General features: G+C 40.2%; 2 protein-coding genes across 3 annotated transcripts in view; both read right to left on the bottom strand.

Moving 5' to 3' along the window:
- The window catches only part of USH2A (usherin), an 892,942-nt gene extending 860,464 nt beyond the window's left edge, over positions 1 to 32,478 (bottom strand). The window contains exons 1-2 of the mRNA XM_061161192.1: positions 31,994 to 32,478; positions 27,861 to 28,026 (exon numbers count right to left, since the gene is read on the bottom strand). Coding sequence (XP_061017175.1) covers positions 27,861 to 28,026; positions 31,994 to 32,478 — 651 coding nt within the window. The remainder of the gene's footprint in view (positions 1 to 27,860; positions 28,027 to 31,993) is intronic.
- Positions 32,479 to 118,207: 85,729 nt separating this feature from the next.
- On the bottom strand, positions 118,208 to 790,377 carry ESRRG (estrogen related receptor gamma). Of its 2 annotated transcripts, XM_061160036.1 has the most exons (8): positions 790,161 to 790,377; positions 584,875 to 584,966; positions 312,435 to 312,850; positions 284,596 to 284,712; positions 187,458 to 187,568; positions 183,206 to 183,367; positions 134,591 to 134,860; positions 118,208 to 122,104 (listed from the first exon to the last, which is right to left on the bottom strand). In XM_061160036.1, exons 3-8 carry the CDS (start codon positions 312,835 to 312,837, stop codon positions 121,860 to 121,862), a joined length of 1,308 nt encoding a protein of 435 aa, XP_061016019.1. In that variant the 5' UTR covers positions 312,838 to 312,850; positions 584,875 to 584,966; positions 790,161 to 790,377; the 3' UTR covers positions 118,208 to 121,859. The 2 variants fall into 2 exon arrangements, with proteins under 2 accessions (XP_061016019.1, XP_061016018.1); XM_061160035.1 differs by lacking the exons at positions 584,875 to 584,966; positions 790,161 to 790,377 and adding an exon at positions 358,683 to 358,863.
- Positions 790,378 to 1,091,591: the final 301,214 nt, after the last annotated feature.

Below are 1,091,591 nucleotides of genomic sequence, written 5' to 3' on the forward strand. Positions count from 1 at the left end.
TTTAATGCTCTGTGCCACCAAAGATAGAAATAAAGGACCTTATTTTAACATTTAACCTGCAAGGACATCTTTACCTGCCCTCCCTCCTCCCCCCACTGTGACGCCGTCTGAATTCAGTATGAGGCAAAATTCTGGTGTGGGAATTCAACTCAGATATCTCGTTGAAGAGCATCACGCTCTCCTGACCTCCCAACCTTCCCTTTGTCTGAACCTCCTGAGAATCAGGTAGATGTCAAAATGTAACAAGTTTCCCCTGGAAAAGTGTTATTGGAAGGGGGAATATTCCTTGCTGGGGACTGACTACATTCTGCCAAGATCCAGTGACATAGCTGTTTAAAGTAAAAAATCAACAAATTCCTATAAATTTAATTTAGTGAGTTTAAATATAACCATTATTTTCTCATAAAAGAAAAATCTAGCTTTCAAGGCAAAGGTGACTTCAATTTGGGAAGTCAGTGAAAACAAGTGTCTGGTGAGAAATGATGCTTTTTCCATAAAGGAGATGGTTTCAACATTCTTTCTTCAGAGATCATTTTAAAGGGAACCTTTAAGGATCTCCTCAAGGATTTTATCTTTGTCTGGAAATCCACTAACCTTCTGTGTTTGGCTAACCTTATGCTGTCTTTTGGCTATTGCTGCCAATAATCAACTTTATTGTTTTGTAGTTTTAGGGGGAGAAAAGTATTTTCCATTCTTTGTATTTTGATATTTTGACTTAAAATGGAAACTGCAAATGCAAAAGTAAGCCAGGTGATTTAAGATTCAGAAGATGAGTGTTTTTGTTGGGCACAGTGAACAGAAAAACAGCTCACTTTGTACATAAAAGCAGTTTTTTTACACATGTCATGAGGCATTTGCACAGGGTCTTGTTCTCAGTCAGACCAAAATGCAAATGTCATGTTAACAGAGGGAGGAATCAAAGAATGACGCTGGAGGACAAGACAGAATCACAATTTATCTGCATAACACTCTGCAGTCCGATGGCAACTCCTAAGCTGCTGACACCCCTGGCTGAGGTTCCTGCCAAGGAAACTCCTGCTGCTCTTCTGTGAGGAAATTCCCGCCTTTCTCCTTTCCTAACTTATTATGCAGGTCTTTCCTTGCCTCCCCCTAGGTATTCTTCAAACAATCAAAGAGGTATTGGAACTCCTTTATTTAAAGGCAAATCAGTTTTAATTTTATATGACAAATTTTCACAAAGCTATTTATAATTGCAGGGAAAAGGTAAAGATATAAAAAGCAGTGATGGAGCAGAATAAAATGATTAAAATGAGCTAAGGGTTCATTTCTTGAGTGTCCAGTGTAGATGAAAAAAAGGAAAAGGTTTTTGGATGAAACTAACCAATTTAATTGTAAGCTTTAATTTGAAAACTTCTAAATCCCAAGTCTTCCTACTCTACCAATTCTCACAGACATACTGCTACTGCTGCTAAGTCACTTCAGTCGTGTCCGACTCTGTGCGACCCCATCCCTGGGATTCTCCAGACAAGAACACTGGAGTGGGCTGCCATTTCCTTCTCCAACGCATAAAAGTGAAAAGTGAAAGTGAAGTCGCTCAGTCATGTCTGACTCTTCGCGACCCCATGGACTGCAGCCTACCAGGCTCCTCCGTCCATGGGATTTTCCAGGCAAGAGTACGGGAGTGGGGTGCCATTGCCTTCTCCGTCACAGACATAAGGGACCCAAAAAAAAGATAAGCATCATCTAAATTATAAATAAATGAACACTACTATTTATCTCCCTGTATTTGGAAACTCAGCTGTTACTTACAATGTAGAGAAATGACAATGTGCGTGCATGCTCAGTCTTGTCTAACTCTCTTGCTACCCCACGGACTGCAGCCTGTTGATCTCCTCTGTCCATGGACTCTCCCAAGCAAGAACACTAGAGTGGGTTACCATTTCCTCCTCAAGGGGATCATCCTGACCCAGGGACTGAACCCAAGTCTCCTGTGTATCCTGCACTGGCAAGCAGATTGTTTACCACTGAATCACCTGGAAAGCCCAGAGAAATGACAGCTTGCTTATGAAAGGATGTAAGGAATCATTCCTTCTATTATGAAAGTGTTGGTCAAGGCTGGCTCAACATACTTCTATCAATTCACTTACATAGCATTTCTTCCAGGGATATATTTACTAAGTAGGATTTTTCTAATTATAAAAGAATAATTTGAAGTATTAACTCATATTTAAACAGGGGAAAATTCTGAATCCGACATTAACTTCTTAACCTTTCTTTTCTCCATTTATATGCTCCCCAATCATTTCTAAAAAGAGATTTACATGCTGAAAGATTTATACCTAATGGAACAGAAAGTAAATACACACCTTAAATAATTGGCCTATTTTCTTCAATACAAATACTCATCACATCCCTAATGAGGAAAGTATAGTATTTCTAAATACATTCAAATCTTGCCTCAAACACATTTTTATTTAAAGAGAACAGTTTTTCTATATATTTTCCCTTTAGAACCACTGGAAATAATTTAGTTTTTATTTTAAAATATAGCCAAACATTTCCCCTAACACTCAGGTATCAGGTGGACAAAATAATAGTGACTTACATTTACATCTTGCTTCTCAACTGTCAGTACATTTACTGGCTGTCAGTAAAAGAGAAAAATTTAAAAATTGACTGTCAGTTTTAAAAAAGGGTAAGAAAGAGAAAATATACCAGCAAATGTGGAGAAAATAATCTTGAAAAATATTTTACCCATTTCAGGTGTCTTTCACCAATGTGAAATGTAAAACTATGCAATTTGAATTGTTTGATGTCTTAAAATCGTAGATTCTAGGGAAGATGGAAATGCATGGGTAAAACATGTTTACTTTGAAATCACTATTTCCAAACTAGGTTGAGGCAGACGTAAACAAGACTGCCATTCACCTAGTCAAATAAAGGAATTCTGGAGCTTTGCAGCGTTATTTATATAACAGGAGACTTAGGCTCAGATTATTAGATCTATGCATCCCTTAAATTTTCCAATCAAATTATTAATGAATTTACCATAACTAAAAAGTTGAGCATATAATACCATAATGAAGAAAGAATTCACACCATAACTGCACCTCTTCCAGAACATAAAGCCCCAAGTCTTAATTATTTCTCAATCTAAACATTCAGAAATTGCAGCAGAGTTTGTTCTCTTATAATGTATTGGGTTATATGTATTTTTTTTAATTCAATGAAAATATTTTAGAACATGTAATCTAAATTATATTCATTTTCAAAGGCTAAATATTCTTGAAATGGAGAATTCTATACCTAAGCTTTTAAGAGAACTCATGGACCTAAATAAATAACAGAAGATAAATAAATAATGATATGGCAAATAAATGTGTACCTATTTTCTTGGTATTTATAACCACAACAAACTTTGAAGATTTTAAGTTTACTAGAGATGTAAGAAATCTCCCATCACTTGGACATTTTCCTGCTTTGGTGGTGAAATTGCCGATCAAGGAGACTCTTTAAATTTAATCATCATTCATCTAATTTAATGAAGTTAAATCTGAGCACATTATTTTTATTAAAATAATGAAATTGAATCATTACAGCATACTGTCCAGAGATAACAAGTGGACGATGGACGAGAACATCAGCTGTGAATATATTTAAATATAGATTTACACATGCAGTATTAGGGAAGGTAAAAACAGGCTATGAAATAAACATTAGGCATCAACTCTAAGCTCACTGTCAAGAGTACGCCCAAGCTTCTAACCACAGAGTTCAGCTGAAGGTAACTATCTGTCAAATGTAATCTGTGCAAGTGAATATGCTTAAGCTGGTGCTATGAATCAACCAAAATTGCTTTGGTCTTATTGACATTCAATTGCAAGAAGTTGCAGCTCATCCCGTCCAATAGACAGTCTGACAACACCAGGAGTGCTTCCAGTGACAGAAAGCTTTAAATATAGATGCAACTATCATCAAAATACACATGGAACTAAACTTTATGATCCTTCAAAGCATCTTTTGAAATTGGTCAGGCAGTCATCAGCTGGTCATAGAAGCCCCAAGATCCCATCTCGTTGCCCTAACGTCTGCCAGCTGGCTCAGTTAACAAACCATTATTAATCTTGAAAAAAATAATGAATATAGATTTGATTGACAGGTAAAGTCCTCCTGGATTAGTAGGAGCGTTCCTGTTGCATTGTGCTTAACCCCACTTCTTCGCCTTGCAGGTCTGCCTTTTATCTTTTCTACCATTTGAGACTTGCCCCCAATACATCTTAATAAATAATAACCTGGCATGCAGGAAGAAATCCAGAGGGTCAATTTTAGACAATGCCTTGCAGATATTTTTTGACATGTATTGAGTTTGCATAAGCACTGCATTATACCAACAAGAGAACTAAGGTGAGTGAGGTTAAATGACTTGCTTAGAGTTGTTTCCCCTTGGGCACTGTGACCTCTCAAGCAGATTCTGCCGGGGCCCATATGCTTTTGTTCCAGGTCTTAATCTTATATTGAACAAACTTTCCATTTCTTTCCTGTCTGGGCATATTTTCAACCAAGAAAAATGTGTTGAGTTACAAACAAGTCGTGATGCTTTGCTCACCTCTGCTAAATACCATCAATCGCTCTGTACCTTGGTTATTTCATCTGTACCTTCTTCATAGGGTAGTTCATAAAATGACATGTAAAACCCTTGACTCCATAAGAAACCAACAGACATAGGTGGGTAGATTGATATTTTAATTTCTAAAGTACTAAGTAAATACTTTCCTGTTCCTCTAAGAGCTTATCGTTTAAGGGAAATTGCAGTGTTGAGAACAAATCTTTACAGGACATAAGGAACATATATGACTTACCACATTATCTTAAAAAAAAAAAAAAAAAAAACAGTAGAGTAGCTTCCTGAACTCTCACACTAGTCCCTTTATTAGCAACAGTCTTTGCCTTTTTCAGGGAACATATTACTTCCTCAAGACCTACCTTGAACTTTGAAGCTACATGGAAATAATTGTGATGCAATGTTAACTTAAAAAGGGGAAGGAGGGGTAGATAAAAGTATATATTCACTAAGGATCTGCTGTGGTTAGAACTATCTAAAATATGCACATGAGACCATAGGGAATTACATTACTTTTATGACAGAAGTACTGGAGGGGATTGGTTGGGTTCATCATTTTTCTTACTTATTTTCTAAGTATTCTAAAATATTGATGTCATCACAGATACAGAGAACAAACCCGTGGTTTTCAAAGGGGAGCAGGTTGGGGGAAGGATGGCGTGGGAGGTCGGAGTTAGCAGATGTAAGCTATTATATATAGAATGGCTAAACAACAAGGTCCTACTGAATAGTACAGGGAAATATATTCAATACCCTATGATAAAACACAATAAAAAAGAATATTAAGAAAATGTATATATAAATATACTGCATAGCAGCAATTAACAGAATATTTTAAGTCAACTATACTTCAATCAAAATAAAAATTAAAGAATATTGATTCTCTAACCTTGGTGATTTTTTTAAAAAATCTCATTGTTAACCAAAAATTATTTTCAAACAATCTCTACCCAACCTTCCCACACTGTTTCTTTTCTCCTCTGTATAGCTTCTTAGGGACAGGGGCAAGGGATTTACCATCTGCGCTCACCTCAAGACCTCTCACAAAGTGTTTTAGGTACAGCAGATATCTAGTTTACTTTACACTCCAAAAAAAATGTGTTCTGGGCAAAACTATTTTTTTAATTTTTTAATTGAAGTATAATTGCTTTATAACGTGTTGATTTCTGATGTACAACTATGTGAATCAGCTATATGTATACATACATATCATCTCCCTCTTGGGCCTCCATCCCACCTCCACCATCCCACCCCTGTAGATCGTCACACTTGACTTGTTTACTAAGACCATGGCCACAGAGGTTCTTTTCAAGTATTACATGTGAAAATGGAAGACATATCCACCAATCCTGACTTTTACACCTGCTCTTTCATCAAGCACTCTGTGGCCTTGCTTGAGTCGGCTGCTCTTGTGTCACGAGAGACAAAAAAGTCCCTTCTGCCTACAGGTAAAACACAAAGTTTCTCAACAATCTTATTTACATAGCTTTTTAGGGTTTTTTTTTTTTTTTACAATTTTCTTACTTTCCAGCAAATATTTAAAATGAAAATTTAACTAAAGAAGTTCCAAAGATTCTAAAATCACATATATTAAACAAAGATAAGTTCCTAAGTAAAACAATTTGCATGTCAAGGGCTTGCAGGGAGAACACACTAAATCAGACTTAGCATTTTCAGGTTTAGTTATTTTGAGTGTTTTAGACTAGTTAGTTTCCATGTGGCTTTTTATTTATTTCTAGAGTTAAAAAATGTTATGGCTTTTGATGTTTTTATTGTCTCATATGGAAGATATCATAAATATTATTAATGGACTGAAAATAATTTTTATAAAATATTAAAAACTAGAAAGCATCATACAAGTCTTCTGATCCTGACCAAGACAGAATAAGCCCACTTCAACCTCTATATCCTTGCAATCACCACCAAAAACCCTGAACAAAATACAAAAAGCAATGACGTGAAGATTCTTAAAAAGGAACCAAAGCAAACAGATTGTGGAAACGAGGCATAACCTAAAGAACTGAAAACTTCTCAATTGTAAAAGACATTGTTGAAAGAATGGGAAGACAAACTACAGACCAGAAGAATATTTGGAAAACTAACAACTGTCAAAAAGCTTATATGCAGAATACATAAAAAGCCATTGAAAGTACCTAATAAGCAAACAAAGAATACATTTTTTTAAAATGGGAAGATCTGAATACTTCACCAAAGAAAATACATGGAGGATACACAGAAGCTGCTTGATGCCAGGAACCTCCAGGGAAATGCAGACCAAAACCACAATGAGATAACAATAAGTGTCTATTAGAAGAATGGCTGGCTAAGTACAGGTAGGTTGGTAGATGGGTAGGTAGAGAGACCAACCATATCAAGTTCTGGCAAGGATACAAAGCAACTAATCTCACATTTTGCTGGTGGGAATACAAAATGAGATAGCCATTTTGGAGAAAGGTTTGGCAATTTCTAAAAAATTTAAGCATATACCTATCACAGGAGCCAGGCATTCTACTGCTAGATATTTACTCAGATAACAGATCAAAGGTTGATGGGGGTCAGGGGTGGAAAAAGGGCAGTGACTATAAAAGGGCAGCACAGAGGAATATTTGGAGGTTCCAGATCTCTTTCATATGTTGATTGGCTGGTGGTTACATAACTATTACGATCCCATGATAGTTAATGCATTTGCCCAAAGGAATAGAACTCTACACCAAAAAGGAAGCAAATTTGCTGTATATATTTTGAACTGTTGTTGTTGAGACTCTAAGTCATATCTGACTCTTTGCAACCCCATGGACTGTAGCCCACCAGGTCCTCTGGGATTTCCCAGGCAAGAATATTGGAGTAAGTTGCCATTTCTTTCTCTAGGGAATCTTCCTGACTCAGGGGTCAAACCCAGGTCTCTTGCTTGGCAGGCTGATTCTTTACCACTGAGCCACCAGGGGGGGAAAAAATGTAAAAAAAACAAAAGCACCTTACAAATATGTGATAACAAACAAAACCTTTTCAAAAACCTTCACTAGAATAGATAACTAAGCCTTTTTATAGAAATGTCAAATATCACCTGCAAATGTCTCCCGACTGTCAATTTGGCCAATGGTTTTGATCATCAACTTGAGGTACTATACCTGATCCAGTGTGAATGTATGCAAAGTCACTTCAGTCGTATCCAACTCTGCGACCTCACGGACTACAGCTTGCCAGGCTCCTCTGGCCATGTGATTCTCCACACAAGAATACTGGAGTGGGTTGCCATGCCCTCCTCCAGGGGATTGAACCTTCCTCTCTTACCTCTAACCAGCACTGACAGGGAGGTTTTTACCACTAGAGCCACCTGGGAAACCCAACAACTGATCCAGACATTTAAAATTCTAACTATCTGATCTTAACTCTATGTCACCCTCAAAACACTCAGACTTGTGAGGTTGTTTCCCTTTTGAATCTACTATTTACTGAAATCCTATTATTTTCCTATAAATGAAACTCTTTTAAACATTTCCAATGCTAACAATTCCGTGCACTTTATTTAAACAGAAATTTTTAATAATCAGCTTAAACTTGGATCAACTTTTGAGTCAAAATATAGTATGTTGCTAATTCAGAGTTCTTATCAGCTTATCCTTAGAAACTGCAAAAGCCAATTTTTAGAATTCCTTTCTGTTCCTATTTTTCTTATTTTTTCTTTTTTTGCTTTGATAAACATCTCTCAATTATGTATGGTTAACCTTAAGTCCAAGTCTTTTCTGTATAGGCTTAATATCATACTTCATGTCTCTCAAAAAAAGACAAAAATCACCTTGCAAACTAAAAGGAAATAGCTAAGAATGAAAATCTAAAACCATGAAAGATGGTTTCATCTTTGAGGAGTCACTTAGCCATGTCTGAAGACACTTTTGATTGTCACTGGGCTAGAGGGAGTTAGATGGGTGGGAGATTTGCTAGTGATATCTATTGACAGTAGGTAAAGGCCAGGATTGACAATAAACATCCTACAACCTACAGGACAGCCCCTACAACAGAGAATTATGCTGTCCAAAACATCAAAAGTACTGATGCACAGAATAAACTAGTGGTTACCAGTGGGGAGAGGACACAGGAAAGGAACAATATGGAGGAAGAGATTTAAGAGATCCAAACTGTTAGATATGGGCTTCCCTGGTGGCTCAGACAGTAAAGAATCTGCCTGCAATGCAGGAGACCCAGGCTTGATCCCTGGGTCTGGAAGATCCCCTAGAGAAGGAAATGGCTACCCACTCCATTATTCCTGCCTGAAGAATTCCACGGACAGAAGAGCCTGGCAGGCTAGTCCATCGGGGAGCAAAGAGTCAGACATGACTGAGTGGCTAACACTTTCACTTTCAACAATTTTATATAAATATAAAATTTATATAAAATAAATTCCATGGATATGTTGTACAACATAGGAAATATAGTCAATATCTTACAATAACTATACATGTAGTATAACTTTTATCAATTGTGAACTTTATATTGTATACCTGTAATTTATGTAATATTACATAATATGTAATTTGAAAATTTGAAATTTGTTTTCAATTTGAAAACAAAAAAAGCCTGAGATTGAGAAACCCTGCCCCAAAGCAATCAACATATTCAAGAATGTGACATATACTAATAAAAACATGAGCACAAAATCAAAAATTGGGGTAATTTCTAGGCTTTTCACTTATTCTCTAATGACTCTATAGCTACATACATACATAGTAGATTTTTCAATATCAAGAATCAGTAACAGTACTTTCTCTATCACCTATAAATACAAACATGTAAGACTATATCATTTTAAGAAATCCACCAAAAGTTTTCAATAAAAATAAATATCATGTGATTTAAAGAAACAGAAAGTCGGAAGAAAATGAGTCAGAGTGCCAGGAAATATTGAATCAACAACTTCTTGAATGCAAACACAGTTTGAGTTTTTAAGGAATAACTCAATAAGCAAACCTAGTACATTTTTAATTATGCTAAATCTAAAACTCCACATGAATTTTCTATGATTCTGTTTGAAACAGTAAAAAACATGTATTTGTTAGTTTAAGTTTTACATGAGAGCTTCCGTTATATATTTAAAAAGCAAGTCACCTATCATTAATGCTCAGTTACACTAGAGCTAATGATTTAGGACAGGATGTTTAATAGGTCGCAACAGAAATTAACAACAGCTAATAATTATAGATGCTAATTTGGATAAGCTCTCACTAATTAATAGAAGAATTTATCCTTGGTATTTATTTTAACTGCAGTCAAGCATTGCTTATTATTTTAATCACTACATGAACCAGTTACACATGGTACAAATGAACATCAAACTACATATATTAACACAAGAAACGCCCAGTCATGAGATCTGCAAATAATAACAATTGTTTTTTTATCATGATAACTCTATGTCCCCATTCACAAATCATATAAACCAGTTACAGTCATTTTAACATGGAAAAAGTCTTGAGGGGTCACAGGGACCACTTCAACATCTAAAAGTGTGTTAGTCACTCAGTCATGTCTGACTCTCTGTGACCCCATGGACTGTAGCCCACCAGGCTCCTCTATCCATGAGATTCTTCAGGCAAGAACACTAGAGTGGGTTGCTATTCCCTTCTCCTCAACATTTGAAGTTGCTTCAAAAAAGGCATATCTGCCAAAATTATTTGAAACAAAATGTTAAAAAGTACAGACTGCATTATCTCCCTGAACTCCACTTTGTGTTTAATATGAAATAGCAATTTCTCTTTCCCCTATAATGTTCATGGTCATGTCAATTGGCTGAAATGTTGACACACCGATGCCAAGTTAAAAGCTGCTATTGAATGAAGTCCCTATTTCTAACTGTGAATGAATCTTGGATTTGCCCACAGGAAAGGGATGAATCCCTGCCAGCAGCAGTAGTTGTGATAATCACAGTAGTCGTGATAATCAGCAGTAGTTATGTGTCCAATAAAGGACACACCTTGTTGACTTATGTACTTATTTTACACTTATCTGGAATATTTGGTTCAAAAACCACTTCAACCTTTTAACTTCAATTTTGACAAAAGAGTTCCTGAAGAATGTTAAGAGAATCTACAAATGCTCACCCATAGGTTTCTCATAAAGCATTTTATAATTCACCAGTACACCCGAACACTGCTGCAACTTAGGTCAAATATTTATTTGTAAACAAGACTACGTCTAGCTTTGTCAGAACTGACTTTGCAGTATTTGACCAGTGCATCTTTTTCCAATATCCAACTCACTTCACAGAGGATTGTTTCTTTCTTCCCACCATTTTATCCAACTGCTCTGTGGTGACACAGCTGGATGGGATTGGGAGCGGGGAGGTCCCAGAGGGAGTGGATATATGTATACATATAGCTGATTCACTCATTGTGCAGCAGACACTAACGCAACATTGTAAAGCAACTACACCCTAATTTTTGAAAAAAGAATAAATGCAATGAAGAGTTTATAATAAATAACAAGCATTTTTAAATGGTGGACAAAGTCCCCTGTAAAAGATTGTGACTTTTGGTTCGGATAAAGAACCAGAATAATCCCATTCCTCCCAGGTCCTCTCTCTACAATTTAAAACGCTGGGCACAGCATGACAAGCAAGTGTGGGAGGACTCTTCCAGGTGGGAAGAAGGCAAAAAAACTTTGGGCCTCAGGATCTGAGAAACAACATTGCAGTAAACCCCCTAAGTTTTCTTATTAGTACTCATATACCCTAGACAGAGCATTCCAGAAGCATCTGTCCTAGAACTGCCAACAGGCACAGGTAACATAAGTTCCAAGAAGAGTCTAGTTCTCCTACATAAAGGACCAGGAAGTAAGCGGTGGCCTAAAATAAAAGGGCTTTTAGTCAATGTCTGCCCTACTTCCGCCAAACACCAATGGAAAAAAATTACAGACACATAAATACACACTCTCTCATAGTTCGAACAAAGCCCATCAGGGGGCTAATATTTCACCCTACCCTCCCAACCCAGCAGAAGCATGCTGCAGGAGTCCCCTATGTGGTAGAACTGACAGCCATTCAGAGAGCTCACCTTCCTTTGCCCGTGGCGAAGCAGGCAGGGTCCTCCTGCAGGGCGGTGCTGGAAACCCAGCAAGCAGCTGCTCTGCTCTTCTCCACTTCAGAAAAGCAAGCAACTCCCCAATTTAAAGGTAGAGGTGGTATTGATGGGAAAGAGTAAGGAACTTATTTTCCATCCTCTGCTCCATGGAAGGAGGTAATACTCCAACCCCCTTCCAAAAGAGTATTAGCAGGGTACGCAGGGAGCTGATCTGCCACCCCCACCTTCTTCACCAGGGGACTGTCACCCCAGCCCAGCAAGGACTGAGACTCCAACTCTACCCTCCCATCTGACAACAAGGAGACATGATGAGGTGGTGCAAGGTAAATCAGCATTTCACTTCCTCCACCTCCATCAGGGCCTGGCAGGAGCTGGCCCCTTCACATTCACCCAGCATCAGTAAGACTGAAAATGAAGTGTGCGTCAGGGCCCATCAGCACTCTAGCTCCCCCAACCCTTGGTGTCAGGGGAGCCCAGCTGAGAACTGTACATCTACACCTTCTTCCCGGCATGACCAAATGCAGTGCTGTGAATCCATGCTCGTCTGTACCCAAGTTCCCGTCCCTCTCCCACCAAATGAGCAGGGCCTAGTGGGAAGGTGACCTGAGCCCCCAGCCCAACTGGTGTTGGACTGAAGGATGTGGTGTGAGGTAGGACTGGTCGGTATTCCACCACCCTCTTCACTTCCTTGGGAAGTGAACCCAGTGGGAAGCTGAGCCTCCTCTTACACCTGGCATCTGTGAGGCAGAATCAGGTGATAGGGGAAGGGTTCTTGACATCCCACTACCCTCTTCCCTGGGGTCAGTAGAGACCAGCAGGAAGCTGAGTTTCCACCATCCCAAAGCTACAAAGTAGTGTGAGTTAGCAATGTGCTTTCCCCACCCTGGGGGCAGTGAGGCTCAATATCCGGAGAAAACCATAATTCAAAAAGATACCTGCATCCCTATGTTCATAGTAGCACTATCTACAATAGCCAAGACATGGAAACAGCCTGAGTCCATCACAGATGAACACATAAAGAAGATACGGTGTGTAATAGTCCATTCTGTGTGTGTGTGTGTGTGTATACACTTAACATATAGAGGTATATAATGTAATTATATATAATATATGTAATATATATATTGCTTAGCCATAAAAAAGAATGAAATAATGCCATTTGCAGTGACATGGATGGACCTAGACATTGTCAAACTAAGTGAAGTCAGAGAAAGACAAATATCATATGATACAACGTGTATGTGGAATCTTTAAAGAATAATACAAATGAACTTATTTACAAAATAGAAACATACTCACAGACTTCAAATACAAACTTATGGTTACCAAGGTGAAATGTGGGTTGGGGGAGACTGAAACATTAGGAATTTGGGTATTAACATATACACACTACCATGTAAAAAAACAGATAAACAAGGACCTACTTATAACACAGGAAACTCGACTCAATATTCTGTAATAACCTAAATGGGAAAAGAATCTGAAAAAAAAAATGGATATATGTATATGTACAACTGACTCACTTTGTTGTATACCTGGAACAGAACATTGTAAATCAACTATGCTCCAATATAAAATTAAAAATAGAAAAATACATCACTCAGACACAACAAGAGGGTACCAGTAGGTGGCCCAGTTTCACTGAGGAGGTGTTTGAAGTGCTAAACTTCCAACCCATCATCTGTAATAAAGCAGTGTGGGTCAGTGAGGTGGTGGTGACAGGAACAAGTGGGAAGCTAAATGTATACATTCACCTGGCCATTGTACCTTATCTCAACAAGGGGTCAACCTAATAATAAAAAGAGGAGTAAAGTGGAGCCAGAGTCTCATAACACAGTACTAAAATGTCCAGGGGAAAATAAAATTACTTGTCATAGCAAGAACCAGAGAAACTATGACTTAGAATGAGGACAGAAAATCTACCAATACAACACTGAGATGAATCAGATAGTGGAATTATCTGATAAGATTTAAAAGCATAAAAATGCCTCTGGAAGAAGTTGTGAACTCTCTCAAAGTGAATGAAGAAAAAGAAATTCTCAGCAAAGAAACAGAGTTATAATAAAAGATTAAAACTGAAATTAAAGCATGAAAAAAACACTGAAACAACAACAATGAAAAAAAATTTGCTATATGAACTCAAGAGTAAAGTTAAGATTACAGGATAGAAACTGTAATCAGCAGTATTTATATAGGCTAAATAAAAGAGGAAAAAAGAGATTAAAAGAAATAAAATGAAGAGAGCCTCATGGATCGGAGGGATAATAACAGAAGAGCTAACATTTGGATAATTAGAACCTTGGAGAAGAGAGAGTGGACTGAGAATGTGTTCAAAGAAATATGGTCTGAAAACACTGAGAAACAGCAAAGACATAAACATACAGAGTCAAGAGGCTGCGCAAACTCAGGATAGATCGCAGGATAATACCGAAGACATTCACACCAGGGAATTCAGTATTAAACTTCTGAAAACACAAAGAAAAACTGAAAGTAGCCACAGGAAAATGGTGTGAAACTTATTAGGGAATGTTAATTCCAATTAAAACAGGTTTCTCATCTGAACCATGGAGGCCTGAAGGAGGGGCACATTTAACAAGTAATGACAGAAATTAATTCTCAATCACAAATTTTACATCCAGCAAAAAATATCCTTTAGAAATAAATGGAAAATCAATACATTCTCAGTTGAATAAAAACTAAGAAATTTTGTTTTCATCGATCCTACTCTTACAGAAGGACTAAAAAAGTTACTTAGAAACAAAATGATAATAGAAGGTTTAGAGCTCAAGAAAGAAAATAAAAACATCAGAATGAGTAACACTAAGGGTAAATATATAAGCTGTCCTTATCATGAGTTTATTAAATAACATTTGATGGTGGAAGAAAAGACTGTAACGCCATTTGTTGTGGCGCTCAATGTATGGAGAGGAAACATTCAAGGTAATTTTACTTAAAATCAGGGTAGCTAAAGGGACCTAAATGGAAGTGAAACTTCTATACTTCAATAGAAGTGACAAAACATCAATGCCAGTAGACTGTGATAAGTTAACTATGCATCCTGTAATACCTAAGACCCTAAAAGCACTATGAAAAAGGTACATCAAAAGTGTCATAAATAAAAATACATTCTAGAATGTGCTCAAGTAACCTACAGCCAAGTAAGAAATGTGAAGGAGAAAAATCGAAAGAAATAGAAAACAAATGACAAAATTGCAGATATAACTTTATCATATGATTAAGCTTAGATGTAAATACACCAAATAAATGGCAAAGATTGGTAGAGTGGATTAAAAGATAATACATAGATATCAATATATATGGAGAATATATAAATACACACATTATATATTATATACACACACACACACATACACACACACACAATACATGCTATACAACAGTAGAATATACACTAATTTTAAGTGCTCACAGAACATTCACCAAGAACATTGGGCCATTTTTTAAAAATTGAAGAAATTTTAAAGAACTGAAATCAAATAGTGCTTTTTTCTGACTTGTATTCAAACTGGAAATCAATACCAGAAACATAATTTTGTTAAATCTTCAAAAACTCAGAAATTAGACAACAAACCTGGAATTAATGCATGCATCAAAGAGGAAGTCTCAACAGAAATAAAAATAAATAGAACTGAATAAAAATGAACAAACTAAAATATCTGTGACACAGCTAAAATGGTACAAAAGTGAATATTTACAGCACTGAATTACACATTAAATTACAGCAGAAAACCTACTGCTTACATTTAAGAAGAGAAAAGGTCTAGAAATATTAATCTGAGTTTGTACCTCAAGAAACCCCAGAAAAAGAGCAAAATAAGTGCAAACTATTAGGTAGTTAGAATAAGAAAAAGGAGTCCAGAATGGTGGTGGCTAAAAGATAAATAAGTTAGAAAAGCCGAGAAAATAGAACAAAGGAAGGTCCCAGGACCGGAGTAAGAACCTCAGGTAAAACAAACAGTCCTCCTAGCTAGCCCAATTTTCATAGGGCAGGCTCAGAGGGAGGAGAAAAAACCATATAAAAAGAGGAGCCAAAATTGGGCCAGGGGGCTTCTCTTCTTTTGAGTTGGCTCGCCTCATGCCTCAAGGATGTATTTTCCTTTGCTTGCTAAATAAAACTGAGCTGTAACACAGAGTTGTAACACTGGTCCACATGAGGAAATTACACAGGGCTGGTCCATCCATCGCTTCAAATTTTGTTGTGATGAGACAGAACCAAGGAAATTACACACTCCCCCAACAAAACCAAGCAAATGAAAAGAAATAATAAATATAAAAGCAGAAATCAATGAAAATGGGGATAAGTAAACACTAGAGAAAAATCAAGGAAACAATAATTTGGTTTTTCAAAAATATCCATTAAACTGATAAACTTGCAGCAAGACTGACAATTATAAAAAGAGAGAAGATACAAATAATATCAAGAATGAAATAAGTGATATCACTTTAGATCCCATAACCAGTTAAAAGATAAGTGATAATGAAAAATAATATAAATAATATTAAAGTCACAAATTCAATTCACTTAAAATAGACTAAGTTCTCTGAAAACCATAGACTACCTAAAATCAGCCAAGATAAAAATATACAATCCAAGTTAAAGAAATTCAACTTAAATAAAAAGCTTCAACAATGAGATCTCCAAACAGCTTCACTAGACCTGGAGATGTCTACCAAACATTTAAGAAAGAACTGACACTAATTTTACAGAATCTATTTCTGAAAACAGAGTAGGAGGGAACACTTCCCAACTCATTTTATGAGGATAGCTTTAACCTAATAGTAAAAGATAGGACAAGAAAGGAAACCTATAGATCAATACAGCTCACAAACATAGATGGAAAAATCTTAAGAATACTAGTAAATCAAATCAAACAGCATATACAAAGAATCATCATGACCTAGTTGAATTTATTTCAGATACATAAAGTTGGTTCAACATTTGAAAATCAGCCAGTGATCAACCACTTTAATAGGCTAAAGAAGAAAAACATCAATTGATGTAGAAAATGTCTTTAACAAAACCCAACACTCATTATGATGAAATTTTTTAGTAAATCAGCAATAAAGGGAAATTCCCTCAACATGATAGCTAATGTTATACTTACTGGTGAAAAACTGAATCCTTTCTCTCTAAGATTAGGAACAAAGCAAAGATGTTTGGCATTATCACTCTTATACAATATAATACTTGAAATTCTAGCTATTGCAACAAAGAAAAAAAATCATACAGATTGGAAAGAAACTATTCCTAATTGCAGACAACATGGTTGTCTATGTGGAAAATCCCAACAAATTACAAATTAATTTTCAGAACTAATAAGTTAAGTGTTTAAGTACAGAATTAAGCCCCCTAAATTAATAAGGTTTCTATATACTAACAAAAATATGTGGGAACTAAAATTTAAAACCTGATCAATTTCAATCACTTCAAAGAAAATTAAGCACTTAAGAATCAACTTAGCAAAACATACACAGGATCTGTATGCTCAAAATTACAAAATGCCTATAAAAAAATAAAAGATTTAAATAGGTTATCTATCATGTTCATTTATTAGAATATTCAGCATCATAAAAGATTGTAATTCTCCTCAAGTTGATCTATAGATGTAATGAAATTCCTACCAAAATCCCAATAAGACATTTTGTAGACACAGGTAAACTTACTCTAAAATTTATATGAGAGGGCACAAGCCCTTTTAGGCTTGTTAAAAATATGTTAAAATAAATATGTTAATAAATATGTTAAAAATATGTTAACATAAAAATATGTTAAAAAATTAAATCTGTGGTGAAGTAAGACACAAGGTGGGCATGTTTATAAAAGGGGAGCTCAGGGTAGTCTTACGGTAATGGAACTGTTCTTTATCTTGATTATGATGGAGCCACAAATCTACATACGTGATAATATTGTATGGAACTATACATACAAGGGCTTCTCAGGTGGCTCAATGGCAAAGAATCCACCTGCCAATGCAAAAGATGCAGGTTCAATCCCTGGGTTGGGAAGATTAAGGAAATGACAATCCACTACAGTATTCTTGCCTGACAAATTCCATGGACAGAGGAACCTGGTGGGCTAGAGTCCGTGGGGTCACAAAAGAGTCGGACATGACTTAGTGACTACACAACAACACACACACAAACAAGAACAAGAAAAATGGGAAATCTAAATAAAATGGCTGGATTGGATCAATGTCAGTAACCTGGCTCTGATATTATACTATAGTTTTGCAAGATATTATGGGGGATAAGGGATACTTGGGATCTTTCAGTATTATTTCTCTTGAATGCTTATAAATATACAATTATCTCCAAATAAGGGATCTCTCTGAGTTTAGTGAGCCTTAGTTTTCAGAATTTCTGGGGTCTCACTTCTCTTTGATATTTATAAAAGCCTCTTCCCACAAACTTTGAGATATTCTGCCTGAAATTGTTAGAGGTGTTTTAGGGGATTAAATAATAATGGCCACCATTTGTCCCAACGCATATTCCCACAGAACTCATCTTATTTCTAGCTCACTTGTATTTTTCTTCTAGCTACCTCTCATTCAACCCAAACATTGAACCCAACTCTTTTCTATAGGTTCCCTAAAGTGCCAACCCCTCCCTGCAAATAGCTAGCTAGCTATAATTGACTTGGGGCAAATAACTACAACACCACAAGGGGTTGGCATCCCAGAAACATCTTAAAATTGCATACTACATATCCATAATCTAGGTTTTCTTAGTCAACCCCACCACAGTGAAATTGGCATGGACTGAGTCTCCTCTTCTGAGCACTGGGCTCTGGCTCTCCTCCCCTCCCCCACCCTCAACTTGACCACCTTCTGACCTTTTCCCTTCTTTTCTTTTCCCTTTCTCTCCTTAAACTGAGAACCATGAAAACTAATCATAAACCAAAGAATCCAACTATTTTTTCTACTTCTAGAATAAACAATTTTTTCTGAGATTATTTCATGTAATCTTTAGAATGTAAATGAAGCTGCTTTTCCTAATATGCTTACTATATATATAAATACACACACACACATATAAATACACAAACATGACTGAGCAACTAAGCATACAATTATATACATATTTATTATGTATATGTAATTTTTAAATACCACTTTTCTTTGTTGTAGTTAGATAATGGGAAGACTAGCATATCCATTAAAGCCTTTCCATTCTTGGGAAAGTTTTTATAATTTGACTATTCTTTCTTTGACTCAGAGATATCTAAACTGGTATCTTGAACATATGCTCTTATTATGTATCCAGAACAATACAGCTGCTTGGAATATTTTTGAAGGTTGCATTTTAGAGAGAGAAATACCAGGGGAAATTGTATGGGAAAATAAAACTATTCAAGGCCATGTTTAAATAAAGTCGTATTCTCTATTCCATTACCAAGCGATACATACCATAGGCCAAATTCTGCCCTAGGTTATATGCACGCTGCTCTTTCTGACTTTAGTGGGAATTGTTCATGTATAACTGAAGGCTTCAGTTAGCCCTGTGGGCACAGAAATGCCTACCCTCAAAAGAAGCAAAAATTATCTGTCTTACTATATTTGGCTTTTAGATGAAAGTGATATAATATAAATGACAATTCCATTAGATAATATAGGTTTTAAAAAGCACTACCATCAAATTTTAACCATTAAAAATTTGACAGAATTACCATAGTGGCATTTGCAAGACCAGAGATTGTTCAAACAGATAAGTAGATGCTGGAAAATACTATTTGTTGCAATTTTTGATTTTACTAGTATACAGAATAATGTGCACTATAATATTTGTATGTATTTTCCTTTTGTATATATCATGCATTTTATAGCTACTGGGTGAGAGTCAACCACTTTCTGGCAAGAAAAATTGCTAAATTTTTCAAATAGCAGTTTCTAAGTTTAAATGTTAATTTATCCATGGTTTGCTTTAGATTTTGATTAGAGGTGTTTTCAGAGGAAAGATCTTACTGAACTTAAATTTTTGCTATGAAATATTAGACTGATAACATTCAGACTTGTAAAGTCTAAACACTGCAATGAGAGGCGTGATGATCTTTTTGCACATATTAACTAAACAAATATTTTCTTTTGATGTATACATTATATTGTGTATATACTAAGGTAAATAACAGTTATGAAACACAATGGATTAGAAGCAGGTGACAAAACATGGGTTGCCTGTCAGAGGGAGAAACAAAATAAAAATAAAATATTCATAGCTCTATGTAAACCTCTAAGCCACTTTTTCCAGCCTTCTTTATTTAATACATGATATATTTCTTTCTAAGAAACTCAGACCCCTCTTACGCTTACAAACATCTTATGCTATTCACATATCCCAGGAATTGCTCACCTATTCCTGGTATACAGACTTCCTTCCTCCTCTTCTCTACCTAGGTAAAAGCCTACTTCCCTTTAAGAGTTCACTCAGATCCTACATTCTTTATACATCCTTCCTGACAAACCTGAATTGCAGTAGGCCCTTTCCTATCCTAAATTCTGATTATTTTATTATACATTTTGCAATCCATCAAGGAAGGAAGAAATAATACTTGGGCCCCGCCTCAGAGCAATGAAGACACACTGGAGTGTGGGCATCTGAATATTTTTGAAAGTTTCTCAGTGATGCTAATGATTTCTAGAGTTGAGAATTACTGCTCTGAGCTGCAGTCTAGCTTGTAAGTACTGAATATCAAAAATTGAAGTCTCTTCCAATGTATCTCTTTGGGCAAATGAAACTATTATTCATACAATCATCCAAAAGCCAATAATCTGGGATTTATAAACATCTCCCTTTACCTTAACCTGTACTCTCTTTCAATCAATGAGTCCTTTGATTTTAATTCCTAAATAGATTTTAAAGCTGACCACTTCTCTGTGTATCTATTATTGCCAACATAGTTCAAGGTATATCTCACCTGGACTCTAGTGGTAATTTAACAATCTTTTTTTCTTGTCCTCATACAAATTTTTCTTCTTCACTGCAACCAACATCTGTCCAGGCCATATATTTTCCCTTCTTCCCCAACTTCTTCCCTCACCCCCTATTCCCTATATAAAGTATTTCAATAGAGTCCCCTTGAAAGAAATCTAACATGACCACAGTGATCTTTAAAACGTAGTATCTTTCAGTGGCTCTGGCTTCATTTTGCAGGCTGCTCTGCTTAGGCTGCTTCACTCCACCACCCCCCCACTGGCCTTTTAGTGCCTCAGATGCAGCAGAGTCCCTTTTACCAAAGGGCATGTGCACTATGTGCTACCCATGTACAGAATGTTCTTCTTTACTCCGGTTGCCTAGTTCAGTTCCATATGTTCTTTTGAATACATACTACCAGTTAAATGGCGACAATCCCAGAAAAACAGATTGAAGTCCTAATCCCTGTGCCTGTTAATATGACCTTATTTTGGAAGAGTTTTTGTGGATATAATCCAGTTAAAATGAAGTCATACTGAATTAGGATGGTTGCTAACCCAGCATGACGGGTGTTCTTACAAAAAGAGAAGACTGACACACGATCATGTGATGTTGGAGGCAGAGATGAGAGCAATGCATCTAAAAACTAGGGATTGCCGGTAAACACGAGGAGCAGCAAGTAAGGCTACCCCCCTATAGATTTCAGAAAGAGCATGGTCTTGCAGATTCCTTGATTTCAAACTCCAACTGGAAAAGAATACACTTTTGTTGTTGTAAGCTGCTCAGTGTGTGATTTTTAGGGAAAGCCCAGAAAACGAATACACACATCTAACACAATTTCCTCAAAGTAAGCTTGTCTTGACTTCAGAGATTTGATCAAATTGTCCTTCAGATGATCCCATAGAACTTATCACAGTCATAATTTGGCTTTCACTGGTGTGATAATTTGTCTTTTCTTTCTAATAAACTGTAAGCTCCATCACAGCAGACTGTTAAGTATCACTACTTCATCAGGCATTTTTTTCTTTACACGTCACATTTATGGTAGAAGTTAAATAGGTTGGGTTTATCTTTGTTCCCAATTGTCATGGGTATCTAACATTTCAAGGAGTTACATCATTTTCCTAGGGTTGCACAATTTTTAAGTAAGATATCAAGAATTGAACTTTGCCTTTTTACTAAATATGATATTTTAAAGTCCCATGCAAAGAGAAAAATTAATTTTTACTTGGATGGTTTTACCTTTTTCTAATCAAGTGGTAAAAATTCCACCTTCTTATTTTTACTGTACTGTTACAAGGCTTGGTTCTGTATGTCATGGATCAGGTGACCAGGGAAGGTTAAGTAGAATATTCTTTCTTTAGTTCACCATGGTCTTTCCTGACTGTTATAAACCATAGAGATATTGAGAACATAACATAAAATTACATTATGTTATGCATTAAGCCACCTGTATCACTGAGAGTATAATCGTAAAAATATATTGATCTTAATTATTTGTACAAATCATGTAAATATGTGAAGCATTATAAACATTGACATTACAAATATGTACAAACATGTACGAAAATTAATTTATATTTACTTTGCAAATATGTCTCTTCAGTTCTTGGTTTTTGTCAAGGGGACGTTTAGAGAATTCTGATACTCCTCATACTTTTGACACAAGTACTCCTTGTATCTTTACAGTGATCTAGGTTCATAGCAATTTATTATTTTTTATGTAAAGGTCAGAGAAACTTGAGATTTTAAATTCAAGCAGAAAATTTAACTTTGGCAAGGCTCCTTTTTTAATCCGGTACAACTAACTTATGCTCAATATTCACAGCTTTTAATATCATTTTTAACTGATTATTCTAAAAAGCTTCGTTAAATTCTATTGATCTTTGTTTCAAAAGACAAACTATTCCCCTAACTTGGGTGATATTCGACTGACTAGACACAAACAGAAGGCTTTCATATACATGCAAATAATTACAGCTTAAAGCAATAAAAAGTATTAAAGGAACCATATGGATTGAGATTCTCTTGTGGTAGCAATTGAGGTGGTGCTCCCAGAAGAATCCCAGTACACAGAGCTTCCTGAAATGAATGAAGAAGCTTCCATGAGGTTGCAAGAACAGTTTATGTTCCCTCAATCAATAGAGACATGGAAATACCTTTATAAAGTGTGCACATGGGCATACACTCCAGAGATTAATTGAGAGAGTTGGTTTATCTATTCTAACAAATGTTGGTTAAATTGCATTTTATTTTTCTCCAGAACCATCAATAGTTTCCCTTTTTCAGATTGAATACATAAATCAAAAGAACATATTTCATGAACAAACTATGATTATGAAACTCCTATTCTTCATCTATTGATCCCTGAAACTTTATTTACCCATGCATTTTTTTCCCTTCTCTGTATTAGATTAGAACTGCTCTTTTTCACATTATTGTAGCTAGGACCATCTGTGGCTCTTGACTTGTCAGTGTTTCAAGGAGTCCTCAAAATAGCATAGATGTCGTGAAAAACTCATTGCTAAACCAATTCTTGCTTCCACACTTGCAATATTTCATCAGCTTCTAATTATAGAATACTACTACATTTCAGCATAATTACTAAAGGGTTACTAATGATTCTTTGATGCTATTCGTCTTATCAAATATGTAGAACTATTTAAGGGAAAACTGTTTTCATAGGAAACTCTAAGGTTTTACTTTTAAATGGTACACAACAGAATGCCAATATCCTTCCAAGCTGCTTTACTCACCAAGCCCTAACAAACTGCTGAAGTAAAATCCTTTTACATATTTTAAAACTTAAAAAAAAAAAGAAAATCCAAAGAGATCTCTTAAAATAAGCATAACATGCTGATACAATATGAAAACGAAGCTTTAAAAAATCTGCTAATGTTATCAGTGTTCCCCATTTGATAATAAAAAGTCTGAATTGATTTTTTTCCAGTTTTAGTACAAAAAATATGACATAACGAATTTCAGCTTGATATAATTTGAAATAGCCAATATATTAAACCCCAAAGTAAAACTTAAATTGGCAATCATGTCAGATTCAAGTCCCTGAATGAATATTAATTTAAAAACTAATCATTTTCCAACAGGTTGAAGCTTCAAAATGCTAGTTCTTGAATAAAAGCTGTTAGATCCATTACAGTAATATCAGGCATTTTTTTGTTTAGGAAAATAGACCTCCAAAATTTGGAATGTCTGACTCTTCCTAGCACCATTTTTTTTTTTTGCCCAGGGATTTAATTATTTAAAAGTCATTTCTTTTTTTAGATTTGGGAAATAAGAATACTGATTTTACTGATGGAAAGCTGACACTAAGTGAACTCTCTGAGGTAAGGTGTAAGGCCAGATCGGTTAATTAATTTTATGTCACTATGTCTATGTAAGTTAAATTCTGGTTCTGAGCCAAATCCACGAGTAAAGGTATTTTAGTTTTATAGACACACACACAGACGCATGCACATACCATGTAAATTAATTGATTGTGGCCATATTGGAGGATGAGTAAAGATATACATACACACATTAACTATAGACTTGCACTTTTAAACTTGACTAAGCCAGATTATCAAGTATGTGTTCTATCCTATGCCCAGGACAATGAAGGCCCTGATCCCCAAATCAAACAGAATTTGGATGCCCTAGATAATAAGGTAACAGAGAATAAGTTACATTTCACATTTAAAATATATTCTTTGCAGTTAAATAGTGAAAGAGTTACAAGTTGCACTTGTCCATATCTTGGCCAAGAAGTCTACCAAAAACATTGCTATGTAAATTCCAGACCCCAGAGGGAAGCAGGGGGAAAAGCATAAACCCAAGCATCAGTTGAGGAGCTGGCTGTGTCATTTAACCATGTCTGTCCAGACAAACCTACACAAATTAACAGCTTCCCACACTTCTTTTCAACAAAGAATTCCAGGAAGCCTTGTTTTGCACATCTAGTCCAATCCTCTTATCACATAAGAAAACTGAGCTAAGTATATTTGTTAAGACTATTGAGTAGCATTACCTGAGTCAGATTTCTCTTCTCCTTACCTGTTATTCTTCCCACTTCTTTTTGCATCATTTTTTAGGAATGAGTACCTTCTTTATTAAGCATCTATAGTATAACTTTATAAGTATCTTAATATCTTAAATGTATCAGAAGTGAGAAGTGAAGGTGTTAATCGCTCAGGCATGTCCAACTCTTTGCAAACCTGCCAGGCTCCTCTGTCCATGGAATTCTCTAAGCAAGAATACTGGAGTGGGTAGCCATTCCATTCTCCAGGGGATCTTTCTGATCCAGGGATCAAACTCAGGCCTCCCACATTACAGGCAGATTCATTACTGCCTGAGCCACCAGGAAAGCCCAAATGTGTTCAGACTTGTGTCCAATTTAAAGGAACCCTATGCAGATCTCCAGTTAAAATAACTGCTCTTTAATTTTTATTTGAATGAATACAGATCTCCAAAATGCTGGGTATCCCCACATCTATCAATAAATACCAGATGAATATAACCCAATCTGCATGATTTTTCTGCTTTATGACTGTTTTGTTTTGTAGTTTTAATGTAAAATGTAGAATAGGGATTTAAAAAAAAAAAAAACTTATGTAAAAAATAAATAAAAGAGGAGCACAAATTGGAAAGGACAAGTTTTCTCTTGATAGTCAAATAGTTATGAAATAAAGGTGTCTCATTAAATCGTAAGTACTTTAGCCTTTCTTGAAAGAAGGCGAGGATTTAAAGATTTATAAAGAAATTTTGCCTAAACTAGGAAGTGACTCATATTTGACATGTATTGAAATGATAATGCTGATTTCAATAGGCAGTCTAAGAGCAGCTGACTCCTAGGGGAGTAATTCAGTCATGGTTACTTCTTCACTTTTAGATTTTTAAACTTTCTTTGTAAAGCTTTTAATGTACTACTGCCTGCCAAAACATGGCACAGTTTCACAGGTAAGGCAAATTAAAGGCAAGTAAAAAGCATTTGTTCATCATTACTGATACAAAACTATGCAACAAATAAATATACTCATTTGATATCTTTTGTAGAGTCCACTTATTCAGTGGTTTCTATTTCCATGTTTTTATAACCCAATTCTGGTTCTGGTACACTGGCAGCAGGCAGAATGGACAAGATATATAATAAGTCCTGTATCTGCTAACTACTGAATAAATGAGAGGCAAGCATAAACAGACTGAATCCATCATTGTGATAGATATCAGACGTGACCCACCTTTCTGCAGGTCCTTTCAACCCTGGTGGCATGGAAACCCTGCTTCCTGCCAACTGAATTTGCTAAACTCATATCCTACCAAAAAGCAGAGTAGATAAGCCTAACGTACTGATTGAAGATCACTTTGTCAATACCCTCCTATGGAAATCAATCATTTCCTCTCTGCGTTCAATCATCTCCCTGTGTTCCTATTTTAAATGTCCTTTTTAAGGCTTTTAATGCAATGCAGCGCACATGCATAGCAGAACTTCACAGTTACCATCAGACCAAACAAAGATATGTTTAAAGTGTATTTAATCCTCAATAATAGTATCTACACTGAAATAGACTTTAAAATCCTAATAACAATTCTCAAGACACTTTATGTGGAACCTGGGACCCCTTGCAAGCAGTGCTTGTGTGAACGAGTGAAAGTCACTCAGTCGTATCTGACTCTTTGTAACCCCATGGACTATATAGTCCATGGAATTCTCCAGGCCAGAATACTGGAGTGGGTAGCTTTTCCCTTCTCCAGGGGATCTTCCCAACCCAGGGATCGAACCCTGGACAAATGTCCTCTGGAGCAACAAATTGCAAAGAAACTATAAAAGACTAAAAATAACTGTGTACATGTTCAGTTGGGGCAAATTATGTACAATAAAAGAAGATGGAAAAAACCCAAGTGTCACTTCTGAAGAGCTGAGACCAAAAGCAGGGTGTTGCACATGTCCCACGCACACAGCATCACCAGCGAGGTAGCAGACCACCTAGGCCACCCCTCTGCTCCGCCCCTAGACCTGCTCCTACTGTCACCACATATAAGGAAGCAGCTTGCACCTCACCTCAAAGAGCGAGCAAGGGGAACTGTTACTTGTTTTTGGTCCCCCCTGCTACAGCAGGGGACCCAGTAAAGGCTTGCCTGAATTATTTGTCTGCCCCTAATCAATTTCTATTAAGGAAGCCAAGAACCATGGTAATAACATAAGGAAGTCTACCTGCTTCAGAGTTGGGGGGAATGTGATAAATCAAAGATTTTCATAAAGTACACAAGGCTACAAATGTCCTCTAGTGCAAATAGGGTTTGCATGGACCACACTGGGGTACCCCTATGAGAGCATACTCATGCTGATGCTCAACACTCTGACCACCTGATGCGAAGAACTGACTCATTGGAGAAGACCCTGATGCTGGGAGAGATCGAAGGCAAAAGGAGAAGGCGACAGCAGAGGATGAGATGGTTAGACAGCATCACCAGCTCAATGGACATGAATTTGAGCAAACTCCAGGAGATAGTGGAGAACAGAGGAGTGTGGTGGGCTGAAGTTCAGGAGGTTCAGAGTCGGACTGAACAATATTGAGCGCATACACTGGGAACTATGGTACACAGTACCTCTGGTGTAAAAGGCAAGGGTGACTTTAGACTGCACTGGACCCTTCCAGAGCCCTAAAGAAACCAAAGAATAAACTGTCTATTCCCGAGAACTATAAAATAGCAGCCATCTCACAGTTATCTCAGCCTTTAGCAACTTCTAAGGCAAATACAAACTGTTGTGGACAACTAAAGTAATCATATAACACCTTTTGAGTGCCTGATGTGTAAAGTTCATTAGTTCTAAGGTCAGCATTTTAAATGCAACAGTCAAATTGTATTCATATTATAAGAGACTACCTAGAAAAGACAGCTGTAAAATCCAGGCCAAGGTCTTAATACTGCATGACTATTAAAATTAGTACTAGACAGCAAAAGAGCCGTTACACATTTTTAAACAAAATAAAATATACTAAGCAAATAAAACAAAACTTTCCTGAGGATATTACTCCAAATGGGACTGTCCTAAGCATCTGCAGACATTTTCACTGCAATTTTAAGGGGGAAATACTGGTATTTCAAAAGATACATCATTAGGTCATTTAAATATTGTTTTTCTTTAGTTGTCACTTACAAATACTTAAGATCTGAAAGGTAGTGCTTCACATCTTATGGGAAGATGCCATTTAAAGGGAAAAAAAGGAAGATGGATCCTTGTGCTTAACCAAATGTTAAATATTTTTTATTTTACTCACCTGCACACTAAGATGAATCCATTTCTTCACAAGAATTCTCCCCAGTGTCATTACTTTTATTGGAGGCTGCAAACCATTTACTGTGCGGTAATAAAACATGGTCTCTTTCTCAGATATTGTAAGTTTGAATACAATCTGCCCATCCGATGTCTTTTCTATAACACACCTTGGGAAGCAACCAGAAAAGAGAAAAAAAGGTCAGTTTCCAACCAAAAGACAGGCTATGACATTGTCCAGTGATGGTGGCGCAACGGATCCCAAACTCTAATCAAAGGTCACAGTGAACAAGTACCTGAAGGTCGTCATATACAGGGCAAGCTTTCTTTCAATTAAGAGGCCCTTTAATTTCAATAAAGATAGAATTCTTAGTTACAATACATCTGCTAGAACCTTCACTCCCTTTATTAGAGATTCATGGTGGCAACTCAAGTGGCTGAATCATCCTGCAAAACCAATATTTAGCCTATTGGCTCATTAGCTCCTCTGCCATTTCTTTTATAGGCAGTGGCACAATACACCATATTCTGCTTGGCTATTGAGCCACCAGAGCAAATCATTTTCTCCTCCTCTTTTTTTTTTTTTTATTGTAAAGATAGTTTAGTGTCCATAGAAGGCTCTAAACTACTAGCCCTGAAGTCAGAATCGCTCTATTTAATTCCCATGATGAAATGGAGAATGGACAACTATAGTCTTTATTTAGCTCATCATCAACTGGCCAGAAGCCAAAGCCAGTGTCTGTAAGACGACTGCCCAGCTCGCCATGACCACAAAGCCCAACTGGGGCACTGAGATATGGTAAAGATCTGGGATGAAAGGTCACAAAATCTTCTAAAAATACAGTGAAATATTTTGATAAAATAGAAGAATTTTCAGAAAATTAACTGTCACGCCAGTTATCAAATCATGTTATTTTTAAAAATCACTTATATCCTGATGACAACAGCACTATTTTCTCATCCTTTTAAAAAGGCATGTTTTATGTTTTCTATATTCTCTACTGATTTATGTTTGAAAGTGAAATTTCTCAGTCATGTCTGACTCTTTGTGACCTCCTGGACTATAGCCTATCAGGCTCCTCTGTTCATGGGATTTTCCAGGCAAGAGTACTAGAGTGGGTTGCCATTTCCTTCTCCAGGGGATCTTCCCAACTGAGGGATCGAACCCAGGTCTCCTGCATTGCAGACAGACGCTTTACCATCTGAGTCACCAGGGAAGCCCCGATTTATGTTTAGTATAAGTGATTTTATTTTATACTAATTATATCATTGCATGTGCCTAGCCACTCTGTACCCACTGAGAAGAAACAGATATGAACTTGAGCCCATTTTCAATTACATTTCAATCTAGCAGTTCAACTTTTGCAGAAGAAAGAAGAATCTCCTAAGGAGATTAGTCCCCCAAATCCACTATTCAAAGAGAAATATTGTGAACATTAAGCACAAATATCTCTTCCAAGTTACTAGCTATTAAAGATGCTCGTCAGCCTGCATCTCATAGCCAGGAGCTCAAGGAGGTGGTATATCCCAAAGTGGAGAAGATCATCAAGTCCCAGAGGAGTCTGGGCTCCTTCCTTCACCCAGTTTTCTCTTACTCAGCTCAGACATCTCCAAGATAATGTCTGATCCTGGAACCCAACCTTCTCAAGGTTCTTAAGAGGCCTTCCTTGCTGCTCTCTTATTGTGCTCTTTGGAAATAACACCCATCCATCTGTCTTCCTATTCAATCATGAGTTGTCTGACAATAGCAGCATAGCCTGGTATATAGTAGATCCCCCCCACCCCTCAAAAAAATGATGAGTTAGTGATCTGAGTATGAAGAATGAAAGAGGCAAAGATAAGATTGGGCCAACCCAGAACTATTGCTAAATATGTTTTTAAAACTTTCCTTAAAGGGCACATTTTTCTCACAAATCATTCCTCCTCATTGGCATTCTTTCTTTCTGAGAGTTGAGAGGTGATGATATGATCAGAGAATACTTAACAGTTACTATTTCACTCTCACTTTTCTACTCTATTTTGCACATATATTTGGTGATAAAGTTATGAAAAATATATTTTATATAGGGCAAATAGGTTTAGTTGACATAAAGATTTTATATAAAGTGGAGATATGATTTTATGAAAACTCTATTGTGATTCAGCAGGTGAATATTTCTTCAGTCACTGGAATTAAAGTTTCTCTCTATTCCTCACTTCTATGTCTTAAACAATCCAAGAAGAGATTGCCTCCATTCGTTTTCCTTGAGTTTAAATCTACAAGTTAGAATTTGACCATTACTCAAGAATGTATTTGCCAAATGCAGGCTTATTTCCCCAAGCTTACTGAAAATGCATTTCTTAATATGTTATTGATTATCTTCCTTGCTATTTTGTTTGCTTGTAAACATACTTGCTTTGGTAGATAATGAATGTGAGAGGAAGGCAGGTAGCAAAATATTTAGGAACTGGATTTATTTTGCTCCTGGATAAACAATAATTGGATAATCCATGTTTTGTTTGTTTTACTTATCTAGTACAAACACCGCGAAATTCCCTAATTCCCACAGGTATTTTAGGTTTGAGAATGGAAACGACCTTGATGCTTGGAACTCTCAAAACCGTAAACCATGTGCTACTGCCTCTATAAATATTCCTCTGTCTTATTTATACAAAATGATACCAATAGAAGATGAATTTTGTAGAGACATATCCCCTGGAAAAATTCAGAAAAAATAACTTCACCCTAGCCATATTTGTCAAGAGACAATATTTTAAGACTCTTTGGACATTAGTTATATAAACTAAGTAAGTTGGATTTACTGACATTTCAAACAGTAAGAAAACAGGGTTTTCTTTTACGGTACATACAGATACAGAGGTAATGGTTTGAGATGATTTTCACTCCAAATAAAACAAAATGAAAAAATGCCAACTTTCACTTGGCAAATTAAAACTAAACATCCTAGATATTTAAGTCTTATTTGCTTATGAGATTATAAGACTTTTCTGGTTTGTTTCATGAGTTTTTAGATACTTGGCCAACATACTCATACAAAGAAAACATTACAAGGGGGAAAGCCAGAAGTTCTATGGGAAGAAGAAAGATAAGCAAAAAAAAAAAAAAAGTCTCAAAACTGTCCTATTTATCCTCATTTCTAGATTGGCTCTAAACACTTGAGGAGAACATTGGATATCAGTTTCAGAAACTATTACAGAATGAAAATCAGGTGATTATTAAAAATAAAAATTGTTAACAAAGCCCCACACCAAACTCACCTAAGGCATTTTTGATGGGGTCAATGGCATGAACTTTTGAGAATCTTTTATGCTTTTCTATATATTTCCTAATAGATGAAAGCAATCTCTTTTCAGACATAAGGTGTCATTCATTTGTTCAACTCATTATTGAACACCTTTCACAATGAGTTAAACAAACATCTCTTCCTAGGAAAACAAGGACGCAGAAACAGTCCCCAGCACTCAGAGAGTTCACTGCCTAATGACAACTGTATACTCTAGTAAAGACAGGTTGTTTATACAAACCTAGACCAAGACCTTGAAAGTATACATTATTTGTATTACTAGTCCCCATGCCTTACAACTCACAGTGAGCCTGGCTGAGCCTCTGAAAACTAAGACTAAAGATTTAGCTAAACTACTTGGGCGGGGGCGGGGCGGCGCGGTTGGAATAAAATGAGCCAGGTATAAACATGTCTGCCTTCCATGAAATTATTTTAACATACTCTTGAGGGTTCACTTCATTCATGGAAAGGGGAAAGCACATTGAATTTAGGGAAAAAAATATTTGGTCAAATGAAGTTGACCAGAAAAGCCTCATGTAGGAGCTGGTCTTCAGTTAGCCTAAATTCCAAAGTGCCTTCATTTCTAGGTTGGAATTCAAGTTGCAATATCCTTGACTCTAACTGATTTTGCAGGACCCTAGGAAAGCTTCTGCCTGTAATGCGGGAGACCTGGGTTCGATCCCTGGGTTGGGAAGATCCCCTGGAGAAGGAAATGGCAACCCACTCCAGTATTCTTGCCTGGAAAATTCCATGGATGGGGGAGCCTGGTAGGCTACAGTCCATAGGGTCGCAAAGAGTCGGACACGACTGAGCGACTTCACTTAGGAAAGCTTACACTCCCTCTGCTACTTACATTACACCTCCTTGCTCAAGTTTCAACCACACAGCTAGGGTAAATGATGCCGCCAGCCTGGGAGCAGGAGGAGAGGCAAAGCAGCTCTGGTGATTTCCAAAAATGAAACTTGCAGAATGGTTATGGGAGTTGGGACTCAGGTCACGCTGGTCTCTGGTGATGCAGCCCCTGAGGCCTGCTGAGAAGAGGTTGGTGTAGGTGGGGGGCGATGATCGGTAAGGACAATCCTGAACGCAGAGGCGCTGAGGACAGACCCGAAGGCCCTCAGCTGTGGCAGAGCTCTGACAGAAAGTGCTTTGGGCTGGGATTCCGCACGTCACTTGGGTTGGCACCACCGAAACCTTCTTGAAAGCTGCAACGTTCTCCAGCCTTGGGAACAGGCCCTGAGAGTCAGCCCACGAGACGGAAGCAAAGTAGGCAAAGAGCCATGTTTCAGGGACCGGAAACAAGAGGCCGAAGCCCAGAGACAGAGCCAGGCAATTCATGTTGACTCAAAAGCATTCTCCTCTGATTCAAGCGTTCCTAAATAAGTCGGAAGGCCGAGGGCACTGGCCAGCAGCACTTTCTCGCGGGGTGCTTTAAGTAACGTTGAGATAAATCCATTTTCGGGAAACTGCAGACGTGGTTTCACACGGGGGAAACACCGGAGGCTTCCGTGGTGATGGCGAAGACATGAGTAGCAGCTGGTGTCTGGGAATCAAAAGTAGAGTGTCAAGGAAAATCTGCTGTGTCTTTAAAACTTTAGGTGCAGTCTAAGCATGAGGATTCTGAGTCCCTAAGAAACATTATTAAACTTCTTTAAAACATTCTTTAGTACACTGTTTATAGCAAAATACTCATTGGTACCTATCTTCACTGGGTGAATCAAGCACTGGAAAAAGTCCACAGGACAGCCAGTTTGATATACACATATGCACGTTTATTTTATTAATATATTTCCCCACACAGCAATTTCAGATTGCTACTCCACCTCAGGGAATTAGCAGCATCCACTCTCCTTCACAAGATAAAGAACTGTATAGATTTCCTTTACACACACACGGGATGCGGTTAACGCAGAGCCAACCTGCAGATGTCCCGAATAAAGCTGGCAAAGCACTTTGGGCCTTCCCCCCTCATCCCAGCATGTGCGGCAACTTTAAGCTCATGGTAAAGCTGATTAGAAACCCAACACCATCTGTCCGTCCTATGCCTTAGTATTTAGCAAACGTTTGTGCGTTTCCTCATATGACTATTTGTAGGTTACATATGGACCCCTAATACTGTGTAAGTAATTGTATTGATAAATAAGCTGAGTTACCATTTCTTTATTGCATTTCAACGAGGCCCCTCAGTGTGACAAATGGCTCTTCCCAGGACCGCTGTCCCTGGTTGCCTGGCAACACTAAGGTAACCCCCAGAAAGTCTCAGTAAATAGGCCACAGCAGAAGGACGACTGCAAGGAAGATTTGGGTGCCCAAGTCAGGGATTCTGCACAGCAAACGCTTGGTTACCTGAAACTCAGAGCGCAGTCTGCTGGCTGGCCCGCCTGGAACTGAACTCCCCAAGCCTTCAGCAAGTGCCTCCAGCAGTGGGAGGGACGAGGATGCAGCCAGGCGTGCATAATTTTAAAGTAGCAGTGCACCTTATCCTCTAATCCCTTTTTTGCCCCTCCCCTTTCCCCCACTTTTATGCACCTCAATCCTTTTAGCCATGTCATCAAAATGCTCTGCCACTATCAGACAGTAACATAAGAATTCCTAGTGCTCTTTTTTTTTTTTTTTTTGAGTGACAAATGTACTGATGCTCTAAAAGCTTGTTGCATTCATAAAGTTTCTGTTGCCCGTTCAATGGTCACTGTGTTCTTCACCGCCAGAACACCCTCTTCTAAATGTATGAACAGCATCTGATGTGATTTCTAAATGGTGCATTTGAAGGATCAGAAATTTTAATTAAACTACAGGAGCAATAGGACTGCTGACTTTTTAGCTGCTTGATTAGATATGACTATGTGTGTATTTATGAATGCACAGTTGATGTCAATTCTATGTAGTTTTATTACATCCAAAACTCTTCAACCATCTGAGGTATCTCATCCTAAATGAGAAATAGCCTAAAGCAACTACTACCCCTCCATTGTCTTAAAAATGGAAAGCTCATTTGGGAAACAACTAGCCAATTGCACTTTTATTTTCTATAAGCTATCATATTTAGAGAAATGTTTAAAAATGAAAGAAATGGTTGTATGGCATTCCTTGTTAGTAAGGCAGCAAGAGACAAATTCAAAGTACCATCTTTCAAATTTCCCTTCCAAGAGACTTAAACACAACTCATTTTAATATCAGCTTTACCAATCAGGTGCTTCCTGATTGGTGCTTCCAGAGGAAGCCCTTGAATCTGGGCTTCCAGAGGAAATCTTTACCTTTTGTCAAATTATCCTATTCTCTGTCTTGTTGATTAGTATAATCTTTCAACGGCAATTTTTTTGAATCAAAAAACAAATGTTACTGTAAAATCAGCTAACATATAAGAACTTCTGAAAACCTGGAAAAAATGTTTGAAAATAAAGGACACAGTGATGTAGACAAATGGATTTTTCACACCTCAACAAAACATGCGGCCAGTGTCTATCTTAGAACATGTTATTCAATGGCTAGTTTCTCTTTATGCCTTATGAATCCAAGGATTAACTAATTTTTAATTGTGGTACTTCGGTGCATTTTTTGGGTCACTGTTCAGGGGATGAGAAATCATCTATCACATAACAACTGATGTTTTGTAGTAGGAAGTCATGACTCAATTTAGACGATCTAAGATTAGTGACTCTGCTCCACATTCAGAAGCTCTTGCCTGTGATTTGCAAAGACAGACAGTGGGTTGACATATCCCTCAATTTCTGCAGCTCAGTACTATCAATCTGAAGACACATCTGGTAAATGATTTGGGCACCAGCAGTCTTACCACCACTAGATGGGACTTAGAAATGCAGGAAAAAAGCAAGAGTGTCAGAAGGAAAGTTTAGTTAAAAACAAAGAACTATGTGCTATTTTTTCCTCATAGTTTTGTGGATTCGCTATAGTTCTGCTCTGAACTAGCACGGTTGGGGCTGGATACTCTGATTTGGCCTTACTCTGTCATCTAGCAGTTGGTTTGACACCCGTGAGAGTCTACCCTAAGCTCGTTCTGATAGTAGCAGAAAAATGCCCAGTTCAACATAAATTGGGAGAGACCCTAATGTACAAGTACTATTCAGGCATTTGCTTGTATCACATTTGTTGATGTTCCACTGACAGAGGAAGTCACACGACCAAGCCCAGATTCAAGGGCTATGAAACTGACTCCACTCTTCAAAGAACAGTCACATTGCAAGGGGGCACACATAACAGAATGGAAAGAACTTGAGACCATTTTGTAATCTACCACAGAGAGTTGAAAGCAATTTCTTTTTCTAATGGTCAAGACATCTTAGAATCAGCATTTCCTTCTTTTGAAAAAACAGTTCAAAAAATGATGTTTTAGTCAGTCAACTATTAGCAAATTCATACTCATTATTATGGAAAAGTTCACTATAATAAACTTGGTTTTTCAAGCCCTTGAGACTTAGGTCTTGTCGATGGGCAAAATCAAGGGGGTATCCTTGGAGTTTTTTTTAGCATTCATGGATTTTCTATTAAAATTAACTAACTTATGGCATAACTAATCTGGAAAAAGAAAAATGGTGGATGTGTTAAGTAATATTAGATATGAAACAGAGGGTCCAACGTAATTACAAAATAAGAAAATGTTGTAGACAATTTTACGAGAATTAAACCTGAGTTCTTAGGAAAATTGAATAAGTTCCTTAGAATATTTCCAACTTAGAACAGTCAATCAGAAACAGTTGGAAACAACACATTCCATCAACTGCAGAACAGATTATATGTTCATACACTGGAAGATGAAAGCACAATGAAAGAAAAGTGAACTACTACTACAAGAAACAACATGGAAAATCTCACAGACTTGATCATGAGTGAAATAAGGTAAACACCCCAAGAATGTACTAGAATGATTCCATTCCTATGAAGTCAAACAGAGTCAAAGCTAATCTGTGGTGAAAGAAGTCAACATAATGCTCCCTTTAAAGCAGAGGAAGAAATGGGAAAGGATTCAAGGAAGCCAGCAGGAGGGCTGGAAATGTCTTCATCTTAATACAGGTGGTGGTTACACAGAGGGATACAGTTTTCGAAGTTTATCAAGTATTACAGTTAAAATTTGTGTTCTTTGTGCAAATCATGCTTCGATAAGAAAGAATAAAGTTTTGCTTTTATTTTTTAGTGAATAGTTGAATGATGAATAGTTGAATGAATTGTTGAATGAATAGTTCTATTACAGTCTATAGTTAAATTTCTTCCCATAAGGAAAACAGTAGGCTCAGACAGTTGTGCAAATCAGTTATGCCACACATATGGGAAACCATAATTTCAGTTTTTACAAACATTCTTACCATTGGAATAAGAGTATTTCCCAATTTATTGTATGAGGTAGTAATAACCAAAAGAGAATGTGTGTGAGAAAGACAGAAGATGGGGAGTGGGAGGACAAAGAATATAAAACAGACATGAGAATATGAGAAAGAAAAATTAAAGACCAGTCACACTCATATACATAATGCAAAAAAATTCTGAATAAAGCATAAGCAAACTGAATTCAGAAATATTTAAAAAGAATAAATCTCCTGACAAAGTTGGGTTTATTCCAGAATTGTAAAATTGGTTTGAAAGTTAAATATGTATTAATTCACCATTAAAATAGTTTAAAAATTCATGTGATTTATTGAGGACCAAAATCCTGTATGAATTTATTTCTTTAGGACCAAAATTCTTCATAAACTAAAGAAGAAAACTTCTATAATTTGACAGTTCATGTACAAAAACATCAAATAATAAGTATGCTAATTAGCACTTTTGTTAAGATCAGTAGAGAAGGAACATCTACTATTACTGCTGCTAGTCAACATTCAACTAGCCAGTGCATTAAAATAGGTAAAATATAAACTAAAGGATAAACACTGCAAGTGATTATCAAATGTCATATATTTCACTAGATAACAAAACCTAATGACAAGTTTTGACCAAGATTCTAGAGAGAAGATGTAAATATGATTAATGCTATTCATCAACTTTGGAACTCTTCTCTCTAGGCACATACTACTTTAACTCCTTGAGAATGGTCATATGACTTGCTTTTGCTGAGAAGTAAGAGCCGCTGCCAGGAGGAAGCTATTAGGACCAGTAGGCAATTTCTTGTGCTCTCTCCCTCCCACTTTGCCACATCCAGATAGTGGCTGCTCGGTCAACCTCGTGCCCTGGCTGGGAAGACATAGATCAGAGTTTGCTTGCCAACCCCACTGGACACAAAGCACGTGTAAAAAATAAACCTTTATTGTTTAAAGGAATTTTTTGAACTTTTAGAGTTGTCCCTACAGGATAATTTAGTTTAATACAAGTGATGCAAAATCAATAAGCAAAAATCAATTGCACTTCTCTATACCAGGTAGAGAATGAAATAAACAAATTAAAAAATATAACTAAAAGATGCTATCCATATTGTAGAGTACTTGGGAACAAATTTTAAAAATGTATTACTGCTATGAAAATATCAAGTTTATTGGTAACATTTAAGAAACTGAAAATAGAGATATTATGTTTTTGGATTCAAAGACTAACACAAGGATGAAGTTTTCATATAGTCATCTATTAATCCAATGCAATTCTTATGAAAATCACAGCAGAGTTATTCATGGAACTTGACAAGCTTATTTCAAAGCATATTGAAAAAGAGCAAATAACTGACAGTATTCAAGGCACTACAGACATAGAAGAAGGCGAGGGAGGGACTTTGCTAACAGACACCAAGATGTATTTAGCGGCATGTAAATTAGAAGTGTGCAACATTAGTGCAGAGATCGGTGGGGGGTTGAGGGAGTCCAATAGAAACATCAAAAATCACAGGAAATGACTCACACATATGTACAGACATAAGTATACACTTATTTTGTTCCTGTATATCACTAAAAGGGCTTCTTTGGTAGCTCCGATAGTAAAGAATCTGCCTGCAATGCTCGCAGTACAGGAGACTCAGGTTCAATCCCTGGGTCAGGAAGATCCCGTGGAGAAGGGAATGGCCACCCAATCCAGTATTCTTGCCTGAAGAGCTCCATGGATGGAGCCTGGCGTGTTATAGTCTATGGGTTCACAAACAGTCAGACATGACTGTGTGACTAACACATCACTAAGAAAAGGATGAACTAGTTAGTAAATTTTGCAAGGAAAATTAATTCCCTGTATTGGAAAATACTGATAAAATGAGACTGGATCCCTACTTCTCACTATATACAAAAGTTACTTCCAGATAGATTGAGACTTAAATGTTAAGGAGCAAAACTTGAAAATCATTTGAAATTAAAGAAGATGCTTTAACCACCTTAAGATGGGAACATATTTCTTGAGCTGGACACAAGTACAAAACACAAAAGATAAATAAATGGGATTACATTAAAATCAAGAACTTCTGGTTCATCAAACGGCCCCACAAAGTGAAAACCTAAGCCACAACATGAGAGATGTGTCATACAAATAAGGGGAAAAGAATTAATACAAAGAATGCTTAAGTGATTTCTGTGAATCCAGAGACAAATATTCCACTTCTTTATAGAAAAAAAGATGATATAAACAAGGATTTCACAGAATGGTAAACATGAGGGACCAATAAACTTACAGAAAGTGTGGGGCTACATCAGTATTAGGGAAAAGAAAATTAAAACCACAATGAGATTTCATTTTACACATACTAGATCACACAAATTTTAAAATCAGTTCAGTTCAGTCTCTCAGTCGTGTCCGACTCTTTGTGACCCCATGAATTGCAGCACGCCAGGCCTCCCTGTCCATCACCAACTCCCGGAGTCCACCCAAACTCATGTCCATTAAGTTGGTGATGCCATCCAGCCATCTCATCCTCTGTCGTCCCCTTCTCCTCCTGCCCCCAGTCCCTCCCAGCATCAGGGTCTTTTCCAATGAGTCAACTCTGCATCAGTAGGACAATGCCAATTGTTATGGAGGACACGTATCAAAAGGAACTCTAAATATTTCAAATTGATGCATATTTTAAAAAGTTGAAACTATGTATATCCTAGGAAACAGCATATTCACACTTATTATATACATTCATTAGAAAGCCTCAGCACTATGCACCAGGGAGCTTATTCTGTGTGTTCACGGTAGATATTTCTGGTAATGCCTGAAAACTGGAAACCATTCAGTGTTATAAAAAGATGTTTCTAAAAAAAAGCAATATCATTGACATTTTCCTATGACAACAAATTCTGCTATTTGTTGATCTTTTTCATACTTTTATTTCTTCTGCCTTTTTGTTTCCCATGCTTTGTGGCTTTCTGTGATACAAGTTGACTGTTGACACAGTTATCTGACTGACTGTCCAACCAGAGGTTACAATGGGCAAGCCCAATGCATTGAGCATAATATTCTAATTCTGGCTTTTTTATCTTTTCAACAGTTCATGGTAGATGAGAGCTCCTAGCATCTGTCATTGTTGTTGTTGTTTTTTTTTTTAATTACATCCGTGCCCTTTTTCATATTTGAAAATTCAGATGGCTAGTTCTTAGATAATTAAGGTTATTTAAAGTCATAATAGTCATCACAGTAGGTGCCATATGTGAATGTCTCATATATAGCAGGGACCATGCACATGATTTATACACAATTGTGCATTTATACATACACACACACACAGCCGTCATATCTTCACTATAACTCTAGGAGGTAAGTGTTCTTACTTCATTTCACAAATATGGAAATTGAAGTGTGGAAGACCTCATGCTGTTTGTTTTTGCCTCTTAAAAAATTAACATGTCCAACAGGAGAAGCATTCAAACAATGTTGGTTTTCTTTTTATTTCATGTTCTTTATTTTTATTATATTTTTCCTACCATAATTGAAAACACTAGCTATTTTATAAAGATGGAATTAGTTTTGTCAATATAGAAACAATTTGTGCTTTCAAATTATAAAGAGTAAATGTCAAATATGAATCTGTAAGTACAATGTTTTTGACCAGTTTGTCCTACATAGTGTGTAAGTTCAGTTCACTCACTCAGTCGTGTCCGACTCTTTGCGACCCCATGGACGGCAGCACACCAGGCCTCCCTGTCCATCACCAACTCCTGGAGCTTGCCTAAACTCATGTCCATTGAGTGAGTGATGGCATCCAGCCATCTCATCTTCTGTCTGCCCTTCTCCTCCCGCCTTCAATCTTTCCCAGCATCAGGATCTTTTCAAATGAGTCAGCTCTTCGCATCAGGTGGCCAGAGTATTAGAGTTTCAGCTTCAGCATGGGTCCTTCCACCCAGTGTGTAAAGGCGGCACCAGTGCCAAGTGTGACGAGGACACAGGGGTATCAACCGCAGGCTGTGGCCTGGGCTGTGGTCCTGTCAACCTGAAGGACTGAACCAAGATGATAAATCAAATAGGGTGGCGGGCCAGGCTAGGGTGTGGCTGGCTAATTTAAAATTCAGAAAATGTACACGTAAGGAAGGTATGTGCTAGAGAGGCCAAGAGATCAAGAGAGATGTTGAAAGTAACGGATTGAGTTGGACCATAATTCCAAGAGAGCCATGCATCCCAACGCTTACTGTGGCTCTATCTACAGCAGCCAGGACATAGAAGCAACCTAAACAATGGAATATCACTCAGCCAGAAAAAGGAGCAAAACTGTGCCATTTGCAAAGACGTGGATGGACCTAGAAACCATCACACAGGGTAAGTCACAAAGAGAAAAACAAATATCATATACTAATACACATATGTGGAATCTAGCAAGTGGCACAAACGATCTTATTTGCAAAGCAGCAACAGAGATGCAGACATAGAGAAGAAACGTATGGACACCAAGGGGAGAAAGGCGGGATGAAACGGGAATTGGGACTGACATACATTAACATACACTACTGACACGTGTATAAAATAGATACCTAGCGAGAACCCACTGAACAGCACGGGGAGCTCTACCCAACGCTCTGCGGTGACCCAGCGGGAAGGAGATTCAAGAAGAGGAGATACGTTATACGTAGAGCTGGTTCACTTTGTTGTACAGTAGAAACTAATGCAACACTGGAAAGCAACTAGACTCCAAAAAAAAAAAATGTTTGAAAAGTAAATGACCGAGCTGGTGAGTTGGTACAATAAGATGGATAGAGAAGGCCATGGCTGCAATCATTAGCAGATTGCTCCTGAAACAGAGAACAGATTGAGTCAATAGCCAATCTGGAATTAGACATGGCCAGGCATGTCAAGTTGGACCAATCAGATGGATATGCCCTGACATATGTTTGAAGCACATTTAATGAGGAGAGGAAAAACTGACTTTTTTCCCTCTCCTCCACCCCACACATTTTCTCTTTTAAAATCACACAAGTACTATATGAACACTGCTAAAAAAAAAATTTTTTTAACAGTTTTTAAGCAATATGGAAAGACAAAATTGAAGACTTTATCCTCATCCCACCATCAACTCTTCATTATGCCTCTACTGTTAAAATTTGGACCATTTTCTACAAGCATGAAGTATGTATACTCTACACCAACCAGATTCAACATTGTGAAAAAGTTCAGCGAAGTGTTTCCTCTTCTTGAAAATTCCCACCTACTTTCTTTTGCAATTTTCAGAACCAATACAGTCCCTTGCAATGCTTAAAATTCAGAGTCAATTAAATCGCCTTTCTTCCCCAAATAGGACTAAGTCACATATTAATTCTAGGACAATGCCAATAAACCATATAAGGGAACCGTCCTTCCTTGGAGTGAGTTAAGAATTTCACCCAGGGGCTCAGTGGAAGTTGACTTCTTGGAATGGTTTGATCTTCAGGGCCAGACCTAGAATCCTCATAATGGAATATTTGCTTCCTAGAGAATGACAGACTGTCAGAGCCTCTCAGTGTCAAGAATAAAATAAGCCATGAGGAGATAAGTCACATGACAGCATTACCCATCCAAGTAGCCAGAGATCTGCCCTGAGGGATGTGAGCCCTGGACTTGGGAGACCACAGTGGAAGATGTTTCATAATCAGAAGAAGCAGTCACCGAGAAGATGAGCAAAGAAATATGCCTTACTGGTAATGTTCAGCCCTATCCCCACAAGATGCAGAGAAGCTGTGGTAGGACACAGTATATCTTAGGCAGATTTAAAATCAAAAAAAAAAAAAAGATAAGGTTAAATGAATGAACCACACACTCATCATCACCTGAAGCACTGGGACAGGTAGGACCAGTTAGTGGATAAGAATGCAAGCGGCAGAGACAGCCTGGGTTGGACCCCGGGCTCTACCACCTGTATTCACTGTGTGTTCTTGGACAGGTTACTTAACCTCTTTTGGCTTCAACTTTCTTATCCGTCTTCTACCTCCTAGCATTGTCGGCAAATTAAATGAGGAGAAAAAGTGAAAGTTGAAGTCACTCAGTTGTGTCCCACTCTTTGCAGCTCCATGGACTATATAGTCCATGGAATTCTCCAGGCCAGAATACTGGAGTGGGTTGTCATTCCCTTCTCTAGGGGATCTTCCCAACCCAGGGATCGAACCCAGGTCTCCACAATGCAGGCGGATTCTTTACCAGCTGAGCCATCAGGCAAGCCCTAAATGTAGAAACAACAGACTGGGTTTTCACTGTCAGCTCTCCTTATATATTTTTTTTCCAATTTATACCTACTGAGTTCTTCTGTAATTGCACATCCAAAGACAGAGAATAAGCACATTTTTAGAAAATACTACCGCATTTTTTCCTGTCATTAGTTTATCACTTTAAGATTATCTTTTGATCTTTATTAACAAACCTACAAATTGCACAGAGAAAATACTACTTCTAAAATAAAAGTGAACAAATGAGAATCCAGGTTTAAGTCACTTGATGGGCAAATGGCAAAACCCAGACTATCTGGATTAGATCCAGGAACCATCATTTTTTATTTTTTTTTACAAAGATTGGACTCAGAGGTTTTTGAAAGGCTGGGGTATTCAACTGTGCCTTGAGAGTTGACAGTTTTATAGACAGAGGAGAACACAATGAGCCTTTTAAGTGACAGGAACAGCATAAGTGAGGACATCTAGTTTAGAATAAGATTGTCCTACATTTATGAGACACGTATTTCCTGTAGAAATGTATAAATACAATTCAGAGCTCTAAAGTAGATTGTATCGGATTTCCAGATTTTTCTGAGAATGTTCAAAGCATTAACAAGGATATTATAAATAACTTCAGGAGCTGTGGTTTTTTATTCTGTATCTAGGTCCTCGCTATTCTCAATCTATTGCCTTGATCAAAATTGTTGAACACATGTTCTTATACTTCTTAAATTATGCAAACCCTCAGATGGCCCAGGAATCACATTTGTTTAAGGCATAAAGCTTTGTGTGGGTATTTCAGGTTGCACCAAGACATGCGGGGAACTTGATACCTCTGATAGCGTGTGGCAGGCCATCTAACTGCTGTCCATTCTTTCTTCTCAGGCTGGGCAAGGGCCCAGACTGAGCCTGGCAGGTGAATTGAAGAGTGGCTTCCGAGAGCCGAGTCTGGCAGGGATGTAACAGCTGCCAGGCTGTACGGGACAGGTAGCAGCAGGCCGCTTAATGGCTGGTGAGCAGGGCAAACGGGTAGGTGTAGGTCTGAAAATGACAACGTGGGGAAGGACGGCAGGCAACAGAGCTCAGGATGGAGCTCCAGCCAAGCAGGCGATCAGCAACAATTAAGGCTCAAGTTTCTGCAAAGAGCCACACTCCTCAGGATGATGAGGGCCCCCCTCTAACCATGTGGGAAAGCCCTAGATTGCCTGAAACCCGTGGGTGTGGAGTTTCAATATGCTTTTGAGAAAGTGTCACTGTATTGAGGGAGGAAACATGAAGACACCGCAGGATTCAGGGCACAGTTTACTAAGCAGAGAGGGTGGTATATCTGGTCTTAGAAACTCAACCCAGCTGAACAACCCCTAAAACATTCCCAAGAGTTAGGCGGGGGGGACTGTGCACTACATTTAGAGTGAAATGGAGGATGTAAAAGATGAAGATGGGAAGAAAAATCATTTTGCTTAGGAGAAAAAGCCAACAATATATGGTTGAAGGCTATTTTGTCTTAATTCAGGGTAAATAAAAGGGAATCTGCTGGATCAGTAAACTTTTCTAAAAGGTCTCTGTAACTCTCCATGTAATTTACTTATATGATTTATTAATATAATGCTTAGGTTCAAAAGCCAAAGACTTTAAAAAGGAGAAGAGCAAGAGTTTGAAAAATGAAGAGGATGATAAAATTTGAGCAAAATACATTTGCAAAACAGTTTCTAAAACATATCCAAAACCATCATTATCAGTAAAACTAAAATGGATAGTTTGAGAAACAAGACATTTTACTGAAAAGGAAATTGCCGTTGAAGGAGGCCATGTGAGACTCAACTCTGATGGGACTCAACATTATTAGGGCTTAAGTCAAAACCCAGATCTCCTGATGACCAGACCAGCATGATTTCTACCTCATTCTATACCCATGAACACATTTGATTACATTTTATTTTGCATATGTAAAATTACATATTGTACATATATGTAAAATATGTACTTTCACACATATGCAAAATCAAATGGTCCATGAAGAAAGGAATTAAGGAGCATGAGTATGTGAGCAATCTGTCTGTAATAGTAACAATACTAACAATACTACAAATGCTAACTGAATTTACATTGTATTCATCATCATGTTGTAAAATACTATCTCATCTAGCCCACACAAAACCCTCCAGCAATAATGAATATTATTTGAGATATCAGGATGCTGAGATATGGATACTAAGTAATTTATTACAGACCAACAACATTTAGAAAGAAATACGAGACTTAAATATACCTCCATTTAAACTTTTACTAAATGCCACATTGTCATTTAAAGCAATGATATCAGAACATTTTAGTATTAAACTTTTTCTTACATTTTTTAAATGTACCCTTAGGGCAATTTGGGAAGCACTGGTGGCTCAGTGGTAAAAAAAAAAAAAAATATATATATATATATATATATATATATACACACACCTGCAATTTAGGAGACCAGGAAACATGAGTTTGATCCCTGGGTCAGGAAGACTGCCTGGAGAAGGAAATGGCAGCCCACTCCAGTAGACTTGCCTGGGAAATCTCATGGACAGAGGAGCCTGGCAGGCAATAGTTCATAGGGTTACAAGAGTAGAACATGACTTAGGGACTAAACCACCACCATGAAAGCAATTTGGGTGATACTGAGCATCTTCAGTCTACCAGGCACTGTCCTATGCTAACTGATGTACAGATATCAATTTTAAGAAAATTCTTGAAATTAAGAATTGACCTTTTGCTTTTACAAAAATTAAAGATCTTATTTTAGGTGACAATATAAAGTCCTTAGTTTGAGACTGACAGAAGCAGCCCCTTTTGGCAATAGTATGTTCAAATGCCATCAATTCTATTGGTCTAGAACAATGTTAACAAAGCACATTCAGAAGGATCATCAGAGAAAAATCCTTGACAATGGGGGAAAAAATAAGTAAAGCATAATTTTGAATAAGTAATTGATGAGATTGAAGTTACTGGCAATAAGGGTGTCACTTCGTGTAGGAGCAAATAAATCAACTACAATTTTAACCTAAAGTACCACTATCAGTTCAGTTCAGTTACTGCTGTGTCCAAGTCTTTGCAATCCCGTGAACCACAGCACGCCAGGCCTCCCTGTCCATCACCAACTCCTGGAGTTTACTCAAACTCACATCCATCGAGTCGGTGATGCCATCCAGCCATCTCATCCTTTGTCTTCCCCTTCCCCTCCTGCCCCAATCGCTTCCAGCATCAGGGTCTTTTCCAACGAGTCAACTCTTCGCATGAGATGGCCAAAGTACTGGAGTTTCGGCTTCAGCATCAGTGCTTCCAATGAACACCCAGGACGGATCTCCTTTAGGATGGACTGGTTGGATCTCCTTGCAATCCAAGGGACTCTCAAGAGTCTTCTCCAACACCACAGTTCAAAAGGATCAATTCTTCGGTGCTCAGCTTTCTTCACAGTCCAACTCTCACACCCACACATGACCACTGGAAAAACCATAGCCTTGACTAGATGGACCTTTGTTGGCAAAGTAATGTCTGTGGCTCAGATCATGAATTCCTTATTGCCAAATTCAGACTTAAATCGAAGAAAGTAGGGAAAACCACTAGGCCATTCAAGTATGACCTAAATCAAATCCCTTATGATTATACAGTGGAAGCGAGAAATAGATTTAAGGGACTAGATCTGATAGACAGAGAGCCTGATGAACTATGAGCGGAGGTTCGTGACACTGTACAGGAGACAGGGACTAAGACCATCCCCATGGAAAAGAAATGCAAAAAGGCAAAATGGTTGTCTGAGGAGGCCTTACAAATAGCTGTGAAAAGAAGAGAAGTGAAAAGGAAAGGAGAAAAGGAAAGATATTCCCATCTGAATGCAGAGTTCCAAAGAATAGCAAGGAGAGATAAGAATGCCTTCCTCAGCGATCAATGCAAAGAAATAGAGGAAAACAACAGAATGGGAAAGACTAGAGATCTCTTCAAGAAAATTAGAGCTACCAAGGGAACATTTCATGCAAAGATGGGTTCCGTAAAGGACAGAAATGGTAATGGACCTAACAGAAGCAGAAGATATTAAGAAGAGGTGGCAAGAATACAGAGAAGAACTGGACAAAAAAGATCTTCACAACCCAGATAATCATAATGATGTGATCACTCACCTTGAGCCAGACATCCTGGAATGTGAAGTCAAGTGGGCCTTAAAAAGCATCACTATGAACAAAGCTAGTGGAGGTGATGGAATTCCAGTTGAGCTATTTCAGATCCTGAAAGATGAAGCTGTGAAAGTGCTGCACTCAATATGCCAGCAAATTTGGAAAACTCAGCAGTGGCCACAGGACTGGAAAAGGTCAGTTTTCATTCCAATCCCAAAGAAAGGCAATGCCAAAGAGTGCTCAAACTACATCACAATTGCACTCATCTTACACACTAGTAATGCTCAAAATTCTCCAAGCCAGGCTTCAGCAATATGTGAACTGTGAACTTCCAGATGTTCAAGCTGGTTTTAAAAAAAGCAGAAGAACCAGAGATCAAATTGCCAACATCTGCTGGATTATCGAAAAAGCAAGAGAGTTCCAAAAAACATCTATTTCTGCTTTGTTGACTATGCCAAAGCCTTTGACTGTGTGGATCACAATAAACTGTGGAAAATTCTGAAAGAGATGGGCATATCAGACAACCTGACCTGCCTCTTGAGAAACCTATATGCAGGTCAGGAAGCAACAGTTAGAACTGGACATGGAACAACAGAATGGTTCCAAATAGGAAAAGGAGTACGTCAAGGCTGTATATTATCACCCTGCTTATTTAACTTATATGCAGAATACATCATGAGAAACGCTGGGCTGGAAGAAGCACAAGCTGGACTCAAGATTGCTGAGAGAAATGTCAATAACCTCAGATACGCAGATGACAGCACTCTTATGGCAGAAAGTGAAGAGGAACTAAAAAGCCTCTTGATGAAAGAGGAGAGTGAAAATGTTGGCTTAAAGCTCAACATTGAGAAAACTAAGACCACGGCATCTGGTCCCATCACTTCATGGGAAATAGATGGGGAAACAGTGGAAACAGTGACTGACTTTATTGTTGGGGCTCCAAAATCACTGCAGATGGTGACTGCAGCCATGAAATTAAAGGATGCTTACTCCTTGGAAGGAAAGTTAGGACCAACCTAGATAGCATATTAAAAAGCAGAGACATTACTTTGCCAACAAAGTACCACTATAGGAGTATTAAAATTCTTTCTACTTGGATAAATATGTCTATTTGAATTGCAACTTGCAATGAGAATGTAATAAAGAGTAACCTAACTTGACAAGACTCTGACCACAAAGAAGGGGCTCTTTGTCAGGCAGCTACAGAACTGGCCAACAGAAATGAAATAGAACTAGAATATAATCTGCAAAGGGTCCATCAGAAGCAGGGTAGAATTCTAGAGAAATGAGTCACATGGGCAAATGCCCAGCAAGACATTTACTACTGGGGGAAAGGCAGTGGACTATAGGAGAGTCACTTGAAGACTGACCCTGAGACTAGCTCCTCAGCGTCTCAAAGAGGAGGGACATTATGCACGCTTACATCTTCTCCAATTACATACCTAGTAATTAATGATCTGTTAAACAAGTGAGTAAACAAACAAGCCAAATCTATAATGCAGCTCATAGTTGGGCAGTCAACCATTATGCTGGATAACCACACTACACGCTGCAGCTTCAGATTCTGGAAGAACTTACAACAACCAGTACTATAATGAAACTCAGTAGCCTTGGGAGCTCCTAAAAATGCCAATGTAAGGGACATGGGATGTAGAAGACTGGCAAGCAGAAGGAAAAAGACAGACCGAAAGAGTCAAGAGGAAAAAGCATAAGATGAATTTGAAACAGGCTCAGAAATTCAAAATGAACTTTTCAAAAAGTCAACATTGTGTGATATCTTTGTTAACACGTAAGCTTAGATTGTTGTCAGGACAGAATCTTGAAAAATAAAGCCTATGGCATTTGCCTCTGGTAATGGAGAGATGATACACGAGCAGCACCTTCTCTGTAGTTGGTCCTTCATGGCCTCAGTGAGTTTGGACACTCCTGTCTTAAATCTATGCTCTTATATTATCTTTAAATCCATCTTTTAAATTATCTTGGAAAAACAAAGTAAAAGTGAAAGCCAACGTCTCAACAGAAACAATGGAAGCTAGATGACAACTCCTCAATGTCATCTTTGAAGGAATATAAATGACAATGTAGAATTCTATAGCCATCAAAAATAATCTTCAGATCAAGGATGAAATAAACATATTTCCTAATGAACAAAAATTGAGATAATTTTTTTATAGTAAATCTTCACTTAAAGGAGAATTAAAGAAATCCTTTAGTTAGAAGGAAAATGAACTTGGGAGGTGGGGGTGGGTAGGAAACACAAGATAGAATGTAAAGAAACATAACATCATATGTATGTGTAAATATAAATATTTATATATCTAGTGTATAAAACAGAAGTAATATTTTATTACATTTAAATTGAATAAAGTTAACTTAATAACAAAAATAAAACAAAAATTTGCCTGGAATAAATGAAGTTAAAGAGTTTATCACTGTCTAACTAAAAATACTAATTTATATTTAACTGTGAAATCAAGGATTCATATTATCATTTGTTGTGTGACTACAAAAAGAATAGAAAAAAGTATTACTATCAGTTAGTAGAGAGAAAAATGGAATAATGAAAAAATTTAAAACAATTAACCCAAAGAGGGCAAGACAGAAAAAAATAACATAAAACAAGTAGGGAAATATAAAACAAACTGCAAGAAGTATCTGTAAGTACATAAACATTTAACGGATTATATAGTGATATGAAAAGACTATGATTATAAGCTTATGTGCTGCTTACAGGATATTTTGGTAAAACAAAAAAAAAAAGATGGACAAAGATACACCAGCAAACACTGACTAAAAGAATTTATGGTAGTTATAATAAAATTTCAGAAAATGTACACTTTAAGAGGCATCTTTAGAAATAAAGAGGTACATATATGATACTAAAAAGGTCAATTAACAAGAACACAATAAATCATAAATGTACACATTTGTAGTTCAATTTCCAACTATATATATATATAACAGAATTAAATGGGGGAAATAGGTAAATGCATAATCATAAACAAAGGACTTTACCCCACCTGTCTTAGTAATTAATAAATATATCAATTATAATTAAAAAGACATTTTTAGCAAAATGAATAAACTTGACCTCTTCAACATTTAGAGAACAATGTGGTCAATCGAGGTAAATATTTTCAAATACACATAGAATATTTAACAAAATTTTTCATGTGTTTGGCCATTAAGCTATTCTCAAGTTTCTAGAAATTCAAGTAAATTCATATTTAACAGACCACAGTAAAATTAAGATATAAATCAACAAAGATATTCAGAAAATCCCTAAGTGTTTTGAAATGAAACATGTTTCTATACAATTCATATATCAAAGATCAATTACAACATGGATATTACAAAATACCTTGAGCTTAACAATAATGGCAAGAAAACACAGAAATCTCCTTCAAGGGAAATGAAGAGCCTAAATGCATATATGATAAGATTGAAAGTCAACTAATTAATCTCAAGCAAAGGAAGAAAATAAATTGAATCCCCACCCCCCACAAAAAGTAAAAGAAATAATCAGTGGGTATAAATCTACACAAAGAATACTGCAGAACAGAGAAAAACCAAACCATTTCTTGGAAAAGATCAATAAAATTGATAATTAATGGATCAAGAGAAAAATGAAAGATGCAGAATTTACCAACATCAAGTAGATAACCTGTCAAAACTACAGATACGAAAAGGAAAGTAAAGTGACATTATTAATAACTTTAAGCCAGTAAATTTGGGAAGTAACCTGAGAGAATTCTTAGAAAAAGAAATTTTATCAAAAACCTGATACTTTTGCATATATTAAAGAATCTGTAGTTGGAAATATTTCCACAAATAACTTTCCATACACAGATGATTTTACCAGGAAATTCTTCCAAATACTTAAGATATATTATAGTTATTACATAAATTCTTCCAGAGGCTAGATAAAGAAAGAACATTTTCCAAATAGTTTTTATGAGCTAAAAGCTGCAAGGATACAAAAAAAAAAAATGGAATTCTGCATACCAATCTCTCCCCTGATGTGTAGAAAACTGAAAAACTGTTAGCATACTTACTGTAAAGTACATGCATGCATGCACATACTGTAAAGTACATATAAGGTACAAACCATCAGAATCAAGTTGAATTTATTTCTAAAGTGCAAATTTAATTTACCATTCTGATAAGTAGTCAATATAATTTGCTAAGTAATCAATATAATTTGCTACACTAACTTTATAAAAGAGAAACCCCGTGTGATCATAGACACAGAAAAATCACTTGATTAAAATTTTAATATTCTTAATTTTTTTAAAAGAAAAACTCGACTAGAAGTAGAAGAGAATTTCTGCATGCATTAAGCATATCAATTCCTCCAGAAAGCACTATAGCAGATATCTACTTAATAACATATAAACTTTCATTGTTGCCATTTCTATTCATCATTAAAATCAAACTCTAGGCCAGTGCAATAAAGTTAATGAAAGAAATAATTGGTATAAATATGAGAAACTGAGAAATATCAGTGCTCACAGATATTATTGAGTATGTGGAAAATTCAAAAGAATCTACAAATTATTAAATGAGTTAATTTAGCAAAGTGACTGGAGATAAAACATAAAATCAATTATAGTTTATATAACATCATGAAATTAAAATTCAAAAATTATCATTAGAGTAGCTTAAGCAACTTTAATGAAAGACAAAGAAGTGCATGAAATTTTGTTTTAATAAGCAAAGTAAATCAAATAAATTGAGAGCTATACCATATTCACAAACTGAAAAACTCAGTATTACACAGATAGCAATTCTCTACAAATTGAAGAACAAATCCAACGGCAGTCACTATCAAAATCCTGCTGCTGCTAAGTCGCTTCAGTCATGTCCGACTCTGTGCGACCCCATAGACGGCAGCCCACCAGGCTCCCTCGTCCCTGGGATTCTCCAGGCAAGAACACTGCAGTGAGTTGCCATTTCCTTCTCCAATGCATGAAAGTGAAAAGTGAAAGTGAAGTTGCTCAGTCGTGTCCGACTCTTCGCAACCCCATGGACTGCAGCCCACCAGGATCCCCGGTCCATGGGATTTTCCAGGCGAGAGTACTGGAGTGGGGTGCCATTGATCAAAATCCTAGCAGAGTTAATTATAAACTGATGTAAGTATAAAATTTATATGAAACTGAAAGGACAAAGAATAATCAATTATGAAAAAGAACAGTTAAAGAAGTAACGAGTCAGAGAAGGCAAAGAACAGAGAACACTGCTAGACACTAAGGTATAATGAATCTGTAATAAGATAGTGTGGTGTGGGTGAAAATAAGCAAATACACCAAAGGAAACAGAACAGCACCTGGAAACACAGTCAAATATAGATATTTCATTTATGAAGAAACTTACTTTAGAGGAGCAAAGATTTACTGTTATATTTTGGTTTGTGTTTTTTCTTGAAAGATTCTGGGCCAACTTATTATAATATGAAAGAAAATATCTTTATCTAAACAAAAATTTCTAATGTTAATATATCACTAAGAGATTAGAAAGATAAGTTCCAGACAGGGACAAAACATTTGCAATAGTTGATAAACAATTATTATCCAAAGTATATAGAAACACCTCCAAATTAATGAGAGAGATTCAGAAAAAAATGGGCAAACTACTTGAACAAGATTCTTTAAGTCAATAGACTTAGAAAAAAACATAAATTCATGCTCAGCCCCTCCATGATCAGAGAATTAAAAGCAATAACAAGGCACCTCTACAAAAATGGATAAAATTTAAGGCAAGAAACACCAAGTATGCACAAATATGTGATGCAATTGGAAATCTTAGATATTGCAGTTCCATCCTAAGGTTTACACTCAACAAAAATGTGTATATGTTTACCAAAAAACAAATACTAATAAGCATTCAAATTTTCACAGCAGCACCTTCATAAGAACTAAAAAATGGAAACTATCAAATGTTCATTATCAGAGCCAAGACAGCAGAGGAATAGGACAGGGAGACCACTTTCTCCCCTACAAATTCATCAAAAGAACACTCGAACGCTGAGCAAACTTCACAAAACAACTTCTGACCGCTAGCAGAAGACATCAGGTGCCCAGAAAAGCAGCCATCGTCTTCGAAAGAAGGTAGGACAAAATATAAAAGATAAAAAGAGAGTCAAATGTTCATTATCAGTGGAATGGAAAAACAATAGATTGTTTTAATATTCATACAATAAAACTATGCAGCATTGAGAATGAAAAATCTACACTATACGCAATGACCTGTTTGAATCTTACACACATGGCGTGGAGTGACAGAAAGAAAAGAAAGTGAAGTCGCTCAGTTGTGCCTGACTCTTTATGATCCCCTGGACTGTATGTAGCCTGCCAGGCTCCTCTGCCCATTGGATTTTCCAGGCAAGTATACTGGAGTGGCTTGCCATTTCCTTCTCCAGGATCTGGATCTTCCCAACCCAGGGATCAAACCTGGGTCTCCTGCATTACAGGCAGATTCTTTACCAGCTGGGCCACCACTGAAGCCCAGTGAAAGTGAAAGTCACTCAGTCATGTCTGACTCTTTGCAACCCCATGGACTATATAGTCCATGGATTTCTCCAGGCCAGAATACTAGAGTGGGTAATCTTTCCCTTCTCCGGGGGATCTTCCCAACCCAGGGATCAAACTGGGGTCTCCTGCATTGCAGGTGGATTCTTTACCAGCTGAGCTATCAGGGAAGCCCAGAGTTATCCCTGAAAGAGGACATGATGTAGACTGTACTTAAAATTCAAAATCAGGTAAGACTAATCTATCAAAAGAGAAGTCAATGTAGTGTTTTCCCTTAGAAGAGGTAATGTCTAAACGGAAGCAGAGTTAAGAGGCATGATAGTGAGGAAGACAGAATGTTTTTGAAGGCCTGTCCATTTCATGATTTTGATGCTGTTTATTCAGTATGTTCAACTTATGAAAATGTATGTTCAATTTGTATAAAATATACTTGTGATTGTTCCATTCTGTAAATGTTGTCATTCAAAAAAAAATTAATAAAAGGAAGAAATCAGTATCTGTTTTAATAAGTGAGCTTAATCCATGGATATTTATTAGTCTTGATACATTAAGATTTATTTATACTATTCTTTTTCCCTGCTTCTGCCTTTATATGGTTTGAACAAGTTTCCTAATCTGCTTTCCTTACCTCGCTAGTGAAAAATTACATATTTCATTCATATTCTTATGATCATCATCCAATATTTTACCTCTACACTATTGTTCTTTAAACATGTAGTCAGAATTTCTAACTTTTCCCTAAAGACATCAAGAATGTCAGTACAGTTTTACTTCCACTTCACTCTCTATCATCTGTCATTTTGATACCATTTGGAATTTTAGTTCCAAATTTTATTTTAAATTAAGAATCAACATTTACCTGGATGTATCCATGAATTTCACTATCATCACCCAATGTTTCTTCTTGGATTCCACTTCTACCTCCTACATCTATTTTCTTCTTGCTGAAGAAACACTTTATTTTTACTAGAGTGTCTATAAAGTTCGAATGTTTGATTCTTACATAGTTGAAAGTTACTTTCTCATTCTCACATTTGAATTATACTTCCGATTTGCTATAGATCGTAGATTTGATCTTGATCTACTGCTCTCTTGCATCCAGTTTTACTGGATATCAAATCGAGTGTCAAACTAATATCAAAGTAATTATCATGCTCATGTAGCTAATAAGGTTTCCCTCATTCCCACCTTTGGAATTTTACAATTTTTTCTCTGCAGATTCCCTGTGTTGACTCTAGATGTGGTGTCATCTTTAGAATTTTTGTTGCCTGATATAGTTAACCATTTCAATTTGAAAACTCTCAATTCATTTTAGAAATTACCTTCTGTTTGTATTTTGGATATTTCCTCTTCTATAATTTCTCCATTTTATTAGATAAATTAAACCTAATGTATTTATCTCACATATTTTATACTTATTTCTCTTCATCTATTATGCTATATCTGGTTATTCTTTGCTCATCTTCTAGTTTATGAATGGTCTTTTTGGCTATGACTATTGGGCTAATCCAGTAAGATTTTAAGCTTTATATTTCAAAAGTTTAATTTTGCTAACTTTAATCTGTTCAAATTTCCTGTTGCTCTGTGGATATTACTTGTATTTACTCTGAAGTCATATTTTTGTAGTACAAACTGTTAGAAACTTTTTACTGTTTCAAGTGCTGAGTTTTCTTCAGATGTTTGATGAGTTCTGAATACGCAGTTTTTTATAGCAGAAATTGTACATTAGACAGAAATTGTCTACTTTAAACTATCTCTCTGCAGTTTCTATTTGGGCAAACTGTCTTAAGAAGAACAGAGCTGAAGGAATTAGGCTCCCTGACTTGAGACTATATTACAAAGCTAAAGTAATCAAGACAGGATGGTATTGTCAAAACAGAAATTTAGATCAACGGTACCTCCTGATGCAAAGAGTTGACTCACTGGAAAAGATTCTGATACTAGGAAAGATTGAGGGCAGAAAGACAAGGGGCTGACAGAAGAGGAGATGGTTGAATGGCATCACCAACTCAATGGACATGAGATTGAGCAAACTCCAAGAGATAGTGAGGGGCAGGGAAGCCTGTTATGCTACAGTCCATGGGATCAAAAGAGTCAGACATGACTTAGAGACTGAACAACAGGATAGAAAGCCATGACAGAAATCCATGCACCTATGGTTAATTAATCTATGACAACGGAGGCAAGAATATACAATGGAGAAAAGACAGTCTCTTCAATAAGTGGTGCTGGGAAAACTGGACAGCTCCATGTAAGTGAAATGAGAACACTTCCTAACACCATACACAAAAATAAACTAAAAATGGATTAAAGACCTAAATGCAAGACTGCATGCTATAAAACTCTTCAAGAAAAACATAGACAGAACACTGTTTGACATAAATTGCAGCAAGATATTTTTTGATCCACCTCCTAGAGTAATGAAAATAAAAACAAAAATAAACACATGGAATCTACTTAAACTTAAAAGCTTTTGTACAGCAACGGAAAGCATAAACAAAAAGACAACCCTTAGAATGGGAGAAAATATTTGCTATCAAAGTGAAACCAAGAGATTAATCTCCAAAATATATGAACAGCTCATGCAGCTCAATATAAAAAAATTAAAAGCCAGCCCAATCAAAAAGTGGGCAGAAGATCTAAATAGACATTTCTCCAATTATGACATATAGATGGCTAAAAAGCATGTCAAAAGATGCTCAACATCACTGATTATTAGAGAAACACAAATCAAAACCACAGTGAAGTATCATATTACACCAGTCAAAACGGCCAGCATTAAAAAAAAAAAAATTACAAACAATAAATGCTGGAGAGGGTGTAGAGAAAAGAGAATCATTGGTGGGAATGTAAACTGGTCCAAGCCACTATGGATAGCAGCATGGAGGTGCCTTAAAAAAACTAAAAATAGAACTACCATAAGACCTAGCAAACACACTACTAGGCACATACCCAGAGAAAAATATAATTCAAACAGACACATGCACCCCAATGTTCACTGCAGCACTATTTACAATAGCCAGATCATGGAAACAACCCACATGTCCATCAACGGAGGAATGAATACAGATGTGGTACATTTACACAGCGGAATGTCACTCAGCCATAGAAACACACAATGTCATCTGCAGCAACATGGACGGACTTAGGGACTGTCACACTGAATGAATTAAGTCAGACAGAGAAAAACAAGTATCATACGATTATTACCTATATGTGAAACCTTAAAAAAAATGGCATAAATTAACTTGTTTACAAAACAGAAGCAGAAAAATAGAAAACAAACTTACAATTACTCCTGGGTAAGTAGGGAGTGATAAACTGGGAGACTGGGATTGACAAATATCAGTTCAGTTCAGTCGCTCAGTCGTGTCCGACTCTGCAACCCCATGAATCGCAGCATGCCAGGCTATAGACAAGTATATATAAAAGAGATCAGTAATAAAGAACTTCTGGGTAATTAGGCTAACAAAGTTGTGAACATTTTAAAAGAATTGTATTGTCTGTTCTTAAGCAATTTGTGCCAATTATATTCTATCAGGCTATTTACTGATAAAAATGAGAAACATCTACTGTAAGGTAAACAAGGATAAAGAACTTTTCCAATGAACAATGAGCAAGCTTATTGAGACAAGTATCTACATCATACACTCTGCCATATTATACAGTTTCTCCAAATGTGTATTCATTATTCAAGATGTAGAAGTCTTCTGTTCAGTGTGGAAACAATACAAAATATACTGCTATTTAAACTAATTCCGGGGTTCTTCTCTCTTTGGGAGTTACAACTCAATTTCTACACAGTTACAAAATGACACAGTGACCTGGTCTAGAATTTATCCCTAATTTTTTTCTGGCTTGGGTTAGATAAGAGATTTGAGTACACTGACATCAGAAGAACAGTTTACAGGACATAAGCACAGGATTGACCCTTCTAAAATATTGATTGAATTCTGTAGAATAACACTTTGCCTCACACTCCCTCCTTCCCAAGTAGCAACCTGTTTGCTTATTGTCTCTGGGGGCAGAGGGGGTTGGTTAAGATAGGGTAGAAAAAATGGGCAAGGTTAAAAGAGCTCTCTTCATGATTTTGATTTGAAAATGCGTAAAGTCCTTAAGAAGAAATGGCAACGACTCCAGTATTCTTGCCTGGAGAATCCCATGGACAGAGGAGCCTGGCAGGCTACAGTCTATAGGGTTCCAAAGAGTTGGACACGACTAAAGCGACTTAGACCCTGATGCTGGGAAAGATGAAGGCAGGAGGAGAAGGGGACGACAGAGGATGAGATGTTGGATGGCATCACTGACTTGATGGACATGAGTTTGAGCAAGCTCCAGGAGTTGGTGATGGACAGGGAGGCCTGGTGCACCATAGTCCATGGGGTCTGGACACAGGGACAGAGTAGGACACAACCGAGCAACTGAACCAACAAACTACAAGCGACTTAGCACACAGCACACGAAGCCCTTAGGGGCTTCCTGACGGCTCAGCAGTAAAGACTCCACCTGTAATGCAGGAGACACAGGAAATGGCAACCCACTCCAGGATTCTTGCCTGGAGGATTCCATGGACAGAGAAGCCTGGCAGGATACAGTCCACAGGATCACCGAGTCAGACATGACCTAGCAACTGAACAACAACAAAAAGCCTGTGAGAGAGCGAAGAGTCAGAAGACGCTTATGGGCAGGGACACCGAGAACTGTGAAGAGCAGGGTTCCCGTCAGCCTTTCCAGAATGCTCCTGAACCCATGCAACTTCGGACACAGGCTATGGAGGGGTGCAGGTACCTGGGAAAGGAAGGGGGGAAAGCCACAATCGTTTAAATATCAGAAAACTGAACAGCGGGGCGGGTCCTTTGCGAAGTCGGAACTTCCCAAGATCATTTTACAGAATCTGAGAGCATAATTATATGCCTTGTTCCTGGGGAGAGGTATCACAAAATGGTGACACCTTCTTTCCCCAAGAAGGAAAGGCAGCAGTGAGTTTAGGCAGGGCAGGACCAGCAATGACCTCACAGATACAACCTGTGCCCTGCAATGGCTGTCTCCCATAAGCCCACAGTATTGCGCTGACTGAGGGAAAAGATGATGTCTCCATGACAACATGCTTGAATCAAGAGCCAAGGAAGAAACAGTGCTGGCCTTCTCAGTGGGCCAGATGCTTCAGATCATTGTCTCCTTTCTAGGGATGCTCTACAAAAACTTAGTTGCAGTTTTGAAGAAAACTATGAGCTGAATTAAGTTTAGTTAAGAAAAAATAAATACATTTTTTACACACCTCAACTACAGAGTTTGACGGTACTAGAATGCACTTCCTATGTTTCTGCTTGATGGCCTCTCAGACCCTTATTAGCACAAGAATAAGGGGAGCTGGGTGGAAACTAGAGAATTAATGTCTCCTGGGCATTTTTAAGTACTAGAACCTTTACTAAGCACTTTATCCTAGAAATAAAACCACTAGGAGAGAACTTATCTATATTTTTATAAAGGAAAAAGTTGAGGCTCACAGAAATAACCTGCCCAAAAGTACTCAGGTGGTAACTGAGTTAGGATTCCAATCCAAGTCAGCTTCTCTTTAGAGGCTACAAACCTGGGCTTCACCCCAGACTTTATCAAATTCACCATGTCTGTCTCACAACCCTCAATCACTGTACAAGTTCACCAAGAATCCAGGCATGCAGTCTCTTATTTTCCATCCCACTTAGCTATGAATCTGCTCCAATCAGCAATAGACTATACCAGGGCACTGTGGTCACCAACATCCTCCTCCTTCTGAAATCTAAGAAATCTGACTCACCGTTTGTAACCTCCATTCCTTTCTTTCTCATTCCTTCACTTCTATTAAGCCAACAGCAGGAGCTCATTAAGGCTATTAATCCCTGTACTGTCATCCTTCACTATCCCAGGCTGGCCTCTCCACCACATAATCCTGCCTACACCTCAGACTCATTACCTCAAACACCTTAATAATGCTCTAACTTCCTTACTTGTTTGTCCGCCCTATCCTGCCTGTCCTCACTCAGATGTAGCCTTCTATTTCCCATGTATAAGCTACTAACTGTCGCTGCAGAAAACACCTGGCTATACGGTTCGCTGGCACTATCACCAGTTCAATGGCACTCCTGAACGCTGTCCAGAAGTTTGGGAATGAGTTTCTGCACAGCTCCCCTTATTCTTGTGCTAATCAGGGTCTGAGAGCCCATCAAGCAGAAATATAGGAAGTGCATTCTAGTACCTTCAAACTCTGTAGTTGAGGTGTGTAAGAAATGTATTTATTTTTCTTAACTAAACTTCAATTCAGCTTATAGTGTTTACATTCATCGTGCATTCCCCTCCCCAAGATAACAATCGACACTCCCTCAAGCCCTCCAAAATCCCCCTTTCACAGCACATGATAAACATGCTCCCATCCCTGCAGAGGATCCCTCTCATCCTTACCACTCATTCCCAAGGAGAGAACTGTCTCTTAACTCTACATCTAAAACTCTCAATTTCTTCTCCTTCCAGATGTTGCTCCTTGAAACATACTTTAAGATTAGGGCTTCAACATCTCCCCTGGTGCTTTTTTTGAACTAAAGGATTCTAAATGCTTTTCATTCATATGTACATTTTTTATTCATTCATTTATATTTAATATTTATAAAGAGAAGAGTAATTTTGCTCTTGCTGTAAGATGTTCTGTCCCTACAAGCAGACCCTGTTCTTTTTCTCCGTGGCCACAACCTTTCTCTTGTTCTTGTACCTGTGCCACCCCACTGAAGACACCCTCCCTAAATCACTTCTCTCCCTTCGGTCAAGTGCACTAGCTTATTCTCAGTCCTGTTTCTGTCACTATCTACCAAGCTTGTTAATGTTACCTATTCCTAGTTTTTAAAAAACCGTTCCTCCCCTGACTTCCAGATAACTTCATTTCTGTCTTTTACAGAAATCCTTTGTAGATTTTCAGGTTCTTCCTACAGCCTTCAAGTATTCTTTTCCCTTTTTGTTTCTAGTTCCAAATAAGAATCACCTGGGGCACTTTTATTAGCACTAGGCTGCAAATTAGAATCACCTGAAGGGTCATTTTTAAACAGGCTGAAGCTGTAGCCCTACCTGAGACCAATTAAGTTAAAATTTCTTGGGGGTGAAGCCTAGGCATCACCATTTTTTAAGTTCCCAAGATGATTCTAATCCACAGACAGAATTGGAGACTTACAGGTTTTCCAGAAACCAAAGATTCTTATATCCACAACTATCACCTAGGAAAAATTCTCAAAAAACAATTCCTTAAGTCCTGCTACCTAGGTATTTTCAGTGGGATTTGACAGGGAACTATGGATTCACACAGACAGGAGGAGAAGGGGACGACAGATGAGATGGTGGATAGCATCACCAACTCAATGGACATAAGTTTGAGTAAACTCTGGGAGTTGGTGATGGACAGGGAAGCCTGGCATACTGCAGTCCATGGGGTCACAAAGAGTCAGACATGGCTGAACGACTGAACTGAACTGATGGATTCACATGTTTAACAAGAAAACCAGATGATTCTCATCAAGAGGGCTTAAGAATCATTTTAAGATTTTTTCACCTATTCTCTTTATTTTAGCATGCCTTCTAAACTGTTTTCTAACCTTCTTGCCTGTTGCAGTCACTTTTAACTTACCATGGCTAAAATAAAATGTATCCTCCACCCTCCCATATAGCTCTCAACCCCCATATTCCTGCTAAACAACCTAAGTACCTACTGTGTAAAAGAAATCTTTGAGCCAACACCTTTCCATTTTTCCTCATTCTTCACATCACATTGATCAATACAGCCCTTTGATTCTACCTAGGAAATGTCTCCAAAAATCTCTCCTTCCTCCTTACTTCATTATTCAGACTTTTCTTGAATGTTACCACTTTATGACTGTTCGTAACTCAGTATCTGAACATTGTTGCCAGAGTGAGCTTTTTATTCATAAAATGCCTACTAGAAAATGGGCTTCCCTGGTGACTGGGATGGTAAAGAATCTGCCTGCAATGCAGGAGACCTGGATTCGAACCCTGGGTGAGGAAGATCCCCTGGAAAAGGAAATGGCAACCCACTCCAGTAATCTTGCCTGGAGTATTCCATGGACAGTGGAGCCTGGTGGACTATAGTTCATGGGGTTACAAACAGTCCGACACATTGGAGTAACACTTAACTCTTGTGCTAGGAAATAAAGTTACATTTGATTAAGGGCCAAGACTAGGCCAGACACCATTCTAAGAATTATGCTTGCTTAATTTATTTACATCTCACATTAGCACTTTGCCTGTATTATCTCTATTTTATAGACGAGAGGCAAATCAGAAGAAACTTGCCTAAGTTTACATACCTAAAAAACAGCAGAGCTTGGATTCAGGTCCAGGCACTGGAGTTCGTCATGATTTCAGTGTTCTGTAGTCTGGTTACGTTGTTTTCCATTCTAAGGTCTTGGCTTCTTCTAGATTGCCTACAAAAACAAACACTCTCGTGCATAGCATACAAGTCGTTTCGGATTATTTCCACCTGCCTGCCTCTCCATCTTATTTACTACCTGCTATGCTGCACCCTACAGGCCTGCTAATGCTGCAGCTGTCCAGCCAAGAGTCCAAAGAGCCAGAAAACAGGGAGAGACACCAGTGGTTTATCCGATGGGGAATCTTACAGGGCTGAAACCAAAGGGCCCAGCAACAACACTGGTGATGATGGCTGACGCTATTGAGGGGGAGGAGTCTACCATTGATAGGGGGATTTGACTTCCAATTGGCTCATAGTTACCAGGGAAACCAGCGCCTGGGCTGGGGAAGAGGCGGGTCGGGGGCAAGCACCTAGATGGTTACTAAAGCCCTACAATTAAGAATGGAGAGTCCGGTGAGTAAAGCAGGGCCTGGCTGAGCAGCGGATGCACAGAAAGCAAGAGAAGAGCCATCTAAATGGCCTGAGCATACATCACCACCCTCTTCTTTGTTCTGTGAGATCTGCACTATTTTCATCCCCACCGAGTCCTCTCAGGCTCAACAACTCTGCTCCATCTGCTCTGCTTATCTTGCCTCTCTGCAACTTCTTCCTACCCTCCATCTGACCAGGCAATGCTGACTCATCCTTTCAAAAATAATTTCAAATATTACTGATTCTGTAAAAATGCTGCAGATGCTTTCAGTAAATAGCTCTTGGCTTATTTTGTATCATCATTCTTTGAACTTTTTATAGACAATGCATATTATTTTAGCTAAAGCTTCCTGAAATAGGGTCTGTATTCATCTAGAGCTACTACAACAGATCAACACCAACTTGGGGGTTTAAAACACTAGAAATGCATTCTCTTATAGTTTGGGAAACAATGAGTGTGAAATTATGATGTCAGCAGGGATATGCCCCCTAGAAAGTCCTGGAGAGAATTTTTCTTTGCCTTCTCCAGATTTTGTTGTTATTGGTTTGTGGTGCATAACTCCAACCTCTGCCTTCCTCTTCACATGGTCTATTCTATTTCTGTGTCCTCTCCTCAGAAGAACATTAGTCATTGGATTTAGAGCCCATGTTATCTGAAGAATGACTTCATCTTGAGATCCTTATGAATTACCTCTGCAAAGAACCTATTTCCAGATACTGTCACATTCTGAGGTTCTAGCTAGACTTAAATTTTTGAGGAAAACTATTTAACCTAATAAAGTGTTAAATAAGAAAGAAGCAATAAATGCTTATTGTTTGGTAGGAAGTAGAATGAATGAATGACAAGTAAATGACAGAGGTTATATCAAGATTATATAAAGAATTCTCAATAATAAGACACTCCAAATTTTTAACTCATTTTACTTTAACATCTTATTTTTAAAAGCAGTTTTAGCTTTACAACAAAATTAAGAGGGAGGCCTAAGGATTTCTCCTATACCCTCTGCCCCTACACATGAATAACATTCCCTATTATAAATACCCTTCCCTATCATCAATGTCACTCGCCAGAATGGGTTTGTTTTTTTCTTTTTTTTTTTTTGGCCACACAGTGTGGCATGTGGGATCTTAGTTCCCTGACCAGGGATCAAACTTATGCCCCCTTCATTGGAAGATCAGGGAAGTCCCCAGAATGCTACATTTTTAACAGGAGAAAAAAACCTACACTGACTCACCATAATCAACCAAAGTACATACATCGTTTACTAGAATTCACTCTTGATGTTGTACATTCTATGGATTTGGACAGATGTGTAATAATATACATACATTATTATAATATCATACAGAGTATTTTCATTGGCCTAAAAGTCTTCTGTGTTTCGGCTATTCATCCCTCCCTCACCCCCCAACCCTGGCACCCATTGATCTTTTTATTGCCTCCATTGTTATGCCTTTTCCAGAATGTCCTACAGTTGGACTCATTCAGTGTGTAGCATTTTCAGAACAGATGTTGCATCATTAGTCATTAGGAAAAATACAATGTAAAATCACAATAAGACATCGCTTCACCCCTATAAGAATGGTTAAAATTTAAAAGATAGACATTAGTAAATGATAATGATGTGGAACAGTGGAAACTCTTACAGAAAATGGTGCAGCCCCTTTGGAAAACTGGCAGCTTCTAATAAAGTTAAATACATACCACAGGATTTAGCAATCTCACTCTAAAGACGTGAAACATATGTCCATATGATGACCTTTACACAAATGTTAATAGCAGCTTTATTCATAGTAACCCAGAACTGGCAACAACCAAAGTATCCATCAAGTGGTAAATGAAGGAATAAATGGTGGCACCTCCATACAATGGAATAGTATCAGCAATGGAAAAATACAAACTACTAATACCTACAACATGGATAAATCTTTAAAAAAAACACTGCACTAAGTGAAAGAATCCAAGAACCTAAGACCGAAACCAGACTATTGCATTATTGCAACATTCTAGAAAAGGCCAAGCTAAAGAGACAGAATTCAATCTGATGACCACTGACTATGAGGTAGGGAAAAGGATGTACTGGAAGGGGCAGGCAGGCAGTTACTGAGGTTGTGGAAATATCCCCATCTACATGGTGATTGGAATAAAGGTTACATGATGGTAAAGATTTGTTAAAACTCAAAATAAACATTTCAAAAGAGCAAATTTTGGGACTTTCCTGGTGGTCCTGTGATTAAGACTCCATGCTTCCAATGCAGGGTATGCATGTTTGGTCTCTGGTCCGGGAACAAAGATCCCACATGCCTTGAGGTGTGGCCAAAAAACAAACAAAAAAATAAAATAAAATAAAAACAGCAAAATAAAAGCCAGTAAACAAAAAAGCAAATTTTACTATATGTAAATAAAAACAATAAAGTAGATTCAAAACAATGAATATATAAATGACAAGATAACTCAATGACATTCTCCCGCTTGTAGTCAATACTTGTATAACCTTGAGCAAAGTCAGCAAACCTTTGTTTCTTCATTTGTGAAACTTTAATAGTAGTATTAATAATACCTACTGCATAGAGTAGCTGGGAAGACAAAATGAGATCCTCGACGTAAATGTGTTAGTCCTGGGCCTGGCATATAGCAGCTGTTCTTTAGAATCAGCTCTTATTATTACTTAATCCCAAGTATTATGAATAGAGTATAAAATCATGGCAAAAAAGCATTTCAAAGAAAAATGAAAACTCTGGCTATAGCCACAGTGATTAAAAGGGTTCTAGCATAGTAGGGGTTCCCCCTGGCTTCACTTTCTCTCACTCCATAATAAAGCAAAACTCTTCTCAGCAACTCACTAACTGTTGGAAATTGATCTTCCACCAACTCAGTGACATAAACATTGCTTCCTCTGAGGCAGTTTCTTGACCTTGTGGCCATCTTGACTGGCCATCTCATCTCTTCTAGCTGAAGCCCCTGCTGTTATTCAATTAAGCCTCGATTCCAGACCAGAGGCTCCTGGACAGAGTCCCCAGCCCAGATCTCCTGTGGGCACAGCACACAGCTCACACAGACAGAGGCGAGCGACTAACAGTTGGTTAGAGATTTCTGGTTCACCCTGCACCGCAGGCAAAAAGCAATGTTCCTTTGGGTTTGTGGAGTGTCTGGATGGAGTGAGTCATGTAATCCCATAAGGTAAATAACATCGCATCTTAAATGGAACTCATTAACTACATTCATAAAAGCAATTAAGATATTTCAGTAACACCACAAAGCATTTATGCAATCAAAAGAAAAATACACCATTTTACTGATTCCCAGCCTTCAAACACAGGTCTGAAATAGTACATTTATCCTTGGCCTATTGATTAAAGAAATATGACTTGTTGCAACCAAATTTTGACATGTTTCTAAATATTTTATGAGCATTATAGAGAATTTTTTAAAATATGAGCTTTGTGAGACAATCTCCATAACCAATGTTATAGTTTCTAGAATTGTTAAGCAATGTAGGAAGAAACAAAAAGTTGAAATGTAGGGCAGTGTGATTGCATGTCTAGGAGAAAACCACCAGGAATAAATCCAGGTGATTGTAAAAACTGTTTTTCAAAACCATACAAATTAAATATTAAGAGTACATATATGACAGTGTTTCTATGAATTCACTGACTCCTCTCACGTATACAAGCAGAAATATTTCCTCTGTCACCACGGCATTTTGGAAAAGCCTCTTACATATCGCCTTAGAGGGACTCCAGGCATAGTTATTCCCAGGGTCTTGTGAGACAATGGGCATTAGAGGAGAGGACAGTAGAATAGGTGATGTGGGGGTCAGGCTTGGAAGTTCAACAACCACGACTTCCAATCTCAGCTGTGCTGTTTACTATCTTGAGCAAGTTACTTAACCTTTTCATTCTTCCATTCTTTTTTTCACAGTTGTTGGGAAATCAATTGAGAAATGTAAGTGACCAGTAAACCACAGGTGACATCACTGAAAAGGTGCTATTACCTTCTGGACATTTGACTTTGTAAATAACTCTGTTTTCCTCTTTGTCTTGGTCCCTGGGAAACTTACAGAACAAATTTTCTAACCATCCATAGTAACCACACTGGATGGACCCAAATGATCTACGTTTCTAGGTGAAATTTTATCTTGGTTTTGGGGGTTTTTTGAATTTATTTTATATTTGAGTATAGTTGGTTAACAATGCTGTGTTAGTTTCAGTTGTACAGAAAAGTGATTCTGTTGCACATACACATGTTGCTATTCTTTTTCAAAATCTTTTCCCATTTAGGTTGTTATATAATATTGAGCAGACTTCCCTGCGCTTGTTAAGTATAGTAGTGTGTACATGTTGATCCCAAACTGCCTGACTATCCTCCCCCACACTCTTCCCATCGGTAACTGGAAGTTTGTTCTCTTACTACCCATATTTCTCTTTCTTTTCAACTGTGTTTGTGTGTATATATTCTAAGTGTGTGTGTATATTCTATCAAATCTTTTGTGGAATTAATGAGTATATGTATGCAAGTGAACAAATAAATCCATTTTTAAAATTCTGTCTGGTGTAAATGATTATCTAATGATATCATAGTTGGTTTGCATTGTCTCCAGAGTAGACTGTGACAAGGAACCCAAACTCCTAAAGGGACATATCTTACTCCCTATTGCTTTCATTATACCAATGACAGTTCCTGAAACACAGAAGAAATCCCATGACTATTAAATGAAAGTATATTTCTCACTGTATTGTGTGTTACTTTGCCTTGACCAGTAAAGAACCTGCTCACATTTGAGAAAAGGATGAGAAAAATCTCATGAAATGTACCAAAAAATTATGAAACCCTGCAGTCTTCACATTAAGCTTAATTCAGGGTTAAATAAACCAGGACTTCACAGGGTCCACAGTAAGTACAGTCAGGATTATTACTCTGTACCCTGACCACGTAATGATCTTTCCCTCCATATTTCAGTATCTTAAATCTAAGTTTATAGACAGAGTAATGTACATTCTGATTTTTTTTAATATTTTTTTTTTTTTGGCTGTGCTGGGTGTTAGCTACTGCATGTGGGATCTTTGATATTTGTTGTGTGGCATATGAGCTCTTAGTTGGGTTGTGTGCAATCTAGCTCCCTGACCAGGGATTGATCCTGGGCCCCCTACTTTGAGAACACAGTCTTAGATACTGGACCACTGGGGAAGTCCCCAGTATATACCCTGAATTTAAAGAAAACAGTAACATCGTATTTTTAATCAGTCTCAGTAAGTAAATAATAAAAATAGACAGGGGGTCATGATGTTGGAGAAAACTTGGACATCTAGTCCTCATTTCATAAATAAGCTCAAAATTCAACTAAGGCTTTTAATAGAATCTAAATAGCTATATAATGTGTCTCTGGAAGGGATAATAAATTAATGGTGTAAGTGGAAACTAGATTTATATATTGATTAATGTCTTAATTTATAAAAACCAATTTGTGAGGTAAAGCAAAAAAAAAAAGTCCAATTTGTTTCTTAATTTGTTCCCATGATCCCATTTACTTTATTACTATTTGCTATTATTTGTAAAATTAATTTATTTCCTTTCATGCCACACTTTCCCTGATTTTCTAGAAGGGGCAGCGGGGGCTTTCTCAGTCCTAAAAGAGTGGGCGGGTGATGACTGAAATGCAGACTAATGACTTAATGCCCACAAGTCCTGCGAATTCCCCACAAAGCTCTGACAAAATGACCCAGAGAACAGCAGACCCTGCTATTCAGCACAGGATGACAATTTGTGCTAAATAGAATCAAATTTGGGGATCTAGACAAATGCCCAGTGGGACTAAGTTTGACTCACCTGGTCTCTCTGAGTAGAAGATAACCCCCAAGAGAGAAATCCGTCTTCAAAAAACAAAGGGAAAAGACAATTTTCTTAACTCTTGGGATTTCTGTGGATGACCCCCTATCTCTACTACTCCTTCTTCTTTTTGGAAAATGTCTTACATTTTCACTTAAGTTTGTCCAGTTTTTTCTGGTTTTGTGTCTGATCTTAACTGAAAACCGGTGTCATTAGTATTATTTGAAAGTTAGAATATGAGGGAAACTATTCACCTAGTATCAATAAGTAAAGATAAAGATAATATTAACATAAAGGGAAAATGAAGCCTCTTTCTGAAAAATATCACAAAGCCCCATGGTATCAGAGATATCCACTTGTCATTGTTCAGTCCGCAAAGTCATGTCCGACTCTGCAACCCCATGAACTGCAGCAAACCAGGCTCCTCAGTCCTCCACTATATCCCAGAGTTTGCTCAAATCCATGTTCAATTAGTTGGTGATGTGACTTAGCACCCACTCATGAATGTTATCTGATCATCTCATCCTCTTCCATCCTCTTCTCCTCCTGCCTTCAATCTTTCCCAGCATCAAGGTCTTTTCTAAAGATTCGGCTCCTCATATCAGGTGGTCAAAGTATTAGAGCTTCAGCAACAGTCCTTCCAATGAATAGTCAGGGTTGATTTCCTTTATGATTAACTGGTTTGGTCTCCTTGCTGTCCAAGGGTCTCTCAAGCGTCTTCTTCAGCACCACAGTTTAAAAGCATTACTCAGCCTTCTTTGCAGGCCTACTCTCACATCCATACACGACTACTAGGAAAACCATAGCTTTGACTACATGGATCTTTGTTGGCAAAGTATCTCTCTCCTTTCTAATACGCTGTCTAGGTTTGTCATAACTTTCCTTCCAAGAAGTGTTTTTTAATTTCATGCCTTCAGTCACCATCCACAGTGAATTTTGGAGCCCAAGAAAATAAAATCTGTCACTGCTTCCACTTTTTGCCTATTTGCCATGAAGTGATGGGACCAGGTGCCATGCTCTTAGGTTTTTGAATGCTGAGTTTCAAGCCAGCTTTTTCACTCTCCCCTTTCACCCTTATCAAGAGACTCTTTTAGTTCCTCTTCACTTTCAGCCATTACAGTGGTATCATCTGCATATCTGAGGCTGTTAATATTTCTTCAGGCAATCTTGATTCTGACTTGTGATTCATCCAGCCCAGCATTTCACAGCATGTTCTCTGCAGAGAAGTTAAATAAGCAGAGTGACAATATACAGCCTTGCCATACTCTTTTCCCAATTTTGAACTAGTCAGTTGCTTCATGTCCATTTCTAACTGCTATTTCTTGATCCACATACAGGTTTCTCAGGAGATAGGTAAGGTGGTCTGGTACTCCCATCTCTTTAAGAATTTTCCACAGTTTGTTGTGTGTGATCTACACAGTCAAAAGCTTTAGAGCATTCAGTGAAGCAGAAGTAGATGTTCTTCTGGAACTCCCTTGCTCTCTCCATGATCCAACGAATGTTGGAAATTTGATCTTCGGTATCTCTGCCTCTTTGAAACCCAGCCTGTACATCTGGAAGTTTTCAGTTCACTTACTACTAAAGCCTAGCTTGCAGGATTTTGAGCATTACCTTGCTGGCATGTAAAATGAGCTCAATTGTTCAGTAGTCTGAACATTCTTTGGCATTTCCCTTCTTTGGTATTGGAATGAAATCTGACCTTTTCCAGTCCTGTGGCCACTGCTGCGTTTTCTAAATTTGCTGACATGCTGAATGCAGTGCATTGACAGCATCATCTTTTAGGATTTTGAATAGCTCAGCTGGAATTCCATCACCTGCACTAGCTTTGTTCATAGTAATGCTTCCTAAGGCCCACTTGACTTCACACTCCAGGATGTCCCACTCTAGGAGAGTGACCACACCATCATGGTTAACCAGGCCATTAAGCCAAGTGAAACAGCACAATCAGATCAAATCAACCACCAACTGTGTTTGAGTATCATAATCAGTGAAAATTCCAAACAGACTGAAAAAAATTACATTCAGTAACTCCAAAAGATGACATTACTCAAAAAGTCTCAATGAACAAGGAATAGGCAGTTGCACTTCTTCCTGGCCCTCTCTTAATTGGTTGCTGTTTTGAATCTCCCTCTTATTGTAATTTTAGCTTCTTTTTGGACATGCCTATACACTTAATGACCCTCAAAATTCCATTCCCATGTTTCTTCCTTCTCAAATGTCACTTATAGCCTAATAATTCCCACTGCCATGTCCCAAACACTCAACTTTTACATATGACTTTGAGACCTATGTCTCTTATGACTTACAGAATGTCTCTACCTAAATCTGACACAACTGCTTCAAAGGCTGGTCTGAATCAGTTGCTCAGCCAATCATCCTTAACTCTCCACTCCCGAAAGCCAAAAGTCAGCATTATCCAATGCTTCTGCTTCATATCTAGCTCTTTCTTGCAGGACTCTTCCATCTTAGACAAAATTTTCCTTAGAACTTCTCAGCAGCCTAGTATGCTGCAACTTCAGTGATCTCCCTGACCCTAGTTAATCCCTCAATCATCCAACCCTCAAATTTTTCCATCAGAGCCATACGTCTGATATTCTTATCCTGTTTAAAGGTTTGCAATGACCTCTCCTTGCCTATAAGAGAAATTAATATCATCATATTTATTGCATGTAAGTTGTTGTACCCACTGTGAAAAAGAGTATGTAGGTTCCTCAGAAAACTAAAAATAAAATTTTTTGTCTGGCATATATCCAGACAAAAATGAGAGTTCAAAGAGGTAACAAGTACCCCTATGTTCATAGCAGCACTAATTCACAATAACCAAGACATGGAAGCAACCTAAATGTCCACCGACAAATGACTTAAAGAAGGCCTGGTCAATCAGTTCTGTTAACTCAGTCATGCCTGACTCTCTGCAACCCCATGGACTGCAGCAAGCCAGGCTTCCCTGTCCATCACCAACTCTCGGAGTATACTCAAACAAATGTCCATTGAGACAACGATACCATCCAACCATCTCATCCTCTGTCATCCCCTTCTCCTCCCACCTTCAATCTTTCCCATCATCAGGGTCTTTTCCAATGAGTCTGTTCTTTGGATCAAGTGGCCAAAGTATTGGAGTTTCAGCTTCAGCATTGGAACTTCCAATGAATATTCAGGACTGATTTCCTTTAGGATTGACTGGTTGGATCTCCCTGCAGTCCAAGAGACTCTCAAGAGTCTTCTCTAACACCACAGTTCAAAAGCATCAATTCTTTAGCACTCAGATTTCTTTATGGTCCAACTCTCACACCCATATATGACTACTGGAAAAAACATAGCTTTGACTAGATGGACCTTTGTTGGCAAAGTAACGTCTCTGCCTTTTATTATGCTGTCTATGTTAGTCATAGCTTTTCTTCCAAGGAGCAAGCGTCTTTTAGTTTCATAGCTGAAGTCACCATCTGCAGTAATTTTGGAGCCAATAAATAAATAAATAAATAAATCCTCTCACTGTTTCCATTGTTTCCCCATCTATGTGCCATGAAGTGATGGGACCAGATGCCATGATCTTAGTTTTCTGAATGTTGAGTTTTAAGCCAACTTTTTCACTCTCTTCTTTCACTTTCATCAAGAGGCTCTTTAGTTCTTCGTTTTCTGCCATAAGGGTGGTGTCATCTGCATATCTGAGGTTATTGATATTTCTCCCAGCAATCTTGATTTCAGCTTGTGCTTCATCCAGCCTGGCATTTCCCATGATGTATTCTGCCTGTAAGTTGCATAAGCAGGGTGACAATATATAGCCTCGACGTACTCCTTTCCTGATTTGGAACCAATCTGTTGTTCTATGTCCAGCTCTAATTATTGCATCTTGATCTGCATACAGATTTCTCAGGAAGCAGGTCAGGTGGTCTGGTATTCCCATCTCTTTAAGAATTTTCCACAGTTTGTTGTGATCCACACAAAGGCTTTGGCGTAGTCAATAAAGCAGAAGTAGATGATTTTCTGGAATTTTCTTGCTCTTTCTATGATCCAACGGATGTTGGCAATTTGATTTCTGGTTCCTCTGCCTTTACTAAATCCATTTTGAACATCTGGAAGTTCACAGGTTCATGTACTGTTTAAGCCTGGCTTGGAGAATTTTGAGCATTACATTGCTATCATGTGAGATGAGTGCAATTGTGCAGTAGTTTGAACACTCTTTGACATTGCCATTCTTTGGGATTGGAATATTCACAATATTTGGCATTGCCTTTCTTTTTTAAATTAGTTTATTTAATTTAATTGGAGGTTAATTACTTTACAACATTGTGGTGGTTTTTGTCAAACATTGACATGAACCAGCCATGGGTTTACATGTGTCCCCAATCCCAAATGCCCCCATCCACCTCCCTCCCCATCCCATCCCTCTGGGTTGTCCCAGTGCACCGTGGCATTACCTTTCTTTGGGATTGGAATATTCATAACAGCCAAGACATGGAAACAGCCTAAATGCCTATTGACAGATGATTTAAAGAAGATATAGTGAGTGAAAGTGAAAGTCGCTCAGTCGTGTCCAACTCTGTGCAACCCCATGGACTACAGCCCACCAGGCTCCTCTGTCCATGGGATTTTCCAGGCAAGAGTACTGGAGTGGGTTGCTATTTCCCTCTCCAGAAGATATGGTAAATACACACAATTGAATACTACTCAATCATAAAAAAGAACAAAATAATTCTAAGTGCAGCAACCTGGATGAAACTAGAGATTATCATACTAAGTAAAATAAATCAGAAAAAGACACAAATGAAACCTATGAAACACAAACAGAATCATGGACACAGAGAACAGATGGGTGGTTGCCAAGAGGGAGGATGCATGGGAGGGGTAGGATGCATGTCAGAAGGATGGAGTGGAAGACTGGGGTTAGTGGATGTAAGCCTTTATATACAGAATGGATAAATAAGGTCCCACCATACAGCACACAGATATATTCAATATCCTATCATAAATCATAACAGAAAAGAATATATTCAAAAAAGAATGTATACAGATGTATAACTGAGTCACTTCACAGTACAGTGAGTAATTAACACACCGTAAATCAACTATACTTCAATTTAAAAGTTTTAAAATATTTTAAAAATAATATTCATTCCATCTATCTATCCATTTGTCTCTACATTAATTTACTCAAGAAATACTGAGAATAGCATTGAAACATGTGTATTACCATATGTGAAATAGATCACCAGTCCAAGTTTGATGCATGAAACAGGGCACTCAAAGCCGGTGCTCTGGGACAACCCAGGGGGATGGGATGGGAAGGGAGATGGGAGGGGGTTCAGGATGGGGACACATGTACACCCATGGTTGATTCATGTCAATGTATGGCAAAAACCACCACAATATTGTAAAGCAATTAGCCTCCAATTAAAATAAATAAATTTAAAAAAAAAGAAACCATATAAGTTATAAGCATTAAAAAAAAGAAATACTTACTGGACTCCTATTAAAAAAAACAGGCACTGTTGGTATTATGCTATGTGAAGTAAAACACAACTCCATGCCTTCTCTGAACCCTGACCTCCACCTTCCAGCCTCATCCCTGTCTTCTATCCCTCCCCTACTCAAACCCTTCATACTAAATTCACACCAAATATTTCAGTTTCCTAAATGTGTTCTGTATTTTGACCTTCACATATTTCACAAACTAGGCTCTCTATTTCAAATCGTGACTTCATAATAACATTTAAAGACCAAAGTCAAGTGCCACCTTTCCTAAGAATGTTCCTGGCTGTCCCAGACTGGGACATCTACAACCTAACCAACGGTTATAGCCTAGATGACTGACTGTCATTTTCTGATACTACACAATGCAAACATCTGTGTGTTGGGCAAGAAAACCAATTTCCCGGTAACAAATGTAAAATAAACGTAAAAAGTAAAGTAGTTTGGTCAAATGAATTGTCTAATTCTATTGGTGGAAGAAAAATGAGTTAATTTCAGATAAATGTCCATCTGAGGAAGGAAGAAATGTTGCCTTTTGACCATGTCAACTATTATTTTGAACTCTGTTAAATACATGACCTAGATGAAAAACCCAATATAGATGAATGCATTCACTGGTTTCAGAACTAGAAGACAGTGTTTTATTCACATGTGCAATTTTGAGATGTTCTGGGTAAACAATGTGCTTCCACGAAATTTACTCCCAGAAATTAAGGATTTTGTGAACACATCTCTAAGCACACTTTAAGATGTAAGTATGCCAAATGACCTCTTTTGACCACATCAGCAGTAGCTGTCTTAGTCTCAACCTGCCATTCTTGAAAGAACATTCCTTTTTACCAACGGCTCCTATTCACATAGTTCAGAATAAATATCTCTATGGCTCCCCGTGTAACTCAGGAGACTGACAAGGTACAGTATCTTCTCCTACCCAGTTTCTCCTTTGCTCCCTACCCCCAACCCTCAATCCCTTTCCAAGGCACCAATGTAAAAGCTGACTGATAACATTCTCACCAGTAGCTGGTCTATTATGATCTGAAACTGGGCTTCTTCTCACTGCTGCATGGAAATCCCATGAGCTCCTATTGCTACATCATTCAAATACCAGCAGCCAGGGATTCTGAAAGAGGAGTGGAGGAGCAGGAAGAAGCTCTCATGGGGCATTCATTTCATGCAGATCCATGAAGCCAAAGTCTTCCTGGCTGCTTTTCACACATTCTTTGTTAAAAAGATGTGGCATAAGGCTTAGTGACTGTACAAGTACTCAAGCTGTTGGACTGTATAGAAAAGGGGAAGATATTTTGTCAGCTTTTGAGATTTCCTTTTTAAATATGACCAGACATTCATATACATTTACACACTTTCCCTTTAAACAGCAACATGCAAATTGCATATTCATCTGGCTAGACATAGGGCAAGCACTGTTTATTGAGATAGGATTACACATTATAGGCACAATTCTGATGAAAGGAAATCTTTGTTTAAAAAAAAAAAAGTACTGGAAGTAAAAAGAAACAAGTTCTGTAAAAGCAAATACAGTTTGGGACCAGGACCTCCAAGGTATGGTTCTCATTTCTGGTTGCCTAGTACAAAGCCAACCAAATTTCTCATAATCACTTTAGTAATATTAATACAAATGTTATGGTGGCATAACATACCATACATTGATTTAATTCCTAAATGTTTCTGTTTGCTGTATTTGTGCAGTTTCCCTAACAAAAACCTTTCAGTTGATTATGAGTCATATTTCCATGCAAGCTTATTTTTAACAATGAATTCTGATGTAGTCAGAACTATTTTTGTGGATGACTATGCTGAGTGTCATTCCAGAATCATTTTGTCAGACTCATCAGTATACCATGCATGCTTAATGTTGAAATAAAATAATAAAATGTATTTATTTATATATATTTTATATTTCTTATATAATTAAAGAAACTGTATTATCATCATATGTTTTTCTTTAATCGGTGTTAATCTCTTTAACATCCACTGAAGCATTAAATTTATACCAAGTGGTAGTACTTTATGAGTAATGGTGAATCTGTCTTAACATTTTCACCCTCATACCTACTTGTGAGTGATGAGAAAAGGTCACAGGATGATTGAACTTCAGTTTGGTCTCAGCACCATAAAATGATTCTCTTTTCGTTTATTTTTATAACACATGAAAATTTTGCAAAACTACGGCCATAATAAAGTCAATCTCTTTTCCTCCACTTTCATGGCATGTACCATCTTTTACTGTTGGTATGTTAATCTTCCAGAAGAGGCTAAAAATCCCAAAAAGTAGTTTGTGTCTGCTAGTTTATTGCTATATCCAATATTTCCATGCAAGAACTCCTCCAATGTCTAGCACAAGAATGGCACAAAGAATTACATGGGCACATCAATAAATATTTGAAAAATAACTTGAAAAGAAACAATCAGAACAGAGGAGCAGAATCACAGCCATTCCTTCTTCAACAATGCAAGCTGCTCCACTTCTCACACTCATCTTGAAAATGAAAGGGAACCAGCAGGAGAAAATGGACAAATGCTCCACTGTTGATGGCAGTGACTTAGATTCGGAAAGTTTTATTAAATATCTGCGGTGAGAGGATGTTAACACGTCTCCTGCCTAGTCCTACCCTCTGTCTCGCCTCACCCCCGTCTCATTTCAGGAGCACTCAAAGCCAGGGAAACATAGATACTGGGATCCTTGAAAAAAAAACATCATCATCTTGACTTTCATTCCAAGAGCTTATTCCCAGTAAAAATCCCCTTTCTATAAGGAAAAATTTGCAAGGATTTGCCATGATAGAGAACCAGTTTTGTACTGTTATTTCTCCCACCTCCAAACCCCCACTGTCACATCAAAATGGGAAAGAACATGATCCTCATTGGAGGGCAGATGGAGCAGAGTGGAAAAGAGACAAAGAAACTGCAGATAAGTTTGACTACAGAAGGATAGGAAGGCCCTGATTTCATTAGGTGGAGCCCAAGAAGGTGAATGAGGTTCTGAGCAGCAGGAGCAGAAATCAGGATGTTAAACAGGGGCAGGTTGAGGAGATACCATACAATATTCCCCCCAACTCTCGCCCTCAACTCCTGTAAATCTCCAGAAGCCCTGAGTACACAAAATCATCTCCCCTATTTCCCCATACCCCTCAAAGTCTTATGTAAGTGTTGAGGTTTGGTCAATGAAAAGAAAGGGAGCCTTGGGTTCAGGACAGTGAAGCCACCAAGTACATGACTGAAGACCAGAGACCATGCAGAACTGTGCCGACCTCACCTGACGGCATCATGGACAGACCCTTCCTGATGCCATGTGAGCCCCAAGAAGTGGATGCTACTCTAGGGGGTAAGAGGAAGAAAGGACAAATTTAATTAACTGAACTAAAATCTAGAATGGCTAAGAAAACCCAGAACTGACTACAACACATTCCCGCATTAGGGGGAATGAGGACTCAACAAAGAGATTGGTAGCATTAGGGACAAAGTTTCACAGCACAGTTCGGAAGCATTCACATCCCTTAGCATATATTGTAACTCCATTTGGCAAGGTACATGCTGGGGATGACAAGCATAAGTGTAACTAAACAATCTCTTTAAAGTGTCATGAATACCTGAGAAGAAATAAATACAAGTTTAATGCGTTTTATCTAAACTGAGGACAGCTAAAATAAAGGAGGTGGCAGAATACATTGTAGACACAGATGTGACCAATAATTTTCTTGAAAATACAGTTGAAAATCATGATTAATATTTTATAACAAAAGAAAAGATTATATTACTATTTAAATTTAGCTGTTCCTAACAACACTGTCACCAAGAGTGGAAATGAGATGTTGACCCACTGTATTAGGACATGTATTTTAAATTTCTGCACACTGAGTCATTCCCTTACTTTACCAAAAATATTTATTCAGGAGCTGGGTCAATGATTAAGGACTGTAGGACGATTAGAAAAAAGTCAAACTTACTGATCCGTAAAGAAGACTGGTACATTATAGTACTTGGATGTAATAATTAGTATCATTCTCTTCATTAGCATTATGGTCATTAAAAAAGCATGCAATATACTGGTTATGGACATAGAGTCCAGAGTCAAATCTCAGCTCATTCATTTACTAGCTATGTGTCACTCCAGTAAGTTGCTTAACGTCTTAGTTTACCCATCTGTAAAATGGAGATTTCACTGTCCCCACCTCTCAGGGCTGTTAGACAGGCTGAAAGTAGTTTAACAAAACAAAGAACTTGGAACAGAATCTGGCACATATTAGATGTTATTCAGATGTTGACATTTACAGAGGTTATTACTGGTAGTGAGCATGGTGACATCTAAACTTAAAATGGTATTTCACAATTTAAAAACAATATTGATGTACAATGATCTATTTTAGCTTTCATAAAAGCCCTGAGAAGGAGATAATATTGATATCCAGAATAAGGGGCTCTACACCTCTAGAGTAGGCTAGGGTCTGCAGTCCCTGTCAAGCAGGAAGAAATTTCAGAAAATGAGACCTTCAGCCACTTAACCCTTGAGAATAAGAATGTAGGAACAATGAGACAGGTTGGGACCTGGACCTTTTGCTGCAGTACTGCAATACTTGCACCTGGATATACCTCTCCATCGGCAACAAATTACAAAGAAACTATGTGGGACTAAAACTAACTGCAGGCATGTGCAGGTGAGGCAAATTCTGAACAAAAGATATAAAAAGACCAAAGAACCCCTACTGCCATTTCTGAAGAGCCAGGAGCAAAAACAGGGTGTTGGGAGCAAAGCAAGGTACTGAGCATGCTCCCTGCACACCACACCACCTAAGCCATCCCTTGGACCCTACCCCTGGATACACCCTACTCTCAACCCATATAAGGATCAAGCTTGCCCCCATCCCATCAGGCAGAGAGCAACCAAGTGAACATGTTTGTTCTCTCTCCTCCTCTGATGTAGCTGCGTGCATGTAGCTGGGCCCCCAATAAAGCCTTGCCTGAAAAAAAAAAAGAGAGAGAATACTAAAATATGGGGAGAATAAGGGTGATGTGAACCCCAGTCTCCTGAATCCAAATCTAAACCTGTTGTCAAAACATTTGCATCCTCAGCTATACAACATGATTCATTCTCCTTTAAGGAAAACGTAAAGGTAAGAGGAATGAGTACTACTTTATCCAGAGACATCTAACATATAGAGCCTGATCACTATACAGAGCACAGGAGGAAGTTGTGGAGGCCCTGGTTCACTGATGGGAAAGGCCAGCTTAGGGGCCTGAGATCATCCCAAGGCAGCAGAGCCCCCTGTGGAGGCCACTTGTGTGAGAAGGTATATTATGCACAAAGCAACCCCATTTCTAGGAATTGAAAGGCTGCAGAAAGTAACACCTGGGCATGGAAAGATATCTCCAATCACTATGATACAGGATAAAATTTACAATGACCTTATGTTTCAGCTATTATAGGACCTTAAGAAATACTTCACCAAAGAAGATATCAGTTCAGTTGCTCAGTTGTGTCAGACTCTTTGCGACCCCATGGACTACAGCACACCAGGCTTCCCTGTCCATCAATAACTCCCCTAGCTTGCTCAAACTCATGTCCATTGAGTCGGTGATGCCATCCAACCATTTATTCCTCTGTCATCCCCTTCTCCTCCCACCTTCAATCTTTCCCAGCACTGGGGTCTTTTCCAATGAGTCTGTTCTTTGCATCAAATGGCCAAAGTATTGGAGTTTCAACTTCAGCATCAGTCCTTCCAATGAATGTTCAGGACTGATTTCCTTTAGGATTGACTGGTTGGATCTCCTTGGAGTCCAAGGGACTCTCAAGAGTCTTCTCCAATACCACAGTTCAAAAGCATCAATTCTTTGATTCTCAGCTTTTTTTTTTTTTTTCATTTATTTTTATTAGTTGGAGGCTAATTACTTTACAATATTGTAGTGGGTTTTGTCATACATTGACATGAATCAGCCATGGATTTACATGTGCTCCCCATCCCTATCCCCCCTCCCGCCTCCCTCCCCGTCCCATCCCTCTGGGTCTTCCCAGTGCACCAGTCCTGAGCACTTGTCTCATGCATCCAACCTGGGCTGGTGGTCTGTTTCACCCTTGATAGTATACTTGTTTCAATGTTATTCTCTCAGAACATCCCACCCTCGCCTTCTCCCACAGAGTTCAAAAGTCTGTTCTGTACATCTGTGTCTCTTTTTCTGTTTTGCATATTGGGTTATCATTACCATCTTTTTAAATTCCATATATATGCGTTAGTATACTGTATTAGTCTTTATCTTTCTGGCTTACTTCACTCTGTATAATGGGCTCCAGTTTCATCCATCTCATTAGAACTGATTCAAATAATTTTTTTAACGGCTGAGTAATATTCCACTGTGTATAGGTACCATAGCTTCCTTATCCATTTGTCTGCTGATGGGCATCTAGGTTGCTTCCATGTCCTGGCTATTATAAACAGTGCTGTGATGAACATTGGGGTGCACATGTCTCTTTCAGACCTAGTTTCCTCGGTGTGTATGCCCAGAAGTGGGATTGCTGGGTCATATGGCAGTTCTATTTCCAGTTTTTTAAGGAATCTCCACACTGTTCTCCATAGCGGTTGTACTAGTTTGCATTCCTACCAACAGTGTAAGAGGTTTCCCTTTTCTCCACACCCTCTCCAGCATTTACTGCTTGTAGACTTTTGGATAGCAGCCATCCTGACTGGCGTGTAATGGTACCTTGTCGTGGTTTTGGTTTGCATTTCTCTGATAATGAGTGATGTTGAGCACCTTTTTATGTGTTTGTTAGCCATCTGTATGTCTTCTTTGGAGAAATGTCTGTTTAGTTCTTTGGCTCATTTTTTGATTGGGTCATTTATTTTTCTGGAATTGAGCTGCAGGAGCTGCTTGTATATTTTTGAGATTAATCCTTTGTTGCTTCATTTGCTATTATTTTCTCCCATTCTGAGGGCCGTCTTTTCACCTTGCTTATAGTTTCCTTTGGTGTGCAATAGCTTTTAAGTTTAATTAGGTCCCATTTGTTTATTTTTGCTTTTATTTCCAATATTCTGGGAGGTGGGTCGTAGAGGATCCTGCTGTGATTTATGTCAGAGAGTGTTTTGCCTATGTTCTCCTCTAGGAGTTTTATAGTTTCTGGCCTTACATTTAGATTTTTAATCCATTTTGAGTTTATTTTTGTGTATGGTGTTAGAAGGTGTTCTAGTTTCATTCTTTTACAAGTGGTTGACCAGTTTTCCCAGCACCACTTGTTAAAGAGGTTGTCTTTTTTCCATTGTATATCCTTGCCTCCTTTGTTGAAGATAGGTGTCTATAGGTACGTGGATTTATCTCTGGGCTTTCAATACTATTCCACTGATCTATATTTCTGTCTTTGTGCCAGTACCATACTCTCTTGATGACTGTGGCTTTGTAGTAGAGCCTGAGGTCAGGCAGGTTGATTCCTCCAGTTCCATTCTTCTTTCTCAAGATTGCTTTGGCTATTCAAGGTTTTTTGTATTTCCATATAAACTGTGAAATTATTTGTTCTAGTTCTGTGAAAAATACCGTTGGTAGCTTGATAGGGATTGCATTGAATCTATAGATTGCTTTGGGTAGTATAGCCATTTTCACAATATTGAGTCTCCCAGTCCATGAACACGGTATGCTTCTCCATCTATTTTGTGTCCTCTTTGATTTCTTTCATCAGTATTTGATAGTTTTCTATATATAGGTCTTTCGTTTCTTTAGGTAGATATACTCCTAAGTATTTTATTCTTTTTGTTGCAATGGTGAATAGTATTGTTTCCTTAATTTCTCTTTCTGTTTTCTCATTGTTAGCGTATAGGAATGCAAGGAATTTCTGTGTTAATTTTATATCCTGCAACATTACTGTATTCATTGATTTTAAAAATGATCCAAAATCTTGAAAACAAAATGGAGTTACAGATAAATAACCTGGAGACAAGGATTGATAAGATGCAAGAAATGTTTAACAAGGACCTAGAAGAAATAAAAAAGAGCCAATCAGCTTTCTTCATAGTCCAACTCTCACATCCATAGATGACTACTGGAAACACCATAGCTTTGACTAGATGGACCTTTGTCGACAAAGTAATGTCTCTTGCTTTTTAATATGCTGTCTAGGTTGATCATAAAGAAGATATACAGATGGTAAATAAGCACATAAAAAGATGCTCCGCACCATACATCATCAGGGAAATGCAAATTAAAACAATAAGATACCACTATCTACTTCCCTGGTGGCTCAGACAGTAAAGCGTCTGCCTATAATGTGGGAGACCCAGGTTCAAACCCTGGGTCGGGAAGATCTCCTGGAGAAGGAAATGGCAACCCACTCCAGTATTCCTACCTGGAAAATCTCATGGACAGAGAAGCCTGGTAGGCTATAGTCCATGGGATTGCAAAGAATTGGACACGATTGAGTGACTTCACTTTCATCTACTTAATAGAAGGGCCAAAATCCAGACCACTGACAGCATCAAATGCTGATGAAGCGATGTGGAGCAACAGGAACTTTTCTGACCTGAGGGGATGAAAATGGCACAGCCACTTTGGAAAACAGCTCAGTGGCTTCTTAAAACACTAAGCAAGCACACTCCTATGAAAAACAGTTGGAAACTTATGTCTTCACACAAACCTACACACAGATGTTTACTGTAGCTTCACTTACAATTGCCAAACTTGGAAGCATCCTAAGACACCCTTCAGTAAGTGAATGGATATATGAACAGTGGTACCTCCAGAAATGGAAAATTACTCTTGCTAAAAAGAAATGAGCTATCAAGCTACAAAAAGACATGGATTGCTAAGAGACATACATATTGCTAAGTGAAGGAAGCCAATCTGAAAGTGCTGCATACTTTGTGATTCTAACTACATGATATGGAAAAAGAAAAACTATGGAGACAGTAAAAAGATCAGTGGTTGCCAAGGTTGGTGGGGGTAGGTGGGAGAGACATGAATAAGCTGAGCACAGAGTGAAAATACTGTTTTTGCTATTATAACAATGGATGTCATTATACACTGTTTATACCTATAGCATGTACAACACCAAGAATGAACCATAATGCAAACTTACAGACTTTGGTTGACTATGATGTATCAATCTAGGCTTATCCTTAGTTTAAAAAAAAAAAAAATGTAGCATTCTGGTGCATTCTATGCACATTGGAGGGGGGGTGGTGGCAGAAGGCACATGGGAAATCTCTACCTCCCTTTCAATTTTGCTGCAAACCTAAAACTGCTCCCAAAAAATTTTTAAAAACTAAATAAGTAAGGATACATAACTGTATTTTGAAAGATGTCCTGAGAAATGTCCAAGGTTAAAAATCTGTCTGTTCAAAGAAATATGGAGGCCAATATTTACAGAGATTACACTCAAAGGTGGAAGGTAATGGAAATAATCCTCACAATTAGATAGCGGAGCCTTTCCATATCAACAAAAATGATATTTTTAAATTGAAACATTAAGCCTTGGTAAGCATAAGCTCCAATATTAATGGGGCACATAAACAGGAAAAAAATGGTTTTGTGCTATTTAATCTCAAAAATGGTTTAATGACCCTTATCTGATTATGAAAACAGCACAAGGCACTGTATTAGATAAATAGGACATTAAAAATACTGCTAACTGGTAAGCAGCTTGAAAATATCCAAATGAAAGTATTTTTAAATCAAATTTAATAGTCACTGAAGGAATATTAAAGAGATGTCCTGGATATGGCTATGACATTGGCAAACACAAGCATGTATAAAGAGAGTAAAAGGAAAGCACAGAATAACAACTAAGAAAACAAATCACAGATTGAAAGTTATGAATTTGGTTAATTTACTTAAGGCTTGGTTTCTGCTACTCCAGAGGCATTAATCCTCAGACTAATAAAAATGTTGAGTAATACAGTATACTTTAATGCATAACTATACCAACCTAATACAACAAACATGGTCCAGTGCTTCTCTCTGGAATTTGGTTATTTGTTTGTTTGTTTACTATAATGAAATTTAGACTAGAAATCAACAATAAAAATTGTATATAGAAAGGACACAAGCATAAACAACATGTACATTTTGAGAAATATGTAATATTTAGAAATTAATAATAATTAAAATATTATTTGTGAAAATCATGAGCTATAATAAAAGCAGTACTTAATGTTAATATTTGGTTAAGCTAGATGCTAATATATGGGGATTATTGTATTAATTTCTATTCATATTTTACATTTTTTCAAATTTTCATCTGTGATTTTACTTTTTGATGTATTTTTGAATTTGATTAGTTTCATGTTAGGAATCAGCCATTTCAGGACACCGGACAGAGCTTAAGCAAAACATTTGTGAAACACCATGCTTGAAGCTATCACCATTTCCCCACTACTCGCTTTGACATGAGTCGTGGTGACTAATAAGTGATTCTCTCCAGTGCTTCAGTATCTGAGTACGGGTAGGCTTGACTTGGGCTTCCCAGGTGGCACTAGCGGTAAAAACCTGTCTGCCAGCGCAGGAGACACAGAGATGCGGGTTCAATCCCTGGGTTGGGAAGACCCCCTGGAGCAGGGCATGGCAACCCACTCTGGTATTCTTGCCTGGAGAATCCCATGCACAGAAGAGCCTGGTGGACCCTGGTCCATAGGCTCACAAAGAGTCAGACACAGCTGAAGAGACGCAGCAGCAGAGCGTGGCCTGGGATGGTTCTGGCCGCCCCTTCTAAATGTTCATTCATCTCTCTTTCTCTCTTCTTAAATGTTAGTATAATGAAAAGGACTTGACTTCACCCCAAAGTCATCTAAGTGTGAAGTCTTCCAGGCCTCAATTCCCTAACTTGAAAACTGAAGGTAATAGCAAATTCTCACAAGTGATTGCATAATAAGAGAGGTAAATAATGTGCCTGGTGGAGCAATAAGCTCAGTGAGCACTACTGATTGTTATGCTCCTTACACCGTAGCCCTAGTTACTGTGCTCTGCTCATTGGCTCCAACCCCAAGATTTACCTTCCTATTGATGATTATCTAGGAACCTCCTCATCTGGGCCATGGTTCATCACATTGTTCTTCTGGTACTACAACAGCATATCTGATGTATGTATGTTAAATTGTGGTTGGAAATACAAAAGAGAATTTGTCACAGATAGTTCCAAAAAGTCAAGTAATTACCCCAAAACATTTGTCTCCATCCCAAGAGCAAAATTAGAATCACAAGATATTTTCAGTGGGATAGTGATGATACCCCCGAGTCAGAAGGGAAATCTTGCTGAGGTTAGTTGGAGGCTGTACTAGCAGTACCAGCCCCTATGTTGTTAGGTTTTGCACATTTGGTCAGCTCTGAAAGCCAAAATGGTTGCTGTGATTATAAAGGGATCTGGAGTCAGAAAGGACCAAGAATCTCCCTACCTATATCATTTGGTGTCATGAGACTTGGACTTACCTCACAGAAACACAGCAGTTTTTTCTCTCCTCGTTTATCATGGTCTAATCTTTTGAACTGTAATTTGGAGAAACAGACACAAAATTTCTCTGTTAATGAAATCTTGTTGGTTTGTTTTGTTTCTTCAGGGAGCTTGATGTTTACCTACGTGTTCCCAAATGAGAGAGCCATTTTTAGGAACCCATTTTTCCAAATAGCAAATAGAAATGAACCCTAGAAAAATAAGGGAATCCAGATAGTCTAGAAAGTAACCCAAGTGCTCACTCTTGGGTCTGTTATCACCTCCCTGAGTACTGTAACTTCTCCAGTATTTCCTATAAGAACCCTACTTGCACTGTAGGTCACATCCAGCAGAAGTGACCTGTGACATTTATTAGAACCTGTTTGATGTACTTACTCTTTTTTTTCCTTAAGAACCCCTCAACACCTAACCATCCACACAGGTGTTTGTTAGCAGGTACAATGTTACTGAGCTTTTACTTTTGTAGGTACAATCCTGAAATGAAGTGCATAGGACGAAATACAGAACACTATAAAGGCCAGTTCATAAATCCTATCATCTTTATGGTCCTACAACTATGCTGTGAAATTATATACAATAAATGCAGCAACATATGATTTTCAACTATATATTTTGTAAACACTGTTTTGATTTCTCTAATATGTCTCTGGAACTACTCTATAATGTGAATTCATGTTTCCTTCATTTTTGTTATTTTTGGAACACAGCCAGTTACAAAGAAATAATTTTATTTTTCAAATCACCACTATCCTCTACACCACCTTTGGCCAGTGGGGAAAAACATCAAACTGTTAAGCAAACAATAATTAGGTGCAAAGCTCAGAAAGATAGGAATGGCTGTTCTCTCATACAGGCAGGGCAGTTGGAAGCTCTCCTTCTTTTGACAATTACAGATACAGTGAGTGCATCAAGAGGGCATGTGAGAAATATCAGTGCTCACTTGACCTACCAAATATATTTGTTTGGGAAAATATAAATGACAGATTGATCTTCAGATTAATGGCTGCCATATTGGTAAAGTACAAATCACTTTTAACAGCCACATTACTTTAGTAAAGAGAAGCTAGCTAACTGCTCTTTAATTAAGTACAGTTAATGACCTTAAGGGGATTAGTAGTCTTGTCTGATAATCAATAAGCATGGCAAGATTGCTGCCTCATAAACTGGGATGGGAGAACTAAATTAATCTGAAAAGATTCGTTTCCCCTAGTTTTTGTTTTTTTTTTTTTTTTTTCTTATAGGTTGATTCCATGCAACCCTTTGGAAACTCATAATCCCAGGCAAGAAGTACATGCCAGTAATCCATTTGTTATAAAGATACACATTTCTCTTAGCATACATGGCTTAAAAAATGGTGCCAAGAATCCAAGTGACAAAAAAAAAAGGCCTTTTTTTTTTTTGCAAATCATTGCTTGAATAATGCTCAAATAAAATCCTCTGTGCTGCATTTGGTAAGTGATTGGTTAATGGATTTTAACTAGCTCTACCACTGTGAGGTTCCATTTCTTCATTCATAAAATGAAGGAGGAAGCCTTGAAGGCCCTTTCCAATTCCTACATTTTATATTTTGAATAGATCATAATTATAGATTCACTTGGCAAATTGTCCATTTTTTAGTAGCCAATCAGTTTTGAGCAATAAGACACTAATCTTCTGGGCTAAATCTCATCTTTGTTTGCCCCTATACATTCAGCAAATACAAGCATGGTAGGCCAAGAAAGTACATTTGAAATGTACCATCTAGGCCAAAAAAAAACCAATAAAAATGGGTGGTATTGGATGCCATATGGTACAATGGAGATAGGAGAGAGAGAAGGAGGTAGAACTTGGTAATAATAGCTTTGTAGTCACATATGTTTTATTTAATACTTGACTCTTCTGCTTCTAAGAAACATGGCTTAGACAAACTGCTCTTCCTTTCTCAACCTCAGTAGGATTAGAAAGCAGATCATCAAAATCATGGTAAATAAATGTTCTGTATACATATCATAGCACTTTCCAAATGCTACTTGTCTATTCTCATGCCATTCTCTGATGTATTTGGGTGATCAATAGACAAATTCACACAAAATTTGTATGATCCAGCAATCCCACTCCTGGGCATATATCTGGAAAACCATATTTCAAAGATACATGCAAAGATACACAGCAGCAGTATATATAATGGCTAAGACATGGAAGCAACCTAAATGTCCATCAACAGATGGATGGATAAAGAGGATATGGTACATATATACAACGAAATATTGCTCAATCATTAAAAAGGATGAAATAATGCCATTTGCAGCAACATGGACGAACCTAGAGAAGATCATACTAAGAAAGTCAGATGGAGAAAGACAATACATATATATATGATATCAGAAAAAAATGGTATCAGTCATATGTGGAATCTAAAAATGATTCACATGAACTTATTTGTAAAACAGAAATAGACTCAGATTTAGAAAACAAACATAGTTATGAAAGGAGAAGGTGGAGGAGAGGATAAATCAGAATGTTGGGATTAACATGCACATTACTATATACAAAATAGTCAACAAGGACTTACTGTACAGCACAGGAAACTCTACTAAATATTCTGTAATGACCTATATGGGGAAAAAAAATCTGAAAAGCAATGGATATAGGTAAACGTATAACTGAATCACCTTGTGTGACCAACACAAAATTGAAAATCAACTATTCACCAATATAAAATAAAAATTTTAAATACATGTATATGCAGTATGACTATATGTGATATATAAATTCTCTACTTGTGTATCTGAGTGCCCACAAACCTTTTGAAAATAAGACTGGGTCTTTTTTAGCTATAGTTTTCAGCTCCACATGTAGTATCTGGCATAGACACATACTGATAAAACTAAATAAATACACTTTAGAGTAATTTATTGGTTTTATTCGATTTTAAACCTTCAATATCTAAGCCCTGAGTGTTTTGTTGAGCAACCAGGGACATCAACCTACTTGCTAAAACTAATAAGTAGTATCTGATTTTTCTTTCAGTATGTCAGTGTTATCAACTTCATGCACAGCAGTTTACTTATAGAACAGTTAAGCCCAACTATGTCCCAGGGATTATGTGAAGTGGTTTTAAACATTAAATGATGCTAATCACAAAAAATTATATAGCTATTTAATATGTGCTGTCATAATAGAAAGGGTTTTTCTTGGAGTCTTTTCACAGTCACATTTAACTTAGTATTATAAATATGTCGATTATTATCCAAGCAATATTGGTAAGACTTGGAAACTTGGAAGCTGAAATTGTCAGAAAAAGTCATTTGCCAGCATGAGATAAAGTTCTATTTACTAACATAATTAAGATAATGTAATAGAGGCTATATTTGCAGAATAATCTCAAGAACTTCAAAAGCTAAAAAACAAAAACAGAAACAAAAACCCACTGAAATTCTAGTAATGCTGCTGGTACTTCAGAGACCTTTTCCTTTCTTATGGATTGGTTATTTAACTTCTTAAGGGTTCATCTTATAAGCCTTCTAGGTGAAGAAAATGCAAAAGGTTCTATGAGCAAGGGAGAAAAGCTTCCTTCACTAGATGAAAAATTGTTAGCATTTCCTATATTCCAAGAGTCAAAAATCCATACAGTGAATGGGAATGAAACCCATTCTGAAATTCCTACATGAGATGCCAGATTTCCAGCTTTGCCCCTGAACATGGCTGTCCGTGTCTTTAGATTCTCTTGCAATCCCATTTTTTTCCCCCATTGGTGAGAAAGTACACAGAAAGGGCAATGTGTTTCCAGCAGTCTGTAAGAGCCTCTAATGCTTAAATGCTATTGGATTGGTCTTGGGGGAGCTGGGGACTGGGCTTATGATTCTACAGCTGGCCCTCAGGTTTCTCACTGGTGACAGAGGGCAGCTCCCCACGTGGAGGTGATTTGGCACCCCTGTGCTCTGCTGCTGGGGGCATTTTCTGCAGCACCTATTTCAATCAGTGGACAGTTCTTACACCATCTGCCTACTACTGATGATGGTGGACTAACCAAGTTCCTAGATGCTGCCTTGGGGAACCTGCTCTGCCCAACCATCTTTAAAATGCTGAAATAGATATGTTTCAAGGGTCACTAAGGAGGTCCTGGTGGCTCAAACGGTAAAAAAAAAAAAAAAAAAAAAAAAAAAAAATCTACCTGCAATGCAAGGGGATGTGAAAGTCACTCAGTCATACCTGACTCTTTGCAACCCCATGGACAGTAGCCCACCAGGCTCCTCTGTCCATGGGGATTTCCCAGGCAAGAATATTGGAGTGAGTTGCCATTCCCTTCTCCAGGGATCTTCTTGCCCCCAGGGATCAAACCCAGGTCTCCTGCATTGCAGGCAGATTCTTTACTGTCTGAGCCACCAGAGAAGCCCATAATACAAAAGACCTGGGTTCAATTTCCTGGGTCGGGAAGATCCCCTGGAGAAGGGAATGGCAGCCCACTCCAGTATTCTGGCCTGGAAAATTCTAGGGACAGCGGAGCCTGGCAGGCTATAGTTCATGGGGTTGCAAAGAATTGGACATGACTGAGCGACTAACACTTTCACCTTCAAGGAGGTCATATTCTCTGAACCATGAGCCACAACTACCCTTTAAGTCATGAATTAATCCAGTGTCATTATAAATGGCAAAATGTGTTGTTCAACTGTGTCCCCATGGACACACTGACCTCAATGTCAATAAATTGCAGTAGGTGATGAGATTTCCTTAATTCCTTTCTCTGAACAGCTATGGCCCTGAAGACAAGTAAACATGAAACACTTAAACACTCAAAAAGTCCCCTGAAAGTCCCTAGCTATGGGATAGAGTGATAACAAATACAAAATCATCCTAAATTTCCACTATGCCTCTCAGTCAAGCTCTAAAAATTCAAAAATAGTACTGTTACTACTTTGCCAAAACTTCAAGGAGCAGTTAAAAGAAAGAAACATTATTGGGGTTAAGATTTTATTCTTCATCGAGTTGAAGCAATATGGCAAGGCCTTATAAAACTGTAGGAGAGGATAGCAGTAAGTAGTAGTAATAGTAAGAGTAGTAACGGAACCAATGTAATAGAAGTAATGGAAGTTAATAGTAGTAATGGAACTTCTATTAGATGCTTGGAGACAGCAAGAGAATCAACGAGAAAGAACATTGCAGAATAGATTTGGTTGAAGAAAGACCTACTAAGTGTCCCTTCATCCTGTCTCACTTACTATATGTGGCTGCCCATGCCAGTCAGTCAGTCAGTTCAAGTCGCTCAGTTGTGTCTGAGTCTTTGCAACCCCATGACCGCAGCACGCCAGCCCTCCCTGTCCATCACCAACTCCCGGAGCTTGCTCACACTCATGTCCATTGAGTCGGTGATACATCCAACCATCTCATCCTCTGCCATCCCCTTCTCCTCCCACCTTCAATCTTTCCCAGCATCAGGGTCTTTTCCAATGAGTCAGCTCTTCACATCAGGTGGCCAAAGTATTGGAGTTTCAACTTCAACATCAGTCCTTCCAATGATTATTCAGGATTGATTTCCTTTAGGACGGACTGGTTGGATCTTCTTGCTGTCCAAGGGACTCTCAAGAGTCTTCTCCAACACCACAGTTCAAAAGCATCAATTCTTCGGCGCTCAGCTTTCTTTATAGTCCAACTCTCACATCCATACATGACTACCGGGAAAACCATAGCCTTGACTAGATGAACCTTTGTTGACAAAGTGATGTCTCTGCTTTTTAATATGCTATCTAGGTTGGTCATAACTTCCCTTCCAAGAAGTAAACATCTTTTAATTTCATGGCTGCAGTCACCATTTGCAGTGATTTTGGAGCCCAAAAAATTAAAGTCTGCCACTATTTCCACTGTTTCCCCATCTATTTCCCATGAAGTGATGGGACCAGATTCCATAATCTTAGTTTTCTGAATATTGAGCTTTAAGCCACCTTTTTCACTCTCCTATTTCATTTTCATCAAGAGGCTTTTTAGTTCTTCTTCACTTTCTGCCTAAAGGGTGGTATCATCTGCATATCTGAAGTTATTAATATTGCCAGAGAAGCCTACAATTTCAGCATCATCTTCAGCAGTCTTCATTATAAGGTCACAGGGGGAAATACAGAAAAGTGAAGAGAGCATAGGTATTCTACCATCATCTCTGGCTAAAGCTTTATGAGGCCTTGAGCAAATCCCTTCACTTCACGGCCCCCGATTCCTCTCCCACAAATATCCATCTCACAGGGCTCTTGGACGACTTATAACTCATCAACACAAGACACCTAGTGGGGTTAGGGTTAGAGTAGTGATTTTTAAATAGATACCTTATTTTTCAAATATTAAATTTAAAAAGGCAAATAAGTCAGTGATACCCATGCCCATTCATCCAGATTTAATTTATTAGTAGCAAGGAAGGTCCAATGAGACTCTAATGGAGAGCAGAGAAGGTTCAGAGAAAAAAATTCATCCCCTGGGGGCCACTCGGGGAGAGAACCCTACAGAGATCAGTGGAGCAGGAGAATACAATGGGGAAAGCATTGAAGATGCTCAAAGGGAGTTTTCCAATGGATCAAAGAGTTTCTGTTACAGTTCTGCTCTGGACTAGCCCTGAGTCCGGATAAGGATATTTAATCAGAGAGCAATTAACTGTTATTAACATCAAATCATGATTTTTACTTTGCAGGTGTCACATTTTCATTTCTGTGTCTTTCTTAGAGAAACATTTTCCTCAGCATTTTCTCAAATTGGCATGGTTCTTTTTTTCTCACAATGATGTTGGGGGTTCCAATGATAGGAGAACAGACCCAGAGCTTCTCATAAGAGCAGCCCTGGTTCCTATGTTGCCATTGGACATATTGATAAACAGCTCTGGTATCAGATTGAAGATGTCTCGTGCCACAGATTATGAACTGGGGGCCAGGCTTGTGAAAGTCTCTGCAAAGAGTATTCTTTTTACGTTTTTATTGCCTACAAAATGCCAGGAGAGTTTCCAAGTAAGAGCAATCACTGTTAAAGAAAATAGGACATAAAATAAACTGTTATTACCTGCAAAACAGCTGTATTTCCTTTTCTTTCCAGAGAAGCACATAAACCCTCTGTATACTCTGACATGAGGAAATGTAATAGAACTTTTATTTCTGTAAACACTAGATATTCATTCTTGATAGGTAACATCGGGGGGAAAGTTGTACTTAAAATTATATCAGCTGTTCCAGAATCACAAAATCAAAGAACGGATCTCACAAATGGATCTGGCCATTCTTGGTCCAAGATGGGATGTTGTTAAGGTTATAAGCAAGTGTTTGCAGAGGGACAGACTGGCGTTCAATTCCAGCTCTGCCTCTTGGTACCTAGGGGACCTGGAAAAATTTACTTCTGCACTGCAAATTTTACTTTCCTCATTGTTGAAGTGGGGACAATGATAGCACCTACTTTATAGGTGCTATTAAATGAAATAATAATATTAAATGAAGTAAAATATGTAAAGTGTTAAATATAGCACTTGACCCATTGGGAGCACACCAAACAATTCGTAGCTATTATGCCAAAAGTGTTCCTAGCAACTAGTTGTCTGTTATTTTATAATATATAAAGGGGACTTAATGTATAATTTGAAGAAATAAGAATATTTTCAATTGCTTACTTTCTTTTCCATTCATTTAAATCCACTGCTTTTCCTGATTGTTTTCTTTGAATAAAATGAATGATTTCTCAACACCTGTCTTATAAACACACCCTTCACAGATCTAGAATCATGATTTTACAGCTGTGAAAGCCTTCATATATAATTTAATGCAACTCCCTTGTTTTCTAGATGATGGAACAAAGTGTTAAAAAGATGACAGGACTTGCACAAATTCACAGGTATCATCTTCAACAAGACTCCAGCTATTACCGGCCTCTCCCAAAGCTCCTTCAAGTAAAAGTCTGAATTTGAAGCTAATTTTCACACTCTCCAGTCCTTGATCCCTGACATGAGTTCTCCCAACCACCTCTTATTGTCATTCTATCCTTTTTATGATACTTTTTCTAAGCATGTTCCTGGTTCTCTCTCTCTCTCTCTTTTTTTTTTTTTTTTTTTTTTTTTTTTGCTATTTGAAGACTGCAAGCTGAATGCATCACCCTATTGTTGTCTAATTACAGACAAGGGTTCCAAAGGATTCTTCCCTGACCCCTGGTTTTTGGTTGCCCCTGGAAGCATCTTCTCTGAGCATACCTGGTAAGGTCATGCTTTCTTTCAACTTCTCATAGGTCCAGATACATGTGTATATTTGCTCCTCTTTCCTGGACTGTTGTGTCCCTAGACAGAGGAATTCTAGTTCCCTGCATCGATCACCCAACAGATCGCTATGTAAGAAGCACAGAACAGTTTCTTCTTTCTTTGCCTGTGCCAATGCAACTCACGAATGTAGATCAAGGCACAACAGTGGCTGCCTCTGACTTCTGGAAAATAAAGCAAAAGGCAGAACTTGAGTTGAGTTTCTTCCTCGTGTCTAATCCCTAACTGGTTTTAAATGAATGTATCAGACTGCCCTGTTGTTTTTCTTATTTTTCACTGTCAACTTTTCTCAGCAGATGTGTCTTCATATCCCATGGATACATATTCAAGTACATGATTTGGTATAAAGATTCCACTGACGTTCTTAAATTCCAGACCCCTTTTCTTATAACTAAAACTTTAATTCTACCTTCTTTTGACGGAGCCAAAGAGGCATGGATTTGGTATGAAATTTTTCATACATCAGTTACACATCCTTGAAAACAAGGATGCTAAATTTTGAGAACTGCTTTCTACATAATGATTAAAACTAGTTTGAGGTAGTAATTTACTCCCCCTCCAATACCACTCGGTGGGTTAGCGGGGTGTGTATGGAAGGTTAGATGATTACAGAATTATTTTTAAGAAAAGATATTTCTAATTTCTAACCTGGGTTAAATAAATATAAACCTTAGGCTGACGGGGGGAGGTGGCAGGCAAAGGGATGAGCACAAATTCCCCATCCATAAAAAACATCTGGCACAAGGAAAACAGTAGCAAGTCCAGATGGTACCCGGCTCTGACACAAGCCGGGGAATGCTCTATGGACAGAGACGCCATATAGATTGTGTGTGTGAGGAAGCACAAAATACAGTCTTACAGAATTAAAACCAGAAACCTTCACGGCTGGGTAGGGGGAGAGAATGAGAGCTTAGTCAATATTCTAACAATGACTACTTTGTAAAACCTTTTCTTATTACTTTAGGTCTATACCTCTCCTTTACAGTGTACTATAAGGCACATGGCAGTTTTACACTGGGCAATCACACTGGGAGGGGGCAAAGACCGCCCAGTATTGAAAAAACCAATTGGAAAGGCGAACATGCATGGCACCCAGCCGGTGGGCATGCGTCTAATATGGTCTCAGGTCAGCAACTGGCCTCTTGCTGTTGTCATTCAGCATGCATTTGGTGCACAGCTTTGTTAAGATCAGCTGAACTGGACATAGAAAACAACTTATGGTAATCAAAGGGGAAATGGTGGGAGGATAAATTAGGAAGTTGCGATGAACAGATATACACTGTTTATAAAATAGATAACCAATGAGGACCTATTAACATAGCAGAGGGAACTATATGCACCATTTTGTAATAACCTATATGGGAAAAGAGCACTGTATTGTACAACTGAAACAACAACACATTATAAATCAACTATACTTCAGTAAAATAAAACAAAATTTAAGAAAAAAGATCTCTGAAGCAATTGATCCCTACTCGCTTCACTCTCTCCTCAGAGAAGCTAAAGGTTAGTTATTCGCAGTTTAAATATTTCTCATTCAGGGAGGCTTCTTCAGCTGAGAGAGTCTGGTTTAGGGCTCTCATTCCACCCTCCTTAGCAGCCAGGACTTTCTGTAAGAACTCACCACAGTTGTGGTCATTGGCTCAAAGCAGGTTCTTCCTCTAAGCCTGAACTACACAAATGCTGGGAACACAACCATTTTCCACATTTAGCCAGCTCATGACTGACTCTGCATCTTCACGTCTTCCGTCTGTGTAACAGACACTGTTCTAAGCACCCATACAGTGAGGAACAAAACAGACAAAACCCTTGTTTCATGGAGTTCATTTCTATGAAGGGAGACAAGCAACAAGCATGAAATAAATTAGCAAGGCTCTCAAGAGAGAAATGTTTGATGGTGCTGACAGCTCTGGAGGAAAATCCAGGAGGCAAAGAGAGAAGGGGAGAGTGAGATAGGAGAGGGGGTTTTCAGTTCTAAATAAAGTGACTGGAAAAGCCTCACTGAGAACTTGAGGAAGATCTAAAGAAGGCGAGGGAGCAAAGGCAGGCAACACAAAGGCGTTTAAGTGTTGAGTGAACTAGTAAACGAAAGAACAAGGTAAAGAAGAGTGCAGTCACTGGTCTAGGGTTTCCTCATCTGTGTGGTTCCAGCCTCAGGAGCACTCTGCGAGGTTAAAAAAGATCCATGTAAAAATCCAAGGAAGCAGCTCTGGGGTGGAGTTATTTTCTTTCTAGTTTGAATTACATAACAGAAAAGAAAAACTAGTTGATGGGTTGCAGAAATCAAGGAAAGTGAGGGTGAAGATTAGCCAACGGGTGACTTTCTGGAGAAGAGTAGGTGAGGACCAGCATGAGCAGAGGTGGAAAAGAAGAAAGGAATCCGGTGCCTTGGTGTCATGGGAGACCCAGGGGAGAAACTGACTCCTGGACCATTTGGAGAGGAGGCTGGCTTGAAAGGCAGGCCAGAGAGAGAGCCGTTGGCGCTAAAGAAAGAAATTTGGTATCTGATGTCACAGAGAGTTGTAACCAGCGGGCTTTATGAAGCCTAATCGAGACCTGAGATTGATGGCCAAGGAGAGGAGAAATGGAAGTCTGTTAGTACAAGAGTGGAATGGTACAGGTGTGGTGCCAATAAGGGAGAGATGAGATGAAGGGGGGAAAAAAGCGCATCACTAACTGCAGGACATCGAGCGAGGCTCACAGCCTCTCAGCCTGCTTTCGTCTGGAACAGAAACTGGGCCAGATGATCCCTGTAGTGACTTCCAGCTTTAATCGGTTCTGACTTTGTTTATATTATAAAGGGATAGTATAAAGAAAGACATCTCCTTTCTGGATTGAATATTACCTCTTCCCATGGTTCTACTGTTGTTTCTGAAACACAACTCTGTGTACCCGAGGCCGAATGATACCGAAATGTCAGAGTTTGCAGGAGAGAAAAGTTTATTGAGGGCCCTGCAACGATATGAGTGGCTTATACTTTAAAAATCCCAGACTCCCTGAAAGCTCCCAGAAGAACCCTTTTCTAAGAAAGCTGAGGGAGGGGCATGGTGAGTTTATGCCAACGTCTCGGTGTCAGACCCTTTGTTCTTGAGAATTGAGTCATGGTCAGATAACCATGTTCCTGTAAATCTCCACCATACGAACTTTATTCTGTGTTCTGACAAGAAAGAGCAGGTCCTGCGGCACAACATTCAACCTCTGAGATCCAGGACTGGCTGAGAGGCTCAGCAGGAGGCTCCCTCAGGGCCCGAGCCCCAGATCCTATCCGGCTGCATCACCGAGGATACCAGGCGCCCAGGACCCAAAGGTCAGTTGGGTCAGGAGCTCAGGCTCCTCAGGCCAGCCACATGCCGGGGACAGGTCTCACAGACTACGTCCCAGGCAGACGGTCAATGCCATTAGGTCTCAGAGGCAGGGATTGGGGAGAGGCTCACCACCACCTCAAGGCCTGAGCCTGGTCAGTGGGCAGCCTTGTCCAGGGCTCTGGAGCCTTGAAGGACACAGATCCTGCCCATCCCCTGAGCCCCACACCCCACCCCAGCTCTCCTGCTGGCCCTAGGACAGAAGGCCCCAGGGAAGATAGGGAAGACAGGGAAGACAGAAGGACAGAAGGCCCCAGGGAAGACAGGGAAGACAGGGAAGACAGAGGCCAGGGTCCACCTCTTACCTCACTCTCTGCCTGAGGACCACTGCCCAGCCAACTGTCGGCTCAGCGTGCCCACTAAATGCTGCTCAGTGACAGTTGGTCACTTGAGGGAGGGGCTTACCGTGGCCCCAGCCAATGGCTGAGCAAGACCACCAACGGTCACTCATTGACAGTTGTATGCTTGTGGGGGAAGGGTCCATTGTAGTGTGACGTTAGTGGTCTCCTGGTAACCGTTGCCTGGTAACGGAACCCGGTAGCAGAGTACACCAATGGCCATGTGCTAAGGGGTGAACAGGCTGCACCCAGTCACACCGTTAACTGTTGTGGATGTACCTAGAGCCCCATGCCAAAGCATTTAGTTGGAAATTTCACTTAGAAAGTCTGGTTCCTCAAAACACTAAAAAAGAGTCACCATATGACCCAGCAATCCCACATCTGGGCAACTATCTGGAGAAGATGAAAATTATGACCCCAAAGATACATGCACCACAATGTTCATAGCAACACTATTTTTAATAGTCAAGACATTGACTATTGACAGAGGAATGGATAAAGAAGATGTGGTACATATATATAAGGGAAAATCACTCAGCCAAAAAAAAGAGAACGAAATAATGACATTTGTAGCAACATGGATGAACCTAGAGAATGTCATACTGAGTGAAGTTAAGTCAGAAAGATAAATATAATACTACTTATATGTGGAATCTAAAAAAATGATACACTTATTATAAAGCAATTATTACAAAGAAAACTTATAAAGAAATTAACTCAGATGCAGAAAACAAACCAAAGGGGAAAGTAGGGGGATAAATGAGAAATATGGGATTAATATATATATACTGCTATATATATAAAACAGACAAAAAAACAAGGACCTATTGTATAGCACAGGGAACTGTATTCAGTATCTTTTAATAACCCATAATGGAAAAGTATCTGAAAAAAGATGTGTGTGTGTGTGTGTGTGTGTATCAGATTCAGATATCTGAATCTCTTTGCTGTACACTTGAAACTTGTGAATCAATTATATGTCAATTTAAAAAAAAAAAAAAGATCTCTAGGATTCCTCTAGTGTTAGTTGCTCATGTGTCCAACTCTTGTGACCCCATGGACTGTCGCTCACCAGGCTCCTCTGTCCATGGGATTTCCCAGGCAAGAATACTGGAGTAGGTTGCCCTTTCCTTTTCCAGGGGATCTTCCCAACCGAGGGAATGAACCTGGGTCTGCTGCAGTGCAGACAGATTCTTTACCATCTGAGCCACCAGGGAAGCCTGATTCTTGTAAAAATCACATTCAAATCACTTTGAAAAACACAAAAATCACGTGTGTGAAATACTGCAGACTTTGGAAATAATTTATTTTACTCTATGAGCATCACGAGGAAGTAACCAAGAAAGGTATACAGAAAGAGTACTATACCACAGGCATATATTTAAGACCAACCCTTAACCACATATGAAACCACAAAATGAGGCAGATGCTAATTGGAAGATCCATAGATCATTTAAAAGACAGCAGCACACAAACAACCTCATCCATTGGAGTCAGGAATTCCCCGTCTTCCTTGTCTTCAGCTACACTGATTTTAATCTAAGTCATGTTGGGCAGGACTTAAAGAGAATTTGGTGAGAGGATTGACAAAGATTTCTACAGTATAAAGAAATCTCAGGCAAAAATTTTACATTTACAAGTAAAGTGAAATTTATGAAGACTTTATTTTTTGTGACTACCTTTAACTCAGTTCAACCTTTCATAGATTATTATGAATTCAAATGCTAAATTGATAGTTTGGTTCTGTTTCAGTGTTCTCACCTTGTGGGATGAAAGAACTCTTCCTAAGAAATTTCAAAATTAACTTTGTGATTTTATTTTAGCAAAAACCCAAACACTTTTGAGGCTAAACCCACTTTAGTACAGGCTTCCCAGGTGGTGCTAGTGGCAAGGAACCTTCCTCCCAATGCAGGAGACATTAGAGACACAGGTTCGATCCCTGGGTCAGGAAGATCCTCTGGAGGACTGCATGACAATCCACTCCAGTTTTTCTAGTCTGGAGTATCTCATGGACAGAGGGCTGCCTACAGTCCATAGGGTCACTAAGAGTCAGACAAGACTGAAAGGTCTTAGCAGGCCCATCACTTGAGTACATCTGGATGTCCACCGACTTCAGCCATAATTTCAGTGCCTAGCTATGTGTGTGTCCACAATTACTTTGGAATCAAATTGTTGCAGAAATGTGAGAAAAGTCTAGAGGTATATTTAATATAACAATGTCTAGGCACCAAATGCAGGCTGAGTGACGTAACACAATGTGCTTTAGAATAGAGGGTTTTAGTGGTTTATATGGAGAAAAAATGATAGAATCAATTTTACAATTAGGACTGAGTACATCCCCTGGAGGAGGAAATGGTAACACACTCCAATATTCTTGCCTGGAAAATCCCGCAGACAAGAGGGTCTGGCAGGCTATAGTCTATGGGGTTGCAAAGAGTGGGACACAACTGAGTAACTTAGTATGCATGCACATAAAATTGCAAAACTTAGTGGATCATGAAAATATAAAGCATTTTGTTCAAAAAGGAAAAGAAAAAGGCACTTCTAACCCTCCCCCCAAGACTCTCACTTGACCTGTTACTATATTTTTATCAGTTACTTAATGTCTCAGTCCCTGGAGTGTAGGGATACTGGCCAGAAAACTGCAGACCTTCACACACACTAATGACTCAGATCACATGATGAACACATAACCATAACCCTCCCTACACCAGCCTTCATAATAGCACTTCAAAGTCAAAGGCCATAGGGTCTGTGTTTTAGTGACACCATATTGACATTATACTAAATAATCCAGGTTCAAGAAAAGGTATCATCTGTCACATACTTTGTTTTATTCATTTGTTTCATATTTACTTTGTAGATTTTTTGTTACATAATTGTATAAGGAATGTCCCTACTTTTGCACTTGTAATTATTTAAGTACTGTTATTATAAAAACAGGGCTTGTGGCGGCTCAGCAGGTAAAGAATCTGCCTGCAAAGCAGGAGGCACAGGTTCAATCCCTGGGTGGGCAATATCCCCTGGAGAAGGAAATGGCAACCCTTGCCAGTATCCTTGCCTGGGAAATCCCATGGACAGGGAAGTTTGGTGGGTTGAAGTCCATAGCATTGCATAAGAGTCAGACGTGACTGATTGACTAAGTAGAGACCTTATAAAAATAAAAATAATTAAGTAAATCTTGGAGATCTATGAACTTTTTTTTCCTTGAAAAGCGTCAAAATTATTAACTAACATGAGCTGCTTCTATATTCCCCTAAGTTCAACATCAGAGATGCCGCTAAAGTCGAATGAGGTGCTAAAAACCCTATGATAAATTCTTGGGGTACTGTGTGGAGGGAAAATGCACTGAGAGTGTGATGAGGAGTAGATAATACAAAGGAGGAGAGAGGCTGAGGAAGCGGGGAAGGACTTGGTCACTGGATCTTCTTTCTCTCCTGCCTCTTCCCCTCCCCATCCAACTTGTAAATATGGAGCGGGAGGAAAAAAGAAGGATGGAAAAGCATATATTATGAAATGACAAATAACAGTAGTGGATCTATATTATCAGAAAAAAAAGTAGACTTAAGGAAAAAGCAGATCATACAGCTAAAGAAGGAAAGTTCTTTATGATGAGGGTATCATTTGCCAGTGAAACCAATTTAATGGCAGAAAGTGAAGAGGAATGAAGAGCCTCTTGATGGAGGTGAAAGGGGAGGGTGGAAATGCTACCTTAAAACTCAACATTTGAAAAACAAGGATCTTGGCATGTGGTCCTATCATTTCAAATAAAGAGGCAAATGAAAAGGGAAAATCTGGTAACAGTGTTGGATTTCATTTCCTTGGGCTCCGAAATCACTCCAGACAGTGACTGCAGCCACGAAATCAAAAGATGCTTGCTCCTTAGAAAAAAAGCTATGAGAAATCTAGGCTGTGTATTAAAAAGCAAGAGACATCACTTTGCCAGCAAAGGTCCATATAGTCAACATTTCATGCAAAAAGTGAAGTCGCTCAGTTGTGTCTGACTCTCTGCGACCCAATGGACTGTAGCCTACCAGGTTCCTCCATCCATGGGATTTTCTAGGCAAGAATACTGGAGTGGGTTGCCATTTCCTTCTCCAGGAGATCTTTCTGACCCAGGGATTGAACCCAGGTCTCCCACATTGTAGGCAGACATTTTACCATCTGAGCCACCAGGGAAGTCATGCAAAAATGGGCACAATAAAGGACAGAAATGTTATGAACCTAACAGAAGAAGAAGATATTAAGAAGAGGTGGCAAGAATACACAGAAGAACTGTACAAAAAAGATCTTCATGACCCAGATAACCATGATGGTGTGATCACTCACCTAGAGCCAGACATTCTAGAATGTGAGGTCAAGTGGGCCTTAGGAAGCATCACTATGAACAAAGCTAGTGGAGGTGATAGAATTCCAGCTGACCTATTTCAAATCCTAAAAGATGATGTTGTGTAAAAGCTATACTCAATATGCCAGCAAATCAGGAAGACTCAGCAGTGGCCACAGGACTGGAAAAGATCAGTTTTCATTCCAATCCCAAAGAAAGACAATGCCAAAGAATGTTCAAACTACCCTACAATTGCACTCATCTCTCAAGTTAGCAAAGTAATGCTCAAAATATCCAGGCTATATTCAACAGTATGTGAACTGAGAACTTCCAGATATTCAAGCTGGATTTAGAAAAGTCAGAGGAACCAGAGACCCAATTGCCAACATCTGTTGGATCATAGAAAAAGCACGAGGATTCCAGAAAAGCATCTACTTCTGCTTCATTGATTATACTAAAGACTTTGTGTAGATCACAACAAACTGTAGGAAATTCTTAAAGAGATGGGAATATCAGACCACCTTACTTGCCTCTTGAGAAATCTGTATGCAGGTAAGAAGCAACAGTTAGAACTGGACATGGAACAACAAACTGTTTCCAAACTGGGAAAGGAGTACATCGATGGTATATATTGTCACCTTGTTTATTTAACTTATATGTTGAGTATATCATGCAAAATGCCAGGCTAGATGAAGCACAAGCTGGAATCAAGATTTCCAGGAGAAATAGCAATAACCTCAGATATGCAGATGACACCACCCTTAAGGCAGAAAGCAAAGAGGAACTAAAGACCCTCTTGATGAAAGTGAAAGAGAAGAGTGGAAGAGACGGCTTAAAATTCAACATTCAAAAAAATGAAGGTCATGGCATCTGGTCCCATCACTTCATGGTCAATAGATGGGGAAACAAAGGAAACAGTGAGAGAGTTTATTTTTGGGGGCTCCAAAATCACTGCAGATTGTGACTGCAGCCATGAAATTAAAAGCTGTTTGTTCTTTGGAAGAAAAGCTATGACAAACCTAGACAGCATATTAAAAAGCAGAGACATTACTTTGCCAACAAAGGTCTGTATAGTCAATAAGCTATGGTTTTTCCCAGTATTCATGTATAGATATGAGAGTTGGAAAATAAAGAAAGTTGAGCACCAAAAAATTGATGTTTTTGAACTGTGGTGTTGGAGCAGACTGTTGAGAGTTGCTTCGACTGAAAGGAGATCAAACCAGTCAATCCTAAAGGAAATCAGTCCTGAATATTCATTGGAAGGACTGATGCTGAAACTGAAACTCCAATACTTTGGCCACCTGATGCGAAGACCTGACTCATTAGAAAAGACCCTGATATTAGAAAGATAGAAGGCAGGAGGAGAAGGGGATGACAGAGGATGAGATGATTGGATGGCATCACCGACTCAATGAACATGAGTTTGAGCAAGCCCCGGAAGTTGGTGATGGACAGGGAGGCCTGGCATGATGCAGTCCATGGGGTCACAAAGAGTCAGACACAGCTGAGCAACTAAACTGAGCTGATGGTTTTTCCAGCAGTCATGTACAGATGTGAGAGTTGGACCATGAAGAAAGCTGAGTGCTGAAGAATTGATGCTTTTGAGCTGTGGTGCTGGAGAAGACTCTTGAGAGACCCTTGGACTGCAAGGAGATCAAACCAGTCAATCCTAAAGGAAATCAATTCTGAACATTCATTGGAAAGACTGATGCTGAAGCTCCAGTTCTTTTGCCACCTGATGGGAAGAGCCGACTCACTGGAAAAGACCCTAATGCTGGGAAAGATTGAGGGCAGGAGGAAAACAGGGAGACAGGGGATTAGATGGTTGGATGGCATTACTGACTCAATGGACATGAGTTTGAGCAAACTCAGGGAGATAGTGAAGGACAGGAAAGCCTGATGTGCTGCAGTTCATGGGTCTCAAAGAGTCAGACTTGATTTAACGACTAAACAATCATTTGCTAATACCACGTAACAGGTCTAAATATATGAATTTAGAAATTCATAGCCTGTATTGACAAAAAATTCAAAGCCTATATTGGCAAATCTACAATGAGACATAGACAAATTCAAAATATTATTGGGATACTTAGATACACCTCTCTTAGTAACTGGTAAGGACAAGCAGCCAATATCAATAGAATTTTAGAATTTTAGAAAAATTATAGATTTGATCAATAAAGTTGACATAGTGTGTATGTGTATACACACACACACACACATATATATAACTGGACTTAGCAGCTGAAGAATATTCATTTGTTTCAAGCAAATGTGAACATTTATGAAAACTGGCCATGAATGAGCCTCAAAGTCTTCAGAAATTTCAGAGGATTGAATTTATAAAGAGTATATTGTCTGACTATAGTGCAATGAATATAGAAGCTAATAACCAAAAGAAATCAAGAAATATACTTTTAAATAAGCTATGATCACAGAATAAATAGCTTGGGATATTAAAAATTATTTTGAATTTAATGTTAACAAAACATTAAGTGCTAAAATATGTGGATGAGCAAAATCTGTCAAAAAGGAAATTTCATAAAATGTATTAGAAATGAAGGAAAGATGAAAACTAGTGAGTAAGCATCTCTCTCAAGAAGATTAAAAACATAAAGTAAATGAATCTACGTGAGTGATAAATAAAGAGAATAAGAATAGGAATTAGTATATCAGCAATCATATAATAGAAAAGGAACAAAAAATTTCCCAGTTTGTTCTTTGAAAACAAACACTTTTAAAATTCATGAACTTTGGAAAGACTAGTTAAGGAATGAAAGAAGGGATGGATAGGAATTGTTGTGTATTTGCTTAGTTGTGTCTTGCTCTTTATAACTACTTGGACTGTAGCCCACCAGGCCTCTCTGTCCATGGGATTTCCCAGTCAAGAATCCTGGAGGGGGTTGCCCTTTCCTTCTCCAGGGGATCTTCCCAACCTAGGGTTGGAGCCTGCATCTCCTATACTAGCAGATGGATTCTTTACTGCTGAGCCACCAGGAAGCAACAGCTGTTATTAAAATGTCTACAAATAATAAATGCTGGAGAGGGTGTGGAGAAAAGGGAGCCCTCCTACGCTGTTGGTGGGAATGTAATCTGGTACAGCCACTATGCAGAACAATATTGAGGTTCCTTAAAAAAACTGAAAATAGAACTACCATGTGATCCAGCAATCCCACTCCTGGGTATATATCTGAAAAAGGCAAAAACTGGAATTCATAAAGATATATGCATCTTAAGGTTCATAGCAGCATTATTTACCAAGACATGGAAACAATACAAGTGCCCATCAACAGATGACTGGCTTAAGAAGATGAGATATAAATATATAACGGAATATTACTCAGACATAGAAAAAATTAAAATAATACCATTTGCAGCAATGTGGATGAACCTAGAGAATATTATGCTAGTAAAGTAAGTCAGACAAAGAAAGACAAATATTATATGATATCACTTGTAAGTGGAATCTAAAAAAAAATACAAGTGAATCTATATACAAAACATAAAAAGACTCACAGACATAGAAAACAAACTTCTGGCTACCAAAAAGGAAAGGTGGCAGGAAGGATAAATTAGGAGTATAAGATTAACAGATATAAACTACTATATAAGATAGATAGGCAACAAAGATTACTACACAGTCCAGGGAGCTATCCTCAATATCTTATAATAAACTGTAACGGAAAATAAGCTGAATAGAGACATATATACCTGAATCACTATACCATACACCTGAAACCAATACAATATTGTAAATCAACTATATTTCAATTTTAAAAGAAAGGAAATGAAGAAAGAGTATACAAATACTCCATATAAAAGAAGTTTCAATGAAAACTGAAATACCATTGCTACAGACTACAGAATGTCCCACAAAGATATCAGGTCCTAATCCTCAGAATTTATAAATATTACCTTATTTGGAAAAAAGAGCTTATACAGGTGTGATTAAAGATCTCGAGATTGGTAAATGATACTTACTAGATTATCTGGGGCATTCTAAATGCAATTACAAATATCTTTATAAGAGCAGAGACAAGACATAAACTGAAGAAAGGGTCATGCACTGATGGAGCAGAGAAAGTTCTGAAGATGGGACTAATCTAGTTATATGAAAGACACTCAGTCATGTCCGACTCTTTGTGACCCCATGGACTATACAGCCCATAGACTTCTCCAGGCCAGAGTACTGCAGTGGGTTGCCTTTCCCTTCTCCAGGGGATCTTCCCAACCCAGGGATCAAACCCAGGTCTTCCACACTGCAGGCAGATTCTTTACCTGTTGAGGAACAAGGGAAGCCCAAGAATACTGGAGTGGGTAGCGATCCCTACTCCAACAGATCTTCCTGACCCAGGAATCGAACCAGGGTCTCCTGCATTGCAGGTGGATTCTTTACCAACTGGGCTATCAGGGAAGCCAATCTAGTTATATAGCAAGGAATGTTAGCAGCCTCTAGTAGTTGTAGAAGGCAAGGAATGGATGCTCCTCTTGAGTCTTTAGAGGGAACATCTTGATTTTGGACTGGTGAAATTTATTTCAGACTTCTGCCTGAGAATAAATGTCAGTTGTTAAGCCAGTAGGTTTGTGGTAATTTGTTACAGCAGTCACAGGAAATTAACATAACGGCTCCACTACAGACTTTGAAGTCACTAAAATATTAATAACAGAAAACTATGAACAATGTTATGCAAATAAATTTGAAAACAGAAATAAAGGCACAAATTTCCACAAAAACACAAATGTGATACAAGAAGAGATTTAAAAATTTGAATGATGCTATAAAAATTTGAATGATGTATATACATGTTATAAAGTATAGTCCTAAGGAAATAACTTTATCTAGAGAAAATATCTAGAGTTGGACGATAAAGAAAGCTGAGTGCCGAAGAATTGACACTTTAAAACTGTGGTGTTAGAGAAGAATCTTGAGAGTCCCTTGGACTGCAAAGAGATCAAACCAGTCAATCTTAAAGGAAATCAGTCCTGAATATTCATTGGAAGGACTAATGCTGAAGCTGAAACTCCAATACTTGCCACCTGATGGAAATAACTGACTCATTAGAAAAGACCCTGATGCTGGGAAAGATTGAAGGAAGGAGTAGACAAGGATGACAGAGGATGAGATGGTTGGATGGCATCACCAACTCAATGGACATAAGTTTGAGCAAGCTCTGAGAGTTGGTGATGGACAGGGAAGCCTGGCGTGCTGCAGTCCATGGGGTTGCAAAGAGTTGGACATGACTAAACTGACTGCAACCTCCCTTCACACATTACATTTGGAGATACCTTTTAGACACCAAGAAGTCTAGTGTGCAGCTGGATTCTTAATTCTTAGAGAAAATATCAGGCACTCCTGGTTTCTGCATCAAATTCTATGATGCATTTACCAAAGAAATAATGTAATAAATGAGATTAGCACAATAAATACATTTGGTTCTAATTCAAGTTCTTCAAGAAAAGGAAATCTAAAGGAGGCACATTTCTTCCATCTTGTTTTATGACAACCTTTATATCATAACATGAAAATTATATCATGGAAAAAAATTAAAGAATTTTCTTATTCATAAATAGAGATGGAAAAATTCTTAAATAAAACATAAGCAAATCAAATTCAGCATAATATAAAGAGATTACCATACTATGATCAAGTTAAGATTATTTCAGGAATGCTATATTAAAATAGCAATCAATAAGTTGCCACATTACCAGAGCAAAGAAGAAAAGTCACATAATATCTTAGTAGATGCAAGAAAAGGTATAACATTCAAAGCCCATAGAGTATAAAAATTCTTGGCAATTGGTGGGAAAAAAGGAAACATCCTTTATCTATTAAAGAATGTCTGTATGGAATCTACATCAAAATTAATCCATCAAAATTAATGGAGAAATCCAAAAGCATTTACTTTGAGACAAGGAATAAGGTAAGGGTTCTTGTCTCACTAGTTTTATTAACATGAGATGAAGGTCTTTGCCAGTCCAGTAAGACAAAATGAAAGAAGTAAAAGACAAAAGGTTTAGAGGAAAGAAATAAAGCATATGTGAAAGATAAGTTTGAGTATGTAAAAAATTCAAAAGAACTCACAGACAGCTAATTTGAATGAATATGTAAGTTTACGCAGGTTGGTGGATGCAAACTAAATATACCAAACAATTTTAATTTTAGATGTCAGCAAAAGACAGAACACAAAATTAAATAAAAATGAACTCTAGACATAACTTTTTATAATAGCAGCAAAATATTTCTAATACTTATGCTATAAGAACACAAGTTTTTTTTTTTTTTTAAAGATGCTGCTTTGTAAGGAAACAAAGTGCAAGAAAAATAAAATTGAGGGTTATAACATACTCATGAATTGGAAGTCTCAATGTAACATAGATATGTACTTTCTACAAATTTATCTAAAGAATTAATGCCACCCAAATTAAAACATTATCAGGTATGTGCAATTAACAAGAGGATTTTGTACCTTATATAGAAATGCTAAATGCCAAGATACATAGGTAAAAGACAACATGAAGAGGAGTTGCTCAGTTAGCAATTTAGCCTTATAGTACTTTAGGAAGTGATTAAGAGTATGTAGGATTGGCACAAAGATTGACAAATGAATGAATAGAAGAGTGGGCCCAGAAACAGCAAAGGTGATACTGGAGCTGCAGAGAAAGTTCAGTCTTTCCCACTGAGTGTTTCCACACCTGGAGTTTCATACAGAAAAACAAAGGGATAAAAACCGTGCCCTCCACTTCATGTCATACAAAAAAGTCAATTCCAACTAATTCGAACATACAAAAGAGAAAGGTAAAACAATAAAAACATTCAAAATATTTGAAAGCCTCTTCATAGCCTCAAAGAAGGGAAGAATTTTAAAATTGGGTAGTAAAAGCACAAACTGTAGAATATGATTGATAATTTGGATATTAAAATTTAAAACAACTTTCTCAAAATATAGCATTGAGAGTGAAAATCTAAGCCACAGTGTTAGAGAAGTTATTTGCTACACATTAAAAAGCAGAGACATTACTTTGCCAACAAAGGTCCATCTAGTCAAGGCTATGGTTTTTCCAGTGGTCATGTATGGATGTGAGAGTTGGACTGTGAAGAAAGCTGAGCGCCAAAAAATTGATGCTTTTGAGCTGTGGTGTTGGAGAAGACTCTTGAGAGTCCCTTGGACTGCAAGGAGATCCAACCAGTCCATCTTAAAGGAGATCAGTCCTGGGTGTTCACTGGAAGGACTGATGCTGAAGCTGAATCTCCAGTACTTTGGCCATCTAATGTGAAGAGCTGATTCACTGGAAAAGACCCTGATGCTGGGAGGGATTGGGGGCAGGAGGAGAAGGGGATGACAGAGGATGAGATGGCTGGATGGCATCACCAACTCGATGGACATGAGTTTGAGTAAACTCCAGGAGTTGGTGATGGACAGGGAGGACTGGTGTGCTGCGGTTCATGGGGTCACAAAGAGTCAGACATGACTGAGTGAACTGAACTGAAAGTGACAAATGATACATACTGAGAATATATTTAAAAAAACAACAAATCAGTAAATACAAGCCACCAGAAATGTGAATGAAGCAACTGCCTAAACAGAAATTTCATAAAAAATAACCAAAGTGCTAATAAAAATATGAAAAGGAGCTCAATATTTTTAATCGGGGAGATGAGAAACATTACAAAATATATATTAATACACAGTCAACAGAATGACTAAAATTTAAAAGTATGCAGTAACAGTCAAACCTTTAGAACTTTCTCTCACACTGTGAGCAGTAAAAGATACTGACATAACCATATGGAAAGAGTTTAGAAGTAACTACTGAAGTTGAACTTCATGAGAGTCATGCTATATTTTTTTTTATTTTTTTAGTGGTGGTGTTTAGTTGCTCAGTCGTGTCTGATTCTTGTGACCCCATGGACTATGGCCTGCCAGGCTCCTCTTGCTTAACATTGATTTTCTTATACATCCATGTTTAAAACCACACTACATAAAAAAATATATTAGTTAGAAATACTGCTAACTTCCATACCCACATTTCATTGAACAGTTTTATTCAACTTCTTCACATGCATTTTCAGCATCATTGTCTTAACTGTCCCAAGAGCCTTTTTTTGAGCAATTTTCAATAACTTTCATTTTCTACTTTCATCTCAACAAATGCATGTAATATAAGTCGGTGGTGGGGCAAACCAGTTAGCTTGTAGCAGCATTATGCATACTAGCAAAAACTGTATATAACCCATATGTCCATCATTTGGAAAAATAAATAGTATTATACAGCACTGAAGAGAAACTACTATTAGTTATAGCATGGATGAATGTCTCAAAAGTGATATTGACTGAAAGAAGCCAGTCACAAAATATGATGTATTGTATAATTCAGTTTTTATAAATGTCAAATGTAGACAAATTTGTACCATGTTTAGAAATACATGAGTAGAAGGAAAAGTGAATCATGATTATCTTTGTTTTGGGGAAGAAGCATAAGTGTGATGTTTGTGAAACAGTGTTCTTGACTTAGTGGATGCTTTCCTAGATGTTAGTTTTATGATCTTTCATTAAGGAGTACTTATATTTTAGGTACATTGCTATGTTTAAAAATGTTTTTAAAAGGAAATTACTGGTAAAGAGAATGATCAGTTAAGATGTCATGAAGATAATGAACATTATGTAATTGATGATAGAGACTCAAAATATATAAAGGAATAACTAACATACAAATAAATCAATACATAATTGTAAGTGGAGATTCTAACACATCCCTGTAAGAAATTCTAATATCAAGCAGACAAAAAAAGCAGCAATGATATATTTAAATAACATTAATAATGTGCTAAAATGAACATTTCACCCCTCATTCAGAGTATTCACATTCTTTTTGAGCGCAAGTTGAATATTCTCAAAAAGCTGATCCTTGCGTAACAACAAAGAAGGCTTTTCTAAATTTTATGGTTCAAATTCATACAGACTATGTTACAAAACATCATTAGAAATCAATAGTAGCAAGTATTTAAAACAAATATTTGAAAACCTATATCTATAAAAATATACACATATACAACATACTGGTAAAAAGCCCTTGATGCAAAAGTAAATCATAAGAAGAAGTACAGAACATTGCAAAAATACTACATGTCAAATTTTGTGGAAAATTACTACGAGGGAAATTTGTGGCTTTAAATACAGTCATTAAAAAAATGAAAAAGTGAGTAGAAATTATTAAGGCACTTGTGATGTACTGAATTATTGTCTCTATTTCTTTGTTTCTTTTTGCTTCTACACTGTCATGTAAATTTGAAGTTTCTCCCACATAATTGTTTCTCCCCTGTTCTTTGACTTTGGATTTTGCTCCATGAGTTTCTTTGGCTAACAGGATGAGTGCATGCTTAGTCACTCAGTCCTGGCTCTTTGTGACCCCATGGGCTGTAGTCCATCAGGCTCCTCTGTTCATGGAATTCTCCAAGCAAGAATAGTGGAGCAGGGTGCCATTCCCTTCTCCAGGAAACCTTCCCCACCCAGGGAATGAAACCAGGTCTCCTGCATTGCAGGCGGATTCTACAGCACCTGAGCCACCAAGAAAGCCCAACGGGAGGAGGCAGGAGATAAATAAGATCCTAAAATGCTCTCATGTCTTGGGATTTGCTTTCTAGTGCCCTCTATTATCATCATGATAAGAGGATCTGCTGAGTAGCTGCTGCCCCTCTAGCCTGGCCCCCCAAGGGAGACATGAGATGCTGAACTGAGCCCTCTCTCTAGATGCTCCAGTAAACTTCAAAAGAGTACCTATTTTATTCCATGGTGAGGTTTTGTATTATTATGCACCAAAAACTGATAGAAAAATCAGTACCCAGAAATGGAGTTCCTGTTGTAATGTAAATCTAAAATATGTGGAAGTGGTTTTTGAATACCAGCAGTGGGAGACTTTTATAGAAAACTGGAAAAATGCTACTGAAGGCTAGAAAAATGGCCAATTCATGTTATATACTAGAAACCCATTCACAAAAGTTTTGCCTTCACTAACTTGGAAGAAAGTAAACGAATCTAACAAATTTATGGACTTGGGAAAGATGGTTTATAGTTCGAATGCTAAAAGCATGGGTTGATTCCTCTTAACTGCTTATAATAAGGTCCAATGAGAAAGAGAGGAACTCAGAAATAAGCTGATCAGTTTGCAATCTGAATTTAGAGGGAATCCAGGACTGTATATAAATAATTAGAACTAACAAAGAAACTCAGGAAATACCTAAATATAAGATCAATATGTAAAATGAAATAGTATTCTTTATTTAAAAAGTCACCAATAAAATAGATAGTAAGTTACAATTTGCAATAGCCACAAATCTGTAAGTTTCCTAAGATTTGACTCAGAGAAAGAATCAGACTTCATGGAGGTAATTTGAATACATGTTTTCTTTGGTCAATCTCCTAAGGCAGTAAAAATAAAAACAAAAATAAACAAATGAGATCTAATCAAACCTACAAACTTTTTCACAGCAAAGGAAGCCACTAGTAAAATGAAAAGACAACATACAGAATAAAAGATTTGCAAATGATGCAACTGACAGGGATTAATTTACTAAATATACAAACAGCTCATAGAACTCAACAACAAAATAACAAACAATCCCATTGAAAAATAGACAGAAGACCTAAATAAATATTTCTAAAAAGAAGATCTAGAAGTGACCAGCAGGCCCATGAAAAGATGCTCAACATCTCTTAACTACTGTTTTAGAGAAATGCAAATCAAAACTTCAGTGAGGTACCACTTCACATTAGTCACAATGGTCATGTACATTTCCACCAACAGTGTAGGAGGGTTCCCTTTTCTCCACACTCTCTCCACAATTTATTATTTGGAGTCTACAAATGTGGAGAAAAGGGAACCGTCCTACAGTGTTGGTGGAAATGTACATTGGCGCAGCCACTATGGAAAACAGTATGAAGATTCCTCAAAACACTAAAAATAGAACTACCATATGATCCAGCAATATATCCATATATCCAAATAAAACTTCTAGCCATATATCCAAATAAAACTCAAATTCAAAAAGATACATGCACTTCTCTGTTCACATCAGAACTATTCACAATAGCCAAGACTTGGAAACAAGCTAATGTCCATCGACAGATGAATGAAAAAAGACATGGTATGTGTGTGAATATATATGTACACATACATAGGCACATACATACATATGCATGTATACATATATACAATACATACATGCATGCTAAGTCGCTTCAGTCATGTCCAACTCTTTGTAACTCTATGAACTAGGGCCTACCAGGCTCCACTGTCCATGGGATTCTCTAGGCAACAATACTGGAGTGGGTTGCTGTGCCCTCCCCCAAGGGATCTTCCTGATTCAGGGATTGAACCCAGGCCTATTTCCTGCCTTGGGAGGTGGTTTCTTTACCACTAGCACCATCTGGGAATCCCCACTATATACACATACACACACACACACACGTATACATATACACAATGGAATACTACTCAGTCATAAAAAAGAACAAAATAATGCCATTTGCAGCAACACAGATGAAACTAGAGATTATCGTACTAAGTGAAGTAACTCAGAAAAAGAAAAATACCATGTGCTGTCACTTACTTGTGAAATCTAAAATATGACACAGACGAATTAATTGAAGAGACAGACTCACATAGAGATTTGTGGTTGCCAAGGGCAAGGGTGCATGGGGGAGAGATGGAATCAGAGTTTGGGGTTAGCAGATGCAAATTATTATATATAAAATGGATGAACAACAAGTACTACTGTATCGTGCAGGGAACTATATTCAACATACTCTTGATAAACCATATTAAAAGGATATATATGTATATGTATTTATACATATATTTGTATACCTGAAACACTTCATTGTACAGCAGAAATGAAGAAAACTATACTTCAAAAAAGAATTCTTAAAGAAATAAAAGAAGATATGAATTAATGGAGAGATATGTGTTCACTGAATCTGATTGATGAAAATGTTAACTTTCTCCAAATTAATTTGTAGACTATAAATTTTAATAAAATTTATAGGACATTCATTCTGAGAACTGAAAAAACACCTTGAAGTTTATGAGAAAGAAAAAAATTTTTCCAAAAAACCAAGAATTTGAAAAATAAAACAAAGTGTGTGGCAGATGAGTGGAGGATACACTCTAAGAGATAGTAAGACAAGTTAAAAATTTATACTAATAAAATAATATAATACTGTGGCAGTAACATATAGACTGTCAAAAAAGCATAAGAAAAAATCAAGCAGATCTTTATACATGGTCGTTTGGTATAATATAGATTTGACATCATACTTTGGTAGAGAACCTTATATCACAGCTTATCCAAACGAGACTTTAAAAGGATTCAATACAAAATTTAAATCATAAAAAGTTTCAAAAACTTAGAAACATATTTTTAAGTTTGAAAACATGAGGATCAAATAGATGAAGCACTCTATCACAAATAATTTCTAGTGAACACAGACAAAGGTCAAAGTTACTAGATGAATGACAGACTAGGAGAAGACAGTTGGGAAAAATCTGAAACTGATAAGGATCAATATCTAGAATATATAAAGAACTCCTGAAGATGAACAAGCAAACAGTAGGAAATCCAGTAGAAAAAAGAGCAAAGGTTATGAATAGGCAATTCACAGAAAAAGAGCCTAAGCTGGTAGAAGAATAGGAAAAGATGTTCAAAGAAGTGTAAGTCAAAATGATTAATTGCTGTTTTAAAAATAATGTTAGTAGAATTTAAGAGCAAAATAAAATTATATGCTGAGGGAAAATTAAACAAAAATGAACTGCTGGTGGGAGTTCAAACCTACCTAATTCAAATTATATTGGTACATAGGAAAGTCATCCAAAGGTGTTCTTCGCATTATTGATTGTATTAAGAATTTGAAAACAACCTTATCAGGAACAGCAAGGAAGTCACATGCCACTGAATCCTTGCATGTATTAAGAAAAACATCTTAAAAACATCTTTATATCTAAACATCAGTTTACTTACGACCCAGCCCAGAAATTACTCTCAACTACATTGTGTGTGTGTGTGTGCGCGCGTGGAGGAAAGGATTTCTTTTTTCAATGCATACCCTTGAAAACATAGACTACATATTTATTTTGATCTAGAAGCATAAAGTCGATACCCTAGGGCTAGTCAATCATTTTGTTCACTAAAGGAAAACCAAGACAAAATAAAAGTCTAAGGGAGAAGAATCTCAAAGACAGTAACATAGAACTCTCTGTGGGATTTTCTTACATTACTGTTTAGTATTTTTCATTTGTAATAATTGGAAATCTCATAATTTAGGGGGGAAAAAGCCAACACTTGCATAGCTCTAGATCTCATTTTGGAAAGTGCTCTCATGACTTCAGTTTTCTGGGCTGTTTTTTTTTTAAACAGCAGCCAGTTTCTTCACTTCCCAACGAAACTGTGAAATTCGACTGAGCATGGCAGATTGAATTGGAGTGTGAATAGTGTGATTTAATGCTCCTGCTAGTCTGAATGTTTTCCTGTTCGTCCCCCTTAGTGACCCCTCCCAACACTGTGTTTATGTTTTCAAAACCAACTCTCCCAAGTTCAGTATATTTGAAACACACAGGTGACTATGATTTTCATAAAGAAAATAGGCATTTTTTTGTAGAATAAGATCCAGTTCTACTTTGACCATCTGTAACAAAATTTGTATTGATTAAAAACTTCAGTGTTTCAAAATCCTTTGTCAGGGCTGCATTCTAACACTTCTGGCAAAATCATCCAAATAATTCCATATATTCTATGACATTCTTTTCAATTTTTTAAAAAAAGAATATTGGAAAAGGTATATTATATACTCTAAGAGCATTTTCATTCATGCTCAGGGCTTCTGTGCTACATCTGCTACCCTCTGTTTAAAAATATTTTTACACACACACACACACATTTGGTTTATGATCTTAAGTTTAAAAACACTTCTGACTTGAAGCAAATTTTCTCACGGCCAAAATTCTGTGGCATGTTAAGGCAACACCATTAGTACATTGGGACATCTTTTTTTTTTTTGATGTTGTACAATTGATGGAATAGTTAATTATTAATCTGACTGGCATCGGTAATGAAAAAGTGAGTGCTCTTGCTTTTAGGCCATAGAGCAGTATGTAAATCTCTCGTGTGGCTGCAATCATAATATTCCTGCAGCTATGGTGTCACCTATTGTAATTTTTCTGCTAATAAACAAATTTGAACTAGCCAGGAATCCTAAATTTTGAGACTCGTTGTTTATCTCAAATATACTCCAGAGAAATCGTAATGCAGTCCTGCTTTGAATTTAATTTAAACAGGAACAGGCAAAACAAATCTCTATGGAGGACATTTGACAATAATAAAATATTTCTCCCAGCGGGTGAGCTGGTAGCAATTGTATTGTTGCAATACAAGCTCACGTTTCAGTAGGTCATTACCATCATAACAAGCCCTTGGACCAACTGGCATGGACATGCAACATTGAACCCCTGATGGGCACATTATTTCAGACCTTTAACTTCATGGAGAACAAGACAAATACTCCTGGGAAAGGAGGATTATATTTTGAAATCCCTTTCTTTTCTATTTTGTTTCATAATAAGATGCAGTGTACAATCAATCTACTGCCACTTGTTTCATTTTGTTTTTTCCACACTACCGAGGGGCACCAGAAGCTAGACTTAGAGATGTGAAAGGGCCAGAAACACTGACTTAAACACTCCATGTCTATTGGACTCTGGAACTTTCCATTTCATGTGTACATCACTGTGGACGAAACGAAAACCTTAGGCATTGCTCTCCTTTGACAGTTTAATCACAAAGTAAATTTCATAGTAACAAAGTATACCTAAAGTTTTTGCACAGGCCCAAGAATGAACTGTTCTATTTCAGTTCTATTTCATTTCTACCTCTTATCTACATCAGCAACTTGCAAAAATAGAGGTAACGGGAATCATTCCAATAAAATCAATTTTGTTTTGTGTTGGTTTTTCGTTTTTCAGTAGGAAAAAAAAAATAGGTATTTTTCAACCAAACCTAAATTAATTTTAAAGCACAGGATAGGGCCAAATGAGCAGGATTAAAAAAAAAAAAAAAAACAGATTGGGTGATATTCTGCAATTCTGCACAAGTGTCTAGCAGGAATTTCCATTCTATCTCCATTATCTGGGGCATAACCAGAAAATGTGGCTTGGGAATTATCAAAGAAAATGTGTTCTCCACACTTGTGCTATGCTGCAGAAGCATGAAGGTGTGAGGGGTGGATGTGAGGGGGTGGGGGAAAGTGGAGTTGAAAACCATGCAAATACATTTCATTGGCTTTGTGAATTAAAAACTAAAAAGGTTAAGTCCTTTCGTCTTGATATTTTAAAAGAAGATAGTCTAAAACTTCATAAAAACTCAGAGGCAATGTCTGAAAAGGCTTTTTGTTTTTTAGGACATTCCTGACTTGAGAAAAGTATAAAACTTGAAAGCAGTGGTTGCCTCATCTTTGCATTAGGATCACCTGGAGATGTTTTTTTCAAAATGGTTCCAAAGCCCAGGCCAATTAAGCCCCAAACTTCAGTATGAGCACCAGGCATTTTTAACACCCTTCACATGATTCCAATGTTCTGCCAAGTTCCATAACCGCTATTTACAAAAAAATTAACTCCTTTATACACAGTAGGTAAAATAAAAGTGATATCTTAACATAAATACAGCCCATTTGTCAAAGCTCCTCATTTATATATTGAGAAACACATGTCAAAATCCTAGTGTTTTTTTTCTTTTACACCTGAAGCAACCATGATAAATACATCAGTACCAGCAAAGTCACTCTGTAATAATTCTAAATTATAAAAACCAACAAGAGAATTCTGATGTAAAAGTTTTCAAAAGCATGCATGCGTGTGTGTGTGTGTGTGTGTGTGTGTGTGTGTGTGTGTGTACAACATATACTTTGAAATGAGGACTTATTGGAAAGAATTATAGGCATAATTTCCCTTCTTAGGTTTGTCTCTCGCAGGGTCTGTTTTACCCAAATATTTTGAAATTGTCCAGAGTAGAACATGTCACACACAACCCTGGGCTGTCGCCACTCAAAAGACATTCAGACAGGAAAAGACAAGTCTGAATCTTGTGGCCAGCTCGTGTACCTTAGTGATTTAGGCCATCATGCGCCCCTAAATCGGATGCGGGTGTTACCAGCTTGTTTCTCTAGAGCACCGGCCACCTCGGAAAGGTGAGAAACACGGTGGGCAAATAGTGACAGGAGGCCATCCAGATAAGCTGAGAAGCCAAGGAAGCAGGGATTAGCACCTCGGAGAGGGTGCCAGGAGGGGCTGGTGGATGAACAGCGGACGCTGAGCAGCAAGGGCCCACACCTCTCTGGAAGAAAGAGCTGAGCAGGACCCATTGCAGTCAGCAGTGGTGTGTAAACCCTCCTGAAGTCCAGGACAGCTCCCCAACCTCAGCCTCACCGTTCTAGAAGCTCTGCAACTGATGCCCCCTAGGGAAATCCTGCCGGCCCCTCTGCCTGGCGCTGCTCCACGGACCCAGCAGCTTGCTGGCTGCCAAGCTCAGAGCCGGCACCTGATTTAATTGTGGGTGGAGGGAAATAATAGGTTATCTCTAGCAGGTTTTAATAGGATCTTAAAATAGGGGGAAAGTTTTCTGTTATGACATTGACATAGAGGCGATGATTTGGAGTAAAGTAGGATGATGTGAGACGCTTTAAGATTAAATAAGAGCTATATAAAGGCTTGTCAGAATGAATTCTAATGTGCTTGAGACACTTTGCATACTCTTAAATATGCAAAATGTCTCTTGGCACCCTAGAATTCATTCTGACAAGCCTTTATATAGCTCTTCTTTAACCTCGTACCTTATTTTTAGGGAACAGGTAACTCAGAGATGTTCTCTGAAGGAAAGCCACAAAGGGCAGTGTTTTATTGATTTGGTTCTTAAGTGGGGGGAGGGGAAAAAAAGAAAACACCATACGAAAGAGCAATCAAAAGTGGAAGCATGTTTAATATTGCTCTACCGTCATCCTGAAAGGCATAATAATTTGAGTTACACATCTGAACTGATTGGAGTTACAGAATCATATCTCCTTTTTGCATTTAACAATATATACAATATAAAATAAATACATTTACACAAATGGACATTTGTTGGAGCACACAGTATGGTACACATCACAAAAATATACAATTGATTGCTTTACAGATGTGAAGCCCATCTACAGCTATAGACAAGGTTTTATTATTATTATTATTCTTTTTACTACTGGCTATAATGCAACTCCTGGATTATTATAAGCAGTTTAAATTTTTTTTGTCCTTTTACGATCTTTGCACATAAGACTGCCATAAAATGTTTTCCTAGGCAGGTAAACAGAGATGCTTAAATAATTAAAATACAATCACCAACACTCATTTTCTCTTCTATAAGAAAAATAGCAGTTTTAAATTTTTTATATCTTTTATGTTATCATTTAAATGCAAAATAGTGGAATAAATACAACAATCTGATCTGATTGAAACACAAGTGTAACTACAGGTAGTCACACAATCATATTGCTTAAATAAGAACCAACCTAAAAGAAGCGAAAGGAAAATTAAAATTATATGGCTAAAACATACACCTTGAGAACTTTCCAGTACTTCACATTAAGTAAATGGTCTTGCTTGAAACTTGAAAAAACTTACCTCCAGCGAGGTTTAAGATGAAGCGTTTACCCTAAAGCCCGTGCAATTCTTTTAGATCTAAATTTTAGTTGTGTTTCCTATTTGTGAGATACTTGTTCTTTCATAATGTGGAGAGTCAATTGAACTGAAAACTAAAAATTGTCCTTCATTCTTTTTACCCTTCTCCCTCTCATGTTTTCAGTTGGTTGGTTTTTATGTCTGAAGCCCAAGTACTTTAATGTGATACAGTGAAAACAATGTATATATTGTATATATTTTATTTATATAGATAGTGTGGTTGAATAGTAGTAACTTAAACCCTGCACAGACTTTCTGGAAAATAATCTTTTTAAACACTTACATATATAAATAGTCTTATAGAATCAGCACCTTTTTTCCCAGGAGTTGTATTTTCCATTGTTATTTTGTCAAGGGATGTGCCAATTTCTGAACTCCTATCACAGCTATAAATTTCAAGTTATTGACCATCTGAATGAATTGCTAATGATGATTTATCTAGAATCACACTACAGTCACTTCTCTACTGAGAAACCACAATCTACGATATAGTCCCATATAGCTAATGATAGATACACAGTATTCCTAGCACTAGGCTGATGAAAATCAGCCCAAGGTATTTTGTTTAAAGCACACAAAGTAGCAATAGTTTTGGAAACGTGTCCGCACCAAAAAAGTTTTGCAACAACACAGAGCGAGTTAATAACAACATCTGAGAGATGATTGAGTGAAAGCCATATATACAGCATTTAAAAATTAGACTTATCTATATTCTTGAAATATTCAAAGTTTTATTTCTAAGCTATACATTGGTATTCTATAATAAACCATTAGAGAAATTATTCCTTGTTTTGAAAATATTATCATGATTCTGACGTGTATCTGTTTGCAATGAATACTTGTTTGGAGTTTCAATCTCTTAATTATTATTAGGAAGAACCTTATTAATGGTAAGGAATAGAATATACTACTGTAGTCTCCTGAGGAATTGTACATCCAATATTGTCTCTAATTCTACCCTGTGTCTAAAAGCACACACCACAAGAATCCAAACACCACAAGAAGAACAAGACAACAGTCTTTGAATGCAACATAAGATTCAGAAAAGCACAGCAAACATGGAACATTGAAAAGCTGAACTACACTTCTTGTTTGTTAGGATTACAATTTTAATTACATCTGTGTACATAGAATAAGACTGTTCACATAATACAGGGAGCAGCTACTAACACTGGTCCATTGGTATAGCATTTGATGGAGGTTACTGTTTATTGGCTATTCAGCGATTGTAGATTTCGGGGGCATCTAATTGATTTCTTCATTAGATTACACCTCTTAACAGTCTGGAACCTGACTGACTTTCTTGCTGTGACAATACTGGTTGAAAAGCACATAGATTGGCTTAGCTCTTGGTAAAAACTGCAGATTAATTTTAACAAACATTCCTAAATGAATCAACTCATAGAGATTGGGTTTTAGAATTTGGTCAGGCGTCTGCGGTCTTTGATGATTTTTTTTTTTTTTTTTCAAATCCTGGCATTTGCCTTATTGCCTCTTAAGTGAATACTGGCTCACAGCTCCTTCAGGGATAAAGTCTGTAACTTTGCAAACAGGCAGTATTTCATTCCTAACCACCGTGGCAGCTAGAAATCCTATGGCAACTGGACCTCCCAGGGAGAGAGGTGCGCTCCTGATCACTCTACGGATCTGTATTCCATGTGCAGTGACCACTCGGAGTCACTGCAGGTGTAATCTAATCCTTTGTGTCAAGTGAACATTTAGGTAAACTGGAGCTCATGTTAAGAAACTGATGTTTGGGACCAGACTGGCACACAACATAAATTGCATCCGTGATAGTATGCACCTTCCTTTCAACTATTGCTTGAGTAAGTTAAATTCCCATATTAACAAATGGCTGAAAAGTGGTAAAGCTGGTACAAAAAAATCTCCATTTGTAAGAAGAAAATGAAACATTTTTTTAAAAATCTTCCTTCAGGATTCATTTGTCCTTCATTATTGTTCATAATTGTTCAAAGCCAGCACAAAATTGCAGTATTCTTATTTCTCTTTAGTATTGCATGAATGAATAAAGCTTAAACTATTCCCTGAAAAAGTTACATAGTAGCTAAACTAACAAATACCTGGAAGACTTGAAAAAACAATTAAGGAATCAAATGGCTGTAACTGATTTAGATGGAAAAGCAATGATAAGAAGCAGCCGATGTAACGTCGCTTAAGTCATCTAATTAGAGGCTGCTCCCGTGGAATCTAATACTGCACTCAGTCAATTCGCGTGTGTTGCACGGTACTTTTAGGTACGGTGGTTCTGTCTCTTTGATTCCTTAGTCATTGGGGACGTTACGGTTCACAAGAAGTTCACTGGTATCCATATTATGGATCTCCATCCTTTGGCAGGGCTGGCTTCCATAGCTCTCCAATTTAGAGACCTCTTTTAAAAGTTCAGCAGCAGAAGGAAGGAAGGAAAGAAGGGAAAAAGGGAGGAGAAAAAAGGAAGGAAGGGAGAAAAGAAAGATGGAAGAAGGGAGGGAGGGAAAGAAAAAGAAAGGAAGGAAAATGTTCTTACGACTAGAGATGTTAAAGTTTAAAAGAAAGTGGAAGAATAAGACAGGATGGACAAGGGAAACAGGAGGAGGAAGGCGGGAAGGAAAGTAGGAAGGAAGGAAGGAGAGGAAGACTAGGGAGGGAGAAAAAAAATAACGAGGAAAAGAAAGTGAGAAAAGATACGGAGAAAAGATGAGATCAAGGTAGGAAGAAACTCATCAGGAAGATACGGAGAAATCTGAAAGCTGCTTCATAGTCTTGCTGCTAAATCATCAGTGCAGTCTTTGTTGATTTTTGACGTTGTGAACTAAACTCTTAAGTTTCTTTGACATCACTCTTGGGTTTATTTTCCCTTTTTCAACGTGCAGGATAGGATGGCCCCGGGAAGCCTTTAGTCAGACCTTGGCCTCCAGCATTTCCAAAAAAAGTTTGTGCATGGGGACTTTGCCTTCCAGTTTGATGTTGTAGAAATGCTGCACCGCCTTGGTGGAGGTCTGCCTCAGGAGCGGCAGCGTCATCAGCATCTTGCCAGCCCTGCGAGGGTCTTCCATGTGCTGGCCGGCCTCATAATCCTGCAGGGCCTCATGTAAGACATCCTGAAGCTTCTGAACGGCTTCGACATCTTCTATGTGCATGGAGTCTACAAGCAAAGAAGAATAACAATGTTAACAATAATAAAAAAACATGGCAATTCGAACTGTGAAACTTAAGTCTTATTCTTGAACTTCTCTATGCTGTGAATTGCTCGGGGGCTTCCAAAATCTCCATTTTATTTTTCTAAATTTCACTGCAATAGATAATTTCCAATGCTGACTTAGGACGTGGGAATTACTACAAAAATCCATTCATTTCAAACATTTGGGTTTTTCCTTCTGGAAACTAAGCAAGAGAAGACTTTCAGAGAATATAGTTTTGGCTGTTTTATTCATTATTTCATTCATATATTTATTCATTCATTCAACAATTATAAAAGGCCATCTGTTAAAAAATTATCCTAAGTGCCATGGAGGTAATGTTGTCTAAAATCAGATCTTGTGCTCAGAAAGCCTGTATTTCCCAAAAGGGAAAAAAAGAAGTTGATAATCAAAACTGTAAGAAATCCATGAAAATACATTGAATCTAATACTATGTCCCATTGTAAACTATACACAAATCATAATAAATTGCTCATCTTTCTAGAATTTTTAGTGTTCTCTTAACAGTTCATTAAAGCATCCTTACCTAGGCTGCTTCTCTACAGAAAAACACATGAAGTCTTTAATGAATTCTGAAATACTTTTCACATGTGTGAAGGTGAACTTTGCCCGTAAGTGACTAATTTAAAAATCTAATTCAATCAAGCAAGCAAAGGGTTAACAGGGTTGCCACAATTACTCTTGCGAGAAATGTGAGATGTGAAGGAAAAAATAAAACTTACAGCTCTAGCTCTAAAACAGACACTTAATTATATACAAGTTTGAATCATTTAGCACGTTTTATTGATTCTGATGACAGTTTATCTGTTAATTACACATAATGGAGTCTTTGGGGGGTTCTTCATGTTTAATAATTCTAGTTCTCTGAGAATGCAGAGCTCTGAGATATATGTAGTTAGCCTAATCTTTCATATAATTCAAATATCAGATCACATGCCCAAAAAGAGAAAGGAAATGTCATTTAAAATCAAGTAGCTAAACATATGATGAAAAAGAATTACGGCAAGGTAATTAAAAGATTGATGGCTATAACCAGTAAATGCTTTTAAAACTTCTAGGTATCTTCTTTACTGTTTTGTTTTGATTTTTACATTGCCATTTTAAAATTGTTTCATCACATCATTGATGCACTGACTATTGTTAACAACAGATTTCTTTAAAAGAGTTTTAGGGGACCTCCCTGGTGGTCTAGTGATTAAGACTCCATTCTCCCAATGCAGGGGACAAGGCTTTGATCCTCAATCAGGGAACTAAGATCCCACATGCTGCAAGAAGCAGCCAAAAAATTTAAAAACTTGAAAAAATGAAAAAAAGCAGAAAAATATAATAACTAAACCATTTCTTAAATACTTGCTTTTGGGTGTGGCCTCTGATAAGCACTTTATGAACTTTAACTCATTCATCTCCCAACAGCCCTGTGAGGCAGGTGGCAGCGCTAGTAAGTGTCAGAGTAGGATTAAACTCAGGTGTCTTTGAATCAAAGTATATTCCCAGAATTTATAACATGGGACATGACATTTCCTTTAAAAAAAAAAATAAAAGAGTTGAAACTGTCCTCTGAGCTCATCTCACTCAACTTTCCATCTTCATCAAAAGTCTTGTCTACAACATTTCTAACGATGATATTGCCAGTTGCATGGACAGCTTTCTACTGAACAAGGAACAGAACTAATTGTTAGAAATGTCTTCTTCATATTTTCCCAAATCTGTCTCTAACTTCCATCCTTTGGTCCTGGTTCTAACTACTGAAAGCAAACAGGATACATTGTCTTCTTTGACATGGCAGATCTTTAAATGCTTAAAGTCAGCGGTACGGTCACCTCGGCCCCCACCCCAATGCCTTCCTCACTGCTCTTGCTCAGCAGGAGATATATTATAGAATGTCACAGGAAATGAGGCGAGGACAAATAGCAGAGAGATATGCTCACAAACAGCAATTAAGACTTCAAACTATTCTTTAAAGGCGGTGATTTAGCTTGAGAGATTTAAAAATGATTTAATCAAATTACTATGATAATTTAACTTCCCATTTACAGAAAAGATTCTAACTCATTTTAGCTTAACCCATTCTCGGATCTGCTAATATTTTAAATGCAAACTCACTAAATCTGAACTATTTAATTAGACCATGATTCAGCTGGCAGACTGCTGAAGAAAATATTAATCTCCATTAGGGATCCTAGTTCAAGTTCTGGCTCCGTGGCTTTAATCTCTGTTTTATTCTTGGGGCTAAATTTATACATTTATGCCAAGCTCAATAGAACTGGCATTACTTTATGTAATTATTTAATTTGGTTGTTGGTACTTTTTTTTAAAAAACTTTATGTTTTAAAGGAAATTGAACCAGTATTTGCGCTAATGGGGACCAACTAAACTTAATAATGGAAACCATAGGTTTATGAACTAATCAGACAGGGCAAAGCTGAGCATTAAAAGCACAGAGTGAGCTGCTAAGAAGAAATAAACGTAGGATTTCTGGGTCCAAGCCCAGACCCATTAAATAAGAAGACTGGAGCAGCACGCAGGACATTAGTATTTTTTAAAATCTAGGTGATTCTATGGTCAAGTCAGAGTTGAGAATCAGTCAAATAGACAATAAGACAAATGGTATTCTAAAATAATCAAGATTCCAAAAGACAACCAAAGTTCAAATGATATATATAGCCTCACCCATATTTTAAGTTCCAACATCTAATAATAAAATAGAAACCTTTTGTTAAATTCCAGTATTTTCCCTCATGAAGGGGGACTGTAAAGGGACATATCTAACTCAGATCATTTACTTTGGGAAGACAGCTAAATATCCTTATACTAATAGCTGCAAAATCCATTGAGACTTAGGGTCATGACAAAATAAGATTTTTATTTTTACATCTTATCTGGAACAGAACACTGTCGTTCTGAATGGCAAAATTATCCATTACTGTGGCATTAGGTACAGCCAAATGCCCACGTTCTATTTAGAAACTGTCTTCAGGATTTGTAGCTCATTTTTGGCAATATTTTCTCAATGATGCCAAATCTTATATTGAGGATGGAATTGAATATTAGACACAGACGAAGCATATTCAGAGTCAAGCCTGATACACATTAGAAACTGATACTCAGCCACCTTTTCCGTGGAACACAGGTGTTGATTTTCTTTAGTTTGTAAGCTGCCTACATGAAGAGGGGCAGGAAGGGCTCAGCCAATGTGATTCTCTCTCTAATCACCGAAGCAATGAAATATAGTATGATGAGAAAGAGAAGTGAGCAAAAGCCTACTTTCTAAAAGCAAATTTGTGTCTCCAAATTTTTACATACGATTGTAAGGAGTCTAATGAAGTGATCTCAGTCAACCAGCTGAGATATTGAAGAAACTGTGTTGCCCACCATGGCAAAATGACTCGTGATTAACCCAGTTAGACTTAAAAGTTTTCAAAAAGGTGTCAGTTATAAAGCTTTGATTAAAAGCCAGTAAACTGTATCCCAGGAAATTGGTAGTTGTGGCACCAAACACTTTCAGTCTCTCCAAATCTGCACATAACAGAACAGAGCAACTAGATGGCAAAACTAAAAACCACAGACAATACTTAGCAAAAACACGAAGTGACAAGATATCCAAAACACACACACACACACACACACACACACACAATCAGAATTATAGTGTGTGTGTGTGTGTCTGTGCTCCTAGCTGTGTCCACCAAAAAGATTCAGGAAGGATGGCCAACCTAGGAATGTAGTAATGGGTACCAACTGGCACCCAAGCTGTAATCAGATTCCAAGTCCCAGCCAGGAAATATTAAGGATGAATATGGAACACCTTGGGCTTCCCAGGTGGTGCAAGTAGTAAAGAACCCACCTGCCAATGCAGGAGACATAAGAGACGTGAGTTTGATCCCTGGGTCGGGAAGATCACCTGGAGGCAGGCATGGCAACCCACTCCAGTATTCTTGCCTGGAGAATCCCATGGACAGAGGAGCCTGGTGGGCTACAGGTTGCAAAGAGTCGGACATGACTGAAGCGACTTAGCACACACACACACACATATTGAACACCTTGTCATGACAACTAGGAAGGAGAGTATCTACAACTACTAAGTCATTCAAAAAAGATTCCATACACTGACCTGAAGAGGTTCCCACTGACCTTAGTGGGACAATTTGAAAAGAATTATAATTGCAACTGATTGAAATCCACTGAATCTGTTTAAATACATGTTTTTATAATGACATTTAAAAAAGATAAGAGTGCTGACTCCTTATCTCAAAAGCTTGAAAATTTTAAGTAGAAATAATCAAGCATTTATCCTTTTTTTCCACATTCACTCTGTGACACTGGTAACTAAGCAAGAGAAAGAATCTCTTTGTAAAAGTATCCCCGCTATAGAATGAAAAAAGAAAGGTTACAATACAAATCACCATGGATTTAGGGAATGAGTTCCCATGACTGCTGGGGTTCCCTGGTGGCTCAAATGGTAAACAATCCGCCTGCAATGCAGGAGACCCGGGTTTGGTCCCTGGGTTGGGCAGATCCCCTGGAGAAGGGAAGGGCTACCCACTCCAGTATTCCTGCCTGGAGAATCCCATGGACAGAGGAGCTTGGTGGGCTACAATCCATGGGGTCATAAAGAGTTGGGTGCGACTGAGGGTCTAACACTTTCCCTTGCTTCACCAAAGGCTGCTAACATCACACAAAAAAGTGAAACAGTCAGATGTTATGTGTCTGCCCAAGAATAGCATGCCACCTATAGGTCTCGAAACTGAATCTGATTATGCTGTTTGGATCCTATTGTGGGTTTGCACAAGATGCCAAGGCCAGAGAAACACGAAGAGCGCCCCTACAGGGTGTAAACTGCAGAGTTCACACTGTGGGGGAACTCTGCAGGGCAAATGTCTTGGCTTTTGCAAGAGACAAACTCTAAGAATGTGAAAATGAAAGAATAAATTTTACATGGAAAGAGACTTCACAGATCCATAAGGAGAAGATAATGTTTTTTAAAGGGCAAGACTAAACTATCAAGTCTGGGGATATACATTCAGCAACAAAGCCATTATAAAACATTAGGAAGTGAGGACTATAAAAGTTGGGAGGAGAATGTTTACTTTTATGGAAAGGGAGGGGATTGAGATTGGGACAGACATGACTTGACCTTGTTCATTGTGGTAGGTAGCAAAATGGTCCCAAAGATACCCAGATAGTCCATCTCTACAACCTGAATGTTACCCTATATGGAAAAAGGAACTTTGATATAGGACAGTATCCTAGATTATCCATGGGCATTCAATGAAATCAAGTGTCCTTTTAAGAGGGAGGGGGAAAAGAAAAGGCAATGTCACCACTAAGCAAAATGGTACAGGAAGGACTCTGAAGATGGTGGAAGGAACCACGAGCCAAGGACTGTGAGGAACACCACAGTAGAAGCTGTAGAAGGCCAGGAACCAGATTGTCTTGTCGAGTTTCCAGAGGCAATGTGGCCCTGTCCACACCTTGTTAACCTGGTGAAGTTGATCAGGACTTCTGACCTCCAAAACTGCAGGACAATAAATACGTGTGGTTTAAAGCCACCGGAGCTTCCTTGGTGGCTCAGTGGTAAAGAAACCTCCTGCAGAGCAGGAGATGATGGAGACATGGGTTCAAGCCCCATGTCGGGAAGATCCCCTGGAGTAGGGAACAGCAACCCACTCCCATATTCTTACTTGGAGAATCCCATGGACAGAGCAGCCTGGCAGGCTTCAATCTGTAGAGTCCAAAAGAGTTGGACACAACTGAGTGATTTACACTGTTGATACACTTTTAAGTCAAATATTCAGTTTTGTATGTGTATTTGTGTGTTAGTCTGTGTTTTAAATTAAAATGGTGAGAGACCTAGAGAGAGGGAGAGAGAAACTTGATGAAAATGTCCTTTCTAGAAAGTAGTGGGTTGAACGGAATTCCCATCAAGACTATAGAAACAATTGGCAGAAACACCAAGGAAGCTGCACACATATCTAGTAGGGGGTTGGATCATAACACCTTGTAGGTCTTTTCTAACCCAGAGAAGTTGTAATTCTAGCACTGGACATAAAAATAACTCTGAGGAGATTGGGGTTGACACGTACACACTACTGTATATAAAGTAGATTACTAATAATGAGGGTCAGTGGTCAAGAATCCAACCGCCAATGCCAACTCCAATCGAACTAGAGATCTAGGTTTGATCCCTGGGTGGAGAAGATCCCCTGGAGGAGGAAATGGCAACCCACTCCAGTATTCTTGCTGGGAAAATCCCATGGAGAGAGGAGCCTGGAGAGCTACCGTCCATAGGGTCGCAAAGATTTGGGCATGACTGAACACACAGCAGTGATCATTGAGCATGATAAGAAACATTCAAGAACCAGCTTTATTTTTTACATAGGATTTTGAAAGATCACAATATGCAAATAAGGGTTGCATTAAATTAAAAAATAATCTACTTTCCTAATATGTCTTCAGAAATAAAATAATCCAAAGAATGATGGCAGATTTGAGTAAAAGCTAAAAAGAAGTAGAAGAGATAGAAAGGCATAAGTTTGATTTTTTATTTGTGTGATAATATTAATTATGGTTTTGTCTGGGTAAGAGTTGAGAATAAATTTCTATGTGCCACAAAAAACCTACCCATATTAATTTCTTACAAAATCTGGTAAACATTTTGGCGCCAATTACCTTTGTAACTTTCCTGAGTGGTTTTATACTATAACTCCACAAAGACAGTAAGAAGATAAAGGAAGCGTAAGCAAGCACATGTGCTCAGTAGAGTCCAACTCTTTGTGACCCCATGTACAATAGCCTGCCAAGCTCCTCTGTCCATGGGATTTCCCAGGCAAGAATACTGCAGTAGGGTTGCTATTACTTCTTCCAGGGGATCTTCCCAACCCAGGGATTAAACCTACATCTCTTGCATTACAGGCGGATTTTTTTTTTTTTTTTTTTCACCACTGAGCCACCTGGGAAGCCCAAGATAAAGGAACTAGGGACAAAACTCAAAACGAAACTTAAAATATTAATTGAGGCTGGCAGATCTGAAACTGCACTGGTAGTGTCTTACTCACTGACCATTTTAAGGACATGGGATAGACTTACTTGTAAAACAAACAGTTTATTGATGGCAAGGGACACAGGGTCCAACTTTCTGTCCTCAAGTAGTCTCACATCTTTTATCAGCTTGCTTCTGTTATCCATAAAATAATACTGGAGATGTCTACCCAAACAGGCAGGTTATGGAAATCTAAAAAGATTTCCTGGCAGAGGCTCAAAACTAAAATAGAAATGTCTACAGAAAGATACTAAAAATGGATAATCTCTTGTCCATTAGCTAAAACTGTCTCCTGTGTATCAAATCAGCAAACTCCATTAAAATTTCAGTAAAACTGTTTGAGGACCCAGTAGATACAAAAGAGTTGAAGAGCTGTTTTTACTCCTTTACTAGTTGTTCTGATTTGTGAAGATGTTAATGTTTCTCTACTACAAACTCCAACACAAATATACACACCACACATGAAATCTAAGACCAAAGTCATTATCCTCTTTTAAAAGTAACTGAGAGTTAAAATTTTAGACCAGTTTGGAGAAATAAGATGCTATTTAATTCATCTGCCTGATTTTACAGAGAAGAAGCCATGCATTCTTAAAGGAGGTAAAATCTGAAATTGGAGAGTAGGGGGAAAAAAATCTCTCCTTTTAGGTAAAATGCATACATACATAGTACTTAAATAGATTATATAGAGTATTTGTAATAATACTTCACTGGGGACCTATTAGGAAAAACATATCTAAACAGCCTATCCTAAGAGTGTGTGGTGCTGGAGAAGACTCCTGAGAGTCCCTTGAACAGTAAGGACATCAAACCAGTCAACCCTAAAGGAAATCAATCCTGAATATTCACTAGAAGGACTGATGCTAAGGCTGAAACTCCAATACTTTGGCCACCTGATGCAAAGAGCCAACTCAGAAAAGACATGGAAAAGACCATGATGCTGGGAAAGATTGAGGGCAGGAGAAGGGGGTGACAAAGGATGAGATGGTTGGATGGCATCACTGACTCAGTGGACATGAGATTGAACAAACTCCAGGAGATAGTGAAGGACAGGGAAGCCTGGCATGCTGTAGTCCATGGTTCGCAAAGAGTCAGACATGACTGAGCAACTGAACGAGAAGAGTGATCATGGAAAATACGATTGAGAAACACTAAACTTGTATGAGGTTCCAAATACACTGATTAAATATGGCCCCCATTCCAGTCTCCAATAGAAATCATCAACTTTTTAATCCCTGAAATTACACCACATTCTGTACATACACCATTTGTATTTGAGAACAAAATATTGTCACAAGATGAGGATAATCACTTATGATTTAAAATTGATGACCAAAATATCATTTGCAGCTTGATATCAATTTGATGTTATTAATCCAAAATGGGATTTCCAGATGGCACAGTGGTAGAGAATTTGCCTGGAATACAGAAGATGCAGGTTTGATCCCTGGGTCAGGAAGATCCCCTGGAGAAGGCAATGGTAACCCACTACAATAGTCTTGCTGGGAAAATCGCAAGGACAGAAGAGCCTGGCAAGCTACAGTCATGGGTGTTGCAGAGTCAGACACAACTGACCTTGCATACACGCACACTCTTGGAGCACTGTGTATAAGTAAAAAGAAAACTCAACTTGAACATGTAGATTCTGTTTATTCTCAAACAGCCCAGGGTTAAAATTGCTCTATGTTGGGGGTGCATCTGGAGTGGCAACAGTTGGGATGTGAGGGGTGGCTATGGAACTTGAAGCCCTTGTGACTTAAGCAAAGAGAATGATCGGACTAAAAGTAACTCTTAATCTTAAACTGCTTTTAATCTTGCACTGCATAAAAGTGAGTGTATTACCTTGGGGCTAGTGATAATAGTTTTCAATAAATCTTAGACAAAAGAATCGAAAGAACCAATTGAGAGAATAGAATCATATGCTATAATCTTACCTAAAATGCTTATAGTACTATCTTACCGTATTACTCACTTTATGTCTCATGAAGACATAAAATGAATTCTAGAATCATAGAATTCCCCAAATGGAAAGAATTCTAGAGATTAGTCAAAACCTCTTGGTTAATGTGTCAGAGAGCTGAGGCCTTCCAATGCCAATGTTGAAATTGTGACCTAGATTCTCCTTTTAAAATTCAGTCTCAAAAAAAAAAAAAAAAAATTCAGTCTCACAAGATGTATTAGGGATGCAATATTTCTCAAGAGAATGTTGTTCTCTATCCAAAATAGAGAATATGTGGTTGAAATGAGCCTATTAAGTTTCTTACCTTCAAATATAAGTGGAATAATTATTTAGGGTTTTCAAATATTAGAATATCATAATCACAGCATTGTTGCTGCTGTTTAGTTGCTCAGTCCTGTCTGACTCTTTGCGACCCCATGGACTGTAGCCCGCCAGGCTCCTCTGTCCATGGGATTTCCCAGGCAAGAATACTGGAGTAGATTGTCATTTCTTTCTCCAAGGGATCTTCCCAACCCAGGGACTGAACCAGTACTTCCTGCATCGGCAGCAAGATTCTTTACTACTCAGCCACCAGGGAAGCCCTAATCACAGTATTAGCTCACGATACATTGGGATTTTTGGCTATGTACCTAAAGACATATACCTAAAGGAATATACTTTCAATGGCTTTCTGGTGTTATAAATATTCCTGAACTCATATGTGACAGAAACATAGCTACAAAAAATATGACAGCCATTATCAGGAAGCCAATTCCCTGTTTCCCAAGCATAAGCACAACATTTATAATTATTGAATAAAGACAGGTGTTTAAAATAAGCTGAAATTTAGATTAATGAGACAATGGTTGTTAACACCGACAGCCCGGAGGAGAATGCTGAGACATTATAACAATAAAGTAGATTTTTTTCCCTCCACAAAAAGTCTCTTACATTAATCTAAAATTTGATTAATCTTAATCAAATCAAATCATATTAATCTAAATATGAAAAGAAAAATTTACAAGCTTTCTGGTATGTTTATGAGAAGTATTAAAATATATTCACATTGATGTGTTTGGCAGCTTAAGAAACACCAGTTACTAGCAAGATCGAATCTACAACTTTATAGCTGTCCTTCAAATAATGGTTAAAAAATGGAATAAAATAGCATCATATTGGCAGTCTCAAACAAAATGACTTTCTGAGTGGTTTATCCCAAGCTAAAACAGCAGGGCTTACAGGTTGGATGGATGAGAGAAAGTTATATTTATACAACGAAGGAGAGGTGGCACAATGAAGACATTAAAAAAGTCCTAATAGTGCTTAATCACTACTCCTTCATCACAGACTCTGATTCTATTAATTTTTCTTGGTATTGAGAAGCTGAAAAATGTTAGAATTACTTACAGGAGAATTTTGTGATGTGGAGAAGTAACATACTACTAAATGCTATTCTAGAAGAGAGGGTTTGTTGACTATTTCTGGCTCAAAACATGAAAAATAAACTGACTAGTTCTTTAAAGAGTTTCTAATCACCACTCATTGCTTCAAAGTAGGTCACTTCCTTCCCCTCACAGAAGAGAATGTGGGATTTGAACATCTATATATCAAAATATTAATGATTATACTTCTAAACAACAGTGACAAGTGCTGCTACTAATTAATTCAGGTATTTTAAATTATAACACATAGCCATAAAGTATACAACTAATATCTAAAATTACAAAATTTTAGCAATTTTGATGATAAAGTTTTAGCATTGCACAGCATTCATGATTAGTTAATAATTCACAAAAAGCAATTTGAGACACAAAAGATATACAACACACTGGGCTGCATTTTAAAAATAATTAACCAAGTAAATGTTTTAAATTAGAACCACGATACAATTTCCAAATAAAAATTCTTCTCAAACCATCACTGGATCTTTCATCCAATTATGAGAGATGCTCTAATGGGAAGTCCATACCAACTAATAAATTCTTAGAAAATTTCTATCCCATCTCCCACTTTGGTCTTCCAGACAGCAGGGGTTTCTTCAGGGTTTGTGATGATGATGCCATGTGTCATAAAGAGTCATATTTTACAGTTTCACAAGGGGAGGAGGAGAGAAGTGAATGGTATTTTAAGGAAGAGGGGTCCATTCGCAATTAAAAGTGTGAAATGCTAAACTCCATTATGAAGACAAATAGCAAAGTACAACTTCATTGTTGAAAACAATTTCCCTCCCATCAGTCCAAGGATTCATGCATCAATATTGTGGATGAACTGTTAATTACAAAATCAATTAAAAATTATTCCTAAAAACAGTCACGCGTCCCTGGCTCTCATGGGGGCAATTTGGGCAGAAGGTCTCATCTCACTAGGACCGCGCCAAATCACAAAGTCGTCATCCACAAGTAAGCAAAAGCAATCTGGTTTTTCATTTTTCAGCGCGGCTGAGCCCAGCCTGAGATTGATCGTCACATATGGCCCCAGAAAACAAACTGTCAATACCTTGAATGCTGCAGAATTTGAACAAATAGCCATCCGCCCATTCAAGCCACTCATTGCATCCCATTTAACAGATTTTATTGACAGTTTCCTTCTTGTAATTAAAGGGAAAACTACTGGCCGGCAACCAAGATAAAGTTCAAAGATAGGGTCAAAACAAAAGCAGATGGAGGGGCACGATGTGACTGTCAATGGTACATAGCATCAGAGCGTGTTATTGACGCAGGTATCTAAAGATCGGCACGTCATTAAGGAGGGATCTATCCTGGACTTTATGCAAATGCTAAGAGAGACTTAAGACCACAATCAAGCATCCGGAGAGGCACAAAGGCAAAAACAACAAAGCACCAATGATTTTTACTTATCAGGGTTTGTGCTCTATTTTAGCACGTTTCAGTTCTCATGTAAAGACCGTTTATTCTCATAATTCTTAACCCTTACTACATAGGTAATACCTTTAAGGGAAATACTCCTTTGCAGAATTCGACTGCTAGAGAATTCTAGAAGGGAAGAAAACAGTATTCTCTGATAACCAGAATGAAAAGCAACACAGCATATATTATTCCAATTACAAAATTTGCATTCTAGGGTAGGGGAATGATTTGCATTTGTAACTCACACTTATTTTCACTTGTGTAAATAAGACAAAGGACCTAACTTTGTCCTGAGCGTCCATTTACACCACTGCCACTTTTGCTTCTGCTTTGCCATGATTTGTGTCAATGAACAATTTGGTGGTAAAAAGGGACGCAGCCTTTAATAAGCAAATAAAATAAAGATAATTCCCTTTAAGTTGGTTTTTCTTTTCTTCTAACTTTTCCCTAGGAAGCTGCAAGGATTATAATTTGGCTGACTCAGAATTTACAGCTGGGTCTAGTAAATCCCTGAAGAAGAAGGTAAGTGAAGGGGTAGAACTGACATATTAGGAAATATAACAACGAACCATGTCAATATGCCAACCTGAATTAGCGAGAGCTATCGCTTTGAGGGTGACAAATTCTTCTTTCTCCAGCTTCATGCTCTTGTATTTTTTTACCAGCTGCAGGATAGCATTATTTAGGTCAAGAAGGCCTGCTAGTTTGGACTGGTCTTCATCCATTATATAATCGTCTGCATAGACAAGTTCATCCTCAAAGGAGAGAGATCGGTACACGACACCAAGGATCAAGATTTCCATCCAAGCGCTTTGCAGAAGGCTCATCTGGTCCGCCAGGGACAGCGTGGAGAAGCCTGCAGGGGAATATAGGCAGATCAAGTTACTTTAAAGCTATCATATCATAATGCAACATTAGTTTCATATGGTAGTCAGCTTCTGCATAGGTGCTCAAAATTACGCTGACTCTGATTAGCTGCTCTTAAACTTTCCCCTGCCCATTTTGCCAATGGCAAAGTAAAAGGCACCAACCAGCTTCGACGTGTTGGTGTTTTCTCCATATTTTATAGACACAGCTGACAGGAATATAATAGATAAGAGGTAGTTTTGTTTCTTTCATTTGAAAATACGATGAAATACAATTTGAAAATCATGAAATACAATCGATTTCTAGTGGTAGTCTTTATGAATGTGTAAAACGGAAGGAAGTGTTAGTCACTCAGGCATGTCTGGCTCTTTGTGACCCCATGGACTGTAGCCCACCAGGGTCCTCTGTCCATGGAATTCTCCAGGCAAGAATACTGGGGTGGGTAGCCATTCCCTTCTCCAGGGAAACTTCCACACCCAGGGATCAAACCTGGGTCTCTTTCATTGCAGGTAGATTTTTTACCATCTGAGCCACTCTTCCTAGGCTTGAGAGTTTGATAGGAAGTCAAACTATCAACTACCTCATCTCCAAAAACTGCTCCTGATAAACACACGAAAGAGAAAAACAAAAACCAAAAATACAGAAGCCCCCAGTAAAGGACAACAATTTAGGCCACACAACAGAGTGCAACTTGGAACCATTTCTCTGTAATAGTCACAAGCACAGTGAGTGTTGAGTTTGATTATACCCAAAAGAGCTTCCTTAATTGGATATTTTGTCCCCACTGACATTTAGCATGGATTCCTTTTTAAAATGGTGATTATTGGTCTCAAAGAGGATGGAATACTTTGCAGCCTGGTCCCCTCACCAAGCAGAGAAGCCACAATTTATTCTTGATATTAGGATCCACTCATTTAAAAAGTTAAACATGGGGGCCACGAGGTGCAATGGACAAAGTATGAGCAGAGACAGATCCGAAACTTCAGTATCAGCTCCACTGAACGACTGGCTGTTTCACCTTGAGCAAGATGATTTCCTTCCACCTTAATTTCTGTTTTGCAGAAATATAAAATAAAACCCAGCAGAACACTACTTTAAAATATGTATTCTATAAGTGTAGCTATATGATGTACTATTTTTATCTGAAATACCTGGATGACTGCTTCGATCCTAAACCTGGCCTGCATACATGTTTAAAGTCCCTTCTGAACTTGAGACAACACAAATTTAAAAAAAAAATTAAAAAGAAAATGTGGTTTAAGAGGGAAAGATGATTCATGTCAATGTATGACAAAAACCACTACAATATTGTAAAGTAATTGGCCTCCAACTAATAAAAATAAATGGAAATAAATAAATAAATAAAATGTGATCAGAGTTGCCTATATAAAAAACAAAACAAAAAAAAAAAAGAGGGAAAGATGAAGTAGGACAATTAAACCTACTTAGGAGTAAAGATATCTATGTAAATTTCAGAGGGATTAGATCCAGACTCTAAAAGGAAGTCTTAGTGGAGATAACCTGATGATCAGTTGCTTACTTTTGCCTTAAGAAAAAAAGTTTCTTAAAACTTCACCTTCATTTCCAAGGTTATACCCAGGAATTCCAAGGGTGACAAACCATATCTATGATTTTTGAGGACAATGTACCGTGATTTAAGATTCTGCCACCAATAATTCCACAGAAGGAAGAAAGTATTAATAATGCAACTTATAAAATCTGTTATTACTCCCTTTCTAGATCCTATTACCCAAATCATAAATACCCACTGCTGTTCAGCTTTCTTAGGCTCCTACCTTTGGTTATTGTTCTTAATCATTTTTACTCATCACAAATTATTCATATTTCCTGTGATAGTAGTAATTATAGCATGATAAAGGAAAGGAAATGATTTCCTGGCCCATTGGCGAAAACTAGTGGTGGCCATTTGGTACCATTCACTTAAGTGTTTAATAAAATCACCAAGAGGGATTAGCCCAGCTTTTCTTCAGGGGTCTTCAGGCCCATGTAAAAAGCATTTATTTCTTTTTTTTTTGTATCAAGTTGCTTACATATTACTCAACTAGTCTTCTTTTGGACTAACTATGTCTCTTTTTCCTTTTTCTCTATTCTTTGTCACTGAAATATGGAGTTACATGAATAAACGTCCGCTTTGAATTAGAGATGTAACAACTTTTAACAGGGATTGCAAAGAGAAAAATAATGATCGAATCTGAGTAGGTGCGTCTCCATTTCCTTTTCATGTTGAGAATGTTATACAACAAATAAACCAAAAACCAAACAAACAAATATTGATCTTTTTTCCAATCCCCCACTGCAAGGAAAAGATGTCCTGCAAATTCAAATACCTAAGTTAAGAAGAGAGACTAAGTAGGAATTTCTTTGGTAAATAAAACAGATGCAGGAATAGTCGTCTAGGAAGTTCTGAGCAAAAGGAGATGGGTATTTTCCATTCGCCTTCGTTTCCTTTTTCCTTTTCACACTCCCAAGCAGTGTTTCTGCAGCAGCAGATGGACAGAGCGCATAGCCTGCAGCACCTTCCTGTGACAGCCCTATTCTCCAGCCCAGACACTGCTGTTAGTAAATAGATTTACACATTCTCCAATCTCCACACATCTTTCTGCCGAATAATTAAAAGCAGGATGATTAGTTTATTGAGTGGAAGGAGGAACTTTTTTATTGAGGTCCATCCACGATTTTATCAGGGCCAGCACTTTTACGGTTGTCAGGAGGATGCAGGCATCCAATTTTTCTTATCTGCCTGATTAATACAAACGCTGTTTCAGGACGCATTAATTAACAGATACAAATCTACGTTCTCATGGAAGGATCAATACGGAGAAGAAAAGAGGCATCAATGTGAATTTAGTACTGATGATGGAGCAGGCACGCTATCGACATTTACGTGCACGGAAACTTTAAAGTTGCACGGGGGCCCCTTTGTCCCTGTGATTTACAAATGAACAATTTTTTTCCGCCATGACAATGTTTCACACATTTCTTGGGGGGTTTAATTAAGCCAAAAACAATAAAACTTCATTTTCTTAGGTTGATCCTGCGACTTGATCCTTCTAGGTGTGTGTGTGTGTGTGTGTGTGTGTGTGAACCGAACTTGGCCTTTTACTTCTTAATGAAATAAAAACAAGGAAAAGGGTAAAGAAAAGGTTCTCCTTTTTGGCAGGGGGGAGGGGAGTGGTCAGGGAGCACATAAAGATAGATATAATACAAAAGGTCTGCTTAAGAGCCTCAAGTCTATTTCAAGTTGATCAGACAGAGGAGGTGTAATTTTGCCAAACCAAAGGGGAAAGGACAACCTATGCTCTACACAATATAAATAAAGTCTGGGCTTTTATCTCTTCTTGGTCCAGAAATAGCTGGAGCCCAACATTTTAACCCTTTCCTCCCAAACCTCTGCAATCTGGAAGCTGTCACAAAGAACTGTCCTGCCCAAATGCTTGAATAACAGTTAAACAGCCTCATTATAAGCTGGCTGTGCTCACCTGGGCACTAAGACGGCTAAACCCAAAACAGAGACGATATTTCCATTCCTCAGAAATTTCCTTCCTGGTCTTTAGGAGTGCTAGTTCTATTTTACACTCATAAAGACGCAGGGGTGATAATTTTATCAGTAGTCCTGAGCAAAGTAGAAAAACTAAGTGACCAAGAGCTAAATGAAAATGCATATTTTAATGAACTGAGTCTACGGAATTTTCTCAAAACACAACTGCTCCATTGGTGCACACAGGCTTGCCTCCAAATAATAATTATTTGTTTTGTGCTTTTACTGGGCCTTTAGTGGTGTTTTATAGCTATTGGACTACAAGTTAGAGGTCCCTAGTATCTATAACCTTTAGCTATCTTTGGCGAGAAACCTCTTTGCCAAGTGAAATAAAACATGCTTTGCCTTGGTGTCATGGGCACTTCATGTTTTCTACATTCCGGCATCTTAATCTTTGCTGTGTGACAGGTTATAGTTTTAAATGTTCAGCTGTATTACAGCTTTTTAAAATACACTGATACCATGGCACATTTTTTCTTCCCCAGCTCCAGTCCATCCCATGCATATTGCTGACACCTCCGATCTCTCATCATCTCCGTCCTAGAGTCAGTGCAACTTAATGTATCTGAGGCATTCGGCAGACAGAATGACTCTCCACCTTAACCCACAGTTAAGTAGCGTGTTTATCTGCAGTACAGTGTGCGCCAAATAAACCAGATGACACCTGGGAATAACATCATTTCGAACGATTGAAAAGCTTCTCGAGAGGCAGGTACCCTTGAAGTAACAGGCCTGAAGAAAGCATGTTTTGTGCCAAGCCTCTTGCTTTCTTCTACTGGAAACTTCGGAGGTTGACAGTGGCGCTGTGGGCCCTTGTCAAGCACTTTTATTTATTTATTTTTAGCCTGGCAAACTGATGCACTTTGCAGTCAACTTACCAAAAAGGCTAAGCATTTGAAAGTGTGAAGGGCAAAAAATATCTGACGGCTAGTCTTCAAAAATACACTTTCATTTCAGAAAGCATAAATGTTTATTTCCTGAACAGAGTGTTGACAGAAATAGGCTGCCGTGAAGGCGTTTGGGTTTAACCCCTGCTAGGCATTTTCTTCTTGGCTGTTTCCTCAAAACAGAGCAAGCCTTTTACATCTTTGGGGTGTCTGTTAATATCACTTAATCATGGCGTTGATTTCTCTGCTCACAGTTTTTGAACTGTAGTGTCTCTGTCCCACCAAAAATGGACACATTTCAATGAAGAGCACAGCATGCTAAAATTACAGGTATATCATCATGACATAACAACTTGCTGAGATCACAAGTGGAGTTCATTGAGAGAAGCTGACTGAGCAACACGGCATCAGCTAGATTCTTCATCTCTCATAGAAATGAAGCTAGTGTTGAAATAAAGCTAGAGGAAAAAAACTTAACAATGGCACGAAGATTTGGCCTTAGTTATTAATAAATGCAGATCCGTAAACCTTGTCAGTGATACTCTCTTTGTTAGTCACTTGTTCTTCTCAAATAGGAGAAGACATATCATTCCTTCTATGATTCCGCAAAACACAGGGCTCAGGTTTATATGTGTGTGTGTGCATGCGTGCATGTGTGTATACACACACACACACACACACACACACATATAAGACCTTTTCTCTATTTATTTCCCATAGAGATGGACTTCATGGACTAGAACTCAGTTAGGGCTCAAGGCAAACATCTACCAATAGTCCCGTGCTAAACTGAAAAGCTGAAATATCCTTTTGGTGCTACCGGTAGCATTTTATTTAAACATTCTTTATGAAAGATAATTATCACTCTATTATTATCTTTCTATCATATTATATTATCTCTTTGTTACATTAGTACCTAAGAATTAGATACATACAGTGCTACCCTTTGAACCTTTATTCTTTTAGCCTGACTGAAACCCAGATTTCAAGCATTTAAATTCAATCACAGTTGGTTTGGGTGAAACGTAAGAATAACTGACAAAAATGGGATCGCTCCCTTTCTTGCCAATTTGATCACTCGTTTCAACATATGTGGAACACAAGAAATCTGTTTCTTTAGTTCTGTTTCTATACTCAAAGTAAGGTTCATGGATATTTCACAGAGCCATTATCTTAAAATAGTGGTTTCATGGGACAAATGTGAAAATTTGAAAGACAGGACTCAGATTCAAAAATTACTTTATATCTGCATGGCAGAACTGACCACTGTGTATACAATGATCTGGACAGCTGGGATAAACTAAAGGAGGAGAGAAGAGAGTTGAACAGGTGGTATTCACCAGTCCAAGGCACAATTAACCACTATTCACCAAGCTTACAGGTTCGACTGGCCACTCACTGACCACTCATGCTGGTTATGTAAACAGCCAAATATGTTAGCCATCAGCCCACTCCTGGGCGCTGCAATCAACAACACGCCCCTCTGCCCACATGGCACTGGTGAAATGCTTTCTTCAGCAGTTGTTTCATGTTTTTTTTGTGGCCACACCACAAGGCATGTAGGAGCTTAGTTCCCTGACCAGAGATGGAACCTGTGCCTCCTGCCATGCAGGTGGAGATTTTTAACCACTGGACTGCCAGGGAAGTCCCAGCAATTGTTTCTTGTTTCCCAGTCCAGCTTGCTAGAAAAATTAAAAGTGTAATAGCAGCTAAGGAAAAACATTCCCAGGAAAGCCTCGAAATGATGGTAGGAGCTTTTTCGTTGGTTGGTTTGTTTCTGTGAGTGGGCAGTTTTAAACACTCGCCAACCTACTTTGAAAAGGACCTGACAGAGGGCTGCTGCTGCTGCTGCTAAGTCGCTTCAGTCGTGTCCAACTCTGTGCGACCCCATAGACGGCAGCCCACCAGGCTCCCCCGTCCCTGCGATTCTCCAGGGAAGAACACTGGAGTGGGTTGCCATTTCCTTCTCCAATGCGTGAAAGTGAAAAGTGAAAGTGAAGTCGCTCAGTCGTGTCCGACTCTTCACAACCCCATGGACTGCAGCCCACCAGGCTCCTCCATCCATGGGATTTTCCAGGCAAGAGTACTGGAGTGGGGTGCCATTGCCTTCTCCAATGACAGAAGGCAGATGAATGCAAAATAAGAATCCAGAGAACGTCTACAGGGAGGGTACAGCTTCTCTTGGTAGATCCCACTTACCTACTATCTCTGAATGCTCCAGAGAAGCTGAAATAATTCCCTTAGTCTTTCCCAACGCCCCTCTGAGCTGGCCTCAACTGTACTTCTCTCCTTTCATCTAAGCCAAGAAGAAAGACAAATTGTTTGGGGTCATGGAGGCAAGGATAGAGAAGCTGCTTTCAAGGAGGAAACTCTAATAGCTTTCTTTTCTTCACAACCTTTTTTTGTGTGTGTGTGGTACTAGTTGAAGACAAGAAAGTTCTGCCTGGAAAACTCTCCTTTTTGATGTAACTAAAATTTGTTTGGCCATGAAGAAAAAAACAAAAAAAAAAAAGGCTGCACCATATATAAAATAGGACTCTTCAAAAAAAACCTGATAAAAGGGTATTGCCAGTTTTACTTTGGAATTAGATAGATACTAAGGAGGGAAAAATATCATTCTGAAGCTACATTTCTGATTTGGAAAAAAAAAGAAACTGCTGGAATCTTACTCTCCCCAGTAAGACTGGTTAAGAAATATCTTGTGTGTTACAGGGCCCAGAACAGTTGTCCAAGAAGAATCGGCCCAGCCTGGCGACCAGATATGCAGGCATTATCCTCTTTAGGAAATCCCCAAGTAGTGTGCACTGGTTTTGGTCTAGTACTTGATGTAAAAGTCAAACCTTCAAAATAAACACAGGTCAACTCTATCTTGAACTTTGGGGATCTTTAAGGCTGGTAGACATTTCCACAAACTTTTAAAGAGTATGTAGGAAACTTTTAATGTCAAATATTCAAAAGCTAAGGGTTTACTGCTATGGGTGACAGAGGAGGAAGAGGCTGTGTGTGGGGAGCAGTGAGCTTGAGGTCTGGGGATCTGGGTTCTGGTTCCATCTCTCTCCATGACAAAGGGTGTTAACTTGGCCCCTGCTGTTAAGTTGAATCACTGCCCTCTAACAGCTGTTGGAATCCTAAATCCCAGGACTGTGAATGTGACCTTATTTGGAAATAGGGTTTGTGTAGATGATCAGGTTAAGATGAGTTAATTAGGGTGGGTCCTCATCTAATCTGATTGTAACTTCATTGAAAGGGGGAAATTCAGACTCAGACACAAACAGGAAGAAAACAGTGTGAAGATACACAGAGAATATCATCATCCACAAACCACGGGATGCTGGAGGCTACCTGAAGCTAGGAGAAAGGCATGGGACAGATCCTCAGAAGGAACATACCCTCCAGACACCCTTGGTCTCAGACTTCTAGGCTCCAGAACTGTAAGACAAATGCTTAAGTCATCCAGTTTGAGGTACTTAATTATAGCAGCCCAAACAAATTGCTGGCTTCCCTGGTGGCTCAGTGGTAAAGAATCTGCCTGCCAATGCAAGGTACTCGAGTTTGATCCCTGGGTCGGGAAGATCCCCTGGAAAAGGAAATGGGAACCCACTCCGGTATTCTTGCCTGGGAAATTCCACGGACAGAGGAGCCTGGTGGCCTACAGTCCATGGGATCTCAAAGAGTTGGACGTGACTGAGCGCACGCATGCACACGCAGAGCAAACCAATACAGACCCACAGCCGACGCTTCACCTGTCAATGTGAAATGAGGACCAAACATCTCTGAAGGATCTTCCAGCCCCAATGCCGTCTGACTCCGAATAACAAACAGAGAGCCGCTTACATGAAACAGAAGCCTGTGTGGGTAGTAGTGAGCACCTCTGATGAAGATCACTGGATTGGGAGTAAATCAACCTAGCCTGGGGTGCCAACTCTGCCACCAACTAGCCATGGGACTCAGCTCTGGGGATTCCTGCTTTCTCACCCATAAAATGGAAGGTGGGAACAATCTTCCCAAAGCTGGGGTCCAGTCCTACATCATTCAGGTTTTCAGGGGTTCCACCCTAACACAATTCAAGTCAATTGATACTTAGTGCATCTGTGATGAATGAAACACTGTGCTCATAACCATGATACTCATGTTACACAAGATGATACAATTCCTGCCCTCTCAGACTTGACGGTTTAGTAAATGAAGAGAAGTACACAAGGAGGTGAAGTAGGTAGGCACCATAAAGAAGGATCACATTGAATGCACTGGGCTGGCCAAAAAGGTCACTCGGTTTTTTCCATACCATCTCACAGAAAAACCCTAATGAACTTTTTGGCCAACCCAATAAATGCAGAGGAAGAAAGATGGGCGTTTGGTTGGATACATCTTCCCAAACGGACCCATCACTTTGTCTCCTTTTCTTCCTCTCTGGTATTGGTTTGGGTCTCCACCTTCTCTTTTGGGATAAAGGATACACAAATCCTTTCTGGTGTTTCCCACTTCTACCTGTGGTTATTCAAACATTCTATTGAATATGAAATCTAACTCTGTTATTCACCGATACAAATGTTTTCTTGGCTTCTACATCTCCCAAAGGACAAAACTGAAACTCTGGCACAAGATGAAATTTCCTTTTTTTTTTTTTTTAATATGAAATTTCTTTCACTCTGTGGCCTTTCTCATCCCTTCCTTCCATAGTTGCTGAAAACTTCTCACCTGGGAAGTGCTCTGTGGATGACTTAACACCTTGAAAACTGAGACCATTTTCCCAACCCCAATGTCAAACCTCACACCTTCACGACTTCCCAGATTAATAGCAACACCACCTACCAGCTGTCTCACCCCTAGCCTCTCAGGGATCTATCAACAAGTGTTCTCTTTAATTCCTAATGTCAAGTGCATATATTTCTTTCCATCCTTACTGTCCTTATCACTGTTCCTGCGTAGCATCCAGCAGCAGTGACAGTTGTGAGCTGCAAAACAGGCTAGTGGAGCTCAAGGTAAAGACATAGCAAGTGACGGAGTGGGGATGATGACATGTTGCCCAACAGGTGTATCTGTATCCTGCTTGTGCATTTCCACCATCTCTGAGCTCTTACCAGTGGAGACCTTCTCTTCTTTGCTCCTTGCTGCATCTGCAGCACCTCCAACACTGCCTGCCACATAGCATGTGCTCAATAAATACGTGCCAAATGAATGGATAGAAAATTCCTTACCAACTCATGGACTGGCTTTCAACAAGAATGGGAGGCTAGAGAAATAAAATATTCCAGATACCAGCTCCAACCCCCCAAATATTTGAATATTTCACAAAAACACTGCCTGATGTTCTTTCATAATTCAACAAGTGTTTATTAAGGCACTGATTATACATAAAGTTCTTTGCTTATAAGTGCCTATCTAGTATATAGGATTTTCTCTGGAGCCACTTAAACTCTGATAAAGTTCTGCCTAAATTTCACAACCTCAGCCAGTTCTTTTTGAATTTGTAATTAAAGTTGACATTTTAATCATACTGCCTAACTACGTTCTCCTATATTTACAAATAACCATTCACAACAGATTCCATGATCATGTCACGACTTTTTTATTATTTACAAGTATCTGTAATTAATTTCTCTACTTTACCCTAGTTGTGTAATTATTTTGACAATGTGTAAATTTATTATCTGGAGCTAGTATTTTAATTCTCTGAAAGCCTGACTTAGGTCACGAATGAAAGAAAAAGCTCACTGCCTCTTTCTACTTGCTGGAATAAAAATTTGTATGTCTACCATTTTTACATCAATTCTTAGGAGACTCCAAATCTAGCTTTGATAAAGCCAAAGTCACTGATAAAGGCACTTTCTACACTTTAAAAAAAAAAGGCAAGCAGATTGAGCAATCCTGTATTTTCTTTATTTATTATGAGTTTCCTTTCCTTGAGTCAAAAACAGCAAAGAAAAGGCAATGCAATAAAAACACATTCAGATATGGCAACTCCCTCTCGGTCCGTTCTAGAACAATGGATTCTGACACTCACTTGTCAGAAGTATTTGCAGCGTGGCAGCACGAGGGAGTGAGGTGGCCTCCCACTTGAAAGCAGCAAATTAGGCGTTTACAACAGCGAAGATGGTACTTGTTGGTTACGACCTTTCACTGTGACTGCGCAAGTAGGTGTTAATGTAATTTAAATGCCACTTAGACATGTTTCAGGTTTATCAAACTGGTTTGTACATCCATTCTTATGCAATCATTTTGAAGGGGAACTATTTCCACCTGCTGTAGGAACAAGCATAGCTAGAAACAGCCCTAGGCAAATATTCTGGGCAAGTGAAGGCGGATCCATTTAACTTAAGAAAAAGTCAGGCTGGACCTTGAGGAAATCAAGGAGGAGGTCAAAAAATACCTTTAATAAGTCAGGTAGTCGGTTCACATTACTTTTTATGAACTCTGTTTTTTCCATTTTTTTGTAAGCACTCAGCTGACACACCTATTAGGTTTCTTGGAAACCATAATTTTTCATTTAAAGTAGGGACATGGTGAGAAACACAAGAAGATGAATTTTGCTAACACAAATTTTCAGATCAAATACATTTTTTTTTACAATTCAAAATTTTAATAAACTAAACAGTGTTATTAATAAAGCATATCATCTGTCAGAGTTTAGCAAGAGAGAGATGTGCCTCTAATCCTCTTTAGAATTGCTGGAGAAACAATCCCAACTCTAATTTTGGGTTAATTGTTTTTTTAAAACAACAGCATATTATTGGCATTTTTTACCTTCCTTTTTAATTCCTAATATTTGATTTTTAAACTGTGCTTCTGATCCCCAAATACACTTTAAATTAAAAATAAATTTTTGTGAGTTTGTTACCCACACATGAAACGTGATAACTTTTTAAAAAGATGAACCATTTCTCATGGGAACATTCGATCATTAAAGGAAATCTATAAATAGCAAGCTAGCCATGGCTGCTTTGTCTTGTTATATGTGACACAACATAATATTCTGATATTGAAGAATCTAAAAGCACATTCCACATATTGGATAAAATAGAAATAAGCTGTTGTAGTATATACATATATTTATACATATTAAATAAATTGGTTATATATTATATATATATAACTACATAGGTGTATATATATACAACTACATATATATAGTTTACATATATCTAAATGAGTTAACATAATGAAAAATTAGAAGGAAAGAAGAAATGATCTATCTACCCTAATTTGATTTTGGATTAAATGCTGCCCATTCAAGGAAGGTAAGTGTTCAAACTTTCTCCCAATGCACCTGCTTGCATTAACGAAGGCACAGTTGCTGGCTTATGGCTCAGGGTATTAAGTCAAAAGAGTCTTTTTTTTTTTAAACACCATTTTTCCATTTGTGAAGGCCACATCCACACGCTTGAAGCCACAGAATGATGTTGGCATTATGAAAGACTGAGTTAATTCACTGAGCTCACCCAAAAATGTGCAAATTTTATTTCCACTACCAAATACCAAAGAACAGAACATTGTGATCATCTTGCTTGCTTTCACTTAAAGGACCAAGAATTGATTCTCTCTGGGATCTCTAAGAGAAAGTCACTTCTAATTTCTTTATTAATTTTATATAACATACCTTCAAATCTTTTTTAACATATCAAATTAAGTCCCTTGATGTAGAAACACAAATCTCAGCAAGAGCACTAATTATGAGAGGCCTGTTGTTTATGGAATTAAAATTTATTTCTTCTCTTTTCTCACTTACTTCTTATACATAAAGCAGGAAAAAAAAAGAAAATCTTCAGGTGTGCTTTTCTTGATTTTTCCCTAAGTAGAAAGATACTATAATTCAGTGTCTCCAACATATGCCCTAGAAAGAGGAGAGGCAGGAAAAAAAAAGCCAAAAACTAAGAGGTCTTCTGCATAAATGCAAGTTAAAGGATTTATAGCGCAGGCCATTAAAAACAAAGTGTCATATGTATTCATGAAAGAACGTAGAAGAAATATGTTACCCATGAGATGCATGTCATAGATGTGAAATTATAGCACCCTGACCCTGAAACTCCACATTCAAATAATATTAGAAATTCTCACTATCTATGCTTAAAAACCCTGGCATAATTTGTTCTCTGGACAGCAAGGAAAAACAGCAACTCTGAATTTCTAGCCCTGAGAGTTCAGTTTAAAGTCAGGCTCTCACACGATTTTTCTCTGGGGCTAATGAAGATCTGTTTACGAATATTTACTCCCAAGTTCACGGCTGGTGTTTGCTGGCTCAAGCAGAGCTAAGTCATTACGGCTTGGCACACGATCCACCGGGGAGGCTACCAGTTATCTTCTCACTGACAACAGAGGCAACCCCTCCGATTCCTCTCTGCCTCCCCTCCTTCTTCTCTACACTGCCCTGATTTGGATAACTGGCCAAGTTAAAAGGAAACAAAAAAACTGAGAAAAAACGCAGCTCTTGGAATTTCTCAACCACATGAATGCAGAATCGTTATCAGTCTTGAAATGCTGCCTGTCCTATTTACCACCGATACATAATATACAAACCAAACCTGCAAACCTGCGCCTCTTAGAATAACTCTTTCGAGACACTCTTCCATTCAAAAGTGGAATGGAGGAGGGAGATGGGGCTGCGGTGAAAGCGCTCACATTGTCATGGCTCTTCTCCTGAAATGAACAAGAACACCCACTGCACCGCCTCCCAGTCTCCCTGCTTTGATCTTTTGGGGAAGGAAATTTATCTCTGCATCTCACCTCTCCTCTATGCTGTGACCAGGCCCTTGCATGTCACTGAGATCCTGCATAGATCCAGGAAATCCTAGAAATTTCCAGATGAGGCTGATTCAAGAAAACAAGCAAGAGGTGATTAAATAAGAGTTACCATTCAGGCATGAATCTAGCTGGAAGTTGTACTGCATTCTAACTCCATTTGAGTAGCATGAAGGCACCTCTGCAGGCAGAGACTCTTAAACGTCTGCAACAGTCCAAAATGAAAGAGGAAGGGAAAAAAAGAAGAAGGGGAAAAAAAAAAAAAAAGCTGCCTGATTCTAATACACCTAATTAGCCATCGGCAGACTCTTAATTGCATACATTAGGATGATTCCATAGTGGAGATTAATTCTAAATATACCCAAGCAGCTGGTTAAGATGCCATGGATTACAGTGTGGACTGTACTTTTCCACTTAATTAGATATCAAAATTAAGCAGCAACAAGCATTTTGACATAACGGGGATCAAGCCGCTGCTTGGTATCCCAGAGCTGTGCTTAAAATGACCGCTAAACAGAGCCGCACAGATGGAGAGATATTAAATGCCGCACTGGAAAGTAATTTCAAATAATAAAATATCAATATTTACATTTTAATTACCCCTACTGAGAGCCGCTCTGTCATTTTCACTATTGCCGACGCAGCAAGGGGTAGTGAAATGACATTGCAGCTCTGGCTGCAATGACTATTTTGTTTCCATTAAAGAATGACAAGTGTTTTAGAGGCAGTGACACTCGGTGTGTGAACAAGAATGACAGCAGATCAGAAAATTCCTATTAAGGGACTAAATGCCTCAACAAGAGAATTGACTCTGAGCAGCAGCTCTTCCTTGAAGCACATAATCCTTTCCAAATTTTCTGCTGAAAGTTTATTATTGGGGATGCCCAAGGGAAGTTTTAGTCTCCCATGAAATATTTAGATTGGTGAAACGTTATATGATGATCGCCAATCTAAAAACAATAATACTTGATGTGAACAAATATCCAGGAGTTCTGTGTAAATCACAAAGAAGTTAGGGGTTTCCTTTTAAAAATTTCTGTCATTGAAATTGACAATACCATTGATCACGCTTCCTTGAAACATATCTATTTCCTATCAAATGCATGGATGAAAGCTTGGAATGTGGCTTAGAATCATCATAGCAAAAATGCTGGGCTTGTTTGCCCCAGTTTTTCATTAGTATTTTTATTGTATGCAACCATCTCAATCATAATTTCCTTGACATGGAAAATAAAGTTAAAAAATGGGTAACAATTTGTCTGTGTAAAAAGCATATCCATGTGCAAATATACTATAGATTTTTCTTTGGCTTCTGTTATTATTTAAAAGTAGCAAATTCCTTGCAGCTCTTAGAGGCCCTCCTCAAATTTAATTACTCTTTATGGGGTGTGAAGATGAGATCATGGAAAAAAATAAAAGGTATATATGAAACGTGACATGCCACATTCACGGGATAATAAATGAAAACGGTAAAGTCTTCCTTTGGGGATGACTGTCAAAACTGTAGAGATCTTGAAAGAATTTTAATGCCTCAAGATATGAGAGAGTGTATAAGAGAAACTCCTTGGTCACTATAGTAGGCAGTTAACTGACCCCCTATCTCAGAGCCTGCATTCATTTAATGTGTAGAGATGAACAATCATAAACATGATGAATGGCTATAGCAAGAGGCTGAATAGAATTTTTCAAAGAGAAAAGGGAAGTTGGGGAGTGATACAGACCCTTAGCCCTCTTCTACTCCCATTTCTTTTAAAATACCAGTTTTGAAGTTGGAATAAAAACTTGATAATAGGCATGGGAGACTGATGCTGATTCTCGAGGAAATGTTCCTCTGAACAACAAAAAAAAAGGAAGTGCCTAGGAAAGTATGTCTTAAGCATCCTTAATGCTTTTAGGACAAGACAGATCCCCATTTCTCAGCTACCAGCACCTTTTAATTTCTGAAAGAGCCACGGTTGAAAATCTTAATTAATTGTTCCATACTGCTTCAGGATCATTATGCAATGTAATAAAGGCCGTGTAATTATGAAATTTTACAGCCATTACCAAGGCTGATGGCTCGTATTTCATCCTCAGCTGGACCCGATGGCTTTTAGGCACTCGGCTCCCCTTTGATGAACTACAGACAGATCTATCAGGCCCAAACAATATCCAGGCGAGGCAGCTATAATAGCTACCTACAGATGAAGCCATAGATAAAGATAAACTATAAATCTACACACACAAATGCAGGCACATCGCCTGGGGATGACAGAGAGAGGATGAGACATTTGGGAAAGGCAGGCGCTCCCACGAAGGCGACCTCCTGCGTCTTCCCTTCATTTCACTCCAGAATGGCTTGGATTTTATAAAAGACAGCGAAACTCAAGTGAACGTCTCATTTATTCTCTGTATCTCAGAATCAAATGAGAAAAGGCAGGGGTGTGAGAGTATGTCCATGAGCATTGTACTTAGTGCATTATTTAAAGAGTAGAAACTGCTCAGATATTCTAACATCTGTTTCAAAGGTGAAAGAAAAAAAAGGCTAGCTATTTATAATTTTTTTCCCCCCAAACCTAGCACTAACGTGGCAATTCAAAATAAGCACATTGTGGCAAATTAAGAGTACATCTCCTGAGTATGTTTTTCAGAGATATGAACATTTAAAAAATAATTCAAGAACAACAAAAAGCCACACCGAAACACAAAGAGAGAAAAATACAATTATATTTACATATAACTATTATAACTAAGGGCTTCACTGGTAGCTCAGACAGTAAAGAATCCACGTGCAATGCAGGTGACCTGGGTTTGATCCCTGGATTGGGAAGTTCCGCTGGAGAAGGGAATGGCAACCCACTCCAGTATGCTGGCCTGGAGAATTCCACAGTCTGTATAGTCCATGGGGTCTCAAAGAGTCGGACACAACTGAGCGACTTTCACATGTTCTAACTAAAACTTTTGTAGCTTCAAGTATTTTTCATTTTGGCGTGTAAGAATTCATATAGCCTGAGAAGGGATAAAACTACGGTCTGAAAAAAATTAAAAGAAAACAGTAACTATGGTCTGCTTAAGATGTTTCCAACATCTTTCTGTGTGAATTAAACATTTATGGAGCTCCTTTTAATCATCAAGATAAATGGAAAAGGGCCACCGACGAGGTTCATTTGACAACGGTAAACGCTACACTCCAAGGAGCATTGAGTTCAACTCTGCCTCTGGGATGTGGCATCAACTTCATAGAGCGAATGCCTTCAGTCCTTACTATGGCTGGCTCATTTCAAGAATATGACCGGACAGCCAGTCTTAACTTGGTTTATCCAGGGAGGGAAAAAAAGGCTATCAGAGGTTAATCCAATTCAAGGTGCAAGCTCCAAGGGTGGACCATGCCTGGCAAGAAAGAAAAGTAGCAGGATGTACCTAGGGTGATTTTGAGATTGAAGACGGGCAGTGAGGTAAGATGTAGGTGTAGGTAAGGGGGCTGGTGAACATAAAAACGGATATAATATGGGTTTAAGTGGCATATGGTCTCTAGAAAGCACAGCTTGAAACTGTTCACGGGAAGCATGGTGAGAAACTGGTTTCTGTACAGTCTCCTCTACTGACTAGTTGTGTAACCTTGAGCTAGTCACCGAATCGCTCAGCCTCCTTATCCCAGACAAAGTTGATTGACTGGATGCTCTAGTCTACCATACACTCCAGCCTGGACATTCCATTATCTTTGATGTCCTTTGTTTTGGGGGGCAGAAAAAAGTGTGGACCCAAAACATTCCTTCTGTACACAAATGGATGGTCTCCCTGCCTGAATCCCTTTCTAGGCTTGACTATATTTTACTTTGCTAACGTGATCCCACCTCTCCCCGCCTTTTCTCTGAGAAACAGAGAACACTGAGTACAAATGCCCTTGACCTACTTACTTCCCCTTGTCATCTGTATGAGGACCGATTCCTAACACATTCTTGCTTTTCTCTAAAGAAAAGGGATTGCTCCCTCCTCCCAAAGACAGATATTTAGCCCATTCTGCCCCTCCTCCTCCCTGAAACATACCCCCCCCCACCCCCGCCACCGGTGCCCTCTGGTACTTGTCACACAGCTTCCTCCTGGTCGTCCTGCCTTCTTTTGTGCAGTCCTTTCCATGTGACATTTTCCATAATTCTGGTTGGCCGTTCTCTACCTGCTCTCAATTTCCATGGGTGTAACAAGCCTATGATACCAGCACACACGGCTCCCCAAAGAGTTAGACTTTTCTATCTCCCACTCCCTGCAGTCATCCTCGTGGAAATGTACCATGGGCAACTCACCTTAAAATATCTACAGGTGAACTCATCCCCCGCCCCTCTAACTGAGCTCAGTGAATCCCCTAGAGCATCCTCATCAAATACTTAACAAGATAGAATCAAAATTTTTGACTGATCTTTGACTCTTCTCCCAAGTCCAACAGTTTCCATGAAATGTCTCAGTCCCACCTGTTCCTTCCACTCCTACTGCCTAATCACATCCTCCATTATCTTCCACCTGAACCGAACTCATGGTTTCCCTGACTCAAATCTCACCCCTCTACATCGACATTAAGCAGGGGCCACCTCTCCCCTGCTCTTATGGTTTCTGTTTGTGAGGTTCACAGAATCCTGCATAGTCTAGGCTCATCATACCATTCTTTATTTCTTGGTAAGAATGATGGTGATGATAGAAATCTGTAAAATTTATTCAGGGCTTATTCTGTGCCCGGAATTGGGTTAAAGACTTCCATTTATAAACAGCCTGTCATGAACCCAGTATTAAGGATTCAACAAAAGACAAAGTACTTGCCCTTTGGGGGTTTACATTTAGGACGATGGGGCCAGGTGGTAAAGAATTCGCCTGCCAGTGCAGGAGACACAAGAGATGCAGGTTCCATCCCTGGGTCGGGAAGATTCCCTGGAGTAGGAAATGGCAACCCACTCCAGTATTCCTGCCTGGGAAATCCCAAGGACAGAGGAGCCTGGTGGGCTACAGTCCAAAGAGTTGCAAAGAGTCAGACACGACTAAGCAACTGAGCACTCATAGACACGTTCAGGAGGGGAGTGGGGACAGAGGAAATAAGACCACAGCAGGCGGTAAAATAATAGTGCAACAGAGGGACCGTCCACAAACTAAGGGAATAAACAGGCACCAAAAGGGGGCAAAGGGAAGCAGTCACGTTAAACAGGGCTGTCAAGGGAAGCGTTCCTGATACAGGCTCTCTGAGCAGAGCCCTGAAGAGCTGAAAGAGCAGCCCTGCATCTCCCTGTGGAGGAGCATCCCAGGAGGACAGAAAGGAAAAGACACACTCACTGGAGGAGGAGGCTTCTTCTTGTGGTTCAGAGAATTGCAGAGAGGCCAGTGTGGCTGGGGAGGAAGAGGAGGAGCCGACGGTGGGGTCATGAGGACAGGCATGTCACAGAGGCTTTGCAACTTTTTACAAACTCTTGCAGGTTTGTTTGTTTTTTTTTTTTTGAGTGAGAGAAGAAAAGCCACTGGGCGCTTTGAGCAAAGAGGAGACGCAACCCCTTTAAAAAGATGACCGGGTGCAAGAGATGAATGAGGCAGCTCCAAGCATCTCATTCTAATGTCACGGAGCATCTACTATTCTTCTTCCCGCTTTCCATGTGAGGCATCCGAGGCATGAAACCCACTCCAGGTCACACGGTGAAAAGTATTAGAGTTACAGCCATGAAAATGAATGAAATGATGCCATTTGCAGCAATATGAATGGACCTTGAGACGATCATACTAAGTCAGAAAGAGGAAAACAAATACTATATGGTATCACTTATATGTGGAATCTAAAATATGACACATGTGAGCTTCACTACAAAACAAACTCACAGACATAGAGAGCAGACTGGTGGCTGCCATGGGGGAGGGATGGATTGGGGGGTTTGGGATTAGCTGAGGCAAACTATTACATAGATGCATAACTGAATCCCTTTGCTGTACACCAGAAATGAAAACAACATTGTAAATCAACTAAACTTCAATAAAATATTAAAAAAAAAAAAAAAAAGCACTAGAGCTACGATTTGCACATGTGCCACTTGAGTCCAGAACCTGTAACTGAACCATGACGCAGCATGGCTCTCTTCCTGTGTTCCCACCATCACTTATTCTTTCCCAAACAAGCCATACTGACTTCTGCACATTCTTTCTTAATTTTTTTCTTCCTTCCTTTCTTTTGGCCACATTGCGTTTGCAGGATCTCAGTTTCCTGATCAGGGACTGAACCCGAACTAGGGCAGTGAAGACCTGGAATCCTAACCAACAGGCCACCCGGGAACTCCTGCTATTCCCTGACCTTGGTGTAGACTGTCTTTTCCCTTCCTCTCTGAAGAGGCAACTCATGGGAAAAGACGCTGATGCTGGGGAAGACTGAGGGCAGGAGGAGAAGGGGGCAACAGAGGATGAGATGGTTGGATGGCATCACCGACTCACTGGAGAAGAGTTTAGGTAAACTCTGGGAGACAGTGGAAGACAGGGAAGCCTGGCGTGCTCCAGTTCATAGGGTCACAGAGAGCCAGACACGCCTGAGTGACTGAACATCAACTGCAGGGCAGATGCCTCTTCAGCCATCCAAACCTCTCTGAAATATTTTCCTCGAACTATTTCTCTCACGACCCTGGAGAGAGAGTGAGGCATCCTTCTCCTCCACCTAGTCCATCATATCACATTGTGTCAACCCTACTGAAGTTACTATCTTTTCTATGATATCAAATCACTTATTCATCATGGTATCCCCAGGGCTGGGTACACAGCAGTTTTGTTTTTTTTTACCTGAATTATTTGCGTGTGTGTGTGTATGCCAGACCTCGCATGGTCTCAGAACCTAAATGGTTTTAATTCATGTTTGGGGAATAACCAAAGAAATGACTGATGGGAAGGGAGAAAGGGTCACAGCTTGGCTCAGGGTGTGAGGAGAGCTGGAAGCAAAAGAGCTTCCCAATGCCTCTGCCCCATCCATTCCTGGTCCCACGCTCCCTCCCAAAGGCTGGAAATCAGAACATAGCGAAGGCTTGCCTCTGCTGCCGCCAGCTAGAGGTGACTCAGATAGCTGAGGAATTCCTCAAGGGGACCACAGGGTAAGCTTGAAAAGCTGGAAGAGTTTTGAGAGCGAAAAAGCAGCAAATGCATCCCGTCGCCCCAAAAGATGCTAAAGACCTCCTAAAAGGACCTGAAAGCATCATCCTATTCCCCAGCTTAACACCAAGTGGCTGTTCCACACGCCTGGGTTTAAGTCTCCAGCCTGCCAGGCACCCCATTAACAGGAAAACTGTTTCAAGATAACTTTGAAAAGCTAAACACCACAGAAGTACAATGCAACCAGGTGTTCACTGAACAAAGAGCATGAGCCCACAGGATACAAAGTCCTAGAAACAGTCTTAAAAATTATCTTATTGAAAATCCTCGTTTAAAAGATGACGAAGCTGAGAGCCCGTAGGAAAACAAATTCCATCATTATATTAGACACGTGGGCTGGGCTTAGTTGCTTAGTCATGGCCGACTCTTTGTGACCCCACCGACTGTAGCCCGCCCGGCTTGTCTGTCCATGGGGATTCTCCAGGTAAGAATACTGGAGTGGGTTGCCAGGCCCTCTCCTCCAGGGGATCTTCCCAACCCAGGGATGGAACCCAGGTCTCCCACACTGCAGGCAGATTCTTTACCATCTGAGCCACCAGCCCCCTCCCTAATCATTCTAGGATATACAGTCTGGCCACACTGTGCATACAGTTTATGTATTTTAATATTTCTGCTGCCTCACATCCCTAAGACAGAGGTAATCTTGCAAGACTTCTCCCTTATTAACACTTCCTGTAGACTTTTGATATTCTATTCTCATGTTCTGAAGAACCTCAGCAGAGTCAATGGACTCAGAAATTCCTGTAGAATGAAATGGCTGTTAAGTTCCACATTCTACGCAGAGCAAAACTTTCCAGCTTTGTTACACATAGTTTTCACTTATCACGTATTTTTAATTAGAAGGTATAATAGATTCATATATTTAAGCTTTAAATGAAGACTGCTGTGGCCACACATAAAGGACTGTATTTAAATTTTGACTGGTCTATTACACCACAAGGTAGGTGCTCAAATATTCATTAAATGCATAAACTCACAAGAGTAGGTGGTGTAAATCAGTCAATATCACGTTTGAAATAATGATGTGTTTTCAATTGTTTCATTTCTAAATTCAATTTTAGTGTAAATAAAGTTGCTATTTGCAGCAACATGAATGGACCTAGAGAATACTACACTTGGTGAAGTCAGTCAGACAAAGAAAGACAAATACTATATATCATTTATATGTGGAATCTAGAAGAATAATACAAATGAATCTATATAAAACAGAAACAGATTCACAGACATAGAAAACAAACTCATGGTTACCACAGGGGAAAGTAGGCGGGAGGGATAAATTAGGAGTATGAGATTCACAGATACAAACTTCTATGTTATAAAACAGATAAGTAGTAAGGATTTTCTGCATAGCACAGGGAACTATATTTAATATCTTATAATAACCTATAAACAAAACAACCTGAAAAAATATATACGCAACTGAACCACTTTGTTGTACACCTGAAACTAACATAATATTGAAATGGACTATACTTCAACAAAAAAAATTTTTTGCAAGGAACTTGGCATTTAAAAATTAGCAGTAAAGGTATCAATGTAATGGTGTGACATGCTCCACTCTGCTTCAGTTCCTCCAGGATCAAGGCCTGGGAAGTATGTGAGCAAATGAACTAGAGAGGAAACAATAGCTAGAAATAAAGACTAATTCAAAGCCAATTACATCCCAATACGAACCTTACTTTATTCTGCTGCTTTTACTAAGATATGTTCTTTAGGCAGAATAATTCCTGTTGTGCTTGATTAGGATTTCTCACTACTTAAAATTTAATGGTTGAGTTATTTCTTAAAAAAAAAAAAAAAAGCATCAAAGAACTTGCTTTTTTTATTCCTATTGAAAACTGGCAGTTTTTCAAGAGGTTTCTTTATAACCTGGGAAGATGACATTTACTACTGTGGTAAGGAGACACGGACTCTCTTTGGAGGCTGCAGCGCTAATAAGAAAGATATGGTTCAATGTCCTAGGTATTCTTCCAAGCTTTATTAATTAGGCGGAAAGCCTTTCCCCCTGGAATAGTCAAGGTATTTATTAACACTTCAGCCCCACAAATAGAACAAATGTACAGCAAAGGAAGTAATTATTAAATACACCGATCCCTTTATCAACTTGGCAGGGACAACCCAAAAGACGGTTTCTGATTATGATCTTTTTCATGATATTTTAATTGTGCTTCTTAACCTGCTAAATTAAAAACTACAGGGCAATCTCACTTAGATCACAGACAAAAGGAGATCATATCAATTTGCAACAAAATGTATGAATGCTCCTATCTGCCTTAATTACACCAAGAACTTAACAGGCACATTCAATAGGATCACAGAAGGATTGAGAGCTAAATGTTATCTCTTAGCCAACAGCATTATCATGCCCGTATGTTGTTACACATTATGGAGTGTGAACCTCTGTTTCATAATAAGTTTAGGAAATAAGGATATTGAAGTAAAGGAGTTTGCTCTGATATTTGAATCTGTTGGTTTTGGGGTTTGTTTTTTTTTTTAAGTTTTTTTTTTTTTTTTGATGTGGAACATTTTTAAAGTTTTTCTTGAATGTGTTACAATGCTGCTTCTGTCTTATGTTTTGGTTTTTGGCCATGAGGTTTGTGGGATCCGAGATCCCCGACCAGGGACTGAACGTCTCCTGCATTGGAAGGCAAAGTCTTAACCGTTAGACCACCAGGGAAGACCCTGTCAGTTATTTTTGTCATCAGCTCTTTTATGTATCTCGGCCATGAGCCTAACATGAATGATGATAAGAAAAGACCTAAGTCTTTTCTGTCTCTTAAACAAAGTCAGCATATGGATTCTAAATATGCTTTTTTAACTTGCATTTTAGTCTACGTATGTAATCGTTTTTCAACCAAAATCCTGCTAGAATTAATCTCAGCCAAACTTTTGGTTTTCTCAATTAGCCCATTCACTTTTATCCTAAAACCCTCACCCCAAACCTTCTTGTGATGCCTGAGTGTGATTATGGAGCAGGTTCCTGTGAGTGTCAACCACCAAGGATTTGAGTTTTTAATCTTGTCAGCTTCGGGATCATAAACCAAGGCCAATTTTGCTATAATAAATTGACATGAAATGTGCTCTTTGGTGACTTTTCAGAACTGGACACACTACATTCTCTGACTGTATTCTTTGCATTTTGGGAGGTGGAAGAGAGGCAGAGAGTTTTCTGATTCTACTACTAATCCTGGTTGATCAGTTCCTACCTCTTCTATGCTACCTGGGCTTCTCTGGTAGATTAGCTAGCTGGTAAAGAATCTGCCTGCAATGCAGGAGACCGGGGTTTGATTCCTGGGTTGGGAAGACCTACTGGAGAAGGGATAGGCTACCCACTCCAGTATTCTTAGGCTTCCCTGGTAGCTCAGCTGGTAAAGAATCTGCTTGAAATGTGGCAAGCCTGGGTTCAATCCCTGGGTTGGGAAGATTCCCTGGAGAAGGGAAAGGCTACCCACTCCAGTATTTGGGCCTGGAGAATTCCATGGGGTTGCAAAGAGCTGGACACAACTGAGCTATTTTCACTTTTCTTTCTATGCTACTTGCAAAGGAAACCCCTTTCCGGTGCTCACATCCTGCTGATACTTATTTTTTTAATCTTTCTTGAACTATTTTCTATCTCCCTCCCAGAAGTGGGAATTATTTAATTGCTTTAGCAAGCTTCAATCTTTTTGCTAGCCTGTAAGAACAGAAGGATGCACCTTTTAAAATTCCTTATGAAGTAATCTTTAAAAATTACCGATAGCTCTAACATACCCATGTAAAGGAGATGTCAACATGGAGCTATGCAAAAAGAAGCACATCCAAGCAAGGATGGACAATGCAGCATGTAGATCCTTAGAATTCTCCACCAGCCACAAATGAAATGGGAGAGTGCAGAGATACACTGCCATTCAGAAGCTTACACTCAATGTTACCTAGGAAGCTACTGTTTTCCCCTTAGTTAGGACACACTGTGGCATTTATTCCACCAGGTATCCTGATTGTTCTTGACAATTTTGTTTTTATTCAAATTTTTACACTGTTTTCCCAAATAGATCTTGATGGCTGGGATGGCTTTAAAAACAGTATACTTCATACTCCATCCCCCCAAAAAAAACACTCTCAATAATGTTGTAGGATTAAATTTTTTGTTTACTTATTTTTTGCTGAGTTCTAGGTCCACACTTTCTCATGGTTCATCTACTCTTGCATGTACCACGGAGGAAAAAGCCCATTTGAATTTGTACTGACCTGAATTTAGTATCCATTTCCACTCAAATTATTCTCAGCGAAAGGTAACAGCCACTCTGACCCGCTCCCCTCACCGAATGGCATTTGGAAATATGGTGTTATTTTTTCTAATATTTATTTATTTATTTGGCTGTCCCAGGTCTTAGTTGAGTCCTGTGGGATCTAGTTCCCTGACCAGGGATTGAACTCAGGCCCCCTGCACTGGGAGTATGGCATCTTACTCGCTGGACTACCTGGGAGGTCCCCAGAAATATGGTATTTTTGAACCAAGACTTTTGAGACTCAAAGGATGCTAAAAGTTCTTCAAGATAAATAACTTCCCATTCAAAATAACAATAGCATCCTCACTGAAAAAGGCTATGAGTTCAGTCCACTAGACAAATAAAACTGAAATTGACTACACTGCTGCCATGTGCAAAAATGCAGGAGACCACCTTCAAATCATTGACAAGGAATTGGATGCTCCAAAACTTTCCATGGGACACTGATATCTATCCCAAATCCATGTAAAAGTACACAATATTTTAGGTTGTAGCATTGTTTCTAAATCTGCCTTCAAGAATCTCATTACACATCCTTTTATTTGGAATTTTTTGAAGTTCCCTATCACCATTTTTAAAAAGTTTTGGGATTAAAATATGTTTCTTTCTTTGGCACAGACATTCAGGAAATCTCTTCTATGCTTCTATGAATCCCTGAGAGATCTAAAAGAATAAAGAACTGACTTCCTTGAGCCCCAAGGCGGGAAGTCCATTCTGGTAACATAGGTATATATCACATTCGGATTCCAGCAAGCTTCTAATTTTGCTTTATTATCTCAATGTCTAACTGCTGCCTTCTGGAGACTTACTAACAAAATTCGAATTGGAAATACACTGCAACATGTATTAACATTATTTATTTCTATTGATTCACTATCAAAACTATGATTACATTTGCAGTGTATTTTCTCAGTCTACTGAATAAAAATACAGTGCTCACCATCATCTAAACAGTACTTTAACACATTCTAAACTATAGGATTCCATTTATACTTGAGATCATGGTAAGTAAAGTTACTTAAAATACTTTTTAAGAGACTAACTCATTTGAAAAGTAGAAGGAAGATTATAGAAGCTCATCATTATTATGTTTATGACCAATACACATTAAAAATGAAAAAAATTAGAAAATTGTTCTAAATATCAAAATGGCAGAAACTTGATCACCTGAATTTACGTATCTTGTAAAACTGCATAGCAATTACCTGAGTGACAGTTGTCAGAAGACAGATGTGCATACAGAATCAAGTGTGTTAGTTTAGAGAAAATCACTTAATCTTTTTGTCTTGGTTTCCTCATCTGGACAAAATAAAAAGGTGAAAACAACAACCTCACAGGAATGCTGTATGTAACAAATGCAGATGAACATCAGATTTATTTGGATTCACTTTGTAAGCTGAGCCTCACTATGCAAATGATGATCATTTTCATTATTACTGTTTCACTAACAGTCACAATAGTTCAGACTCATCTCACCTAGGTGAATCTCAAAAACTTCCAAGCACTTTTTAAAAAGATTTTAGTCATCTTTGGTAGATTTCTTTAAAATAATTGCATATTTCTCAGTCTTCTTAAAGTAAGTCTACTGAATACATCTTTAATTTTCCTGATGACCAGGATCAGCACGCCAGGACCCATCAGGAGATCCAAGCTGCCCTGAGTTACCCTTAGAGGTAGCTGAAGGATGCAAGGCTGCCCAAACCCGTGTTACTCAGCCTCCAGTGCTGGGCTTCTTAGGACTTGATTTGCATTTTATATTTTTACCTGCAGACTCTTGCTTTCTATTGCCATTCAGATTCCTTTTGGCATTATCCCTCCTAAAATTTGCTATGTTTGAGAAGAAAAGCTAAGGTATTTAGAATGGTTCACAGAAACAATTGACTAGTCTATGAATGAGGGGCTGAGGGACTTTACAGTGACAACAGTTTCGGATATTATCCAGAACATTTTTTTATGTTTGTTTTCAGTTATGCTATAGGGAATTGGGCTGTTCAAAATTTGACACAATATCCCTAGAAGGAGAGAAACTGAGTTGAAAGATAGTGATATAAAGTTTACTTATATAGAAATTTCTGTGTAAAAAGATGGTTATTATGGTTCATTGTTTTTCCTCTTAAATGATTAGAAAAACAGTTTAAGAATTAAAAAATGTCACTAAGAGTTGAATTATATAGCCTCATGAATTTTTAAGAGTAACTGCCAAAGTGTTTATGCAATAAAGCAATACATTTACATATAGCAGCTTTATGTAGACTTTACACAACTCATTGACAAGCTTATGACATAGCCACCCCAACTCAGCAATTTTAAGAATGTCCAGGTTAATATTAACATCTTTAGGGTTATTCTAAAGTTATCTGTATAAGTTCATATAAAAGATATCTGTCAAAAATTCAAATGTCTTCAAATACACAAAGCATTTAACTGAGTGCTTAGAACATTTATTACTGAAGATTTATAAATTTTTATAAAAATTTATAAACATTATTTACATCCAAATAACTCTGAAAACATTTCTGTTCAATGAATAAATACATATTTATATATTTGTTAAGATGCATATTGCTTACTGGAATGTGTTATAATGGCCCCTTTCTCATCATTACATGTGAATATGTAATTAGCCACATAATAAATATCTCCAATGAAATTTCCAAGAAAGCTCTTAATTCAAATGTGTCATGATCACTTTTCAGAGATCACGAACCTTTCTGTTTTATTTTTTTGAACACCGAAGATAAAATTATGGCTTGGCCACAAAAATGCCAGTGCAAATGCACCTTGGCTGTCCAATAAATCTTTATTGATCTTGTGGATAAAGGTGGCTTCTTGGGAAGTGAAGCCTTCTCTTTGGTAATAAAGCTACCATATTTATTTATGTATCCATTTAAAAGATATGCAAAACTGAACACTAAACTCAAAAACCTTATGAGTATGATGGCTTACAATAGATTTTTCAACCCCAAAACTACTGACATCTTTGGGTGCCAAATTCTTCATTGAGGAGCAAGGGGTGGGCGGCTGATCTGTGAACTATAGAAGGTGAAACAGCATTCCTGGCCTCTCTCCACTAGATGTTCCTCCTCTATTGTTTCCCTAATTGTGACAAAGTGTCTCTGCTGCTACTGCTGCTGCTGCTAAGTTGCTTCCGTCGTGTCCGACTCTGTGACCCCATAGACGGCAGCCCACCAGGCTCCCCCGTCCCTGCGATTCTCCAGGCAAGAACACTGGAGTGGGTTGCCATTTCCTTCTCCAATGCATGAAAGTGAAAATCGAAAGTGAAGTCGCTCAGTCGTGTCCAACTCAACCCCATGGACTGCAGCCTACCAGACTCCTCCGTCCATGGGATTTTCCAGGCAAGAGTACTGGAGTGGGGTGCCATTGCCTTCTCCCCAAAGTGTCTCTAGTCACTGCCAAATATCCCCTGTGAGGCAAAATTCTCCCTGGGTGGGGACCACTGGTTAAAGATGATGAGAAAACATCTTTTCCTCCCTAAATGAGCTACCAGAAGTTGAGAATCATGGTAACAAAAATAAGTTTTCTCGGCCCATGTAGCATTTTCCCAGCCCTAACCAATCAGAGACTTGAATAAGAGAGGCTCCTCTATTTGCCAAACTTGTCCCCAGGCAAAATTTGCATCTCTCAAAGGAACACTAGGCCTGCTTCATGGCTAGCTGCCCTGTGTAGGGAGCGGCACGAGGTTGAATCCTCTGCTGTTGCCACTGCGAAATCCTTAATAATTTTTAAACCACCATGGGTTCTGCATTTCCCTTTGCATTGAACCCCATCAATTATGTAGCCAGTTCCATAACTATCAGACCAACATTACTGGGATGCACCAATGAAGTCTGTTTTGCCAGCAGAAGTTTCTGAGATCCCACTGTGCTAAACAAAAAAATCAGTTTGGAATTTTTTTTTTTTTAAAAGAATTAAGTTTATAATTTGTGTTAGCATAGTAGGCAAAAATCAGGGATTTTGAATGCAATAAACCTGAATTGCAATCTCATTGTCTCTATTTTACTAGCTTCAGAATCTCAGGCCAAGTTGGCCTCTCTAAATTTCAATTTTCTCAATTATAAGATGGTGTCCAATTGACAAGGGGATAGATATATATAAAATGGAATATTACTCAGCCATTAAAAGTGAAATACTGGTATTTGCAACAACACAGATGGAACAAGAGAATATTATGCTTAGTGAAATAAAGACAAATATATGATATCACTTATATGTGGAATCTGCAAAATTATATAAGTGAATCTATATACAAAACAGAAATAGAGTCATAGGAAAACAAACTAGTGGCTACCAAAGGGGATGGGGGGCTGGAACAAATTGGGGGTACAGGATTAACATATACAAACTACTATACGTAAAAGAGGTAAGCAACAAAGATTTACTGTGTAGCACAGGGAACTATACCCACTATCTTATAATAACCTATGGTAGCTCAGACGGTAAAGCGTCTGCCTGCAGTGCGGGAGACCTGGGTTCGATCCCTGGGTCGGGAAGACCTCCTGGAGAAGGAAATGGCAACCCACTCCAGTACTCTTGCCTGGAAAATTCCATGGATGGAGAAGCCTGGTAGGTTACACTCCATGGGGTCGCAAAGAGTCAGACACGACTGAACAACTTCACGAAGACATAATGGAATATAATCTGTACAAGTGCTGAGTCACTATGCTGTACATCTGAAACTAACACAATGTTGTAAATTACCTATGTTTCAATAAATAGCATCAGAGGTGATACTTAGTTACAGGGTTTCTTTGAAGAGTAACAGAGGTAATTTATACAAAACAATTAGCCTGACACCTAGTAAGTGCCCAGTGAATGTAGCTCCATGACCGTGATGTTGCCGAGATTCATCCAAGATTGGGATAAGAAAATAAAATCTCAACCTGAAAAGGGTCATCATACACTGTTTGTGAAGGCACATTTCCAGAGTGCAAAGCATCAATCCACTAGATGGAGTCCTACTTGCCCAATCATTTCCAATCATTATTCACCCAAAAGTCTCAAATCTAAATTTCAAAAACACCTACTAAGTGTTTAAAACCTGGCCCTGAATTTGCACCTGCGGGTCCAAAGGTCCAGGGGGACACACCTGAGCCGGGCTGTGCGTGCTTGGCTGCTGATATCAGCCGAAGTCGATGGTGCAAGCGTGCGTGTTAATACATTTCATACATTAGAGATGTAAATTTTATTCTTCAAGCTGAAAGCCAGGTGATTAATTCTCATAGCATAGTGATCAATTGGTGCAGATGCTCCACCTGTATTAATGTTTGTTTTTGTACGCATTAGGAGAGGGAGCACACCAATAACACAGGTGTCTGACGCAGAGCTCCGCAGCGTTGCCGTTAGCCGGCAAACACTGAGATCAGTGCTTAGGCTGCACGTAGCACTGCCAATTTTTTCAATTAGACCCATTATTGATTTGATGAAAAAGCAAATTAAACATACCATGGTGGTATGTAAATCGGTTAGAGAGAGCATAAGGTTCTGGTACAAAGAAGGCATGAGCTGCACGGCTTTCCTCAGCTGTAGCTCGGAAGGGGTTCTTGGCAATTGCTGTCCTGTATGGGGTTCCTTGTGGCTTCCTCGGAGGCTCAGATAGTGAAGAATTCGCCTCAAATGCAGGAGACCTGGGTTTGATCCCTGGGTCTGGAAGATCCCCTAGAGAAGGGAATGGTTACCCTCTCCAGTATTCTTGCCTGAGGAATCCCATGGACAGGGAAGCCTGGTAGGCTACAGTCCATGACGTCGCAAAGAGTCAGACCTGACTGAGCGATTAAGCACACACGCACATGTACGGGGTTCCTGGTGCTGCATGGGCTGGCTAGCTAAACAACCAGCTGGGAAGAGCAGAGCTGTGTTTTAAAAATTTTTTACAGAACAGTTTTGCAGAAAGGAAGAGGGATGCTAGAAAGCAACTAACTTTGAAAGAATATGGAGATAGGAAGGTTGCAGAAGCAGCATAAAATGGTTTTCATCAACTGATGGTCCATTTTGCTCAGATGTATATGGCCATCGAGAGTGTATCCGGCAGGCATATACGTGAGACAGTTAAGAAATTTGATTTTGCTGATTCAAAACATTGTCCTGACCGCTACACCTCAAGCTACTGCATGTTTTCCTTGCCTAAAGTTGAAAGATCCTAGCCTGTCTATGATCAGAGTTTAATCCAGCTCCTATAATTTCTTATAATTTGAAAGAATGTTCTTCGTTGGTCAGTGAATGATGTTCTCCAGTCCTGCTAACAAATGGGACAAAGTGCTAAAAATGAGCCTGTTTAACCTACTCTATTGGTTGCTTTTAATTCAAACCTTTCATTTTTATTTTATTTACTCATTTATTTTTGGCAGCACTGCACAACATGTGAGATTAGTTCCCCGACCAGGGATGGAACCTGTGTTCCCTGCAGTGGAGCACAGAGTCTTAGCCACTGGACTGCCAGCAAGTCCCTACTCTATTGGTTTTACTAACACAAGGAAGCTAATGCTTATCTCAAACTTCTCGATACCTCCATAAACATGTATCTTCTCTAGATTTCTATACAAGAAGGCTTCAAGGCTTCTAGGACCCTTCCCTGATTCCCAGTGTTAGAGCTGCCACCACGGTGTATCCCTGGTATGCCGTGCTGCTCCATCAATGCACTCAGAACACCATGCTATAATTGCCTCTTTGTTTATTTGTGACCTTCAACAGATCCAGCTTTTGACAACTGTGTGATCATCTCTACTGTTTACTTGTGTATTCCACCACCAAGCAGAGTGATTAGCATAAAGGTACTCAACATTTTTACAATAAACATGTCACACAGACAAAATTCAATTTTGTTGACTTTTTAAATAAGAGAGCTTATTAAATAATATTCGGGGGACTTCAGTGGTAGTTCAGTGAGTGAGACTCTATGCTTCCACTGCTGGGGGGAAGGGTTTGATCCCTGGTCTGGGAACTAGGATCCCACATGCCACACAGCCTGGTCAAAATAAATAAATAATATTCCAAAGAGTTTGCTCTTCTCCTAGCAAATAAGGGGGTCTAGTAGGCCAAAGGGTTGGCCTTGCCAAGTCTTAAGCTCTAAGTTTCAATTATAAAGTCTATGACAAATCTGCCAAGATAAACTGGAATCAGTCACTGATGATTGAAAATGTCACCAAAATAAGTAGCAGGTGAACCAAGGTCATGCAGATATGTTTTTCATATCTTATTTAGCAACTTCCACTGAGAAGGCAAATGACTTCTGCAGAGAAGAGAAAGAATCGAAGCAATGTCAGTAACTGGATGAGGTTAATGACAAACACAAACCAAAGAGGAAGTGCTGAAAGTTTTAAATTCTGCAAGATCAATGATTTAAAGGAGCTTTTTATATGAGCACTCATAAAAAGAGATTTAGACAAGAGAAAAATATTGGGAAAGGAGGGAAATGTAGGACCATTGCCTGCATTGGGATAAATAGAGCCAAGAGGGATCGAGAAGGGTAGAGGGATCCTCTATGTATGAGAAGACAATTTCTGTGAATGAATGAATGAATGAATGGGGAACTGTCAACAGCTCATCTGAAGTTACTGAGCTGCTATGCAAGTATAATTAGGGAAAAGACATTCAGATCAGATACTCCATCCAAACAATTTCATTTGCTACACTGTGAATTATAACATGATGTATATATATGTGTGTGTGTGTGTGTGTGTGTGTGTGTGTGTGTATGTGTGTGTGAGTATATATATGAAATCAGGCTTCCCAGGTGATGCTAGTGGTAAAGAATCCACCTGCCAACGCAGGAGACACAGGAGATACAGGTTCAATACCTGGGTCGAGAAGAACCCTTGGAGGAGGGCATGGCAACCCACTCCAGTATTCTTGCCTGGAGAATCCCATGGACCTAGGGTTGCAAAGAGTCAGACAAGACTGAAGTGACTTAGCACAACACAGCACATATAAATAACCAGCATTTCTCTACGGTGCCCCCAAATCAACACTCTTATCAGGGCGCTGCAAAGACACACATCTTCACAAAGAATGGCTTAGGTGAAAAGAATACCTTGCCCAAACAGAGAGGTTCTAAAAACGTGAAATTGAGAAAAATAAAGTTTTTGTTCACTTTTTCCCCCCGAGGGAAACTCTTCAAAGAGATGGTGTAAGTCATCTGAAGAGTTCCTGGTTGTTTTCTGTTTTCCTTTATTTTTACATTTGTGGGTTCATTTTTTTAAAAATCAAAAATCGAGAAGATTGGAGCTGGCACGGCCATCAGTGTCTGATAGGAGAGAGCATATGTTTCCTGTCATGCTGGCATCTGAGTGCAACAGCCGTGCGGAAGTCAGTGCAAGTCCTTACATCAAAGTTTGCTTGCCATTGTACGGACGTTGTTAGAAGTTGAAAAAAAGCAATGTCCATTTGAAGCTCGTCTGTGAACTTTGCATGAACCGCTAGGAATAATGTAGTGTGATGACAAGCCAGTTATACCTTCCACTAAATTTGCTGTCTGGAATGAACTGAAATAGTGTTTGGTTTGTGTAATTACGTCCATCTATCTTTATATTCCAGCGGCATATCGCAAATTGAAAATACTAAAAATTGACTGTTGGTTCTGATATTTAATGATTGCCAAAGACAAGACGATGATTTATTGGTTACTTACCGATGTGACACATTTGCATCTTATTAGACGGAGATTACTATTCCTTAAAATGCGGACGAGGCCTGATCATGTCTGATGGATTGATTTGATTTGCAAATGTAATCAAACTAATAAGAGGGAAAAAATGAGCAATAATGCCTTGTTTTTCAACTGGCAATCACTCCCCTGCCAACAAGGCTGATATCCCTGACTAAGCAGCCTTTACACAGTCTTCCTGTCGCCTCAAATAAACAAAGGGATGCTAAGAGCTTGATAAGAGGATAACAAGCCAAGTATGGATGCAGCATGGAACCCACACCCCTGAACTGTGCTGCTGCAGGCGAGAACAAAAGTTAACAGCAGGAGATGCCACACGACCTTAACAATCTGGAGAAAAGCTCTCATCAGCTCTCTATGCCCAAATTCTTCTACCTCTTCAAAGTAAATGAAGAAGCTTTTCTTAAAGTGAAAAATACTGTCATCTTCCCTCATGCAGTAAAGCAGGCCTCTATTCATAAAGAGACTGTTTCTGAGAGAGTTTAACCACGTAACATCCAAGTGGGTTTAGAACCACCACACACACGTGGTTTGAAAACAGCATATAAGCCCTGTCAGGCAGTCACTGACCCTCAGCTGAGACCCTAGAAGATCACTGATATCCAGAATACAGGAAGGGGTGCTACAGAGTGGGAAACTGAAATAAGGACCAGGAGATGCGGCTGACACCTGACTTCGATCATTCTCAAAGCCTTTCTTCAAGCCTCTTGAGTACATGTAGGACAGAAGAATAAAAACCATCATCCTCAGTGAGTTGCAAAGCAAACATTCTTAAGATGAAAATTCAAAAAGTTTTGATAAAAATCAACTATGCCTCATAGTCATTTACTAATGCCAGAAACAGTCTCCCTAGAACAGAACTTTAGTATAAGGGCTACCATAGAGTAGGTTTTCAATATACATTTTTGTTCAGTGCATGAGTGAATAGGCATTAGGTTGCTATAAAAATATATTACAAACAGTATTTTTGCTGGGGTGTTGCATATTACAAAGGGTGCAAATAAGTCAAATTGAATTTATCGAACTTATTATCATATTCAGATCTCCAAAACTATCATAGTTGATGTTTCAGAGATAACCACATCACCCATCCTCAGCCCATAGGAAATTTATTAAACCACAAGAACACAGCATGGTCAGATTCAAATTAAATAATAAATAATTCTATAGTAACTATATAAAGTTGTCTTGGAAATCTGAATTAAACATACATGGCACACACAGAGATGTTAAAATCTAAAATCCTCACTGGGAATAATGGGTTGGATCACTGACTAGGCTAATTAGAATCCATGGATTATCTACAAGCTTATTTTAATCAAACGTTATATACTCATCTGCAAGAGACATTGTTTTCAAAGATAGCATCAGTGTTTGCATGGCAAGTATACTCAGGGATGGTCTATAAGTAAGATGCACCTTGTGTATTCATGTTATTTTATCCTCATGTTATCCAGACCCTTAGCTCTGCCTCAAAAACTTCCATTGAGAAATGCTTGGTCACCTTAAGCTGTTGGCCATGTTTACCAACCTCAAGCTTCAGCAATGATTTCTCTCTACTATATACCCCTGCGTGAAACAGAAAGACTCTAAGCTAAACCTTTAGATTGATAATCTTTCAGATTATGATCTGATATATCCAGATATTATATCCAGGCTATATCAAAGAATAACAAAAGAAAGATGCACTTACTGTTTATAATGTGGGGTCCACAGTTTAAAAAATACACAGAAATAACTTTTGTATAATATTTTCATTACTGGTCTATCTTCAAGTCTGTGTTGTCCATGTAAATATATGTATGCTTATATATGTGTGTGTGTGTTAGTCATTCAGTCATGTCTGCCTCTGTGACCCCATGGACTGCAGCTCGCCAGGCTCCTCTGTCCATGTGGATTCTCCAGGCAAGAATACTGGAGTGGGTGGCCATTCCCTTCTCCAGGGGATCTTCCCGACCCAGGAATCAAACTTGTGTCTCCTGCATTGCAGGCAGATTCTTTACCATTTGAGCCACCAGGGAAAATCCTGTTTATATATAATGTGCTATATATATAGATTAGAAAAAACATTGAGGATAACTTGCTAATATTTAATATCATGCATAAGAATGTTTATATTCTCTTTTCCAAAAAACTGGTGGTGACAATGGTAAATATCAACAGTGTTCAACTGGGAGTTAAAAGACTGAGTTTTAGTCTCAACTATGTCCTGAGTAGCTTGTGATCTTGGGTAAGTCATTCAGTTTTCCTGGTCATAAACATGTTTATCTGTAAGTGAATGTGCAAGTAAAGGCATTTAACATTTACTGAACACGTAACAATTAAGATATTGGATTGGGCACTTTACAATACATTAATGCATTGATTTGCCCTGGCAACCTATAAAGTTGGTTGCTATATCATTATCATCCCCATCTTATACATAAGCAAAAAGTTCCTGGCAGGTAGCAAATACAGATATTTTATATCTAACTCCAAACTGCCCATCGCAATACAGTATTTCCTCTTAAGATGGAAAGTTCTAGCAAATAATCTCTAAGGTTTATTCCAATTCTACCAACCAAGAACAAGTTTTTTAAGAGATCTCTCTTTGATATCATTCCATTTTTTTTTTTAAAGAGTGTCACAAAACTTCCTCTAGGCATTTTTCTGAATAAGCAAGCACACTTTTTAAACTTTGGAAAAGTCCATCACACAGCACTTTGCTTCAGCATCATAGCTGTTCACAGATATAAATCTGAAATGTTTGCGTACAGATTCTGTGTTAAGTAATCTTAACAAAAGGTTAATTTGACTAATGTGCACAGTTGAAAGGACCTTTGGGAGGGTATTTCTCTCTCACATTTATAAATCTGCATTGCGGGCACCCTGCCACTGGGTTCTGCCATGACACAGAAAATGACCAGAAGGCACTCTGGTTGGGAGGGAAGTTTGGGGGAGAATGGATACCTGTATGTGTTTGACTGAGTCCCTTCATTGTTCACCTGAAACTATCACAACACTGTTAACTGGCTATGTTGTGTGCGTTAGTCACTCAGCCCCGTCCGACTCTTTGTGACCCCATGAACTGTAGCCCGCCAGGCTTCTTTGTCCGTGGAATTCTCCAGGCAAGAATACTGGAGTGGGTTGCCATTCCCTTCTCCAGATTAACTGGCTATACCCCAATGCAAAATTAAAAATTTTTCAAAATCACAAGAATAAGTACAGCTGGACTATTTTTCCCCCCTAAAGTGCTGACCACATCAGGAGGAGTCAGTTCTTCCATGAACCCCCAGCGGCTCCTTCTCCCTTGCTCCCTCCTCAGCCCCGGCCACCATGTGTCCTGCCACAAACATGCTGACTGGCAGCGGGGGCCCCACATGTCAGGTAATTAATCCTTCCCTAATGTAGGTTAAGCAGGTGTGAAGCCCCCTTCGTACAGGGAGGAGGGGGCTACTCTTCAGAGACACCCCTGAGGTACGGTGCTTAATTGGGCTCCGATGACTCTCTCAATTCATACAGGCCATGCTGCTGACCTGGACACCCAGTCATCCACTGGCTTAATCTGAATCCAGTGGAAGAAGCTGGTCCTTTCCCCTTCTTGATTTTGTAATATTAACTATATGCAGTGAGGACTTAATTGCCCATTCAGGCAACAGAAATATAATTTTCTTATTGGAAGCAAAGTTATGTGATTAATGGAGACACATAAAATTGCGGGATGAACTAAGTTGCATTGACTCTAGCGCTTAGAATTAACAAGAGGTGGTATTTATCCATTATATTTTTCTCTTCAACTAAATTACAATGCATTAGTACCTTTAAGTCATATAATGATAACACTGAACTGCACATTAAGAGATCCAAGTATAAAATGAATGCTGAATACCCCTTTGACTTGGGGCTTGTACACTTTGTACATCATTCCTGATTCTTGCTGGAGGGAAAAAAATATATAACCTGACAAAAATAAAAGTGGTTGATTGTTTCAGAGAAAACCATAGCCATTTTTTTTTCCTGGCAAAACAGAACATTTTTCTTCTTAATAGAAATATTAAGGTGTTTACAAACAAATGGACATACAATGTCTGTTTATCGTATACCATAAACTTATTACAAAATTTGGTCAATTAAAGTGATTTTGGGACTTTCTTGGTGGCTCAGCTGGTAAAGAATCTGCCTGCAATGCAGAACACCTGGGTTCAGTCCCTAGGCTGGGAAGATCCCCTGGAGAAGGGAACGGCTACCCACTCCAGTATTCTGGCCTGGAGAATTCCATGGACTGTATAGTCCATGGGGTTGCAAAGAGTTGGACATGACTGAGCAACTTTCACTTTCAAAGTGATTTTGGCTGGTTAAATACATTCTTCTAGTTGGATTCTTGTAATAAAGAGTCATTTATGATGGCTGAAAAGTGGCCTGAATTTGGGAGGGAGCCATAGGTCAGGAAGAAAGGAATAACTACCCATTCCAGTATTCTTGCCTTGAGAATTCCATGGACAGAGGAGCTTGGCTGGCTACAGTCCATAGGGCTGCAAAGAGTCAGATACGACTGAGTGACTAACATTTTCACTTTTCAGCTTAATTTTAGGGAAATCATAAGCTTACAGCCATGTTTGTTATCATCTGACTGATAAAACACCACTGATAGGGGTAGCGTGGGTGACTTCGTACATGTGTGTGTGCATGCATGCACTCAGTTGCTCAGGCGTGTCCAACTCTGCGACCCCATGGACTGTAGCCCACCAACTATAGGCTCCACCAATATAGGCTCCTCTGTCCATGGGATCTCCTAGGCAAGAGTACTAGAGTGGGTTGCCATTTTCTTCTCCTGGGAATCTTTCCGACTTAGGGAATCAAACCCATGTCCCCTGTGGCTCCTGCAACGGGGGGCAGATTCTTTGCAACTGAGACATCCAGAAAGTCCCACTTTGGACATACATGGGTTGAAAATTAGAGAAAAGAGAACAATGAAAAAGTATAGTTAAAGGGAGGACAGTGCTTTGACCGTGTGGACCCTGACTTTGGTTAATAAGGAAGATTCATCTGGAAGAGGAAAAGGTAAATGAACAGCAAACACTAGCTGCAGATTCCCACTCCCCCTTCTTGTCCCACCTCTCTGATAACCCCTCAGCAAAGGCTATCCAACAGTCTAGGAGATCACAATATCAAAAGTACTCCTGGGACTTCCCTGGTGGTCCAGTAGTTAAGACTCCACACTTCCACTGCAAGGCGCGTGGGTTCCACTCCAATCAGGAACTGAGATCTGGCATGTCCCGTGGAGGCCAAAGGAAAGAATACACCTTGATACTCCTTACACCTTTCATTCTTCCCCAAATATCCGCAACAAGTTCAGTTTAGCCCTCTTTGCTTCACCCACATCAACACCATTTCCTTTTACACATCAAAACCACACTTTGTATCTTGATCCTGATGCTCACTTACTCACCAGAGCTTGGTCTAACAAGGAAGCAGGCTGACTTAGTCACTTAAAAAACACAGCCAAGGTGGGCACTCTTGGGAAAAAGATAAACAGAAGACCACAGTTACCTGGCTTTTCTGTGGCTTGTGAACCAAAATTATTTTTAATTCTCTTTCAGTTCAGTTCAGTTCAGTTCAGTTCAGTCGCTCAGTCCTGTCTGACTCTTTGCGACCCCATGGACTGCAGCATGCCAGGCTTCCCTGTCCATCACCAACTCCCAAAGCTTACTCAAATGCATATCCATTGAGTCAGCGATGCCATGCAACCACCTCATCCTCTGTTGTCCCCTTCTCCTCCTGCCTTCAATCTTTCCCAACATTAGGGTCTTTTCACATGACTCAGTTTTTCACATGAGGTGGCCAAGGTATTGGAATTTCAGGGTGATGCAAAAGCTCCATTCCTTACCCCCACCTCTGGTGTGCATGCACACACACACACGCACACACACACACTACTATATAGCATTCACACTTTCAAATTAACGATTCCACTTTATGTGGATAATTTGACTATTCCTTCTTCCAAAGTAATTAGGCTGTGTCCTAGCTTTCATAAACTCATTAGGTATAGGCAATCTTGGATTACATAGCTATTTTTATCTACTAAATATAACACACTGTACCAGAAATTCTGAGTTTAGCTGAGTAATACATACACCCTCTTTCAAAAAGAAAACTCAGCAGTTAATTTTTTTTTTTTTTGAAGAAACCTCTTCTCTGTGAGTTTAAAAAAGTGCTTTCAAATTACTCGGCATTCCACAGAAAACTGTTTCTCTGATGCTTGAAGTCTCCAGCTGCCTCACAATTTATATCTCTTTTCTCTGCTCTTTGTTTTTCAGCCATTTTCCCTGAATGTCAAAGTCAATTTAGTGCATTTCACTTTGCTGAATAAATCAGAGGCGAAATCCTTGCTAAAAGTGAAAATTTGATTTGCTAAAAGGAGCTTAGGGCAACTATTAATCAATATATCCAGAGTGCCAAAGCCAAGGCCACTATAGACATGCATTCATTTGGAGATTGGCTGAGGCAGACCAAGGGGGACGCAGGGGAAAACGTGTGACCAGCCCCCAGGAGGGAGGTGGGATTAGGGATGGGGAGAGGGGTCACAGAGGAGCAAAGGGAGAAGCAAAAACACATCGGCATGGTGTTCAGACTTCTCCCTTCGATTCTTCTTTTAGAGGTGGAGAAAGATTCTAATAACGCGTTTAAGCATATATGGGTTATGCTCACTACACTAGCTTCCATGCCACAATTTTTTCACAAGACACAAAAGTCTTTTTCTCTAGAACTCTTCAAGCAGCCTTGAGAAGAACCTAAAAGTCAGAAGCAACAGCTTTATAAACAAACAGAATTCCAGAATAGAAATGAGTTGGGTCAGGTCTATCGGATGTCAATATTTTGATAACCCTCAGGCTTCTGATGCACAATAAAATGAAGGACAGGACTCATCCTGTCACCTTATCATTCAGAAGAGCTTCACAATTACAATTACTTGCCTGAAAATGATACCATATTTTAGGATGTGATGCCTAAAGAAATCTTCAAGCTAGTGAATCTGAACAGAGTCAAGGAGGGAGAGCCTTCATTCTAGCAACCAATCACTTAAAAACTTTTCCAACTATTCCACTGAGTAGCTACTCAGGGATCACGTTGTTTCATTAAAATTTGTGATCAGGGATATAAAGGACACACTATCAATCAAACACCTTGATTTTTACTGATTTTAAAAGTGTGTCATACATTTCCTCTTCAATCATTTTCATTTTCTTTTCCTTTTATAAATTAACAGACAAAATTTAAAGACAGGGCAAACAGGTTACATTTGCCTAAACTTGCTATGAAAGGCAGGTAGATAATCTGGAACAAATGACAGAAAAAAAAAAAGTATGGGAAAGTAGATGAAGAGGGGTGTGAAAGGCCTAATGAAGCTACCGGTAAAAAGTGATTTAAGCTAAATAGTCTATGGGTTCTAGTAACAGTACTAACAGTGTGAATCAAACCTCCTGACTCAAGAGTTTGCTCATCTATAAAGTGAAGGTAATAGGAATTACATTATGATATGTAAAATTAGATAGCCAGTGGGAATTTGCTGTATGATGCAGGGAGCTCAAATTCGGTGTTCTGTGACAACCTAGAGCAGTGGGATGGGATGGGATGGGATGTGGGAGGGAGGTTCAAAAGGGAGGGGACACATGTATATCTCTGCCTGATTCATGTTGATATATGGCAGAAACTAACATAATATTGTAAAGTAATTATCCTCCAATTAAAGATAAATAATTTAAAAAAGAATTAAACTGCCAAACTGTTGTAGACATCAAATAAAAGTTCGTGCACATGCTTTGTAAATAATAATAAACTATATAGATATTAGTTATTTTTGTGCTGAAAGCTTATCCGCGTACTTCAGTCACTCAGTCACATCCAAATCTTTGTGACCCCAAGGACTACAGTCCGCCAGGCTCCTCTGTCCATGGAATTCTCCAGGCAAGAATACTGGAGTGGGTTGCCATTCCCTTCTCCAGGGGATCTTCCTGATCCAGGGATTGAACCCGTGTCTCCTGCACTGCAGGCAGATGCTTTAACATCTGAGCCATCAGGGAGGACCTTTGAAAGCTTAACCTCACAAGAAAAAAGATGACCACATTTCAGTGCACAGGTGTATACACAGAAATTTCTGTAGACACAGATTCATGATTCAGGGTAGAGATCAGGTCACTTGTGTCTTTAATAACCCTCACAGTACCTAGCATAATACTAAGTCCATAGCAGACACTCAAAATGCTTAAACTGTATTCATGACTGCTATGAAATTATGATCCTTCTTTGATCAGAGGTACATGGTGGCATGACTATGAGTGGAAATGCAAATCTCTTTGGGGGACACCTAGTAATGCAGCAGAAGTAATGCTGGAATAGAGGTCATGTGAGCATAGGCAATTAAGCATGGTCACTGCACTGTACATTCAGTCACAAACAAAGGCACTGAACGCGGAGGAGAGGTCTCTGTGAGCATCTTTAACAACATTTGAGGTGTCTCAGTAACTGAGTCTCTGTCTGGGAAACCTGAAAACTTCTTTGTTGGTCTTTCTCCGTTATAGCAAGGGGAGCTGGAGAAAATGAACAAATCTCTAGCGGACATTGCAGATTATTTTATTCACAACAGTTTTCAACTTGTTCCTGTCTCCTTATCACAATTGTGACTTCAGGAACTGATAAACACAGTTATTTTAGGTTTGGCTGAGGAGGACAAACTAGATTATTTAGAAGCTAATGGTCCTGCTCACCTAGGATAGAATGATGACAATATCCATACAATGATCCTCTTGGTTAAATAACCTTTCCCTCCCTTTCTACTATAATGAATGTTTGCCCTGAATATTTTTTGAAATAGCTCTTATGAATACTAAGTTTTTGGATCACTTGCCTTTAATTACAATAAAATGACAATCTATGTGCAGTCTCTTAGATAATAAAATGAACACTGAATATTTTACGTTTAGATCATGCTTTATAATGTGCAAATTAATTATGCATATGTATGTAATTTGCATGTGTATTCTTTTCCTCATTTGATTTTCACAAAATAACTAATGGTTGGACCAGTTATACAACTTACAAAATAGTACTCAACTATATACAGCTCAGGTTTTCTGATTTTACTTTCAGAATTATTCTACCTTTTATAAACCACAACTACAGGTACACAGGTATACAAGTACCAGGTGCATTAAATATAACTTCTGATTATCTGATAATTGAATTTAGCTATAATTTAAATAGTCTTATTAAGTGCCAGAACAGTGGATCTTCAATTTAAAATTTTTCCACTTAACTAAAAGACTCAATGACTTTATAGTTTTGATATCACTGTTACATGCATATAAGAAATATTAACCCTAAGAAAAGAGCTGTAATCACTTTAATTCACTCATAGCAAAGTAGAAATCACAACTACATGCAAATTCAGTTATAGAATGGGGTGGAGGGCGGAGCCTCAGAGCCAATTAACAGTTTCATGCTGTGAATATTTTTAATCAATAATATATTTTTCAAGTGCCAATGATATAGATCCAAAACAGCATATTAGGTCCTTTTTATATATAACATAGGGGATTCCCTGGTGGCTCAGATGGTAAAGAGTCTGCTTGCAATTCAGGAGACCCGGCTTCGATCTCTGGATCAGGAAGACCCCCTGGAAAAGAAAATGGCAACCCACTCCAGTACTCTTACCTGGAAAATCCCATGGATGGAGGAGCCTGGCAGGCTATAGTCCACAGGGTCACAAAGAGTAAGAGACGACTGAACGACTGACACACAACACAACTCCCAGGCGCCTCAGTGGTAAACAACCCACCTGCCAATGCAGGAGACTCAGGTTCGGTCCCTGGGTCAGGAAGATCCCCTGGAGAAGAAAACGGCAACCCACTCCAGCTTTTGCCTGGGAAATCCCATGGGCAGAGGAGCCTGGAGGGTGCATTTGGTCACAAACAAAGGCACTGAATGGTGGGGAGAGGTCTCTGTGAGCATCTTTATGGTCTACGGGGTCACAAGAGAGTCAGACACGACTTAATGACTAAAAGAGCAACAATATATAACTCTCTTAGTCAACTATGCCATTTCTTGCATATGAAACCATGATCACATACACATTTACATGAAACATACTGTTGTTACAGATGGAAACATGCGCATACAGTAATCATTTCCATCACAATGCTACGTACTTTTTCACATATCAAAAGCATGAGGTGGTGCTAAGCAGTTTAAGACAAATAATGGGCATTTGAAAAACAAAACCTTCACAACTTTGGGGGATGATATAATTTAAAAATTTGTCTTTACATAAAATGCACCAGGACAGTAAACATTTCTTTAAAAAGTATCATTGACCATAAATGTTCAAAATGCTCTTGTGTATTCTCTCACAAGATTTATATCCTAGTGTAGAAACAGTTCATTTATTTTCTTTAGAGATTTCTTTCATGTACAGAAAACTCTCAATACTTTTATTGAGAAAACTATTAAAAAAAAAAACTCAATGAGCAATTTTAACACATTTTCCTAAGTAAATAAATGTCTTTATAAAAAAGGTTTCAGAGTAAATGGAGAATACTGGTTTCTATATGTTAATTTCTGTTTCTTCATGAATAAACAACTACATGTAAAGAGTGTTCTATCACATACCTTCCTAGTGTGGTTTGCTTCTCAGGCTTAATATTTCCTGCCTTCGTTTGGCATGAAGAAAAATTGCAGGTTTTTTCCTTTCCTGTTTAATGCCATTATATAGACACTATTTTAAAAATGTGACTAAGAGGCCCCAAACTTAAACAGAGTCCTCCTTCTTTAGCAAGTAATTGTTTAACCTGTCATGTTAAAATTAAACAAGCCCACCTGACAATTTGCCATACTTGATAAAGGGACCAAAAAAAACCCTTCTAACATACATTCATTCAATTCACTTAATTGTTCAAATACCTTTCTCTTCTTTTAAAGTAATCCATCTGGCAAGATCCATAAATATATTTAAGCCACTTATATAGGTCAGCTAATATGGGTGATGCTTTTTTAAGCACCATCTGACGAAGCACATTCTGCATTCCGCTAACAAAGTTACAGTACAAAATAATATTTAAATCAAGCCCAAAGAACAATAACAGATCTGACTGCTGGGCTGATAATCGTCTTATCACACCGTGTGAAACCTAGCTCTAATATTTGACGGAGCCTCCATTACTTGGCAGCCCATTCTAAAAAAGGCCAACAATGGAGAGAGAATGAAGTGGAGTGTGCAAGACCTCCGTATCTACATAAAAGAGATTAGACGCGACAGCGTTCCATTTTACAGCTCAATCATATTGTGTTAGCATGCGCTTATCCGAGCGCGGACGAAATTGAAAGAGAAATAAAAAAGAGTCAGGCAGATAGGAACCAGAAAAGCGAGGCCTGAGCAATTTCCAAGGATATAAAAGGATGCTAATGGCGGGGCCCTGTCATTCTTAAAAAGGGCTATTAGGGCACCATCATCTGTTCTGGTGCCCTTATGCTCCTTCAACTAAAGTCAAGCATTTTCTAAAGCCCTTGTGATCTTTTTGCTTCTAGAGATAAAGTATGGTCATGTTTCAGAACAACACACTTTCCATTTATGTGATTTATTAAAGTAAGTCAACTAATTCTATTTACTGATTTAAAAAAAAAAAAGAAACCCACTCCCTATGTATTTTTCTTCAATATTTGCTTTTGTTGAATTTGTCACTTTTTTACGGAGCAAAAGAAGTATATGAAAATACTTTCCCAGCAGTGCAGAAAGGCTATGATGTTATCTGAGATGCTAAACTTGATTTTGAAGAAGCGTGTGGGTCTACATGTGTGTGTGATTCCACAATCTGAGAGCAGCATACAGAGAGCAAAGGCTTGGATGTTAGTATATTTTTTTTAAAAGATTTCACTTAATTTTCACATAAGCATTAAAAGCATAACAGTTTTGAAGTGAAATTTCAGTTCTGGTTTGGCTTTAATTCCAGCCCTGACCCCAGTGATCAGGACTAGGTCGTGGTATCAAAAACACATTTTTACTTTTATCGAGGCAGAAATGGGACCTCCATCTTTATATTCTCTTAGGCGTTACCCTCCCATCCCACATGGCACGCTGCCGCCGGGCCCAGGCAGCCCGAACCCGGGATGCACATAGCGCAGCAAGCTCGAATCACAGCATCTTTCTCTTCCACCTCAGAACACTGCCTGGCACGCTCACTGTTAGCATTTCAGCGAATGCGTGGTTTGCTAATCCCTCTCTGGAAAGCCAAGAGACTCCTTGCAATCATTTAAAACGCCCTCCGGGTATCACGAAAACCAGAGCTGTGAATCATCCGCGCACAGCAACCTTCTCTGGCATTTGCTGGGCAGAGAGGCTCACGTCAGCCCCCACCGATTCTAAGCCTCCGCTTAAGACTGAACACATAATCGGACAGCAATTGTTTCCACCACTGGAAATGCTGTTACTCATAGTTATTTAAAGTTACTGTCTTCACAGAAGTCACCAGAGCCCCTTTACTGTGACAAGTTCCTCTGTAAGCTGACATTTCTACTTAGATACACAACTGGACCCACAAATTTATCACCGACTTATCCTGACCGGAGAGCATCAGCAGGCATTGTTGACTTCTTGGTCGTCTTTACGGAATGTCTGCACAGTATCAAAATACGGGCTTAGTAGATTTCTGAATTCGAGGAGAACTGGGGCAAAATTCTCTGAAAGAATGGGCGGTGTGGAGTCACAGTGACATAGCCTTTGATGCTGTTGCTATGAATAATGGTAACATTATCGCTATTATTTTGAACTTATTCTCTCCAAGGTGATCAACTGAGGAACTAAAATACACAGATTCTACTCCAGGAAGCAATGATGAATATGGGCTTTGAAGGCTCTGGACACATTTGTGAACTTGTGGAAGTGCTTTTATTAATACCTCCTTCTGCCCCAGATCTCCCTATCTTTGAATTATGGATAAGAATGTCTGATTCCTGGGTTAGAACAATGGTTTTCAACTGGGGAAGAAGCGGGTGATTTTGCCCCCTCAAAAGGACATCTGGCAATGTCTGAAGACATTTTTGTTTGTCATAACTCAAGGGTACCAGAGGATGGTAGAGGGTAGAGACCGAGGATGTTGCTAAATTCCCTACAAGGAACAGGACAGCCCCCACAACAAAGGGTTACCTGGTTCCAAACAACAATTGTGTCAAGACTGAGAAACCCTGGTTTAGAATAATGCTATTTTAAATTTGTGACAATATATGCGTGTGCACATATAAATACTGGGGGAGGAAATGGCAACCCACTCCAGTATTCTTGCCTGGAGAATCCCATGGACAGAGGAGCCTGGTGGGCTACAGTCCATGGGGTCGCAAAGAGTCGGACGCAAGTGAAGCGACTTAGCAGCAGTAACAGCATATGTAAATATAAATGATATACTATATATTGGTTATTTTTAAAAGTATATGTGGACTCTTCAACAAATCTTGGTTGTGTTTCGTTCTAAATCCCTTTATTAACACTTTCTTTCAAATAAGCTTTCATATAATTGTTTAGGCAAATTCCAGCTTTGTCCCCTGCTACCATTCCCAACGTCTTACCATCTTTTAGGATATTCTATTCTTTCTTTTTTTGCTTTTCCTGAAAATCTGTCAGCTGTGATCATAATCCAAATGCAAACCAACCATCCACACGATCAAATTCTCATCTTTCTTTTAGATGTAGTGACCCTTGTGGAGGTATCTGCTACAGACCACACTCCAGCTCACCTATTTAACTAGTTTTGACCTAATTTGGGGTGCTTTATTAGCAAACAGTGTAAGACAAAGTAGCTGGTATAATACAGAGTGATGTTTAAATTAGTTTACAATTTGCTTGGCCTCATCTAGAACTGCAGTGAACAAAGCCATTCAGAAATGTCAGCTGTGTTCCCAAGCACTGTAACAAATTGTCGCCTGAACGCTGCACACCTAATGACTTCAAATTAGCTTCACTGCGATATCGCCTGACAGTTCGTTACGACTGTTAGCAACATAGCTGGCGTATCATGACCAATAAATTGGTTTCAGTGTGGGCTGGGAAAGGGACTTCCATCAATTTGATTAAAGAAATTACTGTAGCATTCAAAGCATAAAGACAAACTAGTTTAAGGAGACAGAAATAAGTTCACTCTACCAAAGAAACATGGCTCATCATCCAAAAATTTGTGTGTAAACTATTTGAAGATCAGAGTTCAAACAGACAATAATTCAAGTAGACAACTAAAATTCTTAAACCTTGTGATCAGGTAATATGTTCACTGATCTAAGGATGAGACGGTCTGGAAAGAAAAGTCACTGGATATTTTAAAATACTACTCTTAAGTTAACAGAACAGAAAATTTATGATGTTAGTTTAACATTTATTTTTGTAATTTATGTATAAAATCATGGTAAATATCTCATTGTAAACCAAAGCAATAAGCAACTATGAAAAGCAATTCAGTATAGATTGCTACTACAAATGACAAAATGAGTGATTTTTAAAAGGAAAAACGGGATCTAGACTACTCTTGATAAAAACCATTTTTTAAAGTGAAGAGAAAAAGCCAAAGTATTTTCTTAGGCTAAAACAGACTTTAAAAGGAGTAAAAAATATTTTAACAAGTTACATTCTATTTATCTGAGGTTGGCAATAATAGTACCTTCAGGTGTGAAAAAATAATGAACAAGCATTCAAGATGGTATAGCCATAAAAAGATTTATGATTCTATTAGGATAGGAAAGCTCTAAATTAAGTATGACAAAGACAAATGTAAAGGTTTAAAAAAAATCCTAATGAACAGGATTTCCCTGGAAGGCCAGTGGTTAGGACTGTGAGCTTTCACTGCTGAGGATGTGAGTTCAATCCCTAGTTGGACAGCTAAGATTCTGTATGCCTTGCTGGGTGGCCAAAACAAATAATATATAAATTTTAAAAATATATAAATTTAAAAAAAAATTTTTTTAACTCCTAATGAGAAAACTGTGAATTGGCCTAAATCAACATATACACCCTAGGGGATTAATTGCAAACTTTTCTTTTTCATTTCAGAAAAGGTACCTGGAATATGCTTCGCCCATCCAATGATAACCACCAGCTCTCGATCGGCCAAGTCACACAGTGTAGTGAGGGCTTTGATGTCACTGTCGGGGACGGTAGGGTCAGGCATGGCATAGATCTTCTCCGGTTCAGCCACCAACAAATGTGAGACAATCTTGTTATCTGCAGGATCAGACCAGAGCACTCCAGGATCACTAGAAGCATCATTTCTCTTTCACACATGCTAAACTAGGTGGTGTTTTGAAAGGAAAAAAAAAACAAAGCCTCGAATAGCCTATAATCAACCCCAAATATTCCATTTATGGTTCAACATATGTATATTAAGGTGTTTCGGAAAACCCATAGCACGAAATAAGCCGCTGCAGTTGTGATAGTTCTCTGCTTCTCCTTGGCTTTACCTGCCTTTGCTGGAATGAAGCATCTGTCCTGTAATGAAATTTTTTATAGCAAACAGATAAGAGGAGTTAGACGCTTTCTGGGTTTACTCTTTGATTCTTAAGTGGGATTTGGGGAAGTAGATTAAATAGTATACAGCAGTTTTAAAATAAAACTCTACGTAAACCGCTAAAATGTAGAAGGCAATGTGGGAGGCAAAGATCTAGCGCCCGTAGACCTAATGGGCATGAAAGTCATTAATTGTCCTAAATCCTTTAAAAAAGAGCAAAGGTCAGAGCCCTTCTGCCTGGGTGAATTACTGACTGTATAACTCTATCTCTGTGGGATGCCTTCAATAGGAATATCTTTCCTGTCTCCCTCTCCACACACCCAGCCCATCTTCCAAATAGAGTCAGTTTCCAGAAAAACACTCCTTAACTTAAATGTGACAGTGTTTTCTCTTCTGAGGGTCTAATTCTTCAGTCCTCTTTTTTCATCTGTTGTCTTTAGTTCACTCTGGTTCAGATTTATCTGTCTGAAATTTGTGATATATGTTTTTAAAATCCTTCATAAAGTAAACACTAGAGACAAATGGAAAGCATCACATCAAATGTGTTTTATCGCTCAGGGCCATGTGAGAGTTTATGGAAGGGGTTACAAAGCCTTGCTAACAGAATGAATTTTCTTGTTGGCCCTATTTCCAATTTTTACACGTAGTTTTAGATTTGATACTTTCTTCTAAGTGAGGAGATACAAATAGGTAAGAATAAACCCAGATATTTCAATATTCTACATCTTATTAATTTAGAAAACTAAGGTCTTAAATGGGATCTTCTGAGTCAAGCCAAAGAGTCTTCTCTGTTCACTGTTTGCCTTTTCCTCTAAATTTTTAACTTTTTAAACTCAAAATGAAAAGACTTCATATACCTTAGAATTGAAAACAAAGCTTTCTTTTTGTCTCCTTTAACAACAAGAATTCTTATCCAAGCTGTAATTTTTCTGATATAGTTTAAATTTTTATTACTATGACTGCCACATGAATTTTTCTTATTTCAAATTATAAACATAAATATTCCCTGGCAGTAATATTCAATTACTATCAAATTAAAAGTACAGATTTGGGAGGAAATATTCCCAAATATCATTATTTTGTAGAAAAAAATTAAGATCAAATAGAGATTCTTTTTTTTTTTTTTTAATTTGCAGGATCTGCAGAGAATGGCATTTGGTTCTCGTATATGCTACAGAAACAACATCCTGTTTTTTAGTTATGCTTGGAAAAGTTTCTGCTTTCATTGCTCTGACATTGCAACAAAACCTGTCAGCAACTACTAGATTCTCAGGACTAGAAGGAAATGCAATAATAAAGGGTGCAAAAATGTAACTGAAGGAAACAGTGATTCGAGTCTTTTTTAGTACCGGGAAAATGTCACCTGTTTTTAGCCAAGTCAATGGATAGTTGACCAGAGGGGCCAGAAAAACCTGGTGGAGGCTTAGAAATTCCTATCATTCAGAAGATGGAATAGCTGGCAGCACTGTTTCGAGGTGAAGCTTATTTAATGTTTCCCTAATTAGAATCAATGGAACCCAATTTTCATTCTTGGGCTTTTGCAGAACACAGACAATCAGTCAGGCTCCAGAAATCTCCCCTAGCCGCTTCCTCAGCAATGCCGGTGCCCAGTCTCCTGACACTTATCTGACAGGATCTGAAAATTAAGTTTTATAAATGTTTGTTACCAAAACACACTAATTGGATGGACTAAGGAAAATTAACACAGAGGCCTTAAGATAATGAGTAATGATTTATTAGGAGTCCTCTTTTATCTCACACCAGTGGAGCTCCCTGAAATTGCTGTAATCTCCTTCAAGGTACTTGACAAGCCTCCTCCCCGTTTCCCAGGTTTGTGCTGAAAACCATAGATGTTTCTCTGCCCTGTGGACTTACGAATGGGCTGGTGCGCATTTTTCTCTCAGTAGAGGAAATCATCAATGGTGTCAGTCAACGTTCACAGAAAATGAATGAGAAATGGCCAGTCTGGACATTTACTGAATCCAGGAAAACGAAACCTCTAATGAAATTAAGCATTAGTGTTTATTGCATTTTATTGTATTATCAGAAAGTTTTTTATTCTAATGTGCAAAATCTGCTTAATGCAGTCCTAGATCGTATTTGCAGAATGCCAAACAGCTTATGCAGGCTGAGGAGAAGATGCCAGATTGGACAATTGAAGGTATAATCAACATAATGTTTTTTGGAAAGGCAAAAGGAAACTATGCCATATGTTCACTTAAGCTTTAATTTTATGTAAAACTGGTTGTTTTTCCTTTGACATAGCTAAAATGTCCTTTCATTTACAGTTCAGGGTCTGTTTTATTTATTTAACAGATGCCCATATGCTCACATGGATGACACACAGCAGCGCCCCCTCCTGGAGAGTCCGAAAGAGGACAGTTTTTTTTTTTTCTCTCTTGCCCTGAAATCTGATCAAAAATAACCTGTGTCTTTTCTAGAACTGCTCTAGCGGCAACTTCCTCTGGTGAGGGCCGGTTGTGTCTTCTGAACCAGAGACAGCTACATAGGAGAACTGTTTCCATCGCAGCACTCTTCAGTGCTTCGCAATAAACTCTATGCATAAACATCCTAAGAGGTTAGCTCTTTTGCATTACAAGAAGCTGCCCGTATGCGAACCTTCACGTTGCAAACTTTCAAAGTCTGGCCTGAGTGAAGCTGCAGCTTGCCCTCGGTCTCCTATCACTGACGACCCTGCAGCTCTACCATCTTCCACCGCCTCTCCCTCCTCCAATCAGCAACTCTTCTTGCCTCTTCACTTGATGCCAGCCTCTGTATGCAAGCTGTTGTACTGTACTCCTGCCTTTTTCAACTTAGTGTAAGATTAAAAATGTTTTTTTTGTGTCTGTGTCTGATGTGTTATTTGTGTGAAAAGTACTATAAACCTACTACAGTATAGCGCTACACAGCTGTGGTAGTAGGGTACCCAGGCTATTTGCTGGACTTACGAACAAACTGGACTTACAAATGGACTCTCGGAATGGAACTGGTTGGTCTGTAAGGGGCTTACTGTACAGCCATGAACTGATTTTTCAGAAACTGGAACACAAGTTAACTGCCTTGATCTATATTCTACCTCTTTAAAAAGACGTTATCTATATTCTAGTTAATGATGAAGAGGACAGGGCTTGCATTTTAGCTATGTACCCGTCACCATTTTAAACTGCAACTGGACATTATCAAACTATGGGCTTTTAAAAAATAATTCATAAAGCCCATAAGGACATCTGAAATGGAACCACCAACCTATGCTTGTTATTAGTAGGACTCAATCTTGTTTTAATCTATTGATGGTTCGTGTGTTAACCTTCCATAGCTCCAAATTAATGAGGCTCCTAATGTATTTTCATTGGGAGGTTGAACAGTCAAACTCATTTAGTTAGTGAAAACTACAAAAATCACTTTCTTGTGAAATCTGAAACTAACAGCTCCAATGAACTAATGATCACGGTACGATCAGTTTTATGTACCTCTGAAAATAAAGATAACCTGTAAATGTAAAAGTCACACCATATAAGCTATGCCTTAGTATGCTTATGTTTCTACAAAATGACTAGGTTAAAAAAGGGGGGGAGGGGCAGGAGGGGACAAGAAAGCCATGGGGGAAAAAGATAATCAGCTGAGTTGCCATTGCTCTTCAAAGGCAGTCCCTGGGAATAAAGCCACAGACCCCCCACCCCCACCCCCTTAGGGAAGAGAAGCCTCACTGGAGTCAGTAGAAATGGGCATGCCAAAACTGATGTACCTAGAGCAGCCAGCTGGGAGGATGTCGTGTGCTGGAAAGCCAGACGTGTCTGCTGTACTTACATGGCTTTTTGGCTGGCTGAACCAGCTGAGGGTTCAGGTATGGGCTGTTCTCCGCATCTATTCTGCGCTTGTACTTCTGCCGACCTCCACGTACTCTGTCAAGACGCACTCCTGTGGGCAAAGACAGGCACTGACTTACTGTTGAGGTAAGTATCTTAGGGACCAGTCAAATACATAGAGGTAAACAGAATAGAATGCTGAACAGTCCAGGTGGATTAGAGGAATGTTTAAAAACAAACAAAAAAAAAAAGTGATGGTTAAGCCAAGATTGCCAGAAATTGGAAACCAAATCTGGAAGCGACGTCCAACCTGAAAGACATGTATCCAAGGCCATCAGAATCACCTACACACCAAAGAAAAGGCACCTTTCTTTGAGAATTAATACAAAGAAACTGGAAATTGGTGCTAATGTTGTTTCCTCCATTAGCAATGTGTATTCTCCTCATCATGGGCTTTCCCGGAGGCTCAGTGGTAAAGAATCCATCTGCCAATGCAGAAGACTCAGGTTCTATGCTTGGGTCGGGAAGATCCCCTGGAGGAGGAAATGGCAACCCACTCCAGTATTCTTGCCTGGAGAATCCCATGGACAGAGGAGCCTGGTGGGCTGCAGTCCATGGGGTTGCAATAAAGAGTCAGACACAACCTGGCGACTAGACAACAGTCCTCTTCATCAGTCACCCCTGAGAGCTCAGTGTGTGGGCTTGAGTAGATGGGTAGATCCAAAGCTGCCCGATCCACCCCAGTCTATCAGAGGACCTGTAGAAGTGAAAACTTCCCCGTGCCGTGGAGAGCAGGAACCCCACACATGGGATGAGATCCAAGGGCCGATCCATGTTCTAACGTCAACATGTCTCAGGAGTGTGTTATTTACATCTTGGCACACATCTGTATTCTGCTTTAATTGAGGGACTACAGAGAGCAGGTTTGGACTGAACACAGGAGAGAAAGAGGAGAGTCCTGAAAGAATACAGGAGGCTAGGATGGTGAAGAAGGGATTTGTTAAGAGGGCAGAGATGAAGCGTGAAGCTAGAAAGTAGGCAAAAGGAGACTGACAGTAACACTTTTTCCCCAAGAGTGATGGATTGGGTCAAGATTCAGGGAGGTTTTGCTGGCAGTGGATCAACAAGATTAAGGAAAGGAACAAAAGGAAAAGAAAGGAATTAGAAAGAAAGAAATGTCTCATTTACATGGGGGAGTGATGAGGAAGAGCTTGCTAATAACCTGGTTTCCAGTCTATAATTACAAAGTTTAGGGTATAACCATATAAATCTTTACCAAATAAAGAGACAATAACTTGGGAGTAAAGAGAAGGGTGAGAGATTCTTTCTGTGGTCTTAGGTTGTACCTTAGCTGATTAAAAAAAAAATTAATAAGTTCAGCCAAACAGTTCATTTATTTTGGTATTTCTCACATACACACAAACTGTTTAGGAGATAGTTTAACAGCATCCTCAGTATTATTATTTTACTGAAGGACCTCTCAGAGCTTTTAACACAGAGATAAACTCTGTAAAACTCTCAGAGGGAGATACAGACTATGCAATGTCTTGCAAGCCAATATCACAAAGATCCTGTTTTGGAAACATTTATCAATATCATGTGGCACATGTGCATTGTGGGGTAACTGAGTTACACGAAACAGTTTGGGAAAGGTTGATGTATTTCTTTGTGAATCCTGAAGGTGAATATATGCACTCAAATGTTAAAGATGATTATCAATTCATGAGCTAAAGAAAAATACAACTTTTCATATTATCTTAATAATACCACTTTAAGAGTTGATTTCCTTTTAGAGATACACACACACACTTGGTTCTAGATAAAGCCTGAAATGTCAAATTGAAACTTCTGAGCATAGTTTAAATGAAATCAAGAGAAAACTTCAAGAGCCAGGAGAGTAGATTCAGATAAATAAATACCAAAAATCGAAGAAATCAGGTATGGTATCTAAGTATTTAGGGGCTTCCCCAGTGGCTCAGACAGTAAAGAATATGCTTATAATACAGGAAACCAGGGTTCGATCCCTGAGTCAGGAAGATTCCCTAGAGAAGGAAATGGCAATCCAACCCCACTCCAGTATTCTTGCCTGGAGACTTCCATGGACAGAGGAGTATTTAATGGAAACAGTAGTGCTAGTGAGTCACAAAGAAACTGTATTTCTTTTTTTTTTTCTTTTTTTTGAAACTGTATTTCTTGACTGTTGCTTTTAAAGTACTTTTGAGCCTATAATAGAGTTTTACCCCTTTGATTATCTAATCTTTAATGTTCTATTTTTATTGTCTATATTTACTAAAGTTTGACACTTTCTCCCTTTTTCCCTTTTTAATTCATGTTTTATGTTTTTTCATTTCTTTCTTTCTCCAAGATAGTTTTCCAATTTACACAATGTGTCCACATTTTACTTGTTCATCTGAGATCCATTCAAATGTGTTTCATCATAAGAGTTTAGGAAATTCAAAGCATACATAATTAAGACTGGTATTATAGCACGTTTGGCATCTAAATTCAACACAATGCGGACATTAATGTGATGTGATTAAAGGTGTAAAGAGAAGGCAGGATGAAACAAACAGCGGGAGAAAGACATGGCAGACTGAAGCTAAGAAAAGGAGAAAACATTTTAAAATAACCAAAATTGTTAGAACCCATAAAGCTTGACGTACCACATATAAGCTTGGCACTACTATATATAAAATAGATAATCAACAAGGACCTATTTTTAGCATAGGGAAATTTACTCAAGTCTATAATGGTCCATATGGGGAAAGAATTTCAAAGAGTGGATATATGTATATGTGTAACTGATTCAGCTTGCTGCACAGCAGAAAATAACACACTATAAATCAACTATACTCCAATAAATTTTTTTTTATTAAAAAAAAAAAGAACCAAGAACCAAGAAAGCTCATAGAATACATCTCAGTTAGGTTTTGGACTCCAAAATTTGCTTCTGGTGTTTGTCAGGACACGCATTCACTATGCGCAATATAGCCTCACACTGCCAAATGCTGAACAATACACTACATATTTTCTAATACAGGAGTCAGAACTGGTGAGTTTCTGACAATGGATTTTGTCTGTCATGAAGGCACATGGAAGCAAACTATGGCTGAAAGACTGGATTCAAGGCCCCAGCTGCAAACAGTCCTGACATAGTCAAACATGCCACCCAGAGAGCCACCAATCAGCCGAGCCAACTGGCCCAAGTTCATGGGGAAACTGCAACACCGAAAACAAGTTATTAAACATCACGAAGAAAAAGTGAAGACTCTTTACTGACACAACTTTTATTATGTATTGTGCATTATTTTTGTATTTGTAGGAACAGATCCTTTAAGTATTACAAAATAATTTTATTACTGTGAATTTCCTTTCATCTTTGAACAATGAATTACAGACATACTCATATTCCTCCCTGCATGCTCCCTCCAAATTTAAAAGTGTGTTCTCCCTCTTACATTTATTCTTTTTCTCCTTTTTCCTCTTTTTCTTATTACCTCCACCCCACCCCACCTCACTGCACTATGTGGGTAGACAGACTACTGTCTATCCATACATCTATCTCATCCTTCCCATTTATCCATCCATCCATCCATCCAACCAGCCAGCCATCCCACTGTATATAGCTCTCTAGTTTCTAAATATAAATACTCAAGCACTTTTTACATAAGCCATGGTTTCTTTATTTCCTAAAATAAAGATCAGTTGGACAAAGGATTCTTTTATGATTTGTAACTTTAGGTAAATGATATTCAATAGATTATTAGAGAGGGAAAAATTAGATATTAATGCTACTTGATTAATAATTAATACAGTTATGTAGTGAAAATTGATGGACAGTCAACAGAAAAAGCATTCCTGCCAAGTTCAGATAACAATTAATTGTAAAAATTTATAGAACCAATGTATTTTAAAAGACCATAATAATTTAAATGTGAAAATTTTATTCCCATTTTAAGGCGTAAAAAGTAGGCAAGTATCAATAGTTTCAACTAAAAAATATTTATACCACTTTTAACTTCTTTTCAAAATCTGGGAAATCTTTTAATGCTGCCTGCAGTAAAATGATGATGATTTAGTTTAGCTGACTTCATACTCAGTGAAATGTTTGAACTCAAATCCTAGTAACACACCTGCAACTACTATATCATACTAAAATTACTCATATACTTACTCAGTTCTACTTGAAGAAAAACATACTCAGTAAAACCAATCCCCCCATCCCCCCGACCAGGACAATCACAGAACACACAAATACACAAGTGGCGTAGCTGTAAATGTTAAATCAGCCTAAACTATGTCTTAAAACTCGTGGACCCAGCCTCTTTATTGGTGCATCTTTGAAAATAAACAGGTTTATTCAGCTGAGTCATAATAATGCATGCACTGAAACTGTAAAAGTTATTTTAAAGGGTCTGATAAAACAACACTATACAGATATCACGAACAAGTCTATTATCAGCATATTCATAGTTTTAAAGTTTTTCCAGAAAAATGTTTCTGTCATAATATAATAATTTATTCCTAAACACTATATGAAGACTATGTTAAAAAAAATAAAGCATAGTTTACAAATCAGAATGCTTTCTTTCTGGCTCTTTCATTAACAAGCTCTTGAATTTTGATGAACTCCTTAACTTTTTGCTTTCCAAATGCATGAATATTAAGACAATATTCTCCCAGATGTTTTGCTGCAATGATCCAATATGATATGAATAGAATAATATATTTGGATATTACACAAATGCATTATTAAAATATTTTGTAAATATTAAAATGCCAAGGATATTGACATTATATCAAAATTTTGTTGAATTATTGCTATGTTACTTTATTGAAGTATATGCTGCATCATGATCATTTACTGAAAATCTACCCTGATGGAGTTTGACAGTCTACCATGTCTCAGTTCTATAGGTCAACAGATTTGATATATGATTGAATGGTAAGATAATACAAAAGATAAAAGCCCAATAATGATATTATTTGATGTGTAAGTAAGTACAGAAATATGGTATCTCATTCTATTTACTGCTCATCCCTGTTACTAATAATATCTCTTAGAGATTATTTTAGAATAGGTATAGAAACTAACCCAAATTCTATCAAAAAGAAAAATGCTTTCTTTGAATTTAGCTATAAATACATAATACAAAGTTAAGAAGAGAACTGATAATTATTCAATTAACCTAATGCATTTCATTTAAAAGTCTTAAACTATTTCAGCAGAAAGAAAGAAAAACAACCATATTTACGATCCGGACCAGGAAGATCCTGATTTGCCATAAACAAACATCAATCTAATCCAAATATTTCCACTGCCAATGGCAAAGCCTGCCCCTCTACATCTTTACAATCTTAAATACAAACAATTTCTGTTGGGACTTCACTTGTAAACCATTTTTGAAAAAGTTTAAAAAAAAGATTTCTCTCAGGAAATAAGATACCCACAATGTTCAATGTTTGACAGGATGTGAAGTTAATTAAGGCAATTGGACTTCCTATTCATGTGGAGACTGCCATTACCTTTTTAAAAATAAAAGATTTTAATAGTTGGCATTACTGACTAAACAGAACGCTTCACATTGCTGCTTCTTTCAAATCCTGCATGTGCCTGCATTGCCACAAGGGAATCACAAATCTCATACACTGTCAGAATTTACAAAATTGAGAAAGCGAGAATAGGGCAAGAAGGAAAAAAATATGCTGTGAGGCAAATAAACGCCAAAAGAAGTAAAACAGTTCAGCACAAGGCCTTCTTAGGTCAGCTCATTTTAAGTCTACATTTTCTGCCCAAATGCAAATTTTTACAATATTATATAGTCCAAAGTCAAAAGTATTTTCCACATTTTTTAATAGCACAAAGTCAGAGGCATTTTGTAGGGCAATAGAAGTTCTCTTTAGATAATCCTACAAGGCAGCCCCAGCCTATTTTGGCCAAGTCAAAGACAAGGTTTTCATAATACTGTTCTCTAACAAACGTTTGCTTAAAAAAACAAAACAAAACATTAATTACACAGACCCATGGAATACTTAAGATACACAGTCATATTAAAGTAATGGTAATCTTTAAAAAGAAAGTGAAATCATTTTTTAAAAGACTACTGATTTTAATGACTCCTAATAAATAGCTGGATTATTTAAATGTTACCGAATAGGACTTGTAATCGAGGATGGGAAACAGATGGGGAAGTACTGATAAAACTTACAAAGCAATAAGGTGAAGAGAGTGGAAACTTTCTCTTCCACTATGTCTCCTGATACTGCAGCGCCCTTTGCTGCGGAAGGAAACGTGGTTCCTTCCAGTCAGAAAAAGAAATACCTAGATGTGCCCTGGAATTTGCCTGAGATTTCTGTGAGGGAACCATCGTGGACAGAGGATAGGGAAAATCCCTTTGCAGGACTGCAGGAAAGAAGAAAAGGCAAGTCAGCAGCATCAAAACACCGCAGAGAGAATTTTAGTGGCAGCCTCTGCGGGGGCTCTCCTTCAGAACAGCATCCTTAGAGACAGTACCAGTTTTACGGAAAGTAGCTGGGTGTATTTATAGGCACCACAGTAAAAGGTGAGTGGGACTTATTTGTATATTGACACACACACTCCAACAAGCATCTCATCATCTTAAAGTACTGAGGATCATGAGAGACAATAAGATATGCCAAGCCTTAGTTATCTGCTGACGATTATTGCCCCTTCTCTAAATAGACAGCAATGCTGCTCAACACGGCTGCATGATGTAGTTCCTTTCTTCCTACTTCAGTAGTTTTTTGACTCCTGATACCCGCATCTCCCTACCAAGCAGTGTCTTCATTTCTAATGGAATGACTCAGTCTCTGCATGAAATGTCTTGGAATCAACCGGAACATCCACGGGTTATGAGAGCTTCTTCCATTCCAGGCAATGGGTTAACTCTTTTACGTACATGGACATACTAGATACTTAGAGCAACCCTACGAGGCAGGTGCTATTATCATCCCATTTTACAAATGAGAAAACTGGAACTGCAAGAGGCTGAGTCAGGAGTGGCAGCTGGGGACCGAGGCTGCAGAACCCACGTTCTCAAGCACTCTGTTTATACTGCTTCTCTGTCATCAAATTCTATTTTTGGAAAAGAGTGTGTGTGCTCAGTCCCTTCAGCTGTATAGACTCTTTACATTCGTATGGACTGTACCCCAGCAGGTCCTTTATTCATGGGATTCTCTAGGCAGGAATACTGGAGTGGGTTGCCATGCCCTCCTCTAGGGGATCTTCCCAACCCAGGAATCCGCATCTCTTCTATCTACTGCATTGGCAGGCAGGTTCTTTACCTCTAGTGCCACATGGGAAGCCCTTGGAAAAGAGCATGTGGTATTAATATATACTCCAAAAGCAGAAGCACAGGCAGATAAAGCCCAATTGTGGTAAACAATACTTGCCTCCTGATGGGAGTGTGTGTAAACAGTGGGGCAGAATGATGAATGAGCAGGAGAGATGAACACCTTTACCCCACTGAAGGACTGGGGCTTCTCAGGTGGTCCCAGTGGTAAAGAACCCACCTGACAATGCAGGAGATGGAAGAGACACAAGTTTGATTCCTAGGTTGGGAAGATTCCCTGGAGGAGGGCAAGGCAACCCATTCCAGTGTTCTTGCCTGGAGAATCGCATGGACAGAGGAGCCTGGTGGGCTACAGTCCATGAGTCAGACACAACTGAAGTGACTTTAGCATATATGCACACACAAAAGGGCTAGGCATTTTGCATATATGACTCTATAAAGCATCTTCACATAGGAGTTTATAGCTATGCAACTGTAAACCAAAAATGATAAACAGATTCAGTCACTCTGCTTTTCTATTGAGGTAGGGACCCAGAGATATTTATTTCCTTGCTTCCTGTTTCTCTTTAAAACATCAGTGAAATAAGACAAGGACTGCTTGGCCAGGGCCATGGAGGAAAAGCAACACTCTGGCTGAGTTTTGCAGTTTAGAAGGAGACCCAGATGGTGGCTTTTCAGCTAGACCCACTGACCAACGGTTACATTTACATTTACTTCTGCTGGAACACCATTGCAACAATTCAGCAACTTTGGAAACTGCTTGGGTGCATGTCCAATACTTCGGCCACTTGATGAGAAGAGCCGACTCACTGGAAAGACCCTGATGCCGGGAAAGAGTGAGGGCAGGAGGAGAAGGGGCGACAGAGGATGAGATGGTTGGATTGGCATCACCAAGTCAACGGACATGAATTTGAGCCAACTCTGGGAGACAGAGAAAGGGAAGTCTGGTGTGCTGCAGTCCACGGGGTCGCAAAGAGTGGGACATGACTTAGCGTCTGAACAACAGTGTGAAAATACTTTAAGATCTGCTGAAATAAAAGGGGGAAATCACACAAGGAGAGAAAATGCATATCCATTAAGCGGGCTTTTTTTTCTTTTTAACTGAGTCCTCAGTCACTAAAAGAGATAAAAGCCATGACTCACATTAAAGCTTCCTTGCTCTACAGATGAATTAACAATTAGCAAGGGGAAGTCTTTCGTTTTGGTCTCCTGATAGCTATCTGGACTATTAAACATGTGAGCCTTGCATAAGAAATTACAGAGGCTTCCCTCTGTTGCAGATTCAAGCTGCAATCAAAATACATTTGTAGATTTCTGCACCTAGGACACAGCCACAAAGAAGTCCCTCCTTTTTTTTTTTTTTCCAGGGTGCGATTCACTGCTCTTAGCTGGTTCTGAGGCATCTGTGCTAAATTTATAATCTGGGTGATAGCCGAAATAAAAATCACAGAAAGCTGGAATAGTCATAGTTTACAAAATACTTTGCAAGGAAAATATGATTCCACCAAGGGACCCAAGTTGCTTCATCTGAAGCATGGAGCCCTAATCTATGACACATACAAGTACAAATTAGGTCATCTGCAACAGGTGACAAGTTTTAATTGAATGTCTTCTGTCTGCAATTCTGACAAAAGGTGAATGGAAATAAATGAGTCTGGCAAGAACGGCCCTGAGCCTTACAAAACCCAATATCTCATTATTTTTAAACAGCTATCTATAAACTGATGCTGACAAGCCTTGAACCTTTTATTTCTGCTCAAGATGAGGTGGTGTGCAGGGAAGAAAAAAAAAAAGGGAAAGAAAAAGGGGCATCTAGAACATTACATTAAACATGCAATACCTACCATTATTACTTCCCCAATGTAATTAAAGGAAATCTCCTATTCAAAAGGCACTATTTCTTACTTTGCTTGATGTCAGAGAGGAAGAGAGAGAGCAATGCTTGCCTTGCATTTGCTTAAACATAGAGACTGCCTTCAAGGAAAAAAAAAAAAAAGAAAATCTTCCCTTTCTTTCTTTTTGGCCTGTTAAAAATTTCATAAACTATTCAAAGAGATATTACCGTGGCTTAAACCTATCTAAACTCTGTGTTGTCTGGTTACTATTTAATACTGGTGACTCTTCCTTTTATCCCTTTCAAAATTGCCTTCTCCTGTGAATAAAGTTGTGAATTAGCGGGTAAAGACATGAAATGTGGTTGCACATCACCATCAAGAAAAGTGATTCTACTAATTCACAATTAAATTTGACACTGGCAGCAATAAGTTTAACACAATAATAACAGTAATAACAGTGCACAGTACCCCATGGGGATGCTCTGTAAACAGAAGCACAAATATTATTTATGCAAAATTCAATGCCCTGTAAAAATGAATTAAATATGAAATCAACCAAGCTGGTTTATAAGTTGCAGGTTGAGAGCCATAGTCACTGTGTTTCATTCAATGGAGAGGAAGTCAGTGGAGACCAAAAAACCAGACATGGATTTCAAAGAGAATACAGGCTGTGGGAGAAAAAAATAAATGAGTGACAGGGAAAGATGGTGGTAAGTAGGGAGGTCATTTGTTTTTTGTATGTGTGATTCTAGATCACATAGGCAACCAAGATAGAGTTTATGAAGCTCAAAAGAGAAGCTGACTGTAATGAATCTGCCTGCAATGCAGATCCCTGGGTTGGGAAGATTCTCTAGAGAAGGGAATGACTACCCACTCCAGTATTCCTGCCTGGAGAATCCCATGGACAGGGGAGCTGGTGGGCTGCAGTCCATGGGGTCTCAAAGAGTTGGATAGGACTGAGTGACTGACATTTTCACTTTTCACTTGGTGACTTTAGTGGGGAGAACTTGAAGCCCTGGCCCATTTGTTAGGCACTCAGCAAAAATAATAAAAATGCTTTACCAGGGCAGGCTGCAAGTTAAATTGCTTCAGCTATGTCTGACTCTTTGAGACCCCATGGACTGTAGCCTGCCAGGCTCCTCAGTTCAGAGGATTCTCCCGGCAAGAACTCTGGAGTGGATTGCCATTTCCTCCTCCAGAGGATCTTCCTGACCCAGGCTCAAACAGCAATTCCAAGAGCCAACTATAAGATACCAAAGTGACACATGATGCTTAATATTTTTCCACTGCTATGATCTGGCAAAATTGAGATTGGATATAAAGTAAAGCTAGCAGAAAGAACATATGTCTGGGTCATGTGAAAAAGAATGATACCTAAAACATAAAATACATAGGAAAAAAATCAGTAGAGATCAAATGTTCATATAATTTAACACACCCAAATTTCCTATCAGTGAGACATTTTCTTGTGACCATGTGACATTTCTTATGATATTGGCAGCAATAAGTTTAATAGAGTAATAATAGTAATAATAATACGCATGGGGATTCTGTGTGTAAACAGAAGCACAAAGAAAATTTATGCAAAATTCAGTACCCTGTAAAAAAGAATTAAATATGAAATTAAGCTGGTATTCAAGTAGCTGGAATGAGAACCACAGTCACTGCATAATGTTCAAATACAGAGGTACACAGTGGAGTTCAACGGCCTCACCGTAGGTTTTTAGCGGCGTAAACAAGAAGTGCCATGGGCTGAATGTTTGTTTTTCCCCCAAATTCATATGTTGAAACTGAACCCCCCCATGTGATATATCCGGAAGTGAGGCCTTTGGGGGGATTAGATCACAAAGGTGCATCCCTCATGATGGGACTAGTGCCCTTATTAAAAAGGTTTCAGGGGACGTTCCTGGTGGTCTAGTGGTTAAGACTCCACCTTTCAATGGGTTAGGGTTAGATCCCTAGTCCCTAAGGTCCCGCATGCCCAGAGAGCTCTCAGGAAAACCTCACTGAACGCTGAATCTGCCAGGGTCTTGATCTTGGACTTCTCGGCCTCTGGAAATGTGAGAAATAAGTTTCTCTTCTTTATAAGCCACCCAGTCTATGGTATCCTGATATAGCACCCCAAATGGACTAAAACAAGAAGAAATAAAGAAAAAATTTTTAAAAAGACTTGGCCATAAGAATGAAATAATGCCATTTGCAGCAATATGGATGGGTCTAGAGACTGGGCTACTAAGTGAAATAAGTGAGAAAGAGAAAGACAAATACCATATGATATCACTTTTATGTTGAATCTAAAATATGACACAAATGAATTTATATATGAAACAGAAAAGACTCAGACATAAAGAACAGAATTGTGGCTTCCAAAGGGCATGGGGAGTGTAGGAGAGAAGGAATGGGAGTTTAGGGGCAGCAGATGTAAACTATTACATATAGAATAGATAAACAACAAGGTCCTATTACATAGCACAGGGAACTATATATATATATACACACACACATACACTCACATATACACACACATAACATACATATATGGTAGTTTAGTCAATAAGTCATGTTTGTCTCTTGCAACCCCTGACTATCAGAATAGCCTATGAGACTCCTCTGTCCATGGGATTTCCCAGGCAAGAATACTAGAGTGGGTTGCCATTTCCTCCTCCAGGGGATCTTCCCGACCCAGGGATTAAACCCAGATCGCCTGCATTGCAAGTGGCCTCCTGCATCTCTGGTGGATTCTTTACCGACTGAGCCGCCAGGGAACATAACATCCATACACATATATAACTGAACAATATATATAACATATATATATATAACTGCATAATTTTGCTGTATAATAGCAAGTAATATAACACTGGAAATCAACTGTACTTCAATAAAATTTTTCAAAAGGAGGGAGACAGATATTCTACAATGGATTGATTCAACATCTAATATGAAATTTAAAAATACAATAGTTTCCCATATGCTTCTCATCCAAATCTATGTACCATTACTAGCCCCCCATTCATCTGCCAACTATGCTGTTAATTTGTGAGGAAAATTAATGAAGAAAAAGAAAAGAAAACCAAGAGAGAGTCTGACAGAATGGTCAAAGTCTTGCAGAAGTACAGACATGGAGAAGATGGCATGGTGGATTTAGAATACACTTCCAGCTGCCTGGGTCCACAAGGGCACATGGCTTCTATGAGCATATTTTCAAGCCGATTAGAATTCAGTTTTCCTCCCCTAAAGTTGACAAATTAGACTATTGAGGAATTTAAGACCTCATGAGAAAAACTAGGGTAGAATAATCATGAGTGGCAGTGATAGTAAAAAAGCACTTATACATAAGTGATATATTCACTAAAATTAAATAAAGACAAATATGAAAAGACTCTTAATAACAGACACACTAAATAAGTCGTGTTTCCTGTACAATTAATTTCCATTTATCATCCTTTGATCTCTGGAATATTTTTAGTATCTTCCTTCTACCTAGTTTTAGCAAGATAACTATAAATTCAGTTTGAATTGCTGTAGATGATACGTGTATGAAAAGACATTTAAAAAAAAAATCTGTTTTTTAAACCAAATGTTCACTGACACATTTATGTTACCATTTTGGGAATTGAAGTTTTAAGCAGGTGCTATTCCAGATTCATACTTAATGAATGTTAAAGATTTGGGGGAGAGTGATGCATAAGCAAATATAAATATAAACATATCAAGACTTTCAGTCAAGGAAAAAAACAATGAAGAAAATGCTTACTCTGAGGCCAGTAAGAAACTTGTGCATTTAAAGTGCAGTGGCAGGGTGAGGTCCATGGGCTGTACTTTTGTTCTATTAGGATGTGTGAAGAGTGTATAAAAAAAAAAAAAAAAAAGACAGAAAACACCAATGATATTTCCAGATGCCAAATACAGTGGGTCTTGGCTGAGGAAAGCCTGTATCCATACCAGATCATAAATTTCCTGAAAGACTTTCCTGTGTGTAGTTGTTACAGGAGGGGCGAGCTGGAGGTACTGCCAGAATACCCAGAATGGCCCACAAGGCCAGAAAGAATCTTGAAATCCTAAAGGTGCCAAGAAATGAAGAACAGGCTTTTCTAGGCACAGGCAGCTCAAGGCTAGATGTTGGGAGTTAAGCATCTAAGTGTCACTGCTTCACATTGAACGCAGTAGAATTTCCCATGAAAATCTCTTTGCAGTATTCCAAAACACATTTTCACTCTTTCCTGTCAACAGGTTCACTCTAAATTTTTATATTATTTTATTTCTTTAAATTTATTTGGCTGTGCTGGGTCTTATTTGTAGCATGCTGTATCTTTAGCTGCAGTGTGCACGTTTAGTTGCTCAGTTGTGTCCGAGTCTTTGCAACCCCATGGACTGCAGCCTGCCAGGCTCCTCTCTGCCCATGGGGTTCTCCAGGCAAGAATACTGGAGTGGGTTGCCATTTCCTTCTCCGGAGAGTGGGGGGCGTCTTCCTGACCCAGGGATAGAACCCGCATCTCTTGTGTCTCCTGCATTACAGGCAGATTCTTTACCTGCTGACCCACTGGAGAAGCTCTTTAGCTGTGGCATGTGGGATCTAGTTCCCTGACCAGGGATTGAACCTGGGCCCCCTGCATTGGGAGTTTGGAGTCTTAACCACTGGGCCACCAGGGAAATGCCATTTCTCTATATTTTTAAAAACACAATCTAGGTTAAACTCAAACTTATAAATATTTTATCTATTATGTATGCTCATAATTTCATCAAAGAGTTGAGGGTGAGGTCATGGTGAGAAATGACACTCTAACTGAAACAGCTTCAAAGGATCCAAATACAGCCAGATGATTTTGAGGTACGTTTTAATAGCATGTTGCTCTGTCATTGCCCTTGTAGTATATGTCACACAGAAGACACTCAAAAACACTGAGTAAGTGAATAAAATTTACAACATGCTTTATAGCCATGGACTAATCAGGGTCTTTTTTTTTTTTCTTTTGATATTTCTAAACCTGGAATGTAAACACAGAAAGATATGGACCTCTTGCCTTTTCTCTCAGTAATTCTTATTTATCATGTCTTTCTTAACTAATATGTTGTAACTTTAGAAAGGTACAGAAAGCTTGACAGTGGCAAAATAGCATGAAGCAATTAAAAAGAGACAGAGAGAGAATTGTTGAAAGGTGTGTATGTGCATTTTGAGTCACTTCAGTCATGTCCAACTCTTTTTGACCCTATGCACTGCCAGGCTCCTCTGTCTCTGGGATTCTCCAGGCAAGAACACTGGAGGGGGTTGTCATGCCCTCCTCCAGGGGATCTGCCTGACCCAGGGACTGAACCCATTCCTCTTATGTCTCCTGCATCCGCAGGTGGGTTCTTTACCACTAGCGCCATCTGGGAAGCCTTCTGTTGAAAGGGAGGACATCTAAATTGAATTTTTCCATATTCATCCTTGTAATATAAGAGGAAACAGCATTTGATTTACTGGGAAAACCTCAGATAAATATTAAGAAAAGTTAACTCATAAGAATTATATTTAGATTCCAGATATTGAGCAAGAAAGGCCAAGGTCCCTATACTTGGGAAATTTGATAAATGAAGAAAACTATTCTCTTTCCGAGACATTTTTATTGCTCTCTAGGCTGGAAGCAGATGAATGAATGTGATCACGTGTTAAGCTCTCTTCCAGTTCTAAGACTCTATGAATGAAATGGTATACTTAAAAAGATGGAACTGACCCACAGATTCAGAGTACAAAAACTGCCTTGGCAGTGGGAAACATCAACATACTTCATATCTTAAATCAGGAAGACCAGAGCCAAATGGATAGCATTAATGAACCAGAAGAGCAGAAGGTTTTCTGGCACAAGCCTCAGCCTTCCCCTTTCACTGACCTTGGCCAAATGCATTTCCTTTTGTTCTTGACAATAATACAGCAAATAAAGTGCCCATGTTTGAAAAGCGCTTCTAGCTTATTACTGCATTAGGAGAAGATCAATGCCTGTTGCATATGCTTGTGCAGACTGAGGGATGGAAAATTAGAAACAGCTTCAGATTTGTGAGCACTGTACCACACAGAGGCTAGATTATGCTAAGGAGAGGACTATATGACCTAATAAAGGAGATTAAGAAAACGACCAATGAGCAGCTAATACCTATTCTAGTACTTAAGTGAATTTCATCTGGAGTTTCAAAATAAAAAGGTATTTGGCTAAACAGGATCAGGTTTCAGTAAATATGCTACAATGAGTAATGTTTCATCTAAATATCTATAGTCATCCTTTTAGGGCTTCCCTGGTGGCTCAGGCAGTAAAGAGTTTGCCTGCAATGCAGGAGACCCAAGTTTGATTCCTGGGTTGAGAAGATCCCTTGGAGAAGGGAATGGCAATCCACTCCAGTATTTTTGTCTGGAAAATTCCATGGACAGAGGAGCCTGGCAGGCTACAGTCAGTGTGGTCGCAAAGAGCTGGACACAACTGAACAACCAACACACACACGTATACATATATACACAGAAATTATAGCTATATATCATGTGTGTGTATATATATATATGTATATATATATATACACACACACATAAATACATATAAAAATAGATGTGTGCGTGCATGCTCAGTGGAATCTGATTCTTTGCGACTTCATAGAATGTAGCCACCAGGCTCCTCTCTCTATGGGATTTCCCAGGCAAGAATATGGAATGAGTAGCCATTTCCTTCTTCAGGGGATCTTCCCGACAAGATCAAACACAGGGATCAAACCTTCGTCTCTTGCATCTTCTGCATTGCAGGCAGATTCTTTACCACTGAGCAACCTGGGAATCTCTACATAGCAATAGATAAATGCACACAAATTCTAAATCAATAATATATAGTTCAATTTCTTTACCTTCTTGATAATGATCTGGCAGGTCTAATGATTCTGTGGCAATTATTTATTTGCAAGATTTTTCCATTCAAAGAAAACCCATGTTACATGAGTTTATATTGATGTTGATATCAGGAGTTGCAAATTCAAACAAATACAGGGACTCTCGATGTAAAGTTAAGAAGTGAAATGGACTGTGTGTTTAAAACAAATAAGGAGGACGTACTGTGGCGACCCAGAGACCACTGGTCCCACAAATGTACACAGGCCCTCCCAGCGCCCCCATGATGTTGCCTGTGGGGGTGCAGGCGCATCCGAATGGAAGGCCAGCATTATCAGTTTTCAATTCCAAAAGAGGCCAGCAACCTGGATCTTTACACAAAATTACCCAATGATTACATGTTCACACCAATTTTTTGCTAATCAATGGCCCTCAGGATGCCAAATTATAGTCTTTGGTTTATATTCTTTAACACAGGGGCTATTTGTTACAAGTTCCCTGGTAGAAGTCAACTCTGACAGCTGGCTGATTAAACTGATCGTACTATAAGTTGGTAGCTATTTAGAAATTTTATTTAGGCCTTCCCTATATATGAGCACAACTCAACTGCTTAAGTTGTTTGATAGGCTATCTTTTGAAATTCTAATTGAAAAATGCCATTTTCCACAGGTACAGAAAACCAAAGAGGAAAGGAAGCGGAGGAATAAATTAGGAGTTTGGGATTAGCATACACACACTACTGTACATAAAATACAGAACTAACAACGACCTACTGTGTAACGCAGGGAACTCTGCTCAATATTTTATAATCTATAAGGGAAAATAATCTGAAAAAGAATCTATGTATACACGCAAATATACACTTATGTGCGTAACTGAATCACCTTGCTGTATGCCTGAAACTAACACAACACTGTAAATCAATTACACTTCAATAAAAAAATAAATTAAAAAAATGCTATCTAGTAGGGTTTTAGGTATAATAATGTATAAAATACAAGGATTCTCATTAGAAATCATTTCAAACAAGAGTAAAACGGGAACCATCTATGCCCACACATAGCACCTGTCAGTTAAGAATGTTGACATGTTTTGATCCACATAAGCCCTCTTAAAAAATCTTGCTTAAATAAGCACAAGTCTCCATGGCTGTTTATAGTAAACGGCAGCGAAGGCTTTCCTTAAATTCATCCATCATGTTTACAAAATATCTTTGACTTTAGGAAGGAATATCTTTCTGCCTAGCAAAATCTGTTGGAACCTGCAAAGTCAACTCTTATAATACAATTGGTGTGTCATGACTGTCACTAAGATGACACCAAATTAATCATTATTGGGAATTAGCTGACAAAGAACTGCTCTTCTGTTGGCCTAGACCCTTCCTCCCCCAACTTTTGTGTAATATGGAAGAGAGGGTCTTCGATGTGAAAAAGAGTAAAATATGCTGAACACCTTTTGGAACTGTCTAGTAGGAATCTGGTTTTAATAATGATTTCTTTGGTTTGGTAGATCACCAAACACAATGGACTAGAGGATGCTACAGACATCTGGAGGGGGTGGGTATCAGTGGGAGATGGCCAAGATGGTGTTACTATCAAAGCTGTTGTAAGAGAAAGGAAAGGAAAGAAACTAAATTTCAAAAGACTCGAGAGCCTAAAAAATAAAACCTCTATGATTAAAAGAAGGTACTAAAAATCACTTAATCATTAACTCTTTAAAAATACATGGGGGAAGAAGCGAGTCTCTAAGCAGGTCATGACATGCACTGGACAACCAGCAGTAATGTATCACTGAAGCCAGGATCAATTAAAATATAAACTTACTCAGAGGGAAGTCAAATCCGTACACCTGCTGAACAAAACGGTTATGATTCTCATCAGTACCAAACCACTCATGCAACATGAGCCTCTCTGACAGAGAGGTAAGGGCTTCCCCTAACTCTTCATATTTCAGAAACTCACTTTAACAAGCGTCTCATCTTTGCTGCCATCAAGAGAACAGGATAGGAATCCCTGGAAGTTGTCATCCAAGTGCCCTAATAATCAAGAAGGCTGTTACTGGGTAGCATGACCACCACCACCATCTCCTGCCCACATCCACAAGGGCTTCCTGGCTTCCCTCTTCAGCACGCAGGGTCTTTAATGGCCAAGGAAATGGAAGACCTTGAAACTGAACTCAAGTCAAGACATGGCAGGTCAAGAAAGTGTAGCAACTGAGCCACCAGAGAAGCCCAAGAACACACTTAAACATCATAATAACATTTCCATCAGCACGTTGAGACTGGAAAAAACTACACCACTTAGATTGCAAAAAAAATTTTAGATAGCCATATATGTTGGTTTACTCATGCCTTTAACCAAATCCTAAGGAGATAGTCAATATAGACAAAGACTTTATGTGATTTTGGGTAGGGGTGGGGAACCACAGCAAAGTCATTCTTCTCATTCTTCCTACTTCTCTCATCTGGCTACCTGATTTAATTTTACATGTATTATATTCATACACACACAAACATGCATGCTCAGTTGCTCAGTCATGTCCGACTCTTTTGTGACCCCCATGGACTGCAGCCTGCCAGGTTCCTCTGTCCATGGGATTCTCTAGGCAAGGATTCTGGAGTGGGTTGTCATTTCCATCTCCAGGGGATCTTCCTGACCCAGGGATTGAACCCGTGTCTTATGCATTAGCAAGGAGATTCTTTATCACTGAGCCACCAGGGAAGCCCATACACACACACGCACACACACATATGTATGTATATTTAGGACTGGTCAGATCTTTTTTAAATTAATTGATATGTTCTGTAAATTAACATACCTTGTTAAAAACATGCTATAAACAGAAAAAAGACAAGCTTTTCTAAGCATTCCTTGCTTGGCTATTACTGAAATGACTTCCCAAATTTCAAATAGTTTTCCAGCTCTGATAAAAACTGGTATATCTTAAAAATGTTCACATCACTTCATGTGTTTTACTTTGCTATTTACAAAAGTAATAGCAAAAGTACTGTTTAGTATTAAAATGCAAAAAAACAGAGCTCAACTCAGTAATTCTCTGCATATCTGTCCATAATATGATGTAGTTTTTACTACTGGGGATATAATTCAAGAATGCCTGCATATCATGGAGTTGTTTTAAGAGAAGCTGTATGCTGAATACTTGAAAGATCTCATGGTATCAAACACACTCAATAAATGTTCACTGGTAACAAGAATGAAAAGAAATATAACAGGAATTACTTTAGTTATTGGTTCTAATAAAATAACAGTTCATTTATCTATCAACATGTATTCAGTCCCAAATTGAGATAAATTTTAAAAGTTAAATAAGATACAGAAGAGAACTTAAGTGTGAAGGTAAGAAGAAACCACCTACAGAAAAGAATGCTTGGTTTTCTGTTTCCCTGATACTTAGTATAGATTTTCTTATTCAAGACTGAGGTACACTTAGAGAAAATGGGAAAATTAAAAATGTGGCATGGACTCTTGTAAATCTATACTGACTCATTTAGTAAACATGTTAATGTGTTCTAAAATTTTTGTGAAGTCGTTAACATAGGATTACACCAAACACTGTACTAGCTCCATATCTGAATCATGTGTTGCCTATTTAACAAAACAAGGTGGACAGATCTGGATTTGGAATACAATGCTGTAAAATTTTTCTTGAAATCAAGGAGTTAATTAAGAACAAAACAAAGGAGGAATAAATTCTAAAATAGTCCCTGAAAAAAAATGAGGGAGGGAATCTGATTTTTGAGGAAAACAATATATACTTTCACAAGTGGGATGTTAATCACTTCAAATAATATCAAAATAGATGTCTGTGAACAGTTGTGCACAATTTTAAAAGTATCACCATAACACGTTGCTATTAGATAACGCAACATAAATAGAAATATAGAATCAATTACATACATTTTATCAATCCAATGTCTGAATTCAATGAACATACATAAAAATAAAGCTATTTTACATTTTAGAAGTTTTTACCTTTTTCAAGAAATCCCAGTAACAGTATTCCACTTTTCATATACAAAGGATAATTCAGAACCACATTAACAATTCCTAAAACTGAAAATTGAAATCTGTCCAACTCTTCTACTTTCCTACCTGGCATAAGTATAATTTCTGAAGCTACCTGGGTTTCAGCTTCTTTACCAAAACAAATTTCAGCACAATCTTTCAAGATTCTGCAATAAAGATGGCTTTTAAAACATTTTGAAAAGAAGAATTTCAAAAGATATTTTTGTCACAGATGAAATAGCTGTGGTTTTGAAAACCAATAATCAGTGTTTTCTTTTAAAGACAATTAATGGTAAAGTTAAGAGGTACATTAACTTTGGCCATTAGAGGGATGTGCTATTTTTAAAATACAACACCTAATAATGATACAACTTTTAAGTGAAACCATAAAAATCTCTGTGCCAACTTCTACTTGTCCAAGGAATCTAATAGCCGAAGTAACTTTGGGATTTCCAAACTTCCTTTATTAGCACTGTTGCAACACTTGAGACATTTCATCCTACTTATAATTTCTATATATGCTGTCCAAACAATACACATATGATTATCCATGTTTTAAAAAATACTATCATATTATTTATTGATACTTCAATATAGATGAGGTATTATAAATCTCATACAAATAGTATACTGGCAATGGAAATAAAATAACTGTGTATCTACTATAAAAATTTAGATAGACATTCTATGGAATTCTAAGCAAGAAAATCATTTTTGAAAAATTATATCTAATTTCACAATCTATAATTATGCTTCAAATCAATGCTTTGGACCAAAATGAAATTATATTCAGAAATTCTAATGACAATCTATACTTCGATTGCAATGTGCCCCCTCCAAAATTTTAAAAGAAAACAGTACCAATTTTACTGTAATCTGATGAAGAAGCATTTAGACCTTTGGGGAAGGAGTTAATGAATTATAGATCTGAAACCAAGTTCCTTGGATTCACTATGGACTTTCATTCTAATAGTTAAAGCACATGTCTATCAAACTGCTCATGAGGACAAATTTATGGAAAATAACCAAGAGGAAAAGCTTTGTTCTTATTAAGAAACATGAATATGTATGTAATTTTAGCCAGACTAAATTAACCCAAAAATGAATAAATAAAAAAAATAAGGACAATAATTGTCACCAGAGAAGGCTTGCTTCCCTTCCTGCTCTTACAAAAGCATCTATGTTTAGAGTTTCAAAAAAGAACTCATCATTTTGAATAAAACTACTTGGAAAGAGACAAAAGAAAAGGAATATGAGAGGAAACCATTATGGAGTAAGAAACAAGCACAGTGTCTCCCCCTTAGTAATCAACCTGCTTAAAGCAGGGATAGCCTGCAGGCTTGCAATGAACACTGTACATGATAATTAGTGCATGCAAGTAGTATGCTGTTGCCGAGGTGTGTCCACTTCCTAAGCATGACTCTATTTAGAAAGGTTACACTGAGTCATTAATCCAAATTCTACTTGGATTAAACATCTTCTGAAACTGCATGAATTCTGAAAAGAGCAAAATCCCATTTTAGCAGCAACAGTACAAACATGAAATGAATATGGAATGTATCACAGATAGTTGTACAAATTCTTCCCCATCTTTGTGGGCATGCTATGTTTACATGTCTTCTTCCTGGCAAATGCTCAATCATCAATTCATCCGAACCAATATCAACACATAAGTGGATTATATCTGTGATTTTGTCTTTACTTTCAATCTAGTGGGGTCTTCCCAGATGGCGCTAGTGGGAAAGAACCCATCTGCCAATGCAAGAGACGTAAGAGACACGGGTTCAATCCCTGGGTTAGGAAGACCCCCTGGTGGAGGGCATGGCAATCCACTCCAGGAATCTTGCCTAGAGAATTCCATGGACAGAGGAGCCTGGCAGGCTTCAGTCCACAGGGTTGCAAAGAGTTGTAGACTACTGAAGCAACTTCACACGCACTAATGGTTTAATTTGATTGATGTTTGCTCATGATTAGAGATTTTAGAATGTAAAATCAGTACCATTTGAGTCCACCAGACATGCAAAATTATACTGCTGTTATCTCTCTCATCTTCTTAGGCTACTATTTCTTCTATAACCTTTTAATATATGAAGACCTGAAAGCGAGGAACTCATACATCAAACAACAAACAAATCGAGGCAATGCGGTTCATTTCTGTTAATAAACTAATTATTATGATTTAACTTTAGCATTGCCTTATATAAAATAGAAATAACTATAATTTTCATTTTTAAATTAAATAAATTTAATTTAATATAACACCCCTTTATATTCCAGACATTTTAAATATATCAATCAACTCTACCTCAAAGACTCTGGAATACAGTAAGCAAAAACACCCAAGTGAATTATTATTGCCTACAAAGCACTTTCATGGATATAATCTCATTTAATTCCTAACAGTGCTATAAACATAGGATTGATATTTCCAATCTGTAGAGTCAGAGGAGACAAGCAACTTGTGTTCAAGATCTTGGACTTATTTTTCTAATTCCAAGTGCTCCTTAAACTACTGTGAGAGTATGTGTGTGTGTGTGTGTGTGTGTGTGTGTGTGTGTGTGTGTATTATATATAATCTTCATTTTCCAAAACTCTTAATAAATTTATAAAAATTTTTTAAAAGTAGAAAAAGCAAAAAATAAAGAATAGCAGATAATATACCCATTGCTCTCCCCAGCCCCTTCTCCGCAAACAGACACTTTGAGTATCTCCTGGGTCCTTTTCTGAGACCTTACAGGCAATGGAAGGAAAGAGAAGGGCAAGCTCATGACTGACAATGTGGCAGGGGAAGAGAAGACAGGGTCAAAGAAGAGCCAAAATCTGGATCCCAAAGGAAAAAACAGTGCTCTTGGCCAAAATGGGGGAACCAGAAGAGGGAATCGGTTTCAAAACAGATAAGAAGTATGGTGTGTCTGTCAAGCTTGAGATGATTTGGGGGAAATCCAAAGTATAGCACACAGAATTCAAAACTGAAATTCAAGTCAGAACTCAGAACTGGTGTTGTAAACTTGAGCCCCAGTGCAGACATGTGAAAATATAAATGCAGATTTGCTTTTCAGAAAGTAGAATGGAAGGGCTAGTACCAATCTTGGAAACTTCTCATGAACACAGTGAAGAAGCAATAAGTGAAATGAGATGAAGGAAACCAGGAATGGTGATTTCAAAAGTAGGAGGGGGAAAATTGCTGACTATTGTACTACATTAATTGAGGGAGAACAAACCATTAAGAGGTGGGATTCCTACAAGCTTAGCAAAATGAATGGGGACAGTAAAATTGAAGAAATTATATAATATCAACTTAAGGAACACATGTCAATATTACTGTAAGTTACGATAAAACTGAGTATCTTAAACAAAGTGTGAATGTATAGTCTTCAAGATATTTTTAAATCAACCTTGATGAAAATATGGGCTTCCCAGATGGCTCAGTAAGGTAAAGAACCTGCCTGCAATGCAGGAGGTGCCGGAGATATGGGTTTGATTCTTGGGTGGGGAAGATCCCCTGGAGGAGGGTACGGCAACCCACTCCAGTATTCTTGCCTGAAGAATCTCACAGACAGAGGAGCCTGGTGAGCTACAGTCCATAGGTCGCAAAGCGTCAGACATGCCTGAAGCAAATGAGCACAGCGCACACAGCAGATGAAAATATATGCAGTATCACAGACTCTTATCTAAACCAAAACTCTCCTAAAGGCAGTCATTATTAATAGCATGACTAATATAATGCATCATATCCAAAGGGAAGGGAAATTACTATATCCTATCATACTGCTCTATTTGTGTCTGTGTAGATAGGTGTGGATGTGTTTAGTGTTTAGAGTTGTAATATATCTTTGCACTTTCTTTAACACACTGTTAAAAAAAAAAAAAAAAAAAGCAGACCAGAGTCACAGGAGTAAATATCAACACAAACTGTAAGAATTTTAACAATCTTACATCTTTTAGAAAAACCACAAAGCTCTATGCTACCAACAGTTCTAAGGTCCAAGAGACTGGATTAATTTTTCTATTTCTGTTATTTTTTAAATTAAATCCTTCCAAACCCCAATATCACATGAAATATCACTCTAGAGTACTCTGAAGGTTATGAACTTAAAGAACTATATACTCCACACTGATTTGGACGTTGTTTATGTTAAGGAGGGGCAAAACAGTTTGGATAAACCCATAAAAAGGAGCTGAAACTAGCTACTCTCCTCCCTGGAGTAAGGAAGCAAAGACTCCTGACATCTTACACTAGGTAAAACTGTGCTCCACTTACAAAGTTCATCAGTATGTTTTCTGGGCTAAAGATCCTGTTACAGATTTTTGGAGAAAATGAAAGCAGAGGGTAGTAGAAGTGGTTCTAATGATGAAAATCCAAGACAATATTACCCTGTGATTTTAAGCCTTTAAATAGAAACAGTATTGTCTGATCCCTCATTGGGGAGCATGTATGAGTAACAGGAGAACTAAAAACCCAACTTCATTTTACCTAAGAGAGTACAGGCCACAGGCAGCATCTCCATCAGAATCGTATTCAGTCACTAGGGGTGGGATGATAGCACACGTCCCTTTTTTGTCCCTTAAGTCTATAATGCTTTATTGACAACTGATTTTCTAAAGCTTCAGCTTTATTGACACATGATCATGACCACGTGGTATGGTGATGCTCCTTTTATACAAACACTCAAACAACAACTGTGGTCTCATAGAAAGAAATTGCATCTTTGTCCCCATTCCTGACACGCAGCTCCTAAAATCATCAGAACTGTCTGAGTGATAAATAAGCATGATAGGAGTCACTTTGGTGCTCATGAGACAACTCTTTGTGAGCCCCTTGACAGCTTCAGGATGGGGGCTCTTGGTCAGGAGGGCCAAACCTTGATTAGAAATTTGGAACTTTCAACCCCACACCCCTACACACAACTTCCAGGGAGCGAATAATAGCTAGAGATTGAATTAGTTGCCAGTGGCCAATAATTCAATCAGTCATGATTATTTCATGGAAACCTCCATTAAATATCCCCAAAATGGGACTCAGTTTGGAGAGCTTCCAAGCTGGTAAATATCATGGTGCTGGGAGGACAGAGCATTCAGAGAGGGCATAGAAGCTCTGAAACCCTGCCCATCCCTCACTCTATGCCTATTTCCTATTTGTTGTTCTTTGAGTATATTCTTTGTAAGAACCCCAAAATAGTAAGTGCAGTTCCTTCCTGAGTTCCATGTGCCATTCCAAGAAATTATCCAACCTGAGGAGGGTCATTGAGACCACGGGAATCTGTGTGCTGCTTTCGGGCCCATGAAGTACTCCATCGACCTTACCTCACTGGATTCTCATATCCACTCAAAGAGATAAGTATTGTGCTTTCCCATTTTACAAATGAGTAAACTGAGGCAGATTCAATCCATTACAAGGTGGTGGATCACAGTTAGCACATTTATATGAGTACCACATGGCTGCCTTCCTTACATACAAGGAACTGTCTGTATCCAGCATTATTTAAAAAAAAAGAAGTCACTTAAACAAAGAGCTGCCACTGAAATAAGCTGGTATTGTCCAGGTTGCTCAATCCAAATGAATAACAGTCACTATGCCATCTCAATTAACGTAGGGAAGGCTCGAGTCATTTATCTTCTTTTCCATTGTTGCGTAGCTTTTTAACTAAAATGGACGGTCCTTTATTGTTAATTGTGATTTTTTTTTAAGAAGTGGAAAGAAAAAAAAAAGAAAATGAACAAAATCAATTGTGGTTGTTGGTGAATTTCATATATCTGAGGCCCAACTTTACTGTTTTAATTAAAAGGAAATATAGGCCCATTGTTCGAAAAACATTAAAAGACAATTCCAACACTGACACTGACCCTCCCCCAAGCCCCAACCTTGTCTTTTTAAAGGGGAACACCTATGATAACCAGGCCAAGCCCTGCCTGGACGACTGAATGCTGATAATGGCCAATTGTAAATAACTATCTGCATTTTAATTATTCCTCTAAAAAGCCAACTCACTATAAGTCAACCACCTGGTACATTTCAATAAAGTAAGTAAATTATCTAAAGTCATTCGACACAGTTCACAGAGTTGAAATAAAAAATATCTATGGATAAGTTTGAATAAATTCCCAGTGAGTAATTCTAAGATTTATTCTATTCACACTGACTGAATCTTACCAGGAGTTTACATCCTGAAACACAAGGAAAATCTCTTAAAACTGGTGTGTGTGTGTGTGTGTGTGTGTGTGTGCGTGCACGCTTAGTCGCCAAGTTCTGTCCAAGTCTTTACATCCCCATGGACTGTAGCCTGCCAGGCTCCTCTGTCCACGCAATTTTCCAGGCAAGAAGACCAGAGTGGCTTACCATCTCCTTTTCCAGGGGATCTTCCTGACTGAGGGATTGAACCTGTGTCTCTTGCATCTCCTGCATAGGCAGGCAGATTCTTTACCACTCAGTCACCAGGGAAGCCCTGAGGAAGCAATTCATGGTGGTGGCATTGTGACTTTAAAGTTAGGAAACTGGGCCAAGCCCCAGCTGCATCACTTCCCAGATGTGTTCTTCATCTCTTTGGGGACTCAGCTTGCTCATGTGTAGAATGGGTATGAACTGAGTATATACCTCGCAGACACATGGTGACAAAATGAGATGAGTCTCTGGTACAAGAAATGCCAGCCATTGTTAGTATTCACATGTGCATTACAAATACACTTTACTATCCTTTAAATGTTTAGGTTTTCAATTTTCTGTCTAGAAATTAATGTCTTTTGGGGACAACAATATTACTTACACCCTTTTGAGTACTCTTTTAAGTAGGAGTATTTTGAGAATAGCAAAATGTCCTCTAAAATCTATGTGCTCAATGATTCCATCAGTCCTGTTACGTGGTCAAACATCCAACTGAGAGGGAAGACTTGGCAAACTGTCTTACATCACTCCCACCTGTCAAGACTGGTCCTCTCCCTCCATCCCACCATCTGACCAGAGTGTTCAGCATCCTGGAACCAACTAATGAAAGCTAATCACTCATTTCACAAGAAAGTGGAGTGGAAAAAATGACTGCTTTTAGCTTGAATCACAGCTCTGCCACTTTTTTGCTGTGTGATCTTTGCACAACTCATGAACACCTTTGAGTATCTTTTGTTTCCTCGCCTGCATAGCTAGACCGAGGAATTAGGAAAACAGCATCTTTCAAAGGCCTTACACTCAGTAAATATTCATTGTCTATGGCCTTCATCTACGTCTTTCCAGGAAAGAAGAACATAGCATGTAAAGGAAACATTTGCAAAGCAGGCCAAAAAAAAAAAATTAGTCATTATTGGTGGAATTTCAGGACTCAGTAGTATCTTGGTAGAGCAGCTATTTTGAGACCTGGGGCATTTTTAGCATCTGTCACAGCATAATAGGCAACCACTTGATCGGCGCTGCAGAGAGTAGGCTGTGGCTAGCAGTGATGTTTCCATAAACTCCTCAAGGTAAAATCGTACAAGTGCTTGTGTGAGAGTGAGAAATCTATCTTCTCTCTTTCTAAGAAAGATGAGAGGGACACTGTTCTCTAGGCAAATGTTTGAAATGAAAAAACTAGTATGATTAGAACAAACCAGTACGGAGCACATTAAACAATGTCTAATGATAGAAAACATTTTTATTTTTCAAAGCTGATACTATTACATGGGGAGGCCCACTTGATGTCTAAAATTCACACGGCACTTGGCTCTCATTACTTTAGGAACTCATGTTAGCTCAAAAATGACAGGGCCATGATACACACAGAAACAGGAAACCTCGATTAGGTACAACTGCTAAATTCCAACATAATCAATCATAATTGGACTTATTTTATCTTTCCACTTGATAAAAATATATCCTGGAAATTGTGGAGAAGTATGTACAGTAAAAACCTGTTTAAATTATTTCAGAAAACTAAGTTTCAAATCATTTAAAAGATAAACTACTACTATCAAATGTCAAATGCATAAAATGTCAATTTCTTGGGAAGGGTGCAGCACAGATTTCATTTCTATTATGCTTTTTGTACCTTTCCTCTATTTCTGGAGACAAATAAATTTTGAGAGAGCCTAATTAGCTGTCTATTCAGGTGCAACTCAGTGAAAAAGCTGAGGGCATTCTTGACTGTTTCTCCCCAACTTCTGATTTCTTAGAAGGCTGAATTTGTGCTTACACTGCCTCAAAACCCTTGGGATCCAAGGGTGATTTTATTTTCTGCAGTGCCAGATTATGAAAACAATTATACAAAGCATCAATGGCATCTCTTCTCCGCAGAATTTTGGTAGGAACATGGGAGAACATTAAAAGAAAAAAAAAAAAAAAAAAAACCTGTAACAAGTTACATATTTTAGTAGTACAGGGCAAAGACAAAGGTTTATTGCTATGTTTCATATGCATTATTTTGACTGCACGCTGCCCCAAAGCCAATTCAGAGAGCAATCAGGGATTACCTGCAGCTCCGTTTCCTCTGGAGAAGAACACACATCCTTACATTGCTTCCAACCCGTACAAGCCCCATCCCTGGGGTCAACTGGCTCACTGAGAAAGTCAGATGAGGAACAACATAAAACACGATTACTGCTCTGGTTTTCCCTAAATGCTCTAGGTAGCCGTCACTTTGCCCTGTATACACCGCATTCCATTACTGCCCAGAGTAATAAAGACTTCTGTCACCGCAAGAGCTTTTCATCTTCAGAGCGCCTTTCTCTTCTCCTGATAAGACTGCCAACTCCACTCTCTGTAAATGAGCTCATGTGAACACTTTATTTTCAGCACGTGAAAACAAAAAGGGCCACTGCCCAGCTTCAGAGATGGAGGGGGTGGTGCTCTGTCTTCAAAGTAGCCGGGGATGTCTGAAAGGGATTGAAGCTGACCTAGGGAGCCTCCCTTGGAATAAGGAAGTTAAGACTGAGCCATTCTATTCCTCCACTAGTCTCACTCCTATTTTACAATGAAGTAAGGGCGGCGGGGAGGGAGAGAAGAGAACAGAGCAGCTACCTTTAAAACCGATTTTCTGTGTGTGAACATTAGATGTTTGTATTCACTTTGGACAACACCACTAGCCAATACCCATGCCATCACAAGTGTATGTGAGCTGAACATGTCACATGTGGGACAGATGGCTAAACCATCACAATGCTGTCAATTCTGAAATAAGTGAATCGCAGCTTAGGTGTCCTCGTCCAAACAGTAAGTAAATTTAATTTTTTTGCAATCAGTGGCATATGTTTGCATCTGTGTACAATATGACTTGGGCCAAATCTGATCTGGCCGTGATGTCCTGAGTACTAAGGCCGTATAATTCCTAGGTTAAATGTATTGCAAATACCAGAGGGGGACAGGCTAACTAATTAAGAATATACATTGCTTTTCTGGCCCCCTGGATATCTACCATGCTTGTGCAAAGTAAGAGAGACTGATCAGCCAGAGGATCTTCTCTGTTGTATTTCTAAAATGCTTAAACTTGCCCCATCAAATAATAACACATGGAACACACTTAACTTCCTATAGTATCTAACAGAGATTGGCTTTATCTGTCCACGTCATTATATCCACAATCATTATATCATTAATCATCATTATATCCACCTCCACAAAGCTAGTGGAGGTGATGGAATTCCAGCTGAGCTATTTCAAATCCTAAAATATGATGCTGTGAAAGTGCTGCACTCAACATGCCAGGAAATTTGGAAAACTCAGCATTGGCCACAGGACTGGAAAAGGTCAGTTTTCATTCCAACCGCAAAGAAAAGCAATGCCAAATAATGCTCAAACTACTGCACAATTGCACTCATCTCACACGCTAGCAAAGTACTGCTCGAAAGTCTCCAAGCCAGGCTTCAATAGTACATAAACCATGAACTTCCAGATGTTCAAGCTGGATTTAGAAAAGGCAGAGGAACCAGATGTCAAATTGTCAACATCCGCTGGATCACTGAAAAAGCAAGAGAGTTCCAAAAAAACGTCTACTTCTGCTTTATTGACTATGCCAAAGTCTTTGACTGTGTGGATCAATACAAACCGTGGAAAATTTTTAAAGAGATGGGGATACCAGACCACCTGACCTGCCTGCCTTCTGAGAAATCTGTCTGCAGGTCAAGAAGCAACAGTTAGAACTGGACATGGAACAACAGACTGGTTCCAAATTGGGAAAGAAGTATGTCAAGGCTGTAAATTGTCACCCCACTTATTTAACTTACATGCAGAGTACATCATGAGAAACGCTGGTCTGGATGAAGCACAAGTTGGAATCAAGACTGCTGGGAGAAATATCAATAACCTCAGATATGCAGATGACACCACCCTTATGGCAGAACGTGAAGAAGAAATAAAGAGCCTCTTGATGAAAGTGAAAGAGGAGAGTGAAAAAGTTGGCTTAAAAATCAACATTCAGAAAACTAAGATCAAGCCATCTGCTTCCATCACTTCATGGCAAATAGATGAGGAAACAGTGGAAACAGTGAGAGGCTTTATTTTGGGGGGCTCCAAAATCACTGCAGATGGTGACTGCAGCCATGACATTAAAAGATGCTTGCTCTTTTAAAGAAAAGTTACGACCAATCTAGACAGCATATTAAAAAGCAGAGACATTCCTTTGCCAACAAAGGTCCGTCTAGTCAAAGCTATGGTTTTTCCAGTAGTCAAGTATGGATGTGAGAGTTGCTCTATAAAGAAAGCTGAGCACTGAAGAACTGATACTTTTGAACTGTGGTGTTGGAGAAGCCTCTTGAGAGTCCCTTCGACTGCAAGGAGATCCAGCCAGTACATCCTAAAGGAAATCAGTCCTGAATATTCATTGGAAGGACTGATGCTGAAGCTGAAACTCCAATACTTTGGCCACCTGATGTGAAGTACTGACTCCTTTCAAAAGACCCTGATGCTGAGAAAGAGTGAAGGCAGGAGAGGAAGGGGACTACAGAGGATGAGATGGCTGGATGGCATCACTGACTCAATGGATATGAGTCTGAGTAAACTCTGGGAGTTGGTGATGGACAGGGAGACCTGGCGTACTGCAGTCCATGGGGTCACAAAGAGTCGGACAGAACTGAACGACTGAACTGAACTGTTCATTATATCCACCCAAATCAATTTATTCAAATATGTTAAAAGTGCTTATTATGTGCCAGGCTCTGTAAGGCCTGGGGTTACTTTCCTTCCAGGGCTCCCAGTCTGGTGGAGGCAGGTAAATCATTACAGATAAATAATTACTGTGCAATGTGGTTTTCTAATAAAAGCACAGGTTGGACCCTAGAAGGAACAAAAGTTCTCTGGGGAAGTCAAGGAAGGTCCTCAAGCATCGTTGAGTTGAACAGCCAACCTATATATGTAAACGAGGAAGACAAGCACGTTTTAGTCACAGAGATGAGCTGTGGCAATTGTTTCTTTGTTTGTTGCTTACTTGCTAAGTCCTGTTAGACTCTTTTGCGACCCCATGGACTGTAGCTCGCCAGGATTCTCTGTCCATGGGATTTCCCAGGCAAGAATACTGGAGTGGGTTGCCATTCCCTTTTCCAGGGGATCTTCCTGACCCAGGGGTCAAACCTGTATCTTCTACATTGCAGGTAGATTCTTTAGCACCGACCCAGCAGGGAAGCCCAGCTGAGGCAGAGAAATAAGCAAAAACAAGATCTGAAACTGTGTTGTCCAATATTTGGTTATTTTCACTTCAATGTAAACTCATTAAAATGAAATCTAAACTTCAGTATCTTAGTTAAACTTGCTGTATTTCTTTTTTTTTTTTTTTAAACTTGCTGTATTTCAAATATTCTGTAGTTACATGCAGCTAGTGGCTACCATATTGGACACTGTACTTACAGAGTATTTCCATCACTGCAGAAATTACTGATTTGGGAAAACAGACACTTGAGGAGTGACAAGCTATGGATGTTTGAAATACAGGAAGGAACCTATAGATCCTGAAAGATGACTCAAAGAAATAGACACTTTAACTCACCATATTTGAAGACCCACAGCTGAATTTAAGTAATAGAGTAAGTAGTGTGGGCAAATGAGGAGAAAAGAAAATGGATGATCTGATCAGACTGGTGTTTTAGAAAAAAGTTCATTCAAGCTAAAGTGTGGAGTGTGGCATACAGACACACATGTGCACACACACACAATCACACACAAATATTTCATGTATGTATACACTAACCATACATGCTTTTTACTTCCTTTGTTTTTCAATGAATAACAGCAATAATAATGAAGGCTAACATTGCGGGTTGCTTACTCTGGACCAGGCACTGCCTCAAATATTCTGCACATATTAACTCATGGGGCTCAAGAGGTGAACACATTCCTTAGAGAAACATGTTGACATCTACGGGCCAATACTTCTATTTAATCCTTCACTTATATTGTTTCATGGGACTAGACATACAGAACTCTGAATAGAAATAACTACAGAAAAACACATGGACAGGTGAATCGATGGTGTAATTCATCCTGCCAACTGAATTTAAGCCTTCATCAGGTTATCCTGGAACTTGGGGGCTGAGCTGATCGTGCCTGCTACACTCGTCCACAAATATGTCATATGGCATTTACAGAGGTGCCAATAAAAATCTCCTGTGTCGCATGAATGGGAACTTCTCTACATAGAACATCCAACTAAAAGCCCCAGAAGAAACAGTTCATACTGAAAACCCACAGTATAAAACTTGAAGACACAGAGGCAAAAATTAGAAGCAACCATGAGCAGTGAATTCTCCAGTGACCAGCATCTCACTCACATGGTGAATTGAGGTGGCTGAATGTCTGGCCAAATCTTGCCTTTCTTCACTTCCTTGGGTAAGGTACTTTGCTCACCATCCTAATCACTTAAAGTCAGGCTGTGCCCCACAGTAAGCTAGTAAATTAAGTTTTCTTCTTTAATGGCCAAAATCTGACCCAGGTTCCAAGGGAAGAGAAGAAGCCTCAAATAGTCTCAGTCTGGATCTCATTCCAAGCTAGACTCTTAAAGCCCCTCTCAGTATCCTATAATTCACTGACTGGGTCAGTCAAAAATAACTAATTCAATGCCCACTGTGTGCAAAGAACTCATGGCATGTAAAGAAACATACTTCTAGAATAAAGATTTTAAAAGAGATAAAGTATATAGAGAGGAAATAATATGACAACAATTAAAAAGCAACACATAAATACTGAAAACAATTTGTTATAAGCTAAATCCTTGAGTGCTATGAGATTTAGAATTTGGGAGAGAGAGATGAATCTAGTGATACAAGGTTAAGAAGTGAAGACAATTCAAAGAAGACTGATTCTAAATCAGGTCAAAAAAGAAGCTATATATATCATTGGGTTCACCAAAAAAGTTCATTCAAGTTTTTCCATAACATCTTGTGGGAAAACCCAAATGAATTTTTTGGCTGACCCAATATGTTTATCAAAATGGTTCCCAGTGAATTCTCTCTGATTTGTTTTATAATAAAACTGCAACCAAAGGTTCTTAACATCTGAAAAGAGAAATTAAAAGAGAAAGCATATGAAAGTTAGTATTGGCTCATCAGCCATTTTTAAAGAAAGAGTAGAAAAAAGCACATTAGAAATAACATAGTCTTATCTCACAAGAAAGAGAACTTTACATGGTGTACTTTCCTTACAATTTCTTAAAACCTCACTATTTACAATTTCTAATATAATTAATGGAATGTTTATAATGCTTAATGCTGAAAATCCTCCAATTGAGCTAATTTTTAAAATGAATTATTCCACTTAACAAGGAAAGGAAAAAAAATCCTTTCGATTTTTACCCACATGCTACAGTTCTCCAACTATTCCGTATTTTCAGCTATTATCCCTTTCTTACAAAGAGCCCACTTAATAATGTTCACTCTAACAACCTCATTTATTTTCCAGAAAATTAACTCAGTTTCAACCCTGATTAATGATTTCATCTAAATGAATCAAATTAAAAATTGAAAATTATATTTCAAAAGCCAAAGAAAAAAAAATTGACCATTTCCAGTTAACAAATGATCCTTTCAAATATTAAAAGATGACCATGAAGAGTGTGTGATAGTAATGAAATCTGGCTCAGGCCTGCTGCTTATCTAGAGTTCATGAAGGAGGAGAAATAAAGGAAAAGAGAAAAAAGCAAAGAAAAAGGTACCCTATGCATTTTTTAACACTGAAATCCCTTGGGAGTCCAAACTGACTTCTACTTAAGCTTTGCCTGTAATCAGTGTACCAAAATAATATGAGCATTTCCCTCTTAATTAAAACTGGTTGGGTTGGAGATGCCCCTCAAGCCCATGGGGGATTAGGAAGCCACATACACACTAATAGCCCGTGTTAACAAAACCCGACCCATGAAAGAATGCCCCATGCTATGCTCTCTCTGCTAGGAGGGAGAAGCTTGCCCATAAGGAAAACAAGCAACTAATTAGGGAGAAACTTCTTGTCAGCTACGCTTTTTAAAAAAATTTATTCTGGGCCAGGGATTGAGGAGGAGGCAGTGAATGGGCGAGGCACAGAGGGTTTTAGGGCAGTGAAACTATTCTGTGATACTACAATGGTAGATACACCCAGAGAACACGAAGGGTGAACCCTGATGTCAACATGAACTTTGGGTGAGTCTCACGTGTCCGTGCAGGTTTCACTGGAGGAAGAATCACTTCTGTGCTCGGTGTTGGGAGGAGAGCGGACAAGGGCACTCTGTGCTTCCCACGCAATCTGGCTAAGAACCTAAAACTACTTTAAAGAACAATGTTTATGTAGGAAATGAAAAAAGAATCCTCTCCACCAGAAGACTACTTTCGGAGTCTATGGGATTACTGCTTTTAGAGACTTTAAGAATAAAGGATGTTACTTTCAGCTAGACCTCGTTCTTTAATAAATGTACGCACATCAAGAGGAACCACCGCACATCAAGAGTACCCCACGCGAACGACTGGCCTTCCAGCGGGTCTCAAGTCAACAGAACGGAGGAGGCGTTGTGGATGTACACAGGCTGCATCTTGTTTCTCTGACAGATAAATTCAGCCCCAAAGCTTTCCCTCCCGGGTGCAGATTGTTCAAGATAAAATAGTATCTCAAATGATGAGGGAGCAAAAAAAAAAAAAAAAAAAAAAAGGAAAGCTGCTTCTGCATCCCTCCCCAATTCTCCGCTGGGATTTGGCTCACAGAGGTCGTTAGGGGCTTCGCAGAGGCCAACCAAGCCCGCCAGCGGAGGAGGAAGACGGGAGGAGGGAGGCGGGATGCAAGCTGCGGGCCGCGGCGGCAGCAGCTCCGGGCGGGGGATGCTGCGGAGAGGCTCTGGGGAGACTCGGCTCAAACTGCCAGCTCGGGTCCCCGGCCACCCGCAAGCGGCCCGCCCGCCCCCCGATGGGCGCCGGGCCAGGGGCTCTGCTAGGTGGAGGGGACGCCCGGGGAGGGCGCCCTGGCCCGCAGCCCGCTCACCCGGCGCCGCCCTGGGGCTCCCCGCTGCACGCTCGCGTCTGTCCGGGGCTGCCTCCGAGCCGCCGCGCCGGGAGCCAACCTCAGAGGCAAAACAGAAACGCAGAACCTGAGACGCAAGGGAGAGGGGGGCTGTCCCAGAAAACTCGAGACCGGAACATCGCGAGTGTTACGAGAAAACAAGGGCGTCTGTGATCGAAAACATTTACCAAACAGTGTTCATCCTCAGGAGCTGTTTGGGTTCTCACAGAGAAACACGACTTCAAAGGCAATAAGCAAGGATGGACCTCTATTTACGGCAAGAATGTGGTGGGTTTGGAGATGACTGCGTTTACTGCAAGTTACTGCAACAACCCTCAGCTGCTTACTCTTCAGTGGCTCCTTTCTCAGAGCTGTTGTGCCCTCATGTCCCTTACCTCCAGGTTGGAAAATTATTTCATTAATCACTACAACAGGCAGCAAGCAGATAATATTACCTACAATTCACGAGGAAAATAAAGACACAGGAAGAAGCGACTTGCACCATGACCAAAAAAATAGTATCAATTTATATGGCTCCTCAACTATTATTAACCTGTCAAACTTTCTATAGTAGACTTCACAAAATTCTAGAAAAAAATTTTAAGTACTCTGCATAACTTTAAAAACAGAAACCTATTCAAAGCCCTTACAACTGAAATGAGCCCTTGGGAGATTATTAAAATGCCTTCGTAACAAATAAATAAATGAAGGCTCAAAATGGTTGAATGACTTGTCTAAGGTCACAGGGCCAGTAAATAAACAGAGGATAAAAATGTATGAAAATGTCTCAATCAGTACAGTCTTTTTGTGTTCTGCTTAAATTCCTGGTACTTTCAAATATAGTAATTCTTTTAACCCACAGTGGAAGCTATGATCTACATTAGCAAATAAAGTGCTGGCTTGAATGAGCCTTTGACATTGGCAGGGCTTTTGTTAATGATCAGTGGAGAGCACCAAGAGGGCCTGGCTGTGCCATATATGGGATTTCTCTTCCATTACATTTTCCCGAGGAATCTAAATGCTCATAGACTCTGCCTAGCTTGTCATGAGCCTGCCAAGGTTTGTGACTTGTCTAGGTACACACCTGCTTTTGTGAAGAAACATAATATAGAAAATAAAATTTGCTTATGAAAGCAAAAATTCTTCAACACCAAATATAATCTTTGCCATTTTCAGACAAGAAGGCTGGGATAAGAAAATCAGAACTAGGGCCAACCATAACAGGTGCTAATAAAATTTTTCCATGAACCACTGTGTCACTATAAGCCCTACTCTGAGCTGGAACACTTTGGCCATTTTAATGCCAGGCTTCTCTTGACTATCTATTCCAGGTTAAACGTTCCCAAGTGGACTGTTGATTCAATGCAATGGAGAGGAGAGAAGTTTTGCAGAGATTATTTTAAAAGTGCACAAGAATTTCTCTGACAGTCTAGATGAACCAAGTTTTCAAAATGATGGTCTGATTAACTACCTAGGCCAGTAACATCTTCCCAGCATAGCTGGACACCTTAATGATTTTCTCGAGTTCAAGGTTCAGGAAATAAATGTAAACTTGTTGTAAATTTAAATCAGTCTTTAATAACTGACCAAAAAGCTACAACCAACCTAGACTGCATATTAAAAAGCAACTTGGCCAACAAAGTTCCATCTAGTCAAAGCTGTGGTTTTTCCAGTAGTCATTTATGGATGTGAGAGTTGGACTATAAAGAAAGCTGAGCGCCAAAGAATTGATGCTTTTGAACTGTGGTGTTGGAGAAGACTCTTGAGAGTCCCTTGGACTACAAGCAGATCCAACCAGTCAATTCTAAAGGAAATCAGTCTGGAATATTCACTGGAAGGACTGATGCTGAAGCTTAAACTCCAGTACTTTGGCCACCTGATGCAAAGAGCTGACTCATTGGAAAAGATCCTGATGCTGGGAAAGGAGAAGGGGACGACAGAGGATGAGATGGTTGGATGGCATCACCGACTTGATGGACATGAGTTTGAGCAAGCTCCGGGATTTGGTAATGGACAGGGAAGCCTGGCGTGCTGCAGTCCACGGGGTCACAAAGAGTCAGACACAAATGAGCGACTGAACTGAATCTGACATTTGTTTTCATTGCCTACATAAAGAAAATGAAGACAAAATAATATTTAAGCTGTATTATAACCTGGTATTAAACCACATCTATGTAGCAGGAAAGAAAACAATGGGTGGAGATAATGTTCAATTTGGTTTCTATAGATCTGATAATAAAGATTTCAAAGCACCATCTTTTTATTTGAATTACTGAATTTAGCCGCCATCTATACTAGTTAGAATAACCATGCTAATGTCTTGCTTTTATATTTGATATTATTTAAAATATCATTTTAATCACTATGTATACTGAGTGTCATTTTAAAGGAAATTATATAGCTCCTAAATATCATTTAATTTTCATTAATAGTTACATTGGTTCATTTTTAACACTAAACTCCTCTGCTTACTTTGACAAGTAATTCGAAACCCACATTCTACACAAACTTTTTCAAAATATATCTTATTCATCCATTCTCCAAAAGACTGACACAATCCATGAATCGACCCTTATTTTCATTGAAGTAGTTTGCAAATATTTGCTATAACTTTATTTACCTATCTGCTTTATCTGGTTTGACTACTAGCTGGATGAAGATAGATTTCTATTTAATCCTCACCATAAAAAGACACTATTGAATGCTAAGGAGCCTGTGAACACTCCAAAAAAGATCACTGGCTGCAAATCAGTTTAAGTTACAGACATCAAAAAATAAAACGCCAAGCACAGTGATTCAGGGACTTCCCTGGTGGCTTAGAAGCAAACAGTTCCCCTGCAATGCAGTAGATGCAGGGAATGGGGGTTTGATCCCTGAGTTGGGGAGATCCCCTGGAGGAAGAAATGGCAACCTGCTCCAGTATTCTTACCTGAGAAATCCCATGAACAGAAGAGCCTCATGGGTTTACACCATGGGGTCACAAATAGTCAGACAGCGCTGTAGCAACTGAGCAAGCATGCATGTACCGTGATTCAGGGCTCTCAGTCATTTTCAAACTCGTCTATAAAACTTTGAGATTCCCAATAAGGAAAACAGAAAATTCTTTTTTATGCCATCACATTCTAGTCATGTATGCTAGTACCCAGTGAGAAAATAAGGCTGTGAGATTAAGAGAAATAATGCATATAAAATTAGGAAATTGTTCTACATTTATTGAAGTCCAGATGGGAAGACAGAAATCATACTAGGCATTTCCACAGGGAGAATTTAATATGAGAAACTGGTTCAAAGGGTGTTAGAGAGTGGCAAGAGCAAAAATGGAGCAGGGATCCTAACTACAGGAAGCTTCTGGAAATCGAGAGAGCAAATGGAAGATTCAGTGCTACCAGAGTCTGGAAACCCAGCAACAAGGCCCTAGTTGGGCTGGGGCTCAGACCTCTGAGCTGCGCTATGGGGCTTGAGCGGGTGTGCCAGGAAGAGCTAGACACAGAGCCAACTGTCAATGCCAGGGCAAAGGGTCTTTGATAGAATGGCACTGGCAGGAATAAGTCAACAGGAAGCAAACATAAAGATCCAATTTCTTCTCTCTCCTCCTGTCTTGAATCCCAGCCCTTGCATCACAACAGAAAAGGGTGGGTGAGCGCTCTGAGAGCTGAGACACAATAGCTCCATAAAGGGCTCTAGGCTTAAGAGGGTTTTCATAACTGGATCATCAACCTCATCTCTAAGAAACAGTAACCTTTCTATAAAAGTGCATCCTAGGGCATTAAAAAGGCATCAGGTCACTTTCATGAGCCAATAATCTGTTGCTAATACTGTGTTCACCCGCTAACTCCCACATTTACATTCTTTTCCAGGGCCTGTATCACCAAAATATTTAGCTGTTGCTCCTTAATCTAAACACTACCTCTTGACCTTTTCACTTTAAAAAGGCGGATTATATCACCATTGGTCACCAAAGGCACAGCAGTATTTCTGTGCGGGGTGAGCATGTCTTTGGAATATATTGAAACCCTAGCCCTGCGGCCTTAGGGCTGTGCTGGCCCGTGACCAGGTGGACAGGTGGATGGAGGTGGGAGGGGGGTGTGCCTGTATGTAAGGGGTGGATGGATATGTGTGTACAATGAGGCCGCTCTTGTAAAGAGAAGCACAGCACAAAACTAGGCCAAAGACGTAATCAAGAAGCAGAGCTCAAACCAGACTTGATAAAGAAGTTACTTGTTCTTTTCTTTTTCTTTTTTTTTGCATTAATGTTTTTGGTCAGATCCTTAATGTTATATGAAAACAGAACTATTGCCTGTGAGCCAATTTACTGAACAAATAGCAGCTGCAGTAAAACATCTGTTTGGGAAAGAGAAAATATAAACTCATAAAATCAAATGAAGGCAATGTGACTTGTACTTTCACAAATATGTGAACATTGGACATATGGTGCAGTCTGCAAACGATTATTAATCATTCTATTAAAAAAACAAATTGCAAAACAGGTATTATTATGATTGTTACCCAGTATAATATCCAGTATCTGAATAAGATTTTAGAAAATAGCATATGAATATTTCTGAGGAACGAGAACTCCCTTGCAAAAGAAATGTTTAAAATGAAAAACATCATTGTATCTAAAAATATTTCTATGTCTCTATACTATCACCCAAAGTGGAAAGACTGGTGTAATATAAGTAATGTAGTCTGAATAAAGTAATAATAACGATTGGAACACAAAATTGTGTGTGTAACTTGGGAAGGGCATTAAGTAGATTATGCATAGACTTGGCCCTGTAGCTCATCAGAGTCAAAGCGATTCGCTTTCTGAGATCAATCATCAGAAGACCTCTAATAAAAATTTCAATGAAACTATGGAAAAGAAAAGTCAGGGGAAAGACTGGGTCCCAGCCTTACGTGCCCAGTCTGGAAGAAAAGCAAAAATCAATAAAGAGAGCTTAAATTAAAAAAAGCAAAACAAAACACAAAAACATCTGCTGCAGAAGCTGTTGCTATCTTCATAATAAGAGAAAAGCTGGTTTTTGCTTGTTCTTGTTTGCACTACTTTGCTGCCCTCGCTCGCCTTCTTTCTCTTTGAATCACAGAGTTTAAGTTAAAACCAAAGAAAGAAAGACAACTGAAACCAAAATCACATCACGAGTATACAGCAAATCTGAGAGTGGTAATAAATGTCAGAGCTATACAAGCAAAGGCAAGCAGCTAGGTTCCTTTTTAAAAAAAAAATTTTTTTTTCTTTCTTTCCATACTTAAAAGTGAAATACCTAGCTGTTATCTCGGTGCCTGCAGAGCCTCCCCATTGTAGATTCAATAATACAAGAGGCTTCTTATCAGCAGCTGGGGTGACTGATTGGAGCTGTGATATGTTTAGACAATGCACTGTATTTAACTGAATTTACAGATGCCCCAACTCAGGCGTGGTAGTAAACGCCAGAGACTAATAGGAAATTAAACATGTACAATGGACTAACTCCATTTGCTCTCACAGTGTAATGTGTTTAGTTAACTTACTCATAGTCACACTTTATCTTTTTCTCTATGGATTCCCTGGGATATGTTTCAAATTGGCCAGAGATTAAATCTTCTTTTCAATTTTTTTGTTACCATTTTATTGCCGCTTTCCATTATTATGGGCCCCTCTTTCTCTTGCAGAGATAAGCTAAACAAGATGACCCTCAGTTCCCCCCCCAACCCAATTATCAGATAGTCAGCAAGGAATGCCAGGCTACAGGATTCCATAATATTAATATTAATATAACATGAGAGGAACAAAAATCAGTCACTTATTTGAAAGCAATGGTGTATTTAACTCATTTGAAATTTAAATGTGAATTTTAATGTACCTGGTATGTAACACATACATACAGAGTGGGAGCAGCATGCACAGGCCATTCTGAGAATTATTTTAACTCTTCACTGTTTCATAGATTTGCTCACAAAAATAACTGCAAGTAGATGTATGTCTACGTCCAGGCGCAGCCCAACTGTTGAGGAGGAAGGAAGAGTTGTCACAATGCTCTCGTACTTTCCATCTGGTTAACAGAGAAAGGTAATTTATTGTTAGATAGACCCACAGATGGATCTGCAGATCTTCTTTGAAAGAGGTTGTTCAGAGAACCCTCTCATTATACAATAGCCACTGAATGCATAATGGGTCTGTTGTCCTCAGGAAACTAGAAAGAATTTCTACATTCATGAAACCGTGTTACCTACAGAGTATAAAGGAAATCTCTAGTTTATGCTGATCACATTCAGACTCTGGAGAGGGTTAAAGATAGCCCCACATCCCCACCCTCCCATGACCCTGGTCTTGAGAAGAGTGGATGGAGTTATATGCTGAAAAAACTGACAGCTAAGGTTGACATTAGGCTAGATGATGGTGGACCTCTGATTCATTTGTTGACATCTATTATATGGACAAGCAAAAACATTTCTACATCAGCCTCACTTACAAAACAAAACATAAGGAAACCTAGAGGAAAGACAATGGTCTGGAAAAGTGAACAAAATGGATGATTTCATGGCCATTTCCATGGTTCAGAACCTAAAAAATGACCCTGAACAGAAAGAAGGTACGGTGTGTATGTATTCACATCTACTTCTGAGAGACCAGTCCCTGGACCCCACCACAGGACAGCTCATTCTGAGGCACAGGAGACCCAAACTCATGACCATGGCCTTGATCTGCCATCATCATCTCTATTCTCCATGTCTTCATTAGCCCTTATTACTGACTACACAAACTATTTTACCAGGATCTTACATCTAATGAGACATATAAATACTTAAACAAAATGGAAAGTGGAAAAGAAACGTGACGATGATGACCAAACGCTAAGTGCCTGAATATCAGAGTCCTTCCAATCGATTCTTAAATTGGCTTTTTGAAAAGCAGGGATAGCACCAAATGAAAACACTAAAAGCTCATATAACCACACAAAACCGCTATAAACCAAGCTTATAGAATGAATCGTCCCAAAGCACTACTCCCCTAAGGCCCAGATTCAAACTTTACTCTGAGGAAAGTACAAAATGGCATGGAGGACTAATGTCATTTGAAAATCAAGTTACCATCAAATAACCATTACTCAGTCAAACGGACTTCACAGTAATCGTTTCTTTCTATAACTGAGCAGTCCAACAAATGTTACTTCTCTTAATCAGTTCTGATTGGTATTTGCCATAGGAGACACAGACAAATCTTTGACCAATCTTTAATTAGTATCACTGATGAAATATTTATTCTTTTAATTTGAATTTAGAAACCCAATAAAGCCATGTTTGCATCTTTTATCAACTTAAATATTACCCTCCTTTATTGCTTTTGTCATGACTGCAGATTCTGAAAATGTTCTCCTGAAACAATGCGTCTTTCACATACGCACAGTTGCCCTGGTCTCATTGCTTTTAGGGCAAATATTTAATATAGGCATCCAGGTCATAAATTCATTTCAGTCCTTCTCCTGAGAGGATCATGAGGTAGAATTCCTCTAAGTGTCAAGAGAGAAAAGGAAGATATTTTTAGACATCCTAAGACCTTCTTAGGGAATCACAGATTCACCAAATCATACTTAATCCTCCAATTCGCAGAAACAGTGGGGCTGGACAACCCTATTGAGCCCTTGTGCGTGGAACGTACGGGATATTCTAGTGTCCAGACACTGAACTCAGACGTTGGTGTTCTATTTTTGGTTCTACAACTGATGAACTGCCACCATTAGCTTAACCTGTCTCCCAACCACACAGTTACATCGTTCTCCAGTCTGATGGCTCAACAGGGGTCAGAATTCATTTAAAGTACCAGAAATCACCAAGAATATGCTTAAAATAAAATGAAGCAATCAGAATGAATCTCGTAACAAGAATGCCTTTACCAATTTCCTCTAGCCCATAAAATACCTCTGAAATTAGTGTATCTGGAATAATCTAGGGGAAAAAAAAAAAAGCAAACTAGGGAAGAACTGTATCTTCTGGCAGTTACACAAATAAATAACGTAAATGTCCTCTGTATTGCTCAGAGGAGTTTCCAGCACTGGAATATCTTTCCTAGTTGCTGGTTTTGAATTTTCTTTCACCTTTTCTTTTGCACTCTAGACTCTCCAATGAAAGTCACCTCTTTGTGACAAATCCATCACAAACGGGTGTTTGTAATATACAGAATATCGGATGTTCAAACAAGCTGTGCTTGCTAATCTATTACACGTACTTAGTAGCATCACCTATTTCTGCTACCTAGAAATTACACAGATACCTGTACTCCTGAGATTACTGCACATAAGATTACAAACTTTTTTCAGAACCTGGGTCATACTGGCTTATGCTTGCTATTGTATACTCAAAGTCCAACATAATGCCCGGCACATAAACATCGGATGAGGAGAATTTAGACCTTTTATCAAAGAAGCCAAAACTTATTCTGTGCTTGTCTCTAGAGAGCCTTTGAGAGAGTCACACCTTTATCTACCCGGGAGCCCTCCTCTCATCCTTGACATATCTCCTGCCATAAGAGTCCTAACATCCCGATGGGTGCAAACTTGGATACTCCTACATTCTTACTTCTACCAACAAACAATAAAAGCAACCATTGAAAACAAAATAAAAGCAACAATTGACATTTCATGTTTTGATAGGATGTATTTTGTAAAAAAAATTTTTAAAAACACACCAAGTAGGAGCCCTAACCCTCTTACTCAGATTCAATAAAACAGAATACTCTGGGATTCACGAAATAAACTTCACTAAAATCCCACTTCAGAAATAACAAAACCTTTTTCTTAAAATAATCAACCATGAAAAAGGAAACACAGATACAAAAATAACCTTATTGTTGATACAGTAGTTAAAGCCTATGCTGGCATTTCCTGTCAAAAAATCTTCATTAGTGGTTAATTCTGTCAAACAAAATCTGGACCCACAATTCTACTGGTGGTGGCTGTCAGCTTGTATTTTGGACATTTCAGTATTATTTAAAAGTACTTTTCCATATTTAATATATGATGGCTCCCTGTACCTTTCCACTGGCATTTATCACCTCTCAAGAGTGATCAGTCTCCACGAAAGTGAAGCTCACAGTCACAGAAGGGCCTAGCCCTCATTTATTTCCCCATACAGTATTTGGTACGTAGCAGAATGTCCAATAGCAGATGTGTCTCCTATAGAAAGGTCACACACTTAATAGAAATATAAGTTACTCAAACAGACTTGTAATCCTTAAAGACATAAAGTGCCCTTAGAGTAAAGTCTAGATAATTGTACAAAATTCAGTGTGTATATTTTCTTTTGCTCCAGGTTCCAAAATGATCCTAAAGATGCTGCCATTTCCCACACCAGAGTTCTGACTGTTGGCAGGATTTAACATTGAGTTTAGAGAAAGACAGGCTGACAGTATCCCCATCAACCAACTTTATCCTTGCTGCATTTCTCTATCTCTGTAAGAAGTCAACACAGCGTACAGGGCTGGAAGGCATTTAAAAGATATTTAGAGGAGTATTTTTTTTTCTCCATTAGCTTCAGCATGATAAGCCCATCTTAATTTGTTTTTCTTCTGAATCTCTTTACTAATGATTAGTACAGGCTCTCAGTATGAATGTGGGAAAGGGAGGTGGGCGGCAGGGGAGAAAAATGTAAGCGCCTAAAGCAGTGAACATGATTCACCCCACCCCTGCCCCAGCTCTGCCACTTACTATGTGACTTTGGGCAGGATACCCAAACACTCTATCTGTAAGGATATGAGGGTAGTGAGTGCTACTGAAATACACACACACACACACACACACACACACACACACACACACACACACACACGGCCAAAAAAAGTTCATTCGAGTTTTTCATAAGATCTTACAGAAAACCCAAATGAACTTTTTGGCCAACCCTAGTATACACACACACACGTGCGCGCACGCGCACACACACACACACACACACACACACACACACAGAGCTTCCCCTGCGGCTCAGCAGTAAAGAATGCACTTGCGATGTAGAAGACACAGGAGACCTAGGTTCGATCCCTGGGTCAGGAAGATCCCCGGGAAAAGCGAATGTAACCCATTCCAGTCTTCTTGCCTGGAGAATCCCATGGACAGAGGAGGCTGGCGGGCTGCAGTCCATGGGTTTGCAAAGAGTCAGACACAACTGAAGCACCTGAGTGTGCGTGCACACACACACACACATTTATTGTTGCTGTTAAGTCGCTCAGTCATGTCCAACTCTTTTACAACCCCATGGCCTGTAGCCTGCCAGGCTCCTCTGTCCATGGGGTTTCCCGGGCAAGAGTTCTAGAGTGGGCTGCCATTTCCTTTGCCAGGGGATCTTCCCAACCCAGGGATCGAACTGTCTCCTGCACTGGCAGGCAGATTCTGTACCCTTGAGCCACCAGGGCAGCCCTATATATGTGTGTACGCATGTATGTGTACACACACACACAGACACACACACACACACACTCTCATAATATAAAGCAAAGGAAACAGAGTACCTAATCGCTAAGTAAATGCCCAAGTTTATACAACAAAAGTGGGAGAGCCAGGATGGAGCTGTTTTACTGCCTTTGAGGGATATAACTAAGATTACGAAAAGCATGTAGGACAGAGTCTGACACACAGGAGTTCCTCAATATAAATGGCAGTTTCTTCCTTCTCTGTCTCTCTTTTCCTTGCATTTCCTTTTCACAGAAATCAACAGCCAGGTTCTCTTGGACTAGCCTGAAGGACCAATTCAACTGGTAGACAGAACTTAGCAGAGAATCACTAAAGATAAAGTTTTATGAGTATACATAGACTTAGTGAACAAACACAGTTGCCAGGGTGGATGAATTGGGGGAAAGGAATATTAGGGAGGTTAGGACCCACATGGACACACTGCTATGTTTAAAACGGATAAGCAACAAGGTCCTACGTGGAGCATGGGGAACTGTGCTCAATATTACGTGGCAGCCTGGATAGGAGGGGGGTTGGATACATGTATATTTATCGCTGAGTCCCTTGGCTGTCCACCTGAAACTATCACAACACTGTTATTCAGCTATACTCCAATATAAATAAAATGTTAAAAAATCTTATCAGTATATATAAATATTAATCTACTAACAAATCCAGCGCACCTATACACACACACACACACACCAATTCAAGTAAGCCTCCAAAGAAAGTTCCTGGAATAGCCACAGCCAATGAGTTTATCATCAATACTGACGGAAAGTGGACTCAGGTCACAAACACTGCTGGGTTTAGGGGCAGGAGGTCAGGAGGTCAGACAAGAATAAAACTTATTGCCTGTCCTCAAGGGCCCAGAATCCACTCAGGTATACTTTTTAATAACTCAGTGTAATATATTTTGCTCTATGTTAGAGGTATATATTAAAAAAAAAAAAAGCAAACCCTATGGGAATGTAGAACAAGAAACAATTAATTCTGCCAAAGGATTCAGGAAGTCTTCACAAAATGGAAGTGATTCCTTTCAGACATGTTGGACTTCTCCAGGCAATGATGTGGATAAGAAGGGTATCCCAGGTTGAGAGAATGAACAAGCAGTGACATGGAGGCGTGGAGAGCCCGCTACGTGCCAGCGGTCGAGAGAAGAACAAAGGGGCTAAAACACACAGGACCTGACGAAGGCCCGGGAGATGGATGAGGTTTTACGTGTGAACGGCTGCTGGGAAAACTGGGAGGGTGTTGGAGTTTGCCCTGCACAGTGTGAACATGGGACAACGCAGACGGAGAGACCGGTGGAGATGAGTTCATAGCCTGGGTGATGAAGAAAACAGTCTATGCTGAAATAATGGCCAGGGGAAACTTCCCTGGTGATCCAGTGGTTACAACTCCACACTCCCATTGCAGGGGCCACGGGTTCGATCCCTGCTTGAGGAACTAAGATCCCTCATGATGCCCTCTCATTCAGCTAAAAATATAAAATAAATAAAGAAGTGGCAAGGGGGATGAATGGAAGGAGATGCAGTCAAAGGATTAATAACAGAAGAGATGTAGGGATTTAGAAAAAGACAAATGCCAGGATGTGTCTCATGATAGTAAGTTTATATACTGGGTTAGCCAAAAAGTTCATTTGAGCTTTTCTGTTAAGATTGCATGGAAAAACCCAAACGAACTTATTGGCCAACCCAATACTTGATGCTCTTTAAGATTTACTCTTGCATGAAAAGAAAAGGAAGATAGAAGGCAGGACTTGTCTTTGAGGAAAAAGCAAAAATAATAATAATAATAACAATTGTTTTCATTCTAAGGTGCTGTAAAACTGAAGCCGAAGAGTGGACATCTCGAGTTGCAGTAAAGAGCATCCAAGGGTACTTGCTGAGGGCTCTACATCACATTACAAGATATATACACAACATACACTTTATACTCCTTTCTCCATTTCTCCTTCTCCTACCTTCTTCCTTCTCCTTTCTTCTTTCCCTTCCTCTTCTCCGTAGTCTGTCCTAGGCCCTACATCAGCAGAGCTTAGCTTTACAAGTCAGGAAGAATGCAAAACACCCTGCCCTCTGACTTCCCTCACACTAACATTAGTGTCACAACCACAATTTACTCGACACGCCTCAGAATCCCATTACAGAACTTCAAGTTCTTCCAAAACTGCTTTGTGGGACTTATTTAACCTAAAAGCTCAGCGATGTTTACCTCTGAGCCTGCAGCCCTGCAGTGGAATAACTTAATAAATGGACGTGGCGGAGACACCTTTATGTTTCCTATGCAAATACTGCTTAGAAAAGCCATTAATGGGAATTATGGAAGGAGAAAGCCAACTAAATACATAGGCCAGAATAAGCAGGGATGGATGACTCAACTGGCCTTCAGGGGCCTTCTCCTCTGCTCGTAATTTTATTAGAACCATTACCAGTGAAGAAATCTGGAGCTTTTCGATTTGAATCATAAATTGTTTCTGCTTTCTATGGGATCCTAAAGGAATTTCAGGGGGAATTTTTCTTTGCTTTGTGGAGTGGTTCCCTATGGACTGGGGGAAGTCTTTTGGAAATTTCTGGGTCACTCTTGGGGACTTTTCCTGAAATAGATTCTTCTTTAGAAGTTGTTAATTTTTAAAATACATTGGAATTTTTTGTATAAAAATGCACAGCATGCACCCCCAAATTCAAGTTTACAGGATTCATAAAAAACACTCTCATAATGGTAACATCTTATCATGGTGGAAATGTTTTCAGCTCACAGTTACAAAACCCTATGTTACTGCTTTAATCTCTGCAGTAAGAAGTCATTGTTTTAAAAACAAAACACTGACTGTGTTTTTGACAATCCCTCATTACCCAATTTATTTTTGGCAGAAGTGCTATAAAGTGTTTCCTTTTTATTTATTAAAAATATATTATTTGTGATTCTGGGGAAAAAGACAATGAAATGACATGGAAAGCACCTTAAAATGTTTGTCTGCAAAAGCACTTAAAGGCTCATAACAACTGTTTGATGTAATGTTTATTGTGTTCAATCATCACATCATTTATTATATTTAAAAGTGCATGCCTCTCTCCATATCCCAGTTTTAACAAAATCATCTTTTACTGGTCATATCCTCCTTAGCAAACTTCAGGTGGCATTAATAATGCCACCCATTCACACCTGAATCTAACACAATATTGGAAATTAGCTATGATTTAATAAAAATAATGAAATATAACAATGCTGCCCATTCGCAGGGGGGATATAAAAAACTCCTCTAACTTTCTTCTCCGTTGTTTCTCTTGCGGCCAAAGTTCCAACACTAACAACAAATTGTGGTTTAAAAGACAAATATCATATGATATCACTTATATGTGGAATCTAAAATATGACACAAATGAACCTAGCTATGAAACAGAAACAGAATCATGGACACAGAGAACAGACGGGAGGCTGCCAAGTGGTGGGGGGGGGCGGAGCTGGGAGAGGGGTGGAGTGGGAGGTCGGGGTTAGCAGATGTAAGCTTTTATTTATAGAATGGATAAACAACAGGTTCTACGCTACTCTGTAACACAGAAAACTACATCTTATGATAAACCATAATGGAAAACCATATTAAAAAAGAATGTATGTATATATGTATGTATAACTGAATCACATTTGACTGTATAGCAGTAGTTAACACACTGTAAATCAACTATACTCCAGTTTTTAAAAACTCGATATAGGGAACTATACCTCATACTTTGTAGTAACGTATATGAGAAAAGACTCTGAAAAATAACGTATATATGTATATACATATATATGAATAACTGAATCATACTGTTTGATTTGGCTGTACACCTAAATCTAACATGACGTTGTAAATCAACTACACCTCAATACAAATATACATTGTGGTAAAAGGTGAGAGATATGAATGAGAAAATTGCTTTTAGTTTTCAGAGAACAGTATCTTCTTATGCTCTTCAGTGTTTATTTCATTATTAGCCTCTTAACCCAAATAGGTTTCCTTTTGCTATTTTCCCTGCTCTGTCACAAAGTTTCCCAAGCCAAGTCTTTTCTTGGTTTGCAACTCCCGTCGAGTAAAACATCACTCTGGTGTCTCTACGGGGCCACACTGTCCAGGCTATACTAAATTTGAAGTCCTTTCTCCCTGATTCCACACCCTGCTTTACAAAAACACACCATTTGCAGATCAAAGAGAGACGATTTATGCTTTCATCCAGCTGACGGACGATTAAATTAAAACAGATCAGCAGTGCGGTGCACGGGCAGGTGGCTCCCACCACCACGGTCGGCCTCAGAGCGATTAAATTGTGGCGGAGATGGAGGGCCTTCCGCTCCCATTCCCGCACTTACAGATCAAACGGTGACAAATGAGATGTTACTGCTCTTGTAAAGCAAGGCTACAATCTGTCAAAATCCAACATAATTTGTGACCCTCTGTGACATCCTCTTTCTCTCTCTCTCTCTTTTTTTTTTTTTTGACATTTGAATACAGTGATTGTACTAGAGTCAAGTCCATTTAAGTGAATATAGTCAATTCTATCTAAAGGAATACAGCCTGTTAGCTCCAACATGGTAGCTGAATATATATCTGCTGAGTATTCCAGCGACCCTGTGTGTTAAGTGCATACCATTAACAATGAATTCTGATTTTTTCCAAGTTATATAATTTGATATCTTGACAGCCCAGACACTTAAAGCACTACTATTTGTTTTAAATGGCTTTATTTTATTGTTTAAATGTCAGTATCAAAATAAAGTAATGCATACAGCCTTGTCAGTTCTACTGCAGAGGGAAGGATTCCCGTTGAGGAGAGTCTTGGAAGAGTTTGTTCTAAAAATGGACTCAAAAGTCAATTGCAATGTCTCTTGGCTGAATCCTTAAATGACTCATGAAACATATTTATACCGCATTTTCTGTTTGGCTGGTGCATTTAATAAGGCACTGAGGCATAAACAGCAAAGGGAGCATAGCATCTTAACTTACTGAAGTTGACATCGTTGCCAGGTTTGAAAAAAAAAGAAAACAAAATTGACTACGGGAAATAATTGAGGAATGCTTAATAAAAGCCACAGCCCAGATTGAACGGGCTTCTTCGTGGGCTTTCATTGTATAATCTGCAGGATTACTGTAGGTGGCTTAATCGTCAAGAAAGACAAAAAAAGATTCAAGGGACTGATTGAGGATAGTTTCAAATATTTTTAACTACTCAAATGACAGGGAGAATTGATTCTCTCGCGCTTCCACTCCATTCAGACCTGTTTGGGGTTTATGAGCCTGTCACATTTCAGAAAAGTCATTAACTTTCTACTTCAAAGTGGCTAAAGATCTTTCCCAAAAGATTTCTGTTGACCACAAACCTTTAGGCAGAGCAATATCAACCTTCTGGGAAATCACTCTGAAATAACTTTGTTTACAAAGAATAAAAGTATATCTCGGCTCTTTGAGCACTATTTTTTAGGGTTACACTTCAAGGTTCATGGGTATAAAATGCTTTCCTTCTGGGCAGCTCATTCGGTGATCTACCAAAATGGGCGTGCTCAAGTTATTCTGCTCCTCCTGGTTCACCTCTGGGTTTGTTTGCCCACATTTTAAAGTAACTGTCCAGCTTGACTAAAATCCCTGTTAATGACTTGGCTTCAGGAACCTAGTTGGCTAAAGAGTAGACCCTGGGTTGCAGCACTTCACAGCAATCAGCAGAGACAGTAAATTCACCTCCATTTTTGGCACATGGCACTGAGATACGCACTAATCTACCCTTATTATGATGCACCTTTATATTCTCTCCAGGCAAGAATGTCTGTCATCATCTCATTGCTACCCAGACGAGGAGAGGACGGCGTGAGCCATAAGACCTACAGACGCTGCCTATTAAAGGCAGAGTCCAGGTCAGTCTGAACACATCCGAGGAGCCATGCATTTGCTTTCTATAGCCAGGAAAAGGAATTCACCCTCCAAAAAAGGAATCCAGGGTCTATGGCCAGCAGCTCTATTGTGTCAGGAGTTACCAGAGGTGTGTTCCAGTGGATGATCACAGAAGAAAGTCTACATTAAGTCCCTGACATACAAATGGGTTCTATCCTGAGAACACATTTGTAAGTCCAACTTGTTCGTATGTCCAACAATGGCTGGCTTGCCCATGTTTTAGGTACCCAACTAATACAGTCGGCTATATACGAATAGTACTGCACTGTAATAGGTTTATAATACTTTTTCACACAAATAATACATAAAAGACAAGTAAACACACAAAATAAAGAAAACGCTTTTAATCCTACAGTACAGTACGTTGAAAAGTCCGGTAATACGGTACAACAGCTAGCACACGGGGGTTGGCACTCAGTGAACAGGCAGAAAGAGTCACTGACAAGATGTGGGAGATGGTAGAGCTGAAGGCTCATCAGCGACAGGAGACGGGGGGTGAGCTGCAAGTTCACTCGTGTCTGAAATGACTGCGTGTGAGAATGCACGTCTGCATCTTTGAAAGTTCCCAACGTGAAGGTTCCTATGCAGGGGACTTAACTGTATTGGGGTTTGGCTCCACTACTGTGGGTCTGTAGATTTCTAGAATGTAATTATCATAGTTACCTAACCTGTGGTATGAGTAGTTTGTCATCACTGAAAACCTACCAGCACTGGGGAATAAATATATGAGTGAAATAAGTCAGACAGAGAAAGACAAACACTGCATGATGGCACTTAGATGTGGAATTTAAAAATACAAGTGACTGTATGTGCAAAATAGAAACAGACACACAGCTATAGAGAACAATCTAGTGGTTAGGAAAGAGGAGAGGGAAGAGGGAGGGGAAATTTGGGGTATGGGATTAAGAGATACACACTACTACATATAATTAAGTGACAAGGGTACATTGTAGCACAGGGAATTATAACTGTTAATAATCTGTAAAAAAAAAAAAAGGAATCACTATGTTGTACACCTGAAACTTTATAATACAACACTGTAAATCAACTATCAGTTCAGTTCAGTTCACTCAGTCATGTCCAACTCTTTGTGACCCCATGGACTGCAGCACGCCAGGCTTCCCTGACCATCACCAACACCCAGAGCTTATTCAAACTCATGTCCATCAAGTCAGTGATACCATCCAACCATCTCATCCTCTGTTGTCCCCTTCCCCTCCCACCTTCAATCTTTCCCAGTGTCAGGGTCTTTTCCAGTGAGTCAGTTCTTCGCATCAGGTGGCCAAAGTATTAGAGTTTCAGCTTCAGCATCAGTCCTTCCAATGAATATTCAGGACTGGTTTCCTTTAGGATGACTGGTCCCTGCAGTTCAAGGGACTCTCAAGAGTCTTCTCCAACACCACAGTTCAAAAGCATCAATTCTTTGGTGCCCAGCTTTCTTTGTAGTCCAACTCTCACATCCATACATAACTACTGGATAAACCACAGCCTTGACTAGATGGACCTTTGTTGGCAAAGTAATGTCTCTGCTTTTTAATATGCCGTCTGCTGCTGCTGCTGCTAAGTCACTTCAGTTGTGTCCAACTGTACGACCCCATAGACGGCAGCCCACCAGGCTCCCCCACCCCTGGGATTCTCCAGGCGAGAACACTGGAATGGGTTGCCATTTCCTTCTCCAATGCATGAAAGTGAAAAGTGAAAGTGAAGTCGCTCCGTCGTGTCCGACTCTTAGCAACCCCATGGAGTGCAGCCTACTAGGCTCCTCCGTCCGTGGGATTTTTCAGGCAAGAGTACTGGCGTGGGGTGCCATTGCCTTCTCCAAATATGCTGTCTAGGTTGGTCATAACTTTCCTTCCAAGGAGCAAGCATCTTTTAATTTCATGGCTGCAATCACCATCTGCAGTGATTTTGGAGCCCCCCAAAATAAAGTCTGTCACTGTTTTCATTGTTTCCCATCTATTTGTCATGAAGTGATGGGACCAGATGCCATGATCTTAATTTTCTGAATGTTGAGTTTTAAGCCAACTTTTTCATTCTCCTCTTTCACTTTCATCAAGAGGCTTTTTAGTTCTTCTTCACTTTCTGCCATAAAGGTGGTGTCATCTGCGTATCTGAGGTTACTGATATTTCTCCTGGCAATCTTGATTCCAGCTTGTGCTTCATCCAGTCCAGCGTTTCTCATGATGTACTCTGCATATAAGTTAAATAAGCAGGGTGACAATATACAGCCTTGATGTACTCCTTTCCCAATTCGGAACCAGTCTGTTGTTCCATGTCTAATTCTAACTGTTGCTTCTTGACCTGCAGACAGATTTCTCAGAAGGCAGGTCAGGTGGCCTGGTATACTATACTTCAATTTTAAAGAATGCATGTTCTACCCTGAACCAGTTAGAAATGGGCATATAAAACAGAAAATGCAGGTTAGGCAAATGTTCTCTTCACAGCAATCCTTCTCAAGTCAAAACATGACTTGAAAAATTTTAACAAGATTGACTTTTACTTTCCACTTCATGCCATCTTGTTCTTTCTCCACATTGTTTACAAATGTAAATAGGTTAGAATTGTGTGTCGATCTGTACCTATTGCGACTGTACCTATCTGTACCTGTGACAGCAGCCATCAGGGTTGCCAACTGGCCTGCATTTGTTAACAGATTACTTCTACTTGTGTGAGTTCTGTCTGGCTCCTGTGTCTGCAAAGGCTTTTGCTGATTTTATAACCTGCCACAAAGTGATAAGCTGATCTCTGTTCCTCACTTTCCTCTCTCTTCTTTCCCTTTCCTGCTTTTGATGTAGATTCTCTATTAGACACAGGGGACATAAAGCAGGTTTTCACCTTTGCCTGGAAGGAAGCACAAGGGGAGCAAAAAGGAAGGTGGCAGAAATATTCAGAACTTGAAAATCTTTTCTCTGCCTCCGAGATGAGGATTAATGTCCCCCAAAGATTACCTGAGACCCATGTACAGACAGCTCTTCCCTCAAAGGATTCTCCCGGCACCTCAGAGGTTGTTTGTTTGATTGTTTGTTTTCCTTTTACCTTCTTTTAATGGAGTATGACTCTCAGTGTATGCCGAAAGTGAAAGTGAAAGTCACTCAGTAGTGTCTCCTTGCAACCTTGCAATTCTCCAGGCCAGAATGCTGGAGTGGGTAGCCTTTCCCTTCTCCACGGGATCTTCCCAACCCAGGGATCGAACTCAGGTCTCTTGCACTGCAGGTGGATTCTTTACCATCTGAGCCTCAAGGGAAGCCCTAGTGTATGTAGAGATCTTTCCAAATAAGATGACTGCTCTGCATTTGTTAAATGATATCTTCGTAAGATAAAACCCATCCGATGTGTGTTTCTTTTCAACATTTTCAATGTTTGCTATATGATGGTAATTACATCTGAACTTCCCTACCACTAAACATTTCCCCAACTTTCCTTAGATTGGTAGCTCACATCTTCCTGAATAACTTTCCCAGCAAAGGAAGTGCATATGAGTGGCTGATGTTAACCAAACCAGAGGCCACTTGAGAATGCCACTAAAAGAACAGTGGCTGAAGGTTATAAATAGGTGACACTATTTATAAAGCATCAACAAAACGCTTCATGAAGTGAAACATAAAGCCCAAGCAGTCATATTGTTGAAGACCTGTCCCCGGGTCTACTGTCTACATAAACAGCAGCATGAACGTAGTCTCATGAACTGGCTTTGTTTGGTCTCAAGCTCATCACAGGCACAACAGAGGAGACTTTTCCTACAAATTGCTGGTCAGCCTTAAAAACAACAACAACAAAAAACAACTTCTGGGGTGTTGAAGACTTACAAAGTGAGCAGACAGAATACCACAAAGCCGAGTTCAAAAGAATCCCAATTACTGAAAATTCAGGAATGATTATCTATCGCGGTACTTAAGTTTAGACCAGTAACATTTTGTTAACAAGAACATTCAACACTCTTAGCCTCAACCTCACCCGGCACTTGTTGCTACAGAAAGATTAAGGTTATCTCTCTGTGTAAGTAACCCACGTTTATGTCCAAAATTAGACTGTAAAGTGAGAGCCTTCTTGGCTAGAATAAAATGGTTTTTAACGTCAATTTATAAGTACTCTGAAAATGCAAGTCCCTTTCCCTCAGCTGAATGACTAATGCATAACAAGATTTTGTGATATCCAAACCATTGACTGTCAGAAAGATTTAAGCTCAAATCAACATGCATTTATTCTATGGTACAGCAATATGGAAGGCTGATAGCATGAATATTTTACAGTAATGTTTCAATATTAAAATCCCTATATTGAGATTCTGGAGTAACATGCAAATTATATTTAACCATCAAAAAAATTCACTGAAGTACTTATTAGGGTATCAGTAATAATAGTCATTAAAATTTTATGATCACTTAAAAGAACACTAAATAAAGACAGTTTAGCAAATGCCCTATTTACATATTTTAACAAGACTTACATAGTAATATCAAAATCACATTGAATTTGAGAGTAAAATTAAACTTGCCCTTAAAAGAACAGATACATCATGATCTACTCTGATAAATTTGCTTGTTTTCCCAATAGTGGGGTGAGTTGCATGGATTTATTCGTTTTGCCTTTTCAGATCAGCTGTGACATTATAAAAGATATGACCGAGGGTCAGGGGTTCCATCTAGGGATTAAGAACAAAATTAACTATACAGGCTGTACAGGAATTGAGTCTGCCATCTTCGCCTCCAGCACCAAGTCCTATTTTGCTCTACTAAACACCAACACAAGGACATCACTCGATTTTACATAGATATAAGTAAAGACTATGTATATAACTACTTCCACATATATATGTGTATACACAGGTGGCTCCCTTTCATTTAAAACATTTTAGGATATTTATACAAGTTAGGCATTTTGATATATAAAATAAGAAGTTGACTTTTCTCAGCATTTTAGAATGCTGATGACAATCATTTTCAAAACTGAGGGCCCTCACACTCTGCAACTAAATCCAGTGAAGAGCATAAAACTAAAAAAATGGGTGGGATCTGTCTTCTTTACCCTATATGTGTAAGGTTAAGAGTGATCACTGTAAATTCAATGCACTTGAGTAAACAGCAGACCAAGAGAAATTCTCAAGGAGAGATATATGTAGGTACTCAGGGAAGATGGGTGGTCTGGGGTCAACAACCAAGTCTGTGGAGAGTGATCGTGCCATTGACCAGGTCACTTCGGTTTCCTTGGGATGACTGATTTACTGGAAAACACATCTGATAGAACCCATTAGGCTCCATCAGAATTTGAGGCTCATGGGTGGCCAATTCATTTGGCAAGACAGGCAGCATCACAGAATCCAATGAGGAATAAATAAGCCATACCATATATGAGTCCTTAGCTATCTTCCTTGTTTCCTTGTTTAGTGCATTTACAAAATAACCAACACTAGGAAATCAGAACAGAGGAAACGTCCTAATATCATACTGTCCTGATTGTATGTGTGTTGGGGGGGTATATACACGCTCACATGTATGAGAGAGGGAGATAATTACAGAACTGACAGATTCTTGGAATCAGAAATTTATAGAAAAGATGAACTATGTCAAGTGATGCTTTCTGAAGTATTATCTAAATAAACAAAGAAAAAAATATCAGAAATATTTGGGAGCAACTTCATTCAAAGCCCATGATTGCCACTGTTTTCACTTTCCTTCTTCAAAGAAATAGGAGTTAAGGTTTCTCACTTTCCCTGGCTGCCATATAAGTAACTTTCAGCAACACTTTATATGGCTGTAATATGAACTTTCCAGTTAGGACATTAACTTTTTTCTTTCAAAACGCTAGCTAACACTAAGCAGTTCTGTATTCTAAGGAGTTCTGTATTCTGAAAGGCATACACTAGTAACAAAAGACCAGAAACACTAATTTGCAAGGTATTTGTGCCCAGTTACTGAAGCATTTTCATCTTTCCAATCATCTCTTTTTTTTTTCTTTTTTAGGTTAATATCAATACTAAGTGAAGTAGGCCAGACAGAGAAAGACAAATACATGATACTGTTTATATGTGGAAATCTGGGGGGGAAAAAAAATGATCTAAACAAACTTATTTACAAAACAGAAACAGAGAATCAACTTATGGTTATCAGGGGAGAGTTGAGGGGAGAACAGATTGGGATATTGGGACTGACATGTACACACTGCTATATTTAAAACAAATAATCAACTATATAGCACAGGGAACTCTCCACTCTGTAACAACTTAAATGGGAAAAGAATTCGAAAAAGAATAGATACATGTATATGTATAACTGAACCACTCTGCTATACCCCTGAAACTAACACAACACTGTTAATTCTATTCCAATATAAAATAAAAATTTTTTTAAATTATATTTTTCATGACATAGAGGTTTGTTCAGTTGAAGAGTTAAAAGATACCCAAAACAACTTGATAACCAAATAATCCACAAAGAACATTCAATACAAGTGGCTAGCAAAGAGCCAAATTTGATTAGAAATATCTAGTCAGTAAAATATCTTAAAAGGTTTTTTAAACTGAAAAGTTCATTCAGGGTGAATTAGGAAAAAACCCTGAATATACAATATGGATTCAAAGACATCCAAAATCCACAAAATTCTCCATCTCATGGTCCTTCCCAATGTTTTAAAAATTAAAAGAATAAGCCCTTTTGACATTAAAAAAGCTCTCAATACATGTAGAAAATTTTTTTCATATAATTAGAAGCCCTCCACTTATAGTAACAGATGGTAGACTGTAGTGTATAAAAGCCTGGGTTCAGAAGTCAATTTCTAGGTTTGAATCCCAGCCCTGTAAAGTATCTGTGTGATTCTGAAACAAGTTACTCAATGCCTTTGTTCCCCAATTTTCTCATCTGTAAAATGGGTTAAAAACAGCACCTATACCAATCCTTAGCATAACTTTGAGGATGAAATGACTTAATACACATAAAGCTCTACTTGCAAACCATCATTATTTAATACATTTTAGATCACCCCATCACAGAGCCAATTTGCCAGTTTGAATGCTATGCTGCCCCCAGAGTTCTACTCAGTCTTTTATATTCACTCATTCAATTGCTCCTATTCTTAAAGAATTTGGAGAAGGACATGTCACCAAGCTAGTAGCTAACCAGGAAAAAGAATTAATGAGGCCTACTCTTGACAATAAGCATGCACTTTGGTGGTGTGAAGTAATTACTTAAATTATATAAGCCAATCCTTCCTTCACTAATTGTAGTTCATTCACATTATACTCTAGGCACAAAATGAATGAGAGATTTAATCACTTATATGTGACCAAGGAAAATGTTGATGACATATTTTATTTGACCTCAAGGACAAAAAAATATAAATATTTACAAGAAGGTATGCTTTTATATGATGGTAATCTGCTTTCATCCATGGTCCTTTGATCTGTGACTATAGTTAGCATTTGGAGGATCTACTTAAATATCCTCCGTTTTTAGAAAATAGCTCAAGGCAGAGTAGTATTTTGAATGATGCAAAAAAGGAGACTGATCTTTAAACATGTTTGGCTCACCAATCTGAAATCTGCTCCTCCGTGAGATAATATCAATACTGACGTCAAGTTTGGACACCAGACATCAAGATGCAGGGTGTTTTCCAAAGAAGACTCCCATCTTACTTTGCTTTTACATCAGCCAACGAATATTGATAAGACTCTGGAAGCAGCCCTGGATATGTATCCACAGCAGAAACTTCATGTAAGTGGCATATAAGTGATAATTTGCATATAAAATTTTGCTTACTTATTCTAGGCTAAAGCACTCAAAGCTCTGACCTTGACCTACCCTATCCAGTTGGGCAAAAATCCAATTTATTACTCAGTTTCAAGAATTTTCTTTATGTTTTATTGGAAAAAGGATGCCTTTCTACCTCATATAGTAGTAAAAGAAACATCCTGGTGATATGTGCTTAAAAGACCTGACAACGAGGTACCTTATCGAGGGTCACACACAGTTATTATTCCATGCATCCAATCAAAAGATACCACCGGTGGCACCCTTGTGTTTTGTTGCCAAGAGAGGGGAAAGGAGATGTAGAAGGAGGTTACCCCACATACTCAGGTCATGCTTAGTACTCAGTCATCTCCAACTCTTTGTAACCCCATGGACTGTAGCCCACCAGGCTCCTCTGTCCATGAGGAGTCTCCAGGCAAGAATACTGGAGTGGGTTGCCATTCCCTCCTCCAGGGGATTTTTCCAAACCATGTCTCCCGCATTGTAGGTAGATTGTTTACCGTCTGAGTCATCAGGGAAGCCCAAGAATACCAGAGTGGGTAGCCTATCTCTTCTCCAGGGATCTTCCCAACCCAGGAATCGAACCAGGGTCTCCTGTATTGCAGGCGGATTCTTTATCAGCTGAGCTACCAGGGAAGTATATGTTCAGGTTATATGATGATAAAGCCACCTTCCTTAGAAAAAGGGCCTCGTTCAGATAGCTCTAGCAAACACCTTAAGTCCTCAACAAGGCCATCTCCTCGTGGAATGTTCCATAATCAAGCCATTTGGGGACAGGTCAGCAGCCACAGCAGACAAAATTCCACTCTCCCAAGTCGCCTTGGCTTTTATCTTTCAAACTAGAAATTCTCTTTTTAATTAGCACTTTCTGGTTATGTATTTACTTTTAATGGAAAGATAACTGCTTTACAAAGTTGTACTGGCTTCTGCCATATATGAGCAAGAATCAGCCTACAGGACACATATGTCCCCTCCCTCTTGAACATCCCTTCCCCTCCCCACCCCATCCCACCCATCTAGGTTGTCATGGAACATCAGCTTGAGCTTCCTCTGTCATACAGGAAATTCCCACTGGCTATCTCTTTAAATACGACAATATGTACGTTTCAATGCTACTCTCTCAATTCATCCCACCCTCTCCCTTCCCCACTGTGTGTCCACGAGTCTGCTCTCTATGTCTGTGTCTCTACTGCTGCCTTGCCATAGGTTCATCGGAATCAGAGACTGAAGGCACACCAGGAGTAATCAATCACAGCAGTGGGCTCCACTGGTTTTACCACGAAGGGCTTCTTCCAACAATATTACCAACTCTGGTCAGCACTCGGTCAACACCGAGTCAGCTGAATTCTCCCTTGAAATGCTTCTCAAGTCCATCTCTTTCTAGTCCTCAAGTGGACCCACACTATTTGACACTTGAAATATCCTCAGTGATGTGCTCATTAGACTGCATGCCTCGCCTTCCTCCATGCTTCCATCTTCACACACGGGTACCCATCACTTCCGTTCCCTTAAAGTATAGAAGTCTTAACTGGATATCGACTGTCTATAGGATTCAGGGCACATATTTGGCCTGGAATTCTAGCAACACTGTCCATGACCTTGGTCTTATCAGCTTCATCCTCACCTCCAGATTCTGCCTTTCACAAAACTTGATTTGAGCCAGAATGATACTTACTGGGCCTGAAAAATCACTGAAGACTTACGACTCGAGTGACACCCACGCCTAACTGGCCACAATTACTCTTCTGAGGAAGGTCCTTCTTCTCAATCTCTGCAGTTCTAAGAACTAACATTCCTTTAAGAATAGAAATCCACTTCTTAAAACACCCTGGTGGCACCTTTAATCAGGTAGGAATTGATCTCTGATAACTAGTGTCTGACTTATTTATATGGGATCTCTTTTGTGCTTGTGAGAATGGTTGATTTCTTTTAGGTGTTCTTTGAGTCTTCTCAACTAGACCAACAGTCTTTGAGGGGCACAGACCCTATATTTGAAATCCCCTGGACACATGAAAGTGACCTACACATAACAGAAAATTTGTTCATTATGATAGTAAGAAAAATATGTTTCTCCCTTCTGTTAAGTAGCTCCAATGGAACACAAAGAAAAGGCATATATATTTTATAATATATAAACATACATAGATATAATAAATTATGAAATATACACAATTATTTGCTTAGTAAGCCATGTTCTTTATGGGTGTTTTGCTTCTTATAAGCTCAATTTATAAGGTCAGACTTTTCCTGAAGAAGAAATTTAGATGCATATCAATCACTCTGATAACAGGTTGCTTTCTTTCAATATACTCTACATTGATTTGAGCCATCTGAAGTCTCAAAATAAAGAAATTACTAGTGTATTTGAAAGGAATGTCCATATTTCTACATGAGATTGGCTCTTTTAAAGATACAGGAATAAAGAAAGAAGGAAGATATAGTCATGTAAACAAATCTAAACCCTTCCTGTAGAAAAGAGCACTTTAATCATTTCATTCTTTTTTTCCTAGGAGTTCAAAACATTAACTTCTATAGTCATAGTTCAATGCAACTTACGACCAAACTTGGCATCCATCGAAGTCATTAAACTCTACCTTTTAAGAACATGGGAAAAGACTCTGTTTGCAGCATTATATAGATTAGCATTACTCCCATAGGTGATATTATTATCAAGTAAATTCCTCCATCATATAAACGATGCACCCATTCACCGAGACCAGAATGGACTAATGTAAACTATTCCCTGCCCCTGTTCTTCTGACAGGATTTCTCTGGTGGCTCAGTGGTAAAGAATCTACCTGCCAATGTAAGAGACACGGGTTCAGTCCCTGGGTCAGGAAGATCCCCTGAAGAAGGAAATGGCAACCCACTCCAGTAATCTTGCCTGGAGAATCTGAAGGACAAAGGAGCCTGGTGGGCTAGAGACCACAGGGTCGCACAAAGTCAGACATGACTGAGTGAGCACATGCACACTCTTCTGACCAAGCAGGAAAGGCGGGAGAGACAAAGCTCTGCGATTGCATGACTACAGAAACGGAAGATGTCCTTTACCAGCTTTAGAAGGTCCCGGGAAGGAAGGAAGACATCTGGAAACTAGTCAGATGCTTACAAATCCTTACAAGGATATCCTTGCAAGGGCCACTAGACCATATAGCTCTGAAAATGTACCCAAGTCACATTTACAGACAGAAAGATGCTAAAATAAATAGTAACTCACTATGATAAATAGATTGAGAATTTGCAAGTGCGCTCTATACACTGTTCAGTCACTCAGTCATGTCCGACTCTTTGCGACACCATGGACTGTGACCCACCAGGTCCTCTGTGCATGGAATTTTGAAGAATACTAGAGTACGTTGCCATTTCCTGCTCCATGGAATCGTCCCAACCCGGGGATAGAGCCCGCATCTCTTGCATCTCCTGCATTGGCAGGCGGATTCTTTTACCACTACCCCACCTGGGAAGCTCCTCTCTACACACTGGGTTGGTCATAAATAGCTTATGTGTGCATGTGCAGCAAAATGCACAGAAATACAAACAGATATGTAATAAAGGCAGGTCTACATAGAGAGTATGTGCTTCAGGGTATATATCCATGTGGATCAAATGTACTATTCCAGCAGGATCATCATTTATAAATCAAACTCTACCAGCCAAGTCCATATCCCCAGACCACTACTATTTGGAAAAGATCTGAAACACTCTCCTTTTCCCCAAAATGTGCTCAGCCAATATCACTTCCACTAAGACCTAGAAAAAAAGTCCAGAGAGACACAAAAACCCCATGAGCGACCATCAAATGCCAGCCTCGGTCTCCTTCTCCCATAAATCACAGACAGTAGGGTGCTGAGCACTAAAAATCTGAAGTGGAATAAATTTCTAGAACCATGAATAGAAACTTGCCTTTGCTCATTTCTGGCAATACTGTGAGCTTCTGTTCCTGTGTTCACTTATCATTGCAAAGATGAAAAAGCATTCAGATACTTAACAGTGTCTAATAATAGGAGACAGTTTAGAACAGAAATAATTCCAGACTTCTAAGAAACCTGTCAAAATTTCTCAGAGGTAAGAAACAATGACCTACAGTAGACCGTGGCCATGACCCTGGGGTCTAAGTGCTAACTCCAAAAAAGTGCCATGAGATATCTGATGACAGGTGATCAAGACATCATTTTACACCCTACCTGGACCAGATAATACACTCAAATGAATATTCAGCATACTTGCCTTCAATACCACATGGAAATTCACAGAGAGACACAAGAAAAAAAATGACATTCCTTTTTCAAGGCTCTCCTTGAATCCATACAAGACTCAACCCTCATCTTTATGCTACTGCTCTCAAATTAACATCTCATCTCAGTCCCTGCAATTCTTACCCAGACTCGGCCTCGTGGTTTTAAGTGCTGTGAATCATTTTGATTCGGATACTCCGATATGACCTGAAACCCAGCACATCTGAACTAAACTCCTGCTTAATCCCTGTTCAGTACTTATCAGAAGGCTTGGCTCACAGGTCAGAGAAAGCACCCAAAAAATACATGTTCAGTGAGTCATTTCTTCTCATACCAGTTACCATTCCACATCCTCCAGTCCTGTTTCTTTAGGATCACTGGTTTCCTACTTTGCTTCTATGAAATAATTGAGTCTTACTGAGTTGCTCCCCACACTACCCCCCACAACCCTCATTCGAACACTCACCAAACCCCTCCATCCTTTCTTCATAAACTCTGACAGAATTACCTCTTGGAATACTTCAACCCTCAACCAGATGCTGATCACCTTCTACTGGACCAATGGAGCTGCAGCCTAGCTTAGCAAAATTACCATCTGCCTCTTTCCCCTTTCAACTGACCTGACTACTTCTACAGGATTAGAATTCACAAAAACAATAGCTTTGTTCCTTTTATAGGAACCCAAGCGCACTGCTTCTGCTTCATCCCTCCCAAGCAGTGTTCACAGTGCCACTGCCTGATTCCTGTCCACACCATTCTAATAAAACTGTTCTTGCCAAATGCAGTTTTGACCTCTTTGTTGGAAGTGAAAGAAATCTCACGAGTAAGTAACCACATAATTTTGCAGTTTACAATAGTGAAAGAGGCAATACAGAGCCATGTAACTTAGACTCTAAGATATGTATATATGGATTCAGATGCAAAAAAATTGAGAATGATTAACTATGTCATATCAAGAACCACAAAACTGCACATACAAATTGATCCAGTTTTCCCTCCCTCATGGAATCATCTCACAAGAAATGATTTAAAAGAAGGAAAATGCTATAAAGTTATGTAAGATGATCATATGCACAATGGGGGTAAAATAACAAATGATTCCCAAGAAGCAAATAATTAGGTGCACAATACCATTAATTTTTAATGACATGGCACTTAAGAACACTACAGAAGCATATGTAAGAAATAATGTATACACTATGATTATAGATATGAAATGGGATTGAATAAAGGGATCATAGATAAATAAAATGAAGATTATATTAGCTCTAAATTTTCTTTCAAAATGGAAACACCACAAGATTAAAAAGAGAGTCTGACTCCAATAAGGATATCAGTTTTGAGATAACGAATTAGCCTTTAAATTATAATTATTAAATTGCTAACAATTTCATCCTGGAATGAGAAGTCAAGTGGGCCTTAGGAAGCATCACTACGAACAAAGCTAGTGGAGGTGATGGAATTCCAGTTGAGCTATTTCAAATCCTAAAAGATGATGTTGTGAAAGTGCTGCACTCAATATGCCAGCAAACCTGAAAAACTCAGCAGTGGCCACAGAACTGGAAAAGGTCAGTTTTCATTCCAATCACAAAGAAAGGCAATGCCAAAGAATGCTCAAACTACCACACAATTGCACTCATTTCACATGCTAGCAAAGAAATGCTCAAAATTCTCCAAGCCAGGCTTCAACAGTACATGAACTGTGAACTTCCAGACATTCAAGCTGGATTTAGAAATGCCAAAGGAACCAGAGATCAAACTGTCAATACCCGCTGGATCATAGAAGAAGCATGAGAGTTTCAGAAAAACATCTCCTTCTGTTTTATTGACTACACCAAAGCCTTTGACTATGTGGATAACAACAAACTATTGAAAATTCTTAAAGGAACAGGAATACCAGACCACCTTACCAGCCTCCTGAGGAATCTGTATGCAGGTCAAGCAGCAACAGTTAGAACTGGACACGGAACAACAGACTGGTTCCAAATTGGGAAAGAAGTACGTCAAGGCTGTATATTGTCACCCTGCTTATTTAACTTATGTGCAGGGTACATCATGAGAAATGCCAGGCTGGATGAAGCACAAGCTGGAATCAAGATTGCCAGGAGAAATATCAATAACCTCAGATACGCAAATGACACCACCCTTATGGCAGAAAGCGAAGAAGAACTAAAAAGCCTCTTGATGAAAGTGAAAGAGGAGAATGAAAAAGTTGGCTTAAAACTCAACATTCAGAAAACTAAGAATGGCATCTGGTCCCATCACTTCATGGCAAATAGATGGGGAAACAATGAAAACAGTGACAGACTTTATTTTTGGGGGGTCTCCAAAATCACTGCAGATGGTGATTGCAGTCATGAAATTAAAAGACGCTTGCTCCTTGGAAGAAAAGTTAAGACCAACCTAGACAGCATATTAAAAAGCAGACATTACTTGGCCAACAAAAGTCCATCTAGTCAAAGCTATGGTTTTTCCATTAGTCATGTATGGATGTGAGAGTTGGACTATAAAGAAAGCTGAGCACAAAGAATTGATGCTTTTGAACTGTGGTGTTGGAGAAGACTCTTGAGAGCCCCTTGGACTGAAAGGAGATCCAGCCAGTCCAACCTAAAGGAAATCAGTCCTGAATATTCATTGGAAGGACTGATACTGAAGCTGAAACTCAAATACTTTGGCCACCTGATGCGAAGAACTGACTCACTGGAAAAGACCCTGATGCTGGGAAAGATTGAAGGCAGTTAGAAGAAGGGGATGACAGAAGATGAGATGATTGGATGGCAACACCAACTTGATGGACATGAGTTTGAGCAAGCTCCAGGAGTTGCTGATGGACAGGGAAGCCTGGTGTGCTTCAGTCCACGGGGTCGCAAAGAGTCGGACGTGACTGAGTGACTGAACTGAACAATTTCAAAAAGGAAGAGAAGAATGTGATATCTTCAGAATCGAATGTGGCTAACAGTAATGTAAAGTTATCATTTACTGAACATCTACTATACACTAGGTCCTTTAAATGTTTTCTCTTTAGTTCTTAACTACTACCTTACAAAGTAGGTACTGTTATTCCCGTCTTACGTAAACAAGGAATTTGAGTCTCAGAAAGGCCAAGTGGCTTATTCAAGGCTCAAAGCTACTGAGTGGTACAGTCAAAAGTCAAACCCAAGTACACCTCAGTTCTGGCTCAGAACCTTTTTAACACACCATTCCCACTGCAGGCCGTTTCACAGATTTAAATTTTAACAAACAAAAGAGAAGAAGAGAAAAATGAAAACATTCAAAAAGAAGAAGACAAATTATAAATACACACTCCCAAACTAGTCAAGGTTGATAGAAGATGCTGCTGCTGCTGCTAAGTCGCTTCAGTCATGTCTGACCGTGCGACCCCATAGAAGGCAGCCCACCAGGCTCCGCCGCGCCTGGGATTCTCCAGGCAAGAACACTGGAGTGGGTGATAGAAGATGTCCAAGCACCAAATACCTCTCAGTTTGTTGTAACTGTCTTGCTTTTCATTCGCTTATGAATTATAGGAAGTATGCACTTACTTATTGACGGCTAGCACCAGCCTCCTATATTTCAAGCATCCACTACTGTATGAATCTTGGGGAAGAGAAGAACTCCACCTCCCACCATGGGACAACTAAAATGCCAGACAATTTGCTAACCTCAACCCCAACGGCAGGGGGTGGGTACATGCTCATTCAATCAGAACGCCTGCCTGATCTCCCAATAGGGAATATGATTCAAAGAAGTGACTGCTGAGAACTCGCTCCAGGGCCAATGCAGCAGCATCCAGAGGCCAGGAGGAGCAGTACCTGTGCGGGCCACAGCAGTGTTCCACAGGGGATGATCCTGGGCCTGGACTTGGCTGTGGTCCAGTCACTCTACTTCCTGTAGCCCCCGTCCGTTTCCCAAGCCTATTTCTCCAGCATGCCCACTGATTGTCGAGCTACCAATTCCCCTGTGTGTGTAAATTCCTTTTTGCTCTAAGTTCACTAAAGCCGATTTCTGTTGATTGCATCCAAAAGCCTTGACTGGTAAAATAATGCAATAGGGACAGATGACCGAGTGATGATAAACTATATTCCTGCTCTTTGTGTTTGCCACTTTCCACCATTAAACAGAATGATCCTCTAACTACAAAAGGGTAAAACTGAATGTACCACAAAGTAAAACAAAAAATAAGACAGCATTTACATACTTTAATAAAAGTCAAATTGCTTGACCCAAGCAGATCATATCCAGACTATCAGGATAAGGTCTTTATGAAACTAAAGATGTAGTTTCTTTAATTTTTGAGAAACTATGGAACTAGATGCATCCCATCTATAGATGTGAACCTATCTAAGACTCTCCGGAAAAGAGAAACAAAGGATATTATAAACTACAGATCCTGATGTGCATCTCTTACCAACTTTTAAAGAGAAATAGGTTCAGGGCTCTATAAGAAACCACATTACACTCAAGCACACAATATAAACATTAGTTGCCTTTGGGTGGTAAATTTTTCTTCTTCCTCCTATTCTGCATTTCCGCATTCATTTTCTATAATGACTAGTTAACGCTTTTGAAATGGAAGAAGAAAAATTTAAAGGTCAAATCATGTCCTGCCATGAAAAACCTCACATTCTTCTTTGATGGAGTTATTCTCCTAGTGTGTATGTATGCGTGTGTGTGTGTGTGTGTGTGTGTGTGTGTGTGTGTGTGTGTGTGCGCGCGCGCACTCAGTTGTTCGGCCATGTCCAAATCTGTGACCACCCATGGACTGTAGCCCTTCAGGCTTCTCTGAGGGGATCTCCTGACCAGGGATCAAACCTGTGTCTCTTGCATCTCCTGCACTGGCAGGCATATTCTTTACCACTAGCACCACCGGGGAAGCCCTATTCTCCTGGTAGATGGCAGGAAAACCACAGACACCTTGTTAATGCTTTCAGCAAGGTACTTTACAAAACCTCCATGAAAATCCCCTGGACAAGACAGAAACATGTAGAGTGGGCAATAGAAAATTTTGAAGAATTTGAGCTGAATGACACAGAGTTAGGTGAACCCACAGTTGGGTGTACTACCATACTCAAATTATGTGTATTAAAGAATTGAGGTCAATTTCCAAGGAAGGGGCATGCCAGATGTGGACTGGAAATTTTTATGGTGATTTCTGCTCAATGTTAGTTACGATCACTTGAAGACAAGATTGCAAACGTATTACAGTATTTACAGATAAGCCAAAAGAGATGTGTATAACATATAGGATGGCAAAGTGATTCTATCAGATCTGAGACAATTAAAAAAATGCTAATAATGCCAAAAATAAAATTCAAGATTAGGCTTAAAAGTTTGTTAGGTAAGAAAAGGCTAAGGGAGTGAAAACTAGACAATGATCCCTTTAAAAACACTGAGGATCAGAGCTGAGGAGAAGGTTAATAAGACCAACAATCTGGGAAGAGCATCTATAATATCAAGGGAGTCAGCAGATCTGGTGGGCAGTGTTTAATCACAAAACATCGGTACTATCGTGTGCAGGCCTGAGAACCATACTTTGAAGAAGGACACTTATTCAGTTTAAAAAAAAAAAGTAATGAAAAAAAGGCAACCAGAATGATAAGAGCCTAAAAATTATTTTAGAGAAGAATTAAAGATACTTGGCCTGGAAGAGTGTGAAGGGAGGAAAAGTAAGCAGTTTTTTATTTCTTTGTTCGTTTGTTGGCCACTCCACGTGGCTTGTAGGATCGTCCCCAACCGAGGATTGAACCCATCCCCCCTGTATTGGGAGCACAGAGTCTTAACTACTGGACTACTCAGGAAGTCCAATTTCTGATTTTTAAGGCCTCTTTACATGCATGAAAGTATAAACTTCTGTACGGTCCCACAAAACAAAAGCAGTGATAATCAGTCAACGCTCAACAGACACAGCAGAAGAACCATTAGTACTGAGACAGAGTCAGGGCAAGGGAAGACAAACAGGTTGCAGTGTAAGCAGCAATGCTGCACCATATGTTTATTCCATGGAGCTATTTCCTCTTTTGTATCTTTGCGCCCAGTGACTCTATACTAGAGCCTAAAACATTTACAGCATGAGAAAAGCAGGAGTTCTGGAGTTTCCCCAATGGTTCAGTGAGTTAAGAATCCGCCCGCAATGCAGGAGACACAGGTTCAATCCCTAGCTCAGGAAGATACTCTGGAGAAGAAAATGGCAATTCACTCCAATATTTTCGCTAGGAACACCCCACAGAGAGAGGAGACTGGTGGGTTACAGTCCATGGGGTCTCAAAGAGTTGGACACGACTGAGCACATAAACTCATAAACTGGAGTGTGTGGCCATTAATCTATATTGAAGGTTAAGGAAATCCTCAAGAGTAGATTTGACTTTTTAACCCATTTCCAAGGCACTGGTTCTCAAAACCGGGAGAGATAACTCATTTGGTTTTGATGACATGATTTCATATAGAAGGACACTCCTTATGGATGCCACTAATAACTAAAGTGTTTCTAATCCATACAAAAATAACTAGAGACTATGAATTTTAAAATATTATCTCCAAATTGGAAAGTCCCTTCATTCCCAGGTGCCATTCTTTTTTATTCACAAACATCCTGACTACTCATAATCCTTTCTCTTTTACTACTTCCTCTACCTCTAGCTCCCTATGCATTTTCACCCCTAATTCCCTTCCTTTTCACGTTGGTTACATTGCGGCTGGTCCTTGCTTTCTCAGAGGCCACCTCCGCTTGTCTACACATCCCACTCCTGCTTAGCTCTCCTTCTACTCTGCTCCATCAAGTGGAAGGCTTTTCCTGACAGCGTGAAGAAAAACTAACTAGTTTGCTGTGAAAGGTTAAGAAATAAATGTAGGAAACCATTATCTATAGAAAGGCATGAAAACTTTTATCTTGGTTAGATAATGTATGTTTCCCCAAATCCCTAGACAGAAACCTAGAATTCTGACATGTTTATTTCAAGAAAGTGGAAATATTCAGTAGAGTAACAGCATAACATTATGCTAAGTAAGATTATTCTGTCAAGAAACAAAAGACAGGCAAATGATCATTTTCTCTATTACAGAAACTTCATTAGCACAACCTTGTTCAATATAAATTATTATTTGATAATTGTGAAATATGCCAGAGGGATCAAGAAATTTTTTTCTTATACTGGGTGATAAAGCTTAAAATGTTAGGGAAATGAAAATAGTCCTATGTTTTGTGTTTTATATCTACAGAATAGAAGTTGTGCTTGTAACTATGTGAAAATTTCATCACAAAGGCATGAGTATGATTCTCTGGAAAACATATTATATATTCCTATAAAGAGAATAATTACTTTGCAATGTCCATAGAATATGAACTTTATTACAAACTCAGAGCCTGATGGTATACTTTCTTCAGATAAACTGATAAATCTGCATACAATATCCTTTTGATTAGAATAATGGTCTTTCAGAGTTGGAAAGGATTGTAAGATCTAGAGCCACAAATGGTAATCTGTGCCCTTTCTACATTCAGAGTGAGCACTGTGTTTGTAAATACAAATAATCCATTGAGTCTGATGGGATCAAATCTTAAGGACTCAAGCTACAAGCCAATTTGGAATATGCTCAGATATGGTCTTATTTTTGCAGCTGAGAAGCACATGAATGAGCACAGACCTCTGTAATACCATCATATGAATAAAAGTTCCTATTTTTTTATTAGGTTGGGGAGAGCAAGATTACAGAAATAAACTTGACAGAAAATGAATAAAATCCATCCTTAAAAATGACAGCAAGTCTAGTCAACACCACTGGCTCATTCATTGATTCCTTAAGCTGTAGCCACCATGTTCTTTCTGATACATACATGTAAATCCTATGCAAAACAAGAACCAAACCTTCAAAAACTCATTAACCCCAGGCAAAGTCTAAAATCATTAATGAGGTTTTAAGATCCTTCAATACCTTGACCAGGGACCTTCCTTGAGATCCAGTGACTAAGACTCTGAACTCCCAATACAGGGGGGCCCGGTTAGATCCCACACGCCCCAACTAAAAAAAGAACCCATGTGCTGCAACTAAGACCAGCACAGCCAAATAAATAAATATTCTGGGCTTCCTTAGTAGTCCAGGGGTTAAGAATCTGCCTCACCATGCAGGCAACAACAGTTCGATCCTTGGTCTGGGAAGACTCCACATGCTACCAGGCAACTAAGTCCACGCGCCACAACTACTGAGCCCAAATGCCCTAGAGCCTCTGCTTTGAAACAAGAGAGGCCACGGCAATAAGAAGCCCACATACCACAACTGGAGAGTAGCCCCCTCTCTTGGTAACTAGAGAAAGCCTATGTGTAGGAGTGAAGACCCAGCACAGGCAAAAACAAATAAATGAACAAATATTAAAAAACAAACACCTTGACCCCATCTTCCAGCATGACTAGCCTACCTCTATACAGGCCATGAACCGTTAGCAACACTTGGCAACTTTCACTTTCTCAAAAGAACAAAACTCTCCCAAGGTCTCTGAGCGTTTACATCAACTGACTCTCTGCTTGGACATCTCTGTTCTCCTGTCCCCTGTTTTTCACTAGCTGCACAGACGTCTGGTCTCACTTTATACACCACTTCTTTTTGGAGCCCTTGGACTGGAGAGACTGGATCAGATGCTCCACCCATGTGCCCCCACACCCCCTTGCTGCTGCCACCCCTCCTTCCCACCAGCTAAACAATAAACTCCTCAACCTCCCATTCACTGTTGATCCCCATCCCCTAGCATCCTGCTTGAAACAAAGGCGGAGTCAATGCACCATTGTTAAGTGGGTCAACCAATAAACTAAGGAATGAAACTGAGACACTAGGGAAGCATTGACACCAAACCAACAAGTTGACAGTGGACATGTTAGGGTTCAGTTCATTAAACATAAGCGTAGAAAATAAAAGATATCTTTTTCCCAAACATGTTTGGAGGTCAGATAATTTTGCTCATTAGATATATGTGGATATAAGACAGCACTGCGAGAAGCAAATTTAAGACATAGTTAGTGAGTTAAGTCAGAATGGAATAACTCTGGAAGGTAAGTAAAATTCCCCTATTGGACTTATTATCTCCAATAGCTAAGTCACTCCCTGGGGAAAATTTGGCTCTTCTACAAGAATGCTAACTTTTTTTCACCAGAGCAGAGTCTAATCAAGTGTGTAAATGCTGCAATACACCAAATGGCAGAAGAGAATTAATGTTCCTCTTGTGGGTTCCAGAAGTGTCTTACCACCAGGAAGTAATACAGGCACTGAACAGAAACAGTGATCATTAGAAATAGTCACGCAAAACTTATGAAGAGGAATAGCCTTGCTTTACGAGAACGTAAGATTTTGATCATCTCTCTCTTTCCGTTTGATGCCCTTGAAGTAAAGGCTTAGGTAAAATATCAAGTCATATCCACATTCACAGGCCTCAAGGTAAGAAAAAAAAAAGTCAGTTTAAAATTCCTTTGGTTGTCTATTGTTGCATTCAAATGCTTTGTGAATATTATCATCTTAGATACTCTAGTGAGTTCATTTTTCCCTTGCTTAAAAAAAAAAAAGAAAATGGCTACGCATACCCACCAAAATGAAGACTCTCATACTCACTGTGATAAGCAAAACCCTAGCGAAATGGTGAACGGTGAAGTCACTGGAAATATTGGGGAAATAACTTGACTTTTAAGCACATATTGTTTTTTGATCGTGAAGTCAGAAGCAGAGGACAAACAAACAAGAGTGCTATGAAAAACTACTTGCTTCATGACAGCCAAGGCTTCTGAAGTTTGCTCTGTAAATCATCACCGTGTTTCATTCTCTCTGATCAGAGAGCCTTAGATGATCCAAGTCACTATCATAGATTAGCAGCCTGAATTATTCTTCCAACACAGAACAATTACTGAATCACAGGAAGACTTCAGAAGTCCTGTGTACCTGCTCATCAAACTTCATTTTGGCAATTTTTTTAAACCATTAGTAAAACTAACACACACACACACATACACACAAATCTTAGAGGAAAAGTCTTCGACCTCTGCCAAATTTCAGCTGGGAACAAATTTTTATGGCCAGCTAATAAACCTGCTGAAAAGAGGGGTGGATAATGAAAACCCTCCCGAGCCCTTAACTACAGTGCGCACGGCTACAATAAAAAGAATTAATGCAGTCAATTTGTATTACTGTTCTCAGAACAAAAACCCCTATTTCAACCACAGCCTTTTCAACAGCTGATTGGCAGCCCTGTCCATTCCCCCTCTGCAGCCTTGTCAGGAGTCTTCAACATGATAATAAGCCTGTCACCATATTCAAATAGCCCTGTGACAGCAAGTTTTGTGAGTGTGACGTCCACTGCAAAGGGTCTGTCAAAAAGCACCTTTCAGAAAATGAAAAGAGAATGCTTTCCTGATGATAAACCTAATTTCTCCATAGATAAAAGAGTGAGATTTTTCATCAGATTTTGTCAGTGTTATGTTGTGTTGCATTTATCTCTTCAAATGTTCCTGTTTTCTCTTTTTCTAATATACATAAATTTAGATTTGTCAGTGATGGGGAAGAAAATGATGATGAAACACCACTTTGGTTCTAGGAAGCTAAGTCCATCAGGTTGCCACAGAGGGAAAAGAGGGAAAGGAGGGGAAAAAACTGATGCCTTTTCTAAAACATTAACAATTGGCAAGAAGAGTAAGAGACTAACTTGTTACCAGTCGCCTAATAAACTTTCAAATTCTGAGGCTTTACTCACTGAGACCAATTGCTTCCCTTTAAAAAACCCACAGGAAATTGCTCTGTTCAAACTCTGTCTCCCTACAGTCCCTTTCTCAGTGAGAGACTCTATGACTTCACAACAAAGAAAAAGCTCCTACCTCAAGATTTGAGGGTTAGGTTACCTAAGTACCCAAGTACATTGTACCTAAGTACATTTTGCAGATTTGCTAAAATCTGGGAAAATGTGTGTTCATCGCACTTGAACACATTAAAGAATGTAGCGTGCAACAAAGATGTTAAAAAGGTACTATTGTTGAAGAAAACATTCATTTCACTTCAGTTATGAAAAATGATTTTACAAAGAGCCCGAATTCTCTAGAGCACTGCCTAACTCTTCAACCTATACCAAATCTAAGTGCGTCCAGCGTCAAGACAAAACTCTAATTTAGGTATTTTCTCAGAAGGGGTATGTACTTGTTTGTGTATATGTAGGAAAGTGAAAGTGGTAGTCCTCAGTTATGTCTGATTCTCTGTGACCCCATGGATTATAGCCCGCCAGGCTCCTCTGTTCATGAAATTCTCCAGGCAAGAAGACTGGAGGGGGCTGCTATTCCCTTCTCCAGGGGATATTTCCAAACCAGGGACTGAACCCAGGTCTCCTGCATTACAGACAGATTCTTTACCATCTGAACCATCAGGGAAGACATGTATATGTATATTAATATGTATATAAAATACATGCCTCTACATATATACTGTGTATATATATAACACATGCATATATGTATTACATGTGCATAAAATACACACACCATACATGCATACTGTACATACACATATGCATTATATATGTTACATGTATCACATACACATATATAATGCATATAGGTACACATGCACATATGTATGCACAGGGAATAGAAAGAACGTCAAGGTCTTACTCTTCGTGAATGCTAGTGTCTCAGATTTTAATAAAATTTATTTTAATAAAATTCACACACGTGTACCCAAGAAAAACAGAGCAGCACTCTGGCTTTGATAGTGGAAGAGGATGGGGGATGAAGCAGGGGACAAGAAGCCAGCAGAGAACTGTCATCCTCTCACTCCGAGGTGCCCTGAAATACCACCTTGAGCAAATAAACACAGGCAGGAGGTCCCGAAGTCTTGGAAGAAAGAAAACCTACGTCGGAATTTAAATCCAACACCTACTTTATCTCAGGCTCTGTGACAGTAAAGGAACCTTACAGAAAATACATATACTCCACCCAGTAAACTACCATAAGATTTAATTCTCTGCTATTCCTATATTGAACTACATTCAAACATGTAGAAGAGATACTATGATACATACATAACCACATGTTTCACGAGTCTGATTTTAGCTGATGATTCACTGATACAAGTCCCATTTTTAAAGGGACTTTTAAACATTTGTAAAGCAATGTTTCCTTTCCATCCTCTGACCTCATGGCAACTTATATATCTAGATGTGATGAGAGCATCTGTGAAGCCCTTTTGCTATTCAAAAGCACTGGACTCACTGGAATTCTCACTCTCTCAATTTCAAGCAAATATAGTCCTAGTTTTGTCTCAATTTGGTTGCGATCTGAATATGCCAAAAAGGCCTATTAATTAAGGACACTGATAATTCCATGTTTTTGTATGTGTCATATACACAAAGCTGACATGACCAGAGAGTTTCCTAATCAAAAGTCATACATTTTGATGTGTGATGGGGAGGGTGGGTAGAATCTTAATCTTTGCAATAGAGATTATTCTAAATACACCAGGATGATCAAAATTAAAAATACAAATATGAAATTAAAAAAAAAAAAGATATGGTTCACTTTTACTAATCAACAGATAGTGAAGCTGAAATTATTGAAGAGTTTCTAGTTTTTAAAACCCAGAGTAAGGAAATGAAGCAAAGGGGAAATGTGGGTGGGGTGGGGGATGGTATCTCCCCAATATATGTAAATGTAACTCCTAAAAGAAGATAAAAGTGACTCATGAAGGATCAGTCATAAATTTGACTGATTTTAAGTTTGTCAGCTGGAGGGAACTATTATAACGCCAATAAATAGAGCTGTAGACAGCTGGACATGCGTAATACCCCGTCCCTTTGCCTAAATGTTTAAACCATTGATTTACTTGGGATTTAAAAAAAAAAAAACAACCACGAAATCTCAAACTCAGCTATCCCCAGCACACAGAGCAAATTCCAGAATCTTGAAGACTTTCATTGTCTCTGAAAGTCATTGTCACCACCCTAATCCCCTCATTAAAGCTAAAGAAAGGCCGAGACGGCATTAAAATGAATGCAGACCATTTGCAGCAATCTCCCGCTCACACCACCTCCAAATGAAGGCAGGCACATTGCATAATCCAGGCAGCAAGAGCTCCTGACAGGTGGATGATTTATGCTCATAGTCAGAAGAATCGGAGGGCCTGCAGAGGAGACAGCACGAGCTAGGCGGTGGCGAGACAGATGCTCTCAGTGGGCTTGCGGGGGCTGGCAGGCTCCAGCTAGTTCAGGTGCAACCTGGACACTTTAAGTGCTGAACTCCTAGTGCCTAGATTCCAACACTCTGATGTGCCATTTGCAATACGATACGCAATGTACACAGTGAATAAACTGTCAACTGCAGGCAAGCACTGTATACACGCACGTACTCCTTCCGAGCATAGATGTTATGGACACGTGCCCCAGCTCATAAAAGAAGGAAAACACCCCCTTTTTTTTTTCTGTTGTTGTTGTCAAATGATTCTTCCAGTACAGATGTACACGTTATGAAGTGCAAGGATCTTCAGTCCTGAAGATTTTTCGCCCAGGTAGGGTAAGCGGAGAGTGACAAGATTTCCTAACAATTAGATCAATATTAAAGATTGCACAGAGGGATTAGGAGAAACACACCTCAGCAGAAAACCGACATTCCTGTCAATTATATTAATTATTTTTCAGATACATGACATGCCTTCATGACATTTCCTTCTGAGAAGGCATTTGAATATTTGAGAGGAAAATGAATCAGGGGTGGATAAAAGGAAGGATCCCTAAAGGGTTGAACTTCTTTGAAATCAATCTTTAAAATAGTTTTTTTTTTTCCCCCAGAATTTCTCTCAATAGCCCCAAACAATAACAATCTGTTAAAGATTATGGTATTGGTTAAAAGGGTAGATAAACCTAATTACAGCTATCGACGACAAATTACGGCTACTCCGATCTCTAACAGAAGGTATTAGCTAGCATTTGACTGGTCAGCAGTAACCCACCCACTGGATGGAGAAATTCACTCCACAGATCCAAATGGAACTATATAGATCACTATTACCTGCTCAGCCTAGTATCTTCAAGGCACACAATTCCAGGCAACAGTGAAAAGGCTAAATATCCAAACGTACAGGCTTTAGGTTATCTTGGATGAATTCGACTTTACTTTAAAATCCTAGATACTTACTGTAGGGTCAAAGGTAGAACTGCCAATGAGAATTAAAGACACAGCCATCCCTTTAATTAGATAAGAGTATTCAAAGACGGTAAATTCCCAAGAAGCCACTTTGCAGAGCAAGAGTTACAGTGTTCTCCTGGGGGGTGGGGGGGCGGGGCGGTGGGCTTTTTTCAGCTCTGCACCAGCTAAAAGAGAAATTTTTAAAAGAACAAAATGGAATACATTGTAAGTAATTCAAAATGCCTCCAGACTTTACAGTTCTCCCGAGAGAAAAAACTCAAACAATTTGAAGTCTTCACAAACCGCATCCAAATCTTTTTTCTAACTTCATTAAGCTCCGGTGCTTAAAAATCGTTCATAGCAAGTACTTTAATTAGATACATTAGAGGGGAACCAGCGCAGGTAAGCAGACTACCCTACCCGGAGGAGGCGGGGGGCGGGGGAGGGGACGAAGAGTCTCTTCCTCAACCCTGAGAGCTGGGTAAGGGACTAATCAGGAGCTGGTACCTTTCCTCCCCAGTCCCCCAAAGCCAACTGGGGACGTGGGTGGGTGGGCTAGAGATAAAGAGATTCCAGTATCCTCCCGGCCCCATCAGTATTCTGCCAGGTTACCACTGTATACACAGAGAAAGAATGGAAATGTGTTCAAGAAAGCAAATGTTAAGAGAAGCAGAGGACTGAATCCTCTGTACTTTGTAAGCTATTTTTCTGTTTTTGCTTCCCTTTCTATCTCTCTCCTCCCTTCTTTCCTCTTGGTTTTCCCTGTCTCTCCACATCAGACCTTCCAACCCCCATACTCTGGGACCAAAACCATCGCCAACAAGATTCACAGGATGGATACAAACCAGCATTAAAGCAATGGGCGCCGTACAGAACTCTGAGTTGCTACCATTGATCTGATGTTCTAAAGTCAATCAAGGGTGGAAAGAGGAAGGGGTGGGGAAGAGAGACCATTCCTATGCAGAAGTAATGCAGGAATACTTTTCCTGCTGGAATAACAGCTCTGAGGCAGGGTTTGGGAAGACAAGCAAAAACTTACAGGCTTCCAAGTGACCTGCAACCTTAAATCCAGGATACTTAAGAGACGGAAACCACAAAATCAAGCAACCTCAAACAGCACAGTTTTTTTGTTGTTGTTGTTATTTATTTTTCAGTTTCAGTGGATTTTTTCCTTTTTAAAATTTAAATAGGGAGAATTCTTTCATATGGCAAGAGCTAGCACAATCACACATATGAAGGCAGAAACAACAGGTACTAAACTGGAGGGGAGGGTGAATGGAGAGTGTACCACTCTGGCCAGGTGAATCCACGGTTCCACTTCCCACCCGAGGTAAAAGCTCCCTAAACAATGTAGAAACAAGCTGTACATTTCACCTTTAGCTATTGTCTGCCCTTTCAAATATCCGTTCTACGAGAACTTTTAACAACCACACCATCCTTTAAAAACTTTGCTTTCCTCTCTTTGTCTTTTCACGTAGAACAGCACAGTTTTTAAGGGATGGCATGCTTGTTAAAGTCCAAGGGGGAGGTGAAAGTCTTTCTTCACCAACGACTCATCTATTGTTTATCCTGAAAAGCTAGAAGTGAACGCATACATTAGCATGTCCAAGAGTAACTGCAGATGCCATAAATTACACTTTGGAAAAAGTTAGCCATGATCTGGATGCGAAGTGATTCCATGGCTGCAAGGTCATTTGTTTCTGGTCCATGACAGACTTGCCTGCTGTCCCCCCATGATCCACAGAGGGGTCTCTGTAATTCTGGCAGGTTCTGCTGACCCTGCCTGTCACCTTCAGATCTCAGGCCCACAGGAAAGGGTCTTGGGCTGGAGTCACACAGAGCATTACTGGGGACCTCTGACCTCAGTAAGTCTCAGAGAGCAGCAGTGTGAAGACAACCCAAACCTGCTGTGAACACAGCACTTGGTCATTCTGAAGGGAGGAAAAAAGTCCAGAAAGATGACATTGGAGACCAAGCAGAACATATCTGTTTAGGTTTAGCTAGGCAGTACCCCAAACACTTAAGACAAGAAAATAATACTGATGCTAATGGTACTAATAACAGTTGACATTTACCACAAGGACTGATAATTGTCACAGCATGCTAAATATTTTAAATTTATCTTATTTAATCCTCACAGCAAATTCTGTAGGGCATGCATTATTATGATGATCACTATTTTATAGATGAAAAAAACTGAGGTTGGAGACATTAAGAAACTTGTTTTCAGAGGGTCTTCCCTGGTGGTCCAGTGGCTAAGACTCTGAGCTCTCAATGCAGGGAGCCAGGGTTCAATCCCTGGGCAGGGAACTAGATGCCACTTGCTGTAATTAAAGAGTTTGTTTGCTGTAACTAAGACTCAGCACAGCCAAATAAATATTAAAAAAAAAACTTGTTAGTAACTGGCCACCTAATAGTTACTCGGGGCTGTCTACCAGCAAATTCTATGATCTTAATACACTATGTCAAATGACGTGTTTAAAAGACATTTCCAAACATATTCTCTTTATTTTGCCAATATATGCCACCCGTGCCTTTGTAAGATATCATACTACCTACTGGAATTTTGCAATGTGAAAAGAAACTAAAGATTCATCATTTTCCCCTCTACTTCCCTCAGCCCTGAATTCTTTAAAATATCCAGCCATGAAGAAAAAAGAAAGTGCAAAGAAAGCAAAAGAATCAGGTATATGTGTGTCTGCACATCACAGGAGAAGACTTTTTATCAGTGATCTCTCTCACTGTGATGGAAGGGAGGCAGAGGAAAGACCCTGCAACTAACCTCTGCTTCCCTGGCCCATTAGCTGTTTTCCAATGTGCAAATGACTCTGGTCTCCTAGGACCATTTAAGAGTTCAGCTGACTCCAGCATTCACTCCTTCTGGGTTTCCAGTTAAAATCAATGCATTAACTGCAGCTGCTAGTTAGATTCTGTAACTGCAAGTTAAGTAAGAAAGGTGAGGAAGGGAAGAATTCCCAGCTTTATAAGCTTAGGAACTTTCAAAGAGGCCAGTTCCCCAGTGGCATTAAAATAGAAGTAGAATTACTTGTAAAAGCTGGGGGATTTTGTTCTTTTCTACCTTAACAAAAGTTTTGATAGATTTTCTCTGCTGGAGCACATAACCAAATAGTTAAAGATTTGTGAGATAACCAGGAGATTCTCTATCTAATATTTCCTAGGCACACAGTGACTGAATTGAACTGCGTCCCTTTTACTTTGTCACCATTAGTGGAGCTTTATTTTTCTACACTGTCCCCTCCAGATTCTAATTAATGACTTCTGGGGAGACCCACAGACATATACGAAATCGTTGAGAAATACATTTGGACCTGTTGACTGCAGAATATGAAAGTGATTCTACAAACAGAAAAATGAAATCATCAGATGATGCCCTGGACTGCCTCTTGGGTGCAGATGCTATGCAGTGGCAGTCTCTTCTGCTAAACAACAGCCCATAATAGCCTACCTGGAAAGGGTGAGGTTCAGATATACCAGCAACTCCAACATGATTCAAACCATTTCTAAGAAAAAGCAGAAACAGTCTACGTAGAAATTTTAAGAAATAATCTTGTGGTCCTACAGACAGCAACATTTACAGAAATCAGAAAACAGTCCTGTGATTGCATAGCCCTCTTGTTTTAGCATATCTATCACAAGGAACAATTCTGGAATTCAGATAGTTCTGGCACCAAAACTATTCCCTGAAATCAAGGTCTCCTTGCTCATAAAAGGAGGTAACAGCAGAGAGCAGTGGCTTCTATGTGCCGGAAATAATATTTCAAGTCTTGACACTGTGGAAAGATTAACTAATTAAGAGAAAAACCAAAAGACTTCATTATGAATATCAGTAGAGCATATGGGCTTCAGAGTCTGAGAAATTGGGAATGAATTCTGGTTTGCCATTTACTAGTTTTATGATCTTAGGCAAGTTATTTATATGAGTTATTTATATTTAAAATACATCTTATATAGAAAACAAATGTATGGTTACCAAAGGGGATGAGGGATAAATTAGGAGTTTGGGATGAATAGATACACATTACCACTTTAAAATAGATAAATAACAAGGACCTACTATACAGCACAGGGAATTATATTCAGTATCTTGTAATAAGCTCTAACGGAAAAGAATCTGAAAAATTATACACACACACACACACACACACACACACACACACACACACGTATAACTTAATACTTTGTTGTATACCTGAAATTAATACAACATTATAAACCAACTAAATTTCAATTTAAAAAAATAGGTCTTACTTTTCTCATTTATATTCATTAACATATCAAATGTCTATGGGCAAGATAAATGAAAAACATGTTTTTCTTGCAATTCAGGGTATATCTATTGCTGTATCATCAGGGTACTCAATAAGAATTCAACACATGACTTCTGAAATATAATTCTGTCATGGTCACACACATATAAAGGAAAATGTAGAAGTGACTTGTGTATGATGATAGTATAAGAATTATTTCTAAAAATCATTCTGAAAAAATTATCCCTACATTCAAGTTTTAATAATGTAATTCAAAGCCTACTAAACTAGGCTAAAAAAAAAAAAGAAAAAAATGAATCAGTTATATTTTACTGAGCACCTATTAAGTGATCACTATTAGGTGTCATGGTATATTAAAATATAAACAGATACAGTCTGTTCTGAAGATCTTTATGCTTTGCTGTATGGTAAATGCTAAAGTGACTAATAGAATACAGAATATTACTAACACAATATTTTCTTATAGATTATTTGCTTACTAGGCACTATGCCAAAGAACATTACATTGATTACCTCATTTAAACCTCCAAACAACCCTCTGATGCAGTTAGAATTACAACCCCCATTTTACAGATAAAAGGTCAAGCAACTTGTTTGAGATAACACAGCAAGTAAGTAAGAAAGCCTGGACTGAACTCAGATTCTATTTCAGCACTGTCTACTATGTTACTCACTGGCCCCATCGGACTATTTAGTTTAAATAAAATTAAATAAGATTAAAAATTCAACAATTTATTTGCATTAGAGACATTCCAAGAGCTCAATTCACAGTCACAGATTTCATCTGATCTGAGACATCACACTTTTTATCTTTACTTCCCTACACAGAAAACATGAAATCAAAATGCTAAATTGTACAAAACAGAATATAAAGGCTGGTAAAATTCAGAAAGGGAGAAAAGCTATATAATTGTAAATAAGCAGGCATATGATTAGTGATGATAGATCATAAACCCCATGAGGGCAGAAACTTGTCTGTCATGTTCACTTTTTATCCCTGGCATTAATAAAGTGAGTGGTATGAAGCCATGCCTCAAAAATACTCATGGAAGGTGTGGATAAAAAGTGGATGAGTAAACATTTGAAGATGGGGTTGATGAATACATATGATTGGGGTCCATAAGTTGTTAGAAAGAAGCTCTTGGAGGAAAACCCCACCCCAATTCTATGTGTTACAATGATTGGGGTATATTTTTTGCAGAGCACACAGAAATATTTACATCAATTAGACCATACGGTCAGAATCCACATTCTATCCAAATATTTCCAAATTATACATGAATTGATAATAACCTAAGAGTGGCTAAGGTCAGAGTAACTGCCATTTAATTGGCTTCAAATACACTAATGATTATGATAATTGATACTGGAGAGACTTAATAGGCCTAGAGATAAATGTCTAAGAGAGCAGAGGGGTGTATCCAGGTGGGGTGAGATGGGGGGTGGGGCAGATAATGACAGAGGTCATAAGCTTCAGAACCACCCAATGACAACTCCCTACACTGGTAAAGAAGCGTCACTTTTGGTTAGAAGAAATTTTGGAACCAAAAAAAAAAAAATGTTTAAAAAAAACGGGGTGGCAGAAAGAAGGAGAGGAAGTTATGTGCTCCAAAAAAATTAGGTCTTAGAGAAAAGTTTTAGTTGGGGGAAATTACCTGGACAAGAGAAATCACTAAATAAGGGCTCAAGGGTCCACAAGGAAAACTCTTGGAGCTGAGATCCGAGAGGCAGGTTGGACAAAATGGAGTTGAACAGAACTGAAAATTACTACAGAGTTAAGCAGAAACACATGCTAAGTGAAACAAGGTAATGCAAATGATTTCATTCTTACCTGGAGTCTATTCCTTCAATTCCCCTCATCCCCAACGGCCTGAAGGGCCTAGAGTTTGTCATACACTGAAGTAAGTCGGAAAAACAAATATCGTGTATTAATGCATATAAGTGCAATCTAAAAACAAAACAAAAAAAAACCATGGTACAGATGAACTCATTTCCAAGGCAGGAATAGAGACACAGAGATGTGGACCCAGAACTGGGAAGGAGAACGTGGGATAAACTGGGAGATTAGGACTGACATATATACACCATCACGTGTGAAACAGCTTGCCAGTGGGAACCTGCGGTCTGTAAACACAGTGCTCAGCTTGGTGCTCTGCAACCTGGAGAGGTGGGATGGGGGCGGGGGATACATGTATACATAGTTGATTCACTTCACTGTACATCATAAACTAACACAACATTGTAAAGCAATTATACTCCAGTCCAAAAAAAAAAAGTTAGTAAAGTAGTCCAGGAGTGTCAAACTAGGACTATGCAGCCTACATAGAAAAGACTTCACAGCTGAAAATGTATGACCACTGAGAAAAATAGAGAAGGGATTATGAGTCCCCTGGTGGCTCAGTGGTAAAGGATCTGCCTGCAACGCAAGAGACTTGGGTTCGATTCCTGGGTCAGGAAGATCCCTTGGAGAAGAAAATGGCAACCCACTCCAGTTTTCTTGCCTGAGAAATCCCATGGACAGAGGAGCCTATGGTGGGCTCCTCTTTTGGGGGTCACAAAAGAGTCAGACCTGATTTAGCAACTAAACAACAATTACAATTTTAGACACACATTATCCTTGGAGAAACAGGTTAACCCAAGGGCGATAGTTAAGAAACCCTCCCTTTGGATTCTGCCCTCACACCCCCTGTTGCATCCCAACCACCATGTAAAAGAAAGGGCTCTTCCAACTGGGGTTTGCAAAGAGCAGAAATCCTAATACTTCTGTCAAAGGTCTCTATCAAGCTTCCTGCTTCCAAAATCACTTCCAGGACATTCCCTCTGAATAGCAGGATTCATCCTCACATCAACGTTAAAATGCAATTAAAGCAGAAGTCAGGTGAAAACAAATTGAGGATGTGGATAATCCTCTGAACTCCATCGCACCTGGGGAGCAGCAGTTTCCAGGGTGCCGGGGCTGTGCGGTCAGCAGGGGAAGGCTGGGTGGGAGTGGCGGGGTCTTGGTATCTGTTCTCCCAGCCGCAAAGCCACCCTGGCTCTCAAACAGCACAATCTGCCATTCACTGAAGTCTGGTTTGCCAGGAAGCCCAAGGATGGACTCCCCACCAGTACCATCAGGCTCAGGGAATTTGGCGAGCACCAGGCACCTCCGACTTCTGCCAGCTCATTGGCTTTGGGGAAGCCGCTGACCTACTCTCCGCTGAGTGGCTTTTGTGAACCTGGACTCCGGCCTGCCGCTCATCATTGATCAACCTTGGCCGAGCCAGCTGGCTCGTTCCTTTGCAGACAGCTTGCCTTAGGGAAGCTGGTTGGTGGCTCGACAACCTACTAAGCGAGAGAGACGCAAAACTCCAGAACGATCTCTCAAGAAATAGCCAGCGCTCGCTTTCACTGGAGGGAGACTTCGAAGTGTACAAAAACACTGTCTGATGCCCCCTCGGATAACACTGAGGTGACCAGAAAGGTAACTGGCAAGTCAGGAATGGCGCCCAAGGGAAATGAAAACGTGAAGCTCTTCATTCAGCAGGCCTTCTTCAAACGTGCATCAGAATTCCCTTACATTAAATTTAACCACAATGCCATAAACAACAGGGCCATGTGGATATATGTGGGCGCTGGTGAAAAGGAATAAAAATCTGTTGTCTGGAGGCTGGTGGGGAAAAATTCCACATCCCACAGAGTCCTAAATGGCAGGGGCCTCCTCTCCCCGCTCCCTCACCACTTACATGCTGTCACTAGACTTCTAGTGAAAGAGCAAATGTTGAAGCAGGTTTTTCCCCCCTTGGGGCAAAATCCATTGGGGATTTTTAATAATCCAAGAGGAATAAAAATTGGTAGCATAGGAGATAAATGCTGGCTCCCTATTTCAAATTCACAAATGGAAATGACAAATGAGGACAATCAAATAAATGATTAACTTTTAATAGTATTCCCATTAAAACACGAGGAAGGGAGCTAAAAGAACCGTTCCTTATAATTTCAATCTTTCTGTCCTCTCTCACACAAATACGACGAGCGAGGGCAGATTTATTCAGTTCAAATAATTCTCAGTGCTGCCTTTTGCTAAGTTCACAGGAGAGAATCTATCCGCTTCATTTCTAATGTAATTGTCATTTTTGACAAATATATAATATATAAAATGGTTCCAGAGAACCAGAGATCCACAGGGAATATGCGATAGTCCAAAACTCACGTAGCGTATATACAGAATCGTAGACAAATCTTTAAAACATTAGTACTTCTATTTTTCTCGTTTATAAGACAGATAAGATTGTAATATCCCAGAGGTCCACTCTGGCCACATCCTCAAAACAACTGAGGTGACTGGCACTCAAAGTTAGTGAATCAGATTCACTCCTCTTTACAAAAGCAAAACTTAAAAGGAAGTTGGTTCTGAACTTCGCTTTCTAAAAATTGGAACCAGAGAGTAAAGCTATGTCACAGAACAAAATGTTCCCCTCTGCTCTAATTGGGATTTAAATAAGATGTCACACACTGACAGAAACAGAGACCTCTCAAATCGGGTTCCCAGGAACTGAACAGCTTGAGTGTAGCTGGTGTTTTATTCACACAGTTTATAACTGACAAGTTATTCTAAAGTTTATGTTGCGATCTCAAGAATCTCAGAGTGGGAAGTCACACGAAAGTTCTTCTCATCTAATCCCTACAGGATCCTTGAAACTGTTCTCTGCATCAGCTCTCTCATACTTATGGGAAACTCACTGCCTTTTGACACAGTTCATTCTATTTCTGGAAAGTAAGTGAAGAACTCAAAGCAATCGAGTGAGCCCTAGTTAAAAAAAAAAAGTTTATTTAAGTAATCTTTTAAGAGCTCAGTATCTCATAATACCCATAGCTTCTGAAGAATCCCAAGCTAAATATACACTTGAATATTCTTACTGTATTAAACAAATACAGCGCATAGGCAGAAGAGCTAGAATGCCGGACTCCATCATGCCTTATGAGAACTCTGGCAAGCAACATAATCTCTGTAAGTTTTTCTTTCCTCTGTGAAATGGGGAAATACCCAACTCTGGAAGTCATTGTAAGGATTAACAACAACAAAAAAATCCAACTAAAGCACACAGTACATAGCCTAAGGCATATTAAGCTCTCACCAGTAAGTGTTATTACTCTTACCCTCCAAATCTTGCTATTCATTTCAAGACTATCCAGGTTTCATACCAACAAAGCACGACAAGGAAAAGAAAAAAGAAAGTCACCATCTGGCAGTGCAGTAACTGTACATGAAATAAGTTTTCACGGCACCTTAAGTATATTCCCAACGGCTTAATGTCAAGACAAAGCTCACGAAAGAGGTGCTCTTTGCTATTGCTTATATTATAACTTGGGAGTTTTGTTTAATACTCTGCATTAATGAGGGAGCTTCTTAGGATAATATTACAACAGAGAGTGCAAGAAATACCAGTGAGGTCAATGCAGTTCTATTAACTGTCATCTAACACAGAAATATTTTCCTTGAATACCATTAAAGCTTTCTCTTTTTCTTTGTTCTGCTTTTTGAAGGCAGTAGGAACCCAAATTTCCCTACCAATAATTTCTGTTTTCGACTTGGCAGCATAATGATGTTAGACTTGGGGGAAAAAAAAAATTCACCTTGGCGATGTCTTCTTCAGAGGTTTTTACAAAAGATATTTCACTAGGATAAATTGCACTAAGCCGGTTCTTTAAGTAAGCAAAAACAAATCTGCTTGTTAATAAATGGCCTGAGTAGCTTTTGTATTTTTTAAAGAGAATCTACCTGGAAAATGCTACAGTCTTTAAAGAACATTTTATTAAAATGGAAGATATGAAACAGAAGGGTAATTAGACAAGTTAGTTGCTCTTTGCTGCTCCTGCTGATAGGGTAAACTCAGAAGACTCTCAGAGTTCCCACTGCCATATATAAATCAAGACACAAGCTGTGGTTGCAGGAAAATAGTTCTGGGATAATTTTTCTTTATATCCTGGGGGTTCCAGACAACTGATCAGAGAGATATAATGGCAGCTACATGAATAAACATATAATCTGAGCTCTGTCTTATATTTATGTATATATGGACACACACATGATGTCTTCTCTAAACTAAAAAGTAGAAATGGATTATGGTGAGATAGCTCAGAATAAATAGGGTCTCTGGACAATGCACCCTCTACTGTGGAGGAATCCTCTATCTTTTTTTCCTCTACCCAAACATTTCCTAAACACAAGGTCAGTCTTACTAATCTATGAGACAGAGCAAAAGATGAGGGCATTCCACTCTACAGAGACTGGCAACTCTTGATGGGTTTTAAATGATTTGGAAAGCCAAAGGATTCATGCAGGGCATGGACGGCATGACCCTTTTAAGGTATGGGTTGGCCCAAAAGTTCGTTCGGGTTTTTTGTACCATCTTATGGAGAAACCCGCATGAACTTTTTGGCCCACCCAATACTAGAGAACCAAGAAATGAAAACAAAAAATTTCATTCTATATTTTCAAACTTTTTCAGGGTAATTTCTTTCCCAGGGACCTATCTAGATACAGACACTAATTCATCTTGACCAAAATGAATGGACCGAATGCATTGTTCCATACAATACACTAACCTTGTCATTCTTCCCTCCACAACTCCTGATACACAACACCTTCTCCAACTCACTACACGCCCAATATTCAAGCTGCTGAGTTATCCTGTAAAGACATTTCCTAGACCGATCCCCAGTCATCTGCATTTTCAGTGACCTCTTTAAACTCCAGGTGAAAAACCTGGTTTCCCCATTCAGAATCCTAAGGAAAAGTCCCTTCCTTATGAATGCCATTAATACCAGTATCTTGGGCACAAATCCCTTGTTAAAGCCATAAGTTCTGCTGTTTCCTGGGAGTGCCAGCACCGTTTCCCATTTTCTCTGCCCTTAAATGAATCTTTCAGGTCACAACTGGCCTGCTATGCTGAGATGCTGGGCAGCTGACCCACAGCTGGAGAATGAAAGGCCCCTTGTCTGGCCAAGGCTGCAGCATGCTTTGACACAGCTACAGGAGGGGCTGGGAATGGGACTTTCATCTCACACCCACTGATCTGCAATGGGACCCTGGGTAAGTTACTAAAGCTCTCTGAACCTTAGCTCCTCATCTGATTAATGAGACTCTGACACGCAGGGTCCCACTTTTCTCAATGAGGTTTTAAGGTGATAATGAAACTGTAATATCCCATGCCCCTTCCACACTGAATAACATTTCAAATGCTGACTCCCAGCCACTGCTTTGACTTGATCCGGAACAAGAAGACTCACAGTTCTACCATATCATGTAAATTGTCTACCAGGCATCTTGATGGTACTACAGACTTTTAAAAAGTAGGGGATTATATGGAGTACCTCTATAACAGAAGCTTACTTTATAAAGGCAAATACAGTTACCAATTAAACACATAACTGTATCATTTGTTATGTTTTAATGACTCATTTGTTTTTCTCTCCAGAGGAAGTATTTAGCGGGCACTTAAAGTTATATAAACTCACTCTTCTCCTTTCCAACTTATGGCAATGTTTTAGTTTAAAAATCTAACAGAGACTGTCATAAAGAGTGAAGTAAGTCAGAAAGAAAAAAAAATGTTATATCCCTTACATGTGGAATATAGGAAAATGGTACAGGTGAACTTATTTGCAAAATGGAAATAGAAACAGATGCAGAGAGTAAATTCATGGACACCAAGGGGGAAGGGAGGGTGGGATGAATTGGGAAATTGGGATTGACATATTTTATATCTATAAAACATATATATATAAACATATATATATATTTATAAATTTATAATTTTATAAATTTATAATTTTATATTATATTATAATTTTATAAATTTTATATAATTTCATATTTTATATATAATTTTATAAATTTATATATATATTTACATATACTTTTATAAATTTATAATTATATATTTATATATAATTTTATAAATTTGTAATTTTATATTATATATAATTATATATTTATATATGTATTTATATATAAATATATAATTTATAAATTTATAAATATATTATATATATATAAACATTATATTTATAAAAACATATAAAATAGGGCTTCCCTGGTGGCTCAGTGGTAAAAAAACAAAAATCCACCTGCCAATGCAGGAGATGCGGGTTTGAACCCTGGCTCAGGAGGATCCCCTGGAGACGGAAACGGCAGCCCATTCCAATATTCTTGCCTAGAGAACTCCGTGGAGTCTGGCATGCTACAGTCTATGGATGGGGTCACAGAGAGTCAGAGACCACTGAGCGACTGAACAACATGTATAAAACAGGTAACTGGTGAGAAGCTACTCTATAGCACAGGAAACTCTACTCAACGTTTTGTGGTGGCCTAATTGGGAAGGAGATCCATAAAAAGAGGGGATAAATCTATACGTATAACTGAGGCACTCTGCTACACAGCAGAAACTAACACAGCATTGTGACGTAACTACACTTCAATAAAATTTAAAACAAAAAAACCTTCAATGCAAAAAAAAAAATCTAAAAACAAAACGTCATATATTTCTGACCAATAGCAACAGAGCCATCTGCAATGACACTTCAGAGACCCACACAAGTAAAAGTCCACTGACTGCACTGCAATTTACTGACAAGAAATGGTAGGGGCTGTAAGGAAATAAGGAGGAAAAGCTTTTCAAACACTACAAAAATACATGATCAAGACTTCAGGTCCTGAGTATTTAAATACCTATTACTATTCCCTCAGCTCTCACTTCTATTAACTCTGACAAAGATAATGTACATCCTGGTTTTCCAGAAAAAAGCATCCCAAGAATTATGTACAAAATTTGCAAAGTAGCACAATTCACTAGCCATGTTTATCAAATGGCTAACTTCTTACTATATTTTCAGACCATATATATTTCAGACCTATAATTCAGCAGCAGCATAAGTATCTTTGTGTCATATATTAGTATTATGTTCCTGTAGACATTATATCATTTGTTCTTGTCCATGCCATGAAGCATGCAGGTTCTTAGTTATCCTTGAGCAGGGATCAAATCCATGACCCCTGAAATGGAAACATGGAGTTTTAAGCCCTGGACTACTAAGAAAGTTCTGACATTACATTATTTTTAACAAAACTTACAGAAGTTTGGAATAGAAGATATGAGAAAGAAACTAGTTTAACTGCTCCCCGGCATGTAGGGAAATGAAGACAGAATTGAATGGACTGAAAAGAACAACGCAAGGTACTGGAAAAATCAGAATCAAAAGCTAAAACACAGTGTTTTGCCAGACACATGGGGGGAACTCGGGTAATACTAATGGAGTAGAGCTAAAACTTATTTCTCTCCTCTGAGTTTTTTCCATGATGTTCTGATATCAAAATTACCTCAGTAAAATTTAATGTACCTAAGAGGTTAGTAGAATTCTCATATGTCTTCTTGTACACATTTTTAAATATGTGTGTTCTGTCCATTTTCTTTGGTAGACAAAGGATTAAGTTCCATATTTATAAATAAATAGGCTGAAAGTGAGTCCCAGAGGTCATATACCTTGTCCCAGGTCCAAGAGTATACAGAGCCGGGGCCTGAATCTATGTTCACCTGACCATAAAGTTTAACCAGCAACAATAGCTAACATTGAACTGCTACTGGCTCTGGGCCACTTGCTAGTCTGAGCACCTAACCTGCAGTATCTTACTGGATATTCACAACAACTTTTACTTGCAATAAGAAACTTTTTATCTGCAAATATCATTATTGGCACTACCATTTTTCAGATGACAAAAGTGATGATTAGAAATGTTAAATAAACTCTTTTTTTTTTTTTTTTTTTTTGAGGGAAAAGCAAAAAGCATACTCTCTTGTCATGAAATAACTAAACCAGTCTGCCACGTTGCCTGGCTTCATCTGTACTGTGGCATGCAGGCTTGCTTAGCTGAGCAATATACACTGCACACAAATGTGCATCTCTTAAATTTTCACCTACAAGAGTCAAAGAAAAATACTTGAGTTGCCAAGGTGAAACCCATCACACCAATAACGAACAAAAAGCCCTTCTTCAATCTTTGATCAGTGAATTCTATACCTAAATAAAATAATTATTGCTTTCATAAAATGTCTCTGTTTGCCACTGATGGAAGGAAAACTGAACCTGTATGTCCTGCAGTACCTTTTAAATAACTAAGGAGGAGAGATCAAAATAAAAATAAATCTTGACCAGATTTATAGGTGCACCTTGATTAGTTCTTGTTTTCTCCTTCAAATAAACAATACCTGAAAAAAATGAAAAGGGAATGTTGAGACCAGATATCTTGTAATAGATGGGTTTTCCCTGACATACAGTATGGTATAATGCTGAAAAAAATAATGCTGGCCTATCATTCCTTAGCGGAACGTAGAACCCAGAAAAGAGAAGGGGATTTTTCAGGATGTGGAAATGGTGCAATTATTTGGATTCAAACAAGCTACTTTTTGTTTTTTAACTGTACTTCTCATAGTTTTGCTTTATTGTTGAATTTTGTCATTTTCTTCACATAACTGTTTCTTTGCTTCCATTGGTAACAATTTTTTGATTCAGAAATTCTAATCTTAAAACAAAACATGCGGGACATCCCTGGCAGTCCAGTGGTTAAGATTTCACCTTCCAATGCATGGGGTGTGGGTTCCATCCCTGGCTGGGGAGGTAAGATCCCACTCCATATGCTTCACAGTCAAAACAATCAAAACAAAACAATACTGTAACAGATTCAATGAAGAATTTTAAAATGGCCCATATCCAAAAACAAATCTCAAAAAAAAAAAAACCCTAAAAAACAAAAAGACAAACATAGTTCATTTGGATAGGATTCTGGTACTAATGAGAAGCCACGTCTTATAGGAATTTAATCCCAGTGTGAAGTAACTGAACTTGTTTACTGACTGACTAAGCCACTCCTTTGAGTTTGTATCCCACATCATTAGTAGAAATGCCAGTCAATAAAACCAAGGCTTATTATTTTTAAAAGAATGGACGTTTCATTTTTCTATAAACCCCCTTTTTTAATGAAAATGTCTTCATTTCCCTCAGGCAGCATTTTATCTAAGATGCACTTGGCTAGTTGAATAAAAATATCTGTTAAAGGAAAGAAGGTTCCCATCAAAGCTGTTGAAATCTGATTTCATTTCAGATTCTAGAACTAATGTTGTTTTTTGTTTAAATAGATTTTGTCTGTCAATTTCCAGACCCGCTGTGCCATCAGACTGTATGGACTGCTGTGGTCAACACGGGGGTTGTAGAGGCAAATTTTATTATGGACTGGTAATTGAATTGAACAGGTTTACATTTGAATAGATTTACTACATCATGATCTCTGACATACTGCATGGGACTGAAACCCCTCTCCATCCATAAAGATATATTTAAGACAGCATCATTCTCTCCAGGCTGAGAAGGTAAGTCTTGAGCCAAGGAGATGGCCCAATATAATTGTGCATTTATATGCAGGGTGTAATACAATATTTCACTGTATTTTTTAAGGACAAAAGAAAAAAGAGTATTCCATATTTACTCATAACCATCCCCTTTTTTCTCTTTGGGGAGAGGGCTTAGAGATATTTTTCCACCAAAGTGCACACAAGGAAGTAAAGGAAAATAAATTATTTTTTGAGTATATCAGCAATAGCAGCAGTTCCCTTGAAAACAGTCCCTCTAAAGGCTTGATAACGGCAACTGAAGAGGTGTGAATTATAGATAAGCACCCATCCCATTTACTTTCACCAACAATGTTTAATTAAACACAGTTCACACCTCTTCACTCACTCTAACCACCCTTCAAGGTTGCGCCTGCCTGAAAACACCATGGGGAAAATTACTTAAGGGAAAAATATGTTTTCTACTTCCTCCTTAAACCTGGAAGGACAAATAGGTGAGTACACTGTAGCAGTAAAATCAAACTAATGAAAAAAAAATTCTATCTACCTGGACATGGAGGCAAATCATGTACTTTAGATTTTGAAGAAACAATCCTAATCCAGGACACACCCATTCAGCATGAGGGGTGTAGGTTTAATCCCTTGTCAGGAAACTAAGGTCCCACATGCCACGTGCTAATCGATACATTACTTTTATAACAGTTTTAAAACATTGATTTGCTTTTGAAAAATAGAGGTTCCTCAATTCCAAACTCAAAGTTAAGCCTTTTTGAAAAAGCCTTAGTCTCTACAGCTCAACTAGGGGCTTTCCAGATCATAAAGAACCTGTCTCCCAAGGCAGGAGACATAAGAGACATAGGCTTGATCCCTGGATCAGGAAGATCCCCTGGAGGGGGGCATGGCAACCCACTCCAATATTCTTGCCTGGAGAATCCCATGGACAGAAAAGCCTGGCTGGCTACCGTCTATAGGGGTGCAAAGAGTCAGACACAACTGACATGAATGCATGCACAGCTCAATTAAGTGGCAACATAAAGATAACAAAGACCAAAAATGACTATCAGTCAATCACTTGTGACACTCTGAAATATGTTTTGTCTGGTACTCTGTTACTGGGTTTAAGGCAGTCACTAAGATAAGGTTTTCCACCACAATAATGTCAGCTATCACCTCCGTTCTAACTCAGAGGAAAACTCTGTCCTATGAGTTGGGTTGTTACTGTTAGGGTATGTTTACCTGTGTTAAAATTGCTGTTCTTTTGGCATTTTTCACATAAGCTTCCTCTAACAACAATATCCATCATTCTCACTGTGGCATCTCTGGAGCCTAGCATAGTGCCTGGCATATGAGAGCAACTTACTAAATATTTAGGAAATGGATTATAAATGTAAGACATGTTCACTGTGGAAAACTCCTAACAGCGCCAAAGGCTATAGAGCAAAAAACAAAAGCATTTCTCACCCTTATTTTTATTTGCCAGTATAACACTGTTACCAATATTTATCCTTTCCTCCATTTTTCCATACACATACCATCAGTGTGTGTGTATTAATATAAATTATTAAAATATAAATTTCTATAAAATTTTGTCATACAAATTTAAATAGGCATATTTTATATAAAATACATATAAATTTAATCATTCTAATAGGTAATTTGTTTTCTTCTTTTATTACTGAATATTCGATTTACAAAGTTGTGTTAGTTTCAGGTGTACAACACAGTGATCCCATTATATATATCTATATATATACATATCTTTTTCAGATTCTTTCCCATCATATGCTATTGTAAGATATGAATATAGTTCCCTGTGCTACAGTTCCCTGTCCTTGTTGTTTATCTATTTTATAAATAGTAATATATATCCATTAATACCAAACTCCTAATTTATCCCACACTGCCTTGATTTTCCCTTTGGTAATCACAGATTTCTATGTTTGTGAGTCTGTTTCTGTTTTGTACATAAGTTTATTTGTATCATTTTTTTTCTAGATTCCACATATACGTGATATCATATGATATTTGTCTTTCTCTGATCTACTTCACTTAGTATGATAATAATCTCTAGGTCCATCCATGTGGCTGCAGGCAATTTGCTTTCTATTTTATTCTTGGCAAAATATCTTGGTTCTTTTTCCATAAGGCTTTAAGGATAAAGTTACACACTTGTTTGTTTACAGTTTTTCTGCAAGTTATTCTTAGTTAACGGAGAAGTTATTTCTTAGTGAACAAGAGAAAAATAGAGTGAATTCCATGTACCCAAATATTGTTTGATCTACTCATCTTCCAATGACAGAAAAAAAGTTGGAATAAGAAAAAGCCAGGAAAAATTATGAGATCTGTTGATGCCATAGCTAACTGAAGCTCTGGTTCATTCATGGGAAATAAACACTTGGATCTCCTTGGATTTAAAAGTGAAAACAATAAGTGATCTTCAGTAACAACAAATTATACAAACTCATAAGGCTGACCCCAGGAATAAGACATAGTCTATGACTCAATAAAAACAACACATTTAAATATTTAATTTACCTCAATTTCTTTCAAAGTTCAATGACCATATTTTCGTTTTGTTACTGTATAAAATTATCAGTTATTTTAAACATTGGCAAATTTTCTGAAGAGGAGGAAACAGTAAAATCTAAATGAAGTATGTAAAATTCACATCTACAGAAGCACATACATATATGCAAATATATTCAAAATAAACCAAAAATTAAACTGAGGTTTCCCACAGAAAAGAACAATTTTTCTCTGTCTCCAAGCTTCACTAGACATACTTGAAACATACGAAGATTTCAGGGCCTTTAGTATCAGTGAGGGACTTGAATGAATTCTAGAATTTATTTGGGTTCAACTCCTGTCTCTATGACTTGTTTGGTGTGTGTACTTAGGCAATTTGTTTAGCACAAAATACATGTTCACTGTTACTATTTTGTGTTTGTTGCTACTATCCCCAACTGAAAGCAACAATTTTAACAGCACTGTTATAAAGTCTTTATAGTAGAAAATAAGTCCCAAAGATAAGATTAGAAAAGAAAAACAAATGCTTTACATCTAAGATTAATTTTTAAAAAAGAAAGACAAAGGTAAACATATGAAATGAAGTGATGGATATGTTAATTAGCTTGATTATGGTGATTAGATCACAATACATATATATATATAAAATGAAATACAGATCATATACTTTAAATAAATACAACTTTTATGAATTATACCTCAGTAAAGATGAGGGGATCTCTCTGTATATGTAGTACTGAGAAAAAAGCAAAAAGACAGTGATAGTAGCCTCTTAGCTGCTCTTCACCCTCTGCTTTCTGCAAATTCAAAGACGAAAAGAACCCACACTGCCAAGCATACCTGTGGGTTTGGCTGCACATCAGATGTTTCCTACCTTGTCCCTTCCTGTCGCTGTCAAGCAGGCACGAGGGATCAAGAGCTCAGGTGTAAAGAAGGAGCATTCTGCCACCAGATTCAGGGTACTTACTGTGACCCCAGCATGTCCTGGTTTCTCCAACATTTTTGAAATTCCCTGTCCATCCCCTTCTCCCAGCCCCAACCTAAATCACAAGGCCACTAGCACCCAGCCTTACCTTCTTTCAGCATGCCCACTTTTAAACACTTCATGAAGCGGCAAGCCTGGCAGGATTTACGTCTGCGCTTCGTGATTTCACATTCATTCGTGGCAGGGCAGCTATATTCTATATTACCTAAAACACAGAGTGTGAAGAAAAGAAGCTGTTAGGTTTGCAAGACCCAGGCAATCCTAACATCCCCCTGATAACGCCAACTCTGCTACTCCTGCCCTCTTCCCTCAAATAAATGTTAATAGGAGTCATGAGGGTGTCGCAAATATCATGAAGCCAGATGCTCAGCTACAACCACTGAAGATGCACTGGATGATGAGCAGCTACAGAGGAGATATACAGTGAAGTTCTTCAAAAAACTGGGCTTAAAATTAGCCTTTAAAACATTATGCTTCTTCCATTCAGGCAAAGTAGCAGTCTCCCAAAGCCTTGGGATCGAAAAGAAATTTCCCAGCAGATTATTTCCATAAAAAAAAACACAAACATCAAAACCGTATAACTACATCATCCATCCTGGATTTCTTTTGGTTGCTAATCTTCTGATGCATCAGGCTTCCTGTCCTTCTGACGTTGAACAGTATAAATCTCACTGTGAAAAATGATCAGCAGGCTAATTTGGAACTGCGCAGGAAGCTCCTTGAGGGCAGGGACTAAAGTTACATGGTTCTCACTTCATCACTTACCAGAGCTTTACAATACAATTTTACTCTTGGAAAATGTCTACTGATGATGGATGATCACCATCATCACCATCATCATTACCATTATCACCATCACCATCATGTTTATTACATTACTTGCATAATTAATCCCAAACTCAAACTGCCTGGAAGTGTTAGATATAAAAATAAACAGCTATGACATTATACTTTTAATGTTATGGTCTACATCATTTACATTAGTAACAACACATGTGAAATGATAAGGATGTCATCAGAAGAAGATCCAAACTCTAACTTGAAATTTTTCAATTAGGGCCAATGACAGTGTGTGGGAAGCGCTCTGGGGCTGCCGACAGCTTTGTAGAGAAGCTGCCTTTAAAATAAAGCCTCTCTCCCCTATCAACTCTGTCACATAGTGCTTGAAGGTCTTTCGTTACTTCCTAACCCTTTCCCCTTGTGATTAAGTGCATTAGTATCTTAATGAAAATGCATTCTGTTTATTGCCCTCTTGGGAAGGGGGAGGTCATCACACCAAATGCATAAATTGTCATCAGAGACAGTCCAAGCATAATTGCAATTTTGCTGCAGCATGTTTGCAATACTCAGGGTCCATCCAAGTCCCCTGAAACATGCACAGATTCTAGTAATTAGCATAGAGTCTGCCTGGGACCACAGCATTGATGAAATATTTCAGAGTTAATCACACTTTGTAAACACTGATTTATATTGACTACCTTTCTCCAGACTGATGTCTCCTCATTAAATATCACATTAGTGAATTGCAGGATTTTAGAAAGACTCAACTATTCAGCAACTGCTAATTCAACAGGAAGTAATACCTAACCACTTATAAGTACAGAAATCTGGTTAAGGATGCATGACTTCAAAAAAAAAGAAAAAAAGCCTATACATTATAACTTGAGATGAGCCTATCAAGACTGACTAAATTAGCATTCTAATTCAGGGCATTTATAATAATAAAAGCAACTACTTTTTAACATAATAGGTTAAATATTAAGAGCAATATTAATTGTATCAACAGAAGCACAACACCACCACCTTCCTCAGAGATATTACAGAATCATTGTATTATTACACTCACAGAAAACCAAGGATAAGTCAAAGGAACCAGATTGACTGGGTCATGGCTGAGAATAAAAGGATTTAGAATCTGAACTTAAAATGAATCATTTTTCACTGTGATGTTCGCTGAAAATTTATTTTGCATCAAGGGAGTGTTGCTAGTCATTTTCTAGGGGTTAATTAGTATTCTACTACCAGATCTTTGCAATCTACATGGCTCTCCTTGTGTGTGTATGTGTGCGCACACGCTCAGTAGTGTCCAACTTTTTGCATCCCCATGGACTGTAGCCCACCAGGATCCTCTGTCCATGGAATATTCCAGGCAAGAATACAGGAGTGGGTTGCCATTTCCTCCTCCAGGGGATCTTCTCCATTGGCAGGCAGCTTCTTTACCACTAGCGCCACCTGGGAAGCCCATTCTACATGGCGCTCCTTATACTTATTTAAAAAGAAACCCAAGCCTCTGCTTTCCTAGGAAGAGCCAAACAATAACAACTAGTTAGAAAGTGGGGGAAAAGGTTTTCCAAAGCATTTCTTCCCTTTTTTGTTCCGGAGAAGTCAGTATGAATTTCTGTTCACTTCATAATTTGTTCACTTTCCAGTATCAAGGCATGCCCACACACCACACCCCCGCTTTTAACTCACTACTGTTAACTTCTACTGAAATGACTCCTCACACACACACACACAATAATCATATTTCCTTTCAAACTAGTTCCTCGTCCTCTTTGAAAATTATATTCTCATCCTTTGCAACAAGGCCCTTCTGGCAGGCCCCTAGGTCAGACCTGTGTGAGCTCACACCTGGACGATGGCAGTTATCCTCTCACTGGGCGCTTTGCCTCTGTCCTGTCCCCTTCTAATCCACGCTGCATACCACAGTCATATTCCTCTGCCTATGATGGCTTTGATCATGTCATTAACCCAACTTAAAATAAAAAAAATCAATAGGTTCCTATGGCCTCCGGAATAAATATAAAATATTCATCTAGCCAACAAAATCTCTGCTCCCATCTCTCTCTCATCTACTTTTCCAGCAACATTACAATGATTACCTTAACATGAACTTCCTGATGCATCAATTTGATTTATTCCATTTTTGCTGTGTCCTTCAGGCTTTCCTCCGAGGATGAGCTATCTTTGCCCCTCTTTCCTTCTTAAAATTACTTCTAAGGCTCAGCATTCAACTCACAGTCCATTCCAATCTTTCAAGGAATCTTCTCAGACCACCCTAGCAGAAAATGATTCCCAGGTTCTCCTACCTTTGTGGGTACTCTCATCACATAATGTCCCAGATATTTTTTTCGACTTTTTCATGTGCATATTCCCCATTAGATCGTAAGATCCTGGAGAGTATTACTTATGCAGAGTAGAAATACTCCACCAAAAAGTAGTATGTAAGTAAAATAATACATTTTAAATTATTTTTTTGTACCTCAGGGTTATTTTGATGAACATTAAATATGGGTTCACTAGGCCAAGTGAGCTGGATCGCCCATTAAGAAACAATATGAAGAAACTAGGAAAATCATTCCACAAATTTTTAAAAAAAGTAAAAATCTAGTTAATTTTTCAAAACCTTAAAGAAATACCTTTGACAAAAATGGAAATCCATGGCAAAACCACGGGAGCTGCTATCAAGGGGAAAATAAGAAAAATGCAAAGGCTTCTGGAAAGTTAATTGTGAAAAAAGAAGAAAAAAAAAAACCTGTAAGAAGTTTTAAAGGAAATAAAAGTGTGTCTTGATATAAATAAGAATAAAAGTAGTAAAAAAATACAGATAGATGGCACTAAATGAGTTACTGGGGCTTCCCAGCTGCCACAATGGTAAAGAATCTGCCTGCCAATGCAGGAGACCCAAGAGATGTGGGTTCAATCCCTGGATCTGGAAGATCCCCTGGAGTAGGAGGTGGCAACCCACTCCAGTATTCTTGCCTTGAAATTTCCATGGACAGGGGAGCCTGCTGGGCTACAGTCCATAGGACTGCAAAGAGGCAGGAGTGAGCAACGGAGCACACACACAAATGAGTTATCCAATGCTTATCTTATTATAACACAATTATTTACAAAATGAGTGCCCTAAGAACTGGAGTTACATTACAGAAAACATTCAAGGATGATTCAATAATAGCAACCAAATTTATGGATAACCCTTCTCTGAATGACTATCTAAAGATTTTTAAAATTTCTTCAGAAACAGAAGGGGAATTGTCAAATTCTCCATATCAGAGTTTAGATCACATATAAGGAAGAATTCCAGTTTCCTTCCCAACTACTACATTCTATAATTCTTCAGGGGCAAAGAGAAACATTTTAAAGGCAGGCGAATTTTTCATAGGGCCTTAGGATGAGTTCTTAAGTTCATTTATGGCTGAATCCTCACTGCATATGAATGAGCCAACCACCTTGAACCTGTGCTAGGCTGGGAAAGAAAGAGGAAGTTCCTACCTCTTATGGAATCTAGGACCTTACAAAGAAGACAAAGACAAAGATTTGTGTGTCAACAAATCACAACACAACTGAGTGTGATGGTTCTAGCTTCAAATCAGCCCCAGATGCCCGTGTACACACAAACATCCCCAGAGGCAGAGATCATGCTTCAGAGACTCGATGAATTCTTCACATGGGAGCAAATGATTGAAATGTGCTGTGACAAATGAATAAATGACAACATGGGGGTAAAGAAATCTTCCCAAAGCTATAGGAAAGGTGGCATTCTTATAAAAACTGCACTGTGAATGGGAAGAAAATTCATGGGTCACAAGTGTTTTCATAAATGATAGACTTCCAGCTAAGCATATAGACATGGTTTATGATGAATCCGGTATCCTTCAGCCACATGTTCTGTTTCGATATATTTGTCTTGACATATATGGATGATAACCTTGATTTCACTAAGTAACACTGGTTTATGTCTTGAAAAACAAATCAACATCGTTCTAAAGAACTTCTTTGCTGGAGGAAAACTTCTCTAATTTCCAAGCCCTCCCATTGAGTCCCTTAGTTCATTATTGTTGGCTGTGATCACCCACCCAACAGTCTTTGATCCATGTCACAGTCTACAAAGATTCTGCCCTTGAAAAACCTTCCCTGGTAGCTTTTGTACTCAATGATGAAGAAAGCATTTTATGCTAAAAATGTGCTCCACCCCCCTCCCCAAGCACCTGGGCAACACTGTTTTACATCTATTTTGGTAATGGCTCAAACATACTACTCCCAAGAGACCCTACAATCTCGATGGGGTACTTGTTTTCCTTCAATTCACGAAGAGCAGAAATGAGACAAAAGTATCTCCAGTAATAACTGCAGGCCCCTGGAACGTTAACACCAGACAGTGATTCAGAGGGGTGCATAAGTTACTGCTCACATTCTAAAATTCTCCTTTCAAACACGGAGGTTTCCTGGATTAGAGCTTGCCATTTTCCAGGCCACACTTGTTCCATGGTACCACTAGGGACCAAACTGGGCAGCCACGGATGACACGATTGGAATTCTCCCAGTTTTGTCGATAGCTGGGGAACTGAACTCAGCTTCAGAGCCAACCAGATCCATGTGGAAGCTCTGGGTTTTGAAACCAGGCTGACAGGAATGATGGAGCAATTTATAATATCTCCTGGCGGCTTTTCAGAAGGTCCTGGGCTCTGATGACTTATTTCAGAGTCTTTTGTACAATTAGTTTGCAGGCAATATAATCTTCTCACTTACTGCTTAATAGAAGCTTGCAGCAAGCTGGCGGATAGAATAACAGGGTGTATGTAAAACTCCAGCCTGGAGTGCCAGTGGATAATTTGTATATTCCTTTCAGTCACTTAATGGACTTTTACAGTTTGGCAGTGAAAGGGCTGAATGATGTGAATTAGCATGGCATCTCAAAATAAAAATATATGTCAAATCTTTACTTCCAACTTCATCTCTCGCACACAGTAATGAACCACTGGGCTTCATGGAGTTGCCAAGAGCTGTCCTCTTTTTCATATGTACAGACATCATCATTGTAAAGCCAATTTGAAAGCATCTGTATATTTCCTCCAATTGTTTTAATTTTATTAACAGAACCAAATGGCTTGAGATGACCCACAGGGCACTCCAAGTGGGGTTTATCCAATTGTTTTCCAACATTAAGTGATTTAAAAATAATGGGATTTGCCTCAGTACACAATTACAGAGCATTAAAAACATGCAGGCAATAATCTGTAGTATTTTTGTTTTAAGTGCCCAAAAGCAGAAAAAAAGAAAGAAAATCCTCTCTAGTATACGGTAGTAAAGGTTTTTCATACAGCTTCCCTTTTTTCTCTTTCTTGTGTTTAAAGCTCCTTTGTTTCTAACTCCTTTCTCCTCATTCTACTTGAAATAGAAAATATTATTATTACAGCTATAGCTTGGATTGTATAATGTGGGATAAAAACTCATTACATACTTGTGGCAAAAAAAAAGTCATAATTCCATCAATGTATATTAAATAAAGGGTGTTATCTTATTTTCAAAGAATGCACCCAAAGTTAGACTTCAAAATAAGTTGCTTAGAGATGCTCTATCTGCTCCCAGAAGACTGCTCTGAACACTTTTCGAAACTTCCTTTAAAATTGCCACAAGAGACACTTCAAAGCTATAAACTGGAGACGAAGGGGCAATCAAATGGTACTTTGCTCATATCCACCCAAAACATTTGACTGGCCTCTTTATCACAAGACATGACGCTAAATGATGGATGTCCATTACTAACTGTTAAATCTCCCCTCGAAAGTCAAAAAGACCTGTCATCACGGAAGATATTTCAAGAATCCGCCTCAAGTCTCAATGAGGATGCCCACCTCAGACAAAGACAAGGAGTGTCAGCGCCAGCCTACCTAGGGGACCCCACCTATCTGCGAAGTATAAGATGTAGCAGACAGAGGGGGGAGGAGGGAGGATCACACTTGGTCAGCAGTCACACCCAGCCCTTAGCAAAGCAGTTCCATACACAGGGTTATGCCAGAGTCCCATATGCTTTGCCTCCCTGCTGCCCCTCTAAGCCTCTACAAAGTGAGGTGGGAGATGGGCAGGTCTAGAAAAGGTATTTGATATGTGATGCTTTAAGGTTCTAGAGGACTAAATTCTGATCATCACAAATGTAATTTACAAGAGCCGTAATAGTATGTGGGCACAAACGACCTCCTTTTCACAGGGAAGCTCAGGCCCCAAATGGGAGTAGATGATGCTTTGCCTTTAAGGGAAAAGATCAAGAAAAACCCACAAGCAGACAGGTGTATCTTATTTTCTGGTCATGCCACACAACTTGTGGGGTCTTAGTGCCCTGACCAGGATTGAACCTGGGCCCCCACAGTGAAAGCTTGGAGTCCTAACCACTGGACTACCAGGGAATTCCCCAAGCAGAAAGGTTTATGAACCTCAGATACTGGGGACTAAACCACAGACTGGTTTCATCCTCCAGCGATTCGTGTTGGGAAGACCACTGAGCCTGTTAAACAATGGGTGCCAGAAATGAATGCCTCCCTGTACGTGTATATAACCACAAGATTACAATTCCCATTGCTTTCAATGAAAAATGGTTTAGTGGGAAAACGATGCTGTTAAATTGGGAAGATGATTTAGCCTTGCTTTTTTTTCAATTTAAACAAGACATACCCAGCCTCAGTTTCCCCCAAACTTGTAAACATGTTCGTTCCTTTATTGCTGTAATTGCACAACTGTTAACACCGAGCAACGTGCATGCTCATCTCAGAGAGAAGATGGGGAAGTTCTTATATGCCCACTGAAGATCCATCCTTTGCACACTGCCTTACTTATGGGGCAGGAAAGCGTCTGAGGATGAATAAGTGAGGGAAGCAGGAGAAAGGAAAGGTGGGTCTTAGTTCAAACTCCAGCTCTGCCGTTTTTGAGCTGTGTGAACTTGAACTGATCACTTTACCTTCATTACTCTCAGTTCGCTAAAGTACAAAAGAGGAATAATCATATCTGCTTTATAACATCGTAAGCATTACATGAAATATACATACAAAAATCATAGATTCTGTTCTTGCTTCTGAGAAGAATGGGAAGGGACACTGTAAAAAGGTTCCATGGATTCTGAACTATTCTCACTCAGAGACCTAAGTCTGGAATTTGGGAACAGTGTAAAAACAACCTTCCACAGATTTATGCAAGACTGGGAGAATGAATACACCATTCGCCCAGAGAACTGGAAAGAGGGTTTTGTCTTGCCAACGACTCCTGTGTACATAGCTTTATTTTACAGATACCAGGAGGAGAGGAAGAGTGTAATAATTCAAGTCATTTCTTTTTTTTTTTTTCAAGTCATTTCTTAAAGCATCAAATTGTCTATGAAGTGAATTTCCAAGATGCCAACTACCACTTCTCCTGAACATTTCCTGTCACTTCCCTGGAGCTCATAAAATACCCATCACTGGATGTAATCTGATTATAATTCAGGGCAAAACATTTGCAAAGCTCTTCAAAATCTCACCCAGCCTTATCTCTGGCCACAGTCTCAGACCAGTCCCTACCCCTTATCCCAAGCCCACCCCCTTGTCTAACACCTAGGCTGAATTCCTTCCAGTTCCTAGAAAGCAGCATTGTCTTTCCTGCTGGTTCCAGATGTGCTCCTTGTATCATTTCTTCAATGAAGCTGTCCCAAGGGCCCACAAGACTGGTGTCTAGCAGTCGTTATGGGTGTGAATAGTTCATCTCCCACTTATCTTCAAGCGAACTTTTCTCTTAGCATTCAATACACTTTATTACAATGTCTAGTGAACTGTCCACCTCCTGTCCCAACCATACAACTGTCCATTCTTTGAGGGCAGAGATTTACTCCTCTGGGTGCCCAGCGCAACGTTTTATTACCTATCAACTTGATTTTTACTGATGCTATCTCTCATTCCTTCATGCTAATGCTTAGCTCCAAACTATTGATAAAAATAAACCAAGTACAGTCAGTTAGACAGAATACAACTGATAACAACCCACCAGTAATATATCATTTGGCATAAAGCAACACAGATTTCTAGGCTATTAGATTTTGTACAAATCTCAGATTCCAGTGGGTTCAGGCTCTTGGCTTTACGTAAACCAAAGAAAGGTAAATCTGTACTGACTTGTTTATGATCACTCAACCCTCTTTACAAAGATAGTGAAAATCGCACAGTCGTGTCCGACTCTTTGTGAGCCATGAACTACATATTCCATGGAAGTCTCCAGGCCAGAATACTGGAGTGGGTAGCCTTTCCCTTCTTCAGGGGATCGTCCCAATCCAGGGATTGAACCAGGGTCTCCTGCATTGCAGGCAGATTCTTTACAGCTGAGCTACCAGGGAAAGGGCTAGTTAATTGCAGGAAACAGACCAAAACTCAAATTCCTAATATCCAGTCCAAAGTTCTTTCAATGCACCTGTTAAAACTTACATACAAATAAATGCTAAGGGTGCTGAGAACTCTTCCACGTTCTTTATGTTACATCTATGAACCCCCATTTTGCAGATGAGAGAATTAAGAGAAGAGCTAACATGGCCAGAAACACATAGCTACCAAGGGCCAGAGCCATAATTAAAACTAGGGCACTCTGGATCCAACATCTCTCCTCTTTACTGTGATGCAATGTTGCCTGACTTGAATCCTTCAAAGACATAAACTGAGTGTCATAATTGAGTGTTGCTTAGAACAGAAATGAAAAACAAAGTTCTTATCTTCGAAGAGAGTGTTTTGTGTGGCTGTTGTTGCTATTGTCGCTGGTGGGAAAGGAAATTTTGATGCCTGGGAGCAGCAGGATAGGGTGGATCTTGGCATTGTCTTGCTATTGTCAGACTTGTGGTACGTGGGCAGCTGTGGAGAGGATACGGTTGCTTTTGGAGAATGGAATCTCTCAACACCTCAGAAAGAAATCCCTCAACTCGTCTCTGTACCACTATGGTTTGTGACCAGTTTAAGTCTACAGAAACCAAACAAACCATGTCACCAGAGCAACAGGTGTCAGATTGCAAACACGCATTTTAAAGATCCCCATATCATGGGGATTGCTCATGACAGGAAAGAAACTGCCCTCCATAATCAGTAGGGTGTGCTCTGAAAAGCATCTAAAGCGGAATACCAGTATAGAATCAAAAACACGGACTGACGAAAAGGATGGAGAAGACAAATATCTCTCGTCAAAGGCATGCAGAAATTTAATGTTTTTAGCTTTCATATGACATCGTCTTGGAAAGGGCAACTGTTCTTTTGCAGTGTAGAGAACAGCCCCTATGAGATGTGTGCAGCCATTGCATCTCTGTCTTTACGCCCCTGTGGTACAGGGATCATGTCACAGAGTCTTCATAAAAGAGCTCAAAAACGACCACTGTCACCAGAAAGGTGTTATATCTGAGTTAAGCATGATTCCCCAAACTGGCTGCATTCAGTACCCAACCCCAACTTTTATGTGATCTTTCTCCACCCACCTACAAATTTTAAACAACCTTGATATGAGTCTGCCTGTGTCTCCTTTAAAAACATACAACTAAAAACAAACGAAAAGCAAAACAACAGTCTGCTAACAAAATGCTCTTGGTGAACGGAAGAAATGCTAATTAAGTCTAATGCATCCACTCTGCTTGGATGGTTTCTGTGTGCACATTTTGCAGCGGCGATTACCTAATGGTACAGAAAGTCCATGTGTCAAGCGTGGAAGGCATTAGGACCGTATCCTATGTGACAAACACAAATGACTCAAATAGGAATTTGACTTCATAACAATCTCGAGATCTTCCTTCTGCCTTCAACAAGTAAAAGCAGGCATGTGTGTGCTAGTCACTCAATAGTATCCAACTCTATGCCAACCCTTGGAATGTAGCCCGCCAGGCAAAACTACTGGAGTGGGTAGCCATTTCCTTCTCCAGGAGATCTTCCTCACCCAGGAATTGAACCTGGGTCTCCTGCATTGCAGGCAAATTCTTTACCATCTGAGCCCCCAGGGCACTTCCCAAAACAAGCATATCATTTCCTAATGCTGTCCCTAAAGTCTTTGTTCTCAAATGCTATCGGTGTGCCCTGAACTCAAAAGAGACACTGGCATTAGATTCTTCCTCCCAGATCATGTTCACATATTCAGCAAGTATATACCTATGTTCTCCAGAGCTGATATGGATTTGGGGACATCCTGCTTGACACAAGTGATGGTAACTAATCTAAATTTAAACTGTAGAAGGTGGTATAATAGTGATTCCAAGCTAAGACACTAGAGTCAAATGGGTTCAAATTCCAATTCTATCATTTCCTATCTGAGTTGGGGAAAACTTTTCAATCTGAAGTTACTTTCTTTGTAAATGAAGTCGTCATGGGACCCAGCAACGGATACCTTAAGGGGTTGCTGTGAAAATCAAATGAGATCATGTATTTTGAATGGACCAAGCAGAGGACCTGACACAGAGTAAACCTCAATTATCAACCATCATAACAATAGTGTAATGATGCTCAGGAGACGGACTAGGATGCAGGAGAAGGGCTAAGAGGGACTGGAGAAGAACCCAGGTGCTGGTCCTTAGCACAGAAGTGAGGAGAACCCTTCATGGCAAATAGATGGAGAAACAATGGAAACAGTGACAGACTTTATTTTCTTGGGCTCCAAAACTCACTGCAGATGATGACTGAAGCCATGAAATTAAAAGACACTGCTCCCTGGAATAAAAGCGATGACCAACCTAGACAGCATATTAAAAAGCAGAGACATTCCTGTGCCAACAAAGGCCCGTATAGTCAAAGCTATGGTTTTTCCAGTAGTCATATATGGATGTGACAGTTGGATTATAAAGAAAGCTGAGCACCAAAGAACTGATGCTTTTGAACTGTGATGCTGGATAAAACTCTTGAGAGTCCCTTGAGAGCAAGGAGATCAAACCAGTCCACCCTAAAGGAAATCAGTCCTGAACATTCATTGGAAGGACCGATGCTGAAGCTGAAGCCCCAATACTTTGGCCACCTGATGTGAAGAACTGGCTTATTAGAAAAGTCCCTGATGCTGGGAAAGATTGAAGACAGGAGGAGAAGGGGACGACAGAGGATGAGATGGGTGGATGGCATCACCGACTCAATGGACGTGAGTTTGAGCAAGCTCCGGGAGTTGGTGATGGACAGGGAAGCCTGGTGTGCTGCAGTCCCTGGGGTCACAAAGAGTCAGACAGGACTGAGCAACTGAACTGAACTGAGGAGATGCTGGGCAGAGAATTCCTCCTGGATGGTGCTAGGAAACCAAAAGATAGGAGCATGGTAGGTCTGTTGAACCAATTGGCACATTAGGAGACGCATAAGGCAATGTCCAAAAGGAAGTAATGACATCGTCCTAGGGGCCGGGGGTGTAGACAAGGCTGCCAGATGGAGTCACAGTCAAACAGAGAAGCCGAAAGGAGAACCAGGAGAGCTGGGACTGTGCAGTGTTCGCGCCTGAAGACTTTCCTTTGGAAATGAAAACCTGGGCAGTTAGACTGTCTGCTCAGACAGGATCTGCAGCAAAGGGCCTGACATTTCTTCCCTGGTAGCTCAGACAGTAAAGAATCTGCCTGTGATGCAGGAGACCCAAGTTGGATACCTGGGTCAGGAAGATCCCCTGGAGAAGGAAATGGCAACTCACTCCAATATTCTTGCCCGCAGAATTCTAGGGACACAGGAGTCTAGTGGGCTGTCATCCATGGGGTCACAAACATTCAGACACAACTGACCGACCTACACACACCCACAGAGGAGGAGGACCGAGGAAAACTGACAGGGGAGAGTGGGGGGCTTCCTGCTGGATGATGACGCAGGGGAGGGACGGTCCCATGCCTCTTTCAGGGAACACTCAATTCCCACTCCTTTATAAAACCGCTGGGGTCTGCCAGCTTTTTCTTAAAGGGTCAGACAGTAAAAAGCTCAGCTTTGCAGGTTCTTCAGTGTCGGGTGTGGCTCCTGTAGCAGCAGGAGGGCAGACACAGACAGCACAAGAATGGGCGCGGCTCTGTTCCCACAGACTTTTCTTTAACAGTGGATTTGGCCCCCAGGGCCTTGGTTTGCTGATCTGGGGTCCAAAACATATGGACAGAAGGCTGCAAAGATAAGAAATACTTTACAATCTATTATCCATTATTTCCTTTTTTTTTTTTTTGTGGTGGTGGGGGGGTTGGTGCAGGGGGCTTACGACCCTGTAAAGTAGCTTCAGATAATAAGTTCAGATATTAACAAAGTAGTCTCAATAAATTGATAATATCTGAGATGAACAGGTGGCAGGATGAGTTGGAGGGCTTTTACTTTAAAGATTTACAAAATTTGACATTGTTATCCACCTAAAACATAGTCTGAGGACTCTGGAGACAGAGAGGGTATTCCAGATGCAAGGAAGCAGTGAAGATGCTCTGAAAGCAAAAGAAAAAATGAAAAGGTGTAATCAAGGACAAAATCTTGGGCTGTATTTGTTCCTTTGAAGATTCTTGTGCTTGCCTCTGATCTTCCGCAAATGGAAACTATGATAATAGTATGCAATGAGAAAAAACAAATGTCAGAATATAGATTTGGGATATGCTTTCAGATTCATTCTAAAGCATTCAGAACTTAGGCTCTAAATTCTAAATTAATCCATATTTTCTTGTACTAAATTCTGTTCTTTGTAGAATTACTCAGGGATGCCCTTCTTAAAAAAAAAAAAAAGGCACATAAAAATATGAGTGTTTTTTAAAATTTTTTCAAACCAAAATTAAACAAGAGTTAATTCCAAAGAATATAACTGCTTCCTATAAACATACAGATGCATTCATATAATCACGTTTAAAAAAAATCCCTTCTGACTAGCACTCATCATAAGAAAAAAAAATGGATTCTGACCTGCCCTCTGTTGTGGGCACAAAGTTTAGTAAATGGACAGTTATCCTTACATCAAGATAGGAGGGGGAAATAAGCCTCTTTTCTCCTGAACTCAAGAAGAGTCTGGGAAGTGTTATCAGTGGTAAGTGTACAATTTTAGGATCCATCTAAGACCAGCAACTAAAAATCTAGTGGCAAAACGATTTCAGCAGATAAAGTCCAGGGAATGGACACAGAAAACTGATTCGGTGGAACTGAAGACTTGGACTCTCAAACTACATCTTTAGGGGATTTGGGAAAATGAATGATAAAAAATTAGATATTTTTAAGACTTACTTCTGACTGTCTTCTTTTTACAAACCTTTAACATCTAATCATAGCTGAAAATATTCTTAATTCCCCATTTTTATTGTATTTTAACAACTTAATGGAAAATTTTGCCCATGAACTAAAATCTCTTAAGGAAAATTCAGTCTAGAATTATTCCATGCTTGAAAATATTTTAAAATATACAAGGCAGATTAATAAGGGGGTTAACAGCTCAGGCTCTGAGTTCAGACTGGGACCCAAGTGTGTTTGGATAATTCCTTCTCTGTCCCTGGTAATGAAGTTTATAGATGCTCCACATCTATAAATAATAGTGATATTACAATGGTAGTATCTACCCTAATGGAATGATGGAAGGATGAAATAAGATAATTAATGTAAAACACTTAGAATAATGTGTGACAAATTTTAAAAATGAATATATTATTATTATGAAAAATTAACAAAAATTTCATACATTACTGGTATAAAGGCATTGCACTCAATTTGAGAGGGTGAAACCAGCTGTTTACATTGTCCACATATGGACAATTACTTATGGTTAGGCTTTGGTAGCTAAAAGATAGAGAAACTTCAAAAAAAGAACTTTAAATTTGGGAAGCATCTGAAACACCTCAAAATGTTTAAACATGCACCTTACATTCATGAGGATGGTACCAAAAAAAAAAAAAAAGAACAAGCGTTGTAGAGGATACAGAGAAATTAGAACACTTGTGCACTGTTGGTGGGAGTGCAAAATGGTGCAGCATCTATGGAAACAATATGGAGGCTCCCCCAAAAAATTATAAATAGAACCACCATATGATCTAGCTATCCTGCCTCTGGGCATTTTATCTAAAAAACTGAAAGCAGGATCTTGAAGAGATATTTGTACAACCATGTTTATTACATCATTCTTGGCAATAACCGAGAGGCAGAAATAACCTAAGGTCCACTGATGAATGAATGGAAGAAGAAAATGTGGTATGTAAATATAACAGAATATTATTCAGCTCCTAAACAACAACGGGACTTCCCTGGCAGTCCAGGGGTTAAGAATCCGCCTTCCAATGTAGGGGATGTGGGTTCAGTCCCTGGTCAGGGAACTGAGACCCCACATGTGGAGGTGGGCGTGGGGAGGGGAGACTAAGCCTGCACAATACTGAGCCCGTGTGCTCAGAGTCACAAGCCCACACGGAAATGCAAGGAAACATCCCTCACGCCTCAGTGAATATCCTGCCTGCTGCATAAGACCCGACCGAGCCAAATAAATCAATATTAAAAAAATAAATAAATGAAATTTAAAAAGGAACTCCTACAGCATGGATAAACTGAGGGTAGTATGCTAAGTGAAACATACCAGTCACAAAAAGATAAATATGACATGATTCTGCCTATAGGGGGTACTAAAGTAGTTAAACTCATAGAAACAGAAAGTAGAATGGTGATCACCAGGGGTTGGGGGGAGGGAAAAATGGGGAGTTGCTACTTAATTGGTATAGAGTTTCATTTCTGCAAGATGAGATCATGTTGGCTAGCTGTTGTACAACAAGGTACATACAGTTCGCGCTAAAGTAACTAAAGTATCCTTAAAAATGGTTAAGATGAAAAACTTTAAGTTTGATACTATGTTATGTACACCTTATGTTATGCTTTTTACCACAAAAAGAAGTAAATTAAAAATATATTGGAACAGCATTTATTTTAAATATAAACTTATATTTACTTTTGGTATACATCAGAATACTTTACCAACATCCATTACCTAATTTTAATTTCATTTAAAATTCTGAAATGGTCTAAGAGGAGACCAGTTACCAGGCTTTAACACTGTTGAATTCTAACAACTTCAAGCAACTTCAAAGAGAAAGCTAATTAATGCCCTAAGTATACTTTATCACTTCTAAGATGTTATCTAAATTTATCAAGTAATATATCAGAAAAATGAACAACTGCCTTGGGCTTTACCAGTAAAGAAAAAAAAAAAAAAATTCTGACCCAAGTCACTGACCCTGTCATTCCTCACAACCTGCCTCACTGTTTCCAGAACCTGAATTCTCACAAGTAACAAATCATCAGATTCAAATCATATTGAGACATAGACTGCTGCAACTAAATACCAAAAGAGTGACCCACGTTTGCATCAATAGGAATTTCAGACAACAGAACTCTCATCACATTTTTTTGTTGCTGTTTCCTTTCCTATCCTAAGGATGAACATTTTGACATACCCTAACTGGATTTTCCCTGATAGCTCAGATGGTTAAGAATCTGCCTGCAATGAGGGAGATCCGGGTTTGATCTCTGGGTCAGGAAGATTCCCCTGAAGAAGGGAATGGCTACTCACTCCAGTCTTCTTGTCTGGGAAACCCCATGGACAGAGAAGCTTGGGGTGGGGGGTCACAGTCTGTGGACTGGCAAAGGGTCAGCCACGGCTGAGAGACTAACACTAACTAGATTTAGGGCTTCCCCGGGGGTTCAGTGGTAAAGAATCTGCCTGTTAATGCAAGCGACTCAGGTTCAAGCCCTGGGTTGGGAAGATCCCCTGGAGGAGGAAATGGCAACCCACTCTAGTATTCCTTACCTGGGAAATCCCGTGGACAGAGAAGCCTGTTGGGCTATAGTCCATGGAGTCACAAGAGACTTGGACGTCACTTAGCAATTAAACAACAACTGGATTTCAGTTCAGTTCAGTTGCTCAATCGTGTCCGACTCTTTGCAATCCCATGACCTGCAGCACGCCAGGCCTCCCTGTCCGTCACCAACTCCCAGAGTTTACCCAAACCCATGTCCGTTGAGTCGGTGATGCCATGCAACCATCTCATCCTCTGTCATCCCCTTCTCCTGCCCTCAATCTTTCCCAGCATCAGGGTCTAGTCAGAACCAATTCTGAATTTATGGGGAAAAAGGTCTTATCATGTAATTACTTTAATATATGTTAAAACGTGCATTTTGAAAAATATAAGTACAATGTACCATTCCTATTATTTGTCCTCAAGCATTTAATAGGATGCTCTGTAGATGAGGGCCAGTTGTTCTGTGAGGGAAACAGCCCTATTTGTCAGGGTTTGGTTCTGAGTAAGAGAAAACCTGGAGGAAAGAATGAAAGCTATGTTAAGACAGGTATTGATATCTTTGCTTGAGAGTTTATCTTGTCATCAAAGAACAGCCTCTAGCCTCCTCATCAAAACAGTCATCAGATAGTACTAGACTTGAGTGCAAATCCAGTGATCTGCAAAGTATCAGCCACACCCCATTACCTAAGGAGGCCCATCACAGATGCAAAAATCCACCTGGCTAACAAACAGGAAAGTGAGATTTTTTTAAAGAATTAATTGGAACTTATCCATGAAGTCCTTTAGACTTCTTGTAAACAACACAAACTTCCTTCTCACCAGTGACTTGCCAGGAAAACTGTGTGGAGTGCTGGCAGGTGTTGGGGATTTGCCCATGGTAGGCTGGGACAGGGAAGGATTGTTTGTTGTTGTTTAGTCGCTGGTATCCAACTCTGCCTCCCCATGGATTGCAGCCTGCCAGGCTCCTCTGTCCATGGGATTTTTCAGCCTAGAGTACTGGAGCGGGTTGCTATTTCCTTCTCCAGGGGCTCTTCCTGACCCAGGGATCAAACCCAAGTCTCCTGCACTGGCAGGTGAGTTTTTTACCATTGAGCCACCAAGGAAGCCCAGGGGAAGAGAATTACTCACCAACAAATTCCCTGGAAGAAATGGGAATGCACGTGCTTCCTCTCCCATAAGAAAGTAATTGAGTCAGGGACAGGTAAAAATGGATGGCCCAGGTGGATCAGGACACTGGAATCTCAGAGGGTACCGGGGTCACGCCAGCTCCACCCACATCCAGCACCAAGGAGCTCCTCTCCTTCCTGGCTGCTATTATTACTTCTGAGGATGCTAGCTCAGGTGAACCCGGGGAAATGGATTTTATTTTCTGAGTACAGAAGGTTTTATTCAAGAAAATAAAGTTTATGAAAATTCAAGAAAGAGAGCACAGCCTCTCAAATGCACACATAAAGATAATCCAGAATAACATTCTTATTTTTCTGATTCTATCATGAAGGCCATATCACAGTAGAATCAATGAAGAATATATTAATATTACAGATACATTAGGAATTTAAAGTACAAAAACAGAAATAAGTTTAAAAAGTTACTAACAAGTTTGTACTTTCATCTTAACTGTTGCACTTTTAAGATTAGTGATATTACTACTACAAAGTGTATTTCTTAATGAATAAAAATAAAATGTAATTTACCAGAGGGTCATAAAATACATGTAGCTTCTCAACAACTGTGAAATAACATAGTAAAAGGGTGGGGGGGTCACTTATTTTGCAGATATACTGCCTAGGAAAGTGAATTTTGTCAGCCTAAGTTGACTAATTATCCAATCCCACTAATTTGACAGTTAACTACAGTTGGACTTTTTATCATGGCATTAAAAAGTTTCATTACAAACTCTTTTTCTCCTTGAATGCCACCGACACATACTCCTTACATGAGATGGGTTCTTATCTACCGTCACCCAACTGGAAAATACATCCTTTCAGGAGGTTAAAATAATATGTTGATTTTAAATGACTTCCAAAATACAGTAACATAATGCAATGTGCTTAATAAACATGTAAATGACACCAGAGATGCTGGTGTTGCAAATGTGAGCTCCTAACATCTGAAGGACAAAAAAACAGTGAGGCTCATTACATTTTCTTCTCTTTTCCTTTCCTTGATCAAAGACCAACTATGCAATTTATTCTCTGAAAATAAACACTCTTATTTTATACAACCAAGATCCAACTTTTTGTCAGTTACTCTAAATGCTACTTTATTTTCATTTACATTGATTCATGTATATGTCATCGGGAGCAGTGAAAAGAGGCTAGAAAATTCTGATTCCTAGGAAAAAAAAAATTCTGAAAACTGAAGTAAAAGACCAAAAAGATCATGGTAGAGAACTTGATTTCAATGTAAATAAATAACATGCAAGCAAAAGTCCTCTGAAATGAAAATTTTGGTAATCAATGTTGCCCACATGGAAGATGAAACGAGGGTGTTTACCTAAATTCTGGCCAGCTTTCAAATATAGCCCTAGGTCTGTTTTTGTGTGACTGACTCCAAGCTCAGATTGGTTTTTATATTCTTAAACAGCTTAAAAAGTAAAACAAAGCAAAACCTGAATAAGTGAAAGGGAAAGTATAATGACCTACAAAGTGAAAGGAAAGTGAAGTCGCTCAGTCGTGTCCGACTCTTTGCGACCCCATGGACTGCAGCCTCCCAGGCTCCTCCGTCCATGGGGTCTTCCAGGCAAGAGTACTGGAGTGGGGTGCCATTGCCTTCTCCAGGGGATCTTCCCAACTCAGGGATTGAACTCGAGTCTCCCACATTGCAGGCGGACGCCCTACCCTCTAAGCCACCAGGGAAGCCCTAATGACCTCCAGAACCTAAGATATTTACTATCTGTTTTATTATCTGGTCCTTTATAGAAGAATTTTGTTGCCCTTAGCTCTTCACCAACCTCAGAAATTATGACAATTTAGGCCAATTCCTAAAAGTCTGAACAACCCATGAAAAAAGAATCACCACTCACTTACCCTGAGAAGTGGGCCCACTGTTTCCTAAAACATCTATTCACATAACATTCTCTACCCATGGAGAAAGTCTTTGATACTGAGTTTTACTATTAAAAACACTGAAGCTAACAATTAAGATAACAGGAGAAAGATTACTTCTCAGTTCTTCTCATTGATAACTTGGCCACATTCATACATTTCAAAAAATCAGACAACACTGGCATCAAAGGCAAGGAAAAGTGGAAAAAAGCAATTAAACATAACAAGAGCAAGCTCTGAGTTAAAGCAAATTGAGGTTTAAAAAATATTTCTTTTGAAAATATTACCTCCATATTTAACAGTGCAAACAAACTAATAATCACTGAGGTTCATCAGGATGGTTTAGGTATTTTTATATTACTTTGGATTTTAATTTAAAAACATACTAGTTTTAAAGCTGCCATTTACAAACTGAAGAAATTCTTTTCTCTAAATGCTGTTTGAGTTAAACAGATAATACCCGATTATTTTCCACGGGAAGGTTCAAATGATGTACAGACACTCAATTTGTAAGTTATTTCCTCCAGTGCTGCAAATATTCTATTCTAAGACTAAAATAGCACAGGAAGGCAAAGAAAATGCTACCTCCAGGAAAGAGCCTCTAGAACTAGGCAGCCGGCTTCAGGAAGGAGTCAGCAATTCAGGATGGAAAAGAATAGCATTTGCATAGGCTGTGCCCAGACACCTTTAGCAGATGCCTTGCAGGCAAATTCCTCCTCTTTAAAGCCTGTTTAAGGTGGGATTTAAGGCTCTTATCAATATCACCTTTAGACTCAGACTAGGAGGGCCCCCACCTGAAGGCTCCAGGCTTTAGAAAGCATCAAGGTGGGAGCCCTTCCACAGCCAAAGAAGAAAACCACTCCCAGATCCACCCCTTGTATACTTGTATACCTGGGACTCCCGAATTCCTGGGATAGACCTCCACAAGGCCCATTCCAGGGAACCTCTCCCCTGGGTCCCTCCCCTGGAAGGTGGCTTGGCCTGGACCTCAGTTCTGGTGTGCACGTTACACAGTCCGTGCATGATCAAGGTGTAGCTGTCAGGAAGGGGTGGGTGGGCCTCGGACATGGGGGCAGGGGCATGCTGATATACCAGACAGGATGCGAGGCTGGGGCGAAGGGAGAGACATGGCCTGCTGCAGGAAACGCTGGCTCTCCTTCTATCGCTTCTTCCTGATACAAAACACACGAATCTAAGAATTAAAAATGCCAAGCTGGCCGCTCAGGCCACGATGAAGGCATATTTGCTAAATAGGAGAACAGAACATATTTGACTTGGTGGAGGTGGTTTAGTTGCTTCAGTCGCGTCCGACCCTTGAGACCCTGCGGACTGTAGCTCCCCAAGCTCCTGTGTCCATGGGATTTCCCAGGCAAGGATACTGGAGTGGGTTGCCCTTTCCTTCTCCAGGGGATCTTCCTCAGGGATACAGGTGGTCTCCTGCATTGCAGGCGGATTCTTTACTGACTGGGCCACAAAAGAACCCCCTTACCAGTTTATTGTCTTGATTTATAAACATTAGATATTTACATACACAGTATATGGGTGCCCACTGTCCCCCCATCTCAGAGCCCATGGATATCTGCAGTGGACTTGGTTTTCATGACAGTCACTCTTATACCTCACGCTGCAAAGATATTCTGGGTTTTTTTTTTTTTTTAATTTCCTAAATCTCACATTTAAAGCTTAACTGGGATACTTTAAGTTACAAGACTCAGGCTCCCTTTTTGATTTACCTAGTTTTCCATCCACGGGGGGGGGAAAAAATTGATCACCATAAAACTATATAAAACCAATCAAATTTCCAATCAGCCCACCAAAATGCCTCCTAGTCTAAAACAGTGCTATTGTGAGGAATGGTTACAGGAAGAGAAGGTTTGTTATCAGAACAGAAGGGTGGGGAGCTGTGAGCTGAGAAGGGTGCAGGTCCTTCTAGCTTATCATCAAAGACAGCTCTTCGTCCTAGAGTACTGGCCTGCCCAGCGCTTTAGTATCCCAGTCACACTGTCAGTATCAACCAGAGCCCATCATTTACTGAGCGCTCACTATGGGTCAGGCACTGTGACAGTCCCTCATTTAGCCCTTACCACCTGTGTGGACCACAATAAACTGTGGAAAATTCTGAAAGAGGTGGGCATACCAGACCACCTGACCTGCCTCTTGAGAAACCTGTATGCAGGTCAGGAAGCACCAGTTAGAACTGGACATGGAACAACAGACTGCTTCCAAATAGGAAAAGGAGTTACGTCAAGGCTGCATATTGTCACCCTGCTTATTTAACTTATATGCAGAGAACATCATGAGAAATGCTGGGCTGGAAGAAGCACAAGCTGGAATCAAGATTGCCGGGAGAAATATCAATAACTTCAGATATGCACATGACACCACCCTTATGGCAGAAAGTGAAGAGGAACTAAAAAGCCTTGTTGATGAAAGTGGAAGAGGAGAGTGAAAAAGTTGGCTTAAAAATCAACATTCAGAAAACTAAGATCATGGCGTCTGGTCCCATCACTTCATGGGAAATAGATGGGGAAACAGTGGAAACAGTATCAGACTTTATTTTTCTGGGCTCCAAAATCACTGCAGATGGTAACTGCAGCCATGAAATTAAAAAACGCTTACTCCTTGGAAGGAAAGTTATGACTAACCTAGATAGCATATTAAAAAGCAGAGACATTACTTTGCCAACAAAGATCCATCTAGTCAAGGCTATGGTTTTTCCAGTGGTCATGTATGGATGTGAGAGTTGGACTGTAAAGAAAGCTGAGTGCCGAAAAATTGATGCTTTTGAACTGTGGTGTTGGAGAAGACTCTTGAGAGTCCCTTGGACTGCAAGGAGATCCAACCAGTCCATCCTAAAGGAGATCAGTCCTGGGTGTTCACTGGAAGGACTGATGCTAAAGCTGAAACTCTGATACTTTGGCCACCTCATGTGAAGAGCTGACTCATTGGAAAAGACCCTGATGCTGGGAGGGATTGGGGGCAGGAGGAGAAGGGGACCACAGAGGATGAGATGGCTGGATGGCGTCACCGACTCGATGGACATGAGTTTGAGTAAACTCCAGGAGTGGGTGATGGACAGGGAAGCCTGGCGTGCTGCGATTCATGGGGTCACAGAGTCGGACACGACTGAGCGACTGAACTGAACTGAACCTGTGAACGGGAGGCATAGAGAAGTTACCGCCTCTCAGCAGTTAAGTGGCTAAGACTTGAACCTGGCTGTACATGAATTCAAAACCCATTTGAGAATGAATATCTTTAAAAAAATTATCCCCTACTTTTTAAATATAAAATTTCTTTTTAAAAGGGTGGATGTCATATTTCTAGCACAAGAATAAATGGTTGAAAATGGTTCTATTAACCATATATCTAGTAAACATAATATATGTAATATAATATATATTTTTGTATAGAAATAAAATCTTCTGAGGATTAGTGTTTTATAAATTAAATAATGAAATATACATTGAGTTTTGGGATATAAAGATATTTTCCTTCTCTTATCTCCTTAATAAGAGTCCAGGGAAAACTCTTAATGATACAAAAAAAAAAAACCCACACATACACAAAAATTTTCACTCATTTATGCATCGAGGCCAAAGGTAGAATTAGAAAATAATCAGAAAAATGATATCACACACAAAAATGAATAAGCTTAGAAAATGACAATGAAATCATTGCTGCCATTGTAATGCTGTGTGATAAAAGAACTGTCAAAAGCCTCTGAAAAGTTTTTTATTCAGCAGAAAAGAAAAAAGATAAAACCAACTAAAACCTTCCAAAACTTCTGACTTTTACCTAAGTGCTGACCTAATTCAATAGCTTTCCAATGATAACTTGAAAACAGCCAATAAATAAAATATTCTTTTCTGGTGGAAAATATTCGTTTCTCGTTGACTTTCACTGAAATCTATGATTAATGGCCTCTCACAACCAGAATAACCACATTCAGCTTTGACAAGAACAAGTCTCATTACTTTTCTTAAGATGTGCTCCAGATATTTGTTCTTTTGGCTCTAAATTTAAGCATGTTGCTCAACTTTTAAAATGTATTACATATTGGATAACCAATCTTAAATTATTATAACAAGAAATAAAAATTCTAAAGTGGCAATATTCCCTGTGACTATGGCTTTGAATATACATATCCCTTAGTCAAATCAGTGAGAGCATGCTGAACCAGGAAGCCACACTTACATAATGCCTTGTTCCTATGGGTTGTGAGACTGCAGAAAGACTTGCTCTTAAGGGAAGTTGCATAATCATTTCTTATTCTCCAGGAGAGCTTCAAGGGAGGGAAAGGCAGAGACTACTATCTGTCAAGGATAATTTGGCTGCAATGCTGCCTCAAGACATGAGAATGGATGTCACGGTCCTTTCCACATCAGAATGAGCATCTCTGATGATGCAACGGATTCGGGCCACTTTCAACATCTTCCCAGTTGCATCACTATCAATCGTTGGCCGCAGTAAGGAGGGGCTGTTCCAATCTCCCTTACAATTACCACCCTAATTATTACATTACACTTTCACAATTTAATCCCTTTATTTGCCTCACTGCCTTTTTGGGGCTAAGTAAGCACCACGGCAGGATGCCCGCTGATGTAGCTAGCAGGATGGCAGGGGAGCTGGAGTGCCTCCCAGCTGCCGGCTACAAGCACAGCCAGGTGGGCGAGTCCAGAGTCTAATCTGGACAGTGACATGTCTGTCTCCTGCTCAAAATCCTTGGAAGTTGCTCTTTCCAATATGGAGTAGAACTGAGCACTAACACGTCAATGCCAAGAACCACCCTGTGCTCCACCCTGGGAAGCTTTTGGTAGCATTTCATCATCTAAGGAAGAAGCAGCAACAGAATTCCAATTGCTCTATTCCAGGGATCTCTGGTTAGTAACTACCACATGACTATTAATAGTTCAGCAACAGAATTTCTTTCTTTCTTTTTTTTTAAACAACTGTCAGGACATGTTTGCACATAGTCAGTGGTCCTATCTTTAGGACAACATACTGGAAAACATACTGAGGACCAAGTTGTTTAATACTGCCCCCCAACCAAAAACTTTGGTATTCCCTCAAGGCTGGAGACATTTATAGGAAGAATTTACCTCAATCCACAAACCACTGGGAACCAAGCTTTCAGAAAACGTGGCTAAACTGAATCTCAAACCAATACACTGCCAGGCCCACAGGAGATTCTGAGTCAATATTTGTTGACCCCAAGTCAATAGTTAGACCCCGAGTTGTGTAAACGGAATTAACAAAATCAAATTACTAACATTTTAAATTTGAGATGCTCTGGAGCATCCATATTCTAATATTGTGGGGCGATGGCTGCTAAGAACCCCCAAATTTGAAGTGTTTTCCTTCTCAAGTTTTGCAATCTAGTAAGTAGGCTGAGGGGGTACCAGTGGTGAAGAATCCACTGCCAATGCAGGAGACATAAAAGAGGCGGGTTCGATCCCCGGGTCAGGAAGGAGGAAACGGCACCCCACTCCAGCATTCTTGCCAGGAGAATCCCATGGACAGAGGAGCCTGTCAGGCTGCAGTCCATAGCGCTGCAAAGAGGCAGACATGACTGAGCATCTGAGCACGTGAGTAGGCTGAAGGGCTTCCCTGGTGGCTCAGTGGTAAAGAACTTGCCTGCCAATGTAGGAGATGCAGGTTCGCTCCCTGGGTCAGGAAAATCTCCTGAAGGAGGCGATGGCAACCCACACCAGTCTTCTTGCCTGGGAACCCACGGACAGAAGAGCCTGGCAAGCTACAGTCCGTGGGGTCGCAAAAGAGGCAGACATTACTTACCAACAAAGCAACAACAGCAAGAAGGCTGAAGAAATATATTCAAATGCCCCAAAGTGAGAGGAAGCTTTGCATACAGACCATCATTGTTTTTACTTACTCACTTTACATGTGATTTTGTATTTCATTTTATCCAGAAGCATTCCTTGAGGTAGGTCTTAATGCCTTCAGTTTATAGATGAGAACAAAGGAAATAAAGATCTAGTGGATGAAGGATTTTTGTAAGAAAATGCTAATAAAATATGGCAATGATGATCCATTAAATATGAAGATACAGCTAGGAAAATATTTAGGTAACTCATACGTACTCACACTAACTTGGCTTGTGTTCTTCAGTTAAATCTACAAAAGGCTATGAAAAGATGAGGCTGAAAGATCCATTCTATTATATTAGTTACAATTTCTTGAACAACTACGCACTTTAACTCTTTAACTGCGTATTCATCAGCCATACATCAAGGAAACAATCATGCGATGGACAACACAAAAGCAAGTGGGAGATGGAACCACCTGTTCCACTAAGGACACTCACTATAGTTTTCATTGCACCTGGGTGAGACTTGCTCTTAAAAGAAAGGGTAGAAGATAACTCTGTGCCCATAAAGGGCTTCAGAATCACCTTTTGTTGGAAAAGTTAGAAGGATTAGAGTTTAACAAACATCGTCTCTTTTGCGCTTTAAAAACCAGGAAGCATGTCACAGTTATTAAACTAATTCCAGTTATGTCCGACAAGAGACCAGTAGATGACAAAGGAGAGTTGCCAGCACTAAATCAGCAGCAACATGGTAACGGGGCTGTGGTTCCCAAACTCGGAAAATCAGTCACCTGGAGGGCTTGGCAAAGCACATATTGCTGGGTCCACCCCCGGGGATGCTGATGGAGGTAATCTGGGATGCAGGATGGGAATACTCTGCCTTTCTAACAAATCCCTCAACGATGCTGATTTCCTGAATCAGAGCTCATGCTTTGAGAAACACTGCTACAGAACACAGCACAGTACAGGGCAGTGGTTCTTAACCTCCGTTTTACCTGAAGCATTAACTAGGAAGCTTTCAAAATCCCCACTTGCCCTGGCTGCACCCAAGGCCAATTAATTCTGAATTTGGGGGTATGAGCCCAGATATCAATATTATTTTACATCTCCAGGTGACTCCAGGGAGCCTGCAAGGTTGAGAACCACTGATACTTGAGAAGACACACTTGCATCCATAACTGATTAAGAAGATAACATTTTGGGTTTGGTTTGGTTTTGGCCACACCACAAGGCTTGTGGGCGCTTGGTCTCCCCACCAGGGATTGAACCTGAGCCGTCAGCAGTGAAAGCACAGAGGCCTTAACCACTGGACCACCAGGGAATGCCCAGAAGATACATTTCCTATATCACCGAGCAGAATAGAATCACTGGCGTGCTAGAGGCCCTCAATAAACAAAGATTCTTTCCTTCCTCTATTTTCTTTAAAGTGTACCACAAAGGATACAGATAGGTGCAATGTCATTTTCTGTAAGGATATGTATAGCTATAGCTTTGAAAAGGAGTTGAGTTTTGTACTTGTGGATTCCTGGTTTAAAGGTCACAAACAAATTTCAACCATAGTTTCTACATTTTTTTGTGGGAAATAACACTGCCATTTGTAAATCTGGAGATCTATGAAGTTTTGGTATGTCATATATGTTGGAGGCATATTTTATAATTAGATATAGTTTGGTAGTTTTTTATATGAATTCATTAAAAAGGTGGGGAAAGTGTGTCTAACCACAGGAAAAGAAGTAAGGCCATAGAAAATTAAATTTGTCTCGAGCGGTGATTCTCAAAGTGTAGTCCCTGGACCAGCAATAGCAGCATCATCTGAAAATCTGTTAGAAATATCAATTCTCACACTCCTACCCAAGACAGAGCTAATGAATCAGAAGCTCTGGGAGTGGGTGATCTGCATTTTCACAAGACCTCCAGGTGAGTGTGATGCATACTCTAGTTTGAAAATCACTGGTCTGAAATATTTATTATTTCAGCTCTAAGAAGAACAGAAGAGGTAAAAACACAATTTATCCAGGGCATAGATAGGGCTTCCCCGGTGGCTCAGCAGTAAAGAATTCACCTCCAAGGCAGGAGACAGCCTGCAATGCCTGTGATACAGGTTCAATCCCTGGGTCAGAAAGAACCTCTGGAGAAGCAAATGGCAATTCACTCCCGTATTCTTGCCTGGGTAATCCCATGGATAGATGGGGATGCAAGCATTGGACACAACTCTGTGACTAAACTCCCACCACTACCATCCTGTACACATCAGTTCAGTTGCTATCTAGACCCCCACTGCTCTATTAAGAGCTGTGCGCTTTTAAAACTCCACCCAAAGCTTATTACCATTCCATCCCTGGAGCAGTAAAGATGGAATTGATAGGGAGCAAATGGAGGGGCGGAGTCTATTCCACAAATCCTCCACTATCAATTTTAATCTATTTCTATTTTGTATGCAAGATAGAATTAAGATGGCAAAACTAGATCAACTAGGACAAGACCCAGGAAAACCAACTAACCAACCATCATGTGAGCGGGAGGAGGGTGGGCATCCAGGCGCAACCCTCACTCACCTTGAATCGTCCTCTTGAAGAATGCCTTGCAGGCTTCACAGGATGCTACTCCATAGTGGTACCCAGACGCGATGTCGCCACACACTAAACACAGTCTCTTGGGCATCGAGTTGAGCATGTATTCACACTTGGTCTGGGGATCTTCAACGATGGTGCTGGAGCAGTCATCATACAGTTTCCGGACAGGCCCACTACCTCCGAGGATAGGAGCAGAAGGATAGAGAGGCGGCGAGTCAAGTCCGTTCTGATGGCCATTCATGGTTGAACTGTAGCTCCCGCTGGCGTCTGAAGAACCACCTGGGCTGTGGTGGTTGACGCTGTCCGTCAGGGAGGCCGGGCTGGAGGGTTCCGTCTTGATGAAGGACGAACAGCTGGAATCAATGTGTCGATCTTTGTTTGACATTCTGCAGAGAAGCCTGAGGTGGAGGGAGATACAAACAGAAGGAGAAAGAGAAGGAGAGAGTGTCAAACACGGAGACCAAAAAGAGGTAGAAATAAAGAGAAGGTGAAAAAACAAGAGGAAATGAAAGGGAAGATTGAAGGAAGAAAAAAAAAAAAAAAAGACAAGAATTCGTATGTTAAAGACTTGGCTCCTTGAGAGTGCTGCCTAAGAGCTGGGGACTACACATCATTCGCTAGTCAATATCTCTTGTTCTACAACAAGGTAATCAGCATAAGGGCGTGACAGGGTTACATCAAAGTGCCCAGACAGACCATAAACAAAAGCGCTAAGGGATCCATTTCCTTTCATTTTAATACCTTTCTCTTGGAGAAGCACTGTCAATATCTAAATCAACTCTCTAGATTCTAAATTTATCCACGGAAGGAGAGTAATTTGTAAGGTCTGTATCATTTCTAAAATTACATTTATCCTCACTCTACTTTTCTCTTCCATTTTCTGATGTTGCAATCATTGTATTACAAGCAGAACCCAACTTTTATTGTTAAGACCGAACAGATGATTCCTCAGCTCTGTAATTACTGTTTGTCAGGATGCTTCCATAAGCATAACCGTGTCTTTTATTGATCTAAGACACATAGGGAATATATCCTCACTCACTTTGCCTCTTTATTTAAATTGCTCTATTTCCTAGACATTGAGCGATAGAAAGATTTCAAGGATAAGATTCTCGCCAATGTTTAAGGATTATTTCCTCGAGCCCACAAAACAGGGAAATGATTACCGGCATCGATTGATAAATAATGTACATGTGTTTACGTGTGTATGTGTTCACGTGTGTGATCTACCACCGTCAACGACAGGAATCACTAAAAGCCATTTGAGCCTTCAGTCTACCAGCATAAATCTATCTATCTTCAGTCTATCAGAATAAATCTGATATTCTATACTCAGGAAAGTGAGGATGTATCAGATTTTGTCCGGAAAAAATAAGACTTGCGGTGGTCTCTTTTTCTCCCCTTCCTTTGCTCTTTTAACATCATACCTCCTAAAAGGAAATATGATGAAGCATCTAATCTGACGAACTCTCTCTCTCATGTAGAAGAAACAGTCCATCCCTCTTACTTTGTCGGACCCATAAGTGATTAAATTTCTGAACAGGTAATTAGATGAAAAGATGTAATTGGTCCTATTTTCTTTCCGGTTAGCCACAGTGCAAAACCCCTTTTAGCAAAGTCTCTAAGAACCTTCTGAGAGCCCACTAGAGGAAGAAGAGGTGACAGTTGAGAAAAAGACTAAGATAATTGCTTCCCAGTGGAAAGCTGATTTATGGGAATCCCACAGGGTAATGGTCATTCACTGGAATTTGGGGGAGTATGTCACAGGATAACCAAAAGGATGCAATTACCGCTTTCCCTATAAATCTAATGATATTTTATCACTGCACAAATTTCATGCTCTCCTCTGGGCACCCCCCTCCCCAAATAACCCCGCTGTTCTGTTACTTTCAAACGAAGAAAAATACGGTTATTTCCTATCGGGGAACATTCACGGAACGGTTCCAAGAAGGGGGTCTCAAGTGCCTCTAGAGCCAGAATGAGCCTCCTACCTAGTAGATTTCCCACTGGAAGTTCTGTGCTGCTTCCTCAAGGAAAGCAAAAGCTCAGGATGTGAAGAAAACAAACAGGCGGGAGAAATCCACAAAAATACCTTCTTGCTTTCGCCCACCCACTCATGTTGTCCTTTCCTGGAGAAGGAACGAAAGGAAAAAATATCCCCCTTGGCAGCCTGAACCAGGCTTCGGCTCCCTCCCACCTCGGCTGCCTCGTCCCCGTCACTGTTAATGAGCGTTGTAATTAATAGATCGCTCTCCTTGTCTCCAGGCTTGCACCCTGGGCTAAGCACTTTTCCTCAAGTCAACGTTTGAAAGAAAGCGGGTCGGCACTGACTTACAGCAGCCCTGCGAATTCCTTTTAATTTAAAGCACTTACCCCACCACTTCACTTATTACCTTATAATTACCGGACTGCTCGCACATACATTATGATCTTAGACTACAGTTAGAAGTTATTAGGGTACTAAAACACGCTTGCTCCCCTTTCCTCTCTCCGGCACTGAATTTCTCAGTGATGACAATTAACTCTTTCGCCATCTGCTGTGAGGCACCATTTTTTAATCTTTTTTTTTTTTCTTTTCTTTTTTTCTGAGGACAGTTGCTTTGAGCTGCTTAATCATAAAACAGATTATGCTTTCTCCAGGTCCTCTTCTCTCTCTTTTTTTTGATTGTCTGTGTTCAATGTTATACCAACTTTCTTTCCTTTGAGCTTTTTCCTCATGGACTTCTAAAATGAGCAGAACTCTTCATTGGGGAACAAGGGCAGGAATCACCCTCCTATTCATGGAAGTGTTATTTGCAAAGTCACCAAATGTTTATGGGCCAAATGCATGTTGTTAATAAGGTCTTTGAAAAAATTGGGTATCTCCAGCCAGCCGTTTCCTGGAAAATCTCAGACCCTAACTTTGCAATTATCTGGATGGAAGCAAGAAAATTCACAAAGTTCACGCAGTCAGGGAAGCCTTGGGTCAGTGGCAATCTCTCTTCCTACACAAGTCTGGCCACTGCAGCTGTAAATGAAAGTGAACAAGCTGGATTTGTGCTGTAGGTTTTACAGATTTCTTCTCAGACGTGAACCGCTTCCTTCATGAACACTTTCTGCCCAGTGGAAATAATAATAGAGCTGCCATGTATCAAGTGCTTACTAGGCACCGGGCACTGACCTGAGCACTTTACAAATATTTCCTCCTTTAATCCCCAAGACGGTCTTGTGAGGGAGATATGACTCTTTAGGACACATACCCTCAGACATTATACAATTTCCTGAATGTCAAACAGTTTGGAAGTGGAAAAATCGAGATTTGAACTCAGGGCTGACTCCAAAGTCCAGTGCAAGAAATGTCTTCAAGCCAGCAAAGAGTCTTTCAAGGTGTTCGCTGACTTTTTAAAAAACGGCCAAGCAGGAAAAGGTAGAGATGGCACATACAGAGGCTCTATGACATTCACACTCACCCCTGAGTGCCAGGGTGGCTGAAGGAGCCACCAGCACCTTGGCGACACGGCTGCCCTGTTGAGTCACGCTCCCCAGAGCTTGGAGTGACACCAAAACTGAAGCTGAGAGAACACAGTTGTCTCCTAATTACTACTTAGCTCATTACACTGAACATTTCCTAGACACCATTACATTATACCCTAAAACTACAGCGGGTCTTAATTCTCTCCCTCTCTGTCTCTGAAATTCTACAGCTCTATTATTCAAGCCTGAAATATTCACAACTATCTATAAATTCAATTGTCAGCTGGTGGGTTTTATTCTAGACTTCACTTCAATCTAAAATTAGAGGCACTAAAATTCACATTAACTCTAAGAGGAATGTAGTGAATAAGACTTTATTTCAAAAGAACACCTTTTTGTCAGAAAGAACCATTTTCAAGATGATGGCTTTATCTGGAGCCAAAGAGAATAAGCCCGGTTCCACACTGTGCTGTTAACGCAGAAATTTTAGGTCACATTGGATTAATAAAAATCTAAATTTAGTTAAGAATTATGAATAGAAATAACATGTGTTGGAAAAATGTGGGAAATATTTATTTTAAAGCCTACGTAGAGTTGCTTTTATTATTTCAAGGGAAGTGATGGGAGGCACAAGGGAAAACGAGGAGTAACTTTCTCAAAATCTTTTCTGAGTGTACACCCTGAGAATAAACCGGAGAGAGAAATAACCATGTCAAGAATAACATTTAGTTTCTGTATAGGACACAAAATTTGAGGGCTGTGACAGTCTTCTAGAAGCCAGGGACATTTTAGCGCTTTAAAAAGCATTTTTAACACAGTCTGAGATACAGTCTTCAGTATTCTATGCCAGTCCTACCTATGTTCTTTCATATAGCCTATATTGTTGTTGTTTAGTTGTTAAGTCGTGTCTGACTCTTTTGTGACCCCATGGACGGTAGCCCACCAAGCTCCTCTGTCCATGGGATTTCCCAGGCAAGAATACTGGAATAGGTTGCCATGTCCTTCTCCAGGGGATCTTCCCAGATCAGGGATTGAAATCAAGTCTCCTGCATTGGCAGGCAGATTCTTTACCACTGAGCCACCAGGAAAGACCTTATATTCTATGTATGTTCTATTATTTAATATATATATTTATATATAAAGTCTGATGATCATGCTTCCACATAGGAACTTCTTTTTGATTTTTTATTTTATATTGGAGTATAGCCAATTAACAATGTTGTGATAGTTTCAGATGGATAGCAAAGGGACTCAGCCATACATACATACATATATATATGGTCGGAAGAGAATGGATACATATATATATATATATATATATATATATATACACACACATTTATCCATTCTCTTGCGACCGTCCCTCCCATCCAGACTGCCACACAACACTGAAGGAGTTGCCTGTATTATATAGTAGGTCCTTGTTGGTTATCCATTTTAAATGAGTGTACCTGTCTGTCCCAGACTCCCTAAGGATCTCTCCCCACCATCATTCCCCCCTGGCAACCATAAGTTCTCTAGATCAGTGAATCTGTTTTCTGTTTTGTAAATAACGGAGGAACTTCGTGCCCAGCCTTGCCTAAGGGGCAGCAAGAGTAAAATTTATCTTTGGTGCTAGATACTAGTCATCAAGCAAATAAAGCTTCCTGGTTGCTGGATTATATAAAAATGTAATTTTAGAAAGTTAATTAGTTGTGTGTATAGGTGGGCATGTAAAAGGAGAAAGTGGGTGAAAAAAAAAATAAGGATCAGTTCAAGTTGCTGCTGTAGGGGAAAACCAGATAATCTGTAATTAATATCCCATATATATTATAATTATCAAGCTTGATTTGAGAGATGCTACCTAGATCCAGGTAAATGTGTGATTATGAGTGAACTGCCATTGACTTTCTGGGCGACGTATAAGTGTCGAGTGCGGTCTGGATTTCCCAGAAGGGACTTAAGCCTGTGTTCCCCAGGCTTATATATAATTATATGTTATTAACCCTTTCACCAAAATATAAGTTCTTAACAAGCAGCTGCCTTTCGCCTTTTGAATTTTATACCAAACTCGAGTTCTTTGCTATTTTATTTCCCTCCTCAAATATGGTGAATCAATGCAACACATGTGTACAGGTCTACTTTGACTTTCCCCATTGTAAAATGAAGGCAAGGTTTTTTAAAACTTTTATCAGACCTATTTCAGTGACAGACACCTTAACAGCTAAATAAATGACAATAACTATTTTCTTTTCTTCCTTGTCATCCTTAAGGGCCCCAAACTACCCATCATCACTCTAGATTCCAAACATTTTATCAACATAGCTCCCAAATTTTTATGTATTAACAATGAAGCCAGCAAACCTGCAAGTTAACAAATAAGAAGAGAGAAGAAGATAGAACCTGTGACTTTCCTGGTGGTTCAGTGGTTAAAGAATCCACTTCCAATGCAGGGGGCGTGGGTTCGACCCTGATCGGGGACCTAAGAACCTACCTGCTGTGTGGGGTGGCCAAAAAAAATCCTTAATTCTCTCACTGAGCCAGAGAATTTCAGGGTTGAAATACAAGGTGCTCAAGTCCTATCACTCATCACTTACCTATTCAAAATGGGAACAAATCTCTAGGAACTGGTCAATTTTCTACCAGCTGAAATCACCCGATTATGAATATTTCAGTATTTTTCTTTAAAAAAATAAGAAGCGTTTATTAGCCTGTAGATTTGGGGTTTTGCTTTTATGCTTTCAGAAGAAAACCTCCAAGACTAAGGCTGCAGACCCCAGAGGCCCAGGCTTCAAAGCCCGTAACCCCAGCAGCTCCCCTGGCAGAGTCTGAGTTACAACTTCAAGCACGCCACTTTACAATGAGCTTTTTTTTTTTTGCCTCCCTGCTTCAATTAATTGCACTCTGGTAAAGTGGCAAAATGTGAATCACTTAGTAACAAAATGGGCACCAGCTGCTATTGTCAGAGAATGATGACGCTGAAGAAAGAGAAAGCAACGGAATGAAGTGTCATGTCAGAAATCAACGGTGCAACGTGTGATTTGAGAAAACATGACTACTTTACAGAGACAGGGTGTCATTATGGCATCACAGTAATGCGCTGCTTTGACAACTGCTGGGTCTAACATATCATCATTGCATTAAGGTGCACTGGCTTAGTTGGGGAAAGAAGACAGAGGATTTTTTCTTTTAATAAGAAATATCTCCAGGTCTGCCTGGTTAACCCAACAGAAGGAGCTCATTAATTGTAAAGGAAGAACTGTACATCATGATTCACACGCTCAGAAAGATTAAAACATGTGCGCACGTACGCATGCACATACACACAGATATCATTTTAGGTCTTTAATAAACGCTCAGGTCCGTCTAACGCAAGAAACGTCTGCCTAACAGAATCACGAGGATGTAGTGGCCGGTTCTTGATTCTTTGAACAAGTAACTTGTGCATTTAGTCTAAAAGACTCTGTGCAAGTAATACCAGTATGAAATGGCCAAGGTAAAAACCTTTTCAAGTTCCAAAACAGCAAATCACATCACTCTCCAACTGTCCTATTTTGATTTCGCCCCAGTGCTATTTTGTTTTTCTCCTATTCAGCTGGTCACTGAAATTAAATTTTACAACAGTTAAATAAATAAAAAACTCTTAGCAATTTACTCTGTCAAGGACAACAGTAACCCAAGAACTCCTCACAACGCTGGTGCTTGAGTCGCTGACAGATGTAGCTAAGCTGTATGCGAACCAGGGGCTAGCTCCTTCAAACGACACATCAGAGCATCTATCTAAGCCAAACCCTTTGCCAGTTCTATCAAAGGCTTTACCAAGCAAAGAAATTTAGGACAAAAAAGGAGACCTGCAACTCATTTCTGGTGAGCTGTTGAAAGGAACACACCCAAGAATATAACTTTGTGTGTGAATGTGTATGTGGGTGTTCAGTCACTCAGTCATGTCCGACTCTCTGAGACCCCTTGGACTGCAGCCCACCCGGCTCCTCTGCCCATGGAATTTCTCAGGCAAGAATACTGGAGTGGGTTGCCATTTCCTCCTCCAGGGGATCTTTCCGACCCAGGGATCCAACCCATGTCTCCTGAATCTCCTGCCTTGCAGGTGGATTCTGTATTGCTGAGCCATCAGGGAAGCCCTCATATAACTTCATACCTAAGGCTGAACCATGACCAGGAAGGACTTCGTTGAAACTCTATCTGCTTTTAGGACTGCAGAGTTCAGTGATCCTTTCTTATTCAATTTTCCTCTGAAACTAGGTCTGTCAACTATCCTGGTATAGTCACTGAAATGCCACATCCTAGGACTCCCTCCATCCCAGACAAACCAGGATGGTTGGCCATGCAATTGGATGTAGAGAAATACCTATAAAACCCTGTGCCTCTCCTTCTGCTGTTGTACCTAAAACAAAGGAAGGGAAATGGATTATATTCCTTTTCGGTAAAGAGAAATGCGGTAATAACACCAGGGGTGTTCTAAGTGTATGGGTCAGGAAGTGCCAGCATCCTTATCTTACTGCGCCATACCAGCCAGAGGTCACTGCCCATCGCCATGTACTATTTTGGACATAGGAAATCCCAACTGCTTCCATTTGTATTGCCAGGTGATTTCTGATGCTTCCTGGTTGATAAACTTTATTAATGGGAAAAGAAACGGTTCTGTGATATCACAGTATGTTGCTCATTATGGTTGTTGACAGTTTCTGTATTTAAGGATTCGATCTGATGCAGAGGTGTTTAGTAGTGTAATTCATCCTTAGCTTGTTTTCCTGGACCTATTTCAATCTGGGGGTGAGCATCCCTCGTTTATAGCTCTAAATACAGTAAGTGAGCTACTGGCAAATCAATAAAACTGTTAAATGCATAATAATGCAGGGTAATTGCATACATGATGCTTTGCATTATTAACTGTCTGAGCTTTTCTTTAATATAATGGGCACTCATGTAATATAGAGCAGCTATAAGTCTATAAAATATACACAGTTTATACGAACCGTGATTCTGCTTAAAATTCCGGCTAATCACCTACATCAGCTTTGAAGGAAGACTTCTCCACTGCCAAATCCAAATCAATTCTTATGACATTACTTTATAACTAACATGATATTTAACTGATGATGGCTATTAGCTATTGTACAGATTGCCTTCAAGGACCGAACAGTAGGGGGAAAATACCACTTAGTTTAAACAAACTTCTGCCATGTAATCAATATTATTGAGGCAAATTAAGTGTCTTAACAAGTGTGTATATTTGCCCTAATGCAGCTTAATTAACTCTATCCTCACCACTGCCCAAGTCCTGGTCACCTATGGACGTCAGAAGATAAGAAATGTCTAGTTAGAAACTCAGATGCACAACAGATGCAAAACAAGCATTTTTTATCTCCAGTCTCTAAAAAGACTTCTTTCTTTACACATGGTACTCTCCTGGGACCCAAAGTCAGAGGCCAGGAGGGCTTTAGAAATGTGTACCCTATGTCTTGATGTAGGAAATGTCCAAGTGTTGACCAGACTGCTATCCCCAGGCTACAGTGAAATAGCCCTGGGCACAAGGGGGGGACCACTACCAGAAAAAAAAGAAAAACAAAAACCAAAAAACCCTAAGATAAATCATCAAAATGAAGCTTAGGATATATGCTGAATGTAACATTTATTCGCTCCTAGAGATTTACTACGCCATCAGCAGACCTCCTCTGCAGTAAGCTTTCTAGAGAAAGGAAATAGTCTCCTCCTTCTACAAATCTCTGGTCTTTCAAACAGAAATATGGATCAATAAAGTTTGCTTGTGTTCAGACAATTCTGTTTTCAAGCAGTCAAGGAGTACACCAAAGAGAAAAAGTGGACACAGCAGTGGGGGGGACTGACAGCTAAATGAAGACCTCCTCACAGCAACTAGCTAGAGGAGAAATAAACAGACATTGAACTCATAGAAAGTCTATGCACTGATCTTTACAAATTACAATCGAATATAGATGCTTTACACACACACTGCAGTGATGGAGTTCACAAATCAAATCCAGGTCAATGAGAGAGCTCAGGCTGTCTGAACTTTCCTTTCGTATTCTCTTTGCTACACTGGAACAGGAAATAAGAATGCTATCTGGAGTTGATGTAAGGATACTGAGATCATAGTATTGATGTCACCCTTTACTCATTAAGAAAATGTTTTGTAAAAGCGATTACAATGACCAATAAACCAGCTGCCTCCATAGAGATAGGCCATTTCTTTTGGAGTGGAACTCTGCAACATCCCCGGAAACCAGGTGAATCACAGTAGCAAGAAAGCCAAGATGCTGAGAAGGAATCCTTGTTGAAATAAACGTTGCTTTGCGTTTATAGGGATATTTGTGTCTTAGAGGGAGAGTCACGGTACCACCGCAGATAATAAACCACATCTTTTCCTGCTGGACAGCAGTTAAACTATATTTATACTTTTAACTTAATAGCTTAGTCTGCAGTAGTTAACATCTGGATGCAAAAAGCAGCTGTCTGGGGTGATGTATGAGAGCAGGGGTTACCATGATGTTCTGTTGGTATCAGGTGTTGTTCAGCTGAAGTAGGAGAGTAGGGGGAGGGATGGGAGAGGGAACAGCTAATTATTAATCCTAAGATTCCTTCCTCTGAATTTTTTCTTTTAAAAAAGCATGTCATTGAGCTAGCTGCCTGAAGAGAAGGTGAAGCTTAAAGACCCAAGCCACTATTTGCAGGCAAGGAATAATAACATAGACACACACATACATTTAATTCAAGGCATAGAAGTGACGAAGGATCTGTTCTGTAGCAGAATGGATTTTGTAAAAGGGATTATGCAGCAGTGAGACACCATCCAGCGAAGCCAATGGAAGCCACCGAGGGGCCAGGATTTCAGATCTGGAAGGACCCACTTGTGGTTTGTCAGTCAAAGATCCAAAGACAAACATGCAGAGAAAAATTTCTAAAATCTTCTCAGTTCTGGAAAACTGATTCAAAAATGTAGGACACCAGAGTTCCCACACTATGGCTGTTTCTCTCATTTCTCAGGAAACCCTGCCTTCTTACAGGGCTGGAGGGAGGGGGAGTGTGCTTCCAGGTGGGGGTCTGGGGCTGAGTGACCTAAGGCAGGCAGCTAAGGCATTCTGATCCTCTATCTTCCTTCTTACTTGTCAGATGGGAGGATGTGCTGAAGTGCTTTCTAAAATAACTCCTGCCCTTTAAAATATATATATATATATATATATATATATATATACACACACACACACATATACATTTTACTCAAATAAAACCCACATGGCTTGTGACTCAGATGAGACCTGAGAGCAAGGGATACTGCATGAATGTGCATTTCCCAAACTTCTGTTTGTTTCCCTGACTGCTACTGCACTCAGCCACTGTTGAGGATCAGGGCAGTGCGTGCATGTGCTGTGTGTGTGTGTAGGAGAAAGAAAAAGTACTCCAAAAACTTGCCACATAACAATGCAACTGCAGCAATGACATTCAACTGAGTAATCCTTCCCAGTGGGTGACAAAGGGACAAACAGATCCATGATCATTTGCGGGAATCCGGGGAGCAGGAATCTTTTTTTTTTTTTTTTTTTCTCCCCTAGAAATGGTTCTCTTTTTGCTCATTACGTTTTTGGTAGGAGGCGTTGGCGGAAAGGGCAATTCCCTGCAATCAGTGTCTAAGTGAATGTTTGTCCCAGTGTGTAACACCACGCTGTCAGCAAGCAGCGGGGAGTCCTTGAGTTGTTACTACATTTGATTTGACTGCCAGTAGGAAGCTTCATTTCTACCAACTGTTAGTTGCTCGCTCAAAGAATCTTCTCTTCATTTCAGGAGTGATTTTTTTCCCCCTTTCTTCTATTTTCTTTTCCTTGATAGGTCATGAGTCCAAACTTGCATGTGGACACAGGCAACTTTAGTTCTTGTCTCCAAAGCTGGTCAGACCTGAAGGTCTGGCTGTAAAGAGTCCAGCCAGTATGTTCAGAATTTCGTGTCTCTCATTTAGATTCTCTGTACTTTAATTCAGATTTCCTAGATCATCATAAGGTCAACACAAACTGGTCTGGCCACATTGTGGACACATGTTTTTACTTGGCGGGGTTTATTTTAGTTGATGGAGCAGACATTTCTGCAGCTCTTATCAACCAAAAAAAAAAAAAAAAAAAAGCCTTGTCACTCACCTTTTCCTGCAATTTTGTTCAACTATCTGTTATTTTGGTGACTGCTTCCGACACCTCTACAATTTTTCTGATCTGATATCTTTACTACTTCCCATGAAAGCATCTCTCTTCTCAAATAATGATTCTGATAATTAGGATTCTCAAACAGTACCTCTGACAAGAACTTCTGACAGTGAAAAGCATCTTTAGAAACAACAAAAGCATATGATGAGTAAAAATGATGGAGGAAAAAAAGAGAAGGAAAAATTCCTCAGAGATACGATGAAAATTCAGGCTGAATGGAAAAGTAATTAACACGGAAGAGCTAGAACTGTAATTAAGAAAAATTTCATTACAGGGAGGCAGGTGAGTCCGCTTTTCTGAATATGACAAGGGGCTGTGTTAAAATAAAATAGAGGCAGGTTTCAGGGAGTGGAGCAGGAAAGCCATGTCTTTAACCAGATCAAATTCTCGAAATTGGCTGTCAAGACAGGATTGTTGTGATTTATACCCGTCTATCAAGTGCCCGAACGGAGAGACAGAGAGGAGAGAAACAAGCTGCTGTCGCTTCCATTCGCAAAGAACCTTTAATTTCCACAGCACCATCTGTTACCAAATCTAATTCACATTCCCCCTTAATCTGGTTTAGTTCCATAATACTAATTCTTTTCCAACCCCTAGGAACACAAACCACCAAAAAAAAAAAAAAATGGCTTTGGTTCTTGGTGAGTGAGAAATTGAATATTATAGAGTTAAGGTGTAAAGGCTCCGTGGCTTAAGTGAATCATGCTCTTCTCCATTAAAATGTCTTCCTGGTAAAGGGATTTGTTTTCAGCCAATGCAGAGATATGAAATTGTTCACATTTGGGGTAAAAAAAAAAAAATGCTGATATAAAAGTAGGCCGGGGACATGAAAGGAGAGGTTGTCATAAAATACAATTGTTGTCAAGTTTAGTCACTTTCAGAACTGGCTATAAAATCACTTTGTCATGGTTTTCACATAGAGAAAGCCTGAAATTGTACTTTTGTTAAGGAAACTGAGAATGATGTATATATTCAGAAAAAGTAGAGAAGGCTGGGCTGGGGGTGGGGGAGAACCTGAAGGGAAACCTAAGGAAATGAAAATGGAAAAATTTTATATATAATTTAAAATAAAGAGATGTATGTCGGTAAACACATGTCCATCTCCCCCAGTCTGAAGTTTGGTGAGCACAGACTTTTGATCCAACATCACTTCTGCTCTTAGCCAATGTAATAACTGGCATTAACCATAATGAAAGCTGTGGAGCTATAAAATTATAAAGTGCTTTCTGCATCAGAGAAAGATTAAACTATCCTCAGTAAAGACTTAGTGCTAAATGTATTTTACTGCTTTCTAACTCTGTGAAAATTTGTTATCTCTAAAGGCAATAGTACATGAAGATCCATAGGCAAACTTTACAAAACGAGAAGAGACACTGTCTGAATCCTCGGGTGAGAAGTTTTGATTACACATTAAGTCAACTGGCTCACTACCTCATTCTTCTACAAACATTAGAAGAATCATCCTTTTGTTCTCTAATCCAGTCACTCAGAAGAATAGCTGGTCTATGTCATATCTACCACTCAGTAAGTCACTGGCGAGGTTATGATCAAAATATTTTCATGACAGACATAACTGTAAACCAATAAATACATGTTTTATAAAAAAAACACCTTAACATGTAAAACTGATCACTGAACTGGTAGTATCTTCATACTTGATTTAAAAGATATCCTAAATCTATTACATAAAGATGCATTTTCTAGGAAAGATTCTCTCACTTTATGATAACACCTTCTGATTACCTAAGTAGATATTTTCAACTACTAGCAATAAGAGCCTGCTTTTTAAGAAATGTGGTAGATTATGAAAGAAGATAAATCATTCATGACATTGTAAGAAACAAGAAAAGTGGAGATGAGAATAAATATGCTTATATATGCATAAGCATGTGCACATACACACACACATATATATCTCCTATAGAAACATCAATGGATGTTATACATACATATAAATGATTAGAGATTCTAAAAATGGTTTAATAGAAAATAACACTTAGTATTTTCAATATTCATTAAGGAATATGCTAATCCTGACATCCCTAAATTATACAGAGTAATTTGTATTGTATAAGTTTTAGAGTTTCTATTACAACTGAAAAAGAAATTTTTGTTTTCTTCACATTCATAGGAATTCACAAGACCAACAATACTAAATGCTGGTGAGGATGTGAAGCAACTGGAACTCTCATACATTGCTGGCAAGGTACAAAATAGTACAGCAGTTCTGGAAAAATAGTTTGGAATTTCTAATGAAGTTAAACATACACTTACCACATCACAAGAATTCACTCTTAGGTACTTACTATCTAGTCTCAATAGAAGTTATCTATTTATCAACAGAAGTATCTATTGATTCCTATGCCTTGTTGTTGTTATTTAGCCACTAAGTTGTCTCCAACCCTTTTGCAACCCCATAGACTGTAGCCTGCCAGGTTCCTCTGTCCACGGGATTTCCCAGGCAAGAATACTGTACTGGATTGCCATTTCCATTTCCAGAGGATCTTCCCAACTTAGGGCTCAAACCTGTGTCTCCTGCATGGGCAGGGGAATTCTTTACTACTGAGCTACCTGGGAAGCCCCAAGTCTTAAACAGGCAGACTTAGAAAATTCTTCATCAACACCTACCTGTACTTTTGATTGACACATAAGAACCCAGTGAGTCAGGGAAGTGAGACAGATGACTTATTTAAGGACATTAAGAATTAAGAGGTAGAATTTAGTCCAAATGTGAGGTTTCCAGCTCTGAGGTCAGATCTTTTTCTAACCTATGAACAGGACAAAGGATGAAATCAAGATTAGGCCCATAACTCGTGGACACAGAGGGGGAAGAAAAGGGTGGGACAAATTGAGAAAGTAGTATTGATGTGTATATACTACCGGGCTTCCTCAAGGGGTCAATGGATAAAGAATCTGCCTGCGATGCAGGAGACACAGGCTCTATCCCTGGGTCAGGAAGATCCCCTGGAGGAGGAGATGGCAACCCACTCCAGTATTCTTGCCTGGAGAAGCTCATGGTCAGAGGGGCCTGGGGGCTACAGTCCACGGGGTCGCAGAGAGTTGGACATGGCTGAGTGACCAAGCACATACACAGCTGATTTACGTCTCTATACAGGAGAAACTAACACAGCACTGTAAAGCGACTATCCTTCCTCCAACTTAAAAAAAAAAAAAAAATACAAAAAAAATTCAGTTCAGTTCAGTTCAGCTGCTCAGTCGTGTCCGACTCTTTGCGACCCCACAAATCGAAACACGCCAGGCCTCCCTGTCCATCACAAACTCCCGGAGTTTACTCAAACTCATGCCCATCGAGTCGGTTCAAGGTCAGGAGGGGCGGCCGTGAGAGGATACCCCTCGTCCAAGGTAAGGAGCAGCAGCTGCGCCTTGCTGGAGCAGCCATGAAAAGATACTCCACATCCAAGGTAAGAGAAACCCAAGTAAGACGGTAGGTGTTGCGAGAGGGCATCGGAGAGCAGACACCCTAAAACCATAATCACTGAAAACTAGCCAATCTGATCACAGGACCACAGTCCTGTCTAACTCAAAAAAAATTAGGCCTATAATAAATAAGATTCTATTCATCTGAACAATAAACACCTCTTCATATTTTATTTTTTAAACACATGAAATATTTTTTAACAGTAAACACCAAATAATTCCATGCATTCACGTGCACATTTGGGAAGTAAAGAAAGCTAACTTGAGTTCACTCCTCATGTGTCTTCCTCCAAAACAGGGTTCACGACAAAATGGCTTATGCAAATAGGCAAAACTGGAGCCGTGATGCGGTCATGTGTCATTGTTAAGTAACTCATGATGGGCTTTTGAACATTTTTGGTTTGATTTTTTTGACATTTTACTTAAATTTCAAATATTTATTTATTTATTTGGCTGCACTGGGTCTTAGTTGCAGCACATGGGATCTGCAATCTTCACTGTGGCCTGCAGGATTTTCAGTTACAGAATGTGGGACCTAGTTCTCTGACCAGGACCTCTGCACTGGGAGTGCAGAGTCTTAACCACACTAGAGAAGTCCCCCTGATGTGTTTTTGCAACAAGGAAGATTATGGAAATAAGGAAACATTAAAGATTTAAAACATGGAAATCAGAAAAAGAGGGGGAGTCATCTGATTTTTTAAAATATCTTTTAGATTATCAGTATAAACACGGTAAAAAAAAAAAATAAAAGAGTCGGGGAGGAAAGTGCAATATATAAAACCGGAGTAGTTAAAATCATGTATTTCAAAAGAAATGTCTAATTCTATGGCGCTTTCAGGAAAGAAAACTTGCATAGTGACTTAAATCAATTTAAAAATGATTTCAACACCAATTTACCAGATGCTCCTCAAGTAGGAAGATAGGGGATGATGTTCCTTAACTGGAAGGAAAATAAATCACAGAACACATTTCTTCCCTTCTTTAACTTACATACACATGAAGGTTACAGCATTCAGTACTTAGCCAAGGAGAGATGACATGATTGTACAGCTAATTCATGTTTTCCTGAAAAGAGGTTTCTGCAAAATAATAAAACTGTGTGAAATAAATAAATAAAACTGTACATTCCTAAAGATGAATTCAGCCACGTTTATCTCTGTCAGTGGCTCCAAACACACCCTACAGGTCAACAATCCTCTTCCACCCTAAATCTCACTTCTCCCCACCTGGTACCTCTTGCACAAAATGTTTTGTTGTTTTTATTTAATCACTAAGTCCTGTCCGACTCTTTGTGACCCCATGGACTGCAGCCTGCCAGGCCCCTCTGTCTATGGAATTTCCCAGATAAGAATACTGGAATAGGTTGCCATTTCCTTCTCCAGGGGATCTTCCCAAACCAGGGATCAAACCAGTAACTCCTATACTGCAGACAGATTCTTTGCCGCTGAGCCACCACGGACCCCCCCATGCAGTGCTTATTGATTTGTAATTCTTCCCACCAACCATCTTTCCCTTTTCCCTGGAATGCATTTCTCCTTTCCTTTGCTCCAACATCTAGTCAGCTCCAATTCATTAATAAAACTTCTACTGAGTTATCACATTTCCAGGAAGTCTTCCCAGCACCACTTTCCCTAGATATTCCCATAATTCCACCAGCCTATTTCTACAACCGCACTTAACACATTGTCTTTCCTGTGGATACTTATGTTTCCATCCCTCCACTTGAGGAGGACTGTACACTGATTTCTCTTCCTAAATTTAACACTGTGCCTGGGCTAGTGAATGAATGTACAGAATGTGAATTCACATCTGCAAAAAGTAGTGGACTTTAAATGTTGGGTTATAATTTTTTCTTTTTTTTACTTAGAGTGTTGTTCATACAATCTCAAGAATCTGTGAGATAAACATTAAACATAGAAAATCTATTTTTCTATCTCCTTAGGTCAGAGTAAACCCTTTAAGAGATTTGATTGAAACGGAACAACCTACAGGATGAACTAGTAAATGATTATAAGATTTTTAATTAGATACCTTGGCTTTGAGTTCACCAACATTGTCATTCCTTAGTGACAAACTAACTTCGGGCGCTGAGATGTTATCTACAAACCTCAGTTGCTGAATCTGTTAAATGGGAGCTATATCTCATAGTACAGGAAGTGTAAATAATTGTTTGCAAAGGCAGTATTGAATTCAGAAGGATATCAATGAGTAAGAAGAGAAAGGCCATTTTAGGATCAAGGAGGATGATCCAGAAATGCAAGGGAGGCTCAGAGAATGAAGGAGGGAGAGGTTCTGCAGAACGAGATAGGGCATCTGGAATCTGCTACAGATTCAGGAAGTAGGTTGGCCGGACTGTGGAAGGTTTGAAATACTATGGTATGCACATTAGATGCCATTTTATAGGTGATGGGAAGCTACTAAAGATTTCCAAGAAGAAAAGACATAACCAATTTTGCGTTTTTATTAAACACAGTTTTGACAGCAGCAATGTCCATGTCATTCATCCCTATTGTTTCAGGCATATCACCTGATAAAACAAACAGACCAGATCTCTGAACTCAGTGTTTAGAGGCCAACTTCGGAAGCTATTCTATCTGGCCAGATAAAGGATGAGAAGAACCTGAAGTGAAATGGTAGCAAAGACAATGGAAAAAAGAGGAGGCAGACATTATGAGCATCATGAAAAGAGTTTTCTCCACCTCCAGTGATCCATAAATAATACATGAGAATTGATCAAGCTAAAATGATTTTAACAAAGTATACATATATATATATATATATATATAATTTTTTTTAATAAAATAAGCTCCAATAATTTGGCCACCTGATGTGAAGAGCTGACTCACTGGAAAAGACCCTGATGCTGGGAAAGACTGAGGGCAGGAGGAGAAGGGGATGACAAAGGATGAGATGGTTGGATGGCATCACTAACCAGTAGACATGACTTTGAGCAAACTCTGGGAGACAGTAAAGGACAGGGAAGCCTGGTGTGCTGCAGTTCATGGGTAGACATGACTTAGCGACTGAACAACAATGTAAAAACAAATGCACATCTTGTGATGGAACTGTTCTTTATCTTGACTGTGGTGGTGGGTCAGAGGAACCTACATTTACAATAAAACTACACAGAACTAAACACATGCACTCACACACACAGGCACAAATGAGTGTGCATGATGAGATCTAAAGTCAGTAAACTCTTTCAGGATCAGCCTCCTGGTTGTGATCTTGTACTATAATTGAAGGAGGTTACCACGGAAAAAATCTTGGTGAATGTATAGTATTTCTCTATATTATTTCTTACAACTGCATGTGAGTCTACAAATATATCAAAGTAAAAAGGTTTTTTTATTTTAATTAACATCTTTCTTGAAGACGTGGATTATAGTGCATTTGACTTTGTATCCTTGGCACTTTGTATGATGCTGAACTCATATTAACTACTTAATGAATATGTCACTTAATATGTTTGTTGAATAAATAAATGAACTGCAAAGCACGATGTTAACGATGTTAAAGGCATCATTATTCTTTATAAATGTTGTTATAAACCTCATCACATAAGTTCTATGTCTGGCTTGTATTTATCTGACGTTACTTGAAATACCAAACTTCTGACACTAAATATCAGTTAGTCAAGGTCATGAAGCTGATGACATAGATGGTCCTCCATTCTACCACTTCTCAGAGAGTATGGTGAGCTCTAATGATAATGGTCTTAAGAAATATTATTTCATACATCCCAATAAGATGTCAGGATTTTTTTTCTTTTTAACATTGAGAAAAGAAGTTATAATCACACAATGATTCTCAAGACAAACTTGTATGACAAGCGTGTTCTCTGTTTTACAGATGAGGAAACAGCATTGTGATAGAACTGGAACTTGAAATTTCTATGTCTAAACTTTGTCCTCTGAGCTACAAAATGCTGAACCACAAAGATTTAATAACAAAACTTTATAGCAGCCAATTAAACATGTCAACTGTAGTCACACATATAACTACTATCTTCTAAAGATTTTAGTTTTCAATACTTTTTCTTAAACAACTGCATACTCAGCTAAGTGCCATGATGTATCTGTGATGACTATGCAAATACACAATAACAAAAATGGGACCAAAATAAAACAAAAAGAAAAAAAAAGTAGCTTATCCCCTTAAACGTCTAACAGCAAAGGATAATAATTTTGAAAAGTCAAAATCACTTGGCAACTTAGAAAATACTAGATTATTTACACCATAGAAAGGAAAAGCTAAAAGATGACTATTATTTGATTGAAACAGATTCAGAGCCTTCTAATAAGGAGAAACTAAATGATTTCACAGCATGAAAAACCAGAGCTAGATACTAGGTAGAACTTCCAGGCCAATTAGCTTTTGCCATTAATATCAAAACATATAATTATATACATTAACTAATTTTCTGTGTCTCAGCTATCTATTAATTAAAATGCAGGTATTAATTAATGCTCACACTATCTAATGCAGAAATGTTGAGACACAAAAAGAAAATAGATATGAAAATCTTTGAAGAGTTTAAATGTTATGCAAATCCAAAGTGTTACTACAAATTTGTGAGACAAAATATTTTAATCTTTGCAATAATCAAATCAGAACACTAAGCTGCACCTACTTTTGAAATATAAATCCATACCTACCTGGGGTTGTTACAAGAAAACTAGTCAGCCTTTGGGATTTGTTGTAAATCACATTTGCTTAAACACTTTGATAACACATTCTAACTTGTCCTGACTTTTCACCAACATTAGCTCACATTATCACCCAAAATGATCTCCTTAACTTCTCAGTACTTGAGATGAAGGGGGGATGCTAGGTGTTTACAGGAAAGCTTTAAAGGAACCAGTTTACAAATCTTTAGTATCTGTTATGTGCCAAGAATGATGTGGACACTGAAGAATAATGAAGCCTTTTTCCAAAGGAAAATGTGATGTGTTTCAGAGGTCAACATATCCATGCTAAGAATGCAAGCTGCATGAAAGTTATGCAAGAAAATACTGAGGTTTAGAACACCAACCTCCCCCAGCCCCTCCACCTACCATCAGATTCCATGTGGATGACACCTAATCTAACACAGGTCAGGAGAAAAACTCAGGTTAGAGATAAATTCTGAAACTGCTTAACTACACTAGGCCATCTTAGCTATTAACCACAAGAATAAAGCAAGAAAGTGTGGATAAAGCTACAGTGATCACTTTGGGGGAGAAAGACAGTGACACCTACCACTAGAGGCATAGTCTTCATGCAAGAACCATGGGGAATGTCTCTCTGGAGTGACTTCAACAACCCGCGGTATCAGTCCCAGTGGTTGTCAACCTCAGCAGCCTCTGAGTCACCCTCTTAAAGACCCAAGCTCCTGTCTCCTCTGTTTGCTGCTAAGGCGTGACTCTCCTACAGCAGTGCAGCTGACCACTTTCCAGAAGGCAGGCAGACAAGGCAGGGACATTCCTTGTTCCTACCCAAAGTCCAGGAAGGAATATGGAGGGAAAACAGGAAAAGGTGAAAATTAGTGCTGTTCATCTCATAAAAGACTTGACCACTGTTAGCAAGTAGCTGAATGGGCTGCGCAGGGGCTTTGGAATGCAGTGTTGCCATTGGTGTGCACGCGTGTGCGCACGTGTGACAGCAGCTATGGCCGTGGAAAGCAGGCCTGGCGGAGCCCAGCCACGAGCGGGTGGGCCCTGGTGGTGATGTGGCTGCACTCAATATGCCAGCAAATTTGGAAAACTCAGCAGTGGCCACAGGACTGGAAAAAGGTCAGTTTTCATTCCAGTCCCAAAGAAAGGCACTGCCAAAGAATGTTCAAACTACCACACAATTGCACTCATCTCACAAGCTGGCAAAGTAACGCTCAAAATTCCCCAAGTGACGCTTCGACAGTACGGGTACCGAGAACTTCCTGATGTTCAAGCTGGATTTAGGAAAGGCAGAGAAACCACAGATCAAATTGCCAACATCCACTGGATCATCGAAAAAGCAAGAGAGTTCCAGAAAAATATCTCCTTCTGCTTTATTGACTATGCCAAAGCGTTTGACTGCGTGGATCACAATAAATTGTGGAAAATTCTTCAAGAGAGGGGAATACCAGACCCCCTGACCTGCCTCCTGAGAAATCTGTATGCAGATCAAGAAGCAACAGTCAGAACTAGACATGGAACAACAGACTGGTTCCAAATTGGGAAAGGAGTAAGTCAAGGCTGTATATGGTCACTGTTTATTTAACTTATATGCAGAGTACATCACATGAAATGCTGGGCTGGGATGAAGCACAAGTTGGAATTAAGATTGCTGGGAGAAATATCAATAACCTCAGATATGGAGATGACACCACCCTTATGGCAGAAAGCGAAGAAGAACTAAAGAGACTCTTGATGAAAGTGAAAGAGGAGAGAAAAAGCTGGCTTAAAACTCAACATTCAAAACAAAGGAAAATCATGGCATCCGGTCCCATCACTTCATGGCAAATAGATATGGAAACAATGGAAACAGTGACAGAATTTACTTTCCTGGGCTCCAAAATCACTGCAGATGATGACTGCAGCCATGAAATTAAAAAACGCTTACCCCTTGGAAGGAAAGCTATAACCAACCTAGACAGCATATTAAAAAGCAGAGACATCACTTTGCCAACAAAGGTCCACCTAGTTCAAAGCTATGGTTTTTCCAGTAGTCATATATGGATGTGACAGTTGGACTATAAAGAAAGCTGAGCGCCAAAGAATTGTTGCTTTTGAACTGTGGTGTTGGAGAAGACTCCTAAGAGTTCCTTGGACTGCGAGGAGATCCAACCAGTCCATCCTAAAGGAAATCAGTCCTGAATATTCATTGGAAGGACCGATGCTGAAGCTGAAGCTCCAATACTTTGGCCATCTGATGTGAAGAACTGACTCAATGGAAGAGACCCTGATGCTGGGAAAGCTTGAAGGCAGGAGGAGAAGGGGACGACAGAGGATGAGATGGTTGGATGGCATCACTGACTTGATGGACATGAGTTTGAGCAAGCTCCAAGGGTTGTTGCCAGACGGGGAAGCCTGGTGTACTGCAGTCCATGGGGTCGCAAAGAGTCAGACACAACTGAGCGACTGAACTGATCTAGTAGCTGGGCTTCCCTGATGGTTCAGTGATTAAAAAAATATATATCACCTGCCCATGCAGGAGACACAGGTTCAATCCCTGGGTTGGGAAGATTCCCTGGAGGAAGCAATGACAGCCACTCCAGTATCCTTGCCTGGGAAATCCCATGAATGGCGGAGCCTGACAGGCTATGGCCCAGGGGGTCGCAAAAGAGTGAGACATGACTTAGCGACTAAACACAACCACCTAGTAGCTAACTAGTTAGATATACATGATTTCAAGTCTCCTCCTGGAGCATCTACATCCACTTGTGAACTCCACAGTCATATCTAATGGAAATGAGCAGGTTTACTTACTCACAGTAAGTGATGGTGAGTTTCAGGCATGAATTTTACAGACAAGGGAACGAGGATCTACAGTGAGAAATAAAATTGGATGGCAGGGAGATCAAAGAAAGAGGAAATGGAGTAAGGAGCTTGGTGTTATCACTTCAGAACTTCTATAGGAGCAATGACATATAATACCTCTCTCCCATTCCTAAGGGACCAAAGCTTCTGTGACAGAGGGAACTGACGCTTAGATAAAATGGATCTCTTGAGAAATGGTCATTCCTGTCCTAGCCTGCCTCAACATGTCCATATTTCTCCCCAGTCTCCAAAATTCAGCTGACAGATTATCAAGCTCAGATAATAACACTGACTGATGTTGAGAACTTTATTCATTCATCCATCTTTCTATCCACAGAACCTCACAAAGCTGAAGGCTGCATGCTGAGGTCACAGCCAGCACATAAGTAAGGTTATCTGCTTATTTACCTGCACCGCTGTATCAAATATGCTGTCAAATTTAAGCTAGACTGTCTACTAAAATATCAGCTGCAAAAAACCCAAATAATGATGGCTGAATGATGGCGTGTGATTGGCTGACTATACTGAGCCCAGGGTGGTTGTTACCCTAGTCCTTTTATTAAATATGAAAGTCAAAGATTTATGTTACGGGTGATGAGGGCAAGAATGCTGTAAAAGTGAGAAAATATGGCAACAGTATGCTGTACATCACCAATGGGATAATTATTTATCTAAAAAGTTGGCATTCTTAGACTTCCCACATGCAGCGTATGAAATTCATATATTCAAAGGAGACATCATAATAACCTGCCGGCTGGTGATGATGGATATGTTTTTAATCCAAATGACCACAATCTTCAGTCTGCCTGTCATGGAGGGCCAGGAAAAAATGGAATTTTCCTTTCATAACTCTTGATGTTGAGAGAGGAAAAACCTGGAAGTATGATAAGTGGCTCATTCCAATGGACAAATGGACATGGTGCTGAGAGAATGAGTGTGAATAAAAGTCATTGTTCCTGAACTAATGCCATTTTCACTTGTTACACCAAGAAAACGGAGCAAAGGATGGTGTCTGCCTCCTTCCTTCCTGGAAAGCACAAGTTCAAACTGCAACAAAAGCTGGAAAATCTTCAACATGGTGTGGATTCATTTACAAATTACCTCTTGCTGGAGAAAGTCGGGGGCAGGCTGGGATAATATTTGTCTATTAACTAAAACTTATTGTACAAACACAGCAAGAAGAGTTGATGCTGGAGTGCTTTATTGACTCGAAAGCCTCGCCTATGGATTTCCTCCTCTGAGGTTTAGAGGAATTCCTATTTCTCATTTACAGGCTATCAGAAAAGGTATATGACCTGTATTTTTTAATTTATATAAATCCACTCAGTCAATCAGCCTGGGCTGAAATTTAATGGATGTATCAGTCATTGTTGGTCCAGGGAGAGAGCAGGCATCAGCATCCGCCATCCCATCTCTCTTCTTACATTACCTCCCCCTCCTTTTTTTCTTTTTTAACCTCCCCACCTCAGATGTCTCCCGTAACTTCAAGCAAGGAAACTTTCAAAGCTGTTGTTTTTAAAGGGAGAAATCCAAGTAAATATAAACTGATGGAAATACAGGAAGACCCTTTGGCTAATTCGTTTTTTTTTTTTAAATCTTCATTTCTCCCATCCATGTGATGGCAATTTTATTACATCTTCAGCAAATTTACAGGAACAAGATGTTCCCCTGACAAATTAATCAGTTTCCAAGCATTTTATCATATAAATAAAATATCACCACAAGAGAGTAAAATCATCAGCTCAACCAGTTGGTTTAACCCTTCCTTAGGAAACTGGCCTGAATAGATTAAGGACCACCTCCGAAACACAGAGGCACAAACACACTCCTTCACTTACTCTTAAAACCATGAGTGCGGCAATCAGACTACTCATAACAAGGCTTTCAGGGACTTGGAACTTGAGAAGCCAGGTGGCAATGTTTAAAAGAGAGATACTTATACCTCTGCTTTAAAAAAATTTTTTTGACTGCACCGCACAGCATGTGACATCTTTAGTTCCCCAACCAGGATTGGACCCACGCCTCCTGCATCTCAAGCCCTGAGTCTTAACTACTAGACCCCCTTAACCTATGGAAGTTCACTCCCCTCCCCTGCTTTTTAAAAGACAGGAGAAACTGAAGACAAAAGGATCTCTACTATGCTAGAATTTATCTTTTCTTTTTCATAGTTTTATTTTGACATTTCCCCTAAATAATCATCATTAAATACTATGTTTTTGTAGTCCTATTCTTACCCTACCATTCTAGGCAGGGAAGAAAAAATGCAAGGCGCTAGGTTTCTGTCTTTACTTCGCTTTCCCCTCTGCTAATTTCAGAAAGTGAATCCAGCAATTATAAGAAGTAGGGGATTGATAAGGAGTTCACACACGCAGGAGAAATAGCTTCAATTCAAGCTTCCCTGACTAATCCTTATTATGACTCATTTCGACTTCAGAATTTGTCGGTTGAGGTAAGAAGCTAATTTGGCTTTGAGAAGTGAAATCTCAGTTTTGTACTTTCCTTCCAGTGCTTCTAACAACCCGTTATTAAGAGCAGAGTAGGAGTGGGCATGAAATATTTATTGAGCGCCCACTCTCACCAAGCATTTTTTTTTTTTTTGCATGCTATTTTATTAGATCGTTAAACTTAACATACTTTAAGTAAGAGCATAAATTTCTCTGGCTTCCAAACCCACAGTCTGTACCACTGTATATCTTACATCGGAAAAATAAAATGCACTATTTTAAAACTTCTACCCAATACGACTCTCAAACTCTGATCCTGAGATGAACAGTAGGACACTCAGCAGATCTTGGCAGGAAATAGTAGCAGAAATGCCCTGGCAGATTTCTCTTAGCTGTTTCATCGCTCTATATGCACGCATGCTGCTCCTTCTGTTTGCACTCATCAGAAGACCTGTCTCCTTTCTTGCCACGGGTTCTCTTGCAACAAATACAACCAAGTTTAATCTAGAGAAATCTGGCATCATGCCTGGGCCAGGTGTGAGACACCAAAATGAAAGATGACCAGGCCATGATGACCATCTTCAGGGCTTATGTAAATATTAATAGCATTCTATTGAGCCCTGTTTGGGGAAACCCTAAATGGTCACCTTACCTCCCTGCTTAGGAGTCCATAAAAATACTGGTAATTTATGTTACATCCTTCTTCTTCCCTATGAATTGGGTAATGAAGTTCTTTATGCGAGGCTATGAAGAAGGAACTTGGATGCTACTATCTGCTACTTATCTCATATAATTAATAATATCGTAACTGCTATTAGAGGGCACTGTTAAAGCAGCTGGGCTTCTCAGGTGGCATCAGTGGTAAAGAACCCACCTGCCATTGAAGGAGAAACAAAAGATGCAAGTTCGATCCCTGGGCCTGGAAGATTCACTGGAGTAGGAAATGTCACCCCACTCTCGTACTCTTGCCTGGAAAACTGCACAGGCAGAGGAACCTGGTGGGGCACAGTCCATGGAGTCACAAAGAATCAGACCTGACTGACAACACAGAACACAGCCTTCCATAAACATAACTGATCTGACTAAACTTTCAAAGCAAATTTCAGGAATAATCATTAAAATGAGGTTTACTTCTGAAACAAATGTGTTACACAAAGGCTTTTAGTGACATTTACTTATTTTGGTTCTAATTAAATCATTATACTCATCAGTTGGCTACATAATTATAAAGTCAGCATTCTTAAAAAGAAAGTAGTAAAACTGATTAATTTCTTTCTGGGTGGTTCCTTGATAAATTATGAAATTTCTCTTTTACATTTCCTGACAAATACTTGGGCACATAGCTTTCTTTAACAGTTGAAGTTCATGTCTTTGAATAACACCCTTCAATGAAAATGCCAATCAAATAAAAATAAAATTGACATCTAGATTATGGATTTTCTGGTCCAATGAGAGAAGATGAAAGAATACATCTGTAAAATGCTAAAAAGAGATGTTTATAGCAAGTACATGTTCATTTACTAAGCTTCCATTGCCATTTTGTGGAAATAAACATACCTTAAACTCTAAACTCTTCCTGTCAAAACAAATGAGGTTGAGCAAGCTCTGGGAGACAGTGAAGGCCAGGGAAGCCTGGTGTGCTGCAGTCCATGGGGTTGCAAAGAGTTGGACACGACTGACTGAACAACAACTAAACTCTAAACTCTTCCTGTCAAAACAAATACACTTTTTATCATGATCCCTCAGGAGGTAAAGAGTCTGCCAGCAATGCCTGAGACACTGGGTTCAATCCCTGGGTCAGGAAGATCCCCTGGAGAAGGAAATGGCAACCCACCCCAGTATTCTTGCCTGGAGAATCCCATGGACAGAGGAGCCTGGTAGGCTATTCCGTCCATGGGGTCGAAAAGAGTCGGACATGACTGACCAACTTCACTTTAAGATAAAGTAAGTTATGACATAACCCAGGCAAAGTTGACACAAGCACATGATCTGATGAAATCATATGCATGTAAATTACTTGAAGATTCTATAAAACTGGCCCTGTTCCGATTAGATTAGAGATGTTCTAACACCTTAACCTCAGAAAACAAAAGGGGATAATAAAACAACGTTCAGGAAGACCCATCCTCAATAAGAACAAAATTTAAAAACAAAAGGCCAGTCAAGGTGAATAAAAGTAATTAAGGCAATGCTTGTGTTCCTGTAAAGATACATTTAAAAACTTTCTCTAAAATATTTCATGACTTTGTATATTGTGTGTGCGCTCAGCCACTCAGTCGTGTCCAACTCTTGGCAACCCCATGGAGCCCACTAGGCTCCTCTGTCCATGGGATTTTCCAGGCAAGAATACTGGAGTGGGTTGCCATTTCCTTCTCCAAGGGATCTTCCTGACCTAGAAATCAAACTCGTGTGTCTTGCACCTCCTGCATTGGCAGGCAGATTCTCTACCACTGAGCCACCTTGGAAGCCCCTGACTTTGTACATTGATGAAGCCTAAAATACCTATAAAGCCTTCTCTAAAGTTGTCAATTAGACACTGAGTCAACTCCTGCTCTTGTAGTTAAACCACCACTATTACCATGCACATGTTACTTCTAATTAATTCATGTCTCTCAACATTGTCCTTTGCCTGTCAAAAGAGTAAGCATTCAATCACCAGCCAACAGTATCCAAGTGCTTTCAGGAGGAATAGATTTGTTTTCCAGGAAAAGATAATATATGAAAAGTCACTAATTCTGAGAAAATATAATCTTTTGAGGGGATCTTTATTTTTGCAATGCTATGCAGCAAAGCTGGGGGTGGGGCTGTGTTGTTCAATGTGAGGCTTGGGGGTGGTGGCGAGAGAGAGCTGGGATGTCAGAGGAAGGAGAAAGATCAGGAGTGAGGCCAAACCAGGTGTGGTCTAGTGCTCCAGAATTTTAACTTAATGCCTTTACATTTTATGGAGTTACTTGGCTTATGACAAACAGCTCATTTTATTTGGCACTGGAAAATGGTTTCAAAGGCAGAAAAAAAGGAATCATCTCAAATATTTTTTTAGAAAGTGACTGGTTAGAAAGATATTTCCTTGAAATAAAAAGTATTTTATTTGAGCAACTTTGAAGCAGGTTGCTGCTTATATTTTAAATTAGTAGAATGGCTCCTTTTCATGCCTGTTTTGCTCCAGATAGATGTTGCTTATTTAAGTGAAGGCTAGAGCTTGACTGGCTCAAAAAAGCAAGTGCATTAAATTCACTTTGCAACTGAACTAAGTCAAGTGTGATAGAGTAAAGAAACACTAAAGAATCTAATCTATTCTAGAACATAAGCACCAAACGCTTCTCCGGACAGATAGAACTGGGGGAACTATTCACAAACACATTCTCTTTTTAATGGCTCTATCATAAGCTTGTCCATTAAAGCATAAAAAAGGTTAGATGTAATACATAACACTATCCATATATCTGTAAGAACCTATACAGTAAAAATAAGGGGGATGCATAAAAAATCATAAATTTAAATGAAGCACCTACCCTCACCCCAAAATTATATTTTATGATTTTCAGGAAAGAAAAAAGGAAGGGTTTGTTTCAAGCCTGGATACTACCATGCCATTCATAGTTCTGGACCTTCATTTAGAATCATTTTCATTCAGACTAGATCTTCCTAGATTTCAATGACAATGTCAGGCCTGTAGAGCCTATTTTGTGAGATACCAGGAAGTCTTTTAAAACCATTATGTTTAAACTTTCCTTATTTTAGTATAAATGGTTTCATTAACTTCAGTTTACCATTTCTTTAAGTATTTTATTTTTGCACTCATCAGGTAATTCCTACAACTTACCGGTCTAGGTAGTTTATCGAGACCCCAAACACACAGTCCTATACAGATTTCTATGATTAAAGCTTTCATTTCATATTTAGTATATATTAATGGACATGCCGAATTCAGTTACAGGGTTTTGTACATAGCAATTACCCAAAAGATTTTTGACTGGCCACCTATACAAATAAAATTAACATCAATCTTTTTCTAACTGTTTTTACCTAGTAGGAAAAAAAAAAATGTATAAATCACGATTCACTAAAAAGTCAAATGTTTTATTCCCCGCTCCCCCTCCCCCACCACAGGCAAAAATCATCAGTTTCAGAAAGGACACAGAGTTGTTTTATTTCTGCTGAAGCTGTGCCTAAAAATATTATATTTCATCAGTTTCACTTATCTTGAAAAGTCCCCAAAGGTTCCCTACCTGAAGCTGGTCATATTTTCAGCGCAAAATAGGCTGAGCCCTGCTATCTAAATCTAGATAAAACTCCTGGGTTTGTAATCTGCACAAAGATCTATACATCTAAATCTCTATGCAAATCAAATGCTTTCCTGCGTTCCTGTGAGCATTCCAAAGCACCCAGGGCTCGGGGAGCAGGAGGAGGTTCTTACAGATTCTTCCCCGGCCCTTCTTCTCCTTTCCCTCTATTTATTTATACTAGCTCCCTAAATAATTCACACTGCCTGCTTTTCAGCCCGAATGTGCCTCAGAAGAGGCCTACAATGAGCGATTGCAGTCACCAGATGGACTCGTGAATGCAGCAGGTGGGGCAGATGGCAAGGCGCCCTGTCTGATGCTGCTTGCTTCGGCATGGGCTGCCTTTCTTTCCAGGTACATTATCATCATCTGAACACTGAGTGGTGTGTAGTTTGGGGGTGGGGTGGAAGTGGGGCGCTGGCAAATCTCTGACATGCATTCCTAGAGGAATCATCAATTACCAGCTGCCCTCTTCCTCCCTGCCCCCCACCTCTAGCAACCCTGGATATTTTACGCTGTTGCTTTGTGAGTGGGTCTGTTAAGACTATGGTGAAGGTTTCGCGATGGACTTTGGCACTAGGCATAAAGAAGGACGCCTGCGTTTTAAAATTCCACCTCGGCTTCATAGCAAGTGAAGAAGAGAGGATTCAAGGGGATGGACACCGGAAAAGTCAGGGAAACTATAAGGGAGAAATGTATTCTTATAGATACTTTGCCAAAAAAAACACAAATGAAGGGAAAAGGTAGGTGAGATGACTCAGCTCCTGTCTGTCATGCCTTTGTATAAAGGTAAGCTGCCCTTTGCATCTGTCGAGTGGAGATCAAAACTGTATCTTTATAGCTTTTCAGTGTTGCAGAAAATATTAGCTGTGCCCGAGTTGAGACAGTTCTGTGTCTCATATTTCTTTAAGTGTCATTTCCAAAAAGTGCAGTATTTCCCTTTCAAAGTTTGTAATTCTATAGTCCTATAAGACAAAAACTGCAATGCCTATCACTTGAAATTGGAAATTTGCAATCTCATGGTGCCAAGCTATCATGAGACAATCACTCAGTAACATGGAGTATAAATTTTAATTGAGCATAAACACTTGACAAAAATTCTCCCGAGATATTTCTGGCATATTCAGATTGGCAATGGTACCATGACACCATGATTTTAATCCTTCTATAAACTTAACTGATGCCAATATAAATCTTATTACCTAACTTCACTAATCATCTAATTATTAACATCTAAAAATGTGAAAGAGAATCATTTTAATGACCTGAAGCAAACCAAGCTGTGTCTTCCCAAAAATAAATAAATAAAACACTTTAATAAAATGCATTCACTGAAGGGAGACTGCAAAGGCAGAAAACTGCTTTGAATTCCATCTTTGAGTCCTCGGGCAAATTGAAATCCCAGGCTTTGGGGAACAGCGATGGGCAGTTTTGTAGGACTGCTGGACAAAGACAGTAGCTGTGAGATTATCTCAAGATTAAGGGCAAGGTTTCCTTATAAAAATTACCTTTCAATAGTCATTTACTTTGATTAGAATGAATTTACTAACTCAGACTTTGCCGTCACAGTCAAACTACACAAATCTAGCATTCAAATGCATCCTCCTTGCTTTTCCTATTATCAGGTAAATGCTTTTTCTTACCTGATCTTTTAAAGACTTTATCCCCCTCTCATTTCCAGTCTAAGAAACAAACCACACACAAGTCATTTAGAGTATTTAAAGATGTAATGGCAATTTTGCTGATCAAAGCCTCAAAGGCTTCACAAGGAAGCAGTCTGGACCAGACTTGACTGCTCCAAGACCCCAATCACACTTGCATAATATTTAGGACTGAAATGTACCATTTCTGATTTGTGTTCTTGAGGGCTAACTTCCTATCGACTTTAAAGGGCCCAAATCAGAAAAGCAGAATGGATGCTTCAATTTGCTTAGGTTTTTTGTAAAACCCCTGCTACCTAAATTCCTGAAATCATTTTCTGAAGATTGACCCAAGTATAAGTTGAAATGTGTGTGTTTTCTTTTTTAATGTACTCAAGATGACTTTATATTTTTATTATTTATTTCAGGATCTTTGTGCCCAAGATAGGACCTATACACAGTCAAATATTTTGGAATGAATGATCAAGAAAAGGCAGTTTAATGCACTAAATTGATTAGTGATTGTAAAAATTGCAAAGGAATGAATGTAATCTTTTTTGATGCAATAAGAGAAGCTACTGTAAGCAATCAATTGGACACCAGAGAGTTGGCTATAAAAACTACACTTCAAAAATCAATTTTAAACTGGTATTTTCTAAACTTGATTTCATTAACTCTCCTTAAGCTACTTGTCCATAACCTAATTAATGTACGTAACCAAAGGTACTTAATAATACTAAACAGAAGGAAATGGACATTTCTTAGAAAGACATTAAAAGACAGATGGTAATAAATTAAAATTTAAAGATATTGTAAAATTAATTTTTAGAATTATACATTTTATGGTGATTTGAATGTCTGTTCAGACTTCCACAATTAAACTGGCAGGCCAGATTATTTCTTAAATAAGAGTAGTAGCCAAGTCTCAGCTAAAAAATAATTGCTATTAAAAAATTAAAAAGCAGTAAGTATAAGCAAAGAGTGATAAAATGAGTGGGTCATTACAATTTTAGCATTGGATGTAAAAGAAAATACAGGTAATGTATGGTATAAGATGCTGCTGAAAGTGAATGATAACTAAAATTTTGATTTTTGACATTGCAGAATTATTCTTTTAGTAAAGTCTATATGATATTCTAAAACAGATGCACCGTATACAACCACCTATATTGGAACATACTTTTGGAGTCTCAGAAATCAGTGTCATGCTATTATATACACATGAAAAAATTTCTGCATTTGCTTTGCCCGTGTTTAAAAAGTTAGTAGACATGTGTCTGTATGTGTGTTTGTGTGTGTGTATGTAACACAATTTCTCTGATTTATTTCCTTATTTTAGATGGCTTTCTAGATGTGAATAAGTCTTAGAGTTTCAAAGTACAAGTTAGTTGAAACCTAACAGAGAAAAATAGATATCCAAATTTTATCCTAATATACAGTATATACAAGAATTAACATAATTTAAAGAGAAACATATATTTATATGTCACCTGTCTCTTTCCCAAACAAAATATGGATAAAGTCCCTCAGATGACATAAATTCAGTGCAATGCCCAATTTGTTAAACTCATGCAGTTCCCTATATTAACTATGACTTCTTTTTTTTTTTTTTTAACTGTGACCTTTTTTGGCCAGTTTAATTGTTCCTAGGCAGGTAGCACTGATTGGAAAAAAGACGAAGGGAGAGTGGTTATGATCTCTAATGAAATTACTTATTTATTTGTGGTTTACCTGCCTAGGGGAAAATAGACACTGAGTCATGTAATTAAACATAAAAAGAATCTTAGAAGAAACCAACCAACCATATTCATAAGAGGCAGGAAATACAACGATCAAATAACTATCAACTTTAAATTTGAGGTAAAGACAGTATCTTTGCAATATTCACCTGTAATCCTGGTTCAAGATTTACCCAGACCACTTTTGCTGTTTGGTTTTTCCTCTTGCTGAACGTCTGAGAAGAATTTTCAAGTTTTGAGTTTAGAGTTTAAAAAAGAGAGAATGAGCAAATGATCTCTAGCATGCCTTCTGGGAACCTCCACAGAATTATTTGCATAGCCCTTGAACACTGTTTAGTAAACAAGGAGTGGACAGGACCAGAGTGGCTTCTATCTTCTAGTCCTGCTGTCCTTTTTCTTTTTTTTTTTTTTTCGGTCTGCTGTCCTTTTTCAAAGCAAGGCAGGGGTTCTGTTTTTAGTACACACTTTGGTTCAGCGTTAATCCTGTTTTATGTTGTTCACACCTGCTGCTGACTAGCAGCCTGCTGATGGGCTGAGGCTCACGCTGCTCAGAGAAATCCCACTAAACTGAGAAGCCGGACAAAAGCTACTGGACGGAGCTGGAAACAAAGCCTGACCAGGGTCCTGAATACAGGAGAAGCAGACCCCACAAAATCTCTCCTCTCATTTGCAAATAAAGTCTCCGATGTCCCAAATTTGCCACCCAACAGTAAATGCAACCAAATGCTTTTTTTTTTTGAAAGCCTAAACCCCATTGGCTTGTCTATATTCCTCAGTTTTTTCATGTCTTTTGGTAAAATGAATGCCAATATATGCCAAGAAAAAAAAAGCTTGCAAGAATCAGGTGTACATGACAGCCACCCTCTGTGTCCTTACCAAAATAATCTGTATCTGAAACAAACCTCATTATTCACTTAAAATATCCTATTGCTCACCTCTCTATTCATGGAATTTTATATCCCAAAATGAACAGATAGTAAATACATATTCTGCCATCCGTGGCCACCGGCTGACCAGGACAGTGACTTGTATACTAAGACAGTTCTCCCCAACCCCCCAGCCTGCACTGCATGTGCCTAATAGCAAACATCAAAAGGAATGACTTCTTTTTTGATCTTAGTACCAGCGATAAATCAAATTCAGTGCCACAGACAGGGGGGAAATGCACTACTAAAGGAAAACTCCAAGACTGACAGTGGGACCAGTCGGAGGCATTCGCTCAATCAAGTTTCAGTAAACGATGCCCACCCTCCCTCTCTCCGGAAACAAGATGTAAGCTGTCATGCGCTTACCCAGAGCGAGAAAAACTTACCCAGTCCTGACGTGACCTTAAGTCAAGATGCACTTTCTGCTGACATTTCCAGTGGTGGTCCCAGAGCCCCTCCCACCCACCAAAAGACAGAGTCAATTCCTTCCTATCTGGGAGTCGGATTCTGCCCGCAGGTGGGCACCGAGAGCTCCTACCAGCCGGCACAGCGCAGCCCCGAGATGAGCCGCACATCTGGGGGTTGGGGGGGGGAGTGGTGTCAAATAAAGACTCTGGGATCATTTTATTACACCTCCCGAAGGACCTTTCCTGCCCGCCACAGCCGATAAAGCCCCATGGGCACCACTGCAAGCACTCAGGGAGCCGCATGTCTGCCTAACCCACAGCAGTGCATAGATTTAACGGAGCACAGTTTTAATACTTCTCTGGGGGGGACGCATGCAAAGCGCTAACTAGCAAACTAAGGTTCTGTTAATGAATGGATGTCCGGACGCCATACTTAAGAGATGCTGGCATCTTGTTCCCAGTTTGCTTTCCAACTATCTGTCCCGAGCAACGTGCTCTTTGGGGGCGGTCAGTCCTCGAGCCTAGCTCCCAGGTTGGCGCATACTCTTCCTCGGCAGGTGAGAAATGTCCAGGGATGCTCAGAAGCAGAGACGCTACCACAGGTGAGAAGCTGGCTAAAGGCACAGTGTTTCAGTGTGTGTAAGACAGTGTTCTTAGGAACTCTCTACTGGTATCAAAGAAAAGAAAAAAGTTGTCAAAAAAACCGATACCCTACTTGCCTTAACTGCAGACAGAATTCATGTGTTTTTCATCATTGGACACAGCCCATTTGAACACTGAAAACATAGTTGTCACTTTCAATTTGTTTATGGGATATGAACAGCATAGGAGTAAATTCAATTATTATGTGGAATCACACAAAACTGCTGATATTTGACCATTTCTTGACCTAGAAAAATGGCCATTTCATGTGGCTCAACCTAATTTAATTAGAATCCTATTATCTCATTTTCATGCAAAAAAAAGCCTTAAGTTTGATTGGGAAATTTCATAACTTTCCTTCTTGTTTTCCCTCAGAAAGCCACCTCTGTGTGTGTGTGTGTGTGTGTTTTTTAATCACTATCAAAATGAGAGATTTTATCAAAGTATATTTCAAGACTTGAGCCTATTAAGATTTGGGGTACACAAGCCATAGCCATCAAAATTTCACTGGAAATCAAGTTTTGCTCATTAGTCCACCGACTCATTCCATAGAGTGTTTCCTCTAAGGCTTGGCCTTGTGAGAAGCAACTTGGCAACCCCATAAAACAAAAGAGCAAATGCTTCATCCCAAGGGCCAAGAGGACACAGCGATGGAAAAAGATGGACAAGTCTCAGCTTTGACGTTCTGAGCTAAAGGACTTGAATCACGGGTGAAGTTTTTTTCCCCCAGTGACTTTGTAAGTTTGCTCAAGACAGAAAGACTTCAGTGGATCTCAGTGGCAGTAGCGTCTCTCAGATCAGGTGATATTTAGCGTTTTGCATGTAGTATTGGCGATGTGATGAATACCCTCAGATAAGAAGGGGAAAAGGAGCTGCCACGTGCAATTGATCATGGTGTTCCACCTGCCTCCGCCTCCAGCGCTGCTCCTAAGTTGGCCCACTTCTGAAGAAAGTGAGACCACCTTCGTTGGAGGATAGCGCTTTCCTCGGGCACAAATTTTTATTTCAGTTTGAATCTTACACCATTACATTGCCAGTGATGCATTTTTATGTTTACAATTGACATCTTCGTCAAAGAATGAAACCTCTGAGCAACGGCTCCAAAGCATGAAGGTTGCCTGCAGTTAAGTACTTAAATTATTTTACACCTAAACGGAGCCCAGTTGTTTTGAGTTAAAATTTAATAAACCTTAAACAGATGACCTTTCTTGCACAGAAAGGCCCAGGGTTACAAAAAAGAAATGAACTTTCCAATGAAATATATTTTAAGGAACTAGTGCTGAACAAAGGGCTAGTTAAAGCTGAATGCTTTGTCAATTTATCAGCTGGTGAACATTCTGTTCCTGAATTCCCCACTCTCGTGGATGTATGGAACGGTGGTGCCTTGCTTAATCGAATACTATTGATTCGACTGTGTCACAGTGATCTCATTGAGAGTAATCAATAGTAATCCAAAATCAATCAATCTGGCTCTTGCACTATCATTTATCAAATCTGAATACGCCAAATTATTTGTAGGCGTCAAATTACAAAGAAGAGAAAAGGGGAAAACCGGGGAAGGTAACGGTTTATACTGAAGAGCAAAACCAGTGTCTTTTTTTTTTTTCCCTTTAAAATGGACGACTACTTGGCCAAATGCATTTATCGTCTCATTAACGTCTCCTAAATTTATAATGAATCTCATTCCATTCTTGGGAAAGAATAAGACTTCTTGTATAGGAGTGAGCTGGTTCAGCACAATCTTGAGAAACTTAAAGATGCCCCAACGTGCGGAGATCACACCAGCATTTTCCAAGTCTGAGTAGCTACGTTTCAAATGCCTGTCATCCATCTGCTGGTAAACAAGGAAACTGGACTGGCAAAGGACAAAACTGCCATCTCTGAGGATAAGAAATGATGGTTAATGGAATCAGAGTGGAAAAAGGAAGAGTTAATTTCTCCAGAGAATGTACACCTAGATGCACCTGCTTATCAAAGAAGCTGCTGTTGGCGCTGAGGGTTCCTTTATCAACATATTCACCTGTAATTTAGTCCAGGTAATAAATCCTTCTATTCATTACAGCACACACTCAAAAGCACTCCTACTATTTAACGTGAATGAAAAAAGGCCCAGAGTGTCTAAAACATTTACTTTCGCTAATGTAAAAGTGTTGGCATTTTACTTCACTCGCGATAAGCTGGTGCCAGTGGAAGTGATTATTCTTTTCTTATTCAAAGCCTATCAGCATTTCGAAAAAGCTCTCTCCATCTTATCAGGTGTATGAACAGCACAGTTACTGAAAACAGTTTGTACGGCTCCTCTCTCTTTCTGCCAAGCTATCTGATAAACCCCCAACTAACTAACTGTATTTACCCACAATCAAACAGACATTGTATCTTCCGCGCGCGGTCGCCACATTCCAGTTTGCCATAGGTTTTTCTGCTGTGACATTAACTTAACAAAAATGTCAGTAGCGTGTACCCCAAACTGACAACAATCAAGAAAACACTATAAAAGCACTCAACTAGAATGCACGACAAACAGAGAGGAAAGCAAAACAAATAAGAATAGTGGAAGGCAATCTCTTTGGAATTTGAGGGGGGCGGGGGATAAAGTGTACCGTGTATGCAAATCGGGATGAAAATCATGCACTTACCTTTGACCAAAGTAAATGATCTTTTAGCAAAACAGATCAATAGACAAACAGCAATTTTAAAAGAAAATACTGCTGACATGGAGGGGGTTCAGCAAAGTTTCTAAGAACTGGGCACGTATTCCCCCCACATTTCAGTTTATATCAGTGTGGGGCAGAGAGGTTCTATAATGTAAGCAAAGTAAGACAATAGACAGTATCACCGAACTTACCCCATAAACCGAAGACAAGATAGAAAGCAAGGCTGTCACATATGGTGACCACATTCTCAGGACAGATTTTCCAATCATTAAAACCCTCATAAATGCTCTAGACATTAAAGTTTTGTTCACTATAAGGAAATAGAAAAATACAAAAAATACAATTTGAGTGTTTAACCCTCATCATTTTTCTCATTCTTCAGACTTAGCCAACTGAACAGTCCCATATAAAGGTACAAAAAAAAGAACCATCCTAAGAGACTAACCTAAGGAGATGATCCACTCTCCATTTCTACCTGGTTAAAAAATGCTTTCAAGAGTTCATGGTTCATACAAATTGAGAGACATCCCTAGTCATTTCTGGGTAGTTCTTCGGAGCATGAAAGACACCAATGATATTTCTAGAACAGAAGAGAAATATGAAACTTATTTGAACAACTGAATAATAAATTCCTAACCCCATGAAAGAATCTCTGCCTGGGCTTCGGTGCATAAATGGTCCATTTGTCCCTCACCTCCTTTTGCTGAATGGCTAGGAGAGAACAGAAAAAGGCAGCCACACGCTCCCACCTGAGCCCAACTCCTGATTCTGTCTAGACTCCAAGAACAGAATGAGCCTTTCCTCAGATGGGGAGAGCAATAAGATGAATTAGCCAAGTGTGCAGTTCAGTACAATTCAGCTGATGGTTGCCTTTCCATCTGTGACACTATGATCCCAAGACTGGTGAGGCAGGTCTCATTTAAGTCTGTGGCTAAAAGGGCTGTTTCTGTCATTTCTTAGGGCCCGGCACCAACTGTATACAGTCACTTTCTCATATATATCTTTTTCTTTCTTTGGCCATGAACTGTTGGTTACGGGTCCAACAGTCCTCCTCAAAATATCTAATCTGTTTTAATAGATCAATGGCTGTAAAGAAAGCATTGATAGAGTATTTTTTCATGTAGGGAAAAATGAACACAATGTAACAAGGCATCTTACATTTTTTTGGAGAAGTTAAAGTGCCACAATAATTTGGAATTATGGAGGGCAAAGAGCTATTGATTGAACAACCTCACATTTGAATTTTTCTCCTAAGTACCTCTGTCTCTATAATTTTTCATATGACTCACTATTTTTGCTCACTCTGAATACAATTTTAGATATTCTTTTCAAAGCAAAATAAATTTTTATAACTACAGACTGTAATAACCTACTAACTGCCTTGAAAAAGGCATCTTTTCAAACATTTTAGCTCCTATTAAGAAACTAAATGTATTTATTTAATGAGTCGTCTGTTTAAATTCTCAGAAGCCACTGTAAATGAATAAAATCTTCCTAGAGCAGATGAAAAAGGAATTCTCACATACAAAAAAACAATTCTGATCATGGAGGAGAAAAAAAGAATTCAGCGCTCTTCTGCCTATTTTCTGTGCGTAAGTTCTTGATTTACTTTTTTAAATTTCATTTTTTAACCTATTGAATTAACCAAGACAAACATGAAAGACAAGATATCTTTTTTTTTCCTAATGTATGCAACACGCAACAAAAAAAGAAATGTCCCTTGTTTAAAGTGGACTGACAAGGCTTTTGATTCTCCACTTGTTAAAATCTTTATATACATCACACTTAAGAGCAACTAAGATTCACCACTTTGGACCTTTTTTAAAACAATGAACCCCACTATTACCTCTTTATTTCCAAGATAGTAAAAAGATTTGAACAAGCTTCAGTTATACTCTTTTTTCTTTTTTTGAACAAAACTCATTATTATCTATGCTTTCTGTAGTCCCACAGAGTTTTAAAGAGAAGTAAGCAAACAATCTGGTTTTCACTGCACTTCTACTAGCCATCAATCTCGGATACAATATGAGAATTTATTGGTTGCTTCCCTTTTATTTAGTACCATCTTAAGCAACTGTTTGCGGAGGTGTATGAGGAAGCAAAGTTAAATTGACACGTCTGTGATATGCCTGACAGCCCTTCGTATGCCTAATATTAATTTGCTTTCTTTGGCTAGGTAAGTGCTGCCAAAGCATATTATATATAATGTGTACTTCCAATCAAAATGATGAAACGTATATATGCGATTTTGTTTCACTCAGAGCAAGGAGAGGAGGCACACAGGCATGTATATGACAGAGACTGCCTTTAATAATCAAAATATAAATCTGCTTTCAACTTCTCTTTTCACAATGCAATCTGATCTTCGATAGGCTCTCCATGAGTTTAACACTTTAAATAACTCTTTAATAGATTTTAAATGCCAAAAACCAGTGTTTTCATTTATTAGACTGTGTGAAAGAATTCCAAATAGCCAGAGGCAGCATTTCTAACGGCTAGTGTTGCATGTTATATATTTATATTCAAATGTACATACAGATCTATGTCAGTATATTGAAATAAGACTTTAATTGGCCAGTGAGAAGCCAATTTATTTAAAACTGTACTTTTTCTTTTATTGCTTTGCCTCAGTGAGTTACCTTCCAAATATACATGCATTGCCATCAATTAAAATGACAAAACATTTGAAAAATCAAAACATAAAAAAGCAAGCTTCTTCCAGACATTTAAAAATATTTTTTATAAATTAAAAAAGGAGCTGCATGAAGGTATACATACACAACACATATACAACCTATATCTGCTCAATTTGATGGTTTTGCATAGTTGATTAGAAAATACATTTGGAAAATACTGAGAAATAGTGTCCAAATCAAAGAAAAAGAAACATCTGGCACTTCTGTAAAGAAAAAGAGAAAGGATGTTTGTTATAACTAAATGGAAATTATTTTTATTAGCTAGGTTTCCCAGACTTTGACAGCAGAAATCTAAAATGAACTTGAAACAAGAATAAGATGCCAGGTAAATCCTTCAAAAGGCAGAAGGCTGTCACTTAACACTCTCAGATAATAAAGGAGCTAACTTTCAGCAGATGGATTGGCATAAAGAAACAGCAAGATGTTTTTAAACAAGAAACATTAAATCTGTTTAAGTATTATACAAGCATATAAAGGTAGGAAATGAATCTAGGAATTCAAACAAAATATGCATTAGAACAGAATTTGAATAGAAAGATCATTTGGATAAATGTTTTCTCTCAACACTCACTCAGATTTACTGAGCAAAACCACAGACCTTTAAACTTACCTCTGAGAATAAAATTCAAAAATTCACAAATCTATGATGTATTTCACATGCATATAATGATAATTAATTTTCTATATTTGCTTTTGGCAAAAAAGAAAATGACATATTTATATAGTGCAGATAAGGGAAATTTTTATTTTGCATTTATTTAAAAGCTATCATGTTAAAAAAAAAAAAAGCTATCATGTTTTCATTAAGATATATTTATCAGGCTCAACTATATAAGAAAACAATGTAGCTAAGAGCTAATTCAAAACTGGTTCTTGGATATGGGCCCAAACCATTAAATTATGTAGTTAATACTAGTGGCTTATTTCCTATTTTACAAATTATTTATGATTTCTATATACTGAATTTCAAAATGATAATAATTAAAAATATATAAAATCAGAAACAAATTAATATATTAGGTTACCTGCTATCTGTCATTTATATAGCAGCTAAATCAATTTAGTTTAAAATCAGACTTGGTAAATACCTGAAATACTAATTCAAGGTTAAAATGATGCCTAGGAAATTTAACTAGACACTAGCTGATTAGAAAAACACTTGAGATCCACTTTATTATATAAATACACAAGGACACTCTCAGCAGCACACCTATATTCTACATACATACTTCTTCCCGTGTCTATATATGTATTTCACCTGCATACTATACATGCACATAAATGCACACACATGTGTGTAGTATATTCTACAGACTGCTTTGGATTTTAAAGTAGCGTATGCATAGCTATTTATTTACAATGGGATAGACCATGGACATCCAATATACATGGCTATGAATATAATAATCAACAGCAAAATATACAAAATGCAGTAAGAGAAAATGTCAAGAGGCAGAGATGCTGGGTGTCATCCCCGGACTCTCAAATACACACATAAGTATGATTGGAGAAAGAGAACCTAAATATTTCACTGTCAGAAAATGTAGAAAACAGCAATTCATTTCTATCTCATGTGCTTTAGGACAATGACAATTTAATACAAGGCCAGTGGATGTAAAAGAGATAAAAACTGAACAAACTGGGCCAGGGCAATCAAAGATTTTCTCCAGAGAGCTGGCTAGGACCGGAGCTCATATGCACTTACAACAGATCAACATTGTATTGTTTCTCTCTGCTATGAATTTGCTATGAAGCAAAATTCAGAGCAGAGCTTATCTGCTGCAATGACTTGAAACTTCTACTGAGATACCTCAACGCTCTCCTCTTATTTCCAAACGCTTGGTAGGTGATTCTGAAAAGTTTATTTGATATTAATTGCTGTCACAGAAATCATGGCTATCAACTGCCACTTGTATGACAAAGTATCAACCACAAGCACAGATTTTGATTTATTTTTATGAAATAACATAAGCAAAGCATTCGGTGCCGAACAGCACTTAGGAAGTCAAACAAAGAAATATTTTGTTTAGTCACTAGGCTAAGACAAATGTTGAGGAATTTTTCAGAAGTGATACAGACTTGAGATTAGGCATTATGCCTACCTTCCCAAAGAACGGCTTCTTCTTTGTCTGTAGTTCTTGCAGGAGTGAGGTATTGTGAAAGTATTGTTAAACAGAGTCATAGAGAAGTTACCTGCCCCCTTTGATGAATAGCACCATGGACCTAAAATTAATTGCAAAAGTATGGCCTGGCTAATGAGATGGTCCTAATCTTTTTTTTAGCACAGGAAGCACAAGTATTTTTCTACTGGCTCAATATTTTACAAAAACGCCTAAAGTATTCTTAACTCAGTAAAAATATTATTCAAAAGACCTCAAAGACACAAAATAACACAAATTCTAAGATCTAGAAAATTCGGAATGAAAACTAATTTCCTGTATTATTTTCTTTCTAAATCTTCTATTTTCTTTTTTGCTTTGAAAAGAAGGACAGCAGCAAAAAAAATCTTTTCTCTGACTTGTATTAGCATTTTTTAAAGCTGAATTACAATACCATTCTTTATAAGATGACCAATATATATCACAGGTCAGATTAAATCAAAGAAATATATCAAAGGCCGTCAATTTAGAATAGGAAAAAAAAAAAAGAACAATGATGCCGTATTAGGGGGAAAACACTACAAAAATGATCATCCATGCAAGAGAATTAATGGATATCCACAAGGGCTTTGCTAATAACATGGGTTAATTACCACTGCAACACACTAGGCTCAGTAAATAAAGCAGCCGTGCCATAAACACATTAAGATGAGGAACCATCACTGTAAGAACCAGCCAACACCATCACCCTTGCCTCTGACCAGGAAATGGGAAGCTGATTCCCAGCCCTTTCTGCAAAAGGAGGATTTCTAAACTTACCACCTAATGTGTACAGGGTAATACATAAATACACGGACACAAAGGGCTATGAGACACAGGGTGTCCAGCACTTACTCACCACTCCCATTCACCACTGATTCTCTTAACTCAGAACACTTTTTTTGCTTACTCCAAGGAGAAAATCATATGTTACATAATTCACACTGTCCAGATATTTCGACTATACGTAGTTTGGGATATGTGGTTATTTAATTTTTAGAGAAACAGAATTAATCTGTCCACTTTAGGGATGTGATGGGCAAGGTTATGAGACTCCACAGCTCAGGAACATTCACCCCTAAGTGCAGCCAGTTGCCACTTCCAGCAATTTACAAAGAAATCATCTGAAATCCCCTACCTTTAAGGCTGCAGGTGTTTTCAACAGATTTATAGAGAAGAAACAGGAAGAAAAGTAACATGAGCTCCATGTCTGCAGTTTAAGTATTCTTTCTTTGAAAAATAAACTTAAAGAGTCTGTTCATAGTTCTCAAATAATATCACATCTAAAGTGACTTCGGCAAGCTCCTATCTTTTTTAGAAAATTGCCTCCACTCTGATTTAGGTTTTTTGTTGTTGTTGTTATTGTATACATTTTTCCTTCCAGCCTATGTTTATCCCATGTATTTTGACATTATAATATTACTTTTGGATAGTTGTATTTCAGTTTACTTTAGCTTTTAACAAGGAGCGATGAGGCAGAGAAAAGAATCAAAACCCTGAAGCAGAAAGAGTAAACCTTACAAAATAAAACTTGCATAGCTCCAAACAGGAATTTAAAAAAAACAAACACAAATCTGTTTAATTTTTGAGGTCTGGATTTTCATGATCGGGCTGAAATTCAAATACTAAACTGTTCCCTCCTAGCCTTGCCTGTTTTGGAGTGTTTCAATTGCCTTTCCTTCTTCCAACAGCTGTGACAACTGCTAAAACAGTCAGTAAAATTAAGTCCGCTCTATAATCCTGTAGTCAATGTTACATTTTAATCAGAGGTTGAAAGAGAACCGTGATGAGCACACTCATTTAGAATGATTAGACTGACACATATGTCAAAATGAACAGATATATTATTTTCATCTATTTATGCTATCAGTTATTACTGCTATTAAATGTGAAACAAGCTTTCAAGTATTATGCTCTTTAATGCACTGGCACATTTCCCAAAATTAAAAAAAAAAAAAATACAGAGTTATAGGTTAACATTTTAGGCTCTCCTAATGGTGGTCAATAAATTGCAGGAATCTTTTCAACAGCCTCCACAGCAGAAATTGTCCAATATTCTCCTCTGAAACTGCATAACTCTGGTTTCATTTCTGTGTATACACACACGTGATGGGGTTTAACCCAGCACAATTACTATGAATATTAATAGCATGTATAAATTCTGTGGTTTATTAATTGAGACAGAGAGGCAGATGCGTTACTAAGCATTAGATCTTTCTGTCTGTCCAGTGAACCACGTAACCATCAGAGCTGCATCCAAACAATAAATCTGTATTTTTTAAAGATGACTTTTAATTGAGCCAAAAAGGAAAGCTAGTTTGAATCTTGCGCCAAAGCCAAAAGGACATGTGTCCTGATTTCATTTAAATGCATCTGCTTTAAGAGGCTTATCTAAACTAATTATTCAAATTAGCTATAAGAAGTTAAATTCAAGGAAACTATTTTACAAAGAAGGCTAGGGGGGAGGCAGATTTTTAAAGTTTGTTTTGTTTATTTATTTATGAGAGAAAGTTCCGAATTGAGTGAGCTTGGATAATGCATTCTTCCTGACATGAAGGTGTATTAAATTCTCCAGTGCTACAGCCTCAGGTGTACTAACCTTCAAACTCCACTTGAGTGGGCAGTCCTACCTTTGTTTATTTTTCATTTTTATTTTCACACAATTTAAGGTTTCTTCCTTGGAGCGTTTGCAACTGACGCAAGCACTGCCTTCCAATCTTTCGGTTCTTCCTAAGTCCATCTCTGGGCTAACATCCCTGGTGTGAGTGTGTATGTGTGCAAGCACGTCTACAGACACACATACACACACACTCACACTCAAACACATGAGGAGCCACTGAGACTGCAAGTCACTTTTCATCTCTTGCTTAATTACAAAGCAAGGCAATATGCAGTCACTAAGGACCGCTAGTGGACATCTACCTATAATGCATGACCTCCTCCTCTCGAGGGTTTTATGTTTTCTTCACAATCTAGAGAGAACTGTTTGCCAAGAGCACTCTTTTCAGAATTATAACAGTTGGTATTACTGTAATGGGAAAGCAAAGCCATATAACTGACTCAACAGAAAGAGGAACCAGTGACAGTTACTGTGATAAACTAGTATTTTATCTTAACCGTGGGTTGAAATTAAGTTTATGACCTACTCATTTACCCAGGAATGCCTAATTTACTCCTTTTACCCACTCCTCACTTCTCCCCCACCCTGAGCAAAACAAATATGCATATTTCCATGGGCATAAAGATATTCATAAATACGAATGAAACTGCATCTAAGGACAAAAGTACTTCTCTGTATTTTTGGGCATGATACATGAAACAAATCCACAATCTCAGCATCGTCTGTTCAAGGAGAAATTTAAAAAGTCACTACTGTTTCTTCTTTAGTTTTTTTTTTTCTCCCTTTAAATATTTATAGCGTGTGAAAAATCTCATGTTACTTAATGGACTGATTTGTCAGTTAAGTGCTGACTTAATGCTAACCATGCAAATAACATTATTCTAGCCCCGGCTTGCATAGGGCTAGTTTTAAATTGTTCTCTGAAGGAGAATTAGTAAATGTGCAATTTTGCCTCTAACTCTGCGCGGTAAGAAATGACAGGGAGCTGAAAATATCTGTCAAGCTGCAAATACATAAGAGGCACTCAATAGTATAAATCATTTTGAATATTGTATTTTAAAGCATCTTTCCTTGGGAAAATGGGTCCTAGTAAAAGATGCATTTTAACAGTTCACTAAGCATTTGTGCCAAGTGCCTATTCTTAGCACCTGAATAAGAAGTGACTGTCACACAGCTGTTTTACTGACAGTCCCTGAGCTTTGCCTCAAAGGTAACATCGTAGTCAGAGAACAATTCTCGACTTCCTGAATTAGGAGATCACCCTCAACACAAAAGGCAGAAGGCAGACACAAACAAGCACTCGTGCACATGAAATACCCAGGGCATTACCTGAATCAGGGCGCCAAGATCCATCCCGTCCACCCCCACACCCCCCGCCACACACACACACACACACACGCGCGCACCCCCACGACGAGTTTTAAAAAGGAAAGAAAAAGGTACCTACTCTTCCTCGTAGTGCAGGGAAAAAGATTCAGGAAGGCAAAGTTCTACCGAATCCATGTGCGACCGGCAACCATTATTTGTGTACCCCCGCTATAAATCAAAGTTTCCTTGACAGAGCACAGTGCAATTAACACAAATGTTCTCCTAGTGACAAGCCTATAGGCACAGCCAGTTGGGACCAGAGCTCTCACACTCTCCTAATCAAGGACTTAAAGCCCCGATTGGAGCTTATTAATATGAAGTAGAGCTTAACATATGCAGTCCCACCGGCCCAGGCGCGCAGCCGATTGGGGGGCGGCTGCCCAATCAGGAGGGAGGCGACGGGAGGCTGCGAGGAGCCGCGGAACCAGGCAGGTACGAAGGGTGCAGAGACGCGACCGGCTGGAAACTCAGCGCCAGAGAAGGGAGCGGGGACCGGAGATCCGGACGCTCCCAGCAGATACTGCGCTAGGCCCGTGCTTGCTTGCTCTTTTCTTTTTCTCTTTTCTCTCCTCCCGTGGGAAGCTAGAACAGAAACCCAACTAATTTAACCCTCCAGGCCCCGGAGGGATCTGTCTTGGGTTTCTCACCCAAGATCTCTTTTTGCCTTGCCCAGAAGAACTCACGCAGACTCGCAGTTAATTTGGGAAAGGATTCTGCGGAAGGTAGAGAATGAAGTTTGTCCTGCCGGTGTCTGTGTGTGATTCCACCGGGGAGGGGGCTCCTGCTTATTGAGTGCTGTACTTTCTCATTGATCCGTATTCGTGTTGTCGCCTGTTTCTCTGAGCTAGACTGGGCATTGAAAAAAAAAAAAAATCCAAGATATGACTTCTAAATTGTTCGGGCATGCGAAGTGGGAATCGTCCTCTGAAGTGGATTGCAGTTCTACACCACCACAGAGGAGGAGAGTGCCTCAATGCAGTTTTCGAGAATGCCTATGTAAATTCTATGTGTAAATATTTCTTTACCTGCTCCCCCTCTTTCTACCTATAAATATACAATGCATAGCTTTCCAAAACAAAGATAAACAACTGCGGGACGAATTGGCTTCTCCAGTTTCAGGAGTGGGAGATAGGGCAGCTGGGTAGCTAGTGCACTGAAAACGTCTCAGTACATTTTGACAAAATAAAGACTGTTTTTTGTTTTTTTTTTTTTTCCCGCTGTAGGGAAAGCAGTGCTAACCAGCGCATTAAAAGTGTTCTTAGTCATACATTTATTTCAATACAAGCTTCCAAACTGGGAAACATATACAAATACATAAGATTTTTACCCCAAACATCAGCTTTCAAATAAAATGTAGTTTACGTATTTGTCAGTTACACATAATACACCCTGAATGCTTTAAAAAATCAACTCAGAAACATTTCGTAAATCACCACACAGTTTGGTCATTATAAACAGGAGTTTCAGAAGTGCTTTTTAAAGAAGACAAAATATAAGAAGAGAAGGGTGTTTTTTCTCTAATAGTGTATAAGTCTGATTTCAGTTTCCATATAACAAAGAGTTTGCTTAAGTCCTATTTTTAAATACAGGATTTTTTTATACTAGCAAATGTACATGGGAATAGCTACCAGCTATTTATGGCAAAGAGATAACTGCTACCTTATGACCCGAAATTTTGATATAATTCAGCTCTACTGCTTACCAACCCTTTTCGTATTAAGTCTGACATGATATAAATAGTCTAATCTTTGAGATCAAAATAAATTAGTTCATATATCCAGTTTGTGTTCACTTCACTCGATCAGAATTCAACTCTTTCTTCCACCCTCTCAAATTTTCTAGGCCTTTAAAATAGAACAGCCACATTAACATTCAGAATATAAAAATGACAGACATGATTTGGTTTCCCCCACAGAAGAAAGCAATTTCCTTGCCATGTATTTAGCCATATCTAAAGATATGGGCCTGATGCCTTTTGTTTGTGGTCTAAATGCATACAAGTTTCTAGTGGAGAACTCACATAGCAAAAACTACGCCTAAGAATACTGTAGAAAAGCAGGTAGTAAAAGCTTAATTACCAGTAGCATTATGCTGTCTATATTGTTAAATGTGAACTCTGCAATTAAGATGTAAATTTGGTGGTGAGCAGTGAATTAAAAGAGCTTTGAGATGTAGGAAATCTGCAGACACCCGAGGAAAAAAGAAAAACCAGATTTGTCTGTTCAGTTGAAAATGAGACATGTAATCATTTTATAATTTAAAAAATAAATAAGGCATTTGAAAAAGAAACATGATTTTAAAAAAATACAATAAAAGAAATACGGAAACTAATATTGCTTTAGAAAGACAGGGAAAAAAATATCTATGGTTCAAGGATTCCTGTCTTAACCTGTGAATAAACTAAAATTCTCAGGGTAATTAATCCAGTTGTACACATTTTTAAAAGAAAAGATATAGCAAATAAAATTTTCCTTCTTTTTTTGTCCCGGGACATTTAAAAAAATAAAGATCATTTAACGTATTCAGTGGATCTTAATGTACTCAGCACATTCAGCTCTTGCACCTGTGCAGAATACTATATTCTATTCAGTTTCTTTGCATTATCATACTGTGACAGAACCTGTTTATTACTCCTTTGAAATGGCTTTTTAAAGACAAGATTTGTAGTCAGTAATTTACCGATGGACATTAAGTCACCATGTTTCCTGAGAGTTATCTTTTATTTCCTAGAATGTCTTTATTTTTCCTAGGGCACTTATTTGACCCATTCTGAACCATTTGATTTTGCTGGTATCTGTTTTTAAACATATTTAGACTCGTATTCATATATAAGTCTCTCTTCTGTGCTCGCAGGGATCCGTGTACAAACATGCCCGGTGTGATCCCCACAGATCTTTCACTAGCTATATTTCATCTATGCAAGGTGCCGTGTCCACTGAACTAGCTGCTTTCTGAACGAGTCGGTTTGCAAAGCTGGTTTATCTCCCCTAGGGATCACTGTGTCACCTCTACAAGTCAAGGGCCTAAGATTACACCTACTGTCTTGAATCGAGCTTAACCAATTTAAAATTTAAAATAATATCTACTGCACTAAACTTGTGAGACAGCTTCCAGAATGTTTTATAAACACACAGCTTAGTCATCTCTAGAATCTTCCCTAGTCACAGAGTCTTTTTTTCACCTTGAAGGAGGAAGGAGGATAATTACAGGAAATAAACATACCATGTGCAATATTGAGCATAAGCTTTAAAGAATCTCAACTACAAAGGATTTGGGGGAGAAATGAAACAAATGGACAGATCACCAGCCCAGAATAAATAAATATATTTGCTCACCAGTCTATACACTTCACAATCTTACCACAAGGAGTCTACCCAAAGCAGGATAAATGGAAGCAGACAAAAGGACCCTTATGAGTGTTTCGCAAAGAATATTAACAAATTAGTTAACATCAGTCTATTAGGCATCAGAACCTGGATCCATACAGAGTTTCAGTCTCTTCTTCTTTAAACAATGCAGTTTAATATCCAAACAACTTCATTCTTAGGCCCCAACAAAAGCACAGATGCTAAACAGAAAATATCCTTCATTTCCGCTTGAAAGAGCGAAATAGCAACAAACAAAACTCAGTGGAAACAAAAGGTAGATTCCTGTTGTCTATAACAGACATTTTACTGTATTGAGTCGGAATCATTTTCTGAAACTGAATTCTTATGATGTTAGAAGGTGAGGAGAATGCTTAGTCCTGCTATCACTGCATGCTAATAGCTATTTTTCATCCCCACCTTCCTTCTCTGAAAATTAACAGGATTCATCTGTATGAAAATGTTTATAGCTGCCACACTCTTTCTGCAGCAAGTCTTGATTCTACATCGCGCGTTTGCCATTTGTTAAATATTTCAAACTAAACAAGGCATTGCAAATTTAGATTTTCAAATTGCCCTGCAATCTACTTTTGCAGATCTTTCTCAAGATCATAAAACCTTTGAAAATCTGTTTAACTTTTGGAACCATCTTCCCTGCTGTCTGTGATATATTGTGTGTAGTATAACATACTACAAAAAGCAAAGCGAGACTTCTACAAACTACCATCTTTAACTCCAAAAGAAAATCCACAAGGAACATCCCTGGAAAAAGAAGCCTGAAGGACAAGCAGAGGCCTGGGCCCCAGGGTGCCCTCTGCCACCTCATGAGCTGTGTGTCTCTGTGTCTCTTGCTTCTTCATTTGTGCTTTGAGATTTCTTTTACGCTATAACCCTGCTTAAGAAGACACCTTCCCAGTGAGAACATGAAGACTTCTTTCGAAGTCAGTACGACTACTTTATATCACCACCAAACCTCTATCCATTCATCAAACCTCATTTTCTATTGCTTTTCATTTCTAGGGCACAGGCTTTGATATTTAAATTATTGTCTCGATTGGCAAGAAGCAATCATTTCTACTGAAAGTGATCGCTTCCACAGAGGCACTAATAAAAAACTTTCCTTTTGACAAACCTCTTGTCCTATATATCCATCCCATTCCCAAATTACCAAGTCCATGTAAAACAAAGCCCATTCTCTGGGGAGTGATTACCTCACTTCCAGAATATACAAAACTCTTTTCCCAGTGTGTTTGTGAAAGTGGGGAGAAAAAAATAAAGAATCAAAGGAAGACAGAGAAACTAACAGAGGCAATTCCGTTTCTGTTTAATTAATTCAGGATTACTTCACTTTCATTTTGTCAAGCTAATCATATACATGGTGAAATGTCAGTAAAAATTAAATTATAAACTACAGTAGTTCCAATGGGAAAACTGGCTCTAGTTGTGTTGTATTTCTGACATACTTAACCCCTGTAAAATACCAAGTGCATTTTCTCATATTCTACAAGCTTTCAATAATCTGCGTGGCATGTATTTCCAGAGCAATAGTTAACATTTTGAGATTACGTGTTAATAAATGAGTTGCAGTTATATTCTTTCCTGAATGTTAAGCACCATGAGCTAAATGCAGAAAACATTCAAGGTCAATGTCCCGTTTTAGACCTTTTCAGGCAGCTGTAATATTATGATAATCAAGCTTAAAATATTCCTATAGAAAGAGTAAATTAGCCTTTTCACTTGAAAGATGATTATGATAAACAATAAACCTAAGAGAGGACGAAATCCCTATTTTTAAAAGCCATAAATTGTTGACTCAATCACGTGTGTGATAGCGTTGTCCAAAATAAAGTGTAGCTTCACTCTGTGAGGAGGGCAGCGGGTGGGAATGGAGCGAGAACAGGAACAGACGTGAAACAAATATGACAGATTTCAGAGGAAGCAATACTTGCTTTGATACCAGTAAAATGATCAATTTATGCATCTTAATCATTCCATTCAACACACAGTATATTTGAAGTTAAAAAAAATGGACCGATTCATGACACATGAATAACAGCACAAAAGTATTTTTTTTTCCTGATGTATACAAACAACAACACTGTTTGACAGTTCTCTTCTCCTACTGCTTCCATGAACTTTTTTGTCCAAATTTTCCAAGGAACAGCAATTTTTTTAAAAAGTGAGATATTCAGCATCTCGTGTCCATATAAACAGGCCGAAAGAGGCGATCACGCTGTTTTTGGATCTTAGAACTCTCCGACACACTTAGGATGTTCCTTCTCACAAATGAACATGTTTCATAAAAATCTGTTTCCCCCTGCCATGGCGAAAGAATCAGGGATGTATGTGTTTGTCATGCCTGGCAGCCGTCAGGTGGCTGTGGAAAGCCTCTAGCTAGGTGGTGATACCTACCCTGGGGTCATGCCTCAGGTTCAGATGGCAACTAGGAAGGCTGGGGCTTTGGACCTAGAGTCACATCACCCATATAAACCTGTTTTCTTCAGTTACCAAGTGGGAAGAACAATAATAGCAACCGTGTAAAAATTATTATGGGGATTACACGAGTTAAACTGATTTAGCAGGGTATCTGGTCCTAGTTGGAGGAACCATATGGTCCCGTGGGCCAAGGACACTCTGGCTGTGCCAGCGTTCCCTCCTGGCTTAAACATTTATAGTACTCACTGCTTACACTCCCCCAAGTGCCCCAGCAGAGATCATACATTTTACAGTCATCCTTCACACAGTGAGCCCTCCATAAATGTTAACCGTATTATTTTTAAATCTCACTAACCATGAGATAGAAGAGGATGACACTGACAATTAATTTGGCTTCCATCTTTGACTGGTTCAAGCTATTTATAGAAAGGGAAATGAAGTGCAAATATTCCCCCAGTGAAACTATCAATAACTTTTACCATAAGATGATATGAACTGCTTGCTCTACTATTGCCATATATATATATAATTATAGTTTTGATGTAATGAATGGGAAAAATTAAGGTTATGAAGAAGACAGACTTGGAAAGTTAGTGATTCTGCTGAACCTCCAGAGCGTTCATTGTACATTGTTTACCAGCAAGAAGGGGAAAGAGAAATTACTCCTACTTCTTTCTTCCTTTAAGACACTTCTTCTACATCCCTTCACCCTGGCAGGTCTGTCAATAATGCTGTTGATTTTATTACTATCCCAAGCACATGCTCATTTACCTTGGAGTGCTTTTGATCAGATACCCCAAGAACTCAATTTCTTCACAAGGCTTTGCTCTTGTTACATTGAATGGCCGCTAATCTATGGCGGAACAGAAGGGCTAGGCCACGAGGAATTACAGGCCGAGGGACCCCGTGGGGATTTTGAGTTCAACCTGGTTACCTTACAGGTGAGGAAAATAAGGCTCCAGAGAGGTAAGAGCCTTAACTCAGGTTACTTACTCAGGGAGTAGAAAAGCTCTATTTGCAGAGATGTAAATGGACCTAGAGTCTATCACAGAGTGAAGTGCAGATGAACCTATTTCCAGGGTAGAATTGACACGCAGATGTAGAGAATGGACACGTGGACGCAGGAGGGGAAGGGGAGAGCGGACGAGCTGAGACAGTAGCGTTGGCAGTGTACACACTAGCATGTGTGAAACAGCCAGTGGGAAGCTGCCGGATAGCACAGAGCACTCAGCTCGGGGCTCTGTGTTGATCTAGATAAGTGGGACGGGGTGGTGGGAGGGAGGTCCGAGGGGGAGGGGACATATGTATACATATAGCTGATTCACTTGTACGGCAGAAACTAACGACATTGTAAAGCCACTATACTCCAGTTAAAAAATTATATTTTCTCCCATTTCTTGTGCTTACATTCGTGCATGCTCAGTCACTTCAGTCATGTCCCTCTCTTTGCGACCCCATGAACTGTAGCCCGCCAGACTCCTCTGTTGTTGGGGATTCTCCAGGCAAGAATACTGGAGTGGATTGCCATTTCCTTCTCCAGGGGATCTTCCTGACCCAGGGATCGAACCCATGTCTCTTCGGTCTCCTAAATTGGCAGGCGGGTTCTTTACCACTAGTGCCACCTGGGAAACCATAGTAACAAGCTATTAATGTCACTCTCACAATTATTGACTATATTAGTAGTGCAAAGAACTCTGGCTGAGAACCCGAGCCCTCTAAGGACAGTGGTCCCAAGTAAGAGTCAAGGGACATCTAATCGCAAGAGATAAATACCCAAGTGGATGTCCAAACTGTCCTCTGGTTCCTCCAAAAGCTTAGAAAGTCAAAAAGAGCCACATATTAAAAAAAGAAGTGGGGATGAATTAGCAGAGAGAAATTCTCTTTCTTCTCCCCAGGTAATTAGGTGTCCAGTAATGGAACTCAGTAAGTATTTCTGTCGATGTTACAGGAACACAATGAATATGTTTTGGATGAGTGAATGAATGAACCGATGACAAGTGTTATTATTCTGTTTATTATTATTCAGTTTAAGGGAGGTTGGCAATTGGAAAGACTGGTGGGCAAAAATGCTTTCCTGTACTTCTCGGGTGTCTCAATTCAGTTGGATTATTAGAGTAATGTAAGGAAATTTAAAAAGATAAAGTGATTTTTAAAAAGTAAGTGGAGAAAAGGGAGGTAGAAAAAGACAAAAAGAAAGAAAAGATGAGAGGTGCAGGTCTGCTCTATCAAGATATTCCAGCTTTCCTCACCACTTATCCTTTGGAAAGGTAAAAACAGGCAACATGGAATGATCACTTTCTTTCTCATCTCCAAATATTCATATTGACTAAATATCAGATTGGAGAAGGAAATGGCAACCCACTCAGTATCCTTGCCTGGGACATCCCAGGGAGGGAGGAGCCTGGCAAGCTATAGTCGGTGGGGTCACAAAGAATCGGAAACAAGTGAGTGACTAAAACAACAACAACAAATATCAGATAATGGAAAGACAATATTTATTACCAAAACAAAAGCAAGCAAACAAAGCTGCCATATTAGTACCTAAAACCATGACCCCTATCAGGGTAACATGAAAACATTCTCATATTTAACCCGACAGAAATGCTTTTAGAAAATCATGATATCCCAGATATGTCCTGAAAATGACTACTTTTTAAATAAAAGCATTCAAAACTGCCTCTGGTACTATATATATATATATATATATATATATATATATATATATAAAATGATATTAAGAATTTTAGGGTTTCTTTTTAGGAATCCTTTTAGGAGTCTAGTGTTTCTGTAGTCAAATGCTGACAAGATCCTATGGATGGCACACAACTATTTCTATGCAGTCTTAATGCCAGAGCAGCACAGAGCACTGAATACTTTCAGAAAGGTGGTGGATTTCTCTTCTTACAAGACAGGAAGAAGGGACTTAATTAATCAACAGAAAAAAGTAAGATCTTGCCTTTAGGCCTGTGTGTTTTTGGTGGTTTCACTCCAAGAGGAAGACACAGATGAGGACATACAACTTTGCATCCTGTCAAGGAGAGCCAGAAAGAATTTTCTAGAAAACCACACTCAAGATGCAAAAGAGAGTGAGGCAAAGAACTCCATTCCCATCTCCTAGTAGATTATAATACAGAAATGGTGACCGAGACGGGGATATGAGGACAATACATTAAGACCCTGGGGGCTTGTATCTCACCTGTAGTTTGTCCCCAAGTACACAGTTCTTGGTACCACAAGCTTTATCCAATCAAACTTTGTGTTGCAGAAAAGCAAGTAACATAATTAAAGACCCCATTTTTCCCTTTTTTTCCCCCTGGAGTTCAGTTACTACTTGAATTAGAAAACTAAACAAATCAAAAGACAATTTTCATTAGTGAGAAAAGAAACAGATTAATTCACCCTTCATTAAATTGGAACTCCAAACAAAGGAGAAACATTTAACAAAGGAAGAAGGTTTTTCAATCTTTATAGTTTTAAAATATAGCCAGGTAGAAAAGTTAAGCTGTTTAGGAAAAAGTTCTGATTAGAAAAAGTGGGATATCTAATATTTTTGCTATAGTTTAATATTAACAAAAGCTGTTTCACACACATTCCTCACAGCAACTCTGTGAAGCAGGGAGAAACTCTATTTTTATTATCCTCATTTTACAGACGACAAAACTTATATCTGAAGAATTTATTTGATGGCCTAAAGATATTTGGTTGTTAGGCTACAGTTATGAGGACCTGAATTTCTTCTTTTTTTAATTTCTACATCTCTTGTGCTCCTAATTTCATGCTATTTCTCATAAATCTTGTTTCATCCTCTTAAAGAAGACACATAAGAAATACAGAAAAGCGTTCACTAGCATGCATTTTTACCCACGAACAAACAGTTTTGTTTCAGGAAAGTCGAATAAACTTGCTCCTACCAATGATACACCTTATTCTTCTTTTCTTACTGAGGAAACACACCTTTGGGATTCCTGATCTGTCTCAGGCCCTGTGTAAGTTTCCTGGGATGAACACATACAACACTAATGAGAATTTAAAGCACAAAAAGGAAACCTGAAGTCTCTCTTCCCTTCTCTCTCACTGACTTCACTCAGAAAGCTTTAGTCTAGCTCTCCATTGATTAGCTTCTCTTCACCAAGTTTCATGGTAATACAGCTCCAGTCTTAACTCTAGAAGGTCTAAGCTGGGGAACAGAGACCTAAGAAGGAGCAAAACTATCCCTCATTAAAAATGAAGCAACCGCAATTTGTAAAGATTTAAATGAAATTTAAAAATCACCTTATTTGCCTGGAATGTTTCTAAGATTTCCTCATTAGTAAAAAAAGAACTGTGATCAATCTATATAATGTAATAACCTTGTCAGCATCAGCGTAGTTTTCTGAGTTACTTGATTTCATCTCTCAAATCTTTCCAGAAGGCCGCAGAAGGGGACTGCGCTGCATACTGCCGGGTGCTCTTGGGTCTGCGATTATTATTGCTAAGAAGATCTTAGAAGGAAACATGGCCACATTTTGTTTTCTCTATTAGCAAAGATGATTAGATGAGACAATATTAGCTTTAATGGGCTCTTTCTGTGGTGAGAGCTTTCCAATTTGGCCCCACCATTGGCCTCATTCCATCGATTGAGCAGTTAGTCCTATTCAATTATTCAATCCTAATAGATATTTTGAGATGTACAGAATGTGAACGTAAAAAAAAAAAAAAAAGAATGTGAACGTAAACATTCTGTTTATTTTTTACCAGACTGAATTTATGTACTCTTACTGGGGAGAGAAAGTTACCCATTCATAAATAAACTCTGTAGTATTGCAAAGAAAGTGTTCCCTTGCTTATAATTCTGGTTCTCATTTGGTCAGCTACAGCATTGAACAAAGTTTAATCCACAGGATAGACACAGCACCATTCTAGCCTTCTGGGGCTCCCTGAGATGCCTCTTCCTCTCCAAGCATCCTTCAGGGGTCCCCAGGCAGAGTCAATGGCTCTTTCCTCTGTGGCCCACAATGCTTTGCACTCAGGGGTCTAACTGGCTTGTATCAAGCTAGGTTGTCCTATGTCCCTGTGCTTTCCATTTAGTAACTTTCTTCTTTTAATCATCTGGGCTCTGCCTTGGAATCTGGACATTTTAGGCTCTCCATAAATATTATCCCAAGGGACAGCTGATTTGGGCAAAAACTGTCACATTCATGCTGATTGATTTTTTTTGTAAATGAGTTTCAATGTTTCTCTGAAGAAACCCTGTCACTATTTTAATGGGGCTAATATATTTATTCTTCCACAATGAACTACTCACTAAATGAGACTGTGTTTTGACTTACGAGGGAAGGAGGATTGTTATTACAGAATCCCATCCCCCTTACCCCACCCAATGAATTAGAAGGGGAAGCTGACCGTATTTTTCAGTATTCCTTTTAAGACAAGGTTGTACAGTGGTGCCTCCTCCTCACCCTTGTCATCCACAAGAGAGCCCCTAGAACAACTGTTTACAAGTTTTGCATCCTCAAAATCATAATGACAAATCAATCTACATCCTTAGGTGACCTGAGTGGTCTCAGCTAAGTGAATGATTTACCCAAGAGCTTGATTCTCTGCATCAAGGTACTTAGCTTGTCTTGAGAAAGACAACAGGAAGAAAATTCTGAAGGGGCAGTTCCTGGTGTGCTAATGAATAACCTTTCTAGACAATATAATATACCCCAAATCAGATGCTTCTAAAGTGTTAAATATTAATGGGAACATTTATCCCCTCAAGTTAAAATCAAGCTGGATTTTAGGGTAAGAGTAGAAAAGAAAAGCTCTGACATTCCTACATTTTGCCCAGAGGAGTGAGACAGGGTAGAAAGAACACTGAGGTTCTTGCTCTTAAGGAGCAAGTATTCTTTTCTGTAATCTGCAACCTTGGGGTTGGTCTTTCATTTCATTCGATTTGCATGAATAATAGGATTGGGCTAGTGCAGAGGTTCTCAAAGAGCAGATCCCAGACTAGCAGAGTCCACATCAACTGCAAGCCAGCTAGAAATGCAGACTCTCAGGCCCCGGCCTGGACCTACCAAGGGAGACTGGACCTGAAAAATCCGTGTTTTAACAGACCCTCGATGTGATTCTGATACCTAAACCTGAGGACCGCGGGGCTAGAGGGACACTGTCAGATGCACCATAGTGCATTTCCTTGGACTGCAAGGAGATCAAACTAGTCCATCCTAGAGGAAATCAGTCCTGAATATTCATTGGAAGGACCGATACTGAAGTTGAAACTTCAATACTTTGGCCACCTGATGTGAAGAACTGACTCACTGAAAAAGACCCTGATGCTGGGAAAGATTGAAGGCAGGAGGAGAAGGGGACGACAGAGGATGAGATGGTTGGATGGCATCACCGACTGGATGGACGTGAGTTTGAGCAAGCTCCGGGAGTTGGTGATGGACAGGAAGGCCTGGTGTGCTGCAGTCCCTCGGGTCACAAAGAGCTAGACACGACTGAGCGACTGAACTAAACTGATGGGATACACTGAGCCTGATGAATAAAGTCACACAACAACAAATGTCAAAATAAATACATACACCAATGCTGACTACGGCTAATGCCCAGACACTTGAACTTTCAGAATACTCTAAATTTGGTTCTTTTGCTTCACTGGTGTATGTAAACTTTTTAAATTCAGCTGTTTATGCTGCAAGATCTGAAGTAAAAGACCTTAAATTTGTAAGAGGACAATATGGCAACTCTGAGAGCTTCAGGCAGTGGTTCTTCCCTTGCTTTGGGTCTGGCTTCTGCCATACTTTGTCTGGTGGATGGTGGGCTGGTAGGTTAAGTTCTTCTCTGCCTCAGTTTCCTCAATTTTAAAATGGTGACTCTAACCTCATGTTCAGAGGATTCAATGAAAAAGTCTATATATATCAGTGGTTTGAAAAATCTTGATCCCCAGGCTACACCTCAGCCAATTAATTTATAATCTTTGGCATCAGGAGTTTTTAAATCTCCTGGTGAATTCAATATGCTGCCAAAGTTGAGACTTGAGAACCACTGGTAAATTGCTTAGCACAGGACCTGGAAGCATTATTTTACTATTATTGAACCATATAAAGGAAGTGTAAGTAGAAGCATACACTTATATATTGGATGGCTTATGTTCAATCCTGGCTCTTGAGCTAGCTGACAAGTACCTGAATTGTTTCTTCTCAGTGTTATCATCAGCAAGAACAATTAACAAGAGGGGAGAGAGGATAAAAAATACCTTCCCTGCTTACTTCATATGACTGCTGTAAAAACAAGTGAGATCATGTAAATCCAAGAGCACTGTGAACTATGCACCTGTCAGGAAAGATTATTCTTACATGTAGCCCACAAACACTTTCTAACATGCAGAAATCTCAGTAGCTACATGTCAAGTCATTAAATGCAAGAAACTTCTAGATCATCACTAGACCTGCTGAAGGGACATCACCTTTTTTGTTGTGTAGGCCTTGATAACATTCCAAAGCCCAAGGGTAATCATAGAAGGAGATCATTAGGATCCACAGTGGAATTACCTGGGGCTTTGAAAGCTACAGATGCTTGGATCTCACCCAAACTCCCTGACTTAGACTCTCTGAGATCCACACAGTAGTATTTTGGGGAAGAGTCTACTGGTGATTCCAAACTGCAACCAACACAGAGAAAGACAGAAAAAAAGGTGACATGAAGCAATAGGAAAGTGACTTCAGGTAAGCTGAAAAGCATTTGTGGGCTTCGCTTTTAGGTGACATCATGCTGAGGAACCAGAGTTTCACAGATCCATCCATTTATGAAATTTAAAGTGAGAGCAATACTGCCAAGCATCCAGGAGAAAGCAGGGAAGCACGTGTTTTGTCACGGAGGTGCTGAGCAGAACTTAAAAGTCTGTCTTAACACAGTGCTTTAGACTAAAAACAGATGTGAAATAGTTAAAATATGAATGTGGGATCATAAACAATAAAATTTACTCTTCATTTCTTCCTTAAATTCTTACGTATCGTTCGAATGGTTTTACAGCCAATGTGGCTTATTTCCCTCACAGATAATAATAGTCAAATGGAATTTAATGTGGGAGGAAAAAAAAAAAAAAGAAAGAAGAAAAAGTGGGGCAAAGTACAAAAGGGAGGTAACTAGACACCAGATCTGAGAGGTAAAAAAACAGCTCTCTTATACAGAGAAAGTTCTAGAACTTTGAAACTCCTGGCAGATTCCTAAGTATACATCATCATATCTCCTTTCTCTCTGCTTTTCCCCAGTCCTTCTGTTTAGCAATATCCCACTTATCCTTAATATTGAAAACTTTGTAACATCTCAAAAAGCTTTTTGCTTTTTGGCCAACCCAATACTTAGTTCTCTCTAGGGCGTTCAGAGGAGGCTTCTTACAGGACAGAGACCCCAGCATCCTTCTGCTGCTGCTGTTTGGCTATTAAGTTGTGTCCAACTCTTTTGTGACCCATAGACTATAGCCCGCCAGGCTCCTCTGTCCATGGGATTTTCCAGGCAAGAATACTGGAGTGGGTGGCCATTTCCTCCTGCAGGGGATCTTCCTGACCCAGGGATGGAGCCCACGTCTCCTGCACGGGCAGGTAGATTCTTTACCACCAGCCAATGGGGAAGCCCGTCATCCTTCTAAACCTCCACTAACCAAATGCTATTGACTTTTTCCTTCTGTTTGCCTGATTTTTCCCATGAATATAAGCTTTTTGAGAATAAAACTTGTATCCTGTTCATCTTTATAAATAATCTCAGCTTCTTAGGACAAGTGCACAAAAGGTGATCTCCAAGGACACATTAAACTGAATTAAAAAGCCCCTGGCTGTGGGGAACAAGAAGGAATGCCTAATAAGGAAAGAATAAGCTTCAGTATTCTTGCCTGGAGAATCCCGTGGACAGAGGAGCCTGGCAGGCCATGGTCCATAGGGTCGCGAGAGTCGGACACAACTGAAGTGATCACGCACGTGTGCAAGATGTCAATTATAGCTTTAATTTTTAAATAATTTTCAATTATTAAATTAAATGTTTAATTTTTTTTTTCTTAGCAAATAAGCTTCCTATACATAAACTGTCTTCAGTGATCTTTCAGACTTTCTTCTTGAGGTTAAGCAGCAGAGCTGCCAAGGACGCTTGCTCAGTGGATTTTCCCAGTAGGTGCTTTGAGATGCTAAGGCTTGATTCTCTAGGGACTGGCATATGGGGTTTATACCAGTGGTTCTCAAAGTGAACCATCAGTGTTACTTAGAAACTGAGCATGTCAATTTCAGACCCTACCTGGAGAAACCCTGAGGGCGGGGCTCAGCAGTCTGTATCTTATCAAATCTTTCAGGTGATTTTAATGCAAATTCAAGTTTGAGCCCCGTGTTGGAGCTCAGTGGTAAAGAATCTGCCTGCCAATGCAGGAGATGCAGGTTTGATCCCTGGGTTGGGAAGATGCCCTGGAGAAGGAAATGGCTACCCACTCCCGTGTTCTTGCCTGAAAAATCCCATGGACAGAGGAGCCTAGCAGGCTACAGTTCATGGGGTTGCAAAAGAGTCAGATATGACTTAGCGACTGGGCAGAAGTATGGTCCAAACAAAAGGATTTAGAAGAAAAATGAAAAAAATGAACTTCTTTTCAAAGTCAGTTTCTATACGGACCAGGGAGTCCCAAACTCAGATGAGCAAGTGCTTCAGAACAAAGACACAGCTAAACTTAAAATTCCCACCTCTGGCTCCTTAGGAGAATGAGCTTTAAGATGCAGATAACAAACCGGTCTCTTTTCTATAGTCTATCCAACCAGCTGCCTTCATCCTTCACAATTTTTCCTGCAGATTGCCTTGTAAATGTGGCCACATCTTAAGTCCTAACTCTGACTCCTGACCTCAGGAATGTTAGCCCCTTCCGGGCTGAAGAACACCCCTTGGATCACTGACTTGCTGTATTATGCTAGGCTTAATAGGCCTGACCTGTGCAATATTTTTTATCTGGCTATAGTCCTATCTCTAAATTCTCTGTTTTGAATGAATACCGATTTTGTGACATGAAGTCTGCTATATAATGAAATGCAAACAATGAAAAGGCTAAATCAGTTTACAAAAAATCTATTTGTCAAACAGTGTGGAGATGTTCCCAATTTAGCCTGGGCTGTTCATGCAGTTCTTGATAAGGGAGTTAAAAACGTTGCTATTCGCCGAATGAAAATAAAGGCATTTGCACCACAGATATATTTTCCTTTCAAAAGTCTTTGTTGTAACTTGTAGCTAATTAAATGCCCTCACACAAGAGATGTACACACACAGCAAAATCAGAGAATTTTCTTACAAGGGAGCTTGAGTTAAAAAAACGAGAGCAAGGCTAGCTTACCACATACATCCTTATATTACATTTACATTTCTATACAGCTTCATCAGCCTGACAAAAAAAAAAAGCACAAGGGGAGGCCTTTTCTGTTCAATTTTGGACTAGAGAGATTTCTAAGCCCTACAAAGGAACGTGCTTAACATTAAAAAAAAAAAAAAAGAAGAAGAAGAAAGAAAGAAATAGTAACCGCGTCTTAGATGCCTGTAGAAAAACAATGCTTTCCACACACCTTTCTATATACCCAACAGAGGAACTAAAAAATGACTGAGAACTTTAAAAAGGGTTCACATTTTTTATTTGTAGCTCTTTTCTTCACTCCTGGAGCTTATTTGCAGGCAGAGGTGTTCTGTATTAAACTTGACATTTATTGGAGTGGTTTTGAACTTACCATGTCACACTTATCAATATGGGATTTAATATAGATAGACATTCTTTAGTTTTTCCACCTTTTGAATGCAACTATTTCTGGGGCAGAATTTCATGTGTTAATATGCAGTTGAAAAATATTTGAATCATATAAAAAACTAATTCTCCAATAGAACTGGCATGGAGTCATCACAATTTCTAGACTATTGTCTTCTCTTACAACCCTGTCCCCCTACAGGAAGGCTGTCCCAACATAATAGAATCACATGGAATGTAAAAACAGAACATTGTCCACACAGAGCAGCCATTACTAGAGAGTTGAACACTTTGGGGTCAGTGTTAAAGTGAAAGTGTTAATCACTCAGTCATGTCAGTCGCGTCCGACTCTTTGTGACCTTGTGGACTGTAGCCCGCCAGGCTCTTCTGTCCATGGAATTCTCTACATAAGAACACTGGAGTAGGTAGCCATTCCCTTCTCCAGGGAATCTTCCCAACCCAGGGACTGAACCCAGGTCTCCTGCATTGCAGGCAGACGCTTTACTGTCCAAGACACCAGGGGTCAGTGTAATGTACAATTATTTCTTTATGCCTGGTCATAATCCTCTGTCACTACACACATGAATTTCCATAGCCCTGGCCCACACACCTACACATCTTTCTTCATCTGAAAACTCAGAAAGATCTCCTCTTCCCTGAAGGCATCTCTTATTGTGCCATCCTTTTGGGTTTTCATATCAGTTTGTACATAATTGTATTTCTTCTGTTAAACTGTGAGTTCCTTGAGGGTAGGAACCCTGTCTTAGTCGTCTCCACAATGCTTGGAACACAGCTCAGGGTCTGACAGAGAATAAATATTCAACAGCTGTTTATGGAATAAAGGAGTAAACACAAACATATCAGGGCTCTTGCACTTTGAACTTTGAACTGTGGCTGTTACAAGAAAGAGTAACTTATACAACCCTTTTAGTCACCAAAAAATGCCATGCTTTTGCATAGAAGTGCTTGGAATAAATTTCTAAGTTTCTAAGACCTAGTGGTTCTAACCTCAAATCATCTCTGTGTTCCCAAAGCTTTCTGCCTGAATCTCCAAACTATTGGCTTAACTTTTCTCCCTCCATCTACCTGTGCCTTTCTAAACCAACTCACGTGGTCTTCTCAAGCACCACTGCTCCCCAGTACCCCATGATATCCATTGCTACAGAACAAAATCTAGATTTCTGTAACCTGAAATTCAAGTCTGTTCACAACCTGACCTAAATCCTCTTTTCTTGCATATTTCTCACAATTCTGCCTCTAGAAACCTAGGGACAGTTATCTCAGCTTAACCCGGAAGTACTGAATAACCTTTCCCCTTTCCACGGGTATTGTCCACCCCGCCCCTGTATAACGCTCTTCAAAGACGTGCTATGTCTTTATAAAGTAGGTTAGAGTCTGAGGAAAGGACATGAACCATTCTGCTTGGGAGAGGGGAGAGAAGGTAGCAGGTTTTCTGAGCTAAGTCTTAAAAGACAGTTGGAGAAGGAAGGATTCATGATAAATGAAAACAATCTTCAAAGACAGAAGAGAAGCACAGAGTCATAGTTTTTCCAGTAGACTGGAAGTTCCCTGAGGGCAGGAGTTGCCTGGTTCATCTTAATAATCCCAATAGTACCCACCAGAGTATCTTGCATGCAGAAGTTGACCAGCACACATTTCTTTAATGAGTCTTTACCCATTCCTGCACTAACTTCCTCCAAACCTTTAATATGGTAGCTTGCATATAGTAGGTACTCAATAAATAACCAGGTAAATGAATGAATGATTTCATAGTCTTTCAGTTCTTTGAAAAATGCAAACGTGGGGAAATGGATGAAGTGAATAAAATTTCAGTAGCTAGAAAAAAATTCTTAAGAAGAAACATTAGTGGTTAGGAACACAAAGTATACTTATTATGTTTACACACCAAAAATAAACTGTATTTAAAAACTAGTTAAAATCTTGTGTTCACATCGCCCTCTGGTGTCGGACTCTCCCAGACATCAAAAAAACTTCAAAATTTTAGTTTGGGGAGAATTTACCTCAAAAAAAAAAAAAAAAAAAAGAAGGCTCTACTTTTCATGACGAACACAACCTATAGCGCTGACAGAGAAGAGTAGTACCTTTCAACCTTGTTCCAGTTGTTAAGGATTGAATTCTTAACCCCAACAAGGTATGGAGCCTCCAATATTTTTGCTAAGTATTTGTCTAAGTCATAATCTTACCGTGAGAGTCTTTAGAGACCAACAGAATGAGGCTGCTAGTGGTACCAGCTAAACGACAAGGCTTTGTGTAAAAGGTGTGCTTTAAAACCCCACCGAGATAAGACTCTGCACCAGTAACTTACAATGAAAGTTTATCTCTTTGCCAAATTTTGTCATGTATCAGAAAAGCTGTCAAGCAGAGAACAAAAATTACAACACAGCAAAGTCTGTGTATCTCCTATTAGTTGTAGAAGAGGTGGCCAAGGTGGCTGAAATAAAAACACCATCTGCAAAGTGACTCTTGGTGTTATGAAGAGAACCCTCGAATAAATTTCTCAGAAGTCATGAAACCATTTTGGGGGGCTATGGCATAGAATTCTGTATATCCCTCATATTAAAAATATAAAGCTATTGGTCTTCAGAGTTAATTCGGTAATTTAGAGAGCTGATTTAAGGTTTCTCAAAACTAGGAGGTAGTTTGGAGGAGTCTTAGACCCAGAAACACAAACTAGAAACAGATCTTAGCATGATTCCTTTTAAGTTTGTAAGGTGATTGCCCCGAAGTACTCTAACCATCCTCACCATCTTCCTTGTCATCAGCATTCTTACCGTCACCATCATGAGTACCAGCATTGTCACCATCATCAGTGTTGCTAAGTATCACACATTTATGATGTGCTAGGACTGTGCTCAGCCGACATAATTCATAATTCAGCTCATCTGAACCTCGTAATAATCTTTATAATATGTCAGTTTTACTGATCAGGAGACTGAGGCTTCATAACTTCCTGCAACTTCTGTACGAGCTGAGGAAGAAGCAATTCTAACCCTGCTCGTATGACTTAACCTGTGCTATTAACCGTTCTATTTACTACCATTAGGTACCAGCCCTTCCTTTAATGGCAATGGTTCTGAAGAAGGTGCTGCGTGGAATGTAGCTCTATTCATTTATTTGCTGCATCCCTCCTTTTAGCTAACATGCTGATAGGAAGGCTGGAAAGGGTTAAGTGCTTTAAGGGAACCAAGCCAAAGAGATCAATCTTGGGTGGACAAGGAGCCTTGAGGGAGTAAGAAATACATTGTCTGCTAGCAAGTCTCTTTTACTTTGTCTCTGAACAAATGGCAACAAAATAAAGAATACCAAACTTCAGGGTGTCAAATCAATTTACTTATACTATATCTGGCAAGCATTTGTCACATTGTTGTTAGCACCGCACTAGGTGCTAAACAAAATATTTACACACCAGAGAAATGCAAGCCTACATCCCTTCCTTGGAAAGCAAACATCCACCCTGCAATATTCATAGAGTAACTCATTGGATGTTTTAATCAAATCTTTGATCTCATCTGAGTCTAGTCCTGAACACTTGGGGACGCACACACTTCACCTACCCCTCTCAACACAGTTCTGAAAACAAAGGTCCAAGAATGCCAGGAATCCACAAATTTTATGAGTCAAAAGACTTTTCAAAAATACGTGCAACAATTAAAAAAAAAAATACAACAACCGACTTTAAGAAATGCACACATATAGGACTTATAGAGGTTATTCCCACATCTCACCATCTTCATTCCTGGCAATGCGTGCTGTGTTACCTATGAATAGTCTCTTTTTGGCTACAAGTGTGTCCCATCTTCCATCTGTTCTTCTAGCAATTCTGCTGGCCCCCTGCCACTGGAGCGGCATCAGCCTTCATGATGTCACTTGACTAGGTTTTCTCTGGTCCCCATTTGTTTTCCTCTCCAGGCGAGATCAGGCAAGTATACTTTTCTGTCGCTTTTTTGACCAGGTTGTAATTGGGGTTCCATATTAGCAAACATTTATGTTTCTGCTCTATTTACCAAAGTTTGCAGCCTACTTAGCTCGGGTCAAACAGAGAAATCTAAAGTTCCTCAAGAAATCGCTGGCTGAGCCATCAGAGGATTCAGCACAGAGCCTGAAGTTTCCTTTTATAACCAAATATCATTTAGAGGTGTGTCTGCTAAAGATACTTCTCCCTGAATGGTCTCATCTTTTTTCTGAATTCTGCTTTCCCTTCTTTCATTTCTTTAAGAAGTAATTGATCCAGTACCTGCTCTGTTTCAGACACTGTGCTAGACCCACGGGTCTCTCGCCCCCTTGAGCTGAAAGCTGGGTTCCCCCCAACCTTCCCTCTTCAACGATCTCACTGTAAGTAGTCGTTAAGGCTGCCCAGCCCACTGGTTCAGAGGGTGCTAAGTTGCCAGTCAGCTCTGTTCCTTGCTAAGGGTTTGTCCTTGGGAAAGTTACTTAACCTCTCACTAGTTTTCTTATCTCTGAAGGGCATACCCAACACAGGGTGCCTATTATTTCTTAATCGTATTATGGTGACTTCTATTTCTATTTCCATCTTCCCAGGAGGACAGTTGTGTGTTGTGCATGCGCACTCCGTCCTGTCCAACTCTTTGCGACCCCATGGACTGAGCCCACCAGGCTCCTCTGTCCATGGAATTTGCCAGGCAAGAATATTGGAGTGGGTTGCCATTTCCTTCTCCAGGGGATCTTCCCAACCCAGGGATGGAACCTGCGTCTCCTGTGTCTCTTGCACTGCCAGGGAGAGTCTTTATCACAGCGCCACCTAAGAAGTGTATTAAACTCATTCTGTAAAATTATAAAGTAAACAAAAGAAGTAAGTAAAGAAGAAGTGGTGTGAGTGAGTGAAAGTTGCTCAGTCATGTCTGACTCTTTGCGACCCCATGGACTATACAGTCCATGGAATTCTCCAGGCCAGAATACTGGAGTGGGTAGCCTTTCTATCTAATAGGGCTTCCTAGGTGGTGCTAGCAGTAAAGAAGCTGCCTGCCAATGCAGGAGACACTAGAGCCTGGGGTTTGATCCCTGGGTTGGGAAGATGCCCTGGAGGAGGGCATGGCAACCCATTCCAGTCTTCTTGCCTGGAGACTCCCATGGACAGAGGAGCCTGGCGGGCTACAGTCCCTAGGGTTGCAAAGAGTCGGACACGACTGAGTGACTTAGCACACACGCACATTACTCTCTAGTACAGGATCTGGGGCTTCCCTGGTGGCTCAGTGGTAAAGAATCCACCTGCCAATGCAGGAGACTCGGGTTCCATCCCTGATCAGCGAAGATCCCACGTGCCTCGTAGCAACTAGGCCTGTGCACCACAACTATACAACCTGTGCTCTGGAGGCCCGGGGTCACAACAAGAGAAGCCGCCACGATGAGAAGCACCCACAGAGTAGCCCCCGCTCGCCGCCGCCAGAGAGAAGCACGCAGAGCAAAGAAGACCCCGCACAGCCAAAGGGGACAAAAAGAAACACACAGGGTTTGATACTTTTTAACGTGGAGTTTGTATTAGAGAGAAAGGGAAAACACGTGTCCAGCACCTACTGTGTGTCAAACACTGCTGCATTCTTTCCATATATATTTTGGTTAACCTCAAAAACGTCCAGTGAGATCAAAGTAACAACAGCTTTCTTTATTGTGTGATTATTTAATAACACTGAGTTGGCTGAAAAGTTTGTTCAGGTTTTTCCATAATCTCTACATGCATGTAATATTTCATATATATGTAGATTTTTATGATGATTCCATTTTGTGATGAAATGAAAAGGAGATGAAGCTCAGGCATTCACTCAGCCAAGAAAACCCACCCAGTGAGTGACAGAACCAGAGTGTGACCCCAGGACCTCTGCTGCCAGAGACTGTAACTCTTCTTGCTACAAGACATACTTCTCCTGAATGGGAAAGGAAAATAAGGTAGGCCCAGATTAGGCTGAATAAAAGAAAATAATACCAACCTTGGTAAAACATTGATCCTGACAGGCAAAATGTTCTAACTGGCAAAAAGGCTAATGTCGTGAATACAGTGTTTTCTGTCTCAAAAGTGAAAGCGTTAGTTGCACAGTTGGGTTGGACTCTTTGTGACCCATGGACTGTAGCTCGCCAGACTCCTCTGTCCATGGGATTTCCCAGGCAAGAATACTGGAGTGGGTTGCCATTTCCTCCTCCAGGAGATCGTCCCAACCCAGAGGTTGAACCTAGGTCCCCTGCGCTTGCAGGCAGATTCTTTACTGTCTGAGCCACAAGGGAAGCTCATTCTATCCCAAAGAGTCTGGTATTTGTGCAAATGCAAATTGCAGAATATCAAAGCCAACTTTTAAAATAATTCCTTGTTTAAAGTTCTTAAATTTCACTGTGTTCTCTTTTGCCTGAGAGTAGAGCAAGAATTGGATCAAATTTGATAGACTTATTAATTGTAGAAGTATCACTTGGAACATTACACCATTTATTTACCTTTTTAGCTGACAACTGACATGTGTGAAGAGGTGTGTAGTACACTTTCGATGAAATAAAAACACCCAGTCTTTACCCACTACTTTGGAGATCTTTGAGAGCCATCAAATGCTAATCAGCAGACAAACACTGTCCTAATTCCAAAAATTGTATACTTATCCAAAAAACAAAATAGGCACACACACACGAACACCATTCTGCCTTCTTTCATGGCATACCTGTGTATATAAAATTCTGAACATTTTCCTTCAACAGCCTAATTTAACTTAAAATTTGTTCTTCACCCTAGTCAGAAGGCTTTAGATTATTAGTAATAATTATCACTATGACTTGGCAAAGGAAACCTAGTCTAAGAACCCATAAAACAAGTTTCATGGAATTGATACATTTTATAGTCCTGCGACCTCATTTCATTCATTTCTAGCACAAACATATCACTTTAAAGCTTCCCAAATCCTAGTTCACACATAATCTCATTTAGTCCTCTTACCTATCTGTGAGATCCACAATGTTAGTTTTCTATATTCGGCACTAGACGTTCTGAGAGGTTATTTACATTGTCTTGGAACATAGCAACCTGTAAGTGGCAGAGAGGAACTCCAAGACAATGACCCCAATCCCATCAGAGATCCCCCATAGGTCTCAGCGGCCCCTTCACGCTTCTACCCAACTCTCAAGACTATGTGATAAAATAAAATAACAGCAGTGAAGTATACCTCTCTGTCACAGTGCCGGTTCCTCACGAGATCATCGCTGGGTCGTTCCTCTGCAGGGTGCTTTATACCATCACATGGGTGTCCTGCAAGGCCCACTCCCTTTCCCCTCCCCGCACCCCACCCCACCCCCAGCAGCGCAGTTTCTCTTTGATTTCTCCAGATATGCCTGATACAGGAATGCAGAGGAACTGGACCTTTGGGTGCAACCATTGCACTTTTTTCTAAACTAGATATTATGATTTTGTCAAACATTTTATAGACGCTTAATACTCAAATATGAGTAGCCTCTTTTTGATTCTGGTTCTACTATGAGCAATCTGGGTGACTTTGGGCAAATTAGTCAATCTTTTTAAGCCTCCGTTTACTGATTTTTACAGTGAGAGAAATGGATCACTTGAGGCAAGGAGTCTATTCAGCAACCCACGCCCCCCTCGCCCGGATATTATTAGTCTTTGAAAGTATATTTGTTAAAAGTCAAGGAACACCAGTGTTCAGGGGGCCAAAAAACACAATTAAGGAGAAGAGTCCAGTAAATATTTACCCTTATTTTGTGTACAATGTTGCTTAATCTATCAACCCCATTTTGCTTCAATTTCCTGCAGCTGAACTAGAAAGGGGATTGGATAAAGATTATATCTATGATGTTGGTAACTTACACTTTGAATAATAAATATTACTGAGACAGAGTAATGACTTAAAAATAAGAAAAACTTAAGTTTGTGAATTCGAAGAGGACTATACTGGGATTAATTATTGATTTATAACTATAGTTTAGAAATGAAGAGACTTTTTTGAGGCAGAAGGTAAAGCTGAAATTTATCATACATAATGGACCCTCAATTTCCCTGTAAATGTGTATCCTTGATCAAGGCCTGTTCCAAACAGGTTACTGGTATCATGCTTTTTAGTCCATATTACCTGGACAGGAAAGAAATGGCCATTCTGTGATACCAAAATGCCAAAGTACTCTAAGTTGACTGGCCTTATTTTTTATTTTTACTTTTATTCAGAATTAGCAGAATATGGAAAATACAGAAAACAGTCAAACGTTTTTCCAACTGCAGAAGCAAACACTTTCCTAGTAATTTCAAGTAATTTAAAATGTGGTCTTGCTTCTCTAGCTCTTTTATTTTTTCACTATCAGTACCAAACCAAGAGTCTGAATATTAATAGAACAATTCATATAGGCTGTTTTCCACCTTAATGCAGATATTTCAAATTACTTCCACATTGTGCTCTATCAAAACACACAGGCCCCTCTAAGTTTTTCTGTAGTGCGTGCTTAGGCTACACAGGTAAGTTCATGAACTTTTGGCAAATTCACAACTTCCTCTTCCTTAGGGGGAACAGAAGTTGTCCCTGGATTGATAAAGAGATAAGATTTGGGAGGATTCTGTAGCATCAGCCAACGTTTTCAAACTCAGTTTAACCAAGTGTTGTTATTGTGGGGAGGGGTGATCCCGTTTGGCAAGAAGAGCAAGCCCACGAGAGGACAAAGTGTGACTCGCAAACTAGAAATAATCACGAGATGTAACACACGAGCATCGCCTGCTAGGGTGCACCCCACATTCTTGCACACAAGGACAGACCTGGACAGTGACACATCCAATTATGTCCATGCTTATGTGGTGGCAATCTTCAGTTGCCTGTTTTCAAAATAGGAAGGCTCTGCTTAAAGCAAATGTGCCATCCAGCCTTTTGTATTCTGAACAGGTCCACATTTTTTACTCCAGGCTTTTCTGTTCCCAGCACTCTACAGAACTGGGGAGCAGGCAACAGCCATTCAACCACAGTCTGTTTGCAGGGGACTTGCACAGCTAAGGTGTCTAAATATGCTTTGCACTGTGATTCCGTCACTTAAGGATCAATCAACTGCCCCCTGAAGCAAACTACTGTTCAGCGACTGATGCCAACCCTGAGCACTGGGGCAAAGAGATGGTGCCACCCAATGCCCCCCATTGTTTGTTTCTCAGATTCCCTAAGACCCATACCAATGGCACCTGTTAAAGCTGCTTCTGCTAAGCTGTTCTGCATTTGTCTGGTTGGATTTGGACTTCCTGGCACTCTGGCTGAACACAAAGTGATTAGAAAGCCCAGTGTTTGGCAACAAGCAGGACGGGGAGGACGCTTCAGGTGGGTCTAAAGGAGCAGGATGTGTTTTTCAGAACTCAGGGCAGGGCGCACCCTGCTAGAGACCTCGCTGGGGGATCAGGGCGCTCTCCGTCGCTGTCAGCTGTTTCACAGCAGCTGCTTCACGTAATTCCAAATGATCCACTTGGATGAAGTTGTCATTCTTGCCGTAATCTTTAATTTAGTAAAACACATAGCTGAGCAACGTTAATTTGAACGTTATTTGAGTTCCCAAAAAGTTTCCAATGTCGGTATTTTCCATGTCGACACCAGGTAAAAATCAATACTGAGAAATAGACGTTGTGCAAAGGAGAACACAAGATAACATCAGTATTTCTTATCAAAGTCAGTTAGATGCTAATGTGTAGTTCGGGATAGACATGTACACACTGCTATGTTTAAAACAGACAACCAACAAGGACCTACTGTATAGTACAGGGAACTCTGTTCATTGCAGTGTAACAACCTAAATGGAAAAGGATTTGAGAAAGAACAGATACAGGTATATGTATAACTGAAACTAACCCAACATTGTTAATCAGCTCTACCCCAGTATCAAATCAAAAGTTTAAAAAAAAAAATGCCGATGTGTACCAAAACAAACAAGCAAACAAAAAGTAGAATGAAATTAACAGAAAACTTTTTCTATTGTTAACCTGTCTTCCTCATTGCTTAATTTAAATTGCACATTTCTGTTGGGGAGGACTTTCTATGTTAAACTCAAAGAGCTAGGACAGAAACAACGTTTAACACAGCTCACGTTTTAAACATTGGAAAATAGTGGAGTGCTCACATAATACAAAGGTGAACACAAATCAATCTCGCCCCGCCCCCCGCCCCCTCCCCACCCCCCACTTTCTTTCCTTCCTTTCTCCCTTCTTACCTTCCTAACACGACCGATTATCATCAACCACGGGTTGCAGAGAAGCCGGTTTACAAGGCAAAAAAGCCTAAGCCTCTCCCGCGATCTGCAATTCTCTCGCGGACAATAGAGGGCGCTGATGCTTCTGGTCTGGCAGAGGCAGCGCCTCCGCAAGAACAAAATTGCACTTCTGCCTTCCAGCTTGCCTACCTCTTCTCTGGAACCATACTGCCTTTGCTGTAGACGTTCTCTCTCTCCCAAGAAAGCTGCCTTTATTCTTCCTCTATTAGTCTATATTCTGCGTTCTCCTTTTCAAAGCACTGCTTTAAAAAGCTGTTATTCCGTAATAGCTTGTGACCTCTTTTTTTTCTTTTAATATATCTTGGCTTTTCTGATTATGAATAGCTGTTCTCAAAGCATTTCTTCTTACCTTACTGTTCTTCTCCTAACCCCATCTAAATGCAATTCATTCAGAAAAGATACTACTGCTGGCATCTCGGCTTAAAGAAAAAAAAGAAAAAAATGAAGGCTCTACAAGCTATGACCCTTGAGTCTGTGTCCAAAAGCCTACTGTTCGGTGAGGGAATAGCTACTGAAGGTCACAGACTGATAAATTGATAGACACCAGGTTACACCCCACCCTGCGGAAGAACACGTTGGAGATACAGTTCTTTACCAAAGAGAGCTATTTACTTTTTTAAAAAAAGCTCAGAGCCATAACAATTTAAACTGTTTCACTTGAATCAAATGAGATGCATCATCCATTTCCCTGATGTGCTTTCAGTAAAGAGGAAAAGCATTCGTATAAAATACCTTCGGAGAGTGCTCTGTGTTTAACCATTTTCTCCCCATAAAAGCTCAAATCACCTAATCAGAAAACACTCTATCATTTTACACTGAATGGTTCATAAGAACATAAAACTCCATTTAGTGCCGCTACTCACTCTCATCATCTACCCTTTTAAAATGCTTACCCATCTTTCTCATTGCTATTCAAAGAAACAGATTTATTTCTCACCCTGGAGTTGGGAATTTTGGCATGCCAGATTGAAAATGTACCCAACGCAAGTAGTGGATGGGTTATTCTTAGTCTCCTTACACGCTTAAGAGAAAATGGGGCAGGGTATGTCGCTAAATCAAATAAAGTTCTTTGGAAACTCTGACTTCAACTAGATCTACATTAGTGAGGCCCTTGTCGTATTAGAAAAAGAGCTGGAATTGTGAACGATAGGCATTGTAGCTCTATGGAGAGAGGGGAAAGGGCAGAGTCAAGGAGATTTTGAGCCAAGGTGGCAGAATTATCACCATATTCACTGTACATCTGATTTCTTTCTTTTTTTAAGTTTTGGTTATGGAAATGAGAAAAATTTCTCCAATGTATTTTTAAAAATTTTATGGGAGTAGAATCCCATGGACAGAGGAGCCTGGTGGGTTACAGTCCACAGGGTCACAAAGAGTTGGACACAACTGAATGACTGAGCGCGCACACGCAGTTGCTTTACAATGTCACGGTAGTTTCTGCTCTACTGCAAAGTGAATTGGCTATATGTACACGTATATCCTCCCTTTTGGGGGGATTTCCTTCACATTTAGGTCACCATAGAGCACTTAGTAGAGCTCCCTGTCTTATACAGCTGGTTCTCATTAGTTATCTATTTTATACATAGTATCAATAGTGTGTGTATATATATATATATCAATCCAATCTCCCAATTTATCCCAACCCCCACTTTCCCCCTGGTATCCACATGTTTGTTCTCTAAGTCTGTGTCTCTATTTCTTCTTGGTAAATAAGACTGCATACACCATTTCCCCCCCCAACTTCTTTTGGATGTTTATCATTTACAGTGGAAAAGACAGCTACTAACATCTGATGGGGGTATTTTGCCTCAGTTCAGCTGTGCAAACCCTTCTTATTGTTTCTCTCCTGTTTCTCTCAACCAACTTTTATCATTTCCTCGCTTTTCCCTCTCTACTTAGGCATCAAGACCTCGGAGACACACGTTACAAGTGTGGCTAAAATGGCTGCTGCCTCTCCTTTTAGAAAGTCAGGGCAAAAGTTCTCCCCGATAGTCACAGCCTAGCCAGTATCCTCTTTTCTCAAAGTTGATGAAATAAAATCAAAATGTCTTTGTTAATCTTATGTTTCAGACTATTTACATGAAGAAGAAGACAATTGGGTTAATGATTTTTTTTTCTTTTTGGAAGAAGTGGTCTCCAAGCTCTGTGGCAGCCAACAGCCCCTCTGATTAGAAGGCGACTTCATAAATTACAAACCACCAGAGTGAAAGTCATTATGTAGAATGGGCTCTGCCATCTGGTCGTCCACTCTCTACATGAGAAAGGCCATAATCTTTGCTCTGTGGCTTGGTTACTTCAAGGAGCCCTCAGTCACAGCGAAAGAAAAGAGATGTATTTTCATTCCACACTCACATGGCCTTCTAACCCTGGAAAATCCAGGCACTTGGAAAGGCTATGATTTCCACTGAACCGATGAGAAAACTGAGAAAAGTGAGGTCAATGTTTTATCTGTAAGCAGCCTTTACAAATAAAGTCCAAAGAAAAAGAAGGCAGGATTTGCTCTTTGTTTCAACAGGAAGACAGTAAGTTCTCTCTCTTTTTTTTTTTTTCTGCTTTCTCTCCATATAAGAAATCTCACATCTATTTCATTTCCATTTTCTGAAAGGTTCTATCAATGCAAGTTACAGGTGCATGTGACAGGAGAGAATAGATTTCTTATTAAACAGGTAGACACTTTGCAACAATTCATCCCAGTTGCCTCTAGGGGCAAAAAATAAAAGTTTTTAGTGAAGTTGATAAAATGCCAGACAGGAACTAATTCTTTATTTTATGTATGCTTCTTTCCTGAAGCAAACAGGAGAAACACACCTCTCTTTACCTCTGGCAAGCAGTTCAGAATACACTGCCAGAGGTCCTATTCTCTTCAGAAAGAACCACTGGGCATTCAAACTAAAACCAGCCAAGTCAAAGAATGATTTAGCCCTGCGTGGATTCGGTATGATGGGGATTACTAATTAAGGCTTTCATGTATCTTCATTTATCTATAGCTTCCCTGTATTAGAGTACGTTAGAAGCAATGTAGCATCATGCTCAAGAAGAGCATGGATTCTGAACCAGTTTCTGAGTCCACTGATGCCTCTTATTCACTGTCTGGCCTTGGGCCAGTGATTTAAGATTTCTGCACTTCAGTTTCTCCCTCTATAAAATGAGTTTATAACAGTACTAACTTCACTGGATTGCTGGGAGAATTACAAATGAAATTGTTATGATGCTTAGAATAAAACTGTCCAATGACAATCTTCTGTGATCTTTTCACTCAGTTGTGGTTTGTTTTTAAATTTGTATTGGAGTATAGTTGCTTTACAATGTTGTGTTCGTTTCTGCTTATAGCAAAGTGAATCAGCTATATGTATACGTGCGTGTGCTAGTCACTCAGTCGTGTCTGACTCTTTGTACCCTGTGGACTGCAGTCCGTCAGGCTCCTCTGTCCATGGGATTCTCCGGGCAAGAGTACTGGAGTGGGTTGCCATCTCCTCCTCCAGGGGATCTTCCCAACCCAGGGATTGAACCCGGGTCTCCTTCATTGCTGGCAGATGCTTTACCGTCTGAGCTACTAGGGAAGCCCTATATATATATACACATACTCCCTCTTTTCCAGATTTCATTCCCGTTTAGGTCACCACGGAGCCCTGAGTAGAGATCCGTGTGCCACACAGTAGGTTCTCATTAGATATCTATTTTATTCATAGAATCAGAGTCTGGGCTTCCCTGGTGGCTCAGTGGTAAAGAATCCACCTGCCAATGCAGGAGATGTAAGTTCAATCCCTGGGTCAGGAAGATCCCCTGGAGAAGGAAATGGCAGCCCACTCCAGTATTCTTGCCTGGGAAATCCCATGGAGAGAGCAGCCTGGTGGCCTACAGTCCATGGGGTCACAAAAGAGTCAAACACAACTTAGCGACTAAACAACATCAACAACAAATCAGTAGTGTATGCATGTCAATCCTGATCAATCGTGTTTTTATATAAAGACTAAAAAGAAAGGCCAGCTTAAGAACTATAGGTAGGTTTATACCAAGATGATGTCTTACTTCCATTACTGGAAATTATGTATTTGTCTTAGGTCTCATAACCTGAGCGCATTACTAAGTAACACAGGCAAACAACTGAAGGCAAAGAGACACCCCCCCCTCCAAATATCATCAAAAGTTCCTATGCATGTGTTTCTTGTATAAAGAGTTTAAAACTGCACACCAGTGCCCATAGATATGCTTGCTGCTATTGTTGTTTAGTTGCTAAGTTGTGTCCAACTCTCTGAGACACCATGGACTGCAGCCCACCAGCCTCCTCTATCCATGGGATTTCCCAGGCAAGAATACTGGGGTGGGTTGCCATTTCCTCCTCCAGGGGATCTTTCTGACCCAAGTATCGAACCAGCATCTCCTGCATTGGCAGGTGGGTTCTTTACCACTGAGCCACCAGGGAAGCATAGATGTGCTTCCTTCTTTGCAAAGAGCTATCAATTCAATGAGCTTCCCTCATGGCTTAGCAAGTAAAGAATCCACCTCCAATGCTGGAGACGCAGGAAATGTGGATTCGATCCCTGGGTCAGAAAGATCCCCTGCAGGAGGAAATGGCAACCCACTCCAGTTTCTTGCCTGAAAAATCCCATGGACAGAGTAGCATAGTAGGCTACAGCCTACAAGGTCGAAAAGATTCAGACACGACTGAGTGATTAAACACATCAATTCAATTGGGTGCTTTCAATTAACACTCAGATGTTTGCCTGGTGTATAATATCAGACTTTTCTCATGATCAAAGGAGATTTATGAGATATGGCCAAAGAAATTCATCAAAGGATATTTTAAAATTCCATATTAACTATTATCATTGCCTGCCTTTGAAAAAAAATATAGAGAGAATATCATGAAAGGAGTTCAACAAACGACTACTACTGTTTACAGGTTTCTTTTTATCTTAAGTCTAAGTTCTATTAAAAAAATTAATCTCAGATGTATGTTGGGCTTTCTACATATTTTATAATAGTTGTGCAAATACGGTAAATATATTCATATACTGTAGCCCTTTAACAAAGTCTAGAGGTATAGCCCTGGTGACCTACTCCAGTACTCTTGCCTGGAAAATCCCATGGATGGAGGAGCCTGGTAGGCTGCAGCCCATGGGGTCGCTAAGAGTCGGACACGACTGAGCGACTTCACTTTCACTTTCCACTTTCATGCATTGGAGAAGGAAATGGCAACCCACTCCAGTGTTCTTGCCTGGAGAATCCCAGGGACGGTGGAGCCTGGTGGGCTGCCGTCTATGGGGTCGCACAGAGTTGGACACGACTGACGTGACTTGACAGCAGCAGCAGCAGCAGCAGCAGCAGAGGTATAGCCTAAATTAACTTAAAGCATACAAAATTTCCTAGTTAAAAAGCAAAGACTATTTGGAGATATTAAAGATTATGCATTATGACTCAGGCCAGTATGTAAGAAACCCGGGTTTCAGACATCACTGGAGGGTGGGGATGGGGGTGGGGAGTGGCAGGAAAGATGGCTAGGTGTGCATGTACTGTCTCCATTTTCTTGAGAGCAGGAATAAAGTCAGTCACCACTGATCTTGCACGCAACATAAAGCTGGGTTTCCGGGGCTTGCACCCGCTCAGCCACGACTCTTCTCTGTGTTATCCACTCCACGTGGCATTTGGTTATCCTACCATTGTTGCTCACAGGCCTTGAGTTGGAAACCATGCTGATTTTACTGCCACTTTTTTCTTCCCAAACCATAAGAGCTTTCGAAAGTAACTTAATGGGAAACAGCTAGACATTTTAAAACAGAAGGAAAAAAAAAAATCCTTCCTCCCAAATAGTCTGAAACCCAAGACCAAGAATGAATGTGAACTTGACACAACAGAGTCATCTCTCCAAGGGGTCGAGGCCTCTAGGGAATCTCAAGCCTTCCCTCCGGGGCACACATCTACATTCACACACAGAATCCTATCTTGGGATTTACTTTTTTGAGAGATGCACAGAAATATCTCTCACTTTACCCCAGAGGCCAGTATCTGGAAGTACTCCCTGGATCACTGAAATTGTGTTTTCCCTTCTCTATCCCCTTACAAAGGGGGCAGTCAGCTTTTCCTGTTCAAGTTCCTCTTGGGGGCATCCGTCCTTTTGGTCCCTGAGTTCAAGTTTACCAACAACTCTTAACAAATCCTCCCCTGAACTCTATGTAGGGACAATGGACAAGGCCTAATCTATTACTCTGATTATTCAGAGATAATCTTTCAGCTTCTGGGTTGTGTCTGGATACTTGTTTGAGCCCCTAACTTAGAATTTTATCTTAGTAGCTAAGGCAGCAGACCCAGGAAAAAAGAGAAAGAACTCACATGTAGCCATTTTTTCCCACATCTTAATCAACGTGGGTAAAAGATTTGGTGGGAAACTTTGAAAGTAATGGCTCACAGGAACTTTCTCTATGATTTGTGGATTTCACTCTCCAATGTTCCTTTCCTATTTCAACTCTATTATAATGGATAATTGAGAACTGACTATACAGATGGGGAATGCATCCATCCATTCATTCAACAAATATTTCAAGATGATGACAGGGACATCAAATTTGCCAACATGTAACAAGGCCTCCTTAAAAGAGGCAGATTATAAGAGAATATGGAAGACAGACAGTACATCTTTTTTCATTTGTGTATTTCTGGTACTACACGTACACATTTACAAAGAACAAAAAAGGAAAAGGGATGAATTAAGGATATTTTTATGTGTTCCAAAGCCATTCATGTCTTTATATTTCCTACTATTTTTTAATGAGGTAGCATATTTTAAAAGTAAACTTTACTTTTTTGAAAGCAGTGAATTGGTGAATTTTTGATGTTTTGTAACTTCTTAAATGATGGTTTTACATTAAGATCTCACTCAGAGTAGTAGGAAATTCCATGACTTGTTTTCAAAGGAGAAATTAATTTGGGAATTTCAAGTCATGATTTTTCTTCATTCTACCTAGACCAGAATGCTAAATCTTACAGTCCCCCCAAAATCAGGTACTACATCTTATGTTAGGAAAAGGAAGCATTTGGTTAAATAAATGACTAAATAAACTGTCAAAGTCACTGCATCATGCATCTTTTATACAGTATTTTTTCTCTTGAATTTTTGGTTCTATTCATATAGTAACATTGTACTGAAAAACCTGAACAAAGTTTCTGGCCAACCCAATTTATTTATTTATTTATTATATAGAACAGGCTTCCCAGGTGGCTCAGTGTTAAAGAATCCGCCGGCCATGCAGGAGATGTGGGTCCTATCCCAGGGTGGGGAAGATCCACTGGAGGATGAAATGGCAACCCACTCCAGTGTTCCTGCCTGGGAAATCCCACGGACAGAGGAGCCTGGTGGGCTACCGTCCGTGGGGTCTCAAAGAGTCAGATAGGACTTAGTGACCAAACAACAATGATACATAACAGTGTATTACACTCCTGTGTGAAAATCAAATTCATTTTTAATCAATTTACTTATATTTGTCTCACATGATACCCACATATCATGGAAGAATGACCTTGAACTCAGCCTCTGGGGTCAATCCTCACACACCAGTCTCCAAGTCAGTAGGTCCTCTGTGACTCTATCCGAGCACACCCTCAGTAGGTGTTTACAGAGCTAACTCTTCTCTCTGTAGGGTAAAGTGATCAATGGGCTAAGATAGCAAGAAGCAGTGTGTAACTCACCTTAAGGATTTACTTTGCAAGACATCATGTGAAAAACAAATATATGATATGATATATGATATTGCTTATATGTGGAATCTAAAAATAAAATGGTACAAATGAACTCATTTACAAAATAGAAAGAGTCACAGATATAGAAAACAAATCTATGGCTACCAGTGGGGGAAGGCAGGGGATAGGGATAAAACAGGAGATGGAGACTGATATATATATATATATATACCTATATATATATATAGGTTAAATAAATGACTAAATAAACTGTCATATATATATTATACATATATAATACTATATATGATAAATAACTATTAAGGACCTACTGTATAGCACAGGGAACTCTATTTAGTACTCTAATGACCTAAATGGAGAAAGAATCTAAAAAAGAGGAGATTATATATACATGGATAACTGATTACTTTGCTATACACCTGAAACTAACACAACATTGTAAATCAACTATACTCCCCCAAAATTTAGAGAAAAACAAAACTTTGACCTGAACAGCAATAAATACCATGTTAAAATGTGTGGGGGTACAGCTAAAAAAAATCATGTCATGTGTTAAAAAGCTTTTGGATTTCTGTGCCAAGGGCTATTTTCATACGCTAACTTCAAGGAGAGTTGGACCATAAAGAAGGCTGAGCACTGAAGAACTGATGCTTTCCAACTGTGGTGCTGGAGAAGACTCTTGAGCATCCCTTGGACAGCAAGGAGATCAAACCAGTCAATCCTAAAGGAAATCAACTCTGAACATTCATTGGAAGGACTGATGTTGAAGCTGAAGCACCAATGCTTTGGCCACCTGATGTGAAGAGCCGACTCACTTCAAAAGCATCACTTCCTGATGCTGGGAGCTATTGAGGGCAGCAGAGGATGAGATGGTTGGATAGCATCATCAACTCTGTGGACATGAATCTGAGCAAACTCCAGGAGATGGGGAAGGACAGGGAAGCCTGGTTTGCTGCAGTCCACCGGGTCACAAAGATTTGGACACAACTTAGTGAGTGAACAACAACAACACGTCAAGAATTCTAGTTAAATTCCCCCCGGATGCTGAGCTCCTTTGAGTAGCAATCCAGAGACGCTTCCTCTTGAGCCTGGGCCACTGCGGGTTACAGGGAACTAAGAAGACTAACTTGCTCCAGAAACCCAAAGGGCTTGGGATCCCTTAGTAAGAAGCCTCCCCGAATCTCATTTTCCCCAGATAACTGTAGCCAGACCTTAAGGCAGCCCATGTCCTTTCATTTTCTCACCTGAACAACGCAGAGAGCCTCTGCTCTAACTTAAAGTCATGTGTAGGAATAGACGCCATAAAATGGAAATCTCTGGCATTCAATACAATCCATTTTACAACCCCCCAACGCCAACAGAATTGAATGACTAACAACAAGTGATGTATCATTTAAGGTTCTTCCCTCTTTTTCTCTGTATTCTAGGCTATCAGAGTAGTATGTTAGAGTAGACATAGCAAAGACCCCAGAAACAGCACTTTCTTGGTCTTGGAATGATTTGGAGTCGGGGTCTTCAGAGGACGTGAACCAGCAGGACAACTCTCTCATCCCTCTGCATGTCACCACAGCTTGGATACCACAGGAGCTTCAACAAGAGGAATGTGTACTTATCCGAATCTAGAAAATCAGGTTCCCCCTCTTTGACAGAGAAAGCTCTCAGGTCTTGATAAAGCCTCTTTCCCGCCTTGGGAATTGAGAGATAGCTCCTTTATGGTACTTCAAAAGAGGGCAAGCAAGGGCTTCCCTGGTGGCTCAGTGGTAAAGAATTCGCCTGCCAAGGCAGGAGACATGGGCTCGATCTCTGATCCAGAAAGATCCCATAGGCTGCAGAGCAACTAAGCCTGTGTGCCGTAACTGCTGAGCCTATGCTCTAGAGCCCGGGACCTGAAATCACCAAGCCTTCATGCCACAACTACTGAAGTCTTCATGCCCTGAACCGTGCTCCACCACAAGAGAAGCTACTGCACCACAACTGGAATGTCCTGGACTAGAGAAAGCCCACAAGCAGCAATGAAAACTCAGCACACCCAAAATAAGTAAACAAAATTATTTAAAAAGCAGAAGGTAAGGCAAGAGAGGGGAGATGGGTCAGATTTCCAAAAGTAGGGAAGCTGCAAGTATCTACCAATATCTCCCAATAAACATAGACGCCAGTATTTATTTCTAGAAATTCAACAGTGAAATAATGACAGTGGACATGACAAAAGTCACCAGAGAATACTCACTGGAGTACTCACTGTACTTTTTGAAATTTAAAAAATGTTTTGCCTTGCTGCACAGCCTGTGTGATCTTAGGTCCCCAACCATGGATTGAACCTGGGGATCCCTGCACTGGAAGTGTGGAGTCTTAACCACTGGACTATCTGGGAGGTCCCTATCATCACTTTAAATGTATGCAATTTTCTACACCCAAAAATAGTCATTCTTCTTAATTCTGAAAACATACATAGGGAGCAAGAGGAAGAGAGGTCTGAGTGCAGAGGTTGAAAACTACTATCATAAACCTATATCTCCAAACTGGTGAGTTTCTGGGGTATCCACCTCCACCTCCCTAAGAGCAGAGAGAGGCAGGTATTCAAGGGTCCTCCCCGCTCCTCATAAAGGCATTGCGCCAGCTTCCTGAACTCCCATCTAAAGGTTGTCATTGCAACTTTGTGCCATGCATGGCTCCAGACAATTCACTAATTCAAACTGTAAATCTTTATTATAAAGATTTCCTTCTCCTAAGCAGTAATTCTCTCTGCTCTGGTGGGGAGAGGAATGATTTGTTTTTTCGTTACTGGTTATTTATAAGATATCTACTCTAGATTAGTCCTGCTTGAGTGGCATCCTAAATGGCTCCATTCCCCAGCAGTACTTTACTTCTGATGGGAGACTGACAACCGCTACTTAGAATGTCTTTCATGATACACAATGAAGTGAAAAACTGCTGTGAAAAAGCCCATGTTTCAAAACAAACCATCTCTATAATAAGCACTTAAAACCCTTTTCATTAATATATTTCTTTGTGGATAAAACAAAAGCTTAATGCTGCAACGAGGCCTTTGACAATTTTTTTTTTTAATAAACACTATTTCAATTTTTAGCTGGATCCAAATAATGGAAATGCAAGTGAGGCTTGAGATGTTATCCACATACATCCTCTTAATGCTGGGGCAAGTTGTGTTGTTTTCAACCAAAATATTGAAAGTTCAACAGAAATCTGAAAGTGCAAGCCTGAATTGGTAAGTGCAGAATCTAACTACCTCCGCATCTCAGGTATTAACAAATACCTTTGGTGGAAAGAGATACAGTCCTGTCTAATCCTTATCTGAATTTGCAATTAAGACTACAGAGCAGCAGATATCTGTGCACAGTTCTGCTCGCTTCATTTTAAATGGCTGGACCTCAATCAAATTGGGCTGCAAGTCGATCGAAAAGCAAATGTCTAATGTCTAATTGAACTCATAGACAGCACTCTTTTTAATACAGCTAATGCTTAGCGCCAGCTTCAGGCTGCCAGGAGGTGGGGGAGTAGGAGAAATGAACAAATAAATAACATTAAAAAAAGAAAGACAGATAGAAATCTCCTTGGAAAACTTGTCAGGAAATGATGATTACTTAATTCCTTAAGATAAATATAAAAGCCAGCCATTTCACACTGATGCTCCGAGGTCTCCTCCCCGCACCCTCCTTCCCTCTCTGGGCTCTGAATCAGGCTCCACTCACTTCCATTCGCTGTCACCTCCCACAGAATACCCCGAGAGCCTCAAAATGAAGCACTTCTGAGTCTTCTTTTTCAATCTGTGAGCGCCTCTCTCAGTTTATCTTAAATGAACAATCATGTTGGAAGGGGCCCCGTCTGTTTAATGTCATTAGCGATTGTTTCATAAAACAAACAGCCGCTCCACCGTTCGGCTGCAGTTAATCTTAAATCTAAACGTGGCTGCACTCGGGACTGGTTTGTTCTCACCAATGCAGGTCTCTTAATCTACTGCAAGTCAAGGCGCTTATCTCTCTGCTCAGTTCAGGGATTTTTTTTTTTCTCCAAATACTAAACCAATCCCAGGGAACACTGGGCGTCCAGAATTTTTTTTTTTTTTTATCCCCTGCGCATTTTTTTTTAAGCGACCCAAAGTCTACAGTATATTTATTTATTGACGGTGCTATTTTACAAATATTTTCCCAATACTGACAAAGTCAAATGCTTTCGCAGGTTGGCGTCTAAGTGCCAGTCTAATCAGTGACTTTGCGAATCCTGATAAAAGGCTAAACTGAGAACAAAAACACATTTATCGACTTTGGAATGATGGATACTTGGAAAGTCAAAGACTTCAAGTGGTTATATACTCGTGGAAGGGTCTGATTAGCTCCGTACACTAGGCTAATTTATTATTATTATCAATTAACAATATTTTTATTTAGTATATATTTTGCCACAGGTATGATCCCAAAATTCACTGGATGATCTTTTATTTTTTCATTGACTCAGTCAAATAACCCTCAATAAGGTATTGGCCCATTTTCAGATAACACTATTATTATTTAATATATATATTTTGTCACAGGCATGGTCCCAAGACTCATAGAATGTTCATTTTTTTCATTGACTCAGCCAATAACTCTTAAGAAGGCATTATTATCCCCATTTTCAGATAGAGTAACTAAGGCTTTGGTAAGAGGTGAAGCCATTTGTCAAAAATCACACTGCTGGTACCAGGCAAACTCATTATTTAAAACAAGGGCACACTGGTTTAAAGTCTATATTCCCAGCCTTAAGGTCCCAATAAAACTGGTCACCACATCAATTTGAAAATCCATGCTATAATGATCATATATTCTGGAGTTCCCAGGAGGGTTCTAACTTAGAAATTTCTGTGCCTCTGCCCAACAATGTGCCTGAGATTTTTAGTGGCAATATTACTGGGGTTCTAGGCTAGAGATTCCAGGAGTAGAAGGCTGTCTGTTGGTACTTTGGGCTCAGAGAATAAAGGTCACTTTCAAGTTGTCACAAATCACCACCCAGTCTCCTCACCAAAGCTTACTTAACAGAGGGAGAGGGGTCCACGACCAAGCTGACTTAATCTCCATAGGTGGGGAATTGGGTCCCAATTACAGCCCTGTTCATCATACACACCTGCCCTGCCCCCCGTCCCCACATGTCTCCTCCACTCACCACTTGACCATCCACCCACTCAGGCATTTAAACCCATTAAAACCAAACTTCGTTGACTTCTTACATGATTTTTAAAACCTTTTTGCTGTTAAATTTTTTTCCCCCTCTAGCCCCATAATAAGATGAAAAGATACTGAAAGGCAGAAATCAAAGTGTGAAGCTTTTTACATGGTACTGAACAGTCATTCTCATAGCCAATCAGCCAGAAAATGATTGGCTAAGTACCTTTCATGTCCCAAGCACTAGGCAGGGCACAAGCATCCCAGTATTGCTGCCTAATACACCTACTATGGGCTACCCAGGTGGCTCAGTGGTAAACAATCCACCTGCAAAGCAGGAGACTTGGGTTGGATTCTTGGGTTGGAAAGATCCCCTGGAGAAGGAAATGGCAACCCACTCCAGTATTCTTGTCTGGAGAATCCCACGGACAGAGGAGCCTGGTGGGCTACAGTCCATGGGATCGGAAAAGAGGTGGACACGACTTAGTGACTAAGCAACAACAACAACACCTTCTATACTAATGGTAACAATTTCCTCTCCTGTACTAATTTGTTAAAGAGAACTGGAAGGTCATCCTCATTCATATTCTTCTGTTCTGACCTTTGGGAATTACTTTCAGCTTCTCAGAGGGGACAAGTACTTTTACACCTAAACATTCACACCTACACTTTCTTCAGTCTAGTACTTTACCCTCCTCCTCCTCACTTGGATAATTCCTGCTCCACCTTCAGATCTTAGGTCACATGTCATTTCTTTAGGGCTACGTTCCCATTCACTGCATTCCTGAATGGGGTGGGTGTCCATGGTTTCCATTGCATCCAGGGTTTTCCCATGTCATAGCACTTAAGAGCCTGTGCACATCCCCCAGGAAATTGTAAGCCCTGAGAGAGAGGAAGCTGGTCTGTCTTGTTCACTGCTGCCCCCACCCAACATGAAGAATGATGCTTGGTATGGAGGTGGTGCTGAAAACTTTTTGCCTGTATGGGTGAATAGATGAATGGATAGATGGATGGATGGAAGGGTATCTAAGAGTATATTATTTTATTTTTATAACATATCAAAAATATCTCAAATCTTTAAAAAATTAAAATATACATCATTTGAAGCATGGCAGTTAATTGATATCCATGGGATTTTGTTGTTTCAAAATTAGAATTAATATCAAATAAAGGACATTGTAAATGGAGTTTCAAAATTCTAGAGAGGGTAAGGGAAGATTTCAGCAGAGGGATACAGGGATCAGAAGACAAAAAACATGAACATTCTTTGAATTTTGCAGTCTTGACCAAGGAAATTGATGTTTTATAAAGATGCGTCCATTTATTTGACAAATCATCATTGGGCCTCAGCTGACAGGACAAGCACACTAGTGGGCATTATGAGGTGATCAGAGATGATGAACATATTCTAACTCTAAGAATGTATGAGCAAACAATATCACTAATTATTAGATAAATGCAAATGAAAAGTATAGTAAGATATCACCACACACCAGTGAGAATGGCCATTAAAAAGTCTACAAATAATGAATGCTCAAGAGGGTGTGGAGGAAAGGAAACCCTCCCACACTCTTAGTGGAAATGTTAATTGGTGTAGCCACTATGGAAAACAGTATGAAGGTTCCTTAAGGAACTAAGGAAAGAACTATCATATGATCCTGCAACCCCATTCCTAGGAGAAAACTAATTAGAAAATATATATGTGCCCCAATGTTCACAGCAGCACTATTCACAAAAGTCAAGACATAAAAGAAACCTAACTGTCCATCAACAGAAGAATGGATAAAGAAGATGTGGTATGTATATACAATGGAATACTACTCAGCCATAAAAAAGAATGAAATAATGCTGTTTGCAGCAACATGGATAGACCTAGAGATTATCATACTAAGTCAAGTAAATCAGACAAAGACAACTATCATATAATATCACTTACGTGTGGAATCTAGAAAAAGGATACAAATGAACTTATTTATAAAAATGAAACAGGCTCACAAACATAGAAAACAAACTTATGGTTATCAAAGAGGACGCAGGAGGCAAGGGGAGGGAAAAATTAGGGGTTTGGGATTAACATATACACAATACTACATATAAAACAGGTAAACAACAAAGACCTACAGCATAGCATAGAGAACTATACACAGCATATTGTAATAACCTTTATTGGAAAAGAATCTAGAAAAGAATACACCCACACACACACACATACATGGGCTTTCCCAGTCGCTCAGAAGTAAAGAATTCACCTGCAATGCAGAAGCCCCAGGAGACATGGGTTTGATCCCCAGGAGGAGGAAGTGGCAACCCACTCCAGTATTCTCACGTGGAGAATCCCATAGACAGAGGAGCCTGGCGGGCTATAGTCCACAGGGTTGCAGAGAGTTGGAGATGACCGAAGTGACTTAGTACGCATGATGCACATACATACATATAACTGAATCAGTTTGTTGTACACATGAAACTAACATAACATTGTAAGTTAACTACACTTCAATTTTTTAAAATGTATGAGCAGAGAGAGAAAAAAAAATACATACAATTTCCTTTGAAGGAGTACAAAGATGTCATTGGTTCAATCTCTTTTTCCATAGTCTAACAGCTCCAATCCACTGTTCCAGGTCCAAAGCTCATTTTAAGTCCCTACTAGGCTTCCCTGGTGGCTCAGGTGGTAAAGAATCCACATGCAATAAGGAGACTTGGGTTTGATCCCTGGGTCGAGAAGATCCCCTGGGAAAGGGAATGGCTACCCACCCACTCCAGTTTTCTTGCCTGGAGAATCCCATGGACAGAGGAGCCTGTCAGGGTTGCAGAGAGCTAGACATGACTGAAGTGACTTACCACAGCATAGCACAACCTCCCACTAGGGAGAGACCATGACGTCTAACAGAGGGGAAAAAATTAGATTCGGAAAGTAAGTTCCCCTACTTCACCATACGCTTTCTTTTCTATCAATACCTGACATTCCCCTTTTGCAAGGTCTGGATCTTTTGGGATCAGGTCTGAGTAAAATGATTATTAATTTATTTAGTTCATGCAAAGAATACACTTTAGAATCAAACAATATTTTATAGTGGCAAACTTCACTAATGGAAAGTGGGGGGGATCTTATGAATAATCATGATTCCTGACTGAAATGTTCATTGAGTGAATGAATGACTTACAATTTCATATTCACTGCAAATGTCTACAAATCTTTAAATCAGGATGGCTGCAAATACCCAAATGCACTGACTTGGCGTCATTGTATTCTCCCTACCCTGGCCAATATCTAGTATCTAGAGAAAACAACACTTAGAAACAAGAACAGTAAAAATAAAATACTTGAAAAGAAGCAACATTAATTTTTTTACCTGTATTTTCAAGCCCTGAAAAGCCCAGGCTTTCTGTAGTAGGCTTAAGTACGACCACCACTTGAAACACTTTAATACTTGTGAAATAAAGGAAGAAAAACAATGGCACTCATTTACAAATCCTATCTTTGAACTAGTGTGCAAGCTGGTTCATGAGTTGAGGTTTACAACTTGCAGCTGTCCAGCTCTTAAATGCATTGCTCGGTTTTCATAAAATCACTTTTGTGGCTTACAGTCCAAGGGTGTGTATATCCAGTTCTCCAGCAGCCTGACTGTGAAGTACTAGATAATGCCCCTTGGTAGTGGCTGCTAACAAAATAATAACACCAGCACTCTGCCAAGAGTCATAGATCCATTGTTTTAGTAATTCCCATAATAACACTAGCTCTAGAATGGGTTGTTACTCAATGCCTCTTTCTCCTACAGATAAGGTAAATGAAGCGTGCAGGGCTGCATAATTGCCCAGAGCCATGAGTGAGCAAGAACTAGTGCCTACAGGAGCTAATCAGGTAAGGGAGGACTTTTTCTACAACAAATTCTTAGTCTACAAATCTGACATAATTCTTGAGCTCAAGATGCTTTTCCAGAGGTAGGTCCTGAAGGACAGTATATAGTACAGAAGTCCCTTATACAAGCAGAATCTTGGACTATTATTCCAGTGAAATTCCCCAAACTGTAAATCCTTGACAGTCTGTGTGGTAGGTAGGCTTTTAACACATGCTTTTTGTGTTAATCTCACAAGTTACTTAAGAGCACCAACACTTCCAGAATTTTTTTTCCGCTCCATTCTAATTTACAGGTTACAAAAGCAATTAAACATAGATTAGTGGCGGCAACAAGGGGCAACAATTACAGCAAGTCCCTCACATATGAACAAGTTCCATTCTGAGAGCATGTTCATAAGTCCAATTTGTTCATTAAGTTCAGTAAAGTTAGCCTAGGTACCCAACTAACACAATTGGCTATATAGTACTGTACTGTTAATAGGTTTATAGTACTTTTCATAAAAACAATACATAGAGACAAACACACAAAATATAAAGAAATCACTTTTTATCTTACAGTAATCTTACAGACACACGGACTAACTTACGTTAGCTAGTCACACATCAACTTACGTGATTGTACATGCAAATGCACGTTTGCATCCTTGAAAGTTCACAACTGGAAGGTTTGTATGTAGGGGGCTGACTGAATATCGGGGACCATTTACACAGGGGTATGGCATTCATGTGAGAAAATCAGTTATCTCATTGTCTACACATCTTCATTTTGGTTTCTTTTCTAACTACACTGAATACACTTTCATATAATACTTCATTAAAAAAATGGCTACAGTATGAATACCTTCAGGCTATAACATGCTCTCATTGGTCATGGGGCCTCTTCAGAAAGGACTACAATTTTCAAATAAATCACTAAGAAAAATAGAATCTTTATGACTTGAAAAAAAGCTTTTGCTTAATTGCAATGCATATGCTTATTTTGAGTACTTTCTTTCTACACATCACATTTTAGTTCAGATTATTGATCAGTAAGATACAGTGGAGGATAAGGAATACAAAGGGAAAGTGAGGGGGCGGGAGGGGGGAGGAAAATGAGAGAAGAATCTGAAAATAAATCACCAGAGAGAAAAGCGGTTACAAAATGAATGTACACCTAGGGTTTTTGGCTGCTTAAAATGAATGATTTCTTCCCTGAGTACTGTAAGGCTGAGTTCAATTTTATATATACGATTTTCTAGTGCTTAAATTCACTCAAATATTAAGTTGGCAAAGTTTTCACCATGCATGGGTAGTAGCACACCCATCAAAGAACAAAGCTTTTGGATCCCAACAGATGTAGAAGTGGACTGATCTCAGAAAACTACCAGCTCTGAGTACAGGACTCAAGGGATCCTTAGTTTTGTCATCTATAAAATAAGGAAGAATATGTTTAGGTTTGTGACTATCAACTATAACAAGTCTAAAAACTAGAACATAGTAGGCATTCAATGAGTTACAGTCTTGTTAGAGAAGACAAATGCATAAAAAAAATTAAATAAAAGCAAAAACAGGTTGAAATAAATGCTAGGATGGCTAAAAGAACTGTCTTATAAGCAGTCTTCTTGGGCTTCCCCGGTGGCTCAATTGTAAAGAACCTGCCTGCTAATGCAAGAGATGTAGGTTTGATCCCTGGGTTAGAAAGATTCCTCTGGAGAAGAAACAGCAACCCACTTCAGTATTCTTGTCTGGAAAATCCCATGGACAGAAGAGCCTGGCGGGCCACAATCCCTGGGGTCACAAAAGAGTCAGACACGACTTAGCAATGAAACAACAGCAACAACCAGCAGTCTTCTACAGCTGTCAGCTATCAGCATCCCAAGGTTCTTATTAATTATGCAAATATCTGGGTTCCACATCAGACCTGCAGAAGGGAGCCTCTAGGATTTAGATCCTGGAATTTATAAATCTGCATCTTCAAAACCCACTCACTCATTCTTTTATTCACTCAAGTCTGAGAATTTCTTCTAGGTAGACAGAGTAAATATGTTGGTAAGAGGATGAAAGGACACAGATGGCACTCTCAACCTGGATGTTTCCAGAAGGCTTTATTGGCAGAGGGACCAAATAAAAGGGAACTAATGACACTAAGTAGGGGAACCACAAGAGATCATGCAGAAACCCAGGGTGAGCAGCAGTGAAACCATTACCACCCCAAGGATGGACGCAGACCCAGGAAGAGAGAGATTTGTGGGGAAGAAACTTCCTTTAAGAGAAGCAATGACCTTGGTTGAGGAAGGCAGCTGGAACAAGGCTGGCAGGGAGTGGTCCTTTGGAAAATACATTGTTCTTACTTTTCTTCCTCTCTCCAGGCTCCACTGGAGTCTCTGCAATGGCCAGAACCTACTGGAACCCAGAGGGCAAGGAGCCTTATGGATAGGGTCTCTGGAGGTCACCTCTTGGAGCAAAAGCCAATGGAAAGGTTGGAGGTTAACCTGGAGTGGAAGACTGCTGACAGGGATGGGAATACTTCACAAATGAAACAGCTTTTGAGTTTGAGGATGACTAAAAGATCAACAGTAATGATGAAGATCATAATAGCTGTATCAATGGAGTTTTCCGTGTGTATTACTTTTCAAAGGACTTCACGTATATTCAGTTGTTCAATACTCACTACAGCCTTACACGTCTGGCCCCATCACAGATCAGGATGCTGAGACAAGCAGAGGTTAACTTACCAGCCTAAGGTCACGGCTAGTTAAGAGAAAGCAGGGTTAAAAGTTGGTCAGCTGCCCCCTGGGAATGAGCTGAGAGCTCCACTGTGCCACTGTCCCAAAAGAAGTTTCTCAGGCAAACGATTACATACAGGATGGATAAACAAGTTCCTACTGCACAGCGGAGGGAACTTTAGTCAGTATTCTGTGACAAACCATAGTGGAAAAGGAGTATGAAAAACAATAAAGAATAATTGTCTCTCCGCCTGCCAAGACAGGAGACTCAAGAGATGTGGGTTCGATCCCTGAGTTGGGAAGATCCCCTGGAGAAGAGAATGGCAATCCATTCTAGCATTCTTGACCGGAGAATCCCATGGACAGAGGAGCCCCATGGGCTACAGTCCATGGGGCTACAAAGAGTCAGACATGACTAAAGCAAGTTTGCACACTCGCCTACAAGTAATACTATATATGTGTAATATGGTATATAACTGAGTCACTTTGCTTTACGGAAGTGATTAACAGAGCATTGTGAATCAGCTACACTTCATAATTCTTTTATAATTAAAAATAAGAAAACAGAGGTGTCTCTGAGGGAAAGTAGGTTCCAAGCTATGGGAAGAACAAATAAATAAGAGAGATAAAGGTGCGCAGCCTGGCGTGTGAAAAAACCAGGGAGGCTGCAGTGTGGCCAGATGCTCAGGGACCTGTTGAGGCAGCAGAAAGCCTTGAACTTCATCCCTTGATGCTGCTTAGCTTCACCCTGGCAGTGGGGAGTTCCACGCACCTACAAAGCTTTTCAACATGCTGTTCCTACAACCTGGGCACTGACTAAGCCCTGGGCTTTCGCTGAGCTGTGTGTGCTGAGGTGGAAGACAGCTTTATTGTTACTCACAAATGGAGTATTACGGATCCCTGGCTCTCTTTCACCTTTCATTGCTTGCTTCTGATATAACTTTTTATAACAGGAGCCATAGAAACACAAACTCAAAATATCTCAAGGCAGCAGAGGTAAAAATAGAATGTAATAGTAAAGCCCAGCAATCTTCGAAACAAATCTTGTAAAGAGAACCTGTCGGGTTTTGATCTCTTCATTCAGCACACTTGTCCTCACAGAGGTGCACTCAGATGTAAAACTGTGACAGAAGAACCCGATCCTGACTATTCTGTGAGTATTATGTCTCACTCTCTCTTTCTTTTGCTCCATCAACTCTCAGCCCACCACAAGGATAAGGATAACTCCTCCCCCAGGATATGTGAGTTTACAGCTGCTCCTGTTTGGGGGACCCAGGAGGTACAATTATGCAAAGAAGACATGCGTGTATGTGTGTGTGTGTGTGTAGAGAGAGAGAATTACATGCAGAGGAGAAAGACAGAGGAAAGGATGACAGGAGCAGAACAGAGAACAATCCAGACGTGTTATTCTTAGCCATTTGATTTTCATCAGTGCTCCTACTCACTCCAAATTTGGGGATTACTGAGATGAACAAGGGCTTCCCAGGTGGCTCGGTGGGAAAGAACCTGCCTACCAATGCAGGAGACCTAGGGGACAAGATTTCAATCCCTGGGTTGGGAAGATTCCCCTGGAGGAGAAAATGGCAACCCACTCCAGTATTCTTGCCTCGAGAATCCCATGGATAGAGGAGCCCGGTGGGATACAGTCCGTGGGGTCACAGAGAGTCGACATGACTGAGCAGGAACATGAAATGAAAAAAGAAATGAGAGGGCTGTTGATTCATTCCCTGGAACTTCCCCAACCCACTATGGGAACTGCCCTGGGATAGCATCCCGTCCCATGCTTCCAGTGTTACAACATGTTGTCACTTTGAAAATCTTTATCTGACGTAGACAGAAAAGCAGTGTGATATCTGATGAGATGACAGCGTGTACGGCATCAACCCCACGGACTACACAGTCCATGGAATTCTCCAGGCCAGAAGACTAGAGTGGGTAGCCTTTCCCTTCTCCAGGATTAAACCTCCAGAAGTTTATTTACTGATATCAGAAGTTACACCCCAGACACTGACCTACTGTTAATATTTACAGAAAAAGAGAGTCAGGCGGCAACACGGATGAACCTAGAGATGATCATACTAAGTGAAGTTAGAGAAAGACAAATATCATATGAATGACATCACTTACATGTGGAATCTAAAATGACACAAATGAACTTATCTGTGAAACAGAAACAGAAACAGGTTCACAGACACAGAGAACAGGTTTGTGATTTCTAAGGGGGAAGGGGGTGAGAGAGGGATGGAGTGGGCGTTGGGGTTAGCAGACATAAACTATTATATGCAGGATGGATAAACAACAAGGTCCTACTGTGTAGCACAGGGAGCTATACCCAATATCCTGTGATAAACCATCGTGGAAAAGATTATGAAAAAGAATACATTTATGGGCATCATTTTGCTGTACAGTAAAATTAATTTCACAGCAGAAATTAACACAACACTGTAAATCAACCATACTTAGATAAAATTAAAAGGAAAAGAAAGGCAGAGTCTGCTTAGAAGCCTCCACCTTCTCCTTTCTGATCTCCATGATTCTGCCCTCTTGGGTCAGCCATGACTCAGACCAATATACCTCTGGCCAGAGATCCAGGGTTCTTTATCCATTATTCAGGTAATGTAGCTGTCACATATTTGATTGTGGTTATTGCATAACTTCTCTTCGAATTTAAACCAATTTCTCTTCTTCTACAAATAAAACTTGATGACGCTCAATCACTTATAATCACTGAACTTAAAAACTAGAAAGGATCTTCTGATCATATAATTCAACTCCTTGTTCTAACAGATAGCTGAGGCCACAGCAAAGGGAAAGATACTTGTCCAAGGTCATAAGAAGCAGTAAACCTGACTCAAATTGTTGTGTTTGATTCTGCTCAGCACACTGACTCAGCAAACTGTCCCCGTTAACAAGATTTTCCTTTCTTTCCTTGTTCCTTATATTTTTTAAAGTCACACTGGCTTCTTTAAAGGAAAAAAAAAAAAAAGGAGTGGGGGAGGAAAAAACACACAAAGGAGTGTACTGGTCAAAATTTCAAAGACATAATTTCTGAAAAAAAAAAGGCATAAGGAAAGAAGGGGAGAATTTTTGAGCCTACTGCCTAAAATGCCATCCAGATAGGTTAACTGTAATCTAATCACTTGCAATGTTTATCCTGCATTATGGTAACAGTGAGTTTAAAGCTATATGAATAACAAGATACTGGGATTTTGTCAGCTGTAGCTCCATGATGTCTGCAATTTTCAGTATATCTCATGGTGGAAAAATATAAGCAATCATTAAGCCTTTGATTTCAGCTAGTACAGTTTACTTAGATAGATATTAATACATAACTCACACTATGCCAAGCAAATAGCTGAGTCAGTAGACAGCAGTCACATGCACATGGCTGTGTGAATGTCTAAATGGCATCGAGAGCCTTTTCATGGTTTTCGTCTTCAAATGCTTTTCTCATTATGACATTTTATATTTATCTGGGCTTCAACATTTAGGTATGCATTTTGACAAGATCTGGGGACAAGATAGGCAAGAGAAGAACTGATTCAATTATCAGTTGACTTTGTTGGCAAAACAATATTTCCATAAGAGGACTGTAAGCTATTGGGTTGTTACAACTGAGCTTATTGCTTAAAACAAAATTTAGAAACCCAAGGTCAGAAGTCAATAGAGCCTTGCACCTACCCAAATTGTTGGCTGGGTTTATTATTGAAAGTGACCCCTGATGTAATTGGCATTTAACACACATTCACTGGAGGCTAAGATGGTAAAGAATGGGCCTGCAATGCAGGAGACCTGGGTTCAATCCTTGGGTCAGGAAGATCCCCTGGAGAAGGAAATGGCTACCCACTCCAGTATTCTTGCTTGGAGAATTCCATGGACAGAGGAGCCTGGCAGGCTACAGTTCACAGGGTCGCAAAGAATTGGATATGACTAAAAGGTATGGGCATCATTGTAGGTCATAATTATTAAAAATTTCTACCTTTTCTGAAAAAGCTGATAATAGATCAACTGTCAGGACCCTGCTATAAACACCTGTGCATCTATTTATTCATCCATCCCCTCATTTACCTGTTCATTCATTCATTCATCAAATATGTCTATTCTATGCCACGTACTGGATAAGATAATCGGTCTTGTTCCCTCATCCCATTTTGTTACAGATAACTTCAAAGATATAGTTTTTTGTCAAATAAATCAACACCAGATTTCAACTAATGGGAACTTTTAAAAGTCCAAATAAATAAGAAAAGAAAATGATACTTGCCTCTTATATTAATATTACTCATCTAATAAAGATGCTCCACAGTTCTTTAACATAAATATACATATGCTTATAGCAGTATGAAAAAATTCAATTGAAAAATTTAAATTAGGCACATTTCTAATTTAATGCCTTATTATCTTTGCCATAGCACGAGCAGACAGTTATCTAATAAGTAAAATATGGAGAACAAGGAAGATGGGCTCTGCCCCAAGGGAATTTATAATACATTCTAATGTATTCTAATGGTGTGTGAAATATACATCTAAAGTCAGAATTTGTCAAAATTTCGTAACTGGGAGACACTGATAACTATGCCCAAGTATGCGTCTAAAATATTCCTGCCAAAGGAGAAAATATGTCTTATTCTGCATTTAAAAGCTTCTGTACTACTAGAAAAATAATTAACACACCTAGACATATTTTGAGAAAATAATGTGGGAGAGCATTGTTGAGTTTATTTACTGCACTATGTTTTTTTTCCTCCTGTGACATCATTAGATATGCAGGTGGTAAATTTATTTATAGTATATATTTTTAAAGTTGCATGCTTTTTTTTTTGAAAGACATAGCTAATGAAGTAAATTTATAAATTTCAGAGCCCAAATTCTATGGTGAAAGTGACATTGCCCTAACCTTCAGGGGCCCCAGTCCTGGTTTCAGCTCTACAGACCAGAGGTGAACACAATCTCTCTTAGCCTCTGAGACCATCCCTTTATAAAAAGGAGATGACCAGCAACACAGATGGACCTAGAGACCATCATACTGAGTGAAGTAAGTCAAAGACATCATACGACATCACTTATATGTGGAATCTAAAAATAAGGCTACAAATGAACTTATGTACAAAACAGAAATAGAGTTGCATATGTAGAAAAAACTTACGGTTACCAGCGGGTAGAGAGGAGGAGGGATAAATTGGAAGATTCATATTGACATATACACACTACTATATATAAAATAGATAACTAATAAGGACCTACTGTATAGCACAAGAAACTCTCTACTCATTACTCTGTAATATCCTACACAGGAAAAGAATCTAAAAAAGAGTGGATATATGTATATGTATAACAGATTCACTTTGCTGTACATGTGAAATTAACACAACATTATAAATCAACCATACCCCAACAAAATTTAAAAAAAAAAGAAGGAAATGATGAATTTGGGATTAACAGATACACATTATTGTATATTAAATTGATTAAAAAAAAAACACAGACCTACTGTATAGCACAGGGAATTATATTCAATATCTTATAACCACCTATAATAGAAAAGGATCTGAAAAAGAATATATTATGTGTGTGTATATGTACAAAGAGAGAGACGTATAACCGAATCACTTCGTTGTGTATTTGAAATTAACACAGTATTGTAAATCAACTACATGTACTTCAAAAGTTTTATTTATTTATTTATTTTAAAGGAGATGACATTAGAATAAACTAAAGGCCATTCCATAAAGGTGGGAGTTCCATAAACTCAAACTCTGATGGGGAGGGCTAGGTGTCTGCCAAGGAAGTTTAAGTAAATGGAGTAGCAGTGAGATTCAGAGTGAATTGGGGGAAAGAGGCGACATCTAAATTCATTCAAGTTCTAATAAGAGACCAACAGACAAGGAAAGAAACACACTATATGCGCAGCCGACATATAGTCAATCAGCAAAATCTGCATTGGATGATTGTAAGGGTAAGCTTCAGTTCAAAATGGGGGAGGCTATGATGTTGAAGTCCCCAAAGAATTCTTCACTTTTCAAGTCCTCACTGCTCTCTCTTAATATCCTACAAGAATTCAGCAGCTCAGGCAGAAGCTACATATGACAAGTTCTAGAAGTTCTTCAACTTCACAGCACTTCAAAAACATATAGAGTTATGCAGTTCTACCTTTATCCAACAGCTAGAACACAACATGAGAAAGGCAATAATTCTGACACTAAGATATAAACCTCATAGTTCAGTTGGTAAAGAATCCACCTGCAATTCCTGGGTTGGGAAGATCCCCTGGAGAAGGGATAGGCTACCTACTCCAGTATTCTTGGGCGTCTCTTGTGGCTCAGTTGGTAAAGAATCCACCTGCAATGCAGGAGACCTGGGTTCAATTCCTGGTGTGGGAAGATTTCCTGGAGAAGGGAAAGGCTACACACTCCAGTATTCTGGCCTGGAGAATTCCATGGACTGTAGAGGCATGGGGTAGCAAAGAGTCAGACACGACCGAGCGACTTTCACTTTCAAAATATAACCTCTGAAATACCTAAACTTTCTCTCTCTCCAACATAATTTTTCAACTATTAAAACATATTATTTGTCATTACTCAACATCTAAAAGCAAAATCTTTAGTTTGAAAAGTCTGTGCCAATGACCTCAGAGAAAGTTAGTTTTATAAAATAAATAACATACTGAGTTATTTTTCACTTACCAACATCTTCTAGCTTTGGAACTAGATTTCCAAATAGCTTAGTGGATCTGACCCAGTGTCAGATTACCCAAAGAGAGACTAAGAAATGTGCTTGGGCAGCAGCAAAGCAGGAACTCTGAAACATTTTTTTTTTAAAGAAGTTGATATTTGATGTTTTGAAATGAAAAAAAAAAATGAGGTACTCTTTGTCGGATAAAATCAGAACTTTGTTGGTTTCTAACATTATCACGCAGCTTGATATTGTTTTTGCTTCTAATTATCTTTAGGTAGGAGATGAAGAAATGGCATCCTCTTTAATGCCCAGCATCCTCTTTAATGCCCAACAGGGTTTTCTAAAGGTTTTAATCTGTCCTTGATCTGACCACCTGGATGAAGAGAGAAGTCAAATAAGCAGAAGTTATGAAAAAAAAAAAAAAAGTCTCAATCAGGGACATTGTGATCTTAAGTAAAGAATGTTTAGACTTAAACTACATATGCTTTCTTAAATAGTCACAGTAAAAGAGTGTAAACTGATTTTGTTTTTAAGAGATTGGATTAGAAATTTGGATGGTTTACCAAGCAGATAAGATTCATTAATAAATTCATGGATTTTTTACAGTTATAGCTTGCTTTCGATTTAAAACTTCCACCACAAAGGCAATGATATAATTTAAGCAACAAACAGCTTTCTTTACACCACAGACTGTTCTTGATGTAGATATGGTATACCTTACTTAGGGAATTTATTTCTGCTTTTCTGATCACCCTGATGGTGGTTGTTTAGTCATTAAGTTCTGTTTGACTCTTTGCGACCCCATGGTTGGTAGACAGCCAGGCTTCTCTCTGTCCAGGAGATTTCCCAGGCTAGAATACTGAGGTAGGTTGTCATTTCCTTCTCTAGGGGGATCTTCCTGACCCAGGGATCCAACCCGCATCTCCTGCATTGCAGGCAGATTCTTTTACCACTGAGTCACCAGCAAAGACCCTGAAGCACACCAGAAACCTTAGACATCTTCCCACTCTTGATGAAACTGTCAACTGCAATTAACTATGGAAATGCTTTTGTATAAGCAGTATTTGATAAACTTAATCAGGAGTTTAAAAAAAAAAAAAAAAGACAAAAAGAGGGTATTAGGATTTTACTAAATATCCAAAATGTTTAAAAAAAAATTCATAAATCTCCAAAGTCAGCCTCTAAGTTCTTTCCTGAAGAAAAGAGAGAGATCCATTGATGGGAAAAGAGTCAGACTTAGATCTTTCTGAGTAAGCAGCTGCAGATGGAGGCTAAAAAGGATAAAATGAACAATGCAGGGTAAAGGCTATGACTAGGCTCATGAGAAGTCTTGTAACTCAGCCCCAGGAGACCCTGACAGCTTCCTCCGCATGGATACTGTTTCAGTCATAATATGCCAGAGTACTAAAGGGATTTGCTACTTACAAAGTAAGTACTAAATGATGATAATAATGAAAGTAATGACAGTAACTAATGTTGAAGCATGACATTGTTTATATGTTATTTCATTTAGTCTTCATAGCAATTCTGTAACAGGGAATTTCGCCACAAGTTAAAGATGCGTGCATTCATATCCATGAAGACTGGGCCATTTAGGAGTGGTAGAGCCAAACCTCAGCCCAAACCCCAGGCTTCCTGGCATAAGGATCTGTGCACTTGGACCCAGGTTTCTTGAAAGACCTTGGTCAGATTCTGCTCCCAAAGGGAACAGACCTGGCATCTTGCTGCTCTCCCAGGGTCCCACTTCTTTGGACTTTGGAAGCAGACCACGCAGGGAAGTAGTAGGGGACACTGGTTCCTCTGGAGGTGGCAATTTACCCCCGTCACACATCTGTGGCAGGGGCCATGGTTTAGGCCGCAGGAGAACACGGCTCATGTCACGGGTGTGACGGCACACAATGTCCCATTCCACAGTGTGGTCGGAGGTTACGAATTGCAAAAGCAACATGAAATCCTAAATGCGAGTCTCCTCTGTACATCAGTCATGCTGCGCCATCATCCTATTACTCTCTCCCTTTATGAATGAAAATCATAGTTGCAAAACCTTCCAAATCCCTCCCTTTTTTTTTATCCTCCACGTGGAGTAGCTTGCACTCTCCTAAAGGCACTGTCATGGTTCAAAGCCACTGTTCATAAATGAAACCTCCAAAGTGATGTGAAAAATGCTGATAATAGATTAATGAAAAGGACTAGAATGAGGCACTACATCCACACTCCGATTAAAAGTGTGTGAAAACCATGAATACATATGAATGGGATCTGCAAATGAATGCGGAAACAATTAAGATCATGGGACAGTGAGTGATTTTTCTATTTTTTTTAAATTGCTGTTGAAAATGTTATTTATACTGTAGTAAAGATGTGAACCCCAAAATATTGCCCTATTTTCAGTTTGCCCTCTGCCACCTGTTGCTCATTTATTTATTGTGTAACAAGCATGATTTCTAGGTCCCAAGATCAGTTGCCTCTCTTGTTTTCCCACTCTTCCTGTGTGAATCCATCTACCTCATCCCTTTAATTACTTTGTAAAATAGTAATGGATTTTGTTTCTAGATCTTGAGCCCTGCAACCCTGTAACCAGTGGCCTGAGGGGCTAACACGACTCAAAATCTCATGAGCACCTCACTTGCAAATGTTATCATCCCCTGTCCACCCCTGTCCCTTTTCCTGCATCCTCATGAAGTGAACCTCTCCACACTCCTCTGACTGCCCAAACCTGACACCATGGAGCCTTTCCTATATACATAAAATATCATCTCTCTTTAAAAATAATACCATCCCCAATCTATCACTCATCTCTGTTCCCATCATCACTGTCAGAAACGAGGTTACTCTCGGCTCTCACCAACTCCACTCAAAAGATCCAACCTAACCTTCATTTCTCTCCAAAGAAGGCAGAGTGATCATTTTAGACTAAGAATCCCCCTTGCCACTCTTCTATGTAAATCCCTGTAACAGCTCCCTGCGACTCCCAGGATTAAGGTCAAACTGCTTAATATGTTTGAGAAGGTTCTCTTTGAATTGGCCTAAGCCAACTTCTTCCTGCTACCATTTCTCCCTAATCTTTCAACAAACCCTAATAACCACCATTGCCGGGTTATGGGCTTCCCAGGTGGCGCCAGTGGCAAAGAACCCGCCTGCCGATGTGGGAGACATAAAAGACTCAGGTTCGATTCCTGGGTTGGGAAGATCCCCTGGAGGAGGAAATGGCAACCCACTCCAGTATTCCTGCCTGGAGAACTGCATGGACAGAGGAGCCTGGTGGGCTACAGTCCATATAGTTGCAAAGAGTTGGACACGACTGAAGTGACTCAGCATACACACACGGGGTAACAGTTCTCCTTTGTGCAACATGGCAACCCCTCCCTGCCCCACCCCAGCACAAATGTCCCCTGTCTAATCCCAGTGTCTCTCCATCATGGCTGTTTCAAAGGCTCTCCAAAGGCTGACTTAAATGCACCTCAGCCGGTCTCAGGACCCTGGGCCTGTCTGCATCCTAGCACTTACCACACGTGGTTATAACTGCCTTATTCTGAGTCTGCAGTCCCTTACTGGACGTCAGACTCTTTGAGGGTTCGGGCTGTCTTATTCATTGTTGTATCCCCGGTACAGTTCCCCATACAGTTACTGTAGCATAAATAAATGCTAAAGGTCAAGTTCTATTTAAGCATTTGATGGATTAGCAGAGACAGTATTTGTGTACTAAGTTGCTTCAGTCGTATCTGACTCTGTGCATCCCTTTGGACTGTAGCCCGCCAGGCTCCTCTGTCCATGATATTCTCCAGGCACAAATGCTGGAGTGGATTGCCATGTCCTGCTCCAGGGGATCTTCCCAATCCAGCGATCCAACATGCATCTCTTACATCTCCCGTACTGGCAGGTGGGTTCTTTACCACTAGCGCCACCTGGGAAATAAGACAGTATTTAGACACATTTATATTATTTATCAGAGAAGGCAATGGCACCCCACTCCAGTACTCTTGCCTGGAAAATCCCATGGACAGAGGAACCTGGTAGGCTGCAGTCCATGGGGTCGCGAAGAGTTGGACATGACTGAGTGACTTCACTTTCACTTTTCACTTTTATGCATTAAAGAAGGAAATGGCAACCCACTCCAGTGTTCTTGCCTGGAGAATCCCAGGGATGGGGTAGCACAGAGTCAGACACGACTGAAGTGACTTAGCAGTAGCAGTAGCATATCATTTATACTTGGGCTTCCCTGGTGGCTCAGAGGGTAAAGAATCTGTCTGCGATGCAGGAGACACAGGTTCGATCCCTGGGTTGGGATGTTCCCCTGGAGAAGAGAACGGCTGCCCACTACAGTATTCCTGCCTGGAGAATTCCATGGATAGAGGAGCCTGATGGGCTACAGTCCATGGGTCGAAAAGAGTTGGACACAGCTGAGTGACTAACACTTTCACAACACTTTCAGATATATATAATATAGGGCCACTTTAAAATATGGTAACAGTGAGAGATTTTACAGAGTTTAGGTGATAAAGGAACATTCCAAGACTTCCAAAAAGATGTCATGTGAAAGGGGGGCAAATTATTATACTGTTTTTTTTTTTAAAGCAAAATCTCATTAATACTGTTTATAAGAGATTTCAGTTTACCATGCAGCTTGTGGGATCTTAGTTCCCTGACCAGGAACTGAACTTGAGCCCATGCAATGAAAGTACCAAGTCCGAACCACTGGACTGCCAAGGAAGTCCCAAGAGATTCACTTTAAATACAAATATACAGACAGATTGGAAGTAAAAATATAGAAAAAGATATCCCTGAAACACTTATCCTAAGAAAGCTAGGGTAGTTCTACTGACTCAGACAAAGAAGACTTGAAGACAAGGAGAATTACTGGAGATGAGGAGGGTCATGTCCACACGTCAGGTTCACACCAGTTGGACAGAACATGTTCTAAATAGATGAAGATGGAGATAAAAAGTTAGAAGATAAAAGATGGTACCTGTAGGTATTTTTAATGTAGGTTTGTCTCCCTACCCAGTCATCTTTTAACCTCTTGAAGTGCATCCATCACTGTTTTGGATTTATCCCCCTCTCTTCCCAGCCAGGTACCACTGGCATGATGGATGGGAAGGGGCGTAATTCACTAGTGTGGCTTGCCCACGTGGGCTGTAATCAACAGTGACGTGTTTTGTGACAGTTCTGTATAAAAGATGACTAACATAAATAAAACGCATTGTATATTATGGGGTAATAGAATATAAAGCACCACAGATATACTTGCCTGGCAGCAAGGATCCAGGATTTAAGTCTGTGAGAGACGGCGTTCCAAGGGGAAGTTAAAATTCTACCTGGCAGCTCATCCCGTCACCCAGTGGCTTCCAAAAAGTCCAGCTGTCACTCAGTCCCACACGAAGACCTTTTCAACAAGGGGCAACATGGAACTTTCGCACACTTTTATGACCTCAAATCAAGCATCCTGAGTGCAATTTTAGTTTTCATGTGATGCACTTTGTCACAGAGGCTTTTCTTTATAATATGTTACAGAGAAACATGACCTTCCCTGGTAGCTCAGATGGTAAAGAATCCGCCTGCAATGCAGATTCAATCCCTGGGTTGGGAAGATCCCCTGGAGGAGGGCATGGCAACCCACTCCAGTAGTCTTGCCTGGAGAATCTCCAAGGACAGAGGAGCCTGGGGGGCCACAGTCCACGAGGTCACAAAGGATCGAACATGACTGGGCAACTAAGCTCAGCACACAGGGAAACACAATTGAGAGGAGTCGGCCAGGTCTTCTGTAAAGGCCAACAGCGCCGGAGTCAAGCTGAAGTCTGAATTCTGACCCCGCAACTGAACACTCACGTTACTACTGAGTAACCACAGAGACAGCTTCTTAATCTTTAAAATAAGGATTTTGTCGTCTTCATTTCTAAAGTCTCAACATCTAACTCCATGCAATAGACGTGTTGCAAATAATTTACATTCTTCCCCTTCTCTCCTTCTCTTGCTGTTTCAGACACACATACACACACCTTTGCTCTTGTGAAACCCAGACAGAAATGTTTCCCTGAGATCTGTAACTGTGAAATGATACATGGACTTTCAATATCATTAGTAGTAATATTAAAGTATAATATTTGCAAGGTTGTGTAAATTTCAAGTGTACAGAAAAGTGGTTCAGTTGTACACACACACACACACACACACACACACATATATATAATTTTTTTTTTTTTCAGATTCTTTTCCCTTATGCTTCGTGCTTGCTCAGTCAGTGTCCAGCTCTTTGCAACCCCGTGGACTGTAGCCCACCAGGCTCCTCTGTCCATGGAATTTTCCAAGCAAGAATACTGGAGTGGGTTGCCATTTCCCACTCCAGGGAATCTTATGGACCCAGGCATCGAACCTGCATCTCCCGCATTGGCAGGTGGATTCTTGATCACTACACCACCTGAGAAGCCCCCTTTTCTTTTATAGGTTATTACAAAATGTTGACTGTAGCTCCTCGTGCTATACAGTAGGCCCTTACTGGTTGCTGACTTTATACATTGTAGTGTGTGTCCCCTAATCCCAAACCCCTAATTTATCCCTCCCCCTTCCTCTGATACATGGGACTTTTATTCCATGATCCCTTCCATGCTGACTTAGGAACCCAACCAGGGATGCTTTCAACAGAGTTGCCTGCTGCTTTAAATTCAAACAATAACTACCTTTAGCCACCTGGAATCTGTCACTGCAAACTACTTCTCAGGAAAAGCGACACGCTGGGACTCATATTAACCAGTAAATAATTCAAGAGCCATTCAGGATATTCTGGCCACAGACCTGTGGAAATTATAAAACTGACCCAATAGAGGAACTTGCTGAAGGTGGTCAGTGGTTGGCTCCTTGAGAAACAGATGCTGGGGTCTGCACCAGAGGGCTGGAGGAGGTGTTTCTTAGAAGCTGAGAAAGCAGAGGCGGGAAGGGGAGGGGAGGCGGGAAGCAGAGTGGGCAAAGAGAGGAAAGCAAGTGGGAGATCACGATCTCACCAGGAACTCGGGGCTCAAATGGCCCTTTGGAGTTGTCTCTCTTCGAGGTGAGGGAGCCAGGTCTTTGGACCTCTGTACGGGTGAGTCACGGAGCCCTGGATGAGACAGCTTGCTTTGGCAGAAACTACTTCCGGGGCAGGACTGTACTGTGACGCCTCACTTCTGGCAGCTGTGGACGTGAATTTCCTGGTCCTAGAACGGGGACCTGGACCCTACACCACAGCACCCCCTCCAGAGATGTGGGTCGTACCCTGGCTATCCAGTCTGTCAAGTCCGGGGTCGCCTGCAGTGAAACACCCGTCTCTAGGTACCTTTCCACCGCACCCCAGAGGTCAGAGGCTGCATGCCCAGTCACCCGGAAGCAGTTCCTGACGAGGCGGTGCTCACCAGGCCCCAACAGGTTGCAGGCACCCAAGAGGAGTTTGCCTTTGGCTGAGACGTTTGGCACACTAATTGCAATAAATGAAGGGCATCTAGATGGGATTAAACCCGTAAGCAAGAAAAAGCCAATTTCATTGTTCTAAGAGGAGGAAATAGCACCAAGAGAGGCTCATTATGCTGATAAACATATTGGAGTTAAAAGAGAACCCCCATCCCCACCCCACCCCCCAAAAAAGAAAAACAAAACTAAAAAATCTAATTAAAAAAGAGAAGACCCAAACTTTTTAATAGAAATCTATCCATGGCAGTAGGTCCTCAGAAGGACAGAGTGAAGCAGTGATATTAATCTGTGATCCCCGGGCCTCTCCTCAAGGTCACCCCACACTCAACTCTGACACGACAAAACAATGCCAGAATACAAACCTGAACTGTGAAGAAATATCTTTTTCAGTAGTTATTCAAATGTTATTTGTAACTGTTATTATGAGGAGGCTTAAAATTTGTGCATGTATAAACTTCTAGGGCAAAACATTTATTCAATTCACCTTCAAAAGACTTTCATTATAGGGCTTTCTTGGTGGTCCAGTGGTTAGGGCTCTGGGCTTCCATTGCAGGGTGCCCCAGTTCAATCCCTGGTCTGGAGCTAGGATCCCACACATTTTGAGGAGAGGCCAAAAAAAAAAAAAAAGAAGTCTTCGACTAGCTTTAAGGCACTATTGGTTATAACTCTTACTTTTTGAAACATAGTGGATTAAAAATTATCTTAACACATCTTTCTAACAATCTAGTCACAAACATTAAGGAATTAGAAGGATCTTTGAGATCAGAAAAGGGGAGGTAAGGTTCATCTAGTCAGATGTTTAGAAGAACACTGTAATAAAAGGGTGTTGTTCAGTCACTAAGTCGTGTCCAACTCTTTGCGACCCCATGGACTGTAGCCCGCCAGGCTCCTCTGTTCATGGGATTCTCTAGGCAAGAATACTGGAGTCAGTTGCCATTTCCTTCTCCAGGGGATCTTCCCAGACCAGGGATTGAACCCGTATCTCCTGCATTGGCAGGCGGATTCTTTACCACTGATCCACCAAGGAAGCCCAAAATAAGAGGTTAGAATTCAGTATTTGTGGAATGACCTTGGTCTACTGTGTTATCCCCCCTGAGACTCAGCGTTTCACCTGTACAAAGGGTGCAATATGCTCAATGATTGATGTTAAGGGTCAAATGATGGCCATATACAAAGTCACAAGCACCCAATATATTATATGTACTGTGTATAGAACAACGATAGTTTCTTCTGCTTCATCTCCTTCTACATCATGAGGCATTTTTTGTTGAGGCATTTTCTAAGGCATTTCTAAGGACCTGAGTTTTCAATTTTTTTTTTAAAACATGTAGGATGTTTCCATAGCTCAGATCTATAGCAAAAAAGAAAAAGAAAAAAGCATCAAGAGTGCAAAGAAATTGTGGTGCATGTGCTATAGCCAGTGATTAAACTTTAACATAACTTGACAGTTTTATTTTTATATAAATACCACCAGGGCCAATCATTCACATTATGGATTTCAAGCTTAGCAAATGTAATTTAAAAACAACAAAGCTACTTTTAAAGGAGTACTGTCAAAGCCCTGACACTTGCAAAATTGAAAATGCTCCATGTATAAGACTTGAAATGGTATACCACACAATTGTCTCTCCCTGACAGAAGTTATCAGGATGGACCTGGGAATGCCCAGATGTTTTTTACATTGTTATTCATTGGTTTGGAGAAACCAGCAAAACAAAGCTTTATGTTCATGACAGAGAACTAAGTTCCATGAGTACTGTGACTCATAGATTTATCAACAACATATGTAGGTCCCATATCCTTCTCAGTTCAGTTCAGTCGCTCAGTCATGTACGACTCTTTGCAACCCCATGGACTGCAGCACGCCAGGCTTCCCTGTCCATCACCAATTTCCGGAGCTTACTCAAACTCATGTCCATCGATTCAATCATGCCATCTGTTTCTACTTCAGTACTAAACTCAACTAGTAACTGTCAAAATAAATAATTTTGTGAGGTGGTCTCAAAGTGCTAGCTATACACTTATTATTTTAATCAAATTCAAAATAATAAGCAATATTATTGTCTTATCAAGAGTTACCACATGATACTACAATCCCACTCCTGCGCATACATCTGGAGAAAAACTCTAATTCAAAAAGATATATGCACCCCAGTGTTCATAGTAGGCACTATTTTCAATAACCAAGACATGGAAATAACCTAAGTGTCCATCAACAGGTGAATGGCTAAAGAAGATGTGGTATGTATACAATGAAATATTCTTAGCTATAAAAAGAACAAAACAGTGCCCTTTGTAGCAACATGGATGAATCTAGAGATTATCATGCTAAATGAAGTAAGACAGACAGACAAAGACAGATATCATACGACATTGCTCATAGGTAGAATTTAAAGAGAGATACAAATAAACTTATTTACAAAACAGATGACTCAGGAACACAGAAAAGAAACTTATGGTTACCAAAGTGGAAAGGGGAATATAAATTAGGAGTTTGGGATTAACAGATACACACTACTACATAGAAAATAGATAACTGACAAAGACCCACTGTATAGCACAGGGAACTACACTCAATATTTTCTAATAACCTATAAGGGAAAAAAATCTTAAAAATAATATACTGAATCACTTTCTGTACACCCGAAACTAACATGACATTGTAAATCAACTATATTCCGATAAAAAAAAAGAATTGAAAAAAGAGAGCAAATAAGAAATATACCTGGCTTGTAGGTAATACGTCTATAGAAAAGGACAATACATTATTACTATTTTAACTTCTGCACTACTTGCCTAACATATTCATTCTTTCATTAAGCAAATATTTATTGAGCACCTATTGTGTGACAGACACTGTGTTCAACACTAGAAATACATCCCTGAACAGCAGAAAAAAAAAAAAAAGCAACTCTTGCTTCAATCTCTACTGGAGAGTAAGACCATAGAGAAATCAAGGTAGATTTATTTAGCTGTTGCTACTTTTTTTTAAAGAGCCGTAATGAAAACAGCAGATAATAAACATATTTGCAAGCTTCTTTATATAGCCTTCAAATGTTTTTTATTTCTCTTATGTCCAACGAGAGGTTTAACCACAGGAACATATGCAGAAGTCCATCAACAAATGAGTTAATGCTTATTTAATATCATCTGCATCCCAAACGCTAAATGAAACATTGTCACGGTTCCAAAGAGCTTATATTTTAGCGGGCTAATCAATGAAAGCATAATGAGTCAGCCAGCATACATACCACGCCCGGTGCCCTAATGCAGGAGAGACCACCTTTGCAGGTGCAAATATCCCTCTCTTCACTTCTGCCTCTGCGTGGCTGTCTCAGAAAGCCAGGTATGCAACCAGGGAAGACAGGAATCACAGGGGAGTGCGAGGCCACCTTTGTAGCTCAATTCCAGACAATTCCTGGGAATCATTAACGTGCAAAGTAAGAGCCAGACTGAGCAGATTCATATTTATGTCCTGCACAGGGGTATACAGACATGCCGTGTGCAAATGCTGGCCATTTCAAGGTGACAAGCCTCTGATTGAAAAGTCTGGAGGTCGATAAGTCTCATTTGGGGTCACCTGGCCTAGCTGTCACCTCGGCTGACAAAGAGGAAATTTTTAGAAAATAAACCCCAATAAGCTTTGAACAGCTTGGCCTCCATTTCCAAAATAATTATGACACGCCAGGTCTTCAGGCTTAAAAAAAGAAACTGACTTCACATTTCTTTCTGTTCGGAGCAAGTCTCCTGTGAGTAAATAGTTACAGTCCGGATTACAAAGGTCTGGGTTTTCAAGCCAAACACAAGAGCACTTAAATATAATAGGGCTGGTAGATGCCTTTTAAATCCCTTTTCTTTTTGATCAGAGAGACAGATTTGCACTTGTTACAGGATGACTGAGTAAGTCACTCATGGCATTGCCACTTGTGAGTAATGGCACGATTCCTTCCTTCTTGGGGTGTTAAGTATTTTCTCTCCGTCTCTGTCTTTCCCTGTATATATTAATATCTAATTTCCATGTTGGAGATCAAAATGCAGGCAAACATTTTCTGCTATTGCACCGGGAAGGCAGAGGACACTATAGGAACTCTGGAGAAATTCAAGCCTCAATCATGTCCTAACTTATTGATTTATGTGAATCAATATGCATTTTTGCAAACTGTCTTTTTTTTTTTTTTTTAAAGTTCCGCACTTAGCAGCAGAATTAGGTAATTTTCATTAGAAAGAGCTTCTAATTAACTAGTTCTTTATTTAAAAGAATACAAATTCTGCTTTCAAGAATGCTATAACATTTTGTCAATAGTTCAGAACAGGGGTAATGACCCTCATTAATGAAAGCCCAGTGTGAGTCTGAGATCTCCATTTGATTCCTTTTATCAAAGTATGGGATCCTAGGCAAAAAACAAAAAGCTTTACAGGAGTCATTCTCTACCTCACAAATAAATAAAACCAACATGCCAGAGAAGGTGACAGGAAATGTATGGGGCAAAATAAAAAATATCCCTTATCAGTTTTAACAGGTATTCCATCTTTTGGACCAATAAGAAATTTGGGGAAAATATTTTCTCCTTCTTGTTTCTTGTTCTCTTTTCAAAAAAATCTACTCAGTTGCCCCTGTTCATTATAAATGATCTCATGTAGAGATATCAGAAAGTGGAATAAAGAAGGAATCTTTACATTTCTCTTAAGAATAGAAGACATCTTAGGATCTCCCAGGGAGCTGGGGTTTGAGGGAGTTGGGGGATGGGCCTGTGTAGTTCGAAAATGCTTTTCAGGTGATTCTAATATAGCTTCTGGTCGAGAATTTAGACTTTATCACCTGGGTTTGCTTGATCATATGTTTCAATTATATTATGAATGGATCCAATCTCTATTCTCTTAGAACAATACATCCTCTAGGAGAGGGTCTCCGCACTGATTGATCCAAGGAAATAGGGCTAATTAACTTAATTAATACACACAGGTGTATGTGATATTATTAGTACTTTTGCAGCTATGCTTACAAAGCACCTTAGCTTTTACAAATATCTTCACGTGTGTGTGTGCGTGTTTGTTTTTTGAGTGATACTGACATATATTGACATTAATACAAAACAAGAGAAGACTAAAAGTTGCTAGTTAACAGGAACAACTATTGGTGCAATTCCTTTCTTGGAGAGGGTATGCACGCAGATCATGAGACCGCAAATAAAAGCAAAGACTGGAATTTTAAGAGCCAAATAAGGGTGAAATTTTACCTATTAATACAAAAATTGCTAAAAGGAAAGGAAAAGGTTTAAAAATATTCTTCATGCTAAATCACATAAGCAAAACAAAAGATTAAAACTTCTCTTAATCTTGAAATTTCATCACACAGGATACACACACACACACACATGGGGATGTTTGTAAAAGCTATGCAACTTCATTAGCTGAATGATTTCTAAAATGAATGTACTTAACAAGAGCACAACCGCCTTGTAACACCTAGCTCCATCAGAAATGATCTTTTATAGGTACAATTCTTTTCATCATTCATTTTTAATTAAAATAATTTAATTATTTTACCTCCCAGGAAATCTCATATCCTGATTTTAGCTTTAGTTTCTGTTGTACACTCGTAAATATATCTCCTCATGCTACAAGACTAGTGCGTATGTGTTCATAGTTTCCCATCCTCAACTAATCTACTCCCTCTTCAGTTTGCCACAGATTCCTAATGGGATTCAAATCCTCCCATGTCCCTGGACAATACTGTGATGATATCTAGGGTGACAAAACTTCATTCGAAGGGGCCATCCCAAGACCATGTTCCCATGGGACTCCTGCCTGAGCTTTTGCCCTGACTCTTCACATATTTCTAGTCTGTATTCCATTTCCCACTGTTGACTTGTAAAATCTTTTGCAGTCTCTCAAAGAAACACAGTAAAAAAATAATATATTTGATTTTAAAATTCAAAATCATCTTATCTTGCCTTCTTTTCCAATACGGGGTGATGCCATCATCATCTGGAAATTACTGCTGTTGGTTTGTCTGCACCCTGCCTTTTGCTTTCATTTCTTGATCTCTTCGTTAATACAGTTCTTCCTGAGCTAATTACAATTTCATTAGATTAAGTGAGGTCCTTAAAAGCAGCATCTGTCCATTCATGACACTAGCCAGAAGTTCCTGTCACCCCATCATATTCTTCAGAGAGCTTCTTTTTCATAATTTACATCTTATTCTTTTTCTTTTTCCAGTGTTGAGTGTTTTCTCAATAATTTACCATTTTTGTCCATTTGCCATGCCTCTCCTAACCTGTTAAAACATCTGTGATGTTATAGCTAATTGTAGTCAAGGATTTTCCCTTTTTGGCTAAGAATAGCTTTTGCTAGAGTTTAAAAATAAGTTCCTTGCAGAGGCTTTCATTCTATTCCACAATAGCTCTAAATCTAAGTTACATCTCATGAGTCATAATTAAAGAAACCCTTACATACTTTATTTCTGTGAACAGGGAAACACTCACACACTTATCCTAGAATTTTTGGAAAATATGTATATAAAACACTAGATTCAAATTCTGAGGTCCAATAGAGAAGAGAGTTCCTAAAACACTACAATTATTCCAGATGATCTAAAAACAAAGGTAAACTAGAAAAATCATAGATATATGCGTATGTATAACTGAATCCCTTTGCTATACACCTGAAACTAACATAACGTCGTTAATCAACTGTACTCCAATATAAAATAAAAAAATTAAAAGGTATAATGAATTTTTCTGTGATCTGATTTCCCTAGCTTCAATGTAGTTAAGGAATTATCAAACAGATGATCACATCCATGTCTTACTGAATACACTCCATCTCTCAAAGATGACTATTTGGCCCCCGTTTCCTTTCTTCCTTCCTCCTCCCTGTAGCCCAAACCCCCACCAAAAAAGCTTACCAGTTGGTTAGTCTCTCTGTTATTAGTCCATGGAAATGCAAGTATTATTTAACTATAAAAATAAAAATCGCACTCAAGCGAGTCCTGAATTATTCATGCACTCTGATTTTACATAATTTGGCCATCCCTCTTTTTATTGCTATTTCAGTTTCTATCACTAAACAATTCTCTGCTAGGTCCACCTTGGATTCCTGTGAACAAGGAGATAACACTTGCGAAATGTTCCCTCGGAGACGATGTTCTGAGCTGATGTCCAAACATTTACAGCCAAAGCCTAAACTATGAAAAACAGCAAGGAATACCCTCAGTGCCCAGAATGAAAAGTAGAGTCTTAACAAGACTGTTTTTTAAAATCAAATTTCTTTAGAATTTCAAAATCTGGGGTGGCACAAAAGCTAGCAAAATGGAACCATCGCAGGAATAGGCCTTTGAGACGGCCATTGTCACTCGATGTTTTCATCATGAGGACACACAGACCCAAGACATCATGGAAACACAATTAAGGCACTTAATGTGCTTTTGCCATTAAGAGTTTTAATGGGCAATGTCAGTCTCCCTGTTTGGTAAGCAGCAGGAGGAAGAGAAAGAGTGCATCTGAACAAGTAAGTGTTGGGAAGATAAAATATAAGATTGGGAAGCAGCTTGTACCTGCAGCAAAATAGCAAGAGCTGGCAAGATGAGTCTTTATGATGGCCAGTATTTTTGAAAGTCTCTAGTGAATTTGTTACAATGTTGCTTCCGTTTTTTATGTTTTGGTTTTTTGGCAATCTTAGCTCCCCAACCAGGGATCGAACTGGCACCCTCTGCACTGGATGGCGAAGTCACAACCACTGGACTGCCAGGGAAGTCCCCTATGATGACCAATATATCTTCTTAATTATTTTTTTAAAACCTTTTATTTTGTATTGGGGTATCAGAAACACCGAGAAACTAACATCTTTTTGACCTCCCAAGTGGGAAGTAAAGAGGTAAAGAGTCTGCCTGCCAATGCAGGAGACTCAAGAGGCGTGGGTTTGATCTCTGGATCGGGAAGGTCCCCTGGAGGAGGAAATGGCAACCCACTCTAGTATTCCTGCCTGGAGAATCCCTCAGACAGAGGAGCCTGGTGGGCTATACTAGAGGGGGTTGCAAAGAGTTGGACAGGACTGAGTGACTTAGCTCGCACCATAGCCCATCAACAATGCTATGATCAGTTCAGGTAAGCAGCAAAGGCACTCAGCCATACATACACATGTAAGATGGCCAATATTTCATACACCACAATGTTAGGTGCCTGGCATGCTGTAGTCCCACAGCATGGGATGCAAAGAGTCGGACACCACTCAGCCAATAACAACAACAACAACATGTTAGGGCACAGTTTGTGCAGGCCTGTATCTTACAAAGCAGGCTCTCTGAACTTCACCAGAATCTTGCTCAGAGTTGGAGGGAAAGGCTAGTCTTAAGGGCAACATCAGACAGAGCTGAACGGAGCAAGAAGAGACAGCGAAGAACCATGCCAGGCAGGGCAAACCAGACAACTCAAAATAGTGATGAGCATAGCCTTGTCTAGCAAGAGCACAGTCTCCTTTTTCAAAATCACTGTTTACTGTTTTGCTCATTTCCAAAATATCATCTTTAGCAGGTCATTAATGCAAGGAACTAGAAGTGTAAACTGAACCTTTGTGGCAACATTCTTGAAATGTTCAGTGTGCAGCATGGAAAAAGGAAAAAAAAAAAAAAACCCACCACACAGATGGAAAATACTGTCATGAACTGACTTGTTCTATTTAAAAACTGTTTGTCAGCCGTAGTTAAGTTGGTGCTGTCAGCATGGCAACAAATCATAACATTTTGCATGTTTTGCTGCATGCTTGAAGCAGGCCGAGCGCATAGCATGCCTTGATCATAGTTGGGTGGGGGGAGTTTAGGGAGCAAGCAATCAGTGGGATAGAACAGAACAAGTCTGATCTGCTAGTCCCTAAAGGTCAGCCACCAGGGACGAGGACGGCGCCTGATGCGCTCTCTCTCTGTGTCTCTGAAAGAAAACTGCTGTTCAGAGAGAGATTTTAAAGAGGGAAGCCTGTAGCCCAGGAGCACTAAGGGGAATCCCTCCTCTATCTTGCTTGTTTGTCGTGTACCACTCAGTCATGTCTGACTCTTTGCGATCCCGTGGACTGTAGCCCACCTGGCTCCTCTGTCCATGGAATTCTCCAGGCAAGAATAACTGGAGTGTGTTGCCATTTCCTTCTCCAGGGGATCTTCCTGACCCAGGGATCGAACCAAGGTCTCCCACAGTGCAGGCAGATTCTTTACCGTAATACCTGCAATTAACATAGAGATCCAACCCCTGTCAGAATGACCTCCTCCTTTTTAGCTTTATCACAAGGGAAAAAAGGGGCAACACTGAGTAATGATCAACTAGCACCAGACTTGGGGGCCTCAGATCTGTATGCCTGCTCTGGAATGGACAAGGCTACTTGTCCAGCCAAATCTGCTCTCCTCTGTTTCCTGGACTTAGGAGGAGACTGCATTCCCCAGGCCAGCAGCTGACAAGCCACATGGCCACCTTCAGCCTATGGCTGATGAGCAACAGTGCAACTTCCGCCTCAGGTACTTGGGAGAAAAAGATCTGACCTGGACTTTGACCTTGTCGCCTTTCCTTGGCTGACATCACCAAGGTCAGGGCCACCTTAGAGGTTGTGTATTGGGGATGGCAAAACGACTGGCAACTGGGCTTGCTAAAGACCTGGGGAGCAGGGCCACCTACCTATCTCCAGCATTTGCTTTAGTCTTTCACAGGAGAGAGAAACAAACTTTTTTTTTTAATTTAAAAAAATTTATTTCTATATTAAATATTTTTATAAGACTGCTGTTCAGTCCCTAAGTCGTGTCTGACTTTGACCTGGCTGCAAGCATGCCAGGCCTCCCTGTCCTTCACTATTTCCCAGAGTTTTGTAAGACTACATAGTATTTATTATTCTGCTTCTGGATATAATGGTTTGCATTGCTTATGGAGACAGATTCAAGGCATGACAATTCAGAAGGCAGGTTTTTAACAGTCCTGAGGAGTACATTGGTTACTATTGCCCTCTTTTTTTAACTTTTTATTTTATACTGCCCTGTTGTTAGTTAACAATGTTGTGTTAGTTTCAGGTGTACAACAAAGTAATTCAGTCATATGTTCTTTTTCAAATTCTTTCCCGTTAGGTTGTTACAGAATATTGAGCAGTGTTCCCTGTGCCATACAGTAGGTCCTTGTTGGTTATCCATTTTAAAAAATAGAAGTGTGCACATATCAACCCCAAACTCCCTAACTATCCCTCCCTCCACTCTTCCCCCCGGTAAACATAAGTTCGTTCTCTGTGTGTCTAGAAACCAACATTTATATTCTTTACTCTGCACTATTTTGGAGTGTTTGTTATAGAAGTTTATCATCCACGACTCATTCAGGTCCTGAATCTAACACTGGACAGTTTGATGCCTTGGAAAAGTCACTTGAACTCAAAAGCCTCTTTTCCACCTGTACAATAGGTGCAATTCCTATTTGCCCTTATTGATTTAATATTTTTATTTTGACTGCGCTGGGTTTTTGTTGCCATGCATGGGCTTTCTCTAGGTGCAGTGAGTGGGTTTCGTTGCTCAGCGGCATATGGGATCTTACTTCCCCAACCAGGGATCAAACCCATGTCCCCTGCATTGAAAGGCAGATTCTAAACCACTGGACCACCACCACTTGCCCTTTTTTAACCTAAAGGAATATGGATATAAGTAATTTGTAAAATGCTGTTATACAAATATAAAATAGAAGCTAACATAGGAATTTGAAGGAAAAAGCAATTCCTTCTAGCTGGAGTGATCACAGGAGATTAAAGAGAAGTTGAGGGTAGGAGGCGGGAGGGAGATTCAAGAGGAAGGGGATTATGTGTATACCTATGACTGATTCATATTGATGTATGGCAGAAGCCAACACACTATTGTAAAGCAATTACCTTCCAATTAAAGATAAATAAATTTTAAAAATATGTAGATTCTTCCCTCATGTACTTTATAGAGAAACAAACAAATTAAAAAAAAAAAAAAACCTCCAAAAGAGAGAAGTTGAACGAAATCTTAGTAACACTGGATAGAATTTTAACTTGCAAGGAGGATGTACAAGGATGGAAAAAAAGCAGAGGAAAAAATTTGAAATAAAGACTGCATTTTTCAGAGTAAGGTAGCAGGCAGTTTGACTATAGTTAAGGAATCTAGTAGAAGGGTAATAGGAAATAAACTAGAAGGTAAGTTTGAGAACTGGACTGTAGAAGGGTAAGAGAGCCTTGAACACTAGAATAGTGAATTCGATCGATCCTGGTAGTGGGGGTAATCTCCTTCTCTTTACCTGTGCTTGGTTGAGGACAACCACGGGCTTAAGACACTGTTCTGTACAGATGCAGTGCTGGGATCTGGGAGAGTTAGCTTGCAATGTGAATGGAAAGACCGAGAGAATCCGAGATGCCAATCTGGAGTCTTAGCCCTGTGGAGCCACCCAGCAAACCTGGAAGCACGTATCTCTAACCTTCCTGTGATATGGGATAACTAAATGCTTATTTTTCATCCAACACTAATTGGCATTTCTGTTACTTGCAGCTGAAACATTTTTATTTTTTTTAAAGAGTCTTTATTGAATTTGTTACAATATTGCTTCTGCTTTATGTTTTTCTTTGGTCTTTTGTCCATGAAGCATGTGGGACCTTAGCTGCCAGACCAGGTATGAAACCCACACCCCTTGCACTGGAAGGCGAAGTCTTAACCACTGGACTGCTAGGGAAGTCCCAAAAAGCATTTTTAAAGAGTAAGCAGTGTAGGTGGTTCACTTAGAACCATGGAGAACAATGAATTAACATCTGGAAAAAATATTTGATCTCTAAAATGATTATTTGCAAAACCATCGCTTTAATTTCTCAGACATATACCCTTCATGATCAATACACTGGAGCTATTTTTGTTGTTGTTCAGTCACCAAGTCACGTCCGACTCTGAGACTCATGGACTGCAGCACCCCAGGCTTGCCTGTCCCTCACCACCGTCACAAAAACATTCTGAAATACATTTACAGAAGCAATCTAGAAAGGGACTTTATAAGAAAGAAACTTTTTGTCACTAAGTTTACTTACAAGCATAGCACTTTTTGTTTGCTAAGTGGATAAAAATTACAAATATTCAGAAGAAAGTCAGCCTGTAGAAAATTATTTTTTAGAAAACTTTGGACCGAAGAAAACCCAGATAAATCAACTATATCTTCTTCATAACTTAATAGAGGAGAAAATTTAGGCCTCAGTATCATATTACATGCCTTGCTAAAACCCATGACTAGAACACCCAGCCTTTACTATTTTTTCTCCCACAAAATATCACAATTTAGTTGCACTGCAGTCAACTAGATTTTCTTTTTGTTCCTAGTACAAGAAATACAGGAAAAGTGTATTTTAAAGATCAAAGAGGGAAGGTAAGGTTACCTGGCATTACCTATAACTACTATGCATTTTACCAGGAGCATATGAATCTAAATTTGAAATGGAATATTTGAGTAACATTTTGACCAACAGGACCTATTCAAGCACATATGCATGGAGCAGAAGCATGTTGTCAGGATTCTTCATTATCTCCATGACACCCATGCACAACTTGCTAAATACCTCATTTCATATCATGTCCTCTATCTGGCCATTTCCCTAGATCTAGTCCTAAATTAAGCAAGGATTGGAAGTCATTCTGAGCATAAGTACAGTACTAGAAAATAATACCAATGTCATTTATTCTTCCTCTCTCTTTAGCTTCTCTGCTCCATGTACTCCCTAGGTTCTTGCCAGGTTAAAGCAGGGGAAGACCAGGAGAGAAAAGCTGTTTTTTTTCTGTTGTTGTTTGTTTTCTTTTTTTTTTTTTTCCATTTATTTTTATTAGTTGGAGGCTAATTACTTTACAATATTGCAGTGGTTTTTGCCATACACTGACATGAATCAGCCATGGATTTGCATGTGTTCCCCATCCTGAGCCCCCTCCCACCTCCCACCCTATCCCATCCCTCTGGGTCATCCCAGTGCACCAGCCCTGAGCACTTGTCTCATGCATCCAACCTGGGCTGGCGATCTGTTTCACCCTTGATAATATACATGTTTCAATGCTGTTCTCTCAGAACATCCCACCCTCACCCTCTCCTACAGAGTCCAAAAGTCTGTTCTATATATCTGTGTCTCTTTTTCTGTCTTAGATACAGGGTTATCATTACCATCTTTCTAAATTCCATATATATGTGTTAGTATACTGTATTGGTATTTTTCTTTCTGGCTTACTTCACTCTGTATAATAGGCTCCAGTTTTAGCCATCTCATTAGAACTGATTCAAATGTATTCTTTTTAATGGCTGAGTAATATTCCATTGTGTATATGTACCACAGTTTTCTTATCCATTCATCTGCTGATGGGCATCTAGGTTGCTTCCATGTCCTGACTATTATAAACAGTGCTGCGATGAACATTGGGGTGCACGTGTCTCTTTCAGATCTGGTTTCCTCAGTGTGTATGCCCAGGAGTGGGATTGCTGGGTCATATGGCAGTTCTATTTCCAGTTCTTTAAGGAATCTCCACACTGTTCTCCATAGTGGCTGTACTAGTTTGCATTCCCACCAACAGTGTAAGAGGGTTCCCTTTTCTCCACACCCTCTCCAGCATTTATTGCTTGTAGACTTTTGGATAGCAGCCATTCTGACTGGCGTGTAGTGGTACCTCATTGTGGTTTTGATTTGCATGAGAAAAGCTGTTTTTGATATTTAAAATCCTCAACCACTGCTTCAGAAACAAATATTCAGAAGAAAGGGGGAGATACAAATCAGATCTTTTACATCCGTGAAGTAAACTTGGGGTGGAGGCCCACAGGAAAAACACATAGAGTACTCTTGGTGTATTTCCTCAGCTTGAATAAATGCTATTTAATAGGTGTCTTTATGTAAAATAATTCAGTCTTTGAGAGGAGAACTAAGGAGCAGAATTTGATGCTTTAACCCAAATCAGAAGTAGTTTTATAAATGTGATGACGAAATTTTTTCTTGCATGATCGTACAACAAACCCTTCACTGGTTTGTTAAATAGAGTGCTTCATAAAGAAAAACTGGTTGGCTGTGGTTGATTCTGAGCCATATCACGGGAACCACGGAAAGGACTCATTCAAGTACAGCCTCTCCTGAGGTTCCCATTTCAATTTTCATAAGGCACAGTGATCCCTTAGTGAAAAAGAATTGCTCGTAGTCTGTTGCTGATGGGAATATGATCAGTGACCTTAAATCCTTTCCTTTGCAAAACCAGAGTCATGTCATACAGAATTCAGAATTTCTGTCTAACAAATTTTCCAGACAGATTTTCTCAGCTGCTGTCCCTTTTGGCTGGCCCATCTTTATCTTTCATGTTGACCGCCCAATCTCCAAATACAACCCTTTTCTTCTCAGTGTGGTTGCTAACATCTGGATATTTTTTATCACACTTGTTCACTGCTAATCTTGGAGACTGAGCAGGTCAGTACTTTTTTTTTTTTTTGGCCATGGCTCATGGCTTGTGGAATCTCAGTTCCCTGACCAGGGACTGAACCCTGGCCATGGAAAGTGAAAGCCCGGAATCCTGATCACTAGGCCACCAGGGAATTTTGGAGCAGGTCCATGTTTGGATGGAAGACTGTGATGGTAAGTGTCCTAGAGGCCCCCTCCCCAAACCCCCTGTCTGTGTTTGTATCTGGGTACCCTGCTCAGTCGCTCAGTCATGTCTGACTCTTTATGACTCACCAGACTGTAGCCCTCCAGGCTCCTCTGCCCACGGGATTCTCCAGGCAAGAATACTGGAGTGGGTTGCCATTTCCTATTCCAGGGACTCTTCCTGACCCAGGGATCTCTTGCGCCTCCTGCATTGGCGGGTGGATTCTTTACTACTGAGCCATCTGGGAAGCCCCATCTTTGTATGGGCCCCTCCCATACCATACCAGGATCAGTCTGTGTGACCAATAGAACACCACAGAAATTATGGCATGTCACTTCTGAGGCTGGACTATAAAAGACAACTGTGGCTCCTTTTTTGGCCTCCTTTTCTCTCTCTCTAATTGTGAGCTTTGGGGGAAGCCAGCTGCCTCACCCCAAGCAGCCATCTGGAGAGCCCCACGTGGTGAGGATCTGAGGCCCTCCAGCTGGGAACCAAAGGAGGGAACTTGGAAGGAGACCCTCCTGCTCAGTCATGACTGCAGAGGACCTAAGTGCTGGCCACCAGCTTGACTGAAACCTCATGGGAGACCCGGAGCCAGAAGTAGACACCTACGATGCTCCCAGACTCTGGACTCTCAGAAGCTTCGTGAGGTAACAGACAGCTTCTGTCTTAAGCCATTACATTTTCTAGTAATTTGTTCTGCAGCTTTAATGCATGCTAACAGGCACTGTAGGGCTGTTGTTTTTGTTGGCTTTTCTTCTAATCTTTAAGTGACTTGAGGATAGGAGCCATGTCTTATTCATCTTCAGGTTGAGTAGCATGCCTTAGGACACAGCAGATCCAATAACCATTTTCTGAATGAATGATCATCTCCTTCCTGTTTTTATCATTAAAGTAAATTCAATGACAATTACACTTCCAGATTTCTGGCTTAACTGAAGATTTTTTTTTTTTTTTAAATAATGTGGTTTAACCCAGAGAATATAGAAGAGGCGGGGGGAAATCTGAAATGAGATCACCTTTCAAAAGGTCCAATTTGTTTTTAATGCTCCCACCATTAAGAGTTCAATATAAATTTGCAATAAGGCTCAGTGAGCAATTTAGGAAGCCTTGGCCTCCTGCCTTATAAGCATTCATGATTACAAACTAAAACTTGGCCTTGCCAGCAAAGACATGACAGCAGGATGGGAAAGACTAAAGGCTGACGTAAGTGTGAAAAAAATAAGCTCCTGGAACTCTTGGGTCTCGGGACAGTAGAATAATTCTCAAGATGACCTGAGGAAACCACTCCTAAAGGTAAAGTGTCCCTTGGTAACTCGACAGCTTGGGGAGAAGCAGGGATCAGCACCTTCCCACCTTTGACTGTAGGTGGGAACTGTAAATAATTCATGATATATCCATCCCTCCAGATCTACCAACCCCCCAATTCTAATGTATTCCTATTGGGAAAACACAGCTTAAAGAGTGGGTACAAGAACCCATTACCAGGCTGAGAAATGAAGATGCACCCATTTAGTTCAGTTCAGTTCAGTTGCTCAGTCATGTCTGACTCTTTGCGACCCCATGGACTACAGCATGCCAGGCTTCTCTGTCCATCACCAACTCCTGGAGCTTGCTCAAACTCATGTCCATTAGGTCAGTGATGCCATCCAACCATCTCATCCTCTGTCATTCCCTTCTTCTCCTGCCTTCAATCTTTCCCAGCATCAGGGTCTTTTCCAGTAAGTCAGTTCTTTGCATCAGGTGGCCAAAGTATTGGAGTTTCTGCGTTAGCATCAGTCTGCCCAATGAATATTCAGGACTGATCTCCTTTAGGATTGACTGGTTTAATCTCCTTGCACCCATTAGGAAGCCTCATAGGAGACATGCGTGACATTTACTAACAGGGCAAAATATTTTTTTCCCACTGACTAAACCCCTTTCCTAGGGCTTCCCAGGTGGCTCAGTGGTAAAGAATCTACCTGCCAATACAGGAAACATGGGTTTGATCCCTGGGTTGAGAAGATCCCCTGGAGGAGGAAATGGTAACCTACTCTAATATTCTTGCCTGGGCAATCTCGTGGACAGAGGATCCTGGCAGGCTATATAGTCCATGGGATTGCAAAGAGTTGAACATGACTTAAGAGACTAAACAATAACAAACCCCTTTCCTAGACAGTGAGCTCTTCTGGGAGAGAGCTGCTGTAGTTATTACTTATGTATATTAGTAAGCATTATCATTACCTTATACTGAGTACAAGAAGAAAAGCAAAGGTTTTGCTCAGCACACTTGAAGTTTTACCAAAGAAAAGCTCAAGGTACATGAATGAAAAAACAAAACAAAACGGGATTTCACTGGGAAATCATTTCCATGGATTGAATGAACTTTATCTTTAGGGACCATGAACTTGGGTAATCTCTAGCCTTCTTTTGGGAAAGAAAAGATTCAGGAAAAGCTGTCTTTTCCTTTCCTTCACCCTCAACTAGCTGACAAACAAATACAGCTCAAGAAACCAAGAGCTAGAATCATTTTTTTGTCATTTTAAAAAATTCACTAAAATATTAAAAGAGGAAAGAACCGGCTAGGGTCGTACAAGAAAGGGCCTCAGGTTCAGTTCATTTCCATTCCAGATAACAAGCTTGGATTCCTGCATCACTTGACAAAAGACTGCTTACTCTCAAAAAGAGAGGACTGCCCCAAAGGCATAAAGTAATATGCTCTGAGGACTAAACTTTAAAACCAACAGACTTGGAAAAATAAAAGGACAGCTCTGTTCCTTAATTACAACTGTTTTTCCACTAAAATAAACAGCCAAATAATCAGACTGTGTAATTAACTTTAAACATCTTTTTAAAAAACACAATCCATATATAAGAAAGCAAAGGTGATTTTAAATGTAGGATCCTGGAATTTTGATTTTAAGAAGGTAAAGACTTTTCTGTCCCCTTCATCTTAGAAATTATCTGCAACACAACAATACAAAGAGAAACACATTCTCCATCACTGATAAAAATAGACAGACTTGAGCCTGAACCATGGTACATGAAGTTGAAAAGCAGAGTTCGGAGGAATAAATGTTCAAGAGAGACACAGGAAGTGAACTGCAAACACAGACAAAATGGGACGCCAACAAGAAGCAGGACTCTACACTCTGAAAGCTCAGGAGTCAAGGGCATTGGGTATACCTAGCAGCCCTTGCTGAAAATGAGGGCATTGCAGGAAAGCCTGCATTACCCTCACCCCCGCCCCCCCTCATCCCCAGGCACCCAGAATGTTCTCAGGCAATTGTATATCCGCAAGGCAAGACATTGGAGGACTTGGAGAGAACAGAAGGATCCAAAGAAAAGACCAACGAACACCAGAACTTTGGGATTCTCTCAAGAACAGCAACAAAACTGATCTACAAAATCACCCTAGAATAAAGGCAACCCGTTCAGGATCTCTATTCACGAAGCCATCAACTCACCATCACTTTTTTAGGGCCTCACTTTTAAATGCAAATAGAACAAGCATTTGAGCAATTTCTTCTCCTAAGTGTATGGATTGTTGTCTTTCACTTGCTAAGTGGTGTCTGACTCTTTATGACCCCATGGACTGCAGCTCCCTAGGCTCCTCTGTTCTCCACTGTCTCCAGGAATTCATGTCCATCGAGATGTTATGGATGAATATACATTTTTCCAAATCTGGAAGCAATGTTTCCCTGGCATCTATGGTCTATCCTAGCTCCAATCCAGTTCCATTCCTTCCTTTCCCTGCCTGACTTTCTGTGGCAGCTCCTCTTCCTCAGGCCCTAGCATCCCCTTAACCTTGAGGTCACCACCAATCCCTTCCATGCTTCCTAATGCTCCAAGCCACCTGATGCGAAGAACTGACTCATTAGAAAAGACCCTGATGCTGGGAAAGATTGAAAGCAGGAGGAGAAGGGGACGACAGAGGATGAGATGGCTGGATGGCATCACTGACTCGATGGGACATGAGTTTGAGCAAGCTCCAGGAGTTCGTGATGGACAGGGAAGCCTGGAGTGCTGCAGTCCATGAGGTTGCAAAGAGTTGGACACGTCTGAGCGACTGAACTGAGTGACTTCTTGGCTGTCTTTTGACACTACTAACTCTCCTCCAGTCATTCAACCTGAAAACCGAAGCAGCTTAGGGTTTCTGTTTTTAAAAAATAAAGTTGTAATTTTAGGATAGTTTTAAATTTGCAGAGACTTCCTGGTGGTCCAGCGGTTAAGATTCCCCAGGCTCTCAATACAGGGGTCTGGGTTCAATCCCTGGTCAGGGAACTAGATCCTAGATCCCACATGCCACAGTGAAGATCAAAGATCGCGTGTGCTGCAACTAAGACCTGGTGCTAGCCAAGTAAGTAAAGATATACATTTGCAGAAAAGTTGTGAAGATAGTACCAGAGAGCTCCCTTCCATACATCTGGTATCCAGTCTCTAACGTTCCACATGTTACATTAGTAAGAGTACATTTGTCACATCTAATAAACCACTGTTGATGCATTATTATTAACTAAATTTCTTATTTACTCAAATGTTCTTAACTTGTACCTATTGTTCTTCTGCTCCAGGACCCATCTACGATGTCACATCATATTTAGTTATCATGAGGTTCAGGTTTCTCTAACATTCCTCAGACTCCTTGTTTTCAAGATCTTGACAGTATCGAGTTCTGGTTAAGGACTCAACAGAATCTCCACTGAGATTTGCTTGAGGTTTGTTGCGTATTTAGACTGGGGTGATGGGTTTGGGGCCAGAAGACCACAGAGGTAAAGTGCTGTCCTACCATCTCAATGGTACATACTATTGACATGATTTATCACAGTTGGGGCTGACCTTGATCACCTGGAAGAGGTCTTATCTGTCAAGCTGCCCCCGCCTCCAGCATGCAGTTCCTCTTCCCCATCCCTCTTTCCATAGGGTACTTCTGGGAAGGTAGTCACTATGCATGGCCCATACTTAAGAAGTGGGCAGCTATGTTCCTCCTGCTTCAGAGCAAAGTATCCATAGAGATTATTTTGAATTTTTCTCAGCATCACTTTTGACTAGTCTTTTGCCCTTGATCTCCATTCCAGGCATTTTCTCAATAAGTAAGCAGTACAGGGGGGTTCAGTTTAGATATGGCTACTCCAAACCCTGACTCTTTTGATGGAAACAGACTGAATTATTCCTGGTGTCTTAAAGCTTCCTTCTTTCTTTCCGTCCTTCAACAAATTTTTGGTGTCTGCTATACATTAGGCCTTGCATTAACTTTAGGAACAGTGCTAAGTCACAGGGATATGAGGGCTCAAAGCTTAATAACAGTGGCCTCTAATTTAGCTAACGAGTCAGAGAAGGCTTCTTGGAGGCCATGATTTCTGAGTTAAGATCTGGTGGGGAGACATATGTCCGTGAAAAGGAGATGTAAGAGAAGAGAAAAGTCTATTTAGGTCTTCCACCCATTTTCCTCTTTTTCTTTCTTTTTTTTGAGCACTCAAAGCCACTAATTAAGAGAAATGCAAATCAAAACTACAATGAGGTATCATCTAACACCAGACAGATAGGTCATCATCAAAAAATCTACAAACAATAAATCCTGGAGAAAATGTGAAGAAAAGGGAACCCTCCTACACTGTTGGTGGGAATGTACAGATAAATTGATGCAGCCACTATGGAGAACAGTACGGAGGTTACTCAACAAAACTAAAAATAGAATTACCATATGACCCAGCATATATCCAGAGAAAGCCATATTTCAAAAAGACACATGCATCCCAGTGTTCATTGTAGCACTTTTTACAGTAGCCAGTGCATGGAAGCAACCTAGATGCCCATCAACAGAGGAATGGATAAAGAGGATGTGGTACATATACACAATGGAATACCACTCATCCAAAAAAGAACAAAGGTGTGGCATTTTCAGAGATGCGGATGGACCCAGAGACTGTCATACAGAATGAAGTAAGTCAGGAAGTGTAAAACCGCTTATATGTGGAATCCAGAAAAATGGAACAGATGACCATATTCACAAAGCAGAAATAGACACATAGGTCTAGAGAATAAACTTATGGGGGGAAGAGGAGATGCAATGAATTGGGAGATTGAAATTGACATATACACACCTCAAGTTTATAATAGATGACTAATGAAACCCTACGATATAGCACAGGGAACTCTCCTCAATCCTCTGCGGTGACCTAAATGGGAAGGAAACTAAAAAAGAAGGGATATATTATACATAGAATTGATTCACTTGGCTATATAGCAGAAACTAACACGACATTGTAAAGGAGCAATACTCCAATAAAAACAAATTAAAAAAAAGAGAGAGAAAAGAGAGAATATTCCTGATGGAGGGACAGCATGAGCAAAAACTCTGATGGGGAGGGAGTGTGGGGGCAAGTTCTGTAGAACCACAAGCAAGGGAGATAGGGGGAAGGGGGCATCTGGGGAACCAGGAAGAGCTGTCTCCTGAGAATCCTCAAGCAACACAAGGTCACTAAGGGCAGGACTGTGCCTTGGGTAGAGAGACCTTTTCAAATGATTATTAAGCCTGCCAAAGGCAGCATCTTCCTGGGCAGAAGGAATGGATGCAGGACAGCCAGTTAGGAGGCCTTTACTGAGTCTTAAGAGGAGGTGATGGGAGCTTGGCCTAAGGCTGGGACAGTGTGGGGAGGGACAAGGGGGATACACATACACCTGCCTCATGGAGTTTTGTGAGGTCATGAGTTAATAAACACAAAGCATTTAAGCAAGTGCCTGCCTTATACTAACTGCTAATAATAATACTGCTTATATGATCTTGAATAGACATCTAAATGGGAATCAACCCCCTCACCAACAAAATGAAGAGGCTTGGCTATATAATGTCCAAGATCTTCTCTAACCCTAAAGGGTTAATATTCTTAGCCATTATTCTTCGCTAGTTTAAGAGGACCATCGGCTCTGATGTGTGCTGTTCCCCAAGGGCTGACTCAGTAAATGTTACCTTCACTTAGTTACCCTATACCAATACCATCAGAGCCTTTTCAAAGAATTGACAATGGACAAAAGGTATTCTCCTAAGTCATTCTGGTAAATATGTAACTGATTTTTCATTCATAAACATTTCACATTCCGTAGAATTGGTCGTGCATTTCTACCCATTATACCATCACACTATCTTGTTATTTCTAGAAAGTATTAAGAAAGTATTTCAGGTCTAGAAAGTATTTCAGGAGTAAATCTACCCCAGCAAACTTTAAACACCCAGAGATGCCACCAACACCTGTGGAAGCACAACTTAAATGTCAGCTCTGATTCCTCAGGGTGGGAGGGGGGTCATTATAATCAGTGAATCAGTGAGGAATGGAAAGCACTAAATGGGTCTGTCATCTTGCTGGGGTTTATTGTCAGTACAAAGAGCACAAGTCCCTGTCTTCAAGGAGCTTACAGTTTATCTCAGGGGGAAAGATTATACAACTATATGTTGTATAATCCATATACAGCATAAGGTTATGGAAATTATGAATGGTTTCTCAATTCAGACTCTAGGCAGTGGAAAGAATTCAGAGGAGAGGGAATGAAAGCTATATAATGATCAAAAAGAGTCAAGAACATTGAGATATATTATCACAGTGAAGTTTTTACTTCAAAAACTTTGGAAAATCTCAACCAAAAGGATAAAATGTATCCTATGAACTCCTGTCAAAGCTTACATCCTTCATACAAACTAGAAAAAAGAATACAAAAACATTCCAGATTTTTCTACTAAACTGGGTAAATTTATCTGTAATGGTAACTGCAAATACCCTATTTGTCATTAATTTAGAATTGTCACTTACATAGCCTCAGAACCATGTGATATTCTTGAGAACCATGTGATATCCTCCCAAACCCACATTTATTTGTAAATAAAACTATCTTAATCTATTACAGCGAAGAGGAATCTCAGCACCTTTCAAATAAAATTACACGTATATAAAACATATTACACGTATATAAAATGTATATAGAACATGTTTATAAAACATATAAAACATGCATATAAAATAAAGACAGGCAACAGAAGTTTGTAAAGGTGAGAAAAATACACTAAAATTTCAGTTGTAAATAAGCTAACATCACAGGTAAATTTAAGGTAATAAAACAGATGATTTTACTGAAAATTTAACACCTGTCAACACAGGTGTCTGACCAGTGTTCAGGAAACCAATAACATCTTGTCAGCCATGCTCCAAGTACATCAATGACACAGATTCTAAAAACATCCCAAAACAACAAAAGCAGTGTATGACCCTAGCCATTGGCTCACACATTTTTCTCAATTGCCCTTTCCTGGCTCATTTCTAACATTGAAGAATTCGCAAATAGCACGAAGAACACAGGTTGGTGAGAAAAGCAGGGAAACAATGCAGATAATTTTGAAAGGCAAGCAAGAAATATTTCAAACAATGTGGGGACATTTAAGAAACATCTTTTCAAACTTATAATTGATAAACTGGGGTATATGTGGGGGGAGTTGTTAAAACTCAGGAAAGTATCCCTTTAATAATGAATGATAAGTCATTATATACAGTGTTCTATTTTAATAAGAAACATCGTTTTCTCAAATTAAAACACCAAAGCAGGGGTCTTTAATTACTTTTGGGCCAGAGGCTCCTTTGAGGATATGATGAAAGTCAGACATTTTCCTCTGAAAACTACATGCTCTCACAAATTTAGCGTTCAAATTTCAACATAATTTATGGACTCACATCTCTGCCCAACATCAAATCCATCCCTCTATGGGTTCCCCATTGTCTTGTAGGCTCATGTATTAAAGGCTTATAAACCTCCGATTTTATAAACTATTGTGCTAGTGAAACACGCTTAAGACCTTGGAACAAGACTATGTGTATGCATAACTGAATTACTTTACATCTTTACATCTGAAACTAACACATCATTGTAAATCAACTATCATTGTTGTTTAGCCACTAAGTCATATCCGACTCTTTGCAACCCCATGGACTACAGCATGCCAAGCTTCCCTGTCCTTCACTATCTTCTGGAGTCTGCTCAAACTCATGTGCATTGAGTTTGTGATGCCATCCAACCATCTCATTCTCTGTTGTCTCCTGCCCTCAATCTTTCCCAGCATCAGGGTCTTTTCCAATGAGTCATCTCTTCGCCTCAGGTAGCTTAAGTATTGGAGCTTCAGCTTCAGCACCAGTCCTTCCAATGAATATTCAGGGTTGATTTCCTTTAGGATTGACTGGTTTCATCTCCTTGCTGTCCAAGGGACTCTCAAGAGTGTTCTCGAGCACCACAATTCGAAAGCATCAACTCTTCAGCATTCAGCCTTCTTTCTAGTCCAACTCTCATATTTCTATATGACTACTTGAAAGACCATTGCTTTGACTATATGGACTTTTGTCAGCAAAATGATGTCTCTGCTTTTTAATATGCTTGTCTAGGTTTGTCATAGCTTTTCTTCCAAAGAGTAAACTTCTTTTAATTTCGTGGCTGTAGTCACTGTCTGCAGCAATTTTGGAGCCCAAGAAAAGAATATCTGCCACTGTTTCCACATTTTCCCCTTCTATTTGCCATGAGGTGATGGAACCAGATGTCATGATCTTTGTTTTTTGAATTAGTTTTAAGCCAGTTTTTCATTCTCCTCTTTGACCTTCACCCAGAGGCTCTTTAGTTCCTCTTCACTTTCTGCCATTAGAGTGGTATCATCTGCATATCAGAAGTTGTTGATATTTCTCCTGGCAATCTTGATCCCAGCTTGGGATTCATCCAGTCTGGCATTTTGCATTATGTACCCTGCATAGAAGTTAAGTATATAAAGCCTCAATATACTCCTTTCCCAATTCTGAACCAGTCTATTGTTCCATGTCCAGTTCTAACTTGTTTCTTGACCTGCACCTTACCTTCTCAGGAGACAGGTAAGGTGGTCTGGTATTCAGTCTCTTTAAGAATTTCCCACAGTTTGTTGTGATCCACACAGTCAAAGGTTTTAATACAGTCAACAAAGTCAAACTAGATATTTTTCTGGAATTCCCATGCTTTCTCTATGATGTTGGCAATTTGATCACTGGCTCCTCTGCCCTTTTCTAAATCCAACTTGTACATTTGGAAATTCTCAATAACATATTGTTGAAGTCTAGCTTGAAGGATTTGGAGCATAATCTGGCTAGGATGTGAAATGAGCATAATTGTATGGTAGTTTGAGCATTCTTTGGCATTGCCTTTTTTTGGGATTGGAATGAAAACTGACTTTTTCTAGTCCTGTGGCCACTGCTGAGTTTTCCATATTTGCTGACATATTGAGTGCAGCACTTCAACAGCATCATCTTCTAGGATTCGAAATAGCAAAGCTGGAATGCCATCATCTCCACTAGCTTTGTTTGTAGCAATGCTTCCTAAGACCCACTTGACTTCACACTCCAAAATATTTGGCTCTAGGTGAGTGACCATACCATTGTGGTTATGCAGGTCATTAGACTTGTTTTTGGATAGCTTTTCTGTGTATTCTTGCCACCTCCTTTTAATCTCTTCTGCTTCTGTTAGGTCCCTTTCGTTTCTGTCCTTTATCGTGCCCATCTTTGCATGAAATGGTTCCTTGATATCTCCAATTTTCTTGAAGAGATCTCTAGTCTTTCCCATCCTATTGTTTTCTTCTATTTGCACTGTTCACTTAAAAAGGCCTTCTTATCTCTCCCCACTAAAATCAACTACACTCCAAAATAAAATTAAATTAAAAATTGAAAAAGAAAACATAGTATTGAATAGAATACACCTTCCAAAAGGCATTTCATTTTACTGATTGTGTGGTATACAATGTTTTCCATTTAATTTCTTATCAATTCTTGGTCATCACCAGTTCTTGGAACTCATTTCTCCGCATTTGTTTTTCCCTTTTGGTTCCCAGTCCATGCATTTTCAGCATTCTGTTGCTCAAAACTACTTTGCAGGAAGAAAGTGGAGAAAAAATGTTTCAAAGGTGAGAGGAAAATCAGTCACTTGTGCTCTTGGCAGCCTTGGTCATTGGTTTAGATGTTTATTTATTCAGTCAACAACTTGAGCGTCGACTGTGTATCAGGAGAGCGGGAGGCAGCAGGCTTGAAAAAGAGCTGCCCACCCCCCGGTACTCCCCCAAATAGTTTAGTGTCCAGAGCTGCGGCTGGAGAAGTGGTTAGAGTAGGTGGATATATAGCAAGGTGCCGGGAGGATAGGAGGACACCCTCGAGACAGGGTGTTTTCTGCTTGGAGACATGGAAAAATTGAGCTGAATGGAGGTTAAAGAAGGTGTATTCAGGAAGAACAGGAAGGGCACCGAGACACAAAGAAAAACTAACCCACATCTCCTCTCAGGAATGGGGTGCAGAGGCAAGGGAGGTTGGGAATTGCAGTGTGGTTGGGACACACTGGGCGTTAATGGAAGGAACGCAGCAACAGCAAGAAAGTGAAAAAAAAATAAAGGGGGGGGGGGAGAATTAATTGAATTGTTACTTGGTGCTGATAATGCCAAAAGCTAGTTTAAAACATCCAATCAGAGTTGTAGTTGGATCTCTGTTTCTGTTTTGCAAGTAAGATCATCCATATTATTTTTCTAGATTCCATATATGTGCGTTAACATGGACAAACGTATCAATACCAAGGGGGGAAAGGGGGTGGGTGGGACGAGTTGGGAGCTTGGGACTGACATGCATATGCTATTGATACTGTGGATAAAACGGATAATTAACGAGAACCTGGTATACAGCTCAGGGAACCCTACTCACTGCTCTGTGGTGACCTAGATGAGAAGGAAATCCAAAGGAGAGGGCATGTATGTGAACACATAACTGATTCACTCTGCTGTGCTGCAGAAACTAACAAAACACTGCAAAGCATCTACACCCAAATAAAAACTAATTAAAAAAAAATAAAGATAGCACTTACAGAAAAAAAGACAAAATTGTAGTTGGAAAAGACATAGAAATTTTGAGCAAAATTAAGTAACTATATTAGAACCAGCAGCCTAATTTGGGGAGCCCAATGCAAAATAAAAATGTGGGGCTGGCTCTTTGTTCAAAATTATGAATAATTTCAAGATGGTGACAGGAGAATATTAAGCCAAATACAGGGCCCTTCTGAGCACTGGACCCTATGTGACTACACAAGCTGTACATCCCTGAATCTGGCCCTGATTATATTAGAAGGAAATTTCAAACGTTCACCATGATTCGTTATCACCACGGATAAACAACTCACAGTTCCAAAAATGGCGACTATATGGGAGCCTTAGAGTCACTTCATTTTCTCAGCAATTCTATGAGGCACAGATAGATACTAGAAGATAAAAGAACAAAAGATAAAAGTGATCTTATATATATCTTAAAGATATTCCCTCAGTGCCTTGAGCCATGCTGTATTATAGTGAGCACTCAATACTGACTTGTAACGAAGTGATTTTATTTCTTTGCTCTGAGTTCGTCTTTGGCTGAGCCATGAAAGTCCAGGCTCTCTGAAGTCAGCCAGAGGGTCTGTGTTTATAGTTGTGGGTGAAAGACAGAAATAGAAAGGACTGCCTTTCACCATTCCAGTTACACCAGTCCATGGAGTCTCAAAACATCTACCTCTAGCAGGAATGCGAGAAGGGAATGTGACGGGAGCAAAATGCCAGCACTCTCAGAACTGTCCTTTCTTTTTTAAACACAGACACAGCTCTGAGCAGAAATTCCACAATTTCCAGGAGAAATTATGCATTCACATAGCACATACACATTATGAGAATACGGAATCTATTTTATTTATTATTTAAATGAAGGATAATTGCTACAATGTTGTGATGGTTTCTGTGGTACAACTTGAATCAGTCGTAAGTATGTAACTATATATATATATATTTTTATATATCCCCTTCCTCTTTGAGCCCTCCCCGCCCCGCTCAGCGCAAGCCCACATTTCTAGGTTGTCCGAGAGTACCAGGTTGGGCTCCCTATGTCATAAAGCAGCTTCCCACTAACTATCTACCTCACACATGGTGTGTATATATACCTAACGGAGGGCCTGGCAACCCACTCCAGGATTCTTGCCCGGAGAATCCCATGGACAGAGGAGCCTGCCAGGCTACGGTTCATAGGGTCGCAAAGAGTCGCACACGACTGAAGTGACTGAGCAGGCAGGCAGGTGGGCAGTGTATATATGTCAATGCTACTTTCTCAATTTGTCCCACCCTGAATCTATTTTAAAAGAAGTTATTAAATCTTCAGAACATACAGTAATTTCCGATTTCTCCCAGCAAACCTCCAGTTAAGAGTTTCTTGAAACAAAGCCTTTCTAGAGGGCTCAGTTTCATCAGCGTGCTCACCCCTCCCCCTCCCTCCTCCCCCTCCCCCCAAAGCTTCAGAAGGACCTGAATCATCTATCGCCATCAATGAAATTCACTTTTTCTACTTAGGATGAGAGTAAGAACTGCCACGACCACAACAGACCATTAATTCAACAGTGAAAACCAAAGACTAAATATTTGCTAAAACTCCTTAGATTTTTATATCGACATTTTAGCTTACTTGAACAGGTCATCTCTTACACATTGGGGCAAGTGGGGGGCTTTGGATGGTGCATTCAGGGCTTTCTGTGGAGCCTCTGTCCTGTGGTCTTGGGAAGCCTCCACAACCCCTGTAGCTCAGAGTTGTGTGTGATTAATAGCTCTGCCAGCCATTCCTATTTAAAAACTATTCCTACTTTACATCTTTTTTTTTTTCCCGCCTCTGTCCCTGATTTTCTCTGATCCTTATTTTTCTCCTCAGCAGAATTACACACGGTCAGAGTTTCCTCCCTACTTTCCCAAGCCTTCTCACTTTACTCCACAGTGTCTTGCGATGGGGGAGCTTTTGTTCAGTAGACATCAGGCCTTATGCAAACTTATGAGTATAACTGGCCAAAAGGTTCAACAAGGGAAACCATCAACTGGTACCTTTCTCCTCACGCCCCCCACCCCTATCCCCTTCCGCCCCTCGATTCCAAATCCACATCCTGAGAAGGAAAGAAAGAAAAAAAGCAACCCACCAAAGGAGGCACTACTTCGCGACAAGCGAAGCAGTGGTTTCTCTGTTCAGCTTGTACAGTGGATGTGTAAGTGGCATTTTCAAAATTATTCTGTCAGCCCCATGACAATTTAATTAATTTATTTTTTTTATCCCGTGCCTCAACTCTGTTGTTTGGGTAGCAATGTCCTGTCAATATCTCACTCAGGTGTAGCAGGGACAGGTCTAACAGCCCTGGGCCGGCAGCCAAGCTCACCGGTGACTGACGCTCGCTTAACTGAGCAAAGATTTGCTCTGCGTGGAGTGGGGCTTGACTGTACAAGGACCAGTGGTGACAGCCAGAGTGCCGGCTGGAATCCTAACAAAGCTGCTTCCAACGTGTGCTCGGGCGAGCGGAACCAGCACTTAAACTGAATGTTAAGGGGCTTCAATCTTGGTGGTGTTTTTTTTTTTTTCTCCATCATTTACCGTCAGAATAAACCCTGGGATTTTACAGGGAAAACAGCACATTAGGGCACTTAAATCGCAAATCCTTGTACCTTTTTAAAAGGCTGTTGAAGACGCATTAACTTGTAGGAACAGTCATTTAATTGCTTGCCTCTGCTACCCCACACACTATTTTTTTTTTTTTTTAATGACCAAATTAAACCTGCCTCACAAATTTGTGCTTTGAAGTTTCTGCCAAAGGATCATTCCTTTTAGGGCGTGAGAAAAAGAACTGAAACGCTCTCCTTGGGTACCAATGTCCGCAGCTTCCTTCCACCCCCCGACCCCCCACCTTCCCTGTCCCAGAAGCCTTCAGACAAAGAAGCAAATCATTGGCGTTTAAATGTTTCAAATTCATTTTCCAAGCCAGGTTCGAATGTCACTGTCATAATTCCCTCTGTCATTTCAATGAAAGCCCGTAAGCATTTACAAATGGAGGAATGTTGTACTTACAATTTGGGGATGTGTGATGCAGCCGTGTATCTTATGGAAAAAAAAAAACAAAAAAAAAAAACCTGTTATGTTTATAGGCTGTCCTTCCTGTTCAAAGACAACACCACTCTTGGTAAAGCTGAAGAAATTAGTGAGAAACAGAAAAGTCCTTTCCACACCTTGAACCTGTGAAAACTACTCTTTGCATGGAGCCGTGGGAGCTGTTAGCAGAGTCTGCTGTTGTTTGAGACTTTCTCTCTTAGGTCAAATGCAGCCCAAAGCCAACAAGATGATTTACCATCTCACCGCTTTGAATCTGATGATATGCAACTGCCGGATGAAATATTTATACGAATTTCCCACTTCACCTATAAAAACCATAGAGACACGCATAGGTACACAAACAACAGGCAGTCATTGTGCACATTTGTTTAGTTAGCTAGCAATTTTTGGAAGCTGTGTGTGGATAAGCAGATAGTGTCAGCGTGACAAGAGGCAGTGCATCTGGGTTGTTCAAGTGCTGGATGCCTTTTCCCTTGGAAAGGAGTCCTGTTCCATTGCATCAGACGCCCAGTAATATGATCTCATCAACCTATGTGAGCATCAGAGGTCCGGGCGGGTCACAAGTCAAATTCTTTCTGTTGCCAATTGAGATTGACATGTGCTGTTGTCCTAAAGATCACATGGTCTGATTTGGCCAAATGGGTGATCTCCACGAGAAACCAAGGTACAGTTTGTCAAGCTGAAAGGCATTTGCAGGCTGGAGTGTCAGGTTTCCACAATAACAGTTAGCTGAATCTCTGCAGGTTAAAATACTGTTTTGTAATCGGGAAAAAAAGAAAATCTTCTTTTTCTTTGGGTCTTTGGTTTCGTTTTGGCTTTGTTTCGTTTCAGTCTGATTTTTAAAGGCATGGATGCCCAGACAAAGTGGGGCTGGCTGGACCTCCCTGGCAGGGATGGGACAGAAGAATGTCTGAGCCTTGTAGGAGAGAAGGCTGTTACACTCCATCTAACCCAAACCCGGTTAGCTGAGAAACAGTTCTTCATTCCTCTGTGGGACTTGGAACCTGGATGCTATAATTGAAAGCCAGTGTATTAAGCATAACACATCAAACCACTGTTAACACCCAGCCTCCCGCAAGGCAGCCTCCTAACAGCTCTGCTTTCTGCCTACAGTCTGTGCAAGCAAGTGGAACCATCACATGCACTGCATGCTAAAGGCCGCAGCCTTTGTCTTCTCCAAGTTCTGTCTATTTCAGAGGCTAACATGCAGCAATTAGTCTAATTAATGTGAAACAATGAGCTGTGTTACCACTTATCAAATTGATTGTTCCCCTATCAAAACAAAACAGGCTGGCTTTTTGATGTAATTTCAAGAGATGATTTGAAATGTCATGTTGCTGGGAGCCAATTACCTCATGACTAGAGTCACGGTCAACAGAATACATAATTAGCATGAGTTTGGGAAGGCTGCTTACTGCTAGTATGTTAATTAACTGTCTTTTGTCATAAAACAAAAAGGTTGTACGGAAGGTTCTGAAATAGGTCTTTTTTATTTACATTTCTCTGCGCTTATCAACGTGAGGCATGACAATGCAAAAGAATAGAAAATTTGAATTCCCCTACTTCAGATGAATACTCAGCTTGCAAGGTCAGGGTCACGTGCGAACTGCAATGCCATTCACCTCGCTCCAGTCCTGCCCCAGTGTTATTATATTACTCCTGGATTTTAATTAACTATCGGGTAAAACTCAAATGTAAGAAATACCAAGTTCCACGGAATAAATCCCCTAACAGACTTCTTTGGAGCTTTGCTTGCCTTTGCGCATCTTATGAGGACTGGATAGCGCTTGGCTGCCCTGGGAATTCCACTCAGGTGTCGTCTTTCTATTTCAATCTTGAAATCTGGAGAGAATAAACCCGTCATCAAATGATGCTATTGCCTTTACCACACTGTGACAGAGACAGGATGTATAATGGGCACCTGTGGGTTTGTAAAGGTATCCTATCCATGAGCGAGGACTCCAAAACTCATCTGCAGCTTCCTCTCGTCTGGGGGAGCCTGGCAAGTCCATCTTCTTGATTAAGGAACTGATTCTGTACTTCTCGCCCAAATGCATTCTGGAGGTAGCTATAATCAGTAACTGACAATGAACAATCAAGTTCACCGCAGCCCCGAGGCATCATGGTTTGACAGGCACGTGGGTCAACTAGCTTCCAGTATGGAGATCAAGTTCAAGTTCCCAGAATTCGAATACAATTGTCCCACTGCCGAAAGATGGCATTGTTTGACATGCAAAAGCAGCAGGTCCTCTCTTGGAGATCCCACAGTTTTCGATGGGAAATGTGCTGCCATCTTGTAAGGGTCTGCCAACTCTTTCCTTTGCTTTTTCTTGGGATTTGGCTCTAATCTTACAGTCCTATTAGAAGGATCCCCAGAGGGCAAAATAAAACAAAATACAAGACTCCCCTGGTGGCACCGTGGCTAAGAAGCCACCTGCCAATGCAGGGGACACAGGTAGCGTCTTGGGCCAGGAGGATCCCACATGTTGCAAAGCAACTAAGCCTATGAGTCATAACCATTGAGCCCGAGTTCTAGAGTCCGGGAGCTGCAACTGCTGCAGCCCAAGTGCCTAGAGCCTGGGCTCCACAACAAAAGAAGCCCCCGAAAGGAGAAGCCCGCACACCACAACGAAGAGGACGAAGAGTAGCTCCTGTTCTCCGCAACTAAAGAAAGCAAGTGCACAGCAAAAAGGCTCAGCGCCCCCACCCCCAAAAAACCCCACAAAATACAACACCTTGCTATTAGAAACATTAAGTTTACTTTGCAAATTGGATTCTCCATACTAATTAGTTTCCATTTTTTGACAACTTTTTTTTCCTGTTTCTAACATCATTAAAATACTATTTAAATGTAATATTAAAAAAACATTCAATAGATGGGATGTAGTGCTTTTTCTTCTGGGGTGTGGGTTTCTCATTTTTGCAATGTAGAGTCAGGAACCTTGGGGTGCAGACAGTGGACAGAAAGGACCCATGAATCAGCTAAACTGGAGAAGAAAGTGAGCTGCTGATCAATTCTTCACCCCTCTATGACAGCTTCTCTTCTTTCTGCCAGTTTAAAGGTTTATTCTGAATTATGATTCTAGTTTTCAAAATGTTGGATGTGGGAGACAGAACCAACATGAGGATGCTACCTGAGAAATCTGACTCATTAACAATAGCTAACCATCACTAATCTGGACGGGGAAATGAAAACCCACTTCAGTATTCTTGTCTGAAAAACCCCATGGACAGAGGAGCCCGCTGGGCTACAGACCATGGGGTCGCAAAGAGTTGGAGATGACTGAGCAACTGAACACACACACACATCACTAAACACTTCTGAGATATGAGAGCGGTGGTACTAACCCCAATATGAACATGAAAAGAAATTAACTAATTTTGACTAATTTCATAGCTGGGCATAGAGTTTCTGGTGTGCTTCCCAAATTCCTTCTTTGGACTCAAGAGGTTATAAAACCCTACTGAAGATACATGTTTGACTGAGAGATTTGGTATTGTAATAATGTCATCCATTATTACAATAAGGTATCAGAGTCTGTCATACAGAGCAAAGTCAGAGAGAGAAAAACAGATATTGTATATTAAAAATGCATGTGGAATCTAGAAAAATGGTATAGATGAACAAATCTGCAAAGCAGAAATAGAGACACAGATGCAGAGAACAAACCTATGGACGCCAAAGGGGAAGGAGAGGAGCGGATGAATTGGGAGGTTGGGACTGACATACGCTCCAGGAGTGTGTGCATGCTTAGTCTGTTGTGTTCGACTCTTTGCGACTCCATGGACTGTAGCCCATCAGGCTCCTCTGTTTGTGGGAGTCTCCAGGCAAGAACACTAGAGTGGGTTGCTATGCTCTCCTCCAGCTATATACACACTGCTATGTATAAAATAGGTAACTAATGAGAACCTGCCGTATAGCGTAAGGAACTCTACTCGATGCTCTGTGGTGACTTAAGTGGGAAGGACACTCAAAAAGAGGGGATAAATGTAAACGCATAGCTGATTCACCACACTGAACAGCAGGAACTAATGCCACATTGTAAAGTAATGAAAGTGTTGGTCGCTTGGTTGTGTCCGACTCCTCATGACCCATGGACTGTAGCCAGGCTCCTCTGTCCATGGGATTCTGCAGGCAAAAATACTGGAGTGGGTTGCCATTCCCTTCTCCAGAGGATCTTCCTGATCCAGGGACCGAGCCCAGGTCTCCTGCATTGCAGGCAGATTCTTTACCATTTGAGCCACCAGGGAAGCCCCCTTGTAAAGTAACTATACTCCAATTAAGAAAAAAGGTTACAATACCCTAGAATTGAATGAAATCTTATAGAAATGCCCTCTCCTAACATCCCTCCAAGTGGAATTTTCTATACACTGGCTCTGATCACTGAAGGGTGATTCCTTTCAGGGATGAGCCTCTTTGGGGGAATTGAGAGAAATGAGCAAACATCCTCAAAAAGTTCTTGGACTCCTGTGGAAAAGAAAATAGAATTCCTGATGCTCTAAAGTGAGTGCATGGCTCACAGATAATGTGAGAGGTCACAACATCTGGGCTCTGGTCATTTAAGAGGATGACCCAAAGTCCCTATAAAGGGAGGTCTGAAAACAGGTCCCTTCTGAACCTAGATGAGTTCAGAAGCCTAGAGAGTCTTGATTATAGATCATCTGTGAAACCAAAGTGGACAATTTGGAGACTAAGCATCAGGTTTTATAATAAGCCCAACAGTTTACTTGTAATATTTATTTCCAGCTCTGGTCCCAAGCTAATCATTCCTCAGTGCCTCATTATTATAATACCAAGTTACATCTCATCTGATTTTGCCAAAGGATTTTTTTTCCTATTGTCTTCCCTCAAATGGGAAGGAAAGTATAAGTTAAAAACAGGGAGGAAGAGGGGCAAGAGAAGAAACTGCTCAGTGGCCGATAGTTGCTGTGCTGTGCTGGCTTACGTGTATACGTACAGGGTGCTGTGCTAAATTCATGTGTTACCTTATTAGGTTCTCACAAGGACCCTGCAGGGTGAGTACTACTTTTTTAAACCATATCGTTTTCTAAATGTTAATGATAAGTTAAGAAGACTTAGAAAAGATCATTAACTAAGCCAAGGCCTTGGAACTAACACTGACTCTCAAATTCTAGTCCTTCTCACTACCCAGGCTGCTTGGTACTTCTGTGGTAGTTTTAAAATTTTAATGCAATATCTCAATGGAATAAGGGTCTGCTTTTTTTAATAAATGTAAAAGAAAACAAAAGACTGCTGGTTATTATCATTAAAAACAGAGCACCATGTATATATACATACATATATATATATATATATATAATGGAATACTACTCAGCCATAAAAAAGGATGAAATTTTGCCATTTGCAGCAACATGGGTTGATTTGGAGGAGGGTATCATGCTAAGGTGAAACCAGTCAGAAAGAGGAAGACAAATACTGTATGATAACACTCATATGTGGAATCTGAAAAAATACAACAAACTAGTGAATATAACAACAACAACAGAAAACCAGATTCACTGATATAGAAAATAAACGAGTGATTACCACTGGGGAGAGGGAAGAGGGAGCAGTATGGGGATAGGGGAATAAAAGTTGCAAACTATTAGGTAAAAAATAAGCCATGTGGATATATTATACAGCATGGGAAATATAGCCAATATTTCATAGTAGCTAAATGGATTATAACCTTTAAACACTGTGAATCACTATATTGTATACCCATAACTTACATATGGGCTTCCTGGGTGGCTCAGTGATAAAGAATCTGCCTGCCAAGCATGAGACTCGGGTCAGGAAGATCCCCTAGAGAAGGAAATAGCAACCCACTGCAGTATTCTTGCCTGGGAAATCCCATGGACAGAGGAGCCTGGGGGACTATAGTCTATGGGGTCACAAAGCGTTGAACAGCACTGAGCGACGGAACAACAGCAAACTTACATACATTGTACAGCAACTATACCTCAGTAAAATATAAACACGCAGAAGACAGAACACCGTGGGTTAGGGTCAGTAACAACCATCTGCTGCAAAGCCGTATGATGAGTTATCTTTCTATCATTTGAAGTCTTGAAAACAAGGGACTTAAGGAAAGCAGGGCAATAGCAACATTTTTGTGCTGCACCCAAAATGTTTTCTTGAAATTTAAAACAAGTTTAAAGCAAATGGGGATGACAGAGGATAAGATGGTTGTGTCGGCATCACCGACACAATGGACATGGGTTTGGGTGGACTCTGGGAGTTGGTGTTGGACAGGGAGGCCTGGCATGCTGTGGTTCATGGGGTCGCAAAGAGTCGGACACGACTGAGCAACTGAACTGAATGTTTTCAGAAAAATAGGGAATTTTTTTTTTTCTTTTATCATTAAAAGCTAAAATTCTTCAGAAATGTTTCCTTTGGGCTTTCAACAAACCTGATCACCTCCTGCAGAAAACAAGTGCCAAACCAAAAACAGTGTTTCAGGCGGCAGATTCAACAAGGAATGTAGCATCAAAGTCCACGGGATTGTGGGGCCACTCTGGAAGGTAGACCAGAACTCTGGAGGCTGGAGGCAGCACCCTGACTGAGTGGGGGTGTGGAGCAAGCAGCTCCCACTGAGGTGCCGTTGACATGTCAGCCAAGCACTCCGCTTGCCTCCATCACCCTTCACAGAGCTAAACATCTCTTTATGTCCAGACACATTGGGAAAGCCTCGAATCTGGCTTTTCTCTAACTTGAGTCCAATGAGTGGTAGAAATGAAGGAGAGAGAGGGATAGAGAAAAAGAGAGGACCAATTCTGTTCACACGAAAGCATGGGACCCGTTACACATCTGAACGTTGTTCCTGCAGACTCTTAGAACCTTTTTTCAGACTGACTGATGGCTGTGAAGACAGCAGCAGCAGAGCCCAGTCCCCCGCCCCCTGCATTCAGAGCATCAGAGCTGGTGCCCCTTCTTCACACTTGCAAGGACGCTTCAAGACCTGCCTTGATGCCCTGGTGCACACGCAGAGACACCTCATTTGCTTTCCCTCTGCCATTTTCACCCCTTCTTACTCCTGGCTACAATCTGCTCATCTATGTTCAGAACGCGAGTACTACAGAACAATCCTCAATATTGTAAACCTAACAACAGCTTAACAAATACAATTTTTTTTTTTTTTAAAGTTTCAGCTGGAGCCTAAGACAGTGTGCTTGGCCTTTCTCTAGTCCTCTTGGAGCCTGAAAATAGCACCAGGCCTTAAAGAACAAGCAGACCTCAGAGATGTGGCAAGTTCAGTTCAAGATCACCACAATAAAGTGAGTATCACAGTAAAAACATTAAATAAATAACATAAAACAATCCTTACATGATGTTGTGGTGGCATACATGTCAATGTTCCTATATGTTAAGCCTCAAAGGAAAAGTAAAGTTTGGGAAGAAGATGAGACAGGGCTTGAGGGAAGAGACAGAACCTTAGAGACACAGGTTTGGGAAAGCCTTCAAAATGTGGTTGATTAGCGACAAGGTGTCATACACAATGTGGGTCAGTAGTAGATGTAATAGATCACATATATACCTGTATATATGTAAGTATTTTTGCTTAAGAATTAGCCCACTTTCCAAAAAGCAATGCTTGGGAACAAATAGGAGAGGCACATGGAAACTAAAATGTAACCTGCCTTTATGCACTGCTGCTGCTGTTGATGCTAAGTCGCTTCAGTCGTGTCTGACTCTGTGCGACCCCATAGACGGCAGCCCACCAGGCTCCCCCGTCCCTGGGATTCTCCAGGCAAGAACACTGGGGTGGGTTGCCATTTCCTTCTCCAATGCATGAAAGTGAAGTCGCTCAGTCGTGTCCGACTCTTAGCGACCCCATGGACTGCAGCCCACCAGGCTCCTCCGTCCATGGGATTTTCCAGGCAAGAGTACTGGAGTGGGGTGCCATTGCCTTCTCCAGCCTTTATGCACAGCCCTGATCAAAACATAGTAGATCACTGAGCTTTGTGTTGAGAAGCAAAGCAAATTTCAGAAACTAAAGAGAGGTAAGATGCATCAAATAGGGCTTCTTCGATGGTAAAGAGTCTGCCTGTCAATGCAGGAGACACAGGTTCGATTCCTGGGTGGGGAAAAGCCCACATGCCGCGGAGCAGCTAAGTTCGGGTATCACAACTATTAGACCTGTGCTCTAGAGCCCAGGAGTCGCAACTACTGAAGCCCATGCACCCTAGAGCTCATGCCCAGCAGCATGAGAAGTCACCGCAATGAGAAGCCTGCGCACCGCAACTAGAGAGTAGCCACTGGTTGCTGCAACCAGAGAAAAGTCTTTGCAGCATCGAAAACCCAGCACAGTCAAAAATAATCATAAATAAATAAAAATTTTTTTAAAAGATGCATCAAATATTGGACAACTGTATGTTTTCACACATATATGGAGAATGTGAATTCTACCAAGGGTTTTTTTTAAACAAGAAGCTATAGTGGCTCTTTGGAAAGGGTTTGGTATGGGAGAAGACGAAACCTATCAAACAAAATAACATAATATAAATATTTCATTTAGTTGTCATCATCTCTTTTTATGATGATGAGAAGACATTATTATCATATTTTTTATTCTAACTCATAAAAAATGGTCAATCTTCCACATTTGTAATGGGCTAGAGCACACTAATCTTAGTTTGGCATAAAGCTCATACAAACCACTCAATATTTTCAATATAAATGTAATGACTTCTGATTTTAGGAAAAAATAACAATGCTCAAGAAAAACCCATCACTGGTTAACTCTAACCTCCCCTATTGGTCATTTCTGTAAGTATGTGCACTTGCAAAAAATAAAATAAACTTTCTGCATATTCATTACGAAGAAGATGGATGATAATCAGTAGGAGAGACAGCAAATTTCTTCTTGAGGATTAGGCTCCAATTGGTTGCATTTCAACATCAACCTGGCAATTTTACTATTAAGTCAGCAGAAGTGAGTCCCCGTACAGTATGCCACTTACTCCCAGAGAACATCAGGCAAGGGAAGAGAACACGCTAGAATAAATTGTGCATTATTTCTGGCATTAGTTGAAGGAACAGAGCATTATAAGGAAAAAAAATACAGTACCATTGATTTTTACAGGTGTTTAATACAGATAAGCTGAAAAAAGGGTTTCCATTTTAAGCCCAGTGATGGCTAAAGATGCATTCAAATATGTTCAAAAGCAATCTAAAGTCTTCTAAAATGGTGTTTAAGCTATTCGAGCAAAACGTAAATAGTTTTTGTCATAGTACTGAGGAAGGTAGAACAAAAAACAGATTCCAAGGAGCTGACTCTGGCACACTGCCGGCCACTATAAAATCAGGGGGTCATTAAAACAGAGGTAATACTGTTTATCCATTACATGATCACAGGTTATTCAGTGAAAAGAGTCACAGACTGTCCTTAGAAAGGTAGGTGGCATAATTACCCTGGAAGTCTCTGAGGTCCACTCTCAGGAGAAGAGACTGAAAGAAACAGTCAAACTGACGACTCATATGGGAAATTCAGGTGCTTTATCATACCTACCTATGTTTTAACACATTTCTTTAAAGTTCATTTATAAAGAATGGGAACATATTTGACACATTGAAGCGCTCTGCAGAAACCAAATTATAAAGAAAAGTTGATGTTGGCAGAATTCCTGAATGGATAATGTTTCTGTTTCACTTATTTGGCCTCCAAATTCTACAGAGCTGTTTGTTCACACAGTAGACCACATAACAAAAAAAACAAAAGGGATAGCTGCCCATGTCTGACCATGTAACTAGAGCATTCAGAGATGCCATTAGACACAGAGAGAGATGTTTGCTTCAGGCATTTTTCACTATGTATTATGATTTCTCTTCTCATTAGCAATCAGCTTTTCTTTTTTAGAAATACATATCGGTAATTCTGGTTCAAATAGAAGTCCAATTCCAAAAGTTTGGATCCCTTGAACATTTTTAAAAATCTTGCTCCCCTCTCTTCCATCACATTGACTGGATATCCTCTTTTCTAACTCTTTTGATCATATCCTAATTGATGGCAGGGTCAGAGCTCTTGTGAACAAAGAAGAAGGACATGGTTAGCCAATGCCTCTCTGGTCAATTGACAAACACAAATTTAGTGCCTCTTTGCCATGCATCTAGCACTGAGGACAGGGTTGATATAAATGAGGACAGAAGGGACTCAGTAGACAAAAATATCCCTCTCACAACAGGTATTAGAATAATGACAATACGTCATGTTAACTAGGATGAAAGAGCGCCGTACATCTGAACAGTTAAGTCTAAGCATTGTGAAGTATGAGGTTCAGGGGAAGCCAGGTGAACTTGGAGAGGTTTATTGTAGTGATGCCCAGTCACTAACACATCCCGTGAGCTGCGACAGCTGACTCATGTTCTGGAGATGCTAAAGTGGAAATCCCAGGACTCAGAAGCTGCTATTTGTTAAACACATGATATGATCAGCTGCAAGTCAGAGCACCTAGACAAGTGATCTTGACAAGCCGGGTGAGTGATACTTGGGGACACACACTGGCTCAGCTGTCATCATGTCTCAGAGTTTCCACAGGAAAAATGTCATGAGACTCCTTTATGTCATCGGTGCTGAGGGACGTGTAAATGCAGCCTTAGTAATATCATGAACTTGGTAATATTTCGGAATCTAGTTATAGTTGCAATATTATAAAACTTTTGTTAAAATGGATGTGGGAACACAACTACTCAGAGGACACTGGAATTTATATTATGCGATGTTATACGAGGGCGTCCCTGGCAGCTCAGAAAGTAAAGAGTCTGCCTGCAATGCAGGAGGCTTGGGTTCGATCCCTGGGTCAGAAAGATCCTCTGGGGAAGGGAATGGCAACCCACTCTGGTATTCTTGCCTGGAAAACTCCATGGACAGAGGAGCCTGGTGGGCTACAGTCTGCAAAGAGCTGGACACAACTGAGCAACTAACACTAACACTAAAGTTATACTATCAATTTTGTTTCTACACATATGGGGCAGCAGGAACATGAGTTTCTTTTTTCTCCTTACAAAAACAAATTTTTATTCAAGTATAGTTGATTTACAATGTGGTGTCAGTTTCAGGCGTACAGAAAAGTGATTGTAATACACATATATCTATCTCTACATATCTTTCTATATATCTATTTTTTCAAACTCTTTCCCATTATAGATTATAACAACCTAAATGGGAAAAGAATTTGAAAGAGAACATATATATGTGTGTGTGTGTGTGTGTATATATGTGTGTGTGTGTCTGTGTGTGTGTGTGCACGTGTGCTAAGTTGCTTCAGTTGTGTCCAACTCTTTGTGACCCCATGGATGGTATAGTCCAGGGAATTCTCCAGGCCAGAATATTGAAGTGGGTAGCCTTTCCCTTCTCCAGTGGATCTTCCCGACCCAGGAATCAAACCAGGGTCTCCTACATTGCAGGAGAATTCTTTACCAACTGAGCTATGAGGGAAGCATATATGTATATAATATATGCATGTGTGTATGTATATATATATATATATATATATATAAAACTGAATCATTTTGCTGTACGCCTGAAACTAACATAACATTGTTAATCAACTATACAGCAATATAAAATAAAATGAAAACAAAGAAATCACTTAAGTGGTATGAAAAATAAATAAATTAAATATCATCCAATTTTAACTCACAAAATAAACAATAATTAAAAACCAAAAAAAAAAAAAAAGAAACCACCAAAAGAAGACAGTGAATATTACTTTGAAACCAGAAAATCAAGGTCAAAATCTTCGCTTGACCAACATTAAGCAACACATGATATATCATTTAAGTTCCCAGCCACCTTGTCTGTAAAATGGGGAATCAGGAAGGCTTGCGCCTCTCAGGGATGTCATAGTGAAGCTCACACAGGTGGATATGCACGAAACTGCCCATCGATGCTGAAGCCCTCTACATAAATCGTTGTTATGGCTGTTCACCTGGGTTTATACCAGGACATCCTGCTTGCACGGGATGAAAATCACTCATTGAACATGCTCACTCCCTGGGGCGAGGATTCTTACCACTCTTGTGAATTTGAGGAATAATGTCTGAGTTGCATTAACTGGTGTTTATTAATGTATTATGAACCTCTGCCATGGCATCTGATTCACAATAAAAAGATTAAGCAGACTAATTTGTCATTTATTTTCCAATGCCTGCTTTCCTGCCCGAAGCACCACTAATATCCCAGGAGCTCGTCAACCCAATTATTTCCCATTTTGCATTACTTGCTGAAAATAGTGCTAATGTGCCCAAAAGGCTTTACTTCTTGGTGTTGGGGAAAAAAAAACAAAACACCCAAAACAAAACCAAGAAAAACTGCTCCTAAAAAAAAACAACAAAAAAGAAACCGCTCCTGCTCTAGCCATCTCAACACTGTTGTCATTGGGAGAACAGAAACACCCCAGAACCACTGGGCTACAGCTAGTAATCAAACCAAGTTAGCAGCCTTATTGCACTGTGGACGCAAGCCACGGCCCTGTGCTTATTGAGTATTTATTTTTGGGTGGAAGGGAATTCCATCTGTAGAATGAAATTCACAAGCTAGAGGGAGCTGAATTATACTCTGCCTATACATTAATACATGAACCATTTTGTTTGCTTGCTGGGGGAACTGGATGTCAAAAGCACTCACATAACTGGTGAAATCAACTTTTTTTTTTCCTTCTCAAAATGTTCATAATCAGTTATTTAGACAACTTCAAATATTAATTTGCAAAACTAATTTGTGAATGTAGACACAACTCATTATTAATAGAAGCATAAAGATTTCTCGTCTGTTTTTTAAATCCAGCCTTATAAATGGTTTTTAACCTTAACATGTAATAGTTCTGGCTACTTTCTTCAGTCTGTTTCACTTTGAAAATGTGCTTTTTGCTTTATCCCAGGAGTTTCTGTATTGCTTAAGGCAAAATACTCCAGCGTACATTCACAGCTATGAACTGTAAACATTTTTCTACCTTATTCTGCCCAAGGCTCAGAGCCAGTTTAAAATGTCTGTGGATAGTTTCAGAAGCTTACAAGACTCCACAGTCATGAAAAATGATTATTTTTTTAAAACTTGCCAATTTTCCCAGCGATGTAAAATTTATATTTTTAAAACCCGATCATTTTAGCTGTGGGGAGACACTGACTGAAAACATAGTGTTTTTTTTCTTTCAAATATGATCAGCTTCAAGGATGAGATGCTGGAGATTAAATTAATCTCTATGAGGTTATTTCTTACCATTATTTTCTTAAATCCTTCCCTCACTTTAATCAAGAACAGGAATGTTATGGGCTTGATGTAGGGAAGAAGCATAGATTAGTGGTTAGCATAATAGCCGGAAAGCCAGGAAACGTGAATTCTATTCTTGGCCAAGTGGTCTTAGGTGAGCTCATGATTTACAGCCTCAGTTTCTCCATCTAGAAACAGAAAGTGTTGCACTTTATCACAAAGGAGGGCTAAGCACTTTAAAAGGATTATTTTCTTTCATCCTTCGATGTAGATAATATTATTATCCTAACTTTACAGAACAGGTAACTGAGGTGTGCAGGCGTACTAAGTCACTTCATTCATATCTGACTCTTTGCAACCCCATGGATTGTAACCCACCAGGCTCCTCTGTCCATGGGATTCTCCAGGCAAGAATACTGGAGTGGGTTGTCATGCCCTCCTCCAGGGGATCTTTCCAGCCCAGGGATGGAATCCGTGTCTCTTACGTTTCCTGCATTGGTAGGTGGGTCCTTCACCACTAGTGCTACCTGGGAAGAAAATGAGGCACAGAGATGTTAATGAACTGGCCTAAGGTCACACAGCTGGGAGCCCACCACAAAGGCTGAGCTCTAACCCTTAGGCCACACCGTTCTCTACATCCTTGGCCTCAAGGAATGGAATAGACCATGGATCCAGTCCAGAAAAGTGTCAGAATAGGGGCCCAGATTGTCCCTGTCCCCTTGGGCCTCTGTGGGTATTCTCCCAAATCCACATGCTCTGGGCCACTCCTGCCACCTGCCTTGGGGGAGGACCACCCGGATTCAGGCCTCCCTGGCGGTGCTGGCCCTGGCGGCCCCCACTCACAGCAGTTGCCACACAGCAGAGCTTCATCTGCCAACTGAACCCGAGCGAGCCCTCTGGGCACGGTCAAGTGCAGCTGGTGGAGGGAGGCTCAGATTTCCGATGAACTGAACACAATGGAGCAGCACCGTCACATGATCTAAGTGACGAACGCACATGCTGGCTGCTCGTTTTTCACGCAGAAGTGCATGAACTATTTAAAATTTCTCCTCCCCCTCACCGCTACCCCAGCCCCAGCTCCCCGCCTCTCCAGCTCTTCCATGCCTTCCTAAGGGTAAAGTTCAGCCAGGGGACTATTGGCCAGATGTTACCTGGTGTCACTAGCTTCTTTGCAAAACGAGGACCAAACACAACACAGAAACTGGCTTTCACGGCACTGTTGCTGACGGCGTGGGTCCCAAATAGCCCATCTGCAGAGCATACAGGGCAAGCGTGAGGCTCCTCTTTTTGAACCCGCATTGGCAGGAACAGTCAACTTAACCTTGACTTCCACAGAGGCTAATGAAATGCCCCTTTCACTACTAGGATTCATTGTCCATATCGGAGCAAACTTCCCAGAAACAGAGCAAAGGTTTAAAAGGTCTCACCACATCATATCTTCGGGGTGCTGTAAGAAACATGGTTTTAAAATATCCCATGTTAGCGGATGTCCATTAGGAACTGTGGTCATTTAACATGAATCGTGATTGCGAATTCTAAAGAAGCTGTTGATCTTCATATTTCATGAATCTGATGAACCAGTGAATAGTAAAATGATGCTTTTTGTATTTAAGCCAAAAATAAGGAATGTTACAGTAAAAGAACCAAAATTATGGAAAAGTCCTAGTTCTTCAATGTGTCTGGAATAAGGTTGCAAATGGTATATACCTAACTTCTCTGAAATTCAAGAGTGTTTACATGCAATTGCTAGATTAATATTTGCGCATTTAAAAGAACTAAACTGGCTTAAGAGAAGCCTGTATTTACTAAAATCTAACTGGAGGGAACAGGAAAAAAAAAAAGGAATCATACATATGACTTTTAAGATATTTGAAAAGCTTCTCCTTATAAAGAGGCTTTTCAAAGATAGCAAACACTGAAGATTTGCCAATGAAGAAAGAAAATCTTTCCAAATAAGTCATTTAAACAATGTGGAGCTTATATCAAGGCTTCCTTATCTTATTCGTGGTTCAGAGAAAACATTTTGTGATCTTTTATATTCAGATCATCTCTTCACAAAATGTTGCTTTCTTTGGTTCAAAAAACCAAAACTAAGCTTAAACAATTTTGCAGCAAAGCATCACATAATGCACGCTGTTAATATTAGGAAAATAAACAAAACAACAGGAGCTTAGTCAATCAATACAGAATAGACTTTTTTACAAGAGGAAATACTTTGGGAAAACTTGCAAACATCAAATAATGTCTGGAAGTTGTGAAATACTCTGGGAAACAAACTTTTCTTCCTATAAATATTGAAAAAGAACAGCTACAAGATGCAAATGAACTACTGAACTCAATTCTTGGTCTTTAAAATGTATTTCAATAGAACAGCCAATGTACCATCTCAGTATGAAAAAAAGATGTACAGTAATAGCATTCTGAAAAATGAATTAAGAACACATTGTCATCAACTCCAGCAAAAATAATAAAGGTAGAAAAGATTAAGAGGCAAGCATATCTTTCAGAATTGTAAAATGGGTTTATAGGTCTTCTAATAACAACTTTTACTCAAACCTTACATAAATAGGCTTAGATGATACAAATATTATGTGGGCTGTGTGGACACTCCCAGCTTCCTAATCATGTTTAGGGATTACTTGATAGAACAGAGACATTTCATTCCTATTGGGCTGAGGGATTACTGCAAAGAAACATCTAATATTCCATTTTTTAATTTCATGCATTTTTTATTTACCTTTAATGATGCTGTATATATTCATCATCCTGAAATATTAAAACAGTATGAAAAAAGTAATAAATTGGTGGAAAATTTAGGGAATAGGAATGCAACAGCACGCAAATCATACACTATCAAGTGCTTGATACACATTTAAAATTACTGCCGACTACGGCAAAGCCAAATTCCTAGCAGATTTCTGAAGCACAAAGTCACAATAAGAAGATCAGCAGAACAGACTGAAATAATAGAATATTCATCCCTCTAATCCATATGCAATTCTTTAGGGCTTTTTTTTTTTTAACAATGCATATGAGGTCTGACTGTATTCAGGATTTAAATAAGTTGTCTCTCTCCTTCCTGCTCCTCTCTGTTTTTATATAAAAAAAAGTATATATAGTTATCATTTCTGCATTGCTGCACCATGGAAGACAAGGTTAGCACATTTCCTCATACCTCAAATGAAACAATAGCATCTTTAAACAACAAAAGTGTGAAAAGAAATACGATGTATTCATCCCACCAAAACCTCCTGAACCAGATTTTTGGGAAGAAGGAAAGTTGACATCACTCATAGGGGAAAGGAAGTGATGTTTTCTGGTCATTTAATTACCAATTAATGAACTGATATAATATTGCATTTAAATATCGACCAGGAAAGCAAAAAACTGGCATTTCATCTCTGCTTTATTTGCCTTCCCCTGCAGACAGATGAGACTGTCTGTCTGTTGGGTATTAAGAAATATTGCAACAAAGAATAGAAAATGACAGGGGAAGAAGCCAGCATCACTGAGTTTGGGATGAACTTTTCCGTGAGAGCGCTCCGAAGTCTGGGCGAGTGGAAGGACACGCTGGCCATCAGATGACCAGCTGTCAGTTCAACTGTCATCCTCGCAGCCCACGTTCTAATCACCCCGTGTTAACAGAAAGTGCCTTCCAGCAAGAAAGTGTTTTTAAATTACCTTCTTTCGGTTTCTTTGCATGTACTGTTTTCTTTAAGGAGAATTTATCGCCTTGTGCCTGCATGCCTGCTTAGTGGCTCAGTCCTCTCCTACTCTTTGCGACCCCCTGGACTGTGGCCCGCCAGGCTCCTGCATCCACGTGATTTCTCAGGCAAGAATACTAGAGTGGGTTGCCATTTCCTTCTCCTAGGGATCTTCTCGACCCAGGGATCCAACCCATGTATCCTGTGTCTCTTGCATTGCAGGGGGATTCTTCACCTATTGAGCCACTGGAGAAATACTGCCTTGTAACAAGGAGAAAAACCAATGTAACAGAAACTACTGAATATGTACCTATTTTTTAAAATCTCATACATCTCTCAAATACCCTGAATATTCCTTGGAAGGATTGATGCTGAAACTGAAGCTCCAATCCTTTGGTCACCTGATACAAAGAGTTGACTCATTGGGAAAGACCCTGATGCTGGGAAAGATTGAGAGCAAGAGGAGAAGGGGGTGATAGAGGATGAGATAGTTGGATGGCATCACCAACTCAATGGACATGAGTTTGAGCAAGCTCCAGGAGACAGGGAAGGACAGGGAAGCCTGGTGTGCTGCAATCCATGGAGTGGAAAAGAGTCAGGACACAACTTAGCAACTGAACAACGACATCTCTCATTCTTAACATCTCTCCTTCCTTATGAGGCTTTCTTGCATTCACCCAACACCCTTGGTCCATCCTTTGCGCTAATGTTGCTAGCAAATGTCTTATGGCCTAAATCATATTCTGCCTTGTGGTATGGTGGGTCTTCTTGCCTATTATCTTCTCTCGTATAGTACTGATCACAGCTCCTTGTACCTAGCGGGTATTTAGTAATTTCTCATTGTTACTGACTGAACTAAAATTAGTTTTATTAATTGTCTTCATTTGTGTGATACTCTGTTTTTCAGCTCACTACTCGAATTAGACAATCCTCCCAGTTGTCAGTGAGGTCAGTTACCATGAATGGCACTAAACGCAGAGGTAGAACACCTTTCAGAAAATGAATTGGACAGGATCTGCACGTCCTGCCATCTCAACAATGCCCCTAACAGGAAAGAGGGTGTGCAGCTCTGTAGCGCGATAAACGCACTTACAGAAAGTGGAGCAGAGACCAACAATGCAGTGTTGGAAATAAAAGTTTCCCATTCACATCAAGCAAAGAAAAATGTATAGGAAACGAAGAGGGTATATGGCAGAGAGAAGAAAAGAGTTCTTCGCCCTCCTTAGAGAAAAATAGGAACTTCTTCCGGGAAAGACCGACTACCACACCCAAACTTAGTACACATTAAAGCAAAGCTTGCTCAAAATTTCAGTGGGCCGGGCCGCCTTAAGGAACTTCCCACATTCCAGACCACAGCTCGCAGAATCCTTTGCTAAGACCTCTTTGCATTTGCCCGGCTGTGATATGTCTCCATTCCTCTCCAACCCTCACAATGCATTCCAGAGTCAAGGAAAGCTGAGAATCCATCCAATCTGAATCCAATTCCTTCTTGAAGCTTTTAAGCTTATTTCTTCATTCCACTTTAATGACATTAAGACACCTGAGGGTGAAAGACAGGGAAGCCTGGCATGTCCATGGGGTCTCACAGAGTTGGACACGACTTAGACTGAATGAGAAGAACAAGACACTCAAGGGGAGAAAAATATTCAAAATACGGCATGATGAATGGCAAGAGGAAAAGAGGGGAGAATAACTTATTGGAACTGATATAAACTGTAGGAAAAATCAAACCTCATGTCTTTGTATACCCTCTCTGTCTTATGTCAGGACGAGCTGCCTTTGGTCTAATTAATGACAGGATGATCCTATATACGACATGATATCATCTTTTTTTCAGCTCAAGTTCTCACGCCACTAAGCCTCTCGACTCCAGGCAATCATTCAAGAATTCAGAAGTGTTCTCAAGTTCTTGTGTGAACCAAGATGTGTCAACTCTGAGCAGGTGGTTCAGCTGCTCCGAGATTCTTCACTGAGTACATCCAGCACGCGGCTTAAGCCTCTTACAAACAATGCATGCACTGCTTGCAATTAGCCACCCAGACCTGCTGGGGTCAATAAACTCCCTGATATTTATAACTGATGACAACAGGTCAAGGTGTCACATATGATGTGGCAGAGAGAGTGGTAATACAGTACTTTTAAATTCTATACCAAGTGCCAACTCCATTCACAAAAGCTTCTCTTCCTATAGAAGGACTCCTCCCCTTATCAACCCAGGTCTCTCTTTTTGGTTTCATGAACTTTGCTTGCCCTGCCTTCATAGGTTGCTAATATTCGATCAGTTCTTTTTTTTTTTTTTTTTAATATTTCTAAAACATGAATAAACTACATTACGAAATTTCTAGAGAGCCTGACTTGATTTTACAGATTCTGTTTTATATGTGTTAATTCTTATAGAAGTCTGAACTCACAGGAATGTTCCAAGGTTAAGCCAACTGTCATAGATACTTGGAAGGCAGAGCCATTGGTAACGACCATAGTCATCACTCTTACCTTGTCTGCTCCCTCCTCCCAGGACAGATGTGTGCTTACTTAAATGAGTAAAGTACAGATTTCCCTGCTTCCAGACCAAACTGTCTTTTCTGGAAGTTGCTATTTAGTACGAGTTTCAACTTGCTGGAAAATACTCTGGGTTTGACCCATTCAACTAAACCATTAAAACTGTTGGGGTCTTGTGGGGTTAATGATGGTCATATCATCCATATCCTTTCCATATCATTCAACCTTACTTGTTGCCAAATTTCCATATCATTCAACCTTATATGTTGCCTCATCTGAGTCCCACAATGAAATGTTGCAGCAGATACTATGGTTTCCATTTTACTATTATCGTGTAGTGTCATGTGACTACTTGCTTACAAAAGCTGTGCTTTAAAAATGAGTTTGTATGGACTCAAAGCTCAGGCTGCCAACCTCCCAGTGGAGTCACCATCTCCTCCACCTGGTTTCCCTGGAGGCTCAGATGGTAGAGAATCCAACTGCAGTGCAGGAGACCCTGGTTCAATCTCTGGGTCAGAAAGATCTCCTGGAGAAGGGAATGGCTGCCCACTCCAATATTCTTACCTGGAAAATTCCGTGAACAGAGGAGCCTGGTGAGCTACAGTCCATGGGGTCACAGAGAGTCAGACAGGACTGAATGACTAACACTTTCACTTTCCACCTGGCTGAGCAGGATGGGAATCAGAACTGTGACACAATCATACCCTTACCTTTTAGAAACGTTGGCATGATAAATCTCAGGATCTCAAAATGGGACCATCTCACTCTTTTGATCAAGATAGATGTGTATTTTTAGAATTATTTGACAATGACATTAGTTGATACTGAATTTCAACTCAGATATAGGTATATCCTGTACCCAGGTTAAGGTATATCCTGTAACCTTAGAAGTCACTGATCTGCAGACTGGTGCTCGCCAGAAGTGGTGAGTGGGCAAAACTGATGGAAAGGATGTGTTAGTTACTCAGTCATGTCCAACTCTTTGTGACCCCATGGACTATAGCCCACCAGGCTCCTCTGTCCCCGGAATTCTCCAGGCAAGAATACTGGAGCGGGTAGCCATTCCCTTCTCCAGGAGATCTTCTTGACCCAGGGATTGAAACCAAGTCTCCTGCATTTGCAGTCAAGATTCTTTACCATCTGAGGCACCAGGGAAACTGGGAAAAAATTGTTGAAGGGGAACAAAAAGTACAAACTTTCAGTTTTATAATAAATACATCATGGGGATATAATGTATAGCATGATGACCATAGTTAACAATGCTGTCTGCCATACGTGAAAATTGCTAAGAGAGTAAACTTAAAAGTTATCACAAGAAAAAAATTGTAACTGTGTGGTGGTGATAGATGTTAACTAAGAAAATAAGTCACTGTTGGAAAATGGAGTTTTGATAATCTTTGAAAGTCTGAATGGATGAAAAATTATATAAAATAACTAACAGTTGGAGGAAACCAATTTTTTTAACAAACCCAACTAAAATCATCTCGAGTGTAAAAAGGATGACCAACAAAAAATGAAAATATATCTCTCAGAAATAAATAATGGTTTCAAGGTTGCAACTACACTTAGAAAAGTGCTCGCAAATTGATAAATTTTTAAAAAGCATGTTCTTAAAGCAGAGAACACTTTCCCTCAGTATTCCCACCTTAAGGCATTTGAACCTGCTGGCAAACACCTATCGTTGTCCAGCAGCATGAATTAAGCAGGTGTGTGGAAGGCTTATCTTCAAGTCATCGAGGATTTCTGCCACTCCTTAGGCTCGGGCTGCTCCTGGGTATCATGGATTATCAGTGTGTGTTCCTTCATTTGTTTATATAAACGGGCCAATGGCTGTTGAAACACTTCAGAGCACTTAACTAAAGCAAACACAGCTCTTGAACTTTAAATATCCAACAAGAGGAGCTATTGACAAGTAGGACTTGACTTAGCAAATCTCAGTATCATTTGGAACCTTACTACAGTCTTCCAGATTTACAAAGAAGGCACACAACCCCGACGCTTATCTTAACTTTGGCTCCACATAGAAGACACCATCCTGAGTTGAGACAAGATTTAAAAATAATACTGCCACTAAGCAGTTTCATTTGGTTCATTTTTTTTTTTTTTAAATTGCAGTATAACCCTCTTCCACTGTTGGTGGGAATATAAGTTAATATAGCTACTTTGGAGAATACTATGGCAGTTCCTTAAAAAACTAAACATAGAACCACCATGTGTGTGCTAAGTCACTTCAGCCATGTCCAACTATTTGTGACATCATGAACTGTGGCCCGCCAGGCTCCTCTGTCCATGGGATTCGCCAGGCAAGAAAACTAGAGTGGGTTGCCAAGCTCTCCTCCAGGGGATCTTCCTGACCCAGGGATTGAACTCGTGTCTCTCTTGTCTCCTGCATTGGCAGGCAGGTTCTTTACTGCTAGCGCCACCTGGGACACCCAGAATGACCATGTGACCCAAGTATTCCACACCTGGGCATATACCCTGAGGAAATTATAATTCAAAAAGATACATGTACTCCAATGTTCATCACTTGGTTCCTTAATTGTCCTTGGGATTAAAAAATGAGGCTACCCACTTAGAGAAAGGAAAGAGGGTCTTTAGCTTCTATCTTAACTTTCTAGTTTTTTGATTCTCTCCCATTCTGCACTCCCTAAACTCAAAGATATTTCTGAAAGAATTCCTGCAAGGAGAACCTCAGATTAACATCAGGGTATCTGAATTTCCATTCTAGCATCCCTATCATCTGAAAAACTGTGCCTAAGTCATAAATCCTTCCAGTTTAGAGAACCATGTCTCTGAGCTGGACATAAAGACCCCTTTCAGCTCTAAGAGTCAATTATTCTACCATTTAAGGAATTCACAATGATGAAATCAATTGATCTATTCATATTGGTGGCTAGAGAAAGAGTGCCATGGTACCACTGCATGTTGTTGTTGTTTAGTCACTAAATTGTGTCTGACTCTTGTGATCTCATGGATTGTAGCCCACCAGGCTCCTCTGTCCATGGGATTTCCCAGGCAAGAATACTGGAGTGGGTTGCCATTGCCTTTTCTAGGGGATCTTCCCAGTGCAGGAAGTGAACCCACATCTCCTGCATCGGCAGGGAGGTTCTTTACCTCTGAACCACCAGGGAGCTCACCATTGCATATAAGGTTATGAAAATCTCCCATACAGTGACAATAGATTTATTGTGTTGCTTCCTTTATGTCTGGAAAGAAACTGCACATTTCTCTGGTGATTTTTAGAAATGTTAATATTGAGATGGCATTTTAGATGCTAGAGAGTTGTTCTATGTATTCCCCTTCGGAATTTCCTAATCTTACTTTAGTTATTGCTTGAATTTAGCTTTGCTTTAGTGGCAGGAGGAAAACCACAAAAGAAAACACATTATTTTCAAGAAATTTAAATAACTTAACCTTATTTCCATTTGCCTTTCTAGACTGACCAACAACTTGAATTCCAGTTCTTCCCAACTGTTAGGGTTCCTAATTCAACAGACTTCTCTTCTCTTGTAGAGTGTTAGAGCCACCAGCTTTCTGGTGGGAATGTAAGTTGTCTTTACAGGATTCAAGGCATTAGACTAAAAGAAAATTTTCAGGGAAATCCAAAACTTCTACTGGCCTATAATTTTTATATATAGTGCAAAGAGCATTAGAATAATATTTATAAATTTTGCTTCTGATCAAGTGCCCTCTGTTACAATGAAAGACAAGTCTGTTCCATATGTGCCCTTTATAACACACACCTAGCTGTAGCCCTTATAGGGCTTGGAGATAAGTTACTGACTATAAGATGTTTCTCTTCTTTATCCTTTTTTATTTTTTGATAAAACTACATGCACATCTAGCAAGAGAACAGAGTCCAGAAAAGTTGGGAAACTATTTTTCCCACCCCCTCCAAGCCCCTACATTCCTCAAGAACTGCCATATCGGGGAGCAAGGCCCAATGTCTTGTCAGGTGCCTCTCTCTGTTTTAAGCTTCTTCTCCTTTTACATTTATGATTGTTATTCTTATTTTTTCACAAAGCCTGAATTAGAGAGCATACGAACTACTGAATAAGAAAATCTTGGTCACAGATCCTATAGGGAATAGCTTTTGAAATTCTCCAACATACTATGCCATAATTGGGTTTTAATGCATAAAATGGCTGAGTAATTTAAATGTTTAGAAAAGAAAACAGTCTTTCCTAGAGTTTATGAAGTGCTAAGCCTATTTCTTACAATGACTAACTTCCTTTCAGACACGAGCATCTTCCTTCAGACACGAGCGTATGCTCCAGAGAAAGCTCGCTGAAGACACAAACCAATTTACCAAACTAGTGTCTCACTGTGCCTGCAGCGCATTTTTGGGAAGATGTTGCTGCTATTGTTCAGTTGCTCAGTTGTGCCCAACACTTTTGTGACCCCATGGACTGCTCTCCAGGCTTCCCTGTCCTTCACCAGCTCCCAGAGTTTGTTCACACACGTGTCCATTGAGTTGATGATGCCATCCAACCATCTCATCTTCTGTCGCCCCCTTGTGAAGATGGAGAAGTAACAAACCATACCTGCCCCACCTTATGAAATGAAGCATAATGTTTCAGAAACATATTTTCAATATCTGTCTGCATGCGGTTCTGCACGAACCAGGAAGTCAGCAGCCAGCAGGATGTATCACAGTGAGCGACAGAAGTCTGTCCTTGATAACTGGATCCACCTGGCTCTGTTTGTTGTCAAGTTCTGACCCCACTCAATCATGATAGCAACGGTGGGCAGAAAATGTGGGCATCATTATCTCTCCATGTCAGTTCTGAAAGCACTGGGCCCAGAGACCAGTCCTTCCCATACATTCTTCTTGCCCATTCTCGCAAGGTTCGGATGGAGAAATCTTTGGCTTGATCCTCACAACAGTTTGTGGGAGAAAGTGGCATCACTACTGGTTCTATCGCTCAGGATGGCTTAGACGTTCTCCTTGCACAAAGAAAACGGTAAACATGTGGACAATAATACCACGTTTGAATTATTGGGTTGTTGTCAGCATGCAATAGGATACCGCAGGCGAAGATATAAAGATCTTTACAAATTCCCTCTAACGCTTTTCAGAGGGAAATCAGACCTCTGAATTTGTTAGTGACATTTCAGAGACTCAGAGAAGGAAAGGACAGCCCGAAAGTGTGAGATGGTGCATCCTAAGTTATATTTAAAAGTGTGAAAGTGTTAGTTGCTCAGTTGTGTCTGACTCTTTGCAACCCCATGCCCTGTAACCCACCAGGCTCCTATGTCCATGGAATTCTTCAGACAAGAATACTGGACTGGGTTTCCATGCCCTCGTCCAGGGGATCTTCCCAACCCAGGGATCAAACCAGGGTCTTCTGCATTGCAGGCAGATTCTTTACTGTCTGAGCCACCAGAGAATCCTTAAGTTATATTTAATGCAAGACAAGTAAGATAACAGGATCCCTTGGCATTAGCATCTTAAGGACTCTCTGGAAATATACCATAATGATATGGTATCATATCAGTCCAGTATTGAAAGCGTACATAGTCCAGTCAGATGGGTCTCCCAATTACTTCCTAAGCCCTCAGATTTAAGCTGGGTTCATTAGCTCTTCAGGGACCAAAGCTTTCCAACAAAGGAAGCCAACCTTCCTGAGTCGAAGTGTCCACTAGTGTTGATTCTGTAACATCTAGTTGAGAGTAAAAATTGCCACTCAAGTTCTTACATTTACTTTGCTAACAAAACTAGGTGACAAGTAAGGTTTGCCTAAATAGTCTCACATGCTGAGATGTGAAGGGAGGACAGTTGGAGTTACTCTGCATTTAACCTCAGTTCTAATGACAAAGTGCTCAATCACCATGATCCAAGGAAAGGTGAAACACACACGCACCCTTCCATCGAGAGACAGACAGACGACATGCAATCAGTAAGTCCACGCACACTGGAGAAAGGTACAATTCTAATAAAACACATTTATCTGGACTTGTACACAAACAGTACGATGAAATGTACCGGAATCAAAAGTACAGTGTGGATTAACACATGCTGGCAAATCAACTGACCTTGAGTTTTAAGTATTAGCTGCATGATCTAGGCTCACCAACAACACTAGGTACAATTTACTTCTTGACCCAGAAATCAAGAGAGATGATAAGCAGAGGTTAGTGATAATAATGCTATTAGCATATTATTGGATATCATGTGAAAATTGTTTTATAAACACTTCTCTCTTGGGACTTTCCTGGCAGTCCAGTGATAAGGAATCTGCCTGCTGATGCAGGGGACATGGGCTTGATCCCTGGGCCAGAAGGATCCCACATGCCTTGGATAAACCACACCATGTACCACGATTACCGAGTCTGTACTCCGAGGTCTGTGCTCCACAGCTAGAGACAGCACCTGCTCACCACAACTAGAAAAAACCTGCATATAGCAATGAAGAACCAGTGCAGCCAATAATAAATAAAAATTTTAAAAAACATTTCTTGATTTAATTTCCTTCTTATACTAATGTCTTTGGTTTCGATATTACTGATCCCATTTTACAGATAAGGAAACTGAAGGCAAGGTGCCTATCCTTCTAAATCCAAAGGCTTTGCTCTTCATTTTAGGCCACACTTTTAAGTTCTAATTTCATCCCAGAGTCTTCAGTAGAGGGTCATTGCTTCTGACCATCAAAAAGGAACTTGAAATTGTTCCTCCAAAGTTTCCCATACTTTGGTTCTACAAGGACTCGCAAAGTTCTACTATCATCAGCTGACCAAGTAGATACTTCAGGATCTACACAGGGCAGAATTTTCACAAGCACACTCTAAGTCCCTCTCTTGTTCCTAGCTGTATCAAAAAAGGTGATCCTGGCTCATCTCTCACGGATACTGACAGTGAAGTACTGACTGCTTCAAAACTGAAAGAAAAACAGATCTCAGATTTATAGATCACGATCACTAAAAAAATATGGAAGAATTATTTATCTTAAATGGTAACTGAGTCTATGGTCTATGAATATAATGGAATGGTGGTGATTTTCATTCTCTGGTTTAGATTTGTCTCTATTCTTACAATATTTTACAAACAGCCATGCATTATTTTGTTACTGAAAAATATGTTGAAAATAATATGGGGATATACTGGTCTAATGATTTTATTTAAAATGATGCCTCTGAAGTGTTCTTTCTCATTGTACAGTCATCTTATTCTGTTCTGGATTTTAAAACTTATTCTAATGTGATCAGTAGTTATACCTGCATAGAAATTTGCAGTGGGTTTATGTCTAAATGACTGCAATGGGGTTATGTCCCAATAAACAAGCTAAACTATTGCTATATTGAAAACACATTTAATACACCTAACCTATGGAATGGATAAGAGAGTTGGGCCATAAAAAAGGCTGAGTGCCAAAGAACTGATGATTTAAAACTGTGGTGCTGGAGAAGACTCTTGAGAGTTGCCTTGGACTGCAAGGAGATCTAACCAGCCAACCCTAAAGGAAATTAAACTTGATATTTATTGGAAGGACTGATGCTGAAGCTCCAATACTTTGGCCACCTGAAGCAAAGAGTCAATTCACTGCAAAGACCCTGAAGCTGGGAAGGATTGAGGGCAGGAGGAGAAGGGGACGACAGAGGATGAGATGGTTGGATGGCATCACTGACTTGAGGGACATGAGTGTAAGCAAGCTCTGGGAGTTGTGATGGACAGGGAAGCCTGTGTGCTGCAGTCCAAGGATTCACAAAGAACTGGACACGACTTAGCAACTGAACAACAAGAAGCTACGGAACATCACAGCTTAGTCTGTTGTTATTTAGTTGCTGAGTCATGTCTGACTCTTTCGTGACCTCATGGACTGTGGCCGGCCAGGTTTCTCTGTCCATGGGATTTCCCAGGCAAGAATACTGGAGTGGGCTGCCATATCCTTCTCTGGGGAATCTTCCCAACCCAGGAATCAAACCCATGTCTCCTGTATTGGCAGGTAGATTCTTTACCACTGAGCCACCTGGGAAGCCACAGCTTAGCCTAGCCTACCTTAAATGTACTTACATTAGCCTACAGCTGGGCAAAATCATCTAACACAGATTATTTCATAATACAATGCTGAATAGCTCATGCAATTTACTGAAAACTGTGCAGAAAGTGGAATGGGGTCTGGGTCCAGAAGGGATATCACTTGTTTACCTGTGTGGTCGCGTGGCCACCTAGGAGCTGTGAAGCACAGCACGGGCAAAGAGCACCGCCCACACATCGCCACCACACATTTGACTCTTTGGAAAAAGTCAAAAGTCAAAATTTGAAGTGCAGTTTCTACTGAATGCACATCATTTTATTCCATGGTCAAGTTGAGAAACCATAAGTCAAACTGCTGTAAGTTGGGGACTATGTGAATTCATTCCATCCCCTCTGGATTCCCTTCTAGCATCTGAGAAGAACTGAGAAAAGCTCTGATAAAACCCTAGCTCTGTTCCTCACTGCCTTCATGACCTAGAGTAATATAACTTCTCAATTTCCTCACCCATGAGACAGGAATAATAACACCTATCTCCTTGCTTTGGGATGATGTTTCTTAAAATTCTCTAGGCTTTCATAATTTTTCTTCCTTCTTGATAGATACAGAACTTATTTCATATGGCATTTGGCACTTAGACTTTCTTAAGTTGACTTTGTGTGTATGATCCTACTTCACCAATTGACCAAATGAATAAAAGAATGAGATTGTGTAAATCTGTGTAACCCATCCAGGATTGGATGTATGAAGAATACAAAAGATAAATAAGACCTGGACACTCATTATCAAGTAGGTCCTAATAGTTCCATATAAACAACCACAGTACAAGTTCAATGCTAAGGGCCATTGGTGGAGGGTATGTGCATGCATGCAGAGTCACTTCAGTCATGCCTGGCTCTTTGCAACCCTATGGACTGTAGCTGACTAGGCTCCTCTGTTCATGGGATTCTCCAGGCAAGAATACTGGAGTGGGTTGCCATGTCCTCCTCCAGGGGACCTTCCTGACCCAGGGGTGGAACCTGCGACTCTTATGCCTCCTGCATTGGCAGGTGGGTTCTCTACCATTAGTGATACCAGGGAAGCCCAGTGGAAGGGAAAGTTAATTTAAAAAAATAAACAAATGGAAACAAGAATAACTTCAGGTATAAAGTGGTATTTGAGGAGAATCTTGAAAGATGAGCAGACTCTCACAAGCTGGAAACTGGGGACATGATGAAAAATTAAGAACTTTCAAACTCTCTTTACATCTCTGTATTGTGCTTACACAGATCATTTTCCACTCTTTCATGGTTCATTGTTCTCTGATTAAAACACAACACTTTCCTGGTTGAAATTAGCATTGACTGAATATCAGAGCTTAAATTGGGGAGCTGTTTCCCAGAGAGAAGAGAGCTGGTCTAGCAAATGACACCTTTATAGTCCTTTTGTGTGCTTGGGCTCAGTCACTGGATTGTGTCCAACTCGGGGATCCCACGGACTGTAGCCTGCCAGGCTCCTCTGTCCATGGGATTCTCCAGGCAAGAATACTGGAGTGGGTTGCTATTTCCTTCTCCAGGGGATCTTCCCGGCCTGAATCTGCATCTCCTGTGTCTCTTGCATTGGCAGGCGGATTCTTTATCACTGGGCCAACTGGGAAGCCCTCATAGTCCTCTTAGTTATGAACAGATTCCTGTGACATATGACAGTAATGCTCTTATAGCGCCAACTTTTTATACATAGTCTGCAACTTAAGGATTGAAAGCAATTGTGTTTGTTTGTGTTTGTTGTTTTGAAGGAAGGTATGCAGAAGCAAACAGAGACCATGCTTATTATCTCACCTATGCTTCCATGTTTGCCAGGAAGGGATGCTAATAGTACCTGCATCAGACGGTTATCATTCAAAGTGCATAGCAACAGTAAAAGCTGTATAAATGTTTTAAACAAAGGAACATAAAAATCACACACTCTTAATAAAATTATCTAATTATTCTTGGGGGGCACACACTTGAACACATACATATGCATCAAGTTCTTTTCCTTAATATTTTAGAGCTGGCTTACTGTCTCTACATGTCTTGGAATTTGTATTTTCTATGAGTAGAAAACCTAGGTACAATATATTAACCCCCCAAAGGCAACCGGTCATTAAAAAAAAAAAGTTACTGAATTTTTTTCATGTCTAATTAACAGATGAAACCAAAGGCTGTAATTCAATGATCAGTAACTTCATGACTGCATTTTCAGCGATGTTGGAGCCCGTGTGTAAAGAATGATGCCCTCTCACCAGTGGTACATCTTTTATCCTTTTTATTTTATTAGCCTATCATCTTAATCTACATTGTTTCTGATAACAGTTGATCATGGTACATAGTTCCGTTAACATTTGTCAATTTGCTAATATCTCAACACTCACAGTTAGGCATACAAATGCCGTGTCAAGGACTGTCTTGGGCAATATGACTAGAGAAGGAGCTCAGAACCTATTAGATATAGGGAAAACAATGGGATATAGGGACACAATGAAACTTTTTGTTTGTTTTTGTTGTAATTTTTGGTTGCACCACGTGGCATGTGTGATCTTAATTCGCTGACCAGGGGCTGAACCCACAACCCCTGCTCTGGGAGCATGGAGTCTTAACCACTGGACCACCAGGGAAGTTCCCTAAATGCTTCACTCTTTCATTTTAGAGGCTAAAGCTGTCTCAGTAAAAATGATCTGCACTGACAGAATGGCTGTGGAATTCAAGGAATAATCAACAGCCTCTTGGTATCATTAACCTGCAAAATTTATTCTTTCTCCAATACTACAACCATTTCTCAAAGAACTCCAGAGCTCCTGCCACAGTGAAGAGTGTCTGCGAACATATATGCAACCATGAGGGACACAGCTGAGGATGGAAGGGTTAGGCTGCTGTCCATTATCACATCACCATCATCACCATCACCACCAGCATCATATCATAGCAAGACCATGCACTGATCAGCATCGGTATCACAGGACCATTCAGTGACCAGCAGCAGCAGCCTTATCATCATCCCAGGACCATTTACTGGCCAGTAACCAGACACTGTGCTAAATTCTCTCAGAGACGTTTTCACTTAGTTCCTTTTTTTTTTTTTCCATTTATTTTTATTAGTTGGAGGCTAATTACTTTACAATATTGTAGTGGTTTCTGCCATACATTGACATGAATCAGCCATGGATTTACATGTGTTCCCATCCCAATCCCCCCTCCCGCCTCCCTCCCCATCCCATCCCTCTGGGTCTTCCCAGTGCACCAGCCCTGAGCACTTGTCTCATGCATCCAGCCTGGGCTGGTGATCTGTTTCACCCCTGACAGTATACTTACAGAGACACTATCCCCATTTTGCTGATGAGGAAAATGAGACAAAAGGAGGTCAGGTAACCAATTTAAGAAGCTGGGAGCTAATAAGCAAGGGAGTCAAGATTCTAACAGAGAGCCGCCTCAGGCCAAGAAGCCTGTCTCCTAACCCTTCCACCTCACAGGCTTCTCAGCTCGGAGGGGATTTATGGAAATGAAATGGTGGCTAAAACAACAGCCAACTCCATCACGCACACTCTGTGGGGTCCATAACGGCGCAGCCCGGGGGGTCAGGAAAGGCCTCGCAAAGGCCATGTTTTGAAATGAAAGCCTCCATGTGCCAAGAGCGAACACACCCACACACGGGCGCGCGGGAATTTTCTTAGTGTCTTCTCCCTGCTGACACTCTGAACGCAGCATGGGCAGGCGCCCAAAGCCCTGCTCCCTTCAAGTGTTACCAATTCCTGGGCACATTAATAACATAGTTAATATGAAGTGTTTAGAGCCTCCCCATCGGTGACAAATACGACTCAGCCAAATTTCCTGACCACCGAGGCCACGGAGGGACAATTTGGTAGATTTCATCAACAGTTCTAATTATGTCCCTGTCAAGTTGAGAACGAAGTAATCCATAACTGGGGGGTGCGCGCAGACAGTGGCGCAGGAGAGTAATTTATGCCCCAGACACAGGGTCCTTCCTGTAGTTACTGTGCACAACGCTTGACTAACAAGTGGGTTCAGAAAGGAATTGATTAGGGAGAACACAGCCCTCTCGCTTGGAGAGGCTTGTCAGGTGGAAGTTTATGAGGAGTTCTGGGGTAATGGCTTCTGGGAAGTCTTGTTTATCTATGCATCCAGAGCTCAGGGCTCCCGACACCTCTGAGCTGCAGGTTGTGAGATTCAGGATCCTGGCTTCTAGCCTCTCGCCGACTCTTTTCAAACTGCTTGATTTGAGCCGCGTCTCTGGAGAGGCTCTGCGGGCAGACTTTTTCAAGTGTGACCAGGAGGGAAGCTGAAGAGGGTGAGCCAATGAACGGTCGACTTAACGGAATAGATTTTTTAAAAATAACAGGTCAATCTTCAGATAGCATCGTCATCAGAGATACAAGGATATCCTTAGAAGGGGGAAGAAAGGACCCTTCGACGATGCTATAAATAATGTGCTAATGGAATGTGCAGAGGAATTGTTAGGAACACACACTGAAATGTCACAATACCCCAGTGCGTGCTCTCCTCTTCAAAAAAACGAAACTACGAGACCAACAATTAGAAAAGAGTAGGGGGAGGAAATCAAGGAAAGGGGATGGAGGGGAGGCTGGGGGAGGGGACATATCATGCAATTTTGAGTGATTTTCCACTGTCATCTATATTGGAATGCGACCCCTGTTCCCTCCAACGGGGTAATTTTATACATGGCATTCTTATTAAATATTTCAAAGGAGGGAGGGGGAGAAGGAGGAGGAGTTATGTGTTTGCTGCCTTTTTTTTTTTTTCCAAGAGTTAAGGCTGGTAATGTTAGCAGCTGCTTGGTTATTATTACCGATCAGTTGTTAATTAAAATAAAATGAAGCTTCTTAAACTTCAACACCATATTGCAAATTATGCAAAAGACACAACTAATTGCATTATTAGCAAAAATTACATTTAAAAATAGCACCACACAAAGAACTAAAATTATCTAAACTCGCTTTTACCAAATGAAGCCTGAGGAGACAGAACTCCGGGGAAAACAAGGGTTTTTCTGCCTCTCGTTCAATAAGGCAAGAGAGGAAAGAAAAAAAGCCTTAAATGTTGCTACTTAAATATTCACAGAAATAGTAAAGACATTTGAAATTACCTAAGATGAACTATTAGATAACAAATTTAGATCATTCTCACACAGTACACACATAATATACATTTGGATATAATTAATTCTGGGTCACGCACATACAATTTTCCAGGCAATGAATTCAGGAAAACCAGGACTCATTATTATTGCTAAGACTTTCTTGGTCTTTAAATGTAGAGCCTGGACAGAATGGGAAAAAAATAAGCCCAAGAACAATTAAAAAGATATTTACTGTTCACTGGGCACTTACCAACAATATACATATACACATTTTTTAAAAAGAAGACCATGATCCATTGTTCTTTTTTCCCCAAATTTCTTCACCTGGGTGGATGACCAAGAGCTGCCAGTGTCTGTAAATGGTTTTTCATACTTAACTTTGTTACACAGAGATGTCAAGGCGTCCACAGGGCCCTTCATGCAGGCTCTCTCATGATGCACGAGAGGCAATTAACTAACGCAAAACAAGACGGTGCATTTGTTTTTACAAGCAAGCACTGCAAAATCGCTCTTCTGATATCATTGTGTATTTAACATCATTTTGATTAATTTTTTTCCGTTAATTCCATTCCCTTCTTAGTTATAAAGCTAACACCTTCTCCACTTAAGAACCGGAGTGCCTTTAGCAAAAACGAAAACACTCTATGGAAAAAGGACAATTGTGGGGAATTCCTTCTTGCTCAACACTGAAACTCCTAAGCTGAATAGAAGTTCCTTTTGACTATTAGTTTTGGCCAGGGTCCTGCCATAGGTGGAAAACATGAGCATTATTCTCTTAATCCAGGAGAGAGACAAGTTTCCTACTGAAATGTCATCCTGCTTCAGAGCCACAGATAGAACCCCTTTCATAAGCAGCTGGGCCCAAGGAACAACTGACAACTCCAGAAATGAGAGCTTGCAAGCTGATGTGGTAAAATGATCAGATAAACGAATAAATTATTCCATCTGATGGTATACCCCAACCTACCAAAATCTGGGGCAGATAAGTCCACTTCAGGTCATTATGGTTTTCTCTACTTCCTTTGCCACCATCTTCACTTTCTAACTTATTTCACTTTTTCCCATAGGTCATCCACCATGACTGATGAGAGGAAGGGCAGTACTGAGTGGTTGAGAGACCATCACCGCCCTAACACAGTGACAATAGAGGGTTCATGTATTCCTAATTCTTCACCACTTTGCTCCGAGTCCCTAGACCTCTCCACTAACCTCACGTGATGCTGTGCTAGAGTAAGTGATCAAAAACTCCGGAAGGAAAGGGTGGGATGAATTGAGAGAGTAGCATTGAAACATACAAATTACTGTATGTAAAAAAACAGCCAGCCAGTGGGAAATGGCTGGATTACACAGGGAGCTCAACGCAGTGCTCTGTGACAGCCTAGAGCGGTGGGATGGAGTGGGGGTTGGGAGGGAGTTTAAGAGGGAGGGTACATGTATATACTTATGGCTGACATGTGTTGTTGTATGGCAGAAGCTAACACAATATTATAATTATCCTCCATTAAAAATAAATTTAAAAGTCACCTGTGAATTGGCCTTTTGTAGATAAAGTTGCATATATTTCCTGAAAATGTTACACTTCAAATCTTATAAAAAGACCATTTGATCACATATTACTTTCAAAATATATAATTTAGGAAAAACACATCAGGTGGGAAATCCATTTAGTCATAAGGATTCAGTGATAAGATCCACAGCACTTGACATCTGTTCCAAAACTGCAGGGATCATTACCAGCCTTAGCTATAATTTCTTAAGCTATTTGTTCTAATAATAATTATAAGGTATCTCCTTGTAGATCTGTAGGGCTTCCTTGGTAGCTCAGCTGGTAAGGAATCTGTGTGCAATGCAGGAGAGCCCGGGTTGATTCCTGGGTCAGGAAGATCCCCTGGAGAAGGGACAGGCTATACACTCCAGTATTCTTGGACTTCCCTGCTGGCTCAGCTGGTAAAGAATCCACACCTGCAATGCACGAGACCTGGGTTTGATCCCTGGGTTGGGAAGATCCCCCAGAGAAGGGAAAGGCTACAAACTCAGGTATTCTGGCCTGGAGAATTCCATGGACTGTATAGTCCGTGGGGTCACAGAGTTGGACACGACTGAATGACTTTCATTTTCATTTGTAGACCTGTAGGCCTTATGGTATTTAGACACCTGAATGCTTCTGGGTAGTTTGGTCATTTTTCAAAATCCAGATGCATTATTTCTGTGAAAAATTTGATGCACACAAAACTGGCCAATTAGTATCCTTATTTGGACAGCAAGGAGATCAAACCAGTCATTCCTTAAGGAAATCAATCCTGAATATTCATTGGAAGGACTGACACTGAAGCTAAAGCTCCAATACTTTGGCCATCTCATGCCCGGAGCCAACTGATGGGAAAAGACCCCGATGCTGGGACAGATTAAAGGCAGGAGAAAGGGGAGACAGAGGATGAGATGGTTGGATGGCATCACCAACTCAATGGACATGAGTTCGTGAAGCCTCTAGGAAATAGTAAAGGTCAGGGAAGCCTGGCGTGCTGCAGTCCATGGGGTCACAAAGAGTTGGACACGACTTAGTGGCTGAACAACAACAACCATTATACAGTGTTCTTTTTTCAACCCCTCTTCTATAGGAATGGACAATAGATACAGACACTGCCTAAGGCTAAATTTGAGGGAAAGAAAGATTTTCGGCCTAAATCAAGGTGGTTAATTCAATTACTAAATTCTCTGAGCACAGTTGCCACCTGGGTACTGTGCATCACTATTCATCTAAAACCTGTTGTTCTGCGAAAACCTGCCAAGAGGTGCTTCTCATTCATAGCTCTATGGAACAAGTGTCAACAACATAGCATGTGTTGAGGCTTGAAGAGAGCCCCAGCTGCCAGTTATGGAGCTCTTCTCGGTGCCGTGGGAGGTACGGGACGTTGAATGTCAAGGCTGAGATGAGACCAAGAGTCTCCAGCTCGCCAATCGTACAATCAAGAGGGGGGACAGCGCTGTCCATCTACCAGCACTGCAATGGGCATGACGTAACACACAGGACAGCTGATGCATTTTGCAAGCTGGAACACGGAGCGAGAAAGCAGGAGAGACAAAGATGACTTGGGAGGTTTTTTTCATGTGGATATTGGAGTCTGGTCATTGAGAAAATCGGAGTCAGAGGTGATCACTTGGAAAGGAAAAGAAAATTGTTTGCGGACTAGGTATGCTGAACTTCAGGCAGCACATCCAAGTGGCTTTGACCAGCATTTTGACATGTTACTAAGAATCAGAAGAGAGGTTGAGACCGGAATGTACTACATGTGTGGACATAAGTTCTGAAGCCCTACTCATGGATGAAAGATGATGACAGATGCTAGTGGTTTAGTGGATATAAAACATTAGCAAAGAAACATGGAGAAATTTAGGTGTGTACAAGGTCACATGAACATGTCAGTAAGGAAACGGCCATTAGATACAGCAGAGAGTTTCCGAATATAAAGACTGATAGTGATATAAGCTCAAACACGTTTTGAAAAATCTACTTTTCCTTACTCCCCTCCCCAACACTTTGTGATTTTGATGTCCTAAAATCATCTTCTTGTTCATCCTTTTGCTGTTCATTGTAGGTATAATTGTTTTCACAGAATTTTTCAGGTTGTTTTTTAGTCTATATGCTGGCTTATTTAAGTGATCATCAATCCTTTCTTTCAAGATTTTTTTTTTTAATGTGGACTATTTTCAAAGTCTTTATTGAATTTGTTATACTACTGTTTAGGCAAAGTCTTAACCACTGGACATCAAGGAAGTCCTTTCAATCCTTTAATATTGACTTTTCCTATTATGATTTCCCCCTTTTTGTAGATTCTTGCTTCTTCTCACTTGTCAACATTTCTTTTAAGATAGATTTAGAATCACTATATTCTATTCGTTTTTGCTTGTCTGAGAAATTATTTTTCTCTCTTTCGATTCTAAATGATTATCTTGTGGGGTACACCATCCTATCACTAGGTTGTAGGTTTTTCATTTCCAGGACTTTAAATGTATCTTACCACTCCCTTCTGGCCTGCAAAGTTTCTGGGGGAAAAGTTAGCTGATAGACTTACAAAAGTTCCCTTGTAATTGATTGTTTTTCTCTTGTATACACAATGGAATACTATTCAACCATAAAAAATGGAAATAATACCATTTGCAACAAATGGAGGGATCTAGAGATTATCATACTATGTGAAATAAATCAGACAGAGATATCACTTATATGTGGAATCTTAAAAATAGTACAAATGAACTTATTTACAAAACAGAAACAGACTCACCACCAGACAGACTCACAGACATAGAAAATAAACATTAGTTGCCAAAGAGGGATAAATTAGGAATATGGGATTAACAGATGCATACTACCATGTATAAAACAGATAACAATAAAGATTTACTGTGTAGCACAGGGAACTATATTTAATATTTTATAATAAACTACAATGAAAAAGAATAATAATATAGTTATATACATATGTATGCTATTTCTGTGCTGTGCTCAGTCATGTCTGACTCTTTGCAACCCCATGGACTGTAGCCTGCCAGCCTCTTTGGTCCATGGAATTCTCCAGGCAAGAATACTGGAGTGGGTTTTCATCTCCTCCTCTAGGGGATCTTCCCAACCCAGGGATCAAACCCAAGTCTCTTGCATCCCCTCCATTGGCAGGCAGATTCTTCACCAGTGTCATGTGGGAAGCCTATATATATATACATATATGTGTGTGTGTGTGTGTGTGTATACACACATAGACATACAGACACATATACATACATGCATATCACCTAACCACTTTCCTATACACCTAAAACCAACACAATACTGTAAATCAACTGTACTTTAACAACAACAAAAAAAAGGGATGTGAGGACTGAGAAAAGATCAATGGATTGCATGACTGGAAGTGGACCACAGGGTCATCAATGGAAGGGGAAGGTTGAGGCAGCACCAATCACAAGGAGTCAAGGAGCAGGTTGCCAAGACTCCATGGAGATCAGGTGCATGAAATGTTTTTATAAGAATGTTGATGATGAAAAAATGAGAAAAGACAGGCAGCTATCCGAGCCGAGATCATGATGTGGGAAAGTTTTTGTTTGTTTCTTTGCTTTTTTTTTTTTTTCTATGTTGGAAAGGCATCCTTGGAATTGGAAGAGTCCAGCACTTTGGAGAGACTAAGGGATGGAGTTGAATCTTAGAAAACATAGGAAGACCCAGGATCAGCTTAGGCAGAAAGATGCATCTCACCAGAGATGGGAGAGGAGATGCCTAGAGCTCTGTTTAACTTGACAAAGGAAAAGAGTGGCAAGATGAAGTGTGGCACACTTCTGGGCTTTGTAAAGAATTATAAGCTACCAGCAACAGGAATCATGTAAAAGAGCAAAGTTCAAAAAATATAAGGCAGTAATACTTCCATTACAACATTTAATGAGAATGTAGCTAAAGAGATTCTTTGATGTCTTACAAACAAAATAACTGCTTGATTTATTAAAGTTGCTACTGTTTATTCTATTGTTCTAGAATCATGTGCATTTAGCTCAATAGAGTCACATTGTTTCAAACAACAGAGTTTGTGGTGGGGGGCAATGCATGCTCAATTATATCTTTGCCTCCCACACAAGTAATATTCTGGGAGCTCTGCTGCTGCTAAGTCACTTCAGTCATGCCCGACTCTGTGCAACCCCGTAAACGGCAGCCCACCAGGCTCCCCCCGTCCCTGGGATTCTCCAGGCAAGAACACTGGAGTGGGTTGCCATTTCCTTCTCCATCTGGGAATGCTAGGTCCTGCTTATACAGAGTGAAGGAAGCAGCCAATGCTGCTGTTTTAACAAAAATCTGGATTGGAAAAATTAGAAATAAATTTTTATCACCAGACTGATTTTCAAACCTAACAAAAATAATGAAGGTAGCTGGTAAGTTTGTGATACCGTGAAGTCCCAACTTAGACATACTAACAGTGAATTATTTAAAAAACAAAACAAAACTTCCTTGTCCTTTAGTTTCCTTTATTTTGACTACACCTGTGAGCTTTGCATGGCAAAACCCAGTTCTTTTAGTCTTTCCAATATGTGAACTTGAGGACAGGGAGAATAAAATGAAATGAGAAAATTAGGTAACTCTCTCCCCAAGGAGTTAAAATCCATCAGCAGTGAGTCATGGAATTTAACTGCACATCCCTTATTATTTTATGTTTTTTTTTTTTTCAAAACTGTTTCTCTTTCTACAGTCACAGGCCAAGCAAGACCATAATCTCTCAGCAGGAGCCTGGCATCAGCACAATGGCATGACCAGCCCGGCAGCAGGAAGGCAGGCAATCTCGCTGCTAGCCTTCTTTGTTGTATGAAAAGGGCTTGGCATGAGTGCATCTGACGACGGCCACCAACCATTTCTTACTTTTTCATGAGCCATACTTAGTATCAAAAAAGCATCAAGGGGTGCGGTGGTTCCCTAACACACTGTGGCAGGAGAGTTAGCCCAGCAGGCAAACATTTTGGCTAATCTGAAATCCTTGTGCAGCAAACGCAACAAGACAATGGCAAAAGGAGAGACTGGTGGATGGCTGGAACTGGTTTGGGTGGCAGACAGAAAAGATGGGGAGAGAAGGTAAATAGCTAAGAATGATAATGCCAGATAACAGAGGCTGCTAGATACACACACACACACACACACACACACACACACACACACACACACACACATATTCACGCAGAGAAGAAAAGGCAAAAGCTTCCAAACTTTAGTACTGGGAAGATGAAGCATGCGCATAAGTGCTCACTCAGTCGTGTCTGACTCTTTGCAACCCACTGGGGCTGGAAGCCACCAGGTTCGTCTGTCCATGGAATTGTCCAGGCGGGAACACTGGAGTGGGTTGCCATTTCCCCCTCCAAGGGATCCTCCCAACACATGACACGACCTCATAATAAGAAATACCAAATAAACTACTCAATGATAAGGCATCATTCCACTCCCAAGTAAAGATACACTTAACTTTGAAAATGGTAACCCTTTCCATAGACATGTCCGGTTTTTAGAATCCAGAAGTATCATCTCCTGCATGAATTAATGCGCTGATATCTAATCATCATTGCTGTGGGAATCAGTAATAGAGGACCAGAAAATCCCAGGGTAAGCCAATGATGGTGTGTGCCTTGGACCCAAAGGTTCCCTCAATTCATCAGGTGGTCAAGAGCATTCAGTATCATGGGCTGGAAAAGATGGGAATCGTCTTGAAAGGCAACAGGGAGCTGAAAAGCAGACTGATGGTGTCTTGAGCCACAGACCTTGACCACAGCATCTAGCACGCTGGGTACCAGCCAGTGGAAAGATGGTCTTTCTGTGAGATGGGCCCGGAGCTATCCTTTGTAAGACTCACAATTTTAAAAGATTAATTCTGTCTAACAGTTGTGGGTGCAGACTTCTTAGAAAGTAGGTTACAAGGTCAGCCAGCTTTCAGAAGCTTTACATTGTTGGGATATTTTTTTTATAGGGAGAGTAGACTTAGGGTGGTATGTGGCTAAAAGCCCTACTATAACCCAGACTGGGAGGATAAGTTTTTTTAAAATTCTGTTTCCCCAAAATTACCTCTTCAGTTATTGAACTGGGCCTGAGAAAGCATGACCAAAGCTAGCTTTTGTGTTCTTTCCATACCCACAAAAAAGAAAGATGAAACAACTTTCTCCTGCCTTAGACCTGACTCCTAGCAGAGCCTCTGAAACCAGGTGTGCAGAAGGAAGAATGGGATGGTTTCCCATCTACTCCTATCATTTTTCACTGTCATCACATGAAACTTGGTTCTGATTCTGGCAATGAAGGAAAGAAGCAATGGTGTGACATTAACCACTGGTTTGTTTTTCAGTCTACAGAAGTGCTGTCTTTAGTAGATGAAGATCACAGGGCTGACAATGAGGACACATGTCCTCTGTCACTTTCTCCCATTTTGATGTAATGACTTTGAAACCTTGACACTTTCTTTTTCTGGTAAAACAGTGACTAGAGGCACACACTGTTTTTAAGACACTTGATGCATTTTAGGAGTATACACTGTGACATTATTAAAAAAGAACGACTGGCCTAGACAGGAATCGAAGACATGACTTTGGCCTCAATTCCTCACATTCTAACTAACTATCGATACGTTTACTATAAATGGTACTTCCTAAGGTTGAAATAATTGGTTAACAATGGATAGCTATTACTAACTGATCCAAAATTGCCTGAGTAACCTCTTTGTTAAAGGGTACTTGATGCAGGACATGGAAGCAACCTAGATGTCCATCGGCAGATGAATGGATAAGAAAGCTGTGATGCATATACACAATGGAATATTACTCAGCTATCAAAAAGAATGCATTTGAATCAGTTCTAATGAGGTGGTTGAAACCGGAGCCTATTATACAGAGTGAAGTAAGTCAGAAAGAAAAGCACCAATACAGTGTATTAACACATAAATATGGAATTTAGAAAAATGGTAATGATGACTCTATATGTAAGACAGCAAGAGACATAGACAAAAAGAACAGACTTTTGGACTCTGTGGGAGAAGGCGAGGGTGGGATGATTTGAGAGAATAGCACTGAATCATGTATATTATCATATGTGAAACAGATCTCCAGTCCAGGTTGGATGCATGAGACAGGGCGCTCAGGGCTGGTGCACTGGGATGACCCAGGGGGATGGGATGGGGAGGGAGGTGGGAGGGGGTTCAGGATGGGGACACATGTACACCCATGGGGGATTCATGTCAGTGTACGGCAAAAACCACTACAATATTGTAAAGTAATTAGCCTCCAATTAAAATACATAAATTCAAACAAACAAACAAACACAAAGGGTACTTGACGATCTTTAAATAGGATTCCCCCCCTCCCCCCCACCAATTTCTGGAGAGGGGGCAATAGGAGGAGAATTAGAGAGAGAGGGAAGAGATGAGATGGAGACAGAGAGAGAAGCAGAGGGAGAGAGCGAGAAGCAGACACTCAGGACAGACCCCCAGCAGCGCCTCCCAGCAGCCCATTCCCCTTCTCTGGAGTCTCAGCGCGCAGGAGCAGCTCGGTCTCCAGGGCGTACCTCGCAGTCTGTAACTCAGGGGCTTGCAGCCTGGTCAACCCTGGCTTCACATTCTCCCTGCCCTGGGGGATTCTAGAGGAATTCAATCAGGAAGGAAACAGTAGAGGTTCATGAACACGGGGCGACAACAGCTGCCAACTTCATTTAGGATGGAACCTTAACAGAAAGGAACAAGGTCTGGGAGCATTTCGTTGCCCACTTTGGAGAGTGTTAGGAATAATGTCTCCTCTGGACAGTGGCAGGCCAAGTGGAAACCTAACCAATGAGACAGCTAGCTTAGGGCAGGTTCACTTTATCATGCTAACTAACACCTCTTAAACATACCCCTCCCCGCCACCCTGCAGGGGCACACGTGCTCGTAAGTTTGGAATAAAAAACAAAAAGGCAAGTGTCTGGTTCTAACGTGAAACCTCTGGGAAATGTACATCTAATGCTTCTTCACCCAGATCCAGTGAATGATGCAAATCTAAGTTTTCAAAAATAAATCTTTGTCTTTTCAAATGGACAACAAGAAAATATCTGGGGTTAGGATGGCCTAGATGAGTTTTTACAAAAGGAACATATGTCTCCTAATGAGGTCCAGTTTTTATATCTAGTTTTCATTAAGAAACCCTCTTAATATAAAATAGATTTCTGGCCATTAAAGAGAATAAAATTAATTTGTCTAGAAGCTCATTGCCAGACTGAACAAAGTAAACCTGGAAGAGATGTCTCTCCACTATTCACACTGGCAAGGGAGACTAAAACAATACCTAGCAAGCGAAGATCATTCTTGACACAGGACAGTCTCAATTAGGAAAATCTACACCGTAAGTCAACTCATGGGGTTCAGTATTAGACAAGGTTCTTAACTTCTCTTTGTTTTTCTTCCTCAAAGTTGAATTTATAACTTCATACTGGGCTTCCCTGGTGGCTCAGCTGGTAAAGAATCCCCCTGCAATGTGGGAGACCTGGGTTCAATCCCTGGGTTGGGAAGATCCCCCGGAGAAGGGAACGGATAACCGCTCCAGCATTCTGGCCTAGAGAATTCCATGGACGGTATAATTGCATGGGGTCACAAAGAGTCGGACACGACTGCGCGACTCTCACTTTCACTGCAGCTCAAGAGAACCCTGATTCATGATTCGGTTAAGGCATGGCTTACAAGGGAAGTCGGGCACAGGTCTGCAGGTACCCATCCATTCTGTGCTAGCAAGGTGCTCACTGCCCAGAGACCCCATTAGGAAAAAGGGCCACATGAACGTCTGAACTGAAAGCCGTCACAAAGAGACACCAGGGCAGCTGCGGCTGAGATGCTATCAATATCTGTCCTCAGAGCATCAGAGGCCAGCAAAGTCCTCTGTCACAAACAACACCTCTCTCTCCAACCCACAGTATCTTTAAAGCAGGAGGCAGATGGACTTCCTGCCTGGAGATAAGGCGTCAACCCAACTGTCACCCAGGACTCCAGTTAAGTGGTATGTGATGCACTTACAAAATAACCCAGCTGGAGAGACCAACCTGGCCATTTTACCAATTGTAAATGGGTTTTTCCTGGGAAGACTTGCATCTTCATCTATCCATTGACAAGAAAGCACTATTAATCCGAGAAGCAAAAGTTCTATGGACTTGACAGTGTATATATCCAGAAAACTTGGAAGACGTAAACCCTGGCTGAGGACTTGTTTTATTGTCTCATGTGCCAGATGTTAGCTAACATACACACACTGTGTGTGTGGGGGGGTGCGGTTATTCTTCTAAGACATGGTGGAATGTCATAAAAGGTCATGAACTAAACTGGAATCCAGGGTTTATAGCTGTGAAATGTGCATTATCAAAAGCCATGCTCGTGAACAAACACCAGGAATGATTCATCCTTCTTTCTTTTTGCCTTGAAGGAAATAAAATTACCTGGTCCTCAATTCATGATGACCAGGCAGTCAAACAGACCATCTTAGTTACTTCACAGCTTAGACAAGGATGCAAAACAAACAGATAAGAAAGAAAAAAAAATTCTTTTCTTTTTAAAAAAAGTTTGTTTCCATGCATCTTTTCAACACTGTTCTAACAAAAGGACCTATTAAGACATATTGCTGTGTTTTGTTCCTTTGTCCTGTTTTTCCTGAGTTATAGGAAATTTTTTTTTTCAACACTAACATGAAAAGCAGGGAGTTTCGAAATTGTGGTTTTATTAACGAATGGAAGATCACCTTTCTCAACAGGGCTTTACAAAATATTCCATCAGCCAAAGTGTTAGGCAGGTCGGAGAGACTAACTTTTCCAAGGTATTAAATTAAAAGATGTTGAATTAAGTTAAATGCCCCACATTGAATTGATATTTCCCCCTTTTTAAATGCAAGCTAAGATTGATGAAAAATACCACTTATCTACATTAAGGGTCAAAATCTCCAGCAAAAGGAGCTTCTGGTTCAACATGTCAGAGCAGAGTCAGTCTTCCATAATCCAGGGACCAGGACGCGGATCACATTCTGATGATCCAATTAATGATCGGATACTTTGCAATCATCTAGCAAGCAAGGCCCCTAACAGATTGTGGGGCTGTAACATCAATTTCTTAAGTGCATTTAAAGGATTACAAATGTTAGTCCTGGCTCGAGATTGAAACACCTATTGAGGTGCTCTGAACCACATTACTGTAATTGGGTACCTTGAATTAATGCCATTTCTTCTGATGGGTGAGTTGAATACATTGGAATTAAGAGTTCTTTCAGCGGTATGTCACTATCCCATTCTTTCTTCCTTTTTCTGTTTCCTTGGACCATAAATCCGAATTGAAATAACTCTTTTCTTTTAAATCCAGATAGCTTTAATTACAGCCCTCAGGAATCCAAGTATTGTCCTAATTTTACCTCACGCACTGTTTGGGTGCTTTCTCCCTTGGCTTGTTATCTTAACAGGCAGCGCTTAGGAGATGAAAATACAATTCTTTCCTTAACAAGGGAATGAGGGGAGGGGAAAAGGGAGTGAAAGAATCCTTCTTCTCCTCCTTCCTTCCAGCCAGATGAACCTCTTTAAGAACACAGAGGATAGTAATGAGAAACAGTTTTGGGTTTTTGCGGGTTTTTTTTTTTTAATTTTGTCATGCTTCCTTCCTAACTGCACAAACACATTCTTACCCCACCACCCCCCACACCCCCATCAGGAGATGATACGGCTGGAATGAATCTCACAAGTCATTTCAGTCCAGGCTGCTTTGTCAGCAGAGCAGTTTTCATTATTCTTCAGCATAGGATCTTTCTCTCTAAGCTGGGAGTGTCAAGGTCTACGACTCTAGTATGTGACGAAGTGGTACACAGCAGCCCAAAGTGAACTGGTTCTTCATTCGTAGCCTTACTTTCATAGCCTTCATTCATAGTCCCATAACTGTGTGGCTGAAGGGTCCACATACAGACACTGGGCATCTGGTTGGCAGGAGACACGCTCTGCCCACTAAAGCTCCAGAAGACAGCAATATGTTTGGGGAGTGAAAGGATGACAACTCCCTTCTTGCCCCCTCCTTTAGCTCTTGCGTGTGTGTGCGTGAGTAGCTTCAGTTGTGTCTGACTCTGTGTGACCCCATGGGCGGTAGCCTGCCAGGTTCCTCTGTCCATGGGATTCTCCAGGCATGAATTCTGGAGTGAGTAGCCATGCCCTTAAGGCTCCAGGGCATCTTCCTGACCCAGCGAGCAAACCTGCATCTCTTAGTCTCCTGTACTGGCAGGCGGGTTCTTTACCACGAGCGCCATCTGTAGCTCTTAGATATTTTTAAATATCATAAATAAATGCTGTTCCAAAGTGTTGAAATAGGAGACAGCATTTCTCAACCTCAGCACCACTGAGATTTGGGGCCAGGTCATTTTGTGCTATAGGAGCTTCCCTGAGCGTTGTGGAAAGTTTAGCAGCACCCTCAGCCTCTACCTAATAGATACCAGCAGTAGCTCCCTGGCTGGGACAACCAAAAATGTCTCCAGAAATTGCCAAATGTCCCCTGGGAGGCAAAATCACCCCGACTGAGAAACACTGGATGAGAGGGACCTAGCAACCAGAAGCATACCCTGCACTTTGTCATCTCCTCTGCCAAATATGGGCCTCCTTGGTGGCTCAGACAGTAAAGAATCTGCCTGCAATGCAGGAGACCTGGGTTCAGTCCCTGGATCGGGAAGATCCCCTGGAGGAAGGCATGGCAACCCACTCCAGTATTCTTGCCTGGAGAATCCCACTGATAGAGGAGCCTGGCAGGCTACAGTCGATATGTTTGCAAAGAGTCGGACAGGACTGAGCGACTAACATGTCCACTTTTCTGCCAAATATGATTCTGGGATTAAAAAAAAAAAAAGCAGCAGCAACACAGAGCCCTAAAAATGGCTACCTTGAGGACCCAGGCCTCCATGAACAGGTGAACTGTTTCTCTACCTGTGGGCTACAGTAGTTGGTTTGCTGGGTTCAGTAGTTCATACCAAGCTAGATAGGAGGAGTTTCCTCTGATTTTTTTTTTTTTTTGACTCATTAGATCGCCCTGCTCAAAATGATTTACACACAGATAATTAAACTTAAGCCCCAAGGACTAGTTAACTGTTTAGCAGTGTATACATTTCATAAAACCATTTCCATACATCTAGTTTTAAATTCATTAACAAAAATTAATAGCTATGCAGTGCTTTCCATCGCGCAGCAGGTTGCTATGGGATGCTGGCTAAATTACCCCTTTCTATCACTCCGCCAGCGATCTCAGAGACAGTTAAACTTTGCTGCGCTGGAAATGTTGCCTACCAATTTACAGCAAAGCTCATATTTACTATATTTAGTGTGAATCATTGACTGAACTTCAGAAAATATTTGTCTCTGTTTGGTGTGCCTCTGGAACATTCCATCAGCTTTAAAGCACAGCGCGTGCACTTTTTGCAGCCTTGGAAAAACGAGTGAGAAGCATTTAATAGACAATATTAGCTTTGAATATGTATTAGGAATGTATTTTTCCCTCATATATCTTTCATCTTAAAGTCTCCTAAATGTGCTTAAATATCTTGTGTTTATTTTTTCCCCCTCTTGGTGTGTTTTTACAGAGAGAAAAATGCCTTTCTGATATGGTACCTATGACCCACTCATTATCTCTTTATTTCTGAATACCAGTATAATAAGAGAAATTAGACAGTAAATCTCTTCTCTGTAAACTTATTCTGACCTTTATATGCATTTTAGGATTTTTGGTAATTAAAGAAACATTTTTGGCTTCCCCCGCAGCATGTGGGCCCTTAGTTTGCCAACCAGGAATAGAACCTGTGCCCCTGCACTGGTAGGTGGAGTCTTAACCACTGGATCATCATGGAAGTCCCTGACTTTTGGTAATTTATAGCATACTTTCTGTTAAAAATAATCTTCATACTCTGCTTCAATCATATGTCACCAGTATTTACAGTGTTCAAGTTTGAAAGAGAGTCAGGGTGAACTAATTCATTGTTTACACTCAAAATCCTAGGTGGCCCAGTCCCACAAATGTAGTACAAAGCCCTGTGTCGTTCGTTCTTAGCACTTATCTTAATCTTAATAACTAGCCAGACAAGTGACTCCAGAGTCTGGGGCTTATCAACTGGAATTCGTCACATGAACCCAAGAGAAGACAAGAAATATATTATATAACCACGCCATACAAATCGTTATCTTTTGATATTTAAAGGCATGCGTTCAAAAGCCTATAGGAGACTTTCATTTATTTATTTATTTATCCTCTGCAGAGCCCAAATTCCACTTGTTCATATTAAACTGGATAGCACGTGAACAGAAACGTTCTTGTTCGGTATTATCTGCAAACAGTATTTACTCCCAGGAGATCAAAAGGATTCTTCCTGCTTCATTTCAGCACTGGCTATCAGGAACAATCTGCTTGAAAACCTAGCTTTGATAACGATTATTTGGGAAACTGATTAAAAAGGAAATAAAAAGGCCCATGTTCTTTAACCATTCAGAAATGCCAACAGCTTTAGCTGAATTTTCAGTGTCTTCCCCATTAGAAGGCTGTCTGGATTCCTTCAGTAGAGGCTTACACAAACAGCAACGTTACGCCAGCCACACTACGGTTTTCCCAGATCATGTCCTGAGTTAAAAATAGGATGTGACTCTTAACTGTACCACATTGAAGGTATCTTCTTCAAGAGCGGCAAGAAGCTTGTTTAGTTTCTTTTGGGACAGGTGATTTATTATGAATCTTTCTAATTATACCTTCAGAATTTTTACTCTAAATGAATTGAGGCTCTAAGAGGTGTAATATACTTGTTTTTGCCTCTTTCTACAAGATGTACTTAGGTTACAGAACATTTTACTATTGTCTATAATGAACTAAATATATTTTACTGAGATTTCAAAAAAAAATATATGTTTAAAAATGTATGTTTAAAATGTAAATAATTAGCATCTTCAAAATAAATATTTTCTTTAAAATCACCCTTTGGCATTTTTTTCCAAATAAAATGAATTGTGAAACTATTTGACAGCTGCATTTTAACTTTTTACCTACATTGTAAACTCGAATATACATTTCAATAAATGCTACCTTATTACTTTTCCTCCTTTTCAGAAAATATTAACTCACTAGTTATTTTAAGAATTCTTAACATTAAGACCATATAACTTTTGGTGAGAGTGGGGTAAGTTCATTAATATCTGCATTCTTTTTTTTTTTTTAATATCTGCATTCTTAAAAGAGATATAGTTGCTACTCAATTATCATAAGTAGTTTCAAAACAAAGACCTCATATCAAATTGCATTAGATCTGGAAACAGGCTGACAACAAGATTTGGTGATCAGACATATGTGTGTGTAACTTTGGTCTGATAATTATATAATTTACTGGGTTCATATCTCCTTTCTATCAATCATTGAAGGTACATTTTTGTGACATTTCAATACACGCAAAATGAAAGGTAACAGAAATATGAAAAGAGTATAATATGTATCATTTTCCCTAGAGATTACACTCTTCCTATAATCTGTAATAAATAGCCTGCTATTTTCCAAATTGGGAATGAGAAAAACTGATGGTATTGATTATAGGTTTTGTACTTCTCACTGATTCTATTGATGAAGAGTTTACCAAGAAAGAAAGAGTCAGAATCTAAAAAAAGAGTGGGTATATGTATATGCAAAACTGATTCACTTGATTGTACACCTGAAAATAATACAACATTGTCAATCAACTACACACCAATAAAAATTTAAAATAAATGAATAAATGAAACAGATAACCAAAAAGGACCTACTGTATACCCACAGGATTCCGCTTAATATTCTGTAATAACCCAAATGGGAGAAAAATATGAAACAGGATAGATAGATGTATATGAAAGACTGAATCACTTTGCTATACACCTGAAACTAACACATTGTTAACAACTATGTTCCAATATAAAATAAAACTTCTAAAAAAATCTGTGATTATAATGAGTGAGCCTAATTCATATGTTAAAAAAAAATAAGATCATTTTTAAAAGGGTCAAAAAGATCTATGGAAATATCACTTTATCATTTTGTTAATATGTAGGAGGGCTTTCCCAGTGGCTCAGTGGTAAAGAATCAACTGGCAATGCAGGAGACCCAGGTTTGATCCCAAAGTTGGGAAGATTCCCTGGAGAAGGAAATGGCAACCCACTCCAGTTTTCTTGCCTGGAGAATTCCATGGACAGAGGAGTCTGGTGGGCTACCGTCCATATGGTTTCAAACAGTCAAACAGGATTGAGCAACTGAACACATAATATCTAAGTGCTTGGCGTTCACTGTACTTTATCAAGACTAAAACAGGAAATGCTGATGGATGCTTCATCTTGTCTTGAAAAGTGACCTTCTAGAAATCTGTATATGAACATAAGAAAATATTGCAGTGGTAATGTGCATGTATTTAGAGGCATAGTTTACTTAAATAATATGTGTAGGGCTTCCCTGTTGGCTAGTGGTAAAGAATCAGCCTGCCATTGCAGGAGACACAGGTTTGATCCCTGTTCTGGGAAGATCTACATGACACAGAGCAACTCAGCCTGGGAGCTGCAACTACTGAGCCCTCGTGATGCAACTACTGAAGACTTCGTGTCCTAGAGCCCATGCTCCACAGCAAGAGAAGCCAGAAGCCTGTCCACCACACGAGACAGTAGCCCCTGCTCGGTGCAACTAGAGAAAAACCCATGTAGCAAGAAGACCCAGCACATCCAAAAATGTGTGTGTGTGTGTGTGTGTGTGTGTGTGTGTGTGTGTGTAAAACTCTCTCCACCAATGTGATATTTTGCTTTTACTGAATGCAATTTATACTTGATCAAATATTGTGATGTAATCATACTTTTTCTAAACTCTTCTTGGGAGTCCTGGCAGGACAAAACAAGAAAGGTTAAAGACCCATGCCTAATTAGAATGATAACTTCTTTGTAAAGAATGAATAAATGCACTTTCCAGAGAGCCCACTCATTTCCAAAAGCTGCCTGCTCTGAGTCAGTATGACCCCTTAATCCAACAAGATACATTTTCTAGTCTTCTGGTTTGGCATCAAAATCAGTTCTGAAATACAGCAGAGAACTGTTGTCTACCAATAGGCAGAAGTATACATCTCCCTCTGAACATACTAAGGTTCCTTTTATTTTTTCCTGAATATTATAGAAGCAAATAAGACAAACAAATATCAAGAAACTGGCATCTAAAGAGGGGAAAAGCTGGGCTACACTGGCTCAGACAGTAAACAATCTGCCTGCAATGCTGGAGCCCTGGGTTCGATCCCTGGGTTGGGGAGATCTCCTGGAGGAGGGCATGGCAACCCATTCTAGTGTTCTTGCCTGGAGAATCCCCACGGACAGAGGTGCCTGGTGGGCTACAGTCCAAGGGGTCACAAAGAATTGGACACAACTGAGCAACTCAGCACAACATAGCACAGTACACTGATTTTAATTTTACTTAATAAAGAAATTAAGAATCACTAAATGACTCAGCCAAAACCTTGACACATGGACTGTCGAACGGTCAGTAAGAAAGAGAAGCAATCAAGAAAGAACTATATGAATGCATTGCTGCTGAGAAGTTTACCAGATAAATCAATAAAGATTCAAAGAGAAGAGAAATGTTTCAAAAAGGGTGCTTTTTACTTGGTCTACTTGAGACTTAAGTGATGTTCCTTTCAAATATTTTTCAGTCTGAGTCCTTCACTTTTGAAATTCATTAGTCACCAGCTTTAAAGACTTTGGTGGTAAACAGTGGCTTCTTCACAGACACTACAGCTACATGCTGGCTTCTTGACACTCTCTCTTATAAAGATGTTAATAAAGAACCAATATTAGCTAATCAAGATAATGAACACAACAGTGGTAAGCAGGACACTATAAAGGAAATTCCTTGGTGTAGAAACTGTGGTACACCAATTAGCAATCAAAGACAAAAGATCAGAGAGTTATGATACAATTGTGAATATAGCTATTTATGGTCTCAATTTTTAATTTGAAAAAAAATCAGAAGTCAACTAAATTTTTTTTTTGCATTGGTTGTTTAACACAAATAAATCTGCATTATAGGCAGATCTATTTCCTAGAATATTACTGCTTATTATATATATTTTGGGCTTCGCTGGTGGTTCAAATGGTAAAGAATCTGCCTGCAATGTGGGAGACCTGGGTTTGATCCCTGGGTTGGGAAGATCCCCTGGAGGAGGGCGTGGCAACCGCCTCTAGTACTTTTGCCTGGAAAATCCCCATGGACAGAGGAGCCTGTCAGGTTACAGCTCATGGGGTCACAAAGAGTCGGACATGATGGAGTGACTAAGCATAGAACACAGCACGTATATATGTTGGCAATTTAACACATCCTGCAGTTTATTTCTACAATGAAATGTTTGACTCCTGGAAGTCAAGAAAGTATTTTTTTGCTACTCTGTTTATTAATTGTTGTTTAGTTGCTAAGTCATGTCCGACTCTTTGTGACCCCATAGACGATAGCCCACCAGGCTCCTCTGTCCATGGGATTTCCCAGGCAAGAAAACTGGAGTGGGCTGCCATTTCCTTCTCCAGGGGATCTTCCTGACCCAGGGATTGAACCAGGAGCTCCTGCATTGCAGGCAGATTCTTTACCACTGAGCCAGCAGGGAGGCCCTTGTTTATCAATAATAACATTCAAAATTGAACATAGGAAAATGGGCACTTATATACTATAACTATACTGAATTTGAGGCTTATGAGGTTCTTAAAAATCATAGAATTGTAGAGAAAAAAAATTTAGTTGACTAATATGATTTTTTTTTTCAAATTAAGAAATTAAGACCACAAATAGCTAAGAATCAAATTCAAGGTCAGGAAATCTAGCTCCAAAGATGGAACTCATTCACCTTCATCTGTCTTCTGATTTCCCATAAGAGTTCTTTCCAGGTTAAGATTTATTTTGTCCACTTGATGGAAACACAGTTAGGTCCTTTGAACAATGTCCCTACTCACAATTTCAGGACATGGTATTCACTAGACATCCATTCCACATATTTTCTAAAGTGGGACTTCATAGAAATATCTTTAACCTTGAATAGCTAAACCCATTAGGACTCCTGCCCTTGGAAGCCTGTTTCCAAAACTGGTAACACTTCACACTTTTGCCAAGCACACAACCACATGTCAAAAATGTTTAACCCTGCCAGGTATACATTATGCTAAAGAAATGAATCAAGTTAAAGGTGGAAAATAGCCCGACTTCTTTTGTAGAGCAGTGTCTACAGGACAGCTGGCTGACTAGTATCAAAGCGAAATGAGAAGTTCCCCAAATCCAAGCTTAACATCAGAGCCGACTCTACGCCTTTATCAGAGCCCCCAAAGTGTGCTGCCAGCGGGCTTCTGAATACCCAGCATGGATGACGTCACACCCAACCTCAAAAATGTTCAATGGTGCATGTTCTTACCTACTAAATAATAAAGCCCAAACTTTTGTATGACATTTGAGATCTTTCTGTTTTGTCCATTTTGTGTCTACTTAGCAATCCCACTCAGTTTCTACAAACACCTCTACCGGAGTGTGCTCATTTTTCTCTTTCTCACACTTTGCTTTCTTTATCCACTTGATCCCAGAAAGCTAAACACCTGTGAATACACATCAGCCCCACCTGCACACGCACTCATCTTTCCCTCACCTCCTTTGTTCACCCACACATCTTACTTCCCTTTCAAAGACCAGGGAAGCTGGTTGGTCCTCCCAGACGTTGCTCCCGAGACCCTGAGTTCCAATGAAACTTCTTTTCCCACAAAAGTCCACAGTGTGTTGTTTGGATATCTATCTCTAGTTTTCATGTTTTTATTCCCTTTTTCCCCCATTTCAACCACTTCATGATATTTCCTTGATGAAATGATTCAAAAGATTCAACTGCTTATTTTTATAAGTGTTTATACCTTCTAGGACATGTATGCTTTATTGTGATATGTACAGTACGTGATATGATATGTACGATATGTGATAAATATGATATTCACACATCTAGGGCATGTATGAAATATTGTGATAATCCTGCTATAGAGGATAAACCCGGACATCAGTCCATTAATTACTCTGTGAAGTAACTAGGGGTTTGACCCAGTTGGTTGCTTCTGCAGTTGACCCCACCTTTCTTATTAGACTGTAAGCTCCTTTAAGATCAGATGGTTGTCTTCTCCATCTTTATCTATCTTAATCAGGTACACAAATGTGTATAAAACCCAAACATAAGTGGGTACTCAATAGATGGTGCTGAAATTTATTCTACTCATCCTTCCCACTTTCACGTCTCAGAACAGGAGGCAGAAAAAGGGGTGCACACAGTGAAAACGGTGATACTTGTATGGAGCTGGGGGTTGCTACTTATGATTGACAGTCTCAGCCAATGGATCCCAGTGACGGCAAGTCACATGGTCCAACGCACGAGAAAGACCTCGCCCTCTGACAGTACCTGTGGACTATCAGAAAGGTCCTGGCTGAAGAGTCTACCGAATTCACTCTCAATGTGAGGCTCCATCTGGGGAGAATTATCCTCCATGTATTTTCATTCTGAAGGAAAAAAGTAACTTTTTTTTTCAAAATCTCTAGGGCATCTGTCGTGACTGTGTGTGTCTATGTGCTCCGTCGTGTCTGACTCTTTGAGTCCCCACTGACTGTAGCCTGCCGGGTTCCTCTGTCCACAGAATTTCCCAGGAAGACTACTGGAGTGGGTTGCCATTTCCTCCTCCAGGGGATCTTCCCAGCCCAGGGATCAAACCCACGTCTCCCGCGTAGGCGAGTGGATTCATTACCTCTGAGCCACCTGAGGAGCTGAGCTAATATGATACTTGGATTCAATATTCTGGAATAAAAACAACATTCCTGTTAAAGCTGGCTTGAATCATCACAGGACTCAGGGACAAAGTGAGGTTCCTGGCAACAGTACCTAAGAAATAACAGTAGTCCCTCCTTCAGTCTGAAGTCCCTGTGGATGAGACGGCAGTTGATTTGAATCTTATTTCGTGCCATAGACTCAGATGTGTTCTTTTGGTGAATTCTCTCATTTACATCTTAGAAAAATCTCTGTGGGAATAATTATTTCTCCATGTGACAGTTGAGAAAATTCAAACTGAACAATTTTAAAAGATGGATGTAATCACCTAAATGGGAAAGGAATTTGAAAAAGAAGTGAAAAAAAGTGAAGGCGTTAGTCTCTCAGTCGTGTCCGACTCTTTGCGATCCCATGAACTGTAGCCCACCAGGCTCCTCTGTCCATGGAGTTTCCCAGGCAAGAATACTGGAGTGGGTAGCCACTCTCTTCTCCAGGGGATCTTCCTGACCCAGGGATCGAACCCACATCTCCTGTATTGCAGGCGGCATCTTTACCATCTGAGCTATATATAACTGAATCACTTTGCTGTACATCTGAAACTAACGCAACACTGTTAATCAACTCTACTCCAATTTAAAATAGAAAAAAAAATACGGTATGAAATCAAAAGGAGAGTTAGGCCCTGTGGGCAACTAAAGTGGAAAATTAAATGCTTTTTTTTTTTTTTTTAACAATAACGTAGGGTGGAGACCATAAGCCAAGGTGAGACAAATCAGAATACAGGACCGGTGGAGGGAAGCGCTCGCTCTGCTACACATCTGTTCTTTACCCACTAATCAGCCGCCCTACCACCCACTCACCTGCTCACAAATAAAAGCAATACCTATGAGCCAACTAGGCAAGCCCAGATGCAAAGGTGAGTCTACCTGGGGCGCCTGCAGAATGATCCTTAGAACAGTTGTCAACGTGCAAATCCAGTTGAGCAAGAGTTCCCTCTCCCCACCCCTCCCTCCGTGAAGGCTGTGCTAGGCATGCGCCCCCCCTGCCTGGCTTCCCACTCTCATTTCTTCCTCTCTTGTGTTTATGGACTTGCTCTCAATCCAAGTGAACACAGTGGTGCTGAATAATGACGAGATGCTTCCCTCAACCCTGCTTGGCGATAGCTAGAGAGTTTCAGCCAGCTTGGAATTCTTCAAATATCTTCTTATTGTTATTAAAAAGAGATGCCTTAATATACCTGGGGCATTGTGTGGACACCTAGAGATACCAAAGGAAGTTGCAATTTCCTTTTTTTTTCCTTAGTGTTTCCTATCTCTCCTGGGATGATCACTCAGTTGCTTTGTTTCTTATAAAACACTTTTGATGCAAAGAAAATATCGCATTGAGTTGATACGCAGTAGCTGAACAAATGGAGAAATGGGTGAATGGATCTCAAACTGATGTAAAGAGAAAGTTTCTGGGAAGCTTGTGTTTTATTTTCCTATATAGATATGACCAGGTGCTTAATCAGCCTGTCTCTGTCTTTCTCTTCATCCATATCTGTCTCTGTCTTTTTCTCTCTCTCGCACACACACACACACTTTGGAAACAACACAAGCCATTTGAGCTTGAAGGAACATAGCTTGAACTTGACCTGAAACTGCTTCTGGACCATGTTCATCTCTGACATCAAAACAGTTTCTGCCACATAGGATCTGGGGACAAGCAACCCACAAAATAGCAGCTTATTTAAAAACCAAATTCAGCCCTTACTGAAAGTGGTGATATTTGAAGCACATACAAGTAAAACTAATTTAACCTTTGGAAAGTTATCTCAGGAGGGAAAAGTCAAAATCCCTTTATAAGATTTTTAAGCACTGCAATTATTGACAAGGGGTATATTGCTTCAGTTTTCTCCGATCAGGAAGAGTAAAAAAAAAAAAGAGCAAAGCCCACAAGAGACATCAGCAGCTGTCAGGCTGCTTTCCAATTGCAAAGAGGTAGTTTACAGTGGGCTTGTGCCAGTCTCTTAAGACGGGGTTAAGAAGCCTTTTTAAAATGCCTTAAAAAGCCAGCTCATACATTAATCAAGTCGAACCCTCATCCATACTTACTGCAATACATCAATTACGATATCTTTTTTTAAAAAAATAAATTCCGGTTGACAGCAGACACCTTATTAAGGCCCACTAAAATGATACAATAAGTAGAAGGCTATTAATATTGCTCTTTTTTTCTTCTCCTTGCTATTGTCTTGCTGCTCTGGTCCGCAAACAAATTCAAGCTGCATTACAATTAATGCTGGTGGAACTCCTTCTAACGACTTCCAGCTTGCTAATTTTTTACGCTAATAATAAAAAAAAGGCATTGCTATGCAAGAACGACCCCCTTTTATCATGCGAGCATAGCACACCAGAGAGTGTCTGCTATTGTTCACATGAAAGACAATTAAACCCTGGAACATCAAACCTAAAAATGACAATCTGCTAACCAGCACTGGGCATTGCTCAATGCTTTCCTTTATTTTCTGAACTCCTAGAAAAAACAATTCTCTGAAGACCTTCCTTTCCTGTTCTCCCTTAACCACCCTTTGTGGGTGGGGGGAGGAGTAAAAAAAAATAACCTTTGCTGATTTATGCATCTCTGCGTAGAATTTATTAACGGTCTAAGGCCAATTTCACTACAGCCTTCTTATTGCCTGTAGCTTGAAATTCCGGACACATAAAAAGAAAGGCACCAATATCACCTACATAGTATCCCATTTAAAAATAAACAGTAAAGGTTCTTCAAAAATGCATGCAATATGAAAGTGTAGAAGGAGAAAGAAAAATCTAATTCTGCAACTCTGTGCAACTCCTCATCTCTGGGGATTCTGCTAGAGTCATGTGGGTATTTGGAAAACTCGTCTAGTCCAGGCGCCAAGTTTCCACAAAGCCAGAGTCGAAAACCAACTCCCTTCCTTCTTAGCAACATAAGGATTTCTTCACCAAAACACATGCTCATTTACTGGAAAAATACCCACGATCTGGGTTTTAATTATAACATTCAGAACATAAATACAACCACTTAAAAGTTCACTGGCTTTCCCAAGTGTTTTCCACATACTGACTGAGGCTTTGTCACAGCATAAAGAGAACTGGATTCAAGCTGCAGCTGGACTGAGTCTTGCTTTGGCCACCTGCTCATCTTGGGGCCCTGACCAAATCTGCTAACCTCTCTGAGTCTCAGTTTCTCCCTCTGTAAACCAAACAGGAAAGAAAAAAAAAACTCCTTCTTCATCTCATAAAGATGAAACGAGAAGATGGCTATGAAAGCTCTCTGAAAACGAAACCACTGTGTATTGTATTGAAAAGTAAATAATTAAACGGAGGTGCTGTATGTCCTCACCAGAGTTGCACTGAAAGCTTTATTATCCGATTAGTAGTGAGTGATTCTCAAAAGCTGAGCATGACCACATCTTATATCTAATCCACAGGTTTTCAGTAAAGGGGCCAGGCACTATGCTAGGACCTGCATGTCTGGGATTACATTTCATTTTTACAGGAACTCTCCATGGTAGGTGTGATATTCCATACTTACAAATGAAGAAACTGAGGCCCACAAAGGCTGAATGATTTGCCTAAGTGGCAGAGCTGAGATTGAAGTCTCAGCACAATTTGTGACCCGACCTAAGACACCCACCTTGGGAAGCTTCCCCTGTGGGACAGCAGGTCTGTGAAGCAAGGGTCAGAGACAAAAACTGTGCTGTCATGTCAGCTCTGACACCATTGGCTCTGAAACCTTGGACCAGCCCTTCAGCTCTCAGTCTTTGTATCTGTAAAATGCAGATAACATTTCTGCCCAGGGCTGGTTGTGAGGATCAAATAAGCTAACACAATGCTCCTAGTAATAGCAAGTACTTAATTAATGTGAGGGTTTCCCTGGGGCTCAGACAGTAAAGAATCCACCTGCAATGCGGGAGACCCGGGTTAGATCCCTGGGTTGCGAAGATCTCCTGGAGAAGGGAATGGCTACCCACTCCAGTATTCTTGCCTGGAGAATTCTGTAGACAGAAGAGTCCGGTGGGCAACTAACACACACTCACACAATTAATGTGAACAAATGTTATTGCCAGTATTCTCCAGTACTGTGTAATAAACTGTGACATATAAAATGAGAATTAAACAAGGATCAGTAACTTCTACATTTAGTCAAGGTGGAGAAGCAGAGACCACATTTCAGTTCAGTTCAGTCACTCAGTTGTGTCCAACTCTTTGCGACCCCATGGACTGCAGCACACCAGGCTTCCCTGTCCATCAGAGACTCCTGGAGCTTGCTCAAACTCATATTCATCAAGCTGATGATGCCATCCAATAATTTCATCCTCTGTCTTCCCCTTCTCCTCCTACCTTCAAACTTTCTAAGCATCAGGATATTTTCTAGTGAGTCAGTTCTTTGCATCAGGTGGCCAAACTATTGGAGCTTCAATTTCAGCATCAGTCCTTCCAATTAATATTCAGGACTGATTTCCTTTAGGATTCACTGGTTTGATCTCCTTGCAGTCCAAGGGACTCTCAAGAGTCTTCTCTAGCACCACAGTTTGAAAGCATCAATTCTTCGGTGCTCAGCTTTCTTTACGGTCCAACCCTCACATCCATATATGACTACTGGAAAAACCATAGCTTTGACTAGACAGTCTTTTGTCAGCAAAGTAATGTTTCTGTTTTTTAATAATGCTGTCTAGGTTGGTCATAGCTTTTTTCCAAGGAACAAGCGTCTTTTAATTTCATGGCTGTAGTCACCATCTTCAGTGATTTTGGAGCCCAAGAAAATAGTCTCTCACTGTTTCCATTGTTTCCCTATCTATTCGCCATGAAGTGAAGGGAATGGATGCCACGATGTTTGTTTTTTGAATGTTTAGTTTTAAGCCAGCTTGTTCACTCTTCTCTTTCACTTTCATCAAAAGGCTCTTTAGTTACTCTTTGTTTTTTGCCAAAAGGGTGGTGTCATCTGCATATCTGAGGTTATTGATATTTTTCCCAGCAATCTTGATTCCAGCTTGTGCTTCATCCAGCCCAGCATTTTGCATGATGTACTCTGCATATAAGTTAAATAAGCAGGATGACAATATACAGCCTTGACGTTTCCCAGTTTGGAACCAGTCCGTTGTTCCACGTCCGGTTCTAACTGTTGCTTCTTGACCTGCACACAGGTTTCTTAGGAGGCAGGTAAGGGACCACATTTACCACTCATTTCAGCTCACTGCCCTGAGAGAGGGTCCAGGCCATATGCAAAAACATGAAGTCCAGCAGACTCCTTCAATTAAGAAGATGAAGGTTAGTACTTTCTTGGTGGTCCAGTGGTTAAGAATCTGACTGACAACGCAGGTGACACGAGTTCGATCCCTGGTCCAGGAAGATTCCACATGCTGCGGGGGAGCCTAAACGTGTGTACCTCAACTACCAAAGCCCATGTCCCGTAGAGCCCGTGCTCCATAACAAGAAAAGCCGCTGCAATGAGAAGGCCACACCACAGCTAGGGAGTAGCCCCGACTCACCGCAACTAGAGAAGGCCCACCAGCAGCAACGAAGACCCAGCAGAGCCATACATAAAGAAAGAAATAAACTTTTAAAAAAAGAAGACTAAATCAAAAATCTGGGGAGGTCAAGGCAGCTAGAGTTTGTAGGATGGAGCACTGGAGAAGATAGTGCTGCACAGACAAATCTGCAGACCTGCAGATGGTGCCCTTCAAATATTCAGCTGAATATCATGATTGATACTTAAGCACAGGTACTTAAAGAAACTACCAATGGCCAGGAAAGGCCCATTCAAAAAGATTAGCAGTAACAGTGCCCAGTGCTCACACAAGGCCAGGAATTTTACCTGTTCCCATCAGTCAGACTGGAAAAGCCTTATGATTCATGGGGCATTATAAGACATACAGAAAGGCCTTGACTCAACAGCAGGAAATAATTAGCTCTAGGCTGAGTTTTGTTTCACTTAAGTTAGAAATGAGATCCTAAAGTATGAAACTTTTTCCAAGTACCTGAACTGCATCTCAAAACAAGGTTCAAGAATATTAACTGAAATACAAAATATACAGTACACAGCAAGGTAAATTCTCACTGTCTGGCATCCAATCAGAAGTTACCAGACATTTTTAAAAAGCTTCAATTGAAAACGCCGATTTTTAAAAATTTTTTAAAAGCTCCAACATAAAACTCCAATTGAGGAGAAAAAAATCAATTAATTGAGATAGATGCAAAATTGATTTGGAGTTGCAATTAGCAGACAAAGATATTAAAACAGTTATAGTAACTAATAGTTTATATGTTCAAAAGCAGAGGCAAGGGAGATTTATAAGTCTACAGATCAATGAATCTCCACAAACTCCAACAGAAGCAGCATAAAAATTCTACACCAAGATGTGTCATAATCAAGTTGCTCAAAATTGTCTATAAAGAGAAAATCTTAAAAGCAACCAGCGATAAAACACATTAGGACAGAGACAAGAAGGTGAGTATGACAGCAAATTTGTCACTGGAAACACTGCAAGTAAGAAAACAATGGATCAGCATATTTGAATTGCTAAAATAAAAATAACTTTCAAAAACAAAGCAAAAAAAAAATACTTTTACAGACATACAAAGGCTGAAACAACTCATTACTAACAGACTGGCACTATAAAAATATTAAAAGAAATTCTCCAGACAGAAAAAAATTACAACAGACAGAAATACAGATTTGCACAAAGGAATGAAAAGCACCAAAAATGGTAACTACATGGGTAAATATGGTTTTTTAAAAAATTATTTTCATTTCTTTAAATGATAATTTACTGTTTAAACAAAGAGTAATAATAACAATGTAGTGTGGGGTTTATAATATTTATAAAAGCAAAATATATGACAATAGCACAAAGGTCAAGTGGAAAAAAAATGAAAGTACTATAGTCTGTCTCAAAATATAAAGTGGCATAATATTACTTGAGCATAGCCTAGGATAAGTAAAAGATGTAAACTATAAATCCTAAAACAATCATACAACAACAAAGAGTTATAGCTAATAACCAACAGAGGTAATAAAATAGAATCATAAAGTATTCAATTAATCCATAAGATGGCAAAAAAGGAGAAAGGAAACAAAGAAAAGATGGAATAAATAGGAAAGAAATAGCAAGGCACTACATTTAAACGTAACCATGTGAATCACCACATTAAATATGTGTTCTACAAATCCCAATTAAAAGATATTGTCGGATTCTATTAAAAAAAAAAGTAAAATCCAACAATATGATGCCTACAAGAAACATACATAGGAGAAAATTTCTGTGACTTGGTTAGTCAGAATGTTTTCTTTTAGTTACAAAATGAAAATAATAATACATAAATGATTAAATTGATAAGCTAACTTCATAAAAATTAAAACTGCATGCCCTTTGAAACACACTGTCCAGAAAATGAAAAGACAAGCCAACTCTGGCAGAATATATTGCAAAACATAAAATCCAGTTAAGGACTTATATCTATAATATATTAAGAACTGCCAAAAGTCAACAAAAAACCTACTATAAAAGTGGCCAGAGATTTGAGTAGACACTCCAGCAACAAAGATACACAAATGACAAATGAGCACATGAAAAGATACCCACCATTATTAATCACTAGAGAAATGCAAAATAAAGCCACAATTATATACTAATACACACCTATTAGAAGGAATGCAATGAAAAAGCCTGAATATATCGAGAGTTTATTTAGAACAAATGGAACTCTCATTCACTGTCATTGAGAATGCAAAATGGTACAACTGCTTTGGAAAACAGTTTGGCAGTTTCTTATAAAGTCAAATACGCATGTGATGTACAATCCATTCCTAAATTCACCCAAAGAGAAATGAAAGCCTATGTCCATACAAAGATTTCCCTCCAAATGTTCACAGAAGTTTATCTGTCAGCATTCCAAACTGGAAACAACATGAAGGCTCATCAACAGATTACTGGATGAACAGAATGTATTATATCCATACAGTCATTTAGTATATGCAGTAATAAAATGGAGCTGTCATTGCAATGACATGGATAAATGTTAAAATAATGATGCAGAGTGAAAGAAACTAGACCAAAAAGAATACATACTCTAAGATTCCACTTATTTAAAACTCTGGAAAAAGTGAATTTATCTCTAGAGACAGCGGATAAATGGTTGCCCCAGGTTGGGGAGATCAGGTCTATAAGAGGTCAGAGGGAAGGAGTGCAAAGAGGGACAAGACAACTTTCAGGGCGATATATCTGGTCATTACCTTCGTAACAGTGTTGGTTTCAAGAGTATATATGGATGTCAAAACTGCTATATCTCAATAGAGCTGTTGAAAACAGATAGGATCATTGTCCATAAGGAACTAAAAATCTGTTTATTGAAATAAAGCATACATAAAAATAATGTACTGAACAAGAAAGACAGTGTTTCCCACAGAAAACATGAACAGTACCCAACAGTGCTCTTACATGTTCATGTGTATCAGAATCAACTGGAGGGAGTATTAAAACATGGGCTTGCTGGATCCAAGATCCAGAGTTTCTAATTCAGTAGGTCTGGGATGGGACTTAACAATTTGTATTTTAAACTAGCTCTCTGGTCTTTCATACAAGCTGCATTGGCTTAGAGACAACCACTAATCTTTCAGAAAACAGTTAAATCTCAAAGTGAGTGAAGTCGCTCAGTCGTGTCTGACTCTTTGTGACCCCATGGACTGTAGCCTACCACGCTCCATCCATGGGATTTTCCAGGCAAGAGTGTGGAAGTGGGTTGCCATTTCCTTCTCCAGAGGATCTTCCCAACCCAGGGACTGAACCTGGGCCTCCCGCGTTATAGGCAGACGCTTTACCATCTGAGCCACCAGGGAAGTCTATTAAATCTCAAACTTATGAGTAAATTAAGGGTCAGACAAGGATATGGTCCTACTAGTCAAACTCCAGTTTCTGCTCTATTTTAGCTTTTCTCTTACAGTCTTTTGAGAAATAGTTACTGTGGTAGATCAGAAATGATAAAGATGCAATCATCTCTTAGTATCCATGGGAGGTTGCTTCTAGTACCCCCTGCAGATACCAAAATCCACAGATGCTCATGTCCCTCACGTATTTAGTATCTCTTTCTCGATCATGGGCTTTGGTGCTCACTATTTCCTTTGAGTGTAACACCTTTTCTCCCTTGTGCTTACTTTTATCTGGCTAATTCTAATTCATCCTTTAGGGATGAGCTTAGACACACATCAGTCTTTGAAGAACTTTCTCTGTTATACTCCTATACCCAGCCTTCTGCTCAGGCAAACTTTCTGCTCCTTTAGTCTCTATTTCATGCCTCTACCTAGCACTCCCTGAGGTTGACCCTAGAGTTCATCTTCTAAATCAGTTTACCATGCTCATCCCATTTCTTTCTACTTCTCAAAAAACTAATTTATTTCTCTTTAGTTGACTGCAGTAGCATTTGGGACATTCCAGCATTCCTGATTCTCTCTGAGTTACCAAACCAGTCAGGGAGAGAGAAGGAAGAAAAGAGGGGTAACAAAAATCTAGAATCATAAAGTGGGATAGGAAGGACAGGGGATGAAATTGTAAATCCACAACATCACATGCACACACACACACATACAAACTATGTGGGGGACACTGACAATTATTACTCTAAGGGTAGTAATTTCAAGTGGTACCAATCTTTAACCCAGATTGGATCACAGGACAAATCAAGCTTCCCAGTTCATACTCATGCATTTGATATATTTATGGTTTGCTTTTACAGTTTTTGATCACAATTTCTAAGAGGCAGCTGGTCCCTAAATCAACAAGTCAGTAAAAAGCAACCAAAGTTCCAGTCCTGTTAACAGAACTACCTATGAGGAGGTTAGCACTGTTTTGGAACCCATTTAAAACATTTATGAGAGCTGCTGAAAAATGTCTGTTTATGAAACCAGGTTACATTAAGCATCCTGACTGTATTTTTCCATGACTCTAGACTTTGGTTACAGCAGCCCAAAACAACGGTTGAAGAAAAAGAATAAAAGTGATCCAGGAAAAAAAATCTTCTCTAAAAATTTTTGTTTCAACAAGAGGGATGGGCGTTCTGAGGACAAAAAGCAAAGTCGAGGATGCCTGGGCATCTGTCTCAGGAAGGGCAGTTGTCACATCACACTTTCAGGGTTGAGAGTCAGGGTGGCTTCCCTGAGGCTCAGATGGTAAAGAGTCTGCCTGCAATGTGGGAGACCCAGATGTGACCCCTGGGCCGGGAAGACCCCCTGGAGAAGGAAATGGCCCTCCACTCAGTATTCTTGCCCGGAGAATCCCATGGACAGAGAAGCCTGGCGGGCTCCAGTGGGGTCACAAAGAGTTGGTTGCAACTGAGGAACTAAAACACAGACACAGTCAGGGTGGACTATACAGTCTGACTTCAGCAGGGAGCATCTGTCTACTCTGAGATGCTGCCTAGAGGTCCAGTCTTAGAACAACCCCAGTTCTCTGGGAAAGTACGCCAACATTTGGAAGGTAGGATGGTACTAAACAACCACAGCCCAGCAAAGACGCTAACCTGGGAAACTGACTTACAGATTCTACCACTGCAACACCCAACAGTTGGGGGCCACACCCCAAAAAGTATGATAACCCCAGCCTCCTGCACAACAGGAACTGACATAGAAAAACCTTTATTCCCCTGCCAAAGAAAAAAATCTGATTCCCAAAAGCGAAAAGTACTTTGACTTCACACTCTTTCTGGTGGACCTACATTTTGATGACTATATGATGAATGAAGAAAAAAAAAAAGTTGGACTCTAACTAGGAAAGTTTCTCATAAGGTTTCCCATAATCTTGACTTTTTTATGCTCTGCAGAAGACAAAAAAAAAAAAAAAAAAGATTACCAAAAAGGAATAAAGAGCACTAACCAAAGAAATTTCTCTCTCCCAAATTTGCAGCACCTCTGAACTTCCTTGAAAGGGAAGGACAAAGCAGCCGTTTGCTCAGCTTAGATCATTTTGATTGAGACTCATATGTTATTTTAAATGAACATTGCTCAGGTAGTTAAGCCTTAAAAACCAACCATCCTTGACAACTGTCCAATTCTCTTTTTTTAAAGTCTTACCTTAAGGGTTTCAGAAGCACATTTTCAAGTAGGCTGTCGTGGGAGGGGACTAAGCTTCCTCCCTGCTTCACAGCTCAATGGGGCTTCTGGCCTTTGTTCATTTTTGTCTTTGAAAACTTTATGTTACAATTAAAAAGGAAAAAAAAAATAACCAGAGTAAACTTGAAAAGCAAACACGCTGCAGTTGCTTTAAGCTGTTGGAACAATGCAAAATTCCAATGCATATTAAATATATAAACTAATAGAACTCTTGTTTTTTAAGATTTTACTCTTACTACTTGACTAATAGTGTTAAAAAGGAAAATAAAGGGCTACATTTCTCCAGTGACACTGGAAGCTTACCCACATTGATTTTTTTGTTGTTGAGGTGGGGAGTGGATGACATGACAGCAAGGCAAGCATACCAAAGGACAGCTAAAGTCGCCTTTGCATTTCCTATGCATTGACTCCCTCTGTAAGACTTCCCAGGTGGCTCAGACGGTAAAGAATCTGCCTGCCAGGTTTGTTCCCTGGGTTGGGAAGATCCCCTGGAGAAGGGAATGGCAACCCACTCCAGTATGCTTGCCTGGAGAATTCCATGGACAGAGGAGTCCATGGGGTCACAATGAGTCAGATACTACTGAGTGGTTAACCCTTTCACTTCACTTTCAGACACTGAGTCCTGATGTAAAATAACATTTGCAGTTTTTACTTTCATACTTCATATAACATATATATATATATTTTTTTTTTACTTTGTGGAAGCTCGTCTTACACCTTATAGTAATGCCAACAAAAATGTTTAAGGAAAGATCATCCAAAAGAAGACATGACATTTTGCAAAGCCTTCAGTTTATCTTTAGAAAGTGTAATTATAAACGATGCTTGAATCAAGCTGCCCAGACACTTGTGTTAACACAGAAATTCTGTTACCATTAGTTCTTGCTCAGTAAATGCAAATGTTGTGAACACTGTTCAACCACAGGGAATGTCATATCTACCACTTTTATGACAGTAATAATGTAAAACATGCTTGCAAGTAATAAACATATTTATTAAATAGACCTCCATTCAAGTTAGGTATATATACATACAAACACACATTTTATTGGACAAACTGTTAAGTAGTCCATAGCTATGTATTCATATACAGTATGATATGCATTCACGTCACCTTTAAATTGTGCAACTATAACAACACAATGACATTTAAAGGATGTTCTTACTTAAATATATATTGTTAAATGTACAGTTCTTGGGGCTTTCTGGGGTGCTAGTTGTAAAGAACCTGCCTGCCAATGCATAAGACATAAGAGACTCAGGTACAATCCCTGAGTCTGGAAGATCCCCTGAAAGAGGGCATTACAACCCACTCCAGTATTCTTGCCCGGAAAATCCTGTGAACAGAGGAGCCTGGTGGTGGGCTACAGTCCATAGGGTCATAAAGAGTCAGACACGACTGAAGAGACTTAACACACACGCATACATGTTCTTTACCAATATTGAAATGAGTGTTTTTTAGGGGAAAGGAACAAGCATGCATCTTAATTTCTACTGAAGGTCTGCTTTAAGCTTTCTTAGGAAAACCATATTAAAATCACATATACCAGCTTTCCAATGTAGTAAATATACATATTTCATGATATCTTTATCTTCTAAAGGGGCTGGAGGTACGTCCATATTTCTTTTTCCACATGGTTTTCACAGCTTTAAATTCTGACATCTATTATTAAATTTCATTCTTTGATGTGGGTTTTCAAACTTAAAAAAGAGAGTATAAAGCAATCTTTCTTCCTTTTCTTCCTGCCAAATAGACATTTTTCTAACTTAAATATTTTTTATATCCTTAACTACAAGTTTCTGTCATTTTCTTCATCCATGTTCAAACTGTGAAATGAGAAGATATATTTGGTTTTAAGAAATAAAATGATGAAACTTTGTAAATATCAATGGCCTTCAAGTCTCGTGCTGAAATATGGATGCCATATGTATTCTGATAGAGTCTCAGGAAAAACATCAGATGCCAGAATAGCTATCTTCACATTACGCGTATGGGGAAATTAAGGCACAGAACTAAATTGCCTGTCCAACAGCTCAGAAAGGCTGTATCTACAAGTACAGACACAAACTGATTGAGAGGGAGCCAAATAATTTAATACAAATCAGTTTTCAAAATAACTCTCCTTTATTTTAGTAATATTTTTCTAACCTTTCATTTTTATACACAGCTGAATTCTCTGCCAAAAATGGAACATCAATTCAAATATCATTATCTTAAATTTACAATAATTTTTATAGCTTGGGCAGAATTTTACCTTCATATATCTATGAAGAAAAAAGTCTGTAAGTAAATTAACAGCAAAACAAATCTGCATGTTTTGAGGATGTTTAACTACACACGATAAAATAGCTTTATGGGCTGTTGCTGATTTAGAAACAACCATTTCATTACAAACAAATTAATAAGCAAATCATTTAAAGTTTATTTTTTTTAAATTGTCCTATCTACCTCTACCAGAATGCTTTGTAAACTTAACCCCAGTTCTGTATGTTTGAGTTAATTTTATTTCTTGCTATCTCCCCGCTTTGCCCTACTATACCGTAATTGCTATGATGGCCCCCAAAATTATTTTCCTTTTCAGTATAAAACATTTGAAATTTTGTTTTCTAAATTATAATGCTTCTGGCAACCACTGAACAGTCTCCAACATTACAGTTTTATCTTTTTGTGAATGTCACATACACTTGATTCTTGAACACAGAGCAGTTAGGGGCACCAATTCCCTACCCAACTGAAAATTCATTTATAGCTTTACAGTTACCCTTTCATATTCATGGTCTGCTCCTCAAATTCAGCCAACTGTGGATCATGCAGCAAGTATTTAGTGAAAAATACGTGTATACGTGGACCAGTGCAGTTCAAACCTGCGTTGTCCAAAGGTCAACTGTAAATGGTACCATATAGAATGTAACATTTGGAATCGGACTTCCTTCATTCAGCATAGAGACTCATCCAAATTGTTGTATGAATCAATGGTTTCTTCCTTTATAACACTGTGCAGTGTTCCATTGTATGGATTAACATAGTTTGTTAAACCATTTGCCCTTAAAGACATTGCTTCCAGTTTTGAATAGACCTTCTGTAAACAGTCACGTACAGGTTTTTGTGTGAACATATGTCTACATTTCTCTAAGTTAATCCCAGAAGCGGGATTTCTGCATATGACATGTATATGCTTAATTTTATAAAAAGAGGCCAAATTGCTTTTGAGAGTGGCTCTGTCATTTTGCATTTCTATCAGTGATGAATGCAAGTTCCAACGGCTCCATATCCTCATCTGCACTTAGTACTGTCAGAATTTTTTAAATTATCCATTCTAATAGATGTGCAGTAGATCTTAATAAGGTTTTAATATGCACATCTATAATGACTAATGATGGTGAACATCTTGTTGTGTGCTTATATCCAGTCTGTATGTTACCTTAAGTGAAATGTCTGCTCAAGTCTTTGTCCTATTTTAAAAATTAGGTTGTTTTTCACACTACTCAATATTGAGAATTTTTTTTTTTAATTTACTCTTGATACAAGAGCTTTGTCAGATATGGGCTTTGTAATTTGCCTCCTCAGAACGGAGTTTGACTTTTCATGTTCTTAACACTGGGAGACCAAAAGTTCTAAATTTTGATAAAGGCTGATTTATCAACTCTTTCTTTTGTGGATTATATACTTATACAAATGGTGTCATGCTTGAGAACTTTTTGCCTAACTTCGTATCATAGAGATGTTTTCATATGTCGTCTTTTAAAAGATTTATAGCTTTGTATTTTACGTGGTATTTGGTCAATTTTGAGTTATTTTTTAATCAAGCATGAAGTTTAGGTCAAGATTCCTTTTGTTTTTTTTTTTTTTTTGGCTTTGATGGTCTTACTTGCTCTAGTATCATTTGCTAAAAAGATCAGTTTGTTTCTGTACCACTGTCAAAACCAATCTGCTGTAGATGCTCTGTTTTGATTCCCTGACAATAGTTTGCTCTTTTGCCCACACTGTGCTATCTTGATTACTATAGTGATATAAGAAGTCTTAAAATCATGAAGTATAATTCATATGAGCTTTTCCCTTCTTTTCACACATTATGTTAGCTATGGTAATTCTTTTGCCTTTCCACAAAATTTTGAGAATCAGTTTGCTTATATCTATAAAAAAATCCTGCTGAAAATGTTACTGAAACTTCAATAAATCTATTGATCAAATTGGGGAGATGATTTTCTATCAGTTTTATCTATTATAGAAAGTGTTCATATCTCCACCCATAATTGTGGATTTGTCCATTTCTCTTCTCAGTTCAGTTAGTTTTTGCTTCATGTATTTTGAAGGTTAGTTTTTGAGTTCATACAAATTTAGAATTGTTACGTCTTATTGGTGACTTGATCTCTTTATTGTTATGTACCTCTTTATTCCTGATATTTTACTTTTCAGTTCTGGGGGAGCGGTTTTAAAGTTTCTTTTATCTCGTTAAGATAGCTGCTTCAGCTTTCTTTTAATGATTAGTGTTTATATAGAACATCTTTTTCTATCCATTTACTTTTAATCTATATATATCACTGAATTAGAAGGGAGTTTCTTATGGAAAATATAGAGTTGTGTTTTCTTTGACTTCTTTTTGATCATGTATTTTATTTATTGCATTTAGATCACTTATGTCTAATATATTTATTGATGAGTTTGGATTTATATCTACCAATCTGCTATTTGGTTTCTATTTGCTCTCTTTTTTAATTCAGGTATCAGTTTCTAAGGAGAAACTTGAATCACTTGAGCACTTTTTAAGCATTCTATTTTAATTTATCTATTGCATTTTTTTTTTTTTATTAGTTGGAGGCTAATTACTTCACAACATTTCAGCGGGTTTTGTCATACATTGATATGAATCAGCCATAGAGTTACACGTATTCCCCATCCCGATCCCCCCTCCCACCTCCCTCTCCACCCGATTCCTCTGGGTCTTACCAGTGCACCAGGCCCGAGCACTTGTCTCATGCATCCCACCTGGGCTGGTGATCTGTTTCACCATAGATAATATACATGCTGTTCTTTCAAAACATCCCACCCTCACCTTCTCCCACAGAGTTCAAAAGTCTGTTCTGTATTTCTGTGTCTCTTTTTCTGTTTTGCATATAGGGTTATCGTTATCATCTTTCTAAATTCCATATATATGTGTTAGTATGCTGTAATTTATCTATTGCATTTTTTATCATCTCTTGCATAGTTTTGTAGTGGTTGCTCTTCACCTCTCATAGTCTACTCAGAATCATATTTACCACTTCAAGTGGAACACAGAAACCTTACCATCTTATAGTTCCCTTTATCATTCGCCATTATGTTGTGGTTACCTTATATGTACATTGAAAATTTCATCATTCAGTGTTAAAGTTTTGCTTTCAACTGTCAAACATATTTTAAAGAACTCAAGGGGAGAAGAGTAGTCTATGATGTATATACAATATCTACTATTTCTTTTGCTCTTCTTTCAACCTTTATGTTTCAAGTTTCCTTCTAGAATTATCTGCCTCCTATCTGAAGGACTTTCCACAGAAGTTATTTTAAGACTGGCTTGAAGGCAGCAAATTATTAGTTCTCCTTCATCTGAAGATGTCTTTATTTCTCCTTCATTTCTATGCAATATTTTTGCTGGATATAGAATTCTGGATTGGAGGTGCTTTTCAGTGATTTTAACATGTTGTGTCATTTCCTTCTGCCCTCTGTAGTTTTTAAAGAGAAATCCATAGTTGTTCAAATTGTTTTTTCCCAATAAAACTGAATATTTTTAACTCTGGCCAATTTCAATTGCACAGTTTTTTGTGCACTCATTTTTGTAGCATTTTGATGATGATGTGTCTGAACACAGATATGTTTAAGTTTATTCTGTTTGGTTTTCACAAAACTTCTTGACTATATAGACTATTTTCTTTCCCCACCAAGGGAAGTTTGGGGCCATTATTTCTTCCAAAAATTGTTTGTAATACATTATTTTTTCTTCCTTCTAGAACTTCAAGGACACAAATGTTAGACTTTTTGTTTTTTTGTCTCACAGGTTTCTGAAGCACTCTTTATTCCCTGTCCCATGAATCTCTCTTTATTCCCTGTCCCCAAACATTTTTCGTCTTTGTTAACCAGTAAGATAATTTCTATTGGCCTACTTTCAAGCTTATTGACACTCAGTCTTTCATTTCCATTTTGTTACTGAGTTGATCCAGTAAGATTTTTATTATGAGTTTTGTACTTTTTAGTTCTAAAATTTGCATTGAATTTTTCTTTATATTTCCAATTTCTTTGTTAAGACTTTCCATTCTAGCATGTGTTTCAAGAGTGTTTGTGACTGCTTAAGTATTTTTTAAGAAATAGCTTCTATAAGTCTCTGTCAGATTAATTTCAACATATGTATATATTCCCATCACTGGCATCTATTGATTGTCTTTTCAATGGAAGGTGGGGTTCCTTATATGCCAAGGAATTTAGGATCATATCTTGGACAGTTTTGATGTGATATTATGATACTATGTATCTTGTTTATATCCTATAGATTATGTAATATTTTGGTTAGCAGGCAATCAAACCAGGTGAGGTTCGGTTCATAAATTCCAAATTGTCTTTGTGGGCTAGAGTTCCAGTGTTAGGTCAATTTTCAAAGCCTTGCAGTGCTATTCAGATTTTTCCAATGCACGTGCCACGGCATGGCCAGTAGACATAATGGGCAGTGGTTTATCCATTTAATTCACCAAAGTTTTGATACAATAAATTAGATATGTGTACAGCAGCTGAAGGATGAACCCAGGAGGACATAAACATCTTTATGGGGTCATTTTTCCCAAGCCCTCAGTTTACAGCATGATCTCTGATATTTTTATTTCCTTGGGCTCCCATTTTCTGTAAATTTTTGGGCTTTAGTTATGTTGTTCAGTTGCTAGAACAGAGAGAGAAAAAATAATGTGTATGTGCTCCACCATCTTGGGACCACTGAAGTGAGAAGGCTCCCCTATTTCAGATGTTTGGCTCCTGCCACCATCACTGTTGATGATGGAACTGCTTTGGGCCTGAATACAAGGACATGAAGAAAAGAAAAAAATCCTCCCCTTTATTTTTGCCACTCTGCAACCAGAATTAGAGGCCTTCTCCTGGAGCTCTCTCTGAGCTCTGGTGCCCATGTCTGGGTTTCAACTTCAATAAGGTTAGGACAGGAGATACTGGAAGGGGAATAATGGTAAGTTCACCATCAGTTTAGGAGTTCTTTCAATTCTTATCTACTTCCCTAGTCCACCTGCTACTGTCTGCTTTTCAGTATCCTCACATAGTGGCTCCATGAATTCTGTCCAGGTTTTATAGCTGAATTCAGTGGGAGACACAAGGTGGAGTGTGCCTATTCCATTTCATCTGGAACCAAAATGCTGCTAAATTTTCTTTTTTAATTGTGAAATGACTGCATCAAACACACTGAAAAATACAGAAAATATATGTAAAGTTTAAAGAATAATATAATAAATACCAGTGTACCCTCACCTATGAGAAAAACTTGAGGATACTAACTAGTCCCTGAGAATCTCACTGTGCATCTGTCCTATATTTCTCTTTCATAGAGGTAACCAGTACCTCGACCTTAGAGGAATCATTCTTTTACATCCTTTCATGATTTTGTCACTTAAATATATAACCCTGAACAATATACTATTTAACTTTTTTATATCTTAATAAAACTTTTAACGTATATACAAAAGTATGCACAGAAAAGTATATAAAGTATATACAGAAAATTACACAGATCATGTGCAACTTAATTATGCCTCCAGCTCGTTGTCACCACCACCAACATTCATACTGTAATAAACATTCTTGCACACATGTCATTACAGACGATGTGGGAAGTCATCAAGGAGCAGACCAGGAACAAATGTGCTACACAGTGTAGGGTGCCTGCATAGGCTACACCAGCCTATAGTTCCACCAACCATATGTGAGGAGTCTCAAATCTCAGTTTTTGCCAATACCTGGCATTATATAATTCCAATTTCTAGTTTCTACCTAATTCATGCTGTTAGAATCTGCATTTCTATTATTGTTAATGAGCTTGAACACTTCTAACTATGCTTGCTAACTCTTTGGGTATCCTCCTCTATAAATTGCCTGATCATAACCACCTGTCTTTACAATTGGGATTGCTGTCTTTTTCTTTGCAACTCTCATGAGTTATTTCTATAGTCTAGATACTAATCTCTCATCTTATTAGACACCATTGATTGTTTTATTGTATTAATTAAGCATTAATTTTATTTATTTATTTTTGTTGCTGAGCATAGATGTTTGACTGTTTAATGTCACATGCACGGATGCCCAGTTGTGTCTGACTCTTTGTGACCCTGTGGACTGTAGCCCACCAGGTTCTTCTGTCCATGGTATTCTCCAGGCAAGAATATTGGAGCAGGATGCCATTTCCTATTCCAGGGGATCTTCTCCACCTAGAGATCAAACTCACATCTCTTGCATGAATTTTTAATACGTAAATTAATCAATTTTGTCTTAAATTATCCTTTTGAGGTTTGAATAAATATTTTCTATCTCTAGGTCACAAAGATATTCTCCTGTGTTTTCTTCTACTATTTTTATAGTTTTATCTTCCGCATTTATCTCTGTAATATACCTTGAGATTATCTATGTAAAAGGTTTAGGAAGGGATCCAGTTTTATATTCTTCCATGTAGTAAGCATTTTCTGAAAGTCACATAAATTGCAATCTGTCCTTTCTCCATTAATTTTTTGAGGCTGCTTTAATAAGTATTAAGTTTTTATAATTTAAGTTCTCTATTCTGTACTATTAGTCTCTCATCTGTTTGAAATACTCAAAATAAGTTGTTGAATAAATATTTTTATTTCACAAAATTATGAATAATTTTATGGAAGTATGGACTTTATAAAAGTATGAATTATAATTTTACCAAAGTATGGGTATTTTAATGGTAATTTTATAAAGGTATAAAAAGTTCTAGGAGATCCTTAGTCCTGCATATACGTTTTAGATTTGCTTATCTTATTTATCCTTGTATTTCCTATTATGGAACATCATATCTGGGACAAAATTGGTCAAAAGATACATTTTAATACAAAGCTATTATGAAATTACAACTATCAGTTCAGTTCAGTTCAGTTCAGTCGCTCAGTCGTGTCTGACTCTTAGCTTTATATAGGCATATAAAAATGTGCTAAGTGAGCACAGAAGAGAAAGACCAAATGGGAGATGAAACTGGATTTGAACCAATTCTGGCTTAAGCACAAAGAATTCAGTTCTAAAGGCAAATAGGTGAATATATAGCCACTGGAATATAGTCCACTTATATAATTCTCTAGCAAATCTGCTTTGCCATCTGTCTTAGTCTCTAAATAACTTAAGAGTTCAAGAGTTTACAGGGGGTTGCACTCAAGCTCAACTTTTTGGTAAATGGTTACGGGGCACTGAACCCACACTCCAAAAGAACTAGCAAACGAAACAGTGTTGATTTCCTGTCCACTGCAATTCATCTCTCTCTACAATTGCCATGACAGTCTCTGATTACTGATATTATTATCCCCAGAAGATGGTTCATGGAAATTCTCATCCCCTGCTAGGCTGTCCCAGTTTTATAAAGTGAAAATATGGTCAGCTTACTCTACAGGGGGAAAAAAGGCCACCAGGAAAAAAAAAAGGCTGTTTAAAAAAGATAGCAGCTGCTACGATGCGGCATTAATGCAGACAAAGCAGAGTGAAGGCAGGATGTCTGTTTTGCTGTTTTGCTTCTCTTTTTTTTCTCCTTACTCCTTTAGTGACAATATCACTAGAGATTTATTGGAAGCACTGTCATGGAATTTTCTGAACAACAAAATGGTTACTCTCCCTAATTATTTCAAACTCAATGCATTCTCCTTCCAAAGAAGGAGAATTTTGCAGCATTCTTTCTGCCCCTAAATTCATCTCCATCTCCCTGTACCCTTTCCAAATAAGGTACATTTATATCATGTTTCAACAAGCAAAATGAAATCAAGTAACCCAATCTTAATTAGGATTTTATGAATTCTGAATTTGTGACCAATATAGTTATTTATCTGAAATTAATCTGTACCAATAGTGTGTGTGTTTGCTTATACATTATTGTAAATAATATTAAACTACTATCAAAAAACTTTTTTCATGCACCTTAATTACTTTGGGTGCACCCATTAATATTTGGAAGGCTGATACATTAGAGCCAGAAGAAACCATTTTATCTATTATTTATCTTTCAGAGAAGGAACCTAAAACTCAGAAAAAGGGGGAGAGACTTCCTGTAATCATTTAAAAAGCCACCTAAAGATTTTTACTAAGCAAGTTTCCATTAGCTTCATCCAAATATACTTCCAAATGTGAAACGCATTCACATTTTTCTAACATATTTATTAATGTTTTACTTGACTTTAATCAGACAAATCCTTCTAATTTCAGCATTCCATTTGTAATACCAATATCATTTACTCTCTACTTTTTATTTAGTTGAGGAAATATTTAATATACTAATTTATAATTATGTGACAGTAAAAAACTAAAGTGGGAAAGTAGGTTATTAAGGAGCATGAGACATGAATTCATCATTAAGAGAAAATTAGAATTATCAAATATATTCTCATTTATATTAAATGTATTCAATGGAAGGACTATTTTGCAAAGATAAAAAGCATTGCTGATCCATTATTACTGAACATACACTAGGATAATTATTGCCTTTTAATATACTCTCTTTCTACCTTAAAGCAACTGAACCTACAGATAAAAAATAAATATTAATTGAAGCTGAGGTCGTTCTGTATTGAGCCACAGGGAAATTCCCTAAAACACAACATAAAAGAAAAAACAAGCATAAATTAAACTGGCAAAGTTCAAATGCTTCTACCTTTATGTCTATTAAATGCTTCTTAAGATGAGCATGAGAAAAGTTACTAAAGAAAATCTTAGCAAAAATTATCTGGAGTGAACCAGTTCCTAAATAAACTCATTTTTTCAAATATATATATTATTTTTTTTATTAAAGAATGATATTCTCCAGATATATGAAGACTATAAAACGCAGATGCAGGTCATTCTCAAAACAATTTCAAAGCTTGGTAGCTTATCAAATATGGAATTCTCCTCTGAAAAAATTAATTGTAATTAATGAGTATCATTAGCACTGGAAAGTCATTTTTCAAAGATAGTAATAGATGTAAATCACATTTCTTCTGTCCATGAATTGCCACAAAACTTCTCTGGGTCCTCTTCCAATACTGTATGGAAGTGACGGGGGCAATGGAAGTGGAACTAGGGGTTTGAGGGGAGAGAGGGGAGTTATAACCACATCAAAAGAGGTGTTAAAAAATCAAGACCAAAAAAAATCTCCCTATTTATCTAGGTTTCCCATTATTATGGCAAAAGCTGCCACCATCTTCCCCTCTACAAAAAAAAAAAAAAAAGTCAGGGATTAAATCTGCCACATAGGTTTAAGCAAGAGAATACCTGACCCTAATTATAATCTAATGTTAAGGAAGCCAGATGTGCACTACACAAACATATGAAAGGAGAATAAAAAGTTACGGACACGTTCAAGCAAACGTTTCAAGGGGAATGAAGATTTACTGCATAAATCTAATAGGAAAGATGTTTGTGAACCATCTGGTAACTGACTTATATAGCCCCATACATTAGCAACTGTTGTCATGTTTTCAAAGTACAGAATTTCAAAACTGTGCTGAAGCCTTTTGAATGCAGTGAGCTTGCAGGAAGGGATTTAAAAAAAAAAAAAAAAAAAGAAGTCCTAAAGAAAAAGCTTGCACTTGACTTTTAATGAAATTCTGAATGATGTTTTCGAGGTTAATATAAGCACTGTCTCTGTCATACCCTGATTCAGCCCTTACATCCACCTAATGGGAGAGCAGGGGGGCATTATGATGATAACAGCCATTTTACAGATGATATAACTGAGATTCAGAGAGTTTCAGTGACTTTCATAATATTACCTGGGTGATGGGTGCAGAGTCTGGATTGCAAATTCCTAGAACTCTTTACTTCCTTTGATTATTTTTAGGCTTTGAATCAGAATATGAGGCTTATTGGCTGTGAGAGGTGTCCACTTTCTTTTTGTTTACCAGACTGCTCGTAAACTAGAGTCGGCTCATTGAACAGAAGGGCTGAGGAATCCCAGGGCCCGGCACATACTGTACCTCTCCTGGGAGGAGAACAGGGAATGCCTGTTGAATGCATAAATTAAGAAAGAATAAAGCAGATGTGGTATAGATGTACAGAATGGAACACTACTCAGTCATGAGAAAAGCATGAAATAATGCCATTTGCAGCAAGATGGATGAACCCAGAGATTATCATACTAAGTGAAGTAAGTCAGAAAGAGAAAAACAAATCTCTTAAAGTATTACTTACATATGGAATCTAAAAAAATGATACAAATGAACTTATTTGCAAAAAGAGATAAGACTCACAGTTGTAGAGAAGAAACTTATGGTTACCAAAGAGGATGGGGGGCGGGGATAAATTAGGAGTTTGGGATTAACATACACATACTATTATATATAAAATACGTAAACAACAAGGACCTACTGTATAGCACAGTGAACTACAGTCAATATCTTGTGTGTGTGTGTAATATATGCATACACAACTGACTCACCTTCTGTACACTTGAGACTAACACAACATTGTAAATTAGCTATAATTCAGAAAAAAAGAGAGAAAGGTATGTCAAGCAATTCCTAATATCTAGAAAATACTCAGTAACATGATAGATGCTGGAATAAGGAAATATAGATTTTTGTCTCAATAAGACAAACAAAATGGAAAGCATAAGGTTCAAGTTATTAGAACTAAACTGTTCCACGCCAAGCATAAGTACTAGGGCTCTGAAAAAGTAAGGGGTTCCGTTTACTTGGAAATAATTAAGTTATTAATGGTAGAGAAAATAGGAAGGGGAACAAAAATGGCCTTTGTATAGACAAAAATATTAATAAAGCCAAAGCAAAATAAGAGAGCTTTAACAAGTAGCATTAAAAATGACATGACATTGGTTAAACTGAGATTGTGTGTGTTGTGCTAAGTCGCTTCAGTCATGTCCAACTCTTTGCAACCCTGTGGACTGCAGCCCGCCAGGCTCCTCTGTCCATGGGTTCTCCAGGCAAGAATACTGGAGTAGTTAGCCATGCCCTCCTCCAGGGGATCTTCCCAACCCAGGGATCAAACCTTTGTCTCTTATGTATCCTGCATTGACAGGTGGGTTCTTAACCACCTTTAGCACCACCTGGGAAACCCAAAATTGAGAATATATTTCCTTTAACTGTAATTTCTAAGATGGCATAATAAGAAATTTAATAACTTTCATACTCTGTCAGATGCCGAAGAGTCCCAGAGGGAAAATATGTATTACTTTCTACTAATTTTTTTAGAGAGTCACAATTTTGAAACCATTGTCTAGGTAAAACTAATGATATTTGAATGCGGATGTCTATATTGACTAAGATCTACCTCTTCCCTAAATTAAACTCTACACAGATGACTGTCAATATGCTAAGACCATGGCATGCCCAATTTCCTTAAGCTCAATTTGTTCTAAGATGCACTGTTCGATGTGATTTTCATGGCACCCTTATTTCTAACAAAAAGTTCAAAAAGGCAGGTTACAGAAAGGTGTTAGCAGTGACTAGACACAGAGATTCCATTGCTTCCAAATGTTCACGAAGCTTAGACTTAATCCAGCCAAGTGGATGGAAAGTTGAAGCTTGACGGCTCACCCATGTGGATTCTTCGGGCTTTGTCATGGCTTCCGGCTCCAGCCTGGATCCCTACAGTATGAGGCTTCATCAAAAGCAGGTAGAACAATGAGCTGCTTCTCTGCCACAAATATATGCCCCCCTCCCCGCCCAATGGTAGCACCATGAGGATTCTGGGGTTGGCCTGTCAGAGCACTCCACTGCAGACAGTTACCATGAAGAATATCACTGCAAATGAGAATAGATGTCCCACACCTCTCTGGAATAGTAATTTCTTAATTCTCATTCAAATCCAGCAGGCAGGACAATATAACTCGATCTCAATTGGCCATGTGGTCCTGACGGCGTCCTGCTAATGGGCTGTTCACTTAATTTATGTAATTTTAAAAAATTAAATAGTCCTATTTTAAATCCCCACTGCAGTCCTTCAGCTCGAAAGCACACATTTTAAAAGTTACAGTGTCTTTCTAAATCAGCATTACCAAACTTCTTACCTTGTTGACTATGCTCTCCTAAAGTTTTACCTTTTCTTGGCTCCCCTTCTGGTTGGTAAGAAATAATTCTGAATCCCATTCACAAGTCACTTAATGCTCTGCTTCAGGAAACTAGGTTTGCCAATTTGGTTTTAGACTGAAACCTACATCTGTTGCTTTATGAATATAGAGTAAGTATCCAGCTTGCTGAGTTATGATATATTTGCAAAGAGGACTACCTTAGTAGGGCAAATGCAGTGTTCAAAAGTGAACAAAATAAAATTCACTCTTTGATATACACACAATTCCAGAAAACAATTCACAAAACGTATCATTGACAGCCTACTATGTCCAATGTATTGCCCCCACTAGTGGTAACTTTATCTTTGTTTTAAAATCAACTTTCTTTTTTGTTTTACATTTTTGAAGGTTTTTCTTTTATTCATTGATTCTTTAATGAAGTATAGTTGCTTTACAATGCTGTGTTAGCATCTTCCGTATAGCAAAATGAGTCGGCTACACATACATCCCCTCCCTTTTGGACTTCCCTCCCGTTTAGGACACCTTAGTGCATTAAGCAGAGTTCCCTGTACTGTACAGTATGTCCCCATCAGTTGTCTATTTTATACATAGTATCTGTGCTGTGTATTTGTCAATCCCAATCTCCTAACTCTCCCCACTCCCTTTTCCCCCTTGGGGTCCATACATCTGTTCTCTACATTTGTGTCTCTGTATCTGCTTTGCAGATAAGGTCATCTATACCACTTTTCTAGATTCCACATATATGTATTAATACATAATATTTGTTTTTCTTTCTGACTTACTTCACTCTGCATGACATTCTCCAGGTCCAAAAAAAAAAAAAAAAAAAAGAAATTAACATAAAATCAATTTCTTTGTCCTAGTCTGTGTATACAGAGGCTGCCTGAACCTTCCTGAGGCTTCCCTTGGATTCAAGGCCTAGAGCAACCACACAGACACTAAGATAGCTTCTTAGAGGCAGGTAAAACCTCTCACTGGCTGTCAAAATCCTTGCTCTGAGGGCCCAGCAACATCTGGAGCTCCTCTCGGTTTTCTCCAGTCTAGAACAGCACGTCTCTCTCTGGAATCTTCCATCAAGGATTTGGAGAGAAATGGACATTACATCTCAGAACGCATCTGAAGGCACACTCACTGCTTTCTTAGAGACTGATCTCATTGTAGTGAGGTTCACAGTTACTTTATTTCGGCTTATAAAGTATTTTCTAATAAATCAGCTACACTTTGGGTGACAATCTGCAGTACAGCAGTTCACAAACAGGCTAGCTAATAATTTCAGTTATTTTTTGCTTTGTTTTTTTTTGTTTGTCTTTTTACTTTGGAGGTGTGGGGCATATAGAATGACATTAAATGATGCTGGATTCACTGAATCCCCTCCCCTCAGTTCTTAATGAGTCCCTGGAACAAAGGGAAAATCAACCACTACATTCTAAAGTCCGAGGAGTCCAAACGGAAGGAGAAAAGTGGCTAGAGGACTTGTGTTCAGAGCAGATGTCCAGAAGGCAGCAGGAGACATGATAGAAAGAGAGAGTCTGACCCATTTAAATACAAAAGTGAATATATAATGTGTGTGTGTTCATTTAACATGTGTTCATCTAATCGTGTAAAGAAAATACATAATGTACATACTGTTAGTAGCTATATACAAGACTATCTGAATATATATAATACATACACAGGATACATGAAGCATTAGGTCTATAAAGATGCATGTGCAGAGGATTCTGAGTCAGAGCTGTTCAGACTGCTTCTGAGGCTGTCCAGGGCGAGGGCCACGGCGGGGGATGCTGAAGGGAAGTGAGAGCCCAAGAAACCGCTGACCCGAGGGGCTATGCTCTATCTATCCTGTAAATTGAGGTCCCAAGTTTCCAAGTTAGATTGTGTCGGGGAGGGGTCTGCTACCTCCTCAGTGCCTTTCCCGTCTGATCTGTCATTGCTCCCCACAGCTACATGCTACCTTTGCTTCATACCTTGATCTTCACCTGGCCCTCCTCCCTCCTCTGATAAAACAAACTATGTTTATTCCCAATTCTATTGCTTTCCGCCCATCCAGCGACTACTCACTCTTTAAAGTCAAAGTCAGGCCCCACCTCCCGTGTCAACCTCTTCCTAGAAACTCCAGTTTGTAACTACCTTCCTCCCTTTCGTTAATTCCTTTTCCTCTATTCAACCTTTGAACTAACACTATCTATCAGTATGTTCCATTTCTTCTAACTCATTTTCAGTTTTGAATTGACGGACTAAAGCCAGTAATGATGGTCTCCAAATATGACTGTCCCTTAGGTATGGACAACGGGGCAGAATGCACATCGAATCCATTTTCCTCTCCCCATTTCAGTTAACCTGCGCCTGACCCTTGACCCACTCCATTTTACATCTCACTCAAGGCAGGGCGCTGTCCCCTGCCCACACGGTCTCCTGCAGCCTCAACAAGGAACTGTCCCTCTTTATACCTCACGGGTCAGGGCTAAGACAGTCTCAGGTCTCCCAATCCTCTCGGCTGGCTAACGTAAGAATACTTTAGTCGTCAAAGTTGGAAGACATTCACATAAACTGATGGTTACAATCTCATATTTTAAATCAGTGTAAAACATAGTCATACAGGAAGACCACTGAATGGCAAAAGATGTAAAAAATAAAAGTTAGGCCATATTTGGATACAAAAAAATGTCATCAAGAATTGGCAACACCTACATCATCCATGAATAAGTGATGTGAATAAGTCATTAAAAGCCTCTTCACTACCACCTCCTCAATAAATCTGTATTATCAGAAGAATCCATTTAACAGCTAAAAACTATTATTCAATTTAAAAACCGTGTTTTGTTTTTCTACTTAATTACTAGATCACCAGGATCTATGGGTGTAAAAACCAGGGGTTCTTTTTGTTACTATCTACCCACAACCCTTTGAGAAGGTACCGTTTTCTCCATTTTTCAGATTAGAAAACTGAGGGTCCAGATTAGAAAACTGAGGGTCCACGCCTGTAGTCACTGAGTGGTCAGAAAGACTTGAACTTGGTTTTGGCTCACTTCAAAGCCCAGTATTCCCACAGGGCCGCTCTGACCAACTCAATACAATGTTTCATATATACAGTATTTCAGCTACCTTTCAGTTAAGTAAGCTTTCCTGAAATAGTCCAATTGCTACATAGTACATTCTTACTATGGAAAAAAGTATCTTCTAAGTTTCAAGGAGCTGAGTTCAATTTTTAAATTTGAACTATCATAAGGGAATCACACTTAACTATGAGATTTGCTACCCTAATTCAGGTCTAACTTAGGTCAGAAAAAAAGGGGAAGACTTATTCTTCTTTCTCAAATAAGCTGTTGCTTTTATTAAAAGATACTGTATGATTTAATACCTCCTAGCATGTACTTAAAATTGTTTTACAAAAAAGAAAATGTTTTTTTAAATAAGATACACACACACACACACACAATACTATGGTTCTGCTTATGGAACCCTGTATTTTTCTATCTGCTAACATAACTGACGTGTTTATAAGTGTCTTTCAATTTTCTGTTATATACAGAAACGCCCACCCCCTTCCTTTGAATGGCTGATTTTTCCTCTCTGAATATATAATAATATATTTATCCTCTTTGAATTGTATTAAAAGGATATACCTAACCACATTCCTATCACGCCATAGAACTTTTACATGAAAAGCATAGGAAACACCCTTTCAATACCACAAGAAGGAATATTTTCCCCATTTAGAAATGTTAGTTTTCCGTCTCCTGCTGAAAAATGGAGTTAAATCTTGGATGTGGTGAAGTTCTATTCACGTTGAGTAGTCATTATTATGGTGGCTTCTCTGCCTGATTGGTTAAAGAAGACAACACAATTTGTAATTGATTCTTCTTACCACTGAACAACTAATTTTGTCTTCCAAAAAAAGCTCTAGGGTTTATTAACTGTGCAATCACAATTTACTGAGGTCCTTTCATCAAATTAGCCCTGCAACAATGCAATTTTTCCCTTATTTTGCTTCTATTTCAAGAAGGGCTTTCCACTATGGCTCTTATTAAGACAGACAGTCACTCTCTTCTAATTTAGGTGTTTTTCTCATGGCAACAATTCATTATTACAGATGAAGGATTTTTTTTTGTAACCCAATTCTGGGCTTCCTTTTTCTCATTTCCTATTTCCTACAATGTCATAAAATGAGTTATCTCCAAATTGGAGCAACCAGTCCCTCTCCCAAGGAATATGCTCTCTTGTTCTTTAGAAACAGGAATTTCAATTTAGGAATAATCCACTCAATTTCCTTGGCTAGCCCTTCTTTTCTTTGTTTTGCTTATTCACTTATTTCACACTTAGCTCTTCAAGAGAATCAAACTTCAATAAAACGACTAGATCATTAAAATTTTAAGGGTTCATTTCCTATAGCATCCCCAAGCAGGATGAATTTACTACATTTTACCTTTCTCTGATTTACTTACAGGAGTATGGGATTCATATGGACCGACGTTGATAGCTATATAGAAACCTGCTTCTACATCAGCAAAGAAATATTCTTGATCTAGTTCCTAGCACCCAACTTTAACACTGGCCCCTCAAAAGCACAGCCGGTATCTCAAATGCCACACGCGCGGGTGAATGGGAATCCAGAAATAGAGCCCTGGAGATCAATAGATGTGGCTGAGAAAGCGTTTGCATTCTCAGGGGTAGAGCTCACTGTGTTTCTAAGTGGATCAGAGATATGATCCCCAGCCACCGTGAATGGAACGGAAACTAGATGCCATCAGAGGGAGATGCGGGTCCTAATGAGGTGAGGTAATGCAGCAAGAATAGAGTCAGGGAAGGAAGTGCGGCCCCGAGGAATCGCAAAATTAGCTCATACTTGCATCCCGACCCTCAGAAGAGCGAGAAAAGCCACAAGGCAGAATTGCAGAGTTGCAAACCTTCGGACAAGAGAGGAGTCAACTTTTACTTCCTCTGCTCGTCCATGGAAGTCACACACTGTATTCTGAGAGGCAGCACAGCATGCTTTCCTAGGAAGACAGTGAGGGAAAGACTGCTGACCTCTTTCTGTTGTGGAAGGTGGGAGGAGGGGGGCAAAGTGCTGACTCTCCACACAGAGAGGTATCCACTGGAGGTGGCCCTGACACATGCTCTAACTGGACACCTCCGAGAAGATTGCTGAAGCACAGATTTCAAGCCCAAATGCCTGGGAAACAGTCAACACAGAGGGATTTCGCACATGCGAGGCACACTCTAGCAGCCTTTTCATGTAGACAGCAATTCAGCAAGTCTGTCAATCAAAGGTCCAGAGGCGGACAGACCACAGGCACCCACTCCTGACCTTGCTGGGCCACCTAAGGGGGAAAGAAACTGGCTGGCAGCAGAAAGTTTTCTCCATGAAGTAGAATGACATCAAATGATCATTAAAAGGAACTCCCCTCCTCTGGCCTCCTCTGCAAATCCACGGTAACACCTTCCCACGCATTTACCTCAATCTCCGGACGGCCAATGAGATGCTGTCACAAAGAAAAAGACAACTCTTGGGCCACTCCTTTTAGAAGCAGGCATTCATAGTTTTGTTTATAGTTTTATGTTTGTTTCCCAACAGTATTTCTCATTGGGTAGGGCATCTCACATATCCATTGACTTTGCTTTCTTGGTAAACCAATTCTCAATACATTAAGAGTTAATTCTAGGTGACTTTATGTGAGGCTATTTAAGTCTAATAATTATTTTATTGTGCTTAGAAAGTGGAAGAAAAAGACGACAAGGTCTCTTTTTGAGGCTAGACTTGACAACATGGTGCTTAGTTGCTCAGCTATGTCTGACTCTTTGCAACCCCACGGACTGTAGCCCACCAGGCTCCTCTGTCCATGGGATTCTCCAGGCAAAAATACTGCCATTTCCTTTTCCAGGTGATCTTCCTGACCCAGGGATTGAACCCGAGTCTCCTGCATTGCAGGCGGATTCCTTACTGTCTGAGCCACCATGGAAGCATATCAGATAGACTCTAACATGGAGATAGCCCAGCATATAGACAGAATAATTTTATCTCTGCATATGAGATTCTTGTGATAAAGTGAGTTTACTTACTTGAGGATTTATTGATTTGGAGACTTTTTCTTATAAAGGCCTATAACACTTCTCCCTTGAGAATAAACTTTTAGAGATCAATGGGTCTAAAATCTTTTATTGATATCCAACTATAAGCAATGAGTTGGAGATGTAAAACAGAGTAAAAGTATAATCCCAGCTTTAATCTACAGGAGTTCATGAGGGGCAGTCTTACACATAATTGGATATTTATGATATAATAAATGATGTACCCCATCACTGCTCCTGTTGGGCTGGAAAGAACAAAATCAGAGCTCTACAGTGGGTATTTACTGGGCAATTCCAATGGACAGATGAATATACTTAGCCAAAAACAACTCTCTCTGCCTCCACGCTGAAAGTGTCCTTCATTTTTCAGTTGGACACATGGATGCATCAACCTGAGATAGACAGTCTGTGATATCAAGACCCAACCTACGGGAGTCTCGCCTTGATGAAATACACATGAACCAGTTTTTTAAGGAACACACAGTCACATGTGTGCACATGCGTGCACACACACACACAGAGTGTGTCTGTCCCTCTTACAGCACGCTTCTGTGGCATGTCTGTATTCTCAGTATATAAACAGATCATTTGCTTTTCTACCCATTTCCAAATTTTAGAGTAATAACTTCTAGGAAAGAAGAAATAATAAAGAATGATTACACAACCTTATTTGGGCAAAAAGCTAACATATGGGTATCAAGGCCAAAAATATGGATTTCAAGAGAAAACATATGGATGCCCATATGGAAAAAAAGGTTTCCTGGCCGGAAACTCTGCTGTTGCATTTTTTATGCCTATATGTGTGGGTTTTTTTTTTTTTTTTTTTTTGCCTTCTGCCGAATAACACTGTCTACCGACAGATCCAAATGTTATAAATTCACACACAAATTTCACAAAATGCTCCACTGTTATCAACTTTATTAGATTTTTTTTTAATTCTCTTAATCGTTTCATCACTTACTAGCTCAACAAGTAATGGATTTTTAGTAAAACGGTGAGGCTTATTACAATCGATCCTGGGACTGAATCTTTTCTTGATGCTTAACTAATGAAACTTATTTTTCTTCAAAACCTCAATAAAGAAAACCCTTCGCTTCACACACACATGTATGCTCATGCATGCACACATACACAATAGGTGGTGCCCTTATGATCCTGCCTCTGTTTTGGGTAGCTGTCAGACAGTTGGCATCAGACATTTATAGGTTCTATTCTGGAGAGTCATACCCCATAGAAATGACAAAACATGATCAATTAAGACAGGGGTCCCCAACTTCCAGGCCACAGACAGGTACCTCTTGTCAGATCAGCGAAGGCATTAGATTAGAAATAAAGTACACAATAAATGTAATGCTCTTGAATCATCCTGAAACCATCCCCTCCACCTCCATCCATGGAAAAACTGTCTTCCCCGAAATCAGTCCCTGGTGACGAAAAAGTTGGGGATTGCTGATAAGAGATGAACTCTTAAGAAAGTTTACATCTTTATCTCTTAAATTGTATTCATGGAGAACTTTCTTCTTTTAAGGGATAGAGGAAACAGAGGTATCAAGAGAAAACTGCAGACTTTTGAGAAAACATGTCCTTTAATGTGGTACCTTTAAGTCACTGGATTCTCTGCGAGCAGATATTTAAATCTGAAGTATCACATAGTTTACAAAAGAAAACATTCTTTTGTGAAGAACGTCAGTGTGCCTCTTTTGGCATGCAGATAACTAGGACATACATTTAAATTCTAGTCTTAGGATACTTCTGGGGCAAGGATCTTATCAGATAGGACGTGTCCACCAAGAGCCCCTCTGACTGCAGATCTGGCTGTGTTGCAGCTTCACAGGGGAGGGGCATCCTTTCTGATTTGGGGTCTCTGGAGCTCTAGGCTTCAAGAGCATTACCTTCTATCCTGAAGGTTCCTAAAGAGGCTTATACATCACGTCCAACAGGGGAATTAAAACTAGCTCTTATCCCACAGAAAGAATATCATGAGGGAGTGGATCTGCAATATTTAAAGTTATAAGGTACTATTTAAGTTCTTTCCAGTCTCTTTAAGGAGGCAAAAGAAGATAGGCTTTAAAGGGCTTCAGATTATCCAAACTTGAGTCTGTCTGTTGGATTCTCTCTGAATCCACTTTTACCACTGGTACCAAAGGCAAAGAAAATAAGGAGAAACTAAAACTAAATTCAGTAAAGGGTGAAGCAGGGGCAAGCTGATCTATCGCAATCACACAGCCCTGTCCTCACGACACTTTTACGGTATTCAGCTATTACAGCAATTACGGCCAGCACATCTGAATCATTAAATCGTCCTCTCTACTACCTGCTTGCTTGGTGTATCTAGACCCAGAATAAAAGCCAACTCTTTATGTTCACATTACACGATGTTTTAAAGTAATCTTTTAACAAAAGGTCACAACTGTCTGTCGTTAACCACACTCAGTGTTTGCCTTTGAGAATCCTGCCCAAATTCCTTAGCTGGGCATTGACGACTGTTCACATGTTGGGCTCAAGCTACTCCTCCTGGTGGCTCAGCGGTAAGGAATACACCTGCAGTGCAGGAGATAGAGGAGACTCGGGTTTGATCCCTGGGTTGGGAAGATCCCCTGGAGGGGGAAATTGCAACTCACTCCTGTATTCTTGCCTGGGAAACCCCATGGACAGAGGAGCCTGGTGGGTTACAGTCCATGGGGTCACAAAGAGTCAGACACGACTGAGCATGCACAAGACTACAAGACTACACTTTCCAATTCTGATTATTATACACACACACACACACCACGTTCAACAAACTATTTGCTCTTTCTTGTAAAAAACAAATACACATCTAGCTTCCAAGTCTGTGTTCCTTTGACTCTTCCCTCCTGGAATATTTCTTCCCATCCATTTTCCTTCTTTCAGCAGCACTGATTGAGTAATCAATTTGCCAAGCAACGTCACAGATAACAGAAACATATTGGCAAACAAGCAGAAACAGCTCCTGAATTCAGGACACTTAAAATCTACTCCATATCTTACACCAACCCCGAGGCTCAGCAATAAATTCCCAATGTTGTCCTGATGCTTCAGCTAGTAAGCAGTAACTACCCCCATTCTCTCCATCAAATCAGACTAAAATTCCACAGTGACCAATGGAGTGCCAGGGCCTGACATACAATGAACTTTCAAGATAAACCTTGAAGGGATGATATTACAGTTAAGAAACATTCAACTCCATTTTTTTTTTCAGCTGAGTGAATCATTTGTCCAAAGCACGGGGTCTGTCAAGTAGAAAGCCAGTAACAATCCTTATTTAATTGTGAATGTGAATGAAATGAAAGTGAAAGTCACTCAGTTGTGTCCAACTCTTTGCAACCCCATGGACTATACAGCCCATGGAATTCTCCAGGACAGAATATTGAAGTTGATAGCCTTTCCCTTCTCCAGGGGATCTTCCCAACCCAGGTCTCCCACATTGCAGGCAGATTCTCTACCAGCTGAGTCACAGGAAAGCCCAAGAATACTGGAGTGGGTAGCCTATCCCTTCTCCAGGGGATCTTCCTGACCCAGGGATCAAACCCAGGTCTCCAGCATTGCAGGCAGATTCTTTACCAACTGAGCTATAAGCGGATGTGAATAGGGCAGAGTTACTTTCCTCAAGGAGCTTACAATCACCATAGAGATGATCAAAAGAGGCAAGAAATATGAAATAAGGGAGGTGGGAGTGGGGCTCAGGACGGGGGCGACACATGTACACCCGAGGCTGATTCATGTCAATGTACGGCAAAAACCACCACAATATTATAAAGTAGTTAGCCTCTAATTAAAATAAATAAATTTAAGAAGAAAAAAAAAGAAATATAGAATGAACTATCGGAAAAATGATGATGGCAAGGAAAGCTGATTTCTGTAAAGGAGAATAAATGTAAACTTTGTCTGTTTTAGTGATTGCTCCTCAAAGGATAGGAAGGAAGCCTGCTTTGTGATTACTTAGGGAATACAATGCATCTAATTGAAAGAATCAAAACTAATTTGAAATTATTTTCTAAATGCAAAGTAATGTTCAATTCAATTAAAAGAGATGCTGTGATTTGGATCTGAGTCCATACAACACATTATTCAATGATTCTGGAAAGGCTTTTCCAAAATGCACGTTGGCTTGAGTTTCTGGAAATGCTGACCTCCAGACCTGGAACAGAAGCCAGCGATTTTCATGACGTTTACACTGTGGATTTTGCCCATCCCTAATCCTGAGTTGCTGAATTGAGTATTCTGCTCTGATTGATTATTACCTATGTTCTGCCTGACTGTGGATCATCTTGCAAAAGCTGTAACCAAGGGTCAGATCAGGAAACTCAGACCTGGCAGTGAATTTCATTTCACAGACTCAGGAACCACAGGGTACAGATGCCTTAAAGCCAGTGGGCAATTTCTCTTTTAAAGGTCTTAACCCCCTGAGTCAGGTCATCTGTCCTGTAAATATTCTGAGAAAGCCTGAATCAATGAGACACATGCAAAACGAACCAAGCCAGCCAGTCCAGTAGTAGCCTGAGTGATTCGCCTATATTTACACAGAGCCGCAATCAGATGCTTGAGTAGAGTGGCTATGTTTATCTCCCTTGCTTGCCTGTGATCTCTTTATTAAGTTTGCTATCTTTATAAAGGAACTCACAGGCTATCACTTAAAGCTGCTATCTCTTTTCCCCCTAGCTTAAAATCTTATTTTTAGGAGGAAGAAAAGATGAGGGAGCTGGAGACTGGGGAAAGAGGCGGGGGGAGGGAGGAGAGAGCTATTACTTGCCAAACCTGCACATGTGCACCCGAGAACACGGTCAAGTGGTCAGAAGCAGCACTGATGTTAATTAGCAATGAAATGAGGAATGAACCAGCATTAGCCCTGAGACTAATCAATGGGAAAATCACTCCAAGCAGCAGCTTAATGAAGTAGTATACAGCTGTTTATTTTTAGCCAGTTTATCCAGACCCAAAAAAAAAAAAAAAAAAAAAAAAGAGAGAGAGAGAGAAATCTCCAGTATTTATTACGAAAATATCTTGCTAAAGTATATTTTTTCAAAGCCAGGGTACAGCTCTGATTTACGTATTTATAGTATAAATCCAATCTGTGTTGTTTGTTGTTGTTTAGTGGCTAAGTCATGTCCAACTGTTTGTGACCCCATGGACCCCGCCAGGCTTCTCTGTCCATGGGATTTCCCAGGCAAGAATGCTGGAGTGGGTTGCTATTTCCTTCTCCACGGGATCTTCCTGACCCAGGGATCGAACCCGCATCTCTTACATCTTCTGCTTTGGCAGGTGGATTCTTCACCACTGCTCCAAGTAACAGAAAAATAAAAACTTGCTAAAGTATATTTTTTCAAAGCCAGGGTACAGCTCTGATTTATGTATTTATAGTATAAATCCTATTGTTTCTTTCAATTAATAAGACAAACCAAAAAATTAGATGGGTATAAACACCTTACCATATCAGAAATACACTTTTTAAAATCTTCTTAACATAGGTATTCATACTCATTTTGATTTGTAAAAAACACAAACAATAAAAAAAAAACATGCCATCTTCCTGGAGATGTAAAACTGCTGCAATTTTTGTGTAAGTGGATTATGGAAAAAAAACGCTATTAACAGGAAATAGGACTCTTCTCTCATTTCTTTGAAAGGTGAGGGAAATCACTTAGAAAATATTTTTGTTTGTTTTCCACTTTTAAAAAATATGACTGGCATCTACCTATGAGCAAGGCCACAAAGTCTGATAATTAAGATCTACTGGAGGTTTTTGATAGAAGTACATCATGATATATATGGGGATCAAAAACTAGAAGGACAATTAGGAGGGGGAATCTTTATCATTTTACCGGGACGGTGAGAAAACAGAGTAGTCAGTTTAAACAGAGTAATTCTCTCTCTGAGAATTTCTTCCCTAGCTCTAATTGAAAGATAAAATTTTCCTCTGAAGGATAAAAAATGTTCTTCTTACCTTGGCAAGTTCCAAACAAACAAAAGGGACTTCTCAAATGAGAAAATCTTATTCACCATTCTGGGAACAAACTTAGAGTCCACTTTCCTCCTATTGATGGAGATATTACTAAAAGTCAAAACACTGACTCTAGCCAGACAGACTTGAATTAAAATATCACTTCATGGGAGGATGGATGGGGGAAGGAAAAGGGAAAAAAGGAACCAAAAGAGCTCCTCTGCCATGCCTCTTTTTCTCCTTCTTTTTTCTCCCTCTTTTTCTTCTATCTAGTAATTTGACAAGTGGTAGTACCCCCCATGATACAGGAAAATTACAGCTCGCAAAATATGTCCAAGTGGAAATCAGGGCTTAACTCTAAAGGCCTATTAGGCCTCCTTTCCTTCTGTTTAACTAGAGTTTCAAAACCCTAAGTAAGCGATGGAGCTTCTCATTTTATCCATTCTTCCAAGTTCAAGTGTCAACAATGACTTTGTTGATCCTTCATAGTTTCCAACGGGTAAGAGTATACAAATAATTTTTTTTTTTTTAAACATCATGCCAAGTCTAGTGAAATGAATCCACCATCTGTCATTCTCTTCCAAAGAGAGTCTATGCAAACCTTCACAAACACCTGAAAAAAATCAAGCTCTATTTCAACAGATCCAGGCTTAGGTTTGAGGCTATTAATTGGGAAGAAAGGGGAGCGCCCATTACTGGAAGCATCTTCTGACACTTGGCCTGAGCCTCACTGTTCGGGGCCACTGCAATTTTTTAAGCACACCTTCCATCCAACGAAGCATCTTGAGAAAACAAAAACAAAAAACAAAACAACAAACCGACCGCTAAATACAAACCTGGGAAACAACAGCCCTCAGGTAATCCCCTTTATAGGATGATTTGATAGCTCAAGAAAATGGAAACAAAGCACCGGGCCCTAGAACGCCAACAGCTGGTTGGGAAATTGCCGCAGATTGTTAGGGGGACCTGCAAACTAGAGATAGGCAATGAAAAGGTTAGAAATGATAGTTAAAAAAAGACAAATTACTCCAAAGACCATATTCTTTAAATCGCTGAAGCAAAACATGTTTATTCGATTTGTTTGTATGCCTATTACAAAAATGCTACTTTGGGATTCTAGGAACCCAGTCTGTCAATTTTTCAGTTCCTGCATTTTCATGGTTGCTTAGAGCTGTTTAATGCAAATACACTTCCAATAAGAGATTTCATGCCCCTAAATTACACCCAGTTAAAAGCGAATGAAAATGTAAGGTAAATAACTATAATCAGCCATATTAGCTTTCTCTTGGTACCTCTCACGTTACAGGCATATTTAAAGACATCTCTGGGGCCCTATCCTTTTTAACAAGCAGCAGCGTATTTCCTGGAATATTACTTAAGATGCTGTGCAGTGAACATTACACAGGTTAAAATGTTACCTAGAGACCTAGAAAGAATTGCGTCTGTTGCAAAAGCCATCTTTTTTGCCACATTTTGGAATGTCTGAGAAGATGAAAGGGCATTTGCGGTGGAAGGGATGAAAGGAGATGAGAAGACTTTAAGTTTGTCTTTCATGTGTAAGTTCATTGATCAGTCGTTGTGAAGAGCACGAAGTGTGAAAAAAAAGTAACTCTGGGAAGAAATGAATGAGGGAGGGAAGGAAATGTACAAATGAGAAGGACCCTCTGGATTTGCCATACAAAGAAAGCTCTTCGGAGTTAAACCTCTAAATTAACTCTTGGAGGGGGAGCCTGTTTGACGCCCCTGACTATGTTTTGCTTTCAATCACTTTTTTTTTTTTTTTGGCATTGACGGTTCTTAAACCTCAGCGTCCCTGAGGATAACCTTGTGCACTGTTTAAAATGCAGAGTTCCGGGCCACCCTGAGAAATGTGGATTAAATAGCTCAATGAAGGAGCTCGGGAATCTGTGTGTTTTTAAAAAACTGAAGTATAGTTGCTTTATAATGTTGTGCTTGTTTCAAGAGTATGACAAAATGATTCTGTTACATATATTCTTTTTTGGACTGCTTTCCACTGTAGGTTACAACAGTATATTGAATATAGTTCTCTGTGCTATACCATAGGTCCTATTGCTTATCTATGTTCTATGTATTAGTATCTGTTATACCCAAATTCCGAATTTATCCCCCTCCCTTTCTCCTTTGGTAAGCATAGGTCTGTTTTCTATGTCTGTGAGCCTGCTTCTGTTTTGCAAATAAGTTCATCTGTATTATATTTTAGATTCTACTTATAAGTGATATCATGATATTTGTCTTTCTCTCTATGACTTACTTCCCTTAGTATGGTAATCTCTAGGTTCATCCATGTGGCTGCAAATGGCATTATTTCATTCTTTTTTATGGCTGAGTAACAGTGATCTGCATTTTTAACTAGCACTGCCAGGGTATTTGTGGATTACACTGAGAAAATGGCTCTATGATGTTAAGAGCACACATATTTTCTCAGATGGCATTGCCATTTCAAAAAGACTTCCCTCCCATTCACATAGGCTTTTCCTGCAAAGCACACACTTGTAAGCAAGCCTTCAGAAGTATGATTAGCCAGGGAACAAAGGGGAGCAAGAGATTAGAAGAACAATCAATAAATGGCTCAAATATAGGAAAATACCTTGTTCATCCAAAATATAGGATGGTATTGTTCTGTGATCCTAGGGCTCAACTGCCTCAGTTCAGTTTTAGGAAAAGTGGTAATCACTGCCTTTTGTGGGAGGCACAATTTCTGAGGAACCCAGTCATTTTGAAAAGTGAGATCTCCCCTCTATTGACAGAGCAGTCATCATCGCTGTATTATGGTACCCGTGCAGTAGCGCGGCAGACAGGGCAAGAGCTGGGTCCAAGTCCAACCCATCCTGTCTCTTACCACTGATGCAACCTTGGGCAGGGCCGTGCTCATTTCCTGGCTCATTCCGCATCTGCACAATGAATATACATTGTAGGCACCATAAATATAAAACAACCTCTTCACAAATGATGAGGGTAAAATGAGACAGAAAGCGGTGCTCTTTAGTACAGAGCCCAAAACATGAGACATGCAGACCAAATAAAATGGAGAAATAAGTTGGCCAGACCAAGCATCAGAATTTAAATCTTAGTGCTTCAGTTTGGGGCACTAATTTCCCAACTCAACTGATGAGAGTTGCCATTCATTTTAAGCTACGTAGAGAATCCTTCAGGTTGGCAAGCTGGAGATGAGGTTCATTTCATGGGAGATGAGGTTCGTTCCATGTATTATTACTGATTCAGCTGGGAGGACTACAGTAGGTCCCCTACATGCGAACCTTCAAGTTGCAAACTTGATGGAATGTGTGTTCCGTCAGTGTCAGGCCTGAGTGAAACTGCAGTGAAACTGTCTCCTATTGCGGACGATCCTTCAGCTCTACCATTTCACACCTCCTCTCCTTCTCAAGGAGTGGAAGGGCCCATGCTCTTCTCTGGCAGGATCCTGGGTCTGGAAAGGATTTCTGAGGGTCTCAGGGAAAGTAGGAGGGCAGATTGGTAGATATGTTACTAATCCCCTTATATACACTGGGGACACTTTTAGGTGATGAATAGTTAGGAAATGTTACAGATGACGACAAGAAAGCTCCAGGGCTAAGAACCAAAGACACAAGAACTATAACCTAGACTTTCTTTCTCTGTAAGTACTTAAGCACTTTCATTAATAGTATTTTCTGGGACATTTGGAATGTGTTCTTTGAATAAATACTCTCAAAAGCATCACATTTTAAGACAGTGCTCAGGTTTGTCCGTATCACTGAGCTGTACTTTATTTTTTTTTTTTAATTAAAAAAAAATTTTTTTTTTATGAGCTGTGCTTTAAAAGGTATGAGTCTATGCTCTTATTTCTATTCCTTCAGCCACAAATTTTATCCATGAAAACAAAGACTTTGGGACAGGCTCAAAGGCAATGCCTTATCTGCTCAGGGGCACTGAAGGTGAGGAAAAGAGATGCTCCATTTATACTTCACAATTCTACAATTTTGGAAATTCCACGGGAATGGACTGTCTTTTGACATTCCTCTCTGACTTGAATGTACAAACACCTGAAGGGACTTGCCAGCCACGATGAAAGTTTTAGGGGCTTTGTTTATGGTCTCTTCTGGGGTGTCTGCTCCCTATCCTCACTGACCACATAGCACATACAGATGGCTGGCAGAAAACACTCAGGTGATGCTAACACTGAGATGCCTACGAAGAAAGACAGGAAAAGTCTGGCTGAAGCCCAAACAAAAGGTAAGTGGTAACGTAGCAGAAACCAATCAGTCTGTCTAGATGGTGAGTCTGGGAGGTACTGGTAGCCACAGCAGCCAAGAAGATGGCTAGAGAACCCACTAGGTCTCTGAATGTGCAGCCATACCTCAGCCCAGTAATACTTTATGCCTACGACTTGTACATCATAACTGCCCATTCCAGTAGACCCAATGGGGGTCTTCCCTTCACCTCTTTGCTTTTATAAGTTGAACAATTTTGTCCTCTCTCTATGGTATCATGAAGCTGCTAAAGAAATCCATATTAGTTTTTTTTTTTTTCACCCTTCAGAATCAAGAGCTTTGATCACCTCTTTATAAAAGATTTCAATAACAAGGCTTGGAATAGCCCATAAATAAGCATTTGTTACCCTTAACATGGACCTCAACAGTCAGGAGCTTCACAGTACAGTCCACAGAGATGAACTAAGTTACCTCCAACAATGAACCCACTCTTCCAGGGTGGTGATCCTCAAATCTGGAGTACTTAGAGCTTTGCCAAAGACAAACAAAATAGTCTAACTATTCAGGTTTAGGACAGCAAGCTTACAGCTTCCCTGTAGCTCAGACAGTAAAGAATTTGCCTGCAATGCAGGCGACCCGGGTTCGATCCCTGGGTAGGGAAGATCCTCTGGAGAAGGGAATGGCAACCCACTCCACTATTCTTTCCTGGAGAATCCCATGGACAGAGGAGCCTGGTGGGCTATACTACATGGGGTCGCAAAGAGTTGGACACAACTGAGTGACCAACCCTACTACTATAGCATGCTTACTGTTTCCCCAGAAGAGAAAAGAAGGTATCACCCAGTTAGCTTGGTGTTCAGGTTGTGGGCATTCTAGAAGGCTCCTAGAGAGAACCAATAATGAGGTCAGTGCTCCCAGAAGCAGTAAGAGAATGAGCAAAACTATATCTGGGTTGTGGGTGCATGAGTGGTGTGTGTGTTGCACTCTGTAGTCTGATACTTTCAGTCTGGTTTGAGGGGAAAGAACTGTGACCGAGTGTACAAGTTGTATCCTAATATACACACCATATTATTTCAAACCTTTACATAAAAACTTAGCTTCATGTTTTATCTCTTGGTCCCAAATCATAAGGACCTTGACACTTTAAGGAGTGGACCAAGGGTAGTTTTATGTAATAAAATTTTAAATCACAGCAGCTTGATCCCCTTTAGTTACACTAAGGGCTCACAGGTAATCATAATACATTTACTATGTCTGTATCTTTAAATTGCAAAGTGTACACTGGAGAGAACTTGGGGATATGTAACCATATCCAGTTCCCGTGAATCTCAGATAATGACAATGAAGAGAAACAGCAGAAGTTAGAGGTGCACTCAGAGTGTCACATTGCCAAGTGAAATAAGCTTTCAGAGTATTCCTGCAGGGAGCCCAGATTTCTCACTTCCTTATTTCTCGCTGTCAAACAGGAAGCAACTAAGGTGAGGCTGAGAAGCCCTCCCAGACTCACTGCTGCTGTGTTTTGCCTCCTAATCCTGTGCCTTTGTTAGGAAAACATGATCGGAATTGAAAGAGCACATGGCATTGGGCGGGGAGAGGCAAGAAAGGTGGCTACCTTGTTGTGCATCAGTAGAGGAGCAAAAAGAGTGTCAGGAGCTAGGAGGACCCTTGTGGACTGATGGCAGTGCTCCAAGCAAAGCTAGAGTCACCCATGTGGAATCGTGAATCCCCCTTCCTCCACTTCCTGGCACAGAGGATTCTCTGCCTGGTTCCGGGAGGGTCTTTTCAATATAGAATTCGATATAGAATCCGTCCCTCTTCTAAGACTTGAATGCAGCCTCTTTAGTTAGCAGCAGAATTCTCATGAACCAGCCAGTGGTGAGGTGCCTACCGATATAGTTTCTATACCTGAAGTCCATGGGCATGATTTTCACAAGGTTCTTCTCCCAGCTGCTATTTCCTAAGCTTCTATATTTGGAACCATGTCAATATCATCTTGTTTTATGATCCAGGGTTGTTCTGACCTTGAAAATAAGGGTGATCATTTTTGCCTCCATGAAAATGGATGGGGTGGGGGGAAACATGAGCCTGCTCTGTGCCTCCTCCAGTATAACCGTCTATAAACACCTCAGTATCAGACCCGATTCCAACTCCTAGAGCTCAGAGGTGAGTCGGTGACGGTTTCCATCTCTTCCAAGACTTCAGCAGCTGAGAAAACATGAGTTTTTGAAATGGTTTTGCGGCTCCATCTCGCAAACAGGTGGTGCTTAGTGATAAAGAAATCAGCAGAAGGAGACATGGGTTTGAACCCTGGGTTGGGAAGATCCCCTGGGGGAGGGCCAGGCAACCCACTCCAGTACTCTTGCCTGGAGAGTCCCATAGACAGAGGAGCCTGGTGGGTTACAGTCCATGGGGTCACAAAGAGTCGGACACAACTGAAGCAACTTAGCACACACGCATGCATTGCCAACAATGCTACTGGCTGAAACAGCACTCAAGACAGAGGGCATTCCTCCTCCCAGGACGTGATATGACACGGCTGCACAGGGAGCGTGGGATCCTCCAGCCTTTGTGGTGACTATTCTCTATTATCATCTCATTTGACCTGAGGTCCCCAGCGATCACTGGCCAATGGAACTTCATTCTGTTTTCATGTTCCCACTTGTCCACAAAGGACAAGGCTGTCATTGTCTCATCAAGTGTTTATAAATAGCCTTTGTGTGAAGAGCATCATGTCTGTGGCTTTCATAGCCCAATCTGAAGGGAAGTCCCTGGGTATAATTGTATGTATGTGTGTGTCTGCCTGTTTGTGTATATGTGTACTCACGTGTCTCTGAGCTCAGCAAAATATACCTAGAATTGTGTTACTCATTTTCTTTCTGTGTATTCAAGGCCCATGTCAGCCAGCATGCCTTGCCAATATAAAGGATGCTGTATTTGACACATCTCTGCCTTGGGCAATGTCCACAGCATGGAATTCTTCATGAAGCATCTTTTTTTTTAAAAAAAAAAAAAAGAATTATTTATTCATTTGGCTGCATCAGGTCTTAGTTGCGGCACGTGGGATCCTTCATTGCAGCACGTGAGCCCTTTCATTGTGGCATACGGGTGTGGGAGTTATGACAAACAGGTTCAGCAGTTGCAGCGCACATGGGCTTAGTTGCCCTGTGGCAGACGGGATCTAAGTTCCTCAACCAGGAGGGAACCCCCGTCCCCTGTACTGCAAAGTGGCTTCTTATCCACTGGACCACCAGCGAAGTCCTACGAAACAATTTTTTTGAAAGACTATGACTTAACTAGCACTAGTGTCTACCTCTTTTTTAAGCTAAGAGGCACTTAGGCAAAGAGATGTGTGTGTGTGCACATGGGTGTGTGTTTGTGACCAATTGCATGTGCATGTATATGTGCGATTCTGTGTGCGTGTGTGCCTGTGGCAGGGCTGTAGAGGAAAGAACGGAAATATCAAGATTACAGGTTTGGAAGGATGGGCTTAGTCTCTTATTCCCCAGCTGTAAGGAATGGAGGGTGTGAAAGTGACTCAGAGTGGCAGGAGTCCCACACAGCTGGTCCCTGCTGGCCTGGATACTCAGGAGAGAGACTGAGCCTCCAGTGGAGAACTATCCAGAGATGCAGACGAGACAAATTCATCCAAGAGAGTGAGATGTGCCTTGGGCATGAGCACAGTAGATGGCTGGGTTAAATTTAATGCCACTGATGTGCCATCTTTTTGTCTTTTCATACTGTTCATGCGGTTCAGAACGGCATCACCGACTCGACGTACATGAGTTTGAGCAAGCTCCGGGAGGTGGTGATGGACACGGAAGCCTGGCTAGCTGCAGTCCATAGAGTTGCAAAGAGTTGGACACGACTAAGCGACTCAACTGAAATGACATGCCATCGATCCCTTCCACCCTCCACATTCAGATGATGCTCCCAGGTACTGGCTGTTACTTTATTAATAAGACAAGGGGTAACTGCAGAAGACGCAGTTAAGTCCTCGCTTGGACACTTGCACATTTCCTTCAAAGACGGCGGCATGAAGCCCGGAGCACAAGGAAAGAGCTCACAGGCTGGTGCAGAGCCTGGCTGCAGCCCTCTGCTTGGGTGGATTACAACCCCCTTGGTGACCCAGGTTCTTATCTGCAAAACAAGGAAGGATAGTATTTGTGTCTACCTTGAGGGGTCACTGTGAATATTAAAGATGATTTCAATAAAGCACCTAGGAAAAAGTTGGCAGGTCTCAGGAAGTAGTAACTCTTTGGAAATCTCAAGAGAGGGCAAGAGTCCCAGAGTATTGATTGCAAATGCAATCACTCCTGGACCGACAATTACATTTATTTCTTAATTCTCTAAGAGAGATGAAACAACAACCACCGTCCTCACAGATGACATTTTGCAATTTACATTCCTAAAACAACTCAGAGGACGCTATGCAGGCACGCGCGCTAAGTCGTTTCAGTTGTGTCCAACTCTTTGCGACCCTATGGACCGTAGCCCACCTGGCTCTTCTGTTCATACAATTCTCCGGGCAAGAATACTGGAGTGGGTTACCATGACCTCCTCTAGGGGATCTTGCCACCCAGGGATTGAACCTGCATTTCTTACATCTCCTGCATTGGCAGGTGGGTTCTTTACCACTAGCGCTAACTGGGAAGCCCTCAGAGGATGCTACCTATAGATAAAATGGTACTATCAGAGGCAAGAAGCTAAGTCAAACCTTCTGTTCAACTTTATTCTATGGGATATTCCAGATTCCCTGGTAGATGCATGGTGAGATTGCAGAAATTAAACCAAGTCATTTTAAAAAAGTGTATTTAGTGCCTATTATAAACAGAAATCGCTTCTACTTTCCCAAAGATACTCATTCCTCCCCCCCTCTTTTTTTTGTCTCCTTACTGCTGGGAACTGCTGAGCTCAACAAAGCAAATTTGGCTTTACTTATCAGAATGAGCCCAGGAACCCCTAAGAAAAGGAGTGACCCAAACACCAGAGACACTATGCTCTACAAGAAGCCCAGAAGACAGTTTAAAGTCCAGAAGATCCTTCAAGGCCAACGGCTCCACAACTACTAGGCAGGCTTAGATTTTAGGAACAGAAATGGGTCATCTGCATTTTCTGTGGCTGCAAACCCCAGCCACCGCCTGGAAGTTTATGACAAGGCAGACATTCTGGGACTCTAAGCGGTTTCTGGGATCTTAGCACTGAGCGGAGATATAAAGAGAATACACATAACAGAAAGCTACCCTCTTCTGAACTGCTGGAGGAAAATTCCTCACCCCAAATGAGATTAAGAGCTCGGCGCAGATAACTGTCTGTGACATCCATTTCAATGCCGTCTTGCACAAAATGGGCATTTTATGTCATTCAAACTGGAATCATTTTAGAATTCTTATGAAAATCCAATATACGCTGATTTTTTTCCCTTCATATTATGCATAAAGAAAGATTAGCCAAGCAAATTAAACATGCAAAGGCCATGGCGAGGAGTGTAGTTAAATGAACTTTACAGTTTCCAACATATCGTATGCAAACAGGCAATTCATCATGCACGGGATGAGCTGCAGTCTTTCCAAGGGGGGCTCATAGCTCAGTTGGTAAAGAATCTGCCTGCAATGCAGGAGACCTCGGTTCAATTCCTGGGTTGGGCAGATCCGCTGGAGAAGGGATAGGCTACCCACTCCAGTATTCTTGGGCTTCCCTTGTGGCTCAGCTGGTAAAGAATCTGCCTGCAAAACAGGAGGCCTGGGTTTGATCCCTGGGTTGGGAAGATCCCCTGGAGAAGGGAAAGGCTACCCACTCCAGTAGTCTGGTCTGGAGAATTTCATGGACTGTATAGTCCATGGGGTCACAAAAAGTCAACAACAAGGCCAAATACTTCTTCACTCACTAGGCTCTGGCTATTTCAGTCTTTTTTCTGTTCCTTGAACCAGTCCAGCTCATGCCCACCTGACGGCCCTTGCTCCTGTCTGCAGAGAACATTCTGTCCTTGAATCTTTACGAAATGGGTTCCTTCTCATCACAGTGCTCTCAGATCAAAGGTTACTCCTTAAAGTTCAACCCTTCACTGACTGTCTAATCATTCTCCATTACACCTTCACTTTATTTCCTTCCTAACACTTGTCACCATCTGAGTTCTACATCATTCTCTTTGTACACGTATTTAATAATGGAACAGTAGACTTGTAGGTCAGTGAATGCTTGGTCTTTGTCTTCTCTCCACCATAGCCTCAGAATCTGGGGCTCCCAATAAACATGTATTTATTAGTGGAAAACTAGCTACAAAATATCTATTTGTTTTAAAAGATTCATAAAGATTTCTCCTTAAAAACAACTAAGAAGCAGTACAGTATGCATTAGAGTGCAATAAAACACTATACTAGGCCGGCCAATAAGTTCATTTGGGTTTTCCAGCAACTTTTCCATAGGATAGGACAGAAAATCCTGAATGGGCTTTGTGGCCAACCCAATACTTTTATACATTTTACACTTCAAACTCTTTCTGGTTTCAGTGGGTACCTCTCTCTACTTTGCAGTATGTGTGTGCCCCACCTTCATTCCCTTTTATTTATTCAACCTGAAAGAGAAAAATTGTCAAACTCTAGATAAACATGGTAAACATGGCAAGCTAAAATCAACAGTGCTGCTAATAGTTTTATATCCTTAGCATTGTTGTGAAGCAGCAGACTATTCTCTTGTGAAGTCTCGGCCCCCAGTCTAAGGTGAAGTGAAGACAGAAAGGCTAAATTTGGCATAGGCTCTCTCAGTCCACAGGAACCTCCAGCATCCATGGTCGACCAGGGCCTCTGGCACTGCACACAGGATTTGGAAGTATGACCTTAACCAAACAGCAGAGCTCTCCTGCAACCAGCGTGGAGGATGCGCCCTGCCTTCTACCACCTGGAACACTAGCCAACTTTCCTCAACAACGCCACAAACTCCAAGACACATTAACACCCTGGAAGCGAAAGATCCAATTGCTGAAAACATGCTTCTCAAAATGAAGACACGCTATCACACATGGGTGATGGACCTGAACAAAGGTCCAGAACAGGGGGCTGGACCCAGAAGACAGAAAGGAAAGATCCAGAGAATTCTTGCCATATCTTTGTTGTGTCACCAGCTACCAAAGAACTCATATGGAACTTCCATTCTGGAAGAAGTAGCTAGGACACATAGAGTGTTTCCTTTTTTTTTAACATTAAGAGATAAGGAGTGTTTTCCCAAATAAAGAAATGAGATAAAGCAGAAGTTCATGCAGAAGCACTGCATCTGGAAATATCTCCAAATGTTCTTTGCTCACATTTGTAACTGTGTGCATATGTATATGCTTGTGTGTATGTGAAAGTATGTATGTTGGTGGGAAACTGTGCGTGTCCATGTGGGCCACTGGGGAACTCTGAAGAAGTGGAGATGGGACCTGTCACATCGGGAGAGACTCAGAGAGTCGGGACATTCTGAGTAGCTAATACTCCATGTTGTAAACTGCTTGTGCAGCAGGACCAAGAAAGAGGAATCGCCTGGCCACCGGCTGTTACTGACTCTGGGAAAATGAAAAGACAGCATCCCTGCACCTGCTCGCCTGATGGTGAAGGAAGGAAAAGCCATTACCGAGTGACAGGAGACGAAAAACCAAAATCCACTTCAGCAACTCATCCCACGGCTGGTGATTAATCTCACACTCCCTCAGCCTGATGCCCATTAACCAGATAATTAATAATTTCTTTAGGGATTCCGGCTCGGCAACTGTTTTATCAACCCACAGAGCATCAGGGAAACGCTGCATTGGTGATCAAACGTCTGGAACCAGGCAACGGCTGGAAAGGCATAGTGAGGGCTTTGCAGCCATTTGTGAGCTTCTTTCAAAATGAAAAGTACAGGGCAAGCGGTCCAGTCTCATTTTTCATCACTACTGTTGGCCACCCTGCTGTGCCGAGGACCAGCCATCCACCCAACCCCATGCCCAGGAGAAGACCTCTCTGCACTGGGATATCTCACAGACTTGGAACTGCATGGACCTCCCTACTATGTATACATACCAGAATAAACCATAAACTCTGGGCATACATCTTTTAAAAGAGTGCATAATCTGAGAGCTCCCCAAATCAAAACTTTCAAATAAGTATTTAATCAGAGCCATGCTAGTAGACATATTTCTTGTTCTTGCTGGCTCTCATTCATATGCATCTCATGCAGGAGGGTACAAAGAATCAAGAGCACCCTTTCTGAGTGTCCTGTGTACATTTATCCTTCTTCTCTCATGTTAAAACTTGTTCCATGGGGAGAGGCCAACTCCTCTTTTTTATATGTATTTTTATTAAGACCTTAAGACTGTGACTAAAATCCCAGGGAGAATAATAAATCATAAGGATTGCTATTAAAAAGGCTCACCATTAAAATTCCAATGGATTCATTTTCTCTCTTAATGAGAAGAACACTACCCTGAAAATATTGTTATACATTTCTCTTAACTCCATCCAGAAAGCAATTTGGATGGAAAAGAAACAAGGGTTTAATCCATTCTCGTCAGAAATCACAATGGACTTGGAGGAAGAAAACCTGGGTTGAGACCTGCCATAGTCACACTGGATTTTGGTATTATCTCCTCAAGCTTTTCTCATGGGATGCGATAATTTGCAGCCAAACAACACACCTAGTGAAGTTTGCCATGAGAATGCCAAAATGCCCTGTTTGCATCTGGCAATCCAAGATGCAAGGGTGTTCACCTTATGTGGACCCAAAAGGGATATTTCCCTCAGGCTTCAGGGCCAGGATAACCTGGATTCCTTCTACATGTGGCTTATACAGCTGAGGCAAAACTTCAGACTGAGAGCGTCTGGGCTGGAAGGAAGCTTAGAGCCAAATCAATGGTCTATTTCTAGCAAATTTGCAGGAACATAACACAGGCATCTACCCACAACACACATTCCAATTTAATCCTGCTACGACAGCCTGGTTTTTCTTTCACTCTGACTTTCATACATTTTTAGATTTTATTGTATGTCCTTAGGAGAATATGCCCTTAAATCATTTTTGTAATAAAATAGTAGGTAACAAATTTTGTCAACAAAAAGAAAGTAAAAGAAACACAGACTGTAAAAACTTTGGCTAAACGTGTAGTATCACTAAGTATAATGTTAGAATAAGCTGGAAGGGATGTGGATTTACATGACCTGATTGGGTACCCCCCAAGCCCAGGGCAAAGCAGTGTGCCATAGAATTATCCCCACAGAAATCCATGAAATCCCTATGGCATAAAGTTTACTTTGATTTGAGTTTTGAGGAACAAATTTTGATATCGAAGCATAGATCATGGAGCAAAATGCAAATTTCACATGCACAGGAAAGATAAGGTAAAGACTTAAAAAACAAAACAAAACCACAAATATTTTGGTTGCTACTGGCCATTTCAAACTAGATCTCTGCTGTTATGTGATGAATATGTGTGTCCTTGGCAAAGTCCTATGTTGAAATCCTCACCCTAATGTAAGGGTATTCAGAGGTGGGGCCTTTGGGACATAATTAGGTCATGGGGGTGGAGCCCTCAAGGGGATTAGTGTCCTTACAAAGGAGAATCCAGAGAGGTCTCTCACCCCTTTCCACCAGGAGTGGACACAGGAAGAGGATGGTCATCTGTGGATCAGGAAGTGCGCCTTCACCAGACACCAAATCTACCAGAGCCTTGGTCTTGGATTCCCTGGCCTCGATAAATAAATAAATTTAAATTGACTAAATTAAATGTATTTAAATAAGTGTGAGCAGTAAATTTTTTTTTTTTTAAGCCAGTCAGTCTATGGTCTTCTGTGACAGCATTCCAAAGTGACTAAGATACTCAGAAACCACAGAAACATGTTTCTGGACCTCTGCTTTCAAAGTCCATGGGTAGAAATTTTCAGAAACTTTCAGCTGGATCACATTAGAGATAAGGAAAATGAGACCCAGTCCCTTGACTCTGCACAGCCTTAGGCTCATCATCTCTAAAATGAGGATATTAATAAATATTTCACTGACTACCATGGAGATCCAATGATAGAACATATGTGAAGAATATCATAATCTATAAAGCACGGGAAGCTATGAAGTCTCAATCAAGAACACACGTGATCCAGATTCACAAAAATCCAGTTTTGACCAATAACTCTGCCCCTTCTGTGTTTCTGTGTTAGTCACTCAGTTGTGTCCGATTCTTTGCGACCCCATGGACTGTAGCCCGCCACGCTCCTCTGTCCATGGGATTCTCCAGCAAGAATACTGGAGTGGGTTGCCATTCCCTTCTCCAGGGGATCTTCTTGACCCAGGGATTGAACCTGGGTTTCCTGCATTGCAAGCAGATTCTTTACTGTCTGAGCCACCGGTGAAGCCCAACTCTGTAACTTACCCAGGTCTAAGAAAGGAAGCACAGAGAGTCATCAGGTGTTTGAATTATCCAACCATGGGAACACTCAGTTCCAAGAGGGTGAAACTAGACTGGAAAGATCCAACACTATACTCTCCACTCCTGGAGGATAAGGACTTTACCCAGTTATTTTTGACTTCTAGAACCAAACATAATGCCTCCCCAGGCATTCAATATAGGAGGAGGCTTCCCTGGGGCTCAGATGGTAAAGTATCTGCCTGTAAGGCAGGAGACCCCGCTTCCCAGGGATTGAAGAGAGTCGGACACAACTGAGCGACAAACGCTTTCAAGTGTTACTAGAACAACTATTGGTTGAAAAGAGGTCTGGGAATAGACACATACCATTAGACTAAAAGCGCCTAAATGTTGCAGGTTTACTTCAAAACCGAAAGCAGACTAGCCCCAACGACGGCAATCCAAACGCACGAACAGAAACAAGAATGAACCAGAACATAAATGTGGTACAACACAAACACCACTGGATTTTGAGTCACAAGACCTGGCTTCAACTCTCTGATTCTTTTTAGCTGTGCAGACTTAAAGGGGCAATCCCCACCACATGCAGCCTATGACCTTCCTGTCTCGTCCTCTTTAAAACAGAATAATAACACTATCATTACTAAATAGCACTATTATTGGGGTTTCCCAGGTGGCACCAATGGTAAACAATCCTCCTGCCAATGCAGGAAACGCCAGAGACGCAGGTTTGATCCCTGGGTTGGGAAGATCCCTGGAGAAGGGCATGGCAACCCACTCCAGTATTCTTGCCTGGAGAATCCCATGGACAGAGGAGCCTGGCGGGCTACGGTCTATGGGTCTGCTGAGAGACAGATACGACTGCACACACCACTTTTATTAATAATTAATAATATTTATATTAATAAAATCAAGCTGTTGTTGTGAGGAATGAGTTAACATGAATTAGAGAAAATTTTGTGAAAGTATAAAGCACTAAAAAGTATTAGTTACTACCTATTATTACACTATCACATAGAAATGAAAAGCCTGTCTGAAACACACACGCACACACACCCATTGAAGGTTTTTCTCCCTCCTAAATGGCTTGATTCCAAAGCAAACTAAACCAAGATTTTACAAACTAGAAACAGTATTTTAGAATAACTACACACCATCTCAACCACTAATTATTTTTAGGATTTTACTATATGCAGCTAATTGAAAATGCTCAGTCCTTTCCATTCATTAGTTTTATTACAAGCACTCCAATGAATAAAAAGAAAATCCATCATTACCACCTTCCTTGAAACTTTTATGGTCTTGTCACAAAGGCCTTGCCCTTACAAAAACAATCCACATTCATTCAGCACAAGTCACAGAACTGAACAGAAGATGAAATTTTGGCATTCCTAATACATAGGGTACCGATGAGTAAGTTTGACAGAACACTATTCTACTCCTGATGTCAGGAATCCAGGCAGACAATGCATTGCTTGTTACAGTGAGGTGTATTATACATCACTGACTGCACAGAGGCTCTATCTGACCTGGAGCAAACCCAATTTGTGAACTGAGACACTCCTCCACAGGACTGTAACTTTGTTAAAAACTCACTTATGCATATTATAAAAAATGGAGCCCTGGGAAAAAAAAAGCTAAGCTACAAAGATATTTACTAAGACAATTATGAGACTGTAGGCACATCCGCATGAAGAAGGACATATCAAGGACTACCCTGGCAGTCCAGTGGTTAAGAATCTACCTGCCAATGCAGGGGATATGGGTTCGATCCCTGGTCTGGGAGGATTCCACATGTCTTGGGGCAAGTAAGGCCATGCACTGTACCTACTGAGGCCTGCACCCTGAGCTGGTGCTCTGTAACAAGAGAAGCCACAGCAATGAGAAGTTCATACGCTGCAACTAGAGAGTAGCCTCCACTCAATGCAACTAAATAAAGACCATGTGGAACACGGAAGACCCAGCACAGCCAAAAATAAAGAAAGAAATAATTTACAAAAAGAAGCACGTACCAAAGCACCCTTAACTATAACCTTTGACATAAGTGGTAGCTCCATACATCTGTTGCTTTTATTTATTAGTAATCATCATTTATTGAATGCTCTTTATGAACAATGCACTTATTATATACTCAACATTCATTAACCAATATAAATCATCTTATCTAGTAAGTTCTGTAATCATCATTTTACAGGTGGGAAAAAAACCTAGAAAAAATATACTCATAGACCCAGAGTCTTACATGTGGCACAAGTGGGATGCAAACCTAGGCCTGCACAAGTTCAAGGCCTCTGTCATTTCTGCACATGTTTATATTTTAAAAATCCATGGAGAATACACACAAATCCAAGTCAACCTCTTTTATATCTGTCTCCCCGAAATATAACTGCAATTATATTCATCCTGGTAAATAATATACAATGGTGCTTTAGTCACCAAGTTGTGTCCTACTCTTTTGTGACCCCATGGATGGTAGCCCACCAGGCTCCTCTGTCCATGAAATTTTCCAGGCAAGAATACTAGAGTGGGCTGCCATTTCCTTCTCCAGGGGATCTTCATGACTCGGGGATCAAACCTGTGTCTCCTACATTGCAGGCAGTCTCCTGCATTGCAGGAAAAATCTTTACCGACTGAGCCACTAAGAAAGCCCTTAATATAAAACAAAATTCTATTAAATAAGCACCTGCCACATGTTCAGTTCTATATTACTGACGCTACTATAATAATTTTTTAAAATTATAGTATAACTAACTATAGAAGTATAAACTATACAAGTAAAGTTCATTTACGATGTCATGTTAGTTTCAGGTGTATAGCACAGTGATACACACACATATATAGTTTCTTTTTCCTTATATGTTATTACAAAATATTGAGTATAGTTCCCGTGCTATACAGTAGACCTGTGCTGTTTATCTATTTTATACATAGTAGTGTATATCTGTTAACCCAACCTCCTAAGAATCATAAGTTTGTTTTTTTATATCTATGAGTCTCTTTCTGTTTTGCAAATAAGTTCATTTGTATCTTTTTTTTCCCCACATATAAGTGACATCATATGATATCTGTCTTTCTCTGTCTGGCTTATATTACTCTGTATGACAACTTGTAGGTCCATCTGTATTGCTACTAGTGGCATTGTTTCATTATCTTTTATGGCTGGGTGGTATTCCATTGTATATATGTGCTACATCTTCTTTAATAATTATTAAAAACCACAAAGTATGCCCACAGAAAATACTGGTATGGTATTTCCCTATATATGTATTCTTCACATTTATATATATATTTTTTACTCAGATCAAAGGAAAGTATATAGAGTATTATATTCAGTATTTAGGTTTTGGTTTTTTTTTAATGTACCATGACCGCTCCACTTGGTCAGGAGATTGTGCCTTTGGAGTCAGGAGACCAGGGTTCAAGCACTGAGTGTATTTCAGGCTTACTCATTCTGGAGCCATGAGAATCACTCAAGCATGCTGAGTCTGTTAACTACTTCTTTTTCCTCTTTTTAAAATCTGACTGATTTATTTTTGGCTGTGCGTGGTCTTTGCTGCTGTGTGGCCTTTCTCGAGTTGCGGCGAGTGGGGGCTCCTCTCTAGTTGCAGCGTGTGGGCTTCTCCCTGCGGTGGCTTCTCTTGCGGAGCACGTGCTCCGGGGCCCGGACTTCGGCAGCTGCGGCTTCTCAGCTTCAGAGCGCAGATCAGTAGCCGCGGTGCACAGGCTTAGTCGCTCCACGGCATGCGGGATCTTCCCAGACCAGGGACTGAACCTGTGTCTCCTGCATTGGCAGGCGGATCCTTTACCACTGAGGCACCAGGGAAGCACTGTTAACTATTTTCCAGATGGAAATAAAAACAACTCTCTACCAACTTTAAAGGGCAATTGTGACTATCAAATAATACACTGCCAGTGATAAGCACTTTACAATGTACTCCAAAATTATAAACCTTGAGGAGGCTTTAATACAAGCATTAGTTGCGTGGGTTTTGCCCTGTTGTGACTTCAAAACGACGACAGTTATATCCTGAGGAATGAGGAAAGTCAAAGTGTTAGTGGCTCAGTCGTGTCCGTCCAACTCTCTGCGACACTATGGACCACAGCCCACCAGGCTCCTCTTTCCATGGGGTTCTCCAGGCAAATATATTGGAGAGGGTAGCCATTCCCTTTTCCAGGGGATCTTCTCAACCCAGGGATTGAACCCAAGCCTCCTGCGTTGCAGGCAGATTCTTTGCATCTGAGCCATCAGGGATGAGGAGAAGGAAAAAATAAAGACACAAGGCACTATATTCTAATAACAGCCAACTAAAAGGCTACATCTTCAAACAGAAAATGACAACAGCAAGAAAGTTCATTCTGGTAGGTCTTGATCAAGAAAAATCAATTTCAAGTCCTTAAAAATACACAACTCTCCCTGTTATTTTTAAAAACTACACTATCTTCCCATACCGCTATTGCACGAGCTCTGCTATCATCAGAGGATAAAATGAGTCTGTTGGCAGGTTGAAAGTTTGAGTTCTAATCTCAGCTCTGACACAGGGGATTAATAAACAAATATTTGTAATGTTTTCTGAAGAGGAAAATTCTCGGGTTTTTTGTTAGTATTAGTGGCATATCCCTATGTGTACTTGGCCCTAGCATTGCATTGCCTGTTTAATATTGATTATTATATGAGCTTCGTTGCACAAATGAAATAAAATGTTACTTGTAAAAATGCTCACTCGTCCCCCCACAATAATTTAAACACAAGGCTGAGAGGTCATTTCTCTAACCATTAGCGGTCCTGCAATTTTCTAAAACTTTCAGCTTTTCTCAGAAGCGAACGCTTCCATAGAATGTCTCAGTAAGAAAAAGAGCTTTGACCATGTAAACACATCTAACTGTCAGCTGAAATCAGGAGAAAACTGAATTGTACAATTTACAGAAGGGCTCACTTAGCTAGTAGTGAGAAAGGCTTGACTGGGGGCACATTAACCCTAAATACTTCCTCTGCAAAACCAGAAGGATGTTCAATGCCAGCATTCTTGGTGCTCAGGTTAACAGTGTGGCAGGGTTGACCCCACATAGGAAGTCACCCTAAGGCACCAGTCACATCAGCGCTGCCTGGCGGGAGGACACACAAATTCAGCAGATAAATAAGAGACAGGGAACATACCATTCACCCTTTCCCCTTTCCCGCCCAGAAACCCTAGTCCTAAAACAATGTCCAAAGAACAGGAGCGATTTATTTCCACCAAAAAGAATCTGCCTGCAATGCAGGAGAGTCAGAAGACATGGGTTAGATCCCTGTGTCGGGAAGATCCCCTGGAGGAGGGCATGGCAACCCACTCCTGTATTCTTGCCTGGAGAATCCCATGGACAGAGGAACCTGGCGGGCTACAGTCCATGGGGTCACAGTAAAGTGATTGGGCATGCGCGCACACACTGCTTCTTAGACCTTTATTCAAGGATCCAAATAGAAGTTGAACAAACTGGAGGCAGAAGAGGATAACTGCTCACGTGTGACAAACTAGGTGAATTTCAAATTTCCGTCAGTAAACACGGGAGGGTCCTCAGAGAAAACTGAATTGTACACTTGCTGAATTGTACACTGAGTTTGCTCCACTTGCTGGGTCTAGCTTAGTCTGGCTGCTGGAGGCAGCCACCACTCCTCACAGACCTACGATGGGAGCCTAGGGTCACTAGTGACCCAGGAAGCTTCTGGTTCACCATGTCACGGGGCGGCTTGAAAAGCCAGGCAACACAAAGCAACAGGGTCCCCGAGGCTCTGCTTCGGGAAGAATGCCAGGAACAGGCTGCTCCCTGCCCTCTTATCTTGGCATGCAGAGGTCACCATAGGATGTTACATGTAGGATGTTACACGTTGGACTAAACCACATGCTACTCTCCTCAAGGAGGTGGATGAGATGGAGAAGAAGAAAGGGGGAACGTGTTTTTCAACACGCAGATTGCGTAGGAACAGAAATTAACTTAACCACTATTCAGTCCCAAACAGCCAATATAGCTTTACCAAAAAAAAAAAAAAAAAAAGTGAAAGTGTGTACTTGATTACAAAGAGGACCTGAACTACTGTGATTGTACTATACACATAGGATGCCCGGGTAGTCTACTCAAGATCATTTCCAAAGGAGGATTGGAAAAAAGCCACACTAACCACACTAGCACATCGTGGCAGTGCTGAGAAAAGACCTCGTAATGGCTATTTTGGCAAAGCAGGAACTTGCCGTGTAGACAGAAGTGCTGACGGTGCCCATCTCGACTCCTTCACCATCACGAGTTTCGGAAGGAAGCAGCCAGGGGTACGCACTGTGCTGGTTCATATCCAAACTCCAGGCGATCTTGTGAACTATTCATCAGGGGCAGAAGATGGCTATTTTCCTTTATATCATACTTTTCAGAACTTTTAGTCATCTGTGGTTCTCTAACTGTGTGTGCGTGTGTGTGTGTGCGCACGCGTGCATGCACACGCGCCCACCCACCTCTCTCTTCCTTTCAGGCTCAATTCAAACATTAACCTTTGATGTAACATTTTTGCTCCTCATCAGAATGGAAAGGATGAGCTTCAGAGAAGCAATTGAGTTGAGAGAATAAAAAAGATGACATCACTTCAAAAGTGGACTTGCCAGAAAAGGATCCTTTTAAGTGCTCCCCTGTGTGACCAGCCAGGGACCCTCAACTCTCCCTGACCCGCTGCATGCTGCCCCTGTTTCATATCTTTTGATCACCATTTGTTTTATGTCACCGTTCATAACATCCCCCGTGAGTATATGTGTGTGTTGCACCTGTGTACTTTTTAAAGCTCCTGTCCGTGTTCACTTTACAAACTCCCAAGTGAAAGAGAGGAATTCATTAGCATCTGTTATTAGTTTGATAATTCTCAATAAAGTCAATACAAACATTTACATGGCATTTGCCCAGGAAGAGTATCAGGAGCAAGAATTTTGGGCCATCTGCTCATGTTCTTTCTGATACACGCACTAAAAGGTACCCATAGCAAAAATAGCCCTAGGGATGGGTCTGATGCCACTGATATGTTTCTCTTTTTCTCTAAAACACAATTCAAAAGTCTTCTAACTTTTTCCTTTTTCACAATACACGAGTGTCAGATGCAGAACCACTTTGAGAGGTGCTCAAATGTCACTGGGTTCCTTCCGCTACCCCTTCCCCAGCAACTTGTGAGCCAATGGTGAGAAATAAATATCCATTAAAGCCAGAGTGACGGATTTGAATCCTACTCTGCCACTGCTTTGATCTGCCTTTGCCGTGTAACTAACGACTCAAAATTTCATGACTGCAAACAACTACCAGGGTATTCTCACAACTCCACAGTCTGATGGGGCTCAGCGGGACCATTCTTCTGTTGCCCCCGCTGGTTGTCATTCACGTGGATGTGTTCGGCTGGCCTGCTGGCTGGGGCTGGACTCAGCCGGGGTGATGCGCTAGCCGTATCTCAGTCTCTCCCACTGTCTCTGTTTCTCTCTATTTCTCCCTGTAGTCTCAGGGTCTCTCCCTTTCCATGTGTCTCTTCTCATCGTCTCAGCATAAGGTCTCTCCAACAGGGTAGCTGGACTTTTAAAATTGGTGACCCAAGACTTTCAGGCCCACTTTTGTGGGCAGCTGCCGGGCCTGCTGAAGGCTTAAGTATGGAACTGGAACCATCTGGCCAGTCCAGATGGCAGGGGTGCGGGGGGTTGGTTCCACAGGGGAAGAAACTACACAGAGTGAATACAGAAAGTGGGAGTCACTGGGAGACACCCACGTAGCCGACTACAGTAGCCAACTCCCACAGTCACCTAACAAGGCACTTCCTCTCTTCATTTTGCTGTGTCTTACTGTATCATCAGTTTCCCTGTCCATTAAAAGGGAATAATAATATCCCAATGGACTTCCCAGGTGGCGCAGTGGTAAAGAATCCACCCACCAATGCAGGAGACCCAAGAGACACAGATTTGATCCCTGGGTCCGGAAGATCTCCTGGAGCAGGAAATGGTGACCCACTCCAGTATCTTGCAAGGATAATCCCATGGACCGAGGAGCCTGGTGGGCTACAGTCCATGAGGTCACAAAGAGTTGGACACAACTGAGTGAGCGCACACACGCGCACAATAATATCACTATGTTTATGGAGATCTAACAGTTAAACAAGACAATGAATGTAAAGAGGTAAGCACAGTGACTGACACATAGTAAATAAACTCTGTAAAGCCTCTTTGGCGAATCCCAAAGTCCTTGGAATACCCAGAGATTTGAGGGCCCAGACTACCACTGGGTACCTCTCCCTCAAGAGTAGAGTCCACAGTTCACATCGGACTTCCGAGAAGTAATGCTGGTTCCTAGAACAGAGCTGGGCATTCATTAAGCACTAGTACTAAGTGCTTGCTGATTAACTCTACCATCAAATGAATTGGTATACACTGTCTCCCAAACTCACTTCCACAACACAAGGACAGATTGAGCTATTTCTCAAGAATGTCTTATACGCAAAGGGAAAGTTATCAAATTCAATGTCATGAGCAATCATAGCAGTCTGGAGTTCATCTTCACCTCTTTTTAAATATAGTATATATAGCAAATTTCCCAAAAATATTTTGCCAGATTTTTCACTGCCTCCATTTTAGAACTCAGGCACACTATAAGAACTATATAATCCATATGTCTATGATTCATTTTTACCCAGTTCATCAAAATGTTGTTTTTGTTTTAAATGTCAAAATGCCTTTTATGACTTTATTTATGAGCCCTTGAAAGTTGTTATTTTTAAATGAGGGTAGAACATGGTTTGCCAAATTTAAAATCTACAAAGGCATTTGTAATTGTGTTCCAAATATCAGTTTCTGGGAGAGTTCATTTTGTTTACTCTTGGAAAAATTCATATTTTCAGATACAGAATTTTAAAGTTCATGGACTTCATTTAAAATAGACTAATTTTAAATGTACTAATGAATGCAATCAACTATATGTACACAGAGAGTTTGGAAAAGCAGTATGCAACATATTGTCCCTTCAAAGGAAAACCTTACTGTCTCTGTCATCTCATTCTACTTCAATTTCATATCATGATGAATAAAAAAATGAGACTGCCATTGCCACCTATTTGTAAGGGGGACCCATTTTCGTCCCCACAGTTCTAAACTGTGCCCCCTTCCCTACACAGACGTATTATATGCTCATCTTACTTCTGACATTCAAACTTCATCTAACCCTCTTCCTGTCCTCTTGTCTCTATTAGTGTTTAAATTTTTCACTAGGAGATTGTTTAAAAAATGACAGCAATTAAAAGGACCTCTCCATTAACTCAAATTTCTATGATAAGCCAATTGTAACCTGAATTAAAATAAAATAAATATATACCATAAAGCTCAGTGTTGGCTAAAAGAAATCGGTAAAACCCAGTGTTATATAATTTTTAAAGTCCTATATTTTAAAAAAGACAACCTGGGGGAAAAAGAAAAGGGAATCTGAAAACCAGGGGAAGGTCTGTGACCTTAGACCAATCAAACTCTAATTTAACTTCCAAATCTGTAACATGAAGATAAAGAAGGCTGTATTCCTCCCATCACAGACTTATTATGAACAACAACATTTCATAAACCACCAAAATATGTAATGATAATAATAAATAATAATAAATACCAAGTATGAGCTGTGGTGGGCTTACAGACGGTAAAGAACCCAGCTGCAATGCAGGAGAGCTGCATTCAATTCCTGGGTTGGAAAGATCCCCGGGAGAAGAGACAGGCTACCCACTCCAGTATTCTTGGGCTTCCCTGGTGGCTCAGATGGTAAAGAATCCGCCTGCATTGCGGGAGATCTAGGTTCGACCCCTGGGTTGGGAAGATCCCCTGGAGGAGGGCAAGGCAGCCCACCCCAGTATTGCCTAGAGAATCCTCATGGACGGAGGAGCCTGGCAGTTTGCAGTCCATGGGGTTGCAAAGAGTTGGACATAACAAAGCACCTAAGCGCAGCAGCAGGAGCAGTGGCATATTTTTGTCTCTGTTTCAAATGGAAACCGGTGCAAATTCACTGTCTTCTCTAACATTTCCATGTCCAAGGAAAACATTTATATTGAACGACTGAAGAAACAATGGGGAATTAGCCTGACATAGCTCTGAAGAGCCCAAGTGAGAGGTCAGTGTGCTTACTTGTCCCAGCGCCAAGGGTGTGCTGATTCCAAGTCACCTGCTAAGCACAGGATGGTATCCTGAGCCTCCGTGGAGTAAACGTCACCCATGGGACACCGACACTTTTGCCTTCAGTTTGTTACAACGTCAATCAATCCAGGAACAGCATTTCTGACTTTGAACTGAAAAGCGCCCTGGTTCCCAGCCTTTGGCTAGGAGACCAACCACACAGCTAGACTGCTCTGCTCAGGTTGAAAAGCAGCTTGGAAATCTGAACACCAACCAGAGTAAATCTGTTGCTAGGTTAGCAATGTTTTCTAGTAAACAAAGTCTGCTTCCTCAATAACTTATACACCCAGAATACATTCTTTTTATTCCTCTCTTTAAAATGCAAGGAGAGAAAACAACCAGGCTGTCTCATAGCTTGGCCTCTTCTCTCGAAATCAGACAAGAGTAATTCCCGTTGCACACCTGAACTCGTCCTGCATGGACGAGAAATATCATGTTTTTATACCACCCCAGAGCTGACCCGGGTGTTAATTTGAATTTTAAGCAGTATCGAGCTTTTCCGTGGGTCCGTCCCACCTGTCAGCATATGGTTGTAAACCAAGATAATTACTTTCTCTTATTTCAAAATGCCAGGTACCCAAAGAAGACTTCCATGGCAAATGAAGACAGTGCTTGTATTAAATTTTATTATAATAAGTCTAAGGCTGAGCCTCACTGGCATCTTGTTATGTTATTCACAGAAATGGTGGCAGATGCCACATACACCCTACAAAGAGGAAGAACCAGAGTGCGTGAGAACTTTAGAAATGTATTCAGGGAAAAGTTTGGCAGGAAGCAAGATGAAGTTGTGTATCATTCATTTACACAGCTATGCATTCTGGGTAAGAAAAAGTACAAGGTCAAATTCAAGGTAATTTAGGGAAGGAAAACAGCAATGATGTGCTTGTGCTACACAATTATTGCTTATTAAGTCCATCAAAATTCTAAAGATTTTAGAGCTAAAAAGGCATGTCCAGGTTACCAAAGAGGAAAAGTGGGGGGAGGGATAAATTAGGAGTTTAGGATTAACATATATACATATGTTGGGCTTCCCTGATGGCACAGACGGTAAAGAATCCACCAGCAACGCAGGAGATGCTGGTTCGATCCCTGGATCAGGAAGATCTCCTGAAGAAGGGAATGGCTACCCACTCCAGTACTCTTGCCTGGAGAATTGCATGGACAGAGGAGTTTGGTGGGCTACAGTCCATGAAATCTCAAATAGTCGGACATGACTGAGCAGTTAACACTTTCTATACATGCTACTATATATAAAATAGATCAACAAGGACATACTGTTATTATATAAGGAATGTTACTTAACATTCTCTAATAACCTAAACGGGAAAAGAATCTCCAAAAAAATAGATATATGTATATGTATAACTGAATCACTTTGCTGTACACTTGAAACTAACACAACACTGTAAATCAACTACACTCCAATATTAAATAAAAATAAAACAACATATGTAACTCACACAAAAAAGGCAGGTCTAGAATCTGGCCTCATGGGACGGGGGAGCCTGGTGGGCTGCCGTCTATGCGGTTGCACAGAGTCGGACAAAACTGAAGCGACTTAGCAGCAGCAGCAGCCAGCAAGTCATGGCTCCTTACATGAAAGAGCATGATTAGTTAGTTATTTTTTACAAATAGATTTGATCAAGATAACTTAGACCAAAGTTGCACAGAAGACCTAGGAAACAAAGAACTCTGGTTGTGCTTGAGTGTGGATGTGTGTGTACGTTCGTCTATAGGTACAGCTCTGTGCCTGCATCTGTCTGGCCACGACCTTTCACATTTGTCATAAGGATTCATTTAGGATATTTAATGAGGTCTATTCACCTTTCTTTTTTTTTTTTTTGTCTATTCACCTTTCAAATTCACCAAGAAAGAAGAGACCTTTACTGATATCCAATGAGATCAGTATTACCTTCTGGTGGTTTATGGGACTTGGAAAAGAAGTTCCTGAAGACAAATGAAATCTAAGGACAGTTCCCAACCTTTTGTCAGCCTTGTGTCATTTATTGCACTGCTGCCTTCAGCAACTACAGGCTTTCCATACCCGCCCATTTGGTAATTGGAAATCTACCCCAAAAGATCTGTCTGGAGCACAGAGGAAGAGGTTCAAAGAGGGAGCCTCACAGAAAGGTCACAATCACAGGCATCTACTGGGGGCCAGCAGCATACAATGTCTCATTCCCTGTATATGTTGACTGAATGCAACTTTGTGTCTGGAGTTACAAATGCCCAAGAGGCAGCAGGATGCCCTGAGCAGGGCATGAGATTCCAAGTCAGGCCCACAGGACTAGATTCAAATTCCAGACCTGACCCTTCTTGCTTCTTCTGTGCTGTTGAGCAGTTTACAGATTTTGCTATGTCCTGCTGTCTTGTCTGGAAACTGAATTTAGTGCTGCAAATGGGATCCAAAGTGGTTTTGAATGATGATTTTGAATCCAGATTTTATATGTATAACAACGTTAACAAGATTTTTACCTCTGATAGTAAGAAAGGCATCTGGAGATTTCGCTGATGGTCCAGTGGATAAGAATCTGCCTGCTAATGCAGGAGACATGGGTTTGATCCTTGGTCCCAGAAGATTCCATGTGCCGTGGAGCAACTAAGCCTGAGCACCACAGGCTGAAGCTCATATGCTTTAGGACCCATGAGCCATGACTGCTGAGTCTGTGTGCTGCAATCACTGCAGTCCACGTGCCGCTACATGGAGAAGCCCCAGCTCTCCGCAACTAGGTCAAGCCTGTGTGAAGCAACAAAGACCCAGTGCAACAAAAATGAATACTTTTTTTTTTTTTAAAAGACAGGCACTGCACAGACACCGGGAACGTCTTCCATGTGGAGGTGGACTGCAGTAGGCTCTTGGACACAGCACACGCTCTCTGCATCTTAGTCACGCTGTTAAGTTCTTGCAACTACTTAACTGAATTTTACTCTGCAGTCTGCGTTCCATCAGCGAAATGAGGAAATACTCCCATCTCTCAGGGTTTGAAAATGTAAGACAGATTCTCACTCCTCTGCCTAAATTCCCCCCACCCTGGGGCTTCCCATTTTCTGCCAGGTAAGAGGCAAAGGCCTTAGGAGGGGCTGCCATATACCTCATAGCTACCCTGCTCTCTCCCCAGAGCCCTGACCACCCCCTTAGATCATCACTTTCTTTAAAAAGATGTATTGTGTTTACTGTCTTAACTCCTTTCACAGGAATAAAAATTTCACTTGGGCAGGAATTTGTATCGATTTTATTCCCTGCTGTATCTCTACCGCTGAGCCTGGTACTAGGGATGCTCCATAAATATTTATGGATAAATAGATTTGTTGTAAGGTATCAGATAGTGTGGGGATTCCCAGGTGGCACTAGAGGTAAAGAACTCCACCTGCCAATGCAGGAGACAGCAGAGACATGGGTTCGATGCCTGGTTGGGAAGATCCCCTGGAGGAGGGCATGACAACCCACTCTAATATTCTTGTCGGGAGAAATCCATGGACAGAGGAGCCTGGTGGGCTATATATAGTCCACAGGGTAACAAAGAGGCACACACGACTGAAGCGACTTAGCACATCAGATTGTGCGTTATCTTTAAAGCTCAAAGTACAGTGCCTGGCATGCGGTAAGAACTTGATAAACAACAACTGTTGGTTCTTGAGGGTGTCTAGCTGTGGGTAGGTTGTAAGCATTGGAATTGTGAGGGGGCATGTGCTTCTTGGCCAGTAGATAGTTCAACTAACACCTGGTTACCCCGGGGTACTGGAAGGCCACGGCGCTATTGTTGGGCCTTGTCATGACTCATCTGTGGGTCCTGGGCACACCAGTTTCTGCATCTGTAAAAGAAACACAATAATATCTACCTTCCAGGGGAGAAAGAAGGTTAAAAAAACAAACAAAAAACCCTATTTGTCAATTGCTTTGCTATCTGTGATGAAGTGTCCATGGCATGATTTAAAATATTCGATAAGAACAAAAATAGGAAAACCCATAGCTTCTTACATCTGATGATCTTTCTGCTAAAAAAAGGCATCTTTCAGCCAGAACTCACACATCGAACCTAAGAGGGTTTCAGCCACAGTCTTTTTTTTCCCTTCTGGTTAAAATTAAGCAGTGATGAGGGAAATGCAGTCAGATGTTCCTGGGGATATCTGAGGATTAGGTTTGCCAGTTGGGGCAAGTCATTCTTTTCACCAGGGTAGTAAAATACAGGGAAGGATAGATACTCGTCTCCTGCTCATTAACTGGGTAGAATTACTGCAGCAAGAAGGTTAACAATTACCCAAGTAATTAACGCTTCCTTGACTTTCATACTCTAATCCTATAGGTGAAGGATTTCAGCTCTGGTCCCAGAGTCCATGGAAGTTGAGAGTAGAATGGGATGGAATGGGACTGGCTTTGGAGAGAGGGCCTGGGAAGCCAGGGTAGTTTCTCTGGGTTTCTCACCACTTCCTGATGAGACACAGCTGCAAAAGAGGAGCACTGGTAGCCAGCGCTCTACTTTCGGGAACAGTCCGGTGCCACACAGGTATATGACGCCCGATCTCCCCTAAGCCCCCACTCCGACCCCTTCATGCCCGCACGCAGCACATTTGGTGTCACTGTTTATTAAAGATAACTAATGCCCTAAGTCTTTATTTACTTCTGTTTATTGCTATTTTAGCAAGAGTCACTGGAGAGCAGCTATGCTTCTGGTCCACTCGGGTTCTTTAATCACTGTTAGTAGGTAAAATCATCTGTGACAACTAATCCAAAAAGCAGATTATATTTATTTTGGCTACAGTGGCTTGCAATTCGTTAAAATCAACAAAGCCTTTTCATTAGCCCCCTGCTGATGTCCTAAAAACAGACATTTCAAGGGTCTCAAAGCGCTGAGCTACACATATGCAGCCACGCTAATTCTGACAGATTCTCAGTGCCATTCTTAACACGAAATCTTATTAAACTCACAAACAAGAAACAGAACCCTTCTGCTTTCATACAAAGGCTTAATTAACATGCCTAAACTCCAAAATCAAAATCATAGCCGCAAAGCTCCCTGAATGTGGGAGCAAAACAAACACAAAGAGACTGTATCATTTAGTTAAGCAAGACTTACCAAAAATTGGGACTTTTTTTTTTTTTTTTTAATAATATGGGAAAGGATTAGAAATCAGAACCATGGTGCCTATTTCTAAACAGTTCTGCATGGGCATTCTGGCCTTCAAAAGCTGGGGTGGTGATTAACTGGACTGTTGATGGAGGCAGCAAATCCAGGAAGGAGAGGATCAAGGTCCTATTTCAGGGGTTTGCCAGAGGTTAGAAACAGTTGCATCTTGTTTAAGTCAGCATCATTGCAACGATGTTCTATGCATCTTCCCTCTCCTGCCTTCGCTCCTGTGAACACACTGCTGCTTCTTCCAGGTGCGTTTCTTTTCCTTGGTACCATCTGGCTGTCCATCACAGAGAAAGAGTCCCCTGAATGCTGAATTGGATTTTAAGGCTCAGTGTCAGAGATGGGGGCGTTCCAGGAAAGATGCTCACGGCGGTGACTCAGCCATCGCTGTGCCACTAGGCAGCAGCCATAATTAATGAATATATCAAAAGGTCTACTCAAGGAGCAAAGAAGGTAGACAATGATTTATGTTTACCTAAGGGGTAGATTATTTAGCTTTGCAAGAGCTTTCAGAATCAGGAAGCCCAGAAATATTTAGAGATGGTGTGATAGCTCTCCAATCCTGGAGAGAAATTCAAGGGCCTGGAAGCAGATCCAAAAGCAAAGGGCAAGAGGACTTTGCCCTTTGCCGAGGTTGAGCTGCTCTCTCCTGCGTTTTCCCCTCCATGGCTCGGACTGGAAAGCTGCTGCGGTTCCTGTACTGCCATGACCGCTGCTGCAATGGAACGACTTGTTTGCCCTCCCAGCATAATCCTGAATGTTGTCAAGGACGATTACCAGATGATACTTCAAGCAAGTCTCTGTTCTAACGTGGATTTCTGCTGGTATGATGGGGAAGCCAAAAGAAGGCCTTGAGAGCAATGGCTCGTTTCGGTCTTCAGTTCACAAGGGATGAGTGCTTTGGGACCAGAAGGTCTAGTTCATCTCCACGAGAGCCTCTGTCCGGCTGCCCCTTCAGTCAGGACTTCAGCTTCCTCTGGTTCATTCCATGAGCCAAAGAGCTCTCTGTTAGAGCAGATTATAACATCCAGCCTAGAAGGAAAATCTACATACAAAGCTTCTCTACAATCAGAGTTCTGTCCATAGGGAAAAGGGAGCCACCTCTTATAGACAAGTTATCATTTGGGCTTTCCATAATTAAAACTATGGCTGCCATGGTAATCCAAACAGTGTTGCAAATACAAGAAAGGCTAGTATCATGGCTTTCTCAGGGCTGTGGATACAGTTTGCAGCCCCAGCTTGGGCATATTGATGGCAGGGCAGAAATGAGAGTTAGACAAACGGCAGAGCAACATCCGGCGAGGTAAGAAAATCTAAAACTCAATTAAGTATCCAAGATACTGTTTTCAATTGTTCCTTGGTCCCTGGCCTGCCTTATTCACTAGGTAATAAAAGCACACTGTCTTCCTTATGTATATTTACAACCAGCAGCTTTTCACAGCACACCCCAAAGCTTCCTGATTTTCTTCTCTATCCTCTACCACTATCTAGAGGATTATGCTCAAGAAGATTTCCAGGTCATCACAACAGGTCACTTTTCTAAGCCACCTTATCAGGGAATAGGAACCACATGCAGTTCTCATGCAGAAAAACAAAGAGTCCACTTGGTTTTGTGACTTAAACAGGATGGCGAAACAGCCTTTATCACTGTTGTCATATAAAACATGTTGAGACAAGCAATACAGTGGCAGTCGCCCTGGGGAGTATTTCAACTTTATACCTCCTAAGGTTATTCTCAAATAAAATAGCACACACCCTTCAGTTTTTGTTTTGGGTGTTTTTTTTTTTTTTTTTTTTTAAACAGGCTCTCTTCTCTTCCTGGTTCCTTCAAAATGAGCCTGCTGTTCAGCGTTCACGATCTCCTCAGGACAAAACAACCTGAGTCAAGCCAGAGCCAAAAGCCACATAAACCACTGCCCACTCCCCTAGACAACCCCAAGATCCGGCACACCTCTGCCAGCTATAAACAGGAATGAATGGGCCAGTGTGTTCCAGTCTGGCAAGACCCAAAGAAGCATCTAGAGCTCTTGTTAAAGCACAGAATGCCAGCCTCTTGGCCTGGAGACTCTGCTTTAGCAGGTCTGGGCATATTGGGGCCACGCCGGTACAGATGGACTTGGCCAGATGCTCTGTGGGACACATTCCACATTCAGAACTGAATCAAAGGGCTTCCCAGGTGGCTCAGTGGTAAAGAATCTGCCTGCCAAGCAGGAGATGCAGGTTCGATCCCTGGGTCAGGAAGATCCCCTGGAGAAGGCAATGGCAAGCGACTCCAGTATTCTTGCCTGGAGAATCCCATGGACAGAAGCTTGAAGGGCTGTAGCACATGCATGGGTCGAAAAAGAGTCAGATGTGACTGAGCAACTAAACAACAGAGACTCAAATCCAGAGGGAAAGACCCTGAGGAGGCAGAGGATTTGTTCTCTGGCCCATTCTGCTACACAACCAGCTACTTCAACACAACCAGCTTCCCTCCCAGAAGACTGAGTATGTGTGTGTGTGCGCTCAGTCCTGTCCAACTCTTTGTGACCCCATGGACTGTAGTCTGCCAGGCTCCTTGGTACATGGGATTTTCCCAGCAAGAATACTGGAGTGCGTTGCCATGACCTCCTCCAGGGGATCTTCATGACCCAGGGGCTGAATGTGTCTCCTGCACTGCAGGTAGAATCCCAATATCGAATGGCATGGTCATGTTAATGTGGCAGAAAAAGTGGGGGGCAGAGTTCTGCTGGGCTTTTAATTTGATTTTTCAATGAAATATAATAGGAGAGAAGTTAGCCATTTCAGACTCAGGAAAATAAACTGGTTACTTATCTACTGATGGATTTGGGGGTGGGGGGTGGCTCTGATGGGACATTGTACTGGTAGCGATAGTTTAGAAATCCGGGTGGAAAAAACGTATAATGTTTCACTTAAGGCTGGGGACAGTAGCTTGAGATGTTGAAAGAAGCATATAATATGTCCCCTAGGGGATCTGAAGGTAGCAGAGTAGGTGATAAAAAAGCCTGGAGGACTGAGGTAGTGACGAGGGCTTTCATCTGCTCAGATGAGTTGTAGATCCAGTACACTATCACTAAGCTAGGTCCCTCTGCAAAAAGAACAGCTCAACACAGCCCCCATTACTGTATTTCACAGACACTCTGTCTCACTAGAGTACGACTTGTTGGGGGGGATTAGTGTCTAGAGAGAAAGTCTCAAATAAGCTTTTACTAAAAGACTGGACGCTCAGCTATGGCAACTGCTTCTTTTTAATTCTGAAAGCAGCCTGCACCATAACCCAATAGTTCTGCCCTCTGATAACTGAGTAAAATCTAATACTGTTCCTGAAATTTTATAGACATTCCTCTCTTTCTAAGGACATGAATAGTGTATATATACTCTTCAAAGACTCGGTTTTTCTCTTTTGTAGCAAAATGGCAAGCGCCTATGGGAGCGCAGTGCCTGCGGCAATGTTTCTTTCCGCTTAGAAGCCACCTGCTAATCACCTGCAAGTAATAACAGACTACAAGGGAGGCAGCCCCTCACCCCCTTGAAGGGCAAGGGTTAACTAGAAATAAAGTGAGGGAGGTTTTCTTGGCCTGAGGGGGCCTCCTCAAAGTGACCAGTGAGAACCTCCCCAAGGATGGATTCAAGGGGCTGAGAAGCCACCGTTCAAGATCAGAGGCAACTTGAAATGGACCAACGAAGTGGACTTCTGAAGCAGAAGGAAAAAAATAACACTTCCAGAAAGGTAACACAGTCTCAGAGCCGGCAACATCTTGGAGAGTTCCTTGCTCTGCCTCTAGGCTGAGAGGTTGAGCCTGATGGGCATGGCACATAATGGGCCCTTCTCACCAGGCTGCTTTCAGAAACATGGCACCCTCTCACTCCACGGTGAGGCCAGTGCTACACTGGGTACCGGCAACATCACATGGACCCACAAGATAATTAAGGAGAACACTAGTTTCAAACAGGATGCAAGAAAAATCCAGCTTTTCCCCCTGGGGTACAGTGGCCCCTCAGTATTTGCAGAGGATTGGCTCCAGGGCCACGTGTGTGTATGCGTGTGTGTGTGTGTGTGTATACACACACACATATATATATGTAGAGGTATGCATATTATTGACTAGCCAGAAAGTTTGTTTGGGTTTTTCCATAACACCTTATGGAAAAATCCCAAACAGACTTTTTGAGCAACCCAATATTTGCATAAGACCTACACAGATCCTTCCATATACTTTAAATCATCTCTAGAGTACTTATAATACCTAATACAATGTAAATGCTCCACAAACAATTGCAAATACACAGAAACACACAGTAAATGCTATTTAAATAGTTGCCTTTGTGCAGCAAGTTCAAGTTTTGCTTTTTGGAACTTCCTGGAATTTGGGGGAACATTTTTATCTGCAGTTGGCTGAATCTGCAGATGCAAGACCCGTGGATACAGAGGGCTGACTGTACTTTAACCCAAGAGAACTCAGAGCAGACAATTCAAAGGGCATTAAAGGCTTAGAAAACTGTAACTAAGAAGTTGTTAAGGGAAAAGAGTTTAATCCTGTTCTGATCTTGAACTGAGAAAGAATTTAGGCATGTGAGGGATTTTGATGGAATGAGTATGAATAATTTTTCTCCAGTGACTGAGAAGTCAAGAACAGATTTCTGAACTTGTTGGGTTGAACATGAGGGACTGCTGCCTGATGGTGGCTGTGGGGTCACTGTCTTCAGATTGTCATTAACTACAGATCATATTCATTGATCTCCTTCCTTCATGAAGATAGTGGGATGGCTTTGAATTAATACATGATTTGCTCTCCTCCACCATTACACCTTACCCCTGTGCCCAGTGGAAAGGCATTACGCTGAGCCCAAATTCCCCTTTTTCGTCCATCCTTCTCTTTCACCTCTTTCTCCCAGTTTTTCCTTTCAAAGGAAACCTCCTTCATTTCCGCCCCTTTGCATTTATTCTGTTCTTTCATCTTGATAACAATGAAAACAGAAAAATGAGTCTCTCTCAAACCTACTTCTCAAACTTCACTATCATTTGAAACCTGTGGTATCCACCTCCATCGCCCTCTTCCTATCAAGGCTGCTATGGTCCAACTGAAACATTTCTTCTCCCTCCAGTCTAAATCTCCATGTTCTTGGATATTTTTGTAGGTTCTGCCATGCATATTATGATTTCCTTCATTTATCCTTCCTCCCCTGCTTGTATCCACTATACTCTGTACCACTGACCATCCCACAGGCTACCAGATGACATGATGGAGGGTGTATCACCGTGCTCCTGTGAAAACAACCCAAATGTCCATCAACGAATGAATGGAAAAACAAAATACAGTATGGACATACAATGAAATATTATTCAGTTTTAAAAGGTGTAGGATTCTGATATATGCTACAGCGTGGATAAACTGAAAACATTATGCTGAATGAAATATATTAGACAACATTATAGAATTCCACTTACATGAAGTATTTAGAGTAACCAAATTCATAGGGTTGGAAAGTAGAGTGGTAAATGCTAGGGGCTGGGGGGAGGTGGGTATGGAGAATTAATGATTAATGAATACAGAGTTTGAGGTGATGAAAAGGTCTAGGGACGGGTGGTAGTGATGATGACTACACAACAACATGAATGGACTTGATGTCATTGAAATATACACTAGAAGTGGTTAAGACACTAGGAAAACTTTAACCCTGTTTTCCCAGACCTGCATGGGAATGTTCAAGTCACACTGGAGTCAAGTTTGACTTAGTTTCAGAAGAAGCATGGAGGGCTCAGTCAACAAATGATGGTGAAAATATATCACTTAAATGTACATTTCTTCCTTCCTTCACTCACGTAGGAGATGTCTACCAGGCAACTTCTCTGTGGCTGGTGCAGTCCTAGAAGATGGGACTGAATTGAACTCACAACCTAGAAGAGCAAAGGGACAGTCAAGAAGGAACAACTTGTCCCACAAATGTTAAAAATAGGAGAGAAATGCTTGGAAGTGTGTCAGGAAGGCCTTTCAAACTAGTATGTGGGGGTGGGGGGACAGAGGATGCTTTAAGAATGTTTTTAAGCTGAGACCTACGGTTTTAAAGGAGTTAGGCAAAGAAGCAAAGGCTATTCCAGGCCGAGAGCTGTAGACATGAATGAAAAACAACATAAGCCTTCGGAGACTGGCTTGGTTGGAGTTTAGAGAGAGAACAGAGAGACAGGCAGAGAGTGGACCATGGAGGCGGGGTGGCAGAGGGGGGAGTCGGTCTGGGAGATGACATGAAGCATTTTAGGCGTTTCTTTCCCTAAAGACTAAGTGAGAAGATTACAACAGACCTCCCTTCCCAACTGAAGATGCTATTCAACTGTGAAGGTGTTAAATCTGTGATCTCTTTCCAAGCCTCATCTGTGATGCCTTCATCCTCCCACTGTCCTCAGAGAAACCGTGTCTGACTCCCTGCACGTAGAACCCTCCTCAACACTTCCCCGCCCACACATATCACCCTGACCTCACTCAAATTATTAGGCACCACATGGTTTCCTTGGACATCTTTCCTCTCAAAGACCAGGGCTGACGTTCTCACCACTGTCCTCAGTCATAGACTCACTGCCAAGTTTATTATGTAATCTTCCTTTCTGACTCACATCCCTTCTGAAGAATCTCTCTGACTCACTTCTCCCATGGAGCAGGCATCCTTCTTTTTCGCCTGCATCTTGAAACTCTCTGCTCCCCCTTTTCTTTCTGCTTTAGATATTCTCAGGTCTTTTCTGTTATCCACATCACTCTTTGGTCACCAGAGGTGAAGGAAGATGTGAACATGGCTCATTATCCATTCATTCCGTCTAAATTGAACTTGGCCGTCCACCAAGAATACGAGGTGATTCATTTACTGATCCTCTGTGCATTCCTGGCCTCACTTCCTTCTGAGGTTTCTTTAAAATTACTCTCTCCTCAAGTTCCTAACCCCTATCTTCAGGAAATGACTTTCCATTCTGACTATTTCATGGGCACTCTTACCCCTCATCTGTCCTTGCCTTTGTGGTCCACAGGTCTGTCTGTACAGATGGGCTTGATCTTCTAGCCTTTTTTAAAGGAGGATGGGACTTCACTGTGTTAGAGGCTGAGAACTGCCAAGAAGGGTAACACATGGTTCTTGCCCTTCTGAAAGTCCTATCTATTGGGAACGTGTACAACTACATTTACCTGGGGCTTCCCAGGTAGCTCAGTGGTAAAGAACCTGCCTGCCAATTCAGGAGACACGGGTTTGATCCCTGGGTCAGGAGATCCCCTGCAGGAGGGCATGGCAACCCACTCCAGTATTCTTGCCTGGAGAATCCCCATGGACAGAGGAGCCTGGCGGGCTATGGTCCATGGGGTCGCAAAGAGTTGGACACGACTGAAACACTTTGTTGTTTTAGGATGAGTCTTAAATGCTACCAGTGTACATTTCCACATCCAGGGCTCTTCTAGCCAAAGAGATCAGGCAGGAAGGAGGTGAAATTTAGGCTGAGCCTTTAAGGATAAGTGGGATCCTGGTAAGCCTGACAGAGTGATGGGGCATCCCAAGGAGAAGGAATTGTAAGTGTGAAACATGCGGTGGAACATACAAATAGTTCTACTTTTCTTTTCTTTTTTCTTTTTCTTTGAGATATCCTCGATAATGGAACATTGCATTAGTTCCAGGTACACAACATAATGACTTGATTTTTGTGTATATTGTGAAATGTGGTTACACTTTTTAATGTGAAGATCAGAAGAACACAACAGTGCAATGGAACTAGAAGTGTGTGGTGCAATGATGCCGTGGAGATTTCATCTGCCCAGTTAGGCAGGAAGAAACTTGTTACAGATAACAGGATGGTATTCTGGAGAACGAAATGGCAACCCACTCCAGTATTCTTGCCTGGAAAATCCCAAGGACGGAGGAACCTGGTGGGCAACAGTCCATGGGGTCGCTAAGAGCTGGACGCGACTGAGCGACTTCACTTTCTATTCTAGAGTGGCCCTCAGTGAGACTTGAAAGTTGAGAGGTTGAAGGTCAAATTCAGCTAGGAGGAACGTGTCACCAGCCAGTCCCAAAGTAAGGCACACAGATTCCAATCCCTAATACTTTTGTGGGGAGGGGCTTCTTATCTTTATTATTATTTAGTTTGTTTAATCCCATTCTTAGAGCTTCCTTCAGCTTAAAATTCCTTTTTTCTCATAAAAGTAATAATTATTTGTGTGTGTGTGTGTGTGGAAGTTTTAAAGAATTAAGAAAAATCATTCTCCCTTCATATTAAAAACACTTTCCCTTGATCCACCTTGAGAAACCACGGGGGCTTCTCTTTCCCTATTCTGTAAAGTCTCCTCAACTTTTCAAAGTTTTCAAGTCTCTTTGACTTGCCATTTCCCTCAGCTGGAAGCCCTCCCTACCTCCCTGGCCTCAGCCTTAAGGGTTCAGCTCAGATGTCAACCCCTTGGGAAGCCAGGCACACCCCTCCCTCTCCCCTGCCAGTGTTCTAAGAAGCCACCTCTGGGGACCCACGGCAGTCAGTTATCCCTCAGAACACCAAGCGGATAACATGGAAATACCCATTTTCTGCAGCTGTCTTCCTAACTAGTCTATGAACACAAGGCTCAAGGGAAGGATAGGGGGAAGGGATAGTTAGGGAGTTGGGAATGGACACAAACACACTGCTGTGTTTAAAATGGATAACCAACAAGGTCCTACTGTATAGCACAGGGAACTCTGCTCAATGATATGTGGCAGCCAGAAGCAAAATAAAAAGGTAAAATATGACAGAGATTTCTGCAACACATCTAAGAGAAAAGGGGGTTAATATTCTTAGTGTGAAAAGAGTGATAACAAATAAGGAAAATGATGATGATTTCAATATAAATAATTGCCAAGAGAACATGAAAGTGTAAATTCACTAAAAAAGATATAAATGACCAATAAACATCACAACAGATGCTTAGCTTCATTCACAATTTTTAAAATGTAAACTGCAATGACTCTAAAGCACACTTCTCAACAGTAAATTGGCAAAAACATTGAAAGTCTGATAGAACCGTGGCTAGCTGGGAAACTGATAGTCGTACAATGTTGGTAGATGTGTTAACTTATACAATGTTTATATTGGTTTATAACACATAAGTTTTATATGTATAATTTATGTAACTTTTTAACGATCCACTGACAGTTTCTTATAAAACTGAAAATGCAGATACACTTTGCCTCAGCAATCCTCTTCTAGATATCTATCCTATAGGAACAAGAGCACAAGAATAAAAAATAAACTACATAGCAATACTGAAAACTAAAAAAGGTAAAAGGGTTGACTGTGTATTACTAAGAGAATGGTTATATATGTTATGATATGTCCATCTAAGGGGGTACCTTTAATAAATATATACTTGTTAAAGAGAAGATATGTTAAGTAAACTTCAGACCTATATGTTGCATGGTTGAGTTGAAAATGAAACTAGTTAGATCAGCATTTCAATAAACATTAGAATTTGTAGAAAAAGCTAATAAAAAACTGTGAAGAGTGACTGCTGGGTGTGCAGGGCAAAAGATGATCGTGCTTCTGTCTTTTTTCCCTTCACAAAACACTTTTTAACTTTGCCATATGTCTCTTTATCCTCAGCCCTTAGCAGTCTTCATGGAAGATGCTCAGTAAATGCTGGTTAAAGCGATTCCTTTCCCCATTATCATGAACTCTTAGAAATCTGCCAGTTTTGTGCATCTGAAGGCATCACTTGACCACATATCTTATGGGAAACCCAAATAAACTTTTGGGGCAACCCAAAATTAATAGCCCCTACCCCCCTTCACACATAAAGCAATTAAATTTTGACAACAAATTATTCCATTACCATTATAAAGTCTCACTGAAGCCCTTGGCATTGTGAATCAGCTGCTTCCTCCCCAACTCTCCTTATCTTCCTGACACTGGCTTTTATGCCTCCTGTCCTCCCCTTCTCTTTCTGCTTGCTCATTCTCTCATTCACTGTCTCTTTTTTTGTTTGCATGTTTTTCTTCTAAAGTTTAGTTCTCCCTAGACTCTTCTCTCTCTGCTTCATTCCTGTGATGATGATGCACCTTTCCTCGAGACCACATCCAAGTGTTGTCTGTCTCTGAATTGGGCACCATTAATTTTCCAGGCTGATTTGCTATGGGATCCTCATGTTTTTGATTCCCTACAACTCAAATCCTGTCTGCAACTGAAAGAGTCTCCATCTCCTTCCTAAATGATCCCACTCTTGGTCCAGTGTCTCAAAGATTCTCCAGGTGGCTGAGTTAAGCTGGTTGTCATTTTTTCCACCGAGTGTCAGAATAGCAGTGAACTCCGAAGCAGGACCTGTTGAGTCACTTAGTCGGGTCCAATTCCTTTGAGACCCCATGGACCGTAGCCCACCAGGCTCCTCTGTACATGGCATTTCCCAGGCGAGAATACTGGAGTGGGTTTCCATTTCCTTCTCTAGGGAATCTTCCCAACCCAGGGATCAAACCTGTGTCTCCTGCATTAGCCAGCGGGTTCTTTATCACTTAGCCACGAGGGAAGCCCCAGAGTGGGACTGTCTGCCCTCAAGTCAAATCTCCTCTACTCACCAAACTTCTCAATGTCTCTGTACTTCAATTTCCCTATCTTTAAAATGGGATAATACCAACTATGTTATGAGGCTGTAAATAAGATTTCATTATTTATTCTATTTAAAGCACTCAAAACGCTCTAGAAAGCATTATAGAAATACAAGTTATTATTCTATTTTCCAAATTTTCCATAGTGAACATCCACCAAGCTCCTCTGTCCATGGAATTCTCCAGGCAATAATACTGGAGCAGGTAGTCATTCTCTTCTCCAGGAGATCATCCCAACTCAAGGCTTGAACCTGGGCCTCCCACACTGCAGGCGGATTCTTTACCATCTGAGCCACCAGGGAAGCCCATAATAATAGTAAAAAGTATTAAAGACATTCAATAGCTCCCAAAGATTTCTAAATCAACTGTAAACCCTTTGCCTACGTTAATGCCCTGCTCTCCAGGAAGATGAGACTATTTTCCTTATGTAACTCAATCTTCTGACTTTTTTTTTCCCATTCAACACTTCGCAGTTCTTTAGCTCCATCCCCAAATCCAGTGTCTGCCCAGGGAATTTTAAGAACTGGCTCTCAAATGAGTAAAAAAGCCCCAATTTTTTATCATTCACCAATATAAATATTCCCATCCTGGCTGATTTCAAGCCACCAACATGGCATCATGGAGTATGTAGTTAGGAAGAAATGGGCACCATTAGATAGTATTTCCATCATTCAAATACAACAGGCAGACCTCAAGAGCACAGAAAATAGCAATCTATTGGGGAAAATTATTAGGAAGCAATAAATTCTATTTATTACTTTTGTTTTTAAGATCACTGACTTACTTTAAGTTTATATAATTTAATTCTTCATAATATTTCATGAAAGCGGACTTACAGAATTCCTAGAAATTTAATGCTTGGCTCTCTTGGGTTGAGAAGGCTCCAGAATACCATGAAACACCCCGCTCCCCCACCCCAAGCATCCTCCCATTGACTCCAGCTTTGTCTTCCTGAACTGGTTCTCCTTGCCTCCTCCACTGACCCCTGGGCTCCCATCCTAGAGTACAGGATGACAGCATCCCACTGGTCCTCCTTTGCCCAATGCCATTAAGCATTTCTAAGGGATATTAACTATATTTAGCATCCCAGCACGCACATTTTATTACCTTTTTTACTATTTTGCATATCATTCTTTCTCCCACCTCCAAATTAGATTATATTTGTTTTACACCAGTGATTATCAACTACAGAAAAGGAGGGGTCTGCATCTTTGAGAATCACTTGAGAACCTAGGTACCTTTACAAGCCTCTCCTTCTCCCAGCCAAAGGATGCTGAAATTTCACCTCCAATGTCTATCTCACCTAGGTTAGAGAACCACTATTTTATATTTGCAAATCTTAGCCCAACAAATGCCTGGTACATAGTAAGCACTCAGCAATTACTTGTAGATTGAAGAGACCAGATATTCCAGAAGAAATAAATCCTATTGATGAATTTAAAAGTCAGCTATCTGTCAAGGTAGGGTTTTGGTTTCTTATAGAAAGAAATAACAGTACAGTCCTGGTAGTTATATTTGGATATAATAGTGAGAAAACAGGTTACAACTCAGGATGTTCTTTCTTATAAAGGCAGTGAAACTTCTTCCAATAGAAACCTAAAGCATAAGTCCATTACTACTAACAAGGTAAAGAGGTGGATGCCTTTATTAATGTAAAAATGACTGGAAATTCCTGCTGTCACATTCTTGGAAACCTTGGAGACCTGTAAATGCACACACACACATACGTGCCTGCACACAGACATGCGCATAAACATATGTGGCATGATCATACATTTACCGCAAGAGCATTTTTAAACATCAGGTGTGATGGCTACGAACTAACTCCATTAGAAATGATCGTATTGAAAGATCAAATTGTTTTATTCCTACTTATTTTGAAATAACATCATAATTAACTTGTCTCTCATGAACTTCAACAATAACAATAGCAATAACAACAAAAGCAAGAGAAAGCTAGTGGCCTTCATGTTCGCATGGAAATTTTGGCTAACACTAAAATAGTCCAAGATGAGCACCAGCGGTAAAGCAAAAAAACTACTTTTGAGAATGAGACTTGCCATATCACATCATTTTCTGAAGGAGAGATCTCAGATTATCCTGTGTCCAAGTCTACATGGATTCCTTGGGCAGATACCCAGGGAAACTTCAGGAAAGGCATTCTCAAGCCATCCTGAAACAGTTACCCTGTAAATAAGTAAATCTTTCTCTTTCATTGGCACTTATATTTGCCCCAAGACAGTCTGTTTAGTTAAAAAAAAAAAAAAAAGCAACTCAAAATTTGGACCCCACTTTGCCAGCAGTAAGCTTTCTGCTAAATCTGTCATAAATAAAGAGCATTGACAAAGGCATTAAAGATGGAAACAATAAAAATAGTCAGGAAGGCAGCAAAAAAGATTGCCGTGATGGTCTGTCTCAGTATGCAAAAAAAAAAAAAAAAAAAAAAAGGTATTAAAATACCAACGATACAAAAATAGACTTGGACAATTATCTTCTTCACAGGGAGGGGGAAACTGCTCCCAGACCTCATAAGATGGGTGTCTTCAAGGTTTCATTGATTAGTTGATAAGTTTGCTGGTGAATGATGAGTCGATTAGTCAGAAGGGTTTGAATTAGTTACCAGAGCTGCGTCTTCCATGAATAAAATGCAGGAGTGTCCTCTCTCCCACCCTCTGTGACAGATGATATCTGTTTTCTCCTGTGAGTTTGAATTTAAGAGCCACTGAAGCTCAGCCACAGTATATTCTGGCTCAAATGAGCTGAAAATTGCATTCAATTTGAATTTCAAAAATGGAGGGGAAGAAGGGGGAAAAAAAAAACCCTCAGCACCCATCAAGTCTCCACACTTTTCAACTATTTCCTGCTGCTTAGTTGCATTCCGCCAGGCTGAGGACCTGAAACCAGGATGTACTGCAGGGGGTAAGAGCATCGCTGGATTCCTGCCCAGTCTGAGTTTAAAAATAAACTTTTAATAGTCAGGATCAAAGCAAACCTCACTTTTACGCACATGCATAATGCAGAACGCGACCCGGCAAAGAAATAGATTTATCTTTTCCAAACTCAAATTGACCTGCTTTTTTTCCCCCTTATGTACTTTGGAGGTGATAAAGGTGAAGGTGTTTTCCCTGGGAAACTCTAGAAAAGCAAATTCTTCTCTAAATTAAAATTAATTCCTCCTCAGCTCACTTAAGACCCTCATTCCCTGTTGCTTGATTTTTCCCCTTCTCCTGCCTCGCATTACAAAGCAGGTGCATTCTTGAAAAGTTGAGTGAGTGGACATTGATTTTTTTCAAATCAAATCATATTTTAAATGCTCTAAGAGAGTTAGTTATTTATAGGAATCTCATGATAAATTATTTTATAAAGCCAAGCTATCTTGAGAGTGCAGATACTCGCCCCTTCATGGAAAGACACTGTCAGCATGCATTTGAGGCCATATCCAGTTCTCCTAAAGCAGGGCATACCTACAGTTTTGAAGAAACACAGATTGAAGTATCACCAATAATTAAAACTAAATTGCTTTACCCAAAACAACAGATAACAACCAGAATCACGTAACTGAATGATATGGGGCCAGAACTCCAATTCATGATTGTTGGAGCTGAAGGAACACAGAGAACATCAGATTCATTTCAACCCACTTCACACATGGAAGTGTATTCTCCCATTGCCTAAATCATGCTGCAAATTAAGCAACTTGGGTGCGATGAAAAAGGTAATTCAGCTCTGAAGGTCATTTTCCACATGGAAGCAGGAATTTGTTGAATGCTGTTCAGATAATCCAGTGACTCTAGAGGGTTCCATACCAGGCAGGATGGAGAGCACAGTTTCCGGCATCCTTGCTCTGCCTGGGGGGTGGGGAGTGGAGTGGGGGGTGGGGGGCATGCGTACCAGATGCCTCACTGAGCCCCCCTTGGAGAACCATGCAGAGCAGTGCCTCCTCTCCTGAGCTGTGAACCTGTTCGAGCGTCTGATGGAAACACAGACCCTTTCCAATTTAAGAACCCCTCCACCCTATGATCCTCATAAGTCATTACCACAGAGTTTATGGATCCCGGACCAATTGAGTAACTGATGAAAGTCTAGAAAAGTAGGCATTACATGCTTTCCTTCAAAAACAGAGTGAAGAAGACTTAACATCTAGATATATTTGGAAAGAACTAGGCATCCAACTGGGACCTGACAGATGCAAGTACTTTTACTGAGTTCACAGAAGGCAGAATCAAGAAGGCTTCCTATCTTAAGTACAGGACAAGACCAAGAGAACAAAACTACTTGAATTTCTCGCGCACTGCCCAAACAGAAAAAGTAAGAAATAATCTGACCCTGATAGCTGCAGCCTAATGGCCAACACAGGGAATCAGTAGAAACACAGCAAAACTTTTCAAAAACAACCATGATATCATTGCAACACGCGTTCCTTAAAGTCCCACTTGTCGGAATATCCCATAAAATAAAACCTGTGAAAAGCTTGAAAACAATGTTCTTGCATTTTAAAAGACAGAATGAGGGCAACATGGGTGACTCTTCACATACTAATGAAATCCTTGCCAGGACCACAGGGACAAAGATGTGAAGAGGCCACTTAACTCTTTAGCGTGTAACATGTGGCATTACGTTCTGTGACTTTAAAGGATCGTTCACGTCTCCTAAATTTTTAGGGAACAGCTTACCTTTCAAACTGCAACAATGTTAGCGTAGAATTTTTTCCTTACATCTTCATAATGTAATATTGTTTCATTGATGAACCAGTAAATTGTCAGCTCTATTCATTTACGTGGCCCGAGCAAGGATCCAACCCAAAAGAGAAAAAAAAAAAAAAAAAGTGAGGTCAATTTCCTTGGCTGGTGCATTTAATAAAATCTTCCAGGCAAGAGAGTTAAGCACACATTAATAGCTATGACTTAGCCGCCTTCTGCAAGTCTTTGATTTTCCTATATATACTCAGGGCTGAATTAACACTAGCGCTAAGGGACAGTCCTCATGGCTTGTTTTAAGTTTTCTTCCTTTTCAGCTTTATCAGATTTACTAATCTTCCGCTTCCCTCTTATTTATAGTGCATGCTCTGGTTAAGGTTTGAAAGCATTTTCCATTATAACACCCATTTATAACTTTGAGAAAAAAAAAATTCTTCTATCACAGGGCTCAAGGGACTTTCTACTTATTTCACGTTGGTCTCAAAATAAACAAGTTTCTCCAAATGGTGTGGGTGGGGGGTGGTTCTTATTTCTCCCATTCTCAAAATGAGACAAAAGGAAGCAGGTTGAGAAGGACAAGTTTAAGCTTCGGGTACTTTTTTTGTTTCTGTTTGTTTTAAATTTGGTGGCACCTTGTAGCACGTAGGATCTTAGAATCCCGACCAGGGGTCAGACCCACACTCCGTGCTTTGGAAGCGTGGAGTCCCAACCACAAGCCCACCAGGGATCCCGAAGCCTCGGTTTTAAATAAGCCCACTGTGCATTTACCAAACATGCTCTTTTACAAAATCCTGTTTTTTCATAGAGTGTTTATCAGAGGAAATGATTAGATTGAAACTAATCTAAAGACTGAAACTAATCTTGTAAAACTACCAATGTTTTGCCGATCTTGACCTACAAAAATGGCAATTCCATACGAACTAACTTAACAGACCTCATATCTATATCCTCGTATAAAGAAAACTGTTCTGAGCAACACATGGATCACTGGGATATCCAGGGGGATTCTGTGCTGGACTTGGGACCCAGGGGAGGGAGAAGGGGGAAGGAAAAAAGGTTGTGACCAACAGATAACTGAAGGGTCCTGACAATTTGTCTGGTGCAGGTTCACATACAGTTTGTTCAGTAAAAGATGTGGGAAAACTCATTAATTCTATGGCACTAGGCCATTCCCATCACACCCCTTGAGGCATGAATGTGGTAACTGTAGACTTCGGGGAGTGAATACTTCAAAGAGATGCCTGTGCTGTGATTAGAAGATTCTCAGAGGGGCTCTAAATCGTATTCACTCAAGACACCCTTCAAACCCACAGCTTTTTGCCTTTTCTTTAAAGAATGAAGTTAAAAGTAAAATGCTTGACAATTAAACAAGATTGAGGTTTCAATTTCAACTTTGCCTTAACACCCCAAGACTACAAGAAGCAATTGGAACCAGACTTTGATCGTTTGCTTTCACGCTGAAGAGGAACTATTAGGGCACTCGAGAAACAAAGGGATCATTTTAAAAGTTTTTGCGGAAGGGAGGGCTGATGATCAACGAGCCCAGGAGACCAAGGAGGCTTCTGGTACAGAATGGAATTTGACAGGGTGTAGAATCAAGAAAGGGAGATACTAACTAACAGAGAAAGACAAATATCATATGATATCACCTATGTGTGCAATCTAAAAAATATGATACAAATGAACTTATTTCCAAAACAGAAATAGACACACAGACATAGAAAATAAATGCCATGGGGTTACCAAAGGGGAGAGCGGGGGAGGGGAGCGGGTGTTGTCAACTTATGAGTTTGGGATTAACAGAGAAACACTACTATACATAAAATAGGTAAACAACAAAGTCCTACTGTATAGAACAGGGAACTGTACTCAACATCTTCTAATAATGGAAAAGAATATGAAAAAATTCAGTTTTGTATGTATATATAACTGAATCACTTTTCTGTATGCTTAAAAGTAACATGACATTAGGAATTAGCTACATTTCAACAAAAAAAGAACCCTCCCTCCAAATAAAGAAAAAAAAAAGATGCTCTGCAAATAAAAATAGGAGGGTATATTTGATATACCTACTAGTGAGAAAGAAGGCTAAATGAGTTGCATGTGAAAATCTAACCCTATTTATATTCTATGACTGTGAATATAGGAAGCCTGTTAAAAATCTGCAATTTGTACAAATATAATGAAACATTAAGAGAGAGTCCACTCAAGTGACACTACAGGGTAAGATGCCCTTGGGAATCTAATTTAGGTTGTTTATTATTATTATTATAAAGAAAGCCTAGGATTCCAGAAGTACGAAAGAAGGATTTGAAGGGACAAAAATCCTTCCGGGGCTGAGTTCATCAGATAATATGTTACTGTCCAGGTAATCATGCCAATGGTCATGACCAGTGTGGTTGTGATTTCAAGTTCACATTTAAAATACATAACTGGTCAAAGCCTATCTCTGAAATCAATGAAAATTCAAACTAACATTTACACTGTAGTTACAGTCTTGGGAACAGCGTCTCCTTTTGACCTCACATGCAGCATTTATCTGTGAGCAGAGGCATTCAACTCAGGATCTTCTCACTGTGACCACCCCCACTTGCAGGGGCAGCCCAGGTCAGTGGTCAGTGGGATGCTGGTCTCAGAGTCTTGGGGAGGAAGAGTTACTGCTTTAGTCACTAAACTCCCTTTCAGACATGCACAAGACCTTAGGAGTTGTTGCAAGAAGAGGAAAGATGGATGCCTAGTGCTTCTAGAATTCCTGATAGAAGAATTTGGAGTCTTCTAAACCCAATGAGACATGAGCTAATTGTCCAAGGCCAATTGAGGTCTTGTTATTTGGGGGTTCTTGAAAGGTAGGGGTGAAGGAGGAATTAGAACCTAGCTCTTTGATCCCTTTTCCCCCTCCCCCAGTTTTTGCATACTTTTGCCATAAATCTCTCATGCCCCCCTCAGACTCTGTCCCATTCAGGGATTGGTAATGAGGGAAGATGGATGGGCATTGGAAGGGTATGTAGAATTTATTCGTATCACCTCAATGGTCTCTTCTTACTATAAAACGCAATATACATATCCCCAGATCAATTTCATTCTAAATGGTGACAACCAACCCAGGTAGAAGATTTCTTCTTCAGTATTGCAAATAATGTCCTGAAGAACAGAAGACAACACTGTTGTAGACCTGAAGAAGTTGTGTCGCGGCTTGATTGAGAATTTTGCGGGTAATCTAGAAACTCTCTACCATGTACCTCTTTTTCCTCATCTGCAGACAGTCTGAATCACAACCAACCAGTTTTAAAATGGACAGTGGGACACTGCTATGTTATAAACTGGGGATTGCCTATCCTCAATTCATTACTGAGACGGGACATATAAAGTCACAAAAAATAAATTCATTCCAGGATGAAAAACTACCAGCTACATGCACATAGACTTCTGCTTTGCACAACTTCACTGGACATTCTTTCACAAAGATTACAACGTGATGGTACCACACCACCATGACTGCACAAAGTGGGGCTGGCTGGAGGAGAAAGCATCTGAACTTTCGCCCCCTAACCCAGAGTTTATTTTTAAAGCAAAGCCAGATAATCAAGTCACCAGTTTCCCATCACTCGCAGTCACTAACCCCAAGGCAAGAGAACTTGCACCACCTCAATCCCCACCACCAGCAGCCTCTGGGTAGTAACCTCCTTAGGAAGATGGAGAATTACCTTTCTGCCTTCTAATAGATATTCCAATACAAAGAGAAGATATTAAGCACATAATGTTCATAAATCATGGTGGCACTACAGTGGAACCTAATGATGGCTATCCTTGGGGAAAAGCACATTTTCAGTTCCAAAGCCTAAGGAATAGGTCTTACTAGGACTCACCTGTAAAAAAGCTATGACAAAGCTAGACATCATATAAAAAAGCAGAGATACCAGTTTGCTGACAAAGGTCTGTATAGTCAAACTATGGGTTTTCCAGTAGTCACGTACGGATGTGAGGATTGGACCGTAAAGAAGGCTGAGTGCCGAAGAATTGATTCCTTTGAAATGTGGTACTGGAGAAGACTCCTCAGAGTCCCTTGAACATCAAGGAGATTAAACCAGTCAATCCTGAAGGAAATTAACCTTGAATATTCATTGGAAGGACTGATGCTGAAGCTGATGCTCCAGTACTATGGCCACCTGATGGGAAGACTTGACTAACTGGAAAAACCCTGATGCTGGGAAAGATTGAGGGCAGGAGGAGAAGGGGACGACAGAGGATGAGATGGTTGGATGGTACCACCAACTCAACGGACATGAATTTGAGCAAACTTTGGGATACAGTGAAAGACAGGGAAGTCCGGCATGCTGCAGTCCATGGGGTCACAGAGCTGGCGACAACTGAGCGACTGAACAACACCTGTAACATACTTACAGATACCAAAGCCTGTGCATCATATACTCTCAAGATGTAAATGAATGGCAGAAGTGTTTTAAAAGGGAGAACAACAATAGTTCCTTTAACTCAACTGAATATGACTTTAGTACACTGTCAGTAGTAGACGATAAGCAGAAAAAATTCCAAAGCTTTCTAGACTCCCTGCCATATGTTGTTCACATGGTTATAAATAAGTGTGATTATTTGAAGATTTGTTTCAAGATTTCAAAAAAGGCAATCAGAAAAGATTATCCATAGGACTTCCCTGGTGGTCCAGTGGGAAGACTCCACACTCCCAATGTAGGGAACCTGGGTTTGATTCTTGGTCAGGGAACTAGACACCACATGCCACAGCTAAGACCCAGTACAGTCAAATAAATAAATAAACACTTAAAAAAGAGAAAAGATTATCCTGGGAAGGCATAGGATGTACATCTTTGGGGACAAAGATGACTTCAGCCCCCCAAATCCCTCCCATCAAGTTTGCTATAATTAAAAGAGAAACAGGGAACAATATTGTCAACATGGTATTTTAAAATGACCTTTGAAAGGAAGAGTAGGTCAGAGACTGGTATGGTTTTGAGAATGGATAATAGCCCATCAATGTAGATATAGCTTTTTCACTGATGGATACAATGTAAGGCTTTCCTTCAGTAAAGCTCAACTCCCAACTTTAGAGTCCTGATTTAGATCTCCGAGTAGTTGCCACTGTATAGTTAGTCTTCTTAAATCCAATAATACTGGTGATCTTCTGATGTCATTTCTGAAGTTTCTCATTCAGAAAAGCTTCTCTATAAGAAGGACATGGTATTTTAAAAATAAGTGGCCAAGATCCTCGATTCTAGCACATTTCCAACCATTTTTCTTCCACTTTAACCCTGGAAACATGAAAAGTCAGAAAGGGAAAAGAACAAGGACAAGCAGCAGGAGAGAGTAAAGCTGAAAAACTAAGAGGAAAGAAAAATACTGGAAGGAAAGAGAAGGTTAAACGTGAGTGAGCACACAGTTCATTCACTCCAACTTGGAGTACTCAGCGCAGTCAAATTTAAATAGAGGGCAACTTCCCCTTGGTTTATCACCCCTTTCCCTGAAGAATGCAAGAATGCCACCGCTGGCAGAGATCCTGGAGATGGTCTACTCCAAAGTCCTCATGTCACCAGTGAGGAAAATGAGGCCCTGGAAGGGAAAGTAACTTCAAAGTCAGGGCGGGAAGCCAGGTTCATTGTGGACCAGTCTAAAGGTCTACCAACCACAGCCACCTGAAAGCAATAAAGGCTCTTTCGAGTCATGCATGCATGCTGTTGCTCAGTCAGGTCTGACTATTTTAGACCCCATGGACTGCAGCACGCTGGGCTTCTCTGTCCACAGAATTTCCCAGGCAAGAATATTGGAGTGGGTTGCCATTTCCTCTTCCAGGAGATCTTCCCGACCCAGGAATCAAACCCGCATCTCTTGTGTCTCCTGCATTGCAGGTGGATTCTTTACCACCTGGGAAGCCCTTTCTGAATCACAGCCAATCACTAATGATCCCAGGAGTGAAGTAAGATGGAGATACCCTTCTTTCTCTGGGGGGAAAACACAGATCAGCTCACAGTATTTAAATACACAGGAAGAGCTGGAATTGGGCAAGGCCACATCTGACCTAGCTTCGGGGGTAATCTGACCCTTGGAGACAGCACACTCTGAATTTAGAAAGCTCCAAGTCCAATTTCTTACCTTCCCAACAAACTGTCTCTGGTGGTGATTATGCCGTAACATTTCTGATGATTAATTAAGAGACGTTCATTACATCACTTGGCTTGTAATTAACAGCTCCCCCTGTCTTTAATAAAATAGATAGCATGATATAAAATAAAAAAGGGGGACCAAGTGGTAGGTAAACCCTAAGCCCAGATGATATCACCCTCCTCTGCCATCAGGATGGAGGTGAAGAAGCAAAAGGCTATGGAAAAGATGAGTGGGGTGTGCTGAAGAGGGAGGTGGGGGGAGAAGGCAGGCATTTGCTCAATCAGTACCTATTTTCAGAATTTCCTTCAAGCTGGCTCGGACTGAGAGTCATCAATTATTTAAAAGATGTAACATGATGCTTCCTTTGTTGAGGCAAATCTGCAAGCAGACCCCGAGAGAAAATAAAAAATGAATTAGGCAGAATGTATTAGTCTGCTTGAAGAAAACAAAGATTTAGCTATTGGGACTCACTCTTTTTAGAAACAGTTCAATTTTGTCTCCAAAATTCATAGACCTTTTTTCTCCCTCTCCTTACCTATTTATTTATTATTTTCTACAGTAGATCACACAAAAGGGGGCATGAATCATTTCCTAAACTTCTCCTTTCTTTTCAGATTCAGCTTGATGTATTGTCTTCATTTAAATTACAAATACACTAATCTGAAACACTGTTTACCAAGCAGCATTTTAAATGAAAGATACAAGAAATTGCATCACTCACATTTTAAAAATGACTTTAGACTCCGGACCTCATAAAAAACAGCCGACAGTGTTCTCTGTCTTGGCTGCTATATTTCAGTCCAGCTAATGAAATTCAATTAGTGAGCTTTGTACTTAGGACATTATGATTCTGATGGTTGGTCTGATCAAAACTGGTGTGCCAAGCCCTAGTTCTGTTTTCTGGCAGACCACAGTTAAAAGAAAAATTCAATAGGGTAGATTGGCATGGGGAAAGTTAGTTTCAGAGGAACTCACTTCTCACCATCATTAAAAAAATATGGGAGGAGGAGAGCTGTTCCCTAGAAGGGTTTTATTATTTACTAATCAAATGGATTAACTCTTGAAAAACCTCAATACCTAAGTCTGTCATTATCAGTGTTAGTCTTTCCAAAAACAGCAACTGATCTAAAATAAACCAGTAATCAACTAGAATCAATAAATCATAGATTTAATCTGTTTTTAGGTTTGGATCTGCCTGCGCTTATATTTCAAACAAAAAGGACAAACACTGGACTCTTAGTGATGTCTTTGTATTAATTTTGTTCTTGTTCAGTCGTTAAGTAGTATAGAACTCTTTGTGACCCCATGGATGGTAGCCCACCATGTTCCTCTGTCCATGGGATTTTTCTAGGCAAGAATCCTGGAGTGGTTCGCCATTTCCTTCTCCAGGGGATCTTCCTTAGCCAGGGATTGAACCCATGTCCCCTGCATTGACAGGCGGATTCTTTACCACTGGGCCATCAGGGAAGCCCAGTGTCTTTTACAGGCCTTCCCAATTAAACAAAGCAATAAGCATCAAACAGGAAATCCTCAGCCTTTACACTGAACATTCAGATTACACCATCAGTTCAAGAGGTGCTGTATCTTTAACACCTGAAAGAATTTAACACTTGAAAACAGATACACATTTAGCAAAAACCACTGAGCTGGAGCCTAGTACATTACACATCTTGATCCTCTACCTGGACCGTTGGCCTTTGATTCAAGGGCACATCTGCATGGATCAGGTTGAACGGCAAGACACAACCTAACTCATCATTATATGGCCTGATTCTTTGGACAGCAAAAGCAGACAAGCAAAAATGGAAATTTCAGATGGACATATAGCCATTGGTCTGTTAATAACAATCCTAATTAACTAACCAATTGAGACCTGAGCGTCTATTTCATTTTCAAAGATGTTTTCTTAAAACACAAACCAGGTCATACCAGTTTTTTCCTTCTCTCACAGGAAAAGACATCCCTATCCAACTTGTGATAGAAACCAAAGAAACCTTGGCATCCCTTCTGTGTCACCACCATTATCTATTCCATATCCAAATCTTACCCTCTTTCTGGAAAACAATTACGGGAACAGTCATCTGATATTCCAGAAGTGGAATCTGACTTCCTGGTCCATTCCTTGGAAAGCTGTTCTAGAAGCTTTTGGTTTTACCTGAGAGTGACCCAGGATTGAGTACAGACACTCAGCCTGGACTTCTTGTACCCTTGGTGCTATTTTTCTCTGACTTAAAAATTGTACATCCCCCATCTGTTCTTGATAGGAACACATCATATAGATATTTTTTGATGATAAATCCATTTGGAAGTAAACTTTTTCTTGTGTCAAATGCAAAAGGGAAAATGCACACTCACTTCCTTCCCACAAACAGGCTGCCTCTGATGTGTTTTCTCAGAATTCATTAGTAAAATGCCTTGCTAGACTGTCTTGCTCCAGCTTGCTAGAGCAGAGTCTGCGCCTCTCTTCCCAAATCCACACTGAGTGACTTCACTTTGGTAGCTTGAAACCACACACAGCAGGAGTATTTACATCAAGGAAATCACCAAATGTCACAACTCAGGCGTTTTTACACTATGGTTACCAAAGGGAAAAGGTGAGGGGAGGGATAAATTAGGAGTCTGGGATTAACATATATATACACACTACTGTACATAAAATGGGCTTCCCAGGTGGCTCAGTGGTAAAGAATCTGCTTGTCAACACAGAAGATGCGGATTCAATCCCTGGGTTGGGAAGACCCTCTGGAGAAGGAAATGGCAACCCACTCCAGTATTCTCGCCTGGGAAACCCCATGGACAGAGGAGCCTGGTGGGCTACAGTCCATGGGGTCGCAGAGTCAGACACAATTTAGCGACTAAACAACAGTATATAAAATAGATAATCAACAAAGACCTACTGTATAGCACAAGGAAATCTACTCAATACTCTGTAATAACCTATACGGGAGAAAAGAATCTGAAAAAAAAAGTGGGTTTATGTACAACTGAGTCACTTTGCTATACACCTGAAACTAACACAATATTGTAAATCCATTATACTCCAATATAAAATTTTTTAAAAATCAGGTGTTTTTTCATCCTCTTCCCTCACAGTTAGTTTACCAGCACATCACTGGAAAAGGCTTTAAGTCACTGTTTGCTTCTTTGCAAATAAAAGGTACTATAAAGTGTTTTAGGAGGTCCCTTGTGGTTCAGATGGCAAAGCGTCTGCCTACAATGAGGGAGACCCGGGTTCGATCCCTGGGTTGCAAAGATCCTCTGGAGAAGGAAATGGCAACCCACTCCAGTATTCTTGCCTGGAGAATCCATAGATGGAGGAGCCTGGTAGGCAACAGTCCATAGAGTCGCAAAGAGTTGGACACGACTGAGTGACATCACTTCACTTCACTTCATAGAGTGTTTTGCATTGACACTCATCCTTTTTCTTCTCTTTCCCTCTTTTGGGGGAGGCTAGCCAGAAGTTCACCACCTCCATTCCTTGGCACCAAGCTTGACCATCTTTCCCAGCCACTCTTGCAGGTAGGTGTGGTCAGGTGATTGAGTTTCCCTCCATGGAAAGAGACTAAAAGTGAAAGAAGCCTATCCATACTTGGGCTGTAAGCCACCCCCACAAGTACATTCCATAATTTTTCCCTTTTCACGGGCTTCTGTAAATGATATGGGCAACCCTGGATGCCACTCATCGAAGAAAGAGAGTGATAGGACAAGAAGAATTCAACCTTCAAATCCCTTCTGGAAAGAGACTTACCCCAATCGGGAACACCCATTGTGAACTTCAAATGTGAGAAAACAATAAAGTTTTTTTGTTTGAACAGTTTACTACTTGAGAGTTTGTTTGATTCACCAGTCACCATAACTATAACTGAGCACTCTTTCTCCTTTTCTTTCAACCACTCTTTCCTCCCCCAGCTGATGTGGTAAATCCAGAGATGAGGATGGATTAAGACTGAGGAGACTGAAATAGGAGTCCTAATATACAATACTGACTGCTCACATAGAGTTTTTATTTCACTTAAGAGTTCTGAGTTCTCTGTGTTGTTCATGTCAATAGTCATTAGCCAGAAACCCATGTTTTTCCCATAGGCTTATGGTATCGTGTGTAGCTCATTCTTTCTCCCTTTAGTGATGTCATCTAAATAAAATGTTTCAATTTATAATCATTTCCACATCAGAAATGTATGAGGAATTCAACCCATATACCCTATGTCTTTTTCAAGGAAATTAACTAAAAAGGCAGTATTGATATTATACAATTAAAATGAGGGCTCTTAACATATTTCATTTCCCCCTGACCTGACTTTCTTCACTCATGGTGAACAAAAAGTATGAATTCATTATTTGCAAATAGTCTGGATTGCTTAATATATTCTAGAAGGAACTAAGAGTACACATACATGTACTCAGGCATGTATGTTTCTGTCCCTATCAGGGGCAAAAATAATAATTAAGGTAAAGGATAAGGAACCATTCTAAGTTGTCAACCGTGTAGGCTTAGTGGAACTCTAAATATATTTTTAGTCCATATTTATGTATTTTAAGGTTTTCTCTTTCTATAACACTCAAGGTAAAGAAAAAAAAAAAAAGAAGGGAGGGAGGGAGAGAAGAATAGAAAAACAAAAAAAAATTGTTTTAATCTTTCCATATTATTTACTATATAAAGCATCACACATTTTCCTCCTTGCAAGCCTGCATAAAGAGTCTATTTGGGAATGTTTGGAATTTTTGTGTTTTAAAAAATTTAACAATCATAGCTCTGAAGCTTAATCACTTGTATGTGTTACAAGACCAGATGGTTCAAGTGGGTGTTTGTTTACAAGCTCTTTGTATAAGGTTTTTTAGCTGCTTTTTAGTCCAAAGCTGGATATTTTAACTAACCAAGAAGGCAACGAGGAAAGAGCAGCCACTGGATTTCACAGACCCCTGGACTATTAGACTTCACTCCACCATCGTCCTGCCCACATGTACAAGGAAGGGTGTAGGGCCTAAGAAACAATAACATTTGTATGCCATGCTCTGAGTTCTTCACGGAACTCGGACAGGCTCTAGAGGAAGAAGGCATCTACCCTGGGCTCAGCACTGCTGGCTGCTGGCAGTGGACCAACCAGAGAAGAACAAAGCACCCTGACTTCCTATCATCTTTAACTACCTTGAAGCTCTAGAATTTAAGATTTCCTGTTTTAACTGGCTTTGAGAACTGAGTTGTTTGACCAGTCTCATCCTCCTCCAGCTTTCTCCTTCCTGACGTGGATGAAAGGCGAGAAAGACAACTTCTTCGTGGCTGCCCCATTCTCGGTTTCCTCTGCACTAACCACACAGCCAACATTGGAAAACATGCAAAGGATGCAGGTTTATTTACTGCAGAATAAGTCCAATAACATTAAAGGTTCCTTAAAGGAGAATGAAAAGTTTCATCAAGGAACAAACTTTAATGGCTTTCAAAAGATGAACATATACGTCTTGTTTCCTGGGTGAGAAAATCCCCTTATAGTTCACTGTCTGCTCTGGGGCTCACCTTCTTTCAATAGAAAGAAGGCAGTCAATACTTGCTTATTTTCATTCTTAATAAGATTAATGATGTTCAGCACAGTTAGCCCACCTAGAATTAATATCTTACAACACGAGCTATCTGTCCTTCATGGGTTTCCCAAACTGGTATCCTTCCTGTGACCACCCAATCAGTTCCAAGAGATAAGATATTAGAGCAAAAGGGGTAAGAGACGTACATGGATATCTTGGCATTTCAGTGAACTTCTATCCTATTGTACAACAAACTAGCAAGATATTAAATCCTAACAAAAATGGGTTTGATCATTATCATTTCAGGCATTTGATTCCTCTTCTTTATTAGTTTGGGGTATAGATCTTTTCCATAACTTCTTTGGCTTAACTCAGCAAAATGTGACATCATTTAACTGCGTCTTTAGGATAAGGCTTGAGAAGAGAATGGCAACCCACTCCAGTATTCTTGCCTAGAGAATTCCATGGACAGAGGAGCCTGGTAAGCTACAGTCCATGGAGTCACAGAGTTGGACACAACTGAGTGACTAATACTTTCACTTTAGGATAAGGAATGCACACCATTTATTATTCATTCTCCAAAGAGCCACACAGTATTTTGCACATAGCTGGTGTTCCAGAAAATGATGCTGAATGAATGAAGGAATAAATTACTAGCATTGATTATTCTCTTCCAATCTTAATGAATGCAAAGCTTACTTTAATACATGTCATTAGCCTTGGCAAAGTAAAGTCAGGAATACCTAGATAAATGAGCATATTTATGACATGTGACTGTTTTGCCTTCTGAAGACAACTCTCAAGAAAGAGGATTTTCCCCAAACAAACAAAAAGAACCAACTGATATTTAGAAGAGAATATGAATTTTTCTTTCAACACTTGATAATCATTTGCTTATAAAACTAACAAAAAAGACACACATTGAATCAGGGATGTCTAAGTGGTCTCAGAAATAGGATCACCTGTCCCTATAACATGACAGCATGAATCCAACAAATATGTTCCAGATTCTTCCACATATGTATCCCGACTCTGGAGCCCAAAAAACCTGTCAATAAGCTGTGAAATTCAGTTCAGTTCAGTCACTTAGTCGTGTCTGACTCTTTGCGACCCCATGAATCGCAGCACGCCAGGCCTCCCTGTCCATCACCAACTTCTGGAGCTTACTCAAACTCATGTCCATCGAGTCGGTGATGCCATCCAGCCATCTCATCCTCTGTTGCCCCTTCTCCTCCTGCCCCCAATCCCTCCCAGCATCAGGGTCTTTTCCAGTGAGTCAACTCTTCGCATGAGGTGGCCAAACTACTGGAGTTTCAGCTTCAGCATCAACTCTTCCAATGAACACCCAGGACTGATCTCCTTTAGGATGGACTGGTTGGATCTCCTTGCAGTCCAAGGGACTCTCAAGAGTCTTCTCCAACACCACAGTTCAAAAGCATCAATTTTTCGGTGCTCAGCTTTCTTCACAGTCCAACTCTCACATCCATACATGACCACTGGAAAAACCATAGCCTTGACCAGACAGACCTTTGTTGGCAAAGCAATGTCTCTGCTTTTTAATATGCTATCTATTAGCATAATCTATTAGCTATCTATTAGCATAGCTGTGAAATTAGGGGGAAATAAAGAGTGTTTTCATTGTTTATAGCCTTCAATAAGGAGAGTGTGTATAGACAAATTCAAACAGACTTGAAATATTTTCTTGATTTTTTTTGACTGTGCCAAGTGGCCTGTGAGATCTTAGTTCCCCAACCAGGGATTGAACCCAGGCCCCAGCAGGGACAGTGTGGAGTCCTAACCACTGGACCTTCAGAGAATTATTTGTCTTGACTTTTAACAAAGGAAATCAAACTTAGCACATATACTTCCTATGGCAACAGTGTCCACCATATAGTAGTTGCTATGGACTGAATGTTTATGTCCCTCTGAAAATTATATGTTGGATCCTAATGCCCAGTGTGATGGAATGTGGCCTTTGGGGGTAATTAGATTATGAGAGTGACACCCATCCCTGGTGGTGGGACTAATACCTTTACAAAAGAGGCCTGAGTTCTCCCTCCTCCCTTCTTCCATGTGAAGTTGCTGCAAAAGACACCATGTGAGATGAGGACCTCACTGGACACCAGATCTACTGCAGCCAGGACTGTGGACTCCCCAGCCGTCAAAACTATGAGAGCTGAATTTCTGTCATTTAAAAGGCACCTAATTTAGGGTACTGTCTGATAGCAGCCCAGACTAAAACAGTAGTCAACTTTTAATTAAAACTTGTTAAATGAATAAATGTATATAGCAGCCAATTCTGTATCAAGGTGAAGATGAGGCTTGGGTATAGAAAGTTAAACCCAAACTCAACTTCTGATTTGCTGAAAATCCTCCCCTTACTGTGGACAATGATTATTTATTCTTATTTGTGACATAAAATGAATGGGCACTTGAAATAGAATGCTTAAAATCAAGATGGGATTTTTCAAAATGCATCACTTCCTAATTATGCTACTATATATTTGTCTTATCTATGTTTTTCAAAAAGATTATGTCTATTGTATCTGGGTAGCAGAAATACTACATAACAGTGTGCTACTCTGACTATAACATGAAAGTATCTAGATAGGACATTTTACACCACAGAAATTGGCAAACTCTACAGTTCAGGATTTGATTTATTGTTTGGTTTACTGTCTTGTCTTCAGAAATGATGGATTAAAATGTAAATAAATTAAATTAATAAAATAAAATGCCCTCTCACATTAAAAAAAAAAAAAGATGTGATTTTCCTTTCATCATATCCTTCTAAAAAGCCCTAGGAAAATCTAGCTAGGCTTCTGCACACATAGAACCACTCCTCTGCAGACTGAAGGGGAGCAGAAACACCAGCAGTAGCTATGAAATATCACTGGTGGTCACTATTTATGTTTTATATACTGTCAGCAGCAACATGGTCAGCATCAGACACAGTTATCCAGGCACTTGGATGATGCAGCAAGCGTCAATACTGATGCTACTATTTATAGCCCAATAAACTATCCTTTGAACAATATTAGTAACATTAAGCTTAGGTAGCACTCAAAGTACTAATGCCTTAATATAGATATATTGCTATAAGCATAGTTTACAGCACGGAACATAAACACAAATCCAGTGACACTAATAAATCACTTTCTTGACTGCTTAAAAATGTACTGCCAAAATGGGCTTTATGCATTACACAATGGAGCAGAAGGCAGTGATATATATTTAAATTTTCCATTTTTAAGCTGTCACTCAAAAACTTTTCATCCTTTTTTTAGCTTATTGATCTTACCGGCTTGTGATAACTGCTTCAACTGCTTGGTTGAGCTGTTTTTAGCTTCCGCTTCTTTTTAATAAGAGCTAAATCAGGAATCATAAAATGCTACTAATTTAGCATTTTTCAATAGAGATGGAAGTTACAAACAGCACAAAAATAGTGCGATTCTCATGTCTTATTGCCCTAGAATCCCAGATTTAATTACCATGTGGTATAGTATAATGAAGGGGATAGTGATGCTGTGTATCACTATAAACACACTGAAAATAAAACTTGTATTAAATATGCCAAAATAGTTGCTCCAGGTTTCCCGATCCTTTCAATTAAATATTTTTGCACATGAATGAATTATAGGTGTGTTTGTATATAGGTTTTTTATTGTTGTTGTATATAGAATAGATTCTGTGCTATTATTTCCTTTCCTTTTTGTTCATTTACAAAGAAAGTGCCATTCCTAAGGTTTTTGCTATTCCTTACCTTACAATATACTGTATTGGCCAAAAAGTTCATTCAGGTTTTTCCATGAGATCTTATGGAAAACCCCAAATGATCTTCTTGGCCAACCCAACACACCTGGCATCAAAACAACCAAAATATCATCAGCAGAACAGCAGAGCTGATTAGCTAGTTACCTGGTCAGCCAACTTGCATGATCCCCTCCACGCCACGCATGCTCTTCAGTTTGGAGTAGCAAATTATTAACCACAGTCAGAAAACTTCTCAAGGCTGATTTTGGATCAGAACCTTGACCTCTCAGACCTGCGTCTGCTCTCAAAGGATACTGTCTCTGAACTCTTCAGCGAGTTGTGATTTGTGTCTCCCCTCACTGCTAGCCCCAAAGTTCAAGGCTCACTGTGGAATAAAGCTAATTGCCGCTATTTTGCAAACAGCTGCACGGAATGCGGAAGCCACAGCCCCCCAAGGCCCGATCCATAATAAATATCCCCGTGACCAGTGTACCGTGTGGTCCTGGTCGTGGCTCTGAGAACAGCCCTGAATCTCACCGACTCAGATAGGACAAAGCACTGGATTTGCTCACAGTGCAAATCCCATCACACCTTCCCCCGACGTCCTCTCCAGAAGGAATGATAGTAGCAACTACTAAACTATTCTCAGAGGCAAGAACAGCTGGAATTTTAGTTACTATCACCATATTTAGCTTCTGAGAGAACCTTGAGGGCATGCAAAATAGCCAAATTCATTTAAAAAGTACAGATGAGAGAAGGGAAGACTTTTCTTTTAGTGTATTTAAAATCATTAAAACTCCTCCATGAATACTTCTTGCTCACTGGACAGCTCCTAACGTGAATAATGTTAGGCTGCCTGCATCATTTCAAACTGAGTCCCCAGTTCGTTCCTGACACAGCTTTGGTGCCAGCTTCTAGCACGTGGCCACCACCAAGAGTCATCATGTTTCAGCAGAACTCACCATTCTGTTTCCGTATCCCTTGTTTCCACAAATGCTACCGCTTCGCTGAACATGTCTCACAATCACACACATTGCCCCCTCTGGTTTGTGTACCATCTGTGTATGTAAATGTACGTGGGCGGGTGCACACCCAACCGGAGGGGCACATTTTCATTCCTCTTCACATCAATATGGTGATGCATTTCCCGCTTAGAGCTTTTCTGACAGCCGGACGAAATGGTAGCTCCAGTGACCAGGGATGTCCTGGCTTCTCCTTGCAGAAAGGTATTCAGCGCACGTAATAATTATCCATCCATCTCGTTCACACTAAAGGCATGGCAATGCAATTTTAGCCTTATAATCAAGACCATATGACAAAAAACCAAGGCCATTAGGGACCAATTTTGAGGATTCTCTGCAAGACCATGATTTTCCAACTGCACTTACATATGCTGAATAGTTACCTCTGCACGACCGCACCTGCTCTCATTTATGGAGCCCCTCTGCTTTCCAAAGCTATTCTTAATAATGAAATAGGGTAAAGTTTTAAAGGCTGGCTGACTTTTTTTTTTTCTTCATTAATTTTTTTTTTCATTTCCCTAAGCATAATATGAAAACGCTGAGGGTGAGGTTTCTGCTCATGCCACTGACCATACTTCAGGGTCTGCTTTTCGCTCTTTCTTCTTCGCTTCCCCCTCTGCCCTGACCCCTCCATCCTTCCTCTCGGCCCTGCCTCTGATCTGAAGCCTGATCTTCCCGGCCCATAGTTGCTCCACGTGGACTTCTGACCACCCCACTTCAGGTTCAGTGACATAATAATAATGATGTCTCTGAGAGAACATGATGTCATCATAAATCTAGGAGCTGTCCAGCAAAGACTCCACTTGTAAAGTAGAAAGATAGCCAGAGTTACTTTGAAATAATACAAAACATGGCTCAAATATTCTTTCATGTCTTATCTAAAAATGTTTAGAATAATGAATAAAGCCATGCCCTTTAATAGATAAAGCTATAAATACTAAAAGCAATAATATGGTCCTGAATTAATGATTTATCAATTTGAGGGGCAATGCGGGAAAATAATCATTCGACTAGTAAGAAAGAACACATTATAAAGCTTCCACAAAATAAAAAACGACCAAGATGCTAGATTTTACTACCATTACTTTGGACTCTCTATGTATAGACTCTGCTCAATCCTATTTTTTAATCATTCAAGTGACAAGAAATTATCTCTAAACATCAATTAATTGTCACCTTGGTTCTTTAAGCTCATAAAAGGGCATCATATTATCTCAACTCTGGACATTTGTCTAAAATTACAAGATAATGGACCTTTTAATGCAAGTCCACCACTAATTTTTTTTAAATTGTAAGACAGCATGGATAAATAATGCCATAAGCAATAACTCAGTATAATAACATTAAAAAAAAAAAACTTCATACAATCCCTCTCCATCAAAGAAGTAGTCATACATTGCAGATGGCCATGTTTGAGAAAGTTCTGTGAAGATACCTGACAAAAAATTCTTACCTCTGCATCGAGACCATCAAAACCAATCTGTTTGTTTTGCCCAATGCTCTGGAAATACAATTGTTATCCCTACTTCTCACTGCTTAATTTAACACAATGAATCTTGGCCTGTTCTTAGTAAATAAGGGCCGAATGTATTGTGCAATTTCCAATATAATGCACTAAAAAGTTCCTAATTACTTGATCAAGGCATGTGGAAACAAGGGGACCATATATAAAAGGAGCCTATGATCATGGCTTGAGTATTCCACCAGTAGAACAAAGTTCTGATTATCTAATCAGGTTCTAAATATGTGCAGATAATGTATCGTCTATAAGAGGGTATATAGTTCGTGTTAAAATATGAGCTGTTTCCTCAGTTAAGGTACTTGCCAGCTGACAGGCAGAGGAGTAAGTTATGACATCTCAGTAGTGATCCCAACCTGAGTATGTGTGAAGTTAGCTGTTCCTCTGATTGTCACCTCACTGGAACTATTTGCATTGGGAGCAGCACACGGAGTTGGTTTCTACCTTAAACGTGCATCTCTTAAAATGCCTTCAAAAAAGCCTGCCCAGTGGTGCTACTCTGGAAATGAAGCCATCATGTACCTAGAAGCTAACCTGTCACATGCTTGACAATGCAGTTACAGGCAAGAGAAAGGGCCAAATCTTTCAGAAGAAATCATACCATTTTGAAAGCTACCAAAGGTGGGTGTGAACAATTCCTGTGCCACTCACGTGCCAACCACTTATCTATCAAAAGCATTAAATCAAGGAATAAACAAAACCAAACTTTAAAGTAGAAAAGAAAACATAAAAAAAAAAAAAAAAAACAGGTGGAAGCCTAGTATTCTGCAATAATCTTAAAAGTATACTTCTAACTGTAAAGGTGATAGAGAATTCAAGACGATGAAGACAAATTATGAAAAGCACTGTATCACTGTGATGCCAGATGAGCAATGGATAAAAGTCATTCCAAAAACTCTACAAGTGGAAAACGCTCTATTAGATTTGTATATCTTTGCTAGGGCTTTGGAAATACCTCTTTAATTTTGCTCTCTTCCTCACTCGTCATTAAATACTTCCTCTGAGTCTCCTCTGTTGATTATTCTTCATTTCCTCATCCCTGAATTGTTAAAGAAGCTAAAACCTTGGACCTCCTTTCTATTCTACATTCACTCACTAGGTGGTCACGGCTAGCCTCTGTAATTTTAAATACCATACAAATGCTGACAAATCAAATGCATAACTTTAGCCAAAATGTTTCCTCTGAACTTCAGCCTCATCGATCCATCTTCTCCTTCTGAAACAATTCATTTGGATGTCTATTATGCATCTCAAAAGTAATATTTCCAAAATGAGTACTGATTATCCTGTGTCCTCGAATGACCGAGCACCATCTCTGAGCATCCCTGCTGTTCCCTCTGTGGGAAGTTTCTTGCTTCCCATATCTGCCTACCCATTTCCTCACTTTTTTTAGTAATTTCTAGAATATTCTGACTAAAAAAGCAACCACATCTTACCCATTCTCTATTCTACTTATCCATTTTTTTCCATAATATTTAGCATTAAGATGTGATATTTTTAATTGAAGTATAGTTAACTTACAATGTTTTATTAGCTTCCGTATAGAGCAAAATGATTCAGTTATATATACGTCTATATATATATTCTTTTTCATATTCTTTTCCATTATAGTTCCATTACAAGACACTGAATATAGTTTCCTGTGCTATACAGTAGGTCTTTGCTTCTATCTATTTTATATATAGTAGTGTGTATCTGCTAATCCCAAACTTCTAATTTATCCCTATTCCCCATCTTCCCCCTTTGGTAATAAGCTTATTTTCAATGTTTGAGAGTGCGTTTCTGTCTTGTAAATAAGTTCCTTGTACCAAGTTTTAAATTCCACACATAAGTGATATATAATATTTGTCTTTCTCTGACTTACTTCACTTAGTATTACGATCTCTAGGTTCAGCCATGTCGCTGTAAATGGCATTGTTTTGTTCTTTTGCATGGGTAAGTAGTATTCCATTGTGTGTGTAAACATATGCAAACTTACTTTTTACTCACTTTGCTTCCTTTCCTTCCTCCCTTTTGTCCTGTTTTCTTTTCACCTTTCCTTCTTTATTTCTCTCTGTCTCTGTTTCCATTTGCTTGTTCCTTACTTCCCTCCCTCTTCCTTCCTTCCTTTCTCTCATTATTTATCTCCCTATACCAAAATGTAAGCTCTATCAAAACAGAGAACCTCTGTTCACTGCTATATGTCCATTCATTCCACTAGTGTGCTGTCCACTATCATATTCCCAGGTCCTAGAACAAATTTTTAACTGTCAAAAGTATTGAGGTGACTATACATTTGGACTGTTTGCAAATTTAAACACGAGAATTTTTATTCTTCTACTGTGTTTCCTTAAAAAAACTACAATTTTATATTTAAAAAGAAAAAAGAAACTTAAAACTAGGATTCCAAACAGAACCTAAAATGCATAACATGCTTTTTTTTTTTTTAATGAGGCTGAATAATACATAAACCAAATAGACTTTCTAGAACAAAGTGAAAAATTATATATAGAGATAGATAGATTCTATTAAGCAGAGTAATGATAAAATGGATAAATGAATCTTTGCTGACTGCTAGCCATGGGTTAGAAAATGTTAATCCTAGCAAGAGCCCCATGAGGGAAAATTCCCACTTTATAGATTAGGAAATTAAGTGTTTGATCAACTTGCAACATTTATGCAGCTAATCCCAAAGCCAGGATTTAAACTGTATTATATTGTATTGGTTTGCCTAAATATACATACACATGGTGTGGGTATAAATTTAATGTGAATTAGAAACAGAACACTACAGAACGAAGCCTGGAATACAAAGAAGAGAAAATGTTAACAATTCTAGTCTCTTGGAGGCTTAACATTTTTAATATGCATATGTTTTTATAAAATTATCACAACATATGTATGTTTATAGTTCTTAAATTTTATTTTTGTGATAGTTAATATAAAATATGTATCATATATGTAAATAATGAAACATAATAATAAAATGAACCTTCATGAATCCCCTATCCAGCTTAAGTAATAAACATTGCCAAAACTGGTAAGGTTATCCAGGGACCTTTTTTAATTGCACATAGCTCCATTCCTTACCAGGAATAAACACTATCTTGAATTGTGTGCATATCATTTTTTGTTTTCCCTGGATATTTTACCACAAGAATCTGTCCTTATATAACATAATTTACTTCTGTCTGGTATTTCAAGATGGTGTCATGTAGCATATAGTCCTTTCTGGTTGTTTGTTGTTTTCTCATTAAATATTATTAGCATCTTTCTATGATTTGTCTGTGTTGATGCACATAGCTTGTGGGTCATTGATTCCATTGCTCTATCATATTCCAGTTTATGAATATACCAAATTTACTTGTCCAGCCTTCTGCTAACTTCTTCTGTAGACATCAAAACATATTATAAAGCTACCATGAGATAATGTGTTCTTTATACGAGGACAGACAAATTAATCAATAATACCTGGAAACCTGGTATCTAACAAAAGTAAATTGCAGATCTGCAGGGAAAAGACGAACTACACTAAATGGTGCTGAGATCATTGATTGCCTTTAAAAGGAATCCTACCTTAAACTGTCTATACACAATTGTAAATTTCAGATGAGTTACAATTGTGAAAAGCAAACCTCTAAAACGTCAAGTAGACAGCACAAGAGAATATCTTCATGACTTTCAGGTAGAAAAAAATATATTTTTGACAACACAAAAAGTGTCAACCATCAAGAAAGACTGATAAATTCTATCTAACTGAAAGTGAGAAGATCTTTTCATCAAAGGATACCATAAAGAAAATAAATGGAGAAGTCATGATTCTTGGAAGATATTTAGGATACATTTATCTATTTCTTATTAAGAATTTCTTTTTTAATTATACTCCAGCCTTCTCTGAAATAGTCACTACTTAAATGCCTTCCTTTTATAGGTTCTTTGTCCCTTCCTAGTGCTTTGAAAATTAGGGACGCCATAAACACTGCTGACTAACAGATTTTTATTTTAGGCTGTTTTCTGCTGCAGTACATGTAAAATTTTACCTTGCTTTAAACAAAGGCTACTAACTATAGGTGGCATTGTTGTAGCATAGATCATGTTCTCAATTACCTGTATGACAGCAAAGACTGATACTAGTAAAACTTCATTTAAGTTTTTTAATTCAATTGAACCAGAAGGTCATTGACACTTCAGTAATTGCTATTGAAAACCATTTGGCTAAAAGAGAAAAACACACACATAGATACACACAAAATAAATTGTGACATAATCTGTACTACAGATTATTCATTTTAAATGGATTGTCTAGTTCTTGTTACAAGATCATTATTGCAATTATTTTACCTAATAAATTTCTTAATGATTCTGAAACAATGGTCAAACGTGACATAATTTATACAACCCAACTAAAGAAAAATTGGCAGTGCTTTTTTTTGGACCACAAACAGAAAGCCCAGTTTTTAAGCTGTGTTCTAGTTCTAAACTATGGAATAAATACAAAGGGATTAAAAGAACAAGAGAGGAAGTGGTTTGCAAGAAGCTGGGGGAGCAGCCCTCTTGCTATAGATGGGCAGCACACAACATGAGGCCCTGTGTCTTCCAAGGGCCACCGCGTGTGGGTGACCAGGCGGTTCCCTCCTGATCAGAGAGGTCTGGGAAAGTCTTTGGCTTTTCCTGATTTCCTCTCTGTTTCCACTCCAAGAAGACAGGGTTAATCTTGTTCAGTCACTCAGTCGTGTCTGACTCTGCGACCCCAAGGACTGTAGCCCGCCAGGCTCTTCCTCTGTCCGTAGGATTGCCCAGGCAAGAATACTGGAGTGGCTTGCCATGTCCTCCTCCAGGGGATCTCCCTGACCCAGGGATTGAACTCAGGACTCTGCTATCTCCTGCATTGGCAGGTGGATTCTTTACCGCTGAGCCACCTGGGAAAGCCAGGGCTTAGTATAGCTTAAGTGTCTAAAATTCCCCTTCTCTATAAATGTTTAGAAAAGTACTCCCACTCAAAAAGTATGGCAGAGAGCAGGGTGTGAATGAAATTCTCAGACTAGATATTTAATCTGTCAAGTCCGGCATCTGTCATCTCATTAACTGAATCTTGAGTTCCCACAACTAGGAACCTTCTGTTTTGTTTGTTTGGGTTTTTTGTTTTTGCTAAATATGAAAAAGTCACTGTGAGGCTAACACATTCTCTTGTTAAAAAAAAAAAAATGAAGCCATGCCGCAACACGGGTAGACTTAGAGATTATCCTGCTAAGTGAATTAAATCACAGGCAGAAAAACATCATATGGTATCATTTAGATGTGGAAGGTAAAAAAATGATACAAATGAACTTACTTATAAGACTGAAACAGACATAGAAAACAAATTTATGGTTACGAAAAGCAGATGGGAGACAGGGAGTTTGGGGTTAGCAGATACAAACTACTATATATACAGTAGATAATGAGCAGGTTCCATTGTATATGATGGAGAACTATATTCAATATCTTGTAATAAACTATAATAAAAAATAACATAGATATGTATAATTCAATCACTTTGCTGTACATCCAAAATGCAGCACTATAAATCAACTATATTTCAATTACAAAAAAAAAAAAATAAAGAAGCCAGTACAATACCAGAATGTACAAATAAGAGTACATTATTTAAAGAATCACTGAAACCTTTTCATTTCAAACGTGCTTTTTAAAAACACTGTGTTTCAGGGCTACATAAACAATATGATACATGGAAACCAGAGCTCAGAAAACAACAGTGAAAATAAACACAGGTGTGGAAAAGAGCAACTGAGAAAATATACACGTTAATATGACAAGATGGTGACAAGCCAAAGGAAGAACTAGGTAGATTCCGTCTTCTCACAAACAGATGGTGGTTTCTGATACTGTGACAACAACTTGGGCTTTGAAAACACAAACACCTGAGTTTAACACCCATCTGTCCATCTGCGTCATGGACAAGCCATGTGACCCCGAATAAGTTCTGTCCTCTCTCTGGGCTGTTTACTGAGAGACAGGAAATGCTATCCAACCCCTGAGCGATCAGAGGATTCGATGAGATGACATACTTAAAACACTTCGCAAACTGTGAAGCACTACATAAATGTGATTCATCTATTTAAAGCGTAATTATCAAAATAGACTCTCCCTGAGGAAAGAACAAAGGAAACGGGCTTACTAAATTATAGAAAAAGGAATTTCTATGACACAGCAGCGGGGAAAGCGTCCTGACTGCGACAATGATTGCGAGGGAGGGGACAGAGTTACTTTCTGAAGTGCAACCACCACTGCTTGACGCAGAATTAAAACAAACTTTCTTGGAGAGAAAGGCATAGAGTATGTGACACTTGCTGATGCCACTCAGGATAAAAATTGAGTTCAAAGTTGACAAAGGTCCCTCTCTTGTTCAGTCTTCTAAAGACAGCCTTCTACTGTGTCTCTTGGCCCCAAGGAACCTAACCATATCAAACTGTGTAATTCTAAAGTATTTGCTGGCTCTCTCTTGTAAAAGTTTAATCAACATTTGTCTATCCCCCTCCATTATCCCCAAATGAAGCCCTTTTATCTATTTTTACAGTAGGTTTTTGTTGGTTATCTATTTTAAATATAGCAGTGTGCACATATCAATCCCAAACTCAATCTATCCTGCCCTAAGCCACTCCCCTGGTAAACATAAGTTCATTCTCTAAGTCTGAGTCTGTTTCTGTTTTGTAAACAAGTTCATTTGTAATTGTTTATATATAAGCAATATCATATTTGTTTTTCTCTGTCTGACTTACTTCACTTAAAATGATAATCTCTAGGTCCATTCCTGTGTGCCTGTTCAGTCACTTCAGTCACGCCTGACTCTTTGCGACCCTATGGACTAGAGCCTACTAGGCTTCTCTGTCCATGGGATTCTCCAGGCAAGAATACTGCAATGGGTTGCCATGCCCTCCTCCAGGGGATTTTCCCAACCCAGGGATCAAACCTGGGTCTCCTGCACTGCAGCCTGATTCTTCACCACTGAGCCATTGGGGAAGCTGCAGGTCCATTCAAGTCCCTACATTATTTCATTCTTTTTTCTTCTTCTTCTTTTATTTATTTTTTAATTGAAGGATAATTGCTTTACAGAATTTTGCTGTTTTCTGTCAATCCCCAACAAGAATCAGCCATAGGTATATATATATATATATCCCCTCCCTCTGGAACCTCTCTCCCGTCTCCCTCCCCATCCCACCCCTCTAGGTTGATACAAAGCCCCTGTTTGAGTTTCCTGAAACATACAGCAAATTCCTGTTGGCTATCTATTTTACATATGGTAATGTAAGTTTTCACGTTACTCTACTTCATTCTTTTTTATGGTTGAGTGATATTCCATTCCGTCTATATACCACATCTTTATCCTTTCTTCTGTTGATGGACATTTCCCAAATGAAGTATTTTTAAATGAGCCACCAACTTATAAATGTAATTTTATTGAATTTTGCCAAATATTAAACATGCAGGGCTGTCCCTAGGGCAATCCAGGGAAGAGGAGAATCACCCTGCTCTCTGATCCTTCCCACAAAGGACATTAAGGGCCCACTCTGGACAGGGTTCTATGGTAAGTGCTAGGAAGACAGAGAAGAAGCTAATGCAGACAGTCTTTGCTCTCAAGAAGTCTCAGTCTAGTAGGAGAGGCAGACATTACTCAAAGCTACATTCTAAAAAATTAATGCCTTGAAAGTCTTCAATAAAGGGACTGATCAACACAGAGCATCCAAGTAAGGGTTACCTAAGGGTGAGAAGAATTAGAGGATACTTGAGGACACAGTAAGCATTAACTAGGCAAACATAGGACTTTGAGATTTCTAAGCATAGAGAGAGGCAGGTGCAAAGGTCCTGGGGCAGAAGTAGCATAATAAGTCAAGGATCTAAAAGAAACAGCTGGGTGGATACACAGGGCAATCAAGAAGCATGGGATGAAATGAGGTGACAGAAGCAGGTGGGGCCAGGCCAGACCAGGATTCTTAGGCCATGTTTAGGATTTTGGCCTTTATCCTTAGAACAAGGGGAAACAGCTGATGCAATGGAAGTTAAGAGAAAAATAAATCACAGGACTTAAGAATTCCTTGTGGAAGAGGTAAGGAATGGCCTTAACTGTGCTGGGCTTCCTTCATAGCTCAGCAGGTAAAGAATCTACCTGCAATGCAGGAGCCACAGGAGATATGGGTTTGATCCCTGGGTTGGGAAGATCGCTTACAGAAGGAAATGGCAGCCTGTTCCAGTATCCTTGCCTGAAAAATCTCATGGACAGAAAAGCCCAGTGGATTACAGTTCAATAACTGCTAGTGATGAAATAGAGAGAGAATCAAAAATCAGTGGATTGGTCTTCCCTGGAGGCTCAGTGGTAAAGTATCCCGCCTGTCAATACAGGAGTTGTTGTTGTTTAATCACTAAGTCTTGTCCTACTCTTTGAAGCCCCATGGACCGTAGCCCACCAGACTCTTCCGTTCATGGAATTTCCCAGGCAAGAAAACTGGAGTGGGTTGCCATTTCCTTCTCCAGGGGATCTTCCCAAACCAGGGATCCAACCTGAGTTCTCTTGCATTGGTAGGCAGATCCTTTACTGCCTAAGGGGAAGCCACCGGGGAAGTCTTTCGATGCAGGGCATCCAGGTTCGATCCCTGATATGGAAAGATCCCACATGTCTCGGAGGAACTAAGCCTGCGCACCACAACTATTGAGCCGGTCCTCTAGAGGCCAGGAGCCGCAACTACTGAAGCCCGCATGCCCTAGAGCCCATGTTCCACAATAAGAGAAGTCACCGCAATAAACCCGTGCATCACACAACAGAGTTGCCCCCACTCACCGAAACTAGAGAAAAGCTCTCGCAGCAACAAAGAACTAGTATAGCCAAAAATAAATTTTAAAAATTATTAAAAAAAAAAAAAAATCACTGGATAGTTCCTCAAATGTATGGACACCAAAGCAGGGGAGAGGGGTGGGATGAACTGGGAGACTGGGACTGGCGTATATTACATATACTACTATGTATAAAATAGACAATCAGAACCTACTCTATAGCTCAGGGAACTCTACTCAGTGATCTGTGGTGACCTAAATGGGAGGGAAATCCAAAAAAGGGGGGATATAAGTATACATATAGCTGATTCACTTGGCTGTCCTGCAGAAACTAACAAAACATTGTAAAACAACTATACTCCAATAAAAATTAATTTAAAAAAATTACTGGGTGGTTCCTTAGGTCACCAGCATTATCTCCTCCCAAATTGGACCATATAACCTGATCATCTCAATTTTTGCACCCCGCTGGGTATCTCTGCTGAGCAAGTCATTGGCCTTCTGACAAAAACTGAACAATGCGCCCTGGGGAGTTGAGGTGCTGGCAGTACCTGATGAAATATACCTGTGGGATGAATGAGGCCGCAGAGGGGTGAGGGTGGCAGCTGACAGTGAATGTAAGTCAGTACGTGTCTACCTAACTCTGGTGGTTCAGACCGTAAAGAATCTGCCTGCAATGTAGAAGACAGGGGTTCGATTCCTGGGTCAGGAAGATTCCCTGGAAAAGGGAATGGCAACCCACTCCAGTATTCTTGCCTAGGAAATCCCACGGAAGAGGAGCCTGGCAGGCTACAGTCTATGGGGTTGCAAAGAGTCAGACCCGACTTTGCAGCTAACACTTTCATTACCCTGGAGGTAGACCTGGAAGGAAAAATCATCATCCAAACTTTCTCCTTCTTTCTGCTCTACATAACAGCTCTCTCTATTAAAAATGTCCCTACTATTAGTAGTTCAGTATTTATAAAAGGAGGAGAGAAGAAAAAAACTCTGGCAGGGAAATAATAACAAAATGTATGATCCACAGAGGTGGTGGGGAGATATAATGTTATTTTACATATTTGATATAGAGCCTAAATTAAGCCATAGAAAAGAGGCCATGAATCTTCAAAGCCTCATTATCAAGCCTCCTTAAACCTCAAATACAGAAAAATACATTTCATAAACAAAGACCCAATAGGATTTTAATAGTACAATAAATTTCACAGACATTTGCACTAATCACATTTCATTACATTTTTTTTTTTTAAAGAAATTCCATTTGATGGAGAGTCAGATTTTGAAAGAGGGTACAAAAGACCTTTTAGTAAGTTAGTTTTTGACTGACCATCAAAATGCCAGTCAGATTTGCTATGAACACATCTGATATTATGCAACTGAAAAGTTGTACATAAGCTCCCCCCGCCCCCTCCACCGCCTCCACCACTCCTGAGATTCACTGTATCATGGTCCGTCTCCTGTGCCTCTCAGGATACATCTTTCCTCTCAACCATGCCCAACAGCAGGAAACTCAGACCTCAATTAGAGTTGTCAACTCTTCAGGTGTTCTGTGATCCCGATGCCTTTCAACAGTTGCATGTTTTCTACTGCAAATTTCCATCTATATATTACCTGATGCAGATGAAGACAGTCCAGTCTGAATGCCATTACCACAATAATCTTAGACTCAGAAAAAGAGATACGTTTATTCATTACTACTCTCAGACCAGAGCAAAATGGGCTCCTACCTGGGCCCCGCACTTTAGTGGCCCCTTCTCTGGCTGTGTCCTTCTCTACTGTATGAGACGTCTATAGGGCAGTAGGCTGTGTCCACCTTGAGTTCATGTACCACTTCTAGACCCTGGAAGTGTTGGGATTCTCGAATCCCCTACTTTCAAGCTCCTAAGCTTACTTTAGGTTGGAATCCATCCTCAGGATGCCTGACTATTCTGCCAAAGGTATATTTCTGACCAGAGGGGAGACCCAAGAGCAGCTATTATAAAGGGATATGATTGCATCGACTGGGGTAAGCATTCATTTGAAGATAAGGCCCCTTGAGATGCTGAAAGAAGTTGGGGCTGGGGTAGTCCGTGGTAGTCCGGTGGCTAAAACTCCCTGTTCCCAATCCGAGGGGCTGGGGTTTGAACCCTGGACAGGGAACTAGATCCCACATGCTGCAACTGAAGATCCTGCATGCCATAACTAAGACCTGGCACAGTTAGATAAAATAAATAATCTTTTTTTTTTTAAAAGAAAATGAAGAAGCTGGGGGTGGAAAAAGGAGAAGATCAGGGTAGAAGTCGAGTGCTGAAACAGTTTTTGTTCTGTTGCCTTGTTCTAAGGCAGCACTCTAAGAAGTCTGCCTGATTCTATACTAGAACTTGGCATTTCGAGTCATTCTGAACAGTGTTTCTCAAAGTTTGATGTGCTAACAAGGTACTTGGAGGTCTTGTTCAATGCCGATTCGGATTCAGTAAACCTGAAGTCCAGTCTGCAAGTCTGCGTTTCTAATAAGCTCTGAGATGATACTGAGGCTGCTGGCAGATGAACCATGCTTTGAGTACAAAGGATCACGAAGGTATAATTTTTTTTCAAGACAGAACGATAGAAGATGTTTTATTCAACAATTTGTTTGGTGTGTAGCTTTTCAGCAATTCCCTTCACAAAGGGGCCTCCATTTGTACTATTATTGACCTAGCCCAGAAAACATTTTAGAGACGTGCCTGCCTTTCTTCTTTCATACCAGGGACCCACCAGAGTGGGAGAGAGTTGGCTCGAAGAACAAAAAGTCTCAACAAAAGATTAACCACTTCTATTAATTCTGCTTCAGACATTCCACCAGCGAGGTGCCCAGGCTGTCCACAGATTCTAATTCTGATCCTGTGAACAATGTGAGGATTCCTCTGCCCGTGGCTATCTTCACTATTCCCAAGCCCCTGGCTCCAATCTCTACTTCCTAGTAGGCATTTTGCAAATAGAAACCAGGGGGACCAGGTCAGATAGTTACCTCTCCTGCCTGGGAAGATGCACACCTTCTTGGGTGCAGACTCACCTGTACTTAGACACCAGCTGATCTGAGATACAGTCTCCTTCCTTGCCTGTCCTGTCTCACTGGGCTCAAGATGCTGTTTCCTCATTCTAGCATCTTCCTGAGTCCCCAGGAATGAGCATAAGATGTCTCTCTTTTCATTTAGTTCTTTGATTTCTTTTTATCAGAGTTTTGTAGTTTTCCTTGTATAGATCTTGAACAAAGTTTGTTAAATTTATACTTAGGTGTTTCATTTGGGGGATGTTAAGGTAAGTGGTATTGCCATCCACTTTCTCTTCTACAAGGAATTTGCTTCTTCCACTTTTACTCTTCAATCAAGTCCTCTTCTTAGGCTAACCCCTAATGAATCTTCAGATCTCAGACTATCTGTCATTTTGAGAAATCTTTCTTAGACACATATTTAATCATTCACTCAACTTCTCATACATTCATTTAACAAATCTATTTAAAATTTCTACTACGTGCCAGGTGTTATTCTAACTCTGGGGATAATTTAGAAATAAAAAGTTCTCTATCCTCACAGAACATATTCAAATGGGGAGGGGCAAAAAATAAAAGTAAACATAAAAAAACCTTTCTGATAACAGTAACCCAATTGTGTGGGTACTTATTAAACAATGAACGAAGGTATGTTGAATTCCTTTAGGAAGACCATGGAAATTTATTTCTGGTTAGCTTCTTCCTTAAACAAATTGAAAGAAAAAATAGAGAATCTATTTTATGTTTCTATTGACTGCAGCCCCTGAACTAATTCAATGATGAGTGTACATTCACTGCTTAAGAAATACTTAAAACAGTTGACTGATGTTTCAGGAAGCACAGTTTGGACTATAGACTCATCTATAGAAATTTGTAAACAGGAATGTTAAATCTGAAATGGAGAATGCCTTTCACAACAGATACATAAGGATTCCTTTGAATCGAAGGAGCAGGCACACATAAAAGAATCACCACCATCTTTATTTCAAATTAAAATGTGTCCCTTTCCCTACCCCAGATTCTAATTCAAACAGCCACAATCCACAGCCCTTCACCCAAATCAGGTTTAACTGATCAGGTTCAAAAATCACCACCAATGGTGGCTTTTAATTTAATCCTTTGGGTGTTGTCTTCATCGCAAACAGGCTGGGAACCACTAGTAGAAACATTATTGAAGCTACTGAAAGTTTTACTATCAACTGGAAAATCCACAAATAAAAATGAAGATGAGAAAATGCATCTCTAGAAATCTAATGTGCAGTTGGCTAAATGATAAACCAATTTGAATTAGTGAATTCTAATTGAAAAACGGCATGACAAAGTATTTTCCCATTAAAACAGGAATTTGCTAAAGGCATTTTCAATTATTTATCATGCTTCAGTAAAAAGCTTCACACATCCTAACGACACAGTGTCTTCAACTTTGCCTACTGATCGAATTTTTAGCACAACGGCACCTAGCTCAGATGACTTTAAAAATTATATGCCAATGACCTTGACGGTGTTCTTTAATTTTTATGAGGTTCTTTTTTCCCTTGTTCTCTACAGTTCTCACATCTAACTGCACAGATGCTTTTAACTTGATAACCTAATTATTATCTATAAGTGTTAATATTTTTAACCTTATCGGGGCTGATCTGCCTCCTGACAGTTCACTGTGTTTTACTAGAGGAGTAGAATAGTTGGAAATTTTGACCACCAAAAAGGACGTTTTAGATGAAGGACTATCTCCCTTTGAAGTTCACAAATATTTGAATGTCCTTTCAATTGCTTAGATAACTTACTCTTCTCAAAATCAGGGCAGAGGTGACTGCTGGGAGCCAAAATTGTGGATTCCAAGCCCACAGGGAAGGGAATATATTTGGAACATAATACCCTGTTGGTGCTCAATAAATGTTTATTAATGAGCCCCAATTTTTGACCCAGGCATGGAGAATAAGCCCAAGGAAGGAAGATTATGCAAATACACAGAAAGGTCACCCAGCCCTACATGGGGGTGTGGCCCAGGGTGGGGGCAGAACCAAGTCATTCAGGTGACAGGACATTCTCCTGGGTGTACGGCAGTGACCCTGGCAACCCCCACTCCAATAGTTATCTATTCCATTAAAAATAATGTAGAATAACATTTTGTCAGTGGCTGCAAAGAATGCTGTCCGAGGGAAAAAAACCAACCACAACAAAAATTCGAAACACTCTCCACATAACATCTTAAAAGAGATTCTTGGGCCAGAAGATTCTTGATGGAGAATGGAGTGAAGAAGAGCAAAATGTGACCTATAGAAATTATTAGTAATACACTCTTATCCACTGACTCTTGTGTGACCCACTAGCCATTGTCGTTAGTCCACACTATAAACTTGCAGGAGAGGGGAGGGCTCTCATGAAAAAGTTAGTTGCTCAGTCATGTCCGACTCTCTGCAATCCCATGGACTGTAGCCCGTCAGGCTCCTCTGATCATGGGATTCTCCAGGCAAGAATACTGGAGTGGGTAGCCATTCCCTTCTCCAGGGAATCTTCCCGACCCAGGAATTGAACCCGGGTCTTATGCATTGTAGGCTGATTCTTTAGTGTCTGAGCCACCAGGGAAGCCCAGCTCTCCTGAAATCAGGCTTCAAAACATCTTTTGAGACAACAGATTTATCTTGAAAGTGACATGTCAAAAAGAATTACAAGCCTGGGAATTCATGCGATTGTGCAAGGGCCACTCCAAAAGTGAAATTCACAAAACAGTACCACCTTCTCTGATATAAAACAGAAAAGGCTCAAAACAGTTACCAAAATGCCTTATAAGATTCATATGTCCTTCCTCTCCAATACTGCAGAGAAGAATGTCTGTATGATTTGGCACCAGTCATTAGCCATTCAAAATTATTGTTTTTAATCTAGTAAGTAAAACAGAAATTTGCGATGGTTTATTTTAATCAAATATTTATGAACTTTAGGAAAATAGCTAAAACAGCTCTGATATGAAAGTGAACAATGAAAATGAACGAAATTGATATCTCCCCAGTAGGATACCCAGCTCAGAACACATACACATAAAAGACCATCCCATCTAAACTAAAAATTTTAAACTATATTTTGTAGGCTTTCTCTGCTTTTAATTGAAATCTTAGCTGAGGTGGAGATTACCTCTTTTCCTTCAGCTATCCTCACCTTGTCTTGCCTGAAGGCTCATAAATTGTAAATTATTAAACAATCATATTTGTAGCGGCCAATTGATTTTTTAGAGAATCCATATTGATTGAGATATTCTAGACTAATGATTTGAGGTTAAGGTATTTAGATATTATTACCTCTGATGAACTCAATTGGTAGAGCTTTTCTTCTATTTATATTATATTCTATTAATACACAGTCCAGCTTGCTTGTCAGCCTTGGATTCATCCATCAGACCAATAAATGTGGCCAGTTGGCTTTTGCAACTGCCAAAGCACTTGATATACTAAACAATGCCAACTATCCATAAAAGATTGTAAAAGACTGTAACTGTGATAGGTTAGTGAACTGTTTAGCATCGTAACTGGGGTTGAAGTCATAGTTTGAATTGTTGGTTAGGCTAATTCATCTTGCTCTCTTCTAGTAATTCAGAAGACCTCACTAAAACTCAAATAATGTCTAGTGGGTTACACAAGAGTCAATGGATGAGAGTGAAGTGGCCCAAACTGGGTAAATTAATTGCTAGTTACCAGAAAAAAAAAAAAAAAGAAAGAAAAACATCAAGTTCATAGCCAAAAGTTCTTCAGCACCTCTCTCTTCATATACAAAAGATCAATATTATAATAATGCTTAACAACTGTATTTGAGATGTTCTTCTTTGCCTCAGCTCTTCAAGGACCCTTTGGATAACTGAAATGCTAGAATCCCATAAGCTACAGTCCCAGCACTTAATAAGAAAGATGATCTTTATGAGAGTAATTCTGCAGGAGATGAGTTTAAGTGTCTATTCGGCCCCAGACAGGCTATATAAACTTGGTCAGAGTATTTAACATCGCAGGACCTTCAATGGTCTGAAAGATTAGTGAATACCTACTGTATAAGTTCAACTCTGACAGTATAAATAAAAGCATTTTAATTTTTAAACTACAGTCCAGTGCATATATACATTTTTGTTGTTATAGTTGATATCAGAGTAAGAAACTGTCTAAGGTTTTGAAGATTGTAGGTGGCTTCCCAGGTGGTGCTACTGGTAATGAACGTGTCTACCAAGGAAGGAGATGTAAGAGGCGTGGGTTTGATCCCTTGGTCGGGAAGATCCCCTGAAGGAGGGCATGGCAACGCACTCCAGTATTCTCGCCTGGAGAATCCCATGGACATGAGCCTGGTAGGCTACAGTTCATGAGGTCACAAAGAGTTGGACACAACTGAAGCGACTTAGCACACATGCACGTTGAAGATTGTAGAATGAAGGTCTGCAGTTCAAAGGTTTTCTTTCTCTCTGACCTCACATCCAAACCATTACCACATCCTGTCAGCACTACCTTCAAAGTATTCAGTTCAGTTCAGTCGCTCAGTCGTGTCCAACTCTTTGTAACCCCATGAACCGCAGCACGCCAGGCCTCCCTGTCCATCACCAACTCCTGGAGTCCACCCAAACCCATGTCCATCGAGTCAATGATGGCATCCAGCCATCTCATCCTCTGTTGTCCCTTTCTCTTCCTGCCCTCAATCTTTCCCAGCATCAGGGTCTTTTCCAATGAGTCAGCTCTTCGCATCAGGTGGCCAAAGTATTGGAGTCCTTCCAACGAACACCCAGGACTGATCTCCTTTAGGATGGACTGGTTGGATCTCCTTGCAGTCCAAGGGACTCTCAAGAGTCTTCTCCAACACCACAGTTCAAAAGCATCAATTCTTCAGTGCTCAGCTTTCTTTATAGTCCAACTCTCACATCCATACATGACTATTGGAAAAACCATAGCCTTGACTAGATGAACCTTTGTTGGCAAAGTAATGTCTCTGCTTTTTAATATGCTGTCTAGGTTGGTCATAACTTTCCTTCCAAGGAGTAAGCATCTTTTAATTTCATGGCTGCAATCACCATCTGCAGTGATTTTGGAGCCCAGAAAAATAAAGTCTGACACTGTTTCCACTGTTTCCCCATCTATTTGCCATGAAGTGATGGGACTGGATGCCATGATCTTAGTTTTCTGAATGTTGAGCTTTAAGCCAACCTTTTCACTCTCCTTTTTCACTTTCATCAAGAGACTCTTGAGTTCTTCTTCACTTTCTGCCATAAGGGTGGTGTCATCTGCATATCTGAGGTTATTGACATTTCTCCCGGCAATCTGGATTCCAGCTTGTGCTTCCTCCAGCCCAGCGTTTCTCATGATGCACTCTGCATGTAAGTTAAATAAGCAGGGTGACAATATACAGTATTGGGCTGGCCAAAAAGTTCAATCGGATTTTCCTATAACATCTTACAGAAAAACCCAAGCAAACTTTTTGGCCAACCCAGCATATCTAAAGCCCCTCAACCATTTTTCACTACCTCCAAGTAGACCTTGAGGGTTCAAGCCACAATCACCTCTCCCTGGGTTATAACCATGGCCTCGTAGAGAGTTCCTCTGCTTTTGCCCTTGTTTCTCTAAAAAGCTGCTGGGAGGATCCTTTATAAATGTCAGATCATGTCATTTCCCTCCTGAAAATCCTGCAATTGGTTTCATCTCATTCAGAGTACAAGCCACAGCCATGACAGTGACCCAAACATCCACTCAGCTCAGCCCTGTTTCTCCCTTGACACCCTCCCCCTTCACTGTTCCCTCCTGAGTATACTTCCTTCCAATCTCCTCGCTGTCCTCACTTACCTAGAACACACCAGACACTGCTCTTCCTCGGAATGTTTGCATCTGCTGTTCCCACCACCTGAAATCACCTTTCTCAGCCATTCACATAACCACTCCTTCACTGACTTCAGTTCTTTCTGCAAGTATCACCTCAATGGAGTCTTCCCTGACCAACCTGATATAAAATCAAACCCCAACCCACCTCCCCTTGCTCTATTTTTTCCCATAGAACACACTGTCTTTTATCTTTCTTTAGTTCTTTACTTTCTTACTAGAATGTAAGCTCTATGCCAGCAGGGGCTCTGTCTCTCTTATTCACTGTTCTGTACCCAGAACCGTGCTGGATCAATAAATACATGTTAAAGAACAAAAGAGAAGAAAGAAAAACAAAGGAACGGATTCCAAATTGTCCAACTCTGCCTTCTAACAACATTCTTTTCCTTTAATTGAAGTAGAGTTGATTTACAATGTTTTGCTAGTTCCTGCTATATAGCAAAGTGATTCAGTTATACATACTTTTTTTTCATATCCACTTCATTATGGTTTATTACAGGATATTGAATCCAGTGCCCCGTGCTATACAGTAGGGCTTTGTTATTTTATATATAGTAGTTTGTATCTGCTAATTCCTAATTTATTCTTTCCCCACCCCCTTTCTCCTTTATTAACCATAAGTTTCTAATAACATTCCTGATTGTTATAAACCAGTAAGCATATGAAAAAAATAGCCAGTAATGCTTAGTCTCTAGTACACTATATGATCAGGGCATTATCCAAAACTCTGTTTGCAGGATTGTTCCTACCCAACTGGTTACAACACTGCAAATCAGTCACAAATTCCAGTGTAACTCTTAAAGTAGAAAGGAATTATTATTATAATTGTAATCATTATCATTAACATTTCTGTGTATTTAAAGAAAAAAACAGGTAACTTCCATCTACGTTCATCTTTCCAAAAATTGCTAATTGATTTGAGCCTCTGAAATTTCTGATTTAACAGGAACCTGAATTTGACCCCTGCAGATAATTCATTTTTCCAAAGAGAAAAAGAAGCAGCCGAAAAAATATTTCAACACTTTGTAAACTGAGATTTGTAATATTTGTATTCCTAAACCACATATGCATGAGGCTCCAAAGTTCTCAAGGTAAAGAATAAAAGGACTGGTATAAAATTTTTTAAACAGAAAAATGAGCAGCAGCACTTTAAAACTTCTCAGTTGGAAAGGGATATTTTTGGTCAATGATCTATTTTTATTTCTGCTCTGCTGTTTCTCGAGGAGTCCAATGACAAGGACCTGTCCTTCAAAGTTTTAGTCTGTGGGCATAGAATTAGCATTTTCAATTACTTTCCTTGGATGAAGTATACAGGTCTCTTTCCCTTCCTACCCCCCACCATTCTCCCCTTTTCTTTCCCCTCTGAGGACAGGGAGGGCAGTTTCTGGGTTACCCTTTCTTTTTTTTTCCAGAATTTTCTCAGCAGGCTACCAACATACTTTTAAAGAGTAATTTACAGCTCTTTTTCCAAAAAGATAAGAATCACAGACAGGATTTAGACACCATATGACATACACTCAAACTATCAAAGCTATTCATTTTAGTTAACAAATTCGTGTCATTCTTAGCTGATACATATTTTTGTTACTCCTTCCAATTCTGCAGCAAAGCTAGCTAATTATCATCTTGGAATCTTGGATAATATACACAGAACAGTTGCCCTTACAGACGTATTTAATAAAAACAAACACCGAGTGGGAACTTAGAAATGAGACCTGATTACTTTGTCACCCAAGGAACAACCATTGTTCCACATTTTGCTTTTCTTCTATTTTTTTTTTTTTTTTCCCTACTTTTTGGTCATGCCATATGCAGGATCTTAGTTCCCAATCAGGGATTGAACTCACGCCCTCTGCACTGGAGGGAGAATCTTAACCACTGAACCACCAGTCCCTATATCCTTCTTTCCATTATCATTTTACCACCTTTTTAATACAACAATATAGTCAGCTCAAGGGCAGATATGGAAAGGAGGAGACAAAGGGGCAACTTCTGTTTAATTTTTAGTAGAGCCAGTATCCAAAAAGAGTCCAACCAGAAAGCTAGGAGTAAGGATTGAACTCATGTGGAAGCCATAAATTCTTCTATGGTGATATGGTTGTCCTGCCGATTGGGTGGAGGACCTTAGGAGGGGGCCTTCCTTTATGTGGTCTCTGGTCTCTGTTTATTCAGAGAAATAAATGACTTGCAAACACATTAGAAACACACCATAGCTCACTTAAAAGGCACAACACACCTGAAACTATTCACTTCGATCCTCAACCTTTCAGTATTCTGCTGTTTCACATTTAAGACTTGAGGGGAGACACCAGAGACACAGAGGTCTGGGATCTAATCTCTTTGACTGCAAAAAACCATCCTTAATCAAAGAGATTCAAAACCAGGTAACTGATGGAATAACCAGGATATCTCTTAGACGGGTGTGAAAGTGCCAGGTCTGTTGAGCACCAACTGTATGCCAGGTCCCTGTAGGTTTCTTTACTTATTCCATTTTGAGAAGCAGATTCCTGGGACGGACCACCTTAAACCCTAACCCCAAAAGCTCAACATCAAATTGTCTTACCCTACAACAAATATTGCTTTCCATGAGCTATCCAACCATCTACTGGAAGTTCATTGGCTCTGCAGTTATCCCAGGGCTGAAATCTACTTCAGAGCATGTATTGCAGTCTGTCTAACACCAACCAACATAAACATCCAATTCAAGTTACTTGGAAAGGTGTATCCAACAACATTGCTAGTGCTAACACAAAAAGAATGAAAAGGAGCGTTAGGTACTAAAGGTGTAAACATGTGCAAACTAGAGATCATTTTAAAAATATAAAATAACATTCACTTCAAGCTGGGTTTCCCAGGTGGCACTAGTGATAAATAATCTGCCTGCCAATGTAGGAGACATAAGAGACAAGGGTTCAATCCCTGGGTCAGGAAGACCCCCCTGGAGGAGGAAATGGCACCCTACTGCAGTATTCTTACTGGGAGAATCCCATGGACAGAGGCACCTGGTGGGTTACAGCCCACAGGGTTGCAAAGAGTCAGACATGACTGGGCATCTGAGCACACACACACACACACACATTAAACTATATAAGGGTCACTCAGTATGTCCAAGGAGAAATGCTCCTAAAAGGGCATGTATATGTGTGTTCATGTATACAATACACATATCGCTCCCTTCCCGCATTCACTCTAGCGCTCCCAGCTTAAAATAAAAAGAAGTTGGAAAGAATTAAACTACAATGCCATTCCACAAGGCTGTAAATGCTGAAGCTACTGGCTGAATCTCTAAACCATGTCAGCGCCATTGGCTCTTTCATTAAACTCACCTTTGGCAGGTGTAACCTTCATAACCCAGTGTCTCCACTGGACTGACATTTACACAGCAATATCTTTTTAAAGCAATAGCCGTCAATGTTAAACACCTCTTAATTATGGGCTCATTGAACAAAGGTAGCATTCATCTCTTCGTTTCACATAGACAGGCAACGGCAGTGGTGGTGGCAATTTTTATTTGTAGGAACCTAACTGCCACTTAAGACTCATTTTTATTACTCTCCAATAATGAGGTTTGTGTTTTGTTTTGCGCTTAAACGATGGATTGGACTCCAATGAATCTGTCTTTCCTCCTTATTATTCTTATGACTTTCATGAGGAAGGAGAGGGTTTGGGCACGTCCCATTCTGTATCCTGCCTTAAAGCAAGTGCACTTGAGGGGAAATAAGTAAATCTGGAGCCTACCTGCTCTCTCTAGTAGATTAATCACAGTGGACTCCAGAGGATGGAGGATCTAGAGCGAAGATGGAATCATTTTCTTTCCTATACTAGGCTCAGCACGTTTTACATTTCTATTCACAACAGGGTTAAAGGCAGTGGAATGCCACCTCTTTTTATGTCGGTTTCTTGTACTGCTTATAGAGTAATTCTAGGAATAGTATTGACACAAGTATGCATTATTGGCTTAAAATTTTCTTTAGAAGACATTTTCTTTGCAACCCTCTGGGCCAGGGCATTTCCTCCGCCTCAAGCTAGGGCACTGAACCTTATCTGTCAAGCTCATAGACGTCAAGTTCTAACACAACCGAACAATATTAGGAGGAAAAATTCTTACAAATTAGAGAGTACACAAACTAAGTTTTCAGTGAGGACCTGTAATTTTGTTTTTAAGATAAAAGTGAAGTGGAATAGGTTTGGAAAGAAACTTTTAATGACACTGACAGGCTTAATTTTGTCTGGTATTTGGAGAGCACTTTCTCAAACTCTTCTGCAAAGAATGTGAGAGCTGAAAAACTCCTTAAAAACTGAGAATTAAGTACAAGGCCAAGGTCCCACAGCTGGCAGGGGCTTCTACATCCAGCCTTCCTTCTTCTATGAAATATTTATTAAGTCAGGTATTTGCGATTTTCTGACTTTCTGGGTAAGAGTAATTAAACAAATGGAGGAATGGACTGAGACACTGGGGAAGTCAGGTTATTTGCCCAAAACGAGGGATGGCAAATGACTGTGAAGTCAAATCTGCCCCTTCCATCTTCCACCTCTGCCTGCTTTTTAAAGTAAAGTTCCACTGAGACATAACCAAGCTCATTCATTTACATAACTAAGGCTGCTTCTGCACTACAATGGGGGACTTGAATAGAAACAGAAAATATTTATTATCTGGCCTTCACAGAACAAGTGTGCTAGTTCCCTGCCTACAGTACACAGTTATGGCTGTGTGAAGCCGTGAGTGCTCAGTCGTGTCCAAGTATTTTGTGACCCCATGGACTATAGCCCACCAGGCTCCTCTGTCCGTGGAATTTTCCAGGGCAGGAATACTGGAGTGGGTGGCCATTTTCACCTCCAGGGGATCTCCCCAACTGACCCAGGGGTCAAACTCATGTGTCTTGAGTCTCCTGCATTGGCAGGCGAATTCTTTACCACTGTGCCACCTGGTACACAGACTTGGTATTAAAACCCCCCCACACAGGGAATAAAAAGGCTTCTATTCAAATACGCTACCCTAATTTTACCAGGGGCTTCCCTGATGGCTCAGACAATAAAGAATCCACCTGCAATGTGGGAGACCTGCGTTCACTCCCTGAGTTGGGACGATCCCCTGGAGGAGAGCATGGCAACCCACTCCAGTATTCTTGCCTGGAGAATCCCCATGGACAGAGGAGCCTGGCGAGCTCCAGTCCGTGGGGTCACAGAAAGTCGGACATGACTGAGCGATTAAGCACAGAACAATTTTACTAGAATCAAGAAAGCTCTCCTGGACATTGTGGGCTCAGAGCTGCCAAGGCACATCCAATATCTGTCCTTCAGTCGCTATATACCATTGCAGGCACTGATGCTGGGCTCTGCTCCCCAATACTGTGTGCAAGGCTACTGATTGCCATTCCCCTCAGTGACTGTCACAGCAAAAAGAACCATCCCCATGCACAAACCCCATCCTGCTTCTCTAACGGACGGGTACCTTGTCTTGAGAAGAAAGGTTTTTCTGTGCATCCAGTGGAACTGTGGGCCATTTGGGCTCCTTGAAGAAGTCCAAGTTCTTTTTCCTTTATTGTCTCCTCTCTTCCCTCTTTTCCTGGAGCTGATTAGGCCATGTGCTTAAAGAGATGAAATACTCAGGGGGGTAAAAGCTGATGTGACCAAGTACACAAGAGCTGGGGCCTCTTTTCCTTCACTGGTTAGGTCTGAAGAGCCAGCCCACCTTAGAGAAGTCCCTTTCCTGCTCTCTCTCTCCCTTCCCCTTCCCACTCTGCCCTCTCCCTTTTCTCCTAGGAGCTAGCCAGGTGTACACAGAGATGTCTTGGGTTGGCCCAAAAGTTCATGGGCTTCTCCATACGATGGTATGGAAAATTCCGAACATTTTGGCTGGCCAACCCAGAGAGCTTAGACTGGCGAGATTTTGACAACTCTAACACTCCCCGTTCTTTGGCACTATCTCCTCCAGTTCCTCAGATTATGGTGGGGATGTGCCACATGGGCTCTTCCTTGAAGCTTATAAATGTGTGATTCAGGAGGGGCCTTCTGGGACAATCAGCCTCTGAACTTACCGATGTGGCTTTGGAATTTGGCACGGCACACACATCCCAGTACAGCGTCACTTACCCCTACCCTATCCTGTGATCTGCGCTCAGGGGCTCAGTCATGTCTGACTCTTTGTGACCCCATGGACTGTAGCCCGCCTGGGATTCTCCAGGCAAGAATACTGGCGTGGGTGGCCATTCCCTTCTCCAGGGGATCTTCCCAACCCAGGGATTGAATCTGCATCTCTTGCATTGCAGGTGGATTCTTTACCACTGTGCCAGGCATAAGTATTACTTGGGGTTTGCAAGAGACAGAACGATTGGTCACAGCCAGAGTCTTAGATTCTTGAGTCTTCTGGTCATTAGAGACACAATGTAGCATACAGTAGTGGAACCAGAACTTCTAGATTCAAAAGCCGGGATCAGCCACTTATCAGCAACTTGGCAAATCACTCAAATTCTGTGTATGTTTCCTCATCTGGAAAATGGGGACAATAATAGTCCCTATGTCACAGTAGTGTTGTGAAAACTAAATAGTAATAGGTGCAAAGTACTGAGAACTATGACTGGCACCATTATAAGGACTATAATAAATGTTTCATAATTGGGGTTAAAATTGAAATTTTATTTTACATTAGGCATAGTCACTTGTCCAATTTCAGGAAACAGTTTAATAGTGATTTAATACAAATGCACATGTTTCATGGAGGCCTTACTTCTTTTTAAAGTAATTCCTAAAACGCCCTCTAGAACCAAACAATCCAATATTTGAAATGAATATCTCCCAAAGGAAGCTTCTAAAACATCGCATTGCTAAACCTGAGGATTTTTCCATATAAAACTATTGTTTCCCTCCTTTTCTTTCCACCAAACTTAAAGTCTAACTTTCTCTTTAGTCCCAAATCTCTTTTTTCATTAATTTCTTTTAATAGCCCCATCTATTGGCTCCTAACCCTATTCTGTCTTGCCTATTTGTGTAGTACTAACACTTGCCCGCCGTGTTACACCACCATGCATGGAATGAAAACCTTGCTTAGAAAAATTTACTAGGAATAAGCCCCAGGTCTGTTGATGGCTCTTGTTCAAACACAGCCATGTTGCCTAATTTTGAGTCATGCGTGTTCATCTGCTTACAGATACCCCCAGATACATGTCTCATGGAAGCGCAAATCTAACCAAATTAAACACACAATTTTTAACCCAAGTCTGTTCCAAATCTTATATTTCTCATAAAATAAATGCTTACTACAGTGCTATTTACAGTAGCCAAGACATGGAAGCAACCAAAGTGTTTATCAGCAGATGAATGTGAAAAAAGAAGGTGAGGTGTGTGTGTGTGTGTGTGTATAAAATTGGATACTACTCAGTCATAAAAAATGAAACAATGCCATCTGCAGCAACAAGGAGGGACCAATACATTATCATACTAAGCGAAGTGAGTCAGACAGAGAAAAAAAATACCATATGATATCACTTATATGTGGAATCTAAAATATGACATAAATAAAATCATTTATACTACATTAGGCATAGTTAGCTGTCTAATTTCAGAAAAAAATGTTTAATTGTGATTTAATACACAGAAACAGACTCACAGATATAGAAGATAAACTTAAGATTACTAAGGAGGAAAAGGGGGAATAAATTAGGAGTATGGGATTAACAGATATACACTACTGTAAAAAAATAAACAAGAATTTACCATATAGCACAGAGATGGCATTTAATATCCTCTAATAGCCTATAATGGAAAAGCATCTGAAAGTATATGTGTATATGTATAACTGAATATATATATATATATATATATATATATATATAACTGAATCACTTTGCTATACACCTGGAACTAATATTGTAAATCAACTATATTTCAATTAAAAACTTAATGACTTACTAATTTTTTTTTTCAAACCAGAAATAGATCCCCAGTTCTTCCCATCTATCTCCTCTTTTCTCATATTTAACAAATGACTGGTCTCTTTGAACACTGCTTAAGTATATCCTACTACTCCGATTCTTCAGGCACCATGCCAGTTCACATTCAGATAATCTTGTCCAAGACTACTGCAACAGACTCCAGTTTAGTAACTCTGACACCCTTCAATACATCGTCCAAGGTACTGCTTCCCCAACCTCAACTGGACCACCCGTCCACAGTCTCACATGGTTTCAAAGGTATCCTCAATCCTCCAGGTACATCCACAGCTTACTGCATGGTACACGGTGTCAGTGATAACTCTTATTAACTGAACAAACCTGGCTTCCTCTTTTGCCTCCCCTCAACCATCTTTCATTTTGCACCCCAGCTATACAGAGTCAATAGAGTTTCCGAAACATTCCAGGTGGTCTCCTGCCTTTACATCTCCTCTTCTCTCATCTTGTAATGCCTTTTTCCACCTGCTCCATAGGAAAACTACTTTTTTTCATAAAGTCTCAGATCAAATGTTATGCATTTGCTCCCTTTCCTGACTATATTAAGGAGTGAGTACCTGCTAAAATAACCAGATAACATGCGAGCCACTGATTATATAGTCAAGCCCATGAAAGCAATCCCCAGAGATGAGCTGACTTTTCCTCCATGCCAACCCTGGACCTGATGCATCTTTCCATTACAGTAGGAAGGGCGCTAAGTTGGAGTTACGTGTGTGTCAGTCTTTCCACTCTACCTTAAGCACGTGCATGTTGCTCGTTGCTAAGGAGAAAGTGAAAGTGAAAGTGTTAGTCACTCAGCCGTGTCCGACCCCATGGACTGTATCCCACCAGGCTCCTCCGTCCAAGGGATTTCCCAGGCAAGAAAACTGGAATAGGTTGCCATTTCCTTCTCCTGGGGATCTTCCCGACCCAGGGACTGAACCCAAGTCTCCTGCATTGGCAGGCAGGTTCTTTACCACTGAGCCACCAGGGAAGCCCGTACCTTCAACACAGTATTCAGCAATAAGTATGTTAAAAGAATGAAAAAGCACACTCTGTCTCTTCCACTAATTTGTCCTCTGGTTTCACTGAACTTCTCAAAGGGCATAATCACATTTAAGGCACCGTGGTCAACAGCACAGGCTTTGCAGTAAGACAACCTCAGTTCCAAATTTGGTACCACTCCTCTTTAGCTATGAGACCTTGGGCAGGCTACTTAGTTCTATAAAATGGAGACAACTCTGGTATCCAATTTCACAGGGCTGCTATGATGATGCAACAGGGGAACACAGGTAAATAACTCAAAATGGAATCCTGCGTGAAGCAACTCTTCAATAAATGTTAGCTATAATTTCACCCTGAATACTACTCATCACCCTATAGGAGACAACAAACGGTAGAAATAAATAGGAATTAATGGCTTGGTTCAAGAAATCAATTAGTCCACATATTTTTCACTTCCCATACGGTTTCCAAGTGTGTTGAACCTAAAGGGTTAAGCAGGCATACGCGCAAGCATTCTTCCCACCAAGGCCTGTCATCTGAGGATGAGGGTCGGGGAAGCCAGTGCTGCTGGTTATGGATGTTAAATCAACAATTTTTTCTTACAACAAACCCCTAGCACCCTGTTCTCACCATGTCATGGCCTGTGATGACTTAGTGTCTCCCAAGCATGACCAAGCGATTAGCAGGGCTGTGTCTGTGCATCTCAACAGTAATGGAAGCTCTCTTTCCATTTGCCGTGTGTTGAAGCCTGAGCGCTTCGCTGCCTCGTGCATTTTCAGCTTGATGAATTCATTATTCTCCATATTTTTCCTCCCCCCTCTTTCAGAGAAAACCTTTTCCTAAAATGCCAGGATTTTTGCCCCGGTTTTAAGAAAATGGGTTTTCTTTTTTTTTTTTTTGGTAAACATGCAACTTGGACAGCGAGTCTGCAACAGCTTAGCTGCACCCTGGGCCACTTGAAGAAGAAGAGAGTGAAATGTCAAGTTCTTTAATACAACCCCCACAGCATCTCCTTTCACTGGAGAGAAAACATGCAGGTATCAGTTGGGCATTTTTCGAAAAAGAAAAAAGAGTACTCTTTTTCAGCTCTGAAAAGGGACGAGGCTGAAGTTATTTGTCCTAGATGGACAAGGATATGCTGGTCTAAACAGAAGACCTGAGAGCTTATCTCCCATGGTTTGCTTTTCTTGTCCCCCATAAACAAAGCCCACCCCCATACCTGGAGTAAATCCTTTCCCTCTCCCCCATATAAAGAATGTTAGATCATCTCAACACACGTGCTCACAGACGGGGATATGGTCAGAGGGTGACAAGGGCCGTTTCTGTTGATCTGTCGTTTTAGAAAGCACTCTCAGAGAAAAGGGAGAGAAATTATCCTAATGGAATAAAACTGTACATGGCAGAAGAACACCTTACTTAAAACCGATCTGTGGCTTGCAAACTTCTTCTTTTCAGCCATATGACTGGCTTTCAGTAGCAAAAGAATGTAGGAGAGAACTCCATTCCCCCATAAACAACATAGGCTTTGCCGACATTTCTGAATCAAGACCTCGAGTTTAATGAGCGACAAGGACTCTGCCCGTGTAATGGAAGACGTCACATGCACTGGCCTTTCTGCTGACCAGTGGATGCCAAGGTCACAATCATCTTTGATTTTGCCTTCACACACACAAAATGACACAAGCCATCAGTGAACTGCATCTAAGGGCATTAGGAGAATAGTTCAAAGCACTGGCCCAGGCGTCTGGCCACCTGAGTTTGAAACCTGACCAGCTCAGGGACCCTGAATGGGTTGTTTAATTCTCTAAACTTCAGCTTCCTTACCTCTAAATTGGGAATGGTACTATATACCTGATATATAACCTGGTGATAAAATAATATGTGAAATATGCTTACCACTCATTTAAGTACTATGAAAATCAGTATCAAACACAGTGGCATTGATTATTTTTTCTCTGATTATTGTAATTTCCCGATACATCTTCCAATATTTCCTTTTGCAGGTATCACAGATTTTCTGGATGAAAAAATTTGCTGTTAGCTAAAAATTTTACTTTACCCAGGTAGGAACAAAATGATGCCCCTCTTGCAGACGGACATACATTTAAAAAAAAGAATCTACTCCCCAAAAGTTGGTAACATACAATAGCACTGCTTTTTTTTTTTTTTTTACAAGAAATACCAGATTGTACAAAAATGCTTCTTTATATAAAATAATGTCAAAAAGATCCCACCTGCTATGGGTTTCTTACCCACAGCAAAGCCTTATCCCCCAGAAGGTGAAAATATCCCAAATGGCTATCTTCTCCATTAGGCAAAAATAAACAAAACAAAACAAAAAAACCCATATCCTGCCATGCTTCTCAGACTTCACAGTCTTGCTGTGGTCACACAGCCTCTGAAGATGATGCTTCAGATCTAAATATAGGGATGTGGTGGGGGTGGGGGGCTGGAGATAATAAGAACAGGGGTGGGCAGTGGCCCATGGGCTATAAATAACCAATGAGCAAGACTACATTTAAAGCTGCCCATGTGCAGGACTCCAACAAATTTCCCACTTTGTTCCTGAAACAAAAGAAACAAGAGCTATGTCCAGGTTTCTCTGAACCTCTGGCAGGAATATACTCTTCTGTATGTATATATATATATATATATATATATATATATATTTTTTTTTTTCTTTTGAAGAACTGCAAGCTCAAGATAAATTGTTACCATCGCATTAAGACCATCTCATCCCAAGCTGCATCCACACTCACTAGTTAGGATGATCCGTTCATACTGGTCGGCACTGGCTTCATGCAAAATAATAATTCCCTAAACATAAAAGGTTTACCTGGCCAAGTCTTAACAAGCAGAGTACATATTTCAGCTGCAAATATTTGCCCCTCTAACATCTTCAAGATGGTTACTCTTTACAATGTTTTGGCAGAACCAAACATCTGTTTGGGGGACAACACCTGATCATTTTCACCATTCCTCTAATGGGAAAGTGCTGACTAGATGAAGGGTTTACAAAGATTCTGTGTGCAGAGAGTAAGACCCAGGTGTCTCTAAAATCATCTGTTCAGAAAAAAGCACAACCAACATTGCTGAAACCCTTTGAACGGTCTCCCTTCAAAACGTTTCTAAGCTCTATGCTACCTAAGAGTCTCCGAGTGACTCCCCAAGTGAGCCCACTGGAGAATTCTGCATAATTTTAGGCTAGTCACACGGAATATTTGGTGACTAATCTGCATTCCTGTCAAATGGATAGGGTCTATATGCCTGTGGATTTGTAAAGTCCCAGGAGGAGTTTGGGTCCATAAACCACTGAATGAATTCCATTAATACATATATGTGGCTTTTTCACCTGTGACATAAATGACATTTTTTTACTCATCTATTTCTGAATGGTCTTTATTAAATAATAAACTCAAGAAAAATTTCATACAAATCACCAGTGTCCATACTATTATTCCTTATTATTATGATGTCTTCCTCTTGGGCTGAAGTGAGAGTCTAATTTCAGAACCATGGTAGATTTGGCCCCCTTGGATGGCAGGGCCAGATCAGCAGGCTACTTTTGCAAAATCAGATCTCTGACAGGTCAGTTCGAGAGATCAGGAAAAAACTTTGAACTTTAAAATATATTTATTAGAATCAGAGGCTGGTGTAGGGCAATAAGTTCTTTTGGACAACTTTACAATTCATCTGGCTTTTCCCACCCACACAGGGATGCATGCTAAGTCCTTCAGTGGTGTCTGACTCTGCAAACCCATGAACTGTAGCCCCCAGGATCCTCTGTCCATGGGATTCTCCAGACAAGGATACTGGAGTGCATCATTGTGTCCCCCTCCAGGGGATCTTCCCAACCCAGGGATTGAACCTGCATCTCCCATGTCTCCTGCATTGGAAGGTGGGTTCTTTACCACTAGCGCCACCTGAGAAGCCCAGGGATGGGTCCCTGGTAAAGAGATTCTACAGCTCACAGATCTGCCTCCCAGAAGAACCTCCACACACTGGAAGAGGCTGGTCAGTAAGACTCCAAAGAATATGCTGGAAACCTCATGCCCAGGCCCAGGCTAGAGAAGCAGGCAGTGGTTCAAATTTCTCCAAACATTGCAAAGGCAAAGTTGTTCCCTTGGTGACTAAATTCCAAGCTATCTGGTCCAATTTCCCCTTCCTGCTTTAGCACCTTTCCAGTGCTAAAGGTTTGGAACTCTTGAGAGTGTGCATGCTTTAATAAAATATGTGACTCCACTATAAGCCTACATCTTCGTTAAAGGGAAAATCTAATTTCAAGGGAGAAAAGCATGTGAAGGTTTCTTCTTAGCTTCCCATCCAACCCCAAGATGAGTCCAGGTCAAGAGTTTGATGAAGATACTCCTTTCCAATCTATCATAGCAAAGGCCATCTTGCCCATATTCCTTCCCTTACCAATTCAACACAGGCTGACTTAACTGTCATCATCTGTATTTTATTTTTGCCAAGAGGTATTCTGTGGCCACCATGATTGCTTTTACCTGCTTGCCTACATGGCAGTCCATATAGTCAAAACCATGTTTTTCCCAATAGTCCTGTATGGATGTGAGAGTTGGACCATAAAGTGGACCATAAAGAAGGCTGAGCACTGAAGAACTGATGCTTTCGAATTGTGGTGCTGGAGAAGACTCCTGAGAGCCCCGTGGATTGTAAGGTGATCAAACTGATCAATCCTAAAGGAAATAAACCCTGAATATTCACTGGAAGGACTAATGCTGAAGCTGAAGCTCCAATACTTTGGTCACCTAATGCAAAGAGCCAACTCATTGGAAAAGATCTGGAGGCTGGGAAATATTGAAGGCAAAAAGAAAAAGGCGTGGCAGAAGATGAGGTGGTTAGATAGCATCCCTGAGTCAATGGACATGGGTTTGAGCAAACTCCAGGAGATAGTGGAGGACAAAGGAGTCTGGCATGCTGCAGACTCTGGGGTCACAAAGAGTCAACATGACCTAGCAACTGAACAACAACCACGTGGCAGTCCTGAGGTGTCAGGAATCAACGTCCAACAGCAGCCCTGACCAATGAGTGACAGGAGAATTGGGGAACAAATATTTCATCCTCATCACCTATTGGAGGGCCCACTCTGAGGCTTCCCAGAGTTTCCCAGCAGGACTGAGTTCCACTTATAACTTCCTTAATGATGAAAATCTTTACTGGATGCTTTCCCTTCTGTGTCTTCCTTCCTCCCTGTTCTACTGAGATCACTTCCCAAATAAATTACTTGCCCTTGAATCTGTGCCTTGGGGTCTGCTTCAGCTGGAATTCAAACTAAGGCTCTGAGATAGTTAAGCCTCAACAGAGAAAAAGACACATTTGGAAGAAAAGAAAGACACACCCAGAGTTGCATAATTACTACTATATGACCTGTTATAGTTAACTCCAGGGCTATACATGTCCGTCATCATCTCTGTTTGAATAAGAAACTTAGGGGGAGGAAATGACTTACCATCAGGATTTAGGGGTTCCATGAAAACCGCAAAGACTTTTTGGATTATTTGTAAAAGACTGATTTTTAGTCTCACCCTGGATTCTGCCCATGATCTCTCATACTTGCCCTTTGCTTTCCTCACTGTAGTTTCTGAAGCTCAGGCTGAGTGTTCCTACAGGAACCAGGTAACAAGCCCAGTCCCCCACCTCCTGCCTGCTTTATGAGGCTCCTTCCCCACCTTCCCCATCTGTGCAGCACTGGACTCTGGCCTCATTTTAGCTGCCACTTTTTGGTCTGAGAACCACATCCCCTGGATCTAGTGGGTTCTGAATTGATGGCTTGACTATTCACTTCACACCTGGCTCCTCCTCTTGGGTAACTCTTTGGGTTTGATAACCTCATGTTCTTACCTTTCTCTGGCTCGGAGTCTGGTCTCTACACACTTGCTGCTCTTGGGATCTTCCCCACTGCCTGTGCCTTTCAGACACTTCTGGTCAGCCCTCCTGTTTGTCCCTAGCAATTTACCACATGCTCAGGGAAAAAGTTATTATGGATACTTATTCAGACAAAAGTGAATTAGAAGATAAACGTGCATAAAGAACAAGAACAACAAAAACACCTTTTATGTGTTTTTGGAGTGCTTCAAGATTTTGTTTTTTTTTTCTACTAGAGGGAAGGCCCCTCAGTCACAGCCTTTTAACTGGAAGGGCAACAACCCACTTCTGCCATGAGACATGAAAGCTAGAGGGTGCAGAGGGAGGCTTCCTTGTGTGCCCAAGTGCCTAATGCTTGTATTTAATTATTTGTCTGTAAAGGGCAGAGTGGGTAATTCTTGTCAAGGAGACGAAACTAAATATCAGACATGAGTATCTTACTCAAAAAGAGATTTCTAGATTTAGGTAAGGTATCACCCTTTCTCATGTCAAAATCTTTCATCAGGTAGGTAAAAATATGATTTCTAAGATAACACCAACCAAAAAATGCAACTCAACTCTTTGATAACATGTATATATGAGTGTGCGTTTAAATCTAGCACCAGATTTCCTTCATACAATGTCCCATTCCCAGTTATTATTTACTCAGACCCAGCATCTCAGCGATAGCTCATACCTTTTCCTTTGTATTCTAAGATAAAGGGTGCTCCTGCAGTTTTCTGCTTCCAGGAAGGCTGTCTTGATTTTCATGGGTTTTCACCTGTGCTTCAATAACGGGCGTTTACAAGACATTCTCCACTGGAAAGAGTTAGTGAGGCGGAAGTTCTATATCAGTCATGGCTGAGATGTTTGAACAGTTTCCTAAAATTTACTTTCTGAGAAGGATGGTGTGTCTTTAATCTAGATGAACGGTGTGTCAAGGAGTGAAGTTTAGGGGGAGAGGAGAGATCCTGAGCTCTTTAGAATGACTCTGAGTTGAAACAGTCATTAAAATAGCTGGATGATTAACAAGCTATGTAAATAATCTACAGCAACATTATGAAAATCTCTGATATCTCACAATTGTCTTAAGATTATCTGAACTCACCAAGAAATGTCATCAGAGATTTTTCCTACATGGGTCTACTCTTAGGTCAAACTATCCATAACCTGAAGGATAGCATGAAAGGCAAAGATGATGTTTCCAAAAGAGCGTAACACTTTCTAGAACAGATTAACATGTGTTATTCATTGTGCACCCCTCACCCCAGAACACTGATGCTTTGTAATCTTAAATCAATAAGCCTTATTGTTAGAGCTGAATAATAATACCCCTTATCTAAATTGCAAAAATTAAAAAAATAACAAAAGCATACATATTTTAAAACAATCACTGCAAACAATTTACTAACCTCATCCCTATAGTTCCTTTGATGTTTGGCCATAGTACCATTTTGATATCATCAAGTTTAGAAAGAGTTAACTTCATGTATCACTGTATCATGTGTTCCTACACAGAGCATCGAGTTCTCTGCCGTCTAAACAAATGTTAGAAGACTTTGATTTTACAGAGTTTTGACTGTTCTTGACCAAGCTCTCCTGAACTCTAAGGGGTGTTTTTTGTTCTTGCTGCTGTTACCGTTGTGCCATTAGCCATCATAACTACAACTCTTGGATTCAGCAAATATTCCAGAGTCTACTCTGCACCAAGCATTGAGCATACAAGGACACATGCACCCCAGTGTTCACTGAAGCACTATTTACAATGGCCTGGATATGGCAACAACCTAAATGTCCATCAACAAAGGAAAGGATAAAGAAGATGTGGTACATATATCTCATGGAATATTCAGTTCAGTTCAGTTGCTCAGTCGTGTCCAGCTCTTTGGGACCCATGGACTGCAGCCCGCCAGGCCTCCCTGGCTATCACCAACTCCCAGAGTTTACCCAAACTCATGTCTATTGAGTCGGTGATGCCATCCAACCATCTCATCCTCTGTCGTTCCCTTCTCTTCCTGCCTTCAGTCTTTCCCAGCATCAGGATCTTTTAAAATGAAATATTACTCAGCCATGAAAAGAAATGACATTGGGTCATTTGGAGAGATGTTGATGGACCTACAGTCTGTTATATAAAGTGAAGTAAGAAAGAGAAAAACAAATACCATCTGTTAACACATATATGTGGAATCTAGAAAAATGGTACAGATGAACCTACTTGCAGGGCAGGAATGGAGACACAGATGTCGCGAATGGATGTGTGGACACGGGGGGAGGGGAGAGAGAGGGTGGGACGAATTGGGAGATCAGCACTGACACATATACACTACCAAGTGTCAAACAGGCTTCCCTGGTGGCTCGGATGGTCAAGAGTCTGCCTGCAGTGTGGGAGACCTGGGTTCAATCCCTGGGTAGGGAAGATGCCCTGAAGGAGGGCATAGCAACCCACTCCAGTATTCTTGCCTGGAGAATCCCCATGGACAGTGGAGCCTGGTGGGCTACAGTCCATGGGGGAGCAAAGAGTCTGACATGACTGAGCGACTAAGCGCAGAAACTGTGTAAAACAGATAGCTGTGGGAACCTCCTGTATGGTGCAGGGAGCTCGGCCTGGTGCTCTGTGATGAACGCGAGGGCTGGGTGGGGAGGTAGGTTCAAGAAGGAGGGGATATCTGTATGTGTATATCAGATATGTATATGTGTATATCACATACAGATATATATATATATATGTATATATATGTGTATGTGTGTGTATATAGATATATATGTATATATCTGATTCATTTCATTGTATAGCAGAAACCAATACAACATTGCAAAGTAACTATATACCCAATTTAAAAAATGTGAACAAGACAATGTTCCTTCTCTCACAAGTCTTACACAGCAAAAGGGGGAGACATCCAAGGAATATGTAAATGTATTCCTGACAGAGAACTACAGAATAGGATAGGGTAGGTGAATAGAAAGGGATGTTCCTCTGAAGAGCAAACAGCAGAGAAAGGAGGCAGAGTGTGAAAAGCCACGGTTAAGAATTGTAAGTGAGCAGGACGCTATGGGGCCTTCCAAGGACAGATCCCCCCATTCCCTCCCTGTGGCCTCTGCCTGCCTCTGGTCTGTAGAAAACTTTTAGCCTCTCAAGCCTTCCCTGAGTCCCAAAGAATAAATTTAATTAGAGAAGTGAGAAAATGCGGAAGCAAAGGAACACAGTCAAACAAGACAAAATAATAATAGTTTAGCCATTAAGCAAAGTCCTTTAGAGCCTCCTCAAGGACTATAGATAATATTCTGAGCCATATGGTTTGAACTGTTTTGCAGATATTGAAACCCCCACCAGGTGGAAGACAGTCTATTCATTGCATGCTGCCCACAAGCATGGAGAACCTCAGACCAGTTGGAATCAGAAGGTTGATGATGCTGACTCCCACTTACTTCACCACCAACCAATCAGAAGAACGTCCATGAGCTGATCACAATCCCTGAAAGGCACTCCCTTATCCTGTCTTTAAAAACCTTTCCCTGAAAGCCATCGAGAAGTCCAGGCCTTCTGAGCACTAGCGACCTGGACTTCTTGCTTGGTGTCTTCAATAAACATTGCACTTTCCTTCAACACAATAGATTGGTGTCAGCAGACTGGCTTTGCTGTGAGCAGGAGAGTGGACTGAAGTCTGGCTCAGCAACAGAATCAATACAGACTTCTCTGAGTAGGTGCCACGCTTGCTACCAAAGTAAACTTACGGACTAACAAACAAGAAAAAATAGACTCTGGAAAGCAATTTCCAGGTGTGTTTTATTTGTGCCACTTCATGCACCCCATATGTGTCTCTCTGGTATAAATCCCACTTCATTCCATCACTGAACTATACCTAGGCTGAGATTTTCATCCCCAACTTTCCCCAGACAGGGTGTGATATGCTGCTTATAAAGGCCAAAGGATAATAGAGTGTCGCCAAGTGGATTGCAGATTCCCATGCAGCCTGGACTTTTCAGACCGAATGAATCAGCTGGCCCTGCATGACCTCAATTAAGATAGGAATGGGGGCTTCGCTTTGGCCACACATACTAAACCACATACTGTGCTTAAGTTTCCAAGCTGTCAGTCTCTGTGACTCCCCTGTAGCAATACTTAATACCAACGACTTGTGACATGAGATTCTGAAAGCTTTTTGAAAGTCTTACTCACTAATGGACAGACCTCTTACATATTTTATAGAACTAAACAAACATCAAAGTTAACACTCAAATGCAACTTGTTTTTTTCTAAACTCTCTAAAGCCTTGTCAGCATATAAACTCTCCTGCAGGTTTGAGTCAAAGAATACATGAGTGATGAATTTTTAGGGAAGGAAAAAAAAAAAGATTCCAAGCTTCTTGAGGGCCAAGACTCAATTTTACATTTTTGCTTGCCAGTGCCTAGCACAATGTCTGACACAAAGTAGGTGGGCAAGTAATGTTTAATTGTACTGAAGTGGGGGGAGGAAATTGCAAAATATTTAACCACATATAACAATCAGCTTTTGCTGATTTTCCTTTAAATATTATTAGCTATCTCCAAAGTTAAAATGTAACTGAAAATAACAAAGCATATTTATATATACAGATACAGAGTTCTAAGGACATTCTAAATAGAGCTTCCTATAAGACTTTACAGGCTCCCAAAATTTCAAAGATGCACACAAGAAACATTATGACCAAGGATTATGATGATGGGGATTAGAACAATAGTGACCACTGATTAATTGCTAACCAGGTGCCAAGCACAGTGCTAGACACTTCCTTGTACTCTCCACTTAACGCAGGAGATCACAGTATCATGTCACCTCCTGCACCCAGACTTCCTTTAATCACCACATCTAAAGTAGCAGCAGGGCTGGCACTAGTGGTAAAGAACCTGCTTGCCAATGCAAGAGACATTAAGGGACACAGATTGGATCCCTGTGTTGGGAAGATTCCCCTGAAAGAGGAAACGACAACCCACTCCAATATTCTTGCCTGAAAAACCCCATGGGCAGAGGAGCCAGGCGGGCTGCAATCCATGGGGTCGAAAAGAATCAGACAGGACTGAGCGACTGAGCACACATGCGTGCAAAGTTGCACCACGGGAATGCAAACTGGTGCAGTCACTATGGAGAACGATATGGACGTTCCTTTAAAAAAGAGAGTTACCATATGATCCAGCAATCCCACTCCTGGGCATACATCTGGTAAAAACTCTCATTGGAAAATATACATGTACCTCAATGCTCACTGGGAGAAGGAAATGGCAACCCACTCCAGTATTCTTGCCTGGAGAATCCTGTGGACAGAGGAGCCTGGAGGGCTACTGTCCAGAGGGTCGCACAGAGTCGGACGCGACTGAAGCGACTTAGCATGCATGCATGCACTGGAGAAGGAAACAGCAATCCACTCCAGTATTCTTGCCTGGAGACTCCCAGGAACAGAGGAGCCTGGTGGGCTGCCATCTATGGGGTCGCACAGAGCCAGACACAACTGAAGCGACTTAGCAGCAGCAGCAGCAGCCAATGTTCACTGTAGCACTTTTTATAGCAGCCAAGACATGAATGCAACCTAAATATCCATCAACAGACAAAAAGATAAAGGAGATGTGATACAAATATACAGTGGAATATTATTCAGCCATAACAAAGGACAAAATAATGCCATTTGCAACAACATGGATGGACCCAGAGATTATCATACTAAGTGAAGTAAGTCAAGGGACAGATACAAACACCATATCACTTATACAGACAGTTTTAAAAAATGACACAAATGAACTTACTTACATAACAGAAATAGACTCACAGACATAGGAAACAAACTTATGCTTGTCAAACGGGGAAAGAGGGAAAGGATAAATTAGGAATTTGGGATTAGCCGGGGAAAGAGGGAAAGGATAAATTAGGAATTTGGGATTAGCAGATTATACTAAAAACAGATAAATAACAAGGTCCTACTATATAGCACAGAGATAAACTAAAATGGAAAGAAATATTTGAAAGAATATATATGTATCTATATATAAAACTGAATTGCTTTCTTGTATAATAGCAACTAATATAACAATGTAAATCAACTATACTTCAAAAAATAAATAAAAAAAAATAAAGTAGCATCACTCTTGGGTTCCTCTCACTCTTTACCTTGCTTTATCACCCACCTGCTGATATTTTGTATATTTACTTGTCCAATCATTTCTTAAATCTAGAAAGTGAGTTCCATGAGAGCAGTGACTTTATACTATTCACTTTTGGTTCTTGAACAGTTTAGTAAAAACTGAATAAACAGCTGATGAATGAATGAATGATTTCACTCACCCTTTAAAACAGCTCTGCAAATTAGTATGTTTAGCCCCAAGAGACTGCACCTGTATCTCCCTAAGTCCCACTCTCTTCTGGTACCCTAAACTGACACATGTTGAAAAAACAAACAAGATGAGGGCAAGTCCTCCCCCACCGCCCTCCCCTCCCCTCTCCTACCTTTCCTTGAGAGGACCAGAGTCTCCAGCTTTCTCCTCCCTGGCACATTCTCAGCGGAAGACAATGAGCAAAGTCAACACGGAGTAACCACTTCCCGTGTGATTTTTATATAGCATGTCTGCCACCCAAGAAGGAAAGGTCACATCACTTGGAGTTTGGGAGCAGAGATCTGGAGATTTACGAGCCCTCTCTGAGTCACCTGAAGCACCAGGGCAGCGTGGACCTGGCCTGAGGCGGGGACCGGAACCGGGGAGGCTGATTTCTGTGAACTCACCGAGACGGCGATGGCACATCCAAGGTTAAGGTGACGGATTTTCCTGTGCCGCAGTCTTGCCCATTTATATCCAAGACCCTCCACCTCTGAGGTACCCTGTTGAATGACTCACTCCTGGCTACACTTGTGCCTCAAAAAATATTGGGTAGAGATTGCGCTCACTCTGGCTCCAGTTCCACAATGACCTCACTCAGGCTCCTGGTCCATAATGATGAGGTTCTGCCTGAATTATAACTTACAGCAGATTTTTTTCAGTTACTTCTTTCAGAAAAAAAAAAATGGACTTTTATCTTCCTTATATTTTAAATTTTATCTCCAGGTAAATATAGCTTTTTCTCCAATATATTTTTATTCCAGGAGGGCGATGGATGCAAACAGGAGCCAATGTCTTAATTGCTCTAATAAAATGAATCATCTCTTTCATGTGCATTTTACTTCTTGCAAAGATTTCTTTCTTAAATCTGTGAGTGCATGTCTGAGAGTTCTGAAATAGAAGCATATCTCTGAGCCTGCTAACTACATTTCCCATAGTAGGCTATTTAAAATGTATCTTTAAAGTGGATTACACATCTCAGGGGACTGGTAATGGGCTATGGAGTCACCAGTTCAAATTTAGTCCGGACTTTTAGCAGTGAACAAAAATCATTATAACTGAGAACTGCTTGGTGTTCTTTTGGGGAAATGGATCAATGGTTCCTCTCTGGTTCCCAGTTTCTAGTTCCCCACATCACAAAGGACCACCACCATCTCAGAGGCACTGAAATCCTCCCAGTGATAGGGGAACCAGAAGAGACACATCTGTATATAGATACACTCCAAACACACTCACATGCACACGGTAGATGCACATATATAAACATATGCATGCACATACACACATCAACACACATATACATATATCCTGGTACAACTATTTTGATCAAATTCATCCATAAGGGACAGTAAGACAGATATTGTAACCATTGATCTCACAACACTCAATTCAACCAAAAGTGTTCAACAACTTAAGAATGTGCCTACACCGCTCCATGGTCCGGCCCTCGCTGTGCCGGATTTCTGCAAGCAGACGAGAGCACCTTCAGAAGCCAGCCAGGCTGTTCACTGCGATGAACAGCACTGTGACGAAACAGAAGATGACACCAGTCTTCAGGGATGTCAATCTGGAGGCTTTCAGGAACACGAGCCTGCACTTAAAGATCAAAGACAACTGAGATGACTCCTCAGAAATCATACCTTTCCCGAGAACCCAAGAGACTGAATGCCACTCTTCACCCTTGCTCCTCCTCCATCTTTTGCCTCCCATATATCAGCATAGCTTATCCATCTCTACTCTTCACATACCCTGAATTCATCATTTATTTCCATTGACATCATCACCTTCTTTCTTAGGAAGGGGGACCACCATCACTCCCCTTGAATACTGCAACCTTCCCCTAAGTCCTTGTCTGAGATTTGCAGGCTAGTCCTTCTCTGTGAACACTCTAGATCACCACTGTCCTACTTAAAACCAGTCTGCAGCTCCCCACTGCTTCCAGATAGGGTCTACATTTCTAGAACAGCCAATAAGACCTTGACAATTTCACCACCATGGCCTCCTTCTCTGTGTTCACATCACAGAAACCACAGACCCCAATCATGTCCATTCCTGTGATGTTTCCAACTGCCAGGTCTGTATTTCTGCCTTCCACCATGTTTCCTCATTACTATGAAAGCATCCTCTTGACTCAGTGTAACTGTCATTTCCTTCAAAGGTGTAACCTCACCCTTCCAAGTCCTAAGTTGGGTGTCATTCATATAACCCTATCACAGAATGCACTACACTATAGCCGAATATTATCCCCTTTAGGAGGGGCTGATCCTTGTTCACTGTTGAATCCCTAGTCATTAATATTGTTGTTCACTTGCTAAGTTGTGTCTACCCCTTTGCAACCCCATGGACTTTAGCCCACCAGACCCCTCTGTCCATGAGATTATCCTGGCAGGAATACTGGAGTCAGTTGCCATTTCCTTCCCCACACTAATATGGTACCTGTGGTTTAATAAATAAATAAATGAGTTCAGAAATTTTTTAAATGGCTTATAGCATTTTCTCTTTCATGACTGTATTCCTCCTACATTTTTGTTCTATTATAAACCAACCTTGTGTCCTAGTCACATCCTATTTATTTTTTCATCTTGGTATAGACCTCTCTGCATATAAAGCAAAGAACAACAGAAATGGAAAGAGGACCACCACTGCAAGCCAGGATTCGAGAGGTAGGTTACTAAGGAAAATCAAATACTAGTCTCTTGGGGAGGGCTTTTATTTACTTTTTTAAAAGAGCAATTTATCCTGTGCTTGGAGAGTTTTAGGCAAGATCTTATCTGAAGATAATGGAATCCACTGGATCACTGAAAGAAAGGTAAGACACAGGGAAAAAGAAGAGTGAACATCAAAAGAAATATGTGGACAAATCAGAGGAGAAGTACAAAAGAATAGGTAAGGAAAAGGAAAGAGGGGACAGTGTGATAAGGTAATTTGCACTCAGTAGGGGTCTTATTTTGACAGTTGACTAGATCAGTGAATGAATGAGTGAGGAAAAAACAAGGAATATCCAAAAAGGTTAAAGTATTTTTTAATGGTCATACTGGGTGAAGTCAGTCAGTTCAGTTCAGTTCAGTCGCTGAGTTGTATCCAACTCTTTGGAACCCACGGACTGTAGCACACCAGGCCTCCCTGCCCTTCACCAACTCGGAGTTTACTCAAACTCATGTCCATTGAGTTGGTGATGCCATCCAACCATCTCATCCTCTGTCGTCCCCTTCTCTTCCTGCCTTCAATTTTTCCCAGCATCAGGGTGAAGTAAGTCAGAGAAAGAGAAATATCACATGATATCCCTTATATGCAGAATCTAAAAATAAATGATACACATGAACTTATTTACAAAACAAAAACTGACTCGCAGACTTAGAGAGCAGACTTGTGGTTAAAGGGTTAAGGTTGGGGGAAGGGCCAGTAAGGGAGTTTGGGGTGGACATGTACGTACTCCTATATTTAAAATACATAATCAACAAGATCCTACTGTATAGCACAGGAAACTCTGCTCAATGTCTGTGGCAGACGAGATGGGATGGGAGTTTCGGAGAGAATGGATACATGCATATGTATGACTCAGTCCCTTTGCTGTCTACCTAAAACTAACACAACGTTGTTAATGAGCTATACTCCAATATAAAGTGAAAAGTTTTAAAAAGATACCTGAACTTGGATCTCCAGTCTGACATGTTATGTATTCATTACACTCCAAAAGGGCTGGGCCCTTCCCCAGCCCAGTCAACTGAGAGCAAAACTCGATTTTATATTAATATTAAGAATAGTATGTGATTAGAATGTTGATATCATTCATTCGCTCATGTATTCGACTAACAATCACTAAGTACTCTCAGTGGCCAGACCCCGCATTAGGTGTGAAGGACCTGACTGTCAAACACGTCACCAATGCCCCCAAGGAGACTGCAAAAGAAAGCACTAAATCTTCTTAAAATTGGAAAGAATCTTCTGCTTTATACTGCACAGCCTACATAATCTGTGAAAAAAAAAAAATCAGAATCAAAAGTAATAGTGTGGCTTGGACAAAAGCCACAGGAAACGGGGGCATCTTTCTCAATAGAATTAGATGACATTATGACATGTGCCCATTTAGAATGGAACTGCAAATCATAAAAATGCCAAAAACGTGGAGAAGAAAAACATTAAAGGAGCTAACAGTAGAATATTAAAGACAGATGTAATTAAAGAGAGAAAGGCATAATAAATACAGGGTACTTTAAATTCTCTTTGTCATAGGGCTAGACTGCAGTTTGACTCCCAATCCCATTAAAGTCATTCTAAATTGATTCCCTGGGTATAATGAGCCCCTCCTGATAACACCAAAACACTTGGCCTCACAAGAGCTCCTGGAAGTGGCCCTGCGGAGTCGACCACCAGGAGGATAGTCATGCAGGAAGGTAGCAGATACTTCATGTGGAGCCCCGTGGGCAGAAACACACACCCACATCCTGCTCTTCCTCCCCAGACCCTCAGCACAGGAGTGAACACCATCACTTTGCTGTCCACCAGGAGACAGAGACCAGACCTTTTAGATGCATATTTCAGTAACAAGGTCCTACTGAATTCCCAACTTTGTTGTTGCTGCTGTTTTGTTCTTGGCCACACCACATAGCCTGTGGGATCTTAAGTTCCTCAACCAGAGATGGAACCTGTGTTCCCCTGCAGTGGGAGCGCAGAGTCTTAACCCCTGGGCCACCAAGGAAGTCCCTGAATCCCCAACTTTTGACATTTGCTGGCTATAAATATCTTAGGCTTGAAGAGTTCTGATATTACGCTAGAGATTTCCTGGAAAAAAAAATATCCTTTGCTATTTTATATTTGGGCTACAAGTTTTAGCTCTCCTATTTAATTTGAATAAAAGAGAGAATGTATACAATTTCCCCACTGAGGTCATCTTTGCTCATACACTTTGCATGATTTGAAATAGGAGTTTCCAATAAGGACAGAGGGATTTCAGATACATTTTTATAATCAATACCACCCTCCTCCACCGAACAAAATGCTGACAAATTTGAGGGACACACACTCTAAGTCAGTGGGACATCCCAGAAACCCAAATTATTACACAACCATTTTCCTGGACACCATTAACCTTGAGAGAATTGTAAAGGTCATCGGTTTGCAAGGCTAAATAGCATGCAGCAATTTCTCTAGAAACGTAAAACCAAGAGCTCTTCCACCCATGCTCTTTTTTTTTTTTCCTTCCTTTTCTAATCACTGAAGGTATTTGCATGAAAACAGGATCTTTGTTTCCTAAGGATTGATCCCCTTGCTACTTACTGCTGCCGCATCTCCACCTTGGTGACATCAGAGTTCCTGCTAAAGAGCTAATTTTAATATCACAAAGGATTGTGATTGCAAGTGGAAGCAGCTAACCTCTTATGAAACAAAGACCCTATTTTCAAGCAATTGTTTCTTATAATAAAATGCAAGAAAAGCTAAATATCTAAAATGTAAAAGAGATGATTTACCTGAAGAATTGATACTAACATTGTCTGTGACTCTCCACTTCTTAAAGCTGCAGGAAAAAGTTAGGACAAAGGGGAAAAACAAAAACAAAAGAAACTAAAAATGAACTTTCAAATGTTAACATGCTTTTCTTACACCTTTGCCATTCTTGTTTGGATGTGGGACAATTATATTCTTATTATTTTACTACACTAACCTCATTTCACTGAGCGATACTGGTCTAAAATTAGGTTTGAAAATGGCATATTTTATCTAGACATTACTTCATTTTGCAACTGTAAAGCCACTTACAATAATTTCTATTGTCCCATTATCCCTACATAATTTAGCATTTTGCTCACATTTTATTATTTATATTATCACAATTAAGAATCAGTTTTCAGTGATTTCAGTCTCAGCAGTGCGCATAGATGAGTCTACTTCTAATCACTCTATTTATAAGCATAAGTAGAAATATTCCTTCCTACAGCATGAAATGAACACTGAGAGCTCACAAACCCCAAGTTATTGGACAAGTAAGAAAAATATAAATGATTTTAGAATAAGTTCTGGTAAATGTATATGATTTATGAAAAATACATGAGAAAATGCTAAGTGACCACTAAGAGAACCTGGGTGCTACTCAGCCTTTGAAGCCTATTTCAGGAAACGTTACCAAACATGGACATTCATGTTGAATTGGTTCACGCAATCCAAGAACCATGGGCTGGAGCCAGTGTACCTTCCTTTCCTGCGGGCTACTCAAATCATCACACACTATTACCTGTGATGATTTATGACCCTTTCTTGTGGGAGGACACATCAAGCATCAGAAAAGAGAAAACTGTGAATAGGACTTTTGTGTGAACCACTCAGGTTCACTCTCTAGGGACCACACAGCCCCAGTTACCTGCATGTGCGTGCATGCTCAGCCACATCCGACTCTCTGCAATCCCACGGACTGAAGCCCACCAGGCTCCTCCGTCCATGGGATTCTCCAGGCAAGATACTGGAGTGGGTTGTCAAGCCCTCCTCCAGGGGATCTTCCTGACCCAGGGATCGAACTCGCCTCTCCTGTGTCTCCTACACTGCAGGTGAATTCTTCACCCACTGCTCCATCCAGGAAGCCCAATTATCTATATTAGCATGTCCAGATCTTGGATAAAGAAAAGATGAAGGCTGCCACGAACACAAGGGTGCATGTATCTTTTTGAATTATGGTTTTCTCATGGTATATGTCCCGAAGTGGGATTACTGGGTCATGTGGTAGTTCTGGGGCTTCCCAGGTGGTGCTAGTGGTAAAGAACCTGCCTGCCAATGCAGGAGATATGGGTTGGATCCCTGGGTCAGGGAGATTACCTGGAGGAGGGCACAGCAACCTACTCCAGTATTCTTGCCTGGAGAATCCCAAGGGCCAGAGGAGCCTAGTGGGCTACAGTCCATAAGGTCGCAAAGAGTCGGATAGGACCGAAGTGACTTAGCATAGTAAAGCATGGTAGTTCTGAGCTTCCCAGATTGTGCTAGTGATAAAGAATCTGCCTGCCAATGCAGAACCCAATGCAAGAGACCTGGGTTCGATCCCTGGGTTGGGAAGATCCCTGGGAGCAGAAATGGGAATGCACTCCAGTATTATTGCCCAGAAAATTCCATGGACAGAGGAGCCTGGTGTGCTACAGTCCCTGAGGTGGGAAAGGAGTCGGACACAAATGAGCACAAATGGAAGTTCTATTTTTAGTTTTTGAACCTCTATATTGTTCTCCAAAGTGGCTACAGCAGAAACTAACGCAACATTGTAAAGCAACTATAAAAAAAATTTAAAAAAAGATGAAAGGAGATTTAGAGCTAGAATGGGGTTCACACCTCATCATTATTAAAAGAAAGCTGGATCAAATGCATTTGTCATATCGACCACATAGTTGAGGTATGTGAAGATATTAAAGATGCTTAAGTCAAAACAGCTACTATTAAACACTTACGTGCGAGGAGCTCTTTGCATTTTACATTATCTTACACTTAACAGTAACCTTCCCAGGTATTCTTATCTCATCTCACCTCTTGCAAAGTGTACATAGCATTTGAAGATGATATGACTAAGGCTGAAAGGGTTAATCTGCCTAACTCCACACAACAAAGTGTGGGTACACTGGGATGCAAGGTAAGCCCAGGCCCTTTCCAGGGAAGGGAAGAGCCTGGGAAGAGAAGAACTGAGTAGCTTTCCTTCGTAGGACCAGAGACGCTAGGATCTTCTGTAACATGAAGAGATTAGACAAGATCATTTCCGTGTTTGCTTCTAAAGGGGGTAATACGTCTTCACGCCTTCAAATAATAACTAGTCATTTCATAGCAGGTATGTCAATATCAAGCCATTGTAACTAAAGAAGAGCATTGCATGGAAATGTGGGTTTAGTAATTACCTCATTATACGAGCATAATCTATCTCATACATCTTTGCTTATACCCAAGTTTTTTCACATGAAAATGTGCTAAGTGGATTGTTGTAGTGTCATCTGAGTGCTGCTTAATGCTTGCTTTATGATACAGAAGTGAATAATTACTGTATTAGTTTGCTACGCCTGCTGTGACAAAGTACCACAGACTGGTGGCATAAACAACAGGAATTTATTGTCTCACGGTTCTGGAGGCAAGAAGGCCAAGATCAAGGATGTCATCAGGGCTGGTTCCTTTGGAAAACCATGTGGGTTAATCTGTTTTGTTCCTCTCTCCAAAGCCTCTGATTTGCCGGCAATCTTTGGAGTTCCTTGGCCTATGACCATATAAACTCATCTTCACTTGGCATTCTACCTATGTCTCGCTCTCTGCCTAAATTTCCCTCTTTGGTAGGGACACTAGTCACACTGGATTAAGATCCACCCTACAGAGCTCATCTCAGCTTAAGCATCTGCAAAGACTTTATCTCCAATTAAGATGACATTCTGAAGAACTAGGGGTTAGAACTTCAACATCTTTAGGGGGAACACAATTCAAACCATGACAGTGAATCATTCATAAAGTTTCTATTTCTTTAGATGTTTCACACAATGTGAAAGCTCAGTTGTCTCCTGCGGCACTAATTCCAAGTGAAGGACTACATAGGGACATTTCACTAGAAACCCATAGAGAAGGCAAGACACAAGTTTGGGGTTTGGGAAGACAGGGCTCAGCAAAGCACTCAGCCCACACGGCAAGGGCCCACACACTTTGTTGCCATGCCATGGAGATCCACGCGGATGGGAACTCCAGTCTAAAGACCGTTCACACGAAACACACATCAAAGATAAATCTTTTCATGCGATTAGAGACAATTCTGTTCACAGGAAGCAAAATGAACCATGCTGTGTCAAGTAAGATGGTGGCCCCAATGAGATATATCTTGATTTAATAGAGAAATAAAAGCAATATAAGGTCATAAGCTAAGGCCATCATAAAGCACATGCAGGCACCCTATACTTTAATACTCCCAAGCTGCTTTTTAACTCTGAGAGAAATCATTTCCCCAATGTCTACAGAAACAATTCAGTTAATTTCCTCCCTTAGATAATATCAACCTGTCCCCCATAATATGTTTAGTAGAAGTGTTTTCCTTTTCTTCTGTTCTCTTTTATGTTGGAACTCTAGAGATACAAGGATGGAAACAGTGCTGGTTTCTGAATGACAGGAAATCTCCCACAGAAATAAAGCACACCCACACTTGATTACTGTGGTTAGAGACTCTCTCAAACTGTAAAAGACCAAGCATCAGTATCTGGAAAGAACCAAGGGGAAGGTACCAAACTGCCTGGGGCAGAAAAAGCAGTATTGGCATCTCCTTATAGCTTCACCAATAATTTTTTTATTCAATAATAATAAAAAAAAAAAAACCTGAGCATCCACTATGCTGAACTGAACCCACTAACTGAACCCAGCCACCATGTTTCAGTTTCACTGTTCTAGGTAGAGGGCAATAATTTAAAATAGGATGGTCAGCAGACCTCATTGGAAAAGTAACAGTTGAGGAAGACTTGAATTATGGAAGGAGTACATCACAAGGATATATAAAAGAGTATTTCCGGTAGGGCCAAGGCCCTATGATAGGAGCAAGGCTGGAGAGCTTGAGGAATAGCAAGGAGGCCAGGTGGTTAGAGCAGAAACTTACATATAAAATGGAATACTTTTCAGCAATTGTAAATAATGAAATCTTGCCATTTGCAACAACATGGATGGTAATGGAGGGCATTAAGCTAAGTAAAATAAACACAGAGAAAGACAAATATCATATGATCTGACTTGTATGTGGAATCTACAAATAAAATAAACAAGTAAGCAAAACAGAACTAATAGACACAGAATAGAATGATGGTTACCTGAAGGGAGGTGGTGGGGCAGGGGAGCAAAATGGGTACAGGGGGTCAAGAGGAACAAGCTTCCAGTTACGAAATGGGTAGGTCATGGGGATATAGCATATAGCATAGTGATCAGAGTCAGTAATATTGTATTGCATATTTGAAAAGTGCCACAAGAATAAACCTTAAAAGCTTTCATCACAAGAAAAAAAATTTTTTGTTACTTTGTGGGACTTCTCAGGCTGGCACTAGTCATAAAGAATCTGCCTGCTGATGCAGGAGATGAAAGAGACATGAGTTTGATCGCTGGGTCAGGAAGGTTCCTGTGAAATAGGAAATGGCAACCCACTCCAGTATTCTTGCCTGGAAAACTCAATGGAGAAGCCTGGTGGGCTATAGTTCATGGGTCTGCAAAGAGTTGGACACGGCTGAGCAACTTAACACACACAAATGTCCCTTCACAATGAATCTCTACTAGAAACAGGCCAAGCTCAAACCTCCAAATCAGCACCAGTGTGTGTGTGTGTGTGTGTGTGTGTGTGTGTGTGTGTATACATATGTTGGTTTTTTTTTCCAGAAAGAGACAAGTTATACACATTGCATAATATGCATTTAAGACAGAGTCTTCCCTAAAGTTACAATAGCTTAAATAAATCTGGATTCTGTTTCCCACTCTTTATAATTAAGAGGTCAGTACCAATAGAAAATTATAAAATTACATATGTATGGTATTCGTATGTCTGGTAGCCAGCCTCCATGATGGGCTGTGATGACCCTTGTCTCTTGATATTCACATCTTTTTGTGAGTAGTAAATAACAGCAGAATTGGGGCTGGACAGTGTGACCATTTCATTAAGGCTGGAGTGATAATGTGTGACTCCCAAGGTGAGGTCATTAAAGACTTCGCAGCTTCTGCCTTGTTCCAAGAATCACGTGCTCTAGAGAGATGCCAGCCACCATGCTATGGGGAGAGGACCACAGGGAGAAGCGCTGACTTGCCCGCTCTGCGAGTAGCCACCTTGGAAGTGGTTCCTCCAGCCCTCTTCAAGCCGTCCTTGGCTGTAATTCTGCCCAACAACCCACTGCAACTTCCTAGTAATAGATAACCTTGTGAGTAACCCCAATCCAGAATTTCCCAACCAAGCTTTTCCTAAATTTCCAATCCACAGAAAGCACGAGAATGAGCATGTCATTTTCTGGAGTCACTAACTTTTGGGGTTAGTCATTATTCAGTGACAGATAACTGTTATACTTTCTAACATCCAGATACTCCAGTGATCAGCAGTTAGCAACTGTTTACAACATTCATTTTTATCTGAACTTGACCCCTAAATTAGTATTAAGATCATGACCAGACTAGATGAAACTATACTGGGAGATGGATCTATTTGCAAAGCAGAAATAGAGACATAAATGGAGAGAACAAATCTATGCACACCAAGGGGAGGAGAGGGGATGGGGTGAGTCAGGAGACTGGGACTGACACTGCTAATACTATGTATAAAGTAGATAATTAATGAGAACCTCCTGTCCAGCTCAGGGAACTCTATTCAGTACTCTGTGTGACCTAAATGTGAGGGAAATCCAAAAAAGAAGAACACATGTATACAGGTATAGCTGATTCACTCTGCCATAGAGCATAAACTGAACTGTAAAGTAACTACATTCCAATAAATGTTTTTTTTTTTTTAAACTCTATTAGGAAATTACAAAAACATATACTGAAAACCTTCACTTGACTGAAATACCAAAACTAAAAAATACTGATTTCGAGTTATATAGAATGCTTGAGGAAGGACAGACCTTGGAGTCAGTAAAAAAAAAACTGGATTTGGTTCTTCCAGTGGCTCCACCAATTACTAGCTTGGACTGAACAAGTCTTAGTTTCTCAATCTGCAAAATGGGAACACGATGTTCAGTTTACAGTGTTGAGAAGAATAAACAAGACAATAAGTACAAATAATTTTATTCAACAAACAAAAGTTTCCCTTCTGTTAAAATGAATCTGGGTCAGGTTTGTTTTGAAAAGGCAAAAAAACTCTAAAAGTACTAAATTAATATGTGTGTATAAGTTTTACCTTCTTGTCTCATGCCTAATGTTATAACTACTATTAGGCTTGTTTTGTGTCTAGTTTCAATCTAACCAAAACTCAGAGCACTTTTAATCAGTAATTCATTTGTTATTGGTATTGCAATGTCATTTAAATTTTGGAGAGGGAAATGGCTAGATACAGAATCATATCAGAAGAGAGCTTAATACCTAGTGCTCTATTCTTAGTTAATTTCTACAAAGCAGAACTAACAGATGAGGTATGTTTTACCCCGTTGTTTATTTATCCTGTCTGTTTGAACACGTTTTAGAGAGAATGTAAAAATAAAGCACAATGAATTACCGACCAAATTCACAATAAGGCAAATGGTACCCAATTCAAGATTTCCCTACCATTTCTTCAAATAGAGTAACATGGGCATATAATCTAATGTCCTGGAAAAAAAAAAAAACAGATTGTGTTGGTTAAGAAATTAACCTGTATACTGTATCACCCAATTGACTTATTCCAAAAATACTTGTTTATTCTCATTAATGATGCTGTCTGACAATTTAGATATAGTGCCTGTGAAGGGAGGATAGTATTTTGTTATTTCTAGCTGCCATCATAAAGGGTGCACCACTTTGAAATTACTGAGCTAAAAATAGCAGAACAGACTCTGGACTTTTTATTACCAAGGACCACCTGACACCTTTTGAAGTTTTCCCCCATGAATCCTATTGGTTTGTATTGGACAGTCAATCAGCATTTAGTTAATAATAACTGTTATAGTTTTGATTAATAAAAAGCTATATTATTGATGGCCAGAATTTGTAATTTGTAAACCTCAGTGTTGCAAAAAAAAATAAAGACAGGCAGGTGAGAGGGAGAGGGTCCTTTTGGAGTTGAATCCTTTTGGATAATGTAACCCCAAAAGCAAAAACAAAGAGACGTTTTAGTTAGTTTGTGCACATTGGATCTCACAGCTTATTTTCATTATTGTTGTTGTTGTTCAGTCTCTGAGTCGTGTCCACCTCTTTGTGACCCCATGGGCTGCAGCACACCAGGCTTCCCTGTCCTTCACTATCTCCCAGAGTTTGCTCAAACTCATGTCCATCGAGTCAGTGATGCCATCCAACCATCAATCTTCTGTCATCCCCTTCTCTTCCATCCCCTTCTCTTCCTGCCCTAAATCTTTCCCAGCATTAGGGTCTTTTCCAAAGTCTTTTCATTACACTTTTTAAAATCCTGAAAATTGATCATTCTTTCATCACTTCCTCTAAGGATCCTAAGTTGAGAACTATTTAGACCCAACTGCCTTCTTTGAACGAAGACCTGGACCAGAAACGTTCTATGATTAGTCCAAAGACACACAGTTTAAAATGGCATATGCAGGACTGGAAATTAAGTCTTAAACACAAGACTGGTGCCCTTACCCCTCTATGCTCTATGCTAAATTCACTGTTGGTTTGCACACTATGACAACCAGCTCAATCAGTCAAATCAACAAAAACTTCTATCATGGTTTGGCATTCACAGCTAAGCCCTTAAGAGTAATAGGAAACTCTGAGAACTTAAGCAACTCTAAAACCATGGGCCTCAACGTACTGAAGGACTTGTGTAATGTTTTCCTTCTCAAAGAGTCAATGTCAATCAAAGAGAAGGTTCTGCTGTCTGCTACAATGAACTTGAAAGATAATTTGATATCTACAATATCCTACATTCTCATTCAATGTATTATATGGTAACATTAGAGTTGGTTTTTAAATGGCTCTTCTGACTTAAAAAAAAACTATTTTAATAAAAGGTCAAATCCACAATTTTTCTATATCAATATTCTCTCTTCTTTTTTCTAAGAAGAGAAACTTACATCTTGCTCCCTTTCTAAGTAGTCTATGCAAGTAGATAGGAAAAACACTTCTTTTGCTTACTTTTACCTTGTCAGCTTCAGAACCAGTAAATTCATCACCATGTAAATTACAGGGGCCTTCATTGATGGATATATTTTATCCAAACGATGTTATAAATAACTTCTTTTTGACAGAGCAACAACTAATAATTAGTGATCAAACTGATTCCCTATTAAAACTCAGAGACTACTGTTTAACTCACAGAGCTGAATCCAGTTTGAATTAGAATGGCTTTGAAGCCAAGGCATTCACTTTTGGATTATAATCAGACTTTTTTGTTATATACTATGATGTGGTGTAGAAAAATAAACACATGCTCAATATTTAACATAATTTATTGTACTAAGCATAAATCTGTAAATCATTTTAAGGTATGTTAAAAGTAAAACATAACTGAAGCATATAAAATTAATTTGGTAGTGTAAAGAAAGTGTAAAGTTTATTAAATATTATTGGTGATATACTAACCTGAATAGTTGATAAATACAATTTAAATTTATTCTATTAATAACAGCATTGATAATTTAGTTTATTCATTTTAAGATTACAATATAGATATAATGTCACACAGACTCACAGGATATGTGTAACCAATATTTCACTGTAATTACTTAATGACAATGGCTTAATATTAATAACTGGTGGATTTTAGCTATTTAGTAAACAAGTAATGCCAAGTTAATTTCTTAAACTGTGTGTTACTTTACTTATTATTATCAGTAATAAAGGCTAACTTCTTCACCTCAGTGAGGAAAAGAATCCATTCAGTGCTAAAGAATACACTTGCCAACCAGGAGACTCAGACTCGATCCCTGGGTCAGGAAGATCCCCCAGAGAAGGAAACGGTAACTCACCCCAGTCTTCTTGCCTGGAGAATACCATGGACAGAGGAGCCTGGTGGGCTACAGTCCATTGGGTCTCAAAAGAGTCAGACATGACTTAGTGACTAAACAGCTACAAATCATTAAGGCTTCTAATAACTATTATAATTCTATGTGACTAAATGCTTTGAATAATCTATCAAGATATTTTTTTAGATCTTTAAAAGGACTATAATGAGTTCAAAGAAGATAGAGATTAAATTCACAATATACTCACAGAAAGAACAAAGGGGTATTTAATCATTCCTTATGTATATATACATATAGCATTCCAATATAGAAGAATGCCTCACCATGCCAAAACATTAAGACTTAAATGTGACTTCTCAATTGTTGGGGGTGAGGTGGGTGGGGGTGATAAAGGTGAAAGGTTGGTTGAGACAGACAGAGAGCAAGCCATCACTTTGTGGTCATATAGTTTCAGTCTAAAATTTTCAAGATATTTTCCCATGATACCATGTAACGACTAATTCAATAACTTTGGTCTCTCCTGCCAAAGGGGTAAGACGGGACAGGAAAGAAACACTAAGCCAATGGCATTTTCATAACAAACTTTGAAACACTGTAATTGTGCTACTGGATAATTCAAGGATATTACCCTTATCTTTAGCTCAATGCCTGAAATATATCAGCACTTCTAAGGATTATTGTCAGAAACCATTTATGATTTTGGAGGATTAGAGGGAAAAAACTTCAGTCTTGTAAATATCTTTATCAAGTCAGTCTCCATAAAACTCTTACTCTTCCTATTCTATTCTTAGGCAATTTTCTTTGATGAAACCAAATTTTCTAAGCCTATCAAAGAGGTTTTACTTGGACTTCCTTCCTCCCTTCCTTCCTTCCCTCCTCTTCTCTCTTCTGCTTTCCTCCCTTCTTTCCATCTTCCCTTCTCTTTCCTTCCTTCCTTCAAGGTGTGCTCAATCAATACATACATACCGAGAATTTGCTGCAGGCCAAGCACTGTTCATGCCAAGCACATGCTTCCCTGATAGCTTAGCTGGTAAAGAATCCGCCTGCAATGCAGGAGACCCGGTTAGATTCCTGCGTCGGGAAGATCCACTGGAGAAGGGATAGGCTACCCACTCCAGTATTCTTGGGCTTCCCTTGTGGCTCAGCTGGTAAAGAATCCACCTGCAATGTGGCAGACCTGGATTCGATCCCAGGGTTGGAAGATCCCCTGGAGAAGGGAAAGGCTACCCACTCCAGTATTCTGGCCTGGAGAATTCCATGGACTGTATAGTCATGGGGTGGCAAAGAGTCGGACAGGACTGAGCAACTTGCACTTTCACTTTCAAGCACTGTTCTAGGTGCTGAGTAGTCAACAGTAAATAATAACAATAATGCCACAGCCCAATCACAGTATTCAAGTGGGAGCAGATAAAGAAGAAGAAAAGGATGTGAAATGATCCACAGAAGGTTTCCACGATGGCTCAGTGGTAAAAGAATCCACCGACAATACAGGAGAAGCGGGTTTGATCCCTGGGTTGGGAAGATAGCCTAGAAGGAGAAATGGCAACGCATTCCAGCATTCTTTTTTGGAAAATCCCATGGACAGGGGAGCCTGGTGGGCTATGGTCCATGGAGTCACAAAGAGCTGGACACGACTGAAGCAATTGAGCATACAGCCAAGAGAGGAACTGTGATATAAGAAGAAGAACCATCTACCAAAGGGAATAAAGAACCTCAGATTTTCTGCCCCATCACAACCAGTCCCACATCACAACCTCACTTTTATCCCACTGCACTCAAACATATCCTACAGGAACTAGGCACTTAGTCAAATCAACTACAACACCAGAACCACAAACTCAGCTCAGCAGACATTAAAATCTACACCACTATCAATCACTCACGCTTTTTTAACTCCTTTGAGTCTGAAACCCAGAATGTGGTAACAAGAGCAAGGTCAATTTTACTGTCTCTGAATTTAGCAAGCTGGCAGAGTTTGAACTGGGTAGATACCATCACTGACTCACTGGTCATGAGTCTGAGCAAACTCCAGGAGATGGTGAATTACAGGGAAGCCTGGCATGCTGCAGTCCATGGGGTCACAGAGAGCCGACACGACTTGCCACCTGAACAATAACAATGGGGTTGTTCAGGGTCACAAAGCTAAATAACAGAGCTAACATCAAAACATGGACTTCTGATTCCAATAAAGAGCTTTTTCCATACACCATACGATTTCTCCACCATCAGGCTATCTCCTCAGCGGAAGGACAGGCTAGGTGAATCCAAACCTTTGCCTCCAGTAACTGCTCTAGAACATTCACACAGTGATGCAGTCAATGGCAATGGATAGGGAAAGAAGACTTTTAAGTAGCATGGGAAACACACTAGATGTCCTTAGATAATGTGCAATCTCTAGACTGGCACTACCAGGGACCACCAAAGCTCTTAGAGTGGGAAGTAGGAAGGTAGGGAAGACAAATAACTGATGAAGAATTCAACCCCAAAATCAGCCTAGATGTCTAAGACAAGTTGTCATATGCAACTCAACTTCTACCTCCAGAAATTTTTATCAGCCTCATTTCATTAACCAGGGACAATGGCCCTTGATTTATCACTTAAGTCCACCCCTTCCAAGGTTCTGCACTGTGGCTGAGTTGAAACCAAGCCCTACTGCCTACTGTAGTCAAGAGAATTACTGAAATAGACCAGTGTCCCTGCAGTGAGCTGCTGGCTTAAGGAGTATCTTCCCACCAGACACCAAGAATATTTTTGCAGGATTTAGAAGCTCAAGAAACATGCTTCTAAAACTTTGACCAGAGTCATTAGTGGCCAAGTTACTCTGTCACCTGATACAAGCATATTCAGGAAGATTATTGGAAGGATTATCTTGCATATGTCCTACTTGAAAGCAGTTCAAACATCTTCATTCTTCATGGTAAGAGAAATATTCTAGGTCACATTCATTTCCATCCCTAAAATTTCATCCTGCTTCCTGGTTGCTAGATGTTTCCTGCTCAAGTCAATCTGATACAAATTCTGCATGTTTCAGACTAGGTATTACTCACTCTTAGCTCTCTCTGAGAGTACCTAGCAGAACGCAAGGCTCACAGGGGGATGCTATGTATTGGCTGACATTCCTTTAAGGAAGTTTGCTCTCTAAGTGAAAGTGAAGTGAAAGTCACTCAGTCGTGTCCAACTCTTTGTCACCCCATGGACTATGCACTTCATGGAATTCTCCAGACCAGAATACTGGAGTGGGTAGCCATTCCCTGCTCCAGGGGATCTTCCCAATCCAGGGATCAAACCCAGGTCTCCCGCATTGCAGGCAGATTCTTTACCAGCTGAGTCACCAGGGAAGCCCTTGCTCTCTAAAATTCCTTCCAAACAGAGATGCAAACATAGAGAACAGGCTTGGGGACCCAGGGGGGAAGGGGAGGGTGGGATGAACTGAGAGAGTAGCACTACCATATATACACCACCATATGTAAAACAGAGCTAGTGGGGACCTGCTGTATAATGTAGGGTGCTCAGCTTGATGCTCTGTGATGACCCAGATGGACGGGAAGGCGGAGAAGGAGGGAGGCTCAAGAACGAGGGGATATATGTCTACATACAGCTGATTCACATTGTTGTACAACAGAAACTAACACGGCATCGCAAAGCAATTATCCTCCGATTAAAATAAATAAATAAAACTCCTTCTCTGGGATGGTACGTAATGCACAGTGAAACTGGCTAAGAGTAGATTTAAGTCAAGTGATGTTCCAGCCATTAGCTTTGGGGTTTTCAAAGCTCTCAAGTTCAAAATATCCAAAGATACAGCTGCAAGCAGTTCAAACAAGCAAACGATTTTATTTGAAAAATAAACAAATAAAAATGACAGGTCATAAAACGAATGTAAACTTCCTATTGCTTTATGCCGCTCCGCTGTCTGTCCATTGTCTATTGTTAACGACATCTGGCGTGAATTCTCTAGATGGGAAAGTTGCTTAAGGAACATTCAGAATGCCAGTCCTCTCCATTCATGCATCTTGCAAGTCTACCCCATCGAGTACAGTTTTCAAATTTCAAATTGCTCCAACTTACACTCATAGCATAAACATCAGACCAACCATGGGGATTTTTTTTTTTATTTATGGGGTACAAAATGAAGAGATTTCACGATGGGGGGGAACATGAGCAAAAGAGAAGAGGGAGATGAACCCAGTCAGCCCCAAATGAGGGGGGCAGATGTAGTCATTAACACAGTTTCTGATGAATAAACATCCCCTTTTGTATTATTTTGATGTCGGCCTGTTCTCACATGCTGTGTCTCTCTGGCAAAGGAGAGCCAATATCTGTATCCGAAAATGACTGTTAATCACAATTTTGAAAAACATATTTTAGCAAAGGACGAAAACATTCACAAATGCAGCTGGGAAGCAAAAAAGAAAGAGAGAAAACCGACCACCCCTGCAGCCAAAACAACTCAGCACGGGTACAGTGTCATGTGGACGCATCTCTGAAGCCCGACTGATTTGTAAAATCATCAGAAATGAGGCGGCTGGCTCTGATTACCCGTGTGATTTGGGGTGTATTTAGCCTTCGATAGAAAGTCTGTTCAAATGAGTTCTCCCACATCCATGCCACCCGTCAGGCTACTTGCTAACAGCAATCATCATAAAGAACTGAGCATTGTCAAAGGTTATCTTTCCATTCAAAGGTACCACATGAGAGAGAGATAGAACTTTATACCAAATTTTGTCCTGTGAATAGAAATCGTTGAATGACTGTCCAAAGAGGCCAGGAGGGTTTTTAATAAAATATCCAAAGACCAGGGCAACAGTGACCTTGAATGCAAAATTATGGGAAATAAGATTCAACAAGGTGTGTGGTAGAGACTAAGACACCGAGGTAGAAGATGGGAAGATGCAGAAATTCAGTTCTTTCCTCTAGACAGCAGCCCCTTACCTCCTTATCCTGCCTTCAAGACAGATTAGACCTGAAAATGTCTTTGATCCCTGGTAGACAGGTTTCAGCACCAATAGGTTAAAATATTTATGGGCAACGGCCTACAGATTCCAACAAGTCACACTCAATAATCAGATCTACTGATGATTCTAAGGTTACCCACCAGCCGCCACCAACTGCATATGATCTGCTTACTATGCAAGTATCTACATACGTGCAAAGTCTTATTATTATAAATAACTCATCTCCCAGCTGCACACATACTCAACAGAGAAAATGACACATCGCCTGACTAGCACTAAAAGAAGCCAAGTGAAAGTGATGGAAAACGCTGGTCTCCAAACCGGTTTCTCCCAATTTTAGGTTTTATTTGGAACGTAAAACACAGTCCCAACTGCAATCAGAATTCTCTGGCATTGAGCAAACAGGTTTACAGGTGGGTATTCCAATGCCAGGAAGCAAGGTTGAGTGATGGCCTCTCAGACCCTCAGTGGTGATTTGAAAAACTGTGACATGAGCTGGATCTTTTCACTGACTGTAGAGGGAACACAGCTCTGAGTGGCTAAATTCTCGTGTACTACTCTGCTTCCTCTCTACATGAGCCAATTGCCTGAGTGCCTGTATGCAAAGCACTTTGCTGGATATTCTCTAAGGGCTCTAAAATCCTCGCCCCTCATTTTAGTTGAGTTTACTTTCTTCTCTCCTTGCTTTGGGATAGGCTTTTGTGCTGGAAAGCATACAAGAGACTTTCTTATAAACACACACCATTCCCCAGCACATCCATCACAGGCACCTCACTTGAGGATACCGCATATCTAGTTCTTACTTAGTTTAATTTTTATTTTGTATTGGATTATAGTTATTTACAGTATTGTGCTAGTTTCAGGTGTATAGCAAAGTGATTTAGTTATGCATACACATGTATCCATTCTCTTTTAGATTCTTTTCCCACATGAGTTATTACAGAATATTGAGTAGAGTTTCCTGTGTTATAAGTAGGTCCTTGTTGGTTATCTGTTTTATATATAGGAGCTGTTGTTGTTATTTAGCTGCTAAATAATATCCGAATCTTCTGTGACCCCACGGACGGTAGCCCACCAGGCTCCTCTGTCCATGGGATTTCCCAGGCAAGAATACTAGAGTGAGTTTCCATTTCCTTCTCCAGAGGATCTTCCTGACCCAGGGATCAAAACTGCATCTCCTGTGTGGCAGGCAGATTCTTTACCCCTGAGCAACCAGGGAGGCCCATATACAGTAGTGTGTCTATGTTAATCCCAAACTTCTAAGTGATCTTGTTCTTAATCTGAATTCACCAGGGAATTCTCCTCTGCGGTCCCTGACTGCTCAGCTTCAGACCCAACCTTGGTTTCCACACCTCTCACTCTTTTGCCCAACTCAGCCTTCATGTAAGAAAAAATGAAGTTCATGAACTCAACCGATTATATGGAAAGCTACGGATACACACCTAATGTGACGGCACTTGAAACAGTTCCTACTCTGTGACTGCTAGAAAACTCTTCTTTTGAGTTACTAGTAGTTAAGAAGTCAACACTGACACTGGCCATGTAGAAAAGACAAACTCACAGACCCAATTTAGGCAAAAGGATCCTGGAGAGCATGAGTGCATTTCTCTCCTTCCTCTCGTTTCCTCAAGCTACCCAGGGCCTCCTATACCTGCCCTCAGTAACGACCACTTGCCAGGAAGCGCTCCAGCCCCCTCCACGCACGGGTCAGTGGGCCAGGCTCACTGCGCTTCCTTATGTCTCGGTTCTTTGAACACCACTGAATTAGACCGTTGAAATTTCCATTGTATCCCTGAGGACTCATCTCAGCAATGCAAGGATTTTTCAGTATCCACAAATCAATCAACATGATATGCTACATTAACAAATTGAAAAATAAACTGATCATCTCAGTCGATGCAGAAAAAGTTTTTGATAACATTCAACAATGATTTAAGGTGAAAACCCTCCGAAAAGTGGGCACAGAGAACATACCTCAAGTACATATGACAGACATGGAAAACCCACAGGTCACATCATGCTCAGTGGTGAAAAGCTGAAAGCATTCCATCTAAGATCAGGAAAAAGACAAGGGTGCCCACTCTCACAACTTTTCTTCAACACAGTTTTGGAAGTTTTAGCCACAGCAATCAGAGAAGAAAAAGAAATAAAAGGGATATAAATTGGAAAGGAAAAAGTAAAACTGTCACTGTTTACAGATGACATGATACCATACTTAGAAAATCCTGAAGACACCACCAGAAAATTACTCAGTTCAGTTCACTTGCTCAGTCATGTCCGACTCTTTGCAACCCCTTGCACCACAGCACGCCAGGCCTCCTTGTCCATCACCAACTCCCAGAGTTTACTCAAACTCACGTCCACTGAGTTGGTGATGCCATCCAACCATTTCATCCTCTGTTGTCCCCTTCTCCTGCCTTAAATCTTTCCCAGAATCAGGGTCTTTTCAAATGAATAAGCTGTTCGCATCAGGGGGTCAAAGTATTGGAGTTTTAGGTTCAGCATCAGTCCTTCAAATGAATTTCAGGACTGATTTCCTCTAGGATGGACTGGTTGGATCTCCTTGCTGTCCAAGGGACTCTCAAAAGTCTTCTCCAACACCACAGTTCAAAAACATCAATTCTTTGGCTCTCAGCTTTCTTTATAGTCCAACTCTCACATCCATACATGACCACTGGAAAAACTATAGCCTTGACTAGACGGACCTTTGTTGGCAATGTAATGTCTCTGCTTTTTAATATGCTGTCTGGGTTGGTCCTTTCCTTCAAAGGAGCAAGTGTCTTTTAATTTCATGGGTGCAGTCACCATCTGCAGTGATTTTGGAGCCCAAGAAAATAAAGTCAGCCCCTGTTTCCACTGTTTCCCCATCTGTTTGCCATGAAGTGATGGGACCAGATGCCATTATGTTAGTTTTCTAAATGTTGAGCTTTAAGCCAACTTTTTCACTCTCTTCCTTCACTTTCATCAAGAGGCTTTTTAGTTCCTCTTCACTTTCTGCCATAAGGGTGGTGTCATCTGCATATCTGAGGCTATTGATATTTCTCCTGGCAGTCTTGATTCCAGCTTGTGCTTCCTCCAGCCCAGCGTTTCTCATGATGTACTCTGCATATAAGTTAAATAAGCAGGGTGACAATATACAGCCTTGATGTACTCCTTTTCCTATTTGGAAGCAGTCTGTTGTTCCATGTCCAGTTCTAACTGTTGCTTCCTGACCTGCAAACAGGTTTCTCAAGAGGCAGGTCAGGTGGTCTCGTATTCCCATCTCTTTCAGAATGTTCCACAGTTTTTTTGTGATCCACACAGTCAAAGGCTTTGGCATAGTCAATAAAGCAGAAATAGATATTTTTCTGGAACTCTCCTGCTTTTTTGATGATCCAGCAGGTGTTGGCAATTTGATCTCTGGTTCCTCTGCCTTTTCTAAAACCAGCTTGAACATCTGGAAGTTCTCGGTTCACATATTGCTGAAGCCTGGCTTGGAGAATTTTGAGCATTACTTTACTAGCGTGTGCTGCTGCTGCTGCTGCTAAGTTACTTCAGTCGTGTCCAACTCTGCGCGACCCCACAGATGGCAGCCCACCAGGCTCCCCCGTCCATGAGGTTTCTCCAGGCAAGAACACTGGAGTGGGTTGTCATTCCCTTCTCCAGTGCATGAAAGTGAAAAGTAAAGTCGCTCAGTCGTGTCTGACTCTTAGCAACGCTATGAACTGCAGCCCACCAGGCTCCTCCATCCATGGGATTTTCCAGGCAAGAGTACTGGAGTGGGGTGCTATTGTCTTCTCCGTTACTAGCGTGTGAGATGAGTGCAATTATGCGGTAGTTTGAGCATTCTTCAGCATTGCCTTTCTTTGGGATTGGAATGAAAACTGTTCTTTTCCAGTCCTGTGGCCGCTGCTGAGTTTTCCAAATTTGCTGGCATACTGAGTGCAGCACTTTCACAGCATCATCTTTTAGGATTTGAAATAGCTCAGCTGGAATTCCATCACCTCCACTAGCTTTGTTCATAGTGATGCTTCCTAAGGCCCACTTGACTTCGCATTCCAGGATGTCTGGCTCTAGGTGAGTGATCACACCATCGCGATTATCTGGGTCATGAAGATCTTTTTGTACAGTTCTTCTGTGTATTCTTGCCACCTCTTCTTAGTAACTTCTGCCTCTGTTAGGTCCATACCATTTCTGTCCTTCATTGTGCCCATCTTTGTGTGAAATATTCCCTTGGTATCTCTGATTTTCTTGAAGAGATCTCTAGTCTTCCCCATTCTATTGTTTTCTTCTATTTCTTTGCACTGATCACTGAGGAAGGATTTCTTATCTCTCTTTGCTATTCTTTGGAACAATATCGATTTGGATGCAGAGTTCCAAACAATCATTCCATAGTCTCTAACAAAACAGAGTTCCTTAAAATGCTCCACTTCTAGGTAACTTCAAACTCCTAGGAGCAGTAAGTCAAGTCACATGGCATACTCCACAAGCGTGGTGTTAAGCTTTATATAGAGTTTATCTCCAGATAAGAGAGGTGGCAATTGCTTCATGCTAAATTCTCGGAGGATGGTTTAACAACAGAAGGACTTAACATGTCATGTGGGTGATTTTCATTGTCAGGAGGTCTAGTCAGTGTTACTTTAATCCCCCTAAAAGAGTGACCAAGTACATCCTTCCATGTGGCAGTTAGCCACTTGTCTCACCATCATATCATCAAAAGGGGTGGGGGGCTGAGTCATTAGCACACCAGCAGGATGGAAACAGTGAACATGATAAGATGGTCAGGAAAACGAAAGCCAACCTTCAAAGCCAGTGAAAAAAGATATGGATGGGTTACCAGTGATGCTCCTCCAATCACACTCGATCAAGTAATGTTAAGAAAGGGTGAAGGGCACCTAGCCTCCCTTCTTTTCTTTCTTTGTATCTGCTTGGAGGATTCCTTTGGCCTTTGTGTTTTTACTCCCGTTTTCTCTCCTTCCAAAAATTTACTTTTGTGACTGCTGTGGGTGTTTGGGTTCTTATTTTAATTTATTTTAAAGTTTGATTTAAATTTGGAAACTGCATAAGACTTTTGACATTTATTTCTGGGGGTGTTTTCTGAAGCTCAATGAAGTGGGTGTTGATTGACAGGCAGGTTGCTATGGAAATAGCTGTCACTGCAGAGACTAGGGCTTTATTTTGTACTCTTCCTTTGTCAGGCAAAGGTTTGTGGTATATTTTAAAAATAGTATAAGTGCCCCAGAATTAATAGGAAATCGTTCAGTGACTCTTTCCTAACATACCTATCAAAACCTGCAATTGTTTTTCATTCTGTACTGTTCTGTTCTGCATGTGTATTTGTAACTTTGCTTCATAACAAGTGTTTCCCAATATTGTTTTCTCCCATTGGTCAGTTGTTATTTGCATTGCCCCCATGTTACTGGCCCCCTATGAAATTACATAGGTAAGGAAAGTGAAGTAATGAAGAACACTGAACAGTCTTCCCAAAGAAATTCCCAACTAGTACAATCATGGAGTGCCTGCCAGCTCAATCCTAGGGCTATTTTTACTGGGCAAGTTCATTCCAGGCTTTTAAAGAAGAAATTCCAGAGATGAGAAAATGAATATATGAGGTTTAAAGAGAAATGCATTAGCTACCTTAGATTTAAGTTGGGTTCAATTATTCTTAATTCCATTCATTTATTTATTCTTCATCTTTACTAGCTTTTTGGCCAGTTGGGAAATGCAGGACTTTCACATCCAGTACTGATTAGACTCAAATCTTCTATTATTTTTAGGACCCTCACTCCTCAGGCATTCATTACAGTCCAAAAAGCAACTGAATTCTGAATACTTTCCAAACATCACTTAGAAAAAGCAGAAACCCCCTGGAGGAATATGCTCTACAAATAATGAAGAGTGACCCTCTTCCAAACTCAGCTTCCTAGGAACCTGAATCTAATCATCTGTTTTCTTTGTAACGGGTACCTCGCTACACTATTCTACATATTAACATAGCCCAGGTCAGCTCCTGGATTTCTGAAAATAGTGCAGGGGATGTGTTGGCATTACTTTATATTTTTCTGGCTGCAGTCAATTCTACCATCTCTTTATTGGTCTTACTTATCTCCCTTTTATATGAATGTCAAATTTTGCATTTGTTAAGGGCCATCCTCCAGACCCCTACTGGGAAAGCAAATTTTTTCTCTTGGTAATGCTTGAGATTTATACTATCTAAATATGAATTAAAACCATAGTTTGGAGGAGTAAAATATATACAAATACTGACTTGTTTTCTTGAAATATGGTTCACACAAAGTTTCTTTAATCATTCTGTTGGATGGGGATTTAACAAAGGATTTTTTTTTTCCTATGCAATATTGCTAAATATTTGTCATCTTAGTGTATGTATGAAATTTTGCCTAATAGACTAAACTCATATACTCTCACTAAATCATATTTTCTCACTAAATAAAAAATACATTTAAGATACAAGATATCAGTGAGGATCTTAATTACACATGACAAAGAAGGTTTAATATCTCATGAGCCTCAGTTTTCTGGGCTATTGTCAAGTCTTAGTCGTGGCACGTGGGCTTAGTTGCCCTTTGGCAGGTGGAGTCATAATTTCCAACCAGGGATGGAACCTACATCCTCTGCACTGGAAGGCAGATTCTTAACCACTGGACTACCAGAGTCCCAGGAACCTCATGGTTTAATGGCCAGATTTAGAGTAAGAATGGGAAGAAATATATTGAGGAAGAGGATGGTTGATCTTCTTTCTATGGCTGAAACAGCTGATTTGGGAAGTAGACTGGAAAGGAAATCTGTATCTCTGACCTTACTAAGAGATCCAGTAAGTCCAGTGAATTACAAAGCTTAGAACATAGACAAAGATGGCAGGAAGATGAAAGAGGTTAGGAAAGGGAAAGAGTGATGACAGGAGAATAACATTCATTCTAACAAAATGCTACACAGGACAGAGATATGGACTATCGTAATACAGACTGAGAAGCTATCAACTTGCTTATCATAAGTATAGCATCATTCATACATTTTTTAAAGATAGGTACCATTTCTTTCGTTTTTCTTGAAGATCGTGTAATGGAAAAATTACTGAACTAGATGAGCTAGCATTTGACTTCCCAAGTCATTAGATAAGTGACCTCATGCAGGTAACACTTTTATTGCTGTTGTTTTCACCCTTTCCCCCTTTCTTCTCCCTCCTCTTCTCTCCATCATTATCTTCATCATCATTATCACTGTTTTTATGATTACTTGGGGTCAACATCTGGGCTGGAAATTACATTTCAGCATTTGTTCCCTGCAGAAAGACACCCTCAAAAGATATTACCCTTTTATCCCCTCTTTTTGATTCTACTGATCATGTCCCCAAAGCTAGATACTCTGTTAAATTTTGCTATCAATGGAACCTGTTTGGCCGACCTAATTAAGAAATTCATAATCTGAGTAAAATATTTACATATTTTTTCATATTTAAAGAATTCATTTGCAAACCCTAATTATCGACTCAGATGTCTGATGCCTATATTGAGGAATATGCCTACGTAGTTTATCCTCATACAACACAGGAAAGCTGAAAATCCAATAAGTGAACTCTTTCACTGAGAGACATAACCAAAAAAGCCTGTTGTCACTTTTTAACAGACTGCAAATCAATAAGTGATGTAGGGTTTTATTCTTTGGTAACATTAGGATGTTGACTTCAGCAATAAGCAGGCTATAGATCAGAAGTTGGAACAGAATGTTTTGCAGTGATATACACGTAAAAAGCTTCTTTTTTTAGAACTGTAGACATCAGTTATCTTATCCAACAACCAGCTCTATACTTGTACTATCTTTCGGAGTACTGAGTACTGCATAATCTATGGCCACTGGGCTCGATTTTCCACTACAGTGTCTACCCAGGGAGGGGAAAACATGGTACATTTTAGTGGAAACTGCCAATACACAAATGGAAAAGAGCATAAAAATAATAAAAACAACTCTTCTCAGCCTCATTCACATTGAGAATAAACGAAAGTGTTATTATTCATGCTGCTGTTGGACAGGATCACATCTGAGTCACATCAGACACAACTGAATCTAGTTTTTTTTTTTACAAAATACCCAGAGCGAAGAATCTACAGAATTAAAAAAAAAAAAAAAAAAAAAAACAGACAGGGAAACCTATCCCACAAATCACAATGTCCACTGTCAGGACAGTCTTGCTTATTTTGTTTAAAGATCTAGAAAAAAGAAAAAAAAATTGGAATTTAATTTTCAAGTTGACCCTTCCCCAAACATGTTATTTTAATCAAATCACTTAATGTTTTTGTGCCTCAACTCTTTTCGTGTATTTAGAATGAAGTAATGATAGTATCTAAGACTAAATATTAAAAAAAAATAAGACCATGGTATCTGGCCCCATTACTTCATAGCAAATAGAGAAGAGAAAGGTGGAAGTAGTGACAGATTTCCTCTTCTTGGGCTCCAAAATCACTGCAGACGGTGACTATAGCCATGAAATCAGAAGACGATTGCTTCTTGGCAGGAAAGCAATGACAAACCTAGACAGTGTGTTGAAAAGCAGAGACATTACTCTGCTGACAAAGGTCTGTATAGTCAGGGCTATGGTCTTCCCAGTGGTCACGTACAGTTGTGAGAGTTGGACCATAAAGGAGGCAGAACACCAAAGAACTGATGCTTTTGAAATGTGGTGCTGGAGAAGACTCCTGAAATGTCCCTTGGACAGCAAGGAGATCAGACCAGTCAATCATAAGGAAGATCAACCCTGAATACTCATTGGAAGGACTGATGCTGAAGCTGAAGCTCCAGTATTTCGGTCATCTGATGTGAACAGCCGACTCACTGGAAAAGTCCCTGATGCTGGGAAAGATTGAGGGCAGGAGGAGAAGAGGGCATCAGGGGATGAGATGGCTGGACAGCATCACCGATGCAATGAACATGAACTTGGGGAAACTCTGGGAGATGGTGAGGGACAGGGAGGCCTGGAGTGCTGCAGTCCATGGGGTCACAAAGAGTCGGACACGATTGGGTGACTGAACAACAATGATAGAATCTATCCCATATGTTGTTTTTAAATCAATAGAAATTGAAAGATACTAAATATCCTAAAACCTGTATGATGCTATATAGTTGACAGTAATGTTTTAGTTGACAGTAATGGTTAATAGTGGTAGCAATAAGAGCTACACCAACAAAAGGCCTACCCCACCAATTACATGACCCTTCATTCAGCAGGGCCACAGACAGACACCCTACTATTTCTATAGCAAAAGATACAACCCTTCACACTGTGGAATAAACAAAAGAATATAATTAGCCTGACATCACTGAAGGTCAAATTTTGCTGCCAAAATGTTTTGAGGCCAATTTATAAAAATAAATTTAAGCATAAAAGCTAACAGCTGACTTCTTTTGGATTTAAGGACTGTGTATAACAGATTTTAGATTTGAACTAATAATATATAGGAGCCAAACTTTACCATGGAAATAGTTATTAAATTTACCCCTAGCCTTTGCCTTTCTGCATTTTAACTAAATTATTCTCATTTCAATTTCCTTCCTGATCTGATACCCCGATTTTCAGCACCCTGCTGCTCTTCCACTGTGTGTGTGTCTGTGTGTGTGTGTGTGTGTGTGCACTCTCACATGCTCAGTCACTAAGTCACATCCAACTCTTTGAGACCCCATGGACTGTAGCCCGCCAGGCTCCTCTGTCCATGGGATTTTCCAGGCAAGAATATTGGAGTGGGTTGCCATTTCCTTCTCCAGGGGATCTTTCTGAGCCAGGGATCGAACACACATCTCCTGTGACGCCTGCATAGGCAGGTGGATTCTTTATCACTGAGCCCCTGGGAAGCCCCACACTGCTCTTCCATTAAAACTCACCAAAGTCTCCACGTTGTTTGGCCAGGTTCTGCAGTATAACAGGAAGACAGATGCTCAAAAATAAGATGGACAGACGTACCCTACCCTGACAGCCTCCTGAACTGGCCTTTCCTGCTTCCATCCAATCCGTCCTCCCTCCAGGAGTGACTGATCCTTCTAAAAGGAAAAGTTACACATGTCGCCCTTTTGCAAACATCTTTCAATGCCCTTTCAAGATTCTACTCAACAGAGATCAGACTTCTCAACATCGTGTACAAAGAAAGCCCTTTATGATCTAGTTTCGGCCTCTCTTTTCAGCCTCATCCTCCTCCTGGGCTTACTCCCTCCTAATCCACAAAGCCCATGTCCTAGTCCAGCCAGATGATTCACAGTTCTTGGAATATGTAGTAATATCTTACCTCTGCCTTTTGCTCACCGTGTCCTTTTTGCTACAACTTCCCTCCCCAGGGGCATCTGCCAGGTGGCCATTCCTCACCCTGGGCACATCCTCCCAAGCACAACTTCATCTGTGAAGCTGACTATGACTTCTTCACAGTTCCTTTGATCGCTGGCCATATCTGAAATATGCTGCTATGGTGCACTTCTCACATTGTCACAGGGCCTACATTAAAGCACAATGACCCACTCTAATTACGCATCTACTCATTTTCTCTGACTCTTCACATAGACATCCTCAGTATGGCAACTGCGACAGTCACCGTGCAAAGTGCATGCTGAGTAAATATTTTCTTTATGAATAAAAGTGTTTCATATAGTTTTCTACAAAACTCTAGATATTAAAGGCATATAAAAAGCAACCACTTACAAAGTTTCTGGATCTTTGGTTTAGAAGATAACATGTCGGTTTGTTCTTTATCTGTGGTTCTCGTGGAAGAACTCTACACAGTTTAGTGCTCAGGTTGAAAAAAAAGAATCTCTACTTTTCGACTGTGCTCTATTAAACAAATTAGACATACACAGCATTCAAACAGGTATCACCAGCACCAGACAAATATTAGAATGTGGCCAATGAGATTTTGCTTTCAAGTTGGAAAGTGTTTCCAGCAGAGAAAGATTCAAAGGTAGGCATAGGTTCACAAAAATGTCCTCAAATGCATGACCTTCCCATCACCTGCAAAGGAGTTTCTGTCTGTGGAGATAAAAGTTGCTTACACGCCAATGCTGAGAACTCCTGACAAATATCTTACAAGCATATCTGTGGTAAGAAGAAAAATGTTCCAAGCAGAACAATGCTTTAGACTATGCAAGGTTACTATTGAAAGAACAGTCTGCCAGGACCAACACCTATGTCTGAGGTGGCTCAGACACTCAGTCCTGTCTGACTCTTTGTGACCCCATGGGCTGTAGCCTGGCAGGCTCCTCTGTCCATGGGATTTTCCTCACAAGATTACTGGAGCAGGTTGCCATTTCCTACTCCAGGGAATCTTCCCAACCCAGGGATCGAAACTGTGTCTCGCACATCTCTTGCAATGGCAGGTAGATTCTTCACCACTAGAACCACCTGGGTGGGAAGCCCAATGTCTGAGGTATTCAAATATGATTCAATAAAACCACTAACTCGTACATTTCAAGCAAATTTGGGACAAATAATTAAAGGAGATGACTTATATATTAAGAAATATTGAGCCTTTTACTCATCTCTTAAGAAATTAGGTTTTATTTTATTTTTTTGGTTTTCTTTTATATTAAGAGGACCAGGGCAAGTGCTAGTGAGGGTGTCTGTATCTTTTTCCATCCTTGGTGGCTGTGGTGGCTGTCCCATAGAAAGCTCTTGGTATGTGTTTACTGAACAAAACCAGAAACTTTCATTTAGAGAACATACTTAAGAAATGCCCTCTCTACATCATAGCTCTAACTAAAATATTTCTAACTTACTGACTTGTATGGTTGCTTGGAGTAGGGCAAGGCCAAGCTGTGAATAGTTCATGTTCAGGTACCTGGATGAAATGGCCAGAACTCTTGATACCTAACATCACTCTTCATGGACCTTTGGTCATAGGCTCACTCAAAGTCACAGAATAACTACATGACATCTTACTTGCCTTTCCCTAAGTCTTAGAGTTCCTACGACATTCCTACATTGTTATGCTCAAATGAATAAAGAAGTGAGAGGGGGAGAGGAAGTCCTTGGGAGAAAATAATACCTAAGTAGCTCATGTTGAATTTTAGGGAATCTTTTCCTCTTTACTTTGAACCTGGGTAATAACCAGTAAGGAAGACTAATATCATAGGACCATATTTTAAAAATAAATATGAAATTGCTGGATCTGGAATAATCATACTAAGGTAAAATAAGTCAGAGAAAGAAAAAAATATTATAGAATATCATTTATATATGGAATCTAAAAACTAGTACAAATGAACTTATTTACAAAACAGACTCACCGACACAGAAAAACTTTTGGTTACCAAAGGAGATGGAGGGAGGGATAAATTAGGAGTAGGGAATTAACAAACGCACACTAAAAGTCAAAGTGTTAGTCGCTTAGTCATGCCTGAATCTTGCAATGCCATGGACTATAGCCGGCCAGGCTCCTCTGTTGGTGGAAAGGATGCTTGCCTGGAGGGGGTAGTCATTCCCTTCTCCAGGGGATCTTCCCAACACAAGGATTGAACCCGCATCTTCTGCATGGCAGGCAGATTCTTTACCGTCTGAGCCTCCAGAGAAGCTCTAGTAATTAACAGGGTATTAACAGATGGACACTACCGTATATAAAATATATATAAAATAAACAAACAACAAGGATTTACTATATAGCACAGGGAGCTGTATTCAATATCTTGTAATAAACTACAATGGAAGGAACCAGGAAAAGAATATACATACACACACACACACACACACACACACAAATACACACACATGTATATGTATGTAAACAAATCACTTTGCTGTAGACCTGAAACGTAACATTGCAAATCAACGATATTTCAATAAAAAACAAAAAGAAAAAAAACAGAAAAAGAAAAAGTGACAAGGAAAAAAGTAAAAATAAAAATAATAAATATGAAATTGCAACAATAACAAAAAAATACAACAAATGCTCAAAACTTCTGTAAAGGTTTGAAAAGTGTGCACTGACCCATTGAATATAGTCTATCTTCCATCTGGACCTAGAAAGCTATTGCTAAGCTGTCAAGATTCTCTCCTGTAGCATTTTACAACGAGGAAAGCAAGCCTTAAACAGTTACTTATGCAAGTTCATACATTCTAATACCCAAAGGGAAATATTGCTACCTCTTCTTTTATACCAGAGTTGTGTCACTGATAACAAGCCCTACTTGAAAGGGATAAAGGACCAATATTTTTCTCTCTTCTACGTACAATTCTTCAAAGATGTGAACAACATAATAGATTTTAGTGAGCCCCAGAACACTTGGGTAGGAGAGCAAGGGCCAGGAAAGCAAGAAGTAAGATGGCACAGCAGATCTCTTTCTCTTGCTCAAGCCTTATAAAGTCCTGTTGAAAAATCTACAGATAAACATCTGAAATCATGGTAAATTACACGCCGCATGCTGGTGACTCGGTCATGGAAAATTATGAAGCTACGTGATGTCTCATTTGTTGTGCTGAAAACAAATGTAAATAAATTACTGGGAGAATCTCATTTACATTTAGAAATTCATCCTGATGCATGACACGACTACCGATTTTTTTAAAGATACTTTGAGAAGAAATGCCACTCATTAAACCCAGATCATGAGGATCATGGCAGGAGTTTGATTTGGTGCAGACTTTTCAAAACAAGGAACACCTACCCTTTTGTAACAGTAGAAACTCCCATTCCTACCCCCACCCCCACCCTCAACACAGGGGAGGAGAAACAGCTTCAAGCTCATGGTGGTTCCTGTTTGTAATGCCTGTTCTGCTGCCATTCAAGAGAACACCTCCCACCACAGTCAGTGGGACTAGCTGGTCACCCAGCAGTGGTCCGCCATTCACACTCCCTCACCCAAATACACCCATGACCTAAGGCTGCTAGATGGGGTTAACGGGACAGATTGGACTTAACTGGCTCCTGGAGGGATCAAACCCATGACCGATCTCGTTAGTACTCTGCTTTGACCAACTGAACTGCAAAACCAGGGAATCTCACTGACTAGGAATTGGTCACCCAGGCACAGATGCCCTACGCTGTGACGCCGCTGACCTGAAAAGGCAGATATAAAGTGCAGCAGATTGATGGGATCTAAGCAAAAACCTTGAAGGGCTTTGGGTCTAGGGTGGACGTTCGGCTTGCTGCCATGCTCAATTTATCCCATCCACCTCTCTGCGACTCCATCAAATAACCCAGGGCCACAGCAAGGACTTAGGAAATGGGGTAATGAGAACAAATCAGGCAAGCCCTCGCCAAAATGTTTTGAGAATCATTACACGTAGCCTAAAAAGCTACAGCTAGAGAAGGCGAGACTGCAGTTCCTTGCAGTTATGGCACTACACATAGTATGATCCAGCTAATTCCGTGCATACCCTTCCCTCCACATCAGAGACAATCATTCCTCCCGGATCCCTGCCTTCTAAGTCAGAGGTCTCCAATTTTGGGGGTACCAGGGGCCAATTTTATGGAAGACAGTTTTTACACAGACCGGAGGTGAGGTGGGGAGGGGAGGTGACATTTGGGGATGCTTTATGCATGTTACGTTTATTAGGCGCTTTGTGTAGCAGCTAAGTCATGTCCGACTCTTTGCGACCCTGTGGACTGTAGCCTGCCAGGCTCCCGGGTCCATGGGATTCTCCAGGCAAGAATACTGGAGTGGGTTGCCATTTCTTCCTCCAGGGGATCATCCTGACCCAGGATCGAACCCACATCTCCTGCATTGGCTGGCAGGATCTTTATCAGTGAGCCGCCAGGGAAGCCCCTAAACCTGAGTTTGTTTCTGTTCTGCATGGGTATTCATTTGTACTGTCTTTAAATTTCACATAAGAGATATCTTATAGTATCACACAAGTCTCTTCTCCACTCGTGGCTGCCCTAAACCCAGTGCAATGCTGTGGCATGGAGGTGGTGGGAACAGATATCTACCAGGTAGATAACAGATCATTCACAGGAAAGCCATGAATATTGCTTCCCAGTGGATAGTCGTGACCACTGAGCATGGAGTGCAGTCTATGAGCAGGGCTCTTGAGGAGGGGGGCAGGAACAGAGGGGGGACTAGGTCTTCTTTGAGTTCCCAAAGCTGGGTTGGAAGGGAAAGAGGATTACAGTGACCAGACTCCCCTTGCCCTGAAATAGGCAACCTGACACTGAATCCCAAATACCTGTCCATTGCACTTTATTCTAATCTAACGCTACTGCTGATCTGACAGGAGGTACCAGTCTGAGGCTCGGAGGTTGGACACCCCCATTCTAAGTCACAGCCTGGGACTCAACCTTTGTTTCCCTGCAGCTATGACTATGGGCTCAATTTCCAGTCACTAGATTTCTTCCCATCTTTATTCTTCTCCCCCACCCTACTCTAAATAGATATCTCAAAAAGATGTTGAGTTTTGCTTTCCGCCCCACAAGGGTGAAATAGACCATTTCCTAAATAGGGATCTGATGGTGTGCTCAGCCACATCCATAGCAGAATATTTACATAAGCCTGAAGAGGTCTGAGAGTTTATTGGTTAAGGGAAAAATAAGCAGGCCATGAAATAATTATTTTTCATTGTGCCCTGCCAAAACCATTCAGCCAAAGGCTAAATTGAGCCACTATTGTGATTATTTGAACTGGAGAGCCAAAAGTCTTTGCTGCAAAGCATCCCAGCTGTCCTAAATTTTGTTCTGATGGCTAGTTTTCATTCTGGCTCAGACCCTGCCAAAAAAATGGTCCCCAAAATAGGCGGGTAGAAGAGTGGCTTTATCCAGACCCACATCAACTGCAGATTTAGGGCCATTCAGAGAACTTGATTATTAACAAATCACTTCCTGAAACTATCACAACAGGATTCCCATATGCAAACGGCAGGACTGTTCATATGCATACAGTGAGGCGAGGAAATTAAAATGAAGACTTCCCCAATTTACTGATGGCCATTTCTTTGAATGCTTTATGGCAAATGAGTTCTTCCCAGTGGTCCTCATGGCTGGGAAGCTGCAGCAGTTATCCAGGCTTAGTGCGGGCATTGACCCTGTGCTTGCCGGTGCCTTGAAAGGTGTGTCTAATGACTGGAGAATTTCACAACTGAGCAACATGGCTTTAGAAAGCAGTGGAAGCCCTAAAAAGGCCTTAGCAAGCAACCTGAACTCTTCTTGTTCAGTGTGGCATCCCCAGTCTCTGGGGCAATATCTGCCCTTTGCAGGCATTCAACAAACACCTGTTGGAAGAAACAAAGGAGACGAGGCAGGTGTGTGGAGAGTCAGGGGCAACCAAAGTGTTAAGTCTGTTGTACCTTCTAAATAAATATTCTTTTTGTGTCCGAGGATGGAATACTAACCTAGGGTAGAGGCACAGAAAACCTCCAAATCTGTCATCTTTTGTCCAACCATCACTTCTTCCTACTCTGGCCAAGATTCACTCCCAATGTAGAAAAGTAGCAAATGCAATGTTTTAATCAATGCATTATTCTATCAATATGTACAGCAGGCCTGAACAAAAACCAGTGTGTGTGTGTGTGTGTGTGTGTATATTAGTTAGTCAGTCATGCTTGACCCTTTGCGACCCCACGGCCATGAGCCCACCAGGCTCCTCTGTCCATGGAATTCTCAAGGCAAGAATACTGGAGTGGGTTGTCATTTTCTTCTCCTGGGGATTTTCCCCACACAGGGAGAGAACCCGGGTCTTCTGTGTTGCAGGCAGATTCTTTACCATCTGAGCCACCAGGGAAGCCCTGAACAAAAACCAGAGTGTCTCTGAAAGATCTTCTAAGATTTTCTTGCAGTTTACCTCTCAACAATATTTAAAAAAATGGAGCTGGCTGCAGTTGTATATGAATTTCAGGTCGACCGATAAGGCTGACCTGGAGGGTACAAGAGGGAAAGCAGAAGCTCAAGAACCAAAAGGAAAGCCCACAGAGACGCTCTGGGAATCACCTTGCTGCCTGTGTCCACACTGCTTGTGGGGCGAGGTTCCAAGAACTTCAAGTTACTCCCACTTCTGGTAAAACCAGTTTGATCCCTCCTGAAGCCAGTTTCAAGGTAGGGGCAAAGCCTGCAGACACTGAAATCACCAGTCAGAGCAAGGGTGAGTTTTTAGTATATCTTGGCTCTACTTGGAAGGAAAGTAAAATCGCTACTAGAACTGACTTTATGTAATATCAATTACAAGTTTAAAAGTCATCTTCAAGCAACTCTGGAAATCCCCTTCTTTGTGATGTCTTCTGGGAACTATTATAGGAGTGGGGACTTCCTTGGTGTGCTCTGCTTGTGATATGACTTGCTCCCCCGTCCACTCATCTCAGCACCCACCAGCCCCCAAACTAAAAGATGGAGGTGGGAAAGGGAATGCTTACCTACTGGTAACTGACAACCTAGAACTGAAAACCATCTATGTCATACACCAGGTCTCCTGAGTGCCCATCAGGACTAACTAGTTCTAGTTTCATCTGTGAAAAATTAACACGTGTGAACATTTTGATTGAATGATGCGGCTCACATGATTAACATGTGGAAGATAAGTAGATGGGCCATTTTTTAAATAGAAATGGTAGTTAGGAGATACATGTGAAAGACCTTGTAAATCTAAAAGACGCATTCAGAAAACAACACAGTTTGGTGACTAATGGTGGGGACGTAACAGAATATGGGTGTCAAGGGAATTTGGGGGCTGGGTGTAGTTCAGGCTCCCACAGATGGGTTGTCTTTGTCACGGCTGCTTCATGGCACCACCAGAGATTAGAACCAAGAGGGACCTTAGCCACCATGCCCTCTATACCCACCCGTGATGATACCCCCTCTAGCTGGCACCAAAAAGAAACAAAGACACAGAAGGCCTGGAGACATGAGTATCAATCTATCACTCATCATCAAACGCAATTATTTTTTATTGTTAATCTCTTTTCCTCTCTGCTTCATCATTCTTTCTATTCTTCTCTATTTCTACACACTCACTTAAATATTTAACATCTTTTCCTTCTCCCTAACTGTGACTTAGATCTTCCTCCCCAGCAGCTGTAAGAATAATTTCACAGACCAAAGATTTACACAGTACTTATGGTGCTAGGAACTGTTCCGAGTGCTTTGACATTCACCACATCATTTGTTCTTTCCAAGAGCCCTAGGAGGTAGGTACTGTCGTGATTCCATTTTATTATAGGCCAGGAAATTGAGGCGGAGAAAGACTAGGTAACTAGCTCAAGGATACTCAACTGATAAACAACCATGATATATTTTAAAACAGGCAGGTAGGCTCCAGAGACCTTGCTTTGAACCATTATATAAACTGCCTCCACTACTAAATGTTACTGCATATTAATAATGGGCCAGCCATTATGTAGTTCATAGGGTCACAGAGTTGGACACGACTTAGCGACTGAACAACAACAGCCATTATGCTAAGGATTTTATAGGCATTGTTTCATGCATTTCTCAAAATCAATAAATGAGGTATTTAATAACCTCCCTCCCACTTTATGTAAGACAATTGAGACTTGAAGAGTTTTAGAAACATGCCCAAAGTAATAATCTAGAAGGAAGTACACCAGGTTGATACAGATCATCTGACTATGGAATCTGTCTTTCTAAACAGGCTCCTATCTTCCTCTTCATCCCACCAGAGACCCAGAATCCAGAAGGCCTGGAGGAACCAGGATCAATGCTGAGAGCAAGGAGCCATGTCAAGTGGGTCCTGAAGTCTGTCGTGTCATCAGGTTCAAAAAAGTCTTTAGAAACCTAGGAAATAGGGAAAAAAGCATCTAGAGAGTGCTTTTGTTTTGTAAAAACAAGAATTACCTAGCACGCATTCCTGAGGAATGATTTTCATCAGTTTCAGTTATGAAAAAGTACAAGTTCAAAAGGGTGATGTTTATTTTAAATAACTGTGGCCAAAAATAAATCTCTCTTTTTTGAAAATTCTAAATAACATCAATCACAGGTTTTGGGTCTAACTTTCAGGGTAAATCAGTACATAGAGTAGGAAAAGCATATGCACAAAAAAAATTAAGTGAAGTGTTTGTGGTCAAAAACAGTAGAGAAAGCAAAGATGTCCACAAAGAATAGAAAGTTCTATCCTAGTCATTTTCAAACTTTAAGGCTTTGCCACCTTCTACTGAGGATGTTCCCCAATAAAACAATAATCTCTACAAGCCTGACCTCTTATCCTTGTCCACACCCTTAACCTAGAAAAGTCCAAATGCAGTTCATAGTTACTTTACATAGAAACCAAAGACAAGGGATCAAGACATTGAAAAAATATTGGAGGAAGGTTTATTATGCTATTAGATCATTTCAAAGAGGGAGGGCATGCCCATGTCTTAGAAGATTCCTGCCCTGGAAAATCACTAATATGAGATTATATGATACAGTACCAATAAATTACCAAAATCATGGTAGGTCATTTTCATTCTGATTTTCTACTCTCCCTTTTACATATTGTTCCTATCTGGAATAATACACAGCCTAAGATGAGAGAAGAAATAGCTGAATAAGGAAAATTCTTGTAAAAGGATAAAAGCTAAGCCCATGGCCCCCAGCAGAGAACAACCTCTGCCCTGCCATTCCTCACCAAGGTCATCTGAGCATGGTGACCTAACACCTTGCCTTCAGTTTCCTGACCTCTCTTCTGGCCTGCTGAGCCCCATGGAACTGGCTGCAACTCATGATTTCATTCCTACCTGAGTTGAAGGCATGAAAAGAGCCATAACCTATGACCCATGACCTATGGGAGAGCCACGACTCTACCCACTGCCTAGATCCCCTCCAATCTAGTCCTTCAGCCCAAGGAAGCAACACAACATCTTTCCCTTTAAGGCAAAGGAAGAGATGCCAGGCATGCTTCATTTCAATGAAACCCAGCAGAGAATCAGAACCAAATCCGTCATTCTTATTGGAAGACCCTGCAAATGGCAAGAGTGTTTAAGACATCACTCATGGTTAATTAAAGAGTATGGACAATGAACACTCACTCAAGGCTAGTTCCTTCTTCCCAAAGTTTCGGGTTCAGAAAAGGCCAGGGCTCCAGCAAAAGGGTTATTAAACATCACCTCTGCCCCGAGTTTGGCTGAACTGCTAAAATGTTTCACATGTGATAACACATGTGGCTATCCACTGGGGCGGGGGCGGGGGGGGTGTGTGTGTTCTGATTTGGAGGGCAATTAATGTGTAGCCTTTCCTAGTGAATCCGCCAAAGGAATTAGTAACCACTACTCCCCCCCGCCTACAAAGTTCAGTTGAATATTAACTGCATTAACTTTGCAGCCTGCAACGTCCTGTTACACACAAATAGCCCATGGTGCTTATGGATGGCTTGCTTCACAAAAATCATTCCAAGCAGAGCCCCATTGCTGGAAAACTGTGTTCCATCCAAAGGGGTGCCCACCCACAACCAGCCTTGGCCAAGACCCAACAGAAAGTGCCCAGTCTAGGGTATTCACTTGGTTTAACTCAATGGCCAGAATGCCCCAGACCAGGCAGCACTCCCTTCTTCTCTAGGTCTTACTATGGACCAAGTTCCTGAGGATTACTTGAAAAGATGCACTTTGCAAGATGAGAATGTTGAATGTTCTATGTAACTTTTAAAACAATCAATACAAAGGCCAAGTGTTCATCCTGTTCCCAAAATATAAGGTCCCCAAGAACAACTTCCTATCAACCATAAGACTTTCAGGAAAAGCACAGAGAATTCAATTACTATCCCTAGTACACAAAAATGAATGAATACAGTTTGAATCTATCTGATAAATAGAAGAAACAGTCACTCGCCTTCTGCCCAATGGCAGACACTACCCTAGGGATGATCAGCTCACCAGAACCCGCACTCAATGAGTACTCCCCCTCCTTACACTCTAGTTCTTTTTTTTTTTTTTTTTATTTCTACACTCTAGTTCTTTGTTACACGTATTCTTGAGTCCTTACAAGTCACCCTTACAGAGACAGTGCAGTATAATTAGAAATCAAGTTAAATCTTGAGGCCTGGAACCTTTATCTTTTCATAATGCTATAATCTTATCGCTCCTGTCAGTTAGCAACACAATTATGTTGTCTAGAAATGGAGACAAACAATAGAGTTTAGTATTTAAACAAGAACTGAAATTGCAAGCAGAGAACCACAAACCACACCAGCACACTGGAATTAAAGCTCCACATAAAAAGAAAAAGTTTCACTCCCACCCATCACAGCCAACATGCAAAAAGCTGCCTGCAAATCAGAAGGAAGGCGGAACATGTGAGGCAAAGCTTGGGTTCCCAAGTTAGGCTGGGATTTTGTGAAAACCCCAGGCATGAATATATGAAGGGATAAAGCAGAAAACAATATTGCATAACACTGGCCCTTTAAGAGTTAAAGGAATGATAGAAACCATATCTATCAACAGTGTCATTCAAGCAAAATTGTTGTGTCAATTTAGCCTTTCTCTAATCTTCCTGCCTACCAAGATTTTCTAAACTCATGCCTTACTATCAGAATTGGGAAACAGAACAATCAACAATCAATGGATATTTATCCCCGCTTCCTAGAAATTATTATAAGAATCACAAAAATTCAAAGGATGAGCAGATTTAGCCTTGCATGTCTCTCTGAATCCTATTCCTAGAATTTTTATAACAACCTCTACATCCCTGTAACCTCCATCAGTGCATATATCTTTTCTGATAATCTACAAGGGGATACAAATTTTACAGAATAGATTCTTATTTCAGCTTTTTGAACAGAATGAATTCAGCCTCTATCACTATTACCACTCCACAGAGAGGTCTGGATGATCTTGAAATATCCATAGAGGAAACAACTAGAGGAGATATTGCCAGAAGACTCTTCTGTAGGAGTTTGCCAAAAACAGCAAGGCAAAAAGCATAGCAAAGCTAAGAGAACTCACACCGGAGGCAGGAACTTTATCTATATGCTCAAGAACTGTGGCCAGTGGACACAAGCCCCTTCTGAGGACAGACTTATTTAGATTTGATGCCAAGTTCAGAGAGGCCTGAGTTTTGTCTGTTTAGCTGAATGTGAAAAAGTGTAGAACCTAGAGTGGAAATAACTCCTCCCAAGAGAGTGGTGAGAAAAACTTCTGGATTGAATTCTGCATTTTTAAAAACAACAAATTTGCCCCTCAAATACACAAGTTGATCATCTGACAAAATAAAACTGGTGAAGAATATTTTCCAAGTTGCTTCAGTCATGTCTGATTCTCTGCGACCCCATGGACTGTATCCTTCCAGGCTCCTCTGTCCATGGGATTCTCCGGGCAAGAATACTGGAGTGGGCTGCCATGCCCTCCTTCAGGGGATCTTCCTGATGCAGGAATCAAACACGCATTCTTATGTCTCCTGCATTGGCAGGCGGGTTCTTTACCACTAGCAGATAAAGAACAGGTGGGTTCTTTACCACTACATATATATAATTTAGTGGGTTTATATGTAATTAATGGGTTTATATATACATGTAGGTTATATACCCATCTACATGAGTATACGGTACCAATGCTCATGTAGAGTTTGTTGATGATACTGTCTAGTCTCTATTTTGCCTTTTGCTTGAATTAAAAGGGCCTCTTCACAATAGTTTTCTTGGCCTTGCCTTGAAAAAGCATTGCCTCTGCCTTCTGAAAATCAAGGGTTGCACCAACAACCACATTAGCCATCCTTATACTAAAACTCTGGACCCTCCAGAAAGATATCCCCTCTCCATTTCCCCTTTGATTCAAAAGTAATTGTGCACCAGTAGACTTCAGAGTTTAAAACGAGTTCTTTTAAAAACTCAGAAAGCAAAAAGGAGAAATTAATTCTAACCCTTACCTTTGGCACCTTAAAAGACTTTTGGCCATGACTTACCTGTACAAATAGAAAGAATTAAATTACTACAGAAATGCCCATGGGCGAACATGTACTGACTAATGAAGTGTTCAACTTTTGCATGATTAACCAGCTGGTGGGGGGAGTGTAAAAAGCAGAGGGCATAAAAATAATAAGAAAAATTGATTAGCAGCCCTCTTTTAAAGTCGTCCATGAAAAAATCCTTTTTTTGTATTCACTAGCTTGGAAACTGACTGCCAGGGACAATAAACTTGAATGACTTACCAGGACGCTGGGCAGGCCCCATGGCAACTGTTCGAGTCTTCAAAATTCACTAAATAGGAAGGCTCAGGTAGAAGAAAAAAGCCACCAAACTGCCTCCAAACTGATCGGCTTACACAACAGGTCCTGCCAGCTGTCATAAAGTTAATTTTCTAATATATTGTGAAACACATTACATAAAGTTGAAAACTATGACTGGGCTTTGTGTCCATTCAATTTTCTCTCTGGAGCACTCTCCTAGACCACACTTGGCTTTAACTCCCGCCAGACCAATTCATTAAGAAAAAAGGGGATAGTCTTGAGCCAGAATATTTATACACTTGACTCAGAAACAATCTATTCTAAGCGACATTTTCCCAAGCTAAATGTACTGCAGGACTCTTCTATTCATAAAATTCTTGAGCTGGTCTGCAACTCCCTTAAGTGAGGAGAAAAGGAGTCTGATCCAAAAAAGAAAAACGCAGTGACCAAAAAAGAAAAGAAATGCCCAAGGAAAGGCATGTGTTTAGGCTACTTATAAAGCAATGAGACTTCTCTTTCTTCCATTTACTCCGACTACACAACTAATATTTACTCAGCTTAGTCCTCCCTTTAGCACAAGGGACAGGCATTTTCTAGGCAAAGAAAAGAGGACAATCAAGGCTCAATGTCCTTGCCAACAGGCTAGACTCCAGCCCCCAGATTCTGCCTTTTATCTAGGATGCTGCCTAGGTTAACGAGACACTAAGAGGCTCCAGAAACAGTGACCCACAAAGACGCATGTGCGTGACACACAAATGCACAGGCACATGTTCTTATCACAAGTCCCTCATCCAGGAGGTCAAAGCACATGTCTTTCCTCCCCTTCACTCTTCCCTTTGGCTACGGACAGCATCCCTTTTTCCAACTGACGTCTCACATGTTCGCCACAGATCGTAAGACCTTATAACGAACTATACGCAAAGAGTAATAAACACACCACTATGACCAAGGAATTGACTGTTTTCCTGATGCCTGAATGACTCTAGGAAAGCACTGCTTCATCCTGACCTTACAGAACAGGAGAGTGGGAAGGCCATTGCCTGGTGCGTGGATCAGAGTTCCAGTATTAGGTCTGCTGCTAAACTAGCTCTGTGAACTTGGGCAAACCACTCAGCCTTTCTGATCCTTGGCTTCCTCATTTACAAAATGAAGTGTTAGAGCAGTTAACCTCTAAGCAAACTTCCAGTTTTAAGATCTTTTCTTTTTTTTTTCTGTGCTCATTGACAGCTTATGGACTACAGGAGATTGGATGAACATTTGTCAAAGTTACTCCAGCGCTACACTGTCCAATAAGTAGCCACTGGCCACATGCAGAAACTGAATACTTGAAACAAAGAGTGAGTCCTAATTTTAAAGACTTAGAATTTAAAAAAATGCAAACGTCTCATTAATAATCCTTATATTGGTTACATACTGAAAAAATGTAGTATTTAGCATATATTTTAAAATATATTATGAAAATTAAATTTTTATTTCTTTTTACTGTTTTTAATGTGGCTACTAGAAAAACTGAAATTGAAAATGTGACTCACGTTATATTTCTGTTGAACAGCAGTGCTCTACAGGAGACTTGGCATGGAGTCCAGATCTGGTCCATAGCCTATTTTTATATATCCTGAAAGCTCAAAAGAGTTTTTACATTTTCAAAGGGTTTTTTTTTAAGATCATGTTATAGAGACTATGTGTGGCCAGCAAGGTTAAAGTATTTACTATCTTGCCTTTTACTTATTTATTTTTTTATCTTGCCTTTTATAGAGAAAGTTTGCCTACTCACCTTTAGTCCTCTCCTTATGGGGTTTGGTGCTATAGTAATACTCCAGTCTTGAATGCAGTACCAGAAAAATCATGCTTGGAATTTCCCCATCAATCTCCATATGCCCACCATTGTCCTAAAAGTGGGGAAGATGCGAAGAGCATTCCAGAGGAGAAGGAAAGGATAATCCAGACTCCCCGATGATTTTCCTTTTCCTCTTGTCTAACCTATAGTAGCAGGGAAGATTCCAGACTCTGCTAACCTCAGATTTCTGTTTCCCTCTTAAGAGAAAAGTAACTGAATATGAAAAAACTTAGCCTAAGGGGAATACTATGACAGTTTTAACCTAACTGTAACCAATTTAACCTCATCCCTGCCCCAATGCTAACAGTGTAGCTTTGGGGGGTGGGGCAGAATTCAGTACAATCAACCACTCTATTTGCCCAGGACTGAGAAATTTCCTGGAACTTCGAGACTGTCTGCATGCTAAAGTACCAGTCCGGACAGTCCTGGGCAACCCAGGATGAGCTGGTCACTTTAAACTGGACCAATGAAAACTATGCTATTGGGACTTGCCTGACGGTCCAGTGGTTAGGACTCCATGCTTCCAGTTCGGCAGGGCACAGGTTCAATCCCTGGTCAGGGAAGTAAGATCCTTCACGTGGCATGAGTTGGCCGAAAAAAGGAAACTGTGATACTATATTAACATAAAGAATGCAATGCTAATCACATTTTCCTAACAGAAATACCTCAAAAAAAAAAAAAAAAAGCAGAATGTTGAAGTTTTGCTTCTATTTTCATTGCCTAATTAAAATTAAAATTTTCAGAAAGTAAGTTCTCCCTGGACCATTCATATCATTTTAGGATCCTGGAATCAAACCCCCTGACCTCTCTAGGCCTCACTTCTTACTCTATAAAAGATCCTGAGGAGATAGTGCAGTCTTGCCAGGGACTTCTGTTGGGGGATAAAACAGTAGCTGTTGAGGGAGAAGAGAATTCTCAATTCAGGATTCATGCCCAATTCTGGATAACCGGGCAACAGTTGTCAATAGGATGGATTCTTAAAAGTGTTTCAACTGTGTGACCATATAATCACTTAAACCAGAGATTAAAAAGGAACTCAGCAAGAATCGACTTCCAAAGAGGAGGGAAAATGATACATCAAATCCAGAAAAGTTATATATCCCATATACAGGAACCTAGATGGTGATATTTTATTATTACTGTGTCATTATCTTGGGGTGATTGCTTTGAAATTCGTGGATGATAGGATATCCACGTCCACAAACAGCTGAAACTTGACAATGGAATTCCCGTTCTCCCCAAGGGCATGGAAACGTTCTCATTGTTTAAGAGAAGCATGTCATTCATTGCATATTAAACACACATTGTCTTATGTTTCATCGGGGATGCTCTGTTGTGCAATAATTGGTCCCCATTGTTACATGCACAATTTGGCAGCTCAGATGTAAAAGTAAAGCCTCTTAAATAGCTATCTCCACTGATAGCCTTAGGCATTGAAGGTCCCCTGTGGCCACGTGCCTGCAGCAAGCCAAGACTAAGGCTTATGGGAGGGAGGGATAGATGAAAAGGGGGTACACCTATAATCCTTTATTTATATTAGAAAAGCACCCCAAAAACCTCATTTCCAATGGCTGTGTGCCGTGGCAAGCCCCTGGCAAAAATTCTGCCCAAAGTAGAGCCCTGCTAAAGGAAAGGAAGTGGTCCTTGCCCAGAAGAGAGGGAAAGAGAGACAAAATCCTGCTGGGTCCTTGCTCTTCTCCCCACGGAAACACCTGTCCTCCTTTCCACCTGAGACCCTTGCTCCTAACATCACCCATTCAAAACCCCGAAGTCCCAGAGGCCATTTCTCACCTAAATGATCACAGCATCCCAGCTATGTTACAGCTGAGATGGCTCTGAATCCGGAAGACAGTCTCATTCCCCCCCCCCCCCCCCACATTACTGAAATTTCCCCTTTTCAATTCTGAAATCCTTTCATGTCAAAGACTTAGATTTTGGGTTTTTTTCCCATTATTGTTTCGACACAAGTCTTTTTGAAATTTCTTTGTTCTCCTTGCTCTGTCTCAAACCCTGCCCCTACTAAAACTCTGTGAAGTTCAGAGATGCCTGGAGGGACCTTCCTCTGAACTTCAGCTCCGTCCTAGGAACCACTAGGGGATCTGGGGCTCTCTAGTAAGTATCACACAGGCCACCGGACAATGCAATGCATTGTTCTGTCTTCCAGGGTGCTGACATCTGAACCACCGGGACAATTGCTGCTTCCCCTGGGATGAAAGCCAACTTTCTTCCACAAACACTTTGTAACACAGGTCGACAAAGTTGGGAGCAGACCAAAGGCATGGAAGCAAGGAGAATCAGCCTCAGTCCCCAATTCCTTCCCTTGTGAATCCTGCTCAGAGGATCTGTGAAGTCAGAGCTGGACCCAGGCTGCAGAGTGCTTAATGGTACTTTTAATAACATGAAGTTGTCGGCAAGCAATCTACCATGGAACATTACACTGTAAATGAGAGGGGCAAGAACTAGGAGTTCATATGCTGTATGAAAAAAAAAAGGAAAACAACATCTTCTGTCTATGAATTATTTTTAACATGTCCAGAGTATTTTAAAAGGTCCTCTAAATGAAAAAATCTCCTGGTTGATGAAGGACAGGAAGATACAGTAGACTGGTCCTGAGGTCAAGTCTCACCTTTGTGACTTTGGCCAGTTTCTGAACTGTGCCTTGGTCTCCATTTCAAAACTGTTCAAGCAGGACAAATAAAATCTATCTTACTAGCATTGCTGTGGGAATCAAATGTGTATGCTCAGTCGTTAAGTGAAACCTACCAGGCCCCTCTGTCCATGGGATTCTCCAGGCAAGAATACTGGAGTCAGTTGCCATTTCCTTCTTTAGGGGCTCTTCCTGACAAAGGGATCAAACCTGTGTCTCCTACATTGCATGCAGATTCTTTACCACTGATTCAGCTACGAAGCCATAAGAATTAAATGTTGTTGTTGTGTTTGTCGCTCAGTTGTGTCCGACTCTTTGTGACCCCTTGGACTGTAGCCCGCCAGGCTTCTCTGTCCATAGGATTCTCTGTCCATAGGCAAGAATACTGGAGTGGACTGCCATTCCCTTCTCCAAAGAATCAAATAGATGATGTCTAAAAAGTGTTTAGCAAAGTGTTGATGTACCTTTTATTTCTTTATTTTCAAATTTTTTATTGAAGTATTGTTGATTTACAATATTGTGTAAGTTTCAGGTCTATAGCATAGTGATTCAGTGTGCTGAATCAAATTATTTTCCCTTACAAGTTATCACAAAAAATTGAGTATAGGTCCCTGTGCTATATAGTAGGTCTTTGTTGGCTATCCATTTATACACAGTAGTATGTATATGTTAATTCTAGCCTCTTAACTTATCCCTCCACCCACCTTTCCCCTTTGGTAACCATAAGTTTCTTTTCTATGTGACTCTCTGTTTTGGAAAAAAGTTCATTAGGGCCTTTTTCTTCCTTTTAGAGTCCACATATAAGGGATAGCATATGATACTTGTCTGATTTACTTCACTTAGTATTATAATCCCTAGGTCCATCCATGTTTCTGCAAATGGCATAATTTCATTTTTTATGGCTAAGTAATATTCCACTGTATATATGTACCACATCTTCTTTATCCATTCACCTGACAATACACATTTAGGTTGCTTTCATGTCTTGGTTATTAGAAATAGTGCTGCAGTGAACACTGGGATGCATGTATCTTTTCAAATTATGATTTTCTCTGGATATGTGCCCAGGAGTAGGATTGCAGGATCATATGGTAACTCCTATTTTTAATTTTTTTAAGAAACCACCATTCTGCTAATATACTTTTAAAATAATGACTAGCTATTGTTATCACTGGTCCTAGTAGGCATACAGGAACTTGCAAGTTGAGGAATGAGGACAAGATCACTCAGTTTGCTGAGCCAGAAGCAGGACTGTGTTCTTGGTAAATTACAGACAGTTCTTCCACAAGGCCAACCCCTCCCAAATATCTCTGGCAAAAGCAGAGAGATATATATATAGAAAAAAATCACTAGGGCCTGAAATATTTAACAGGATGTTTGGGTTCGATACAAAAGTCAGAAAACTTGACTGAAGTAAGAGCTCTAGTGATTCTGTGAAAAAATTATTAGCTGAAGGCAGAGCTTTTCCAAAGAAATACTAAAGTGTGTATTTACCCTCTACTTCCTAGAGGGTAAGGAAGAGGCATCTTGCCTGTGGACCATGGGATGAGCCTGTTCTTTAGAAACTGGGTAATGTATTGACAAATGTCTCAAGGAGCCTGACTCTGCTTCCCAAGGACATATATTCTGCTTTCCCTTTTCCATGTGGTATCCTGAGATTCCTGTCTCATGCCCAGATAGGGTCAATATTTTGCATCTCCCCTTCCAACATTTTTTTAAGAAAACTATTTTCTCCACTCCAAAAACTGTGTATTTTTTCTGATTTAACTAAATTTAACTAAGTTCCCTTTCGAAGCACTCACACACACCTGAGCTTCATCCCATAACTTTTGTACTTGTTTTCACAACCTTTTGAAGTCTCCTTAAATTGTTTATACCTTAGTGTATTCTGTTCCTCCACCATTAATGCAAGCTCCTGCAATCCGAATAGTTTCTTTTTTAAAACTGAATACAGTTGACTGACAATGTTGTGTTACTTTCTGGTACACAACCAGGAGAATTGTAGATATATATAGATATAGTATATGTATTCTTTTTCAAATTTTTTTCCATTATAGATTATTACAAGACATTGAATATAGTTCCCTGTGCTATACAATAGGACCTTGTTGTTTATCTATTTTATATATAGCAGTGTGTATCTGTTACTCTCAGGCTCCCGATTTATCCCTCCCCACCTCTTTCCCCTTTGGTAGCCAAAAGTTTGTTTTCTATGTCTGTGAGTCTCTGCTTTGTATATGTAAGTTCATTTCTATCATTTTTTTAGATTCCACATATAAGTGATATCATATGACATTTATCTTCCTCTGCCTTAGTTCACTTAGTATGATAATTTCTAGGTCTATCCATGTTACTGCAAACGACATTATTTCATTCTTTTTTACAGCTGAGTAGATATACACATTCCACTGTATGTGTATGTGTGTGTATATATATATATCTATATGTATACATGTCCATATGGATATATATAATATCACATCTTCTTTATCCATCCATCTGTTATATATATATATATATTACATATTTATATCACATATGTGTGTGTGTGTGTGTATATACATATATATACATATATATATATATATATGTATATATGTATATATATATATACAAGGAGATCAAACCAGTCAATCCTAAAGGACATCAATCCTGAATACTCATTGGAAGGACTGATGCTGAAGCTGAAGCTCCAATACTTTGGCCACATGATGCAAAGAGCCAACTCATTAGAAAAGACCCTGATGCTGGGAAAGACTGAAGGCAGGAGGAGAAGGGGAAGACAGAGGATAAGCTGGTTGGATAGCATCACTGACTCAATAGACAAGAGTTTGAGCAAGTTCCAGGAGATGGTGAAGGACAGTGAAGCTTGGCGTGCTGCAGTCCATGAGGTCGCAAAGAGTCAGACATGACTGAGTAACTGAACAACATATATGTATATATATCACATCTTCTTTATCCATTCATCTGTTTTATATATATATATATATGTGTGTGTGTGTGTGTGATATACACACATACACACACACACATACATGTATTTCACATCTTCCTTATCCATTTATCTGTTAATGATGGTGTCTTTTTTTAACCCCATCTCAATGTTTCCTGAACAGTAGTATTCTGTACAGAATTCAGTCACCAGGTGATCAAAGGATCCCATAAACTCTACCTTACTCTTGGTAATCTGTGCTCCATGGGAACATATAGAAATAAAGATAAACACTACACACACACACACACAAACATGGAAGAAGGGAAAGGGGACAGACAGAGAAAGATGAGGCTGGCAAAAATACTAACTTAATTTGACTGTGGTGAGATCTCCCTCAGCAGACTTAACTGCCCTTGTATTCTCAGCTTTGTTTGATAAGAACTGCGACACTCTATCTTTAAAAAAATTTCAGACTCGTGGTGTCAAAATGGCGTTTGTGACAACTGAAGAGATTTAAGACTGGTCATGGAAGGGAAAAGGCCTTCGCTTGGTGAGTTCAAACTCTGTCTCTTCAGGGGCTTGGCTGAGCACACTCTAAAGTCACAGCGCTCTTTCCCATCTACACGGTCACAAGCCCCTGAAGAAGGGACCCGAGGGGCTGCCTGGGTCATGTCAACACTCATCCACCTCAGAGAAGAAAAGACCCCCTTTTACTTTCTTCCCACATTCACCTGCCCTTAGACTGGAATTCTTTTATTCTTTTCAAATGATTTATCTTATTCCGTTGGGATTTAATAAGTAAAGCTGTTCCTTTAGTTAAACTTTTATGCCAGCAAGTTAGCAATCACTTTTTTTTTTTCCCTCTGCTGGCTGATGAGAGTTTCAGGTTTGGAATATGTCAAGATTTTTCTATCAACAAATATTTCTCTCTGCATGAAGTACTGTGTTGGCCAAAAGCTTCATTTGGGTTTTTCCTTAAGATGTTTTCCTTTTGGCCAGCCTGATATCTTCCCAAAGCCAGTATAGCTCTGACCTTCGAAAGAATCCTGCAAGATGGTTTGTTTTGATTATAAGGAAACTGTAAATCAGGGATGTGAAATGATTTGTCCAAGGCATATTCAAAGCAACCTGATTTGGGGACTTTCCCAGCAGTCCAATCATTGAGACTTTGCCTTCCAACGCAGGAGGTATGGTTTTGATCCTTGCTTGGGGAGCTAAGATCCTATTTATCTCTTGGACAAGAAACCAAAACATAAAACAGAAATAAAACAGAAGCAATACTGTAACAAATTCAATAAAAACTTCTAAAAAAAAAAAAAAGCCCACATCAAAAACAAAACAAACACACAAACAAAAACAAACCAACCTAAGCTGACACCAAATCCTACACCCTGTACCTATGCTAGGTACATGCGTGAGGGTGCATGCTCAGTTGCTAAGTTATGTCTGACTCTGCGGTTCCCTGGACTATAGCCTGCAAGGCTCCTCTGTCCATGGGATTTCCCAGGCAAGAATACTGGAGTGGATTGCCATTTCCACTAGGTACACAGTGGTACTCAATAGATGCTATTGGCCCCCATCCACTCAACCCAAACGGGCGCTTGCAAATTTGGTAGGCTTCAAGGAAACACAGACCCAGATCAATTATGTCAATACAGAGCCCGCTGAGTTTTATTTGTAGCTTCTAGCAATACATCCTCACTGCCCACCAGTTTATTCAGCTACTTGCTTCTACAACAGGCACCCTCAACAACTAGGCTAACTGCCTATTTAGTCCACACCCGCCCCCTCAATCTTGGCTTGACACTCTGTACAGAGTGTATGCTTAGAAAAAGCCTGAAAAATTTTCTCATCCTTTTTTATTAAAAAAAAAAAAATGAAATCACAGAGACCCAGGGATCTCTAGCTAAGAGGCCCCATCGTCAGAAACACTGAAAAAAGATCATAGCTGACACCACAGTTGGTGAAAATAACAGCCTACAAGCTGTGCCAAAAGTTCTTTTTCCTCATCTAATCTCCCCATCATTCTCTGACACAAGACAGCAAATGCATGAAATCCTTTAAACATTCATTGCAAGTTGGTATAAAGGTAGTACATCTTAAGAGCTGAAAAAAAATCTATATACAAACTCATGTACACACGGACACATCCATTCATATATAAAACATTGCACACAGTTTTTAAAGAAATTGGCTTAGTAACATTCAAAAGAATCATTTAATCTAACTGATCCCATGTGTAACAGGGAAGAAGTTAGCTGTGTCTAGATTAGACTTGAGAAGTAAAACCTCCATCTTTCGCTTCCATGGAAAACGCAAGTTTCCACAACAAGTCTTGTAGAGATGGTTTTGTTTATTGTTTCTAGTTTGCGTCCTCCCTGGAACATTAAGTGGTCTTGGATATTAGAAAACAAACAGCCATCTGACTGTCACCCTACCAGCTGGCAGACTGAAGCGTCATCGCTAAAGCCCACACCTGCTTGGTTTCCTACCGAATCTCCACTTTAATTAGAATTAGATATTAGTCTGTGAGCATGTGTTCTAATTTTACTTCTTACTTGAAACCTTGCTTTGGCATGCAACATCTTGTTTACCTTCTTGGAAACAAATACCTATGCTTGCCCTAAGGGATCTCACGGTTATATTCAAAGCCATGCACCCAGTAGGTTCTCCATTGACACTTTACGGTCTGGAATCCACGAGCCCAGATTAGACTTTACAACAGGACCATGCTGCTGTCATCTTTTGATGTTCCCTGATAGCATCTCATTTCAGTTTGAAAGAAACCATCACTTCAAAAGGTGGGGGCTCATTCTAATCCTACATACATATTTCTGCTTTGATAAAATGTAGAACTGTTTATCTTATGGAGTGTTCCTCCTGTTTGTTTTTCTTGAATCACTCGGCTATACCCTATGCTGAATGACATATAAGGATAGAAATTATGGAAATCAAGAAAGCGTTTTCTCCAGTGCAGATCCTGAGTTGCTCAAATGAGTCGCTAAAATCTCCCTCCAGGGTGTCATTTGAAGTCTAACCTTGTCCCAGATAACAACTGACCACCGGTTTCTTTGATTCCCAAGAAAGGAGAACTCTGCAGTGTGACGCAGGCCAGAGCATTCACTGTACGGGCTGGAGGCATTCACCCGGGGGAAAATAAAGGAAAACAACTCACATGCTCACACACACGTGCATGCACACACACACTCAGGCACACTGCAGCCACCCAGCACCAGTAAGAGAACAAACACACAGAGACCCCATCCAGACAGACAGTATTGGTGCAGGTGTTTGTAAACAAGTAAGTTTGGAGAGGTTTCTAATTATAAGCTGTCACAGCTAAAATTAGAAACCCGATCTGCTCACTTTATTTAAAAAAAAAAAAAAATGCTTTCCAAAAGAGTTTATTTAAATGAGAGCAGCCAGCAAGCTTTTGATTTGGCAGCCTGACGCTGCCCTGGTGACACAGCCAGGCGTCAGCTTCTTCACTGTACCAGGAGGGGCGCTTCCCAGGTCCCAGTGCAAACAGGCACAGTTTTCATCCATTGTCATGGAATGATACTGCCTTCTCTGGCTGCAGATATCAATCACTCCATTCCCCATCAGCCTCGTGTCTCCCTCCGCACCCTCAAAGATACACTCTAATCACTTCCTGTTTCTCCTTTCACTCCCAGCTCCAATTCAAACTCAATTGCAAACATTAAGCATTTCTTGGCCTCCCCTACCCCACAAAAAGTAACACTCCATAATAACCTACATACAGATGCTCAAGACCGAACACCCATTGGGAAACTCAGCGGAGAAGACGAACTTGATACATCAGAGGGACCATAATACCACATTCCAATCCTAGAAACAGCAAAGTGAGCGCCCTCACCCTTTGCAGAGCAATTGGACCACAAAGATGCTTTCCATAAATGGAAAGAAAGAAGCTGGGTTCAGTTACAGGGAGGAAGCTGCTCTCTCCCATTTATACAAATAATATAAAATCACCAGCCTCAACCTGAGAAGTTTGTGTCATTTTTAAAACCCATCAATAATAAATGAATACTGCACAATTCAGCCCCGGTTGACCAAAATCCTCAGTCACACTTCCTGAAATGAAGCGCATCTTTGTTGACTCTTTCAGTCTTACAATAGCCAAAAAAAGAAGCTCAAGACAATAGTGGGCTTCAACACTTTCATTAAAGAGCCATTACCTTAACCCAGAGTTTTAACTTTAGCTATTTTTATTCTCATTTTCATGACTCTCTCTCTGAGCCAGCTTCTCGGGATAAGAGGCAAACGAATAACAGTTACTTGCACCCACATCCTGGCTCTTAAAGACACATATAGACAGAAAATTAAGTCATATTTCTAAAGACAAAGCGCTAATGCTCTTTATATAGATTATACCTGTACAGGAACAAAACGGAACTAACAATTCAAAACGCAGAGCTGAAGCTATAACCCCAGCTAACTCATCTTCAGCTCTGCCTTCTTCTGGACATTCACCCCCTGCATACCTGCAACAGCTTCAGTCTCATCTCCTCATCTCTCCAGACCATCACCCAGAGCTCCAAATAAAAGGAAAAACTGCCAAATTTTAATTTTACCTTTCTCTCTCCAATTTATAGAAAAGATGCCACTACCAATAAAATAGCCAAAGGCAAAAAGACAAAGGGGAAAAAATGATTACGGATCATTTGACTATGGCACTATGAAGAATCTGTCTTCAAAGAATCAAGACGATCAATTCTCTAATAAAGCAATAATCATCTCCTAAATTCTACTGAACCAGGTAGCAGATCTAGAAATGCAGATACTCAAGGCAGTTCTTCCCTGTCCACAGGAGATCCAATAGATGACACTGAAATTATGCTGTCTGTTGACCACCCCACTCCCTGCCCCTTTTGGCTACATGGCATTCCCTACCCAGGCTGGCTTCTGTGACCCACTTGATGATAAGCCCTACTAATAACCTAGGTCCTCTTGCTTTTCAAACTTGATTAAGTATGGGGCTCTTGTACCATCTGCAAGCACATACTCTATTTAATAACGAGAGGACTGAATGAGAAATATCACAGTATCATTCCCTTCCAAGTTCATTCTGTATACATTAATGTGGCCTCTTCCTGGAAATCTTTAATCTATCTCTTATGCATGTGCTCAGTCAGGTCCAACTCTTTGCAACCTCAGGGACTGTAGCCCTCCAGGCTCCTCTGTCCATGGGATTTTCTCCAGGCAAAAATACTAGAGTGGGGTGCTATTTCCTACTCCAGGGGATCTTCCTGATTCAGGGATCAAACCCGTATCTCCAGCATTGGCAAGCAGATTCTTTACCACTGAGCCACCTGTGATGCCCTCAATCTATCTCTTATTGGTCCCTGATAAAATCCACATATTAAGTATTCCAAACCTAAGCCAAACATCTCACATCCTTATTCCGACCTCTAACTCAGGTTACAGGGGAGATGTAAGATGTAAAAGAGCTCCAGGTAACTTATGAAGAGGCACACAATCATGGACTGTAACTGACACATAAAATCCTATTCCATTTTCATATTTTCTGACTGGTACTTAAAAAAAAAAGCAACTCCATGGGAAAATGGACTTCTTGCTGAAACCCTCAGCAAAAACAGCCACTAGAATAATTCATCAGTACTGGGTTATTAAAATCCCTGACAGGTATTACTTAAGATGTTAGAAAATTATTCAGGCACATGTGTACACATACATCTACCTTCTGTGCTTATGTGCTCACACACACACACACACACACACACACACACACACTCATATTTTTAGTAAGTACTCATTAAGCTATCTGAGATATTAAAACTAATCACGGCAGTTTTCCTTTAATGTTATCCTCAGCATAAAGAGAAATGAGCCCATTGTCATTTATTTCAAAATCATTCTTTATAAAAAATAGCTAATCTCCAGAAGCACACCTGGTTTATTGAAGTGAATACAAAGATGCAGCATATAGCCTTAATGTGCTCAGCTGGGAAAATATATTTTTTTAAATGAGCATTTGTTAGGGCTTTATTTGCAAATGCAAAACTATCCAAGGCACTCTTTGTGCACGGAGGGATTTTTCATTTCAAAAACCACATTAATATAGGAGGATTCACATCAAACATGAACAGTGGCAAATAAAATTAACCCTTGCAGAACTGGAAAAACAACAAAAAATAATACCGGGTTATAGGAAATCCAAAACCCAGGAAACTATGGACACAACCCCTAAAGTTAATTCTACAGAAATTAGTGTAACCCTGTTTCAACAAAACCTCCTGACTCATATATTTAAAGTATAAGTATCTACAAAGTTGACTCAGGCATCAAAAGTGGCAGAAAAGAGGGAACTGCTAGGTTAAATATTACAAAGAAAAGATCACCTATTAACTACACTGGGGAAGTTCCAAGGGAAAATAATGACACATCTAGAGCTTGCCCTAATCTTCTGAGATGGCCCGTCTCCATGAGGAGACACAAGGCTGTCCCAGTTGCCAAGGATGGCCTGTTGGAAGGTTTTCTCAGCAAGGCCATGTGGGAAGAAGTGTGGCTCTTGGCCATGTTAGCCGGGCGTTTCCTAGATACGATGGCAGGTGTCATTTTTTTCCATTTGATCAGGAAATGTAATACATCTTCAAAACAGTTTTCACCCAACTGGTCAGAGATGTTAAAATACAACCCTAAAAAAATCCCTTTGCCACTTTCCCACAGAGATGCACTCTCCTACACTCTTGGGTTTCTTTTAAAATATGTCATTATCACACAAAGGTCTCTGATATGCTTGCTTCTCCAATTTATTTTGTGTTTAAAAATAAAATCAAAGTACACAATTATTATATTCCATTAGGGACCTGAAGAAAACAAAAATAATTCTTCTAAATGACAAGATAAACACAAAAGCAAGTAGGCTGTTATTTCCAGAATTGAAAAAGGTAGCATCCACAGAGCTTGGTGTGACCTAAAAGGGTTAAGTCATGTCTTTAATAAAAGGATCTATGTCAAGAACCACTGACATCTTATGCTGTGCTTTCCTTTATAAATCAAACTTAAAATTAGTGCTAACTTCTTCTACCTATATCCAAAATGGATACTAGCCTCATAACTGAAGACATTTTATTTTTACCTTATAATTGTATATCCACATATCACTCAGCACGGTACCTTATCCAAAGAGATGATAAAAAATTGGTATTATACTGAGCAGAGCAACTCAGACAGAGAAAGGCAAATATCATATGATATCACTTACATGTGGAGTCTAAAAAAATGGTACAAATGAACATATTCACAAAACAGAAATAGAGGTGTTGATGTAGAAAATAAACCTATGGTTACCAAGGTGGGAGGGATAAACTGGGAGATGGGGATTGACATACACACTGCAATATATACAACAGATAACTAATGAGAAGCTACTGTATGGTACAGGGAGCTCTGTTCAATACTCTGTGATGAATTATACAGGAAAAGAACCTAAACAAGAGTGGGTATGTGTATTCTTATAGCGGATTCACTTTGCTGTGAAACAGAAACTAACACAACATTGTAAATCAACTACACTCCAATAAAAATTAATTTTAAAAGGAGGTGCTGAAGTAAACAAATGAATCAACTTGCTGGCATTAGATAAAGGAAGTCATTCCAAGCCAAGCCCACCCAAATTATATCACTCGCTCCTTGTCTTACAGCCCTCAATAGATCTCCATTACCTACTTTAGGATAAAGTCCAAACATCTAGTTATTAGCTCCTCCCACATTTCCAGCTTCATCACTTATCAACACTTTTGCAACTAATTTGGGAATATGGCAATAATAGAAATAAAATTGACTTTTGAGAGTAAAATCTTGAGAGCAATACAGAATGCGATCAGAACCGAGATCGGCAACATCATTGGAAAGGGGCAAAATTATTCCTTAGTTGGGAAGATTTGCTGTAAACGGACTGAATATATTAACATGTAAATGTCTTTCAGAAAAGGAGGCAGAGTGATGAACCATGGGCTACACCATGGGAGAGAGAATATTAACCAACAGACTTATTTCTCATCTGATCTCTCTGGTAAACCTCTGCTTATAGTGAGATGGTTGCATCAGACTATCATTTGATTGAGCTATTCATGTGTGCATGCATGTTAAGTCACTTCAGTCATGTCCAATTCTTTGCGACCCTATCGACTGTAGGCCACCAGGCTCCTCTGTCCATTGGATTCTTCAGGCAAAAACACTGGAGTAGGTTGCCATACCCTCCTCCAGGGGATCTTCCCGACCCAAGCATCCAACCCATGTCTCCTGTGTCTCCTGCATTGGCAGGTGGGTTCCTTACCACTAGGGCCACCTGGGAAGCCTGATGAAGTTAGTCATCACTCTTCAAATGTCAGACATATCAACCGATCTTATAATGAGGATATGACTTCCTAGAAAATATCCATTTTTGAGCAATAAATCTCTACATCCCACATCTGATAACTACATAGCTTCACTTGGGAGTCTCACTGGAACTCCAGATTCACCATGTCCAAAAGTGGACTAGTCCCCGCACAAACAATTCTTTTTCCAGTGTTCTGTATCTTGTAAATAGCATCACCATCCATCCATGCAAACCAGAAACCTGAGAGCCTCACGTTTGATCAATTCACCTTATTTCATGAAACAGTAAGTACTGTTGATCCTACTACCTCGGTATTTTCTTAACCATTAATTTCTCTCCATTCCCACTGTCATCACCCAAGTCCAAGTCATAAATATCTCTCTTAGCAGACCACTGTCCTAATTTTAACAAGGAGGACATTTTAAAAATACTCAGTTGATGCAGTTAATCACAATCTTTTGAACTTATCTGTTTCTACAGCTGAACCATAAGGATTATTTTTCCAGTGGGGGCAACTCGATGAGAATGACCAAGAACACAATGCTCAGTTTTGAGGGTCAAAGCAGACTTCCTTGACCTCTGTACCTTGACAGATGCCTCTAAGCAGAATTTTATAGAGAGTAAGAAAGGAAATTATCAATTTACTAATAAGACTTTTCGCTTTGACACTGAATTTTAGTATTTGACTATAGGCTGAGAGAGAGAAAGACAACAAAACGGGATTTGAGAAATAAACTAGCCTACCCTTCCAGCCCCGGGTGTAGAGGAGGAAGAAGACAGGCAGAGGCAGCAGGAGCAGACCATGAAAGAGATCCTGACCCACTTCTCTGGGTTGCAGTGCTCAAGGAGGTGGACATGTAAAGAGATCTTCTCCACTTCCTGTCCAGAAACATCTTACTAGGTGCTCCCCAGCTCCCAACCTGGAGCATACTCAGCAGAATAAAGGTCAGGGGTAGAGGACAGGGATGAGTAGAGAGAAAGACTGAGTCGAGCTCCCTCGTAGCCCCCTTGTCTTCAGTGTAGTTCAGAAGGATGCAGGAGGTCCTGTGTTCTCTGGGCAGGGACATAAACCAGCTGACAGTGTTGGACCAGGGCTGGGAGGGGTGGGCATCACACTAGCATCCAGGTGTGACACAGAGCCAGACATCAAACAGTCAAGAAGCAACAAGACAGCTCAGGTGCAAAAGAGGCAGAGAAGAGGCTCCTCAGACCCAAACCAAGCTGAAACAGAACACAGAGTGAGTTCATCAGGCCCAGCGTTCAGCAGCCAATGGAGGCAGGGCAGAAGGGACCAGACAGGTGGTGAGCCACCTTTCCTGCAGAGGGCAGTAGTGAGCACCCAGAGAGCTGCCCCAGAACCTCTTCGCAGACACCACTGCACCAGGGTCCAAGGCACCGCAAGCCCTCCTGTGGCTCCACTGCCTTGGGGAGAAGGAGACTGGGTGGGTAACTGAGCAGTGACCCAAAAGGGACCGTTTCAAAGGAAAGAAAATGATTGAAAACTGGAAGAGACTGGGACATCATGTATTTTGTGCTACACACTAGAGTAGGAACTTAAGTGTGAATACATTTTCCTCCCTACAACATCCTCTGGCCATCCTCTTATGTGCTTCCAACCTGAAGCCTGAGTGTTTTGTGTTCATTTTTTTTTTTTTTTTGACAATGCGTGTCTAATTAGACCATAAGCTTTCCTTGCCCCTTCGACAGTGAACAAAATTCTTCATGTGGCCAATAAGTCCTCCATAACCAGGCATTTTTCATCTCATAGAACGACTACCTGCAAGAAAGTGCTAAAGCATGGGATTCACAGAACCAAGAAACATGTCTCTGTGGAAACCAAAGAAGGAAGTGAGTAAGGCTTCGTGGAGAAGAGGAGAAATACGATTCCGGTCATGGGAAGAAACCTGAATATCTTCTGAGGAGGTGATAAAACAGTAAGATAGCAAAGGAGAAAAAAATAAAGAATAACAGATGCATCCATTGGCCCCTTCAAGAAGATAGAGGGTACATTAAGGAGTCTGCCCCATGTTGGGCACTCATGATCTTCCTGCTGCCCTGTGCCCCCCCCCCCCCATTCTTAAGCCCATAGACACAGCCTGAGCTCCAAGCACCCTCTTCTGCCACGCTGCACTAGAGCTGGTTCCAGTCCAGGGGGATGAGCCAGTGCCACTGATGAGAATTCAACAGAAGCTATTCTGGGAACCAGAAGAAAGAGGCCACAAGAAAAGAAACTGAGCCAGAATAGAGTAGAAAAGAAAGTGAAAGCTGGTCTTCTGTGCTCCCCTTTGGGAAGACTCCATGGAAAGGAAAAGGTCTTCTCTGCTCCCATTTGGAAAGACTGTATGTTCCAGGAAAGAGATTGCATCATTTTGAACAAGTAAGGGAATCTACAAAGAACAACAGAAATATGTGAAAACTTCCCATCAGAAGATTTGTGATATCTCCTACATGGAACAAACTTCACCATTAAGTCGGATGTGCTTCAACTCCATTCAAGGGACATTAATAACCAAGATGTCAAAGAAGCTTATTAGAAGGCTATGATACCTATGTGCTCCTCTGACCTGGACCCCAAGGATCACCTGCAGTGATTTGCCAAGTTATCTCAATCGGGGGGAGAGGAGGCACGGTGTGAAGAACTTCTGGCAACACAGCTTGATAAATGGATTCTCTGGCCCAGAGAAGTTGCTGAAGTAAAATTAGACGTGATCCGACAAAAACTCAGTTACACATGGGAAAGATCATGCTCAAACATAGCCCTTCTCCAGCAAGACTACGTTATTTTCTATTAGATGGGATAGACCACATACCCTGGGCAATGTTATCATCCGGTGTCACAGGTCATCTGGGGATCAGTCAAGTGTGAATAACAGAGGGGGACAGACATTCCACATGTGAATGGCTCCTCATCTCTAGGAAAGCCAAGCGGCTCCTCTTGCTCAGGGAAACTCCACAGAGAGGTGGTGATGGCCAATCAAAGGAGAAAATGCCAGGCTCCTAAAACCAGAGGTGTCAGACTGGCCTCATGTGTGGAAAAGCAGCATCTCCAGGGCAGAAGGAGATCCAGGTTATCTCCTGTCCAAACCTAGATGTGGGTCCACTATTCACTTCTTCTCCTCTGTTCTTTTAGCCACTGACTGTGCCTCAATTTGCTTGATAATAAATGGTCCCAGCTGATGGGACTCTCACCAAAATAAATCAGTCATTAAACTAATAATCAAGAAGCCGGGGAAAGTCATAGGGAGACAGGCCGGCACCTGGGACCCTTTGCTGCAGTGCGCACACCTGAGCAAATGTCTCCTCCAGCAACAAAATACGAAGAAACTGTAAAGGACTAAGAATAATTGCATATCTACGGAATCGCCACAAATTATCAACAAGATACAAAAAGACCAAAAACCCAGCTGCCACTTCTGAAGAGCTGGGAGCAGAAACACTGCACTGGGAGCAAATGCAGGGGGCTGAGCATGCCTGCACTCAACACCACCAAAGGGGTGGGCAAACCACCTAAGCCACCCCTCAGCCCACCCCCTGAACACCCCTCTACCCTTACCCTGTGGAAAGAACCAGCTCATCCCTACCCCCCACCTTGGGGATCTAGCAAGGGAACCTCTTACTTGATTTTGCTCCCCACTGCTATATGAGTGTCCCAGTAAAACCTTCCCTGACCTTCTTTTCTGGTCTCTTATCAATTTCTATTGATTAAGGAGGCCAAGAAGCCTGGTCGGTAACAATGGCTCACTTGCTATGTCACTAGGACTTGAGTGTCTGTGTCTGCTTTTAGAAGATCTTTCTAGGGCTCCAAAGGGTAAAAATAGTGCCATTTAAAATGACTACTCAGGCCATGGAACATTGCTTTGGCCGTCAGGTTTAGAAATAGCCAGGTGTGAGGAAGAATCAGTGAACAGAGCAGACTTCAAGATAGAAAGAGAAAAAATTTTTTTTCAGGTGTGCACACAGGCTGACAAAGAAAAAAAATGAAATCCTGGAAGAAAGGTTTTGTGAAAGACTTTTTCCTCCTCATTTCACATCCAGGATCTAAGACCTATGCACTGACCAAGAAGCTGAAGTCTGCAGTTTCTATGTCCTTAGGTGGTTCTGAGACAAGACAGAAAAGAGTGGATAAGGAGGGGGGTGGTAGATGGCAAAGACTGGGTCATTTGATAATTCTGGGCTTGAACCTACAAGGGTTTCCCTTTGGGTATTATCCTGAAGAAAGCTCCGGGCAACCTTAGGCTTATTCTTCACTTGTCACTTGGAAAAGGTGAATCAGTTCATGCTTATAATGGCTAATTCTGCTACGTCTCAAGTTCACACACACCTTCTAATTATAAGAAACAGGCTTCTTGGGCTTCTCCAGGCAAATGCTGAGAGGACGCCAACATTATTTTTGCTGTTACTGCAACATCCAAATAATTTTCCATCTGCCAGAGCCTCAAGTTAAAAGGGCAATGATCATGAGTGAATGTATGCCCACTGGCCTGGGCCATCCTTATGTTTCTGGACCAGCCACTGGGCCATTTTCTCTATTAAGAGGCACACGACAGCAAAGAGTCATATGGGATAGGAGTTGCCCTGAGAGACAAGATAACTGGGTTACACATCGACTACGCTTTTAAACAGCCGAGAGGTCCTATTCAGAAGCAACTGGACCCGTCAGGAGTCTTGTTTCCCATTATTAAAGTGCTCAAAAGTACTGTGAAAACACAACAGCAAGAGGAGCGAGACCATTTTTGAATCTACTTTCCCATCAGACTTATCTCAAGCTGCCCAGGAAGACATACAAAGGATGCCAAACGTAAATAGACCTTATGGATTTTGAGGCTGAATTCTGAAACTCTGAGGAAAGTGTTAATGTCACTTCGGAGGAAGTGCCACACAAGGAACTGCAGATGACTCGAAAGAGACGGACTTTAAGATTTGGTATAGACAATAATCTGCTAGTATCCAGAGGCATGTGGGGTAACCCTGAAGCGGATGCTGGGGCAAATTTCACAGTGACTGAATACATTAGCATCAAAGCCATCGCCCTCTGTAAATTATTCCAAATGAATTCCTGGTTACATCTTAAGTAATAACCATATATTACATTCATGTTAGAATGGTATTAGGTCCCACTGCCCATCTTTCTAAAATAATCCGAGAGATCAAGATGGTCAGAACCAGGTGTTTAATAACATTTCTAGCAATAGATCCAAGAGTGCTTCAAACAAACCGGAAGCTCCCCTTGACCTGACAGAACGTTTCCAGACATTTCTAGATTAAGTGGCGAGTGCAAGTCTGTGACCAAAAACACACTTTTAGAAGAGAACAGTTTCTACCTTCTCATTGGGGTGGGGGTAATGAGGACTGTGATCTGGTTGACAGGATAGTTAACCACAGCAGGGCATTCCTTAAATGGTTTCTTGGTGGCAATCTAGGGCAGTTGGTTAAGGAATCTTGTATTTTCTAGCCAGAGTCCATGGACTGACCGTCCTTAATCACTAAGACAGCTCTCACATATTACAGAAGTTCTGATGAAAATAAATAGGCCCCCCTGGAGGTGAACATGGAAATCAAAAGGTACTTTTCTTTCACCTTTCTTCCTTCTTCTTTAATCATATTAAAATAACATATTTTAAAACAGTTGCCCCAAAATACCCATCAAATGCTATAGAAAAATAGTATATATGATTCTTACTCTAGGCATTAGACTTCAATAGACTTATTCGAGAATAAATATTAAAACTTTGATATGTGCTCCCCAAATCATTTCTTTCATTCCTAACAATTTGACTGGCATGATCAGCAAATGAATGGCCTTTTTCCTAAAATATGGTGCTCGTTTGGTTTCGTTTTTTCACGCTGACAGTACTGAAGAAGAGGCCCTTTGGATTCTTTCAAGAGCCACCCAAGTCCCAGTGTCATGGTTGTTAGCACCAGACACTGGGCAACATGGGAAGGAGGGGTTGGCAAGTTTTTCCAGGAGCAAGGGTGTAGGGTAACTCCAAGGTGGGTCCCAGTGGCACAAAGGCTCCTGTGGACAGTGCTGCTTAGAGGAAAGGCTCAGCCGATTCCTCGGCATCTGGGAAGTTGTCAGCCAAGGCATTCCTTACAAAGCTGGGTGGCTGCTTGCTGCTGACACGTTCAGTTTTGAACTCAGGGAAAAAAAAAAAAGTAACCTCCCTGGAATGTTGAGCTCGGCAAAGATAGCAGATGCCCAAAATGAGAAAGTCTATCACACATCAGGTGTTTGGGAACCTTCTGGAAGCTACTGAAAAAAACATGAGTATTTCTCTATTAAGTCTGCACTCAGCCATCTCAGGTGCTCGCCTTGAAATCCCTCCATTTCCACCTCCAGGACCTTGACAGCCAGACTAGAGACGATTCCATAGGTGATTGATCACATTCTCTTCTAAAGGTCATGCTGGGGGAGCAGAAATGCCAGACGCACCGTGCACTTCTCTAAAGAAGATGCCGGTTTTATTTGCCTTCCTATTTAAACTCCTATGGACTTCAAGCAAGACGTGGTAATGCCGTGGAAATGTCCATGTGAGGTTTGATACCATATACTCACAGTCATTTTGTCTGCTTTTCTCCATTTGGTGTTCTACCCGCAAGAAAGGACAAAATGCATACGGTAATCTTCCTAGACTCCACTCAAAGCAAAGAGGACTACTCAGCAGCTCACTTTGGTATCCTCTAAAAGAAGAAAAACCATCCCCTTCTAACAGCATTGCAACACCAGTTCCCAGGACTAGATCTCGCCACAGCAGTGTCTATTTAGGTAGTAATGATCTGAACAAAGCGAAATGTATGGCCACGGTGGTTATTATAAGGGTGCCTGGCAATAAAATACGATGCCTTAGCAAATCAAGAGACATAGGAGGTGAGGAAAGGTCAGCGAAAAAAAAACACATGAGAAATCAATGTCAAAAGAGGTCACTTTATGAGCTTCAAAGAGAGCTACCGTCATTGATTATAATATCACTGAAACAACACAGGCCCGGTGAGATCTGAAATTACATTTCCAATCTGAATTTATAGAACTCACTGCGGGCCCTGGTTCTGACTGTAGCACGTTAATGGAAGCCTACCAAGTAAGCATGATTTAGACGGGCTCAGGCAGAGGTGAATTCAGTTTTCCCTGGGTTATAGCACTAGGCCCATGATCGAGAAAGGTTCAGAATCAGTTTCCTCTTCCATTTCAGAGACATGTCTGGTAATAGCTGGGGGCCAGAATTCTCTTTCAAAAACACAAACTCAATTATGGCACTTCCTTGCTTAGAAATCACCAACAGCTCCGTTTCTCATGCAGGATAAGGTTTAGAATCCTTAGGCAACAGGCAAGCCCTTCTTAAGAGGCCAGTGCAGCATCCTTTTCTGACTTCATCTGATGCTCCAAGTTTACCAGAATCCTTTCAGGTTTCTTAAGCCAAGCTTCTCTCCCCCCTATGCAGGTCTTTATACAATTCTGTTCTGGCTTAAAGGCCGCTCTACCCTGACGAATTATTCCTTCTTCTTCTCTTTCCTTATTTCCTCATCACGAAAGATCCTGGGCTCACAAAACCCCATTTCTTTTTTCTTCCACACAGTTACACTACCTTTTCCAGCTTTCCTGCCTGGCATATAGGTACATGAATAAACTCTGCCCTATGGTATATGGGCAGAAGTGATGTATGACATCACTGGTTCTTAACATCCTCCTGTAAGATTTTCTATATTCTCTCTCCTCCAAGGTTTCAGACTCTGAGTCCCTTGAAGATGGTCTGGGCCCCTGAATAACTATATGGAGCAGAGCATCCAACTCACCCCCGCCTCCAATCCAAGTTAAGACGGTGGCATTAGTGAGAAGTACTTTAAGACACCAAGATATTCAGGATGTTTGTTTCTGCAGTTAATCTACTTTAACTAATGTGCTCAACCACATAGTATTATATTTTATCTTTTGCTATTGTGCTTATATTTATAAGTCACTAGGTTTATTCTGGAAGAAGTCAAGGTATAAATAGAAACTCATGCTTCCTGAAGGAAAGAAAAGCTGCATGTATACAAAAACAAAACCAAAATTATGCAAGACTTCTATCCATTTCTGGGCTGACTAGCTAAGTTTCCCATACCATCTGTTTTGTTTTTGTGTTAGACACTCACTCATGTCAGGCTCTTCGCAACCCCATGGACTATAGCCCGTCAGGCTTCTCTGTCCATGGGATTCTCCAGGCAAGAGTACTAGAGTGGACTGCCATTTCCTTCTGCAGGGGATTTTCCTGACCTAAGGATGGAACTTGGGTCTCCCGCATTGCAGGCAGATTCTTTACCATCTGAGCCACCAGGGAAGCTAACTCCCTCCAGCAGAGTGGAACCCATAAATGCAATTTCACTTCCTAGAACATGGTGCCATTGATATTGCATTTATGGGTTCCACCCTATCAAGGTGAGTTAGCTTTGACAGAAGTAGATTCTTCTGGGGGAGCTGGCCATATCCATTTTCCTGGGCTGCTATTTCTCATATACATGCCACTAATCGTATGGGGCACTATTTAAATTAAGCTGGGGAGAGAATTTCAGAAAGATGTTGGCAGCAATGGCAACACAGTTTTTTCAATCCTTTGAATGCTGTAAACATAGAACAACTGCACACACACACACACACACAAAAAAACCCTAAATCCATGGACAACAAAACCAGGAGATGTAATTTCCTCATGAATTCCAAACAATTCAATGGGGCAAACTACCAAGAGTCACAGATCCTACACGGAATCAGCATGTGGATGACAGGAAGAAGGAAGTAATGGGCATGATAATTAATGGGACTGAGAACAGAATCCTACAAACACCCAACACTACTCACTGGAAAGTTCAATGGACCAATGTTTTGTCCTTTTTTAAATCCAAGTGCAACGGCCCCATAGTAAGTAGGACTGACAGGAACCAAGCAAGTCAATTCCCCTGAGCTGTCAACCATGAACTGTCCCCCTTCCAGAGTAAGTAAGTCCCCATTGATGAGACACTACTGCATATGACAATAAACTGGAGCAGTGTGGAATAAGAGACCTGCAAGAAAGAGAAGGTCTAGATCAAAGTGGAGGAGGGGAAAGCAGGAGGGAATCCTAAGAAGTGATCTCCCATATTCTTAAAACCCTAACAGTACACACACACACACACACACACACACACACACACAGAAGAGAAAGCTCGATGAAGGTAGTGAGACTTCTTGAACCCTACTTCATTCTAAACAGACAAGAAAATTAATTTCACATAAAAATAAACAATGGAAAAGTATCAAGGTCAAATCTCATACAAAGTTATTATAATTACAATAAAGAATAAGGAGCAGGAAAAAAAATCTGTAAACACAACAACAGCATGCTGGAAAGACATTCTCACAAAACAGATCAAAACTATAACCTATCATTTCAAAAGAAGCTTGAAGACATTAAGAAAGAATATAAAATACAAAGAACATCACAATCAGGTTTAAAGAACTCATAAATATGGTGACAGGACTCAGAAAAGAACTGAAATAAAAGGAAAAAAAATTATAAATGCCAACTAAACTAAAAACAAACACAACAAATAATCCCTTAATGAATATAAAAGGTAAAAAGGAGGAAAGCTAAAAAAGAAAGAGATACAACAGTCTGAACAGTAAGAGACAAATAGTAAAGAAAAGCAAAGAAAATCAAACATACAGGTAACAAGAGTCTGAAGATGAAACCAAAGGAAACATAACAAATATTAGGAATTACAACTCAAGAAAATTTCCAAAATATAAAAAAACTTGAAATGACATTAAAATTTATAACATGTACCTGTCAATATTGGCCCCCAAAACAATACTAAGACATGTCTAATAAAATCCTTTGGAATTTTAGGCAAAAGGAGTACATGACATACAGTGTTAAGAAAATTAAATTATCATTCAAGGAAGATCCCCTGGAGAAGGGCATGGCAACCCACTCCAGTATCGTTTCCTGGACAATCCTATGGACAGAAGAGCCTGGAGGGCTACAGACCATAGGGTCGCACAGAATCAGACACGACTAAAGTGACTTAGCACACGTGCACACAAGTAATGCTTTAGGCCATTAGAAAACAGAGTTGTCCGTTTGATATATTAAATAAAAGAAAATAATTTTATATCCAGCAAAACTGACTTACAAGTATTAAAGGTTCAAGCAAACTGGCATGGATATAGGCAAGAACCAAAAAAATATTGTCCCCCTGAGTCCTTTCAAAAGAACATGCTAGAAAATGAGCTTCAGGCAATCAAAATAATTAGGCCAACAACATAAGGACTAGTGTTGAATATCAAAATATGTAGTTCGCTGCAGAATGTAACCTGGAAGGAGGCTAAGCAGCAGACAGCAGAGTATCTACTGACTATGCTCTGACAATGAGGATATAGCACAACTATTTAAACATGAGGGAAGGATGAGGGGTACCATATGCAAAAAAGAAAAGTTTTAATGTACAATAGCTACAATGGTCCTAGTTTTAGCACTATTTTCCTGAGACTATTGTGCACATCATTTGGGATAAAACAAATGAGTTAATTATGTGATATTCTAATTCTGTTACTCCCCTCTGCCCTTGAGAACCAACATTCTTGTGGAAGGAAGGATATACAAATGTAACGCAGAAGAGGTAAAATGAAAATAAAACTCTATAATCTCACATTTGAACTAGAGTATCAATATGAATTCATAAGCTAATAAAATATATAGTAAGATAAATGACAAACTATCTCTATGAGTTTTTGATAGATAGATAGATAGATAGATTCCCAATCCTGTCCTTTACAAAGGGTCAGGAAACAATGACAAACCCAGCAGTAGGGAGTATCCTTAGCACTCAGACTGTAACATTTCTCACCTAAAGAAACCAGAGCTTCTTAGAGAAAATGGCTGATTCCAGATCTAGGGCAGGAAACATACGAGATGAACCTGGACCATCTTGTATTACCAGAGAGCAGGAAAGTTAAAGGCTTTTAAGACAATGACCAAAGGACTCAAGACCCAACTCAAAGGGGTCCCTACTGGCTCGACTGAAACAATCTGAGCTTCAATTATGATTGCAGCCTTTTCAAACACCACCTACAGTAGAGCCAAAAGGATCAGACCGGAGTCTGACCCAGTCTCTGGATCCAGCAGCCAATCTGCAGGATAGCCAGGGCTGAATAACTTGTCTAATGGACTATGAGTGTACAGTCGGCTCAGGGAAACTCTATAGGTCAAAGAGCCCAAGTGCCTCAATAGATAAATTGTAAGGAAATGAAAGGGATTAAAAGGGAACTTTACAGATTAAAAAAGACTTAAAGGTATATCGATTTTTTTTTAATGGCCAAGACTAAACACGGTGTTTGTGGATACCCACTGGGTGATAAATGTGTTTCTAAAAATATAATGAAGTGACTATTATAATGGATAATGGTTACTTATGGTGGGTACAAAGGGTTGTGATTGGGTGAGACACAGGGAAGGGATTCTGGGGTAGCAAAACTCAATTTCCTGTCCCAGCTGGTGTACAATACATATGCAGTATTCATACACATATATGTACACATATTTCATACAATATATAAATATACAGAGCATTAGGACATGCATTTGATTCCTGTTGTCTTCTGTATTCATGTTGCATTTTCAATAAAAATATTCTTCTTAAAAAAAGACTAGGAGTTTCTTGCTGTCATCCAATCCCCCACTGAGAAGGCAATGCAAAGCACGTTGGTGAAGTGGAAAAGAATGTGAGGAAATGATGATTGAGGTCACATTGTGAAGGTCAACAAAAGTCTTTGCCGAGTTATATTTAATTCAAAGATAATGTAGATCCACTTAAAGGTTTTATGAGTCCAGTGATTTCCCCTTTCCTCTGAACTTCTTAATGCCTCCATCATTTACTGGATTCTCATATTTGTATAATTAAGCTAAGCGAGCTAAAGAAAGATGATGCCAAATAAACCCTGGCCAGAAAACTGTATTCTTACATGGTTGAAGAGGGCTGGACCATTGCCCTTATCATGGGTAAAGTAACACTCACTGTCTTTATTGGGATTTAATAAAAATCAGCTTGCTGTATCATATTATACTAAATTAACTTTATTCAAACATCTTTACCTTTTTAAGCAACTAAATTCCTCTACTTCTCAGGGAATATGCTATGATTCAGGAGAAAAGAGTCAACTTTGAGTTATGAAATCAAAACAACTTTGAAAATGACATAGAAAGACACAAGGGAATTAACGCCTCTGAGTGAGCCTAAACATTCCAAACAAACATACAGGTATCTTCTTGAGACTGTGGAGAAGGTGTCTCTTGGAAATTATTATTTTACACACATTTTTCTGTTTTAAAATATCCAACCTTCATAGATAGGCTATTTTACTTAGCATGCCAAATATTTTTAGTGACCATAAAGAAAAATCATAAGAAATTTTGTAGATTTGTTCTTTTCTTTCACCCTAAAAGGTCTTAAGTTCTTCCATTCCAAATTATTCATCCAGTGGGATTTTCAGGAGTTAATAAGGTGGAAAAGGCTCCTTGCTCAAGATAAAAGACAAAAATGAAGCTTTTAAAATCGCCAGCATCAATGTTAGGATAAAATGTCCTGCCAATCACCAGGGCAGAATTCAATCTTGTATTACAAAATGACTCCTTCCTAGTTCTTTTAGAAATAGATGGGGCACTGAATCACCAAAAAAAAAAAAAAAAAAAATCTAACAACAACCAAAATAGGAGATAATATAACTCAAAGTAGCTAAATGTGTATAAGAGCCAAATGTAATAGGCCATATATGTTACAAACTTCACAAGAGCCCAGGACTGCATTCATGCTCCCAATTCAGAGGAAATAAATGGACTCATCCCACCCTTAACTCTAGAATAAAAAGACAGTTGCACAGGACCGCACAAGAGCCAAACCCAAATTCACAGAGGTTTTATTAAAAACAGGAAAAGGTCAGTCCTCTTCCCCCAAAGGAATGTCCAGGGCTTGTCGGAATTATTACTCCAAGATAGTTTCTTTATTAAATTCACTGTGCAGGAATAGAAAGACAAGGCTAGGAGAGCTAGAAAGACACAGGAAGTGTTAGTTTAGCCACAAACTAAATTTAATGCAAGATAAAGAGGAATCGGCATTCTCTTCACTGAATCTACAAATCAGATATATTTTAAAAGGTAATCCTTAATGAACTGAGGAATCATATCATTAAAGAACCCATGAATGATAACTACATCATCTTTGCTCTTTCCTCCAAATAAAATAAGACTGATACGCCAGGTACGACACGGGGAACCACCTTGCCACTAAACAAGAACGTGAAACAGTCATTTACTTTTTAACCTCTGTTCGCTACTAGTTAAAATCAAGGGTTAGTTCAATGAATTAGTTTGAGTGAATTTACAGATCGAGGGTGGCCCAGCACTGTCCTTTTTAGCAAACATTTTTCAACATGGGCGGTCACGGGGGAAAATCTCAAGCCCAAGTTCAGTGTCAACTTAAAATGGATTCCTGAGACACCCCTGGCGTGTGAATTAATTCTCTTTGTATTAATGTCTGGAATGTGAGACAGAATGACACAACTCACTTTATAGGATGCTCCAGCACTCCCTCCGCAGCATTTTTATCATTAAAATGATCGTGTTCTGGGCCTCCCTCGGGGCTCAGTGGCAAAGAATCTGCCTGCCAATGCGAGGGACATGGGCTTTGATCCTTGATCTGGGAAGATCCCGCATGTCGGGGAACAACTAAGCCTGTGAGACACAACTACTGAAACCCATGTGCCTAGAGCCTCTGCTCGGCAACAAGAGAAGCCACCGCAATGAGAAGCCCACACGCTGCGACTAGGGAGTAGCCCCCACTCTCTGCAACTAGAGAAAAGCCCTCGCAGCAGCAAAGACCCAGCACAGTGAAAAATAAATTTAATTAATTAATTAAATCTTTTTTTTTTTTTTTTTAATGACCATGTTATGATAGCTGGGGCAGCACCTGTGCGAGACTTTTACAAGCACGAAAGAAAATAAGGCAAAAAGCGGAACATCTCTCCTCTGGTCTCTGCCTAGGCAACATCCCAGCTTTCAACAGCAGGGCTGCATTTGGGTGGCAAGGCACAGGACACTGTATTCCATTTCAGGGCCGTGAGAGGGGGTTGAGTCATTCTGGTTTCTTTCCATCCCAGATCGCATCTCTGGCAGAAAAGTCAACAGATCCACCATAATGCCCATCACTCCGGATGCAGACCCAAAAATATTCCTTGTAAGGAGGTAAAAAAATGAAAGCAACATCTGGCGAGAAATCTGTTCTCAAGAGCTACAGTCTAAAGGAAGCGTGGGGTAGCGGGGGAGGGACATCCTGGTGGCTCACTGGTAAGGTATCCACCTGCCAACGCCCGGAGACACAGGTTCAATCCCTGGTCCAGGAAGATCCCACATGCCATGGATCAACTAAGCCCTGAGCCACAACTACCAAGCCCATGGTCTGGAGTCCCAGAACCACAACTCTTGGGCCCACACACCGCAACTACCGAAGCCAGTGCGCCCTCAAGCCTGCGCTCCACAACCAGAGGCCACCACGATGAGAAGCCCTCACACCGTAAGGGCTCTCCACAACCAGAAAAAAGCAACGGGGAAGACCCAACACAGCCAAAAATAAATAAATACATTTGTTTTTTTTTTTTAAAGGAAGAGTGCCATGGGTGGAAGGGATTGAAGTCCTTCTTTTTGAGATGCTGTTTACAAGCGGGGGTGCTAGTGTTTGGGGGGTAACAAGAGAGGAGGCTGGTTTGGAGCAGCAAAAACCTGGGAGAGACAAATCCCTCCCTTTGGTCTATAGTTTCAAATGTTGCTCGATATTCAAGACTTTGATGGCTTAGAAGCGAGAAGGTCGCATGGTCTGGGTTGCATTTCTTTCCCTGCCGCGCTTCTGATGGAGAGGTCGGTGAAACTAACAAGGCTTCGGAGAGAAGGGAAGAAGGGCGGTGACATCCGAGCAGACTCCCGCCGCTTGATCAACCCTTCACCAGGCAGGTACCTGCGCCACCAGCTCTCCGCTCCCTCAGCTGAGACCTAACAGCGGGATCCGTCTTGGAAGAACATCTGATGTAAGGCTTTGGGGTCTGACATATCGTTACCCTGCTTCGCCTCCTCCTACTCTAATGGGTTCTAGAAAAAGCCTAGGAGAGTGCCGTTTCAGCAGACAGGGAAAAGAGGGTTGCGACGCTTTACATAGTTATTTTTATATTTAATCCAAGAGCGAGAGGGGACTAGGCGACCCAGCTGACTCTCAAAAGCATTTTAGGAAGTTGGCAGCAGAACAGCCATCTCCTGCTCTCTCGGACCGTGTAGCAAGTAACCGGATCTGGGGTATAGATATGTTTGTCGAAGATATCAATAGCGCAGATAATTAAGTTAGCTGCAGCAAACCAGCTCCAGGCTTTGAAGTGTGGGCACAGTTGATGCACTCACCTTTCGCTCACCTGAGAGGCTAAGCCTACAATCTCCTCACAGATGTTCACAATCTTGTGACCTTTGGTCCCCCCTCATTATCACATCATTGAGGTTACCTAACGCCATGGGGCCGACCATAAAAAGAAGTTTATAAACTGCAGAGTGGTGAATTCCTACCTTCAAAGACAGACTCCGCCTGGGTGAGAAGAACCTTCAGCTTAGAGGAGCTGAGATTCTCTAGAACTCTCTCTGCTGCTGCGGAAAGGAAGGGAAGGGCATCACAGGGCAGGAAAGGATATCCACTAACCCAGTGCTCCACAGACGCTGAATTGTACGGGAATCCCACCAGGTGTTTCTAAAAATACAGGTTACTGGAGCCTACATTTAACACTAGAGATTCCTATTTAACACTCCAGCTAGAGGCCCGAGTGGAGGCCCGGAATCTGCATTTTAGTGAGTACAGAGGTGAATCTAAATGTGTAGTCCTCGGACCACAGTTTTTAGAAACCTAAGTACTGAGTCCAGTTTCTCAAGATTCCAGAAGGATTACATGTACAGCAATACGTAGATTAATGACCCAATAATAGCAGTGTTACCCCAGAAACCACCAAACCCTTTACCCACTACATTTTGTGCTTTGTATATTTCACATCATCTAATCTTCACTATATATATATATATATATATATATATATATATATATATTATAATTTGATCAGTTTTACAGTCATGGAAACTTGGCAATGGTAACTTGATTCAAGGTCACAAGTTAGTGAGTAAATGGTTAAGAATGCACCTTGCAATGCAGGGGACAGAGGTTCCAACCCTGGTCGGGGAACTAAGATCTCACATGATACAGGGGAAATATGCGGCAACTAGAGAGTCTGTGTGCTGCAACTAAGATCAGATGCAGCCAGGTACAGATATGTGAATTGGGCCTCTTTCTAGCCAAGTCTCGAATGTACCCCAGTTATGCCAGTCTCTCTACAGACTTCCCAAAGTTGACTATATCCTTACTGTGTTCTATTTGGGGTTTTCAATGAGGAAGGAAAGGAGAGGAAAACAAGAATTTAAAGAAGTCAACCACTGAACTGCCACTTTTCCCCAATTCTAGTACCAGGCCTTTTACAGTAAGAGAAAAGCAGAGGTGTTTCAACTGCTACTAGAAAGATAAATAGCCCAGGATATCTATTAGTGCCCCATAAATACTGCTGCTCAGAATACTGATATATTTCCAGTTATTTGTGATGTTTTCCTTTCCGGTTTTTTATGACAACTGAAATTTAATACACCAGGCCAGTTTGGCAAAGGTGAGCTGTGTAGCTATGACCAACTTAATTTCTGGACTCAGAACCCTCAGAAGGTGTGAAAGCAGCAAATCTAAATAACTTCCCAACTTTCCCAGAAGCCCCCACTGGGAATATGACTTCTGACATGGCATTTCCAGGGAAAATTCCATGTTAAATGTGTTCTTGGAGACTCTCCCATGAGACTTGCCCAGAGAGATTCTACCTGGGTTTTTTTTTTTTTTTTTTTTTGACATGTGAGATTTTAGTGTATCAAACTCACCTTGATGTTGAAATTTTAAAGGGAGAGAGATGAGACAGGGAACAGTCAGAGGGAAGGTTACGGCCTCAAGTGTGAGCAACCACTTCATAACTGACAATGGATATTCACTCTCCATCAGTTACACACAACCAGAAGATCAGTTCTGTTGAGAACGGTTATTAGAGAGGAAAAGACCGACAGGCACTGAACCAGGTGCAGGCCTGGCAAGCTGAGAGTTATAAAACCTTTTTCTTTTTCCTCCCTCTAGAAGCAAATATAAACTTGCTTTATGGTGCCAATCCTAGTTTCCCAGAGAAGTGCTTTGGCAATAACAGCCCCAGAGAATAAAAGCTTGAGTAACCAGGGGCATTTAGAATAATAAAGCCTTCTTCTTCCCACACATATTGTTGTCAGTGCTGCCGTGGCTCTGTTCCATACATTTCCTGCCAGGAGCTCACCTTATTCCTACAGAGTCAAGCATGGGAGCGTCTGAGTACCGAAGGGCATGCTCATGGTACCTCCTCGGTGGAGCTGCATTGAGGATCAGCTGAATCAGGATATGGGAAGATGCTCTGGACAGTACCTGGCACACAGCAACCTCTCCATGAGTCGTAGCTATGATATTGTGGGGTGGTGGCTGTTACATGTATTGATAGTTCAATAGCCACAATGCACATAATAGATCCCAAATATTTTTAAAGTAAATATTTGACTTGCTTTTTTAAAGCAAATATATGACATCCAAAATCACTGTGGACAGTGACTACATCCACAAAATTTTAAAAGACGCCTGCTCCTTGAAAAAAATAACTATGACAAACCTAGATAGTGTATTAAAAAGCAGAGACATCACTTTGCTGACAAAGGTCCTTATAGTCAAAGCTATGGTTTTTCAAGTAGTCATGTACGCATGTGAGAGTTGGACTATAAAGAAGGCTGAGCACTGAAGAGTTGATGCTTTTGAAATGAGGTGCTGGAGAAGACTCTTGAGAGTCTCTTGGACTGCAAGGAGGTCAAACCAGTTAATCCTAAAGGAAATCAATGCTGAATATTCACTGGACGCACTGGAGCTGAAGCTGAAGCTTTGGCCACCTGATGCAAAGAGCAACTCCTTGGAAAAGACTCTGATGCTGGGAAAGACTGAGGGCAAGAGAAGATGGGGGTGACAGAGGATGAGAAGGCTAGATGGCATCACTGAGTCAATGTACATGAGTTTCAGCAAACTCCAGGAGATAGTGAAGGACAAGGAAGCCTGGCATGCTGCACTTCAGGGGTCGCAAAGACTGAATTGAGTGAACCGAACTTAGTGACTGACTTGTTTGTATTTTTCATATTTATTATATATCCCATGGGGGAAATTCTAATCATGAAATCACTCATTTATAAATAAAATCTGAAAATGTTAAAGTGACCTACTTTCTCCCTTACCTTTTAAATTCTGGAAAAGCAAGGCTTTTCGATCTCAATATTGTTGACATTTGAGGTTGAATAATTCCGTGTTGTATTGAGAGTTGCCCTGTGCATTGCATGGTGTTTAGCAGCATCTGTGGTGTCTCCTCATCAGATGCCCAAAGCACTCTCTTCCCAGTTGCAGCAATCAAAAAATGTCTTCAGACATTTTCCTTTAGGGTTCAAAGCTGCCCTTGGCTGAGAACCACTGGTCTAGAGTCATTCTGAAACAGACAAGTAAACTACAGACACAGGTTCTCTAAAATATGCCTCAAACGTAAGATGGTGTGTCCCTACTGGGGATTTCACTCATGCTACAAATAGCATTTTACTAGCAGTGAAGTGAAACCCAAAGCCTGACAGGGATGGTGAGATGCTTACCCACTAACAAGCTATGGTGAGCAAAACAGTCCAAACTTCTTCACTTATGCAAACTCAACATTTAATTTTCTGCAAGATTACCCACAATAATTACAAAGTTTCTATAACCCAGCCTCAAAAGCTTGAAACTCTGAGATCCATAAGAATTGATCTTTTATCGTTTACCTCCGCCGTGTACTGTGTCTATGTAACATAGCAGATGAGTGAAAGCAATGTTGTCCTCTAATTTCTCGAAGTAGGAAAGTGAAACTTTACCAAAATTAAATTATTAAATAATCCAGTGGGGAGAGAGAGAGAGAGTAAACCTCTAGCGTACAACCATTTTGATTTTAAGCGTGCATCTTTCAGCTGAAAGATTTTTTTTGTCCATATGATAATAATAGTTTGACATTCTAAAAGTAATGCTGAAATATTAGCCGGTAGCTGCCGGTTAAAGATGGTTTGAGGCCAAAGAGCTGACATCTCTGGGACACCAGTGTGTTCACTCTGCCAGTCACATACAGTACTTTTGAAGCATTAGCAATAGCTTGAATGGACTTCCTACCAGGAATCTGCGGTCAAATGCTGACTAACGCCAGATCAACTTGAAGATTTCAGAGCCATTATGAAACATGTAAGCACTCTGACATAGTCAGAACGAAGACAAACCAAGAAATTCACGCTATGACCAAAACTGGGTTAGGATCTCACTGACCAGGGATTAGAAAAATAGAGCGCAAATGAGAGAGAACACACATTCTTTCCACTTTCTAATATCCACGTGACTTATAAGGTTTCATTCCAAAGGGGGGAAAAAATGGCACCCATATTTTAACTAAGTATCAGGCCAAGACAGTTTTATCCGAAGGGTATTAATTGCTCTGGTGAAGGAATGTTGCACCGTCCACTCACACACTGGATCTCATTTAGTTGTTCCTTCATGTTTAAGATGCTATTACTGTCCTGGATTATGCTCCTATGACGGGGTGAAGTGGGCGGGGAACTAAGTGTGCATGTACAAGGTCATTTCTCTTTTGCTTAGAGCTGCCTCGATTCCATCTGCTGAGAAGCTGAGAGTATATCTTCACTCCAGTGCCTGACCTAAGAGAGGAAAGTCAGGGGACTGAGGCAGGGAGAAGTCACCTGCATCCTATATGAGCCCTCCAGGAGGGACGCCCCTTCCCCTGTCCCCTGGCCTTCATCTTTGTTGCTTAGTTACTAAGTCATGTCTCACACTTTGTGGCCCCATGGGCTGTAACCTGCCAGGCTCCTCTGTCCATGAGATTTCCCAGGCAAGAACACTGGAGTGGGTTGCCATTTCCTCCTCCAGGGGATCTTCCTGACCCGGGCTCCCAAACTGCAGGTGGATTCTTTACTGCTGAGCTGCCTGGGAAACCCCAGCCTTCATCTTTAGTTGAGGACAAAAATCAGAATCTTTGCACCATCCTGTAGCCACAGGTACCGCACCCACCACAAAAACAGATATCACAAGTTATTTCTTCTAATATTCTCAGGGCTGTTTGTTTTCCCCATCTATTTTCCCCCTTTCTAATGCCCTTCCCACCCAGTCTTCAGTCCTACCTCACACCAACCCTCTTTTAAGACTGGAATTGCTGAGAGGTAGAAGCAATCCAGATCTAGGTGCCAGAAGACTCAATTCTGAGCCTTCTGCTCTCTTTTTAACAGTGTCCCCCTGAACAAGCCACTTAATCTTGCTAAGTTAACTTAGCTATAAAAGGGAAATGATAATTTGTGACTTCATAAACTTCCACTACACAAATATCATGTGTTATTAGAAGAAATACTTAAACCTAGAAGGGGTCATTCTGCATGTTATTTCAGTGGACCTGGTAAGAAAACAATTATTTATCGACAAGCACAGTAATTCTCAAGCAGCTTTCCTTAAAGCTGGCCAGATGGTTCCATGACTGTCTAAGGGAAAAGGTGAAAAGCCATCACATTTACCCCCTTTTAATCTTCCTTTTCTACCTTCATCATTTAAACACAGAAAAAGGGTTATTGGACAGTTACCAGATTTTCCCCAAGAACGAGAAAAGTTTTCCCAGTGGCCTAACTTTAGAGATTCTGCTTAAACTGATTGAGAAGGTGGTCTGACCTTGGCATTAACCTTGGAAATTACAAAGCTTTCCACATTTGCCTCTTTCCACTGTACCTGGACTGCCTCTCATTTCTCACACAACACTTTGGGACCTCCCTCTTTTCCTGGCCCCCTGTACTTAACAAAAACCCACATCTTCAAAACAAGCATGCAGAGCAGAAAGTACTTCTTGAAAGGGAACTCCATCTGCCTTACAAACACGTGCCAGTCGGACATATCGTGGGAGCAGCAGGCAACTGTCTGGGGAAGACACCATAGCATCTGGTGGACCCCAGGAGGCTAAGGCACAAGAAGGCACGGGCTTCTCTCCAGTGCCCAGCCTGGATTCTACGGGGAAAAAGAATGTTGTAAACTATAGCACTTATGTCATTCCTGAAAGATCAGGAGATGGTCTTCCAAACTTGAAGGCAAGAAGAAAACCTTCAGGGAAGGGTCAACCTCTCTCTCTACTTCAAAGAAAGAACCTCATTATGTACACAGGTGTGATTCTTTCATCCATGTGTCTCCAAGTTCTTAGAAGCTGATTAAGTGATAACCGTACCAATTAGAAGAGATCATCACAGGAAAGAGAAAAGTCTTTTTCTGGAGGGTCAAAAACCAGAGGACATTCATATCTGCTATCAACTCCTATGATCTCAGGGAAATAATTTAACTTCTGTATAACTCCTTTTCTTCATCTGTAAATTAGGAAGAAAGTGTCACTGACAACCCATGAGATTTTTTTTTTTGAAAATCAACCAAGGAAGTAAAAACTAAATTTTAAATAAAAAACATTAAATATTTAATAATATTTTTAAACATCTTGCCTTCTGCATATGAATTAATCTAACTTATGCCTATAGCTGCAAAAGCACAAAGGGGCTTTGGAAAGTCTTCCTGTTCACATCTGTAAAAGCTAACAGATGGTTCTAATATTATTTGTCTGCATGTCAGTGTAAGTATGTTGCTTTCTCTTCATGTGTCTATATCTTTGTATGAACCTTTATGTCTCAAAAGGCAGAATAATGTAGCAGGAGAGTGCCCTGGATGTAAAGACAGAATACAGAGAGTAAATCCCAGGTCCATTATTTCTGGTTGTGCTTCTTTGGACGAAATAATGTCTAAAATGAGGATGATGATTCTGGATCATCTGCCTCCACGATCACTTGAGTGTTAAATGATAGCCATGTTCGATGACACTCTCTCTCTCTCTCTCCTCTTCCTCCTTTTCTTCCTCCTCATTATTCATTATCCTTTTCCACCACTGTCTCTTATCTCTTCCTGTCCTTAAGATCAAGTTAAAGTATATTTCTAGATTTTCTGATTATCAACTAAATAAAATAAATTGCTTTTTACCGTGATCATCTTCCCTGTTTCTGGTTTGAGTCTCCTGAATGTCTTCTGTGTGTGTGTTAGTTGGTCAGTCATATCCAGCTCTTTGTGACCCCATGGACTGTAGCCTGCCAGGCTCCTCTCTCCATGGCATTCTCCAGGCAAGAATACTGGAGTGGGTTGCCATTCCCTTCTCCCGGGGATCTTCCCAACCCAGGGATCGAACCCAGGTCTCCTGAACTGTGGGCAGATTCTTTACCATCTGAGTCACCTGGGAAGCCCCTGAATATCCTAGAAGAAATATATTTCATGATTATTGGGTCTCTTTCATTCCAGAAAATACACCTTTTCCACCAACTCTGCAAACTGTCTCCGACTTAGTGAACAGTGTAGGGGAGATATGTATAGAAGATTATAAATTGGAGGCTTTTGTCTGTCACTCACTAGCTGGGCAAGTTCTATTACCTCTTGTAGGCTCCATTTTCTCATTTATAAGATGCAAGTAACACTATCTATTTCAAAAGAATAATGGGAGAATTAAATCAATTATGATACCATTTAAAACACATGGCATAATGCCTTTTTAAATGTAAGTACACAATAAAGAGCAGCTTTTATTATGTTAAAACTAAAACAGTTTTATTATTAATGATACCATGGTTAACATTAATAATGGTGATTTTTAAGAGGGAATCTTGAAGGTAGCACACTGCCCCATCAAATAGCTTAGAGACAAAAACGTCTAAGAATTGCTAATAATTATTGTGTACTAGACATTTTTCTTACTATTAATACTTTCCAGGTATTAACTCAGTTATTTCCTAGGTCATCATAGCTCATGAGTGGTTGATCCAAGGCTCAAACCTGTGAGTTCAGGACTGGGATATAAAGCACCTTTCAAAATGCTAGGAAAGACAGCATCTTCTAGACCAACCAAACTGCTAGTAATCTGTTACCAGTAACAAAGTACTGCGGAGAAGGCAATGGCAACCCACTCCAGTACTCTTGCCTGGAAAATCCCATGGACGGAGGAGCCTGGTGGGCTGCAGTTCATGGGGTCACACGGAGTCAGACACGACTGAAGCGACTTAGCAGCAGCAAAGTACTGAGGGCTTTTCTGGTGGTGCAGTGGTAAAGTATTTGCCAGCAATGCAGGAGACATGGGTTTAATCCCTGGGTCAGGAAGATCCCTTGGAGAAGGAAATGGTAACCCATTCCATTGTTCTTGTCTGGAGACAAAACAAGAACAATGGTAACTAGCCCCAGTGTCCAGTGGGTAGTCTCAAGACAGAGCAATCTGGCGGGCTATAGTCCACGAGCTTGCAAAGAGTCGGACACAACTTAGCAACTGAACAACAACAACAACAAAGTACTGAAGCCTGCTTATGATTTTCTTTCTAAACTTTTTCATTTATATTGGAGTATAGCCAATTAACAATTTTGTGATAGTTTCAGGTGGATAGCAAAGGGTCTCAGCCATACGTATAAATGTATCCATTGATTTTCTTTTTAATTTAAATGAGTGTAGATATAAAGGCATCGCTCTTGCTCACCAACATTGTTACTTCCTCTCTACTGTAGGAAAGGAAGCAGTGTATCCAAACTAAAACTTTAGGACTTGCTTAGAGCCCTGGGTTCATCCGTGGTATGAGGACCTCAGATGCATCAGCATTTGCATCTTTTCATCACCACCACCACCACGACCATCATCACCACCGTGTTACTATTTATTGATCATTCTGTGCCAAGCATGGGCTTTCCCTGATGGCTCAGTGTTAAAGAATCCACTTGCCAGTGCAGGAGATGTGAGTTTGACCTCTGGGTTAGGAAGATCCCCTGGAGAAAGAAATGGCAACCCACTCCAGTATCCTTTCCTGGGAAATCCCATGGACAGAGGAAGCGTGACAGGCTACAGTGCATGGGGTCACAAAGAGTCAGACACAGCTCAGCAACTAAACAACACCACCAACAAGCATTCTTCACATATATTTTTCTGCATGTGCTAAAGCAGAAAAAAAAAAATGTTGAAAATCATTGAGCTACACAATTCCAGATGCCTTCTGAAGATTTTCCTCATAATTCTACCCTACAGGACTCTACCACCAACCTTGAAAAGAAAAGAGGAATGACAGTGATATTTACTGATATCTATCTTGTGTCAAGCATGAGATTAGGGACTTTCCATACATAATCTTATTTAATCTTCACAACAAACCTAAAATATAAGCATTATATTTTTTGCTTAGTTATTGTCACTGATTTTTTATTATTTTAATCTCAGATGTACAATGAAGAAAATCACAGCTCAGAATGACTTGGTATCTTTCTCAAGGCTCACTGAGCTTCTAAATTTACAGCTTGAGGATTAGAACTAAATGTATATGTCTCTTTTGAGCAATCTCTTTAAAACAGCCTTACCGTTTACTAAACTGGCTTGTTTTCTTCCAATGTAATATAAACTCTCTCTTTTTTGGTCTGCTCACTGGAAGGCAGGAGCCCTCAAAAGAGTGCCAGCCTGGGAATCAGAAATCTCAGCTTGTAGCCCTGGCTGTTCAACTCACGGGTTGTGTGACTCTGGAACAGTCATTTATCCATTTAAAATGAACCATCTCCAGCTATAATTCTATACACTACAACTGCCTGAAAGTAGACACCAGACACCCATCATCACTCACATGATATCAGTTCTAATGGCAGGTGTTCTCTCTGCCCTTGGAAGAGAAGATGATGGAGAGGGACCCACTGCACAAGAACATTTGTTGACCAGACCACCAGACAAGGGTGGTTACGGAGGAGGTTGGCTGGGAAGTGTGAGAAAGTCATCCACCTTACAGCTGTCCTGGCCTGAACATGACCATGGATAAACAAGAGTCCCTCTCTAGAGAATCCTGCTGGCATCTTGTCTTCATTCCTTTCTGGAAAAAAAAAAAAAAAAATTTCATATCCCTGTGAAGAATGTATTGCCTTCGACACACAACTGCCAAAAACCCAACTGTAGGCAAAATCCATCTGACAAAAATCCCTTAACTGCTTTGATTCAGTTCTTAAAGGAGATTAGTGGTTGGAAGGTCACAGAGAAGCCAGCCTACTGCACACTGCAGCCTGGGGTTTCAAAGCTCTCACTACTAAGGGGATCTCCGTACCTCATGCCCCTTCCCTCCAGGCCGTTTAATCAATGAATCAACAAATAGTTACCCAACGAGGCTTCCCTGGAGTCTGCAGGTCACTTCAGATGTGCCTCTCCAGTTCAATAGCAGGAGAAAGAAAAACAGATTTTTCTGACTCTTCTTAAAGTTTCCATTTATAAAACCAGGACTAACATGAAAAGACTGCGGGTCTCTTCTCCCTCTTTTTCTCTTCCCTTGAACCCTTCTGATTCACAAAGAAAACGCTATGGAGTTGAGAGAATAATAAGAGATAAAAGGAAGGAAGGGAGGAAGGAGGGACAGTAGGAGGCAAGGAAGGAAGGAAAGAGGTGGGGAGACAGACAGGAAGCAGAGAATCAGAAGCTTAGAGTTTAGGAAGGTCAAAGGACACAGCAAACATGTAGACAATCTTCTCAAGATAAACCACAATGGAAAAGAATATGTAAAAGAATATATATATGTATAACTGAATCCTTTTGCTTTATAGCAGAAATTAACACAACACAGTAAATAAGCATACTTCAATAAAATTTTTTTTAAAAAAAGAAATATCTCTTTGGTAGCATGTAACTTTCATGTTAACTACCCTGTGAATTACTACTGCTCTTTAGTAGATGTGATTATCTTTAAGAACTAGTTACCACTAGTTTAAGCTTTTAGGATTGATGTAATGATGAAGGTCTTATACCTCTAGGTGTTTTTCCGCTTTCAGCTCTGGCAACAGGATCACAGAGAAAACGCTCACATTGCCTCAAATATCCACAGTATCAGAAATCAAAAATACACACACCAAAAAAACTTAAATAATTTTCTAAATAGTTTGCATGGAAATAAAAAAAACTACATGGCAAAAAGATACTACTTTGGGCCTACGGCAAATGTCATGTTAACAAAACTACACTAGGTTACAAACTAAATCACCATCTCCCAAGTGATGACCAGTTACTGCATGTACAACTGTCACTAGAGCAGGACCAGCCCATGATGTGACTATCGATCTCTGACCCAACACTTAGAGCAGGATTCTACTTCACCAAATGTTTCCTCAATCAAAAATAATAATGAAACTAGGAACAGCTTATGCCAGACATGGTGGAAAATACCTTCTATGCATCAGCTCAGTTAACCCTTTCACCTGCCCATGAGCAGGTCTGACCCTCTTCAGTCTACAGAGGACAATGTGTCCGACAGAGAGGTGAAATCACTTTGCTCCAATTCTGAAGCACAGTGATCAGGTCCGGAACAAAATCTCCAAGCCAGGTCTCACTCCACGGGTTGTGCTTCTAACCACCTTGTAGCTGACACTTTACTCCTGCTCTTCGGTGTAGGGAATCAAAACTGGGAAAAGTAAAAATACTGTATTTCATTATCATTTATCACCTCACCAAGACTTGGTGTTCCCCTGCCAGCTTCAAATCGCTCCTTTCCCTCACAACATGAATGACTACAGTTTCTTCTTTCCTTTCTTTTAGATAAGCAAACCTAGTATCAGAAGAGCTAACAAACCATGAAGCTATAGACAACCAGAACATTCCAAAGAATTCTTCAGTCTAAGCATGGGATGAGCTTTAAAAAGCTCATAAAAAAAAGTTTAAATATAAGTACTACGTTAACACTCATAGGTCTAAACAAAGAGTCTGCTAGATAAAACTCCTGAGTGGATACAGAAAAGACTGATGCTCTGTTATCTTACTGAACTTCTAAATTAAAACCTCCAAGCTTTTTTTCACATGCTGATGGGGTCTATTGTAATGAAGGCATTAACAGAAAAATAAACAACCCAAATTCTATTATTCAATATGACATCTCTATAGGTACAACGATGCATCTATTCAGAAGTATCCGTATGATAAAAGGAGGTAAGATATACACACAGCATGATCTTTTGTTCCAAGATGATATGATGATTCCTAGCATCTGTGCATAGACCAGTTCGAGTATATTTCACCTTGAGACACAACACAGGTAGAGTCAGACCTTTCCTCAGGGTGCCCGGGACTGTCCAACACAGTGACTCTGAACCCCTTCACTCGCCAGGACCACCCTCCAAATCTGGCTTCTAAGTGTCCCCTTTCCCCCCAACTCTGAAGACTAGAGTTTCTTCTTTCATTTCCTTTGACAAGCACAGCTGAGATCAGTACCAAAAAACCCACAAGGGTAGCGCTTGACACACATACAGTGTGTTAATGATTCCTGGTTGAAGGCAAATGTATGAATCGACAGCCACGTTCATGTCCAGAAACCATTTCTACCAGAGAAATGCAAATCACATTGCAAAGGTGCGTCCTTGTAGAACTCAGCAAAGGTCTGCCTGGACTCCAACCTAGAGGTTAGACACGGCGCTTCTCCCAGAATCTGCCTGTGCTCATTACCATATTGCAGGAGTGGCTTCTAAAGCCAAGAACAGTTTTCAGAAAGGCCAAGGTTCTCAAATAATCCAGAGATTTAGGAAGGCAGAGAAAAGACAGTGGCATCATGTAAAAGCCAAGGGACAAAATGACCTATTCCTCCTACATCAAAGCTTGAGGACTTCTAAAGCACACTTTTAGCATGACCTTCCATGGACGAAGCCCAGGAAGACACAGATGTCCTTTGGGTTTCTAAAAGGAAGGTACTTACCGTGAAAACCCACCAGTCACCACGCTTTGCCCAGCATGACAGTGGCCACCCTTCTCCACGGAAGCAGAGCCTGGGACCCACCAAGTTTGTGGAGCTGTCTACTTGGGTTGCTTGGGAATAGGTGAGGGGGGAGAGGGGGGCAGGGTGGGCAAGGTGGGGGAGAAAAGACGGACTTTCCCTTTAAAACTGAACAGAAGCTGATCCCAAATCACATGACCTTTTACCGTAATTTCTATTAAAATCATTTCATGTCTGGTTGCCTCTGCTCTCCTGGCTCATTTGTATTGTTTACAACAAGTCATTGTACTGGCAGTGAGTGGGGGCTGAATCCATGGTTACCCGTTTTTACATTCACTAGTTAAATGGAATGCAGCCCTGCTGTGGGTTTCAGGGAACCAGCTCTTAAGAAACCACAATCCAGCTATCAATCAGCCTAATCGGAGAGAAATTAATCTTATAAACCCAAGTATTGGTACATATTAAAAATTGATGGCGAAGGGGCATGGGCTTTTTATTGGTTGGAGTTACGAAAGTGGCCAAGCTGACATTCGACTTAGAGCTTCAGAGTATTCGGTCTGTGGTCTCCATCTGACAGCCGTACACGTTGTGCAGATAAACAGCTTTCAAGAGGAACACGACCACTCTTGTAAATAAATCCTCCCTCCCCCCACCCCCACCCAATTTTGTGAGCATTTCCTTCACCTGGATCCAAAGAGTGCCTGAACAACAGTTCAACCAGACTGCAAACCAGCAAAGTAACTTAACCAGATACACACAAGCCAGTAAAACATCACACCGACAGCCTTGGGTAGGATTCAATTAAGACAAAAACCCCAGTGGAACGCTCTTTACGAGTAAATTAAAACTGCAAACTAATATGTTTCATTGAGAGCAAGGACGGTCCAAATCCATTCTACTGTCCATGAATTTAGGTGGTTAATTCTTCTAAAAACATTCCCCAAAGCAAACTTGTTTCTCAAGATGGACATGCTCAGCAATTATCATTCCTAATCAAAATTTACAAGTTTTCTAGTTTAATGCCCATCATCATCATCCCACAAGTCACATCTCCACGCTAAATGAGAACAGCAAATAGTTAAAGCTAACATATTACAACCCCATCTACTGCAAAGTCACTGTATCAGAAGCTAGAATTGATTTGTTTCCTCAGAACGAATGGAAAATGAATGTAACAAAACGTCAGAAAAATCCCTCCTGCACTGCTAATCGGATATTGTATAATGGTTGATTGCAGCTCTGCCCCGTCCGCTCGCTGCCTAAATCGTACATACTTACACGTTCTGGGCTCTTCCAAGAGTTTGGTGCAGTTTCAAGGACAAATGTCTTAAGGAAGCCTTTCTACTGTGCGGCAGGGAGTCTAGCGCGGATCTGATGACAAGAGCGCGGTGCTAAATCTGACAACAGAGAAGGAAACTTCCTGCGTGGAGAGGAGATCTTGGAAAGTCTCGGGGTTAAAAAGGCTGCTTTGAATGTGCTGGGTGATCTGCTCCCTGGTTGTGTATACACAGTAGCAGCTGATCTGTGTTTGCAGCCCTGCAGAAAGGAACCTTTACTGAAAACCAATGGTATCACATTTCAGCGGAGCTGGTGCCAAGGGCTGGAGAGCAGAGCCACCTTTGACAACTTCACACAATTCAACCCAGCAGCCTTACCACAGGTCACAGAGGCGCGTACAAGGCTTCTCTCCCCTCCCACCCCATCCCAGGTTTCACCTCGAAGAGGTTAGTTAGCGCAGTTCCCTGGGAATCTAAACACTGTTACCGGCTCGACTGTGCCAACAGTACAAGGTATTTCCTGGACTTTTATTAAATATAGTCCCCAATCCCTGCTGTCCTGACCTACCATGGACTGTATTTTTAGAGAATTTTAAAAAATGAACCTTAATTTTTAAAAGGCATGGTTCTCTATTATACAAAACGTCAGATCCACGGTGGGTTACTAATTCGTGGTGAGTATTTCAGGCTCCTTGGACATTCCTCACAAAGAAACCGAGGGAAAATAAATCAGGATTGGAGACCTGGGTACCCAATTCCGAGTTCAGAAGTCGGAGCTATCAAATTCCTGTTTGGTTGGGGGCCATCTTTTTTACTGTTGATTCTAAACTCGCCACAACTGTAAAACTTCACTCCAGGCGAACCTACTAATAGAATAGGGCCCTTGGGATTTTAGGATCAGGCAAGCAGAGTATGAATATGCTGTGCATATCACCTTCTTTCACCCTACGATGGAGGAGAATGGAGATTCTAGACCTTGCCAGCTCCAAGAGGGAAAGTGAAGAGAGTGTAAGAGATAGAGGGGGTTTAGGGGCGGGGTGCTGGCTGCTGGGCAAACTTGGTCCAAGTCACTGGTTAACCACTTCAGTATCTGTGTGTGCCTCAGGGTCCTTCCTCCTCCTTCTGTCCCGATGACAAGTCTGCTGCTGCTGCTGCTAAGTCACTTCAGTCGTGTCCAACTCTGTGCGACCCCATAGACGGCAGCCCACCGGGCTCCGCCGTCCCTGGGACTCTCCAGGCAAGAGTACTGGAGTGGGGTGCCATTGCCTTCTCCGGATGACAAGTCTAGGCTATGGTATATTATATGGTATTTTCTCACAACTGCACATCTTACTTCAAAGGGTAGAAATCAGGGCTCACGGTTTAACCAAAGGCCGTGTTCAATGTGTTAGGCAGCACAGGGAAGTGTTCACCTGCTTCTCTGAATGCTGGCCCATAAGCTGCCTGGGCACCTGGTCAATTATCCAAATCTTTTCATTTTGCCCACACTACGGGTCAGATGTCATGGTCATTTCCCTACCCTGTAATGTAATGACAGCTTCCTATCCTGACGCGACTACTTTCTACCTACTTGCGATTGAGTTGTTTAAAATCTTGAACTTCTGATTCTTCACCTATGAAATGGAGACAGTGTGTCTACCACACAAGATTACTGGGAAGATTTAAAGAATAATATAGGTGAAGGGCTGACCCTAGGTGCCTGGTATGCATGCATTTATCAACATTTACTGAGCCCCCTCAGAACAAGGCCCAGGGCCAGAATCAGGGGTACAGGTCAGCTGAGACACAGCCCCTATTCTCAAGCACAACGCTTCCAGTATCTTTCCTCGTTTCTTCTCGAAATGTGTGTAGTCTCCATCATACACCAAAAAAAATTTTCAAATACTCGGTCCCATTTGATTCTATGATAATCCTATAAGACAGATGAAACTATGTCCATTTTGCAAGTGGGAAAACCATGGCTTAAGGAGGTGAGAGTCACAGAGCTAGTAAATAATAGCTGGGGACTTCCCTGGTGATACAGTGGTTAAGAATTTACCTTTCAGTTCAGGGGACACAGGTTCAATCCCTGGTCAGGGAACTAAGATCCCACATGCTGCAGGGCAACTAGTTCCAAGTGTCAGAACTAGAGAAGACTGCACACTACAACAAAGATCCAGCCCAACCAAAAGACGAAACAAAACAAAACCAAACCTGTAGCCCAAACTTCAATCCAAGTTCTGATTCTGTCACCATACATATGAATTTGTCACAGAGCATTCATTTTCTGCACAAATCTATACTGTATTGTTATCTTAATAGTTTTATGTGCATTATTGTACTTCCCTAAAGATAGTGTTGGAGAAGAGAATGGCAAGCCACTCCAGTATTCTTGCCTGGAAAATTCCATGGATAGAGGAGCCTGACAGGCTACAGTCCATGGGGTCACGAAGAGTTGGATACTACTGAGCAACTGAGCAAAGATAGTCTAAGTCTTTAAAGAGAGGCTTAAAATTATTTTCTATTCTCTTAACAGACCTAGCCTGACGCTAAACATATTATGTGTTTAATATATTTTCCTAGATGTAAAAGAAACTCAAGCTGGGTTCATTTACTCCCTATGATCACTCTTGCAGGAAGCCATAGCTTCTCAACAAATAATGGTTGGGAGGTTCTCTGTCGCCTTCCAGTGTCTGTGCTGTGTCTTTGTGAGAGCTAAGGTGCTTTAGTCATGTCTGACTGTGTGCGATGCTATGGACTGCAGCCCACCAGGCTCCTCTGTCCATGGGATTCTCCAGGCAAGAGTGGGATGCCATGCCCTCCTCCAGGGGGTCTTCCCAATCTGGGGATGGAACACACATCTCTTCTTTTACCTGCATTGGCAGGTGGGTTCTTTACCACCTGGGAAGCCCGTGCTATGTCTTCAGTTACTTTCAAATAATTATCCACATGTCAAAGTTTTTAACATTGCCTCATAATTAAACCACCCCAAAATTGTTTTCTTCATTGGTTTAACATATATTCTATACATTAAGACCCAATGAATTTTGATAGGAAACATTGAATATTTACTTTTAAATGCAAACTTGATCCTTAGACATCTCAAGATTCCTAGGTTCCCTCTAGTTTTGAGGTTTGACAAGTCACAGAGTATAGAATTACATTGATCATTATCTTGTGAATTAGAGCAGAACACACTGCCAACCAACCTCAGGTTAAACCCAAGCAGATTTCTGAATCTTTTAAATAAATACACTGTCTGCACAAACAGTCCAGATTTCTTCAATAATTCTTGATCTACTGCTTCACCTTAGGTTTTGAAATGTAGTCCATTTCTGATGGAAGAATTGGCTAGACACTTATCAGTGAATCCTACATAAAAATATTTTTGAAGGAGATCTGTAAAGAATCTAGAATTTGGAGTTCAACTGATGCATTACATTAATTAGCTCTGTTATATCTTGGAAATTTTTCCTTGAATGAAATTTATATCATTATTAACTAGTACTTACTGCCAAACAATGATTCCTTTGGCCTTAACAAAAACCCAGGGAAATCTAGATTAACATCAATGTCAAGTAAAAAGTGGAATGACAGGCAGTGTTTGAGACAAAGAAAACAATGACTGGATTCATTATTTTTGTTTCCAAAGTCATTTGTTTCCAAATTCACACGTCTATTTAGACAAGCTGTGGCCATCTGTAAGGGCGGGTAAATATGTTCCTTTTGCACTGGCGTTGCATACATTAGAATTACCAGGCTTGCTCCACTCAGCTGGCCAGCTGCATACGATTTCCTGCTTCCTCCTTAAATAAAATATTATGTAAACTACCCACCACATACTTGGTCCACAGTTCTTGGACCACAGTGGACAAGAAACACGCTTCCCAAAGACCACTCTGGAGCTAAACAAATTGACCTCAGCCTTGGGCAGACCTGTTCAGCATGGAGAATTGCTTGACGCAATGACTTTTCCTCACCATTTAAAAATACATAGAATGTTCAAGCACTTTTACAGCCACGAGTCTCACTCAACTCCCACAACCATCTTGGAATCAAATGCTTTTCTTATTTACATGTTTACCGATACGACAAATTCAGAGAACTTAATAATTTCCCAAGGTCAGACAGGCATGAATGGCCCAGGAAAAATTTCAAAATGTATACTCAAACTCTAATTCCAATGCTTTTCCACGTAATTCACATACCATATTCTCTTCAGGAAGAATGTGCATACATTAGCTTCCCTCATTTTCCTTCTGGTTCCTCATAGTACAGATCAGTTAAATGCAGACCAAGCTCTCTCTCTCTCTCATTCAAATACACACACACACACACACACACACACACACACACACCCATGTGCTTCTTTTCTACCTTCAGCTGCCTTCTATCTTTTCTTCTCTCACATCTTGGCCAATTACTTCAAACAGAATTGATTCTCTACATCTTTTTCACTTTCCCACTTTTCAGTAATTGGCTGTCAAAAACCAATCGTATTATAGGTGATAAACTTAGGTGTACTGCTAATTTACACTATTCCCAGGGAAAGAAATCTTTTGCAACCCTGTCTCTAAAAATCCTGAAAGTTACTAAAAGTTTCATTCATAAATTTTTGTTTTAAAAAATCCCTTTCAGATACTCTGCCATCTATCTTTTTAACTTCCATTTATATGTGTATTCTCTTAAACATCCACCCTCTAGAATCTAGATAAATGATAAACTATCAGTCAGTTTTATTGCCTTTATGTTACACTCATCACTTGTCTCATAATAGCACTGTTTTTTGCAGTTTTTTTCATCACTGAAGTACAATAATTTACTCTAGTAAGTAATGCACGATCTTATGGCCTAGCCTAGAAAAGTCATCTGCATTTAAGATTATTTTCTGTGGGGGAAAAAAGCATGTAACTAATAATTATCTACAAATGAAAAATTTCAGTGTAGACTTGTGTGTCTAAGTTTTACGAGGCTTTCATTTCAAAGCCCTAAACCTGAGCTTACTTACTACTCTATCCATTAACATCTCCAGTCATGGCATAAGGCTACGCTTTTGTAAATAATTCGCTTATAGAACAGAAATAACCCAAAGTATGATTAATTGGTTTATTCATTATTAATCAATCACTTAATTCAGAATCACTGGAGACCATCAAGTCACATCCCTTCATTTTAGCAATGAAGGGACAAAGGGACATAGTTCTCAGATGAAGAGGACAGGCAGATCACATTATGAACTCTGCTCTGGACCATTTTGACTGTCCCTGAGCTGAAGATCAATGTTCAGTAATATACCCATTAGCTAAAAAGCACAAATTTCTAACTCTGATGGATCCAAAGGGTCCTAAGGTATTATGTCCCATTTCTGTAACCTTTGGAAAATAAATGTTCATCCTAAGTAGAACATGAATTTCTAATAACTGAATTAAACGGTTCATCTAAATAGCCAACTTTGGATTTCTCTCCACACATAATAACTTGGAAAAATATATAGCCTGTGTTTACTAGAGCGCTATAGCCACAGTCTCTAAGAAGAGCTATAACTTGCTAACAATTTTCCTGATTTATGTTTGAAAACATACAGGGCATGAAATGATTTCTGCAACCTTACACTTTCCTCAAGAACACTGGTAGGCAGAAGACAGGTTCCAAAAATAATGCTGGATTGCTTGTTGCAGCCTCCTTTTTAATAGAAATGTGTGATTGGTAATTATATGTGCTCCTCAAAAAAAAATCCATCATTAGATTTTTTTTCCTGATTAAGAAAATTTTTTAAAAAAGAAGGAAGGATGAGAATGGAAAGAGGAAGGGGGAGAGGAAGGAGATGGTGATAAAAGCATCTCTATTCATATGATGTTTATATTATAAAAACTGATTGCCTTCTTGCGCAAGAAAATGCAATAGATATTCTTCTAAAGAACAGCTTATAGATAATGTATGGTTACAAACCATAACACGCTATACAAATGTTAGTTATTTTCTGTTACCAGTGTTTAACATATATGGAAATTTACCTCACAATCTATAATTGTGCTAATTAAAACAAGTATTTGCGAATATAAATTATAACGGTCATAAAATCAGCCTTATTAATCTAATATATCTTAGAGTGAGATTGAATTTAAATGGGTCACTCTGGTAACACAGATACAGGAAAACACAGTTTATCCTACCACATAAGTATCAGAATAGGAGTACAAAAGTTTTTCTATGCTTCATATAAAGTTAGCATCCTACATTTGAATCTTCCAAACAGTCAAAGATCACTGTGACAGCTACGCATACTTGCCACGTTAAAAAAAAGAATTCATTTGTGTAAGGAAAGTAAAATCAGCACATTCATTAGTCAGCATCCTTTATAGGGCCCTATCCAAGTTATTTATTTTACCAGATGTGCCATCTGAAACAGCTGTAAGTGTCCATAAGTAAATAAGATAGCTTTGATTCTCCAGGGTCTTGCATGTGACCACAGGAATTCTAAACGTATTTAACCCCCTTTTATGGTAACTATGATCATTCCCTTGTTTACACAAACCAAGTATCTTTCACAATAGAAATATAAACAGAGGCCTGACTTAAAACTACCAATGATTCTTCTTCACAATCACAGGTATTATTGAGCATAATGGTATAAACACATTATAAAATAGTTAAAGGTGTACATAGCAGAAGGAGAAAGGGAGGAAGAATTAACACCCAATACGATGGAGCAGGTCAGCTAAGGGGGGCAGTGAAACTTCATAATTGGAAATCATTTAGGCACTTGAATGAATGGCATCTAAGTTCCAAGGGAAAGGAAACTGCCCTAGCTATGTGAAAAACAGTCTTAGCATCACTACCATATGTACTCAGGGAATTTTTATTTGATGATTTCCAAAGATATTTCCAGTGACCTGAATCTGAAGATTCAAAACCATAAGCTTGTGTGTCCACATTCTATGCCAAAAGACTGAATTATTTTCTGCCATCATCTCTCAAAAGAAGGTCCTTCTCCTTGTTGGCCACCACTTAACCACTGATTCCAATACAAAACACTATTACGAATTCAGTTGAAAGTAATGTAAAGAAGATGGTTTCAGAGGAAGATACTTAAACTTTCCTGCAGCCCCTATGCCATCAGCTCCCTTGAGAGCATAAGGAGCATACAGGACTCCCATATAATTCCCTACTCTGATTCCTAAGGCCCACTTACTCTACTGGAATGACACTGCTAACCTCAAAAACTAAACTGCAAAGCAGAATTATTTCACAGCTTTTAAAATCTGACAACAAAGTGACAAGAGAAAATTTCTTTGTTTGCACATGAGGTACATATTTTGACTTTATCAAGATACTGTAAGTGAATTTCAAAAATCACAATATTCTGAAACTAGGTAATCATGACTTCAAAACGGCAGAATCTATTGTTCACAGAGAAATTTTCAGTTGGTTTTTTAATACCAGTGGTTCAATGGAAAGATTCTCCAACTGCTCCCTGGAGAAAACAGAAGATCTGCATTTAAATAGAGATATGGTATTTCCAAATGCACAGTACCTAGAAGGCAGATACTGTCAAGGTTTCTTAGCAAGAGAGAGTAACTCAAATGATTTTAGGTACACTTCGAGGCTGTAGCCTCTTCATTGGATAGCGCTCCGTCTGTTTCCATAACTTTTCCTTTTTCCTTTGTGCATTCTTTGTAGTATTTATCCCAAGAAGTTAAAATTAAACCTTTCTCCACTGCAAACTCCCCACACTAGCAACCAGCAATTACTAGTGTACACATCATTTCTGATGTGTACAGAAAAAGACCACAGAAGATAGGTTGGCCAGAAATGTTAAATAATTGAAAAGTATAATGACTTAATAGAGGAGTAAGCTTAGTTTACAATGCAGCCCATTTAAAGCCATAAAGATACTGTGTAAAAATTTTATCTTGTGGTTGACCATTACATATCCTATCTATTATTCAAAAGTATCTCAACATTGTTTTTCTTCATTAATGTGGCTTTTGGCATTTTCCTCAAAATCTTTCTGTTCCCAGTGTTTTCCAACAATTTTGAAACAAATACAAAATTCCTACTTTCTATGTTATAAATTTCCCTCACTGGGATAATGAGATCTCCAGTGTCTAATTGAAACCAATTTCACAGGTCAACTTGTAAGGCAGCCTTTAACTTCCTTGGATGTGATTTGTTTTACATTGAACACAATCAAGCACGCACAGTATTAAAAAAGAAGGAAAACAGGGCTAAAGCTACTTGCATGGACACATCTGTAAACAAGAGAGAATCTCATAAATAACCTACTTTCCTGGGACACATTAAACCAGGGATTTGTCTATATTATCAAATGTCACAGGGCATCAGGAAAGTTTCGCCTTGACTGTTCAGCTAAGGTACGTAGCAAGTTCATGAAAAAGAAAAAAAAAAAAACAAAACAGGAGAGAGACACTTGAGATCAATTTCAAACATAAGCCCATTACCTCTGGCAGGCTCTTGAGAAAATTCTAGCTGCAACTGAAATGTCCCTGCAAACAAGGTTCCTGAGAACAGCCTCAAATGCTCTTCTCAGCAACACTTTCCCTCCCAGCCCTTCGGCTACCTGCCTATGAGGTTGGTTACACCTTAGCTGGCTGTCCTGCCATCTCATGCTGATTCAAATTCAGAACTCAATGTGAAAGATGAAATATCTTCCAGATCACTTAATACTGAAATCCTTTCACAGTAATAAGTGGTGCTCAGTTGGAGATGGGAACATGGAACTCTCTTGCTAACCTTTTAATTTCTGAAAAAATTGTACAGCGTAAATTGAGTGGCACAGACATCGTAACCAAATGGATTGACCTGCTCTATTTTGTTAAAGCACCACCCGTTGGCAGTTCCCTTGACTCTCTTGGCAATCCCCTCTTAATGAAGATCGGCGAGTTTCAGTAGACACCAGGCACTAAGATTTAAATGCTATTTTGATTTGCTGAAGAAATGATCTTTTATTGACATTCACCTCCCAGTCAATGGACAGCTCTCTGTGTTATATGATACCATCCTCCACAGAAACGCTTCTAATTCTCCATAACATGAGTGGAAAGAGTTATGAGAACTGTTTTAATAAAAAATAACAAAGCCATGCTTAACAGACAGATCTATATTTGAGAAATCATCTAGGCCTGTTTCACGATATACTCGATTCATTTCCTACTTGAAAGAAAAGAAGCCCCATCACGTGACTTTATCTCCATCCATATTTTCAAGTAGCTTCTGTCAGCTATTCCTCAGCTCAGATTTGAGAACTGTTCGAATTTCCCTCTCTTGCCTACAAGGACAGAAAACTGTTTCTCAGGTTGGTTAACTCATTTTGGTAACATCAAAGCTACCGGACAGGAGAAAATAAAAAAGAATCCAGACGCCCCTTTCCCATTCCTCAATCCCATCCCCTGCCTTCCCCTGGAGAACTTTTCTTCCCCTTTTCCCTTGCCTGCTGCTTCTGAATTTGGGCCTCTTCCAAACACACTCCCCTATTTGGTCTTTGGGCAGCGTGAGAAACAAAAGAGAGCCTCTCTTCAAAACTAGATCAAGTCATTCAACTGCTCCGCACCACTTCAAAACATCCCCAGGTCTACTGCTTCTTGACTTAAAGTATTAAGCAGGAGTGTTCTGAAAAGAGTAGGAAGTCATACGTGGCCCTAACAGCTGCACTTAACTCACATGCTGAGCATTTCTTTCTTTCTTCCTCTTTTTTCTTTTTTTTTTTAAAGAGAGAGAAAAGGTGTTATTTTCAACATTGCCCTCTGGTTTGGAGTAGCAAAAATCACGTGCTCTCAGTGTCTGCCCGTGTCTTCTTGGGAGGCCACTGGTGCTTGGCCGTCCACCACCAACCCCCAGCAAGCAAGCCTCCGTAGTTGAAACCGCCCGTGTGGCAATTCACAACATCACCCGAGCAAGCACGAGAGATAAACACAGACAGAATCGCTTCACAACATCGAGGCTCCGCGAGGGACTTCTCCAGGCCCTTCCGGACTTTTCCAGAAATGTGCATTAAGATTCTGGAAAGGGGGTGGGGGGGCGGGGGCGGGGGTGAGGGAAGGGAACCGGAGGAGGCGAGCTCGGCCCTCTGTCTCTCTGACTCTCTCACCACCAAACATTGGGGGGTGAGGGGGAGGGGGTCTAGCCTGCAGATCACCGGAGAGACTTGAGGGCTAGAAGGGGGTGGGTGGTTTGAAATACTTAAAATGACGGTCGGGTGACCTCCGTGTAACTTCAGAGAGTCCCAGGGGAAGGTGAACGCGTTGGGGAGACAGAGAGGGTGAGGCGTAGAGGACAGGAAGGAGACACCTAGGACTACGGCAGCAGCAAGCACCAGAAGGATTTTTCCAGCCCACGACAGCGGTCCTCAACTCCGGACACCACCCTCTCCCCAACGACCCCCTGCCCCGATCCCCTCGCCCCCTAGGACCCCCACCCCTACTCATCCCCCACGGCGGTCCCGGCGCCCTAACTCTGCCCTGACTCTTTGCCACTTTCCCAAGCCCTGAAGTCTCGATCCAGGAAGGGGGATGGGAGAGGTGTTTTAAAGAACAAATCTCATGGAAATGAGAATTGATCAGTGTCTCTAGCACACACGCGCTGACAGTTTTGCAGTCATGGTAAGGCGAGTCTACAACAGGGGGACAGTACTTATGGTTGTGTTATGGAGGGAGGGGTTGCTTTTTTTTTTTTTTCCTCCTCCTCCGAGAGACTCTAAACAAGTGAAGGGGGGAAGGGGGGGAGCAATAGAGATTTCCACCAGGACTGCAAATCAAGGATGCCCCCGATGCAAATGTCTGTCTCCAGATGTTGATGATAAGGGTTTGGACCAGTTACCTTGGCAGGGTCAGAACTGCAGCAGGTTAAGCAGGTGAGTCGTCGGGGATTTTAAAGAAGCCGAAGCCGGTCGCTTTGGCTGGGAAAGTCTACAAAACCCCCATGCAGGAACATTGCACATCTTACACACGCCTCCTTTAACTGGGCTCCCGCGACCTCGGGCGGGCGAGGGGGAGCCGGCCGGCGCGCCGGGGCCAAGGGCACGGCCCCGCGCTGGGCCCCCGCGGGTGCGGGGCCGGCCTGGGCCCCGGGGTCCGCGTCCCGCGCGGCTGTGCACTCACCGAGCCGGGCGGCCAGGGGCCGAGGGGCGCCCGCCGCTAGCCGGAGCGCCAGGGCGCCTCCCTTTGCTCTTGGTAGCGTCGGTCCGCACTCCCTGTGACCCAGGACGTCATGATGCCTGTCTGTTTTCTCAATGATAACTTGGCAGAAGAAGAGAGAGGCTGCCAGGTTCTCCTCGGGTGGTTACGTGGTATGTGCACGTTTCTCTTTGCATGCCTTTCTCTCTCTCCCTTTTGCAAAATAAATATCTAGATTTCTCAAAAAAAAAAAAAAAAAAAAAAAAACCCGGCACTGTCACGATTTGATTGCATTATTGCGTTGGCATAATTGACGCCTCTGGGTGTGTATTTATGTGTCTGTGCGTGTGGGTTTTTTGTGTGTGTGTGGGTTCTTTTTTTTCCCCTTTAAATCCTGCTGCTGTTACTGCCGCCGCAGCCGCCGCTGCCGAGCGGAAAGCAAGCATGCGTTCATCTTTTGTCTTTCATTTTACCTTCAGGGTGACATTCAGTGCCAACGGCTCCCTTTTGACCGTCGCCAATCCCCGGCTGGGCAAAATACGTTTGGGGAAACTTGGGGGGAGGGGAAAGAAGCGCCCCTCTTCCCCGAACGCTGGGGTCTCCGTTCCTTCCAAGGCCAGACCCCAAACCATCCCGACCCACCGCCCACCCCGGAAAAACCATTTTCCCTTCTACCCACCGGGCCCAGGCAGAGAAGCGGCACCCAGACAGCGAGGAGCATCCACCCAGGGCCAGACATTCCTGTTCTCGGCTGGCAGTTGCTGACTTGCATCTCTCAGTTGCATTCCCAGTGTGTAGGCCTCTCACAACTGGAGCTATTTTTGTCTCCCAGAGATGTTCCTTAAAGCCCTTGAAAAATGGGGGGGGGGGGGGGGGCAGGGAAGAAAAAGAGACAGAAAAGGGCCAACTCCCTATTTGAGGGGCTCTCTGGACACATCCGGAAATTTGGGGGTGCTCCCGGGCATCTGACCCACAAGGGGAATTTAAAAGGGCGGAAAGGAGAACAACAAGCTTTTATTTGAATTCGTCTACAACAACAAGAAAACTTTTTTTTTTTTTAATTTTTTTTTTAATACCAAGGTAGTATTGCTGATCATTCACTGTATGTGTCACTGCTCTCATCATGTTCTCTGGAATCAGCCTCAAAAAATATTCCTTAGTGTTTGTTTCTGCAAACATAAGAATGTATTTTAGATGGTGTGGCTACATGACAGGTAGCCTGTCATGAGAGCCCATGAGAGCATGTCTTTTTGTAATCTGTAGTTTACGCCACTTGTACATTGATATGTTTTATGTAGCTTCTATTAATCACAGTATTGTGTAGGTTCATCACTACAGTATTATGCATTGCTGAAAAATAAAAATCTAGTCTAGCATGAGGTTTGGCAAATACTTTGCCCTTCTTTATCACTAATTCCCCACTGGGGGTAGTAGAATGGGCTTAGAATTTTTTTTTCCCCCAAGCCCCTTGTTGACTGACCTTGGTCACCATCATGAATAAGTGAAGTCACTGATTCAAATTCCTAAAAGATGACAGCAGAAGCCAAGTTTGCAAAATATTAAGCGTGGAGGAGAGTGTCAAATCTGGATGAGTTCAGAAGTTTTTCTCCCCAATCTGAGAAAAACTTTTGAACTCATCCAAAATAAATCTTCAGCTGCTGTAGGTTTAAAAACAGTTTACCTATTTGTGAGCTTGGCTCCATTTAATGAAAAGAGCAAGTCAAGTCTTAGGGCTTTTCCATTTCAGCTCACAGATCAAGAACCACTAGCAAACTCCAGAGGGAAGTCATTGTAATTATGCAAAGACCAGACCATTTACATTGGAGCAGAACCTCACTGAAGTAAACCCAGGGAGGGTCTCAGGACTCCTGACTAGTACATTCCAAAGTGAACTCTATCTCATCACCCTTAATAATCAGACATACTCGTGTAGCTTTGCTTATCAGTCTTCTTGGAATGCCCAAAGGATGAATCAGTGTAGTTTTGTCCCGTGTTTAGAGGTTATCAGGGTCAAAGATGATTCTAAAGAAGGCAGAGTCTGTTCAGAACTCTTGAGGAGACATCCTCTCTCCATGTTCCTGGTGACTGTTCAGTAGCTATCCAAGAGGGGCTCATTAATATTCCATCTACCAAGCTGGTTCTCCAGTTTGTTTACTTATTAACCTCAGAACTAGACCCTTAAAGACCCACTGCCAAGAGAAAGAACTATCAAAATTTGACTAACTTTAATCCCTTGAAATTCCATTTTTTTGTTCAGACAAATGCCTTCTGTGTTGTTTTGTCACCAGTCTGCATGCTCGTTGGTGCAGGTCACCAAGCAGTTTCCTCCCACAGAGCTGAGCTATTTGAGCAACCAGTACTGCAGCGACATCCTCAAGTTCTCTGGAGGTTTGAGTAGATCCCTTGTAAGCCCAGCTTGTCTAAATGCAGTTCCGGCTGGGAACTGGTCTCTCTTGTTTATTCAAGTTCAAACTTCTCAGACTACTTTCAAGTCTTTATTTTCTGGCTTTATCCTAAATATAATAGTTGATATTGTTGTAACATGTTCAGTTTACAACTGATTATAAGTTGTACAATTGTTTGTAACTTCCCAATCAAACCAAAGGGCGTAAAAGAGCTTACGAAGGTAGATGGAACATACGCAAGGCTCTGTTCTAACCGTGTGTTTAGAAGTAATAAAGCTAATTAAATCTTCTCAACCACAATGTGAGAGAAGGGTTATTGGTATTCTCATTGTATTCCCCAAGGAAACAGAGGGACGGAGAAGTTAAATAATTTGCCCAAAGTTACACAATTGGGATTCAAATTCATTAAATCTGCCTTGAGCCGCCATTATCAAGCTCTCTGCCTATCTACTCACCTACCTACTCACTTTGCATCCCAGCTCTGGAGTCCTGCAGTCAGGGTGGTCACCCACTGCCCATCACACACCTCCTGTTAGCTCCTACTCTAATGTCATTGCCCAAGCAGTCAAAGTGATTGGTCAACTCCAAGTCAAAATTTTATTTTGCCCACGAAACCATTATTTACCATTTTTGAGTGTACTGATCATCATCTCTCTCTGTTCAACGGTGTTCACTCCTACATATGACATCACTGTTATTTAACCATCTCAGGGGTTTGCTTTTAACTCTCCACTCCCAGTTTCTTTGTAACAGGACTATAGTTTTTTGGGTTTTATTTTTCCCTGTCTTTTCTGGCTTGCCTAACAAAGTGCCAAGTACAACAACTGGTTCTCATTAAACAGTTTCTGATCACTCATTGACACAAAAGTGCCCTTTGGAGAGCTCGGATGCCCATGTTTAATCTGACAGACATCGAACATTTAACATAGCAAATGTTTTATCCTTTTAACTGGAGAAAAGGCAAGCTTATTTCTCCACATTTCAGACAGGTCCTGAAAAAACCAAGTAAGATCATGTGAAGTGAAAGTCACTTAGTTGTGTCCAACTCCATGGAATTCTCCAGGCATGAATACTGGAGTGGGTAGGCTTTCCCTTATCCAGGGGATCTTCCCGACCCAGGAATTGAACCAGGGTCTCCTGCATTGCAGGCAGATTCTTTACCAACTGAGCTATGAGGGTAGCCCAGGTAAGATCATAGGTAAAACTATTTAATTGGAGAAGCATATTCTTAAATATATATTTTTTAAAATATATACTTATTTTTTTGGTTGTACCTGGTCCTCACTGTGGCATTCAGGATCTTTAGTTGGAGCATGCGGAATCTAGTTTCCTGACCAGGGATTGAACCTGGGCCCCCAGAATTGGGAGCACATTGTCTTAGCCATTGGACCACCAGGGAAGTCCCTGGGGAAACATATTCTGATGGGGTAGAACTCAATGAGAGTGAGGAAAAAGAGACACATATAATTGTAATATTTGTAAGGCAATTATACACTTAATTATGACTTTTTTGCTTTTATGAACCTTTCTCTGCTGGATTTTTAATTTTCTAAGTCTCAAGATACTCATTTTCCTGCTTTAAAAGATAGGAAAATAAGTGGGGAACCATAGTCCCCCACTCTTCTCTTGTGATCTTCTCTTGGGTCCACTATTGATCAGCTATGGGTGATATCTGGCAAAAGACTAAATCATTCCCAACCTCAGTCTCCCTCCTGCACAAGGAGAAAAGTAAGCAGTCTCGTAGGGCTGGATTTTTGGAAAATACAAAAATATGCTGGGGAGTTCAGGTAAAATTAACAAAAACTGTATTTCTAATTCCTGAGTATAGTTAAGGGTAACTCAGAAAAAAATCCACAGAAATATGCTCAAACTTAGTACCTTTTCCAAGATGGCCCCTTTTATATGAGATAAAATGATTAATAACTGTGTATACCAGTAACTGACCATATCAGCCAAAATGTTATTAGTCATTATTCATACTTGCCTAAAACTTTTCTTTCTACCACAATCAGAGTGTTGTACAACCTCTTTTGAGGTAAATGGGTTCAACCATTTATGCCTGGATGACTTAGATTCTGGTGTAGCCTGAATTAAATCATGAAGCTAGTTGAAGACCACAGGTATATGGTGAAGACAGGAGGGAGCTAGAACCAGAATGGGACCTCTTGTGTATTTCCTGATGTAACTCATTTGGAAGATGCTTCTCTCTGTGTTCCTTTCCTTATTTATTCCTATGCGTTGAAAAAGTATAACTCACCGACTGTCTCTTCAGGTCTTTGTTAGGATAAAATGAAATGGCAGGAAGGAAAGCACTCTTCCAATACAATGAAATACAGTCATGGCAGATGTGCCTCATTTTACACTAGAGTTGTGTCTGTAAAAAATTTTTACGAACTTAGTAGAGCATAGAAAGACAAGAATGTAGGTCCTTTGGCTGAGGATCTAAATTGATTTCTACTACATCTTGCTAGTTACAGGACATCACAAAGTCCTACAGATAGTTAGGGGTATAATCAGAATGACAACACAGATCAATGACCCTATCCAGTCCATACTTGAAAGACAGCATCCAAATGGTAAGAACTGCAACTAATCAACTAAGACCAAGTTAATAAGACCATTTCTTTAAAATAGCAGTGCATTCCATGCCTTTGTTATGAAAGACCACAATATCATATAAGGCAGAGGTCCTCAACCCAGATTTCACGATCCATGAATGAATAAGGAGGTCTTAAAGTTGTAGGCAAAACATGTGTGTGTGTGCCTGTGCACTGCTCTCAAAAGAAGACCCATAAGTTTCATCACATTCTCAAAAGGGTTCATGACTCCAGAAAGGTTAAGAACCACTGATGTAAGAGTAGTTTATTTTAAAAACTGAACTTAGAATAACACATCCATTTCAGCCAAATGTCATGCTGACTACAACATGGAGAGTGTATAGTAATCACCAGTATTCAGAATGATGGCTTTGAGACACAATAAAAGCTTCAATCATCAAAGAAATTTATTATCAAGATATTTTACGGAATATGGAGAAAACGGGCCACCCTTTTAAAAAGATCTGAATATTGAAGTAAAGTAAGAAGGGCCCTCTGGTTTGACTTAAGCTGGCTGGACACTGCTCTGGGTACTAAGAAAGATGGATTAGTTTGGAGAAATACTCATTGTTTCAGGGAGTACAGTTAAGATCCATGGCATCCGTTAGGTGCCAAGGAATGGGTGCTGCAGGCAGAACTGTGGCAGTGAGGTGGGGAAGAGAAATGGGACGGAACTTGGCAGGAAAGCTGGAATCAACAGACTTTACTCTCTGACTTGGGCAACTGAATTAGTGATAGGATGTTAAAGAGATACAAATAAAGGTGATGTTGAGAAAATAATGAATTTGGTCTGGGATATACTAAGCTTACAGGCCTGTGCAACAGCCGGATTCCACCAGCCTTAGGAGAGATTTACACAAAAATCTGTGGCCAGAGAATTTATTTTGGAATCATCAGTAAATTGGCAGTGACTTAAGCTAGTAATAAAGATGGGGGGGAGGGGTAGTGGTTATCAATGTAAAGGACTTAGAAGCATCTGACATAAAGCTGCATTTATTTGAATAAAACCTAATTTGTAAAATATGAAATTATGTAGCACTCAAGGCAAAAGACTGCTGGGGATTTTAAATATCCGTGGACACCTGTATTTGTACCATACATTTCTGAATAGGGCAATAACTCTCAGATTTTAATTTTACATCTGGGGTTTTCTGGAGGTCTTTCATTTTAAGGCTGTATTTTCATCTGAGATATTTGCTGCCCAGGTTCAGAAGGGAGAAACTTTTCCTTGGCAACCAGGTTCAGCTGGAAAAAATGATCAAGGTGTCACCTGATGCTACGAGTCACCGACTATGCTCTCAGCTCTGTGGCCCTGCCAGATGCTGACCCAGCAGAGGAAACTCGGTGTCATGGAAAGAACACTAAACTTGGAGTCAGAACACGCTCGTGGGAGTCAAATTTCTACCTCATATGGCTTTTGCGACCCTGGGCAAGTCATTCAACTTCTTTCAACTTGGATTTCCTCTTTAGTAACTTCCCTATCATCCTCAGGGAAGAATTTTTTGAGCATTGGTGGTTAGGTAATCTCCAAAGAGGTGCATGAGTGAACCTAACCACACTCTTGAAAAGTCACCTGGAAGAGCAGATTTATGGACAAAGGCAGGGGGTGGAGGAAGGAGAGGGTGAGATGATCTGAGAGAAGAGCATGGAAGCATATACACTACCCTATGTAAATAACAAATGGGAATTTGCTCTATGACTCAGGGAACTCAAACTGGGGCTAACAACCCAGAGGGGTGGGAAAGGGTGGGAGGTGGGAAAGAGGTTCAAGAGGGCGGGGACATGCGTACACCTATGGCTAATTCATGTTGATGTATGGCAGAAATCAAGCCAATATGGTAAAGCAATTATCCTTCAATTAAAAATAAATAGATTTTTTTTAAAAAGTCACCTGGATGCCAAAATGTAAGCCCCCTACCCTCCAGTGACAGTCTAGCGTGGTCCATCATGCCTTCCTCTCTACCTCCATCAACACACTCTTCTGATGGTATTTATCATACTTTAATTATTGTTACTATGTCTGCCTTTGCTGCTCAACTGTAACTGCCTTTAGAGTCACAGGTGTCTTAGCTCTCTTTTTAATTCCTAGTGCCTCGCACACAATAGGTGCTCCATAAATGTTCAATGAATAAATGGGTATCAAGGGAGAGCATTTGCCTGCATCTGTTCCCATTCCACGAAGTCTTGAGCTTATCTGGGAAACAGAAACCGCAGGGCCAGCCTCCCTGAGAGGCCCTAAGCTATAGAGCACAGGCATGGTGCCCAGAGGGGCTTCCTTGGCTGCGCTAGTGGTCAAGAGTCCGCCTGCCAAGGCAGGAGGCACAAGAGACGCAGGTTTAATCCCTGAGTCAGGAAGATCCCCTGGAGTAGGAAACGGCAGCCCACCCAGTATTCTCGCCTGAAGCGGTCTCTCTCAGAAAACTCCTCCATTTACTGTTTATTAAGCTACCTTACTGTACAGTTAGTATAAGGGAATAAAGTATGTCACTTGCTATCACATGAAAACTTACAAAACGTATAAAATCCAAAACATGTAACACTGATTTTGTCTGCCATTTATGTACTTCTAGATATTCTTTGTTAAAATTTTGTTTTTAATGGGACATTTCAAATATAAAGAAATTGAAGAATGAACCCTCACATGTCAGATACCCAGATCTAGTAAGTCTAAATATGTTATCTTTTCTTTAGGGTTTTTTTTTTTTTTTTTTAAAATAAGAAAATAAGACATTTTAAATACCAAAAAAGAAAATAAATGCTGCAAACCAGATTTTACCAGAAAGCTAAGGAGAGGAAAAAGAGGGCGAGAGAAGGCATTGGGAGCCTAAAGGAAAGTTGAGTGGCTGTCAGAGGGTGGTGGAAAGGACCAAGAAAAACAGGGCTGATGTCCTATTTCAAAGTCCTTAGGAAATATCTTAAACTCTTTATGATCACTGATTGCATCTTTAAAATGGGATACTATTTAAGTATCAGAATTATTAGAAAGATGAAATGCATATGAAGGCATATACCTTGTCCAAATAGGCAGCTGATAAAAGCAAATTCTCTTCTGTCCCCGCACACTCCCTCCACCTGCTGCCTTTCTTCCTTCCTACTTCTTTACCTTCCCAGAAGAAAAAAAGAATCTAATTCATTGATTTGTAACAACAATCTACTTGGAGGCTTTTCTCTTGGCCAGGCTGCTAAAAAAAAAAAAAAAAAAAAGGCAAATCACAAGGATTAGCTTAAATCAGTGAGCTCCAGACTTTACCATATACTGGAACCACTTGAAAAGCTTTTAAAAGTTTTCTCAATGCTTAGGCTTCTTTAGTGGCTCAGATAGTAAAGAATCAGCCTGCAATGATGGAGACCGGGGTTCAATCCCTGGGTTGGGAAGATCCCCTAGAGGAGGAAAATAGCAACACACTCTAGTATTCTTGCCTGGAGAACCCCATGGACAAAGGAGCCTCATAGGCTACAGTCCATGGGGCTGCAAAGAGTCAGACATGACTTAGCAACTAACATTTTCACTTTCAAGACACACCCCGCAGTAAAGAAGTCAGGATGCCGGATGTGCAAGGGTAGGAGCCAGGTGATAGTACGTTTTTAAAATCCCCAAGTAATTCCAATGTGTATCCAAATTCGGGAACCCTGGCTCATGTGGGGAAATGGGCCTGTGACCAGTTAATTTAGCTAATTGGAGCCTGATGCTAATCAGGCCCAAGGTTTGAATTCTGGTCCAGGAGTGCCATTCTTCACTCTCTCACAGACCCAGAATTCTCAGTCCTGCAATGCTCCTTTGGCAAGCTCCGTATACATGAGCCGCAGACAGGGTAGTGACCGGGGACTGACTCAGCCCAGGTGTCAACAAAGTGAACAAAAAAGCCCCTAGGATGCTCATATTTGTAGGACTTAACAATTTAGCAAGTGCTTTAGCACTGTATTTCATTTCCTCTTCACAACCACCCTACCCACTTGGCATGCTTATGATGCCCAATTTCAAGATGATGAAGCCCGACTCATGAGGAAAGTTCGTCTGCTCAGAGACAGAGCGGCAGATGGAGGTCTCCTATTTACGTCCGGGTTTCCAGAATGGAGGCGTTTGTCCTGGACTCCTCTGCCTCAAAAGCTCCACTGACCATCAGGGCTGATCATCAGCAGTGATCATGCAGGGCTTCCTGCACGTCTGAAGGTTGGTTCAGACCTACTGTAGTTGCTCTGGCTTATCAGGATAGGTAAGGGAGGAAGGGGAAGGCGGGGGGGGAGAGATAGAGGAAGGGAAGGAGGGAGAAAGAAAAATACTCTTAAATGTGTTTGTTATGGCTTCCCAGGTGGCGTTAGTGGTAAAGGACCCACCTTCCAAGGCAGGATACGGAGGAGTTTGAACCCTGGGTCAGGAAGATCCCCTGGAGGAGGGCATGGCAACCCACTCCAGTATCCTTGCCTAGAGAATCCCCAAGGACAGGGGAGCCTGGCAGGCCACAGTCCATAGAGTCGCAAAGAGTCAGACATGATTGAAGCGACTCAGCACACACGGATGTTTGAGTTAAACAGATTTCTTCCCAGCAGGCCTTTTCAAATTATTTAATGCGTTAACAAGCATTATAAATCTCTAAAATTTATTTCCAAACTTATGAAACAGCAAAACCCTTTGTAAGCTCAGCCTGTCTCAGGACTAATGTCCCATGGAAAGCGATTCCATAAAAGCTGCCTGGGCTTTCCTCCCTTCGCTCAAGATTTTGTTGAAGTGTCAGCCTCTCCTCTAAGTCAGATGGAAAAAGACAAACATCATATGCTATCACTCACATGTGGAATCTGATTTTTAGAAAAGATGAAACAAATGAACTTGTTTGCAAAATAAGAGACTGATAGATATCGAAAACAAGGTTACCAAAGAGGAAATGTGGGGAGGAGGGATAAATCAGGAGCTTGAGATGAACATACACACACTACTATATATAAGAGAGATAACCAACGAGGACCTACCCTACAGCCCAGGGAACTCTGCTCAATACTCTGGGATAGCCTACATGATAAAGGTATCTAAAATGAATGAATATATGCATATGCATAACTGTATCACTTTGCCATACACCTGAAACTAACACAACATTGTAAATCTACTGTACCCCAATACAATTAAAATTTTTTAAAAACTGAATCAATGCCTGCTCCCCATCCTCACCTGCTTTTCCTGAACCCCTTAATGCCTTCTAATATACCTTGTAATTGACATTTATTTCCTTGACTGTTTGCCTTGCCCTCTGTTTGGGAACATGGCATTTTCTGGCTAATTTTTCCCAGTGAAATCTCCAGCACCTAGAAGCATCATTGGCCCACAGTAGATGTTCAATAAATATGTATTAAAGGAATGAATGAAGGCCCCAAAAGAAAAAAATGCCTGGAAGAACTCAAATGAAGGAAGCTTCTCCACAGGTATTGCCCCTTTAAGGAAATCAATTCTAATTCTAGTTATCGCTTACAATGATCTAATGAAGTGGATATGATCCCTACCTTATAGAAAGATAAAACAAGAATTAAAGCAATTAGACCTGTATGCAGGGCAAAAAAAAACAGTTAAGCCAAAAGATTGTTAAACTGGAATTGATTCTTTTTCATTTTCTGCATAACTACTGTGAGATAAAGTATATATGGCGGCTGTTTCCAGCTGTATCTGTGAAATCTACTAGACGTGTGGATAGCCATGAGTTAATGGCACAGAGGTCTAATGTATTCAATATCAGGACAGGAAATTCTTTTCCATCTTCCAAACCAGACCAAGCTAAGATATAAAAATTCAGGAGACCCCTGATATAACGATGTTAATCACTGCCTAGATTCAGTGTCACCACCGCTCACATGATATTCTGAGGAATGTTCTATAGAATTCTAATGGCAGTCGGCCTATTGCACAGGTGTAGTGGGTCCCCTCACCATTTCACAAAGGCTCTACTATAAAATAACAATGCTTGGCATCGATGTAGAGCTGCTCTCGGGTAAAGGTCAAAGTGCCGTGAACAATTCAAATATAAGCAGGGACGATGCTGGTCCATGGAGCTCAGAAAATGACCCAGTTGACCGATTCCTCTCCAAACACAGAGAGCAACGATGAAGTGAAGAATACATAGTAATAATGCCGGATGAATGCTCTGTTCCTCTATGTTTTCCCTTTTATCCACATTTATGAAGGGATGCTCTTTTAGTAATGAAATTGGTATTTATTAAGCACACCAGAAACTGCAAATCCAAATGAGCATTTCCCTACAAAATAGTCACTTGGGGAGACGATGTAATTACCTCAGCGATCCTGTGACTGCTCTAAACATTCGGGGAATTCCTCTTTTAAAATCACCTTCAGAGCTGCTTGAGGATTCACACAAGAAAACCAATCTCATTCCTTTATGGCTGCACTTTACGTAACACAAATATCACATTTCAATCCCAGGCAAATTTGGTTGGTCAATGTACTGCGTAGCAAACTGGCTGTCCATCTGAATCTCCCAGGCATTGATGAAGGACACAGCATGCCACGCTGACCATTCACTTTGCAGTGGGTCAGGGCTGAGAACTGAGAGTCTGTTTTTAAGAAACCACCCCAGGTGCTTCTGAGGCAGCCGGTTTCCTTTTGTGGGATGGGGGTTTGAGTACCTCAAAGTTGGACAGCCTCATCCAGTGAGTCTTCCTCTTCTGTATGGTTGCAAAGCCTGAACCTCTAACCTCCAATTATTCATTCATTCACTCAACATCTATTGAGTTCTTACCATTAATATTTTATTCTACAAAGAGAGAACTACTGGAATAAGAAGTGGAATAAAAGTGTATGGTTAGATCAAAAATATTCCTACTGGACACATCCCCTTTCTCATCATAATCTCCTGCTCAATCTCCTAGCTTCTGCCTTCGCCTTGGAGATGGTCCAAAAAAGAATTAACATGTGAAGACTCCAGAATAAAACTGCCTGGAGTCAAATCCTTGCTCAGCACTTAATCAGGTGACTGGGGCAAGTTACCCCTCAGTTCTGGGCCTTATTTCCCCATCTCTGAAAGGAAGCTAATCATAGTACCTTCCTCTTAGGGATGCTGAGACCAGTAAGTAAGAAAAGGCATATAAAATATTTAGTATGGAGTTCACCGTTTTCAGTAAATATTGAGTACTATTATTTTTAATACTTAGATGCTAATAATTCTTAAATCATAAATTCTACGTCTGAAATTCCAACTTCCTTATGCATAGATATCCATCACCATTTTAAACTGACCAGATGCAAATTTGAATTAAATATTGGCCCAACTTCTCAAAGTTATTCTATTCTGCTCTGGAGAAGCAAATGGCAACCTGCTCCAGTATTCTTGCCTTGGAATTCCCATGAACAGAGGAGCCTGGTGGGCTATACAGTCCATGGGATTGGAAAAGAGTCAGACACGACTAAGCAACTAAACAACAATGACAATATGTTATATATGAATGTTGTTAAGAGAGTAAATTCTTAAGAGTTTTTATCACAAGGAAAATTTTTTACTATTTATTTAACTTTGTATCTACATGAGATAATGGATATTCACTAAATTTATTGTGATCATTATGATGTATATAAATCAAATTATTTTATTGTATACCTTAAACTTATATAGTACTGTACATCAATTATATCTCAGTAAAACTGGAAGAAAGGTAAAAAGAGATTACCCCAAGAGTAGGTGGAGAGAATTTCTGTTTTTACTTTCTTACTGCTTTTGTATATTTATTTCCAACTAATTTGCACAGCTTTTGTAATTTAAAAAGTAATAAAATCAATGATTAAGAAAAACAATTTATTCTATTCTGCTCCCAATCTTGATTCAAGGTATCATTTATCTGTAGGATCACTCAGTCCCCAAACCAAATGTATCTCAGATGCTTTCTCCCACTTCATCCATCTCCCAGGCCAACAAGCACACATCCATCCACACACATTTCACTGAGCTATAAGTTTGTGTCGATTCTGTTTCCACAATTTTCCTTTCCACTCTTGTGTATGTGTTTGTTTTAAATTAATGTTTAATAATATGCTACTACATGCCAGGTCTAATCACACTGTACAAGCATCAATTCATACAAATCTTATAGCAACTTACAAATTAAATGCTATTATTATTTCCACTATAAAAGTGTAAAAACTGAGGCATGAGTGATTGGGAAATTTACTTGGATTCAACCAGCAAGGAACTCTGGAAACTGAGAGTCAGTCCTGGCAACAGAGCCCAGAGCTGTGGTCTTCACCACTATCCAAGACCAATGCTAATATTTAAAAATAATCACATGTGATGTTCTCAGCACAGTCTGACCATCCTATGACATAGATGCTATTTAACACCCCTCTTCTGTAGACAAGGAAACTGGCAGCCCCAGGGTAAGAGCTGCCACTTCCCAAGTTCAGGTTTCCCTTGGGTATTGCCTGAGCTAATGAAATTACCTCCTCTATCCCTTCTGTGCATCTCCCAATTGAAATTTTGCCAATTACTTTAAACTCAGATCTCAGAATACTCTTCACAAAGCTGACATCTTATCATTTAGTCTTTTAAAGTCATTTATTAAAAACCAACTGCATTCTAAGCAGTGTTTCTCTAACCTAACATTCATGCATCCAAGGTAAATCTGACATGGGACTGTCCACAAGAAGCTCTTGGTCTCTGGGTGAGTACATAAACAGACAATTTCTTCAGTGTGTAGTAGGGGCACTATACACGTGCATGGAAAATGGTGCCTAATGGCAGGGCGTGGGATGAGTTCATAGAAGGCCAAGTAAGAGCTTGGAGGATTGGTAGAATATGCTGGGAAGCTGATAAGGTAGAGAAAAGGAGAAGAAAGAAGAGAGGGCCTTGATGAATGTAATTGAAGAAGACATAGATGAATAGAAAAATATCCATGTTCATGGAGTGGAAGAATTAATAATAAAATTTCCATATTATTCAAAGTAATCTATAAATCCAACACAGTTTCTATCAAGATTCCAATAGCACGTTTTACGGAAACAGAAAAAAAAAAAATCCTAAGATTCATATGGAACCATAAAAGACCCCTAATAGCCAAAGAATCCAAGGAAGGAAAAGCTGGAGGCATCACACTTCCTAATTTCAAGCCATATTACAAAGCTATAGTAATCAAACAGTATGATGATGGTGGTGGTGGTTTAGTCGCTAAGTCGTGTCCAACTCTTGTAACCTCATTGACTGTAGCTTGCCAGGCTCCTCTGTCTATGGGATTTTTTAGGCAAGACTACTGGAGTGGGTTGCCATTCCCTTCTCCAGGGGGTCTTCCCGATCCAGAGACGGAATCTGGGTCTTCTGCATTGCAGGCAGATTCTTTACCAACTGAGCTATGAGGGAAGCCCATAAACAGTATGGTACTAGTATAAAAACAGACACATAGACCAATGGAACAGAATAAAGAACCAAGAAATAAAACCACACATAAACAGTCAACTAACATTGGACAGGTAGCCAAGAATACTCAACAGGGAAAAGACATTCTCTCAAATGTTGCTGGGAAAATTGGATATTCACATTTATAAGAATGAAACTGGACCCATATGTTACACTACTCACAGAATTAACCTGAAATGAGTAAAAGACTTAAATGTAAGATCCGAAATCATAAAACTCCTATGAAGAAAACATAGGGAAAAAGCCCTTTGACATTGGTCTTGGCAATGAATTTATGGACATGACAGAGCACAAGCAACAAAAGCAAAAATAAACAACTAGAACCACATCAAACGAAACAGCTTCTGCAGAGAAAAATGTCAACAACATGAAAGGGCAACCTATGGAATGGGAGAAAACATTTGTAGATCACATATCCAATAAAAGTCATTTTCCAAAATATATAAAGAACTCATACAACTCTACTGGGGAAAAAGAAAAAAACAAATACTCCAATTTTAAAATGGGCAAAGAACCTGCATAGACGTTTTCCTAAAGAAGATATTCTAAAGGTCAACAGGTACAGAAAAGGTGCTCAATCAATGTCACTAATCATGAGGGGAATGGAAACGAACACTACTATGAGATATCACCTTACACCTGTTACAATGGCTATTACCCAAAAGATAAAAGGTAACAAAAGTTGGCGAGGATGTGGAGAAAAGGGAACCCTTGTATAATTGGTAGAAATGTAAACTGGTGCAGCCATATGGAAAACAGTATGGGCATTCTCTAAAAAAAAGTAAAAATAGAGCTACCTTAAGATTCAGCAATCCCAATTTTGAGGTATGCATCTGAAGGAAATGTAATGACAATCTCGAAGAGATATCTGTACCCCTACATTCATTGAAATAGCCACGACATGGAAACAACCTGTGTTTAACTTTATGTCTATCGGCAGCAACAAGGATAAAACATGACAGCAATATGCTACAAGAAATAAGTCAGACAAGGACAGAGAAATTCCACTTATCTGTGGAATATAAAAACATGCCATTCACAGGATCTTCCGACCCAGGGACTGAACCCAGGTCTCCCATGTTGCAGGCAGATTCTTGGCCATCTGAGCCACCAGAGGTAATGGACAGTATTAACTAACCCTGTTGTGGTGATTGGGCTTCCCTGGCAGCTCAGATGGTAAAGAATCTGCCTACAACACAGGACACCTGCGTTTGATCCCTGGGTGGGGAAGATCCCCTGCAGGAGGGCATGGCAAGCCACTCCAGAATTATTGCCTGGAGAATCCCATGGACAGAGGAGCCTGGCGGGCTACAGTCCATGGGGTCCCAAAGAGTCTGACACAACTGAGTGACTAACAGACACGTTAGTAATTATTTTACAATAAATACACATACCAAATCATTACATTGTACACCTTAAACTTACACAACATCATGTCATTATATCTCAATAAAGTTGGGGACATTTTTAAAATAAAATATCAAATAATAGAGGGCTTTCTTGGCAGATGGGAAAATATGCTGTGAGTAGAGACTCCAAGTAATCCTGTGCTGTTCAATGTGGCTATGGGCTTCCCTGGTGGCTCAGACGGGAAGGAATCTGCCTGCAATGCAGAGGACCCAGATTCCATCTCTGGATCAGGAGGATCCCCTGGAGAAGGGAATGGCTACCCACTCCAGTATCCTTGCCTGGAGAATTTCATGGACAGAGGAGTCTGGTGAGCTACAGTCCATGGGGTCGCAGAGTCAGACACATCGAGCTATTAAGACTTCGACTTCTGTCACTCTATGTTGAAGGATTTAAGGACCCAGTCTGGAAGGTGTGGGCTGGAGATGTGTTTTGCAGCTTGGTGCATACCAAGCTTCCATGTATAAGCACACAGTTTTGATAAGTTTCCCACTGTGTAGGTTTTCTCAGGCTTGCTGATAGGAAGAACAGGGTAAAGCACCCTTCTGCCCCTCTGCTAGCACTGCTGGAACCTGAAAGGTGGAGCAGAGAGTGAGGAGAGAACTCCTCTTGGGCTGTTCATGGAATCTGGATGTCACGCTGTCATGGGCAGCAGTCGAAGGAGTTTAAAGGGGATTACGACACGATTGTGTTGGGCTGGCCAGAAAGTTTGTTCGGGTTTCCCGTGACATGCGATGACAGGACCCGAATGAACTTTTTGGCCAGACCAATATTTATGTCAAACAATGATTACACGCATGACGGGTGCCACTCCTTGCCTCAAAAATCTTCCTCGTGGCTTCCCCGTCACTGAAAAAGGAAGTGTAAACTCTTCTGCCCTCCAAGAAGAAACCCCAAGCATAAAGGCCTGGAGATAGCAGTATATTTGCTCTGTTCAAGAAACAGGAAGCAGACTCAAGTGGCTGAAGGAAAATCAGAGGTAGGACAGGGTAGGGCACTGGGAAAGGGGGATGAGATCAGAGAGATGACAGTTCCGAGCTGAGGAGGTTCTGAGCAGAGGAGAAACTTGATCTGTACTTATTAAAAAAAAAAAAGAAAAAAATCCCTCTGCTCTGATACTGGGTACGATCACACGTTAATACACAATGATTGTAGAGCAGAGCTCTGCACCCAAAACATTCTGGGACGCTGCTCTTCCCTAGGTGCCCATTCTTTTTTAAGCTTTACAAATGCTGACATCTATCACATACTTATCTTTAACCCAAGAGGAAAATGAAATCAAAGACAGGATGGCCTCTTTCATCCCCTGGAGCTCCTGTGAATAGCACCAGTGTGGACAGAACATTTTGAGAGCTGAGCCCAAAGGGCTGGTACCTTGTAAGCTGGTGAAAGCCCTGGAAGCCACTGTTTAACACAGTGATGTACACACTCCTATATATAAAACAGATAACCAACAAGCTCCTAGTGTATAGCACAGGGAACTCTACTCAATATTTTGTAATAATCTGTAAGGGAAAAGAATCTGAAAAAAAAAATGTATATGCATGTATAGCTGAATCACTTTACTGGACACCTGAAATTAACACATTATTGTAAGTCAATTAAAAACACACATACAATGATGTGGGAGAGGAGCACATAGTAAGCCATCATCAGCTTGCGGTCAACATAATAAAGTGGAAAAAAGTCACAGAGCTTGTATTCTGAAATCTGGCTTCTAACTGTGGCTCTGTCACTTACCAGCTGAGTGGCCTTGGGCACTTCAACTGTCTGAGCCTCCTGTCCTCAAAGGAGGTGATTCCTGCCTTGCCAGCTAAGGGGAGATAAATGAGAACAAAGGGGCAAAGGGCTCTGTAAATGATAATGGATTAGATGACAGTGAGATCCCTTCATCTTCTCAGCTGATTAGTCCCCCAGCAGAGTCTTGAAGCCAGAAAACTGGAGCATCTTGAAGTGGAGACGAAGGTAGGAAAGTGCTGGGTGGCCCAGCGCACTAGGCTTCAGTATAAAGAAGAAAACAGAGACAGGATCATGTGATGAAAAGGAGGGCTTTCTTGGTGGCTCAGCAGTAAAGAATCTGCCTGCTGATGCAGGAGGCATGGGTTCAATCCCGGGGTCAGGAAGATCCCTTAGAGGAGGGAATGGCAACCCACTCCAGTATTCTTGCCTAGGAAATTCCAAGGACAGAGGAGCCTCGAGGGCTGAAGTCCATGGGGTTACAAAGGAGTTGGATCATACTTTTCACATGTGATATTTTGAATTTTGCAAAAAGAATACAATTTGACCAATTCTATGATTTGAGATTCATCGTAAAACTCTTCCTTACAGATGAGGTTTCTTGGAGAAGAACGTATCTTGGGAAATGTTCACATGATGGGTTAGTCTCTAGAAAAGCACTTTGGAAGGGTCACAGGTTAAGCGTGGTTCTGTGTGAATTCAGTTGGATAATTAAAGTGCACTATCCCATCTAGCTCCTTGTTTTTGTGACCCTCTCATTGCCAAAGAGACCCCATCAGAACCACATGCAAACTCAGACCCTTTCTAAGCATGATATCCATCCTGACCTCTAGTCAGGGGCAGTCCAAGAGGACTCAGTATCATCCTAACAATCATTTTTCCTGGTCTTATTCTCACTGGGTATTCTAATTCCAATAACTGAACTTCTCATTCCTATAATCAAACATTCACTTTGCTCTAGGCATAACCCTAATAACCAATTTTTCAAAAAGCTATCATTTGTTACACTCAGTGTGGTTCAGTCATGTGCTAAGGACTTTGTTATTTTTACCACCACAATACCCCAAAAAGGTAGGTACTATCTCATTTTTATAACTGTATAGGAGCTGGGGTTTAGAGAGACTAAATAACCTGGTCAGGGCCATGAGTTAGTAAGTGGTGGAGCCAGGACTGAGTCTGGGTACTTGAACCTGGCTTCTGAATGCTGGCCTTGTGCATGGGTTCTGGTTGCTGCTGATTGGGCTTCCTTGGACTTCCTGGATGGCTGCAATAGTCACCAACCACCCACCACTCTGAGCTCCTCTGATGTGCAGGAGCGCTGGTCTGTCTCCATGGTAACAGATTCTGCGCAATAGTCTCCTGTTCGGACTTCCTCCCCCAACCTGCCCACGGACCACCATCAGCCCAGCACCTGCCCCATCCTCAGAGGCCCACCTCTAGTCTTAAATCTCAGTTTTTCTGCCCCATTATTTTGCTTGGTTGCATGACCTTGAAGTCTCCTAGGGATAAAGGCTAGAGGTTTCATGAAGTAGAAACTAATAAAAATACTCACTTTCATCTTATTTCATGTTCTAGATAAATACAATAAACCTTGAGACCAGGCATTTATCATTTTAAGAACTAAACCAGAGACCAAATTAGATTACGGTGAATTCATTTGCCTATGTAGAAATTAAGTATTAAATATACCCAAATGGACAGACTTGATTGCTAAGGAATACAAAAACTATGCTTTCTTCCAAAGACCAAAAAACAAATAAATAAATAACAACAAAAGAAACACCCTGAGTTTAGATAAAAGTCTTTAAATGAAACAGACTCTGAACAAGAGATTTCAAAATAATTTTCAAACAGGAAACTCACTTTTTTTTGAAAGTAACATAGTACTTGGAATCTCGATGTATAAGAGATCAAAGAGGGACTTCTTTGACAGTCTGAAGGCCAGACTTGTTCTCGGTAGACCCTCCCTGAATCATCACAGGAGAGGAAGCCCCCCGGGCTTACACCTCACGCACAGGCACACTCACATCACCCAGTCTCATTGCTTTTGGGGTTGTTTTTGAGTGGCTCTATGATGAGCTCCAGAAAGTGTTTAGTTAGTGTTGATCAAGATGACAGGGTTGCAAAAGTCATTGATGGTTTTGGTTTAGGCACGGGTAATAACAGAAAAAGAAAAGCTCTGAATTATCTAGGATAAAGAGCCTCATTTATCAGGAGAGGGGTCTTGGAAACAAAAAACTTCCTTGAGCATTCTTCTCGGTCACGTCAACCCTCCTGTTCCCAGCTGCTCAGCCAGCCTAAAGTTCGCTGACACGAGACACTTGGCTTTGAATTCTGCCACCCTCCCCACCCGCACCCCGCCACAACCCAGCCTCCAGCCTTACTGTCGTGACCTTGACAAGCTCCTTCGCCTGACTTCGAATTGTGCCAAGCTCACTCCTATGACTCTGAAGTGGAAAGTGATGCAAAAATTCTTTTAGGCAAACAGTAAATGTCTCCTAATGTTATACTTTTGCCATGTTCTATGCGCCTGTCATGATTTAAACATGGGCCTCCCCTCCCCTCTGGTGACCACCTATCTGGAACGGAGAAATTTTAGAAACTGAAACAATTAATAGAGTTTTTTCTTTTTACCTTTTCTTTTTTAAACATGTATGTATTATTTTTTGTTTCTGTCTCCGCTAGGCCTTCGTTGCTGTGCAGGCTTTTCCCTAGTTGAGGTGAACAGGGGCTACTCTCTAGACGTGGTGCGTGGGCTTCTCATGGTGGCATTTTCTCTAGTTGCAGAGCACGGGCCCTAGGGCCCAAGGGCTCAGTAACTGCAGCATGTGGCCTCAGCAGTTGTGGTTCCCAGGCTCTAGAGCATAGGGTCAGCAGTTATGGTGCACAGGCTTAGCTGCTCCCCGGCCAATACAATCTTCCCAGATCAGGGATCAAACCTGTGTCTCTTGCACTGGCAGGCGGATTCTTTACCACTGAGCCACAAGGGAAGCCCACAATTAATACAGTTTTCAAAGATCTGGGTGTACTGATCAGACTGCTCATTTTCCCATACCTTAATTTCTTTTGCAAGCTAAGCAGATATTTCATCAGAACTCAAACATTAATAATTTCAATATCCTCTGGCCGATGTTAACAGTCTGGCTTATTGAGAACATGGACGAAAAAAGCTCTGTTACGTTCCATCAGAAAAACTAAAGATAAGTAAACAACCACAATTCAAGTCTCTTCTTCCTAAAAACACTTGATAAGACCCCTTATTCATGTTTACCAGATCCTGTGTGTTTCCCACTTTTCTGCCCTGGATCATAGCTTAGGTCACATTAATTTATTAGTCATGACATTATCCAGCATTCAGACTACAACCATAACTTATTCATGACAAGCAAATGCCAATAGTACCTTGAGAGAAAGTCCTATGTGATTTCTAGTCACCTCCTTATACTCAGAGGCTGAAACTTATACATAGATATTATACTTTTTTCCCTTTTGGCTTAGTTTGTAAAGTTTGTTTTATTAGGCCACTGACATAGGAAAAGGCTCAAGTTCCTCTAAATAGTTTCATTTAAATGCATATATAAGCATTTCATTGTAGCTAGTGGGACCGAAAGTTCACAGAGAAGTTACTTATTAGATATATGGTCTGTTTCTACACCCAAACTTAATGCTGAAATGTATTTTTTAAAAACTCCACTAAAATTCAATGTGAGCTACTTATGCACAAGGGCCATGGGATTGGCCTCCATACAATTATTTAAGGTGTTATAAAGAGTGTTTTCCATCTTTCTTATGCTTGGAAATAGTTAGATTTTATGACTGCTGAGTCAGAGCCAAAAAATATAATTTTATGCCATAAAATACAACCTTTTCCTTTGGCTGTGGAAATTTATATGTACATATTTATGTGCTTATATAGATAAAAATCTTCATAAACAGAGTGGCCCATTTGAGATGAACTCTATTTAAAGCATGTCGTTCCTGACTCTGATACCATTACCGCTGTGCTTTAAAAAAATTCAGTACTTCCCTATAACTTAGCGAATTAAACACAAATACCCCAAACTGGAGTTCAAGTCTTTCCACAATGTTTAAAAATCTTTCCTGGGTTTTCTCCTAGTTCTTTACCATACAAACTCTTAACCTATTCAAAAACCAGATATAATTGCCACCACGTCCAGGCCTTGGACTCTCTCTCAAGCACTACCATATTCCCAATCATCAAAATCCCAGACACCCTTCAAATCTCATCCTAAGTAGGTTCCTCTTCCTAAGTTGACTACTCCCTCCTTGTAGTCATTGCTCATCTCCTCCTACATGTATAATTTCTCCACATTGGGACATTCACAGGTCATTATAGCTTTATGATGGTATTTTTCAGAATTCTCTAAATAAATCACATGGGTCTTTCAAAAAGTTATTACAATAATCTATTTACAATAGAGTGTCTGAACACACATGTTAAATTACGATATCTGAAGCTGAAGCCCCAACACTTTGGCCATCTGATGTGAAGAGTCGACTCACTGGAAAAAGACCCTGATGCTGGGGGAAGATTGAAGGCAAAAGGAGAAGAGGCGGCAGAGGATGAGATGGTCGGATAGCATCACCAACTCAGTGAACATGAATTTGAGCATCTCTGGGATATAATGGAGGACAGGGAAGCCTGGTGTGCTGCAGTCCATGGGGTCACAAAGAGCCGGACATGACTGACCGACTGAACAACGGCCACCCAAAAATGTACTGGGAGAGTCTAAAAGCTAAGGCTTTTATCCATCAGGCAGACTTTGGACAGGAGCACAAGCACTACAGTAAACCATGAGCTTGATTTTCCCACCAAGATGCTCAGGAATGAATGTGTATAAACCAGGGAAGAGACTATTCCAAGACAGTGAGAGTTTCCTTCCACTTAGATGCTATGCAAGGCTGCTTTACATGAACAATGAGCAAAACCACAAAGGAACTTGGCTATAAACACTACACTCTGTTCCAAATACTCCTTTCAACACCTACACGTCCAAACTCAGAGACCATCTCAAGCCCAGGCAAGAAGTATGAAGCCAAGGTCCTTTTCCTTACAATCAGATACATTCAGATATGTTTGCTTGCTTGTGTTCTAGACTGAACTATAAAAGATGAAGTGCCCAGTATTTCTGTATATCCCAGCAAAGGAGCTTGAGAAATAGCAAAAACTCTTAATTTTTAATGGTGGTGAAGGTACCAGTTTTAATGGTCATGTGTGTTGCCAGGTACCATATCAAAACCTACTTAAGCACTTTCCGAAACTACACATTTCTCCAGATCACCAGACACACCCTTGCTCTGGGGTCTAGGGAGGTGGCTTTCATCTCTTCCACCTGCCTTCATAGCCAAGGGAACCCGGTACTCTAAATGGCAGGAAGTCTAAAGTCATCTGATGTTCAAGGGAAAAAAAAAAAAGAAAAATAGGGAACTGAGTTAGGTGAAGTCAGCAAAGTTAAAACACATTAGTGGGGAAAGAAAAGGGTGGGGTGGGGAATCAAACAGGCTAGCTGCAAAACAGCCATAGTGCATGAATCATAGCTCTGGTGTTGGTGAATTCTAAGAAATTTTAATTTCTGGCTTCCAGAACATATCACATCCCTAAAGGGTCTTCAAGTTGAGGTGGGTGAACTCTGACCTTTTTAAAGGGTAACTCATCCATGTCCGAGCCACTTCGCCTAGCCTGCTTTGTTGCTCCCTAGAGAACTATGCACAGCCACATCCTGGAGCCCGTGTGTCAGCCTCCTCTTCATCAGCTCGGCCACAGATGGCAGCCACATGGCACACAGGCTGCCAGCCCCACCCAGCCCAGGCATCCGTGGCAGACACAGTGAATTAATCATGGCACCCTTTCATGCACACAGCAAACTGGATCTCAGAATTGTTCTCAACGTAGCGCTCTGAACAACAACCACCAGTTGATCAGTGAGTGGAAACCACTCCACCACCTCTGTGTTAAGGAAATCCCTTCAAACCACCTCCATCTGTCTTCCAGCACATGACTGCCTTTACCACTTCATGCTCCTGATTCACAGAGCTTCAGCTTGCTCAAAACCACAGCAAACATTTGCCCGTTTGTCTTTCTCTCGATCTCAGCTTCCAAGCCTAGCTTCTTGTTGACTCCCAGGAAATCACTGACTGACTTTTTTCTGTGAATTTTCAGCTTCCGGACTATTGCAAGCTTCTGATCTTGAATTTAACCAAGGAACTCCTGGCTATAATATCTTCCCCATGACTCAGTCCTACATCCACTCCCATCTTTTCATGAGTGCCATTCAGGCTTAGGGGGAAATGCCCAAGTTCTTCCAGAATAGTCTTGATTTTTGCCCAAGTGTGCAGTCATCCAATAAAGTATCCTAGGGTGAGGTTCCTATTTAAAAAGTAAGATGGAAGTCTATCACTGGAGGCCAGGACACCAAGAAGACACAAAGACAGGCTCGAATAAATTGTCTGGGATCCTCTTCTTTCTCCCCCTCCAGCACACACCTGGAGAACCATTAAGCCTGCATGGATGGCACCACCTCTGGAGCCTGCCACACCGCCTCCCACGTGGGGTATGACCGTGCCAGCCTTCTTAATACCCAGCTCTCCAAAACAAAAGGTCAAGATTTTGATACACTACTGTTAAAAGGTCACTGAGTCCTGCTGGAGACTGTAAAATAGGGTGGACTGTCCAGCTGAACTTAAAAAATGGGCCATCCAGACAGGGATTCACACCATTTCAAAATTTATATACAGATTAGTCCATGGCGTTCAAAATGACTGGAACAATATGACTAAGTCAAAGAAGAAAAAGAAAGGCATCTTCTAAAGGTTTGCAACATTTCATACACTTCCAAACTTTTTCAGAGCAAAAAGCTTCTAGCAAGAAGATTTCTCTGAATCAGAATTCCTTCGGTACCACCCTAGGCCACCGAGTCCCCTGAAAAACTTTCCAACTTTTTAGCTGACTGCTGGTTCTAATAAGCACACATCCATGCTGCCAATATTTTCCCCCAAAGGGGGATAGTTTGGGAGGGCTCTGATCATCAGTGTGGAAGATTAAAGATGGCCACAAAATATTTGTTCTTTTCTCATTGAGAGAAAATATCTCCACCCATTCAACAACAATGACCTTCTGGAACTACCAAAGCTGAGTCATAAGAACGTTTGCAGTTTCTATCTAGGTCTTTTAAAACATTCTCTTTCCAGACATTCCCTCTGAGAATCTAGTCCCTATGCTTATAGGAAGCCCACACCACAAGATAAAGCCATACACACACACACTTAGGCTGATAGCCCCACCTCAGCTGCTAGACAATAGCGAGCATCAACTGTCAGTCCTGAGAGGCACCCACCTGAATCACCTTAGGTAAACACAGTCCTAGGCTATATCTGATGGCAGCTGCAGAAGAGACCCCAAGCACCAGCTGTCTGAGCTCTTTCCAAATTCCAGTCCCACAGACTGATGAGCAAAATACAGTAGTTGTGAAAGTGTGGAGGGGAGATGGGATTGGGAACTTGGGATTAGCAGATGCAAACTAGTATATATGGAATGGATAAAAAACAAGGTCCAAATGTATAGCCCAGGGAACTATATTCAATATACTGTGATAAACTATAATGGAAAAGGATATGAAAAAGAATGTGTGTATATATATATGTATAACTGAATCACTGTGCTATACTATATGGCAAAAATTAATGCAGCATTGTAAATCAACTAAAAATAAATCAATATTTAGATTTATTTGGAAAGTAGTTGTTCTAAGCCACTAAGGACTAAAGTGAGTTTTCACATAGTCATGTATAACTGGAGTAGAATATTTCCAAAAGTGAGACTCTATATAAAAAATCTAAAACCTGTGACATTGACTTTGGGACCACGTGGCAGACACTGGTTGTTAGGGCCTTGAGGAGATGGTTAGTGAAAGCTGGAAGGGCCTCAAGGACATGAGAACTTGAAGGACAGAGAGGAAAAAAGGTCACCTGGATTAAATATAGGCAGAACGGTGAGCAAATAATTGCCTACAATAATACAGAAAATAGAAAAGAGAGAACCTAATAATCTTGAAGATATGAGTAAGATTTCCAGGCCCTGTTTGAAAGCACTATTCGGCTTTTTTCTAGATTTGTATACAGAGTCCCCTACAGGTGAACAAGTTCTGTTCCGAAAACACAGTCGTTTACATTCAACTTGTTCCTAATTCCAACAAAAGTAGCCTAGGTACCCAACTTACACAATCAGTTATAGCTAAGTAGTACTGAACTGTAACAGGTTTATAATACATTCACATCTCTGAAAGCTCACAACTTGAAGGTTCATATGTAGGGGACTTTAATAAAACTCAAGAAGAGAAGGATGAGTTCATGGGGAAAGTATTCAATACTTTTTAGCAGAATTGAGATCCAGGATTTGCTGTTTCAAAAGAAACCTGTTTCTCATCTTTAGTTGCTCTCAAAAGGATTCTCATAGTAAGAAACCTTTCATTGCCTCAAGAGAAAGATCAAACATAGAGTCTTTGTTAAGGCCTCAGAAAGATTTGACATGGGGCTCCACAGAAACATTCAGCTACATAAAGAGCTTTCTAAGGTTCCACAAGCAAGTGTCATAGACCCTCTCTGTTAAACAACAGAACTCCTAAGCATCTTATGTGTTCTTCTATAGCAGTTTCACCCAGGACTCAAGACAGAGGAGGAGATACCTTGAAGGGTTACGTCTGTGAGGTTTTTGACTAACAGACTAAATGCCAGCAAGTCATGAGAAACCCATATATTTCAAGAGAATTGTATTGGTAGAAGGGCTGCCAGATGAGATGAAAAGGGTCAGAGACAAGACAAAATGAAGAGGTCTTTAGACTCCCAACCTTTCACAAGTAGGCAACGGGTTGAGAAAGCTACTCACATGCAAACATGGGCCTTTTTTTTTTTTTTTTTAATGATTCAAAAGTGGAACCAAGACATCAAAAGTGAAGGTGTTAGTCACTCAGTCATGTCTGACTCTTTGTAGCCTGCCAGGTTCCTCTGTCCATGGGATTTCCCAAGCAAGAATACTAGAGTGGGTAGCCCTTCCTTTCTCCAGGGGATCTTCCCGACCCAGGGATTGAACCTGGGTCTCCTGCATTGCAGGCAGATTCTTTACCATCTGAGCCACCAGGATATCATATATTAATGCATATATGTGGAATCTAGAGAAATGATATACTGATGAACCTATTTGCAGGGCAGGAGTAGAAATGCAGAGGGGGAGAATGGATCTGTAGATACAGCAGAGGAAGGAGAGGGTGGGATAAATTGAGAGAGTAGCATTGACATATATAAACTACCACGTGTAAAACAGCTAGCTAGTGGGAGCCTGCTGGATAGTACAAGGAGCTCAGCTCGGAGTTCTGTGATGACGCATAGGGGTGATGTGGGGGGAGGTTGAAGAGGAGGGCATAAATGTATACTCACAGCTGATTCACGTTGTTGTAAAGCAGAACCTAACACAACATTGGATAGCAATTATACTCCAATTTTTTTAAATTTACAATAAATTAAAAAAAAAAAGAATTTGGACTGAGAGAGAGAGAGCTGAACTTCTAACACTAATTAAAGGTAAAACCTACCACACACATCAGGCAGGGATCTTTTCTTACGTCACACCACAAAAAGTAAAGACTGTTAAAAAGTTGGAAGTTTCTTGCTAGTTGGATATATGAAAGTGCAATTAAGTCCTAGGTAGAAGAAAATAACCAAGAAGAACCTAGAAGAAAATAACCAATATGCCCCTGACTGGGATGCAGAGGACAGTTCTAACTCGTCAGCAAAAAAGATCTCAGACTCTTGCTACACAGTAACTTGAGCAAGACTGAAGAAAAAGAAGCGCTCCCAGATTGAGGTGTCTAAATACAGCTATCCTCTTACTTTGTCAGGGTGAGAAAATTTAGCCTTAATGAAACACAAGGCGCTTTTCGTTTCACAAGATGGCATGTGTTCTAATAGACTTGCTGGCATGACTAATGTTTTAGAATTCATTCTGAATAGAACTCAGTGGACCCAAATTCAGTTTATATACAACTTTTCGAGAACACCGTTATCCCATAGAATGGGGTACACTGTCACTCGTGCATGGAGATCTAAAAGGTTTTACAATTAACTGCATCTTTTCTTCTCTGGGGAGACGTGTCGCATGTGGGGAAGTGAGGAAGAAGGTAGTCACTCCGTTCTGCTGGATGAGAGGGGTCCCTTTGTGTGGCATTGTGATCTTTCCCTTAGCTTTTAGGGGAAATACGGCTGGGCATCGTTCACACAGCCTTCCTGTAGCTTTTAGAGTAAATACGGACAGAGATGGGCATTGTTCCTACTTATGTAAAACTTCCCACTTGGGAAAAGAAAGTTTAGAGTGCAGCATGTTTGAGTGTTTACATTTCTATCTCCTCTACCAGACTGAATCACTTGAGGGAAATACATTTATCTTTCTTCCTTGGGCCTCCAGAGTAGAGAACAGTGCATGCCATGTAGCTGGATTTCAAGAAATGTCAGTGGAAAGGGAAAAAAGTCCCATCCATGCATATTCCAGAACAGCTCCTCCCTATCTGCCTCCACCCACCTGGTTGTGGCATCATAGGAAGTCAGATTCTACGAACTCCCACTTAGAGCATCTATAAGCCCCATAACCTCTCTCGCATCTCCTACACTCGTGTTCCTGTTCACTGTGCTCCACCCCACTGTCCTATTCGCTTAACACGGGGCGCACGCCCCTCCCACGACAGCTCTGCATTTGCTCTTCCCTCTGCCTGAAATGCTCTTTGCCCAGACTCCGGTAAAGTTGGCTTCCTCATTTCCTTCAGGTCTGCACTCAAAAGACGCTTTCTCATGGATCCTTCCTTCTTCGCCTGATCCAAACAGTATCGCCTGATCCGAAACATGTTTGTTTCACCCTCCCAAACATTTCATATTTCCTTCTCTTCCTTCTTTGCTTTCACTGCCGCTAACATGATTTTATATCCTATATATTTATCTACTTATACCGTTCATTCTCTCTCCGCTAGAATTTAAGCTCCATGAGCTTTGGTCTGTTTCATTCACTACCCAGCACCACCCCCAAACAGTCTCTGATATTTGATAGCATCTCAATATAAATTTGATGAATAAATGAACTTATAAGCAGGCTGACTTCCAGTACATGGACAATTTCTTAATGGTAATTTTTGGTGTTAGTGGGTAGAAAGGGGAGGGAAGACTGAACGAAAAATTTATTAACGTGTGTTTTTTCCAAGATCCTGATCCCTGCTTAGCCTGTTAAAATGTCTAGATTCTATGTAGGTGCTATAGATAAAATAGATTAAGATAGGCACTCTTCTATTTTATGGATATAAATATCTTAATTATCTTGAGAGGAATGTATAAAGCCATCACCATGGATAACAGTGATCGCTGGCAGGTCCTAACTCTGGCTGTCATCTCATTGGCAAGTTCCCAAATAGAGTATAATGATTTGCTACTAATTCAAACCAAACTAATAACAATCCATGATTTGCCTGATGTGTTTAAAGAAGTGAGATGGCTTCTATAGGATCTATTAAACTTACTGACAATATTTAATCAAAAAGCTAAATGTTTTGACCCTAATGATGCTTACTTGAAATATGACATGGTAATAGAGAAAATGAATATCATATTTTACCAACTTAGGGGGAAAGCAATTCCCCATAAGCCCTTAGTATTTTAACAGCCAAAGTGTCAGAATGTTCTTATTAAAGTCTAACAAAGATATTTTGTTATAATTTTGACATCGTTAATGAAACACAGAAAATAAAAGGAGTTGGTCATCCTGTCACTGAGAATGTGACAAGCAAGATAGAGATTTTCCTAATTTGCAGAGACAGTGTAGGATAGTTCTGGTTCTACGTTTCCCCCTTGGGGGGGGTGCCAAGGATTGGGGTGCCAATCCTTGCTGCTTTACCTCCACTCTGAATTGCTTTTCTGTTGCTATTTCTGCTGACTCTCCTCTCCCTACCGACATCAGCCCCCTGGGTTGGTAGTAACTATGCAATTGACAAGAATCTCTACTCTTACTTAGAGAATGAGCTTATGGTTACCAGGGGGAAAGAATGAGGGGAAGGGACACAGGGAGTTTGGGATGGACATGCACACTCTGCTATATTTAAAATGGATAATCAACAAGGACCTACTGTAAAGCACAGGGTACTCTGCTTAATGGAATGTGGCAGCCTGCATGAGCAGGGAGTTGGGGGGAGAATGGATGCACGTATTTATGTATGGCTAAGTCCCTTTGCTGAGCACCTGAAGCTACCACAATATTGTTAATCAGCTCTATACTCCAATAGAAAATAAAAAGTTTCTTTTTTTTTTTTAAAGAATCTCTAGTCTTGGATAGTTGTAGATAAATTAGAAAATCTGCAGTCTTACAAATGGGATCTGCAGTTACTGGATAATCTTGGGCATATCAATCCATTTAAGTTTCCATTTTCTTATCTGTAAAATTGAGATGTCAAGAATGCTTAGGTCAAAGAGCATTTAAAGGACTTTAAATGCAATGTTGATGATAGTTATAATATAAATAATAATATAGAGATAGAAATTCATCACAGAGGTTAAAAATACTGGCTTTGCAGTTTGTCATAAGTGGGTTCCAATCTGGATTCTGGTACAAAACAGCATTGGAACCTCAAAAAGCTACATCACTTCTCTGAGTCTCAGGTGAGTTATATGTAAGATAGAGATAACAACTTCCTGGAATTTTGTGAGAATTAACAGAAGTTAAAAGATTAAAAAATTAAATGAAATTAAATATTCAGTTCCTGTGATGTAGAAAGCACTCAATAAATAGCTGGCTTTATTAACTTGTTAATAAATTTATTTCTAGGTCCAGTCTGGTCATTTTTCATTGTCTTCACCAAACTAAATCATCTTAAGGTCTTTCACCTTCACTTAATGACACCTATGTCTTCAACTCCTCTGGATTATTTTTTTATATTTATAATACTTTTAGGCATATTCATAGAAATCAACCTCTAAAATAATTCAGCTTAAAAGGTCAAGTAGATGATGTACATTTAATATTTCACCAAAAAGTTCAAAATTATTTTCATTTCACCAAAAGTTGAGCTGATCTTACTTTCACAAATCTACCTTTGTCTCTATAAAGCCCACATCTTTAGCATCTTCCTAATGAAGCAAACAAGAAATTATTTAGCACTTACTATGTGCCAGATCCTATTCAAAGCATTTCATCTATGTTAGTGCTTTTAATTCTTCCAATTACCTGCTGCAGTAAGTATATTACTAACATCATCTTAAACATGGGGAGACTAAGAAACAAAGTTATATTACTGGACTAACTTTATGCCAGGCTTCCCAGGTAGCGATACTGGTAAAGAATGTCTCTGCTAATGTAGGAGACCCGAGATGTGGGTTCAATCCCTGGGTAAGGAAGACCCTGTGGAGGAGGACATGGCAATCCAGTTCAATATTCTTGCCTAGAGAATCCCATAGACAGAGGAGCCTGGTAGGCTATAGCCCCTAGGGTCACAAAGAATAGGACACAACTGAAGTGACTTAGCACGAAGCACAAGTTTATACCACTGGTAAATGGCTGAAGGAAGAAATGAACCCAGGAAGTCTGATTTTGGATCCTGGACTCCAAATCACTCTATTAAAATTCTTAATGCGAACACTGACAGTTCTAACAACTACGTTTAGCTTGACCATCTCTGTGGCCTGAAGATACTGGGTGACTGCCAGATCTACCCTTTGTACTAGAGAGATCTGGCCTCAGAGTCTGCAGCTATATGTAGTCAAGTTTGCCATGGCCAGTCATTAAAATCAATATGGTTGGGCCATCAGTCTCATGATACTCAATTCCGATTCTCATCACTAAGATGGGCAAGAAGAAACTCTAAGTTCATTCAAGCCAACTACTCTCCCCTTTCTTCACATTAGATAATGATGGTACCATCTTCCAAAAAAAAAAAAAAAAAAAAAATGAAAGAATCACACCAAAAAAGCATACAAAGTAGGGAAAAAACACACATTTTGGCCTCAATGATTTACATTATGTCATGGGGTAAGACAGGCATGGCACCTTAGAAGTCTAGATTTCCAATAAAACAATCAGGGATGATTTCTCCAATTTCTGGATTACAGTAGAAAAACCTCACCCTGGTCTGGGTCAATGAAACTAAACGCACCATTCATTATCGTGTACAGACTGAGTTCAAACAAGGTCTTGCAGGAGTCAGTTTTAAGGGGCCCACACCCCCAGACACTTCACAGGGAACATAGAGACTTAGCTTTGTTTCACCACAGAGGCTGCTTGTGTGGTTAGGATTAAATTCAGCAGATTCAAAATATTGTTCTGTCATTCTGACTCCAACAAACAGTGAATATGCTTCAGATCCATGCTGTGAAAATAGCCCATTAATGGACCATGTAAATGTCTGAATCTCTCTCTAGATCTGCCCTAATGACTGAATGCTAACCTCCAAAATAAAATAAAAAGAAAGTGAAAAAATAAACAGGCCTGGTTACATTTCTTTTGTCTCTGCCAATCCTCCTTCTATAGATTCATTCTAATTTCTTTTAGTCTTGCCACATAAAGACATAGTTCATTTCTGGAGCATGATCTCTGTGTTGTTCTTATAGCTTGACTGACTTTGATTTACTCAGGAGAGAATGTCCCTTGAGTAAACATTATATGGCTTTTAAAATAACAGAAGCAGTATTTGAAACAAAGGTTGGGTTGGAAACCAGCTGTAAACTTAAGGTTTAATTATATTTTGTGTCATAATGTAACTTATTAGCCAGGGATTTAAATTACTATAACTGAACCTCAACTTATCTTTCTAGTATTTTCTTGCCCCTGTTACTGGCATGGGAGGAATTGTGTGAGCTTTGGAGTCAGTTAGATCATTTATTCACAAACATATACTGGGAAAATATTATGTGCAATTTACAATAATTGGTACTGAAGATATAAGAAGGAATAAGATGAAAAGCATAATTCCAAAATAATACCTATATCCCAATATTCATAGAAGCACTACTTACAATAGCAAAGACATGAAAGCAATCTGAAGGTCCATTAACAAAGGAATGGATAATGAAGATGTAGTACATTTTCCAGGCAAGAGTACTGGACTGGGTTGCCATTTCTTTTTCCAGGGGATCTTCCCGGCCCAGGGATCGAACCTGGGTCTCCTGCATTGCGGGCAGATGCTTAACCATCTGAGCCACCAGGGAAGCCCACAATGGAGTATTACTCAGCCATAAAAAGGAACAAATTTGGGTCATTTGCAGAGACATGGGTGGACCTAGAGAATATTATACAGAGTGAAGTAGTTAGAAAAACAAATAGTGTATATTAACACATACAATGGAATCTACAAATGGAACAGGTGATTGTACTTGCAAAGCAGAAATGAAGACACAGACATAGGCAACAAATATATGGATACCCAGGGAGACGGGAATATGGGAGGAATTAGGAGACTGGGATTTGCACATGTACACTATTGACACTATGGATGAAATAGGTAACTAACCAGAACATACTGCAGAGTGCAAGGAACTCTACTCAATGTAGTGTGGTGACCTGAACTGGAAGGAAGTCAAAAGGGAGGGATATGTGTATATACATGGCTGATTCATTTGGCTATGCAGCAGAAACTAACACAGCATTTTAAAGCAACTATATTCCAATAAAAATTAAAGAAAAAGAAGAGGAAGAAGGCGGAGGAGAGGAGAAGAAGAAAAAAATAAATGCTGTTCCACCCCTTTGAGAACCTAATAAGTGAATGTCACTCAGTCGTGTCCAACTCTTTGTGACCTCATGGACTATACATATACAGTCCATGGAATTCTCCAGGCCAGAATACTGGAATAGGTAGCCTTTCCCTTCTTCAGGGGATCTTCCCAATCCAGGGATTGAACCCAGGTCTCTGCATTGCAGGTGGATTCTTTACCAGCTGAGTCACAAGGGAAGCCCAAGAATACTGGAGTGTGTAACCTATCCCTTCTCCAGGGGATCTTCCCGACCCAGGAATTGAACCGGGGTCTCCTGAATTGCAGGAGGATTCTTTACCAACTGAGCTATCAAAGATAAGCACAAAGGTAATTATAATGTAGTATATGTGAAACTACAGGGCTTCCCAGGTGGTTCAGTGGTAAAGAAGCAACCTGCAATGCAGGAGACACAGGAGACGCGGGTTCAGTTCCTAGATTGGGAAGATCCCCGGAGAAGGGCATGGCAACCCACTCAAGTATTCTTGCCTGGAGAATCCCATGGACAGAGAAGCCTAGAGGGCTACAGTCCATAGAGTCACGACGAGTTGGACATGACTGAAGTGAATTAACACATGTGTATGCACGTACACACACACACACACACACACACACACACACACACACGTAGCAACCAAAACATGCTGAACATCCAGGGAAATGATTCCTTCCAGATATCTCCAAGGCAGCTTACATTCAACCTCTCTCTGAGCTAGTTTTCTCCTAGTGTCCCTTTTCTCCATGACTAGCTTTATCCTCCATCCAGGAACATGGGGATCATTCTTCACACCTCCTTCTCCCTCATCTACAACCTCTAATCCTAAATATGAATTATTTCATCACCACTATCACAAACTTAATTCAATATCTCAGTATCTCTAGCGTGAACTAACAACTCTAGCATCATCCACTCAGCTGACCATCAAACTCGGTCTTCTTACAGTGGCCAGAATGAATTCTTAAAAAAAAACAAAAACAAAACTGACTACATCTTCTCTATCTCACATTAAATGACTTATGGCTTTCCATTCCACTAAAAATAAGAAACCTCCTTAGCAGGCTCATGAAGGTCTTCACTTCTTGTCTCTACTTCCTTCTCCTGCCTCACCCTGGACCGCATTTCCTAAACTAACGCCTCCAGTGCACCTTGTCTTTATTCAGTCCTTTCATATGACCTGATGGGGTTCAGGATGTGCTACCCCAAGACACGGTGTCCTGGCATGATGAATATTTTAAGCTGAAGAAGGGTCCCCTGGCCTCCCTTCATCATCCTCTCCCCTGAAGTAGGTCTTCCTCATGTGAGTGGCACCCTCCCTACGCCCAGAGGGAAGGAGCATCCTTGTCTGCGAGATGGAGGGATACCAAGAAGAATCCAAACGAACACCCCTTGCTAAGTTTTTCCGGTTTACTCACTTATCTCACACTCTTTGCCTTCTCCTTCCCATGACTTTCTACTCTTCAGCAAGCCCAGTACAAAACCATTCAGGTCAGTTCGCACTTTTGGGTCTTCATTTCCTTAGGAAGGTTCCCATGTCACATAAAACTTACATTAAATAAGTGTGCATGCTTTTCTCCTGTTAGTGTCTTTGATTTTCAGATCCATCCAAGGATAACAGTGTCAAGGGAAGATTTTTTTCTCTCCTACAATCCCAAATTTCCTCCTAACCTAAAGTGTTGATACATTGTGTAACCTCTGTCTTCAAGTGATTTTTCTTACCTGGCTAATTCACCTTTTGCTATTGTTGTTTAGTCACTAAGTCATGCCCGACTCTTTGTAACCCCAGGGACTGTAGCCCGCCAGGTTCCTCTGTCCGTGGAATTCTTCAGGCATGGATACTGGAGGGGGTTGCCATTTCTTCCTCCAAGGGATCTTCCCAACCCAGGGATCAAACCTGTGTCTCCTGCATTGGCAGGCAGATTCTTTACCTCTGAGCCACGAGGGTAGCCCCCTATACTCTCTTACTAAGGTTAAATTCTCCTACAATGGGCTGATCAATATATTCATTTTCCTTCTTCATAGCATTTGTCACAGTTGTAATTTCCTTATGTTTGTTTGTGGGAATATGTGACTGATGTCCAACTCTGCCATTAGACTGTATGCTTCACAAGGACAGGAAACATACCTACTTCTGCTTCTCACATCCAATGTTTAACACAATGAGTCTGAAAGGGACAAATCGTCAATAAAGAGAAACATTTATTCACGGAATAAATGAAACAATAAGGAAAGAGTGGAGAAGTGTCAGTATAATGTCACAGAAAAGGTGTCAGCTGTGTTGGGTCCTGAAAAATATATCATATCATTTATTAGGCAGAAGGAACACATGGACAGAGAGACAAAGAAATGAAATGGGCAGGCAGAGTTCAGTATAACTGAAGTGAAGCTGTGGGGGTGATCTGTTTGGGGGAGGAGAACAGTCAAGTGTCAGAAATGAGGGTGGAGAGACTCAGGGCCAAAGCCACAGAGGCCCTTTTGTGCACTGCAAAGCAATTTGGACTTTTGCCATGGGAAATCACTGAAGGGTTGTAAAAAGGGAGTAAAATGATCATCAGATTTGCATTTTCGAAAAATCACTCTCATGGTAGTGTGAAGGATGTCCTTGCTAGGTGGCTGTTGGAGACAGGGTGACCAACGAGGAGGCCATTCTACAAGTCTCCGTGAGAGATGCCGAAGGCTCACAGCAAGGCGCTAGAAAAGGATTAAGTGGAGTGGGCAGTTTCAAAAGATACTTGAGAGATGAGAATGACTTGCAATGGAGAGTAAGGTAAAAGAATAAGTCAGAGTATATATCACACCCTGGTCTCTGAGCCTCTGGGAGGGTAGCATGATCATTAACCAGGTAAGAGAAAACAAGATACAAAGTCAATTTGGGTAGATGGCTGAGTGTGTTTCCGAACTCAGTAGGATTTTTACTTTTTTCACATTTCTTAAGATTTTATTTACATTTGGCTGCACTGGGGCTTCACTGCCGCACACAGGCTTTCTCTAGTTATGGTTTGGGGGCTTCTCTTGTTGGGGAGCATGGGTCCTAGAGTACATGGGCTTCAGTAGTTGTGGCTCTCAGGGGCTAGAGCATTGCTCAGTAGCTGAAGAATGGGCTTCGTTGCTCCACAGCACGTGGGATCCTACCAGACCAGGAACTGAACCTGTGTCCCCTACATTGGCAGGTGGAGTCTTAACCACTGGACCATCAAGGAAGTCCAGGCCCAGTAGATTTAATATCTTCAGAGTCTTGTGCCAGGATGATTGGTGTCCTGCAAAATCCTCCTCCTCTTTCATCCGGTACTGTGTGAGCTGAGCACAAAACCAGCTACCAGTGACCACACTGCTCAGCCGTCCTGCATCCCTGTGACCAAGTTCTTGATAACGGAAGAGAAGCCAAAGTGTGCAACCTCTGTCATTTGCTATTAAAAAATTGCCTATGTCACATTTCTTTTCAGAAAACCAGAAACTGGGTTAACTTTAACCATGCCAATGAGACAACCCCTCAAAGGAGGGCAAGACGACACTAGGTTAAGAACCAAATAATCAGTAAAGCAGACAGGCCAGATGAGCATTCCATTAGAAAGGGGAAAAAAAACTTACTCTGAGGGGAAAAAAGTTACTTAATCCATAGTATTCTAGAGGGAAACATAACTTACTTAAAGTATACTGGAGCCTTATTTATGGCCCAAATAACATAGGCAGTAGGCAGCTACCTACACCAGTCTGGACCTAAAAAAAAGGAGGTCTAGGCCAACAATTGAGAACTGATAGCATAGAGACAGTAGTTAAAACCATGGGAATAACGACTTCCCTGGTGGTCCGTGGTTAAGAATCTGCCTTACAATTCAGGGGACGAGGGTTCACCCCGGTCAGGGAACTAAGATCTCCTCCACACGCCCCAACTACTGAGCCCGCGGGGCCACAGCTAGAGAGAAGCCAACACACCACAGTGGAAGATTCCGCATGATGCAAGAAAGATCCCATGTGCTGCAGCCAAGTTAAAAAAATAATCATAATAAATGAATATTTAAACAACAGTGACATGGGAATAGAATAAGAGAACACTCTTGAAGACACACTTGGGTTTGTAATCCTGGCCCCACTTGTTATTTTCAAGGGATTTAGAGTAACTTACATCTACAAGCCTGTGTTATATAAGCCTATTATAACACATGTATTAATGAAGGTAACCCTAGCTTCTATAAAAAATGAATCTCTACATCTCAGTAGCTGACTTATTCAAAGACATTTCCTTCCCATTTAAGTGAAGTCTGGTTGCAGGTTGAGTAGGATGCAAGCTCTTCCAGGCACTGGCTCTTCCTCCCCTAAGATCTTGAAGTCCTTTGTTTACAGCTTTTTTCTTTCCATAGTCCATGATGGAAAGGGCATGTGTGTTCCTAACCATGTCAGCCTGGAAGTTATATACACATCTCAATGTGGAGAACAATCATTTGGCCCCAGCAAGTACAAAGGGACCTAGGAAACATGGTACCCACTTTGGCAGTCACTTCCCAGCAGAAACGATATACAATGGAAATGGTACAGGAATCTTGGAACAACAGCCTCAAAAGTGATCTGTCCTGCTTGCTGCAAGGATGAAAAGTGAAATTGGATGGATGATACACCTAACAGTGTATCACAGCTAAGAGACCCTCAATAATGTTAAGTCTCTCTTTTTCTTTTTTTAATATTTATTCTAATTTATTTGGCTGCACCAGGTATTAGTTGTGGCATGCAAATTCTTAGTTGGAGCGTGGGGATCTAGTTCCCTGACCAGGGATTGAACCCAGGGTCCCTGCATTGGGAGTACAGAGTCTCAGCCACTGGACCAGCAAAGTCCCCAAATCTTATATTTTTCTCTGTTGGTTTCCCCTCTTCCTCCATCCTAAATACACTTCTTTGGTGTCCCAAATATGCCTTATATGGTCCCATTTCTGTGTCTTTATTCACATTCTTGCCTTATATACAAAACTCTTCTTCTCTTTACTGCTCCACCAAATCAACTTCAACCTATTTTTAAAGACCAACCTCACAGCAATTTTCCTGGAGTCAGCTCTTCCTAATTCTTCAAGGCCAGATTAAATGCCTTTGAACCACCATCACCATGCTTAAAACTCTTCATGGAGCACCTACCAGATAGCTGTATGATATCATAGCAATGTCTGTTTTTACCCTTCCTGACTACCTCCCAACCTAAGCTGTGACCTCCCTGAAGACAGCGATTGCACTTAACTCCTCTTACTCAAAGTGATTAAAAGAGTAAACTAAATTTAGACTTTAAGTTCAAGACACCAACACTTAAGAGATCTGATATCCCCTCACAAAGAATGAAAATCAGACAACTCTGGAAAAGGGGGGATAGAAGAGTCTGTCTTAAGTATTTATATACTCAGGTGATGACTATCTGAATTATTGAGAAATTGTTTCATTTCTTTATTTTACTTTGTATATCTGTGAGGAAGTATGTGTGGTAATATGGAATAAAGCACGTACTTAACGAACAATAAAGCAACATATCTTTCAATATTATGATAACTAAGAAAAACAAACAATTCTGAAGAGGTTTCTTTAAGGACACTCCACATGCATGAATCGAGGTGGTGATGTGGCAGTTCTCTGGGTAATCTGATAAATGTCAACATCCAAACTATTTAAATCCATCCATCAGGTGAACTCACCCCTGGGAGTTATCTGAGCCAAGCCACTTTGTTCTTTTTAGATAGAGCAACTGTCTGAGAAAAAGAACAAGAAAGAACAAAAAACCAAAGCTGGGAGTCATTGGACTTAGGCAGTCCACTGAAAAGGCCTATGTTTTCCTTTTCCCAACAACTATCTTGATTAAAGTGGGCAATGCATAGAAAGGAGGTCTTCTTCAGCAAATTAATCTGATTATATGCAGTGAGTCAAAGGCTGGGTGGCCCTCCAGTAATATCCAGCCTTCCACCTAGGGAAGAGAGCGGCACGTGGTCTCCATTAATGAGACTCTTCCCACACCCAATGCTCCAAAATGGCCCCAGAAACACCAGAATCTCTTCTTCTGCCTTCACCATTCCCCAGCTGAGAGACCAGGGACACATTCAGGATCACCCCATGTTCAAATCCACAGGCACCTATGAAGATGGCCCAAAGCTGATCTGAATCCCTGGATGCTAGTTCTTTGGCCAAAGTCTGCTCGTGGCTTATCCCAGTGCTCACTAGAGCTATCAGAGCATTACTACTCTGGGGACCAGAGGTGCAGTGGGATTCCACTTCTACAATACACTCCGTGTCTCTACCAGTGCCACAGATCTGAGCCTTCCAAGGACACAAATGTGTAGGAAGAGTGTGACCCAGAAGGTGTTCCATGGAGCACTAGACCTAGGAGGTAACCTTTATCCGAAGGACGTGTAATAAGTCTGGAAAATGCCACATTCAACAATCCTGTCTTAGATATTCATAGCACATATGAGGTGCATGGAAGGCTCTGAAATGTACCTGCTTCTGAAATAATCTATGACATCCATTCTTTTACAAATCTGTCTACTAAGAAAACTTTGGGGGCAAAGCATCTCTACCATATTTTCTCAATAGATGGGGTTCCAGAGGTCAGGGTTCCTTCACTGTTGACATAGCACTTCACATAGCACTTGACATTTTAGTAAATATTTGCTGAATGAATGACTGTCCTGAAGAAGTAGGGTCCTATAGAACACATTTTATAAAACAAAGCAATAAAAAAAAAAATCACACTTCTATGGAATACTTCTAATAAGAACAACCTCCCCAAATGGGAAGATCTCTTTGACGCTCTTATTTAAATCATGGGATTCTCTAAGCAAGAATACTGGAGGGGGTTGCCATTTCCTACTCCAGGAGATCTTCCCAGGGATCGAACCTCTGTCTCTTGGGTCTCCTGTACTGGCAGGCAGGTTCTTTACCACTAGAGTTACCTGGGAAGCCCACATAGACTACTTCCAATAAGAGCAACCTCCCCAATCAGGAAGATCTCTTTGAATCTCTTATTTAAAACCCAATTTGTGGGGCAATTATAAAGAGCACACTAGCATTCACTGTCTGTGGTCAGATTTCTTTTTTTTTTTCCTCCTCCAACTATCTTAGTGTCACACTGACCTCATCCGGGACTTCACTGGTCGTCCAGTGGTTAAGTCTGCCTTCTAACGCAGGGGGTGCCGGTTCCATCCCTGGTTGGGGATCCCACATGCCTCATGGCCCAAAAAACAGAACATAAACAACAGAAGCAATATTGTAACAAAATCAATGAAGACTTTGGAAACAGGCCTCATTAAACAACAACAACAAAAAAAAATTAAAAAAAATTTTACCTAACCAAATATTTCAACATTTTTAGTATACAGACCAGTTAAGCCTAATGTTAACTGTATATAAATATACTGAAGGGACCATTAACAATTCTGGGTCCTGGGAATTCAGTATTTCTAGAGCAAGGCCTAGGATTCTACATTTTATACAAATGTCCTAGGTCATTGTGAAGAGGTTCAAGTGAAACACACTCTCAGAAATGCTGATCAAGAGGCAGGGAAGAGGAACCCTTGATTTGGCATCACAAGCCTGGGTTCGAGGCCCAAGTCTGCAGCCCTACTACTTGTGTGGCCATGGGCAGTCATCTCTAAGCCTCACTGTCCTCCCTACGTAATTCAGAGTACGTCTCTTACCTTCCCACCCACCTCATGACATTGAAAGCCAGCAGGTACTCAGCATACACTGCACACTGAATTAGCAAGTTCACCATCATTCTATAGGACTCAATAAACTAATCACAGCAAGTTTTCAACACAGAAAGGGTTTCTGCTGATGATTTAAAAGCAAATAAAACAGGGCTAAACCAATAGTGCTGTATGCCTCCGTGTCAGCCCACCCGGCAAACTTCCACAGAACATTAGACTCACACTTGTGCACCCAACATGGGTCAAATCATGGTGAAAGCTCAGCTGGGTGACACTGACCACAGTCAATGAATGCTAAAACACTCCTCTGCTTGGTACCAGACCTCTGAAAAATGGCCTCTTCACTCTTAAGTTGGCAAATGGCTAGAATAAAACTCTTTGGGGAGTATCTACATGTTTACAAGAGGAATGTTCTTGCTTATCAAGTATCCTCATGAATAATAACTAACCATTGCTCAAAAATTAGGATGCAATGGAATATATGCAATTAACATAATACTTGGCATCTTTAATTCTCTCTCCATTTAGAAGATTCTTTTGGAGCCTATAGCACCCAGGGCTACTGCTATGAATACTGCTCAACTATACTGAGTTGAGTCTCTATGAGTCAATCTTTTGAAAACACAGGAAATAGGGTTGATTGTTTCCCAACTTTGTGGCATATTCTGAAGCCTACTTTTTGGAGTAGATCTGATATTGCTTGTTATTTACCTTTTGTGTATAAAATAATGAAACAAATTCTGTCATAACTGAAAGATCTCTGCCTAAAAGACTAATCATTAAAGATTTCTAATTGGTGGAATTTTTTTTAAAATTTCCTACATGGTGGCTCACTGGTAAAGAATCCACTTTCTATGCAGGAGACACAGGAGACTTGGGTTTGATCCCTGTGTCAGGAAGATCCCCTGGAGAAGGGAATGGCAAACCACTCCAGTATTCTTGTCTGGAAAATCCCTTGGACAGAGGAGCCTGGTGGGCTACAATCCATAGGGTCTCAAAGAGTCAGACATGACTGAAGCTACTTAGCACACACACACACACACATATTAATTTATATTATTCTCTGCACACGTTTGATTTTCTTCTGATTTTAAACTTCTCAATTTTAAAAGGGCTTATTCCTCCACTTGAGTACTCAGGGGGTATCCAACCAATCTCTTTGGCTCATGGGATTTGTAGTTAATGACAGTAGCAAGAGAACTCTGCAAAATTAGTCTCCTGCATAGAAAGTGGATTCTGCTATATTTATTATTGTCTTCCTGTTTACTATTTTGGTTCTGATCTATTTTCCTTGCGTGGGGCTCATGTTAGTGGGAACAAGTGTGAATAATTACAGGACTCACGCAGGCAAACAAGTGAATGAATCAAGACAAGTTGGGTGAACCCATCAAAAGGTAGCAGACTATCTGGACTCCTGCTGACTGTTGCCGGGACAGAATGCAATATTGCAGCCCCAGCATTCCTAGACCTTCCAACGTCTCAAGAGAAGTCTGACAAAGTATAGGTATTCAATAAATACTGAGTAAATCAATAAATGCAGAGACTCCAATTTTCATTTGAAATCTCAAAGTTTTAAATGTAAGCAACATAATACAGTCTAAAGAACACAGACTCTGGAGCCAGACTACCTGGGTTCAAAAACTTATCTCTGTTACTTATCAACTGTATGATCTTGGGCAAGTTATATAAAATTTCCATGCTTCACTTTTCTCACTTATAAAATGAGGAGAAATAGTACCTACCTCACCGGGTTGTTTGAGGACTTAGTTTTTTAATATATGTTAAGTCTTCGGACGATACCTGGCATATTTTACATGCTACACAAACCAGGAAACACACTAGAACTTCAAAATGCTTTATCATTTTAATATGTATTATTCTGTTTTTCCCCACTATACCTGGGGGGCAAAGGTGTTACCCTGCAGAGGAGGAACCTGACTGTCCCTCAGAATCCTTCATGGCTGTTCAGGAAACAGCAATACATGTGAATCACGCAAGAATTCTGTGTGGACACTTAGAAAGAGTCCAGTGGTTTGCCCAATATGTTATTGCATAAAATGGCAGATGTCAGAATCCAGTCCAAGACTTTCAAGAGACAGAATCAGAGATGTGTCTATCAGTGTTCACCACAAGCCTGCTTCCTTCATAACTAAGAATGAAATTAAATGAAGAGCTGGTTCAAGACAGTTAATTATCTCAAAACAGCCAATTTGAGAGAACAGTCAAACCCTGTACACTCAACAATGTCCATTTGTACTCTTTCTCTTTTGTTAATTTGTGTTACGGTGCTTTGCAATAATTTAGCTTCTCTCATCTATGACTCCAAGACTTTTCCCCTGGGAACTTTATATTACCCGACTACACAGCCTGCGTGTGGCTGTATGTTAGAAATCATTGGGTTAGAAATATCCTGGCAACATTTTCTTTGATCTTCCTGGTTGTTGTTGGTTTAAGGCAGATCCTGAATGTTATTTAAACAGAGGAGACTATTTGAAATTTCTTGGTAGATGAATTTGATAATGATAACTAAAAAAAAAAAAAAAAAAAACAACTACTGTCATCTAAAGATAAAAGATCTCATTCATCAGGCCTTGAATAACCCAGGACTTCTTCAAAGAAAAAGGTCAATGGAGCCACACCTGTTTCCTTTACTTGTACGGTGGTAACTTTACACACTTCTTGATAATCTACATTTGGTAAAGTTGCTCTCTCACATTACAGGAGAATTTTCTTTTCTTTTTTTTTTTTTTTTAGGATTTAGCATTTAATTTTTTTTTGGTCCTGTGTTTAATCTGTTTCCCTCTGAATGAAGAATGTACCTATTGTTTAAAATAACTTCTACTAAATTGGACTTTATCAAAACTAAAAACTCTTATGAACTGCAGGGTAATACCAAAAAGGTGAAAAACAATCCAGAGAATGGGAGGAAAGATGAATATTTTAAGTCTTATGTGTGCTAAGGATCTAATACTCAAGATACATAGAAACTCTTACAGTTCAACAATAAAAAGACAAACAGGGAAGCAATTTAAAAGGAAGCAAAGACAATGAACAGATATTTATCCAAAGATATTCAAATGGCCAATAAGCACAGGCAAAGATACTCAGTGTTAGTCATTAGGGAAATACAAATCAAAATCCCAGTGAGATACCACTTACACTCACTAGGATGGCTATGATTTTTTCAAATGGAAAATAAAATAAATGTTGACAAAGGTGTGGAGAAGTTGGAATTCTCAGACATTTTTAATGGGACTGTAAAACTGTATAGCCACTGTGGAAAGAAATACGGTGATTCCTCAGAAAGTTCAATAAAGAGTTAGGATATGACCAGCAAAGATCTGAAAACATAGGTTAAAGGAAGATTCTGAATATTATTTAAACAGAAAAGACTATTTGAAATTTCTTGGTAGATGAATTTGATCATGATAATTAAAAAGAAAAAAAAAAAAAGACTGAATGGGTTCAAACGAATTTTGTAATGAATGTTCACAGCAGCATTGTTCATAACAGCCAAATGGCCGAAACAACCCAAGTGTCTCCCAACACACTGTGGTATACCCACAAAATCAGGTATTACTCAGCCATGAAGAGGAATGAAAGACCGACACGTGCTGCAGCGTGGCTGAACTCGGAAACTACTAGGTAAAGTGAACGAAGCTAGATACACAGGGCCAAATATTACATGATTTCAGTTATAAAAGGTCCAGAACAGGCAGATCCATAGAGATAGAAGGCAGCTCAGTGACTGCCAAGAGTGGGGAGGAGGAGAGAAGGGGAGAGGCTGCTTAATGAATACACAGTTTCCTTTTGGGGTGATGAAAATGTTCTAGAGTTAAATAGTGGAGATGCATCGTGAATGTAGTAAAAAGCCTTTATGTTGTACGCTTTAAAACAATAAAAAATGCTGGATGTTGCAGCATCTGAAATTTTATCTCATTAAAAAAAAAAATACTGGCATGAATCTCCAGTACGTAGCAAGAGCTTCTCTTCCCCTACAAAGTTACTTCATATATTGCCCAAACAGTGTTTAAAAATGAAATACTATATCTAGAAGATCAGTGGCTAACAAGTTCTATTTCCTTTATTTCACTGGGCCATTTGTTGTTAATGCTTTTGCTCTTGAACAGTATTCTTGGTTCATCAGTTTACCATTAAAACATCAACTTTCCCAATGCTACACTTCCACTTCCAAATGTTTCCTGTCAATAGTTTAGCTAATTTAGCCAGCACCTATTAATGAACATATGTGGGGAACTTCTGTCTTCAAAATTACATTAAAATGTTTAATTCGAAATAACAGAATATTGATGACTCTGGTAAGAAGAGTGATATGATTTATCATGTCAGTAATTTGAATCTTTCCTTAATTTACACAAGATAAATAGAAAACAATGACATGTCTGATAGAAAAAAAAAAGAATCTGGAGAAAAACTAATCATTCAGTAGGCCTCCCTGAAAAAAAAAAAAGATATATATTTATTTTACAAATCTATATATATAATAATACATTTATTTGCTCCCCAAAAGAAATCTTTTTCACTATCAAAATGTTAACAATAAAACAGATACTATTACAAATGGGTCAGTAGAATATATTATATGCTCCAAACTTAATTTTTCTGAGCTGCAAACTTTCAGGTCAACTACTTTATACAAGGGGAAACGTGGAAAGAATTTTGAAGTTGGAAAAAAAAAATCTCCTTTGACTCAATACCTGTGAAGCAGTTGATGGTAGATGCCTTTAGATCAGAGAATATAGCTGTAAACAAGCATGACAAAGTTGCATGGAAAGTTCTGCAAATAAATCTAGCTGTCAATGAATTTCAAAGATACAATTTCCTGAAATCATGTTAAATACCTTAGCCATGACTTTTTAAATCTCGAAGATTTCTACATAAAAGCTATGTTTGTCATTTGCAACATGTCTATTTAAATGTTAACATGACTGGGTTTATTCCAAACAGGCAGAAGAAAAAATAAAAGCAAGTATTTGGCTAATTTGGGTTTTAAAAAAGCCCCTCACTTTCATCTTCAGGTAAGTATCTCTTTCAGGTGAAAGCAAAGGTGGTTTTAGCCAGAACTGCCTGGAGAAATGCAGAAGGAATAATCCTATCTCATAGAAGCTAAACACATCTGGTTCGTGGACTGTTATTGTAAGGAAATTTGAGAAATAACAGAAACTGAAACCAACTGTTGAAGGTGAACAAGAACTTGATGAAAAGAAAGGCTTATATTTCATGTCAAAATCAAGTGAGATGGAAGAGTACACAGAAGACTTTACAGGTAGCACATGTATTCAATGGTCAAATTCTGAAAATCCTTGACCGGAATACACATCTGAACACGTGGCCACAACAGCCACAGAAGTGGAGAGTCCTATTTCCTCACTTAGGAGAGAAAAAGGAAGCTAAACTGGTGAAACCTAAGAGGAAAGCAAGGAGTTACAGGAACTTTCTTGCCAGTCACTTAGCTCGTCTCTGGATTCTCCTTAATGTCTTTCCACTGACATTACAGATCTCGGTTTTGTGCTTAGAGACGTGCATATTTATAATTTACTGAAACCCTGAGAGAACACAACTCAGCTCTTCTTAGTGTTCACTTCTTCATAAGAGCAGTCTCTATAAAGGAGAACACATAAGCTAGGAATTCCTAACATAGCTTAGGAACGGCTGGAGTCCTGGGATAACTGACCCAGGAAAGATAGGAGATGAGCATAGGGAGAGGAATTACTCCAGTTTTCAGGAAAAGTGACCACTGCCTACAACCTTCCACACACACCCAGCAGAGTCACAGGTCTACCTGAGGAAGGGGGTGGGGTGGTGGGAGCTGGCAGGGGCGGGTGATGAAGTTCCTCCCAACCTCCAGTTTTAGGCCCCAGATGACCCAGTAGAGCAAGCAGCTCAGGGCACCATGAAAAGGACTGTCAGGTATTTATGCTCTGATTATCCATAAAACGGTTACCACCGTTTACAACCATGATCTAAGGTCATCCAATAAGGGCAAAGCCTGTTTGCAGGTAGGCACAGGTGGCCTTCTCTGCCACCCCCCTCCCCTACGGTTTCTCTCTCATCACTTCTCAGGGGTTATAGATCACTGACCTGAAGAATTTGTAAGAGGAAACTCCCCTGTCCTCCCTCTTTCCAGGGTTCCTTGAAACCACGAGCTGATTCCTCCGTGCAACTAAGCTCATTTGGGCACTAACAGGCCTCCCCGTTCTCTGCCCTCACCTCCTTCCGTACACACACAGTTCATTCTCTTCTTTTGTCTGGAAGGTCATTTTCACTCAACTGAGAAAGAGAACTCGGGTCTTCCCTATCTAGAGTTTCCACCTGAGGGTAAATCCCCGGAGCCTGGAGGCCCCGAAACAGAGGTAGAGTGCGGAAGGTCAGGGATGGGAAAGAATCTGCAGCCAGAAGGGAGAACTAGAAAGATCCGGGGAGAATCGCAACGCAGAGAACTAAGGCAGAGCTCAGGACAAGTTTATTTTACTTCCTTGAGCTCCCCAAAGCTCCCAAGTTCTAAGATTCCTTCAGAGATGGGGGGTGGGGGGTGGGAAGCCCAACTAATTCTCGAAATTCCTAGAGACGAAATTATCTGGGCAAGCACTCCTCTCCCACCGGAGCGCGGCACTTTGCGCGCCCCTGTGGGGGACTCAGATGCTGGGCCAAAGTAGATTCGTGGAGAGGGCGCGCTGGGCCTTCTCCGTCTTTGACCAGTTTCCAAGCAAAGCGTGTCGTGTAGTCCAGCGCTGGGGACAGGGAATTTGCATGTGGTTAAGGGTTGGGCGCTGAGGAAGCTGAGAAGCGTGTCAAAGAGCGGGCTGACGCGCCTCCACTAGCCGGCCAAGGTCAGAGAACTTGGGGTGGGGGTCTGGAGGTGGATGCTCCTGGGCTAACGCCAAGGTTCTTGAAACAGCGCGCTCTTTTCCAAGGAGATAGGAGGAATGCAGCCAACTAGAGACCACACCTTCCCTTTTATCTCTTTTCTCTCATTTCCTTTTAATTTCCATCTTTCTTACTTTTGATCGCTTTTCCCTCCTTTTAGAACTTAAGAAAAGCTTCCCCGAACTTGTGCCAGGGGAGCTGAGTGGCATTTACTGTCGGCTAATGGGGCGGAGGAAGAGAGAATGAGACATCTCATCCCCAGCCCCCGAATTCCGACATTTACAGGTCCCCGCAGCTTAGTGTCCGGCTATAAAGTTGTAATAAATTTACCATCTACCCACAACCCCAAATGCAGCCCAGAGATAGCAGAAGAAAACTGCCTCTGATTTTAACTTAGCGGTCGAATTTCTTAAAGCTCTTTTGGGCGGGCCGTGGTAAGAATCCGGGTAGCTCCGGGCCAGTTGGGGGTGACCCCGTCCCGTCTGAACCAGATCATCCTTGCGGAGTGAGCCCAGGAGTGAAGGGGGGGCCGACTGGAGCCGGAAACAGACCTCACCCCCGTTTCTGTGCCGGGAACCCTGAGTGCACACACTTTGGAAAGTCGGGTTCCCCCTGTGGCACTGCCAGAGACCGGGGCTGGGTCTTCGCTCCCCACCACGCTTGTCCACAAGACAGACTGAGCGCCCTGAGAAAGCGGCCACAGGGGGATTCAGGGACATCCACCGTGAGAGGAGAAATCGGTGATGGGGAAGAAATTCATCAGCGGGGGCCAGAGCCCTGAGCGCGCCACAGGCGAGGCCGCAAGCTCTTCCCTCGCTGATTCTTAACCCCTCCCCACCTCCGCGCTGGCGCTCAGATCTCCAGCCAAACGGATCCGAGCCCCGGGTTATTTTCAGTCATAACCTTCTCCACCCCCCCAAATGCCGCGCCTGGGCTCTGAGGGGGAAAGGGCGGTTTGAACTGCCCTGCGCGAGTCTCATGGCCGCCGCCGCGCGCCTGCGGCAGAGCCGGCCTGGTCGCGGCCCCGAGCGCACAGCCCTTCCCCGAACCACGCGCGCGTCTGGCGCTCCTCTCGCCCGGGGCTCGGGGCACCTCCAGCCTGCCCTGCTCCCTGCTCCCCGCCCCCCTCGACTTCTAGGTTCTAAAACACAGAAGCATCGTCTAAGGCGTTGGCAGGTAGAGGAGACAAGGTCAAGGCCCGCGGACCTCCGCGATCCCCACGCTTGCGCCCTGCTGTCTCCGCAAGCGAGTCTTGTCCACAGCCGAGGAGGGGAAGGGTGTCGCAAACCCCAATTCTATCTTAAATTAGGGATTTGACGTTGTTTCCCGACTACCCTCTGCCAGCGCTCACATTCTTCCCTCCTTTCCGCCCGGCGCGGTTCCTAGATTTTAAGACATCTTGTCCACCCCCTATCGCAGAGGGGTGGTTCCCCACCGAGAAGCTTCACGAGCACTGCATTCCCACCCTGCGGTCGGTCGGTGCGAAGACAAGAGGAAAGGTCTCGCGATCAACGCGCCTCGCCCACTCCCTTTCCCCCGCCCCCCGCCCCAGCTACCCGGCGCGCTCCGGCACGCGCCTCCCTCCCCCAGACCCACAGTTTTCTTCGGTAGGAAACACGCGCGCCCAACCCACCCCGCCTCCCGCGTAAAGGCCAGTCGCCTCTGTTTTTTTGTGTGTGCCCAAACTCAGCTGGAAGTTGAACGCAGGGGAGTCAGAGAAGCGCGGAAATAAAAGAAAGAGAAGCGAGAAATCAAAGGTGGGGGGTGGGGAGGAGGAAGAAGAAAGCAGATGGAAGTCGCACCGGCAGAGGCGGAGGCCAGCCCCCCTGGGGCTCCGGCGCGGCGGCCCCCACGGCCGCGCCGCCCCCGCGGCCGCCCGCCAGCCCGCGCACGCCGAGCCGGGTCAGGCGCGGACTCACATGGTGGGACTGCAGAGCCGCTCTCTCAACTACTGCGAGTGGGTGGTTTCGGGGCTGCTTCCCCGCGTCCTGCTCCGGGGCTGCCCGCGGTGTGAGGGCAGAAACAAAACCAAACCGATCACGGGACGCGGTCGAGACGGGCCGCCCGGCGCCGCGAGGACCTCTCTCACTTTGCAAAGGAAGCGGGCGCGGGGATTCGGGCTGCCGGGTGTACCTATAAATAGCGAACTTTTAGACGGAATCAACTGACAAATGAAGAGTAGCGCGCGGAAATTTGCGCCGATTCCCCTTCCCCGGGATGACCCTCCCTCCTTCCCCCCCCCCCCCCAGCCTCTCTGCTGGCGGGATTTGGGGGGGGTGACAGATTCGGGGGCAGGGGGTGGAATGTAGTTTTACTCCGATTTCCAGTAGTTTTGTTGTTTTTGCCAGGAGGGGGGTACTCCGCCTCTTTGCCTCCCCCCGCACCCCAGCGAGGCACTAGAGGCACCAGCTGGGAAGGGCAAGGGCCCGAAGAGCAAGGATCCTAGGAGTTGGCTGGAGAAAAGAGACGGGGGAAGAGAGCACGGAGCCGGGTTTTCCCTGGGATCACGGGAGCGACGGAAGGAAGGCGGGAAACTGGCAGGGTTGGGGGTTTTCTTGAGACCCAGGACGAGAATTTAGGTAACCCTGTGTTTGGAGGGAACGGCGACAGGGTGAGTGCAGAAGGCACAAAGGAGCTCCCAGCCTGTAGGTTTCCATCCCCGAAGGCCACAGTAACTCTCCAGGGATACCAAGACCCCCTCCCCCCCCGCAACTTCACGACCCCCTCGGTCACGAGCCGCGGGGTTAAGCAGGCATTGCCCCGGGGTCACGTCCTCACTGGCCGAGGGCCGCAAGCTCCCGGGAAGCGCGCCCGGCCCGCTGGCGCCCGGGGGTGGTCCTTGTTAGCTCCCCGGGGGCCGGCCGCCTTTCGCCCAGCTCGCGCACACCGGCGGACCGAAGAGACCCCCAGGGACTGTGCGTCCTGACCGCCACTCGCCGCCCACCCGCCCCCTTTTCTTGAGCCAGGGCCAGACTGCGAACGGTGATTTGGGTTAGTACGATTTTCATTTTTATTCCAGGTGTTTTCTCAAATATAAACCCCTCCGGGGACGACAGACATTAGCTCTCCACTCCAAACTCGCCAGTTCAAGAGGTTGCCTAGCTGAATTTATCCTGGAGGTCTCAACACCAACCACAGCCCATAGGATAGTCTAATAGGGCTGGGTGCGGGGGGTGGAGAAATTGAGGACACCAAAGGGGAGGGTCTGCAGGTGGAAAGGATTCTCTTTGGAGGCTCCACGTTCAACACAAGGCCTGCAGAGGAGGGGGCCAAGCCCATCCGAAGGGCCTAAAAGTGGCCTCAGGGGGTGCGGGGGGTGCGGGGGGGCGGAAGGAAAGGGGATCAGGAGAGCGGCGGCGATCTTTCTTTTCGCTCCTTATCCCCGCCCAGTACCACCGTCTGTCCCTGTAAACAGAACGTCTCACCTCTTCCCCAACCCCCTGGAGAAAACTGAATGGGGTCCCCCACGCGATTGGGGGAGGGGGGCGTTGCTACCCAATTCCCGCTTCTCCTAATACCACTTCCTGCAGGTTACCTCCCGCGTGCACGGAAAAGTTATTTGGCCTTATCCCAGAATCCAGACGAGTCTGGAAGGAGAGGGGCAAGGAAGAGGTGCTAAGAGGGTTCCGGCGGCCGCTCTCTCCGCGGGGTGCCCCCACCGCCCCCCGACTCCACGCAGGCGGGTGAGCGCGGCGTTCGGAGCCACCAGAAGCGCGCGCTGCTCTTGCGCCTGCCGGAGGGTTGCGCTTCCCTCGCTGCCCCGAGGGTCACGAGCCAGCGGGGTGAGGGTGGCCCCTCTGCCCCGGTCCAGAGCCAGTTTACGGGTGTTCCCAGACGGGAGTTGGACGGGGCCCGGACGGCCCGGGCCACTGGCGCCTGGTTTGCGTTCCCCTGGCTACGTACCTGTCCCGGCCTTCTCGCTCGGAGGGCTGACCCCGCTGCGGAGCCCGGCCCGGGAGCCTGCGCCTCCAGCGGGCCCGCCCCCGCCCTCTCCCGCGCGCCCTCTCTCCCCCGTACGCTGGGCCAGACGTGGGGCGGTCTCTCGCGGGCCATTGGCTTGGGCCGCTGTTCCGACCCGGCTTTGAGGATTCCCCCAGGCTTTGGGGGCCCCCTTTGTGGACCGGCGAGAGAGGGGCCAGGCCAGCGACTCACCTTTGACCCCACCCACCACTCCCGCATCCCTGAAGTTCCCCTGCATCCGTCCCCTGGAGCCCAAGGCTTTGAAACGGTAGTGACTCCGCAAAGAAAGCGGGTGAGAACCTCCTTGCGGGTTGAGCATGGAAGTCAAATGAGTGTTTGCGGCGTTTCTCGAAGGTTCTGGGTGTTCGTACCAGGGGAACGGGCCCTGTGGGGACAGAAAAGATAGACGTACAGACAGCATCCCGGTGGCTGTTTTCAGCGCGAAGTTCACGTCTATTGTTTTCTGCCTCTGGAAAAGCTGCCCAGTGTGATAGATCTATTTAGATCCCATCACTGGAAGAAAAATCCTGGTGATAACGATTATCTCTCGCTCGCGCTATCTTGCCATCGCCCCGATTCATCTCGCTCTCCGGGAGATGAAGGGGTGAGAGGCTGGAGGGAGGATGGGCCAAGCCGTTGCCCTCGGATGGAGCGGAGAGGCATAAGGCCACCTCACCCGTCACATTCCGCTCCGGGCTGGGGAACAGGACACGGCGGGTTTCTTTCTCTGCCCAGCCTCACGCTTCTTTCAAATGATTTTAGTCTGGTGCTCCGGTCTATCCATATACATTTCCAATCTCATGGCTCATAAACTATTAGCAAAATGGTTTCATTATTCACCTTCTGTATCCTACAAAAGGGAGAAAAGAAGGGAGCAGCAGGAAGGCAGAGTGGGGGTAGGGGGACGACCGCGGGGCAGTAGTTCACAGTGACACCGCCCGTGTTTAAATCACGGCTCAGGCTGCCTTCTTCAAGTTGACACTCAACAAATCTGATCCGTTTCCGAAGATCTGTAGTCGACCTCCTCTTTCCCCTCCCCTCCCCTTTCTCTCTCTCTCCGTCCATCACTCTCTCTCTCTCTTTCCTACGTTTCTAGAAGGACCAGATGAATAACCAAAATACTGCAGATCCATTGTTTGTTTCATTAGGTGCCATCAATAAGGCACGCCCTTTAGATACGACATATAAAATTGACTGATTAGAATGGCTACCCCTGTCCCCTTTTGGGTGGTGGTGACACAGTCACATGTCATCTGTAAAGCCAAACCATCCTAAGACACAAGGTTAGGATGATAACCAAGAAGTTTATTTGTGGCATCAAGGTGGCCAGTGGAGCAACAAGCCCTCAGCGGGCTTCCGCGAGTTGCGGGAAGTGAGGAAGTTGCAGAGTGGAGTGAGTGAGTGAGTGAAAGTGTGTATGTGTGTGTGTGTGTGTACACACGCGTGCCCGTGTGTGTGCCCTTTAGGAGAATGGGGAGACTAACAGAGTGGAGTCTTTGTTTGGCTCTGAGAAATGGGGGGGGGGGGGGGGCGCACATTAAATGAGTCAACCCTAATTAAAAGACTAATAGAAGCAAACATTCCTGGAAGCCGGAGAACTGTGTGTGCAAAGGGCTAAAAACTGCGGGCAGGCGCGAGACGGCAGAAGCAGCCTCGGGCAATAGGAATCTGGATCGGCTTCTCCACTGGGGTTTATGATCATATTAAGTGTCTCTACCAACACTTTAACTTTTCTTATCAATATATTTTATGTAGGATGACTCTATCAACACACACGCACGCGCTCCCGGTACTTTTGAAAATATAAAGGACGCCAGGCAAGCGAACGTGCAGTAATTATCCCTCGATGGAGAAACCAATCTGGCTGCGAGAGGCCCGTCTGCGATCGCCCGAGGCGGCGGCGCGGGGACCTGCGCGGAGGCCGGGGACTGCCGGCGCTCGCTAGGTCACGGCGCCGCGCGGCCGCCTCTCGCCCGCTGTTTAATATACATAGGGTGGGAACGCAGGGAAAAAGGATCTTGTGCCGGCACGTCCTGCAGGAAAAAAAAATCAATTTGCTATTTATTTTTGAAATATATAGATTTAGGATTTTTTTTTCCCCCCAGCCCGACCCCCTTCAAGAAACAGCGGCCCATATTGAATTACGTCTTTTAATGACTTTTCCTATATTGCCGTCGCGATTTCACGTTCTGGGCAGGAGCAGGGTGGAGTTTCCTGGGTGGGGGTGGGGGGTGTCAATGCCGGTATCTTCAAAAAGATTTGCCTCGTGTGTTAATTGCATGCTGTTAAGCACATCTGGGACTGCGCGCTGACCAACTCGGACCAACTTTTAATTAACACATTGACCCGGCGATGGAGCAGCCGCCCGGCCTCCCCCTCGAAATATGTATATGAGCCGCGCGCCGCCAGATGCCAGCGAGGAATCGCCTGCGTCCCGGGGCGGGAGGGGGGGCACAGCGCCATCGTAGGCTCTCTCCCGGTGAACGTTTTTTCCTCGCCTATGGGTGTATAGGAAATCAACAAAGACAGAGAGTGAAGGACCGGCTCCTGGAGCAGGCTTCTTGCACCCTTTAATGTGACTTGACCGTGGGCGGGGCCGTTGGGGGAACGGGGACGGAAGACCACCCCGCTTCTCCCCGCAAGTCCATTGCTACCCAGCCTGCCTTGGGCTTGAGCTGCAGGCTCGAGCCGGGGCTTTTTGAATGGGCCGACTTCTGGGTTAGCGAAAGCGGTGGCCGAACATCCGCGTGGAGAGACCGAGACCGATTCTAGCCGGCCTCCTCGCATTCTCCCCGTCCTCCGAGGCTCTCCGTGGAGAAATCACAAACTCCAGGGCCCCCGTTCTGAGAAACAGGAATGGGCTCCCCATCCCACTCCCCCGCCCCCGGGTTCTTGGAACTCTGAAGGCTAGGGCGCAGGAAACTACTGGCTATTTTTAGGACCCTAGGCCCTTTCTCTGGAGACCAGGGGGCGACCTTCCAGCCAGGTCAGTCACATCCCCGGCCTCCGGGAGCAAGAAACACGGAGCGCAGAGCAGAAGATGCCACCTGCAGATACGCAATTTCACCCTAAGTAATTTCATTCAGAATTGATGGCGTTTCACCAGAGTGGTGCCTTCGAAGTGAGTGCCTAGCCTGCCTCCCCGTAGAGCACCAATGCGGGTTAATTCCCAGATACGTACTCATTTTCTCTTTCCTCATCTAATCTCAACTGCCTCCCTCTTCTAAGTGCTTAGCTTCAGCATACATCCCTATAAAAAAATGTCAAAGTGGTGTTCCTTCTCCCAGCCATAAAAAAAAGTTGGAGTGAATCACTCCCAAGTTACCTTTTAATATCCCCTCCAGGTAACAGTTGAAGTTTCTTGTTTGACATTTTTCATTCCCCAATACAGAACTTTTCCATAAATACCCAGTCGCAACATGAGGAGAAGTATATGTGGCAATAAATTCACAGCTATATGTTCTAACTATGGCGATGCTTTAGAAAATTTAATGTGACAAGATTGCTCCCCAAATTCCTTCCACCTCTTTTCTTTTTTTCTGTATTCTCCTTTTTTTTTTCCCTGTCCTTCCCTTGAATCTACTTCTGCTATCAACTTATCAGAGGATCTGCAAAATTTAAAACTAGAAGAATAGAAAAGATAAAGATATTACTCAGTATGCCTGTGAGTTCCTCTAGATCTTTTTTTTTTTTTTTAATTCAGATAAAGGTATAATCAACACCTATCTTCCCTCAGGAAAAAACCAATCAGTTGGTAAATTACAATATCCCTTTGCAAAGATAAGGCCTTTGGAAAGGTAGCACAATCATTGCCCAAATGGCTTCATTTTGAGTTCAGTGGACCACTGCTCCTTATTTCAGCTCACAAATTGTTCTGCAAAATTGCAGCACACACCTGATATCCAGGGAAAAACAAGGGTTCGTAACTCCAGCTGGTTCTTTTGATTTACTCTGCCTGGTAAGATGTATGCTGGGGTGTTTTGATAAGGGGGAAAAAAAAGGAGTCAGCAGTTTGATTTGGAAACTCTTTTATTGCTGAATATGGTTGCAGGTTTAAACTAAAGAATGTGTTTCTGCTGGGGACATTTGCATGACACATCCATATGCATTAGCAGCTGCACGGTGTGACATCATCAGTTCCTGTGAGCATTTGTCTTTTTTCCCCCTTCTGTCTTTCTCAAAGGAAGTGGGTGAGTGGCTTATAGGAGTACCATATAGACTTTAAAGATACATGACTCTTCCTATGTCCTTCAGGCCCTCTCACCTAGTTGGCCTGCAACAACTTGTGTCTTTTGACAATTATGGAAATTTTAAAGTAGCTAACCTTCCTGGTTATACTTTTTTAAATGATAATAATGGATTAACAGTGTATAAAATTTAATGACAGAAGTTTTCAGAGAAAGGAGCCTTTTGAAGCTTCAACTCCCTTTTTCCGAAGGAAAAGGTGTTGTAATCCACATTCTCCTGATTGTTTGTTTAGTGACTTAAAAGAGAAATGTTTAATTAGATAAAGTGCCTTTGTGTCGTCAGACTTCACTTCTTGGTATATGATAGAGACAATACTTTTGAATCAAGAAAACTAAGACCATACCATACTGACATGGAGAGATGGTGTCAGAGAGCAGTTCTGAAAGACGTGTGCGTCTCCAGATGTTCTCTGAGCAGTACAAAAGCTACCTGCTAATATCCACAGTGAGTTTTCTGCAACTAAGTCGTCCTAAATTGTATTTCACCTGTGATTCTCCCTGAATCCCAGTGGTCTGTAAACAGCAGGAACCACAATGTCAAACTGAAATTGGAAGGAAACTGGATCTGATTCTGTCCAGTTACTCAGGCTATTCGTTGTTAGAAAGAAAACTGCACATTTAAGTTGTAGTGGTCATCAAGTCAGGTTGACTTGGAAGTATATTGACCCCAAGCCAAGAGGTTAACATAAGCACATTTTTAAAACTTTGCATCTCATTTCTTCTCAACATTAAGTGTTTGATGGTATTGCTGGAGAATGGTCATGCTGGGATCCATCACAGTACAGGTGTATCACAAAGTGAAACAAAAATCTCACACATATACAAACAAGCAAACAAAGAGATAATTACTCTTATCAGGCAATGTTTTGACCAATGAAGATATCCCGCTAGAGATATTATGGCTTTTCTTTCAGTCTTTGTAACTTTTTTGGTCTCCAGAAAAGATATTTAAAAGAAAAAAATGAAATGACAGTAATTAGTGAAAGAGTGTCATTCACTTTTCTTCTAAAATACATGGAACTAATATGTACTATTGCACAAACGTGCATGCACAATGACACATAAATATGCATGAGTCTATGTAATAATCTACTCTTATGTCTTGTTTCCAGATGTTTGCAAATACCACCAGTGCATTGGTTTGACCTAACCAAAAGGTAGCAAAGATCTCTGCCATTCAGTTGAATCCTAGATGTTTTAGGCATCACAGAACAAATTTCTCCTGTCCTCCATTGCACAGAAGTTGAATTTTTTTTTTAATTATATAACTTTAAAGTACCCATTCAATACAGTATGGATAAAGGTAAAAACAGCTGCCTTGTGGGATATTATATGATGAAAAATCCAGCTGCATTATTTTATTCAATTAATTATTTTTGGAATAACTAGAACAGCCACAGGTTAGCTTAGTTGTTTAGTTCAGAACATGGCCCAGAATTGATCTTGTGATTGTGTCCTGGCTCAAGAGCTCCATATTATACTCCTCAACCCGGGGCAGCCCGGAACAATTCTGTGCCAGATGTGACAAGAAGAACAAGGGAAAATGTGGATAAACTCACACAAACCAAAGAAATAAAAAGATTTGCTTTTAAAAGCACACATCGCACTTGGAGCATTAAGTACAGAAGACGTGGTATAAATGTCTGCGTTTCAAACAAAATCTCTCTGGCAAGATTTATTAGAGAACAGAGAAAGGGAACAAAAACACCTCATTGAGGCTTGAAGGGGAGCTTAGACTTGATGAAGAAAACTACTGTACCTGCCTGGGTTTTGATATATCATTTAAAACATTTTCAAATCAGCTTTTGCTTGCTACTGCTTAATATGTATTCTCTTTACCTTTAAAATGCAGAATTTATTTGTTTGTATGCTTTTTGATTGGTTTTTGATATTAAACATTTCTGAATGTTTTAAATGGTCAATAGATTTTGGAAAAAGGGATGTGAAGAAATTACTTATTTGCTTATCCATTTGTCTCTCAGATTATTTTCAGAATAATTCCATTTTTCCCTCAAAGGCTCTTTTGGCACAGGTCACACTATCATAGGGTCTTTGAAACATAATGGTGAACAAAGATAAAACAGACCATTCCAATGGTCACCCTTGATTCAGCAGATCCAAGGTAAAAAGCAGAAGGAAATTTTGTTACATCAGTACTTAAATCGATAGCCGTTTATTCAGATTTATTTCCAAGAAGTATGAGGTAGGTAACATGGATATTCAAAAGCCAGTGATTACAATCCAGCATGGATGAAGCTCAGAAGTCACCACTTCATCCTAACAAGTAAAAGGATGAACAAACTGAAAAATCATTTCTCCTCAGATTCATCAGAGAAATGAGATTGGAGGGCTAATGACTCTGTCTGAAATTAGAGAGACAGACAGATACAGACAATCACAACTTGTGAGGGTTCAAGAGCTGAAACCTTCTCAGGAACCAGTTCTGGGGGAAACTGAACTGAAATTAACAAATTCCTGGAGGCTCAGTGTGGACACATCAGAGTTAAAAACTTCAGTAAGAGCCAGTCATAGTGAATGCTTCCTACCTCCATTGAGTTTTATTTCTAGGAACTCTACTAGTTCTTTGCTGCAAATGTCAGAGAAAAATACTCTCATACTTCCTGAATCTGTGGTGTCTGACATCATTGTTACTTCAAATATTGCCTCTGTTCCTTTCTTTCTTCCTCTTCTGGTATTTCCATTGTGCATGTTACATCTTTCATAATTGTTCCACAGTCCTTGGATATTCTGTTCTTTTTTTTAGGGATAAGAATGGCATTCTTGTTATTGTTTAGTGGCTAAGTCATCGTCTGGCTCTTCTGTGACCCCATGGACTGCAGCTGTCCAGGCTCCTCTGTCCATGGGCTTTTCCAGGCAAGAATACTGAAGTGGGTTGCCATTTTCTTCTCCATGGGGTCTTCCCAACCCTGAAGGGATCAAACACGTGTTTCCTGCTTGGCAGGTGAATTCCTTACCAATGAGTCACCAGGGAAGCCCAAGAAGGTCATTACCTAATAACAAATGGGTCAATACTCTAAGACTATATAACAATCATTAATATGTATGTATTTAACAAAAAAGCTTAAAATTCAAAATTCAAAAAATTAATATCATGGCACCCAGTCCCATCATTTCATGGCAAATAGATGGAGAAACAATGGAAACAGTGACAGACTTGATTTTTTTGGTCTCCAAAATCTCTGCAGGTGTGACTGCAGCCATGAATTTAAAAGACACTTGCTCCTTGGAAGAAAAGCTATGACCAACCTAGACAGCATATTAAAAAGGAGAGATGTTACTTTGCTGACAAAGGTCCATCTAGTCAAAGCTATGGTTTTTCCAGTAGTCATGTATGGATGTGAGAGTTGGACTGTAAAGAAAGCTGAGTGTCGAGGAATTGATGCTTTTGAACTGTGGTGTTGGAGAAGACTCTGGAGAGTCCCTTGAATAGCAAGGAGATCCAACCAGTCCATCCTAAAGGAATCAGTCCTGAATATTCATTGGAAGGAATGAGGCTGAAGCTGGAGCTCTAGTACTTTGGCCTCTTGATGCGGAGAACTGACTCACTGGAAAAGACCCTGATGCTGGGAAAGATTGAGGGCAGGAGGAGAAGGGGACGACAGAGGATGAGATGGTTGGATGGCATCACTGACTCGATGGACATGAGTTTGAGCATGCTCCGGGAGTTAGTGATGGACAGGAAGCCTGGCATGCTGCAGTCCATGGTGTCACAAAGAGTAGGACCCAGCTGAATGACTGAACTGAACTGATACTGATTGAAAAGGAGAAAATAAAATTTCTGTTCATGATCATTTCTGTGCATGATCATTTATGTAGAAAGTCTGAAAGAATCAACTAAAAAGTCCTGGAACTCTTAAATGATAGTAGCAAGGTTGTAGGATACAGGTTAACATTCAAAAGTAAATTTCCTATATATCAACAGGGAACAGAACAAATGTTAAATTAAAAAACAGTAACATTTACATTAGCAGCAAAAAAGAGAAATACTGGGTATAAATCTAGGAGAATATTTGTACAAGATCTATATGAGAAAAACTTTAAAACTCTGATAATCAAAGAAAAACAAAATAATTGAAGAAATAGTCCGTGTTCATGGATAGAAAGGCTCAGTACTGTATCTTTCTTTTAATCTGATGATGTCAGATTTTCCCAACTTGATACTATAGATTTGATGCAATTCCAGTCAAAATCCCCGTAAGTTATCTTGGGGATATCAACAAACTGATTCTAAGTTCATATGAAAAGGGCTAAGACCCAGAAGTAGCCAACTGAATATTAAAGCAGAAGAATAAAGTTAATGAATTGACACTACCTGATGGGATGACTTCTTATGGCCACAGTAATGAAGTCAGTGTGGTACTGGTGAAAAAACAGACAAACAGACCAATGGAACAAAACAGAGAGCTCAAAAATAAACCCACATAAATACACTCAGCTGATCTTTGACAAAAGATTAAAAAAATGCAATGGAACAAAAATTGTCTTTCCAACCAATGGTACTGGAACAGCAGTTCAAGAAGAATGCAAAAGATGAATATACACATACAAAAGATGAATCTAAGCACAGACCTTACACTCCTCACAAAGGAACTCAAACTGGATCATATACCTGCATATAAAACACTGAATACTCCTATAAGATAACATAGAAAGACCTAAATGACCTCCGTGGTGGTGATAACTTTTTACATACGACACCAAAGCCATGATTCATGAAAGAAGCAAGTGATAAGCTAGAACTCACTGAAATTTAACATTTCTAGTCTGTGAAAGACAATACCAAGAGTATGAGAAGACAAACCACACATCTGATAAAGGACTGTTTGTTAGAAAAATATACAAAGAAGACTTAAATCTTAATAATAAGAAAATTAACAGCCCAATTAAAAATGGGTAAAAGGCGTGAACAGATACCTCACCAAAGAAGAAATACAGATGACGAGTAAGCTCATGAAAAAATGTTCAATACCGTATTATTAGTGAATCACTAGTTAAAGTGAAATAAAACTACACATTTCCTAGAATGACCAAAAATCCAAAGCGCTGACAACAACACATGCTGGTGAGAATGTGGAGCCATAAGGGCCCCATTCATTGTTGGTGGGCATAAATACTAGAGCCACTTTGGAATACTGTCTTGGATACAAAACCAAGCGTATTCTTCCATTCAACCCAATAATTACACTCCTTGGTACTTACTCAAATGAATTGAAAGCTTCTGTCCACACAAATACCTGCACGTGGATGTTTACAGCAGTTTCATTCATAATTCTTAAAATTTGGAAGCAACCAAGAGATCATTCATGGAGAAATAAACTGTGGCACATTCAGGCAATGTAATACTGTTGAAGGCTAAAAAGAAATGAGCTCAAGCTATAAAAAAAAGGTACAGAGGAATCTTAGATGCATATTATTAAGTGAAAGAAGCCCATCTGAAAAGTCTATATATTGCATGACTCCAAGTATATGACATTCTGGAAAAGGCAAAATCGTAACTACAGTAGAAGGATCAGTGGTTGCCAGGAATTAGAGGAAAGGGAGAGCTGTATGGGTGGAGCCCTGAGGATTTTTAGGGCAGGGAAAATATTGTAAATGGTACCACAACTGTGGATATATGTCGTTATACATTTGTCAAAACCCATAGAATACACACCAAGAGTAAACCCTAATGTAGGCTATGGACTTTTGGTGATAATAATGTGTAGGTTCTTTAGTTGTAACAAAGAAACCACTCTGGGGTGGGATGTTTATAGTGGAGGAGGCTGAATGCAGGAGGAGGGGTGGGGCATATAAACTCGATACTTCCTGCTTGTAGATTTTACTGTGAGCTTAAAACTGCCCTATAAAAATAAAGTTTATTAATTAATATAAAATTATTTTCTATATTATTAATGTTATTTGTAGCATATCTCAGATCTTAAGCTCCAGGTTTTGGTGCTTTGCAGAATCTTACCATAAATATGTGTGTTTCTATCCATTAACAATGTGAGAATGTGTATATGGCCCTAAATGTAAAAATTACCTTGTAAATAGCATGAATAAATACAAGAAAGTCAATCCTAAGAAATGCTTCTAAAACAGACAACACACACAGTCTGGAGTATTTTAGGATTACATCAAGTGAAGCAATGATATGAAACAGATGGCCTTAATGAAAAGTGATAATGTTTAGTTTTTCTCCATCATCATGGTCTCCTTCACTGCCACCCACCATCCCTGTCATTCACTGAGTGCTCACTCTGTGCCAGACACTGTACTTGGACTTTGTACATATCTCCCGCGTCAATTCCCACACAACTTTTGACGTAGGCTCTGTTAGCCCTGCTTTACTGGTGAGGAAACTGAGATACTGGGAAGTTCTTATTCTTGGACACCTGCCAGTCTACATTAAGAAGTGGTTACCATTTAGTTTGATGTTTTAGAACAGATGTGTGTGTGTGCAGAGGAGAATAAGACCTCTCATTTTCTAAAAATGTATCTGGAACACTAGGTAAGGAAGAGCCTTTATATATGGCAGCCATCTGGACTGTTCTTCTGGTCTGTCCCTCTGTTTATAACAAAAGTAAATGTCACTCAGGTTGGGCCATCTAAGCCAGGTATCTATCTGCAAGTATAGCTGGAAGAGTCTTTAGCTGGGTCCTACCCACAGGGCTTGAGGGTAAGAGCAAAATTCTCCTAAGCAATCTGGAAATAAAGTAAACAGTTTTGGCTAGAGACTAAAATCTAACAATGTGATCAAGCATGGTTAGCATCTACTAAGGAGATGCTGGCAAATATGCCTATTTAGGGGTCACCCACAGACAAAATGACATGAGTATAATCCCGGAAATACAAAACTTGAATGTGCTTTTTCATTTAGTATGTACAGATCTAATTAGGTTGTATTTTTTTCTGAGAAGATGCCTTCTGAACAAAGGGGACGGGGGGATGTAAACATGGGCTAGTGGTTCAGAAACTGGACATCTGTATAGAAGACCTGGATCCTAGAACAGTCAAAGCATCCTTCATTGTAAAGCCATGTTTCTGTTGCCATCCTTTATTAAGTGCTTACTGCATGACAGGCAGTTTACATATATTTCCCAAATAATCTTTTCAAAGAGCCTTTAAAGCAAGTTATTATCTCTACTTTGCAGGAGGTGGGGTGAGGAAGGGAAAGCTTACATAGATTATACAGCTAAGTATTTGGCAGATCCAGGATTCAAACTCTAAGCCCACACTCTTAAGCATTATCTTGGTTTTATACATCAGTCTTTTGTTAGTTGTGGTAACATGAGTCTAACCCTCTGAAGTAAACACAATCTTGTCATAGTATCAAAATCAAGTTTCTCAATTTAAGGACCATATTCTGGACCTGGTGCATTCTCCATGGGCTATAAACACTGCCCATGTTTATAGGAGACTGACTGTGGGGGAAACTGGGTCTTATTAAGATAGGAGAGGCCATACTCAGTAAATCTTTAATCCAGTTGATGCTTTGGAACTGTGGTATTGGAGAAGTCTATTGAGAGTCCCTTGGACTGCAAGGAGATAAAACCAGTCAATCCTAAAGGAGATCAGTCCTGAATATTCATTGGAAGGACTAATACGTGGAGGTTTCTTAGTGGGCAGTTACCTGACCTTATCTAGTGAAGTCTGCATCTCTCTGTATACTTTTATTCAAACCAAGAAAGAACTTCAGAATGACTATGAAAGGATTATTTGAAAATGACTGGATTTAGGATTTATGACAGAGACGGGAATGATTTCAGTTCAGTTCAGTCACTCAGTCATGTCCAGTTCTTTGTGACCCCATGGACTGCAGCACGCCAGGCTTCCTGTCCATCACTAACTCCCAAAGCTTACTCAAACTCATGTCCATGGAGTTGGTGATGCTATTCAACCATCTCATCCTCTGTTGCCCCCTTCTCCTCCTGCCTTCAATCTTTCCCAGCATCAGGGTCTTTTCGTCAGTTCGTCACATCAGGTGGCCAAAGTATTGGAGCTTTGATGGATATGAGTTTGAACAAGCTTTGGGAGTTGGTGATGAACAGGAATTTTTCATTTCATGGCTGCAGTCACTGTCTGCAGTGGTTTTGGAGCCCAAGAAAATCAAGTCTGTCGCTGTTTCCATTGTTTCCCCATCTAATTGCCATTAAGTGATTGGACTGGATGCCATGATCTTGGTTTCTTAAATGTTGAGTTTTAAGCCAACTTTATACCTTTATTTAAAAAGGCATAATCACATTGTCTGGGAAGCTTGATTGGTTGATAGAGCCAGAGGTTCAGCTGTGGTGCCCATATGGTCAGTCCTTCTTATTGGGTTCCCTGGCCACAGAGTCAACCCCTCATCTCCACATCCTCTGGAAAATGTGTCTATCAGAAGAAAAAAAAATCAGAGAAGAGTTGCTGCCATCATTAAAACAATATCACATTGGTAAAACAACTCAGGCTTCCTGCTTACTGCTGACTGATCTTCATATGAGACCAGTAAAACACTGATACACTTAGTCTCACACACTTTGTTTTAGTTTGGAGATTCGCATGCTCTCCAGTTAGCATGGTCCGTTGTGGGCAGGAATTTTTTCTGTATCATCAGAGCCGACTGTTGGGCCAGAGCCAGGGTGGTTGTATAATAAATATTTCTTCAGTGAATTAAAGCTACAAATGTAAACCCAGATATAAAATAAAAGATAGCAAATCCCATTGCTGGACTTTCCATTTAAAAACAAGAAGAAGAACAGGATGTGTTGTGACTTTTAAACAGTCTATTGACTTTTGCAGGGGTGCACCGCTCACATAGTGATTAGGAGTCCGAACCATAATTGTTCTTGTCATCCACACACTCGGCTTCAGTCGATTTCTTTTTATCATATACATTTTTAATCATGTATTAATAAACAAGAAGTCTGTATTGTATTGATGATTGGATTATATTATTGACTAACTCCACAATTCCATGCATGGCTTCTGAAAATATAAACAAGGTCAAAATATAAAGATCACATAAAGAGCATCAAAGACATACATTAGGCTTTTCTCCAACTCTGTACAACTCTCGTGGAGAATGATTCTGAGGCGAGCAGAGGAACTTTGAAGTTATTTATCAAGTGAATGAGTGATTCTGTCTAGAGCAAAGAGAATAACAGAAATAAAAATTAAATCACTTCATTGTACTGAAGCCCTGAAAGTGTTTTTGCTTTTCATACATCTTGGTGTGAGTGACTTCTTGCAATAAAATGTGACCTAGGCTGCTTCCAGAATTTGGAGTTATAAGGAAAATGCGCCCCTGGCTGTTGGCAAACAGAAAATGTTACACTTGGGAAAGTGGGCTTTACTTCATCACCTGCCAAAAGCATCAGGATTTTCTCCTATCAAGGATAGAGGCTTCTCTGGTAGCTCAGTGGTAAAGAATCTGCCTGCCAATGCAGGAGACACAGGTTCTGTCCCTGGGTTGGGAAGATCTCCTGGAGGAGAAAATGGCAACTCTCTCCTGTATTCTTGCCAGGAGAATCCCTTGGACAGAGGAGCCTGACAGGGTCCGTGACTTAGTTGCTCCACGACTGAGCAATTAAGCACATTCACACCTCTGAATTAAGCACATTCACACCTCTGAAGGCCAAGCCCTTTGTGTTACGATTCTTCCCCTCCCTCTTCTGTCATGCCATTCCCTGCCCACCAGGGTGTTTGCTCCTGGTGCGGCTGTCCAGACACTTCAGCTGGTGGGTAGGCACCACTGGGAGAATCAGCCTTGTGAAAATTAGCTAAGTTATGGGTGAAACATCTCAGTAGGGTTCAGTTCAGTTGAAACCCTCACGTATAGCATACATCTGAACTGTTCTTTCTTCTTCACTCTTCTTTAAAACCTCTACTGTAGGCTGATGAATGCCGGTTCTTATATCATCTTAAGACCCTGAGAATTTGGAGGAAATGTGTCTTTCTCAGCCTCATGGGTTCTTCTTTACACACTTGGTCTGTGAACTCTGACTTGTCTCTCCTAACAAACCATGTTCCCACTCCTTCCACTTGACCCGGGCACTTTGAAGGCCACTGACTCTTGGTCTTTATCATTCTGTTTCTAAAAGGTCCCTTTAATTGTGACATTCCTCCAACTTGTGACTTTCACTTTCCTCTGTAGTCTGGTTAATTGTTCCACTGTCAAGTTCCTGGTTTTGAGAGTGGGCTATGATTATGTAAAATGTGACTGTTGAGGGGAAGCTAGGTGACAGGATGTGAGCCCTCTCTCTATTGTCTTGCAACTTCTTGTGAGCCTATAATTGTTTCTAAATTAAATCAGATCTTAAAAAATCCAAGCCAAAATGCTAGCAGCTCATACTTCCATTTAATACAAATGTTTCTGCACTCTCTGGACATAACTCCCTAACTCACAACTAGATACTTGGCAGAAAAGGGTGGTGGGGGAGAGTTACCTTCGCTTTTGAAGTTTTAACTGCTTTTGGAGAGAAGCTTTTGGGGACAGGGTGATAGAGCGTGAGGGGATGGAAGAGAAAAAGACGTTAAGCAAAAGAATAAGAAAATGCTTGCTTTTGAGCTAGACTGGAAGGAGATAATCAAAAGCACAAATACTTTGAATGCTCACAGAAAATATAAAGTCCTGTCTTTTCACAATGCAATGTATTCAAATAGATTTAATACTCCTTTGGAGCTCTTCATTTGCATCAGTTAAATATGATAATAATACCTTGTGTATATAGTGATTTACACTTTTCAAAATTCACATTTATTATCTCTTTGATCTTCATAAAAATTCTGTGACACAGACAAAGGAGCGATTATTATTCCCATTTAAATCTGGCTGCAGATCTGAGAAGACTGTGTACTTTTTTAGGAGTGGTTAAGCCTGGAACCTGTATTTTCAAGTTCCTAGTCAGGTGATCTTCCTAACTCACCAGATATTATTAGAATATCTAGTTTGGACTTTATTTATCTCTGGTTATAGAGCAAAAACCATGAAAGTTCGTTACTTTGCTTTAATCATTGTTTGGGGGGGAGAAAAAGTCGCCCCACCTTGCCCTATCCACTGTCTGCAAGGATTTGATTCCATGGGTTTCAAAATTCAGGGATGCTCGAGTCTCATAGTCGGTCCTCAGATCCAAGAATTTGGATCCACAGGTTCATTTAACTGAGGATTGTGTAGTAATCCATGTGTTAATTGAAAAAACTCAAGTGTAAGTGGACCCATGCAATTCAAGTTCCGGTCTTTCAAGGGTCAACTATGCTTTAAATAATAACAATGTCCTGAAAAATGACAGACCCATGAATGATACTTAATGAACTTTTTTCCTTCATGTGTCACTCTGACTTTCTTTCTGTAAGTGAAGCTCTCTGGGTCTGTCTCTCCAGTTCTCTTTCTGGTAACATGACTGTCTTCTCCACCTCGGGTATTCTTGACCTCGGTTTAACTGAGAGATCGAGTATTTCTATATTTTATTTAATTATTCGATAGAATTTTTTAGCCACACTTCTTAGTTTACAAAGAGAATCTTGAGAATTTTTTTCAATTCCCCCTCTCCCTTTTTTTTAAACCAAGGCACTGATTTTTCCTAAGTGGCCCGTTTTAGTCTTGTTAGTTTGTCTTTTGGTCCTGACTCTATGGTCTTTCAACAATTTCCCTGATCAATGAAGTTTCCTTTTTCCCAGAAAGTTTATTTGGGGTCTTAAAATTTATATTCAATATATCAAAATTACAAAGTCAAAATTCCAGTTTTTTCTTGAGCTCATAAAATCAGCTTATACATATTTTATTGTCATTTTTAAATCTGCAGATTTTGACAACTTAGAAGTTTTTTTAAAAATGTTTACTCCTTTTTATAAACTTAGTTGAATACCCTCAACAATTAAACAGATTATTAATGTGCTTATTAGAGTTTTATTTTAAAATCATTCATGTATTTGTATCTGAACTAACAAACAAAACCTTCCCAAGGAATAAATAACTTTTACACATCCAAGAGATGTGTATGTGTATGGGAACTAAGATTTTTCTTAGATATTCCAAAAATAATACATTGGTAAGCTATGACTTTGTATTCACAAGTCTAAATTGATTACTCAATTTCACGTTTTAAATAGGAGTTAGAAAACTCCCCCTCCAGTAGGAGGGATTTGCTGCATATTAAATGGCAAATATGTACATACCTCTTTTAACATGAAATTCCAGTGCTATGGCTTTTTAAGTTTTTTATGGTAAACAGTAAAAATGCCATTTATCTGGTGCTTCTGTGAAATTTTACATAATATATTGATTTGTGTAACCACCAATACAATCAGGATATAAGGCAGCAAAAGTTACCTTTCATTCCCTAAAAGTTCCCCTTAATTCTCTGTATGACTGTATCCTGACATTCCTCAAATGTTTATCCTTGGGCTTCTTTCTGTAGTCTGGTTAAATATGCCAATGTAGATTTCTTGGTTTTAATAATATACTGTAGTTATGTCAGAGGCTACCTAAGGGGAAACTGAGGGATGGGTATATGTGACCACTCTGTACTGTGTTTTTTTTTTGTTTTTGTTTTTTTTTTGCAGTTTGTTTGGGGTCTTTAATTATTTCAGAATAAGGAATTTAAAAAATCCAGTCTGTGTGTTTCTAAAGGCAGAGTCACCTACAACTCATCTCTACATGTTAACACAGACATTTCTGCAGTTTCCGTCTGGATGTGATCTTGTAATTCGCAGTGCATTTTGGGGAGAAAGAGTTTATCATTTTCATTACAGAACAGTTCTGTCACCTCACCAGACTTCCATGTTCTACCTTTCCATAACCACATATCCCTCCACCCCTATCTATAATGTCAAATAGTCACTGATCTAGTCCCTGTCATTATAGCTTCTTCTTTTTGAGAATGTCACAAAAATCATGTAGCATTATAGCTTTTTAGAGGTCAGCTTCTTTCATTCTTTGAGATTCATCTGAGTTTTTGCAGGTATAAGTAGTTTGTTCCTTTTTATTGCTAAGCAGTATTCCATTGAACAGGTATACACAATTTGTTTATGCATTCATTTGTTAAAGGATAGTTGGGTTAGTTCCCATATTTTTGCAATTAGGAATAAAGTTGCTGTAAGCATCCACGTGTGGGCTCTTGGGTGCACATGTTTTCATTTCTCTAAGGTAAATACGTAGGAGTGGAATTATTAGGGCAAATACATAGTATATATCTAACTTTATAAGGAACTACCAAAGTGTTGTCCAGAGTGGCTCTATACTTTCACCATCAGAGTGCGAGGATTCCAGTTGCTCCACATCCTCACCAGGAAATGGTGTTTTATCAATACTTTTTATTGTATCCATTCTAATAGATGTGCAGTGGCATCTCATTGTGGGTTTGCTTTCCTCTGGTGGCTAGTGATGTTAACATTTTTTCATGTGCTTACACATGTCTTCTTTGATGAAAGATCTGTTCAAATCTTTTACCTGTTTTTTTAACTGGATTGTTTGTGTTTGTTTAATTCAGTTTTGAACATTTTGTCGAAACTCAGGTCACCAAGATTTTCTCCTAAAAGCTTTTTATTTTTCCATTTTAGGGGCACAAACTATTGTGTATAAAATAAATGAGGTACAAAGATTTACTCTACAACACAAGGAATATAGCCAATTTTTTTTAACAATAACCATTAAATGGAGTGAAACCTTTAAAAAGTGTGAATCATTGTGTTGTATACCTGTAACATATAATATCATACATCAACTATATCTCAATTTTTAAAAGTTAAAAAAAATACATTTAGACCTATGATCCATGTTGAGTTAATTTCTCTTTGTTATGAGATCTAGACTGAGGCTCATTTTTCTGCCTGTAAATAACCAGTTGTTCTAATGCCATTTGTTGAAAGGTCTGTGTTTCCTCCATTGAATTGTCTTTGCATCTTTGTCAAAATCAGCTGGCCCTCTCTCAGTGGGTCTGTTTCAGGATTCTCTGTTCTCTTTCATTAATCTGTGTACCTGTGTCTCTGTCAGAACCCCGCTGTCTTATTTACCGTAGCTATACCATAAGTTTAAAAATCAGGAGATGTGATTGTTTCAACTTTGTTCTTTTTCAAAGGTCTTGCTCTGGTCTGCACCTTTTCCTTTCCAAATACTTTTAGAAACAAGTTGTATCTACAAAGAATCTTGCTGGTATTTTGATAGGAAGCATATTAAACTTATAGATCTATTTGGAGGGAGTTGACATCTTTCCTATGTTGAGTTTTCAAATCCATGAACATGATATATCTTTTCATTTATTTTTCTTTGATTTCTTTTATTTCCTTTATGTAGTTTTTATCATAGTGAGCCTACGTATGTTTTATTAGACTTATACCTGAGCATTTTGGGAAACTATTTTAAGTATTTTTGTTTTCAGTTTCCTGTTGTTCATTGCTAGTGTACAGAAATATGATTATGAACATTCACTTTGTGTCCTCCAACTTTGCTTCTAAGTTCTAGATTTTAAAAATAGATTCCTTGGGATTTTTCTACAGAGACAACCATGCTTCTGAAAATAATTTCATTACTTTGTTTCTAGTATGTATGTCTTTTTATTTCTTTTCCTTGTTCTAGTGTATAAATAAGGACTTCCAGGAACTCCAGCCAAGTTTCAGTGTTCATTCGTTTTTGGGTCAATATAATGTATACTTTCTGATCTCATAGGTTTCAAAGATATTTCTTATAGGCTTCATCATACGAAATTTTACTTATTCTCCTTTAATAATAGTTTTCTGTTTTGGTTTCCAACCAATCAGGCACCAGTTAAACAGCTAAAACTGTTGTTGTGGTTAAATTAATTGAATTGCTTTGCATGCAATGCAGAGTATGTTGAAAGCATCATCATTCAGAGATGATCAGAGTTCCCCAAAGTGACAGGTATTAAGATGTGTAGAGCAAGTCTATGTGGCAGTCCAATAGCTGGATAACTAGGCTGAACCCCGGAAGATAACTTCTAACCTACAACCGATCAAAAAGCCAAAAGCACCCATTCTTTAAGACTGGGCAAAGTTCCTTAAACTCTGAGACAGAAAATTGGGCACAGTAGAATAAGTAGGAACATGTGTCTTCAGGACTGGGATGCCAGTGATCAGCATGACTCCAGTGTCAGTATGGGACTGCAAGGTATTGGATGAAGCTCTTGACTAGAGTCAAGACTGTCCCTCAAATAGTACACTTGGTGGTGGGTTGGGTAAGTGACTTCTGTTATGGGGAGCAAGGGGTAAATAGGATATGAATGTCACAGATTTTGACTGAACAAAACACGGGTGCCAAGTTTCAGTCATCCTCACTTGTCCTTTTCCCCCATCAGAGTCATTTTCTTCTCATTTCAAATTGTTGATGTTTAAATAAGTTTCATTAGTTTCAAATACATTGGTGTATGGGATTAACTCTGTTGATCAAACACAGTAAAATTTTAGGACTGAGTAGCTTCTGCATTGTTTCTTCTAGATAAGGGGTCTCTTGCATTATTAGCATTTCAACAAATACCCTTTTCCTAAACAAGGAAACTGCTTGATCACCTAGGAAGTATTTTGGAAGCATACAGAGAGCTCATCTGTGGTCAAAGGGCAGGTATTTTATTTACCTGATTTCTTGAGTAGTGGCAGCCAAAACATTGTTTTGGAGAGATTTTTGGGCAGAATCTCTCGAACAAGAGCTCTTGTATCATGAAAACACAATTTCTTCCTTTCATATATTACTTCACATTAGGTCATGACTCAGTCTTAATTATATTCTCATTTTAGGTATAGGTGTAGACCTGCCAGGGTATACAGGAATGAGATAAAATGGATGGAACAGCTAGCTCACCCTAATGCTTCTATAATCCTATTCACCTCTCCTTTTACCGTATCACTCATGCGGTAGTATGCGATTGAAATACCTGATCATTTTCCAAGATGAGCTCTCTATGTCTTTCCAAAATGCCTACTAGATAATTAAACATTTTCCTTCCTCAAGAAAATTTATTTGTAGAAATGCTAAAAATACATCAACTTCTGTTTCTGAATTCAAGTCACTCAGACAACTGGTTTGGCTCTCAGAGCCTCCTAAAGGTCACCTGTGTGGTTATTTGCATTCACTGTGCCATCCACAAATATAAATTAAGCCACCTGCAAGAAAAGGAACTTTAAATTTAGGCAATGGGCATAGACTGGGCCCAGAGGATCCATTTCCATTAAATGAGGCTATAAAAACTAACCATGACCTAAGCATTCTTCTGCCCTCCAAAACAAGGCTCAGGGTGACAGTTAAGCCAAGAAAACATACTACCTAGAAGGAAGCAAAGGACAGGACAAACACTCATCCGACTGTGTCTCAGTACAACAAAGCACGGGTAAAACACAGGATTGGAAAGAACCCCTGGCCTGATGCATTAGCTTTTCATATATTGTCAGATGGTATTCCTATCAGATATTTACACTTACACGCCATTTTCACAGGCAGATATCTTCTCAAAGATGTATTGTCAATAAGCACAACCCCCAAAGCCAAAAGGCACAAAATAAGAGCATCTAAAGTGTTGTTACTTAGATATACTATAGCATGCATGTCTCCTCAGTGTAGAATCTTGGTATGTAAATGTATACAATGGAACCTTTCCACTACTTTAATCTAATAAATTCATATGAAATTGCTTGTGGTGATCCCAGTGGGTCAGCTGGTACTGCACAGGTTTGAATTAGCTGAAAAACCAGTTTAATGGCTGCTGCTGCTGCTAAGTCAATTCAGTTGTGTCCGACTCTGTGCCACCCCATGGATGGCAGCCCACCAGGCTCCCCTGTCCCTGGGATTCTCCAGGCAAGAACACGAGTGGGTTGCCATTTCCTTCTCCAATGCATGAAAGTGAAAAGTAGAAGTGAAGTCGCTCAGTCATGTCCGACTCTTAGCAACCCCATGGACTGCAGCCCACCAGGCTCCTCCGTCCATGGGATTCTCCAGGCAAGAGTACTGGAGTGGGGTGCCATTGCCTTCTCCCAGTTTAATGGCAGTGGGGGAAGAAATAAGGCAATACTAGATATCTGGTATTGTGTCACTTATTGCATGGTTTTGAGCAATAACGTGGGTTCTTTGTCATGATCGCTTTCCCTTGGGATTTTTGAAGAGTTTTGTGGTTTCCCTTATGTTAGTTATGGGCTTCACAATTAAATGGCACTAATGGTGAAGAATCCACCTGCTAAAGCAGAGATGCAAGAGACGTGGGTTTGATCCCTGGGTTGAGAAGATCCACTGGAGGAGGAAATGGCTACCCACTCTAGTATTCTTTGCATGGGAAATTCCATGGAGAAAGGAACCTGGTGAGCTACAGTCCATGGGTTCACAAAGAGTCAAACACGACTAACCACACTCCTTACCTTACCTTATATATTAATCATGCAAAGGAAAGTACCCTGTATATTTTCCTATCACTGAAAAGTTAGATCAGTTCCAAACCAAACTAAAATTCTGTACACTAACATTGCCCAAATGAATGCTACAAAAGACAATTTAATGCTTTACCGCTGTGTAGGAAATGTTGTTCAGTCGCTCAGTCATGTCCCACTCTGCAACCCCATGGACTGCAGCACGCCAGGCTTCCCTGTCCCTCACCATCCCCAGAGCCTGCTTAAACTCGTATCTATGGAGTCGGTGATGCCGTCCAACCATCTCATCCTCTGTCATCCCCTCTCCTCCTGTTTTCAATCTTTCCCAGCTGATGAGTTGGCTCTTCACATCAGATGGCAAAAGTATTGGATCTTCAGCATCAGTCCTTCCAATTAATATTCAGGGTTGATTTCATTTAGGATTGACTGGTTTGATCTCCTTGCTGTCCAAGGGACTCTCAAGGGTCTTCTCCAGCACCACAGTTAGAAGGCATCAGTTCTTCAGCACTCAGCCTTTTTTATTGCCCAACTCTCACATCCATACATGACTACTGGAAAAACTATAGCTTTGACTATATGGACCTTTGTAGGCAAAGTAATGTCTCTGCTTTTTAATATGTTGTCTCGGTTTGTGATCACTTTTCTTCCAAGAAGCAAGTGTCTTTTAATTTCATAGCTGCAGTCACCATCTGTAGTGATTTTGGAGCCCCAAAAGATAAAGTCTTTCACTGTTTCCATTGTTTCTATATGCCATGAAGTGATGAGACCAGATGCCATGATCTTAGTTTTCTGAATGTCGAGTTTTAAGCCAGCTTTTTCACTCTTCTCTTTCACATTCATCAAGAGATGCTTTAATTCCTCTTCATTTTCTGCCATAAGGGTGGTGTCATCTGCGTATTTGAGGTTATTGATATTTTTCCCCACAGTGTTGATTCCAGCTTCATCCAGTCCAGCATTTTGCATGATGTACTCTGCATATAAGCTAAATAAGCAAGGTGACAATATACGGCCTTGACATACTCCTTTCCCAATTTTTGAACCAGTCCATTGTTCCATGTCCGGTTCTAACTGTTGCTTCTTGACTTGCATACAGATTTCTCAGGAGGAAGGTCAGGTGGTCTGGTATTCCCATCTCTTTAAGAATTTTCCACAGTTTGTTGCGATCTATACAGTCAAGGCCTTTAGCATAGTCAATGAAGCAGAAGTAGATGTTTTTCTGGAAATCTCTAGCTTTTTCTATGATCTGATGGATGTTGGCAATTTGATCTCTGGTTCCTGTGCCATTTCTAAATCCAGGTTGTACATCTGGAAGTTCTCGGTTCATATACTGTTGAAGCCTAGTTTGAAGGATTTTGAGCATGATTTTGCTAGCATGTGAAATGAGTGCATTTGTGTGGTAGTTTGAACATTCTTTGGCATTGCCTTTCTTTGGGATTGGAATGAAAACCAACTTTTTCCAGTCCTGTGGCCACTGCTGAGTTTTCCAAATTTGCTGGCATATTGAGTATAGCACTTCAATAGCATCATCTTTTAGGATTTGAAGTAGCTCAACTGGAATTTCATCACCTTCACTAGCGTTGTTCATAGTGATGCCTCCTAAGGCCCACTTGACTTCACATTCCAGGATGTCTGGCTCTAGGTAAGTGATCACACCATCGTGGTTATCCAGGTCAAGATCTTTTTTGTATAGTTCAGTTTATTCTTGTCACCTCTTCTTAATATAAGAAGTGGTGCTTATATTTTATTAAAATTATATTAAATAATTATATTAAGTGCTGCAAACCCCCAGAGTAAAACAGCCTATTTACTTTATTTACAAATAAAGTTAAACAGGCCGCTTATAAATAAAGTTAAATAGGCTGCTTTTCTCTGGCGGTTTACAGCACTTATGATAGGCAAAAGTACATTAAGAATAGTTTTGAGATGAACAGATACACAGTACTATATATGAAATAGATAAGAAGGATGTGCTCTATAACACAGGGAACTATATTCAATATCTTCTAATAAACTATAGTGAAAAAAATGTGATAAAGAACATCTATAAATATATTTATTTATGTGTATATATAAAACTGAATCATTTTGCTATACGTCTGAGTCATTGTAAGTCAACTATACTTCAATAAATTTTTTATTAAAAAAAAATTTTTTTTTTAAAGAATATCCTACAGGGAAACATATTTCCAAAACCTGCTTGACCATAGTATCCATTTCTTGTGGAGCATCTCTCTTGGCAAGTGTTTCCCAGACCACACTTGAATAAAACATTGCTTCAAGTGGTTTCAACAGAAGCATCATTAAAGCCAGGTCCATGGCTCCCTCTTGCTACCTGGCTCCAGGTGACTGGAGGCCGGGACCACACTGAGTGTTCCTTTTTTCTTTTGTTTTCTGCACAGTGAGAGGACCTGGTCGACCAGTTGTTTGGTTTGGTTTGATTTTTACAGAGGGTATAAACCATCCTGACCAAACCTACGCACCCAACTGGGAACACAACTTAGGGGGCTCAAAAAAGGCAGGTAGCCTTCCTTGGTTGATTGTAAAAACAAAATTGCTGTGGTAACTAGCACTCATATAAAGTTGTGAAATTTTCAAAGTTTTAACCTTTTTTCAAGCAGAAAAAGAAGATAAATATTATAGTACGTAGTTTCAGGGCTTTGTCACTTCAGAATTTTGTATGAGGACTAGTTAGCACAGCATCTTATCTTTTTTAAATTTTGTTTACTATCAGTGAATATGGGGCTTTTAGCTTGTGTGTGTATATCTATATGAGTTGATCTTTGGCAATAATACTATTTGAGATATGCTGATTACAGAAAAATACTCTGTACTGAAGAAATTCTGTTATTTCGCTAGACCAACATAATATTTCCTATATTTTCGCGTATGTGTGTGTGTGTGTGTGTGTGTGTATACAGACACACATATATAAACTATTTTGAGATAAAATATTTTCTCTATTCTCTCTCCCCAAATAATCAGATGGTCATGTCATAACAGTAATTCAATGAAGTCCAAAAATTCATATCAAAACATGACTTGCTAAAGTTTGTTTTTTTTAAGTAAATGTAATTGTGGTTTTTTTTTTTTTTTGGACAATTTTATAGACCTCAACTTTCACTTTTTAACCAGTTTTCTGTAGCACAGAGCCTACATCAGCATTCTTTTAGGGCACCTAACAAATACAGACTGTAATAATGTGCTGTCTTGTAGGAAAATCCAAATGAAATGGCAGAAGCAGAAGTCATTCTGTCAAGTAGACAGTTGATTCAGCTAAGTAAAGAGTTTTGTTTTGTTAGTGAGTTGTTTGGTATTTTCTAGCTTCTGTCTTAGTCTGTATGTTTTGAGGAAGTACAAACACATATTTAAGGGACAAATCCAAGTAATACAAATTAATGGTGTTCACAGGTGCCAAATTGAAGGGAGACATTCCTGGGAGAAGCAGGCATTGTAAGGAAATTTCTTCGTTTTCTTTCTTTCCTTCTTACAGAATACCTTTTGGTTAGACTTTAGGAGAAAAGTGAGGACAAGACTTAATGGAAGGTTGAAAAGGCAGCATGCTTTATTTATCCACAAAAGGAGGAAGGCTGCCAAGTGAAAAACAAATGAACGCAAATGATGAGCCAGTAAATTTAGTGAGGGTAGAGAGTAAGTCTCAGAAAATGACTGTTACTTGATAGTTTGAGGATGGGACACCTTAAAATACATATTGATACTTTTATATTTAATTTGATGGATGATGGGAAAAGAAACTTGAAGTTTCAGTATAAAGTACATTCTATATAACTTATTAATCTGTTGATCTAGAGATAGATATACACATTGTATATGTAGATATATAAAGATATATTGAATATATATATCCAACTACAGAGGTACTGTAAAAATAGATTTAGATAGATATACGCAACATATATTAGTGAATCTCTGCATATATCTATATAATGCATATAGATGTATATGTATAATCAGATAGATAGATATACACATTGCTTATTGATATCTATATGTAAAATACTAGCAAAAACATTATAGAGGATTGCCATATAAGAGAGAAATAAGAACAGATTACATCTATTGAAGATAATTTTCATTAAAGAAATTGTTTTTCTATGTATATAAGGTTGTTTTGATTAATATTTATACATCAAAATTCTGATAGTAACTGTTATAGACTGAGTTGTGTCCTTACAAAAGCCGTATGTTGAAGCCCTAGTGCCCACCGTGACTATATTTGAAAACGATCTGTAGGGAGGTGTTGTTCAGTCGCTAGGTTGTGTCCAAATCTTTGTGACCCCATGGACTGCAGCCAGAGGTGAAAGTGAAAGTGCAAGTCACTCAGTCGTGTCCGACTCTTTGTGACCCCATGGACTATACAATCCATGAAATTCTCCAGGCCAGAATACTGGAGTGGGTAGCCTTTCCCTTCTCCAGAGGATCTTCCCAACCCAGAGATCGAACCGAGGTCTCCTGCATTGCAGGTGGATTCTTTACCAGCTGAGCCACAAAGGAAGCCCAGAGGTAATGAAGTTTAAACAAGGTCATAAGGGTTCGGCCTTAATCCCGTAGGACCTGTTTCCTTGTAAGAAGAGGAAGAGAAACCGGAGAACTCTCTCTCTCCATGAGCTCAGAGGGAAGAGGCTGTCTGAGAACATAGTGGTAAGGAGGTGGCCGTCTACAAGCCAGAGAGGGAGGCTTCACCTTAAACCAGCCCTGGCAGCACCTTGGTCGTAGACTTCCAGGCTCCAGACTTGTGCACACACACACACACCCCTATAGGATTTGCCTCCCCAAACTCAGGATATTTCAACAGCTGTCCTTATTTTGAAAACTTTATAGTACACAAGTGCTAATTTCTCCCCAGCTGTAACCAATACTCATTCATGTCAATTTTCCAAGTTCACCGGAAATCAGGCTTCAGTGACAGCAAAATGATGTAAGATGTCAAGAGGAAGATACAATAGGGAACTAGGTGTGAAATTCTCAGTTGCCCAAAGTGTTATGTAAACCAACACACCAGGATAGGGCAAACCTCTTGTTACAATGAAGATCCCAAACCTCCAAAATCTACATTTTAAAAGCCCCCCAGTTGATCCTTGAACACACTGAAGTTCAAAAGCACTATTTAAAACATTGACAGACTTATCTGTCTGCCACAGCAGGAAGCAGAGGAGTGGGCTAATGTTGAGGATCAATAAAAGCCTATTGAACTGAATTGATGATCTCTCAGGGCCTTTTTGTGTCTATGAAACGGATCATCTTTTCCCCCTAATCACGTGACATTTTATTTATTCTGATTCAGTAACAGTGTTGGAGAAGGAAATGGCAACCCATTCCAGTATTCTTGCCTGGGAAAGCCCATGGACAGAGGAGCCTGGTGAGCTACAGTCCATGGGGTCGCAAAGAGTTGGACACGACTGAGCACACACACACACAACAGTGTAATGTGTAGCACAAAGTAATATTTCGCTTAATAATTCCTCCTGGCTTTTTTTATTGAAGTATAGTTAACTTACAATGTGTCAGTTTCAGATGTATAGCAAAATGATTCAGCTTTGTGTGTGTATACATATATATATATGTATGTATGATTTTTCAGATTCTTTTCCATGTTATAGATTATTACAATATTTGAGTATAGTTCTCTGTGCTCTACAGAAGGCCCTTGTGGTTTACCCATTTTATATATAGTGGTATGCATATTTTAATCCTAAACTCCTAATTTATGTCTCTCCCCCACCCCTACTATTCCCTTCTGTAACCATGTTTGTTTTCTATGTCTATGTCTGTGAGTTTATTTCTGTTTTGTAATTAAGTTCAAAGCTGATCATCTTTGAGGAGCAAGTCCATTGTTTTCCTATTCCACAAACTAACCTTCCCACACTGGAACACAACTTTAAGCGTCTCATGTCAGGCTGGGCAGCATGCAAGTTTAACCCTTTCACTATTGCAGAAATTACCTATCTTAATAACATTTTAAAAAATGCTGCTTCCTTAGCACTCTTTCCTTATCTTCCAACATTTTCCATCTCAGTTCTAACCTGCACCAGAATATTTACATGGGCTTGTCTTAGTCACTCAGTCATCTCTGACTCTTTGTGACCCCATGGACTGTAGCCTGCCAAGCTCCTCTGTCCGTGAGAATTCTCCAGGCAAGAATATTGGAGTGGGTTGCCATGCTCTTCTCCAGGGAATCTTCCCAACCCAGGAACCGAACCCAGGTCTTCCACATTACAGGAGGTTTCTTTACCGTCTGAGCCACATTTATAGAGTCCCCTCCTATCTCCTAGCCAGAATCACTCTCAGGAAGGGATCAGTCCTGGTAGTGTTATGTAATCCTGTTTTCCCCACTTGGATCATCAGCCTGTTACCAAATCTCATGCAACTGTGAGTGAGAAAGGAAGTACCTTTCCCACAAGGGAGGTGCAGAGCAGGCTGCAGCTGCCTTGCCTCATGTCAGCGCTCCCGGGTTTCCCTGCAGGCGCAGGAGACAGTTCTCACCACACCGTAAGCTTCCTACCTGCCCCGCATCTCTCTTCTCTGCCCCAGACTTGGAAGTCCAGGATGGGAGTCCAGGCATGCACGGCCCACCATTCCTATTCTCCTGATCTTGAACAGTAGGATGGAGCCCCAGGGGTCCATGGAAGTAACTTGCTCTTTCATGTTCATGCAACTGACATTTTCCCCTTCTCCTGTTCATATGTGATTCCTGGGATCACCTTCCAAATAAACTGCCTGCACTCAAGGCCTTGTCTCAGGCTCTACTTTGGGGGCCCTGATCTAAGTTGAATCCCATATTCATGAAGACCTTATCTCTGCTTAGCAAAAGGGCCATAAACTGATCATCTTTAATAGCACATTTTATTTGCACAATAATTTTTGCAAACTTTAACTAACATACTCATAAATTATATGACCACATAAATCTAGATTTCCACCTTCTCTTTAAACGTTGCTGTGTTTCCCCCCATGGGGCCCTGCTGGTGCTGAGGGGTGACTGGTCTCTGTAGAGGCCTCTGCACTCCAGGCCTGCCCACTCACTCCAGGGATGCAGACATACGTTCGCCTACCCCGTGCTCCTTCCTCTCTTTCCTCACATTTACAACCTGCCTGGCTCCTGTTGAGGTTGGTGCAGCAATGGGCATTGAGCTCGTGGGCTTTGTCACTCATGGATGTGGGGGAATTAGGGCACAGAGGCAGCCTGGGAGCGTGGTTGGTGATGGTGAGCCGCTCTTGCATTCTCGGCACTGATGTGAAGAAAGCCCAGAAGCTTCTTTCCCCCCTCATTCCTGGAGCCAGGGCTGTAGGACCAGTGGGAAACCCCACAGAGTCCCTGGGAAGAAGTACAAGAGAGTGAAGACCGGTAAAAGCCCCACTGGCTTGACCCTGGGCCCACCCTGGCGACCAGCACCATTTGTGATGGTCTTCTGATGCAGGCCAGAGCTCTCTTAGGCTGCTTCCTGTGGGAGGGAGCCTAAGGAGGAACATTCTTCAGACCTAGAAGAAGCAACTCGAGTTGTCTCTGATCTAGGGTCCCGTCCTCTTTATTTTTTGTAGAGAAGGCATTTAACAAGACGTAAGAAACAGCACAAATCCAGACCATCTTAAAATGATTTCCATTTACAAGCTTCCACAATAGCTTTGTGTGGAGGGAGTGGGGAGCCCAGCTAGCTTCTCTGTTTCTCGGCATTTTAATTTGGCCAAAAGTGATAATCACCAGATTTAGTGACCTCGCAGGTGCCCTGAGCGTGAATGAGACAATGTGAGAAAATGACCAAGTGCTTCATGTTAGTCCTAGTTTAACTTATTTTAAGAGTCTCTTTTATCTCAAAGTGAAGAAAAAATTGTTAAATGGAAACACCTAGTACTATAGAGAATGGAGGAAAAAAAACAGTTACTGAAACCGCTTTAATAAAAGTAATAGCAAAGTAACATAGCCATAGAGGGGACCCTATTATGCCCACTGCTAAAGTATTAATACCACCTTCTCTTTATATTTTGGGGAACATGACTATAACTTAATTTTGGAACCGTGTATCTATTCCAAATTCCCCTCTCCTGAATGATTATAGTTAGTGAAACAGATCTAAAATTTCTGTGGGTATTTACATAGAGTAGGTGCTAAATGATATGCTTGGAAAAAGAAAGGGGGGGAAGGAAGGAGGTATGGAAGGGAGGAAAGGATGGAGAGAAGGGGAGAAGAAGGGAGGAAGGAAAAGCTTCCATTCATTCTGGTTTTAGAATGGTATTATGCTTTGAGGTAGAGAGATCAGAAACAATGAAAGAGGATTAGGAACGTTCTCTTAAATGCTATGACCCTCAAAATCATTTCTCTCCATTTATCAGCTACAAGTGTTACTAACTCTCATTGTGCCCAATGCTAGGAGAATCAGACATGTCAGACATGGCCCTTTGTCTGCTTAAACAGCTTAAACTCTAGTTGTAGAATTACAGCAAACAAAGATATATATAGATATATGAAAGAATTACAAGGGATGTGGTACACATTCTGGGTCATGGCGATAACCGACATTCTGAGAGGGAAAAGGTCGCTAGGGACTGATACAGCTGGAGAAGTCTTCTGAAGGAGATGGTGCTGGAGTCAGGCTGTGAGATGAACTCACTGTATTCCCCATCTATGCCTCACATTAACCCTGGAAGGTTAATCTCTTTTCATAAATGAGGAAACAGCTCAGGCAGACTAAGTCACTCATCAAGGTCACTCAGTTGAGGTCTAGCTGACGGCAGGGGTCTCTCCTCCACACCGCACTTTTTCTGTAGTGTCTGGGTTGTTACGATCATGGAATAAAAGCCCAAGTTCTGGTCTAGACTCTGCCCTGTGTTTATCTCATCATCCACCATTTTCCCACATGCCCTCTGCTTCAGCCACACTTTATGTGTTAAGAAGGGACCTAGCAGGAAATACATGGCATGCTTCAAAGAATTTAACTGAAAATAATATAGTGAGGAATTATTTTCAGAGAAGTTGACAGTTCGAAGAATCAGCAAAGGCTGGGGGTTGGGGGGCGCAGCTGGTGGTAACTGGAAGCCAATACTACTCCAAGACTGAAGAGACAAGAGCAGAAGTGGAGATATTGGAGGCTGGAGAGTGCTGAAACCATGAAGGGTGAGGTAACAGGAGCCGTGGTTTTGCATCCGCACCCTCAAAACCACATAGAGAACACACTCCATATCCTCTCTTACTGCCTGCCTACTGGGGTCTTCCATTGGTCAAAGCCCTGGAAGACAGAGGTCAACGGAGCCCGAGTGTTACAGTCCATGGAGGTCAGCCTCGCAGACACAGAGGGGAAAAGGGTAGGGACTAGTTTGTAGGGACAAATTGAGATCCGAGAGCTTTGCAAACACTGCTGCCACCCAGAAGGCCCCCCATTGTCTGGGTAACCCCTCTTCTTCCTTTAAGACTTAGTTCAAGGGTCACCAGTACTAGGGAGCCCTTTGTTACCCACCGCCTGGGTCAAGTGTTTTCACAGCCTCTGTGCATACCTTTGTTCTTGCCCCTACCTTGCTCTTGGAATGGATCCCGAGTGAGCCAGGGGCACTGGGGCTGAGGAAAATCGCTATGATTCAACCAAATGCACACAAGGGGGCTGATCAGCTTGAGCTCTCCGTGATAAACACATATTCCCTAGCTTTTTAGTTTTGACTTAATTTTAAACTTGGAGAAAATTTGCCAGAATGACTTAAGTAATTCCCATGTTCCCTTTTTTGGTCCGGATTCACCAGTTAACATTTTGCCATTTTGCATCATCATTCTCTCTCTCTCTCTCTGTATATACATACATATATATATAGAATATAAAAATATATATTTGACATCTATATGTAATCTAGATATAAAATTTTCCCTTTGTTACTTGCAAGTTGGAATGATTATCCTTTTGCCCCTAAATACTTTAGTGTATACATCCTAAGAACAAGGACATTCTCTTGTATACTTAGAACACAATAATCAAAATTGAACACTGATACAATACTATCACCTAGTTCACAGTTCATTTTCATATTTTGTCAATGGCATCAGTCATATTCTTAATAGCTCTTCCCACTCCCCTCCCCCGAACAGAAGACAATACAAGATTATGCATTGCAATTGGTTATTATATATCTTTAGCCTTCTTTAATCTGGAACACTTCCTCCATCTTTCTGTGTCTTGACCTTGACAGTTTTTGAAGAGTATGGGACAGTAATTTCATAGAATGCCCTGTAATATGGCTTTATCTGATGTTTCCATTTGATTAGATTTAGCGTCTTCATTTTTGGCAGGAATACCTGTGATGTTGTGTCCTTCTCAATGACTCATTGAGTGGTGTCAGCCTGCCCTGATATTGGTGATGTTAACTCTGTTTATCAAGAAGGTGTGTCTGCTGAGTATCTTTATTATTAAAAAGTATTACTTTAAATTTATGAATAACTTGTAGAATATGCTTTAAGACTTTGTGAATAGCTGTTCTTCATCCAATTCCAACCATTTCTGGGGGAGTATAGTTGCTTTTCAGTGTTGTCTTAGTTTCTCTGTACAGCAAAGTTGGCCAACTGCACATATACGTATATTCCCTCTTCCTTGGATTTCCTTCCCGTTTAGGTCACCACAAAGCACTGAGTGGTTTCCTGAGCTACCCAGTAGGTTCTCCTTAGTTGTCTATTTTATACATAGTGTCAATAATGTGTATGTGTCAATCCCAATCTCCCAATGCATCCTGTTCCCACTCCCCCCTTTTGTGTCCATATATTTGTTCTCTACATCTGTGTCTCTATTTCTGCTCTGCAAATACGTTCATCTGTATTCTTTTTCCAGATTGTACATATATGTGTTAACATACGATATTTGTTTTTCCTTTTCTGACTTAATTCACAATGTATGACAGTCTCTAGGTCCATCCACATCTTTGCAAATGGCACAATTTCGGCCCTTTTTTCTGGCTAATAGTCCACTGTATATATGTACCACATCTTCTTTATCCATTCCTCTGTTGATGAATATTTAGGTTACTTCCATGTGCCAACTATTACGAATAGTGCTGCAGTAAACATTAGAGTGTGTGCGTCTTTTGGAATTGCGATTTTCTCCCAGTAAATGCCCAGGAATGGGATAGCTGGGTCATATGGGAGCTTTTTTTTTTTCCTTTTCCAAGGAAACTCCACACTGTTAAATTCTAACCATTTTTAAAAAGGAAACAAACAATTCACCGGGTGTAGTGAACAAAAAGAGGAAGTGACCCTAATCTTCAGTCACCCCTAGTTTTCTGCCCCTGGTACCAAGACAGGTCAACTCACTGTCTAAGGTTTTCCCTTTGGAATCACAGCTTGGTTCTGCAGGGTCCTTACAAAGGATTCCTCTAGAAGAAAATGGAAGGAGTTGAGTCTCAATAAGAACAGACCAATCCAGCAGCACCTCCTTGGGATCACGGGTCAGCCCTTCTATCATTTCCCTTCTCCGACCACCAGAAACAGGGATTCCGTCCTGACTATTCCCACTTAACTAAGTGTACATCAAAACTGGGCAGGCTTTCCACTGGCTTATTTACTTCTAAGGTCTGAGCGGTAGAAGCGTAGCCTAATTATTATTGACCCAAGTCATTTTTCTTGCTTAGGAAACGATTTAATAGTATTAGGAGCTGAAGTCTGGTAAAATTGGAAACCCAAATAATCTTGTCCTCAGACCTTGAAGACTAATACAAGGTTAATGTCTCTGCCTTTTTTAAAAAAGTAAGTATTTATAGTGTTTTAAATTGGTACTTGCTTTCCTTTCCATGTCTCCTTTAACATGATGATTACAACGAGGACTTTAAATCACCTGTAAAGTATTGCATCATAGTTATTAGTTTAGTTGCCTGTCTCATCCTAGAATGTGATCTCTTTGAGGCCGGGACTGTGCTCTATTCATTTACCTGTGCGTCTCCTTCTGTTAGCATTTTGCGTAACACATCATGAATACTCAGGTTTAGCTGAATAACTTTTTAAAATATTTATTTATTTATTTGTCTGTGCCAGGTCTTAGTTGTGGCATGTGGGATCCTGTTTCCCAACCAGGGATCAAACCTTGGCCCACTGCATTGGGAGCATACAGTCTTAACCACAGGACTTCCAGGGAAGTCCTTAGTTGAATAATTGAATGAATTAAGTGGTCCCCTATATTCTAAATTATTCTTCCCCCGAATCTGTTTCTTTTATTAAAATCTTTCAGTCTAAGAGCATAAAGAATTTAATCAGGATTTGTTTCTTTTTTTTTTTGGCTGTAGAAAATATTATAAAATTTTATTGAAAAACATTAAAAAAAATCTAAGTGTCCCAATATTACTTTTATAGAAAGAATCTCTTTATATTATTTAATACTTTTTATGTTTGTAAGAGTGTAAGACTCACAAAAAGTTATCAAAATGGTTCAAGGGTCCTGGGTACCCTTTACTCTGCACCCACCCCAGATAATGTCTGACATAGTAGATGTTATCATAGTGAATTTATCCAAACTCCGAAATGGACTTTCCTGCAATACTAACAACTCAACTACTGACCAATTCTTATTTGGGATTCACCCGTTTTTACAAGCACTTTATCTGTTTGTTTATAGTTCTTAGAAATTTTATCTCATGTCTAGTTTTGTACAACCATCAGTCTGAACACAGAGCTCTTCCATGACCACAAAGAAGCTGTTATCACTTTATGATCATACCTCATCACCTCCCCCCTTCCCCAAGACTAACCTCTGGAAACCTTTGACCTGTTCTCTATAATTTGGTCACTGTGAGAATAGTACATAAATGGGATTACACAGTATGTTACATTTTGTGATTGGCTTTTTTTTTCCCACTCAATATAATGTCCTTAAGATCCACCCCAGGTTCTGCCCTGTGTCCCCTTCGTGTCTTTCTCTCCATAACTTCTCCAAGTGATTTCCTCTGGTCCTATGCTTTCAAAATCAACTCCATAATGATGACTCCCTGGTCTTTATTTCCAAGCTCCTGGAAATCTAGTTTTGAAAATTCAGATGCCCACTTTATGACTTCATGGATGTTTAATACATTTCTCAAAATGCCCCTGGCTGAAACAGTTTTTCCTCCAAACTGACAGAAGATCAGAGAAAATCCAAGCTTTTTCATTTTAGTACCTACTACTTGCCAAATTGCTCAAGACAAGTATTGAGGAACTCTCTGATTTGTCTGTTTCTTTTTCTTTTTTTATTAATTCGTTGGTAATTCTGTTGATTCCACTTATAGCCACATCCTGAGGTCTCCTTTTTAAATTTTACTGGAGTCTAGTTACTTTACAATATTGTGTTAATTTCAATTGCATAGATAATGAATCAGCTACATGTATACATATATCCCCTCATTTCTGGATTTTCTTTCCATTTATGTCACCACAGGTTTGATCCCTAGGTTGGGAAGATCCCCTGGAGAAGGGAAAGGCTACCCACTCCAGTATCCTGGCCTGGAGAATTCCATGGACTAAGTCCATGGGGTCACAAAGAGTCGGACCCGACTGAGCGACTTTCACTTTCACTTTAGGTCACCACAGAGCCCTGAGTCCCCCGTGCTATACGGTGGGTTCTCATTAATTATCTGTTTTATACACAGTATCAGGAGTGTACGTAGGTGTCAGTCTCAATTTCCCAACATCATGTATAATGCATATTCTGTAGTTAATATGCATTAATCTAGAAAAATGGTACAGATGAACCTATTTGCAAAGCAGAAATAGAGAGACTTCCAAGTATGAGTGCGTTTATGCTCTCTAGGAGAGAGTATGGAGCAGAGGTTGAAAGCTTGGATCTGGGGTCAAACCCTGCCTCTGCTTCCTGTTAGTTATGTACCCTTAGTTCCCCTGCTTAGGCTCCCTCTTACCTGAGTTCTCTCAGTGACAATAGGGCGAATGAATATAGCACCTCTGTCATGAAATTGTGATAATTAATCGAGTTCAAATATAAGACTTTTAACAATCCCCAGTGCATAGTAAACACTCAAACACTAGAACATATTAGCCGTTATTCATCATTTATTCACAAATGTTACAGATTGGCTATTCTGTAATGGGTATTGGAGATACAGCAGTAAACAGATCTGAGATCACGGCCTTAGGGAGCCTGCATGGTAATCGGGTAGGGGTGAGGGATAGAAATGAGGAAACATACCTAACTGTGGTTACTATGCAAGTGAGTAGCTCCAATCTTTCTTTTTTAAAAAAATAAGTATTGTTTTGTTACATAGTTATTCCTTAAAAGCAGTTTTTTTAAATTTTTTTTTATTTTTAACTTTGACTGCACTGCACAGCATATGGGATGTTAGTTCCCAGAAGTTCCTTTATTTTGTAAATTTTTTTGACATACAGTTGATATACAGTGTTGTGTTAATTTCTACTATAAGCAAAGTGACTCATTATACATAATATATCCTTTTTCATATTCTTTTCCATTGTAGTTTATCACAGGATATTGAATATAGTTCTCTTTGCTATACAGTAGGACCTTGCTGTTTATCCATCCTATATATATAGTTTGTATCTGCTAATCCCAGACTCCCAGTCCTTCCCTCCCACACCCTTCCCTCTTGGCCACCCCAAGTCTGTTCTCTACGTCTGTGAGTCAGTTTGTGTTTCATAGATATGTTCATTTGTGTCATATTTTAGATTCTACATATAAACTGTATCATGACATTTGTCTTTCTATTAGTGACTTACTAGGCTTAGTGTGATAATCTCTTGGTCCATCCATGTTGCAGCAAATGGCATGATTTCATTATTTTTGATGGCTGAGTAGTATTCCATTGTATGTATGTACCACATCTGATCTTTCTTTAAGAGAACCAGCCATGGGGAGCACAGGGAGCTGAAGGCCTCCACCTGTTCTGCCTCCCAGCTCCTTCCAGTGTTCACACTCAGGCCTTTTCTCCCAGGCTGATCTAAACAGAGGCTAAGCAGAGGTGCCAGAGCCCAGTCATCTCTGAACTTGTAACAGGCCATCCTTCCTCCAGGGCCTCCCGTCAGCCTGGCCAGGACTTTCTCAGAGCAGCACTGCAATCTGAGGCCCTCACCACCTGCTCATCTTCCCTAGCCTTCCTCACTTGCCTCTTTCCTCTCACGAGTGTCAGACCTGCAATGCAGTCTGAAGGCTGTGCCCGCCTGTTCCTCCTCCTTCTTCCCTTTATCCTTCTGAGGAATTTCCACCAATTAATCTCTTGCCCATTAAAATCCATTTTGGCATCTGTTTCTTGGAGGAGGCAAACTCACTCAGTAGGTTAAAGAAAAATGAAATGAGGTCAAGGAGAGAGGATGTGACTCAGAAGTATTGAAAATATTGATTGAATACCTGTCTAATTGGATCAGTACAATCTATTAATTTTTAGATAAGAGAGGTATGCCAGTATCTGGAGGGAGTGTTCTTCAGGTGGAGGCAATAACAAGTGCAGAGACCCTGAGAAGGGAGCATGTTTGGCACATTTAAGGACCAATAAGGAGCCATTTGGGCTTCCATTGTAGCTCAGCTGGTAAAGAATCCGGGTGCAATGTGCAAGACCTGGGTTTGATCCCTGGGTTGGGAAGATCCTCTGGAGAAGGGAAAGACTACCCACTCCAGTATTCTGGCCTGTAGAATTCCATGGACTGTATAGTCCACGGGGTCGCAAAGAGTCGGACACGACTGAGCGACTTTCACCTTCTTTCACTTCAAGGAGCCATTTGCAGAGAAGTGGATAGGCCTAGAGACTCATACAATGTGAAGTAAGTCAGAAAGAGAAATCGAATACTGTATATTAACACTTACATGTGGAATCTAGAAAAACAATACAGATGAACTAATTTGCAAAGCAGAAATAGAGACATAGATGTAGAGAACACACTGTGGATACTGAGGAGGGGAGGAGTGGACTGAATTGGGAAATTGAGATTTACATGTTTACACTATTGATACTATGCATTAAATAGATAATTGTGAAAACCTACTGTAGAGCATAGGGAACTGTACTCAGTCCTCTGTGATGTCCTAAATGGGAAGAAAATCAAGGAAAAGGGTCATATATGTATACAGATAGCTAATTCACTTTACTGTACAGAAGCAGCTAACACAACATTGTAGAAGAGCATGGCTCAGCTGATAAAGAATCCACCTGTAATGCGGGAGACCTGGGTTCGATCCCTGGGTTGGGAAGATCCCCTGGAGAAGGGAAAGACTACCCACTCCAGTATTCTGGCCTGGAGAATTCCATGGGCTGTATGTATGGTCCATGGGGTCGCAAAGAGTTGGACACGACTGAGTGACTTTCAAAAAACCCTTAGAAAAGAACTATACTCCAATAAAATTAATTAGAAAAAAACGAAGTTCTGCATGATCTGACCCCTGTCTCCTCTTCAACACTATCTCATTCACTTTTCTCCCTTTTTCTCTCTTCTTGAGTAGACATCATCTTTTTAGAGCAGTTCACAGCAAAATTGAGCAGAAAATACAAAGATTTCCCATATATCCTCTGCCCCCAAACTTGAACAGTCTTCCTCATTATCAACATCCCCTGCCATCTGCTCCTTTTTTTACATCAACTCTTGAACCAAAATGTTCCTTTTCTGTAATGTGATTTAACAAACCTATTCTTGGTTCAGAGAATCTACTGCTCCCTCTGTCTGAAATATTCTTTCCCATGATCTTGGCATGGAGGGCTCTTCCTTTCATTGTGACCTCAATTTCAATGTGTTCTCCTGAGAGAGGCTTCCCCCCAACTTCCAGAGCACCCTCCACCTTACTCTCTGGTTTAGTTCCATTCACATGGGTTATTACCATCTGGTCTTTTCCTAGTTCATTTACTTGCTCATACACATCCCTGCCCATCAAAGAATGTAAGCTCTGTGAAAGCAAGGACTTTATTTTGTTCACTTCAAGAGCAGCATTTTGCATATGATGGATATTTATATAATGGTTAAAGAAAGTTCTCAAAGGCCAAATGAAGAATGTTCTCCTGCGATGGAAAATAGAGAACTGACTACAATAAAATGACCCTTATTCAGCTAAGGTTTATAAAAATGGAATGTGTATAACTTAAACTGATAGTGCAATATAAAATTTTTTTTAATAAGAGATAAACTTATCTTTAGATGCTCGGGTCATATGTATTGTCTTTTTAAGGCTCTTAGGATGTCAAACGCCTTTTTAAAGGATTTACTTCTCAGTGATGTAAGATGTAACAAGTGGTACCTAGATCCCTGGATTAGTGTCCTGCCAGCTGTTCATCCTGAACGTCTCTGTTCTGATTAATAACAAGTAATCAGGTATCCTATAATAAACAGGGAAGTCCTTAATGCACACTTTTCCTGTATTTTCTGAACTGTTTTCCAGAGAGATACTCATTAATCAATTTCATTTCTCAGCTGACTCCTTGTCTATGTACTGAATGTTGGTGTCTCCCCTTCTGTTCCAATTTCATATGTTGAAGCCCTAGCACCACCGCCCCCCCCCCACTTTTGTTTTGGCCCCACTGCCCAGCATGCAAGCTCTTACTCTGATCAGAGATTGAACCCATGCCCCTTGCAGTGGAAGCATGGAGTCTTAACCATTGGACCTCCAGGGAAGCCTCTCAAGCCCTAACCCTTAAGACATACCCTAAGATGTATTAGAAGATGGGGGCCTTTGGAAGGTTAGGTTTATATGAGGTCATGAGGGTGGAGCCCTCCTGATAGAATTAGTGCCCTTTTAAGAAGAGGAAGGGAAAAAAATGAAGAGATCCTAGAGCTGCTTTTCTTCTGCTTCAGGTGAGGACACAGTAAAAGGCCACTGTGTTTAAACCAGGAAGAAAATTCTCATCAAGATCCAACCATGCTAGTACCCTGATTTTGGACTTCCAAACTCCAGAACTGTGCGAAATAAATGTCTGTTGCTTAAATGATATTGTATTATGGCAGCCCCAGTTAACTAAGGCATCTCCTTTCCTTTTCTGATGCCTTTTTTTTTTTTCCTCTCACTCTCACTGAGTCCTTTTCTGGATCAACCAGATTTAGTGATTCCACTTTCCAGGGGATAGTGCTTGTTTGTAGCTTGTTCCATTTGTGCTTCCTGATTAGTCCTTGTAACAGTTTCATTTATCTGCTGCAGCTTCCTTCACCTGGCTTAATTGAAACAACTCTTGTCTCCTCTATTCTACTCCAGAATCCATCAATTTCATCTCCATACACCCCAGGGAAATTCCATTCTCTTGGCAATAGGCAGAGCACTTCTTAGGCACTGCCCTGGGTCGTTTTGATCTGGTCCCAGAAAGTCAGTGTGCAAATAGAGATGTGTTAGTTGCTCAATCATGTCCAACTCTTTGCGACCCTGTAGACTGTACCCCGCCAGGCTCCTCTGTCCATGTGATTTTCTAGGCAAGAATGCTAGACTGGGTAGCCATTCCTTTCTATGGAGGAGCTTCACAACTCAGAAATTGAACCCAGGTTTCCTACACTGCAGGCATATTCTTTACTGTCTGAGCCCACAGGGAAGCCAGCAAATAGAGATGAGCGCAAGTCAAATAGGGTGGGGGTGAGGTGGTGGAAGAATAGTATTCCTGGGATTCAGGAATACCGAAATTGTCCATTGCCCAGGGTCACTGTGCAGAGCCAAGGCCTTGTGTTTACTTGTTATTCTTGTTTTCCTCCTGGGCAGTAGGAAGCCTTCTTTCCCTTGTCTCCTTTGCATCTGAGTGGGGTCATACTACTAGAATGACTAGTTCTGTTCAAGGCTACTTTTAGGCTTGAGGCCAAAGTGGGGGTGGGAGAAGGTGGAAAGAGGCTGATACAATTGAGAAGCAGAATTCTCTCAGGAGGATCCATCAAGATGAAAGCACTAAGAAAAACAATTGTCTATTAACACATGTATATGGAATCTAGAAAAATGGTACAGATGAACCTATTTGCAGGGCAGGGAATAGAGACATAGATGTAGAGAACGAACACATGGACATGGTGGGGGGAAGGATGGGGAGGATGAATTCGGAGAGTAATGTTGTATATATACTACTATGTGTAAAATAGGTTAACTAGTGGGAACCTGCTTAAATTTACAGGAAGCTGAGCTCGCTCCTCTGTGATGACCTAGAGGGATGGGGGTGAGTGGGAAGGAGTTCTTAGAGGGAGAGGATATATGTATACATACGGCTGATTCACTTCACTATACGGCAAAAAGTAACAGAACATTGTAAAGCAATTATATTCTAATAGAAAAGAATAGGTGTCTGGCTGAAGGGCAGTAAAGTAGACTCTCCCCCTTGTGCTATGAGAGTAGAATTTAGGAGATGTCCATATGATGCACAGTAGCTCCTGGTGACACAGACACACGTGTTCATTTGGGATGCACTGTGTGTGGAAGATCACTGTCACCACACAGTGAAAGAAGATGTGAAGATAGTGCCTTCAGAGTCTTCCTGGTGCTTCTTGTTGGAGAGACAAAAATAAATATGCTGTAACACATAGATGTGGCACCGAGAAAAATGATACAGATAAACCTGTTTGCATAGAGGCAGACATAGAAAACAGATGCGCGGACACGGTAGGGGAAGGAGTGCTCGGTCATTAAGTCATGTCTGACTCTTTGCCACCCCCATGGACTGTAGCCTGCCAGGATCCTCTGTTGATGGGATATTCCAAGCAAGAATCATGGAGTGGGTTGCCATTTCCTTCTCCAGGGGGACGGTGAGGGTGGGATGAATGGGGAGATTAGGACTGATGTGTGTAAGATAGATGGCTAGTGGGAAGCTGCCGTATAACACGGAGCTGAGATCCGTGCTCCGTGATGACCTAGAGGGGTGGGATGGGCAGAGTGGGAGGGCCGTCCAAAAGGGAGGGGATGTAACATATACATGGGATGATTTGCTTCATTGTACAGCAGAAAGTAGCACAACATTGTAAGCAACTATATCCCAATTAAAAAAAAAAAAGGATTTCTGAGATATTTTACAGAGATAGGCCAAAGATCATTTAGCTTAGAGAACTAATAAAGCCCAACAAAGGGATTGAGAAGGTTAGGTTCCTCTCCCAGCCCGAAAGTCCTTCATGTGACTTCCATCTCCGCACCACACCTGATTTTAAAACTAGCACATGTATGACATATAATACAACATTTATAAATTAAGGAAGCCCACCTCTTTTAAGTAATATTCTTTAAATCTCCATCTCTGACAGTCCTACTATTTGCACGGTAACTGTAACAGGCGTATTTTTCAGAAAATAGTGAATAAAAACTGACAAGCTATCTGGGGAATCTGAATGTATAATTGATAGGGGCATAAATTAATATGATTAGGCCTTTATTGGGTGCAGTGGCTGCCAAACCTACAAAAGAGGCCTGGAATGAAACACGGCTATGGTCTCGGCGCTGATAGACATCAATATGTAATGTGGATTATCTCAAACTTTCTCATGTGGGCTGCTGATGACAGTACTGAGCCTAATTGAAATTTTTATCTTTTCGTTGCATACAGACAGTTTTGGCTGGTCACTTTCTTTGGAAAGAGGAGAAAACCAGGTGATAAAAAATAATCCAGGTTTTCAGTGAATGTCTTAATAAAATCATTTAATAAAGGCTTTAGAAATTAGTGCTTTGTAAAGCCACTTTGGAGAACCTAACTTCTGGAAATTCATTTACACTATGATTATTTAAATATTACTAAGCAGCTGTGTCTAGCCAAAGTAACACAGAAGATTCAGTCATTTCTGCGGAAATTGATGGCATCTACATAAAATCATAGTTAATGGTTTAGCGGTTTTTGACACTTATCAAAACATTTCTTAATGCCTATGATGAAATGCATCTTTGCAGAATAACATCTAAACAGGCTTTCCAGGTGGCTGAGTGGTAAAGAATCTGCCTGCCAATGCACGAAACACAGGAGACACAGGTTAAGTGGAAGGGAAGATTCCCCTGGAGAAGCAAATGACTACCCACTCCAGTATTCTTGCCTGAGAAATTCCATGGACAGAGAAGCCTGGTGGACTACAGTCCATGGGGTCACAAAGAATTGGACACAACTGAGGAACTGAGCATACACGCACACCTATAAGTAACAAAATTAAAATAATTTCCCCATTCATTCTAAATAACAAATTTACATGCTTAATAGTTAAACAGTTATCATCCCTGATTACCACTATTTTTGCTTACGTACCATTTTCCACTGTATATTTTAGATTGCAATGCTATGATCAAAAACAGATCAGAGTTGTGATATTTCCAGAATGACATGTTAAGTTTCAGAGACCGAAGCACTTTCATCTGTAATTTTCCAGAACTTCCTCACTTTACAGCATGTATATTATTAGTCACATTTTATATCTGCCCTCGGCTGTAATAAGTATAAGATGTGAAACAAGCTTGATATGATTTTGGGGAACATTTGTGTACTGCAACCAGAAAGGTCATATGTTTTATGTACTTTGTGATAAAAGTGAGTGTTGATATCTAGGGACTGGACAATGAAAACTAATGGGGCATTGGAACTTTCTTGGTGACCTCATGAAGCAATTTACGATCCTTTTATCACCCCCTAATACGATGTTGTCATAAAAATGATCTTTTAATTAAATGTAACAGGAAAACCCTGCACCCTCATTGGGGTGTTTCTTGTCCTGGCGAGTTAACATTTTTAATGGCATACCATCAGCAGTCAGCAGTGTTGGATTTATAAAATGCCGTTCCTCTCGAGTACTTTCAAAACTGTGATCTCTGTGACTATATCTACCCAAGGGTCTGTGTATAAAAGCAAAGCAGTTGAAAGAGTTGCTCGTGCAGAAAGGCAATGGAATATAGAAAGACAACTGGGTTGAAAAGAAACCTGGTCTGTCTCTTATGAAATGCCCACTATGTGCTAGGCATTCCACCAAAAACTTTACCATTGCTTCTATGTCATATCTCGCCCTTATTCTCTGGAGAACTGGGTTCTCTCTCAGTCTTTGCCACTATTTGGTTGTGTGATCTTAGGGTCATAGCTCTGATATCAGTTTTCTCTTCTGTGTGTGGAGTGACAGAGTAAAGAATGGGTCTGACTATTTACAACCCCATGGACTGTAGCCCACCAAGCTCCTCTGTCCATGGAATTTTTCAGGCAAAAATCCGGGAGTGGGTTACCATTTCCTTCACCAGGGGATCTTCGCAACCCAGAGATCAAAGCTGTGTCTCTTATATCTCCTGTGTTGAAAAGCAGATTCTTTACCACTCAGCCACCCCGGGGGAGCCTGTAAGAATGGGACCACAGGCTTTCTAATTTTGGCGTTAAATTTCTATACAAGAAATAAAAGAATGAGCGTAGAAGAGAGAAAGAAATCAGAGGAAAGGACATTATTGAAGTTTACCATGAACCATCTATGGTCCTGGGATCTGGAGACGGATGACCAAAATACAGTCCCTGATATTAAAAAATTCATAGTCCCATGAGAGAATGAATGCCATGTTAGCCTGAGAAAACATATACTGGTGGTAGCAAGCACAGAGGGCTGTGGTATCAGACAAGACAGTGCATCCCAAATGAAAAGCTGAGGGAAGGCTTCCAGGGGAGATAGTGACTAGTGAAACCTTAAATAGTGACAAATAAGACCTGGGTGAAGCAAGGTAGGAGCAGTGTTCCAGGTGGAGGGAAGCCTCAGAGGGGTGAAATAGCCTGGATGCAAGGCACTGCAAGAGGTTTGCTATGACTAGTGCATGAAGCACAAGGGTGTTAGTAAGAGGAGCAAAAATTAGACATAAAGGGAACCCAATTCATAACAATTCTTTCAAGTTGGGCTCAGAAGCCTGGACTTTATCCTACAGGAAATAGAAAGCTGCAGACAGGTTGGACAGAGATTTAGAAAAAAAAAAAAAAATCAGCCTGACTACAATAAGGGGTGGCGGGAGATCTCAACAGAGCAAAAACAGAGGCGGGGAGGTCAATTAAGAAACTAGAGCAACTCCGACAACATTTGTTGAAAGATGATCTGTCCCTGAACTGGAGAAATGGCCTAGGTGCTGAAAAGAGGAGGCAGGCATGAGAAATGCTTGGAAGGTGAAACCAGCAGCTTGTGGGCTTGATTGGATGGGGGATCAGTGTAAGAAGAAGGGACAGTCTGGACCAAAGTGCTGACCAACTCCATCAATTCAGTGAAAACTAAAAGTCAGTTGTACTCACTTGCTCAGTCATGTCCAACTCTTTGTGACCCCATCAACCATAGCCTGCCAGGCTCCTCCGTCCATGGAATTTTTCAGGCAAGAATACTGGAGTGGGTAGCCATTTCTTTTTCCAGGGGATCTTCCTGACCCAGGGATCAAATCTGCGTCTCTTGTGTCTCCTGTACTGGCAGGTGGATTCTTTACTACTGTGCTTTCTGGGAAGTCCCCATACTACCCTTGATCGTAGCCAAAAGGTCCTATGGAAAAATCTGTTAGATACTTGCTTTGTTACTGTGGTCTCAAAAAACTAAAAAAGTTGATAAACTGAAATTTTTCAGCAAGGCTTCCCTGTTGCTTATCTTCCCCAGGAGTCAGTCAGGGATGAAGAAAGTCATTTTTACCTCCCCCGTGTAGCTGGAGAAATAGAAGTCCTAGATACCAGGTGGTACGACAGGCGGATGCATGCAGAGAGAGGAGCCTGCTCGCCCAGCTCCTAGTCCACATGGTTATTCCTTGCACAGTTCAGTTCAGTGCTCAGTCGTGTCCGACTCCTTGTGGCCCCATGAACCGCAGCAAGCCAGGCCTTCCTGTCCATCACCAACGCCCGGAGTTTACTCAAACTCATGTCCATTGAGTCGGTGATGCGATCCAACCATCTCATCCTCTGTCGTCCCCTTCTCCTCCTGCCCTCAATCTTTGCCAGCATCAGGGTCTTTTCAAATGAGTCAGCTCTTCACATCAGGTGGCCAAAGTATTGGAGTTTCAGCTTCAACATCAATCCTTCCAATCAACACCCAGGACTGATCTCCTTTAGGACGGACTGGTTGGATCCCCTTGCAGTCCAAGGGACTCTCAAGAGTCTTCCCCAACACCACATTTCAAAAGCATCAATTCTTCAGTGCTCAGCTTTCTTCATAATCCAATTCTCAGATCCATAATATCTACTGGAAAAACCATAGCCTTGACTAGACAGACCTTTGTTGACAAAGTAATGTCACTGCTTTTTAATATGATATCTAGGTTGGTCATAATGTTCCTTCCAAGGAGTAAACATCTTTTAAGTTCATGGCTGCAGTCACCATCTGCAGCGATTTTGGAGCCCCAAAAAATAAAGTCTGACACTGTTTCCACTGTTTCCCCATGTATTTGCCATGAAGTGATGGGACCAGATGCCATGTTCTTAGTTTTTTGAATGTTGAGTTTTAAGTCAGCTTTTTCACTCTCCTCTTTCACTTTCATCAAGAGGCTCTTTAGTTCCTCTTCACTTTCTGCCATAAGGGTGGTGTCATCTGCATATCTGAGGTTATTGACATTTCTCCTGGAAATCTTGATTCCAGCTTGCGCTTCTTCCAGACCAGCGTTTCTCATGATGTACTCTGCATGTAAGTTAAATAAGCAGGGTGACAATATACAGCCTTGATGTACTCCTTTTCCTATTTGGAACGAGTCTGTTGTTCCTTGCACAGCCTGCCTCCTTTGTGACAGAGGGGCTTAAAGCAATTTTTTTTCAGTAAGTGTTGTTATTAGCATTAAAAAATTTTAGAATATTTAAATTCTCTTCTCTGATGACATACTGATTTATTGTCTTTGGTTTTCCTTAGAATAATAATTGGCCTTTGAAATTTGTTTAAGCTCCTAATTATTCACACGAATAGTGAATACCAAGTAGTAGCTACAGTATTATTTAAAAGCAGACCATTGACAGTATCAACACCCTTCAACTTGAAAAGGTAGCTCAAATTAATCCATGATGGCACTCATTTCAGCGAGATGTGATTCATTCACAGGAGGATTCTTTTTTTTTTTTGGCCCATGCCATGTGGCATGTAAGATGTTAGTTTCCCGACCAAGAATTGAACCTGCGCCCCTTCTGTATTGGGAGCACAGAGTCTGAACCACTGAACTGCCAGGGAAGTCTCAGGATTCTTGACAGTAAAAATGACTCTTGATTTTCCTCGGTGATTGGATAATTGGAAAAAAAAAAATCCCAAATCTCATTTTCACTAATATTTTCAATCTCCTTGTGTATCAGCCCTTTTACCAGGGCTGTGGGCAAATAGCAAAATAAACCTGCTTGAGTTTTATCTTTTTCCCGCTTCAAGAACTGTTGAGAATTTATTTCACTCTGGGACTCTGGGAAATATGAAACACAGAGACCTTGCAAATCAGCAAACAGGATGATATTTAGGAAAGACCATGAATTGCTTTCAGTAAGTCACTGGTAACTCTGGTAACTTTCCACTGTATCTCCGTCTTCTTCTGAGCTATGAAATCCTAACAACTCAAACTGACATTCTCTCAGCCCTAGGTTAATAAAGGAATTGCTCAGGAACTGAGGTCAGTGCCCCAAGAATTCAAACCAGGTAGGAAATAGCAAGATGGCATAGTTATAGCCACAGTGTTGGATCATGAATGTTAATAAAACAGTACATTTGATGCCGTGATATGTAAGTTTTATTCAGCACAAGTCTATTACTTTTCTCTCAGAATGATAGTGACAAATGGGTCTGAGCGGTTAAATAGTTCTCACAGGGACACTGTCTCTACTCCCACTGGTTCAAGCCATTGTTATGTCTTGGTTGGACTCTTCAGACACCTTCCTAACTGATCTGTTTACTTCGGGAATACTGTTAGACTACCTTGCCTTCTGTGCTGCTAAAATTATAAACCTATATGTCTTCACATTTCAATAGCTCCCTATAGTTGTATGATAAAATTCAAATTCCTTTATTGGCATAGTCAATTTCTGGTTCAGCCTCACATCCCGCCACTTTCCTTCACCAACTCCAAATTCCAGCCAAGTTCAATCAACTGTAGATCTTCAAAAATACTACTTTTGTTTATGCCTCCCCCAAACTGGCATAATGTCAGTCTACTAATCCATGAAAAATCAGTGAAAGGCTCACATCTGAGGCCAGTGATGTTGTATCATTCCTGAAAAAAGTTAAGAGCATGGAGACCAGACAGATACAGGCTGGAATCCAGGCTCCATGATTTCACTGGGTATATGACTTTCAAAGAAGTACTGAAGTCTCTAACCAGAATCCTCACCAGAAAGAACAGGATCACAATGATATCTATGTCACAGGGATATAGAAGGAATTAAAGAGCAAACATATGTCAAGCTTGCCATACAGTGCATTTCCTAAGAGCCAGCCTGGGGAACCCTGCCCCTCTGCCTGAATGTTAAACTAAGGTGCCTTTGTTCAGCTCACAGGGCAGCATCCTGACCCTGCCCACCTGTGAATGACCACAGGAAAGAAAAATTAACACATCCCTTCCCTTTTGCTGGCCAAGCCAGGAGAATTATGGAAGACTTATGGCCTTTTTACTTTACTTCCTCATCTCCTCCCCTTCTCTGTTCTAAAAAAAAAAAAACAAAAAAACTGGCATCCAGACCCTGATAAGATGGCACTCTAGGACTCTAGTCTGCCATCTTCTTGGAGGTTTGGCTTTCCTATGAGGTCGCTACCCCCTGCCTGCTCTCCAGATAATTGGCCTGTCGTGCGGCAAGCAGTCAGAGCTTGGACTCCGTGAACAACAGTATTTCTGGGAGTAACTTTTAATTGTTCTTTGTGTTTCCACCAAGTCCATATGAGTAGTCTGGCAGCCATATTCCTATACCTCTCTGGCTGTGATTTGTTTAAATGTATGTGTCTGCTACCAGGCTCTGCAAAATCTGTGTACCCCACATGAAAGGATCAGGACCTGCCTTTGATAGAATTAATGAGGAAATTGAAAACCTTCACTCTACTGCTCCTGTAAATGTAGAATAAGATACATTTTTTTTCACATCCATTTTAACTCAGGAAGGATTCCATATGACAGTTTATAGCACATTATCAATCTCACTTTTATTGGAAAATGGGCTTTAATTTTTTTCCCAAGAATATATGAAGGACAGCTAATGAGCTCATGTTTCACTTATTTGAATTACATATCCTACATTCTAGAAAATAATTATTTTGCGGCATTTTTTAGCAAATTATGTGTTGTGTGGGCTGTGGCAGTGATGGTGTGGTTTTTAATCATATTCTCTAATCTTCCCTTCAGTTACTATTACTTCTTTCTACTTATCACCTGTTCACTTTAGCTGTTCTTGTCTGTTTCTGTCTTGTGTTTTAGTCAAGGGGGATGAGGTCTGAAAGGAGAAGGTGAAAGTGATCCGGAGAAGACACACACAGTAGCCACTGTTTGAAAGTGCCTAATCCACCATCTTGAGACAAAAGGTGATGTTTATTTTTTATTTCATCAGTATATAATTTTACAAATAATAAAAAAATACGTTCATTGTATAAAAGCAGCCACACAGGGACTAAAGCTCCTTAAGTCTCCCAGAGCCTTTCCTGTGCTATATTTTAGCATTTTTCTGTGTATGCTATAAAAAGCAATATTGCATAGGAACCTGGAATGTTAGGTCCATGAATCAAGGCAAATTGGAAGTGGTCAAACAGGAGATGGCAAGAGTGAATGTCGACATTCTAGGAATCAGTGAACTAAAATGGACTGGAATGGGTGAATTTAACTCAGATGACCATTACATCTACTACTGTGGGCAAGAATCCCTTAGAAGAAATGGAGTAGCCATCATAGTCAACAAAAGAGTCCAAAATGCAGTACTTGTATGCAATCTCAAAAATGACAGAATGATCTCTGTTCATTTCCAAGGCAAACCATTCAATATCACAGTAATCCAAGCCTATGCCCCAACCAGTAATGCCGAAGAAGCCGAAGTTGAACGGTTCTATGAAGACCTACAAGACCTTGTAGAACTAACACCCAAAAAAGATGGCCTTTTCATTATAGGGGACTGGAAAGCAAAATTAGGAAGTCAGGAAACACCTGGAGTAACAGGCAAATTTGGCCTTGGAGTACAGAATGAAGCAGGGCAAAGGCTAATAGAATTTTGCCAAGAGAACGCACTGGTCATAGCAAACACCCTCTTCCAACAACACAAGAGAAGACTCTACACATGGACATCACCAGATGGTCAACACCGAAATCAGATTGATTATATTCTGCAGCCAAAGATGGAGAAGCTCTATACAGTCAGCAAAAACAAGACTGAGAGCTGACTGTGGCTCAGATCATCAACTCCTTATTGCCAACTTCAGACTTAAACTGAAGATAGTAGGGATAACCACTAGACCATTCAGGTATATGACCTAAATCAAATTCCTTATGACTATACAGTGGAAGTGAGAAATAGATTTAAGGGACTAAATCTGATAGACAGAGAGCCTGATGAACTATGGACGGAGGTTTGTGACATTGTACAGGAGACAGGGATCAAGACCATCCCCATGGAAAAGTATATATATATACTTATATATATTTAATAATGTTTTTTACTGATTTATATTCTTTTTTTGAGTGCTGAGCTTTTAATATCCAGCTATTTGTCTTAAAGATCTTTCCATGTCTTAATTTTGTTTTAAAATTTTGCATAGTATTCCATTATATAGCTACATTGTGATTTATTAACCATTCTACTACTGATGAATAGTTAGGTTATTTCCATTTTTGTGCTGCAATAACACCCTTATACATGTCTCTTTGTATACATGGATCTATATTTCTCTGGGAGTAGATGCTGAGAAGTGTAATTGCTGTGTCATACTACCTGGACTTAGAAAAAGAAATTTTATTCAATTGTTTTTTTAATAAAAATATAAGCTTACAGTATACAATCCAGATGCTGAAAAGTGCTATTTAGCTTCCACTGTCTGTTATCTAGTCACATAGTTCCCTCCCAGGGATCAACCAGTAGTATCATTTTTTTTATATGTCCTTTGAAAGATATTTTTTTCATATTGAAGCAAATAATTAAGTAGCTGTGTTTACACTGGTGTGTGTATTATGTAGCCTGCCAGGCTCCTTGGCCCATGCAGCTCTCCATGCAAGAATATTGGAGTGGGCTACCAGTTCCTACTCTAGGGGATCTTTTTGACCTAGGGCTCCAACCCATGTCTCCTGTGTCTCCTGTATTGGCAGGCAGATTCTTTACCACTGAGCCACCTGAGAAGCCCCACTTCATTTTATAGGTGTACCATAATATGTTTAATGGTTCACTTATTGATGGTCATTTAGCTTTTCCCCAATATTTTATAAAAAAATACTACAATGAATAAATTTCTGAGTCAAAGTATATGTGCATTTATAGTCTTTATAGGTGCAGTCAAATTTTCTTCCACACAAGTTGCATTGGGTTAGAATGTTAGTCGCTCAGGATGGCTGCAAATTCTTTACCATTCCAACCATCAAGAGACAGTTTATTTCTCCAGCCTTTGGTTCTGTGAATTGTTTTTGCCCACTGGAATGCTGTAGAAGTAGTACTGTGTCATTTTTAAAGCTGGGTCTAAGAGATCTACAGCTTTTTATTTCTTAAGCTTGAAATGTTACTCTTGTAGATGCTGGACAATAAGAAGTTCAAGCCAGATGGAGGAGAATCAAGGTAACCCCAGATGATCTGCCAGACAGGCAGAACCAGCCAGATGAATCAGCTTTCTTGGGTTCCAGCCTAGTCAAGCCCTCAGACGAACTACCCTGCTGAGCCCAGTCAACCCTCAGAATCATGAGAAGTGATAAATGGTTATTATTTTCAGGCACTAAGTTTTACTTTACTTTTTTCATTTTGTAACTGAAGTATAGTTATGCATCCCTATGACTCAGATGCTAAAGAATCTGCCTGCAGTTGTGGGAGATCCAGGTTTGATCCCTGGGTTGGGAAGATTCCCTGGAGAAGGGCATGGCTTCCTACTCCAGTGTTCTTGCCTGGAGAATCCCATGGACAGAGGAGCCTGGTGGGCTACAGTCCACGGGGTCGCAAAGAGCCGGAAACAACTGAAAGACTCACTTTCATAGCTGATTTACACTGTTCTGTTAATCTCTGCTGTATAGCGAAGTGATTGTCACACATAAATCTACATTACTGCATTTCTGAAATATTCTTTTCCAGTATTATTTATCATAGGCTATTGAATATAGTTCCCTGTGCTATTCAGTCGGACCTTGTTGTTTATCCATTGCACATATAATGGCTTACATCTGCTAACCTCGGCCTCCCATTCCATCCTTCCCCAGCCCCCTCTCTCTTGGCACCCATCAGTCTGAGATGTCCGTGGTCCTATTTCTATTTCATAGATAGGTTTGGTTGTGTCATATTTTAGATTCCACATATAAGTGATATCATATGTTATTGGTCTTTCTTTCTCACTTACTTCAGTTAGTATAATGACCTCTAGTTGCATCCATGTTTCAGTTACTAAACAGTGGTTTTTAAATGTGATAATGACTAGTATAAAAATGATATTTTCCAATTTAATCAATATATCATATTGACATATCTAAAGCTATTAACTACTTCTCAAAAATCTTTTCCCCTGTTTGCCAGTATTTCTCACACCTATTTGCCCCCTTATCCTACCACTCCTATATATATATATTCCTATTCCTCACATCTACTTCATCAGAATCTTGTAATATTTTCCCTAGAATTCTGAAATCTATTTTTGCCCCACGCAATTCAAAATGGATGATTTCTGAGAGTCCGTGTGTTCAGCTCAGAACTTGGCAAGTCTCTAGCAAGCAGATTACAAAACACTACTGAAGTCCAAACTGAAACCCAGTTTTTTCCAGAATGATGACTCACAGTCTGGCTGCATGTGGGCACCTGCTGACCGGAGTTTCTTAGCTGAGGGGTCCCATGCAGATTACCTTCAGGTGTCTGTCAATTTTATTAAAAGTAGTCCCCGTCACATCTTTGGGGATGAACATAAATCCCATTTTTCTCTAGAAAGTCTCAGTTTATGCCTTTTATCTCTGGTATAATAATTCATTATGCACCTTTTCACTCTCAAAAGTGTTTCAGTTTTTACAATAAATAATACGATCATTCTAGGATGTATTGCAGAATACTTTCCAAGTTGCAGCAGAACTTAACACACACACACACACAGACAAACACACCCATGAATGTAGCAACTTAGGGTATTTGTTAGTAAATTCAAACCCAGTGTGTGTTGCAACAATTTAAATTATTTAGTGATGATTCAATGACCATTCCATACATCTTCCATGTGTATTCTGTGAGTTTTACTCATACTTAACCATACAGTTTTTTTAAATAAAAAATTACAAGCCTACTAATGAGTATTTCTGTGAACCCAATTTAAGATCATCAAGTAATATATTTTGAAACCAGAGAGGGTCTCAGCAAATAAATATTAATGGAGACCCATTCTCAAACTCCTGTTGTGTTGTACAAGACCAGAAATGCTATACTGTGATCTGGGGTTCTAAAGATACTTATGTATCAAAATAAGATTGAGAGAGAGAGAGAGAGAGAAAATGAGAGCAGTGATGAAGTAAATTCATATGCTTATCTAGGTCAAAGCAAAGGTACATACCCAGCTCAAAGAAGATTATGGGTCTGAGGCTGGGGCACAGGCAAGTAAGAGGTGATACCTTTAACACGTCAGCATGAGTAGGTCGCTCAAAGTCAGCAATCCAAGAATGTAGAAATACCATGGAAATCAAGGAAAATCTAGGAACAAAAGCATTCTGCTCAAGTTTAACTGATTATGTCCCTCCCACCCTAGGAGAAGACTATTCCTGGTTGTTAGAGGACTAACTACATATTGGAGGACGTAAGTGAAGACAGATGACATGGTTTGGAGTGTATGGTCAGGGACCAGACACTGTTTTTTACCAGAGGGAGCGTCTGGGATTAATTTTCTCTTATCAAGTATACTTTCACCAAACACTAGAACACCCTTTGTGTTCCAGGCATTGTGTTGGATGTAAAATGGAGAGGAAAAGAGGAAAAAATATAATTGTGACAATAAAAGGTCCAATCACTACTCTTAAGAGGTTTGTAGCCTAGCTCTTCATTTTTGGTTTCCTTCTGTTGCTATACTCATTTCAAGCACTGCTGTGTTAATTGGATAGCCGCAGTACCCTTCTTAACAATTTATTTTTTTAGTGAAAATTTGGGGAGCAACAGATATGTTTTGGTCATTGTCTTTGGTGCTAGGGCTAAAGCACTTTTCATTGTAAACTAAAGCTCTAAAATAGTCTTTTAAGCACATTCTGAATACAAGCAGGTTGCTGTATTATTTAGTGAAAATGTTCATTTCGAGAGCTTTTTTTTTTTTTTCTAAAAAGCTCCAGACAATTACACATTCATCGCTTTCCTTAAGTGCTATCACTTACATAGCCTCTACATAGTATTTCAACATGAGGTTAATTGCAGCTAAAGAAAAGTTTATGATTAGTCCAGACAGGTATTTTTCTTCATTGTCTGATACCATAAATCCATTAAATTCCTATCCATCTTGTCATCCTCTCCTTGAAGACTGGGTTATATGACCTGCAATACTAGTTCAGTTTCGTGATGATAATTGTGATTGGCAGAGAGCTTTCAGAGTTGCAATAAATTTTGCCACAGGCAGAGAGGAATTTTGTACCAACCCAATTCCACTGTGAAATCAGATTTTTTAACTATCTTATTACTGGTGAATAGTTATCGTTTGGAAGAAAAAACCACGGCTGTCTTCTGGCTTTAATAATTGCAGTAATTTGCTTTGGAAGATCAAGTTTGAAGCAGCTTGAGATACGTGGCTTTTCTTTGTTATTTGGGGCTGAAGCACACTGCCATTCACCCCCTATCCTGGAGTTCTGCTGCATCCTTGGATTGTTTTTTGCATCATTTTCATAGCCCGTGGATAATCCTAGAATATGGGGAAAGTTGTGGTGCTCTTGTCATAGGAAGTGGACAACACATTTTCTTTTGCTCTATTTTTGTCTTTCTGAAAAAAAGACAAATTTTAGGGACTCTGCAGTGTTTGTATATATATGTGTGTGCACGTGTGTGTGTATATAAACAAGAAGCCCATATACGCGTGATACATGTGTTCCTCCTTGAAATTTCAGTTGTTGACATGCTGGAAAAATTGGGTGCGTAAATTATTTCTGCCCCCAGGCACTTTAACTTGACCGGCCAACACTTACTCACTGGTCACCATAGGTCTCCCTGTCCTTGGCAGCATTACAGGGGTAATATTTTTTAACATGGTTGAACAGCTCTTGGAAATTTCTCCAATGTATTAAGCATGAACAAGCCTTTCTTCAACATCAGGCTTGCATGTCTTCCCTCCACATTTATTTCTCTACAACCAACATATTTATTGGGGCCATTATGAGAAAAATCTTCCTCTCCATAAATGTTTGTCTTCCCCTTTGTCCCTTTTATAGGATAGTGATGACATGACGGAGGATCTTGTTGGATGATGGTATGTGTGTGTTTGAAGGGGAACTCCCTCTCAGTGAACTGTCTCCACGAAGTGTCCTTTCACAAACCAGGCAGTAGGTTTGGGAAGTTTGCTTTGGGGTGACAGACAGACTAAGCAACAAAATAGGTGATAAACAGGACTCATGACATCAGTAAAAAATGGCGTATTCTCTGTACCAGCATTTGCAAATGATTTCATTTACCGCACCCATGAATGTCACTAAAATATATCTAGGATCTAGTACTTTAACTGATCACCTTCTGGCCAAATAGCCATTTAAGAACAGTTTACACTGTGGAATTCAGGTAAACAAATGCTCAGATATTAGTTCATTCTGCAAAATTTTTATCATTGTAGACCTGATGGCTCAGTGGGAAAGAATCTTCCTGCCAGTGCAGCAGACTCAGGTTTGATCCCTGGGTTGGGAAGATCCCCTGGACAAGGAAATGACCACCTGCTCCAGTATTCTTGTCTGGAGAATCCCATGGACAGAGGAGCCTGCCAGGCTACAGTCCACGTGGTCACAAAGAGTCGGAAAAAACTTAGCAGCTGAACAACAAGACACAGTCAAAGGAAAATAATCAAATTTTCTGACACTCATCAAGAGTAGTTATCTCTGTGGTACAGGACAGTGTTGCCAGGACCATCTGATGTGTCTGTTTTCACGGTTCATAATTAAACTAAAATTTAGGGTACTTTTGTCTCCTGTTTGTGCAAATGGCTATCATTTAAGATGCTGTGGAATCTAGGGTGACAGTTGATAATATAAGGATGTGTTTTCTACTTACTACACACACCTATGTGTGCCCTTACATAGGGGAAGGAGAGACCTGCAGCTTATAACTATTCCAGCCAATCCCTACTTTTATTTTGGCAAGTCTGGAATGTATCCCACTTCTAGAGAACTTGCTTACTATATACTGGATGCCAAAGGCATAAGGCTGGGAGGAAACATCCTTACATTAAGTTCCACATCAAGACATCACACAATTTCCGGTTAGTCTGCTGGGGAGCTGGGCTTGTGGGGTCAGAGATCAAAGGTCCACCATCCTGGTTGTGATTTATCAGCTGAATTTGGGGTACATCACCCCCTCATGTTTACAATCACATTCCATCAGCTTCAGTTAGGAAGCAGACAATCCAAGTGCGTTTCTTGGGGGATGTTTCTCAGAAAGCCAGTGACCTGGCGAACCCTCATGTTGGCAGCCTCCGTGAAAGCCGTGGAGACCAGATGACCCACTTCTGTCTTCAAAGCCAGGCTGAGGGACCACGAGGACAAAAATCCATCCTGGGCTCTGGCAGCTGCAGCTGCCTCACGGGCAGGCCTATTTCTAGGGAAATTTAGAAGATTCTATTTTCAGCCCTCTTACCTTCAATGTTTAACTACACTGTTGTCTTTGAAGGCATGAGATCAGATTCTGAGTCCTAAAGAGAGCCTCTCTAGTTTAATGTATTTTAAAACAGGCTGAACTTGGGCATATACCCTACCTAATGCACTCTCTGTTTTCTGGCACTAGCAGTCACCACAGGAGTTATTTGCATGGAAGATTTGTTTATGAATGTATTTGTTTATCTTTTAATACTTGAACTTTTTTTTTTTTTTTTTTTTTTTTTTGGCCCAGGGGCACACAGGATCTTAGTTCTCTGACCAGGAATGGAACCTGTACTCCCTGCAGTGGAAGCATGGAGTCCCAGCCACTGGACTGTCAGGGAAGTCCCTAATGCTTTAACTTTTTAGTAATTGAGATAAAATTCGTAAATGTGAAGTGTGTAGATCTTAAGTGTAGAATACCACTCAATGACTTATGACAGATGTATGCTTTTGTATACATGCTAGGTCCCTTTAGATGTGCCTAACTCTTTGTGACCCTATGGACCGTAATGCACCAGGCTCCTCTGTCCTTGGGAATCTCTAGGCAAGAGTACTGGAGTGGGTTGTTATGCTCTCCTCCAGGGAATCTTCCCAACCCAGGGACTGAACCTGAGTCTCTTACATCTTCTGCATTAGTAGGTGGGTTCCTTACCACTAGCGCCCTACAGGAAGACCTGGACTTGTGTAACCAGTAGCCAGATCAAGATATAGAACATTTCCATCAATCCAGAAAATCACCTTGTACTCCTTTCCACTCTCTTCCCCACCATCAGCAACCACTCTTAGTTGCTAACACTAAGATTGCGTTTGCCTGTTCTTGACCTTCATGTAAATGTTACCTCACAGTATATGCTCTTGCTTCTGACGCTTTTTGCTCAACACAGTGCTTTAGAGACTTATTTACCTTGTTGAGTGTATCAGTAGTTCATACTTTCTTGTGACTAAATTGGATTGCATTATATGACTATAATACAGTTTATTTATTCTTTGTGCTATTACTGCTTTGTTTATAGTGGTTGTAGAAAGCTACTATGTATATTCTTGTAGAAGTCTTTTTGTGGATATATGTTCATATTTACCTTTAGTATATATATAGAGAGAGAGCAGAAATTCTGAGTAATATATATCAAGGAATAGAAATGGTATAGGTTAAGCTTTTTGAAAGTAATGAAAGTGTTAGTCACTCAATCTGACTTTTAGAGACCGGGTGGACTATAGTCCACCAGGCTCCTCTGTCCGTTGAATTCTCCAGACAAGAATACTGGAGTAGTTAGCTGTTCCCTTCTCCAGGTCTCCCTGGGTCTCCCTCATTGCAGGCAGATTCTTTGCTATCTGAGCCACCAGGAAAGCCCAGAGCTTTATATCTTTACATTTATCTTTATATCTATATCTCTTTGCAACTCCAGGGACTGTAGCCTGCCAGACTCCTCTGTCCATGGGGATTCTCCAGGCAAGAATACTGGAGTGGGTTGCCATGCGCTTCTCCAGGGGATCTTCCCAACCCAGGGATCAAACCCAGGTCTTGTGCACTGCAGGCAGATTCTTTACTGTCTGAGCTACCAGGGAAGCCCAAGAATACTGGAGTGGGTAGCTTATCCCTTCTCCAGGGGATCTTCCCAACCCAGGAATCAAATCGAGGTGTCCTGCATTACAGGCAGATTCTTTACCAGCTGAACTACTAGCAAAGCCCATATATGTGTAGATGTACTTTATATGTATATATACATAAATACGCAGAAGTGTGTGTGTGTGTGTGCTATTTTGTTTACTGTTACTTTATAGTAAATTTTGAAATCAGGTAGAGTGAAACTTTCAAATTTGTTCTTTTTCAAGATTATTTTGACAATTCCAAGTCTTTGCATTCTCATTAAACTTTTAGAATCAACTTGTCAATTTCTACTAAAAAGAAAATGCCTGATGGGATTTTGATTGGTATTGCATGGAATCCATACATCAATTTGCCAAGAATTAATATTTCAATAATATTGATTCTTCCAAGTTATGAACATGATATGTCGCTCTACTTATTAAGGCCTTCCTTAGGCCTTAATTTGTTTCAGTTTTGTTGTATAGCTTCAACTGGAGAAGTACTACAAGTATCTTTTCAAAGATTATTTCTAAATACATTTTTTAATGTTACTAAAGATGGAAACTTAAAATTTCATTTTCTAGTGATTTGCTGCTAGTGTATAAAAATACCATTTTTTTTTGTATATTGATTTTGTATACTACAACCTTGCTGAATTCATTATTAGTTTCATAAGATGTGATTTTTAAGATTCTCAGGACTTTCTATGGATGTGATTATGTTGTTTGCGAATGAAGATAGTTTTACTTTTTCAGTTTTAGTTTATGTGTCCCTCCTTTTTTTTCTCCCCTTGCTTTGTTACATTGGCTAGAACTTCAATATGATGATGAAAAGCAGTGATGACATACTTTCCTTGTGTCTGTTTTTATGGGGACAGTGTTTGATATTTCACTATTGCACATTGTTAGCAAAGGATTTTTCACTGATGCCCTTCATCAGACAGAAAATTCCTTCCTATTTTTAAACTTGCTAAGATTTTTTTTTTTTGGTCTGTCTTAAATCATAAATAGGTGTATAATTTTGTCAGTTTCTTTCTACATCTGTTGAGATTATCATATTAATCATGGTATCCCCTTTTCTTATTGATGGTCTAAATTACACTAGCTGATTTCCAAATGTTAAATCAAGTTTTTAAATTTCTGGAATAAACCCCCGCTGGTTATTGTGTATAATTTTTTCATGTAATTCTGGTTTCAGTTTGCTAGTAATGTGCTAAGGACTTTTTAATATATGTTCATGAGAGATATTGGCCTGTAATTTTCTTTTCTTATAATGTCTCTGGCAAATTGTGTCCCAGGGTTGTCCTGACCTGGTAAAATGTGTTGGGAAATGTTCCTCTCTCTGTTTCCCCAAAACATCTGTGTAAGAATGCATTATTTTTTTCCTTAAATGTTAGATAGAATTCACAAGTGAAACAATCTGAACTTAGATTGTTTATTTGTTGGAAGAGTATTTATCACACATTCAGTTTCTTTCATTGGTGTTAGTCTACTCAGAGTTTGAATAGACTTTTTCAAGTAATTTTAATAGTTCTAATAGTTTTTTCAAGTAATTTTTCTATTTTATATAAGTTGTAAAATTTATGGGCATTAAATTATTTATAGCATTTGCCTTCTTATGATTTTAATATCTGTAAATGTATATATAATTTCTTTTCTCATACTGAAATTTGTATTTTTTATTCTTCATCAGTCTTGCTAAGGGTTTATAATTTTAATTGTCTTTTATGAACCAAGTTTTTACATTTCTTTGGTTGTTTAGTATTTCATCTTTTCCTGTATTAAGGTTATTATTTATCTCCTTTATTTCCCATGGCTTTAATTTGTTCTTTTTTGGCCTACTTTTGTAATGTGGGAGGTTAGTTGATTAATTATAAATTTTTCTTCTTTTATATGAGAAGCATTGAAAGCTGTAAATTTTCTTCAAATCACTCTTTTAGCTGAATCCTCTTAATTTTTAGTTTTAAAAATTGTGGTAAAATGCATGTAACGTAAAATTGATTATCTTAACCATTCTTAAGTATGCAATTCCATAGTGTTAAGTATATCCGAATGTTTGTGTGACCAATCACTAAAACTCTTTTCATCTTGCAAAACTGAAACTTTATACTCATTGGACAATTCCCCCTTCCCCGTTCCCTTCAGTGTCTAGCAACCATCATTCTACTTTCCATCTCTATATATTTAACTACTCTGGGAACCTCACATAAGTGGAATTATACAGTGTTTAACTTTTTGTGACTGACATTTCACTTAGCATGATGTTCTTAAGGTTCGTTCATGTCATAGCATATATTAAAATTTTCTTCCTTTTTAAGGCTGAATAATATTCCATTGGGCTACACTGGTGGCTCAGGTGGTAAAGAAACTGCCTGAATGTGGGAGACCTGGGTTCGGTCCCTGGGTTGGGAAGATCCCCTGGAGGAGGGAATGACAACCCATTACAGTATTCTCACCTGGAGAATTCCATGGACAGAGCAGCCTGGCGGGCTACAGTCCATGAGGTGCAAAGAGGTGGACCCGACTAAGCAACTAACCCACACAGTATTCCATTCTGTGTATGCACCACGTCCAAATGATGGCCTGAGTGACGAGACCATAGGTCCCTGAACATGGAGGAGAACTCATTTTATACTTCATGATTTATCAAATTTGATAACTGATAATTCATTTTCAATCTCTTTTTACTGTTTTCTTTGGATTAGGTCTACCTTCAACTCCAGTAATCCTTTATATTGTAATTTTCAATTTGTTCTTTGGTCCACGCAATAGTTTTCTTTAATTTTATTATTCCTTTCAATTCTAGAATTTCCCTTTGGTTCTTTATGTAGTTTCCTTTCTTTTTTTTCAGGATTTTTATCTGTTACTCATTATGACCTTTCCCTTTATGTCCTTGATTATATTTATAATGTTTTCTTGTTTTTTTGACCACAACCTGAAGACCACAGGATTTTGTTCCCTGACCAGAAATCAGATCCATGCCCCCTGCAGTGGAAGTGTATAGTCCTAACCACTGAACTGCCAAGGAATTCCCTATAAGGTTTTCTGTATATATCTTTTCTGCTAATTCTAATACCTGCTTAATTTCAGTGTTGTTGTTTTTTTTTTCCCTTAAATATGGGTCACCTTTTCCTGTTTCTTTGAATATCTAGTAATTATTATTGTTTGCTGGACAGTGTAAATAATACATTGTATAGAGTGGATAGTGTCATCTTTCTTTAAAATGGTTATATACTGTTCTGTGCAATCTTTCTGATCCCATAATAATGGATTTTATTGTTTGTTAGAGCAGGTGTTGTTCAGTGAGCTAGTGTGACTGAATTATATATAATACTCTACACGGATAGGGTTACCCCAGCCTCAGTGATGAGGGAGAAGTTTAGGACATTATTTGGTGACAAGATTGTAGTTAAACTAATATGATTTTTTTTTTTATCATTTCATTGGTAAAGTTTAAAAACAAAGAAGTGAGTCATCACAGAGCACCAAGCTGAGCTCCCTGCACTATACAGCAGGTTCCCGCTACAATCTACTTCACACACTATAGTGTGTATATGTTAGTTCCACTCTCTTAACTCATCCCATCCTTTTCTTACCTGCCCCTGTTGTCCACAGCTCTGTTCTCTACCTCTGTGTCTCTATTTCTGCCCTGCAAATAGGTTCATCAGTACCAGATATGATACATATACACAATGGAACATTACTCAGCTGTAAAAAGGAACAAAATTGGGCTATTTGTAGTGATGTGGATAACCTAGAGTCTGTCTTACAGAGTGAAGTAAGTCAGAAAGAGAAAAACAAATATCGTTTATTAATGCATATACATGGAATCTAGAAAATGGTATATGGTTTAACTTTAACTTAACTATTAAAAGAAATATGGCCTTATTTGCTATAAGCTTTGAGTCAAATGTACATATATAATTTTTTTCTTATAAAACTTACCTCAAATTTTTTCATCTGTTATATCATAAATGTTCTTCATATATATTTAGTCATATAGTCACACTTTATAGTTGACGGCTACATAATATCCTATTACATAATAATACTGGATTTTGTATAACCAATTCTCAATAGCTGTGCATTAAATTTTAATACATTTTGAGTTATCATTAAACAGCTCAGCCATAAAAATCCTTGTATTAATGTTACAAGTATGTATCACTTTGCTAAGACTGCCATGACAAAATACCACACACAGAGAGGCTTAAACAATAGAAATGTCTTCTCTTATACTTCCGGAGGTTAGAGGTCTAAGATCAAGAAGTTGGCAGGTTTGGCTGCGCTGGAGGCCTTTCTCTTTGGCTTTCAGATGGCTGCCTTCCTGCTTTGCCCTCGTATGACCCTTTCTCTGTGCATGGGCATCACCAGTGTCTCTCCCTCTGCTTACAGCATTGGATTAGGTTCTACTCATATGACCTCATTTAACCCTATTATCTCTTCAAAGACCCTGTCTCAAAATATCATCACATGCTAACGTACTCAAGGTTACCACTTCAACATATGAATTTTGGGGGAATGTGTGCATGCATGCTCAGTCACTCAGTCGTGTCTAACTTTGCAGCCCCATGGACTATAGTCCACCAGGCTGCTCTGTCCATGAGATTTTCCAGGCAAGAACACTGGAATGGGTTGCCTTTTCCTCCCACAAGAGATCTTCCCAACCCAGGGATCGAACCTGAGTCTCCTGCATTGGCAGGCAGTTTTCTTTACCACTGAACCACCTGGGAAACCCAACATAAGAATTTTGGGAAAACACAATATATGAAAGCCCATATTTAAAACTTACAAGTCAGTCCCGTAGTGCTCAGTAAACATTTTCACTGATTTTGTGGACTGATTTGCCATGAATCTCATGGACAGAGGAGCCTGGTGGGCTACCGTTGATGGGGTCACAAAGAGTCGGACACGACTGAGTAACTTTACTTACTTACTTTTGCCATGAATAATGCTCCTCACCACCACTGCAAGTGTTATAACTAACACTTCACACAAAGAGCCAGTCCTGACTTCCCAGCACCCATAGGAAGGTGGAGGGGAAAAGTGGAAAATCTGTGGTCGCTTCTGAAAATCAGCGCTTTCCCACTGTGCTAGGTCATCCCCTTGCACTTTTGTTATAATATCTCAGCTCTGTAGCACGAGCACCTCCACTTGTGTGGGGGTAGGGGAAGGAAGTAACAGGAGCAAGACAAGAACATTCACTTGAGTGTTAACCTTCAGCACGATTACCCCTTTCCACTTGGGTGTTAGAGTATCCCATGGGATAGGTCTTGACGGTGTGCTTACACCCACAGCTTTTAATTCAAAGGGAGATGCATAGTGGTAGAGTCATTGAATTAAGAAATTCTACTAACCTTAATGACTTACTGTGGTCAGAAATTACCCTTCCCCAGGACAGTTTAGGTTTTGAAATGAAACTGGATTATTTTCTTTTACCAACTATTGTAGTCCTCATTTATGCCCAGTGGTCTCAACACTGTGCTGTATCAATGATCTAGCTTGGTGTGGTTTTTTGGTTTTGTTTTCAATATCACGGTAATCCAAGCCTATGCCCCAACCAGTAACGCTGAAGAAGCCGAAGTTGAATGGTTCTATGAAGACCTATAAGACCTTTTAGAAATAATACCCCAAAAAGAGGTCCTTTTCATTATAGGGGACTGGAATGCAAAAGTAGGAAGTCAGGAAACACCTGGAGTAACAGGCAAATTTGGCCTTGGAGTACAGAATGAAGCAGGGCAAAGGCTAATAGAGTTTTGCCAAGAGAACACACTGGTCATAGCAAACACCCTCTTCCAACAACACAAGAGAAGCCTCTACACATGGACATCACCAGATGGTCAACACTGAAATCAGATTGATTATATTCTTTGCAGCCGAAGATGGAGAGGCTCTATACAGTCAGCAAAAACAAGACCAGGAGCTGACTGTGGCTTAGATCATGAACTCCTTATTGCCAACTTCAGACTTAAACTGAAGAAATAGGGATAACCACTAGACCACTCAGATATGACATAAATCAAATTCCTTATGACTATACAGTGGAAGTGAGAAATAGATTTAAGGGACTAGATCTGATAGACAGAGAGCCTGATGAACTATGGATGGAGGTTCGTGACACTGTACAGGAGACAGGGATTAAGACCATCCCCACGGAAAAGAAATGCAAAAAAGCAAAATGGCTGTCTGAGGAGGCCTTACAAATAGCTGTGAAAGAAGAGAAGCAAAAAGCAAAGGAGAAAAAGAAAGATATTCCCATCTGAATGCAGAGTTCCAAAGAATAGCAAGGAGAGATAAGAAAGCCTTCCTCAGCAATCAATGCAAAGAAATATAGGAAAATAACAGAATGGGAAAGACTAGAGGACTCTTCAATAAAATTAGAGATACCAAGGGAACATTTCATGCAAAGATGGGCTCAATAAAGGACAGAAATGGTACAGACCTAACAGAAGCAGAAGATATTAAGAAGAGGTGGCAAGAATACACAGAAGAACTGTACAAAAAAGATCTTTAGGACTCAGATAATCACGATGGTGTGATCACTCACCTAGAGCCAGACATCCTGGAATGTGAAATCAAGTGGGCCTTTGAAAGCATCTCTACGAACAAAGATAGTGGAGGTGATGGAATTCCAGTTGAGCTATTTCAAATTCTGAAAGGTGGTGCTGTGAAAGTGCTGCACTCAGTATGCCAGCAAATTTGGAAAACTCAACAGTGGCCACAGGACTGCAAAAGGTCAGTTTTCATTCCAATCCCAAAGAAAGGCAATCCCAAAGAATGCTCAATCTACTGCACAACTGCACTCATCTCACACGCTAGTAAAGTAATGCTCAAAATTCTCCAAGCCAGGCTTCAACAGTACATGAACCGTGAACTTCCAGATGTTCAAGATGGTTTTAGAAAGTGCAGAGGAACCAGAGATCAAATTGCCAACATCCGCTGGATTATCGAAAAAGCAAGAAAGTTCCAGAAAAACATCTATTTCTGCTTTATTGACTATGCCAAAGCCTTTGACTGTGTGGATCACAATAAACTGTGGAAAATTCTTAAAGAGATGGGAATACCAGACTATCTGACCTGTCTCTTGAGAAACCTGTATGCAGGCCAGGAAGCAACAGTTAGAACTGGACATGGAACAACAGACTGGTTCCATATAGGAAAAGGAGTACGTCAAGGCTGTATATTGTCACCCTGCTTATTTAACTTATATGCAGAGTACATCATGAGATACGCTGGGCTGGAAGAAGCACAATCTGGAATCAAGATTGCCAGGAGAAATATCAATAACCTCAGATATGCAGACGACACCACCCTTATGGCAGAAAGTGAAGAGGAACTAATAAGCCTCTTGAAAGTGAAGGAGGAGAATGAAAAAGTTGGCTTAAAGCTCAACATTCAGAAAACTAACATCATGGCATCTGGTACCATCAGTTCTTGGGAAATCGATGGGGAAACAGTAGAAACAGTGACAGACTTTATATTTTTGGGCTCCAAAATCACTGCAGATGGAGATTGCACCCATGAAATTAAAAAACACTTAATCCTTGGAAGGAAAGTTATGACCAACCTAGACAGCATATTAAAAAGCAGAGACATTACTTTGTCAACAAATGTCCATCTAGTCAAGGCTATGGTTTTTCCAGTGGTCATGCATGGATGTGAGAGTTGGACTGTGAAGAAAGCTGAGCGCCGAAGAATTGATGCTTTTGAACTGTGGTGTTGGAGAAGACTCTTGAGAGTCCCTTGGACTGCAAGGGGATCCAACCAGTCCATCCTGAGGGAGATCAGTCCTGGGTATTCATTGGAAGGACTGATGTTGAAGCTGAAACTCCAGTACTTTGGCCACCTTATGTGAAGAGTTGACTCATTGGAAAAGACCCTGATGCTGGGAAGGACTGGGGGCAAGAGGAGAAGGGGATGACAGAGAATGAGATGGTTGGATGGCATCACCAACTCTATGGACATGAGTTTGGGTGGACTCCGGAAGTTAGTGATGGACAGGGAGGCCTGGCGTGCTGCGATTCATGGGGTCGCAAAGAGTCAGACATGACTGAGCGACTGAACTGAACTGAACTTTGTCATTTTTTATTTTTTGGCAGTGTACAGCAGAGAAATTCTCTGTTTATATGTGGATATGTCAGGCTTTCCAGGTGGCACAGTGGTAAAGAATCCATCTGCCAATGAAGGAGACGCAAGAGACGTTCGATCCCTGGGTTGGGAAGATGCCCTGGAGCAGGAAATGGCAACCCATTCTGGTATTCTTGCCTGGAAAATCCCACAGACAGAGGAGCCTGGCAGCCTACAGTCCACGGTGTCACAAAGAGTCGGATACAACTGAGCACAGACACACACATGTGAATATGTCATCACTTCTGAATGATACCATAGTGTACATCATTAATAAATCTTAATTTATAAGGGATTAGGTAGAAACCAAAGACTGGGGGGCAGAGGATGTAAGGACATTTTTGGATTATCGCATTTCCATCAGCTCTAATAAAAAAGTTTTTCTTTATGTTCCTGATGTGAGGACAAAGGGTGAAATTAATGAACCTCTGAATCAAATGACAGCCCTTTCAGGTATGTCTTCACATTCCACTAGTGAAGTGAGGAAATCCTGAAGTGAATCCTGTTTCTTTCCAAAGTGTAGCTGACAATCCTTTAATGTCAAAAAGGTAAAAAAAAAAAAAAAAAAACTATTTTCAGGTATACCAACCAGTGACTTATTTGAAATGCTAGTTGAATTATTTGGAATGCCACCGTTTTTGTGGTTTTCCTTTCAGATTCCATTCTTTATAGTACATTTTCATGGCTCAATTAGCAGACCAATTATACTTTCTCTTTTTATTTGTTCTTTTTTATTGCCACCCAGGACAGAAGAAAAAAAGAGCATTGGTGACAGTCATCTCATTTATGGAAGGCTTTCAACGTTACTGATTAGAATGCTCTTTAGCAAGTCGACTTGCCAATGACATACTATAAAAACAGCTTTTCTGATTAGAATCTTCATGCAGTGGAGATATTTCTCATTAATGGAAATATACAAATGTGAGCTGACTCTCTGAGCAAGGGAGAAGAGGTCTGCTTGAGGAGGGAGCTTCAGGCTCATTGTTTCTTTTTTGAAGATTTTTATCATTGACTTGGAGAACAGAGTATGCTCCTGGATATTATGGAAAAGCAATTAAAATTTAAAATACACAGGTTCTTAACACATAGTTAAAAGTAGCAGTTGAAAATTCAGGGTGTCTGAATTAGATTGCAGTATGGTTAATCATATTAAGTTTATTCTGAAAGAGACCTGAACTATATATATATATTTATATATAAATGTATACACACACACACGCATATCCTAGTCAATTCAATGATCATGGACAAGTATAGTATGAGAACTGAGATCTCAGAATCATAAAATTAAGACTAAGTACAATGACAGCATGAAAAAGGCATGGCAACCCACTCCAGGGCTCTTGCCTAGAGAATCCCATGGACAGTGGAGCCTGGTGGGCTACGGTCCATAGGGTCGCAAGTGTCAGAAGTGACTTAGTGACTTAGCACACACATGCATGCACAATGGTAGCACACAGAGAGGAAAATATCCATACAGGCTGGAAAGAGAAGGGCTACAGTCACTTCTAATGAGCTGATGACTTTTTATGATGATCACATCAGAGAATATACCCATGTTCAGAAATTTATTTAAAATGTTTTATTTTTACTGTTAAACACTGCATGTTTTCTAAGATATTTTGGCCCCCTAATGCCAAGAGCTGACTCATTAGAAAAGACCCTGATGCTGGGAAAGACTGAAGGCGGGAGGAGAAGGGAACAACAGAGGATGAGATGGTTGGATGGCATCACTGAGTCTATGGCATGAGTTTGAGCAAGTTCCGGGAGAAGGTGAAGGACAGGGAAGCCTGGCTTCCTACAGTCCATGGGGTCGCAAAGAGTCGGGCATGACTAAGCGACTGAACATCAGCAACAGTAGTTGCCAGACTGGTCACAAAGTGAAGAAGTCAAAGTGTTAGTAGCTCAGCTGTGTTCAACTCTTTAAGACCCCAAGGAATATAGCCCGCCAGGCTCCTCTGTCCATGGAATTCTCCAGGCAAGAATACTGGAGTGAGTAGCTATGCCCTTCTCCAGGGCATCTTCCAAAGCCAGGTTTTGAACTCGGGTCTCCCGCACTACAGGCAGATTCTTTACCATCAGCCACCAGCCTTTTCCTAGAGCATGAACTGTTGGATTCCTTCTCCTGTAAGCTTAGTCCTGTCTCACACTCTTGGGAAAATCAGTGTCCCATCCCTAAAGGTGGGAAGGGTCAGGCAGGGTTCCAGATCTTGTGCAGAAACTAGGGGTCGGCTCATGGTGGGCAGGCCATGGCAACACTATTCAAGGTGGAAAAGAAATAAAGAGAGTCAGTGAAGGAACTCTAGCCTTGGATAGGGGATGGAAATGCAGAGAGGGAGGAACACTATCAGAAATAATGTGTAGATGCAAGAGATAGACATTGGTGGGGCTTGCATGTCAAGAAGACTTGAAGAGGTTTTAAACTACTGCCTCATCACTTATATGGACACATGGCAGATGGTATGTTTGGTGGACTTTAAGATCAAGAAAGACAGTGTCTGAGATTCACTATCATCAATCTTGCTGCCAAGTCTGGCTCTGACCTTTTATCTCCTAATTAGATAGTTGGGCACCTGGTTATTCCTGACTTCAGTCCTGCCCCTCAGATTCAGTTTGGTGTCTGAGAACTGACTACCAGTGATTTCCCTGCTACCATCTTCCTTTCTACTTTCCTTAGTTCAGCCTGCTCCTTCTGATGATCTCTTTTATCTGTCTTACTCTCCCTAGGTTAGGTGTTTTCCTGGACCAGGACTTGTCATCTGTGTTCACATAATACTCTTTAGATACAGTCATCTTCCTGTTGAAGAGGAAAATTTAAATGCTTTCTCAGAGGCATACATATTGGGGCAGAGTAGGTGTATACCCACTGATGTGGCATCTGGGTAGCAGAGCAGTGCCAGTGTCTCTCTGAAATATTTCTGACCTGACAATTAATGCCTACAAATTCAGGAGCCAAGCATTCATTCATGAAAATATAAATTCCCATGGGAGCATTAGTTTATGTCAGGCCTTTGTACCTGAGTGGGATTAAGGGATCTGAGAGAGAAATTTTTGAAGAGGAGAGAGGAAGAGGAAAAGAACATTATTGGTTTCCTAATGTCAGTTTCATGGTGGAAATTTTAAAAGCCCAGAAGATGACTTCACCTTTTTGGCTCTGAATATTCTAGGCAATCTGACTGTAGCAATTAGCCAGAGACATCCAAGCAACCTAGCCAAAGAGCGAGCCCTGCATTCTATACTTGTAGTCTCATACAATGTTCTAGATGATGGTAAATCCTCTACTCTTCATCTGTCAGTTATTCTGAAAGCATTATTCCCAGGTCTTTCTCAGCCGACCATCCACCACTGTTATCCCACACCACACCCTTTTCTCCCTCCCATGTTTATACTTATTAAACATCCATCAGGACTGTTGGCTACTGTTGTGTTGAAGCAACCCAAGCTGTGCTTCATTGTTTCATTTTGGATTTCCATTTATGCTTTCATCAGAGCTCTTGACCTCCTAAATGGCTGAGTCTAAGTCAGGATGGATTTTTCAGATGGTAGACTGGAACATGAAGACAAATGATAAAGAGATGTCAAAGAGTTTAGGTATCCATGGCTGATTCATGTCAATGTATGGCAAAAACCACTACAATATTGTAAAGTAATTAGCCTCCAACTAATAAAAGTAAATGAAAAAAAAAAAAGAGTTTAGGTATATTTACCGAGTAACAAATATTTCTAAAATGTGATGCTGTGAAAGTGCTGCACTCATTATGCCAGCAAATTTGGAAAACTTAGCAGTGGCCACAGGGCTGGAAAAAGTCGGTTTTCATTCCAGTCCCCAAAAAAGGCAATACCAAAGAATGTTCAAACTACCGCACAGTTGCACTTGTCTCACACACTAGCAAAGTAATGCTCAAAATTCTCCAAGCCAGGCTTCAACAGTATGTGAACCGAGAACTTTCAGGTGTTCAAGCTGGATTTCAAAAAGACCAAGGAACCAGAGATCAAATTGCCAATGTCCATTGGATCATAGAAAAAGCGAGAGAGTTCCAGAAAAACATCTACTTCTACTTTATTGAATACGCCAAAGCCTTTGCCTGTGTGGATCACAACAAACTGTGGAAAATTCTTAAAGAGATGGGAATACCAGACCAACTTACCTGCCTTCTGAGAAATCTGTAAAGAGGTCAAGAAGCAACAGTTAGAACTGGACATGGAAAAACAGATGTTCCAAATCGGGAAAGAAGTATGGCAGGGCTGTATATTGTCACCCTGCTTATTTAACCTATAAGTCGAATACATCATGCAAAATATCAGGCTAGATGAAGCACAAGCTGGAATCAAGATTGCTGGGAGAAATAGCAGTATTCTCAGATATGCAGATGATACCACCCTTATGGAAGAAAGTGAAGAAGAACTGAAGAACTAAAGAGCCTCTTGATGAAAGTGAAAGAGGAGAGTGAAAAAGTTGGCTTAAAACTCAACATTCAAAAAACTAAGATCATGGCATCTGGTCCCATCACTTCATGGCGAATAGATGGGGAAACAGTGGCAACAGTGACAGACTTTATTTTCTTGGGCTCCAAAATCACTGCATGTGGTGACTGCAGCCATGAAATTAAAAGACACTTGCTCCTTGGAAGAAAAGCTATGACCAACCTAGACAGTATATTAAAAAGCAGAGACATCACTTTGTCAACAAAGGTCCATCTAGTCAAAGCTGTGGTTTTTCCAGTAGTCATGTATGGATGTAAGAATTAGACTATGAAGAAAGCTGAGTGTCAAAGAATTGATGATTTTGAGCTGTGGTGTTGGAGAAGGCTCTTGAGAGTCCCTTGGACTGCATGGAGATCCAACCAGTCCATGCTAAGGGAGATCAGTCCTGGGTGTTCATTGGAAGGACTGAGGCTGAAGCTGAAACTCCAGTACTTTGGCCACCTGATGCAAAGAACCGGCTCATTTGAAAATACCATTATGCTGGGAAAGATTGAAGGCAGGAGGAGAAGGGGATAACAGAGGATGAGATGGTTGGATGGCATCACTGACTCGATGGACATGAGTTTGAGCAATCTCCGAGAGTTGGTGATGGACAGGGAAGCCTGGCGTGCCACAGTCCATGGGATCTCAAAGAGTTGGACACATCTGAGTGACTGAACTGAACTGAACAAATATTTCAAGCAGCCTTACAATGGAGAAATTAGAGGTGAATTTTATGTATGATGGGTATTATCAATTGATTTTAGAGTCTAATGATTATAATCCTGTAAGAATGAAATATTTGTGGTACTCTATAAATTTTCATATTTTCTCTCACCCCTTCTTTTGTGTACTTTGTTGTCTGTATCTCCCTTTCCCCTAACATTTTAGCTTTTCTCTGCTTCTTCCAACCTTACTCAGTAATTGCTTTAATATGTAATAATATCAAAGTGTAGTTGTCATTTACAATGAAGAATCTTCTTGAACTCTTTTTTTTTCATTTATTTTTATTAGTTGGAGGCTAATTACTTCACAACATTGCAGTGGGTTTTGTCATACATTGACATGAATCAGCCATGGAGTTACATGTATTCCCCATCCCGATCCCCCCTCCCACCTCCCACTTTGAACTCTTAAGACTGGGTTAGGAATCCCTCTTATGTCCCTGTAATACCCTATTCTTGCACCTGAGATAGTTTATACACATTGTAACATCATTACCACTTTATTTGTCTAATTTCCAAACATATTTTTGTGACCATTTCTCTGTCTGGTTTGCCATGAGATCCCCTTCTGCCTGGTACCATGCTTGCAACATTCTTGGGGCTCAGAACTATTTGAACCACTTCTGTCACTTCAGACGTCTGTAACGAAGTTTCTTCCCTTTCTTTATTTTCTATACTAGTCTTAGAAGACCGGGAGCAGTATTAATACAATTTGCTTCAGTTTCAGTAGAGATGTTTATCACGGTCTTCATGTCAAGGGTATCTCAGAACTTAATGCAAGTCAACAGAAAGAGTGCATTCTTATGGGGATAGTGGAGAACTTGGAGCCCAGGAGTCAACTTAAGGAGGTGGCTAGCTCTGCTGTGGTCACCTCCAAAAGAATATAGCAAACAGTTCTTTCAGAGGGTCACTACCCAAGGCGTCCAGTCTGGTAGAAGGGTTAGCATCATGATTCTCTGAAGAATGCAACTCCCTAAGCATGGGTCTAAAGAAGTTTTTATTAAACGGAAACAGATCTCAAAGAAGCAGTGTGGTCTACTTTCCAATTGAGAAGAATGGAGCAGAAATTGGGCAGGGGACCAGGTCTCCAGACCCATATGCTGAGGAGTATTAAGAAGCTGAAACACAGCCCCGAAACTGGTATAGAAACTCCATCAAGTGACCCAGGGATCCAGAGTCAGAGTTGGGCACGGTGGCTGTAGTTTATTGGCATGTGAACACCCAGGGGTTACCTGGTCACATTGAACACCATTCTTAAAAGGCAGCAGTCAAATGCCTGTCTTCATAGGACTCCAGGGAAGGACCAACAGTGGCTTATCTTCTAACAGCTATTGTAAGGGAGCCTTTGGGAAGAAGCTTTGTCTTGTAAACTCTGAGATTGTTTCAAAATGGAATTCAAATTTTAATTACATAGTTTGTAGCAAGTGATTCGGTTACCAGGGCACACACCAAGGAACTCTGAGGAGAGTTTCTGAACAGCACAGGATCCTGAAAGAGAACAAGGCATTTTCTCAGGCATCTAGAAACCAGACTCATTTAAATATCAACTCTTGGGTTGCCCATGATCCAACATGTCCCACAGATATAAAAAGATACACTAAAGTAGCCATAAAAACTGTGGCCAAGATGATTGGGCCAAGTTCATAAAATTATTAAATCTGTTTGTTTGATAGGCTATAATTGAAAAGTGATAAATGCTTTTTATACTGAACTGCAGTAGAAGACCCAGTAAAACATGGATTATCAAAGCACATCTCTACCTTTGCCCTTTTATATTGTTTTATAATTACCTATTTATGTGTCTGTCTCCCTAATTGGGTCTAATGACCCCCAGATCATGAAACCCTTCAGGAACTAACTTTGTGTTTTCACTCCATGGTACAGTGGCCCACACTTAGTGTGATACAGACCAATAGCTCTCCTCCAAAAACTCTTTTGCTTTTCTTTGGTCACATATGTAGCTCTCTGTGAGTAGTTTGGCATCACTGTAAGTCATGTCTGAAATAGCACTTTGTCCTGAAGCCAGGACAACCAAGTCTTATCCTTTGTATTAATATAAGCAAATGACATAGACCAAATCTGGCAAATTCCCAATGACTCAGAGCAGTATGGTGGCAATACAAAACCAGGCTAGCCATGATCACTTTATGAATATTTTCAAGGATGATTTTCCCCTAGAAACCTAACTTGAATAAATGTTGAAATACAGATTCAGTCACCTGGTTATCTGAGATGGTTTTTCTGATAGGAAATGATGTCTTTTAAAGGGTCGTAATATATATAGTCAAGGCTATGGTTTTTCCAGTGGTCATGTGAATGTGAGAGTTGGACTGTGAAGAAAGCTGAGTGCCGAAAAATTGATGCTCTTGAACTGTGGTGTTGGAGGAGACTCTTGAGAGTCCCTTGGACTGCAAGAAGATCCAACCAGTCCATCCTAAAGGAGATCAGTCCTGGGTGTTCATTGGAAGGACTGATGCTGAAGCTGAATACTTTGCTTCACTTTGGCCACCTCATGCGAAGAGTTGACTCACTGGAAAAGACCCTGATGCTGGGAGGGATTGGGGGCAGGAGGAGAAGGGGACAACAGCGGATGAGATGGTTGGATGGTATCACTGACTCGATGGACATGAGTTTGAGTAAATTCTGGGAGTTAGTGATGGACAGGGAGGCCTGGCGTGCTGCGATTCATGGGGTCGCAAAGAGACGGACATGACTGAGTGACTGAACTGAACTGAACAGAATATAAAAAATAAAAATTTTAACAATGCGTTCTTACCAGTATGCTTTTCTCTTAGGAAAGATTACAGTAAGGTCTATTAACCCCAGGCAAGCATGTTTTCTAGTCCTTTCCCCCTTTCTTGCTTCTGTTCCTATACTTTATGGATATTATTTCTTCTCCCAGAAATACATTCTAGTTCACATTCTTTTAAAAATTCTACTCCATATTCATTTCTGGTAGTAAAAATATTCTGGTCTCGGAAGTACATATTTGTCAGCATAAATCACATTTGATTTTTCCGTTTGTTCTGAGAGTCTTCTAGATCTTGAGTATATGTAATGGTTCTCGTAATGAAATCAGCTTGTTTGAAAATTGGACAAGTAGTTTGCAAACCAGCAGAAAACTTTCCAAGTATAGAAAAAAATCTAATCCAGGGATTGAAATAAATGATGACATTAATGTAAAAGTCTATTTTTCCTCAGTCAAAGCAATTAACTTAATTAACAAACATTTACTGAGTTGACATAGTGAGTTAAAAAATAATGACAATAATAAAAAAGCTTTTATTTAGTTTCAAATCAATGATATTAATTTAATTGTTTTTAAACTCATTATTTCTGAACGCAATACTTTTGGAAAATTAACTTCATCATTCTTAAGTCATAAATAAAACTTCTATGTTTTTAAGCAATAAATAAAGCTTCTGTACTTTGATAGGTCATGTCTCTTAATTTACAAATGAGTCATTTTCTTTTGATTATGGCTTATATCCAAGTTAAATTACATTGCAACAAATCACAATGCATTATAGTGAAATCTCCCTCTTGAGTCAGAGACTTTTAATTCTAATTTTCCCTTATTCCAAATAATATTTAATGCAACAGAATCCAAATACAAGGTAAGTTTGACTGATCCCTTAAGAATTTTGAAAAAGTAGCTTGCCTGTTTTTATTTATAGTTTTTCTGAGAGCTATAATAAGAATGCTTCTTGCGATAAAAGTATAGTGCATATTTAGAAAATAATAGAGTAAAACCAAATATCTAAAACGTAAAATAATTGAACTTGTGATTTATGTAGATTAAATGCCTCTTTAATCTTTCTTTTATTGAGATTTTGTTTTGTGAATAGATAGGCATGCCAGACATGTTTTAGAGTGATTACTGTTCTTGAGATCTATCATTATCTTGAATTACAAGTCTGATTCTAGGACCCTAATGAATGTCAATGTGCTGAGTCGCTCAGTCGTGTCCAACTCTTTGCGACCCCATGGACTGTAGCCCGCCAGGCTCCTCTGTCCATGGGGATTCTCCAAGCGAGAATCCTGGAGTGAGTTGCCATGCCCTTCTCCAGGGGATCTTCCCAACCCGGGGACTGAACCCCAGTCTCCCACATTGTAGGCAGATTCTTTAGCATTTGAGCCACCAGAGAAGCCCCAAAGTTAGTTGACACCACAGCTGTCTCCCGCGGCATCCTAATATGGGGTCTGAAAGGGTTAGTCCCTCAGTCATGTGCAACTCTTTGCAACCCATGGACTGTAGCCCGCTTGGCTCCTCTGTCCCTGAGATTTTCTAGTCTAGAATACTGGAGTGGGTTGACATTCCCTTCTCTAGGGTCCCGACCCAGGGATCGAACACAGGTCTCCTGCATTGCAGATTCTTTACCATCTAATCTACCAGGGAAGCAGGACCCTAACCCTAATGGAAAATTTCTGATCTTTAGTGAAAGGAATCTTGAATGATTAGAAATCTCTAGGCTTCTTCTTTTATAGATTTAAGAGTGACTCACCTGATAGCAAATACTAATTCCACACCTTGGGATCACCCAAGATTTTTTTATATTAAGTCACTTGATCAGACATCCTTGTGTGCAGATTGTATGAGTTATTAACAGATAACAGTGGTGAAATAGAGATTGTTGATTACTATAAGATGAGTTAGTAAGAAATAATTCTTAATAATGCAAATGAACTTTTCAATAGACACAATTATATTACTTGTTTGAAGGCATGAAGTTAAAATACTAGTGATTGTCAATAAGTAAATTGATGAAAACACTGGTACTTAGCAGAATGAATTTACCATATCTTATGGAGATGTAGAGTACCTCTGACCACATAGTGCTTTATAGTCACAGAGAATGAGATGGTCAGATAGCATCACTGACTCAATGGACACGAGTTTGAGCAAACTCCGGGAGATAGTGAAGGACAGAGGAGCATGATGTGCTGCAGTCTATGCGGTCGCAAAGAGTCAGACACAGCTTAGCAACTGAACAACAACAACATAGATGTAGAACCACTAATAAATTATGTTAGGGGAGACTGGAGAAATACATACTCATTCCACTTTATCAAGAAAGGGGAGAGCAGGGTGTCAGTTGGAGGTGTGTTAGAAAGCTCAAGGGATGGAGAACGTTTTGGAGAATCTCTGATAGAAAAAAGAGAAAAGCTTGTTCAAGTGCCAAACAAACTTTTTTGATATGTTTTGAGCCCACCTAATATTGGAAAACCATAAATTTAGATGCAGTATTGAAATTCCATAAATATTTAAACACTTAATATATGCTTGGATGTTCTAGGCACTGGGGATTCAGCCAAGTCCTCATGGAGTTTGCCTCCTAGGGGGATAAAGAGTTTCTGTGGTTTAAAGAAAGAAGACTGCTTGCTTAGTGGCTTTAGATTGGAGAATTTCAAGAGTTAAGTGTGAAAAAAAAAAAATTAAGTGTGGAGGAAGGGCAGGAGTTCAGTTCATTTCATTGCAAGAAGTATTTATTGAATATCTATAATATCCCAGCCATCCTGTTAGTTCTTGGAGAATCAAGGATCAAAAAATAGTCTCTCTCTTTTTTTTTTTTTGTATTTTATTTTATTTTTTATTTTTATTTTTTTTTATAATTCTTTTTTTTTTTTTTTTATTAGTTGGAGGTTAATTACTTCACAACATTTCAGCGGGTTTTGTCATACATTGATATGAATCAGCCATAGATTTACACGTATTCCCCATCCCGATCCCCCCTCCCACCTCCCTCTCCACCCCATTCCTCTGGGTCTTCCCAGTGCACCAGGCCCGAGCACTTGTCTCATGCATCCCACCTGGGCTGGTGATCTGTTTCACCATAGATAGTATACATGCTGTTCTTTTGAAATATCCCACCCTCACCTTCTCCCACAGAGTTCAAAAGTTTGTTCTGTATTTCTGTGTCTCTTTTTCTGTTTTGCATATTAGGGTTATCGTTGCCATCTTTCTAAATTCCATATATATGTGTTAGTATGCTGTAATGTTCTTTATCTTTCTGGCTTACTTCACTGTGTCTAAGGGGCTCCAGTTTCATCCATCTCATTAGGACTGATTCAAATGAATTATTTTTAACGGCTGAGTAATATTCCATGGTGTATATGTACCACAGCTTCCTTATCCATTCATCTGCTGATGGGCATCTAGGTTGCTTCCATGTCCTGGCTATTATAAACAGTGCTGCGATGAACATTGGGGTGCACGTGTCTCTTTCAGATCTGGTTTCCTCAGTGTGTATGCCCAGAAGTGGGATTGCTGGGTCATATGGCAGTTCTATGTCCAGTTTTTTAAGAAATCTCCACACTGTTTTCCATAGTGGCTGTACTAGTTTGCATTCCCACCAACAGTGTAAGAGGGTTCCCTTTTCTCCACACCCTCTCCAGCATTTATTGCTTGTAGACTTTTGGATAGCAGCCATCCTGACTGGCGTGTAATGGTACCTCATTGTGGTTTTGATTTGCATTTCTCTGATAATGAGTGATGTTGAGCATCTTTTCATGTGTTTGTTAGCCATCTGTATGTCTTCTTTGGAGAAATGTCTGTTTAGTTCTTTGGCCCATTTTTTGATTGGGTCATTTATTTTTCTGGAATTGAGCTGCAGGAGTTGCTTGTATATTTTTGAGATTAATCCTTTGTCTGTTTCTTCATTTGCTATTATTTTCTCCCAATCTGAGGGCTGTCTTTTCACCTTACTTATAGTTTCCTTTGTAGTGCAAAAGCTTTTAAGTTTCATTAGGTCCCATTTGTTTAGTTTTGCTTTTATTTCCAATATTCTGGGAGGTGGGTCATAGAGGATCTTGCTGTGATTTATGTCAGAGAGTGTTTTGCCTATGTTCTCCTCTAGGAGTTTTATAGTTTCTGGTCTTACATTTAGATCTTTAATCCATCTTGAGTTTATTTTTGTGTATGGTGTTAGAAAGTGTTCTAGTTTCATTCTTTTACAAGTGGTTGACCAGTTTTCCCAGCACCACTTGTTAAAGAGGTTGTCTTTTTTCCATTGTATATCCTTGCCTCCTTTGTCAAAGATAAGGTGTCCATAGGTTCGTGGATTTATCTCTGGGCTTTCTATTCTGTTCCATTGATCTATATTTCTGTCTTTGTGCCAGTACCATACTGTCTTGATGACTGTGGCTTTGTAGTAGAGTCTGAAGTCAGGCAGGTTGATTCCTCCAGTTCCATTCTTCTTTCTCAAGATTACTTTGGCTATTCGAGGTTTTTTGTATTTCCATACAAATTGTGAAATAAGAGCACTTATAGCTTTCTGAGAAAGACAGAAGTGCTAGCAGGTATTGTCACTAGCATGTGGTCAGTACTCTGATGGCCTGGAGGGCAATGTGTGCAGGAGCAGAGGTCCTTAGCTCAGTCTGGGAAGGGCCTGGGGAGAAGTGTCAGGGGGATGAAAACTAGGTAAGAGGACCCCTGGACCAAGCCTTCAGACAGCATAGCCAGGCTCAAAGACCTTAAAGTACCTTGTGTGATGCCTGCAGAAAACTGTAAACTAGTTGATACCCTCTAGCATAAAGGATGGGGAAAGCAGTGTCTGGTGATGAGGCTGGTGGAATAGTGAAGAGATCACAGAGCTTCTTGGTGGTTGGTACCAGTAAGAAAATAGACTGTACTGTATAGCACAGGGAACATAGTCAATGTCCTGTGACAGACCATAATGGAAAAGGATATGAAAAAAAAAAAAATATATATATATATACACACACACACACATATGTTTCTCCTGGCAATCTTGATTCCAGCTTGAACTTCATCCAGCCTGGCATTTCTCGTGATGTATTCGGCATATAAGTTAAATAAACAGGGAGACAATATAGTCTTGATGTACTCCTTTCCCAATTTGGAACCAGTCCATTGTTCCATATCTGGTTCTAACTGTTGCTTTTTGACCTACGTACAGGTTTCACAAGAGGCAGGCAAGGTGGTCTGGTATTCCCATCTCTTTAAGAATTTTCCACAATTTGTTGTGATCCACAGAGTCAAAGGCTTTAGCATAGTCAATGAAGCAGAAGTAGATGTTTTTCTGAAATCCTCTTGCTTTCTCTATGATCCAGAGGATGTTGGCAATTTGATCCCTGGTTCCTCTGCTTTTTCTAAATCCCCTTGAACATCTGGGAGTTCTCAGTTCACGTACTGGTGAAGCCTAGCTTGAAGGATTTTGAGCATTACTTTGCTAGCATGTGACATGAGTGCAACTGTGCAGCAGTTTGAACATTCTTTGGCATTGCCTTTCTTTGGGATTGGAATGAAAACTGACCTTTTCCAGTCCTGCGGCCACTGCCAAATTTGCTGGCATATTGAGTGTAGCACTTTCAGAGTATCATCTTTTAGGATTTGAAATAGGTCAGCTGGAATTCTATCACCTCCTCTAGCTTTGTTTGTGTGATGCTTCCTAAGTCCCACTTGACTTCACATTCCAGGATGTTTGGCTCTAGGGGAGTGATCATACCATCGTGGTTATCTGGGTCATGTACGTTTCTTCTGTGTATTCTTGCCACCTCTTCTTACTATCTTCTGCTTCTGTTAGGGCCATACTATTTCTGTCCTTTATTGAGCCCATCTTTGCATGAAATGTTCCCTTGGTATATCTAATTTTCTTGAAGAGATCTCTAGTCTTTCCCATTCTATTGTTTTCCTCTATAGCTTTGCACTGATCATTGTGGAAGGCTTTTTTATCTCTCCTTGCTATTCTTTGGAACTCTGCATTCAAATGGGTATATCTTTCATTTTCTCCTTTGCTTTTCACTTCTCTTCTTTTCTCAGCTATTGGTAAGGCCTCCTCAGACAACCTTTTGGCCTTTTTGCGTTTCTTTTTCTTGGGATGGTTTTGCCCATTGCCTCCTGTACAATGTTACAGACCTCCCTCCATCGTTCTTCAGGTACTCTGCCTATCAGATCTAAACCCTTGAATCTATTTGTCACTTCCACTGTATTTGTCACTTCCACTGTAAGGGATTTGATTTAGGCCATACCTGAATGGCCTAGTGGTTTTCCCTCCTTTCTTCAACTTAAGTCTGAATTTTGCAATAAGTCAGCTCCTGGTCTTATTTTTGCTGACTGTATAGAGCTTCTCCATGTTTGGCTGTGAAAAATATAATCAATCTGATTATATCAGTAACTTCAGATATGCAGATGACACCACCCTTACTGCAGAAAGTGAAGAGGAACTAAAGAACCTCTTGATGAAGGTGAAAGAGGAGATTGTAAAAGCTGGCTTAAAACTCAACATTAATAAAACTAAGGTCATAGCAGCCAGTCCCATCATTTCATGGCAAATAGATGGGGAAAAAATGGAAACAGTGACAGACTTTATTTTCTTGGAATCCAAAATCACTGCAGATGGTGACTGCAGCCATGAAATTAAATGATGTTTGCTCCTTGGAAAAAAGCTATGACCAACCTAGACAGCATATTAAAAAGCAGAGACGTTATTTTGCTGACAAAGGTCTTTATAGTCAAAGCCATGGTTTTTCTAGTAGTCATGTATGGATGTGAGAGTTGGACCATAAAGAAGGCTGAGCTTCAAAGAATTGACGACTTTGGACCGTGGTTTTGGAGAAGACTCTTGAGAGTCCCTTGGACAGCAAAGAGATCAAACCAGTCAATCCTAAAGGAAATCAGTCCTGAATATTCATTGGAAGGACTGATGCTGAAGCTGAAACTCCAATAGTTTGGCCACCTGATGCAAAGAACTGACTCATTAGAAAATATCCTGATGTTTGGAAAGATTGAAGGCAGGAGAACAAGGGGACGACAGAGGACAAGATGGTTGGATGACATTACCAACTCAATTGACACGAGTTTGAGCAATCTCCAGAAATTGGTGAAGGACAGGGAAGCCTGGTGTGCTGCAGTCCATTGGGTCATAAAGAGTCAGACACGATTTAGCAACTGAACAACAACAGTATAACACTGGCCTGTTTCCTGCTAGTGAAATTTATAGTTCTGCATGCCTTTATTTTTGCAAAATATTTTTGCCAACATTGTCATAGTTCATCATCAGAACATCCTTTGAGCCATAAACGGTGCTTTTCCCCTTGGTTTACAGATGAGGAAACAGTTACAGAGATGAAATATTTTTCTCCAAGTCTTATAGGTAGTATTGGCAGAACTGGGCTAAAAATTGAGATTTCTGTTTTTTCTTTTCTTTTTTATTTGTTTGGAGAAGAGAAAAATTTGTTGCAGGGCCAAAAAAAAAAAAAAAAAAAAAAAAATGGGTAGCTCGTGCCTAAAAACCTCGGACTTCAAAAACTGACTTTTCAAGAAATAGAAAAGATAAGGCAAGCATTTGGTTTATATAATTTTCTAATACAAAATGTGGTTTCTTTTAGAACTAATTTTGGCCCATTATCTTCTTGAATCTTTCAGAATCAAGAAAAAACTCAAATGCAGATTTTTTTTCAAAACCTTCTTAGCTACAATCTTGAATCTGGGAGAGAAGATATATCTCTCTAGGCATAGTTTTATACTTAGTAAAATGAGACATGTTTAATTTTACTTTTAAAAAGAAATTAAGGCAAAAGGAGAATATTTTGCATCATCTGTGTATCAGGGTGTGCTGACTTTTTTTTGATAGTAAACATCTATCAAGGAGTCATAAAAATTCAACAACCTTCATGTTCAGTTTTAAAAGCTAATTTTTGGAGTTTGCTCCAAGATACCAAAAATATTTGTACGCTTTTTCATACACTAGTAAATCTCACGTTCAGAGATGCCTAGATGGTATTCATTTAGAAATGTGTGATCATTACCAAGTGGGACAGTCACATTCTTGCCTTTGTGAACCACTTCATACCACTTCCCAATGGGTGATGCAGTGGAGTTACTGTAGGTAACTCCAGTAGGTAATGACCAGTAGGTAAATCATTAAAGTCAAGAAAGAAGTGATTTATTTAAAATTCCTCTTTTTGCTGCTAGTCATAGGCAAAGGAAGCTGCCCAGATGGTTTCTACTTCTCTTATTTTCATTTTTTCCCCCTAAGCTTTCTCTTAAATTGTCATTTACTGCCAATGGTGTCAAATGTGTTATCCCTTGTTAAGAATAAACTTTATTGAACTGGAAATCTCATCCTTTTACTATTTATTAATATAGTTTTAGAAGAATCCTCCCATTTTGGTTGGTAGCTGCTCAGTTGGGTTTCAATGTGATGCACTTGTTGGCTCTTTAGTCCCATGGGGACTGTGCTGAGACAGACTTACCCTGGCTTCCTTTGAACACAGAAATGAAAATCAATAAACAATTTGAACTTCTTCAAGGAGAATTTTTCTTCTCTAATGAATATACAAGCTTGGTTACAGCTTAATTCAAAGATTGAATTTAGTGAGTGTTTTTGAATGCACTATAAGCATGACAAACACAAACCTCAAACAGCATGCTTCACAGGGAGACAATGCTTAAAAAAAATTCATACTCTCCCATTCCAAGTCCACATAAAAATGAGACAACTCAACTGTAGTAATATTTACTTGAACCAGTTTTGAGACATGGCCCAGGGAATGCCCAGTCATATTATGTGTGCTGTCTTCACATGAAGATTTTGAAAGCAAATATATGGACAAACAAAAATCAAATATATGGACAAAAAAAAATATGGACAAACAAACAAAAATATTGAATTAAACAAATATTTTATCAGTTAGGATTTTGTTATCTTTTAAGTGGAAGAAGATTCAACTCTGGCCTTAGTTAAGTCTTGACCCAGGGGCTCATCTGGTGTTACTACGATCCACTTCTTTGTGTCCCTCTGTTCCTTCTTCTGTGTGTTAAGCCATGAAGTCATTCAGTTGTGTCTGACTCTGCGATCCCATGGACTGTAGCCTACCAGGCTCCTCCATCCATGGAATTTTCCAGGCAAGAGTACTGAAGTGGGTAGCCATTTCCTTCTCCAGGGGATCTTCCTGACCCAGGGATCAGAACCCAGGTCTCCCACATTGTGGGCAGACGCTTTACCATCTGAGTTACCAGGGAAGCCCATAATTGTATGTTAACTTCAGCCTTATTCTTCACTTCAGAGCAAGGCACTCCCACATGACACAGAAATGCCTCCCAAGGTAATGAGCTAAGCTTCCCCCCCTGCCCCACAATAATTGAAAAAGAGCCTAGATCCTGTTTCTCATTGACCTGATTAGGGTCCCGAGCTCACTGTTATTTCTGCAGCAGAAGGGGTAGGATACACTGATTGACTGAAGGCTATCTGAGTTCACCCCTTGAATTAAGGATGGTAACAACCCCAAGCAAGTCTTCAAGTGTTTGCCAGAAGTGGTTTTTCTGAAAGAATTTGAGGAAATAGTTCCCCAAAAGAGTGGTGAGAAAGTACTGTATGATCAAAACCACAGATAGAGGACAGGAAAACAGATTTGAGAAATGGTTGAATAAATTAATTAGTTAATGGTACTATTAGAAACATCATTTAAAATGTGGTAATAAGTTGGGCTGTGACTGTAATTCATCACCAGTGACTTATAATATTAAACATATATGTTAATGGATGATGACACTTTTGAAAGTTTTAAGAATAAAGATATGACTGTATAAATACCAATTCAATACAGTAAATGCAACTAATTACTTACTTGTAAAGTCTATTATTAAATGCCTGTGAAAAATAAGGATTTCATACCTCTTACTGTAAATGACCTCCAAGACTATATCCTTTGTCTTCATAGTATTTTATCATTAAGTTTCTAATTTTCCTGCATGATTTAACAATATACACACTGAGGCCATGATAGGGAAAAAACATTGCATTTCCCTCCTCACCTCCCATTTTTCTCTGGCAACAGAGAAGGAACATGTAGAAAGAGAAAGTCATAAGACTGACCTTTCTTTATCTTGTTAAATCCAGAGACAACATCCTTGTGCTGGTTTATGACAAGAGGCCAGTTGAAAAATCCACAAGTAAGATAATCTGTTGATTAATGATGGCTGGCAGTTTTGGAATTTACAAATGGAAACAAACCACATCTTCCTGACCCTGCTGATAAGATTTTCAATTCTTTATTCTAGTCCCAGTTTCTTGCTTTTGACTTATGTCTACTGGCAGTATGTATGGTGGTTTTGCAATGTGGTTATAAGTTCATCAACACCTCCTTCTAAATGTTTTTGTTGTTGTTGTTTAGTTGCTAGGTAATGTCCAAATCTTTTGTAACCCCATGGACTGTAGCCCACGAGGCTTCTCTGTCCATGGGACTTTCCAGCAAGAATACTGGAGTGGGTTGCCATTCCCTTCTCCAGGGCATCTTCCTAACCCAGGGATCAAACCTGCATCTCCTGCATTGGCAGGCGGATTCTTTATTGCTGAGCCACCAGGGAAGCCTGTCCCTCTAAATGTTGGAGCCCAATTCCCATCCTCTTGCATATGGCTTGGCCTTACTTCTAACAAATAGAAGATGACAAACATCATAGTATACCTACTTTAGGTCATTAAAGGTATAGCAGTTTCCTCCTTGATTTCTCTTTCTCCTTTCTCTTTCTACCTCGTGCTGGAAGCCAGTGGCCATTTGATAACAACACTTCAGAAGCCCTGTGACGAGGTCCTGTGCTAAGAAACAAAGGCCCTCTGCCTACTGCTGAAGGAGGAAACAGACAGAACAGGCTTCATCTTGAAAGCAGGACTCCATCTTGGGCCGGACTGTGGAATTTGAGCTATATGCTTGTATCTATGGAAGTGACATATCAACTGGAAAACCAGACCCCCCAGATCTAAGAGCCCCAGGGCTTGTACCTAGACTCTCCGTAACCTAAAAGAATACCCTAATTATCTGTGTAACAGAATAGAATCATAAATTCTATTATGCTTATTGGGGTATGATCACAGGCCTATTGATAATTATCTACTGTTAACGACCTAGGCTTAAGGCATATGAGTCACAAGTTAACTTTGATTGTATCTTTCTCTTCCTTTGTTCAGACTAGTTTCAGGGAATTTGGGGGGGTGGGTTTGGGCACATACACTTAGGGTATATAAGGTTTTCACAAAAACTGGTTGGGATGCTTGACTAAGAGGAGACTCTGCCTTGAGCCTGCTGGTGTAATAAATGGCACTCCACTATCTGCATTGTACTTTTGAGTGAGTTTGTTTCCCGGAAGCATGGCTACAACACTGCCAGCTAGAGAGTGAGGTTCCCCACCTAGAGCCATGTGAGTGAGTCATCTTGGAAGTGGGTCCTTTAGCCCCATTTCATTCAGCTGAAACTTCTGACCATGTCTTGACCTCAGTCTCATGAAAGACCCTGAACTAGAACCAGTTGGCTAAACTCTTTCCCAATCATTACCTTTAGAAAATGTGTGAGATAATAAACATTTGTTGCTTTAAACCACTTGCGGGATTCATTGGGGGTTATGTTTGGGAATCTTATTCCCTGTTGCTCATCAAGATACAAACTCTCCTGACATGTGTTGTTGTTCAGTCACTAAGTCATGTCCTGCTCTTTTGCAGCCCCATAGACTGTAGCCCTCCAGGCTCCTCTGTCCCTGGAATTTCCCAGACAAGTGTACTGTAGTGGGTTGCCATTTCTTTCTTCAGGGGATCTTCCCAAACCAGGGATCGAACCTGCGTCTCCTGCATTGGCAGGGAGATTCTTTACCAATGAGTCATGAGGGAAGCCCCTCATGACATGTATTGACCAATAAATTAATCAAGCAGTCAACCAATTGAGCATATATTTACTACTTACCCCTTCCATGCCCAGGATAATCTCAAATCCAACCGCAATACCTTCCTTACCTCATCTTATCTTCTTTACATGATTTTTCTAGTAAGTAGCACACAGTTGAGCACATAATTTTGCTTTAAGGAACTTCTCTCTGTGACATTTGGCCAATTTCCCCAAAGGCAGAGATCTTCCTATTTTAAAATATTTCTGTAAAGTAATTAGCCTCCAACTAATAAAAATAAATGAAAATAAATAAATAAAATAAAATATTTCTGAATGCATTTCTGGACTCAGAAGAAGTCTTGATGAATTGAAGTAGCAATTTAGTCCCTTCAAGTTGCTTGACTCCCAAGGAAATTAAATAAATGACTCTTTCAGAGCAAGTACTTTTTTGCAGTCTTAGGAGAGAGGAGTCAGTTTTCCCCATTCCGGTCACTTCCTGCTTTACCCCTTGTGGAAAGCAGTTATTGGCAAACAGTTTCTGTAAAGGGCCAGAAAGTAAAGAGTTTGGGTTTATCGGGGCATATGCAACTACTCAGCTGTATTTTGATGGTGTGAAAGCAGTGGTAGACAATAAGTAAATTAGTGGACGTGATGTGCCCCAATAAAAGTTTATTTATGAACACAGGTGCTAGGACAGTTTTGGCCCCTCGGCTGCTGTTTGTGGACCCATGCCCTAGGGTGGTTTGTCCCAACATTGTTGCATCATAAGCATCACCTGGAAAGCTTGTTTTACAATAACCACATCTCTGTGAAAATGTGTTTGGACTAAGCACCTCCATTGTTCCTTATAATCTGACAAATTTAGAAGCCCTAGAGAAATGAATCAAACCTGTGGTTTCCTTTGTACCAGGGGATGCTTTCTCCTATGAGATGTGAAATGAGAATGTGATGCAAGAATCACAAATTGCATTTCTTTGTTTCTTAGGCCACTCTGTGAGGCAAGTATGATCTCAGTTTCCTGACGAGGGATCTAACCCCACCACCTGCAGTGGAAGCAGAGAATCTTAACCATTGGTCCACCAGGTGAGTCCCACAAACCACATTCTTTGATGTAGGATTTCTCCGCTTTCATGAGGCTATACAATCTAAGGACTGGCTATTGTGTTTCTCATAAATACATGGCTGAATTTCTTTTTTTTTAAATTATTATTATTATTATTTTTTTTTATTAGTTGGAGGCTAATTACTTCACAACATTTCAGTGGGTTTTGTCATACATTGATATGAAATGGCTGAATTTCTTATGGTAGGAATGACAACAACAGGTAAAATCACTTCCCCCATTTCATTAAGGAAAAATCAATGCCCCAGGAAAATTTCTGGACTTCCCACTTGGTTTGAAGGATGCAGTCCCCTTAACTGTTCTTCTACACAACGTGTAGTTTTCTTAAAATGATAGTTGCTTTGCAAGATTAAGATTTTTTAAGACATAGAATTCAGATACATAATATCAAACGAGGCATAGGGCACAAACACTTAAATCTGTCCAAAGCTTGACCCAAGAGATGGCTCATATCTATAGCATTATGCTCCGATTTCAAATGTGTGGTTCATTTGTTAAAAATAAACTTACAATTGCAATTTTTGAAGGAGTTTCCTATATGTATTCTGGGACTCTTGTTCTAGTCCAAATTAGTGAGATACAGTATATCCTGGGTTGGGACGATCCCTTGGAGAAGGAAATAACAACCCACTCCAGTGTTCTTGCCTGGAAAATCCCATGGACAAAGGAACCTGGTGGGCTACTATCCATAGGGTTGCGAAGAATCAGACATGACTGAAGTAACTTGGGATGGACGGAGTACATTAAGATTGCCTTTCTTTTCATTGTTTATTGAGTACATGTGTTTTATAATTTCAGCAAATATCAGCAAGGAGCGAACTAACCCTATTAATTGCCCCCAGGGCTCCCACTCAACTCTTTGGGTGTCACAAAGCAGAACTGTAGCTAGATTTGTAGAGAGTACGTGGTTGACAATATGGACGTCTTGCACTGGAACTCTTTTATCGTGGGAGGCTGTCCTGTGCATTGTATGTATGCTGGTTTTCAGCCTTCATTGCTTCTGTTTGCTGGATTCCAGTAGCTCTCTCAAGTTGTGACAATCAACAATGTCTCCAGATCCTGCCAAATGTCCCGGGCTGGGGGTGGGAGGGGAGGGCAGGAAACATCCCTGTTAAGAACCATTGTTGTCAAGACTGTGTGAATACCGGAAGCTAAATGAAGAAGTGGGACAGCTTCCCAGACTTCTCATATTAAGTCCCTGCCCTCAGACTCTCCTAAAATCCTTAGATAAGGAAAAGATGGTCTCATTCAGGCTGTAATTATTCAGGTAATTGACTCAATGTTCCTCTTTGCTTTCAATGTGCGAACACCAGCAGCGAGACTTAGCTCTCCTGGGAACTGTGCGAGACTCCATTCTTCAGGAACACCTGGGGACCATCATGTGTTGGCTCCCTCAGTAATAATTTTCCAGCACCCAGATGTTAGAAAAACCATTTGTACACACTGACCCAGGCTCGCTGCATTTTAATAAATCTGCACCCAGAGAATGCCAGGGAGTATGAGGAAGAACTAGGCAGCATACACCATCTGGTGTTTTTAAAAATACATGCCATGAGCCCAATTAAGAATTTATTTTTAGGCTATTTATGAATGAGTTGATTTTGAATGAAACAGGAGCAACCTAACCCTAAAATAAATAAATGAACTAGCTCAAAATTTTCTTTGAAATTGAATTTTAAAGTGTGATTTCATAATAATGGGATTTTAGAAGACAACCTAAGACTTTGCATGAGTTGAATTGTGTCCTCCCTGCAAAAAATTCATTTCTTGAAGCTCTAACTCCTCAGTATTTCACAAAGTAATCATATTTGGCACGAAAGTCTTTAAAGTTGGAATTAAGTTAAATAAGGTCACCAGTGTTAGCGTGTTAGTCACTCAGTCGTGTTTGACTTTGCAATTGCATGGACTGTAGCCCGCCAGGCTCCTCTGTACATGGAATTCTCTAAGCAAGAATATTGGAATGTGTAGCCATTCCCTTTTCCAGGGGTTCTTCCCAACCCAGGGATTGAACGTGGGTCTCCTGCATTGCAGGCAGACTCTTAGCCACCTGAGCCATCAGAGCAAGCCCTAAATCATTAGTGTGGGCCCCAATTCAATGGCTGGTGTCCTTATAAGAAGAGATTTGGACACAGATGCATGAAGCACAGGGAACATAACAAGAAGGCAGCCTTTTTCAAGTCAAGGGGAAAGGCCGCCAAAGAAATCAAACCCGCTGACACCTTGCTTTTGGACTTCTAGCCTCCAGAATTGTCAGAAAATCCATTTACCTTGTTTAAGCCACTACATCTATGGTATTTGGTTATGGTGGTTCTGCTGCTGCTGCCGCTGCTAAGTCGCGTCAGTTGTGTCCGACTCTGTGCGACCCCACAGACGGCAGCCCACCAGGCTCCCCCGTCCCTGGGATTCTCCAGGCAAGAACACTGGAGTGGGTTGCCATTTCCTTCTCCAATGGTAGTTCTAGCAAAGCAATATAGTGAGTTCTGTAACCCATTTGTTCCCTAACCTGCAAATAAGGGTTGTAAGTATAGGAAAATGACCAAGAAGTGACCACTTCCTTGAAAGTGCCTCTCTCTACTCCCCACCCAAGTCAAGATAGTAAATCAGAAGCAGTTACCTTCTCTGATGCCTGGCAAATCCTGATCCTAGCAAATCCTGTGGTGCTCCAGTTGTCTGTAATGGATAAGATTGCTCTGTGGCATTTCTAGCAAGCTCCTGGAGGAGAGTCAAAGTTAGAACCTTAGGGTACTGGGATAAGACTGTACTGCATGTGGTGAAGTACCATTCTGTGTTTTTAAAACAGCTCCCGATTAACTACTTGGTCATCAAGGACACAGAGCATCTGACCCCTGAGCTCAAGTGACTCTTCGGAGCCACCCATTATGAATTAAGCATTATTCAATTCACTGAATTATACACTGGGATGGACCCAGCAGCTGGTCATTATGGTATGGAAGTGATGCATCCAGAACCAGCTCAAGCAGATCCAGAAAGCACAGATGAATTATATGCAGAGACAGTCCAGACTCCCTCATAACCCACTTGTGTTTTTCCACAATGGAGCTTCCTTCAACCCATACCATGCCCTCATTGCTGATATGTGTGTCTGTGTTGGGCAATGAAGGGTGATTCGCTTCTGATCAACCAACAGAAGAGCAAAAAAGACATAGGGCTAGTTAATAGGCTTGAAAAAATGTTGGCTGTGATTGAAATGGTTTGCATTACAGCCTCAGTGGTTTGCATTGAGCCCTGGAGAACAGCAGGAAAGGGGAATCTTCCTAGTAGGTGGAGCTTGGAGATGTACACTTAGTTGTACCCTTTGTATGAATGGAAGTGGTCTGAATTCCAAAATACAAAATGTGTATTGATTCCTGTTGTTGTTCAGTCACTGAGTCATGCTTGACTCTGCAACCCCATGGACTACAGCACACCTGTCCTTCACCATCTCCCAGCGTTTGTTCAAACTCATGTCCATTGAGTCAGTGAGCCTATCTAACCATCTCATCATCTGCTTCATTCTTCTCATTTTGCCTTCAGTCTTCCCCAGATCAGGGTCTATGAGCTTCAGCATCCATCCTTCCAGTGAATATTCAGGGTTGATTTCCTTTAGGATTGACTAATTTGATTTCCTTGCAGTCTAACAGACTCTCAGGAGTCTTCTCCAGCCTCTAGCAACACAATTCGAAAGCGTCAATTCTTTGGCACTCACCCTCCTTTATGGTCCAACTCTCACATCTGTACATGACTACTGGAAAAACCATAGCCTTGACTATACCTTTGTCGGCAAAGTGATGTCTCTGCTCTTTAATACGCTGACTAGGTTGGTCATAATTTTCCTTCCAAGGAGTAAGCGTCTTTTAATTTCATGGCTGCAGTCACCATCCACAGTAGTTCTGGAGCCGAAGAAAATAAAATCTATCGCCACTTCCAGTTTTTCCCCTTCTATTTGCCATGTGCAGAGTACATCATGAGAAATGCTGGACTGGATGAAGCACAAGCTGGAATCAAGATTCCTGGGGGAAATATAAATAACCTCAGATATGCAGATGACACCACCCTTATGGCAGAAAGCAAAGAGGACCTAAAGAGCCTCTTGATGAAAGTGAAAGAGGAGAGTGAAAAAGTTGGCTTAAAACTCAACATTCAGAAAACTAAGATCATGGCATCTAGTCCCATCACTTCATGGCAAACAGATGGGGAAACAATAGAAACAGTGACAGACTTTATTTTGGGGGGCTCCAAAATCACTGCAGATGGTGACTGCAGTCATGAAATTAGAAGACGCTTGCTCCTTGAAAGAAAAGCTATGACCAATCTAGACAGCATATTAAAAAGCAGAGAGATTACTTTACCAATGAAAGTCTGTCAAGTCAAAGCTATGGTTTTTCCAGTGGTCATGTATGGATGTGAGAGTTGGACTGTGAAGAAAGCTGAGCGCCGAAGAATTGATGCTTTTGAACTGTGGTGTTGGAGAAGACTCTTGAGAGTCCCTTGGACAGCAAGGAGATCCAACCAGTCCGTCCTAAAGGAAATCAGTCCTGAATATTCATTGGAAGGACTGATGCTGAAGCTGAAATTCCAATACTTTGGCCACCTGATGTGAAGAACTGACTCATTTGAAAAGACCCTGATGATAGGAATGATTGAAGGTGGGAGGAGAAGAGGGTGACTGAGGATGAGATGGTTGGATAGCATCACCAATTTGATGGACATGAGTTTGAGCAAGCTCCGAGAGTTGGTGATAGACAGGGAAGCCTGGTGTACTGCAGTTCTTAGGGTCGCAAAGAATCAGACATGACTGAGCGACTGAACTGAACTGATTTGCCATATTGATTCCTAAGCAGGAGCAAATGGTTTGCCTGGTTGGTCAGGGATCTGTGCAGAGGAATACTGGAAATCAGTAAGAAGGAGGGCTATGAAAGAGCTGGGTGATGGGACCCAGGAATGTGGTCTCAAAATGTTAGGATTTTTGTATCTCAGTTTGATGTTCGTTCAGAAAACCTTTCTTTTTTCATCAAGATTCTCACTACCCTATCAGGTGGACAGAATAACCTGTTCTAGGGATGTCAGCCAGCCTCGCAGAATGGGGAATCTGGATTCTCCAGCTACCAAAGGGGCCCAGTTTTCTGCCCAGAAGTGGAAGGTAGTTATCTCCTTATGGGGTGAAATTTGACCAATGACAGAAGGAGATGAAAAGGAATCAAGTAGATAAGAAATTTATTATAAGCATAGTTTCTCCATGGCTTATTGGAATCCAGTCTCTGCAGCCTCCTCAGTGGTATAACGACACTAGCTCATACAGTTTTTTGTGGGTTTTTTTAGCTTTTCATTTTATATTGGAATAGCCCATGGCTCAGCAGTAAAGAACCTGCCTACAATGCAGGAGACACTGGAGCTGAAGTTTCGATCCCTGGGTTGGCAAGATTCCTCTGAAGGAGGAAATGGCAAACCATTGCAATATTCTTGCCTGGGAAATCGCATGCATGGATAGTTGATTTACAATGTTGTGTTGGTTTCGTGTGTACGGCAAAGTGATTCAGTTATACATATACATATATCCACTCTTTTCTAGATTCTTTTCCCATATAGGTTATTACAGAGTATTGAGTAAATTTCCCTATGCTAAATAGTAGGACTTCGTTGGTTATTTATTTTATATATAGTAGTGTGTATATGTTAATCTCAAATACCTAATTTGCCCCTACTTCCCACTTTCCTCTTTGGTAATCTTAAATTTGTTTTATATATCTGCTAATGTATTTCTGTTTTGTAAATAAGCTTCTTTGTATTGCTTTTCTAGGTTCCACCTAGGAATAATATCATATGATATCTGTCTTTCTCTGACTTACAGTTTTGTAAGAACTGTTTGTATGCATCTCTTCCCAATTCTGCATTCAGTGATGTCACTTGGTAGCTTAAAATCAACTGTGTTAGGAGTATATACACTAGGGAAACTGGCAGACGCTAGAAATCAGGCCTCTTCTTCCCTAGAGAAAGAAAGTGAAAGTCACTCAGTAGTGTCCAACTCTTTGTGGCCCCATGGACTATACAATCCATGGCATTCTCCAGGCCAGAATACTGGAGTGGATAGCCTTTCCCTTTTCTGGGGGATCTTCCCAATCCAGGGATCAAACCCAGATCTTCTGCATTGCAGGTGGATTCTTTACCAGCTGAGCCACAAGGGAAGTCCAAGAATACTTGAGTGAGTATCCTATCCCTTCTCCAGTGGATCTTCCCGACCCAGGAATCGAACTGGGGTCTCCTGCATTGCAGGTGGATTCTTTACCAACTGAGCTATGAGAGAAGCCCCTCCCTAGAGAGCTGGTTGTTAAATATTTACTCTGGCCCCCGCTGAGCCAAATGGACATTCCCACCACTGTTTCTCTATGGCCCTTCATGAAGCAGTGACCGTAACTAATGCATCCCTCACATTTCTATTCACCTTTCTCGCTTCACTGTACTTTTACTATTGCCCTTGTGTATCACTTCCCAAATAAATCATTAGCATGCAATCTTTGTTTCAGGCTCTGTTCACTAGGAACCTCAGACTAGGACAGGAGTTAAAGGGAGTTGAGTGAAAGGATTCTAGATCTTTGTTCACAGGTTGGTGTAGAATCCATGTACACACTATGGAGACTTTCTCTAGCAACTTTATGCTAACTTGGGAGCAAGAGTGAAGAAAATGATTGATGGTGCTTATTCAGGTTTGGATAAGTTGAGAGATGGTCCATCAGGAAAGAGATTCTGGGCTTCTCTCTTTCTCTAGTTGAGGTGGTTGGCCTGCATTTAAGAATGCCTACAGAGTTAGATGTAGGAGGAGGCAAAGGGCTGGGAGATCAGAACCATCACACATCAGAGGTATGGATGAGGGCATGGGACTCCATGATGGCCCATTGGTTAAGACTCCATGCTTCCACTGCAGGGGGTGTGAGTTCAATCCCTGGTGTGGGGATTTAAGTTCCTCATTGCTGCATGGCATGCCCCTCTCCCCTCAAAAAAGAGAGGGGAAAAAAAGTATTGATGAGGGCAAAAAGCATATTTCATAAACAATGAAGTTGTGAGAAACTCCTTGAAAAACAGTTTTCTGAATTTTTCTTCCAATATATCAAAACATATATGTATATAATTTAAATAGAATAAGTATATATTATAAACACATACATAATATATATAATGTATGTATCTGTAATATTTATTTATGTGTGTGTATATATATATATAATTCCATATACATTAACCCACCATTTTCTTTTACACTTTTCTACTCTAGCCAGGATTTTCTTCCTGTCTTTTAAATAAGCCAAGCTCATTTTGCCTAGTGCCTGGTAGATTCTCTTTGCCCAGATATTCATTTGGCTTTTCCAATTAGGCTGCAGCTCAAATGTCACCTTCTCAGAGAGGCTGTCTGAGATTGTCCTAGCTAAAAGAGTGCATTTCTCTCCCTTCACTTACCCCACTTCATTTCTCTTCATAAACCTTATTACAATCTGGCTTTGTTTTATCTACTTGCTTCATTTTTGTCTTCCTCACTAGAATACAGGCCCCATGGAAGCAGAGATATATCAGTTATGAAACTCCAGCACGTATATTAATAATAGTGTCAATCACATCATAGATCCTTTATGAATATTTATAGAATAAATGAACAGTTATCATTAACCATTAATTAATTGTTCATAGATGTGTCAGGGTGGCAGAGTGGTCTAAGGCACCAAACTCAAGCTTCTGCTTTCCCCCACTGGGGCTTCTGGTCTCTGAATAATGGAAGTGCGGGTTTGAATCCAAATTCTGATGCATCCTTATTTGGGCTTCCCTGATAGCTAAGATGGTAAAGAATCTGCCTGCAATACAGGAGACTTGGATTCAACCCCTGGGTCAGGAAGATCCCCTGGAGAAGGAAATGGCAACCCACTCCAGTATTCTTGCCTGGAGAATTCCATGGACAGAGGAGCCTGGTGGGCCACAGTCCATGGTATCACAAAGAGTCAGACAAGACTGAATGACTAACACAACACATAAGTAAATAATTGGATACTTAAGAATTGATGATAATTAATTAATTAATGGCCTCGTGTGTGTCTGTCCCTGTGTCAGGTCAGAAAACCAGGACTCTGAAGACCTGATTCTAGCTTTTGGGCAGCCAGCCGTGATAAGGCACGTGCACACGGAACGCCTGAACACAGTGCAGTGTAGCAGGTGACGTATGTGAAATCGATGAGGAGTCTTCCATTCGACAAGTGTTAGGAGAGTTCAGGGCACAGTGCACTGGAGCAGCCGGAGATTTGCAGAAGAAGTAGGTTCTCTTGGTGCTCATGAGCATGGGTTGGATGTGGGGGTAAAGGATAAAGAGAGGACTGTTTTGGTACCCCCTCCCATGGCCTTACCAGTGCTGAATGTGTTGGTATCCAAGCATACAACCCGTTAAAAACCCCTCAATAGTCATTTTTCCAATTACTTTCTCGACATGACACAGTGCAGGCAAAAATGTCATCTATACAGGGGACTGTATAAGGGTAAGATACAAGTTTAATGCTTAAACAGCTCTCTGTTATGTTTTGACCTCTGTTGCAATGAGATGAATAAATATTGATTGGTTTAAGTGAATTCAGGAACACTGAATTCATGTGCTGAACTGTGTCTGTGTACCACTTTAGGAAGGAAAAAACAAGATGGATTCTGTTTGTCAAGGACTGACTGATGTCCAGTCGAATGTCCTCATTTAGTGTCAGCATCTCATAAAAATGAAGCTGGTTGATTTATTCGAGTATTTTTTCAATGTGACTATTTGATAAAAACCCATTTAAATTGCCCTCATCAATTGTACTCTTTTATTCTGGTTTCATGGAGTAGGAAATGTCAACCCACTTCAGTATTCTTGCCTGGAAAATTCCATGGAGGTGCCTGGTGGGCTGCAATCCATGGGGTCGCAAAGAGTTGGACATGACTGAGAGGGCGCACGCATGCACACATGTGCACACACACACACACACACACACATCCTGGTTTCATCTCTTCCTTGTGTTGTCTTATCTTCTCAGTGATGGTAAAAATTTTTCTTACTTTAAATTTAATTTTTTGAATCCAAAAATTTCATACACCCTAAAATTATTTATCTTGATTTTTAAAACTAATAACAAAAAATCTAACCATCCTATCCCCAAAGCTTTGCCTGCCTGCTCCTGAGGGTTTAAGTAGGATTTAGTTCATAGATGGCATCTGGTATGCAGTCTTTTTTCCCTTGAGCTGATTCACTGATGTGAGTAAGGCCAGCAGTTGCTTTCCTCCTTTCAGAATCAGCCCTCAGCAGTGGCTCCTGAAGGAACATTATTTTTCTTAGTGACTTTAGAACAGAAGAAACTAGAAAGGCCCGTTATTTCTAAAGCTAGTTTTTCTTGGCCCGTAAATATTTGACACACTAGTATCTCTGAGCAGGGCATTAGGACAATATCAACTCACACAGTAGGAAATTTATACCCATCCTTTTCTTAAAGAAAAGGAAGAGAGCAAATTCTCTGATGGCCCAGTGGTTAAGACTCTGCACTTCCAATACAAGGGGCACAGCTTCAATCCCTGGAGGAGGAACTAAGATCCCACATGCCATGTGGCCATAAAATAAGTAAGAAAACTGAAAGTCTTACTTTAAAAAAATAAAGGAAGAGAAATTCAGCTGCTACCAATATTTATCAAGGCCACTCTGGAAATTATTGAGCTGTGAGGCATTCTGAGAAGAAAATGAAAAATTCTCATTTTGGCTTAGAAGACTGTTTTAAACATCTTCAACAAGCAATATTCAGAAGTTTGATGATGAGAAGAGCAATTCTAAGAGAAGTAATGAGTCAAGTAAGACTAGAAAGTAAAATCATGGTAAACTTAGGTTACTCATGTAAGAGAAGTCAATCAGGTTATTACTATTAAATTTTCAGGGGACTTGTACTCAGAACTAAAAAAAAGAAAAGACATTCAGAAGAAGGGATGTGTGTTGAGGGTTTAAAAAAAAAGTTTATCTGAATAAATGAATGAATGAACCAGCAAATCTTAGAAAATTTTGTTACTTGTTGGTTAAAGTATAAAAACTTGTGAAAATGTAGATTTATGACAGGATTATGTGTAGATCTATATCCCTGAATGATGTAATCCCACTGCTATATTTACTGAAAAGCATTCTTACTTGAGGCCATGAGGATTAATGTTACTCTCTTGGTAACACACCAAGAAACAGTCTCATGTCTTTTAAAACAAAGCAATATAACACTCTGAATGTACAAGCAACATTGCTCCAGGAAACACATTTGTCTGCCAGAGCCAAATAGTAAGCCTAATTTAATGAACATCGGCAGTTTGTTGAGCCCACCAGGGAATGAGAGTCTTTTGGGAAAGCCTGAAACTGAATTGTGCCAATTTATTAGGTAGCTTTTTATTTAGGGAGGAATTTAAGTGCCTGGGATACTTTACCAAAAGATTCAAGAGTTCTCTCAAAACTGGGTCTGTTATCCAATATATCCCTTAAATGTTGAGGGAACCAGAAATAGTCATCTATATATTACTTGCCTTGCTCTCAGACACGTTACTTGTGCCTTTGTATCTTAAGTTCACCTTAGGACATACTCCCTACAAGGAATAATATTGCACGATCAAAAAAGGAACAATATGAGATTTATCCATTCGTTCCTGAAATATTGGAAATGCTTGTCTGTCCTTTCTTAGGGTCGTTTTACAGAGAATTGCACTTACAAGGCAACACCAAGAAAATATAAAACAACCATTATTTTCTGGAATATCTTGGTTTCGTGGAATTGGCACCCATGGGGCTCACTAACTGGGCCTTGGTCAAGAGCTGTGTCAAGGTCATTATTCAGCTGTGTGTCATTATTCAGATAGCCCTCCCTACCTCTCAGACATCAGCATCCCTGTCTATTGCTTCTGAAGCCCTCCCTTTCACTTGCCATCATTGTTGGTGTTAGTAAGGAAGGGAATGCATGATTTCAGAACCATTGAGCTGTCTCTGCCCAAATGAGGGAAAAAAACTTTGCAGTCAGCCTGCCTTGGACTATTCTGCACTCTGTCCTCCCAGGATAATAGTGTTCTCTACAATTTGACAACTCCGTGTTGGTGGTAGCTGGTATTCCTTTTTGTCTTAGAATTTCTGTCATAGAAATAGTGCTCTTTTCTTCTCCCTTATTTGGCACATATGATTTCTGTGTTTGAATACCTGTCTTATCTGTTGATGATGCTGGGCTCTGGGAAGGATATGTGTATCTGTGTGTCCACATATGGAGAGTACCCACGCCTACCTGGTGTCTTTTCCATTATTTGGGAACTAGTTCATTTTTCACATGATTCCAAGTGCCCATAAGCATCAACAAGGAATGGAATCTCAATTCCGAATCTTCTCTGAATTGGAAGCATAGATCACAATTGCACGTTTATTTTTTCTAGATCTTCTGATAAATCATCTGCAAACTAGCATGGGGGTATGCCTTGTTATTATGGGGTGGGATGAATTGGGAAAATTATATGACATGGACAGGGGCAGAAATAATATAAATCATTATGAAAATTTCTTCTTGGAAACTGGACTTGTGATATTTTATTGCCTGCTCCCAAGATGCCAGTAGGCATCATGAGATCGATAAAAATTTCCTAAGATTCAATGAGCCAAACTGGTCTCTCGCTTCACTACATTACCCTGGGTCCCAGGGAGGCCATAGTGCTGAGCAGGGGTCCGGGAGCTCTAACTGCCTTTTACTTAAAATAACAACTGATCTGTGAACATCCTGGCACAGAGGGAAGAAGTGGGCAACAGAATTTTCAAATAGGACTTATTTCTGTAACACTACTGTATCCGTTTCTTGTAGTTATCATAACAAAGTACCATAAACTTGGTGGCCCAAAACATCAGAAATTATTGTCCCTGGTTCTGAAATCCAGAAGTCTGAAATCAACGTGTCCGTAGGGCCACCCTCCTCTGGAGGCTTATGGAAAGAGCCTGTCCTTTGGCTCTTCCAGCTACTGTGCTTCTTGGCATCCTTGTGGTTGTGTCCATCTGATCTCCCCCTTGTCATCTGTATCTTCTCATCCGTCTCTTAGAAGACACTTGTTGTTAGATTTCGGCCCCACCCAGGTAGTCTGGGATAATCTCATCTCAGTTAAGATCCTGAACTTAATTGCACTTCAAAGACCCTTTGTCCGAAAGGTAACATTTGCAGGTTTTAGGAATGTGGATGTGGACCATTATTTTGGCCCGTATTTTGGATGTGGACCATCAAGCCCACATGCTCCTTGTGTCCGGTTCTCCTCTAGGTACTTTACCCATATAGGATGTGTCCTACATATGAACCTTCAAGCTGTGAACTTTCAAAAATGTGAATGTGTGTTCCATCAACATCAGGTGTGAGGGAAGCTGCCGCTTGCCCTCTGTCTCCCATTGCAGACAATCCTGCAGCTCTACCATCTCCCACCTCCTCTCCCGCCTCCAGTCCGTAACTCTTCTTGCCTCTTCACTCAATGCCAGCCCTTGTATGCCAGCTGCTGGACTGCACTGCTGTAGTTTTCAAAGTACTGTTGCATGCGTGGGTGCTCAGTTGTGTCCAACTCTTTGTGACCCCCACAGACTGTAGCCTGCCAGGCTCCTACTATACTGTAAGCTTAAAAATATTATCTTTATGTTTTGTGTTTGTCTTTTATGTATTAAATATGTGAAAAGTATTTTAAGCCTATTATAGTATAGTACTATGTACCCAATTGTGTTAGTTGGGTACCTAGGCTAACTTTGTCGGACTTATGAACAAGTTGGACTTATGAACTTGCTCTTGAACCGGAGCTCATGCATATGTAGAGGATTTACTGTATTAACTTTTGAACTTCTGAAATCTGTATTCTGTGCATAGCTCTATCACCAGCTAGCTGTGTAACCTCAAACAAGTCATTCCACATTTTCAGTCATTTTGTCTGGGTAGCAGTCTCCTCCTTTGTGACATGAAGAAGATTGGATTACTTAAAGGAATCCATATAATAGAGTAGGGAATAGCCTTAATTTTAGAAGACATGAAAGGATTTTGTTCAGATCTACAAAGGTACTGATCATCTACAATTTTCCAAGTGCTGTATGAAAGGAATATAGAGGAACATAAGACCCTGGCCTTTTACATGCCCACCATCTAGAGGAGGCAACAATATTATCTGTGTGCCCAAGCACTGTCACTCAAGTAGGTGAAGCCAAAGAAAGTTCTCATGGAAAAAAAAAAAAAAACAAACTGAATCAAGAATAAATCTGTGTAGAAGATGCAGAGCCGGAGCTTGTTGGCTTCATTGCTAAATCATGAGAAAGTGGATGCCAGCTGCTCTGCCACTGAAACCCCAGAGGGTACAGCTACTCGTGACCATCCAGGGATTAATGGTGCATTTAAATTGTTCTCACCAGAGGTTATATATGCACTGAGCCACAGTGGAGGCCAGAGCGGCATGGCACCTAATGGCAAACTCCAAAACGCCCCTGCATTTTTCTGAAAGGAGGATTGATAACATGCAAAGATATTGTGGCAGATAGTTCAGACATCTGACCTTCAAGAAGGTCTCAGGTCCCATGAGACCAACCACCCAGGTTCTAGAAAATATGTCCAGAGGAAATCTGTCCCCTGGCCAGATGTAGGCTGTGAGCTTGTACTTTGGTGCAGTGAACTGTACCCTGCAAGGAGGGAATTCATCATCACACTCCCTGAAGCAGGGGCACTCGGAGACGTATAAGGGCACCGAATGTCTCCGCTAAATGTCAGGGTGCGTTTAGTGAACTTGGCAAGCTCAGACTCAGTCCCAGTTAACATTTTTCTCCAATCCCCCAGCAGGCAGCCTGGCCTGGCTGGCAACTTGCTCATAAGAAACCCAGAAATACATAATCAGTTCAGCTAAGCAAGCTCTAGAAAAGAGATTCATGATACAAAAGAATGCCCAGGTTCAACCTTAAGTAGATCAACAATGACTTCTCAACCAGAAATGGAAGGAGCATCCAGACCAGCTCGTGTGGAGGAAAGCAGTTAAGACTCAAGTCCATCTGCAGTGACCAAAGTTCATCTGATGATTGTGAAAAATAAGCTGTCTCAGGCAACATTCAGCATAGAGACATGCTCACAGCAAGTCAGGCATGGGGCAAATCTAAGAGCTACAGGACTATAATAAGAGAAAGCTAGGGTCATGCTGGGTGCCCACCTCAAAAAGTGCCAGAGAAGGCCAAGACACTGAAAAGCCTAATTGTTTGAAATAATAGCTTTCATGTAACATTCCAGAGATGTTCAGGTATGAAGACTATCTATATTTTCACAGTTCCTTACCCCTAATGTCATGTTTTTCCTCCAATTAAGTACTAGGGGCTAGGAAATAATGCTAATAGCAATTATTTTAGTTAAGTGGCTATAACTTATGCTGTTACAATGAAATGCCACAGGCCAAGCAGCTTAAACAACAGACATTTCTTTCTCACAGTTCTGGAGGTTGAGAAGTCCAAGATTAATGTGTGGACAGATGTGGTTCTTGGTGAGGCATCGCTTTCTGGCTTGTAGACAGCCACCTTCTTGCTGCATCCCCACCTGATGGACAGAGAGAGGTTCTGGTCTTTTCCTCTTCTTACAAGGGCACTAATTTCATCATGGAGGCTCCACCCTCATGACCTCATCTAAATCTCATTCTTCCTGCTTCCAAATGCCATTCCAATGGACGTTAAGGCTTTGATATTCAAATTTTGGGAGACACAAGCATTCTGTACATAGTAAAAATAATAAAATAGTAATAATAATAAGCAGATACTCTTTTTGCTTAATGAAGCTCACAGTCTAGTAGAGTTACAGATATTAATCAAATTTTCACACCCAAATATGTGAAATTACACTGTGTCTCAGCTTGAAAAAGAAGAGGTATATGAGGGTATGAGAGCACAGAGTAGGGGGATCTGACTGATGGGAGGTCAGAGATTCCCCCACAACAACTGAGCTGAAATTGAAGGTCAAGGAGATGCCAACTTGTCATGGTGGTGCTCAGATGCTCAGTCGTGTCTGACACTTCGTGCCCCCATGGACTGTAGCCCACCAGGCTCCTCTGTCCATGGGGATTCTCTTGGCAAGAATACTGGGGTGGGTTGCCATTTCCTTCTCCAGGGGATCTTCCTGACCCAGGAATCAAACCCCAGTCTCTTGCATTGGCAGGTGGATTCTTTACCACTTGTGGTATCAGACAGGTAACTACAAGGGAAGGAGAAAGATGGAGGATGGGACCAGATGGACCTGTGGGGTCCAGGAAATCTGTGTGTGTGTGTGTGTGTGTATTTGGAGTTAAGGTCTGTAAGGAGGTAATTCAGGTTAAGTGAGGTTGTAAGGTGGGATCCTAATTTGGTAAAACTGGATACTTATGGAAAGAGGAAGAGACACCGTGCTCTCTCTCTATGCACAGAGGAAAGGCCATGTGAGGACACAGGGAGAAGGTGGCTGTCTATAAGCTGGGAAGAGAGCTCTCACCAGGAACCAAACTGGCCGAGACTTCTGGCTCCTAGAACTGTGAGAAAATAAATTTCTGTTGGTTAAGCCACCAGCTCGTTACAGTCTGTAAAGGCAGCCCAAGAAGACAAAGACAAAAATAAACTAATATTTGTTGAGTACATGCCAGGCACCAGAATCTTTGTGTTAACAGCTAGTATTTTTGGATACTTACAAATAAAAATATTTATAGAAAATTATCTTCTATATAGTTCAAGATAGCTTACCACAGTGTCCACACTGCAACCACAACATGAGAAAAGAAGAGGGATCATCCCTTCCCTTTAAGGCATCACCCAGAAATTACACATTCTGTTTGTCGGCATCCTACTGAAAGACCTTAATCACATAGCTACCCTTAACTACAAAGGAAGCTGAGAAATGTAGTCTTTATTTTTTCTTCTGTCCAAATCAGAGGTTCTATTACTATCAAGGAAGAAAGAATGCCCATTAAGGGAAAAAAGTCAGTCTCCTACACCCACACCTTCAAATAGACTTGGATGTTCCTGAATAGAATTGTTCTTGCTTTGTTGTTTAGTCACTAAGATGTGTCTGATTCTTTGAGATCCCATGGACTGTAGCCCACCAGGCTCCTCAATCCATGGGATTTCCCAGGCCAGGATACGGAGTGGGTTGCCATTTTGTTCTGCAGGGGGTCTTCCCATCCCAGGGCTCAAACCTACATCTCTTTCATTGCCAGGCATATTCTTTACCACTCAGCCACCGGGGAAGCCATCCTGAGTAAATAATGTTTTTTAAGTATTTGATTAGTCAAAGATAATATTTTGTACACACCTTGGTTACCAACTCCTTTTGCAATGAAGACAGCACACCCTTTCATGGATAAATAATAAACCCCAGTTGTTTATTACCCACATAATGGAAGACACACTAATTTTTCTCACAGCCATGAAAGTAAAGTGATTTGCTTAAGGCTTCATATAGTCAGTAAATAGAATTACTGGGATATAAGTGAAGATTTTGGCAATGCAAGTGCAGTTTTGTTCCCACTTAACAACCAGATGATTTAAAAGTGCCTCCTTATATGCCATAAGATTACAAATGAACTAGTTTCCACATAACTGAAGATACAAGGTAGGCAAGTTGGATGGTGAAGACCACCCTGAACAAATAGGAAAAAGTTTTGCATTTCATCTGTTTCTTGTTTCTTAAAGAATTCAACTTTCAATCATTGATCTTTCATAATATGAATGTATCATGGCTTACTAAGTTGCTGATTACTATGAGCACCAGAGAATTGATGCTTTTGAACTGTGGTGTTGGAGAAGACTTGAGAGTCTCTTGGACTGCAAGGAGATCCAACCAGTCAGTCCTAAAGGAGAGCAACCCTGAATAGTCATTGGAAGGACTGACGCTGAAGCTGAAGCTCCAATATTTTGGTCACCTGATGTGAAGAGCCGACTCAATGTAAAAGACCTTGATGCTAGGAAGGATTGAAGGCAGGAGAAGGGGACAACAGAGGATGAGATGATAGGGTAGCATCACAAACTCAATGGACATGAGTTGAGCAAACTCTGGGAAATAATAAAAGACAGGGAAGCCTGGTGTTCTGCAGTTCATGGGGTCTCAAAGAGTTGGACATGACTGACTGAACAACAACAACAAATATATTATTTTCATTCTATTCCCTTGCTGTTATAAACCATATTACATTAAACTTAACTACATATATATTTTTATGGGGTAGATACTTGAACAGTTGTATACATCTTTTAAAATCTGTTGACTGTCTTTGGAAGTATTGCCAAAGTGAAAGTACTGTCCAAAAAGATGACCTGAAATTTACTTTCATCAAGAATATATGAGACTATGTGGAATCTAAAATATGACATATATGAACCAATCTATGAAACCGAAACAGAATCATGGACACAGAGAATAGACTGCTGGGTGCCAAGTAGAGTGAGTTGGGAGAGGGATGGAGTGGGAGTTTGTGATTAGCAGATGCAAGTTTTTATGTATAGAATGGATAGACAACAAGGTCCTACTGTATAGCACAGAGAAGTATATTTAATATTGTATGATAAACCATAATGGAAAAGAATATAAAAACAAAGAATGTAGATATATGTATAACAGAATCACTTTGCTATATAGCAGAAATTAACATAGCATTGTAAATCAACTGCATATCTATTAAAAAATAAATTATTGAAAAAATTTTTAAAGAATATGTGAGCCTAAAAAAAAAAGAATATATGAGACTGAAGTTTGAGGTTCTAGATTGGGTTCTCCAGAAGAAAACCTTGATATGAAGATCCTGTGTAAGGGAAGTGTTTCCTGGGGAGACCAGTAAGGACTGGAGAACCAGGACAGGGAAAGGAAGGAAGCCAAGCAGAGTGTTGTTCTTGATCAGTCTCTCAATCATGTCTGACTCTTTGCCACCCCATGGACTATATATAGCACACCAGGCTTCCCTGTCCTTCACTATCTCCTGGAGTTTGTTCAAACTCACGTCCATTGAGTCAGTGATGCCATCCAACCATCTCATCCTCTGTCACCCGCTTGTCCTCCTGCCTTCAATCTTTCCCATCATCAGGGTCTTTTCCAATGAATCAGCTCTTGGCATTAGGTAGCCAAAGTATTGGAGCCTCAGCTTCAACATCAGTCCTTCCAATGAATATTCAGGGTTGATTTCCTTTAGAATTGACTGGTTTGATCTCCTTGCAGTCTAAGGGACTCTCAAGAGTCTTCTCCAGCACCACAGTTCGAAAGCATCAATTCTTTGGTACTCAGCCTTCTTTATGGTACAACTGTCACATCTGTACATGACTACTGGAAAAACCATAGCTTTGACTATACTAACTTTTGTCTGCAAAGTGGTGTCTCTGCTTTCACACTGCAGAGCTTAAGTTTCAGCCTTGTCCCTCAGGAGAAATCTAGAGAGTAAATAAACCTCAGAATTGTTCCGAACAGAGGCAAGGGAGCTGAGCTTTCACATTCTGATGTCTGATGGTCATTTCTCAAGAGCCAGCCCAGGGAAGAGGCAAACCTCAGGCGTGCATGTTTTGATTCCCAGTGTACAGTAAAGCAGCTCTGATAGCCTGAGGGCAGTGCTCCAAAGCAGAATCTCACGTTCCAGACTTTAATATACAGAAGTCAGTGGTAGAGGCAGCATAGGTTGTATACAGAAGCTATTACAAGAAATCTGAGAGGACCTGGAAAAAGCACCAATATTTTCTGCTACAGTCCACCCTTTGCTGTTGGTCAGGCCCTCTCACATTTCATGTCAGGTTTACTCCATTCTTTGAAAACTTCTTGAAGGTTGCTCAAAATTTCTGGGGCAAATTGTATTATAAAAATTGTATATTAAATGTGAGAGTCATTGAACACCCTACAGTCTCTCCTGCTGCACCTGGCCCTAAAGGGATTATATTTTCTCATCTCCCTCTTCTGCCACCCATTCTAGATTCCTCTCGACCATTCTTCTTTTTTAAAAAGTTATTTGTTTATAAAGGTCTTATTATTATTTATTTATTTAGCTGCACCATGTCTTAATTGCATCAAACAGGATCTTCGTTGCCTCATGCAGGATTTTGGTTAGAGCATGCGGACATCTAGTTCCTTGACCAGGGATCAAACCCAGGCCCCGGGCATTGCAATCATGGAGTCTTAGCCACTGGACCATCAGGTAAGTCCCCTCTCAGCCACTCTTGAATGTAACAGTGATACTATCTTCATTGCTCTAGTAAAGGACCTTTCACTGGGCCTTCATAAAGAACGGAGGCATGCTTATAACCCTAAATCTTTTGATTCTTTTCTCAATCCTCTGCCAGGTCGTTATTTGTTACAAGTTTCCAGGAGCCATTCCAGTGTCTTATTAGGACCAGCTCCAGGGGCTCTTGCCAGAGTGTTAAATACTGAGTCATAGGACAGTGGCCCTTATATTAATAAAATATCCCTTATCAACCACTCTGGTTTGGCATCCTCAATACTTAATTCCAGGCCTGCTCTCCCAGGACCAGAAAGTACACATTGCCCAAGTCCTACGGATCTTTTGGCAAATAATTTCTTTATCCTTTAATAAGGCCAAAATTTCCCCAGTTAAGTCATGCTGAAGCTTGACCCTAGTTTTCCATCTAGAAGTCAAAAAGAAAGGTGGGAGGGGGCGATCATAAGGAGAGCAAATACTGCCTTTTAATGTGTCTGCCTTAGGAGAGGCTTCTGAAAAGTCTCCAAGCACATAGGGGACTGCTTTTGTTTGGAAAAAGAAAGTTTGTCAATCCGGCAGGTTCAGAGTGTTCAGCTGAGTCGAGGAATTCAACACTCTATAGCACACCTGCTCAGATTATCTATCTTGAGTCTCAGGGTCCCCCTCCTTCCTTAGTAGAGCCCTGACTTTGGCACAGGGGATTTGCTGTGGTTAAGGCATCTTCTCTGAGGTTCTGTTACTCTTACAGCCAAGTCTGGTCTTCAGTATAGCCTTTCACTGCCTCAATATTATGAGGGTCTCCTCCAACTCTCTTCAAGGCCTGCTGGCTCTCCTACTGTGCCTTAAGTTGATAACTGACTGACCTAAGCTTGTATTTTCCTCGATTTAATGCACTAATAGCACTCAGAAACAACTCACCAGTTCATAGCTTTTGTAATTACAGCTTGCCCCATATCTTTCAAATGCACGCAGTGTTCTGTGTGTCAGCATCCTTTCTATCCGTATGCCACCTTAGCACAGGTGAAAGTCTTAGTAACTGTGGGCTGATGCCAGGAAGAGTCAGCAGCCCACCCAGCACCAATAAAGGGGCCTTCGTTTTCAGATAGCCATTGAATAGCTAACTCCAAATCTGGTTCCTAGAGTCAGCTTCCTAAGACCACTGAGGGTATCAGCTACCTTAGGAGGTTCTAAAGAAGCAGGTCCTGAGATGAGGGTTCATTTGCAAATAATTTCCAAAAAAATAATCCCAGGAAGACCAGTAATAGAGTGGTGAATAGAATAGGAAAAGGGAAAAAGCCCAGCACTGGTGTGGTCTCAGGCAGAAGGCTCTCAGAAGGTAGATCTTTGAGGGGAACTCTGGACTCTGAGTGACAGCTCACCACTATCCCAATCTGATAGGAGCTAGACTACAGTACTTGTTCACCCATTTGTCTCTGGACGAAGTCCAGCTGGAATGTAAACCCCTGAATGCTTGCAATTCTCTGTACAGTGTGGACAAAGTGGCTCCAGCAGCCCAAGGGCCAGGAGGGCGGAGCTGCAGGTACTGGTCCATGGAAGAGCAAGTGTGAAGAACGTGGATGTGGTGGGGGAGACACAGAAAAAATAGAAAGGGATCCCGGGAATCTGGGCAGACCACTATATCTGCTAGAGTTATATTCCTCTTTTTGTTCGTTTACTGTCTTTCTGTTTGTTTGCATAACTTGTTTTCTCTTTATTCATTTTTTCTTCTTAAAGTTTCAAGTTTCATTTACTTGCAGAGTGGGTGGTAGTTTGCATATAGTACAAAATTCAAATTTTCCAGAAGGTATACAGGAAACATCTTCGTGTTTATGCTTTCAGAGATATCCTCTGAGAACAGATTTTACGTGGTACAAAAATCACTAAACATCTTCTGTTTCGTGTACATGGAATTCTTCTTTACACTTCTGTCTTTTTATTTAAAGGAATCAACTCTTTTCTGCATGGGAGACCAGGACAAAGATGGTATCCCATCAGCAAAAAAGAAACTAAAAATTATGGAGTTGTTGAGTGCTACATAATATGCAGGAAGGACACTAACAGTGAGGCCTGATTCCCCACATCAGTTCAATTCAGTTCAGTCACTCAGTCGTGTCTGACTCTTTGCGACCCCATGGACTGCAGCATGCCAGGCTTCCCTGTCCATCACCAACTCCCGGAGTTTACTCAAACTCATGTCCATTGAGTCGGTGATGCTGTCCAACCATCTCATCCTCTGTCATCCCCTTCTCCTCCTGCCTTTAATCTTTCCCAGCATCAGGGTCTTTTCCAATGAGTCAGATCTTCACATCAGGTGGCCAAAGTATTGGCGTTTCAGCTTCAGCATCAGTCCTTCCAATGAATATTCCTGAGAAATTCACGGAAGCAGTTTGTTTCCATTTGGTCGATCAATCATGTCCACCTCTGTGACCCCATGGACTGTAGTCCTTCAGGCTGCTCTGTCCATGGGATTCTCCAGGCAAGAGTACTGGAGTGGGTTGCCATTTCCATCTCCAGGGGATCTTCCCAACCCAGGGATTGAACCTGAGACTCCTGTATTGGCTGGCAAATTCTTTACCACTGAGCCACCAGAGAAGCCCTTTAAGGAAGCAATAATATTAATAATATTTATCAGTTTAGGAGAAAACATCTATCAATTAACAAAAATGTTTGTCTCAAAATTTTCAGACAAACATTTTTGTTGTTGTTGTTGTTAGACTGTGAGAAATAGAGAACTTGTTATAGTATGGGCTGGTAAAATATTGGATGATAATGAAAGGCAATGGATGGGTTTTAGGGCCATCCATCTGACTGGACCTTTGAAGAATACCAAGGGTTTTACTTATTTGGGGAAAAAAATACTGTCAAAGTGGAAAGAACACTAGGTGGAATTAAGAAAACCTACGTGCTGTTCCAGTGTTGCTGGGAACTTGCTATGTTTTGGTTAATGCTCTTAACCTCTCTGAGCTTTCATACTCACCTGTAATCTTCATTCAGGAATACTGTGGAGATGGAAATGAAATAAGTATCTTCAAAGCAAAGCATCTGTGTAATTTTATACGCAGCAATATAATTAATAATAATACTAGCATGAGAGATTAGTCTGGTAGGCAAGATTTTTCCTCTTGACTCATTTTTAGATTGCCACTATTATTTAGCCATCTGAACAAAGTATCTACTGATTTAGTTTATTCTCCAAGACCAAGTCAACTCACCCTACAGATAGAAAGGTATAGTTTCACTGTTGGGGGAATGCAGGATATCAACTGAGGACAAATGATGTGGTCAGCTCCTGGTCCTTACTTTCTTCTGATGCACAGAGCTTACTTTCAGGACTCAGTTGGGATGCTTGGGAAGGAGGGACTTGTCGAAAGTTATATATTATGAAACTAAAATTTGCATATAAATGAGGAAAACCAAGCCTGCAACTGACTGCAGACAAATACTGTTTGATTCCACTTATACGAGGTACCTAGAATTGTCCAATTCAGAGTCAGAAAGTATCTTGGTAGATGCCAGAGGCCGTGGGAGGTGGGTTTGGGTGGACGGTGGCGGGGGGGGGGCGGTAGAGACTTAGTGTTTAATGGGGACAGAGTTCCAGTTTAGGAAGGTAAGAAATTTGGAGATGGATGATGGTGAGAATCCACAACAATGTGAATGCTGCTGAACTGTATGGTTAAACATGGTTAAATAGTATGTTTTATATTATGTGACTTTTACTACAATTAAAAAAAAAAGATGTTTGAAGAAATTGAATGAGTGGATGAAGTTATCACTTGCTTTGATTTATGTTGTTTCCTAAGAGTACAGAGATACTTTAAAGCTCCTGATCTTCAAGTATAGTCCTGCTTGCATGTTTCTTTATGCAATTCTCTGTCCATCAAGTGCCTACATTTCACAGGCTGGGTTACATCGATCTTGAGAACAACCATTGTAGACCACCATTTGTAGATTCACCCAAAGTGAATCATTATTTTGCCTGAATTATCCCTGTAATAGTTTTCTATTGTTGCTGTAACAAATGGCTGCAAACTTGATTTGAAACGGCATACACTTATTATCTCAAAGTTCAGTAGGGCAGAAGTCCGAGGACAGCAGGCTGATTTCCTTAGGGTATCACGGGGCAGGAATGAAGGTGTGGGTATGCTGTGCTTCTCTTTGAAGGCTGTGGGTCTCCTTCTGGTTGTCGCCAAAATTCAGCTCCATGTGGTTGTAGGACTGATGCCTAATCTCCATACTGGCTATCTGCTAGTGGCTGCCTTTAGCATCTGGTTTCCTGTCTGCAATTCCTACAGGTTGTTCCCTGTGTCTCAGGGCCAGCAATAATGCACTGAACCTTTCCCACACAATTGCTTCTCTTCTGTGACCTCTCCTTCCGCCACATCTCTCTCACTGACCATTCTGCCTTCCTCTTCTAAAAACTCAAGTGATTAGATTGAGCCCACCAGATAATCCAGGATAATCTCCTGTTTTAAGGTCTGTAACCTCAATCACATCTGCAAAGACCCTTTTCCTGTAGCATAGTCCAAGGTTTGAGGGATTAAGACATAGTGTGGAAATCTTTGGGGGTCATTATTCTGCCCATTGCGATCTCAAAGAGCAGAAGAGGATTCATTATGGGATACTACGTCCTCATATGGCTTCCCTGCTGGCTCGGTGGTGTAGAACCCCCTGCCAATGCAGGAGACACAGGGATGTTGCCTTCCTTCTAGAATTGTTTATTGTGATTAATCATTAGCTATTTCCTGGTTTAGCTAGGAAGTATTACAAAAACCATAGGAAGCAGGTGAGATACTAAAATAGGGAAAGGGGCGGGGGGGTGTGTATGTGGCACATTTGCTTCTCCTGATGTTACCTTCCATATGCAGAGAGATTCTCTAGCAAAAGAAACTTTTGGTCTCTCTAATATACTGCCTTATTTCTCCTACCATTATGTGGCCGATGACTTTGGAGGAGGAACTGGGACTGCAGGAATCAGCCCCTGTTGAGGGTCACATTTGGGCTCTGTCTGCCTGTGAGGAGTATGAGTACTGGTCTGCCTTTGGCCACATGGTAAGCTCAGGGTAAATTCTCTGCCTTGTAGGGGAAGGACTCTAATTGTTGCCTGTAATTGACTGTATATGTTCAAATGGATTAAATCATTCTTCCAGGCCAATTCAACCATGAACAAGTCAAGCTCAATCTTTTAGATATAGTGAGTCACTATTACATGCAGACCAATGTATCTCGTACTATGGAGTAGACAAAGATGAACTGAGACCCCATATATAAAACAGGAGAAAAAAGATATCTTTTCTCTCTTCTCTTTCAAATCCCTTCAGCAAAAACAATATAGTACAATGAATAATAGTGAGTTGAGAAAGCAACAAGAAGGAGGAAGGCAATATATATAAACTGATATTTTCACCTTTTATAGTAGAAGAAGGGAAAATGGATGTCAAAAGATCAAAGTCTGACCAATTAAGTAGTATATATTTAAACATATTTACAGAAACCCAGGAAGGTTCTAGAAAACCTAGTAACAATGATATGATTAGGTAAAATTAAGCGGGGGAGGGATGAACAGTGGGAAGAAATACAAATGTACTAGTTTTACCATTGGTTGAAGTAGGAAGACAGTAGATACTGTCTGAAGAAACAGTGTTTATTATCTTTTATAAATTTTAATTATAAATTTTATTACTGGATTAAACATAAAATACACATATGCAGAAGGAAACTTTAACAATAGCAAATAAAATTATTAATAAATAGCACAATGAAAGATTGGAAAAAACAAAAATAAGAAGAATAGAAAGGTAACATGGAACTGAAAGTTAATTTTATATCAACAGCTATAAATTATATAACCTTTTCTGTAAAAAGATAAAGACTCTCAAATTGTATCAAAATATAAAATCCAAGCATATGATATATAGAATAACATACACATAAAACACACTGACAAAGAAAGGTTGAAAATGAAAGAATGAACAAAAAGCTTATCACACAAATTTAAAAAGTCACTGAAAAAGAGATAAACTAATTTTCAAACATATGAAAATTATTATGAGACCCTAACCTCATAATAAATGTAATTCAAAATAAAACTACTCTACAGGAGCCTGTCCACTCATAAAATTAGCAAAGATCAAAAGTCAGGTAGCACATTAGTTGTTGGAGATGAGACTATACAGGCACTCTTATGTATTGCTGGAAGGACTGTAAATTAGCCCAGCATTCATAGAATGTAACTTGATGTACAAATGCACTGACTCTATGATGCAGCAATTCCAGTTTAATGAATTTATTCTAGAGCAGTCCTCACACATATGTACAAGGCTATTCAATGCATATTATCTATAAGAGCAAATATTTGAAAGTAGTTCAATATATCCAATAATCAAACTTATTGAAGCCGTTAAGAATGAAACTGTGGCTTTCTATGTATTTGTGCAAAACGAGTTCCAAGATTAAGGGGGAAAGAAAGTGTCTCTATCAAAGGTCATTGCAAGCCCACATATTGCTTTTGTACAAATTAGAAAAAGATATTCCCTTTCCTGCAAGGATGCAGTCTTTGCCTGGGTCCTTTTGGAAGTGGAGCAGGAGAGAACTTTAGCCTGCATGTATCTCTCAACCACACACTTGTATGGAGAAGAGTTATACATGGGTGCTCTGACTCGAAAGCAAAAACTTGCATTATTTTTTAATATAACATTTAAGGAAAAAGAACATCACATCTTCATTTCTATTCTTTTAGTACATAAGCATACTATCAAACAATATAAATAATGAGTTGAAGATATCTTATTGTAACAAGGAAAATAATAATTGGTGGATCATTAAGATGTAAGCATCTAATGGAAAGAGTAACATTTTATTTACCAGGCAATCTTAATTTGCTTTCTGAATTGAATTAATTGATTAGTTAATTTAATGCTTAACACCATTTGTTACCTCTGAATAGAATCACTAAAGTTTAAGTTAGTAAAGTTTGTAAACAATGAATTGGAAGATGGATCTCAGATTTGTATCAAATAAATGTTGTAGTCTATGTTTCTATGATACCTCTCAATAGATATTTCATATTAATAGATATAAATGGTATAAGCTTTCTATCTATTTGTATATTTAGAGACAGAATCAATTATCTACAGGTTTGGTCCATATTATATTCAGATACAGTTTGTTTTAGAGTTTTGTTTTTTGTTTTGTTTTGTTTTGTTTTAGAGTTATTGAAACAAACATACACCAACATTTCAGTAACTTAACACATAATAACCCAGTGCAGATGTTTCTGGTTGGTTGATGGCTTTCTGACTCCATGGACTGTAACCTCCCAGGTTCCTCCATCCATGGGATTTTCTAGGCAAGAATATTGGAGTGGGTTACCATTTCCTTCTCCAAGGGGGTCTTCCCAACCCAGGGATCAAACCTGGGTCTCCTGCAGTGAAGTAGACTCTTTACCATCTGAGCCGCCAGGGAAGCCACCACACATACACACACACACACACGTAAATTTTTAATGAGTTATTTATTTTTGACTATGCCAGGTCTCCAATGCTGCACAGGCTTTTGTGTAGTTGTGGCAAGCAGGGGCTGCTCTCCATTGTGGTTCTTGGGGTCCCCATTGTGGTGGTTTCTCTTGTTGTGGAGCACAGGCTCTAGGGCACCAGCTTCATAGCTGTGGCACATGGACTTCATTGCTCTGTGGCATATGGGATCTTCCTGGGCCAGGGATTGAACCCATGTCTCCTGCATTGGCAGGTGGATTATTTACCACTGAGCCATCAGAGAAGCTCATGGCTTTCTTCTTGAATGATCTGGATACAGACTCTTTCCCTCTTGTTCTCTGCCATGACCTTGGGTCTTGGAATCCTCTGCATATAGCTGACAGAAAAGAAAGGAAAGCGGAGAATCCTGCCTCTTAAAAGCCTCGGACAGTGGCAACTATCACTTCTACTTGCATTACATTGGTGAATTCTAGTCTTATGACCACACTGAAATACAAAGGCTGCTGGAAATGTCTGCAGCACCACGGCTGTCAACCAGGAACAGTGATACAGTGTGAAAGGGGGAGTGTGAATTTTGGGTAAACAGCTAAATATCTCCGCCGCAGAGTTGAACCCTGTAGGACAGTATCTGACTGAATAATAACTTTGAATTTTGATATTTGACATTTTGTGAACCCAGGATTGACCTATACTATACATGGGATGGAAGTTCTAAACTAAATGAAAAATACAAGATGATTCATGAAGGACTTGCCTACATGTGTAGTCTCTTTCCCTGGGATTCTTCTACCCAAAGTTTATTCCCAAAATTTCATTGGACAATCTCAGTCAAAAATATACTGAGCTCTTCTGCAAATTCAACCTGCATTTGTCAGTCATTATATTCCTGGACCTTCACTGTAGCTGACACTGGTGACTGCTTCATCTTTCGTAGCCTTCTCTTCCCTCTTGTTTGTGTTTTGCTTCTTTTTTCTCACTTCTTCTGGACCTTTCATCTCAGGTCTCTTCCCAGGTTTCTTCTCTTAATGCTCTTTAAATATGAGTGTTCCTTGAAGATTAATCCTGACTCAGCACTCTGCCTCTTCCAAACCTTCCTGGAATGATCTTATCCTTCCTAAAATTATAACCATCACCTGTATGCAGTTGGTGCTCAGATTTGTTTCTCTAGAACTTATCTTTTACCTGAGCTTCAGGCCATGCTTCCATGCTAAACATTTTCCCTGGACATCACACAAAAACTTCCACTAAGTCCAAACATACCTCTTTCTAAATTTCTCTCCCTCCAGTATTTTCTGTCTTAAAATTAAACACTATTTATCCAGTTATATAAGCCAAAGTCTTCATGCATGACCCTGTTTATTTCAACATTAATCATATGCATAGCTGGCTTATTTTACCTCTTAAAAGTACTTCATTCCCTTTTATTCCTCTCCTATTATTATTGCCTTCATTTGGAACTTTAAAGTTTCACCTCTGGAATACTAAAGTCATCTCATCTTGGGTCCCTTACTCTAGTCCTCTCTTTAGATTGCACACATTTGCTCATAGTGCTTCCACCCCTGACCTCGTGGCTCAGGATATCCTGAATCGAGTCAGGATTTTCCATTTGAGTTTTCACAGTAGCTCTTAGGTGATTTTGATCACCAGCCAATTTTGGAAATCACTCTCCTAGAATAAGTCCTGTGAGCAAGCCCCAAACTGCAGGTTATATGGCAACCAATCCCTGTGTATATTTTCAGGCCTTTATAGATTATCTCTTGGTATTCTAAGCCCTGAAAACAACGAAGGAGTGACATTGAGGCTCTGGCATGATATGTCTTGTTCCTTCAACTGCTTCAAGTTCAATTCAATTCAATTCAATTACCATCACTACAGAGTGACTGTGAATTCGAGGAACCCACAGTTCATACTGTGAATTTTATACACCTCTGTGTTCAGTGCATTAGGCAGGTCATGGAAGTTTTTCATCAGGCCATGTCAGGCAAATATTAGGGATGGGATCTCTCAGGAACCTACTATATAACCTTGATGCTGAGCTCTGAATGCCATCAAGTAATAGAAATGGAGTAGAGCAGGAAATGGATGAATATGTATCAGTGTTTCTTAGATTGGCTACTTTATGAAAAAAAGGAGTTTGTGGGGAGGATATTGGGGAGCTCACCAAGTGCGCTGGAGGTATAAGAAAGGGCTTCCTGGTCAAGGAAGGAAGCTTGGAGGTAAAAGAAGCAGAAAACAGAACAGTCCTGTTACAGAGAGAGAATGAAAGCTAAGCAGCTGATGAATGACAAATATCCATTGCCGTGCACCTAAGGAAATAAAGGGGAGAAAGCGAAAAAGGTGGGGAAACAAGACTGAGGAAGCAGGGAAAATACTAGGTTTAAGCATCATATAAACAGCCACATAGGAATTTTATTTTGTTTCTCTTTGTTTTTATTATTTTTTAAATTAATCAAAAGGAAATCTCTTATGTACTTGATAACAATACATCTGGTCCTAATAATTCTAGAAATCTCTATTTATAGACATCAAATGTGCTGTTGAAATTAAACATAATGCATGAACAAAAATTGCAAGAAAGATTTAGGGCTTGCTTTTTCAGTAAAGTATACCACAAAGGGAATAAAGAAATTCTTTCCTCAAATTAATGGTGAATTCTTTTGTCATGAGAATAGGAGTTTATATTCATTTCACTGAAAGCCCATAAATTGTTCTAGACAAGAAAAACAAAAGTAGCCCAAGGCAGTATTTTCATTATAGAAAAAGGCACATGTCCATGAATATCTAGTTTAATATTAACAAAAGTCATTCAATTAGCTATGCATGTGCCATTGTTATGAATATTTATTCACGTCTCAACTAAGTAACACTGATATCTTTTATTCACTGGTTCAGAGATTCAGATGTTATAAACATTACCCTTCATGCCCTGGTGTGACATAAAGAGATTTGAGTCCAAAAAGGACCTGACACTTCCCACCACTGAAAATGCAAATTCCTTTACAACTTTCAACTTTTTGTTATGGAAAATGCCTTTGTTGTTTGCTGATTTTATTTCTTTTGTGGAATCATTAAAAGAAAAACCATCCTGATGAGCTAATATTGGTTCTTTAATAATAAAAATTTTTTAAAATCTAAAAAATGTTTTCCTTTTCCTCATTGCTTGGATCTCTCTAGGTGGCTCAAAGAAAGAGAAAAGCATGTAAAATGCAGGTGAATGAAATTATTTAGAGCAAGAATAGCAAATTCCCTTGTCTATGACAGGCTTTGCTAGTCAGTTTGGGTGCTTTTTTCTGCTAAGCCCAGATATGGTTTCTATAGCCAAAACTCACTTCTTCAGTTCAGTCGCTTAGTCATGTCTGACTCTCTGCGACCCCGTGGACTGCAGCACACCAGGCTTCCCTGTCTATCACCAACTCTTGGAGCTTGCTCAAACTCATGTCCATCGAGTCAGTGATGCCATCCAACCATCTCATTCTCTGTCATCCCCTTCTCCTCCCGCCTTCAATCTTTCCCAGCATCAGGGTCTTTTCCAATGAGTCAGTTCTTTGCATCAGGTGGCCAAAGTATTGGAGTTTCAGCTTCAGCCTCAGTCCTTCCAATGAATATTCAGGACTGATTTCCTTTAGGATTGACTGGTTGGATCTCCTTGTAGTCCAAGGGACTCTCAAGTGTCTTCTCCAACACCACAGTTCAAAAGCATCAATTACTCAGCGCTCAGCTTTCTTTATAGTCCAACTCTCACATCCATACATATGCTTTTGATCTATAGGACTTGGCATATAAGATGAAACATACTGGCTATACATAATTCAGATCAATTCAGGAAAAAAAAACAAGTTTCTGCATGCTACCTTATTTGGAAGATGTACAGAGCACTAATGACTCAACAGTATCAGTTTCCATCATTTGGAAAGTCTTATACTATCCAACCAGTAGTGACTTGGAATCTTCTATTTTCCCTTATTCTCTCAATTTTGACTTCTTCCACCACCATTGAGAATGATTGTCTAAATCCTTACATGCTTTTATCCTCTGATGTATCTTCCCTGACCAGGCATTTCCTATTTCAGCAGGCTGTGTTCTAGAAATGAAACATACACGCACACGCACACACACAGTATGTTTATATGCTCCCCAAAAATTCTGGTTCAGAGAATGAAGTGTTTTCTTAATTAAATATTATGTAATGCCTGTAGATTTCTGTTGTTTAGGCTTTATCTAGTCTCTACTCTCTTAAATAAATTCTTTTCATTAACTACAATTAAATTATCAGGTTTTCTATATATGCTGAGTTTCATTTCACAAAAACACCAGAAATAATCTCTCCGACAATGATATTTTCATGTTTCATATACTATCCTCCTTGGTTTTCCAGTAAGAAATCCTATCAAACAAAGTCTGTCTTTAAGAGGGCTGACATCCCTTCTGGTTAGGCTCAGACACTGCTGTTTTTCTTTACCTAGGCAATTCCTACATCTTTATTCTTATTTCAGATAGAGTTCAGGGGACCCTTTCTCAAAGAAGCTTTCCATTCTTGACCTCCTGGTTTCAAGTCCCTTACTGATTACCAGTGACTCGTGCATACGATGATGTTGCTCTCTTTCGTTTACCTGTCCTCTGCATTCATTGAAGCAATTTTTTTCTATTACTACCTGCTCCTACTACTAGACTATAAACTTTGTGAGATCAGGAGCTATAATTTGGCCACCTGATGCGAAAAGATAACTCATTGGAAAAGACTCTGATGCCGGGAAAGATTGAAGACAGGAGGAGAAGGGGACGACAGAGGACAAATGGTTGGATGCCATCACTCACTCAATGGACATGTGTTTGAACAGATTCTGGGAGATAGTGAAGGACGGGGAAGCCTGGAGTTCTGCAGTTCATGGGGTTGCAAAAAGTTGGACACAACTTAGCAATTGAACAACAACAACAAATCGGATTTTGCTTTACATTATCTACCCAATGTTTAGCACAAATGTGACCTGTACTTGTGGCTCAATAAATAATGGTTGAGTGAATAAGTAAGTATTCATTCAAATGCATGTCACTTCAAGGTACAGGTGACATGCTAGTCTAATACTGAGTGCATTTGAAGGCCAGAGGAGAAAATATCTTAGCCCAAAGGAATCTCCAGTGGACAGTGTCAACTATCTGTGATGGGACAAAGAGAAAACTCCTCGGAAGGAGGTAAAGCTCCTTCCTTACACTCTTTAATGGAGGCCACGTAACGGGCCTTCTAATAGTTTCAAAAGAATATCTATGGTAGCTGCCTGCATCACCAGAGTGCTTCAGATTCCAGCTCCATTTCTGTGAATGTGAGCTCTCTCATCTCCCTCCAAATGGCCCCTCTAGGGCCTCGGCAGCTTGATGGGTCCACTATCCAGCCACTGGGTTAGAGTGAGGAGATCAGTTAAGCAATGGGATAGCAGTGTTCTCCTGGCCAAGGGCTCAGAGTGACCTGGATATCGCGGGATCCTTGGTACTTCAGGCTTGTTTCCCTGTTTTTGTATCTTGGGTCAACATCATAAAAGTGACTGAAATTGCTGTCCTCAGTTGGTATGGAATTAAGGAGAAACTTTGGTCCTTATAACCATTAAAACCTTAATTAAGTAAAAAATGGGAACTCATTACCTCCTGCGTAGCTTGTGCTCTAGCTTTCAAATTACATCACTGCTACACGCCTGGGCCTGCAGTCTCCACTTCTAACCAAAAGGTGCTTTGCTCTCCTTACTGATCAGCGGACAGTCTTTTCCCATCATGAAGGCAGAAGTCAACTCTTCACTGAACAATGTTTCTGTTTGATGGTCAAGATGTACAGAAGGTATGTAGTATTTGACCTTCAGGAAAATGCTGGAAAACTCCACCGCACTGTGAAAGGCAAATTATAAATTCCTTGAAAAAAAAGACTGTCTTACCTACTTCTTATGGCCTGCACAGTGCCTAACAATTATTTGACTAAGTAAAAATTATTGGTTAACTGGTTATCTTGTAGATGGTTTAAATGGACATTGTCTGTGAGGGTGCCTACACTGTGATAAACAAGAACTGATAGTTGTTCCCTGAGATGCTGGTACTAGAGAGAGTATTTAATGAGAGCAGGTTACCAAGCTGCACTCCACAAATATTATGGCTCCTCATGTATGAGGTAGGGGCTTCCCAGGTGGAAGAATCCACCTGCCAATGCAGGAGGCACAGGAGATATGGGTTCGATCCCTGGATCTGGAAGATCCCCTGGAGAAGGAAATGGCAACCACTCCAGTATTCTTACCTTGGAAATTCCATGGACAGAAGAGCCTGGTGGGCTATAGCCCATGGGGTCATAAAGAGTCGGACATGACTTAGCGACTGATTACAAGCACAAGTATGAAGTAGAGCCTTGAAAGCTCTACTTCATAGTTTCCCTACTTGACTTACCACACTGGATCTAATCTAAAACACCGTCAGTTGTAGAAAGGAACATTATTTGCCTGTCTCTAGGAAAGAAAGAGAGATTGTCAATTAATCTATGCTATAGTATTCAAGTACTGTGTGTAGTACTTATGAAGGCACAGATCAGAAACTGCAACCAGATTTTAGAATTGTAAAAATGTACAAACATGAAACATTGTTTTCAGGCATTTGGAGTGATTCTGAGGGTATATTGTTGTTAGTGGTAACCATGAAGCAACAACTTGAAGGTCAGAGGAGGAGAGGAGGGTAAAAATATACCATTAATACGAGAAAAACCTGCGGATGATTTCTGTTGTTGTTTTAGTCGCTAACTCGTCTGAATATTTCTGACCCCGTGGATTGTAGTCCGCCAGGGTCATCAGGAAATCCCAGGAAATCATGGGATTTCCCAGGCAAGAATGCTGGAGTGGGTTGCCCTCCTCCAGGGTATCTTCCAGACCCAGGGATTGAACCTCTGTCTCCTGCATTGGCAGGCATACTCTTTACCATGGAGCCACCTAGGAAACCCACAGATGATTTCTGGCTGTCAGTGAATAAGTTTGTAAACAACCAGGGTGAATCTATACTTTTGTACTTCGAAGCTCAAACACCAAGTAACACTCTTGGTTTGATTTACAAATTCAAGTTTAATGAAAAGCTTAATGAAATTGAAAATATGTAAAAATGAAATACTTAACCACATGTAGTTGTTCATTTTGATGTCTTTTTTTGAAGGGAAACTATGTACAAAAATGTGACAGTCTTATAATTAGAGTCTGTAAGAACAGGAAATGATATCTATATAAATGGTCAAGTGGGTCTGCTGTCCCAATTTGGTTTTGACAACCCGTGTTCAGTTGGGTAGTCATTCTTTATCAATTCTGTCCAATAGAAATAAAAGGTGAAGTCACATAGTCTACTTTGAATTTTCTAGCAGCCATATTTCAAAAAGTTAAAAGAAACAGGTGAAATTAATGTTAAAGTATATGTAGTGGAACATATTCCAAATACTGTCAAGTCAACATCTAAACAATGAAGTAATAATGAATGAGTTATTTAACACTGTGCTTTTCATACTGTCTTCAAACTCAAGTGTGTATTTCCCACTTCAGTCAGTTTTAACTGACCACATTCCTAATGCTCAGTGACCACATATGGCTGCTACATTGGATAATGTAGCTTTATAGTCTCTCTGGCAGTTTATGTATCTCTATATTAGAAGAGTATCTATTCCTCTATAATTCCTCCATTATTTCTCTATAATTCCAGGAGGAAACCTCCTGGAATGGGTGCTGAATGCCCTTAAGATTTCCCTTCCATTTCTAAATATTATAGTTATTATCAGTATAAATACAAAGTAAGAATGATTATGTGTCAGTGGAAGTTAAGCTGGTATATATAGCTTTACCTAATTCAGAACCAGACTATCTTACTTTGACATAGCTTTAGGTATCTCATATACGTATTTTATGTATAGCAGACACATTTGTGTGTCTCAAATTCAAATGTCAGTCTCAAATTCAGATTCTGGTTTTGCTCATGTGAGACTGAATTGGTAGCTGAAATATAGGGGATACAAAGAAATGGAAGACACATGATCCCTTTCCTCTAGGAATTTACACTGTTAACTTAGGGAGAAATGCATGGGGCCCCAGTGAGCTCTAAGATACTGCCCAAAATAATTTGGCACACTGGAATTTTGTTAACATAAATATAACATGAAATAAGCAGGATACTAGCTGGGATTTGCATGTCCTGTTGGCCAGTAAGAATTTTCGTTGTAACAAGTTCAGGTAATGAGATGACTTGTATTCTTACTGAGTACCAATTCTGATGCCATAGATGTTTTTGATTTTTCAAAGGATTTCAAAGCAATTCATGACACCACTAAAACAGTTCTTGCTGGTTGTTATCTTAGTTTTATGTCAGTTCTTAACAAAGCATATACATTAGCCCTTGGAAGGACACAACTGCAAAAATAGAGATTATGATGATTAAACAAGAAAAAAAATCAAAGTAACTACTATGAACCACAGAAGCCACTAAAATCAAGCTATATTTGAACACAAACATGTCCTAAGTTTAATTTTTCCTCTAGAAGAATTTCCGAGTCACAGTAGCAGACTACATGCCCATCAAACCATATTATCAGACCCTGCCAGCAGGTGGCCACAGGGCCTTTGCATAATTCTCTCTCCTTTTACAACCTCACCTGGTTACTGCTAGATTTTTTTTTTTTTAATGTGGACCATTTTTAAAGCCTTTATTGAATTTGTTACAACATTGCTTATGTTTTACATTTTGATTTTGGCATGTAGCAATCAGGGATTGAACCTGCACCCCCTGCATCAGAAGGTAAAGTCTTAACCAGTGGACTACCGGGGAAGTCCCTGGTTACTGCTAGATTTGTAGGTTTATGGTTGTTTGCAACTTCTGCAAAAATTTCCTGAATAAAAAAGAAGAGAAAACTCCCTGTTCAATTACTTGTCTCAGTTTAACATCAGATAAAGAAATTCTGCCTCAGAGTGAAACCTTGTTTTTTGAGCTGATCATTCAAACACATTGGAATAGGAGAAGCCAAATGGAGAAACGCAGTGATAAAATATCCGAGATTAAAAGCCCATTTTATTTTAGTTCTTTTGAATCCACTTTCACTCATTAGTCTTTTATTTTATATCCTTCTCCAAAATTGCCTGATGTCTGATGGTTCTGAGGAGACAGCAGAAAAGGTTCTTGGCATCTGATCAGAAGCCAAATTATTGAGTAGATTTACATTCTCCTATAATGTTGGCTTAGAGATATGTATGTCTCCCATCAAGCTCATATAACCTTCCCTCTGACTTAAAGTACAGGTAATCAACTGCATGGCAATAGAAAGAGACTTACCTATTTCTTGAGAGGGAACAGAACAAACAAATGTTTGGACAACTGCTGCCGTATTAATATACATGAGAAAGCAACGCTAGTGTTATTCTACAGAAATGAATGAATGAATAAATAAATAGACTCTAAGCACTTTATTCTTCTCACATAATTTCTTCTCAGTGACATTATTGAACAGGCTGTTGAAAACAAACATCGTTAAATGAGAAAAGAAAAGCAGCCGCCTTTCTGATTCCCTGCTGCAACATTTTCCAGTGACGAATACTCCCTAAATGGATTGAGCTTTTTGAAAAAGAAGTCAGAGAGAAATTTGATGTGGCCCCCTGACCCCTGGTAAGCACATGTATCTTCACCTGCCACACAGCATGCTGGCACTTGCTTACTTTTCAGTGAAGACTATTGATTTTGCTTATTGGCTGCAGGCGAGTCCATAAAGAACAAATTACAAAGTCAGAGGTCCACGGTTAGCAATTGCTTGCATGATAACAGGGGCCTCACTCCACCCCCAGCTTTCACTATTGACATCCTCACCACCCCAGCCAAAGGAGAAGGCTGTATAAAAACCTAGGATGTATTTTCAACCGCTGTAAACTCAGTGTTATATACAAAGGTGTCTGTAAAGGATGAAAATGCAGGAAATTGGCTACAACTGTGTGGGGTAGAGTGTGTGTGTGTGTGTGTGTGTGTGTGTGTGTGTGTGTTTACGCGATGGGAAGCACAAACCTTAAAGTAGAGAAGATATGCCATTCTGGATGTAGAAAAGGAAGCTTGGAATGGGCATTGGATGCTGCTATGAAACTGCCCTTTCTTGAGGCTTAAAATAAAAGCAGGCAGATATATATCTGATATAAATGTGTTTCTAATGGAGGCAGTTTATGGGCTGAACATTTAGATAACTTCTAAATCAAAGAATCTATGATGTTCTTATTTTTAAAATTAATTAGTTATTTTTGACTGTGCTGGGTCTTCATTGCTGTGTGTGAGCTTTCCCTATTGGGGGCTGGCGGGGTTACTCTCCACTGGGGTGCGGGGGCTTCTCATTGGGCGGCTTCTCTTGTTTTGGAGCACAGCCTCTAGGTACGTGGGCGTCAACAGTTGCACACGCCACCTCAGTAGCTGTGGCTGCCCCAAGGCATGTGGGATCTTCCTGGACCAGGGAGCAAACCCATGTCCCCTGCGTTGGCAGGCAGATTCTGAACCAGTGGACCACCAGGGAAGTCCTCTCATAGAGATTTAAGGGTGGCGGAAAACATGTTTCTTCTGTAATTAACAAAACCTATGACTTGAACTTGTAAACAAATAAATTAAAATCAGATGGAAAGCAATGTGACTCAATGCCACTGTAGTGACTGTTTTTCCATCAATTCATTTCTTCCAGCACCGTAAATGATTTAATCCATTGAGTCAAGCAGGCAGTAATCTGCATTTGTTTAAACTCAAAACTTTTTCCACATGACAAATTTCATCTGGGTTATAATCCAAGATTGGATGGTCACTATAGTCAATAGTCTAAGTAGCTAGGGGAAATTAGTGGATGCCTCTTAAAATAATGAGAGAACCTGACATTTTTTGGCCAAAAATTATAGTCTGACTCCAAAAGTCTAAACACCAAGATGTTACTAATTAGAGAGACAAAGGATGTTTTTAAAATACTTATCAGTGAATCTTCTAGCACTTCTGATTCTTCAGAGGGCAGATGTTAGAGACAAGTCTAAAGGCTTGAAGGCATAAAATTATTGATGGACATGGAGATGGAAAGTGCTCAGAGTTTTCATAAAGTTTGATCAGGAAAATAAATATTGGAGAAACATATCTGAAGGCTCTCAGCAGGTCATGTTGGCCACACAGATAAGCAATGATAAAGACCACTGCAGAGTCCTGAGGTTCAGGTGTGCTTTGCTTCCATCTTATAGCATGAAAATGAAAATTTAGTTTGACTTTGGTACGTATTTGCTGACAGTCCTTTCCTATATTTGAGGGGATGCCATGCTAAGGAGACTGAAATAGCTGCACAGAAAGCAAAACGTCTAAATATACCTTCCCACAAGACAGCAGGCTCTTATGAATATTACTCTGCATTAACATCACTTTGACGGAACTGCTGAGCTAGATTGCAGTTTTAAATGAAATCTAAAATCCTGGTCACTTTATTTCTGATGACACCGTAGAGATTCCCAGGTAAGCTCACCCCAGAGAGAGTTTTCAAGAAATGTTTGGCTATGCAAATTACCTGCTACAATGGATTTTGTTGCAATGGCTTCTGGGAGGATTATGTGAATTTGTGATGAAAATGACAAGTCCAGCTTGAGGCTCAAGTAGGAACCTTGGTTGAGGGTTATTGGCTGCCCTCTTAGGCCCTATAAAAGCTATAGAATGTCAAGCAAGGAAAAGTCTCAGGCTTCAAAGCCAAACTTCTTGCATTCCCACGACATTCCCTGTAACCTTCCTCTTATCGCCCTTAGAAGCCCACGGCCCTCCAGCACATGTTTTTTTTGCACTGTCAGGTAGATAGAATAAGTTTGTCATCATCTTCAGCTAGTCATAGCTGTGAACTGGTTTGGGGATTGAGAGAGAAGATGGGACATTTATGATCTTCTACAATGATTGCTGTTGCTAATTCTGCTGTGAAATATGTGAAGCATCTGGAGAGGGAATTCAATAAAGTGTGGCCAAAATAGCATTCACTTTATGCCCTAGCTTCTGGCACCATTTAAGACAGCACTGAGACAGATCATATGACCCCAGCCCTGGCGAGACCTCATCACTTTTCATGGGAGGACTGAAAAGTGCTGATCCTGGAGCGTTTATGCTGATGGAACACAGATAAAAATCTGCAGGTGTAACTTCTAAAAAATTTAGTACATGAAGCATAAAAAATATATCAGTACCACTATACGTCATCCAGACCCAACTTCAACACCATATTGTAGATATAAAAACACTCATCAGACTCTTTCAATGTACACAAATTCATAAATGGAGCTATGTCATAACAAATAGTAGGTTCAAAATGCTCTTTTTTATTTTTAAAGGATAGCAGGTAAGGTATTTACTTATTATAACTCGAAGAGGAAACATCATTTCATTGTAAAGATGTCAAATATTATTGACACATATTGTCATCATCTAATTTTTCATTGATGGACAGTTTGTTCTAGAGAATGCTTGAAGAAGCATTGAGGGAGAAGAGAAAGATTAAAAAGATGCGTAATGTTGTAAGAACTGTAAGTGGAAATAGCTCAGCTGTAGATGAGCAGAGAAGAGAAAATAAGATGTCCTGGCTGAAGGTTGACCTTCTGAAGGGGAACTGAGGTAAAGGCTGAATTTCCTCACCTATAAAGTGAATTTAAGTAGATTTTGGGTCCAATTCAAAACTCATTCTTAGAAACTAAAATAAATAAATAAATGAAGGCCAGGAAACAAACAAGCAAATAAAAAACCACCAAAAAAATGAACATAGAAATGAAGTTTGGGCATGCAGAAATAGTGTATGCTTGAAATATATGCAGATGCATTTTTTTTCTACCTTAGGAGGACTTGGATTGAATCAGATATAGTAATAAAAAAAGACTGTTTTGGAAAATAATGGGGCTATTTACCTGATTCCTATGTCCTAAGGAAATTCAAAGCAGTTTACCAAATGTTTGCCACTCTACACTGGATGAAAACATTAAGGTGATTTCCTATCTAAAAAAAGAGAAGCAGTATTGACTCAGAGCAGGAGAGGGTATATAGTCAAAAATCTCACCCAGCTGGTTGGCTATCTGGCACCAAATGTAGATTCCCAAATCTAAATTCTTAGCTCCTTTCAACTGCCTACTCAGACCTAAGATGTCCAAAATTCATGCCATCTTCAACCAAATACCACCCACCAACTTCTTTGTCTGCCCTCCATTCCACAGTTCCACGAATGGGACAATCAGTTGTTGAGATGGAAATACTGGAGTCAGTCATTCTTTTCCCTTTTTCCCCCTATATTCTCAGTCATGGGGGCCCACAGATTTTATGCCTAAAGAATCTGTCTTACCATCTTCCTCCTCCAGTTCCATTGTCTTCATTTGGGCCCCAGTCATCCCCCTCTGGATGACTGCACTTCCTAATGCCTTAAGTAACACCCACGTCCCTTGGTCAATTACCCTCACTGTAGCCAGAGAAGTCCTGCTAAAAGAAAATCTCATGTTACTCTTTAGCTTTAAATCTTCAATGGATCCCTATCACTCTTTGGAATCAAATCCAAATTCCTTAGGATGGCATGAAGGACACTTCATCATCTGACCTCTGCCTCCCTATTTAGCCTCATCTTCTTTTAAAGGCCTGCATTCACCCATATTCATGGTCTACTGCTTCGAGCTAGAGGAAACAACACACCACTCCTCTGCCTCCTGCCACCAGCTTCAATACACTTCAATAATTAATGAGTACAGAGAAAACACAGAACCCATAGGCCAAAGATTCCTAGACTTAGTTTTAAGATAAAATGAAGGAAACTATGTTTTTAGACTCCACACCAAACATGTCTCCATATCTCTCTCATAAACTTGACACTTTCAAACCAAAGCTTTGAGCTTTCAGACCATTCTCTCTGTTATGGGCTTTGAAAAACTCAGAAACCCTGCCTTCTCTTTGAAGCTATGAATAATAATAATTTAGTGAGTGGAAGCTCTGCATAGGCCAATGAGAAAACTTTAAGAGCAACGAGAAATTGAAAAAGACATCAGGTAATGTTTTAGGATTATTTTTCCTACTTAAGGATCTTATCAGGGAAACAATAGGCTCTGGTCTAGGGTTTCTGACTCCCTAGAAAATGACTGAATCATTTCAAAAGAGTGAAAAACAATCCCTAAAAATCCCAATGACTGCTAGTGCCCCAACTTGTACTCCACAAAGATATAATACTTATGATGGATTCGGAATTTATAAAAGATAATGTCCCAATCTCATGTGAAATTTAATAGCACACATCCATTTGTCTGTTGATGTTTAAAGGGTTCAAAGAGTATATATCTCCATGTGGCACTTGGTGGAAACTGGTGTTTGGGTGGCCCCTGGAAAGAAGAGAGGGACTTCTACCTCTCTCTGCAAGAGCAATGGTGACACTATCTTTGCTTCTGTGAATCCAAGTTTTATAATACTCAGAGGAGTCATGATGTGAAGTGTTAGTCACCCAGCCATGTCCGACTCTTTGCAACACCATGGACTTTGGCCCACTAGGCTCCTCTGTCCTTGGAATTCTCCAGGGAAGAATACTGGAGTGGGTAACCATTCCCTTCTCCAGGGAGTCTTTCTGGCACAGGGATTGAATCAGGGTCTCCTGCATTGCAGGCAGATTCTTTACTGTCTGAGGCATCAGGGAAGACCCAGAGGAGTCATAAAAGAACCAATCAGGATGATGATCTAGAAAAAGAGCCAGGTAAGACAAAGCAGTGAAGTGTTCTGGGGTGCCTTTACCAATCTCTTGTAGATGTCCCATTCAATCCTAGAGAAAAATGAGAAAAAATGAAACTAGAATTCTACAAGTACAAAATGAGCACATAAGGAAACCATATAATTTGTGTTTCAAAAAACAGAAAAGGTCACTTCAATAAACTACTCTCTTATATTCATATCCTGTTTGAGTTGATTCAAACGGAGTTATTTCTTCAATCATCACTATGTATGGACACTCAAGGGAAATTTTATTAGTGCTTTTCTGCTGTCTCATCATCTCTGATTCGAACTGTGGTAATGGTTTTCTCTCTGTTATCATCAAATGATATGAAATTTTGTAAGCAATTGTTTAAGAAGCAGACATCCTACACTTGTGTTTTCCCAGCTCTCAAGAGAGATGTAAGTCAACCTTTTTATTATGCAGCTTGAAATTTTCCTAACAGATTATTAGTTTTACCTGAATTTCCAGAAGCAAATTCAGTGTAGTAAATTAACTGTTCAGAAAGCTTATGTAGGAAAAAAGTGCTTTCATCATACAGATCTCTCCCACAATTGGTGACATTTCTTTAACATAAAGGGATACCCCTTTCCTTAGTAGGGCTGTTTCCTTAGCTGAATTACAGAAACAGGCTAAGGATTAGGTAATTGCTTCCTTAAAGTTTGGTTCAACTTTGTGCTCTAAATTTAAGAAGGACAATCAGAAGCCAGGACTGGTCTTCCCTACATTACAATTTATGCAGGATCCTAAGAGACTTTGCATGTTAGTGTTATTTACTTCTCCAACAAGCTCAAGTACCACACTCCGCCCTTACTCCACCCTTTTCCAAATTATAGATTCTCAAAAATAAACTGTCAGAATTTATACTTATTAAGAATATTCTTAACTCTAGAGTACACACAGAACCTTCTCAAGAGGCCTATTGCTGTATATCCTTAGTGTTGGACAGGGGTCCCCAACACCAGAACCTGTCCATGGGCTGTTAGGAACTGGGCTGTAGAGCAGGAGGTGATCACCAGGCAAGCAAGTGAAGCTTCATCTGTATTTACAGCCGCTTCCCATCACTGGAATTACTGCCTGAATTCTGCCTCTTGTCAGATCAGTGGTGCTGGCAATAGATTCTCATAAGACTAGGAACCCTACTGTGAACTGTGTCTGGGAGGGATCTAGGTTGTGTTTGTTCCTAATAAGAATCATCCTGAAACCATCCTCCCCCACCTCCAGTCCATGGAAAAATTGTCTTCCACAAAACTGGTCCCTTGTGCCAAAAAGGTTGGGGACCGCTGGTGTAGGATCTACCTCCCAAAATTCTAATGTGATTGAGGAATTACAAATCTTATAAATATATTGTTTAGATTCTTGAATATGAGATCTTTGGGAAACTTTGATTTCTAGAAAATTTCCCAAGTATTCCTTAGTAGTACATGATCTTATTACTAATAATAGCTTACACTTCTTGAGTGCTTCCTTTGGGTAAAGCTGTATCTTATTTAATTCTCATAGCAATCTTGTAAAGTAGATCCTCTTACTATCCCTTATTAGTTTTACAGATAAAAGTAGGCTTCCAATGTGCTGCTAAGTACATTATTACCAAGACTGTAACTACCCATTAGCGAGTCATGTCTCCGGAATGTTGACACTGAAGAAAATTCTCCAGAATTTCAGAGTCCTACACCCAGATGGCTTTTACATAGTGTAATATTTTCCCTCATGGGTCTCAGTCCTGTGTAGATTAATGTTTCAGAATGTGATTCTTCTTAAAGATACAGTCTTCATCCAGTGGGTACCCATGTTCACTTTCCCTGTGAAATGCTCTATCTTAAAGAATAAACACTGTTTGGTGAACATGCCAGTTGGAAAATGTGCTCAGTGTTGAAGACTGCTGATACTTCTTAAATAATAAGATTATTTTTTTTTTTTTTTGGCCATGCCATGTGGCATGTGGGATCTTAGTTCCTTGACCAGGGATTGAACCCATGCCCCTAGCAGTGGAAGGGTCCAGTGGAAGTCCCTAGCATTATTGTTGATTCTAATGATGAAAGAATAGAGCCTCAGAATAGAACCTAATTATCAGTCTTCATTTTTAGCACTTCCTGTCAATTATATCAAGTTTTTGTTATGAGTATCAATTAGCCATCATCATTGTTGTTTAGTCACTAAGTCATGTCCAACTCTCTTTCGACCCCATGGACTGTCCATGGCATTTCCCAGGCAAGAAGACTGGAGCGGGTTGTCATTTCCTTTTCCAGGGGATCTTCCTAACCCGGGGATCAAGCCCTCAGCTCTGCTGTATCCTCTGCATTGCAGGTGGGTTCTTTACCACTGAGTCACCAGGGAAGCCATCATTGTAGACAACTTCAATTTGTCGACCAAAGATCTTATCTTCCTTTTCAACATGCCCGTAAGATTTTCCATACTGACAAGAAGTCACAGATCTGGAATAGTTTTCTTTGTCTCTGCCCACTCACTTATAGCCTTGCTGTGGGCCTTGCCCCTGTGCCATCTGATAAGTTTCTCTGACTACGGGAATCTTTCATCAAATAGGCTTGTTTCACGAACCAAACACTAACCAGCTGATATTAGTTTTTAAGGAGTAACCAGGACTCAACCGTTCCTTGACCTGGTTTTAACTCTTTCGAGAGTTCAAATCACAAAGTTATAGCCAGTCAGAGCTAGAAGGAACCTTCAGACTTAATCTCCACTTCCCACATATTATAGAGAAAATGGAATTCCAAATGAGCAGATGACTCATTCATGGACACACATGATTAGGAGGAGTTCTGACTCATGGCTTTTGGCCTGCGTCCCTTTTTCCCACAATTTTGTGATTGATAGTCTAAAAAGAGAAATAAAATGTTGATTGAATTGACTAAATATAAAGCATGGAGAGAGATACCTGCTTATCGATCTATGAAAGTATAAAATCGCTCCCACTTATTCATCACCACCCCAGACATTGTGTTAGGAATTTTACATCTAGTCTCTCTTTCAAAACACTTGATAGCTCTGCAGAGTTTTACAGAGCAGGATGTAGAAGCCGAAATCAGAACTAGTAAACGGCCTGTCTGAATTTGGAACCCTCCTTTTTCTGACTCCAAACTAGGTTCTTTGTTAAAATAATTTTAAAACTTGATCTATTTTTGGCTATGCTGGGTCTTTGTTAAGTGCATGGGCTCTTCTCTAGTTGCAGCGAGCAGGGGCTACTCTCTGGTCGTAGTGCTTGGGCTTCTCATGGCGCTGACTTCTCTTGTGGAGTGCGGACTCTAGGGCACATGGGCCTCAGTAGTTGAGGTTCCTGGGTTCTAGAGCACAGGCTCAACAGTTGTGGCCCACGGGTTTATTTGCTCCATGTCATGTGGAATCTTCCTGAATCAGGGATCCAACCTGTCTCCTGCACTGGCAAGTGGATTTTTTTTTTTTTACCACTAAGCCACCAGGACAGCCCCCAGACTAGGTTCTTTTTAAATCTAAGATGTTGTTCGGCATTTGGGAAATGGGAGGTAATTTATTGTTTTAAAGTACAGGGAGATGCAGACATAGAAAACAAAGTTATAGTTTCCAAAGGGGAAAAGGGGGAGAATAAATTGGGAATTTGGGATTAATAGATTCACACTACTACAAATAAACAACAAGGACCCACTGTATAGCACAGGGAACTATACTCAGGGTCTTGTAATAACCTATAGTGGAAAAGAATATGAAAAAGAATATATGTGTAACTGAATCACTTTGCTGTACACTTGAATCACTGAAAATTAACTATTCCTCAATTTAAAAATGTTTTAAAAATAGAGTGAATTGTTAAAAGGCAGTATTAGAATCTGAAAACTTGGCATCCTTTTCAGGCCTTGAAAGGACTGCAGAGGGAACAGCGTGCTGGATGAGGGCTATTTGTTTTCTCACAGTGTAAACATCCTGTAGTTTTCATTGCAGTTTGATATTTTAGGTCTATTGATCAGGTGAGTTTTCTAACTATTATAGGTTCTGTATTTTATGGAGTATTTCAGTGTCCAGCTGTAACTCATTTCAGCAAAATGACATGCCTCTTCCCTGCCAAAGAGCACCATAAACTTACGTGACTCATCAGAAAAGTAACATGATGCAGCAAAATGTTATGACTAACATTGACAAAAATGCTCATGACTAGTGATTCAGGCAGCTAATAAAGGCAAGAATATTGTATTATTCATGTCCAGATAACATTCATAGATAATTCAGTATGCCAAAACCTCTAGAGATCAGGCTTCTAAGGAAAATACAGAGTTTCTGTGGATTTTGCTAAATCAAACCAGATGTGCTGCAAGATACATTTTTATCAAAAGCTTTACTTTATAAATAGGCTCTCCAGCCAGACTCATTTTCAGGTCTTAAAGCAGAACTCCAAGTGCATCTTGTGCCCTGTCTTGGATATTACAAGAAACAATCTGTTTCAGAGAACTGAAGTCTCCCATCAGACATCTCACTCTGGATCAACATTATTTAAAACCTTCACACCCACTACATTCCTCAAAACAAGGATGCAGAGACATTTCTAAAAGGTCGAGAGGAACCACTAGTCTAATTCTTGCTTTACTGGGCTGAAGAAAGATGTGTGTTTCAATAAAACAACAATCAATTGCCACGAAGATACATATGAATGGAAGCCCTTTACTTGTATTTTTGTAGTTCCCAGCAATTTAAACAGCTTCTAACTTATTAAATTACCAACTGAACTTGTGTACTTCATTCTTTTCATTTACATTTTTCCACTCATTTCTCAAAACTGCAGAGAAGCTGATGGAAACTTCTGTACAAAATGGGAGGAAATAAATCTAATGATTAAGAGCAGACTTTAGACTAAGGCAAGCGTTGGTTCAATTATTTGCTGCACCATTTGCTAGTAGCTCAGATGGTAAAAAATCCACCTGCAATGCAGGAGACCTGGGTGTTATCCCTGGGTTGGGAAAATCCCCTGGAGAAGGGCATGGTAACCCACTCCAGTATTCTTGCCTGGCAAATCCCCATGGATAGAGGAGCCTTGTGGGCTACAGTTCATAAGGTAACAAGGAGTCGGCCATGACAGAGCAACTAAGGACAGCATTTATTACTTGTGGAAGCCTGGGAAAGTTACTCAAACTCTTCAAGCTTGAGGCATCTCATCTGTAAAAATCCTACTTTATAGAGTTGTTATAAGGTTTAAATAAGCCTATCTTATTTAAGCTTCTATGTGTATAGAAGCTTGCACATAATAATTGCTCAATAAATATAAGCTAGTTGTAGTAGTTGAAAGTGCAAAATAAACTTGGAAATTTTCCAGAAAGCCAGAGCTCCCCAAAGATCTCATATACAGGGGTATAAATAAGATATTTGTACATTTTTGACCATTTTAGGGAGCCTTGGGGGATTATAAAATTAAAGAAGAATAATCTCCCCATTAAAATTCCATAGTCCCCTAGAATTAAGGAAGTGTGTAATGATTAGCTTTTCCTGACTGTTTTTTTTTTTCCATCTCACCATCACCCTCTTCCCCTCCCCCATGTCTGTAGGTCTGTTCTCTATGTCTGTTTCTCCATTCCTGACTGGTTATTTTGAGTCAGAGTTTTTGATGATTTTAAAGCAAAGCATACAACGTATAAGATTTAAACCATCATCAGTGAAATGGCAACCCACTCCAGTATTCTTGGCTAGAGAATCCCATGGACAGAGGAGCCTGACGGGCTACAGTCCATGGGGTCGCAAAAAGCTAGACATGACTGAGTGACTTACAAATCAGTAGCCATATTTATCGCTCAAATTATATACAGTTGTTTTTGTGAACTTAGATGTCTATCCTTCAAAATGGGGGCTTCCCTGGTGGCGCAGATGGTAAAGAATCTGCCTGCAGTGCAGGAGACCTGGGTGTAATCCCTGGGTCACAAATTTCCCCTGGAGAAGGGAATGACTGCCCACTCCGGTATTCTTGCCAGGAGAAGGCCATGGTCGGGGGGGCCTGGCGGGCTACAGTGCGTGGGGTTGCAAACAGTCAAACACAACTGAGCAACTACCACATACATCCTTCCTAACAGACCTTTCAGTGCAGTTCAGTTGCTCAGTCGTGTCCGACTCTTTGAGAGCCCATGGACTGCAGCACAGCAGGCTTCCCTGTCCATCACCAACTCCCGGAGCTTGCTCAAACTCATGTCCATTGAGTCAGTGATGCCAACCACTATCTCATCCTCTGTTGTCCTCTTCTCCTCCTGCTTTCAGTCTTTCCCAGCACCAGGGTCTTTTCCAGTAAGTCAACTCTTCGCATGAGGTGGCCAAAGTACTGGAGTTTCAGCTTCAACATCAGTCCTTCCAATGAACACCCAGGACTGATCTCCTTTAGGATGGACTGGTTGGATCTCCTTGCAGTCCAAGGGACTCTCAAGAGTCTTCTCCAACACCACAGATCAAAAGCCTCAATTCTTCGGCGCTCAGCTTTCTTCATAGTCCAACTCTCACATCCATACATGACCACTGGAAAAACCATAGCCTTGACCAGACGGACATTTGTTGGCAAAGTAATGTCTCTGCTTTTTAATTTGCTATCTAGGCTGGTCATAACTTTCCTTCCAAGGAGTAAGCGTCTTTTAATTTCATGGGTGCAATCTCCATCTGCAGTGATTTTGGAGCTCAAAAATATAAAGTCTGTCACTGTTTCCACTGTTTCCCCATCTATTTCCCATGAAGTGATGGGACCAGATGCCATGATCTTAGTTTTCTGAATGTTGAGCTTTAAGCCAACTTTTTCACTCTCCTCTTTCACTTTCATCAAGAGGCTCTTTAGTTCCTCTTCACTTTCTGCCATAAGGGTGGTGTCATCTGCATATCTGAGGCTATTGATATTTCTCCCGGCAATCTTGATTCCAGATTGTGCTTCTTCCAGCCCAGCATTTCTCATGATGTACTCTGCATATAAGTTAAATAAGCAGGGTGACAATATACAGCCTTGACGTACTCCTTTTCCTATTTGGAACCAGTCTGTTGGTCCATGTCCAGTTCGAACTGTTGCTTCCTGACCTGCATACAGGTTTCTTAAGAGGTGGGTCAGGTGGTCTGGTATTCCCATCTCTTTCAGAATTTTCCACAATTTATTGTGATCCACACAGTCGAAGGCTTTGGCATAGCCAATAAAGCAGAAATAGATGTTTTTCTGGAACTTTCTTGCTTTTTCGATAATCCAGTGGATATTGGCAATTTGATCTCTGGTTCCTCTGCCTTTTCTAAACCAGCTTGAACATCTGGAAGTTCACAGTTCACGTATTGCTGAAGCCTGGCTTGGAGAATTTTGAGCATTACTTTACTAGCGTGTGAGATGAATGCAATTGTGCGGTAGTTTGAGCATTCTTTGGCATTGCCTTTCTTAGGGATTGGAATGAAAACTGACCTTTTCCAGTCCTGTGGCCACTGCTGAGTTTTCCAAATTTGCTGGCATATTGAGTGCAGCACTTTCACAGCATCATCTTTCAGGATTTGAAATAGCTCAACTGGAATTCCATCACATCCACTAGCTTTGTTCGTGATGATGCTTTCTAAGGCCCACTTGACTTTACATTCCAAGATGTCTGGCTCTAGGTGAGTGATCACACCATTGTGATTATCTGGGTCATGAAGATCTTTTTTGTACAGTTCTTCTGTGTATTCTTGCCACCTCTTCTTAATATCTTCTGCCTCTGTTAGGTCCATACCATTTCTGTCATTTATCTAATCCATCTTTGCCTGAAATATTCCCTTGATAACTCTAATTTTCTTGAAGAGATCTCTAGTCTTTCCCATTCTGCTATTTTCCTATATTTTCTTGCATTGATCACTGAGGAAGACTTTCTTATCTCTCCTGGCTATTCTTTGGAACTCTGCATTCAGATGGGAATATCTTTCCTTTTCTCCTTTGCTTTTTGCTTCTTTTCTTTTCACAGCTATTTGTAAAGCCTCCTCAGACAACCATTTTCCCTTTTTGCATTTCTTTTCCATGGGGATGGTCTTGATCCCTGTCTCCTATAAAATGTCACGAACCTCCATCCATAGTTCATCAGGCACTCTGTCTATCAGATCTAGTCCCTTAAATCTATTTCTCACTTCCACTGTATAGTCATAAGGGATTTGATTTAGGTCATACCTGAATGGTCTAGTGGTTTTCCCTACTTTCTTCAGATTAAGTCTGAATTTGGCAATAAGGAGTTCATGATCTGAGCCACAGTCAGCTCCTGGTCTTCTTTTTGCTGACTGTATAGAGCTTCTCCATCTTTGGCTGCAAAGGATGTAATCAATCTGATTTCGGTGTTGACCATCTGGTGATGTCCATGTGTAGAATCTTCTCTTGTGTTGTTGGAAGAGGGTGTATGCTATGTCCAGTGCGTTCTCTTGGCAAAACTCTATCAGACTTTGCCCTGCTTCATTCCATACTCCAAAGCCAAATTTGCCTGTTACTCCACGTATTTCTTGACTTCCTACTTTTGCATTCCAGTCCCTTATAATGAAAAGGCCATCTTTTTTGGGTGTTAGTTCTAAAACGTCTTGTAGGTCTTCATAGAACTGTTCAACTTCAGCTTCTTCAGCGTTACTGGTTGGGCCATAGGCTTGGATTAACATGATATTGAATAGTTTGCCTTGGAAATGAACAGAGATCATTCTGTCGTTTTTGAGATTGCATCCAAGTACTGCATTTCGGACTCTTTTGTTGACTATGATGGCTACTCCATTTCTTCTAAGGGATTCCTGCCCACAGTAGTACATAGAATGGTCATCTGAGTTAAATTCACCCAATCCAGTCCATTTTAGTTTGCTGATTCCCAGAATGTCGACATTCACTCTTGCCATCTCCTGTTTGACCGCTTCCAATTTGCCTTGATTCATGGACCTAACATTCCAGGTTCCTATGCAATATTGCTCTTTACAGCATCGGACCTTGCTTCTATCACCAGTCACATCCACAACTGAGTATTGTTTTTGCATTGGCTCCATCCCTTCATTCTTTCTGGAGTTATTTCTCCACTGATCTCCAGTAGCATATTGGGCACCTACTGACCTGGGGAGTTTCTCTTTCAGTATCCTATCATTTTGCCTTCTCATACTGTTCATGGGGTTCTCAAGGCAAGAATACTGAAGTGGTTTGCCATTCCCTTCTCCAGTGGGAAAGTAAAGTATCTGCTTTTTAATATGCTGTCTAGGTTGGTCATAGCTTTTCTTCTAAGGAGCAAGTGTCTTTTAATTTCATGGCTACAGTCACCATCTGCAGTGATTTTGGAGCCCAAAAAAATAAAGTCTGTCACTGTTTCCATTGTTTTCCCATCTATTTGCCATGAAGTGATGAGACCAGATGCCATGTTCTTAGTTTTCTGAATGTTGAGTTTTAAGCCAACTTTTTCACACTCCTCTTTCACTTTCATCAAGAAGCTCTTTAGTTCTTCTTCGCTTTCTTCCATAAGGGTGGCATATCTGAGGCTATTGATATTTCTTCTGGCAATCTTGATTCCAGCTTGTGCTTCATCCAGCCCAGCATTTTGCATGATGTACTCTGTATATAAGTTAAATAAGCAGGATGACAATATACAGCCTTGACAAACTCCTTTCTCAATTTGAAGCCAGTTCATTGTTCCATGTCTGGTTTTAACTGTTGCTTCTTGACCTGAATGCAGATTTCTCAGGAGGCAGGTCAGGGGTTCTGGTATTCCCATCTCTTTAAGAATTTTCCACAGTTTGCTGTGATCCACATAGTCAAAGGCTTTGGGGTATTCAATAAAGCAGAAGTAGATGTTTTTATGGAACTCTTGCCTTTTTGATGACCCAATGGATGTTGGCAATTTGATCTCTGGCTCCTCTGCCTTTTCTAAATCCAGCTTGAACATCTGGAAGTTAATGGTTCATGTACTACTAAAGCCTGGCTTGCAGATTTTCAGCATTACTTTGCTAACATGTGAGGTGAGTGCAATTGTGTGGTAGTTTGAACATTCTTTGGCATTGCTTTTCTTGGAATTGGAATGAAAACTGATCTTTTCCAGTCCTGTGGCCACTGCTGAGTTTTCCAAATTTGCTGGCATATTGAGTGCAGCACTTTCACAGCATCATCTTTTAGGATTTGAAATAGCTCAACTGGAATTTCATCACCTCCACTAGCTTTGTAGTGATGCTTCCTAAGGCCCACTTGACTTTACATTCCATGATGTCTGACACAAGGTGAGTGATCACAGCATCATGGTTATCTGGGTCATGAAGATCGATTTTTGTATAGTTCTTCTGTGTATTCTTGCCACCTCTTAATATCTTCTGCTTCTGTTAGGTCCATACCATTTCTGTCTTTTATTGTGCCCATCTTTGCATGAAATATTCCCTTGGTATCTCTAATTTCCTTGAAGAGATCTCTAGTCTTTCCCATTCAATTGTTTTCCTCTATTTCTTTGCACTGATCACTGAGGAAAGCTTTCTTATCTCTCCTTTGTATTCTTTGGAACTCAGCATTCAAATGGGTGTATCTTTCCTTTTCTCCTTTGCCTTTATCTTTTCTTTTCTCAGCTATTTATAAGACCTGTCTTCAGACAACCACTTTGCCTTTTTGCATTTCTTTTTCTTGGGGATGGTCTTGATCATTGCCTCCTGTACAATGTCATGAACCTCTGTCCACAGTTCTTCAGGCACTCTGTCTGTCAGATCTAATCCTTTGAATCTATTTCTCACTTCCACTGTATAATCGTAAGGGATTTGATTTAGGTCATACCTGAATGGTCTAGTGGTTTTCCCTACTTTCTTCAGATTAAGTCTGAATTTGGCAATAAGGAGTTCATGATCTGAGCCACAGTCAGCTCCTGGTCTTCTTTTTGCTGACTGTATAGAGCTTCTCCATCTTTGGCTACAAAGGATATAATCAATCTGATTTCAGTATTGACTAGCTGGTGATGTCCATGTGTAGAGCCTTCTCTTGTGTTGTTGGAAGAGGGTGTTTGCTATGAGCAGTGCATTCTCTTGGCAAAACTCTGTTATCCTTTGCCCTGATTAATTTTGTACTCCAAAGCCAAATTTGCCTGTTACTCCACGTGTTTCTTGACTTCCTAATTTTGCATTCCAGTCCCTTATAATGAAAAGGCCATCTTTTTTGGGTGTTAGTTGAAGGTCTTGTAGGTCTACATAGAACTGTCCAACTTCAGCTTCTTCAGCATTACTGGTCAGGGCATAGACTTGGATTACTATGATATTGAATGGTTTGTCTTGGAAATGAACAGAGATGATTCTGTCATTTTTTGAGATGGCACCCAACTACAGCATTTCAGACTCTTTTGTTGACTATGATGGCTACTCTATTTCTTCTAAGGGATTCTTGTCTACAGTAGTAGATATAATGGTCATCTGAATTAAATTTGCCCATCCAGTCCATTTTAGCTCACTGATTCCTAAAATGTCGATGACCACTCCTGCTATCTCCCATTTGACCACTTTTAATTTGCCTTGATTCATGGACCTAACATTCCAGGTTCCTATGCAATATTGCTCTTTACAGCATCGGACCTTGCTTCGATCACCAGTCACATCCACAACTGGGCTTTGTTTTCTCTTTGGCTCCGTCTGTTCATTCTTTCTGGAGTTATTTGTCTAATCCAGTAGCATATCGGGTACCTACTGACCTGGGGAGTTTATCTTTCAGTGTCTTATCTTTTTGCCTTTTCATACTGTTCATGGGGTTCTCAAGGCAAGAATACTGAAGTGGTTTGCCATTCCCTTCTCCAGTGGACCACGTTTGTCAGAACTCTCCACCATGACCTGTCCGTCTTGAGTGGCCCTACCCCTGCAGCTAGGAAGCTTATTTTACTTTTTATTTGTAACAATTCTCATGAAATCTTGCACACAGTAAATACTGAATAAAAGTTGAAAAAGTAAATGAATGGGTAAATTATTTCCACCTCTTCTGGAAAACAGTTAAAAAGTAATAGTGCTCATTACATGATGAGTAATATGGTTTAAATTTCTTATTAGATCATTGTATGGTGTTTGAACACTGGCATTTGAGAAAGTTTATGTGGTCTTTGGACTCATAAAAGGTTATTTAAAAAGTAATATTTATTGATCTTTACCCTTATAATACTAGTCTTTTGTTTCTTAGCTTTATTATACTTATTTTCTTCATACTTATTCTGGGGTGTGTGTGTGTGTGTATGTGTTTGTCTGTAAAACACAAAAGCAGGAGGGTTTCTTGGGTCACTATACAACTGCATCAGACAAGGTCTCTAACTGAGACTTGTATGTATATACACACTTCTTGCTATACTTGTGTATAGATATACTTCACAGACTGGAAACACAATAGGAAATAAAACACAATCAGAGAAACCTATATTTTAAGCTAAACTAGGGCTTCCCTGGTAGTTCAGACTACAAATAATCCGCCCACAGTGCAAAAGACCTGGGTTTGATACCTGGGTCAGGAAGATTCCCTGGAGAAGGGAATGACAGCCCACTCCAGTATTCTTGCCTAAAGAATTCCACGGATAGTGGAGCTTGGCGAGCTACAATCCATGGGGTCAAAAAGAGTCAGACACAACTGAGCGACTAAAACACACACAAACTAACACAACACACACAAATTTGCTTGAAATAAAGAAAGTGTAAATTTCATCTAAGGAATTCTCTGGCGGTCCAGTAGTTAGGATTCCTTGCTTTCACCACAGTGGTACTGGGTTCAGTCCCTCTTGGGGAATTAAGATTCCATAAGCCACACAGTACAGCCAAAAGAATAAAAACTGTTTTCTAACTAAAAATTTTAATCCCCGAATTGCCCATCCCTAGCCCTCTTGGCAACCCTAGGAACTGACCTTGACCCAGTACATAATAGGAAAACTTTCAGATAAACAACAAGGATCAATTAGCTGCAGTTTGCATGAAATAGAAAATAAAATCTCTAAACAGATAAAAATATTTTTTTTAGAATGCCAAGAAATCAAACTGACTTAAAAGTAACTGTTTACTTTATTGACACCGAGGGGGATGCACATTTGTTTCTGCCCTCGCACTGTGTATGGCATGTAATAATAACTCAGTGAATGTCTATGGAACTGAACTATTAAGCTAAGTATATAGAGCCAAGGTGAGTCAGCTTTAACATCAGCAATATGGTGGCTATTTACTCATTTGACCCTGCAAAATAGGGTCAATTGTACAGTAATCCCACTTTAAAATCAACTAGTTGAATTAATATCTTGTATGAAACATCCATTAAACCCCACTTATGATAATTAACAAGCCAAAGGAAGGTTTTCTGCCACAGACAACAGAACCACTGCATCACGTTCCAGTGAACTGGAAAAAGAAGTAGAGAGCAAAATGCAGCTGAAGGTGAAATCAGCTTCTAAACATGGAAAGAGATTCACAGTCCTGATTTGAGGAGTATCAGAAAAAGTCAGAATTTTTAGCCGTGGGAAAAATATTTCTCTTCCCCAAGTAGTTCTTTGCATCCATAAAACTAGACAGACTACCCTGAGCAGTAGGTGTTTTCCTGGAACTCCCTTGCTTTACTGTCCATGGGCTCTCCAGTCAAGAATACTGGAGTGGGTTCCATTCGCTTCTCCAGTGTACCACGTTTTTGTCAGAACTCTTCACTATGACCCATCCATCTTGGGTGGACCAGCACAGCATGGCTCATAGCTTCACTGAGTTACACAGGCCCCTGACTGCAGTCATGAAATTAAAAGATGCTTGCTCCTTGGAAGAAAAGCTGTGACAAACCTAGACAGCATATTAAGAAGTAGAGACATCACTTTGCTGACAAAGGTCTGTATAGTCAAAGCTGTGGTTTTTCCAGTAGTCATGTATGGATGTGAGAGTCCATAAAGAAGGCTGAGTGCTGAAGAATTTATGCTTTCAAACTGCGGTGTTGGAGAAGACTCTGAGAGTCCCTTGGACTGCAAGGAGATCAAACCAGTCAATCCTAAAAGAGATCAGTCCTGAATATTCATTGGAAGGACTGATGCTAAAGCTGAAGCTCCAATACTTTGGCCACCAGATGTGAAGAATTGACTCATTGGAAAACACCCTGATGCTTGGAAAAATTGAAGGCAAAAGAAGGGGGTGACAGAGGATGAGATGATTAGATAGCATCACTGACTCAATGGACATGAATTCGAGCAAACTCTGGGAGACAGTGAAGGACAGGGAAGACTACAGTCCATGGGGTCGCAAAGAGTCGGACACAACTTAGCGACTAATACCACCAACAGCAAATCCTGAGCAGTGAAGAAATGTTCTTGGGGTCTGAATATTTATAGATTTTATCCTATATTTATTAGTGTAAAATTCAATTTTTTTCTTTGCTTTTCTCTAAACCCTGTCTCAAGAGGGAATACATTCAGCAAACTATCACAAATTATGATAAGAAAGATTATCAGTGCAGCCTCTCTCTAAATGTTCTGACAGTCAGTACAGTTAGAGATGCAACAAGAAGAGCTCTTGTTGCAGAGTGAATGTGGAAAGCAAACTTGGATCTGTCCTGGAGTGATAGAATGCATCAAATAGGCCACACAAAAGCAACCACGTAGACAGTGCTGGAGGTGCATAGACAACGAACTGAACTAAGAAGCACATGCTGACTATCGGAGACTAAGGGCCAACTGCGCAAGTGAGTCCTGCTGACGTTGTGATCCTGCAGCACATTTCTTAGAGTATTTTACAAATGGCATTTTGGTTTATGACTGTGCAGGAGAAAGGCAAAAAAGCAAAACAATACAAAAAGAATGGCTGTGTTCTACTACTGATGAAAAAAAGAAAAGCACTTCTCTTGCCTCCATAACTCTGAGCCAGTTGAAGAAGAAGACAAGAGACCACAGATTGAAGCAAAAAATATCACTTCTATTGCTGATAAAGGGTGTTTGGCAATGCAGAACATACAGTGTTTTGAGCCAAACTACCCTGTTAACTGAACCAGTGAATCTGGTATGCTTACTTGCCAGATCTCAGGCAGGGCCAAATGATGACAACCTCATCTCTTGCCACCAGCCTTCACATGATGAGAGAAGAACCACTCTGCTGGAGCCCAGGTGAATGCCCATTCCTTGTGAGCAGCTTGCTCCCACGATAGAGAAAGGAGGGGCCTAGTGGAGCATCTTCTGTCTACGGGAAATGAATTTTATTGGTGGTTACTCCACCTCCCTAAAAGTGAGTCGAGGTTTGAAGAAGAACCAGGAGTTATAGTATCTTGTTTCACTGGCAGTGATGGAAACATTGAGTGGAAAATGTTCCCTTCTTCAAGTATGAATTGGTACAAAACTACTGATAATTTCTTGTCAACCCAGCTCAGTTTAGATTTCCATTCTAGACCTTGATTTTCTTCCCAAAATGAATATCGCCTCCTGTCTGCTTCCAAAATTCATACACTGTTAGTCTGTAGGGGATATAAATACCTTATTCTGGAAAGAATTAATATTTTAATCTTTTCTTTGTAGTTCTTATACATACTTCATATATTCTGATTTATATTGCATACTTCTTGTTTCCAAAGAGCTTGTCAGTGTAATTATGTAGTATAGTATTTAGGATGTATTACATGTAATTAAAGGGTGTATCAATACATGTGCTCTGACAAAACTCAGCTTGGCTTGTACCCACCTTCCTTCTCCAGTGGCTATTATTTCTCCATCTATTTGTACGTTAACAATTAAAAAGTCTGGTTTTGAGGCTATGAGAAGTAAAAAGGGTTGTAGCTGGAACAAAGCTATGGCCAGAGCACTGCCTTCACTGTCCTCACAAAGGATTGTCAAGAAGGAGACACTGTATAGTTTTAGCCATTGAGCCAGGTGTTAGTCTACAGCATATCCATTGCCTTTGTACATATTGGGGAGTTATTGAGCCAAACAGAAATGTAAAAAAATGTGAAAGGATTGGAAGACATAAGCAATCATGATAGAAATAGAAGTGAAACAGCAAGGTACAATGCTTCAATCAGGACTTCCCAGGTGGTGCTAGAGGTAAGGAGACATAAGAGATATGGGTTCAATTCCTGGGTCAGGAAGATCCCCTGGAGAAAAGCATGACAACCCACTCCAGTATTCTTGCCTGGAGAATCCCATGAACAGCGAGGCCTGGCAGGCAACAGTCCATGGGGTCACAAAGAGTCAGACATGACTGAAGCGACTTGGCAGGCATGCATGCTCCGGTCAATTGAAATGTGTCACATTGGATTGCCAACAAATGGAATTAGGACAAGCCTTTCAACATCTAAACTGTTTATAAGTTGAGGTGCTTTTTAATCACACCACATAAGTTTTATAATTCAGGCAGAGTCAAATTATTTGTACTGTTTTTCAAACTATGTTACAACAGGACCTTATTTGTATTTCACACAATGCCAATGATAACTTTTATTCTTATTTTTATATTTAAGGTATATAATTTCCCTATTGAAAATCAAACGAGCATTTTCCACATTCAGAAGTTTGGCACACCAGAAATTCTAAGGGGCCTTCCTACTGCAAAACATACTTGTGATTGCTGGGCTTAGAGGAAAAAGGAATCATTTCCAAGTCTCTTCCCACAATGCTACTTTAGAAGAGGGGGAACAAATCACAGAGACAAACCCTGGACTCACTGCTAGGTACAGTGAGTGGGCGGAGGATCAGTCCTATACTGACAGCAATACCAATGACAGTCCCACAACCCTACAAATAAGACGCAGTGCTTTGAGTCAATAGCAAAGTGTAGGAGTGGAACTGGACACCTTTTCATTAAGACAGAACCCTGGAAAGGAGCTACAGGGTGGACTGATTGATGGCAACATCTGCTCATAGCAGAGATAAATACGTATTTTACCTGAAAGAAAATATCTCTAATTTAACCCTATAAAATCTCCACAGATAAAGATTGGACAATTTGGAGTTCACAAAGATCATTGATCACAAAAGAGAATAAGATTCCATTGGGGAAAAAGATAGAGGCAGGGGGATTTAAAAACAACAGGTTTAGATTACCTTGTCTTCGTACACTTGAACCATCATAAACGGCATATTGAGCAGTCATGTATGACATGCATGAAGAACTGAAGTGTGGAATCACAAAAAAATAGGCAAGCTATCAGTGATCTCCAAATGACTACATAGATCTAAAAAGGAAAAAAATGGAGGTTCAGAAGTGAAAATTTAATTGTCAAACAAATCCCTCAACAAATGGATTAAACAGAAGATTAAATAAAATTAAAGAAATAAATAGCTCCCCAAAAGATACATCTGAAAAAATAAGAATGCAGCACAAACTAACAAGAAGATATAAAACATGAAATAGAAATTAAGAGAGATAATGAATTCTAATATATAAGCAATCTGAGTTCCAAAAGAAGATCATAAAAATAATTTGAAGTCATAATTACTGAGGATTTTTCCATAACTAATATAAACATAAATATACATTCAGGAAATTTAACACTTCTCAAGCAGAATAAATAAAAAGAAATCCATACCTAGACACAGCATAGTGACGCTGCAGAACACCAAAGACAAAGATTGCTTTTTAAAAGTAATTGCAGAGAAAAGTAAGGTCACCTAGAAAAAAATGACAATTACAGTGACAACAGACCTCTCAGCAGCAACAAAGGAGCCAAAATTTGGGGAATAATACTTTCAGGGTGCTGATAGAAAATGACTATCAGATTATAATTGAGTATTCAGAAAAATGACCTTTCAAAAACAAGAGTAAAATAAAGACATTTTATTTTGTAATGAAAGGATTTTACTTTACAATTTTATAATGAAAATATTTCCCACCAATAAGCCTGTGCTGCTGGAGCTTTTAAGAATACACTTTGAGAATTAAGTAATTATTTACAAAAATGTCATCTGACATACAAAAGGAAACAATGAGTATATAAAATAGTAATCAAAACATGTAACTGAAAAAACATCATCTGCATAAGATAATAAGCTTAATATTTAGAAGAATTAAGAGCAGAATAAAAACACTGTACTACAATAGTCATAATTCAAAGGGAGAGGATGGAGCTAAGGTTGTATGAAGCAAGATAGTATGAATATATATTTTGTGGAATAAACATTAAAAAAAAGACAAAGTATAAAGTTTCTAAACTAACATAGGAAAATAATGGTTAAGAGGAAACAATAAACAAAAATAACAAATAAATCAATATCAAGAATGGAGGACAAAATGAAGAAACAAAAACAAAGGTAAAATAGAAATCAGAGAATAGATGGGAGAAAAATTTCAACAATATTCAGCTATATGATTACTCTTAATACACTTAAAGAGATCAAGCTCATTAAAATATATTATCATGGTAGGCAAAAATATCCTGTATATTCTATTTACAATGGACACACCAAAAATAGAAGAACATTTAAAAAGTATAGAAAGAAAAAGAAAGGAGAAATTTATCATTCAAAATAAGCTAATTTAACTATATTATTGCCAGACAAAACCGACTTTGAGACAAAAAGGATTATTAAAGGTCATGTACTTAATTACAAAAGGCTTAATTTGCCAGGGAGACAAGAGTTTTAAATTTGTGCATCCCCATTAAAATCGGCTTCCTTGGTGGCTCAGATGGTAAAGAATCTGCCCGCCAATGCCAGAGACACAAGAGACATGGGTTCAGTTGCTGGGTTGGGAAGATGCCCTAGAGAAGGGAATGGCTACCCACTCCAGTATTCTTACCTGGGAAATCCCATGGACAGAGTGGCTTGGCAGGCTACAGTCAGTCCATGGGGGTAACAAAGAGTCAGACTCGACTGAGTAACTAACACTTAACTTCACTTTCACTTCATCCCCATTAAAATAGCCTAAAAATGTAAAAGGTAAATATTGATAGAAATTGAGGTATACATTTTTAAAATCTTCATTACATTTAAGAAATTTCAACATCTCTCTCTTACTTTTGATAGGAGAAGCAGAAAAAATTAGGGAAGATATAGCCTATTCATAAAATAATTTAGGTGAATCATATCATCAGTATATTAAAAAAATAATATGTTATGGCCAGACAAATTTATTCTAGGAATGCAAGGATAGCTCAATAGATAACAAAAAGATAGCTTAATTGATGATAAAAAGAGATTTAATAAAATTCACCATAAATTTATGATTTTTAAAAGTGACTTAGATTAGAAATAGAAAGCTATTTCCTTTAATGGAAGTATCTATCTCAAACTAAGTGTCAAAATGATATTTATGATGAAACATTAAGGGTTTAAGAGACTGTGCTCTGTAATCACTCTTCCTCAGGTATGATAGTAGCTTTGCCACTTACTACTTCAACTTGGGCAAATTAACTTATAAAATCATTTGTATCATTATCAGAGATATGCAAATCAAAACCACAATGAGGTACTATCTCATGCTGGTCAGAATGCCTGTCATTAAAAATCTACAAACAATAAATGCTGGAGAGGGTGTTGAAAAAAGGGAACCCTCTTACACAGTTGGTGGGAATGCAAACTACTACAGCCACTACGGAGAACAGCGTGGAGATTCCTTAAAAAACTGGGAATAGAATTGCCATGTGACCCAGCAATCCTACTGCTGGGCATACAACTGAGGAAACCAGAAACGAAAGAGACACATGTACCTCAATGTTCATTGCAGCGCTGTTTACAATATCTAGGACACGGAAGCAACCTAGATGTCCACTGGCAGATGAATGGATGAGGAAGTTGTGGTACATATACACAAAGGAATATTACTCAACTATAAAAAAAAGAATGCATTTATATCAGTTCTAATGAGGTGGGTGAAACTGGAGCCTATTACACAGAATGAAGTAAGTCAGAAAGAGAAACACCAATGCAGTATATTAATGCATATATGTGGAGTTTAGAAAGATGGTAACGACGACCCTATATGCAAGACAGCCAAAGAGACACAGATGTAAAGAACAGACTTTTAGACTCTGTGGGAGAAGGCGAGGGTGGGATAATTTGAGAGAATAGCATTGAAACATGTGTATTACCATATATAAAATAGATAGCCAGTGCAAGTTCAATGCATGCAGCAGGGCACTCAAAGCCAGTACTCTGGGACAACCCAGAGGGATGGGGTGGGGAAGGAGTGGGAGGGGGTTTCAGGATGGGGGACACATGTACACCCATGGCTGATTCATGTCGGTGTATGGCAAAAACCTCCACAATATTGTAATTAGCCTCCAATTAAAATAAATGAATTTTAAAAATCATTTGTTTGTCTCATATTATATATCAAAATAAAATAATAAATCTTTAAAAATTATCTGCTTTGATGGGCATTTCTAACATAAATATAAGAGGCAATATGATAAAAGTTTATAGATTACCTTATGGCAAAATCTTGAAACATATTAAAGTATCCATGAAAATTAGGGAAAGTATTCACAACATATATGATGGAATTTTTTATCACTACAAAGGGAGAATTCTAATAAGTCAATGAGAAAAATAGCAAATATCCCAATAGGAAGTGTTATTATCAATTTGTAAAAGTTATTTTTAAAAGTAATTTATAAAAGAGGAAATTTATAAAAGAGGAAAAGTGATCAAGAAATATAAAATGTCAATCTGATTTCAATGAAATGAATGAAATACCATTTCTTTGTATAAGAAGTTGACAAGTATGTATACACACATAAATGATGGTATCCATGGTTTGTGAGAAATATGGTTTAGAATTGATGTGAAAAAGTAGCACTCAAAGACAGTTGGGGTTTAAACTAATACAATCTTTTCCAGGCTTATTTCTGAAATATGAATGGAGAGTCTTAGAAATATTTCATTTTCTTTAACCCAGAGATTACATATCCAGGAGTTTTTCCCTAAGGAAACAAAGATGTGCAAAACCATTTCAAATTGAAGATATGTATCTCAGAGTTGTTTTTTTTTTTTTTTTAATCTCAGAGTTGCTTAGTCGCTAAGTTGTGTCCAACTCTTTTGCGACCCCATGGACTTGAGCTCACAAGATTCCTCTGTCCATGAGATTTCCCTGGCAAGAATACTGGAGTGGGTTGCCATTTTCTTCTCCAAGGGATCTTCCTGACCCAGGGATCAAAACTGCATCTCCTGCACTGGCAGGTGGATTTATCACTGCTGAACCACCAGGGAAACGATTGATTTGTTATACAGTTTACTTTACCTGGATGCACATTTACATATGTTATCTCCCCTAGCTACATTGTCAGCTCTTAGAGGACAAAATCATCTCTTTTTCCTTTTCCTTCTAAAATTAACCAGTTTAGGTAAGAAAAAGATAATCTGGCTTAGAAAGAAATATTAACAATAAAGATGGTATATATTTTTAAAAGATAATAGCCCCAAATAGAGAACTATTCAATAAATTAAAATACAGATATTAAATGATAAGGTGAATATTAGAAAGTTACCAATGAATGACTAAAATTTGGTTAAAGTGAATGTATTCCACACTTCTCTCTTCCTTTTGGAATGCCCTCTGCAACAACTGGGTAATTGGAGTCACCTGTCTCCAACCCTCTGCCCTTCCCTTCCTCTCCTTCTTCAATAGCTCTACTGAATTGTAATTTACATCCCATGAAATTCACCTATGGTGTGTGTACCATTTGAAATTTTATACATCTCTTTTGATTCCCATCTAGCTTCAGACATGATGCTGGGTGTTACTAGGTAGCCAATAAATCCCCAGAAAGAATGAATAAACTAATCATAGATATTTAAGTACCTTAGTAGACCTTCTCATTATAGTTGACTCACTTGAACTGCTATTCAAAACCCAAGTCCATCACAATGTGAGACTTTTCCTGGCAGTGTGAGTATCCGATCTCCTGAGAGGCCATGTAGCTGAAATTCAGTCTCTGCACCGTGGTACCAAATTAAATCTCAGAGAAAGAGTTTTGGATGAAATAGAAAAGAATAGTCTTTTTGCTTTGCCAGGCAGAGGGGACTAGAGAGAGCTGTGTATTAGTCACTCAGTAGTGTCTGACTCTTGGTTCCTCTGTTCATGGAATTCTCTGGGCAAGAATACTGGACTAGGTTGCTGTTGGGATAGAACCCAGGTCTCCTTCATTGCAAGGAGATACTTTACCATCTGAGCCACCTGGGTTAATGCCCTCAAAACTGTGTGTCCTGACCTGAAAGAAGTAGTGAAGAGTTTTATAGTAATAGTTCAAAGTGGAGAGTGTGATCAGCTCAAGGACATTTTTCTGATTGGCTGGTGGTGAAGTAATCTGGAGTCAGGATCATCAACCTTCTGGCTCCAAATGGCTTGGGGTCCATGTGCTTGTAGACAGCATGCAGTTAACTTCTTCCAACTGGTGGGGAGTTTCAGTATCTGCAAAATAACCCAAAGATATTGTTATGTGTATCACTTGAAGGGAAACCAGAACCCTGTCCCAAGGCTGTACTATTGTTTCTGACCGCTCCTCCCTTGTCTCTGCATCCCCTCCCCTCACTGATTAGCAACTGTTTGAACCTGCCCTTTGGGTCCCAGGGAAGGTCTTGGAGGCTGTATGAAGCCTACTTCCTGTAATCAAGAAATGGGGAACATAGAAAAGCTTTAGTGCCCAGGAGACCCACTGGGTCCTGCTTCATTTCAGCCATACCCAGGAGGGTGGGATGTATAGTGGTTCTTTCGTGGAGAATTCAGACACTGCATGTTCCTTTGAGAAGGGCTGAAGGAGCAGTAGCCTCAGCACTCAGACTGGTTTGAAGGTGGAACCCAGACAAACTCAATTCTGTTCTTGAATAATCAAGCAGTCTTAATTTCCCAGGCAAGGACTAAACTTGTTTAATAAGCAGTTCACTCATGTAAATACCTGTGCCTTAGACACATGCTTTAATAATGTGTTGGGAATCCCCTGGCAGTCCAGTGGTTAGGACTTCATGCTTTCAGGGATTCGATCCCTGATCAGAGAACCGTGATTCTAAATCTGCATAGCAAGGCCAAAAAAAAAAAAAAAGGCATGTTAAAGCTTTTTTTTTTTTTTTTAACAAATTTCAAAGCAGTATACAAATGAAAGGAATTGAATCTTGTGATTTACATTCACTTATTTCTCTTGGGCGTATATGTGTAGTCATTATTGCAGACAATAATCATTCATTGGCACCAACAGTGAGAGACATTTGAACATGTTTGAATGGATGAGCATATGATAACAGTTGAGAATTTTCTTTTAAAAAGTGAATTTTATATTAAAAAATGCTATTAATAAATGGTATCCATAAACATTGGCTATAAAACATTTTTTGTTCACTAAGACATTTATATACAGATCTGAAATTCAATAGAAAATCAAGGAATTAGATAAAAGAATAACTTCACAGTTTATGAGTACTGCACCTCATCTTATTTATAATAAGACATGCTTGAGAATATGTAATTTTTGCCATTTGGCTATAAAATCTTACTATGTTTCAACTGTAACATAGTATTTCCTTAGTTTGATTTGTAAGAATTTAACAGTCTCTTTTTGTTTTGGACTACCATTATATTATTATGAATAAAGGATTTTTTACCTTTTTAGATATTTTTTGGTAGTACAGGAATGATATTAATGAGTTATAAATATGACCATCTCACTCTCTAACCACCAATCGCCATCACCACCACACACACACACCCTTAAATCTCATCAATAAATCCTCATTGGTCCAAGTCCATGGTCCTTGCATGATGCACAAGACTTCATACCCAGCCTTGTCTACTTCTGAAGACAATCCCTTGATCACCAAATTCAAGTTTATGTCCCAGGATTATCAGGTTATTCACAGTTCCCAGGACAATTCCTGTTAGTCCCATTTCCAGCTTTTGCAAATGGAATACCCTTTCCCCAAATCACTGCTTTCTTTCCTTTTCCTCTGCCAGATTACCTGTCTGGAAAAAATCTTCATTCATCCTTTAAAACTGTTCATATACCTCCCCTGAGAAGCTTTCTCTGCTTTGCATACAGATTCAGCATATTCCTTCTTTGTTGTTTTGAGCTGCTGTTGTTGTATTTGGTACCATCTCTGAGCCAGGACAGTTATATTATTTAACCTTTTCCTGTGTGTTGTAAAGGCTTCCCTTGTGGTTCAGCTGGTAAGGAATCTGCCTGCAATGTGGGAGACCTAGGTTTGATACTTGGGAGGATCCCCTGGAGAAGGGAAAGGTTACCCACTCCAGTATTCTGGCCTGGAGAATTCCATGGACTGTATAGTTCATGGGGTTGCAAAGAGCTGAACATGACTGAGCAACTTTCACTTCACTTCACTTCTATGTTATAATTACTTACATGTCTGTCGCCCCTATGGAACTGGAGCTCCTTGAAGTCAGAAGCCAGTCCTCATTAACCTCTGTCCACCTCCTGCCTACCACCAAGCCTGGTTCATATTCAGTAAATGTTTCTCAGTTCAGTTCAGTCGTGTCCGACTCTTTGCGACCCCATGGACTGCAGCACACCAGGCCTCTCTGTCCATCCCAACTTCCGGAGCCTACTCAAACTCATGTCCATCGAATTGGTGATGCCATCCGACCATCTCATCCTCTGTCATCCCCTTCTCCTTCCGCCTTCAATCTTTCCCAGCATCAGGGTCTTTTCCAATGAGTCAGCTCTTCACATCAGGTGGCCAAAGTATTGGAGTTTCAACTTCAGCATCAGTCCTTCCGATGAATATTCAGGACTGATTTCCGTTAGCATGGACTGGTTGGATCTCCTTGCAGTCCAAGGAACTCTTAAGAGTCTTCTCCAACTCCACAGTCCAAAAGCATCAATTCTTTGACACCCAGCTTTCCTTATAGTCCAACTCTCACGTCCATACATGACTATTGGAAAAACCATAACCTTGACCAGACAGACCATTGTTGGCAAAATAATGTCTCTGCTTCTTAATATACTATCTAAATGTTTCTAAATCTCTTCAATTTGGAAGGCATAAACCATTAATTTTATGTCTTTAAAAGATATATCCTGAAATCACTTTATTTTTTAAAAATTTTTTATTAGTTGGAGGCTAATTACTTCACAACATTTCAGTGGGTTTTGTCATACATTGATATGAATCAGCCATAGAGTTACACGTATTCCCCATCCCGATCCCCCCTCCCACCTCCCTCTCCACCCGATTCCTCTGGATCTTCCCAGTGCACCAGGCCCGAGCACTTGTCTCATGCATCCCACCTGGGCTGGTGATCTGTTTCACCATAGATAGTATACATGCTGTTCTTTCGAAACATCCCACCCTCACCTTCTCCCACAGAGTTCAAAAGTCTGTTCTGTACTTCTGTGTCTCTTTTTCTGTTTTGCATATAGGGTTATCGTTACCATCTTTCTAAATTCCATATATATGTGTTAGTATGCTGTAATGTTCTTTATCTTTCTGGCTTACTTCACTCTGTCTAAGGGGCTCCAGTTTCATCCATCTCATTAGAACTGGTTCAAATGAATTCTTTTTAACGGCTGAGTAATATTCCATGGTGTATATGTACCACAGCTTCCTTATCCATTCATCTGCTGATGGGCATCTAGGTTGCTTCCATGTCCTGGCTATTATAAACAGTGCTGCGATGAACATTGGGGTGCACGTGTCTCTTTCAGATCTGGTTTCCTCAGTGTGTATGCCCAGAAGTGGGATTGCTGGGTCATATGGCAGTTCTATGTCCAGTTTTTTAAGAAATCTCCACACTGTTTTCCATAGTGGCTGTACTAGTTTGCATTCCCACCAACAGTGTAAGAGGGTTCCCTTTTCTCCACACCCTCTCCAGCATTTATTGCTTGTAGACTTTTGGATAGCAGCCATCCTGACTGGCGTGTAATGGTACCTCATTGTGGTTTTGATTTGCATTTCTCTAATAATGAGTGATGTTGAGCATTTTTTCATGTGTTTGTTAGCCATCTGTATGTCTTCTTTGGAGAAATGTCTGTTTAGTTCTTTGGCCCATTTTTTGATTGGGTCATTTATTTTTCTGGAATTGAGCTTCAGGAGTTGCTTGTATATTTTTGAGATTAATCCTTTGTCTGTTTCTTCATTTGCTATTATTTTCTCCCAATCTGAGGGCTGTCTTTTCACCTTACTTATAGTTTCCTTTGTAGTGCAAAAGCTTTTAAGTTTCATTAGGTCCCATTTGTTTAGTTTTGCTTTTATTTCCAATATTCTGGGAGGTGGGTCATAGAGGATCTTGCTGTGATTTATGTCAGAGAGTGTTTTGCCTATGTTCTCCTCTAGGAGTTTTATAGTTTCTGGTCTTACATTTAGATCTTTAATCCATTTTGAGTTTATTTTTGTGTATGGTGTTAGAAAGTGTTCTAGTTTCATTCTTTTACAAGTGGTTGACCAGTTTTCCCAGCACCACTTGTTAAAGAGGTTGTCTTTTTTCCATTGTATATCCTTGCCTCCTTTGTCAAAGATAAGGTGTCCATAGGTGCGTGGATTTATCTCTGGGCTTTCTATTCTGTTCCATTGATCTATATTTCTGTCTTTGTGCCAGTACCATACTGTCTTCTGAAATCACTTTAAAAATAATTTTACTGCCAGCGAAACAAAAGAATGGAAGAACTTCACCGTCTGCTTGCCTGCCTTGGACATTAGTATCTTGTGATAGTTACACATGACCATCAGTGGTGGAAGTCTAGCACCTTTGGGGAGAGAGAGTTAGGGGCCCTTAATGAATTTTGTACCCTGAGTGCTTCTGACTAGATATCTTTATGAATGGGAAGATCTTTGTCATAGAGTGTTTATCCCAAGACACATTCGCAAAGTGGAAAATTAGCTGTACTATTACTTGTTTTTGGACTGAAAGTTTTTCTTCCCTTCATTATTCACAGCTGATTACATGGCTGTGGATTTAAAAAAGTGTACACCTCTTTCACATTCACACATGCAACTGAAATCCATATTATATTTAAGTTCACTTCTTGTTTGGAAATGAGATACATAAAATCAGAGTATCATGTGGCATTTGCATGCTCAGCCTCTTAGAAAGCTAAGTAATTCTCTCCCTTCTCCAGAGTATATCTATTTTCTAAAGATATTCCCTGTTTCACCAATGAGAATAATCACAGGGGACTTTTCCCCCCTAAGGTGTTATTTTGATTTCAGGAATTAAGCTGTAATTGAGCAGCTGAGAAAGATCCTGCTGTAAATGTTAATAATGGAGCCAGCTTTTCTAATGAATTCCAGCTGATGAGGGGCCAGGAGAAAGAGGAGAACAGCAAGACATGTTGGGAGTGGACTCAGCAATTAGTGACCACCAAGAATAGTGGTCCAAATTCATGTTTATATGGACCCTTAGAATATAACCTTATTTAGAAATAAGGTCTTTTTAGATGTAATTAATCAAGGATGAAATTATCTGGATTTACTGTGGGACTTAAAGTCAGTGGGACTAACTGATGGCTCAGTGGTAAAGAAGCCACCTGCAGTGCAAGAGACACAGGTTTGGTTCCTGGATCAGGAAGATCCCCTGGAGGAGGAAATGGCAACCCACTCCTCTATTGTTGCCTGGGAAATCCAGTGGACAAAGAAGCCTGGCAGTCTACAGTTCATAGGGTGGCAAAAGAGTTGGAGAGGACTTGGCGACTAAACAACAACACTTAAATCCAGTAACTGATACCTTAGAAGAAGAGGAAAGGGCACATTTCAGGTGGTCTAGTGGCTAAGACTCCATGCTCCAATGCAGGGGCCCAGGTTTCAATCCCTGGTCAGGGAATAAGATCCCCCATGCTGCAACTAAGCGTATGCATGCCACAATTAATGATTCCACATGCTGCAATGAAAATCAAAGATCCCATGTGCTGCAGCTAAGACCTGGTACAGCCAAATAAATAAATAATTTTTTTTTTAATGGAGAAGAAGAGAAGACACAGAGAGACACAGGAGAAGACAGCCATGTGAGAGAGGCAGAGATTGGAGTGATGCAGCCACAAGCCAAGGATGTCTGGGGTCACTAGAATTGGAAGAGGCCTGAAAGGATTCTTCCCTAGAGACTTCAAAGAGAGCATGTTCTTGCTGACCCTGTGATTTCAAACTTCTAGCTTCCAGAATCAAGAGGATACATTTCTTCTGTTTTAAGCTACCAAATTTCTGGTCATTTATTATGACACCTGCAAGAGACTCTACAGGTTGCATATTTGTGTATCCAAATAATTATTTACTAAGTGCTCCCTATTTGCCGAGTACTATGATAGGTACTTGTTTTTGTTGTTTAGTGGCTAAGTTTTGTCCAGCTGTTTTGTGACCCCATGGACTGTAGCCCACCAGGCTCCTTTGGTCCATGAGATTTCCCAGGCAAGAATATTGGAGTGGGTTGCCATTCCCTTCCCTAGGAGAGCTTCCCAACCCAGGGATCAAACCTGCTTCTCCTCCATTGGCAGGCGGATTCATTACTGCTGAGCTACCTGGGAAGCCCATGCTAGGTATATCCCTAGTAATACCTAGCCCATTACTAGGTATATCACAATACATAAGAGAGACATTAAACAAATGCAGTACTTACAATGCTGTGAAAGTATAAACTAAGTGGTGTAGCTTGAGGGTTTGAGAAAGACTTAGCCACAAATGAAGCAAGCAATGGGTAGGGTAGTCCAGCTATGTGCAGTTGTCCAGGTAAATAGGGAAGGTAATGGAGACCATTGCAATAGAAGAAAGCCAAAAACTTTAAGGAAAATTTCAGCACTCTGAGATATATAGGAGCTTGGTTGGGAAAGTGTGTCTGGGTCAGTGATCGACCCAGATCGACCAAAGGTCGATCAGTGACACAAGGTAATCCTGGAGATGCAGTCAGGGATGACATCATACAGGTCCTTGTAGGTTTTTGTCAAATATCAGACATTATTCTAAGTGCAATCACAAGTGTTGTGAAGAATTTTTAAAAGGGTGTTGTATTGTGATTGGGATTGTATTGTGATTGACTGGTCTTGTGATTCAAGTCATTTTTAAAAGATTAGTCTAGTTATTCTGTAGACAAGGAGCTGGAGGAAGGTAAGAATGAATGTTGGTCACCATGTAGAAGGCCACTGCAGTGGTTCAGAAAAGAAATAGGGTGTCCTAGAGTCAAGATCATGGTAGTGGAGTTAGAGGTGTGAATGGATTTAAGATACATTGGAGGGAAAGAAGGCATAGGACTTCATGTCTAGAGGAAGGAGTGACATGGACAGATGTCAAAAAAATATTTGCTTGGAAAAACTGAAAGAGGAACATGTTTTATGGATTCAATGACCCTGAGTTTACTTTTGGATTTGTTTCCAGAAATGTCTTTGTGACATCTAAGCACAGATGTAATGTTGGTCATTGAATATACAGGGCTAAAGTTGAGATGCTCTCGTTGGCCTGAAGATGTAAATTCCAAGTCATCAGAATTAATTTGTATTTGAAGCAATGGAAATAAAAAACATCATCTAGGGAGAAAATGGAGAGAGAGAAGACTTGCAGAACAGAAGCACTCCTGAAGGATATGGAGATAGGCTTTTAAAAATATGGCAAGAAAGATCAGAGGAAAACAAGGTGGCAATGGTGTGTGCAAGCCAAGGGAAAGAAGTGGTTTAAGGAGAAACGGCCAACTAAGTCAAAAGCTGATGAGTATCTAAGTATGATGAGACTGAAAAAATGTCTCTTGAATTTAGTAATAAGGAGGGCATTGGTGACCTTAACCAAAAGCTGAAGAATGGCCAGTGGCAAGCGGAGGAGGGGGTGCCCATAGACCACAGGAATAAAGAATGCCAACAGGGTAGATGCTGTGAAGTCAGGACTCTTTGCTCAACCCCACTATGATGTCTTTGGGTTTCAAAAGGCCCCTGAAGTACTTAGAATTTCTGAGTTGCCTGAGACTGGATTTCCATGCCCTGGTGGAATGGTAGCTTGAAATAAAGATTAAATTCAGTTGTAGAGAAAGTCACCTGTCATTTTTGCACACTTGGGCACTGAGATTCATCTTGCTACAATGAAGTGAGTTAGAGGAGCATTAATATTGGAGAGGAGGAGATGGAACATCCTAGAAAAAGCAGGGAAAACCAGCACACCCAACCCTAATGGAAGAATTTTTCAAGCCCACTAGCGAGTATAAACAGGCTAAAAATTTCTATACAGGATTTGTTTTTTATGCAGTATAATCAGTCACCCAACTCTCTTTCAGGATTTCAAGCAGAGAAATTAGTATCTGCATCTCCCACTGGTTCATCTGTTCCAGGGCCAAGGAACATGTGTGTTTAAAAATCTCTCAAGAGGTTCTGATATTCTGATGGTGAAGGGGAACCTCTGAGCTATCTAATCTCTAGGGTCCCTTCAACTTTAGCACTTTACTATCCAAAGAGGATAAAGGATAGACACCGTGGCCACACATTACCAGTGGCTTGATGGGAGTTGGTTCTAATTCATGTCTGGTCTTCAGATGGCAGTCACCAGTTATCAGTTTGAGTTTCTGGTTTCATTTCTAAATAAAATTCAAAGACTACCTTAAGGGATAGGAACTGGTTCCAGGAAAGCTTGGTCTAAAGCATTTATCTCAGAAGACATTACAAAAGTAAACTCCAAAGCCTCATGTCTTTAAGGATCTCAATGTCATGGCCTTTATTTAACATGTTTATTTTAGTTAGCTGGGCTTCTCTGTAGGCTCAGTGGTAAAGAATCCGCCAGCCAGTGCAGGAGACATGGATTTGATCCCTGGGTTGGGAAGATCCCCTGGAGAATGAAATTGCAACCCACTCCAGTATTCTTGCCTGGGAAATGCCATGGACAGAGGAGCCTAGAGGGTTATAATCAGTTGGGTTGCAAAAGAGTCGAACATGACTTAGCAACTAAATAGCAACAACAACATTAATGATAGTAAATAGGGGTGCCCTCTCATATGCATTGGAGAAGGAAATGGCAGCCCACTCCAGTATTCTTGCCTAGAGAATCCCATGGACGGAGGAGCCTGGTGGGCTACAGTCCATGGAGTTGCAAAGAGTCGGACACGACTGAGTGACTTAACTAACTTTCTCATATGCATGCCTCAGGGTTTTTAAAAATTTATTTTATTGAAGTATAGTTGATTTACAATATTTTTTTAGTCTCAGGTGTATAGCAAAGTAATTCAGGTATACATATATATACACATTCTTTTTCATATTCCTTTCCATTATTGTTTATCATAAGATATTGACTATAGTTCACTGTACTATACAGTTCAGTTCATTTCAGTCACTCAGTCACGTCTGACTCTTTGTGACCCCATGGACTGCAGCATGCCAGGCTTCCCTGTCCATCACCAACTCTTGGAGCTTGCTCAAACTCATGTCCATTGAGTCGGTGATGCCATCCAACCATCTCATCCTCTGTCATCCCCTTCTCCTCCTGCCTTCAATCTTTCCCAGCATCAGGGTCTTTTCTAATGAGTCAGCTCTTCACATCAGGTGGCCAAAGTACTCTACAGTAGGACCTTGTATGTATGATCATTTGCATCTGCTAATCATAGACTCCCAGTCATCCCTCCCCCACTCCTCTCCTCCTTGGCAATCACAAGTCTCTATGTCTGTTCTCTATGTGAGTCTGTTTCTGTCTCATAGGTAAGTTCATTTGTGTCATGGTTCAGATTCCACACATAAGTGATGTCATATGGTATTTGTCTTTTTCTGACTGACTTCACTTAGTATGATAGTCTCTAGGTCCATATATGTTGCTGCAAATGGCATTATTTCATCCTTATTGTTATGCCTGAATAATAGTCCATTGTATGTATGTACCACATCTTCTTTACCCATTCCCCTGTTGATGGATATTTAGATTGTTTGCATCTATTGGCTGTTGTGAATAGTGCTGTTATGAACTAGGAGGGCACGCATTTTTTGAACTATAGCTTTGTCTGAATATATGCCCAGAGGTGTGATTGCTGGATAGCATGGTAGCTGTATTTTCAGTTTTCTAAGGCCCCTCCCTCCTATTTTCCACAGTGTGCTTGCCTCAGGCTTGCAAATGGTGAGACTCTGATGTGGTGGGACGCCCACTTGAGTTCCTTGGGCTCTCTGCCACTTTGCTCACACCTCTGAAACATCAAATTGCTGAGTTTGGAAGGAAAAACGGGACTTAAAGCCTGACTCATTCCACTACGAGTGTCTTTCACCTCTGCTCCCTGCGCCAGTTTTTACCTCAGTAGATCCGAGTCTTTTGGTTTCCCAGAGGCTGGGTGAGGGAGTCAGGGAGCCCATCGTTCTTGCACAACTGACCGCATTCTCCCAGGACTCCTTCTATTGACTGAATCCAGCTGGAAGAGAGGGCAGCTCTTTGGGAACCCCCTACAGTTCCAACAAATATGTCCTCAGGATTGAATGCCTTTGGGAGGGGGAGAAGGATAGCACACAGAATAGTTAGTGATCATGTCACTTCGATATCTGGATAAGTAAAGAAAAATCAACAAATGAAAAGATAAGCTCTCCACCCTTGAGAAGTTTATATGTTTGGCTAGCTTTTAGATTTTGATAGTTTATATATTTTGACAGTTTTGTGGACATCTGATCAAATGTTTTTACCTCATGAAATGAAGCAGGTAGAGGTTTACTGTGTGTTTTGATCAAATGCAGATAAGCCCTAAGATGTATTATGTAATTTAATTTACAGTATGAAAGTAGTCTTTCCCTTTAGCCATCCAGTTACCTGACTACAAAAAATTCCTGTGTTAGTAATTATGTCATGCATGTAAGCGTGTTTTAAATATTTTAAAACATTATGTACATATAAATTGTAAGCTATTATTTTGGTCATAGCACATTCCAAACTTGGCATCCTTTCTCTGTTCATTTATGCTCACATCTTCTCACCTGAGCATTTATTACATTAGGCATAAGCTGGTTATTCAAGATCTAGGAATAGCCACCTCATTTTCCAATTCTAGAATAATTCTTATCAAGTAAATTTTGTCAAGTAGAAGTTAACATATTATTCTTGCATTCCAACCAGCAATCTTTAACTGACAGGAAAATCAATGCCATTTCCTCAACAGCAAATTATATTCCACTTCTGTACATTATAGCACTTTTCTTGGAGTTGATAAATAAGGGGAAAATACTGATGGTCATTTAACTTAGTAGGATTTACTTAAATGAACTGCCAGAAAGGACCTAATTCTTAAAATAATTGATTTTTCTCTGCATCAGATGAAAAATATACAATAAAGTAAATGGAAGTCTTTTAAACAAAAGTAATTTTCTGTTCATTAAATGAAACACAAGTACACTCTAAGGCTGAATTATCTAAATCTTTGAAAAACAATTACTTGCAGGTTATTAACCTATTTTTAAGGCAAGAGGTTTTAACTGGCATTCAGAGAATTTCCTAACCTGACATGCATTGAGATAAAAAAAGTTTGAAATAGTTATCACTACCCTAATGTTTTTGCTACATACTGGTAGAGGAAAATAGCTGAATGTAAGTAAGTGATTTGAAAATGACATGCAATGTCTCATGACAGGTAATGGCAGCTGAGAGACCTGGAAAAAAAAATCCATACTGACCTCACCACTGTTCAACTTCTATCGACAGTTGTCACTCAAAAGGCGATATCATATAAAAGCTTTCCAATCTGAAGCTTAAGTTTCCATAGTAGGGCAAAATCCTATTACCTTCGAACCACCTTTCAGACATCTATTCTCTTCTCTTCATGTTTGCAAACCACTGACAGTTTCTTCTAGGTAAAATGTCTTTACCTAGGTTGGTTCTTCTTATTATCCCAGCCCCAAATCTTCCTTAAAAAATAATCAATTGTGTAGAATGATATGCAGGTTAATTACATTTTTCTTAAAGTTAAATTATGTAGCACCCAACTTCATTTAATTGGTAGGCCATCTCCTACCATCACTGTTTTTTTTTTTTCCATAGCTGAAAACTTTCTGGTATTTAAATTGTGTTTTTTGAATTTCATTTTCATATATTTTAAAGTTTTCACTTGTTTAAATGTTCTTGAGATCTAGGAATAGAAGAGATTAGTGGTGGATTCTATAACATTACTCAAAATTAAGAAAATGTATAGAATTTATAGACATGAGTTTACAGTCGTCTATTCAAAAGAAGCTGGTTGGAAGTTAGAAAATATTAAATTTAATTCTGCCTGTGTATATGATGTGAGATGATTAGCTTTTGCTTAATATTTCATCTGACTTTATACTGATAGACACTGCTGCTGTTGCTATTTAGCTGCTAAGTTGTGTCTGACTCTTTGTGACCCCATGGACTGTGGCCTGCCAGACTACCCTGTCCTTGGGATATTCCCACCAAGAACACTGGAATGGATCGCCATTTCCCCCTCCAGGGGATCTTCCTGACCCAGGGATTGAACCTTCATCTCCTGTTTGGCAGCTGAATTCTTTATCACTGAGTCACCTGGGAAGTCCTACCAATAGACACACTCTAGAATAAAAAGCAATAGCAATAATCTCTTCTAAGAGCTCATCAATGATCCATCCATTAAGAGACACAGAGGAAAATTTAAAGGCATTTTGTATCAAAGGAAACTAGTAAGATCATAACTTTGTCATTGTGTAATCTGCCAAAGAATGGTGTTTGCTTGTGTGGTTTGGCATGTCTCATATCATGCCATCTGGAGAGGTGGCTTTCATGACATTTTTAAATCAAGTCATTCTTTAATCATAAATTCATTCAAACCCATTTATTTAGTATCTACTAAGTTCTTGTATGGTCTTCCAAGATGGTGCAGTGGTAAAGAATCCATCTGCCAATGCAGAAGACACAGGAGATGTGGTTTCGGTCCTGGGTGGGGAAGATCTCCTGGAGGAGAAAGTGACAACCCACAGCAATATTCTTGCCTGCGAAATCCCATAGACAGAGGAACCTGGCAGGCTAGTCCATGAGTTAGGTTGCAAAGAGTTGGACAGGACTGAGCACGCATGCACAGGTGCTTGTATAATCCCTTTTTATAGATGTTCTTTTCTGTTCCCTATCAACTTGATTCCTACTCATCCTTGAATAGTTAGGGCAGATGTTAGTTTCTTCATGAAGCCTCTCCCCACTCTATTTTTAATCTACCTTAGTAGTAGAATGAATCACATTATCCTGGAATTTTTTTTTTTAAATAACATCTTTATTGAGATACTATTCCAATATCATAAATTTCATCCTTTGTAGGGTTAAAGTTCTGTGGCATTTCATATACTTAACAAGGTTGTGCACTGATCACCAATAATTCCAGACCATTTTCACCACCTCCCTCCAAAACAAGTTCCAAACCTTTATCACTCACTCTTCCCCCTTTCCTCAACTCCTGGCAACCACCAAATCCCTTTCTGTCTCTGTGAATGTACCTACTCTGTACATTTCATACAATGGAATCATGATATGTGGTCTTTTGTTGCTGGCTTCTTTCACTTAAGCATAAAGTTTTTAAGGCTCCTCCATGTTACAGCATAGGGCAGGAGGAGAAGGGGATGACAGAGGATGAGTTGGATAGTATGTGTTTGAGCAAACTCCAGGAGATAGTGAAGTACAGGAAAGCCTGGCATGCTGCAGCCCATGGTTTACAAAGAGTCAGACTTGACTTAGCAACTGAACAACAACAAATTATAGTATATCATTCCTTTCCATTGCCAAATGATATTCCACTGCACAGATTTCCCCACATTTTTTATTCATTCATCAATTGGTGATAATTTGGCTTGTTTCTGCTTTGGGGCTATTATGAATGATGCTGCCATGAACAGTCATGTACAAGTTTGGTATAGACATACATTTTCAGTTATCTTGAGTATATACCCCGGTCACATGATAAATCTGTGCTTAACATTTTGAGGAACTGCCAAACTGTTGTCCCAAGTGGTTGTACCACTTTAAAATTCCACCAACAACCCATGATGGTTCTAATTTCACTGCACCCTTGGCAACACTTGCTAAGGTCCATCCTTTTTTTACCATACTAATCCTAGTGAAGATGAAGTGCTATCTTACTGTGGTTTTGATCTGCTTTCCCTAATGAAGAGTCCCTCAACTCATCATGAGTCCCTCATGACTAATGATGTTGAGCGTTATTTCACCTAGATGGGGGGGATTCTAAAGTGTGGGGCAAAAATATTATTTATTTTACTGTCTCCAGTATCAAATACACACTGGCACATATTAGAAAGGGAAAATGTTGGTCACTCAGTCATGTCCGACTCTTTGCAACCCCATGGACTGTAGCCTGCCAGGCTCCACTGTCCATGGAATTCTCCAGGCAAGAATACTGGAGTGGATTGCCATTTCTTTTTCCAGGGTATCTTTCCAACCCAGGGATTGAACCTGGGTATCTCATATTTCGTGCAGATTCTTTACCATCTGAACCACCAAGAAAGCCCACATAATAGGAAGGCAATAATTTTTATAAATGGAATGAATATATATTTAGTTTTTAACAGAACTGTGCTTTGAATTACTCACAAGAGCAGTCCTGGGTACCCAATGTCTTTTATAAATATTGGCTATATACATGAAAGAAAAAAATAAAGATTCTTTAAACTCCCTTTTAAAAACCCAGCAAAAATACATGTTCTTTAAATGAAGACTTACTTATATTTTTCTCTTTAGAAATCAGTTTTCAACAAGCACTATATCTTGGCTCTCACGGGAGCAAAGTGTAACTCAGATTGGGTGGTAGCTGTGTTTCAGCCAAGTTGATTACAGGGCCAGGAAAGGAAAATGTGGTGTTTGTGGAAGGCAGAGGTAGATATGGATCTTGCACGAGAGCCTGTCCCCTGAAATTAGAGATGGATGAGAGATATGGATTTATTTTTCAGGATATGTTCCTTCCTGGATGTCAGATGCCATTTGTCACACCACAGATTTTGCTGTCTGTCAGGATCTAGGTAAAAAGATATTTCAGAGCTTAAGGAGTTTCTCTCCATACAGCATTTTATCCACAGACACAGTCTCAATTCCTCTGAGAAGTTTAGAAAGTGGGAGAAAAGCACAGGCTTGCATGCACCATGGTATTCAGCATGCTAGCTCTGTATCTTAACTCCTTAATAAATTTAGAATCTACAGGAATTTGATTATTTTTCTGGCATGATTTGAATAAATCCTTGTTTCCATGGAGTAAACAGGACCCAAATGACTAAAAAGTTTCCAAAGGTGGCAAATTTACAAACAGGATAACTGGGGAACTGAGAGAATGAGAGAAGAGTGGTGAGAGCAAAATTGGATAGTATGTTTGGAAAGACTGAAAAATGGACATGGCTAGTGATACAGGAAGTTCATTTTTAGGATTGTAACTTCAGGAAATAATTAGGCGACTGTGCAGAGATTTATGGATATAGATGATCATCTTGGGTTGTTTAAGATAGAGAAAAACCTATAAACAATCTAATAGCCTAGCAGTAGAGTTGACAATAAATTATAGTACATCCCCATATCCATATAAAGGAATACTATCCAGACACTAAAGACATCTTGAAGAAGACTGTTTAATGATGTAGGTATTTTCAAAATATATGAGGTTTAAAAAGCAGGTTTTAAGAATACATATCTATTACAATAGGGTTTTCCTTGTGGCTCAGCTGGTAAAGAATTCACCTGTAATGCTGGAGACCTGGGTTCAGTCCCTGGGTTGGGAAGATCCCCTGGAGAAGGAAAAGGCTGCCCACTTCAGTATTCTGGCCTGGAGAATTCCATGGACTGTATAGTCCTTGGGGTTGCAAAGAGTCGGACACAACTGAGGGACTTTCACTTTCATCTATTACAATCTTCTTTTAAAAATACATGTTATGTGTGTATATATATATATATATATATATATGTATGTATATATATATGTTATATATATATATCTGCATAGAAGAAAATTTTGAACTCTGAGTGGCAGGTAATACAAGTAGTTTTTTAATTCGTATTTGTGCTTTGGGTCTATATGTTAAGGTTAATAATATATTATTAAGTGGCACATTGCTTAAAAAGAGAAAAAAAGCAGAACTTTTGGTGAGATACCATGTATGTAGAAGCTCATATCTTTGGAGACTGTATTTTAAATAGGATTCCTTTTGCGGACGTTTGATGTACATGATATAAGGGATGTACACACATACAGGCACACACAGAAACACACAGCAAATTACATTTTGAGGTGACTTAGCTTTGGGTCTCTGTCTTGATTTTTAAAAACCTTTTCAAACAGGAGGGGCTCGTGTGGAATTTTGGAGGAATTTCTAGTCTGCAGTCTCATGTTTCCTTGATGGGCAGCTCCTACTAAAGTCATGTTCCTGGGCTTGCTGGTGGCTCAGTGGCAGATAATCCTGCCTGCCAGTGCAGGAGATACAGGTCTGATCCCTGGTCCGGGAAGATCTTGCATGCTGCAGGACAACTAAGCCCATGCGCCGGAACTACTGAGCTGTGCTCTAGAGCCCAGGAGCTACAACCACTGAAGCCCGCACGCCCTAGAGCTCATGCTCTGCAACAAGAGAAACCACCTCAATGAGAAGCGTGTGCACCGCAACTAGAGAGCAGGCCCCTCTGGTTGCAACTTGAGGAAAACCTGCACAGCAACGAAGACCCAGCGTGGCCAAAAGTAAATAAATAAAGTCTTGTTCCTGGCTCTCTTCGTCCCTAGTCCACTCCTGACTCTGAGACTTATCTGATAGTAAGGCTGACTCTGCCCCTCCTGTTTCCTCTCTCTTCACGCCAAGGCCTGTCCCTGGGATGCATTCTCATCTCCTCCCTGTAGTGATCTCCCTGGTGGTTACCTGGGCCAGTCTGGTGATTACCTGGGGCTGTTGAACTATGTCCAAAGTGGAGAGACAGGACGATCTAATCCACTACACAGGTTTAACGTCTCAGTTGTGTCCTTATCATCATATCCAGCTTTGTGTGTGTGCTTGCATGCTAAGTCACTTCAGTTGTGTCTGACTCTTTGCAATGCTATGGATCGTAGCCTGCCAGGCTCCTCTGTCCACGGGACTCTCCAGGCAAGGATGCTGGAGTGGGTTGCCATGCCCTCCTCCAGGGGTTGCGTACCCTCCTGCCATGCCAACCCAGGGATTGAACCTGCATCTCTTATGCCTCCTGCATTGAAGCAGGTGGGTTCCTTACCACTAACACCACCTGGGAAGCCCTATCCAGCTTTGCTGAGTAACAAATCTGATCTTTCACATATATTTCTAATACACAATAGTCATTGTTTTTTTATATGCCACCAGTAAATAATTGGAATTCGAAATTAAAAATACAACATCATTAGTATGTTCACCAAAGACAAAAATATGCATTAGGTATAAATGTAATAAAATATGGATGAGATCTATATGAAAAGGAATATATAATTCTGATAAAAAGAAATTAAAGAAGATCTGAATAAATGGAGAGATTTGCCACCTATGTATATAAGAAGACTCAGTATTGTCAAGATGTCAGTCCTTCCCAACTTGATCTATAGATTCGCCACAATCCCAATCAAATTCTCAGCAAGTTATTTTGTGGATATTGACAAACTGATTTTAAAGTTTATACAGAAAGGCAAAAGACCCAGAATAGTCAGCACGATATTGAAGGAGAAGAACAAAGTCAGAGAACTGACACTACCTGACTTCAAAACTGACTATAAAGTTAGTCATCAAAAGAGTGTGATATTGGAGAAGGAATAGACAAACAGATCAATTGAATAGAACAGGGAGCCCAGAAATATACCTACTTAAATACAGTCAATGGATCTCTGGCAGAGGAGCAAAGGCAGAAAAACAGAGCAAAGACAGTGACTCCAACAAATGTTGCTGGAACCACTGAATTGATCCTCCACATGCAAAGAAAAAAATAGAATCTAGACCCAGACCTTACACTTTTCACAAAAATTAGCTCAAACTGGATCATAGACCTAAATGTAAAATGCAAAACTATAGAACTCCTAGAAGATAACACAGGAGAAAATCTAGGTGACCTTGGATTTGGTAATGACTTTTTTGGTACAATGTCAAAAACATGATCCATGAAAGAAAAATATTGACATATTTGGCTTCATTAAAATTAAAAATTGCTGCCCTGCAAAAAAAAAAAAAAAAAAAAAAGGCTGTTTAAAAAAATGAGAAGACAAGCCACAGACTGGGAGAAAATACTTGTAAAATGAACATCTGATAAATAACTGGTATCCCAAATTATAAAGCACTCATAAAACTCAACAAGAAAACAAACACCTCAACTAGAATACATGTCTGTCTGTCTCCTGTATCCATATCACAATTGATCATGAACTTGGAAAAGCAAGAAGTGTGTTGCTTATGCAATCCTCCCCCACAAACCCAGATTTCGGATGATTCCATGGAGGAGCTGTTTGGAGGAGGTACAGTTCCCTGGCGATTTATGACTAACCTATATTGAGAAAACCCTAACTAATGCTTATCGAGAAAAAAAAGTGGGAAAGACTGGTAGGAACATGCTAATTTGTTCCCATGGGGTATACCGGAGAGGAGGATATAGAATCTCAAGTGAGAAAATAAAACAAAAGGAGCTAAAGTGAGGTTTTTCTTAATTAGAGAAGGAGGCAAGATGGGCTAAAATTTACAAACTCCAGCTCAAGAGGTAATGTGTCCTGGGTGAATCTTGGCTCTGTGCCTTGTAAGCTGTGTAAGCTTGGACAAATAATTCAATCTCTATGAAAAGAAAGAGAACATCCAGAAAAGTACATTGTTCTCTTATGCCCCCTTTCTTTCTGTTCAAACTCCTGATATCTGCCTGGCTAATTCTTGGGGTTAGGGCAGTTTATCTTAAAGATCTGAAAGAAAAACAAATGCCACATCCAATTCTACCAGATGAAAGGGGAGCCCTAAGTGAATGGAAAGGAAGACATAACAGAGATACTCCTAAATCACAGGCTGAATAGTTGGAGGTGAAATGCTCTCCCTCCTTAAGATCATCTGCAGAAAGAGAAGATGCTTCTTAATTTTGGGCTTCCCTGATAGCTCAGTCGGTAAAGAATCCACCTGCAATGCAGGAGACCCCAGTTCTATTCCTGGGTCGGGAAGATCTCCCGGAGAAGGGATAGGCTACCCACTTCAGTATTCTTGGACTTCACTGGTGGTTCTGTGAGGCGAGCAGAAGTAACGCAGTTTAGATTAGGAGTAGGCCTTCCTACTTGGTAAGATTATCAGGCCACCTGGATACAACCAATTAGCTTTCACTTAACACTGACCGCTGTTTGCCAATTAGGAAATTAGGAACGGGGGCGGAAACCCCCAGGAAAGTCCCGCCCGTGCGAAAGTTTTGACCAATGAAATTGCTTTGCAAACTTGTAACCAATCCACTTAAACCAACTACCAACGGCGTGTGCTCACCCTATAAATTTGTGTAACAGCTTGGGCTCGGGGCTCTCTGACTCGCACTACTGCGTTGGTTGCGGCGGAGAGCTCTGGCTCGAGTCAGTAATAAACTTCCCCTTTTTGCCAGTTGCATTGTCTTGGAAGCCTTCTCTCTTCCCGCTAGGGGATTCAGACATCGGGCATAACAGTTCAGCTGGTAAAGAATCCACCTGCAACGCGGGAGACCTGGGTTCTATCCATGGGTTGGTAAGATCCCCTGGAGAAAGGAAAGGCTACCCACTCCAGTATTCTGGCCTGGAGAATTCCATGGACTGTATGGTCCATGGGGTCGCAAAGAGTCGGAGCGACTTTCACTTTCACTTCCATAGTTAATTTGCAATGTTGTGTTAGTTTCAAGTATACAGCAGTGATTCAGTTATGCATTTACATATATTATTTTCCAGATTATTTTTCATTATAGGTTACTACAAGATATTTGAGTATAGTTCCCTGTGTTATACAGTAGATCATTTTTTTAACCTATTTTATATATAATAGTGATATATGTAAATTTGAAATTCCTAATTTATCTCTCCCTGCTGACCTTCAACTATCCCTTTTGTTTGTTTTCTATGTCTGTGGGTCTATCTCTGTTTTGAAAATAAGTTCATTTGTATCATTTTTTTAGATTCCACAAATAAGTGATACCATATTATATTTGTCTTTCTCTGTCTGACTTAATATGAGAATCTCTAGGGCCATCCATGTTGCTGCAAATTGCATTATGGCATTCTTTTTTATGGCTGAGTAATATTCCATTGTGTGTATGTACCATATCTTCTTTAGCCATTCATATGTTGATGGACTTTTAGTTTGCTTCATGTCTTGGCTATTATAAATAGTGCTGCTATGAACACTGGGATGCACGTACCTTCTCGAAATAGAGTTTTCTCCAGATATATGCCCAGGAATAGGATTGCAGGATCGTATGTTACCTGTATATTTTTAAGGAACCTCTGTATTGTTTTCCATAGTAACAGCATCAATTTACATTCCTGCCAACAGTGTAAGAGGGTGCTCTTTTGTCTACACCCTCTCCAGTATTTATTACTTGTAGACTTTAACCATGGCCATTCTGAATGTGTGAGGTGATAGCTCGTTGTAGTTCTCTTGAAAACCAGTGATAATGACTTTAATACCTAAAGCAACAAAACACTTACCTTGGATCGTGAGAAACATCCGTCCTTTATGAAATACACCAAGCTTTGCATCTGGCCTTCATGAGGTGGGGGAGGCTGCTGCAGTGTGGGGTCAGAGTGTGGCTTTGTGAAGACCTCAGGGATATGGCCAAGGTTTCCTGACTCAGTCCCCATCCCTCAGGAGTGACTGACTGACACGCCACTGAAAGTTACTAAACCATAGTTACAGCTCAGTAAGTACAGTTGTTATCTTGGAATTATGCTAATTAATATTTTTAAAAGATTAAATGCTTGTTATATAGGTCATACAGCAAGTAAAAGATGATGCCAATATTAGAACAAGGCCTGCCTGCCATCTAAACCTAGATGCTTTGAACTGCATATACTATAGAGTAAATTCACATTCTTATCGTGGGGTTGGAACCGAAAACACTAGTGAGGCAAATTTGGAATATAGGAATTGTGACTAATTCCTATATTCCTATGGAATATAGGAAATTTGACTAATTTGGAATATAGGAATCAGCACTAGAAAATATTTTTAAAAAAATAACTCAGATTGGACTTCCCTGGCAGTCCAGTGGTTAAGACGCTGAGCTTCCAATGCAAGCAATGGAGGTTCGAGCCCTGGTCAGGGAACTAAGGTTCCACATGCCGAATGGTGTTGGCAAAAAAAAAAAAGTACACAAAAAAGGCAGACTTATGTCTTTGGAATTCCCATTACTCAAAGTAAGCCAACAACTGATTTCCAAATGAGATCTGTCAATAGAATAAAGAAGAATTAAGAATAATTAAGCATATTAATTATTGGTATATAGTGTTTTTGTAATGTTGGAGAAAATGTTTATTAAATTTCATCATTTATGATCATTGTATTATAACCAAAGTAACCCTGCATAAACTTTGACATTTAAAAACACAGAACATACTGATTTTTCACCTATTTTGTTTACATGTACTTTTCAATTCTCATGCAGGGCTCATAATTAGGAGACCTTATACATTTAATTTTCTCATACATTGCTTATTTAAGAACCAAATTCAGGGAACTTCCATGGCATCCAGTGGTTAAAACTTCATCTTCCAATTCAGGGGGTGTGGGTTTGATCCCTGGCCAGGAAGCTAAGATCCCACATGCCTCATGGCCAAAAAAAAAAACACAAAAATAAAAACAGAAGCAGTACAGTAACAAATTCAATGATGACTTTAAAAATGGTCCACATTAAAAAAGAAAAAAATCTTTAAAAAAAGGAAGCAAATTCAGAAGGTAGAAAAACACCAATATAAATTCATTCTTCAAAACTTCTCATGAATGTATTGTCAATGTTCCTTCTAATTATATGCTATGGTACATTCTTCTGCTAAAATATTAAAAATAATTTGTTCCCTTTGATAGGTAAATGAGTCCCATGACATTGAGTTTATAGTATGCATTTGCTTGCTGAGCAAACTTTGCCTGTAAGACAGTGCAAAGTTAAATAAGTCTGTCTTCTTTAAGTTTTTAATTTAATTAAAGTCTATATTTTAAGGCACTTCAAAAGATATACAAATAAAGGATGTGAGTTTCTGTAAAAAAACTTTTGATCCCTGGTGGACAAAGTATAAATAACCTAATTGCCTATCACCCGTTCCTTCTGCCCAAGCGTTGGAACTGCGGCTGGGCACAGAATGCTTTAATTTGGAGATGAAGAAGATTTTTTTTCCCCTAAGTAGAAAGCATACCATGGAGAACATGAATCACAAAGGGTGACATTAAATCTTGCAAAGAGATAATATATGTCTCTGTGGTGGCTCAAGAGACTAACAATAAATGTTAAATATTAATAAGATTGTGAGAATCCTCATGGATACTGTGATAAAGTAGCACCAGAGAAGGGGGAAAGACACAGACAATAAAAAGCAGAGATGTATGTCGTGGTCTTTACTGCAGTTCCCTGTAAGTTTTCTGCTTGGGGAAAAGGTAAATAAAGAGAAGAGAAATGTTTACCCCAGGGAAAAGACAGGTTTGGGAGTGTATAACATTAGAAACACTCTGTCTTCAGAGACAGACTGTTGGGCCCTTCTCTTGTAGGCTGAGATGCAAAGGAAAATCAGCCACATTCCAAGAAGGAATCTACTATGACATCTTGAGAGTGAATACATTTGCCTTTTTTTTTTTTTTTTTGTATTGGTGTAGAGTTGATTTACAGTGTTGTGTTAATTTCAGGTGTGTAGCCAAGTGATTCAGTTATATGTATATTCATTCTTTTTTAGATTCTTTTTCCATACAGGTTATCCTAGAATATTAAGTAGAGTTCCCTGTTCTCCATAGTAGTTCCTTGTTGGTTATCTTATGTATAGAGCTATGTTCTGCTTAGTTGCTCAGTCATGTCTGACTCTTTGTGACTCCATGGACTGTAGCCCACCAGGCTTCTCTGTCCATGGGAGCTCTCCAGGCAAGAATACTGGAGTGGGTTGCTATGCCCTCCTCCAAGGGATCTTCCCAATCCAAGGATAGAACTCAGGTCTCCCGCATTGCAGGCGAATTCTTTACCATCTGAGCCACCAGGGAAGCCCATCTTATGTAGAGTAGTGTATGTATATTCACCCCAGGCTCCTGATTTATCCTCCTCTACATTTCCCCTTTGTTTTCAATATCTGAAAGTCTGTCCCCAAAATAAGTTCATTTGTTTCATTTTTAAAAACAAGTTAAATTCCACATATGAGTATTTGTCTGTGACCATATCACCTTGAGGCTTCCCAGGCGGCTCTGTGGTAAAGAGTCCACCTGCCAATGTAGGAGATGAAAGAGACATGGGTTCGATCCCTGGTTTGGGAAGATCCCCTGGAGAAGGAAGTGTCAACCCATTCCAGTATTCTAGCTTGGGAAATCCCATGGACAGAGGAGCCTGGCGGGCTACAGTCCATGGGTGTCACAAAGAGTCAGATACGACTGAGCACGCACACACATACACACATGCACACCACCCTGAACATGTCTGATCATGTCCATTTGCTTTTTTTTTTAATTAAAAATAATTTTATTTTCTTTTTGTTTTAATTGGAGTATAATTGATTTACAATACTATGTTAGTTTCTACTATACAATGAGTTCTAGATTTTCTTAGCTTTTGCGCTTGCTTTGGTCTCTGGGGATGACAGCAACGATAGTGCTGACAGACGGGTGTCAAGGCCCACCCACCGCTCAGAGAGTGACGGCTGGCTGGGCCAGGACACGGCTTTACCTCGTGGCTCCTCTTCAAAGCCTGAGGCCTTCCAAGTCTCTGAGGGTATCTGCAGACCAATTATGAGGGAGAGAGTTGCTGTCGATAACACTGGCTCAGCCTGCACTTAGTTCTGAAATGAGCCCTACTTTTAGACTCTCTTTCTCCTACCCTGACAATACCGAGCCTGATGGATGGGGCCACCTGGGTCGGTGGTCAAATGCATTTTCTCATACTGAAAAGGGGTAAAGACCAGGGGGGAAAGGCAGGAAATTATCAGGCTTCTATCCTTTGGATATAACCAAATCCTCTCTGGTTTGAATGGCTATGTTAAAAAAAAAAAAAAAGAAAAGAAAAGAAAATAGCGATCTTTCTGGTTATCATGGAGGCCACGAGCAGATGAGCAAAGGAAAGTGTCAAAGGAAAACAGCCAAACTAGTTGAAGGCTGAGTGTGCGGAGGCCTGTGGGGAATATTTGGAGGGTCTCAGGGAAGCATGTTCACTCTCCATTCAGATACACAGGGAGCTGGGGATCCCCCAGAACATGGGAGATGTGTGTCTGTGTGTGCTTAGGGTGAAGGAAGGATGAGGGCTGCAGAGCAGGAGACAGAGGTGTGGAAAGTGAGTTGGGAGGTGAGTGGAGTATGGCTGTGCGGACCTCCCATCCCAATTTTACATTACCTGAACCTAATTCTGAAAGAGGGAAATGGAAGGATTATTTTTTTTTAATTATCAAAGTAGAGTTGATTTACAACGTTGTGTCAATTTCTGCTGTACAGCAAAGTGACTCAGTTACACATAAACTTGAGTAGGCATACATACTCAGTAGCAAAGAACCCACCTGCCGTGCAAGAACTGCAGGAAATACAGGTTCAAGCCCTTGGTGGGGAAGATCTCCTGGAGGAGGGCACGGCAATCCACTCCAGTATTCTTGCCTGGAGAATCTCATTGACAGACAAGCCTCGCGGGCTAGGGTCTCAAAGAGTCGGACACGACTGTCTTGACTTAACACACATATACGTGTTCTTTTTCATATTTTTTCTAGTATGGTTTATCACAAGATATTGATTATGGTTCACTGTGCTATACAGTAGGACCTTGTTGATGCACTCTGTGTATAATAGTTCACATCCCAAACTCCTACTCTATCTATCCTCCACCCCTTCTCCTCCTTGGCAATCACAAATCTGTTCTCTATGTCTGTGAGTTGGTTTCCTTTCCATAGATACATTCATTTATGTCATATTTTGAGTTCGACCTGTAAGTGATATCATATAGTTTTTGTCTGTTTCTAAGTTACTTCACTTAGTATGGTAATCTCTCCATCCATCCATTTGCTGCAAATGGCATTATTTCATTCTTTTTTTTAAGTTAAATTTAATTTTTTATTGAAGGATAATTGCTTTAGAGAATTTTGTTGTTTTCTGTCAAACCTCAACATGAATCAGCCATAGGTACACATATATCCCCTCCCTTTTAACCCTCCTTCCCATCCCCCTCCCCATCCACCCCTCTAGGTTGATACAGAGCCCCTGTTTGAGTTTCCTGAGCCAGACAGCACATTCCTGTTGGCTATCTATTTTACACATGGTAATGCAAGTTTCCAAGTTACTCTTTCCATACATCTCACCCTCTCCTCCCCTCTCCCCATGTCCATAAGTCTATTCTCTATGTCTGTTTCTCCATTGCTGCCCTGTAAGTAAATCCTTCACTACCATTTTTTCTAGATTCCATATATGTGTGTTAGAATATAATGTTTACCTTTCTCTTTCTGACTCATTTCACTCTGTATAATAGGTTCTAGGTTCATCCACCTCATCAGAACTGACTCAAATGCATTCCTTTTTATGGCTGAGTAATATTCCATTGTGTATGTGTACCACAACTTCTTTAGCCATTCATCTGTGGATGGACATCTAGGTGGCTTCCATGTTCTAGCTATTGTAAATAGTGCTGCAATGAACAATGGGATACATGTGTCTTTTTCAATTTTGGTTTCCTTAGGGTGTGTGTTTAGGAGTGGGATTGCTGGGTCATATGGTGGTTTTATTCCTAGTTTCTAAGGAATCTCCATACCATATTCCATAGTGGCTGTATCAATTTACATTCCCACCAACAGTGCAAGAGCATTCCCTTTTCTCCACACCCTCTCCAGCATTTATTGTCTGTAGACTTTTTGATGATGGCCATTCTGACCAGTGTGAGGTGATATCTCATTGTAGTTTTGATTTGCATTTCTCTAATAATGAGCGATGTTGAGCATCTTTTCATGTGTTTGTTAGCCTCTGTATGTCTTCTTTGGAGAAATGTCTGTTTAGGTATTTCCCCCACTTTTCAACTGGGTTGTTTGTTTTTCTGGCATTGAGTTGTATGAGCTGCTTGTATATTTTGGAAATTAATCCTTTGTCAGTCGTTTCATTTGCTGTTATTTTCTCCCATTCTGCGGGCTGTCTTTTCATCTTGCTTATAGTTTCCTTTGCTGTGCAAAAGCTTTTGGATTTAATCAGGTCCCACTTTTATTTTGTTTTTATCTCTGTTACTCTAGGAAGAGGTTCATAGAGATCTTGCCTTGATTTATGTCATCAAATGTTCTGCCTATGTTTTCCTCTAAGAGTTTTATAGTTTCTGGTCTTAGATTTAGGTCTTTGCTCCATTTTGAGTTTATCTTTGTGTATGGTGTTAGGGAGTGTTCTAATTTCATTCTTTTACATGTAGCTGTCCAGTTTTCCCAGCACCATTTTTTGAAGAGACTATCATTGCCCCATTGTACATTCTTGCCTACTTTGTCAAAAATAAGGTGCCCATAGGTGAGTGGGTTTATTTCTGGCTTTCTGTCTTGTTCCATTGGTCTGTATTTCTGTTTTTGTGCCAGTACCATACTGTCTTGATGACAGTAACTCTGCAGTATAATCTGAAGTCAGGAAGCTTGATTCCTCCAGCTCCATTCTTCTTTCTCAAGACTGCTTTGGCTATTCTGGGTCTTTGTGTTTCCATATGAATTGTAAAATTTTTTTGTTCTAGTTCTATGAAAAATGCTGTTGGTAATTTGATAGGGATCACATTGAATCTGCAGACTGCATTTGGTAGTATGGTCATTTTCACAATATGGATGCTTCCTGCCCAGGAACATGGAATATCTCTCCATCTGTTTATGTCATCTTTAATTTCTTTCATCAGTGTCTTATAATTTCCAGTGTAGAGTTCTTTTGTCTCCTTAGGTAAGTTTATTCCTAGATATTTAACTCTTTTTGTTGCAATGGTGAGTGGGATTGATTCCTTAATTTCTCTTTCTGATTTTTCATTGTTATTATATAAAAATGCAAGTGATTTCTGTGTATTGATTTTGCATCCTGCAATTTGCTAAATTCACTGATTAGCTCTAGTAATTTCCTGACACTATCTTTAGGGTTTTCTATGTATAGTATCATGTCATCTGCAAACAGTGAACACTCTACTTCTTCTTTTCCAATCTGGATTCCTTTTATTTCTGTTTCTCCTCTGATTGCTGTAGCTAGGACTTCCAGAACTATGTTGAATAATAGTGGTGAAAGTGGACACTCTTGTCTTGTTCCTGATCTTAGGGGGAATGCTTTCAGTTTTTCATCATTGAGAACAATGTTTGCTGTGGGCTTACCATTTCTGGCCTTTACTATGTTGAGGTAGGTTCCTACTATGCCCAATTTTTGAACACTTTTCATCATAAATGGGTGCTGAATTTTGTCAAAGGCTTTCTCTGCATCTATTGAGATGATCATATGGGTTTAATCTTTCAATTTGTTAATATGGCATATCACATTGATTGATTTGCATATATTGAAGAATTCTTGCATTCCTGGAATAAACCCAACTTGATCAAGTGAACGAACTTTTTAATGTGTTGCTGAATTCTGTTTGCTAAAATTTTGTTGAGGATTTTTGCATCTATGTTCATCAGTGATATTGGCCTGTAGTTTTCCTTTTTTGTGTTGTCTTTGTCTGGTTTTGTTATCAGGGTGATGGCCTCATAGAATGAGTTTCAAAGTATTCCTTCATCTGCAATTTTTTGAAAGAGTTTTAGAAGGATAGGCATTAGCTCTTCTCTAAATGTTTGATAGAATTCTCCTGTGAAGTCATCTGGTCCTGGGCTTTTGTTTTTTGGGAGATTTTTGATCACAGCTTCAATTTCAGTGCTTGTAATCAGGTTGTTCATAATTTTCTATTTCTTCCTGGTTCAGTCTTGGAAGATTGAACTTTTCTAAGAATCTGTCTATTTCTTCCAGGTTATCCATTTTACCATATAGTTGTTCATAATAGTCTCTTATAATCCTTTGTGTTTCTGCATTGTGTGTTGTAACCTTTTCTTTTTTCGTTTCTAATTTTGTTGATTTGATGCTTCTCTTTTTTTTTCCTTGATGAGTCTGGCTAAAGGTTTGTCAATTTTATCTTCTCAAAGAACCAGCTTTTAGTTTTACTAATCTTTACTATTGTTTCTCTCATTTCTTTTTCATTTATTTCTGCTCAGATGTTTATGATTTCTTTCCTTCTACTGATTTTTGGGGTTTTTGTTCTTCTTTTTCCAGTTGTTCTAGGTGTAAAGTTAGGTTGTCTGTTTGATGTTTTTCTTGTTTCTTGATGTTGGTTTGTATTGCTATAAACTTCCCTCTTAGGACTGCTTTTGCTGTATCCCATAGGTTTTGAGTTGTCCTGTTTTCACTGTCATTTGTTTATAGAAATTTTTTGATTTCCCTTTTGATTTCTTCAGTAACCTGTTGGTTATTTAGAAACGTGTTGTTTAATCTCCATGTGTTTGTGTTTCTTAAGAGTTTTTTTCTTGTAACTGATAGCTAGTCTCATAGTGTTGTGGTCAGAGAAGATACTTTGATACGATTTCAATATTCTTAAATTTACTGAGGTTTGATTTGTGACCCAAAATGTGGTCTATCCTGGAGAATCTTCCATGTGCAGTTGAGAAGAAGGTGTATTCTTCTGCCTTTGGATGGAATGTTCTGGAGATAGCAATGAGATCCATCTCATCTAATGTTTCATTTAAGATTGTGTTTCCTTATTAATTTTCTGTTTTGATGATCTTTCCATTGGTATGAGTGGGGTGTTAAAGTCTCTTGCTATGATTGTGCTACTGTCAATTTCTCCTTTTATGTCTGTTAGTGTTTGTCTTATGTATTGAGGTGCTCCTATGTTGGGTGCATAGATATTTACAACTGTACATCTTCCTATTGGATTGATCCCTTGATCATTATGTAGTGCCCTTCTTTATCTCTTGTAATCTTCTTTATTTTAAGGTCTATTTTGTCTGATATGAGGATTGCTACTTCAGCTTTCTTTTGCTTCCCATTGGTATGGAATATATTTTTCTATCCTCTCACTTTCAGTCTATATATGTCTTTAGGTCTGAAGTGGGTAGACAGCATATATATGGGTCTTGTTTTTGTATCAATTAAGCCAGTCTGTATCTTTTGGTTGGCGTATTTAATCCATTTACATTTACAGTGATTATTGATATATATGTTCCTATTGCCATTTTCTTAATTATTTGGGGTTGATTTTGTAGATCTTTTTTCTTGTATTTCCTGACTATATAAGTCCTTTTAACATTTATTGTAAAGCTGGTTTGGTGGTACTGAATCTCTTAACTTTTGCTTGTCTGGAAAGCTTTTTATTTTTCCATCAATTTTTAATGAGATCCTTGCTGGGTACAGTAATCTTGGTTGTAGATTTTTCCATGTCAGTACTTTAAATATATCCTGCCATTCCCTTCTAGCCTACAGAGTTTCTGCTGAAAGATCAGCTGTTAAGTGTATGGGGTTTCCCTTGTATGTTACTTGTTACTTCTCCCTTGCTGCTTTTAATATTCTTTCTTTGTGTTTCATCTTTGTTAGTTTGATTAGTATGTGTTTTGGTGTGTTTCTCCTTGGGTTTACACTATATGAGACTCCTTGTGCCTCTTGGACTTGCTTGACTATTTCCTTTTCCATGTTGGGGAAATTTTCGACTATAATCTCCTCAAAAATTTTCTCATACCCTTTCTTATTCTCTTCTTCTTCTGGGACCCCTATAATTCGAATGTTGGTGCACTTGATATTGCCCTAGTGGTCTCTGATACTATCCTCAGTTCTTTTCATTCTTTTTACTTTATTCTGCTCTTCAGAAGTTATTCTCACCATTTTCGCTTCCAGCTCACTGATTCGTTCTTCTGCTTCAGATATTCTGGGATTGATTCCATCTAGAGTATTTTTAATTTCAGTAATTGTGTTGTTTGTATCTGTCTGTTTATTCTTTAATTCTTCTATTTCTTTGTTAATTGATTCTTGCAATTTTTCCATTTTGTTTTCAAGGTTTTTGACCATCTTTACTATCATTATTCTGAATTCTTTTTCAGGTGGTTTGCCTATTTCCTCTTCATTTATTTGGACTTCTGTGTTTCTAGTTTGTTCCTTCATTTGTGTGATATTTCTCTGCCTTTTCATTATTTTTTTATTTTAACTTATTGTGTTTGAGGTCTCCTTTTCCCAGGCGTCAAGGTTGAATTATTTCTTCCTTTTGGTTCCTGCTCTCCTAAGGTTGATCCAGTGGTTTGTGTAAGCTTCCTATAGGGTGAGATTAGTGCTGAGTTTTTGTTTGTTAGCTTGTTTTTCCTCTGATGGGCAAGGCTGAGTGAGGTGGTAATCCTGTCTGCTGATGACTGGGTTTGTATTTTTGTTTTGTTTGTTGTTTAGATGAGGCATCCTGCATAGGGTGCCACTGGTGGTTGGGTGATGCCCGATCTTATATTCAAGTGGTTCCCTTTGTGTGAGTTCTCACTACTTAATACTCCCTAGGGTTAGTTCTCTGGTAGCGTAGGGTCTTGGAGTCAGTGCTCCCACTCCAAAGGCTCAGGGCTTGATCTCTGATAGGAACAAAGATTTCACAAGTGGTTTGTTAGAGCATTGAGTGAGATATTTTTTTAAAAAAATCAAAAAATGAGAAACCAAAGATGAACTACAGACAAATGGCAATTAAAAAATCAGGCAAATAATAATTAAAATAATGGAATATACACATATACATATACACTAATGGGCAAAGTCAAAACAGTCCAAGAAAAATAAAGTACAGTAGATTTACCTGGTGAACAAAGGAAAACAAATTATATTTACCAGTTAAGAACAAAACTAACTAAAGCCCAAACTGGGAAACAAAACTAAAGCAAGGTGCCAACTGGGAAAAAAGCAATGAAAATGAAACTAACAAATATGTTGAGAGGAAAGAAAAGAAAGAAAGAATAGATATACAAAGTTAAATAGAGGTAGGTGAAGAAGATTCATATACTTTAAAGATTAACCGCTCATGGAAAAGAACAATAGGAAAGGAAAGCAAAGGAATAAATGTAGAAAAAAATTAAAAATTGAAATTATAAAAAAAGGGGGAAAAAAAGAAGAGATAGAAAAAGGGGGAATAAAGGAAAACGCTACAGCACTGCAAAAGCCCAATGTAGAGGCAGATGTTTACAACAGGAATAAAAAGTGTGACTGAAAATACACATATACATATACACCCATCAGCAAAATCAAAACAGTCCGACAAAAATAAAGTACAATAGATTTATCTGGCAAACAAACAAAACAAAAAATTATATCTATCAGTTAAGAACAAAATTAAGTAAAGCACAAACTGGAAAACAAAGCTAAAGCAGGGTGCCAATGAGGGAATAAAGCAATGAAAATAAAACTAACAAATATATTGAGGGGAAAGGAAAGAAAGAAAAGAAAGAGAAAATAGATATGCAGAATTAAATAGAGGTAGATAAAGAAGATTTATATACATTAAAGATTAACTGCAAGGTGAAAAGAACAGTAGGAAAAGCAAACAGAGGAATAAATGTAGAAAAAATAATAAGTTTAAAATATTAAAAATTAAAATTAAAAAAAGAGGAAAAAAAGGAAAACTCCACAGAACTGCAAAAGCCCAATGTAGAGGCAGAGGTTTATAACAACAATTAAAAAAGTGACTGAGGGAAAAAAGAGCTCAAATGCTTAATTAGATTTCCTAGTGCCAATAAAATCGACAACTACAACAGAGCGGGGGGAATAAAGGGGGATAAAAAAAGAAAAAATCCAAAAGACTCTACAGAACAAGTCAAGACGTAAGAACAATAAATGTTTTTCTTGAGTCACTGCTGTCAGAGTCCTTTCCCTCTCTGGCAGTCACAGTCCACCTCACCTCCCTAGGACGCCCTCCAACACTGTGCTGGTCTGGACCCGCTCTGGGGGCAGCTCAGACTCTAACCTGGTCCTACTCCTGTGTGTTCTTGCCTCCAGCGTCCACAGGTGTCAGAACTAGCGCCTTTTCTTCTGTGGGAGCTCTCAGTGACCTGTTATATATTCCACAGACACAGAGTTTGCCTACTTGATTGTGTGGATTTAATCTGCAGCTTGCACAGCTGGTGGGATGGTTTTTGGGTCTTCTTCCTTAGCCACCCTGCCCCTGGCTCTCAACTGGGTTTTTATTTCCACCTCTGCATGTGGTCATCACTGGGGTTTGCTTCTGAGGCTGCCCTGGAGGACTTGGGTTTGCCCCTGAGAGGGCCAGGTGTGGAGGTGGTGCAGCTGCTTGGGGTGCAGGGGTTCTGGCAGCATCAGGTACTCAGGGGAGTTGGCGGCTAGGGCAGCAGGAAATATAATGCTCTAGAAGGGGACGGCAACCAGCATTGGCCAATACGCTCCAGTGTTCTTGCTGAGAACCCCCACCCCCACCCCGACAGAGAAGCCTGGCAGGCCACAGTCTACAGGGTCGAAAAGAGTTGGACAGGACCAAAGCGACCCTGTGTGCATAGACGCAAGACTTTTATTTGCCTGTAGCAACTCTGCCCCAGTGAGAGTGAAGCATGAAGGTGGTGCAGCTGCTTGGCTTGCACAGACCTTGCCGCCGCCAAGTATGCAGGGACACGGACTGCCTCCACAGCAGGAGTTATGACTCGATCACAGTCTTTTTTCGAGCCTCTCGTAGCTGGCCATCAGGAGGCCTCTTTGGCCAGCCCTTCTCCGTAGCTGCTCTCACGCAGGCACTTAGAGGGCTTTCTTGCCTGGGGTCCTTCTCTGTTTTTCACCCCCTCAGTCACATAGAGGCCCCCCCTGCCTGGGGCCCTACTCTGTGGATCTGCACGTCAGGCACTTAAAGGGGCGCCTGCGTGGGGTCCTACTCTGTAGTTCAGTGCATCAGGCGTTTGATGGGCCAGCCTCTCTATTGTTCAGCCGCCAATGCTGGCTGTGGGGGGAGAGAGGCTATGGGGATGGCTCCACCCCCCTTGCATGACTCAGCAGTATCGCCTTGTTTCCATGGCTGCCTGGCTTTCCTCCACAGGCATTTCCCACCACAATCTCCTCCCTCACATCTCCCAGATTCATCTCTCTGGAGTCAACAGCAGCCCTCGCCCTGGGATCATTCCACAATCCCTAAACTCCAGCTCCCAGCCGCTGCACCTTCCAGCAGACTTGCATCCCTGTCCGGGGAATGTGTGACTACAGCAAGGACTGTCTGATTCTCATTCCATTTAGGCTGCCACAGATCAGCTGTTTCACTCTCAGCCTTAAATGTTTCTCCTCTGACTCAGGCAATTGCCTCGATGTGGGGATCGGACCCCTGCTTCAGTTCCCTCACCTGCTGAGGGCAGGTCCAGTCCTACTAACACTCCCATTTTCCCCCTAGTTCCTTCATCCTACCGAGTTTTGTGTGGGTCTCCATATTCTTTTCCACTGGTCAGGTACTCCTGTCTGCACTCAGCTAGTGTTCTGCATGCACTTCTGCGTCTGAAAGTGCATTCCTGATGCATCTGTGGGGAGAGATGTACTCCACGTCCACCTACTGCTCTGCCATCTTGTTCTCCTTCTATGCGATTCTTTTTATTTATTTATTTTTTCTATGTGATTCTTTTTAATAGCTGAGGAAATGGAAAGATTCTAACAGGATTCTTATTTGGACTTATTCCATTCAGGAGAAGAAAGAAGGACAGGCACATTATTACTTATTTGCAATCTATAAAATACTATTTTGAGAATAAATAACATTCTGGTTTCTCTCTCTCTCTTTCTTTTATTTTTAATTGAAGAAAAAACATGCAATTAAGCCAAAGAAAGAAATACCTTTACTGCCAAAGATGACTGTGTTATCTGTCTCCTCAAGGAACTTTTTTTATAGAGATAATCTGATTTTCATTTTGATTTATCTGATATCAGAGATTGAACCAAATGACTCCCAAGGCTGCTCTCAAATCCACATTTTATAATTTTTAAGAAAGAAAATGTCCTTTATAAAGAATTCTACAAACTGAAAAAGGCGTTTTCTTTTTTTTCTGTGAAGGCACCACCCTCGATGTGAGAACTGGGGATGTAGTGACCTGCCTTGAGTTTAGGACCAGAGAGCACAGATCTAGTTGAAGCATAATGGAAGACCCCACCAGTCCCTCATAAATGGCAGCAGAGTAGCAGAGCTGCGAGCTCAAATACCTCTGCATGTCATCCAGTTGCTTCTGCTTTCAAAAACTTGCTTTTACTTGGTTGCACTGAAGCACATTCTATCTAGAATTAAGGGAGGAAAGGAGATTCTAATGGTAAAGTGGATGCCTGGCGTTTCCTTATGTTTTACAGAAAGAAAATCTGGGCTTCCTTTTGGTAAACCACAGTATCTTTGTGGAGCCAGATTTGGGCCCAAAAGGGCAAGGTCTTTACCTCTTCATTGTCTGTGAGGCATAGTGTTGTCCTGTCCATAGATAATACTTCTTCTTTATGTTGGGGAACAAAGGAGTCATATGTGATCACAGTTCAGTGAACATGTGATTTCAGGAAGAGAGATCTCAGTGGTAGAATAGTGCTTAGTATGTGTAAATTGTGTTTGACTGGAAGCAAAGAAACCCTGAAACCCTGATTTATGGTAGTATATTTTTCTGGCATAAAAGGTAAGTGAAAGAAAAATACTGAATGATGTCACTTACGTGTGAAATCAAAAGGAAACCAAACTTGTAAAAACTGAGTCGAATGATGGTTACCAAGGGCTGGGGCAGGAGAAATTGGGGAGATGTTGTTTAAGAGTATTAACTCGAACCAAGTTGATAAGTCCTAAGTCCTGAAGGTTTAATTCACTGCATCCTGCTTGTAGCCAACAATACTGTATTATAAGCTTCAAAGTTACTAACAGACTAGATCTTAATTATTTCTACCACAAAAAAAAAGAAATTATAATTATGTAAGGTGATAGAGATGCTAAATATGATGGTAATCATATTGCAGTATGTGAATGTACTGAATCAACATGTTATACATCTTACAACATTGTATGGCAATTGTTGTATGGCAATTTTGTTTTTTAGTTGTTAAGTCGTGTCTGACTCTTTTTGACCCCATGATCTGTAGCCCACCAACCTCCTCTGTCCATGGGATTTCCCAGGCAAGGATACTAGAGTGGCAAGCCACTCTAGTATCTGGCATATTCCAGACCGTGGGATTGAACCCGTGTCCCCTGCATTAGTAGGTGGATTCTTTACCACTGAGCCCCCTGGAAAGCCCTGTATGACAATTACACTCCAACAAAAAGAAATCTACAGATACACACTACTGCATATAATATAGATTTAAAAAAAAAAAAAAAAAGGACCTATTCTATAGCATAAATAACTATGTGTTATCTTGTAATAACCTATAATGGGAAAGGATCTGAAAAAAATATATATATATATAACTGAAAGTTTGTTATACACTTGAATTTAATTAGACATTGTAAATCAACTATATCTCAATTTTTAAAAAAGGAAATTAAAAAAATAAAAAAGGAAATTTTTAAAAGGAAGGTCAAAGAGTAAATGATCTCTGGTACCCATTCAGCAGTTCAATCACGTTGGCGTTCACAGGGCTCCAGTTCCCTTGGCTTTTCCCTGATATTCTAAGATGGCTTCTTTGCACCCAGCTATGTATCACCATCCAAGGTAGGAGGAAGGCAACTGGGAAGAAAGATCCACGTCAGTCACATCTGTCTCCTTTTATGCAGGAGACAAAAACTTTCCCAGAAATATTTCCCAGCAGACTTCAGGGTGCATCACATGACCACCTCCAGCTGCAAGGGAGGCTGAGAAATCCAGGATCAGGGTCATCATGATTGACTGTGACCAAATTAACCTAGAGTTTTGCTGACCCTGAACATAACTAGATTCTGTCAGCAGGGATGGGGGATAGGAGTGCTCTGGATAGACAAGTAAAAGTGTCTGTCAAATACAGTAACTTGAATGAGAAAATAGTTTATTTTATGCTTTTTTTAAAAGATTTTTTTAATGTGGATCATCTTCAAAGCCTTTAGTGAATCTGTTAAAATATTGCTTCTGTTTTATGTTTTGACCCTTTGGCCACAAAGCATGTGGGATCTTAGTTCCCCGACCAGGGATTGAACCCTCAACCCCTGCATAGAAAGTGAAGTTCCAACTACTGAACCACCGGGAAATCCCAAGTAGTCTATTTTGTGTGCTCTTGCATGCTCAGCTGCTCCACGGTGTTAAGACTCTTTGCGACCCTTAGTTTATTTTAGATGGGATTAAATTCCAAATCCCAGTCTATTATTTATTATCTGCTACAAGTCAGCTAGCCTCAGGTTCTCAAGTAATGTAGAGAGAGTGATTTTTATCTCTATCCGATTGTTGTGATTATTGCATAAAATGTTGTTTAAAATGCTTAGCATAAGGAATGGATAATAATAAGTCCTTAGGGATACTGGGCCCCTTTCATAGGCCCCATGGTCTATTTATGCAGAGGAAACTCTGCACAGAAGAGGCTGTGGAGAACAAGATGGTAGAGCAGTAGGTGGGTGTGGAGTGCATCTCTCCCCACAGATGCATCAGGAATGCACCTTCAGATGCAGAAGTGCATGCAGAACACCAGTGGAGAGCGGACAGGAGTACCTGACCAGTGGAAAAGAATATACAGACTCACGCAAAACTCAGTAGGATGAAGGAACTAGGAGGAAAAAACAGGAGTGTTAGTAGGACTGGACTTGCCCTCAGAGGGTGGGGGAACCGAAGCAGGGGTCCAATCCCCACATCGCCTGAGTCAGAGGAGAAACATTTAAGGCTGAGAGTGAAACAGCTGATCTGTGGCAGCCTAAATGGAATGAGAATCAGACAGTCCTTGCTGTAGTCACACATTCCCCGGACAGGGATGCAAGTCTGCTGGAAGGTGCAGTGGCTGGGAGCTGGAGTTTAGGGATTGTGGAGCAATCCCAGGGTGGGGGCTGCTGTTGAATGCTGAGATGGATCAAGGGGATGTGAGGGAGGAGATTGTGATAGGAAATGCCTGTGGAGGAAAGCCAAGCAGCCATGGAAGCAAGGCGATACTGCTGAGTCATTCGAGGGGGTGGAGCCATCCCCATAGCCCCTCTCCCCCCACAGCCAGCATCTGCAGCTGAACAATAGAGAGGCTGGCCCATTGAAGGCCTGATGCACTGAATTACAAAGTAGGACCCCACGCAGGCGCCCCTTTAAGTGCCTGATGCGCCCATCTACAGAGAAGGACCCCAGTCAGGGGGCCCCCTCTATGTGCCTGACGTGCCGGAACAACAGACAAGGCCCCCAGACAAGGGAGCCCTCAAAGTGCCTGAATGGGCCAAGCTACGGAGAAAGACTAGCCAAAGAGGCCTGGAAAAAGAGTCTAACAGGGCCATGACTCCGGCTGCGGAGGCACTCCGTATTCCCGCACAGTTGGTGCTGCCAGGGTCCCCACAAGCCAAGCAGCTGCGCCACCCTCATGCTCAACTCTCTTTGGGGCAGAGCTGCCGCAGGTAAAAAAAGCCTTGCGCTTATGTGAGCAGGGTCACTTCGGTCGTGTCTGACTCTGTGACCCTGTAGACTGTGGCCTGCCAGGCTTCTCTGTTAGGGAGGGGGATTCTCCATGCAAGAACCCCAAAATTTAAAAAAAGAGAGAGGCTGTGGCTCTTACCTGGGGCATGTTAGAAATTATTCAGAGCAGAAGGAATTCGGTTCTCTGGCACCTTTAGTGAGGCACCTGTCACAGGTTGGTAGGGATTCCCAGTGCAGGTGAATAAGCTAAGATCATGAGCCAGTGGACAAAATTTCTTAGAGATGTTGTCTCTGCCTGCTCCCTGTGGGCCTCAGGAAGCCTTCAAACATAGGGTGAATAAATCACACTCACCTTCTAGCAAACGCCTAGATGCCTCCAGGATTCCTGCTCTTCCCCCATCCCTGCCCCAACACAAGACATAGGCATACTGATTCTCATGCACAAAGAGTAGAAACCAGAAAGGTATGTTTGGTGCAATGGTGAAAAGTTAGACTCTGGTCTGGGTTCAAACCCCAGCTCTGTTGTAAAGTAGCTATGTGACCTCTGAGCAAGTCATTTCATCTTTCTGTGCTGTGTGACTGAGCAAGTTACTTGATCCCTCTGTGCCTCAGTTTCCCTATCATTAAGTGATAAAAGCACTTTATAAGGTCATTGTGAGAATTAGATGAGTCAAATATACATAAAGGGCTTCCGGGATGACATCTGTAGTGGAATATCTTTCAGACACTTTAGAAGGGGTTCGGCCACCACTTGACTTAAACATGCTCTGAGACAGATGCTGCACTGAAGAAATAACAAGTAATCTTCTGAGTCTCTAAATGGCTAAACTTCTAAATTACTCCTGGGGGATTACCCTAGAGCCCAAAGGAGTCCCCATTGTTGCCTTTCAGCTTTGCTTGGGTCCCTTCTGAGCTTCTGCCAGGCCAGCCATAGAGGGAATATCCACAAGTGGGTATCACTAAAGTAGGGAAAATATCAGTGTATTTCTCTCCTTGCTGTCTCTAACACACAAACAGGACCATGCTACTCTCTAGCTTAAAGACTTCTCAGTGTCATCTCTTTGCCAGATTTCCTTACATGTCACCCAAGTGTCTCCAGGCTATGCCACCTGGCGACACCTGCTTATCTCCTGCAACCCCTGTGTTACATGTTCTGAAGACAGTTCTTAAACTTTAGCTGCACCAGAAGTATCCGGAGAGCTGGTTAAGAAGCAGATTTCTGGGCCCTACAGAATTTCTGATTCAGTTGGTGGGACTCAAGAATGTACGTCTCTAACTGAGCCATTCAGGTTGGCTGCTTTTCCTTTTCTGAAAGGAAATCAAGACTATAAAAACTAATTTTTAATTCATATTTTTTCACCAATGCAGAGTAGTCCTCCCTGACTAGACCTTGAGCTGTTTGAAGTCTAGGACCTTGCTGATTCATCTTCATCCATCCAGGGACTTCCTGGCCGATTGTCTAAGACCGAGTAGTTTTTCTCAACAGTGTCTGATGCTCAAATGAAATTCAAATGAGTGAGGTTTGGCTTTGCATCTGTTCTGTCCTTCATCTACAAAGCAGCAGTGCCAACTAAATTACTGGCAAGAATTTTTCTCAGTTGTGGTGACAGACTGACCAAGTTAACCCCCAAGACTTCCTCTGGGACCCACACACTCATTTGTTTAAAAACTGCATAAAGTTCAACATGCCCAGTAGAGGCAGAAACAGGAGCTTTTTATCCTCTGAAAGTCAGTACTCCAGTGTGGATAGATCTGCAGCTTTGCTTCATGGACACCTAGGGTATCTAGTTTTTATTCTCTTACCCAAGTTCTTCCCTTAAAGATGCAGAGAATACCCACTGATTTCATTTTAGATAGCATAAATAAAGTTTTTCTTTCATTTTGGCTGACCAGTACAAAAGGAACAGTAATCACACAACTGAGAATATAATAACCTTAATGAATGTCCCTTCTAGAGAGAACAGGGTGTAACAGCCTGGCCTGAGAGTATATTGAAGCATGTATTGTAATCTTTACTCTAGATGTGATCTGAATTTTTGATAATTGTTTTATAATATTTGGTCATTGTTTTACATTATATTAGGGCTTCCCTGATAGCTCAGTTGGTAAAGAATACGCCTGCAATACAGGAGACCCTTATTTGATTCCTGGGTGGGGAAGATCCACTGGAGAAGGGATAAGCTACCCACTCCAGTATTCTTGGGCTTCTCTTGTGGCTCAGCTGGTAAAGAATCCACCTGCAATGCGGGTGACCTGGCTTTGATCTCTGGGTTGAAGAAGAATCTGTATTTTCCTAGCCAATGAAGATTTCTGATTGATTTAAACACTAGGATGACAGAAGGCCCTTATCTAACTTGAGAGACACAGATTTCTTTCGTGGGGTTCTTGGTTTTTACTGGAGGTCTCATTTACCAGTCCTCTCTTTCTTCAGACCTGACTGGCATCAGACAAGCTTTGGCTGGCTATTTCACATCCTGAACCTGGATTTCCTTATTTACCAAATGGAAATAATATTGTCTCATAACATTGCTGTGAGAAGTAAGTGAAACAGTATAAGTAAGGTGCCAAACTGTGTACTGTGTCGTGCATTGTGAGTAGGGTCTAGAAGGGGCAGGGTCCCTGTATATAAAGTTTGGTACATAGAAGGTTCATAGTAAACACTAAATTAAAATATTTATTGAACACTTACTGCCTTTGTAACTTCATGCACCATGTGATGTGGTATAGGCTAAAGAAGCATATAGTCAGTGGTGAGTAAGGGCCATTCATGCAAAATTAAGTAAAACAAAGGCAATAAATGAATAAATGGCAACAGGACCCACATAGCATAAAATAGTAGAGGCCTGCACGCCAAAGAGGATTATAATCAAGGACTGAGTTGTGTCGGAGGAGGCAAGAAAATTCTGATGATTTTATAGAGAATTTTTAAAGTTTTTATTTTGATTCTTTTTTATCATCAAAGAGGAGGTTTCCCCCAAGCCTCAGTTTCTTAGTTGGTAAAATATGAATACTAATAAAATGTTGTGAGGATTCAGTGAAATAAATTGTACAACTTAGTGGATTAATAAATGCTCAAGAAACTGTAACTATTGGAGAGGAAAACAATTCTAGAGAAGTATTAATAAATAAAAGCTTGGGGCCAGCAGTCTGGAAACCTGAGTCCTTCATCTCTCTGAGTCTACAAGGATAAAACTGGAGGACCAGGAGACCCTCAAAGCCTCTTCCAGCACCACGGTCCTCTGTGCTGGGCTCTGGGTATTGCATGGTGAGTGGAGTCTAAAGGGGCAATGGCCCCTGCCCTCACCACCTCACCACCAGCTGCATACCAGATGCTGCCTGCTCCCTCCCCTGGTCTCAAGGTGCCTCATGAGTATGTTGAGTTCATAGAGAATTGGGTTTGAATTTTGGCTCTGGGCCTCAGTTTCTGCAGGGGAATATAGTTTATACTTACACTGTAGGGTGGTTATAAGGAATCAAGGAAGTGCTGATTACAGTGGTGACTATGATGATGGTGATGATGATGGTTCAGTTCAGTTCAGTCGCCCAGTTGTGTCCGATTCTTTGTGACCCCATGAACCACAGCATGCCAGGCCTCCCTGTCCATCACCAACTCCCGGAGTTTACTCAAACTCATGCCCATCGAGTCAGTGATGCCATCCAACCATCTCATCCTCTGTCGTCCCCTTCTCTTCCTGCCCCCAATCCCTCCCAGCATCAGGGTCTTTTCCAGTGAGTCAACTCTTCGCATGAGGTGGCCAAAGTACTAGAGTTTCAGCTTCAACATCAGTCCTTCCAATGAACACCCAGGACTGATCTCCTTTAGGATGGACTGGTTAGATCTCCTTGCAGTCCAAGGGAGTCTCAAGAGTCTTCTCCAACACCACAGTTCAAAAGCTTCAATGCTGTGCTCAGCTTTCTTTATAGTCCAACTCGCACATCCGTACATGACTACTGGAAAAACCATAGCCTTGACTAGATGGACTTTTGTTGGCAAAGTCAAGTCTCTGCTTTTTAATATGCTGTCTAGGTTGGTCATAACTTTCCTTCCAAGGAGCAAGCATCTTTTAATTTCATGGCTGCAATCACCACCTGCAGTGATTTTGGAGCCCCCAAAAAATAAAGTCAGCCACTGTTTCCACTGTTTTCCCAGCTATTCGCCATGAAGTGATGGGACCAGATGCTGTGATCTTAGTTTTCTGAATGTTGAGCTTTAAGCCAACTTTTTCACTCTCCTCTTTCACTTTCATCAAGAGGCTGTTTAGTTCTTCTTCACTTTCTGCCATAAGGGTGGTATCATCTGCTGATATTTCTCCCAGTAATCTTGATTCCAGCTTTTGCTTCCTCCAGCCCAATGTTTCTCATGATGTACTCTGCATATAAGTTAAATAAGCAGGGAGACAATATACAGCCTTGATGTACTCCTTTTCCTATTTGGAACCAGTCTGTTGGTCCATGTCCAGTTCTAACTGTTGCTTCCTGACTTGCATACAGATTTCTCCAGAGGCAGGTCAGGTGGTCTGGTATTCCCATCTCTTTCAGAATTTTCCACAGTTTATTGTGATCCACACAGTCAAAGGCTTTGGCATAGTCAATAAAGCAGAAATAGATGTTTTTCTGGAACTCTCTTGCTTTCTCAATGATCCAGCAGATGTTGGCAATTTAATCTCTGGCTCCTCTGCCTTTTCTAAAACCAGCTTGAACATCTGGAAGCCCATAGTTCACATATTGCTGAAGCCTGGCTTGGAGAATTTTGAGCATTACTTTACTAGCGTGTGAGATGAGTGCAATTGTGCAGTAGTTTGAGCATTCTTTGGGATTAGAATGAAAACTGACCTCTCCAGTCCTGTGGCCACTGCTGAGTGTTCCAAATTTGTTGGCATATTGAGTGCAGCACTTTCACAGCATCATCTTTCAGGATTTGAAATAGCTCAACTGGAACTCCATCACCTCCACTAGCTTAGTGGTGGTAATTATGATGGTGATGGTATTGATGGTTGTGGTGGTGGTGGTGTGTGACTGTTGTTACTACTCTAATGCCTCTTGACCTAAGGAAACAGGAATTTGTCCCTTACATCCTCCTGCTCCCAAGCATTATTCCCCTCTCCTGTCCAGGTGGGTCTGTTTCTTTCTCACTCCTTTGCTTCCAGTGTTATTTCACTGGCCTCGAAAAGCAGTCTTATTACCATGTTGTCTTGATATTGTCCAGGTCCCCTCAAGAACACAGAAACTTCCCTTGCAAGTTTCTTATCCTTGTAGGTTTGCTTCCTGTATTTTCCACTGTTCCACACTCATGGACGCCAGTTATTGGGCAAAAGATATGCTGTGATATTCTCTGCTTATTTGTATCAAGACCTTGTGATACATACATTACTGTTTGCGTACATGCTAAGACACATCAGTCGTGTCCAACTCTTTGCAACCCTGTGGACGTAGCCCTCCAGGCTCCTCTGTCCATGGGGACCCTGTCAAGAATACTGGAGAGGGTTGTCATTCCCTCCTCCAGGGGATCTTTCCAACCCAGGGAATGAACTCACATCTCTTATGTCTCCTGTATGGGCAGGCAGATTTCTTACCACTGGCACCACCTGGGAAGCCCATATATATGTATCATTACCTTTATTCATTTCACTGAAATGAAGTTTTTGCCTTCACTTCTAACCGAAACCAGTGTTTGAATAAAAATAAAGCCAGACACAAAGAAGTCAATCACACACTCATTTCTGAGAGCTGCTGCTGCTAAGTCGCTTCAGTCGTGTCCGACTCTGTGCGACCCCATAGACGGCAGCCCACCAGGCTCCCTCGTCCCTGGGATTCTCCAGGCAAGAACACTGGAATGGGTTGCCATTTCCTTCTCCAATGCATGAAAGTGAAAAGTGAAAGTGAAGTCGCTCAGTCGTGTCCAACTCTTAGCAACCCCATGGACTGCAGCCTACCAGGCTCCTCTGTCTATGGGATTTTCCAGGCAAGAGTACTGGAGTGGGGTGCCGTTGCCTTCTCCGCATTTCTGAGAGCAGCCACATAAAATTAGTGATTTCAGTCCTTTCATACACAGCAGGTGTGTTAATGCATTGAAGGAACTTTGCAAATCAGCCGGATCTAGGCTCACTTCTAACCAGCCAGCCTTAACCCGGGTGCCTTGAAGTCAGAAACCCCGAGGAAGTGTACACAGTGTGAGAAGAGTTTCCTAAGACACTCTGTTAACAGCCAAGATGAGAAGCTGACATTTTTAAAAGACAGAGAGAGGGAAAGGTGAGAAACCAACTTACCAGGAAGATAGCGCCAGAGTTGAACCTATGATTTCAACTCAGATATGCAGCATCGTTGCCAAGATAGCTGTGCCTGAGTTATCTTGGGAAGAAACAACATTCTGGATTGATGGGCTAGACGTGGGGGAGTTTGTGGATTTAGAAGCAGTCCCTCCAGTCCGTCTTCCCCCAGACTTCAGTAAAAGTCTGTCTTGAACTGTGCCACTCAGGGAGTTAAAAGAAGCCCAGGCTAGAGCAAAATTTCCAATTTGGAAGCTAGAAGATGCTCCTTCTTACTCAGAACTTACTTTTTTTTTTTTAAGGATTTATTATTTATTTATGTGTGGCTGCGCTGGGTCTTCACTGCTGCCTGCGGGCTTTTCTCTAGCTGTGGCGATCAGGTCTAGTTGCAGGGCTTGGGCTTGTCATCGCAGTGGCTTCAGTTGTTGTGGAGCACAGGCTGTAGGGCGAGTGGGCTTCAGTAGTCGTGGTCCCCGGGCTCTAGAGCGCGGGCACAGTAGTTGTGCACACGGGCTTAGCTGCTCCAAGGCAGCTTCCCGACCCAGGGATCCAACCGGAGTCTCCGGCATTGGCAGGCAGATTCTTTACCACTGAGCCACCAGGGAAGCCCCTTACTCTGCTCCTTGCCTACTCTGCACGTCTGCTCCTTGCCCACACCTAACTTCGTACCGGGTTTTGCTTTCTTATTATACATTTTGTCATTTGTCAATTGCTTTGAAGATGAAATTAGGACCTGCCATCGTTAAGTTCTCCACTGCAGCAAGCACAGAGCTTTAGACAAAGTACCACTCCATTCAGTGTTCCTGAAATGAAATCAGCAAAGCTTAGGGATTTAAGAAACGTAGGACTAATGACTTTAGGTATAATGGAATTATTCCACTCTGTGGGGAAGCCATATAGCTGGGGTCCCCAACCCCGGGCCAAGGGCCTGTTAGGAACTGGGCCGCACAGCAGGAGGTGAGCAGTGGGTGAGCAAGCAAAGCTTCCTCTGTATTTACAGCAAACCCCCGCCCCCCACAGTCACTCACGTTACAACCTCAGCTTCACCTCCTGTCAGATCAGCAGCGGCATAATACATGTAATGCATTTGAATCATCCCCAAAGCATACCACAACCCCCATGTCTGTGAAAAAATTGTCTTCTGTAAAACTGGTCCCCAGTGCAAAAATGGTTGGAGACTGCTGCCGCGGAAGGCTGTGACTTTATGAGTCAGGCTTACCGGGGATTGAGTCCTGGCCGCAGGCACTCTTTGCCAGTGACCTTGGTGAGTTGCTGTTGTCACATGTGTTCATCTCTGGGTTCATCTGAACTTCTTGTCTCCAAGTCTCACCTTCTTCATCTCTAAAGGGAGGGAGGTCATGATTCCCACTGCATAGAATACTAACAGTACCTACTTCAAAGAACCAACCTCATAATAAGAGTAAGTCCCTCGTAATTCGCAGGAAGAGCTCATGGAAGTTATGATTAAACAGCTCTCAGCACATTGTTTGCTACATATTAGGCACTCATTGAGTGAGAGTTATTAATAATAACATGGTCATTTTCTACTTCAACTTTGGATTTATCTTGAGGGACAATTTTCACTCTCGTATTGACAAAATAATGACGTCATCCAAATAAATGTACTGGAGCTTTCCTTGAGGATTGATGGTGGTGTTCCCACCATGGGAAGGTGGCAGTGTGGATTTTTTTTTAACTTTTTATTTTGTACTGGGGTATATAGCGGATTAACAAACAGTGCTGTGATAGTTTCAGGTGACCAGGGAAGGGACTCAGTCATACATGTACATGTATATCTATTCTCCTCCAACCTCCCCTCCCAGCTAGGCCTAGCATTGTGTTTTCATTATTTGATTGAGGTCCTTCTAATTTTTTTTTTGTTAAAAACATCAAGAGAAGAGAGGGGACATGGGTCTACCTGTGGATGATTCATGCTAATGTTTGGCAGAAGCCAATACAATACTGTAAAGCAATTATCCTTCAATTAAAAATAAATTATATATATGTATATATATTAAGGTAATCCATTTAACGTATGTAAAAAAATCCCTGTGATTATATAATTATACAGAGGATTCTGGAGTTATCTGTGGAATAAGAGTAACTGCCATTTATTCAATATCTACCACCTGTCTTGCCCAGTGTGGGGCTCTTTGTCTTCATTACTTCACCTGATCCTCTGGCCATGATTTTAGCTCCATTTCACTGATGAAGTATCTAAAGCTCAAAGGGTAAGCAACTTGCTCTGGTCATATAGTCCGAAAATAGCAGAGGTGGGTGTGATTTGAAGTGGGCTCTGACATCAAATCCCTGCCCTGGCCAGCACTCCTGATGTCTGAATCGTCACAGTCTTGTTCAGAGGTTAGGCACGCACCAGCCCCAGCCCAGAGGCTGGGGTATGATTCCTCTACCTGTTTGCCAGGATTTCACTGCTGCAGTTTAAGCCAGAGTGGAAAAACCATTGTAAATTACTTATTTTGAAAGTTGGCTAATGGGCCTGAAGGATTCACTATTCACAGTAAACAACACCAACAGCACGCAGGAGAGTAGGTCTCCAGGCCAGGAAATCGCCTCATTTATCTTAATCCTTCCTCCTTTCTCCCGTTCCTCCGGCACTTTCACACCCTATTCCTTCCCTCGTTGAACACACAGGATGTGTGTTTTGGGTGTCAGGGTACAAGCACCCTGGCAGACGTTCCCCGCAGTGTTAATGATCTTAGACTGTTCTCTGGTGTCTGTGGCGATGGAAAGACCGGGGGGAGAAGAAGCTACACCTTTGGTACAGGTGTCTGAAAGAATGTGTGCTGCTAAGTCACTTCAGTCGTGTCTGACTCTGTGCGACCCCATCCCTGGGATTTTCCAGGCAAGAACACTGGAATGGGTTGCCATTTCCTTCTCCAATGCATAAAAGTGAAAAGTGAAAGTGAAGTCGCTCAGTCATGGCCGACTCTTTGCGACCCCATGGACTGCAGCCTACCAGGCTCCTCCATCCATGGGATTTTCCAGGCAAGAGTACTGGAGTGGGGTGCCATTGCCTTCTCTGTGATTGGTCACAACTCTCTCCAGTTCTTTTCCCTCTGATGCATATCAGTGGAGCTCCCCTTAGGCATTAGGTCCCAGGGATGGGGCTATGCTGACCGTGGGGTCAGGACTAAGATGACTTTCCTGGAGGAGCTTGCAGAAAGGAGTGAACTGGAGCAGACTGGCAAGCAGAGTGGGTCTCATTCTAATATGATAAATGCTGCCATGTATGTGTATACCCTATGGCTCAGATGGTAAAGAATCTGCCTGCAATGCAGGAGACCTGGGTTCAACCCCTGGGTCAGGAAGATCCTCTGGAGAAGGGAATGGCAATCCGCTTCAGTATTCTTGCCTGGCTAATCCCATGGACAGAGGAGCCCGGCAGGCTACAGTTGGTGGGGTCGCAAAGAGGCGGACACGACTGAGCGACTAAGACTACTGCCACCACGAGTATACACTGGTGATCCTGAGACCAGAGATGGCGTGGGAGGATGAAGGCAGAGCAAGCCCCAGATGTTTGGGGGAAATATATGACGTCTCAGCTAAACACAAGAAGTGCGATGGTGTGAGACTGGCAGATCTCAAACCGCATTCCCTGGAACCACATCTGGACGCCTACCACAGACTAGGGACTATCTGAGCCTTGGAGAGGCAGAGGGAATACAGCAGATCCCAAGGCAATGAACTTCCAGAATCAGACTCCTCCACCATCAATGTATTTTGCGATCTTAGGTAAGTCACTTCACTCCTTTGGACTCAATTTCCTGGTCTGTGAAAGAGGGAAGTTGAAGAAGATAATCAATAAAGCTCTCTTGCCAGTTTTGACTCCTTTACAGGGTAAAAGAAGAAAGATTTTTGAAGATTTCTTGATTTTTTTTTTTCCCCTGTGATAACAGCCCATGAACATCCTTGGCCCTGGAGTTAGAGGACGACGAAATAGGTGTGGTCCTTGTTGTTGTGGAATTCAGCAGCTGCCTGGGAAACAGTTTTAAACAAACAAAATACATAATTACAGATTACCGAGGGTAACTGCTTTTGAAGGAAAAGTTTTTGGAAAACTTTTCATTTCTTAAGCAGCTTGAACTTGTCTGTGATTCTCTTGATTTACCATTGTGGTTAACAAAACTGCATCTTTTAAAAAGTGTTTTATTTATTTATTTTTGGAAACTCTGTGTTAGTCACTTAGTCATGTCCAACATTTGGTGACCCCATGGACTGTAGCCCGCCAGGCTCCTTTTTGTTTACATTTATTTTATTGAAATATAGTTGATTTACAACATTGTGTTAATTTCTGCTGTACGCAAAGTGATTCACTTATACATGTATATGCATGCTAAGTCACTTCAGTTGTGTCCAACTCTTTGTGACCCTATGAACTGTAGCCCACCAGGCTCCTCTGTCCATGGGATTCTCTAGGCAAGAATACTGGAGTGGGTTGCCATGCCCACCTCCAAGGGATTATCCCTATGCAGGGAGTGAACCCTCGTCCCTCATGTCTCCTGCATTGACAGGCGGGTTCTTTACCTGGGAAGTCTACATATATTTTCTTCTTCATATTCTTTTGCATTATGGTTAATCACGGGGCAGTTGAATACAGTTCCCTGGAAACTGCACCTTTTCAGCTGAGAATATGTGGATAACATCTGTCTGGGTATCCCCGAGAGCCACAGGCCCAAGAGAACAGCAGGCATTGCTGAGTCATCCAGCTCGTTTATCCTAGGGCTTCTTAGACCCTCATCTGAGCCATCTGAGAGCCCAAGAGCCCTGATGATCAGGAAGGAGCAGCGAAGAAAAAGAACGCAGTCGCCCCTAGGCTGGAGGGGAACAAGAAACACGATTCTGCAGCAGCCTCAGATCTGATTGGACCCCGACATGGAGAGATGACTGTGAACAGACCAGTGTTAGCTGTTCCGGCTACAAGCAGGCAGCAGTGAGAGGGTCACAGCTCAGAGCGGTGGACAGCTGTCCCCAAAGTACTCCTTTCTCGCTGGTGGGCTTGGCAACGAATGGCTCACCAGGGGGAGCTGGGTTCTGCTGTGAGCGGTTGTTTGCATCCAGGCTTAAAGAAGCTAAGAGCATCATCCTCGGTCTCATGGCTTTGATGAGACAGGGTGAAAGCCCTGGAGGAGGAGATGGCAGCCCACTCCAGTATTCTTGCCTGGAAAATTCCATAGACAGAGGAGCCTAGAGGGCTACAGTCCCTGAGATCGCAAAGCGCTGGACACGACTGAGCGCACGCATGCGCGCACACACACACAGACACACAGACACACACACACACACACACAAACACACACACAGTGAAAGAGAAGAGAAGGGAAGTTTCATTGGTGATTTCAGCTCCCACCTATGTATGGCTGTGAATTTCCAAAGTTATAAGTTACTGATCAGGTTCAGAATGGAATTCCAGCCAGGCTTTCTACTGTGCGTGTTCCTTAGAGGTCCTCTAGAAGGATTGTCACATTTTGCTCACTGTGACCCTGGGATGATCCATGTAGCTATCTGGTTTAAAAAACACAGCCTGCTTAAGTGACACATTCAAGGTCACCTAGCAAGTGAGTACCAGGGCCAGGAAGAGAACCCAGACAGTCCAACTCTTTTACCTTTCATAATGGACCAGGCTAGGTTTCTTATTTTACTTTTGCATTCTCAGAAATCACAAATTAGCCTGCAGTAAACTTCTGTCTCGGGGAAAGACTGACTTGGTCAATTCATAAACTGGAGGGTTTGCTGCAGTAAAAGAAGTCCCTATAGAAAACAGGAAGAAAAAGCTCCTGAATTCAGTCCCTAAACCACATCCCTGGCTCAGACAAGCAGCGGCATTTGCCCTGACTTGCCTGGCTCCGTGCCAAGCCCCGAGAGTACTGGATCTCTGTCTGGAGTGTCTTCAGGACAAAGAACCTCGAAACAAAACGAGGGGAGGAGATCTTGGAGAAAGAGGAGAGAGTCCAGGCAGGATGACGCATTGCAGGAAGTTCTCTGTCATCTGGGAACCCCACCTGCTCCCAAACATGGTTCAACCATGCTCCTACAAAGGTTACTAGTGGAAAAACCCTGTGAACCAAGGCTTTTGACACAGAGTTCTACAGGACAGTGAGAGTGACATCAAGTGGATGAAGGAGTGAATGAAACAGTCACATGAACTAGTCCGTGGTAGAGGATTCCCTCTCTGTGAAGCAGGCTTCCTGTTCAGAGTCATCCTTAGGATTCGGTGTTTGGTTCCACCCCACACCCTGGTTCTCTCGCCTGTGTGTTTCTCCAGAGATCTTGCAGGAATCTGAGTTCTCCTTGTACAGGGTGAGTCATCCTCTAAGCTCAGTCATTCTGATGTCTTTGTGGGGACTGGGGAATGAGGTTTGTTTAGGGGATTCGTTTGATATGAACTTGACAGATATTTGAGGGTATCTACTATGTGTCATATACTGCCTTATGTATTGGGGATGTAAGGACAGTCCTTACACTCTAGATGCTTACTGTCTAATTTAGTGAGAAAGGCAATATCACAGGTAAGCATGGAGAAGAGACGTCTAATGCATCTCATTAGGAAAGGCGACACCTGAGTTGAGCCTTGAAGGGATAAAGTAGCCACACAGGGCACTAGGAGGTGAGAGTCTAGAGAGCAGCCTCAGCCAAGTATGGAGATGGAGAAGAGCATCTGCATGTGGATGAAGATTTCAGGACTCTGGGACAGAAGACTGAGGTTTAGAGCAATTGCTTAGTCCCGGTTTCCTCCTCTGCAAGACAAGAGGGTGGTCTCCAGCCTCGGTGTATTCCACGCACGTATCCCATGAAGAGGATGAGTTTGGAGGGTGCTTCACTTGAAAAGCTACATATGCTTCCAATGCCATCTGTCTATTTGTTTTAAAGAGTGAGATCTTAGCTTTATTTAAAGCTTTATTTAAATGTGCCAATAGGACAGTACACCAGAACTTGAAATCTTTGAATCCAACCAAACCTATGACAAAATGCAGTTTTAATTGCGGTAAAGTACACATCACCTAAAACTTACTATCTTAACTGTGTCTGAGAGTACCCTTAATGGCATCAAGTACATTTCCATTGTTGTGCAACCTTTACCACTGTCCATCTCCAGATCTCAGCCATCAACCCAGCCTGTAACTCTGAGCCCATGAAACAGTAACTTCTCCTGCCCCCAGGCCCTGATCACCTGCCTTTGTTTGTTTGAGGTCATTGAATTGTTTTTGCCTTTCATGTATAAGCCTCAGGCTGATTTTCCAACAGCATGCAATAGATAGAGCTATCCAATAGACAACTCCGGACAGAGGGACAGCCATCAGTTTTTTGGTTCTTGCCATGAGGCTCATTCTCTCAGATGTGACTTCAAACTACAAAGTTAATGAGCCTTATAATTCATAATTCAAGAAGTCTCATGCACCCCGATGTTCACTGCAGCACAATTTACAATAGCAAAGACGTGGAAGCCATGTCAATGTCCATCAACAGAGGAATGGATAGAGAAGCCGTGGTACATTTAGACAATGGAATACTACTCAGCCACAAGAAAGGATGATGTAATGCTGTTTGCAGCGACATGGATGGACCTCGAGTTTGTCATACTGAGCCAAGTAAGTCAGACACAGAGAGACAAATACATGATATTACTTATCTGTGGAATCCAAAATAAAAGGATACAAACGAACCTATTTACAAAACAGAAGTAGAGTCACAGGTATTGAAAACAAACTTATAGTTACCAGGAGATGGGGTGGGTGAAATAGTTAGGAGATTGGGACTGATGTATACACTCTACTCTACACATAGAGTCAGTAACTAGTAAGAACATACTACATAGCACAGGGAACTCTCCTTAATACTCTGTAATGGTCTGTATGGGAACAGAATCTAAAGTAATAATAATGATATATGTATAACTGATTCACTTTTCTGTACACCTACCTGAAACTAACACAACACTTTAAATAAACCATGCACGCTTAGTCCCTCAGTCGTGTCCCACTCCCCGACCCCGTGGACTGTAGGCCTCCAGACTCCTCTCTCTATGGGATTCTCCAGGCAAAAATCCTGGCGTGGACAGCCATTCCCTTCTCCAGGGGAGCTTCCCGAACCGAGGTTTGAACCTGGGTCTCCTGCACTGTGGGCAGATTCTTTACCGTCTGAGCCACCAGGGCAGCAGTAATCAACTATGTTCTGTGCTTAGTCGCTCAGTCGTGTCTGACTCTCTGTGACCCCCTGGACCGTAGCCCACCAGGCTCCTCTGTCCGTGGGAATTCTCCAGGCAAGAATTCTGGAGTGGGTTGCCATGCCCTCCTCCAGGGGAGCTTCCCAACCCAGGGATCGAACCCAGGTCTCCCACATTGCAGGCAGATTCTTTACCATCTGAGCCACCAGGGAAGCCCAAATCAACTATACCCCAATATAAATAAAACAAACAAACAAACACGTTTCTCCTCCCAGCCTAGAGCACGGAACCCACGGGGGAAGCGTGAGCTCCCCCTGGAGTTCAGTGCTTGTGTAGCAACAATCCAGGCAAAAATACCAGGAAAAAGCTCAAACTGTTGGTGGATTTGGGAAGGGATAGGAAGATTAGAGAACCACTAGGGAGTTTCTAAGCACAATCTGTCCTCTCTCCTTCTCACACCCTGGGCTGCCTTTCATAATCCTGCCAACACTTAAATCCCTTTTGCTGCCTAGACTGTCCCGAGTAATTGAGAATGCTGGTGCTTCAGTGAGCACTGCTATTCCTCCAGTCAGTGTGGAAGGAATGTTTCAGCAAAGGGCCAGAGATGTGCTCCCAGAGACGGCAGAAATCAAGTGAAACATAAAATGCAGGCCCTGACCACCTCTGGTCCCAAAAGCTTGCTTGGAACATCTCACAAATGGAAGCTTTCCTGTCTCTGCATTAATCCTTTGTATGCTGGCTAAATTCCAGCTCAGGTAATTACATTCTCCCTTACCCAAATCCCCCTGGCAAATTTAGTCCTTTCATAGGTCTTCTTGTGATTTTTCTTTTTTTAATTTTTTTTTTTTTTTAGTTTTTGTGGTGTTTTGCTCTTGATGTGGCAGTTTTCTGAAGAGATTTTGCCTTTCCGCAAGAGGGCAGAGAGGGTGGGCCCACTGGCTCTGTGTATTATCTTCAGAAGAATTGCAGGTGCGAAATAAAGGTGACGGAGCCATGCTGACCAGAGCAGAACCCTGGAGAATGAGAGGCCTTCGGAGATGCCCTCATGAGACCCCTCCCTCAGGGAGGTGTGTGATCAAACCTCTGATGTTATCCACTGACTTCTTGGTATAAAGTCTCCATGACCCTCTGCAGTGAGACAGCCGGTTTTATTACTCTTTGGGCAAATGATTCGAATGTATCCTTAAATGGGACCCCTACGGCTTGGGTTGCCAGTCCAGCCTGTTGCTTGTGTTTGATTGACAGTCTATTGTTTGGTTTCCCAGCGCTATGATCTGGATTTTGCTTTGGGACGAAGGCACTGTAGACGTTTTTGGTCATTTGGATCCAAAAATCTCTAAAACATGCCAGCAATTTCTCAGTAATTATATTTTAAATATCACCAGATCATCAAACTGTGATCGATTATGTGATACACTCCAACCCATGAAGCATTTATTGAATGACTATGTCCCCTTCCCTTCCATCTAAGTCACTTTGAGGAAGTTAGCTAACAGTTTCGTGGTTTGGTTTTCTTATTTGTAGCTTGAGGATGATAAGAATAGCTACTTCATAAGATTGTTTTGATGATTTATTGGAGTGCATGGAAAGTCACTACTACTACTGTTATTACAAGTTATTATTTTATTATAAAACACTAAATATTAAGCAAACATATATATTGTGGAATTGATCTTCTAAGAAGGTAATGAAATACTCAAAATATCTCTCAAATAAAATGAGGATACCAAGGTAACTAAGCATGGTCCTGCTCCCTCAGTACACTTGTGACTATGAAGGAGTCAAATGTCCTTTTCTCTTAATTTTTTAACGTAGTTTTTTTCAAATTAATTTATTTGGCCAGATGAGCTCTTAGTTGCATCATGGTGGATCTTTCATTGTGGCGCAAGGACTCTGTAGCTGTGCTCAGGCTCAGTAGTCCTCGCACATGGGTTTAGTCGCTCCATGGCCTGTGGGATCTTGGTTCCCCGACCAGAGATTGAATCCACGTCCTCTGCACTGCAAGATGGATTCTTATACTGGGCCACCAGGGAAGTCCCAGAGTCATATGTTCTTCTTCAATGTTGTCGTCCTAATACCTAGATCCACGCCTGGCATTTACAGTGGGAGGCCAATAAATGTTTGTTATTAGGATTATTGAATGTATAAAGGACTTAAGCACAAACATATGGAAGGTAAATTGCCAATGAGGAGAAATGAGGACAGCTTCATACAGAGGTTTGCATCTAATCTTTGAATTCTCTGGTTGAATTCAATGATTGAATTCAGTCTCAGGAATGGATATGATCTTGATAGATCAGGAAAGAAGTGAAAGGCCCTTAAAATCACTTACTGAAACAGTGTTTCAGTGTTTCCCAATTTTTATTGGATCATAGGACATGAAGAAAATAATAATATTTACACAGGACACTGGTCAAAGGCTCTATGTAAGAACATGCTCCCCAAGAGAACAGAGACTTTGGGTATTGTGGTCAGCTTTATGTTCCCAACACCTAGGATGGTACTTTGCAGATATTAGTTGAATAGCAGCAAAGGGGAAACACTTAGAGTTGGTCTATAAAGGGCATGATTGGGGCCACTGGGGTGCAGGATTCATAAGAAAACATAGAAAGAATCAAGAAAGGCTGGAGGTAAATCTAGGATGCTTTTGAACGCTGTCCCAAATTGGTCTTTATTCACTAGGGCATGGATTGTTTTGGATTGGAAGCTCTTAATAAGAAAGACAATTCTGGGTGGGGGCTGTGTAAAGGACAGAGAAAAATACTAGGAGAAGAAAATAAAAAAGGTGACTGTACTGTCAGGATGGCAGACAGTGAGGGACTGAAATACTGGGTTGGCAAGAATGTTCAAATACAAATGAACTTTTTGGCCAACCCAATAGGAAGGGGAATGTTAAGAAAAGACATGAAGAAATATTTGATAGGACATCGCTGGAGTGAGTTGAAAAAAACAAGGCAAGAATGTCATTACTAATGAGCTATTCCACCTTAGTGGAGAAAGTGTTAGTTGCTCAGTTGTGTCCAACTCTTTGCAACCCCATGGACTGTAGCCCACCAGGGTCCTCTGTCCATGGGTTCCTTCAGGCAAGAATACTGGAGTGGGTTGCCATTCCCTTCTCCAAGGGATCTTCCTGAACCAAGGATCAAACCCAGGTCTCCTGCATTGCAGGCAGATTATTTACCATCTGAGCTACCAGGGAAGCCCAGAGTACCAAACCTCTCCATGTGTTTCCACCTCTACAGAATAAATGACCTTAACTATCCTTTCAGTGCCATTCATTCCTAGTATTTTAGGATTCTCTAATCTTAGCAAATTCTCAGTACATGAGAAAGGTCTCTCTTCGTCGTTTCCCCACCCCTCCTCCCCCTCAGTTGGTGGTGACACTTCAGTTTCCTGCTTTGGACTCCCTTAATTCTTTGGAGAATTTCAGGCTAACATTCATTCACGTATAGTGTATAGATCCCTTAGGGTACAGGGTGGAGTCGTGTTCCCTATGCCATCTGAAGATATTCAACTGGCAATGTCTTCCCTCTACTTTTCTCTTATTCATTGGGTCTTCTAGGGAGAGCCCTGACATAGATTCTTTTTTTCTTATGAGTAAGAATTGTGTCTTACTCCGCTTTGCCAATGCAAGCTTGTGAGGGACAAAAGAATGAATGAGTAAATGCTTTGATGATGGGGAGACATCCCTTGGACTGTAGCTTTTTGGCCACTGGGAAGTTCTGGTCAGATGCTTTATGACAAGAAACTGGTTAACAGCATCTTTTGTTTTTTTCTTTCCTTGAGAACTCTTAAGCGAAATGTTTTTCTAAACCTTTGTTCTCCTACAGCTATGGCCGTCATTTGCTTCTTGGCCTTTCTCCTCCATAAGTGGTTACCTTCCCAAGCTCATCTGAAGCTTGGGGAATCAATTGTGTCATCCTTTTCTCTTAGGATTAGAACACTGACTGTTATGTGCACAGAAATTCCATCCATGGTATCAACATAGTCTTTCCAGGATAGAGACCTAGAATGAGTTAACAAGCACCAACACATCTGCTAAACTTAAAAGAATACTCTATTATTGTGTGGCAATTGGTAAAGAACTTATTAATTAAGGATATAAGATAGAGAGAAATCTCCCAAGAGGCAAAAAGCCATTACAAAGACATTGTGGAACCAATCTAGCAGTTAATGGAATACTCAGAGGTTCTTTAAAAAAACAAGAGAGAGAAAGTGGGGGCGTCACTTTTCAAAGGGTGTCACCAAATTAATGATATATTATAGATTGTGGGAAATTTAACAAAAGACAGGTAGAATATAAAAACAAAGCAAAAAGCCTCCTAAGCTTTTGTTTTCATACAATCCAATCTTTGTATGGTAACATCTCCTGATCCTAAATACACACCCACTCCACCACAAAGCATAAAAGTAAATTGAGATGGAAATCAGAAGCAAACTAGTGTTGCAAATGAGAATTAATAGTACATTTGCTTTTGTTGTGAGACAAAATAAATAACTCATTTCAACTGCCTGTGAGTTGTTTGTTTAAGACAGAACTAGCAAATTAACAAGAAATGCCAGGCTCTCCTCCATTTCCCTTTTCAATTTTACGTTTCCCCCTACAGATTATCTGGTCGTATGAGAACAGTGTTGTGTTTTAGAGAGGGATTTGGTGAGATGAGGCAAAAGCAGAGGATTACCCAGGAATTGGGTCCCCTGGAGTGATAACAGAGATCTGACAGACCTGTTCTATTAAGATGCTTATCTTCCTAGCTCTAGCCCTGTGAGCAGGCGCCCATAGACACTGACTGCATCAAGCCTCCCAACCACATAGCATCGCAAAGCACATGGTCACAGGATCTTAATAACTCTGGGTTGGATCCCAGTGAACCTTTCATCTTTGAGGCAAAACCAGACCTGAGAAATATTAATATCTTCATCAGGGGAGCAGCATATAGGTTCAGAGCACAAGAATGAGACAAATCAGGGACATTAGTTTCTTTATGTTGCAATTCACATGTAACCTAGACCAATCCTCTGAACACAGACAATACATTCATAGGTTAAAATTTGTGAATTATTTATTCCACATTTTTGGAGGGAGGAGTGAGATGCATTTACGTTAATTAACATAAAATGGTAAAGTAGAAAGATTACTGGACATGGAATGTGAACATTTGATTTTGAATTTATGTGAGTTAACATCAGGATCCTGCTATCAGGATGTATTTCTCACACTTCTTGAGCCTTTTCTTTCTCACCTGCAAAAGGGGGTAAAATCATACCCACCCTGCCTGCCTCGTACAGTAGATGTAAAGCTCACATAAAATAAAATATGCCAGAGCAGTATACCATCCATGGAATTTTAAGATGGTGGTGGTGATGATGATGATGATAAGTTATTAGCTCAAAGCAAGTACCTTAGTCCGTCTTGAAAGAAAATGACTAAGCTTTGTGATAAATGGTGGTAGAAATGGATAGATAGTTTATTTATTTATGTATTTGTGCCGGGGCTTAGTTGCAGTGAGCAGGATGTGGTCTTCGATTTTCCCTGCAGCATGGGAGATTTTTAGTTGTAGCACTCAAACCCTTAGTTGTGGCATGTGGGATCTCAGTTCTCTGGCCAGGCATCAAACCTGACTCCCTTACGTTAGAAGACAGATTCTTAACCATTGGACCACCAGGGAGGTCCCTCAATGTTTTTTTCAACACTCTTGTTCTACAGGTTTAGTTTTTGAGTATCATTCTACTTGATGTAAAAGATAGAACTCAAATGGGAGTTGAATAACTTGACTTGCTTCCTATAACTACCCACTAAATATTATGCCAAACATCCTCAAATATGCATCTTTTTTCTTTGTCCTGCTGGCTCCAAATATAGTTAGATGTTTCTTTTATTGTTCTCTCCAGTTTCATAAACTTGACCCACTGTTGGGCTCAGTCTTTCTAGGCCTATCTTCTTGCAGTTTTATATTTGAGTTCTCAGAGTTTTCTTTATCTAGTCAGCTATATTGGTTTCTGTAGTCTAATCTCCCAACATCTTTTGGTAATTGACATTGTATGTAATTAAGGTAGAATTTAATCTCATACTGGTTCTCAACTGCCTTGAGTGTCTTTTAGGATTTCTTTTAGTCTTTGTTCACAGGACTATTAGGTGCTTAAGCACTAGGCTCATAGAGAAAATCTCTTTCTATGCTTGAGGTGCGCTTCTTTGATATTACAAAAGTTCATAGGAGTGTACTGAACTTTTCCCCCACCGTAATTCCCTGTTTTTTACTACTTGCTTATCACTTAAGACTTTTAAACTTTCTGATCTCCCTGCCTAGAACTTTCTTTTATATTTATTCTTTACATATCAGGCTCTTTCTCATGTCTGTGTCTTTGTTTTAATACTATATCCTCAGAAAGGACCTTCATGGTTATAATAATTAACGTAGCCTTTGATATATATGTGCCCATCCACCTACTCACACACTTGATCTCATCACCCTATTTATTACTCTCATGGTACTTAGCATGGTTGGTACTTGGCCTGTTGACTGGTTTGCTTCCCCATATGTTCTTTCTCTCCCTGAACCCCCCTCCCCAGTCCCACATCTACCCACTACACCTTGGATCTTGTCCATCTTGTTCACTGATGTTTCCCAGTTCCTAACACAGGGTCTATCCAATAAATATGCACTGGAGGAATGAATGGTCTATTTCTACATTATTCTGTATGCTCTAAGAGGCAGAGTCTAAATACATTAACTGAGTGAACTTGTATGAAAGGGAAAATCCATTCTTAGAGCACAAATAAAATTGAGATTATTTATTCCATAATTTTCGTTTTGTAGGTAAGTGTTCAAAGAAGTGACATAGTTTGACATAGTTTTAATGATTGGTAAAGCCAGGAGTAGAAGCTAAGCCTTTTGGCTTCCAGAGGAGTAAGCATCGATCAATGAGCCTCTTCCCACTGGCACTTATAAACTGGGTTGTCCAGCTTCCCCATGATTGTACTTGAATGCTCCACTCCAGCAAACCAAACCAACAACACACAGTTTGTTGACAGCAGCAATAACAAATCCTCGCTGTCTCTGCTATACAAAGGAGACTCTCCCCTCATTCACCCCATTCAGCGACGTTCTGCTCAAAAAATCTTTTCTTTGTCAAGTTTTACTTTTGTCATCCCAATCAACTCTAGTCTTATCAGGCTCTCTGTTAATTGTTGCGCTCTTTCTACTTCTGCTTTCCTGCCTGGATGATAAATCGGGAGCTCATTTTTCATTGACATTTCCTAACTGAGGTTGATTGGTAAAAATGGCCATACTCTTTTGCAGCTCCTTCCGTAAAGAGGTAGAATCCATTTCTCCATTGGATTCTATTTCTTTTTTTTTAACTTTTTATTTTATATTAGAGTATAGCCAGTTAAACAATGTTGTGATAGTTTCAGATGGACAGCAAATGGACTCAGCCATACATATACATGTCTGTTTCTTAAATCTGGGCTTAGCCATCCAACTTGCTTTGGCCAATGGGATACTGACAAACGTTTTTCAAACAGAGGCTCAAAAAATGCTGGTGGCATTATGGTTTGCTTTCTCTTGTTGCAGTTGAAATCCTGAGACCACCATATGAAAGGCATACTCTAGCCTTCTGGAAAGGCTACCCAAAGAAAAACCTGAGCACCCTGACTGGTTGCCTCCCAACTGCCAGACACGTGAGTGGAGCCACCCTAAGCCCCCGGCTCTCAGTCTGTCTGCCAAATGACTGCAGACCTATGAGTGAGCTCAGGTGAGAATTTTAAAAGAATTGCCCAAATGAACCCGGCCCAAATTGCCCACCCACAGAATTGTGAGCTAACAAATGACTGCGGTTCTATTTTTTTTTAAAGATTTTTAAACACTTTTGTGATGTTTTAGTTTAAATCCTTATTGCATTTGTTACAATATTGCTTCTGTTTGTTTTATGTTTGGGGTTTTTGGCTCTAAGACTTGTGGGACTTAGCTCCCTGACCAGGGATGGAACTGGAAGCCCCTCCATTGGAAGGTGACGTCTTTACCCCTGGACCACCAGGGAGTGTCATGACTGTTGTTTTAAATCACTAAGTTCTGGGATGTTTTGTTCCACAGCAAAAACCCACCTTACATATTCATGATGCTTCCTACGTTGCTTTCTAGGCTTATTTGCTGCTTCACAGGTGCACTTCATTAGTGAATGACCCATTTATCCCCATTTCACAGAGAGGAAAGATCAATGCCAAGAGGCTTTTCTAGTATTGATGCCCTGACAGGCTTAATTCTTTAGATCTCATGCGTTAGAGATCAATCCTCCTTAGACATTTTTCAAGGGAACAACCACTAAAAATGTTTAGGAAGGAATTAGGAAGTTAAGGATGTGCAGACAGTTCCTGAAAGCTGGACTTCAAAACTGTAAGCCTGAGCTTAAATAGGGCTTACAAAATTAATAAAGCCAGATTCCAATTTCATTCATTCATATTTTCTAACCAGCAGCTATCAACTTACACCAAAAAAATGTAGACTGTTACAAGACTGCAGTTGTTAGAACTACCACACAATAATCATCACAATAATTATTGATAGTATTTATTGATCATCTCTAAATGTTAGGCGTTATTCACATCCGTATCTCTGCTGCTGCAATAACTCTACTAACAGGTATACTTACCTGTTACAGCGGAGCTTCTCTGGTGGCTGAGATACTAAACAATCTGCCGGCAATGCGGGAGGTCTGGGTTTGATCCCTGGGTTGAAAAGATAACCTGGAGAAGGGAATCACCACCTACTCCAGTATTCTTGCCTGGAGAATTTCATGGACAGAGGCCACAATCCGTGGGCTCACCAAGAGTTGGCCGTGACTGAGTGACTAACGCCTGGAGAAGTTAAGAAACTAGTCCCAACCCACATAGCTACTCAGGCAGAGAACTGAAATTCGAGCCAGGGTGAGCCAACGAGCTTTCTCATCTAGCATTTTTCTCCCTTGGATCGACTGCAACGCAATTCCTGTTTCCTTCCACATATTAAGGATGCAGATCATGAACCCCACATCCAAGAATACCCGTGGGGACTGTTCCTTAGCACGAAAGCAGTCTCTGTCATGTATCAACATGTAAGCGATTTCACTTTCAAACAGCTTAAGTCTGTTATCCTTGGAATACCCCTAGAAAAGCCTCCTATTTGTCTGCAGCATTTGCTTTTCAACCTGAGTTTTGAGGATGCAGAAGGGAATACGTTAAGCCATGAACCGGATGCATTTTTTTTTTCTAACGCAGAGCCAGATAAAATACAATAGGACCTTCCCCAATTTCTGAATTAAATTCCTTAAAAAAAAAAAATCCTCAAAGGAGGGCTCAGTATTTAGAAACTTAGGTTAGCCTTGAAGCTAGGAACAGCTTTTATAAATACATTTTATGCTCCCAGTAAGAGACCAATGCACAGGACATGCATCTCTGTTAGTGACATTTCACACTTTTCGAAAGTAGTAAAACTGAACACTGTGCTTTTAATTTTACTTAATTGATCATCTCATATCTTCTAGTTCCATGTAGTATCGCCCTTCCCCCTCAGTTATGGCCTTATAAACTCAGTTCACTTCATTGCATCTGACAGATACTGGAGTTGGCCAAAAAGTTTGTTTGGGTTTTTGTATGCCATCTTACAGAAAACTTCAAATGAACTTTTTGGCCAACCCAATATTTGTTCTCTATCTTCTCCATATCCAGAGACCTTTAAGTTTTTTTTTTTTTTTTTTTTTGGTTGCACTGGGTCTTTGTTGCTGCTCGTGGGCTTTCTCTAGTTGCAGCAAGTGGGGGCTGCTCCCGGTTGTGGAATTGGGGCTTCTCCTTGTGGTCGCTTCTCTTGTTGTGGAGCACAGGCTCTAGGCACACAGGCTCAGTAGTTGTCGCTTAATTGCTCCACGGCATCTGGACTCTCCCCAGACCAGGGATTGAACCTGTGCCCCCTGCATTGGTAGGAGGATTCTTACCCACTGCGCCAGAGGCCTTCATGATTTTGTGATTTTATCATCTCACCTCCTGGAGCCCCACTTTCCAGGTCCTCGTGTTTGCACTCACGTGTAGATCTTTTGGTGTCCCCTCCTCCACAGCTGACACTTGACTTTAGTTTTCATTGTATCCCAGTGGCTAAGACAGTTCTTGACACACGCGGGGGCTTACAGTGTCACACTGTATTATACCTTTTTGTATCCCTACTCCGCACACTTTCTACTTTGCACATACAGGACATTCTCTAAATAATGTGAATGAATTAATGGAGGAACAATGGTAATGATCAAAGTAAGGAAGATTCATCATGACTGCAAGTGGCTCTTAAGGGCAGGAGACCAGTGACAGTTCCCTTCCTCTATTTTTATTTATCTTTGAAGAGGCAGGTTTCCTTTCTTTCATCAAATTCTTTGCCCTAATATTCCAAACTTGATGCTTTCCAGGTGGCACAGTTGGTAAAGAATTCACCTGCCACTGCAGGAGAGACAGAGATGCAGGTTCGATTCCTGGGTCAGGAAGATCCCCTGGAGGAGGGCATGGCACCCCACTCCAGTATTCTTGCCTGGAAAATCCCACGGACAGAGGAGCCTGGCGGGCTACAGTCCACGGGGTTGCATAAAGTTGAACACAACTGAGTGCATGCACATACATACAACCTTGTTAAAATAAGCCAGTTTCTTTTCCGACTTCATAAATGTAAGTCTGCTCACTTACATACCAGCTGAAACAGGCTGGGAAGCTGGCATCTGGGACCTGGGACCCTTTGGTGCAGGCTTGCACCTGGACAAAAGTCTCCTTGAGCAATAGAACACAAAGAAACTAAGGGACTAAAAATAACTGTGTATATGAACAGTTGGAGCAAATTATGAACAAGGTACAAAAAAGTCCAAAAGCAACTGCCACTTCTGAGGTGTCTGGAGCAAAAGCAGGGGACTGAGCATGATCCCTCCCCGCAGACTACCCCTCTTTGGCCTGAGCCCTGGACCTGCCCCCCCTACTCTGACCCAGGGACCAGCTCACCCTGTCTTGACCTGCCAGGAACAAGCAACAGAACCTGTTACTGGCTTCCGCTCCCTCATGCTGCAGCTGGAGTCCCAGTAAAGCCCTGCCAATTTCTCACCTGGCCCCTCACCAGTTTCCATTGATTAAGGAGGTGAAGAGTCGTGGTGGGTGACACAGTCATCTTAAGAACCATAGCAACCTATTTCAATCTGAGAATTAAGTGACCAGAGACACTTAAAAAGCACAGCTTAGCAATTCTCTCAGTTCCCTTAAAAACAGCAACGTTCTATAGATGCCAAATTGCAGAATCCAATTCAGGATGCAAATTACCACAAAGAAAAGGAAATAGCGGCCGGAATTCTCCCTTGCCAGGTGATAGCCACTAAGATAAAATTCATGCATCTGGAAAATAATATAACATAAAAAAAAACAAAAAACTGATTTCCTTGAAATGAGAACCACTTCTGACGTGTTTATTCTTCTATCTGCTTCAACCCTACTCCCGTGGAAATAAAGTTATCGAAACGTCTGTGTTGGGTGATGGGGCCGCACCAGGACAACACAAAAGAGATGAAAAAAGAGCAAGAGGGAGGGGATATGTCACATCCTGACTACAGGGAAACAGTGCAAAACATCTAATCACAGCAGTGCCAGGGAACTTGAACCTGTCGAAAAAGATCCCGCGCTATCCGTGCTTAATTGCGGTTGATGGCTGCTGGCCAGTCATGCATGACAATGCGTGCGGGTCTGGCTGCTCCCTGCCTGCGCTCATTGCTGTCAGCCTTCACTCCAGGTGATGAACACAGTCCTCATACCCTGCAAGAGGGGCCTGGGCCAGAGCTGGTGGAGGGGATGGGGGCTGGGGGCTGGTGAGGGCTGGGGCCACTCCTCATGGACACAAAGTGGCTCGTTCGCAAATAACCCACAGCTAAACAGAGGTCGTTAGAAATATAAACGTGGTAACCAGCTTCCATCCTTACTTCCTTTCCCCAAATATCCCATAGATTTGTTTTCCTTGAGCGAAAATAAATCTAGGACACCCTATTCAGATGGGTAGGTCATCTGTGACCCGAGGTATATCCACTGGCCACGTATGACTCTCCTGTTTGGTCCATTCTATTTCAGCACAGGCTTGACTCTGGATGGAGAAATGTCAATTGCACTCGAACAGCAAAGCGCATTTATGGTCGACTCAGTACTTTTAAATTTCTTTCTGTCTGCACAAGAGGCAAAATTGTGTTTTTGTTTATTCCGATGACAAGGAAAGCCCCCAAGCGCTTGAGAAAAAAGATGGTTTATGAAGTCTAGAGTGGCACTGATAATTTGGAAGGAATTCATCAGTCCTTTTGCAGCCTAATTATTCATTTTTAGTGTGGGATGAGTTGCAAAGTTCTCTAGAGTTGTAGGCCCCTGGAGAAATTGTTTTAAGGCATAAATCCGTAAAAGAAACCTCAAAACACATAAGTTCCAGGCAGAATAAAATGATGCATAGGAACAATTTTCCACCGAAGGTCCATCACTTGTCTTCTGCCCATGAAGTGTTGGGAAGAGCTTAACTTCTCTCTGGGTTTTAATTGCTTCATCTCTAAAAATAGACGTTTCTACCTCATGGGGATGCTCTGAGGATTAAATGAGCTGATGTCTACTTATGAGCTTCCTCTGCAGATAAATAGACAAACTGCAGGCATGCAAGGGCAAGGATTTGTATCTATTTATTTTTGTAAACTTAGTGACAGAGCACAATGATAAAGGGTACAACCTCTGAAATTAGTCAGGACTAGATTGAAGACTGTGATACTAACTAGCTGTTTACTTCTGTGTTCATTTTCTTTTCATTTTAATTTATTTTAACTTGTGTGTTAATTTTCTCATCTTAAACAATGAAGATAATTATTCATACCTGAGAATGAGTTGAGATCATGGGCCTAAGAGATCTGACATACAGTAAATATTCAATGAATAGTATTAACTCCCAGCTACAAGCACATATTACAGAACAGAAAACTAGAAATAAGTTTATGTACTGAAAATTAAATATCCATGGCAGGGTTACAGTTTTATTGATTGGCAATTTGACATGAACTGTGTCAGTATCCTTAACTATTTTCTCAGCAAGACCCCAAAATGAAGGATGGGAGCAAGGAAACTCATACCATGAAGGAAATTTATCTTTTCTCCACAATACAACTAGTTTCGCTTCTTTCTGATTTATATAAACAACACCTGTTCATTAAAAAAAAATTTAAAGCCAACCAATCAATAAAAGAAAGTCAAAATCACCTGAAATTTCACAATCCTGTGATAACTATCATTAATATGATATGAATCAGCAACATTTGAACAGTGCTTGTCATGTCAAATACTCAAAAACAGGTTAGATGACATTAGCGTTACTTCCTTCATGATATATTTTGCCATACCAAATTAAATAAATATTTATGTCATAAATGTTTCTAACTTCTCAGTTTTCTTTCTGCCTACGTTCTCCAGGTTATTTATGTAGTCTCCTAATTTACTTGAAAATTTGTTTTCTTTTTTAAAAATCAGGATGAATCAAAATTGATTGTAAATAAATTTCACTATTTCCCAGGAATTATTTCTGAACTTTATATTTTGTTCACTGGTCCATTTGGCTAATCCTCTTCCAATTCATATTGTTTTGATTAAAAAATTATAACAATTTTTCATTGCCACTTTTCTCTCGTATTTGTCTTGGCTCTTCTAGCCTAATTTTTTGTCTTTGGAATATTGCTGGTTTAAAAGACAACCAAGGAAAGTTTCTGTTTGGATTCTAAGTAGATCTTCATTAATTATATCTATATTAGTTTTTTAAGTTGATATTTTATTATTTTATGTTTTCCTACCTGTCTTAGTCAGTTACAATTACTATAATGAAATATCATAAACTGAGTGACTTACAAACGACTGAAATTGATTTTCAGAGTTCTTATAGACTGGGATGTCCAGTTTCAAGGTGCCAGCAGAGTCAGTGTCTGGTGAGGACTTGCCTTCTGGTTCACAGATGGCCATCCTTTAAGTATTTCCTTACATGCAGGAAGAGGCAAGAGAGCCTTCTTGTGTCTCTTTCATAAGAGTGTTAATCCCATTCATGAGGGATACACTCTCACGACCCTATCACCTCCCAGAGGCTCTGCCTCCAAATACCATCACATTGGGGGTTAGGTTTCAAGATATGAATTTTGAAGGGACACAAACAGTCTGTGTACGTGTGTGTGTGAGTCGCTCAGTAGTGTCCAATTCTTTGTGAGTCCATGGACTGTAGTGCTCCAGGCTCCTCTGTCCATGGAATTCTCCAGGCAAGAATACTGGAGTGGGTTGCCATTCCCTGCTCCACGGGATCTTCCCCACCCAGGGATCAAACCCAGGTCTCCTGCACTGCAGGCAGATTCTTTGCTGTCTTAGCCACCAGGGAAGCCCCAAACAGTCTATAGCACTACCCAAACTAATACTGTATTTTTCTATTGTTTCGTTCTTCTTTTATGTCCTTCGAATAAATTCGTTTTTCTAGTAGACGTTTTGTAGCTTTCTTAATAATTTTAAGTATTTGTTAATCGTCTGTCAATTAACAAGTGAAACATTTTTTCTCACTTTTATTTATACCTAGTCATTTCTAGAATAAAGAAAAATTACTGACTTTAAAAATATTTGTCTTTCATCAAGCCACCTTACCTAGAATTCCAATATTAACTCTAGCAGCTTTTTAAAAATTTTGAATCTCTCAAATTTTCTGAAATTTCAGGGTGTGTCTCTGCAGCAGCTTGTGTTGTATAACGATGAAATAAAATATGTTTTTTCTTTTCAAAAATTTATACTGATCATTTTATTTCTTTTTGTAAACAGTGAAACCTTAAAAGCAATGGTGAATAAGAATGGCAGTGGCATTCACCCTCTGTTGTTCCCGGTTTATTTAGGGTTTACCTCTAGATAACAAAAATTTTTCCTTTACATTGTCTTCTGTTAACTTGATAACCTTATCTTCTACATTTATTTCTCTGATTCATTTTGAGTCTGTCATTGTATTTGAGGTTAAATAGAGATCATATTTTATTTTTCTCTGTAGAGTGAGTCAACTCCATCTCTATATTGTCTGCTGTTTCAACACAAATTTGTGGTACCGTTTTATCAAAAACTAAGCTTTTATGGGTTTGGACCAAAAAATTCTATTCTGCCCATTGAACTATTTGTCCATTATTGAGTTGTACCATGGTTTTTTTTTTTGTTTGTTTTAGCAAATCTTTATTTCCTGTAAGTTGTCTCCCCTTTTCACTCTTATTTTTCAAAGCTTAGTTAATTTTTAAAGTTTATTTTTTCCCTCTACAATTTTTAAATTATTGATTCAAATTTAGAATGCATTTTTTGAGTTCCTCAAAAATATAACTTTCTTTTGCACTTTAATTTTAATTAAGATTGTGATAAATTTACAGATTAGTTTTGGGAAAATTAGAATCTGTTTAGTGTTAAGTTTTTTCATATAACAATATGAAAAGTGTTTATATTTGCATCTTAAAAAAAAATCTGGTGCCTTCTTGAGGGTAGATCATTAATAATAACCTTTTAACATTTTCTATGCTACTTCAAACTTTCTGCTCCTTGGAATCATTTTTATTATTTATTTATTTTTTGCTAAGAAACCATTTATTTTCCTACATTTTCTTTTGTCTTTATTCTCAATAGATTTAATCTAGTGTTAAACTTTATGTCCAATCTCTTCCGTATCTGTGGTTATGACTCCTTTCTTGTACTAATTTTGATTATTTTTGCTTTTTCTCTTTTTCCTTGAGTTCCCAGGCATTTATATATTTGATCAGTTCTCTTTTTATTTTTTAAAATAGTCAGGATTTAAATTTTTTAAATTCTACTAATTATTTTCTATTTCATTTCTTGCAACTTTTATCTTCTCCCTCTTTGTTGCTGCTGTTTTACTTTGACAGATTTTTAAAAATATCTTTTAAAATGACTAAGTCAATTGATTTCCACTCTGAATTTTTATAATAAATGTTATTAAAGCCATAAACTGTCCTAGATTTACAGTTGTCCTCTGTGAAATACATCTTTTCATTGCTTTCTAAATATTCTTCTTCCAACCTAAAGAGTATTTTGTAAAGTGAGGATTGGGGGGGAATCATCTTTTTATTATTTATTTACAATTGTGTTGGGTTATAATTAGAGGATGTGAACTTTAAAGTCACTTTTTTGCTCAAAGACACAACCAGTTTTTGTTAACATTGTATGGAAATATAAAAGCAAAGTATGTTCTTTATTCATAGTATATTAAATTTATTGGTTGTAATTTCTAATTCTTGATGTATGTCCTTAGTTATTTTTGTCTATAGTTATCCAATTATAAAAGATGCATATTTAAATTACCCACAAGGAATATGTTTAGCTGTTATTTTTTAGATGTATGACAAAACCCACTGGAAAAAAAAATAATAATAATAGATATTTCACTCTATATTTAGCTGCTCTACTGTTTGATACACACATGTTTATTACTTTTATATCTTCTTTGCAAGTTGCCTTTTATTATTATTGCAGATACTCTCTCTCTTTATTCTGCTTAGTTCTTTGGATTTTATTTTTCTCCTTGTCTGACTTTCACATCACTTCTACTTTCACCCCCTCCTCTCTCTCGTCTTCTTCTCCTCCTTCTTCTTTTATATGTACTAGATAGTTCATTGTCTATCCTGTTGCCTTTAAGATTTTTAAAATCACTTTTTGAAAAGGTGTTTCTTATAAAGGATATGATTAAGTTTTTCTTTTTGACACATCATGCCTCAACATTCTCTCACTAGAAGAATTCAACTCATTTATCTTTAGTTTTACAACTGATAGTCTTGATATTACTCGTACTATCATATTTCTATTTGATATTTATTCAATTCGTTGTTTCTTTTATCCCTTTATCTTCCTTTTTCTCTGGTTTGACCAAATTGCTATTCATTCCTCTTTCCACCTTTTTAAATTTAGAAGTTCTATTATTTTCAGGTTTTATAATTCCACTTTTCAATGCTAACCGATGTAATCAAATACATATTCCTGTATTTGTTAAGACATAGTTTTCCCGTTCTTCAGCTTCAAGTGTGTGTTGTCCAAGCTGTGAGAGTTAATAGGACTCAGTCTACTTGTTCAGAACTCCTCAGTGTTTCTTATAAGAAAGCTCTTGCAGCTCAGCATTGCTTTTCTCTCCAATTCATGTTCTACAGGCCAGACATTAACCAGGAGAAAAGTCTTGCACCTGCTCTGTCTACCCTCCAGGCCCTACTGGTCTATGAACACCAAGAGCTTCCAGCTCAAGAGCGGTGTCTTTTTCGCTTGAAGATGGCTCCAGAGGGCCAACATATTGCGGCTTCTGTTTATTCCCAGAATTATCCACCTAAAATCTTTCTTTTTTTATAGTTCACTTATTGGATATTTTTATTTTATAAAATTATTTATTAAAAAAATACTCTGAGTGGAAGCAAAATTTCAAGACCTGTAAAATATTTAAAATCAAATATTTATGCACTTCAATTCAGAGAGAGAAAGAGAATACCCACCACTTAGCAACATGTCAGCTTGAATTTTGACGTTTTTTTTTTTTTTTTGAATTTTGACTTTTAACATTTATATAAAATAGACTATGGTACGTTGCCCCCCTTACTTCTCATCCTGGCTCCTGAAAATGTAACAGCAAATATTCTACCATCAATCTAAATGGCAAGCTACAACAGACTCCTGGAGAACAGTACTGTATAAAAATTTTTCTTAAATAAATTTCTCCTGTTAATATTTACCTTGTAGCTATTAGAAATAAAAATCATTACAAGTAATGTTTTATACGATGTTTTAAAAATTATCTGATTTTTAAATCTAATGTTAAAAAATGATCTGAGCCTGCATTTACTTGGAAATTCACTTTCATCTACCTTACTTTGGTAGATCTTGTACTGTTTTTGTGTTTCCAACTCATATTTTCCTATTTAGAGTATATTTTAACTTTATAAATATTAATTACTAGCAATATTTATTATTTGTTCTTTTACAAATTGGTCTCTGTAAGTCTCTGAGGGTATTTTTAACCTAGCTTCTCTTCATTCATTGTAAAAACACAGACTTCACTGATTCCATGCCATTTGTCAAGGCATTAAGCATTCACCTGGTCTGACCTCCAGCCTCCCTTTACCACTTGCATTGCCCCCTTCTAGGGAAGGACATGAAATTTTTTTTTTTTTTTAATGTAAGGGCACTTCCCCTGTGGTCCAGTGGTTAAGACTCTGCCTTCCAATGCAGCGGTTGCTGGTCTGATCCCTAGTCAGGGAACTAAAGTCTCACATGCTGGAAGCATGGTCAAAAATTTAAAGACGAAAAATGTGGTGAAACCTTTGTCAGGAGTCTGATGAACACTAGATGAAGAGCTACCCTCTTTTGGCTTTGGTTGGTACATAGTTGCTTGAACTATTTCTGAGAGTTGACTTAGTGGACTGCCCTCCAGTCTGGAGAGAGGAAAATCAGTTTGTGTGCTCATTTGGTTTGGAGACAGTAATCTGACAGCTCTGTCAAAGGTGTGAATATATAGCTAGCAAATAACAAATCCTGACAAGCTGGACTTCATCATCCTCTGCAGCCCTGGGTGAGAGTGAGCCCTGTGGTGAGAAGGGAGATGAGTCAGAATTGGACGTAGAACTTTCTGGAAGGCAGGGAGTCTGGGCATAACCACAGAACATATAAACACAAACACACACACACAGTCACACACACACTCACACAGTTGTCTGAGGTAGTGTGTAATTCAGGAAGTTGGATTTTTGTTCTCTTCATGTAGAAATTATCAAAAGAAAAATCTAAATGTCAAGATGCTTTTTCAGCATAACGAGACTGATGCACTTAATCTTACATGAAATCAACAAGCATGCATTTCCTGAGGAAATACGCTGTGTGCAATCCAGGTCAAAACACTGGAAAATGCCAATATAATATAGCCTATGTTTTCAGAGGCCAACTCTTTTAGATAATATTTAAAAAAGGAGTTGGATGAAGCTACAAATTGTTACTGTTATTCAGTTGCTCAGTCATGTTCAAGTCTTTGCGACCCCATAGACTGCAGTATGCCAGGCTTCCCTATCCTTCACTACCTCCTGGAGTTTGCTCAAACTCAGGTCCATTGAGTTGATGGCAGGAATAGAATATAAATATTATAGTTCAGAGACAGGAGAGATTAGCAAATTCTGGAGATGTCCAGGAGAATCCCATGAGGAAAATGTAGTTTGAGTTGAATCGTAAAATATGGGTGACATTTGGATTTGGGGAAAGGAGAAAATTACAGAGCACAGAAGTGGAAATAAACATGGTGGGTATGGTGGATAGTGAGGAAATCTTTCTGATTCTGAAAAGTGCTGTGCACTTCCTCCTAGGTCAAGGAATCTTGAGCTAAATAGAATGCGAAGAACTGACTCATTGGAAAAGACCCTGATGCTGGGGAAGATTGAAGGCAGGAAGGGAAGGGGGCAGCAGAGGATGAGATGGTTGGATGGCATCACTGACTCAATGGACATGAGTTTGAGCAAGCTCCGGGAGTTGGTGATGGACAGGGAAGCCTGGTGTGCTGCAGTCAGTGGGGTCACAAAGAGTTGGACACGACTGAGCAACTGAACTGAACTGAATAGGATTCTTTTCTGAAGGTAACAGATACTAAGAAGCTTGGAAATTCAAAAGAGTGGGAAAATAGAGAAATTAAAGCTGGAGTTTGGCTTGAAAAAGATGCTTAGAGGTGGAAGTTGAGGTTAGCTGGGAATCTAAGGTATAGGGATATTTTAGGCATAGAAACTGCTACAAAATTGTACCAATTGTCTATATTACTTTGTGCTTTCTTTTCTGTCCTGGAAAACTGCTTTCATGTTATATTGTCATGTTCCAAAGTCATGATACCACTTATACTATCTTCTAGCCGATTTTGACATTGGGTCAATATATTGGAATTTTCCATTGTGCCAATGTGGAGGAAAAGGGAAAGACATACTGCAGAGAGGGAGGAAAGTTTGGGTGCAAGATAGCATGAGATGGTCCTTGACTATTTTGAGGAGCAGGCGCATTTCCATTTGCAGGCCTCACATTACACAAATGGCAGCCAAATCCCTCTCTCTCATCAGACCGTTCACACATATGCACTCAGACAGAGAAGATGTAAGGGAGCAAATGTAATGAGTGTTTCATGAGCGGGCAGTTACATGAATGATAAAAAAACTTCTTAAAGTATCTCGACACAAATTAGAGTGGTGTACACTTTATAATAAGGGCAATGATAATCCAGATGATTTACAGCCACTTGAATCAAAGGCTGTATTAGAACGCGGATCCCAGAGGTGAGAAGGCAGTTATTAGTTCGCTGAACCACCCCGATCCCTAAGCATTCATAGCTAAACTCACACTGAAGGATTTTAGTGTCTTTGTAAAAGAAAATCCCCTTCTGAAATCATTCCACCCACTTGGAAGGGGTGGGAATGCTCTAGTATAGATAAGAGGAGATAAGGAAAGAATTTATGTTGATGTAGAAAAGACAGGTTGGAACTTGAATGGGAAACATATTTACTTCAAAGTTGGGATGTAACTAGGAGAATCTAAGTGCCTACAAATGATTTGTTATGTTTTGGGTCACATATAAGTTGATAGAGGATGAGATGGCTGGATGGCATCACCGACTCGATGTACATGAGTTTGAGTAAACTCCGAGAGTTGGTGATGGACAGGGAGGCCTGGCGTGCTGCGATTCATGGCGTCACAAAGAGTCAGACACGACTGAGCGACCGAACTGAACTGAACTGAAGTTTGATTAAAGCACCTAGACACATACATTAGTAAAATAGTTCAGCAGTGAAAATATTTTTTTTAATGTGATTTAGGAGGCTTGTAAAGCATCCAGAAATCACCTATTTGTATGCTGATGAATTCTAGATTTCTGTCTCCATGTGTGACTTCTTTTGTGAGCTCCAGACTTCATTATTAAACTCTCCACTTGACAGTCCCACTTGGATGTTTAAAAGGAAAAACAAACTTACTATGTCTTAAACAGAACTCTTGATTCCTGGTCCCACTCCATAATCATTCTACTCTCTGGACTTTTTTTTTTTTAAACCTCTGTAAATAACATTATCCAGTTTTCCAGGCATAAGCCCTAGGAACAGTCTGTAACTTCCCATCTTCCCTTTCACCTCACGTCTAGTCTATCAATAAGTCCTGTATCCTTTCTCCTTCCCCCATGGCCCATGCTCCCTCCCCTGCCTAAGTCATCCATCTCTTTCTTCTGGACCACCACCTCACTAGTCACCACCTTCTCTGTCTGCTCCTCCCAGTTCATTTTCCATACGCGCAGCCAGAGCGATCTCTCTAAAATGTAAGTAAGGCCATACTATTCTCTTGCTCCAAGTGTTCCTCTTTGTTGTTAAGTCAGTAAGTCATGCCTGACTCTTTGTGACCCCATGAACTGTACCCTGCCAGGCTCCTCTGCCCAGGGTTCCCCTACACTCGGAATGAAATCCAGGCTCCTCGCCATGTTCTGGTGCCCAGCCACATCTTCAGTCTCATCGCGCATCAATCTCCACCTCACTCAAGCACCCTCCAGCCTCCCTGAGCTCCTTGCTTTCCTCGGTATATGCTTGTATCACCCCATCTCAAGGCCTTTGCACTTGCACTCTCTTCTGCCTGGAACACTAACTCTTCCAGACATAAGCCTTGTTCCTTCCCTTCAGCCAAGATTCTGCTCAAATGTCAATCCCTCAGAAGTGACATCCTCTTTAACTAACATAACACCTCCCTCCATCAACCCGTATTTTTATTCCTGTTTCTAGCTTTGTTCATAGCATTACCATGGTTTGGTGGTGTGTTATGATAGATAATAGATAGGTGGACAGATAGATGAATGATGCATAGAGATAGATGGATAATAGACACAGAGCTACAGATAGGTGATAGAGAGAGAAAAATAGAGACAAGAACAGATAGAAGGGAGGATGGAAGAGTGGGGCTAGGATTCAGGATTTTTTAAAGCTTTCCAGGTGATTCCACTGTGCAACCAAGGTTGGGAATCACAGGACTGGAAGGCAAAAGCTAATGTGTGTGTGTGTGCGCGCGTGTGCGCACACGCTTGCTCAGTTGTGTCTGACTCTTTCTGACCCCATGAACTGTAGTCCACCAGGCTCCCCTGTCCATGGGATTTCCCAGGCAAAAATACTGGAATGGGTTTCTATTTCTTCCTCCTGGGGATCTTCCCAATGCAGGAATTGAACCTGAGTCTCCTAAATCTCCTGTGTTGGCAGGCAGATTCTTTGCCACCTTGGAAGCCCAAGAGCTAAATACAGTTTGTCAAAAAGTTTGTTTAGGTTTTTCAGTAACATCTAGTAGAAAAACTTGAATGAACTTTTTGGCCCACCCAATACCTAAAAGGGACTTCCAGCTGCTGGAATTCAGTTGGAATATTTACTCTGCTGTTGATCAACTTGCTGTTATGCTGCTGGAGGGATATTTCAGAGCTCCATTTACCCTCATCACAGATTGGAGAAATATTCAAAAACCAAAAAGGTTAAGTTCACGAGTTGTTTTTCCCTTTCATCAAGTCCCTTTTCTAGAGGAAGAAGGGCGTGATTATAAGAGTCAGACACCTTGAATCTTTGAATCCTCTCTGTACCACCTAGGCAAATGCCATGTGTCTGTGACTCGATTTTCATATCTGTAAAATTAGAATAATAGCAATAATTGCCCTCCTGCAGTTGGTGAGGAATCAAATGAATTCTATATAACGGGGCTTAGAGTAGCACCTGACACAAAGTTAAGTGCTCTGAAAGCATCTGCTCTTATCTTTGAGGGAACGGCTCTCAAGCAGAAAATACACGTGGAAAATTCCTTTGGCCAATGATTTTGAAAGTAGCTAGGGGGATTGAGACAGGCCATTTTCTCTAATACTCAAACTCCACTCAAGAACAGAGCTGGTTAATGATTAGACCCTATAAAATTTTCCATGTCATGTGCCTTTTCCCCACCAGGCAATAGAGAATAATTAAGAATTATGGGAAGCGGGTTCAGTGAGAGGAAAGGCATGCCTTTCTAGGGACAAGCTCCAAGGCCTAGCGAGGTTACTGGCACAGGTGTCTCCTGCAAATAAATTAATGGGGAGGCAGATCCAATCATGAATCTGTCATCCAAACTTGGTGTTTAGAGTCATTTGGGGAGATGGGGCTTCCTTGGCCCAACCTTGGTGGTGTCTGGAGCAAAGATTAGGAAGCAGAGTGATTTCATTAGGATAACAAGGCTGTTAAAGAACAATCTGGCTCTTTAGATCGTATTTATAAGGCATTTCAAAGAAACTCTGATCTGACAGCTGCTGTCAGTCCCTCACATAGGAACTGTGGTGATTTATTGATATAGCAGGGGAGTTGTTATTATCCTTATTTCTAAAAGTTTTGAACATACCAAGAGTCCATCTTGACTAGTTGCAGACTTCCCAAAGACAAATATACCTCACTGAAAGTGCCACTTGCCCTGGCATGAGGCTTTGTTTGAACAGGATAAGATAAATTCTCTAATACATGGTGTCGTCCATAGTTTTGTCAACTGCTTTGAATCCTTTCTGATAGAATATGGTGGATAAAATTACATTCTCAATTATCTGCATGGTAATTAACAACATCGTTTCTTGGCTGGTTTCTTCCACCTTGACTTCTTTTCTGGATGCATCAGAATATGCAGATGTGTAATTTTTGGACAGAAGAATACATAATTATGCAGAAATAGATGCTCCACAAAGTGCAAAATGCTACTGAATTTAAATATGAGTGATTTTTAATTCACTGTATTTTGTTTTTGGGGTTCTCTGGTGGCTCAGTGGTAAAATAGCTGCCTGCCAATGCAGGAGATGCGGGTTCAGTCCCTGGGTCAGAAAGATCCCCTGGAGCAGCAATTGGCAACTCACTCCAGTATTCTTGCCTGGGAAATCCCATGTACAGAGGAGCCTAGCAGGCTACAGTCCACGGGGTTGCAAAAGAGCCAGTAACTAAACAACAACATTCCATCTTTATCCACGCCATTATACTTTCCTGGTTTAGCTCTTTGAGAATTGACTATGTATAAGTCCAACCATGGAATAATTTCTTTTCCTTCTTGAGTAGTGTAGAGAATATAGTAAATTTAGGGCCCCAAGATGACTAGAGATAAATTTTGGACAACTGAAGCAAGTACTAATTTATACAGCAGGTAAAAAATTTTCATTACATCAAAAGATAGATTGAAGATTGAGTAGATTCAAAGCTAGCTTCAATAAGTTAGTGCATGTGTGGGCCATATAGGCTTGTACTGAAAGCTGAGATGTCTGGGGACAGACTTGAGGTTTTCATCAGAGAAATAACCCCTCTCATTTACGTAGATCTCTTATTGCCATAGTTAAAGTCTAGCAGATCTTAGGTTTGGCTGTTCTGCTGTTCTTATTCTGTGCAAAATGTTGTCTCCATACTTTCCAAGAGAGCTATTAAATATGAAAGCTATTATTAAATATGAAGCGCTTGCATTCTGTTTTTGGTTATCCAAGAAATGATGCACACATTGTGTTAGAGACCTCCCTTTCTAATTGTCAGCTTTTTGATCACTTCATCAGACATCATTATTTTTGTGTACCTCTAGAAATTAAAAGTAGTTGAATTCTTAAGGTAGGTTTTCTTCATTGCCAATGACCAATGAGATATTCTGAGTCTCTGTCTCAAATGAATGGGACTTTAATTTTCAATCCGACACATTGGCACATTTACTTAAAACTACATTTGGCAGCTTCCCATGGGGTTAATGCTTCTCACCTTGCTATAGGGGGCAGTGTTCTGTGAGATTTCTGGGAAGACTCTTTAAAAGGAAGGTCACCTCCTATCCCTCCTGTCTTCCATCCTGCTGCTTGACACGGGTCTGTCATGGTCGTTGCCCACAGCCTTCTTAGACAAGAGTACAAAGGCCACACCCGAGGGATGCTGCAACAGAGCTTCTAAAGGAAGCCTGAGTCCTGGGGACCTGGCGCCACCGTCTTGATGTTGGGCTGGCCTTCTCCAGATGGATTTTATATAAGAGAGAAATTAACTCTCTCACTACTTCGGGAGTACTCTTCACCATACCAACCTTATTTTAACTGATACAGTATTTAATTTTGCTTCTACTTAGTAGAACTGAGAAAACAATTAAATTGATTTTTTTAAAAAATGCTTCAAACTAGTAACTAAAATTAAAAAAGATTACAATTCACTACAGACCTCAGTTATGCACATAATTCCTGTCCTCCATTATCTTAGTCAAGAGTTGGCTGTGTTTTCTTTTTCCCAGTCATGACTGGTTCCAATCCTAGAGAACACCTCATCCTTGAATGCTAATCTTGTGGTTTTAATGGCAGGCAATTTGGGTAAGGAAATTGTCAGAGTATTAGAAATTTAAAATATAGAAGTTCCTATTGCTCCCTGCAAAATACTAAGACCCCTGAAAGGACTTCCTTGGAATATGTATGACGAATTAGTGTCATACAGTTTATCTTATGTACTTAGCAGGAAACTTAATAAAAAATGTGGCCACACTTTCCAAGTTTGACATAGAATAGAAAGTATATTTTACTTTTTTTAGTTGGAGTCAGATTTTTAAGTTCTAATATTGGCTCTGTAAACTACTATCTGTGTAACCTTGGAAAAATCATGTAATCTCCTTAAACTTATGTGCTGAATTTAAAAAAGGATAATGATAATAATAATTTGTAGGGTTGATATGCATATTAAACAATGCAGATGAAAACATTTAGCCTGGTGTTTTTCACATAGTAGTTGCTCTATAAACGTCAGTTAATTTGATTGAATTAGTGTTGCATTCATGACAGTTTGAAGAAGACATGAGTTAATACTCAAGTCCCATTTTAAAACGCACAGGGTGTCCGTTGTCCATAAGTCTGTGGGCACAATGGAGCCAACCACCATGTCTCCTGAAAAACCGGCTTAAGAAAAAAATCAATGATCATAAGCTGCCCAAGGATACATTGTAGCTAATCTCTTAACACTTAGGTGTGTGAAACCATCCAGCACCAACAACATTCTCATTTTTAGATAAGCTGCAGAATGAAACACATTTTATCAAATGTTCAGCTGAAATTCTTCTGTAAGGAAATATCTCCAAGAAATGTCTGTGGTCATAAAAAAGCTATACACAGAGAGGATACAGAAATTGCCCCTCTTATACCCGTTCACTTCCACTCTTTTTGGTGTTTTGTGAGTATGGCCTTTGGAATGATTTGTGACATTGGCAACAGCAAAATTGTATCAGAAAAAGCTGGATTTTATGGGTTCAGTAAGAATCAGCAGAATTCAGGATAATAGTAGACTAAGATAGACTAAGGGTTTCCCTGGTGGCTCAGATGGTAAAGAATCTGACTTTAATGCAGGAAACCTGGGTTTGATCCCTGGGTTGGGAAGATCCCCTGGAGAAGGAAGTCGCAACCCACTCCCATATTCTTGCCTGGGAAATCCCATGGACAGAGGAGCCTAGTGGGCTACATCTATGGAGCTGAACAAGAGTCAGACACAATTGAGAAACTAACTCACTTTCAAGGTACACATGAGAAAAGTATGGGATAGGATAGGACATGTGTTTCTATCTTAATGGCAGGGGTATTTGGTTCATGGTATTCAATTAAAAAATATACCTGGGGAGAGGGAGACAAAAGCTACACTAAAATTAATTCCTTGTCCAAAGTGTTTTTTTCCTGCACTGGCATCAACCCTTACATGTGACTCAGCTGATTCTAGTGTAGTCTTCAACCCTCTCTCAACCTGATACCTTAGCATATATCTCTGTGAGTGAAAGTTTTGGTAAAGAAGTTTAAAATTCTCACCAGTGGAAGTGAATATCTTTGAAGATTTGATGGTAAGATTTGATAGACAGTGGCAGCCACCTACGCAGTTTTTATAGCTCAAGAAAAGCTCCTTTTCTTAGAGAAAATACTAATGTTTCTGTCTGCTGAATGATTATAGTTGGGAGCAGTATGGGGAACGAGGAAACTATTTGAGCAACAATTGTACTGGTGGCTCAGCTGGTAAAGAATCCACCTGCAATGCAGGAGACCTGGGTTCAATCCCTGGGTTGAGAAGATCCCCTGGAGAAGGGAACGGCTACCCACTCCAGTATTCTGGCCTGGAGAATTCCATGGATGGTGTAGTCCATGGGGTCACAGAGTCAGACACGGCCGAGCGACTTTCACTTCCATACATTAGGTATGCTCATTTGCTTTAGCTGTGTCCAACTCTTCGCGACCTCATGGACTGTAGCCTGCCAGGCTTCTCTGTCCACAGGCGTTCTCCAGGCAAGAATCCTGGGGTGGTTGCCACTTCCTCCTTCAGGAGATCTTCCTGACCTGGGGATCAAACCCTTGTCCCTTATGTCTCCTGCATTTGCATGCAGGTTCTTTACCACCAGTGCCACCTGGGAAGCCCATACATTAGACGTATATATATATAAAATAAATGTATGTTTATTAGGTTAGGTATCATTACACATATTATCTCCTTTGATCTTTCGGAGTTCTAAGAATTAGGTGATTTTACATTAGTGTGATAAATTAGAAAAAAAAGAAGATGAGAGATATTAAGAATCATGAATAAAATCACAGAGCTAGTAAGTGCTAAAAGACAGTAGTGGAGCAAAGTCAGTTAAGTCAGACTCTAACGGTTTGCTTTTTAATTTTTTATTTTAATTTTTATTTTAGATTAGTTATAGTTGATTTGCAATGTTTTGTTAGTTTCAGGTAAACAGTAAGGTAATTCATTTATACATATATATTCTTTTTTCAGATTCTTTACCCACATGCTTGCTTAGTCGCTTCAGTCGTGTCCGACTCTCTGCGACCTTACAGACCATGGCCTGCCAGGCTCCTCTGTCCACGGGATTCTCCAGGCAAGAATACTGGAGTGGGTTGCCATTTCCTTCTCCAGCTTTACCCATATAGGTTATTGAATATTGAGTAGAGTTCCTTGTGCTATATAGTAGGTCCTTGTTAGTTATTTATTTTATATGTAGTAGTGCGTATGTTTTAATCCCAAACTCCCAAAGGCTTGATTTAAAAGCTGTAGTACTTTGGTCCTGGGAGTAAGTCTTAGCAGCCAGAATGTGTTTACTCTACCTTTTCCTGAGACAAGCAGGACGTGTTTTCTGCCACACCCGAGGCTGAGTAGTATGCTCTAGTCTGCAAAGACGGTGTTATGGAGAGACTAAAGGCATGGAGAGCAGCAGAACGGTCTGATTCAAATCTCTGTTCCAGAATATTAGCTGTGTGGTCTTACACAAGTGGCTGTAAATCTCAGTTGCCCTATCTTTTAAATATAGTGTGTGATTTGTGAGCTGTGCTGTGCTTAGCCACTCAGTTGTGTCCCCATGTGACTATAGCCCGCCAGGCTCCTCCGTCCATGGGATTCTCCAGGCATGAATGCTGGAGTGGGTTGCCCTTTCCTCCTCCTGGGGATCTTCCTGACCCAGGAGTGGAACCTGCATCTCCTGCATCGGCAGGCAGATTCTTTACCAGTGCCACCTGGGAAACCCATGTGATCCCTACCTGATCCATGTAACCTAGCACTGAAGGCAGCCTCTAAAATGGTCCCAAATGGTATTCAGCTTCACACGATCTCCTCTTACGTGTGGACCAGACCTAGTGATCCACTTCTAGCAAAGCTAGGGGCTGTCACTTCTGAGACTAGGTGATGGAGACTGTGGTTGCCCTCTCAGCTTGGACTCTCGGCCTCTCGCTAGCTCACTCTTCTGGAGGAAAGCAGCTGTCACGTTGTGAGCTGCCCCGTGGAGAGGCCCAAGCAGCGAGGAGCCAGTGTCTCCAGGAACAGCCAGGAAGGAGCTGAGGCTGCCAGCAGCCGCACGGGTAAGCTTGGAAGCAGATCTGCCCCAAGCCGTCTCCTGGAGTAGAGCCTTTCGAGAACTTCTGGGCTGACATCTCGATGGCACTCTTTTGAGCAATCCTGGGCGGTAGTGTCCAGTAAGCTGCATCGGGATCCCTGACCACAGACCCTGGTTAATAATAAATGTTCATTGTTTAAAGCCTCTGTGTGTGCTGTGCTGTGTTCCGTTGCTCAGTAGTATCTGACTCTTTGCGACCCTTTGGATTGTAGCCCACTAGGCTCCTTTGTCCATGGGATTTTTCCAGCAAGTATATTGGAGTGAGTTGCCATTTCCTTCTCCAGGGGATCTTCCTGACCCAGGGATCAAACTCAAGTCTCCTGTGTCTCTTGTATTGCAAGCCACTAAACTGGGCTAATTTGTCACATGGCAATAGGTAACAGTTACTAAAAAGAGATGAATTACAGGGTTGGCCAAAAAGTCTGTTTGGGTGTTTCCATATGGTGTTATATATATAAAGCATCTGGCACAATATGACCTTCCCACCAAAATTATCATAAGTTTAATCATTTGAAAAATTATGTTATAGAGGAAAGAGGAAAAGAAGCAGATATGGGTATTGAGAAACAACCTTTATCTATGTCAAAATATTGCCCATAGCTTGCCATAACTTTAAGCAGCTGTATCCTTCCTTTTGACAGCTCACTACACCCCCGTAATTGGGGAAGGGAAAATTGACTCAACAATAATTATAATAATAAATGGCAAAATTCACCGGAGCTTTGGCCGATCAGTCAGATGTCACATTTGTCACTGGGCTTCTAGACATTGATGTGACCAGTGTCTTAGATCAATGGACAGATGACGAGACTATGAATGATCATAACCACAAATGTCAACTTTATCCGTTTAAATGCACTCAGTGTCCTGTAGATAACCCGAAAGGTCACATCGATAGTTGCCACCTGCTATGTCTCTCGTTCCAAACACTATCAGACAACATGGCGTTTCTGGAGCATGGAAAGAAGTTGACTGCAACAGTCTGACATTTGATAATGGATCAGGGCACATCATTGTCCGATTAAGTCATGGCAATTCTTCTCTGTCTTTGAAAGACCAGTGTAGTCTCCCTGCTTCTCTCAGTCAGAGGGACAGCAATACTCATCCCACCAGGTGAGTCTTTGAATTACAGGTATGAGCTGACCAAATGCATTTTTCCTGAAGTCAAAGGACTTGTAATATTTCATGTTAACAGTTCCCAGCCATGCAACCTCCCCCCAGCCACCAAAGACAAAACTCTGAGCTCATCATTTCATACTATGTCATGGGAGAAAGTCTAAAATTGTGAAAGGTCTAAATTTATAGTACACTTTAAAAGAAATGCAGTTTAGTGCTTTTTAATACATAGAGTAACTTCAACTAATTACCAAAATAAAGTTGGCTCCCTCTGGCTTTAATGAACAGATTAGCGGCAATAGCATTAGCAACACAATTTGCATAAAATTAATTTGCTAAAGCCCTTAAAAATAGTGTTCAAAGTAGCTTAAACATGCTCAATGCCTATTTATACTATTAATTTGCTAAGTAAACCCTTCTTCTTAAGTAGGGCAAAAGTGAATCCTTTGTCCAGCGGAAGCTGAATTACCACCAAGTCCTAAAACAGTGAAGTCTAAATTAATTTGTTTTTCCCATACAAGGCTGGGAAAGCATGGCTATGAGTTCAACTCCCAGTAAACTGGTAATGCAGGTATTTTGTTAAGCATTGGTGCAACAAGGAAAAGTAAACCAGTGTTGAACTGATAGTTACAAATACCTGTTTTCCTGGACTCATTTCTAATTGAAGGTAAAGTTACAGTATAATTGATTCCTACTCAGCAGATACCATGGCTGAGAAGCATGTAGATCTGTGTTGAAAGATGAAGTACAAATGAAGAATAGAGGTTTAGACCTGATCATATTTTCATGTGCCTATTGACCATCTGTATTTCCTCTTTGCAGAAATGTCTGTTTAGACATTCTACCCATTTTTCAATTGGGTTGTTTGGTTTTTGTTGTTGTTGAATTGTATGAGCTGTTTGTATATTTTGAAAATTAAGCCCTTGTCAGTCACATTATTTGCAAATATTTTCTCCCATTCTGTAGGTTGTCTTTTCATTTTGTTTATGGTTTCCTTTTCTGTGTAAAAGCTTGTAAGTTTGATAAGTCCTATTTGTTAATCTTTGTTTTTATTTCTATTGTCTTGAGAGACTGACCTAAGAAAACCATATGATTTATGTCCGAGAATGTTTTGCCTATGATCTCTTCTAGGAGTCATGTCTTATGTTTAAAGTCTTCAAACCATTTTGAGTTTTTTTTGTGTGTACTGTGTAAGGTTGTGTTCTAATGACATTGATTTACATGTGACTGTCCAACTTTCCCAACACCACTTGCTGAAGAGACTTTTTTCCCATTGTATATTCTTGCCTCAAAATTAATTGACCATAGTTGTATGGGTTTATTTCTGGGCTTTCTATTCTTTTCCATTGATCTATTTGTCTGTTTTCTTTCTTTTTTTCTTTTGCAAATACCATGCCATTTTGATTACTGTAGCTTTGTAATATTGTCTGAAGTCTGAGAGGGTTATTCCTCCTGCTTTGGTCTTTTTCCTCTGGATTGCTTTGGCAGTGCTGGGTCCTTTATGGTTCCATATAAATTATAGGATTATCTGTTCTAGTTCTGTGAAAAATGTCATGGGCAATTTGATAGGGATCACACTAAATCTGTAGATTGCTTTGGTTAGTATGACCATTTTAATGATATTAATTCTTCCAATCCAAAAGCATGGGATATCTTTCCCTTTCTTTGAATCATCAATTTCTTTTATTAACATATTATAATTCTCAGTATAGAAATCTTTCACCTCCTTGGTCAGGTTTATTCCTAAGTATTTTATTTTGAGAGGTATGCTTTTAAAGGTATTGGGTGTTTTTTTTTTTTTTTTTTTAATATTCCCTTTCTGATTTCTCATTAGTGTAAAGAAATGCAGCCTATTTAAGAATTTTTTTAAAGCTTAATAATTAAAACAAGTAATTAAAACCAAAACATGGTATTGTTTCAGGAAAATGTAGATCAATGAGATAGCAGAGAGACTTGAGAAACAGACACATGTATGTATGGAAATATGTAACAATGGTAGGATTTTAGGTCAATGTGGAAAGTGTGTTGGAAGATTAACTATCCATTTTAAAAATAAAAAGTTAAATCACAACTTCACATGACCCACAAAAATAAGTTATAGATGCATTAAAGTGTAATGGTTAAAAAGTGTTAGAAATAAATAAAAGAGGAGTATGCACAGAAGACATTCTTAAACAAGACATAAAATATAAAATCTATAGAGGAAAAATGAGTGAATTTAACTAAATCAAAATTTTAAAACCTCTGTTTTAAAAGAAACCATAGCAAGGCTTGGAGAATAAATTTGCAATGTATATAGAATACAGAGTGAAATATGTGAAGGATTTCTATGAAACAATAAAAAGCAAACAATTCAGTAAAACTTAGTCTAAGTACAGGAACAAATGACTTACAGAAAATAAAATTTTAAATAACATAACCACATGAAAACATGTTCAAACTCATCAGGAGTCAGGAAGATTATATGAAACTATCATTAAAAACCATTTTTTTCCATTCATCAAGTTACTAACAAAATATTTATGTGATGGTAAGTGTATGGATAAATCTGTCCATTTCCTATTGGTGGAAACAATAGAGGTTTTTTTTGGAGACAAGTTGAAAGTATCTATTTAAGTTAAATGTTAATAAACTTCCACAACTCCAACTCTGATATTTTCCCTAAAGCAATAGTCATCAGTTCAGTTCAGTCACTCAGTCATGTCTGACTCTTTGTGACCCCATGGACTGCAGCATGCCAGGCTTCCCTGTCCATCACCAACTCCCAGAACTTGCTCAAATTTATGTCCATCAAGTCAGTGATGCCATCCAACCATTTCATCCTTTCTTGTCCCCTTCTCCTCCTGCCTTCAATCTTTCCCAGAATCAGGGTCTTTTCTAATGAGTCAGTTCTTTGCATCAGGTGGCCAAAGTATTATAGCTTCAGCTTCAGCATCAGTCATTCCATGAATATTCAGGACTGATTTCGTTTAGGATTAACTGGTTTGCTCTTCTTCCAGTCCAAGGGACTCTCAAGAGCTTTCTACAACTCCACAGTTCAAAAGCATCAACTCTTCAGCGCTCAGCTTTCTCTATGGTCCAACTCTCACATCCATACATGACTACTAGAAAAACCATAGCTTTGATTAGATGGACCTTTGTTGGCAAAGTACTGTCTCTGCTTTTAATATGCCGTCTAGGTTGGTCATAGCTTTTCTTCCAGGGAACAAGAGTCTTTTAATTTCATGGCTGCAGTCACCATCTGCAGTGGTTTTTGGAGTCCAAGAAAATAAGGTCTGTCACTGTTTCCATTGTTTCCCCATCTATTTGCCATGAAGTGATGGGACCAGATGCCATGATCTTAGGTTTTTGAATGTGCAGCTTTAAGCCAGCTTTTCCACTCTCCTCTTTAACCTTCAACAAGAAGCTCTTTAGTTCCTTTTTGTTTTCTGCCATAAGGGTGGTGTCATCTGCATATCAGGTTATTGGTGTTTCTCCTGGCAATCTCATCCAATAGTGCACTAAGAACTATGTGGAGGGAGAAGTGTTGGAGCACTTTAATAATAAAATATTGGAATTAACTAAATGTCAGTAGGAGAATTGGTGCATGAATTATGGCCCCTTCAGGAATTTTTATTTTTAAAAAATCACTGGAACACTACATGTTCTAGAATATGGGAAATACCATATATGTCCATTCATTGGAAGAGAATAAATGTTGATATCTCTGTATGAAAATATTATATAGTTGTATGAAAGAATTCGAATTCATTCATTCTTCATTCAATGAATGAAGAATGTGTGAAAGAAGTAGCCATGTGTGCTAATATTGAACAAGTTGCAAGACACATCGCTAGTGAAGGCAAAGTTCAGAGGGATAGTGTATGCTCCGGTTTTCAGAAGGATTACATATAATCTTTGCTATAGTTACACAGTAAACTATATATTATATATGATATAAATGATACCCTACACACTATACATACATATACACACACAAATATTTTTAACACAAAAGGATATACATGGATGAGTGCTATATCTAAGCATGTCATTTCCCTACATTTATATATATATGTTTATGTGTGTGTATTTATATTATTATATAGTCATAGGATGCCTTTGAATATCTACACAGAAATATGATATGAAGACTAAAGCAATTGGGGTCTTGAGTGACAGGAAGACTCATTTTCTGCCACTTACTTTTTGTACTGTTTGAATTTATTGTATCGTGTTCACATACTTATTTTTCAGATAAAACTAGTAACATAAATAAAAACTATAATATAACCACATTATAAAAAACTATACATAGTTTAAAGGAATGGAAGAAATCTATGTACAGGGACAAAAATAAATCCACAGTACATGTCAAAGGTTGCAAGTGTGTTGGATAACAGTGCATCCAGTTCCATATCATCAATACTGAGACTAAACAAAACAGACTTAGGTATATACTTGCATAGATGTGTAAATTTAAGTAAAATGGTATAAATATAAACAATGCACTCATAGTTACAAATGTATTTCAAAATGCATCAGGCAATCTATAATGGTAACAGTGTCAGCCTCTACAAACTTGACTCAGTTGTTGAGGTGAGGTTGAGAAGATGATCTCTACATCTTTAAAAAAAAAAAATCTTTATTTATTTGGCCGCACCGGGTCTTAGTTGTGGTGCATGGGATCTTCAGTCTTGTTTCGGCCATACAGGATCTTTAGTTGAAGAATGTGAACTCTTAGCTGCTGCATGTGGTACCAAACCCAGGCCCCCTGCACTGGGAGTACAGTCTTAGCCTCTGGATTGCCAGGGAAGTCCCAATCTTTATCTTTAGATTTTTTTTCACAATGTGAATATATTCTGGATGACTTTTGTAATTACATCTTTTAAATTAAAAAAAGAGAGAGAGAAAAAAGTTAAAGTACTAGTATTAGATACTTGTCTCATATTTTAAAATATATGTCTAAATTTCACTGGGCAAAATGAAACTTCTTTAGTAAACCATGAAGTCTTAAATTAACCTGTTAGTAACTCCCTAACTTTTGGCCTTTATTTAGTCAATATTTAACTTATCAGACCCAATCCTCCAAAAAGCCCAGAAATTCAAAACCTTCTTAGTTATTCATGCTCTAAAGAGCCAGGCCTATTAATTTCTCCCTAAAAAAAGAGATGGAAACTATTAATATATTCTACATAGCTTCTCGGCTGAAGGGTAACTCAGCCTCCCCAGTTATGAAATGAGTTTGCTTCCCATCTCCCCTTGAGGGTTATTTAGTACTCTGAAAGGAATGTAGAGTTTAGTCTTAAGCTTCATTTTATTGATAGATGAAGCTGAAGTAGAAAAATTGCTATGATTAATGGGATAGCAATTCAGATCTCTCTCCCCCTCACCCATCCCTCTCTCTCCCTCTCTTTCTCTTTCCATCTCTTGATGAAACCCCAGGAAACCAGATCACTGTTCTCATGGTTTGCCTCTTCCAGAATGTCATATACATTGGCCCTTGCTTGAGTCTGACTTCCTACTTCATTGAAATTCATGTATCAGTTAATTCTTTCCTTTTTATATCAGAGTAGTATTCTATTGTATAGATATCTACTCACAGATGATGAGTAATTGTGTTGACTTGAGAATGCAGTGAATAAAGTCACTATAAACATTTAAATACACATTATCATGTAGACCTACATTTCTGTCTCTCCTGGTAAAATATCCAGGAGTGGACTTGCTGAGTCATATAGTAAGTATATGTTTAATTTTATATAAAACTGCCAACTATCTTCCAAAGCAACTGTGGTATTTTGCATTCCCACTAGCAATGTATGAGAATTCCAGTAGTTACACATCCTCAACAGCATTTTTCATGTTTTAAAAAAAACTGAAATTATCTTAACAGGTGGATAGTGATAGCTCATTGGGTTTTAATTTGTATTTCTCTGTGGCTCAGCTGGTAAAGAAACTGCCTGCAATTCAGGAGACTTGGGCTCAGTCCCTGGGTTGGGAAGATCCCCTGGAGAAGGGAAAGGCTACCCACTCCAGTATTCTGGCCTGGAGAATTCTGTGGACTGTATAGTCCATGGGGTCGAAGAGAGTCAGACATGACTGAGCAACTTTCACTTTCAATGACTAACGAGGTGAGCATCTCTTCATTTATTTCTGATTTCATTCTTCAATTTAAAACAGTTTCAGAGAAGACTCCAGTATACTGCTCAACCTTAGGAGTAAGCCATGGAAGGGGGTCAGCCTGACCTCAGGTGTCAACTGGGGATGCTAACTAAACAGTGCGTGTGTCTTATCCATCTTATATCCCTAGCATCTAGCACTGGGGCTAAACATTCAATGAGCATGCCACTTCAGGGGCAAAATCACTTCGTCCTCCCTGTGTGCTGTGCTATGTTTAGTCACTTAGTCGTGTCCTACTGTTTGCAACCCCATGGACTATAGCCTGCCAAGCTCCTCTGTCCATGGGGATCCTCCAGGCAAGAATACTGGAGAGGGCTGCCATGCCCTCCTTCAGGGGATCTTCCCAACCCAGGAATCGAACTGAAGTCTCTTGCATTGCAGGCAGATTCTTAACTATCTGAGCCGCCAGGGAAGCCCTTGTTCTCCCTCCTTCCCTGTAAACATGCTGACTGTTGCCCATTCTACCCGATCTCCATAAAGACATGAGCTGAAGCATCTCCAGTATGCTGGAGCATCTCAACCCTCCCAGCTGAGCCGTATCCATACCAAGAGTTAGTTGTGTCTGTTCTCAAACCAGGGTTATTCAAGTTGTACTTGACATTATAAATAGAAAGAAATGAAGTATTATGAAAAAGGATTAAATATTAGCAAGAAAAAGAGTTCTTTCTTTGTAACACTAAGATAATTCTTTATCAAGAGAAAAAAACAACTAAGTTAATTCTTTAGAAGACTTAATGAAAGCAAGTCATTAAAGTCTCTATTACGGGACTCCTGTGGCAGTCTAATAATTGAAACTGTTCGCTTTCAATGCGAGGGGCATGGGTTCAATCCCTGGTCAGGGAACTAGGGTCCTGCATGCCCCAGGCTGCAGCCAAGGAAAAAAAGGTTAAAAAGAAGAAAAGAAAAGAATAAACATAATTATGAAAATCTAGAAGTTTTCTACAATCAGAATGCATCCCAAATCATCAAGTTTTTACTGCATTTCAATGAAATGTTAAATCTTGGAGAGTACTTTATGGGTGTGATTTATGCAGGAGAGAACGTCAAAGAATATGAATTCAACCCAAACAAAGGCTTTAAAATGATAAAAGTTCATTTATCAGTGTCCAGTTATAAATGTTAAATATGTTTGTGATTGAACATATGAAAAGTAATAAAAATAAATACACCTGGGTAGTTTTACCATTCAATGATATAACTATTGTTAGCATTTTGGAAAAAATTATTACATTTATGACTATTTATACACTATATACAATATTATATAGTAATTGTTTACTTTGCCAACAAAGGTCCATATAGTCAAGGCTATGGTTTTTCCAGTAGTCATGTATGGATGGGACAGTTGGACCATAAAGAAGGCTGAGCATGGAAGAATTGATGCTTTTGAACTGTGGTGCTGGAGAAGACTCTTGAGAGTCCCTTGGATAGCAAGGAGATCAAACCAGTCAATCTTAAAGGTAATCAACCCTGAATACTCATTGGAAGGACTAATGCTGAAGCTGAAGCTCTATACTTTGGCCACCTGATGCTAAGAACTGACTCACTGGAAAAGACTCTGATGCTAGAAAAGATTGCGGGCAGGAGGAGAAGGGGGTGACAGAGGATGAGATGGTTGGATGGCATTACCGCTGCAATGGACATGAACTTGGGCAAATTTGAGAAGATGGTGAGGGACAGGGAAGCCTGGCAGGCTGCAGTCTATGGGATCAAGAAGAGTCGGCACAAGCTGGCTACTGAACAACAATGAACAATATATACTGTTCACATTGTCAAAAGCTCACAAAAGTGTAAGTTTAATGGTTTTCTAATATCTTACCATGTCACTATATTATGACCTGCTTACTCAACCTACTGTCACACATTTAGAAAGTTTTTATTTTTTCACATTGGCAATCAGGTTTTTTGATTTAATGGTTTTTTAAAAATATTTGGAGTTTGTGCATTAGTCACTCAGTCATGTGCAACTCTTTGCAACCCTATGGACCGTTGCCTGCCAGGCTTCTCTGTCCATGGAATTCTTCAGGCAAGAATATTGAAGTGGGCTCCCATACCCTTCTCAAGGATGTCTTCCCATTCCAGGGATTGAACCCAGGTCTCCCACGTTGCAGGCAGATTCTTTACCATCTGAGCCACTACAGAAGCCCATTTTTGAGTATGTCTTTAAGGTATTAATGGATTCTCTAAGGTGGAATTAAGAGATCAGTGGAAAAGAACTTAATTAAACAGTTTTGTCCTGGTTAAAAAACAATTCAGTTTCTTATAGGGGCTTCCCAGGTGTTTCTAGTGATAAAGGACCCACCTGCCAATAAAGGAGACATAAGAGACATGGGTTCCATCCCTGGTTCAGGAAGATCCCCTGGAGGAGGACATGGAAACCCACTCCAGTATTCTCGCCTGGAGAATTCTGTGGACAGAGGCGCCTGCGGGGTAGTCTATAGGGTTGCAGAGTCAGACAGACCTGAAGCAACCTAGCACAGATGCACACAGGTTCTTATAGAAAACTCAGAAAAATATAGTAAAATATGAAGACAGACAATTCAAGGATTATATTTTAATTGATATATCTTCTAATAATTTTAAAATAATTTGAAAACATAATTATGACCATACATAAATAATCTCACAGTTTGTTTTTCAACCTTTCTTTAAATTGTAAGAATTTTCTCCTGATTCAATTTACTTGACAATGTCTCTTTATTATATGCATATTAGTATTTTCTATGAGCATTTCATTATTAACATCAGCATTCTCTTAGCAATGAATATTTAGGGAGATATTTCTATTTTTTTAGTTATAAATAACAATGAAGTGAACATCTTTATCAATATCCCATTACTTTCTTAGGTGTGCTTCCTAGAGATAAATAACCAGTGAAATGCTTTTTGTATTTTTACATATGTTGCCATGGTATATTCTAGAAAGAGATTAATATTCGCTCAATGGACAGCACATGATTGCTCAGCTGTAAAATGCAAATAGTAACTGGCCTAATTATGTAGTGAGGTAGTCACACCTGAAAGTACTTATGTAAATGACCTAATTCCTTCATGATCCACGCCAGGTGTATGGATTTACAACTGTACTCTTTCATATTTTAAAAACTCACTTTATATTGCTGTTGTGTGAAGGGTGGTTTGGAGAAAAAGGGAAACAACACAAGCTTCCTCCATAGAGGTATTTATCATTTCAGTTAATCTATCATTATAGACTCTCTTGACTAAACTGTCGGCTGAGGTTTAAAGGCCCCAGTGGGTCATTGTCCTACACCTGTAGGATTCTCTGACTGCTTAAGTATTGATTTATCCATTTGAAATTCCTCCTCATTGATTTATTAGGCCTATACGTCTTCTGGTGGCCAGCTTCTGTCTATAAAAGGTGGCTGAAAGGACTGTTTCACTATCATGTATTTTACAGCTCACTGACATTCATTTACTGCCTCTCTTATATGTCCAGTGTTAGTACTCATGCTAATGGGTGCTCCAAGTCTGGCCTTGGTCTCTGTGCATTTGGAGCCCTGCTATGCACAGCATATAAATGATAATAAAAGAAAATTATCAGACTTGCACCAGAAGAGAGGACATTGTGAGCAATACAGTTTTCACATCCCTTAAAGTGAAGGAAGAACAGGAACAGAAATGGGGTCATGCAGGAGAAAAATGGACTACATTCCTCAAAGGCACTTACCATAAAAAAGATTCCAAGTTGTCTTCGCTTAGATAATTGGAAATTTGGGATAAGGGTTGGGGGCCAGAGGAAGAGGTTAAGATAGAATAACCGTATCCATGAACATGACAGAGATTTGCAGGAAAATCTACTCTAGTATTCTTGCCTGGAGAATTCCAGCGACCGAGGAGCCTGGTGGGCTGCACTTCATGGGATCCCAAAGAATCGCACATGACCAAGCAACTAACACTTTCACTTTCACTCTTATCACTAGTGGAGATAGGATCCTAAATCCTGCTTTGCTCAGAAATCAGAGCAGTTGCTTGAAAAAAGCAAATAGGAAGTTTAAGGAGTTGTTATTTATATCTACTGCTCTTCAGTCTGTACAGTTAGTGCCTTGAATGCAGTGGGGACTCTCTTAGTTGGTTACCAGCATGAAGCAGTGAAGCCCGTGCAACTTGAATTTAAGCTCAGCATTTAGAAACTGTATGCAGCTTTTGCCAAATGATTCATCCTCCCTGTTCCCAAATGTTTACGTTTCTTAAATGAGAAAAAGAACGTTGATCTTGGAACACTGAGTAAAGCCCTTGATATGGGCTGTAAAATTTCTGGTCACCAGTTCCTGCATGTGGAAAAAAATGTGCTGGGGTGTTCCCCCCCAACTCAGTACCACCAAGCAAGTCTTGGACACCAGCTGGAGAGCCAATGACTCAGCTCAAAGCTAATACTTCTTGCCAGAGCAGGTTAAAGGCTCAGATCCCCTCCCCCTCTTCTCCTTTAGAGAAGTTTATCACTTGTGCTTCTGACCCACAGGTTATAGATGAGAGGTTCCAATGAGGCCCTCCTTAGGGGATGATTACTTTGCCAGAATGGCCCACAGAACTCAGAGAAACATTTTACTTACTCGATCACCCGTTAAGTATAAAAGGATGCAACTTGGGAACATCCAGATGGAAGAGAGGTGGAGGGCAATGTATGGGAAAGGGGGCAGAACCTTCACGCCCTCTCTGAATGCTCTGTTCTCCCCACGTCTCCACGTGTTCACCAGCCCAGAAGTTCTCTCAACCCTGTTCTTCTGGGGTCTCAGGGAGGCATCATTACAAAGGTGTGGTTGACTAAATCATCAGCCAATGGGATTGAACTCAATCTCCAACACCTCCCCTCCCTGGAGGGGGCACAGTGCTGAGAGCTGTAACTTTCTGATCACCTGGGTGGTTCCCCAAGTGATCATCCCCTCTCCTTAGGTGACCTAGAGGTATTGCACTAGCCACCTCATTAACACAACAGAAGACATTTTAATTGTTCTTAGGATTTAGAAAATTCCTACAGTTTTAGGAGCTCTGTCCCAGAAACAGGGATGAAAAGCAAATGTATATTTCTCACTGTAAATCACAACATCACAGGCTGAATTATGTCCCCTCTCCCCAAATTCCAATGTTGAAGTTCTAACACCTGACATTGAAGAATGTGACGGTAATTACAGATAAGGTCTTTTAGAGGTAGTATAGAGAAGAAAAGCTATGACAAACCTAGACGGCATATTAAAAAGCAGAGACATTACTTTGTCTCTGTGTAGTCAAAGCTATGGTTTTTCCAGTAGTCATGTATGGATGTGAGTTGGATCATCAAAATGACTGAGCAGTGAAGAATTGATGCTTTTGAACTGTGGTGTTGGAGAAGACTCTTGGAGTCCCCTCAGACAGCAAGGAGATCAAACAAGTCTATGCTAAAAGAAAACAACCCCGAATGTTCATTGGAAGGACTGCTGCTGAAGCTGAAGCTCCAATACTTGGGCCACCTGATGCCAAGAGCCAACTCATTAGAAAAGACCCTGATGCTGGGAAAGACTGAGGCAGGAGCAGAAAGGGAACAATAGAAGACGACATCTTTGAATGGCATCACCAAGTCAATGGACATGAGTTTGAACAGGCTCTGGGAGATGGTGAAGGATGGGGAAGGCTGGCATGCTGCAGTCCATGGGGTTGCAAAGAGTTGGACAGGACTGAGCTACTGAACAACAATGAAGGCATCACTAGGGGCTTCCTTAATGGCTCGGTGATAAAGAATCTTCCTGGCAATACAGGAGATGCGGGTTCCATCCCTGGGTCGAACAGATTCCTGGAGGAGGAAATGGCAACCCACTTCAGTATTCTTGCCTGGGAAATCCCATGGAGAGAAGAGCCTGGCAGGCTACAGTCCATGGGGTTGCAAAGAGTCACACATGACTTAGAGACTCAACAACAACAACAAAGTTTAACTGAGGTAATTTGGGTAGGCCTCATGCAATATAAATAGTGTCTTGATAAAAAGAGGACATTAGGATGAAAACACTTGCAAAGGGAAGACTTTGTGTTAACAGAGGGAGAGAACACAGACATCTACAGCCTCTACACATGAGCAAGTTCCATTCCTAGAACTTGTTCGTAAGGCCAATTTTTTCTTGAGTCCAAAAGAGTCAGCCTAGGTACCCAACTAACATAATCAGCTATGTAACACTGTACTGTAATAGGTTTTTAATACTTCTCACACAAATAGTACATGCTGCTGCTGCTGCTAAGTCGCTTCCGTCGTGTCCGACTCTGTGGGGCCCCAGAGACGGCAGCCCACCAGGCCCCTCTATCCACGGGCTTCTCTAGGCAAGAATACTGGAGTGGGTTGCCATTTCCTTCTCCAAAATAGTACGTGAGACAAATACAAAAAATAAAGCAGACATCTTTAATTTTACAATACTTTGAAAAGCACCAAGTAGAACAGTACAAGAGCTGGCATACGGGGCTGGCATCGCGCACACAGGCGGGAAGAGCTCCTGACTGGAGGAGATGGTAGAGCTGAAGGACCGTCAGCAACAGGAGACGGAGGGCGAGCTGCCCCTTCACTCACTCCCGATGTTGATGGGATACACGTTCCCATCTTTGCAAGTTTGCAGTTTGAAGGTTTGTATGTAGGGAAGTTAACTGTATAAGACGAGGAGAGAGGCCTCCAAGGAAACCCACCCAGCCAGCCCCTTGACCTTGACTTCTAGGGTCCAGAATTGTTTCAGCCACCCTGTCTGTGGCACGCTGTTCCTGCAGCCCTAGCAAACTAATGCAGATGCTGGTAGTAACGCCACGGGAGCTCCGCTGGAGAGGAGGCTGTCGGAGGTGATCACATGAGGTCACGGGCGTGGAGCCTGGGGGACACAACCAGGGAGTCCAGGTCACCCCACACAGCAAAGACTATTTACCATTGTGTCCATAGCGTTTCATCCGTCATTTGCCTTTTTGCCTTCTGGACAGCCTCAGACCTTGCCTCCCTGTTTGACTACTGCTTGAAAGGTCTGTGCACCAAAGCCACCTCTCAACACCAGTCTCCAGGCTTCTTTGTCCAAAGGGTCCTCGGTGTTTCCCTTCCTCAGCTACAGATCACACTGACTTTCATCCACTCTTCACATCAGCCCTATCCAGTAGAAGAGACAATAAGAATATTAGCTTACATTCCACATATTCCATTCTTTCTTCCCACTGATTCTGGGAGCTCTGTAAGGTAAGTGCTATTCTCATTTTATATGTTTTTAAAAATGAGACTCACAGAGGTTAAGTGACTCCCTAACCTCACGTGGTCCCCACGTGATACAGCCTGTGGGATCCGGTCATCAGAGCCCGTTCCATCACACAGCAACGCAGTCTGTAATCTAATTCACCATCTTTCATTTACTGCAATGTACAAGTCACAAGCAATGCTGATGAAATTGCTCAAAAAGCTCTCTGTGATATCTGTGACAGACCTAAAAATCACAGTGCAAATGAGAACTGTGCTGTATTAAAATTCGATTGGACATTCAACTATATTGAATCTTAATGTCATTATTTGCAGAAAAGAGGAATGACTGACTTCTTAAAGTTTTCAAGGTACTGATTTTTGGAGGTTATATAAATACACAAAATAGTGGCATCATAAATTCAAATAAAAAGAACTTTTTCATTATTTACCAGTGACTGCTAATTACTTTCCTGTGTTCATTGGTTGAAAAAATATTTGTTGAACAGTTGCTATGTACCAGCCACTGTTGTAAGTGTTGAGATTATAAGTAGTGAACAAAAAAAAAAAAAAAAGTAGTGAACAAACAGGAAAAATGGCCTCCTCTTGTGTGCTAAGTCACTTCATTCATGTCTGACAATTTGCGATCCCGTGGACTGTAGCCCACCAGGCTCCTCTGTCCATGGGGATTCTCCAGGCAAGAATACTGGAGTGAGTTGCCATGCCCCCCTCCAGGGGATCTTCCCAACCCAGGGATCGAACTTGAGTCTCATTTGTCTCCTGCATTGGCAGGCAGGTTCTTTACCACTAGCATCACCTGGAAAGCCCCTGCCTCCTCTTAGGGAACTCATTTATTACGTTGTGTAATCAAGGGCGCTTCCTCGGTGCCTCAGCAGCAAAGAAGCCACTTGCAATGCAGGAGACTCGGGTTTGAACCCTGAGTCCGTAAGATCCCCTGGAGGAGGGCACAGCAACCCACTCCAGTATTCTTGTCTGGAGAATCCCAGGGACAGAGGAGCCTGGCGGGCTACAGTCCATGGGGTAGGAAAGAATCAGACATGACTGAAGAGGCCGAGCATGCATGCACACAATCAAGAATCCTGTGGAACTACCCTGGCGGTCAAATGGTTAGGACTCTGAGCTTTCATTGCTGGGGGTCCAGGTTCAAACCCCAATCAGAGAACTAAGACCACACAAGCCACACAGCATGGCCAAAAAACAGAAGAAAAATAAAAGAACCCTGCTCTAAGGGTATTTATAGTTAGAATTTTACAGAAGAGGAAATAGAAGTTTTTATTTTATTTTTATGGGAGCTTGCGTATTTTTCCCAAAGGCATCAGCTAGCAGACGGAAAGACTTGGGATTGGAATTCTAGTCACTGGATGCCAAGGCCCTAATTAATGCACCCAGGTTGCTCCCATCCAGGATGCTCTAACAGATAATGTCTGGTCTCAGGGTAAGTGCCGGGTCTTAGTCTTACACAAATACACTTTCTCCAGGGCGGTGACCTGTGTCCACACTGTCCTGTTTCCGTGTTGCTCTGCAAAGGGGTTTTGTTGTTTTCGGTCCTCTCCCCACCCTCCACCCCTCACCTGCTAGCTGATAGCTAGAGAAAAGTGTGGGGAAAGATTGCAGCTGAGAGTAAAACTCGGATGTGAAGTGAGCTGACATCAATGATGAGGACCCTCTCCAGGAGATGAGTTGGAAAAGAACAAAAGGCTTTTCTTTCCCCTGGGGCTGTACCACCATCCAGAGGAGTCTACAGGAGCTAGGGTCCCCAAGGGCAGCCCTGTGGCTATTGACCAAGTAGCCTGTGGGCCACCATTAGGCACAAGTTTACCTGTTCTTGCCCTGAAGTTGAGAAACAGTCCTTCAACTAGATTCCGCGGACTGAGTGGACTCTGCTAATCTTTCTTGCCTCAGGAGGCAAGACTTGCTTAATACTTCCTCTGGCTAGAATTTATATGCGGCAGAAATGTAAAAAATAAGCTGAACTGAGTCTCCAAACACCTCCAAGTTCTCACAGAGGCTGGGTGTTCTGAAACCAATCCACATTCATCAGAACGTGTAGGTGTGTTTACTGTTAGAATCTTTTCACACAGGTTCAAGTCATGCAGGGCCTTTCTCAGAAATCTGAGTCTAAACTGTTTCTCAGAGCACTCTAAGCTGTCTGGCTACCTCAGCATGCTACATAAAGGTCCAAAAGCTAGGGCGGTTGCTTGGTGACACACCTGTGTGGCTTGGACCCAGGTGGTCTTGCGGTGTTTCTCTCTCTATAAAGTCTGAAACAATACCTGCCTCATGAAGGATCACACTACAATGCTTTGAAATCATGTAGCAAGACAATTCAGACTGCATCTTGTTTTTATTACCTCCAGGGACATGCTTAGTACTGTCACCCCCTGCTCTAGCTATGGAGGAGCAGAACCACCCCCAGATTAGGTGAAAGCCTACTTCTGGCTGTGATCGCACACCCTCCCACCCCCCCACCCCCCCCAGGTAAGGCATCCACACACCTCCCTCTGCACCATGCTCCAGGTACTGAGGGCCCAGAATTGGCCGGCCAAATGCTCTTGAGCTGGTTTTCAGGACCTGCCCGAACTTCTTCCTGTGGTCCAACCTCGTGAGTTGCACTAAACCACCGAAGTATACCATCAGGGTATGCCCCCCTGGGCCCCAAGAGTGTTATTTGTGAAGGAGCTTCTGCATGGAGCTTGGAAGTAGGCTGTCCTTACCTCTGCTCATTTGCCGACAGACTCTGAGCTGGGATGGGAAGAGAAGGGGGACAGGCCACAGGCTGGGAGCCGGGAACTCAGAGCAGCTCTCTCCACCTTCCCATGTTCTGGCTGGCACTCCAAGAAGCCTGAGGATGCTACACTTGGAATTGTCCTTCCAAGTTGTTCTGAAGGAATACTTGTGAAAGTGAGAGAGTGGGATGTATTATTTTGAACATCTTTAAGGTCGATTGATAAACTTTTTATCTATTGATTTTTAAATATTTAGACATACATGTTACCCTTAGTGTTCTGCTGTTACCCTTAGTCTTGGCCCAACAAGGTGGGAAGGGGTTACTACAAATCATGAAGAGTCAGCTGCCTGCCCAGGATAAGCACCTAACCTCAAAGGGGACTGCTTGGTAGGGGACGACACTCCTTTAGATATTTTAATTCTGATTTTGTCTAAAAGTCAAATTTTTCCTTTGCTCAGATAAGGCTTCAAAATGACTCTCCAGTCGTTCCTCTTGGGTGTCTTTTGTCGAGGAAATCATTAATTTCACTGGGGTGCTCTGTTACTCTCAGACTTTACTGTGTCTAACCTGGGATTCTTGTTGAAAACCTATTTCAGGACTCCTCTGGAGGTTCAGTGGTTAGGAGTCCACCTGCCAACGCAGGGGATGCAGGTTCAATTCCTGGTCTGGGAGGGTCCCACTTGCCGCAGAGCCACTTGACCACACCTACTGAAGCCTGAGCACCCAGAGCCTGTGCTCCACAACAAAAGTAACCATGGCGATGAGATGCCTGGCACCGCAACTAGAGAGCAGCCCCTGCTAGCCACAATTAGAGAAAGCCCACGCACAGGAATGAAGACCCAGGACAGCCAAAAATAAAATAAATACATAAGTGAGAATTAAAGTTACTCCAGGCAAAACCCTCCATATATTTAGGTTCAGTTGGCCTGAACTGGGGGCTCAGAAGAGTGCATTTTTACTAATGTCTCAAGCGGTTTTGATAGAAGTGGTTCAACAGCCGCTCTGGGAGAGTAACGAGCACCCAGGTGAAATTAATGATTTCCCCGACAAAAGACACCCAAGAGAAAGACCTGGAGAGTCATTTTGAAGCCTTATCTGAGCAAAGGAAAAATCTGACTTTTAGGCAAAATCAGAATTAAAATATCTAAAGGAGTGTCGTCCCCTACAAAGCAGTCCCCTTGGAGGTTAGGTGCTTATCCTGAGAAGGCAGCTGTTGCTCAAAATATTTTGACACTGATTTTTAAAAAATTGCCTTTGGAGGTGGATTATGAACCACATCAGAAAGCCAATCTCATTATTTCCCAGCACAGTTTGCATTTGACAAAAAACAACATTCCCCAGAAGGATGATGCATATTACTTAGCTGATTTAGTTCCTATGTTTCCCAAGTCAAATATGTAATAAAACAAGATCTATTATATAAACACACCTGTTTATTTCAGCTTCCTTCTGAAACTGTACCAAAGTGACAATGAAAAAAGAAAAAAGGCACAAATCTGTGCAGACAAAGAAAATGAGAGAGAAGGTTTAGGAGGAAAAGGGAATCAATAGTTTGGAAAACTGGAAAATTGATGGAGAAGTGGCCATTGACTTGGACAACCCAAGAAAGCTGGAGCGTGAGCCTGTTTTGAGGACAGCTAAGACAGTGACTCATTTTACCTGAAAATCTCGCCTCGGGAATTAGAAGCAACCAGTAACTTAGAGTCAGGAGGGCTGGGTGGGCGTGGTGAAAAGAGAATTTTTTGACAATTTCTCTAAGTAACAGTTTGAGTCCCAGATCCCTTCCCCCAGCCAGGCAACAACCCTTCCCCAACCGAAGAAGACGTGAGGGCCATTCTCTGAAATCCTCATCCAGAGAGACCCTGTATTCTGGAAGACAAGTCCGCTAGGCAAGGATGTGTATCCTTACTAAAGAGGGGCTATTCCTTGAAAATATGCTGAACGCTGAAACTCCAGCTCCACTTTGTTTAATGACCAAAATGAAAGTGATTGCCTCAAAGAGGCAGGCACTGGGAATGGAAATAAATAAGGTACCAAGCATTGACTGAATGTCCTCTGTCTGCCACGTCCTGCCCTATGCTTAGCCTTCAAGGGGAAGGCTGGAACAGTTCCTGCTCCTGCATAGTTTGCTATCTAGTTCACATTGCATAGCTCACTGACCTGCTCGCTGATCAACTTCATATGTAAGCATTAAGGGGCCCCGGGTATGAGGAAGTCACATACAAATGGTGGGGATTTGGGAAGAAACAACCTCAAATACAGTGATTGGTTGAGGAATACCTCTGCCTGTGTTTAAGAGAAAATAGAAGTGCAGGAGCAAAAGGAGACATAGGCAAAATAGACTAAAAGTAAATAATACAGACATGGAGGCCACAAGAAAAAACTGGGGAAATGTTGAAGGGTCACGTGAAAGGTAAAATAAGAAAGAGGACTCGAGAAGTGATGAGCTACTCAGACTCAGAGAGGTCCTTGAGCAAGACAATCTCCAAATGGGGCCCGTGTTTGAGGCCACTGATTCTAGAAGCTGAAGATGATTAAAATGGACATGAAGAGTAGACAGTTCTACTTGGTGAAAGGACCAGACACGTAGTAGACTTAGCAACAAAGACCAAGTGTCCAGGATCTCTGGATTAGAGCTGAGTTGGGGAAATTGAGAGAAAGAAAAAAATTCATGGCTAGCGGACAATAGGTGGGTTTTGGCTGCTGAGAATTCATCTCTTGTGCTCACTCTTTTCTGTGTGTTTTTGATCTCTCCTTAGAAGGAACCACATAATATATATGGCTTCGGTGAGTCAGTGTCCATCTCTCCATCTCCCGTGCTGGAATCAGAAAGGGCCAGGTTCTCCCTTTTGCCACCAGATGGTAGGAGTGAGAGGGCAGGATGGGGCATGAGACTTGAGTTTGACAAATGTGACCTTGTCTCCTGGGACTCTGAATCTTGAATGGAGAGTGGGTTGAAGGTGAAAGCATTGCAGTGGAAGTGGGGCAAAGGAGAAGAAACCTGACTCTCCTTCTGCTGGGGCCCCCAGGCCCCTAACCTCTTGCTTGCTCTATAAACCACTGATATTCTTTTAGATGATTCCCACTTTGCCTGATTCCTTTTGCTTGCAGCCCACTGCTGCAATGTGACTGACACATTGGAAGACACCAGAAAGGAAGAATTGGTTGGATTAGGTAACTGGAGAGGAAGCAGCAAGGACCGCTCCTAGGGAAAGTATGAATTAGATGATTAGTGCCATTGGCAGAGATGAGAAAAATAAAGATACAAGATTTGTTTGGGAAAAGATAATGCCTTGGTATGTTTGAGGCCTGAGTTCAGTGCACTTTGAGCAGCTGGAAAAACAGGACTGCAGGGTAACAAGACACAGAGTTGAACAGAGACACTTGGAATTGATGTGCACATGTAACAACATTCACAAGAATAGATGTAATCCTGCAAAGGGAATTGTAGGGGAGGAAGAGTAGAATTTGAAGATATAAGCCTTCCTAGAGAGATGCAACTCATAGAAAATGGTTTTATTTTAGGGAGGAAAAAGTAACAACTGACAGAGCACTGAATGGGTAGATGCTTATCTTGTTTTAATGCTTTGCTTTAAAACTTCCTAAAGATCTCAGTGGGCTTCCCCGGCGGCTCAGCATGAAGAAACCAGCTGCCAATGCAGGAGATAGGATTCCATCCCTGGGTTGGGAAGACCCCCTGGAGGAGGAAATGGCAACCCATGCCAATATTCTTGCCTGAGAAATCCCATGGACAGAGGGGCTTGGTGGACTGCAGTCCATGGGGCACAAAGAGTTGGACATGACTTAGAGACTAAACCCGAACAACAAAAGATCTCAATATCCTAGGTAATACCATATTTCCTGATGTAAAGCAGGTAGCTGACTAGGCATGCAAGTGCCAGAAAATGTTGACTTTAATTCACTTAAACAGCACAGGGTTTTATTCCCTTAGAAACAAGAAGTCTGTAGATAGGACGGTATCCAGAAGTGGTGAGTCAAGGCTTCAGCTCTGTTTGGATCCATTGGACCTGTCTTCCTCTATGTGTTGGACCTAACATCCAGCTGGCTCCCTTTCAGAGCGACAAGAATGCCGTATTAGTTCCAGATATAACAATAGTGAAAAAAATAAAAGTTCTTTCCTCATTCTGCCCCTTGAAACTGCATCTCTTACTGAATATCCCCTCATCATATTTTCCAGAACTGTGTCATATCCGTTCACCTGCACCGTGATTGACTCAAGCCATGCAGGAGTCACCCAATGGGGCCAGCCTGCCTTCAGCACACGGTTAGGCAAAGGAAGAGTCATGTGGTCCCTTGAACAAAACAGCAGTGGATACAATGAAATAGTGTAGTAGGAGTGGCTAGCAACAATGCAGCCAAGAGCAGTGTCATAGAGTCAGCATCATCTGCTCTATAGTGTGAGGTCAGTGCTATATACATTGCAATCCAATCATTCATGCAGCTTCATGTTTGACTGGGAAGTAACTTTGGGCTACACTCTGCATTTTTATAGGATTTTACAAGATCCATCATTACATAACTTCAATTTGAACGATTTCTATGAAGCCATGGTTTTTCAGCCACTGCTTCACTCACCTATAATTTTCTTTTCTTCTATCTCTAGCCTTGCCTCCTAAAGCTTTTCAAAAATCACATGGAGCACAGCAGCAAAACCCTTCTGAGCTCCCATTTTGTCCACCACAATTCCACCAAAGCCAGGGATCTGTAGGTATAGAAGGATAGCCTTGGCAATGGGTGCCTGGATCAAGAGTCTAAGAAACTGTCAGTGGTCTAGGACGGAAATCAGCTCAAACCCAGCTGCAGTATTTAGCTATTTTCCTGCTGCATCCTTTTAGGCCCCCTTCAGCTTATAAATGTTAAAGACTACCATCAAGGACAGTAAACGGATTTAGGCATAAAACTTCCTGTCAAGGGTGATTTATATCCAATAAAAGGATAGCAGGAGAGCGAAGATAGCAGGAGAGCTTCGCTAAGTTTATGATAGACAGTGAAAGAGTACCATCAAAGTAAAAAGGCTTCAGTCTGTCGTCGGCTGTGTGGGTGTCTCCCTTCTTAAAAAGCAGCATGCTAGGATTGTATTGTTTGCTTTTATCAGCGCCTTGCACTGTCGAGGAAAAGTTCTACTGCACCGCTAATTGAACTTGTACAGATTTATAAGCTCAAGGCCTGTGCATGAGAGAGATTATTAGGACTTAAAAGATAATAGCTCCAGCAAGAAAATTAAAACTGCTTTCACCACTTAGATTTCAATTGCGCATACCTTCTACCCTCCATACAAACCTCTATGGACTGAGAATTTGTTTGAAAGATCTTTCCTAGAGTCCGTGAAAGAGTGATGAGACCCTGGAGAACTCAGCTGCCATTTTACCTCGTGTACGGCCCAACACTACAAAGGACCTACCCATGTAAGTCTGGAAAGGAGGTTTCAATCCAATTGCTTCCTAGGTGAACGACGTGACACTTCTAGATGACCGCTGGTGGGAGACACTTCTCCATGGGTCTTTCTTACATCTACACATCGTGAAAGCAGCGGCACTCTCTGCTTTTGCTCCAGACTATCTTTCCACATACAGCAGATGGTGGCTGCAGCCATGGAGTTAAAAGATGCTTGCTGCTTGGAAGAAAAGCTATGACAAACCTAGATAGCATATTAAAAAGCAGAGACATCGCTTTGCCAACTACAGTCCATATAGTCAAAGCTATGGTTTTTTCAGTAGTCGTGTCTGGATGTGACAGTTGGACCATAGAAAAGACCAAGCACCGAAGAATTGATGCTTTTGAACTCTGGTGTTGGAGAAGACTCTTGAGAGTCCCTTGGACACCAAGGAGATCAAACCAGTTAATCCTAAAGGAAATTAACCCTGAATATTCATTGGAAGGACTGATACTGAAGCTGAAGCTCCAAAACTTTGTCCACCTGATGTGAAGAACCGACTCATTGGAAAAGAATGTGATGCTGGGGAAGATTGAGAGCAGGAGAAGGGGGCAACAGGGGCCAAGATGGTTGGATGGCATCATCGATTCAATGGACATGAGTTTGAACAAACTCAGGGAGATAGTGGAGAACAGGGAAGCCTGGTGTGCTGCAGTCCATGGGGTCGAAAAGTGTCAGACATGACTTACCAACTGAACAACAATAGAGGTAACAGCCTTGGAAGAAAGAGATGGGGTCTCCCTCAAAAGCAAAGGGCAGGTTTGCAACTCATGATTCTTCTCCTGTAACATAACCCACTGGGGCCACATGCCGTCTTTATACTGCCTTGTACTAACTGGAGCAGATGCTGATACTCTGGCTGTTGCTTTTGCTGTAGGTAATACAACTCTTTGCCTCTGATCCAGGGGCCTTTGTCTTCTGCTAGTTTCCAGGAACAGGCTAACTTCTCAGCTTACAGATAAGGAATATCTCAGACCCTTCACAGTTTGTGAAAATCACCAGTAATGTGGACTTAGAAAAGCCATTTTTCTAACATTTTAAATCAGAAGAAGACTAGCACCTGCCTTAAACCATAATATGTCACTATTCCTTACATTTTCACACCTAAGTATAATTTCTCTTTGGTCAAAACCAAAGAGAAGCCAGGATAATTGTTGTTAGGGAGAGTTATGGAGAAAATTTTCTTGACTCTCTAGGGGAAATTCTTAGCCTTTTGACAATAAAAAGAAAAAGGAAATGGATCTAATAGACAGGTGACCAATTAATGTCCCTCCCAGTTCTTCAACTCACAAATTTACATAGATGTTAAGAAATATGGGATTTCCCTGGTGGGCCAGTGAATGGGACTCCATGCTCCCAATTCAGGGGCCTGGGTTCAATCCCTGTTCAGGGAACTAAGATCCCATGTGCCAAAACTACTGAGCCGGCGCGCTATGGAATCCATGCACAGCAAGTGGAGAAGCCCACACACTGCAACAAAGAGCAAATAGAGTAAACATCCCCCCCTCTTCTACTGTCCTCACCCCAGATTATACGTAAGGAAAAGTAATGCCCTTAACTAAGTTTTCACCCATTCATGTCTTCAGAGATCACAGTATGGCTCCTTTTAGACCATTAAGGGGAAAAATAAGTTGAACAGCATCTCTTTAAAATGGACAAAGATGGGATTTGTACAAGGAGAGGCAGGTTGATAGAGCCCAAGATAAGAAATACTGAGGTTACCTGAAGTTCCTTTGGACATCACGCCAAGATTTAAAAATAGTGGGGATGCACGTATGCAAGCAAACCCTGAATGGGGATATACATCCCTAAAGAGAACAGTATGGTTGAACAAAGCTTTGATGATGGAATTAACTTGAAACAAAGGCCCTTTGAGGAAGATAAGTCTGAAAAGAAATGAAGAATACATAAAACTTTGTTTAATTTATGGAATTTATATGCTGCTGACCAGTAGGTATGAAGTTCCATTCCCTTGGTTCTCACTATCACTCATGTATTACTTGTCAGTAAATGCGATGCACTCAGAACAGAACAGTTCCCGTAATATTTCTGTTCCCACTGCAGCTTTACTACACCCATGAAACTCTGTAATCTTTAAATTCCCTCACTGTTAACATCTGCTGAAACATTATTGGTCCCAGCATAGCCAAGCTGCTCTGAAATTACATTTAGCAGAGTAGTTAATGCTAACAGTATAATTCTCGACGCAACGGTGTTTGAAGAGAGCTTTAGAATGGGCACGACGATCCTGCTTCCTTTAGCTTTTATTTCTTTTGTATCTGTTTTGTATCACAATCTTATGGGCTCGGAGCACACCATTTGAGAAAGAGCATATTGTACATATATATTTCAGTAAACACCCTATTACATTCCAATTTTTTTTTTAATTCCATAACCTAAACTCAGTTTTTCTAGTGGTTTTTTTTTTTAATGAAATGAAATTCCTTTGCAAGATATGATGATAACCATTTAGCGGTTTGAGGAGGGAAATTAATCAAGCTTCTGTAAAATGAAGATATTTTATCACCCCGTTAAGGTGTTTTGAATGTTTTAAATCTAAATGACCCTACATATAACCAAAATAAACAGGTTGCTTATGGTGCTTGTTAATGAGGATACATTCATTCTATAATCATAAAGTTGTTAACATTTTTAAAAAACTTTGCCTTGAAAAACTACATTTGTTGTAACTCCAAGACTGTAAACACGACCATGACATTACTTTAAAACTAATATATTCATATATTTACATCAACATATGTTATGTTATTAAAATTATTTACATTCAGTATGATAGAACATGATGTTTAAATGTGTTTAAACTGTAGGCATTTACCTGATCTAGTAAGACCTGTAATGAATGGCTTGGTAAAATATGAAAGATTTCTCTTCCCTAGAGAATATTCTTCCCCAAAGTAAAATACAAATTTTTTCATGGAATTTCACCATTAAGTAAAAATACATATTAATAATTTAATATCAAACAAAATCAGATGAATTTATTAAGTTCTAATCTTTTGGAGGGAAGGAAAAATGTATTACTAACCAAGTGTAGAGAGCAACATTTTTAATTGGAATATAAATGATTTACAGTGTTGAGTTGGTTTCTGGTGTACAATGAAATGAATCAGCTGTGTGTGTGTGTGCTTAGTAGATCAGTCATGTCTGACTCTTTGTGACCCTATGGACTGTAGACCACAAGGCTCCTCCATCCATGGGGATTCTCCAGGCAAGAATACTGAAATGGGTTGCCTTGCCCTTCTCCAGGGGATCTTCCCAACCCAGAGATCGAACCCAGGTCGCCCACATCGCAGGCAGATTCTTTACTGTCTGAGCCACCAGCGAAGCCCAAAAATACTGGAGTGGGTAGCCTATCCTTCTCCAGGAGAACTTTCCAACCCAGGAGTTGAACCGGGGTCTCCTGCAATGAAGGCAGATTCTACCAGGGAAGCCCAAATCGGCTATATGTATACATATATCCCCTCCCTCTTGGACCTCCGTTTCATCCCCACCGTCCCACTCATTGAGATCATCACAGAGCACCAAGCTGAACTCCTTGTGCAACATTCTTAAGAACACACTTTCTTCCTTCATATATTCCGAATTTTAACTCTCAGCAATATTTTAACACAAGTTAAACTTCGGAATATATGAAGGAAAGTCTGTGCTCAAGAATGTTAACACTGCAACTTTAGTAAGCTTTTATATAACTTTCTTCAAAACGAACAAGAAGTTTGCCAAAGTTGATTGCCATAAAATATAGTATAGTCAAAGATAATAATTCTTTACCATTTATTACTATATATGCCACCTTTTGAATATTTCTATATTTGTGTCATGTGTAGTAGTCTGTTGGGATCAGAGGCCAGATTATGTACTTATTAATTCTGTTTCTGCAGGATCTATGCCAGGATATAAGCAAGATTAGGTTCTAATAAACAGGTGTTGGATTTACTCCCCCGCCCCATACCCTCATCCCAGGAACCCTCATCCTCTCTGGATTTCTTATTCCCCAAGAGCAGTTATAGACATTGTTCAGAAACCTTCTTTACAGAAATTCTTTCTTTTGCATTAGTGCCCTCTACTTGCTGGCCAGACTCCGTCTCGGTCCCATAATCCCTCTTTTTCAGTCTCACTTTGAGAAGATGTCTGGATCTCTGCTACATTTCTGCCTGTTGTCCAGACCCATGGCTTGCATGGGATCTGAGAAAGTATCCTATCTTCAAGAAGAAAATGCCTGCCAAGCTCCTGCTTATAGGTACTAAACCCTCAGCATCGCTACTTGCCCACCTGTGCTCTGTAACCAGGTTCTAGATCCCTGATTTTCCTCTGAACAGTGACTTCCCTCCCTGAGCCCAAAATATTTCTGTGCCAGTTTTTATTCAATCACTCTATTTCTTATTTCTTACTTCTGACTCCTGACATCTAAACTTCTTTCCCTGCATCCACTCTTCGAAGTTGATGGGGTCAAAATACTATTTATTTTATGCTATTTGGTTGCCTTTCATGGTAGCCACACAGATTTATAATAAAAGCTCTACACAGAAAGAAACAAAAAAATTTCTGAGCTTTTAAAATACATTCACAAAGTAATTTGCCAGACAAAGCAAAATGTTATATTAACATTGAATGTTTACCTTATTATGCTTATCTCCTAACCTTGTACAAGAATATGCATGTAGGAAATCTTATATTTGAGATCTAAGCAGTACCTGATTAATGAACAGCAGTAAATTATAACTTGCCAGCTGGTTTTTCAACATTCAGCTGTAATAATAATCTGAATTCATATCTGCTTTTTCTCCTTCCTTTTCCTCATTATTACCATAAAACTAGAAGCATATGGGATGATATTATTAAGGAAGGTAAAATACCTGGATAACAGAAAAAGGAGACAGAAGGTTGTTTAAAACCATTGTCTTTGTACATGTGTGTTAAAGAGAGAGAGAAGTTTTACTGTTTCTTTTTCATTTTCCTCAAGACTCACCATCCACAATGCATAAAGGGTTCTATCAAGTGACCTAAAGAGACACAGTAGAAACGGTTACCATTGCCTTTAGTTGCCCTCTTTGAAAGCCCTTCCCAGCCTATGGACCTTATGGGTGGGCCTGGGCAACCTCATTTATGCCTTTCTGTGACTTCAGCTTAGTTGGACTAGAAGTAGATACGTGACCTTGAGGGCAACAGATCTCTAGCTTCAACTGAGCCAATAAGGTTTTGCTGTTTGCTTTTTCTCTCACTCACTTCTCTTTGCCTCTCTCCAAGTGAGATACACAGAAACTGGAACAAAAATGTCATTTAGAGTTGAGGTTGCAAGTGAAGCTGCGAAAAACCAGAACGAGGCGGGTTAAGTAAGCAGAAACTGAAGCTTCACAGGAGAAATTAGTCAGTGGAAAAAGTAAGGGTACAGATAAGCAGAAAGAAGTAGAGAAAATAAACCACACAACGCTGGAGAAAGTGATTCTCGATACAAGGCAGAGTTAATAGGATTTTGAAAGATCAAATATGAGGTATGATAAAAAGAAAGAAATGGAAGACTTCTAAAAAAATAGTTGACCATCATTTCTTCAATAACCATCTCAATTCAGTCTTTAACAAAATGCTGCCACACATTCTATTTGTTCATTGTATTCAGTAGTCTACCAACCCTTGGGTAGAAATCAGAAAACAAACCAGAGACCCAGTCCTCAAAAACTGCAAGTTGGGACTTCACTGGTGGGCCAGTGGTTAAGACACAACACTACCACTTCAGGGGGCATGGGTTTGATCCCTGGTCAGGGAAATAAGATCCCGCATGCTGTGCAGTGAAGCCAAAACACTAGAAAGCAAAATGATAACAACAAAAATTGAAATAAACACCAACTGTAAGTCTTACTGGACTCAACTGTAATCCATTTCAATACAGTGAGGGAAAGTGTGTTTCACAGAGAAGCCTCTAACCCGACTCTTTCCCACAGGAACACAGGAAGGTGAGCAGGCTACAGTAAATGGAAGGAGATGAAATAACCAGAGGAAGCAACACGGAAGAGTGTTTCAGGGAGAAGGGATCATGTGTAGTCTCTTAGGACTTGGAATTTGTTCTGCTTTCTAGTGGAATTTAACTGCAATGGTTGGAAAGTAATATAAGCAGCTAAGATGTAGTATGGTATAGACTTTCTCTTTAAGTGCTTAAAGAATTCTGAATAAACAGATTATTGTGAGGATTCTATGAACTTCACTGGTGAGAAAAGAGCTGAAGGATGAGCAGAAATTGAGTTGGTGGAGGAAAAGGACAGAGGGGCACCTGTATTGCTCCATCATCTTTCCCCTGTAGGCTCTGTATGTAAATATGTATTTCTTCTCAGGTACATTGTAAGTTCTTTGCAAGCAGAAATTGCATGCCTTTCCTGCACATCTTTCTATCATATCTAATAGTTTGCTGTGCATAAAAATGTTATGAAAATTTTTTCCTCGATGTTTAATTTTTTGTGCTTTATGAGTCAGAGTTAAGAATGAGAAATGCTTGACTCTATTTTCTACACACCAAAAGTCCAAACATCTAGAAAATTCTAAAAGCACAGCATCTCATGTTGCTCGTTTATCCCCAAAGCAATTTGCTGTGACCACCTTTAGAAGTATGTTGGTAGAGTAAGTGAATTCAAATAGTTTTAATTACTCACTAAGTTCGTGGGTAAATTTTTTGATGGATCTTTTTAGCAGACGCTAGAAGTAAGTTTGCTTACTCATGATGCAGTTTGGATATCAGGTACTGGGTTGTATTGAGATTAATTCAAAGTACTGCTACTTGTAATCCATTCAGAGTTTATGATAGCATCAAACAGGTAGGCATGACAGGTGTGTGTGCATGTGTGCTCTTTGTGTCCAACTCTTTGTGACCCCGTGGACTGTAGCCTGCCAGGTTCCTCCGTCCATGGGATTTCCCAGGCAAGGATACTAGAGTGGGTTGCCATTTCCTTCTCCAGGGGATCTTCCTGACCCAGGGATAGAACCTGCAGACCCACATCTGCTGCATTGCAGGCGGACTCTTTACTGCTGAAAAACCAGGGAAGCCCATATTAGGGTATGACAGTGACTTGTTATTATCAGTAAAAGCTAATATGTTGGCAAAAGTATGGAGACAGTGAAAAGATCAGTGTATGCCAGAGGTTTGGGTGAAGGGAAGAATGAATGGTGGTGAATAGAAGGTTCTGAGTATGTGTATGATACTACGGTGGTGGGTATGTCATTATACTTTCGTCAAAACTCAAGAACATATAGCACGGAGAATGAACCCTAGTGAAAGCCATGTGCTTTGACTGGTACTAATATATTGATGGTGCACACAGGGTGTTGATGGTAGGGGAGGCTGTGGCAGGCATTGGGGAAAAGTGGTAGCAACTCACTATTTTCAACTCAGTTTTGTTGTGAACCTAAAACTGTTCTAAAAAGTAAAGTCTATTCGTTTTTTTTTTTTTTTTTAAGGATTCCCCCACTGCCCCCCTCCCCCACTCAGGGACTTCCCCGGCAGCCCAGTGACTAAGGCTCCATGCTCCCAATGCAGGGAGTCCTGGGTTCGATCCCAGGTTGGGGTACTAGATCCCATACGTCACAAGTAAAGATCCCACATACCGCAACTAAAGAACTGAAGATTCCACGTGCCAAAACTAAGACCTGTAGCAATTAAAAAAAAAAAATCTCTAAAACTAATATGAACAGAATATTTACTATTTTACAGACTCTAAGTGCTTTGTAGATCTGGTGATTTATTTAATCCTTATATCAACCCAATGAGGAAATAAAGCACAGAGTGGTTGAATAACCTCACACAGCTAATAAGCAGTAAATAATAGAGCCTGAATTAAAAGTACTATACTAAGTGGTTTATGAATTAAAGACACGTCCAGTGAACAAGGCAGAAAAATATTAAATCACAGAAGCAATGGTGATCTTAGGAATAACTGAGTTACAGCCACAGAGTAATATCCAAGCGTTAAGAAATCTGGTAATTCCGCATAATCCAGCCTAAGTCAAAAACAACTATTGGAATATTTCTAAATAATATATCTAAATTTGGTGGATTCAATCAAATTCCCTCCCTTGTGGGTGATCAAATGAAAAGTGTAATGGATTTTGAAAACCACTTCTCAAAACAATACTTTGGTCTGGGTATTCTTATGGCCATTTTACCAATGAGGAAATTGAAGCTATGGGAGATTCCACAGTTCACCTTGGCCAAACTCTTTTGTGGATTGAGACAAGGTATAAATAAAATAGGTAAGCAGTTCCTTGAAGATTACCAGGTTAGCCTCTGGGAGGAGGGGGTGGTTGTGCTTTGTAACCAGAGTTCTTTTAGGAACTTTCCTTTCATTCCCTGATCACCACCGGCTCCAAGCACAGCTGTATGTAGTGAACTGCAGTCCCGCAGGGACGTGCCTCTCGCGGATCACATCGACTCCAGTATAAAATTACAGGAATTGAGGAAATTATTCTCAATTCAGCACAGCAGTCCCAAGGGCATTGGTTGTATATCAGACTCCACATAAATTTGAAGACATGGAGGGATTAACCCAGCAAAACAAACAACTGGAACTTGAATATTACAAATCCCTACTATGAATAGTTTCTTAGTGATGCTTGCAATTCTTGGCATTCTCCCTTATCTTCTCATTCTCTCCATCCTTTAGACCCCCTATTTTTTAAAAATAGACCCCCTCTATTTTTTAATCACCTTATTTGTTGCTTACAAAAAGTGATTTAGCTCTTTTCGGCGCCTATCCCTAATTCTACTCAGCATTTCACAGAGAAGGTGTTGGCTGAAGCTTTGAAAATGTTTACCTTTTCTTTAACTCAGGTTTAAAATGTTGCTTCTCGGTTTCTCTCCGGTGGTGGTTTTTAATCTCTCCAGTAACATATTCATTTAAATGTTTTCCCAATAAAAGAGAAGAACAGCCTAATGACTGTGTTCTAATTGTTATACTCCACTTGTGTGTTTTAAATTGACAGTATTTTTTAGAAAATATTTGAAGGAAGAATTAAAATAAACTGGAAAGTTAAAGAATCATTCTGCATGTATTAGAAGTCACTCTGGGGTGTGTTTTAGGGGTCCATTAATATCTGCAGCACCACAGTATCACCACCACTTGGGGTGCTGGAGAAGCCTCTTGACAGTCCTTGAATGGCAAAAAGATCAAACCAGTCAATCCTAAAGGAAATCAACCCTGGGTATGCATTGGAAGGACTGATGCTAAAGCTGAAACTCCAATACTTTTGTCACCTGATGGGAAGAACTGACTTATTGGAAAAGACCCTGATGCTGGGGAAGACTGAAGGCAAAAGGTAAAGAGGGCAGCAGAAGATGACATGGTTAGATAGCGTCACTGACTCAATGGATTTGAATTTGAGCAAACTCCAGGAGATAGTGAAAAGGGAAGCCTGGCATGCTGTAGTCCATTGGGTCACAAAGAGTTGGACACAACCTAGCAACTGAACAACAACATCTGCACAAGTGGTTGCATGCATCAAGTTTTCATTCCAAGACAAAAGTTAGTAGAGCATCAAAATATGCCTTGTTGGATCCTTACTCTGAACTTTAGTGAGATGATGTGTGCGATGACATGTAAATTAGGTCAGAAGCCAAAGTTTGCAAAACATTGCAATTTGTTGATTACATATGTCAAATTCCATTGCGAGAATCTGTTTTGTCATATATAGTAACAAAAATTGGCTCAGACTTAAAATAGTCTGATAGCACCTATCTATAATGCCTTCCTAATAAGTAGTGAATAACCCAGTTGAACACAAAGCCTGTGAAAGAAAGTTGCCTCTCTTCATTTTGAAGAGATTATTTTAAAATATTTGACTTGATCTTTCCCACGTGGGCTAAAAATACACACAAAAAAGAAGAGAAAAATGATTTTAAAAGATGGTATCTGACTGGTGTCATTAAAAATCAACATACTTGTCTTTAAACATTCTTATAATTTTTTTCTGGGTAAATGATTTTTTAAAAATTTACTTTTAATTGGTGGATAATTGCTTTACAATGTTGTGTTGGTTTCTGCCACTCATCAGCATGAATCAGCCATAGGTACACATATGTCCCCTCCCTCTTGAACTTCCCTCCCACCCTCACCCCACCCCACCCCTCCAGATTGTCATAGAGCACCAGGCTGAGCTCCCTACAGCAACTTCCCATTAGTTATCTGTTTTACAAATGGCTATACATATTGCAGTGCTACTCTATCAATTCATGATTCTTATAATTAATTCTATAACTGCTTTGTTAGGAATCAGGATGGGAATGTGAATATAAAATATGAATTTAAAATAAGAAAATATCTCAGAATTTTTTTACATTTTAACCTGCATTGGTATATTGTAGCAGTACAGAGAAGGCACTCAGTAAATATTTGTCAAATGAATAAATGATTAGATGAAAGACTATGAAGATTAAATATCTTGTTAGTCACAAGTACCCATAGACTTTCTCCTTAGGCATTTATTCTTCACTCCCTCTAGATAAGTGTTATGTCCAGTTGAGAATAGAATGATATGTGGGACCTGGTCTCTCTCCTCAAGGAACTTAGACTCTCATTTCTAGGAAAAATGTAAAGATTTGATATTTTTTGAATTTCCTTAAGGAAGTACAGGAAGTCCACTAGATACAAAACTTCAAGTTGCAACTTTCAAAGATGCAAGCATGCATTCACATGTCTAATCATGTAAGTTAGTTCACGTGTCTGGTGTCCACTGTTATGTGCACGCACCCTCTAGAAGAGCTGTGGTTTTGCGTACTTTGCTATACAGTACAGTATAGAGTACACTAGGATAGCATCTTTATTTCCAGCAGGATGTCTGAAAGCAAGCAAAAAAGCAGCAGTGATGTAGCTGCTAAGAAGCCCCAGTTGTTTTGCTATACTAGTGTATTTTTCAAGGTACTGTAACATCAGATTAAAAATGTTTTCTTTATTTTTGTGTTTGTTTTCTATGTATTGTCTCTATGAAAGTATTATAAACCTACTTCTGTACTTAGTCACTCTGCTGTGTCCAACTCTTTGAGACCCCATGGACTGTAGCCCACCAGGCTCCTTTGTCCATTGGGGTTCTCCAGGCAAGAATACTGGGGTGGGTTGCCATGTCCTCCTCCAGGGGATCTTCCCAACCCAGGGATCAAACCCAGGTCTCCCGCACTGCAGGCAGATTCTTTACTGTCTAAGCCACCAGGGAAGCCCAAACCTACTACAATATATTACTATATATGTGGTTGTGTTAGTTGGGTACCTAGGCTGACATTTTCAGACTTAAGAACAAATTGGATTTATGAACACACTCTCAGAAAACAACTCGTTCATATGTAAGAGACTTGTTGTATAGCAGATAATTTGCAGAAAGCAATTCCCTGAAGTACATGAATAGTGACTACCCTTTGGATGGGTTTACTTTATCAATCTGGAAACACAATGATAATAGACATCTATTTTTCTATAGAAGGCAAGCCCCATGTGTGTTTCAACTGCCAGACGAATTTTGCGATAGTGGAAAGAGTTAGGATGACTCAGACCACACTGCCATTGGTCTGCTCAGACCTGAATGCTAGCATTCTTCAGAGCCCATCCTTGGAGACTGTCTGTCCTTCTGAGAAATCTCCTTTGATCCCAGGGGTTCCACTAGCCCCTGTTTGCTCATGATCCTCAAATCGCCATTTTTCAATACAGACTTCTCAATGGAGCTCCAGACTCAAACACCTCTTAGATGGCTCCACTTGGCTACCGTACAGGTATGTCTAATTAATAGCAAGTTCAGTTTAAGATATTGGGTTCACAAGGAATGAGGAAAGAGGAGTGACTGCTAAAGGGTAAAGGCTTTCTTTGGTGGGTGATGAAAATGTTCTAGAATTAGTGGTGATGTTTGTACAACTTTGTGACTATCAACAGTCTCTGAACTGCACTTTAAAAAAAATGGATTTTATGATATATGAAATATCTTAATCACAAAAAGGAAAAATATAACCCAATTTACTTCTATGTAAAATTTTTTTGTTATGTTCTTGAAAGGAGCAGTTATTTTCCCTAGCTGTGAAAGTTGCAGCTACATAGCAACATGGATTTGAGCAGATCTTAACTACTAAAGGGAGACTAAAGATCATTTACCAACCAGACTGAGATTTAAATACAAATAAAATATTCCATTCATTTTTCTGTGTTCTTTCTTTTTTCAAGTAGGTATTCAAAATAAGCATCTTTTGAGTGAATGAAAAAATATAAGACTAAGAATTCTGCCCATACATGGGAATGATATAATGCACCATTAACTACCCATGCTGAAATCTCGGGCTTTACAACTGGTGGCTCAGTGGTAAAGAATCTGCCTGCCAATGCAAGAGAGTTGGGAGATGTGGGTTTGATCCCTGAGTCATGAAGATCCCCTGGAGGAGGGCATGGCTACCCACTCCAGTATTCTTGTCTGGAGAATTCCGTGAACAGAGGAGCTAGGCAGGCTACTGTCCACGGGGTCACACAGAGTCAGACACGACTGCACAGGAGCATGCATACACACTGAAATCTTAGGGTTGTTGCAGTGAAAAGGGAAAAAGAAGAATGAGTTTTCCTCTTTCTCTCTCTTGAGAACAAAGAAGATAAAGAGAACAGTGAGCAGGCCTGAACATTTCTAGTTTGGCAGGGGGTGGCATGGTGGGGGGTTGTATTTAACAGCTCCTAACTCTGCATATCTGTAACTAAGTTTGCTTTTCTGCCCCCTAACCATGCAGGAGCTACAATTCACATCTTCTTCTTTGACTCTATGTTAAATATCTTCCCTATCTGGTGTTTTATCCTTACCATACACTTCCCCTTATACTTAGATATCAGAAAGAAAGCCGCAGAGCCACCAAACTGCCAGATTCAATTACTGGGTTGCATGCTTAGTCATTCAGTCGTGTCTGACTCTTTGCAACCCTGTGGACAGTAGCCCTCCAGGCTCCATGGGGATTCTCCAGGCAAGAACACTGGAGTGGGTTGCTATGCCCTCCTCCAAGAGACCTTCCTGACCCAGGGATCAAACCCAAGTCTCTTGCATCTCCTGCATTGGCAGGAGAGTTCTTTACCATTGGCACCACCTGGGAAGCCCTAATTACTGGGTTACTGAAGCCAGTATATAGCTGTCTTTGAATCAATGTGAGAGGAAGAAATCAAGATCCTATCACCTTTGTTCCTCATCACCAACTCCTGACTGCAGCCCTTGCCTTATTTAAGCCCTAGACTCCTCATGGAGGTTGGGCACAGTCCCTGAGACACGAGCCTACTGTGTTCGCATTTTTGCTGGCTGAGGATAAAACCCCCTTTTTATTTCCTCCAAACTCTGTCTCCATATTTTTCATTCAGCTTCAGTGGGCAGAGAAGGCCAAGATTTTGGCTGGGCAACAGGGTGGATTCCAAGTTTGACATTTCATTTTATTCCCAGGGCCTAGTTCTGTGCCTAAAGACAAAAGCAATAATAATATAGTCCAAACAGTAATAACAGGCCATCAGTAACCCTTTGAATAAATAAATCTGAAGATTCATGCTGAACTGACAGTCTTTTTTTCACCCTCCACATTTAGTCACCAACTTCTGTAGACACCCTGACTGCAGAAAATCTGGCCTTTTCTCTTCATCATCACCATGCTGTTATTACCTTAGTTCTGCATCTTGTCCTTGCTTCCTGGATTACTATCCTAATTTTCACTATGCACTTTTCTCCAAATATGTAATATTATTGTTAGGTAGTTAGGATAGGAAAAAGGAATCCAGAACGGCAGTGGCTAAAAGATAAGGAAGGGAAAAACCTGAGAAAATAGAACAAAGGAAGGTCTGAGGACCAGAGTAGGACCTCAGGTAAAACAAACATCATCCCTGGCTGGCCCAATTTACATAGGGCAGGCCCAGCGGGAGGAGAAAAAACATATAAAAATAGGAGCCAAAATTGGGCTGAGGGGCCTCTCTTCTCTTCTGGTCTTTTGCGTCGACATGCCTTCACTCCTTGAGGATGTAGTTTCCTTTACTTTCTAAATAAAACTGAGCTGTAACACAGAGCTGTAACACTGGTCCGTCTGAGGGCTGTAACGCTGGTCCAATCGTCGCTTCAAATTTTTGATGTGATGAGACAGAACCGAGGAAATTACAAACTCCTCAGACATAATGAAACTAAAAATATTTTCCTTAAAGTTAGAGTTCTAGTTGGTGTCACTTAGCTCGAACCAATCCTGTCTGTGCTGCTGTCCAAGGGATCTAAAATCCAAATGAGATTGTGTTTGTTTTCTACTTAAAATCTTTGGTGATTCTCCACTGTCTTCTAATTATAATGAAATTCCTCAGAATGCCTATGTGACTCAGCCTTGACCTTTGCAGTGCATCCAGCCATCTTCACGCTTATGCTTTCCTTTACCCCTTGCTCCCAGATAGTACTGACAACTATCTCCTTAAGCTCTTTCACCATCCAATACGGACAACTGTGATAGGATTCAAAAGACACCACTGTACCTATTCATTTAAAAATCTGTCTCCAAGGCTGCACTTAAGACCCTTGAGGTCTGGAATCAGGCTTACCATAAAATACGCAGGGTGGTAGTGTGTCCTGTGGAAACATCAAAACTCTTAGAGATGGCACTATGGTTCCACTAGCTCAGCAGGTTAGCTCTTGGATCATACCCCACAAAGGTATGTTGCGTATAATGGTTCATAGATAACGCTTGAATAAGCACTTAGAAGATGATTCAATGCTAATTCCTTTCATTCTTCTCTTCCTCTGTTGCTTCCTCTTCAGTATTTTACTACCATCTTTTCCCTTAGGGAAGAAATTGTATCCTGTAGGAAAAGAATAACTTACAGGTGAGAGGGTTTCCCAGCCTAATTATATTGATGGAGGGTGGCAAGGCAGCTATTTTAAACTAATAGTAATTTGGGGGTGTCTTGGAGATTCTGGTTATTTCTATTATCTGCATGTATGAATTATCTTTAGTCATTTGAACTTTACTACATTTGTTACATCTCTGTTTGACTCTTTAGAATCAGTCATTTAATGAAATTGCCTTGGGACAAAACAGAATCCAAACAACAATTGATAATCAAATACAAATACAGTCAAAACAAAAATAGCATGAAGATAAAACACTGTGCTTAATAATAAGTTCTGTCAATGAAGATGATATTTAATAAACAGAGAGTTCATGAAATTGAGCTTTGATGAAATTTGTCAGAAGTAGTAGAGCTTCTGTGTGCACTGTAATCCCTTTCAGTGGGCACTTGATGTGAGTTTCTCAGTGTATTTTCCAAATCAAGATTTTGAATGGGATGAACAAGAGTATTCAATTTTAAGGCTGCTGATTCTTTACTAATTCACTGATTAAATAAAAATCCCCCAGAAGGAAAGTTGGCAATTATCACTCTCACTTCAATTCAATGATTCCATTATTATGTCGGTCCCATTATTGACAGAATCCTCAATCCTTATATTCATTCATTCAGAAAATACTTATTTTTGAGAACCTACTTGAAAGAAAGAACACAGAAAAATGAATAGAATATTTTCTTTGTGTTTAAGCATCCCAGTCCAAGGCTTCCCTGGTGGCTCAGATGGTAAAGAATCTGCTGGTAATGCAGGAGACTGGGGTTCAATCCCTGGGTCGGGAAGAATCCCCTGGAGAAGGGAATGGCTACCCATTCCAGTATTCTTGCCTGGAGAATTCCAGGGTCAGAGGAGCCTGGTGGGTTGCAAAGAGTCACCCATGGGGACAGGAATCCATGGAGGTTGCAAAGAGTCAGAGATGACTGAGTAACTAACACTACTATATCCCAGTCCAGTTTGTAAATTATTTTTAGTCTTTCTTCAGTACTTAAGATCTGCTTGTCCCAATATAGCTATAATCTTCACAATATGGTTTAGTCGCTCATTTGTGTCTGACTCTTGTGGCCCTACGGACTGTAGCCTATCAGGCTCCTCTGTCCACGGGATTTCCCAGTCAATAATACTGGAGTAGGTGCCATTTCCTTCTCCAGGGGACCTTCCTGGCCCAGGGATTGAACCCAAGTCTCCTGCATTGGCAGGTGGATTCTTTACTGCTGAGCCACCAGGGAAGCCATAATCTTCATAGCTAGGGAAAATAACTGCTCCTTTCAAGAGTTTTGGGATACTTCTGCCTTTAAATGGGAAAAAAAATTAGAAGATCTATCAGTTGTGCAAGCGTGTATTTGCTGCTCAGTTAAGTCCCAAGTCTGCAACCCCACTGACTATAGCCTGCCAGGCTCCTCTGTCCATGGAATTCTCCAGGCAAGAATACTGGAGTGGGTAGCCAGTCCCTTCTCCAGGGGATCTTCCTGATCCAGGGATAGAACCCAGGTCTATCCCAAGCAGATTCTTTACCATCTGAGCCACCAGGGAAAATAACTGCTCATTTCAAGAATTTTGGAATAGTTCTGCCTTTAACTGGAGAAAATTTTAAAAGACCTACCAGTTGTGCAAGGGAAACACATCCAGTTGAGATGGCTGCTGCTTTTGCTCAGATTTTATACTCACTGAACCCTCGAACTGAGTCCTTGTCTTATTCTCCATACAAAAAATCCCTGCTTTAATCACTAAGTACCACTTCACCCAGGGTTGTGGTTCCCACTTGCCCCTCTGTAGTCCACCAAGTGTTGGAACATTGTCCAATCCCAGCCCTGACTGCAGGATTACCAGATCTCATGGCCAGCCCTGCTACAGGCATCTGGCCTCTATTGATTGTCTGCTCTTGTTTTTCCTAGTCCTGGCTTCAGCACAACCAGGCTACCTTCCGAATGAACCACCTTTGCCCTCATTGCCTGCCCTTGGAACTTTCCAAATCAGCACTCAATCCTGGGTCTCTCTGGGCTGAGGATGTGCAGAGCCAGGCCTTCCTTTAGTGGGAAAATGCAAATAGTCCTACAGAGAAGCATCATCTCAGGTTTGTTGGGGATACAGCTCTATACTCCTGTTATCGAAAGATGATTAGTTCCTTACAAGAACAGGAATTTGAAGTATCTAATTTAGTTCCCAGCAATCACTGCCTACCCCGAATTCCCAGGTTCTCATCCTGGTATTTTTAGGGGAAACCCTGACTGAAATTGCCCACCCTGGCCAGGCACTGTAGTTATTGTTTGCATGAGTCATTTTATGACAGGAGATCTAGGTAGGGAACACAAAACTAACACGCCACCACCAACCAGAAGAATTTAGGAAAGGTCAAAAGGAGATGTCACATGTCCTACTTGCTGGACTCCCAGAGTCCTTCTTGCTGGAACCCATCTTGGCTGAGCAATGTGGACGCCACCGGGAAGGGTCCTGAGTCAGAACTGAAGAGGAAAAGTTAAAATTTTACATAACTTCCTGCTCCTTCTGCCTCTGTAACTCAGCTTGCTCCTTGCAAAGTCTGGATCACGTAGGTCACATAGCCTCAGAAAAGTGGGGACTTAACAATACTAACAACTGGAGCTCATCTCACTCGCCCTTGTCCTGCTCTTTGCAATTGCCCGGCCTTGCAAACTTGCTTAATCGTGCCTGTCTGTGTAAAGGTCAGGCATCCCCCTCTCCGTCTTGACTGATGTTCCTGTGTGTGAAACCCCTTAGTTTAAACCAGCCTATCAACAGCTAGTGTCCCCCACTGTAGTCTGTCTATAAAAACTCTGTAATCCCTTTGTTTGGGACTCAGAGCTTGGAGTATTAACTCCTCTGGGCCCTCAGGTGTAATAAACCTGAGTTCTCCAACTCTCCAAATGTGGTGCTTGGTTTCTGGAGTACTGGTTTCTGCAACAGAACGATTGGCCAGCGAAAACCCAGAAACTAATCCCATCACCATAAAACCCTAGACTGCGAGCCAGTGGCAGAGCAGTCCTCCTACTTTCCCTTAATCCTGCTGCTCTCAGCCTGGGCGCCCCTTCCCAATAAAGTCTTGCTTTATCAGCACATTTGTCTCCTCAGACAATTCATTTCTGAGTGTTAGGCAAGAGCCCGCTCTCAGGCCTTGGAAGGGATCTCCCTTCCTGCAACAGTATCTCGATGCCACGGTATGCAAGTAGAGGGGCAATAGAGAGAAAAATGGATGGCAGACAGAAAGAAACCATCTGACAAAGCTGAAGACCACTTGCTTTTCCAAAACAGCTTGATTCTTCCTGCCTGGGCTGCCACGTGGAGCATGTGATTAATGAAGAGATGTCAGGGAGATAATTCTTCCTAGGCAGGAAGAGTGGAGAAAGGATTTAAAAAAAAAAAAAAAAAAGAATTATTAGACGTTGAGTGGAAGGAAAGCAAGAAAAAGGAGCTTGTGGTGGTTGTAAAAGTGCCAAGAAGAAATAGTTGCACCATTGTCAACCAAAGTATGGACCCCACCCCACCTGGTCTTTCAGCACCTACCCCTTCCCGCTTTTCTGGTGGAGCTGCTACCTCCCCGGTTATAAATAGCAGCACAGATGTTGACAGAAAAATGCTCCCTTAATTACCATACAAACTGCTCTACTTGAGTGAACCGTTTAAAGCAGCCTCCAAAGGAAGTTCACTCAAGCAATTCCGCAGATTACAGCTAATGAACAATATTTCCTCACACCTATTTAGTGCTCATTAAAATGTAAAAGCCTTTCATTTTAAACAGACGCACAATAAATAATTCCTCTCTCCCTTTTGGTCTCGGAGCAGGCTTGAAGAGAAGCAGGGAGAAGAGCAGGGCTGGGGTGGGGGCGGAAGCAGGAACAGAGACCAGAGGCAGAGAAGGGGGGCAGGGGAATCAGAGACTCAAAAAAGAAGTGGGGGCTCACTTCTTGTCTGCTAGGAGTGATATCTGTGTTTGGAGTTCAACAGATAGATGCCTAGACCAATCCCTCCAGCACAGGTAAGCAGCCTGGAACCAGGACAGCAGACCAAAACCACCCTGGGCAGCCCTGGGAGGCAGAGGGGCCAGCCCAGGATAGAACCCTTCCAATGTATTCAATGACCAGGGCTATGTTTCTTTAGCTTGAAAGAAAGTTCTCAGTTGCTCAGTTGTGTCCAACTTTTTTGTGACCCCAAGGACTATAGCCAGCCAGGATGCTCAGTCCATGGAATTCTCCAGGCAAGAATACTGGAGTTGGGTAGACATGTCCTCCTCTAGGGGATCTTCTCAGCCTTGCAGTTCGGGGTTGCCTGCATTGCAGGCAGATTCTTCATCATCTGAGCCACCAGAAAAGCTTATTCTGTGTTTTTTGTTCTCATTTATTTTTAAGCCTGAGGTTAGAAGAAGAATATCATATAATCCTTGGGAGGCTACTTGTTACAAGTGGAAACAGAATTGATAAATGTTTTTGGGTTCCTATAGGTTCTTATTACTGTTGTTATTGTTTAGTCGAAAAGTCCTGCCTGACTCTTGTGATCCCATGGACCGTAGCCTGTCAGACTCCTCTGTCCACAGGATTTCCCAGGCAAGAATACTGGAGTGGGTTGCCATTTCCTTCTCTAGGAGATCTTCCTGACCCAGGGATCAAAACCGTGTCTCCTGCATTGGTAGACAGTTGATTTTTTTTTTAACTGCTGAGCCACCTTTGGTATTTTGATCATAGAACACCTATAGCACAAAAAATGGAAGGATTCTTGTGTATTGGAGTGAGGTAGAAGTGGAGAACAGTGGCAAATAAGGTAGATTGTGGGAGGACTGTATCTGGTCCTTTTAAGATAAATAGCAAGAGAGAGCACCAGGCGCTTGGCCAAATAGGTACCATGAATGGATTTAAGAACCCTTTGCTGTATACGGAAACATCTTTGTCCCTTTAACAGATTTAATCCCACAGACTGATGGGACCAAAGTGATGCAATACGTTTGTAGCGGTGCATGTATATAGTAAGGGGAAAAGCCAGAAAGGATGTTGCACCACCCAATCAGAACACAGATGAGATTGACAGGGCTCCTGTGTAACGAATTCTCTCAAACTTCAATCATAGGGCTGGATTGTGTGCATAACAGGGAAGAGACTTCATGGTCAGTGCTGACCAAGGCATATTCTTTCTTTTTTTTTTTTTTTTAAAAAAACAGTGGACAAGGAATCTTGATTCTATTAAGGAATATTGCTTTTCCAGCCAAAATTGATAGTACACCTTTCAACTTGAAATGGTTATTTCAGGTAAAAAGGATGACTGTAAACCCCCTACCTTTGTTCTAGAAGGCATGCATTTATTACACAGGTATTAAATACCCCAATGTTAAGCCACAGGCAGAAGCTACAGAAATGAATAAAAGATGTTCCTGCAAGGAACCCACAAACCTAGAAAAAGTCACCACATTCTTAGAGTATCAATAATATGGACAAAGTGCTGTAGAAGCTGGGGCAGGTGCGGGAACTGATGGTCCATACTGCAAGTGGCAACACTGTTGTATACTAATTCCAGAGATGGGCAAATACTTGTTGATTCTTCGGACCATTTCATTCACAGAAGCTAAATATTTGTGAGGGAGAGGAAGGCAGGCATGGTGGGAAGGGGGTGCAAGGGTCCACTTGAACCTGTTCCTGTGACATGAAGGCACAGGAAAAGAAGAATTTAGTCTGTACTTGGATTTTAACTAAGGTCATTTGAAAAATGGTCTTCAACACCCATCTCATTTGCTTTTTTATGCCTGCCAATTTAGTGTTGTATTCAAAGTGATTAATTAGTTTATAGTGAAGGTTTATTAGGTAATCTTTCTGTCAGTCAAAAATCACTTGAGTCTCAGAGAAGAATAAAGAGCACCCAGAAACTTCATAAGGATAGAGAATTTAGGCCATTATTGTATTAAAAAATAAACACAATCTTAAAATGTGAGAGTACATAGAAGAGTTAACATGGGTATTATTAAAGTTGACATGAGTCATCATTTGGCCCTCTTGAATATCTATGGTTTATTTTTTATTAGGACAAATTTGTTTTTGTTTCCAAAGTATGAATCAATCTTTCATATTTTTTCTCCACTACTGACTTCAACATAGAGTATTTTCACTTTTCTTCTCATTCAGATCCATAAAACTGTAAGAAACATATTGTGATAGAGTAAAATATTTGCTTAAAGCTATGGTATACCTTAAATCAAGGTAAATAGAGGGGATAATAATATTTCCAGGAATCAAAGATATTCCCCCCAGCTAAAAATACATTCCACACTACTATATTTAAAATAAATAACTAACAAGGAACTACCATGCAGCACAGGGAACTCTGCTCAATATTAGGTGGCAGCCTGAGGGGAGGGGTTTGGGGGAGAATGGTTACATGTATACGTAGGGCTGAGTCCCTTCCCTACTCACCTGGAACAGTCACAATGCTGTTAATTGGCTATACCCCATTACAAAATAAAAAGAAAAAATTTTAATTTCATCCACATTGTGCTACTCTAGAAACAGACCCAGAGGCTGCATTTCCTAAATCACAGACCATCACACTGAACTGTTAGTTGCTCAGCCACGTCTGTCTCTTTGTGGCCGCATGGACTGTAGTCCAACAGGCTCCTCTTTTCACGAAATTCTCCATTTTTGTACTGGAAGAATACAAGAATTTCCAGTATTCTTGCCTGGACCAGGCAGGAATACTTGAGTGGGTAGCCATTTCCTTCTCCAGAGGATCTTCCCAACCCAGGAATTGAACCCGAGTCTCCTGCAATGCAGGCAGATTCTTTACCATCTGAGCCACGAGGGAAGCTCAGACATTTATATATATATATTTTTTTGCCTCATGGGTACATATAATTAATTTTAATTCACTACAGCTAAATAAGTTTTACTGCAATGATATTGGATATTGCTTCCTTGACAACCCTTGAAAGTTACTTAAAGAATTTTAGGAAAATTGGTCGTAAATATAGCTACTTAATTTTATCTGTTTTTACAATAATTTTTATATCAGTGTAATATGCAATGAAGATAGTGAACAGAAGATGAAAACTTTTCTTTGGGGACCTTTTCATTTAGACTGTTAGCTGTCTTCCTTTACCTACTGTTGACTAAAAATGTTAGTTTACAACCTGAAAGTAGAGAGTTTATCCTGTGAGAAAATCTTAGGACTTCAGGCCCAAGAGACAGTATCTCAGGTGGCCCTGAGAGACTGCCCCACAGAAGCGGGAGAAGAAGTCAAGGTATATACATTTGCAACAAAGGGGGCCTGCAGTCTGAACACCAAAGACTATTGTTAAGTAAGAAAACCAGCTATCAAGTTAAAGAATTTAGCATTCTTCTATGTATGGGAAGATGCAAGAGTCTGGGATTATCGAAGTCACTCCTCCCATAAGCATCTCAGCTATCTGGGGCTGGCATCTTGTTGTTTTGATTTCTCACATCCCCCAACCCCAGCTCCTTAGCAATCACCATGGTGGGGTGGCAGCATCTGCTGCATTGCAGGTATTGTTTTCCCTTTTGGGAGGCTTCATTCACGTTTGGAGGCCCCAAATTGCTGAGGGTTGTTACATCTTGGTTTACTGCTTTGGCAGGAGATATTCCATTTCATACTATGACAACCGAATACATAATTAACAGATTTTTTTCTCCTGACAAATATCAATACAGCAAAAAAAAAAAAAAAAAACCACCCAAAAACCCAATCTAATATATAGTTAGAACTCAATAAATTCTAAATAATTATTATATTTTACCCACTTTTTACTAACAAAAGTATCTTTAGCCTAAAACATTTTGTTTAATTGAATTACAAACTGCAATGATGTTATTGATAATTTGGAGAATATGAAATTTCTTAATGCTAAAGTGTCATATGGTATTGCAGCATTATTTATCTACTTTTTACAATGCTGTTTTGCTTCTTCAGATTAGCATGCACATTTGTGGATCTTATGGAACAGATTACCTGAAATATTACAGAAGTATCTTCGGAGAAGAAAGAGCTCTTAGCTGACCGTGGGAACAAAAATAAAATCAATAATCAAATTTGAAAATAAAAAATACCAAACTGTCCACTAAACACCACCCTGCAATCTTCATTCTGATGAGTTTAGTCTCATTTTTTCCCAGTGCAATAGAATGAACTGTGGTTAAAAAAAGAAAAAACAACAGGATATGTATACACAAAGTTTAACTGATGCAGATCAATAATACATAGCCCAAATTTTGTTTTGAAATTTTCCAGGTGAGGACCAACAAACAGTAAATGGCATCATATCAAGTATTCTGGGATACAGTCTCAATCAACTTTAAATTCTTCCAAATGCCTACATTTAAGAAAGAAAGTATATTTCATTGATTTACAAGGGCCCATAAAATTTGGATACGGTTTGGCCTGGGAATTAGAAATTTAGTCTCAGGTGGGCCCCACATTCAGCCTGAAATAAATTTGCAGAGAGAGTGGCAGTCTAGGTGCTACAAATTCAATGACTCTAGGGGAAATTTGTCAGAGAGTGTTCTAAAAGTCAGCTCTGCCTGCAAGAGGAAAGACTCTTTCCCCCTGCCAAAACAAAAACAAAGCCTCACCCCTACATGGTGTTCATATGATTTTTCTCCCCCCACACAACATTCTCATATTTCTCATATTTGTCCTTCTATCCGCTTTGCAGATTTCCAGAAAAGCAGTTTAGAGCCATTTAGAGTTCTGATTTTCTGTATGTGACATGAAATGGCAATACAGGCTGTCTTGGTGTGTTGAAGGAAGAAAGAGGAGCAACAATTGAGCAGGCTCTCTTTCTTGACTCCTTTGCCAGGCCCCATCGTAAAGAAGCAAATGAGTTGCTTAGCGGCGTCTCTTCAGAAGGATGTAATGACAGCGAGCGGTCCACGGGCGCGCGGGGGAGCGGCCGCCTCGCACCGCCCGCGCGAGATGGATGATACTGATGGCGACCGAACACACACATCCTGCCTGAATATGAACAACAGATTTGTCAGTGTGTGACAGGCTGACAGCCCCGCTCCCAGCTGCTTGTCCACTGTTGTTATATCAGTACCTTGTCTAAGGATTCAGCAAAGAGGCAATCTGCTTCCTCCAGTCGTGGGAGGCAGGTTGCCAGTTAAAAAGCAAGTATTGGCTTCGGGCAGCAGTGCCAGAATGCATTGAAAAGATGCAATTTAAACCCTTGTGGGCTCCTCCGGCAACATATCACAGGCCTGGGAAGTTCAGTCCTCCAGATTAGGTTTGTAAAACAAAGAAGAGAACTCAAAATGAGAGATGTATGCTGGCAAAACATTGTAATTTAGCCTCCGTAAGTGTCTCTGTAGACACTTGGTTATGAAAAAAAAAAAAAAAAAGCACTGGGCACTGAGAGAGACTGAATTGAAAGTCTGCTCTGGTTCCTGCTTGTGATTGTTATTTGGGGCAGGTGGGGGCAGATGAAAATGTGTCAGTGAAAGTATACCATATAACCCACAAAGCCCCCAAACTAGTGATGAGGATTAAAAGTTCTCACTGAGGAGTCAAATTGTTGATCCACTGATAATCAGTTATGAAATATTTAGCAATGTAGATGTTCTAGAAATATATTTACTAGACCTTAATTTAGCCATTGTAAAGACTATTAAGTATAGAAAAATGTTTACTGTAGTTCTAAAATCTATCAAAATGGATCAGAGAAAATCAGATAGTTACTAAAGAATTGTATACTTGATTTTTTTTTTTTTTATTAGTTGGAGGCTAATTACTTCACAACATTTCAGTGGGTTTTGTCATACATTGATATGAATTTTAATGTCTAAGAACTGGAATGAAATACATTATATTAAAGCAAGAAAAGTAAGAGAAGCAATGAATTTCAGAGAAAATTTCCAGAGAAAATTGCCAATTTGGTCTGCGTACTATGGGTATATTATTGTTCCAAAATCAGAGTATCACTTAGTGCTTTGATGAAGTACCACAGTACTGGTGTAGCTGTCTCCAATACTTTGGGTCTAAAAAGTGAGAACCCTACAGGATTTATGCCATAATCTTTAATGGCTCTTTCAGAGCTGTTAGGACTGTCAAGTCGTTAATAAGCAGTATTTAAGAGTCCCTAAGGACACTTGCACAACAGTCCCCAAGGAATTAGGGAAGGCTATTATAGTTAGTTGGATCAATAATTATCATCATTTCACTCAAGTCCACTGCAAAATGAAGAACTGTCTATGGGGCCATCTAGCATCCTTGCTCCGGGTCATGATAGGGTAGTGTAGGTCTTGGTAAGGTTCCAAGGGCTTTACCCTTCAGCATCCCTGGAGGCCTAGGCTCCACCTGCCATCTTATCCATTTGTTTCACCGTGTGTAACACTCAAGAGATGCCGACATCCTTTTAAGTTTGAGGCAACCTTACCAAACACGATCTTTAATTGACCAAGAACATTTAGTTAGTTGTCTTTGCCAAAAAAGGTAGTAATAAAAGCTATGTTAGAAAGCATTCATAAACATTCAGGTAGAAATGTTGTACATATTTTATTTTCTGAAAAAAATTAGCCCAAATATTTAGTCTTAGATGACCAGTTGAATATATTATTGTATATTTACACAAATGGCATTTTAAAAATGCCTCTAAAAATGGCATTTTAGGAGAGATGGGAGGATGTTCCTGATATTCTCAGGAAATGTGGCCTCTAAAAATGGGATTTTAGGAGACATGGGAAGATGTTCCTGACATTCTCAAGTGAAAAACTCAGCTTATAAAGCTATATGTGAAGTTGTGATGACTTAAAAACATTATGAACTATTAATTAGATGTATAGATATAGATATAAATGATATAGATATAGCTACAGATATATAGATATAGATATAGATGGGCTTCCCAGGTGGCTCAGACTGTAAAGAATCTGCCTGTGATGCAGGAGACTTGGGTTCAATCCCTGGGTGGGTAAGATTCCCTAGAGAAGGGAATGGCTACTCATTCCAGTATCTTGCCTAGAGAATCCCATGGACAGAGGAGCCTGAGTGGCTATGGTCCATGGGATTGCATGAGCACTAGCATTCATACATGCACAGATGTAGATAGTTGGGTGCCTAGGATACACTGTAATTTGTTATTGTTGTTTAGTCACTGTCTGACTTTTTTGTGACCCCATGGACTATAGTCTGCCAGGCTCTTCTGTCCATGTGACTTCCCAGGCAAGACTACTAGAGTGGGTTGCCATTTTCTTCTCTAAGGGATCTTCCTGCCCCAGGGATTGAACCCACATCTTCTGCTTGGCAGGCAGATTCTGACTGAGCCACCTGGGAAGCCCAGTAGGATACATACTACACTATATATAAAAAGAAAAGGACATAGAAAGTAAGATGCAGGACGCTTTTTTGCTCTTCTTTGTGCTTTTCTGTATTTCTGAAATTTTTCTTCATGACAATGTGGTGCCTTTTCTATTAGGGGGAACATGCTATTAAAATAAAAAGCTGTCAACAGTAGAGATTCACATTTAAATGATGGAGTTGCTACTCTTTTTAAATTTCATGTTAGGTATTTGTGATGGGCAGGAAACAATATAACATGAAACATCACAAAGTAAAAGCCTAAAATTGCCTTTTATTTTTCTTATTGATTGTATGATATGTAAATATTTTAAAAAGAACTCCAGCTATATATACTAAAGATCATTTTGGATAATTATGTTAGGAGAATGGTTTTTTTTTTTTTTTTAATCCCATTTCAATCCTCCAAGTTTTTTCCTTAAAAACATCAAATTAATTGTAATTTTAAAACTATAATGGATTTTCTTTTCTTTTTTAAGTATGTGTTTTAGGTTATAGGTCTCCCCAGGTGGCACTAGTGGTAAAGAACCTGCCTTCAATGCAGGAGATGCAAGAGATACCAGATTCAATCCCTGGATTGGTAAGATTGCCTGGAGGAGGGCATGACAACCCACTTTAGTGTCCTTGCCTGGAGAATCCCGTGGGCAAAGGAGCCTGGTGGGCTATGGTCCACAGGGTCTCAGAGAGTCAGACACAACTGAAGCAACTTAACTGGTGCTCTTTAGGTTGTAAAGCCAATGTCTTTTATGAAAGAATGAACAAACCAGTGATGTCTCACCCTCACTCTAGCTGTACCCACTTGCGATGTTGGGGGTTACTAGCTTCATTTTCCCCAAAGTTCATCCAAATAAATTTAAATATATATAAAGTCATTCTTCACTAACTCAATATGGGACGCTATGCACAGCTTTCTAAACCCAAACATGTATATCCTTATAAGACTTTCAAGAGATACTTAGCACTAAATGACATATCTGAGTAATTTATTCAACTGATGGATATTGAGGTTACTACCAGTTTATACTTTTACAAACAATTTTGCAATACAGCTTTGTACTTACATTAACATGTACCCCAACTTTTATATCCCTGATGTGAGACTTCCTGAGTGGATGGAAATGCCTGTTTTAAATCTTAGAAGACACTGCCATGTTGCCTTCCAAAAATGTTGCAGCCATTCACCTGCCGTGTATGAGGAAGCTTGTTTCCCCGAATACTTGCCAGCACTGGGCGTGACTAGTTCTTTCCATTTCCACTAACCTGATGGATGAATAACAATACCTCCCTGGTTTGATTTGTGGTTCCACAGCTACCAGAGAGGCCATCTTGATCTTAGAACTCGGTTTAAGAGGCTTCTATCTTCTAAACCCTGGCATCCCCTGCTTTGGGTTAACCTTTCTGTTTCTTGTTTACACTGTGTTGGTAGTTAAGGCAGGTCTAAATTAGGCTAAAAGAGGTGGAGATATTCCCTCTGTGTGTGCTCAGTCATGTCTGTCTTTGCAACTTCATGGACTGTGGCCTGCCAGGCTTCTCTGTCTATGGGGTTCTCCAGGCAAGAGTACTGGAGTGGTCCTACTCCGGGGGCTCTTTCCGACCCCAGGGATCAAACCTGAGTCTCCTGCATAGGCGGGCAGATTCTTTACCATTGCGACACCTGGGAAGCCCAGAGACACTCCCGAATGACCTTTAAGTGGAAAATGGCAAGAGTAAGGACTTAAAACTAGGGTGCCTGGTTGTAGATTATGCTTATTCTACTCCCTGTTAAGACCACCAATAGAAAATATTTTGAAGTAAGTTCTGCTCATTCTCTTTTATTTCCTTCCCTCTTATCTCTCCCTTAGAGAAAAATTCCTCTTCTTTCAGATTCTCAGTATATTCATATCTCTTGTGGGCAGTATTCTGATATTAGATGTTTATCATAATCCACCATGCTTACCCATTTTTTTGTTATCCTTAAGTCATCCTTCTGTTCAGCATGAACTGCTTCTCTGACAAAATACGATATCCCAAAGTATTAGTATTAGTGATAACCTCCTGGCGTGTTTCCTTTCACAAGTGTCCATATGTACACAGAGATGTTAGGTAAACACTGCCTTATTCAATATGTTTATCAGCAGGGAGAAGATAAATTCTCTGACTCGTAAGTGAGAGATGGTCTGAGTAGCTTAGTTACCCATTAGGTAAATTGATTCTGTAAGAAGACTCTCATTCTCCTTTGTCTCCAACTTTGCACTTGGGCTCCTATATTAAAACTGAGACAGAAATAGAGCCTATTCGGTTTGCAGTCTATGGTTATGTGAATGTTTTCAATTTTAGAACCAACTGGTAGAGATGGAGCCATTTAGAAGAGATAAAATCGTGCAATCCTACCTCATTTAAACTTCACTAAGGCGCAACTTTCAGTGTAGATTCTATTTTCATCTTTCTGACCCCAACCCTTCCTTCCCTGTTTTCATATCCCACGATGTAGCCTTTCAGAGATTCTTTTTCAGTCTTCTAGACAACTTACTCAAGTAATTTTTTTTTTCTTTTAGAATTCAAAAGAGATTTGTTCCTATCAGGTTCATAGGTCATGTGCTTTGTGAACTCTGGCATGTTTAAAAATGTCTTTATTTTGCTTTTACTTTTCACTGATGGTTTTACTGGCTAGAACTCTTGGTTCAAAACTTTTTCTCTAATAACTTTGAAAACACTGCCCTAGTGTTTTCTAGCACTCATTAGCTGTTATGAAAAGTCTGGTGTCCGTTTGATTTATGTTCCTTTGTAGATAGTATGTTCCATGCGTATACCTCTCTCACCTCTTCAAAAAGAGTTTTTTCTATACTTGTCTTGCTTGGCACTCATTGAATTCTTTCTATGTGAAGATTTATATTGTTTATTTATTGTTTTTCAGCACAGGTAAATTTTCTTTCTCTTATTTCTTGAATTTTCTCTCCCTTCTATTACCTCAATTCTCTCCCCTTGCAACTCTTAGTAAATTAATTTAACATGAATCTAGTCTCAAAAATGTTTATTGAGTGGATGGATCAATGTTTTGTTGGCATCCAAGAAAATAACAGATATTATCCTAGGGTGGCAAAAACAATGAAAGTAACATTTTGAATTATTTGCTGCCCATAAGAGTATCATTTCTAAAGACAAAAAAATAATTATTTTTTGTTTAATCCACATTTTATGTTGGGGTGTCATTTTAATTTAGGGCTATCCTATTTGCCATAATTTCAATGTTATGAAATAGTAGCCAGCTTGTAGGGACTAACCCTGAATGTAATAAGCATGTTAAAAATACAGTTGAAATTGTCACATAGTATTTCTTTTTCTTTTTTTTTTCCAGCTGCACCATTGTCACTTACAGGATCTTAGCTCCCCCACAAGGCCTATGGCAGTGAAAGTGAGTCCTAACCACTGAATTGCCAGGGAATTCCCATCATGTACTATTGCTAATGTAAGCATTTCCATTTGGAGAAGAGTTTAACAAACTTTAAGGTTTATTTTAAAGTAGCAACTTCAGGGACTTCTCTGCTTGTCTAGTGGTTAAGACTTCCCTTCCAATGGTCACGGGTTCCATCCTTGGTCAGGGAACAAAGATCTCATGTGCCAAGAGGCCAAAAAAAGAAAACAAAATAAAATAGCAACTTCACTCTTTTCTGCTTGTATTTTAATGATTCAGTGTTCAAGAAGAAGTAAATATTCTCTGAAATTAATAGCACTGGATAAATTATGAAGCTCTTTATAGATATAAAATAAGAATAATTTGAAAAGAAAGATATTTTAATTGTACAGTGTTAACTAGTGTTTCAGGGAAGGATTATATGTATCATACTTCAACGTTATCTTGGTACACATGTGTGTATTTTACATTAACCAGAAAAATAAGCATCAGAAACTTTGTCTTTAACATCCTAGATTTTAAGAAAATATTCTGTAAGCCAATATGCAGCCTATTTACGTATATTTAAGATCTCTCATTTAGAGTTAAGTGGAAGAAGAAAAGGCAAGATTGTTTTTGCAGATGTTGAGAAGGAATTCATTGCAGGCAATCATCATTTAATAACCAGTGCTGACTTTTTGAACAAGTGCTTTCTCTAAATGATAAATCAAATGAGTTGGCACTAACAATAATCTCTTAGAATATGAATGAGAAAAGCAAGAATATTAAAACAATAGAAACATTAACATAAAAAATCAGCCATTATAGCAAAGAACAGCAAAGGAAATTGGGCAACTATTTTGAATTTTTTATGGTTGATGTTAACATAATTTACAGAGGGGACTATTGTGCAAAAAAGCCAAAATACAGATTGAACTGTAAATATTTACTCACTTGGATGTGACATATGGTATATGAGTTGTTGGTATTACTGTAACTAACATTTGAAATGAAAGAATGGAAAATTTTGCCATTTAAAATATAAACACCCCAAACAACAGTCTTCTTAATACTGTATATCCCATGCTGTCTACAAGTGAGACTACTTTCTGGATTTTGAACAAGTCATACACACGCTTTCCCATCTCTATTTACACTCTGTTTCCTCCACCTATAATATCTACTTCCATCTCTGTGTGTGGAAGTCTTAATTTTCTTTCAGGTTAATCAGAAAAACTAACTTGCTTTCATCTCCCTGGTAAGCAGGTATCAAGCACCTTTTTTTATGGTCGAACTCTATGGACTATATAGAAGGCTGAGCGACAAAGAATTGATGTTCTCGAACTGTGGTGCTGGAGAAGACTCTTGAGAGTCCCTTGGGCTGCAAGGAAATCAAACCAGTCAACCCTAAAAGAAATCAACCCAGAATATTCATTGGAAGGACTGATGCTGAAGCTGAAGCTTCAATGCTTTGGCCACCTCATGTTTTTTCACTGGAAAAAACCTGATGCTGGGAAATATTAAAGGCAAAAGGAGAAGGGGAGGCAGAGGTTGAGATGGTTGTATAGCATCACCAACTCAATGGACATGAGTTTGAGCAAACTGGGAGATAGTGAGGACAGAGGAGCTTGGTATGTGGTAGTCCATGCAGTTGCAAAAAGTCAGACACCACTTAGTGATTGAACGATAACAACAAAAAGCAGAATACCTTTAATTTTGAACATCTGTAGCTTTTATAAAATTTGAGGGTGCTGGGCATAAACTCTTCTGTGTAGTTACATGAAAGTGAAAGTGTTAGTCGCTCAGTCGTGTCCAAATCTTTGCAACCCCATATAGCTCACCAGACTCCTCTGTCCATGGAATTCTCCAGACAAGAATACTGGAATGGGTTGCCATTCCCTTCTCCAGGGGATATTCCCAACCCAGGGATTGAACCCGGGTCCCCTGCATTGCAGGCAGACTCTTTGCCCTCTGAGCCACCAGGGAAGCCCTACAGTTACACAGCACTTCATTTTTATATGATGTTATTTAATTTGATCTTCCTTACAATCCACCATGAAAGTGGTGCCAGAAAAAGAGAAAATTGAAATTTCAAGAGAGTCAGGCTTCCCAAGACAGCCCAGTGTGTGCTGAGGCCAAGGTCTCTGACCATGAATGGCTGCTTTTTCTAGTGTATCATGCTGCATTTCAAAACCTTTCTTTTATAAAACTGAACATCTGGTGAGGGCAGAAAGAAATTTATATGATTTCTCTGAAAATTTCCAAATACTGGCAGGTTTTGCACTGATGCATGTAACCCCAAATGTTGCCCACACAGATATATAAACAGACAAAATTTTATCAATCATTGTTTACATCACATATGCATTCAAATCCTGTCATAGTTAATCAAAATTGCATAAAGGGACCCTAGCCTCAGCAAATAGACAGGTTGCTAAATAATAAAGGGCCTGGGAATGCAGTTAATAGCAAAGTAAAGCTTTTTTTTTTTTTTTTAATTTATTTAGTTGCACCAGTTTTGCAGCATGTGGGATCTTCAGTCTTCCTTGAAAGTGAAAGTGAAGGTCGCTCAGTCGTGTCTGACTCTTTGCGATCCTATGGACCATACAGCCCATGGAATTCTCCAGGCCAGAATACTGGAGTGGGTAGCCTTTCCCTTCTTCCTTACAGCATGCAAAATCTTTAAGTCCTTTAGTTGCAGGCTGTGGGCTTTACTTCTCTGACCAGGGATCAAACCCCAGTCCCCAGCACGGGGAACATAGAGTCTTAGCCACTGGACCACCAGGGAAGTTCCCAAAGCAAAACTTTTTTTGTTAACAAAATTCATTGAGGACTCAGCTGCTAAGCAGGGTCAGTATAGATGCCCCCGTACAAAGAAGTCTGTTCCATCAACATTTTTGTTATATAGAGATTCTTCTACTGCCAGAGGACACTAAATAACTCGATACCTACCCTCACAGAATATGTTAACACAGGGATTTTAAAAATACATTGTGTACTGTTATCTGGGGAGTGTCAGAAGGGTTTCAGATTCTGAAATTTCCTCCTTTCTCCAGGCTTCCTTTGCTACAGGGATGCATGATATACAATTGACTTTGATTCTTTTCCTTATGTGAATTCTTTTTTTTTTTTCTTTTTTTCTCAAACAGGTACAACCTTTTTGTATTCAGCTTTGGTTTTCTTTTTATTCCTATTATTAAAGTGGTCTTTGGACTACCAACTGCTTCTTTTCAGCTTTTATGAGGATTTGGCTGTTGCTTATTTATTTTTATTTCTGTGGTGGGGAGTCTAGAGTTCATCTATAGCAAGTGGTCCATCAGACTGTATTTTGTGGGTTGATTATGCATGAGGCCGACCCACACCCCTGCTCTGATTTCAACTTGATGTGCCTCCTCTTGTCTCGGAGCCTGGGGAAAGTTGGATCCTCAGAACCTCGCAGAGTGGGTGTATGTAGCAGAAGAGACTAAGGCTTCAGGCGAAATTGCCAAATCCTGTATTTGTACACCAGCAGGCAATAAGTGAAGAAGCTTAAGCATTGCATTCCTGCCGTCTGAAGCCGGCGGACCCTGCAATCAAACACGGAGACCATATTCCGAAACAATTGCTGCCGATGACAGCTTATTATGGAAAGAGTCAGTTTCACTAAGGATGCTCGCCAATAAAACAAAGTGGAAAACGGGATCTGTTCATAATTTCTATTCATCGAGCCACAATTTTGTAGATGATAGCCGAGCTCTTATTCAGATTTCAAAAACCACTTTGCGGACTTAAGGACCATTCATTCGCACAGACCCCGGATGGGGGTAACCTCCGCGGGCGGCAGCGTCATGCGGAGAGCGAGTTTGCTACCCTCTCCCCGGGCCGCACGGACAACCTGAAGATCTACTTAAGCACAGCTCCCAAAGCAGCCGGAGCTGATGGTTCATCGCTTATTCTAGTGTTAAAGTTGGGATTTACCATCCTGCAGAATGATTTCATAGACACCTCTGAGTCAATCCTTTATTTCTAAATCAGAATAACAGAGTTACCAGCAGGCTTGACACCAGGTAAACCTTTGTAAAATGCCAGCTGGCCTAAGAGATTACGCTCACCGGAGGGGATGTGAGTTAATGTTTTCTTGTCACCTCTGGTAGACGTTTTGTTTACAGATTTCCGTGAACTTTTCCTTTTAGTTAAGAAAATTGGCCGGAGGCAGCCCTGTGTGAAATAGTTACAGTCGTTTCTACTGCATTTGCTTGAAAACGTGTTTTCCCTTAAGTAAAACTGGGCAAACAGCTATTCTGATTTTGGACTTCTCAAAAAATCTGAAGCAATTTTAAACATCCCTATTTTTTGCACATAGCTTTCAGGCCTGTAGACTTTTTAAAAATTAATTTATTCAGTCAAATTTCAATTATGGATCAGTTATTATTGTATAAATGGTGTAACTAGCAGTAGATATATAATTTTGTGTTGAGTTGCTTAAATAGGGAGCTAAGATATCTATCTAAAATACACCACGGGTGAATGATTAAAAAGTGACCCCTACCTAAACAAAATAATATTATTTATTATATTATTTTTATTCTGTTAATCAGTGCTTAGAAAACATGCCTAAAAATATTATAAGGGTAAGAGTTGTGGAAAGAGATGAGATTTAAGCCGATTCTAAATGGACACAGATTACTGGGGAATCTTTTTAACCAGACAAAACGAGGGCAATAAGCAAAAGAATGGGAATGAGGAAAACCAATATGTGAACATCTGAAAGAAGTAAGATCCATTTGATTAAGAGATAAGCAGGAAGAGATTTCTGAAAAGAATCAAAAAATTATCACTGGAGAAATTTGTGCAAAGGGTATCTTTTAAAAAAAATTTTTGTAATTTTATTTTCGACTGTGGTAGGTCTTGTTGCTATGTGGGCTTTTCTCTGCTTGTGTGGTGCACGGGATTCTCATTGCAGTGGCTTCTCTTGTTGTAGAACACGGGCTCTAGGGTGTGCCAGCTTAGAAGTTGTGACTCCCATCTCTAGAGCACAGGCTCAAAAGTTGTGGTACATGGGCTTAATTGCTCTGAAGCATGTGGGACCCTCCTGGACCAGGGATTGATCCTGTGTCTCCTGCATTAGCAGGTAGATTCTTTACCGCCGAGGGACCAAGGAAACCCAGTTGGGCTTGATATTACCCCCCTTCTGTGACCAACACTTATGGTGTCATTATGGAATTGTATTAATAAATGGATTTCATGACACTAGTTAACTTTGATGGTTACTCTAGTTAACTTTCACGGCCAAGGACTCTGCACCTGGTTTCATCATGAAAGAGTATGGTGATGGGTTGATGATATCTGGCACCAATAGGGAAAAGCAGCATACACACATTTATATTCCATCTTTTTCATCGACATTTGTTCGTATTCAATGTAACCTTTTTTTCTTGTTTTTTTTTTTTCTCAGTTGAAGTGTACTTGGTTTACAGTGCTTCTGGTGTACAAAAGGGATTCAATCTCACACACACACACATCTATTCTTTGTCAGATTCTTTTCCCTTATAGGTTATTATAAGATATTGAGTATCATTCCCTGTGCTACACAGTAGGTCCTTGTCTATATGTTTTATATATAGTAATCTGTATCTGTTAATCCCAAAGTCCCTCCTGTCCTTTCCCCTTTGGTAACTATAAGTTTGTTTTCTATGTCTGTGAGTCTATTTTTGTTTTGTAAATAAGTTCATTTGTACCGTTTTTGTTTTTTTTTTAGATTCATATGTAAATGATATATTTGTCTTGTTCTAACTTACTTCACTTAGTATAATCTCTAGTTGCATCTGTGTTGCCGCAAGTGACATTATTTCATTCTTTTGATGGCTGAGTAATATTCCATCACATATGTTTATATCTGGGGTGGGTAGCCATTCCCTTCCCCAGGAGATCTTCCCAACCCAGGGATTGAAGCTGCCTTTCCTCCATTGCAGGCAGATTCTTGGCCATCTGAGCTACCAGGAAAGCCCATAATAAGATATACATAAATGTATATATATATATGTGTGTGTGTGTGTGTGTGTATATATATAAAACATCTTTACCTGTTCATCTCTTAATGGACATTTAGATTGTTTCCATGTCTTGGCTATTGTTAAAAGTGCTGCTATGAACACACATTGTGCATGTGTCTTTTCCAATTAGAGTTTTCTTCAGATATATGCCCAGGAGTGCTTGGTCATATGATAACTCTGTTTTTAGTTTTTAAGGACCCTCTATAGTATTCTCCATAGTGGCTCACCAATTTATGTTCCTACCAACAGTGTATGAGGATTCCCTTTTCTCTACAACCCAATACAACATTTTAGACATAGTGGTTTTTTTCCCCCTCAAGCTTAAAACCCAGATATAAGAAGGGATGGTATTTACCAACATGCGCCATTATACTGTATCGGTCTTTATAGCTGGCATCTATTCAAATCAGATGGGTATCTACACTCATTGGCCAGTGCCTGTGCCAATTTTATTATTAAATATTTAAATATAATTTCTGAATATTTATTGGATTTCTCCAAAACAGATTCCAAGTCCATTGTGGCCAGTGAATACACCGTGAAATTCTTACCAATCTTTGCAGTAGCCAGCTCAGTGATAAGCATATGGTAGATGCTCCATAAATACTTAGCAAGTGGCATGTAATCAGATGGTAGGATGTAGACACAGTCTGCTTTGGCTGAAATGACTGTCATTGGTCTCGTTTTGCTCTGTAACGAGCAGTTTACCTAGCCTAATGACCTGTGAGATACTTTGGTTATTTTCACAGCTGCAAGAGTCAGATTAAAAAATACACCCGGAAAGGGCCACAGCCTGTGGGAAATAAAGCCCACCCACCCAAGTCCAAAGAATGAACTTGGAGGTGCAGCTGGAAGCAAGGCTTTAATAACTGTCTTGCAAGATCGGGTGTCTGGTGGGCAGGCACACCCAGAGTGGTTACACGGAGCAAGTTATCCTAGCACTCAAGTCCCTCCCCTGTTCCTCATTGGCTGAGTACTACGGGGTTAATAGTCTTCCCCTTGCCTAGATTTATTACCCCCCAAACACTTATTCCCCTTCTTATGTTTTGAATTTACCAACAGAATGAGCCTGCCTGAAAATCCTAGGCATTCTACTGCCCCTTTGTTTGCCTAGACTTTCCCCCGCGAATATCCCTTACTACTGCATTGGTAGGCTGGCGCTCACTATCTTTGAAAATGGACCACTTTTTAAATTTCTTCCAAGCCCAACCTTGTGCTAATCAACAAAAGGGTGGACAGAGGCCAGTGCCCAGTGTGAAGATGCACCAAAACCCTGTCCTGGCCACACCTGCTGCGTATGTGATTTCACATTGTGGAGCGAGATTAGATTCTCCAGAGGGGTAGAATTACTGCCTATCACCCCCAAACTGGGTTCAGTGACAGTCTTCATTTGATTCACAAGGGGCTTCAATTACTTCAGACTGAGATTTCCTGTGAGTTCTTCCTTTGATTAATTTACTGGTTTCCTTGAAAAGAGATGCTTTTCTGTTCCTTTTTACTCAAGTACCATTTTCCTTTTTTAAAAAAATCTGAAACCAACCAATCCATGTTTTTCCCATTCTAGAACTGAAGGGTAATTTTTTTTTTTAATTAAAAAAAATTTTTTTTTGAACTTTTAATTTTGTATTGGGGTCAATATCTGATATTATCTTAATATCTGATTAAGAATGTTGTGATAGTTTCAGGTGAACATCGAAGGGATTCAGCCATAGATACACATGTATTTGTGCGTGGGTGCTCAAGTCACTTCAGGTATGTCCGACTGTTTGCAGCCCTATGGACTGTAGCCCATAAGACTCCTCTGTCCATGAGATTCTCCAGGCAAGAATACTGGAGTGGGTTTCCATTTCCTCTTTCAGGGGATCTTCTTGACGGGATTGAATCCGTGGCTCTTATGTCTCCTGCATTGGCAGGTGGGTTTTTTTTTTTTTTACCAACTAGAGCCACCTGTATTTATTTTCCCCCCAAATCCCCTCCCATCCAGGCTGCCACATAACAGTGAGCAGAGTTACATGTACTATATAGTAGGTCCTAATTAGTTCTCCATTTTAAATATAGCGATTCTATATATATGTACATGTTTTATATATATATACAATATACATTCATGACCATCCCAAACTCCCTATCTGTCCCTTCCCCCTATCCTCTGCACCCCCTTGCTTCTGCTGCCCTGTTCTGGCAAGCATAAGTTCATTTTCTAAGTCAGTGAGTCTCTTTCCTAAAGGGTAATTCTTGAAATCATTGTTTCTTCTGGATGTTTGTGTCTTTAAAATATTTTTGAGATGATGAGACCCTCTCTGTGGTTATTATTTAGCAAACTCTCCATTATTTCTTGTCTGTGTTTTTCTTAAAGTCAGTCCTTTTAGCCTTTAATCATTTGTCTTGATTTTTTTCTGAACCTATTCCAATTCTTCAAACTGTATATGGAGTTAAGGTCACTACACTGAACCCCAGTTCTTTAAAAGAAAAAAAAAATCACTTTATTCTTCATTGTTCTGGGAAATCATGCATAATCTCTTGCCCAAGGTCATGTTGTCAAGTTAGTTTTATCCTGTATGTCTGATTAGGAGCCTGACATGTCATGAGACATATACCAGGAGATGTTGTCAAATGTTAGTTATTAATATACGGACCCCACAAAATTTGAATTTGTGGTTATTGAGACTTAGGATGAGCTTGTATGTTTGTGCATTATTCTGATAGTTTGATCAACTAAATTAACAGCAGAAAGAAGTTAAAGGGGAAATAAAGTACTTAAGGAAATTAAAAATTTTTAAATGATACAATATAAATACTGTTTGCATTTAAACACTGATTTGAATATTAATTCATTTAAGTAAAATTTTATTTATTGTTAAATAGTAATTTACCTATAAGCGATAACATTGCACGTCCTTAAGTATTAGATAATGTGGACTTTGTGCTGGTTTAGGAGTAATTTTTTTCCCTATTAGACTGAATTATCAGTGTTAGGTGTCATCTAATCTTTACAACTGAAAAAGACCAACAAGAGGTATGGATACCTTTCTGTAAACTTCACCTGAAAACTATGTAAGAAATCCCCAGTGTAGAGTAGAAACTCAGAAACATCAACTCCTTTTCACAAACAACCACTTCTTTTTATAAATCTGGATACAAAAATCAGAACAGTTAGGTGAGTGTCTTGAATCAAGAAGGTGAGTGTGTATGTTAGTTGCTCAGTCTTATCTGACTCTTTGTGACCCCATGGACTGTAAGTCACCAGGCTCCTCTGTCCATGAAATTCTCCAGGCAAGAATATTGGAGTGGGTTGCCATTTCCTTCTCCTGGGGATCTTCCTGACCCAGGGATCAAACCCAGATCTCCCGTTTTGCAGGAGGTTTCTTTACCAGCTGAGCCACCAGGGAAGCCCAAGAATACTGGAGTGGGTAGCCTATCCCTTCTCCAGCGGATCTTCTCAATCCAGGAATTGAACCTGGGTCTCCTGCATTTCAGGCGGATTCTTTACCAGCTGAGCTACTGGGGAAGCCCCTGAACTGGTAAGGGATGAACCAAACTTGAATGCAAGTCTTCTAACTCTTGGTCCGGTGTTACTTCTGTTGTATTCCTTGCTTCTGTGTCCCAGATGTAAAAGACAAGCATGGGGACTTCCCTGGTGGTCCAGTGGCTAAGACTCCACATTCCCAATGCAGGGGGCCCGGGTTTGATCCCTGGTCAGGGAACTAGATCCCAAGTGTTGCAACTGAAAATCCTGCATGTCCCACATGACACAACTAGGACCTGGAACAGCTAAATGTTTTTGGAAAAGAGGCAATCAAACTACCAGGGCTAAAGAGTTGCTTTTTGTTTTCTGCCTTTTTTTTTTTTTTTTTTTCTTTTTTAGTTGCTTCCTTTCTATAGCGGAGGCCCTGGGACTCCTGTCTGAAAGGCTGGAGATAGGTGGAATGGTGAACAGGGTAGCTGCTGATTTCAAGGGAACCAGCCTAACAGTTATAGCCATGTCCACCCAACAACCAACAGCAGAACTTGGTAGCCTGAGAACGTGATTAAGCAAGCAACTGTAAGATGCAATGGGCTTTGGTCTCCCCTAGTGGCTCAGACAGTAAAGAATCTGCCTACAATATAGGAGACCTGGGGTCGATCCCTGGGTGGGGAAGATCCTCTGGAGAAGGGAATGGCTACCCACTCCAGTATACTTGACTGGAGTATCCCCATGGACAGAGGAGCCTGGTAGGCTACAGTCAATGGGGTCGCAAAGAGTCAGACACGACTGAGCAACTACCACTTTCACTTTCATAAGATGTTATAAAAAGACTGAAGAAAGTGGCTTCTTATCATTTACAGACTTACCATGCTCTCTTCTACTCTATGACACAGAAATTGTAAAACAGCTCAGGGAAAAATATCATATGTGATATTTTCATTAGCATATTTGAAAAGTAAAGTAATATTCAGAATTCTTCTCTAGTCTTATGAGAATCTCTTGAAGTCATGGGCCTCCTCTATTGATAGGAATTACTGGGTTAGAATTTGGTAGAGCTGGACTCAGTTTATAAAGACAAAAGAATAAAAGGAAGATGAGGCCAAGTCATTTAGAATACTCCATTGCCACAAGATGGAACTTTATTAAAGCATTATAAGGTGTACTAGTGACTTTAAAACTGTAAATTCTTAGATAATTGCACAACCAGAGAAAATTCAGTTGGTCAAGTTATAGTAATATTTTTCTGTTTTATAATACATTTACATCTTAGCCAACATCCAGCAGAAAATTAGTCCTATATGGAAATAACAGAAAGTTTAAGTAGTACAAAAAGAGAACATTTATTATAAGATAAAGGCGTGTCCTATGGGACTGAGGATAAGGTAACAAAAAATAATTAAAACCATGGTAGAATGTTCAGGAGTACTGTATTCACCTGGACAGGCTGTTGTTTTAGCTCCTCCTCCTAATATAAAAATCTAAAAACTGGACAGTTAACTGTCATTATGATTTTAGATTTACTTTATCTGAATCTATGATGGATATTTAACAAATACTGGCTTAAGCACTTGGGCTTTTACTTTTTCCCTCTGTTGAGTATTTAATGGTCTGTAAATAAGTACTTGAGAAAATGCTACCTAAAGAGACCCTGTGCTCTCCTACAACATGCAAAGCTTTGTGTAATGTGAATGATTCATCCTCTGGTTTATAGTTGAGACCCATGCGGAAAGTATTCTTCCCAATAATATAAGAGGCTGTGCGTGTTAAATCACTTCAGTCATGTCTGACTCTTTGCGACTCTGGACTCTAGCCTCCAGGCTCTTCCATCCATGGGATTCTGCAGGCAAGGTTACTGGAGTGGGTCGCCATGCCCTCTTCCAGTGGATCTTCCTGACCCAGGGATTGAACCTGCATCTCTTATGTCTCTTGCGTTGGCAGGTGGGTTCTTTACCACCAACGCCACCTGGGAAGCCCATACGAGGCTGCTGCTGCTGCTGCTAAGTTGCTTCAGTCATGTCTGACTCTGTGCGACCCTGTAGATGGCAGCCCACCAGGCTCCTCTGACCCTGGGATTCTCCAGGCAAGAATACTGGAGTGTGTTACCATTTCCTTCTCCAATGCATGCATGCATGCTAAGTCACTTCAGTCGTGTCCGACTCTGTGCGACCCCATGGACAGCAGCCCACCAGGCTCCTCTGTCCACGTAATTCTCTAGGTAAGAATACTGGAGTGGGTTGCCATTTCCTTCTCCTCATATGAGGCTAGTTCCATGCAAAGAGATGTCACCCTCTCGTATAGGAAAGGATTGCTTTCTTCACCTCCCCAGTAATGGTCCTCTGGTCTCTTTTGAGAGAACATTCAGCAAGTTTACACCAGGCTCCAGCTCTGTAGGAAACCCATACATTTCTTCTTTTCATCTTAATTCTTTGTTCCTCTCCTCCATTCTTTACCTCATTTACATACTTCCTCTGTGCCCAGTCAGATAGCTTCTTCATTCAAGAGACCAGCTACACCTGGGCCAGAATGAAACCTATTAGTTCTAATTCCAAATTAGTTCTAATTCCAAATTGTCTTAAGGAGAGGGTGGAAGGGTGGTGGTATTGAAAACATTTCCCAGAAGAAGAGAGCTGGGGCAGATGACTCAGTAGGGTCTGCCATAGAAGGCTAAGCTCAGATGTTTGCAAAGATAGCCTGGAGACAGTTTGGAGATAGTCTGATTTGGTTCTTCCAAGACAGTCTTTCTCAAGGCTCTTGCTTTTTGAGAATGGAGTTTGAGAATCTCACTTTTTAAGTCCTTTCCTGGTGATTCCTATGCTGAAGTTTCCACTGTCCTAGAATACATTCTCAAAAAGATTATGTGAAAAGATAGAATTTCAAATTAAACATCTTAAGCAAGCAGCCCCATCTAAGGAATTTGTCATAGCATGAGCATCAGTCCTGGACCAGTTCTGTGAGATCAGTAGCATAGACTAGAGCCGTGCCAGGTTCCCAAGGCCTTGATGGGTGTGGCCAGTGATTCCTAGATGATCTTCAGTCAACTGATAATGATTGAGTGCAGGTTGTTGAATTCTGTATTTTTACTGATTATAGGTTCTAGATGTGTTGTATTGAATTTTAAAAAAACTTACCATCTGGAGTCATAGCAGAAGTTTATTATTAAGGGTATGCCCATCAATGACTATGAAATTGGGAAGATTGTTTAACATCGCTTGTCTTTCTTAAGAACTGTTAGCAAAGTAAAAATATATTAACACTTCTGAACTTCTTCCCTCACCCAGAAGAGTAAACAAAGACACTTTATCACTTCATCAGAAACTAGAAAAGAAATGGTACCCAATTCAGAGCACCTCCTATGTGCTAGAGAAAGATAGGATATTTTCTGTGCATTATTACATTTCACCCTCATAATCCAATGAGGTAGGTATTATTTCTAACTTCAGCAAAATAAAATAAAGACAAAAATGTGAAACTTGTGAGATTAGTCTCAAAACATACAGAAGGCATTGTTGTTCTTTAGTCACCAAGTTGTATCTGACTCTTGTGTTCCCATGGACTGCAGCCTGCCAGGCTCCTCTATCCATGTGATTTCCCAGGCAAGAATACTGGAGTTGACTGCCACTTCCTTCTCCAGGGGATCTTCTTGACCCAGGGATCAAACCTGTATCTCCTTTGCAGGCAAAGTCTTCACCGCTGAGCCACCAGGGAAGCTCAGAGAAGGTATTAGGGCTGGGCATTGAATATAGTTTGGAACAATTCCAGTGCCTGAGCCATTTATGTTATATCATGTCAACATAACAGAAGCATCTCTGGGTAAAAATGAACCCTCCTTGTTTCTAGCTGAACCCTATCTTTCTTCAAGGAGCAGCTCCAATCTGATCTGTTCATTCATGCAGCCTTCCCTGGCATTCCTCAGAGTTTTTTTTATCTTCACCTTCATTCAATACTCATGAACATATTTGACCATTTTCTCACATTTCAGTAGTCCTGAAATTGGAGTGGAGGCACCTTGCCAGGGTTAGAGGATTGTAGTTTGTGTTTTTTCCTTCTTTCTTGCATGCATGCTCAGTTGTGCCCCACTCTTTGTGACCCCATGGACTGTAGCCCACCAGGCTTCTCCATCCATGTAGATTTCCAGGCAAGAATACTGGAGTGGGTTGCCTTTTCCTACTCTTTGTAATGATACATAAAATTAAGGTGCATCTTAAACTTGATGGCATCCTAGACTGAATGAAATAGATGTTACTTGGGTGTTTAACGGTCTGGCCGTGCTATATGGAAACCATGTAGAAATAGTATAACTATGGCACAACTAGTGCTCTCAGACATCTGCGTGCTCCCCTACTTCCAGCAGCTTCCCTGGAAATCAGCTGGGCTTGTGTGACCAGTTCTGGCCAATGAATCCTGAACAGAGGTAACACCTGTCACCCCTGGGCCAAGGCAATTAAGTACTGGTGTGCCTCTTTTATCCCTCTATCCCAGCCACAGCAAACTTAGGAGCCAATAGGTGTTAAGTACTTATTTATTTGAGGGTTTCCCAGGTGGCTTCGGAGAAGGCAATGGCATCCCACTCCAGTACTCTTGCCTGGAAAATCCCATGGACGGAGGAGCCTGGTAGGCTGCAGTCCATGGGGTCGTGAAGAGTCAGACACGACTGAGCGACTTCACTTTCACTTTTCACTTTTATGCATTGGAGAAGGAAATGGCAACCCACTCCAGTGTTCTTGCCTGGAGAATCCCCGGGATGGGGTCGCATAGAGTCGGACACGACTGAAGTGACTTAGCAGCAGGTGGCTTAGTGGTCAAGAATCTGCCTGTCAGTGCAGGAGGTGTGGGTCAGGAAGATTCCCTGGAGAAGGAAAATGGCAGCCTATACCAGTGTTCTTGCCTGGAGAATCCCATGGACAGAGGAGCCTGGGAGACTACAGTCCATGGGGTCGCAAAGAGTCACACATGACTTAGCAACTGAACAACAACAAAGGGTAAGAATAACTAAAAATTCAGAATTGAACTTTGAAATGATCACTCTAGTCCTGTAGTATGATATGTGGATTCAAGTTAGAAGGTAAAAGGATAAGTTTCAATTTTCCAGGTAAAACTTGATAGCTTGGACTCAGTGGTGCTGGAGATATTGAGAATAACAACTTATTTATGTAACAGGTTTATGGTAATATATACTCACGTGATAAGTGCATGATGATGGTTCCTTCTTTTGGGTTCCTACTAAGCAACATGTTAGTTGCTCAGTCGTGTCCGACTCTTTCCGACCCCATGGACTATACAGTGCATGGAATTCTCCAGGCCAGAATACTGGAGTGGGTAGCCATTCCCTTTTCCTACTTTATACACCTGACATTTTCAGTAGCAGCCCTGGGGTGCCGCCCCTTTGTTCTTTTCCTCTCAATAATCTTCAGTATCTGTGCTCAGCTAAACTTCTCCAGGCAACATTCCTTTACAATAATAGGGTCTGAGGATGAAGGAGAAATAGCCTCAGAAAGAGGAACACAAGAAAAAGTCATTGGATTTCTAGTATCCCAATGTTTGGTGAGAATGCAGAAGTGATCAGGAAAGTAGAGATTAAAATGTAGGGCTGTTCCTCCAAACTGGAACTATTTCAGCCTAGGCTCCCTTGCCTCTTGAGAAGCCTTTAGGACTGACTCATCACTAGAACAAGATAGCTCTCCAGCTTCATGGAAAGTTCTCATCCTTTTCAGAAAGCAAGTCTGAATTTACTTTTTGTCTTGTCTGAGGACAATCCTGTTTGTGAATATACCATGCTATATCTCCCTCAATTTCCTGGATCTGAAAAAAGTGAAAAGACTATTTGCTTTTATGTAATCAGATTCTCTGGAATTTAATCCCATATCCTATTTATGGCTGAGCTAGCCATTCAAAATTAAAATGAACCTTTCATCCATGTGTATCATAAATGGGCATTTATCAGGATTATATGATTTTGCAATCCATCTGAATACGTAACCTGAATTTGTTTTCTTTCCGTTTCACTATGTAATTACCATGCAACAATAACAAAAGTGACATGTTTGAAGAACAGATAAAATGCTGTAAATTGGCCAGTAATGGTGATATTTCCTCATCTTCTGAAAAACCCATTTATTCTCTCTCTCAACAAATCAAGGCATTGTCAGCCCATCCTCATCGCGTGGCCAGAGGGGCTCTACCAATTTCTAGATGTGAGTGAGTCTTGGAATGCAGATGAGGGCGACTAACGAAGGCTTTCAGCGCAGGCAGCTGGTTTTTGCTTGCCTCAATTTCTAAATCATCCATAATGGGGCCAAGACCTCCCAAGCACTAAAAAGAGCGAGCTGACATGCTGGACAAACTGTTAATTTTTTCCTAAAGAAGCTGCTATATTGCACATCTGTCACTGCGGCGCAGACAATTACTCAGTGAGTGGGGAAAAAATCTGCCGCTTGTTTCTAGCTGAGTTGTTAAGGGACATAATGGAGAAACACAATGGGACGGGAGTCAAATCAGGCAGGTTTCCTGTGTGCTTGCGATGGTTTCCATTTTGCAAGGCTGTCCTGTGATGTTAAACTTAGGTG

The sequence above is a fragment of the Dama dama genome, chromosome 14 (genome assembly GCF_033118175.1).
Source record: "Dama dama isolate Ldn47 chromosome 14, ASM3311817v1, whole genome shotgun sequence".
NCBI classification, from domain to species: Eukaryota; Metazoa; Chordata; class Mammalia; order Artiodactyla; family Cervidae; genus Dama; species Dama dama.

What these genes read in the sequence shown, in the direction of transcription:
- ESRRG (XM_061160035.1), bottom strand. Translation starts at nt 358,738, where the DNA reads ATGGATTCGGTAGAACTTTGCCTTCCTGAATCTTTTTCCCTGCACTAC. An exon ending in CTTCAAGAGGACGATTCAAG is followed by an intron (nt 284,713 to 312,434) that starts GTGAGTGAGGGT and finishes TCTGTGTTTTAG; the next exon opens with GTAATATAGAATATAGCTGC. An exon ending in GATAGCTCTCGCTAATTCAG is followed by an intron (nt 122,105 to 134,590) that starts GTTGGCATATTG and finishes CTTTGCTTGTAG; the next exon opens with ACTCCATGCACATAGAAGAT.